The sequence below is a fragment of the Amblyraja radiata genome, chromosome 18, assembly GCF_010909765.2.
Source record: "Amblyraja radiata isolate CabotCenter1 chromosome 18, sAmbRad1.1.pri, whole genome shotgun sequence".
Lineage (NCBI taxonomy): Eukaryota > Metazoa > Chordata > Chondrichthyes > Rajiformes > Rajidae > Amblyraja > Amblyraja radiata.
In genome coordinates, this window is record NC_045973.1 from 19,135,006 (window position 1) to 20,288,438 (window position 1,153,433).

At 42.4% G+C, this 1,153,433-nt stretch overlaps 9 protein-coding genes and 1 long non-coding RNA gene across 22 annotated transcripts; 5 read left to right on the forward strand and 5 right to left on the reverse strand.

Annotated features, from left to right (window-relative positions):
* Window positions 1–66,716: 66,716 nt before the first annotated feature.
* bhlhe40 (basic helix-loop-helix family member e40) lies at window positions 66,717–71,050 on the reverse strand. The gene is made up of 5 exons (XM_033036755.1): window positions 70,705–71,050; window positions 70,536–70,602; window positions 70,173–70,280; window positions 69,156–69,279; window positions 66,717–68,646 (listed from the first exon to the last, which is right to left on the reverse strand). The coding sequence occupies exons 1-5, from the start codon at window positions 70,779–70,781 to the stop codon at window positions 67,814–67,816; spliced, it is 1,209 nt and encodes a 402-aa protein (XP_032892646.1). The 5' UTR covers window positions 70,782–71,050; the 3' UTR covers window positions 66,717–67,813.
* An 11,017-nt stretch (window positions 71,051–82,067) lies between these two features.
* itpr1 (inositol 1,4,5-trisphosphate receptor type 1) lies at window positions 82,068–457,890 on the reverse strand. Of its 5 annotated transcripts, none has more exons than XM_033036757.1 (60): window positions 457,761–457,890; window positions 453,290–453,401; window positions 450,152–450,222; window positions 380,355–380,470; window positions 364,141–364,227; window positions 362,715–362,873; window positions 361,590–361,688; window positions 359,855–359,938; window positions 358,831–358,977; window positions 358,012–358,116; window positions 357,879–357,923; window positions 349,697–349,851; window positions 347,376–347,475; window positions 347,134–347,294; window positions 345,629–345,770; window positions 343,642–343,800; window positions 342,783–342,955; window positions 341,469–341,588; window positions 338,337–338,528; window positions 336,846–337,097; window positions 335,697–335,838; window positions 334,136–334,289; window positions 333,851–334,038; window positions 332,016–332,166; window positions 330,402–330,456; window positions 328,563–328,728; window positions 324,965–325,147; window positions 323,574–323,663; window positions 323,349–323,486; window positions 322,498–322,623; window positions 318,258–318,458; window positions 314,545–314,796; window positions 314,029–314,154; window positions 310,557–310,685; window positions 302,747–302,867; window positions 300,929–301,113; window positions 299,589–299,737; window positions 293,906–294,017; window positions 288,622–288,657; window positions 270,001–270,048; window positions 264,909–265,041; window positions 254,182–254,372; window positions 223,508–223,691; window positions 219,268–219,521; window positions 207,644–207,844; window positions 206,489–206,599; window positions 201,525–201,620; window positions 201,322–201,444; window positions 198,137–198,244; window positions 194,804–194,996; window positions 181,747–181,869; window positions 171,218–171,393; window positions 161,725–161,889; window positions 160,170–160,365; window positions 155,242–155,340; window positions 154,969–155,102; window positions 152,567–152,732; window positions 151,306–151,466; window positions 96,757–96,918; window positions 82,068–83,066 (listed from the first exon to the last, which is right to left on the reverse strand). In XM_033036757.1, exons 2-60 carry the CDS (start codon window positions 453,379–453,381, stop codon window positions 82,980–82,982), a joined length of 8,274 nt encoding a protein of 2,757 aa, XP_032892648.1. In that variant the 5' UTR covers window positions 453,382–453,401; window positions 457,761–457,890; the 3' UTR covers window positions 82,068–82,979. The 5 variants fall into 5 exon arrangements, with proteins under 5 accessions (XP_032892648.1, XP_032892649.1, XP_032892647.1 ...); XM_033036758.1 differs by having other exon boundaries at window positions 82,696–83,066; window positions 358,021–358,116; XM_033036756.1 differs by lacking the exon at window positions 457,761–457,890 and adding an exon at window positions 454,105–454,258 and having other exon boundaries at window positions 82,696–83,066.
* Window positions 457,891–458,046: 156 nt separating this feature from the next.
* Window positions 458,047–566,028, forward strand: sumf1 (sulfatase modifying factor 1). 2 transcript variants are annotated; one of them, XM_033036761.1, is made up of 9 exons: window positions 458,047–458,457; window positions 462,275–462,448; window positions 475,158–475,232; window positions 496,689–496,771; window positions 500,652–500,774; window positions 524,436–524,550; window positions 527,662–527,775; window positions 553,223–553,282; window positions 564,524–566,028. In XM_033036761.1, exons 1-9 carry the CDS (start codon window positions 458,146–458,148, stop codon window positions 564,635–564,637), a joined length of 1,170 nt encoding a protein of 389 aa, XP_032892652.1. In that variant the 5' UTR covers window positions 458,047–458,145; the 3' UTR covers window positions 564,638–566,028. The 2 variants fall into 2 exon arrangements, with proteins under 2 accessions (XP_032892652.1, XP_032892653.1); XM_033036762.1 differs by lacking the exon at window positions 475,158–475,232.
* On the reverse strand, window positions 553,723–572,451 carry LOC116983148. The gene is made up of 3 exons (XR_004414624.1): window positions 572,442–572,451; window positions 559,110–559,114; window positions 553,723–553,767 (listed from the first exon to the last, which is right to left on the reverse strand). It is a non-coding gene; the product is annotated as an uncharacterized LOC116983148 (long non-coding RNA).
* Window positions 572,452–572,835: 384 nt separating this feature from the next.
* Window positions 572,836–589,514, reverse strand: LOC116983147 (histone-lysine N-methyltransferase SETMAR). 2 transcript variants are annotated; one of them, XM_033036764.1, is made up of 2 exons: window positions 589,256–589,514; window positions 572,836–573,978 (listed from the first exon to the last, which is right to left on the reverse strand). In XM_033036764.1, exons 1-2 carry the CDS (start codon window positions 589,382–589,384, stop codon window positions 573,181–573,183), a joined length of 927 nt encoding a protein of 308 aa, XP_032892655.1. In that variant the 5' UTR covers window positions 589,385–589,514; the 3' UTR covers window positions 572,836–573,180. The 2 variants fall into 2 exon arrangements, with proteins under 2 accessions (XP_032892655.1, XP_032892654.1); XM_033036763.1 differs by having other exon boundaries at window positions 572,836–573,981.
* Window positions 589,515–685,691: 96,177 nt separating this feature from the next.
* LOC116983149 (semaphorin-3A-like) lies at window positions 685,692–816,796 on the reverse strand. Its single transcript, XM_033036765.1, has 17 exons — window positions 815,699–816,796; window positions 767,378–767,532; window positions 759,225–759,287; window positions 757,277–757,396; window positions 737,033–737,126; window positions 715,391–715,510; window positions 714,556–714,701; window positions 712,857–712,971; window positions 710,466–710,535; window positions 704,680–704,824; window positions 703,868–704,087; window positions 703,178–703,266; window positions 698,351–698,392; window positions 696,062–696,219; window positions 692,657–692,718; window positions 691,709–691,851; window positions 685,692–689,526 (listed from the first exon to the last, which is right to left on the reverse strand). Exons 1-17 carry the CDS (start codon window positions 815,874–815,876, stop codon window positions 689,065–689,067), a joined length of 2,382 nt encoding a protein of 793 aa, XP_032892656.1. The 5' UTR covers window positions 815,877–816,796; the 3' UTR covers window positions 685,692–689,064.
* An 11,627-nt stretch (window positions 816,797–828,423) lies between these two features.
* zmynd10 (zinc finger MYND-type containing 10) lies at window positions 828,424–860,348 on the forward strand. Its single transcript, XM_033036766.1, has 12 exons — window positions 828,424–828,568; window positions 830,222–830,330; window positions 831,119–831,235; window positions 837,105–837,158; window positions 837,530–837,664; window positions 839,447–839,535; window positions 841,262–841,365; window positions 843,286–843,458; window positions 851,407–851,532; window positions 853,287–853,408; window positions 856,686–856,811; window positions 858,581–860,348. Exons 1-12 carry the CDS (start codon window positions 828,459–828,461, stop codon window positions 858,651–858,653), a joined length of 1,338 nt encoding a protein of 445 aa, XP_032892657.1. The 5' UTR covers window positions 828,424–828,458; the 3' UTR covers window positions 858,654–860,348.
* A 9,674-nt stretch (window positions 860,349–870,022) lies between these two features.
* rassf1 (Ras association domain family member 1) lies at window positions 870,023–934,867 on the forward strand. 3 transcript variants are annotated; one of them, XM_033036767.1, is made up of 7 exons: window positions 870,024–870,558; window positions 910,420–910,544; window positions 917,106–917,219; window positions 925,857–925,961; window positions 927,429–927,732; window positions 930,445–930,560; window positions 932,277–934,867. In XM_033036767.1, exons 1-7 carry the CDS (start codon window positions 870,216–870,218, stop codon window positions 932,421–932,423), a joined length of 1,254 nt encoding a protein of 417 aa, XP_032892658.1. In that variant the 5' UTR covers window positions 870,024–870,215; the 3' UTR covers window positions 932,424–934,867. The 3 variants fall into 3 exon arrangements, with proteins under 3 accessions (XP_032892659.1, XP_032892658.1, XP_032892660.1); XM_033036768.1 differs by lacking the exon at window positions 917,106–917,219 and having other exon boundaries at window positions 870,023–870,558; XM_033036769.1 differs by lacking the exons at window positions 870,024–870,558; window positions 910,420–910,544 and adding an exon at window positions 916,673–916,991.
* Window positions 934,868–952,985: 18,118 nt separating this feature from the next.
* On the forward strand, window positions 952,986–968,441 carry tusc2 (tumor suppressor 2, mitochondrial calcium regulator). Its single transcript, XM_033036770.1, has 3 exons — window positions 952,986–953,347; window positions 966,721–966,841; window positions 967,867–968,441. The coding sequence occupies exons 1-3, from the start codon at window positions 953,199–953,201 to the stop codon at window positions 967,930–967,932; spliced, it is 336 nt and encodes a 111-aa protein (XP_032892661.1). The 5' UTR covers window positions 952,986–953,198; the 3' UTR covers window positions 967,933–968,441.
* A 33,846-nt stretch (window positions 968,442–1,002,287) lies between these two features.
* Window positions 1,002,288–1,104,860, forward strand: rad18 (RAD18 E3 ubiquitin protein ligase). Of its 5 annotated transcripts, none has more exons than XM_033036771.1 (14): window positions 1,002,288–1,002,325; window positions 1,002,551–1,002,570; window positions 1,009,013–1,009,094; window positions 1,021,286–1,021,347; window positions 1,023,403–1,023,473; window positions 1,028,883–1,029,205; window positions 1,031,827–1,031,926; window positions 1,052,965–1,053,149; window positions 1,055,587–1,055,660; window positions 1,055,740–1,055,800; window positions 1,069,943–1,070,068; window positions 1,072,206–1,072,362; window positions 1,089,860–1,089,925; window positions 1,101,561–1,104,860. In XM_033036771.1, the coding sequence occupies exons 1-14, from the start codon at window positions 1,002,310–1,002,312 to the stop codon at window positions 1,101,646–1,101,648; spliced, it is 1,431 nt and encodes a 476-aa protein (XP_032892662.1). In that variant the 5' UTR covers window positions 1,002,288–1,002,309; the 3' UTR covers window positions 1,101,649–1,104,860. The 5 variants fall into 5 exon arrangements, with proteins under 5 accessions (XP_032892662.1, XP_032892663.1, XP_032892665.1 ...); XM_033036772.1 differs by having other exon boundaries at window positions 1,028,883–1,029,204; window positions 1,031,823–1,031,926; window positions 1,089,863–1,089,925; XM_033036774.1 differs by lacking the exon at window positions 1,089,860–1,089,925 and having other exon boundaries at window positions 1,028,883–1,029,204; window positions 1,031,823–1,031,926.
* Window positions 1,104,861–1,153,433: the final 48,573 nt, after the last annotated feature.

The following is a 1,153,433-nucleotide window of genomic DNA, read 5'->3' on the forward strand; positions in this document are numbered from 1 at the left end:
TGAACTATTGTCTTCATTCCCCACCAGAGATTTCACTCCACACCTACTGACTCAGCATCTCTTCGAGAACCAGACAACATAGGTTTAAGGTGAAGGGGAAAAGATTTAATAGGAATCTGAAGGTTACATTTTTCACACAAAGTGTGGTGGGTGTATGGAACGAGCTGACAGAGGAGGTAGTTGAGGCAGAGACTATTGCAATTGGAGATGTATACTGATAGGACAGGTTTAGAGGGATATGGGCCAAACACAGGCAGTTGGGACTAGTGTAGATAGGATATGTTAGTCGGTGTGGGCAAGTTGGACCGAAGAGCCTGTTTCCACGCTGCATGACTATGACTCTACTGGTCACTCTCTGAAGCTGAACTAATCACAAACTTGAGGTCATGTTTGACCATTGGCTGAACTCTTGATCACAACTGCATTCCAGCTGCCTGTTATGTTATTGTTTACTAACTTAATTTCCTTTTAAGAAATGTGTGTGTGCCATACAGTACGTTTAAGGATAGTTTGTGTGGTGCTGAACATTCTTGGTAACTCAGTTGTGGTAATAAACAAAAGCAAGCATATTACTATTGTGTTCGGTCATGAATCTGTGTAATTAATCAAAACTACAAGGGCTAAAACAGTTGGAGCTGAACCGTCCTTACTTAAATGCACTGGCTGTGCAGCAATACAACTGTTAAACATTGCCAGCATTTGGTGTCTACAATGGAATATATCCATACTGCACACACTAAAATCCTGCAGAATTCAGGCTGCAGATTCCCTACTACATCTCCTTCTATGGCTCAGTGTACAATTGTGGTGGTGATGCTTCTAAACTCTGGAATGTTTTGCTATGTTAAAAGTACCAAAAGTTCTTGTAACTGGATATGCCTCAGAACCAATGCCAGGTTAAGGGGCAAATAAACGCTGTTAGCATTTTCACAATAAGTTACTCACTAATGCGCTATAAAACAGGAGAGCGATCAATGCCATGGCAACCAGTTAGTTTCACCAAATTATTTTCAGGATGAAACTGTGTCTTTTCATCCGTGTCCTGGTTGTTCACCTGCAAAGCACCATGGCTTAACGGCTACATCAGGCAAAGTTGATTATGACTATTTCCAAACACTACCAGCCTAACCATATCGACAAGATTCAATGGTGGAAGACCCCAAAAATGGCACAGAAGAAGCTGAAAATACCCAGTAGGTCAGGCAGTATCTGTAGAGAAAAAAACTGAGTTAACATTTCAGGTTGATCACCTGTCTTAGACCACAATCTATCCAATTTATGAGTTCAGTTAAATTCGGTTCTGAGTTTCTTGCTGACTACCATGAGTTTCTCCAGCACTTTCAGATTTTCAACACTTGGGACAGGTTGATGTATGGACAGATACTGTATATGAATGGGAAGGATTGCGAGGGATATGAGACAAATGCAGGTAAATAGAATGAGCTCAGAATGCCAAGCATGGACAAATTGGGCTGAAGGGCCCCGTTATATGCTGTATGGCTCTTTGACTGTATGACATCTAATTTTAATACTATTCAATAATAAATTCATTTTTTTAGTTAATTGTAATGTATTCATCTTTTTAAATAGCAAACTTTTTGGAAATGTCATCTTTGGCAATAAGTGACACACATTGTTAGTTCTCAAAACTGACCTTGAAGCTAACCCTACGCTCTGTATGTTGTAACGGTCACAGTCTAATCAGTCCCATGATCACACCAAGTCCTCAAGTGTCAGTGGGTTTAGCTTGTAGTACTTATCCGTGTAAATTGGGAAGTTGTGGTTTCAAGTGTCAGCCCTGGGGTCACAAATTTAAATTAGACTGACATCCTGCTGCATTTTCCACCTTTGAACCATGAACCGAATTAAGACTCTACCTCGTATTCAGGATGTTAATTATTAGCTGTTGCTCAATTGTAGTAGTATTGCTTGTAAATCAGTTAGTTTCCACGATAAAGTCTTCTTCATGAAATGTGAGGCATAGACCAGGTTGGCCCTTCAATACAGCAAACATAGGGGACATTATTAAGAGCTCCCACAATGGCCTCATCAAACAACTCGGGTCACAGAACCAGAGGGACAGCAAGTTATTTTCAATCCTGGGGACTTCATATGATGAAGAAGATCTGTCCCCAAATTATAATATTGCAACCCAACAAATACATCTTTCACAGTAAAAGATAATAAAATTGCAAATGTTTTGGCTCTTTTTAATTGGAAGAGGAATAAAAGAATAATGGACTAATTGTCATAGATGTCTATTTGCGCTGGGCCTCACTCTGACAACGGAGGAAGCCCTGGACCGAATGGTCAGTGTGGGAATGGGAGAGGGAATTATGTTTAAAATGTTTAGCAACCGGGAGATCTCCGGCCCAACGCAAATTGGAGGAACAACATCTTATATTTCACTGGGGCAGCTTACACCCCAGCGGTATGAAAATTGTCCTCTCTAACTTCAAGTAACCCTTGCTTTCCCTCTCTCTCCACCCCCTCCCCCTTCCCAGATCACCAACCAGTTTGACTGGCCTCGTTTACATTTTATCTGTTTGCTTTGTTGTTACCTTCTCCTCGCTAACAATGACCTATTCTAACATTCTCCTTGATCACTATCCCCTTTGTCTCATTTTCACACCTTTCACTTCCATATCTCTGTATCTCCCTCTCCCCTAACTATCTGTCTGAAGAAGGATCTCGACCCGAAATGTCACCCATTCCTTCTGTCCAGAGATGCTGAGTTACTCCAGCATTTTGTGTCTATTTTTGCTTTAATCCAGCATCTGCAGTTCCTACACAATTAGAATGTAGAACATACCACCTCATGAAATCTTTGTGGTGCAAAGATGTGTTTAAAGGAAAGGAAATGCAGAAAGGGAGAAACATGATTATATTAGCAAGGTTAGGTGGAGAGGTTTGAGAGGAAATAATGCGCAGAGAACAAATATTGGCATGAATAATAATAATAATAATAATGATGGATGGGATTTATATAGCGCCTTTCTAATACTCAAGGCGCTTGAATAAATACTAGTTGAGAAGATTGGTTGTAAGTACCTCCAATAATGTAAATTACTGATTATAACTAAATTAATGCTGTTCTCATTATAACCCTATTTATGTCTGTAATGAAACAATTCAAGCACAAATGCCTTATCAAACTCTCAAATATCGCAGACGAATTTGCAGTATATGCGCGCATCATGAAATTATAATGCCAAAGAATAATTGTTTTCCCAATGATTGTAGAGGCACAGGGCTAATTAACCTTGGTGACAAAACATTACAGCACTGATTGTAATAGGTGAATAGGATCTAGTGGAGGAAGAGGAAACACATTTTGTTTAGGGAGCCTGCAAGGAGGGAGGTCTCAAGTGAGTGGAAACATTAAGAGCGTTATGATGAGCGACCAGAACCAGCGAGGTCTGATGATTGTCATCACAACCTTATATTTAAGATGATTTAAAATAATTAGACTGTTCAATATTTCATGCTGAACACAACACTGAAGTCTTCAAAAGGGAACTGCAGATGCTGGAATATCGAAGGTACACAAAATTGCTGGGGAAACTCAGCGGGTGCAGCAGCATCTATGGAGCGAAGGAAATAGGCGACGTTTCGGGCCGAAACCCTTCTTCGTTCCAGGTGCGACAAAGGTTCACCTGTATCTCCTCCAACCTCATCTACTGCATCCGCTGCTCTAGATGTCAGCTGATTTACATCAGGGAGACCAAGCGTAGGTTGGGCGATCGTTTCGCCGAACACCTCCGCTCAGTCCGCAATAACCTACCTGAACTCCCGGTGGCTCAGCACTTCAACTCCCCCTCCCATTCCCAATCCGACCTCTCTGTCCTGGGTCTCCTCCATTGCCAGAGTGAGCAACAGCGGAAATTGGAGGAACAGCACCTCATATTCCGTCTGGGGACCTTGCGTCCGTATGGCATTAACATTGAATTCTCCCAATTTTGCTAGCCCTTGCTGTCTCCTCCCCTTCCTTAACCCTCTAGCTGTCTCCTCCCACCCTCCCATCCGCCCGCCCTCGGGCTCCACCTCCTCCTACCCTTTTCCTTCTTTCTCCCCCCCCCCACCCCCCATCAGTCTGAAGAAGGGTTTTGGCCCGAAACGTCGCCTATTTCCTTCACTCCATAGATGCTGCTGCACCCGCTGAGTTTCCCCAGCAATTTTGTGTACCTACAACACTGAAGTCATTAGCTTTGCACGCATTAGATAAACAATCACTATACTGTTTTTCTCTGAGTAAGGTCAGGCATGGAAAGTCTCAGGACGCAGTGACGAACCTTGACACTCATTCTGTAAAATCTTAAAACAAGGCTTTCAATTAGGCCAGAAATAGAACTCCAGCAGACAAGACGCTTGTTACACTGGGGATTATAAATGGCTGGAAGTGAGTACAAGGTAATAATTCGATTGATCAGTTCTGATATTAAGCAAGCAGAAACCAGAGACCGAATTACCACTCTCAGCTTACTGACTGATGTTTACTATTATTATCACTGATTTTTAAAGCTACATTACTATAAGAAGGCGCCTGCTACTTGATATCATTGGGGGACCTGAGATTGTGTGGTCATTCGGAAACCCACAGCAAAAATGGTGCATCTAAAAACATCACTATTTAACTCACTTTCCTTTCTCTGCCCTACACAGCCCGAGATCCAGCAAATCCCCACAAGGATTAAATGGTCTTTTATTTTCCTGATGTTTCCCAAACCACGCACATTCTCCACAATTGAAGCAGGTTTTTGTTTGCCCTTCTTGTGATGTACAGTATGTGTAATTGGTAAGATGTGCATTTGCTGTCCATTTCCTGTTGCCCCAAGCTAGTGGTGGCGAGACTTTGTGACTTCTGAAGTTCATGTGGTGAAATGCTTTCACGTGCTGTGTGTGTTGCATGACTTTATTCATCTGACAATGAAGGCAAAATGATGCATTTCCAAGTCAGGCTGGAATGTGACTTTGGGGAGAATTAGAGATGGAGCTGTTATTGTTCCTCCTCGAGCTAATTCTGTGTTACTGGGTTCACCAAGTAGCTTTGAAGACTTGTCATATGGTCTCCTGTAGAGACCAAAACAGGGTCCGACTTTCCCTTCCAACAAAACTCCAGTATGCAGCCTTATCACCCCCTCAGCTAACAATGATCTATTCTACATTTCCTTATCAACATAAACTTTGATCTGTCCTTTTCACACCTTACCCTCCTATATTTCTAGACTCCCTCTCCCCTGACTCTCAATCTGAAGATGTGTCCCGACCCGAAACATCACCCATTCCTCTTCTCCAGAGATGCTGCCTGTCCCGCTGAGTTACTCCAGCATTTTGGGTCTATCTCCTGTAGAAACATCCTCTCCACATCCACGCTATCCAAGCCTTTCACTATTCCTGAGTTCGAGAGCAAGTTATTGTCGATTAACCACTGCAGAATGGCACTGCTGGTGACTCCTGTCTCTCCATCATAGCTAGTCCTTGGCCACACTGTACACCCTCCTGATCTGTGAGAGTGGTCCTACAGGGAGCCAACAGGCCCAGTGGATTTGTCCTGTTTATCTCATTTACTGTAGGATCACATACTCAGCACATCTGGCAGCAGAGGTTTGCGGATTCCTGTCTTTCCAATTGACATTGAATTCTGTTGTATTTAAGAACAGGAATATTTTTGAAGCTTCCTTTCCCCAAAGCAGTAAACTCTGGTAATCCAACACACTTTACATTCATGCTGCTGGACCAGCAAACATTTCCGGACTATTGGAGGTTACTCCTTTTAAGGCTCTAACACATTTTAAATTCCACTGGGTGGCGCTTCAATGGCAGCCTTGCCTATAGTCTGTCTGTCCTTTTCGTCTTTTTAAAATTATTTTTAGTGTGTTTAAAAGTATGTGTTAATGTTTTCTGGTTTGTTTTATGTGGGGGGTGGGAGGGGGAAACTTTTTTTCAATCGCTTACCTTGCTGGAGATGCGATTGTTTTCCGGATCGTATCTCCGGTCGCTCTTCAGCCTATCATCGTGGAGCCGGGGGCCTTGCTCGGGACTGACTTTGAGCCCCACCGTGGGGCGTGGACTTACTACCGAAGCCGGTTCTTTGCCTGGGATCAACGCTCCAATCGCGGCCTGCGGAATTTAACATCAAGGAGCTCGCGGTCTCGGGTTGAGATCGACGTTGGGAAGCTCCAAAAGCCGCACGACGTTCGACTAGCCCCGACCAGGGTAGATCGCCCAGCGTGGAGGAGCTGAGATTCCCCCCCGATGCTGGAGCTTGATCGCCCCGACGATGAGGCCCTCCGCTGGCTACGGGAGTAAGATTGTCCCGTGAATGGGTTAGAGGTCCACGACCGCTGGAGGACAAAGAAGGGAGAGATTGAACTATTTTTCACCTTCCATCACAGTGAGGAATGTGGAGGAGTCGCTGTGGTGGATGTTCATGTTATAATGTATTTGGTGTGTTCTGTTGCATTTTAGTGGTATGGTAATAAAATTTTATGGCAAATCAAATTCCTCGTATGTTGCAAAACATACTTGGTTAATAAAGTATGATTACGATTATGATTATGAAATTCAAAAAATGTATCATGGTATTACAACAAAATTCACAATGAACCTGGTAAGTTTAAAGAGACTGTTGAATCTGGGCCCCAGTAAGAGGGAAGAGAGTACGAGAACGGAGTCCCATTGATACAGAAGGAAGTGCCAGAACTAGGACCCCTGTGTCAGAAGCAAGTGCCAGAACTAGGGCCCCAGTGAGTTCAAGAACCAGGTCCCATCGAGTGGGAAGAGAGGACTCGAAAAAGGGCTGCAGTGAATTGTAAGGGAGTACAGGAACCATGGGTACGGTGGTGAGTTGGCAGGGATGGTGGGCACAAGGGTCCCAGATGAAAGCACATAAAGAGCCCTGGTAAGCCGAACCATTAGGATCTGATGAATTCAACCAGAAACGTCACCCATTCCTTTTCTCCCGAGATGCTAGCTGCCTGTCCCGCTGATTTACTCCAGCATTTTGTAATCATCTTTGGTTTAAACCAGCATCTGCAGTTCCTTCCTACACATTAGGATTTCAAAATGGCCACGAAGCGGCTTTTACTGCAATTGCTTTTCTACATATATTCGTGACTAGGTGTGACAGGGCTGCAAGCTTGGACCTGACCTCCAGAGTGGTGAATCTCTAGAACTCTCTTCCTTGGAAGGTTGAGGATGCTAGACTAATGGAGGTATTTAACGAGGAGATAGATAACTTTTTGAATTGAGGGCAATGGAGAACTGGCAGAGAGGAAGCGTTGAGGCCTGGGGCAGATCAACCACAATTGGTTCGAATGGTGGGGCAGGCTTGAGGGGCAGAATGGCCTACTCCTCTTTCTTTCTGTTCTTGTGATCCTGGCATACTGATTGTGAGACTGCTTACTTCTCTCTTTAGCTGCAGTTCCCTTCTTCTCCAGCCTTGGGGTCATGACCCGATTTAGAGTCACAAAAATAAAAACACACGCAGTTGACAGCGTGATATTTATTTGACGTTTTTGTTTGTCAGGATAATTGATCTCCTGTCAGCACAACAACCTTCTCTATTCTACAAAAAGTTTTAAATGAATCCGTTTATGTACAGTACCAAGGCCATAACTGGTATTTGCCATGCTTATTTAAGGCAAGTTGACTTCTTTATTGTGGGCGCACAGAGGTTTTCCTTGTTTAGGTGGGGCGTGCCAAAGAAATTGTTGGGAAGCACTGCTCTATAGTGTGCTAGGTTTACACTTGGTTTTATTGTTGTTAAATTTATTTGGAGGTAATAATTGAGGCATATAAATATCAGTTTGACTTTGCCTTCACTGTAATGAAAGAACAGCTGCTGAAAGCATACAATGCTCAGATCTGTTTGGACCATGCGTGTTTCAGACAATGGTAACTCATTGCAACATCGCACCACTTTCTGCTCCTGTCAACTTTATCGCTAAAGCTTTTGGGAGAAAGCTGAGTGATTTAGCAAATTAGCAAATAATTGAGTGATTTAGCAAATTAGAATATAAAGAGTAGTTTGTGATCCACTTTCTGTGCGAAATGGCAAGGCTGTTATGAGCACAGAATGAAAGAACTTTCAGTCCACATGCTCTGCACATCACATACTGATGCCCAACATTAGACTTATCAGCTGTGGCTCAGTTGATGTCCCTCGTCCATGAATCAGAAGGTTATGAGTTCAACTCCCACTCCAGAGAGCTGAGTAAAAAAAAATATGTGCATATAAGAACTGCAGATGCTGGTTTACACCGAAGATAGATGCAAAGTGCTGGAGTAACTCAGCGGGTCATAGGTGACGTTTTCTGGTCGAGATCCTTAGATAAATTTAATGGGAACTCTAGTGTGCTGCTGAGGGAGGTTTGCCTTCTCTGTGACATCTTAAAGTTAGTCTGTCTACTGTGCCAGAGGATGTCAGAAAATCATTGGATACTATTTCAAAATACATTTGAAGGAGCTTATAATTTCCTGGCTATTATTTATCTCTCAGCGAACATTAACAGAAACAGATAATCTGAGTCATTGCACCTTGTATGAATTTAATCAGTACAAATTGGCTGCTATGCTTCTGGGAATTACAATAGTGATTATACTTCAGAAGTATTGATTAGAAAATGGTGAAAGCAATAAGGTCTTCTACAAGTCCAAACCTTGTTTTCAATTGTATGAGTGATGGGCCTGTCCCACTTAGGCGATTTTTCAGGCGACTGCCGGCGACTGTCAAGTCATAGCAGGTCGCTGAAAAAACGGCGACTGGAACGGCGAATGTCAGAGTGGAACACACACACACATCGCTTCCTTCACCAGCCAGTTGTGCAGGCGGGCGACAGGGCAAGCGGGGGGAGCGCTGACTGAGTGAAATTCACACGGTGCAAAGCCAACGTGATACAGACACACACCGCGGTGAACAGGAAAGTTGGCGCTGTAATTAAGGGTGAAAGCACAGTGTACGGGAAGGGTCACGTAAGTCCTTTAAAAGAGGGGGGAGAGGAGGGGGGAGAAGGAGTGGAGACAACTTTTAAGAAGCCAGAGATACACGGCTGTGAAGCTCAGCGGACATTAACATTACGGGTCGACCCTTGGTTCTGAAAACTACTGTTTAGGTTTTTTTCCCCAATGAGCCAATGAAATTCACCGGTCAGCACTGGCAACAACCTACGACAATCTATGACAACCTTCGACCTTCTGACAACCCACTACCACTGCACCTACGGCACAAAAATTCTCGCTATGGCGGCTTCATTCTGGTCCTGAGAATGCGGGAACTACTCACGACCATGAAGGCGACTCCCCGGCAACCACCCGCGAACATGTGGCGACCATGTGGGAACTAATCAAGACCATGAAGGTTCTTTAGTATTACTAGACATTTTACAAGGCTCCAGAATACCTCTTGCTTCATTTCTCCCCTCATTCAGTCTGTCAGTTATTTTCACAGCTATTTATTTGACCTTAGAAGATGCAGTAACCTGGTTATCTCTTCCTAATTTCCATTGTAATCTTATTTGTATAATCATCCAACTCTCAGTTGATGACATGTTAACTGTGGTGATGAACAATCTAACATCTAATGGGAGGAAGAGACTCTGAGAATATCCTCAGCTTCAATGATGATCAATGCTAGACTCAAGTCTGAAGCATTCACAATCAAGGTCAGCCAGAAGTGCCTCATAAATGATCCGTCTCAGTTTCTCCTGAGATTCCCACATCACAAAAGCCAGTTTTGTCTGATTGGAGCCATTCCACGTGATATCAGGAAACAGCTGTAAGCACCAGTTACACAAAAGGCTATGGAACCAGACAACTAACTCTATGGCATTATGTGACTATCTTTGGGAAACTACCATGACTCATTGTGGATAGGATCATGGATAGGAATGCTTTAGAGGGATGAAAGTCAAATGCAGACAAATGGGACTAGCTTAGGAAATCACCTTGGTTGGCATGGACAAGTTGGGCTGAAGAGCCTATTTTCATGCTGTACAACTCTGTGGCAACATTGGAGCCATAGCACTGAAGACCTGTGCTCTGGAATTACATACTTCTATAGTCAATCTGTTCCAGTACAGTTACAATATGGGCATTAACTTCACAAGATAGACATAAAATGCTGGAGTAACTCAGCGGGACAGGCAGCATCTCTGGAGAAGAAGGATTTATCATGTTTCTCCAGAGATGCTACCTGACCCGCTGAGTTACTCCAGCATTTTGTGTCTATCTTCGATTTAAACCAGCATCTGTAGTTCTTTCGTACAACTTAACTTCACAATGTTGAAAGAGTGCCCAGGTATGTCTTGTTCGCAAAAAAAAAAAATCAAATCCAATCCAAGCAGCCAGAGGTGATAGTTGAGGCAGGTACTCTGACAACATTTAAAAAATCATTTGAACATGTACATGGATCTTTATGGATGTCTTTGTTTAACAGGTACATGGTTGGTTTAGAGGAATATGCAGCTCCATGCTGCTTACCGCATAGCACGAATGTTGTCCAGTGTTGCTGCTTCTTTGGGTTGGCACCTCATTATCAAGTATGCCCGAGGCTGCACTCGCCATTAGCGTGGCAGGTAGCGCGGCTACCTCATAATTCCAACAGGTCCAAATCAGCCTGAAGAAGGGTCTCGACCCGAAACATCACCTATTCCTTCGTTCCATAGATGCTGCCTCACCCGCTTAGTTTCTCCAACATTTTTGTCTACCTTCCAACGTCATTGGAAACTCCATCCTGTTGCATTTGCCGGCATAACATTTGCAGACAGTATTTCAGGCAGATGCACGCAGCCCTTCTCTCGGTGAACCTAATCTTTCTCTGAAACTTGGAGGATAATTCCCCCTTTCCACCAACATATCAGCACAGAGTTTCCCCACCACCCCACCAAGATTATATCAGGGACTCAAGCCAACCCACGAGACAATAACTCCCTCAGCTCACTGTGGTCGTATATCAAGGAGTCCCCCACCCTCTGAGCTCATATCAGTCCCTATTTTGATAGTGCATGGGGTGAAGCAAGATTTATATCATCTTGATTTCTCCCACACTTCGGTCTCAAGGAGATTCTTATCGCAATTTCTATTCACTATCAACTGAAAGTGGAACCTCAGCATGAGTCTTCAGATGAGGACTTGTTAAAGAACACGAGCACATCTAATAGAGAACACACCAGCATTTATCAAATTGAAAATGAACAATTGCTAAACTTTTATCTCAACCTATGAAGCCTGCTTGTCATCAGCAAACATGGACTGAATGATTTTGTTGAACAATTATGAAGGTAATTTTGTCTCCTGCCAATTCTGCTTCAGAAACTATGATCAGAGATAGTGCACCGCTGGCTTCAAATCAGCAGAACATTAATGCAATCGAGTCCAAGGTCATTAGGATTAGCTTTTGACATGAAAAAGCTGTTGTGCAAAGAGGTGGTTGATTCTTCACTCAAGGGAATAGTGTGGTGCAGGGCATTCGACTGGCAATTCAGTAGTCAGGGCTAATAATCCATAGAATGTGAACATAAGGATGTGAGTTAAGATCCCGCAGTGACAAGTGAGATTGTGATTTCGGCTTTTGAAAAGCTGGTAATACTAGAAATGCTCGTGAAGCTGTTGTGCAGGAAAAACACAAAAGGTTCTTCTGTGTGGGACGGAACCGCAGATACTGGTTTACAACCGAAGGTAGACACAAAATGCTGAAGTAACTCAGCAGGTCAGGCGGCATCTCAGGAGAAAACGAATAGGCGATTTATCATGGTGTTACAACAAAATGTGCATTCAGCATGTCTCCAAAGAGTCTTACTGATTTCAGAAAGATGCACGCTAGAAAAGATCCTATCGGGATGCATTACTATTTGGTTTGGCAACAACTCTACCCAAGACGGCAAGAAATTGCAAGGTGGTGTGGATGCAGCCTGTCTCCCATCGACACCATTTACATTTCACTGCCTCAGGAAATCAGCCAACAATCAGCGATCACAGAATCAACAAGCTCATCACACAATACAATACACAATACAATTTATTTGTCACTTGAACCTCATAGAGGCTCAAATGAAATGTTGTTTCTGCAGTCATACACACAAGAAAAAAAGACCCAAGACACAACACAATTTACACAGACATCCATCACAGCGCATCTCCTCCTCGCTGTGATGGAAGGCAAAAAAACTTATCTCTCCCCTGCACTCCCCATTCCCCTCCCGATGTCAGAGTCAAAGCCCCCGGCGGGCGATGGCAATTGACCCGCGGCCAATAACGCCGCGCCGGGTGATGCAAGGCCCTGCTCCGGGTCTTGTTGTTGGAGCCCCCGGCGGGCGCTAGCAAAGTCCCGCAGCCGTTGAAGCCGCGCCGGGCGGTGATGTAAGGCCCCACTCCAGGCACTCCTCGACCCCGCGACTCGGGCGGGTGAAGTCGCCGTTGCGGAAGCCCCGAAAAGCGGTCTCCCAGCAGGGACCCGCGGGCTCCCGGTGTCACTTCCACTGGACCTGCGGTAAGCCTCCGAATCCCCGGGGTCGGGTCGCAGCAGCGCGCCACCACAGCTCCACCCGCTCCGAACTCGGCCAGCTCTACGATGGTGAGTAGGTCTGCAGCTCCGCAACTGGAGCCCCAGGTCGTTCTTGCTGGAGGCCGCTCCACGTTGCAGCCCCAATGACAACGGAAACCCGACAAGGAAAAGGTCGGGTTCTCCGTGCAGGGGAAAGATTTTAAAAGTTTCCCCCCACCCCCCCCCACCCCCGCCCACACACACACACACACACATACCCCATCAAAAAAAAAAAAAAAAAAAAAAAAAAAAAACTACATTAAAATGGGACAAAAAATAACTAAAAGACAGACGGACTGCAGAGGCCGCTGCGACGTGAGTCGCGCCGCCCACCGGAAAGGCTGGCTCTGTCCTGGAAATGGAGTTGGATTCATTGGAGGTGGTCCTGGAGGGGAGAATGCTCCTCAAACTGTGGAGCATCCTAGACAATACAGCTCACCCCCTCCATGACACACTGATCAGCCTGAGGAGCACATTCAGCAACAGACTGGTTCCACCAAGATGCAGCACAGAAGATCCTTTTTACCTGTGGCGTTGGCGTTGGCAGTGGACTGGGTCCACAAGAAGGTTTTCGAGAATGATCCCAGAATTGATTGGACTAACGTACGATTAACGTTTGACGGCTCTGGGCCTGTACTCGCTGGAGTTTAGAACGATGGGGTGGGGGGGGGACTTCATTAAAACTTACCGAATAATGAAAGAGTGGATGTAGAGAGATTGTTTCCATAGTGGGAGAGTGGGAGAGTCTAGGACCAGAGTGCATGGTCTCAGAATAAAAGGACATACCTTTACAAAGGAGATGAGGAGAAATTTTTAAGAAGGAACTGCAGATGCTGGAAAATTGAAGGTAGACAAATGTGCTGGAGAAACTCAGCGGGTGTGGCAACATCTATGGAGCGAAGGAAATAGGCAACGTTTTGGGCCGAAACCCTTCTTCAGAAATTTCTTCAATCAGAGGGTGGTGAATCTATGGAATTCATTGCCGCAAACGGCTGTGGAGGCTGTCATTGGATGTTTTTAAGGTGGCGATTGATAGATTCTTGATTAATAAGGGTGTCAAGGGTTATGGGGAGAAGGCAGGAGAATGGGGTTGAGAGGGAAAGACAGGTCAGCTATGATTGAATGGCAGAGTAGGCTTAATGGGCCGCATGGCCTCCTCTGCTCCTATGAATTTATGAACATGAACTTTATCTCTTTGCACCATCAATTGTACTCGTGTACATTTTGATGTACTAACGTATGATATGAATTGCCGGGATAGCACACGAAGCAACGTTTTTCACTGTATCTCAGTACCTGTGACAATGACAAACCAATACTAATAATTCCATGAAGCATCGCGTATCCATTACCTCCACAGATGCTGCCGGACCCATTGAGTTACTCCAGCAATTTGCGCTTTGCTCCAGATTCCAGCATCTGCAGTTCCTTATGTCTCCGTTGTCAGTGGTGAAGTTTGATAGCTATTTCACTGATGTTTTTATCATCTTTATTTGCCATTTTTGGCAGGACAGAAATTCTTCAGTCTTAGAACACTATGTTTTCCTTATCCACACAATTTCCACTTGCCTGTTTTCTTCAGGAAATTTAGATTTCTTAGTGGGTTGTACCATTGGTATCAAAAATCAGCATTTTTTGTAGACTTCAGTAGCACTTTTAAGGCAGGGATAGATAGATTCTTGATTAATATGGGTGTCAGGGGTTATGGGGAAAAGGCAGGAGAATGGGATTAGGAGGGAGAGATAGATCATCCATGATTGAATGGCTTGATGGGCCGAATAGCCTAATTCTGCTCCTATCACTTTTGACCTTATGACCTTATGATTATGGTTCTTTGGACATTGTAACCTCGTCACCTCTGCGAGTGAAAGTGAAAACAATTTTTCTTTTTCTTTCCAATCTCCAGATGCCAGCCCTGGAACTGAATGCTCTGTCATGTGATGTTGGCACGAATTTCTGATCTTGGGTGGTTGCGTGAAATTCTCATTTATAGCATGTGATAACGTTTATAATCCCCGGTGTATCAAGAGACAAGAGTCACATGCACTGGAAATGAACTGGAACAATGAAATTATTATGCCGCAGCTTTACCAGGCACATTGGATGCAATAACAACAGCAATAGATATACAATAAATTATCACTTACTTCTACCGAACTCTCATCTCTCCATCCCCAAGTCCCATATTATATTTTATCCCATATTCCTCCTTGCCCCCCTGTCCTAACCACCCATATCTTCCCTCCAACTTTACATTTCACTCCTCCTCCTCTTCACTCCTACTGTAGCTCTAACATTGAAATAGATTCACTCAACAAATCTAACGGCTAGCTTTGAAAATCTCCCACTGCTGTACCTTCTTATCAGTGTGAGAAGTAAAATGAAAGCATGGCTAGGATAGTGGGTGTTTGTGGCATTGGCTCCCTTTATGAGACAGTGTCTGCTAAAGATCCCATCAATGATAGGGAGATCAGTGCCCATGATGGCCACTGCACAGGGTCCATGATGGGCAGCTTAATTTAATATTGTGCAACATCCCCCAATCCACTGGGGTTAGAAATCAAGGGATATGGGGAAAAAACAGGAATGGAGGTACTGATTTTGGATGATCAGCCATGATCATATTGAATGGGGTGCTGGCTCGAAGGGCTGAATGGCCTACTCCTGCACCAATTTTCTATGTTTCCATGTTTCTATGAAATCTGATGCCAGTCACAATCATGACAAGCTTTGCGAACTTCATTTCATAGGTAAAAATAGTAGAATGCAAAAGAAAATGTATTCCTAGAACCACAGAACATTCATTGCTTTTCTGGAACCCTGAACATATATTCAGGGTTATTTTCAATACCCCACTCCAGTTATCATGTGATAATTACTCACTGTTATTCCTTGGGTAATTGTTATGGTTCAGCTCAGCCACTCCCTGCGATTCGCCAAACATGAAATAGAAACATAGAAACATAGAAACATAGAAAATAGGTGCAGGAGTAGGCCATTCGGCCCTTCGAGCCTGCACCGCCATTCAATATGATCATGGCTGATCATCCAACTCAGTATCCTGTACCTGCCTTCTCTCCATACCCCCTGATCCCTTTAGCCACAAGGGCCACATCTAACTCCCTCTTAAATATAGCCAATGAACTGGCCTCAACTACCTTCTGCGGCAGAGAATTCCAGAGATTCACCACTCTCTGTGTGAAAAAAGTTTTCCTCATCTCGGTCCTAAAAGATTTCCCCCTTATCCTTAAACTGTGACCCCTTGTTCTGGACTTCCCCAACATCGGGAACAATCTTCCTGCATCTAGCCTGTCCAACCCCTTAAGAATTTTGTAAGTTTCTATAAGATCCCCCTCAATCTTCTAAATTCTAGCGAGTACAAACCGAGTCTATCCAGTCTTTCTTCATATGAAAGTCCTGACATCCCAGGAATCAGTCTGGTGAACCTTCTCTGTACTCCCTCTATGGCAAGAATGTCTTTCCTCAGATTAGGAGACCAAAACTGTACGCAATACTCCAGGTGTGGTCTCACCAAGACCCTGTACAACTGCAGTAGAACCTCCCTGCTCCTGTACTCAAATCCTTTTGCTATGAATGCTAACATACCATTCGCCTTCTTCACTGCCTGCTGCACCTGCATGCCTACTTTTAATGACTGGTGTACCATGACACCCAGGTCTTGTTGCATCTCCCCCTTTCCTAATCGGCCACCATTCAGATAATGAGTCAGGTATCCACCCGTTCAGGTCCGTCAGCTTCCAGAAGTCAGGAAAGTTTGATGTATTCCAAGAAAGGGGCATTTTGTAAAGAATGTCACGATAAGGTCATGTGCGGAGATAACGGCACGGAGCGAGTGGTCGAGGCGAGGTGGTCAGGTTGGAGTCCCGATGTCAGGTCAGGCTGAGGATGAGTCGAGGCCCTGAGCTCGTTGGAGCCCTGGTGGACGAGGTCGGGTCGGGCTGAGGACAAGGTTGGCTCGGAGCTTCGAGGTCGGGGCAAGGACGGAGTCCCGAGCTCAGGCCGAGGTGGACGGGCCGAGTTGCTGTGAACAAAGGGGGACCCAGCGTGGGGAAGGGGGGGTCGTCGAGCACAATGGGGTACATGGCGTAGGGGGACATGATGGTGGGGACAAAGAAAGGATAAGTACTTTTTGTAACGTTGTCAGTGTCTCTGTAGCAACTATTTTGTGTACTTTGTATGCAAAAATAAAGAATTTCACTGCACCTTGCTAGGTATAAGTGACAATGAAGCATCATCATCATCAACTGCATGTGGAGCTGAGGGAAGATAAATGTCTGCTGACATGCGTCCCTGTAAATTGCACCAATTGTAACCCTGAAAAATCATAAATCATCTTTACTGGAACCTTGAGACAGAAAAAAAATAATGAAACTGTATAACAAACCTTCTAGCTTCATGAGCAGAGTACTCAGGGGATGACGTTAAGCAGATCTACCACAGGAAAAAAAGTACATTCCCTTTTGATACTGTGCACGCTAGTGGTTTTAACTCCTATGTTTGTGGCTAATTAATGAGATTTACTGCTCAGTGTAATGGTAGCAAGGTGGTGTACTTTATTGCCATACCTGAGATACTGGACCTGCTCAGAACTGCACGCATTACAGTTAATGGAGATACATACACAACGATCTTCGGAGATAGTTCAAATTTCAAATTTATTTCAAGTTCAAATTTATTTGGTCACATACACCTTTAGGTGTAGTGTAGTGAAATTCTTTTTGCCAGTATAATGTATATTGGTGTGTTACAATAACACAACAGCACAAGAGATATTTATTTCTCAGTGTTTTCCTATACTGCCCCTGTGTTTCAGCCATTTGTCACTTACCGGCCATATGGTGAGAAGCAAGACCTGTGGGCTCCTCCTTGGCTCCAGCCTGGGAAAATTGGAATTCTGTTACGCAGAACAGAAAAACTGTGTTTTTGTATACGATAAGCATTTAGGTAACGTTGACATAACATGCATAGCAACTGACCAGGCTAGGATCTTTACTCCAAGAGGTTTTGCGTATAAGTGCAAAGATGTCTTACTTGCAGTTGTGGTCTGAAGTCTGAAGAAGGGTCTCGAGCAAAAATGTCACCCATTCCTTCTCCCCATAGTAGCTGCCTGTCCCGCTGAGTTACTTCAGCTTTTTGTGTTTATCTTCGGTTTAAACCAGCATCTGCAGTTCCTTCCTACACATTTACTGCAGTTGTGTTCAGGTCTAACCTCCTTATCTAAGGAAGAATCTCTTGCGATTGAGAGAGTGCCACAAAGGTTCGCCAAATTGATGCCTGCAGTGGGGGTTTTGATCTGTGAAGATTCGGTCAATATTCTCTTGAGTTTAGAAAATAAAATGTAACCTTGTTGAAACATAAAATTCTTATAGTATCTGACAGGGTAGAAGCAGAGGTCATATCTCACCTGGCCAGAGTATCTAGAGTCAATGGTTACAGTCTGAAAATAAGGTTTGGCTATTCTAGAATGAGATACCAAAAACCGTCTTCACCTGGTGAAGATGAATCTCTCAATTTCTCAACCCAAGAGTGCCATGGAAGCTCAGTCCACTCAGTATATTCAGGTAGATTGTTGGATGTGAAGGAATTGGGGTTATTACAGGAAAGGGCTGCAGAGATAAACGATCACAGATGATCTTTTCGAATAACAGACTAGGCAGGAGGGACTGAGTGGCTTATTCGTAGTTCTATTTCTATCGTTACATGCCATTGTCAACAGGATGTGGCAAAATTGCAAAGCATTGATCTGATCTGGCCGGCTGTGGGATCATAACCAATATTTGTGGGGCTGAACCATGTGATAGTTTTTCTTCCTTTTACTATATAAACACGCAAAATTATCAACAAATAGCCAATGTTGCTATCCATCATGATTTAACCTTTATCTGGGAAAAAATGCAAAGTAACTCCCCTTTATTAATATGTTTTATGCAATCATTAGCACCAATTCCTATTGTGCCTTCAATACCACCTTTGGGTTTGAATATTAATTTCTCTAACTACAAGTAACCCCGGCATTCCCTCTCTCTCTATCCCTTCCCCACCCAAAACGCACTAGCTTTTCGTTTTCACCCAACAAATAGCTAACAATGGCTTGTTTCCTTTATCATTGTTTCTTTTTTGCAAATCTTTCATTTATTGTTCTTTATCTCTCTGCATCATCATCTATATCTCTGGTTTCCGTTATCCCTAACCAGTCTGAAGAAGGGTCTTGACCCAAAACGTCACCCATTCCTTCTCTCCAGAGATGCTGCATGTCCCGCTGAGTTACTCCAGCATTTTATGTCTACCTACTGATTTTAGATGATCAGCCATGATCATATTGAATGGCGGTGCTGACTCGAAGGGCCGAATGAACTACTCCTGCACCTATTTTTCTATGTTTTTTGTATGTTTCTATGAATTGTGCAGAAATTCTTATACCATACTCGGGGGCTTTACATGCATTCATTTGCGTCGTATTGTAGTATTCATAGCAATATCCTTACACCTGGCACCTTTGCCACTCATATGGCCCACTGGGGTGATATCCCTTCCCTTGTTTAAGGGGTGTCTCCACCACATCTGCCTCCCAATGTCCAGCAGTGGAAGAACTTTTGTCAGTGGTCCTCCTCCAGAGGGCCTTGGCATTGGCTGCAAGAAGCTTCAGTTTGTCCCTCAGCACGTACTCCTGGGACTGTTTTGTAAAAGGATAGAAAGGAGCAGAGAGGTTTAGGAAAGGAATGTAAGCTGGTGAATGGATGGTCACCATTGTGGGGATAAAGGAAGTCAGGGGTGCAAAGTAGCCAGCTTCGGAGCAATTGTGAGATTTTGGAAGTTGTCAGACCAGAGAAGGCTGCAGAGACAGAAAAGGGCACGCCAATAGTGAAAATAATAATTTAACTAAAAATGAAGTCGACCATGATTCTCAGTCACAATTATTGAACTAGCATTGTGCAATATTGGTCTGTTTAATTAACACAAAATGGAATGTACTTTACACTCAGAATGAATGTATAGCACCACAAAATGCTACTTCGGGGGCTTTCCTGCACCTAGGTAAATCATACTGAAAATGCAGTGGTTGAGTGTGACTTGATATTATCCTTTAACCATATTTTCCAACGCTTTCACAGCCTTTCAGATTTGAAAGCACCTTAAGATGACCCGGCAACTGATCCAAGAATGGCAAACGAGTTCAGCCTCGTACACGGATAATTAATAACCCAAATCCTCACGAAGAAGGATTGACTCTGACCCTTCTGTGCAACCACATGGTAAGATCAGTAACAATCTGATACACATCTACCAAATAGTGGTATGTAGCAGTATTTCTCATACAGCTTCAGTTCCACGCTGATGTTTCATTATTGTATTCTGTAGAATGGCGATAGACAGAAGGCCATTATCAGCTCTAGATCATGTGCTCCAACATGTTTGTTACTGATGAAGCCACTGATTAAAGTGTTATGTTTAATTAGTTGGAGCATGAAACACCAATAGATGGCAACAGTGTTATCTGATGACAAGTCTTTGCTGGTTTGCAAACCTTTGGAATTTATGTACAGTACAAGACGTTTCATTGATCCAGTAATTAAGAAATCCTGAGAATTCTGAGAATCATGGAAGCTTAGTCCAAGGCTGAGCTAGTGATGTGTAAGGAGTGCAACAAATGCAAATATTGTGGATGAAGGAAAGCAATGCTTGTAATTGAAATACTTTTCAGGCCAGCCGATATCAGCGGAGAGGAAACAGAATTAACCTTTCAAGCTGAGGAACAAATCTCTGTTGACCAAGTCATTGTTGAATTAAGGTGGCGCAGCGGTAGAGTTGCTGCCTTACAGTGTCAGAGACCCGGGTTCGATCGTGACTACGGGTGCTTGTCTGTGCAGAGTTTGTACATTCTCCCTGTGATCTGCCTGGGTTTTCTCTGGGTGCTCCGGTTTCAAAGACGTACAGGTTTGTAGGTTAACTAGTTTGGTAACATTGTAAATTGTTCGAGGTGCGTGTATGATAGTGCTAATGTATGGGGATCGCTGGTCGGCGCGGACTCGGTGGGCCGAAGAGCCTGTTTCCGCGCTGTATCTCTAAACTAAAAAAAAGTTACCAAAGGCTTGTTTGGTGAGGTAGGCTTAATGGAGGGTATTAATGGAATAAAGAGAGGAAGAGAACTTCAGGGAATGCTAGAGCTTGAGTCTGAGCTACTGTTGCATGGATGGTCTTCCAGTTTGAAAATTCTGACTGAAAAATGAAACTTCACCCTTCTTTCAAATCTGTGAAGGAATGTCCCTGTCCCTCATATTCCTGTTCCCCAACCATTCTCAATTCTACTTAACCGCTCATTCCACATTGTTGACGATCATTCCGAGTCAGATGATGATGCCACCTTTTGGCAAGATCTGCCATCTTTTGGCAAGAAAGGGCAATTGTAATCTCCATCCAATCAGAAAAATTTGACATTAGCCCATTGGCAGTGTCTTTCTGAAAAGATACCATCGGAATTTTGCCAGTGTGAGACTGGCAGGCTTGGCATAAAAACCAGTGACACCTGGGCTTGGCCATTTCCTGTTTGATGTATCAGTGAGATATACCAAGCAAATACCTGTTTCTCTTGATGAATAAAGACTTTTATATCAACCAGTTTCAACCTTCATGTGGCTAAGTTGACAGGTGACAACAATGCCCCTTACTACTTCAAGCCAATGAATCTGAAGAAGGGTCTTGACCTGAAACGTCACCTATTCCTTTTCTCCAGAGATGCTGCCTGATCCGCTGAGTTACTCCAGCTTTTTGTGTCTATCTTTAAGCCAAAGAACAATGGATGTTGTTGGTACAATGGTAGTTAAAATTCATAAAAATTTGAGTTCTACAAACATCAATGTAGTAATAATCCAATAATTTTACCTTTTTCAGTAAGATCTTATGCAGGATAAATGTTGCCTACAACACTCCGAACAAATCACCTCCCATTCAAAACAATGACGTGCATTTTGCTTTACATCCAAGCAGGAGAACAGATAGTGCATCGTTTCAATGCATTATTCAGAAAGAGACACAGTACCATCAATTTTGCAGCACTGCCCCAGTACTGCACACTGTCAGCTGAGGTTTTGTGCTCAGTTTCTCAAGTCAAGTCAAACCAAGTCAAAGATAGACACAACATGCTGGAGTAACTCAGCGGGACATGCAGCATCTCTGGAAATAATCCTACCCAGAGATGCTGCCTGTCCCGCTGATTTACTCCAGCATTTTGTGTCTATCTTCAGTTTAAACCAGCATCTGCAGTTCCAAGTTTATTGTCAAAGGCACAAATGGAATGGCATTTACTCCTACATCCTTTTTTTGACTCAAAGGCACAAGTGTGACCAAGTGTGAGCAATAGTTCACACATTTGAGGACAAGGTATGCAGTGAAATATAATGGTCTTTGACAAAGGATGCTCATCTTCAACAAAACATAGTACATTGCTTGAAGAAATAACAGGAAGTCTAACCCTAGACAACACAATGGCTGTGATATATATGGATTGTCAGTCGGCCCACCTAAATGGCAAGTTAAGATATAGATAACAATGCGTAGGCCATGTGGAGTCAGGGACCAGGTAGGAGAATGATTTAAAATATTATTACAAAGCAAAGCACAGTGATTGTTATGAAAACTTTATCAGAAAAAGAGGAAGGGAGAAAATGGTTCAGAACTCGAAAGAATGGCATCAGTTTGCAACTGATTAACATACTGCAAATGTAAGACAAGTAACGTGGAGGCCTACACAATAATTTGGGATAGTTTGAATGGCCACAAAAAATGGCAGATAAATAGCAACTAAAATCCTACCTTGTGAAAGATGTGGTCTGTTGTGTAGGTCCGCCTTAAACAGGGCACATTGGAAAGGCCATGTCATAGAAGAGAGTATTCTGAGAATCGAGATATACATACATTGCTGAAAGTTTCAATACAGAAGTCAAACAGGAATGTGGAAAGGTGCCAGACAGGATGAAAGGAAAAATATAAACTTATTGACACAACTCTAAAGGGAATGCGAGTGCGTATGTGCACAGAGATTTTGAAAGTAATGGGGCATATCACAAAAGTCTGTGAATAACTTAGAATTACTAAATGGAGGCATTAAGCAGTAAAGCAGATATGTTAGACAGACACAAAACGCTGGCGTTACTCAGCGGGTCAGGCAGCATCTGTGAAGAAAAGGAATAGGTGACGTTTCGGGTCGAGACCCTTCTTCATACAGATTAAGTGGAGAGGGAGCCGATATGTTATGTTGAACCGATGTAAATAAACTGGTTAAACCACAACTGAGGCATGACACCACTTCTGAATATCACACTCGTGGATCCATGTGAACATGCTAAAGAAGGTGTGAGAAAAGAACTTGCAAGAATAGTCACAAGGATTTTAATTACACTGCAGATTCTGGGTAGACAAAAACTCTGGAGGAACTCAGCCGGCGAGGCAGCATCTGTGGAGAGAAGGAATAGGCAACGTTTCACGTCAAGACCCTTCTTCAGACTTCTTCCGATTTTTCCAGTTTTTCCAGCGATTTTCATCAATTTTTCCAGCATCTGCAGTTCATTCTTAAACACTGCAGATTCTGGGGGTGGTTCTCCTTGAAGCAAAGTGACTGATGGAGATTTGATTGGGGTGTAAAAGACCTGGGTGCAACGGGCAAAAGCAGAGGTGTGCGGAAAACCTTTTTACACTGAAAATGATTATGATCAGGCACCTCCTACTTGCGAGGTTGATGGAAAAAAAATTGCAATTCAAAAGGCATTCAAAAGGGAATTAGAAAGACATTTGAGGGAAAATTGTTGGCGGATCAATCAAGAATAAAGAGGAATTGGTTAGATTGCTCGACAAAACAGAGAACTGATGGGCCAAATAGCCATTTCCTACACCCATAATGAAACCATGATTACATCACAAGTGTACAAATGCAAGGGAACTCGTAGACCAGTCTTCATAGTCAATAGCTAAGTAACACCAGGGGTCATTAGCCTCAAATAAACCAATAAAGTAAGTTGCAACAATTCTTGTGATCTGGATTTCACCACCACTCTTCTCCCCTCTCCCATCGGGCAAAGGTTATAGGAGTGAAAACACACACCTCCAGATTCAGGGACTATTTCTTCACAGCTATTATCAGGCAACTGACCTATCCTACCAACAACTGGAGAGCAGTCCTGAGCTACTATCTACCTCATTGGAGACCCTCGGACTATCTTTGATCAGATTTTACTAGACTTTATCATGCATTCACATTATTCACCTTATTCCCTTTATCATGTATCTATACACTGGAAGGCTCGATTGTAATCATGTATTGTCTTTCCGCTGACTGATTAGCACGCAACAAAAGCATTTCACTGTACCTCGGTACAAGTGACAATAAACTAATCTAACTAACTCAATTCATTCTCAATGTTGGCTCCTTTCACACAAGAACTATAGCCTACCAACAAACTGTGGCCACTCATAATACTGAGTAACAAGAAGCAAACCTGGCTTAAAAAAAATTGCAATTTTTAAATAAGCTCTTAATTATTTAACCAAGTGTAAAATAATAGATATAAACACTGAAACATCATAACAAAGGTTAAAAAAGAATTATAATTTAATAGCATTAAAATATCCATAAATGTAACACAGTATTTTGGGACTGAAATGATTGCTGGACAGTAGTTAATGCAGCTTAGTACAGCAGTGGCCAATGTTTGAGACAATACTGATGCCTGCCCCTTCAGGACTTCCTTGTCCACCTAACCTAACAAATGAATCCTGAATTTACTCTCAGTGATTCAGCCCTCTTCCACATGCTCTGCAGTTCACACAATTCGCACCTTTCCACAGGTGATACCCCCTCGTTCACATCAGGGGAAATAATTTACAAATAAGTTCCCACCCTAACATATCTTAAAATACCAGTGATTCATGAATATGAGGTCGAAATAGGTTGGTGTTAAGACACTCCTTTCCTATTTATCCGTTTTGGGCATTTGGGCATTGTTGATAAAGCCACTATTTATTGTCCATCTTAAGAAGGGTCCCTACCTATGAAGGACTATCTTAAGAAGGGCCCATCGCCACTGAGAATGGCATGATTGTAATCAGGTATTGTCTTTCCGCTGACTGGTTGGCGCGCAACAAAAGGTTGTCACTGTACCTTGGTGTACGTGACAATAAACAAATCTCGACCCAAAACTCATGTTCTCCAGGGATGCTACCTGGTACTGCGTTACTCCAGCATTTTGTGCCTTTCTATTTATTGTCAATCACTGATTGCCACTAAGACGGGGGGTGATTAGTGCCTTTCTTGAGCTATATGGTATATGGGACTAGGGGAGATTATGTGTTCGGCACGGACTAGAGGGGTCGAGATGGCCTGTTTCCGTGCTGTAATTGTTATATGGTTATATGGTTACTGTAGTCCATCTGGTGAAGGTGTTCCTGTGGTGTTGCTGGATAGGGAGTTCCATGATGTGAACATGAAGAGACAGCAATGAGGACAAGATGTGAGTTGGAGGGGAAACTGCAGATTGTGGAGTTCCCGACACCTTCTCGATGGTAGAGCACGGGTTTTGGAAAGAGCTTACATAAGTAATTGCAGAGCATTTTGTGGCTGGTACACACTGCACTCACTGTAACAGTGGTGGAAGGAAGGAATGTGATGAGGTGTAAATCCAATGAGCTACTAATCCTGGCTGGTGCTGAGCTTCCTGAGAGTTGTTGGGGCTGGACTTGCCCAGGCAAGTGCAAATTATTTTATTACTTTCCTGAACAGTGCCTTGTTGATGGAGAAAAAGTGTCGGCATGTTAGGGGGATATACCACGGGATTCCCAGGCTTTGACCACCACAGAATATATACTGAATATTGACACAAAGAGCTGGAGAAAATTGGCGGGGCAGGCAGCATCTCTGGAGAGGAGGAATGGGTGACGTTTCAGGCCGAGACCCTTCTTCAAACTGAGTTACTCCAGCTTTTTGTGTCAATCCTCGGTTTAAACCAGCATCTGCAGTTCCTTCCAACACAGAATTTATACTATTCCACTTTTAATGCCTAGCTAACAAACTGACCCTAAAAATAATTTCATAAATGCATATTGAAATTCCCCCATAAATGCGTTCCAAAATACAGTATCTATGTTTTAAAGTTTAAAATAATGGAAATATTTACTTCTAACATTTTGTCTTTCACCTTCAGTTGAGATAGAAACATAGAAACATAGTAATTAGGTGCAGGAGTAGGCCATTCGGCCCTTCGAGCCTGCACCGCCATTCAATATGATCATGGCTGATCATCCAACTCAGTATCCCGTACCTTCCTTCTCTCCATACCCTCTGATCCCCTTAGCCACAAGGGCCACATCTAACTCCCTCTTAAATATAGCCAATGAACTGGCCTCGACTACCCTCTGTGGCAGAGAGTTCCAGAGATTCACCACTCTCTGTGTGAAAAAAGTTCTTCTCATCTCGGTTTTAAATGATTTCCCCCTTATCCTTAAGCTGTGACCCCTTGTCCTGGACTTCCCCAACATCGGGAGCAATCTTCCTGCATCTAGCCTGTCCAACCCCTTAAGAATTTTGTAAGTTTCTATAAGATCCCCTCTCAATCTCCTAAATTCTAGAGAGTATAAACCAAGTCTATCCAGTCTTTCTTCATATGACAATCCTGACATCCCAGGAATCAGTCTAGTGAACCTTCTCTGCACTCCCTCTATGGCAATAATGTCCTTCCTCAGATTTGGAGATCAAAACTGTACGCAATACTCCAGGTGTGGTCTCACCAAGACCCTGTACAACTGCAGTAGAACCTCCCTGCTCCTATACTCAAATCCTTTTGCTATGAAAGCTAACATACCATTCGCTTTCTTCACTGCCTGCTGCACCTGCATGCCTACTTTCAATGACTGGTGTACCATGACACCCAGGTCTCGCTGCATCTCCCCTTTTCCTAGTCGGCCACCATTTAGATAATAGTCTGCTTTCCTGTTTTTGCCACCAAAATGGATAACCTCACATTTATCCACATTATACTGCATCTGCCAAACATTTGCCCACTCACCCAGCCTATCCAAGTCACCTTGCAGTCTCCTAGCATCCTCCTCACAGCTAACACTTGTACAAGGAAGTTACCAGAATTGAGGGGATGAAACCGTCTGGCAACGTACTGTAGGCCCAGCTTCTTTGGAATAGACAATATTTAAAATCATGAAGAAATTGTGAAGAAAATGGATTCTTCAGTAAAATATCAAGGGATGTCATCAAGTCATAGAGTTACACAGCACAAAGACAGGTCCTTTGGCCCACCATGACCTTGCTAATCATCAAAAATCCATCTATACCAATACCAGACCAGCATTTGCTCCATAGTCCTCTGTGCTTTGGCAATACCTACATGTTGTGGGAGTATGTGCCACCACTACTTTCTCAGGCAGTGTGTTCTAGATTGTAAGCAGCATCTGGGTAAATAAAACATTCCTCAGACGCTCTCAAGCATTCTTACTCCTGACCTTAAACCCATGTCCTCTGGTTTTAGATGTCCGATTACTGGAGAATAGTGTCTCACTATTCACTGCATCTAAGCTTCCCATAGCCTTCTCATTCCCTATCAGGATTCCTCCACCATTTCTGCTCCAAGGAAAAGGAAATCCATATATCCAGTCTCTCCTCAGAAATTAAGTGCGGCACGGTGGCGCAGCAGTAGAGTTGCTGCCTTTCATCGCTTGCAGCACCGAATACCCGGGTTCGATCCCGACTACTGGTGGTGTCTGTACGGAGTTTGTACGTTCTCCCCGTGACCACGTGAGTTTTCTCTGAGATCTTCGGTTTCTTCCCACACACCAAAGACATACAGGTTTGCAGGGAAATTGGCTTGGTATAAGTGTAAATTGTCCATAGTGTGTTAATGTGCGGGGACCGCTGGTCGGTGTGACCCGGTGAGCAGAAGGGCCTGTTTCCACGCTGTATCTCTAAACTAAAGTAAACTGAACTTTCCATCCAGGCTGGTGATTCTCTGTGCACCCGCTCCATGGTCTCATATCCTTGATGTGAAGTCATGTTGCCAGTCCCAACCCAACTAGCAATCAGGCAGAATAGCCTCATGGATTGAATACCCTATTCTTGTTCCCACATAGATTAACCGTCTACCAAGATAGACACAAAATGCTGGAGTAACTCAGCGGGACAGGCAGCATCTCTGGAGAGAAGGAAAGGATGACGTTTCGGGTCGAGACGTCATCCTCTTCAGACAAGTCAGGGGAAAGGGAAACGAGAGATCCTGACAGTGATGTAGATAGATATAGAATAAATGAAGGAAACATATGCAAAAAAGTAACGATGACACAGGCCAGTGTTAGCTGTTTGCTAGGTGAGAACGGGAACCTGGTGCGACTTGGGTGGGGAAGGGATGGAGAGAGAGGGAGTGCAGGGGTTACTTGAAGTTAGAGAAATATGAGATACTGTTCCTCCAATTTGCAATTAGTCTCATTCTAACAATGGAGGAGGCTTAGGACAGAAAGGTCAGTGTGGGTAGACACAAGGTCAGTGTGGGAAACCGGGAAATCAGGTAGGTCCAGCTGGCTGAGCGGACGAACCATCTACAAAGCTTGATACAAACTGCTGGGGGTAACTTAGCAAGTCAAGCAGCATCTCTGGAGAAAAGGAATAATAGGTGACGCTTCAAGTTGAAATACTAGGGGGAGAAACAAATGAGATGATGGAGAACGGAGAAGGAGGGGGAGTGGGAGAAAACTTAAAGACACAAGACTTCTGGCTGGTGGTCAATATTGTATTGTAATTTCCAAATATAATTCTACATACTTCTGGAAATTCAAGGCGTTGACTTTAATCTTTCTGTGGTGTTCTAATAAACTCACCACAAAGTCTTGCTTTTCTAAAATGCCTTTTCAGTTTGCAGTATGATATAAACTGCTTTAGAGGCAATGAAGTACATATTTTGTTAATACAGTCACTATATTTCATTGATATCCTGGTCATTCTGTAATGCTCTGGGCTGAATGTTAACTTTACAAACTTAACCTATCCTCCCCTATCTTCTTTCTCACACTATTGTTTGCCTCGTTCTATTTTGGTCCCTTTCTGTTTTTCAAATGCCTTTGTAAATTCAACACCTTCTGAAGGCGATCTCTTTGAACTAATTCTTAGCACATTTTACCAATTGCACCCAACTCTCCCCTGCACTCTACTGACCCTTTTCAATTATGATCAGCTATTCATTTATCATGTCAATAAATAGACTCGCTGCTCTGCTGTTTTTATTTCTGATAAATTCGTGTCGCGAAAAACTGAGAACCTTTTGCAACACTGGAAGTTACTTCAGGTGTGGCTTTACGGTTAGAGATTCAAACCACTTACTGTTGTTCAGCTTCAAAGCCTGGTGGAAGGTGGTGTTTCCTGTAAGGTAGTGAGTTGCCAATTTAAACCCCTTTTTGCTGTAGAGGAGTTCAGGTCCAAAGGGTGATAGTGGGAGACAATATAGTATTCCTATGAAGATGTCTTTCAGCTGCAATCTCAGAGCCTTTGAAGCTTGCAAAGTGTCACCTCTGGCACCTATTTTGCCTCTGCATGACATTAATCATAGAGTTCCACACTGGCAGTCAAACATTTGCAAAGCCAAAGAAGCTCATTTTTGAAACGTGCTTTGTTGGTCTCACGTTGCAGGTGATTTGGGTTCCCAGAATTAACCTTGAAACAAAGTAATGCAGATGCTGGTTTATACCAACTATAGATACAAAGATCTTACGCAGCTCAGCGGGTCAGGCAGCATCTCAGATTTCCATGGTATGATGGAGTTGTACGGTCCACGACTACGTCAATGAACCCTGCAGGCTGAGATGCCTCCAGGATATATGGCGCTGCCATCAGAGGGGGGAGAGCTGACACCACAGAGTTCCTGTCCCATGCTCTGTCAACCCTCCATCTAAGAAGCTTCACCCTATCCCGGGGCAACATGCAGGCCCCATTCTGGAGGCAGGTATTACAGATCATAGACCATACAACTCCCTGTCATGTTATAGAAATCTGAGATGCTACCTGGCCCGCTGAGTTACGCCAGCACTGTGCGTATATCCCAGACCTAATCTGATGTCTTTAAAAGAGGCTATTCCTTTCATAGAGGATATTATTTGTCTCCATCAAAATGCAACCAGGAAAGAAGCAATAATCCAAAATGTCAGATCTCCGGGAGGTTGCAAGCAGGTTGACATCTATCAACGGTAATGGGGGTTTTGTAGCGACACCTGCTGGTGCTCACAGCTAGTCGAACCCTGCGTTCGGGTGCCTCGGGCATGTGACTCTGGGAAGGGGTTGTGTTTCGCGCGCTTTCTGGGCGATGCCCCTTCAGACGTTCTACACCACGGCTGTGGCTGGATCTGTTTATTGGTTGTGTTGAGATACTTCGTCAGTTTACATGTTTCGTTAATAAACTCGTTTGACATCGACTCTCGTCTCATCCGCCAAAGTTTAATGGTTTGCCTCTGAATGCAAGCACAAGGCAATAACACACGCCCATTGATGGAATGCTTGCTAGCATTAGCCCATCTGCTTATCACAATAGTTTCTTCATGTACCTGCCACTTCTGCACTTCCTCTATTCCCTACATGGATCAACTAAGAGCTAAAAAGGGAGGTGCAATTGGCTAGAACATCACTGGGAAATTGCTCTGGGAATTAATCTGCCTTGATTATGGATCTGCCTCCACTAGGCGCGCCGCATTGATGGCAGCCTCTGCCTACAGTCTGGTCATTTTTTTGTCTTTTTTTAATTTTTAGTCAGTTTTAAAAGTGTGTGGGAGATTTATTTCGCTTTTCTATGTGGGGGAAGGGGGTAGTGTAAGGGGGAAACCGTTTCCCAGTCACTTCCTGGCGAGGACGCGACTATTCTCTGAGTCGTGTCCTCGCCCCCCTCCTCGCGGCCTACTAACTGGATTGGAGCAGCCTTTCCTGCCAGGGACCCGGACCAGAGCTTCAGCAGTGGTGGCGCAGTGCTGGATACATCGCGGGGCGGGCGATGCCTTACCTGGATCATTGTTGAAGCTCCGGAGTGTTGGGCCTGCTGCTTCAACATCGGAGCTGTGGTTCGTAGAGCTTCCAGCACGGGCGGCGCTTACTTCGACATCGCGGAGTCCTGGGGCATCTTTGCCGAGGGCCGCCAGGGTTGAATCTCCACCCAGCGCGGCCTGTGTACTTCGGGAGCCGCGGACTCCTGTAGGAGGTGGGCCATTCAGATATCCAAGCCGCTGAGGATGTACTCCAGTCCCGATGTCGGACTTCCATCACCCCGGCGAGCAGGCCTGAACATCGGGCCGCCCGTAGTGGCGACAGCGGGGGGTTTGGGAGCCCCCTGACCACAGGAGGACAACAGAGGAGGATGTCTGAATTTTGGAGCCTTCCCTCACAATGGGAAACTTTGATCCCGCTGTGTGGGGATGTCTGTGTTGGAGACTATCGTGTTCTGTGCTCTTTATTATTGTATGGCTGTGTGGCGACCACACATTTCACTGGTACATGTGACAAATAAATAAATGTATCTTCTTGTGTATGTTAGAACATTTAGGATATCACAACAACACCACAAATTAGGACCCATCATGGCATTGGGCAAGTTTGGTCCGCTGAAGAGAGCTCTTCTTTTTCCTCATCATCTGGCACATGTTTTTCTCTCCTGAGCTGACACATGTGAAGACACATTGCACAATACCAAATAAACCACGACTGACTGCAGGAATGGCCTCTCTTGAAGCCATCAGAATGATTCTAGGAATCAATACAATTGCAACACCCCACAAGCGTCAGAGGTTCCGAGCTTGCCTCATTCTCCCTCATATGTCCGGTGTCAATGGAAAGTTCCACAAGGCCATTCTTATCTGCCAGCAGTTCATCTGTATACAAGCCTTTAAGTCACTGAAACTGCGGATCAGCCGCTGATGGTTGACCAACTCTGGATGATGCAAGCTCAAGTTTGGAAACGTCCTCAAAACACACAATCACAGCCACAGTCTGAAGAAATAATGCAGCAACCAACCTGTAAATAATTGATGATCCCTTAAAATAGAACTGGTGCGCGGAGATAATCAGTCAAGCTGTGGAAAGTGTATCCATCGGCGGGAGGTTACACGTCATACAGTCAGAGAGGGATACAGCACAGAGATAGGCCCCTTTGCCCATCGAATCTGTGCCGACTATCAGCCACCTATTTACACTAATCCGACAGTCTGAAGAAGGGTTTCGGCCCGAAACGTTGCCTATTTCCTTCGCTCCATAGATGCTGCTGCACCCGCTGAGTTTCTCCAGCATTTTTGTGTACCGACATTTCAATTAACTATTCACAGATTCTACAAATTACTTACACACCAAGCGCAGTTTACAAAGGTCAATTAACCTACCTAACCTAAGGACGGGTGTCAGGGGTTATTGGGCATAATAGACACAAAATACTGGAGTAAATCAGCGGGTCAGGCAGCATCTCTGGAGAGAAGGAATAGGTGACGTTACGGGATGAGACTCTTCATCAGATTGAGAGTCACGGAAGGGCACACTGGAGGTACAGAACAAAGCAGAGCCTGCATCGATGACTCGGGAAAGATGGAGCCTGCAATGGTCCAGTTTACATACGTCCAGTCTGCAAAGTGAAATTATTGCAAGTTGCAGAAATGAAATAATCCTTCCATTGCACATCGAAACGTTATAAACAGAAAAACATATCTCCTAATTATTACAACATACAACTTTAGAAATGAATAAAATGAAATATGGCAATGCAATTAAGCAGCTGTGGCTCGTTAGGTAATGTTTTTCCCTTGAAGCGTTTACCGAAGCACAGTGGGCAAACAAGGTCAAAACTTACCCATGCTAGAAAAGTAATCTTCATTGTAGAAGCTCCAAGGTGTGACTCTGTAGGTGACCAGACTTTCTTCATTGAAACGACTCATTCCAAGTGGGTTGTGCTAGCAAGTAGACATCAGATAAACTCAACTCCATCTGCCAGGTTGGTGTATCAATCATATCCCTGTTTAGTTTAGTCTTAGATTAGAGATACAGCGTGGAAACAGGCCCATCAGGTCTGCCCCGATCAGCGTACCCCGCACATTAACATTATCCTACACACACTAGGGACAATTTTACAGGAAACCGAAGATCTCGGAGAGAACCCACGGGGAGAACGGTCAAACTCTGCATAGACAGCGCCCGTAGTCAAGTTCAAGTTCAAGTTCAAGTTAGTTTATTGTCATGTGTCCCTGTATAGGACAATGAAATTCTTGCTTTGCTTAAGCACACAGAAAATAGTAGGCATTTACTACAAAACAGATAAATGTGTCCATATACCATGATATAAATATATACACACATGAATAAATAAACTGATAGTGCAAATAACAGAAAGTGGTTGGTAATAATCAGAGTTTTGTCCGAGCCAGGTTTAATAGCCTGATGGCTGAGGGGAAGTAACTATTCCTGAACCTGGTTGTTGCAGTCTTCAGGCTCCTGTACCTTCTACCTGAAGGTAGCAGGGAGATGAGTGTGTGGCCAGGATGGTGTGGGTCTTTCATGATACTGCCAGCCTTTTTGAGGCAGCGACTGCGATAGATCCCCTCGATGGAAGGAAGGTCAGAGCCGATGATGGACTGGGCAGTGTTTACTACTTTTTGTAGTCTTTTCCTTGCCAGGGCGCTCAAATTGCCGAACCAAGCCACGATGCAACCGGTCAGCATGCTCTCGACTGTGCACCTGTAGAAGTTAGAGAGAGTCTTCCTTGACAATCCGACTCTCCGTAATCTTCTCAGGAAGTAGAGGCGCTGATGTGCTTTTTTGATGATTGCATTAGTGTTCTCGGACCAGGAAAGATCTTCAGAGATGTGCACGCCCAGGAATTTGAAGCTCTTGACCCTTTCAACCATCGACCCGTTGATATAAATGGGGCTGTGGGTCCCCCTCCTACTCCTTCCAAAGTCCACAATCAGTTCCTTGGTTTTGCTGGTGTTGAGGGCCAGGTTATTGCGCTGGCACCATATGGACAGTTGCTCGATCTCTCTTCTGTACTCTGACTCATCCCCATCAGTGATACGCCCCACAATAGTGGTGTCGTCAGCGAACTTGATGATGGAGTTCGCACTGTGGTTCGCTACGCAGTCATGGGTATAGAGTGAGTACAGCAGGGGGCTGAGCACGCAGCCTTGAGGTGCTCCCGTGCTGATTGTTATTGAGGCTGACACATTTCCACCAATACGAACAGACTGTGGTCTGTGGACGAGGAAGTCGAGGATCCAGTTGCAGAGGGATGCGCAGAGACCCAGTTCTGCGAGTTTGGTAACCAGTTTGGAGGGGATGATTGTGTTAAATGCCGAGCTGTAATCAATGAATAACATCCTGACATATGAGTTTTTGTTGTCCAAGTGGTCCAGTGCGGAGTGGAGGGCCAGCGAGATCGCATCCACCGTTGATCTGTTGTGGCGGTACGCGAACTGCAGTGGGTCCAGGTTTTTGTCGATGTAGGAGTTGATTTGCTCCATGATCAACCTCTCAAAGCACTTCATCACCACCGGCGTTAGTGCCACTGGTCGATAGTCATTGAGGCATGTCACCTTACTCTTCTTGGGCACCGGTATAATTGATGCCCTTTTAAAGCAGGTGGGGACCTCAGACCTCAGAAGTGAGAGATTGAAAATGTCCGTAAAAACTCCCGCCAGTTGGTCCGCACAGGTTTTTAGAACACGGCCGGGTATACCATCAGGACCAGGTGCTTTTCGGGGGTTCACCCCTCTGAAGGATTTCCTGACATCCGACAGTCAGGATCAAACCCGGGTCTCCGGCACTGTAAGGCAGCAACTCTACCACTGCACCACTTGAGAAACACCACATCACATCTCAGAAACCAATGCTTCCTCTGTGCCTGTTAGACATCAGGAAGTCATTAGTTTTGCCTATTCCTGAAGCTGCCGAGATTGAAGGGGGGGGGGGGGGCTTGGCGGGGGGCCGCTTGCTGCCACTTGCGGAGGCAGGCCTAGTCTGTCACTGCCAGCAGAAGGTAGGACAGTTCAATTATCTTTTTGTGACATTGCCGGCGCTAGAAACGTGGCAACTCTTGTGGACAGCCTAGGTGAGGTCTGCCGTGTGATTTTACCGAGCTGTGTTCACAACAAAGAATTTCACTGTAACTAGGTACATGCGACAATAAAGTATCATTGAATTTTCTCCTTTACACTGAGGGTGCCAATGACAAGCAGCGTGTCGGGGTCCTCAAAGAGGCGGCTCAAACTGTTCAGTGCTCCGAAAAGCTAACTTTCGTGAAAGCAGGTAAAGAACTCTCAAAGATAAACACAAAACTGATTGGAGTAACTCAGAGGGTCAGGTCAGGCAGCATCGTTGAAGAAAACGAATGGGTGACGTTTCTGGTCGAGACCCTTTTCCGGACTGCATTATATAATTCTCCTTTACCAATTTCCCCATCCTCAACCAAACTGAGCAGGAACGTCTTTGTGCCTGATGTGAGCAAGTCTCCTAAGAGCCTCCCTGCTACATTTTCTCAAAGAACATAGTTTTGCAATGCAACTGTAGTCATCGATGATTCATCTTTCTCAGCAGCTTCTTCTGTCTCTTGAGAGGCAGTTATTGTTTCTTTCCACAGCTAGTCCCAGTTTGGTGCAAGGGTTGTTTAAGGTGTTTTTCAGTGGTATCGAGCACATTTCTTGCACTGAAACAATGCATAAATTCCCTCAAAAAATCATAAAAATGCTGTCTAGTGCTGGTCCAAGTGATAGGACCCATCTACTGTTATGGTCTGGCAAGGTTGAAACTCCAATCGGCCCAAGTCTTCAACACAGACAGTGCATCTCTAAATTTAGGTAGCACCTACAAAACAAATCATCCCCTTCCCTTTCCTCCCTCCAATAAATGTCAGTAAACCAGGGAATACCCTGAATGGCGCTTAGTGCAAGATAAAGCCAGTAAAGTCCAATCAAAGATGCAGATAGTCCATTAGATCCACCAATGAGGTAGATAGTAGTTCAGGACTACTTTCTAGTTGTTGGTAGGATAGTTCAGTTGACTGATCTCAGCTGGGAAGAAACTGTCCCTGAATCTGGAGGTGTGTGTTTTCACACTCCCATACCTTTTGCCTGATTGAGAGGGGAGAAGAAAGAGTGGCCAGGGTGCGACACGTCCTTGATTATGCTGGTGATGAGAAGGAGTACAGGAAAGAGATTGAGAACTTTCAGGAATCTTGATAGACTTCTACTGCTAGTCCCAGCCACAGTGAAAGCTATCTTTAATCATCCCACAGACCTGCAGATTGGTAGGGAGGGGTTAATTATAGTAGCCAACCCTTACATGGGGGTGCTAGGATAATGCACTAATGCAGTGGCACTGGGCAGACAATGGTTGGGATAATAAACAGGCTGCATGAATTTTAGTTTGCAGCCAGGTCAACCAGTCAAGGGTTAATTACACATTTCAATCCCAGCACATCATACCCAATACTATCCAAACCTGCCCCAGAGACATGTCCTTTTGGGCTGATTGAGTTTCAGTGCTATTTTAAGATTGAAATAGAACACAGATGAGAGCCTGGCTTCCAAATGAGATCACCTCTGAAAGACAAATGATCTAGTTTTGGTTCATTTTTGTCATTGTTTGACCCAAAGTCTAAAGGTGCAACAACCCAGGTCACCAAGAAGTCTTCACGTGGTCTTTTTGCCGCTACGGGCTGTGTCTACTAGCTATTAACCTCAATCCTGTCCAGAAACAGGTCGAGAGAGTGCCATTTTAGGAACTGTTAGGTGTGCAAGGATGTGCTGATGAAATGAATCTACTTTTTATGCTGTTATATATTCATGTTTTAGCCAAGGTGTTCCAGTACAAATATAATAATGGCATCTTGCCCACAACGTTCCCAGGAATGCCCTTTCTACTTAAAGAAAAACAAATCCTACCTGGTCAGTTAATATTTTATTAATCTACTTCCAATCATTGGATAGGGTACTTTATACAAAGAGTATGGAGGCAGCACAGTGACATAACAGTGACATAGACCCATTGCCTCACAAAGCCAGATACCCTGATTCAGTCATGGCCTGCGACACTATCTGTATGGACTCTGCATGTTCCCCCAGTGACCGCATGGGTTTCCTGTCGATGTTCCAGTTATTCCCACATCCCAAAGACGTGCAGATTGGTAGGGGTTAATTGTTTGTTGTAAATTATTACTGATGTGTAAGTGAGTGGTGGAATCTGGGGGAGATGATGAGAAGGCGGGGGGGAAAAAAAGATGAGATTAATGTAGGATTGGTACGAATATGCAGTTGATGCTTGGCTTGGACACGATGGGCTGAAGAGCCTGTTTCTGCAATATATTTATCTATGTGGCTGCACCTTGGTACAGTGGTAGTGTTGCTGCCTTACAGTGCCAGAGATCCAGGTTCAATCCTGACTATGTGTGCTGTCTCTACGGAGTTTGTACGTTCTCCCTGTTCTGTGTGCGTTTTCTCCGGTTGCTCCAGTTTCCTCCCATATTCCCAAGACTTGCAGGATTGTAGGATAATTGTTTTTTGTAAATTGTCCTTAGTGTGTAGGATAGTGCTAGTGTACAGAGATCACTGGTTGGCGTGGACTCAATGGGCCGAAGGGCCTGCTTCCACGCTGTATCTCTAAACTAAACTAAACTTAATTTGTCATTTGACTGCCATCAAGCCAAACTCTGGAACCCGCCTTGACTAACCTTCATCTGTGACAAGAACTGTATCCCAGAGAGTGGCAGCCTTTCATGACAGCATTCAATCCAATGGTAAAACTGCTCAGTATGAGTCATGGTGTGTGACTGGTGGTATCAAGGGGAAACTCTCACTGGCTGAAGTCACACCTCTCAGAAAAGACATTTGTTGCAGCCACTTCTCTCAGTCCCACCTTATGATTACAGTAGTTCCCCAGAACAGCATCTTAAACACACTATCTTCACCTGCTTCATCAATGATCTTCCTTCCATCTTAAGGCTGTAGGTACAACAGACTCACGCTGGACCAGGCAATGCATAGTTTTACTTGTAGTCATCTAGATAGCAGTTCCATTCAGTCCGCACATGAACACCATTCGGCCATATACGGATGTGAGACAAATGACCATTAACTGTACAAACGGCCGAATTCTGATCCTATAACTTATGAACTTATGAACATAAATCCTCCCTTTCAACTTTGAGTGGCGCGGGTCAATGAGAGGGGATGTTTTAAAGGAAGCTCTGAACATATCCTTGAATCTTTTCCTCTGTCGATCTGTCAAGAGCGTGGAACAGATCAACGGTTTTGGGAGTCTGGTGCGACACACACGAAAATGATATGATCTGTCCAACAGTGCTGACTGGCAATCTCTGGAGAAAAGGAACATGTGACGCTTCAAGTCAAAACGCTTCTTCGACCCGAAACGCCACTCATTCCTTCTCTTCAGAGATGCTACGAGACGCGGTAAGTTACTCCAGCATTTTGTGTCTGACATTGGTATAAACAAGCATCTGCAGTTCCTTCCTGTACATAGACTGTAGTCAGCTAGTCAGAACCACCCTTGTCCATTTACTAATTATCTTCCGCATGCTGACAGCCATATCTCTGCACAGGGAGAGTGGTGAATCTCTGGAATTCTCTGTCACAGAATGTAGTTGAGGCCAATTCATCGGCTATATTTAAGAGGGAGTTAGATGTGGCCCTTGTGGTTAAAGGGATCAGGGGGTATGGAGAGAAGGCAGGTACAGTATACTGAGTTGGATGATCAGCCATGATCATATTGAATGGCGGTGCAGGCTCGAAGGGCCGAATGGCCTACTCCTGCACCTATTTTCTATGTTTCTATGTTTCTATGATAGAAGTTGACTCATTCTTTTGCATTTGCGGTATTGCTTCCCATAATCGGGACAATTCTCTTGCCGTTCATGCAGTTTGCCAGAGTATTTGCATACTTTAAACTGCCACTGACCTTCTGATGAATTTGCATGGACAGAATTGGAACGTTTACTGTCCAACTCTTCAGCTTTGGCTTTGAGGCCCTACAGCATGTGAGGCACTTTACCAGGTCTGAATCTACTGCTCCCAGCAGATGGTCCCTCAATACTGCATCTCAAATTCTGCATACAATCCTGTCACAGAGCAATGAGTCTCTCAGATCTCTGATGTTACCATTTGCAGCCAACAACTTGAGTTCAGTCAAGTGTGTGTGAAATATCAGCCCATTCCCCTGACGGCTACTTACAGTTTTGGATCTGTCCAACGCCTCATTTAGGGGGAGTATACAGTACTGCTCAAATGGTTTGAGAACCTTCTCTGTGTCTGATTAGTTGGCCTTATTATTTAGTCAAGGTCAAGTTACAAAAATAAAACATTATCTTCTCCGTTGTTTTCTCCTCCTTATTAGTTGTTGGCAACTTACTTGATTCGGAGGTTACTTGACTTAACGTCCAGATTCTAAGGTGGCTTCATCTGCTCCATCCCCCAACAGATGGTGAACTATGTAATGGACGTAAACCAAGTCTGGTGTTTCCAGTCACTTGGCCATATGTCTACCATGTGCTGTCTCACTGTGGCTTTTTCTCTCTGGAGTGTAGTCACACAGCTGACGGCACTCCATTCCAGCAGATGAATCAAGGCCCAATCTCTTTCAAAACTCACCATACACTGTCTCTCTCCTGCAGTTACCCACATGTTATTTCCCAACACCAAGTCTGTTCCAGGCAAACCACACCTCAAGTCAATATAACATGCGTAGCCACTTCCTTACACCATGTTGCATTATGCTGTTCCCAGTAGCTGTACTTTCTGTAAATAGTGTACAAACTGTTACATTCTGTGGGTTATAGGTGAGTCATTTAATAAGATTGTTTCTGAACTATTCGCAAGCCTGCAAAGCGTTCATCCTAGTCCAATTAGGCCAATTATTCAGAGGTTCTCAAACCATTTGAGAAGTACTGTAAACTTTCTAACCCAGAATTGTACAAGATGGCGGCATCTCTTACAAATGCTTAACAGCATGGAAACCTGAGGACAATTTTCCAGTAAGTATCCTACACACACCAAGGCATAGTGAGAATAAATTCACAGAACCATTTGGGTTTTGACGAAAGATACACTCAAAATGCTGGAGTAACTCAGCGAGTCAGACAGCATCTCTGGAGAAATGGAATAGGTGACGTTTCGGGTCGAGACCCTTCTTCAGACTGAGAAACAGGACAACGGCTTTGACGTTTTGGTTTGACTTTTAGACTTTGACTACATCACTCAATATTTCTATCATAGTTTCCTTTCAAAGCCTTCTCACACAGTATTCTCACAAATAAATTATTACTTTCTCTGAATAACTAAATAATGACAATTAAAAGAGATGGGACTGATGATGCAATATCATGACATCCCATGACTGAGAGTTTGCTGCAAACAATCAGGCACCAATTCATCCAGTGGAGGAAGGCATGCAAATACAGAACATTAATTCATTACAACCAGTGCAGGATGAGAGAGCTGATAACACACAAAACTACACCAGTTTCCAAATGCCTTGGAACTTGTGAAAGTATATACTTGAACGTGAATGCCCAGCTTGAATGTCCAGGAGCGAAGAAGATTGCAAAGAGTTGTGAACGCTGCCCAGTCCATCACCGGCTCTGACCTCCCCACCATTGAAGGGATTTACCGGAATCGCTGTCACAAAAAGGCAGCCTGCATCACCAGAGACCCACACCACACTGGCCACATACTCATTTCACCCCTGGCATCGGGAAGAAGGAACAGGAGCCTGAAAACTGTAACATCCATGTTCAGAAAAAGCTTCTTCCCTACAGCCATTTGGCCATTAAACACTACAACCTCAAAAAAGCTCTGAACTACATAGATTATATTATTGTTATTATTGCATTATTATTGGGGGGGGTGGTTTTGGGGAGCGTGTGTGTGTGTATATATGTGTATTTGTGAGTAAGTATATACACACACACTGAACTTGTTTTTTCTCTCAGGTATATTATATTGTTTACAGTGTACTATGCCACAAGTAAGAATTTCATTGTACTATCTGGGACATATGACAATAAACACTCTTGATTCTAGACTCTCGTACTTGTTGCATGTGTTGCTAGTAATGTGATAACTGCACCAAATATCAAGAATGGAGATGTAACCAGTGAGGTGAAAAATAAACCTGACACCAATGACTGCTCAGTGACCAGCCGTGTTTTACATGCTTGATCATTATTGTCATGTAATGTCAAGAGTAGGATTATATAGCTGTTATCTGGTGTTTCACCAATCCTGAAGAGCCCTAGTGTGTGTGTGTGTGTGTGTGTGTGTGTGTGTGTGTGTGTGTGTGTGTGTGTGTGTGTGTGTGTGTGTGTGTGTGTGTGTGTGTGTGTGTGTGTGTGTGTGTGTGTCTCTCTCTCTCTCTCTCTCTCTCTCTCTCTCTCTCTGTCTCTCGCTCTCTCGCTCTCTCGCTCTCTCTCTCGCTATCTCTTTCTCTTTATTCTCTCTTTTAATTTATCTCTCCCTCACAAATTGGGACTTGGATCTGTTGGGCAGCTATGTAGAGAGCACTCTCAGGTTATCACAAGACACTGAGCATACAGCTCTGAGCCAGCTGACATGTTCAGGCACAGAGTCATGTAATTCCACATCAGCCAGGCAGAGATAGTTTCACCAAGCAACAACAAAGCTGCCTTTGTCTGGAAGTTAAATAACAATGTTAGCGTTAAGGTTGCTGTGGGTGCCAATGGGCTTAGAAAAGATATTGGTTAACCTCTACGGGGATAGGGGTAGACTAATCAAGGAAGGAAAAAATAAATTGTGGGAACATGAAGGTGAACAAAGAGGAGAAATTGACATTAAGGTGGTGATCTTTTCCAGTCCAGTTTCGGAAAGGAAGCGACTGACTGTCAACATGTGCAGGAAGGAACTACAGCTGCTGGTTTATACCAAAGATAGACACAAACTGCTGGAATAGGCAACACCTCTGGAGAAAGGAAATATGTGTCAATTTGGGGTCGGACCCTTCTTCAGACTCAAGTCTTAAGAAAGGTTCCAACCCGAAATGTCATCTATTCCTTTTCTTCGGAGATGCTGCCTGACCTGTTGAGTTACTCCAGCATTTTGTGACCATCAACAATGCCTTGGGTAAAGAGGACAGGGGCACAATCTAAGTAGGAAGTGGAACAAAAAATCACATTCCAGGTACTCTGTGAAAGCACTTGCATGACTAGATATCAAGAGATCTCATAACCACAGGACAAAACATCACCTGGGGGAGAGGTTATGGAGACTGAAGTGAAAGGAGGGTTCATAAAAGATGTAGAAGAACAATGGATCTCAGTTAGGCCAAAATGAACAGCAGCTAATGATGAATAGTTCAGATTAGAGATACAACATGGAAGCAGGCCCATCGGCCCACCAAGTCCACGCCGACCATCAAACATTTGATCACTCTGGTTCTACGTTATCCCATTTACTCATCCATTCTTTACACGCAATGGGCAATGCCAATTAACAAAGCTGCATGTCTTTGAGATTTGGGAGGAACCCGGAGCACCCAAACAAAACCCACACAGTCATAGGGAGAACGTGTAAACTCCAAACTGATGGCTCCCAAGAGCAGGATCGAACCTGCTATGAAGCAGCAGCTCCACCAGCTGCGCCACGGTTCCACCTGAAAAGATGTGAGAGCTGTTCATCCACTGAAACATCCTGTGGGCTTTCTCATGGTATCTTGTTAGACTAGAAATGTGTTGAATGTTATGCTGAGAGCACAGCAAAGTTGAGAAGGATTTTAAATTGCATGGTCATTTGGGTTTTTTTGTAACAGTGAGAAAATGGACATTATTTTATCGAATGTTGGGATCAAAACACTCTTAAATAATTTTAAAAGGATGTAGGAAATGGTCTGTAACTTTGTGCTTTCTCATAGTAAAGCATTAAATGTGAACTTCAAGTATTTCCAGATTAAAGGGTCATGCCAAAATGGAGGACAGAGTAGATCTGAAATAATCTTATAACATGACCCACCAAGAACCCACAAATATGTAGAAGGCAGATATTACTTAAAGAAGAGCAGCTACTGAGAACAGCATCATTGGGCACCATTCAAGGTGTATTGCCTTTATCAACCTGATTTAGACACCTTGAGAACAGGTGGTTTTGACTCTGCTTGTTCCACTTCCTTTCCAATAGTTCAAACTACGGAGACTGGCAAATCTGACTTGTTTGACATGGAAAATAGATGGGACATAAGCAGCTTTCACTTAGCTATTCCCCTCATTGTGGATCAGTAGAAAACAGAACCGGATTTACCTATAGGGTTCGTAGACTGGATGACCCCTGTAGGCTACAGTCCTCCGGGTCTTGCGTTCGGTCGCGAAGAATGAGCACGGGCTGGCTCAGCGGTTCTCTTCCTGTAGGCCGCAGAGAGCTGGAAGCTTCTGCCACGCAGCATGCTCCATAATGTGTCTTATGGTGGTGAGAAAGCTGTGGCAAAGCACCAGGTCATTGTAGAATCGCAGTCTTTTACTTTTACTTATAAACATGATATTCATGTTATCAGTCCAGTTTTTCTGACCAATTGCCACTCCAGATGAAACTGCCTGAAGAAAGGTCCTGACCTGAAACATCGTTAATCCATTTCCCTCCACAGATGCTGCCTGTCCTCCAGCACTTTTTCTTTTAGTTTAGCTTAGTTTGGTTTAGAGATACAACATGGGAAGAGGTCCTTCGCCTCACCAAGTCCGTGCCGACCAGCGATCCCTGCAGACTAACACAATCCTACACACATTCGTGACAATTTACAAATATACCAAGCCAATTAGCCTACAAACCTGTACATCTTTGGAGTGTGGAAATCGGAGCACCCGAAGAAAACCCAGGCAGGTCATGGGGAGAACGTAGAAACTCCGTACAAACAGTACCGGTAGTCAGGATCGATCTCGGGTCTCTGGCGCTGTAAGGCACAACTCTGCCGCTGCGCCACCGGGCCAACATTCTCCAGAATGTTCATGGTGGAGGATGTGACAATAGTAATCCCATAGTGTAACCCAGACAAGTAGTTTGGTGAGGAACGGCCACCTCTGTGATACAGTGGTAACTTGTCACTTGTTAACCCGAGCTTGAATGTTCTCAAAGTCTTGCTGCATGCAATCCCCAACTTCTTCGTTATTGGAAGGGTTGCAAATGGAACTGAACTCAGTGCAATCACCAGCGAACATCTTCGTAGACCTTATGAGAGAGGAACAGTCATTGATGAAGTAGTGAAGATGATTGAGCCTAGGATTCTGCACTGAGGAACTCTTCAAGCATTGCATTGGCACTGTAAAAATTGGGCTTCAATAACTATAATCATCTTCCAGAGTGCAACTTGCAGTCCCAGCCAGATGAGATTTCAATTGACGTCAATTTTACTGGAGCTCCTTAAGGTCACACTAGATCAGATGCTCTCTTGATGCCACAAGGTGTAATCTCTCCCTCGCACTGGAATTGAAGCTCTACCAGTGTACTAAATGGCACTCACAAATCAATTTACTCTCACCATCCTTTTTCTGGTGATTAAGAATGGATGGGTCAGGAAAGGACTGGATTGGACTCATCCTGCTTTTTATGTGCAATTTGCTTTATTGTTGGGCAGCTAAAATATGTAACTGCACTGGAACCGTTTCACTATGGCATACCTCATTCTGGAAGACATAAAAAGTTGTGTGGACTCTAGTCTTTTACTGCATTCGATGTGATTGTGATTTAGAAGGATTAACAATTTAATAATTCCCACTAAAGACATCAGCAAATGTTTCAATTTTATCTCTTACACTCAGGAGAATGGGGTTTGGAGGGAGAGATAGATCAGCCATGATTGAATGGCAGAGTAGACTTGATGGGCCGAATGGCCTAATTCTACTCCTATTCCTTATGACCCTATGCGATTAGCTTTGCAGTCACTACGCCTCCTCTTCCTGTTTGTTGTTTAATTGGTCCCAATGATTATGGGTGGGTCATCAGGAACAAAGAGTGAGCCAGTGGGGCCGCGCCCGCCGAGAACAATGAAAGACCCGCTGGGGGACCGCCGAGTATGAAGAGGGGCCGGCGGCTAACTGAGGCCATGTGCAGCGACAGGCCTGGTTCACAGCTGCAAGAAGATAAAACTGTACTACAAACTTATAAAACTTTGTCTGCATCAGAAATGTGGCAACTCTTTGTGCACTGCCTGGGTGAAGCCCGCTGTACAATTTTACCGGATTGTATGCAAAAACCAAAGAATTACACTATTCCGATACTTACAATAAGGTATCATTGAATTATTGGATGACAAGACCATAGAGCTTTAATATGATCTTTCAGTATTCTTGGAATTCACTGATTTCTTGTCAAGACAAAATCAATCTTGAGGTAAAGTTGAGAGTCATCCTTGTCTCAAAATTTCTAGATCACAAAGTCTATTTGTTTAATATTCAATGCTAGATGATGAGAAATGTATTTAACGAAGCATTAGGCAGAATGAAGAAAACCTCCGTGGTTCCCATCATTACCTCTGTTCTCTAGCTGTTCATTCCGCCCCTCTGCAGGGCTACCGTTTGCAACTGAAGCCCACCATTTGTGACTTTGTTGTTGTGGTTGACCTCAAGAGGATGGTTAAACTGCCTGGCATGTTTGCTATCCAACAATGCCAACCGTTGTTGGACGAATAACTGGTAATGACGAGTCAGAGGATATTGTTAAAAATCGTTTACTTCACTTTAAAAGTCTGGGCACATCAGGGTTTTGTAAGAACTGTTAAAATCACTAGATTTGCCACGTCCCGAAGTCTGTGATGGCGTTCCAGCTGTGGGGCTTCTGCACCACATTGCCTGGGGCCCTGTTGCCATCTGGATTAAGCCTCCCTCCAATTCCACCCCTAGGTCATACAGGTGTGTGGGGTGCACAGGTGCCAGGCAGGTCCCAACACAATCAAGCCCAATGTCTCAGGCTGGTTGTCTTTCATTGGAAGGCCTTGTAAGGGTTGTTCAAAAATTTGTTCGAAGAGGGATTTGAGAGGAAAATAAATTAGCGTTACGAAGAGGAACCTGTAGAAATTTAGGGCCCTGGAGGGTCTCATATCAATGGCTGGGTAAAAGCACAAAATATGTTAGAGATCAGAAGTTAGAAGAGAAAATTGGTGGAGGGGAGAAAACATTAATGTGCTATGGAGAAATTATTTCAGTATATTTTAATTTAGAGATACAGTGTGAAAACAGGCCCTTCGGCCTACTGAGTCGGGGCCGACCAGCGATCACTCATACACTAGTTCTATCCGACACACTAGTGACAATTTACAGAACCCAATTAACCTATATACCTGCATAGTTTTGGATTGTGGGAGGAAACCGGTGCTCCCAGAGAAAACCCACATGGTCACAGGGAGAACGCACAAACTCTGTACAGACAGCACTCGCAGTCAGGATTGAACCCGGGTCTCGGATGCTGTAAGGCAGTAACTCTACCGCTGCGCCACTGTGCCGCCCTTAAAAATGAGGATAAGGAGTTTTGCTTTTGTGATGTTAATTCACGGTCAGCATTGGTCAGTGAGATCTGGTGGGACAGTCTAATATAGATTGAGATCAGATTCAGATTAGATTTCTGATGCAATGAAAGTTCTCGTTTGTAATTAGTTGGAAATGTCACCACTCCAAGTCACACACTATCCTGACTTGGAAATATATCGACAATCTTTAATCTTTGCTAGGTATTCATCTTGGAACTCACTACGCTAATCATTAGGAATGTAGAGTTCAACTTTAGACAAGTTGGAATTTGATGAAAGTGAAGAAGAATATATAGTAATCAGATCCAGATGGTCAATGGCAGACATATGATATTTGAAGTAATATTGGATATTGAGTAGTGAAGATATGAAGTTTGAACTCAGTTTCATAATCATTTGTTTCAATATGTAAGTGGGATGGGATAAGTTTGTCTGTCGAAGGTTTATCAGTTAAGAGACACTCATGAAAATGCATAAGGGCTAAGATACCACATTCACTGTGACCATATTGGGGAAGCAGAAGAACTGGAGGGAAGCCATCACATGATTTGTGCTGACGTTTTCAGTCGAGGGAAAGCATCAGTATGGATGAGTATGTTGCATGCAATCCATTGAATAGAATGAGAGAGGAAGGTAAAATGACATGGAGGAGCTACAAAGGATAACAAGACAGGACAGGAATGGTGCAGATTCCCTTTATGGTTCTTTATTGTCCAGCATTTACTGCACAGCTCTGGTTGCCTTTGAGAAGATGGTGATGAGCTGACTTCTTGAACCACCCCAGCCTTTCCAGTGAACGTTCTCCCACTGTGCTGTCAGGTAGAAGTTCCAAGATTTACACCCAGGAAAGATGAAGGACCAGTGATACATTTCCAGGCCACAATGGTGCACGAGAGGAACCTGCAAGTGGTGACAACATTCCCAATCACTTGCACCTCGTGTCCTTCAAAGTGGGAGATGTTCCAAATCTGGTATTGTGTGCAGTTTTGGTCCCCTAATTTGAGGAAGGACATTCTTGCTATTGAGGGAGTGCAGCGTAGGTTTACAAGGTTAATTCCCAGGATGGCGAGACTGTCATATGCTGAGAGAATGGAGCAGCTGGGCTTGTACACTCTGGAGTTTAGAAGGATGAGAGGGTCTCTCATTGAAACATGTAAGATTGTTAAGGGCTTGGACATGCTAGAGGCAGGAAACATGTTCCCGATGTTGGGGGAGTCCAGAACCAGGGGCCACAGTTTACGAATAAGGAGTAAGCCATTTAGAACGGAGACAAGGAAACACTTTTTTCTCACAGAGAGTGGTGAGTCTGTGGAATTCTCTGCCTCAGAGGGCGGTGGAGGCAGGTTTTCTGGATGCTTTCAAGAAAGAGCTAGATAGGGCTCTTAAAAATAGCATGTCAGGTCTCGCGTTTGATCTAGTTTCTGTTTCTTATTGGTTTTTAGTATTAGAGTTTGCATTCTTGTTTTATTTTGGTGTCTCACATCTCCTCTTGTTTCAGGTCCCATTTCCTGTCAGGTCGTTTACCCTCATGTGATTGTTGGCCACGCCCTGATGTGTTTCACCTGTGTCTCGTTATCCCCTGCTAGTCTGTTGGCCACGCCCTGATGTGTTTCACCTGTGTCTCGTTATCCCCTGCTAGTCTGTATTTAAGCCCTTTTGTGTTTTAGTTCCCATTGCCAGTTCGTGGTGTATGCTACTTGGTATCACCGCGTTCCAGCTCTCGAAATCTTGTGACCTTGTGATCTCGACCTTTGCCTGTATTTTCGACCACTGTTTCTTGCCTGCTCCTATATGGTACTGTTGCCTCTGTTTTGCCTACCTGTGTACTGACTTGGACCGATTAAACGCCGAAGACTGATCTGCCCTGTGTCTGAGCCTGCATTTGTGTCCTCCTCCTCGTTCAGTTCTGACATTACGAACTGGCCAACAATGGACTCGGCGGGCTCTGATCCTTTTCGTGCAGCGCTCCAGAAGCAAGAGGAGCGCATCTCGCATTACGAGGGTGAACTCTCCTCGATCGTCGCCGGGTTCTGGGATCTCGGCGAGCGTCAGCAGGGGTTCCAGGCAGACATCGGTTCACAGGTGAACACTTTAAGTTCTCGGTTTGAAGACCTGGTTACTCGGCTGAATTCTTTGTTTCCTGCTGCTGCTCCCGTGCCTGCCGAGTCTGTTTCCTTGTCTGTGTCTCCAGGAGCTCCGATGGCCGCGGCTGCTGCAGCGTCTCCATTCGTCCACCTGGCAAGACCGGAACACTTTTCGGGGGAATCGGAGAAATGTAGACCTTTTTTGATTCAGTGTGGACTGCATTTCGAACTTCAAGCGGCTTCCTTTTCATCAGAACGCTCAAGGGTAGCCTTTATCATCACGCACCTATCGGGTAGGGCGGAGGCTTGGGCCACGGCGGAGTGGTCTCGGAATTCTCCTGTTTGCCAGACATCGGTCCTGTTCATGGAAGCTCTGTCCCGCACGTTTGATCACTCCAATCCTGGCCGAGAGGCTTCACAGAACCTGGTCTCCATGAAACAAGGTAATCGCTCTGTTATGGATTTTGCTATTGACTTTCGAACTGTTGCTGCTAAGGGTGGATGGAATGAGGCTGCTTTGTTGGATGCTTTTCGCAATGGATTGTCTGAAGCTATCAAAGATCAATTGGCTCCTCTAACCCTGCCTTCCGACGTCGAGTCTATGATTTCCCTGGCTATCCAAATTGACGCTAGGCTCAGAGAAAGAGATCGAGAGAGGAGATCGGCTGCAGTTCGGTCCTCCCAGCAGTGGCGGCAGCGTCGCCCTTCACCTTCCAGTCGGGACTTCTTCCCTCTCGGCCGGTCCAGTCAGCCTACAGCGCCACCTGCATCTTTGGAGGAGCCCATGCAGGTGGGACGAGCCAAACTCAGTCCGGAGGAACGGCAGCACCGCCTAAGGGAAATTAGGTGTTTTTACTGTGGTGAACTGGGACATTTGTTGAACAGCTGTTCAGTAAAAGACAAAGCTCACCAATGAAAGAGAGGACATTGGTGAGTTGTACCGCTCCTATGAGCCGTTCCTCTCGTCCATTGTCGACGGTACAATTGTTGGTGCATTCCCAGTGGCACTCCCTGCAGGCTTTGGTTGATTCTGGGGCAGATGAGAACTTCATGGACATTCGCTTGGCTGATGAATTGAAGCTGGAACGTGAACAGCTTCAAGATCCTATGGAGGCTAGTGCACTGGATGGGCGCCTACTGTACAGGGTAATTCACCGAACTCAACCTGTTCAACTCATCGTGGCAGGTAATCACCTTGAGACCATCAGTTTTCATCTCCTCGACTGTCCTCTTCATCCTCTGATTTTGGGGCTCCCTTGGCTGTCTTACCATAATCCTCACATGAACTGGGGTACTGGGGAAGTAATTTCTTGGGGGAATAACTGTAAACTCATCTATCTGCATGATTCTTCTCCTGAGTCTATGAAGGATCCGTCAAGGAGCAGTTTGCTGGGATCTTCCAGGACCACCCTCCGGCAGCCTCCCCGTTCAAGGGAGGAGGATTTTCCAGATCTCACCAAGGTTCCCTCATATTATCTAGACCTAAAGGAGGTGTTCAACAAGGCCAAGGCCACATCTCTTCCGCCGCATAGACCGTACGACTGCTGCATCGACCTTCTGCCAGGTACAGCGCCTCCTAAGGGCCATCTCTACTCCTTGTCTTCACCTGAGCGGCTCGCCATGGAAAAGTACATTGACGATGCCCTTGCTGCTGGGATCATCAGACCTTCTTCTTCACCTGCAGGAGCTGGATTCTTCTTTGTGGATAAGAAGGATGGAACACTTCGGCCCTGCATTGACTACAGAGGACTCAATGACATTACTGTTAAGAACAGATACCCTCTTCCTCTTATCTCCTCTGCATTTGAACTGTTAAAAGACGCTGCAGTATTTACTAAGTTAGATCTTAGAAATGCGTATCATCTGGTGAGGATAAGGGATGGGGATGAATGGAAAACTGCGTTTAACACACCCAGTGGTCATTATGAATATCTGGTCATGCCGTTTGGTCTTACTAATGCTCCAGCAGTTTTTCAAGGCATGGTTAATGAGGTATTACGGGACATGCTGAACCGATTTGTGTTTGTGTACCTTGATGACATTTTGATTTTTTCTCCAGACGAGACTTCCCATGTGCAGCATGTACACCAGGTGCTAGAACGTTTGCTCCTGAATGATCTGTTTGTGAAAGCTGAGAAATGTGAATTTCATGTTAACACTGTTCAATTCCTTGGTTATGTTGTATCACCTGCTGGTATACAGATGGACTCGAGCAAGGTCAGTGCTGTGGCCACCTGGCCTACACCCTCCAGTCGTAAGCGACTTCAGGGGTTCCTTGGGTTTGCTAATTTTTATAGGAAGTTTATCCGGAACTTTAGTGTCACTGCTGCACCACTCCATGCTCTTACCTCACCCCACGTGCCTTTCTCTTGGTCCTCTCAAGCAGAAACTGCATTTCTGAGACTCAAGAGGAGCTTCTCCTCAGCCCCCATCCTGGTTCACCCTGACCCGTCACTCCAGTTCGTGGTTGAGGTGGACGCCTCGGGTGTGGGCATCGGGGCCGTACTCTCACAGAAATCCCCCACAGATGGTCGATTACATCCCTGCGCTTTCCTCTCTAAGAAGCTTTCTCCTGCTGAGAGAAATTACGATGTGGGTAACCGTGAACTGTTAGCGGTTAAAACAGCCTTGGAGGAATGGAGACATTGGTTGGAGGGTACCAAGCAGCCGTTTCTAGTTTGGACAGACCACAAAAACCTAGAATACATCAAGTCAGCCAAACGCCTCAACTCGCGCCAAGCAAGGTGGGCTCTCTTCTTTAATCGATTTGATTTTGTACTGTCTTACCGCCCTGGTGCCAAGAATGGCAAACCTGATGCTCTCTCCAGACAGTTTGATCCTGACCCATCCCCTAAGGTTTCAACTCCCATTCTGCCTGCTTCCTGTTTTGTTGGGGCGGTTACTTGGGAGATTGAGAAGAGAGTTTCCGAGGCAACTGCTGGTGTTCAGTCTCCGCTAGGGTGCCCTTCTAATCGTCTGTTTGTTCCCGAGTCTCTTCGTTCACAGGTGATTCACTGGGCTCATACGTCTCGGATCTCCTGTCATCCCGGTGTCCGCCGAACCCTGTTTGTGGCCAAACAGCGGTTTTGGTGGCCTTCCATGGAGAGGGGGATTAAGGAGTACGTCGCCGCCTGCAGTATTTGTGCTCAGAACAAGACCTCCCGTCGGGCCGCCTTTGGCCTCCTGAATCCGCTGCCTGTCCCCTCACGCCCCTGGTCAGACATCTCCATGGACTTTGTCACGGGCTTGCCCTCTTCTGAAGGTAACACCTCAGTCATGACTGTAGTGGACAGATTTTCTAAGATGGTCCATTTCATTGCGTTGCACAAGCTTCCCTCCACCAAGAAGACGGCAGAGGTCATGCTGTCTCATGTTTTTCGCATTCATGGATTTCCCAGAGACATTGTGTCTGACCGGGGGCCTCAGTTCGTGTCCAGGTTTTGGAAGGAGTTTTGTTCTCTGTTGGACGCCACGGTCAGCCTTACATCTGGTTATCACCCGGAATCCAATGGACAGACTGAACGCCTTAACCAGGAATTGGAGACAGGACTGCGGTGCTTGGTGGCACAGAACCCTTCAACTTGGAGCAAACACCTTATTTGGGTGGAGTATGCACACAACACACTTCCTTGCTCATCCTCTGGTCTCTCTCCATTCCAGTGTGCCTATGGTTATCAACCGCCATTGTTCCCTGCTGTGGAGAAGGAGTCCAGTGTGCCCTCCGCTCAGGCTCTCGTCCGTCGCTGTCGCAAGGTTTGGAATGGGGCTCGTCAGATGCTGTTGCGCAGTTCTGCGCGTTACAAGAGGATGGCTGACCGTGGAAGAACGCCGGCTCCAGTATACTCGCTTGGTCAAAGGGTGTGGCTCTCCACTCGAGACTTACCGCTGAGGGTGGAATCCCGGAAGCTGGCTCCTCGTTTTGTTGGTCCTTTCCCCATATCGAAGGTCATCAATCCTGTGGCGGTTCGTCTCAAACTCCCCCGTGCCATGAGGGTCCACCCTACTTTCCAGGTCTCCCGTCTGAAGCCATTTAAGGAGAGTCCTCTGGTCCCTGCCTCCACACCTCCTCCGCCCCCCCGGTTCCTTGATGGGGGTCCAGTGTTTACGGTCAGCCGGTTGCTGGGGATGCGCCGGCGTGGTCGTGGTTGTCAGTATCTTGTGGATTGGGAGGGTTATGGACCTGAGGAGCGGTCTTGGGTGCCAGCTCGCAACATATGCGACCCGGAACTTATCAGGGACTATCGGCGCCAACATCCTGAAGATCCTGGGCCGTCAGGAGCCGGCCGTGGAGGGGGGGGTACTGTCAGGTCTAGCGTTTGATCTAGTTTCTGTTTCTTATTGGTTTTTAGTATTAGAGTTTGCATTCTTGTTTTATTTTGGTGTCTCACATCTCCTCTTGTTTCAGGTCCCATTTCCTGTCAGGTCGTTTACCCTCATGTGATTGTTGGCCACGCCCTGATGTGTTTCACCTGTGTCTCGTTATCCCCTGCTAGTCTGTATTTAAGCCTTTTGTGTTTTAGTTCCCATTGCCAGTTCGTGGTGTATGCTACTTGGTATCACCTCGTTCCAGCTCTCGAAATCTTGTGACCTTGTGATCTCGACCTTTGCCTGTATTTTCGACCACTGTTTCTTGCCTGCTCCTATATGGTACTGTTGCCTCTGTTTTGCCTACCTGTGTACTGACTTGGACCGATTAAACGCCGAAGACTGATCTGCCCTGTGTCTGAGCCTGCATTTGTGTCCTCCTCCTCGTTCAGTTCTGACATAGCAGAGTCAGGGGATATGGGGAGAAGGCAGGAACGGGGTACTGATTGGGGATGATCAGCCATAATCACAATGAATGGCGATACTGGCTCGAAGGGCCGAATGGCCTACTCCTGCACCTATTCTCTATTGAAATGATGCAATAGTGGGAAAGTTATGCACAGATTTAGCTTGCCATCTGTTTAAGGCTTGCCATAAACAGTCTTTTTATCACACTCTCCTTGATGGATTGATACCCATTGAGTTACAAATCCACATTTGTTCATTACCATCTGGTACTGTAACTAAAAGGAGTTCCATGATGATGATTGTTAGTACCATTTAACCATAGGACACAACACAGGAAAGCCCAATTGTACCCTCACCTAGGAAACATACTCCTTACCTGATGTAGAAGCATTATGGTCAGTTGGAGTCAACAATCTAAAAACTGAACCTCAGGATTGAAATCAGAGATGTGTTCAAGAAGGAACTGCAGATGCTGGAAGATCGAAGGTACACAAAAATGCTGGAGAAACTCAGCGGGTGCAGCAGCATCTATGGAGCGAAGGAAATAGGCGACGTTTCGGGCCAAAACCCTTCTTCAGACTGATGGGGGGTGGGGGGGAGAAGGAAGGAAAAAGGGAGGAGGAGGAGCCCGAGGGCGGGGGGGATGGGAGGAGACAGCTCGAGGGTTAAGGAAGGGGAGGAGACAGCAAGGGTTAGCAAAACTGGGAAAATTCAACGTTCATGCCATCCGGACGCAAGCAACCCAGGCGGAATATGAGGTGCTGTTCCTCCAATTTCCGGTGTTGCTCACTCTGGCAATGGAGGAGACCCAGGACAGAGAGGCCGGATTGGGAATGGGAGGGGGAGTTGAAGTGCTGAGCCACCGGGAGTTCAGGTAGGTTATTGCGGACTGAGCGGAGGTGTTCGGTGAAACGATCGCCCAACCTCCGCTTAGTCTCCCTGATGTAAATCAGCTGACATCTAGAGCAGCAGAGTTATATCCTGCATCTTTGAAATCAGAGATTGTGGCCACTTGCACCAGATTGCTTTTAAGTGAGATATTAATTTGACTGTGCAGTTGGAAGGAAACATTGAGTAAGAGGTGAGGAAACATTGTTGGATGGATCACCTCAGATCATATACAGGAAGTTATGTGCCCGTCTGTGTACATGTCCAAGACCAAGAAAACCTTGTCGGGATAGGCAGCATCTCTGGAGAGAACAAATGGGTGATGTTTCGGGTCAAGATACTTCAATCTGAAGAAGGGTCTCGACCTGAAACGTCACCCATTCCATTTCTCCAGAGATGCTGCCTGTCCCGCTGAGTTACTCCAGCATTTTATGTCTATTTTCAGTGTAAACCAGCATCTGCAGTTCCTTCCTGCACAGAACATCTTGTCTGCAGTAATTCTGCCATTTCCATTGCACATAATTTATTGGAACCATGGAATTATATCCTGCATCTTTGAAAAATGATTGAGACACTTTTCACTAATGAATGAAGACGTGTGTTATGCAGAAATTAACAATTGACCTTGGTGTTGAAAGGTTATTACGAAGATATAGCCTAATAATTTATAACTTGCGTCAGTGCCAGGAAAAAAAAGGTATATTGTTTGACCTTGCCACGGGTACGAGTGCTGTAGAGTATAACTTTACATCTACAAAACAGAAAACAAATGCTTGCTATTGTACTTTTAAAAACAGATGATAACCCCTCGACAGCTGGTGAAATGCATTCAAAATGTATCCACAGTGGAGATTTGGGAATAAATGGAACAGTCACCAACAGGTACTTCTGTGACAATTGTAGTGCCTCGGTTAATAGAGTCAAGAGAGTCAAGAGACAAGAGTCAAGAGTGTTTTATTGTCATATGTCCCGTAATGGAACAATTAAATCCTTACTTGCAGCAGCACAACAGATATGTATACACGGTGCGCAGGAGATACTGTAATAAACAACAAGAAGAAGTACAATATGTAAAAGCAAATACACATTATAGTGCAAAGACAAAAACAATGCCTCGAATCCCAAGTGCAATCATGGCAGTTTGTAGCTCTGTTTAGTTGGAGTCCATGGTGTTCAATAGCTTGATGGTTGTTGGGTAGAAGATACTTCTGAACATAGATGTTACAGTTTGCAGGTACGTTCTGGCAAGTGTGAAATTAGAGTGCTGCATAGGTAGTATAAGTCCCTGATGACACTGGCTGCCTTTTTGAAGCAGTGACTTCTGTAGATCCCTTTGATGGTGGGGAGGTCAGTACCTGTGATGGACTGGGCAGAGTTCACCACTTTTGGCAATGTTGTTCATCCCTGGGCATTCGAGTTGGTGAACCAGGCCATGATGCAACCAGTCGATATGCTCTCTACCTGTAGAAGTTCAAGAGAGTATTCGTCGACATACCAAATCTTCCCAATCTTCTATGGAGTAGAGGCATTGATGGGCTTAAAATTACCATGCTGTAAATGTTGTGTGTAGCACATATAATTAATGTTATATGAGTCAACGTAAAACATTTATAGCACCACAAAATTACATCTAAAATACAAGTCGACCAAACCTCTTAATATATTTGATAAATAACACACAAGTTAATTGGGTTTGGTTGGGAAAATAATCCTATTCAGCAAAACAAAGCCAGGAATTATGATTTCACCTTGAGTGCAGTGCAGCTTTTGTATTCTCCGGGTCATCCGAGGCCTCCGTGTGGTGAAAAATAAAAGAGAAAATGCTCCCCTTTTATTAGCATCTAAATTGGTCGATTTGCTTGAGAAGAAATGCTGCAAGGCTCAATCACCAATTCTGTGTTTCCCAATGCAAGATCGTGTCACAGGCTCTCTGCAATTTGTTATTTATCAAAGTGTATTTAGAAGGTGATTATTATTTGTAGAAAAGGTAAGATTATTAAATGAGACTTCAAAAAATGGAATCAGTTTGTGAGCCAGGGACAAATAGCTTAGCATTTTAACTAGCATGTCATATCTTATGCATTCTAAGTTGTGTATGAAATGCTTCTAATATATAAAATAGGGAATAAAAATATCCTTCACACAAAACCTTGGTGTAGCTCCCAATTACTGGAAATGGCCATAGTTTGTAATGCAGTTTTTTAAATACCGTACCCCCAAAGAAAAACAAAAGTAGTATTTTGTTTACAGGGAGAGAGAGGTGGGGATAATGTTACTAGTTGCTGGTCATACCTTTTGTCTAATTGTAGTCCTGTGGGTCTGTGTCCAAGATGGCTGCCGTGAAGAGAGAGTGGACGCTGGCGCGCTTTGGCTGCCGCTGCTCCCTCTTCACACTGTGTTTTTGATTTTCTGTTTTTGGATTGAATTCTGTTTTTAATTTGTGTCTCTGTGATGTCTTTATTACTTGTTATATTCCGATTATATGTTATTCCGATTACTATGTAAGGTGTCCTTGAGATGTCTGAAAGGCGCCCATTAAATAAAATGTATTATTATTATTATGCCTGAGATAAACTGGAAAGGTTAGTTGTTTTAAGTTCTTGAATTCTGAGGGCGTATTGTATCGAGTCAGAAGATCAGATGCTGCTCCACATGTTTGTATGGAGTAGTGCGTGCCTGTGACTTGTACACAGTGCAAGTGGAGCTCTATAACAGGTGGTGCAACTTTGTTGAGTGTTCTGCAGCTTCCCCCATGTGACATAGAGAGCAGGGGAGAGGCAGGCCGGAGGGAGTGAGGGAGTGCAAGCATGCTTTAGTAATACGCTGCACTCATCCATTGGAGTGAGGGTCATTGAACAGATGCCGATAAAAGCATTTAAGTGCACACACAGACAAGCATGCTTGATACCACTAATATACTCAATACTGTGTCAATACATTCAATTGTGCACACACATACACAGTTTAATGTATTAACCTAATGTTGGCACAGCTCCAGTGACCAGAGTGCTGCCTGTGTAGAGTTTGCATGTTCTCCCTGTGGCCGCATGGTATTTGTTTTCCTATCACATTGCGGTTGGTAGGATAGCTGACCACTGAGAATCACCTCTCATGGATTATACATCTGGGGGGGGGGGAAATTGATGGTAATGCGGGGAGAATGTTTTAAAATGGGATTTGTGTAGGATGTACAAATGGCTGTTTGATGGTCAGTGTGGGTTTGAAGGGACCAAGGGAGTGTTTCTGTGCTGTGTGACTTCATGACTCCATGAAGTCACACTTCCTCGACAAGTCCTACAGTACGATTGTTACACCTAAGGTACTGGAAGAGGGAAGGTGGGAGACAGTGAGAATGGGAGGGAAGCATGGAATGCCAACGTCCCCGGGTGTTGTACCTCTTGTGAACAGGTTCACCCACTTAGAAGCTGTCGGGACAGAAGAGGTGTTTACACTGGGCGGGGGACTGGCTTGTGATGCGAATAGGGCTGTTGAGCCAAAACCAAAAAGGCCTAAGGCAATGGAGACTCCATTGTGAGAGGTACGGACAGGGGTTTCTGCGGCAACAGACGGGATGCGAGGATGGTGTGCTGCCTTCCTGGTGCCAGGATCCAGGATGTCATGGACAGAGTGCAGAAAATCCTCAAGGGCGAAGGTGAACATCCGGAAGTGGTAGTGCATGTCGGCACAAACGATGTCGGAAAGAAGGGGATGAATATTCTGCAGCGTGACTTTAGAGAGCTCGGAAAAATGCTGAAAAGCAGGACCTCCAGGGTTGTTATCTCCGGTTTGCTTCCAGTTCCTCGTGCTGGCGAGAGCAGGAACAGGGAGATACGGGACCTGAACGTGTGGCTGAGGAACTGGTGCATGGGGCAGGGATTTAGATTCTTAGATCACTGGGATCTGTTTTGGGGTAAGGGGGAACTGTACAAAAGGGACGGATTGCATCTTAACAGGTGTGGGACCAGCATTCTGGCAGGCAGGTTTGCCACTGCTACACGGGTGGTTTTAAACTGAATAAGGGGGGTGGGGTGTCGAATGGGATAGTGGAGGATGGAGATAAAGGGAAAGGGTTTCTTAAATGTGTGAGTGTAGAGACAGAGGGGTGTAAAATGAGGGTAGAAGCAATAGGTAGCAAGGTGAAAAGTAAAAGTGGCAGGCAGACAAAACCAGGGCAAAAATCAAAAAGGGCCACTTTTCAACATAACTGTATAAGGGGTTAGAGTGTTGTAAAAACAAGCCTGAAGGCTTTGTGTCTCAATGCAAGGAGCATTCGTAATAAGGTGGATGAGTTGAATGTGCAGATAGCTATTAATGACTATGATATAGTTGGGATCACGGAGACATGGCTCCAGGGTGACCAAGGCTGGGAGCTGAACATCCAGGGATATTCAATATTCAGGAGGGATAGAGAGAAAGGAAAAGGAGGTGGGGTAGCATTGCTGATTAGAGAGGAGATTAACGCAATGGAAAGGAAAGACATTAGTTTGGAGGATGTGGAATCGGTATGGATAGAGCTGCGAAACACTAAGGGGCAGAAAACGTGTGCTGTGTATCTGGACTTCCAGAAGGCTTTCGACAAGGTCCCACATAAGAGATTAGTATACAAACTTAAAGCACACGGCATTGGGGGTTCAGTATTGATGTGGACAGAGAACTGGCTGGCAAACAGGAAGCAAAGAGTAGGAGTAAACGGGTCCTTTTCACAATGGCGGGCAGTGACTAGTGGGGTACCGCAAGGCTCAGTGCTGGGACCCCAGCTATTTACAATATATATTAATGATCTGGATGAGGGAATTGAAGGCAATATCTCCAAGTTTGCGGATGACACTAAGCTGGGGGGCAGTGTTAGCTGTGAGGAGGATGCTAGGAGACTGCAAGGTGACTTGGATAGGCTGGGTGAGTGGGCAAATGTTTGGCAGATGCAGTATAATGTGGATAAATGTGAGGTTATCCATTTTGGTGGCAAAAACAGGAAAGCAGACTATTATCTAAATGGTGGCCGACTAGGAAAAGGGGAGATGCAGCAAGACCTGGGTGTCATGGTACACCAGTCATTGAAAGTAGGCATGCAGGTGCAGCAGGCAATGAAGAAAGCGAATGGTATGTTAGCTTTCATAGCAAAAGGATTTGAGTATAGGAGCAGGGACGTTCTACTGCAGTTGTACAGGGTCTTGGTGAGACCACACCTGGAGTATTGCGTACAGGTTTGGTCTCCAAATCTGAGGAAGGACATTATTGCCATAGCGGGAGTGCAGAGAAGGTTCACCAGACTGATTCCTGGGATGTCAGGACTGTCTTATGAAGAAAGACTGGATAGACTTGGTTTATACTCTCTAGAATTTAGGAGATTGAGAGGGGATCTTATAGAAACTTATAAAATTCTTAAGGGGTTGGACAGGCTAGATGCAGGAAGATTGCTCCCGATGTTGGGGAAGTCCAGGACAAGGGGTCACAGCTTAAGGATAAGGGGGAAATCCTTTAAAACCGAGATGAGAAGAACTTTTTTCACACAGTGAGTGGTGAATCTCTGGAACTTTCTGCCACAGAGGGTAGTCGAGGCCAGTTCATTGGCTATATTTAAGAGGGAGTTAGATGTGGCCCTTGTGGCTAAAGGGATCAGGGGGTATGGAGAGAAGGCAGGTACGGGATACTGAGTTGGATGATCAGCCATGATCATATTGAATGGCGGTGCAGGCTCGAAGGGCCGAATGGCCTACTCCTGCACCTAATTTCTATGTTTCTATGCTTCCATAACTATTATGTGCATGTATACAAGAACAATTGCCACCATAACATGTGTAGGAAGGAACTACAGATGCCGGTTTACATTGAAGTTAGACACGAAATGCAGGAGTAACTCAACGGGCCAGGTAGCATCTCTAGAGAAAAGGAATAGGTGAAGTTTCAGGGCAGAACCCTTCTTCAGACTGAAAGATAGAGACGGTCAGGACCAAACAGGGTGGGCAACAGATGACCTCAGGAAAGTTGGTGTCCATCATGGCCCCCCATTGGCTGGGGAAGATGTGCTAATGACAGGGATAGAGGGATGTGAGCAGTGTAACTGGTAGGACATCTAGGGTGTGGGAGAGAGGGGGGGGGGCGGGAGAATGAAAAAGTTACTTGAAATTAGATAAATCAACATTCATACTCTTGGGCTGCAAGCTGCCCAAGCATAATATGAGGTGCTATTCTATCGTCTATATAGAATATATTGCTGGGGGTGGTGGAATACCTGGTTATGCACTTGATAAGTAGTTCAGAGATTGAGAGGCATAAGTCAAATTATATTCAAATCCTGAACAGGATGTTTCAGGTGGGGACCCTTCTTCAGACTATCTTCGATATAAACGAGCATCTGCAGTTCCTTTCTACGCGCTTTGTTTTTGTTTGTGTTTAGCCTGAACATCACAGAAGCACAAGTTAGAAAATAGCAGATAATATTTAATGCCTCATAAATGCCATGCTTTACCTGTTTTCAGCTGAACGATAGTCAAACCATTTCCCGTTGACATTTCCATGACCAAATTCCTCATGGTTAACATCCTCTGATGGGTTACCATTCACACCAAACTTCACTGCATTGGCCACATAAATACTGTGACTTTGAACACGTCAGAGGCTGCCAACGCTGTGGTGAGTGACTCACCTCCAGATTCCCCTAAACCTTTCCCAAAATATTCTAGATACAAGACTGTAGTCTGAGGGCTTCATCTCGACCTTCATGAATTAGTGAACTGCAATGATACTTTTAGTTTAGTTTAGAAATATAGTGTGGGAACATGGCCTTCGGCCCACCAAGCCCACGCCGACCAGCAATGCCCATACACTAGCACTATCCTAGACATTAGAGAAAATTTACAATTTTTACTGAAGCCAATTAACCTACAAACCTGTTTGTCTTTGGAGTGTGGGAGGAAACAGGAGCACCCAGAGGAATCCCATGTGGTCACAGGGAGAACTTACAAACTCCGTACAGACAGCACCCGTAGTCAGGATCGAACCTGTAAGGCAGCAACTCTACTGCTGCGCCACTATGATATAATGTGGCTAAGATACTGTATAACATCAAGACAGAGTTCCAACTATTTTGATGTGGCTCACTCACTAATGAAAGAAAAACACTGTAGTTCAAATCATGTATAGATTAGAGTATCATTGAATCATTAAATTATTGGGGTCAAGGAAAGAGCATTCACGTCGCGGCCCTGTTTCCACCAATCTTTCCACCACCACGCACAAGAAGCGCAAGACAAACACCATTGTATGCCGATGCCGAGAAGTGTGTTCAGATCTAACTGAACAACTTCTAATCTTATCTGTGGACTCGATAAGAAGAAGATTCAATTATTGAATAATTATTTGAAGACCCATAGACCCATTAAGAAGCATCTGGGATAATTTTTGCATATGTATGTGTGCATATCTGTCTGTCTATGTTTCCATGTGATGGTGTGTACATGCATGTGCATCTTTGCATGTATTTACCTCTGTGTATCCATGTATCTGTGTGAGTGATGCATTGGAATGTGTGTGTTTTTATGTCTGTGTCATTGTGTATTAATCTCTGCCTCCTTCATTAGTGTCTGTCTTACCCTCTCAGTGTGGGTGCATGAGGAATAGAGCGTGGATGTCAATGTATGAGTGTATGTCTGTCTCTATGAGTGTGCATCTGTGTGTGTCTCTCTCTTCCCCTCTCTGTTCATGCGTCTGTGTGTGTATCTCTGTGTGGCTGTACATCTGATTATGTGCATGTTTGTGAATATGTTCGCATGTCTGTGGATCTGTGAGCATTTACACGATAATTTATGTTTATTGATAATCCTGCTGTTTGTGCATGCATTGTTATGCTTGGGTGTTTATTCTCTATGTTGGCATGTTTGTATATGCCTGTAAAGTGTCTGTGAGCCTGTATCTGTGTGCACGTGTGCATGTACTGGTGGGGTTCTGCCTTTGTGTATAAGTGCATGTTTCTCTATGTGCATGGCTATCTAAGTGTTTTAATGTGTCTCTATATACTTGTACGCCCGATTATGTCTTTATCCGTGTCTGTATGCCTATGTATGTGAGAATGTGTACCCATGGTGTATCTTTCAATCTTTATGTGGGTGTTTCTGTGTCTACTTGGCTGTGTCTGTCTGTGCGTGGGTGTGTTCTTAATGCCTGGCTGCATGTATCTATGTGAATATCTATTTCTAAAAAGTCTGTCGATCCTTGTAGAGTGTATGAATCACAGTCTGGATCTGTCAGTATCTGTATGCGGTACATATCTCTGCTTCTAATTGTGTCTGGGTCCATGTGTACGTGCACGTTTGCTATCTATGTGGGTGTGGAGGGGGTAAGAGAGGGAGACTATGCCCCTTCGCTGACTGTGTGCCCATGTGTTTGGGCGTGCACGTATAAATATATGTGGGGTTATATCTGTGTATGTAGCTGCTTTACTTTGTGTGTGTGTGTCACCGCCGTGTGTGTGAGTGCCTGGGTCTGTCTTGTTTCTGTGTGCAGCTGTCCAGACACGGGTTGCTGGGGCAGCTTGCTATGTGGCATTAAGGCGATGTTGAAGCGATGCCAAAGCACGCCTTTTCCAAGAAGCCGAGCCGTCGCTCCATTTAGTCAGGCTGCACGTGAAGAGACCGAGCCGGAAACGTGACATTGTCGGGGCAGCGAGAGCAGGTCATCGTTGGGTGAGGCTGCAAGTGTGCGGATAGGCAGCGAGCGAGGGGCGGGACAGCGGGACCACCCCCTCCCCTCCCCCCAGCCCGGCCGCAGGTCCCGGGACACTCCCACCCGGCCCGGATCAAACCCACACTCACTCCCGCTCACACCTTCCCTCCCTCCCTGCACCGTACCGTGTCTCTGCGCCCCTTGTTATCGACTCAAGACTGCATAAAGCAACCCGACGCGTGTTCTGTTTAATTATAGGGAGCTTATGTTGAAACGTATAAGGTTCAAGCAAATCTTTGGGTTCAAGGTTGGACTTTTTTTTCGGTCTTGAGTGAGGAACATTGAATATACATTAGGGGAGGGAGACAGGTCGGGACGACACACAGTGAGGGAGGGAGGGATGGATGCTGGGGGGGGGGGGGGGGGTTAAAGAGGTGTGACCACATAGGTGTGTGCACCCAGTCTGTGCGGTAGCCCAAATGTTAGGCGCCTCCTTGCCTTTGGACCCAGACCTCGCTCTGTTCAGTCTGTGTGGCAACCGATGCATAATGGTCACCATTCACCTCTTCCATTCCATAATGAACCATTATTTTATGTTTTATTCTTAATGGTTTACTGTATGTCGTGTTGTTACTTGCCAGCAGATCACCAATACAATTCCTTGCATGTGTACATACTTAGCCAATTCACTTATTCATTCATGCATGTGTATGTAAATATATATGTATATATATATATATCTATATACACACATACGTACACACAAAAAACAAACAATAGTAGTGCAATAATAACAACAGTAGTCTATTGTAGTTCGGAGCTTCATCATCATCAGTTCTGTGAGCAGAATTAGGCCATTCGGCCCATCAAGTCTACGCCATTCAATCATGGCTGATCTATCTCACCCTCCTAACCCAATTCTCCTGCCTTCTCCCCATAATCTCTGACACCTGTACTAATCAAGAATCTATCTATCTCTGCCTTAAAAATACCCATTGTCGGCCTCCACAGCCATCTATGGCAAAGATTTCCACAGATTCACCACCATCTGGCTAAATAACTTCCTCCTCATCTCATTTCTAAAGGTTTATCCTTTTAATCTGAGGCTGTCCTCTGGTCCTGGACTCTCCCACTAGTGGAGGCATCTAAACCACATCCACTATATCCAGGCTTATAGTTTAGAGATACAGTGCAGAAACACAGTGCAGCTTATTTGAGGTTGTAGTGTTTAATAGCCTGATGGCAGTAGGATAGTACATGGATATGCTGTGAATTGAGGGTGCATGTGCATGATCATGTGCAGTCAGGTAAAATCGAATTATCTTGGCATCATGTTTAGTTTAGTTAGAGATACGGCATCGAAACTGACTCTTCAGCCCACCAAGTCTGCACCGACCAGCAATCACCCATACACTAGTTCTACCCTACACACATTGGGACAATTTTACAGAAGCCAATTAACCTACAAACCTGCTCATCTTTGGAATGTGGGAGGAAACCTGAGCACCCAAAGAAAACCCACTCGGTCACAGAGAATACGTACAAACTCCGTACAGACAGCGCAGTCCATAGAGTCAGGATCAAACTCGGGTCTCTTACGCTGTAAGGCAGCAACTCTACCTCTGCGCTACTGTTCTGCCCTGGTGTTCAGCGCAGACATGGTGACCTGAAGGTCCTGTTCCTGTGCTGTGCTTTTTCTATGTTCTATCACAAGAGAGTTGCAGGGCTGGACATTATTGCTGGGGTAGGAGGGGCAAGGCTATGGTGGAATTTGAAAACAAGGAACACAATTTATATTCGAGCTGTTACCCAAGTGGGAGCTAATAGGTCAACAAACATTCCTTGCCTCTTAAGGTCTACACAGTTAAAAAGAAAACTAATTTTCATAACAAAGCAAATGCAGATATTATTTCCCCTTTCAAATCAGTCTAGACATCACCAGTAAATTATAAAACCACCCCTATGCATTGTTTACAATCCCAGCTCAACTGACAAAGAGCAGGAAGTATTCACGGACCAAAATGCACCTGTCGGTGTCTGACACTAGTACAAGGATGCTCTTGAGGATGTAACCAACTAACCTTTCTGTAAATATGCCCAAGGATTTGGAATATTCACTCTTCTGTCTTTGCTGTCTTATTCTGTTGGGAGGGAGGAATAATGTCCAGCATGACCATAACAACTATTAAAGGGAGCTTCATTGCCCATCAGTGCCTATAATGCATCAAACTTATGTTTTTTTTCTCCTTCACCTGTTAAAGAACTTTTAGCTATCATGAGGTACCTGATTTTCCGGCTGCCAGTGGACCTTTGGCAAGAAAAAGGTAGCAAAATCTGCTCAAGCAGCGCCTTGGAGCACTGCAGCTAATGAGGAGCCTTTAACAATGTGAAATTGCTGAAGAATTCCTTGGCTTGGGATGCAATGTCCGTAGGTGGAATACGGGTCATATATATTGTTGGACGCAGAGTGCTGGAGTAACTCAGCAGGTCAGGCAGCATCTCTGGAGAACATGGAAAGGTGATGTTTCGTTTCGGTTCGAGTGCCTTCTTCAGACTTCCACTTTAGACTTTAGTGATACAGCATGGAAACAGGCTCTTCGGCCCACTGACGCCATGCCGACCAGCGATCATCCCATACACTAGCACTAAGCAGACACACTAGGGACAATTTACAATTTATCGAAGCCAATTAACCTACAAATTTGAACGTCTTTGGAGTGTGGGAGGAAACGTGAGCACTTGGAGAAAACCCACGTGGTCACAGGGGGAATGTACAAACCGCACGGACAGCACTCATAGTCAGGATCAAACCCGGGTCTCTGGAGCCTTCAGAGAGCAATTCTATTGCTGCGCCCACTGTGTCACTTCCTCATATTTCCACGAGCAACTGGATTATTCTTCAAAGTAATTAAAATGTCTTAAGTCTTGAAATCCTACCTCAGGTTTCACCTTTTATGAAATGTTGTTTGAAAGTAAACTGGGATTTTCCAGTAATATCCTCTTTCAATTGCATTGTCAGTTCTAAGTTTAATGTGAAATTAAATGTCACATTATTTATTGTGACAGAAAAGTAGAAACAGGCTGCCATAATCGCTTAAGAAGGAACTGCAGATGCTGGAAAATCGAAGGTAGACAAAAGTGTTGGAGAAACTCAGCGGGTGCAGCATCTGAAGAAGGGTTTCGGCCCAAAATGTTGCCTATTTCCTTCGCTCCATAGATGCTGCTGCACCCGCTGAGTTTCTCCAGCACTTTTGTCTACCTGCCATAATAGCTTGCTGGTGAACCCGTTGTTAGCAGACAACTCAAACCTAAAACTTCAATGAGGGCGGGGGGGGGGGGGGGGGGGGGGGGGGGAATTGGTGGGATACTTAAATACTTCTGATGGAATTCGGGCCTTGATGCCGCAGTTCTACCAGCTGCTTTATTTATTCTCCGTGATACCCGTGTGTTCCCATCATCCGATTTGATCCCACTCGATGCAGCAGGCATTTTTCGTTACATTAAAACATCCTCTGTGAAGTTCACACTGTTTTGTTGAGTGCCAGTACGCATAGTTATTTGAAAAGAAAAATCTGTGTTTCCACAATGCGAGTTTCATATAACACCATCAATGAACTCGGGACCTAGTAGCTGTGAGCCCAAACCCATATACCTTGCACATATACCACCCATATACCATGCACCCTTTTATCCACCCATCTTTACACTCCACTTGTCTCTGCTGGCACAGTAATGAGAACAATGAAATGCCACATTGCCTAAACAGCTGATTACTGAGATCTTTCTCAGGAGGCCAGGGATGACAGTGCAGTGATAAATTTAGCTGGCCTTCTTTCTGTAGCTTCAAATCCACTTTTTGTTCTCTTTCGTCTATACCACCCTTTGGCTTTTCTAAATCTATATTAGATTTTAAAATAGGAAACGGTCTATGCATATCAAATTAAATGATGTCAGCTGCCCTTTTAATGGCACCTAATTATGCAACGAGCTGCAAAGTGTCCATGACGAGGAGGGAAATATTAGCCCTGGGCACAAAATTTTTGCATTGCCTCAGTTACTGGTCTGTGTATGAATTTTTTTTAATGATTTGCCAACTCAATTATATAAATCAATATTTAACTGCTTAGACACAGATGCTGATGTATGTAATTTTTACTAATAATTTGCTTAATTGACGAGCGTGGATGCAATGGGAATGAGCTGCCACATTTTAATTGTACGTACAAAATTCCACAGGAAAAATATTTTATTAATCATATTTTTAAATGAATAGTAACATTTATGTATAAACAAAATATGTACAATACAATATTCCATCTGCTGTAAGTTTCCAAAAATAGTCTGTTTACCTCTCCCTATACAAAACTAATCTTCGTCTTTTTTTTCAAAACATTACATTCAACCTTCCCATATTATCTGCAATCCATTATTTACACAAATACAAGCATTTAACAGCAGATCTATATCGGATATCGGAACCTGAAAGGCAACATCTTTTACGAATGGCAAAGAAAATAAAAAGATTCATTATTTTTAAATACATCTTGTCAAAGTACTGTGCGTTAAACAGGCTATCCAATAATTACTTTGGCATTCTCAAAACCTTGACCAGCTCACCATTCACACTTAACACCTCAAAGTTTTCAGCAATTTCTCGCATGTCTCTCAAACAGCATGCTGGTGCGTTTAAAATACCACTTCATTCATCACTTGCTCACATTATGGTCATCGTTTCCACTCAACATCCTTTTTAAGAGCCTGCAAGGATAGCTACTACTGACTTTTATCAATCTTGCAAAAATACAGGTATATACAAGCAGTTACATCTAATATTTGGTGCTTTTAAACTGGGTGGGATCATTTAGCAGCATATCAGTGCTATAGGAAGGGCACAGGTCAGTTCCTTGGCTATTATTACAGCAGAAAGCTTAAGCAGCATCTATAATTTCACCATTTACATTCATTTCACAGACAGTGCGTATACACCTCTGAAACTCTATGAAAACTTTGGAGGTTTTGTTTAGCTGAAGAATAAGAACGGTGAAGGAAAGTTTATTTGTATTTTAATCCATTGCACTTCAAAGCCATTTTATGCAACGACTTCACATCTGAAGCAATCTGCTGACCTTTCCTATAACTGTGAATGAATTATGGTCTCCACAGCCATTTCGAATTGTTTACATTAACTGTCAGAAAATGGCATCAAATCTAAATGTAAACACTAACCAACCTGGGATTACATCATTTTCAAACTAGATTTAAATTGAGAGATTTTTTTTTCTGTAAACACACAAGATCAGTCAAAGTTTCGGTTACGAAAATAAATCAGTCTTTGGTTTCCAGGCTCAGGGACGGGACTTGTTTAGCGGCTTGAAGCAGAGCTGATGTGTCCATTGATGGGGAGATGGAGACTGGGGAAGCCCCCCTCTGAGAAATTAAGAGAGGGGAGAGTTTATCGGGGTGCATCAGCCCAGTCAGCGCGGCTGAAGCAGGGATCCCAGGGTACAAGACTGGCATGGACGTCGGGTACCAGCATTTCTCTAGCATTGGCATGTAGGCGGCAGCCGACGGTGGCAACAGGTAAAAAGGCACGCACAGTGGTGGTGGGTGATGGCCAAGGAAGCTGCTGCTCCCAGAGAGGTCGACGCTCATCATGCGCATGTCCTCCTCACGCGACAGCTCCATGCGAGCTTTCTTGATGGGGGGCTCCTCGTACTCTTGTTTAATGGAGACGATCCTCTCTGCCAGTGGGTGCTTCAACGCGTTTTCTCTCTCCGTGCCCCCCAGGTCATGCTTGGAGTCGCTTTTATCAGGCTCGCCGCCATACCCGCTGTCGGTGTCCGTGTCACTGCCACTCTGCTCGCTGCTGGTGGGACAAGTCCGCTGGATCACAGGCACACAGTTTTTGGCGGGTCCTTCAGCCCTGGATCTGAAATCTCCATCGAGGAATCGCACTGAGCTCTGCCCTAACCCATTAACGTATCCCCCTGTGTGAATGTCTGCTCCCATCTTCTGCAGGTGATTTACCAAGTGTGCAGGCTTCACCTCTCTCAGATTTTCATACTTTGCCAGGTATTGGAGCACCTCTTTGGCACACAATTGGAATCCAGACTGAAACATCTCATGATTAGACTCTGATGCCTTAGCTGTGTGTTCACCTAGAGAAGTGAAAGACAAATTTGCATTAAACACCTGACTACTTTTCTCACAAATAGACTAATCTTCAGTTGCAGCTGAGAATTGAGGTTTTTTTTTAAAGACTTTGGACTTCTTTCAGAAAAGATACTTCATTTGTTGCAGTAGATTATCTGTGGAATTAAGTAACTAGCAACTAGTTCACATTCCAGTGGACGTTAAAGTTGGCCCTCATCTTTTATTAAAAATGTTTTCCGGGGGATCTTGAAAGCATCAAAACATCTTAAGGGGAACATGCCAAATTAAATTATCACCATTTTGGACTGTGTCAATCATGTCACTATGACAACATGTTGCCACACTTGCACATCAAGATTGTAAAATCAGAATCAAAAGAAATCACAATTCTGCTAACATGTATGGAAAATTAAATTATTTGTAACCAAATCCAGTATTGCATTAATAAAGAGATAGCATGTTGTATTTATGAAAACAAAAATAGAATGGAAACACAGTTCCGATCTCTGCTTACCAATTTGTAAACCATTCTGCAAGGCGAGTATTTTCTGTTGCTGCTGTTCAATCAGGCCAGTTAATGCCTTCACATGTTTCAAGGTAAGTTCAAGAACCACAGCCTTTTCCAAATGCCCCAGAGTCTGAAATGGAAACAAGTGCATTATTAAAATTTACATTCAATTTTGTATTCTGCAGAAGAAAAAAAAATTGATAACACCCCGGGTAAGCTCCATTAACCCAGCAATGACTTTCCTAATATACATGTGTGAGAGATTCCTAATGATTATGACGAAACAAACGGAATCTAACTAGGTGACCTGTAATTAAATGAATAGTATCCCATCTTTCCAAACTTATATCATTCAGTGAATACAAAGTCCTGCGACTGAATAGGTATTAACCATTAAAAGCCCATATAGCTGTATAAACACGAACCACTAAAATCCCCTGTAACAAACAGCATCTTACCATTAACACCCCTATAATTAAGTGAATAACAACTAATAGTTATGCTAGTTTATTTTAAACGTTGAACCTACCACACCAGTGCCAGTTTTCTGAACAGAATATAACAGCGAGGTGCTGCATCCAGCAGATTTAAAAACTTTCCCCTGGCACCATTTTAACTGAATAATTGAACCCGTACTGCCAACGAACGACACTGCAGAAACTAACGAGGAACTCCCAGAAGTCTAACATAAGACTGTTGTCTCTCCCTCTCAACCCACCATCCAGAAACACAAGCAAACCCTCCCCCGACCTCCTCCCTGACCTCCCCCGACCCGAGCAAATGATTCTTTACTCAAACGCGGAATTTTGTATCTCTCCCATCCAAATTCTGAGCGCATTCTCTCTCTACATAAATAAACCTTCGGTTAACTTAAAGACAATACATTACTGGATAAATTCAGCGTTAAATAAACATCCCCCTCCCTCCCTCCTATATAAAAGATTGACGCGCAGCCAGGCGGCGCCTTTAACATTGAACCTTTAACGGTTATGCCAAAGCACGTTTAATTCCAATGTCTCTTACCGTCAGTTTCAGATGTTCGGGCAGCATGTCCTTTAACTGTGCAATGCATTCATTAATCCTGTCACGCCTTTTCTTTTCTATCAGTCGGTGTGGCAATTTATATGTTTCCTGTAATTAAAATAAAATTGGTTACCTTTCAGTTCAGATATATTAACAAGATCTGTCTAGTCTGGATGAGAAACCTTATGTAGATTCAACGCATAAAGAACCACTGTCCGCCAGCGACACAGCAACAGGGGGAAAATAGACACGATAACGGGGGGAATAAGGAGAAATGGTAACAGGGATAAAGCGACACAATAACAGAGAGATAACAATAACAAGGAGGAACAGCGGCAATGAATAAAGCAATATAATGAATACCTTGTTATCATCGCCTTTCTTTAGTCCCCTCTTAGTCTTATAAAGAAACATATGGGAGAATTCCATTCTGTGGAGTGAAAAGCAAAATTAGGATTTTTTTTCTTCATTTAAAAAGTCCCTTTTTTATATAAGATCAAATAACATTAGCAATTAAAATTGCGAAGCCTACCCTTGCATCTCGCTGTTTTCAAAAGTTGAGATTTTTGCCATCTGAGGGGGAGGCTGTGCGCTCGTGATTCTTTCCATTTCAGTAATTTTGACTCTTTCTGCCGCTGCTGTTTGTTGCCGGGGGTTTCCTTCCCTATCTCTGCCTCTCTGTCTGCCTTGCTGACTGATCAGTCGAGAGCTTGCTGCACCACACTTGCCTTTAATGAACGTGTGGGTGTTAGAGAGCTACGTGTTAAACCCTGTGACTCCAGGCACGTCTTTGCTCTTACAGTAAAAAAAAAAGAGCTCCAGTCACATGAGACTCACGTGTACAGGAGTCTGCTCACATCTCTTGCTCTCTCTCGCACTCTCTCTCCCTCTAATCCGTCTCTCCAAAACAAGTAGCGTTGGGGGTTGGGAACGGATCAAATGGTTTTTTTAAACTCAGGATGAGGATTCATCAAATTGTTGACCGGAATGCAGCATATACAATACATAATGATTAAAACAAACACAGCGACATTATATACCACGTCAGTGGGTATGACACCTTGATCGGCAGCCAATAGTTTTTATGAATTGATCATAATACCAGATGTCTGTGCTGGTTTGGGATATTGAACCAACCGCGCAGGCTTTTTTTTTGGGGGGGGGGGGGGTCACGTTTCCCTCTTAATAAAAATAATATGAAGAGGGTACTGTAATTGTGCCAGAGCCGGCCACTAACGGCGAATAAAAAAATCTTCGCGTTACTCTCCGAGCCCAAGGGAATCGGGCGCACAAAGTTGCCAAAGTGCAATTAAAACAAGCAATGTTAGTGGGTGTTGGACACGGGCTTATCTCACATACAACTCGCCCGCTTGCTATTAAGCAGTGTTTTTTTAAATTTCACCCCAGTTGCACTAATTACGAGCCAAGTCTTTTTATTTAACAGACGTGTCAGTTCAGGGTCGAGCGTGAACGGGGTTATTACAAGGTGCCCGACTGCGTCTGATAAAGCCCACCGACAGAGTCGGCGCACAGCGATGGAAGCTCAGTCTGCAGTCTGACCGCGGGGTCATGGAGCTGGCAAGCTCAGCGCCGCGGGGAACGTGAGAAATTATCATGAAATGTAATCAGACTCAGACAGTAAACAGGCCACTGCAGCCTCCCAGAAAGAGCCGTCTCGGGGAAACACCAAGGGACAGGTTCCCTCCTCCACGTCGCACCTTGCCGACTGCTCGGGGAGAACCTACTCGGTGTTATTTCAAGGGATTAGCGGGATTGAAGTGTGTTTATTCTACTTTGGAAACTGTTAGCTCAGAATTGCAAACTGAAACTCGCTTTAAACGCGAGGGGAGCGCCTATGGTGAAATGAGCCGGGTGTTGCATTAGGGTGGGTTTATGTGGAGGGAGTGATTGCATGGAGCGAATGGTTGAAGTGTTAGGTTTAAGGATGTTTGCTGCGTGCACGCCGGCTGTGCAGTCTGTTCCAGTTCCGCCCCGCCCAGCCCGCGGCGTGCGGGGTAACGCGAGGTCCCGCAGGCAGGCAGCAGGCAGCAGTTGCTGAGCTTGACCAGAAGGACGCAAACGTGACGGCAAAGACTGGAGGCGGCGCAGCAGCGCAGGACAACCTCCGCACCACATCAATAACACAGACGGGGATTTCAGAACATCTGCTCTCCCGAGCAAACACGTACAAAAGAAAAATCCCACAGGGGACTGAAAAGGGAGATGACTCTTAACCATTTAAAGACCGCACTGCGTCCGGTACTAATGGCAACAACGCCTTTCCCTTGTCCTTCCCGCTGACATTCATATTATGTTTATAAAGTTGGACTCTGAGCGGGTTAGCCCCGTTTTATGCCCCCCCCCCCCACCCCCCACCCCACACACACACACACACACACACACCCAAGACAGGTTATTTTGAAGGGACACAATAATCCGTAGTTTGAAATTCTCCAAAGTTGTTCATGTTGTGCTGGGATTTTTTTTCCCGAGCGACGGATATTTTGTATTGCAGATACACAGGCATTGTTTTAGGAAAGAGCTGCAGATTCTGGCTTACACCGAAGATAGACACAACATGCTGGAGTAACTCGGCGGGTCAGACAACATCTCTGGAGAGAAGGAATGGGTGACGTTTCGGGTCGAGATCCTTCGGACTGACACGTGTATTTACTGCTGTAGTCGGGGAGGACATACAGAAGTGGCAAAGGCAGCAGAGACAGTGTTTCACAACATTTACATTTAACGTTCACTCGCTCGCCCTGTTTGGCAATGGGGTGGGGAAATGGGCAGTTAACCACACGGACCACTGTGCCCCCGATTATTTCACAGCCTCTTGGGAAATCGGGGTAAATTGGCCATTTGGGCAGAGATGCGAATTTCCTCAACGCCCACACACAGACACCTATATAAGGACTAGTTGCGGCAGGGCTTCCGGTCCCTGCGATTTCACGCTGCAGTTACCACGAATTTTAGTCACGATCCCTGTTCTGGATGGGAACCAACAATTGCAGTGCGTCCGAGGTAGCCGGCTCCCATTGGCTGTGTGCACGGAGGTTTCGTCGCCTGACTTGCTGTTTCCAATTGCTTCATCCACTCAAACAGCCTTTACCACCCCGTTTATCATTAATAAAGTGGCGTTGTTAATGCCGATGATTATAAACGTTCCCGTCATTAGTATTTATTGTTGTTTGGAACGGTGTTTATGAGATTGTTTTTTAATCCCAGGAGAATCCTGGAGAGGTGTCAACCATCCATCCGTGCGTGTGTGTCATTCGCAGCAGGGCTCGGCCGCTGGTTGGGGCAAGTTCAGGGATCACACATTTATTCCACGCGGGGGAGAGAGACTTGGCTCATTCCAGGGCAATGCAGTGAACTCATTTCTCCCCGACCTTTTCCAAAGCCCCGCACATAATAATAATAATAATAATAATAATAATAATAATATATCTTTTATTGTCATTGCACGTCAGTGCAACGAGATTTAGTATGCAGCTCCACTGATGTACAAGAAAGGTAAATAAATACAATACATAAATAAACAAGCTGAATTGATTGACGTGACCATCTGAGGGAGACTGTCCAAAGGGGGTGGGTGGGGGGGGGGGCACTCATTAGGGCCGGTTCAGAGCCGCTATAGCTCTTGGGATAAAACTGTTCCTGAGTCTAGAGGTTCGGGCATAGAAGGCCTTGTAACGTCTGCCGGAGGGAAGTAGTTGAAACAGACCGTGGCAGGGGTGTGATGAGTCCTTATGGATGCTGAGGGCCTTCCTGAGGCACCGCGTGTGGTAGATGCCCTCCAAGGCTGGTAGCTCTGTCCCGATGATCCGCTGCGCTCTGTTGACGACACGCTGAAGAGCTCTCCTCTCCGCCTCCGTGCAGCTGAGATACCACACAGAGATGCCATACGTTAGTATGCTCTCTGTGGTGCAGCGGTAGAACGTTGTCAGCAGCTGTTGGTGCAGACCAGTCTTTTTTAATGTCCTCAGGAAGAACAGTCGTTGCTGTGCCTTCTTGACCAGCGCGGCGGTGTTTGTGGACCATGTGAGGTCTTCTGAAATGTGAGTGCCCAGAAACTTAAAGCTGGACACTCTCTCCACACTTTCTCCGTAAATGGAGATTGGGGCGTATTCTCCAGAATGGGACCTCCTGAAGTCAATAATCAGCTCCTTGGTCTTGGAGGTGTTTAGTGCCAAGTTGTTATTGGCGCACCAGTCCGCCAGGTTCTGCACCTCCGCTCTGTAGTTTGTTTCATCACCGTTGGTGATCAGCCCAATCACTGTTGTGTCGTCTGCAAACTTCACGATGGTGTTGGTGTCGAATGCAGGGACACAGTCGTGAGTGAAGAGGGAGTAGAGCATGGGGCTTAGTACACAACCCTGTGGTGTGCCGGTGCTCAGGGTGATGGTGGAGGACAGGTGCGGGCCCAGTCTCACTGCCTGCGGCAACTTCTCTCGTTAACAGATTTTCTCAATGTTGTCAGCTCCCGGCTCACATCACTCCGTGAAAAGTTTCCCAAATGGCACCCCCTTTTGAAAAATGTCACCCCAAAAGGCGTCCTGTCTGCATGCCAACGACCCCGGGTTCAATCCCGACCCCTAGTCATGTGTGTGTGACTGTTGTTTCGGTTCTCTCCTCCCTCCCCCTTTCCTACAGATTAATATGGGTAAACATGTTCCAGGGGTTAAAAAATAAAGAGAATGAGATTGTGAGTCGGTATGGAGTCGATGGGCCGAACCGGCTGCCATCAATATGGTGGAAGAAAGGTTGATTCCTTATCTCCCCACCACTGTACACGTTTACATTGTTCAAAACTATGTATGATCACGTTCTCACAAGCTTTAACTCGCTGTCAGTTCCGGGTAGTTGTGTTTCTCCCCAAACTCAATGGACAGAACTTTATGGGGGGTTTCCAACTGCAGTCGCCGGGGCCGCATGAAGCTGAAAATAGATCCGCTGGCCTGCGCAGTTGTGAACGTGCCTACAATCCCGTCTCCCATATTTCCCACTCGAGCAACTCCCCCTCCCCCTCTCCCCTCTCCCCTCCCCTCCTTTGGCACGGAACAGTGTTTTGCCTAACTCATGTTACTTTTATTATTTATTACACCTCACATCCAGCTTTCTGCTCGCAGCCCGGGTGCAACTGTTCACCGAAGTCCTGCGAAATGACATTTGCAAAAGGGATCACGGTTTTCTCTCTCTCTATCTCGCAATTTTAAAGTGTTGCAGACACAACAACGGGTTCCCTGCACAATTTTGCCGGTGCGTTTATTTAGGTGTAATGAAAGTGTTCGTTAATGAATGTCCCGATGTGCAGCACGGCGCCGTGTGTTTGGGATTCTAGACGCCCACTGCAAGATGCGCCTGCACTCGCACATTGTCGCCACGTGAAAGTCACATTTTGCAGCCACTCGTCAACATATCAATCATTGGAGTTACTGATTAACCGACAGATATTTCTTATCATTCAAGGAACTGCGCACTTTAATAAACATCGCTTTGCTGTCACCCTATTCATCTCCCCTTTTACAGTGGGTGCTTCAGGGTCTCGAAACGAAACATCACCCCTTTCTTCTCTCCAGAGATGCTGCCTTGTCCCGCTGAGTTACTCCAGCTTTTTGTGTCTGTCTTCGGTTCAAACCAGCATCTACAATCCCCTCTTACACATTAAGTGGGGAGGGTATTGGATTGTTACAGAGTCGAAGGGTCATGCTGCAGAGAAAGTGAATCGCCTACACACGGACGGACCTTCACCTTCAACTCACCCATTGACACTGGCCCCTTTTTTTTATTCTCCCCACATTCCCACCAACTCTCACCGGCACCTGCACTCCAGGGGGAAAGTAACTGGCCAACCGACCAGCACGCCTTCGGGGTGTGGGAGGATATCAGTCACAGCAGGACACAGAATGCTGGAGTAACTCAGCCGGTTCGGCAGCATCTCTGGTGAACATGGGCAGGTGGCGTTTGGGGTCGGAAGACCACGGGACAACAGGCGTTTGAGGAAGGGTCCCCACCCAAAACTCCACCTATCCCATGTTCTCCTGAGATGCAGCCTGACCCGCTGAGTTACTCCAACACTTGTGTCCTTGTGTGTAAATGAGCATCTGCAGTTCCTTGTGTCCACAGGAAATCAGAGCACCCGGAGGAAACCTAAGCGGCGCATCGACACGGACTGAGGTTCATAAATTCGAGGAGCAGAATTAGGCCATTCGGCCCAATCAAGTCTAATCTGCCATTCAATCATGGCCGATCTATCTTTCCCTCTCAACGCCATTCTCCTCTCTTCTCCCCATGGCCCCTGACACCCTTACCCTCACCCTCAAGGTCAGGAACCGCGGTCTCTGGAGCAGTGAGGCGGTGGCGCTACTGACTGGACCACCGTTGTCTTAGAATTATGTCCCCGCTGTTGCAAGGGGTCTAGTAATCATAACTCTAGGGGTGAAGTGTCTCCCCCCCACTTGCATAGTTAGCTCACGCCTCTATGTTACAACTGGAAAGGCTTATTTGACCACTGTCTGACAACTATTCAACAGCCGATTGTCGTTTTGAAGTACACAGTGAATATTGTGCCTGCAGGAATGATATATTCTGTCCTCAGTGAACAGAGGATGGATACTCTGTCCTCAGTGAATCTTCACCCCAAACAATCTCCAATAATAATGAGAGACACTATGTGATGAGATACTGTTTGCTTGGTTGAGTCTGTCAACTCCACCCAGCACATAACTATTCATATGAGGGTCAAGAGTGTCTTATTGCCATATGTCCCAGATAGATCAATGACATTCTTACTTGCAGCAGCACAACAGAATATGTAAACATAGCACACTGTAAACAACATAATAAACCAGAGAGAAAACAAGTTCAGTGTGTGTATCCTCCTGCACTCCAAGGAATAGAGTCATACCCTGCTCAATCTCTCCCTGTAGCTCAGACCCCGGGGTCCTGGCAACATCTCGTATATCTTCTCTGCACCACTCTGGCAATTTTTCACAATGAATGATTAATTAAAAAAATGGTTCTTCTAACACTGCAGCTGTCCAGGACGTTTTGGCCTAGATCTGTGTTCCTGGTTTGGAGTCCTTGAACTCAGGGGCGAGATCTACTAATGAGCTGCGGTTAATACTGGTGAAGAGCAATCATTTGGAAATGTAACACAAATCATAACAGTAAAATGTTTTCATTCTTTTGTCCATGAATTTACTTGCTACCTGTTCTGGTCTTCAGTTACTGATTCCTTCCAAGGAACATCAGAACGAGGGTTATTCCAGCATAAATGGAATATGATTGGACTATTTTCAACCTAGATCTGATAGAAAATATACAAGTGCGGAGTCAACTAATCTTTGTCTTCTTAACCAATGCTGTCCAACCTTCAGGGTGCTTCTTGTGGCTTCTGTATTTGCTTCAGACTGTCAGCATCAGAGGTACGGCTCTATTAGAGCAGCCTCATCTTTGAATTAGCAAGGTTGTGAGTTTTAGCATGTTCTGGGGACCCGAGTATAATGTGCATGTTGATGCATAGGAAGGAATATTGATGTTCCTGCACAGTACAAGAAATACCATAGTAGGATGTCATTCTTCTGATGAAAAAACAAGACCTCCCCAACTTTCTCAGGTGGACTTAAGTAGCAGAATTTGATGATAAAATGGTCTCGACCTGAAACGTCACCTATTCCTTTACTCTAGAGATGCTGCCTGACCCGCTGAGTTACTCCAGCATTTTGTGTATGTCTTCGGTGTAAACCAGTATCCGCTGTGCCTCACTACACATAGAAGTTAACATGTTATGTGGTCATTTGTCTGATCCCTCTACCGGAAAACTGGGTTGAGTGCATGTTGGGACATACTAAGGTGGTGAAGGGTCCTAAATTAATTCAGACGTTTTCTTCCATCGACAGTATTTTTATTTTCATGCAGAGCTGAAGAAATATCAGCCCTTGTTCCTTTCTCAGCTCTTGGCATTTCTGTCAAATCCCTCAATTAAATCAACACAGAAAATGTCCCAGAAACGAGGTGTGGGTGACTATTCATGGAGATGCAGGGAAGGCAGAGAAGAACATGAAACCTCAAATAAGTTAACCTTATATTTGTTTTGGTTGCTCCATGTTGACTTTATATTCTTGCCTGCCAACAGTTAACCAGTTAAACTGCTTATTTGCCTCGGCCACTTTTTTAATTTACATGTGTGGACATCAATTATTCAAATGATAGTTCCACAATATAATATCCCTGTGGTTAACTGCAGATTAATCTTGAAAAAGTTACTGATTATATTTTCAGTAGGGCCTTTATATTTCAAAGGGGAAAAACATCCACCAACTTTAAGAAATTAAAAACTTCTATATAATCTTTCATCACTATAGAACAAGGAACTGCGGATGCTGGTTTACAGAAAAGGACACAAAGTTCTGGAGTCACCAAGTAGATCAGGTAGCATCCCTGGAGAATGCAGATAGGTGATGTTTCGGATCGAGGCCCTTCTTAAGACAGCCCGAACCCAAAAGATCACCTATCCGCATTCTCCAAAGATGCTGACTGACATGCTGTGTTACTCTGGCACTTTGTGCCTTGTTGCAGTATGATTACTACTTGCTTTCTCCTACTATCATTCTACTGGGGTAATTTCTATGTAGATAGGTAAGCCGTTTTTATAAAGTAAGTAACAGATGCCCAACCAATCCCTTGAATAGAGCTCAGAAGGTAATAATAGGCGAGGAAGACTAACATTCTAAAGACTAAAGATAGACTAACATTCATATTTTGGTCTTGAATTGTTTTCCTAAGTTTGTTTCAGGATTTGTGCATTCCCTAGTTTGAATTGAATTGAATACATTTTATTAGTCAAGTATGTGTACATACAAGGAATTTGCCTTTGTGCTTTGCTCGCAAGTAACAACACAATATACAGTAGACAATAATATATATATATATATATATATATATAATTTAAACATGTGAAGGATGAAATAAAATACCAGAGTAAAAGGAGGCTACAGACTTTTGGCTGTTGAGTAGAGCTACTGCTCGTGGAAAAAAAGCTGTTTTATGTCTGGCTGTGGCGGCTTTGATGGTCCGGAGTCGCCTTCCAGAGGGAAGTGATTCAAAGAATTTGTGGCCAGGGTGAGAGGAGTCAGAGATGATCTTACCCGCTCGCTTCCTGGCCCTTGCAGTGCACAGTTTGTCGATGGGGGAAGGTTCCAGCCAATAACCTTCTCGGCTGATCGAATGATTCGCTGCAGCCTCTGGATGTCATAGTTGGTGGCTGAGCCAAACCAGACCATGATGGAGAAGGTGAGGACAGACTCTATGATGGCAGTATAAAACTGGACCATCATTGCCTGTGTCAGATTGTGTTTTCTCAGCTGGAAGTACATCCGCAGGAAGTACATTCTCTGTTGGACCTTTTTAACTGTGGAGTCGATGGTGGCCCCCCATTTTAGGTCCCTGGAGATGATGGTTCCAAATAACTTAAATTACTCCACAGATGTGGTGTTGTTGATCAGGGTGAGGGGGAGCCCTCCTAAAGTCTACAATCAATTCCACTGTCTTAAGAGCATTGAACTCCAGGTTGTTGTGATGGTACCAGGATGTCAGCTGTGTCACTTCCTATCTGTAGGCAGATTCCTCCCCATCCTGGATCAGTCCAATCAGGGTTGTGTCGGCCACAAACTTGAGAAGTTTGAGAGAAGAGTCTGTGGAGGTGCAGTCGTTGGTGTAGAGAGAGTAAAGGAGAGGGGAGAGTGCGGTACTCCTATGCTCAGGGTCAGCGGGTCCGAGATGTGCTTTCCCAGCCTCACATGCTGCTTCCTGTCTGTCAGGAAGTTGGTGATCCATTGACAGAGGGATTCAGGCACAGTCAACTGGGAGAGTTTGGAGCGTAGTAGCTCTGGCACAATGATGTTGAATGCAGTCACGGGGAGAACGTACAAACAGCACCTGGAGCCAGGATCAAACCTGGGTCTCTAGCGCTGTAAGGCAGCAACTATACCACTGAGCCATCTTGCCGCCCTTACTATTCAATTAATAATTCAATTTATTAGTCTCATTTCTCAACACCCCCATCCCTCCAAAAACCAAACTGCACTTCCAAAAGTCTTACTTCGAAAAGTTTCACAAACTTTTACTACCTATTTACATGAAGACATTTCCTAATTTCACAGGAATGAATCCTTGATTTCTTGCATCATTCTGATACACTGTCACTGTGCCTTCTCCACGTCTTTGACATTCTTCCTAAAATTTTCACCAAAGTTGTGCAGGTTGGTTGGTTAGTTGGCCATTGTAAATTGCAAAAAGTGTTTAAATCAGTGGTTGAATTCGGGGGGAGTTGATGAGAATGTGGGGAGAATAAAATGAAATCAGTGCCGACTAGTAGTTGAAGCTAGAGCGACTTGATAGGAATGTGCAAGAATAAAATGGAATCAGTGTCATGGGTTCTTGAGGATTTATGTGGACTCAGTGGGTCAAAGTACTTTTGCTATGTGGTACGACTCCAGAATATGAAGCCAGAATAAATAAAATCTCTTATGAGATTTCACACGTACTCTTGATTTTTGTACTCAAAGCCCCATTTTAAAGCTTAAAGATCTAATATTCTTCCTTGCTCATTTCACCAGCATTTAATTTCCTGGTCCATGTGTTACAAAATACTTTAGAATGGTTTCCATGTTTAGCAACTTTCCCTCCACACATGAAGTTACAATACCAAGGGGCTTTGTTCATAATCTGGCTGGGGAACTGTGCCTTAGACCATAGACAATAGGTGCAGGAGTAGGCCATTCGGCCCTTCGAGCCAGCAACGCCATTCAATGTGATCATGGCTGATCATCTTCAATCAGTACCCCGTTCCTGCCTTCTCCCCATATCCCCTGACTCCGCTATTTTTAAGAGCCCTATCTAGCTCTCTCTTGAAAGCATCCAGAGAACCCGCCTCCACCGCCCTCTGAGGCAGAAAATTCCACAGACTCACCACTCTGTGAGAAAAAGTTTCCTCGTCTCGTTCTAAATGGCTTACTCCTTATTCTTAAACTGTGGCTCCTGGTTCTGGATTCCCCCAACATCGGGAACATGTTTCCTGCCTCTAGCATGTCCAAACCCTTAACAATCTTATATGTTTCAATGAGATCCCCTCTCATCCTTCTAAACTCCAGAGTGTACAAGCCCAGCTGCTCCATTCTCTCAGCATATGACAGTCCCACCATCCCGGGAATTAACTTTGTAAACCTACGCTGCTCTCCCTCAATAGCAAGAGTGTCCTTCCTCAAATTAGGGAAGAAGCCGGGGAGAAGGAGTGTTCGTCATGTAAAGAGATGGTCAAAGTTCGGGAACTCTCTTCCACAAATGGCAATTGATGTGAGGCCAATTGTATCTAAAAAATAATTGAGATTGAAAGATGTTTAACCACATAAACAATAGAATCAGGAATAAGCCATCTGATCCTCTGAGCATACGCCACCATTCAATACTATCTTGGCCAATGTTGTGTCATGGGTCAATTTTGCTACTTGATCCCCATAGCCTATCAACTGCAAGTATCCCAAAATCTGATTGTTATTTTCCTTGATTATGATTGATGAATGAACATCTACTGGGTAGCAGGCAACATAAGCTTTTCACTGTACCTCGGTACACATGACATAATAACTAAACTGAACTGAGCAGTCATCAAAAATACCCACATCTAAAGATATTCTTTCTCTTCTCAGTTCTAAATATATATATATATAGTCAAAGTATTTGATTGTTGATAATTAAAGGAAATGGACGAGGAGGAGTATGTGGAGTAAAATTATAGATTTGCTGTGATCTCAATGAATGGTGGAACAAGCTGGGGGCAAAATGACCGACTGTGACATTAAAATTAACTAGCAGTAAAGTCACACACCAAAGCAGCATTATATATTTATTAAATAGCTTTTCTTATGCATTGTACAACTGTCATATCACACTTAATTTGTATAATATTAGTGCTTTGTGTATACTTTGTCATTAACACTACTTTCTTGGTCACTGACTCGTCTGCCATCTGTAAACTGAGGTACTTATACAAAACAACTAAGGCAGCAAATATACAAAAAGTTTTCCATTCATCCTTTTTCAGCTTCAATGAAAATAAACAAGTGTATATTCATTTAGCAAAAGACAATGTGGCTCTTCACAGGTAGTACACTTCAGTGTTCATCTACAACGCAAAGTTATACTGAGTATTTTGCATATTCATTAGTCATATTGCACATCAACTTACAAAAATAGGACATTAAATACTGGTTACACAATTATTTTTTTTCTGTACATACAAAAACTTCTGCCGTACTCATTATCCTGACAGTCAGTTCTTCAAATGTGCTTTATTTTACTTTGCAGCCACAATGGAGTTAGCAGGGGTGGGAAATCAAAACCCGTTCTCTTCAACCCTACAGCCCTAAATTTAAAGTGGGTGCACCATTTGCAACTCCCCTTAGTTGTAACGATGGGCCCTTGGAATAAAACTGGACCCCCACCTACGCCCAGATCAAACCCCCCTCTCCCCTCACCTCCCCAAAATGAGAAGCCTGCTTTCAAATGGAGACTTTAAATAACATCCATGATTCCATCTTTGGCAGCAATGGAAGCAGAACATCCCGATGAGTGTGACAGGAAACAGTTCCTTAGGAATCTAGGTAACAGTAGCAAGAGACTAAAATCTGTCTTTTATTTCCTATGGTGCATACAAGTAAACATTTTGAAAAATTTATACTGGTTCAGTAGCCGGGTGATAGGTTCTGAGCCAAGCTATTCCAATCCAAAATGGCAGCGTCTCCCTCAGGCCGGCTGCTGTGGGTTAATGTTCATGTGCGGAGGGTGCCCGAGGAGACCAATACGTTGCTTTTGTTTCCTTTGCTCAGTCATCTACAAAAGAAGATACACGCACGTAACACAACTGAAGTTCCATCAGAGCTCTTGAGAAATTTTAATTCTCAGAAACACAACATATTAAAGCTACTCAGAGGATTTGAGTCAGATGATTTCATAACAGTTTATGTTGGCGGATCAACCTCCTGACAATATTAGTAGGCGGTCCGCTTCAACAGATCACTGAAAACAGGGAGAGGCTTTGATGAAGTCTTGCGTGATCCACGTTATACCAGTATGAATAAACAGGCAGATGTTCTTGCAAATGCACACTCTAGCAAGGCTTCTATAGGTTTATTCATATCCTGAACTTCAGCGGGAGAGGAGCTGCAGTTGTGCATACTATCCCTGAGTGACTGTCTGTTAATGGGAAAATTTCCTCATTACTTAAATAACTCATGCAACGTATCAAAATTAGCAGGGAGTCAAAGAGGGGAATCAATGTCTCCGTTTAGAAGCTGATGTCTATTTGGATGCCTCGTTGTCACCTTCCCCTCAACCAACAATTAACCATTCTACACATCCTTGACCATAGTCTGCTTTGAGCTGTCGTTTTCACCCCTTATCCTTCCATATCTCTGGTTTCCTTCTTCCCTGACTCTCAGTCTGAAGAAGGGTCTCGACCTGAAACGTCACCATTTCTTCTCGCCAGACATGATGCCTGTCCCGCTGAGTTACTCCAGCATTTTGGTGTCTATCTTTGGGCCATAATATTAAATAGTCTTCCCTATTATCATTATTTACTCCATCTTCAAGTGCTTCGATGACTTTTAAAAGGAATGGGTTTGGGTGTTGCTAATCAGTGTGTAAAAAGACCAAAATAATGAAACATAAGTAGCCAGGAAGCTGGGAATTGGAGTGCAGTTATGCCCCTGTCCCACTTAGGAAACCTGAACGGAAACCTCTGGAGACTTTGCGCCCCACCCAAGGTTTCCGTGTGGTTCCCGGAGGTTGCAGGTAGTTGAAGCAGGTAGAAAGACTATCAAAAACCTCCAGGAACCGCACAGAAACCTTGGGTGGGGCGCAAAGTCTCCAGAGGTTTCCGTTCGGGTTTCCTAAGTGGGACAGGGGCATTAGATAGAGTAACCAAAAACATGGGACCTACTTTAGTGGAGATTGGAAGTGGACATGACATCTTTAGTTGTGATAACTAAACTCAAATTCTCTCTTATTTGTTCAACCTTCACATTAACAGTACTGGAAGGTTGAAGGAGCTTTCTTGAAAACTTACTGCCTCAAAGCTCGATGCTCATGAAAGCCCAGGATGTCAATGAACTACCTGGCAGTCTGTCAGAGGGAATGTACTGCATGTGGTGCATTGTCCTCATTAATTGTACAAACAAGTTTTAGTTTCCAGGTACTTCACGACAAGCTAGGACGTTCCTTCAATAAATAAACTCTGAGCCAGACTCTTTGTGATTTTAAAGAGTGAAAGTTAAAATATTGCTCCCCGACCTGGCTTTTACAATGTACATTGCCCAACACGGGGGCTTTGAAGGTATGGATGGAGTTGACTGGATGGATACAAATGACCATTACATCTGGTGAAGTAATCAAGATCACAGGGTCTAAAATGGAACAGTTATGAGAAGAAAAAAAAGGAAGGATTTACATTTAATAAAAGATTTCATATCCCTTTCATGATGCCCCACAGCAATTTCCAGTCAAAGAACGACATTGGTGACTATACTTCAAAAGCAATGCAGGAAATGATTCAGTTAACTGATACGAGGCAGGCTGTAAAAATAGCCATGTGATAATAAGCAAATAATCTGCATTGTAAATGTTTAATAACAGTAAAATATTGACAAGGGCACAGGCTCAAGTCCTACATACTTTGAAATGCTGGTGTGGGATCTTGTATCTATGTGAGAGGAGAGACAATTTTTTAATGGCACGTGACATCTGTGGCAGTGGAGCATTCCCTCAACACCTCAGCTTAGATATAGATATTCAAATCTCTGGAATGTGACCTGAACACAGCATGGACACAGACACGCAAGCATATTATGTTCCATAACTGGAACAGCTTTGTTGGACAAGGTTTTCTTGAGGAACCAAAGTCGGAAAATGGAGTTGAGGAGATGAGGGGGATCTAATTGGATGATGGAATAAGCTGGAGGGACCATATGGTCTACTTCTCTTCCTAGAAGGAAGCGTTTACCTTATATGTAAACAATGTGGATATGGTGTAATAATCCCTCCTATGCCATCTGACAAGGATGCCCCAGAGCTGATGCATGCCCTGAACAAACTTAGTTCATAAGTTATAGGAGCAGAATTAGGTCATTTAGTCCATCAAGTCTACTACGCCATACAATCATGGTGAATCTATCTTTCCCTCTAAACCCCATTTTCCTGCCTTCTCCCCAGAACCCGTGACTCCTGTGCTAATCAAGAATTTGTCAATCACCACCTTAAAACTAACAGCCCCTTCAGATTCGGAGATCTGCAAGCTGATAAACAGCAACTTGGGATATACTTTAGACAGATTCATCTTTTGGTGTAAAAGACTCAACTGCAGGGGTGGAGGGAGGCCACCTGGTGGACAATAGTCACAGACCCAAAACATGTCCCTCAGCAAACATGATTGGGAACAGATGTTTCTGGTGCTTAACATGCTGCAGTTTAATGGGATCATGCTGTGTATAATCGGCTGCTGCGTTTTTGATATACCAGTGAAGCATTTTTGAAAACAATCTAAAGATGCTATGAGATCATGAAATATGCTGTATTGATGAAGAGTAATTTCTAACAATGTTTTTGCTGCCAAAGGCATCTCAAGGCCCATGACAGATTGCAGCTCTCATCCTCTTGTTTGTAGTGCATTCTCAGGCATTAGATTTGGTCTCAGATTCTCAGGCCTTTATCAAAGAAGAGCTGCACCCACATCTATAGACTCCTTTCGGCCAAGTTGAACATGGGTTGTGAAAATGCAAACTTGTGTTAAGATTGGAGGTGGTTGATGCAAGAGAAAACAGAAACCAAGCTTTTACATTATCATCATGCAACATAGAAACAGGACCTTTGGCCCACAATATCCATGCTGACCATTTTGCTCATCTGACATTAGTCCACATGAGTTCTGTAACTCTCCATACCTTCCTGATTATAATTGTTATCTAAACATATCATAAATGTAGTGATTGTATCCAAATTCATTGCATCTTCTGACAGTGTATTCCAGAAAGCAATCACTGTTAAAAAAAACCGTACCCCTCAAATCACATAAAACACTTCTCCCAAGATGTCCAGCCAAACCAGTTCATTTCTCTGCATAAAATCTACCTTTCTATGTCGAACTTCAAGCATTTGAAATGTTTTACTTCACATTTCAAGGCGAAACCAAATGTTCAAGGCCTGCAGCAAATGTTTCAACACAGTGTTATTTTGAAACCGTGGCATAGCTGATTCACCCTGTCAAAAGGAACTCTGTTTCCTTCGATAAGATCTACCACACAGAGCTAGCTAACGTGACATGTCTTTGAAACTAGCCTTGACTTTAAACAGACTTTTGCTAGGGTTTCCCAAAATCTCAGGGCTGTCTCCATAAATCTCAAGAAAGTGCAGAAAATTTGGTCTGAAAGTGGAACCTGGAAATTCTGCAATGCTAACAATTGCCAAATTGGGAACCTTAGGTTGTTATCCATTCCATCACCTCAAATGTACTGGCAGCCAAATTGTTGGAAGCCAGCTTGTGGCAATGGTCTCTGCTATATCCAGGGTATGAGAAGTTAGAAGTTTTCTTTTCAAAAAGGTATTCAGAAATAAAAACAAATTGACATCGATTCATACATCACCTTTTTTTCATGATCTCAGAACATTCTAATGCACATTATTTTTATTTTAAAAATATTTTCTACATGATAGCTACAAGCACTTGGTCAAATCCTGCAAACAATCCAATTTTGAAAGACCAATTCTTTGCCTTGCAGAATATACGACACTTGTTAAGCCTGCATTCACTTGGGTTCTGAAACATAACAGGGCAGACCAATCCTGGAAGGGACCAGAGAATAGTCTGCTCATCATAATAATTACTGGCATCTTTTTGCTTGTTGTCACATTTGGCATGTCTATGGATAGACAATGAAGAAGTCCCTGAATGAAGCCAATCTTGGTTGGCTATACCAGAATGGATCCCAGCAACAATTTGCCCAGGTTCACAATAATAACAATGAGAAAAGTGGTTTGTCAATGGTTCTTTAAGAGGTGTCTTTTTTAAAGCTAATTAGCACTGAGGTGTTGGCCTTGACAACTATGCTGTCAGAACCCATCAAAGATCTTAGATCTTCTTCGCCTGTCCCTTGAGATTGAGGATAAGTTGCTTCCACTCTCTGAGTTCTGGTTTCCAATACCACCTGATGACGCCAATACCATAGACACTTCCGTGGATGAGGAAGCTGGTGCCTGATAGAGGAACAGGTGTGCTAGATTCTTCAGGAAGGCCTTGAGCAGATTTTTGATTATTTTCTTCTGTCCACCTGCTTGTGTCTTTCGGCACAGAGCATGGAATAGAATGGCCATTATGGGAATCTGGTGTCAGGCATACAAATGATGTGTAGGAAAGAACTTCAGATACTGGTTTAAAATCAAAGATAGACACAAAATGCTGAAGAAACTGGATGCGAGAAAAAAAAGGACTAATTGAGGCTGACAACAGATGACCTCAAGCAAGGAGGTTCCCTGATAAGCCGACTGTTGGCGAGAGATGGTGTGATCCCCAGAGGATCACAGTTGTACACAGTTGTGAACTGTGTAACTGGTTAACTGACTTCTAGGGGAGGAAGGTAGGGAAGAGGGGGTGGAGGACAGAGGTTTATTTAGAAGGTACCTACAATTAGAGAGTTCAAAGTTCATACCGCTGGGTTGTAAGCTACCCAAGCAAACTATGAGGTATTTAATAATCATTGAATAAGGCTTTTGTTCAAGATGAAGGGCTTCTGATGATAACTCCCTGGTCTATCAGTCATTCCAACAGATGACTGAAATGCTACTATCACTTGGTATCATTTTGCTGTGGAACAAGTCATGCCATCATCTATCCAACCTGCATATAGTGAAACTGGTTTTTCTTTCCCAACAGGGAATCCTATTATACAGCTCTTCAGTATTGATGGAATGGGCTACATAATTGAAGGAGCTGAGAATGATTGGAGCTATAGAGAAATTCATCCAATTAGCCTAACTCCTGAACATGCACAAGTGGAAACAGCTGGATGAGCATCTGCTTCGAGATCCTTAAGCAACAACAATCATTTTTTGCACTTCAGGTAGTGTGAGGCATAGTCATAGACTCACACAACATGGAAACAATCCATGTCCTGCATCGTGTCCATCTGTCCTAATCCCGTTTACTATGTCTGCAACCTTCTATACTTCAGCAATTCAAGTCGTCATCCAGGAACTTCTTAAATATTGTGAGAGTCACCACCTTCTCTGGAAGTGTGTTCCAGAGTGCACACACCTTCTGGGTAAGAAACAATTTCCTCACATCCCCTCTAACCCTCTTCCACCTCAACTGAAACCTATGCTGCTGGTGTTAGAACGTCTCTGACACAGCGAGAGGCTTCTCAAAATCCACCCATTTATGCCTTTCATAATTTGGAAAACCTCTGTCAGTTCCCCACTCCAAGTAAAACAAACTCAGCCCTATTGTGCCTCTCCTCATAGCTGAAATGTTCTATCTCAAGCAATATCCTGGTGAATCTGATCTGAACCCTCTCTTGCCCATGTGCATCTTTGACCACATCTAGACTATCAGCATTTTAAGCCTTTCCAATTTCCTTACTGGTATGCTGGGGAGCAGAGGATTTTAAAAGGGAGAAAACTTTTAAAACGTGCTGAAAAAAATCATAAATTAAAACTCAAATCCATGACATTTGAGCTGGGGATCAAACCAGACACACCAAGTCTAATACAAATTCATTCAAACAAGTGGAGAGTATCATCCACCTTTATCTGCTGAAAGAAATTCTAGTCAGATGCTGAAAATCAGGATATTGCAGATGTTAAATATCTGAAGTGAAAACCAAGTGCTGGAAATACTCAGCAGAGCAGACAGCATTAAGATAGAAACAGAGTTAACATTTCAGGCTAATGATATAAATCAACCTGAAACATTAAACTGTTTCCCTCTGCACAGGTGAAACGTGGTCCGCTGAGTATTTCTAGCAGTTGATTTTCACTTCAGGTGAGTTGTTCCTTTTACTTCAAGGCATGTTTCATGGAAGCAACACTGCAGTCCTATTAAATAATTGGCTTTTCATTTAAGATTAAATTATGTGATAGCCTACTACTTCAAAGTATTTTTTTTTCATCTTCAAATTATTTTCCCACCCTCATTCTTTCTCTACTTTTTCAAGAAAATGAACAGGTGAAAGTTATGTTGTACAGATACCACAATGAGGGATGAGGATGGAAACCTTTCTCTGTTTCATTCTGACTATCTCCACTTTTCACCCCTTTCACGCAAAATTTGGCAGGACAGGCATAATCCAAATCATGGTTTGAATATGGCCACTTAGGACAACAGTTTCACACCATAGTAAGTCACCAAGAGTCAAACATAATATATTCTGGCAAACAAATTTGGTTGATAATATAGGACTCAGTGGCACCGTGGAATGTGAGGAGAATACAGAGAAGCTTTGTGGTGATAATGTGGAAAAAGTTATAATGTCTTCAAATGGTCAGAGATTGAAAACTTTTGGTCTTCATACTTGTGTGTCCTATCAGAGTGTACACTAACCTTTACTGCAAGAGGGTTTGTATATTAAAGTAGAGATAGCTTGCTCTAATTATATTGGTCCCTGATGTGTCTGTGTCTGGAAGATTGTGCACAGGTCAGAACCTCCATGCTTAAGGATATACTTGTGACATGGAGTGCCACAGATGTTTACCTGATTGATTATTGGGATGTTGGATATGTAATGTCAGGAGAGATTAAGCAAAATGAGTTTAGAAAAATTCGATGTGATCTCACTGAATGAAACATGTAAAATTCTTGGAGTTTGGCAGGGTAGATGCGGAGAGGATGTTTTCCTGGCAAGATAATCTAGAACTGGGGGAGCACTCTCAGAAACTCTCAGCCAGACATTCAGGATGGATGCGTGGACAAATGATGTCATCCAAGGGATAGTGAATACTGTTATTCTCTGTCAAAGTGGACTATGGAGGTACAATCACTGTCAATGTTCAAAACAGAAAGACAGGTATTGCCTATTGTAGAAATAAAGGAATATGGAGTTACTACTGGAGAGTGGGATTAACTGTGATTTTATTGAATTGTATTTCAATTAGAGGGCCAAAATGGCTTAATTCTCCTTCCTGTTGAGATGGACTTTGTTGCTATTTTGTGATTTCCCACCCTCAAAGCTATTCTTTCTAAGCTGATGGCAGCTCAAACTGTAAAATCTGTGGCAAAATGTACATTCATAAATAAAATGTATCTTGTATGTAACGGTGATTCAGAAACAAACTTAACGGTGGATGACTCATTCCTTAACCTACAAAAACTGAAAATAAATGGCATTTACAGTAAATTCGAGCCTTGAACGTGTAACATGAAACCGAGGATCTCCTGCCCAATCTTACTCCTGCATCAAATCACAGTTGATCTGTTGTCTCAATGAGCATAGCAACTACAAATTCCTTCAACGTCTAACAGACCAGATTGCAGTCTGCTGAAAACCTAACCAAACAAAATGGGCTCTCCATTTTGCAAGTCATTCTACTGATTACAAAAGCTATTTAAACACTTCTATTCCTCCTCATTTTTTGACTTTTGATTTTGCTATCAGTTGTCTTTGATCTTATTTATTAAGATGAATAGAGTTTTCCTACCCACCGCAAGAATTTGATAGCATTTTTTTTGCAAAAGGGGTCCTCTTCCAACTTCTGAAATACATCCTTCACATCGTTTGTGGGTTTTATATATCTTATTCTGCTATAAAGTAAATTGCATACCGATATTGATCAATAGCAATCAGTATCCATCAAACAATGAGGTTTGCTTCAGCCATGGAAAGTTTAAAGTCACTTGCTGAATATGAGTTTGTGTGTCAGATTAGATATACGGTTCCAGGTTAAGCTCTCTCACTTCCCTTGCTGTTGCGTCATACAGGTGTACATTACCATCTTTGGAGGAAGCGGGTTAAAAAAAGACAAGGTTTCCAAGATTGCTACGGTCAGATCATCGGAAACGGTGACTAAATGCAAAACAAATGAAATGAATAGAACTTGTTAGTTTTCTCAAACATTTTAAGGCACGGAGAAAAGATTTCTCTCTTTCTTCACTGTCACTGGAAAGTGAATGCAGTCTGGTCCACAGTTCCAGTAAACCCGCATCGTGCGAAATGTAGCAGGAACTCTTATTCCATCGTAGGAGGAAACCAAAGTCCTGTGCACCTGCTCCATGACATTGTGGCACCTTTAGTCCATGTCAATAGTGGTTTTATTTTTTTGAAGAGGAAAAGAGGAAAGGAAAAAAAAAATCATGCTGGCGGTTCTGCAACATCTGAGGTCTCGGTTAAAATCTGAGGTTGCTAATGGCATTTCACCTTTTGATCTCAAAGTATATTTTTATTCCAATTTAGTCACCTGAAATCACTTGGCAATTCTGGATAGAGCACTTGGTGAATTTAATTAGTTAAAAAAAAAATTAGGGTCTATTGACCTCATCTCTGACATTAAAAAATGGTTTGTCAATGAACCTGCATTTCATATGGAATGGACATTTCAGATATCATCTACCCTTTGAAAACTATCAGTCACAGCCCAGTCTGTACTTTGTTTCATCTGATGAAAGCCGAATTAAGATGATTGCCAGAAGAATTAATCTATTTGTCTTTGATCTTCAAGAAAACTCGAGGTTTACAGGTCACTAGCCATGTTAACGAACTAGAATTTGAACTATTCACTCACTTCATAGTTGACCCACCAATGAAAACTGGCACATGGTCTCCCTTTCCCTATCTTTATGAAGTCAACGATTAGGCCCTTGATCTTTTAACGTACATAAGTCTTGGATCAGAATTAGGCCATTCGGCCCATTCAATCATGCCTGATCTAGCTTTCCCTTCAACCCTATTCTAGATAATAGACAATAGACAATAGGTGCAGGAGTAGGCTATTCGGCGGGGTGGAAGATTGCAACCTTCACGTGATCTGCCTTGTTTCGACTAATGCAATCAACTCGACGTGCACAAACGGAAGATCAAACAGAACAAGTTGTCCTACAACTTTAGGCTGTGCACGCCACACGAAAGAAGAAGAAGGCTATTCGGCCCTTCGAGCTAACACCACCATTCAATGTGATCATGGCTGATCATCCATAATCAGTACCCCGTTCCTGCCTTCTTCACATATCCCCTGACTCTGCTAACTCTAAGAGCCCTATCAAGCTCTCTCCTGAAAGTATCCAGAGAACCAGCCTCCACCACCCTCTGAGGCAGAGAATTCCACAGACTCACAACTCTCTGTGCCTTCTCCCCACACCCCCTGACATCTTTACTAATCAAGAATGTAAATCTCTGCCTTAAAATATTCATTGCAGCCTGTAGATTACTGCGATGTCCTTGGAAAAAAATCTTTAAAAAAAAAGGCTTAAGTATACTTCATCTACTTTTCTTTCAGCATATAGGAACAGCCAGTTTCGACAGTGCATTTGGCTGTTTAGCCATCTTCTTGAAGCCAATACATTCATCACACTTTTCAGTACAGGCCTCCCTAGTAATTTCGGCCTATGTGTCTGGCTATAGCCCAGGCTACCACCCCTATGCACAATATCAACCTTCTACAGCTATTCTTCTCCTGTACATCCTTCCCACCCCCTCCCATCATTGCAGAGCACATTCATTCTTCAGCGAATACGATACTTATATTGTGCAGGAAGGAGCTGCAGATGCTGGATTAAACTGAAGATAGACACAAAAAGCTGGAGTAACTCGGCGGGACAGGCAGCATCTCTAGAGAGAAGGAAAGGGTGATGTTTCAGGTCAAGACCCTTCCTCAGACTGGTTAGGGATAAGGGAAACGAGTTATAGGCAATGATGTAGAGAGGTAAAGAACAATGAATGAAAGATATGCAAAAAAGAAACGATGGTAAAGGAAACAGGCCATTGTTAGCTGTTTGTTGGGTGAAAACAAGAAGCTAGTGCGACTTGGGTGGGGGAGGGATAGAGAAATTAATATTCATACCACTGGGCTGTGATTCTATTTAAACAGTTCTATTCATCCTGTTTCACCTCTTTAACCTTCACTTTACTGATAAATTCATGAAAAGCTCCCCCTTATTCTTGCTTCAAAGTCCTTCCTGATAATCTAATGTAGGAAAGGCTGTCCCTTTGGTTTGGGCCTCCCCCAGATCCAGAAGGATGTTCTATGAATGTGGACTCTTGTCTACAAGTTCTGAATTCTGAATTCACAGGTAGGTCTTTCCCTCCTCATCTTACATGACCTTCGACACAGCTCTCCAACCATAGGTTATCAAGGTTTTTAATATCCAGTTTGGTTCGCAATTGTCAAATTCCCTTGCAGAGCCTCAGACGTCCATCAATCCACTAATCCGCTTGGGTAGCTTACAACCCACTATTATGAACAATTTTAGCTAACAAACCACCTTTCCAATGGACCCCCCCCCCATTCTTTTTCCCTACTTTTCCCTGTGCTCCACCAGAATACGCAGCCATTTTCCCTACTATCCTGCCCCCTTCCCCTACCCCTTTCCACCTGTATCTCTTCCTCTGGTGTCACGTTTCTCTCCTAATCTCAGAGCCCTAATCTCAGTTTCATCTGCGAATCAAACCCACCTCACCTGTATCCACCTATCACTTGCCAGGTTTTGTCCTGCCCCCATCTCTCTTCCTGCTTTCTTCCCCCTTCTACAATCAGGCTGAAGAAGGGTCCCGACCTGAAACGTCACCTATCTATGTCCTGCAGAGATGATGTCTGACCAGCTGAGTTACTCCAGCACTTTGTGTCTTTTTTTGCAAACCAGCATCAGTAATTTCTTGTGTCAACATCCATCTATATCACTTTCTTCAATATTGCCTCTGACCCATTGGATAGTAACAAATTGAATAAAACGATTAAATATTTTTTTTAAATAACAGAGCAATTGATACCACAAATTGAACAGGAAAGGACAATAACTTTCCCAATGTACTCAGCAACGATAAAGTGCCTAACCTACAAAATCCACAACAATTATTTTTTATCAATATTGAGTCTGGGGAGGGACGGCATTGCGTGGATCGCTGGAGATATCTTTTGTAATAGTAAATCATTTAGGGAGTTTCTCTATCATAACAAACTCTCAACAAACATTTTCTTTTCCAAGTAAGTGCTTAGAATTTTCTAAATCATTTCCTCTTCTTTGTAAGAAAGCGATGTTGCATTTTTAGTGCTTGGTTTAAAAGGCAGAAGGAGGAATCCAAAGAGTTAACAGTAGACAGTGCATTGAGAGTAAAATTACTTTTAGGGAAGTATGTCTGGGTGGTAGATATAGGGAACCGATCTGTAGGTCCTGTCGCAGTTAACGTATCACATGAGGTACAACATCTTGATCCTGTCTAGATTATGTGGCAGGTGAGAACATGCACAAAACCATTGCCAGCACCGTGAAGACTGCCAATTTGAAGATACTTCCCTTTTCCTCTCAAATGGATTTGCGTATTTAGAAAAACTCTGGAAACTGAACAGAAAGTTACTGCAATAGAAATCACTTAAATGAAAGTGAACTCACCAAATTAGAAACACTGGTGCAGTTAGAGTGAATAATTAGCACTGATAACAAAGCGAACCTCAGTGTTTAAAAAAAAATCAAGAAAAAGTTGATGCTGGAAAACTGAAATAGAAACAGATAATGCTAGGAACACTCTGCAGGTTAGGTGGCATGTGTGGAAAGAGAAAGAGTTAATGTTTCAAGTCTGGGATATCTTCATCAGAACTTTTGCCTGACCTGCTGAGTGATTCCAGCATTGTCTGTTTTTATTTTGGATTGCCAGCCTTAGGGTTGTATATTTTTAATTGATTGTATTTTCTGTCAGCAAAGTTTCTGTTGTCTTTGGCGTGTATTTGATGGGGAAACACATTAAGCCCTCTTTAGCTGGATATCAGTTTTGCTCACAGTTAACATACTCACCTGTTTCCGAAAGTCATTAATTCAACATACCACAAGGCTAAGACGTTAGGACAGTGCTGTATTATTAGAGGCATTACTTTTCAGATTGGAAATACCCAGACCTCAACCACCTGCATGAGAGGATGTGAAAGATCCAGTGTTGAACAAAATTGCTGGAGGAGCTCTCCTCAATGTCTTTGTTGATTTTTATATCTATATATATCAAAGATGCTCATCCCATTAACACAAAGTGACTAGCAACATTAACATAAATGAGGTACATTTGACTATCCCAAGCAGGTAACCAGAGCAAGTGCACATTTCTCATCTTATTGTCACGTTTTCCACATGTTCAAAACTGGATTCCTGTGCTATCTCTATAATCAAGTCAAAAGTGTTATCGGCCTACTATGTTCTGTTGTGCTGAAGCAAAGCAAGAATTTCATTGTCCTATCAGGGACACATGACAATAAACTCTCTTGTCTTAACTTGGATGCACTTTTAGATAAAAGGCAATTTGTCAATCGTAGTTACAAAAGAAAAGGTAAAGGAGCTTCTGTAGTAGGTGACATTGATTCCTTGCATTACACTTATCAGTTTAATCTTTCAATATGTCCATGCCTCACCAAATGAGAAAGTTAATCAACACTTATTAGCCTTTGTGGGTCAAATGATGCACATAATAGTCTGCACTCAAGCGTCAAAGCTGAACTTTATCCTAGAGGAATTTCACATGCACTAAATACTTCTGCAACAGTGCAAGTCATGATCAGGTGATTGCAAATTGTACTCTTCAGGTGAAATGCCTTAGATGAATTTGACCAGAGCACAAAAGCCCCTTCAAACACTTTGCTGCAGGACCATTGAGAATCTTGTTTAGAAACTAATATTCAGTCTTAATTGGCACATGAAGGGTCTCGACCCGAAACGTCACCCATTCTTTCTCTCCAGGGATGCTGCCTGTCCTGCTGAGTTACTCCAGCTTTTTGTGTCTATCCTGTGGCCCTTGATTACTGTTCCATTCTAAGAAATCTCTTCAGGTCCTTGATACATCTCCCAAAGGGTCCTCCTTTCGAACAGCTATAGTTATAATTCTATATTGAAAAATCAATTTGGATGTGTTTATGATAATCCATGAATTACAAGCGTATGAAACTACTGCTGGAAGGTGAGATTGGGTTCATACACATGAACACATTGGGTCAGATGTTTGCTCCCGTGATTCACTCAAGAATTCCATCTCAGATTAGTGTGTGAGGCAGCAGCTCTACCAGCTGTGCCACCATTGTGTGTTATGCAGGCACCTGGGAACTTAGAGCAGAGAAAGTTAAGAGGAGATTTAATTGAGATTTTTAAAATGATAAGACTAACTGATCAAAAGCCAGAAGGTCAGTAACCCCAGATTATAGACCCAAAACAGTACCGGTACAGGATCAAACCCGGGTCTCTGGAGCTGTAAGGCAGCAACTCTACCGCTGCGCCACTGTGCCGCCCTCTTAGTTATTTGTATCAACAATTCTTGTCGATAGTTGACACAGAGAAACATGAGACACCACTGTTTACCTGCTCCTTGAGCTCTGACAGTTGGCCAGATAAGTTAGTAACCAGCTTCATCGTAGACTCCAGCTTCTCCTGTAGGCTCCTCAGCTCGTTTTGCTCCCCCTCTGCGTCACTGCTAACAAGTGACATGGCCCGCATACGTGGAAACCAGTCCAGGTTCCGTTCCTGAAACAGAAGGAGATATCGGAGGTTGTAATGAATTTTGGTATGGAGACTTAATGAATGGACCATTGAGAGGACCATCTGCCCACTCAATGGTCCCATTGAGCATGTCCCATTGAATATGGTTTCATTACTTGAACAGCATGTTCTGTCATGCCATATGGTTCAAGTAATGAAAAATTATTCAATTCTGATGAAGGCTCTTTGGCATGAAACGTTAACTGTTTCTCTTTCTACAGCTGTTGTGCGACCCATTGAGTGTTTCCAGCATTTGTCTTTATTTCATAATCTCAAACCCAAAAGGGAATCCCATTACGTGCAAGTTTCTCTCCAACCCATAGACCGACTAAATTGAAAGCCTATTTCTTATCCATCATTAATAGCACAAAGTCCTGGAACCCCCTGCTTAACAGTAACATGGGATCCTATTCATTCATGGGTTGTAGCTATAGAAGGCAGATTACAATCAGCTTCTGGGGTATGTACACATGGGCAACAGATGCTAGGTTTGCTGGCAGCATAGTTGAAGAGGATTGGACTTACAATCAAATTAGATTTCTGATTCCAAGTATTCCTGCTCGTCTTTTTGTAAAATGTCATGGAAGGAAGAGTAAAATTAGAAATGTAACTGCTAAAGAGGAAGTGCAACGACACTCCCTCGATGACTGGTGATGTGCAAGTGCCTCACATTTTCCAAAACACTACCTGGAAAAGTTAGCAAGTTAGATCGTGACTGGTGACATCAGCCAAACCTCCTCCAGTATCACTTTCTTTGCCAAAACAAAACAAGGTATGTGTGGCGTTTTTTGTTCTTCTGCTCATGGATTAACCGTTTAAACTACGGAAGCAGAGTTGAAGGGAACTTGAGGGAATGGGGTTAGTGGAAATAAGATATTGCTGAGATAAGAGATCTGCCATGGATTTATTTCTTGAAACTGTGCAAGGATATGGTAAATGCAGGATGGGTAGATAATGGTGTAATGCAATTCAAGATGAAATTATCACAAGATACACCAGAGGAGATGGGAGTGAGGAAGCTTGGATGATGAGAGAAATTGAGACTCTGGTCAGGAAAAAGGAGGCATGGGACAAGTATAGGCAGCTGGAATAAAGTTTATCCCTGGACAATTTTCGGGAACTGCGGAGCATGCCTAAGAAGGAAATCAGAAGGGCAATAAGGGGGCAGGAGATAGCTCTGGCAGATAATATTAAGAAAAATTCAAAGAGATTTTATAGGCACATTAAGGGAAAAAAGGGTAACTAGAGATAGAATAGGGCCCTTAGAAACCAAAGTAGGCGTCTCTATGTGGAGCCGCAAGGAGATAGACAACGTCCCCAATTAGTATTTCTCCTGTTTTTACTGTGAATAAAGTTCATGTGATAGGAGCAGAATTAGGCCATTCAGCCCATCAAGTCTACTCCGCCATTCAATCATGGCTGATCTATCTCTCCCTCCTAACCCCATTCTCCTGCCTTCTCCCCATAATCCCTGATGCCCGTACTAATCACTCCATCACACAATAAACCTGCCATTTCAGAAGTCAATGTGACGAACTTTGTTGTGCTCCCATCCAAGTATATCCTTCCCTGGATATCAAGATCAGACTGCACAACATCCCACATGTGAGCTCTCCAGGCCTCCTAGTCTGGGGTCTGGCAGGTCCTCTTTGGTGATAATCAACTTTAATTGTACGCATTAGAACATTTAATTTCATGATGTACTTTTCGAGCGAGAGATCAAAATTAAACTTAGTTTACTTAGAGTGGCGAAAAATGGGCTCTTACTTGGGAAGACTGACTCACACTGCTGCGTACCTACTGAGTTCACCAAGTAACTTGAGTATTGCAACATCTTTACACCTTTGACAGAATACAATAAGATGGAAATTACTCAGCTATTGCATGAGCTAAACACGTAACAAGGTAGCACATGTGCGTTATTACCCATTTCCAAAATCTGGTTCCATTGAATTAAATTGGCTGATTGCCTTCAGTGCATGCTGTAACAAAATCCTACCCCAATGTTTTTTCTGTCCTGTTCGTAAGGCGACCAAGGGAATAATCAGCAAGGCTAGACTAGATATAAATTCTAAAGCTGTTTACTTTTAAAGAAAGCAAGCAAACACAACGAACAATGACTGGATTTGTCTAATTCACCTGGTTAAACACCTATTAACAAATAATATAAAATACTGAACATGACGAACTTGCTCATTGTTAGTGGCTTGCCTCGCCTTGCTTATCTTAAAGCAAAATGAACATTGCAAATTGTCACTTCCTCACCCAACCTGTGCTGGGCCTAAGTTTCTTGCAGCTTCCTGTTTTTAAACCAGGGTGACCTTGTGTGCCTTAGGGGGGGCTTGTGCCAGGAAATCCTTGCCATGCAGAAACAAGGAACTGTAGATGCTGGTTTACCGTGGAAAGACAAAAAATGCTGGTCAAGCAAGTCAAGCAGCATACCTGGAGTACATGGATAGGTGACGTTTCGGGTCAGGACCCTTCTTCAGTCCGAGTAATGGTCTCAACCCAAAATGTCACCCATTCCTTCTATTCCTTCTGTCCCACTGAATTACTCCAGTATTTTGTGTCGATCTTCAGTCAGAAGGGCAGGTTTACCCTTTTACAGTTTCAGTGCAGTGGTTAGGGTTTCACGACCAATTCTGAGGGCAGTAAAGACTCAAGAAGTTCTATAGCGAGACTTGAATCATGCAAACTTCTGACTTGTGAACTAGCTGTGTTTCTGGGACAAGCAGGCAATTTCTCCTATGACTAGTCATTTTTTAAATTCCAATTTATTAGCTGAATTTACATTCAAAAGCTGCCATAGTAGGATTTGAACTTGCCCGCCTGGATTGTTAGTACGAGCCTTTGGGCTACAAATATGGTTATGTAACCACTGCACTATGACCCTAGCCAAATATGGTTATGTAACCACTGCACTATGACCCTAGCCAAATATGGTTATGTAACCACTGCACTATGACCCTAGCCAAAGTGTGACACTCAATGAGAGCAGCGTTTTTCAACAAGAGAAATACCCTGCTTGGGGTACGTTGGAACAGAGAACAAAATGACCTCCCATCATGTTTTATAACTGGAGTAACCAGATTGCTGGCAGTCTTTGCAGAGCGCTGGAAACTGGTTTCAGCAATGTCAACACCCTCCATGGCACAGAGGAAGCAAATATGAAAGTATTTTGTGCTTTTGCTGTGTACATAACTTTAGGTGACATTGAAACACCCTGTGGATCAAATTTTGTGTAACCGCCAATGGAAAGTAACTCCACCTATGCTCTATAAGAGTGTTGCAGAGTAGCTCCGACGCTGACTACTTCACTCAGTGTGCAAGCACAATTCCAGTGAACATCTTGGAGGTGTAGCACATGTCAGGTGACAGCCACATGTTGTGTGTGAAAACTAGGTGGATCCAACTTTTGGCCACACTGGGATATTCCCCATTCATCACCACCACCCAAGTTTCACCCTGCTGCATCTTTGAGTCAAGAATCTTGTGACAAAGTTGCAAACCGTAACCAAAGTTGATAAGCTCTTAAGTGATTGGAGAAGAATTAGGCCATTCGGCCCATCAAGTCTACTCCGCCATTCAATCATGGCTGATCTATCCTTCCGTCTCAACGCCATTTTCCTGCCATCTCCCCATAACGCCTGACACTCATACTAATCAAGAATCTATCAATCTCTGCCTTAAAAATATCCATTGAATTGGCCTCCACAGCCTTCTGTGGCAATGAATTCCACAGATTCTCCACCCTCTGACTAAAGAAATTCCTCCTCATTTTTTTCCTAAAGGTATGTCCTTTTATTCTGAGATTATGGCCTCCGGTTCTAAACTCTCCCACTAGTGGAAACATCCTCTCCACATCCACTCTCTCCAGGCCTTTCATTATTTGGTGTAGTCTTGTTAAATCTTTATGAAATAGTAAGAGCATGCCTGATAGAAGATAAATCATACACCCTTTTGTATCAATCCTCCCTCCACAATCTATTTGGATAAAATACACAGACTACATGTACAAGATGACAAGTTGCAACAACATTCAAGTTCTTGGGGTCCTTTGTATTTAGACAATGCAAATAATTATTGTCTCATGTAAGATACTCATTTTATAAATGCAGAATAATGCAATGGCGGCCCATTTAAAAACCGTGTGTACAGGAACACACACCTCTAACTGCTCCTGTCATTTTCATTCAAAGCAAAAGGATTAACAAACTTTCTAAGGGCAGAGTAATCTGTAACCTCTTGAAGACACACAACGCCCTGTCATGCAGAAACATTTCAATGGCACTTGAAAAATAATAGAAGCAATGTAACTGATTTTTGGCACAATACATCTCATTGTTCAGTGCCTTTGTTCAACAATCCTGAGGACTGAAGAGCTGTGAAATACATTTATTCCACAGAATTTAACTTAAAGACACAAGGTTTTCAACTATTAACTTTGGGGAAGAATAACTATTATTGGATTGACTTAATTCAATCAATACTACTTGACCACATTAGAAACTAAAATATATGCTCTATGGTCCCCATGTTGTAATTGTGGAAAAGTGGTGTCTAACTTCAATCTACAATCATCCTTTGGCCAACTGCAACCAATCAGTATTGATGAATCATGCATCTTAAATGAGAAATATTCCAAGGAACTACTGGACTCCCACTTAAAATAAATTATTTGCTGCAGTGTGCATTGGTTGTCACTGAGTCCATAGCTTCTTGAAAATGGTGACGCGCGCAGATCAGATGGTGAATGGGGCATTTAGTATGCTCGCCTTCATAGGCTGAGGCATTGAGTATAAGCGTTAGGATGTTATGTTGGATTTTGTACACATTGGTTTGACTGCAATTAGAGAATTGGGTATAGTTCTGGACACAACACTACAGGAAGGAGGTGGTAATAGGCAGAGTGCTTTACAGCGCTAATACCCGCGTTTCGATCCTGAATACGGGCGCTGTCTGTATGGAGTTTGTACATTCTCTCTGTCACCGTGTGGATTTTCTCTGGGTGCTCCAGTTTCCTCCCACATTCCAAAGACGTACAGGTTTGTTGGTTATTTGGCCTCAGTAAAAATTGTAAATTGCCCCTAGTGTGTAGGATAAGACTAGTGTACGGGGTGATTGCTGGTTGGTGCAGACTCTGTGGACAGAAGAGCCTGTTTCTGCACTGTATTACTGAAGTCTAAAGTAAAGATTTACCATGTGTTGCCTGAAATGGAAGTCTTTAGTTATATGGAGATATTGGAAAGGCTGTTTTTACCTCATAGGTATGTAGGCGGCTTATAAACTTGAGGGGTATAGATGCTACAATCAGAGTCTCTTCACCAAGGTAGTAAGTCTAGAGCTACATGGCACAGATACAGTTGAGAGAGCAAAATAACATCCGATGTTATCAAAAATAACAAAATAATAAAAAGGACTTCTGAGAGACAAGATTTTTCCCACAGTAGATGACAGTTGTCTGGAACAAGCTGCAGAGACTAATAGAATTACAAATGATTAATAGGCATTTGGACAGGTGCTTATATAGGAAAAGCACAAAAGGATATGGGCCTAATGCAGGCAAATGAGATTAGTGTAGATAGGCATCATGAGGTGGGTGGAAGGTTCAATGTTGTGCTCCACGGTTCTATGATAGATGCATACAAGCCTGTAGTGCAATATTCACACAGTTGCTGACTCAGGCAACAACATCAAGCCCACAGACATATTGGCAATGCCATTTTCTCAATTTTGTTTAATGAAATTCACCCTGATTAAGGTTTGCAGCAAAGCCTCACAAATTGGACGATTCTAGCTTTTAATCTTCAATTTCAAATGGGTTTTAGAAGAAGGGTACAATGTGGAGCTCCTACTAACCATGGGATTCATTTCTTGACACAATTTCTGGCATTTAAAATCAATCTAACTCATCAGAGATTCCCCTTTGGCTTTTTCCTTCCCTCCCATCATAGCTCAAAATGAAATGGCATCTGAAATCTTCTGGTTGCGATAAAAGGTCATGAACCTGAAACTTTCACCGCTTCTCGGCAGAAGCTGTCTGACTATTTCTAGCATTTTCTGCTTTAATTTCAGATTTATGCAAATGATGGACTTTCTTCATTGCAGCGCAGGGGTTCTTATTGTGGTGTATACAATCATGAGAGGATTAGATAGGGTAAATGCACAAAATATTTTACCCAGAGTAGAGGAATCAAGAACCAGAGAACATAGTTTTAGGGTGGGGGGGAAGAGATTTAAAAGGAACCTGAGGGGCAACTTTTTTACACAAAGGGTGTTATTATAAGCTGCAAGAGGAGGTAGTTGAGGCAGGTACTATCACAATGTTTAAAAAGCATTTGGACAGATACATGGATAGGTTGGGTTTGGAGGGATATGGGCCAAACGCAGGCAGATGTGACTAGTGAAGATGAGGTATGTTGGTCAGCATGGGCAAGTTGGGCCTAAGGGGCCGTTTCTATGCTGTAAGACTCTATGACTATTGTATTTTGCTGTGGATTTTTTTTCTCACAATTTGAAAATATTAATGTCATTTAAGTCTGGGGACAACACATTTTATATTTTGCCTTTGAGAATCTAACTAGTACATAGAGCTCATAAGATGGAAGTTCTGTTAAAGAACTCGTGTTTCACTATTTACTATTAGTTCCACATTCACGTGGTCGAGTGCCATTTACTCATGATTTAGTTGTTTAGATATTAGATTAGTTTTAGTGTCGTGAATGGAGATGAATGTAAATAGAGATCAAAAGGACAAGATCAAATTGAAAATGATTATAAATGGTTGGGGCAGAGAAGGGATCAGCAGGGAGCTACAATACAACATAATCCATTACACAGCCCCTACCTTTGATAGCGTTGGCCTTATCTCCAATATGAAGGATGGGGAAAGGGAGTAAAAACATGGATAATAGAGTGCGTGGGTTCTACCATAAACGAACACTGGATTTGCAGGGTGCCAAGCAACAAACCCAGGTCACGGTGGCACGTCAGCAACTGGTGGGTAAATGCCTTCCGAGGCCAATAATAGTTTAGCACATTTCAATACTTCAAAGTTTGTCACAATAGTCATCTGACCAGAATGTCTGAGAAGCAGCGATGCAGGCAAGTTCATTTTTGAATAGTAAATGTGTAGGACACGCACACCAGGATGCAGACACCCCTTTGAACTCCCACATACCAATGTTATTGTGTGATGTCTGATTAAGCCCTCCTACTCTCTCTGCATGCATGCCCGAGCACAGTGATTAAAAGCCGGTAGACAACCCTCCTCTTTCCCGGCAGCAGATGACTTTGCTAAAAGACCAGAGAAGCCACAAGAGGAAGTTGGCTCACCACAATTCCAGGCTTGGGTGAGTTGCTGCGTGATAGAAAGAAAAAGCTGGAAAAATCCCCAGAACACAACATATGTTTACAGATGTGGGGGCGGGTTAACCAGGCTGTTTTTCTCTCCACAGCGTGGGATTACTTGGCAGCTACCACAGTTGCTCAGCTCGTCTGACGCATGTTTATAGATGAGCCTTCTTCAATACATTGGCTTAAATTTTTTTCCAGCAATTTGACAATTACTTGAAAATATACAAAAAGCTTAGCTGTCTTACAATGTAACACCCACTTTCCACCATCCACTATGTCCCACACTGGATTGTGATTCCACCGATATCCCTGCCTCCACCCACACACAAAATTCGGGATGGATGGAATTATTTAATTTCAATCATAAATGTTGTCACCAGTGACCTTTTAAGGTTTGGATCATGAAGTAGGACAAATGAAAAGTACTATGGCAGTTTGGAGAAGAACATTTGTCAGTCTTAAATTGTCACCTTTTTTAGGAAAGAAGCCAGACTGAGCAGCAAAAAAAACCAAACATTTTGTTCAAATTTCTTGCAGAAATTGGGGAAATCCTATGCATTTGACCCAGTGATCAATACTACTATAATATACATTCTGGTTAAAAAAAAGAGATAATTATAGCTTTACTTCGCAGAGGGGAAGAAGATAAAGGTACAAATCAGTGTGGTACTGGGTCACTGAAAGAAGACAAGTTATGTATCTCACCTCCTGGATGTGCCCAGTTGGCTGAAATATTGAGAAGGGAGATGGAAGAGATCAGCCAAGGTTTCTTCTTCCAATCTAACAATCCATGTCAGGAAATATGTGTATGTGGCAACAGGAATGAACTTGACAATGCCAGCTACTGACATACGCTATTCAGCGTAACATTCACAGCGAATGTTACCCTCCAGATGTTCAGGAGATATTAAGCAGGCAAAAAATCAAAAGGAGAGGAACAGCTGAAGAGCAAAGATGGAGTTAGGTTTGTGGGGGGGGGGGGGCAGAGAATAAACAATAGGTTAATTTTTTCATATTGGAAAGGGTACAGAGAAGATTTACGAGGATGTTGCCAGGACTCGAGGGTCTGAGCTGTAGAGAGAGATTGAGCAGCCTGGGACTCCTTGGAGTGCAGGAGGATGAGAGGTATAGAGGTATATAAAATCATGAGAGGAAAAGATCGGGTAGATACACAGTCTCTTGCCTAGTGTAGGGGAATCAAGAACTGGAGCACATAGATTTAAAGTGAAGGTGGAGAGGTTTAATAGGAATTCACACAGAGGATGGTGAGTGTATGGAACGAGCTGCCAGAGGAGGTAGCTGAGACAGTTTAAGAAATTTCAATGTTTAAGAAACAGTGAGACAGATACATGGATAGGACAGGTTTGGAGGGATATGGGCCAAACGCAGGCAGGTGGAACTAGTGTGGATGGGACATGTTGGTCGGTGTGGCAAGTTGGGCTGAAGGGCCTGTTTCCACGATGTATAACTATGACTCTATGAGTGGCTGCTCATTGTGTGCTCTGCTCATCGTCAATAACTGGAATCTCTATCAACCATCACTGCAGGAGATCTGTTGAGAATAGGAGGTTCAACAGCTCCATTATAGAGGCAATTATGTTGGACACGAAGTAGTGAAGTCTCCATGGCATTTAAAAAAAAACCTCTTACAATGTGACTTTAGAATATTACAGCAAAGGGACAGAATTGCAAAAGGTAGGCTGGGTGTGACTTCCTCGACTGACACCTTTTAAACAGGGCCGATACTCTGGCATGGGAAACTGAAAACACATGTGTTTCATTTAGTTCCCCTCCTACTCCCACACGTCCTCCCCCAGTCTCAAACTGAAAACTGGTCACAAATGGCAAGAATAAAAACTGAGCTGAAAGGTTAGAAGAGCAACTGCAGAAAGCAGCTCAGTGAGAGGCAAGATCAACGCATTCAGTTAGGGGAAGAAGCTTCACCGATTCATAATGCTAAACGGCTTTTTTTGGGAAAGTGAACCAAAAATGTCACACACGGGATCAGATGGCATCACATATAAAGTAATACATTTAAACATTCTAGTAAGAGATGAATCTTATTCATTGCTGTATGACCACCAGGGGCGCTGGGGCGATGGCTGCCCTGCCGACAGTCTGTTCGTTTTTTCCATTCTTTTTGTTATTTTTTAGTGTGTTAAAAGTTTATTTTAATGTTCTTTGGTTTGTTTTATGTGGGGGGATGGGGAGGGGATCAGGGGAAACTTTTTTTTCAAGTTCTTACCTTGCCGGAGATGTGATTAATTTTCGGGTCACATTCTCCGGGCGCTCTGCCGCCTTCCATCGATGGAGCTGGAAGCCTCCTCGGACTGACTTTGAGCCTTATGCGGACTTAACATCGGAGCTGATCCCTTGCCTGGGATCGTTCCCACCGCGACCGCCGCGGACTTTACCATCAAGAAATCGCAGTTGGGAGAGGATAGTCGTGAAGCTCCAATGTCGCGGAAGGTTTGACCAGTCCCGACGCGAGGTACGATCTCCCGGCGCGGGGGAGCTGACATCCCCCCGATGCTGGAGCTGATCGCCTCGACAAGGAGGGCCCGAACGCCGCCGGCTACAGGAGTCAAGATCATCCCGTCAACGGGGGCTCGAGGCCCACGACCGAGGAAGAACTAAGGGAAGGACTTGAACTTTATTTCACCTTCCATCACAGTGAGGAATGTGTAGGAATCACTGTGGTGGATGTTCATGTTAAAATGTGTTTTTGAGTGATTTGCTGCTTTTGACTGACCAGGCCAATGAAATTCTTCGTATGTTCCAAAACATACTTGGTGAATAAAGTGTGATTCCGATACTGATTCTGATTTTCCTACCTACAGAACTATAATGCGTGTCTGCTAAAGATATGAACATTCTAGCTTTTTAAAATTCACAGAGTTTGTAAAGAGCATGCTGGCCAAAGGATAGTCATGTGCTTCTCAGCATCTTTTTTATAGACACCACTGAAAGATTATTTTAAAGTGCAAATTCAACGTAAAACAGTTGACAATGTGTTTCAGAAATAATTTTTGTTTCAGTGCGATAGGAATAAATTGTGACATTCAATGTAAGGGTCGGCGAACATTTGACTGGTATTCAAATACCAAAGAACACAGGACCCAGTTTATACATACTAGTCTGCTTTAAGCAGTGGTTGACAGGGATACTGCCCTTCTGCAGTAGCTGGGTGTGCCCAGCTATCACGGGGGAATCTCAGACACTGGCAGCCTTGCACTTCATGACCCAACGATCTATGTCTCGGGAACATGACTGATCCTTCACCGGGATTATTGCAGGGGGCAACTCTGAATCATGTGACAAGCTACCCAGCTGGCTAAAGATAGCATTGTTATTTAAAGAGACAGTTTACAAGTTCCCAGCCCTTTACTCATCTCGAAGCAATTGTTCAGTTAAACTGAGATAAGTCAGTGGTTCTTTTTAAACTTTTTGACCACCCGCTCACCAGCACAACAATTTACAGATGCTTAGGTTTAAATAAGTTCACTTTTCAGAAACGTTTTGTTAAGAGATGTGCATGGAAGATGCGGGACTCAAATTCGATCCGTTGTAGAAATTCAAATAATATCCACGGAACAAACATAACTAAAATAATGCAAATATAAATGAGAGAGAAATTTCACAAAGCCAACAGAACCAAACTACGCAAGGGGGAAATTGCTGTAGGAGGATCATAGGAAGGAGGATTGTCCACATGATTACCTCCATTTAGTGACCAATGATAATTTTACTCGGAGGGTAAAGACCCCTTCATTTTCACCTTGTTGTGAGAACAAACCTTGTGACTCACAGAAATGAATCAAATCTACTTTTAAGACCTGCCACGTCGGAAGGAACTACAGATGCTGGTTAACACTGAAGATAAACACAAAATGCTGGGGTAACTCAGTGGGTCAGGCAGCATCTCTGGAGAAAAGGAATAGGTGACGTTTCAGGTAGAGACCCTTCTTCAGGTGAGAGGGAAACCAGAGGTATGAAAAGATACAGAACTAATCATGGCTCGCACCGATGACCAAGGAAAGGTGGAGCCCACAATGGTCCACTGTTGCCAGAGGTGATAATGAAGGGATACAAATAGTGAAACTAGCAGGATGACTAGGGCGGGGGAGGGACGGAGAGCGAGGGAATGCAAAGGTTAGTTGAAATTAGAGAAATCAATTTTCATACTGCTGGGCTGAAAGTTGTCCAAGCGACTCCTCCAATTTGTGGATGGCCTCACTCTGACAGTGGAGGAGGCTCAGAACAGAAAGGTTAGAATGGGAATGGGAAGAGGAATTTAAATGGCAATAGGAGTTAAAATTGCATCCTTAACTAATTTGGAAAAGAGGTGGCACGTGTTAATAAACATAAGCAACGGGATCCGTGACACAAGATGTGCGTGGTTGAAGGGGCTGATTGCCTTCTCTTCTTCCTCTGTTCCAATAACTGAAAATACAAAAGGCTTTCATCAGACTTTCCTTTCAGTGTTCCATTCTGAGGAGCCTCAATTAAAGTTGATGATGCCAGTGATGTAAATGCAAAAAAAACACATGAACAAAACAAGAATACATGGTTCACTATGATTGAAATCAGCAAAAAGCTAATGAGTTTGAAAGGCCCAACTCCACAATGCTTATCCTCTGTGCCCCAGCATTTATACCATGCTGCTAAATAGGTTTTGAGGAGAATGAGCCATGAAGGCCTGGACAGAGTGGATGTGGAGAGGATGTTTCCACTAGTGAGAGGGTCTAGGACCAGAGGCCATAGCCTCAGAATAAAAGGATGTACCTTTAGAAAGGAGATGAGGAGGAATTTCTTTAGTCAGTGAGTGGAGACTCTAAAATTCATTGCCAGAGATGACTGTGGAGGCTGTCAATGGATATTTTTAAGGTGGAGATTGATAGATTCTTGATTAGTGCAGGTGTCAGGGGTTATGGGGAGAAGGCAGGAGAATGGGAAAGATAGGTTAACCATGATTGAATGGCAGTAGACTTGATGGGCCGAATCGCCTAATTTTGCTCCAATAACTTATGAACTTATAAGAGGTATGATTGTGAGCAAGTGGTTCATGTGCTTTAATATACAGTTGCTATTCTGTGACCAAGTCACCTAACATTTCAATTTAGTGTGACAACTGGAAGGAATGTAAAATTCAAAGCAACAAATGGACTTTCTGGCTACTGCCTTTCCAACAGTAGCTTTCACGAATTAGATGCTGTTGATTAAATTGCAGATACGGGAACAAAGTAAAAAAAATAATTCAAAAGCGGCTGTAAATAGTTACTGGCAAACATCAGCACAAGACCTTGGAAGTCAAAGTACAACTTGCAGGTGATATTCCGTTCATGTGGTGTTTTGCTGCTGCACAGCAAGAGAGAGGAGAAAAAAACGACAGCATGTCTGGCAAATGTTACCCAGAGAGGTTGAATTAGGTCAAATGCCTGAGGAGATTTGAACTCGTGAGTTGCTGTATATGAAATCCATCAACATCACAAGTGCGATCAGGCACCCTCTGTAAGAGAACCCATAACATTGCCAATTTATTTAACCACTGCAGTTAGAAGTATCCTTTCCACACATCAGTTTTAATCGTTGCATGATATGGCACAGAAGGAAGCCATTCAGGTGGCAAGCCTCTGCCAGTTCCCTGAAAGAGCTAACCAATTAGTACCACTTCTCCATGTTTCCCTTATAGTCCTACATTTTGTTTCCACTTCAAGCTTCATCTATTTCCCTTTTGAAGTTGCTACCAAATGTGCTTCCACCATCCTTTCAGACAGCGTCCTCAAGTTCATCACCACCGCACGCAAACACAAAACACAGGAACATGAGCGAGTCATTCAGCCCCTTGTTCCCGCGTAATGATTCAACAAGATCTTGGCTGTTTTTTTACCACTTTTCACTCATCAGTATCACTTTCCTGCATTATTCTCACATCCCTTGATACTTTATTTTTAATAACCGTGCCCCCCCACCCTCAATTTCCTGTTCCCACCCTGTGTGCACCCATTTCTCCCAGTATCCGCCACCCATATCCTGGCTTTACATTTCACTCTCTCTCTCTCTCTCTCTCTCTCTCTCTCTCTCTCTCTCTCTCTCTCTCTCTCTCTCTCTCTCTATCTGACACCCTTCTGTCTCCTTTTCATCTCTAGCCTTGTCACTTGCTCCACCCAAAAGCCAATGAAACCCCCTTACCTGCATCCACCGATCTTTGGTGCAGGAAGAAACTGGTGATGCTGGCTTATACCGAAAATAGACACAAAATGCTGGAGTAACTCAGTGAGTCAGGCAGCATCCCTGTAGAAAAGGAATAGGTGATGTTTCGGGTTGGTCAGACTCTGATGTCTGAAGAAGGGCTTTGACCCAAAATGTCACCTATTCGTTTTTTTCCCAGAGATGCTGTCTGGCCTGCTGAAATACTCCAGCATTTTGTGTCCATCTCCACCTTTCACTTGCCAGGCTTTGTCTTGTGACTCTCTTTTACAATTTTTTCCTTCCTATTATAATCAGTCTGAAGAAGACTCCGAACAGAAACGTCACCGATCCATTCCCTCCAGACGCGCCTGACCCTCCAGCATTTTGTTTTTTGCTCAAGATTTCCAGCATCTGCAGTCCCTTATGTCACCAAAAACGCATTGATCTTTATCCTGATTGCATCCAGTGGCCGATCCTCCACAGCTGACTTTGGGAAAGAATATGAAAGCTCCCCAACCATCTGGGTAAAGAAATGTCTTCAATTCCCTCTTCTGAATAACAAGAGCACTATTCTGAAACTAAGAAATTAAGAACTTTAGTTCCAGGAAACGCAGCCAGGGAAAAACAATGCCACATTGATCCTGTAAATTCCTGGAAGAATGTTGTGTTTCACTGACATGATTTGTTCTTCCACGCTATGATGGATAAAGACACAGTCTGTCCAAACCTTTCCTCACACAAAAGATCTGCCATTTCAAGAATCATTACTAGGTCAAAGAAAAATGGCTCTTTTACCAATTATCTACAATTAGAGTGCTCTGGTTACTGATCTCCATGTTGGGAGCAACGGATCCTCCTTATTTACTCGACACAGTGGTGCAGCGGTAGAGTTCTGCCTCACAGCGCCAGAGATCCAAGATTGATCCTGACTATGGGTGCTGTCTGTACAAATTTTGTACGTTTTCCCTGCGACCACGTGGGATTCTCTAGGTGCTCCGGTTTTCTCCCACATTCCAAAGACGTGTAGGTTTGTAGTTTAATTGGCTTCTGTAAATTGTCCTTAGTGTGTAGGATGGAACTAGTGTACTGGTTATTGGTGGTTGGCGCAGACTCAGTGGGCCGAAGAGCCTTTTTCCACTGTGTTTCTGAACCAAACTAAACTCCATCAAAGTTGTGTACTCCACAAAGTGTGTGTAATTTGCGTTCTTGCACAGTACATACACTTTCAGAACGTGACAACTTGCTGCGCTTTAGAAAGATATTCATGTCAAACAACAGCAACAGATAGGAAGCAGGGGCATAAAGAGGAAGCAGCATCCATTCATGTACATATATAAAAGTATTAACAGTGAGCAACATGTACTGAGGAATTGTTAGGTGCTATGGAACTCTATAGTAAAACAATCAGAACTTTAGACCATCACTAAAGAAAGTACAATGCAGAGTGTAGGCATGTAGGGGGATAAGAGAGATTGTTAATCAGAAACCTACAAAATAAACCCATCAGGTGAGATAGCTCTATAATTTTAAAAGGCCAAACTAATAATAGATATGTTAAAAACAACAAGGTCTGAAGACAATTTTCTTTAAGGGGCAAGATAGGCACAACAACACAATTGTCCAATTAAATAAAAGTTAAGATAGTCAAGTGGTTTTCAATGTGCACTGCATGATTGCATCACGATCATAGACCAAAAGCCTCACATAAATAAATATTAATGGCAAGAGACTCGAGATTACCAAAAGAAAATGGAAGATGGTTAACCTTATCAGGATAGCAATCAATTATCAAGTTCAACTTGATCTGTGATTTAGAAACATCAAGGGCTCAGGAGCTATGGACGATAACAAAGATGTCGGCTGGTTGGGTGTTTTCAGCAATATTTAAGAAACAATTCACTTACACTTTACAAAAATATAACTGCTGAGGGTGAGGAACAATAATTTAATGGGATTTGAAAAAGTAGACTGAATAAGGAAAATCTCACGTCAAACAGTCGAGAAATAGCCACTGAATCCGTGCGGTCCATCGAATAGCCAGTTTACAGAAATACAGAGACAATGTATTCTCTCCACATTCCCATTGACCACACACAGATTCTACAATGTACACAAGTGGGGCCATTTACAAAGGCTAATTAACCTAGCAGCTCACTTGTCTTTGGGACATGGAAGATAACTGAAGCAACTAGGGGAAGCCCTTGCAGTCATAGGGAGATTGTGCACACTCCACGCAGAAAGCACCAACGATCAGGATTGAACGCACAGCGTGAGAGCTACGAGGTAAGTAACCTTACTAGTTGCGCTACCATGGTGCCCGCACCGTTAATTAAACGGGATTAGCATGACAACCAGAGGGGAAATAAGGGACAAGAGTAATCTCTATCAACTTGCACAAAGTTGAAAAGTGCATGGATGTTATCACGTGAACACACAGAGTGGCCCGAGGGATAATGAAAGAACAGGGAACAAAGCTAGACACATGGTATGTCAGTGAGGAAGTGAATTAGCATTGTAATAATAATGCATTTATCGGTGAGGATGCATTCCCAGGAACAAGAGCGTTAATAGAATTAGCGCTTAAAGGGGTTATCATATTATTCTATAGAGAGAGAGAAAGACATGTTGTTATCCGGGTAGCAGCGCTGGGGAATGGGGTTAGGAGGGAGAGATAGATCAGCCATGATTGAATGGTGTAGATTTGATGGGCTGAATGGCCTAAATCAGCTCCTTATGACCAGCACTTGTTCACCCCGTTGCTGCTGAGCAAGGAATCTGTCGCAAACCCCTGCCCTCTGCTGGTGCTTTCACAGGGATGAAGCCCCATAGCTCAGCGACTACCCATGAAGGCTGGCATTGGATGGGCTGGGCTAAGTGGCACCAAGGAAAGTTGCTTAGGGCTGTACACTGGCTGCTATGGCGAGTATGTACCACTGTTGTGGGTTGATAGACCTGCCCAACCAGTTCATGTTCAAGTTACATTTATTGTCACATGCACCAATTGGTACAGTGAGATTTGAGTTACCATACAGCCATACGAATAAAAAGAACACAACACACGATAGGATTCAACATAAACATCCTCACACAGCGGATTCAACATTTCCCACTGTGAGGGAAGGCAATAAAGTTCAGTCATCTTCCTCTTGATCACCCATGGAGCAGTTGATAGAAGGCCCGAGTCCTACAGTTCAACCCATTGCCTCCTGCTGGACGCGATGGAAGCTGATGCTACCCTCCCCTCATCCCACCTCTATCAGACTGCACTGCTCATTGTGACTCAAAGATTTCCCAGCGGCGACAAGCTCAATAATCACCATCCATCACTGTTTAACCAGCACCCATCACCAGTGCAATGCAGAGGGTTTTGCACTACGCTCCAAGCATACGAAAGCATAGATTAGTTTAGTTTAGAGATACAGTGCAGAAACTGTGGACTACAGTGTACGAGTCCATGCCAACCAGTGATTCCATACACCAGCACTATCCTACACATCCTAGGAACAATTTAGAATTTTTTTTTAACAGATGCCAAACTAACCTACCATCCTGTACGTTTTTGGTGTGTGGGAGGAAACTGGAGATCTTGGAGAAAACCCATGCCAGTCATGGGGAGAAGGTACAAATTTCGTACAGACAGCACCCGTAGTCAGGATCGAACCCGGGTCTCTGGTGCTGTTGGGCAGCAATTCTACTGCTGCGTCGCCATGCTGCCCTTATAATGCAAGCAGAATGTCTTTCTTAAATATAGTCTCAGACTGAAGGCACAAGAGTGCTGTAATGAATTAGTACTCTGCAAGGTCGCGTTAGCTCTAGAGACGGCCATTGGAGAGGACAAACCTACAAAATTTTGCTGGAATTAAAATTAAATACTACTGAATCATTAGTTAATCTCTAACTCCTCCCTCATCTGTTCATTTGCAATAAGTGATAGTGTAGTGGCCTGGTCAAGGTCAGGAAAAGACCGGACACCAGGCGGATTCAAAAGAAGCTTTTTAATTCCTGCAGTCCGAGTACACACCACGACACCCTTATCTCTACCCCTCGGGAGTCGTCAGGAAACCCCGTGGCAGACCAACGCCCCTGTCCTTCAATCGGCGAGGGGGTTGATCCAAGGAGTGGCCTACCCCCCAGGGACCGCCACAATAGGTAGTAATCCACAAACAGTTAACAACTGACTTTAAGCTGAAAGTCAATAAACAAGTAATGGACAGTTTTATCCTCAAATGCTAAATTAAAGCTGATGTGATTTGTCAGCACCATACACCACTATAAAGGACCCGGGTGGAGACGGATCTCCTCCAGTAGAAATAAATACCTGATTTATTTTGTATGAATGTTAATCAGATATGCAAAAAAAAAAATCAATTGGTTTCATGTTACACATCTGATTGCATCCCAATATACCACAGAAGATTGAGAAATGAAGCCCTTCTGTTAACTGAGTTTCCTCAAAGAAGTGGCCTTTCTGATGGCTTTGTAGGAGAGAAGTAAAATGGCTGAGTCTAGGCACTGCCATTTATAATTGGTCAGAGATAGCATGAAAAAACACAAAGGTGGGAGAAGGTTACAGATAATTAAGAAAGCTAGTTTAGTTTAATTATATAACATGGAAGCAGGCCTTTCAGCCCACCGAAGATAGACACAAATTGCTGGAGTAACTCAGCGGGACAGGCAGCATCTCTGGAGAGAAGAAATGAGTGATGTTTCAGGTCGAGACCCTTCTTCAGATATCTTTCAGGCAACATCTCGACTCGAAACTTCACTCATTCCTTCTTTCCAGGGACTTGGATGGAAACCCACATAGTCACAGGGAGACGTGCAAACTCCACAAAGTCAGCACCCGAGGTCAGGATCGAACCCGGGTCTCTGATATTGTGAGAGAGCAGCTGTGCCACTGAAAGGATTTATAATTGAAGAATTAAAAAATGAAAACAGTGAAAAGGCAGTGATGGGAGACACGATGGCCCAATGTACGTTGGCAAGAGTTGGATGTATAGATTGCATGCAGAAATTTGGGCATGCTGCATTTTGTGGTAGGTGGAATTTGGAAGGGTGTTGAGGGCACAGCTGTGAAAAACATGAATGTGAGCATTTGATTAGCAGGAGAGGGAAAAGACAGAGATGAGTGATGAAGGAAGTGGTTTTGCTGATGCATTAGATACCCAAGCCCAGGCAGATTTGAGGGACATCCACCTACATGCTCAATCAAACCAATGAGCAGACAGGAAAGGATGAGAACGGGGCAATGGGGGAAAAAAACTTTTCATCTAAAAATGTCATTATTAGATAAGAAAGATTAATATCAGGCAGTTTTGCAGCATGTTATTTTGAGGGAGGTATCACCAGCTGATTTTAGGTACAAACTTTATTGTCTATATTTTATGTTATACATATTAGCATAGATCAAAAAAGCACAGGTCAGGTCAGGTCGGGGGGAGTTCCCCCCGCCATGGGTACCATGTAATCCCGTGCTACCTGTTCCATGGTCGGATAGTCGACGACTAAACCGTCTCCCTCACCTGGTTTGCTGAGTGAGGGGGCTGTGGATCCCAAGCAGGACCAAAAGGACCTGTCAAACGGCGGATGAGCTTCTAGTGAGCCAACGGCCAACCACACTTCAGTAGAAGTTGTGATCACTGTCGTACATAGCATTTTAAGGAGTGAAGAAAAACATGAAATGTAATTCTTCCCTCTCCTTGCTTCTCAAAAGAGAAGTTGTTAATTAAAAAAGCACATCTGTAATCACGAGTGTATTCAAGAAAAGTGGGCCTCGATAATTGAACTATCGTGGTACAGAGAGAAACGGCAAGGGCATGAGCTCTTTGGCCCACTGAGTCCATACCCACCATCAACCATCCATTTACCCTCATCTTATATCAATTCATTTTTTCTCCTCAAATTCTCTTCAACTTCTCCAAAAATATTACAAATCGCCGATACATTTGGGACAATTTACAAAGGCCAATTAACCCACCAAATCCATCTGCCATCTTTGTGATGTGGGAGGCAAATGGAGCACTAGAGGAAACCCACAGTCATAGGAAGAATGAGCGAACTCCACACAGACAGCACCAGATGTCATAATCAAAGCTACAAAGCTACCAGCTACACCATTGTGTCGCCATGAAAGTTCCAATATATTAATCAACTTAAGTCATGGAGTTGTACAGCGACAATATGTTCCTTCATATTCTGCAAGTTAATCCAGTGCAAGAATGTATTTTAACTTCAAGTCTGTGCAAATGATAACGAATTATCTTCTAAATTTAAGCCAAGATATGGCAGAAGATTAAACAAACTGGGAGCACTCGCAAAACAGAAGCTTCAGTTGACAGGTGTCGTCCAGAGATTTCAACTGTTAAAACAGTTTTCATAACCCCTTGCAGTTCTTCCGGGCTTATTTTGAAGCGAGGCCTCATGGATTGAATGTAATGTGACAGCTGTTTCCATCATTTATGTTTCGGACACATTTCAAAGCCCAAAAGGTGTTAATGCAGTCTTCAGCTCAGCCCACCATATCTAACTATATTAAGCCAGGTGACAGCTGCTTTGCATAGGGTGGCAGATCGATGCATCTGTTTTACCAACACTGTGGGGAATCAACTGGAAACAGACGGATCTTGAAGCCATTACTGGCATTCCCCAAATCCTTGGGAGCAACAGATCCCGACAGGAGGTTGAAATCTGTATAAATCCCAAGTGCAGTCATATTCCAGGCTCAGAGGCTTGTGTTCTGAACATGGAGGAAACAATTGGATTGTATCTCACATGTGCTGGCTGCTGAAGTTCTGGTTACCATCAGCTCATTGCATTACAGTTGTCACTTTGCAAATAATTTCTGCTGTAGAACAGCTCTTCAAGGAGTTTGTCTATTTTACTGAGCGTAGAGAAGTATGATTTCTACAAAGTGTAACTTTAGTCCTAGCCAAGGTCTCTTCTTCTTCTTCACATTGTGAGTCTCCACTGACAAAATGGAGATCCTTAACAATCACATGTCCTCCGAAGATCCTACTGCTCCTTGCACCTTATCTGTCCACCCTTACTAATGACAACAAACTTTATACCCGGCTCCTGTCAACCATAGCCAAGCAAGACACTTCCAGCAATTATATTTGTTTGATCCTTTTCTGCCAAATATGTTCTTGCTCACCTAACTTTATTTTCAAATCTCTTTCAGCCACCATCCACATATCCCTTAAGGGACTTAATCATTTATCACCAGTTCTGTTACAATCCCTGTGCACTACTGTCTCTCAAAAGAGGGTCACCTTATAGATCGAAACACAAAACGCATGGCATAACTCAGCGGGTCAGGCTGCATCAATGGAAGGAACAGATAGGTGGCTTTCAAGTCAAGTCAAGTCAAGTGAGTTTATTGTCATGTGTCCCTGTATAGGACAATGACATTCTTACTTTGCTTAAGCACACAGAAAATAGTAGGCATTTACTACAAAACAGATAAATGTGTCCATATACCATGATATAAATATATACACACATGAATAAATAAACTGATAAAGTGCAAATAGCAGAAAGTGGTTATTAATAATCAGAGTTTTGTCCGAGCCAGGTTTAATAGCCTGATGGCTGTGGGGAAATAGCTATTCCTGAACCTGGTTGTTGCAGTCTTCAGGCTCCTGTACCTTCTACCTGAAGGTAGCAGGGAGATGAGTGTGTGGCCAGGATGGTGTGGGTCTTTGATGATACTGCCAGCCTTTTTGAGGCAGCAACTGCGATAAATCCCCTCGATGGAAGGAAGGTCAGAGCCGATGATGGACTGGGCAGTGTTTACTACTTTTTGTAGTCTTTTCCTCGCCAGGGCGCTCAAATTGCCGAACCAAGCCACGATGCAATCCAGGTTGAGACCCGTCTTCAGACGTATTCCTTGCAATTCCAGTTCCTTTTGTCTCACCTTATTCCTTTCTTTCTGATCAATGGGCTCATGAGTCCTCATTTACAGTCACCTGCCTTTAACAAGTTGAGCTTAGTTTAGAGATACAGCATGGAAACAGGCTCTTCGTCCCACCGGGACCACAACAATCACCAATCACCCGTAAACTAGTTCTATCCTACACACTAGGGATAATTTGCAGAAGCCAATTAACCTACAAACCAGCTTGTCTTTGGAAGTTTCAGTTTATTCCAACTTCAAAAGAAATGTTGACAGGATTATATTTGAATTCCAATTATACGTGTTTTTTTTATCCAGAATAAATAAAGATATATTTATATACTGACTTTCATGACATCCTGAAGTGCTTTATATACAATAAAGTCATTTTGCATTGTGATAATGCTGGAAATAGAGCAGATACATAATCCTATTGACAACAATGTGAAGATACACGCAATAAAAATAAATGTTTTATTAAAGTTGTGAAACAGTGGCCTGGGCACCATTGTTCTTCTCTTCTGTGTTACATCCTTTTTTACATCCACTCTATGAGAGTGCTGGTTTAATAACTCCTCTCAAAGATTGCCGCTTTCCCTTAGCATTCCAAGGAAAAATCAAGCCTTGCTCAAGCCACTGGAATGAGACACAAACCCAGAACTCTTTGATTCAGAGGCAATAGTTCGATCAAGAGAGCCACAGATGACAGACTTATGGAATACTTTGATCTGTCTCTTTCCTTTAACATTGTTGAATGTACTTGGCTTTGCTTCTTGGTCTTAAACTAATGTTTACAGTTTCAAGCTTCCCATTCACACCAACTCCCATGCTTTCAATTCCCACTGCCTCAGATTTTAATATGATTCATACAACATTCTTCTTGTCTCCGTTTCTCCAACTCTAACAACGGGTTGCCCATGGACACATTAGAAAATGAGACGACCATACTTACTTCTGTGTAGGAAGGAACTGCAGAAGCTGGTTTAAACTGAAGATCAGTCTGAAGAAGGGGCACAACCCGAAACGTCTCTCCAGCGTGCTGCCTGTCCTGCTGTGTTACTCCAGCATGCTTGATTCTTCATACTTTACTTTTTTTTAGTTATTCTGTCCTCTTAACTAGCAGTGATGGTGTCATTTTCCATGAAACTCCAAATTTCTTTAATCTATACCCAGGTTTATCTTATTTCCTTATGGCATGGCTGGAGCTCAGTCATTCTATCAAGTGAATGCCAGCTTTGAGAGCAATTCCATCACCATTACTTATTTCCCTGCAACCTATTCACATTCACGTGCCCATCAACTCCCCAAATTCTCCTGCCACCATTTTAACTAGGAGTAATTTTCAGTAGCCAATTAATCTGCTGCCCAGCTTGTCTTTGGAATATTGGAACAGGAAGAACTTGCAAACTCCATGCAGCCAGCACTGGGGGTCAGAGTCCAACTTAGGTCACTAGAGCTGCGAGGCAACAGCTTTGCACTTGATGCCACAGTTTTGACTCGAGATTATGTGCACCATATTTAGCACAGCAGAGGTCATCTAGTCCTAATCCTCCACACACTCAACAATTGTAATGTAAATCGCTCAGGACTTGATCGTTCCATGTAAAACACCTTCACTACACCCTGAACAAATCATCTACTTTCCCCTTCCCCATTGAAGACTCCAGTTTCCAACCGATTCTTCACGAGATATTCTCAAATCTTTTTCACCACCTTACGTTTCTGTGCCTGAAGTCTTTCATTGTCAAATTGCTCATACATCTCATTCACCTGCTTGTAACGGCCGCACAATTAACCACATTGCTTTCTATTCCTCACCTCCCCACTTCACACATTGCCACCTCTCACCCCACCCCTTTCACAGCACCCCCCCCCCCTCCCCACCCATCCTGTATTAAAAACATTGACATTCCTATAATATTCACTTATATTCACTTCGCCGTTTCAAGATAATCAATGTGTTTTTTTGTTTTTTTAGGAAATCAAGGCTGCAACTCGATAGCTGGTTAGTTTGATATTGTCAGATGCGTAGAACTTTGAAGAAGTTTGATTATAGAAGTTGGGAGGTCATGTTGCAGTTGTATAAGAAATTGGTGAGACCGCATTTAGAGTATTGTGTTCAGTTCTGGGCACCATGTTATAGGAAAGATATTGTCAAGCTTGAAAGGGTTCAGCGAAGATTTACGAGGATGTTGCCAGGACCAGAGGGTATGAGCTAAGGGAGAGGTTGAGTAGGCTGGGTCTCTATTCCTTGGAGCGCAGGAAGATGAGGGCTGATCTTGTAGAGGTGTATAAGATCATGAGAGGAATAGATCGGGTAAATGCATAGAGACTCTTGCCCAGAGATGGGGAATCGAGGACCAGAGGACATAGGTTCAAGGTGATGGGGAAAAGATTTAATGGGAATCTGAGGGGTAACTTTTTCCACACAAAGGGTGGTGGGTGTATGGAACAATCTGCCAGAGGAGGTAGTGAGGCTGGGACTATCCCTAAATTTAAGAAACAGTTAGACAGGTACATGGATAGGACAAGTTTGGAGGGATATGGACCAAGCGCAGGCAGGTGAGATTAGTGTAGCTGGGACATGTTGGTCAGTATGGGCAAGTTGGGCCGAAAAGCCTGTTTCCACACTGTATCACTCTATGACTCTAAGCAGAAAACGTCCATGACGTCCTGAGGCTGATTTTCTTTCTCCCTTTGTCCCCTTTAGTGAATGGCAAAGTGGCTGAAAAACTATTTGGGTTGATCGTCAAATTGGTGTAGTCTGTGGTAGATGATAGATGTGAATTCAGGGATTGGTTTTCACAATTGCAAAAATAATGGCCCAATTACTTCCATTCGATATTGAGGAAGAAGCTTCAAGGGTTAAATGGTCTACTCTGCACAAGTGTCAATAGAAGTGATTGCTTCACTGGCCGGCTGGGATGAAAGCAGCAGTAGTGTTCTTAAGAGTGTCTGAATACCGAGGGGAGGTTACATGGAAACATTTGTTTTCCCAGACAGGTTCTTTTTTTTTTCTACTTGCCAGTTTCCAAAGGTAATTGTTAAGTGGTTCTCTAGTTACCGACTGATATCACATTCTGACCAATAATGCCCCTGTAATGCAAATAGTATTCCCAAATTAATTGATCGCGTTATATACAATTTGCATTGTGGAATCAAACATGATAACAGAACTACCTGTGTTTATCACACAATGACGGAAAGTCATCGATGAAGTACCTGAAGGTAATTGGGCTGGACGAGTGCAGCTCGGACAACCTTTCAGAAGCTTGACAGCATTGAGGAAGAAACACCCCACTTGAGAGGCACCCCTTACGCCATCTTAAACCCATATAGCCCATCACTGGTGCGCTTGACCAAGTCTGACATCAATGAGTCCGAGTAAAATTAAAATGAAATGGCATCAATGCAAATATTCCAATAGTTAAGCGTTACGACACATGCAAAAGATTGAATTTTTGAGGTTGTTTTGAGGTCGTGTAGTTCTCTGAGGTCAATCATCCCAGCCACAGGATATCATTGAAGTTCCATAGAGTCATACGGTGTTGGAAACCGGCCCTTCGGCCCAACTTGTCCACACCGACCAACATGGTCCGTAGTGCAGTGTCCAGGGATCAGTTATCTTCATGTCAATGCGAGAAGTGAGAATGTTGTCTAAGGATTGCATGATGTTCAACTCAGAAAATAAATCAGGCCATATCTGCACGCAGCAGGACTTAATCAACATTCAGGCATGGATTAGCAAGTGACAAGTAATTTTCATATCACAGAAATGCTTGGTAATGACCTTCTAAAACACTGGAGAATATAACCTGCTACCCTTGTATTCAGCGACATTCTCATTGCTGAGCTCCCACCATCCACCTACTGACAGATCAGTATTAACCAAAAATTCAACTGGACTAGCCTCACAAGTACTACACCACAAAAGCAGGCCAGGAACAAAGTATCCTGCATCATGTAACTTGCCTCCTGACATCCTAAAACCTTTCTAACAACTAAAAAGCACAACTCGGGAATGTGACTGAATATTCTTCAACTTGCCTGGCTGGGTGTAGTCTCATAGACTTTTAGGAAGGTCGACACCATCCAGGACAAAGCACCCCACTTGATTGGCACCTTAATGCCATCTTAAACATTCATTCCCTCCACCACTGGCACACAATGTGTGTCATCTGCTAAATGTTCTGCTGTTACTTACCTAAGCTTCTCCATCAGTTATCCTGAACTCACAATATCTACCACCTAGAAGGATAATGGCAGCAGGCATTGCATATCACCCCAACTTGTAAAAATATCACCAGTGTTTCAATGGCGTGTCCAACTCCTAGTATTCCAGGACGGGCTAGGTGCAAAGAAAGTGTTTCTCCTAAAAATAATGTGGGACCAGGAAAAGCAGTTTGAGAATAAGGGGTTGGCAGTTTAGGACTGAGATGAGATGTTTCTTCAACCAGGAAACAGTAAACCTTAGGAATTCTCTTCCCCAGGATTAGTAAAGGATTAGTTGTTGAGTTTGTTCAAAACAGATGGATAGATTTCTGGATATTGAAGGAATCAATGATTGAAGGAATCAATGACTGCTGAGGTAGATGATCAGCCATGATCCTCGTGAACTCTAAGGGCTAGGTGGCATATGCCAGCTCCTGTTTCTTATGTTCCTACCCAACAGCTCTCAGAGTGCCTTCACCTTTTGGACTGCAGTGGTTTAAGATGACATCCAAACAGCTATTCTCTAAGGCCATAAATGCTAGCCACAAAGACCTAGATATCAAAGAGTGAATAAAAAACGCGAAACATCTACACAACCATCTCACTGATGGCAGCACAAAAGCTCCAAAGCCAAAAGTTGAACATTTATTGTCAAATAAAGAATATAAGCTATTGGAAATTTCCAGTCGATAAGTGTCTGGGTACTTCCAGACAGGAATCTATGGAGAGTGGTCTAAGACCTATTTCGAGGGCACTGTAGGAGGTGTTGATAACAAAGAACATGCAGAGCAGACTGCTGACTTGGTTTTACCCACTTCACACAACTGTGCAAAGTTAAACTCTCCCCCAACTTCACATTTTATTTTTACTTCGGCAGCACATTCAAAATCTGCTCAGAAAATGTATAATAGGCAGTATATTTAGCCATAATTAACCACTTGGGAATCGTACATGAATTCTTTATGCCCTCTGAACAAAAAAATCATAAGGACAATGGGAACAGATTCAATTTTGAGACTGATTATGGACAAGGCTAAATTGAATTTGCGATTTTACAGCTTGCAAGACTGCGTGGCCAAATGCTTAAGTTTCATGTTGGTCGCTGCTTTCTGTAGGATGTGTGCTTAGCTGCCAACCATTCCCCACCTCCTCTTGTTTGTTCATAAACAAATGATCTGCTGATTAAAACAGAGCGTGGTTAAATACCACAAGGGGAGCAGTGCTGGCTTGTACTGTATACGGCGTCGGCACTGTTGTTCTGCCATGAGTTCCAAAAGAAATAAGGAAATTACCAAATTTAAGATTCTGTGACAGGTTGGTTGCAGATTTGGCTTTCAGTGGTATTTGAAGAGTCTCCCTCTATTCGAACCTTGGCTTCCTTTGAATCCAGTCACAAGTGTCTAAACAAGGAGATCTCCTCTGACTGAATCCAATGGCGCAAGTATTTTTACCATTGCTTCTGCCAAGGTGGCTCGGTAATCTCCGTATATCTGCATCTACTTTACTTCTAAGCATGCCCTGCTTGGGAATGACAGACTAAAATCACCTTCTCTCATTGAGCAAACACATCTTGGGCAAATAAACTTTGAAATAGGATCCATTTTGGGGCAATTATCTAAGCTGGCTTTTCCTTTCACTCCCTGCCCTTGGTCACCTGGCCTGCTACATTCTCCTTTGCACAGGTGGACAGATAGCTCAGTTGAAAATGTTTTATCATTAACCACGGCTTGCATTTCGATTCCAAGCTTTGTGACCCTGAATTCTGTATCCACTACTTGCACCAGACGTGGAAGGAACATAGTAAGTTTTTGCCAAAACATGATCAGCCCCTTGAGGCACTGGGATCTTGCGGCAGAGCATGACACATGATAATCTGTGAAAGTAGGCCAATGTATCATACCTATTTTTTTCCCAATTTGCTTCCTGTAGATAAAGAAGATGTTTCTCTTCTTTAAAAAGGTCAGAATCTTTCACAATGACACAGCATCTGTCTAAATGTCAAATTTGTTATCTGTTTGTTCAGATGAAGGGAAGGTCTCACACCATGCATTAAGATGGCAAAGAACACCTTGCATTTATTACCGCCAGCAGGACAAGGCAAACTGTGTGTTTAACATGCTGACACAAGGAACTGCAGGGGTCAGTTTACAAAAAAAGACATAAAGTGCTGGAGTAACTCAGCAGGTCAGGCAGCACCTCTGGAGGACAGGAATGGGCAACGTTTTGAGCCCATTAAATCAGCATAACTAGGTGCTGATAACTAGAGCAATCCTGGGCGTGCATAGTTCTGAAGATCTTTCCTGGTCCCAGCACACTGATGCAATTATAAAGAAAGCACATCAGCGCCTCTACTTCCTGAGAAGATTACGGAGAGTCGGAATGTCAAAGAGGACTCTCTCGAACTTTAACAGATGCACAGTAGAGACCATGCTGACTGGTTGCATCGTGGCTTGGTTCTGCAACGTGAGCGTCCAGGAGCGGAACAGAATGCAGAAAGTTGTGACCACTGCCCAGTCCATCATCGGCTCTGACCTCCCCACCATCGAAGGGATCTATCGCAGTTGCTGCCTCAAAAAGTCTGCCAGCATCATAAAGAGTCCACACCAACCTGGCCACACACTCATCTCTCCGCTGCCATCAGGTAGAAGGTACAGGAGCCTGAAAACTGGAACATCCAGGTTCATGAACAGCTTCTTCCTCACAGCCATCAGACTATTAAACTCCCCATCAAACAAACTCTGAACAATAACAGCCTATTGCATTTTATCTGTTTATTTATTAGTATATACATGGTCTATGCTATATAGACACACTGAACTGTTCTGTATTTATGCTTACTATATTCTGTTGTGCTGCAGCGAGCAAGAATGTCACTGTCCTATCTGGGACACATGACAATAAATCCTCTTGACTTGACTTGACTTGCTGCTGCTTTCCACCTTATCCTCATACTGTTAATTCTCGAAAAATGAGGGCACACTTATCCCACTGATCGGGTTTTCAATGTATAAAAGACACATATTTAAGACAGCAATGAAGTCGGTAGTGAGAAAGGCAGATGGTTCTTCAAAAAGCACAATTCAAACATCTATGATGTACAACGTGACAGAGGGATAGATCATAGAAGCAAGAGGCACGGGACATTAAAATGTAAAAAAGGCAGGGACTAGGGAAAGAGCTGGAAAGTGGTACTAATGGATCTCCCTTTTAGATAGCAAGCATGGGCAAGGTGAGTGTGCGGTCTCTTTCTATGCTGCAAGAGATGAGGAGGGAGCCTTTCATAGGCAGACTCTGAGAGGAATAGATCAGGTAAATGCAGAGTCTCTTGCCCAGAGTAGGTGAATCGAGGACCAGAGGACATATGTTTAAGGTGAAGGGGAAAAGATTTGATAGGAATCTGAGGGGTACCTTTTCCCACACAAAGGTTGGTGGGTGTATGGAACAAGCTGCCAGAGGAGGTAGTTGTGGCAGGAACCTTCCAGTGAGCAAAAACAGGTTTGAAAACCTTCTGCAGGCACTTTCACACCAAATAAATAGAACAGAAAGGTTCAAGAAAATAATAGTAATTGATAGTAATTGATATAGTCCAAGTGAAATTAGCACTGCAAATAATATAAATTCTTGCAACCTAGCTTGTAAACATCACGATAGTCCACAAGCAACACAAGTCTGTCGAGATGTGCTTTTTGATCAATTTAATCTCTGGTTTTAAACTGACAGCTATCTGTTAAAGCCAAACAAAATCCGGACTGAAATCCAAGCAGCAAATCGTTTCTTATCATCAATTCTAATTTATTCTTATGAAAGATTTATTTTATCCATTTTGTTCTGGATCTTATCAGAACTCAACAATTGTGTGTTTTTGAAAACTTGAAAACTATGAAAAACTTGAAAACTTGAAAAACTGGGACTATCCCAATATTTAAGAAACAGATAAACAAGTACATGGATAGGACCCGTTTGGAGGGATATGGACCAAACGCGGGGAAAGATGGGCGGTGGCGGCAAGTTGGGCCGAAGAGCCCGTTTCCACGCTGTATCAATCTATGGTTCTATGACCCTTGTGAAAACAACTTTCCAATTACTTAGATCTGGGGGTGGGGTGTAGAAAAAGGGGCTTTTATTACAGAAAATACAAAACACCATCACAAAGTAAAATGACATCTGAATGGTCTAGAAATTTCCCCCATTAATTACCATCTCAGAAGATGTACCTGTGCTTCAGACTTCAATTCAGAGACAAAGTAATTCAAGGGAAAATGTTCTTACATCTGTTTCAAGCTAAATGATACACGTGGGCGGATTAACACGCATGTAAACCAGAAAAATGAGTCATGCCAACAAAGAGTTCAAATTGCACCTCCAGGTAATAATTGGAAACATTCAAAAATCACAAGAGCAAAAATTCAACACAGATTCAGACTAGGATCATGTTCAGCAAGCAATATTAGTACCAACAGCAGCTATCAGTCTGGCAGAACTGTGTGGGAAGGAACTGCAGATGCTGCACCCCTCCAGAGGTCATCTGTTGTCAGCCCTGTTTTGTTCTGGCCTTCTCCATCTTTCAGTCTGTCATCAACTCGGTGAAAGACACTCTTTGGTCTGCCCGAGCGTTGTTGACCACCCAGCAGAGCGAGATGTCCGTCAGGGAATGTTGCCGACTGGCCCGCTGCAGACTGCAGGAGTACGTGGTGAGGGACCCACTGAAGCTCGGTGCAGCCAATGCCAAGTCTCGGTGGGGGAGGGCCACAGTCTAGGGTCCTTCGGCTGCTGGACATGGGGGGCACGGTATGGTGGAGATGCCCCTCAAAACAAGGGAAGGTATCCCACGCCAGGGGGCCACATGAGTGGCACGGGTGGGGGACAGTTTGGTGGAATTGGAAAAATGCATAAACTGTATTGAACAATTTGTATAGCCTCCGAAAATGTCGGATGAATTTTTCGCACGGTTCACGCATTGTATATATTTATTACTTGAATAAAGTCTATTTTGAAATTTAAAAAAAAATCTTTCAGTCTGAAGAAGGCTTTCGACCCGAAATGCCACCTATTCTTTTTCTCCAAAGATGTTGCCTGATCTGCCGAGTTAGATTAGATTAGATTAGATTTACTTTATTAATCCCCTTATACAGGGGAAATTCAGATATCCTTGCAGCACACTAATAAAAATACAACATAGCATTCAAGAAGTTCAACACCAAAACACAAAAACATCCCCCCACAGTGGTTCCCACTGTGGGGGAAGGCACAAAGTCCAGTCCCCATTCTCCTGTCCACCCAGAGTCGGGCCTATTGAGGCCTCCACAGTCGCCGCCACGGCGCCCGATGTTCTCGCCGGGTGATGATGCTCCGGCGTCGGGAGAACCCCAAGCGGCTTGGGGTGCCAGGAACGGCCGCCTTCCCACCGGAGATCGCGGCTTCCAAGCCAACAAACCGCGCCGGACGGAGCTCCACACACTGGCGATCTCGGTGAGAGATCCCAGGCTCCGGGATGTAAAGTTCAACGCCGCAGCTGGCCGCTCCACAGAACCGCGGCTCCACAATGTTCTTATCGGCGATCCCAGCATACTGGAGTTCCAGTGCGGCGACCCAGGAAAGGCATCGCCCGAGTTACTCCAGCATTTTAACTCTAGCTAAACTGTGCTCTTATTTTCACAAGTTTACCCACAGTGTAAAATGGATAACAAACGAGCTATCGAGATAGTAAAGCAATCATTGGACTGCAATTAAATATTATGGTGGAACAATGGAAATGGCATCAAAAAGGAAACACCTCAAAATAGCCATTTTGAAACTTTAGGAAGAAATAATTTCAACAACTATTTTGCACTGGGAATTATGAGCACCTATCATAAAACTAATCATATTTACGTGAGGTATAAATGACATAGGAAGAGAAACATCCAAGGCTCCAAGGCCATAGAATCCCTGTTTTTTCAGGCTTCATAGACTTCCACAAAACCAATGTGGGTACTATGCAATGAAATCTCTGTAGAAGCCATTCTACGATGAGCAGCCTCTAGTTTGTGTGTACACTCTAGAATCTAAACCAGATGATAACATTTATCCATTAACAGGCAAGTGACTTCCATGTCACGAGCATTAAGTAAATTAGTCTTTTAATGTTGTTTTCAACATTAAGTTCAAAGATGCTCAGAAACTTTATGGTCGAACCCAGATTTGTATGAAAGATGCCAAACCAACAAACCATGGAAGCTACAAGAAGTCATGAAGGCTATTTTTTTCAAACTTTAAAATTCAAAGCAAATACAATATGAGACAAAGGAAAACACAATATCCATTAGGATGATTATTTCTTTTTAGCTCCATATTTGGGATGGATAGCATTAAACCAACAGTAATGCAGCACTCTAGATGGCGATTACAAAACTAAGCAGATTGTATGTCCATTGTATTGAAAGTTATTAGTTCTGGTGACCATGTTTCCCGCAGAGCTTTGCCACATTCACGTTGTTTGCATGATGATAAGCACTCAAACATTCACACAGCTCCAACCAGCTATACCTTCCATGTGCTTCAGATCACTCTTGCTGCACAAACTGGTTGAAATAGACTGGATACTGCCCATTATTAGCAGGCAAATCCAAGAAACAAAGTTAGTTGTGGCCACAAGGAATTGCAGATGTTGGTCTACAAAAAAACCCAAAGTGCTGGGCTAACTCAACGGTTCAGGCAGCATCTCTGGAGAACATGGATTGGTGATGTTTTGGGTCGGGACCCTTCGTCAGACCCAATCTGAAACATCGGCTATCCATGTTCTCCAGAGATGCTGCCTGACCAGCTGAGTAATCCAGCTCTTTGTGTATTATCCAAAGTTAATTGCACACTTTGCCACATTTCAATACAATTCTGATTACAGCACTGAAACTACAGTTTATCAACTGGATTACTGCTTTGTTATTTATTTCTCTGCATCGTTTATTCTATAATTGGAAATATTATGGATCTCACTCTCGCCATTCATATTTTCTCACTTGCCTTTGCTTTACATTCCTTATGCCTTTTTTTTTCATTTCTCAGTTTCACCTGATAACTTTCCACTCTCATCCGTTTAGATTTCTCTTTCATTTACCTTTGCTACAGCACTTCTAAAAGAGACGGCTGGGGAGAGAGTTAGCAACTTCAAAATGCTTGGCATTAATATCTCGGATGACCTGTCCTGGACCCAGCACATAGATGTAATCATGAAAAAGGCACACAAGTACCTCTACAAGTTCCTACAAGTTAAAAGTGATTTGGCATATCACCAAATACTCCAATATACTTCCACAGACGCACAGCAGAAAGTACCCTGACTGGTTGGATCATGGCCTGGTATGGTGATTCCAATGTGTTTAAGAAGGAACTGCAGATGCTGGAAAATCGAAGGTAGACAAAAGTTCAGACTTCTGAAGAAGGGTTTCGGCCCGAAACATTGCCCATTTCCTTTGCTCCATAGATGCTGCTGCACCCACTGAGTTTCTCCAGCACTTTTGTCTACCATGGTGATTCCAATGTGCAGGAATGTAAGAGGCTACAGCGAGTGGTGGACTCAGCCCATTCCATATAGGACACAGCCCTCCCCAACATCCAAAACTTGTAGATGAGGTGGTGCCTCATCTATCATCAAGGATTACAACCATCTGGGTCATGCTGTTACTCGATGCTACCATCGAGCAGGAGGTACAGAAGCCTGAAGTCCCACACCAGCAGGTTCAACAGCAGCTACTTCGGGACATCGGGACGACAGATGGCACAATGGGCTAAGTGTTCGGCTGGCAACCGGAAGGTAGCCGGTTCGAATCCCGCTTGGAGTGCATACTGTCGTTGTGTCCTTGGGCAAGACACTTCACCCACCTTTGCCTGTGTGTGAATGTGTGTGAGTGATTGGTGGTGGTCGGAGGGGCCGTAGGCGCAGATTGGCAGCCACGCATCCGTCAGTCTGCCCCAGGGCAGCTGTGGCTACAGAAGTAGCTTACCACCACCGAGTGTGACTGAGGAGTGAATGAATAATGCGATGTAAAGCGCCTTGAGTATTAGAAAGGCGCTATATAAATCCCATCCATCATTATTATTATTATTACTTTCCCACAATCATCAGGTTCTTAAACTGACCTGCACAACTCTCATCCTACCTTAGCAACAAAACACTTTGAACAACCTTTTGCACTGCCATGGACTTGAGGTCTTATTGTGTTTTGCATTAACGTCTTGCTTTTTTTGCACACTCTTTTCACTGTCTTGTAGAATTTATATATAATTTGTGTATAATTTATATTTTGTGTACTGCCTGAATCTATGTGCCTATGATGCTGCTGCATGTAAGATTTTCATTGTACTTGAACCTCACTGCACTTGTGTACATGACTATAAAATCAACTTGACTTGACTGAGCAAAACACAGAATGCTGGAGGAACTCAGTACGTCAGCCAGCAACTGTGGAAGGAATGGGCAGATGACGTTTCGGGTCGGGACCATTCTTCAGACTCTGACTCGACTTGACTTAGACTTGTGGTTGGTGACCTTTTGCAGTTTAATGATTAAACGAGGCTGATCCTTGTATACAGTGCTGAACAATGCCACACTGTTGGAGATACTACTTTCAGAGATGTTAAACAAACATTCTACTGGCCCTCTCAGAAGATCCCACGTCACCCTTTGAAGATTACGATGAGGAAAATACACCAGGTGTCTTGAGCAATATTTACCTGATCATTCAGATCACAGTTCAGACACTGCTGTTCATAGATATTACCATAATTCCCACCTGCATCAGCGACCCCAGATGTACTTCTCTGGCTTTGGAAAATAATCTGCCTGAGTTTAGTGTGAATGCATTTAAATGCACATCCAATTTTTTGTTTCCTTTTCCAAGCTTCATAAGCTACGCAAAAATATCAATCGACCAAATGTAAAAAAAACTATCAAACGTTTTTAGAATGAAAAATACTTTTACAGATACAAGACATGGCCAAATGGAAAATCATATGGAAGAATTGCACCAAGCCACAGAGCAAATAAAGTTGCCTGGAATTATGGTTCAAAACTATTTACTACCTTGATTACAAACTCCAACTACTTCAGCCTGTGTATCCATATCTGTTTCGCTCTTAATCAGCTCTTTGCACATTACATCTGAACTTTCTATAGATGTAACCCTATAGTTCAACTGTATTTATATAAAGTAACCTTCCAGGTTACTGCACATTTCATCAGCCTACCCAGCACCAACCTGAGCCTGACACAGAGCAGCCATCGTCCTGACTTGGACGATGAAGCTTTCAAGTTCAATCTTATTTTATATTTTCTTCTGCTGTGTTTGACATCGGAAACCAAACAAAATGGACACACCTGGTGTAAAAATAAAGTGCATTCACTCCAAATGGACTGAGCCTGTTTTTACAAAATGTTAAATGGTCAGCTCCACATAGATTACAAGACCTACACTAAACCCAAACCAATTAGGAGCAGACGAGGGCATTCGATCCAATTTGTGATCCCAGCTACAAAGACAGATGTGTACAGCAATTCGTTCTTCCCCCGCACAATTAAAGCATGGAATAATCTCCACCCAACTATAGTTACCCAACCAGATGCAACTAAATTTAAAGTAGCTATTTCTTCCCAATAACCCTTTCTGGCTTATGTCCTCCCTCCACCACCTCCAGTTTAAATTCCATTTGGAATATTTTGGAGGACCAAGAAACCAAGAACCAAGCCAGAATTAAGTAAATATTGATATTAAAAGGATATTCCAACAATTACAATTAAAATTTAAATTGAAAAACAACCAATATTTTAAATATCTTCAGATTTGCGATTTCGTGAAAAAATATATACAAGGATATCAAAAAGTAACTCCTGACTTATTGGAAGAGGCAATGAATATTGAAGCTGACTCACAAAAATTAATATCATATTTATATAATAGTATTCTAAATATAGACCTACCATCGACAGAGGTACTTAGAGAAGAGTGGGAACGGGAACTAATGATAAAAATTACGAAGGTTAAATGGGAAAAATACCTGATATATATTCACAAATGTTCAATTAATGTAAGACATAATTTAATTCAATTTAAAATTGTACATAGATTATATTACTCAAAAACAAGATTGAACAAATTTTATCCAAATATATCCGCCACTTGTGATAAATGTCTAGCCCAAAAGGCAACTATAACACACTCCTTAGTCTCCTGCATAAAACTTTATAGATTCTGGAATGATATTTTTGAAATATTTACAAAATTATTCAAGACAAGAATGGAACCTAATACTGAAATGATTATATTTGGCGTAATGGAAGATGGGAATAAATTGAACACATCTCAAAATCTATTCCTTAACTATGGTTTAATAATAGCAAAAAAATTAATTCTTAAATTTTGGAAAGGTACATCAATACCAACGCTTAAAATGTGGATTGCAAGTATGTTGGACACCGCTCATCTTGAGGAAATGCGATTCCTCCTAATGGATAAATCAGACCAATTCATAACGAGTTGGTCTCCATTCGTCGTTTTTTTGGAATCATATGGTGCAACACAATTGTAAAAAATAACTGTTTCAGGACTGGACGAGGGTTGGTCAAGACTATAAATAATGATCTCCTCTTTTTTTTCTTTTCTTCTCTCTATTCTCTCTCTCAACTTTTTTCATTTACTCGTTTTCTTTTTTCACACACTATATATTTCACATCTTTCTATCCTTTACTATCTAACTTCTTTTTCTTATTCTAATCTTTTTTCAGTGTAACAAAAAAAAAAAAAGAAGTTGTACATAAAATGTATTATGAAAATATATATTAGGCACTTTGGTGCCATATGACTGTACTTACTTCTAATAAAATAAAATATAAAAAAAAAAAAAAAAAAAAAAGGAGGCTTTGCAGATGAACATTTACAAAATGCGTATTTACACCATTGTAACATATAGGGAGTGGGGGCAGAACGAGAATGATGACCAGTCTGTCAGATGTCACATTACTCAATACTTACACCCTTTACAAAATTACTCTTTAGGAACTCGTGACTTAAACAACAACAAAGCCTCGCAACAATAACAGGGTTTTTTTTTCAAAATATAGTGATAAATTCAGATCCAGTTGGAGGCGTTGCCTTCCAATGTGACCAACAGCTGAGTAACCCAATAATTTCCACTCTGACCGAGTGTTTTGGTGTCACTACATCAAACACCTAACTGTAGATTAGATTGAAGGTGGACACAAAATGCTGGAGAAACTCAGACCCTTCTTTAGTCTCGACTCGAAACGTCACCCATTCCTTCTCTCCAGACATGCTGCCTGTCCCGCTGAGTTACTCCAGCATTTTGTGTCGACCTTTGATTTAAACCAGCATCTGCAGTTCTTTCCTACACCTGTAGATTAGATTGAACGCCTTCATAAATAAAAACAAAAATAGAAACGAGTGCACAGCAGGCCATCTTCTCCTCTTTCAAATGTGTGCAATCCTCTTGGCCAGGATTGTACTTGTGTAACTGGGGCAACCTATTTAAGTCATTGTTGCAATGCTGAAGCCACATAGAGCTACGTGTTCCACTTTAGTTCAAGGGTTATAGATGAAAATGTTGACTAAAGAGGCAGAGGTGCTCTCTACTCAAATTTACAGATTTCATACGTGGAAAATAGTCTCTTTAAGTAGACTTTGCCTGTTCTTCTTTATTCAGCAGCATTTTCATTTGTAGGAAGATTGTGATTTTCATTTGATTGTCAAACCACAGGTAAAAACAAATGGCTATTTGAGACCACAATGCTACAACTTTCCAACCAGGGGGCTATGCAGAGGTAAACTAATTGCAGTTGAACCACTATGCTTCCTTTCGGCTAAGCTCGGCAGCCCTCTGTGAGCGAAGTTATCTATAAGGTTTGCGATGTCAGATAATCTAGTCAAAAGAAAGAAATGTAGATTTTCTTTAAAATGATGCCACTAAATACACATTTGAAGCTTGTCACTCTGAACTACAGACAGTGGAGGGAACGTCAAGCCACCAACAGCCGTTAAAACATAAAAACTGTACTTACAACAAAATGAGTGGAGGGGAGCAGAAGCAGCATTGTGATTCAATGTAAGTTTAAGACTACGTTATTGGGGTCGAGGTGCATGTTGTGTCAAGTTTCAACGCTTCCCGTTAGCAAGGCTTTCTACCACAGGGGAAAACAAAATTGACACCAAGCGTGGTTCCCTTCTACCCACAGAGCAGCACCAACAGCACTTGCAAAGCAACCCAGATCCTGTTCTGCTCAAGAGTATAACCATATAACAATTACAGCACGGAAACAGGCCATCTCGACCCTTCTAGTCCGTGCCGAACACGTATTCTCCCCTAGTCCCATATACCTGCGCTCAGACCATAACTCTCCATTCCTTTCCCGTCCATATAACTATCCAATTTATTTTTAAATGATAAAAACGAACCTGCCTCCACCACCTTCACTGGAAGCTCATTCCACACAGCCACCACTCTCTGAGTAAAGAAGTTCCCCCTCATGTTACCCCTAAACTTCTGTCCCTTACTGATGCAAAACATATCTGTGCAAAGTGAGGAATATTTGAATACAACCTCATTCTTTAAAAGAAATGCTCCAAATGCAAAGGCGCTAAAAATAAATAAATGATAAAACATGGGTACCAAACGGATCACCAAATGATCGTGGTTTCATTGTGGTTAAGTTTCACAGCCCGAGTCCTTAATTTGCAATCATGTCTGAAGGAGATGGCAGAATTCAAATGAACACAACAAGAAACAAGAGCAGTGAGAACTTTGTAAGTGTAAATTAAGTCACATTCAAACTTCTTAATCCCTGATAACAGTATTTATTCTGACCATTGGGCCACACATATATAACACATCTGAGAAAGGTTGAGGTAGGGACAGTATTTGAGCCTGTATAATGCACAATTACCAAAAACATAAAATGCTGGCACACTCAGTAGGTCGGGCATCATCTGTGGAATGAGAAACAGAGTACGCATTTCAAGTTAAACACCCTTTTGTTATAACCTGCTGATTCCAGCATTTTCTTTTTTTGTTTCAGATTTGCAGTTAAATAAAATTGAGCTAATTAACAAAATAAACAGAGGAAATATACATTTACATTTAAAACATTGAATTCTTAGATCTAGCGATGAAAGAGAACTTTCAAATTGGCATTGGGTCAAAATTAAATAAGGGGAAAAAATGCAAGGTTTTGGGAAAAGAGTTGAGTATAAGAACAATTGGTTAGCTTTTTCAAGAGGGCCAAAATGCTGAAAGACAACGAAACAGTCAAAAACAACAGTAATAAATGTCATCCACAAATTTCATGAGGATATCACTGAGTTCAGTGAGACCCTGTACATAATGACCGTCACATAAAATGTCATCCCTGGTAATTGATTAAATGAAGGGTGAAAGTTGAGACAAAGTGCAGAGGCCAACATAAACTAAAGAAAGTAAGGACAGAAGCTAACAGTAAGATCTGAACCAAAAGGCTGGATTGAGTGGCAGCCAAATATCCCTCAAGGCACTGAATGATGAAACCCTTTCCTTTACAAGGAGTGCTCATTCTATAATACAGAACTAAAAATAAATCAACAACATTTATAATCTAGATGACAATTGGAGTGTTTGTAGCTTACTTTCAAAAAAACAAAAAAACATTAAAGCCTCGAGGAGAATTTGCTACATGCGTTCAAACAACATCTGTGATCAAAGCACCCCACTTAAGCCCAGGTCCATGCTGTTGTCAAAATGGAGAGCTCGCAACTCACGCTATGGATAATGTTCTTTACCTCCCACTCTAAAGGAGAATATATTTGTATTGATGATGCAACATTTGTGACCCCAGGTTCCTTAAACAGCAATACGACAATAGTCAGATCACTTGCTTCAAATATTGGTCTGGATGAACGCAGGCATTTGGTAGACAGCAAGGGACAGCCACTCTCCTTCTATTCACAATATAGTAGTGCCTGTGGTTGTACATGGGCCTTGCGTTCATTCATATTGCATGCAGAGTAATTTCCCAGTAATACCCTAGATTCTGTGTTTTATGCCTAACCTCTAAGCCTCAGCAATTGCTTGTCATTTTGCCCCATTCTACTTACAATTCCAATGCAGGTTTTATAGAATATATTACAAATGTAATTATTTCCAGAATCTGAATTACATCAGTCCCAGGTAAACTGAACAGAACTGAATGAGTTTTGTAATTTAGTGCACTGAGTTATTCTGCTCTTGAACTCACTTACAGAAGCAGTTTGAATCATAACTTCCAAAAGAGAATTTGATAAATATCTGAAGGGGAAGAACTGTAGTATCACAGAGCTTATGCAGGGTAAATGCTTCCCCCCCCCCCCCCCCCCCCCCCGCCCCGCCCACTTCCTCCCCTCTAAATAAAACTAGGCATGATGAGCCAAATAGCATCCTGCAGCGTGAGATCATGTAAATCGTGGCATATAATTAAAAAAATTCTGAAGGCGCCTGGAATGCATCCACACTCGTAATTAGAAATCAGGTTACACACTTCCTGTAGGAAGTGCATCATTGACAAAAATTACAGAAAAATCCCCTTCAGAATTCTGAGGTCATTTGCATTACGGAGGAGGAGGAACAATTCTCTGACCATGCACTTCACTGCTCCCCACAAATACCCAGTGCTATGCATTTCCCTGCAAAAGCAACCACTTGGCATAAACCTTGAACAAGAAGCATCTGTTCAACTTTCTGAGGCAACATCTCCAGATGCTCTCCATTCTTGGAAACGTTTTAAATCACAGTACCAGCATCCATCTCTTTAAGAGTCAGGCTGACTGGACAAAAAAGTAGAAGCAGAGCATAAATAGACAGGAGCTGTAACCCTTCAGTGCTCTTCTTGTGCATTGGCAAATAGACTTTCAGATAACTGTTTCATGAATACATTTTTGGCAAATTTAAGCCAGGAACACCTGTATTTCAATAAGCAGGAAACGTGCATCTTTCAGTTTCTTAAAAAACTGCATCATGATTATAAAGAATTCCCCCCCCCCCCCCCCCCCTCTCCCCCCTTACAATGAGAAACCAAAGATCAAAATCTAAATCTTCAACATCAAAATGTTTCACAGTGACACAATTGTGGAATTATACTTCATGGGTCGTTTGACTTCAGTTTCAAGTGCTGTTTTTTCACTTTGAGATCTTAGTTTTCATTAGTGGGACGTGGGTGTTGCTGGTGAGGCAAATGGCATTGCCAGGGCAACAAGAGACGGAAAGTGCTCTGGGGTAAGGTCCACAAGAGGTGCAGAGTTCCCCTACCCACATGTATCCTGCGCAAATCTCTGCACAGCAACTCTTCCAAACCATCAGAGCAACTTCTTGTATAATTATTAAATTAAATCTCATGACTTGACATGATGAGATTTGAACACTTTTTAGATACGTTTTCCATAGCGTTACTGCAGTTATTCTTCTTGAAAAGAAGAGAGTGTGGAGTCAAGAGTGTTTCATTGTCATATGTCCCGAAACAGAACAATGAAATTCTCACCTGCGGCAGCACAACAGATATGTAAATAGTACTCTGTAAAACCCAAGATAAACAACAACAAAAATCAGTATATATATATATATATACATACGTATAAAAAAACCAGACAAATAAATAGATAATAATAATGCAAAAATAATAATAACTTTATTTATAAAGCACTTTAAACAACCGCAATTGCCACAAAGTGCTGTACATGAGAACTCATGGACAAAAAGTTATTACAAACCATTAAAAACCGTAAAACGAAGGACTAAAAAACAGTAAAAATTAAAAGACATTAAAAGCACTAAGAACAGGAGCAATGTCTCAGCCAGTGTCGAAAGCCAGAGAATAAAAATGAGTTTTTAGGGAGGATTTGAAGATGGACAGTGAGGGGGCCTGTCTGATGTGCAACGGCAAGGTGTTCCAGAGTGCCGGAGCAGCAACAGAAAAGGCTCTATCCCCTAATAATGTCTCCGTCTATACAGTTCAGAGCCTATTTGGAGGTTGTAGTGTTTAAAAGCCTGATGGTTATAGAGAAGAAGCTGCTCCTGGACGTTACAGTTTTCAGACTCCTATACCTTCTTCCCGATGGCAGGAGTGAAATGAGAGCATGGCCTGGGTTGTGTGGGTCTCTGATGCAGCCGGTTGCCTTTATAAAGCAGCAATTCTTGCAGATCCTTCGATGGTGAGGATATCAGCACCCATGATCGACTGGGCAGTGTTCACCACTTTTTGCAATCTTCTTCATTCCAAGGCATTCGAGTCGCCGAAGCAGCCCATGATGCAATCAGTCAATATACTCTTTACTGTACACCTGTAGAAGTTCAAGAGAGCATTTGGTGACATTCCCAATCTCCTCAAACTTCTGAGGAAGTAGACGCTTTGCTGGACATCACTGTGCTAGGTCCTCAGATCTTCAGAGATGTGCGCGCCCAGGAATTAGAAGCTTTTGACTCTCTCCAACACTTTCCGTCGATGAAGACAGGCTCGTGGATCCTCGTTCTTCCTCTTCCAAAGATTCAAATCAAGCTTCAAAATCATTTTCCAGCTGGTGACTTACAATGCACTCCATATAAATGTGTTTGATAGGCTAGTTTGGGAGACAAGAGGGTTGTCTCATAATGTGGTTTTAGAAATAAGATCTATATTACTCGGAGCTTAAAAGAATGAAGGGCGATTTTATTGAAACATATAAGATCCTGAGGTAACACGATAGGATGGATGGCAAAATGTTTCCACTCAAAGGAAAATCTTGAACACGGGGACATAGTTGCAAGATGATGAGGTGGTTAAGCTAAAGTGTGTAGGAACAACTTCTTACAGAAGGTGGTGAATCTCTGAAGTTTATATTGGAGAGTTGTTTGGTTGGGGGTATTTAAGGAAGAGAGAAAAGCATTTTTGATAGATCAGGGAATTGAGGGCAATAAGAATGAAACAGAAGAGATGAGGCCTGGGGGCCGATCAGCCATGATTGCATTGAATGGTGGGGCAGTTTTAGAGGAATTAGTGCCCTAATCGTGCTCCTGTTTTCTTATGTTCTTGAATCCGCATATTACAAATTATTGATCAATTATAATCTATTGTGGCTAGTCAAACTCAGTACCCACAATAAATCTGGCTCTCAGTATTGCCAGTCCTAGTTTCTCTACTACAGGTCGACCAACAATTTGCCAGCAATTGATGGACCGCCACTCCTTTAATCCAGACAATATTACGAGAGTGCACTTGAATTCCCCTCCACCCCCCCCACCGAAAATTTGACACCTTGGCAGGGTGAGGTGGCTTCGGCCCAACCTGACCCTGCCGACAACTTGACAACCTGGGTCAATCTCATTTGCCTGCATATGACCCCTATTCTCTAAGCCTTTCCCTTTCCATTGAAAAGCCTTATCCTACAACCATAAAAGGTGAGAACTGGCATGAACCTAACAGGGTTTTTTTTTTTGGCTGGAGTGGTCCAGGTAGCAAAAATGGGCTTCTTCTGTGCTATGATTTAATAATTTTCCAAAGGTTGCGAGAGATTTGGTTTTAATCTAGCGAGATGACATTAGAGTCTGAGATGACATAATGTTAGTGATGCTGCCTCACATCTCCCATGCCCCAGGTTCAGTCCCAACCTGTGGTGCTGTCGGTGTGGAGTTTGCAGATTATCCTCGCAACCACACGGAAACCGCTTTTCGCGCAGGAAAAAGTTCCTATTTCTTTCCTAAGGGTTAATTGGTAACTGTAACATTATTCCCAGTGTGAGTGGGGTGCCGATGGAGAGAGAGTGGACGCTGGCGCGCTTTGGCTGCCGCTGCTCTCTCTTCACACTGTGTTTTTGATTTTCTGTTTTTGGATTGAATTCTGTTTTTAATTTGTGTCTCTGTGATGTCTTTATTACTTGTCATATTCCGATTATATGTTTTTATTCCGATTACTATGTAAGGTGTCCTTGAGATGTCTGAAAGGCGCCCATTAAATAAAATGTATTATTATTATTACATGTTACGGAGAAATAAATGTGGGAATTACATTGAATGGATTATTCTGCAGCATGCATTCAATAAGCTGAATGATTTCCTACGTCGTAAAGAACACGTACAATGAAAAACACAAAACAAAAGTCCATCATTCCTGTGTACCATGTTAAATCTCATTTTTATTGGCTCGTAAAGTGCACAAAGAGGCATGAATCATCGGAAATGATGTCCGGTTGAATTCAAGTTTCGGACTTGGTAGGCAACATGTGGTACTTCTTCCATTCAGTAACCAATTACCCCCACCCCCCAACTGCCCTGCCCACCCATCCCAATCACACCTCCAACAACCCCCATCCCTTCACCCAAGTCTCCTGCAGTCTGAACTGCAGCATTACAATTCCATCCATCATCTCTACATGCAAAACCATGATAGCAAAACCACAATCTTGCAGAAGCTGAGTACTTGCTGAGTACCATGCTAATCTGCTCGGCACTGCGAACAGTACAGCAACAGCAATGAATTAGAGGTCATCTGTATTTGCTGAAATAGCTGCTACTCATTGCAAATGAAATATTGTGACAATTATACTTAAATACTGTCAAAAAGGATGTATAAAATTAAAACCTTATGTCCCAAAAATCGTGCCCATGATGGATTAGTCAGCCTGACAAACAATTCTCACCCTGTGCGATGTGAAACCGGACCACGAAACTAGCAGCCAATTTCAAGGTGCGAACGTCAGATACAAACCAATTTCAAATTCAGAAAGTGCAAACGCAGCAAAGCTTATAGAAAAATAGAAATCACCTACTCTCTGAATTAATCAAATGTCTGGGAAGTCATTCTGAGGGCACAGCCCACACACTGGTACCCGGGCAGCCATTTGCAAGTTACTGAAAATTCATATGCAAGTTGTTGGGCAGAAAGAACGGCTTCCTTAGTATACTCATACCAATTCCATGGAAATCTTATCAACGCATTGTAGATAGGTGATGTTTTGGGTCTATCAGAGTCTGAAGAAGGGTCTCGACCTGAAACGTTACCCATTTCTTTTCTCCAGAGATGCTGCCTGACCCTCAGAGTTACTCCAATGTTTTGGGTCTATCTTTGGTGTAAACCAGCATCTGCAATTCCTTTCTACACAAAGCATCGTAGCCCAGGACTAGCACCGAATATTGTCAAATGCATTCAAAAACCAGGTTCCCCTCCAACTTGCATTTTATCCTGACTTAGAAATATATTTCTGATCCCTCATTGCTGCTGTGTCTAAATCTAAAGATTTGGGGTGGGCACCAAACACTGACCTTGCCTTGAACTTGTGGGCTGCACAGTGGCACAGCTGGTAGAGCTGCTGCCTCACAGCATCAGATACCTGAGGTCGATGCTAACCTCGGGTGCTGTCTTTGCAGAGTTTGCAGTTTTTCCTTGTGACGGTGTGGGTTTTCTCCATATTCCTCCCACATCCCGAAGGTGTACGGATTTGTAGGTTAATTGGTCTCAGTAAATTATCCCTTGATAGTAAGAAGTGGATGTGAAAGTGGGATAACATAGAACTAGTGTGCACGGTTGTAGACACAAAATGCTGGAGTAACTCAGCGGGTGAGGTAGCATCTCTGGAGAGATGGAATGGGTCGAGACTCTTCTTCAGACTGATTTCAGGGGAGGGGGTGGGACAAAGAAGGGTCCCAAATCAGTCTGAAATAGGGTCTTGACTTGAAACGTCGCCCATTCCTTCTCTCCAGAGATGCTGGAGCATCTGCAGTTCTTTCTTACACATAGTGTGAACAGTTGATCAATGGTCTATGTGGACTCAGTGGGCCGAAGCACCTGTTTCCCTATTGTATCTCTAAAATTAACATTCACTTCCTGTAAAATTAGTTTTATAACAGTTCGTGCACACCTCATATTCGATCACTGCCAGGTAGGATCTCCGGTGTTGGGGCATTTGTATTCATTTGAAGCACAATCAGCTGATGGCTATTCAGCTATGACTTTACGATTCAAAAATTTGGTATCAGTAAAAAAGCAATCGCATTTGAAGACATCAAATCCTGTATCTTGTGTGGACCACACTGCAAAGTATGTTTGCAGAGCAGAATTCCTGTTTCCACTACAATCTTAGGGCAATGTAAGTACCAGTTCCAGCTCTGTGACCAGCCACAGATCTGACTTTGGACAAATGGAACGCACAGGCATCATAGTGCAACTGATCCACAGCAGCCAAGATCAATCACACTCATTCGCCCCACAGCCCCTTGTTTTTAGCAAACCATATCAACCTTTTATGTCAAAGTTTATAGGTCTCTGCCTCTACCATGGAAGCGAATTCAACAATCTGACCCATGTCGTCAATTTTCCTTTCCTTGCATTTAATCTCATATTCATGGCCACGTGATCTTTACCCACCATCGACTGGAAACAATCTGGTTGTTTTCATCCAGTCACAATTTAAACACCCCTATCAGTTCTCAACGTAATCTGCAATGCTTGTGTTGGCAAGTCCTCCCGTCAGTCACTATCCTGGTGAATTGATGTTGTGTTCTACCACAGCTCCAATATCCTTCTATAATATGGAACTTGACATGACACACACCAACCTTGGGTTGGAGATTAATCTTTACTTTCCATATATAGTGATAAAAACATCAGCATTTTCTTTTGAGGCAGCCTTTTCGAAACATAGCTGCTGCCATTAATGACCAATGAATCTCTACTCAACAGAGTCAAGAGTGTTTTATTGTCATACGTCCCAGATAGAACAATGAAATTCTTACGTGCTGCAGCACAACAGAATATGTAAACATAGTACACGGTAAACAATGTGATCAACGAGAGAAAAAAAAAGTTCAGTGTGTGTATATATACACACACACTCACAAGTACACACACGCACACACATATACACACACACAAACGTATATATATATATATACACACACACGCATACTCAAAAAACAATAGAATAATAATAATAATAGTCTATTGTAGTTCAGAGCTTATTTGAGGTTGTAGTGTTTAATAGCCTGATAGCTGTAGGAAATAAGCTGCTCCTGAACCTGAATGTTGCAGTTTTCAGGCTCCTGTACCTTCTTCCTGATGGCAGGGGTGAAATGAGTGTGTGGCCAGGATGGTGTAGGTCTCTGATGATGCCAGTTCCCTTCTTGAGGCAGCGACTCCGATAAATCCCTTCGATGGTGGGGAGGTCAGAGCCAGGCTGGACTGGGCAGTGGGACTTTGTGGGACTAAATTATTTTTATTCCCATCCAATTATAATTCCAAAATTATCACCTTTGATCGTTGAGAATATACAATTTTGGAATGATCTGTCTATTTCAACATTCATCTCTAATGGCATGGTGGAGTGGCAGTAGACTTGCTACCCGACAGCACCCGAGACGTGGGTTCCATCCTGACTCTGATTGCTGTCTGTACAGAGTTGTACGTTATCCCTGTAACCTGCGTGAGTTTTCTCCGGATGCTCCGGCCTCGTCTCACACTCCAAAGATGTACAGGTTTGTAGGCTTGGCAAAATTGTAAATTGTCCCTAGTGTGTGGGATAGTGTTAGTGTGCAGGGATTGCTGGTTGGAGTGGACTCGTTGGGCCAAAGGGCCTATTTCCACATTGTATCTCTAAACTAAACTATCCTAGTCCCTCAGATATGGAGTTCCAGAACAGAATTGTGTAGGATAACTTGTATGTATACAAAGGAACTGCAGATGCTGAAGGTAGACACAAAAAGCTGGAGTAACTCAGCGGGTAACTCTGACCCACTGAGTTACTCCAGCTTTTTGTGTCTATTTTGTGTAGATTAACTTACCTGATCTCCCCTGCTTTATGTCATCAAAATCATAGAAACTAAAGCATGAAAGGAAGCCACTCTGCCCATCATGTCCCTGCCACCCTGCAACTGAAGCTTACAAAACATCAAGTGGTCATTCAGATACATGAATGAGCACTTGATGTGCCAGTTGCCTCTGCTCTCACCACCATTTCAAGCAGTCAACTGAAGGATTAAGAAAGATTTTCTTTTAGCTCCTCCTAATCCTTTTCATTAGTTATTTTACATTTATGAGCCCCTAGTTAATAGTCTCTTTGCTAAACCAGTCCTAAGCACTGTCCAGCTTTCAACCCCTTTCCATATCATATATCTTTCACTTCAAATGTAACTTTTGTTCCACTTTCTACATGATGCATTTTTATGAGGATATTGGAGAGAAAGGATACAATCCTCCCTATGTTTATAACTGATTGTCAGCATTTGGATTTGTCAGTATTGTCAAGCGGAAATTTGTTTGGTCCAGCACCCTCATGGAGTTTTAATATAAAAGTCCTAAAATGTTCAAAATATGGCAATATTATGGTAAGAACAAAATAAAAAGCTACCTTAAAAATATTCAAAATAAAACTATGATATAGATCATTCTGTTTGGCCTCCACCATTGCCAGAGTGAGGCCACACACAAACTGGAAGAACAGCACATCATATTCCGCCAGGGTAGCTTAAAACCCAATGAAATTAACTTTGAATTCTCCAATTTCAAGTAATAATCCTCTCTCTTTCCTAAATCACCCCCTTCCAACCATATCTCTTCCACCAGCTTTACATTTCATTCATCCGATGTTTTCCTTGTCTGACACCCTTTTGTCTCCTTTTCACCTCTAGCCTTTATCACTTTCTCCACACATCGACCTAACAGCACCCATCTCTCCTGTTTCCACCTCTCACTTTGTCCCGCCCCACCTCTCTTTTACCAGCTTTCTCCCCTCTATTTCATCAGACTGAAGAAGGGTCCCGACCTGAAACATCTTCTGTTCCATGTCCTCCAGTATGCTCCCTGACCCGTTGGGGTCCTCCAGCATGTGTGTTTTGCTGATATTGATTTAGAGTAGAGGTTTCATTTAGCAAATCCACCTTTAAAAGGACATTGCATAAGCACCAAGAAAATATTCTCTTGAAGAGGTTATAATACCAGAAAAAAAAAATCCCCAAATTTTACCCAATACCAAGTGAAGCTCCTGTTTATTCACTGGGAATTTAGTGTTGGTTGATTAAAAGTGATTAAAAACCAAACAGAAAATAAAGGGCTTTCGTAATTAAAAACAAGCCTGGGAACTTTAACCAGAAGGTACATATCTGAAATGGAATGTGACCAGATGTCATGCACGGGAGCGTTTTCTCAATGTTGATGAATCCACATTAAAGCCAGAATTAAAAAAAAAAAATCTTACCATACTGTTTACATTTATCCAGCCTTTGTAGGTTCAGGTTATGGTCCTGATGCAACTAGTTTGCACGCCCACACAATGGGCACAATTGTCTACAGCAATTAGTAATCAGTTACTTTCAAAGTGTCACTACTGTATGAGGTCATTTCTGAAATCTATTCGTGGAAATCCCCTGGGTGATGTCAGGTCACTCCTGATTTAACTAACACTTTAAATGAAACATACTGACTTCTCTACACAGACTACTAAAGACAAATCCTTAGAATTCAGATTATCCTTTACGTCATCAACCTGAAACTTTAAATCTGCTTCTTTCTCCAGAATTATTCATGACCTACTGAGAATTTCCAGCACTTGTTATTATTCCAGATTATCTTTTGTTATTTATGGAACCGTAGAGTGCGGGAAGTTCTTCAGCTAAGTCTCCAATTGCTCTTTGAAGAAACTATCCATTTTGGCCAATTTCCCTGTTTTGTCCTTATTGTCCTGCAAAATTTTCCTTGAAGTTTATAGCCAATTCTCCGTTTCAAAGTTGTTACGGACTCCCCTTTCATCAGCATTTCAAACAGTCTAATCCAGGGCGACAAGAGGAAAAATTAAAAAGTCAGGGGTTGTTTTGCTAATTATTTTAAATCTGTACACTCGTTATGGAAATTGGTTTTATCAGTTCTCTGTGCTCTCTCTCTCTCTCTCTCTCTCTCTCTCTCTCTCTCTCGCATCACAGCTGCAATGCAGAATTCAGTTGAACTGTGCTAACTTTTGGAGGTAATAAATAGAGAAAATTAGATATCTACATCTTGCAGTGAACAGAACTGGCAGGAAACTTCCCGTCATTAATCAAAATATGTTGTTAAAAGAAATGTCATGGGTATACTAGGTATTTGGAAATATTGACTTTTCTTTTCTATTCAACAGCCATATGAAGTAATTTCCCTCTTTACCACCACAACACATCTTCCACAACTCCCAACTGCCTTCTCATGACTGTTACTGAATAGCCACCTCCCTACATCACGAGCCTTAGGTTGCTATGGCTGGAGAAGTTTAATGTACCAGAAGACACAAGTGAAGTCATCATTTAATGTTGGTAGGCCTGAGCTACAGGGAGTGGTTGTGTAGGCTGGAACTCTATTAATTGGCGCACAGGAGGAAGAGGGACGACCTTATAAGGGTGCATAAAATCATGAGAGGAATAGATTGGGTAGACGCAAATAGTCTCATGTCCAGAATAAAGGAATCGAGAACCAGAGGACATAGGTCAAAGGTGGAGGGGGAAAGATTTAATAGGAATGTGAGAGGTAGCTTTTTCACACGAAGGATGGTGGGTGTAAGGAAAGAGCTTACAGAGGAGGTGGTTGAGGCAGGGACTATTGCAACATTTAAGGACCAATTAGACAGGTGCATGGATAGAACACGTTTGGAGGGATATGGGCCAAACAAAGGCAGGTGGGACTGGTGTAGATGGGTCATGTTGGTTGGTGTGGGCAAGTTGGGCCAAAGGGCGTGTTTCTACGCAGTATGTCTCTATGACTCCATTTGATGTCAACAATAAAGTAAAACCTTTTTTGTCCATATTCCAAGGCATTCCTCAAAGTGAAGTCGTTTGATCTACGATTGCCCTAAAAGATTAACTAAGTGTCTTCAGTGGTCGCTCAGGGTTGAGGATGACTTGTTCCATTCCAGTTCTGCAGGTTCTCAGCAGGCAGATGAAGCCAACTTCTCAGGTTCTCAGCAGGCAGATGAAGCAAACTCTGCCACAGGCGGGGCAGACGGTACTTGACAGGGCAGCTGGGTGGCTAGTTTGAGAGGTGGCATATTAATTCCAACATGTGTTTCTGTGGGCTCCAGAAGTTTCTCAACCACATAGTGTATGCTCTTTCAACACTGCTACCTTGAGATTAGCATCACTGGCCTGACTGAGAGACAGTAAGCAGAAAATGGACAACAGAACAAGGAGTGGACACTACATTTTCCTCTGAAGTAAAGAAGACAGCCGTACACTCAAGACAAAGATGCTCCTCTAATGTGGCCCACTGCATGGTACTGCTTTCTGCCTTCGTGTCTCTCAGAGTCAGGCCAGTGATGCTCATCACAATGCAGCAGGGTTTAGGCCTGCTGAGAGTCAGCATCCTGACCCTCCAGGTCCCAAACATCACATTGACTATTCAAATATCTAGTTATGTGACTGCTTTTAACATGGGATGGCAATTTCACTTCATCATTGAAACACCAAGGTCTTATTCCAAGGATATTACAAAATAAATATTGTAGTTATATCACTAATCATGAATCTTAAAAGCCTGAATTTTTAAGGTTGAAAGATTGCATGACATGGCAGCTTGAATTTGATTCAATATCCAAAAAGGTGGGTCCAAGTTAGCCTTTAACATTATTATTCTGCTCGATTCCAACATACCCTATAACCCTTTAACCCAAGAATAAGAAGGCAGATCATTGTCTGAATGCAAGAACAAGAAGGCAGATTATCTGTTTGGTGGCAGATTAGGAAAAGTGGAGGTGCAACGAGACCTGGGTGGCATCAGTCACTGAAAGTAAGCATGCAGGTACAGCAGGCAGTGAAGAAAGCAAATGGCATGTTGGTCTTCATAGCGAGAGGGTTTGAGTATAGGAGTTTTGGTCTCCTAATTTGAGGAAGGACATTCTTGCTATTAAGGGAGTGCAGCGTAGGTTCACCAGGTTAATTCCCGGGCTGGCAGGACTGACATATGATGACATAATGGATCGACTGGGCTTATATTCACTGGAATTTAGAACGATGAGGGGATCCTATAGAAACATATAAAATTCTTAAGGGATTGGACAGGCTAGATGCAGGAAAAATGTTCCCGATGTTCGGGGAGTCCAGAACTCAGTTTAAGAATAAGGGGTAGGCCATTTGGGACTGAGATGAGGAAAAACTTTTTCACTCAGAGAGTTCTGAATCTGTGGAATTCTCTGCCACAGAAGGCAGTGGAGGCCAATTCACTGGATGTTTTCAAGAGAGAATTAGATATAGCTCTTAGGGCTAACAAAATCAAGGCGTATGGGGAAAAAGCATGAATGGGGTACAGATTTTGGATGATCAGCTATGATCATATTGAAGGGCCGGATGTCCTACTCCTGCACCTATTTTTTCTACGGTTCTACGGTTCTATAAAGTTTCCACATTGGAAGAATTAGTTTTCTGCCAATTTGAAATCAAAGTTTAAATATTGGTTCCTTATAACTGTAGAATTCTTGTCTATGAAAGTCATTAAATGGCACTAAAATAGCCCCCTTACATTCAAACCAATGCATCAATTTAACAGGCCATATGCACATGGAAATATACATCAGCATTAATTTTCAGTGCACTTCATGAACGCAGAAGCAGTCTGAGATTCCGAAGTGTGGAACATACGGAGAAGTCATTTCCACTGGAGTATGCATTTAACACAGAATATCAATGGGAAGTCTGGATGTATAAAGCAAACTATGATACATTTTTACCACCCCGCCTTCCACCCTCGCATAATAACACCGAACAATGTACTTGTTGCACATATAATAAATGATTGATACAGCTATCACCTGCAGGAAGCAGCATAGTGATAGGAGTATTTATAACCTCAGCTAAATGATAAGTGGAGGCAATAATGTGCAGACATGCTTTGAAAAACAATAATTCTGGAAGAAATAGCGATGTTGCAAGTTTCAAGGAGATTGGTGATACCAGAGGAACTTGCATTTATATTCTGAACACCAAGCAAACTCCAAAGAGATGTCTGACATTTGGAGCTGGTGGTGAAACGACACAAATAACTGGCAGGCAACTTCACCAAATGTCACTGCCACTATCACTTGGTTCTTTAAAACTTTCTAATGAAGCCTATGTAGTAAAGGGTTTCAATTTTGGGCATTGGAATGTAAAAAGCAAGACGAAAGCTAAGCAATACCTAAGCTTACTGCAAGAATTGCAAGATCATGGCTTCTCCCTTTCTCATATCCATGTTTTCATCCAATCTCTATATCTCTCAATTTCCTCAATGTCCAATAATTTACAATCTCATTCTTGAATATACTCCACAATGAGCCTCCACAGGCCTCGAGGCTGAGAATTGTAACTACGCACAGTTCACTGAGTGACCAAAACAGTCAAAAAGGGTTAAACGCGAGGCTCTAACCCAGGTTTCAGCTTCTCCTGAAAGGGAAAATAGTATCTCTGCATCTACTCAGTTGCATTTGTTTGGAATCTTATCCGATCTCTCCAAGTCCATTCTTACTTAGTAATGGAGACCAAAACAGCACAAAGAACGTGCTGTTTCTGAAGACGACTTTTCGATTAGATCAGCCACCTGCCACCACGATAGTTCTCTACCCAAGAGACCCATCGTTCAAAAGAGACCCATTTTTTTCAAGACAAAATGGATGTTAGGATATGGGGTTAGTGAAGGCAAGTGGCAACAAGCTAAAAGATGAGCCTCAATCTCGCTGAATGGCAGGGATGGAACGAGGAGATGAGTAGCCTCTTGCTGCATCTATTGCGCATGTTCTTGTGTTACCATATCACAATCTGACTGCATCTCATCCTTCACAATACTGCCCAGAATCCGTTCTGGAACATCCTGGAACGCACTGAAGGTCTCAGCCTTTTCAGACTGCAAGTACACTCCCCCTTTCCTTCTTTAGTAGATCTACAAGAAGATTTAAGATGTCAACAAAACGGAGGCTTTTAGACCAGCTTCCATTGCCTCTTCTATGCATCTCCGTGATGTCAGTCCATGTGAAATCCTAGCTCACAGTTTGTCCGGTCAGACTCATCAGACACAATTCCTGATAAAAATGGATGACCAAAATGGTGAAAAGAAAACATTCACAAGGATAAGGGGAAATAAAACCATCACGGACTAAGCTGGCATTTCAACTGGTAAAAAAATGTACATTCTATTGCATGCCCAATGGCATTCTAGAGTTTGAAGTAGCTTCATCATCTGTTGGCCTCTTGAACTCAACATCTTGGTACACTTGCCTTTGAATTAATTTTTATTCCATGCATTTTACTTTTCAGACAAATATCTGGAATGAATATAATAAAAACATCTTATCACAGTTCTTGCTCGGTGAAATAAGGAGGGAAAAAGACTCTTCTTAAAACAACATTGAAAACAGCAAATCATCACTTGGAGCCTCAAAAATTCAGTTTGCTCGTTAATTTCAAGACTATTGACTGATACCTTGAACAAGCTTCCCTTGGTGCAGGTAGCTTCATGGTTTGTGCTGATTGGCTTGGATCTGAAGAAACTAAGGGCATCAGCTACTGGAAATGGTGAACCACTCCTACGGTGACACACTCTCTGACACAGGCAATCTTTCATAGTGGACCAGTATCTCTATGCAAACTACAATATCTACCTGATATACAGTATTTTGATGGATTTTCTCTCCTCCAAGGCTCTTAACATGGTGGCAGCTGCATAACGTATTGTGCTATACCAGTCAGAATGAAAATCATCTCTGCATTGCAGAGCTTTTACTGACCTTGATCATCTCTGCTACGTAGCTCTCTGGCCCAGTGTACTCTGTGGAGTCCTTGACTTTCACCAAGACAATAAAGCACAGATAATGCCACATGTTGTGCTCATCCTTGATATGTTCTTCAAATGTCACTGTCTTGTTGTCAAATTTATCCCTTTCCAAGCCTAGAAAAGTAAATGAGCTAATCAACAAATCTAAGATTAAATGCATGTGCAGCCTGTGTAAATAGTAGCAGCTCGTCATCATTCATGTAGCACGTTCCCAACTGATAGATGAATCTCTTACCTTAAGTCTATTCATTTTCAAGTGTTAGAGATTTTACAAGCATGGTTATGCATAATTTCTTGAAATATATGTATCATTTGGAAAGTAAGATCATGTAATCCAAAAGTAGACTCCTCATTTAACACCACCCTCAGCAGCTCTATGTTTTTGCTTGTAACGTTTGATATTGCAACATCCGCTTTTACTGCACAGTATTATCGGATCTAGCAATGCCTAAATGCATTGCACACAATGTTTTCTTGGTATGAGTAGATTATTCTGAGCTTCCAGCAAATGAGCAATTGTGGATTCACGTTTTATTTCCAATTTCCAGCATTTGAGTTTTTTTTCTGCTTGACTCAGATAAATGAAGATAGGAGTAGCCCACTCAGCCTACCCCGCCATTCAAAACAATCCTGGCCGATCATTTACTTCTCTCCTTATACTTATGTGACTGAACATTTACCTGTCTTCATCTACATAGTCTAATCAGTCGTTTGGCCCCTACAGCCTCCATCGTAGTGAATTCCATACTCTCACCAATGCTGAGTGAGAAATGTTTCCTCATCTCATTTTGGAATGACTAGCCTTGCAACCTGAGGTTGTGAGCCCTTGTTTTCGATCCAAAGGCAGGAGAAACATTCTACTTGCAATGAATCTGCTTAGCCCAGCCCAAATGAAGCATGTTTCAATTCATTCCTCCTCCTCATTATTGCAAAGTGTAGTGAAGAAAAGAACTCATCAACTTAATCTCTTAATTGAGTGTCATGTATGGGCTATACGGTAGAATGTTAGTTAACATATTTTAACTTGCATGTTTTTATGAATTAGTTGGGGTCGGCTACTTTACTGGGAGAATTCTTGATAGACGACTGAAATTTCACAAGACATTTTCTTAAGTTTCTGTCAAAAACTATTTGACATACTTTACAGGAATCTTAACATTTCTGAAGATACATTATTTTCTGGCAAGACTGTCCCGTGACCTTTATGAGCTTACCACATATGAAGCAGGTTGTTTTCAAGACTTCTTCCTTCTTCTGCTTCTCGCTCCTCAAGTCAGCAAAAGTGTCAATGATGACACCAAAGATCAAGTTCAGGACAATGATGATGACCATGAAGAAGAAGAGGAGATCGTAGACCACACGTGCAGCAAAGAGCGGTTCCTGCAGAAAGTGACAGTCACCCAATGAAGGTAGACTTTACATCAGACAAATGCTGCAGAACATAAGAATCAATGAAAGTGAAATGGAAGTAAACCATTCAGCCCCTCATGTCTGCTCTGCTATTCGATTAGATCAACGCTGATTGATTGCCGCAGCACCACTTTCCAATGCAGGGCAGTTTCTTATCCCTTCAATCCCTCAACAATCTCAGTCTGTTTCAGTACTCCATAGCCCTTGCAGCAAAGGCTCTGTGTCTTCACTGCTGCTTGGACAAAGATTTGGACAAAGTGTCATAGGCCTCAGAGAAAATGTTTTGCCTCTTCTTCGAAACTTCAACGAGTGTAGTGGAGATACCCCACATCTGTACCCATAGGCTGTTCTCCTTTCACATTCCTTTTGATCCCACCCACGTTCCATCTCTTTCCGTTTTCCAAACCTAGACCTTTCATTGTACATCAACCCTCCATCTCAGGATTCAACCTGGTGAATGTCTCTACATTTCTACGGCAGCACAATGGCACAGTGGTACAGTTGCTGCCATACAGTACCAGGGGCCCAGGTTCGATCCTCATTACAGGTCCTTGCCTATACGGAGATTGTACCTTCTCCCCGTGACCTGCGTGGGTTTTCTCCGGGATCTCCGGTTTCCTTGCACACTCCAAAGGCATACAGGTTTGTAGGTTAATTAGCTTGGTATCATTGTAAATGATCCCCAGCGTGTGTAAGATAGTGTTAGAGTGCGGGGATCGCTGCTCAGCGTGGACCCAGTGGGCCGAAGGAGCTGTTTCCGTGCTGCATCTCTAAACCAAATTAAACTAAACAATGTCTTCATAGCAAGGACATCCTTCCTTAAATATGGGAATCAAAACTGCAGGAATGTCTCATCAGCACACTGCAAAGTTGCATCCAAACGTCCTCACTTTTATACTCCATAACCGGTACAATTAAGGTCAGTTCAATTAGCATTCATAATTGCTTCTATACTTGTATGCTAGCATCTTATGCTTCATGTACAAGCAACCCAGGTCTCTTTGAACCATAGCATTCTGTTTTGTCACTCCATTTTAATAGTAATTTAATTTTTCATTCTTCCTTCCTTCCACATTCTCTGCTAACTTCTTACATACCCAATTATGTGATTTATATCCCTTTTTACATTCTTTGTCTCTTCCTCACAACTTGCTAATCCACCCACTGCTGTATCATTCGCAAGTTTGGCTGCAGAACAGGCAGTTTGTCAACCTAAAGAGGACATCTAGTTATAGTGAATTTCACACATCCGTAGATTTGACACACTGGCTCAATTTTCTCCAAGCCAATTAAAGCACTCAGATGATGTGTGAATTGTACATCCTTGAACTATGTAATAAAGCTTGTGCTGCAGCATTTGTGAAAGAAGTTGGTATTTTTAACAGATACAAACAGATGACTTAACAAGGAGTACACAGTATTAATTATTGAACCTCAAAAAGCCCTACAACATTTAAATAGAGAGATCTGGCTATGTAAAAAGGTTAATGATTAAAATTCAATTGAATGCACTATAACAATGTTATGCTGTAAATTATTGACAGGTTGCTTCTTTAGAGAGGGGAACATGCTCTATAAACTGCACCGCATATCAAATGGAAGCAATATCAGATCCTTGGATTGCAAAAGTAACTAGTTACTTTAGGTATCAGTACAATACAGATCCACCACCAATTTCCTAGCAACCGATAGTCCGGCGCCTCCTTTAATCTGGAATCACGAAAGCGCACTTGAAATCCCTTCTGAAAGTTCCTCCGAAAATGTGGCGCTTAGGGTTGGTAAGGCAGCCGATCTCAACTTCATCGGGACGTCCGCATAAATCGGCAGGTCGAATTTGCCACCTGCGACTGGAGCTCTGGACCGGCCAGAGCCGACAGGTCTGTTCACATAGCCAACTCCCATCAAATTCGTCTCTTCCGGCCGGGGCTCTGGAACGTTAACGGCCTGACCAGTGTCGGCAGATCCGTTCTCATAGCTGACTTCTGAGGCCAGCATTGCGGGCCCTTATCTCGGTCCTTTGGTGGCCTAGGCGGGCCGTTCCAGTACCGTTGGACTCCTCTTGGAGGCCTTGACCTCTGTTGGTCTGGCAAAATAGAAAGGCTCTGGAACCAAGGGTGCCGGAAAATCGGTGGTGGACCAGCATATGATATGGTGCTGTGGTGTTTGAGTCTAATGATTATTAGTTTACTAAGCAGTTGGTCCATACCTCTTTGGAAGGTTTCCTGAGCACATCTCCCACACCTCCTCCACTTCGCAGTCCATGACTGAGTACAGTAATGATACACATAAACAGGGTTTCACAGGTGTGCTCCGAGTCCTCTTCATTCTCAGCAAGCAACTCTGATGGAGAACAATTTTTACATCAGATTTGAGCCCACTTAAGACCGACAACCACCAGGAAATAGCCTTACTCCTAACTCACTGCCACAATAAGTAGGTTCATGTTGCCAATCCAACAGAGTAGCTAAAGTCACCTTACCGTTACTCTCCATGGAGTAAAGTGTTGAACAGTTCTCTCCATTGCCCAGGCGACAGACATCGGCGGAAAGCAATTCTTCAGACAGTGATGCAGCATCTTCTGAAGAAATGTAACAAGCGGGAAACAAACATTAGATCAACACTATTTAGTTTAGGGGACAATAAAAATATGGTTTTCTCATGCTTGAAGAAATAGCACACGTTATAAAGTATTTGTGCCGTCTTTAAATAGTGGATGATGACAAGAGTTTCACAGGATCAGAACATTAAATTCACATCTCACTTCATGTCAGTTTCATTACACAATACAGTGTGAGGCCCACTATCTTGAATACAAGCTTAAAAGAAAATCACAGAAGATATGCCAGTTAGGGCACTGGCATCTTCATATTTGGTAATTATGGAACAACTGGTTAACGTTTATTTAACTCAACATTTATGAGAAAGAGGGTGAAGGAATAAGTTTAAAAGTTGGTTAAAACATACTCTGCCATTTACTTGACTGATATTCAATTTAGTTTACGGCTGATAATTTGAGTTTCCATCAATAATTCCCATTAAATGGTTTGCTCTTTCATTCGATGTATATTCCTGAAAATAGGTAGGCAAACTCAAGCTAATATTGAACTTAGCCTACTCAGGTCTTGGAGAAACAGGGTGATTTAACCATTTATGGTGATATGGAACATTTATACATATTGATCAGCAGAATAGGCATGGCTGAAGAACAGAAGTGCCAATCAGTTTTACCCAACTGGAATTCCCCTATAGATGTTGGAGGGAACTGCCAGTGAGATTACTCACTGAGATTGCACTGATCACTTTATCTTGCATGCATTTTCCAAGCATTTATTAAAGACTGTCGAGTTGCAAACAAAAATATACAGGAGCCAGGAGTCTCTGTTGAAAGTTGAAAGGCAATTAGGCATCTTTTTGTAGAAATACGTCAAGGGTATTTTCTGTAGATTAGTTATTTCCTACTAACCAATTGTAGTGCTTGTTAGTAGTTGCTCCGCCTGTCTGTCTGAGTAGCTGCTAGTTACCGTAATGTCCTGCAGACCGATGCTGCAAGTGGACTTTAATAAATATGTGTTGTATCTTGACGTGTGTACGACTCGACTCATTACATTTTCTAAATCACTTCTTCCAGTTTTATTTTGTTCCCAAGTCCAACCATGTGGTCAGAGCTGCGGCTCCATTGACGTCATGTCTCGTTACATCAAGCTAACAATAGGGAACACCAAACATCCTTTGCTAAAGAATATAAATTGTTGTGGGCAGAAGACTGCTCTTTGTACTTCTGCTTCATGCATTGCAACCTTCACCATGCCATTGTATTGTTAAACTGCTCACTTATCCTCAGAACCAGCTTCTGCACCTTTAACCTTGGTGTAGGGGCAGAGAAATAAAACTAAATAAAACGCTGGTAATCTCACTCTCGGTGGACTTTGGTGGCGCCGGACCAGCGGGTTTTCTGGATTAATGGATGTTATTCAGATTTATACTCCAACACGCTTACTCGATCCTGACTACGGCTGCTGTCTGTACAGAATTTGTACGTTCTCCCCGTGACCTGCATGGGTTTTCTCCAAGATCTCCGGTTTCCTCCCACACTCCAAAGACGTTCAGGTTTGTAGGTTAATTGGCTTCGTATAATTGTAAATTGTTCCTAGTGTGTGTAGGATAGCGTTCGTGTGCGGGGATTGATGGTCGGTGCGGACTCGGTGGGCTGAAGAGCCTGTGTCTGCGCTGTATCTCTAAAACTAAAAACTAAATCGTTCGACAAACAAATTGGGAGAAAGAGTAGCCTCTCAGCTCCCATCTGACATTCAAAAGGATCGTGGTTATGATAGCTAATGTCAATTCTGCATTTCCCACACCCATCCCTACTCCCCGGAAACCTTATAGGCCCTTGTTCACTAAGATTCTAACTATCTCAGCCTTAAAAAAAATGTGAAAGCTAGTTCCACTGCTATTTGGCACAAATAGTTGCCAAAGACCTAAAATCCTCCAAGTGAAAAAGAAAGTCTAATTTCTGCCTTAAAATGACCCTTCACTCTAGATTCTTCAATCAGAGGACACATCCTGTGCACATCCATCCTGTCATGGCCCCTTCAGAATCTATAACATTTCCATCAATTTGTCTTTTCGCTTCATGGTGATGGACCGTAAAACAATCACAACTGCCTTTGTTTGGTACACAAAGTGCTGGAGTAACTCAGTAGGTTAGGCAGCATCTCTCGAGATCATGGATAGGAGACCTTTCAAGTTGAGACTGTTCTTCAGACATCACCTATCCATGCTCTGCTTTTATTTTGTGTCAGATAAAAATATTGAAAACATTTTAGGTCAACATCTACTGACCTACATTACATGAAAGTTCTTGGGATTCACACTTCAATTCAGCCTGGAGGCTAAATGCCAGTCTTGTTGGTCTCAATTCAAAATATATGATATTGAAATATATCCATAATGCACAAATTTACTTTGTGGTCTCTGGCTTAGCATGGTGATGGTAAGGCTCCAACACTCTCTGTGAAGGAGACACCCAAGACATTTGTACGGCAGAATGTGCATCCTCCTGAATCATCTTTACACAGATTGGAGATCATGGAAGAAATTAGTTACAGATATGATCTGCTGGGGGCGTGGATGATCAGATGATGGGTTGGAGGGGGCAGGGACCAAAGCAATTGCCTTCCAAATCCAAAGGTTTAATCAGCCCTGAGATAAAGGAGGAAGTAATTCCAAATGAGGCTCATCACTATTAGAAACGTTTTCTCCGACTTAAGTAGTTGTAGGAAAATAACTCCATGCTGATATTTTCTCGCTACACCCCAGCAGCATTGCTGAAAACACTTGGGTTCTTGAATTGCAAACAGCAGAACCTAGGTGTTCTCTCGACTTGGGTGAATGGAGAGTGTACTTAAGACATACATTGCAGAGTCCATGTGGGATGCTTATATCCTAAATTTCTTAGGTGGATACCTCGGGGATTCAAACATAATACTGATTTAAAATAAAATTGGCAAAGCATTAACACAACAGGTTAATTATAGATTGAAGGAAAATTTGCCCCTGCTGATTTTCTGGCTTATATGAACCGTTCTTAGGGAGCCCAGGATTTCCCAGCATAAGCAAGTGTGGTATCTCATTTCATATGAGCTTGTGTTGACTCCAACAGCTTGCATTCAATTCCCCAAAATTCTAACCTTGCCTAAGTTGAAGGAACAACACGGACCTTAGAAAGTATTGGATGGTACACTGGGACACCTAATCCTCTAAGCTTTGAGCACCTATAATATTACTTAAGTTCCATTATACTGTGGCTCAGCCTTCATCTCTTTTTAACCTTGAGAGTAGATTTAATCTTGATCAAGTGAACTTGGCTCTTTGCTAAAGGACACAAATAACATATGCTGCTCTTTGCCTGTTCGAAACATGTACCTCAGTATGCATTTGTTAGATTTTGTTCTTTAATCTACTGCAACTTCGGCATTTATGCTTAAGAAGTTTTCTACTTTTAGTATTAAACTTCACAATTATTTCACCCAATGATGTCCTTCAAAATGCACTAATGCTGCAGTACTTCCATTTTTATTTTCAGCAATTCCAACAGCATAGTTGCCAGCTAGAATCCAAGGCCTTTAAATGGCAATAATGTTCATGGGGTAATAAGGGTAATTAGATTTATTGTGTGCATTGCAAGGGAACATCAAGATTAGGGATTAAGTTTTATTAGTATTATCTAACACAATGGCTTCTTATGTGCTTTAATTTGTGAACAAATTATTCAGTCACCTACAGTCTGTGTAAAAGATTAGATTTGTGTTTGATTATAAACACTGCCATATCTAGATGACTCAAAATATAGAGCTTGCAACTCCAAATCACCATTATTGCACAGGGTAATTCTTATCACTGTAACATTTCTCGATTACATCAGAACAGAAGCAGGCTATTCAGTCTACTAATATTCAGCTAAAGCTTTATTGACTTCAATTACATTTACTTAATTTTGATCTGTATCCCTTGCACAACAGAAATGTTCTAGATCTCCACTGACCAATGTCCAAATTCCTTATGCATGATAAAGTAGTTCAGATAGAACTTCGGAATGGAACTCTAATTTCAAAATTGATCCCCATCCTTCTATGTATAATTGGGCAAAAGGAAACATTTGCAAATGCCCACTGTAAGAAATATAATTTTTAAGGTCCTGATTTGATCAGTGCTTTACCTTCTAAACTCCTAAGGGCTAATGTTAATGTTTATGCGATGATTTTCATAAGATAACAGTGGCAGGCCTGGAATAGATTATTCTGATGCATCTACACTGGACCCACACCAAGGCTAATAGTTCCCTTGGGGTGTGTCATCCACAACTAGACACAACACATGAGATTAGTTTAGTTTAGTTCAGAGATATAGCGCGGAAACAGGCCCTTCGGCCCACCGAGTCCGCGCCGGCCAGCGATCCCCACACATTAGCAATATCCTACACATACTAGGAACAATTTACACTTATACCAAGTATACAAACCAAGGCCAATTAACCTACAAACCTGTACGTCTTTGGAATGTGGAAGGAAACTGAAGAACTGAGGAAACCCACTCGGTCATGGGGAGAACGTACAAAATACATACAGACAGCACCCCGTAGTCGGGATGAAAACCCGCGTCTCTGGCTCTGCAAGCACTCTACCGCTGCGCCACCTTGCAGCCCAATGATTATATTTCTTTCCTTTTTAAACTAATTTTTATAAAGCTCAACTTTTCCAGTGGACTAACGGCACCTGTGCTTTAGGTTTTTGTTACATTTATAGCTGAAAATACATTTAGAATTATGTGAGCATAAGCCCTAACCCTGCAAGAACTTACTCCACCTGAAAGCACAGTTCTCCCATTTGCTCAATATGGTGATTTTACCTGCCCAAAGGGTCTTGTTTGGCACCTTGTCCACTGCCAGGATGAAGTCGTCTTTGAAAAACAAAAAGCCAACAATAGAAAACAGGTAGACTAAGATGAGCGCTAGTACAGCTGTCAGAATGATGGAGCGGCCATTACGAGTGACACTCTTGATGACATTCAGTAATGTCTCCTCTCTGTAAACCAGGTCAAAAAGCTGAAAAATAAACACAGACTTTATTATTCCTACCCTCCAGCTGCCTCAAGAAGAAATCTATTTAACAGTTAATGTTAAACAAAAACTGTTAAGAAAGGCCAATCAACTCTCGTAATTGCAGTTCAGAATTTATCAGCCAAGACAATTCTTCCTGTAGTCTTAACACACTTCTTCGATTGTCACATGAAAAAATATAGTTAAAATTTAATTAAACCTATATTATTCCTTCCCTTTGTAAAAGTTGTTTGAGGATTTGCTTATACTTGCTTATACTATGTAAAAGTGTTATATTAGTATTTGCTTATATATTGTTTGTCCTTTTATCTTGATCCATTTAGGTCTGATATATTGTTGCACAAGGCAAGAAAAAATAAAATAACTTGAAAAGCTAAAGGGGAAGGATAGGGATAGAAACATGGAAACTATAGAGATCAGTAGATTATGGTGGACTTCCTCCACCATTCAATAAGATAATAGGCAAACCTCTGTCTCAATACCTTCTTCCCACCCATATTCCTTGATGCCTTTTGTGCCTGGACATCTATCTACTTGTTAAGTATATTTGGTGACTTGGCCTCCAATGTTTTCTGTTATAGAGAATTCTACTGATTCACCACACTGAATGAAGGAATCTCTCCTCATCTCAGTCCAACACATCTTGCTCTGAGTGCTGAGAGCACCATTCCCAGCCAGGGGAAATACCTTCTCGGCATCTAATCTGCTGATCCGCATCGGAGTTTTGTACACTGCAGAGGTCTCCTTTTATTCTTCTAAACTTAAGGTGATTAGTTGAAGGTAGACGAAAATGCTTGAGGAACTCAGCGGGTGAGGCAGCATCTATGGGGAGAAGAGTCTGAAGAAGAGTTTCGATCCGAAACGTCGTGTATTCCTTCTCTCCATAGATGCTGCCTCACACGCTGAGTTCCTCCAGCATTTTGGTCGACCTTCGATTTTTCCAGCATCTGCAGTTCTTTCTTAAACAGAGATGTGGTTGATCTCTCTTCAGCAGCCTTTTGTTAAGAATATAATTTTGTTTTAGTTATGGAGATCAAAACTGCATACCACGTGAGGCTTAATTTGACACCTCTTTCAGGAAAACAAGCAGGCAGAATAGTGCCCTTTATGCTATGATCCAGCCTAAGTTACAGTACCACATGAAACCAATTACATTGGAGACAAGCCAATGATCTGATCTTTATCATCTGTGAATATAAAATTAACTAATTGTACTGTACATCCTTCCCACTGAATAGTTCGGCCAAGTTTGAAGCTTGTTACGGCCACGAGATATAATCATGTCAAAAAATACATTTGAGTTTTTATATCGGAAGTAAAATTGAATGAACCTTCAACACATACCAGCAAACTGTAGAAGAATTCATGGGCAAAAAGCCCCATGACAGATATTATTGTGTATACTAGATGATAAAGAAACTCCACATCCAGGATCATGGCCATGTAACCTTTAGTGAAAGTACCTCGATTTCCCACAAAACTCGTCAAGAATATTACTTTATTACCAACCTGTTAGGAAACATAAAAATCATCGATTAGCCATTCTAATCATTGACCAGCCATTCTATATCAAAAGATATCAAATTCCAAGTACCTTGCATTTTATGCATGTTGTATTTATGCGTATTTGAAATAATGCACTTGTTCCTTTAATACCAAAGCTTGATTTACCCACTCATATTTTTGGAATAACATGCTCAAAAGTTCTGCTGTTTACAGCATAGTCACGTATTTGTTTAATTTACGAGTTTTTGAATTGCACACTGCTTTTCAAGCACGTAACCCCTGTGTAAAATGTGAGGTGCCTGGAGTAAGAACTTTCCCCAAGTGTTGCAATACATTAGCTTTACAGCAACTGACCTAAGCTAACCAAAACGGACTCAAACTAACCAAAACTGGGACAAGTGCAATAAAGAGAATTTTGAGACTAGAAACATAGAAAAATAGGTGCAGGAATAGGCCATTCAATATGACCATGGCTGATCATCTAAAATGAGTATCCCTTTCCTGCTTTTTCCTCATATCCCTTGATTCATTTAGCCCTAAGAGCTAAATCCAACTCTCTCTTGAAAACTATAAATATCTGGAAAAGTTTGTCTTGACACGAAAAGCATTTCCCGTTAAGGAAGCAAAGTAGCTTAGGGCCAGTTTTGGAAATCAACAGTACTGCAGATGCTGAAAATCTGAAATAGAAAATGTTAGAAACACTCAGAGAGTCAGGTAGTCATTGTGGAACGAGAAACAGAATTCATGTTTCAGGCTGAAGATATTTTGTTATAGGGCAATGCTCCACAATCTACAGCAGCATGCATGACTTTGGTTAAGCCATGTACACTGGCTCCAATCCATTTAAAATATATGTTATTTTACAACCCAAGTTCAGGAGCTCAACCTCACACAGCAAAATTTGGTTGTATTTCTGTTATTTGAAGCATTCAGGCTTTTTCTATGATTACCCATCCTCAATAAGACAGCCACTGAAAAGATTATCAGCTGCAAATCACTCAGGAAGCAAGCTGGATCCAGAGCCTCCAGAATATTTAAGTTGTGTTAAATTTAAACTGCACTGAAAAATGACCATAATACAAATTAGATGAATCCTCCATACACCAAGCCCACAGAAACATTTAGCTCACTGGCCAATGTTAATGCTCTATCATCTAATTACTGCTCAACTCATTACTTCCACATCCTTCTAATCTCTCCATACATGCATTGCTTTTCCTTGCAAAGTAAAGCTTGATCGCCAGAAAACTGTACCTCCGAAATTATTAAACAGATTCTATTAATGGTTAGCTGATATTTTTGAACAATTGATCTGTAACTCAAGCACAATTGAAAGTTGGAAATTGGATGAAACACTCAGTAAAGTGAACTGATGATCAACGGGGTAATATTTTATCATTAACCTGATTTATCATTTGTCATTAACCTGAAACATTCACTCCGCTTCTCCCTCCCTCCATGGTTGGCCTTCTGGGTCCTTTTCTGCATATTGCTCCTTCCCACCCACCCCAGACTTTTAATAATATGCCTGAATATTAATAGGCCTGAATAATGAGTTAACCATCCCAAAGTAGATTATTTCAAACTCCAGCCTGCCTCATAGTTTATTAAAAAAATCCCAATACTGGCACGTTACATTAAATTAAATCCAAATGGCAGAGAGAATGTTTCTTTTTTTATAACGTGTGTGAATGTTACTTCCTTTCATGTGCAAAAAACAGGCACAATTAAATGTTGGAAATGCAACTAAAGATCAGTGCATACCACGTGCTTAACAGCACCCCCGCATCAATCCACCAAGCCCCTCACTAAGCTACCAGGAACTTCTGGAAACAAATTCTACCCCGAGAATACTTTGAAGATAGGGTTTACTTTCAATAATAAGATTGAAGGACTGTTGCGTGCATTGGCAGCTTAAAGTAAAGGGGAGTGTCCTGCCACATCTACTGTGCAATTGCCTGGCTTACATCGAGGACACTTAGTGAGAAGTCAAATATTTTATTTAGGTGGGGGGTAGTCATGTCAGTTCTTATAAAGCTGTTGGTTTCCTTTGCTGCTGTGGTTCCTATGCTGACCAGGCACTTAATTTAATAAAGTGAAAACACAATGTTGGAAGACTCAGCTGCTCTAGATCTGCCAATTGTGAATGGACTTATTCCGGTGGACTTGATCGCAAGCTTGTCTCCAACTGCTGTACACTCCGCCTCCATTTCCCCCCAAAAGTCCTTGCAACTCACCATTAGACAAATATCCGCCATTTTCCCATGGAAACCCAATTAGCTTTTCTTAATTAGTGCACGAAGGAACTCCAGATGCTGGTTTACACTGAAGACAGACAGAAAATGTTGGAGTAACTCTGGGTCAGACAGCATCTCTGGAGAAAAGGAATAGGTGATGTTTCGGGTCAAGACCCTTTTTGACCCACTGAGTTACTCCAGCATTTTGTGTCTTGTTTTTTTTAATTGATATTCAAACTCACTTTCCCCCTCTCCTCCAATATCTTTGCAGCTAAACTACAACAAAATGTAAAAGTTTAAAATAAAACTTGGGTTAATGCTTAAATGTTTTTTTATCTAGTGACGTGTACCACAGAGCCGTTTGGTCTGCGGGTCAGAGGATTCTTGGACAGGCCGTTGGAAACCCTAAATAGGATGACATTTAACACGGTTTGAGAACAAGTGCTAATGTTACCCAAAGTACTTCGGATGCTTGTTCAATAATTCAGTTTGATGATCTCTCTTTCAAAGTGGATGTGTTAGACTTTTTAAAAATTCAAATTACAGGACCAGGGAAGGAAGCAAAGATTATGATCAGTGATAGGGCAACAGGAGTGAATAAATGATCAAAGCAACAATGATACAAGGTGCCGTGCATGAATTTGGTGGGGATGTTGATGTTAGTTTAGTTTAGTTTAGAGATACAGCGCAGAGACAGGCCATTTGGCCATCTGGTCCACATTGACCAGCGATCACCCCGTACACTAGCACTATCCTACACACTAGGGACAATTTACAATCTTTACCAAAGCCAAGCAACCTACAAGCCTGTACATTTTTGGAGTGTGGGAAGAAACCAAAGCACCCGGAGAAAACCCACGTGCTCACAGGGAGAACGTACAAACTCCGTACAGGCAGCACCCGTAATCAGGATCAAAACCAGGTCTCTGACAATGTAAGGCAGCAACTCTACTGCTGTGCCAGTGTGCTGCCCAATGCTGGATGACCAAGAGAAAATCATATCAGTGGTTTTAAAGCTTGGCTTTTCTAAAATTTAGAAAAAGACAGCAAGGATCCAAGTTATACAACACTATTCGAACATATTCATGGGCACATGGGGATTTAGAAGACTTCTCTATGGCTGAGTTCTGAACAAAAACAAACTATTTTAAAAGAAAAGGATGCAGATCTCTAGTGTTTAATCTGGCATTATCTTATACTCTTATGCAGTGGAAACCTTGGTGAACTAATGAGGAGCTATTTTATCCCACTGCTCCAGGGAATGCATTCACAGTCTGTTCCTAATCATGTCATTTCAACTTTTTCCTCCCAGCTGTTGCCAAAACCTTTTTGGCTGCAGGTTTTTCAAATAGTTATGCTGTAGGATTCTTAAGGTGTTTGTAACCTTCGTGGCCCTAAAGGATGTGCCTTGAGTTTAGCAGCTTGCAGCTATTACTTCCAGAGCATACCACAGCTTATAAATTATTTCACATAATTGCTACTAATAAAGTCCCGATAATACAGAACACAAGTGTTCAGCGGAAAAAAAATTCCTAGAACCTAGGCCCGGTACAGAGATGTTGTGCTGAATCGTTTCCTCTCTTCTGCAATCTCCATGATTCTCAGGAAAACTTAGAAATAGAAATGCTTTTGATATCTGGGGTGGGGCAAAGGAAATCAGTTAAAGATTTATTGGATTCATTTTTAACAGCTGTTTCTATATTCTCTTTTTTCTGTCCATCCCATTCAGACCACATCCATGACCCCAAAAACATGTTGGACTGCTATGCTGTATTAGATGGATGGGGAGTTAATGCAGGTGATTGTTCCGAGCAGCAGGGCAGCCAGCTATAAGGTTTATAGTGTAGGAAGGAACTGCAAGATGCTGGTTGATACCGAAGATAGACACCAAATGCTGGAGTAACTCAGCGGGACAGGCAGCATATCTGGAGAGAAGGAATATGTGACTTTTCGGGTTGAGACCCTTCTTCAGACTGAGCTGAACAACTCCAGAGATGCTGCCTGTCCTGCTGAGTTACCCTAGCATTTTGTGTCTATCTTAGCTATAAACTTAGCTGCAAACTTCAGAGAAACCAGCACCTGATGCCTGCACTGGAACTGCAGGGAAAATCCAAGCCCAAGTGCTATTGAGCACAAACTAACCATTTAGTCTGAAGAAGGGTCTCGACCCGAAACTTCACCTATTCCTTCGCTCCATAGATGCTGCATCACCTGTTGAGTTTCTCCAGCATTTTTGTCTACCTTCGATTTTTCCAGCATCTGCAGTTCTTTCTTAAAGATTTTATCAATTCTAATCATTTCTCACTCCACAGATGTGCCCCACCTGGAAGGATAACAATTTCTTTCTTTTGATTGATGTTAATTGCCCTATTGACCATTTCCACATTTTTCTGTTTTATTTCACACTTCTATAACTTGCATGTTTTGCTTTTTTTTCCATTCAAAGAGTTTATTTTAGACTTTAGAGATACAGCATGGAAACAGGACCTTCGACCCACTGAGTCCGCATTGACCAGCGATCACCCCATTCACTACCGCTACCCTACACATTAGCAATAATTTACAATTTTACCAAAGCCAATTAACCTACAAACCAGTTATTCTTTGACAAGTGGGAGGAAACCGGAGCACCCGAGGAAAACCCACGTGGTCACAGGGAGAATGTACGAACTCCATACAGACAGCACCCAAAGTCAGGATCGAACCCTGGTCTCTGGCGCTGTGAGACAGCAACTCTACTGCTGTGCTACTGTGCTGCCCTAGATGAGGCAGAGAAGTTAAGGGAATGGATTTCAGAGCTCAAGGCACAGGTAGTTCCATCCACTCCTTGCAAGTATTGGAAGAGCTCAGAGATGACAGAGGATTTTAAGTTAGGGGTTGATTAGAGATAGATGTTCGAAGGCTTTGAAAATCAGGATGAGGAGAACTTTAATTATCCAACATAATAAGCCCTCCACCCACACAGTGTTTGATCTAATTCTCCCGATATATTTCTTTATCCTATCCTTCCGTGCGCACTAGCCTGTTATACTTTTCTGTTAAATTAAAATTTCAACGGCAATTTAATGCGTGAAGGCTGCACCGTGGCTCAGCTGCTAGAGATGCTACCTCACAGCACCAGAGACTGAGGTTCAATCCCGATCTCGGCTCCTGTCTGTGCAGAGTTTGCAAGTTCACCCTGTGACCATGTGCGTTTCCTTCAGGAGCTCCATCCGGTTTCCTCCCACATCCCAAAGCCGTTCGGATTTATAGGTTGATTGTCCTCTGTAAATTACCCCGTGTGCAGGGAGTGGAAGAGAGAGTGGGACAACATAGAATGAGTATGAACAGGTGATCGATGGTCGGTGTGGACTTGGTGGGACAAGTTTCCATGCTGTATCTCTAAACTAAGCCTAAACGTAAGCCATTAAACACTCTGGTTGATAAACCTTGAAAGCAGTACAAAAACACACAATATTTACAAAAAACTAATTGGAACTCAAACCATGATGTAGCAATGCTATAAATACAACTTTGCTCTATCATATCTTGGAGGAAAAACAATTTGCAAGAGTTTGCACGTGAACGCAGGATTCATTGCAATGCCACAAGCAGCTGAGTTTATGAAATTAAGATGCCTGGGACTAAAATTATTTAAATTGCCAATTCTTCCAGGTTCATTATCCTACAAATTTCAGCCACAGTTTGCAGATGTGAACTGAGGGTTAGCGAGAGAGAGTTAGATTTAGCTTTTGGGGCTAAAGGAATCAATGGATATGGGGGAAAAGCGGAATGGGGTACTGATTTAGGATGATCAGCCATGATCATATTGAATGGCGGTGCATGCTCGAAGGGCCGAATGGCCTACTCCTGCACCTATTTTCTATGTTAATACTGGCTGGAATGACGTTGAAGTGGAGGCATGTTACTTCCTCATTTTAAGAACAGTACCCAGCACATGGATAGTTTTATATCAGTGATTTATGCATCAAGCTCTGGCAGCTTATGGTATATGCACCTGGCACTGTGTTTGGCCCTTAAGGTGTGGACTGCTTCTACTTCAAAGTCCACACATTCACTCTCTCATGCATTCATCGGCATGAAAGAGAGAGGAATTAAATTAACTTCATTTTTGAAAAGTGGTGAAGAGTAAACTTGATGGGTCAAATGATCTAATTCTGCTCCCAGAACATAAACTTATGAACTTATCCTCTGATGGTCTGCAAGCAGTTGATCACCGAGGGAGGAGAAACTCTTTCCTGTAGACGAGGAAGTCTGGCTTACTGATAGAAGCCCTTATGGGCAATCAAGGACAGTCACAGGCAGCCCACACTACTGGGAAGGCAGCCAGTTCCAGTACCTGAGATGCCACTCAGGTACTGGAACTGGTTCCTTGATGAAATGGAAGGGGATGTAGGTAATGTTTCATCAATTCTGCAACAGAGCGATCTTTGATGCTGGAGTGGACAGTAAATGGTGAAACGTGGCAGAGGTCTGACATAGCTGGATGGAAAGATCTCTGATGATTGAACACGTAGGAGGCTGCACACTCCTGCTAAAACTTATGTCAATAATCGTGGTAACGATTACTGTCCAAACATTGAGGGGCGGGGGTGTTTGAAGTGACACTCTGATAATATTGGGTACACTGTGAAGAAAAATGCTTACATGTCCAATTGTGCAACTGGTGGGATTTCAAACATGAATCATCTCAGCATAGCCCAAGGAATGGGGCTGAAGTAAAGCGTTATGATGGCGCAGTGGTAGAGTTGCTGCCTCACAGCACCAGAGACCTGGGTTCGATCATGACTATGGGTACTGTCTGTATGGACTTTCTACGTTCTCCTCGTGACCACGTGGGTTTTCCCCAGGTGTTCCGGTTTCCTCCCACACTCCAAAGACATACAGGTCTGTAGTTTAAATGGCTTCGGTAAAGTTTGTAAATTGTCCCTAGTGTGTAGGATAGTGCAGAATTGCGGGTGAGAGTGGACTCTGTTTCAGTAGTTCACTTGAACAACTGTCCCCAATGTTCCAGCTCCTATAAAGAATACACCATAAGGATAGTGGATAAACTTTCCTCTTTCATGACAAACTAATTTGAACAGCAAATATTAATCAAAAAGTTAAAAACATTGCAGGTGAAAAAACGATTAAAAGCTCTTAATAACTGAATTAAATTATCAAAGTAAGATTGAAGAACCTGAATAATATTATTACTTCTTCTGAAAATCTAGATAGTTTCTGGGATGTGGTTTCAGACTTTTATTTGTGAGTGAATGCAGTCTTGTTATGCAGGGTGTAGATTTGGGCTGAGAGGCAAGGTATAATAAGAAGGAACTGCTAGAAGGGTCCCAACCCGAAACGTCACCTATCCATTTTCTCCAGAGATCCTGGAACTCCAATACTTTGTGTCCATCTCTGGAGGCAAGATGTTCAATGAATCCATCAAAACAAAGTCTTTGCTCACTTGCAGGAAGTCACCAATTAAAGAACTACAGCTTTGGGGGTGGGATACCGACATGGATAGAAAATTGGTTGGCAGACAGGAAGCAAAGAATAGGGATTAACGGGTCCCTGTCAGAATGGCAGGCAGTAACTAGTGGTGTACCGCAAGGCTCAGTGCTGGGACCGCAGCTATTTACCATATACATTAATGATTTAGATGGAGGGATTAAAAGTAACATTAGCAGATTTGCAGATGACACAAAGCTGGGTGGCAGTGTGAACTGTGAGGAGGGTGCGATGAGGATGCAGGGTGACTTAGACAGGTTGGGTGAGTGGGCAGATGTATGGCAGATGCAGTTTAATGTGGATATATGTGAGGTTACCCACTTCGGGCACCCACAGGAAGCCAGATTATTATCTGAATAGTGTCAAGTTAGGAAAAGGGGAAGTACAATGAGATCTGGGTGTCCTTGTTCATCAGTCACTGAAAGTAAGCAGGTAGTGAATAAAGCTACAGTTGGCCTTCATAACAAGAGGAGTTGAGTATAGGAGCAAAGAGGTCCTTCTGCAGTTGTACACGGCCCTAGTGAGACCACACCTGGAGTATTGTGTGCAGTTTTGGTCTAAATTTGAGGAAGGACATTTATGCTATTGAGGGAGTGCAGCGTAGGTTCATGAGGTTAATTCCCGGGATAGGGGGGACTGTCATATGTTGAAAGAATGGAGCGACTGGGCTTGTGTACACTGGAATTTAGAATGATGAGAGGGGATCTTATTGAAACATATAAGATTATTAAGGGATTGGACACGCTAGAGGCAGGAAACATGTTCCCGATGTTGGGGGAGTCCAGAACCAGGGGCCACTGTTTAAGAATAAGGTATAGGCCATTTAGAATGGAGATGAGGAAAAACATTTTTACCCAGAGAGTTGTGAATCTGTGGAATTCTCTGCCTCCGAGGGCAGTGGAGGCCATTTCTCTGGATGCTTTCAAGAGAGAGTTAGATAAAGCTTTTAAAGAAAGCGGAGTCAAGGAAGGTCACAGTGAATGGCGGTGCTGGCTCGAGGAGCTGAATGGCTGACTCCTGCACCTATTGTCTACAGCTGCCATTGCAACACACAACATGGCTCAAGCAATGAACCAGAATTAAAGCACCCCAACAGATATTCGGTCACAAATGACCCCTGATAAGGTCTTAAAACCTGCCACTTTATGGATTTTCATATTAGCAATAAATTTAATAAAAGCAGAAAATGCTAGATATACTCAGCTGCTTTGGGAACATCTAAGTGAAGAGGAATAAAGATAATATTTCAGTTTGAAGATGACAAGATAGAAACATTAACTTTGACTTCAAACATAAACTGTTTCTCTATCCACAGGTGTAGCCTGATCAACTAAGTGTTTCCAACAAATTATTTAGGATTCTCAGTATCTGCAGGTTTGTTTGTTTGACTTCCACTTTTATTTATATAGCACTTCCAACGTAGCAAAGTATATCAGTTTTCTTCATGGAAGTGTTACCAAATTTAAAAAAAACTGATTCAAGGCACAAAGATTAGGACAGGTAAGCAAATACTTAGCTAGAGGAATATTGTGGGAAGAAAGTTAAAAGAGAAGGATGCATTGACCCATAAATATAATTTTAGTCTATGTAAATGGAATACTCACATTAAATGCCCCCAACAAATACAATGTTGGCTCCAAGCCAACTGAGAATATAAGGCGCAAAATTGTAGAGGCGATCAAAGCTCTAATACCATGGGGTTTAGGAAGGGCGATCACAATGGCAAGAGATATACACACTGCTGTCCACAGCAGACCTGATAAATGTGCCTCCAACGTACCTAAACACAAAAGGAATCAGTCAGTACTAGATACAAAACTGCCACTGGCACATGTTTCGGAAGAGGTTAATTGCAAGTCACCAAACTCAAATGTGTAACCATGGATTGAGTACATCAGTAACAACAGCGCATTTCAAGCATTCACAGAGAAAACTCCCATCCACATTTGAAGTTCAACGTACATCCTTACAACTTTAACTTTAACATATTACTCTTAATGGAGAACTACTAAAGCAATATTTTAACATATTTAATAGTCAATAGATTTTGAAATTATCATTTAAGTGTAACTCCATTTAGACTCAAGAACAATCCTTAGCAGCAAACAAGGAATCAGAACTGTAGCAAAGACCTGTGTCATTTTTAACTCATTCATAAGAAACAATGTCTAACCAGTGGACTTGCCAACCACTTAGGTTATTTAATCATGTGGAAAGTACACAAAATGCTGGAGAAACTCAGCGGGTGCAGCAGCATCTATGGAGCGAAGAAAAATGGGGAGTAGGATTTCAAAACAAATCCCCCTTTCCCTCTAGTTACAAACTGGTGGAAAAATCTAAATACATCAATTGGGCAGTGCAATGCTAAAATTCATTCAATGTGGGGAATGGATCATAGGCCTCAGCATAGAACGCCGATCTTCAACTCCTAAATCTACTAGAATTAAAAGACATATGGGGAGTTCATCCATCACGTTGTCCCTGGCAAGTAAGATAATGCTTTTCTTTGGTAACCACTGATATGCTAAACTCTGCAATGGTCAATGTATTATTCTGTTGCATATCTTTAACACGACAGGTTCTAATTGTTATTAAATCGAACACGAGGTGCATTTAAGTATTATTCAGACAATGGTGCAAGAGGCAAGTAAACTACTGATTAAGAGGCTGCTGATTCTGACAGACTTTTTTCTCTAATATAATGGTGAAAACTACAGTTGGGTAAGGTTTCTCTCAGCATAACACCCTTATGAAAATTGAGGGTTAATATCATAAGTTCACCAGTCTGGAAGGTATCCTACAACATTCTATTCTGCATTTCCGAGCTCAGCACTGGCTAAACAGGTTCGACATATGCAGCAGATGACAGAACCTGTAGAATCATATGTTTCTATAATTCACAGTTGACTGATATTAACAGAATTCCAGCAACTAGGATATCCGGATTCTCACTAATCTCCCCAAAGGAGTGCTTGTATCATTATTTTAATGTTGTTTCCCATTTCCAACTATCACAAATGCCAGAGGTCCATGCTATGAAGGTGTAGATTGCAGGCTGCATTACAAATTGCTAATGATAGGAATCATGTTACATAATAACACAACATCGCTGCTAGCTGACTTAAATAGACTCTTCTGACATAGGGAAAAAAGATCTGCCCTTAAATTAAAGAAAATTAACAGATGCTGCTCTATTACATCTCTATCTAGAGAGCACTGGTGAAAGATGGTGAAAAATAAAAAAGAGTACATACAGTAAATACAGCACCGTGGCAAGATACAACGTATGGGTGAATACTTCACAACTGAGATGTAGCCAGACCGGATGCAAAGTACATTATTGACAACAGGGACAAGAGGTGAACATGAGTCTTGTCAGAGCATTACCAATGCTGTTGGTAATGATCTGTCAGATTAATACCAATTCTCTCTGGTTAGCGAAAACAAACCCAATGGACAATCTTAAATCGGAGCAATGTAAATACCTGGACACAAGCCGGGGGGGGGGGGGGGGGGGGGGGGGGGGGGGGTGATAGGCAGATGGTTTGAACATTGGGCAGAATGTTGTTAAAAGTTACCTTAAATTGGAGAATTCAATATTCACTCCACATCTTATTCGTGTCTTTACCCCCTGACCGCCCTGTAGTCAATTACATCTTTCCTTCCTCCAACACAATATATTGAGTATCACGGTCTTCAGCCTTCACAATAAATTCCCTTCCCAAGTAACAAATTCATCTACCGCACTCCTGGCCACTGTTAAAAGTTTAGTCTGTTGGCTTTCTTCATCCTACTTGACCCTAACTGAGCTTCTGACCCCATTTCCTCTCCAAAGCACTGCCTGTTTACTTTGAACCCTTTAATAATGTCCACTTCTACCTCTTACTGAAACCCTTTACTGCTCTCAAAAACTCTGCCCTACTCATTTAAAGCTTTGCTGCTCATATTTAATTTCACAGCAACTCCCGTTATCGTCTAAGCCCAGTGTTGATCGACATACATTGGTCCTGGTCTGGCTACATCTCCGATTTAAAGCATCCATATGTCAAATGCCATCTTGCCCTTCCCTATACTAACTCCACAATGCTACAGGAGCACTATTTATTTCAGTCTGGCCTTCTAAGCATCCCGAATTTCCATCTCTCCACCATTTGTGGCCGTGCCTTGCCCCATCATATCATGTTTCTCCCTAAACTACAGATCTCCCCCTTCCTTAAGATATTCCGAAATCTTCCAGAATCGCCCACATCCAGTTTTATTTTGGAGAGGGTAGTGAATAAAAGAAAAAAATATTCCCCAACTATGACGACAGCAGTCAACAAGAGGAACAGATTCATGAAACGCAATTGTTTCAGTTCCTCTCCACTAGAGAGAAATGTGCTGCAATCATTTGAATAAAACCAATCATTTCTGTGAAGGACGGACGGACGGACCAAGGAGAGTTTAGTGAATAAACATTTCCATTAACCAAAGTACATTTAATCAAAATTCTCACTTGAAATGACTACCATTCCCACATGTTAATTTGGAAAAGTTACATTTCAAAGAAGCTTCATAAAATGAAAATTGGAAAAACTTGGAAAATGAAAGCTTGGAAAAACATCCAAAGTTTTTCTTAAAATTCAACCATTGAACTTTTTCTGGGACTGGCTAATTTTGGATTATGTAAATCTATTTTAAATTAACGGGAAGATAATTGGCTTATACGTTCATTGGGCTATACAGGATGGAAATAGATCCTTTATCCCAACTCATCTATGCCAACCAAGATCCAATTTGTCCGTGTTTGGCCCATATTCCCGAGTTGATTCCTATCCATGTACCTATTCAAAAGTATTTAAATGTGGTAATTGTGCCTGCCTCCTGACTACTCTTCTGACTGCTCGTTCAATATTCCATCCACCCTCAGTGTGAAAAACCTGTCCCTTAGATCCCCTTTAAATCTTTGCTTTCTCACTTTAAACCTTTGCCCTCCAGTTTCAGACACCCTTACTCTGGAAAAAAGACTTGAATATTTAACATACAAATGCCCCTCATGATTTTATAAACTTCTGAAATCACCCTCAGCTTCTAAGGGAAACTATTGCATTGTTTTCCAATCTCTCTTTATAACTTATTAGATTCAAGGAGATTGGGCAAACTTGGAATGATTTCTATGAATTTTTCGAGGTTAAGGAAAGATTCGATAAAAGTATATAAAATTATAAGAGACATACATAGGATAGATAGACATAACCTATTTCCCAGCATGGAAATGTCAAATGATCACTATTCTTCACAGTTATTTTCAATGGTGGTGCACCAGAACCAAAACAAAGCTGTAAAAAAGGCACTATTAATTTTATGTCTTATTTATTTGGAATTATTTCTGGAATTTGGATTTGCCATTAAGTCTAATGCTAATTGCCTCAGGAACGTATTTGTGAGCTACCATCTTTAATCGCTGCTCCGATCATCTTTCAGATGATACAATGTTCGGGTTGGGAGTCGTAGGATTTAGACTTGGGGTGAAAGTCGAGTGACATATATTTCCCAGTCAGGGTGGTGTGTAACTTGGGGAACACACTGGTATTCATGTGTGGTGCTGCTTTCCTTCCAGGTGGCAGTTCATGGCTTTGGGAGGTGCTGTGAGTAGAATGGGCATGCATTTTATAGATGTTTTGCACTACAACTACATTGCTGAGTGCATACTGATAACATTGTATAAAGTATCCTTTATTGTCATTCAAACTTGTTAGTTTGAACGAAATTAAATATCTTGCAGTCATAACAGAGAATAAAATAACAGAACACACAATGAACACAGTTTAAAATCCACCACAGTGAGTCTACCAGGCAACTCCGCACTGTGATGAAAGGCAAAAGTTTTAAAGTCCTTGTCTCTTGATTCCTTGTTCTCCCTCTGCGTTGAGGCGATCCAGGCTTTCGATGTTGGGCCTCCCGCCGGGTGATGGTAAGTCCCGCGGCCGAATCTGAGCTCAGCGAACGGGCCAGTTCAAACTCCGCGGCCCGGGGTGGACGAAGCTGCCACCCTCCAGTCCAGCGGACCAAGCTGCTGTTGCGGGAGCTCCGGAGAATCGGTCACCAACCTGGGACTACGAGCTCCCGATGTTGTTATCCACTGGGCCCGCGGCCCAAGCCTTCGAGGCTCCGAAGTCGGGCTGCCGCCACAGTGCCACCACAGCCCCGAAGTCGGCCAGCCTCACGATGGTAAGTCCTGCCTCTGCCTCTGGAGCCTCGAGGTCGGCCCAAGTTGGAGGCCGCCAGCTCCGCGATTAGGCCTCAGCGCAGACGGAGACGGAGACGGGTATACGACAAAGAAAAGGTCGCAACCCCCTGAAGGAATAGACTAAAACAAGTTTCCCCCGCCCCCCACACATACACAACTATAAATAAACTAAAACATATCTCCTACAAGAAAAAAAACAAAAAAAAGAAAAAGACAGACGGACTGCAGGCGAGCCGCAGCTGCTTGGGCAGCACCGCCACATTTTTAATTGGCTGCTTTCTAATTGAATATTAAGCATTGAGTGTTGTTGGAGCTGCACCGTCAAGCCAAGCAGAGAGCTTGCTCACTAGCCTCACTTAGTGTAGGCCATTTAGTTCACGTCTTTAGACTCAGGTTGATCAGCCAGTTCTTGCGTTTATGTTTTTATGCAAACTGGAGAAACAACACCTCATAAGTTGCCAAGGTAGTCCACAACCCAAAGGCATAAACAGTGAATTCCCTAATTTCACGTAACCTGCTCTCTCTCTTATCCACCCAAATTTTCCCACAATGTTCTTTCTCATAAACACCCTGCCCCTCTCACCCACATTCTTCTCAACCACTCTATTTGCCACCCCCAACACATTCATCCCAATGGGTCCCTTTTCCGGGGTGGACGATTGCAACCTTCACGTGGTTCGCCCTGTTTCGACTAATGCAATCAACTCGACGTACACAAATGGAAGATCAAATAGAACAAGTTGTCTGACAACTTTAGGCTGTGCACGCCAAACGAAAGAAGAAGAAGGTCCCTTCTCCACATTGTTTCCACCTCACCTCCATTATTTGGTCTCATATACCACCTTCTTTTCCCATTAGATTCCATCATCTGCCGCCCCATTGCCTCCACTAATCATGTTTCAATCTCTCTTCCCCCACCAGACTCCACCCACTAACCCAGCCCTCCTCACCTCTTTATACTGCCCATCTCCCCTACACTCTGTTAGTCCAGATGAAGGATCTCAACACAATATGTCATATATCCATTTCCTTCCACAAATTCTGCCTGACCTGCTGAATTCCTCCAGCTGGACATAAAATGCTGGAGTAACTCAGCGGGGCAGGCAGCATCTCTGGAGAGAAGGAATGGGTGACGTTTCGGGTCGAGACCCTTCTTCAGACTGATGTCAGGGGAGTGGGCGGGACAGATATAGAATGTAGTCGGAGACAGTAAGACTGGTGGGAGAAGGGGGAGGGGATGGCGAGAGTGGGAAAGCAAGGGCTATTTGAATTTAGAGAAGTCTACTGCTGGGGTGTAAACTACCCAAGCGAAATATGCAGTGCTGTTCCTCCAATTTGCGCTGGGCCTCACTCTGACAATGGAGGCGGCCCAGGACAGAAAGGTCAGATTGGGAATGGGAGGGGGAGTTAAAGTGCTGAGCAACCGGGAGATCAGATAGGTTAAGGCGGACTGAGCGGAGGTGTTCAGGTAAATGATCGTCGAGCCTGCGCTTGGTCTCGCCGATGTTCAGACGTTGACACCTGGAACAGCAGATACGGTAGATGAGGTTGGAGGAGGTGCAAGTGAACCTCTGCCTCACCTGAAAAGACTGTTGGGGTTCTTGTTTGTAGTCAAGGGGGGAGATAAAGGGACAGATGATGCATCTCCTGCGGTTGCAGGGGAAAGTATCTGGGGAGGGGGTGGTTTGGGTGGGGAGGGACAAATTGCTCAGGGAATTGTGGAGGTAACGGTCTCTGCAGAAAGCCGAAAAGGATGGGGATGGGAAGATGTGGCCAGTAGTGGGATCCCGTTGGAGGTGGCAAAAGTGTTGGAGGATTATATGCTGTGAATTATATCCTATGAATTCCTCCAGCTGTTTGTTATTTGCTTCTGTTTGTAGCAAGCTCAGTGGAGTTACTGGTCAGTGTTGATGTTGAGGATGGAGTCTCTACATTGGTACAGGTTGAACCATTCTAGTCCAGTGCCTTTGACCGGCGCTAGACTACAAAATACTGGACAACAGCCATTACCCTTCTTCTTCTTCTTGCGTATGGCATGCACAGCCTAAAGTTGAAGGACAACTTGTTCTATTTGATCTTATTTGATTGTGCACGCCGAGTTGATTGCATTTGTCGAAACAGGGCGGACCACGTGAAGGCTGCAATCTCCCACCCCAGCCATTACCCTGCTGGTCATTTTCTCTCTGATCAGCAACATTTTCTTGTTAAGTATGGTTGGATAATTGTGCAAAACGGAAGCTGGAGGGTTCAGAGAATAGTCCGTAACCCGAGTTGAAATTTCGGCAAAAATTTGGAGATGGCAAAAGGTGGACTGTAAGGTTGATTAGATACAGATTCGTACAAATCTTTGTTAACTTTAGATCGTAGCTAGAAGTAGTTAACTACTACATGACATATTGAAACCATGCCAGACCACGGGAATTGCTGGACCACAGAGTTGCAACCCTTAATAACATTTAATATTAAGGGAAGGTGATTAGACTACTATTGGAAATTATTACCGCCTAGCACTTGTGCAACTCAAGCCCAACTTGCCACTTAACACATCATGCTTGAATGAATTGATAGTTGTGCTGGCACAGACTGATTCATGATCAGAGGAGTTTCGAGTATTGACAGAAGAATGCTCAAATACAACTATCCTCAGTTTGACCCTTTGATAGAAGGAAGGTTATTGATCAAACATCTGGCCTGAGATCTTACCCCGTGAAACCTCTGCAGCGTAATCATGAGGTAGGGATGGTTGACCTCCAGCACCCACAATCATCATTTTTTTGTGCAAGGTATGACTCCGATGTTTTCCCCTTGAAGCCCAATGACTTCAATTTTGCCAGCCCTCCTTGATGTCATTGAAGGAGTTAACCAAGTTAGCTCAGCAATAACTCTTATTAATGACTCTGTTAAGACTCCTTAGTCTGGCACTGCAGCAACACGGAGTTAGGCTAATTGATTCATCAACTGACATGAGACGAAAACAATGCAGGATGTTTGTGAGAACAAGAGCTAAGAAACTAATAAGTTTCCTCCCACATCCGGAGGATGTGCTGGTTAGAAGGTTAATTGGCCATTGTCAATTACTCCTAGTGTGTAGGTGAGGGGAAATCTGGGGAGACATGACGAAAACATAAGGAGAATAAAAGAAGTGGGATTAATGTAGGACTACAGTAAATAAGTGGATATGGACTTAGTCTATCACTCTACTCAATAAGATCTTGCAAAATCTCACCTCATCTTTGGAATTTAGCTCGGATGCATGCTCAGATCAGGGCTATGATGAGGTGTGGAGCGGTGATCTGGTAAGACCCAAGCTAGGCATCAATGTCTAATGGTTAGTTGTTGGATGGCACTGTCAATGAAATGTCCCATCTCTTTTCTAATGACTTTGTGAGGACCCAGTTGGAAGTAATTCGAGTTATTATATTGGGCCTGTTTTTTTTTAGTACATTATTACATATTTTGGCATAAATGTCCTATGAAATAGAAGCAGAAGGTGGCTAAATGGCCCATTGTGCCTGTCCACTATTCAACAAGCTTTGATTTCCGAAACCTTCTCCTTCTCCAACTTCATATCCCTGGATTCCCTTGACTAAAAGAATGTCCACCTCTAACTTGAATATCCTCAGGGATAGCTCCCACGGCCCCCCTGCATGAAATTTTTATAACTGAATTTTTTTAATGTCAGGATGCAGAACAGGGAGAGCTTGTACACATCATGTTACTTTCTTTGATTTCACTTTTGGGCGAGTGAGCAAATAAACTGAGGAAAAAAATCCTCAAAAGTATATAGGAAACTATAGAACTCCCAAGGCATGTGTGTAGTTGCTTGGAACAAAGCAGTACGCCCAAGGGCAAGTATGGTGCATGAAGAGACTGGCAAACAGCATGAGAAGCAGTTCTTTGGTCTGTACTTGGGGAACCAGGATGACTGCTATCACGTTTGGTTCGGCTTTCTCCTTCCTTATCCAGGTAACAATTAAAACAGAGAATCTGAAATGCCACCATTATATTGTCGGTAGGCTACGTATTGATCAATTTGTGATCATCCTCATAAACAGTAGCAAAATAGTGGTTAGCTTGTTTGTTTATTTATTTAATGACATTGGATGAGGGGTGTGAATGTCAGCCCAAATACTTTTGATTACATCCTTGCTTTTTGAAACAATGCCATGGAATATTATGCTTCCTTTCAAGGCAGCAGACAGGATCATAGTTTAATGTCTCATGCAGGAGACAAAAGCTGACAGTGTCGCATTCACTCAGTGTTTATTTAACTTGAATGTTTGCTCAAGATTTTGGAGGGAGACTTCAGCCTTCAGATTCAAAGACACAGAACTATGATTGAGTCTAAAATCAGAAAATATTCAACAAGGTCATAGTTTAGTTTAGCTTAGTTTAGGTACAGCGCGGAAACAGGCCCTTCGAGTCCGCACCGACCAGCGATCCCTGCACATTAACACTATCTACACACACTCGGGACAATTATTCATTTTTATCAAATAGTCAATTAACCCACAAACCTGTATTTACGGCATGGTAACAGGCCCTATAGCTAGACTCGTCCATGCTGAACAAGATGTTTGTGTACCTGTCTAAGTGACTTTTATATGTTGTTATTGTACCTACCTGAAATACCTCTTCGGGCAGCTTGTTCCATATACCCATCTCTCCCTGAGTGAAAAAGTTGTCCCGCAGGTTCCTATTAAACCTTTTCTCCTCTCAACTGAAACCTATGTCCTCTGGTTCTTGATTCCACTACTCTGGGTAAAAGACTTTGTGCATTCACCCTATTAATTCCACTCATGATTATATACACCTCAATAAGATCACCCTTTTAGCCTTTTTATGCTCCAAGAAATAAAGACCTAGTTTGCCCAATCATTCCCAGTAACACAGTCCTCAGTTCCTGGCAACGTCCTTTTAAATCTCCTCTGCTCTATTTCCAGCTTAATGATATCCTATCTATAGCAACCAAAATTAAACACAATGCCACAAATCCGGCTTCACCAGCATCTTGTACAACAGTAACATACAGTTTCAGCATCTATACTCAATATCCAGATTGATGAAGGCCAATATACCAAAAGCCTTCTTTACCCTATCTACCTGTGACACCACTATCGAGAAACAATGTACCTGTACGCTTAGGTCCCTCTGCTCTACAATATTCCCCAAGCCCTACCATTCACTGTGAAAGTCCTGTCCTGGTTGGATTTCCCAAAGTGCAACACTTCACACTTGTCTGTATTCAACTCCATTTGCCATTCTTCAGCCCACATGCCCACAGCTATTCCAAGATCCTGCTGTAAGTTTTCATAGCCATCTTCACTCTCTACAATACCATCTATTTTAGTGTCATCTGTAAACGTACTAATCATGCCTTGTGCATTCTCATTTAAATCGTTAATATAAACCACAGACAACAATGGGCCCAGCACTGATCCCCAAGGTACAACATCAACCTTCCACCACCACTCTCTGCATCCTTCCATGAAGTCAATTCTATGTCCGGTCAGCTAGTTCTCCCTGGATGCCATGCAATCTAAACTTCCAGAGCAGCCTACCTACTTTATCATATGTAAATTTGTTTCTCATAATGTCATGCAATCTCAAAAAATTACCTGCATGACTTTTGGTTCAAACTCATTGCACGCCATTCTGAAAGAAGACAACTTTACTAACTGTAGGAGAATTAAAACATCAATTATTTAGACTGCAAGCCATTCAACCCACCATGTGTCTCAGTTTAAACCATGCAGTGAGGGAATGTCTCATGTTCTATAAACTGCTTCCAATCCACATCCTCAAAGAAGTCTAAAACAGAGGTAAATAATTTGGTTTTCCAGTCCTCTTAAAGGAGCGGCACAAAATATTACACTCAAAGCACACACATTCAGGTGACAGTACCTCCTCTGACGCCTTCAAAGGGATAGAACAGTGCAACCAACAGGTTCATGAGAACGGCTAGATTGAAGGAGATGCTGCTCCAAAACGTCATGTTACGTGAGCACCAATACAAAACTGGCTGTCCTGTTAAAAAAAAAGAAAATACGTTTATTGTTGGTTCGGGGCTACAATTAAACATGGCATTTTAATTGTAAAATTTGTAAACAATAGCTCAGACAGCACAATGACCAGATACAAGACAGAGAAGTAGGATTTGGGGTAAGAATACCATAAAAGGAAAAAATGTTGTGTTTCCGTTGGACCTCTCCAGACATAGGTTATCCAATGAGACAATTGAGACCAGAGACAATTAAGTAATACGAGAAGTGGAGACAATCCTGTAGTCTTATGGAGAAAGACTGGATAGACTTGGTTTATACTCTCTAGAATTTAGGAGATTGAGAGGGGATCTTATAGAAACTTACAAAATTCTTAAGGGGTTGGACAGGCTAGATGCAGGAAGATTGCTCCCGATGTTGGGGAAGTCCAGGACAAGGGGTCACAGCTTAAGGATAAGGGGGAAATCCTTTAAAACCGAGATGAGAAGAACTTTTTTCACACAGAGAGTGGTGAATCTCTGGAACTCTCTGCCACAGAGGGTAGTTGAGGCCAGTTCATTGGCTACATTTAAGAGGGAGTTAGATGTGGCCCTTGTGGCTAAGGGGATCAGAGGGTATGGAGAGAAGGCAGATACAGGATACTGAGTTGGATGATCAGCCATGATCATATTGAATGGCGGTGCAGGCTCGAAGGGCCGAATGGCCTACTCCCGCACCTATTTTCTATGTTTCTATGTAATGTAGCTGCAGCACGCTCCCAAAATTATCAATATGATGATCACCAATCTGTTTTAATGATGCCTATTATCACAATGATTAAGAGGTAAACTCCAATCATTATATAAGTGGCATCTCATATAGGAATGAAGAGAGGATATTTAGCCCCTTGGGACTGTTCGACGACACCTTGACTAATCCACAAAATGATCTAGCTTCCATTTTGAATGCACCCTGGTTTCACTTCCAAATAGTCAAGTACTATTGTATCCCGAAGATAGACACAAAGTGCTGGACTAACTCAGCGAGTCAGGCATCATCCCTGGATAAAAAGGATGGGTAATGTTTTGGGTCGGAATCCTTCTTCACCTTCAGTCTGGAGAGGAGTTCTGACCCAAAACATCACCCATCCTTTCTCTCCAGAGATGCTGCCTGACCCGCCTGAGTTACTCCAGCATTTTGTGTCGATCTTCGGTACAAATCAGCATCTGCAGTTCCTTCCTACATATTCTATGGTATCCCCTTTGCTCTGGGTTCCCTAACAAAAAGAATATAGCTTCTCTGCAACCTCCCTTGCAAATCCATTTTAACACTGTGACTCATTTATAGCTCCCCTCAACTTCTTCAGTTCAAGGACATATAAACAAACATCTTTCAAAAAACAGTATATTCCACAAATGTTCAAAACAACAGGAGCATCTACAGAGAGAGCAACAGAGTTAATGTTGTGAGCAGCAGGCAGCATAAGAAATGAAGGGAAGCTGTTTGTAATTTAACCCTTGAACCTGCTTGTAACATTCATTCTCAAGCTCTGCAAAAAAAATCCCATTAATTGCTGAGTGGACCACAGCAATTCAAGGCAGCACCAGTTTAACAGTGGCTGTGGGTGTTGAATACTGGCCTTGTCAACAGCAACTACAACCTATAAATGAACGAAAAGCAAATTTGCACGAGGATGGTGGGAACATTCACAATGCTTCATTACTAACGACCAAACGTATTAGACAGAAATCCTAACCTCAGTCTCTGGTTTGTGCTGATACAGCTCAGAATTGACCAAGTCTGAGGGTAGGGTGACCACAATTAGCCACACCACCTACCATTCCCAAGCCAAAAATATCCTTTGAGGTTCAGTACCCAAAAGAAAATAATTTTCCAGTTTGATCGAAAACCTGCACAATAGAGGAACAAATCTCCTCATTACATGTCCACTGCCTTAAGATTTAAGCCTACATTTCACAAAACCTACCGCCATTCTATGCTCATGCAACTCACTACAGGAAGTGTGAAGGCAGGATTATTAGCCACATCATCTTTGGGTCTGTGGAGGAATCATGAATTGTCTGCTATGTTTCCTGCTCCTGACCACTACACAGATTGGCTGTTTCATCTGTGCACGTGGATTGCAAGCAATGCTCGGCTTTCTCGTCAATGAAGGCCAATAGGATGGAATGGCCTCCAGAAATTCATATTAACAAGGCAGAAATAGCAGGAAAAAAAGCTGCAGATGCTATAAACTGGAAATTAATATAAGATGCAGAAAATACTTTGCAGGTCAAATGTTTGATCTCTAACTTCTCCCAGTTCTGATGAAAGGTCATCAACCTGAAATTTTAACCCTGCTCCTCTCTTCATACATGCTGCCCAACCTTCAGAGTGATTCCAGCATACGCCGACCTTACCGCATATCATCAAACCATTAAAAATGGCTATTGTGTGAGGTTCTAAAGCCTTATGAAAACCAAGAGTTATATCTGAGGAAAGAATTCAAGAGAAAAAACATTTATGTTTTCTGAAAACTCATTTCCTAATTGGAAATAGAATTGTGTGAACTGTGGTTTGCCAAGATGTGATTTTTTTGCAGATACCAACCCTGTATTTTTGGTGCTGGAACTATTTTTGAAGATAGTTTTGAAGATTTGAAGATTTGCCCACCACTCTGCAATATATATTGTCGAATAAAAATCAGCTCTGGGCCAATGCTTACAACTATACATTCAATAGGCAGTGTTATTAACCAAATAATCCATTCTCCACATTGCAGAGGCAAATGGCAAACTAAAAAAAAAGGACCAATTGATAAAAGATTGTTTCATGAAATAAGTATTTCACAGTTGCATGTTCTGATGAACATAATTTGGGCTAAATATCAATGACTGCACAGAAGGTCTCCATTCAAATGGCTAAATACTCCTGTCAATTGACTGGAGGTTTTGTAGGGTGCTGCTATTAAACTAACATTGCGTACAATGTGCTTGAGTCCGCAATCCTATGTTGTTTTCAAATTCCTATTGACACAACAGAAAATAACAATTTCCCATCAAAATTATGCAGACACAGAGATTGAACGCAGGGTTTTTGAATGGCATATGTTTTAGCCAATGTCCATTTTTACTGATGATGTTGATCCATAAATATCTAACAGTCAGCAAATACCCAAATGAACTTTACCGATGACTTTTTTCAATCCAGCAGACTGAGCTGGGCCGAATCTGTGTGGTTTCCCAGAATGACTAAGATAGGATCAACTGTTATCTTCACTAAACGGTCTCACATTTCATAAATTCTAGGAGCAGAATTAGGTCATTCAGCCCATCAAGTCTATTCCATCATTCAATCATGACTGATCTATCTTTCCCTCTCAACCCCATTCTACTGCCATCTCCCCATAATCCCTGAAACCCTGAACAATAAAGAATCTGCCAATCTCCGCCTTAAAAATATCCATTGTCTTGGCCTCCACCGCCATCCATGGCAATAAATTTCACAGATTCACCACCCTCTAACTAAAGATATTCCTCCTCATCTGCTTTCTAAAGGTACGTCCTTTTATCCTGAGGCAATGGTCTCTGATCCTAGACTCTCCCACTAGTGGAAACATCCTCTCCACATTCACTCTATCCAGGCCTTTCACTGTTCGGTATATTCCAAATGAGGACCCCTCTTTCAAGCCAAGTGAGCTGTAAAGATGTTCTTACTTCTTTCATGCAGCAGAAATTATTTTTGACAGTACACTATTCTCAAAAAAAGCAGCACAGTTAAAATATCTTACATCACTGTGGACATCTATAAATAAAACATTTCCTTCGCTCCGTGGATGCTGCCTCACCTGCTGAGTTTCTCCAGCATTTTTGTCTACCTTCGATTTTCCAACATCTGCAGTTCCCTCTTAAACATATAAATAAAACATAGTCCCTTAACATTTACTCAAATTCCAATATTTCGTAACGCCAAGCAGAAAGCTGCTGATATTAAAAACAGAAATTGCTGGAAACACTCAGCAGGTCAAACAGCAAGAGAAACACAGGGTCTGAAACCTGACATAGGGTCTTGGATCCAAAATGTTAACTGTTTTCTTTCCGCAGATGCTTCCTGACCTGCTGGGTTATATTTCAATTTTCAGCTGCTACAAAAAGCTAAGGACAAACTCAATTTCTATTTAAAACTAAATTGAAATAATAAAAAGTAGAAGGTGAGAGCTTATAGCGCAGAAGAAAGATAGTTGGCCCATCGTGTCCTTTTTGACTTTCAGATATAAAATAAATCCATTTAGTTATATTTTCCTTAAGCTCTATTTTCGTAACTTGTGCCAGTTTTTCTTCTACTATTTCTTCAATCGCGTTTTGCTCAGTATTATTGAATCTTCTACCATCCTTTCAGATAGTGCATTCCAGATCATAACTGTACAAAAGGAAATCTTCATGTCCTGATGGCCTTCATTCTAACCATTTTTAACATGCATGCATTAAACAAAAATTGGGTCACTTTAAACCAAGTAAGAGCTTTACACTTCAGGAGTCAAAACAAATTGCCTCTCAGCAAGAGTGGTTGAAAAATGCCTTTGATAGTTTTTCTGGAAAAGCCAGCATGAAATGAAAGTGAATTCATGCAGCCTGCCTCGGGTTCGTCCCACAATTCTCTTCCCACTATATTGATGACTGCATCGGTGTTGCTTCCTGCACTCATGGATCTCAACAATGTCATGACCCCCCTGCCAGTTTCTATCCTGCTCTCGCATTCACATAATCCATCTCTGACTCTTCTCCTCCGTTTCTTGGCTTTGCTATCTCTATCTCAGATGATTCATTATAAGACTCAGAGGGATAGCTGGACTACACACCAACCACCACCTCCTCCCCCCTCCTTCATGCTTCCAGTACGGACCCCATCCTGTTCTTCTAGTTTCTCCACCCCCATCATGTCTGAACGATGAAGGAATTTTCAGTACCAGTGCTTCCAAGATGTCTTTAATTTTTTTTAACCGCACCCTTCCGATCACCATTAACAAGATTTTCAAATATTGTATCTATTTCCCATTCTCACCCTCCCTCCCCCAGCAGAACAAGTTGGGGCTCCCCTCCTCCTCGCCTTCCATCCATCAGGGTCCACATTCAAGTACCAGTATCACACCAGATACATCTTCTCCTTTCAGTATCCAAGGATTCTGTTCCCTCCAATACTCAGTTTTGCTCTTCCATCTCCAGCAACGGCTTCCCCTTCTCATTCCACTTTTCCCCATGCAGCCACAGGTGGTGCAACACATGTCCGTTCACATCCATGCTTTCCACTATCCTGCGAGCCAAACAGTCCTGCCAGGTGAAGCAGCAATTCACTTAAACTTGGTTCAAAGTGCATATTTCCCTTGGTTCTCACGATGTGATCTCACAATGCGATCCTGTGCTTCCAGTTGCCCATCACTTTAATTCTCCGCGGGTCTGAAGAAGGGTTTCGGCCTATTTCCTTCGCTCCGTAGATGCTGTTGCACCCGCTGAGTTTCTCCAGCATTTTTGTGTACCTTCGATTTTCCAGCATCTGCAGTTCCTTTTTAAACACTTTAATTCTCCATCCCATTCTTACCTCCAACAATGTTTAACACAAGCTCCTCATCTTCTATCTAAGTATGCTGATGCCCTTGAGACCCAATACTAAATTTAACAATTTCAGATAGCCATCTTTCTCTTTTGGTGTGAGAACTGACAATCTCTGATGCAGTCCTCCACCTGTAATATAACTTTTTTTGCTCCCCCTTGCTTGATCCTTTGGGCATTTCTAGTTTTCTCATTTAGAGTCATAGAGGCATATAGAACAGAAGCAGGCCCTTAAGCTCAGCATGCCAACCAAGATGCCCCATCTAAGCTAGTCCCATTTGCCTGTGTTTGGCTTATTCTCTCTAAACCTTTCCTATCCACGTACCTGTCCAAGTATCTTTTAAATGTGGTTATAGTACCTGGCTCAACTATTTCCCCTGGCAGTTCGTTTCATAAACTGGGCGTGGAGCCTCGCGGGCCGGAGGTGGAGCCTCGCGGGCCGGAGGTGGAGCCAAAGCGGGTCGACGAAGCCTGCGGTCATCGCTGCCTGGATCTGTGGGGCCTGGGCCGGCGTCACAGAGGCGTCCAGAGAGGACTGGCAGTGTTAGTGTTAGTGGAGAGGTTGGTGCGGTGGTCGATAATGGTGCCGACTGACAAACACGTGGAAGTGAGGGCGCCGCTGCCGAGGAAAGAAACAAAGGAGGACCCGGCGTGGGGGGAAGCGCCGTGAGGGGGGGGGGGGGAAGAACAAAGGGGGAATCTGGCGCATGGGGGGGGGGGGGGGGGGAATTTGTAATTTTGTAAGCACCCTGCATGGGCGACTATTTGCCGACCTTGGGTATGCCAGCAAGGAATTTCACTGTGACTTGTCACATGTGACAATAAAGTATTCAATTCAATTCAATCCCACAGATCGCTTCTGCTACAGTCTTCTCTGCTTGTTTTACAGTGGGATCACTGTCATGGGAATGGAGGTGAGCTCGGTTGCCCTTCTCCACAAATTGACGTAATTTAAACAGAGCAGTTTCATAATTTGCAGGGTAAGAGTAATTTCACACGATAAAAAACAAAGGAAATGGAAAACATAAAACATGAAGTTGCTGGATAGATAACCACAGACAAGTTACAGCAAGTCTCATAGTAATACTTGATTAGGGTGCAAGACTTGTGGTTTATTTGTTAATGGAGATGACGTTGTCCAAGGAAGTTAGATAATTGTGGTTATACAAAATTGAAATTGCCACTATTTATTCTTCCTCTTGGTTTCAGAATTCCATCATGGCATTGGCTCTGCATCAAATTAATTGCACTGTTAGGAAATTTGGGGAGAAAATCAAAGGGGGCATTTTGTACGGGGGACAATTTACATGTAAATACTTCCTGTGTTTACACATGAATTGTCAAATAAATCCCTGTTCCTTAGGTGTGGAAAATGCAGCAACTAAAGTATGGTGGTTAATAGGGAGGAACTGTCAGGGGATGCATTAAGCCTAATTCAGGACCATTTATACCCTGGTCATTCCCTCTCCCATCTGGAAGAAGATACAAATGCTTGGAAACATGCACCACCATTTCAGAAACAGCTTCATCCTGGCTCTTACCAGACAACTGAACAGTCTTCTCATTAACTATGGTATTATTGAACAATTTCTTTTCTTCGGTATTCACCAAGGAGAAGGATATTGAATTATGTGAGGTAAGGGAAACGAGTAGAGTAGTTATGGATACTATGAGTTTCAAAGTAAAAGAAGTACTGACACTTTTGAAAAATATAAAAGTGGATAAGTCTCCAGGTCCTGACAGGATATTCCCTAGGACATTGAGGGAAGTTAGTGTAGAAATAGCCGGGGCTATGACAGAAATATTTCAAATGTCATTAGAAACGGGAATAGTCCTCGAGGATTGGCGTACTGTGCATGTTGTTCCATTGTTTAAAAAGGGTTCTAAGAGTAAACCTAGCAATTATAGACCTGTTAGTTTGACTTCAGTGGTGGGCAAATTAATGGAAAAGATACTTAGAGATAATATATATAAGCATCTGGATAAACAGGGTCTGATTAGGAACAGTCAACATGGATTTATGCCTGGAAGGTCATGTTTGACTAATCTTCTTGAATTTTTTGAAGAGGTTACTAGGGACATTGACGAGGGTAAAGCAGTGGATGTTGTCTATATGAACTTTAGTAAGGCCTTTGACAAGGTTCCTCATGGAAGGTTGGTTAAGAAGGTTAAACTGTTGGGTATAAATGCAGGAATAGCAAGATGGATTCAGCAGTGGCTGAATGGGAGAAGCCAGAGGGTAATGGTGGATGGCTGTTTGTCGGGTTGGAGGCAGGTGACTAGTGGGGTGCCTCAGGGATCTGTGTTGGGTCCTTTGTTGTTTGTCATGTACATCAATGATCTGGATGAAGGGGTGGTAAATTGGATTAGTAAGTATGCAGATGATATCAAGATAGGGGGTGTTGTGGATAATGAAGAGGATTTCCAAAGTCTACAGAGTGATTTAGGCCATTTGGAAAAATGGGCTGAAAGATGGCAGATGGAGTTTAATGCTGATAAATGTGAGGTGTTACACCTTGGCAGGACAAATCAAAATAGGACGTACATGATAAATGGTAGGGAATTGAAGAATACAGTTGAACAGAGGGATCTGGGAATAACCGTGCATAGTTCCTTGAAGGTGGAATCTCATATAGATAGGGTGGTAAAGAAAGCTTTTGGTATGCTAGCCTTTATAAATCAGAGCATTGAGTATAGAAGCTGGGATGTAATGTTAAAATTGTACAAGGCATTGGTGAGACCAAATCTGGAGTATGGTGTACAATTTTGGTCGCCCAATTATAGGAAGGATGTCAACAAAATAGAGAGAGTACAGAGGAGATTTACTAGAATGTTGCCGGGGTTTCAACAACTAAGTTACAGAGATAGGTTGAATAAGTTAGGTCTTTATTCTCTGGAGCGCAGAAGGTTAAGGGGGGACTTGATAGAGGTCTTTAAAATGATGAGAGGGATAGACAGAGTTGATGTGATCAAGCTTTTCCCTTTGAGAATAGGGAAGATTCAAACAAGAGGACATGACTTCAGAATTAAGGGACAGAAGTTTAGGGGTAACATGAGGGGGAACTTCTTTACTCAGAGAGTGGTAGCAGTGTGGAATGAGCTTCCAGTGGAAGTGGTGGCGGCAGGTTCGTTGGTATCATTTAAAAATAAATTGAATAGGCATATGGATGAGAAGGGAATGGAGGGTTATGGTATGAGTGCAGGCAGGTGGGACTAAGGGAAAAATGTTGTTCGGCACGGACTTGTAGGGCCGAGATGGCCTGTTTCCGTGCTGTAATTGTTATATGGTTATATGGTTGTATAATCATGATCTCCCAAACTATCTAATTACAGCCCCTATATGTTTTTTTTATCTGCACTTTCCTGTGATTGTAAAGCTATAATGCTGTAACATTATATTCTGAACTCTGTTATTTTTCAGTTAACACTACGTGTTGCATTTGGGTATGGCTTGATTGTACTCATGTACAGCATGATTCGACTGAATAGTACAAATGTTTTTCACTGTAGGTATACACAACAATGTGGTGAGGTACAATGAAAAGCTTGTGTTGTGTGCTAACCAGTCAGCAGAAAGACATTACATGACTACAATTGATCCATTTACAGTGCAGATACATGATAAGGGAATAACGTTTAGTGCAAGGTAAAGCCAGAAAAGTCCAATCATGGATAGTCCGAGGGTTACCAAAGAGGTAGGTAGTGGTAGGATGATTCAATTGCCTGATAATAGCTGGGAAGAAACTGTCCCTGAATCTGCTGGTGTACGTTTTCACACACCTATACCTTTTGAATGTTGGGAGAGGTGAGAAGAGGGAGTGACTAGGGTGCGACTCGTCCTTGATTATGCTGCTGGCCTTGCCGAGGCAGTGTGAGGTAGATCAGTCTCAAGTAACCTCTTTCATTATTGTATTAATAATCAGCTTTAATTGAGAGTGAGCAATAATTCCTGTTTGGTTTGCAGTTAAATACATGCTTCAATCTTCCTAAGCTCTGGGGGATCAGCTCTATGAGTAATCATGGGAATTCTTGGGAAGCGGATACTGCAGAGTTCAATGTTTGCACTTGCCTGCCTGTTACCAGGTGTCACTTCAGACGTCACCTTCACTGCATACTTATGGTGAAAAACCACAGAGAGCAAGATTAGCTGCAGTGACCATCTGGTACTAGGTTGGGTTTGAAGGTGGGTCGAAGGGGCTGAAGGAAATAGCAGAAGGCCGAATCTTGAACAATGCAAACATCAACATCAAGATGTGGAAGGTAGGGTTTTTCTCTCAGTGCGGTGAGGCCGTAAAATGATTTAAACATTCATTTTAAATTCAAAGCATTGTTAGAGTGGGAGCTTAATCAGATTATAAATGGGCGAGTTGGAACATAGATCAGTTGCAAACAGAATGATATTAATACACTTTTAAGAAGAAAGTAAACCTGAAAATAAAACATGTCAAATTTAGAAATTGGTATTTATATTATATTTTTCATCAATAATATAATGCACTTATGGTTGTCATGTGCAAAATTGTTTGTTTTTTTGGTTAAAGAAAAGCAAAGAAATGTTTAAAGTGACTGTAAGAGAGGCTGAAATCAAAATGGAGACTGGTGCAATGAAAGTTATATGAGCTTAACTTTGAAATGGTTGCATCATCAGTGGCGGGGATGACAAAAGCAAGTGAGGCGAGGTCAGACATCAGATTTAGATTTCCAGGAACAGAAGAGGAGGAACTAGACAGTGAGCAAATCTGGTGTTGAATAGATTAGATATTTTTTGCAACGGACAAAGTACAATTCATAGCCACAAGTTGCCAAGGAAATATGTTGAAATACATAGGGAGACACATGTTATAAGTTCATTGAGATGCCTCAGAACTGACAGATCAAAATATATCTACTCCTTACAAAGTGAGAGAAATTGCACATCCAGAAGATGCTGGTCAACAGTGCTGCAGAAAAGTTTTTCCTTCACTTTTCAACGTTGGGCATTCCTAATAAGGTCAGCATTTATAGACCATCCCCAATTGCCTCTGAGAAGGTTGTGCTGACATGCCATCTTAAACCTGCTGTCCTAGTCAACGTTGTTCCACACAGCCGTGGAACAAGGAGTTGCAGTATTTTGAACCAGTGACAATGAAGGAAGGGCAATTTATTTCCATGTCAGGATGGTGTGCAACTTGAAGTGAAATCTGCAAATGGTGGTGTTCTCAATCGCCTGTTGTACCTTATCCTTCGTGGCAGTAGTATAGGGTTTGGGAGATGTGGTAAGAGTATCCTATACTTATTCCTGCACTTTGATCTTGGCATGAATTGCAGTCACGTGTATTGGTGGAGAAAAGACTGAATGCGTAGGCACATTGAAGTGGTGCCAAATAAGTTGACTGCTTTGTCCTGAGCTTCATGACGGTTGCTGGTGCCGCACTCAGCTAGGCAAGTGCAGAGTATTCAGTCTGAAGAAGGTTCTCGACCCAAAACGTCACCCATTCGTTCTCTCCAGAGATGTTGCCTGTCCTGCTGGGTTACTCCAGCATCTTGTGTCTTTATTCCATCACACTCCTTACTCATGCTTTGTAGATGATGGAAAAGACTTGAATGGCATCAGGTGGTGAGTGTAGCACAATTGTTACTGTCACGTTCTCAGCCCATGTCAGAATGTTCTGGCCTTATAATGGAAGGAAGATCATAGATGAAGCAGCTAAAGATGACCAAACCTAGGACACTGCCCCGAGGAACTCCTGTATTCGGGCATCCCTTTGTGCCAGCACAAAGACTTCAGCACAAAGTCCAGGCCAGCATTTCAGGGAAGCTTTGAAGGCGTGCTGCACTGTAGAAGGACCCTATTTAGGCCGAGATATATAACAGAGTTGCTCAAACGATCTTTCGTTATTTTGAAAAATGTTCATGTATTTCTCCTTCAACTGACATTACTGGGTTGTATGTGGAGCTTGAAGTTCACAAAGTGACTGCCGCATTTTCTTATATTACAGCAACTGGTCTGAAGCTGTAAAGCTTGCCGGACACAACATGGATGTGAAAGTACATGTGTTGCACCACCTGTGACTGCATGGGGAAAAGTGGCATGAGAAGGGGAAGCAGTTGCTGGAGATGGAAGAGCAAAACTGAGTCTTGGAGGAAACAGAATCCTTGGAAACTGAAAGGAGAAGATGTATCTGGTGTGATACTGGTACTTGAATGTGGACCCTGATGGATGGAAGGCGAGGAGAAGGGGAGCCCCAACTTCCTTCATTGCAAGCCTTCTTTATCCTTCCCATCTCTGTGAAATATGTCAATTTTAAAATAGGCATAAATAGCTGGTCACAGAGATAACAACACAATATTTCTTATTTGTTGATTAAATTTAAGACATTCAACTTATTCACCAGCCAGTTATATGAATCAGGTGCTGCATGTATAACTTCTCAATCTGTGAAGCAACTTACATCATAAGAGTACATTCAAATAAAGCAAGTGCAGAGGAAGCCAGAGAGGTTTCAAGACTTTAAAATGAATAACAAAATTGCAAATACATAAAAAATCCTCAAAACATAAGCTGAAAAAAAAATTACAAGGCAAATAGCTACAGGCATGAGTATTATCACATGATTTAATTGGAAACTATTTTTCATCCCATGATCATTGCATGTGTAAACTAGTTCTCAAAGATGAGCCCATCAACACCAATCATTGCCCTTGGGCTGTGCTTATTTTGCCTTTGAATATTTATTAACAATGTTACTTCTACAAATTGTGACAGACTATTTGACTTCCATGGTTAAATACCATAGCCTAGTTTAGTTTAGAGATACAGTGTGGAAACAGGCTCTTCGGCCCACCGGGTCCGTGCCGTCCAGCGATCTCCACACAAGCCTACACACACTTGGGGCAATTTACACTTATACCAAGTATACAAACCCAAGCCAATTAACCTACAAACCTGTACATCTTTGGAGTATGGGAGGAAACCGAAGATCTCGGAGAAAACCCACATGGTCACGGGGAGAACATACAAACTCCGTACAGACAGCACCCATAGTTGGGATTGGATCCGTGTCTCTGGTGCTGCAAGTGCTGTAAGGCAGCAACTCTACTGCTGCGCCACCATGCAGCAAGGTAAGATATAATTCAAGGTAAAACATTCATGAAGATAAAATGTGCTTGCATTCTCATTTTAATATTTCAGAGAAAAGTGACAATGGCAGACAACTGTCCTTGCTGGACTGTTTCTGTTGTTAACTTGTGCTATTCTGCTAAGTTTCAAGGTTATGTCTTGGATTAATTAATTGGTAATAATATCAGAAGGATGTTGTGGTGTGGAGGGTGTAGAAACGGGACAAGTTTTTTAATGCATTACTGCTTATGTTAGTTTAACAGTAATTAACCAACCTCGAAGCTTCTTTTGCCAGTTCATTTCATTGAAGAGGTCCTCAGAACTCAGGAAGAAGTCATTTATCTTGCTGCCTTGCTCGTCTCGCTCAGTGGTATAGTACACACGCAATTTGGATTCCTTGGTGAGAAACTCGCATATATTTGGAACAGGAAAGACAATCTGTTCCATTGTGCGATCCTGCCTTACAATCTACAGAAAAGGAGGACATTAAACGTTTACCTGTGATAACCATTAAACCATTAAATTTACTATATACATTATTCAATATGTTCAACCTCAGCACTATGGAAAACCTTTGTACTGCAGGCATTTCCTCTTGTGTGTTATTTCAGGTAACACCTTTCCAATTACAGCTTAAGAATGAGGCTGTATGCTCGCACTTACAATGAAGAACATTTCCCTGCCAACCATATGCCTCAAGATAATTTTAAAACATATTTTTGTTCATCTTTCTTTCCACAATTCCCTTCAGTTTCAGCATTTTTTAAATTCAAGATATTTAAAATAATTATTGGGAAACTAAAAAAGCCCATTGTCATAGTTATCAGATAGTATTTCCACTTACACCAGTCACAGTCCTTCCTGTGGCTATAAACCTATATCGCAACATAATACTTCAAGTGTAGATGGGTACACATACTGGATACTGGGTACACTTACTGGATACAGAGTGAAGCTTATATGGGAATTAGGAAGGCAAGAGGATCATCACAAAATATCCCTGCAGAAAGGTAAAGGTCAATAAAAAGCAATTGTAAGCATACTAAGGACAAAAGAACAAACAGGGAAAGTGTTGGTGCCATTTGGGGCAAGTCAACATGTGGAGCCAGAAGGTAGAAGAGAGCTCCCAAATGGCTACATTTTATCAGTGTTCAGAAAAGGAAACAGACTTTGTAGTTAAGGGCCTGTCCCACTGTACAAGGTAATTCAAGAGTTCTCCCGAGTTTTCCCCTGATTCGAACTCGGAGAATGTCCGTAGCGGGTCCGTAGGAGTTTGTGGATGTCTCGTAGCGGCTCGTACGAGTAACGGTAGATACTCACGAAATCCGGTAAACTCGTGACGTTTTTTCAACACTGTGAAAAATGTCCACGAGTAAAAAAATACTCGTGATGAAAATAATTGTTACTTTTAACTCGTACGAGCCGCTACGAGACATCCACGAACTCCTACGGACCCGCTAAGGACATTCTCCGAGTTCGAATCAGGGGAAAACTCGGGAGAACTCTTGAATTACCTCGAACAGTGGGACAGGCCCTTTAGAGAACGCAGCAAAGAGGAAGATGAAATCCCCAAAGCCAGATGAGATTTATCCCAGTTTCCTGGCCAGAAAAGCCAAGTGGAGGAGCAAGATTTCCTTACTCACTCACCAAATGGCGCTTCCTGTCCAAATTATTGAGCATTTGACTGGGCAGTTAAATGAAGTCTGGTGGTTACAAACTCCTGAACAGACGCAAGCATTCAGGCAAAGTATGCAATCCTTCCTCCTAATATTTTCCATGTGTCAAAACAACACTCTGATTAAGGCCATTCCAACAATTTACATTTTGTGTTTGATCATTTTGCCATAAAAATATTTTGAAGAAGTTAACGACACAAATATTTTTTGTTCTGGGGAGAATTTAAAACAACTACTGGACAAAATAACAAAAGAAATGGGCAAACTGAAAACATGGTTTGACAGGAACCAAATATCATTAAACTTGAGCAAAACCAAAATAATGTTATTTGGTAATTGCAGAACAAATACACAAGCAAATATAAAGATAAATGGGGTTGAAATTGAACGAGTTCATGAAAATAAATTTCTTGGGGTTATAATGGATGATAGAATCAGCTGGAAATCACACATCAAACATGTACAATCCAAACTGTCAAAAAAGCATTTCTGTATTACACAAAGTTAAGCAGGTTCTGGATCACAAATCACTCCGCATTCTCTACTGTTCACTAATCTTACCCTATTTAAATTACTATGCAGAAGTCTGGGGCAATAACTATAAAAGTTCGCTACATTCATTAACTATTCTGCAAAAAAGAGCAATACGTATTATTCACAATGTCAGGTATCTGGATCACACTAATCCATTATTCTTAGTCAAAATTATTAAAATTAGAAGATTTGGTTGCATTTAAAACAGCACAGATAATGTTTAGGGCCAAAAATAAAAACTTACCTGAAAATATACAAAAATTATTCAATGAGCGAGTGGGGGGTTATAATTTAAGAAGAATATTTAATTTTAAGGTACAAAGAGTCCGCACGACTAGAAAAACTTTTTATATTTCGGTCTGTGGAGTAGGATTGTGGAACAGTTTGAATGTGGAATTAAAGCAATGTCCAAACATGAACCAGTTCAAAATGACATACAAAAAACTTTTTTTCACAAGGTACAGGGATGAAGGGGATGGTTGACAAACAGGGGTTAGTGTTTGTTTATTATTTTATTTATTATTTATTTATGTTTTTTGGTTACTTCATACATATTACTTGTATGTGTATATCAGTTGTATGTATATATATGTCTGTATGCATCTCTAAATATTGTCTGGGGTATTATTATTATTAATTAATTAATTATTAAATATGGAAGAAGGGTTTAGGGAGAAGGGGTGAGATTAAATAAGTTATTCTTCTTCTCACTCCTTTTCGAGCTTGTAAAGAAAAAGTGTTGGACATTTAAATTTTGCTTTATGCTTTTCATTGCTTTGCAAATATTGCCTGGAATGTCCAATTGTTTGACTATTTCGATTTTGTTGTTGTTATTTATTCCTATTTATGTCTTTACTTGTTCGGAACAAATAAACAAATCAAATCAAATCAAATCATTTTGCCATAAAAATATTTTGAAGAAGTTAACTTTGTCTGTTGTCTCCTGCATTTCAAGCAGTGTACTCTTCAGGATTACATAAAAACAGAAGTCCTTCTTTATCTGTTCATTTCATTACTCTTCAGTCTTTTGCTTTGGCATTTATTTGCCAACCTAATCAATTATTACTTCTCTTTCATTGCTGGGAACATCATATGTGAGAACTGAATGTTACTATGTGACTCGGGCCTATCTTGTGTTATCTTGCTCCACTTCCCAAGATTAGTTCCCTCCCTCCCTCCCCTCCCTTCCCAAAATCTTCTGAGTCACAACCCAAATAAGAAGGCTGTCTGATTAGCTTTTTGTTTTGGTTCCCAGACCTTCACCAAACCCTTCATTGGAATGTTTCCTAACTGATGCTAAACATCAGTGCATTCCTCTGTACAAACCAAGGTGGCAACTAAGGATTTTGCAAATATGCCAATACCCCATGTATGCATATATTTTTTTTGTTCACTGACCTCAATCTGAGCTGTGTGTTTGGCATAATACTCCAAGGCTTCATCTCCTTCACCCATCTGACTGCCAGGTTTCAGCATTTGTTGAAGCTCTTTGTTATGACGTGCCAACTGCAAGAGTGAAGGAGATATTTTTGGGTTAGGAACACAGGACCAAACCTGTCACATTCCTTAAAGCACGTTAAAAAGTTACCTAAAACACCTTATTTAAAAATATGTCCTATCCATTACCTCTCGACCACTGATCCTGCAGACATGGGATCAGCTGATAATTATATTGTTGAACTCTTTGATTTGTTGAACCCAGTTAATTTTCTTGACATAACGTCAATTTGCAGTGAATGTTAATCATATCACTGTCACGCTATCACTTCAGTAAATCTTACAGATGCTGGTGACACTCAAGAGGCCAGGCTGCTTTGGTGGAAAGATAAATAGAGTTAATGTATCAATTCATTGGTCTTTCATCAAAACTAGGAAGGAGAGAACCTAGAAGTCCCTTGGCCTGCCTCTTGAATTCTCCATCCGTCTCCGAATTATCAGTCTGTGGCGCTGGTTCATAGAGGTCCCAGGCACGCTTAAGGAACAGTGCCTCATCTTCCGCCTGGGCATCTTTCTGGGCTCAGTACCGAATTCTTCAATTTCATATAACTTTGTTTCTGCCGGTTCGGTCGCCCATCTGCGACATTGATGCAGCTTGATAGTTTAATTTTTCATTTTATTTTCTCTTGCTCTGGGAGTGCAGGGCACGACTAGCCTGACCTTGCAAACTTGTCTTCCCGCTCTGCATTTCACAACTCTTACATTCTTTTGCCTACATTCTTACTTGTTGACTGCTCCCATTTCACTAAGTGATCAGCTAACATTAATTTCAGCTTATCCCCACATTTTACCCCATCAGTGCCCTCCCTACCAAACCTTCACTGCAGCATAATGAGCCTCTTTTCTCTTTTTCCAGTTCTGATGAAGTTTCTTCAAACCTGAAACCGTTAATCTGTTTCTCTGCCCACAGATGCAGCCTGACCTGCTGAGTATTTCTACAAGTTTCTGTTTTTAATCTTACCAATGCGAGTCTTTAATCTTTTTCCCCCCACAGATGTTATGGTCAAGCCCCATTTTATTAATTGTTACTGCAACACAGATTAATATACCTGCACATTAGCAAGGCAGACATACCACTGGCAATTAAAAGTAAGTTAATAGATAAGTATCCAAATATTGACGAGCAAAATATTTCACTCTATCTTGGTACATATGACAATATTAAAGCAATAAAATGAAACAGGGGTTTTTGCCGAATCAGTGGCAGCAGTTTTCTTCTGGTGCCATACGATATGCTGGTGCATAAATTAAGAGCTCTTAGTATTGAAGGTAATGTGTCAGCATGGGTTGAAAACTGGCCGTCAAAAAGAAAAGAAAGAGTTGGAACAAATAGGGCCTTCTCAGGCTGGATGGATGGTACTAGTAAAGTGTCCCTAGAATTGGTTCCTGGCTTTCAATTATTTATACCAATGACCTGCAATGAAATGCAAGGCTTCCAAGTTTGTTGATGATGTGTAAATAGGTGGAAGGCCACATTGTGGTACATTATGATTCTGCAACAGGGTATGGAGTGAGTGATATAAATGGGTTCATTTTTACAAACATCCATAAGTTGATTTTATCCGTAAGACGGAAGATTTGTCCATACACGGACAATATCAGTCAGACGTACAGGTTTGGAGGTTAATTGGCTTGGTATAAATGGAAAAATTGTTCATAGTGTAGGATGGTGTTAACGTGTGGGGATCGCTGGTCAGTGCGGACTCAGTGGGCCGAAGGACGTGTTTCCGCGCTGCATCTCTAAACTAATAACCAAACTAAGATATGGGAAGCATATCTCTCCAATGGCAAGGTAAATGTAACTGGGTTTTAAAGATGCTGCCGAGGTGAACTTGATGATGTCCTTTCAAATTTAAAAAAGAACATCGAACAATGGTTGAATTTTTGCTTCTTTCTGTCCTACACCTTATTTGCAACACTGAATATTCATGATTGGCATCCCTCAAAGCATTGGTGCATTTTCCCAAGGTCTTGTGTTTTATCAGCATGAGATTCAGGTCAGTCAGGGAATGAAAGATCTCTATATAAAAACAATGTCTTGGGGTGCTGTTTATCCTGGTGTATTGGGTTGTGATCTTGCCTACTGTAGTTTACTCGAGGCTCTGAAGGCAAAACCATCACATGGTGATAGTTTCACACCTTTTAAAACTAGGATGACCAATTGGTGACCAACTTCAGAAAAGGTTGTAGTTGCGGGAAAATGGCTTGCATTTCAAATTGTTTTGCTTTGAAAAAATGAAGCTCATCCCAAGTGTTATATCACAGAGATAAGAGAGGATGTTGGAGGAATGGAAGAGGTTCTACTTGTGGTATTGGAGAGATGGAGGTGGTAGTCAATGTGTACATTTGCAAGCAGAGAGCAACAATTTAGATGAAGAGAGTAGTAATTTAAGGGTGATTTGGTGAAAACTCCCGTGGGTTTCAGTGCAGTTGTGGACGTTGTTACTGATACACATATGGTGCTATTTTTTTTAAATTAGCTCTAGCTGGATGCAAGATTGTAGAAAAGCGAACAAAAGTCAAATCAAGCCTTCCCTCGTGTGGGACAAATTGCACATCAAACCTGATATCATGAAGGGAACACAAATGGGGTAGTCTGAAGTGTGGAAAGATATTATGAGCATTTTACACAGATGAAAATTCAAAATAAATATTTATCTGTATGACAGCAAATATTTAATATAGTGCACAATAAATAGCTTTCTCAACTAAAAAATAGAAATCAATTTCAGCTTTTCAATGAAAACAAAAATTGTAGAAACAGTCAACTGGTCATTCTCAAACGAGAATTGGAATTAACATTGGAGGTTGAAGGTCCTTCACTCAATTTCTCTTTCTTAATTCTGCTATGCTTCCAGTATTTTCTCCTTTTATTTCAGATTTCCAGCATCTGCATTTTCCCCTCATTTTCACCCAAGTCATGCCTTGGGACATAAGAAAAAAAGTGGAAGAAATATATATTTTTAATCTTGAGCAGCGAGAGAGAAAACTAACCAACATCCTGTTGTTCCTGCCACTCCCACCAACACATCCTTTTCCCACCGCACGAACCTTTGGTGACCCCATGTTTAACGTCATTATTTTACCTGATGAGCCAGGATGTAAATGTTATGGCCAACATTCCTGGGTGAGGCAGCATGATCCTCACCATCCTCGGTTTCCTCAAACTCCACCTCTCCCTGCAGATAGGCCTTCTTTATCACCTCCACCTTGAGAATAATTAACTTCATCAGCAATCGTACTGGGGGAGGCGGGAAATAATATCCAAGAAAAATAAAGACCTCCCTACCAGTTCCTTGGGCCTCATGTTATAGAGTATTCTTTCTGCATTTTCACTGTCATGTCTACTTTCCATAATTGCCAGCAGCAGCTTGGATGCATTATTCTGTTGGAAAGAAAACACACCATGTCAGTGTCCTGAAGACTGTTTTTTCTAGTGTCTGGTGCACTCTTAATCTTTGACAAGAATTATGACATTTTAAGATTAACATCAGACTGCAAGGAACAAGTCAGGTGATCCCATAATGCATTATCCAGAATTACACCCAAACTAGAGGGTTAATAATTAACAAGTCAAATTGAGAGACTTAATTAATAGATGATAAAAGGTGCCATTCATGAAAAAAATAGAATGCAGAACAGTACATACACACAGGGACAGGCCTTTAGCTCACCACATGCCAATCATGATGCCAACCTAAATTAATCCCATCCGCCTGTACATGGGCCATATCCTATTTCCCGCCTGTCTCAATGTCCCTTAAACAGGTTAATCTACCTGTTATAGTCACCTTACCCAGCAGCATTCCAGACATTTCACAAAATAGCCATAAATCTCTCAGTTACAGTTCTATGAAAATTAATTTCAATCAAGTATTTCACGTAAAAAGAGATTTAATTTCCATCCGGCAGCACAGCACAAGGACGGGGCTGTATAAATTCATTCCATTGTTGTCAGTTCTTCTTCTGCTCAGGCAGTCCCTTGGGTTTGAGGACTTGCTTCCACTCTGTACCAAAGTGATTTCATATCGTAGCACTTACATTGCAGTTAAACACATTTTGCAGTTATTACGTTGCTTGCTGCGGTAAGTCGAGGTGGATGATAAGACCAATGTGAGAACTACCAGGGCAGCTGTGTACTCCCCATGCATGAAACATAGAAAATATGTGCAGGAGTAGACCATTCGGCCTTTCGAGCCAGCACCACCATTCAATATGATCATGGCTGATCATCCTAAATCAGTACCCCGTTCCTGCTTTCTCCCCATCTCCCTTGATTTCATTAGCCCTAACAGCATGGTCTTGTGGTTCCTCATCAGCATCTCAAATTACCCTTCTCAACTTTGAGCAGTTTTATTAACATTTTGAAAAACATCCCAAAGACTTTCAGGAGTCAGTATAATTTCTTCAGTTATCTCTGTCCCTTTCTGTGATGTTATTCCTGACAATCCCAACCTAAAGAGAATCCTTGGTATTCCATGCATCCATCAATATTGGAAAAATGCATTATTGGCCCGTCAGTTGTCCTTGGATGCAGTTGAAATAGCAAGCATTGCCTGAGAATTTCATCACCAATGTATATATTCACTGCTTCCTGTAACAAAGCTGCATAGATGACATTCATTTTGAAAATCCAGATAAATTATGTCAAGTAACCCAGCAATTTTGATTGCCTGTTTAGTATCTCTGCCTTGCTTATGGTTGTAGACTGATGATGATGGCAGGCATTTATAAATGCAACGTGCTCAGGGCTTGAGGTCAGAGTGTAGTTGGGGGGGGAGAATGGACAGCACCCCAAGGTTGGGATCAAACCTGGTTACCTGAAGCTGTGAGACATCTTCACTGACTGCTGCCACAGTTTCCACCAATGTTATCAATGAAAGTAATAAAGAACAGCAGGAAGAATAATGCTAACTTTGATGGGATGTTTTTCAAAATGTTAATAAAACAGGGGAGCCATTAATAGTATGAAAAAAAGAAAAGAAATAAAGCCCAAGATTCAGCGTTAAGAACGTAGCATTTCTCAAAAGAGAGATCTGGATAAAAATAAGACACAACATTAAAGAAGAATTTAACACCAAACATAAAAACATCCCCCCACAATGGTTCCCACTGTGAGGGAAGGCACAAAGACCAGTCCTCTTTCCCTTGTTCTGGAATGGCCGCTTCCTACCCGAGACCGCGGCTCCCCAAGTCCACAGGCCGCGCTGGTCGGAGCTCCGACACTGGGGATCTCGACGAGAGATCCCAGGCTCCACAGTGTTTGAAAGTCAGCGCCGCCCCGCAGCTGGATGCTCCGCAACCACAGCTCCGAGATGTTGAAGTCAGCGGTCTCAGCAGCTACCGAACTTACCACACGGCGACCTAGGTAAGTCATCACCCGCTCCATGCTGGTACTACAGTGCCGAAGCTGAGGCGCTGGCTGGTCCCGGTAGGAAATGCCGCTCCAGTCCCGGTGGTAGGCTGTGAGAAAGAGGCGAAGGTGCGGCTCGGAGGAAAACCGCATCTCCGACCAGGTAGGAAAAAAAAAAAATTCCCCCGCCATCCCCCCCTTCTTTCATTTGTTGGGGTTAAAAAAATACCATCAATATCGTTCTAATACATGAAGTCAAAATAAATGTGCTGAGATTGCGTGAATATCAAGGTCATGAGGGGACACTTGCTAAAACAATATATTAATATATTCAGTTTACCAGAATATTGCCTGGATTAGAGGGTATTAGCTATAAGGAGAGGTTGGACAAACACGGGATTGTTTTGTTCTCAAATGGAGAATGAGGGGAGACCTGACAGAAAAATATAAAATTATTAGAAGCATGGATAGGATGGACAGTTAGGACTTTTCTTCGGGTGGAAATGTGAAAGGCTTTAAAGTGAGAGGGGAAAGTCTAAATGAGATATGTGTTAATGAGATAGTTTAGTTTAGTTTTAGTTTAGAGATACAGCGTGGAAACAGGCCCACTGGGTCCGCGCTGACCAGCGATTCCCGCACATTAACGCTATCTTATACCCATTAGGGACAATTTTTACATTTACCAAGTTTTTTTTGTTGCACACAGATTGGTGGGTGCCTGTAACACACTGCTAGGGGTTGTGGTGAAGGCAGATAAAATAGTAGGTAGACAAACAAGCTGGAAAAACTCAGCGGGTGAGGTGGCATCCATGGAGCGAAGGAATAGACGATGTTTCGGGTCGAGTCCCTACTTCAGTCGAGACCCTTCTTCAGATAAAATAGTGGTATTTAAGAGGATTTTAGATGGGCACACGGACATGCAGGGAATGGAGGCATATGGATCATGTGCAGGCAGGGGAGATTTGTTTAACTAGGCATCATGTTCGGAATGGTCATTGTGGGCCAGCAGACCTGTTCCTGTGCTGTACTGTTCTATGTTCTAATAGCAGTTGTCAGCTGCGATGAGAGACAATAAGAGAAACGTGTTTTTTTAAAGACAAAACAGTAGATTTAAAAACAAATTCATTTTTTTGGTGACAGCGCAAGCCAGGGCACAGCATTTCCACTGGTCATAAGTCAGTAATTAGAGTATCTAATTACAATACTGGAAACATTTGGAGCATATTCATTTACCGAGTTGTCATGACATAGATTAGAAGAACTGGGGAGGAAGCATAATTCATAACAGCAGAGAGAATAAAAGAAAAACATTTCAGAGAAAGGAAATATGGTTACCAGGCAAAGATTGAAAATTTTAATTAAAAGGACAGCACTGTGGAGACCAATGTAAGAGCCATGGCCGAATAAACTTCTACTGTGCTGTCAGATTTTAATTTAGTGTTTTCACAGGCAAACGCAGGAACCTAGTGACTAATAAAGCTCCACTTACAATAATTAACATATTGACATTTCAAACAATTATATATTTGGTTTCATATCACACAACTTTCAAAAAGAAAATCTTCTAAGTTCTGGAGAAGTAACATAGCTTAGTCTGATTATAGAGGATTCTGAAAAAGATTTAAAGATAGACTAGTAAATAGTGCCGTCAGTTCTGCTGCCAGCTACATCCAATGTTCACAGTGGCTCAGCAATAGAGTTGCTATCTTAAGGGCCAGAGAACCAGGTTCGATCCCGACTACCGGTGCTGTCTGTACAGAGTTTGTACGTTCTGCCCATGGGTTTTCCCCGGGTGCTCCGGTTTCCTCCCACACACCAAAGATGTGCAGGTTTGCAGATTAATTGGCGTAGGGAAAAAAAAAAAAAAATTGTCCCTAGTGTGTAGAATAGTGCTTGTATATTCGGATCGCTGGTTAGCGTGGACCGAAGAGCCTGTTTCTGCACTGTATCTCCAAACTAAAGTAATCAGTCTTTACATTTGCTGGGCGTAATCAATGGTACCAACAGTGAGATTTAACTATCTGGTGATTTAATGATCATAGGGTTTTGCACATATCAGATCTGTGGTTCACTGCCTTTTATCCTCAATATTTTCCCTTCTCCACTGAAAGCAACAGCCGATTTGGATGTACCACAGACTCTCCTCACCCCTACTTTCTCACCCCTTATCTCCAGTACACACTAACCATCTGAGAGCTTCAGTGGCAGGCCATGGTTAATGGCTGCCTTTGACTGTGTGGAAATACCAAGTGATCATTTACTTTTCCTAGTCTGAGGACCAGCAAAGTCAGGAACTGATTTAACGTTGAATACAACAGGTGTATTCAGACACTACACTTTACTTTTAAACGTAAGAGATACAGTGTGGAAACGGGCCCTTTGGCCCACAAAGTCCACGCAGATCAGTAATCACCACGCACGCTAGCATTATCCTACACACTGGGGACAATTTACAATTTCCAGAAGCCAATTAACCTACAATTCTGAACATCTTTTTGGAGTGCAGGAGGAAACTGGAGCACCTGGAGAAAACTCATGCGTTAACAGAGAGAAGGCACAAACTCTGTACAGACAGCACCCGTAGTCAGGATCAAACCCGGGTCTCTGGCGCTGTGAGGCAGCAACTCTACCACTGCCCCTCAATTTTATTGTCCCAGCATAGTATTCAGTTTCACTGAAATCGATGGAAACAAATACCGGACAGGACAAATACAAGGCTACCAATACGATGGTGCTCCACATTAATATCCATAACAGACCAATAACTGCACTACCCAAGATTAAACAATTTAACAGAGGATTGGAATTCTAGGTTTGTAGGTCTCCCAATAACATATCTACACCATTAGGAAAGAAATTTAAGAATCAACGAATCCATTTTTTCAGCCCACACTACTTACCTTCAGTTCCAGCACAAGGTCCATTCTCTTCTTTCCCAGTGGGTTGATATCATTAAGAATTAGTGCAATGATGATGTCTATTCCATTTGATTCATGGGTGGCAATGCAGTTCTGTGTAAAAAGATTACATCGAGCAATTTTAATATGCTCCCTCTTCCAAATTGGAGAACAGCAGCTCAGGAAAACCAAGACATTTCTTTAACAATGCTCCCATTTATGGAAACAATACTGAAACAACCTATACTTGAAACCTGAGATTTGTTAACCAGCTGCCTGCGAAGAAAGTAACAGGATTTCATACACCCCAGCAAAGGGGATTGAGACATTTAAATCATGCATGGCTGTAGTCAGTCTTAGTTTAGTTTAATTTAGAGATACAACGCAGAAACAGGCCCTTCGGCCCACTGAGTCCATGTTGACCAGCAATCCCTGTCCACTAACACTATCCTACACACACTAGGGACAATTTACAATTATACCAAGTCAATTAACCTAAAAAACCTGTACGTCTTTGAAGTGTGGGAAGAAATCAGAGATCCCGGAGAAAACCCACGCAGGTCACGGGGAGGACGTACAAACTCTGTACAGACAGCACCCGTAGTCAGGTTCGAACCCGGGTCTCTGGCGCTGTAAGGCAGCAACTCTACCGCTGCACCACAGTGCCGTCCTTCTCGTTACTAATTATAATGGCGGCAATGGGACTCTTGACTGACCAAGGAGTCTGTGGATAGACACAAAAACCTGCAGTAACTCAGCGGGACAGACAGTATCTCTGGAGAGAAGGAATGGGTGGTGTTTCGGGTCCAGACCCTTCTTCAGACTGAAAGGAGGCTAATTTCCCACTTTGGAGGTCCAGGAACAGAATCCAAGCTGTGACACTTCGATTGTAACATTGAAAACATTGTCATATGAATCAGTTCATGTGATCTAATCAAATCTTTTTCCCTTCAAACGATTATGGATGGAGAGAATGACGTTAATAGGGCTCCCTGTGCAGCAAACTGTTGGGATTTGCACACATGTGTAAGCATGCTCACGGACTTGGCTGAACCTACTGCAAGTAATTCTGGATCACCAACAAAGAAAGTCTTCTCAAGAAAACAAAGCAGCATTAACGGTGTTCCAGCAGTATCTGGGTGTGAGTGCAATGGATACCTGGTTCTCATGGCAGGGCCCTTGACAATATTCAGTCAAGCTTTCCAGTGTCTGGTTGATGAGGGCCACGTTCTTTTCATTGATGTAGAGTCCCAAAAGGCCCAGCCCACCAGTGGTGCTGCCACAGATGCAGTCCAGGAACTGCAGTGTCTCACAGACCAGGTTATAATTAGTCTTGTTGTTCTGGCAACGCAGGAAGTTCTGAGGGGAGATAAGAAAAATAAAAAAATCAGGAGTGATTAATATGTTCTATAATTTCTTATTTGATTGCATGTTACAGCTAGTGCTCCTGTTGAATTCTTGGTTGCAATTCCTCCGTCCATTTTCAGATGGATTGTCACAGGGTTAAAAACAATCAGTGGTAGCAGATCGATGAAATGAGAAACTGGTACACACCTTGAAAAATAAATCTCTGGCAGGGGAAAGTGATAATATAACTGAATATTATAGCATTCATTTCTGGCTAATGTTTATCTTTCGTTAACTAACATAGATCATTACTTGTTACTTCATATGCTCATTACTTCATTGTGGTGGGAACTTTCTGTGATAAACTGGTGGCTTTTCTCCATTTTCTCCACAGGGGCACGCTTAACGGCCTCGGTAGAGTTGTGATGCATCTTAAGATTGGGAGTGGAACCACAGTAAAGCAAAGACTCTTTCCACTCAAGTGTACTGGTATAGTAATCAAAAGTATAAACTAAATTGTGCTCAAACAGTCACACCGTTAGGGATCCTATTTTTATTTATTCGAGGGATGTGGGCTTTGCTGGCTGATCCAGCAATGAATTGCCCATCTTTAACTACGTTCATGGCATATCATGGAAGAGCATCAACTGGTCATGCACAGCATTCACCAAAATTCCTGGTTGGGCAACAAATATTTACAGATCAAAACACATTCCATTGAATTTATTGTTAAAAATGCCCAGCCAATAGTTAATAACCATTGTATTTCTGAATTACTTTTCATTTCTAAATATTTAGTTTGTATGCCTAAATGATTCCATAAGCTGATATACATCCAACAACAATTTAGTAAAAAACACAAAATGCTGGAATAACACAACAGGTCAGGCAGCATCTCTGCAGACCATGGAGAAGCGGCTTCTCGGGTCAGGACCCTTCTACTAACTGAAGGCGGCCCCATCCTGAAACGTTTCCTACGCATGGTCTCGAGAGGAGCTGCCTCACCCACGGAGATGCACTAGCAATCAAGATTCCAGCATCTACAGTTCCTTGTGTCAATATGTCAAAGAAAATTGCCTATTAACGTCACATCAATCTTGACTTAGCATTTCCTGGTGTAACAGGCTTGTCATGCCAGTGCTGGATTAAAAAAACTCCCTCATATACATTGCTGTCCCAGGGCTACAGGTTGCTTAGTCATCCTCAGTTCACTTTCTTTCTCCAGGTCATGTCTGGGAGAGCAGTCAGATAATTATCAGTGATGAGGAAGTTACAATGGAAAAAAAACCCCCCACTAGTCTACTGATACACAGAATGCCTTCACACTGTGAACTGTCAGACAGGCCAACTACAAGCCAGTTGTCCTTGTAGTACAGGTGACCCTGCGATACAACGGTTTGAAAACCAAAAATCCGCCCTTGGGGAAATTCACAAAAGTCCCGATCCAAAACCTCACCTTCCACTTCTTCCAGAGACGCTGCCTAACCGGTTGAGTTACTCCAGACCCACTGAGTTACTTCAGCTCTGTGCATTTTAAAAATATCCAATATATTGAATTAAAATTTGCTCTCGAGAATTTTATGTGAAAAAGGTAGATAATCGCAACTTTTTTTTCAACCCTTAATTCTTGGTGCATGCTCAGATGACGTGCATTCAATGTTACAGAAAAGTCCGATATCAGTTTATTGTCATAAACAGCATGTTGCAATGAAATTCCTTGCTCACTTGAAGCTCAGAGTACAGAGTATACAAACAGTAATGATAAATACAACAATAGATAATACCTGTGCAAAGCAACAGAATGATAAAAAATAATATAAAAAATACAAAATAATAATAATGGAATGAGGTGGAGTTAAGAGAAGAGTGTGAAAGGAGTGATTGGTTCGGGAGTCTGAAAGCAGTTGAGAAAAAAGCTTAGGTACACAAAATTGCTGGGGAAACTCAGCGGGTGCAGCAGCATCTATGGAGCGAAGGAAATAGGCGACGTTTCGGGCCGAAACCCTTCTTCAGACAAAATGGGTGGTATTGTATGCAGCGAAGATGATCATCAAGAATTATAGTGGAATTTTAAATGGCTGGGCAAGCAGGCCAAGGAATAGCAAATGGAATTTAATTCAGGTAAGTGCAAATTAATGCATTATTGGGAAGACAAACTAGGGCGGGAACTTCCCAGTGAATGGCAGGGCGCTAGGGAGTGTGGAAGCTCAAAGGGAACTAGAAACAGAAGTACATAATTCCCTAAAAGTGGCATCACAGGTAGATCAGATGGTGAAGAAGGCTTTTGGCACCCTGGGCTTCATCAGTCAGGGAATTGAGTATAGAAGCTAGAACATTATGTTACAGTTGTAGAAGACCCTGGTGAGGCCACACTTGGAATATTGTGTTCAGTTTTGGTCAGCCTACATGAGGAAAAATGTCATTAAGCTGAAAAGAGTGCAAAGATTTATGACTATGCTGCCTGGATTTGAGGGCCTGAGCTACAGGGAGAGGTTGGACAGACTAGGACATTATTCCATGAAACACAGGAGACTGAGGGAAGATCTTACAAAATCATGAGGGGCAGAGATAGGGTAAATGCACATAGACTTTTCCCAGGGTTGGGGAATCATGAATTTGACAGCATTGGTTTACCGTGAGAGGGGAAAGATTTAATAGGAACCTGAAGGGCAACTTTTTCACACAAAGTATGGTGGATATATAGTACGCGCTGCCAGGGGAAGTAGCTGGCAGGTACTATAACAACATTTAAAAGCCATTTGGACAAGTATAAGGGGCAAATGCAACTGGCTTGAATGGGGCATCTTTGTCAGCATGGATGAGTTGGGTCGAAAGGCCTATTTCCGTGCTGCATGACTCTCAGTCCGAACATTAGAGATTTCTAGATTCCGTATCTCCTCCCAGAAAATAGGAGGGAGAAAATGGTATGGCCAGCATGGCAGGGATCCCTGACAATATTTCTAACCTTCCTGATGCAATGCACCATGAAGATGGACTGGATGGAGGGAAGTGACAAGCCTGTGAAGGACTGGGCTGTATTCACCACTTTCTACAGGTTAAGATGGTCAATAGCAAAGCAGTTGCCATAGGTACTCGGGGCTACTCGTGGACATTTTTCAACATGCTGAAAAAACGTCCCGACTTACCTGATGCCCCGAGTACCTATGGCTGGCATTGCGAGCTGCTCCGAAATATCTACGGACGCCTACGGCCTCCTACGGACTCGCTACGGACATTCTCCGAGTTTGAAGCAAGGGGAAAACTCGGGAGAATTCGTGAGTAACTTGCGAAAGTGGGACAGGGGCTTCAGGTTGAGATGATATGGATGTCAAGGCACGATGCTGTTGACCATTTCTACAGCAGCTCTCTTTATGTTAGCAGTTTTGTGTTCGCTCCCATGCTTCCTGAGGACAACAGCCAACTCTGTTGTCTTGTGATGTTAAGGACTAGGTTAGACACAAAAAGATGGAGTATCTCTGGAGAGAAGGAATATGTGGTGTTTCGGGTCGAGACCCTTCTTCAGACCAAGATTAGGTTTGGCCGAAAGACTAGGTTGTTGTCCTGACACCATGACCCAAGGTTCTTGAGTTAGTTCCTGAAATTTGTCTCATTTCTGTCATAGATCGGCCGACAACAATGGCATCTTAACTCCAAGAAGACCAAGGAGCTCATTGTAGACTTCAGGAAGTCTAGGGGTGGCACGCACACCCCCATCCACATCAACGGGACGGAGGTGGAACGTGTTTCCAGCTTCAGGTTCCTGGGGGTCAACATCTCCGATGACCTCTCTTGGACCCACAATACCTCAACTCTGATCAAGAAGGCTCACCAGCGTCTCTTCTTCCTGAGGAGACTGAAGAAGGTCCATCTGTCTCCTCAGATCCTGGTGAACTTCTACCGCTGCACCATCGAGAGCATCCTTACCAACTGTATCACAGTATGGTATGGCAACTGCTCTGTCTCCGACCGGAAAGCACTGCAGAGGGTGGTGAAAATTGCCCAACGCATCACCGGTTCCTTGCTCCCCTCCATTGAGTCTGTCCAAAGCAAGCGTTGTCTGCGGAGGGCGCTCAGCATCGCCAAGGACTGCTCTCACCCCAACCATGGACTGTTTACCCTCCTACCATCCGGGAGGCGCTACAGGTCTCTCCGTTGCCGGACCAGCAGGTCCAGGAACAGCTTCTTCCCTGCGGCTGTCACTCTACTCAACAATGTACCTCGGTGACTGCCAATCACCCCCCCCCCCGGACACTCCTCCCACAGGAAAAACACTATAAAAAGATTTGTAAAAAGATTTATTTATTGAAATCATAATCTATGTCGCTCTTCCAGGGAGATGCTAACTGCATCTCGTTGTCTCTGTACTGTACACTGACAATGACAATTAAAGTTGAATCTGAATCTGAATCATCAGTGAAATTAAAGACTGATCTGGCATTTTACTTGGCCAAAAAATGAACCAAAGTACTGGAGTATCTCAGCAGGTCAGGCAGCATCTGTGGAGAGCATAGCTGGGTTACATTTTGGGTTGGGATTCTTCTGACCATATTAGGAGCAGAGCAAGGGACTGCACACCACTCTGAGGGTCACCAGTGTGGAGGATCAAGGTGGAGGAACTGTTATGACCAACTCTAACCGACTGAGGGCAAGAAGCCCAGAAGCCAGTTGCAGATGAAGATCCTAAGGCCAATGCCGAGAAGTTTAGGGAAGAGCTTATTTGCAGACTATTTATTCAGACTGAAGAAGGGTCTCGACCCGATACGTCACCAATTCCTTCAATCCAGAGATGCTGCCTGTCCCGCTGAGTTACTCCAGCATTTTGTGTCAATCTTAAGTTAAAGTATGCTTTAGGAGATGTGCTGCAGAAATGGTTGTTCCTGATGAAACCAAATGGGACATAGGCAATATTAATGTGCCCGTGAATGTGGTGTTTCAGTATTTCATTAATGCTACTGAGCTCAATATGCAAAGATACAGGGATGATGTATCAGCTCAGCTCAGGATGCCCAGCCCAGGGGTCACACTCACAGATAAAGTCTGCTCGTTATGCTTGAGAATATTAGGCATTTCTTCATCTAGAAGCTGGTGCAATTTGGGAATTGCCCACCCAAGTGCCATGTGGAGACAGTTATTCTGGACAGAGATCTCTAGATATTACGGGAATCGAAGGATGAGAGCCTTGCGTGGGCGAATAGCCCGGAGGTGAGAGACAGTAATTATCTTGTTGAATGACAGAGCAGTCATGAAGCGCTTAATAGCCTTCACCTAATCTTATGTTCATGGTTTGCTCCCCTCCCCCCCCTTGCCCAATCCCTCAAATATTATACGCATTTCTAACATGTTTGAATTTAAATCAAGGACAATTTTTTATACATTGAGAGGATTTTTAATATTTGAACATGATCTTGACAGGCTGCTGGAACAATCTTCTCATTACAAACGTCATATTTCATTATTCTAATTCTGTAACCCCGTGCACTCATCTTTCTGTGGAGAATCAGTGATTTTTGGAAAATGACTGATCGTTACTCCGTGAAAATTTGGTTCTTTACTAGTGCACACGATGTTGACAGAGCAAATCAAATCTGAGCAACTTCACAAGAGTAAAGGCTTCACTGTCTACCCCTTTATCCATTCTGTATATTATCTGTAACATGAAGATAATTCTTCAGTTTCAGGTATTCCAACCTCATTGACCGCCCAAATTCCTCCCACCCCCCACTGAAAACCTTTCTTTCCACATCCCCTACTCCATCACCCAGTTCCTTCCTTCTTGTCCACCTTCACCTCCATCCACTCATCACTCTTGCTTGTTTCTCTGTATTCCCCATCCCCCCCCCCCCCCCCCTACACCTCCGCCCCAACCTCTGTCCCAGTTCCCATCTTCCCACCAACCCAATCTTTGGTTCTATGCTTCATTTTCCACCTTTCTTTCTGATTAGATTCCACCATTAGCACCCTTTTGTCTTCTCTACTCATCACTTCCAGCCCTGTTTATCTTCTCTATCCTTCTCTCCCCCACCTGCTTCATCTGGCAATTAACCTCTCCTTACCTGGACCCAACACTCATTTGCCAGCTCTTGCCAACCCTTACTCCCTAATTTGTACCAGCATTCACCCATCTACTCCATCTGTCTGAAGAAGGGTCCAGACCTGAAACAACGCATGTCCATTTCCCTCCGCAGATGCTGCCTGATCTGATGAATCCCTCCAGCAGCATGTTATTTTTAGCTCAAGACTCGAGCATCTGTCATCTTGTGTCTGCATGAAATTACTTTGTTTGCTCCTTCCCGGTTCCAACAATTGGTCTTTACGCTGAAACATTGACTCTCATTGTTTCTCTTTCAGTTGCTTTGGCAGCATCTGTGGAATGATTCCAGCATCTGATTGTCATTGACCATTTCTACCTCTTACGCAAATTAACAGTTTGTGCCCTTTCTCACTTCCCCCATTTTACACGCTTATAATTCATGCAGGTGCCATTTCCTCTTGTCCTGTTCCTGCATTTATTCTGCAACCTGTTGGGGATTTTCCCATTTTTCACCACTAATATCGATTTGTGCATTGAACTGGTCTTTTACGTAGCAGAGCTTGTGTTGGCTTCTTTCCTGACATTTACATTTCTCATTCTTTAAAGCGAGCAGTCTAGAGGGATTTAAAGAGGAGATAGACAATTATTTGAAATATTAGGGAATTAAGGACAATGGGGAAATGTGACAGAAGAGTCTAGATCTGTGGCAGATCAGAGTCATGTTGAATGGCAGTGTAGGTTTCAATGCACTTTTGGTCTCTCAGATGGACTCAAAAGTCTAATTGATTAAAAAAATACATCTATTGATGCTCCTGAACACATCATCAGTGATGTATCCTGGGGTCATTGGGTATTTTGGGTCTTTCAACATCAGACACCCTCACCCAGGCGACCCAGCCGTGGTTGATCAGACCACGATGTGTTCAGTCCTCTCCATGGACCTCCTATCCTGATCCAGAGCCATCTCGAGGCCTTCTCCGCTGCCTCTGTGGTGTTCTTGATGCCTCTTCTCCTCTCCATTCCGTTGATGCCGAGCGCACTCAAGGCTTTGTAGAGCGATTGCCCTGCAAAGCCTCTGCAGCCAACCTCGATGGGCATACATCTTGCCTTCCAGCTCTGCTTACGGCAGTCTATGACCAGCTCTTCATACTTGGTTATCTTCGACGTCCTCGTCGAACTGAAGCCAGACCGCTGTCTTGCAGGCCTGTGGCCATTTGACTCAAACCTTCTCCGGAGGTCTGTTCTGAGGGACTTGGAGGCTTCGGGCTCTATGGGGTGTTTCCGGGCCCAGCTCCTCCTGCGTCTCACCAAGTCAAGTCAAGTTTATTTGTCACATACACATACGAGATGTGCAGTGAAATGAAAATGGCAATGCTCGCGGACTTTTGTGCAAAAGACAAACAACCAAACAAACTATAAACACAATCATAACACACATATTCTTTTACATAATAAATAATGGAAAACGTTCAGTAGAGTTAGTCCCTGGTGAGATAGGCGTTTACAGTCCGAATGGCCTCTGGGAAGAAACTCCTTCTCAACCTCTCCGTTCTCACCGCATGGCAACGGAGGCGTTTGCCTGACCGTAGCAGCTGGAACAGTCCGTTGCAGGGGTGGAAGGGGTCTCTCATGATATTGTTGGCTCTGGAGTTGCACCTCCTGATGTATAGTTCCTGCAGGGGGGCAAGTGAAGTTCCCATAGTGCGTTCGGCCGAACGCACTACTCTCTGCAGAGCCTTCTTGTCCTTGGCAGAGCAATTCCCAAACCAGATGGTAATGTTCCCGGACAAGATGCTTTCCACCGCCGCTGCGTAGAAGCACTGGAGGATCCTCGGAGACACTCTGAATTTCCTCAATTGCCTGAGGTGGTAAAGGCGCTGCCTTGCCTTACTCACGAGTGCTGAGGCGTGTGATGCCCATGTCATATCCTCGGGGGTGTGGACTCCCAGATATTTAAAACAGTTCACCCTATCCACAGGATCCCCATTTATCCTCAATGGAGTGTACGTCCTCAGATGATGTGCCCTCCTAAAGTCCATGATCAGCTCCTTTGTTTCTTTGATGTTCAAGAGGAGGCTGTTATCCTGGCACCAGAGTGCTAGACCAGCCACCTCCTCCCGGTAGGCCTTCTCGTCGTCGACCAGGTAAAATACCTGTGCGATGTGACACTCCCTCTCCCTCCAAACACTTCATCTGGGTCTGGTGAATCTTCAGGCCTCGGCCATTCTTGCAGACCTTTCCACATCTGCATTTGATACTCATAGTCGGTTGTCCAGTGCCATTAGTCGTTAGCCTTTGATCCATCAAATTGGGGTGCTCATCCTCCCCCCACCCCCCCTCGGCTTTCAGGGTATTTTTCCATGTGTTTATCGGAAGCATGATTTGGGTCTCCTCACCTCAGAGGATGCGGTTTTGGCTGCCAACCCGCCCTGCCCCAGTTGCCGTCTTTCCGAGCTGTCCACTGTCTCTCCAGTCGTCACCACCCTATTCTTGGTTGCGATAATAGTAGAACGAGGAACAGAGGTGTTATGCTCAGTGTGTTACCAACATTTACCCTTTGTTCCTCATTTAAAGATTTGATCACCTGGGTATTATATTTTTTCCTCAGGCATATCCCCGGTCAAAGATAACTTGTTTGTGCTCAGTTAGGTGGGTCCACGAGGAGACTGATGCCAATATGGAAACATATGGTGCTGGCTCGAAGGGTCGAATGGCCTACTGCTGCACGTATTGTCTATGTATCTACTCTTCCAGATATGGGACAGGAGAGTGGGAAGTTCGCACAACTGTGTTTTCCTTCCATTGTTTACACTGGGCTTCTGTGTTCTCTCAAGGAATGGACGTGAGGTTCTCAGTGCCACACTGAATCCTCCACCACTTTGTGGAGTCATTTTCACACTGTTTGTGGACACCTATTGTATGTAAATTGGTTATCACTTTTCACACATTTCAAAAGGTGCTTCTCTAGTTGTAAAGTGCTTTGGCATATCTTAAAATGGATGTAAAAGGCACTGAATGAATGGAACCCTGAAATAATTCCCAAACAGATTTGATCCACAATTGACAGCTAAAGGAAAAGTACATCAGTTGGTATGCAAGTCACTTTTGCCTTGGTTTAGCAACAAACATGACCCACTGTATTTTGCTATAGTTCATGGAGATGGCCACTGCAAAACTATTACCTCATTCATATTTAGGCAATTCTTTTGGCATACATATGAAGGGCAAGACAATATCCCCTGGAGTGTTTTCTATTGGTCTTAAAGATAAGGACATTTCAGTGATGGCATGAGTTAGAACCAATTGTTGAAATAATCAAATTATGTTTCTTTATTACCTAGGTATAAGACTGCTATGTATCAAAATAATTAAAATCTTGACTACGTGTTTACTGCAAGATTTGTGATCTTCAAATTATTTATTCCACAATTGATCAAAGGCTGCATTGAGAGCAGAGGTGAATTTCATCATCAATATGTGCCTTTACCGCACTTTCTGGAGACAAAATTAACTGAAGTAGTTACTTGAACCAGAAGCATCCAAGAAAACTAAAGTTGGAATTATGCATCACTAGCTTCTAATATATTTATTCAGCATAAAAAAGGTTCATTTGTTTTCCCAAAAACAGAGATGAACTTCATCTGAAATCTCAAAAAGGGAAGATCTTGCAACATTATATAAAAACAAGCTCCTTTTTTCGTTTGTGTGTTTTATATTTACTATTTTGTTACCAGGCTAAAATACAATGATTAACACCTTTTGGTGTCCATTGATTAGTATTTCAATCATAACCACAGACTTATTTGATCAAAAAATTGACTTGCACTGACTTCACTAAAGCATCCTACTTTACACCACCAACCACAAAGTGTTTTAGAGAGTCAAGAGAAACTGCAGATGCTGGAATACTGAGCAAAGAACAAAGTGGTGGAGCAACTCGGCGGGTCAGGCAGCATCCGTGGAGGGAATGGACAGACGATGTTTTGGGTCTGGCCCTTCTTCAGACTTCTCTAGGTAGTTCTCTGGGAACAGTTTTTAACCAACTAATAACTGGATAAATGCATTGTAACTCAGGAACAAAAGGATTTTGTAAACTTGCAATGTAATGTTTATATTAAAGGCATTATTTAACCTGGGTGCTTTCATGTGTAGGAATGTATGCCATCAAATTGCAGCCTGCACAATAACCACAGGGAGATTAGAAATGCAAAAGGCGTAGAGGGCTGTGGACCAAAAATGCTGGTAAATGAGATTAGTACAAACGGGTACTTAACGGTCTGCATGAACATTGTGGGCCAAAGGGCCTGTTTCTTTGCTGCATAACCCTTTAATAAAATGTGTTTGTGGTGAAGAAAAGGTACTGCTGAACCAATTAATCTGAAATAATCACTAAACTATTCTTCTCAATCTGTTAAAACATCAGATACTTCTTCTTGCCAAATCCAAATATTAAATTGATTTGCCCACCCAGTTTTCTTAAACAGAATACAATTATTTTTGGATAGCTATTTCAAGAACATTTACAAACATGTTAAAACAAAGATAATTGAAAACTACACACATCAAACCTCCATTAGTTGGTTGGACTAGCAATTATATAGGATCCTTGCAGTAAATTGAATGGTTTGAATCATTAATTGATTTTACGTACTTTAAATATAAAACCTGCTACAATGAGCTCTTAGCTAAACACAATAGCAGCAATTAAACTGTGCAGAGTTATGCTTCCTTTATTATGAATAAAGCTAACTTTCCTCAAGATGCAAGCAGCAGTCAAATCATGAGATATTTATGCATAACTGCAAAAAGAGTCCCAGAGCTTTGCAGAGCAGTCAGAATATGCTGTGTTTTATATGGGCACAATTGTCAACATTTTAAACATATTATAAAATGTTTAAAATAATAGTTAAAAATACATACTCCAAATCCTACATATCATTGAAGTCTATTTTAGCTGATAGTGTTTCCCCTCTATGTGCGAATTATAAAATTAATCAGCTTTGAAATATTTTCCTATGATGTTAGACTTCATGCCAACCCACAACAATATCAACGCTGAGAATCGCACACAATGAATTTGGGTAAATTGGCTGCATCACAATTTATGTTAAATGTAGAAAAGTTTTTAACAACAAACTTTGGAAGAGCCTCCAACAGAGCTCCATACTGAAACATTTGTAATTTATGCCCCATTGGTTACTGAAAGGCCAAGCTAAGGAGAGCTGCCCATTCTATACTTAACTGAGCGTTTTCAACAGAGACCTTATTGCCACACACATTTCTAGCTGGGATGTGGCAGATATCAGGAATGCAAACTCATCTTAAGTACTGATTTCAATTTTGATCACAACAAGCAAAGTGGACACAACACAAAATCTAGCTTTCACGACCGGTTATGTTTTACCTGGAGGTCTCGGTTATGGTTTTCGCAGAGCAGCTGCATGAAGCGAAGAATTGGTTGCATGATGGCTATCATGGCACTCATCTCCCCATCGTCCTTGTTCTTCTCTCCTGCGGCTGGGTTGCCATCTGCACCAGGGAAGTGGTCCTCTGGATCAGCATCCCTCCGGAAGGTGTTGTAGGCTTTGCGCGTGGCAGCAGAGGCCTCCAGCAGCTGTTCTCGTACCTCGTCGCTAAGCTGCGCCGGAGGTTCTTTGGCTACATTTCAACACCAGAAAGAAATGATTAGCCATGGACTGGTCATCACTCTATGAGTGGGGCGTGCCTAAACTATAGAGGGAGCAAAGAAGATTCACCAGAATGTTGCCAAGAACTGGAGGGCTCGAGTTGTAAAGAGAGAATGGATAAGCTGGATCTGTTTTCCGTGGAGCAAAGAAAGCTGAGGGGTGACCTCATAAAGGTTTATAAAATCAACAGGAGTATAGAGGGGGTAGAAAGTGTCTAAAACTAGAGGGTACTGGTTTACGTTGAGAGGGGAAAGATTTGAAGGGGACCTGGGGGCAGGTTTTCCTACACAAAAGATGGTGGGTACAGGGATTGAGGCAGGTACAATTACAATAATGAAAAGACATTTGGACAGCTCCACGGATAGGAAAGGTTTAGAGAGATATGGTCCAAATGCATACAACTGGGGCTACCTGAGTAGGCACCTTGGTCAGGATGGGTGAGTTAGGCTGTAGGTTCGGTTTCTGTGCTGTATGACTATGACTCAATGAGTTGGCTGGAAATAGTTCTCTTCGGCCACATTGAAAGAGCAAGAACAAAATAATTGCAGAAACAAACACATTGAGTATAATAGCCAAAAGGTACACAAAAATGCTGGAGAAACTCAGCGGGTGCAGCAGCATCTATGGAGCGAAGGAAATAGGCGACGTTTCGGGCCGAAACCCTTCTTCAAAAGAAGGGTTTTGAAGAAGGGTTTCCTTTTGAAGAGGGTTTCGGCCCGAAACGTCGCCTATTTCCTTCGCTCCATAGATGCTGCTGCACCCGCTGAGTTTCTCCAGCATTTTTGTGTACCTTCGATCTTCCAGCATCTGCAGTTCCTTCTTGAACATGAGTATAATAGCCAGGAAGACACGTTGCAGTTGTATAAATCGTTTTGGTTAGGTCGCATTTGGAGAACAGTAAACCCTTGTTTTAATGAACCCCTTTTAATGGATTTTGGTTACAGAGGACTGACCTGCCGATGCCATCCTCAGCTCGCCCCGCCTTCTCTCCGCTTACAGCCCAGCTTACAACGGCACCCATAGATCGCAAGCTGCACCAGCGAGCGCTTCTTCACCCTTCGCATGGTCCGGTTGATGCCACTGTTGTTGCAGTTCATGTTGTAGCCCCTGGTCGTCAGCACATTCTTCAGGCTGCCGCCACCGACAGGTCGCCGCGGGGTTCCCCCTCCTCTCACCAGCTGCCACTTCTTCCTTCGCTTTGTTCCCTCTGCCGCTCCCTTGCCACATTCAACTCCTCCTCCCATCGCTCCGTTCGCTCGGCCTCTCCACCACTCCCCCCCTCCACCTCCTCACCCTACTCCACCAGTCACCAACATACTCCACCTTGCAAGATGTCAGCGACTGTGATGGAGAAGGTGGAGGAGGCAACAGTGGAGTGGGCAGCGGACAGAAGAAGCGGCAGCTAGTGAGAGGGGTGGGAGCACTAGAGTGACCGAGCGCATCTTGTCATTGGCAGCAGCCAGAGGAGAGTTGTCTCCGGCCAGGTTCTACTACATGAGCCGCTACCACGGCCACGTCAACATGTTAAGAAGGGCTCGGTGGTGCAGACCAGCGGCATCGGCACCTAGTTTAAATGGGTAACGACACAAAGTGCTGGAGTAACTCAGCAGACTGAATCAGTCTGAAGAAGGGTCCCGATGTTACCAGAGATGCTGACTGACGGCAGTTATTCCAGCACTTTGTTCTTTTTGCATTATCCATCATCTGCAGTTCTTTATTCCAACTACATACAATGATAATACATTACTTGGTTAAAGCTGACACTCAGCAATAAAGGAAACCATCCTCTCCCCCCCACCCATGTTCCATTATAAGGAGGATTTTCTGCAGAAATTATTGCAGGAATTTAAGGAGCACACAGCAGTGCAGCTGGTAGAGCTGTTGTCTCACAGCACCAGACACCCAGTTCCATCCTGACCTTAGGTACTGTCTGTATGGAGTTTTCATGTTCTCTTTGTGGCTGTGGGTTTCCTTTAGTTTACTTTACTTAGGAGGGACAACTTGGAAACAGGCCCTTTGGCCCACCGGATCCACACCAACCAGCGATCACCTACACACTCATTCTATCCTACATACTAAGGGCAATTTACAGAAGCCAATTAACCTACAAACCTGCACGTCTGTGGAGTGTGAATGGAAACCGGAGGAACCAGACAAAACCATGCAGTCACAGGGAGAACGTGCAAACTCCATACAGACAGCACCCAGAGTCTTTCTTGTTCAGTCTTGTGCATTGACTTGCCAAAACCTATGTAGACTACTTCAAGTTTGTGATTTCCATCTTCAGATCTGCAAACTGAAACTTCAATGACACATTGCCAATTTGGCAATTACTGAATCCAGCCAACTGAATTAATAATACATTCTAACACCTAGTTTCAGAATAGTCTTGTAGCACTGGTAATGAATGTCAACTGAATTAATCACTGTGGTTCCAAGGTTCATCTGCCGGTCAGCAACTGTGAGCATATGGCAGGTACATCCAAAATCAACACTGTGACATTGTTGTAGGGACTCCAACATATATTTGATGCATTGATGATCAGTTTTGATCATCAATGCATCAGATGCATCAGATGCATCAGATGCATTGTGATGATCAGATACATTATTATTATTTTCTTGATTAGGAATGCATTTTTAAAATTCTGGCAATGCTGATCTGCCACAAATATTATATGTTCATCTTGAGGTGGCAGTCTCCATGGCACAAGGGTTTTTAGTGCAGTACTGGAGTGAATAGTGATGTTAATTTTAATGTATTAAGAAAATAAAATCTTCTTGGTCAAAACATGGTGTTAGAGCAGGAGTAATCAAAGGGGAAGGCTGTGTCAAAAATCTATTCTGCAATGTTCTTGCCAATAGAATGAACAATGCAACTATATTCTCCAATATTTCAAGTTCTGAAAACATGTTCGTGTGCCACACAAATACGTAGAAGAAGATATAAAGAATAATTAAAAATAAACAGTGACAGTTAGGGATGACACATAAAACATTAATAATAAAACATTATTGATTAAATGTGTGAATTAAATAAAATACCAGAGCAAAAGGAGGCTACATATTTTTGTACACAAAGTCTCTATCTACATCAAAACTGCAACCAGAAATGTTATATCTTTCACATGTTCCTGCCTCAATGAGTATTAATGCAGACTGTAGCAATGATTCACCCCTTCACAAAATGCTGGAGTAACTCAGTGGGTCAGGCAGCATTTCTGCAGAAAAGGAATAGGTGATGATTCGGGTCGAGACCCTTCTTCAGACTGAATGTCAGGGTAGAGGGAAACTGGAAGTATGAAAAGGTTCAGAACTAGTCAGAGCTGGCACTGATAACCAAGGAAAGGTGGAGCCTATAATGGTCCAATGTTGGCTGTGGAAGAGGTGATAACAAAAGGATATATGGATGCAAACAGTGGAACTAGCAGGATGAATAGGATGGGGGAGGGACAGAGAGTCATCCTGCTATTTCCACTATCTCTAGTTTCCCTCTCCCCTGACTGTCTGAAGAAGGGTCTCGATCAAAACATTACCCATTCCTTCTCTCCGGAGATGCTGCCTGCGTCACACTGAGTTACTCCTACATCTTGTGTCTACATCTGTTTTCATGCCTTCCTATTGACTGTGGTCTTGCTCAGTTCTCTGAACATTTTGCTCTTCTTCATTTCCCTGAACTAATTTGCATTTTATATGTTTATTTACAACCAGAACAGCTTTTAAATCTGCTACAGGGCATTTAAGGTTGATTCATCTGCAGTAAAGTCAAGGAACCACTATAAACAAACTGCACGGGCACCCCAAAACAGACATTTAAGTGCTACTTTCTAAAATCCTTCACCAAATTAGCAGCTTCACATACAATTAAAATGAATAATTAGTTCCTGTTTTAGGTTTATAATGAATACTTAGTCAAAAAGCACTGGAGTGTACACCAGTTCCATGATTGGGTCTCACCTCTTCTTCGCACAGGCACATCTCTCTCTGTAGATTCACCGTCTTTCTTTTTATTACCGAGGTCACTGGTATTTACAGTCACTGTAGCTTTGATCTCTTGTTGTGCGAGCTTCATACGGTCATAAAACACCTTGAAGAATTTCTCTGACTTCTTGTCCTCCATCAAACGGCAGTAAAACGAATGCTGTCGAGTGAGACAAGGGGTTCAGATTTCAGTGTACAGGATGGTACGCATTACTAATTCAACAACAACATGCACTTATGGAGCACTCGCAACACAATGTCCAAAGAGATTCACAGACGAGCTATCAATAACATTTGACATCAAGCCTCAGAGATATTCGGATGGTTAATCTAAACACTATTCGACAAGGTAGATTTTTAGGGTTTCAATTTAGAGTTGGAGAGATTTATGGAAGGAATTGAACAGCCCAACCTAATCGACTGATGGTTCAATCGCCAATTACAATTGCCACTCATGGGGTGCTGAAGACCAGTTCAAGTGTCCATTGTTGGAGTTGTGCTGAGGGTAATAATATTAAATATAAACTGCTCCACATGTAGACATCGCTTCAATGTGGAGCTGATATCAAAATCCACTCAGACAATGGGAGATTCACAACCAGGTTCCTAGTTTAAGGTACATTTAGCCATGAATCACCAGCAGGTGTGGAAGGAACTACACTTGCATATTTAGGTATACTTCTGAAGAAGATGTTGGTGAGGTAGTATGTTGCGCAGTGCACATGGAGATAGACTAAAAGAAGCTAAACTTGGTATTAGCTTGGTATTATGACTGCAGAAGTCGGCACCTGGTGCTGGCATGAAGGAAGCTGTGCAAATATTTCATTCACCAGCACCAATCTTCCTCAAAGTTGAGCATGATATTTCCCCCCTTTCATAGACTCCATCATGTTCAGAACGTTAATAATTATGCTCATTTTCACAAAATCTACGACAGCTGTTATCCATTGCATATTTTGAGATTTCCATAAAATCATAAGCACCACTTCTGCTCGGAAACAAGACTGATGCAAGTCCAGCATAATCTGAAGGAGTTCTTTAAATCAGAAACAATCTCACAGAACATGCAATTCAACGTTAGGTTTCAAATTTATAAGAATTATTTTCAGGCTTGAAAACTCAGCTGTTATCTAATTTCAAACAGTTGAAGGCTATTGGTATTTAAAAAGACACAAGGATATGCGAGCAATTGTGAGATGAGGGGGTTGGAGTAGAGAGTGTGGGAAGAGTGAGATAGAAGGGAAAGCTCTTGCTATTTTTATTTAAGATTGAAGCAAGAAGGTGTGAAGAACTTCAGCACAGATTATACACATGTAAATAAGGATTCAAGCAAATGTTGCCTGATTTTCTGAATGATTCCAACATTTTGTGTTTCTATTAAACAAATGTAATGTTGTGCTTCCTGCTACCACCCTCATCACTTAACACGGGATAAAAATAAATGTTTTACGGAACTGCACATCCCTTGGAGATTTTCCACATGTAGCTACGTTTTACTGAAATGATGCACAGTATGATCAGGTTTGGCATTTGCTTTACAAATAGTTGAGGTTGTGCAGGTCATGCTGTTCACCTTGTCACTACCTTTAAAAAGTCCTGACAAATAAGAGATTAATTAATTTTTCCAGCCATTATTATCCAATTCCTTTGGCTTGAAGTTTCACATCACTGCTGCTGCAGCTTTCAGATCAATAGGGCAGATCACACAAATTATGGACTGGCCTGAGAAAGCCACTCGAACTCAATGGAAAGAAATGAAAATAACCTGCCAAATTCGACGTTGAAATGAATTACTGCTGGGTTTGGTCTCTCAAAAATCCAATGAAATTTAAAGTCTTGGTTCAAATTTGAAATCCAATGTAAAATTTGTACCCGTGTGCAGAAATATAGTAACAAAAACAAAAGCACTTTTTCATGTAATATCTACCATGCTGCATTGTACTGCAGAAACCAGTTCTTCATTTAATTAGATTTCATATTTCTTTTAAGAAGAGGTTAATAGTTTCTTGAACCATAAAGCAAATGATGAATCGTACAATGATTAACCAGGCAGATATTGAAGCAAGTGTGTTTCAGCCTTATGGCACATCATTGGAATCACGTTTCATTGTTTCATACATGAGAAACTGGGATCCCAGTTTAGGATGTGCTGGACAGTAAATCAAGGAGTTTGTACTGGGGATGTTTAGTTTAGTTTCATTTTGTTTGGAGATGCAGCGCGGAAACAGGCCTTTCGGCCCACCAAGTCCGCTCCGACCAGCGATTCCCGTACACTAACACTATCCTACACAGAGTAGGGCAATTTACAATTTTACCGAAGCCAATTAACCTACAAACCTGTACGTCTTTGGAGTGCGGGAGGAAACCGGAGCACCCGGAGAAAACTCACGCAGATCACGGGGAGAATATGCAAATTATGTGCAGACAGCACCCGTGTTCAGGATCTTATCCGAGTGCCCAGCGCTGTAAGGCAGCACCTCTAGCGATGCGCCACTGTGCCGTCCACAAATGTGGAGTGTTACAGATGGGAACAGACTGCAGAGAAGGTTATCCTTGACCACTGATGAACCATGATTACTAGGAGCACAGAAATCAGTCAAACGTTGGAGGCAGTGAACTAAATTAATTACCAGCCTCCGCTTCTTGATCCCCACAAGAAAGTTTTAAAATCTTGTTTTAACTCTAGTCTTGAATACATATTGAGCTGGCTGGACAGAATTCATTAAAGAACCAAGCGTATTAAATAAAAATGTGAAAGCATTTTCTTAACTCCATAATATTTAATTCACACAACTATAATCATCTCATGTTCAGAATTAGCTGGTTCACAACAGTGTCTGAACCCTTAAATGAGTCATCGCAATGCTTTGTGTGCCTTGAAAGCCTCACATAGGCCAGGAATTCAGTCTTTTTAAAGCAAACCAGCTTCTAAGCTATTCTCTTGTTTCCTCTGAAAGAATTGTATTTACATTCTGGCCGCTGATGAGTGTTAGCATAGGGCTCTTGCCTACTCTGCCCAGTTTTCACTTCCTCAGTTCATTATAAAAACCTTGCACAGCGAGCTGCTACTTAAAGAGGAGCTGCTACTTAAAGCTCCAGAGACCTGGGTTCAAATCCTATTTCTGGCCCTGTCTGTGTGGATTTTCCCCCATTGTCACTGGGACACTGGAAGAAATCTTGGCTTCAGGGAAAACAAGCCCAGTCTATCTAATCCCTCCCCATAAATAAAGTCTCCCAAACCAGGTAAAGTCCCAGTCGATCATCTCTGCACTCTCCCCAGCACATTCACATCCTTCCTACAGCGCGCTGACTAGACATGCTTCTTGCTCAATGACTCTATGACCAAGTCTTTTGTTGCTGGTGATGCCTTTTGGCTGTTACCCTTCACTTTGCAGGATTTTGGTGCAACTATCATCAGTGTTTTCTCAACACAAAATAAGCAACTTTCTCCACTAGCGGGATAAGAAAAATATTATTTTATTCAAATTTGTCTTCGGCAGCAGCATGAAAGGAAGGGCTGCTTTTCAATTCCACTTGCTATGCACTAAAGGTGAACATTACAGTCATTGCCAAATTTTCTTTTAAGAGTCAAAGAAATTCAGCAGCTTGGTTTCTTTGACTCTTAAACATCTATAGATGTGCTTCTTGGTCAATGATTCTATGACCAAGTCTTTTGTTGCTGGTAATGTCGTTCGGCTGTTACCCTTCATATTGCAGGATTTTGCTGCAAGTGTTCTCTCAATACAAAATACAATACTTTCTCCTGCAGTGGGACAAGAAAACCATCAATGCCCATCTTATTAACCGTTTAACCGGTTGTTCTGCTCTGAAACATCTATATGTCTCTTCATGGTAACAAGAAAATTTGCTTTTTTCTTAACACCAAAGATAATTTCCACCTCTCAATATACTTCATCTGTAAAGCCAGAGACCACCCAGACTCAAAATTCAACAGAAGAAAATCTCGACACACTCATGATCAAACTCATTTGATGGGCAAATTTGGCCTTCAACATTCCTTTTTGGTTTAAATGTCTCACTTGTTATCCTTAGCTGCAAATGCATCAGAACAACTGCAGTGAAAATTTGATAATCCACAATCTGACAATTTTAAAATCCCAATGATTTGACATGCTCCCTTCACATTCACTGGATCTCTAGTTCCCAAGTTTCCCTTCCCACTCACCCGACCTCTAGCTCCTGTGCTCCCTTAAACTTACCTGGTTCACTGGAGAAAGTGGGTGCCTCCCTATTCCCCTTTTGCAGGCTAGGAAGACTGAGCCACCAGGACAAACCTGAGCCCACCAACGCCTCTTCTATGAGATCAAGGCTGAGTTGCTGGGACAAGCCCTGGATAGCCAGCACCTGATTTCAGGCCATGACTGAGCAGCTGAGACAAGCCTGAGATTGGCAGTGCCTCCTCATCTGCCCACAGAAAATGTGAGTCTACGCCCGCACACAGAGTCAAAGACTGGATAAGCCTGAGACGGCCAACACCTCTTTTTCAGGACAAGGACCAAGTGATCAGAACAAGGCTGAGACAGCTGACTTTTGAGGCAAAAGTGAAAGGTAAGTATCACTGTGCCTCCTCGAGATCTGGGCTGCAAGGTGGCGCAGCAGTAGAGATGTTGCCATTCAGTGCCAGGGACCCAGGTTCTATCGTGACTATGTGTGCTGTCTGTACGGAGTTTGTACGTTCCCCCTGTGAACGCGTCGGTTTTTGCTTCACTCATCCCTTCTCATTCAAGGTGAAGTCTCCCTAATCTAAGTATTCCTGCTCATGGCCCATTCTGGTGTACCACACTACCATATCTTTTACACTACCATCAGGAGGGGGGGCTTGCCCTGTCAAGAGAAACCAAAAAGGTTGGACGAATATTATTTAGAGTTTAGAAGAACAAGTGGTGATTTTCTTGGGACATGCAAAATTGTAAAGGGGTCATGACAGCGTAGATGTTGAGATGTTTCCATGAGTAGGAGAACTGCAAAGGAGGGACAGTTTCAAGAAGCTGATCATGTAAAACTGAGGAACAAATCTTTTTTTCATGTCTGGAATTCTCTACCTCAGAAAGTTATGGAGATTAGATCTTTGCAGGTATTTAAAGTGGAGGCAGATGCATTTTTGGAAATATTTGGCAATTGAGGGCTATGGAGATCTGACATAGAGAAGGAGCAGGGAGGCTGATGCAGATCTGCAATGATCAGACTGAGCAGCAGGTAAGCTTGAAGGGTCAGATGGTCTACTCTTGCTCCAGTTTTCTTGTGTTCTTGCAAATTCTATTCCACGTCTTGCCCAGTGAGAAACAAAAGAAAATCCACATGAAGTAGGGGTTTGCTCAGCAAGTATTCAACAACGAAGAACTCAATGAAAACCTTAGGAACTTTAAATTTGATTAACTAAATTGGCTGCAAAATGTTTTCTTGACCATGCATTTCGACTGTCTGGTGGTCATAGATTTGAAATCAACAACTAACTCTGAAGGAACCATTGAACAGAGATAGGTCTGCTACAGGCTCCTAGAACAATCGAGAATAGTTGTCAAGCAGCAGCAAGACTCATGACATGAGTTAAGGATGACATCACAAAAGGAAGGTTGTATCCTTGTGTGTTGTTATTATTACATGTATGGCTGCAGGCAACAACATTTCGTTCAGACCGAAAGGTCTGAATGACAAATAAAGGATTCAATTCAATTCAATTCAATTTAACAGTTAAGAAACCATTGTTCGAATCCAGAACACCCTAATAAATAAAAAGATTGCAGCAACAACTCATGCATCCTCAAAAAGACTGCTTTAACTCCCATTGAGTCCAAACTGCTAATCATTCCTTCCCTTGCAACTGCAAGAATTGCTACACGTGTCGCTTTACCTCTCCCCTTGACTCCATTCAAGGACCCAAGCAGTCTTTCCAGGTGCGGCAGAGGTTCACCTGCACCTCCTCCAACCTCATCTATTGCATCCGCTGCTCTAGATGTCAGCTGCTCTACATCGGTGAGACCAAGCGTGGGCTTGCCAATCACTTCGCCGAACACCTCCGCTCGGTTCGCAATAACCAACCTGATCTCCCGGTGGCTCAGCACTTCAACTCCCCCTCACATTCCGAATCCAACCTTTCTGTCCTGGGCCTCCTCCATGGCCAGAGTGAGTAGCACTGTAAATTGGAGGAGCAGCACCTCATATTTCGCTTGGGCAGTTTGCACCCCAGCGGTATGAACATTGACTTCTCTAATTTCAGGTAGTCCTTACTTTCTCCTCCCCTTCTCAGTTCTCCCTCAGCCCACTGGCTCCACCTCTTCCTTTCTTCTTCCTGACCCCCCCCCCCCCCCTCACATCAGTCTGAAGAAGGGTTTCGGCCCGAAACGTTGCCTATTTCCTTCGCTCCATAGATGCTGCCTCACCCGCTGAGTTTCTCCAGCATTTTTGTCCACCTGCTAATCATTGCAAGTGGTTTCAGGTGACTATGTGTGGACCATTTGCTTCCTCAAGATGATTGAGCATTCATTTAAACCGTGGCCAATCTCACACCTCTCTGCATTGTGATGTGATACGTGCCAAAGTTTTGCCCACATTAAAATTGTCAAAACCACTTAATACATTTCTAATTTTATCTGCACCATAGTGCCGACTCATAAAATTAATACAAGTAAGCCCAGAACTTCAGTTCTAATATACTGTGCAAAGGTCATTGTATTTCCCCCATTATAAAAATATAATGACCATTTCTGTGCACAAGTCACGATTATGTGCCATACCATTTCGAGTCAAGTCACATGCAGGATGGTTAAATTATTTATGGAGTGTTATAGAGAAAGTTAAGTCTGCATTTTCCTAGGAAAGACGATATTGGTCGCTCCCTGGACATCCATCTTTGAGTAATATTGAGCTGAATAGAGACCATTCTAAATTGTCTCTGACTCATTCCATCCTCTACCATCTCCAGTATGCACATACCTTATCACCACCTCCTGAACCACTCAACAAGCTTATAAACCAACCTTGCAAGAATTGGGATCTATTTAAAAACTCAGAGCTACATATGCTCTTCGCCTCTGTCAATTAATCAATCATCTGAGTCCTCCAAACCTCTTAGGCCCTGATCTCCTCATTGGGATCCCTCAAAGTGATTGGTAGAGGCTGCAATCTCCACAATAAAGTCCCTTATTCACATCCAATTGTTGATCCAAGGTCCTGTCCTTATCAAAGCACCACTTAAGATTGGCAGTGAGAATGTGGGAAGAGAAATGTGGTGAAGATTCACAAACTCAGATCTCTGATGATATTCCACCCACCTCGCCGTGCATGCTAAGAATCACCACCCCCTCCACCATTCCCCTTCCTTGAGGCAGACAACCTCCTCAGCCCAAACCCTTGGTGAAGGTTCACACTCCTGGTGCTGACCTAATGCAAGAAGTCACCCCGATCTACTCAATATCCTCAACAGCCCACAGATCTCCAAGGGTCCACCCCGGTAACCCTCTCATTACAGCTCCACTCTCTCCGCAAGCTATCATGAAGTGACCACTGTCCTAGAGGGCTCGTTTTCCAGACATTTTCACAATGTTTGACGCAGGGTACCAATGATTGAAGTGGCTTTTAATGCCCTGATTGCTGTCTTTATCCAGGGTGCAACATCCGATGCACTAGATTTTGAAGGTTACGATGTCCTGATTCACTTTCACATTTTCTTCTTTTGCTATACAGGCCTCCATCAGGATTTCCACCGATAATTCACAAGGCTACTCTCTTTCATCAAAATCGTGAACTGCAAACAGGGGGGGGGAAAGTTCCATACTTGTTTTGCGAAATAGCCTGCGGTAGGTGCCATATAGGCATATATTTTATATATTCACAGTGCCCTGTTTCCCTTCACTCACGATCATCCCACCACATTCACTTCAATAAAGAACTGGGTTGTTTTTCTTTATATCACTTCAGCATTTTTTGGTCCTGGTGATAGGCTCAATATGTACAGGTTCTACACAATTCATCCCAATCTGTCTCGATTGTAAGTCACAGTGCAAGGCAAAATTACTTACCACTGCCAGGTACTGAAAATCAAACAAACTGCAGATGGTGGAAATCTTAAATAGAAACAGAAAATGCTGGAAACTCTCAGGTCAGGCAGCAGAAGGGACCCCCAACTCCTTCCACAGACGCTGTCTGGTCTGAATGCTTCCAGCATTTTCTTATTACATTCCACATTTGGAAAATAGTCTTTGAACGCTCAGTTTGAAAATACACACAATTTTCACAGGACACACAATCATTTACCAAAGTACAACTGCTGAACAGAATAATTGCTGCATTAAGGCTGTAATATATTTAAGATTGCTTGATGTGACTAATTGCTCTCCGGGCTACAGCAATGTTTGTACAAGGATTGAGACAGGAAGTCTGCAAGGACCCCCCCGATAAAGGGGAAGCATGTTCTTTTGAGCTCTGCTCCTTTTATCTCGTGTGCATTTATTTCTGCAAGTTACAAATGAATTGTTGGATGTTGGCAATCCAGGAGACCAAACATCGCTATACCTACCATGAGGATAGTATGGCTAAAGGTGGCACAGTGGCACAGGCATAGAGTTGCTGCCTTACAGTGCCAGAAACCCGGGTTAGATCCTGACTGCAGTGCTTGTCTGCACGGATTTGTATGTTCTCGATGTGACAGCGTGAGTTTTCTCCGGGTACTCTGATTTCTTCCAACACTTAAAAGACGTACAGGTTTGTGGGTTAATTGGCTTCTGCAAATTGTAAATTGTCACTAGTGCGAAGGATAGAGTTAGTGTACGGGGATTGTTGGTCGGCGTGGACTCTGTGGGCTGAAGGGCCTGTTTCTGCGCTGTATCTATAAACAAAACTAAATCATAACCATCAAATGAAACATATGCTTGTTGTATTGGTAGGACAAATCCAGGAAACCCCTGAGGTGCTGAAGGCTGTCAACGTGAAAGAATAACTCTTGCTTTTTCTTTCTGCCGATGCTGCCTGACCTGACATACATTTCCAACACTTTCTATTTTTATTCCAGAAAACCTGTGGGCATCACTTGGAGTTGAGGTGTGGGCCTGAGCACAAGAGGAAAACGTAAAGCATGCTAAATTAATTGGAAATAAAGACCAATCTAACACCTGATGGAATGGCAGTCAAAACAAAGTTACAGGCCAGTCCCAACCTGGCTATCATGAAAAGCACAGAGACTGCTAAAATGTGCAGTAATCCTTCAATTTATACATCCAGGCAAACCTAATTGAAATCGAGCCTCTGGAAGATGCTTGTATAGAAACAAAATCATACTGCCTGCAAACAGGACATTTGGCACAACTCATCAACGCCAATCAGTGGACCTTCTGTGTTAATCCCATTACCCAACACTTGGTCTACAAGCCCTCTGCCAGAGGATTTATTTGTTCATCCAGACATTTCTTAAATGCTGTCTGCAACCCAGCTTCAACCACTCTCTCAGGCATTCTAGGTACTTAACATTCTCTAGATGATGAAGATCCCTTCATATCCCCTCTTCATCTCTTCCCCCTTATCCTAACCCTGTCTTAGTTTTATCTACCTCTGGAACGGGGAAAAGGTTCCTGCAATCTACCCTATCTATAACCCTCAACTTTATATACCTCAATCGAGAGTCTGAAGAAGGGTCTCGACCCGAAACACCACCAATTCCTTCTCTCCAGAGATGCTGCCTGTCCAGCTGAGTTACTCCAGCATTTTGTGTCTATCCTCTTAACCTCCTCAGCTGCAGGGAGAAAAGACTGAGCTTCTCCAGTCTCTCCTATTTACAGAATTGCTTCATCTCAGGCAACAAGCTGGTGAATCTCCTCTACATCCCCACCAATCCTATCATATTCTAATTATGCCTTGGTGAACAGCTGAATTCTAACTATTACAATTTACATTTTATCAGGATAGAACAGAACCTCTCCACTTCGGTATTCAATACCTCGACGAATGAAAGCCAATAACCCATACATCTTCTTCCCAACCCTCTTATCTACCTGTGTGGTCTCCTTCAAAGATCTATAGTAGAGGGGGGTACAAAGGCAGCATTTAAAAGACAATTTGGAAAGGAACATGGATAAGAATGGGTCAAATGCAGACAAATGAGATTAGCTCAGGAAGATACTTTAGCCTGTGTGGATCAGTTGGGTGAAAAGGTCTGTTTTTGTGTTGTATAACTCTAACTCCATGGACATATACTCCTAGATACCTCTATTTCCCAAAATTCCTTACCATTCATCGTACAATGTGTTTTTCTAACCTCATTAGTGTTTCAAAAAAATGCATTTTGCATGCCTTCATCTGCCATTTTTCAGCACATCACCATCTCTCTGCAGCCAAAGATTCTCTTCCCCCCTATCAACAATGCATTCATGAATTTACTGATCACGCCTCCCACATCCAGGTGCAATTCACATGCATAACAAACATTAAAGGTCCCTCAGCAATCTTTCGGCAACACCACAGGCATCCAAATGCAAAAAAACCCAAACCTTTACCATTATACTCTGTTCCAAACCCATTATGGAATAAATTTGTAGGAAAGAACTGCAGATGCTGGTTTAAATCAAAGGTAGACACAAAATGCTGGAGTTTACCTTGCACTAAACGTTACAGCCTTTATCTTGTATCTGACTGTAGAGAACGCAACAGAAGAATCTTTTCACTGTACCTCAGTACACATGACAATAATAAACTGAACTAAAATAGGAGATTAAAAACAACAACAATCACTGCACTGGAACATTCAGGAAGACCTCCAAGCAATTAGAAGGAAGCACTGTAAGAAGGAACTGCAGATGCTGGTTTAAAGATAGACACCATAAGCTGGAGTAACTCAGCGGGGCAGGCAGCATCTCTGAAGAGAAGGAATGGGTGACGTTTCGGGTTGAAGAAGGGTCTCGACCCGAAACGTAACCCATTCCTTCTCTCTATAGATGTTGCCTGTCCCACTGAGTTACTCCAGCATTTTGTGTCTATCTTAGGTGTGAGTAGTTGTGAACTCGCCTTGTTGGCCCTTGGAAAACACCGTAAAGTGACATGGACCCTGGATCCTTCATCCCTAGATAGGCACAAGTTACTGGAGTAACTTATCAGGTCAGGCAGGATCTCTGGAGAAAAGGAACAGGTGGTGTTTCAGGTTGAGACCATTCTCAGCCCTAACCTTCTGAACCATGTGGGATCTTTATTGGGTTACACTTTATTACATCAATTGAGTCAAATTGGTCAGGCAGCATTTGCCCTTGACAAACCCACGTTGGCCGACTTTGATTAGCCCTGCATTTCCGAGTGGTCATTAATGCTCTCACTCAGAATTGTTTCCATAATCTTCCATACCACAATTATTTGTTTTTCCTACCAGCAGACCAAGCAGCAAGAAGCCACAGCAGCAGCAGTCAACTTGTGATGAGATTATGTGTAAACAAGAAAGCTGCCTTGACGGTAAAACAAGGGCTCCGACATCAAAAAACCAACTCACATAATTGGCTTTTCATGAAACAGAGAAGCTGTAAAATCACAGCAATCAAACCGGAGGTTTGAAAGAACCCATGGAGAGAGTCCAAGATAATCAGGTAAAGACTAAAATAGAACACAAAGTGCTGGAGAAACTCAGTGGGCCAGGCAGCGCCTCTGGAGGACATGGATAGGCGATGTTTCGGGTCGGGACCCTTCTTCGGACTGTAGGGACCCAAAACGTCACCTATCCAGGTTCTCCAGGGATGCTGCCTGAGCTGCTGAGTTACTCCAGCACTTTGTATTTTTTTTTTGTAAAGCAGCATCTCCAGTTTCTTGCTTCTTCATTTGGAAATGACCTTCTGATGGCACCTGCATTCCGATAGGTGCTCAGACCTCACAGAAGGGAAGGGGGGGGGGGGGGGGGGCAGTGATTCTCGTGACATATTAGGAGCTGCATGGCTGCATGAATTGAGTGTGTTACACAACTAGCGTTAGTGGAGACCATGAGGCATGGCCGTTGATCAAAGTTTTCCATCCAAGTATGTGTGGAGAATCACAGTAAAGCACACAAACTACCCAGCCACATTTAGCTGTTGGGTTATTGAGAGTCTGGCTCTGAGCACCATACATGAGGAAGGCAGTCAGGGTCTTGGAGGAGGAAGGTGCAAAGAAAGAGCAAATATTTACATGGGGTGACTAAATAAACTGAGATTGCTTTCATCAGAACAGAAGATATGACAAGATCGATTTGTAGTGGCGCCTGCTGCGTACGCAGAAATCGAACCCGGCGTTCGGAAGCCGCGGTCACGTGACTCGGGAGGGGCTGCTTGTTTCGTGCGTTTTTTGCTTTCGTGCGTTAGTTCAGCGCTGACCACCGTTGTGGCCAGACATGTATAGAGAACCTGTATACTGGAAACTGAACTTTTGAATAAAGATCTGTTGGAAACCCCGGTTGTCGTTCTTCAGACCGCCAAAGATTAAGACATTCAAATACAGGAAGAATAAGTGGTTTCCGATGGCAGCTTTTTGATGAACAGAGGAAACATCGCCTATCCATGTCCTCCAGAGATGCCGCCTGAGTTACTCCAGCACCTGAAGCTCCTTATGTCTCCAAACACTAAAGTAGGCCAATTTTAGAAGTAACTAGACCAAGTGCAGACCCGTTGGATCTGCTCCCCCAACGTACCCGTCCCCTACCCGTAGCCCCCACGGGAGGCGTGGTCCTCCAACTCAACCCGTTGCTGAACGTAAGATTCGAACTCCTCAGCAAAGATCATAGCTCGTGAGCCTCCTCAGCACTGCAGTTGAAAAAAAATTCCCAATAGCATCTTCCCAATTGCAATACCAATTGACCCTCCCCCTCCTGCCTGCCAGGAGATATAATGGCACCATTTTTGCAATTGTGCACTTGCTGTGAGATGCCATTGAGCTGAAAAGATCAGAGAGTTCCCGTCTTGCAACTTTGTATCAAAGCGCGTTGGAAGCTCTGAGAAAGGATTTTAACTGGAAAAACCATTTAAAATCCAAAGTTTTGTCAGATCTTTGAACATTTTCATTAATAACTCAAGAAATAAAGCATGAATTTTTCAGATAAGTAGTTTTGGACTACACGGGAAAAACCTCTAACGGAATATGTAAAAACGTTACCATTACCGCGTAGATTTTTCACGAAGATGCGATAAAACACACACACACACAAGATCAGAGTTTTAATAATATGATATGATGATAAAGGTATCTTGGACATTGTTGCTGTCCTTTGAAAGACACTGGGTGAACAACCTATAACTTGGAACTAAACATAGTTTTAGCCATTCCAATATAACCTCAGGATCTCTAGCTCTTTGAGTTTGCTCTCCCCACCCTCTTTGTCAGGGTACTGAATACTTGCCAGTGTCTCTTAAATCTTGGGAAAATATTTGTTTTCAGTTGGTCCTTTTGTAGATCACATGCGTCAAAGTGCCCCACCCTGTGACCACTATGTAAGCAAAAGATTATCCGAGTCTTGAAAAAACTCGACACTTCCTAGTGTTGCTATATCTTCTATATCTTTTACTCAGAACTGCTGTAGATTTGGGAGCAACAGCAGCAGAAGTTTAGCAAGAGATACGACTGATTGGCTCTAGCCCAAGTGGGAGGAGAGAAGTGAAAACAGTTAAAGTAGAGGCCAAGGACAGGCAGACTTTACTCAGAACTGCTGTAGTTTGGGAGCAACAGCAGCAGGAGTTTAGCAAGAGATACGACTGATTGGCTCTAGCCCAAGTGGGAGGAGAGAAGTGAGTCAGTGCCGGGAAAACAGTTGAAAACTGAGGAATTTGGTTTGTAAATTGGTAAATCAGGCAATTTATCAGTCAATTTAAGCAAGACGGCTCTTAGCGAGCGGCCTTGTGAGTGAGCGGCCTTGTGAGGGAAGTGTGAGTCTTTGGCGAGGAGGCTGGGGAGAGGAGACGAAAGAAGGGGATGTCAGGCAAGCTGATTCAGTGCGATGCTTGCAGTATGTGGGAGGTCAAGGACACCGCTGGTGCCTCTGGCTGCTACAAATGCGAGAAGTGCATCCAGGTAGAGCTCCTGAAGGGCCGTGTTGGGGAACTTGAGAAGTGGATGACCTCCGGTTCGTCCGAGAAACGGAGTCGTTCCTCGACAAGCCCTACAGTACGATTGTTACACCTAAGGTACTGGAAGAGAGAAGGTGGGAGACAGTGAGAATGGGAGGGAAGCATGGAATGCCAACGTCCCCGGGTGTTGTACCTCTTGTGAACAGGTTCACCCACTTAGAAGCTGTCGGGACAGAAGAGGTGTTTACACTGGGCGGCGGACTGGCTTGTGATGCGAATAGGGCTGTTGAGCCAAAACCAAAAAGGCCTAAGGCAGGCAACGCCATTGTAGTGGGAGACTCCATTGTGAGAGGTATGGACAGGGGTTTCTGCGGCAACAGACGGGATGCGAGGATGGTGTGCTGCCTTCCTGGTGCCAGGATCCAGGATGTCACGGACAGAGTGCAGAAAATCCTCAAGGGCGAAGGTGAACATCCGGAAGTGGTAGTGCATGTCGGCACAAACGATGTCGGAAAGAAGGGGATGAATATTCTGCAGCGTGACTTTAGAGAGCTCGGAAAAATGCTGAAAAGCAGGACCTCCAGGGTTGTTATCTCCGGTTTGCTTCCAGTTCCTCGTGCTGGCGAGAGCAGGAACAGGGAGATACGGGACCTGAACATGTGGCTGAGGAACTGGTGCACGGGGCAGGGATTTAGATTCTTAGATCACTGGGATCTGTTTTGGGGTAAGGGGGAACTGTACAAAAGGGACGGATTGCATCTTAACAGGTGTGGGATCAGCATTCTGGCAGGCAGGTTTGCCACTGCTACACGGGTGGTTTTAAACTGAATAAGGGGGGTGGGGTGTCGAATGGGATAGTGGAGGATGGAGTTAAAGGGAAAGGGTTTCTTAAATGTGTGAGCGTAGAGACAGAGGGGTGTAAAATGAGGGTAGAAGCAATAGGTAGCAAGGTGAAAAGTAAAAGTGGCAGGCAGACAAAACCAGGGCAAAAATCAAAAAGGGCCACTTTTCAACATAATTGTATAAGGGGTAAGAGTGTTGTAAAAACAAGCCTGAAGGCTTTGTGTCTCAATGCAAGGAGCATTCGTAATAAGGCGGATGAGTTGAATGTGCAGATAGCTATTAATGAGTATGATATAGTTGGGATCACTGAGACATGACTTCAGGGTGACCAAGGCTGGGAGCTGAACATCCAGGGATATTCAATATTCAGGAGGGTTAGAGAGAAAGGAAAAGGAGGTGGGGTAGCGTTGCTGGTTAGAGAGGAGATTAACGCAATGGAAAGGAAGGACATTAGTTTGGAGGATGTGGAATCGGTATGGGTAGAGCTGCGAAACACTAAGGGGCAGAAAACGCTGGTGGGTGTTGTGTACAGGCCACCTAACAGTAGTAGTGAAGTTGGAGATGGTATCAAACAGGAAATTAGAAATGCGTGCGACAAAGGCAAAACCGTTATAATGGGTGACTTCAATCTACATATAGATTGGGTGAATCAAATTGGCAGGGGTGCTGAGGAAGAGGATTTCTTGGAATGTATGCGGGATAGTTATCTAAATCAACATGTAGAGGAACCAACGAGAGAGCAGGCTATTTTAGACTGGGTATTGAGTAATGAGGAAGGGTTAGTTAGCAGTCTTGTTGTACGTGCCCCCTTGGGCAAGAGTGACCATAATATGGTTGAGTTCTTCATTAGGATGGAGAGTGACATTGTTAATTCAGAAACAATGGTTCTGAACTTAAAGAAAGGTAACTTTGAGGGTATGAGACGTGAATTGGCCAAGATTGACTGGCAATTAATTCTAAAAGGGTTGACGATGGATATGCAATGGAAGACATTTAAAGACTGCATGGATGAACTACAAAAATTGTTCATCCCAGTTTGGCAAAAGAATAAATCAGGGAAGGTAGTGGGGAAACTGCTAGAGTCAGTTATTAAAGATGGGATAGCAGCACATTTGGAAAGTGGTGAAATCATTGGACAAAGTCAGCATGGATTTACAAAAGGTAAATCATGTCTGACGAATCTTATAGAATTTTTCGAGGATGTAACTAGTAGCGTGGATAGGGGAGAACCAGTGGATGTGGTGTATCTGGACTTCCAGAAGGCTTTCGACAAGGTCCCACATAAGAGATTAGCATACAAACTTAAAGCACACGGCATTGGGGGTTCAGTATTGATGTGGATAGAGAACTGGCTGGCAAACAGGAAGCAAAGAGTAGGAGTAAACGGGTCCTTTTCACAATGGCAGGCAGTGACTAGTGGGGTACCGCAAGGCTCAGTGCTGGGACCCCAGCTATTTACAATATATATTAATGATCTGGATGAGGGAATTGAAGGCAATATCTCCAAGTTTGCGGATGACACTAAGCTGGGGGGCAGTGTTAGCTGTGAGGAGGATGCTAGGAGACTGCAAGGTGACTTGGATAGGCTGGGTGAGTGGGCAAATGTTTGGCAGATGCAGTATAATGTGGATAAATGTGAGGTTATCCATTTTGGTGGCAAAAACAGGAAAGCAGACTATTATCTAAATGGTGGCCGACTAGGAAAAGGGGAGATGCAGCGAGACCTGGGTGTCATGGTACACCAGTCATTGAAAGTAGGCATGCAGGTGCAGCAGGCAGTGAAGAAAGCGAATGGTATGTTAGCTTTCATAGCAAAAGGATTTGAGTATAGGAGCAGGGAGGTTCTACTGCAGTTGTACAGGGTCTTGGTGAGACCACACCTGGATTATTGCGTACAGTTTTGGTCTCCAAATCTGAGGAAGGACATTATTGCCATAGAGGGAGTGCAGAGAAGGTTCACCAGACTGATTCCTGGGATGTCAGGACTGTCTTATGAAGAAAGACTGGATAGACTTGGTTTATACTCTCTAGAATTTAGGAGATTGAGAGGGGATCTTATAGAAACTTACAAAATTCTTAAGCGGCTGGACAGGCTAGATGCAGGAAGATTGCTCCCGATGTTGGGGAAGTCCAGGACAAGGGGTCACAGCTTAAGGATAAGGGGGAAATCCTTTAAAACCGAGATGAGAAGAAATTTTTTCACACAGAGAGTGGTGAATCTCTGGAACTCTCTGCCACAGAGGGTAGTCGAGGCCAGTTCATTGGCTATATTTAAGAGGGAGTTAGATGTGGCCCTTGTGGCTAAGGGGATCAGAGGGTATGGAGAGAAGGCAGGTACGGGATACTGAGTTGGATGATCAGCCATGATCATATTGAATGGCGGTGCAGGCTCGAAGGGCCGAATGGCCTACTCCTGCACCTAATTTCTATGTTTCTATGTTTCACTCGTAGAAATACAAGTCCTGGAGTCGCTGCCCAGAAACACCTTCAAACTTTTCTCCACCTTACAATACTCATCAAAACATTTCTCTCATCCTAATATCTGCTCTGAATCCGTGCCAGTACTCGCTATCGTGAAATGCATTTGAGTCTCTTTAACAGGGTCCATGTTAGGCTAACATATTCTGAGTGCATGTAAGTTATTGCACAAAGTTTTTAGTTTATTTTAGTTTCGAGATACAGCGTGGAAACAGGCTCTTCGGCCCACCAAGCCCACACTGACCAGCGATCCCTGGACGCTAACATTATCCTACACACACTAGGGACAATTTACAATTTTATCAAGTGAAAAACCAGTACATTGATGATGTGTGGGAGGAAAGCGGAGTTCCCCGACTAAACACACGCAGGTCACGGGGAGAATGTACAAACTCCATAAAGACAGCACCCGTAGTCAGGATCAAACCCGGGTCTTTGGAGTTGTGAGGCAGCAACTCTACCTATTGTTGGTCTCTAATGGTCAATTTATATAAATCCATTTAAATGAACATCTGCTAGGTGCATTATGACATTCATCTGCATTCTGGTACACAACACTTCCTGTACATTTCACTGTCATCTTGACATGTCAGTGCATGGTCATCACCGCAGCTTTATCACCATTTTTTGTGAATTCCAACAGGTCATATCTGTCACTTAACCAGCTGTTGGTTACAAAACTTCACAACTGATGCAGATAATTATGGGATTAGACTTCAGCACCTCGTTAACAGACGTGCTGGATTGTTTCATGCTGTTTTTATGATGTATCTTAGGCAAAACAATCGTTTCTTACATTCATCCCAGAGCAGACATCTTGCCTGAAGCGTTTCTGCCAAACTTGGAGAGCCCTGCATTCAATGCGTGGGTGATTGGTAGAAGTTGCCACCCAGTTTGATTTCAACCTGGAAGAACCTGTTTCCATGGCAACACAGTCTACACACAGATGTAGAAAAACAAGACAATTTTATCAGAATTATTATGCCCTCTTTCACTTGTTCACACAAATATCAACCTCCACCAATCTTCCAATTTATATCGTTTTATTTAGGGGGGGGGGGGGGGTGTTAGAGGAGGGAAAAATGCTTGCTCAGCCCTTGCTTCAACAGATCATTTACTAAATTACAAATGTATTCTGCAGATTTTCCCAAAATGGAAAGATTCATCGGGGAGATAATTGTGACCAAGCCTGAGGGCTGGAGGGTGATGGATCTGTAGGACATGTTGGATAGCTCATTGAAAGCAGTGTGCGATGGGTTGAATGGTCTCCTTTGTGTGCAGGCAGAAGGGTACAAAGGGTGCTTTGTGAGCAGCTCCACGGTCCCTAAGGAATGAAGCTCGTGGGTATTTGGAACAGCCTTTCAAACTAACTTGCCACAACTCGACAATATTCAGGAGTTTGGTGGGGGGGGGGGAGAGAATGAGGAGGGGAGGCATGCGGATGTACAGGGGAGAAGGGGATAGGGAGGGAGAGGGGAGTAGGGAGGGAGGGGTGAGGGAGGGAGGGTGAAGGAAGGAAGGCAGACAGAGAGAGAGGGAGACAGACAGAGAGAGGGGGGGCAGATGGAAAGAGGAGAGGCAGAGACAGAGGGAGGGATCTGAGAGGGAAGAAGAAAGAGGTGGAAAGCGAGGGGGAGATGGAGAGGGAAGGGGAGGTGGAGAAGTATAGAGGGAGAGGTGGAGAGGGAGAGGTGGAGAGGGAGAGGTGGAGAGGGAGAGGTGGAGAGGGAGAGGTGGAGAGGGAGAGGTGGAGGTGGGCAGAGGCAGAGGGTGAGAGGTAGAGAGATCTATGTTCACAAGCAGCCTGGTTTTGACAAGAACTGAAGGCCGCACTGAGTGGAAAGTTTTAATGAGGCTAATTTATATCCTACTGCGCTCCGCCAGTCTCCTGCAAAACTGCAGTGTCTGTGTCAGTATAAAACCAGCAGAGGCTGCCAATGGAAAATCCTACAGTGCCCTCCATAATGTTCGGGACAAAGACCCATCCTTTAATTATTTGCCTCTGTACTCCATAATTTGAGATTTGTAATAGAAAAAAAATCACATGTTAAAGTGCACATTGTCAGATTTTAATAAAGACCATTTTTAAACATTTTGTTTTCACCATGTAGAAATTACAGCTGTGTTTATACGCTAGAATTTAGAAGATTGAGGGGGGATCTTATAGAAACGTACAAAATTCTTAAGGGGTTGGACAGGCTAGATGCAGGAAGATTGTTCCCGATGTTGGGGAAGTCCAGAACGAGGGGTCACAGTTTAAGGATAAGGGGGAAATCTTTTAGGACCGAGATGAGGAAAACATTTTTCACACAGAGAGTGGTGAATCTCTGGAATTCTCTGCCACAGAAGGTAGTTGAGGCCAGTTCATTGGCTATATTTAAGAGGGAGTTAGATGTGGCCCTTGTGGCTAAAGGGATCAGCGGGTATGGAGAGAAGGCAGGTACGGGATACTGAGTTGGATGATCAGCCATGATCATATTGAATGGCGGTGCAGGCTCGAAGGGCCGAATGGCCTACTCCTGCACTTATTTTCTATGTTTCTATGTATCTATGTATACATTGCCCCCCCCACCCCCCCAAGTTTCCAAACGTGAGGGAAAGACTGGAGGAAGGACTAGGTGCTGAGAGCTCTCTTATACCTGCATTAAGGAGGCAATTAAACACACCTGAGCGATTACAAACGTCTGTGAAGCCATGTGTCCCAAACGTTATAGTGCCCTACAGCTGTAATTTATACATGGTGAAACCAAAATGTATAAAAATGGCCTTTAATAAAATCTGACAATGCGCACTTTAATCACATGTGATTTTTTCTGTTACAAATCTCAAATTGTGGAGTTCAGAGGCAAATAAATAAATGATGGGTCTTTGTCCCAAACATTATGGAGGGCACTGTAGAATGCTGCTGCTGCTGCTGCTACTGCTGCAGAGTTCAAGGCAGTCCACTCCTGCCGCTCCCCTATCACTCGCTGATAAGTTTATGCTCACATGCCCTGCAGTTCAGCACCTCCATTATTCAAGTGCTCGATACATCTCGCAAGTTAACCATTAGTGAGTGATGATTGAAACGTCTGGGCTGCGGTCCAGCCAACACAGCTGCTCAAGCACTGTTTGCCGAAAATATTTTCTTTTTTGGGTGTTGGCGGGGTGACTGATTCGGAATGTCGCACCACACAGGGAAGATTAAGTCGCTGGCTGAAACAGCCGCTCCCCTGACAGGAAATCACAGTGCTGAAAAAGTGACTGTTGTATGGTGCATTTTGTTCCAATCTGGGTCGGCTCCAAGGATAAATTTAAGAAAATTACTTCTCCTGTTTCTTCCGGATTTCATTTTTCTCCAAATGGTGGCAGTTTGCATCCGAGGGGAATTGATACTGGCAGTCAGTGCAAAGAAGCAGACTTGCTGTGTCTTGATGACATGACTCCATTGCTGAAGAGCCCTGGTTTAATCTTAGACACGATGGTGTTGGCTGTTGATAACTCAGTGACCTTGCACTGTTTGTTTCGGCAATTGCATAGATACAGTTGGGAGTTACACTCCAAAACAATCTTCATCAAGTTGATATTATACAGATCAACACATATCAAGGATGAGAAGGAATGGGTGATGTTTCAGGTCGAGACCTTTCTTCAGACTACCTGGAGAAAGGTCTCGACCCAAAATGTCACCCATCCCTTCTCTCCAGAGATGCTGCCTGTCCTGCTGAGTTACTCCAGCATTCAGTGTCTATCTTCGGTGTAAACCAGCATCTGCCGTTCCTTCCTACACATATCAAGGATGCTTCTATCTACTGATGCTGGCTTCAAAATTCCCTATCCAAATTCTACTTCCAACAATTACGGAGCTCTGGAGCGGGTCTTCCTGGGAGGAATGGAAGTCCGAGTAGTTAGTCATTTTCTGCAATTCTATGTCCCGTAAGCTCTGAGGACGATGTATTTAATGGAAGGGGCAAGGGGACCATGGATTAATAACTTATTCATTTAGCATCTCTTCAACTCTTTCATTATGCCATTATGGTCCATGTTTTGTCATCAGTCCATTGAAAAGCAAAATCAATTAAGTTTGGTATAGGATCTCCTCACTACATTGGAGGGTACATTGCAAATCCCTCCAATGTACCACATGCATAGATTTTTTCTGCTCTCAGATTCAACAGTTCATCGTTGCATGGGCTCCCAAAATAGTCCATTTTATCACAGAGTAGACTGAGAACAGTGCATGTGCGATTGCACGAAATGTGTCTTATCACCTGCAGACTTATCTTTAAGTGTCATAGGGAATATTTCAGAGGCCATGTCCTCTTTGACAGGACTTTCAACTATCTGCAATTGCCTTTGGTGGTGGAGGTAGAGGTGATCTCCTGATACCAATGATTGTTCATCCAAACCCAACAGCAACATATAATTTTTTTATGGAAGGCCTGGAGATAAGGTTGACTTCTTGTTTTCCCAAATGATGTGGGAATATAGATGTTCACCCTGGGCACACATTAGTTAGAGTTGTTGAGTACCACTAATTGTTGAGCAAACTCAATTATTTTTTTTAACTTAGCTTATCATGTGATTTATTTTATCAAAGGTAAAGCAAAATAATATTTAGTTCAGTTTAGTTTAGTTTAGAGACACAGCACAGCAATAGGCCCTTCGGCCCACCGAGTCCACACCGACCAGCGATCGCCATTAAACTAGCACTATCCTACACACTAGGAACAGTTTTCAATTGTTACCGAAGCCAATTAATCAACACTCCTGTATGTGTTTGGAGTGTGGGAGGAAGCTGGAACACCCGGGGAAAACCCACGTGGTCACGGGGAGAACGTACAAACTCCTTACAAACAGCACCTGGAGTTAGGATTGAACCTGGGTCTCTGGTGCCGTAAGGCAGCAACTCTACTGCAGCGCCGCCGTACCACCATATTGTTTATTACAATATTAGTCAGGGTTCTTCTGTGCTAAAGGTGTCTCCATTTAATGGAGCACTAAGTGGAGATTTATAGAAAAGACAAAATTTACCATTCCTAGTCCCAATGACTGGACCAGATTGAGACGCGAGCTCTACTCAATAACCAAAGGTCTGTAGCCTCCTTTCACTCTGGTATTTTATTTCATGTTTAAACTATATGTTATTCTTAATGTTTTAATGTTTTATGTTTTATTCTTAATTGTTACTGTATGTCGTGTTGTTACTTGCGAGTCGAGCATAAAGGCAAATTCCTTGTATGTGTACATACTTCTCGAATAAACGTATTCATTCATTTATTCATAATTGTGCAATGGTGCATATGGAAAGCACACTCGGTATCTCACCAGACCCCTTAGTCTAAATCTCCTGCAGCATGAAATTATGAGGGCTCTCTTCTACTTATTATAGCACTGTCAGAGGCCATTCAGCCCATCATGTCCATAATGTCTTCCAGCAGAGCAATTTGTAAGCCAGTCAATTCCACTTTGGTTCTGGAGCCGCTTACCCACACCGGAGGCAGTTTACAATAGCTAATTAAACCATATGCATGTCTCTAGGATGAGAGAAGAAACTAGAGAACCTATATGGTCATGGGTTTGTACAAAGTGCTCTAGATACGAGGGGAGAGAGTGAGGAGAACCTGCAAATGAAATGCTGTAATGAACACTTATTGTTAGCTGTCTCCTTTTGGCAGCCACAGTAAGAGAAACCTCTCACATAATTCTAATTAGTAGAATGCCCAGCAGGTAATGATCAGTCATCCTTCACCTCGAATGCCTTAACACTTCAAATCGTATGGATGCTGAAGCTCATCGGGCAATAATCATCACCAGTCGCAAATTAATTTATCATTATTTTTTTTCCCCTCATTCCCACCGACAAGACAACTCCCATCACTTTCAAAAAGTGAAGACGATGCAAGAGCTCATTAAAAAACCTCCTACTTAAAAAGCTCGTGTGCTGCCGAGCGAGCAAGTGAGAACACAGGATATAAATAGAAGTTATATAACATCTCTTTGTTGATTTCAGTGCTGGAGAGAAATGCGAATGACCTTGTTTTGAGATTCGGCAGCCTGTCTAACTGTTCATAGGTTTGATTCCCATATTTGGAGATCATCTGACCAAAGCCCTCCTGTTAAGCATGTGAAAGTCTGAAAGGCTGTTACGCAAGGGCTTCAGGTTTCCACGGTTTTTAGGATTTAATGTGACCAACGTACGAGAAGGCTGTGCAGCAGAGAAGGTTCATGGGGATAAATTTAATCTGGCCACGCTCTCAGCCAAGTCTGTGTAGCCAATCCCAAGAGGTCTTTCCTTCATTTGAGACTGTTCCCAGGGCTAACAGTTCGCTTTCGTCCAAACACTGCCTTGGCACTGTGCAGGTCTCATTCTCTTCACTGCATTGCTCACAGGGCTTTTGTGAAAATCGAACCCATACAAATCAGAAAGTTGCTCACCAGTCATTCGCAACTTGGCTCATGTCACTACTTGTCACTTTATACCATAAGCTCGAAACAATAACCACCCCCTGTCCCCAAGTAAAAATAGAAAAAAATGTTAGGCAAGTCCTTGCTTGTTAAAACTACTCTTCCAGTCAGATCTCCCTTTTTAAAGAAACGGCTTTACGGAATAAATAACCCATAGTTATTTATTCCGTAAGAGTGGCAATTATCAAGCCAAGTTTCATAAAAAGCAGCTGATTGGTGACCACTGAATCTTTAATCAGCCAGCAACATGGCACAGGACAGTCAGAGAATCACACCTTGCAAATAATACATGTGGAAACCAACATAACCTACGTGTCAACATTTCACTCCATGCATTTCATTTTGCCAAGGTTGAGACGATTAATTTAATACTTCACTCGGCACTGCCAGTGCCTCAATTTAAGTGATACTTTTTCCCCTCTCAGGGTTCAAGGGCGTCAAAACCTAATTGTAAGAGTGTACAAAGATCGTGAAGTTAAAAAAAACGTTGCTAACTGAGCCATGCATTTTCATGGCCAAGATTCTGAGAACTGAACCATATCGTTGATGCTATCTGGATACGTGCATTGTAAAAGCTAATCCAAACACACTTGGGCCAAATAACAATTTAAAGTAAGTGGTCAGTCTCATGATCTGGACGGTGCGCTTACAAACCCACATGGGCAAAGTGCATATTGTTACCAAGATGCAATAGTTGAGTATTACCTATGACATGATTAACAGCTTGTGGTGGCAACATGCCGACAGCAAGGCATGCTCTTAGAACTGAGTGTTTGCTTCAAATCACACGAAGAATGTGTCTCACTCCATTTGTAGCTGGGGCCAGAGAGAGAAATGTGATAGCTGTACAGCACGGAAACACTATTCAGCCTCCAGCTAGTTCCACTTTTCACTTAATTCATTTAAATGGATGCTAGTTCCACTGTTTGCATCCAAATATCCCTTCATTATCACCTCTTCCACTACCAAAAATGGACCATTGTGGGCTCCACCTTTCCTTGGTCATCAGTGCTGGCTCTGATTTGTTCTGAACCTTCTCATAACCTTTAGTTTCCCTCTCCCCGACACTCAGTCTAAAGAAGTATCTCGACCAGAAACGCCATCTAATCCTTTTATCCAGAGATTTTGCCTGACCCGCTGAGGTACTCCAGCATTTTGTGTCCATCTTCAGCCTAACTTGTCCAAGTCATCCTTCTGCATTATTGGCTCCGTTTTTCTCTCGCTTTTCACAGAGCCTGAACTGCTGGGTCACAGCCTTACACTTTTGGCTGCATTTTACACTCTAGTTACATTGTCAATCTCCAACTGCCCCCATTAAAGCCATACACTACAATCTATCCCCATAGAACTCTGGTCTGCTCCAATCCTAGACATGACCTTTGTGTTATTTATTCCCCCCACAACTCTGCAACTTCCCTTTCAAAGTTCTGCCCAACGATTATTGACCTGAAACATTAATTCTATTCTCCTTCCAGAGATGCTACCCAACCGTCTCATAGTTTCCAACATCTTCTGGGTTTTTTAAAAATTCAGATTTCTAGTATCGCAAATTTTTAACATTTTAATCCTCCCCACAATACCTAGTACAGAAATTTATAATCTCCTCTTTTAAGATAGGGAAAAAGTAATCAGGGAACACAATACTATTCTTTTGGCTGATGTTTCTTTAGCATTAACAACACTATTGGATGAATGCACACCCAAAGTTAAAAAGTTAACGTGCTAAGGAGGTATCAAAATATGAACAAAACAAATTCTGTAACCTCATATGAAGTAAACTTTCTTTACTCTTGCAATTCCCAGTATTAGAAAGATTTGAGAAGTACTAGGTAGCAGATAGTTTCCTTCAGGCAACAAGCAGGGTGAGCTTAATGGGTTATTCTTCACTCAGTAAAGTACCATAAAATATCTAGTGTACTAGTTGCACAAAAAATTGTTTATGAACATATTCTACATCTTGTTGATATATATATATATATATATATATTTGAATGCCTTTCTCCTGCAGGCATTTGCCTCACTAAAAGGTGGCACCATTGTGCAGTCATGTTTTCTAAGAGGTAAGAACAGTGTCAAACATAAGATTAGGGAATTACGATTTTATACCACCAACTTAATGATGCAGTATTTATTTTGCTCACAGAGGGGACATCTTGAACCAGGAAGAACACATAGAAACCATTGTTATGTACACCCTTGTCCTCTGAGTGGCCCATAATTTACAGTGGCATAATTTAACGAGGAACATTTCTGGGTGTGAGCACTTAAGCAAAGGCTGGCATGTGTTCTCCACTCCAAGCTATCCTCAAGAGGTGGTATTGACCTGTCCTCTTGAAATTCTGCTTGGATTTATTATGCGGTCAGTTAGAGAGACCCAGAACTTTGACTGAGCAAGAATGACGAAGCATACCCAAACATGTGACCTTGGGCAATGCAAGATCAACTTTGAGGTAACAATGTTTCCATGCATCTGCCGAGTCTTTACACTGCCATTCCCACATTGGCCACATCAATTACCTCAGAACCAGCAAAACTGCAAGTAATGGGCCTGTTCCACTTGGCGATTTTTTAGGCAACTGCCGGAGACTGTCATAGTCGTAGCAAGGCGTCGCAAAACTGGCGACAACCTACGTCATCCTGGCAACAATCTACGACAGCACCTACGTCAGGAGAAGTCAAGCTATGCTCATTGGCGTCAAACCCACTGTTGCCGAAAAATTTTCAGCGTTGGAAATTTAGTGGTGACCAGAAAGAGGCTACGACATTTTGCGCGACTGAGGAGACTACTCCCGGCAACTACCGGCGAACATGTGGCGACAAACTAGTCGCCTGTAGTTGCCTAAAAAATGGCCGAAGTTGGACAGGCCCTTAATCACAAGGACTGTCCCAGATGACTACCTCTACTTTGGTGGAGATCTTCAGTTTGATCAATTATGTGGAAATCTCCCACAGCTAGCACGAATACTCCTCCTCCCACCCTGCCTCTAGCAAGGACACAATCCCTCACTCTCAATCTGTCTATCTCTGCAGCATCTGATCCCAAGATGAGGCTTTCCATTCTAGGACATCCAAGATGTCCTCTTTCTTCAGTCAACATGGTTTTCCCCTGTGGTTGTATAAAGAGTCCTCATCCATGTCTCCTCGGTGTGCTCTTGCCTTCCCTTAGCTGCAGATGGAACAAGAATAGAATTCTCCTGGTCCTGATCTTTCACCCCGCAGCCCCTGCATCCAACACATCACTCCCTGACATTTCCACCACCTTCCATGACATCCCGCCACCAATCACATCCTTCCATCCCCACCACCTTACACTTTCCATACAGAACACTCCTTCAAGCAACTCCTTAGTTCACTCATCCCTTCTCATCCAAGCTGCCCCCCTCCCCAGGTACCGTCCCCTGCAACCACAGGAGATGCAACACCTGTTCTTAAACCTCCTCTCTCATTTCCATCCAGGAACTCCAGTAGCAAGTGAAGCAGAGGTTTATGGGCACCCCCTCACACCTTGTTTTCTGCAATCGATATTCTCTATGTGGTTTCATTTACAGCAGTGAGACATGCATAGACCATGCAACCTCTTGCCGACCATTTGCGCTCAGTCTGCCAAGGCCTGCCGGATGATCCGGATGCTAATCATTTTAACTCCCATTCCCATTCCCATAATGACCTTTCAGTTCTTGGCCTCCTCGGTTGCCAGTGAGGCCTCAAACATGAGGAACAGCTTCTTATATTTTGCTTGGGTAGCTTTGAAACCAACATGAACACTGAAATTCCTGCTTTCAAGTAAAACCCCCATCTACCCCCCACTGTCATATCCTACCCTAGTGTACACACACATCCCCACATTCTCCCACCCACCTCAGCCACAATGCACCATCCCCCTCCCCTATAGGCTCATCTCAGTCCCTATGTTCCCTTTATCCCACTTCTTTCCCTTTCCTCTCCACTCATTTCCCACTTTTTGGCTTTACATTTTACTCCTCATCTCTCCTGTCTGACACCTTTTTGGCTTCTTTTCACCTCAAACCTCTGTCACTTCCTCCACCCATCTGCCACCCCCCCCCCCCCCCCCCCCCCCAATCTGTACCTACATATCACTTCCCCCGACATCAGTCTGAAGAAGGGTCTCGACCCGAAATGTCACCCATTCTACTCCAGAGATGTTGCCTGGCCCACTGTGTTACTCCAGCATTTTGTGTCTATCTTCCACATTTCACTTGCCAGGTTTTGAATAAGAAGAAAAAGAAGAGAGCTTCTCCAGCTTTCTCCCCACTACTCTATTATTCTGAAGAAGCATCCTGACCCAAAACGTCGCCTGTCCAATTCCCTCCACAGATGCCGCCTGACCCACTGACATCCTCCACTACTTTGGTTTGAATAGACAGCTAGTAAAGTTAATTCTGCATCTCTACATTACACTGAACTGGGAATCAGAGCATGCTTACAGTTATCCCATAAGCCGTGGCAAAGTTCAGGAATCCACTGTGGATTTCAATGTTATGAAAGCAGGGAAAAGCTTGGGAATGGTTTATTGATCGGATAAAAATGAAGATGAAGACATCTTTCAATAACTCTGTATATTCCGGAGCAGTGCAAGGTGAACTTATACCACTGATTTCCCACAATTAACACAATACAAACCAAGCTATTCAAGCATGGTGTTTGCACACAAGGTAGGTTGACAGATTGGCCTCCAGAACTTCCTGGTCCATTCCAGGTTAGAGGTCCATTTTGTCTTATACTTCTGTCATACAGTTAGTTGGGCAAACAAGGCAATAAATGCTGGCTGGTGTGCTGTCTGCAGGAAGTAAGCACGTCAAACAAGGACTTTGAATGCGGGAGTAATGAGGAAGAGAGAAAGTCTCCTTTGTGCTGAACCAGGCATGTGGAAATACAATTTAATTTTGTTCAATTGCTGGTGCAAAGTTGTGTTCAAGGAGCAATGAGGAAACTAATTGGTCTTCAAACATTAGTCCCTGAAACAAGATGTCAGTCACCAATTTTGTACAATTCTTTAAAAACTTAGAATGAAAATTGCATCAACTTAAATTAAATCAAATGTTCTTATTTTTCCCCCATTACTTCTTTGGCTGCAAAGTTCCCAAGAGTTTACAGGAATTGCAGGAGTCACCAACCTTTGCAGGGAGGGACAACATTTGCAGCTTCAATTATAATATCACCAGCCAGGCATTTCTAGAGTTTGCATGCTTGGTTGCATCCCATTCACACCACGCAGTTCTTAAAAGGCAAACCCTAGTAACTCGTTGGATCAGCACAACTTGTTTTAAGTGCTATTCTAAATGGCTTGAAACACCTGTGACCCGAGTGGGAAAGTATCGCAATATTGTTCTGTGGTTCACTCTTCTGTCCTGTGCAATAGCTACTAAATGTGGCAGAGCCATTAACCTGACACCTGCCCATCTTTCTCAGACACTGTGGTCTAGCGAAGCAGGAGCAGAGAAATTAAGAAATAAATACCAGGAAACCCATGGGAGGGGAAGGGGAAAGAGTTTGGATGAAACACATAATATTGAAAAAAAAAAACATTGCATTGAAACCAAACCAGTAATCGTGAATTGCCACTGAAATTGTGAAATGGTTATTGGAATTTCACTAAGACTGGCTTTGCACCATTTCCAACCCACACAGAAAACCAATGTCATCACTGGAGGTTTGTGGACTAGTCACAGAGATCATTTGTAAGCTTGACTTAGTTTTGCAATACACTAGGGTTTCTCCAGCAACTCATTTTAAAAATAGCAGTGGATGTAATTTAGTCAGTGCTTCCTTTACAGCTGCCGAACTTCGTTCCAACACTGCATTCTAGTGTGAGCCATTCTCTCCAACCCTCCTACTCCCAATCTTTCTCTGCCATCCAACAATACCCAACTCTTTGCTATTCAAATTGCACATTACAAAATAGAATTTCAAACTGGAATTAATGTTATCCCAAAGCAAAAGAGTAAATTGCCAACACAAAATTAGAAATTATGCAAGCACCAATAAATATTAACAACCTGTACACGTGCTGTTTTAACATGATAAAAGATTGCAAGACATTTCATAAGAGCAAGATCAAACAAAATCCAACAATTAATCACTCATTTGTCTAGTGTTTTATGGATAATGAATGGGGTAGAGATTGAGGGAGGTAATTCTAATTCTTTGGATTTAGGTAGTCATGAGAATGATGAAAATCTGGAGATGGTCAAGAGCCATGTATAGAGATCTCAGAACATACAGAATAAATGGCAAGGAGGAGCAATGGATTTAAAGTGCCTCGGAAAGCTATATTTATGGCACCTGAAATTTGTGCTCAGGAAGTCTGATCATCTTACCTAAAGGAGGCAGTTGTGAAAGATTCACCAGGTTGATTCCTGGAATGGAGAGGCTTGTGAGAATATCCTTAGAGGAGAGATTAAGCTGAGAGTTTTCAGAAGTAATAAGGAGCCATCTCATTGAAACATATACAATTCTTATGGGACTAGACAGGCTGAGCTGCTTAGAAACAGGGATTAGTCTCCATGTAGGGGGTCAACCATTGAAGATTGAGATGAGAAGAAGCTTGATCTCAGATTGGTAGTCTTTGGAATTCTCTACCCACGAGTGCTGTGGAGGTTTAGACCCCAAGTATATTCCAGAAAAGGAATATGGGGTTAATATAGGAAAGTAGTGCTGAGGAAGGCAATGAGCTATGAACTTGTTGAATTACATAGTGGATGGAAGCACCTCCTGCTTCCTCATCTTACATTCCAATTTGAAGACACAAATAACAAAAAGTAAGATCAAGTCTTTGCCTAACATTCAAATGGTACAGTTTGCTGTGCTTTTAATTACAAGGACAGCATTTGCCAGTGCACTTACCTGAATTGTAGTGTTGCCTCCTTCTAGCAGAGCAATTGCAAGTAATATGCTTTCATGGAAGACTCGGTCACTGGTTGCATTCATTATGAGGTCTATGACCAGGTCGGATGCTCCTTCCTTATCCAGGTGACATTGTACTTCTGCAAGACTCATCTCACCTTGACTCAATGTACCTGCTGTACCTCCGCCTCCTGAAAGCACAAACAGCAAGTTCAAAAACCCAATATACAAAACAACAAATTGATTTTCCACGCAAAGCAAAACTAATGAAAGAGAAACCTGTAGGTTTTCAATATTGTCCTGCCCACCTGTGACCTTCCACATGAATCCACATGTTCCCAATGTATAAGAATTGGCCAAGGTTATGACGTATTTCATTGGAAGAAGTACAAGACTAGTTGGAATCACACTTTGAAGAACCAAGTGACTGCAGTCAGTTCAGGCCAGGACAATGAGCTTCCTCAAACCATGAATGGATTGACGATTCCCAAGATAACTGACTCCCTACTTTCAATGGGGTAATAACACAGACCGATTGGTCCATTACATTAGGTAGTCTGCACAGATGTGCAGCAGATTAAACTTTAATGTGGAACTTCACTGCTGAGCTGTTCTTTATCCCATGGGGGAAAAATAATTACATTGGCAGCCAAGGATGCAAAATGTCTGGAATGTAATTGGGGAAAAAACCCAATGAGTAAAGACTAGAAGAACATTATGTGAGAGGCCATTTGTTGAAAACAGCAAGAGATTAATTTAGCCAATACATAGATAAATTGTTCAAACAATATAAAAATTAAGAGAACTTATCCAAAGAGAGAAGAAAGTAATGGAATAACTCAGCGGGTCAGGTAGCATCTCTGGACAACATGGATAAGTGACTTTTCAAGTTGGGATTCCCCCTTCAAACCGATTGTGGGGGAGGGTGGGGATAGAAAGCTGGAAGAGAGGAGAGGCAGGACAAAGCCTGGCAGGTAATAGGTTGATACAGATGAGGAGGGGTTTATTGATGGGCAGATGATTGGACAAATGCCAGGGATAAAAGACTGAAGGTATAAGACAAAAGGATTGAAGAGTTGCACATTGTGAAGCTAGAGGGTGAAATGTAGGTGGAAGGGAGGAGTGGGGAGGGGGGTGTTTGAGGAAAAAGGGAGAGGAGAATTCAATATCCTACTGCCTAAAATTGGAGCACTCGATGGTCATGCTACCTAAAATATGCCTATCAAAAAAACCATCCTCATCTGTAACAACTTGCCAGGCTTTGTCCTACCCCTCCTCTCTTCCAGCTTTCTGCCATCCCCTCACACCCCCACTATGACTGAAGAAGGGACCTGACACAAAACGTCATGTATTCACATTCTCTAGAGATGCTGCCTGACCCGATGAATTGCTCCTGTATTGTGTGTCTTCTTTTGTAAACTAGCATCTACACTTTTGTCTTTCTACATTATCCAAAGAGAGCGTCAGGAAAAATACATTCAAAATAGGAAGTGATGCAGTAATTAAAGGCTCCATTTTGAATTAATGTGCTATTTAAAGATTTTAAAATATTATAGGCATAATATTCCTGTAATTCCTGGGCGCGCAAGAACAAAATCTTCAAACAAAACCTGCAGTACGCAGATTGTTTGAAACACGTCAGTTCATCAGGCGTGAATGGCAATTTAAACATTTACTGTGTTTCATATTGTTCATTCATTACTAGAGGCAAAGTTGGAAAACCTTGGGGGAAAAAAAGTGTCTTGAACTGTAGCTGTCCCTGTGGTGCATGTATGTCAAATGTCGTCAGCTGGGAAGTTCCAGGTTCTTGAACCAAGGAAGGTCACGGTGGCGCAGCAGTAGAGTTGCTGCCTTACAGCGAATGCAGTGCCGGAGACGCGGGTTCGATCCCGACTACGGGCGTTGTCTGTACGTAGTTTGTACGTTCTCCCTGTGACCTGCGTGGGTTTTCTCCGAGATCTTTGGTTTCCTCCCACCCTCCAAAGACGTACAGGTTTGTAAATTAATTGGCTTGGTAAATATAAATGTAAAAATTGTCCCTAGTGGGTGTAGGACAGTATTAATGTGCGGGGATCGCTGGTCGGCACGGACCCGGTGGGCCGAAGGGCCTGTTTCCGCACTGTACCTCTAAACTAAACGGTGAAGGAATTTGATATATTTCTGAGTCAGCATGGCTTGCAACTTGGTGAGAAAATGGAGATAGTGGTTTTCCCATGCATCTGCTCCCCATGTGGTAGATGATTAATTGTTGCAAAAGTTGTTGTAAATGGTGCATTTCACATCCATGTTGTAGAAATAGATCAAAAGATCATGTGATAGGAGCAGAATTAGGCTATCAGCCCATCAAGTCTGCTCCACCATTCAATCATGGCTGATGTATTTCTCCCCCTAACCCCATAACCTCTGACACCCGTACTAATCAGATATGAGAGGAAATTATTTTGCTGGTTCTTGGAGAGTTGTTTGTCTTAGATAGGTTTGTATCTTTCTGAAATATACGAGGTAACTTCAACCAAGCAAATGGCTCCTATGTGTAGATTCTAATAGGGATGTGGTGAATCGCAAGATGTGGCACGTAGACATCTAACCTTTGTGAACTGCCCTTACAGACAGAGAATTTGTGCAACTAGTCCAGATAGATTTCTGGTCAGTATTGACTCCCAAGCTGCTGGAGGAGGGGATGTGGTAATGGACTGCTGTTGCCCAACACAGGGAAATGGTTAGGCCATTAGTGTTGTTTGGTTGGCATGAACATTATTTGCCATTTAAAGATCCAAGTCTGAATATCGTCAAGGCCATGTTGCATGCAGACACAAACATCATTATCTCAGGAGCAGTGAGGAGCAACGCAACCAACGGACATCCCCATCTCTCACCTTCAAGAACAAGGATTGGTCATATAGTGGTCCTGGTTTTAATCTGCCATTACATTTGCTCATGGTAGATCTCTACTTCAATTAGTTGCCTTTGTTTTATATTCCTAGATAACCTAACTTTAAGATATGTTGATCTCAAGAATTGCAATTATTCCAGCAACTGCATTCGTGTGATCCCAATGTACCCAATTTAAACAAAGCTATTCAGAACAAAATGGGTAAACAGAATCTTAATTGTTTAGTAACTCCCGCTACCATCAGCTGCCTTATCAATGACCCAGTCCCCAGCAGAGTTGAGGATGCTCAATGATTGCACAACTTTGTTCCATTTGCAACTCCTCCATTTGTGGCTGCATGCTGTATAACCTTAAAACTGGCAAGCACCAGTCAATGTCCAAAGAGTTGTGGCCAATGGATAAGAGGTTGGCATGAGGACGTGTGCTAGAAAATGTCACTAAAGTATCGGAGATTGCTTCCCCTATTTGTTCAATCGTGGTCCGCTCGAATTTTAAGTCTTTATACTCCCGTAGAGGAAATACATTCTTTGCATTACGCCAATAAATATTTCTTGCTTAATAAATGCCTTCATTGGGTTCCCTCTTGATCCAAAAGTAAGGGAACAGAAGATTTTCATTTCTCAGGATATGGGCATCATTGGCAAGGCCAGCATTATTGTTCAATATTAACTGCCATCAAAAAGATGGTGAACAATGTTATTCAACCTCTGCAGGCCCTACCTATAAAGATATTACCACAGCACTGCTGGGGAGGGAGTTCAGGTTTTTAGACCCATTGCTTCTGAAGAACTTGAGATAGATTTCCACTTGTGGGAAGGAACTGCAAATGCTGGTTTCCATGTCATAGATTTTCACGTCGGGATGACGTAAAACTGAGGGGATCCTGCAAGCGGTGGTGTTGCCACGCACCTGCCGCTCTTGTCCATCTTTGTAATGGAAGTGACAAGTTTGAGAGGTTCTCTCCGAGTACTCCAGATGAGGACTGCAGTGAGTTTTAGAGCTGGCAACAGTGGAGCCACTGTGCAATGGTGTCATAACGAGTGAATAACTAGGGCTGTGGGTAGCTTGCCAATCAGGCAGACTGCGCTGCCTCAGTTCAGTTTATTGTCATATGTACCGAGGTAAGAGTGAAAAGTTTTTGTGGTGTGCGAACCAGGCAACCTGGGATGGTGTTAGAGCTGGACTCATCCAATCTAGTGATGAATATTCCATCATATTCCTGGCTTGTGCCTTGCAAATACCGGAAGGGATTTGAAGAATCAGGAGGACAGTCACTCCCAACAGGTTGACCTGCTGCCTCTGACTGGCTGTTGCCCTATTATCTTTGATGCTTTTATTTAATAACCCAATATGTCCCTACCTGCCAGAAGGGGGAGAGGAGGGGGGGGAGAGACACCACAAATCTGCTCTAGAGCATGGAGTTTCCTGGTAAGTGCTGGCAGTTCAGCTTTCTGCAGATTTTCCCTTGAGATCACTGTGCAAACATCAAACATCCTGTTGGCTTCTTACTGCCGAATCCTCACTTGCACTCTGAAGCTGGTCCAGTTGAGTCCTGGCTAATTCTGGTGAAATTAAACTGTAATGGATTCCCCAGCTGTAAAAAGCAAATACTGTACGCAGAAATATTTCGTCAGCTGAGCTCTACCCCAGCTAAAATCAGCTTTCAAACGTGCTGGAATGTTTGAAATATTTGCAAAACTAAAAAAAAAGTGATTAAAATTAAAAAAATTAAGAAAATAAACAATTCAGTATTTTGTTGAACTCAAATAATTCAGAAATATGAATGGCTTGAAATGTTCTCTACCTCTTCCTCTCTCTAATGCAGTAATTCCCCTCAATCAATGGAGGGGAGGGGGCATTGAACCCAGGTTAGGTCAGCCTGGTGCACGTTTAGTGGATACATCTCCCACATAAATCTGGCAAACTGGAGAGGGTGGGTGGTCTACCTCTGGACACACAAAGAACCCAGCTTCAGAGTGCAATTGAGGATTCGCAGCAAGAGGCCAACAGGATGTTCAATGTTTGCACGGTGATCTCAAGGGAAAATCTACAGAGCGCTGAACTGCCAGCACTTCCCAGGAAACTCCATGCTCCAGAGCAGATTTGTGGTGCCTCCCCCCCCTTCTGTCAGGTAGGGACATTATTAGGTTATTAAATAAAAGCAACAAAAATAATAGGTCACTTGAGCAATAATAGTGGGGTCAAGTGTTGTTCCAATAGTGGTGCACAATTCTCTTGGGCTTTCTATGCTGCCCATTTGAAGAATAGTTGACTAATATTGATTAGTACGGGTGTCAGGGATTATGGGGAAAGGGCAGGAGACGGGTTGAGAGGGAAAGATAAATCATCAATGATTGAATGGTGAAGTATACTTGTGAGTCCGAATGGCCTACTTTTGCACCTCTAACTTATGAAGAGTACTGAAAATCAAGGAACCAATCAATACTGGTAAAGTTAGGGCATCCAATTACTGACTGGGACTTTTTCCTACTGAAATTATTCAAGGGATGTGACCAAGATCCCTTACAATTTCAGGTTGCAGCAACTTGCTATTCTAGACATATCACAATTAGTACTCTTGCACAAAATGGGTGTATAAATGAAGGCTGGTTACATTAAATAACAGCGGAACACAGAGACAGATGTCTGGTATGATTATAATTACCAAGAACGTGGCACAAATTCCCAGCTCTAATTTTTACGCAGCCCACCCACTGGATTTCACCTACAAATAAACCCTTCAACTCGTGCCCACACATTACCATGACTTCAAAGACCACAGAATAAGTGAACAATCTCATATCTTCACATGAAAGTGCTCTTGAACATCTGCCAATTATCCTCATGGAGCTACTTGACTGATATTTCATCACTGTGCCCATGCAAAAACATCCTTGTAATGCAACCAGGAGTCCAGCATGGGCTGTGCCAGGAATAGAAATCTCTATTGGGGAGTTCCTTTAGTTCAAAATTCTGAGCAAATTGCTGTTTAAACTTTACCCCATTCTCTTAATTGCTCCCCAAGGTTGGTAAATGTACTAAAATCAGGGAATATACCAGTCAACAGGCATCCCATTCTTCCCCTCCCCAGCAATCCTGCATCTTAATTTCATGTCTAAATGTGCAATTGAACAAGTCGGTTCTCCTCTGCATTCCTCGGAGGAACTGGCTGAGAATGCAGAACCTGTGATGAGTCTGGCAAATGTTAGCTGTTGTATTCAAACATTGGCCCCGTGTGTAATGAAACGGAAGAAAAGACTCATTCCACACCTTCACACCTTTTATAAGCATCACTTAGCAATGTATTTCATAGTATCATAAGATTAGGGCAAGAGAGGGGAGGAGGCCCTTCAGTCCATCGCCCTCTCCTGTTGGGTGCACTCCTTTGTGGTTTCATTATAGCATGGCATATTTTCTCCCTCAAATATTTACCTAATTCCCTTTTGAGGCTGTTATTGACCTTACATCCACCAGTCAGACAGGGGATTCCAAGTTCTTACCACTTATTGCACAAGACATTTTTTCCCCCTTCCATATGTTGCCTTTGGTTCTTTTGCCAATCACCTTAAATCTGTGGCTTCACCCTTCAGCCACTGGATCGGTTTTCCTTTATTTACTCTAAATACTTGAAAACACTTTAAGTAAATCTGCTCCTGACTTTCCCCAGAGAGGTTCACAGTCTATGTCGTGGCAATCCCTCAACCTTGTTGCTGTACTGGTAAAACTCTCCTGTACCTTCTCCAAAGACTACTTGTAGCTCTAACTACGAGAATCCTGAATTGAGGACAGAACTCCTATTGATGCCACACTTGTGTGTGAGAGACATTGAATTCCATGCTTCTGTTTTCTAACATTCATGATTTCACGTGCTTTGTTAACTGGTTACTGCCATTTTTCAGAGTTTGTGCACATTTTGCACATGCTTTCTCTACTCTTCTGTCAAAATATGTCACCTCACACTTCTCTGAACTGAGTCTTATCGCTTATATTTATTCCAAGTGACTGCAAAGTCTTTTACCATCCTCACCACAGTTTAAAAATACAAACATGTTGAATTATTTTACAATTGTGCCCTCCATCCTTGGGTCCAAGTCATCAAGATCCAGTTGCGAAGATGTACCAGTTGTTCCATAAGCAAATTGTCTTTTACTACGGTCTCAGCTGATGATTTAAAGAGTGCAAGTGTACAACTGGTTCATAGGAAAGAGCCAAATATGCAACTAGCAATGTAATACATATTTATTCAGAGTCTTCATGTTGCGTATGGCGTGCACAGCCTAAAATTGTAGGTCAACATCAGAATATATCATAAAGAGCAAAGGAATCAAACTTATTTAAGAAATTACAGTAGTTGTAAATGAAAGGCCTGCAGGAAAATCCAGAGAGTGGTGAATAGCTGTGTACAAACGAGCCTTTGACGGCACAGGGCCTGTACTCGCTGGAGTTTAAAAGGATGAGGGGACCCCGAATAGTGAAAGGTCTGGATAGAGTGGTTGTGGAAAAGATGTTTCCACTAGTGGGAGAGTCTAAGACCAGAGGCCATAGCCTCAGAATAAAAGGAAGTTCCTTTAGGAAGGAGATGAGGGGGAATTGCTTTAGTCAGAGGGTGGTGAATCTGTGGAATTCATCGCCACGGTAGGCTGTGGAGGCCAAGACAATGGATATTTTTAAGGTGAAGATTGATAGATTCTTGATTAGTACGGGTGTCAGGTGTTATGGGGAGAAGATCTGGAGAGTGGGGTTTAGAGGGAAGGGTAGATCAGCCATGATTGAATGACGGAGTAGACTTAATAGGATAAATGGCCTAATTCTGCTCCTATAACCTATGAGTTCACGAATTTACTGCCCTTCAATTGGTACAGTGCAGTTATCAGACTTGACTGACAGGATATTGACTGATTATCCAACATGCCGGCTCTCACCTTGGAATGCCATTTTCACCAATATGCAAAAGCCTTTAATAAATGTTGCATTACATTTTATGCTAACTTTATTTTGATTTCTTGTAACAAGTTTTCTTCCAATTAATCTGCCAAGTTTCCCCAAGTCGTTATTACAAACTTATTGAACATGCTTCAATTAAACTTGCCCTAGTCCTACAGCAAGCAGTGGAATGTAATGAGCAGTATGAAGGATATTACTTTCCGTTTTGATTCAATGATTATTTTTCTTAGTGTCCATGCTCTATAGCAAGCTGAACCTGTTAGAAGTATATGACGGTTATTTTGCTGGCCTAACATTTCACAATATCCCAGTAAATATTCTCCACAAACATAGATTATTAATCTTCCATCTTTACAGATAGTCTACTGATTGTCATGCAAAATGAGATATGTAAAATTAGGTCTAAACCCAAGAAGTGCAAATGTCTGTAATCTTAGTGCGATACGTTCAACACTTTGTCTTTTAGTGCAGCACATACATTCCAGGTTCAGGGACAGCTTCTTCTCAGCTGTTATCAGGCAACTGAACCATCCCTCACCAACTTGAGAGTGGCCATGACATCCCATCTACTCCATTGGTGAGCTTTAATCGGAGTTTACCTTGCACTAAACATTACAGCCTTTATCCTGTATCTGACTGGAGAGAACGCAACAGAAGATTATTTTCACTGTACCTCAGTACACGTGACAATAATAAACTAAACTACACTAGGAGATTACAAACAACAACAATCACTGCACTGGAACATCCAGGAAGACCTCCAAGCAATTAGAAGGAAGCACTGTGTAAGAAGGAACTGCAGATGCTGGTTTAAACCGAAGATAGACACCATAAGCTGGAGTAACTCAGCAGGCCAGGCAGCATCTATGGAGAGAAAGAATGGGTGACGTTTCGGGTCTGAAGAAGGGTCTCGACCAGAAACGTTACCCATTCCTTCTCTCCTGGTAATAGGTGACCAGGACCTGAACTGCATCTTGAACTGTTACATCTTGGAGTAAACAACAGTTTGAAACCTCCTCTCAAGCTTTGCCGTAGAATGGAGATAAGTTCCATCAGGGAGACGATGTTTGAGGAACAGTATAGGAAGCACCAATTCTTATTAATATCAGTTTTTACTGAGATAAGTACAAATATTGATGATTAATTAGTTAATTTTGAACACTGATGACAAAATTAATTAATGTAGATCACATTTCCAATTATGGCACTGCACTTAAATTTTTATCTTGATAAATCACAAAATCACAATTCCCCAGCCAAAATTTAAGCAAATCTGAAATATGAAAACAGACATGATTTCCTACATAGTTTGGAAGGTGTCTTTTTTAATGCTTCCTTGGGGAGTGGTTGAAAAAAAAACCAGCAGAGATTTATTTAAGGATCAGCCAGCTTAGTTGACGAGGAAGAGTTAGAAGGGTTACAAATTTTAGAGTGAGTAGTGCTTGTAAAGAGCATAAACAGAGGCACTACATGGGCTGTTTCTCTGCTGCAACATTCCCAGTTTAAGTTACTGCAGTTATTTTTGTATCCTATTAGTAAGGCTCTTCAAACCTCTCTGGTAACCTGAACTAAGACAGCTGCTCGGTTGCTCATTACTGGCAGAACAGATCTGTTGAATGCTTTCCTGGTCTTTCTTAATTACTTGGAGATCCACGCCAGAGCTTTAGGACAGAGCAGAAACTTTATAATGGAGGCAGCTATTCCCTGTGGTGATTTAAAAAATGTGCACATAGTTTTCTGAGGTAAACTGAGCTGCAGAAACCAATTCAAGCTTGGCAAAGCAGAGTGCCTCTGCAAAGCTGACAGTAAGACATCTGATGTTATTTCAGCTACCATAAAGCTATCAGTCTGTTTTCAATTAAGTGACAGGGTGTTGGCAATAATTGGGACTGAGAAATAAGCCTGGTAATGTGCTAGATCTGCACATTTTGATGGCCGATCCTTGTTGGATTATCTTGACCACCTGCTTGAAGAGATCCCTGCAATGTCCTGCCAGTGATCAATAATGATACATCGGTAAGAGAGACGTTCGCTCTGAAGGAAGGCAAATCAATTCCAGGACATGATTCCACTGTGCCCAGAGTTCGTCAGAAACTTTGATTTGAGTTTCAGTACCAACCCTATCATGTTTGTCAACGACCTTGCATCTTGGGAGCAGCGGAGTGAGTGGATTATTGAGAGCAACGTAAGGTCCTCAGAAGTCAGCTCCGAAAGAAACCCCAAAGCTCTCAATAATCAGAGAGCTTGCTCAGAATACCTTCACTGTTGCAGAGCCATTTACTTTACACTTGTAATTCCATATTCTTACATTTCTGAACAACTAGGCAGGAGTGTAAGAAACTTTACAAATTGGACCAAGTCAGTTTAAGTACAGTTAGAGATGCCAATAATTACCTCCATACTTTCCCTTTGTCCTCAAGAAGATAAAGTTGGGTCGGCATTTTGCAAAGGGTATTCACTAAACTGATGTTGATTATAATCATCCTGCCACCTACAGAATCAGGAATCTAATCAAACAGACTATTTCAATATGATATATATATATATATATATATTTTACAACTGCATGGCCACTGGTTGTAATCTACTACAAAATTGCAAACACCAATAATTTATTTTGCAGATTAATCACTGGATCTTTCCTTCCATTGGTGGATTTTTCCTTTTTATTATTTGTCTTTGCATTTGCCTATTTATCTCCAATATCTTCTAACACTAACACAAGGTCAGGAACGTAAAGCATTAGTTTGATTTATTTCTCCATGGATGCTGTCTGACCTGTGGTGTTATTATCTTTATTGCAAACTGCACAGCATGAGAGTGGGTTGCAACGGGCTTTCAGGACCAGTATCATACGAGAGCTGGACAGTAGTAAAAGGAAATATCTTACCGCGTTCGAGAGATTTGTTGATGCCTCCTGCTGATAGTGGACCATTGTGAAAATTTGTCAGGCTTTCTCTTCTACCTACTGATCTGACATTGCCATGATAGCGGTTGACCAAGATCTGCCTTAGAGCTTCACCCTTGATGAGGCAAAACAGATTGTTAGGAAAGATAGATGCAGCAACCATTTAAAAACAAAAAGAAAAGTGACACTTATTATTTGAAATGATTCTGTAACATGGAATATTTGATTCATGACAAAAACAGAATGTAAAAACAAGTTCTTGAAATTACACTGTTATTAATGGGATTTGATTATTCCCGACTAGTGCGACCATAAAAAAAATATAATAACCAAGATTAAATAATGTGTTCCTTTTTTGCAATTTACAAACAAAATGTGTCAAGTATTTCTGCTTCAGTCATTGACTGCATGAAGCAGCTTAAATATTTATGAAGCCAACTTTCACTGGACATTTATCTTCCACCAAGAATATTTTAAAGAAGAATATGAATCATGGTTATATATCCTCCAGTGACCAATAGCCCATCATACTTCTATTACATTGCTCAGCTCTGCTTCATCCATTGATGGACTCGTCTGATATATGCTTTAAGTCCCTCCAATTTGGCTATTCCAATGTTGACATGGCTGACTTCAATTCAATTATCCAAAGGTTGGTCAGACTTGGGATAAGGGCAGCTGAGGACTGTTCAACCTGTACCTGCTGACCCAACAGTGGCTCTCAGTTCAGCGACCATCAAATTTAAAATTTTCATACTTAAGTCCCTCAATAGATTTGATCTTTCCCATTTTTGCTACTTCTTCCCCAAAGAAAATTCCAGTCTTGTCTGAACACCATTTTTCCTGTACCTCAATGGCCATAAACAAATTATTTCCATCTTTATTTATCTTTGCTTTACAGTGTCATTTTTAAAACCTACCCCACTCTCTAGGGTTTTGGTAACTTAATGGAATACCTTTGAGCTGGCAGCAAGTTTTTCCCAACAATGCTCCTGTGTTGGACTCTAGATGCTTTTGTTAAATGCTGGTTGGTATTAAGGGAGTTGACAACAACAATCTTCTTTCTAAGATCACATTTTATCCACTGCGGGGTGAAAGGCCACAGCCCCAATGGTGGGATGATGGCCAATTTGGAACAGTCATCCAAGCATTATAACTTCTCCAAGTGTATTGAATAAAAGGATTTTACTAGACCACCATTTTTTTGTATTAAAAAAAATAAACAGCAGCGACCAAGTTAACAAAATAGTCAACATCCAAAAATGACTGAAGCCTAAGCCATTGCATCAAAGAACCTTGAGCCACTGCAAGTGGCAATTGAGAGAATGGTCCAAATCTGAGTAACTACCTGAGCTTACCTATCACTATCTTGACTCATAGCTTTCCTTATAGTGGGCCTTTAGTCATACTATCCCCCTGGGAAGCTGGCTCCCTGGGATAGGCAAATCCCTGTAGCAGACAGGATTTGTGTTTGTAGCTGATATGCACTTCCCTCAATGATCATTGTTGCCTCCTCCAAATCTACCAGCTGCCGTGGCTGTCATTTTGAATGAAGTTTTGTTAATGCCTTCGTCATTCGGAAATATTCAAAAGTAGTCAAAAATACAGACTTAAAATATTTTAAATAAAGCAATAAAACACGATTAACTTCAAATAAATGAGGAAATCAAGCTACTGCTGTTATATTTCTGCATTTTCACTGCAGGTGTTTCTTCCCATTGCAAGTTTGTGTGCAGCTCCTTTGGTCTACTTGCGGAGTTCAAAGGCTCAATACTGCTCTCCAGGGTAATTGAGCAGCTGGATGGAAGACCTGTCAGGGAGTTCTGGGATTCCACCACGTAAACGGAGGCTTCCATGCACAAATGCCAACTTCATAAACAGATCCGAGAGGTCAGTGGCGAGATCCTGTCACAAGAATGAAGCCGTACCAACTGGAGCTGTTAAAATGCTTCCTCATTTACCTTATTCTATTTACTTTCCATTTCCAAGAGAGGACAGGCATTTTTAGTCCATCCAACTATGATTAACCTGCCTTTAGTTGGCAAATTAAAGCTGTGTCGAGCAATGTACTTACTTCAAATGGCATTAGGAAAACTCTACATTAATGAATTGTCCACAAGAACAAACTTCAGATGCTGCCTCACCCACTGAGTTTCACCAGCTTTTCTGTCTACCTTCAATTTTTCCAGCATCTGCAGTTCTTTCTTAAACAATCAATCATTTAGTTGCTCAACATCATTACATTAATTAAAGTAAAACACGCACATCAACCTCCATTCTGTAACTTGATGAACCTGACATGGGTTTATAATAATTCCAGTGGCAAATTAACATCAACTGTTTATCTGTTGACTACTGCAAGTACATGCACCATGGGATCGGATGCCAAGCTATGTCAACTTGGAATTTCCCAGGAATAGCTACAGACTCAATTCATTTTAACCCTGAGGCGCTAAGGTTTGGATTTGTGAGCTTGAACTTGTGGACAGAGTTGGGACAACAAGCAGCATGATTTAACAACATGCCCTATAACTCCATACTCTTACCTGTTCCTTGGTTGGAAGTGTTCAGGTGAGAGGTCAACAGCAAAAGAGCAAGGTAGAAACAAGGAACTGCAGATGCTAGTTTATACAAAATAAATAGCTCAACAAGCAGAGTAACATTTCAGGGCTCTGGTGACAATGGAAAATACTGTCCTAAGATTTCTTGTCATTCAGATGTCCACTGTTTTATTTTAAAAGGAAAACATAAGTGCGAACTGTGGCTCCCATCAAGTAACTCTAGTTAACACAATGGCCTAACAAATTAATATATTAATGGCCCTAATAACTGTTCTAATTTCCAATACATTTAGTGAGACATATGTACAACTAAAATTGATTCAACAGCCAAACAGAATATGGATAATCAGCTCTAAGCCGACTTCTGTTTCAGATGTTCAGAGATACTGTGTAAAAGCCCTCCTTGGAACTTTTAATTAAACCTGCTAATCCCCATTGCTCCTTCCTATTGCTGCTCTTTATAATAAATATACTTGATGTGAAATATTCTCAAGGCATGTGTAAATTCATGATTAGACATATGCATCTTTTTATAAAACTCACCTACAGGAAAATGAAAACAAAAATAAACAAAAACCATAATGAAAACAAAAAGTTACCCAATTCCATGCGCACAACTTGGTTGAAAGTTGACCCAACATTTTCATGTTTGAGAAATAAATCCTTTCAACAATACAAACGAGGCAACCTCTTCCGTTCTACAGTATTGTCTGCTTTACGTTGCTATTAACACTTCCCACTAACAAAAATACAACTGTTTTCTATAGTCTGTAACAATTACTGTAAAGTTGTTACTTTGTGATTCTGCTTTATAAGAAAACACCTAAAACATTAAAGATAAATGGTTAATCATTGTTGCTCGATAAAAGTAAAATTCAGATCATGTTCAATGTTGATAACGGATGCATTTGGTTTTGAAAACAGTAGTCACTTTATGAAACAAATTCTATTGGATTAAAGGAGATTAAAAATCGAGTCAACACTGCAAATGCTCTAGTCACTAAATTACCTGTGACGAGTATACTGCAAATTAGATGATCGTTTTTTCAGCTGCACAGTATTTTAGGATGCTGTTAATCCTAACCTATTAACACCAAATGTCTGTTTTCCTGCCAATTTGTATCATTGCTTGGAAACCTGGAGTCTAACAATAACCCCAACTGCACAGTGAGTGGAGTCTTGAACATCTACGTACATCACATGACAAATGGAAAGCTTTAAAACCTTATTTACACCAATTATTATCTCAATAAACATAATAGAACCAAGTGAGCAAGTCTTTACAGTATTTCAAACATTCAGTTATCTTGGGTGCAAATATCTTGAAGCCTTTAACCATTCATTGCATTGAAAAGAAGTGGTCAACAGCAAGAATTCCATTTTGAATAGGATTCAAACATAGCAAAAACTCTTCAATTTCAATCTAACTTCACCATACTATCACATCTCGGGGATTAATGAATTACATTGAATTTACTGTGTGACATTTTCCACTCAATAACAGGAGAAATAAGTGGATCTCCGTCCCTAAGCAAGCAATAATTTCTTTTCACTATGTCAAAATAGTAAAGAAAAGACACAAACACAGGTTTGTGAATTAAAAAGAAAAAATATTCCAACATTAACAGAATATCACGGTTTTAAAAATGTGACCAATACATGGCCATGTGCAAAATAAGTTTTCCTCATCATTTCATTTCTGCAGCTTTGAGAACAACTGCTGTTTGAAAGTCCTGGTATAAAATTAAAAAAAAATTCAACAATCGATAGCCTTTCCAAAGTGCAACAACACACTGTCAACATTCACAATCAACTGTGTTTTTAAGATAACCAAACAGCTTCTGTTGGCTTCACACTGTGAATTATATTAAGTGTCAATCATCAGTTTGATGTAGGAGTCCACAATTTGCAGAAAGCTCAGGACAAAAACTTCCTCCTACACAGGATATACCGCACAATCATAATCCAAGCCTCCTCTTCTCATTCTCTCTTCTTTCTCTAGCCACCCCCTCCACCTCCTTCCCACTGAAATGCAAAACTGATTCATTCTATAAACACAACTCTGAGCCAGGATTCTGACAGAGAATCAAGCTCGTATAGCAAAGGTCACTTTTTTTGTTCTATGGTCCACAGAAAGCCATTAATTTACACATTCACATCAAACTAAACATCAAAGAGACATCGTCACTTCAATTGCTCGAGGAAGGAAAAATTATTGTGAGCATAACATTCAGAAAGAGAGCCATATTCCCAAAATAGTTCCTTTCCAGGTGCAATTGTTATGATTGCACTTGGAAAATAATTATTTAGGTAATGTTTTTCACACAAGACTTTGCCTGTTTCAAGTTTTTTTTGTTTTCTTTCATGTACAATTATAATTATATTAAGCCATGTCTATTATCACTAGTAGCACAGTCCATTTTGGTAATCCACAACAAAGACTTAATTTCCAAAACCATGCGGGGATTCCATCTATTCCTCGTTGTGAAGTGTGCATGTGCAGGTCTACATACCCGTTTCTGATCTTCCAGCTGCTTCTGTGGCAGGTTTTGATCAGGTTCCTGCAGGAAGTACGGACATGCAGAAAACAAGATTTTCTTTTCAAGATCGTGTTGATTAACAGCATTGTTCTAATTCTTCACACCACTACCAAACAAGGGTTAGACATTAAATGCTACATGCAGTTCAGAACAGTATCCCTTCTGCAGACTTTTGTAAGCAGCACGATGTGTTTCAACTACAGATTAATAAAATAGTTAATAAGCGTGAGCATTTTACAAAATCTGTTCAAAGATTTTAAAGGAGCAAAAGGGATACTCTCAAGAGATGGGAAGGGGGGGGGGTAAATCAAACACATGCGGGGTAGCAGAAGCAGCATGCAGTATATAGGCAAAGCTCTTTACTATATCCACTCAACCTTAGCCCTCCTTCCACCATATAAAGCATATTGGTCAAGCCGGTGTGTGGTTAAGGTGAACCAAATTCTCAGATTGCACAACCAACCTTTGCTAGGTGTTAGCTCTGGCTGGGCTGGAATGGTTGGCTTGGAGAGTGATGTCAGGTGGTTGTCCCTGCTTGTTTTGCTCTGCTACTACACAATTTGCCTTAAATATGGCAAAACGCAGAAATAAGGATCACAACTGTTCCATCCAAGATGCTAATAAACCTTCCTTCCATGCCCTTTCCGAACCCATCCAAATGTCTGGATCAGCAGTTAATGGAGCAAAAAGGAAAATATATAAGACAGACTTGTATCATCCACTGCATTTCTGCAGTGGTGTGATAAACAAGAATAGATCAAACCATTCACTTTTTAAAAAAAAGGCCAAAATGTAGCATGAATCAGGATGCCTCCTTACCAATCAAAGACTCAGCATGCACTGAAGTGGAAAAGCCATCAGAACGCATTCAAATTTATTTTGGAAACTTCACACACATTTATAAAATTACCAGCATTTGAGTGAACAATGAGTTTTCTCCAACCAAACATTGCATTCAGCTTTTCCAGAACCTGCCAGCTCTCGGTTTGTCCCAGGCAAATTTCACAAGTTGCACCATAATTATTAGAGATGTATGTAAACTTTTGAACATTTGAGTAGTATTCATCCAAGCCTAGAACTGTTTTGAAAAGAGATAGAGCCACGCAAGTTACTTGTTTATGCAGGAACATTGAATTTTTCAATTTCAGGTGAACACCACAACTCTCTCCCTCTCCCCTTCACCTACCCCCTCCCTCAAGCACACCTTTCTTACATCTCCCAGGCCCTGTAGAGGGTTTTCTCTGGGATCTCCGTTTTCCTATTTGAGATTTGTGGGGACTATGTATAAACACTGCTGTAATTTCTACATGGTGAAACCAAAATGTATAAAAATGACTTTTATAAAATTCTGACCATGTGCACTTTAACCACATGTGATTTTTTTCTATTACAAATTTCAAATTGTGGAGTACAGAGGCAAATAAATAAATGATGGGTCTTTGGCCCAATCATTATGGAGGGCACTGTAACTGCTTGGATTGGATAAATGATCTGTGTTTTGTCTTCTACACTGTTGAGATATTAGCATTGTCGAGCCAAACGTCTATTAAATCACTGAACGAGGTCATACTAATCTTGTGGCTGACAGTTTTGGAGAAAAGTACTGGCACAAATCAGCAACCTAAATCTGTGCTCCACAACACTGTCATTGGAGATGGGTTGGAGGTCAGACACAGGCAAAGGATTTGATCCAGCGATGCAACACAAAATACTGCGCTGTGGGTAGGTCGCACTTACACCTATCCTTTCGGCTTCATGCCATGGAAGGATGACATTAACAAAGCAGTTTCATTCGCCAGAATGGGATCACTGACCATCGTTAAACGGGCAAATATGAGGAACTAGTTTATTCCATTTAATTGTGCTATTACATTAATTTGTGGCAATTTAAGCTACTTAAGTAAATGTATCTTGTTTTAATAATTTACGCACAGCCAAACTAGGAGTTGTCCACTAGAGCCCTCCAGTCTTCTCTGCTACATAAGTTCATGATTGGACTAATAGTAACTTCAACTCCTCATTCCAATCCACAGTACCCTTTCACCTTCTTGTTTTGCCTTGAAAATAGTTAAAGACTTTGTGTCCGCTGCCCGTGGGAAAGTGGGGCCTAAAGACTCAGGACCTTCTGCAAAAAGAAATTGCCTCAACTCTATCTTAAAATGGCAAACCAATGTATTTAAAGCAGTGATTCTAGTTCTACAAACAAACTGCTGTAAGAACTCAGTGGACTGGACTGCATCTCTGGGGGGAGTAAGAGAATTGTAGATGTTTCAGGTCCCCTCTCCCTCTGCCAGACAATCTTCGATCCGCTGAATTCTTCCAGTGGTTAATTTTTTGTTCCAGGTTCCAGCATTTGCAGTGTGTCTTGACCTTAGTTCTACTCTTTGTTCAAGGGGAAATATCTGCTCCACATTATCCTGACAAGATCCCACAACTTCCACTCTCCTAACATAATTGAAATCTATTGACACTGTTTAAGTGTTTCTGACCATTGGGCATTTGGAGATAGTTGTCATGAGGCCAGTACAGCTTTCTATGACTGTGTGCATTATGAATTCCTGACTCTTATACTCAATGCCCTGACCTGTGAAAGCAAGCATACCATATGCCTTCTTTAACACTCCATCTACTTATATTGCCACTTTCAGGGAGTTATGGACTTAGACCCCAAGATTCCTATGTACATCAATGACATTATGTCTCATTCCATTAATTGTGTAATTTCACTCTTACATTTGACCTTCTAGGGTGCAACACCTCACATTTACTCAGATTAAACTTCATCTGCCATTTATCTGCCCATTTCGGTAGCTGATCTTTATCAGATCAGGTAAACACGACCCAGTTAGCAAGACACGACCTGCCATGTACAAAGCCATGCTGACTGTCCCTAATTAGCCCATTCGCTTCAGAACAGGAGCAAATCCTATCCTGAAGAATCCTCTCCAATAGCTTTCCTATCACTGGCTCATGATTCCATGGGTTCGCTCCACTTCCCTTAAATAATGGAACAGCATTAGCTACTCTCTAGCCCTCTGGAACCTCCCCTCTGGGTAGAGAAGATGCAAAGATCTTTGTCAATGCTCCCGCAATCTCCTCTCTTGCCTCTGCCAATAAATTGGGATAAATCCCATCAGGTCCTGGGGATTAATCCACCTTAATGCTCTTCAAGAGCCCCACCATCTACACCTCCTTCATTTCAAACTGTCCTTGCCTATTAGTATTCTCCACACTGATCTCACTGTCCTTCAACTTGGTGTAAATTGATGCAAAGTATTTGTTTAGTACCTTGCCTACCTCTCCAGACTCCAAGCACCAATTCCCTTTATGATCCTTTAGCGGTCCTACATTCTCCCTCTTATTTTTACCAAAGGAATGTTGTGTCCCCTTTTGGCCCTTCTAAATGGCCAATAACCCGCTTGAGTTATTTTCCCTTTTTTATATTCCTCAAACGCCCAGTTTGATTTGAACCTCTTAAAGCTTGCATGTGTTTCCACCTCAGGAATTCCAACTCCATGAAAAGCATGGCCTGTAAGAGGCGCTGTATTGGTTGGTGAAGGGGTGGGTGTTGGGGAAAAGAAAATGGCTCATATTTTTCTGAAAGCGAACAAGTGGGGCTTTCACTCGAAAGGTCAGGGTGCTGCCAGCTTAGTTCCAAGTAAGAGAGAAGAGTTTGTATTTAAATAAATCCAATCATCATTCACAGTAGCAAGTTGTTAAGACCTGGAACATCAGTTTACGAAGCATGAAACAAGTTATGTGCCTTGGTAAATGAAAACAAATTACATTACGGTCATACAATGCAAGGCCACATGCTTAATATTCACACCATGGACATGTTCCAACTCTGCAATGAATTGATCAAAGAGAGGGGATATAGACAACTTGTAAGAAAAACAGGCCTGCAAAACAGAATATAGGCCATATTACAAGGCTATGATAATCAGTGTCTGAAATACAGCAACTAAGGGAACTGGGATGGTAGTCTTCCATCGATATTTAACCTCATGCCCCACAGCTTTGAAATGAAGTTAGGTTTATTGTCATGTGCACAAGTACGGTGACATACAGGTACAATGAAGTATTTGCTTTAAACAGAACTTTAATTTAGTGAAAGATACATCCATTTTCAAATCGTCTTCAAAAGAATCATACACAAGGCAAAGTTTCCCCCTTGACCATTTAATAAAGCAAAATAAACAATGTGTTCACATAAATATGTTCCACTTTATCAGTGTAAGGTTGTGATATTAACAGTGACAGCCTTGGTTTGATCCAACATCTGAGCCTGGGGTTACAGGCATAAAACATAGGCTCATTTAGCATTGGGGAAAACTTTTGGATGAGAGAGAAACAAGATGTTTAACCATCAGCTTTCCCAGGCTTTTGCTTGGGTGGCACAGTGGTAGAGATGCTGCTTTATAGCGCCAGAGAACCAAGTTCAATCCTGACTATGGGTGCTGTCTGTATGGGGTTGGTACGTTCCCTCTGTGACCGTGTGGGTTTCCTCCGGGTGGTCCGGTTTCCTCCCACATCCCAAAGACATGCAGGTTTGAGGGTTAATTGGCCCTCTGTAAATTGTCCCTAGTGCGTCGGATAGAACTAGTGTACTGATGATCGCTTGTCGGTGTGGACTCAGTGGGCTGAAGGGCTTGTTTCCACGCTGTATCGCTAAACTAAGTTCTCAAGACAATGCACTTCACAGAGGTCATAGCCAATACGTATAATTCAATCAAAATCACATAAAGAAAGACATCACGTCTTGCGATACAGCTATTTCTGGAACCTTATTACATGCAAATTTGGTGCCATGTATTCACTTTATGTGCGCAATTTTAATAAAATTATTTAATTAGCATATTAGCTTTTGGGGACATTCTGAAATTACGAAAGATAACAATCATGCAAGTCCACCTGCTTCAACACAATTTTTCCATTTGATGTTCACTGTTATCACATAAAATTTAACATGGGCAAAAATGGTATTAGGACAAGTGATTGGAAAAGCCAAGCTTTTGCAGTACAGAGACATAGAGACGTGGGAAGCTGGACAGCTTAAGAATAATGCAGGTGAAGATATGTCACAAATGTTGAATAATGAAATCATAATGAAATGTTGACAAGATTTAGGAGTGCAGAGATCTGAACAGATCGTCAGTCTAATGAAGTTGCACCATAAAATATGCTGACAAGGCACAGAGGTACAGCAAGACTGTACCGTAAGTATTTCAGCTCACATTTAAATCTCTTGCTGTACCACTTGGTCTCAATGTTAACCTAATATACGTCCATATGGAAGTAAGGGCTCATGGAACCTTTCTAATTGTACTCTATGAGCAGCTATCTCAACAGCAATGCAGAGACATGGTTAACTGTTTGCTTCAAAGAACAGATAATATTTAAGTAACAACAATATACTCAATAGGTAACAAAGAAAGTGCCTTCAAAACCACAGAGGGCAGCAAAGTCTACTCAAGATACACAAATAATTTATTTTCTGAAATAAATATTTCCGCCCTCTTCCCTGTCCAACTCCACCTATATTCCTTCCACTGCCTTCACATTTTACACTTTCTATCCTTATGTCACACTTTAAAAAATCTTTTCTCATCTTTGACCTTTGTCCATCCATCTGCCAAAATGCCCCATTTACTTGTATGCTTCTCTCAAGTCCCCTTAAATCACTCCCCTCTCACCTGAAGCCCATGCCCTCTAGTTTTAAAATCCTCTACCTGGGTAAAAAGACTGAGAGTTCATTTTATCCACGTAAACCCCAATAAGTGGTGCTCTTCCTTTATGAACGAATCATTATGTTTTGCTTTCAGCCATCGACATTATTTAGAAGTAGTTCAGAAACATGACGCTTTGGAGAAATACCTGGTAGATGTTGGGGCATCTGATCTGAGGGACTTATGAGAACAGAGAGAGAGAGAGAAAGAGAGAGAGAGAAAACTCCTAAATCTCATATTCCATATTCACTTCCATCAAATGGTGAAGGCCTATTGCTCCTCACCCCATAAAGAAACCTGCAGGAGAGAAAGACACAACATTGTGTTAACCACATGAATGGTTAACATCTCAATGTTAAGGCAGTAATTGGGAATATGAAGGTAAATAAAGGCCTTTGAAGTTGCTCCAGAAAACTGAGACAAACCTGCATTTTGAGATTAATGAATGATGATTAAGAACACCTAATTGGTCTTATTTATGTATGGTTCCAGCAAACCATTTTTCTTTGAGCCACGGCAGTCTATGATTTTAACCACAAGATAATTGGAGTCAAATCCATGGCCCTGCGATCTTGAAACAAAACTCAATTGACCAATGAAAAACCAGAGTGAGTCGTTACCATGGCTACCCTGTGGCAGGTCATGAGTACTTTAGTTTAGTTTAGAGATAAAGTGCTGAAACAGGCCCTTCGGTCCTCCGAGTCCATGCCGACCAGCGATTCCTGTACACTAACACTATCCCACACACTAGGGATAATTTACAATTTACAAAGCCAAATTAACCTATAAACCTGTACGTCTTTACAGTGTGGGAGGAAACCGTAGCACCTGGAGAAAACCCATGCGGTCACAGGGAGAACATACAAACTCTGTACAGATAGCACCCATAGTCAGGATCGAACTTAGGTCTCTAGTGCTGTAAGGCAGCAACTCACCCGCTGCGCCACTGTGCAGCCCAGGCAATGAACATCTTTGGTGATGCAATCCAAGGTCATGACCGCAGATCGTCATAAATGCCTTCTGGCATATTTCCAGTGGTTCAAGTTTAGTTTAGTTTTGGAGATACAGCTCAGAAACAGGCTCTACGGCCCACTGAGTCCGCACCGACCAATGATCCCCGCACATCAACACACACGAGGGACAATTTACACTTATACCAAGCCAATTAACCCACAAACCTGCCACCGTGCCGCCCGGGTTGGCTAACAAGTTAAACCATGCATGTTTGAGACACACGACTGAGCACCCTGCAACGGGGCCATGGCATAACGTAGCTGCATAACTCACAGCCATCGTAATTAAGTTCAGCTAGGACTCAAATTCAGAGAGATAACCAAGCCGGATGAATCATTTTAATATCGCTTCACAGTAATTAAAGCAATTGGAAATTGGTTCCAGAAGTAATTATGCAGCAAATAGGAGCTTTATTTTCACGTCATGTTCCAGCTGCTTTTCTGTTTCTCAGGTGTTTGTTAACTATTATCAATTCAAACAGCAAAGCAGCATAACCCAAAGTTACAAGGCCGTTAATGAGCATCAAGAACCTGCAAATAGTGGAAACCCAAATGTTAAATAAAAACAGAGTGCTGTAAACCATCAGTAGCACAGGCAGCTTCTGTGTTAAGAGAAACCGTTAACATTTTAAGTCTGGGACCCTTTATCAGAACTGAGAAATAGAGAATGCAATCTTGTCCATACAGCAGAGGAGGACAACGCGTGTAACAAAGGGAATTTCTGAGATCGGGCAAACTAATGTAGCCATTAACTGGACAGTTAACCTCATTTTCCTACATGATGTTGTATAGTGTGACTTCCTGGGACATGCCTCGCAGGTCAGGAGTATACCAAAAAATGAAACAAAAATGACCAATCGTGACACAAACAGAAATAAGGAGTGAGTTATCTGAAATTGAAGGATTTATAGTGCAGTCCTGCAGAATCCAACCTGATCAGATAGAAGATGTGATTTAGTCTAGTTTAGTTTAGAGATACAGCATAAAGGCAGGCCCTTCAGCTTTGACCAGCGATCACAGAGTGCTAGCACACACTAGCGCTATACTATACACTATTACAGAAGCCAATTAACCTACAAACCTGCATGTCTTTGAAATGTGGGAGAAAACCGGAGAAACTGGAGAAAACCCACGCAATCGCAGGGAGAACATACAAACTCCACACTGTCAGCATTTGTAGTCAGGATTGAACCCATGTCTTTGGCAGAAACTCTACTGCTGCACCACTGTCCTTCCCTAAAATACAGCAGGGAAACAAGCCCTTCAGCCAAACAGGTCCACACTGATTATTGATCACTAGTTTAACGTTATCCCACTTTCACATCCACTCACTGCACAGCAAGGGAAATTTACCAATTCACCTACTCATACGCTTCTCTTTGGTATGTGGGAGGAAATAGGAATACGCAGAGGAAGTTCACATGATCAGATGGAGAACATGCAAACTCCACACAGGGAGCATCCAAGGTCAGGATCGAACCCGGGTCTCTGGCGCTGTGAGGCAGCAGCTCTATCAGTGAGGTAGGAGCTCTACCAGCTGTGCCACTCGGCTGCCCCTTGATGATGTTCCTCAAGCTTGTACTGGGCCTCTTTACAACAGTGTAGGAGTGGGTTGAAAATTAAACTGGAAGGTAGGAATATGTTGAACACCCCATACCATGATAAATATTTATAACCAGAGAGAGTCAAGTTCAGTTCAGAACCACAGAAGATTCAAAAATATCCATAAGCTAAATGATGTTGGCAAAATAACAAATACTTAGCAATACAACTGGAGAACCAGCCTCTCGTTCTCAGAAGATCCATTTGAACCAACTGAAAGGGAATTCAGTGATAATTTATAACCAGCGTTAACATCCGGTGGTATCGGAGCATCACGATGAAATGCTTTACAGGGTTTGGAGCAGATATTGAATCCTGGACACACTCAGAAGCAGATGGAAGAGTGCAACCAAGGAAGCAAGGCTGTCCTTTGGCAGAGGACAAAACTATCACAACAGATGGAAACAAATTCTAATTAGAACTGGTCAAAGAACTGGGTGGTCATGGTGGCGCAGAGGTAGAGGTTCTGCCTTACAGCGAATACTGTGCCGGAGACCTGGGTTCGAACCCGACTACAGGTGCTGTCTGTAGGGAGTTTGTACGTTTTCCCCGTGACCTGTGTGGGTTTGTAGGTTAATTGGCTTGGTAAATTTAAATTAAAAAATTGTCCGTAGTGGGTGTAGGATAGTGTTAAAGTGCGGGGATCGCTGGTCAGTGGGTGTAGGATAGTGTTAAAGTGCGGGGATCGCTGGTCAGTGGGTGTAGGATAGTGTTAAAGTGCGGGGATCGCTGGTCGGCGCGGACCCGGTGGGCTGAAGGGCCCATTTCCACGTTGTATCTCTAAACTAAACTAAACTAAAAGAGGAAAAATAATCAAAAAGAAAGGTGACTGAAGTGGAGGACAAAGTGGTGGGGGCCTGGACCGCTTTTTCAGGGGTGGTGGTGGGAGGCAGATACAATAGTAGCATTTAAGAGGCTTTTAGATAGGCACGGAAGTGCAGGGTATGCAGGGATGTAGATCTTGTACAGGGAGATGAAATCACTCGAATTTGGCATCATGTTCAGCACAAACATTCATGTGCTGTCCAATCATGTATTGTCTTTCTGCTGACTGGTTAGCACGCAAAAAAAACTTTTCACTGTTCCTCAGTGCACGTGACAATAAACTAAACTCATCTCAAACTCAAACGTTGTGGGTCGATGGGCCCGTTCCTGTGTTGCACTGTTGTATGTCCTAAAGAGACTGTAGAAAGGAAGGGGAAAGGATTGAACGACGACATGTTCCTGTTGCAATGGCTGCTGCCAGCATACTCCACAGCTGCCAAACAAATGTCATATCTAGGCATGTGAGGGTGCTGATCACAGCAAATCCTTCTCATTTGTGCTGAGGCTTTCTACCACTACCACGTGCCACATTAAATAGTTAATGCCCCTCCATGAAATCGGATCTGAGAAAGCAAGCCAGTTTTGTTGGTTTAATCCCTCCAGCATTGCAACTGGAATGAGTAACCCCTGCAAAAAAAACAAAATCAAGATATTAACTGTTCTCACAATTTGGTCTGTGTGGAATGAAAAAATGCTGACTTTGAAGCCAGCTCAGACTAAAACGTAGCACCTCATGCCCAGAACAGACAAGTCACCGCATCTGTTCTCTTGCAAACACAGTGTGCATCAGGTGAAGGTTAAAAGTTTAGTACACATACTCAGAAACACAGTACTTCTAACAATAGACCAGGGCAGTGAAATATGAGGAAGCCATTTCTGTTGAAATACAGTTTAAATGTTTGTTCCCTTTCCTACTGCTCCCTAATTTCATAGAAAAACAGATTAGATTTTCCCACCGATTAGCTCACCATGTCACTTTTACACATGGCTTAATGAATCACCAAAGCTGTCCACGTAGTTGAACTGAAAAATTATTTTTAAGGGGCTTCTATATCAGAGGAGTAAATGAGGCAGCATCCACTTTCAATTTCTAGGTCACAAAACACGTACATCAGTTCCAGTTCAGAGGAACCCACCCCCTCCCTCCCTCGAGACCCCAATCCTGAGTTTTGAGCACATAATCCAGGCTGTCACCAGGTCAGCTGTTGCACTGGGGGATAGTGTTGCTAATACAGGACATCCCGTATATGGGATGAGATTGGTTTGTCCCATACGGGACCGCCCTTGTCCCATATTTGACTGCTACTACTCGGGTCAAGGGGACTGTTGGGTCGGAGCACTGCATCCGGCCCCGCCTCGCCCGTACCAACGTAGTGCAGCCCATGGAGTGCAGCAGCAGCGCCTTGCCCATGACCCCATCGCTCGGCAGCCCGGCCAGCTGTCTGACCTTCGCTTACCGTCGACACCACCCTCCCTCCTTCTCATGGCCGATCATCGGTTCATGAGTTGGATGGGGTGCGTAAAGTCCGGAACCCGGGCCAAAATTCCTCAGCTGGCCCACCGGCTGGGCTTTGTGTGCAGTCCAGCACCCGGGCCAACTCATCATTCACCCAGCCACAGTCGAGCCAGTCATCGAATTGCCGTCGAGAATTTGCCCCTTATTTTGACCTTTTGTCCCTTATTTGGGAGTGAGAAAGTTAGCAACCCTACTGAGGGAGATGATGGCACCAGACCAAAGCTATGTTGGCCCTCTCAAGTAGCAGTTAAAACTCCCAGGGAGTTAATTTAGAGAGGTAAAGGAGTCCCCCTTGTGTGCTCGACCTTATTAGTCATTCAACCAAAATACTTTAGACTAGCAATACAGCGCGGTAACAGGCCCTTCAGCCCACCGAGTACGTGCAGACCAGCGATCACATCGCACACTACCAGTATCCTACACACTAGGGATAATTTACAAATTTTACTGAAGCCAATTAACCTGCAAACCTGCACGTCTTTGGAGTGTGGGGGGAAATCGGTGAAACCCATGCAATCACAGGGAGAACATACAAACTCCGTATAGACAGCAGCCGTAGTCAGGATGGAACACGGGTCTCTGGGACAGTAAGGCAGCAACTCTGCCATATGCCGCCACATAATCTAACACTAATTTTCACATTGCCATTTGTGGGACTTTCTTATGCCTTTGTTTGCTGCCATTGTTTCCTTCATTACAATGGCAAAAATATTTCAAGTAGTATTCATTAGCTGCATTGTGTTTGGACAAATTGCAAACACAAAAGAAACCATTAAAAAAAAATGTGAGTACGGGTACTTTTCTTCCTTTCATATTCCAGAAACTCAAAAGCAATGAAGGAGGCTCTTCAGTCAGTGTGATGATGCTGGCTTTCTAACAGAGCACATTCCTTCCACATGGTAGAGAAAGAATTAAAGTCACTCAGGAAACTGGAGTGACAAACACTCACTGGTACTTGAAACAGATGATCCCTGGTAAAGAGCAACACGTATTTGTGGCTTAAGCTGTTTGGTCACTTATCTATGCAGGCGGTTTTGATGAAAGTAAAAGCAAAGGCTTCTTCGAATGAAAATGATGGCATTAAACCAAACAAAAATGGTCTTCTGACCCCACATGTCTAGGCACCCCTGTGCTATTACACCATCTGTAATGAAGCTCAAACTCATGAAACTCTACAGTTCGCAGAAACTGGTTACCTGGAACACCTTTAGGTGACAGGGCATTAGCTACAATCCCCTTTAGGATGAAGTCCTCAAATGAAGTCAACATTTTAGTTTAGTTTAGAGGTACAGTGCAGAAACAGACTCTTCGGCCCACCAGGTCCATGCCGACCAGTGATCCCTGCACACTCACACTATCCTACACACTGGGGACAATTTACAATGTTACTGAAGCCAGTTAACCTACAAACCTGTACATCTTTGGAGTGTGGGAGGAAACCAGAGCACTCAAAGAAAACTCACGCAGCTCACGGGGAGAACGTACTAACTCCGTATAGACAACACGCGTAGTCAAGATCGAACCCGGGTCTCTGGTGCTGCAAGGCAGCAATTCTATCTCTGCGTCACTGTGCCGCCCATTGTTACACTAAATATTAATCTTGTGCATAACAGGGTCCCATACGAAGCAATGGAAGTCATTGATATTTGTAGTCTTGTAGGTCTGTGTCCAAGATGGCTGCCGTGAAGAGAGAGTGGACGCTGGCGCGCTTTGGCTGCCGCTGCTCTCTCTTCACACTGTGTTTTTGATTTTCTGTTTTTGGATTGAATCCTGTTTTTAATTTGTGTCTCTGTGATGTCTTTATTGTTATATTCCGATTATATGTTATTCCGATATACTATGTAAGGTGTCCTTGAGATGTTTGAAAGGCGCCCATTAAATAAAATTTATTATTATTATTGATATTACTCAAGAATAGGTATCGGCTTCGACAGCAAACAGAATCATCCTGTTATTTTTTTTTAAAAAGTTATTTTATTTCTACTTGAAGTTGCAGATGGAATATCGCTTTAAAAGTCCCATTTGATGGCAACTTGAACAGCGAGGCACTTCCTTGATATTGCACTGGAATGTCAATTTATATCACAGACTCATCTCAGATTGTGCATCGTTAATGCGGTCTTGACTCAAAGGCATTAGTGTTACCTGTAAGAGAACTGACAGAAATGCCAAGTTAGAAACTGACTACATGGGATATTTGAAGATAGACATGAAATGCTGGAGTAACTCAGGCAGTATCTCTGGACAGAAGGAATAGATGACGTTTCAGGTCGAGACCCTTCTTCTGACTGTCATCTGCAGTTCCTTCCTACTACATGGGATTTTTGTTTGGGAGAACAAAGCCAGTCATGCTGAAAGTCACTTTGAAAGTCACGAGGATCAAATTGCACTACAAACTCTGGAGTCTCAGCTGGTACTCCAGGGTGGTAGTGAGAGAAAGCTGAGGCCAGATGTTCTTGCTTTAAGATGAGCCCGACTCTATTATTTATTTCAGCACAAGTGACCACACCAACTCCAACCCCACCAGTCTGAATCCCACTTCCGCAGAAAATTATGCTTGTTGCCCCTTTGGTTATTTTTACACTTAAGTGCACCAAGGAAGAATTCAGAAAAGCCAATTGATCTACCAGCATGTCTTTGGGACATGGTGAATAACAGCCATGGGGAGAATGTACAAAGTCCATACATTGCTCCCAAAGTCAGGAGTGAACCACAGTCCTTGGAACTATGAGGCAGCAGCGCTAACTGATACCCTATTAAACCAGAGAAGAGTAGAGAAGATTCCACAGCACAATGAGAAGAAAAACCAGGATGCTTTGGCTCATAATAAGCAACCTGAGCAGAGTGGTCAAGCATTCAACTGCTTGCTGATCGAATGTTGGTTCATGGGCAAGCAATACTTCAAATGTTAATCCTCATTTTTAAATCCCACTGAGGCTATGCCACTCTCCATCTCTACAACTGCCAACCTTATAATCCTGTGCCTTAAATGTTGGACATTTTGAACATTCCCGACTTTAATTACTTCACTAGTAGCTGTTATGAGCCATAATTGCTGGAATTCCCCCTCTGCCTGTTTCCTCCTTTAAAAACATGGTCCTAGAAACCAATTCCTTTCACTAAGTGGAGTGGAGAGGTGGGGGGAATCCATTGGAGGAACTGAAGAACAAGGGTCTAGTACTCTGTAGGAAAGAACTGCGGGTACTGGTTTACACCGAGGATAGACACAAAATGCTGGAGTAACTCAGCGGGTCAGGTTGAAGCATCTCTGGAGAAAAGGAATAGGTGAGGTTTCGGGTCAAGACCTTTCTTCAGTACTAGTACTGATTGGTGGTGCTAGTCGTACTATGTAGTGACAGCAGTGTATGCCAATTCCCATCGTTCAGTGGACTGGTTTAACATGCTTGTGAACTATGTCGCTGATTAAGCAACATGCCCACCTCGCCAGCAGCATTGGAGTCACAATCAACTTTTAGAGATAGTTAGTTTTATTTCACTCGCAATTTTGAAGGAATTCTGATTTCCAAATCAGGTGTAAATACTGAACTCTATTACATAACTGCACTGGATAAGAGGAAGGGGTTTTCTGGCTCATGGAGGAGGAAGAAAAAAGAGCAAAAAAAAATAGGCATTTGTCTTGCTCTGAAACTTGCTATTTGTTGTCATAGAAACGAACGGGTAGCAGTCCAATTCCTCGATCAGCCAGTGGCTCAAATAGTTAGCATCACGGTTTCAAAGGAACTCAAGAGAAACACCCAATTCCAAGAAAACAGTCGCTGAATTGCTCACAGCCACAAAAAAAACTTAGCTTTGTTGCGGTACTACATTAATTAAGGAGCATCTCAGCTTATGTATGTAAGCATTTGACAGGCTGAACTTCCCACCTCGCTCTGTTTCTTGCATCAGTCTGCGCTGCATTGCTAATACATTACAGTAACATTCTCACTCACCGCCACCCTCCCGCCCCCCCTGTAAATCCACTGGCAATTACTGCTGAAGGTCACACATCAGCTGAGGGGCCAGATTCCAGGAAACAAGCAGAGCTTATGTAACTGGATGACAGGCGCTGGCAGCCGCCCAAGAATCGTGCAGAAAGCAGAGGCGGATAGGAGGACAACCTTCTGCAGTTACATCAGACTCCACTCGTTTTTCCCCAGTAGGAGGGAAAGAAAAAGCTTCAAACAACCCAGCGACAGAGTGTATAATCTGCATCAACTGTTAATGCTTTTAAATTCAGGCAGTGGTTGGTCTGTGATTTGGAAAGAGCCTATGCTGTGTTTCTGTGCATGTGACTGGCGCTCTTATCTGCAACTGCAGGTTCAGGTTTCTACCTTTGATTTGCGTCCAAAATCCTTCTCAGCTGCTAACAAGTTAAAAAAAAAAGAGACGCACAGGGATCCATTTCTTCTCTGCAATGTTAGGAGGTCCTGCGTCAGAGCACAGTTCATTATGAAAGCCGTCCTGGACACCATTTGTCATTACTGAATTAGAACATGCAGCCCAATTACCTGTCTCTCACCTTAGTTACATCACCTTGTTGCCAATGATAAACTCTGCAAAAGCACATTGTTTTCACGTGCACCAACAGGCAGCCATGGCAGTCAGAAACCACCCTCATTCAGATCTGTCTAGCCTTCATTAAACCCTGTCCCGAACTATAATCCACACAACCACTACTTTATTTTATTTTATTCTAGTTTAGTTTAGTTCAGTTTAGAGATACAGCACAGAAACTGAGACCGCGCTGACAAGCGAACCCCACGCACTAACACTATCCTACACGCACTAGGGACAATTTACAATTTTACCAAGTCAACTAACCTACAAACCTGTACTTCTTTGGAGTTTGGGAGAAAACTGAAGCTCCCGGAGAAAACCTATGCAGGTCACAGGGAGAATGTACAAACTCCGTGCGGACAGTAACCGTAGTCAGGAACTAACCCAGGTCTTGGGCGCTGTGAGGCAGCAACTCTATCGCTGCGCCGCTCTGCCATACATACTTTATTTTACTCATTGTCATTTCTTGCAATCTCCTACAAGAAATGATAAGGAGATCATGTCATTTGCCAAGGCTAATATTACAATCGCATTTAATTAAGGTTCATCTTAGAAATTGGTTGCATTATTCCAGCAATAGACAATAGACAATAGGTGCAGGAGTAGGCCATTCGTCTCTTCGAGCCAGCACCACCTTTCAATGTGATCATGGCTGATCATCCCCAATCAGTACCCCGTTCCTACCTTCTCCCCATATCCCCTGACTCCGCTATCTTTAAGAGCTCTATCTAACTCTCTCTTGAAAGTATCCAGAGAACCGGCCTCCACCGCCCTCCGAGGCAGAGAATTCCACAGACTCACAACTCTCTGTGAGAAAAAGTGTTTCCTCGTCTCCGTTCTAAATGGCTTACCCCTTATTCTTAAACAATTTGCTAATGTTACTTGAATCCTTTCATCTAAATCATTGATGTTTATTGTAAATAACTGTGGACCCAGCACCGAGCCTTGCGGTACCCCACTAGTCACTGCCTGCCATTCTGAAAGGGACCGGTTAACCCCTTCTCTTTGTTTCCTGTCTGCCAACCAATTTTCTATCTATGTCAGCACTCTACCCCCCAATACCATGTGCCCTAATTGTGCCCACTAATCTCCTTTGAAGGTCTGAGTGGTGGCGCCATAGAGTGTGTCCTTTCATCCTTTTTGTTATTTTTAGTCTGCCTAAAAGTTTGTTTTTGGAGGTATTTTAGTCTTTTTTATGTGGGAGGTGGGGGTGGGGTGGGGGTGGGGGGGGGGAGGGGGGGGAGGGGGAAACCGTCTTCTCAGTCACTACCTGGTCGAGGATGCGTTTTTTCTCCAAGCTGCATCATCGACCCCCCTCGCGGCCTACCACCTGGATTGGCGCGGCCTTTCCTCCCGGAGACCTGCCAGAGCTTTACCAGCGGCGAAGCACTAAATTACCATTGCGGAGCAGGCGATGCCTTACCGGGGATCGCCATGTTGGAGCTCCGGAGTGTTGGGCCTGCTGACTTTGAGCCAGCACCGAAGTCAAGTGATCATGGCTGATCATCCCCAATCAGTATCCCGTTCCTGCCTTCTCCCCATATCCCCATGAGCCACTTCCCTCAGTACCCTGGGATGCAGACCATCAGACCCTGGGGATTTATCAGCCTTCACGACAGCAGACAACTAACTTTTCATTGGGCCTTGTGGCATTGGTTATAAAGTTTTTAAAGCATGTACTTCCTCAATTCTGTATGACATTCCATCCTCCCCACACCTTTCCCCACTCAAACAAAGCACCACTGTGCAAATACATTTTGGGCAAAAGTGGAAAATGGGCAATGGTGAAGAGGCAGGATTTGCAAACAAAGGCCTGAAGCGTTAGGAAACTCGAGACACCTGCAACATTCAAAGCAAGAGATCATCTTGGATAATTGCCTAAAATGCATACTGCAAACAAATCATTTGCCAATAAATGTTACATGAACAAAACTTGTTTTCATAAAAATAAATTGATTCCTTGGGGATAACATCCCATACATTGATAAATCAAAGGAAACAAAAGCACAACAAAGATAGAGCTATAGAGTCTTACAGCGTGGAAACAGGTCCTTCAGGCCACTTGCCCATGTTAGTGCTCCCAAAATGCAACACCTCACATTTTCCTGTAGATAATATATTTCCAAACTGTTATTTTAAGAAAGCGATTATGGGATTTCGACCTGGCCAGCAAAGCCTGCAAAGAATGTCCATTGTTATTTGCCCTTGAGAAGGCAAGCCACCTTCTTGAACTGCCACAGTTCTCATGATGAAAGAAGTCTTACAGTATTGTTAAGTCAGAAAATGATACAAAATAGATCCGGTAAATAGGCTAAGCCCTGCAATTGCTGAAAAAAAAAGTACATTCTTTGATGTAGCAACTCATTGTATCATCACTTCAGAGCACTGTGCAATGGGTTAATGTTGTACTATTGTGATTTTCATATTGGTAAACTCTTTTTAGCTGCAGTCACAGCAATATTACGTTGGAATGTTTTGGCTTTTTCTCGAGATGCAATGCAGAGTTTTTTTAAATTATATAAACACTTTATGGAGAAAGAAAGAGGAATAGATAGCCTGAGTAACTCAAGCATGGGGCTCATCTGATGTCTCCAAACTTTGGCCAGGTTTGTGAATGCCAATGGAGGCCAATGTCAAGATGAGGTTACAGCTCTCACTCCAGTCAAGCTCAAAATACTCAAAACCTTTTCAAAATTGCATAACATGGATTGCCATAATGGGATGAGTGTGATCAGGCAATAAAACCAATACTCACAGACCAAAAATAAAATGTGGCATCATGTGACAGGTGCCATATTACCAGCAATATGCAGATTCCTATTCAATAAACTCTTCAGTAAATTACAATATGGTCTCAACCACCCACCGTTAGTACAACCCAATATATCAGGGTTTATATACTTAAATTAGTCGTCCAGCTTAGATTTTTACCAGTTCAACAGGAGTGGAACATCCACATAATCTCCCTTATTCTCAGCCTGATTTGTGGATGACTCCTGCCTTTAAATCTGCAGACATATAATGGCTGACGACATTTACATGCAGGAGCAGGCACAGCATATCCAGTTTCTCTTCGATCATGAACACTCTTTTCTTACACTCCATTTGGTCACCATGGTCACGTTTCTCTCCCTCACGCCTCTCACCCGCCCCCACACGTATATTGCAATCGATGGACAATGCAAGAAGCCGAAGCTTTGTCATTCAGCAACTGAGGCTTATTTGCCCACGACAAGCAAGGGGCCAACAAGAGCTATTTCAAACTGACAATCACATGGAACGCAGAAGCACTAAGCAGCAATACTAAAGCAAACAACAATGACGTAAAAAAAGGTGAATAAAAATCATCAACCTCTGCTATATCCAATTCATCGTCAAATGCAATAAGCTGTTAAAAGAAAAAAAAAAACAGGAAACACGAAAGTTGACAATAATAATCGTGAGCATACATGCTGGTGCAAATCTTTTACTTAGTGAAGGCTAGATCAAATGGCGTTGAAGCTTCGCTAATATAATTTCAAGATTGGGTGTGCAAGGAATGCAATGCAAAACCATTTGCTGTTTTTCCAAGAGATGTGGAAGTAGAGAACAGTGTGTAACAAATGAATTGGGAAACTTAAGTGAAGATGCAAATGTTTAAAACAGTTATAAACGCAGAAGAGCAATACAGCCCCTCACCACTTTGATTTAAGATGGATTTAATTTTTACCTAGGACACAGCCCACACTGGTTTAACTGGAATCAAGAGAGTCAAGAGTCAAGGAGATTCTTACTTGCAGCAGCAGCACAACAGAATATGTAAACATAGTACCCTCTAAACAATATAATAAATGATAGAGAAAAAAAAAATCAGTGTGTGTTCACAGGAATTACACAACATCAGACCCACACATGGCTGGAGCAGAAATGCATTACAAAAATTCTGTCTGTAATTCTCTGTGAGGAAATGAGACAATTAATCATCTTTGTCTTTAAGTACCCCCCCCCCCCACCGCATCCCACTTCCCTCCAAATTTCCACTGCTTCCCCACCATTTCTCTGAACCGTCCCATCAATTACAGTTCTGAACACAGTTTTTGTGGAGAGACGGAATTTGATCATGATACTTAGAATCTTTAAGTTAAGATCATTCTATCCTAAAATATCTTCAATTGGAAAGACTTCAACGTCAACTATAAATTGATTGGATCTCAACTGAGCACTCGTGGACATTGGTTAGAAGGAAAAGCTAGGCTGGACTTTTATGATTTTGCAATCACTTCAGCACAGAGGTTAAACACACATTATCAATTTTTCATTTGTTTTCTTGGAAGCCGTACAATGTTACCTCACAGATGTTAAAACCACAAGCTTTTATATTAATAACCTATCACACATTTGATGTACTGTGGCATTAGACACCTAAATTCAAATGCTACATGTTAGTGAATACACAAGAGTGCATGTTTGTGCAGTACTTTGTCAGGTGACCTCCATTACAATTTGCCCATAATCTGCCCCCTTGTGGAAGTTAACTTCTTTACTTCAAGTAACAATTAATGAGCACTACTTTCTTTGTCTTGCCTATCCTTTTATCTCCAGATTGAAATTATGACAGGCACTTGAATTTAAACCTTTTCACAAGAATATTAATGGGAATTTGTAAAGTTGGCATGGATAGAAAATTGGTTGGCAGACCGGAAGCAAAGAGTAGGAGTGAACGGGTCCTTTTCAGAATGGCAAGCAGTGGCGAGTGGAGTGCCGCAAGGCTTGGTGTTGGGGCAACTGTTTACCATATATATTAATGATATGGAAGAGGTAATTAGGAGCAACACTAGCAAGTTTGTGGACGACAAAATGCTGGGTGGAAGTGTGAACAGTGAAGAGGATGTTAGGAAGTTGCAGGGTGACCTGGACAGGTTGAGTGAGTGGGCAGATGCGTGGCAGATGCAGTATAATATAGATAAATGTGAGGTTATCCACTTTGGCGGGAAAAACAAGGGGGCAGATTATTATCTCAATGGGGTTAGGTTAGGTAATGGGGAGGTGCAGCAAGACCTGGGCGTCCTTGTACACCAGTCACTGAAAGTTGGCGTGCAGGTATAGCAGGCAGTGAAGAAAGCTAATGGAATGTTGGCCTTCATTGCGAGAGGATTTGAGTTTAGGAGCAAGGAGGTCCTACTGCAGTTGTACAGGGCCCTGGTGAGACCACACCTGGAGTATTGTGTGCAATTTTGATCTCCTAATTTGAGGAAGGACATTATTGCTATTGAGGGAGTGCAGCGTAGGATCACCAGGTTAATTCCCAGGATGGCGGGACTAACATATGATGAAAGAATGGGGCAACTGGGCTTGTATTCACTGGAATTTAGAAGGATGAGAGAGGATCTTATAGAAACATACAACATTCTTAAAGGATTGGACAGGCTAGATGCAGGAAAAATGTCCCAATGTTGGGGGAGTCCAGAACCAGGGGTCACAGTTTAAGAATAAGGGGTAGGCCATTTAGGACTGAGATGAGGAGACACTTTTTCACCCAGAGAGTTGTGAATCTATGGAATTCTCTGTCACAGAAGGCAGTGAAGGCCAATTAGATTTAAATTTAGCTCTTAGGACTACAGGAATCAAGGGATATGGGTAAAAAGCAGGACCGGGGTACTGATTTTAGATGATCAGCCATGATCAAATTGAATGGCGGTGATGGCTCAAAGGGCCGAATGGCCTACTCCTGCACCTATTTTCCCATGTTTCTACCATTGTTTTTCTCTCCTTATCTTTGAGGAAAAACTAATTACATTTTTTTGCCAAGAGTTTAATTGGTAAAAATAAAATCAAAATAAGAAAAATATCCAGTTGTTCAGTTCCGGCGGAGAATTGTGCCTAGTATCTCTAGATATTTAAAAATAATTTCTTCAATCAACTTGCCAATACAAAAGCCTTTGTGTAAATATCACTTCTTTCACAATTAAACAGTGAAAGTACCATCGCCGTGTCGAGATAATAGTAAGCAGGAGCAATGATGGACATGAAAGGAAAAATAATTTACATAGCAGAGTGGGACAAAAAATAACTTTCTTCTCTCTCCAGAGATGCTGCCTGTCCCGCTGTTACTCCAGCATTTTGTGTCTACTGTCGATGGAAAGAATAATATCCACTAAAGGTCAAAAAGAAATTATGCGCTATTTCATATCTTCAAAATTAAACAAGCTTGCTACCTGCAATGATTTTGATATTTTCAATGAAGTTTTCCCACGTATCATAGAAACATAGAAACATAGAAATTAGGCGCAGGAGTAGGCCATTCGGCCCTTCATTTTAATCTGAAGTCAGTCTAGTTAATTTGGTACAAAACATGCAGCTTGAGAAGTGGTCGGAGGGTATGAGGGTAATTTAGTTGTCTTAAGATATTGTGTTCAAGTCTAGACATTGTTGTACCAATTCCAGCTCCTTTTGAATTAACAAAAAATGATTCACTGTTATTGAAGGGTAACACATCCTTTATGCATTGCCCCCATGCATAATCACCTCTTTCTCTCTGTAGCCTTATCATTAGATTGTCTTACTAATTATTATATTGTCACTGAATTAATTTATTTTTTAATATATATACAAGGGCCATTGGCCTTATTTTGAGCAACAACACAATTGTAGTCATGAGAGGGAGTATCAAGCTCCACCAGGGTAGTAAGAGAATACATTGAAATTCAAAGAAATTCAGTTTAAAAAAAAGTTGTTTTGTATTTATTAGATGTTTCAGGTTACTTAGATGTTTTGGGTTGTTCCTTGCAGAAACTTTCCTAGAATAGTTATGAAAAGCAGTTTCATGTTCTGGACAACGTTCTTTTCAAAGGCTTTCTAAGAAGTCCCTCTTCTTTCAAGTGTAGGAAGGAACTGTAGATACTGGTTTACACCGAAGATAGACACAAAATGCTGGTGTAACTCAGTGGGTCAGACAGCATCGCTGGAGAAAAGGAATAGGTGATGTTTCGGGTCGAGACCATTCTTCAAGACTGAGAGTCAGGGGAGAGGGAAACTAGAGGTATGAAAAGGTACAGAACATATCAGAGCCGGAACCGATGACCAAGGAAATAATAGACCATTGTGGGCTCCACCTTTCCTTGGATTCATGTGTCAGGCTCTTGTGCCAATAACAAAAAGGATGTCCAAAAATCACTGAGTGTGTTTTCAAATCCCACGATGAGGTGCCTAGATATACCATGGAGTCCAATGCTATCTCCACATTATAATACAGATGTGAATAGAATGCCAATGTATTGGTGTAGGAAAGAACAGTCAGAGTGGATTGACCAATTGGTTAGTAGGTCGAATTGGAAAGTTCCATCTGCAATCGGTGTCATTTAACGGGCACCAGATACAGTAATTCAATTTAAATAATCTGTTTTTAAAAGATCACCCACCTTCAAATGGTCAAATATTTTAATATGAAATGTATGCAACAGTGCTGAGTAAGGAGAATGGCTATTCACCAATGAAGATCTGTGCATACAAAAAAAGTTATAAAATAGCAACAAGTGATCGAATATATAGATGGACAGATAAGGAGGGTGGCCAGAGAGAGTGGAGGGGGGAGGGGCACAGAGAGAGAGAGAGAAAGAGAGGGTGGGACAGACAGAGCGAAAAGGTGGGACACACAAAGAGAGAGGGTGGGACACACAGAGAGAGAGGGTGGAACACACAGAGAGAGAGGGTGGGACACACAGAGAGAAGGGTGGGCCACACAGAGAGAAGGGTGGGCCACACAGAGAGAAGGGTGGGCCACAGACAGGGAGAGCGGGTGGGACGTGGGCAGTAAATGAGGGTAGGACACAGTCAGAGGGAGGGTTGGGACAGACAGAGAGAGGGTGGGACACAGACGGGGAGAGAGCAAGACACAGACAGAGAGAGAGGGTGGGACACACAGGGAGGAGGGTGGGTCACAAACAGAGAGAGGGTAGGACATAGACAGAAAGAGGTGGGGGGAGACAGATATAGAGTGGGGGGCAGACAAACAGGGAGAGGAGACACAGTGCGGAGGGGAGACAAACAGGGAGAAGAGAAGACAGACAAAAAGTGGGGGGGTGACAGAGAGAGGGAGAGACAGATAGAGAGAGGGAGAGATGGACAGAGTGAGTGGGGGAGACAGAGATAGAGGTGGGCACCAGCAATTTTAATAAGGAGCTCACTTATATTTTATTAAATGGATGAATGGTTTAGATAAAGCAAGGTCCATGAGAGAGTATTCTATTACTTGAGGTGGTAAAGGAACATGATTATTGGAGATAGACAATATTGGATGGATAGCAATAAAATAAACAAAAATATATATCGACTTCATATCATGGTACATAGATATTAAAAGTGAGAAAATATTTTCAATATCTGCTCAATTGTCTGTCTGGACATTCCATAATTAGTTATAGCCTTTGGGCGTTTTGCATTAATCTTTACAGTGATCAAGCATTTTAAATTATGGGAAATTGATATTTCATCTTGTACTACACAGTACATTTATTTCTGATCAATTAGTGGCACCATTTCACATTGATGAAATCTTCCAAAAGCTTCAATTTCAGATGTTTGAAAAATAAAGAGAAAAATGGTTAAAGTTATTAGTTAGAGAAATACTTTTGAAGGAGTAAAGCAGAAAGAAAAGGTACCTTCTCTCCATATCCTCGATCCTTGGTCATCATCTCCCGAAGTGTCTGCAGAACTTTGATGCATAACTTTTCTTCATTCTCTTCCAGAAGCTGCTTTGTGTGTTTAATTAGCCTATGAAAAATAACACCAAGTTCTCATTCGCAAAATTTTAATAGAGCAATTATCAAGAGAAATTATTTAAAAAAAATTAAGAGCCATTTTAACCAAATGCTGAAGTGGTGCGTCAACATCACCCTAGAGATGGGCAATAAACTGGTGTGGGCTGCTGCAACCGACGTCACATGACACAACAAATTTCAGATGGAAGGTCATTGATATGCTGCTTCGTTCTTCATACCTCCTGCCCAATCTAGTTTCCCAGTATTTTCTGCTTTTATTTCAGATTTCCAGTACCTGCCATATTTATTTATCAACAAATATCAAAATAGGACAATGAAAGAACAATATATTAGTGATTTAAGGACACCACAGCTTTGAATTGACAGCAGCTGCGAAATGCTTGGAGTTGAAAACATAAAGCAGCGCTGCCACTTTTTCTCAAACATGCGCACACTCACACCCACACTGTTAGATTCAGTTCTGCTAAAGTGTGATGAGGGAGCAAGAGAGATTGAGGTAAGAGGTGACAAAGACACAAGCAAATGTTATAAATTGATATAGAGGAGTAGATAATTTGTCCCTCGTTGCCCGCACCCCTGCCCCCGTCAATAAATTGATTTTTACCTCAGTGCCATTTTCCTGTACTGACCCCATATTCCCTCATATACAAAATATTTTGATCTCCATCATAAATGTATTCAGTGAATGAGCCTTTATAGCCCTCCTGGGGAGTGAATCCCAATGACTCATTATCTCTGGCAGAAGTAATTTTCTCTCATTGCAATCCAAAATGATTGTCGAGAGTCAAGAGTGTTTAAATGTCAGATGTACCAGCAACGCAACAATGACATTCTTACTTCTTGCTGCTTGCAGGCCTATTAATGCAATAACACACAAATAAATATATAAAAATCAATAATAAAATAAATTTATATCAGTAATTCTAGGTAACCAGACCGTAATAGTGCCAAACCAAAATCCATTGTGCAACAAAAACATAGTAGTCCATAGTAGATCATAGTTGCTGAGGTAAGAATGTGTTTGCTGTTGTGCAGTTTTCAAGAGCCTAATGGTTGCTGGTAAGAAGCTGTTCTTGAACCTGAAGGTCACAATTTTCAGGCTCCTGTACCTTCCTCCTGATGGTAGTTGTAGGTTGACAGCATGGTCAGGTTGGTGTCAGTCTTTGAAGATATTAGCTGCATTTTTGAGGCAGTGCCTCTTGTAGGTCCTTTCTATGATTGGGAAGCCAGTACCCATGATGGACCAGGCAATGTCTATCACTTTCTGCAGCCTCCTTTTATTACTGATAGTTCAAGTTACTGAACCAGTCTGTGGAGGCATTGATGATATTTCTTTGTGATTGCATAATCTGTAATACTGGATACAATCTTCAGGACAGATCTTCAGATGTGCATGTCCAGCAACCTTATTACACTGTCGTCCAGTCGATGAAGATAGGTTTGTGTATCTACGGCTTTCCCTTCCCAAAGTCAACCATTCGGCCCTTCAAGCCAGCACCGCCATTCAATGTGATCATGGCTAACATTTAGAGTAAGATTGTTGTTCTGGCATCAGTCAAATGAGATTATCAATCTCCCTCCTATATTCTAACAACAGTACCCTTTATTTGTGCCAACAACGATGGTGTCATTGGTGAATTTAAAGATAGAATTGGAGCTCTGTCACGCTACAGAGTCATGGATATCAAGAAAGTAGAGCAGAGGACTAAGCACATAGCCTTGAAGTGTTCTTGTGTTGATGGTTATTGAGGTGGAAGTGTTGTTGCCAAGTCATACTGATTGCGATTTGTCAATGAGGAGGTTGAGGATCCAACTGCATAGGGAAGATCAGAGACCCAATTCTCTTTGATAAGTGTAGAGGGGTTGACGGCATTGAACAATGAGCTGTAGCCGATGAACATGTGCATGTTCTTATTGCCCATGTGGTCCAGAGCGCAATGGAGAGACAGCAAAATTACTTGTCCTGTCGATCTGTTGTGCCAGTAGGTAAATTGTAGGGGGTCTAGACCCTTATTAAAGTAGGAGTTGATATACAGTGCCCTCCAGAGGCAGCGGCAGCAGCGATCCGACCTCGGAGGATCGGCCGCGGGCTCGGTGGACGACATCGTCGGGAGCTCGCAGGTCCCAGGTTGGTGACCTGCTCTCCGGAGCTCCCGCGACAACAGCTGCGTCCTCTGGACTGGAGGGACGCAGCTTCGGCGGCTTCGACCACCCCGGGCCGCGAGGTTGAACCGGCCCGGGGTGATTCAGCAGCGGGACTGACATTACTTACCATCACCCGGCGGGGTCAAAACATCCGAAGCCTGGATCGCCTCGGCACAGAGGGAGAATAAGAAGGGAAGAGACAAAGACTAAAGACTTTTGCCTTCCATCACAGTGAGGAGTATTCAACTCACTGTGGTGGATGTTAATTTGTGTTTTTTGTGTGTTTTTGTCATTTAAAAAAAACTATATGTAGGACTGCAAGGCAACGAAATTTCGTTCAGACCGCAAGGTCTGAATGACAATAAAGGCTACTTTGACTTTTGACTTTGACTTTGATAATGTTTGGGACAAAGATCCATCATTTATTTATTTGCCTCTGTACTCCACAATTTGAGATTTGTAATAGAAAAAAATCACATGTGGTTAAAGTGCGCATTCTCAGATTTTAATAAAGGCCATTGTTATACATTTTAGTTTCACCATGTAGAAATTACAGCTGTGTTTATACATAGTCCCCTATTTCAGGGCACCATAATGTTTGGGACACAAGGCTTCACAGGTGTTTGTAATTGCTCAGCTATGTTTAAATGCCTCCTTAATACAGGTATAAGAGGGCTCTCAGTACATAGTCTTTCCTCCAGTCTTTCCATCACCTTTGGAAACATTTATTGCTGTTTATCAACATGAGGACCAAAGTTGTGCCAATGAAAGTCAAATAAGCCATTATGAGACTGAGAAACAAGAATAAAACTTTTAGAGGCATCAGCCAAACCTAAGGCTTACCAAAATTAACTGTTTGGAACATTATTAAGAAGAAAGAGAGCACTGGTGAGCTTACTAATCGCAAAGGGACTGGCAGGCCAAGGAAGACCTCCACAGCTGATGACAGAAGAATTCTCTCAATAATAAAGAAAAATCCCCAAACATCTGTCCGACAGATCAGAAACACTCTTCAGGAGTCAGGTGTGGATTTGTCAATCATCACTGTCTGCATAAGACTTAATGAACAGAAATACAGAGGCTACACTGTTTAGCTGCAAATAGGATGGCCAGATTACAGTCTGCCAAGAAGTGCTTAAAAGAGCAACCACAGTTCTGGAAAAAGGTCTTGTGGACAGACGAGACGAAGATTAACTTATATCAGAGTAATGGCAAGAGCAAAGTATGGAGGAGAGAAGGAACTGCCCAAGATGCAAAGCATACCACCTCATGTGTGAAACATGTTGGTGGGGGTGTTATGGCCTGGGCATGTATGGCTGCTGAAGGTACTGGCTCACTTAACTTCATTGATGATACAACTGCTAATGGTAGTGGCATAATGAATTCTGAAGTGTATAGACACATCCTATCTGCTCAAGTTCAAACAAATGCCTCAAAACTCATTGGCCGGCGGTTCATTCTACAGCAAGACAATGATCCCAAACATACTGCTAAAACAACAAAGGAGTTTTTCAAAGCTAAAGAATGGTCAATTCTTGAGTGGCCAAGTCAATCACCCGATCTGAACCCAATTGAGCATGATTTTTATATGCTGAAGAGAAATCTGAAGGGGACTAGCCCCCAAAACAAGCATAAGCTAAAGATGGCTGCAATACGGCCTGGCAGAGCATCACCAGAGAAGACGCCCAGCAACTGGTGATGTCCATGAATCGCAGACTTCAAGCAGTTATTGCATGCAAAGGATATGCAACAAAAGACTAAACATGACTACTTTCATTTACATGACATTGGAGTGTCCCAAACATTATGGTGCCCTGAAATAGGGGAACTATGTATAAACACTGCTGTAATTTCTACATGGTGAAACAAAAATGTATAAAAATGGCCTTTTTTAAAATCTGACAATGTGCACTTTAACCACATGTGAATTTTTCTATTACAAATCTCAAATTGTGGAGTACACAGGCAAATAAATAAATGATGGGTCTGAAAGTCATCAGTCACTGAAAGTAACTATGCAGGTACAGCAGGCAGTGAAGAAAGCTTGAGAAGGTACATCGATGTTCTCCCTTTTCAAGTGAGCATAGAAAGCATTGAGCTTGTTTGGGAGTGATGCTCTGCTCTCACTTGAATTACTACTTGGTTTTGCCTTTTAGTTGCTAGCTTAGACCTCACGTGTCTCTTCACTTTCCCAGTGACCTTTTTGAGGTTGTTCCTGGACTTCTTATATGACCCTGAAAACCAAACTTGAATGCCCAAGATCTTGTCCTCAATAGATTGTAGACTTCCTGGGTCACCCAAGCTTTCTGGTTGGCAACATCCAGATTGTCTTGGTGGGAACACACTCCCCCTACTCACATTTCCTGATGAAGTCGGTAACGACCATGGTGGATTTGTTGGGGTCTGTTGCCGAGTTCGTGAACATCACCCAATCTAATGACACCAAGCAAGCACAAAGTTGTTCCTCTGCCTAATCAGTTCTCTGTAAGCATCACCACTGGACCTGAGCTCTTAGAGTCGCAGGAGGAAGGGGCACAGCCAGGTCGCCTGATTTTCCAAAGTGAGGGCTAGGGATGGAGCAGTTCAAGTTCAAGTTCAAGTGAGTTTATTGTCATGTGTCCCTGTATAGGACAATGAAATTCTTGCTTTGCTTCAGCACACAGAACATAGTAGGCATTTACTACAAAACAGATAAGTGTGTCCATATACCATGATATAAATATATACACACATGAATAAATAAACTGATAAAGTGCAAATAACAGAAAATGGGTTATTAATAATCAGAGTTTTGTCCGAGCCAGGTTTAATAGCCTGATGGCTATGGGGAAGTAGCTTTGATGGTATCTTTGATGGTGGGGTAGCAGTGGTCAAACCCTCATGTGAAACCATGTTCCCATTTCTTGATGTCCCAAGGATGGAAAACATCTTGAATTCAGCCACTGTAAAAAATCTACATGTTTCAAGGAAAATAACAGAGATTCTCCCCAGCTACTTAATTCTCCTCCTGGTAGGAATTGAGTGTTTATATTGTGTGTGGCGAAGAGAGCTGAACAATATATGTGACTCCTACTTGATCCATCCTCCCTCCTTTCGAAAGATGTTCATCTCCTTGTTGACTCATTGATGCCCAATATTGACTAATACAGAGCACTGACGAGATGGAAATGAGGTGACAACTGAAGGCAGTCCATTCTTCACCACTGCTCCAACTATCAGTGCCATGTCTTCATTTAATTAAGTCCTTGGATATATTGGGAGGACAATCAATAGATCTGCCTCCAAATCCACTTCCAACCCTAGTTTCTCCAAGGGGAAACATTTTTGATACTGCAACGTTTTCTATTAATTGCAGTGTATTCAATGCTACAATTAGAGAATAAATTATTGCATTTGTAGAAACTGATTGAGGACTTACTTGCAGATAAACCCTCCACTTTCACACTTCCGCCTTGCTTCAGTGTTCTCTGGGAAAAGCAGCTCTGGCCGATGGAGTACATCAACCAGTACAGAGAGTTCAGCCTGGACAAGGGGTCGGAGTCTATCTTCAAGTGCAGACACTATATCCTGCATTTCAACAAATGATGCCAATTAATCTACAATTCCACAATTTAAATAGATGCAAGTTAGACTTTCACAACACCATGCCAGAAATAGTCAACAAGTCAATTTTCAATAGAATTCATCCACTTTCAATGGGAACCCATTTAACCTATAGATATACTGTAATTGCAAGATCATACATGAAGGATTATGATTGCACCACAGAAAGTAGTGCCATCATTTGGATGGATATATGGATGAGAGTTTAGAGAGATATGGCCACATGCGGGCAGGTGAGATTAATGTAGATGGGGCTTCTTGGTCGGCATGGGCAAGTTTGGCCAAAGGGCCCGCTTCCATGCTGTTGTGTCTATGTATTCTAAAATCTTTGCTAAAATCTAACACTATAATTTAAGCAGCAGTAATTGTATTGGATGCCATTTGTGTGAAAGAAAGATTTGAAATTAGAATTGTTCCCTCTCTCTCAACTCACTGTGTAGAAAATGACCCTTACGATGAGGATAATACTGGATACAGGACTAGACTAGGAAGAGTTAGAATCCTAGCTCTGATGAGATGGCAGGTGGGATGCTACAATTTACTTCATCAATCCAACATTATGGATTTAGAACACAGAAATAGCCTGCGTTTCCAGCTCTTTTCATACATTTATCTTCAGTGCTTTAGCTACATTAATGAATATTGCTGTTATGATCACAATAGATTAGAATTATTGCATTTAAAAATTGTAACTACAGTATATAGTTGGTTATATTTTTGTTTTGCCAAACAGTAATTAGCCAGGTTTCTCCCAAAAAAGAGATTTTTTTTCTCTCAGTGGCTTTTAGTGAGCAATGCCAACCAAGCAAGAACTCGGCTTTTACCCCACTTCCACCTCATGCTCAACACAATTCATCTCATCATCAGAGTGCCCGTGAGAGAAGAGGAACAAACTGGATGGATTATAGACACAAAGAAGGGAAAAGTACCAGGAATTAAAGAACCATTGAACAAGCATAATAAAGGAAAGATATGCAAACAGACATGGTACCAACAGGGATAGAAGATCTTCAAAGAAAAAGCACAGAGCTGCAGAAAGGAAAAGAATGAGTCTTAGGATGACAAAAATATGGAAACAGCAGCAAAATAAATGAATCAAAATCGATGATGTAGGAGGACACTGCTGCGTTTTAAGACCTACACTTTTCTGCTCACCTGCAACCGCTCAATAATATTCCGATAATCTCGAGAGGCGGCAAGAACAGAATCTCTCCGAGCGGCGTTCCGTGCCGACATTCGCCAACTCATTGCGGTCTTCTGTACAATGTTGTGAGACTTGAGGAAGAGATTGTTAACCTGACTGTCCAGGTCTACGGGGATGGCTATGGCTCTGCTCTTGGCTGTAACGGAGACCAAGCAAATTAAAGCATTCAACTTGCATTTGAGAACAACATAAATGTAAAAGTTTTAGTGAAAGCTCTTATAGAGCGCGAAGGCAGTTATGCTGAAACATTCTAAACTCGGTGAACAAAGGGCATCAAGATGGCCTTTCTCTCAAGATGGTGGCTTGCTTGGCCTTGACTACTTTGATTGGACACCAGGATAATTATGCATTCTAACCAAGGAACTGAAAATTGAATAGTTTAGTCATTAGTTAATTGTCTAAAGCCAATTACAAAGCCATTTAAATAAAATCAAGTTATTTTGTGACAGATAGGGAGGACTCTGGAGAGCTCTGTCTCTTTTCCTCTCTTCTCTGCGGTTTTGCTGCCTTTGAGACTCTGCCCATTCTCACTCTCTTCTAAGTTTTCTCTGAATTTCACGCTTCTACACATTGCAGCAGCCATTTCTCACCAAGGATAGCATTGCAGGTACGTGCAGCCTTGGTGTATTGCTAGAAACTGCTTCCACTAGCTTTGCCTCAAGTAAAAAAACAGAAAGAATAATTGACTAACAGTGTGGCAATCACTTTATCATCTCTCGGTAGGTAGAGTTAGTGCCTGATTTAATAATGCATACAGGTCAAAATCCTGTCCCACATCGCACTCCAAGATCTTACACCATGCCTGTCTTATAACATTTCCAAATATTAGCAAACCATCATTTGCTGCTTATGTCCAATAACTAATTGTTTAATCTCCTTTCAGAACTTGATCTTCCTTGACAGCAAGACATTTTGCATTGCTGAATTCATGTCATGATACATTCTCACCACCCCAGCTTCCATGTAACCTGACAATTTAATGTAAGACGATTCAGCAGCACAGTTGCATGCCGTTCTTCTGTGGCACCCGTTTCATACAGAGCCCTGGTTAATGAGACCTAGAGACTGCAAAGCCATGAAAGAGGTTCACATGAAGCAGATTCTGCCAATGCTCCAAATCAGAAGCTAATGATCAAAGTGGCCATAGGTTGATGCAGAAATGGGGTAACTTCAATACCTGCCAGACCAGTTAAAAAAAAATTAGGATGAAGCCGAAGAAGTTAATTGCCCCTTCAGATCAACATCCATTCATCAGAACAGATGACAGATCTGACCTGAAATGTTAACTCTTCACAGATGCTGCCTGATAGAGTCCTAGTGTTGTCGTCATACAGCGTGCAAACAGGCCCTTCAGCCCCACTTGCCTACACCGACCAACATGTCCCATCTATATGTCCCACCTGCCTGCAATTGGCCCGTATCCCTCTAAACGCATCCTATCCATGTACCTGTCCAAATGGGTTCTTATAACGTTGCGATAGTACCTGCTAAGTATCTGATCTGTTAAGTGTCTTTACACTGTTTTTATCCCGCTTTTTATCTGTATTACTTGATAAAGAATGTTTGTGAACAATGGTCACAAATGAACAAAAGAGAAAGTAACAGAGAATAATCGGCGGTGGTATATTAAAATCGGATTTTTTTCCCCACTGCTGAGGTACCCTGTGGCTTTAGGTACGGTGATACTCCTCACAGAGTTGTAGCAGAATATAGCATCCTATAACAGCCTTGCTATCAGCCCACACACCAGCTGCCAGTAAAATACTTACCTACTTCTGAAAGCACCTTAATGCAACTCTCAACCGAAGCCTTCTGGGTGGCAGACAGCCAAGGGCAGTGGTAGACTCTGAACACTCCTTGCAATAGTTGCACGAAGATCGGCTGGCGAGTCTGAATAATAAAAAAAAAAATAACAGTTTGCTTTGCGCCAAATATTTATTGAAACAAAAATAACCAAAGGCTACCACTGGTACACTGCCACAACAGAAAACACAAATAGTTCCTTTCCCGACGGAGTTTACAAGCACAATATGTAGCACAGCTGAAATGCAGAATTAAAACTTGAATTGTTAAGGGTGAGCAAAGCCCAATTTCTGATACTAGGTTATTAAAACTGAGAAAGATTTCAAAGGTTAAATATCAAAAGTAACACTTCACGCAAACTCCACACAAGTGCAGTCGAATCAGGAATAACCACCACAGACCATGCAAATGGACAGAATCTGCTCCCTCATACAGGGCAACTGTGATTTAGGTGATATCCACTGCAAATCTCCATTGTTACCTGTAAGAGTTTCTATCTTAACCTTGCCTTCTCGGTTGAGGAAGCGCCAGACAAAAGACTTGGGGGAAAAAAAGAAATGATTGTAATGTCATGGTGAAAGAACAGGTATGATGGGTCAAAGGGCACTTTTTAGCTCAGTCTTATTTTGCACTCTGCTGTCACTTGTCTGTTTGGCATGATCATCATGCCACCATCTTAGCAAAGACCTGTATTAAACATACATAGTAATATGGAAGTGTCTTGAGAGCAGTCAGTGTTACAGTCGAAGAAGTACTGAAGGTACCGTTGTGTATGAAGGTAGACAACTCTCCAGGGCCTGATTAGATATATCTGAGGACATTGCAGGAAACTAGAGAGGAAATTGCGGGAACCCTGGTTGAAATTAACGAGTCGTCCTTAAATACAGGAGAGGTGCTGGAAGACTGGAGGGTGACAAATGTTGTGCCTCTTTTCAAGAAGGGCTGCAGGGAAAATGCTGGGAACTATACGTCAGTGAGCTTAACATCTGTAGTTGGAAAATTACTAGAGATTATTCTGAGGGATAGGTTATACAGGCATTTGGATGGGCAAGGGCTGATTAGGGATCATCAGCACGGTTTTGTACGTGGGAGGTCGTGTCTCACCAATATGATTGATTTTTTTGAAGACGTGATTAAAAAGGTTGAAGAGGGCAGAGCTGTAAATGTTGTGTACATGGATTTCAGTAAGGCATTCGACAAGGTTCATCGTAGGCTGCTCTGGAAGGTTAGATCACATGGGATCCAAGGAGAGATAGCTGAATGGATAACAAATAGGCTCCATGGAAGGAAGGAGAGGGTGATGTTGGAAGGTTGCTTCTCGGACTGGAGGCCTGTGACTAGTGATGTGCCTCAGGGTTCGATGCTGGGCCCGTTACTGTATGTCATCCACATCAATGATTTGGATGAGAACATAAAGGGCAAAATTAGCAAGTTTGCTGATGATACAAAAGTGAGTGGTTTTGCAGATAGTGAAGATGGTTGTGAAAGATTGCAGCAGGATCTGGATTGATTTGCCAGGTGGGCGGAGGAATGGTTGATGGAATTTAGGAGTACAGGTGTATGGTTCCTTGAAGGTCAAGTCACAGGTAGATAAGGTGGTCAAAAAGGCTTTTGGCACTTTGGCCTTCATCAGTCAGAGTATTGAGTATAGAAGTTGGGAGGTCGTGTTGCAGTTGTATAAGACGTTGGTAAGACCGTATTTAGAATATTGTGTTCAGTTTTGGGCACCATGTTATAGGAAAGATATTGTCAAAGGGTTCAGAAAAGATTTACAAGAATGTTTCCAGGACTAGAGGGTGTGAGCTATAGGGAGAAGTTGAGTAGGCTGGGTCTCTATTCTATGGAGCGCAATAGGATGAGGGGGGGGGGGGGGTGTCATATAGAGGTGTACAAAATCATGAGAGAGTCTCTTGCCCAGAGTAGGAGAATCAAGGACCACAGGACAGAGGTTCAAGGTGAAGGGGAATAGATTTTATAGGAATCTGAGGAGTGGTGGGTGTATGGAACAAGCTGCCAGAGGAGGTAGTTGAGACTGGGATTATACCATCTTTTAAGAAACAGTTAGACAGGTACATTGATTGGACAGGTTTGGAAGGATATGGACCGAGTGCAGGCAAGTGGGGCTAATGTACCTGGGACATTGTTGGCCGGTGTGGGCCAGTTGGGCCGAAGGGCCTGTTTCCACACTGTATCACTCTATGACTAACCTGCAGTATTCACCAAAGATTGGGAATTATCATACTGCAAATCTGAATTATATGTTCTACTCAACCAGCTGATGATTAAATGGAACTGGAAATTAGTTTCTGGACAGCATCTGGAACAATGAACTTAATAGAAAAGTAAATTTGCAATTTAACACAAAATCTAATTTGGCAATTATTTGTAAAGGAACTTGATAATCATATTAACCAAGAACCTTAGAAGATGTAAAGGAATGAACGAATACATATACTGTAATTATGAGAAACATCTGTTTTTTCGAAAACTATCCATTGGGCGCAATGGTGGCGCAGCGGTAGAGTTGCTGCCTTATAGTGCAAGAGACATTGGTTCGATCTTAACTGCAGGTGCTGTCTGTATGCAGTTTGTACATTCTCCCCATGACCGCATGCATTTTCACTGGGTGCTCCAGTTTCCTCCCACACTCCAAAGACTTACAGTTTTGCAGGTTAATTGGCTTGGTATAAAAGTAAATTGTCCCCAGTGTGTGCAGGGTCGTGTGAATCGTTGGTCGGTGTGAACTCGGTTGGCCGAAGGGCCTGTTTCCGCATTGTATCTCTAAACAAAACTAAACTTACCACAAGACCATGAGAGATGGATCACATGACCACCATAATTTGGTCAGATTGTTCCTTGCAGTAGCTCTGCAGTCCAAATTTGGATTAATTCATTCACTTTTCCGCTCAATCTATTAAAGCTGATTTTTTAATAAATTTGTCTCAACTACATTTTACTTAGCAGTTATATTTAATGCTGTTTGCCACTCAGTGTGGCACAGTTGGTCACACTTGAATCAGAAGGTTATAGTTTCAGACCCCAATACAGGATTTGTGCTGATAATCAGCACAGCACTCACTACTATGTACATCTGCTGCCTTGGGCAAGGGTCAACTTTCAGTTGAGTTGCAGAAATGGGGCTGGGATCCTCCCAATTTACTCGGGTGGATTAAAAAAAAGGTCCCATGCAACTATGCTAGTTAGAGGAGGTTTTACATGGTGTCCTGGCCAACAAATTAACCAAGTATTATCGGATTAATTATCTCCCTACTTAGAAGGAGGACTTTGGTTTAGGTTTATTATTATTGTCATGTGTACTGAGGAATAGTAAATATCTTTGTTTTGTATGTAATCCAATCAGATCAGATAACACCATTAATAAATAAAATCAAGTCAAACTCAAGTAGAATAGGTGGAGCAAAGGGGAAGATATAGAGTGCAGAATATAGATCTCAGCATGATAGTGCATCAGTTCCATAGACTAATGCCAATGTCCACAATAGGATAGAGGTGAATTGGACAGCACCTAAGCTTACAGAAGGACCATTCAGAAGCATGATAAAAGGGGAAGAAGCTGTTCCTGAGTCTGGTGGTGCACATTTTCAACCTTCTGAATCCTTGTCGTTCATTGATCAATCAATATGCTTCGTGATTCTACCACAATTATCTGGAGTAGAGAATTTCAAAGATTTGTGACCTTCATAGAAAACTCTCTTCCTCTCCTGCATCTGAATTGAAATGGAGGTCCCCTTATCCACTAGTTACGCCCCATCCCACCAAGGAAAAATTCCTCTCAGCATCCATCCTGTTAATCTCCCTCAGATTTACATTTCCCCAAAATCATCTCTGCTCCAATGAGTTCAGGCTCAACCTTTCTTCATACATCAATTCTTTATCCCTAAATTAACCTGGTAAACTTTCACAATATTGTCTCCATTGCAAACAAACCCATCCTTAAAGACGGAGATGGAAATATCTGCAGGAGTCCAAGTGTGGCCTCACCAGCCCCCTGTATACTGCAGGAAAATTTGCCTCCTGATCTACCTCTTACCCCTTACAACAAAGACTATTGCTTTCTCAATTACTTGGTGGACCCACCTATACCCAGATCCTTTTGTACTCCAACATTTTGTGGGCTCACACTTTTTAATAATAATGATTTACTTATTCATTCTTCCTTCCCAACTGAAGAAGCTCGTGTCCTTACACAATATATTTCATCTGCAAACTAGTCAACTGTTCACTAACTATAGCCCTTTGCAGGTCTTTGTTTCTGTCACAACTCTTCTTATTTGGCCATTGTACGCATTGTCCTTTCATCCAGGCAATAGAGTGTAAAACGGTGAAGTTCCAGCACTGTTACCTGTGGCACCCCACCAGTTATGGACTGCCAATCCAAATATGACTCATTTATCCAAACTCTAATGTTATTAATTATTTATTAGAAGGGTTTCAGCCCGAAACGTTGCCTATTTCCTTCGCTCCATAGATGCTGCTGCACCCACTGAGTTTTTCCAGCTTTTTTGTGTGCCTCTGATTTTATTAGTTTGCCACAATCATACCATACCTGCCCAACCCTCTTCATGGCACCATGCCATACACATTCAGGAAATCCAAATAAATACATCTACCTTTTCACTTTATCTCTTTTTTAATGTCCTGCTACTACTTCCTTGAAGCCTTATAGGATTTGATCCATGTTCTGAGCATTATGTATTTATGCTAAACAGAATCTGTCAAAGCCAATAAAAGGGATAAATGTTTAGGATGCAGCTCATTCAGACACTTGCTGAGCCCTTCCCTTCTTTCTGCAGGTGCGGTGCATAGATAGCATTTTCTGCATTCCACTGCTTGTGTTCCTTGCCTAATCTCTGGTGTTGTCACACAATCATTTTCTTGGCTGCGAAATTCAATTCAGGTTAAAAGTAAGATATTAAATCCCCTTTAATAATCTGAACGCAGTCATACAAAGGGTCAGAGGCTGTTTATTTAAATAAGGATGATAAAATCAGAATTTTAATTCATTCATATTGGTCATCTCCAGTGTCTTTGTGAAATTGTTTATCACAATTGCCAAAGGCAATTCTGTTTATGATCTGCAATGAAATGCAATAGAGCTGCAGTGTGCCAAGAATGCCTTTAATTCCACTCCAAACATTAGGTTCATAATGAACAATCCTGCAAAGCCAACAGAGAGAATCACTTTAGCAGGATTAGACTGAAGGTCAAGTCTGTCAGCCAGTGCTCTGGTTCAAACCCACACATTCGTATTACACTAACAGACCAGCATGAACATTGGATGGACCAGAAGAGGAATTTTGTTTTAGAAAGTGAGTTACAATGTTCTGGAATGAAAGGGCAGCTGAAGATAATTCAGCCACAGAAAGGATTTGGTTTAAATTATTGACAATGAAATAATATGAAGGACTAAAGAATAGAGAGAACTGAAATAGATTTAATTGGAGAGTGTTGTCAAAGAACAATGGGCCAAATAGCCTCCACCAATAATCTGAGCGATAACATCCATCCTGCAACAACTGACTGGCACAGCCAGACACAAAAACTTCTGCTAATTGATTATTTGATCACCACCAACCACAAAGCGGCCTGTTGGATCTTGCTGTAAGTGACTTGATTGATGAATTTTCTACATTACAACAGTGCCTAATCTTCAAAATTATTCCACTCAATGGTTTAAAAGACATTTGGACAGATTATGTAGATAGGGAGGGTTTAGAGGTCTATGGGCCAAATACAGATGGGACTAGCCCAATATGCCCACTTAGTCAGCATGGCAATACGGGCTGAAGGGCCTGTTTCCATGCTGTGCAAGCTCTATTACTCCATGTTCCAACATGCCTTCTAGCCAGAGGTCATGAAAGACACAATATCAACTGACTTCAGAGTCCATTTTTTAAACTTTCACACAGAAGCTTTTGTCAGGTCAGGAGACAAAATATCATGGATGATACTGCATTTTTCCTGGTTAAAAAAAGATTGGTGGAGGAACTCAGCGAGTCAGACAGCATCTATGAAGGGAAATGGACAAAAGATGTTTTGGGTCAGGACCCTTCTTCTGACTTATGGAGTTGAGGGGTCCCAACCCAAAACCCTGGAGAAAAAAAATAACCACTTTCTGTATGAAGGAATACTTGGTGAAATTTTCAGCCTTTATCCATCTGTGAAACCTTTATCCATTTCCAAGAGAATGTCACTGTGCTGTGCATATGTGACAATAAAGAACCATTCAACCATCTGTTGAAAAATGCATTTCAAGGTTAAGATCTTAAACCCAGCATAATGTTTATGGTCAAAAGTATGGTCATCAGTCACTCCAGTGTCCAGAAACTCAGAGAGGCGGCACGTCACCTGTGAACTTAAGGGATTCTCTAAGACGAGAGAAAGTCATGTATTAAATGGAGCATCTAACTAGGATAAGACTGAAACATTTCTGAACATTATTTTCTAAATTAAGTGCATTTGTTCTCCAACCTGTGAATGCAATGAAAGATTGTCCTGTAATCTGTGAAAAAAGTCATGGATAGAGACTGGAAGATGAAAAGTTGATGATAAAAGAGCTAAGACTTACTCATTCAAGTGTGGAATTATAGATCAGGAGATCGATCAGAACCTCACTTGAATTTCTGATTCTGTTGATCATCCCTGTATTCACCTTCCCTTGAACAATGAACCCCATGAGAATCATTTTAACTTACCACACAAGGGGCAAGCAAATGTAATCAATATGCTTTATTACCCAATTTTAAAATCATAGCTGGTGAAGATCTGGAGAATATTGTAATGAAGAGGCCTAAATTCAACTACAAAAAAAATCTATAGTTTAAAATAAGTGGCTTGTGCAATGCAACATTTCTTTCCAGTTTGCTGGCAAGTCTGGAATTTTCTTCATAAAAAAACATAATTTTAGAGATGAGATTATAAACACACACTTTACTAATGTTGCATTTAGAGGCTTTGATTTGCATGTACAAACCTCTATAGTTTAATATAAAAACTCAAGAGCACATTTCCTCTATTAATACTTTACAAAACATGGATGCCAGAACCAGAATTTATCGATTAAAAACAAATAAAAACAAAGTAACCAGGCTCCTTCTCCCAACTCATGGGTCTGAAGAAGGGTCTTGACCCGAAACGTCACCTATTCCTCTTCTCCAAAGATGCTGCCTGACCCGCTGTGTTACTCCAGCATTTTGTGTCCATTTTCATATGCATGACTTGATGTTTCAGTCTCCTCTAAAATGGGCGAGGGATGCAATTCAGTCAATGACTTGCTTCCTTCATTAGGCTTATATAAGCCTGTGGTGAATGACATTATGTATGAGGCTGCAACTCCGTCTTTAGCTTGAGCCTCAAACAAAAATGCAATGGGTCAGTCTTTCCTCCACTTCCACAGCTAAACAGTTGTTCGATGTAGCCAGAGAAAAAGTCAAGGCTGCAAAGCTGTTCTCAGTCTACAATGTAGCTTGATACCCTGCCTCAGGACTGTAATGAATAATGTAACACAACAGCACATAACAAAGAAGGAAATCATTAATCCTCAACTTTGCCAAAAGTCAGTTTCTGGGTTGCAAAAAAATGTGTAGGTTTTTTCTTTCTATTTCATCTTAGCAATCATATAATTTTCTTTTGCTATATCTATACAAGAACATCCATTTATGCATTAGTTCCCCTGCATCAAAAGGGTAAGGGAGGAAAATAGGTACGGGAAGTTCAGTAACACACATAACAATTTGAGGTGATGGTATGCTGTACCTGTAAACTTGTGCTTTGATCAGAAAAGGGAGAGCTAAAGAAAGTTGTGACAATGCTCATGACTATTTCAGTGACGTATACCTCCAAGACATTGTCAGTATGTTTTCGGTCAGTGGTATTGTTGCACACCTGAAAGATGAGAACATTGTAATTTATTGCATCAGAACACCAACCCCTTCATAAGACTGCTGCACTTTGCACAAGATTCAGTTAAAACAAAGAATTTGATATAAAATAAGTGGTATCACAGACAGTGTAGATGGTTACCAAGAGCTGCAGCAGGATCTTGACCAGGTAGGCAAATGGGATGAAGAATGGTTAATGAAGCTGAATTCACTTAAGTGTGAGGTATTGCATTTTGCCAAGTCAAACCAGGGCAGGACCTTCACGGTGAACAACAGAGCCCTTGGGAATGTTGTGGAGCAGAGGGATCCAGGAGCACAGGTACACAGCCCCCTGAAATTTCCATCACAGGTAGATAAGGTGGTAAAGAAGGCAGGGAATTAAATAGAGAAGATTGGACATCGCGTTACAACTGTACAAGATGTTGCTGAGGCCACTCTTGGGAGTATTGTCACTGAGCTATAGGAAATATGCCTTTAATCTGGAAAGAGTGAAGATTTGTGAGGATGTTGCAAGGACTCAAGGTTTGAGCTATGAGAGGTTGCACAGGCTAGGACTTTATTCCTTAGAACGCAGGAGACTGAGAAGAGATCTTATAGAGGTGTATTAAATCATGAGGTTCAGATACAAGGTGAATGCACAGAATCTTCTTGTCAGGGTAGGGAATCAAGAACTAGAGGTCATAGGTTTAAGGTGAGAAGAAAACATTTAATGCGAACCAGAGGGGCAACTTTTTCCACAGGTGGTGGTGGGTATATGGTACTAGCTGCCAGATGAAGCAGTTGCGATATGTATAATAGCATTTAAAAGACATTTGGACAGATATGTGGAGAGGAATGGTTTAGAGTGATATGAGCAAATGCTGGCAAATGGGACTAGTTTAGAAGATGTATCTTGGTCGACATTGAGAAATTGGGCCGACGGGCCTGTTTCCATGTTTTTGACTCTCTAACTGCAGTTTGGAAAGATGCCAGAATTTATCTGGGAAAGGCGATGGATTACAGGAAAGAAGGGTTTGATGGTATAGATTTGTACAGCCTGGAAACATGCTGAATGAATCCGTGACTATGATGTACAATTCAGCCTGATCTGGTAATCAAGCATTCATTTATACTCATCATCACTAATCATATTTTATTCTCCTCATATTCCTATCAACTCCACCCAAATTCTATCATCCTGCACATTAGGGGCAATTAACAGTGACTAATTAACCTACCAATTTGCACATGATTGGGATGTGGAAGGAGACCATAAAACTTGGGGAAAATCAATGCTGTCAGAGGGAGGAAATTAAAATTCTGTGGATACAGTACTCGTGGTCAGGAGTGAACAAGGCGGCACAGTGGCGCAGTGGTAGAGTTGCTACATTATGGCACCAGGTTCGATCCTGACTACAGGTGCTGTTGGCACGGAGTTTGTACGTTCTCCCTGTGACCACGAGGGTTTTTTCCGGGTACTCGAGTTTACTACCACACTCCAAAGACGTACAGGTTTGTAGATTAATTGGCTTTGGTAAAATTGTCCCAAGTGTTGGTGTACAGAGTGATCGTTGGTCGGCATGTACTCTGTGGGCGGAAGTGCCCGTTTCCGCGCTGTATCTCTGAAGTCTAAAGTAAAGAACTGAATTTGGGTCGTTGGACCTGTGAGGCATATCAGTAAGTTATTAATGGCCACTGGGAGCACGTGCAAACTCCACACCAGAGTTCGGGTCTGAACCCAGGTCACTGGAGCTGTGAAGCAGTGACTCTACCTGCTGCATCACTGTGGTGCCTTTTTAATCCATTGCAGAATTTGAACTGTGTCTTGCTTCTTTGCAACACTAGAGCTTTTTTACTGCCAACCAGGCCAATTCTAGATATTACCAAGGACTAAGGTTAGAACTGTGTGGCTTGCTCTTATTCATGCCAACTGAGCAGCACACCTACATTCAAGTGGTTTGATCTCAAATGCATTGTTTTTCCTGCTAAAAAGGCGATGTTTCTAGGCAGAATTGTGCACCCATTGCAGTCATCGAGCAGAAGGGGAAGAGTCATTAGAGATGTACAATTTAGCAGGGAAATGGGTTCCTGGTGCAGGGATTACCAATAAACCGATTGGGGAAAGGATGTTAGAAAAGAGCTGTGAGCAATGTGCAGTGCTGTCTGGCACTTTTCCGGAGAGTGAGGAGCTAACAATACAGATTAAGAGGATTAATAAAAGCTACACAGAATCTAAAAGGATCTGGAAATCAGAGCCCAGGGTTAACCCGAGAGACAGGTGATAAAGTTCCTTAGCAACAGTGATAAATCAGCAAGGGATTCATTGGAAGACAGTCTCAAAGCAACTTAGCAACAAGGAAGAGATTTCTGACAATGGACACAAATTCCCTTGCCTGCCTCCTCACTGTTCATGATCTCCAAGGAGAGCTAACTACAATTGGCTTGTCGTGATTGTTAGGAGCAAGGGGCTTGGAACACCACCAGGCTGTTTAATTCATGCTGGAATACCAAGCTCCATGCATAACTCAGCATCACAACCTCTAATATAAATAAATAAAGACAATTGGAGCAGGAATGGGCCACTTGGCTCCTCAAGTCTGCCGCAGGTGCTCTGACTTGGGCATCATCTCTCCAGTGCCAGTTGCCCCTGTCCCTCAAGTTAATGTAAGCAAAAATGTATCCTCTTCCTCATTAAATACCCCTAATGAACCAGCCTCCAAACCTGTCGGGGGTAGAGAATGCCAGAGATTCAACACCCTCTGGAAGAAATAGTCATCTTTCCTCACTCCAGGACAACTTTAATAATACTTCTGTTGAAGGGTTTCATGACTAGGTGTGACAGAAAATGGTGGTTTTCCCTCAAGCACACCTGGACATCACTTACCACAGTCCACATAAAATGTTCTCGCAATGTTGAGCAGGCACATTGAGCAATTAGTTAGAAGTAAACAATCTTAATGAATAAAGCCTCCCAAAGGGTGGCCATTGATTTCCTGATCTCAGGCATGTATGCCCAAAGCATATAATTGTGCAAACAGCCACCTGATCTTCATTTTTATCATGCATCAGCATCACCCAACAAGGCAACATGGCACCTCCGTGTTAAGGCATGTGCGACATCTGTAAAGGGATAGATATAATTCCTAATTTGGCTGCAAATGTGATGGCCTGAAGATACCCATTTTTTGTTAACACTCTTTTCAATGTTCAGGCCAGAAATCTTATTAAAATTGAGCTATTGGCTGGTTGTCATCCATCCCAGATGAAGGATCATTTCACTCACAAAATATATTCATTGATGCACAGCACCCTCGCAAGCAACAAGTTACCACAAACACAAGGCAGTCTCCAAAGACAAGAATACTTACCCTGCAGATGTCTACGAGGAAGTTCTCAAAAAGCTTCCACATGTGGTTGCTGGTATAAATCTCTTTCATCTCCACCTCTGTATCCACATAGCAGTGATTAAGAAAGTTAATGTAAGCAATTTTCACCTAGAAAAAGAAACAACTTATTGTCACACACAATCTGACAGTGAGCATAGAGTTCTGGGGGAACGTGGCTTGGGATATTGATATTGGGAGATTGATTGACCCAGTAAGACACAATATGGCAAATGTATGAATAGTATGTCCCTGACCTACAGAGACAAATTTCAAGCTGGTGACAGAGCATGATTAGATCTTGCAGCCACCGTCTTTGGCAGAAAGCAATGGGACTTGGAAGCTGAAGCACTTTCCACTGCAATAAAAGGATGGCAGCAATATCATTCCACAATAAAGCACAACTCTTCCCATCAGTTCTGCCACGGTTCCCGTATCAAAATGGACATTTGTTATGAATAATCCACACCAGAAAAGCAAGAACCCAGACAATCCACTTACTTCAGGTATGCAGTCTTCATGGGTCGATACTCTGACAATGTCATCCAGGGGTAAAAGGGAGTTGCATTTTATCTCTGTGTAGACATTTTTTCCCTCAGTGCAGACAGCCAGTAGCTCCACCAAGTGGATGTGGTACATGAGGGGACTATTCTCATCCATCCGGTCCCGCTCAGACCGCATCATCTGTACCAAAATCTGGAAGGAAGCTCGATCGTTGTAGAAGATCAGAACATCTTCTCCAGCATTCACCAGCTGCCAACACATAAAAGGTTCAGAATAGTTCAGGCTAGAGGATTCAAAAGCAGGATGGGGCACAGGATGTGCAAAATTTGACTCTTCGATTAACCTGGTGAATCTGATCAATCTTTGATGCTTTCTACTTTCAGTTGGCACAGCAGCAACTGGTTATGTTTTATACTGCACCTGGTGATTGAAGAATCAAGCCTAGGAATGGTCCATACTGACACCCAGTGGAGAGCTTGCACCATCACCAACAGAGTTATTTATTTCAAGATCTTCAGCGAACAGCCAGCCAAAACATCTTTTATTTCAATTTAGGAAGAATGGCAAGTTTTGATTTGCCTCCTAGCTTTCCCACTCCCTTAAGCCACACACATCATTAGCTGCTGAAAAAAGATAGATATTCCAGCTGCTCTAATGTCAGCCTGTTCAAGGATATGAAGCCAGTTCCATCGAAAAGCCGACTGGGGATTATACCTCAGTGGAGAAAGGGACATTGTGTTTAGTTTTTAGCTTAGTTTACTTTCACGTGTACCGAGGTACAGTGAAAAGCTTATGTTATGTGTTAACCTGTCAGTAGAAAGACAATACATGATTACCAGAGCCAGGATGTTTAGGCACAAAAAAACTCTGAAATCGGCAGGCAGAAGGGCAGAATAAAATTACGAAAAAGGCACGAAAAAGGCATTTATTGACAAAAAAAGCATAAAAAGCCATTTATTTCCACCACCAAAATATGGTTAAAAATAATAATATAAAGGTGTTCTACATTAAATGACCAAAGTTGCCTGGTTGCACATAATTACTCGCATTTTTTCAATTGATCTGGTGTTAAACTGTCGTCTGTCAGACAGAATATGCTTCAGTTGTGAAAAACTTCTATCTAACCCAGCTGAGGTCACTGGTGCATACCCGAAACAAGCTAAAGACTCTATATTCATGTTGATATCTTGCGCATTACTACTACCTTTGAGAACTTAAGCTATAGAAACATAGAAATTAGGTGCAGGAGTAGGCCATTCGGCCCTTCGAGCCTGCACCGCCATTCAATATGATCATGGCTGATCATCCAACTCAGTATCCCGTACCTGCCTTCTCTCCATACCCTCTGATCCCCTTAGCCACAAGGGCCTCATCTAACTCCCTCTTAAATATAGCCAATGAACTGGCCTCGACTACCCTCTGTGGCAGAGAGTTCCAGAGATCCACCACTCTCTGTGTGAAAAAAGTTCTTCTCATCTCGGTTTTAAAGGATTTCCCCCTTATTCTTAAGCTGTGACCCCTTGTCCTGGACTCCCCCAACATCGGGAGCAATCTTCCTGCATCTAGCCTGTCCAACCCCTTAAGAATTTTATAAGTTTCTATAAGATCCCCTCTCAATCTCCTAAATTCTAGAGAGTATAAACCAAGTCTATCCAGTCTTTCTTCATAAGACAGTCCTGACATCCCAGGAATCAGTCTGGTGAACCTTCTCTGCACTCCCTCTATGGCAATAATGTCCTTCCTATGTCCTTCTTTTTTTCAGCAGCTAATGTCCTTCCTATGTTTTGTATTTCTTCAAGATCTTTGTAGCTAAAATCACTCTCACATTTTCCTTGTATGTCTTTACCTACATTGCCAAGAACTTTACGAATATCGTCAGTTACTTTGCTGAAAACCTGCAAGTTATTCACTAATGTTTCACCACGTTTCTCAAGGGAAGTGATAGCTTGTGGGAAGTTTGCAAAATCGGAAGCAATAAACATAAGATCACAGTGGAGGGACTTTTTCTGCATGATTTCACTGACGATCCTGACTGCAGCAGATTCTTCTTCTTCAAAACAGTTGACTATTTCTTTTACCTTTTCAAAATTTGCAGCGTAGTAGAGTACAGCAGACAGCCATGTACCCACTCAGTCAAAACAGGCTGAGGAGGTAGCAGAATCTCGGGTGCCATTTCCTTGAACAACTGCACATGTGACGGTACATTGAGGAAGATTTTCTTGACATTAGAAACTAGGCGATCGACATTTGGAAACAAGCTACGTTTGTGCTTGGTAATTCTATGAAGTCCTTGAGCTAAGCATGTCAAATGCAACATTTTGAGGAATAAAACTTTAAGTCACAAACAGAAGTACATTCTCATGTTTTATACCTTCAGGCCAAAGTACAGCAAGTGACGATGTAAACAACTGAGCAATAGTGGAGCTGTTTGACTTCCCCAATACTTCCGATGTCAACAAATGCTCCTTTGATGGTTGACCTGCCTCCAGTGTACCGATGACCACATTGGCAACATATCTCCCCACAGCATCGGTTGTCTCACCTATTGGTATCCATAATTTGTTGCATGCAACTTCATCTCTAATTTTCTGCACAACAATGTTGAAGTGGCTGTCGACATAATTTTTCCATAATGATGACTCGCTTGGTATATGTTCCTCTGTGTATTTTTCTAAAAAAACCTCTGAGAGATTTGTTGTCCATTTCCACAGTGGAATTGCAGCATCAATGAATGCCTTGCACAAATCACTCAAAAACTCAGATTTGCGACTGGAGCCAGCAGTAAATGTAGTGAGGCGACAAGCTTGGGTATTTTGCTTGGGTAGTCTACACCCCAGTGGTATCAACATTGACGTCTCTAATTTTAAATAGTCCTTGTCTTCTCCCTCCTCCCCCTTCCCAGCTCTCGATCGTAAAAAAGACATTATCCTGGTGAAATCATCAAAAAAGTCAGGAAAAGGCACATGGCATTTATGGCAAAAATCCTGGCTCTAATGATTACAATCAAGCCATCACAGTGTACAGATAGATGATAAAGGGAATAACATGAATAACATTTAGTGGAAGATAAACTCCAGTAAAGTTCGATCAAAGATTGTCCGAGGGTCCCCAATGAGGTAGTTAGTAGCTCAGGAATGCTCTCTAGTTGCTGGTAAGAAGGTTCAGTTGCCTGATAACTGCTGGGAAGAAACTGTCCCTGAATCTGGATGTGTGCATTTTCACCATTTTTCCTCATTTCAAACATCACTGTACTTGCTCTAAATAAAAATGAATGGATCTAAACTTGACAGCTTGTCATCTTAACCTGCCGATGCTTGATAGCATAGATGTCCATTGCATATAAGTGCCTTGATTAACCCACAGGTTCTGTAGCCCTTATCAATGGCTGCAAAGCTCAGATTTAGTTTAGTTTAGAGATACAGCGTGGAAACCGGCCCTTTGGCCCATCAAGTCCCTGCCGGCCAGCGATCACCTGTATACTAGTTCTATCCTACATACCAGGGACAATTTACAGGACCTAATTAATTGAAATGTGGGAGGAAACTGGAGCACCCAGGGAAAACCCACACGGGGAGAACATATAAACTTCGTACAGAGAGCACCTGTAGTCAGGATCGAACCCGGATCTCTGACGCTGTAATGCCACTGTGTATTTGCGAATATTTCACTGCATTCTGCTCACCTTACGACACTTGGCCAACAACACTCACCTCAGCCATTACCATGTCCTGGCACTTCTTGATAAACTTCCCCTCCGCCTTCACGATCGTCTGCAGGAACTTGAGATACTGTACGTTGCGGCCGTGCGTCTCGATGCAGTGGACAAAGTGCTGCACCACCCGCTCGTTGATCTCACTGCACAGCTGGAAGTTGTTCATGAAGATGTGTTGCATGGTCACAGCTTCCAGAATCTGAAACATTGAACCTCAAATCAGTACGTCTTCTCACTGAATAATCATGGGCGTGAATGCTTGAAAAGATGCTGGCAGTGATCTGGACAATCGGCAGTGGAAAGGCATCATGAATAAAAGTAAATCTAAATCAATCCCAAGTCACAGTGAAATTGTTTGCATGCATACCCAAGGTATGCAAATAGTCACTACGTAAAGGGCGCTTACAAAGTTACAATGTCATGGATAGGTAACGTTTCAATTCACGATCCTCCTTCAGACTCTACTCAACAAACTCTCAGATTACTCTTCTCTATGCCATTATACTCAGGCCTCACTGAACTGAAAATCCTTTCCCTGCATTGATAAAGCTTTATTAAACCACCCAGTGACCAGAAACGCACACACTGTTCATGATTTTGTTCAACGAAACCATCTATTTCAATTCCTATCTCAGATCTATATTGACCATGCATTCTTAACAGCAATTTTGATGATTGTCATAGAGTTATAGTAATACAGTGCGGAAACAGGCCTTTCCGCCCAACTTTCCCACATCGGCCAACATGTCCCAGCTACAGTAGTCCCACCTGCCTGTGTTTGGTCCACACCCCTCCAAACCTGTCCTATCCATGTACCTGTCTAACTGTTTCTTAAATGTTGGGATAGTTTCTGCCTCAACTACCTCCTCTGGCAGCTTGTTCTATACACCCACCACCCTGTGTGAAAAGGTTACCCCTCAGATTCCTATCAAACCTTTGCCCCTCCACCTTAAACATGTGTCCTTTGGTTCTCGATTCAGCTAATCTGGGCAAGAGACTCTATGCATCTACCCGATCTATTCCTCTCATGATTTTATACACCCACGTGGCTCACCCATTCATGCATGCATACAGATCTTTTAGGTAGACCTCCTCCCATTCTTTTCCTTGTCTTTGATTATTTGTTTCCCTCTAGAAGGCACGATTCAGTGAGGTGGGTGATAGAGTTGGAGAGATTCAGTGGCTATATCCCCCAGCTGCCACTTACTGTATATTAATATATATATATCCACAATAATCACCAGGGGTCCCAAAGTTCAAATAAAACTCAAAAATCTGTCACTTGGACTGAAATTATGCAAAACAACAGCTTTACTACAAAAGTTTCACTTTTAGTTAATAGGAAAAAGGAATCGATAGAATCAAAAAGAATTCATAGAATCAAAGGGGAAATTAGAAATTCTAAGACGACTTTCAAACACATGCAAAAGTGAAACTGCGTTAGCTGATCGGTTAGAAATTCCACTTGTGGTTCGAACAATGGTTTCAAGCATGGACAATAAAATGGATTTGATTCATCAACTCAGCTGGCTTGTACTGGCTCCCCTACTGGTACTTCAGGCAAGGTACTCGGTGACATGCAATGTTATGGCTTTATTATTATAACGTATCGTCTTACAGAAACCCAGGAGAGCAGAACGTTCGATCATTGTCATGAAAACTGAGATGGGCACATTCTTGTGGGCTAATGGAGCCTAGGAATATGGGGATAGTGGGAATGGGGGAGTTGAAGGCTGGTTGTGAAAGGCAGTGGCAATGGAGGTTTTAGCAGCTGCACAGCCAACTTTGGCAGATGTTTCTTCTATTCATCACGTCCTGCCAGAGGGCAGATTGGAGTCATTTATGATCTCAGAATCAGCTGCTCGCTGAAATTCAAAACAAGGCAACAAGTTATTGATGCTACCCTTGCAAAGGAAACAGTTCATGTCAGGTACCTTAGACAGGTTTTCACCAAAAAGTGTGGTTAATACAGTCGCTTGTTATCCTGAAATATCTACTGGCTACATGTTATTTTAACAAATTGATGCTGTGATAACTAACTACTTTAAATTCTATATCTTCAGGAATATTAGTTCACAGAATAACAGAAAGAATGGCATTTATTTTCAAGATATGTGTATCACAGGCAAGGCCAGAACATATTGCCCATTCCTGATGACATTTGAGAAGATGGTGGTGTCACCTCCCAGAACAGCCGCAGTTCTTCTGGTGAAGGTATTCACAAAATATTGGGTCGGGAGCTCCAGGATGTGTGTCCAGCATTGATGAAAGACCAGCAAATTACCGTCAGGGTTGCATGATACTTGGAAGGAATGCACAGGCTGTGGTGCACCTCCACCCTTGTAATTTATGGAGATAGTGGGTTCAGATGTCTTGAATGTCTTGGTGCTTTTTGTAGATGGTGATGGAGGTGTTTCGGCTACTTCATATTAGACGGTGTTAATCTTTTTGTATTGGAGTTATTTAGGTAAATATTCAGCATTCCGTTACACATCCACCTTCTGGATAATAGAAAGGATTTGATGTGTCAGGTAGTGGGTGTCGATCCAAAGGGATATCCAGCCTCTGATTCTATTTTGAGACTGAATCATTGTTCCACGCAATAAATATTCATGAATATTCGTGAATATAAGAGAAAGATGGGTCACGGCCCAAAATGCTAAGATGCTGCCTGTCCCGCTGAGCTATTCCAGCATATTGTGTCTATCTCCAGCCTCTGACTGCTCTTGTAAATAGACTATCTATGAGGCCAGTCGAGGTGGGATTCTGGTCGGTAGGGACCCCCACCCACCCGGGGGTAATGATGGTTGGAGACAAGCTAGTGATTATGCCATAGAACGTTATAATGCCATTTGTGATAATGTCATTGAAAGGTGAAAGTGGAGATGGTCACTGCCCAAAACTTTTATAGTGTAAATGTTACCTTTCATTTTAAGTAATAAATGTCATTGTGGTGTGCAGGTAAGGGCCATTTCATTTGCCGAGGAATTGCAAATGGAATAGAACATTAATTCCATTAGCTGTTGGCTAATTAAGTCCCGAGCCAACAGCCAATATTCCCATTTTTGTCCTAATGATGGAAGGGAGATCATTGATGACACAACTGCCAATGGCTTGGCCTAAACTCCTGCACCAACAGTCTGGGATGATTGAACTCCAACAACCATAACCGTGTTCCTTTGTATATGGACGTACTCCAAACACGCAAGTATTTTCCCGTTGATACCCATTGACTTCAGTGTCACAAGGGTATCTTGACACCATGTGCAATCAAATACTGCCGTGATATCAAGGACAGTCACTCTCCTCTCGCCTTCAATGATTGTCGGCTTGTGCTTCATTCCATCAGGGGCCGTCTACAATCAGTAACGTACAAGAACTATATTTTCCAAAAAGCAGGAGGCCAAAAGAGAAAGAGGGAGAACTGGGAGAGAGAGGAAGGGGAGAAAATATTCCAGAGAACCTTCTCCTATTTGGTCAGTCTCACAAGTGGACAATGGAATATGCACTGTCACCAGCAGGCTCACTCCTGCCTAACTAGGCTCTTTGTACATGCTTCCGAATGGTGACTGGCCCACTGGTGTACATACGTGGATCTGGTGCAAGGCAGATAGAAGGGCCATCCGCCCCTTCCAATAATTATCAATCCCATTAAGTGCAGCCTCTGACTGCCCTTTAACCAGAATATCTGTGTGGCTGGTTGAGGGGGGATTCTGGTCAGGGGAGACCCCCCCCCCCCCACCCCACACAGGGATAATGATGGTAGGAGACTAGATATTGATAATGCCCTGGAAGGTTAAGGGTAGGTGGCAAGTGGAGATAGTCGCTGCCCAAAACTTTCATAGTGCAAATGTTACCTCCCATTTTCAGCATGTCATCTAGGTTTTGTTGTCTGCAGGTATGGGCTACTTCATTTGCCAAGGAATTGCAAATGGAATAGAACATGCATTTGTGTACATGCATTTGCATGTTACATACATGTTTCTCATGCCTTTCCAAAAGCATTCACATTGAAATGGCTACCTATTCAGTCACGAGAAGCAAAGGACGCCAAGGTAGAACTTCACTGCTGCCACTTTTTGCAAACCACTGTCACCTGATCTGCCAGTGATCTTTCTACAAGACAAGCAAAATAATACAGAATCCACATAGCCATCAACTTAGATTCTCAGGACCACATCAAGTTAAAATGGCCAGTTCCAACAGTGACCCGGCTAGGTTTCAAGGACTGTACTTACCCCTGGATTGAGGAAAAGGTTGATGTGCTTGTGCAGAAGAGCTTGGTTCTGTGGGTTGCCAGCACAGAAATTCTGCAGAAACTTGTGTGCCAGCTTCATAATCTCTTGCATTCGGAGGTCCTCAGCCTGTGGAGAACAAGAAACCAACAAGATCAGGGTTTAGGGTCAACAGCACAACTGCGCTTTGTTGGGAACTGCAGCACCAAGGGCTGTGGATTGTTAGTTGGGGAGATTGTGCTGGGTTGGCAATGCTATTCAACAGGATTCTCACATCCCTCCCTGTTTTCCAGTTCAGTAAACAATACACACCAGAAGCCAAGCAGCCCACTATGCTTTTCTCAGAACATGCCATGTCTTAGCCTGACATTTCTGTTGTCTCCACAGCCCAATGTTTACTGTTCACTTGGTCCATTTATCTAATTCTTCATTGCAAAGGAAGATAGAATTTGCTTCCATCGTCTTTTTCTGGCTGCAAATTCTACTCCACAAGAACTTGCCACATCAAACATTTGCTCACATCAAATCTGAATCTTTTGTTAATTTTCGCTGTAGTCAGAGAGATTAAAATATACTGCCCACTCACTTCAATCTGAACCAAATCAAAAGTTGCATTTATTTTGATGTGAATATTTATTCATGCATGGAACAATTATTCTTAACTTCACACCCAAGGGCTCAGACTCCAAGAGACCAGTTATTCCCATGGAGTACACATTTCTTGCCACTTCAGAGGGTCAGCAATGAGGCAAATGCATAATTCATGAGGAAATTTGTTCATCACGTTGGATCCTAAAAAGGAAACTGAAGAAAACGTGTAACTGCCCAAGTTTGGGCTATGAATGATATCAGACCTTCTCATAGGGAATCTGCAGAAGGTCCAGGACAACGGTGTGGGCACCCATGTTCCTCAGTAACCTCTGCTGCTGCTTGCGGCTTTTCCTCACGGATGAACCCTCTTGAACACACAGCTTGCTGAGTCGGATCAGAACCTGGAACAGGCAAAGCATAGCTTGGACTCTTTGGAGAAGCAACCAAGTAACCAAGATAACAAACACACCACAGTTCAAAAGTCTCACCTCCTTTATAACTCGATAATTCTTGCTGCTGGTGCTTTCAATGGTAACCACTGCATCAGAACTGGCAGCCTGACCCTTGGCAAAGTCACCCTGTATGGGAGGGGGGAAAAACACACACACAAATAGCTTACTCTTCTTATAAAGAATAGCACTGCATTTTACCAAAAAAATATCTGCACGCTTGTGTGAAATGTTTCTCAAAGCTTCAAGTGGGATTTATGAACAGGCAGCAATTTACTTGTTGATTCTTATAAAAACAAACAAATCACTTTTGTCTCTCCCACTAAAAGACCTAAATGTCAACACGAACATAAGGCTCATGTGAATATGACCCACCTCACAAACCATAAAACAAAATAAACATGTGGTATTTGCAGCTCTGCCTCTCAGACCTGCGGCTAAAACTCGGATTAGTCAATTTAATAGAATCATGCTCCATAAACTTCAGTTTATCCTCTCCTCCAAATACTTGTATTATGCTCCACTGGGTCCCTATGTTATCAACAATACATCAAGCAGGTTAATAACAAACCTTGCCCTCCCTCCCAGGGTCACTGCACGTTATTCTCTTAGCCTCTGCTTCCATATGAAACTGTCCCACACACTTACGATTAAACTCACATTTTCCAATGTTTTCAAATTGCTGTCAAAGTATAAAAAGATTAGACATCAGAAATAAAAATAAAAAAAATGCTGGAGGAACTCAGTGAATCTATGGAGGTAAATGGGCAGTATACAATCGGGAATGGCATTGATAGAGTGAATGCATAAAGTCTTTTACACAGAGTAGGGAAATCAAGTAACTGAGGACATGGGTTTAAATTGAGAGGGGAAGGATTTAATAGGAACCAAAGAAGCAACCTTTTCATTCAAAGAGTGGCGAGTGTGGAACGAGCAGCTGGAAGAGGTGGTTGAGGCAGGTGAGGACTGAAAGAGTGATCTGCTGAGTTCCTCCAGCAGTTTATTTTTTCCTCCAGATTCAGCATCTGCAGTATTTTGTGTCTTGTAGACTTTCCAGATAATGCTGGAGATTCAAACAACAAGATCTCAGATGGTTCAAAAACAAAATGCTAGAAATACTCAGCAGGCCAGTAAGCATATGTGGAGTGTAAAATGGTGTTAACATTTCAGGTTAATGATCTTTCATCAGAATTGATGAAAGTTCATTAACCTGACATTAAGCTATGACATTAACTCTCTCTCTCTCTGTCTCTCTCTCGTCAGATGCTGCCCAACCTGCCAAATACTTCCCCAACCTTTTCTAATTTTTGTTTCTGATTTCCATCATCTGCAGTGTTTGGACTTTCAATGATTCTCCCAGTTCGGTGCCTTTTGCTGTCAATGCGGGTGAAAATCAGCTTGCTTCTCCTGTCAAATGGAACACATCTTACATCTTTTTTCTTTTTCAATTCACTTCCGCTTGTTGAATTGTCTCCACCATCCATTGACTCATCATGGGCGTTGCCCTTGTAAACCCAGAGCTCTGACTTTTCCACCAGCAGCCTCAGCTGGTCCAGGTCAGCTTTGATTTGTTTGTAGTTTTCTACATCCTGGCTGGTGACAAGCAGCTGGACCTGAGGGGAGCACAGAGAGAGATCAAACAGTAAAAACCTAGAAAGAAAGCCCTGAAAGAAGAAAGTCATCAGTGCTTCAACGTCTTGCAGTCCAATCTATTCACCACACGAAATCAATGTCCATACATGTGAACTCTAAAGGATTTATGGGGTGGCCCAGAGGATGGAGGAGGAAGTGAATCATGCCGTTCTTACTCCAAGAATTCTTTCCAGTGAAAGAATGTGTCTCGTCTTCTGACATAACTAATAAGCAGTGGTGGAGATAAAACACATGGACAACTTCTCGTGGTTAATGTATTTAACCTCTGCCCTCAGAAAGGGAGCATTACCCCAATTCAATTTGTCCCCGACAAAAAACTGTTCTTTTAATAGCTCACATCTTCAACAAATTGTAGTGCAAAATATTTATGGGCTGCAAAGTACAGATAGAAGTCAGTGAGTTCTGTATAAAACAGTGCTCAACAAATGTGTTAGTTCAGACTTCCTGCATGTCAAGGTACAGAGAAAAGGGCCAAGGATAAATGCTGAGGCACAAAATAACCTTGGTAAGATCCAGTCTCATGGGGATCCGAGTCCTCTACAGTCATGGAACTAGGATGCAACAACCAAATTGTTGGTCAAGTCACATTGAATTTATCGTCATTTACACGCATAGTAAGATACATGTACAATGAAAAGCTTGCTTGCTTGCAGCAGCATCACAGGCACATATATTCAGGCAACACACAAGGCACATAAATTATACAAAGACAGTGAAAAGAAACAGACATTGCAAAACAAGACATTAATGCAAAAACACAACGCGAACAGGTCCGAAGTGGAGGTCCAAGGTTTTCCATTGCCGAGAAAGGATTAGAGTTGTAAAGGTTGGTTCAAGAATCTGATAGTTGTTGGAAAGTCACTATTCCTGAAGCTGGTGCAGTGGGACTTCAGGCTTCTGTACCTCCTGTCCAATAGAAGCACTGAGAAATGGGCATGACCTGCGATCCTTAATGATGGCACCATTTTGAAGCAGCTCCTCATGCCGATGCTCTTGATGGTGGATAAGGCCGAGCTCATCGCCCTCTGCAGCCTCTTGCATTCCTATGCCTTGGAATTACAATACCAGGCCATAATGCAACCAGTCAGGATATTTTCGACAGTGCATCTGTGAAAGGACTGTGCAGTGTTCACAATTATTTGCAGCCTTCTTCGCTCCTGGGCGTTCAAGTTGCCGAACCAGACCGTGATGCAACTAGTCAATATGTCTCTACTGTATACCTGTAGAAGTTCACGAGAATCCTCTCTGACATACCAAATCTCCGTAATCTTCTCAGGAAGTAGAGGCGCTGATGTACTTTCTTTATAATTGCATCAATGTGCTGAGTCCAAAAAAGATCTTCGGAAATATGCTCGGAATTTGAAGTTTTTGACTGTCTCCATCATCGTCCCATTGATATAAACAGGATTATGGGTCATCATCCTTCCTCTTCCAAAGTCCACAATCAGTTCATTGGTCTTACTGATATTGAGAGCAAGGTTGTTATGCTGGCACCATGTGGTCAATCGACCGATCTCACGTCTTTACTCTGACTCATCACCATCTGTAAATTCGTTTAACAACAATGGTGTCGTCGGCGAACTTGATGATGGAGTTCGCACTGTCCGGCTACACAGTCATGAGTATAGAGTGAGTACAGCAGGGGGCTGAGCACGCAGCCTTGAGGTGCTCCCGTACTGATTCATATTGAGAAAAAAGTATTTCTGCCAATTCGAACAGACTGTGGTCTGTTGATGAAGAAGTAAGGATCCAATTGTAGAGGGATGCGCAGAGACCCAGTTCTGTGAGCTTGATAACCAGCTTGGAGGGGATAATGTTATTGAACGGCGAGCTGTAGTCTATAAATAACAGCCTGACTAATGCGTTTTTATTGTCCAAGTGGTCCAGTGCAGAGTGGAGAGCCAGTGAGACCACATCCTCCGTTGACCTGTTATGGCTGTATGTAAACTGTAGTGGGTTGAGGTTCTTGTTGAGGTAAGAGTTGATAAGCACCATAACCAACCTCTCAAAGCACTTCATCACCACGGACATTAGGCCACCGGTCGAGGGTCATTGGGACACCTTGGGCAAAGGGTATTATTGATGCCATCTTAAAGCAGGTTTGATCCTCGGACGTCAGTAATGAGAGGTTGAAAATGTCTCCAAAAACTCCCGCCAGTTGGTCTGCACAGATTTTGGGAACTCGACTGCGTATACCATCAGGTCCAGACGCTTTGCGAGGGTTCATTCCCCTGAAGGTTCTTCTGACGTTGGCCTCTGTGACTGTAATACCATCACGGCCCTTGGGGAATCGGGATGGCACATCAATGTTCTCCCTATCAAAGCGTGCGTAGATCACATTGAGCTTGCCAGGGAGCGATGCTTTGCTGTCGCATGATCTGCCTCCTGATTTTGTCTTTTAGGAAATGATGGCATTCAAGTCCTGCCACAGTTGCTGAACATCCGCCTCATCCTCCAGCTTAGAGCGCAAGTCCCTTTTGGCCTTTTTGATAGCTTGTCAAGGTCATATCTGGACTTCTTATACACCTCTGCGTTCGCCAGACCTGAATGCCCGGGATCCGGTCCTCAGAAGAATGCGGATTTCCTGGTTCATCCAAGGCTTCTGGTTAGGAAACACTTGGATGGTTTATGTAGGAATACAGTCCTCCACACATTTCCTTATGAAGACTGTATCGGCTGTGGCGTATTCATTTACATCCGTTGCCAATTCCTTCAACATTGCCCAGTCTACTGACTCCCAGCAGTCCCGTAGTTGCTCCTCTGTCTCTCCTGACCAGCTCTGTGCTCTCTCTCTCTCTCTATGACAGTAACACCTTGTATTGAACAAATGCAAACCACTGATAGGCCTTTTCTGAACGATGCAAGCAGAGAGACACAGTCTATGAGCAAATGGAACTGGAGGTGTTGCTCCATAAAGTGTTGACTAAATGAAGTTATGCTCCTTACAATGGTATTTAATTGAGTTGACCATGTTCATTGCTTCCATCTGGTGGTCCCATCACCGTTCCAAATCCGTGAACATCGAAACACAGGAGACTCTGCACAGTTCCCACTGCGAACTATCCCTCCAAGGAGGGAGAAAGTTAAAATTTATATTCCTTATGGCTAAGTCCTCTGTATTTGTATGAGTTCAATCAGAATAGGTTTTCTAAAAAATGCAAAAATTGTGGACTTTGTACATATCTCACGTTGGAAAACACATCGCATATCAATTGGAAAAGTCATGGTAACAATCACACACCCACAATCCCTGAATGACTATAGGAGACTCAAGGTCTAAACGAACATCACTTTACTCCTGTGTATAGATGTGGCTGGCAAAATTAGGGGCTTTTACATCAGCAACCTACAGTAGAAATGGAAGTCTTCAAATACCTGCTTAAATGCCTGAAGGACCTCTTGCCTCTGGCTAAAATGTCTAAATAAGAGGTGGAGTGCTCCCGATACTAAAGGTGGGTAGTCGTGCATTGTGAGATGAAGCAGGACCCGTAGAAATGTTCTGCCTCCATGATCATCCAGATCTAATGGGGTATTTTCATCACTACATCGAAAGAGAAAGTAGAAATAGCACATAATATTCATTTCCAAATAGAAAAATAGCATTTCTCTTGCATCCGACAAGGATATCCAAGAACATGTTATAGCCAATAAATACATATGTACAGTAATTACTGCTAGATTGAAAACAAAATGAAAGGAAATATGTAGAGGATATCAATGCAATAAATTTGTTTTTTTCCAATGTGAATCAAACAAGAAGTATTTGCCAGGTCATTGTGGAGTAATCTTCTCTCGTCTTCGATATTATACCTTGCATTAATCAGAGGCTATATACATAGAAACATAGAAAATAGGTGTAGGAATAGGCCATTCAGCCCTTCGAGACAGCACCGCCAATCAATACCTGCACTGGCAGCAGCGGCTCATCGGCAGTCCCGCTTTGTTTGTGTTTTTTGTATTGTTTATTTTAGTTTGGTTAGTCTAGTTTTTGGTTCTTAGTTTGTGTTTTGGGGGGGGAGGGGTTGAAACGGGTTTTGCAGTCTCTCCCTGCGGGGGAATACGACTTTTTTGTCATATTCCCCTTCTCTGCCTCCGCCTGCGCTGAGGCCTAAATGGAGCTGGCGACCTCGAGGCTCCGGAGGCAGAGCCCGTCAGGACTCGCCCTGAGCTCGCTCCCGTGAGGGCGGTCCGGCTCAGGGCTGGAACAGTGCTCCCGTGAGAGGTTGTCGGGGCGGCCCGGCTCGAGGGAGAAGCGACGCCCAAGTCGGGGCAGCCCGGCCAGAGGGAGAAGCGACGCCCAAGTCGGGACGGCCCGGCCAGAGGGAGGTTTCGGCTCCCATGTCGGGGCGGCCCAGCCCGAGGCTGAAGACGGTACGGTACTCATGTGAGGGTGGCTGGGATGGTGTTCTGGCGGTGGTGGCCTGAGTCCGGGGTTCGGCCGCGGGCCAGTGGCTGCGTCTGCAGGACTGGTGGGCGGCAGCTTCAACCACCCCGGGCCGCGGTGTTTGAGCCGCGGGACTGATTTGTAACATCGCCCGGGGGGTATCGCCTCAGCGCAGAGGGAGAAGAGGAGGGAAGAGACTGCAGATCTAAGACTTTTGCCTCCATCACAGTGAGGAGATGTGGGGTGGACTCACTGTGGTGGATGTTAATATGTGTTTATTGTTGTTTTTATTGTATTATATGTATGACTGCTGAAATTTCGTTCAGACTTCGGTCTGAATGACAATAAAGGCTATCTATCTATCTAATATGATCATGGCTGATCATCCAAAATCAGTACCCCGTTCCTGCTTTCTCCCCATTTCCCTTGATTCCGTTAACCATAAATATCTAACTCTAGTGCCTCAGTATATCTAAATATAGTGCCTCAATTTAATATCAAACCTACAAGATGATTCCCTCCATGCTGATGGCTTCCTCTATATTGAACAAATCCTTGGAACACGAGTGAAGACTGGACGCCAAACAACCATATTAGAGAGCACGTACACACACACACACAATCACAACTCACTATGTGTTATAAATGGATTACAACCCACTGAAAACCCACCTACATCCTTCATTTATTGTGTCTTAATGTGTTTTAAACCCTATTTTACTGTGCTGCCCGATTACATAGACCTCTTTTGGGAAGGGATACAGTTTACAACACTAAGAAAATATAGTTACCCAATGGCTTTTACCAAAACATCAAACATTAATACTTACCTTCCACCAAAGATCGCTTCAGCCTGCTCCTCAATGTGCTCAAAATCTAACGTCCCTGTAAAATAAATGGAAGAATCCAATGAGTTACTCAACCTATCCACCAGTAAATATTTTACAGACAATTCCAAGCTGGCTTACTCTAATCAAATCACACTTGTCCAAGCGATAAATACTGTAATTCACACAACAATGATCTTTTCTAAAGATGTCCCTACCATAGGGATTAAACTATCAGGTTGTAGATGATTGGCTTTTCCTTGCACTCTTTTCTGAGCAAAGTTAGAGCATTTGCAAGTCTCCAGAACTTAAGCACTATTCCCAAATCTATAGATTTTTTTAGTATGTATTGCATCTAGCAACCTAGGATATATTCCATCTAGACTGAGTGATTTATCCTCTAAATGCAGCTAGCCTTTCCAGAGCCTTCATCAGTTTTTCTCTCATTCACCATCTCGGTCACTTCTTCCTTTGCTGAGAGTTGTGCAATACCACAAGGGTAAATATGAGGTCAAATACTTTGGCCTTGTACTCTGCCTCAATGAGATAGCATTCTAGGTCCTCATCAGCCTCAACCTTTCTGCAACGACCCACTTTGTTATACATGTCGATACAAAATTATTTGAATCCTTTTTGTTCACTGCAAGTCTTAACACATACTCTTCCTTTAACCTTCTTGCACACTGTTTCATTTCCCCATCTGAACTTTGTATAATTGGTCTAGTTCTCAATTATGTTATCCAGTTGGAGGTTGATTAGTTTAAAAATTGAAGCACTAACCAAGCGACTCCAAGCAAAGGAAACAGGAGAATTGCAGAGTGCAAATTTGCACATGGGCAGTAGAGTTAAACAATGTAAATTCAGGGGGAAGGTGGGGATTGAATAGTGTAAAAATAATAGTGTAAGAGGAGACATCCAGCAGCATATTGAAATAAATATAAAAGGTACAGCTTGATTGGTATTCAACAGCAGCTGAAATGAGGTTAGGACGATTTCGGGTTTAGATTAGATTAAAGATATAGAGTGGAAACAGGCCCTTCGGCCCACCGATTAGAGAAAGCCACCAAGTCCACGCCGACCAGCGATCACTCATAAACTAGTTCTATCATACACACTAGGGACAATTTACAGAAGCCAATTCACCTACAAACCTGCATGTCTTTGGAATGTGGGAGGAAACCAGAGCACCCAGAGAAAGGAGGGATAATGTTGAAGGTGATGGTCAGTGTTGGTGTGGAGAGATGATTCAAAACCCACATATGACACCAAAGCTTGTGGACAATTTGGTTTGGGTTCAGACAGTGGCCTGACAGGGAGAGGAAATTGGTGGTCGGGGAAAGTTTGATGATGGTGACAATGATGGGTTGAGCATGTGGTTTGGGGTTGTGGAAAGTTTGTACTTGTGCAGCGTGAGGTGCCAGCCTTGCAGTCTCTCAATGTAGAGACCACAGATGGTCAAGAGCAGTGGTGGGTTGTTGGAGCTGGGTTCTGGCATTGTAACTTGAGAAATGACGGTGCTTTCAGATGCTGCTGCTGTGGGTTGGCAACAATCTCAAACTTCAGAACCTCTGGCACAATGAAACAGGACATTAAGTGAACCAGCCAGTTGATACAAACCTGGAACATTACTTGTCCCATCCTGAGAAGCCGACCCTATACTCGGTGGGGAGTCGGTCGACTGATGATGTGCATTACTTTCATCAAACTCTCGTTTAAATATGGAGAGAAGGCAAGAGATTCGATAATCCAAACGAACATTCAAAATGAACTGAAACAGCAATGGTAAAGATGATGGTTTTAAGAGGTGCTCTTACTTCAAAATTAAATCACATGCAACACCTTAACAACTTCAGGATAGCCCAAGGCATTTAATAGTCGACCAAGTATTTTTGAAATGTCGAATCTAGCAACACAGTGTGACTTCACAAACAAGAGAGACAAATACCAATTAGTTTGTTTTCATAGTGTTGGTTGTGTTAAATACCATCCAGGTTATCCAGTTCCTCTCTTCAAAAGCATTGAGGTTTTTATTGAACAAGGTCATCGGAGGGGGCAGTCTTGGCCTTATCAAAAATGCATCTCCAACAGTCCAGCTCTCCATTCATGTCTATCACATTTGTCTGATCCTGTGAATGTGATTTGAACTCAACCTCCTGATGCAGAGCATAAATGTAACCCTAAATTGATATGGAGATTGAAAAATGTCTACAATATAGGGACTGTGACAGGTGGGAAAACTAGGCTTGTTATTTTGACGTGTATGAAAATTTAACAAAGAATGGTGGCATGGCACCATTGAGGAATGCTGAACAGGGTCTTTGGCCCTCTCTCAGATTTAGAACTTTTCACTTAAATGCTTTAACACAATGGACAGCAGTGTGAAGGTTTGTTTTAAATAGACTACATTTTTGTGGATGCTTTGTTAAGATTGGATAGTAAACATGAATTGGGCAGAATAATTTTGTATAACGGCAGCCCATTGTTGCAACTTCTGCTGACTTGGGGGAAAAGGCCTGGACAAAGGTGTGATTGGAGTTATGAAAGAGTGAAATACAGACATATGTGGGCTCTGAAATCAGGTTCAACATTCTTAAACCTAACTGGTGCAAAAGATTGAAAAATGCAGGCGGAAGTTTGAAAAACAAATTTTGCACAAATAACTGGCTGAAGACTGCAGCAATGGAGAAATGTTCCAACCCATTTAACAATAACTGCACTGGAGTAAAACAATTTATTATTTTCATAGCATCAAATGTGAACTCTTCTCTACCATTAATCAATAATACATTAATCTTCTTAACTATCAATTCACATACACTCATAGAAAAGGTTGCGTGGGTGCCTGTGAATCTGATGCTTCTGCGACAGAACTCTAGGATGTGATGTGATGCTGACAGCTGCTAGGTGATTTGTGTATCCTGTTTGTATGTGTACTTCGTTTTGTTAATAAATGTTGAGTGCAAAACAGATTCTGAAGCCGCCAGAAACAGCAAGATTTAAAACAAAAGGTTGGAATGCTTCATGTTTCAGCTATCAACATTATCGTGGATCATTAAAATCACAGGAAAGTGAATTTGTTGCTTTTTAAATTTTTTTAACCATTTGTAGTTTACAATTCTGCAGCAAAAAGACAACATTCAGTAACGGTATCACCTTGCTACTCCTAAAAACGCAGGGGAATTCGCAGGGGAAAACACATCACGTTATTCTCGGGTTCCGTGGAACCATGGAGCTTTAACAGAAGTTGCTCAAGATCATAGGCCACGATTCTGTCATATTATGGGCTAGGTTTTTGTGGTGAAAAAAGAAAGCAGAACCGAAAACAGCAAATGACCAGCTAAGTAAATGTGGAACAATGTAAGCAACTCCCTAAAACAAAATTCCAAAGAATAATCTTCAAGTTGTGACCTGTAATGTCAATGACATTAAAGCCTAATTATTGAAAATATTACCTGCAGTATTTCAATTGTTTTTAGTTTTGTGTCCATAACTAGAATATCTTCCTTCTCTGGCTCACCCTGTTGCTTAGTCGTTCCATCCTGTGGTGTAATGGGAGATAGAGGTAGGAAGCCACCTCCTCTCAGCACCACTTGAGTCATCAGCTCGCCGACTCCATGAATTGATCTCATGACATTACTGCCTGCAATACACACACATTCATCAGTCAGTACAACTGCAGAGTAGTTGGCACAAACAATGGAAATCAATGTTTCAGGACTTCAACAATAATGTCTTACCTCTGTTATCATCCCCTTTAACCAGCTTGCTGATTGGAAAGACAGTGGCCAAGTGGACACAGTCTAATATGGCCAGCAAGATTTTGGTTAATCTCAGGAGGTCACTAAAACAGTAGAAGCCGAAGTAGATAAGATTTCGAGCCAAATTCACAACCTGTGGAGAGGAAACAAACAGCTCATTTGTGTTCTAGTGTAAGCACCAACATAAAGAAATTGTATTAAACATTTTCATTTTTCCATTTTGCTCCTTTACACAAGAGTGGACAATGAAAACTGGAATGGAATCTTAAATGCATTGTGTGGGAGGAAACTGGAGCACCCGGGGAAAATCCCACGTGGTTATGGGGAGAACGTACAAACTCTGTACAGACAGCACCCGTAGTCAGGATCGAACCCAGGTCTCTGGTGCTGTAAGGCTGTAACCCTACCACTGCGCCACCGTGTCGCCCCCTCATACAATTCCTTAGATAAGAGCAGTACTTTGTAACATGAAGGAATCAGAAAAGTTGGAGTCTATTGCTTATCAGTAAAATAATTTCCAGGAAGTATGGGTATTCCTGATGGTTCATTGCTCCAGTGACCAGAGTTCACTCTTGAGCTCAGATGTTGTCTGGCTGGAACTCCTATTTCCTCCCACATCCCGAAGATGTGCTGGCAGTTGAGCAATCTACCGCAAATTACCCTCAGTGTAGGTGACAGAAAAAAAATCCAAAAAGATTTGGTGGGCATGCGAGAGAGACAAGTTTGCAGGAATACAGGGAAAGCGTGAATGTGAATAACGGAATTCTCTTGCTATGAACTGGCATAGACCAGGTCGGCTGAATGGCCTCCTAATCATCAGGCAAGTCAAGAAGGAAGAAATGTAGCAGTTGAAAGAACAAACTTAATGGAGCAAGAGGATGAGAAACAAGGAACAGATAAATCTAAAGAGAAGACAGAGTTGTAGGGGTCACTGGGAAAAGGGATAAACTAGAAATAGGCAACGCTTAGCACAGGTCTTTATGAGTAACCAGGCTTCCGATCATGAGATAAGAGCTGGGTTGGTCGACAGATTTCAAGGAGGCACTGAGTGGAACCATTAAACATGGCTTCAGTTTCTTCTGCAGTGAACTGGGAAAAATTGTGGTCAGCCAGACAGTAAACAGGAAAAAACGTCTGAAGAAACTCAAAACGTGACCCATCCACATCCTTCAGAGATGCTGCCTGACCCACTGAATAATTCCAGCACTTTGTGTTCTAAAAAGGATTCCAGCATCTGCAGTTCCTTGTGTCTACATATTAAATAAAACAAAATGTGTACTTCTGTTATAAATGGTTTAAATTGTTTAGTTTAGTTTAGAGATATAGCACAGAAACAGGCCCTTCGGCCACCTGAGTCCGCACCGACCAGTGACCCCTGGTCTCTGGTGCTGTAAGACAGTAGCTCTACTGCTAGCACGAGCCGTGCCGCCAACACGAGCCGTATATCACAACGTGTTATTTCAGAGGTGCTTCCTCATCATGTTACAGCCCATCTTTATAGTTGCTGCACATATAAATCAGAAGCATTGAGTGTGTTTACCTCAAATGTCAGCTTGTTCTTCTCCTTGTCTGAGAAAGGAAACCTTTGGCAGACGACATCTCTCAAATACTCCTCCACAAATTCCATGGTATGAGCAAAACGCTCTTTTATTTCATCTTTGGAAGTTCCACTGGAGTCATAACTAATTAAATAAAACAAACTGGACATGAATTCCAGAAAGTGTACACATGAAACAAATCTGCAAATTTTGTAGACTACTCAGTCTGTCATCCAACTAACCCCTCCACCTCCACCCCCCACATCAAATAGTTGGTTAAGCACTGAAAGTGACAATTTGCTATTCCATAACAGAAGACTGAACAGAACACAAGAGTCAGCCCTTCGGCCCACAATGTCTGGGTTAATCATGATGCTAAATTAATCAGCACATCTGCCAGCCTATGGTCTGTATCCCTCCATTCCCTGCCTATTCATATGTTTGTGTAAATGCCTCTCAAACGTTGCTATCATTCTTTACTTCACCAGGCAGCATGTTCCAGGAACTCAGTGCGTAAAAAAAAAAACTTGCCTCAAATCTCCTTTAAACCCCCCCCCTCTCACATTAACTTTACCCCTCTCTCTCTCTCTCTATGCCCTCTAGTGTTGGACCTTTGCACCCGATACACTCTAACTATGTCCCAGAATGTGACCATCTATTATCAATGTCTCTTCGACATAAACTGTTATTTTAAATGTGGCTACATTTAAATGTACCTCACATTAAAGTTAGTACATAAACATTATTCACTATGGAACAGCTGGGATCATGTTGATGTGCAAATTGCACACAGTGTAAACATCTACTTGTGACCAGCCTTCATCTGCAATCCCATCCGAAGAACACTGCTAGGTTGCCTCAGCCACGACCATCACACACATGTCTTAAGTGTTCGTCTGTACATGTTGAAGCCCTGCAGCTATAACTAGTGGAGAGATCAAGAGAGGCCAATATTTCCCACACTAAACCTGGGGCGCACCATTACACACCAGCCTAAACTACAGTGAAGAACCTGTCCTGTAGCCTTCTAAATGGATTAGCTGCTCACAAACAGAATAATACCAAGCCATTAACTCATCTTCCGAAATGTCAATACCCAAAGCTTTGGTCCTACAATGAAAAGGCAATAATCAATAAGCTAGAATACTCACTCATCGATAGCTATCTGGGAAGGTATTTCGGACCACAGGCGAGCATACTTCACAGGAGTCACCTGCTCTTGGGGGTCTCTGTCCACGTGCATGTGCAACATCAGGCGACAGAAAGAGGCACGCAAATCATATGGCAAGTTCTCATCTGACATGCAGCGGAGAATTAAATCCACATCCAGCTGCCCAGACACGGCATTGATGGCCAAATATTGACGGTCCAAGCACATCCGAGCGAAAAGGTTCAGCTGGTACCTAGAAAAAGAAATGTTAAGGTAAGAGCAAGAGATCGCAAGCGAACATCAGGCTTTCAGATAAGCAGAGAGATGGATTAAACATATTCAAGCAATGTCAAAAGTCACTAACATTGAACATTACATTCCACTTTCCGATAAATTTTATATTGGAAAACAATAAACCTTGACCCTTTAATAAGCATTTTAAGGAACCCTCTTGTAGTCAGTGTTGTGAAAATGGAAACATAATAGGCAATCCATAAACAGAATCCAACACACACCAATAGCCACACATGTGCTCTTTCTAAAGATTGTATTTATCTACCTAGGGTAAGGGCAAAGGAACAGCCATTAAAAACCAAGGAGAAATTTCATTATACAGAGGACTGTAAATTTTTGCAATTCTCTATCTCATAGGATTTGAGATTCAACACTTTTAAGACCTGGATTTGTGGATAATGAGGGAATCTAGGATGCTTGGATCAGGCAGGGAATTGGATGAAGCACAGGTACAACAATATTGAATGACAGAACTGGATCAAACGACTAGGGTCCTACTCCAGCTAATTCTTTTGTGATCCATATACTTTGAATATTAATGGACAAATAGTTGCCAAGACTCAAGTGAACTGCCTCTTATTTAAATTGTGCAATGGCTTCTTGTGTGTCAGACTGCAAAGATTGATTCAGGTTCCTCAGCTTAATATTACCTCCATAGCTCAGACCTTCCAGCATTTGGAAACACTCAGTGGGACCAGTGGCCTACCGTCTGTGTTCAAGGCAGTGGATTAGAAATGAACCCACCAACCTCTGAAATGTGTGAGTCTTGGAATCGAGCTGTGCAAGGCTCCAAACCCCCCCCCCCCCCCCCCCCCCCCCCCTGTCGCAATTTAACTTAATTCCAACACAGAAGGCCATCAGATCAGTGGTGGGCACCAGCAGAGAAATTCTAACCCCCCGCTTCTCTTTTCCTATATCCCTATAACTTATTGTTCTCACATGCCCACCAACTTGCCTTCCATTCTTTTTTAACTTAGGGATTATTTACAACAGCCAGTTCCACCTATTAGTCCACCTTTTGAGTGCATAAGTAGACCAGATCACCTGGCAGAAGCCAATGCTGCAACAGGGAGAATGTACAGACAGCAAGCAAGGTCAGAATTGAAGTCAGGTCCCTGGATGCCGAGAGGCAGCACTAACTACTTCCCCACTTTGCCATCCAGTGTTATCTTATTGTGCGCTATGCAGGACGATGTACCTGTAATAACTAAGAACTTCCTGGTCCTCCTTTTGGCCCTCTTTGGCATCTTGAGCTAATTCACGAATGCTTTTGCTCCGTAGCTCTTTGCCGCTGTCATTCCAAAAGAGCCACACTTCTTCATCCTCGCCAACTTCTAGCCGGCTCTCGCCACCATTCTCCACCTCAAACTCCACTCTGGAGAGAACCAGCCTGCAGCAGAGAAACAGTGGAAGCTCAACTCATTGAATAAAGGTTAATAGCACTAAACATCCTACAGATTATTCCTGCAAAAAGAAATAAAGACACGGTTTCAGTAAAGTGTCTGAACTTTGAAGCAGCATTCACAATCAAATAAGGTTTTTAGTTCCCACACCAAACTCAATACTTATTTTATTATTTTTTGTTTGCAGGGAATATTAGGCTACCATCCATCTCTTCTGAAAATATACATTGTCACATGAAAAGCTTGTGACCTAAAGGTTTTGAGTTGGTGCTGCAAATTATACACTCAGATTGTCTGTACAAAAACTGACAGCATGGTCAATAGAATTTGGAAAGTGATCTGGCCTTGTGTTTTAAGTGTGTGATTTAAGAGGAACTTCAGATTATATTTGTGCAATTCCTTAACGAGTAGACAAGATAATCAATGCAATTTTCATAAACATTGCTAAATAAGGGTGGCACAGCAGCGCTGCTAGTCGAGCTGTGGATTCACATCTCCAGCAATCCTGACCTCTGGTGCTACCTGTACGTTCTCCATGCGAGACCACCAGGTGGCTCTGATGATGGCTGCCTCGCTAACGGTCAGTCTCGTCTATTTCCTTCTTTGTTGTTGTTAGTTTGTTGTAAAATGGATGTTTTATTGTACTTTTTGTTTTGTATTATGCGGGGGGTGGTGGGGGGGGACTTTAAAAAAATCTCTTTCCTCAACGGAGATGCGACTTTTTTCCTTGTCGTATCCCCGTCCGAACTGAGGATGAACATCGTGCAGCTGGCGGTCTCTTGCTGGGGACCGACTTTGGGATCTCCAACAGCGGGAGCCTGCGAACTTCAACATCATGGAGCTCGCGGTCCCTTGGTTAGGGACCACCTTCGGGAGATCCAAGCTGCAGGAGCTTCACCGCCCCAATCGCGGGAGCTTCGATCGCCCCGACACGCGAGCTTCGATCGCAGACTGCGGAAGCTTCGATCATCCCGATTGCAGATGGTTCATCTCCCCTGACCGCGGGAGAAAAAGGAGGAAAGAAGATGACTTTATTGCCTTCCATCACAGTGAGGATGTGGAGGAGCCGCTTTGGTGGATATTTATGTCAAATTTTATGTACTTGCGTGTCCTGTTGCTTTTTTGGTATGACTGTATGGTAAATTAAATTCCTTGTATGTTGCAAAACATACTTGGCTAATAAATTACGATTATGATTGCATGGGTTTCCTCCTACATCCCAGAGATGTGCAGGTTTGGTAGATTGATTGCATCCAGTGTGCAGCAGAGTTGCATAATTTGGGGAATTAATGGGGAAATTAGAAAATTAAATGTGATTAGTGTAAAATGTAAATGTCGGCACTGACAGTGGGCTGAAGGACCCACTTCCATGCAATTCCACAATAAATCTATGAACATATACTCAAAGGGGAAATGTGACAATGGTGCCTACTGCCTAATTGTCAACCATGGTCTGAAAATGATGTAACATGGGAATGTTCCCATGTGCAAGTATACTGAAGTATTTAGCGCTGAACACTGCAGGGTAACTTGGAAGGTTGACAAATGTGGCTGTATACTCCGCCACACAAGAAAGTACATGAGTGCACATGTCTGGTTAAACGCCACCATTTCATCACTGAACTGTAGGGGGGGCTAGCTCAAGTCATCCTATCCCTATAAACTATCTGGGGTTAAGTCTACGAGATCCAAACTGAACCCAGTTTGTAAAAGACGAGTTGATGGACCAAGTTAACTTGGTTCACAACTCATTTTAGCTTTACAAGCAACTTCATGGAAATAAAACAGCCATTGATCACACTTGGGGCCTTCTGCCAATGATCACACCGTACTCAGCGTCATCCAAAGGTCTTCAATCTTGAGCTAAGAAAAATCACGATTAACATGTTGGCAACATAAGTGTCTGAGTGACCTCAGGAAGAGTGTGACTGAACCACCTCCGGTGTTCAAAGGCATCATCATGAGAAATCCCTCGGGTTACAGTCATTAATAACTAGAAACGGAACTGGGCCAGTCACCTAAACACAGTGGGCAATCTGTGCCAAGTTGTTATACTGTTCACAAACTAAAGCCTTCCCACTATCTTGTGTAAAATCAAGACAGGAATAAAACAGGTAGACGCACAGAGTCTCGTGCCCAGAGTAGAGAAATCAGGAACCAGAGGACATAGGTTTAAGGTGAGGAGGGAAACATTTAATAGGAACCTGAAGGGTGACTTTTTCCACACAGAGGGTGGAGGGTGTATGGAACGAGCTACTGGACGAGATAGTTGAGGCAGGGAATATCGCAATATTTAAGAAACATTTGGACAGGTACATAAATAGGACAGGTTTAGAGTGATATGGGCCAAATGCAGGCAGGTGGGACTAGTGTAGATGGGTCATGTTGGTCAGTGTAGGCAAGTTGGGCCAAAGAACCTGTTTCTACACTGTATGACACCATGACCTACAAAGTACTATTTAGTATGACAAATCACTATGTGGATTGAGGTAGCCACAGCTGTACTAACCAGGATACAATCAGGCAGGTTTATCAGCACTTTATTCACTAGCCTAAACATTCAGCCACTCATCAACATCACTATAGCTGCAACATGTGCAATCTACTGGACTCACTGCCCCAAGACTTCTATTGCCCCAAGCCATCACTTCATAAATACCGAGTCAGCCTACTGAACGAGATTGTGAAAGCACTTCAGCACCCGAATAGCAGGGGTTCAGGAAAACACTTCACCACCACTTCCACAAGGTCAAGCAGGGATGAGCAGCAATAAATGCTTGTCTTCTTAAGAATTTTTTACAGGATACAATCATATTCAATCACCTTCCAAACCAGTAAAGTGCACATGCAATAAAACGTTATCCGTTCAATAATAATAACCAAATTTCATGAGCAGCATATTTCTATTTTCCCTGCATGTTACATACTTTGTCTCAATGAGAATGTCACCATTAGCTGGGTTCAACACAGCTTTGCAGATGAGTTCTTGGGTAACTGGAATGGCTGTGTTGTTGGAGACACACAAGTCAGAGAGGTAATCAAGAAACCTAGAAAAGAGGAGCAGCTCAAATCAGATTTCAATGAAAATCATTATTAGAAAATACATGTTAATTGTTAAAATAAATTGACATTTGTGCAATACTTAACCCATATTAATAACCATGAGCTAAATATTTGCAGTACTTGCTTGGGACAAGAAAAGGGAGTTGACTCACAGGAAGATACAAGCTACATGAGAAGGAAGGTAAAGGCATCTGGAGAAGTGAAGTTAGTGTTTGATAGAAGTCAGGGAAAGAGGCAAATTGACGGGGAAGAAAATTGTTGGGGTGGAATAAGGTGGTTGTAGAGAAAAATAAGATTACTTTCTTAGTTCAGAAAAAAATTGAGGTTAAACAGAGAAAAAATGCATGTGACAAAAATAAAGTTAGGAAAATAATTTGTTCAATTGAGACGAGGAGGTTTGATCCCAGGAATGAGTAGGTTAACATATGATGAGCGTTTGTTGACATTGAGTCTGCACTCGCTGGAGTTTAGAAGAATGAGGGGGGACCTTATTGAAACGTACAGAATAGTGAAAGGCTTGGATAGAGTGGATGTGGAGAAGATGTTTCCACTAGTGGGAGAGTCTCGGACTAGAGGTCATAGCCTCAGAATTAAAGGACATTCCTTTAGGAAGGAGTTGAAGAGAAATAGCTTTAATCAGAGTGTGGTGAATCTGTGGAATTCTTTGCCACAGAAAGCTGCAGAGGCTGTCAGTGGATATTTTTATGGCATATATAGAATTTTGATTAGTACAGGGTAGAGGTTAGAGGGAGAAGGTAGGAGAATGGGGTTAGGAGGGACAGATAGATCAACCATGATTGAATGGCAGAGTAGACTGGATGGGCCAAATGCTCTAATTCTACTCCTATGCCTTGCGACATTCTGAGACACAGTTGAATCAGTTTTGAGAGATCAATGTTGCAGATGTATGACCTGCACTCGTATCTAACCATATTATACACAGAGAGACATCCCTCATCATGGGATGCAGACCTGGGCACCATGGGGACATAACTCAAGCTTCCCCATGTGTGAGCTCTAGGGTTAAACGGATTATAATCTACACATCTTCCTCATAGTTTTCAGAATTTCCAACACCTAGTATTTATTTTCTTTCAACTACTTTTCTAGTACTTCAGCTTTTAACACAATGACCAAGTTTTATTCGTTTTATTTCCCCCACCCCATAATGAACTCACCTCGGCTCACGGTTCTTCCTGACCAGGCTGACAAAGGTTTCGATTTCAGCTGCCGTGATGTGTTTCTCTAAGAGTTTGCGGTTGTTGTGCAGTAGGGCTGTTATAGTGTCTTCAGCCAGGACATCGTATCCAATCTGCTTCTGCATGAAGCCAAACTGTTTTGCTATGTATTCCTGGACAAGAGAGCACACGAGTAGGAATGTGGAACACTTGAACAAGGTATCTGAAAAGCTGCCTCTACATTTACTTGACCAATGGGGAGGAGCAATCAAGTTCTATGCACCCACTTAAACCCTTGACCTGTTGTATGGACATTAGAGGAGGAGACATCTTCAAAAACGAGGCTGGTTGTACTTATACTTTTTTCAGTTCATGAGATTCAATCAGAAAAACAAATTTCTCCTCGCCTTACCCTTGACGTTTCCAACATTACAAGAGTCTTCAGCATCCAAAGAGAGACACAAAAAACTGGAATAACTCAGCGAGACTGTTCGACCCGAAATATCATCTATTCCTTTTCTCCAGAGATGCTGCCTGACCCGCTGAGTTACTTCAGCTTTTTGTGTCTATCTTCGGTGTAAACCAGCATCTGCGTGTTCCTTCCTGCACACAGTGTTGAGCGTCTTCTACTTCAAAGCACCCAAGTGTAAAGATGTCCTACAAATATTGTCAAGTCAGTGAGATACTCGTTAAACCCTGCTCTCATAATCCATAATGAAGGGATACAAAATATATCACAAAGGTAGAATGCAACTGATCAGCCACTGGGGTGCTTACTAATGCAAATGTGTGAAGCTTTAAACAAGTACATCTGCAAAGAGCTGACAGGACAGCACGAGTCAGTATTTTGGGCTTGTACCTGGTTTTTACGGTAGTCTTGCTGGGAGTGTCTCAATACTCGGTAACACAGTCTGCAGATGTGGCGAAATGGAGCATGCCTCTGGTCTCCCAGCTCCTCCAACCTCAGCATGGGGCCATCGCCACTGTCTGTGAACGGGGCCTGAAGCAGCTTAAAGATCTGTGGAGTCAGGTCAGCAAGATACCAACAGTTTAAGAAAGAGCTGCAGGCGGCTGGAAAAATCGAAGGTAGTCAAAAATTCCGGAGAAACTCAGCGGGTGAGGCAACATCTATGGAGTGAAGGAATAGGTGACGTTTTGGATCGAGACTGGGTCTGAAGAAGGGTCTCGACCCAAAACTTCACCTATTTCTTCGCTCCATAGATACTGCCTCACCCGCTGAGTTTCTCCAGCATTTTTGTCTACCTAAGATACCAACAGTGATCACCAGCCGGCAAATTGTCCACCGTAACCACACATTACCTATGCTTACTGAAAAATCAATGAGATACTGCTTTAGAATCAAAACAGGTTCCAGATACTAATATAAAATAACTGCAAATGGTCAAAATCTGCATCAACAAAAATGCTGGAAACATTTTGAAGGTCAAGGTAGCATCTGTGAGAAGAGAAACGATCCCTATTTCAGCACAAGGCCTCTTTAGTTCAGAAGGATTTCAGACCAGAATCATTGACTGTTTCTCTTTCCACAAATGCTGTCTGATCTGCATTTTCCCAACATTTTCTGTTTTCATTCCAGGTAATTGTGGGATCCATGAGCATTCTAATTTAGAAGCAGATTGCTAGCCAATTCCAGGCCCCTTTTTGCTGTCACATGGAGTATGTTTCAAATAAGCAGCAAGGACACATTTAAGACACCCAACAGCGGCATGAATGGAAGAATACATTGGCATACTGGAATAACGAGAGGAAGATCACGTGGTACATGAACAGCATGGATTAGTAGGGCTGAAAGGCCTGTAATTCATGGTTCGGCCAACTGGTGCTGTATCAAGCGGAGAGGCTGCGGATCTGCTGTGGCAAATCAGCCTTCAGTCCCATCAGTCTATTTCTGCCTATTGTGAATTTCCTTCAGTTCCGTCACCCTAGGTCATTTGGCCAGTAGTACATCTAGAAGATTGTTTGTGTCTTCCTTAGGGAAGACAGATCGAAAGTACCTGTTCAACTCGTCTGCCATTTCCTTGTTCCCCATAATAAATTCACCTTTTTCTGTCTTCAAGAGACCCACATTTGTCTTTTTTTTTTTCCTCTTCACATACCTACAGAAGCTTTTACTAACCTCCTTTATATTCTTGGCTAGCATACATTCGTACCTCATCTTTTCCCCCCGTATTGCCTTTTTAGTTACCTTCTGTCGCTCTTTAAAAGTTTCCCAATCCTCTGGCTTCCCGCTCATCTTTGCCACGTTATACTTCTTCTCTTTTATTTTTATACTGTCCTTGACTTCCCTTGTCAGCCACGGTCGCCTCTTACTCAAAGTAGACGATGCTGCCCCCACGGTAGCGCAGCAGTTGTTACTGCCTTACAGCGCCAGAGATCCGTGTTCGATCCTGACTACGAGTGCTGTCTGTACTGAGTTTGTACGTTCTCCCTGTGACCGCGTGGGTTTTCGTTCGGGTGCTCCAGTATCCTCCACACTCCAAAGCCGTATAGGTTTGTAGGTTAATTGGCTTCAGTAAAGATTGTAAATTGTCCTTAGTGTGTAGGATAGTGCTAGTGTGCGGGGATGGCTGGTCGACGCAGACTCAAAGGGTCGAAGGGCCTGTTTCCATGCTGTATACTCTAAACTAAACTATATTGAATGAGCTGCCAGAGGAAGCTGTGGAGGCAAGTATAGTGACAATGAATAAAATACATTTAGACAAGATGCATGGATAGGAAGGGTTTGGAAGAATAAGGGCCGTTTGCAGACGTTAATTTATAAAACCTGATCAGAACCAAGGAATTAAGCCAAAGGACTATTTCTCTACTTTATGCCTCTCTCGCACCTGTTTTAGAATATTTTGCTCCCTCATGAGTTTCTGTCGCTCTCGGTTTGGTTTATTGATCACCACCTCGAGCACGTCTTGGCCAGAATTTGGAACATCCGCAACAAAGAACATCAAATCTTCCAGAAGCTTTGTAACAAAACTGTTGAAAATAAACAGAACAAAATAAACGGCTAGGCAGCATAATCCCAGGATTAGAAAAAAATAAATTACTTCTAATACATCAATGATTCTATTCAATGATTCCATGATACTTTATTGTATCATTGAACTACTCCCCATACTGTGGTTAATGTAAACACAATGTTTTCATGTTAACACACAATGTTTTCAAAAAATAGATGGTTCTTATATCTGACATTATTTTGGAACTCATTTTCTACACATTAGTTTTTAATTTTAAATGGAACAAAAAAAAAAATCTAGGTGCCAAAAACCTGAAATTAGAACAGAAACCCTGAAAACACTTTGCAGATCAGGCAGTGTCCACAGGGACAAAAACAAGCCAGGTCCCTTTCAACGGAGGGAGAAGATCACCTCTCCTGTTATGGGGAAGTGTCCTCCATCTGACCAGTTGACTTTGGTGCGCTCCTTTGTAATGCTGCCCAACCTGCACAGTCACTTCCAGCATTTCCTGCTCTTGCCTTCAAGTTTGATGATGTGGCAACTTTGCATAAAAACAAATCCTTGAAACTCACAAGATCTGGATGAACCATCCCGAGATCCAACTTTAAAATCCCACCACATCTGTGGAATTTATATTAAGTTGATAATGTACAATTATTCGCAATGGCTACAAAACTACCAGATTGTCCCAAAGACCAATTATCGACTTAATTTAAATTCCACAGATGTGGTGGTCGGATTTTGAAGTTGGATCTCTGGAGTGCTCATCCAGATCTTTTGAGTTTCAAGGATTTGTTTTTATGCAAAGTTAGCTATTATCAGGCAACTGAATCATCCTACCACAATCCAAGAGCAGTGCTGAACTATTATCTACCTCTTTAGTGACACCTCCAACTATCCTTGATAGGGCATTGCTGGCGTTACCTTGCACTAAACGTAATTCCCTTATCATGTATCTACACACATAAATGGCTGGATTGTAATCATGTATTGTCTTTCTGCTGACTGGATAGCACGCAACAAAAGCTTTTCACTGTACCTTGGTACACGTGACAATAAACTAAACTGAACTCCCATAAAGTCACCTTCAACTGTAACATTATGATAGAGTTTATATCTGCCAGAGTGTTTAACATATATTCAGTCTGCTCAGCCATGAAATACCATGCAATATTCTTTTGCAGATAACGCAAGTTAGGAATAATTAAAGAGTTTCAAATAAAGTTGCAGAGATTCATCTTTACAAAAATGCAACCATGAAATTGGGGGAAAAAATTATAGACATGATTTAAAATGAAAGATGGGAGAGAATTTACACATTTTTCAAGGAAAACCTGGGTGGTCAATAGCTGGTAGTGTGCTACAGGGCTGTCACCTACCGTCTTTCATTCTGTGTGATCGTACCCTTCTCGAGTTTGCCAGCAATTGAGGCTAACACTTTACTGGCATCATTGGCAAAGTCCAAGTCTCTCACTTCAGCTGGAGGAACAGGCACTATAGCAAACGCCTCTTTGTCTTCTTTTGTTGGAGATGTGCCGATCTGAAGTGGAAGCAGAAGAGGCAACTCTGTCAGTTAGCTCACAATCTAAAGACTTTACATTTAAGTTTGATTAAAACGTACCTTCAGCATAACTGGTCTCTCTTCATCTTTGTCGATGGGAATATTGGTGCTGTGAACCCACGTGTTTGTGCAGAGATGCCGGAGTCTAACGTATGAATTCCTGAAAAATAATGTTCAAATCATACGTCATTTGTCATTGATTTTGACCACTTGTTGCTACTTCAAGCATTTATATTAATGTTGTAAAATGTTCCGAGGCTCAAGATTATGGTGTAATTAAGCAGAATTTGACACCTCGGCATTCAAGTCCAAATAAAAAGGTTTCAAAAAAATATCTTGAAAAGAAGTGTAGGAGGGTGTAAGAAAGTTAAATGATGAAATTTCAGAGCTGAAATCTAACCGCCAAGTGGAATAGACAATAGGTGCAGGAGTAGGCCATTCGGCCCTTCGAGGCAGCACCACCATTCAATGTGATCATGGCTGATCATCCCCAGTCAGTACCCCGTTCCTGCCTTCCCACCATATCCCCCGACTCCATTATCTTTAAGAGCCCTATCTAGCTCTCTCTTGAAAGTATCCAGAGAACCGCCCTCCACCGCCCTCCGAGGCAGAGAATTCCACAGACTCACAACTCTCTGTGTGAAAAAGTGTTTCCTCATCTCCGTTCTAAATGGCTTACTCCTTATTCTTAAACTGTGGCCCCTGGTTCTGGACTCCCCCAACATCGGGAACATGTTTTCTGCCTCTAGCGTGTCCAAACCCTTAATAATCTTATATGTTTCAATAAGATCCCCTCTCATGCTTCTAAACTCCAGAGTGTACAAGCCCAGCCGCTCCATTCTCTCAGCATATGACAGTCCGCCATCTTGTAAACCTACGTTGCACTCCCTCAATAACAAGAATGTCCTTCCTCAAATTAGGGGACCAAAACTGCACACAATACTCCAGGTGTAGACTCACTAGAGCCCTATGCAACTGCAGAAGGACCTCCTTGCTTCTATACTCAACTCCTCTTGTTAAAGAAACTGGAGATACACAAGAGGCCAAAATTCAAGGCAAATTATATTGAATCACAGTGTTAGAATAAAACTTCTCAGGAGACCAATAGATTAGCTGACAATGATTTATTTTCCATTGTCACACTGCATATGTGTGCGTGAAGTTGACTACATGAATTTTTGTTCCTAATTGAGTGTGAACTCCTGGCATGAGAATGCAATATCTTCAAAGAACAAACTTCACTGTTATTGTGAATTTAAATCCATGTTCACAGTTTGTCCCTACTTCCCACCACATTATCATAAGATGGCGTGCAACACATTTCAGCACCGCAGGCAAAATATTATCAGCTGCTATCTTTAACCCTATGTTTTCCCTATATTAAATGCAGCTATGTTTAAATTAGCAAAACATCAAATAACCTACTCTTATATGGGCAGATATCAATTTCAACGTTTACACATGATTTATAGTCTCCTTTCAAATTCTGTGAGAGATTTTACATGTATTGGATCAGTAACCACATGTTAAGGTCTTTTATCAGACATGCCTTGTGGTGCATGACAATCTTCACTGAGATGGGAAAGGAGTTCTCCCTCTTCCACTGATTCAGTTATGCATTCATGTGTATTGTTACATAATGTACAGGTTCAGTACAGATGCTTAATACTATCTGGATTTTCCCTCGATCTGTATCCTGGCATAGACACAAAGTGCTGGAGTAACTCAGCAGAACTTAGTTCACAGCATCTCTGGAGAAAAAGGATGGGTGACGTTTTTGAAGAAGAGTCCCGACCCGAAATGTCACCCATCCTTTTTCTCCAGAGATGCTGCCTGACCTGCTGAGTTACTCTAGAACTTTGTGTCTATCGTCGCTAAAAAACAGCATCTACATATTCTGGAGCAGCAGTTTACACTCTATATATACGCAGAACACAAGTATAAGTGCTTCTGTACTGTAGCTGACCACTCTTCCACACGAGACATTAGCTCTAAAATACTAATTTAGCCACCCAGAGGTTAAAAAGGGCAGCAGGTAAATGCATGTCTCCCTTTCATTAGATCAGTGCACAAATTGTCCACCAAATTAGCAGCAAAAGGTTGTATAATCATCTTCTGTTTTTAACAGTTTTTTCAAGAATTGGGTGTCTTTTTCTATTTATGAACCTCATCAAATTGTATTTATAACTCCAACACCGCAGACAATGAGAACAATATGTCAGCAACATATTTCACCAGATGTATGTAACCTTATTGCTCTATTCACCAAGAGATAAATTTAAACCATTATAATATGCCAAAAATTAAACAGCCATTCCTTGATTACCATCTGTAAAACTGAAAATAAACTTGCCCACCACCAAGTCACCAATCAGCCATACCTTGGAACAAGCGAGTCTCCTCTTTGGAGGGTGGTTGTGTCGAGTTCAAAGATGGAGGAGATGTGGTTCCCCTCGGGTACTGACACCAGCATGTACATCACCTTCTCCTGGAAACTGCATATTCTGTTCCTCAATGCTTCCAGCTCAGAGTCATTCTGGTGAAGACATTGCACACAAAGGTTTTGAGATAATATGGTAAAGAACTGCAATGAGTATCTTAGCAATTTAAATCACGAACATTATTTACAATGCCAGCTCACCTGTTATCTTCAGCAGGCCTCTCAAAATCTATTAGCTCACAGTTAATATTGGTTCACATTGAGACCTTGCAACATTTAGCTATTAAACTTTGAGCTGTTATGTCATAGAGCACAGAAACAGCCCCTTCAGCCCAACTTGTCCATGCCGACCAAGATACTTCATCTAAGATAGTTTCATTGTCCACGGATGGCTCGTATCCCTCTGAACCTTTCCTACCCATATATCTGTCCAAATGTCCTTTAAACATTCTTATTGTACCCACCCGAACAACTTCATCTGGCAGCCAGTTTCATTTAATGTCAAATAATAAAATCATAAAAGGGGAGAATGAGGTCAAAGGAAAGAAAACATTTCGGATAGTGGTCATGGGGGTTGGTTGTGAAGAAAAACCCAAGCACGTGAATGAGTCTGTTGGAGGTGCATGATTCATGGCTGCTCTTGGGGCATTCTGATAGCAGAGGAATGTTGGAGTGCCTTTATGAAATCTGTTATGGGTTAATTAGTGGAAACAAACAGAGAAAAAAAATTGCATAAAAGATCACATGAATCTTTGTTTGGGGAACAGTCCAGACTAACTGTTCCCAAAGGCTGTTTTATTTGTACGCTCTTTAATAAAGTATAGTCTTGATTGCCTTACCGATCCTTGTGGTGTGTTTTAAAGTTTTCTTTAACAATACCCACTTCCCCCTGTATGAAAATGTTGCCCCTTAGGCTTGCCCCCTCTCCTTACATCTATGCCCTCTAGTTCAAGATTCAAGATTCAAGAGGTTTATTGTCACGCCAGTTCCATACACAGTACAATCCTGTGTGAAAATCTTGTGCTAGAGGATTCCGTACAGTAAATTATAAAGTGAACATTAAATTATAGACCAGGGGTTCCCAACCTTTTTCATCCCATTTACACCTGGCAACTTTAATAGCACATAACAATATTATTTCACTTATTTATGAACAACTAATGATAAACAGATACCGGTATACCAGAACCAAACACAGTCAATGAGAAAAAATATGTACAATTCCAGAATCAACAAATTTACCCCCTGGGTAGGCGAATTTACCCCCTGACCTTACGAAATAAGGAGAGATTTTGGCACCACACTTGCGGAGGAACCAGAAGTTCATAAAATATTTTAAAAGGGAAAAAAAGCAATGAATCGTATATTTAGGATTGCTATCAGATTTGCAAGGCTGAGAATGATAAAAATAAAATCTGTTCTAAGACTAGGCAATGTTTTACGCATTACCAGGATTGATTAGTGAAGCCAAGTCAACTACATATTTGAACTAAATGTCATCATATAAACTAGAGAGCAGGCAATAAAATGGAAGTTGAATACCCAAATGGGAATAAGAACTGACAAAATGCTTCTTACAATCCGAGTCGTGTTTATGAATCTATCAATCTGATTCTTACGCGAGGGGATACTGTTATTTATAAATCAATCTGCAATTTGTCAATTTGTATAGTTTGGTTGGGGGGGTGGGGTTGGAGAATGGCGCTGTGGAGCAAATTGGAAAAAAGCGATAAAAAGTTCTCAAGAGTCAAGAGGCAGCAGGGAAAAGGCTACATTACCTACTGGAGAACGGTAGTTCAAGATTTGAAACAAATGGGTTTTCCGGCTAATTTTTCGCTGAAAGTGTACAGTGACTGCCCTGTGCCTAGTCATGTATTATTGCTATGAGGAATCTCCCATAGGATTTGTTTTGTAGCGTTACGAATTAATGGAGGAATTTCCAACTTATTTTTCAGGAGAATGGCCTTCTCTGCAACTACATGTACACCATCGTTCAAGGATGGAGTTCTGCAGGATGTGATCTCTGCTGATTTTTACCCCCCTTCTCCCAATCAGGATCAGATATCTTTCCCTTGCTCACTCTTTCTCTCCAATTTAAAAAAAAATTGTTCTCCTCATTTCACCCCAAGCACTTCTAACAAATCTTACGCGAGGGGAATATTGTTTCCGGCAAACTTATCAGTAAGTGCTCAGACTGCCAGTAGCAATGGTGGTCTGAAGTCAATATTTCTGAAGGCAGTTTCCCATTTGCCCAGAGTAAGCATTAAATGTTCAGCCATCTGGAAGATCTGTTGCACAGTTAAGTCAGGAGTTTCAAGATCAATGCAGTCTGTGTATTACAGTTGTCAAGTATTAACTTGGAGGGTAGCTAATGTTATCCCACTTCTTAAGAAAGGCGGGAGAGAGAAAACAGTGAATTATAGACGAGTTAGCCTGACATCGGTGGTGGGGAAGATGCTGGAGTCAATTATTAAAGATGAAATAGCCGCACATTTGGATAGCAGTAACAGGGTCGGTCCCAGTCAGCAGGGATTTACGAAGGAGAAATCATGCTTGACTAATCTGTAACTAGGAAAATGGACAAGGGAGGGCCAGTGGATGTAGTGTACCTGGACTTTCAGAAAGCATTTGATAAGGTCCCACCTAGGAGATTAGTGGTCAAAATTAGGGCACATGGTGTTGGGGGTAGAGTGCTGACATGGATAGAAAATTGGTTGGCAGACAGGAAACAAAGAGTAGGGATTAACGGGTCCCTTTCAGAATGACAGGCAGTGACTAGTGGGGTACCGCAAGGCTCCGTGCTGGGACTGCAGCTATTTATAATATACATCAATGATTTGGATTAAGGGATTCAAAGTAACATTAGCAAATTTGCAGATGACACAAAGCTGGGTGGCAATGTGAACTGTGAGGAGGATGCTATGAGAATGCAGGGTGACTTGGACAGGTTGGGGGAGTGGGCAGATGCATGGCAGATTAAGTTTAATGTGGATAAATGTGAGGTTATCCTCTTTGGTATCAAAAACAGGAAGGCAGATTACTATCTAAATGGTGTCAAGTTGGGAAAAGGGGAAGTACAACAGGATCTGGGGGTCCTTGTTCATCAGTCTATGAATAAGCATGCAGGTACAGCAGGCAGTGAAGAAAGCCAATGGCATGTTGGCCTTTATAACAAGAGGAATTGAGTATAGGAGCAAAAAGGTCCTTCTGCAGTTGTACAGGGCCCTCTTGAGACCACACCTGGAGTATTGTGTGCAGTTTTGGCCCCCTAATTTGAGGAAGGACATGCTATTGAGGGAGTGCAGCTAATTCCCGGGATGGCGGGACTGTCATATGCTGAGAGAATGGAGCGGCTGGGCTTGTATACTCTGGATGTTTAGAAGGATGAGAGGGAATCTTATTGAGACATATAAGATTGTTAAGGGTTTGGGCACGCTAGAGGCAGGAAACATGTTCCTGATGTTGGGGGAGTCCAGAACCAGGAGACACAGTTTAAGAATAAGGGGTTAGCCATTTAGAACGGAGACGATCTGTGGAATTCTCTGCCTCAGAGGGCGATGGAGGCCGGTTCTCTGGATACTTTCAAGAGAGAGCTAGATATGGCTCTTAAAGATTGCAGTCAGGGGATATGGGGAGAAGCCAGGGACGGGGTACTGATTGGGGATGATCAGCCATGATCACATTGAATGGCGGTGCAGGCTTGAAGGGCCGACTCATGCATCTGTTGTTTATGGTCTAACTTATTTCACTTAAACAAGTTTTCCAATTTAGTACAGAGCAATTACTTCAACTTTCATGCAGACAGTCATATGATAGGCATTTATTTCACTGAGATCTAGCATGAGATCCATTTGATATGCATCACGACAACAAGCAATTTCCACGAGATGAATGCAATACCTCATCAAGCCAAGAGGAATGGCCTTCTTAAGCCAAGTGGAGGGCAACAGAATGCCAACCAGGCTAATCAATGCCCAGCTTGTTCTTTGATGCAGGATCATTTTTTTTTATAATACCAAGAACATTTGTATTTAGTCAAATGACTTGTTTCATCAAGTGAAACTTGCCAGAACAAGTCTAATGATTGTTTCCACCTTGGGACACTAGGTCATGGCCCACAAATTATCCTGATAAACCACACGTGATCTGACTGAGGCACATGAACAAGAATGGAATAAAGCCAAAGAGATGATTAAATGCCTGGGCAAAGGTTGTTTAGAAGGAAAAGCATTTGAAAAGAATGGGGAGAATTTTGGGGGAAATTGAAAAGTCATTGGACATTTTGAGACATAGATTATAGACAGACGTAGATGACAAGGCATGAAAACAAAGTGTTTGGGAGCGGTTGGGATCGGGCTGGAGATGGAAGGGGTGAGATGTTTGAGGCATCAGGAAGCCACCAGCTAAGACAAACATGAGTGCAGAGTAGGGGACAAGGAGCAGGAACACTTTAATCCTTCATTTTAAATATACTTGAAATTCTTCCTTGGTTAAATATTTGTGCAAACAAGCAAAAACAAACAACTCTCAATGCTCAATAAAAATAAAGTTTGCTATCCTCAGCAAAGTGTCTCCCCCCAACCACAGTTCTACCATTTTAAGGAGTGAATGATGGTGAACAATTTAGCAACCCACAGGCAAGGAGGATTCAGAATATTAGCAACCTCTCCGACAGCACAGTACAAGTGCAGGAGATGAAACTGAGTGCAAACGTGTGCATTTGCAACCATCTTCCAAAGGAACAAGTGGATGATCTTGATCAGCTTCCTTCCAAAACCCCACCTCCACGGAAGCCAATCTTCAGTTAATGTGCTTCATTTGATCAAAGGTTGTCCGGTACTATTTGATAGTCTGCAATGCTGAAGACATTTCGAGAACTTGATATGATTCTATCCAAGCTATTCCATTCCAATAGTTACAACACTGACATCAAGCCAACAACCTGGTAAGGAGCTGGTCATCTTCCACGGTCCTGGCCCTGGGTGAGGGTTCTGGTATACCTTTTCCAAAAAAAATAAATCAAACTGTCTAGATTCCACCCTGTCAGCAAGGTGTCATGCACTGCACCGAGTTATCAAAATGTATTAGGTCCAGATATCTTCACAGTCTTTTCCAAACATGGATGAACTAGCCTAACTCCTCAGGCAAGGTGCAAATGTCAACCCATGAAATCCAGGCACATTTGACATGAAAATCTGAAGTCAGGAAGAAAAGAGATGGGTATTGTTGTTGGAGGATAGCACTCTCAGTCCAGGACCAGGACCAGGGAGTTAGTGTCCAAACACTGGAACTATCTACCCACAGACATAGCAGAGTTCTTTCACCATAAGGACCATATTGGTCTCACCATCATGACCTGGGCTAATCAAGTATCGGCAGTAAATGTTGGCCTTCCCATCTATGTGCACATCTGGCATCATGCAAATAAAAGATAATTCACGTAGCAAATACAATAAGACAGCATTGCAGCCTTTCCCTTCAGGAGGTTCAGCTTATGTTTGTTCATAGCAACGGTGAATCTGCAATCGGTAAAACTGACATTAACCCTGCCGCCAAGATCCAATTCCAGTTGGCAGTCAACTTAAAATCCAATAACTATTCAGAACTGATCACATTCAGTCATTTTATGTATAAATAGAGATGAGTACAGACATCTCCACGTTAAAATTTGTGTCTGATTGTAAGGGGCAGATTGCTTCGGCACCCATTCACGTTCATTGAGGTTTAAAAAGAACAATTTCGAAGTGAGCACAGGAGCAAGTGAGAAAGAGTAACTACTCCCCCTGCTGCTCAAACTGTATCTTTCACCAGAAGTGGAATCCAAGTTCAGCGGTCTCAGGCAAGGTAAAACTAATTACATCTTTAGTTTTGGAGACACAGCATGAAACAGGCCTTCACCCCAGCGAGTCCACGCTGACCATTGATCACCCATTCATACTATTGTTATGTTATCCCATTTTCTCATTCACTCCCTACAAACTAGGGGGCATTTTACAGAGGTCAATTAAAGTACAAACACACACGTCTTTGCGATGTGGGAGGAAATCCTAGAACCAAGATGAAACCCACATAGTCACAGGGAGAACATTCAAACTCCACACAGACAGCACCCAAGGTCAGGTTCGAACCTGGGCCTCTGGCGCTGTGAGGCAGCAGCTTTACGTGCTGTGCCACCTCGTCCTAGTCATAGGAGCTAAGGGGTTGGGAAAACTATGAAAATTACCAAACGATTACCATCAAAGAAACCCAACTGGCAAATGTGGGAAATAAATTATATTTATTGTACAAGAAGATTGTACAATTTATAGTAACAAAAAGATTGTAAGGTCTCCCATTGATCGATACTTTGATATGATCATTCATGTGATAAATGAACCTTTCAATAATGATCAGTTACCAAAGTGGAAATCCATATCAATATTTCAATCATCTTTGAGCCACATGGCCTTTCACCTATTTTCTCAGCAGTCCAGATATTACCAAACTATGTCATGCTATTGGAGAATTACTCGCAATCTTTTTTAGCACAGAAAACAAAATGGGGGTAATATTGGTAACAGATTACAGGGTGGGAAGTTGGGAGGGCAGGTGATAAGATATGAACTTGGAAGTGTCCTACATTATCTTGCTGTCATTTGTACATGACCAGACATCTCTTAATACCATACAATCCTGACACAAATGCAATGGCCTTTGGCTCATCGGCCTTGCACTATTTCTCTGAAAGGGCTACCTATTCCTGTAATTCATTTTTTTCCACAGCCCTACAACATTTCTTCCATTCAGCCATTCAATCCTTTATGACAGCCATTATTGAATCAGCTTTCTCTACCATCCCACTGAAGAATCAGTCTGAAGAAGGCTCGACCCAAAATGTCACCCATTCCTTCTCTCCAGAGATGCAGCTTGTCCCACTGAGTTGTTCTCCATTTAAATTATTAACTGCTTTCAGAAGGTTATATTTTTGTTATATTATACAAGAATAATTGGAAACTCAATGTGGAACGTTCAACATTCTTTACTGTAATAAGCCACTCTGGGCCTTCAGTTCCTACATCTTTTCAGCAACCTGGATGTTCTTTACACTAATCACTTCTTTACACTAATCACCAGAGTAAGACAATAAATCATCCGAGTTTATCATGTGTCAGGGTGATTGAACGAACACAAATTAATGAATCTCATCCCTTTGCATTTAGCAATTGCTTTGTTCCTATTTTTAAACTTGAATACAAAGGTTAAGAATTTGATCAATACCACCTACCTCTGAAGATGGAGGGATATTCAATTCCATCACTGCGTGGCAATGAAACTCATTGAAAACTTTATAATTAGCTTGAAATTCGATACTTCCACATCTGGAAACATTGTTGAAAGCCGGGGGAATAACAATGATTTTCAGGAAATACTTTGCAGAGTGGTTCAGCTAGTGGACCTGGTGCCTTCACAGCTCCAGGTTCAATCCTGACATCCAGTGCTATCTAATGAAACCTTATATGTGCTCCCTATAACAGCGTGGGTTTCCTCCAGGTGCTCCAGTTTCTCCTACATCCCTAAGACATGTGGGTTGGTCAATTAATAGGCCACTGTATATTCTACCACCTCCCCCCCCCCCTCCTCCCCACCCAACCCACTCACCCAACCCCAAGTAGATGGTAGAATTGGGGGGATGTTGATGGGAATGTGGGGAAGTTAAAATTGGATTCATGAATGGTTAATGTCAATGGTTGCTTGGTAGTTGGCGTGGACTCAGTAAGATGAAGGTAGACACAGAATTTTGGAGTAACTCAGCAGGTCAGGCAGCATCTCTGGAGAAAAGGAATAGGTGACGTTTTGGGTCAACGCCCTTCTTCAGACGCTCGATCCGAAACGTCGGTTCAGTCTCACCCCCAAACGTCACCTATTCCTTTTCTCCAGAGATGCTGCCTGACCCAATGAGTTACACCAGCCTTTTGTGTCTATCTTCAGTGTAAACAAGCATCTGCCATTCCTTTCTGCACAGTAAACTGAAGTACCTGTTTCATTGCCATTTGGCTCAATGACGATCATAGACATTACTCAAGAATATGCAGTGTCAAGCTGTCTCATATCATTGCCACATGAATGACATGAACTTCACTCACCGATGATCGGGATTCTTGACACTCCTCCTGGTAATCTGGATTACCCTGAAAAAAAAAACAATTCAACGTTAGGCCCTGCAGAGATCGCAACTTAGTTAAATTTGAAAAACTCTGAAGTATAGGAAACACTCACATCACCAACCTCAGCAGCCAAGTAATTGCCCGTGGCCAAATGCTTGAAGCGGAAAAGACTGTTCCAGTGCCCAGCTCCCCCACGGCAAGGGTCATGTTGAACAACCTAGTAAACAGTGAAGACAAGCTATTTTAGCCATGTTTGCCTGCATTCTTTCCTTTTTGCCCAAAGAATAGGTGTAAGTTTTAATTAGTACAGGTGTCAGAGGTTATGGGGAGAAGGCGGGAAAATGGGGTTAGGAGGGATAGATAGATCAGCCGTGATTGAATGGTGGAGTAGACTTGATGGGCCAAATGGCCTAATTCTACTCCTATCACTTATGACCTTATGAATCCAAGCGTTGGTAGAATGCTGATCACAATGCAATATTCACCCAGCTGGGAAGCAGCATTGTATTTGGCCAGATTCCTGAAGAAATGAAAATACAATGGCAACATCATTTCAAAAGGACATTAATTGTCACTTTGCAGGGTGTGGAGAAAATGCTGGCACAAAATGCTGGGCGATGGGACAGCTGCAACATTGTACATCTGCTCATGCATTCTTGCATCTATTTATCAGTTTTCACCAGTCTTGACTAGATCGATGGAGACAACCAACGTCAAGCTGAGGAATTGGACCCTCGATCCAAGCAGTTTATTGGGATCTGGGATTCTATTGGTACATGGGAGATGGAAGTTATGGGGAGAAAGGATTTTGCTGATTAGCGAATGTCAGACCTCGACTAGAACCGGTTACAAGTTTCATCCTGTGTGGACATTTTTGTGGTGTAAATGTCACCTGACTACAACGAGTGATGTTTTAAACACAATGCCATACCTCAACCTCCCACAGTGCCTTGGAACTGGTTGCTGACGTAGCAGACTGCCGCCCTGTGGTCCTGAGGAACACATACTGCTTTTTCCGATACTCGTCGCAGGTGAGAAACTTTTCCTGCTCTGCGTGAAACAGTCTCACAACATCACCCTAGGAGAGCAAGATTAAAATAATGGCATTAATAGTTTGGTGTTGGGAACCGAGATACCATCGATTAAGGTTTGTTTTAAGGCAATAGTTCCCAACTGGGTGACACAGAGGCGCAGTGGTAGAGTTGCTGCCTTACAGCGCCAGAGACCTGGGTTCGATCCTGACTACAGGTTCTGTTTGTGAGGAGTTTGTACGTTCTCCCCGTGACCTGCGTGGGTTTACTTCAGGAGCTCCGGTTTCCTTCCACACTCCAAAGACGTACAGGTGTGTCAGCTAACTGGCTTGGTAAGATTCTAAATTATCCCTAGCGCGTGTAGGATAGTGTCAGTTTCCAGGGATCGTTGTTCGACACAGACTTGGTGGGCCGAAGGGCCTGTTTGCGCGCTGTATCTCTAAACTAAACTACTGTAGACAAAAGCCCTGTATGCTCAAAGTAAATAAAAAGCATCTTATGTTCCCTTTGGGGTTAAGGATAAATTACTTTCAGGATCTGAAATGACTTTTGAGTCCAAAGTGGGATCGACAGACTGTATCACACACATGGTTCCGATAAAACAGGCAGGTGGGGAGATTGGCTGGTTGCTTCCTTCATCTGCATACTCCCAAAGGGACTCAGCACCATCACAAACACTGCTTCATTATTTAGAGCAGTCCCTAGACAGGGATTACATTCTGTTGATAGATACAAATGCTGGAGTAACTCAGTGGGTCAGCAGCATTCCTGGAGAACATGGAAGGTGACATTTTAGGTTGGAACCCTGCATCAGAAGAATCTGTTACTTGGACAATGTTTTCAACAACTTCCTCCAGGAGCCATCTGAACATCAATGTTTATAATTCAATTCAGATACATTGTAGGCAGTGCCAATTAGCTCACCCCTTTCAAGATGTCTTCCTTATTATCACTCCATTTCATGAACAGCACGATTTTCCAACTAGTGTTGCAATTCACAGAGTTAACCTGGAACAGACAGCATGCAAGCATATCTTGATTAAAACAACTGCGTGGGGTTGATTTTTAACAGAACTTCAATTAAATTGATCGCACTTGATAGATTGTTGCAAAACACAATTTCCAAAGAACGCAAGTTTGTTATTCAAGTTCCTATTGTCCTAATCTCAGCCTCCAAAAAGGTCGTTTTGTTTATTCGTTGCTTTCAATTGTGCTTAAAAATATCAAATTTTTCTCTAAAATGAGTCGTAGCGGCAAAATCCCCAGCATTATTCAACTTGTCTTCTTCAGTTGACTCTAATCATTCACACAAAATCTGTGTTCCCAATCAGTACAAGCAAGGCATTTCCAGAATATGGGCAGCTTCATAAATCAGCTCACTTGCAATTGCGAGGTCAACTGGTGATTTGTGCTTATCGAATGTAAAATATTCTAATGTGGTTGTCCCTTTTTGTCATCTAAATTAATTGTTTGTATGAGAATGTAGTTGACATGGTTAATATTGTTTGTTGATGACACTAAAATCAGTAGAGTGGTGGACAGTGTATAACATTTTCTGAGATTACACTGCCATTTGGATCAACTAGGCTAAAGGGCCAAAGAATGACAGATGGACTTTAAATCTGACACGTGTAAAGTGATGCATGTTCAAGTTAAACTAGGGAAGAACTTACACAGTAAATTGCATGGCCCTGGAGAATATTGTGGAATAGTGAGAGGTACAAATACATTGTACACTGAAACTGGCAACATAGATAGACAGAATGGTGAAGAAGGCATCTGGCACACCCATCTCCATCAAGTACAAAGGCTTGGACATCATATTCAAATGTACTGAGGTTTAGGTTTATTATCGCCACGTACTGAGGTACAGTGAAAAGCCTTGTTTTGCATGGTCCTAAAAAGATCAAATACACCAAATACAGATACAATCAGTTCATACTCCAGTCCAATAGGTAGAGCAAAAAGGAGGATACGGAGTGCAGAATATAGGTCTCAACATTGTAACACATCAGTTCCTTGGACAAAGTCCAATGTCCTGAATGGGTTAGAGGTGAATCGAACAGTGCCCTAGCTTATAGAAGGACCATTCAGAAGCCTGATAACAGGAGGGTGTATGGGGGGGTGGGAGAAGGAGCAGCATAATTACGATGGTTAAAATATATTTGGACAGGTGTATGGATTGAAAGGGCTTAGTGGTATATGGGAGAAATGCAGGTGAATGGGACGAGCTCATGTAGGCAACTTGGTTGGCCTGGACCAGTTGGATTGCGGGGCCCGTTGTCATAGTGTGAAGCTCTATGACTCTGTGGTTCATGCCATTAGCAAGCCCGTCTTATTTGTAAGCCCTCAGAAATCAGGAGATTGAGGGTTACAGTACCGACTAAATGCTACATCATAGTGCCTTTTTCTAATTAAATAATAATCAGCTTGGCTCAAGTACAGATTAATCACCTGGTGGCCTGAAGCACATAAAATTCGCTTGACAGGTAAAAATTCTCCTTCAAAACGAGTCCTATTAAAACAACTGAAATCTCATCTGTCTGCTGGATGTTTGTTTACTTCCCACTAACACAAAATGTCCACTGCATATACTGTTTAATGAATAACGGTCCACATGAGGTATAGTGCCACGAAACAAATAGTGTTTATTCCTTGCCTCTTTGCATCCTGGATTGTCGACCAATTCACAATTGCTGGCATGAAGTGGCTGGCCAGCATTAACTGGGTTCAGCACCACTTTATCTCCAATCACAACCTATGGGGTGAAAAAAGAGACCATTTAAGAATGGATATACATTTCATTGCTCCGGTATCTGCATTCAATTACAAGATGTTCAAATTGAGCTCTTTGGACTGAAGGTTCTCTAGAATATGCCAGAGGAATCTGGTTTAAAAGGGCCGGCCTTTAACAGTACCAGGTTTCTTCCTTGTTTGGCCCATGGATGCCAAATCCATATTTGAATACATTTCTGAATGTTCAATGGCTTCTCGGAATTCAATGCGACTTTGAAGTGACAGCAGGAATGCACAATCCTCCTCTGCACCAAAGCACAGTAGTCCAACAGGGTCTACTAACGTCAATTAGTAGTGAGATATCCTTTCTTCTGAAAGTCAATGCATTTATTACTGCCTCCAGAGAGAGACACCGGGAACCCAAGGGATCAAAACTAGAACTTTACTGATCTGCCAAATCTTAATGAGACAGAATAGGAAAAAGCAATAAATGAAAGTCTGATTTAAATATAGTTTGTAACTTCCATATCATATTTTCACGGGATGCTCCAGTGTTTCCAACAATAGCATAGCAGCACGGTGGGCCAGTTCATAAAGCAGCTCTCTCAGTGCCAGAGATCCAGTTTCAATCTGACCTTCAGGCTTGTCTATGTGAAGCCTGCTTGTTCTCCCTGCATTTGTGAACGTTTCATCTAGGTGATCCAGTTTCCTCCCAGATCTCAATGACATGCAGGCTGCTGTGGACAACCTTTGTGCAGAGGGAAATGGTGGAATCTGGACATTTAATGGGAATGTGGGGAGATTAAAGTGATGAGGGGAGGATTAGCGTAAACATGGGTGACTGATTGGCCAGAGGACCTGCTTCTGTGCTGCATCTCTCTGTAGAACTCGAACAGACAATATTCAAGAGAACAAATTAAACCAAATTGAAGCCATGTCAAGAGCAAAAGTTAAAATCTCACATTTTGTTAAAAGCATCCTAACCCATTGTGGCACAAGCTCGTGTTATTCTGCATTTCACACTATGTAGCCAAAGTCCTCTACTTACACTATCACCTATGGACCGCAACTTGTAGAATGGCTGGATATAAAACCAGGAGCCTTCATTGCCAGCAGCATCTAGTGTCACCCTCATGGCATTCTTCTCCAACAGAGCTGGCAGCCTCTTGTTCACCGTCAGGTACTTGTTGCTCTTCAGGTGCAACAGCTATAGAGTCACAAGGTCACAAAAGTGAAGGGAGGCAATTTGCAACAGCAACAATAGTATGAGTTTGGAAACACCACTTGCGTTCCCATTGAAGATCATGCAAGGTGCTGGACAGGACAAAGAATGACAACATAGAGAACTGGTTACAGAACACACAAATTTTAAAAAGTATTTGGCCCAAGCCCATGTATCAATATCTATGAGTGTTTTCTGATCATGCTCAGCCAAGGGGGTATGATCTATTAAGAAAGGTAAATCTTTTAAAAGCAAAACAAACCTGTTGTGTAAATTGATTAAATGAGCATAGTTGAAGTTTATTTTCTAATTGAATTTCAATCATTTTTAAACTTCTCCAGTCAGCGACACAGGAAAGGCCATCAGCAGCACATGATATCGGAGATGATCACATGGCACAGCAGGCAATGAAGAAAGCTAATGGCATGTTGGCCTTCATAACGAAAGGATTTGAGTATAGGAGCAAAGAGGTCCTTCTGCAGTTGTACAGGGCTTTGGTGAGACCACACCTGGAGTATTGTGTGCAGTTTTGGTCTCTTAATTTGAGGAAGTACATTGAGGGAGTGCAGTGTAGGCTCACAAGGTTAATTCCCGGGATGGCGGGACTGTCATATGATGAAAGAATGGGCTTCTATTCACTGGAATTTAGAAGGATGAGAGGGTATCTTATAGAAACATAAAATTATTAAGGGTTTGGACAAGCTAGATGCAGGAAACATGTTCCCGATGTTGGGGTAGTCCAGAACCAGGGGGCACAGTTTAAGAATAAGGGGTAGGTCATTTAATACTGAGATGAGGTTAACCTTTTTTCACCCCGAGAGTTGTCAATTTGTGGAATTCTCTGCCTCAGAAGGCAGTGGAGGTCGATTCACTGGATGCATTCAAAAGAGAGTTAGATAGAGCTCTTAGGGCTAGTGTATTCAAGGGCTATGGGGAGAAGGCAGGAATGGGAAATTGATTGAGAATGATCAGCCATGATCACATTAAATGGCGGTGCTGGCTCGAAGGGCCGAATGGCCTACTCCTGCACCTATTTTCTATGTTTCTATGAGAGTTTGGAAATGGAGCTTCAGATTCCACCATCTGTGACCTAGTTGCTGTTTGCGAAGCACCCCACTTTGTGGGATCACAGTGACTGTGACAACTCCAGGATACGTGGAGCCACATGGCTGTGGGACCAGAGGGGCAGCATATTGGAAGCACGGTATTGCAGGGTGTTAGTCGGGACACCATCAACATGTCCTGCACTTGCCTGGATAACATTGCCATATTGAATGATTGTTCCAAGCAACTTCCGGTTCTCCGAATCATTCTGCTTCTTTTCCAGATCTGAAGCATGCTGTGGAGAGAGGCACAAACATCAGATCAGTGGCTGCCTCAAACCTTTAGATTAGCCCAAGCACACCATGGCTTGAACATTCTCCAACATACTCAAAGGTAAGAGAGTACTCTTGGACATATAAGCTACTGTTTCCCTAGAACCATGTATTCCATTGGTTTTGAGAACCTCTCTAAAATCTACATGAAGCTTGTTCAGCCTCACGACAGAGGAACTGATAAATTGCTGAAGGTGGCAATTAGCAAACAAGACACGAGTTGTGCTTGCCCTCCAAAGGGCAATCAGAACTACATAGACATGGGGGTATTGGTTTTGTCTTTATGCACTATTAGTATCTGTGCGTGTGTGTGTATGCACGTGTGTGTGTGTGTGTGTGTGTGTGTGCGTGTGTGTGTGTACACAACTTGAACCTTTTTTTCTTGTTGACTATTTACAACGCACTATATTTACATATTCTGTTGTGCTGCTGCAAGTAGGAATTTCATTGCTTTATCTGGGACATATGACAATAAAACACTCTTGATTCTCTTGACAAAAATGTGTAGAAAGATATCCACCACATTGCTGTCCAGGGTAATAATTATTCTTCAAGCAATATCACTGAAATTGTATCGATCATCAAGCTGCTGTTTACAGAAACATTCTGCATATAATTTATGTGCTGCACTACCCACAGCACACTGTGGCTATCTTTACAAAAGTAACCTTGGACATCTCCCCGAGATTGCGATGAATGCTTTACTTCATCATTTACATTATCGTTGACAACTTTTAAAGATTAACTCTGCATTTTGCAGAAATGGTCAGATTCAGATTTACTTGGGCAAATAGGAGAAAGTTGTTTTATTGCGAATCAGGCAGACGATCAGAAAGAGTTATGAAACACGGTGCTCAATATTACTGGAGTCAGGACACCTAGGCGCCTGTATGGAATTTCAATGGACATTTCCACACGCTTTAAAAAATTGCTTTATCACATCTGGAACGTGAACAAATCAGCTGGTGAATGAGGAACACACAACCCAATTATCAAAAGCATCAAGGCACCAATGCCAAAAGAGTTTTGGCCAAACTGCAACAATCAAGATTAAAAGCCAAAAAGAACATTGCAGAGAAGACATCAAATGAAAGCTTCAGCTTTTACAATATGTCCAAGATAACAACTTAAAAATACACTTCACTAAATAGATGGATTCTTCTTCTATATATAGAGGACCACAAATCTACTGGTTTAGTTTACAATGCCATCTAGTTCAGTCACAGCCTTTAGTGTAGAATATTTGGCTCAGCCTTCCCTAAGCAGCACTGTTCACTTTTAAATGTCCCCTGAAACCCAGTTGTATCAGTAAAGGGGCTGTCCCACTTGGGCGACCTAATTGGCGAGTTTAGAAGAGTTTAAGAGAGTTTGAAAAAATGACATGTTGAAGACCTCCTTCGACTATGTAGAAGACCTCCTTTGACTACGTTGAAGACCAGCTTCGACTAGCTACGACTAACTTTGGGAAAATTGGACACCGAATAGTGGAGAGTGAAGACGACATCCTTCGATCTCCTTCCACCTCCCTTCGACTATGATGAAGACTATCTACGACTACCTTCAACTACCTTCGATTACCTTCGACTACCCTCGATTACCTACGAATAACATGACGACCTACTACGACTAAGCCTACGAGTAAAAAAAGTATCGATTTTTTCCATGGCGACCTTTTTTTACTCGCGAGCATTTTTTAACATAATGAAAAAAACGCCGCGACCCAGCTGAGGCCTCGAGTACGTGGAGACCACTCTCGAGCATGAAGGAGAGTTACGAAGACCTCCTACGACCTCATGTCGACCATGCTGCGAGTATGAGTCGAGGACAAACTCGGCAGAACAGGCCCTTAACAGCTAAAGTGCTGCTGTAGTTCAAGGCAGCAACTCACCGCCACATCAGGATGATTAAGCATTTGCAATGAATGCTGGCCTTGCCAGCAATGTAAATATCCAAAATAAAATGTGTTTAAAAGGAAAGTGTTTTTAAACTGACTTGATCTGGGAAACAATGAGCCATTAAGTTCTTCCTTTACATATACACCGAACATTCAAACAATTTGCAACTTAGACTGTCCGAACCTATTAACCAACCAGTATAGGATAAAGATGTATTTATAAGGTGATTTTCACACCTTTAGACATTGCAAAATGTATATTGAATGTGTAGCTGCTGCTAGATTTAGGGAAACATAGCTAATACTTTTTTCTTGGAAAGATAGTACAATAAGATAGTGACCAAGCAATTAGCTTCAGGGATGTCAGTTTTTGGATGAATAACAGCCAAGACATCAACAGAACATCCACATTCTTCTTTGACAGTTTAGTTTAGTTTAATTTCCTTATTGTCACGTGCACCTAGATACAGTGAAATGATTGTCCTGCATGCTACCCAGTCGAATCATACTGTACACAAGTTCAAGGGGACCTCTTCTGGAACAGCACGCAGAGAATTGGCATCTTCTGGCACCATCTAGCAACTTGCAAGCATTTAAAAAGTCCGGCCTTAACCCAAGAAGTTATGCATTTCTTATATTCTCCATTAAGGCCTAGTCTTTTGTCAGCTGGGGATCGATGAAATAGGGATTAGCCTGACCTAGTGTAAGGCCATCGGATCCTTCCACCACCACTCCATGCAGCTGCTGCAGGCTGTGCCCGATACTCTCGCTCACCTGACTGTTCAAGGGTCTCTCATGGGCATCTCTGCCATCATCATCATCACAACATCATAAGAGATAGGAGTAGAAATAGGCCAGTCGGCCCATCAATGAAAACAGATAAATAGATGCAAAGATGCAAGGATACAAGGATACAATGTTGCAGGTCTCTCATTGTCCAGCATTTTCTCCACACCCTGCAAAGTGACAATTAATGTCCTTTTGAAATGTTGTTGCCATTGTATTTTCATTTCTTCAAGAATCTGGCCAAATACAATGCTGCTTCCCAGCTTGGTGGATATTGGATTGTGATCAGCATTCTATCTGCGCTTGGATTCATAAGGTCTTAAGTCATAGGAGTAGAATTAGGCCATTCGGCCCATCGGCCTATTCCGCCATTCACCATTCGATCATGGCTGATCCATCGATGGTAGACACAAAATGCTGGAGCAACTCATCGGGTGAGGCAGCATCTCTGGAGAGAAGGAAAGGGCGACGTTTCGGGTCGAGACCCTTCTTCAGACTGGGTCTCGACCCAAAACATCGCCCATTCCTTCTCTCCAGAGATGCTGTGTCACCCGCTGAGTTACTCCAGCATTTTGTGTCTACCTTCGATTTAAACCAGCATCTGCAGTTTTCTTGCACATGGCTGTTCTATCTCTCCCTCCTAACTCCATTCTCCTGCCATCTCCCCATAACCTCTGACACCTGTACAGCTGCTGCAGCCATGATCTGTAACTACCGCAAACTTGTCTCCTGATCCCTCCAGCAGCCGCCTGTCCACATCCATGTACCATGTCCCAAATCGATTACGGCACTTTAAGGTGTTTTTCAAGGGCACACAAGTTGAGTCCACAACTACTCACACCTAAGATAGACACATAAAGCTGGAGTAACTCAGTGGGAGAGGCAGCATCTCTGGAGAGAAGGAATGATTGATGTTTCGGGTCTAGACCCTTCCTCAGACCCGAAACGTCACCCATTCCTTCTATCCAGAGATGCCGCCTGTCCTGCTGAGTTCCTCCAGCTTTTTGTATCTATCTTTGATTTAAACCGGCATCTGCAGTTCCTTCTTACATTACTCACACTTGTTGGGTTTCCCCTTCACCTCCCACCACCAACACCATTTTGCATCTACCCAGGGCCTTATGATACTGAATTTCTCTCATGTTGCACAGAGGCCGTCACAGATCTTCTATGATGCTTATCTTCATAGATAAGTTCTTGATTAGTACGGGTATCAGTGGTTATGGGGAGAAGGCAGAACAGGGTTAGGAGGGAGAGATAGATCAGCCATGATTGAATGGCGTAATGGACTTGATGGGCCGAATGGCTAATTCTGCACCTATCACTTATGACCTTATGATAGAATATGAAACATCTCACCAATAAAAAACTACTCTTGCGATTGTGCTGTGAAATGCTGAGTTAAAATGGACAAATATACTCAGCATATAAATTGTTTAAATTCTACTAGATTTAAATTTCCAAGTCATTACTTTACAGCACAAATCATCTCCAGTAGAGGTCACTGCCTGTCAAGATAGAAATGTATACATCCAGTCTCAAAGTTAACCAATGAGTAATTTAAGGTAGCAAGTTTGTAATAGAAATTAACAGATTCAATTGTAACAGACTGCAAATAAATCCTGTACCTCAGAATCCCTTTTCACCAGTGTGATACAAGACTCACCGGATTGTGGTTCCCTGGCTTGTCTTTGCAGCCCTTCCTAAGTAAAGGCATCACAATGCTCATCCTACAAGACTTCACATACCTCAACCATCAGAAACAAACATAAAAATATCTGCCAGGAGAGCAAAAATGTCCTCCCATGGTTAGCGCAACATTCCACATTCCACCTGGTCAGACTGTGGGGATTTATGGACCTTTGCTCCCTTTCAAAACCACCAACACATCTTCGTCATAACATTGATATGCTCCAGGACTTCACTGCTCGCTTCCCTGAACTCACTAGCTTCCATTCCCTTCTCCACAGTAAATAAGTTAAGTACTCATTTAACACTTTGCCCATTTTCTGTGGCTTCAGAGATAGATGACACACCAAACATGAAGATTCTTTACTCTCTTTGGAGTTACTCTTTGGCATTTAACACACAGAAAACCATTCCTTCAACTTCTCTGCCGGGGATAATCTCGTGTTCCCATTTAGCTCTCCTACCTTCCTTCTTAAATGCACTGCCATGTAATGCAAGGGACTCACTTGAACCCCGCTGCCTATACCCAGCATCTGCAATCTTCTTTCTCCTGAGCAGTTTCAATATCCCTCATCAAGCAGTCCGTATAATCCTGCCCATTATTCTAACGGCAACGTGCTGGCTCTGAGCTCAGCCCATCTCACCTTTAAATGCCTTCACTTGCAAGATTTCCTTTACCTGCCAACAGTCTATCCTAATCAACTTTTTGCATTCCAGCTTAATGCCACCAAAATTAGTTTATTCCCAAATTAGGAGTTTGACTTGTGGACCAGTCTTATCATTTTCCATATCTTGAAACTATTTATGACCACTAGTCCCAAAGTGCTCCCCCACTGACATGTCAGCCACTTTCCCAGACTTATTTACTGGGAGATCGCGTATAGTCCATTCTCCAGTATGACCATCTACGTGTTGCTTCAGAAATTGTTTCTGTATTTAGCAAATTCTGCCCCATCGAATCCTTTAAAACTATGGCAATATTACAGTGTATTAGTATAGTACAAACATACTGTGTTTTATTCTGCAAATAGTTACTTCTGTTCAAGTTTCCAAAAGGTTACACATGTAAAACCCTGGGGTAACGGTTCCCAATTTATTAATTATTACAAATACATTTTCTTTTTTTTTTCACTTAAATTTTTATTGACTTTTCACAGAGATATACAAAACGGTGCAGCGCCATCACCATAAATAAAACAAAATAAGAAAAACAATCAAAATAAAAAAATTAATAGATACGGGGAAAAAGTAAATAAATAAATAAATAGATGGAATAAGACCGTGTGATTCACTTACCAAATTTAAAAAAAACATTACATTGATTCGTTATCTGGAGATATTTCAATATTCACACAAACATACCATCTAGTTCTATATAACACAATCTTCCCATAACTAGCTCGGCATTTATCTAGTTGGTGTCATGGCTCAAATAAACGGTCCATTTTTCCCAGATCTTCTCAAATGAATTCTCCTTGACTCTTAAGGAATATGTCAGTTTCTCCAAATTAAAGATGTCTCGCACAATTTCTAACCACTGTTCCTGTTTTGGACTTTTTTCATTAAGCCACTGCCTGGTAATGGCCTTCTTACTTGCTGCAAGCAAAACTTTAGTCAAATATGTATCTTCTATCTTTACAATATATTTAATGTGCCCCAGATACATCACAAGGCAGGTATTTGGGATTTTATAACCCAAGATATTTTTAACAACTGCGTTAACATTTTCCCAGTATGGCCTTATCTTTACAGTTCCAGAAAATATGCGAGTGGTCTGCCTCCGTACTCCCGCACAGCCTCCAACAGTGTTGTTGGACAGCAAGTTGTCTGCTTTTTATTTTGGGTATTATAAAAAAGCGAGTTCGATTCTTCCAACAACATTTTCTCCATACTAGTGAGCTTGTGAATGTACATTGTGTCTCACACCTTTGATACCATTCTTCTTCAATTATTTGAATCTTTAATTCTGCTTCCCATTTTGTTTTTATGTAGAGTGTTTATTCTCCCCCGCTTCCCACCAGAGCTTGGTAGAAAGCAGAGATGATTCGAGACCCCTTCTGTTTGTATGCATCCACAATCACCTTGATTACATTATTTGAAGTTTCATCTAGTTCTGGCCTTATCTCTTTAGTAAAGTAGTCTCTTCATTGCAAGTATCTAAAAGAATCTTTGTTTTCGAGACCATACTTTGACTTTAAATCTTAGAAGCTCATATACCCGCCATTTTCTGAAGCTGTATACATTACCATTATGCCTTTTTGTGCCCATTCTTTGAATCTTGAATCATACACCCCTGGCTTAAACTTTGAGATATGCGAACCATTTCAATGCGTGAATCCCTCTTTTTAATTTGTATTTTTCCACTATAGCATTCCATATTTCAAACGTAAATGCTACTATTGGATCCATAGCATGTCTCAAAGCCCCTCTCAGATATTTGTCTCCCACCAAAATCTGGGTCTGGTAACCCTGTATCTCTCTTTCCATTTCTTTCCATCGAGATTCATAATCAGGTCTACACCAACAAGCCTGAGGTCTAAGTTGAGCTGCATAAAAGTATTTCCTCAGATTTGGTAAAGCCATTCCACCCTTGCTTTTCGGCAGTTGAAGTGTTGTCAGTTTTATTCTTGGTTTCTTGCTATTCCAAATGAATCTAGAGGTCATCTTATCCCAGGCTATGATTTTGTCTCGGGGAACATTAATTGGGAGAGATTGGAATAAATATAGTAGTTTAGGTTGGATATTCATTTTTATCGTTTGTATTCTGGCACTGAAGTCTAGAGGAAGGGTAGACCACCTATCAACATCCTTTTTGATGTTTTCTTTAATTTTGTTATAATTAGTTTCAAACATGTTGAAAAGTGTTTTGGTTATAGTTACACCAAGATACTGCATCGATTTTGAATTCCATTTCAGATTATGTGCGTCGCTGATTTGTTGGGATGGAGAATAATTGAATGAAAGAATTTGTGTTTTTGTTATATTCAGTTTATATCCTGAGTGGTATCCATATGTTTCAAATAGATTCATTAGATTTGGGAGACATATCTGGTCGTGCAAGAAAAATAATGACATCATCAGCGAAAGGTTTCCCCCCTATTTTGACCCCCTGCAGGTCTTCTCTCTGCCTTATTGCTTGTGCTAAGGGTTCAATATACAAAATGAAGAGAGTAGGAGAAAGGCAGCATCCTTGTCTTGTGTCCCTTTCTAACTGGATCCTTTTTGATAAGTTTCCATTTGCCTTAATCCTAGCTGTAGGCTCCTGATATATTGTTTTAATACACCGAATTGCATCTTAATTGAGACCAAATCTCCTCAGTACTTCATATAAAAATACCCAACCAACACTATCAAAGGCTTTTTCTGCATCTAAACTGACCAGGACCATATTTGTATCCTTCTTTTGAGCATTATCCACAATGTGGAGCGTTCTTCTAATATTGTCCTGTGTTTGACGCCCCCTAATAAATCCAGTTTGGTCTTCATTAATCAGATCTGGTACAAAAGTCTCGAGTCTTTTGCAAATGATTGAGGCAAATAGTTTGTAGTCTACATTTAAAATTGAGATTGGCCTGAAATTTTTACATTGCTTTGTCTTTGCCTTCCTTAGGTAAAATTGTAATAATTGCTTCCTTCCATGATGGGGGAGCCCTGCCATCTTTAAGGGTCCAGTTAAAGCAAGACAGGAGCAGAGGTGTTAGCTCTTTCTTACAGGCCTTGTACCATTCTGGTGGAAACCCATCGCTGCCTGGTGATTTACTAGCCTTAAGTCTACTGATTGCAACTTCCAGCTCCTTAACCGTAAATTGTGACGTAATGGTATTATTTTGTGTCTCACCAATTGATGGCATGTCGAGTGAGTTAAGAAAACTTCTCATTGTCCTTTCGTCAACTGATGGTGGTTTAGAATAAAGTTTCTTATAGTACTCTTTAAACATTCTTTCTATCTCATCTGGCTCATGTGATAATTGATTGGTTTTAGGATCTCTTATTTTATGAATTGTATTAGAGGCCTGCTGTTTACACAGGTGTCTGGCCAGGAGTCTAGTTGCTTTTGGACCTGCTTCATAATTTTACAAATTATTTTTACAAATCTTGCCTTTTTTTCCCCCCATATCTCCCCTGAGGATCTCATCTATCTCCCCCCTCATTTCCTTAATCTGTTTTAGTACCAAATGATCCAGTATGTTTTTATGTTTTTTCTCCAATTCTTTCAATTTTTCTACTTTATGTTCATACGTAGCTAGCCGGGCCTTTTTTTGTGATGATGTCAGGGCGATCAGCTTTCCACGTATAACTGCCTTCATAGCATCCCACAATATATCACAGGATCCACATCCCCATTATCATTCTCTTCTATGTACCTTTTTATTTCTTCCCTTATTTTTGTTCCACATTTGCATTATTATTCAAAATACGCACATTGAGCCTCCAAACAGTATTTCTTTTTCTACTATTCAGGTGTACTGTCAAGCTGATCGCACTGTGATCAGATACATCTGCCACCCCGATTTTACACTCTGTGATCCTGTGGCTTTCACCCGTATTCATTAAAAAGTAGTCAATCCTGGAGTAGACTGAGTGAGGTACTGAATAGTGTGTGTGGTCCCTTTCTAAAGGGTGAAATTCTCTCCTAACATCAATTAGGCCCATTTCCTGCACTGATGTGTTAATAAACTTGGTCAGATGCATCTTTTTTTTTAGGCTTGTTGTATCCAAATTATGATTCATAACCACATTGAAGTCCCCTCCACATATCAAAATACCTTCAGTCTCTAAAGCAATAATGTCAAACAGAGTTATCAGTGTCACTACTTTGTTTTCCAGCTTTCCTTTAACTAATACATACCTTCCCTCTTTGTCCCTGACTTCTTTATGGCATTCAAATTGGACTGCATTGGTGATGAGGATAGCCACTCCCCTCTTTTGACTAGTTTTATAGGAACTATAAAATGCATTTCTAAAGCCAAAGCGTTTTAGTTTCTCATGTTCTTGTTGAGGCAGGTGGGTTTCTTGTAAAAATAGTACCCGAGCCTTTTCTTTTTTCAGTTTAGCCAGGACCTTGCTCCTTTTAACTGGATTATTCATCCCATTTACATTGAGTGACACCAATTTAATAGTATTACGTGACATTTAATTTACCTGATCCTGTATTGCATTCATAAATCTCCAGATAACTTGAAAATGTGCAGGTCTGAACATCTGGACAACATGTGTCAAATAAAGATTTTTTTTTTTTAAACCTCCTCCCAGGGGGCCCCTCACTAGAGGTGAAACACTCCATTTCACGCATCCTAGTATCGTCCAACGTCATCCGATAGCACTTATTTTCTAGACCTAAATAAGTCGTGACACAATAAAAGCTAGTTGGATGGGGTCTGCTCAGACTCCTGTAGTTTCTCTTGCTGTCTCACTCCCGTCCTTCGCTCCTCTTTCCAACTCTCTGCCATGTCAAAGCCTGGAGAAGACACTCCATTTCTGGGTCCGCCGGCTCCTCAGCGCTGTAATCTGGTGTCTCCACAGAGTAGCCTCTCCTCCTCAGCTCCTGCGCTGCGTCTTGTGCACTATGGTATGTGCATGTTCCTGAGTCCCAGTGAATGCGCATCTTGTCCAGCTGGGTCTAGAAGATCACCTCTCTCCATCAGGGCCCTCTTTATTCCCTTATATGCCTTGCGCTTCTGGCACCCTCCGTTGCATAGTCGTGGTCAAATGATAGACGTCGCCCATCAATCATTATCTTCTTTCCCCAGGCCTTTTTCAATACCAATTATTTGGTATTAAACTCCAGGAAATTTACCACTATGGACCTAGGTGGTGCGTTACGTTCTGGTTTGTGAGCCATAGCTCTGTGCGAGCGCTGGATCCGTATGTTGATGTCCATTGTTATTGTGAGTTCAGTTTTCAAACGTTGCTCCGCAAATTCAGACATGGATTTGCCGTCTTTCTCTTCAGGCACACCGTAGATGCGAACGTTATTTAGTCTAGACCGTCCTTCCAAATCAGTCAGTTTTTCTTGCATGACTTTGTTTTTCCATTGATTTAAACAGCACATTTTTCATAGCCATGCTAATTGTCTCAGCCTCTTCGATTCGTGCCTCTGCTTTGTTTAGTCTAGTTTCGTGGGCGTGGATTTGTTTGGAGTTAGCAGAAAGTTTATGATAAATTTCTTGCTTTAGATCTTTGAGTTCGGCTTTCATATCGTCTTTGAGTCCTTCTTTAAATTTATGCAAGTCCACTTTATATTCAGCCCTGAAGTCAAGTATTTCCTTACTGATATTGTGGAGCATTGAGCGCACGGTTTCTGCCGATTCATCGTTTGAGCTTTGAGCTTTCACCGGTGAATTCTTTCTTTCACGTCCGTCACGTTTCCTTTGACTTCTAGTTGTCGCTCCCTCACTCATTCCAATACAGAAAACTGTGAATTATGTGGCAATTAGTGAATTAAGGGAGGCTAGTTTTAAACTTGCTATCGGGAGCTCGAAATTAAGCAGCTACCTGCTCGCCTCGCCACCAGAAATCCCAATACAAATACATTTTCACTCATTACCTTCTTAATCCATTTCTTTCTATATACAGGCCTAAATTGAAGTTCTTGACACTGTTCACATCTTTGAAAGATAAGGAAGCCTCTGCTTCCTTAGAAGGCTTAGAATGTAGAAACGTAGAAAAATAGGTGCAGGAGTAGGCCACTTGGCCCTTCAAGCCAGCACCGCCATTCAATAGGATCATAGCTGATCATCTAAAATAGTATGTTTAAGAAAGAACTGCAGATGCTGGAAAAATCAAAGGTAGACAAAAATGCTGGAGAAACGCAGCGGGTGAGGCAGCATCTAAGGAGCGAGGGAATAAGTGACGTTTCAGGCCGAGACCCTTCTTCAGACTGATGTGGGGGGGGGGGTGGGAAGAAGAAAGGAAGAGGTGGAGACAGTGGTCTGTGGGAGAGCTGGGAAGGGGAAGGGAAGGAGGGTGAAAGCAAGGACTACCTGAACTTGCAGAAGTCAATGTTCATACCTCTGGGGTGTAAACTACCCAAGCGGAATATGAGGTGCTGCTCCTCCAATTTGTGGTGGGACTCACTCTGGCCATGGAGGAGGCCCAGGACAGAAAGGTCGGATTCTGAATGAGAGGGGGAGTTGAAGTGCTGAGTCACCGGGAGATCAGGTTGGTTAATGCGAACTGAGCGGAGGTGCTGGGCGAAGCGATCGGCAAGCCTGCGCTTGGTCTCACCGATGTACACCTAGAACTGTGGATGCAATAGATGAGGTTGGATGAGGTGCAGGTAAACCTCTGCCTCACCTGGAAAGACTGCTTGGGCCATTGGATGTAGTCGAGGGGGGAAGCAAAGCGACAAGTGTAGTATTTTGGGCGGATGCAAGGGAAAGTACCAGGGGAGGGGGTGGTTTGGGTGAGAAGGGACGAATTACGGAGAACAGGGAGTTACGGAGGGAGTGGTGTCTGTGGAAAGATGAAAGGGGAGAAGATGGGAAGATGTAGCCAGTGGTGGGATCCCGTTGGAGGTGGCGATAATGTCAGAGAATTATCTGTTGTATGTGACGGCTGGTAGGGTGGAAGGTGTGGACAAGGGGGACTTTGTCCTCGTTACGAGTGGGGAAGATGGGGAGTGAGAGAGGAGCTACAGGATATAGCAGAGACCCTGGTGAGAGCCTCATCTATAGTCGAAGAGGGGAACCCCTGTTCCCTAAAGGATGAGGACATTTCCGATGCCCTGGTTTGGAACACCTCATCCTGTGTGCAGATGCGGCGTAGAAGGAGGAATTGGGAGTAGGGGATAGAGTCCTTACAGGAAGCAGGGTGGGCAGAAGTGTAGTCCAGATATCCATGGCAGTCAGTGGGTTTGTAGTAGATGTTGGTCAGTAGTCTGTTACCTGCGATGGAGATAGTGAGGTCTGGAAACGGTAGGGAGATGTCGGAAATGGTCCAGGTGAATTTGAGTGCCGGATGGAAGTTAGTGATGAAAATCAGTACCCGTTCCTGATCTTTCCCCATAGCCCTTAATTCTTTTAGCCTTAAGAGCTTAATATAACTATGTTGGCATGTCCCCTACAACTCTCACCAACCTTTACAAATGCACCACAGAAAGCATTTTATCAGGATGCATCACAGCTTGGTTTGGGAACAGCTCCATCCAAGACTGCGAGAAATTGCAGCGAATTGTGGACGCAGCCCAGACTATCATACAAACCAACCTCCCTTCTATTGACTTTATTTATACCTCACGCTGCCTCGGCAAGGCCAGCAACATAATCAAGGACGTCGCACCCTGGCCACTCCCTCTTCTCCCCTCTCCCATCAGGCAAAAAGTATAGAAGTGTCTTCCCAGCTGTTATCAAGCAACTGAATCATCCTATCACAACCAGAGAGTAGTCCTGAGCTACTATCTACCTCTTTGATGACCCTCGGACTACGATCGGACTTGTTGGCTTTACCTTGCACTAAACGTTATTCCATTATCATGTATCTAAACTAAACTGAACTGATAGCATGAAAGAATACCAATTGGTTGCACCAGGCAGTGCCAACGTGATTAACAGGATGTGAAATATTTTGTGACAGATTCACTAATGTGGAAAAACACAACCACCAATTTGTACACAGCAAGCTCCCACAAACAACAGCAAAGTATTTTTCAGCTAAATTAGACTATCGCTTCATGTTGCACTCTCGTGAAGATCAAAGTCTTCAGACGGATGTTTGTAATAAGCTTTGCTCATGAAATTAGCAAGATTGGATAAAAGCCAGAATTCAGCTTCCAATAGATTTTGAAGTGAGACAGCATTTTTTGAATTAATTTTGAAAATCTAAAAAAAAAAAACACTTGCTTGAAAGAACCTGCCAGGAGCAAATGTAGCTACTTTCCAGTGCGTACTGTACTCAGCATTCAAACCTTGATAGACCCAGTGGAATACATATGTAGATCTTGCCCTAAATTCTGACAATTCACTCCTTTCAGTAATGAGCAAGTCATGCAGCAGTTTAGCCATTTCTGGCGACGATGGGATATCCTCTAAGATTACAACACTGCTGTTCTGCCCAGCACTCGAGAGTTCAGAGACATTATTTAAATGGATCTGAAAACACACTGAAATGTAATGTAACCACCCAATTAAAACACATCAAAACAGTTCTATAGTCACAAAATTTATCAACTACCAGAAATGATCTTCAGCAGTATGAACATTGACTTATCTAACTTCAGGTAATCCTTGCTTTTCCTCTCTCTCCATCCCAACCCCTTCCAACTTCTCCAACCAGTCTGACTGTCTCTGTCGACATCTTATGTTTGCTTTGTAGTTGCCTTCTCCCAGCGAACAATGATCTATTCTACATTTTCCTTAAAACTCATCCCCTTTGTCCTGTTTTCACACCTTACACTTCCTTATCTATGTATTTCCCTCTCCCCTGACTTCAGTCTGAAGAAGGGTCTCGACCCGAAACATCACCCATTCCTTCTATTCAGAAATGCTGCCTGTTGCCGCTGAGTTACTCCAACATTTTGGGTCTCTACAACTGTGAGGCAATGGGATCTGGGGGTCCTAGTTCTTCAGTCAATGAAAGTAAGCATGCAGGTACAGCAGGCATTGAAGAAAACTAATGGCATGTTGGCCTTCATAACAAGAGGAGTTGAGTATGGGAGCAAAGAGGTCCATCTGCAGTTGTACAGGGACCTACATAGACTACACCTGGAGTATTATGTACAGTTTTGGTCTCCAAATTTGAGGAAGGACATTCTTGGAGTGCAGCGTAGGTTCACAAGGTTAATTCCCGGGATGGCGGGACTGTCATATGCTGAGAGAATGGAGCGGGCTGGGCTTGTACACTCTGGAATTTAGAAGGATGAGAGGATATCTTATTGAAACATATAAGATTATTAAGGGTTTGGACACGCTAGAGGCAGGAAACATGTTCCTGATGTTGGGGGAGTCCAGAACCAGGGGCCACAGTTTAAGAATAAGGGGTAAGCCATTTAGAACACTTTTTCACACAGAGAATTGCGAGTCTGTGGAATTCTCTGCCTCAGAGGGAGGTGGAGGCCAGTTCTCTAGATACTTTCAAGAGAGAGCTAGATAGGGCTCTTAAAGATAGTGGAGTTAGGGCATTTGGAGAGAAGGCAGGAACGGGGTACTGATTGGGGATGATCAGCCATGATCATATTGAATGGCAGTGCTGCCTAGAAGGGCCGAATGGCCTACTCCTGCACCTATTGTCTATTCGCATAGGTTGAAAATGAGAGGGGAGAGATGTAATAGGAATCTGAGGGGCAACTTTTTCACCTAGAAAAGGTGAATGGAACAAACTGCCAAAAAAAAGTAGCTTAGGCACACATAGTAACAACAATTAAATGACATTTGGACCGGTACATGGATAAGAAAGGCTTAGAGGGATTTTGGCCAATCGCTGGCAAATGGGACTATCTTTGATGGGACAAAGTGGACAGCATCGACAAGTTGGAATGAAGGGCCTGCTTCTGTGCTGTATGACTCCATGACTGACATATCCATTGCAAAGGAAATTTCCCTTTCAAAACAACACAATATTCTGCAATTATTTTGGGTAGAGACTCAATTGGGAGCAATGAAAGTATTATACTAATAACGATAATAACAACAACTACAATCATTAAATTGACAATTTTTCCAATGGGATTTCATTTTGAGTTTAGGAGTAACACATATTCCAAGTAAATCCCAGATGGAGTTTTCAGGAAGATAATGTCAAGGAGTTAAGATCTTATAATTCATTATTGAAAGTGCTTTATTTAATAAGTAGTACTTCAGACGTATAGTCCCATTCATAGCAGGAAATATAACATCCAGTCTGTCCACAGGAGGCTTCCACAAGTCATATTGTGTTAAAGAACAGTTCGCCCTCTTGCAGTAAGGGTGAAGGATAAACATTGGGCGGGACAGTAGGAAACATTTGCATATGGCATATTATGTCCTTCAAATAAACCATACCTCTCAACTCAAGGCTTTGGACAGGTGCGTATTACTTTGGACAGGTGGATGATCTACTGAACTACAATCTACCTCTTTGGTGACCCTCGGCTATCCTTGATCGGACTTTGCTGCCTTTACCGTGCCATAAACACAATTCCCTCATCATGTATCTACACACTGTAAATGTCTCAGGTATTGTAATCAGGTAATGTCTTTCTGCTGACTAGATAGCAGGCAACAAAAGCTTTTCACTTTACCTCGGTGCACGTGACAATAAACTGAACTGAACTGAACATTAGTCATAGCTTCAGAGTCATACAGCAGCGAAACAGGTCCTTCGACCCACCCAACCAGCAAACATCAGTTTACCCTATCTATATTTTGTTTTCTCCACATTCCCATCAACTCCCCTAGGTTGTACCACTCACCTACACAGTGGGGATACTTTATAGTGGTTAATTAATCTACCAATCTGCACATTTCTGCGATATGTAGCTCTGGAGGAGACACAAAAGGTCATGGGGAAAACATGCATACACCGCATAGACAGCACCAGAAATCAGGATTGAACCTGGGCAGGGGAGTGATGAGACAACAGTTCTACAAGCTGCTGCCCAATTAACTTACATTCTTCTACTCTTTGGGGAGAAATCTCTTCAAGCCTTACCTGATAAAGCAAAAATATGCCTCCAGCCACTAACTCCAGGCTTACTCACTGGAGAGAGAACATCAGTCAGCTGCACAGTTTCTGGATTCTACTTACGTGCAGTTTATTCAGCAGCACTGCGTCCGTTGTGGTGTTGCCTCCGGGCTTAGCTGCTTTCCAGAACTGTTTCTGAGCAGAGTATCGGTTCATAGGACATAACTTAAAGAGGCAGTCTGTGGAAACAATGAGGGGATGGGGGAGAGAAAGATAATGGGATTATTAAAAGCAGATGATTTAGTAAGAGAATGAATCATTAAAACACAGGCAACTAATTTGGAAAAATCTATTGTTTTGTTCCAAAGTATTATGCTATGCACTAGATTCATCAGCACACACATCTTGTGTGTACCCAATAAGAAACCAAGTATTGTAAAGGGCCTGTCCCACTTTCATGACCGTTTTTACTCGTGGACATTTTTTCATCAGGCTAGAAAAACGCCCCGACCTACTTGATGCCACGAGTACCTACGACTAGCATCACGACTTACCTACGACCACCTACGACCTCGTGACGACCATGCTGCTAGTACGAGTCAAGGCCAAACTCAGCAGAGGTCGTGAAAGTGGGACAGGCCCTTTACTGTCAAACTTTATCCAACAAGCCTCTCAACATTTCTCCTTCAGCTGGATATTTTCATATTATGGCAGAAGAGATACCAATGCCTCAAGAGAATGGAATACATTGGATTTTATCCAAGCAAATCGAGATTGGGCAGAAAATACAATTTAGCTGCAGAAATTGTTTAAACACACAGCAAACTGGTTCAAATCTGAAGCCTATTCCATCTGCAGCCTCCCTTACACAGCAACCTAGGAAGCTCACAAAGGGGAACAAAATAACTGCAAAATTGCAGTGACTCCCAAAGTGATCCATGTCCAAACCAACCACTTTACAATCAATGGAGTTCTGATTTTAGTACGTCATATTCCATCGGCAAAAATCAAATTCAGATATATGGTAAGTAGAGGGAATGAGACAGCAGTGGAATGAGTACCCTTCTCAATGCTCTGGATCACATTGCTTCCTATGGGTGGATGTCGAGGGCACAAGCCTTGTTCCACAGACTGAAGCACACAGATGACACTAACTCTTCAGCACAATACTGTAATGCTGCACTGTCAGAAACACCATCTTGAAAGAACCCTGCCATTCCCCTCATTCCACAGGCACTGAAGATTCTGTGGGATTCACAAAATACTACAGATGCTGTAAGCCTAATGGCTGGGGAAACAAATAAGGTCAAGCAGTACCAGTGGAGACAAAGGGATAGTCAACATTTCAGGTTAAGACAGTACATCAGAACTGTTTTTCTATTTCTCCTTCCAAAATGGTTCTCCTATCTTTTCGCAATGTATTCCATCTGTCATGTACTGGCACATTTACTTAACTTGCCTATATCCTCCAAAACAGCTCGGTATCTTCCTCACCACCTACACTGTCACCAAGCTTAGAATTTGCAATACATTGAATATACTGCATGATCCAACCATTCAAAACCAATGATATTTATTGTCAGTGTTGGGGCTTCAGCTACTGACTGGTTAAGAGTCCGCCAAACCAAACAGAACCCCATTATTCCTACTTTGTTTTCTGCTCATAAATGCACCTTCAATCCATGCCATAACATTACTTCCAATATCATACCCCCAATTTAATTTAGTATCGCACAGCAGCTTAAAGTCAAAATACATCACACCACAACTTGACCCATTCTGCTAATTAAAAGCTCATAATTCAAATAGCATTGTTGAATATGATGTTCCTTTCATAAATCTATATGTTGACCAGCTCATTTAATTTTATTTTTATTTTGAGTGTTATGTTGCACTTAATGAATTCCACCATTCTCCTGAGCATTTCTGTCAGCAGCTAGTCAGTAGTGCTCTGCTCTTTGCATATATAGTGGGGCTATAATTTCTACCTTCCAATCTGTCAGAACAATTTGAATATTTATGGAATCTTAAGACATTAACAGCCTGCATACACCATCTCCACATACGTCCTGCAAAACCACCAGATAAACTGGGTTGGAGAATAAAGACCATGGAAGAGGAACTAAATAGGGGTGAAGATCAGCAAGCCATTGGGCCTTTTCACCATGTCCCTATTAATTTACCTAATATTAATAGCAATGTTACTTTCTTTGAGTTTCTCACCTGAATTCCACTGCCCAACCACTATTTCTAGATATTTGGTGCCAACTTTCAAGACAAAATATTTGATTTCTCTTCCATGCTCTTCATTTTCCAATCCAGTTTATCTTGGCAGTGTGCAAGGGACCCACCGACCATTGCTTATCATTTCCTTTCCACGCATGTCAAAGCTTCTCATGCTACTTTACCTTCATCAATAACCACAGCTAAAAATAACCAGCAGTGTCTCTTCTCCCCCCCCTCCACCCACCCCACCCACTTTAAACAAAGGAAATACTACTTTAAACTGCACACTAATTCTCTATACATTAACTTGTTTACTGAAAGATCAGGGACAGCCATAAGGTTCTAGACCTTAAAACTCAATACTCATAATCGGGCAATAACTTAAAACGTAATTTCTATGATCTCCTTCACTTAGTTGAATACAGTGCAACCTAGACAGTGGGAGAATCACTCGGGCTGCTTCACTGAAAAGCTTACTGCAGCTTTAACTGCAGAAGCCTTACCAAATAAGGTTAAGTGAAGGCAAAATGCAAGGACAGAAATTATCCTAGTTTAGATGTGAGCCACAATGCCAATCAGAAAAAGTATCTGACCTTGGATCAGATGATTAAATGCTGCGATGTGCACTGGGTTCTCAAAACTGTGACAAGCACAAACAATAGCCTAAAAGTTCAAAACCTCAAACTTAAAATAAAAAGTAACTTCAATTTCTTCCACAGCAATACAAAACAAGAGCACATTTGAACTACTTCTGAACATTAGGCTTATTACTTTAAAAACTACCACCACAAAAATTATTTATTTTACATACTGCTTGAACCAGGACTGGTTCAAACAGTATTTGCCTGATCAACTCTCTATTAAAAATACCAGAATACAAAAGGTTTTGCTGCAGCATTCAGAAGAGATTATTTTGAAAGTGCATGATGCAATTATTGCAATTCAATTGATGAAACCTCTCTGGCCCTGAAAAAATACAACACAGATTTCCATCAAAAGGTATTTAAAAATTCATAAAAACTCTCAGAATTACTTGTCGATCCGTAGTTTCTATTAATTCCTTTTCTTTAAAAAAAAAAATATTTTCTTACTGCACATCTCATTTCTAATTCTTCTTCAGACAGTGTCCCTACAACCAAGGGCAGCTATCAGACAGATGCATAGCAAAGTTGTCAAAAATCTACTCCAATACATCGGAGGTTCCTTCGGTCAGCCACTTCCTGGCAATTAAGCACAGAAGGATGAACTTGCCAAGAAGGAAATGCATGAAAGATTCCTTCATCAGTCAGGGAATTGAGTATAGAAGTAAGGACGGTAGACAAAAGTGCTGGGGAAACTCAGCGGGTGCGGCAGCATCTATGGAGCTGCCGCATCTATGAAGGAAATAGGCAACGTTTCAGGCGGAAACCCTTCTTCGGCCGAAGCCCGAAACGTTGATTATTTCCTTCGCTCCATAGATGCTGCCGCACCTGCTGAGTTTCTCCAGCACTTTTCGATTTTCCAGCATCTGCAGTTCCTTCTTGAACATGGAAGTAAGCACATTGTGTTACAGTTGTACAAGATATCGATGAGGCCACACTTGGAGTAATGTGTTCAGTTTTGGACACCCTGCTATAAGGAGGATGCCATTAAGATGGAAATAGTGCAGGAAAGATTTTGATGGATGTTGCAGAACTTAAAGGTGGGCAGGATAGGACTTCATTCCATGGAGTTTAAGAGACTGTGGGTGATCTAATTATAGGAAATGTACAAAATCATGAGGATAAGGATAAGGTGAATGTGCAGTCTTTTTCCCAGGGTAGGACAAATCAAGAACTCAAGGGCATAGGTTTAAGGTAAAAAAGGAAACATTTAAATAAGGCCTGTTTCAGTGCTATGTGACTCCTTCGACTAGTGATACAAGGCGGAAACTGGCCCCTTGGTAAGTTGTAAAATTGTCCCTAGTATGTAGGGTAGTGTTAGTGTATGGAGTGATTGCTGGTCGGTGCAAACTCAGTGGGCCAAAGGGCTTGTTTGCGCCATGTATCTCTAAAGTCGAAGGAGTCATACAGAACCGAAACAGGCCCAATTAAATGTTTCCTCTTTGACCTTATACCTATGCATATTTCATGTTTATGTCAAAACATATGGAAAGATTTCTGGATATTAAGGGAATCTAGCAATGATGAGAATGCGGGAAAATAGCAAGCAGTGCTTAAAAAATCATTTAATGAGTTCAAAGGGTCAAATGAGCCATCCATTCACCTATTTCTTATGAAGCTTAAGTTTTCTCAAACTCACTGCCTTTTCATTTCTGATGGAATTTGCAGCCTTTAATGAAACAATGTCCAATGAAACAGACAACAACATTGCACATGGTGTCAGCAGTCCACAAATATCTCAAAATACCCTCTTAACTTTGACTTAAATGCCACTTTTCTGGTTGCCTACCCAACATTTGTTTGGTTCAATTGGTTGTAATCAGCACACTCCAAGTGAAATCCACCTGGAGCACAAATTATCACTGAAACCGAAGTGCAAGTTGCATCAAGCAGGAATTGAGATTGGTTTACAAAGCTCTGCAGCTCCACCCACAACCCGCCACACATGCTGATTAATTAATGAGCACGGCCAGTTTCACAACCCATGCTCGAAAAACCTTCAAACGTTTTAAGTGTTATAAAAATTTTAAGAAAATACTGAAAAACTTGAAAAACATACAACATTGAAGTGGTTCAGCTTTATTTCTTTATTTAATTATCTTAATTATTTATTATCTTACAATCAGACTACACAGACGGGGTAAGCAGCTATTCAAAGTGCTTATTTCATGTTAAATTCAATTTTCCAGTCGATTATAGCAACTACACCAAGGTCATCACTCAAACACATCAAGATTATTTTTAAGAATGCAAACAAAGATAAAGAATTGAGTGCTTGGTACAAGGTTAACCCAGCAGTTCACAACACACGCCACAGATTACTGGTGGCCCTTCTCAGAATCACAATTACCAGCTACCATTTTGCTGGATCAATATGCCATTGCCTTGACATTGCTGATTAAATGCCCCTGGTCCTTACCCAATGTTCCAGCGTGGCTCGCAGCTCTGTAGCCCAGTTCAGCATGCAGCCACTAGACTGAGAAATCACTGCTGGACAATTACAGACCCGTGTGCCAGGGACAATATTGGAATCTGTGATGTTTAGTAGTAATAGTAGCACTTAGAACATAATGAAAAGATCGAGCAGAAAGAGCATGGATTTATGCAAATTAAATCAACCATGAGAGTGTATGCTCCAAATCTTGAAGAACAAGCAGCTCTCCCACTACATCAAATTGGTCAAAGATTTTGCTTCTGCCTATCCCATGAAATCACAACTTGTTGTTCAGAGGAACAACTCTTCAGCAGTTGTCAGTGCATTTACAGAATGGGGGGGGGGGGGGGGGGGGGGGGGGGGGGAAGATACAATGCACTCCACAAGCATCCCTGAAAAAGGGCAGGGCGCACCTCCCACACCCAGAAAAGCCTGTTCTTGAGCACCAGAAGCTTTGAAATTGTAACAAATTCACAAACTGGCCCAGTATTTCAGATGTAAAAGCATGCTATTTAAAACCAATGTAAACATTTTAATTATCTGAAATCTTGCTGATTGGAATTTGCAGCCAGTTTCAATGAGCATCATCCAGATAAAGATGCAAAGAAGTGCTACTCTGCACTGATGTAGCAAGGCTCTGCTTGCATTCTGCAGCTTGCACGGCACATATTACAGCAAAGAACTCGGGTCTTCACTGGCTTGCATCCAAAAATACTGGCTATTGGATTCACATAACAAGCCACAGCTAGAGCCTGCAGAAACAATCATAACATTGCAGTGTCCAACTCATTTCACAATTAAGAGCAATCATAGAGACGAAAGCAACATAATAGTAGCTCAAATCGACACATCGTTTTCTGATCGTTTTTTGATGGGTTCATCAATATCAAAGAGGAAATCTTTTAATTAACAAAGTTTATTGGTGGAGAGTTTGGCATATCAATTTGTTCAGGACTCGACATAAAAAATGTTTTTTTCTTTTTATGTTTGCTACATAAAGTTACTTCATTCAAAGCAGCAACTGAATTCCATCTAACCATACTCGTATTTACATGAAGTATCATCAACCTCAAGTTAACTGCTCTGTTTGCATTGCTATTTTATATGGTTCACTACATCATCACAACATGTTTCACCACCCTTATATACAATCCAGACAATTTTCATCTGGTATTGAAGATTTGCAGTAAGCATTAAAATACAGGTCAATCTGCAATCTGCATTGCATCTCTGGTAGTGGTTACCACGTGAGGAGAAGAAATGTTATCAGTTACACTAATTAGTGGAGCTTCACTCACATCCGTCAAAGGAAGTGGTTGAAATTAAAATCAGAAGTGTTTTTTTCTAAAATGTTAACAATGTATTTTCCTTCTCCAGGAATCATTGCTGATAAAGTGTAGCATTGGAGTAAGATATACGCAAATAGTAATCTCATGAACAAGAGTAGGCGAAACTTTAAAACAACATCTTGTTTATACATTGCTCAGCATCTCATTTTATATTGCAGGCCAATGCTTGCAAATACCTTCATGTTAATTGGTGCTCAGTACAACATCTCTTGTCTGCAGCATTGCGTGCAATTATGGTTTCCTTACCTAAATGTGCAGGTGTGCAAAGGTTCACTGGACTGGTTTCCAGTTCTTATGGCAGGACTGCCAAAGATGAGGTTGAGGAGGCTCTATTCGTCAGAGTTTAGAAGAACAGAAGATAGTGTTGAAATGCACCAAATGTTTTAGGAAGACAATGGGATACTTATGGGGAGGATATTTCCACTGACTGAGGAGTCAAAAATCAAGACTAAAAATGAGCAGGCCATCCAGGACTGAAACAAGAAAATTCATTAATTTTATAAACCTCATAGGTCAAGCAAGCAGGAAGCTAATCACTCAGCAGGTGCTCTACAAATGTCTGCTGAACAATGGGAATGTACAGCAACCGGCTTACTAAATATGCATTTCAACATGGTAATCTTTTGGTCACGCCGTATGTGCTCAGACACTGGATCAAGGATCAGCTTTTACTCGAACACTGTACCAGAAAGATTGCAAATCTGTAACTGACACTCGGACTGTATCAATTTACGGCGCCAATAAAGCTGCTTGTCAAATGATCAAAAATTTAAATCATAACTTTGTACCATCATAAAACAAGGCCATATTAGATATACTGTAACCTTTACACAATCAACTTTGGATGGAGATTACTTTATTGTAATGATTATAAACATACTTGTGTGTGTTACATTGCACACTGTGTGCATGGCTTCTTGTACTGGTACACTATTACTATTGACAAGCAATGCAAGACATCAATTATTTTCAGGAGGGAATTTGAATGTAGAGTACACATGGGATGTGTTTCAAAAATATTAATTTAGTTCTTCTTGGGACAATTCCCCACTGATCTCCCCACCGGGAGATCAGCTTTCCCCAGAGTTAAAATCCCCCTCTTGATAACCACTTAATTCTCTCAGTCTTAGTCAAGATTAATCCATCGTTTTATAAATGCAGCTTTTTCACCCAATTTCCACATGTGCCACTTTTTAGTTTTTAGTTTTAGAGGTAGTGTGGAAACAGATCCTTCAGCCCACCAGGTCCATACCGACCCGCAGTCACCACACATTAACACTGTCCTACACACACTAGGGACAATTTACATTTATACTAAGCCAATTAACTTGCAAACCTGTACGTCTTTGGAGTGTGGGAGGAAACTGAAGATCTCTGAGAAAACCCACTCGGCCATGGGGGGAACGTACCAACTCCATACAGACTGCACCCATAGTCAGGATCGAACCTGGGTCACTGGCGCTGTAAGGCACCAACACTACCACTACGCCACCGTGCTGCCCTTTTTTTCTGAACAAAAGTATAACTATGAATAACAACCAACTTAAAATTGGAAATTTGGTACTTTTGAGCAAGAATGGAAAAACGAATACGAGTTGGCTTACAGCTTCATCAGCACAGCTATTTCAGATAGAAGATTAATGTTAGAGCAGTGATACACTCAAACTAACACAAATACTTGGGCGAGTTCCACACACAAAAGTCAGCATTGCCAAATAGAGTGCAACACCATTTGGTGTATTGAAATAAATGTTCTACAATGGAGTTTAAACATTGCTCTTAAGACCACTGGTACCCATGAACACAGCTTGTCAGGCTGAAGTTTAAGCATTTACAAATTTAAATGCATACGACAATGATCACCACTTTCAAAAAGGTCCATGTTACTTATCACAGCATTAAAAAAACGTTTAAAAGTCCAAAGCACTCACACCACACTAAATATTCCTATGAATAAATTAACTGCTTTACTGTATATACAACTGAGCTGCCCCGTCAGATTTAATTACAAAAAAGTGATCTTTGTATCATGGTCATTCGTAATGTTCCAAATTTGAGGACAGATGTTTCATCGACCCCAACATGGTAATGTTTTTCCTACAAAGATGAGACGCAACAAATTACATTTGCACGGTGATGATAATGTAAGTTTAAGTGGTAGATCAAACGAAACCAAGAGAATCAGCGTGGCTCGAAAGCTGTTACATGTTTTCATAGCACCATCTGTTCTTTCAATAACAGATCCAAGTACAATTCTTACCTTGTAAAACGCCACAGAAATGCTGGCCGCAAAAGGGGCCAATTACCATCCTTCACTACTTCAAATCCGCTGTACAATTACTGGACACGGTGTGAATTTGAGATTCATCTTTCAGAAAGACTGAATACACTTAGCATCCGAGTGCTCCAGCATGGAAACAGGTCCGCTGTTTGGCCCAACTTGCCCTTGCCTGCCAACATGCCCCATCTACATGTCCCACCTTCCCGCACTTGGCCCATCCCTCCAAACCTTTCCTACTTATGTACTCGTCCAAATGTCTTTTAAATGGTGTCACCTGGCAGCTCTTTCCATATACCTACCACCCCTCTCACCTTAAACTTGTCCTCTGATTTTTGATTCTGCTACTCTAGGTAAGAGACTGTATTCACCATATTTATCCCCATGGTTTTATACACTTTTTATTTTACAATTGTATACAATTACAAAGCCTGGCCCTAACACACTTAAGTACCTTGACTTTCAGTACATCTGAGGGGTCACGTTCCAAAGAACATAAACAAAAACGTGGGACCTGGCATCCTGCTCAACTCATTCATTCCCTAATCTATAATACTCATGCACAGAAGTCATTTATTCCAAATGGCAGCAACTAAAGTACCCAGTAAAGTCCGCTGTAAACAAAGTCCCCTGTAAAGACCAACGTTGCGACAAGAAATGCAACAGCAGGCACCCAGATTGTCCCTGGATAGGGCAAACATGCAGGACAACTGGACTTTGAATGACTTAACATCTCGCCAAACCCGCAGTACAACTGCAGAGGAATAAAGGGGCAAATCACTAATTTAAAACAATCTCTTGACAAAACAGAATTAAACATTAACATCCACTTTAATCAAAAACTATGCTGCCAAAACAAATATATTTTCTTTTAACCAGGTTCTAAACACAAGCACAATTTAAACTGACATTGCACAGTTATTAATCTCAGATGCAGTACTGCCATAGGTCACCCTCACTGCCCAGCTGTGAATGGCTTCCAAAGACATGGGAACAGAATTATATGAGAGTTTAATCAAAACCACAACCTCCTAAACGTGCCCTCGACTCATACACGCAGCATGGTCGACACGAGGTCGTAGGAGGTCTTTCTAACTCTCCTTCATGCTCGAGAGTAGTCCCTGCGTACTCGAGGCCTCAGCTAGGTCGCGGCGTATTTTTCAACATGTTGAAAAATGCCCGCGAGTAAAAAAAGGTTGCCATGGAAAAAAAATCTATACTTTTTTTACTCGTAGGTTTAGTCCTAGTAGGTCGGCATGTTAGTCGTAGGTAATCGAGGGTAGTCGAAGGTAGTCGAAGGCAGTGGTAGATAGTCTTCATCATAGTCGAAGGGAGGTCGAAGGGAGGTCATCTTCACTCTCCACCTTTCGGTGTCCAATTTTCCCGAAGTTGGACGTAGCTAGTCGAAGCTAGTCTTCAACGTAGTCGAAGGAGGTCTTCAACATGACATTTTTTCAAATTCTCCTAAACTCGCCAATTAGGTTGCCCAAGTGGGACAGCCCCTTTATCTTTGCACTCAACTGAACTTTATACCAAAATCACATTACGTGTTGGGCACACACGACATGTTTAATGCCACTACGATACAAGCCAATGCCTGTCATAACACCATGCATATTCTGCCAATAATGTGGAAGAATTCACATGAAGCGGAGGGGAATAATGGTTTGATGTATCCCCCTAAATTGCCTTTTCATTAAAATTATGGGGGGTTTTTAAATTTAAACTAATCTGTCAAACCTTAGAATTTTTTGGTGAGATGTCACACTTATTTCCATTGTAGTAAAATATCAATATTTATCTTTATTAAAATTTTCCTGGCAGTCAGGGTTAAGTCAGATGTGGTGAGAAGGAAAAGTGAAATTTATTTAAGGGCTGCTGGAGTTTTGTCACAGGAAGTGGTTGAAGCAGAAACTGATGCGCGTTTTGAAAAATAAAACAGGATAAAATATTGCAGTAGGGAAGGATGCAAAGCTGTGAGATAACAGTAGATAGACAAAATGCTGAAGGAACTCAGCGGGATAGGCAGCATCTCTGGAGAGAAGGAATGGGTGGCGTTTCGGGTCGGGTCTGAAGCCAGCATCTGCAGTTCCTTCATACACAGGAGATAACAGTAGTTGGCAAATTTAAATATGGATAACTGGCAGTGACACGATGGAGTGAGCGAGATCCTTCTGTGTTCCAGTTGTCTATGACATTTCTGATGAGTTAAAATGGATCAGCCAACAAACAAATATATTAACACTTAGCACAATCAAAACAGCTTCTTTTAGATCAAGGTTCTTAGTCAGAAGATTTAAAAAAATTATCACCAGAACCTCTTCAACAGCTCTCAACCTTTGCGTGCAAATAATCAAAAACAACTGAGGGTGCTGTCCCCCAGAAGAACATTGCACCAGATGTGCACACCATTACTGACTGCAGGATCACTCCAAGTGTCAGAGTTGCTGTCCTTGAATCTTCCTAGCAGTACGCGGGCAGTGAATGCAGCAGCACATTATAGAAATGGGTAACATTTGCTTAGGGACAGTTCATAGTGTAAAGGATGAATGCTTGCCTTCTCTAGACATATGCTCCGTCTGAGTAAGAACAAGAAGCTATGTCACATATTAATGTACCATTTAAAGCAGTGAGGTTGGGGGCTGGGCAGGTGGTTTTCAGCTTCCTGGTTGAATACTCTCCAACAAGACGCACTTAACAGTTATGAGACAGAGAAGAGCACAAGGTACTCAGAAGTCTAAACCAAGGGTGGATAAACACACACAACACTTAATTTGCTGAAAACAAACATAACAAGTGAATGGTCACAATGAGAACACAACTGCAACTTGAAGGTCTCACTTTAGAAACACACTGCAGAAACCATCAGACTACATGATCAATAAACGAATCCACAAGAGACAGATAAGTCCCAGCCATGACCAATGCAAGTTTCAGCAAGTTTGGTAAAGAGTTGGCAAGATATTGAATGGTGTTCATTTGCACAGGTGAAGTTATTGGTTTATGGTAGACCAAAAGACATGGTTCAGCACTGGAAAATTGAGAGGCCTTTCCTTTTCTTGCAGATCAGAGTAGAGCTTGTGAAGAATAACCGGGCAGGATTGCGGCCAGATTGATCAGGAGCAATCAACAAGTTGACAATTCAGAGCAGTGGTCAGCTAAAGATTGATTGCTTGGGGGCTGGTGTCACTGGTCAGGGAAGCAAATTGCTGAGGGAGTAGTGCATTGCATACTTTTGGACATCACAGCAGGAGCCTCATGTTCCCTCTGTATCAATCACACAGGAGCTCACGATAAAAGCAGATGATAGGCATCCCTGAAGAAAAGTCCCAACTTGAAACATCAGCTATTCATGTTCTCCAGAGATGCTGCCTGACCCGCTGAGTTACTCTAGCACTGTCTTTTTTTAGATGATAGAAACCTCGTGAAGTCTAACTTCATTGAAGCTCAACTTTTTCCTGCTGAAATTCTAACAGTGCACAAAAGGTCATCAGTCCACTTTCCAGGTTTGTAAGTCCTTTGGGACTGATGCTTAAATCAGAGTCCTCACTTTTTACCTTATTAGCTTCCACATCCACCACATTGTCATTTGCCATTTCCACCAGCTGTAATGGGATCCCACCACTAGGCACATAGCCCCTCCCCATCTCTTTCCACCCGCTGCAGGGACCACTCTCTCGGTAACTTACCTGTGCACTCATCACATCCCACCCACCCCTACCTGACCCTTTCCCATTAAAACAACGGATATTTCATCTTATTTCTAACAACTCTACCCAGGGATCAGAACAGATATTCCAGGTGCGGTATAATTCACATGAACCTTCTCCAAAGCTTTTGGTGCTTCCAATGTGACTTCCACTACATTGGTGAGACCAAGCACAGACTAGGCGATTGACTTGCAGAGCACCTGTGATCTGTCTGCAATGGCCACCCTGAGCTGCCTGTTGCACATCATTCCCATACCAATCAGTCCATCCACAGCCTTCTCCACTGCCAAGGTGAGGCCCAGTGTAAACTAGAGGAACAATATTTCATGTTCTGCGTGAGTAGTCTGCAAACCCAATAATGTATGAACATTGAATTCTTCAATTTCAGGTAACCCTTACCTGTGTTCCTCTCTCTCTCTCTCTCTGTCAATCTATCTGCTCCTCTCATTTCAGTTCCTCTTCCCATTGCTCTGGATTCCTACATCTGCCATCTCTTGTTTAATGGATTTACCTTTCCAATGAGGGTTTGTCAAACTAAGGAATTAGGGATGAATGCCTTCATTTGCCAGTGCATTGTAATTAGAACAGCAACTTGTACAAATCAATGAGACCCGAGCAACATTCAAATCTGGACAATAAGTTTTGCACAGCATTCTTACCACACCAATGCTAGCAGATAATGATGACTGATAGACAAAGTCTAATCCGGGGTATTGAAGGGATAAGAGGATAGTGCAGGAAGGTGGCACTAAGGTAAAATGTTCCGCCTTGGATCGTCAAATTGAAAAGGAGATAAAGGCAAAATAATCTGCTCCTGCCTCCGTTCCATGACCACCCTATTCTCCATGGTTAGCAGCAAAGAAATTAGGTAATGAGCTTCCAATTGGAAAGCACCTTGAGAGTCAGTTCCATGGAGAAAGTCTGGCTCATAACATAAATGTTGAATGAACGTCTATCAGCGGAAGCCTTCTATCAGATTTTTCTTTGATTATAAACAGGCCCATTGGGGCAACTTTGGCACAGATGGGCTTTCAAAAATCATGTTTGTTGCTCAAACAGCGCAGTTGAAGTGGGTCTAAACTGCAATAGTTCAACAACGCAGCTTGCCTCCAGAGTCCCGATGGTAATCAGGTTGGCAGACAGTGCTGGCTTTGTCATCACTGCCCACGTATCACAAATGAATAAAAACAAAGCAATCATAACGTGTATGATACTAAATCCGCATCTTAACTTCTTGCCCTGTATAATCTCCCTCCACCACACCAAGTAAACAGGATTGTCTCAGGATAATCACAACATTTTCAACTCAACAGATGACTCAACCAGATAAATATTTATTAAATGTGTATTAAGAATGCCAGATAATATGTGGCATTATCATCTGGGGCAAATCTTAATTAACAACACGTTACTGGAGTTAATCAATTGCTCACAACTTTTTATTGCATAGGTGCTCAAGATTCAGATGATACTCCCATCTGCCCTCGGGAGGCAGAATCCTTTGTATTGCAAGTGTTTTACCCACATATGGTTAAATGACTTTTTCCAAATGGCATTAAGTGACATAGCAAAGGATTGGCGTCACACGTCAATCACAGACATCTGTGAAAGGCACTAATGAACCAGCCAAATTCTAACAGCCACAATCCTATTGCTGCAATCTTCTTTCCTGGGTTCAACCTACAAATTACCCTTTTATCAACTTCAGATTCACCAAGTTTCCATGGTGGGATTTGAACTCTTAACCTCTTGTTTTGAGTCCAAAACCATAATTACTCTACCGTCGCTTTCTTCTTAGCATTTCAAGTGAACAAACGTGGCATTTTTTTATGCATTCAGCCCCGAGCCTTTCAGTCTAAACAACCTTTACAAATTCTACAGTAACTGATGAATACATAGATTTGCTTGCTCAAACCCAGTAATTTTTGAAAATATCTCTTTAATCAAACAGTAGTATTTTAATGTTCAAAAGTATAAAGCTGGTTGCCACGACATTTCTTGAAGATAACTTCATGCAGTGGTAATGAGAATGTTAGCTCACCAGGAATATTAATTGACCAGCCTCCGACTGAACCTGCCAACAACAGAATTGCGACACTCTCGGACAAAACTTGTACTCAGTCTACCTAGGTATCATATAAAGACTGCGGTGTCTACTCCACTGAAACTTGCTGCCCAACCATTTCAGCATTAAATGTCAATACCTTGCTCTTGCCCTTGCCTCATTGTTGAATTACAGAGGGTGGCCTAATGGAAATTCCAAGCTATACCAGTAGATGGCACTACCAATGCTTAATGAAAAGATTTTGTCATTTCTTCCCTCTGTAACTTCAACAGCAAAAGTAAAAAAGGTCAAAATAAATTAATATTTCCACTAAGAATGAATCAACCCATGCTTTTAAAGGGATCTTGTATTTCCATGGCACCTTTTCAAACCCTCAAATACTTGACAGTCGGCGAGACACGTCTTATTCCCTGTGGTAACAAGGAACTGCAGATGCTAGTTTGCACAAGAAGACACAAAGCGCTGGAGTAACAGCAGGTCAGGCACCATCTCCAGAGAACATGGATAACTGACATTTCAGGTCAGGACCCTTCTTCAGACTGAAAGCTGGAAAAGGCCAGATGCTAGTTTTCTTTCTACTACCACCTACACCACCCAACAATCAGTCTGAAGAGTCCCACCGCAAAAACATTGCCTATCCTTGTTCTCCAGAGATGCTGCTTGAGCTGCTAAATTACTCCAGCACTTTGTGTTATTCCCTGCCTGATTAAGTCCTTCCCACCTCCAAACTGTTAGCCTAGTTACTTGTACTAAAGTGGGAAGAATGCCATATCCCACCCTTGAGACTAACCATCTGCTTCTGAGGAACTTAAGACAAAGCTGGGCAGCAGGGGGAGGCACTGAAGCCCTGCATGCTCAGAGCTGGATCCAACTGCTCCATATCCTCCCAAGTCTCAGGCATTAACGCAAACAACCTTGCATCGCCATATTCACACAGAGGAACACATCCTTGACATGCATGCCAAGATTATGGTCAATTAAATTGTTTTAGTTCTTGAAGTTGGCACTGGTGCAATGGTTACCAAAAAGGGCAAACACAATGCCAACAGCCCTCAGGGAAATGCTGCTGGAATGTAAAACATAAACTTCTCATTTAATGCCATGTGTTTTGATTTGCATTCCTTCATCCTTACATTAGAACACACAATTTAAAATATGCATTGATGTCAAAGCAAAAGCTACTCAAAATGCAGGGATATGCTATAACTCAGTTACATTCTGTCACAAAATTGGTTCCTTTTAATATAATTTAATCCAAACAAAGGAAACAAATTAAAAAGGTTAACACACATTCCATCAATAGGTTATTTGATAATGCTTGTGGAGATCCTGCCTCATAGCTCCATGAACCCCGATTTGATTCTGATGTCCAGTGTGGAGTTTAAGTCAAGAATGTTTTATTGTCATATGTCCCAAAATGGAACAATGAAATTCGTACTTGCAGCAGCACAACAGATCTGTAAACATAGCACTTATCCATAATAAATATAAAAAGTTCAATATATAAAACCAAAAAAGTATAGTGCAAAGAAGCGGCACGGTGGCGCAGCGGTAGAGTTGCTGCCTTACAGCCCTTGCAGCGCCGGAGCCCCGGGTTCAATCCCGACTACGGGTGCTGCCTGTATGGAGTATGTACATTCTCCCCATGACCTGCATGGGTTTTCTCCGAGATCTTCGGTTTCCTCCCACACTCCAAAAGACATACAGGTATGTAGGCAAATTGGCTTGGTAAATGTAAAATTGTCCCTAGTGTGTGTGGGATAGTGTTAATATGCAGGGATCGAAGGGCCTGTTTACGCACTGTATCTCTAAACTAAACCAAAGACAAAAACTATCCCTAGTGCGATCAAGACAGTTAGTAGTTCAGAGTTTAGTTGGAATTAATGGTGTTCAATTGCCTAATGGTTACTGTGAAGAAGCTGCTCCTGAACCTGTGTATTACATTTTTCAGGCTCTTATACCTTCTTTCCAATGGCAGGAGTGAAATGAGTGTGTGGCCATGATGGTGTGGGTCCCTGATGATGCTGGCTGCTTTTGAGGCAGCGTCTCCTGTACATGATGAACCAGGCAATGTTTTTGCAAACTTCGTTCGTGGGTGAACGTTTGCATGTTCTCCCCGTAAACAAAGGGATTTTCACCCGTCCCAAAGATGTGCAGGGTGTTGGAGGTTAATTGGCCGTGTAAATTGCCCTTTGTGCATGTAAATTGTACAATTTGCAGTGAGTCACTGGGGATGGGGAGCACCCACATGGTACAGGGCCATTTCTATACTATGACTCGAAATGTTCTGCAGGAAACCAGAGTGAAATCAAAAGTGGAAGGCCAAGATGATTGATTTTATATGCGTGAAAGAACTGCAGATACTGGTTCAAATCGAAGGCAGACACAAAATGCTGGAGTAACTCAGCGGGACAGGCAGCATCTCTGGAGAGAAGGAATGGGTGATGTTTCGGGTCGGGACCCTTCTTCAAACTGATGTCAGGGGAGCGATTGGTTTTATATACCAGTACTTCTTGGTCCAGTGATGGTGAGACTAGTCAAACAGCCTAAACTACCAGTCTGGGCAAGTCATTTAACCTAGCCAAAACTAGGGGGTCACACGTGGAGCCTACACGTTGTACATGTCTTACTAAAGAAAGCGTGGGGCTTTCAGCTTAGACGAGAGCTTGTACAACCCAACTTTGTCTTGTCAAATTTAGCACCGAAACGGTACTTTCAGGACATGGACTGTAGCAGTACAACAAATGGGTCACCATCGTCTTCAAGAACAAGGATAGCATACATTTTCTATTAATAAATAAAAAGCAAATTTTCCTTTGCCATCCAAAAATGTATTCGTTGTTTTCATTCTCATTTTTGTTCCAGATATTATTTTTACTTTAATTAAAGCATTCTGGATGCCATTTATTTCATGTTTTGGATTTTTAACATTTCCACCATAATTTGTTAGAGGACAGCGCCAAAGAAAAACTGGTACACTCACCAGAGGGTTATTTGTTACACCTAAGCTGACGAAGGATACCTGGATTCAGGAGCACAGCATGTACACACTACAAATTTAGCTAAAGAATTCGGCCAGGGAGGGGAGGGGGGTAAGGAAATCTAATCAAACCTAACTGTTGACTACTCTCTCCAAAGAAACAAAATCAGGAACACCTTCCCCAGCAATATCGGCAGGAATTAGAGAAAACAGAATAGGCCATTCGGCCCCTTGTTTCTATCATTCAGTCACATCATGGCTGATGTTTCCTCACGGTGCTATTTGCATGCTTTCGCCACACATTGCTCAATTCTGTTCATGTCTAATAATCTATTGATCTGAACATACTCAGCACTTCCACAGACCTTTGAACAGAGAATTTCAAAGAATTGCCACTCTCCAAGCTATTTCTTCTCATCTCACCTCCAATGGTCAATCCGTTACTACAAAGCCACGACCACTGGTTACAGGCACCAAAGCAGGAGAAATATTATCATCATTTCAAAAATAAACTTACTTCAGAATATATATATATATATATATATATATACACACACACACACACACAAAACAAAAATTCTTCATACATTCCCAGTGTCCATACATTCAATAGTGTCATACCCTGCAGAGTTCACACCTTTCTTTACACAAAACACCCTTGCCATTCATGTGGTCCCTCGGGTGATACCTCTTCCCTTGTTTGAGGGGTGTCCCCACCAGATCTTCAATGTCCAACAGCGGAAGGTCCCTAGACTGTGGTCCTCCCCTACAGCCTTGGCATTGGCTGTACCAAGCTGCAATGAGTCCTTCAGCACGTACTCCTGCAGTCTGGAATGGGCCACTCGGCAACATTCCCTGATGGACATCTCGCTCTGCTAGGAGAATGATTCACCTTTCATTCTTCTCAGTTCTAGGAAGAATCTGCTTAACAAATCCATGGATGATGTGTACCCCTTCACAGATAGGGAGACCAGATCTGTACACATATTCCAGTTACAGTCTCGCCAGGGTCCTAAATAATTCCAGGAAGAGGTTTATACTCATGTTCAAATCTGCTCACAAAAGATCAGCATGTTGGTCTTCTTTCTAATGGCCTCCTGGTGTTAATTTCCAGTGATTCATGTACATCGGGCTCCCCTATACACTCTCGTCATTGATTAAGTACTCCATTTGATGCATTGCTACCAAAGCAAATTACCTCTCATTTCCACACATCTGCCATGTCTTCTAAGTTTGTCCATGTTCTCTTAGTTTGCCAAGATGCCCCACACTCTCTCTGCATCCATCTCACAACTCACTCCTCCCACCATGCATTCTAACAGTATGGATCTATTACACCCCACCTACCCAGATTCAAACCATTGATGTAGGTCATAAACAGCCAGACCCCCAGCTATTGCACCCCACTTGTCACAAGCCTTCAAATCTGAATATATTTAGTTTAATTTGACTGCTTTCTGTCCAGTAACCAATCCACAACCCTCTCCAATGTATTAACCCTATTGCAATATGCTCTAATTTTGTATAAAGACTTAAGGCATCTTATCAAAAGGTCTTCCAAATATCCATTCACCCTTGCCTATTTGGTTCGTCGCCATCTCAAAGAACAAACAGATTTCTCACACTCTATTTCCCTTTCATTAATCCATGCTGACTCTGTTTAATCCTCTTATTATTTTCAATATGCCTTATTACCATCCCTTTAATAATAGAATAACTCACATTTACCCTGCTACTGACGGCAGGCTAACTGTGTGTTCAATCCGTCCCGACGTCGGAGTTTCGATCATCCCGGCGAGAGGGCTTGTACACCGGGCCGCCCATGGCGGCAACTACGGAGGGTTCAGCCCCGACCACAGTGAACAAAGGAGGAAGATTGACTGAACTGTATTGCCTTCCATCTCAGTGAGGAGTGCTGTGGTGGATGTTTATGTTAATTCTATTGTGTATTGTGTGTTCTTTTTAATTGTATGGCTGCATGGTAATTCATTTCACTGTACCTTATTTGGTGCATGTGACAAATATATTTGAACCTTGACCTTGAACCCTGACCTGTAGATCACTGATGTTTAATCTTTCTTCCTTCAATTGATCCAAATAGCATTTTTGGACAAGCAGCATGATTATTTGACACGGCTCTTACATTAGTCCCTGTAACACTGCACACATTTTGATTAAAACCCGAGCACATATCCTTGGATTCATTAGTATTAAAAGATTATTTTTAAAAAGTTTAATTGCACCATTAATTATTCATGTTCCTACGGAATTTCTCCAACAGTAATGTTTGATAGAATCTGTGTATACTCGCACGCACACAATTGGTCTTTAACCTTCCTCAGACCTATATCTAACGATTAGAAAACTATCCGTCTTGCAATAATAATGAACACCTTCTGAGAAGTCAGAACAGGTAAAGGAAATGATTCAATCTTCAGCTTTGAAGGAATTGTTTAAAGTTTTTTTCCCTTCTGTACTACTCATGACCTAAAAAATACTGTCACTCTGTTCTTGCAAGTTAATGAAAACCCAAATGTTCTCATTGAAAAGAAAACTGTTCACAATATGATGGCACAAGTCAACCTCGTTCAAGTATTCAAACACTGCTTGCAGCCTGCAACGTAACCGACTCCAGCTAATCAAGTCTCATGACTGCCATGCATTTGAAAACCCATGTCCTACCCAACTCAATACCTAACCAACCTCCTTGAGGTTGTTAGACAAGTTTCACAAGAGTTCGTGGCATTTGCAACAGCAGCATGTCAGCTCCCAAAATGGGATGCGCCATTCAGCTCTCCAAATTAAAATTGGTAATTGATACCAGGAGAATATTTTAAATTAAAAGTCACGCACTACCATGGGAGGGGCGAGAAGGATTCAACATAGATCAAAAGAACCACCTGCAACACAACTCTGAATATCTGATCTCAGACAACCTGGAAATCATAACTGGAAAGCCTAAATCCATCTGGCTCACCAGGTAATATTTGTCACACTCTCATTTTTTAATCAAACGGTATCCATTTCCACTCTCCAGGTTCACTGGAAAATTTATTACATAACTGCTAGCTTATAAAGCTGAATTAAGATGTGTGGTATTAATAGAAACAAGATCCGGTGGTCTGGAAAATCTGCCTGTCCAGAACCCAAGTCACAAGTATGCTGGATGATCAGAATTTCTTTTCTTTTTTTTAAAGTGAACAACCATTTCAAATCCATCAGAACACTTGATTTTCTCCTGCTTGTTCCCATTTCAATCACTGTGACAGCAGAGTTCAGAAACACACGTGTGAGAGACACCATTCCCTCCGTGAATGGCACATGCGGACATCAAGGCATTGCAAATCTCATGCTGTGAATTGGAATTGCCAGGCTTAGGGGAAAAAGATAGCACAGAGATGGCGATCTCATTCTCTCCCGTATTATTCTACGGCCATGTCACAGAATTTGACTTAACAGGGAATTTATTTGTATGATCAATCTTTGTCAATTGCTTCTGTTGCCATATACACATTTGTTCAGTATTCTACTGACAGCCACATGTTATGATGATTGACATCATCCCTTAAGGCGCATAGCAGAGATCCAACCTACACATCATAGTTGTGGTTTGCTTTTGCGTGTGGAAGAACAGTTGAGAAACACATGATGAGCGCTTGACGACATTGGGCCTGTACTGGCTGGAATGGGAGGGGGGGGGGGGGGGGGGGTGGTGGAAGGGGGCCTCATTGAAACTTACCGAATTGTGAAAGGTCTGGATATAGATGTGGAGTGGATGATTCCACTAGCCGGAGAGTATAGGACTAGGGGGCACAGCCTCAGAATAAAAGGACACACATTTGGAAAGGAAATGAGGAAGAATTTCTTTAGGCAGATGGTGGTGAATCTGTGAAATTCATTGACACAGGCGGCTTTGGAGGCAATGTCTTGGATGTTCTTATGGCAGAGATTGACAGATTCTTGAGTAGTAAGAGTGTCAAGGATCATGGGGTGAAGGCAGGTGAATGGAGTTGAGGGGGAAAGATGGATCAGCCTTGATTGATGGGCCGAATGACCTACTTCTGCTCCTATGAACATGAAATAAGCTACATCCCACAAACCTGTGTACCTGGACATCCTCTTCCATCAACCTCAATGATTACAACAAGCATGCATTCTGATAAATGCCACAATATTACTCTACCACCAACACATGTGCTTCCAAGTTGATAATGTCTCAACATACTTGCATGATCTGTACATCTTAATGAAATATTAAGCTAATAAAATCTACAGCCCACATTTTGTTGCCATAATGCTATTGAAACTTGGATCACTATCCTTAAATGGGAGCAATTTCAAAATTTCTGGGCACGCAAAATCTCAAAAGCTGCAGCCGGTAATTGGGTCAGCTTTCACTGCCTGCTCTGGTTCATAGATAAAGCTGCACATTTATCCTTCCCCAAAATCTCTTCAAATATAAAGACTGCATAAAACTTTAAATTTAAATTCCACTTGCCAGTACCAAATTTAATCAAGTGTTTCATTGTTTGAAGTGCAATTTGATCAGCACTGGAGAGTAATTTGCCAGACGGAGAAAGATATTAGGCTGAAACCTCTGGACCATCACCACTGCCCAGTATCAGGGTTTCCTGCTTTCTGGTGCTGGGGCATGGGTACATCTGTCAAGTGGAACGCCTCACCTAGCCCTAGAAAGCAAAGCAAGCTCATCTGTCAGACCAATAACCTGCCAGATTTAACCCAGCGCACGTGCACACAGGCAGGCATTCACACAGCTTTGATTGTGGGCGAGTCTAGGAACCGCGCCTCGCAGACGATCAAAACCATTCCACGAGTGCAACTGGCTGCTTCCCCAAGACAGTCCCCAGGGCCCCCAGCAAATAAGTTCAGCGGAGCTGGAATAAGCAGTGTGGTCCAGGCAGTGGGTGATCTTCCCCATTGGATGTATACATTGGGAGCGAGCCAGGTAGGTGACCCAAACCCCCACCTCATTCCGGAAAATAAGAAAGGAAAGCCACGCTGGTAGCATTTAGTTCAGGGCCAGGTTCTCAAGGATTGGAGCAATATCGGGCTCCTTCTAGATGTTGGTGGGAACATCACAAACAGGGACAAGCAGGGAAGAGCAGTGACAACAATCATGGAGGAAACGTTGGGCTGCCCAAAGAGTGGAGTCAGTGGCAGACAACAAAACGAGAGAATCCTTACAGTGAAAACAAATGCAATTTATTTTCTTTATATTTTAATGCTCAAGATTTATATTTCTTATGCTGAAATAATTAAGGCAGCAAATAGCATACTTTTCTTTGTTGCTCAGGGTTTAAGAGTTTACAAGAAGAAAACCATTGTTATAAAAGGACGGGGTGTTAGCAAGTTTACATGTGGAGTACTGTGTACAATTCTGGTCGCTTCATAAGTGTATTGACACTCTCTACAGCATCTCAAGGGATTAGCCCTCAATAGTCACTTTAATTGATGACCATAGATCAGAAGGTAATCTATACGCACCCACGAGCCCTCCACGAAACATTCAATGGCGTCGAAAGATTAATATTCCAGAAACAGTGTCTTGATTAATAGTTTCTTTATTGAAGTACAAAACAGTAAGATGATTCATCAAAGCTTCTTCTTGTATAAGTACGTTTCAATCATACACGTGGTCATGCTCATGCATGGTCGAAAACTATGTCTCTCTCCCGATCTTCATCAAAGTAAACTAAACTCCTTGGGAGTCTGCGCCAGAATCCTAGCCACAAACCATGCACCCAGACCACGTATAAATCCCACCCACATAATTGCAGGCAGATAAAAATTTAACGGTAACTGGATAATTATAATATACTGAGTTAAGCTAAATGGCTACTACAATAAGCTCATAAGCTGTAGCAGCAGAATGGCAGAGTCTACTCTGCCATTCAATCATGGCTGATCTATGTTTCCATCTCTACCGCCTTCTCCCCCTAACCTCTGACCCCCCCTTACGAATCAGGAATCCGTCAATATCCTCCTTAAAAGTTTCCATTTACATGGCCTCCAGAACATCCATGGCAATGAATTCCACAGATTCACCACCCTCTGATTAGAGAAATTTCTCCTCATCTCCTTTGTAAAGGTACGTCCTTTGATTCCAAGGCTATGGCCTCTGGCCCTAGAATTCCATTAGTGGAAACATCCTCTCCACATTCACTCTAACCAGCAGAGATGTTCTTGGCTAATTCCTGGGACATGAGGTTTAGCCTTTCACTGACTAAAGAAATTATACGTGCATTCTTTTTAGTTTAGGTGACTGAAGGATAGTCGTTTTGAAACATACAAGATCCAAAGAGGAGTGTAAACATTGTAGATATTGAGAAGGTGGTGTATCTGTGGAAATCTTTTTCCTAGATTATTCTAGAGACTAAATCACCCAAGATTTGCAAGAGGATGTAGATACATTTTTCAAAGATTAGGGACTTGAGGGCTACTCAAGGGGACCAGCACAGAAGATGATCCAAGGCCTGGGACAGACCTGCCATAATCGCATGGAATGATGGTATAGACTCAAGGGGCCTACCTTCTCCCATTTCTTTGTGCAATAACCAAATCTCGTAAATAAAAACTGAAGATTGAACTTTGCTGAGGCCAACAGCAATGATGAGCCTCTTGACCATTAGAAAGCAGTGATATTAATATCTAATCTATAAAAATATTTGTATACAATGTAATAACAAAATGGCTTCCAGAAGAATGCTTTCTACTTTAAATACATGTTGAAACAAAACCTAATTACTCCAGGAAGATTCTGTACAGAAAATACAGACTGCAGACGATGTAATAATAGTTATTTATGCCCTTTCCTCAAAAGTATAATAATTTCTGGATGAATCTTATAAAATGTTTAAATCCACACCACAATCTATGATATGCAGCTAAGCGCCCATTAGGCATTGCAAAAAGTCATATTACATTAATACTTATATTTGCGCACTAATAAGGAACAGATTGAACAGTCAACCACAAAGGAATTCTATTATAGTAGTAGAAAGACCAAAAATAAATTTGAAGAGTTTTGGCATAACCATAGATTCAGATGCAAGGTTGCAAGAATTTTATTTACAAGATGTAAATGATCTTTTATTCCAGTCAGGTTGGTATTGACTGAAACAATTCATGACATGGCCATTTCTATTTAAGGAGATTAGACTCCAATAAAATTGGAAATTCACACTGGCTAATTGAAATTTACTCATTCACTTGAGAGATCATATATAGATAGTGTCTGAAACAAGGGTGCCAAATGCTTCTAAAGTTGATTCCAATAGAAAATCTACGCTTCGGAAACAAAGAATTGTAGACCACAATTTTTTTTAAAGTACAAAATGGTGCCAAATAGAAATTGGACACATTTATAAAATGCACATGTTCAAATATTCTGCTTTATCGGAAAAAATTGTTAAACATTTTAGATTAGCTTTTATGATAGATACTACAAACATCCAATTAATATTGAATAATGAAGGGGAGAAATTAAATACCATCATTACTACAGAATTTGTAGTTAGTTGAGATTTTGAAGACAAATGACTGAGCAGGTATCTAAAGGCCAATAAGTCCCCAGTACAGATGGATTGCATCTTAGGATCCCCAAAGAAATTGCTACCGAGATGCTGACTGTGTCAGTTATAATCTTCGAGAAATACTTTGTTTGGTTTGGTTTAGAGATAGTGTGGAAACAGGCCCTTCAGCCCACCAAGTCCACGCCAACCAACGATCACCCGTAAACTAGTTCAATCCTACACGCTCGGAACAATTTGCAGAACCCAATTAACCTACGAACCCGCACATCTTTGGTATGTGGATGAAAACTGGATCACCCGGAGAAAACACACAGTCACAGGGAGAACATACAAACTCCGTACAGACAGCTCCCACGATCAGGATCAAATCAGAGTCTCTGGCACTGTAAAGTTGCACCTCTACTACTGCACTACCATGTTCCCCCCCGAATTTCTGGAGAAGTGCTGGAAGGTGCAAAACTGACAATGTGACAACCCCATTCAAACAAAAAGGAGAGACCAACATTAATTACCCAAATATCTTTTTGGATAAGTATTTCAATCAATTATTATTTGAAGCGTTTGAAACAATTATCAGAAAAAAAGTACATTTGGAAAATCACATTCTCATCATCACTTCACAAAGTGGAAAGAACAGTGCAGAAATTTGAAGTCATAAAGTCAAATAACACAAGAACTGGCCTTTCGGCCCACATTCCTACTGTAGTTTTTCCAACATTTACACTAATCCCTTTTGCCTACATTAAGACCATATTTTTCTATGCTTTGCTTATTTAAGCTTCTGCTGAATTTGCAGTTTTATGTATAACTCCCCCTATCACCAAGTGTTGTCCCCTTCATCTTTTTTCTGTGTAGTGTGGCCGGCTTGATTGTAATCATGTATAGTCTTCTTTGACCGGATGGCACGCAAACAAAAGCTTTTCATTGTACGTTGATACTCACGACAACAACAAATTAAACTAAATAGAGGGGGAACCAGATGTATTGCATTTGAACTTCCAAGAAACATTTAAAAAATGCTAAGTCACAAAATGTTAAGTCACAAGAGTTGTGGTGTTGAGGAAACAGATAAAGGGCACATTTTCCATCCGAAAACCTGCAACTAGTGGCATAAGACAGGGATCAGTACAGGCAGAACACTGTTTAAATATTCAGTTGTGACATGGAGGAAGCAAGCAACGATATGGTTGTCAAATTTGTAAATTACACAAAAGCAGATGGAAAGTTAAGCTGTAGTCAATGTGGACTCAGCAGGCCAAAGAACCCTTTTCTGTGCTGTGTCACTATTGCAAGGCTTTTAATAAGATATCATTCTATTTCCTATTTTCACTCCTCGTGGACCAATACTTTCCCTACACTGCCAAGGCTTCAGTTCAGAGGATCATTTTTTAGAAGTTGAAGCGCATCATTTCTCAGTTCCCTTCTCCCAATATTGTCCAACTGCCTTTGCAAAAGGTTCTGCAATCACGTCTTCTGCCTGTCCTCGTTTTGAAGTTTCCCAAATCTAATACTTTACAAGCTACAAAAGAAAATCTATTTGCCACGAAAATCTGGTGCAACCTCTTTCTCCCTCAACCCTACCCCCAAGTTTCAAAGTAGCTGAGAGCATCCAGTGTCAGGGTTTTAACTTGGGTACATATGGAGGGTTGGGTCAGATGGAGAAAGATCATTGGCACAGTGGCCCAGCAGTACAGTTGCCACCTTGCAGCACCGGAGACTCTGGTTTGATCCGGACTACTAGTGCTGCCTGAAAGGAGTTTGCACGTTCTCCCTGTGACCGCACAGGTTTTCTCCGGGTGCTTCGGTTTCCTCCCACACTCCAAAGGTGCACAGGTTTGTAGGTTAATTGACTTTGGGCCTGTTTCCACGTTGTATCTCAAAGGACTAAAGTAAAGTAAAGATGGTGCCTATCATCTTCAAAGAACAATCAAGTGTCCCATTCTGGGCGATTAACATAAAACCTCACATACAAATTGCCCACTAAGCAAAACCAATAGCAGCACTACAAATTGGACACCTTATTTATATTAGATACTGAAGTAAGAATCAATCCTGTTTAACTGCAGAGCTCAATTCAACACACAGCCAAAAGTTAATACTGTCATATATGATTGGCTTTATTTGGTATTAAAAATAAATAGGTAGATTATCTACTGTTTTAATTAGACTGACAGAAGTGCGGAAGTTAAGTCTGCAGTGACATCAGGGAAACCCATGAAATTCAAACCACAATACAAGATGTAAATTACAAATCTTTTCGTCTCACAAATTGGCAATTACTATTAATGACTGCTTGGGTTGTGATACTGCACAATAAATGATGTTGCTTGTAATTTCAACAGCGTGAGCAAGTGCATATGTTTGCCAATGCAGCACACCAAAGGATCGGTGTTACTCTGGCCTTCCACTATCCCCTTTAACAAGCTGCCAGTCCTTCAAGGGAGGTACAAAATGGACTGGTTATGGAGTCAAAGCACAGAAACAGGTACATTGGCCCACAGCCTCCATGCCAACTAGCAATTATCCATCCCCACTAATCCCATTTACCATAACTTGGTCTGTAGCCTTCTATGCCTAAGCCATTCACCTAGATACTTCTCAAAATGTGACAAGTACCCGCCTTCACCACCCACTGGGGCACTATTCTTGAGTGAAAATTGCTTTCTCAGATCCACTCCACACTGCTTTCCCATTACACAAAAACCCATGTCCTCCAGTTTTATACATTCCTGTGATGGAGGAGGATTTCCAATTTGTGTCCATTTTGTGCACCTCTTACCCAATTATAAAAACATGGAATGTGATTGAATGGATCAAGACAGAGGGCAAGACAACTAGAGATGGGTTAAGTCATGCCCAACATCTTCAAAAAGGAGGGTAGAGACCAAAGAAGCCGATTCACAATAGAAGCAGATTACACAATAGAGTCTGCCGAAAGGAGTGAATGAGCCGTTACAAATATAACATTTCAAGCTGAGAAATGGCAATCAGCTTCAAAAGAACAAAACAATGTGCAGTTTCACTGCGTTAATAGGAGGCAAGTATGACATTTTCATTTTGATTTTTAATTTACTTTATATTGTTTTTCAACAAGGGGAACATTTTAAGTTGATTTGATACAGCAACAGCAGATTAGTTGGGGGTAATAAATTGGTTAGTAATTGGACGCAAAACAGCCATTTGCTTACCGGCAGTTTTCTCTTGCACCTACTGGACTATTAAGTAAACCAGGATGATACAAATTTGAGCTGAGTATTAAGAACACAATTCCAACCTAGAAAAAAACCCAGGAATGCTTGCACAACTGGAGTTCAACATTAACAGGGATACAACCCAAGGGACTTTGGACAGCTTTGGTTTCATTCAGAGAGAAATTAATCCCAGTGTGAATGTGAGTTTGTAGAATTGCCTGACAATCAGGTAATGCTCATGTTTAAGAGACTAGAGGATAAATAAATACAAGATCAAGTATAAACCATTTAAGATGTTTAGCATGTAGAACATAGAAAGTGAAGGCTAAAAAAAAAAAGTCCCTTATCTTCTGTTAAACAGGAAACCATCCAGGCTCATAGAAACATAGAAAATAGGTGCAGGGGTAGGCCATTCGGCCCTTTGAGCCTGCACTGCCATTTGATATGATCATGGCTGATCATCCAACTCAGTATCCCATCCCTGCCTTCTCTCCATACCCCCTGATCCCTTCAGCCACAAGGGCCACATCTAACTCCCTCTTAAATATAGCCAATGAACTGGCCTCAACTACCTTCTGTGGCAGAGAATTCCACAGATTCATCACTCTCTGTGTAAAAAATGATTTTCTCATCTCGGTCCTAAAAGACTTCCCTCTTTTCCTTAAACTGTGACCCCTAGTTCTGGACTTCCCCAACATCGGGAATAATCTTCCCGCATCTAGCCTGTCCAACCCCTTAAGAATTTTGTAACTTTCTATAAGATCCCCCCCCTCAATCTTCTAAATTCTAGCGTGTACAAGCCGAGTCTATCCAGTCTTTCTTCATATGAAAGTCCTGCCATCTCAGGAATCAGTCTGGTGAACCTGCTCTGTACTCCCTCTATGGCAAGAATGTCTTTCCTCAGATTAGGAGACCAAAACTGTATGCAATACTCCAGGTGTGGTCTAACCAAGACCCTGTACAACTGCCGTAGAACCTCCCTGCTCTTATACTCAAATCCTTTTGCTATGAATGCTAACATACCATTTGCTTTCTTCACTGCCTGCTGCACCTGCATTCCTACTTTCAATGACTGGTGTACCATGACACCCAGGTCTCGTTGCATCTCCCCTTTTCCTAATCGGCCACCATTCAGATAATAGTCTACTTTCCTGTTTTTGCCACCAAAGTGGATAACCTCACATTTATCCACATTATACTGCATCTGCCATGCATTTGCCCACTCACCCAACCTATCCAAGTCACCTTGCAGCCTCCTAGCATCCTCCTCACAGCTAACACTGCCCCCCAGCTTAGTGTCATCCGCAAACTTGGAGTTGTTGCATTCAATTCCCTCATCCAGATCATTAATATATATTGTAAATAGCTGGGGTCCCAGCACTGAGCCTTGCGGCACCCCACTAGTCACTGCCTGCCATTGTGAAAAGGATCCAATCACTTCCCCCCCAAACCCAGCCTCAACATGACTAGGCCACTGCCCACATTCTTCCAAAAGTAGCCAACATCTTTGAGCAATGTCAGAGAAACACTTTGCAATCTGGTTAACCCCCTCTACGGCTTGCCTCTTGTCAAGCAGATTGCATGCCTATAGATGTTACCAAACTATGATGCTTCAACAACATTTAGACTACCATTGAACATCTCAAAATAGCACGAAAAGTTTTATTAAATAGTTACTTTTTTAAAAACTGGGGTCAAGGAAAGAGCGTTCTCGTCGCGGCCCTGTTTCCATTAATCTTTCCAACACCATGCACAGGAAGCGCAAGATAGACACCATTGCATGCAGATGCCGAGATGTGTGTTCAGCTCTGGCTGAACAACTTCTAATCTTGTGTGAGGACTCGACAAGAAGAAGAAGATTTTTTAAGCTATGAAATGATAAATAAAGCAATTAACTTGTGCTTGCCCTCTCTGCAACTATTCCTACTCTATCCAGGGGCCTCCATCGACTAGAAACTTAACTGAACCAGCCACATAAATAAAATTACTACACGAGCAGTTTGCAGGCTGGAACCATCAACCCGGAACAATTGAGAAGTACGATGGACATTCTCCACTTGCTTGCACGAGTGTGGCATCAATTACAGTACATTAAAGACGCCGTCCAGGACAAAGCAGCCTGCTTTGGGTTTAAGAGAGAGTTAGATAGAGTTCTAAAGGCTAGTGGAATCAAGTGATATGAGGAGAAGGCAGGCACAGATTATTAATAGGGGATGATCAGCCATGTTCACAATGAATGGCCTCCTCCTGCACCTATTTTCTATGTTTCTATGCTTGATTGGACCATATCAACAACCATGAGCATTCATTCCTGCCACTACCCACAATGTGCACAGTGCACCCTGTATAAAAGCACATCGCCGTTAATTGCCTTTGACAGCACCTTCCAAACCCTTGCTCGCTATTACAAGGACAAGGGGAGGTAGTGCTTGGATCAGCACCTATAAGCTCCACTCCATTCTGCCAATGTATCTGACTTGGCAATATATCATGGAAACATAGAAAAATAGATGGAGTAAGCCTTCGAGCCAGCACTGCCATCATGGCTGATCATCCAAAATCAGTACCCCGTTCCTGCTTTTTCCCCATATCCCTTGATTCCCTTTGCCCTAAGAGCTAAATCTAACTCTCTCTTGAAAACATCGAGAGAATTGGCTTCCACTGCCTTCTGTGGCAGAGAATTCCACAAATTCACAACTCTCTGGGTGAAAATGTTTCTCTCATCTCAGTCCTAAATGGCCTACCCCTTATTCTTAAACTATGACCCCTGATTCTGGACTCCCCCAACATCAGGTTAATCACTGACTCTTCCATATCACGGAGCCCAATTCCTACAACTCCCTCCTCAACAAGACCGTGAAGGTGGCTTCACCGGAAAGACTACAACATTTCATGCCGGCGGCTACTCATCATTCCCTTCAGGCAATTAATTAAGGCCTCATCACTGATGTTCAGATCCCATGTAATGAAAATGGAAAAAACACTGTTCAGGGCTGGAAAGAAGAATAAACCGGATCACAATAAAAATATTATTCCTGTGGCAACATTGAATAGACCAGAAAATTCAACAATTATTTTTTCAATTTATTGTCAGGTCAGCTCATTGCAAATACATGAATATTAAACACAAATGCGTCAATATTTCAAATATAAAGTACAAACTGAGACAAAAAGAGAGCAAAAAAGAGCTATATTAGGCAATCTTTATTCTTTGTGAAATTTGTTTTGGCTTTGTACAATATAGAGCAACAAATCATAAGAACATTGAAAGCACTGTTAGATCTTGGCATTGCATCCATCCTCTACACAAAAACACTTACTATCCAATCATCATAACCCAACACATCATGTACAGTTCAATAATCCAAAGACAGAGTGATTGCATTGGATGTTGACAACTGTTAGAACACAGATTAACTGCAAATATTAGTTTTACAAACCTACATGTCAGCTCTGAACCAGAGTACAATATTACTTCAGCAAGAAGCTCACCTATTGCTTACAATACCATTTGTGCTATTGCTTTGTCAGCTGATAGTTACCAATTGACTCCAGATCACCTTCGGCAAGTATCACAGATGTTCTGTCTTTCTGGAAACCACAGCACTCAGAGGACCCTTCTTTTACTTCTGGAATTTAGCAATGGAATTTGCTTTCGTCACATAGGTCTTATGATCATATTACTTGTGACCACATCATGGGCAACAGCATGGCATATCCCTGAGGCAGTTTCTGAAGTTAAGATTTACATTGTCTTTATTCATGGTAAATAGCATCTGATGCTTAAATCATTTGTTAGATGCTATAGCAAGCTTACAAAATTACTTGAGGCTTTATAAAAAGTGCAAGATTCCAAATTATAGATTGTACCTCGAGCTTGCTAAAACAGGTTATTTTAATGGTGACATTTTTTTAATTATAGAAATAGAATAGATGCAATTTATAAAAATGTGATGCACATGAACTATGTCATGCAATTCCCATGTCCCTTTTTCCAACTTTGCTTCAGGTACCATAGACCCAAGCAGTCCACCCTTGTGAGATCTGTGTATTTATGTTACTCTTATGGTGGGCAAATAATTAAGCCACGCGTGTTGAATCAAAGATATCTTTATTGTTGAAGCAAATAGAACACACACACACACACACGAATGGGGGAAGGTTGACCCGGGGCCCAATACTTATACTAGGACACACCCCTAAACCTCGTGACAACTCCTATCCCGGATACGAGCAGGATGGGCAGCACTGACGGGCTGCGGGACCCCAGCGCTGATGGTAGTAACACCACTTCCCCTTACCGGGATCATTCAGGACAGGCGGCGCAGCTGAACTCCCGGTGGACGCAGGGCCTAGTTTCTGGGCCCTTTCCAAGAAGGCATGTTCAAAGAGCAGGCAGGGTCGATGACCATCCATGAGGGTGAGCATCTCGCTCATGAGCACCGATGGCTTGCGATCGCCGAGGCCGCCCATGTGCATGAGCCACAAGAGCAGCGCTTTAAGGCCCTCGTACTTGTCCTGGTAAAGGGCCAGGCAGCTGGCCGTCTCCTGATCCAACATGCCGACCACATAGTGGCACTGGGTGTCTTCAGCCGTGATGCGTCAAACTTGAAACTGGGCCTCGGCTTGTGAGAACCACCCCGGGATTGCGTTGTCCAGAACACGGGAAGCTTCAGGGAGACAGCGTTCTGCTGGGCTGGATTATCAGCAACCTCGGGCTGTTGAGGTTGATCGTTGGCTGCAAACATCGTTTAAATCCAAAATGACTGTTTTGGATCGTCGGGGTCACCAATATGGCAGGCGAATAATCAAGCCACGCGTGGTGAAACAAAGATATCTTTATTGTTGAAGCAAAGAGAACACACTCGTGAATACCGCCATTACTCAGGCACGTGACCCTACCCCCGACTGCCGAGGGTTCGTATAGTAAGTGGCCTAACCACCGGGTGGTGCCACACCCTAACTGCGATTTGACCCTAACTGTAATTTGACCCTAACTGTAATTTGACCCTAACTGTAATTTGACCCTAATTGTAATTTGACCCTAACTGCAGTTTTCTTGACACCTTTACCATTTTCAGTTGGAGTACAAAGAGCAAAAGACAATAATCAATGGAAAGGGAAATATTACAAGTGTTGAACATTAAAAGAGAGGAGAACTACAAAGGCTCAGAGGTAGAGCTGCTACCTTAGAGCACCAGAGATCCAGGTTCAATCATGACTACGGGTGCAGTCTGTATGGAGTTTGCACGCATTGCCCGTGATCGCATGTGTTTTCTCCTGGTGCTCCGGTTTACTCCCACACTCCAGAGATGTACAGGTTAGTAGGTTAATTGGCTTCTATAAATTGTTCCTAATGTGTAGGATAGAACTAGCATTCAGGTGATTACTGGTCGGCGTAGACTCGGTGGGCTGAAGGGAGTTTCCACACTAAAGCTTATATCGAAACTAAATTGGTTTGAGGTGTTCTAAATGAATTGGAAGAATCCTGCTTGAAAGGCCTTTAAACTGTTAATACAGAAGCATAAAAGGCCAGTTTAAAAAAAGTAATTTGCTGACTTAAAATGTTGAGCACTAAATAAAATTGAATAATGAGGAGACTTAGTCTTTAAAAAAAAATCAGCCCATACGTCTTGTACAGCACTCTTCTACAGAGGGTCATTATAACAGGGGATGTTGAAACCAAGCTCCACTTCACCAAGACTGAGGTTATTTGGGGGTAACTGAACTGGAGAAGTAATCAAATACCTCATCGGGATATGAATCAGGGCCTCACCTTACCGAAAGTCAGAATAAATAATTTTTTATCCAATTTTAATGTGGCAGTCCCAAATTCAAATAGCCAGAATTTCTACACAGTTGTTATAAATCAGTTGAAATTTGATAAAGCTGACAAGAATTCATCTTTGGAAATTTGAATGTCTCAATACCTGGAGAGATATTGATATCACCCCCAATTAATCCATTATAACAAGACGAAGACCCCTTCCCCTCACTAGCCTCTGCATCCAACACACCATTCTCTGACCTTTCCACCACATTCCACCCGATCAGACCACATCTTTCCATCCCCACTCCTCCAGTTTCAGATTCCACAATCTGCAGTTTTATTTGTTTTTCATAATCAGCCTGCAGAGAGTGTGTGTGTGTGTGCGCGCACATACCCCCTTCCCAATACAGAATCCATCACTAATCTTCAGAGGGATGCACCCATTTGGGCCGTGTAGGTCAACACCCCCGCACCAAAAAAAAAATCGGTACGGAAATTGAGCTGAAAGAAAATAAGCAGGCGAGGTTGACAAATTCAACTGGTAGCTTCAATGACCTGCAGGAACTGCATGCTCAACACCAAAATAGTAGAAATGCCTTGAGCAAAATCTTGTACAATATTCTCCTTCCAATTACTACCACTGTAGAGCTTGCCTGTAGGAGGAAGTATTATTTTTTTTAAACTAGGGCAGAGATCATATCACGTGGAAGACAAATGGATAAACAGATAGCTAACAAACTCATGCAATCATCTGGATTGATTCCAATTCCTTAAAGTAATTGAGAGGGGATTTTTATCCCATTAACCCTCTCCATTCTGTTGCCTCTCCAAGCAATTACTTGGGTGCAGAAGGGGCAGGGGTGTGGGAAGAGTCGGGGGAAATAATAACTCAAAACATTCACTGACGAATGTTCTGGTCATTATTGGAAAAATTCCAGCGGCCCAGCTGTTTGTTTTCCTGCCTATCATTTCGTTTATGTGACGTGGCTCCCCTAATTTGCAACATTGAAGATGTCCATATTCAAAAGGACAACGCTAACCTGAGCAGCTGCTGTTGTGGTCTTTTAATTTAAATAAAAGTAACAATTTTAGGAGAATTAATGAAGTCTGAAATCTGTTCTCCTGGCACAAATCCAATACTTCCAAGGGCCGCATCAGTACTCAAATTCCAGTACTGAAAGATTCACATAAACCCTGCTATTTTAGTAGAAAACAGAATATTTAGGTCAAGTCACTGGGGAATTCTACAATCATAAAATACATGGATAATTCCAGCTGTAACTTCCTTCTCTACATTTTTCCCGTTGAGCTTACTTGCCACCATGTCCAATTGTCATGTCAGCTTTTTTTTTAAATAATGTTCAAAATTTTTTTTCAAATTATTTAAATTATTTGTTACAGTGCATTAACAAAAACAATTGTGTGAGTCTGTCCTGAGAAATGTCTTCTCAGGACAGACTCCAATCACCATTTCTGAAGAAAGAACACAAAGTGCTGGAGTAACTCAATGGGTCAGGCAGCAACCCCGGAGAACATGGATAGGTGATATTTCAGGTCGTGCCCCTTCATCAGTCTGAAGAAGGGCCCCGGCACAAAATGTTACCTATCTATGTTTTCCAACAATGCTGTCTGATCTGCTGAGTTGCTCCAGCGTGTTGTGTCTTTCCACAATTCATTATTATTTTCACATTGAAGTAGAGCAAAGTTATATTCATGCTGGATGGTTAGTCAATAGGCCACCTTATTCAATCTACCATTTAACTATTTTTTGGGTGATAACCCCAATATTTTTTAGCACTGGCAAATCCAGTGCAGTGTGTACATCAATGATTCATGCAAGTGTGACATGATTAGTATTGACATACTGACAATTTTGTGCAGGCATCATGCAAACAGAGACGCACAAAGATCCAGAATTAGAGAATATAGATTCCAAATCACCAACATAAAGCATGTTGGCCGTTTCCAACAGGGAAAAGAAAACTAATGGGCCTGTCTCACTTGGGCAAGTTTTTTGGCGACTACAGGCGACTGCCACAAAATTTTCAACATGTTGAAAATTTTTCGGCAACAGTGGCAACAATTTTTGTTGTTGTAGATGTTGTCATAGGTTGTCGCTAGGTATCGTAGGTGAAGTCCATTAAAACTAGTCCCTGGCAGTTGCCTAAAGAGTCGCCCAAGTGGGACAGGCCCATAAAGCATTCTAACATGCTCTGTGAAATCTCTATTGTAGTAGAATTAATTTGTTCATAACTATAGCACCAATCCCATTTTGATTTTGTTTGTAACTGTTCATTCTGAATCACTGCCCCTCAGTTTTGCAAATAGCCCATCATTCTCCAATTGGATACTTTTATTTGCTAGACTGTTGAGTTCATTAGTGGGCACAGTAATCTTTGAATTGGGGTTTCCAATGATACCAAGGATTGTTAATCCTGACCAAATTGGAGAGGCTAGGGCCCTAAAATTGAGTAAAGGCTTCTGGGCTGCTAAGCCATTAGGTCAATTTAAAGGTGCTTTCTGTAGAAATGGGACAAGCTGCAGAATGGTGCCAGTTTGTCTGGAGCCTAGATCAGAGCTGCAGGAAGAGAATGGGAACATCTGCAGACCCTGACAATTAGGTGCAAAATGCGTAGAATGGATTGGATGAATTCAAACCAGACATACACATTATAAATAATGTTGCAAAGCTTTACTTTGCTGGATGTTGTTGGATTTGCTGGATTGTTGGATTGTTGATGGTCAGCTCGACATAGACTACAAGACCTATACCAAACCCAAACCAATTAGGAGCAGACGAGGGCATGCGATCCAATTTGTGATCCTAGTTACAAAGACAGATGTATACAGCAATTCGTTCTTCCCCCGTACAATTAAAGCATGGAATAATCTCCACCCAACTATAGTTACCCAACCAGATGCAACTAAATTTAAAGTAGCTCTTTCTTCCCAATAACCCTTTCTGGCTTAAGCCCTCCCTTTGGAGGACCAAGAAACAAGAAACCAAGATTAAGTATTGAGCCTTGTCTGGTTTTTTGCATATCAAGGCACATGTTGCAATGTTAGTTTCCTCTGAGAAACACTGTTTGAATACAATGTATAGGGACTGTATAGGGAAATGTCTGTCATGTATGGGGTTAATCGATATCTGTAATTGGATTGTAAAGAGACCACCCCCATGTGGTTTAGCCCCTCGAGGTCCGGGGACCTATAAAAGTCTGCTACCACGAGGTCCTGTGTCGATCTTCTGGGTGTCTCTGTTTGAACGAGGCCAAGAGGGCTTGATCAGGCAGAAAGGAGGATCGAACCTGGGGTGGTTAGGTATAGTAGTGGAACTGTAATTGTGTTTTGTCAAAATAAAGTTTAGATGCGCAAGTGCTTGACAGTGATTTTTGACTGAAACTAGACGGGGGGGGGGGGAAAGCTTAGAACGAGCTATTTATAGGATCACATCAAAAAGATAAAGTATAACAAGATCATCATGCAAGTGACAACGCAAATACATAAAGTAGACAAGCCACTAACATGATGCATTCAGAAATGAAGCATTACAGTTGCAGCTCAAAGACTGGTAAAGGAAGCCATTATTAGAACCAGATATGAAAACAAGTTTTCAAATTTGGACAGTTGAAGTGGGTAAATACAATGTGTAATCAAAAATTAATAATCCTATCTTAAAAACGCCACAGGAGACACAACACTCCCCCCAAACACCAAGCCAAAGAACATGTTCCTTTCAAAGGCCCCACTGTGACAAAGGCCCCTGCCTTTCATCAGTCCTGCGTTGCCTGGATTGTTGGTGGCACTGACCCACAGGCAGCTGGGAATGGCACATGGAGCAGGAGCCTGGGGCGTAAACATGGTGGGCAGCTTAACAATCAGGCCCAAGACAAAACACCATTAATTGCTGGCAGCTCCACACATATCTACCCATGGGAACATTCTCCAAGTCTGTGCTAGAATATTTGCTCCAGGGGACATGAACAAATGCCACGCTATGACTGCTAGAGTTGAAGCAACAACTCCATTTTGATTTATTCTCTCGAGCAGGCAGAAATCAAACTCGAATTACAAACGGAGTTTACTTTTCAGCAAGAAAAGTAGTCCTCACTCCAGCTTCAAGATTATGAATTTAAGAACTCACAAACCAACAAGCACTCCTCAAACCTGTCAAACACTCCTCCTTCTAAATAGAATGAAATAAATATTTTCTACTTTGCTGGTTTCTACCTATAGCCATAAGAAATTCTTATTCCAAACCCTAGATGAATGGATGTACAGTGCAGACTCTTGACTAAAGGTTATTACAACCGGCAGTTCTGGTCACCTCTTTACAGGAAGGACGTGGAGGCTTTGGAGAGGTTACAGAAGTTTAACAGTATGCTGTCTGGATTAGATGGTATTATCTACAAGGGGAGGATGGACTAACTTGGACTGTTTTCTCTGAAGCATCGGAGGTTAAGGGATAGACATGATTGTTTAGATTAGTTTAGAGATGCGACATGAAAAGAAACCCTTTGGCTCACCGTCCATGATGACCATTGATCGCCAATTCACATTAGTTCCATGTTATCCCACATTCGCATCCACTCCATACACACTGGGGACAATTTACAAAGGCCAATTTAGCTACAAATGCACACATCTTGTGGGAAGAAAACGGAGTACCGAAGGAAACCCATGCATTCACAGGGAGAATGTGCAAACTCCTAGCAGATAGCACCCAAGGTCAGGATTGAACCCAGATCTCTGTCATTTCTTGCTGAAGGAGCAGCTCTACCAGCTACACAATTGTGCCACCCATAGACGTGCACAAAATTATGCGAAGCATAGTGGAAGACAGTCAGAATCTTTTTCCTCAGGGTGGAAATGTCAAAGACTAGAGGCCAAAGCTTTAAGATCTAGCAGGGAATGTTTGAAGGAGATATGTGGAACAAGTTTTTTTTTTTTTTTTTTAAGCGGTGCTGCCTGGAATATTCTGGTGGGGATAGTGGCAGAAGCAGATATGAAAGTGGCATTTAGGCGGCATTTAGATAAGCACATGGATATGCAAGGAATAAAGGGATATGGAATATGTGCAAGCAGCGGAGGTTTATTTGGGATCATGTTCGGCACAGACACTGTGGCCCAAGGCCTGTTCCTTTGCTGTAGTGTTCTATGTTCTAATTATCAGATTACCTTGTTCCATTTGTTTGGTTTTCAGGCAGTGCAGCCCTCCCTCGGATCACATGCTCAAATTATTGGCAGGGCTTTTCATCTCCAATGAAAGACTCTGAAGCGAACATGTCATCATGGAGCAGAAATTGCCCAGAACCAACAGTTACGCTGCTGCTACCACAACGTTGTGGCCAAACTATTTGTACAGTATTAGTAACCACATTGATGCCTGATGTTCCTCAGAAACTAGTTGAAATTCTGTAAAGGTTGCTCATTAAAAAAAATTAAAAAATTTAAATAGTGAATTAATTCAAAACACATTTCCCTTTTGCACCTCACTTCAAAGGGAAGTATACTTTGAACACATTCACTACTTTTTGATAACGCTTCAAAACGGCACAAATACGAGGTTGCCCAAATAAAACTGGCAGCAGCGCACACAATTCCATTAAATACAGCACATGTAGCTTTACAACAATAAGGAGATCGACTGGCCAAAGAGCCTGCCTGCTCTCTTGGCATTTGCAATGGTGCTTTCAGAATATAAACTTCTTAATCAAAGCTTCCCAGAAGATCAGTACAACAAAAAGCATGCAACTGTGGACACTTCTGGATGCAAGAAAACAAAGCAATGCAAAATTAAGGAAGCTTGATTAAATGCATGTAATTAAAAATAGCAAAGCAAGACAGAGCACAGAAGGCTTCAGTTGACTACCAATATCTCCAGAAGTTCTCTTTAAAAGAAAAAAGTTGCTTGAGATTACCAAGATTAAGATGGTGACATATCAAACAGCTTGAGATGCAGGTTGTGAATTAGTCTTTTGTTTTTGTTCCCCTATCCCTGCAAGTTACAAAATTAATGAACAAGGGCAACCTACTGCATATTTTTCTTTGTCTTGCAGAAAAACTCTCATGAGATCTAATGAAAATAAACGCCATACAATGATCTCCCATGTGTTGCAGTAATTTTCTCAATTAATTGAGAAAGGACAAATAACAAGAAACAGAATAATTTAGCAATTGTGTTGGATCTGCATGGAGAACAGAAATCTGAGTTGGGATATTTTGCCTTGTCCAAAACGTTACCTATCAATGTTCTTCAGAGATGCTGCCTGACCCACTGATTTAATCCAGCATTTTTTTTAAACCAACATTTTCAGTTCCTTGTTTATCCATTGGGATATTTTCTTCTTGTATTCCAATTCATTGCCTCTTCATCACTGGTTACCAGGATTACCAGTAATCCCAACTGCATGGAAAGATTAGGATCATGAAACTACTGCAAGCGAATTTAAGTGCCAGGATTTGTGCACAACTGTGCCTGAATGGCTAGAAAATCTTCAATTGTACTTTGGACATTGACATGACTGGCATGTTATTGTAGAATATTCATGCCCTATGAAACAAGTCAGTCCCTGTTTGTGCAATTGAAGCATTGAAAAAACAAACCAGATTTTTGCTTTAGTATTTACCTACTGAGAGATAAAGATTAATAGTGGATCTGGCTCTTTATGACATTAGAGATAATGTCAAAATGAATACATAAACATTCACTGGAAGGATATGAGACAATCTTGCAGGAAGTGATAATTGAATGTCTGGGCATTGGTCATGAGAATGCTGTGAAAATATTCCTGAAATTCGATTATTCAGATCACCTGTAACCATATTTCAGGTAAAAACAATAATCAGTATGGTTTCCGATTTCAGTCATTCTGAAGGTCTGTGGGTTGTTTCCTTGCACATTCCCCAAAAAAACTACAGGTACACCAACTCTTATCGTGACTGATGATTGTAGGTCAGGAGAGTGACTGAACTGCCTAAATCCTACCCGACCAGCTTAATGTTGCCAGCATTATACATTGCCAAATGGTCTTTGACTAGAAAAATTAAAGTATTTCATTTTCTGCAGACTGTACCCAACTTCCTGATTATTCCCCACATTTTCGTGGCTTTTATTTCAAAGTGTAGGGGGTCCGTATACATATTTTTCCAACATACAGACACTAATGCCAAAGTATTATTTTCCCTAGGAGATATGTTTGAGACCAGAGATGAAGGTGAAAGAATTGGGTGCAAATTCATGGCCTCAGAGTGAATCAATATCTGAAGCAAAACAGTATTTATAGAGTTCTAAAGTACATTCTATCACTTGTATCCAAGGCTATTCAGATCCATTGATGCAAAATCTTGACCCCCCCCCCCCCCCCCCCCCCCCCCACCCTTGCTTCAAAATGTGTGGTTGGGTATTTAGACAGTGGCCGGAGCAGGTGGGTGGCACTGGTACATTGACAACATTGCCTGTACCCGCAGCCTCTGGGGGTTTTGAGACCATTGGAAGAGAGAAGAGATCTGCCTCTGGGACAACATCGGGGGTTTGAGTCTAACTCCTGGGGCTTCTGTGTCACATTTAGTTCAGAGATACAGTGCCCTTCGGCCCACCGAGTCCGCACTGATCAGCGATCCCCCGCACACTATCCCACACACACTAGGGACAATTTATACTTATACCAAACCTATCAACCTAGAGTAAAAGCCCTGTCCCACGAGTTCATTCCAAGAGCTCTCCCGAGATTTAAAAAAATCAAACTCGTGGTAAGCACAGAGAATGAACGTAGCGGGTACGTCGGAGCTCGGGGACGTCTCTTAGCGGCTCGTAACGCTAACGGCAGGTAAGCACGGGAAGACTCATGAAGATTTTTCAACATTGAAAAATGTCCACGAGAGTACCGACGAGTGGCCATTACCGTAAATCTCCGAGTTCAAATCAGGGCAAACGCTGGAGAGCTCATGGAATGAACTCGTACCGTGGGACAAGGCTTTTAGGGTTAGGGTTACGGTTAGGGCTAGGGTAAGTGCTAGAGTTAGGGTTAAGGCTAGAGTTTCCTCCCGCACTCCAAAGGCACACAGGTTTGTATAAATTGTCCCTAGCGTGTGGGATAGTGCGCGGGGGATCGCTGGTCGCAGCCTGGGTCCACAAATTGGGGGTCATTGGGGAAAGTGGGGGGGGGAGATTGGGTGAAGGGAGGGAGAGGGGGAGAAGGGGATGTGAGGAGAGGGGGTACGGTGATTGGATTTGGAAGGGGACCAATACATCCATAAATAACTGAACGACTCAGACATCTTTTCATTTGCACAATTGATTTTATTGTATTAATTTTAATATATTAACGTTTAAAATCCATGCAGTGAAGGAAGAATATTTTACAGCCTCAACCCTAACTGGGCATCACCCGCATGATAGCATACGTCAGCTGTGTATGTCATGCAACTTGACGGTTTTACGGGCGTCAGTCACTGACGCTCTGCCGTCGCCCAAGTGGGACAGGCCCTTAATTCACCAGCCCCTTTTAGTAGAGGATGGCTCCCATTCATACTTAGCCTGGCTTTTGTGCGACCACAGAGAAACAACTACCTAGATGCTTTCAGCTACCTTCCAAAGTGGCTGGGCAAAGCACTCATCTCAAGGACAATTCGGGATGAACAAAAACAAATTCAAGCTTAAGAGGTGAGTAGCACATCCATTGATTACATAATTAATATGGTCTTCCAGATACCAGAAGGGCAGCACGGTAGCTTACAGCGAATGCAGCGCCGGAGACCCGGGTTCGATCCTGACTAAGGGTGCTGGCTCTACGGAGTCTGTACCTTCTCCCCGTGACCTGCGTGGGTTTTCTCAGAGATCTTCAGCTTCCTCCCACACTCCAAAGACGTACCGATTTGTAGGTAAATTGGCTTGGCATAAATGTAAAATTGTCCCTAGTGTGTGTAGGGTAGTGTTAATGTGAGGGGTTCGCCTGTCAGCACGGACCCGGTGGGCCGAAGGGCCCGCTTCCGCACTGTATCCCTAAACTAAAATGCCCTTAAACACTTACTGATGGCTTGCAGTCATAGAATAAGGAAATAGACCTTTTGACACATCGGGTTCATATCGACCATCAAGCACTCATTTTATATTTTTACTGCAATCCTATCCCAAGCCATTCTAGTCTGTCCTCAATTCTTCCACTCATCTAATGGAAGTAAATTTATCGTGAGCAATTAACCCATCAACCCGCACATTTTGGGGATGTGGGAGGAAACTAGAGCACCCGGAGAAAACCCAAGCGGTCACAGGGAGAGACACCACACAGACAACACCAGATGTCGGCATTGGACCCTTGTCACTGGAGCTGCAGGAAGTAGCTCTACTCGTTGCACTACTGTGCTATCGTTAGAAAGTATAATCGAATTGGTGATTGCAAATCTGGTGGTTAAAGGTCAACCCTCCAACATATGACTAACCTGCAGGTAAGGTGCCAATGATTACCAAGCTACCCAATACAATTTTTCAATAGAATTTAATTGTGTTTACCGTCGCAACTGATAGAGCAATCTTCCACTCCTGGTTATTACAAGTAAAATAAATTACATTGCATGTGTCTGACCCAGTCAGGATAAGAAGGTTGAAAGCATCTGGACTTGTAGCTTCAAATACATTCCTCATTCTGAGATTATGAGTTTAAAATTCCGAATGTTTTTGTACAATATTTTATTGCCATCCATCATCTCATTAAATATCGTACTTGAAACTCTGATTTGTAATTCCCTATATCATTCTTTTCCCAAATAAAAGATGCAACCTACAATCAAATGTTAACAAAGGATCTGCATGAAAATAGTTGAAAAGCACAAAATTACAAGGAATATACCGATAGCAGAAAGCTGAAAACCAAAACAGAAAATTGTGGAAATGTTCTGCAGGTCAGGCAATACGTAGTAAAAAGCAGTTAGGGTTGGGTCCAATTGCATCTATTCGTCAAAACTAAAAAGTTACAACTGCAGAAAATCCAAAATCTTAGAAAGCTGTGAAATATCGGCTGAAGAGGTAACGGAGGGGGAATAAGGGATCATCCCATAGAAACATAGAAAATAAGTGTAGGAGTAGGCCATTCAGACTTCGAGCATGCACCGCTATTCAATATTATCATGGCTGATCATCCAAAAGCAGTATCTCATTCCTGTTTTTTCTCCATATCCCTCGATTCCATTAGCCCCAAGAGCTCTCTTGAAAACATCCCGCGAATTGGCCTCCACTGCTTTCTGTGGCAGAGAATTCCACAGGTTGCAATGGAGGCCAATTTACTGGATGTTTTCATCCCCAATGGGTAGAAGGCAGTAATGTTTAATAGCAAATAGGAAGATAATTCAAGACAAGAAACAGGAGATATTGAATCGGTCATAAGATGGTATTAGTAATATGTTGGGTAGATCCACAGCAGAACACATGGAATCAATGATAGAAGAGCTCATGCTTCTGGATACAATGATCTCAAATAACCCACGTGAATTTATACTAACAAAGCCATTTGCTTAAAACAAAATTGAGATCTTAATTGGACTTACTAACAGTACAATCACCAAGTGACAACACAAAACACCATATTTCATATGACATGTCCCAACACTAATATTTATCATTCATTGGCAATCATTATTAGAAAGGAATCATGTGATGATGTGACAGTGGTGGTTACATAAATGGACAACTTGGGGGGCCTTTCATCTGAGCAAACTACAGAGTTCATATATTAGAGACACAAAGATGAGAAAACAGATGATAGGTAAAAACACTGGGTATAAACAGACAGAAAACCAATGAGCAGTTACGAAAGACAAGCACCAGATCATATCACGAGAGTCTCTTCACTAGAATCACAATGATCATAAAACCTTCTTTGCAGAATTAGTTTCAGCAATAAAAATGATCCGCTTACAGATATAATTACAGGTTGTGTTTTTTAAAAAAAACACCATTTCATCATTTTTAATATTTACCCATATTTGAACAAAAACAGAAGCAAATGAAAAAGGCAATGATATAAAAATAGGAAAATAGTCTCCATAAAATGTTGACAAGGAACTGCAGATGGTGGATAACAAAAAGGACTCAATGCTGGAGTAACAGCAGATCAGGCAGCATTTCTGGAGAACATGGATAGACGACATTTCGGGTCAGGACCCTTCTTCAGATTCCAGAATCCGAAGAATTCCAATCTGAAATATCGCCTATCCAGGGGCGGAAATCGCTATCAAAAGATGGGGGGGGGGGGGGGCGCAATTTCTTGCCATCCGCGCGCGCATGCGCACACACACTCACACACGAGGCTTCAGCCGTGGGCCCTGTGGACGGTAACGTCGGGAGCTGACCTGGTCGGTGACCGACTCCGAACTCCAGCTTCGTCCGCCCCAAATCGTGGGGCTAGATTCAGCCCGTTCGTGGGGCCTTTCGCCGCCCGGCATGGCTTAAAATCGGGATTGAACATCGGGAGCCTCGATCGCCTCGATGCAGCAGTTTAATTTTAAGCTGCGCCGGGCGATGAAAGGTCCCGCGAACGGGCCGATTCAGCCCTTAGAAAGCGTCTGATACCCGTTTGAATCTTTCAAAAGCTACAATGTGATAAATAACACTTAAACAAATAAAACTGAAGCAAATCAAGGCAAACAGAAGAACCAACGTTGGAAGGGCAAGAGAGAGATGGGAAAAACATACAAAATAACGCGAGTGAGGGGACTTACCTGCAAGCCAGCCAGGAAACCAGTTCGGCCGGATTTCTTAATGACCTGACCCGTTTGAATCCGATACCCATTTAAATCTTTCCCATCCACCAATACATCCAATTAGTTCAAATGGTAATTATACCCACATCAGACAGCTTTGGAAAGTCAAAACACAATTTGTGACACATCGTGTTAATATGGTGTTAATGCAGTCATTTGACAAGCGTTTAACAGTGAGACCCCCACTGTCTCGCGGAAAGCGGAGATTTTAAATCGTTTTTGTTCCGCAGAATTTAAAAATCCGGATTACAAAACATGGAGGGGGGGGGGGGGGGGGGAATTGTCCCCTACCTCTCAAAACATGAGGGGGACATGCCCCCCCCCCCCCCCCCTGGATTTCTGCCCATGCGCCTATGCATCCAGTGATACTGTCTGACCCACTGAGTTACTCCAGCACTGCGTGTCTCTCTCCATAACATGCTGTTAGAACACAAGTAAATTGGTGCTGGAAAACAGGCACATGGATTAAAACAAAAAAAGTTTAGGTCCTGAAGATTGCCTTCATATCTTTTTGATCCCTTACTACAAAAAAAAGATGCTAATGCAATGTACCAGAAAAAACTTTCAAAACTGTAATTTAATGAAAAGGGGGAGGCAGGTTTCCATATACACAGTACCCACTATGCATTCCATCAGGGAAAAAGTAAAGAGGGAAACCAATCGGGTTTAACAATTAAAAATGATTAACCACTTTGGATTTCCATCCCTCACCACTACTTTCATTCTACTTTCTGTTCGATGAACATCCTCTCATAAGAATGTGGCCTAGGTAATTACACTACCCATAGTTTTGGAAGTGACCATTGGCATTTGATTTGCGACACCAAGTTCAAGTTCAAGTGAGTTTATTGTCATGTGTCCCTGATAGGACAATTAAATTCTTGTTTTGCTTCAGCACACAGAACATAGTAGGCATTTACTACAAAACAGATCCGTGTGTCCATATACCAAGCAACCCCTTTGCTGATCCTCATCCACCAACATGCATATCTAGAAGTGGTAATTATTTCCCCCCTCCTCATTGGAGAAAGTAACAACTCACTATCTATTTGGCAAAGCTAATTGCTGGATGTAGATGTTGATTGACCATGGGATCTCTAGCAAACATTGCATTTTCCCCCTATTAAAATTATGTCCAACTGTTGCATATGGTAAAACAGGCAGGGAAGTCAATGGGTATCAAATAGAAACACTGGCAGTCAGTCAATGACCACTTCCATGGGAGACGGTTGCAATCGTTGGAGATCATGTATACCACTCCCAGCACATCACTGCAGGATTCAAATCACTCAAATGTTTATTTATCACATGCTTGCTTGTGCCTCCTTGAGTCAGTGCTTCATGTGGACCCCTTCCATGGTGGAGAGGTCAGTAATCGTGATGGACAGGGCAATGTCTACCATTATCTGAAGCCCCCTTCATTTTTGGACGTTCCAATTTCCAGGCTGCGATGCAACCAGTCAATATCCTCGCCAGCATACACCGATACAAGTATGATAGAGAATTTAGCATCACTCAGGAATGTGAAGCAGTTCACTCTCTCCACTATCGAAGACAGGTACATAGTCCCTCAGTTTTCCCTTTTTGCGGTCAACAATTAACTTCCTGGTCTTGTTGACATTGAGAGCGAGATTGTTATTCTGGCATCAATCAATTAGATTATCACTCGCCCTCTCGCACTCTGGCTTCTTGTTACCGGATAGAGCCTCAAGGCAGTGTGCAAACCCCAATCATCAGCTACATATGATCAGAGACAAGACCCATTGATCTCACTTTCATCTCCTCATCAATTGAAGTAACTGTACAGCAAGATCTAAGCAAAATATTTATATTAATGCTAACTAAACCGCATTTCCAACAAGAGGGAAAGTAATCACACTCCTTCAGCATTCAATGGCAATACTAAATCCCCTACCATCAACATGCTTGGGTCACAGTAGACTATTGCATTGCAAAGAGTTTGATTTCACCCCCACAGCTGACATCTTTCCCCTGAACTTCAAGAATGTAACAGAATACTCACAATTTGCCTGGATGGGTCCAGATCTAACACCATTCAAAAAGGTGTAGAACATCCAGGACAAGCTGGATAGGTGCCCCAAGAACAACGCCAAACATTCTTTCTTTCACCAGCAGCAGCTCTTCGCGGTAGTATGCACCATGTACAATATGCACAGCAGTTGACACACTGAATGCATTTAAACAAATCCAATAGCACTTCCCAGACATATGATTTCAACCACCAATGGACAAGGGCAGCAGATCTGCAGTTGCTCTTTCAAGCTGCATACCACCTTCACTGCAGATCATTATTCATCATCACTGCTGGGTTTAAATCCAGGAACATCTGGCCAAAGAGCATTGTTGGATCACCACAGGAGCTACAGTAGCTCAAGGTGGCACAGCGGGTTTCGTACGGATAATTAGGGATGGATAATAAATGCTGACCTTGCCATTGAAACGCACGTCCTAAAAATGAATTAAAACTCTTCTTCGAACAGACTGTTGAAATTAATATAAAGGCTTTGTTTCAATAGGTCACTTGGTTTGTAATGAAGAACAGTGCTGATTAGAATAAAATTAGTTAATTTTGAAGGACAGAGGAGGGATGGAATAGTTCCCGCAAGCAATTCAATCAAAATAAAATTATGAAACAGAATGATGAAGTAATAAATTTAGTTCAGAAAATGAATATTTTGCTTAAGAGAAGGTGCCCAACCAGCAGTTAAGTGTGTGCACTTGACTATAATGAAAAGAAGCTGATCCCATCACCTGCACCAATTCCTGCATTGAGAGGGCAGTATATGGAGAGATCCAGGAGAATTCAGAGCCAAAAAAGGCAAACATGATCACCAAAAAACTCACTTGGTAAAATGCTGGGAGACCCATAAAGAAACCACTCATCTACCCCCTCAGTTATGATAAATTTTTTAGAGGAACAGAATTTAAAGACTTTTTCCTCCAGAAGTGGAAAGTTCAATAGTCAAAAATTAAGACAAACATTTTAACATGAAATGTTAATGTACATAACTTTTTAAATTAGGGATTAACAAGTACAGCTAAAATGGCAGCAGTGGATGTTTGCTTAGACCTCTGCTACTTTCTCACTGCCCCTGACCCCCTTCAAAAATATCCCCTTCCCACTTCCACTCTACTGTTCTGCAGTGCCCTGATGAGACTGCTTCTGGAAAACTGTGTGCGCAAGTCTGGTCTCCCTACTTAAGGGAGGATACGCTTGCAAAAGGAGTGCAGCAAATCCTCACTAGATTTAGTCCTGGGACTGTGTGTTCTCCTTCAAAGCTAAATAGACTACACCCATACACAGCAAACTTTAGAAGAACAAGAAAGAATTAAAACATCCAAAATTCTTAAAGGGCTTTGATGAAAGGAGATGAAGATAGACACAAAAAGCTGTAGTGATTCAGTGGGTCAAGCAACATCTCTGGAGAAGGAATAGGTGACATTTCGGGTTGAGAACCTTCTTCAGTCCGAGAGTCAGGGGAAAGGGAAACGAGAGATATGGAAGGTAAAGCTGACCAGGGAAATATCACATGTAGAAAGGAACTGCAGATGCTGATTTACAACAAACATAGACACAAAAAATAAATCAAATGATTGAAAGGTATGCAAAAAGCAACAATAGTGGGCTCCACCTTTCCTTGATCATCGTTGCTTTTTGCATATCTTTCATTCATTTGGTCTATATCTTTTTTGTGTCTATCTTTGGTGTAAATCAGCATCTGCAGTTCCTTCCTACAAGAGACGTTTCTCTGGTCAGCTTCTCCAGAAGTAGCAATGTCCCAAAATGAGGATTCAGATGAGAAAAAAATGTCTACATGCAGAGGGTAATAAATCTGTACAATATTCTACCCGGTTGGCTGTGGAGGCTCAGACACCAAATATATTTAAGGAATCAATAATTCTTTAGAGATTGTTAGGCCTGAGATAAAAGACCAGCCCTGATAAATGGAACAAGAATAAGGCTGAAGTTAAAAACTAGGTGCCCACAAGCAGGATGCACCATGAAACTGCAGATGTTTCTGATAAACTGAAAGGACATACTTTTCCTGTTTAAAATAAAATTACCAAAGTCATGGCTAAACTATTCATAGACTTGAAGTTAGCGGCCCCCTTAATCTATGACTAGAGAGCGGCATTCAGAACTGAGCAAGAAATAAAGTTCTCTGCTGATGTAGAGAAACATTTTTTACATTGTTTTATCCAAATCAGAGCATTTGAACCAGCAAGTGCACCCCAAAATCAAAAATACACTAATCATTTACATCAGTGAACAGATTTTCAAGTACAACGTGATGTTTATACAAGCTACATTTCCTGCCAAAATTCCATCTCATCTTAAACAGCAACAGCTTAGTTTTTTTCTACACACACACATTGGCAGTTTATGACTTAATGGTCTTGCAAAGAACAAGATTTACTTTTCTTCACAATCCTCCCCAGTTTCTCATTTAATTTGTGACTGAAGATTGATGAACAAACATTTGCAGTTATGATCCATTTCACTAAAACCACAAAAGAAAAAGATCCACATCAAGACATTCCAAGAAACTAAATTACCTCTTCTTCAGACAGGACAGATTCGATTCACCATGTTAAAAACCTTGAGTGAGAGCCATAAAGAGATACAGCTAGAAAGTAGGCCCTTCAGCCCACCAAGTCTGCATCAACATCATCCATCCATTTTCAAAGAGTTGAGGAACTGACAACAGACAATAGACAATAGGTGCAGGAGTAGGCCATTTGGCCCTTCAATGTGATCATGGCTGATCATCCCCAATCAGTACCCCGTTCCTGCCTTCTCCCCATATCCCCTGACTCGACTATTTTTAAGAGCCCTATCTAGCACTCTCTTGAAAGCATCCAGAGAACCTGCCTCCACCGCCCTCTGAGGCAGAGAATTCCACAGACTCACCACTCTCTGTGAGAAAAAGTGTTTCCTCGTCTCCGTTCTAAATAGCTTACTCCTTATTCTTAAACTGTGGCCCTTGTTTCTGGACTCCCCCAACATTGGGAACACGTTTCCTGCCTCTAGCGTGTCCAAGCCCTTAACAATCTTATACGTTTCAATGAGATCCCTCTCATCCTTCTAAACTCCAGAGTGTACAATCCCAGCTGCTCCATTCTCTCAGCATATGACAGTCCCGCCATCCCGGGAATTAACCTTGTAAACCTACGCTGCACTCCCTCAATAGCAAGAATGTCCTTTCTCAAATTAGGAATGTCCTTCCTCAAACTGCTATTGGTGAAAAGAAAAACAGATTCTGTATTTAATTTTAAAATACATAAAACAGATAACCCAGAAAATATGTGCAGATAGGAACTGTAGATGTTGGTTTATACCGAATATACAGTAGATATAAAGTGCTGGAGTAACTCAGTAACTCCAGAGTGAAGATGGGTCCCGACCCTAAATGTCACCCATTTATTATCTCCAGAGATGCTGCCTCAGCCACCGAGTTACTCAACACTTTGCATCTAACCCAGATAATCAGATAGTCTTGTACCATCAAAGTTCTCTTGGGACTTTAGTGGTATTAGACTAGCAGACTTCGCAGAATGTTTAATGTTACACTTATTCATAGTTGATTTTTTAATTTAAAAGCAGCAAAATAAAAGCATGCATAATACATTTCCTGCAAATCCAGCAAGTTTATTGGGGGAGCTGGGCTTCCGCTGCAAACAAAGCGACATTCCAACCCAGATATTCAAGACTAATTCCAGCATGAGCCACACACCCCTCTTGCACTCTGTACCCCCAGCACTCACCTCAGACTAATGAGTGAGCCAGATAATCAGAGGTTTACTTGATAGAAATATCCTTTAGATACTGTGGTGCAAGGTTTTGTATGAAACCATTTCCTTTATACATACACTGAAGTCAAAGATTAGAGGGTGTCTACACATCTCTAAACCTGATTTTTTCTCCTCAACCCAAGGATGTAACACATTTTAGCGAATAGCCCTCTGGTCCAATGGCCCACAAAGGAGCTGCATCTCCATACATGTGATCAGAGATTGTTTTAAGCCTTGGGGAAATCAGAGTAAAGTTCAATAACATGATGATTGGTTAACCACAGTAGCATAACTACTGTTCAGTGCAGTTGTCCATACGAGCTAAGACAGAAAATGTACTTCTAAATTAGGGAGGTGCATGATGAATGAGAACAGCCCATGGCCATGCCAGGGATCGCAAAGCCTGGTCTTCCAAGCTCTGTGTAGGAAGGAACTGCAGATGCTAGTTTAAACCAAAGATAGACACAAAAAGCTGGAGTAACTAAACAGGATAGGCAACATCTCTTGATAGAAGGAATAGGTGACATTTCAGGTCTCGACCAAGCTCGGAACTATGTACTATGTGATCTGCTTGCCCTCATGGTAACAGCGCACACAACAGACAAAAAGTTTTAAACCAAGCTTAGCTGTTGGGAAAGGTGGATGGAGCTTTATCACATCTACAGCCACCAGAGATCTTCCTCTCCAGATCTTGGCAGATCCCAGCTCATATTGTTCGCTATCCAAGCATCTTCCTGTTTAGAAATCCGAATTTCAAACACATGTATATCGAAACGAAAATTATCAAAGCTTAGTAAATTGGCAAGCAAAAATTGTTTTCTCAATGATACTTGCTCCGTTCAAAAAATTAAAGGAAACAGATCAGGAAGAAACAGGAACAAGATCCTCCGGTTGTCTTGGACTTGTAACAGTTCACCATTGGATCCAGGCCTTTCAGAGCAAACAGAAAGACAATAGACAGAATGAACTTCAAATGCCGGAATCTTGAGCAAAACAAAGTGCTGGAGGAACTCAGCAGACCAGGCAGCATCCGTGGAGGGAAATGGACAGACAATGTTTCAGTTTGGGATCCTTCTTCAGACTCACTGAAACAAAAACACTAAATATGTCCAAAGGCAAAGATTGGAGCTATCTTTCAAAACCTCACGATGTCCTGAAGTACTATACAGGCAATGAAGTAATTTGTAAATTTTGGCAACTGAATAGCAGCAATGAGATGACAATGCATGCACAAGAATGTTCGACAAATAGCAACAATAATAATAATGTCCAAATAATCATTAGTCAAAGGAAGAACAAAATCTTGGCCAAGACAAGTACATGTTTTAGTCTTTAAAAAGGTGTTATTGGATCCTTTACATCCACCAGAGAGGACAGGAAAAACCTGTGTCCAGACAGAAGACAACACCTTGGACAGCCTAAACTTGACTTGCATGCAGAGGTCTCTGATGTCAACAAGCTCCTGACTCGGAGGCAAGGGAGCTGCTTTATATACGAGTCACAATTAATTCCTTTCATTACAGCACGGACTACACATTAAAAGTCCTTCATTGGAGGCAAAGCAGCTTGTGACATAGTAAGGAGATTGCAAAATATTCTACAGAAAACCAAGTTTTTTTTCTTGCATTCCAATCTGCTTTTCGGGACAATTGTCTTTGAAGGTTATGGAAAGCACAAGCTATGAGTAAACCTCTCAAGTTTGATAATTAATCTGAATGGAAAACACCTGTAAACAATATCTTATCAGCACAAAGATATACTTGGATCTTGTGAGTGAGCTTGGGCTGCATAAAAGTCCAACGCTGGCATGTAACCTGAAAGTACGCGTGGGAGGGATACAGTAAAACATTGCACCCAGTTTTGAGAGCTTTTTTGAGAGCCCCTAACCAAGAAATTGATAATGCAAATATGAGTTTCAGGAAGCAATTAGGCTAACTTTTTTTCACAAAGTACCGTTAGTAGCAAACATCCAGAGATGTTGCAGAGACTCAGTTACTTGATCTAAAGATCCATTTATAAGTCCTCTTTTTAATCAATGCACAAATGTTTTCATGGTAAAATGCAATACATTCCATCAGTGACACCACATCATGTGATATCATCATGGATCAATGTGCAGATCACAAGGTAGCATCTATTTTGTTTTTTAAAGTTCAATGCCTCATTAAAATGCTGATGAAAGGAATATCTTATCAGCACAAATATCACAGGTATAAAGGCATAGGTTATTTTCTAAATGGGGTGAGAATCCAGAAATTGGAGGTGCAAGGGGACTTAGGAATGCGGGTGCAGGATTCCCAAAGAGTTAATCGGCAAGTCAAATTGGTAGTAAAGAAAGCAAACTCAATGCTAGCATTTATTTCAAGGGAGCTTGTATAGACAAACAGGGATGTAACGTTGAGGCTCTATCAGGCGCTGGTAAGGCCGCATTTGGAATATTGTGAGCAATTATAGGCATCATATCGGAGGAAGGATGTGCTAGCTCTGGAGAGAGTCCAGAGGAGGTTTACAAGAATGATCCCAGGAATGAGTATGTTAACCTATGATGAGTGTTTGTCAGCACTGGGCCTGTACTCACTGGAGTTTAGAAGAATGAGGGGGACCTCATTAAAACTTGCAGAATAATGAAAGGCATGGATAGCGTGGATGTGGAGAGGATGTTTCCACAAGTGGGAGAGTCTAGGACCAGAGGTCATAGCCACAGAAGTAAAGGATGTCCTTTTAGGAAGGAGATGAGGAGACATTTCTTTACTCAGAGGGTGGTGAATCTGTGGAATTCTTTGCCACAGAAAGCTCTGGAGGCCAAGTTAGTGGATATTTCTAAGGCAGAGGTAGATAGATTCGCGATTAGTACAGGTGTCAGAGGTTTGGGGGAGAAGGCAGGCGAATGGGGTTAGGAGGGAGAGATAGATCAGCCATGATTGAATGACAGAGTAGACTTGATGGGCTGAATGGCCTAATCCTACTCCTATTCCTTATGAAAGACACAATTGGCTGCATTCACCAGTGAGAGCTCTGTACCATTATAACAGTTTCCATCATAAACAATGGCCCCTTAATCTCCTGTTCAGCTAAATTAGCATTGTTATTATGCTAACAATAGGAATCTGAGATTAAAGGAAGAAAGCGAGGTGCTGACAGACAATGTGGGTCTTTGTGCTGCATTGTTGACTGCAGAAACGTGTACAAGCCACGTTAGATTCTTCTGCCAATTCTCAAGGTCTGTCATCAAATGGAACAGTTACACAAAGACTTCAGTATTTATACAAATTAAGATTAATACACGACTCCTCAATAGCACTTAACTCAAGTCTGTGGCAAGAGGGTCAATGAACAGAAAAGAAAATGGAAGTATTTCAGGGTTGTGTCAGGAAGCAAGAAAGTAACTAGTAAGCAAAGTAAAAAGTAATTGTTGCCCATTATGTCATTTTGAGGGGCAAACTAAATTGCTCAGAGGCTGTTCTCCCCACCCCACTCCCCGAAAAGTGCAGTTACTGCTGCAATGCAAGAAATGCTGCTACTTATTTATGCTGTTTGATAACAACGCAGATAATCAATGATAAAAGACAATGTTTCATGACTTTGATTTTGCATCCATAATCTTTAAGAACACAAATTAAATGAAGTTTCAAAGAGCACCATGTTCCTCCAAGTCAAGATAGTTTACTAATTCACGACACTTACAAAAGCATGAAATGGCACACATTAGTGGCAAAGAAGGAGAAAACATTGACCTTATAAAATGGAGAACTGCTTAAGAGGTTAATTATCTGAGTTTCACTGGTTATCCATCTAACTGGCAATGAACAGCGAGTGTTTATCCTCAAGCCTTTGTCAATTACTCCACCCATCCGGCAATCGGTCCCCATCACGTGCATATCTCTATGACTTGCCAGGCTTTGCCCACTCCCACATCTAATTTCCTCCTTTCTCCCCTCTGCTCCAGTCAATACCCAAAACATCACATGTCCATTCCCTCCCCAGATGCTGTCTGACCCACCGACTTCCGCAAGCTCTTAGTGTTTAGCTCAAGATTCCATCATCTGCAGTCTCATGTCTTTGAGAGCTTACCCTCTATTCTTTCAAAATTAGAATCCCAATCAAGTCACTTTGATAAAAACAAATGCACTGAATGCATTCTAAATTCATTACCCTGGCAACCAACTGGTAGAGCACCAAATGAGAGCAAGATGACTTGACACCCTACTGTGATGATAGCGTAAAGATTTGGAACAATTAATTACAGCAAGGAGTTGGATCAGCTAAAAATCAAATATTCCTTTTCAAGGAGCAAGACCTGTAGAGTTTCAAAATTTCAAAAAGGACCAAACACAGTGTTAATTGATTGCAGAATAATGATCCTGTGGAGTTGCAAAAGCTGTAATTATAGAAAATCTCTAAAGCCAATTGTTCAAGATGTTAATGAACACCAATAACACCCACCGACTGAATTGCAGCCTTTACCTTTCTCCACAGCATGCCACTTAATGCACGATATATTAAAACAATAGCAATAGGCATCATGCTCCTGAGGTAGACCACCAGGATTGCACAATAGCGTTTAGAATTGGAAACCATGAAACATCCATGCCAGTGACACAAAGTTGGATACATTAAAGCAGCCACTCAAGTGGTCAATGAACCATTGAATTTTGTTACAATACATATTAACTGAAGTTGTGTTTTTTTTCCAATAAAAAAAGTTAACTTGGATAATGTCATTGGAATCTTGAGAAGTCACTTGTCATTTAAAACAAACACCAAATTAATCAATTTGCTGAAAGTAATCATAGTGAGCCATAATTCAGACAAGGATCCTAGTACTCAGTGTTACTTTATTTTTAAAGCAATTATTTATAACCTTGTGTACAATTTTATATACAAGAAAAGGATGCTGTTCCTTAACAATGTTAGGGCTGTATTGTGTGCCAACTTCACTGAATTTCTGATGAGCAAAGCATAGACAGTTAATATTTTTCAAGGAAGGAGGGAGACATCATGTTGAATTCCACTCTGGGTGGTATCTGACTTCCACATTCACAGGATCCCAAATTAAATTGGCTCATAAGTGCAACTCTGGGATCATCACTGCTTATTTATAGACAGATGCAAATAAAAGGATCTCAAATATTACTGTGTTGGAAGGAACTGCAGATGCTGGTTTAAACCAAAGATAGACACAAAATGCTGGAGTAACTCAGTGGAACACGCAGCATCTCTGGAGAGAAAGAATGGGTGACATTTCGGGTCGAGATTGAAGAAGAGGAAAGGCTTCTTCAGTCTGAAGAAGGGGCTCGACCCAAAACGTCACCCGTTCCTTCTCTCAAGAGATGCTGCTTGTCTCGCTGAGTTTCTCCAGCATTTTTGTGTCTATCTCAAACCGTACTTATTTCCATAATTACTACATCAGCACAAGGGCAATTTTAATGTAAACTTGCTCCACGAGACATTGTGAAACAAAACTGAAATTTAATGCCTGTCAAAGAGTGGGAGGAGTTTGCAACTGATGGTTGGTTAATTGTTAAAAGATAACAGGAATATAATTTGACAAGTTGTGACATTAAGGGATAGTGATTGAAAGTAGTAGATAGGCTGAAGTTACATGATAGCCATGATCTCACTTAAACATTACAACCTCAAATAAGCTCTGAACTACACAGACTATTATTATAATTGCACTATTATTGTACACACACACACACATATATACACACACACACACACACATATATATATACACACACACACATACATATATACATACACATAGCACATGGCAACTCGAATTTTACTACACCAATTGGTGTATGTGACAATAAATGAAACTTTGAACATACATATATAGATCTGTATATATGAGCATGTGTATATACACACTCCTCTGTGGATTGTCACCTTGTCGTGGTGGAGAAGCTTGTGTGGACCTGAGAGCCCGAGAGCGATGCCGTCTGGAGCTATGCTCCTGGTAGGGCCACCCATGGTGGTAAGGTCAAGGGGGAGGTCTCTGACAAAGAGCAATCCAACCAAGACCTCAACGGTGGAACAGGCGGAGGATGATGGCTGACCTTAGTGGAGCGTCATAACAGCTGGGAAAGCAGATGAAGGCTGCAGCAGAAAAGGGTCTCTGGTCGTCTTGGACTCCATGCCACTGGATCCTGACCCAGATCTGTCAAGGACCGTGGGGTGGCTGTCTATGCACCAGTCTCCCCACGTTAAACAAAGTCACGCACAGGCGTCCTCCATATAGGAATTAGCACCCTGGAGACACCCATGGTCAGTCATGACCTAAGGGGTGCCTAAGAAGATATATACACACACTGAACTTTTTTTCTTATTTATTATATTGATACACTGTATATGTTTACGTATTCTGTTGTGCTACTGCAAGTAAGAATTTCATTGTTCAATCTGGGGCATATGACAATAAAACACTCTGGACTTAAACCTTACCAGCACCAGAAAACTTCTACATTATTAAGGTTTGAGCAGTGCAAAAGGCATCCTTCCGCCTATGTGAATGTTTACCTCAAACTGATAAAGGGATGCAAAGAACAAGGCAGGTATCATTCTGTGTTACATGCTGGTGTAGGCAGCAAAGCAGAGAGCATCACGCGGTAGATCATGCAGAGGAAGTACAGGAGAGAGAGACAGAGAGAGACAGAAAATAAATGGAGAACATGCTGGGATCTAACAACGTAAAACTGAACAAATTCCAGTAGATAGAACACACTGCTTTAAAGGGAGACCACAGAATGATAACTAGACCAGTGTTTGCTGGGGTTTTTTTTAATGCAGGGGCAATAACTGAGGGAGGAAGAGCATTTAACAGCTACTAAAATTCAAAGGTTTTCGGTTCTAAACCACACCAGTGTGGTTATCGCACTGTTTTTAATGACAGATTCTATTTATAACATACTCATTTTCAATGTAAATATATGTTCACCTTCTGACAGTCCATTAAAAAGATTAGTAGCAGTTTTCTCTTTCCTCATTCCTGATATAGGTGCACCAACAGAAGCAACACATTATTTTCACACATTAACCTCCTGAACTAACCATGCCACTTGCCATCCCACCAAGCCCATCTTCAAGAGATCTTGGCCTCTAACCCATGTCTTTGCAAGTTGCAAATTGCAACACAAAAAAACAAGCCGTTCAGCTCAAATAATATACTGAGTCAAGTTGAGACAGTGGCAGATATTTAACGGAATCTGAAACTGGTGTCATATCGTTGGTCCGAAAGCACAGCTACTACCAAGATAATTACTTTGATCACATTTGACATGAAGCTTTTTGTTTTTTTACTCAGATTAAAAATAATACATCAACTACAAAGAAGGTTAGACCATAGTCTATCACCTTATCTTCATTACATTTCCAGGACGAATTAGACTGGTGTGTTTTAGTTAATAATGTTGAGGTGATGCAGCAATGATCAATGGGGACCAGTCAGACAGGATAACCTGGGGAAAAGAAAACCTTAACATGCAGTCTCCATCAGTGCCAAGGCACAAGTGAACCAAATGCTTTGACAACATCAGTCCAACCACAGTCTTCAATTGTCGGAATTGTGATTCTTTCCTCAATTTCCAGTTTCAACAATCCCAATATCATGTGCGCATGGACAGCTCTGGTTTGGTGCCATGGCTTGTCCTGCAGTTGCACATACTTCAAACTGAAGCCCTAGACAATATGCACCTCAGCAGTTCTCACACACAGACAATAGAATAATTTATTCTGTTTTTATCGATGAGGACCAACGTTTTGCCATGTGTGAATGGACCCTTGGACATGAGATCACATGCAGAAGTCCAAGCGAGCTGGAAATTCAGGTGCCAGTGCACCAGAGCTCCTGCTCTGCCAATGGACTCACCTAGGCTAGGCAGCAGAGCACAATCTGCCAAGAAGAGAGACCAGATACAGTGCATTCAAAAAGTATTAGACCTCTCCACTTTTTCAACATTTTGTTATGTTACAGCCTTATTTTGAAATGGATTAAATTATTTTTTATTAAATCTTCAATATACACACAATACCCCGGAATGAAGAAGCAAAAACAGGTGTTTAGAAATTTTTGCAAAGTATTAAAAAAGAAATAACTGAAATATCACATTTACATAAGTATTCAGACCCTTTGCTATGACAATCAAAATTAAGCTTAGGTTCATCCTGTTTCCATTGATTATCCTCAAGATGTTTCTACAACTTGATTGGAGTCCACCAGTGGTGAATTAAATTGATTGGACACGATTTGGAAAGACACACACCTGTCTATATCAAGCCCCACAGTTGACAGTGCATGTCACAACAAAAACCAAGCCATGAAGGCAAAGGAATTGTCCGTATACCTCCGAGACAGGATTGTGTTGAAACACAGATCTGGGGAAGGGTATAAAACAATTTTTGCAGCATTGCTGGTCCCAAAAAAGCACAGTGGCCTCCGTCATTCTTAAATGGAAGAACTTTGAAACCGCCAGGACTCTTCATAGAGCTGGCCGCCCAACCAAATCGGGGGAAGTAGGGCCTTGGTCAGGGAGGTGACCAAGAGCCTAATGGTCACTCTGACAGAGCTCCAGAGTTCCTCTGTGGAGATGGGAGATACTTCCAGAAGGACAACTATATCTGCAGCACTCCACCAATTAGGCCTTTATGGTAGAGTGGCCAGATAGAAACCACTCCTCAGTAAAAGGCACATGACAGCCCGCTTGCAGTTTGCCAAAAGGCACCTAAACAAAATTCTCTGATGAAACCAAGATTGAACTCTTTGGTCTGAATGCCAACCATCACATCTGGAGGAAACCAGTCACCGCTCATCACCTGGCCAATACCATACCTACGGTGAAGCATGGTGGTGGCAGCATCATGCTGTGGGGATGTTTTTTAGCGGCAGGAATTTTAGCTAGTCAGGATCGAGGGAAAGATGAACGGAGCAAAGTACAGAGAGATCCTTGATGAAAACCTGCTCCAGGGCGTTCTGGACCTCAGACTGGGTGGAGGTTCACCTTCCAACAGGACAACGACCCTAAGCACACAGGAGTGGCTTTGTGACAAGACTATGAATGTCCTTCAGTGGCCCAGCCAGAGTCCGGACTTGAACCCGATCGAACATCTCTGGAGGGACCTGAAAATATCTGTGCATCAACACTCCCCATCCAACCTGACAGAGCTTGAGAGGATCTGCAGAGAAGAATGGGAGAAATTACCCAAATACAGGTGTGCCAAGCTTGTGGCGTCATACCCAAGAAGACTTGAGACTGTAATCACTGCCAAAGGTGCCTCAACAAAGTACTGAGTAAAGGGTCTGAATACTTAAAGGTGATATTTCAGTTATTTTTAATTACTTTGCAAACATTACTAAACACCTGTTTTTGCTTTTTTTATTATTGGGTATTGTGTGTAGATTGATGATAAAAAAAAACTGAATGTAATCAATTTTAGAATAAGGCTGTAACGTAACAAAATGTGGAAAAAGTGAAGGGGTCTGAATACTTTCTGAATGCACTGTATACTATCTACCAGTTCCCTCTGATTTAAACCAGGCTGATAGCATTACAACCTTCCCCACTCATCTGCATCTGGTCTCTCACCCGCTAAGATAGTGATGATCGAGTTGGGTTTATTCGGAGGGGGCAAGGTTAGATACCTCTAGTTTCCCTCTCTCTGACTCTCAGTCTGACCCAGAACATCGCCTACTCCTTTTCCCCAGAGATGCTGCCTAACCGCTGAGTTACTCCAGCATATTGCATCTAAGATAGTGATGCGAACAGGTTTACTTAATATTTAGTATAATTTTAATACATATTTAAATTGCATTTTTCATTTATAAAATTTAAGTTGACCAACTGGAAACTGCTTTTAACTGGAAACATTTAAAAACAGTCCCAAAGGAACTGTTAACTCAGCTGTCAAAGGTTATCAGGTACATCAGGATTTGACAGCAGAGGCTGGCACGAAGCCTACCATCATCTTGTGCTGCTCTCAGGTGCAAAAGAGATCTGCAAGCCCTCGTTCTTAAGCAGTTTAGAGGAGGCAGACAGGAACTGTGGATGTGGATAGGCAGCAACAGGGCAGATTCAAACCGTCAATGTTAGTTTTCCATTTAGTATCTTGCACACCCAATTTGGTCCATTAAAAAACTGTGCCCCAAGCAACCTGTTCGACCATTGCCTTGCTGATTATTGGATTATGACAGGAGCATTTATTGGCCCCAGCAGTCAGTGTAGAGAGGATGAGAGACAAAAGACACCGGTGAAGGAAGTGGCAAGCATCTGGCAAAAGCCAGCCAAAGCAATATAGAATTGTGGCGTATTAATAAAACTGCAGCAGAGGCAAAGAATACCAGGAGTGCAAAGCAGGATTATTTTAAAAAAAAACCTGAATTATGCTTTGTACCTGGAATGCCTGCATCATCCAGGAATGTAGCATTTTCAATTGGTCTGATCAAAACAAGGGAAGAAATGGGAAATCAAAGAGCACAGGGTTTATTTTACCCTATAAAAGCTTAAATATAAATGGGCTAGTTTCAAATTTGTAAATGTTTTCAGTTACTGAATTTCTAAAAATAATGATGCATCTCCCAATTCCCCATCCTCCAGCACAATGAAGCGAAAGGACAGTATACACATGGGAACACTATTAATCAAGTCACGTACTATCCTGACATTGAAATATAGTCATTATGTCCTCATTGCTGTCGGGTGAAAATCTTGAAAGCTTCCAACATAACACAGCCTACAGCAGCTCAGGAAGAAGATCAGCACACTTCTCCCCAGGGGAAGCTGGGAAAAGAGGTCTGAGCTCATAGTAAAGGGGCTGTCCCACTGTACAAGCTAATTCAAGAGCTCTCCCGAGTTTAAAAAAAAAAAATCGAACTCGCAGTAAGCACGTAGAATGTACGTTGCGGGTACGTCGGAGCTCAGGACGTCTCTTAGCGGCTCGTAACGCTAACGGCAGGTACTCGGGAAACGCAGTAAGCTCGGGAAGACTCGTGAAGATTTTTCAACATGTTGAAAAATGTCCACGAGAGCCCCGAGTATCTACAAGCGGCTATTACCATAATTCTCTGAGTTAGAATCGGGGGAAACTCGGGAGAACACTTGAATTAGCTCGTACAGTGGGACAGCCCCATAGTGGCTCCTTATCCAGATTTTTCAACTATATTAAGAATGAAATGGTTTCAAATTTGGACCAATGGTTGCTCTTTGGATCTAATTCAGTGAATCAGTGTGCAGAAATGAGCTGTTTAACCAATGTGAAAGGTGTAACATTTGTTAAATCAAGTGCAAGACAAAATTTATAACTATAGTCATTTAGTTTTTAGAGCTTAGCTTAGTTTAGTGATACAGCACAGAAACAGGCCAGTTGTCCCACCAGCAATCCCCATATCCCAACATTATCCTGCACACTTGAAACAATTAACAGTTTTTGACCAAAGCCAATTAACCTACAAACCGGTAAGTCTTTGAATGTGAGAGGAAGAAACCCCACATGGCCACGGGGAGAATGTACAAACATCATACAAGCAGAACCTGTGGTCAGGATCAAAAGTGTGTCCCTGGCACTGTAAGGCAGCAATTCTACCACTGCGCCACAGTGCTGCCTTTTAATACAATAAATCTTCACACCCATGGAAGAATAACAGATCACAAATTACCTTTGCACATCTTTAGATTCCATACAACTGTACTACTGCTTCTTTCCAGAGGTACAACTGTGCACAAAGAGATGGTCAAAGGAGTGGCCAAAGAGTTGTGCAGTTTTGTGTTCCAAATCTTGAGGAATAAGTTGTTGGCTCTCTGCCATTACATAACAATTAGTCTGACATTTTGCTTTCTGTCTTTCCCAAGACAGCACAGCTCTTGTAAAGGTAGGCACCCTGACGTTTGTAGTAAAACCTGACAGGGCAGGGAATATACGTTCTTGCCCATTATAGCATGTGCATTTGGAAGTTCACAAGAATGATTCCAGTATTGTTAATTCAATTTCATTGTGGAAACATTTGACATCTACAATTACACTAAACCATAATACTGTAAATATCGGAAATACACAATTGGAGATTTTGATTCTTTCCATCTTAGATTGTACTTATTAAATGGAGCAAATTATTGGTTGTTAGAACTAGACCACAAGAACACAGCATGTTCCGCATCTCACATCAACTCTGCCTTTCAATTAAATCATTGCTGATCTTTTTTATTCAGTGGCATCTATCTGCACTAACTCAATTTTCCTTTATTAATCTCTGCCTTAATTTTACTCATCATCATAATGCTCATAGTCCCTGGAGTACAAAAGTCCAAAGTTTCACTGTGCTCTGCTTGAAGAAATTTCTTGCCTCACATTTCTGAATGGCTGACGATTTATTTTGTGGAGATGACCCCTGGCCCTATTCACCCCAGACTGGGAGAATATAAATGTCTCACAAATACCCAGTCAAGCCCCTTAAAAATCAGTGTTTCATACAGAATCAGAAAACAGGCCCTTCAACCAAACTCATCCATGCCACCAAGTTGCCCATCTAAGGTAGCGCCATTTGCCCACTAACCTAGATCTTTTTAAATCTTTCCTATGTACGCACGTGTTCAAATGTTATTTAAATGTTGCGATACTTGCCTCAACGACTTCCTCTGGCAGCTCATTCCATAAACCCACCATCATGTGCGAAAATGTTGGTTCTTATTAAATCTTCCCACTCTCACCTTAAACCCATGTCCTCTAATTCTCTATCGCCATACCCTGAGAAAAAAGACGGTGTGCATTCCCCCCCATTTCTATTCACCTCACAATTTTATACACCTCTATAATATCACCCCTCAGACTGCTCTGCTCCAAGGGACAAAGTCCTAGCATGCCCAAATTCCCTCCAGATACTGTCTACTGAGCCCAGGCAACATCCTCAAATCTTTTCTGCACTCTTTCTAGCTTAGTGGTATATTTTTTATAGACGGATGATCAAAACTGAACACAATATTCCAGGTATAGCCTCACCAATCTTGCACAACTACAGCACAACACCCCAACTTCTATGCTCAGTGCCCCACTGATGAAGGCCAGTGTGCCACAAATTTACCACCAACTGCTTGCGATGCCACTCTCATGGAATGATCCACGACCCATCATCCGCTGCATATCCACATGCCTCTTTAAAAGCCTCTTAAAGGCCACTATAATGTTTGCTTCCACCACCATGCACAAAGCCATCCTGACTATGCCTAATTAATATCAGATTTTTCAAATGCATGTTTAGAATTCCTCAGAATTACCTACAGTAACTAACGACATTGCATACATCTCATCTAAAGCTCCTGCCATTTCTTCTCACTTCCCAATGTTCTTGGAAATACCTAACGAGTCTCTGGAGATTTATCTACCTTCATCCATTTTAAGATGTCCAGCACCTCTTCTCGTGTGATGTAAACTATCCCTAAGACATCCCCATTAACTTTCACCAAGTTCTCTGTAGGGAATAGTTTTAAGATGAGAGGAGCAAAGTTTATGAGATATGTGGGTCAACTTAAGCAAGAGGGTGGCGAGTGCATGGAACACAGTCAGGTTTGATGGTTGAAGCAGATACAATAGTGGCATTTCAGAGACTTTGATAGGCATATGGCTCTGCAAAGAATGGAAGGATGAGAATTAAGCACATGTAGATAAGAGATGGTTTTGGCATCATGTTCAGCTCAGACATTGTGGGGCAAAGGGCCTGTTGTTGTGTTGTAATGTTCATTGTTTCCTTGCCTCACTTCTTTATCAATGGTAAAAACAGAGGCAACATAGCCATTGAGGTTCGTGGCTATCTCCTGCAGCTCAAAACAGAGATGTTCACTTTGAACATTGAGGGAACTATTCTCTCCCAATTATTCCTTTTCCCTTTCCCGACACTCCCATGAAGCCTCTCTGCATCATTCTCACAACACACACTGCACATAGCTTGCTATCAGCAGCAAATCTGAATATATTACACTTTATTTGCTTGTCCAAATCGTTGATCTAGAATTGTGAAATCTGAGCCACAGCAGCAATCACAGCTTTTCAACCAGAAAATGATAAGTATATTGTCCTATTTTCTGAGAACTAACTAATCATCAATTTGCATCAGTTCATTGCCACCAATACCCTGAACTGTAGGTTAGTTGTATGATCCTATGTATCACCTTAAAGTTATCTGAAAGTCCAAATGCACGTAATCCAGTTTGTCTCATTGGGCTTGAGACAACTTCAAAAAATATGAAATTTCAAAAACATCTCACCTTCATAAATATATTGGCTCTGGCCAATCCTATAATTTTCAACTGTTCCTTTACCACTTAAAAATAAAACCAAACATTTTCCCTACTATTGACATCTGACTAAAAGGTCTATACTTTCATAATTTCTCTCTCCCCATCCCTTTTAAATAGGGCATTTGCACTCCTAATTTTCAGGAATTGTTTGAGAGAGGTGGATGAATTTTGTAAGACGTCAACAGCATCCTCCTTTAAGATCTTAGAATGCAACTCATCACATTGTGGGGATTTGTTGCCTCTCAGTCCTATTAATGTTGCCAATGCAAGTCTTCTCAATAATTCCTTTGAATTCTTCCTTCACTCAGTTCCTGTATCTATTACTATTTCTAGAAGGCTTTTTCTGTGTCATCTTCCACAAAGTCATACAACATATTTGTTCAGTTTATCATTCCTCAATATCTCCCGTCTTAGAATGCAAGGAATCCACATTAAAATTTGATAATCGTTTCCTTATTTTGTATCTACAGAAATGCTTACAATCTCGTTTTTAAATGTTTGTTAGCCTGCTCCCATACTCTAACTAACTAATCAATGTTTGGGTGTTTTTGTTGAATTATGAAATTTTTCTCAATCCTTGAATTAACTGTTTGGGGAATGATGATGAAACACAGAAAATAGATGCAGGAGTAGGTCATTCGGCCCCACGAGCCATTCAATACTATTCAATATGATCATGACTGATCATCCAAAATCAGTACCCCGTTCCTGCTTTTTCCCTATATCTTTAATTCCGCTAGCCCCAAGCGCTATATCTAACTCTCTCTTGTTAACATCCAGTGAATTGGCCTCCACGGTCTTCTGTGGCAGAGAATTCCACAGATTCACAACTCTGTAGGCGAAATCGTTTTTCCTCATCTCAATCTAAATGCCCTACCCCTTATTCTTAAACTGTAACCCTTGCTTCTGGACTCCTCCAACATCAGGAACAATTTTCCATCAAGGAAAGGTGGAGCTCACAATGGTCCATTGTTGGCTGTGGAGAAGGTGATAACGAGTGACACAAACAGTGAAATGCAGCAGGACAACAGTGAAACGTGTACGCCGACTAGGGTGGCGAAGGGACGGAGAGAGGGGGATGGACAGGTTACTTGAAGTTAGAGAGATGCAAGGGTTACTTGAAGTTAGAGATACACACATTCTACTTTCACTATAGCGTGTTATTTCCATAGTATTTTATTGTTTTTAAATAAGTTTAGATTGCTTGACGTCACGAAAGGTGCTCTGCAAATGGAAAACTTAAAGTAAAATACAATCAACATTACTAGAGTGGTTTTTCTGTCACTAACAGATGCAGAAATACTAGCGTATTAAAAATAGAACACACAGATCAACAGGATTCCAATTACCATTCCACTGAACAATCAGCTTTTAAATAGGTCTCCAAAATGAGATTAATGACCCAAATCACATAGCAGTAGCACCAGTTTTAAACCAATTTCAAAAAGGTTTTGAAATATTCTCGAAGGATGTGGGAAAATAGTACAGAGTGCCAAGCTAGGTTACTCCTGAGAGATTAATCTGCATTAAACAAAACGTCAAAATCTGCATATAGAAATTGATCCAATTATTTTTTAAACTGCAAGTGGATAGGTCTCTAAAGCGTATCCTTGCACATATTGTTCTCCACTTGCAAAGATTCTGGCAGAGCAAATGCCCACAGTAAAAGCTGTCGCATATTAAGATCGGCCCTTGTTACTTTTGTCTATTATACTCGGATACGGGCTTGCTTTCCCTTGCGTGCATTTGGAGGGAACTCTAAATGTCTGTGCTTGGCTACATTTTGGACAAGGCCTTCTATATGGTGGTGGGTTGAATTAATATTCAAATTAATAGAAAATAGATACTTTAATTGTTTTAAATATTAAGAATAGAGGGCTGATAAACATCATCCACTAGGTTGGAAATGAGTGGATATTGTGCAGTAGAAGTGACTTCCTCACCCTACTGCAGATCTAGTGACCTATTTACAATACATTAGTATTGACTTTGCAATAACGGGAAGAGCAGCAGGTTGACCCAGCACACCGTCGTCATTCACAATAATTCAAAGGCTTGCATTGCTGCACTTTATCAACACATTCTGAAGTCTTGATTAGACAACCCTCTTGCCCACATGATGTTTAATCAAGGAAATGCTTTTCCACAAATACAATAAAAACTAAATCAAAATCAAAAATCCACGCATACATAGGTTGAAAGTTGTGGAGTGGGGCAAATGAATGAGGAGAAATTTTCAGTAATGTTCTGGTCAATTCAGTAATGAAGTAACATGAAATTTCCTACATTTTTATTGCAGTAATAAATGCTGCCAGCACTTAAGTTTTCTTGGGGTCAACCTCTGCTAATCTAGCCACTATACACTAGGGAACTGACATTTTGCCAATTAAAATACAAAACCACCAAGGCTCAAATCCCCAGATTAGTTGACACAGTTAACCAACATGGATTTAGAAAGAAACACACCAACCACAATTAAACTTGCACTTCAACAAAATGTTCCCGCATTACAAATCTGTGCAAGTCAATACTAATTGAGGGCTTTACACTTATGACATCCAGCTTGACTACAGAAAAACAAAGATCAGCAACAGCTTCTTCCCCTCTGTTATCAGGCTTCTGAATGGTCCTTCCACAAGCTACGGCACTGTCCAATTCATCTCTAACAATTTGTGGGCATTGGACTTTGTTTATGGAATTGATGAGCTACAATGCTGAGAAATGTATTCTGCACTGTGCATCTGCCCCTTTGCTCTATTTATTGAACTTTAGTTTAATAATAATAATAAATTTTATTTTTATAGCGCTTTTCTAAGACTCAAAGTCGCTTTACAATAGTAACAGACAATAGCAAACGGAGAAGCGGCGAACAAACAGCGCCAGCGTCCTCTCCGTGCAGCACATAAAGAAAGAATACAGACATAACAATAATAGACATTTAATCGGAATAACATATAATCGGAATATAACAAATAATAAAGACATCACAGAGACACAAATTAAAAACAGAATTCAATCCAAAAACAAAAAATCAAAAACACAGTGTGAAGAGAGAGCAGCGGCAACCAATTCGTGCCAGCGTCCACTCTCCCTTCACGGCAGCCATCTTGGACACAGACCTACAAGTTTGACATTGTTTGACATAGTTTGACATTTTAAAAACTATTTGACATTTGACATTTGACAAACTAAAAAAGTTTGACATAGTTTGACATTATTGCATTTGTGTATAGTACAAATTATCTATTTTGGATAGCATGCAAAAAACTTTTAACTGTACCTCAGTACATGTGACAATAAAAAACCTAAACCTATAATACAAATGTGCTTGGGTCACTAAAAAGTTTAAGTTTGTTAATTTGATGTTAGTCATCGTCATAGAGTCATTGAGCATGGAAACTGGCCCTTCAGACCAACTTGCCCACACCAACGAACGCGTCTCATCTACACTAGTCCCACCTGCCTGTGTTTGACCCATATCCTTCAACCTGTCCTATCCAACCTGTTCCATACACATATTGTGCGAAAAAGCTACCCATCAGTTTCCGATTAAATCTTTCCTCGCGACCTTAAACCAATATCCTCTGGTTCGCGACTCCCCTACTCTAGTAGTTCTCAAAAGCAATCCATAGTCAATGACACTCCTCTCCCCATAACAACTTGGTATCATCTTTCCAAACAAATTGTACAGTACATCAAGTCTATATAATTTCACAATTCTGAATGCTGCACTTAAATTCAAGATTAGTGGGATCAATTTTGACAAATTCCACCCAATAGAATGCAATCATACAATATTGAATATTTTAACAAGCCCAGTAGATTAGAATTTCCAAAAGATGGGAACTTTGAAGATTCATTACTCACCTCTAAACTTCTTAGGTGGGTTATTCAAGTCTCCAGCATCCGGTTGCACCACACATCGGTCATCCACAAGGCTTTCAAACAAAACAAAAACAAAAAAAATGTTAGACAAAATCTCAAAACATTCATTTTATGGCTGTATCACCGGGCCACTGAGAACGAAGGAAGGGACTTGGCAGGGGGCTGTTGAGAATGAAAGGGAACCTGGTAGGGAGCAACCTGCAGTGGCAGGCAGATAGGACTATTTGGTGAACGTTTTGTAACTTTGACAGAAACTTGGTGACTCGTGTGTACTGCCTAGGTGAGGTCTGATGTATGATTTTTCCGGGTTGTATGCAAAAACAAAGCATTTCACTGTACCTCTGTGCATGAGACAATAAAGTATAATTGAATCAAATTCTTAGACTATTCTCTTAATTTCAGAGTGATTAACTCTGGAATTATTCTAAAGCCCCAACTGACAGCACACTGTACACAGAGTACAAGAATGGGCCAGACCATTTTTTTCCGACTGATGTTCTTTCTGCCAACATCATTGCAAATGCATTGAGTGTATATTCTCAGAATAGTGATCAATTTTCAAGTTTGTTTGCCTAACAAGTTGTTGCCTTATCACAGCACAGTTGATTTTGTAATTTACATGGCTAAAAGATTGGTCAGATGTTTTAAAAGCTGCTGGGGTTAGATGAAACATTTCGACATCATGCCAGGAAGCTGAAGGTTTGGTCACCTTTGGTGGACAGACGGAGTGAGGAATGTACATGATGCCAGAGTTGGCAGAACTCGATTCTTGAAAGATTACTTGGCTATTGGTAGTTATGGTCATGGTATTTATCTAATGACCCTTAACAGAAACAGCAAGAGCTGGGGAATTGTCCTTTTCTCAGCATAATGTCAAAAGAACAATTATGATGCCCCAATGTTGGCCACATTAAATTTTGGTATCTAAGGAGCGAGTAATCTTCTAACCTGGTGTATTTTTTTTCTAAATCCATGGAGGAAGACAAAAAGTAGATTGGCCTTTGCGCACGAGTTGAAATGCTTTGCTGTAAATGTACAGAGTTCCCGACTTCTAGAATTTTGTGTACAGATTTGATCTTGCTACACCATATCACAAAGGAATGCAATAAATGTTTTCTAAATTGAACCCTGGGATAGTATGTTTGTCATAAGCAGAAAGATTAATCCCATCTGAGCATGGACCTTTAAGTTAAGGGTCTGACAGGGCAGATGCAAGGATGATATTTATCCTGGCTTCAATGTCTACAACTTGGACTCACAAAAAGGGGGTTGTACATCTTTGGAATTTTGTATTTAGGAGGGTAGTGAGGAATAAAATCGCAGAAGATATTTAAGAAAAAAGAGATGGTTTTTAGATCAGTGGTCGCTAGTGCTAGAAAGTGAGAGGTGAAAGCTCTCTGACTGAAGAATCCTCAGAAAACACACCCCTATTTCAGGAGTTCCAGTAGAAGAAGGGATATGGGTGTCAGAGGTTATGGGGAGGAGGCAGGAAAATGGGGTTAGGAGGGAGAGATAGATAAGCCATGATTGAATGGCTGAGTAGACTTGATAGGAGCAGAATTTGGCCATTTGGCCAATCACTTATGATAATGATATGGACATGATGCAGAGCAGGCAGTTTTTTACATGGCTGTTAATGGATTATGCTTTACCACATTTGCAGCTGAGGTCTGACAAGAATATATTTCCAGATTCAACTCCACTTGCAACACATCGACTTTGTTGGGATAATTCAGTTGGAGAGATAGGAGAGCTAGGTTTATAATGGAAAACCAATCGAAACCAGGCAAAATCTGCCAGGAGACCTTCAGCAAGATAAATGTTTAATTCATCTGTAGTGTGAAGGTCATAATTAGCTCTCAGTATATTTAATTACATTTCAGAGCCCTACTGAGCAAACGTTTACCACATTCCAATGTGTTCCTGGGTACAGGCCGCCTTTGTGGAACTCTTGAAGGGCCTTGGTAGACACAAAATGCTGGAGTAACTCAGCGGGACAAGCAGCATCTCTGGAGAGAAGGAAAGGGTCTCGACATTTCCGGTCGAGACCCTTCTTCAGACTGATGTCAGGGGAGTGGGTGGGACAAAGATAAAATGTAGTCGGAGACAGTAAGACAAGTGGGAAAACTTGGAAAGGGGAGGGGATGGAGAGCGAGGGAAAGCAAGGGCTATTTGAAGTTAGAGAGGTCAATGTTCATACCACTGGGGTGCAAGCTACCGAAGCAAAATATGAGGCGCTGTTCCTCCAATTTGCGCTGAGCCTCACTCTGACAATGGAAGAGGCCCAGGACAGAAAGGTCAGATTGAGAATGGGAGGAGGAGTTAAAGTTCTGAGCAACCGGGAGATCAGGGTTAAGGCAGACTGAGCGGAGGTGCTCAGCTAAACGACCGCAGAGCCTGCGCTTGGTCTCACAGATGTTGGCCTCACAGAAGTTGACATCTGGAACAGCAGATACAGTAGATGAGGTTGGAGGAGGTGCAAGTGAACCTCAGCCTCAACTGAAAAGACTGTCAGGGTCCTTGGATGGAGTCGAGGGACAAAGGGACATGAGTTGCATCTCCTGTGGTTGCAGGGGAAAGTACCTGGGGAGGGTGCGGTTTGGGTGGGAAGGGACTTGTTGACCAGGGCATTGTGGAGGGAACGGTCTCTGCGGAAAGCAGAACCAGGTGGAGATGGGAAGATGGCCAGTAGTGGGATCCCGTTGGAGGAGGTGAAAATGTTGGAGGATTATATGCTGTTGATGGACCTTTGTACCCAAAGAAAGCTCAGTTTACTTGTCAAAATCCACTTGAGCAATATTACCCACATTTAGTATTATGACAGCTGACTTCTACAAGGAATTTACATTTGCCAATGCATCAACATCACAACCTTAATTCATTGTTTCCTTTTCAAAGATTATGAATGGGCTGTATAGTTGTTGCCTTTTACTGCTATGCACGATCCCCGTTAAAATAGTAACTCTTTGAGGGCAAGAGCATTACGCTTCTCTTTAAGATGCCCGTTAAGAACGTCACGGCGAAAGGCTCGGAATATTTCGCCCCGCTTATTCACTCTGGCGGAGAGAATCACTGGTTCAGCGAAATAGGACAAGAGGAAGGCTGCCGTAACATACTCACCCTAACGTGCTGATGAATCCATTGACGGATCCTTCGGCGTACAAGGAGACTATATCCCCAATATGAAGAAAACTCGACATCTTGTCAGACATCTCTCATCCCTTTTTCAGAGCTGTCAAACCAAACACAATAGTCCCGCTAAGAAACTGTATTTCTACCACTAACACAAGGCGTTCGCCCGTCAAAAGCAAACAACGGTTTAATTAATAATACTTTTCACATATTAAAATGACAAGCGTCAATTACAAGTATTTTGCAAATAGCAAAAGCAGAATTAAATCAATGCTGTTCAAACCTCAAATCGCACCACCACGAAAATAAATTGGTTTCATCTTCTAACACAAGATAATTGGAAACCACATATTATTACAATGAGAGCTCTGACCAGCTAGATTTAAAGCGACAGATCCTAAAGAGGTTGGGTGGGGAGTTTGTTGAGGAAGGGGGTGGGAGCTGCAGCAGCTGCATTCCATACAGTGACCGCTACATTTGTTTTCCTCCAATGTAGGCATTAGCTTTATTAGGCAGAGAAACAAGTTGCAGAAAAAGAGCCCTCTGCCGAACACAAAGTTACAACAGTGTTTCAACCACAAGCTCGCTGATCTCCGTTCCTTGCGTAGACTTTGTTCCATTTTAGTTGCAAGTCTATAAAAGTTGATTAATCTCTTTTAACCCTGAATGAAAACAATAGCACATATGCCACAGCCAGTAGTTTCTGCTGTTGGGTGCTGAGCTGAGCTGCGCTTTTTTTCTCTGCGCCCCTTAAGTTTATTTAAAGTTAAAGCAAGAATACGCTATAAACCAACATCACTGACCTTAAAAAGAGGAGCTGGATGCAGTGGAAGCTGTAGGTGATAGTGGTGCAGAAGTAGTAGTTAGGCAGTATAGAAGAAATCCATGGTTGCTCGCCTTTCTTTGACCCCCTTTTTTTTGCAGCGAGACAGTTCCCGTTAGATAACGCCGCTCTCTGCCAGCCCTCCAGCAGCAGATGCGGTGTCGCCGCCTATCAGCGATCTGCCCCGGCCCGCCGTGCACCCTGGGAATTGTAGTCCTCCTACCCGCGACCTGCAATGAAAGCGAAGCGGCTGCGGACTACAATTCCCAGCGGACGCAGCGAGCGCGGCTTGGTCCCGCCCTCCCTCCCCGAGGCATTGTGACGTCGGACGACGCACGTTCTTTCCCAGGGCCCCGCCGTTTGATTGGTCCGCCGGCGCGTCAATCACGATCTCCTGCCGCCTCCCCCGAAGACTTCAAAAAGTTTCTGTGCAGGGAGGAAACTTTTGCCTGCGATATTTCAAGTAGTCACTGAGTGATATCAAAATGCGAGCTGTAGGCTTCAAGAGATTATGTACCTGTCTATTTCTTGTTTAGTACCACTTTTTCTTCAGTCGTTTAAAAAAAAAAGGCAAATGGAAAATATAAGTGCAGGAGGGAGCTGCAGATGCTGGTTTGCAACGAAGATAAGACACAAAATGCTGGAGTAACTCAACGGGACAGGCAACATCTCTGGGGAGAAGAAACAGACGAGACCCTTCTTCAGTCTGAGAGGCAAGGTAGAGACTAGAGATGTGGAAGGATAAGGTGTGAAAACGACTGAGCAAAAATATGTGGACATGTTCAATGTGCGGCAAAAAATGCTTGCAATAAAGGGTTCGTACTTCGTACTTTGGAGGTGACGGGTAGCTGGCAGCAGTGCCAACATTTGCTAAAGCACGCCATTACAATTCTGCACATGTAGAATTTCAAGACGTGTTAAAAAAAATCGAAGGTCTTCCACCTGCATCGTTAACTCTTTCTCTTCCTGGTCTGTTGAGCGTGTCCAACATTTCTTACTTTTATTTAAAATACATTCAATTCTTAGTAGCAGATCGAGACTCGGCGGTCCTGTTCATGACCGAATGTCCAGATATCAATTGTATCCTGCAACATTCAGACATCAACAGCATCTTGCAATTCTGCCGACTTTGCTCTGTTTACGATTGCTACATTGGATTTGACACAGATTCTCCGACTCTAGCGGAGTCACTTTGACATCCCCGGGGATTAACTTTGACTCAGTATAACTTTACAGTCAGTTATGGTAATTGACGCGGGATTGAGCCTCGCCTCTATAAGAAAATCCCAAAAGATTGTCCACTTTGAAGCGCTCCTATGCTCTTTATGGCAGCACAGGCACACGCTTAAATGAATATCAGATCTTTCAGTGGGAAAAACAAAATGTAAGAGATGACTACCGTTGGCTTTGCAGAACATAGTTTACGCTCGACGAATTGTGGAGCACATTTTCCTCAATCATGCCCTCTCGGTATCATCATTCAGAATCATCCAAACCAAAGAAATGGCATGTGGCTTCCATGTTAGGATCCACTGACTGAAACCAGATACCTTAATGCCTCGCAACCAATTCAGCCTATTTATTAAATCCAGGTCCTCATATTTGTAAAATGATCTATCATGAATATATTATACCCATGACTGTGAAGCCAGACAAATCCAAAGTCATCTTTAAATTCAGCAGTGATACCAGCATCATTGGGCAAATAATCACTATTAAGTCAGGGTATGGAGGGAATGTTTAAGAAAGAACTGCAGATGCTGGAACAATCGAAGGTAGACAAAAAGCTGGAGAAACTCAGCGGGTGAGGCAGCATCTATGGAGCAAAGGAATGGGTGACGTTTCGAGTCGAGACCCTTCTTCAGACTGATGTGGGGGGGGGGGGGGGGGCGGGAAGAGGAAAGGAAAGGAAGAGGTGGAGACAGTAGGCTGTGGAAGAGCTGTAGTCAGTGGTACCGATGAGACAGCTCTCCCACAGCCTACAGTGTGTATAGAGGGAGATTGGTAATCTGGTTGAGTGGGTGCCAGAACAACAATCTTGCTATCAACGTTAGCAGGAGCGAGGAGCTTATTGTTGACAACAGGAAGGGAAAGCTGAGGGCCACACACCTGGCTTCATGGGTAGGACGGAGGTGGAGAGAGTTAACAGCTTCAAGTTCCTTCGCGTACATCTCTGATGATCTGTCCAGGGTTCAGAACATTGATGCAATCACAATGAAAGCTCACTAATGCCTCCATTTCCTCAGAGGTTTGAGGGAATTCAACATGTCACTATATACTCTATCAAGCCTCTACATATGTACATTACTAACTGCAATTGACCTCCCACCCTCAAAGGGATCTCAAGAAGGCAGCCAATATCATCAAAGGCCCTGACTATGCTCTCTTCCTGTTGCTACCACTTGGAAACAGGTAGAGGCAACTGAGAACCATTGCCTTCGGGTTCAAGAATAGCTACAGACCATCAACTGTCAGGTTATTGAATCACATTGTGCAACCCGAACTCCAACCCTAGCTCAGTATCATACCACCACGGACTTTATGCGACTATAGATGCTCTAGATCTATGCATTTTGCACTATCTGGTCCAGTTTACTTAGAATATTTCACAATTTACTTCATATTTTTATTATTTATCCAATGCCTGTTAAGCACCAGCAAGTAAGAATTTCATTGTTCTGGTTATATCTAGAGCAGATGACAAATACATATTTTGACTCCACTACTTCAAGGTTCGCAGGTTTGCATAAAACCATTTGCCAAGTTCGTATAAAATCATTTAAGATCTGTATCATCATATTCCATGATTTTATTGTTGATCAAAATAACATTTGCATTTAAAATCTGACAATTCCACAAAATCACCTAAACATTGTAATAATTTTCATCTAATTTAATAGATTATTTTAGAAGTCATCTAGTATTTTAAGACTTAAATACAGGGCTCCTTCCAGTTAGACCAAGTAAAACCAGAGCATGGCTCAATACTATGTAGATGTCCAGCAAGGACCCCATCATTATAAGAGGTGGGGACTCGTGTTGCAAACACCAAACAATTTGAAGAAAAGCATGAGTAAGGCAATAGTAATCATGTCATTTATACTCCTCTAATAAACAATGCAATAATCTCAATTTAGCACCTTACCTATAACATAATACAATGGATGGACTATATTAATCTTGATGCAAAACTATTTACATTGCAATAGTAAAGATTACATGCGTTCCTACAAATCACAATGTCTTCTTACACATTATTTTAATTGTTCATTCTCCATATCAATTTTCCATCTCGTGAAATGAATACATTATAATAGTGTATAATGCCACAATCAGATAATTTAGAGTTTGTTAAATCTGGTACACACTTTTAGGATACGATTGTGCTTAAATATACATTTCGGGAAGTTTAAGAACATTTTTTATTACACAGTCACAAAATAATTGCCAACTCATTTAAAGGAATTTCAGTCAAATACCGATTCTATAAAACATGTAAGATAGCCTATTGCATTTAAGTAATAACCCTCAACACAAATTCCCTTTTCACTGGAAAAAATAATATGCAATAAGAAATTCATAAACGCAGAATTTAATGTGAGCTGAGACAACATTGGATCATCAATAAAAACTAACCTTTAAAACAGAGCAAACATAACACAGCAGTAGCCACAAGGTGTTCAAGCAGCGGGTTAGCCGCAACCAACGCTGAGGTCCTCCCAGGTGGTGGGAGTGTGGCTGGAGTGGCAGAGCTCTGCCGCCCGAGGGAGACTCTTGCCCGCAGCCGCGGCTCGTTGTGGGAAGGATGCAACCAGAACGGTCTGATTGGCTGGTCTACAGCCAGATTCCTGCCATTTTTGGGTTCTTTTTGAATAACCCTTGAGTTGTTCTTGTGAACCCCGTTGAAACGTGAATGAACGGATGGAGTGTGAACCCCGGAGTAGGTCGATAGCGGAGGGGGAGGGGCTGCTGCCACGTCGCCGCATTGACGTCAACCGACCGACCACGTGACCAGACTGTCATGGCGGCGCCCACGGCCCGGTCTCCGGACGCGGGGGGTTTGATTCTTTATTTGTACCCCGCGCTGATCGCCCTTTCCTTAGGACTGAATCATGCCCACGAAATTACCGACGTTCCACGGCCCCGCTCCGGCTGCGGCTGCGGATCCGGCTCCACGAGTCGACCCGAGGCCGCCGGTTCTCTCCCCGAGGCTGCGAGCGACAGCATCTCCTTGGCCAAACAGGCAGCTGTCAAATACTCCAGGGAGGCCAATGTTGAAGCTCAAAAGATTGCACAGGACCACAGGTCACACTCAAAACCACGCACTAATCAGGTAGAGCAACGCACAACTTTTGCTGCCCAGTAACGACTACTTACGTTAAATATCCCATCAACTGTTATTGCATAAGCCCAACAATGCTTCAAACTTGTAACAATCATGTTTACAGTGTTACATTATTATTAGTAGAAGTGTCAAGTAGGGCGCCAAGCAACGTGACAGACATTAGTGCTCAAGATAGACACAAAATGCTGGAGTAACTCGGCGGGTCAGGCAGCATCTCCGGAGAATATGGATAGGCGACATTAATACATTTAAGACATTAGTACTTTCAAATTTGATCATTTTGGAACGTGGGAAAGCCGAAGAAGAATTAGATCAACAAATCCAAGTCCAGTTTATCTTGCTCATAGGCAAGAATCAAAAACCAAGGCTACAAAATAAAAACAGAAGAGGTTGGAAATAATCAGGTTGGGCAACAGCTATGCAAAGGGCACATTCAGTGGTTCCAGTCAGTGACCTATCATCTTGATCTGCACACCACACAGTGCTAGCATGAAGATGGTCATTTCAATTATTCTGCTGTAGCTCCACACTCTAGCCTAACCCCTCCTAAACTTGCAGCACTCTACTTTTGAAGGACAAATTGCACACAATTTTTAATTGTTTTATGAAATGCCTCTCCGTGTTTTCTGCTCCAAGGAAAAAAAACCCTATAAAGAGGATTACTTGGGTAATAAAAATGAGAAAACTCCAGCCGTATAATGCTTGGAGGTAGAAATACATCAAGATCCTGCAAAGATCTGCACAAAAGGGAATTCAATCTGTTAACTCTAGTTGACATAAAGAGAGGGTCTTATCTGGGATGGTTTGACATTTTATAAATTCTGAAAGAAAGCGCAGTGTTAACCTGACTAAGATTTTGGTGGGCAAGAAAAAGGAAGCTAGATCACAAAATGTAAAAGTTACAGAAATGACAAGCCAGTGATAGCTTTAAAAAAATGGTGCACTGTGGGTCAGAACAATAGATATGGAAGAATGTAAGTAAAATCTGGAACAAGAGAAATCATTTGGTCACTAAGCCCAATCATTTTACTCCAAAAATTGTTGGTTCTATGCAATAAATCACAAGAATTATATTCCCAAATGTTCAGAGAAACCTGGATGAAATTGAAGTATCCCCATCAATTTAAATTGCTATTATTGAGGCTGTTTTTAACTTCCCCCAAATATTACTGTGTCCAACGAGGATAAACCTATTTTTTCATGAAATATTAAACTTTGTAAATCAAATATCTCAATTCCAATAAATTGGCTAACCTTAATTCAAATGAAAATAATTATCTCACTTCTATTCCTTTTGCTAATGTAACCACCTTATTTAGCTATCATTGTCTTTATATCTGTGGTTCACTCAGCTAAATCCAAATGTTGTTCTTGTTAGCTAAAACCATCATTTGACCCACTTCATCCTTGCAATCCTACCCATTTTCAACCAACCTATCTGCAAAGTCCTTGAATGTGTTGTCACCAACCACATTTGTGCCCATTGTACTTGCAATATTAAAGTTGATTTTTAACTAGCCACTCGTATCCACGGCTTGTTTCCCCATACCCTACTGTTACCACTGATGTCTTCAAAGGTGTACAACAATACTCCCCAGACATCTATGCCTTACTTCCCATTTACACGTTACCCCTCAGACATGCGCTGCTCTATCTCAATGTATCTGCCTTGGTTGCTTTACTATCTTGTAATTTGTAAGACAACAAATTCATAATTCAGTGCAGGATCTGCTGAGATTTTATACAGCTAAATAATAGGTAAATGGAAGCGATTGGCTGCAGTTTGTAACACAAACTCTTTTTCATAGCCAATTACACCTCTCCTGCATCTTGACATCTGTCTAAAAGTGTGCTACAGTGTTCACAAACTGGCTGTAAAAATGAACCTGAGACCAATTTCAATAACACCACCATGCTATAACTATTATTGTATTTTTTCAGTTCATTTCTTTAACATTGCCTGGGCCCACTGCCTCTGCTGTAACATTTTCAATGCCTTTGTTAGCTAAAATCGACAATTCCAATGCATTTCTGTCCTTTGATCTACTGAGCACAGACATGAAATCATTTAAAAATCCATTGCACATGTCATAATGTGATACCACATTTGCCCATTAGCCCAGTGTTTACTAACATACGAGGAACAAAACATGCCAGAGTCTCTCAGCAGGCCAGGCAGCATCTCTGAAGGACATGGATAGGCGATGTCTCATGCTAGGTCCTTCTTCAGACTCACTAACATAAATTATCTCCCATGTAAACTATGCTTGAATTTATAAACTTATTCTTTTCGAATCTTTCCATGATCTTGTCCAATCTCTGGTAGTCCTGGACCTCTCTAACATATGCCTCTGAGTGCAATGAAAATTTACTTTTTTTAAAGTAATTGTTTATTGGGGATTGGACAGTAGATAGATTGAAAGTCATCTAGAAATATGAGAATTGTCCAATATTTTCCATTTTGTTTCTTATTGCAACCATTAGAGCCAGGAAGTGCTTGCCTAAAGCAAAATTTGCAGATTCATTTTCCTTCCCTGGATATAAATCAGTAGTCATTTTGAACATTAAACATTTGCAGCATGATGACTGAGAACTCCATAAGAGGGGAAGTACTCCTTTAACAGCCAATAGAATTAGGCTGGTGAATAATTAAATTGATTTGCTATCATGTATGATATATTTGTGCAGAATGACTGTTTTTACCAGAAGAATATATGTATAGAAATTGCACACATACACATCAATTGCTGGTAAAAACAATTGCTGTGGTTAACAAATAAACAGAAATGCTTGTAATCTTTGGGATCTGAAAAGTAATTGGATCAAAATCTGTTTGTTCTAGAAAACAAAATTACATAATTGTATGAAAAAGAAGGCAGAAGAAATAATGCTAATTTGCAGTATTTCCAACTTGGCACAATCAATAAAGTTCACCGTGTACTGAAGAAGAAATGCTGAGTCCCTTTCCATTTTTTAAACTCACTATAATGTACTTCACTGAAGAGTAATTTACAGTTATTTGTAAAATAATCAAATTTGGATCTTCCAATTTTTTTGAGCCAGAGAGGTTAGACATTTTTAGGTATTTCACATCCTTGAATTCTATTTTCTTGATGCCCATTGATCAAAGGAAATAGCAGCATGCAATCAATATGTGGCTAATTGGTTTCAACTAAATTATGGTTTTGCTAAGTTATCGTAAAAAATGTCTTCTCTTAGTTGGCCAACATGGCAAATTTGTCATTTTACATATTTATCCATCCTAAGCTTATTATAAAGTCCTTAATTATACATTGGTACATTTGGTCAGTACCATATGCAATAATACATGCAGCATTCAGCATAAAAGACAGGTTAGTTTACTACTGTTCTCAACGCCATAATTATTTAGATAATTATTATTTTATTCTAAATAGCATGATCAGGGAGAACAGTGCTACACCAAGTACTTACAGGAAATAAAACAGAATTAGTATTTTTTATATTACATTTGTTATTCTCATTTGTTGGCTGTTGGCTTATAACGTTCAGACAATTGGTCATAGATCATTGGTATATGCTTTATGAAATGATTAGTAACCTGTTAAATCGTGTGTCTGGTATTTCTTCAGTTAAGTTGAAGAAACGCTAAATGCAAATTCAACGAGCAAAGCTCCTGACATTTCATCTTCAACCACTTTATTTCCTTTTCGAGTGCTTAATATTTGGTTTTGGTAATCAATTGACGAAAATCTACATCACATCATCGATTTAATGAGATCCAATAATTGGCCTTCATCGCTGATATAATGTTTTTTTATTTAAGATGGTGCTGATACCAGGTGGAGTGTTCACCATGGGAACTAATGACCCTAAGATACCTCAGGATGGAGAGGGCCCAGCCAGAAAAGCACACATTAAGCAGTTCTATATGGATGTATACGAAGTCACCAATGCTGAATTTGAGAGATTTATCAAATCTACTGACTACATCACAGAGGTAGGAAATTCTGTCAATAGCTTCACACATTGCTTATATCATAATTTTTGAATTAAAGTTACCTTAAAATGTTACATGCAAGTTTAATAATTACTGTTTAGCTTGAGTTGAAATGCAGCCTCTTTTTTTTTACTATTATAGCAATGGCTTTCACTTAAATGTAGTGCTTCACAAAGGTGTGTGAAAGAAGCAATGATTAGAAGGGCTTTTCTGGAGGTAGATTTCAAAGACAGTCTTAAGAAGAGCAGTTTTGCATGGTAGAGGGATTTGAAGAGAAAGAGAACCAGACAGCAAAACGTAAGATGGTCAGAGGTTTGATGAAAGAAGTGGAGTGGATCACATTTGGAGTCAGAAAAGTAATTTGTTGTGGACTGTGAGTTATAGATCTGGAGAAAGATATACCAAAAGGGAGTGGCGTGGCCCTGAATGGCATAAAGATCTCGATGTTGCTGATACGCAATTAACTGAGGTAACGAGATAAATGAAGGCAAAGGCTTCAATTCTTTGGTTTCCCATCAGGAGTGAAGAGGGAATCATGTTTTCCCCAACTCGTGTCAGCTCTCTGTTTGGCAGTGTCCTCTCTCCACTAAGCATACATTGCCAATAGAAAATGCTGAAAAATTTCCACGTCAAGCTGCATCCATGTAGAGAAAAACAGATATAAGATATAAGGTCGCTGATCTTTCATCAGGACAGTCCACTGTATCGTTTACATTTTTATCATTATCAATCTGCAGCTTTTTGCTTTTTAGGTTTAGGTTTATTATTGTCATCTCTACCAAGGTACAGTGAAAAACTCTATTTTTCATGCTATCCAATCAAATCAGATAATACTATACATAAATATAATCAAGTACAATAGGTACAAATACAAGGGGAAGATACAGAGTGCAGAATATACTTCTTACCATTGTAGTGTACCAGGTCCCTGGAAAAAGTCCAATGTCCACAATGGGGTAGATATAGAATACTGCAGCCTATCAAAGACACTTTCTGAGAAAACTCATCTCTTATTCCTCAGCTCTCAAAATCTATTGCCTGCAATAACAAGTGCCACGTGTTTACCCATAAACTAGAACACCTCCAAATCCTGAAACTGTGGTGTTTAATTGATAGCAAATACATTGTCAACAGTTACAGAGGGGAGTAAGGCAGCAGGAACCCCTGCCCGCTGATGAGTTCCAGATTTTCTGAAAAAACTGATCGCAACCTGAAACATTAAAACCTAATAATTATTCCGTTATAATACACAAGCCTCGAGGAGCTGGAGTGGAGCAATGACCCCCTTGAGCTTGCCCTGTCATTCTATCTGATCACGGCTGAACTGCCCGAGGCTTAACTCATCCTCTGCTTCAATTCTCCACAGCCCTTAATGCCCTGATCTTTCTAAGATATATCTATCTCCAAAAAAGTTGTGAGGAGAAGAGTGATAGAGACTGAGGAGCTCTATTAACAGAAATAAATGTCCACAATCTTTACTACTGGGATTCAGTCTGCGGTGCATACTGACTGCAGGACTCGATGGAGCAAGGTGGTTACTCGGCAGCAGTTAAATTACTGGACAATTATCCAGAGGACTGTTATTACTTTCCTGGGGTCATGAATTTGAACCCCATCATGACAACTGTGGAATTTAAATTTGGATAAGTAAGCAATCTAGAATTAAAAAGCTGTTAGCAACGATGCTCATTAAAAAATAATCAGATTATTGCTTCTTTTCTCAAATAAAAAACCATTCAGATTCTCTAAAGTAGATGAAAAATGCTGGAGAAACCCAGCGGGTGAGGCAGTTTCTATGGAGAAAAGGAGTTGGCGACGTTTCGGGTCGAGACCCTTCTTCAGACCATCTAATATTCTCTAATATTCCTTGGGGCAAAACAATTGGAAATAAGCAGCAAATACTGACATTGGACATTTGGTGCAGGAGTAGGCCATTCGGCCCTTCAAGCCAGCACCGCCATTCAATGTGATCATGGCTGATCATCCATAATCAGTACCCCGTTCCTGCCTTCTCCCCATATCCCCTGACTCCGCTATCTTTAATAGCCCTATCTAGCTCTCTCTTGAAAGTATCCAGAGAACCGGCCTGCACCGCCCTCTGAGGCAGAGAATTCCACAGACTCACAACTCTCTGTGAGAAAAAGTGTTTCCTCGTCTCCATTCTAAGTGGCTTCCCCTTATTCTTAAACTGTGGCCCCTGGTTCTGGACTCCCCCAACATCGGGAACATGTTTCCTGCCTCTAGCGTGTCCAAACCCTTAATAATCTTATATGTTTCAATAAGATATCCTCTCATCCTTCTAAACTCCAGAGTATACAAGCCCAGCCGCTCCATTCTCTCAGCATATGACAGTCCCGCCATCCCGGAAATTAACCTTGTGAACCTACGCTGCACTCCCTCAATAGCAAGAATGGCCTTCCTCAAACTCGGAGACCAAAACTACACACAACATTCCAGGTGTGGTATCACTAGGGCCCTGTACAACTGCAGATGGACCTCTTTGCTCCTATATTCAACTCCTCTTGTTATGAAGGCCAACATGCCATTCCCTTTCTTCACTGCCTGCTGTACCTGCATGCTTGCTGTCATTGACTGATGAACAAAGACCCCCCAGATACCGTTGTACTTCCCCTTTTAATTGACACAATTTGGATAATAATCTGCCTTCCTGTTTTTGCTACCAAAGTGGATAACCTCACATTTATCCACATTAAACTGCATCTCAAGTGTTCAAGTGTTCAAGTGAGTTTATTGTCATGTGTCCCTGTATAGGACAATGAAATTCTTGCTTTGCTTAAGCACACAGAAAATAGTAGGCATTTACTACAAAACAGATAAATGTGTCCATATACCATGATATAAATATATACACACATGAATAAATAAACTGGTAGTGCAAATAACAGAAAGTGGTTGCTAATAATCAGAGTTTTGTCTGAGCCAGGTTTAATAGCCTGATGGATGAGGGGAAGTAGCTATTCCTGAACCTGGTTGTTGCAGTCTTCAGGCTCCTGTACCTTCTACCTGAAGGTAGCAGGGAGATGAGTGTGTGGCCAGGATGGTGTGGGTCTTTGATGATACTGCCAGCCTTTTTGAGGCAGCGACTGCGATAAATCCCCTCGATGGAAGGAAGGCCAGAGCCGATGATGGACTGGGCAGTGTTTACTACTTTTTGTAGTCTTTTCCTCTCCAGGGCGCTCAAATTGCCGAACCAAGCCACGATGCAACCGGTCAGCATGCTCTCGACTGTACACCTGTAGAAGTTAGAGAGAGTCTTCCTTGACAAACCGACTCTCCGTAATCTTCTCAGGAAGTAGAGGCGCTGATGAGCTTTTTTGATAATTGCGTTAGTGTTCTCGGACCAGGAAAGATCTTCAGAGATGTGCACGCCCAGGAATTTGAAGTTCTTGACCCTTTCAACCATCGACCCGTTGATATAAATGGGGCTGTGGGTCCCCCTCCTACTCCTTCCAAAGTCCACAATCAGTTCCTTGGTTTTGCTGGTGTTGAGGGCCAGGTTATTGCGCTGGCACCATATGGACAGTTGCTCGATCTCTCTTCTGTACTCTCTCATCCCCATCAGTGATACGCCCCACAATAGTGGTGTCGTCAGCGAACTTGATGATGGAGTTCGCACTGTGGTTCGCTACACAGTCATGGGTATAGAGTGAGTACAGCAGGGGGCTGAGCACGCAGCCTTGAGGTGCTCCCGTGCTGATTGTTATCGAGGCTGACACATTTCCACCAATACGAACAGACTGTGGTCTGTGGATGAGGAAGTCGAGGATCCAGTTGCAGAGGGATGCGCAGAGACCCAGTTCTGCGAGTTTGGTAACCAGTTTGGAGGGGATGATTGTGTTAAATGCCGAGCTGTAATCAATGAATAACAGCCTGACATATGAGTTTTTGTTGTCCAAGTGGTCCAGTGCGGAGTGGAGGGCCAGCGAGATCGCATCCACCGTTGATCTGTTGTGGCGGTATGCGAACTGCAGTGGGTCCAGGTTTTTGTCGATGTAGGAGTTGATTTGCTCCATGATCAACCTCTCAAAGCACTTCATCACCACCGGCGTTAGTGCCACTGGTCGATAGTCATTGAGGCATGTCACCTTACTCTTCTTGGGCACCGGTATAATTGATGCCCTTTTAAAGCAGGTGGGGACCTCAGACCTCAGAAGTGAGAGGTTGAAAATGTCCGTAAAAACTCCCGCCAGTTGGTCCACACAGGTTTTTAGAACACGACCGGGTATACGATCAGGACCAGGTGCTTTTCGGGGGTTCACCCCTCTGAAGGATTTCCTGACATCGGCCTCTGTGACTGAGACTGAAATGCCATCGCAGCGAATGGGGGATCGGGAAGGCACATCAGTATTCTCCCTGTCAAAGCGTGCGTAAAACGCATTGAGCTCGTCAGGGAGTGATGTTACACCGGCATTCGAGCTGCCTCCTGGTTTTGCCTTGTAGGAGGTGATTGCATTCAGACCCTGCCACAGCTGCCGAACATCTGTCTCGTCCTCCAGTTTGGAGCAGAAGTCCCTTTTGGCCTTTCTGATGGCCTTACCAAGGTCGTATCTGGTCTTCATGTAGGCCACTGTATCATTGGAGGTGAATGCCCTGTGTCTGGACTTCAGGAGAGTGCGGATCTCAAAGTTCATCCAAGGTTTCTGATTGGGAAACACTCGGAAGGTTTTTGTAGGGATGCAGTCCTCCACACATTTCTTTATGAAGTCTGTAACGACTGGCATATTCGTTCAAGTCCGTTGCCGAGTCCTTGAACATTGCCCAGTCTACAGACTCCAAACAGTCCTGGAGTTGTTCTTCTGCCACCCCCCCCCCCCCCGACCAGCTCTGTGCTGTCCTCACTTCTGGGGGTGCGCTCTTCAATTGCTGCCTGTAGGCAGGAAGAAGCAGCACCGCGGCATGGTCGGACTTACCGAAGTGAGGGCGAGGGATAGAACGATAGGCATTCTTGATGGTGGTGTAGCAGTGGTCGAGGGTGTTAGGTCCTCTGGTGCAGCAGGAGACGTGTTGGTGGAAGTTGGGGAGTGATTTCTTGAGGTTCGCCTTATTGAAGTCCCCAGCAATGGTGGTAAATGCCTCGGGGTAAGACGTCTGGTGTTTGTTGACCACGGCCTGCAGCTCCTCCAGTGCCAGACGGACGTCTGCCTGGGGTGGGATGTAGACCGCGGTCAGGATAACGGAGGTGAATTCTCTCGGGAGGTAGAAGGGACGGCACTTCACCGCCAGATGTTCGAGGTGTGGAGAGCAGGAGTTGGACAGGACTGCCACGTCGGAACACCACGCAGAGTTGACCATGAGGCAGACGCCCCCTCCTCTCCCTTTCCCAGATGCCAGGGTATGGTCCATGCGGTGGATGGAGAACCCTTCAGGCTGGACCGCTGAGTCTGGGGAGCTGGGGGTGAGCCATGTCTCTGTGAAACAGAACACAGAGCATTCCCTCAGCTCCCTTTGATAAAGCAGTCTTGCCCTTAAGTCCTCCACTTTGTTTTCAAGGGACTGTACATTAGCTAGTAGGATAGTTGGGAGAGGGGGCCGAAGTCCCCTGCGCTTCATTCTGACCTGAAGTCCTGCCCGACGGCCACGTTTCCGGACACAATGCAGGCTTCCCCTTTGTTTCCAGGTACTGTACTTGCTGTACCTGCTGTTTCTGCGGACCTGCGCTGGAACGGGGATTCCCTCACAGACGGCAGCTCCAGCTCCGTAACGAACAGGGGTTCCCTCAAAGTCGGCAGCTGCAGCTCCGTTGTTCCTGGAAGATCTAGCCCGTCGGCTCTGGGGGTCATCCCGGGCCATGCATCTGCCCACTCACCCAACCTGTCGAAGTCACCCTGCATTCTCATAGCATCCTCCTCACAGTTCACACTGCCACCCAGCTTTGTGTCATCTGCAAATTTGTTAAAGTTACTCGTAATCCCTTCATCTAACTCATTAATATATATTGTAAATAGCTGCGGTCCCAGCACCAAGCTTTGCGGTACCCCACTAGTCACTGCCTGCCATTTTGAAAGGGACTCGTTAATCCCTACTCTTTGTTTCCTGTCTGCCAACCAATTTTCTATCCATGTCAGCACTCTACCCCCAATACCCTGTGCCCTAATTTTGCCCACTAATCTTCTATGTGGGACCTTATCAAATGCTTTCTAAAAGTCCAGGTTTGTATGATTTTTTTTCTTTGCAAGGCTGTAATAATTGTTGCTACTAATCCATTCAAGGTAACTAGCTTTGCTAAGCATTGTAGCAGTTTGCATGTGCTAAGCAGCAAAAATAAAGTGTGCCATGTCCAGCTGTGTACCATTTTATTCTTCTCATTCTGTTCTCTAAAAGACATCAGTGTGGGAAGCATTTGCAGTTCCTTGCTACACATCAGTGTTGAATTTGTGGATTATCTGCATTTTCACTTTGTCAGCTTGTCCATCTTCTGTTTCAAATGTATTTATTTATATATTTTATTTTATTTATGTATTTATTTAGCAGTTAATTACAAATTCAGTTTTATCAAACTTGCTTATCTGTCATTAATATTTCTCATTTTGTACATTTCTGCAGGGAAGTTGGACAAGTTAGTACATTGCAGTTTTGCTACTTTAAATTACATTCATGGATGCTCTGCATTATATGTGGCAATTTGGGAAACAGTTTTCTTTTCTCATTTTCTTGTTCCTTCTACCATTAGGGCCAAATGTTTCTGTAGTTTTAGATTCACCTGGACTGGCATTTTGCATTGGAACTGAACTAACTAACAAACTGATTGGGAAATATTTTCGACACGTCATTTCCTACAATATCATTTTACTGGTAACTTTTAAAGCGTTTGCTTATGCCTCCTAACATCCCAGATTTCTAAGGTTATCATTCTGCCTTATTTTAACTTTTTGGAACCCATAGATGTTCAGTCCTGGAAACTGCAGCCTTGTCTGTTTTATAGTTGCCTTGACATACCTTACATCATTTCCTAAACCCTTGCCCTATTTTGTGGTTTACTTCTGCGGTTCATCTTTAGTTCTGAAGCATCGTCTTAGTCCATCTTCTCACCTTTCTCCGTTACATGCTGCTCCTGCCGATACACAATTTGAAGAGAAGCGGTAGGATGAGTTATTTTCGTGCCCTGTTCAAATTTTATTCCTGAACAGGTAAAACCAGATATCATCGCCATTTTATTATTTTGTACTATGCAACATTTCACACAGACACCATTGCACCAGTAACTCGACCTGGTAGTTGGGATTAGTACAGGTGGGCACTTTTGATGGTTAGTGCAGACATGCTGACAGAAGGGCTTGTTTTTGAGCTGTATGAATCTGGTTCAAGGATATACTGAGAATAAGAAAGATATACTTGCTGAAAACGCTCTCCTTGGAGGAGCAAAAGTTTAAACGATACATCATGGAACAGGCCCATCAGCCCATCAAGTTAATGCCGACCCTCATTACCCATTCACACTAGTTCGATGTTATCCCTTTTTCACGTGCACTCACTGCACATTAGGGTCAATTATAGAGAGGCCAATTAACCTACAACCCCAAGCAATCTTTAGGATGTGGATGGAAACCAGAGCACCCAGAGGAGACCCATACAGTCACAAGGAGAACGTACAGACTTCATACAGACAGCACACATAGTCAGTATTGATCCCGGGTATCTGGTGCTGTGAGACAGCAGCACTACCAGTTGCTCCACTATGTCACAGTCTCACAGACACATCAACCCAATACATTTTATCTGGTGGCCTGTGTAAATTGAAACAAATTTCTCAATAATCTTTTTATTTTTTTTAATGATCTTTCTGTGAAATACTAATATGAGGCAAGATAATTGTTTCAGTGGTCGCTAATAATGATCTGCACAACTCCCACTGAAAAGAACTGGAACAGCCCTAAATTAATCCCCGAATGGAAAATTAAGAAGGTTTTGGTGAAATAGGGAAGTGATCTGAGAAAAAGTAGACTATTGAGTAATATTGAGCTGAGTGGGAAGGACAGTGGTTAGGATGGAAGATATAATTAGTGGTTTTGCAGTAAAGTTTACCTCAGTGGTTCGTATTCATAAAACCGCAGAGATGAAATTATATTGTGTGGGGAGGGGTGCGGAATGAAAGGCATAGGTTACACAAAGATCTATGATACAATAATTTTGAGATTTGCACAAATGGTTCTCTGGGTCAGCACTCCTTTAATTGAGTGAGTGAGTTATAGACCAATTTTCGAGGCTGACTCATTCCTATGTATGTTTCTGTCTTTCCTTATCAAATATTTAGTTACATAGTGTACATAACATTATAAATCTGTATGTGTTGTGGGTGGAACGGGAGCGCTCCTCTCTTTTTGCAGTGTGTGTGTGTGCACACGCAACCTTCGGGCAGTGTTCATGGTCTGTCTAATTACCAAACCAAATGTGATACGATAGAACTTTATTTATCCCCGGAGGGAAATTAGTCTGCCAACCGTCATAAAACACAAGATACATGAAACATGAAATTGAAGTGACGAGCGGAAAGTCCAGGATTGGGGATGTGCAAAGATTGGGGGGGGGGGGGGGGGGGGGGGGGGGGGGAGGGAGTCAGTCTACCCCACGATAGCCACAGAGAAAAATAATCTCCTGTGGCGTTCTATGCTGCATCTTGATGGAACCAGTCTGTTGCTGAAGGTGCTCCTCAAAATACGTTTCAATCACATGAATTCTTTCAAACATAATGAATTGTAATCGATTATAGCTACTTTATTACTTTCTAATTTATTTATTTGCGGGGCATGAATGCCACTGACAAGGCCAGCATATGTTGTCCATCCTTAATTTCCCCGCTGAATAGAAGGAAATTTCAGAGGTCAGTTAAAAGTCAATCAAATTGATAGATCTCAAATGCACTTAAAGACAAACTGTGCAGATGGCTGGTTTCCTTCCTGCTATTACAAGAATAGGTTGCAATCATTTGAAACTGAGGTGCATAGAACGATCTTCTCACAGATGCTGGCAAATCTCTGGTATTCCCCCATTTCATGTTTATCTCTGCTATTTAATTTGTCTCGAATAGCATGAGATTTTGATCAATAGGCAATAGACAATAGATGCAGGGGTAGGCCATTCGGCCCTTCGAGCCAGCACCGCCATTCAATGTGATCATGGCTGATCATCCCCAATCAGTACCCCGTTCCTGCCTTCTCCCCATATCCCCTGACTCCGCTATTTTTAAGAGCCCTATCTAGCTCTCTCTTGAAAGCATCCACAGAACCCGCCTCCACTGCCCTCTGAGGCAGAAAATTCCACAGACTCACCACTCTCTGTGAGAAAAAGTGTTTCCTCATCACCGTTCTAAATGGCTTACTCCTTATTCTTAAACTGTGGCCCCTTGTTCTGGACTCCCCCAACATCGGGAACATGTTTCCTGCCTCTAGCATGTCAGAAATCTAATTTACCTTATTAACGGCCTTTAATAAATGAACAACACATGAATATAAGATAAACATGTTTAGAATTTATTTTCATAAAGATACAATTTTGTTTTGCAATTTATGTTTTTATATATTATTGTAAGTACAGATCGTGAGTTGAATGTAGTGCCTCTGAGAAGGACTCAACTGATAGGAATTTGGTCATGTTATACTCTATATTTGGAAGTGCAGATATACAGAGTTTGGAAGAAGGCTACTATAGACTGCTTGGATATAGAGTCCGTAGCGTGATTCTTGTAATGGTGGTCTGCATTGCTGTATGATATAATCCAGTGTGCTATCTATGTAACCCACAGACTAAACAATATTAAGGCTCTATATACACAACACTCACAGGATTACTTTGTGGAAAGATTTCCATTCAACTGCACTTTTGTGGGTAGTTAAAGTTGACTCCTGGCAATGATTATAAACAAGAAAAGACACAAAGTACTGAAGTAACTCAACGGGTCAGGCAGCATCTCTGGATAACATGAATAGGTGGCCTTTCAAGTCGGGGCCTTTTTTCAGACTGATTGTGGTGGGAGAAGGGGAAAAGCTGGAAGAGAGGAGGGTCAGTGATCATTAACATTTCTAATAAACCTTATTAGAGCACAATAGTACTGAAGTTAAAAATATCATTAAATACAGAAAATGTGTTATGTAATGAATGGTGGGATGAGAATTTGGTACAAATTACGAATAGATGCCAGAAAATTTGGTACAATTCAAGAAGAGTCCTAAAAACCTCTTCTAGTTTTCTCAGCAATAAACAGTGCCACTCATGTAAGTTGAGTGTGTGTCCATGCACACACTGTAGCGGCAACATCTTCAGGGCATGTGCCTGGTAGTTTTATTTAGAGAATGGAAAACACCTCTGGGAAGGTCCTCTTCGTAGGCAATTGAAGGTAGACAAAATTGCTGGAGGAACTCAGCAGGTGAGGCAGCATCTATGGAGAGAAGAAATAAGCGACATTTCAAGTCGAGACCCTTCTCCAGACTGATGTCGGGGGGGGGGGGGGGGGGGGGGGGGGGGGAGAAGAAAGGAAGAGGCAGAGACAATAGGCTTATAGGAGATGTTTAAGAAGGAACTGCAGATGCTGGAAAATCGAAGGTAGACAAAAATGCTGGAAAAACTCAGCGGGTGAGGCAGCATCTATGGAGCAAAGGAAATATGCAGCGTTTCGGGTCGAAACCCTTCTTCAGTGATGTGAGCGTGGGGGAGGCGGGAAGAAGAAAGAAAGAGGTGGAGCCAGTGGGCTGAGGGAGAGCTGAGAAGGGGAGGAGAAAGTAGGGACTACCTGAAATTAGGGAAGTCGATGTTCATACCGCTGGGGTGCAAACTGCCCAAGCGAAATATGAGGTGCTGCTCCTCCAATTTGTACTGGTCCTCACTCTGGCCATGGAGGAGGCTCAGGACAGAAAGGTCGGATTCGGTATGGGAGGGGGAGTTGAAGTGCTGAGCCACCGGGAGATCAGATTGGGTACTGCGAACCGATATGAGGTGTTCGGCGAAGCGATCGCCAAGCCTATGCTTGGTCTCATGTAGAGCAGCTGACATCTAGAGCAGTGGATGCAAAAGATGAGGTTGGAGGAGGTGCTAGTGAACCTCTGCCGCACCTGGAAAGACTGCTGGGGTCCTTGAATGGAGTCAAGGGGGGAGGTAAAGCGACAAGTGTAGCATTTCCTGTGGTTGCAAGGGAAAGTGCCCGGAGAGTGGGTGGTGCGGGTGGGAAGGGACGAATTGACCAGGAAATTACGGAGGGAGCGGTCTCTGCAGAAAGCAGACAGGGGAGGAGATGGGAAGATGTGGCAAGTGGTGGGATCACGTTGGAGGTGGCTGAAATGTCGGAGGATTATTTGTTGTATGTGGCAGCTGGTAGGGTGGAAGGTGAGGAAGGTGAGGGAGACTCTACCCTTGTTTCGAGTGGGGGGATGGGGAGTGAGAGCAGAGTCACGGGGTATAGAAGAGACCCTGGTGAGATCCTCATCTATAGTAGAAGAAGGGAACCCCCGTTCCCTGAAGAATGAGGACATCACCGATGCCCTGGTGTGGATCACCTCATCCCGGGTGCAGATGCGGCGTAGACGGAGGAATTGGGAGTAGGGGATGGAGTCCTTACAGGAAGCAGGGTGGGAAGAAGTGTCGTCCAGATAGCCATGGGAGTCAGTGGGTTTAAAGTGGATATCGGTCAGTAGTGTATCACCTGCGATGGAGATAGTGAGGTCAAGAAATGGTAGGGAAATGCCAGAAATGGTCCAGGTGTATTTGAGTGTCGGATGGAAGTTAGTGGTGAAATGGATGAAGTCAGTGAGTTGTGTGTGGGTGCAGGAGGTAGCACCAATGCAGTCGTCGATGTAGCAGAGGTAGAGTTCGGGGATAGGGCCACGGTACGCCTCGAACAAGGATTGTTCGACAGCTTGTAGGAGAGCTGGGAAGGAGGGAGAAAGCAAGGACCATCTGAAATTAGAGAAGTCAATGTTCATACTGCTGGGGTGTAAACTACCCAAGCGAAATATGAGATGCTGTTCCTCCAATTTGCGCTGGGCCTCATTCAAGTGAAGTTTATTTTTGCAAATGTACTTTCCGACAGCAAGTGGGAGAAGGCATCGAAGCAGCATAAAACAACTCTAAAACGAAGTGCATAGATGAACGGGAAAGAGCAATGCGTGAATGACTAGGAGAAGCTGGCACGGTGGCGCAGTGGTAGAGTTGCTGCGTTACAGTGCCAGAAACCCGGGTTCGATCCTGACTACAGGTGCTGTCTGTACGGAGTTTGTCCGTTCTCCCTGTGACCGCATAAGCTTTTCCCCGGGTGCTCCAGTTTCCTCCCACTCTCCAAAGACCTACAGGTTAGTAGGTTAATTGGCTTCGGTAACAATTGTAAATTGGCCCTAATGTGTAATGTCTGCTAGTGTAGCAGGGATCGCTGATTGGCGTGGACTCGGTGGGCCGAAGGGCCGAGGAACATCGGTTCGCGGGAACTGCCCCAGTACTTTGAGCACGCGGGCCAAATTTGAATGATGGCGCCAAAACATGCCAGCGCCTGCATGTGTAATATACGCATAAAGAATTTCACTGTGCAGTTGCATACGGGACAAATAAAGCACCATTGTTTCCGTGCTGTATCTGAACTAAATTGAAGTTGTGTTTGTAAGAATATAGATGCAAGATGTGACTGAAGCTATCTAAAATATGATGCATCGAAACTGGCGGGATGCTAACTTCTTGCAGGTCATAATCAATTGTTTATTTGCTCCTTTAGGCAGAAACATTTGGAGACTCCTTTGTGTTTGAGGGACTACTGAGCGACAAGGTGAAGAGCAGCATTTCCCAGGCTGTAAGTGATGTGCACCTCATACACACTCATTACCCAGAATTGTGATGTTCTGCCAGTGCTGAAATGAGATATCAACAGCATAGGATTATGATTTGTCCTCCGATATTGACACCACTGCTTTCTAAAATATGTAATGCGTCACATCGCAAGAGGCATATCAAAATTTGGAAATTCTTGTTTAAAATGAGCACAATTCTAGATGTCTTATTTATCTTTTGATAAAAAAAATACTGTGCCATTTTCTCTAATTACAATTTTTAGAAGCACTTTCATGCCAAGTTTAAAGTGACCTTGTAATGTTTAGAATGAAAATGTTATATGTAAACAATTTGCTATTAAGGAGCTGTTATGTTATTAGCCAGGAGATGGTGCTGCGGAGCAGATTTCCAAACTCCCTCCCCATCACAGATGGACCATGGGGGCGGGGGGAGGGGGTGGGGGACACCAGAGGTTGAGCGATAATTTAGTATTTTTGTCTGTTGTTGAACTTTAACGTTGACTTCTGAAGATGTTCTATTGCAGTTTTGAGAGAGAAACATACATTCATTAGTGGAAGCTGTGTACCTGAAAAGAACAATGGTGTACAGCTGCAACTGTCTGACTATCAATATGTTTTGAACACTTTCACACTAAGTAAAGTAAGATTAAAATCTGTAACAGGTTTAATGATTGCTTGTTGCTCAGTATCTGTTCCCAGATTTTATTCTTACTTTACGTAGTGTGAACGTGTTCAAAACATGTTGATAGTCAGAAAGTTGCAGCTGGACACCATTGCCCTTTTCAGGTGCACAGCTTCCCCTAAATACCTTGCAATGAGCTGCACAGTAACTCATTCCAGTTGAGATGCAGTTAGAAGAATGATCAAATTATTTGCTATTGATAAAGTGAGAAGAATTGGTCAAAACATAAGAAGCATTATCAGCCTCAAACACCAGGGTTGCGGATAAAATCCTGGCAAATGTCAGATGGAGTTAAACCCTTCAAAGAAAAAGGACTCAGAATGATACATGTGCTCCAGTACATTTTGTGGCTTTTGCTACATTTTGCCATTATTGATCAAAAATTCTATTTGTGGAGTGTCATTTCTGAAAATTATGCATCACAACATAAATCATTTAAACGTTAATTTCAAGTTACATTTCAAGTTCAAGTTACCAGGGCTGCCAACTCTCACGCTTTGAGTGTGAGACTCATTAATTTCGACAAATTCTCACGCTCTCACGCTGATCACAAATATCTCACCCTCTGCCGTGAGAAATTCTGTGATCAACGAGAATTTCAAAATTCATATTGGGCCGCGGGCGATTGAGAGCCGGGGTTGAGGGAGGGATGAAAGCAGGCGCAGCAGAGGGGGGAGTGTTTGCCGGGCTGGCGAGTCGCTCGCAGCAGCTCCGGTCATGGAATAGCCTCAGTGCAAGAGTCCTGGGCCGTCGGAGGCGTGGGAAGCGTTGCGCCGCTGCCGATAATCTTTATGCAGAATTCGTCCTGGTGACCGGCATGGTCAGGCAGCGTCTCTGGAGAGAAGGAATGGGTGACTTTTCTGGTCATGACCCTTCTAAGGATCTCTACCCAAAATTGACCAGAAATGTCACCCATTCCTTCTCTCCAGCATTTTGTGTTTCTCTTCGGTTTAAGCCAGCATTTGCAGTTCTTTCTCACACAATGAGACCCAACAAGACGACTTTGCAGCTAGTACCAGGTAGTTGTCGGGTGGGGGAGGGACAGAAAGAGAAGGAGTGTTAAATAAATCTATATTCATACTCAATCGGGGAAATTAATTGATATCTGTCTTTAAATTTATATTTTATTCATCTTTAAATGTAAGTCTTGCATTCATGTATCGCGGGAGTGATACAGTGTGAAAACAGGCCCTTCGGCACAACCTGCCCACACCCGCCAACATGTCCCAGCTACAGTCTGAAGAAGGGTTTCGGCCCGAAACGTCGCCTATTTCCTTCGCTCCATAGATGCTGCTGCACCCGCTGAGTTTCCCCAGCAATTTTGTGTACCTGTCCCAGCTACACTACCTGCTTTTGGTCCATATCCCTCCAAACCTGTCCTATCCATGTATCAGTCTAACTGTTTCTTAAATGTTGGGATAGTCCCTGCCTCAACTATCTCCTCTGGCAGCTTGTTCCATACACCCACCACCCTTTGTGTGGAAAAAGTTACCCCTTAAAAAGTTACCTCTTAAAAATACTTCAAACAAAAACATTGAAATCATACTTCTACAATGCACTAAAACATGATTTTAATACATCAAATTTCAAAAAGTCCCCACCGCGGGAGGGGAGGCAACCCCTCCCACACCCTCCCCCTACTCAGTTGCTCCACTCCCTCACCGGGTATCCCCAAAGCGAGTGATCATTGATCGCTCAGCCCTCCCACTTTTAATAACGCTCCGTGGCCCCTGGTTCAGACAGAGAACCCTGCCAGATGTGAGCGGGGAACTGAGGCCAGTTGTCCGTGATCCCAATGGATCCCAATTTGACTGGTTTCCCAGTAGTTGGAAAACTAGGTTGATGATTTGGCACGAGATGAAGTCCTTTCTCGTAGATTCTAATGGAAGTAAAAAACTCTTAGAGACTTAGGTAATGGCCTGTTAATTTAAAACGGCTTTCCCATGGCTCAATACTGTAGAACTTATTAACATCTCTCTAATAGCCTGTTAATTTAAATTCTTTGAAAGTATTTTCAATTCTTATTTTAATATTCCCATATGTTTCTGGATGTGATTGAAGGTTTAGTTTGAACACTTCCAACTAAGTTTGAGGTCATAATCTTGTCCTGACATCAGGTGTTTTAGACCTTTTTATTGTGGTGAGTGGGCAGGTGTATTGGCGCTAATATTGATGGTTCCATGATTCATCACTTTTAAATCTGGAGTGCATATGTCAAAATTGTGCTGCTGGAAAAGAACTCCTAATATTTGCTAAATTTCATGCTGAGAGTGGAAAAGTTAATGAGGATTTTTTATTGGAGTCAGTGACAAGTGCCATGTGGTCGATGCTGTCTTTTAACTTGTAAAAACAGTGGGATTTTAACATGGAATGGTGGGCAACTATGTTACACACATCTACACTGTTCTTAACGTTTTTTTAATAGCAAGAATAACAAGCAATATGTCGAAGTTTGTAACAAATCATCGAGCCTGCAACAGTTCATGCTGTGGATGGGCTGGGTATACTGACAGTAATTCGTCCATTTGACTCCAGATAATATGTGGGTGGGAGAGATTGCGGTTTGCCCTGTGTGGAGATGACAGCCACCAAAAAACTATTTCAACATTTTCACAGCTGCAGACTCCCAGTCACTCCCAAACACGTATGGTTCATCATTCCCTCCGTTCCACAATAATAGTTCCCTCACAAATGGTTCTCTCCATGAGTGCCCAATTTGCTGATGTTTCCAGTACTTTTTTAATTTTCTACCTCTGTTATCACACTTATTTGATCCAGTGGAAGGAATTTCCACCTTGCTGTCCACTCCATCTCAGCATTACTGAAGATTTGTCCATTATGCTGCTGCTACAAGTAAACCCCTTATATGGTTCTCCAAGGAAAGAGTTCCTGTCTCACAGTTCGAGTGACCCTGGTTCTGCTGTCTGCGATGGTGTTGGTTTCATCTCACATTCAAATCGGGTTGGTGAGTTAATTGGCCACTGTAACTCTTCCTCAGTGTGTTAGTGAGTGGTAGAATCTGAGGGGAGCTGATGAGAATGTGGGGAGAATAAAATGGGCTTAGTGTTAAAGAGTGTTTGATGACCGGCACAGTCTCATGACTTACTCACATTTGTTGTATGATTTCATGACTCTAATTGATCTTAAAAATAATCCACAGTCTTGCTCTGAGAAATCGGACTTTCACATCCGTATATACGTTTGGAGATGGACATTAGGGAAGAGAGGAGGGAGCAGCAATCTGCAGACCTACTCCTTGTTATAGGAGCCATCTAATATAACAGAATTATTTCTAGTAAATGAAAATCGAAACATTACAATTGCTGAAAATCTACAGCCATCAAATCTACATCCTTCTACAGTTATTAGCTGTTTCTTGGAGGAGTGTCAGGGGTTATATTAATAATAATAATAATAATATATCTTTTATTGTCATTGCACGTCAGTGCAACGAGATTTAGTGTGCAGCTCCACTGATGTACAAGAAAGGTAAATAAATACAATACATAAATAAACAAGCTGAATTGATTGACGTGACCATCTGAGGGAGACTGTCCAAAGGGGGTGGGTGGGGGGGCACTCATTAGGGCCGGTTCAGAGCCGCTATAGCTCTTGGGATAAAACTGTTCCTGAGTCTGGAGGTTCGGGCGTAGAAGGCCTTGTAACGTCTGCCGGAGGGAAGTAGTTGAAACAGACCGTGGCAGGGGTGTGATGAGTCCTTATGGATGCTGAGGGCCTTCCTGAGGCATGGGGAGAAGGCAGAAGAATGGGGTTGAGAGGGAAAGATAGATCAGCCATGATCACATTGAATGGCAGTGCTGGCTCGAAGGGCCGAATTTGGCCTACTCCACCTATTATCTATTGTCTATTGAATGACGCAATAGCTCCTATCACATGAATTTATGAATTGGCAATTTCCCAGACAAAGCTACAAAGGACCATTCACAGGGAATCTTGCATTTCATGCGCTTCTCGTGTTGAAATCTTAACTTTGGTAGGTTGGATCTCACAAGTACATCAAGGCCCAGAAATTCATTAGCACCAAGATATGTGTTCCAAAGTGTCATTGCATCACATACCAATCTCCATTTTGGGCTCGAGCTCACTGCAGTAATGTTCTGCTGCCCCTAATGTGTCAGGCACTGCAGGATGCCCAAACACCCATAATGCACTGTAGAGAATAGAAGGAACAGGGTGATCCAGGACTGAAGCTGAATATGGAAGATAGACTGGAGAAAGCTGGAGTAACTCAGAGTAACTTCTAGGCCAAATTGTTTTATCTCAATCTTGGTCGGCATGGGCAAGTTGGCCCAAAGGGCCTGTTTCCGTGACAAGTGATACTATGATTCTAAATGGAAAAGGTTTTTTTTATGATGTGATGCTATTTCCAGACAGATAAGTGTTGAGGTATGGCCTCACTTTTCCAAATATTGGAAACATCATTCCAAGGCACATGTAAATTGTTTGCAAATTTTGTTTTCCAATTATATGAAGGTAACAACATTTTAACTTTTGATTTTTGTGGGTGCATTATTAAAATAATTAATTTCTAATTCATAGTAAAAGTCTTTTAATACAGATGGTCACTATGTATGCACACTAAATTAAATAATCGCTGTTGAAAACTGAAGGTGTTTAGAAAGTGGTGGAAGTACACAGTGTGTGAAAGAAGAAGAATGACGTGAAATGTCCCTCTCAGAGCTGGTATGGTTGGTTTGCAAAGGCTTCTTTTAGAAAATAAATCTTCACACAAAGGGTGGTGGGCATATGGAACAAGCAGCCAGAGGAGGTAGTTGAGAAAGGGACTATCCCAACATTTAAGAAACAGTTAGACAGGTACATGGATAGGACAGGTTTGGAGGGATATGGACCAAATGTGGGCAGGTGGGACTAGTGTAGCTGGGACATGCTGGCCAGTATGAGAAAGTTGGGCTAAAGGGCCTGTTTCCATACCGTATCACTCTATGACTCTATACAATGAACAATTTAAGTAGGGTGAGGTTGGAAATACAAACTGTTCATCACTTCAAGTGGCAGCTGATGCTATGAAAGGTTCTATATAGTTTAATGTTTAATCAGTCCTGTATAGGAGTCAATTTGATTTGAATTTAGTTTATTGTCACGTGTACCGAGGTACAGTGAAAAGCATTTGTTGCATGCTAACCAGTCAGCGGAAAGGCAATACATGATTTCATCCACAGTTAATACAAATTCACATCTAAAATATGTTTACTTTCTGTTACAGACACAGTGAGTTACTTAGTTCCCTGTTTTCCTTTAATAATGAAACGGATCAGGATAGTTGTGTAAAATTAAATGACCAAATACTTCAACCATCATTTGTGCCCAGCCCTATTAAAAAGAATGTTATTTTTAACTGCATGTTTAAGTAACATCGGCACTTAATCTATGAATATTCCACAATGAATTGCAACAATGGCAAAGCGTGTTTACATTCTCTGGGAGATTAAACATCTTATGTCTGTTCTATTCCATATAGTCTGTAAAAATTAGTTTCAATATCACCCTCATGAAGACTATGGTTTACAGTCTCAATCTGTCACTCCCCCCCCCCTCTTTCTCTCTGCCCTAGTTTTACATTCACTTTACTTCAGGTTGTCAGTATCTATTAATAATTTCTGTGCCTTTTGGTATAACCTAATTTAAAATCACTACAATCATTAATAGGCTATTATCTTTCTCCATGTATCCCAGTTCTTAAATCACTATTCTCTTAATTAGATTCTTTCTCCCCATCTCGTATATCAGCCACAGCAAGTGAATTGAAAGAGGAGAATCCAGTTTGATGGGTGGGTCGGGTGGGTAATTCTCTAAAGACTGTGTAGATTTGTTTTCTTTGTTTGATGGAGTGGTGGTATCAGACGATTGGTTAAAGTGCCATACTAACAATCCAAAGACCTGGACTTTGTATTGAGTATCAATCAAGATACTCAAGTTCAAATCAAACTGCATCAGATGTACAATTTAAATTCAGATCAAAAATCTGGAAATTGGAAAAACGGACAGTTACTCTTAATGTCAATTAACACAAAAATGACTAGATTATAATTTAATAAAAACACGTAGGACATAAATACTTTTTTATGGGCAACAAATCTGCTGTCTTTGACTGGTGCAGCCAATATATGACCCCAAACAATGTTGACACAAGCAACTGCAGATGCTGGTTTACTAAAAAGGACACAAAGTGCTGGAGTAACTCAGCAGGTCAGGCAGCATTTCTAGAGAACTTGGATAGGCAATGTTTTGGGACAGGATCCTTCTTCAGACCCAGGGGTGGAAATAGCTATCCTGATCCAAAGATTGTGATATCCTGTACTCAGAAAAAGGGACCTGATTGATGGAGGGGTGAAGCAGTAAAGATATTCTCCAGTTCGTGTGCCTACTGGGTCCATCTACAAGGGAGACAGCAAACCTGTAATAAGTCAGCTAATAAGTTACGGAACCCATGTTTAGAAAGCAAACTGTAAAATGATTTCCAGGGTTTGTGTTTGGTCAATGAGTGAACTTTACCTTACTCGGCACAGATTTATGTTCATATGAAATGTTGGTAAATGTTGGCATCTCAGACTGGTATGGTAACTGCTCTGCTCTTGAACACCTGTAACCTGCAGAGAGTGGTGAACAGTGCCTTGTCTATCATGTGCTCGTCATTTCCTTCCATCCAATTTATCATCAAAGTGCATTACATCGGGAAGTCTGGAAGTATCGTCAAGAATGTCTGTCACCCAGGCTATTCCTGTTCTACCTTCTGGGTGAAAGTACAGGAGCTTGTAAACCTAGGACGTTCAGACTTCATAAAAGGTTCTTCCCCTCTGCTGTCTGGCTCCTGAACCATTCATCTCTCTCACACCCTGTTCCCAGAGATGCTGCCACGGACCCTTCCTCCTAATTCAACCTCAACCAGTTATTCTGTTATTGGACTTTAATATTCTTTTTGCACTGCTCAGATTCTGCACACCAATCTTGCACCATTCTGATGGTTTGGCCACCTTTATTTATTGTTGTATTCATAGCTACTTTATGTATACTGTGTATGCTGTGAGCTTCATGTGAACAAGGAATTGAATTGCACCCTGATGTATGTAACAATAAACTAATCTAATCTAATCTAATATCTTTCCACTGAATGCCAATTACACAAGGTGCTTTCTGCAGGTAGTACAAGCTTCAGAAGCATATGGAAGGGTAGGGATCACTTGTCCAAATGATGTCTAATGCTTCAGCATCCATTATTTCAGTGAAAGAAAGATTGCACAGGTGCACTGAAAGTTAGGTGAATTATATTTTCGATCATCGCCTTGTCGAGATGTGGTTACCAAGATGTGAGGGGTGGTCCATGTTTTCTAGGATTTTGTAGAAACAAAGAACTGTGAAACGAAAAAGAACACAAAGTGGTAAAGGACACTCAGCGGGTCAGGCAGCATCTCTGGAGAACATGTTCACTAGAGATGCTGCCTGGCTTGCTGAGTTACTCCAACACTTTGTGTCCTTTCTTAGGATCTCGCTGTGAGCCTTTATTGCCAGAGCTAGAGTTGTGCTTAGGGACCAGGTTGGTAGAGAAGCTTTGGCTTGGGAATGTTGAGTATGACAACCACCCTCTCAGTGAATGGGTTAATAATAACTTGGAGCTTGGCTTCTGAATTTGCACAAGCACCATCTGAGCACTGCAGCTTGATTATTGAGGTCAAGATGACCTTGGCTCTGGAGTGCCGTTGGCCTAATCTCCAGTAGTCTTGTAGATTAGCTCCATCGAAATGCTAGCTCGAATTGAGGTACAACATTGCAACAAGAAGTAACAAAATGAAGTGCAAGTGCATTTCACAGCCTTACTTGATATTGCTCTACTTTTCTGGATTGGAGGATCCCATTGTCCTGGCACATACAGCATTTTGCAGCATACATGGTATTTGATGTGGGAACAAGATCTTTACTTTCTTTTTTAATGTCAGGGTATCTATTTTTTTTCTCTGAAATTATCTAGTGAATGTGATAATTCAATGATACTTTATTGTCACATGTACCTAGGTACAGTGAAATTCTTTTTTTTTGTGCTTACAATACACAAAGTACACAAAGAGTTGCCACGTTTCTGGTGCCGATAAAGTTACAAAAGTACTCCTAAGTGTCATGGTGATGCTCCTTCCTTCTCGGCGTCCCCCCCCCCCCACACCCTCCACCTTCCACCGGCTGACTCTTTGTTCTTGGCGCCCCTCTCCGTCGGGTGTCCCCCTGATCGCCTGTCCGCAGCCCATCGCCGACCGGACGGTGCAGAATGAAGACAGAGGATGCTTGAAATACTTAGCAGGTTAAGACTATCTGTTGAGACAGCTCATATCGATGACCCCTTGCGGTCTGCAAATTGTTAGATGTCGCAGGTTTTAAGCACATGCGGAGGCAGGGAAGTCAGAGAGGGGAGGACGGAACTTTAATGAAGTTCTTTGATGGGGTGGAAACCTGGAGAGATTAAATGGCAAAAGATGACGGTGCAAGGCAAAAGGGTATCATTATGAAACAAAGGTTGGTTTGAGAAGAGTTTTGAATGTCAACAGCAGATTGTGTACAAGAGTAGCTGCACAATAAATGAATCATGCTTATGGTCTGAAATTAACAAGTCTTCAGTCTGGGTGCCTGTTGAAGTATCTTCTCAAACGTTATTTGCTGTCCTTTGAGTCAGTTAATACAATTGACAAAGTTTAGGATACAAAATGGATGTATAGTGGGAGATTAAAGCTCTTGATTAAAGCTACCAAAAGTCAAAAACTGGTATTCGCAAAGTTATCACCCACTCTACCAATGTAGAGGAGAACATGTCATGCGCAGGGAATATGATACATACTAAATTAAGTTGTTCTATAGTTTGTCTTTTATCGTCTAAATAAGCTGTGATCACCAGAGGATGGACTACCTTGTACATGCAGTGTAATATTCTGCTGTTCTTTAAGTTTAGTGTCTTTTTTGAGGCAGAACAAATACTTCAGCGATATCAGGCTGTGACAGTTAGTCCCTGAGTATGATGTCTCTACAATCAACGTAATTTGCATCGTGAAATCTACCACAACTGATGTTAATTGTTAGTGCTGGGTTATGCTATCTTTCCCTGGACAGGATTAGTAAATACAGTGTAATCTAAAAAACTATACGCAAAGGAAATTAGCGTGTTATTAGTTTAAACCAATGCCAATATCCGCTTCATCTGCTAAATCAAAATGAGATCCCATTTCTCAACTTTTAATGGACATTTCTATCTCTTGTGGTTTGATTTTGTTCTTAACGTGTCTTTTGAATCTGGCTCATATTGCGGTGCCAATTTTATTGCAGAATGACTACTGTGATCTTTTAAAAAAAAAATAGATTCAAATCAAAAATATAAATTGACTTCTTAAAAAACTATGACGTGCTCGAAGTAAAATGGAGATGTATTTCCCAAATCTTTTGGTCGCTTCTCCTTCTGTCGTAATGGTTGGCACATCTTGTACTATAGAGTACATTGTACAAGTGCGAGCCAAACTCTAAGCCAGTCCACTGTTTATCTACATGAAGTCAGGTAAATAAAAGTGGGCATTTGTGGAACATCCATCACAACCTTGGTGCTCCCAAAGTGCATTGCGATTAATTTGAGTACTTTTTGAGTTGTTGGAGAAAACTGTTAAATAAATGGCCGCTGTATTTGGTCTTTCTAATTATTTTACAATGGGGACAGTACCGGTGAGGCCAGTATTTACTGCCCTTTCCCAGGAATGAGTAGGTTAACTTAAGCCCCTGTCCCACGATGCGAGTTTACCCAAGAGCTCTCCCGAGTTAAACAAAATCAAACTCGTGCTACTTCATCACGAGTATTTTTTTACTCTTGGAAATTTTTCACACTGTTGAAAAAACTTCACAAGTTTCCGCGTTTCCCGAGTACCTGCCGTTAGCATTAAGAGCCGCTACGAGACATCCATGAGCTCCGACGTACATTCTACGTACTTACCACGAGTTTGATTTCTTTTTAAACTCGGGAGAGCTATTGGGTAAACTCGCATCGTGGGACAGGGCCTTTAGGATGAGCGTTTGCCGGCACTAGGCCTGTACTCGATGGAGTTTAGAAGAATGAGGGGGGACTTCATTGAAACATACAGAATAGTGAAAGGCTTCAATAGAGTGAATGTGGAGAGGATGTTTCCACAAGTGGGAGAGTCTAGAAGTAGAGGTCATAGCCTCAGAATTAAAGGATGTTCTTTTAGGAAGGAGATGAGGAGAAATTTCTTTAGTCAGAGGATGGTGAATCTGTGGAATTCTTTGCCACAGAAGTCTGTGGAAGCCGTCAGTGGATATTTTTAAGGCAGAGATAGATAGATTCTTGATTAGTACATGTGTCAGAGGTTATTGGGAGAAGGCAGGAGAATGGGGTTAGGAGGGAGAGATAGATCAGCCATGATTGAATGTTGGAGTAGACTTGATGGGCCGAATGGCCTAATTCTCATCCTATCACTTATGATCTTATGATCTTATGACATGCCATTTGAAACAATTGGTGGTGAGCTCCTTGAACCTGCAGTGCTTCAGGTGAAGGTAACAACACATTGTACTCGTGCCCGAATCTCCAGGTTAGCAGAGTAGAACAGAAGGAGGCCATTCAGTCTTCAACCATTAAACTTGATCATAGTTGATCATCCCCTAGGTCCCAGTTCCTGCCTTCTTCCCATCTCCCCAAATACCTTCAGCAGTATAGCTATCCATCACCCTCCTGTGTGTATTTAATAACTTGACCTACTTTCTTTGGTAAGAGAATTTCACTGGTTCATTACCCTCTGGGTGCAGAAATTTCTCTTGAACATTATTTAAATGGCATACTGTGTATTCTCAAGTAGTGATCCCAGGCTGTGGACTCTCCTGTCATAAGCAATGTCCTCCCTCTGTCTAGTCTTAGACGGGATAACATTTTATGGATTTCTACAAGATCCCCTCTTGGTTATCTATACTCCAGTAAATTGGGGCCTAACTGACCCAATCTCACATCACACACCAGTCCTGCCATCCCAAGAATCAGTCCAGTAAACCCCTTTGCATTCCCTTCATGGCACGAACATACCTCTTCATTCCACCTTGTGTGGACTGGTTTGTGCTTCAATCACATATTCTGTCATTTGCACAATTTGCTTTTTTTTCCATCAGTGGTTACGCAGTCCTGAGCAGTGTGAAAGTATATGTGCAAATTATTTGCTCCCCTCTTCGCCATCTTTAGAGATTGCTATCAAGTTCACTGAGTAAGTTGTGAATGCCCTTTCTGTTTGAAGATCCACTAATGTATATATTTTGGTGCCTCGCACTGATGTAATTAAACCCCTCAAGTGCATGATGAATCATTAAATCCAATCTTAGTATTGATATTTGTAATGTGTGACTGGTTTCTCCCTAATTGTATGCAAGCTTTTTTAACAAATGACCCGACAACAATTAATTGACCAGAATGGGAACTACACAGTGATGGAAATGGGGGTGGGGGGGTATGCAGGGGGACGGCTCTCTCGCTCTCTCACTCCCTCTCTCTCACCCTCTCGCCTCAACAGGTCACGGGCAGAACCTACAAACTCCGTACAGACAAACAACCGTAGCCAGGATCTAACCCGGGTCTCTGGTGCTGTAAGGCAGCAAATCTACTGCTGCGCCACTGTGCCGCCCTAATTCCAAGACAGTGTGTGTTTCCTTAGAAATGTTACTATTGTTCTCTTGTATTATCCTCTTAACCGGCACGATAGTCGCCTATTAAAATGGGAGTTTTGATTTTAAATTACGTTGATTGGTATAAGGTTACCAATTCTAGTTGGCACATTCTTGGAGATTTTCTCTCATTGCACGAGGTTCAGTATAAATGTAAATTAATAGGAAAGACTCACTTCCTCCAACAGTCTGATCAGCCAAATTATCCTTTACCCCTTCTGCAATAATAGTTTATTTTCTAAATACTAAATGTAAATGTAACTGAGGAAAGAAAACTTAGTTTAATGCACTGATATATTTATATTGCTGGTAGGTTACAGATTAGTGTAGTGTACAGATTAATCTTTCAATGGTTGGAAGAGCTATGACAAACATGATCAGGTGGCAATTGCAAGAGTTCAACTGCAATTGAATAGTGTGATAGCCATATCTGTCTCCAATTTTTTTCTAATCTGGTAGATTTGCAGTCATAATTGTGGCATGGCAACCCGTTATCAAAGACTGGTCTGCTTGTTGTGTTCTGTGGAGCATACACATAGTTCTGTGGTATTTAGGTTTTGGAGTCATGGCGATAGAGAATAGTTGACACTTTGAGTATGAGAACATTACTTGTGAAATGCGAAATATTTTAACCACTCTGAATGGGAGACAGAACATGTAAACAAATGGAGAGGAGGAATCCAAAGTGAGAGTTCTCAGATTCCATTCGGCAGCACAAATCTTTGAGCCATACAGTGATGAGTTTATTCCTGCAGCACTAACATTGTACTTCAAACATTGGAATAATTCTGCAGCTTGGAATTCTTTTGCAACCTGCAACTGGCTCATGGGTCTTATAATACTGCTGTGTTCATTGTTCAGCTAGCACTGAATGGCTGACAATGTCGGCACAATGTGTGAGAAAGACTGGAAGTTCAGTATGAATTCATTGCTTTTACACTTCTACCGATACACAGCACTCTTAAGAAAAACACAAAATACTGGAGGAATTTAACGGGTCAAGCAAAATCAGGAGGGATGTTTTGGATTGAGACCCTTCTTCAGACTAATTGAAGAGTCCTGCCCCTAAACTCTGCCTGTTCTTTACTTGTGTTATTCATTAGCTGAAATTCAGCTGGAATACCAGCAATGGTGTGGTTCTGATTGGCAGATAGCTCTGCACTCTTTCTTTCATGACAAACTTGTATATTATCTTTAGTCATTTTATAAAAGCTTGTTATAATCCCAGGAACTATGTTTTGCTCAAGATTCCAGCATCTGCCATCTCGTGTTTCCATTTTAACATTCTTAAGAAGTGTGGTCAGAGAGGCAGCGACTACACTATAATCCCGGGTTGTCAGAAACTGCTGCCTTGTCTGTGGGATAATAGATTGAGATATTCAAGTGCATTTTTTTATGTCTTACCTTGGAAACTGCAGAATATATCTTTATAAAGGTTGAACAAATTTCTTGCATACTCGGTTCCAGAGCCTTTCTAAATTATCCGTTTTTCTGGACGAATAGATGTTGCGTGATAGTGAAATGACAATACACCCCTCCCGTGTCTCTAAAGCACCATGGAGTGCCAGAAACTTCAATAAAACCAATATCAAATGTGAATTGAATATGAATGGAATGACCTGCCAACCCATTCCTTGCTCCCACTGTCTCCCAGCTCTGGCTTCCGACCCCACACCCGACTCGTAAGGTGCAGCCCGTCTTCACCACACTGCAGGGTCCGGTGACGCGGTTGTCGTTGTGGCTCACGTTGCAGCCCCCGGGGACAGCCCGTTCTTCGGGCAGCTGTCATCGACGGAACGCGCTCGGTCACCGCAGGGCTCTCTCCCCTCTCACCTGCTGCTGTTTTGCTGTCGGTGGTGGCTTTGTCCACTCGACCGCTGCCACGTGCTTCCCCCATTGGTCTCTGTCCTACCCCCACCCACTCCTCCCCGAACTGCCCCCTTCATCCCCCACCGCCGCTGCCTCCTCCTTCTCCCCAGAGTCACCGGCATACTCCACCTGGGAAACGACAGGTGAGAGGGGAGGGAGCCCCACGGTGACCAAGCGCGTCCTGCCATTGGCAGCGGCCTGAAGAAAGCACTGTCCTGTTGGGGGCTACAACGTGAGCCGCAACAACCGCAAAGTGAACATTGTGCGTCGGCAGTGGGGTCGGAAGCCGGGGCTCTAAACGACCAGGGATGGGTTGGCAGGTCCGTCTGCTATATCCAAAATCCATTATAAGAGGGTTGTTAAAACAAGGGTTTACTCTATTGTCTTTGGGAGAGAAGATTGTGAGCCTGGTTGAAAAAGGGATTTTGGGAAGCAGCCTTTTAAAGGTGCCCAGTAAATTAGAGAAGGCTTGACAGAATGTTCAGAGTTCCAGAGGGTGAGGGAAATTAAATGGAGGCAGGAGGTGGTAGGGTGGTGCATGGCGGCTACGCAGAGTTGAAACACAAAAAACGTAAACATTGAGCCAGCAGAGATAGAAGTAGACAAGGCCAAGAAGGGATTTCAATGTTTAGATGTAAACAAATAACTTTTTCATGATGCAGGGACATGACCGTAACGAACGCTCGCCACTCACAATGCCATCTTCAATTTGAACTGAGCTCTCGTAATTTGGTCCAGATTATCGGGGTGGGCGGACCATCGATGTTCAACCTGTACTACTATACATGTTGCATGAACGAACAAGATCTCTGCTGCATATAGCAACATGGCAATCTATATCAAGATAAAACATGTCATTTTACTTCGGAGTCACGTGAGTGACTACGTGAAGAAGGGCCGTCCGTCTGCATGCGCGTCATTACGTCTGAACGCAACACGCACGACGGACTGGCAGGCATTGAGCCTCCCAGGCTGTCGGGATGAGCAGGTAAGGAAAGTTGAACTCACTTACCTGCGTTCTTTCGGGCTTGAAGTTTTTTTCAGAGCCCAGATGTCGAGGAGACGGCCCGCGGGGATGTCGGCTGCCGAAGACCGCACTCTACCAAATAGCGGGCGACGGTCTTGTTCCCGACATTAGCGCCGACAGCAGAATCGGCAGGAGACTTTGCGCGGGAGCAGGAGCTCCATGGTTGTCCTGCGGGACATAATGCCACCCGCAAGTCTAAACTAACCCATTGACTCAGATGAGTCCGGGGAAGAGGGATACCCTCCCTCAACGGAGAGCGTCTGAGGACGACTTTCTCCCACATGGAGCAACTTATGGAGAAGTTGCTCCAACAATAATCTGCTCCAAAGGAGGGAGCAGCATCAGTGGGGCCTCGCTTCTCGACATTAGCGCCGACAGCAAAATCGGCAGGAGACTTTGCACGGGAGCAGGAGCTCCGTGGTTGACCTGCGGGACGTAATACCACCCGCAAGTCTAAACAAACCCGTTGACTCAGATGACCCGGGGAAGAGGGATACCCTCCCTCAACGGAGAGCGTCTGAGGACGACTTCTCCCACATGGAGCAACATATGGAGAAGTTGCTCCAACAATGATCTGCTCCAAAGGAAGGAGCAGTATCAGCACGGCCTACAGCAGTGCCGGTGCCGGGAGCCTCGCACATGGGGCAGCCCAATGTCTTCCCCATTGAAGGGGGGACTACATGTAGAAGAAACCACTCTGAATCAGAGTACAAAGAGAGGGGGGGGAACCTTCCCAGGGACAATCAGAAGAAAGGAAGTAAGTAAGTAAGTTTTACTTATATTGCACTGTTTAAGTCAACACCAAAATGCTTTACATAAAAGGAATAATAAGCTTCCATACAAACAAACCGAAAATAAGTGCTTCTGCAATCATCCAGGTTCCACTGGGTGCTTCCCTGGATGGAATCTAGCTCTTGACAGCCCGGGTATTATGGAGAACCCGCAGGCAGCAGCACCTGTTTTCAGGGCTGCACAAATGTCTCCTGCTCTAAGGAGAGGAGCATTCATGGTCCTTTTCAGTCTGACCAAAGCTAGAATCTGATTTAGGTCCACTGGAAGGGCCATGTAAGCATAGGTATCCTCAGGGGCCTGCGGCAGCACCTGTTTTCAGGGCTGCCTACGAACCTCACTCTCAGTGGAACGGTTCACTGAATCCGGTGGTAGCTTGAAAGCTGGGCACGGAAATATGATCAGAGTCGTCTTTCAAGGCAGACTCAAAATAATGGCCAGAATTGTCCTACAAGGCAGGCTCAGTATGATGAGGTTTCAGACCAGACCCAAGCAGAGGTCGGGAGAAACATGGAATCCACACTCCTTACCAGTCCTACTCCCAATCAAGGAGAGGAAAGGAATCCGCATCAGGGGCCTTTGGGCTTACCACAAGACCACCGGTAGCCATGGAGGTAGGTGGGTCTGGGTTTACTGAAAGAAGGGATTGTGGAGCAGTTACATGTTGGTAATTTACTCTTGTGTTCTTGTTCAAAATGACAATAACAAGAAATTTCAGAACGGGGTTTTTAAAAACAGGTAATAACGTGATAATTTTACTGCACAACATACACAGTTTCCAAGCAGACTTGGAACTCGGACTGGAATTGTCTTCGAGGCAGGCCCAGTATTTTTGGGCACGATTGCCATTCAGGACATGTGACAGATGGAGGATGTCACTTCATCCAGGTGTAACTCATTTGTGCAGTATAGACTTTTAGAAACAGTAATTGTGTTACGGTTTAACTACTGTTTTATAGGAGCTTCCTATAGAATGGTCACATGGCATGCATCGACCTCAAAGATGCATACTATTCGGTGTCTATTCACTAAGAACAGGAGATATTTGAAGTTTAACTGGATGGTATGGATCTGCCAAATGGGTTGACATCAGCTCCTAGACTATTGACAAAACTACGGAAACCAATTCTGGGCCTACAAAGGTCTCAAAACCGCATAGTAATGGCATATTTGGAGGACTTTTTCATTTTGGAGTCACCAAGAATTGGCAGAAGCATGAGTCAAGCAAACCAAAACCCTGTTTGAAAGAATTGGTTACCTCATCCATCCAGTTAAATCAAAATTGACATCTACAAGGGTAATTGATTACCTAGAATTTACTATCAAAAACAGTAAATATGTTGGTGACTTTGCCTAGGGGCAAACGACAATATTAATTAAGCCTGCAATGACCTGATAGTCAAATTCTAGCCATGTATCAGGCAAACAGCGAGTGTAATTGGCAAATAGTAGCTGCATTCCCAGCAGTACGGGCCTTTGCATTACCAGAACTTACAGCAAGCAAAGGAATGAACACTCAAATTATATGCAGGCCGAATTGGCAAACTATGGATTGCCAGCAGAGGCCATTGTTGAATAACTATGGTGGATAACGAATGGGAGACAGCTCAGGGAAATTTTGCTCGAAAGCCATCGAGGGTTCTTCAGACCTATGCAAGCGGCTAAGGATGGGGAGACACCAACACAGTCTAAAGCTGTGGGGGCAGATGGAATGAGTAGGAGTCTGTAATTCCCCAACACATGGAATCAATTACCCAGAATTGTTGGGGGCACAATATGGACTCAAGGTTCTCTGTAGCGATATGCAACTGGTGCTTGTTCAAATTCAGATTGTTAATACCACTGCGGTGGCATATATCCATTAACAAGGGTGGTGTAAAATCTGTATCTTACGACAGATTGTCGAACCTCATTTGGCACTGGTGTATCGAGAGGAATATTTGGGAAATCTACGAGGTAGATATAACACGGTGACAGATGCTGGATCATGAATGTTTAATAACAACACAGAATGGATGTTGAATCAGACAGTATTTAACAAAATAACTACACGATTTGGCATACCAGATGTTGATCCGTTTGCATCTAGACTAACCATTAGTTACCCAGATATGTGTCCTGCGAGCTGGATCCAGGAGCAAGGCAGTGGATGCTTTCTCCCTCAATTGGGGAGGAATGTTTATGTATGCTTTCCGCCTATTTGTCTCACAAACCGATGCTTGACAAAAATCAAGCAAGACTAAGCCACAGGCATATTGGTAGTGCCAGATTGGCCTACTCAAGCCTGGTCCACAAAAATTTGGGGAATTATAGTCCAGCCAGTAATGGCTGTACCCAGGAGCAGGGACCTCCTAGTGAACCCAGTTACAGGGAGCAATCATCCACTACATGAACGTATAACTTGTTGGTCTGCAGATTCTGAGGAGGCCATTTCAAGGCATAGGACTGTCCGAACAAATACAACACAGTTCGGATAACGGATGTCTTGGAGTTCCTATCAACTGTACTATAACTATAAACTAAGTTATAGTGCATCTATAGTGCCAGAGGCGCACTCTCCTCCAATCTGATGCCGGAAGCAGGGCACAGTTCGATAGGAACGCACCCCTTTACAACAAAATTCATGAAGGGAATTTACAATTTAAGACCTCCAAGGCCAAGGTACACTGATACATGGGATGTGAGCGTGGTACAAGCCCTACTTTGACAGTGCGGACCGCCTATAACTAACCCTGAAGGTGGTATGCTGACAAAGAGTCCAGACACTGCAAAAGCTACGGTTGGACTACATGACCACCAATATGAACAACATAACATTCCTAATCAGGAACCTGATAAACAGAGCAGGCCAGGCGTGCCAGGGATGGAGATCCAGTTCTTGGCATATCCAGAGGACCAACAGTTGTGTGGGTGGTAACATACTAACACCACTATCTGAGAGTTACGGAGAATCTCAGAGGCACAGAACAATCGGTCCTCATCAGCCATAATAAAAAAAAAAAACCACACCAAAAGGTGTCAACTCAAACCATCTCCAGATGGTCAAAAGAGGTAATGGCGGTAGCAGGAGTAAACATTTATATGGTTAAATCTCACTCCACCAGGGCTGCATCTACGTCGGCAGCAAGAGCTATGGACGTGCCCCTTGACGACATCCTAGTGGCTGCAGGATGGACGAATGAAATAACGGTCCACCGGTTTTATAACAAACCTATAACCGGACTGGGGGTGTTTGCACATACCATTTTAAGTTCTGTCCCTTAGTTTCCCCCCCAAGGTTGGGAGGGGTAACTTTTTTTTAAACTTTTCGTTCATTTAAAGCATCAGTTCCTTTACTTAACTACGTAATGTCTGAATGCTTTAATGATTACACGCATCCATGGTCAATCCATTCAGTGTGTGACGCCTGGATTCGTAACCGGCGTAAAATCACAGAGCTTTGAAATCTTCACGTAGTCACTCACGTGACTCCGAAGTAAAATAGTAAGATTAAACGAGAACTTACCAGTTTGAAGTTTGATCTTGATTTTATGAGGAGTTACGATGAGCAATTACGTGCCCACCGCTCCCACCCTCATATTATCAAGGTCATGTGGAAGTTCAAGTTTTTCACAATCTTACTATTCTCAGGTCTTCTTTTTTATCTGTGATTTAACACCGCTGCTTTGAAGATTGACGCGCATGCAGACGGACGGCCCTTCTTCACGTAATCGCTCATCGTAACTCCTCATAAAATCAAGATCAAACTTCAAACTGGTAAGTTCTCGTTTAATCTTACTATTTCACTGATGTCAATGTTATTTCATTATGTTAACAATCACACTCTGAACAACAAGGATAATTTCTGCTGTCTCGTTTCAACACTTAACTGTTTGCTTGTACTAAATAGACAGCTAGCAGCAACCTGAAGCACAAAATCGGCAAAATTTCTATCACCTTAGATAAACATATCCTGGATATCTGGAACAATAAGTTGCCCACTCTAAAATTAGTCTTGACTAATGCCTCATTGTTGCACCCAGTGCTTAACTAGTGGTGCAGTGTTGATTGATGAAGAGTTTTTTTAAATCTGCTGCTTATTTTTGCAATCCAATTATGTATTATTCAGGGTGTCCAGTCTGTTTTCCACCCTCTGCTTAAATCTAAACCAAACTTCAACCTGGTCATATTCCTTCTAGTCATAGTTTCGATTGTCAGTTTTTATCCAGTCACATGGCGTTAAGATAGTCTTCCCTGCATAGAGTCTTGAGTGTTGTCTTTAAGCTGCTGAATGCAGGACTTGTACATTAATTTTATTTCCAATCTAGTGTCACTGGCAATACCAGCATTTGATACCTGTTTCTATTTGCCTCCTGAGAGATTGGCAATTAACAACTGGCAGCTTTGATTTGCTCCTCTCCTGGTGAAGATATTTCCACTGCATTGTTAGGTTGGAAGCAAGCGTTCAAATGTTTCATCCCATACTATTAAATGTGCATGATTCATATTGACTATAAAGTGCTTAGGATAGTGAAAAGCAGGGTCTAAATTGCAAGGATCTGAAGAAGGGTCTCAACCCAAAACATCACCTATTCCTTTTCTCCAGAGATGCAGCCCGACCCGCTGAGTCACTCCAGCATTTTGTGTATATCCCCGGTGAAAATCAGCATCTGCAGTTCCTTCCTACATATAATTGCAAGCCTAGTTTTTACATTTTTATTCTTGTTTATTTTATTGTAATCATGCATTGTATTTCTGCTGACTGGTTAGCATGCAACAAAAGCTTTTCACTGTACTTTGGTAAATGTGACAATAAACTAAACTAAACTGAAGAAAGGTCTCGACCTGAAATATCGCCATTCCTTCTCTCCTGCTGAGATGCTGCCTGTCCCGCTGAGAAGGCAGATTCGCCACTGCCATCCCTGGGGAAATCCAGGTGGACAATAAATGTTGATCTTCACAGAAATGGTCACATCGTGATGAATAAATTTCATGAAAAACTTCTTGACATTTGTCTACACTGAGCTCAAACAAAAATTGGTGCATGTGATGATATTCAGGGGATGAAATACATAGTCAAACTGTGTGTACAAAAAGGAGGAAGAGGTCCAGTTTGTTCAGTGGATGGCACAATAGCTCACTCAGTAGACCTGTTGCCTTGCAGTGTCAGATACCAGATTTCAAACCTGATGTCCAGCACTGCCAGTGTTGTGTTTGCACATTCTCCCAGTGAACATATCATTTCCCAGGAGACATTGTACCCATGAAAATGGCAAAATCGAAATTACTGTAGATAAAGGCCAAATTCTGGAGGCTTCAGAGATGAGCCAATAGTTTCTTGGTTCTGCTGCACAATTCTAACCCCAAGATGGTATCTTCCCATTCCAGGTTGCAGCAGCACCGTGGTGGCTTCCTGTTAAAGAAGCCAGCTGGAAACATCCTGAAGGTCCCGACTCCAACATTACGAAGAGGTAACTCTGACTCATTAGCATTCCTTGTGCCCTGGAGATCTTTCTTCCCTCTCATCTTCCTCTCTGTGTTTGATGCAATTTAAAAAGTGACAAAATCGTTAAATGTCATTCCTCCATTTTCTCTCTGCTCCTCATTTTATTCCTGCCCAGGCAATAGTTCGCTCTGTTACTTTGGAAGTTACAGTTGATCTGGGGAAGTGAGAAACAACATTTAACATTAGTTTCCATACAATCTTCCATTCGTTGTTGATCAAAATTGGGAGTGACACAAGCGTTTTAGCTAGTAGGCTTACTGCTTCTCATCTCCAGTACTCGGGTTCAGTCCTGTCCTTGCAAACTGTCGGTGTGAGTTTTTTTCCTTTGACCACATGTGGTTCTTCCAGGTTCTCCGATTTCCTCTTAATTCCTAAAGATGTGCAGAGTATAGGTTGACTGGCCATTGTAAATTGCTTCTGGTGCGTAGGTGAGTGGAAGAATCTAGGGAGGAGTTGATGAAAGTACAGGACATCAATAAAATGGGATTATTGCAGGATTAGTATAAACGGAGTTTGATAGCATGGATTTAGGGGGCTTGAATGCCTTATTTAGTGTGGTCTGACTATAACATTTTACTTGTTTTGCAGGGAATCTGGTAAATGTGGGACAACTGCAAAGAAATAGTGCCCCTAAAAGCTGGGATGGTATCAGATGACATAACCTTGGTGCCTGCTTGGTAATCTTTCTGTGTAGTTTGCACCATGCACAATTAGTGAGGGAGAGAAGGAAGTAAGGTTGAAAATGATTTTGCAAGTCTGGGTTGCTGCACTTTGCTGAGCTGGGAATTCTGTGTGCTCCATTTCTTTGAATTAAAAAAGAACTCATTAGAATATCAGCAGGAGGCCGGGAATATGGATGAATGCATGTTAGAGAATTATATATTGTACGGCTTGAATCCTCAGTAGGGGAATTAGCCAAAAGGTGTTGAAAATATATTTAAATCTCATAAAAGGCATAAAAGGTTTGCCAAAATATTGTTCTGTAAACTACACACTTGTAAAAACTACACACTTGTAAACTACACACTGTAAAAACTTGCAGCAAATTTGTGTAGGCTGCATCACCTGATCATTGGTTCAGTAATTCATTCCAAACATTACATGCAATGTACTTGTTACATCAACCTGATCCAACGGCTGATGTGATTTAGAGTCCCCGAGTCGTCCAACACAAAAACAGGCCCTGAGCCCAACTCATTCATGTCAACCAAGAAGCTCCACCAATTTGCTTGCACCCATATCACTCCAAACCTTTCCCAACCATGTGCCTATCCGAATGTCTTTGAAATGTTGTTATTGTACCTGCCTCAGCTATTTCCTCTGGCAGCTCGTTCCATATCCCCACCACCCTCCGTGTTCAAAAAGTTGCCCATTGGATTCCTATTAAATCTTTCTCCTCTCACCTTAAACCTGTGCCCTCTAGTTCTTGATTCCCGTACCATGGAAAAAAGACTATGCATTCACCCTACATATTCCCTTCATGATTTTATGCTGAGATAAGATTAATAAGATGATTCCTCAGCATCCTAAAATCCAAGGAATAAAGTCCTAGCCTGCCCAACCCTCCCTGTAGCTCAGGCCCTCGTGTCCTGGCAACATCCTTGTAAATCTTCTCTGCACTCTTTCCAGCTTAATAATAACGTTCCTATAGCAGGGTGACCAAAACGGAACATATTATTTCAGGTGTAGGAAAGAACTGCAGATGCTGGTTGAAATCGAAGGTAGACACAAAATGCTGGAGTAACTCAGCAGGACAGGCAGCATCTTTGGAGAGGAGAAACGGGTGGCGTTTCGGATCGAGACCCTTCTTCAGATTGAAGAAACGTCACCCATTCCTTCTCTCCACATTACTTCAGGTTACAGCAAAAAATCTGTACGCTGCAACATGACGTCCTAACATAATGTTCCAACCTTTCTCAAATTCCCAACTAATTTGTTGCTTATCTAAGAAGCTTGGCAATGTATCAGTTGTATTTGCTGTTTAGTATTTCTCAGCATTCTCGGCTTTTCAAATGCTAGATTTGGCTCATTGTTTTATACAGGAGGAAATAGAAAAAAAACAACTCATTGTCAGCCAATCATTCTGTTCATTTCTGTTGATTGCGCCACACATAGAATTGAATAGGATGCTTCTCGGTAGTTACAGTTTATTTTGTTAAATGAAGAACACAAACAGTACGAGGAGACATTGCAATCTACAAAAGGAGGTCTTCAGCAACAGTGAACATTTTAATAAAACGTACTGCAGTTTTTGCTCCTAGTTATGAGGATAGCAATGTATGTAAATCTGCAAATCCCTTTCATAGAGAGGTTGTTGAACCTTTCACCTGCACATTATGTCTCTCTGAGTTAAAATACAAGTAAAGTAGAAATTCACCGTAAACATCAAAGTGCTGGAGGAACTCAGCACATCAGGCAGCATCCATGGAGGGAAATGGATAGATGTGTCAAGACGGGATCCTCCTGAACTTGATTTTTTGCTGAAGATTCCAGATGATACTCTGTATCCAGAAATTCAACTATTCCCATTGCTGATTAGAATGGAATATTTCGCCTGTTGCCATAATCGCATGTTTCTATATTTGCCTCAATTCTTGTTCTGCTCCCTACGGATTTTCTGCTGGAAGTTCAGAACTGACTGGTCATCCATTTAGTGAGGACTCCAGGACAATATTCTGTGGGTTATTTATATCAGTGGAAAACCTACAACATCATATTTGTGCTTAACTACAGATGGATCAAGTTTTCCCCTATTTCCCTCCACCTACACAAATGTAGATAATAACAATTTGTTGAAAAAGTAATTGGCAGCTCTTTGCCTTTAAAACCCGATCCAGTACTGACTTCATTAATTCACCAAGAATGACGTCTTCAAGTGATTTATTTCATTTCCACAGAGAAACTCCACTGTAATGTTAAAATTGTACAAGGCATTGGTGAGGCCAATTCTGGAGGATGGTGTACAATTTTGGTCGCCTAATTATAGGAAGGATGTCAACAAAATAGAGAGAGTACAGAGGAGATTTAGTAGCATGTTGCCTGGGTTTCAGCAACTAAGTTACAGAAAGGTTGAACAAGTTAGGTCTTTATTCTTTGGAGCGCAGAAGGTTAAGGGGGGACTTGATAGAGGTCTTTAAAATGATGAGAGGGATAGACAGAGTTGACGTGGATAAGCTTTTCCCACTGAGAGCAGGGAAGATTCAAACAAGAGGACATGACTTGAGAATTAAGGGACAGACGTTTATGGGTAACATGAGGGGGAACTTCTTTACTCAGAGAGTGGTAGCTGTGTGGAATGAGCTTCCAGTGAAGGTGGTGGAGGCAGGTTCGATTTTATCATTTAAAAATAAATTGGATAGTTATATGGATGGGAAAGGAATGGAGGGTTATGGTCTGAGTGCAGGTAGATGGGACTAGGGGAGAATACGTGTTCGGCATGGACTAGAAGGGCCGAGATGGCCTGTTTCCGTGCTGTAATTGTTATATGGTTATATTTATGCATATTTTAATGCAGATAATGAATATCTTCTTGTTTCTTCATGAGACTTTGGCTCTGTGCATTACTCATTAAAATCCAGTGAGTTTTTGTTGAAAATGATTAAGAATTATGTTGTTATTAGAGTCACAGAATCAGACAGCAGGGAAACCAGATGAAATTTGGGTCTGCATTCCACGGGATGCAAATTCCGGCCTCTGGATTACTGCTCCTCTCCATATTTGAGACGGATTTAGGTCTATCGACTGATAATACGGCCAAAATGCATGGCAGTTATGGTTGTTACAACATCCTTTTGTTGGAATACTGTATGTGATTATCTGTATTAATGGGCTTTGCTCTGTCTCAGGATGGATCACCCTGTTGTGCACATCTCCTGGCACAATGCAGTGGCTTATTGCGCTTGGGCAGATAAACGGCTGCCCACTGAAACAGAATGGGAATATGCCTGCAGAGGTGGACTTGAGAACAGGTAATTCTAAGATTTATTTCTATAAATTGTACCAGTGTAATGGACCTTATATGTCTTGTGAGGGACTTTAGGCATAGAAGGCAAAGATTCCTATTGACAGATGAGAGACACTGCCTGACCTGCTGAGTTACTCCAGCACTTTGTGTCCTTCTATGTTTCGACATACAATTTACACCATCTTAAGAAATATACTATTCTTTGAAGATGCGAACATACTGTAGAATTATCCAATTTTGGAAAAATATAAATATTCATAAGGTCATGTGATAGGAGCAGAATTAGGCCATTCCACCCATCAAGTCTACCCAGGCATTCAATCATGGCAGATCTATCTCTCCCTCCTAACTCCATTCTCTCTTGAATCTTGATCTTGAAAATTACAGAAGACCCAGATTTTAAGGTTAGGTTCTCCCCATAACCCCTGACAGTGTTCCTTCAGAACGTCTTGAAACCTGTGATGAGTTGCGATTCAGATTAGTTTCAGTTCTAACAAGACCGGTTATACAATGTTGTACAATGTTTCAAGAAGTTATACAATGTTTCAGGAGGCACTTGTTTGTTTGCAAATCCCCATTGCCTAATTTGACCACCAATATTTTTCATGGGATTGGAAACATTTGTCATATTAAATCACAATGTTTCCAAGTAACTTCCAAACACAGAGCCAGTGTCTTCTTGACTTATGATCTGTAGGCATCTACTGTTGAAACTTCATGATCCGTGATTTATCTATTTTCCACGATAAAGGCATGCATTCAAATACACAATCTGCAATCAGTGATCTTGTTTTCACTTGAAGTATTTACAAGTTAAAGATCAGAAATATCTGAAAAATATATATATTTTACATTTGCTTAATTTTAATTACAAGATGTATTTTTGGTAAGGTTTGTAAGGAAGTAATTAAACAAAATTATCAACCGAGCTTTTGTGGTAATAATGAGAGGGGAGGAAGACCAATTACGTCGATTATTTTTTGAAACTGACACTAACTTTGGGAATTAGGAACTGAGTCTGAAGAAGGATTCCGACCCGAAACGTCACCCATCCTTTTTCTCCGGAGATGCTGCCTGACCCGCTAAATTATTCCCGCACTTTGTGACTAACTTTGGGAGGTGTAGAACTGAACCCAGTTCTCTAGTGCAATGAGACAGTGTCCCTAAAAGCTGAGCGACCATGTAGCTATGATTTTCAACAGTGTATGGCGGCAGTGATTATTGTGAACCGTTCAATGTCTGTAGAACCGGTGGGAATACAATGATTGGCTGTGTCACCCTGAGCTCTGCTGGAGTACTTGGGCTTTTGCAGATTCCAGGACAGAGGCAACTAATCCCCTTCTGGCTCCTCGATTAATTATTGAATCCAGAATCCATATTGAATTCAGCAAAGAGTTCCAAGGCAGATCACAGGAGCTTTATGAAAGAAAATAGGACATCGAGGAGACATTCTGGAAAATGCCCTAAAGCTTAGAAGAAGATGTAGGTTTTAAGTGGTATCCTAAGTGAGGTAGCTGGATGGCATGAGCTATGTAGAAGCCTCCAGAGTTTAGAACTTGAACTATTACAAGGATGGATCTCAGAATGGATCAGGAAGAGGTTAGAATTGGACACATGAAGTATCATGGAAGATTATGGTGCTGCAATAGACAGTGGAAAGAGAGGAATAAAGGTACAGAGTAATTTGAAAAATATTGTTGCCTTGCAGCCAGTATCGATCAGGAAGCATAGTATTGATGAGAGAATTGGACTCCATGTGCAGGCATGGGTAGGGACATTTTGTATGGTCTCAAGTTCACAGACAGTTGTAGTGAGGGGAGCAGCCAGAAGCCAAATCTATGGGTTAATAAAGGGAAAAATTAAGTCTGCGGCAGTAAATATTACAGCAATGATTTGAAGCCATAGAGACATACAGCATGGAAACCAGACCTTCAGCCCGTTGAGTCAACACCATCCATCTGGGACCCATTTCCACATCCCATTTGAATCTCACAACATTCCTATCAACTCCCCCCAGAGTCTAACACTACCGGTGATTTACAGCGGCCAGTTAACCTACCAACCTTCATGTCTTTGGTAGACACAAACTGCTAGAGTAACTCAGCGGGACAGGCAGCATCTCTGGAGAGAAGGAATGGGTGAAGTTTCGGGTCAAGACCCTTCTTCAGGCTGAAGCCAGATGACACCAAACCTCAGGATTGAAACTCTGGTTGTTGAAGTGGTGAGACAGCAACTACATCTGCTGCACTACACTGCGTGCAGTTTCAGACAGATGCGGGGAGGGGATTGGACTCAGCGGTTGGTGTAGAGTTTATGACTATGACTTGCAGACTGTGTTACCAGCTACATAACGTTCTGTGTGGATAACGTTGTCTCTGAGGAGACCTGTACAGGAATGCTGAGGGTCTGTACAAGGAGGGACAGAGCCGGCTGTACTTTTTGAGAAGGCTCCACTCTTTCAACGTCTGCAGTGAGATGCTGCAGATGTTCTACCAATCGGTGGTAGCCAGTGCCATCTTCTTCGCTGTCATTAGCTGAGGCAGCGGGACGAAGGCTGCGGACGCTACTAGGATCAACAAACTCATCAGGAAGGCTGGCTCTGTCCTGGGGACAGGGTTATATTTATGGGAGGTGGTCTTAGAGGGGAGGATGTTCCTCAAACTGTGGAGCATCCTGGACAATACAGCTCACCCCCTCCATGACCCACAAGTCAACTTGAGGAGCACCTTCAGCAAAAGACTGGTTCCACCAAGATGCAGGACAGAACGCCACAGGAGATCCTTCTTCCCTGTGGCTATCAAACTTTACAACTCCTCCCTCTTCTGTCGTGGGGTAGACTGAGACTGACTCCCCCCCCCCCCCCCCCCCCCCCCCCTCCTCCACACACCTCCTCAATCTTTGCACATTCTCCCCTAGCCTTTCCACTCGTCACTTTAATTTCATGCTTCATGTATTTTGTGTGTTTTATGACTGTTGGCAGATCAATTTCTCTCCCGGGATAAATAAAGTTCTATTGTACCCTATGAAGGGAGCTGAATAAAGTAACTTCTCATCCATTACAGTATGTGAGACAAAGAGTCTAACAATATATAGTTGGTGGTAAAGTGGAGCTGAGTAAAATCATTGTTTCCAACAACTGATATCTGGAAATCCATTACAAGTGTCCATCAACTTTTGGGCAAGGAAAAAATGCTACTAACATTTTCAGTTGTTGTCATTTTTGTCTCTCATCATCATTTTATTCAGAATATTGCAGTGTTCACACAGTGATAGATGGGCTGCATGCAATTACAGTTTGAGCCCATTCCACAGTTAGGTATTGAGACATGAACTAACCCAATATGAGCAATTACATATATTCATCGGTTCTAGGAGAAGAATTAGGCATTTGGCCCATTAAGTCTACTCTGCCATTCAATCATGGCTGATCTATTTTTCCCTCTCAACCCCATTCTCCTGCCTTCTCCCCATAACCTCTGACACCTTTACTAGTCAAGAATCTGTCAATCTCTGCCTTCAAAATATCCATTGACTAGGTCTCCACAGCCGTTCGTGGCAATGAATTCCACTGATTCACCACCATCTAACTAAAGAAATTGCTCCTTATCTCCTTTCTAAAGGTACATTCTTTTATTTTGAGGCTATATGCTCTGGTCCTAGACTCTCCCACCAGTGGAAACATCCTCTCCACATTCATTGTCCAGGCCTTACACTATTCAAATGGATTCATATGGCATGGAAGGAGGATGTCAGGGAGATGATTTGGTTCCCATTACTAAATATTATACTTGCAATCTATATGATTTAATTTATTAAGCAGGAGTAGTATGATCAGCCAAGGGAAGACCTATATTAAAGGTAGTTGAGGCCATTTCATTGGCTATATTTAAGAGGGAGTTAGATGTGGCCCTTGTGGCTAAAGGGATCAGGGGGTATGGAGAGAAGGCAGGTACAGGATACTGAGTTGGATGATCAGCCATGATCATATTGAATGGCAGTGCAGGCTCGAAGGGTCGAATGGCCTACTCCTGCACCTATTTTCTATGTTTCTATATTTTTGTCCAAGCTTTTGGTCACCTGCCCTAATGTCTCCTTTATAGCCTCAATTTATTTTTCTCTGTTTGATAATGCTTCTAGACAGCCCCTTGGGATATCTGACTCCATTAAAAGGGGTCCATATAAATGCAAGTTCTTATTGATCAAGTAACAAAGTAGTGGAAGACAAAAGTAATAAACTGAAAGCATTGCTTGGTACTTGGTAGTCCATGAAAATTGTTTTTTTTGTGGCATCAAAAAGCATTGTATGAAATAAACCAAGATTTTTTTTTCCAAATACCAATTGCTGATATTTACTGCTAGCTGATGAATATACAGTGTGTGCGTAAATTAGCTAAATCCAAGGATGATTTGAATTTGCACTTTGCTCCAGAATGCATTCTCTTTCATGTGGTTAATGTGGATCTGTAATGAATAATGTTACAAACTTGAAAAGCAATACATCCCCCATTCCATTTATTTCCTTTATTATTAAGAATGATAGTTCTTTCTGCCTTTTGAGTGTCTCCTCTCAATGGGTGCTCTATAGGCTGGCTAAGAACAAGTAGAGAGCCTTCAAATGACATTCTGAGGCTGGTGGCAAGATTATGAGTGAGAGTTTTGCTTGCCTTTCCTGGGTAGAACTTCACTTTATGCTCCCTCAAATTAGCAGCTGAAATTACCTTTCCAGCACACCATGCCTCCCTCCATTTTTTAAATGCACAACCCCATTGATGTCACAACAAAGCTGTCTTTTGATTTAGACTGTGCGTAGTGCTAGATGAAACAGCTTCATAATTATCTCAAATTAGAGATTAGCTGCTTGTTTACCTTCAAAGTGTGTGAAACAAATACAGTTGATTCAATAGAGAGATGAATAACAGATTAATAAAGCCAAAGGTTACAGCTCAGCAGCGTAATAATCAACTATTCTGTGGGACACCATTTTTCCTCAACCACTAGGTCTAAGAAATGGGATGTAAAAATAGATTTAACATTTGTCTTGTGTGACCCAAGTCTATCATTTGAAGCTGCTGAAATGCCCTTGGCCTGCAGACAAATTAATAAAGGTATAATTGTGGAGAATGAAATACAAAAATAGTACTGACGCAAGCAGTCTGAAGATTTGCTTTGGTCGCATTCGTTATACGATAGATAATGACAAAAGCATGGGGAGGATTTCCCTGCTGCTCTTCACAAAGGTACAGTGAGATCCTCTAAGGCTGCCTAAGGAGACTATAGGGGGCTTTGTTTAATGTATTGCCTGAATAACCATAGCTCACCAACACCCCCCCCCCCTCACCCTAAAACTATACCCACATTTATCTGAGTCTGTGGGAAAATTTACCACTAGCCCACGTCTGACAAATGAAAATAACAAATAAATGACAACAGTTATATCCCCAACAGTTTTATGCAGTAACCAGTATTATCTGTTCAATCAGCTATAGATGTGTCATTGCCAAATATGGCTTGACTAAATTAACCATTTAGTCTTCATGTCTAGGAAAGATCTGCAGATGCTGGTTTCCCAACAGATAGACACAAAATACAGGTGTAGCTCAACGGGTCAGGCAGCATTTCTGGAGAAAATGAATAGGTGACCCTTCTTCAGGTCTCAACCCAAACCGTTACCTATTCCTTTTCTGCCTGACCCACTGAATCACTCCAGAATTCTGTGTCCATTCAGTCTTCACCCTGTTCTCTATCAACATGGTCATAAAGCCGTGCAGCACTGAATGGTGTTACAACAGATGTAATCCAGGAAAATCATGGAGATTAATTACAAACTGGGAGACAGGAAATAGTTGCAGCATTAAAAAGTGGATTCCTAAAAGCTAAGTCATACTTTCTCTGGATAACTTTCAGTAAAGCCATTTTGAAGTTTCATTTCGACATACTGAAAACTTTATTTTGTACTGCTGAATACAAAACAGTTGCATTCACAATCTTTGCATCTTCTCTAGCCACAGGCGAGGTCCCAGAAGATTAGAGAGTGATCAATGTTGTTCCTTTGTTTAAGAAGGGAAGAGAACCATAGATAATCCAGGAAACTATAGGCTTGTGAGCCTCACATCAGTGGAAATGATTCTCCATGATAGGATTTATTTGCATTTGAAAGAGAATGGCCTAACTAGGGACAGTCAGCATGGTTTTATCTGTGACGTATCATGTCCTACGAACTTGATCAAGTATTTTGAGTGATTGATGAATGTAGGGGGTGGGAGATTGCAACCTTCACGTGGTCCGCCCTGTTTCGATGAATGCAATCAACCTGGCGTGCACAATCAAGTAAGATCAAATAGAACAAGTTGTCCGACAACTTTAGGCTGTGCACACCATACGCAAGAAGAAGAAGATGAAGGTAGGATAGTGGATGTTGCCCACATTCAGGAAGTAATTTGATAAGGTCTGTCTTGGTAGTCTCATCCAGAAGATTAAAATGCATGAAATCCACGGTGACTTGATCATTTGAATTTAGAATTGGCGTACTCATAGAAGATAGAGGGTTGTGGTGGGTGTTATTCCGACTGGAGGCCTGTGACCAGAGGAGGTCCCCAGGGATCTGTGGGATCTCTGTTGTTTGTGATATATATATATAAATGAATTGAACGTAAATATAGATGGGTTGGTTAGTAAGTTTGTAGGCAACACCAAAATTGTTATTGCGGACAATGAGGATTCAAACTATACCATGGGATATAGATAAGATACAGAAAGAGGCGGAGAAATGGCAGATGGAGTTTAATCTGAGCAAGTGTGAGAGGTTGTACTTTGAAAAGGGATAGTTAATGACAAGCATCTTAACACTATTGATGTACAGAAGGATATTGGGGCCAAAGTCCACAGCTCCCTGAAAGAGGCAAACAAGTAGATATGGTGGTAAAGAGAATGTATAGTATGTTTGCCTTCACAAGTGGGGGCATTGAGTCAGGAAATTGTGTGGAAAGTGAGTCAGGAAATCTCATCCAGAAGATTTATAGGAGTTTGGTTAGGCTGCATTTTTAGTATTGTGTTCAATTCTGGTTGCAGCACTACAGGCAGGATGTAGAGGCGTTCGAGAGTGTGCAGAAGAGATTTACCAGAATACCTGGATAAGAGGGCAAGAATCAGGGTAAGAGTAAAAAAATAGCAGATAATTCAACCTTAACTGCAATCCGTCTGTCCGTAGCAGAGTAAAACTCCGACAAAGCAGCATCCGATTGTTCGGACATCTGGAAGGTCCGACATTTGGCTCACTCATTAGTCTGGAATGTGTGCTGAGAGTCTAGGTTGCAGGAGATCCTCTTATGTGCCAGTTCCCTACAACAGTCAATGTCTCTGTCTCCATCTACTGATCTGGCTTCCAGCACCATCAGGGCAGAGAACTCCAGAGATTCCCTACTGTCTGAGAGAATACATTTCTGGAAGCCTCAGTTAAAAATGGTCAGACATTTATTTTGCAGCTATGTTCCCTTGGCTGTCAATTTCCAACTGCCCTCGAACTACAGCACCTGTGAACAGTTTCTACCCACTGCTCTTCCTCACAAGATCTGTGAAGCACCAGGTGAAAATCCACCTTTTCTTACTAGATAATGCTGAAAGTACACGACTAGTCCAGCAGTATCTGCAGAAGAGTTGGTCTCAGGAAGAAGTCCGCAAAATGGCTTTCACGTTGAAGCCAAAATGGGGATTGCCGGAAATATTATGGAATTGGAACGTGGCTGCTTTAGCAGAGCTGCCAAGTAGTACGGATTTTCCATATTTTGTACGGAAATGCGATTAGAATACGGATGTACGATTTTGTGTTGTTAAATACGGATTTTAAATACGGAGTTCAGTTCACTCTGAAGAAGGGTCTCGACCAGAAACGTCACCCATTCCTTCTCTCCAGAGTCACTGCCTGTCCCGCTCCAGGTTTAAACGGAGCGCTGTAAGTTTAACGCATGGGAATTTAAACGGAGAGCTGTCGGCTACAGCGCTATGGGTTCTAAAAATAGTGCTACCAGCTGGAGCGCTATGGCCACAGCGCTATGGGTCACAGACTGTTCAGGAAAATTCTCGCATAACAATGAGTCTTGGGAATTCTCTTTCTCAGTGGTAGTTGAGCCTTTGATTATTTTTCAGGCAGTGGTAGAATTCTGGTTAAGCCTAGTGGTGAAAGGTTACCAGTGGGATTGCAGTTACATTGGGATTTTACAGAATGGTGGATGGGCTCAAGGAGGAGAGAGGGAGGGGTGGAGAGAAGGAGAGGATGGAGAGGGGAGGGAGAAGGAGAGAGGGAAGTAGGGATTAAGAGAGGGAGGGAGAAAAAAGGGAGGAGAGGGGGAGGAAGAGAGAGGGAGGGTGGGAGGGAAAGAAAGGGGGAGGGAGAGGGAGGGATGGAGGGAGGGAGGGAGAGTGAGGAAGGATAGAGAGAGAGGGTGCGAGGGAAGGAGAAGGCTTTCTAAAATGGCTACATCATCATCTGGTGCTGAAAGCAGGAAGCAAACAGCAGTATACAAAGAGATGGCAATGAATGCACTGTCAAGTAAGGTGCGTAGAAGACATGTCAATTGGTAGCAAAGTTATGCATTCTTGTCCTCTTACATGGGTTTGACTGCACATTAAAAAAAACATTTATTTCAGCAAAATGGCACTGAGTAAAAATACTTCCTCGGCAAAATACTGATTTTTCAGGTACTAGAATACTGAAATGCTCTGACAAAACTTGGCAGCTCTGCTTTAGGGAATTGCCATTATAGTTTTCTCCCTTCAAAAATGGGTAGAGTACAGTTTAAGTGTTCACACGTGGCAGCTGCTTCCCGAGTCTCACAGATCTGCTCACTCGCAAGCTGCCTGCACAGATAAAGGGAAACAGAGAGGGGTAAGGAGGGGGTGGGGGGCAGAGGAGAGGGAAATACCATGAGAGAAAGAGGAAATGAGCAGGGTGGATGAAACTGTACAGTGGTTTATGAGGGGGTCCCCCAAACTGCAGAATAGCCTAAAAAAAGACACAAAATGTTGGAGTTAGTGGCTTAGACAGCATCTCTGGGCATGTCTGAAGCAGGGTCCCGACCTGAAACATCACCATTGCATCTCTACAGAGATGCTGCCTGTCCTGTTAAGTTATTCCAACATTTTGTATCTATCTTCGGTTTAAACCAGCATCTGCAGTTCCTTCATACACATCTCTGGGCATCATGGATAGGTGATGTTTCGGATTGGGACCCTTCTTCAGACTGATCCATGTTGTCTGAAGAAGGGTCTCAACCCGAAACGTCACCTACTCCTTCGCTCCATGGATGCTGCCTCACCCGCTGAGTTTCACCAGCATTTTTAACTACCTTCGATTTTTCCAGCATCTGCAGTTCCTTCTTAAACATGTTTTCGAGAGATGCTGATAGTTCCTTGTTTCTAGAGAATGGCCGAAGCAGACCACTACCACAGCAGTTATTCAGGCCACAGTTCACAGATTCTCTCTGTGTTGTCCGCCTACTAAAGCACTGTGGTGATTCAATGAAGGCAAAGATAATATCCCATTGGATGTCTTTACAACAGTTCCCATGTTTCTGCATAGATTGGTTACATTTCATAGTTTGCAGTTTTTTATTCCAATCTGTCAGTGGGTCAGAAGTACAAACTTTGTTGTCATCATGCGTGTGAAATCCAATGCAGAAATCATATTGATTTAGGCTATATCACAACACGTCATTAAATTGACTTCCATCAGTCACTTTGAGAGCATGAAGAGCGTGGCTGAGATTCATGGAGGCATGGATAGCCGAAACATCAACTATCCATGTTCTCCAGGGCCTCTGCCTGACCTGCTGTGTTACTCCAGCATTTTGTGTCTTTTTTGGTAAACAGGTATGTGCAATTCCTTGTGTTTACCGTATTTGCACCCCAGCTCTGTTTCCCTTTTGGAAGGAGGTCCTCCAGAAGTGGAAGTAAATATTAAAAACATGCTGATAATGATCCATCTCTGCAATTTCTATGTGAAAATCTAATGCTGTTTTTATTTGTAATCCAGATTCTAGATATCTAAATTCACAATTGATGCCCTTTGATTTCTAATTTCCACGTCCTTCTTAATGCTAGTTATCAGTATTGAATGTAATAGTCCAATGGGTCACCAAGTAACTTAATCTTTTGGCAGCCTGTGTGCATTTACAATCCCTATCTTGTTTTGGGTTATAGAGATATAGCACAGAGACAGGCTCTTTGGCCCATCGAGTCCACGCAAACAATCAAATACCATTCACACTAATCCTGCATTCATCTGTTTTTTATTCACCCCACGTTCTTTTATAGACTTTTAGAGATACCTTTGACCCACTGAGTCCACGCCGACCAGCGATCACCCCGTACACTAACACTGTCCTACACACTAGGGACAATGTTACAATTTCTAATGAAACCAATTAACCTACAAACCTGTACATCTTTAGGGTGCGGGAGGAAATCAGAGCACTTAGAGAAAACCCATGTGTTCATACAGAGAATGTACAAACTCCGTACACATGGCACCCGCAGTCAGGATCGACACCCCCCCCCCCCCAACTTCTGAAATCTCCTTCACCACCCCAACCCCATGAAATTTCTTGCCAGCTTGCTTCCTTTATAGAATATGGAAAGCAGGATGGCAGGAATTATAACAGTTATTATCTTCTATGCCATGTTTGGGCGTACCTGCTATTTACTTCATGGTAATACTGTTAAATGGCTGGGCTTATGCCAGATACCAGTAACTGAGCCTTGAAGTCTGATTAAACGTTGCATAAAAAGTTATTTTGTTTCAAGATGATTTAAAATGGTTAGTATATCAAGTACATCTTCCAATTAATGATCTTGACTGAATAGTAAATTCTGCTCGAAGGTAGACATAAAAAGCTGGAGTAACTCAGCGGGACAGGCAGCATCTCTGGAGAAAAGGAATGGGTGACGTTTTGGGTCAAGTCAAGTCAATTCAAGTCAAGAGAGTTTATTGTCATGTGTCCCAGATAGGACAATTACATTCTTGCTTGCTGCAGCACAACAGAATATTTTAGGCATAAATACAGATCAGATCAGTGTGTCCATATACCATAGAATATATATATATATATACACACATAAATAAACCGATAAAGTGCAATAGGATGTTATAGTTCAGAGTTTGTTTGAAGTTGTGCTTAATAGTCTGATGGATGAGGGGAAGAAGCTGTTCCTGAACCTGGATGTTGCAGATTTCAGGCTCCTGTACCTTCTACCTGATGGTAGCGGTGAGATGAGTGTGTGGCCAGGATGGTGTGGGTCCTTGATGATGCTGCCAGCCTTTTTGAGGCAGCGACTGCGATAGATCCCATCGATGGTTGGGAGGTCAGAGCCGATGATGGACTGGGCAGTGTTTACAAATTTTTGCAGCCTTTTCTGCTCCTGGACACTCAGGTTGTCGTACTAAGCCACGATGCAACCGGTCAGCATGCTCTCAACTGTACACCTGTAGAAGTTCGAGAGAGTCCTCCTTGACATATCGACCCTCCGTAATCTTCTCAGGAAGTAGAGGCGCTGATGTGCTTTCTTTATGATTGCATCAGTGTTCTGGGACCAGGAGAGATCTTCGGAAATATGTACACCCGGGAATTTTAAGTTCTTGACCCTTTCCACCATCGACCCGTTGATATAAACGGGACTGTGGGTCCCCATCCTACCCCTTCCGAAGTCCACAATCAGTTCCTTGGTTTTGCTGGTGTTGAGAGCCAGGTTATTGTGCTGGCACCATTTGGTCAATCGGTCGATCTCACTTCTATACTCTGACTCGTCCCCATCAGTGATAAGTCCCACAACAATGGTGTCATCGGCGAACTTGATGATGGAGTTTGCACTATGACCGGTTTATTTATGTGTGTATATATATCGTCATGAATATAGAGTGAGTACAACAATAGAGTAAGCACGCAGCCTTGAGGTGCTCCCGTGCTGATTGTTATCGAGGCTGACACATTTCCCCCAGTACGGACAGACTGTGGTCTGTGAATGAGGAAGTCGAGGATCCAATTGCAGAGAGATGTGCAGAGACCCAGATCTGAGAGCTTGGTAAACAGCTTGGAGGGGATGATGGTATTAAATGCCGAGCTGTAGTCAATGAATAACAGCCTGACATATGAGTTTTGTTTTCCAAGTGGTCCAGAGCGGAGTGGAGAGCCAGTGAGATCGCATCCACCGTTGATCCATCAAGACCCTTCTTCAGACTGATGACAGGGGAGTGGGTGGGACAGAGATAGAAAATTCTGAATAGAGAATAGTAAATTCTGCTCAAGATGATGCTAATCCATCATCCAGAAAGTGTAAATTGGAAATGTGGCTACTGTAATTGATGAAGAAGGAATCCAAAGCATTCTTCATTTCAGACACATCCAGTAATGGATCTCTTACTGATTTCACTGCTTCAGTTTCACGTTTAATTTGAAAGAGCTTTCCACAGGCTGGATAATCATGACAGATTTCAAATCTGATTCTAGTTGACTGCTTTGTTTTAAAATGTTGCACCTCTGAGCATTTACAGTGTTATGTTGACAAGACAGGAAATGTATTGAATCTTACTTAAAGCTTACTCTGTTATACCAACCAGGAACTGAAAACGGCTGAATTTTAGCTCTTGCAAAATATTTAGCAGCTATTTTGCATCATGGATCATTGTAGATGGACTAATAGGTCAGAATGGACATGGTGGGCCAAAGGGCCAACTTCTGTGCTTCATGACTATGACTAAGTCAAGGCAAGACACAGTAAGCAGCCTGTACTTCCGCCCAATCAGTATTCGCAACAGTGTGATTATGATGGGAAATTGGATGTTTTTTTTTGCTTTCAAACATTTTGAAGTTCCACAGCGTCAATTAACAATAGACAATAGGTGCAGGATTAGGCCATTCGGCCCTTCGAGCCAATATAATCATGGCTGATCATCCACAATAGAAACATAGAAATTAGGTGCAGGAGTAGGCCATTCGGCCCTTAGAGCCTGCACCGCCATTCAATATGATCATGGCTGATCATCCAACTCAGTATCCCGTACCTGCCTTCTCTCCATACCCTCTGAACCGCTTAGCCACAAGGGCCACATCTAACTCCCTCTTAAATATAGCCAATGAACTGGCCTCGACTACCCTCTGTGGCAGAGAGTTCCAGAGATTCACCACTCTCTGTGTGAAAAAAGTTTTTCTCATCTCGGTTTTAAAGGATTTCCCCCTTATCCTTAAGCTGTGACCCCTTGTCCTGGACTTCCCCAACATCGGGAGCAATCTTCCTGCATCTAGCCTGTCCAACCCCTTAAGAATTTTGTAAGTTTCTATAAGATCCCCTCTCAATCTCCTAAATTCTAGGGAGTATAAACCAAGTCTATCCAGTCTTTCTTCATAAGACAGTCCTGACATCCCAGGAATCAGTCTGGTGAACCTTCTCTGCACTCCCTCTATGGCAATAATGTCCTTCCTCAGATTTGGAGACCATAACTGTGCGCAATACTCCAGATGTGGTCTCACCAAGACCCTGTACAACTGCAGTAGAACCTCCCTGCTCCTATACTCAAATCCTTTTGCTGTGAAAGCTAACATACCATTCGCTTTCTTCACTGCCTGCTGCACCTGCATGCCTACTTTCAATGACTGGTGTACCATGACACCCAGGTCTCGCTGCATCTCCCCTTTTCCTAGTCGGCCACCATTTAGATAATAGTCTGCTTTCCTGTTTTTGCCACCAAAATGGATAACCTCACATTTGTCCACATTATACTGCATCTGCCAAACATTTGCCCACTCACCCAGCCTATCCAAGTCACCTTGCAGTCTCCTAGCATCCTCCTCACAGCTAACACTGCCCCCCAGCTTAGTGTCATCCGCAAACTTGGAGATATTGCCTTCAATTCCCTCATCCAGATCATTAATATATATTGTAAATAGCTGGGGTCCCAGCACTGAGCCTTGCGGTACCCCACTAGTCACTGCCTGCCATTGTGAAAAGGACCCGCTTACTCCTACTCTTTGCTTCCTGTTTGCCAGCCAGTTCTCTATCCACATCAATACTGAACCCCCAATGCCGTGTGCTTTAAGTTTGTATACTAATCTCTTATGTGGGACCTTGTCGAAAGCCTTCTGGAAGTCCAGATACACCACATCCACTGGTTCTCCCCTATCCACGCTACTAGTTACATCCTCGAAAAATTCTATAAGATTCGTCAGACATGATTTACCTTTTGTAAATCCATGCTGACTTTGTCCAATGATTTCACCACTTTCCAAATGTGCTGCTATCCCATCTTTAATAACCGACTCTAGCAGTTTCCCCACTACCGATGTTAGACTAACTGGTCTGTAATTCCCCGTTTTCTCTCTCCCTCCCTTCTTAAAAAGTGGGGTTACGTTTGCTACCCGCCAATCCTCAGGAACTACTCCAGAATCTAAAGAGTTTTGGAAGATTATTACTAATGCATCCACTATTTCTGGAGCTACTTCCTTAAGTACTCTGGGATGCAGCCTATCTGGCCCTGGGGATTTATCGGCCTTTAATCCATTCAATTTACCCAACACCACTTCCCGGCTAACCTGGATTTCACTCAATTCCTCCAACTCCTTTGACCCGCGGTCCCATGCTATTTCCGGCAGATTATTTATGTCTTCCTTAGTGAAGACGGAACCAAAGTAGTTATTCAATTGGTCCGCCATATCCTTGTTCCCCATGATCAACTCACCTGTTTCTGACTGCAAGGGACCTACATTTGTTTTAACTAATCTCTTTCTTTTCACATATCTATAAAAACTTTTGCAGTCAGTTTTTATGTTCCCTGCCAGTTTTCTTTCATAATCTATTTTTCCTTTCCTAATTAAGACCTTTGTCCTCCTCTGCTGGTCTCTGAATTTCTCCCAGTCCTCCGGTATGATGCTTTTTCTGGCTAATTTGTACGCATCATCCTTCGCTTTGATACTATCCCTGATTTCCCTTGTTATCCACGGATGTACTACCTTCTCTGATTTATTCTTTTGCCAAACTGGGATGAACAATTTTTGTAGTTCATCCATGCAGTCTTTAAATCTTTAAATCAGTACCCCGTTCCTGCCTTCTCGCCATATCCCCTGACCTAACCCTATATATCTAACTCTCTCTTGAAAGCATCCAGAGAATTGGCCTCCACTGCCTTCTGAGGCAGAGAATTCCACAGATTCACAACTCTCTGGGTGAAAATGTCTTTCCTCGTCTCCGTTCTAATTTGCCTACCCCTTATTTTAAGGTTCATGTTGGGAATTTTCTTGGAGTGAATTCCAAATGCACAAATCAATGCCAAATTTAGATTTTGTAATTCAATTGACCACTCCACATAGTCTTCCAGCCCCCAGGGGAAGGGTTAAAAGCTGGGATCTATGAAATTGGAGCAAAGGGGGGAAAAAACCAACAGGAAACTGATTAGATTAGATTAGATTATTTAATGACCACACAGTTAAACTGGTGGAATTCAGGTTCAGTACAGGATGTTACAAGGTAGGCTGATTCCCGTCAAACATAACATAAAACACAACATCATACAATATACAGTACATGCATGGGGAGGATATGTGCTGTTGTCATAGTGTGTTCAGAATTCGGATTGCGTGTGGGTAAGAACTGTTTTTAAATCGAGATGTCTTGGCGGGCAGTGAGCTGTAGCGCCTTCCTGATGGCAGCAGGTGGAAGATGTGGTGAGCTGGGTGGGAGGGATCAGAGATGATTTTCTTCACCCTTGACACGGACCGTTTGTGATGGAGTGATTCTATTGATGGAAGGGGAGTGCTGATGATTTTGGATGCTTTGTTAACTATGCGCTGTAATTTATTACGGGAGTGAGTGTCTAAACTGCTGAACCAGACTGTAATTGATGAAGTGAGCATGCTTTGGATGATGGCTGTGTAGAATCGGATTAGGAGGTGTTTCCTTACTCTAAACTTCTTGAGCTGGCGGAGGAAGAAGAGTCTTTGGTTGGCTTTTTTGTAGATGTGATTTGAATTGATTTTCCATTTGAGGTTATTGCTTATGTGAGTGCCAAGAAATTTGAATGAGTCAGTGGTGGATATTGGTTCACCTGAGATGAGTAGGGCGGTCTTGGGTTGTGCCTTACGTCTGAGATCAATGATGAGTTTGTGTGTTTTTGATGTGTTGAGTAAGAGGTTATTATCTGTGCACCAAGTGACTGCTTTGTGTGTTTGAGTGCGGTATTCTGTTTCATTATTGTTCGAGATGAGACCTATGATGGTTGTGTCTTCTGCGTATTTATATATTTTAACTGAACTATGCTGGGATGTGAATTGGATGTGATCAGTTTTGTTGCACTCTGAGAAGGAGAAACAAGATAGTTTGTGAGTTCATTAAAAAAATGAATAGGGACTTGCAATCAGACTCAACAGGATAGATTATCGAGAAGTAGAACGAAGGAACTGCAAATGCTGGTTTACAAAAAAGTACACAAAGTGTTGGAGTAATTCAGTGGGTCAGGCATCATCTCTGGATTGTTTACAGTGCCTCTTCATTGTGCCTCAGCAACAGTCATCTGATGCTTTTCTATTTCTCCCCTGATCAATGTTTATTTGTCAATTTGGACTTTTTTATTTGTCTGTCACAATTTCCAGTGCCATAATTCTCCTTAACAGTATTTGAGTTCCCATATTTCAACCTATTCCCATATTCCCCTGAGCCCTGAATCTGTTGTCAAAAACCATTCATTTGTTTTATTAATCCTTGCTCTCCTTCCTCTTCTTTCGTTGTATATCCTGCTCAATATCAGCCTTTCTCTTTCCTTTTATGGTAGAAGATTTTATAGCAAATGAAAATCCTTGTATTTATATTCCATCTTTAACACAATACAAATCTCCCAAGATGGTTAACGAGGACTTTGCCAACAATATTTGACACTAAACCACACAAGGAGATATCGGGGCAAATAACCAAGGATTTGGTCAAATATATAGTTTTTCAAGGACATCTTAAAGGGGTAAAGAGATAGAGAGGGGTCAATTCCAGTTCTTTCAGACATAATATTAAGAGCTACAGTCAGTATTGGGATAGTTAAAATCAGAGATGCACAAGGGATTAGAACTGGTAGCATGAAGCATGGAGGATATAAGAGACTGATTTCAAAATAAGGTTGAGAGGAAATCTATTTAGTTTGCTAAGCTTGTTTCTTCTTTTGGCAATTTCTTTCAAATCCTTCTCTATTTTATCCATGCTAGACATGGAGTGCATGTTAGATTTCTAATAAAACTTTATCTTAGTATTTCAAACTGTAAAGGTAAGCTTGCAGTTTCAGTAATGTAAATGTCTGAGGTAGATAGGAAAATGTTAAGTGAGATTTGAAAGCATAATAACCAGTTCCAAAAATTCCTGCTGGGTTTGTTATAATTGCGGACTTATTCACAGTGAAATCATTAACTTCATTTATCTACTCTGAGACCGCTTTTGCTATTTTTGTTGAATTTTTGTTGTTGAATAGTCCCTGCTGTGGCATCCCCTTGATGAAGGATAGTGTCACTGACTGGCTGTAATCCAGGGTATAGTTTCTTCCACTCTTTGCGTACCGCATCCAAATGACACACGGAATGTGTCGGCTTGGAATAACAAATAGCATGAGGTTGTGTGGCCATGGCACCACATCAGGGCACCTTCTCCATTTTTCTACCATACTTTGGCAACATAATTAGTGCCTCTTTATTATTGTATGTTCGACTTTTTTGTTCTTGCAATTCCCTCAGCACTTTAATGTAGGGGCAAGTTTATCTTGGTTGTAGATAATCCCTCAGTAATGCCCCTGTCCCACTTAGGAAACCTGAATGGAAACCTCTGGAGACTTTGCGCCCCACCCAAGGTTTCCGTGCGGTTCCCGGAGGTTGCAGGTGGTTGCTGGAGGTTGCAGGTAGTGGAAGCAGGTAGGGAGATTGACAAAAACCTCCGGGAACCTCTGGGAACTGCACGGAAACCTTGGGTGGGGCGCAAAGTCTCCAGAGGTTTCCGTTCAGGTTTCCTAAGTGGGACAGGGGCATAATGTTGCAGCAATGTTGCTTCGGTGCACTTTCCTCAGTGAACTGTATTCCTTCCACACTGAAGGGAGTAACTAACAATTGGCAAATTGGAGCCTGGAATTCTTCATTCCCAGTCAACCCTGAACACGCAGCAGAGTGGTAAAGAAAGCATATGGTATCCTTGCCAGTCAGTGTTCACTGCATTGAGTATAAGATTCAGGAAGTCATGTTGTACCTTTTATAAAACATTGCTTGAGCTACATTTGGAGTAGAGTGTGCAGTTCCAGTCACCCCATTGCAGGACGGATGGTACACAGCTGGTCACAGGTTTCCAATTAAAAATAAACCTGTCCCATCACCCTCTGCTTTCTATATGCCGAGCAAACTCTGTATCCCCTGGCTTGGACCAGTTTCTCACGCAAGATCCTGTCAAAGGCCTCACTGAAATCCATGTAGTCTACATCAAATGTACAGCTCTCATCAGTATATTTTATTGCATCTTGAAAAACTTCATTCAAACTGAGCAGAGAGGATTTCTGCCTTTCCAAGTGTTAATAAATCCTAGTGCACAGAATGTTTTGCAATAACTTCCATACCACTGAAGTTAGGCCCAGTAATTATCTGGCTCATCGCTGCAACCCTCCTTGAATAAGGGCACCACATTTGCTATCCTATGGACATTTGGTGCATTAACTGTGGCCGGCCACGGCTTAAAGGTCTCTGTCAGGGCCCAGTAATCCCACAGCAGCCAGCCTGCGATACATCCCATTGAGTCCCAAATGTATCCACCTTTAACTCACTAGAACACTATTCAACCTTCTTCTTACTGATAAAGATAATTTATGACTTTGGGGTAGTCAGACTACAGTAATGTACAAATTATCACTGTTTACACAAATGTGGACATCACAGAGTTATCACTTTGTGCCCATCTGAAATGCTAGAGCTTTCAATTCTCTCTTTTCTCCTTGTTAAGCCAAATCATTATTTCCTCCCATCTACCGTAATAATTTACATGATGTGCAAGTGTATGCTTTTCCAGTCATAGCTGTTACACATAATCGCTTATGATAGGCGGTTAATGTTGCCCATGTATGAAAATAAATCATCTTTCCTTTTTTAATTTAAAAAAAATTATTGTTACCTCTTCTGAATTGTTTACCTTGAAAATTGTCAACCCTTTGGGGAGGGGGGAGTCTTATCACCCAATGTCTTGTTCACCCAGACGATGCAAGAAACTGCAGATGCTGGAACCTTGAACAAAAAACAAAGTGCCAAAGGAACTTCGCGGGTCAGGCAGCATCTGTGGAGTCAAATGGACATTTCCAGTCGGGACCTTTCTTCCGACTAATTCTCCTTGATTTGCTCATGTCATTTGAGGGATAAATATTAACCATTTTGGTCTCACTGTAGTGTGATTTTATTTTAAAATTTCTCAAGGCACAGGGTGTCAGTTTAACATCTTACTGCATCTTCAAAAGTATTACATTCCTTCAGTACTGGAGTTAAAGTATCACAGGGGTTCCCAGAGAGGTGCAGGAACCCTCCGTCTCCTACCTGAGAGGTTAGAGTGCTCCCCGCCAGGCTACTGATCATAGTCCTTTCAGCTTGTTGCATGTACTAACGTTCACACTATTTCAAATATTGTGCATGTAAGTCCATTTGTGAATTCTGATGTACTTCCATAACATTGGTCTGTTCTTCACTCTTGGAATTGTATGAGTAGTTAAATCATCCTGTATTTCATGAATTACTTTGAGATTCGAAACAAAGAGACAACAGACCTTGGAGGGCAGCACGGTGGTGCAGCGGTAGAATTGCTGCCTTACAGCGCCAGAGACCCAGGTTCGATCCTGATTACGGGTGCTGTCTGTACGGAGTTTGTACATTTTCCCCGTAACCTGCGTGGGTTTTCTCCCGGTACTACGGTTTCCTCCCACACTCCAAAGATGTACAGGTTTGTAGGCTAATTGGCTTGATATAAATGTAAATTGCCCCTAGTGTGTGTAGGATAGTGTTAGTGTGCGGGGGTCGCTGGTCGGTGCAGACACTTTGGGCCAAAGGGCCTGTTTCTGCACAGGCTCGGCAATCGTTTCGCTGAACACCTCCGCTCAGTCCGCCTTAACCTACCTGATCTCCCGGTTACTCAGCACTTTAACTCCCCCTCACATTCCCAATCTCACCTTTCTGTCCTGGGCCTCCTCCATTGTCAGAGTGAGGCCCAGCGCAAATTGGAGGAACAGCACCTCATATTTTGTTTGGGTAGCTTACACCCCAGCGGTATGAACATTGACCTCTGACTTCAAATAGCTCTTGCTTTCCCTCTCTCTCCATCCTCTCCCACTTCCAAGTTTGCCCACTAGTCTTATTGCCTCCGTCTACATTCTATCTCTGTACCGCCCACTCACCTGACATCAGTCTGAAGAAGGGTCTCGACCCGAAACGTCACCCTTTCCTTTTCTCCAGAGATGCTGCCTGTCCCGCTGAGTTACTTACTTACTGTACTTACTGCTTATTATGCCTCCTGGCATGTAGGGCAGCAACGAAGGTCCTCCACTCAGTAGTGTTGATTCCTTCAGTTGCTGTTTCCGTAACATATTTGTTTTACGAGACAGGGTTGTTAGCCCTGTGCTCAACCTGCAACCTGGAGGACCAGTGGATCGCTCTTCGTCTCACCTCTACCCTTCGACCTGTCCAGCATGAGAGACCCTAACAGGAGACGAATCTCCCGCTGGCATAGCTCTAGGGGTCACTGAGACACACACGCTCCACAACCACCACAAGTTGCAATCCAACGGGGAGGTCCTGCTGAGTTACTCCAGCATTTTGTGGCTACATTTGATTTGAACCAGCATCTGCAGTTCATTCTTACACTTTCTATTCTGTTATCCTGGATGTTTGTACAACACGCACATCATTAATCACGAGGGACAATAATGATGCATGCATATGTGCGTAATATACACCTGTTTAAAGAGCATCTCCTAAAGCAGTTGTATTTATTTATATTGTTGTACAAGCCGTTGACACACTGCTATCCATCCCTGCTAATTACAGTATCTATTCCTAGGAGACATTTATTTTGCCCTTCAGTGTTCTATTGACTTACTGAGTAAAAGCTGCTTTTACTGGTTTTTATGTGGTAGGTTCTAAATGCAATTACTTACACTGAGTTAAACATGTAAGCGACACAGCAAAGAATGGCACAGGCATGATGAATCAAATAACACTGTATATTTTGTACTTTAAGATAAGGAATTTAAGAATATGTTTGGCAGCATCGTTCGACAATGAAATGAACATAGTTAAAATGGAATGATCGATAAATAGGTTAAAGAGGGAATCTTATAAAAGCACTCTGTCCATGTTCCAGGTTTCAAACTGAAAAAGCTGAAGGTGAAAAATACCATGGCACATTTTGTGCACACCCCCATCCCCGCAGTCTCCAGCTGCAGTTATTATTAAAATACATTGTTAGACGGGTAAATATAGACCTGCCGTTTTATTTCCTGCTACAACAGGACTGTTGGAGGTTTCTTGTTCAAGGCGGACATTGTAATAACATTGGTTATAATACTGCACTGTCAGCATTTCAGTCAGGCACGTCTGCCTTGAATTAAAAGCCTCCAACAGTTCTTTCACGGCTCAATATTACACGTTGAGCTCAATAAATGTTAACTTTCTTCAGTTTTTAAGCTAAAAATAACTGATACCAAGAGGGAACTGTTGTCAACGTGCCTGCTTATACAAAGACAGATTATGCAAAATGAAGTTACCTTGGGATTCTGAAACACGACACAGAAGAGCCATTTCTACTTGGAATATTTTGCCTAGATAACTCGGTGACTGCACAGGATTAGCTTTTGACATGAGTTTACTTTCGCATCCATTTCTGAGCTGCAGCAACACATTTGAGAGAATCTGCCATTGTCATGGAGCAGCCAGAAAGAAGAATGGCAAAAGATTGCAACAAGGCAGGGTAGGGTGGGAGCAGGTCTTAAATCTGAGGTCAGTTCAGATTTGGATGGCCAGGGAAGACTGGAAGTCTTTTGTGGGGATGATATAGGATTGATTGCGTCACACTGATCAGGTTTAGGTAATTGTGTCGGAAGGAACTGCAAATGCTGGTTTACACAGAAGATAGACACAAGTTGCTGAGTAACTCAGCGGGACAGACTCTGGAGAGAAGGAATGAGTGACGTTTCAGGTCGAGACCCTTCTTCAGACCGAGTGTCAGGAGAGAGGGAGTCTAGAGATATGGAAGGGTATGGTGTGAAAGCAGATGATGATAAAGAAATGTAGAATAGTTCATTGGATGAAAAAAAAGCAGAACCTTATATTTTCATTTTGTATGGTTTTAAAAGAAAATTCAAGTACAGGTGCCCCAATAGAAATAATACCAACGATGCGCTATTGTGGTTTGGGAAAGAAGCATGTTTTTAATGCCTGATTATTACAGAAAGATTGAAGAATAGGGAAAAGTAAAGGATTTCAGGATTCCAGGGTAAAAATGGTGGGAATTAAAATGTGCCTCGCATTTACAATAATGCAAAAGGATGATTGAGAGTCAGGAATTGTCGGGCAGATGTTTGCATCTGGATCTGTTAGTATTCACTGTTGACTAAAAATCAAGGGATCTGTCGGAATAATTTACACGAGACGTGAGTGACAGTTAACTTCTTCCTTATACGCAATAACTTGTCAAACAAGGAGAACAGTCAAGCAAGAGATTGTTCGACAGACTCAAAGCATGCAGCCTTTTTATATCGTACTTGATAGGGACGTATATGTACAGTGGGTCACGTACATTTGTTCACACGTCTGGGTATTGTGATCCAGGATTCTGCCCTTACCCCTAACAGCACAGCCTTCAGTTAAAAACAAGACATGCATGTGTCTAACTATGTGTAAGAAAGAACTGCAGATGCTGGTTAAATCGAAGGTAGATACAAAATGCTGGAGCAACTCAGCGGGACAGGCAGCATCTCCCACCTGTCTTACTGTCTCCGCCTACATTCTACCTTTGTCCCGCCCCCTCCCCCGACATCAGTCTGAAGAAGGGTCTCGACCCGAAACTTCGCCCTTTACTTCTCTCCAGAGATGTTGCCTCACCCGCTGAGTTACTCCAGCATTTTGTGTCTATCATACGTCTAACTTGTTGACTTTATGGGTAGGTATAACCAAACATACTTAGCCTCGCCCAGAAGTGAAACTTTACTGGTTTAAAGTTCAATTCCCAAAGTACGAAGTGCTGCCCATGAACATATCAAGATGGAAGAACAGTTCAGTTCCCATAATTCCCACAGATCCTTTCATCCTGAAGACAAAGTCAACAAAGTGAAAATATGTTGTGCTGGTGCCACTTGCTGCTCAGCTAATAGAAATCCCTAACTAAATGATCTTTGTATTAGCTTTTCTCAGGGAATATAACATGTGTTTAATTTTAAGTTTCCATGGATTTCAGTTAATGGTTTCACTGCACTAACATGAACCAAAGAAGCTGAACATGTGAGAGAGTGTGTGTGTGTGTGTGTGTGAGAGAGAGAGAAAGGGAGAGAGAGGGAATAATGCAGTTGAAGAAATGTGCTTTTATCTGTTTGCCAAGTGAAACAGACAGACTGATAGTTGGATTAACCTTAACATTCCTATAGACTCTTCCCGTGGGGCAACAATTTGCATCCTAAAGACCAGCACTACATGAACATCTGGCAGGGAGACTTCCCTCACCACAACACTGAAGATGATGGATATGCCAACACTGCCCCTGTAAGTGTCGCTCTGTCTGAATTATAGTTGATTATCACATAATCTAAAATGGTAATGCCCCTGGAGAGTGTAAGCGTGGGGTTGGAGTAGAACAAGGAATGCATCCAGTATCAGAACTGATTACAGATTACCAGCAGTAGATATTAAGTTGGAAAATATGACAATTTCTTCATACTTTCTTCCAAATTCTTTGTAATGCCAAGTTCATAAGTTCTAGGAGCAGAATTAGGCCATTCGGCCCATCAAGTCTACTACGCCAATCAATCATGGCTGATCTATCTTTCCCTCACAGACCCATTCTCCTGCCCTTGCCCATTAACTGCTACCCTTCCTAATCAAGAACATGTCAATCTCCGCCTTAAAATAGCCATTGACTTGGCCCCTACAGCCGTCTGTGGCAATGAATTCCACAAAGTCACCACCCTCTGACTAAAGAAAGTCGTCCTCATATCCTTTCTAAAAGTACATCCTTTTGTCTTCAGGCAATTGCCTCTGGTTCTAGACTCTCGCACTAAATCTCACTCTCTCGCTTTTTCTCCTTATTCATCACTATCTTATTTGCCTCTTGTCAGCCTTTTACATTGTATCCAGTTGGGGGATTGTGGCTGGCATGGCATAGTATGGATTAGAGTCGTCATCAGTTGCTGGCTGATTTTTGCCCTTGGTGAAAGTAAGGCCCTCCGCATCTGCCTTTGTATTTATCTCACCCGGGGTCCTCTGTTCATTTGTTTTCTCACTGGCATTTACTCCCACAACCTCTTCTCTTCTGAGCTACCAATGCAACCCCTGTACCTTGACCTCCTTCTTACCCCTCCCACCTTCTTCAGTTTAACTCATACACTGCACCCCCCATTTCACTTTTAAAGCACGAAGCATGTCTGAGATAAACAATAAATCCAATCTGACAAAACTGTGGTGTCACGATCTGTGAAAGGAGAACTAAATGCCCTGGAATTTGAATTTCATTTGTGGACCAGATACACCGTCTAAGCCCAGGCTTTATGGGAAGACAAAGCTTTCAAATAAAATATAAAACATTAAAAATATAAAACATTAAACAGCATAAATGAAAATTAAATGGATAAATGTAATAATTTAACTTATGAAATGTGTAATTGTTTGTTTATTTTGTTTTTGTTTAATTTCTTTTTTTTGCATTTTGGTTACCTAAGTGAAAGTGGTATGGTGAAGATATATCAATATAGTATTGTGTTCTGATTGTAGAATTAAAACAGCGGTGCCTCTTAAGATCAAAGATTCTCCCCGTGCTGACAAAAAGCTTAAATTCTCGGGAAGGTGCTAATTACTGGGGTAGGAGTATACATTTCTCCCTTGTAACTAGTTGTAAGCATACAGACAGAGAGTTATACAACATACTGTACATCAGGCCCTTCAAACCAACTTGTCCATGCTGACCAAGGTGCCTTCGTGAGCTTGTCCCATTTGCTTGCATTTGGCTCTTATACCTGTAACCCTCCATGAATCTGTCCAAATGTTGTTTAAATGTTGTATCTGTACTCGCCTCTGCCTGTTCCTCTAGCAGCTTGTTCCACATACCGATAAACCGTTGTGTGAAAAACCTGCCTCTCAGGCCCACTAAATCTTTTCCCTCTCACCTTAAAACTATGCCCTCTGGTTTTTGACTCCCGTACACTGTGAAAAAAACTGTGACCATCCGCCTTATCTATGCCCTTTGTGATTTTATATACCTTTTAAAACATACCCATTCAGCAACCCAAAGATTCAACGTTTTTTTATTGTCACATGTACCATAAGGTGCAGTGATATGTGAGTTACTACACTGCCAAAAAAGCAACAAAACACACAACTACATAAAAGTTAACATAAACATCCACCACAGCGGATTCCCCACATTCCTCACTGTGATGGAAGGCAAACAAGTCCAATCTCCTTCCTCTTTATTCTCCCGTGGTCGGGGCATTTGAAGCATCCGTTGGGGCGATCGAAGCTCCCGCAGTTGGCGGTCGAATCTCCGGCGTTGGGGCGGTCGAAGCTCCCGCATTCGGGCAATCAAAGCTCCGGCGTTGGGGCGATCTGAGCTCCCGCGTTGGGGGTGGTCGAAGCACCCGTGTTGGGGCGATCTGAGCTCCTGCGTTGGGGTGATCGAAGCTCCCGCGTTGGGACGATCGAAGCTCCCGCGTTGGGACGATCGAAGCTCCAGCGTTGGGACGATCGAAGCTCCAGCGTTGGGGTGATCGAAGCTCCCGCGTTGGGGGTGGTCGAAGCACCCGTGTTGGGGCGATCTGAGCTCCTGCGTTGGGGTGATCGAAGCTCCCGCGTTGGGGCGATCGAAGCTCCAGCGTTGGGACGATCGAAGCTCCAGCGTTGGGGCGATCGAAACTCCCACCCAGACATTTAAAAGAAAATCCACTGAACAAGCTGGCACATCTCAACAGGAGACCATTGCATATCATTTTGTTTCACGAAAACTTTCACATAGATATGCAATCATTCTTCTCCAGTTTATATTTATGCTCTCTAAGTGCAAAAGAAGAAAATCTCTCCTACAAAAACCATACTACGGTGCAACCATGCAAAAAGGGTAAGACTTGGAATAGGGAGAAAGGCAATTTTAACAATTTGCACAATTCCATCGGCTGCAGAGCAAATTAATACAGACATCTGCTTTCCATGAAACAGATTTTCAATCTTTTCAGGGCGTTTAAATTTGGGTGAGTTATCTCAGTTTGGAAGCAGCTTTGTAAATATAGCACCACGCTAATCACCACTCCCAAAGAACAATGTGCGTGTGAACGCACAGGAACTGGATAAAAATGATTGGAAGTGTCATGCAAGATTTTGATTAATTTTCTTGTTAATATGTTTACTGTTGCCATAGCCAAATAGAAAATAATATTTGGCATTCAGGCCTTTTGACAATAATAGGAATAAAGTGAGGAAAATAATTTGGGCTGCTTTGCCGTGATCAGCATACTTTGAGTTCGAAAATGTTAATGTATTTGGTTAAATATCTGTTTAAGGTATTGACATTTCTGTTGTGATGAGTTAGTATTGCCATGAAGGGAATGTGATGTATTGTAAAATGCCCCTCTCTTTACCTGGTGTTTTTCCTCACTGTTTATCTCACAGGTCACCAGCTTTCCTCCCAATGGATATGGTCTCTTCAATATGGCAGGAAATGTCTGGGAGTGGACATTGGACTGGTGGACTATACACCACACCGCTGATGAAGTAGAGAATCCTGTAAGTATTTCAATCACTCTGCTCTCACAACTGGACCCTGTGTACTTTTAGTGCAATAACCAGACTGTTTCTTGGAGTTGGTGTGTTGCTTATGACGCAGGGGGCTCTTGCCAAATGTCACCCGTGATCTTCTGTCCGTCGACACTGGACGGAAACTTTTGGTTCATGGAGTCCCATCTTTCCCCTCAGTGTGATGAATGGTTGGTATTGGATAAATTCAAAACTCAACACTAGTGTTGTTCCACCAACAGCAAGGCATTTCTTGCTTTCAGAGCTCAACCTAACTGATGCATCAAGAGAATGATCCAGAATATTTCTTGCTTGCTCTGCCTGACTCGTGGCGATATACACTGTTACAGAACTTTGCGTATGCGATCAATGTGACCCAAACACAGCACCATCGACGTACATACAGCATCCGTGCCCAACATCTAGCTGTTGCGTCCTATTTGTTCAGAAATTGCTATGGTAAGGTTTGAGACAATACATTTTATTGCCAACCATGGCCACATCGTCCTTATACCACAATGTCTCATTTTCACACCTTACCCTTCCTTATTTCTGTGTCTCCCTCTCCCCTGACTCTCAGAGTTTTATCAGTGTTTAGTGCAAGACTTTTCATTCTATTTGAAACATCCTATTTACCCACTTATATCACAAAATTCACCTTTTCCTAGCCGTCGCAGTGCAGATTATCAGTGCTTTATATGGTGCAGTTGCATCATGAACTTACCTCAATGGCCATTCTTTTTATCGGTACGATGCAGTCCACTGAGGGGCAAACAATAACCATCGATAAATTTTGGAGCAGGGATCATTAACAAGTATTGAATGGGAGCCTTGGCTGTGTTTTGTAGTTCAGCTTTGGAGTTTTGTAGTTGCGCTCCGTCGTCTACCACCTGGTGATTTATTCATTCAACCTGGAACCTTCTGATGTATCATCAGTTATTTTCTTGAAATCAAGAGTGGAGGAGCAGTCATAATCATAATCATAATGATCATAATAATACTTTAGCAGCCAAGTATGTTTTGCAACGTACGGGAAACTTCATTTGCCATACATTCATACCAGTAAAAAGCAACAGGACACACAAAAGACATTTTAACATAAACATCCACCACAGTGACTCCTCCACATTCCTCGCTGTGATGGAAGGCGAAAAAAAGTTCAACATCTTCCCTTCTTTGCTCCCCCGCTGTCTGAGGCCTCGAGCCTTCCATTGACGGGGTGATCTTAACCCCCGTGGCTGGCCTCCTTGTCGGGGCGATCTAGCTCCTGCAACGGGGGGAATCTCAGCTCCCCCGTGCCGGGCGATCTACCCCGGGTCGTGGATGGTCAAAACCTTCTGCGACGTTTGGAGCTCCCGACTTCGGTCTCTACCCGAGACTGCGGGCTCCTTGATGTTAAAGTCCACAGGCCACGGTTGGAGCGTCGATCTCAGGCAAGGAATCAGCTCTGATGGTAAGTTCATGCCCCGTGGTGAGGCTCAAAGTCAGTCCCGAGCAAGGCCCCCGGCTCCACGATGTTAGGCCGCAGAGCGACCAGAGATACGATCCGGAAAACAATCGCATCTCCGGCAAGGTAAGAGATTGAAAAAAAGTTTCTCCCGACCCTCCCGCCCACCCCCACATAAAACAAACCAGAGAACATTTGGTTTTTAAAGATATAAATAGGCACCAGTTTTTCCTGAAATAATAAAGTATTTGACCTAGTTTCAGGATAGCCTATTTGAAGCAAGAGAAGATAAATCCAGATCTCAATCCCCCCCCTCAGTGATTGATCAACCATTTGCACAATTTGATAGTGTCCAGGATTAGGCTGCTCTATATTTGGCTTCTGGCCTAAAATTTTAAGTGCATTCTTGTCATAATGAAAGGTTCTTAAAAGCCTTGTACATGCCGACTAAATAGAATTTAAAATCATAGAATAGTGATCTGCTCTGATGGAGACATTCAAAGCTGATGGAACACTTACAGAAAATACTTTATAGAATGAACTATTTTAATCAGAACGTAGACAAAAATGCTGGAAAATCTCAGCAGGTGAAACAGCATCTATGGAGAGAAGGAATAGGCGACGTTTCGGGTCGAGAGGGTCTCGACCCGAAACGTCGCCTATTCCTTCTTCCATAGATGCTGCCTCACCCGCTGAGTTTCTCCAGCATTTTTGTCTACCTTCGATTTTTCCAGCATCTGCAGTTCGTTCTTAAATATTTTAATCAGAATGTTGGTTTTGGGCAGTTTACAACCCAGTGGTATTAATATTGATTTATCTAACTTTAAGTAGCCCTTGCTTTCCCTCTCTCTCTGTCCCTTTGTCTGTAACGTGGCTTCACCTAGTCCACAGCTAACAATGGCCTGTTTCCTTTATCATCATTACTTTTTTGTAGATCTTAAATTAATTTGTTCTATATCTCTCCATACCACCGTCTGTATCTCTCGTTTCCCTTTCCCCTGAATCTCAGTCTGAAAAAGGGTCTCGACCCTAAACGTCACCTATTCCTTTTCCCCAGAGATGCTGTCTGACCCGCTGAGTTACTCCAGCTTTTTGTGTGTATCTTCTGGCCAGAGATGCCTCTCTATACACTGTGCATTAGAAGGGAAGTAAATGTGATGAAACATGAAATAGGATATACAACGTCTTAAATTGGAGTATTGGTGAAACTTCCATTCCCTGCAGAGACGAGTGACTGGTCTCTTTTGTTGTTAGGTAAATTTTAAATCCAAATTCTTTCTCTGCAACTCCAGTGCTCAGAGGACTAATAATATCAATAGAAAGTTTCCTATTCCCCATAATTAATGTTGCCATGAGACAGTTTCCAATGATGACACCAATTACAATACTACCTTTTTACAAGCTACGAGGAGAGCTGCCTTATTGCAACTTGGGTTCTTCGAATCATTGTGATTTTGCATCTTCAGGTCTTTTAAATTATCTCAGATTCAGATTAGTTTATTGTCATATACACAAGGGTGCAATGAAATTCATGGTTTGTATGAAGCTCACAGACTAAACAATAAATACAGTAAGTACACAATAACTACAGCAATGAATGCAAGATCAGCAGAATGATGCAAAGATTGTGTTGCAAATTAAAGTGGCACAAAAACTCTTGTGCAATGAGAGAGTAACCGAAGGAGGTAGAGATAAGAATAAGAATACATAGCAGGAAGGGAGTGTGATTTGTTCATGAGTCTATAAAAGTGTGGAAGAAGTGTTCTTCCTGAGAAAAAAAATCACATTGAAAAGCACTAGTGTTGAGGACTGGGGTGAAGGGAATGTTATGACCAATTCTAACTGACTGAGGTCAGCCAGTTAGGAAGTCCAGAAATCTCTTTACAGATGGAGGACCCAAAACTGAGGTCTAGAAGTTTAGAGGTAAGATCATTCCTTATCATGGTGTTGAAAGCTGAGCTGTAGCCAATGAATAGCATCCAGGTATAGGTGCTCTTAATGTCAAAATGATCCAGATCTAAAGGTAGAACAAAAGAGGTGGCATCCTCTGTAGACCAATTTTTCATGTATGCAAATTGCAAGGGGTCTAGATTGTCTGGAAGAGTGGTAAGAGATGTAGTACATTACCAATTTTTCAAAGATGGTTGGTAGTCATTTAGACGTCACTTTATTGTTCTTGGGGACTGAAATGCTGGAGGTTTCCTTGAAGGACAAGCAGTTGAACATGTCAATGCTGTGGTCAGATGATTGACACACAATTTCAGAATTCCGTCCATCAAGGCTAGCTGCTTTCCAGGAGTTTAGTGCTGAATAAGGCAGGTCAATATTTACTACCCATGATGCTAGTCCTCAACACAATGGGATTAATATCATTTTCTGTCCTGCAATAATGTAGATAAGCACGTGCACAATTTTAAAAGTATTTCATATAACAGTGATGCATTGCATTGCTGTAACATGCATTGCTGCAACAAGTATTGCATTGCTGTAACATGCTTTAACAGATCTTGATATCATAAAAAAGCTTACTCTGAATAAAACCAAGTTCTCTAAAGTTGTAAGATTGGACACCATTGATATTTGTAGAGAACGAAGCTTCCTGTAATGCAACGGTGAAGATAAATTGCCACCTACTTCCCACATGTCACACCCTTTCATCCTTACTCTGCCAAAACAACATGAGATTTTTTTTTTAAGGACATTAACTATTGCAAAAAGATTATTTTTTAATCTATTTTTAATCTGGTAGAGTTGCCGTGTCGCTGCACCAGAGACACAGGCTCAATGCTGACCTCGGGTGCTGCCTGTGTGGAGTTTGCGTGCGCTCCATGTAATCGCTTGGGTTTTCCCCAGGTGTTCTAGTTTCCTCCCACATCTTGTGGCCGTGCGGGTTTGCAGGTTAATCGGTCTCTAAATTGCTTTTCATGTATCATGTAGACGAGAAAGTGGGAAAACAGAACTAATGTGAAAAGGTGATCAATGGTCGGCGCGGACCAAATGGCCTTCGGTTTCCATGCTGAAATTAAAGTAAAATGTATTAATTGAATTAGGTCATCAGGCCCATAAATAGATTAATCATCAGATAGGATGATGATCCTGCATAGTCACCAACAGCAAGGAACGATATGCGTACCAGCATTTTTTACCTACACAAAATCAGTGACTGTGTTAGCTCATTTAAAATCATTGAAAACAGATATAATATTTCTCCAGGAGACACATCTTAAAAAGGAAGCACAACACAGATTGAAAGCAAAATGGATTGCTAAAGCGTACCACTCTTCATTCTCACATAAATCTAGAGGTGTTGCAATATTAATTCGTAAAGGTATACCCTTTAAACATATATCAACGATAGAAGACATTGAAGGCAGATATATTGTAATAATAGGGGAGTTATACTTAAAAAAAGTGACTCTCCTCAATGTGTATGGACCAAATTTTGATAGCCCTCTGTTTTTAAAGAGAATTCTTAACAATATCCCGGAATGTACACAACAAAACTTAATAATCGGTGGAGATTTAAATTGTACATTGGATGCTTGTTTGGATAGATCATCAACTCAAAGAAAACTAAAATCTCGATCAAATGAATTTTTAAATTCATACATTAATACTACTAATATTAAGGACGTTTGGAGAATTGAAAATCCATCGGGCCGAGAATATTCATTTTACTCACCAGTACATAAAACTTACTCAAGGATAGACTATTTTTTAGTAGATTCAAAACTTATCCCATATATCTATAACTCACAATCTAATAACATCATAATCTCAGACAACGCTCCATTAACATTTATGATCAAAGTAAACGGAATGGCAGAGACAATGGAGATTTAATCCCCAAATCTTAAAAGATAAGTTATGTAATGAATACCTAGTAAAACAGATTAAAATGTTTTTTTGAGGCTAACGATAGCCCTGAAATCTCTGCTTCCCTTCTTTGGGAAACATTTAAAGCATTTGTACGAGGAGCATTAATTTCTTCCCAATCATTTTTTAATAAAGAGAATAGGGCCAAACAACAGAAACTGGAAATGGAAATAAAGCAATTAGACACAGAAAATGCAGCAGCACCATCCACGATAAAACACAATAAAATTGCAGTATTGAAATATAAATTAAACAAGATATATTCAGACCAAGTTATAAAACTTTATCAACATACAAAACAATTAAATTTTGAATTTCGTGATAAACCACAAAAACTATTAGCGCGTCAACTTCGCAAATTGGATGGGGAAAAAACAATATACAAAATTAGAACAGACAAGGGAGAAACATTAACACTGCCTAAAGATATTAATGATAGATTTCTACAATACTACCAAAAATTGTATTCATCTAAAATAACAGAACAATCAACGGGAATGGAAACATTTTTACAGAATTGTAAGTGCGGGTCTAGATCAGAAAGAGAGAGAATTGCTAGGGGCTGAAATTACGATAAAAGACATCGAAGAATCAATTAAATCTTTAAAAAACGGAAAGTCTGCAGGACCCGATGGTCTAAATTCTGAATTTTATTAAAAAAATTATGATTTGCTTTCCCCACGCCTACAGACAATGTACAAATACGCTTATACTCAACAGAAACTCCCAGAAACTCTAAATGAATCTACAATCATACTCATACCAAAAACGGACAAGGATCTTGAAGACCCAGGTTCATACAGAGCTATAGCTCTCTTAAATACTGATCAGAAAATATTAGCTAAAATTCTATCTAATAGATTGAGCTTAGTGATCAGCAAATTAATACATCCCGACCAAACAGGGTTTATCCCCAAACGGTATTCATTTTATAATCTGAGAAGATTATTTAATATTATATACTCCAATAGAATCCCTAACGCAGAGCTAGCAATTATCTCGTTAGATGCTGAAAAAGCATTTGACCAGGTAGAATGGCCATATTTATTTTCGGTGATGGAAAAATTTCAACTAGGAGAGAAGTACTGTACATGGGTTAAATTGTTATACTCTAATCCAACAGCTAGAATATTAACAAACAAAATGTTATCAACTAAATGTAATCTCTATAGAGGCTGTAGACAAGGATGCTCACTATCCCCACTATTATTTGCTCTTGCAATCGAACCCCTAGCAGAAAGCGTTAGAAACCATCCAGGAATATTTGGATACAATACTAGAGACACAAGGAATAAAATCTCCTTATATGCAGATGATGTACTAATATATATTACAAAATTAGAAACTAGTATTCCAAACCTATTAAATCTAATAACTCAATTTGGTCAGTTTTCGGGATATAGAATTAATTGGAATAAAAGCGAAATCATGCCAATAACAAAATTCAATTTACATACAATACAACAATCCCCTTTTAAAATAGTTAAAGATAAATTTAAATACTTAGGAATCTATGTAACTAAGACATATACCTCTTTATTTAAACTAAATTTCCCACCCTTACTGAATAAACTACATAAGAATATTCAATACTGGAAAACACTCCCCATTTCTATGCTTGGGAGAATTAATGCTATAAAAATGATTTTTTTACCGCAACTGCTGTACCTACTTCAATTAATTCCGATATATATCCCAAAAACCTTTTTCAAAAAAGTCGACTCCATCGTTACAAGTTTTGTCTGGGATTATAAGAATCATAGAATAAGTAAAAAACATTTATGTAAGTCAAAGATAAATGGAGGTTTGGCTTTGCCAAATTTCTTATTTTATTTTTGGGCAGTCCATATTAAAAACATGAATTTCTGGCTGGAAGAAATGGATCAACAACCAGATTGGTTAATGATGGAAAAGGAAGACTGTCTACCTTTTGAAATTGGACCGATCATATTTGCCCCCACAAAACTGCACAAAAAAACCTATAAAGAAAACCCCATAATACATAGTGGAATACGAATTTGGAAACAAATAAAAAAAGATTTAAAATTGAATAATATACCACTCTGCCTTCCCATTGTAAATAATCCTTTGTTCAAATCATCCTTTATGGACAAAGGTTTCACACAATGGAAAAATTATGGAATCAAAAATATAGGACATCTTTATGGGAAAGGTACTTTTCTTTCATTTCAAGAGTTACAACAGAATTATGGACTGCACTCAAATAATTTCTTCAGATATCTACAAATTAGAGATTATGTTAAATCTAATACACAAGTCTACAGGAATAGGGAATCAGAAATTCTTGATGAATGTTTGAACAAGCATCCTAATACTGAAAAACTAATAGCTTATATTTATAACACCCTACTAAACAACGAGGTACCACTGACCGAACCATATAGATTCAAATGGGAAAATGAAATAGGTCACCCTATCACGAAAGATATGTGGGACGAAAGTTTACAACAAATACATCAATGTTCATTAAATGCCAGACATACTTTAATACAATTCAAGGTCTTACATAGACTACACTACTCTAAAATAAAACTAAATAGAATCTTCCCACAAATCTCTCCTATTTGTGATAAATGTCTACATCTAGAGGCTAATTTAACACATACGTTTGCAAACTGTATAAAACTTAAACATTTCTGGTCTGATATTTTTGAAATAACTTCAGAAGTTATTAATACAAAACTGGACCCAGACACAAAATTAATAATACTTGGAATATCAGAACAAAGCTTAACACTCACAACAAACCAAAGAAACTTCCTCAATTACAGTATAATAACCGGGAAAAAATTAATATTAAAATTTTGGAAAGGCCCTACAACCCCCACAATTAAAATGTGGATTACGGAAATGTCGGAGACCCTATACTTAGAAAGAATTAGACTTGTCTTAATGGACAAACAAGATCTTTTCCACAAAATCAGTGACTGAAAATATTGACAATCTCCATGTATTTGGGACAGCAGTCTGATGTTTCTTCTCCCCTGAGGCTCTTTTACTACAAGTCTATTAATAAACCTTGTCTCACTGCACAGTGCCAGATCTAACGTCGCCGGTTCCCAAGTCGGTTCTTGACATACTGATCTAGAAAACTATCCTGTGTGCATTTCATTACATCCCCTGTGAGACCATGACAGCAAATTTGATTTTCTTAGCCTACATTATGATTACTGTTCCCCCATGATCACTGTATAACCCTTTTTACTTGTAATCTAATTTAATTTATATTCTGTTCAATGCAGCAACTAGTGTAAAAGTCCCACAAACTACTCCTGTTAGAATTGGCTTTTTGATTAGACCAGCTCTTATTGCCCAATTTTAATAATTTCTGAACTGAGTGACAGAAGACAGTGAAAAGTAAACAACATGGGGTTTTGTTTGAAATCCGATATTTGCCACATCGGGTAAAGGTAAGCTAGTAGATTTCCTTCTCTCAAGGACATTAGTGATTCTTATTAAATGTTATATAAATGCTAGATATACATGAGATTGCAACTTGGGGTACTATAACCATATTTTATGATTTTTTTAAAAATGTTGGTGCTAAAATATTGCTTCTTCATTCTTACCGGCTCAATATCCCACCTTGCTCTTTGCAGAATTAACAAGGGAATTGCTTTGGTTCATGGAAGAGACACACCAATACTTTTCTTGACTGGCAGGTCTGGCCAACATTGCACACATCTTGAAATCATTTCTTTAGAATTGCAAAACACATTTTTCCATGTGATCTCAAGATTCTAATTACTAACACTCATGAAAAGGGAATTTTTGTGGTGGTGAAAAAGCTTGAATAGAGACTATATAGTACATTTATATAACTCTCAATTCACTTTCAATTGAAAATGATGAATGCATTGACTCATATATCCTTCTGTCGTTGATAAAGTTGCCCCTGTCCCCTAATCCAGCAAGAAATTATTTTCTTTCAGGGCACAAGGACTGGAAATTACAGCACAATAGTCTCATTCCCACTGTCATTTCTATTTTTAAACACAATTATACCTTCATGTGACTGAAACATGTGTACTAAATAATATTTGTTTGAAAAGTGGATATTAAATAGTTTTGTTTTCTATTTTTATTGCTCCTTTTTGGGACAAAGCAGTCTCTGAAATGCTGTAAAAATGAAAAATAAATAAACTAAAAGCAGTTGCAAACAATCATCCAGCTTTGGAGGTGCAGGAGACTGCAGATGCTGGAATCTTTAGCCAAACACGATGTGCTGGAGGAACTCAGCAGGACAGGCAGCAGCCGGAGAATTAATGGACAATGGTATCTGAAGAAGTGTCCTAAACCGAAACATCGCCTGCCCATCCCCTCCACAGTTGTTAGCTGATCCGCTGAGTTCCTCCAGCACTTAGTGTTTTATCCACGTTTGAAGGGAAATTTGTGGTTCAATTCTGATCATTCAGCATTGAAACTAGTAGCACAATTAAGAAAAAGTCACCTTAGAATAGCTTCAGTAGACCATGAATGAGCATGCTCCCTCAGGCAGGAGGATTGACAATTATTGTCAAAAGAACCTTATACATAATAACATAAAAGTAGGCCATTTAGCCCCTCAGATCCATGCTAGCTCCCATTGGAGTAATCCCATCAGACCTGTTCTGGCTTTCTTTAATTTATTGTCCCTTTGTAATGTATTCTCGTGCCCATTTGACTGTTGGCCTAGAATAGGTGGTAATCTACAGTTAGCCTCTTGGCCTACCAGCACCTCATTGGGATGTGGGAGGAAACCAGTGCACCCAAATGAAACCCATGCAGAGAATGTGCTGCAGACTGTGCCCGAGGTCAGAATAGAACCTAGGTCCCAGGAGCTGTTGAAACAGTAGCACTAACTACTATCCATGTGCCACCCGAAGGGAAAATTATACCTCAAAACCTCAGCGTGATGAAGGGTCTTGACCCAAAACATCACCTATTCCTTTTCTGTAGAGATGCTGCCTGACCCACTGAGATACTCCGGCGTCTATCTATGTGGAAATTATAACTTTGTTTTGAACACGGAGAGGGTTGTAATGCACTGCCTAATAGAGCAGTAGAAGAAGATTCAATCCTAACTCTTTAATGAGAAAAAGATATCGCAGAGAAAAAAAATCTACAATCTGATAGGGAAAGAGGAAGTGACAATCATCATATAATACTGGCAGGAAGTCTCCAGTGATCTGCTCCATTTTTTCTGTGATAACGGAACAGATCTTGCGCTAACCATGATATTGAGGCTCTCCTGCCCTTGAACATTGAACCAATGCTTTTTCTTCCAGTGTGAACTCAAGCACCATTGTTCTTAATGTATATGAAGGAACTGCAGATGCCTGCACAAATGCTGGAGTAACTAATCGGGACAGGCAGCATATCTGGAGAGAAGGAATGGGTGCCGTTTGGGGTAGAGACCATTCTTCACCATCTTTCTAAAGCAGACTGGCTCCCCCATTCAGCAACATGGCCCAGTGCACAGTGATGGAGCTCAAGCCTCTCCCAGTCCTGGTGGCTCAATGTGCGCATACAATGGCCTTGACAGTTCACGAAGACCTCCCTTGTGCTCGCTGGCTGACAAAGCTCTCGCCTGCTGAAAATTAAAAATAAATATAAAAAATGAAAATTAAAGAGAATGTTTAAAAACAACATAGGTTAATTTCGTTTAGTTTAGCGATACAGCACGGAAATAGGCCCTTCAGCCCACCGAGTCCGCACCGACCAGCGATCTCCACACACTAACACTATCCTACACACACTAGGGACAATTTACAATTATACCAAGCCCATTAACCTACAAACCTGTACCTCTTTGGAGTGTGGGAGGAAAAAGGATATCCCGGAGAAAACTCACTCAGGTCATGGGGAGAAAGAACAAACTCCGTACAGACAAGCACCAGTAGTCAGGATCGACCCGGGGTGTCTGGCGCTATAATGTAGCAACTCTACCGCTGCGTCATCATGCCACCTTGCATCTGTAACTTGTAAATTGTCCCTATTGTGTGGGATAGTGCTAGTGTATAGGGTGGTTGCTTGTCGGTGCGGACCTGCTGGGTTGTTTCAATGCTGTATCTCAGGTCCAAAGTCTAATTAAAACATTTAAACAATCAAAATTAAATCCCCCAAATAAAGACTACTTGCTGTTCTCCTGGCAACTATTTCTTGCCATTTGTTTATACTGAGCCTCTGTACTTGTGCCAGGTTAAATCTGGCACAGATTCAGTGGGCAGGTTTCCCAGCCTCAGGGCTGGGAAGTCTTGTCGAGGTGCACGTTGCCCTTTTTCAGTGCACAGGGGGCAGCCAGTTACACATGCAGTGAAACAGAAGATATTTTTCCGCACCTGCACTGGACATTGGGAGTGCTGTCGGCCAGGTGGACAACATGCCCCAAGATTTTAAAATGTAATTTTCTCTGTGCAGATGGCCTCTTAACAGTTTGCAACATACCATGAGATGACAGGGTTTAGTGGATGGAGTTCAAACATGCTTCTGTGCAGTTATGATTACCAGATACTAAACAGCAGTACTCGGAAATCCAGTCATTTTCTTAAAAAACAGGATAATTTAAAACTTAAGGTCCTGTCAGTATTTTGACTTTGGTGTCATGCATAAAGGAGTTCTGAAAGGATCCTTTTGGCTTCTGTTTATATGTTATCGCTGGCCACCAACCATTTTCTTGATTTATGAAGGGGAGAGGGATGTGAAGATAGGTACTTCTGCACTTCAATAGACTTTTGAATTTTTCCAGAGGGCTTCCATGAATATATCCTCTGATTTTACACGGTGTCTATGAGGATTGTTTCTGTTGTTGGGTCCCACTACTCAGTACAAATTTCCACAGAGCGGATGCATAATACTTTATTGAAAATAAAAGCTTTACTTCAAAGATATTTTCGCAGACACCTCGTAAAGGCCAACGGTGCTGTCAGCAGGCCATTAATACTTTGGAGTGCAGCCAGCGGAGGGAGAACTATGTATCTACTACAGTGTGAATAAGCAGAGACAAAGTCTGTCGCTTTTTGAATAGGTAGCCTGTTCTTTGTCCATTTCACGGAATAACCACTGAATTAAATTTCCTAACAAGATTACGCTGAGATTCCAGATAAAAATTCATTTACAGTCTAAATAGATTTACAGACATTCTCCTCTAACTGCATAATTTGGTTCTCCTTTTACCCACCAAACTAGAGAATCCCAACATATCGTCTTCTCCCTATCCCATCTCCATCAAAAATCTGAAAATACTCTCTCTTGCCGTGCTGCTGATCACCCCTCCTTCTTTATCAACTATTATCCTATTGAACATTTCTGAAATCCCTTCGGATACCTTTCCATATTATAGTCGCTTAGCGTTGAGGCAGGATTTGCGTTTTCAAAGACATTTACAAGACCAGGGAAAGGATTACGTAAGATCTTTTTATTTCACAGACTTAACAAAACATAGACTCTGGCATTTACTTATCATGGAGAGGAGCTGCCAGTTTCATTTAGCAGCTTTTCTTTGACTGCTTTTATCTCTGTCTTTCCTTAAGATGCCAGAAGCACTAAACCTTCCCTCTCTTCCTGTACTTCTGTGTCCATTCCAAGCCTCCTCCAGGACGCCTTGTCAAAGACAAGGCCGACTACTCTCCGCATTGACAGTTGCAATTTGCAGATGTTTTTACATTATTTTAATCATTACAAATATTATTTTTATTCTCTACAAAGCTACTTTCTTCGTCTGATCATCAACTTTGCCTCTGTCACTGGATTGAAGATTTAACAAGCAAAAAAGCTAACATTAAAACTGTTGCTATGGGAACCAGTGCGGTTCCCAACTATGTTTACCACTTCGTGAAGCGTTCTTTGTTCCGTTCCTACTCAGATCTCCCCCCTCGCCCCTTTTTCCACTATAATGATGACCGTATCAATGCAAACTCCTGCGAACGGTCTAATAGATCAAAATTGTTAATGCTCAATTCTCTACGGATGCTGCCTGACATGAATATTCTCAACATTTTCTGCTTCGCTTCAATTGGTACAAAGAGCAACTGGAAACTGTCGAGTAGTGTGACTACTGCTCGTTAAATGTTCGGATGAATTGGGGTTGAGGGAAAAAGGTTGGGGGATATAATGAACAGGAGGGATAATGATCTACAGCAGTTATATTGTGCCCAATGAAAGGTTAAATCTCTGCAATATATTCTGTGCCAGATCTCAATTTGTACTGTGATGTTATGTAGCAGCTTGATTTATTTTGTGACATTTGCCAGCAGGCTGGGAGTAACAGTATCTCCCCGAACTCTGCCATGATGAGGACATGGAAATAATGCAATTTCAGATCTGACTATTAAAACGGCCCCTCCTTGAGGACAAAAGGTTTTACTTGTTAATGACCAAGTTATTCATATGTATAATCTCTCAGTTCACCCGTTTAGCTTTTGCCATTATCTATCCTATCAATTGCCCATCAAGATCTTTTAAACAGCAAAGCTGGTGACTTTATTTTATTTTCACTACCTTTATCTCTTACAAGTGTAATTCCCAAAGGGAGATTCATCTCTAAGCATTTAGATGTCCTCGCTACCTTGTTAATTTGTCTTTTTTTTTCTGAACCTTGCCTCATTGGATGATAAATTTGATATAGGTGTAAAATCAAACATTGGATCTATTATCAGTTTCTCAGTAAGAAGATTAGATTGAAATGGGCTCCTTGCTGTTAGATGGCCTTTTCGTTGGTCTGCCTTTTTTTTCCCTGAAAACTAAGTTAAGCTTTTTGTTAACTGAGTTTTGAGAGGGTCTAGTCCCTTACTCAAGTAACTTATGTTTCATCCCTGTGCCAATATTAATGGGACCAGATCTATTCTTCACTAGGAGGTTCACATGCAGGTATTTGCAGCATGGGTTGTTGGATAGTGATTGTGAATGGCCACTCTAAATAGTGCTCCCCTGCCCCTCATGGACCCTTTTGGATGGTTTAGGGTGAATGAAGAAGAGGTACAATGGTGCAGCGGGTAGAGTTGCTGCCTCAGTGCCATAGATCTGGCTTTTCACCCTGATCTCGGGGGTGATGTCTGTGTGTGTATGGAGTTTGCACGTTTTTTTATGACCACTTGGGTTTTTCCAGGTGCACCGGTTTCCTCCCACTTCCAAAAGTATGTGCGGGTTTGTAGGTTAATTGAACCTCTGTAAAAAAATTGCCCTTAGTGTGTAGGAAATGGATGTGAAAGTGGGATAACAGCGCCAGAGACCCAGGTTTCCACGCTGGATCTCCAAACAAAACAAAAAATGATGAGAGGGATAGACAGAGTTGATGTGATCAAGCTTTTCCCTTTGAGAATAGGGAAGATTCAAACAAGAGGACATGACTTCAGAATTAAGGGACAGAAGTTTAGGGGTAACATGAGGGGGAACTTCTTTACTCAGAGAGTGGTAGCGGTGTGGAATGAGCTTCCAGTGGAAGTGGTGGCGGCAGGTTCGTTGGTATCATTTAAAAATAAATTGGATAGGCATATGGATGAGAAGGGAATGGAGGGTTATGGTATGAGTGCAGGCAGGTGGGACTAAGGGAAAAAAGTTGTTCGGCACGGACTTGTAGGGCCGAGATGGCCTGTTTCTGTGCTGTAATGGTTATATGGTTAAAACTAAACTAAAGACCAGCTGAGGCCTTATCTCAGCTACTCACTTGTTAATCAGATTGGGGATTGATTGCATTTCTAGAAATGCACAAGAGTACATTTCTCCTATAATGTGCAAACATGTAAAAATAAAACATAGAAACATAGATAGAAACATAGAAACAATAAAAACCTTTAGAAAATCACTGCAAACAGAATCCACATACACGGATGTATTACATAGATCAGGTTAATGTGTCACAACTTTTATTGTGAGGAAGTAGGATATACAGAAGTAAAAATAAATCACAAGATGAAAATAATACTAATTTCTCATTGACCATTGACATTTTTTAATGTAAAAATATTTGTAACCATGAAAAACATGGAGTTCAGGTAGTTTTGCTGCTTCAATGCATTTACATGCATATAGTGGATCTGTGCAACCCCAACTAAAGGTTTAATAAAAAAGCTTGTTACATTTCTCTGCAATTCCAAGCAGATTCTGCCTACAAATTGTCATTTGTGGTAGATTTCAGTGGTATCAAGTTGAGCATCTTCCAAAATGTATTTACACCACCAAGGCACTGTAAAACTGACATTGCCTTCGTCACTTCCAAAGAGGCAGCAAATGTCAACTTAGTTTGGTGATCTGTCTCCATTTAATCTTCTATGGACATGAAAAAAGAGCAAATGCAATTAATCCTAATTATAAGCAGCTAACAGTTTGGTGGGTCACATTAATTAGTTCCATCACCTGATTAGAATTTGACCTCATTAAATTTGTTCACAAATATAAATAACCCAATGCGAAATGCCTAACTGAATTTAATGGGAATCAATAAAGTAACTTCAATACCAGAAATCAGCAATTAGTGGACCAATTCCTGATGCAATTTAAAACAGTGAAATTCTGACACCAGAGTGTTCATGGATATAAATAAAACTCATGCATTTTACACAGGCGAGTTGTAATTTGTGTAGGGAGGAACTGCAGATGCTGGTTTAAACTAAAAGCTGGAGTAACTCAGCGGCTCAGGCAGCATCTCTGGAGAACAGGTTACATTTTGGGTCGAGGCCCTTCCCTTTATCCTGACTCTCAGTCCCTAGTTGTAATTTGGCAATTTATTCTTTTTCAATAAGATTTTTTATTTACATCTGAAAGGAAGTATTTTTTCACACACATGGTCACACATTCCTCAGCATCAACCCGCCAGCTGTTTCTCATGTGTCTCCAAGTCCCCGAGTGAAAAGTCTTGCCAATTCTCCTTTTGTTGTGTAAACAAATGTTTCCTGAAGGCTGGTGTTGGTTGGCACCAGTTTAGTGTCTGTGTAAATAAAAAAATAAACACAGTTGCTTGAGTGTTGTGCCAACTGTGTAAAGAAATAGTGAGATTCTGGCCATGTACAGTCCCATATTAGACAGTGGATTTATCACATAAAATATAATTAGGATTCCTGTGGTTTGCAACTTGATGAGTAAACCTGTAAATTGCCTGGTGCTGGCACTAGCTCAGTGCTGCATTTCCACTTTCACGTGTGGATTGCAGCCTCACCAATTTAAGTACAACATTTAGACTAGTTATTCAAATGCAGGTGTCTGCAATTTTGAAAGTGCTATATTAAAAGTCCACAAAGGAGTGGACGAAATGGATGTCTTTCCTGTGTAGCCAGCAGAGCCCACCGGTATCCAATGGCCTATTCCAATAACAGTAATTTCACATGGTATAGTTAGCAACACTAGAACCTTATACCTGAAAATACTGGCATTGTGCAAATGATCAACCTGATTATCAGTAACAAATAGGGAGAACATAATTCTAAATATTTGAAGAGTAGTTTATTTTAGTTTAGAAATACAGCACAGAAACAGGCCCGTCGGTCCACCGAGTCCTCAACCACCAGCAATCACCCCGTTCGCTTGCACTATCCTACACATTTTTGGGACAATTTTACAGAAGCCTATTAACCTACATGGAATGGAGGAGGAAACCAAAGCACCCGGAAAAAACCCACGCAGGTCAAAAGTACCTGTAGTCAGGATCGAACTCGGGTCTCTGGCGCTTTAAGGCAGCAACTCTACCGCTGCGCCACCATGCCACTACAATGTTTAATTGTAGTAAACACCAGAGATCTTTAAATGAACTTAAATCCTAAGCTTAGAAACTTAAGTCCCGAAGGGCAATAACACTAAAAACTGACAATCATTTTATATTAAGCTGTTTCTGTGAAGTGTTTAAACGACGCCTTCAAATAAACTGACTATAAATGAGAGGGTTTATTGGGGTTAGCCTGCACTCAATGTTACATTTAATTTTTAATAATTTTGAAATATGACTGAGAAGTTACTAAAAAGAAATGTTACTGTGGGCGAATAAGCAAGCCATGCGTGGTGAATCAAAGAGATCTTTATTGTCAAAACAAAGAGAACAACACACATGCGAATGGGGGAAGGTTGACCCGGGGTTCATTATATATACTAGGGCACACCCCATGACCACGCCTTCCCACCATTACCTAGTCATGTGACCCTACCTCCGACTGCCGAGGGTTCGCATAGTAAGTGGCCTAACCACCGGGTGGCTCCACAATGTATTCTCCCAACAGTGCCTCGTCCTCTATTTCCAATTGCCATTGCAAATGTAACGATACGAGATTTGTTTTGTTTGTTATCTTTGCTTGTGAAGACATTTTTAATAAGTACATCTTCCTATTTTTACATGAGAAGACTCCAAATCTGTTCAGAGCAATGTAAACTGATGAAGTAATTAAGATCACAGACCCTTCTTGTCAGGCATTCTGTGCTGGCAAATACAAGTATCAATGGCTTGTAAGAAAATAAATATTGCGATAACACTGCACAGCACCTTTCGTAATCTCGAGATCTCTTAAAATGCTTTGCATCAAACGCATTACTTCTAATCAAATGTTTTAATGTAAGGGAGCACAACAAAAAAGCAATGACTAAATTCTAAGAATATCGGTGAACACAAAAAAGTTGTTTTCCTTCCATCCACCTGGAAGGGCACACGGACCTCAGTTCACTGAAAAAATGCTACTTCCAATTATGCATGAATGCCTAAATACTGTTCTGGAGCATCTATATGTATGTATATGGTCAAGTCCCTAGAGTTATTTTTTTTCTGATTAATTATCATATCCTATAGTAACATAAGAGAAGATTCAGGTCACCATTGAGTCAGTGAGTAATACAGCACGGAAACAGGCCCTTCAGCCGAACTTATCCCTGCCAACCAAGATGTTCCATCTCCATTAGTTCCACCTGCCCCCATTTGGCCCACATCTCTCTAAACCTTCAGCATCCATGTACCTGTCCAAATGTCTTTTAAATATTGTTATAGTACCTGCCACAAGTACCTCCCTTGGCAGCCTGTTCTATATAGCCGTCACACTCAGTATGAAAAAAAGTTGCCCCTCAGGTTCCTATTAAATTTTTCCCCTCTCCCCTTAAACCTATTTTTCGATTTCCCTACTCTGGGTAGATGACACTGTGCACTCACCCTATCTATTCCCCTCAAGATTTCATACACCTCTGTAAGACCACCCTGCAACCACCTGTGCTCCAAGGAATAAAATCCTAGCCTGCCCATCTCCCTATATCCCAGCCACTCAAGTCCTGGCAATACCCTGGCAAATCTCTGCACTCTTTCCTGCTTAACAACTTCAGGTACAAGCCAGTTCCAAGCGAGCAATCACATTTCCCCCTCCATATTTCCCTATGGCCGATCAATTCCCTTTTTGATTATTTTTGCAATTAATCTACTCAAACCAGTAATTCCAATAGCAAGTGGACGGAGCGTAGGAGGCTGAGAGGTTTCATTGGAGTGCAGGAGGATGAGAGGTGATCTTATAGAGGTGTATAAGATCATGAGGGGAATAGATAGGGTGAATGCACTGATCTTTTACCCAGAAGATATAGGTTTAAGATGAGAGGGGAAAGATTTAATAGGAACCTGAGGGGCAGTTTTTTCACACAGAAGATGGTGGGTATGTGGAACAGGCTGCCAGGGGAGGTAGTTGAGGCAGATACTAAAACAACATAAAAGACATTTGGACAGGTAATGGATAGGAACGGTTTAGAGGGATATGGGCCAAATGTGGGCAGGTGGAACTAGTGTAGATGAGACATCTTGGATCGGCATGGGAAAGTTGGGTCGAAGCGATAATCAGCAGGACCACCCGACATTTATTCGATGAGCTATAATCTGCCTGCTGTTTTCCCTCACTTTAAGTAAGGGTTTAGGAATACCAGTAAATGTGGAACAGAGCCAGTGTTGCAGGATGCATAATGAGCTGTCAGCAATTATCTAAGGCTCTGTCTTGAGTTTTAAACATTAAGCAAGTTAATAGAGAATCTTTCAAAATAACCTAGTCTGTAAGAAATGTGTAAGATATTGGGAAAATAACCTGTTGTTCACTGGAAGATGGTTATAATTCAACCTTTTGCTCATTCCCATGCCACCTGCCCCCAAGATCAGTAGGAACCTTTTAGCCCCTTAACAACCAGTGGGTAGTTGGGGGTCGACGATTGGATCAAGCCGGGCCAGGAGAAGCCGTTCATGGAGCTTGTACGGGACAGAGAGGAGTGAGATGGGCCGATAGTTCCTTGGGTCGTCCGCAGGCTTGTTTGGCAATGACGGTGGCTTTCCGCCAGATCTTCGGAATGGACTGACCAATGAGGCAAGAGGAGTAGAACTCACGGAGCCAGACCAGGCATTTGGGACCGCAGTGTTTCAGGAATTCTGGGGGGATGTTATCAGGACCCTGGGCTTTTCTGCATTTCAATTGTGAGATGGCAGAAGACAGGAACGGGGTATTGATTAGGGATGATCAGCCATGATCACATTGAATGGCGGTGCTGGCTCGAAGGGCCAAAATGGCCTACTCCTGCATCTATTGTCTATAGTTCTGCAGAGGAAAATGGCGCTGACAGGAGCCCATCAGCACCAGGAGCTTTCCAAAGATTATTGGGCTCCTGTTTGACAGAACGAGTATGAATCTTGTCCGCGTCTTTGAAGTGGTGGTTGGCCAGGAGCTGGTGGGCGATGGAGTTGGCCGTGACAGGGCAATGCTTTGGGCGGGTACTTCGACCGGTGATGCGAACTAAGGTCTTCCAAGCCACCCTACTGGAGTGTGTGAAGTCGATTGTCTCCTGTCTGTCTCTTCCCACCGCACTCTGCGCTTCTTGTCGAGGCAGTTTGTCAGCTCCATGGCCTTGGAGGCAGCCTTTTCGCCAGGTTCAGCGTACAGGAATGCGTCGTAGCATGCGTCACACTCTTTGTCCCATGTGGGGATGTACTAGTGATGATAGCCGCGAGGAATGGAACTCTTCGCTGCCCTGATAAGGTTTGCAGAAGGCTGAGTAGGCTTTGTTCAGATTGGTGGAGGTGGGGGTGGGAAGGCTGTCAATCTAGAAGTCCACCATACTAGTGAACTGGTCCCACCTGGCCTTGCGGAAATTCCATCTCTTCACAGGTTTTGTTGGGACTGGCTCGATGGGGTTGTCCGGGATAATCAGAGATGGATGATGTCGTGATTTCGGGAAGTGATCCAGGATGATACAGTGTGGGGATGGTCCATTCAGGTTTGCAAAAGCCAAGTCAGGGTTGGTAGTGGTGTTCCACCTGCCAGAGCAGAAGCTGTCCGGTTGTTTTGGGTCATACAGGAGTTGAGCGGCAGGAGCTGAGGCCCAGTCATCTAGTGCAGCACTATCTGGATTAGTTGAACGGTAGCCCCAGGTGGTGCTGTGGTAGTTAAAGTCTCCGGCGTACATGCAGGGCGAACCAAAGGCAGGGATGGAGTCTTTGTGAACCTTGGTAGAAGGTGGCTTGTATACATTGATGACCGTGACACCTTCGACTTGCGTTGCCGCCCATTCCACATCGGTGTCAGGAGGGGATGCTACAATTGCTTTCCATTTTGCTGTGTTCCTTACAAAAATGGCAATGCCATGGGGGTCTTACTTGGATGACCTGAAATTAAAGCATATAATTAGTTAGTTACCTAATTGTAGCTAATTACAAAATTCAATTACTAGATCTACGGTGTAGGCAGGCCAGGGTATAACCAGGGATCTTCAGATGGGAGCTATCACTTTTGTGAGTCTCTTGGAGCAGGATTGCAATCACTGTAGCAGATGTTCAATGATGGTGGGATGAAGGGCCTGTTTCCGCGCTGTATCTCTAGGGTAGGGGAATCGAGAACCAGAAGTCATAGGTGAGATATCTAATAGGAACCTGAAAAGTAGCTTTTTTACTGAGAGGGAGGGTATATCTGTATCTTCAGTCTAAAGTCTAAAGATGTTCTGTTGAAAATACTGCTGCTTGAAAACAGAGGTGTCAAGCTGACAGGGTTCAAAAGCCGTGCTGGCTTGATAATGTGGTGGCTGAGGCTTGTCAGATCAGTGACTTTTGATAGTTTGCTCTGAAAGACGCAGGTGCCATTCACAGCAACTTCAAACAGTGCTTCCCGTTGATAAGCATCTACACTCACTTATGTGAAATGCATCCAGTTCAGAGAAAATGCCAGGAGTGACATGCACACAGGAGGTGCGGAAATGGAAATTTAAACTAGCAAAAAATGACATATTTATAGAAACTCTTCTTTATACTTGTTTCTTTATACTTCTTTACACAAATCACAATACCTAACTTGAATTGTTTTGTATGGTGAGCTATACATTAGCTCTGTATTCATTCATCTTCTTCTTCTTGCGTATGGCGTGCACAGCCTAAAGTTGTAGATCAAGGGTAGTCATCCAGGCTTTTCCCAGGATGGCTTTGATGCCACCAGGGAAAAGCCACAGTGGGCAGTCATTCACGATGTGTGGGATGGTCTGGTCTGGATGTCCGCAGTCGCAAGCTGGGCTGTCTGTCATCCCCCACTTATGCAGGCGATGGGCTGTTCTTGCATGCAGGGTGCGGATTCTGTTCAGGGTTAGCCATTGCTTGCGATGGAGGTCAAAACCCATTGGTTTCACTGTGGGGTCTGTGATGTTGGTGTTGGCATCTTTCCAGGCTCTGTGCCACTCAGACTTCAGTCAAAGTCTTCCAGGGATTTAACAGAAGACCAGAAGGGTTTGCGGGACTTCAGGCACATGTTGGGCAGATTGTTCAAGTCAGCATGGATGGGAAGGTCAGGGTTAGCCTCGATGGTGCACCAATCTTTCAACATCCTCTCCCTTCTGCGTATGCTGGGAGGGCCGATATGGGAGAGGACAGGGAGCCACTGCAAAGGTGTTGACTTAAGCGTCCCTGTGTTGACCCGTATTGCAGAGTTAAGGACAGTGTCAACTCATTTGGTGTGGCAGCTATTGGCAAGCTGTTGAGCAAAACTTGGCTGTTGAGTAGACTAGGGCTAAGCTTGCAGTACGGAGTGTGTGTGCAGTGGATCCCCAGCTGTTACCTGATGTTGACCCTTGCTTTCAGTTTATCAGCCACCCTCTTCAGGTGTTCACGATAGGTGAGGGTGCGATCCAGAGTGACTCCGAGGTACTTGGGGAATTCTTCATTCTTCACCGGCTTACCACAAAAGGACAGTCAGAGCTTTACATTGGGAGCCGATTGCTGAGGTGAAAGGCAGTGACAGTTTATGATTGAATTATATCCAGTTCATAATTCAATTATACTTCATTGTTGCATGCTTTATTTTGCATACAACCCAGTAAAATCATACAGCAAACCTCATAAGAGTCGCCACGTTTCTGGTGCTGACAAAGTTACAAGAGTTCACCGAATAGCTTCTTGCTTCTTGCAGTTAAATATTTTTTTGAAGTAGAGCATCTTACAATTTGCACTACATATAATAATTAGATTCTGAATCAAAATGGCTTTCATGACTGGTCAGACACATACATTTGCATAAATCAGGATATAATTTACATAATTAAAGTACGTAGGTGTTAAATCTGACGTGGATCATTGGAATTATCACTTTCTATCTTCTCCGATACAGCTCTGAATTTGAGATTCTCACATGATGGAAGTGAAACAATGGGGTTAGTGGATTACCCTCCCTCTGTATTGCTCCCTTATCGTCAGCTGTGGGGCATCGTGACAATAGGAGGGATGGGGAGGTGAGAGAGGGGCAGTGATTTGCATTCAAAAGTTATCACTAACTTTCAGTGAAGAATGTACTGCAATTATGGTACAGAGAATTTTACATTTGGTCAACCTTGCCTTCTCACAGAACTCCATGCACAGCATAGTTGACTTGGAGATTGACCAAACATGCCTTACAGTCATAGAGTCATACAACAGGGAAACAGGCCCTTCAGCCAAATTCTTCCTTGCCGACCAAGATGCCCCTTCTAAACTAGGTCCAATTTGCCCTCATTAGGCGCATATCCCTGTAAACTTCTCCTATGCTTGTACCTGTCCTGGTGTATTTTAAATGCTACATTGTACCTGCCTCAACGACCTCCTCTGGCAGCTCATTCTATATACCCACCCTCTGATTAAAAACGTTACTTCGCAGGTTCCTATTAGATATTTACCCTCTCATCTATGTCTTCTGGTTCTTGATCCCCCTACCCTGGGTTAAATACTCTGTGCATTCACCCTGTCTATGACCCTCATGATTTTATACACCTCTATAAGATCACCCCTTATCCTCCTGAACTCCATGTAATAAAGTCCTAGCTTGGCCAATCTCTCGCTAAGCTCAGGTGCTCAAGTCCTGGCAACATCCCTGTAAATGTTCTCTGCACTCTTTCCAACTTAATGACATTCTTCCTACAGCAAGGTGACCAGAAGTGAAACAATACTCATCAACATCATGTACAAAATGCAGCCTTACCCACATCTTGTACAACTGTAACATAACATCGCAACTTCTACACTCAATAGCCTGGCCGATGAAGGCCAGTGTACCATAAGCCTCCTTTGCCATCTTACCTTCTATCCTATATCTGTGCACTGTGGATGACTTGATTGTATTCATGTATAGCCTTTTCTTTGACTGGATAGCACGCAAACAAAAGCTTTTCACTGTACCACAGTCCATTGACAGTAATAAAGTAAACTAAACTATCTGCCCATGATGCCATTTTCATTCTCAGCCAAATCCTATTTTATAATTTGACAAATCATTCCATTGGTGCAGAGATGTCTAGATACAAAGGCGACTGATACTATTTCAAAACTTTGTAACGGTGAGAGCGGAGACAGTACCAGAACATTGCCAAATAGTTCCAGAACATTTTGACATGCTGTGGACATTAACAATTTATGCAGCACATTTGGCACCTGAAGCAAGTCAGATTAGAGACACAAGAGACTGCAGTTGTTGGAGGGTAAAAGAAACTGCTGAAGAAACGCAAGTCAGGCATCAGTGGAGATCCTGCATCACCACCGCACTGATTCCAAATGTTGTTTCACAGTCTGATGGCTATAGGGAAGAAGCTGTTCCTGAACCTGTACGTTATGGTTTTCAGGCTCTTATATCTTCTTCAGGAGTGAAATGTGTGTGTGGCCACGGCCAGGGAGGTGTGGGTCGCTGATGATGTAGGCTGCCTTATTGAGGCAAAGGTGGCAGTAATGATATTCTATCACTCTCCACAAAATCCCTGCCTTCCCCTTGAGAATAATCCTACCAACTATGTTCATTTTCTGATCGGCATGATCCAGCTTTCCTCATTGTACTCACACATTATCACCCAGTATTTTGCTAGCAGCAGTTCCCTTTGTAAGTACACCGACTGCATGAATAAGTACATCAGGGAGCAGACTGTCTGATTCTGTTTAGGTTGTTTCAGATACCTTCACAAGATTATTTAATATTTGTAACAATAGATAAAGCTGCATTCAGCAAAACTGACAGTTTATATTGCCAAAAATAAATAACATAACCCTCATGGGCAGGGTTTAAATAGGATTAATTCGAGGGACATTATGCACTGTGGGTGTCAGAAGCAACTACTCTAATAGCTAAGCTCTCTAGCAAACCTGTTCAGTCACTGCCCGTGGCATTAGTTTGCATTGCATTCTGCCATTTGCCTTCAAACCTATAGGAAATAATCTTTTCCAAAAAAACTGAATAACGATACAACAGCAGGGAGCTCTGTTCTATTTTCCTCATCTCTATCCCGATATCCCCACTGGTGTTCCTTGTAGCACAGAACCTTTGTTAGCTGGCATATGCCTATCTTGACAGGTGGCAGTTATTCTAATAAAAATTACATTGGGGAATAAGAATATAGATTATATAATAAGGACAGAAGAGGATATGGATAGAAAAGAACTGCAGATACTGATTTATACCGAAGATAGACACAAAGAGCTAGAGTAACTCAGCGGCTCAGGCAGTATCTCTGGAGAAAAAGGATGGGTGACGTTCTGGGTCGGGACCCTTCGTTGAGATGCAGCCCAGTTATTGCAGAATGGTGAACTGTACTAAAAGGTTTCTGGTGCAGCGGATGTTATGATCCACTGCCTATTTAAATCCGACTGGCATTCCAGAATGAGTTCACTCACTGTGCATTCAATTTGCTTCTCTGCAGACGGGACCGGCCTCAGGGAAAGACAAGGTGAAGAAGGGCGGATCCTACATGTGTCACGAGGTAACGTTTGAGTATCGTATAACGCAATTACAGAATTAAAAGCTCGGACAAATTTGACTCTAAATAATAGAAACTCAGGTTAATGCACAGTATCTCAGACTGCGTCTAGATGCAGAACAGAAAGATAGGATAATGTTCCACGGAAGGAGCCTTGACTGCAATTGACCTGCTCTCTAGTGGAACCTGTTGAGAGAACTGACTTAATCGGCGAGAGAATGGGCAGCAGTCAAAAGGAAAACAGCTAAAGAAGGCAGAAACTAACTAGATTTAATGATTTGCAAATAGATGCAAAATACTGGAAAAATATATAAGTTACTGACCCGTTCTCACAAAGGACAGTGAAATGTCAATTTGGAAAACAGCGGAATGTGGCTGAGAGCTTCCTATTTCTCTTCAGTAAGTTCATAGCCAGTTCTGGTCACCCTTCTTTCAGAAAGATGTCATTAAACTAGAAAGTGTGCAGAAACGATTTACAAGATGTTGCCCTGGTTCAAGAGACTGAGTTATAGTTTTATTTCTTTATCTGTCTATCTTTATTTATTTATTCATTTATTTATCCATTTATTTCTTTATCTGCTTATTTATTTATTGTTGCGTGTCACGCTGGTGGGTGGGCTTCCCCTCGTGGAAGCCATGATCGGCCGGCCCTCCACTGCTTTTGACAGTCCTCAGATCGCTCTGGGCCTCGCTCGGGCCCGGCGCCTGATGAGGATGCTGCCGCCCCCCCCGCGAGTTGCCGCCCCGCTCCTCTCCTCTCCTCTCTCTCTCTCTCTCCCCCTCCTCTATCCCTCTCTCCCCCCCTCCTCTCTCTCAAAATAATATTGATTTTATATTAATCTTAGGAATTCTTTATCCCTGTGCAGGCGAAGTCATTGAATTTATTCAAAGGAGAGATTGACATTTAAATTGTAGGAGTCGAGGGCTATGGGTGTGTATGGGAGATTGTAGATGAGATCAATGATTTTAGTGAATGGTAAAACAAGCTCAAAGAGGCTGATTGGTCTTTTGCTCATATTTTTATTATGTGTGGGAAGGAACTGCAGTTTCTGTAACTCAGCAGGACAGGCAGCCTCTCTGGAGAAATAGAAAAGGTGACGTTTCGGGTCGAGACTCTTCTGCACTCATGTTTTTATTATGTTCATATGAAGTACAAAAAGAGTTAAGAGCTGCTTTTTTTGGGACGATTAAGCCAGTAAATTATCACCTTTCATTTGTGAATGAGTGGATCTGAATGACTTCACCAGAATGCCTACTATTCAGAGGCAGCCCGACTGTGCTGCTCTCTCACAATGAACTGTATTTTCCTGAATGCTATTTTTAGAAGTGCTGTTTTTCACACTTTGCTGTTCACCCACGGATTTAGCTCAGTTGCAGTTTCAATCTAATAAATATTTTGCTTTTCTTGCCTCCTCAAAGATAACCTTCTTCCCCTGGTACACAGTTGCCCACAACGGGTCATTAGTACGGGGCAACTAATTTGACGCCTCCTGATTGCGCTCCAGAGGGGTGACAGTGGAGATTTCCTTCTTAGTCCAGTTTAGTTTGGACATACAGTGCGTACACAGGCCCTTTGACACATTGAGTCTGCGCCGACCAGTGATCCCCATTACACTAACACTATCCTGCACACATTAGGAACATTTTACAATTTTCCCAAGTCAATTAGCTTACAAACCGTAGATAGACACAAAACTGTCAGAGTGGTCAGTTACCTGAAATGTCAACATGCTCTTGGTGCTGTATTTGAAATTCTACCCCCAATCCAATTATAATTTGGATTGTAATTGAAATTTGAAAATGCACCAACCTCATTTATGTTTGTCAAAAAATGATAAAGGTAAAGATATTGCTTTGGGAGAAAGATCAGAAGCAGGGAATAAATTATCTCGTACAGTTTATACTACTGTGGTCTAAACAGGCATCATGCAATCAGATGTAAACTGCTGGCTTTGCAAAATGGATTCTTTAATATGAGCAGCAAATTAAATTTGTTAGAAATTTAAACCAATTTGGAGCCTCAGGTGGGGATAGGCACTTAAAATCTTGTTGGCTTAAATGTGGGAATGTGGAAATGTGAGAATCTGAAAATCACATGATTCCGCCCATGCAGCATGCAATATTAGTTAATGTTAGTAAGTAAAGAGGTCAAATAATAATCCACAGGAAGAAGGTAGGTATGAAAGAAAGTCAGTTGCAACCTGGTCATAAGTAAGAGGAGCTGAATTAGACCATTCGGCCCATCATGTCTGCTCCGCCATTCAATCATGGCTGATCCATCTATCCCTCCTAATCCCATTATTTTGCCTTCTCTCCTTAACCCCTGACAGCTCTACTATTCAAGAATCTATCTGCCTTAAAAATATCCATTGCTTTGGCCAGCCACAGCCTTCGGTGGCAAAGAATTCCACAGATTCACCACCCTCTGACTAAAGAAATTCCTTTCATCTCCTTCCTAAAGGATCTTCCTTTAATTCTGAGGCTATGACCTCCCACTCATGGAAACATCCTCCCACATCCACTCTATCCAAGCCTTTCACTTTGTCTTACACTTTTACATGAGCCACATCCCCGGTTAGAGAGCAGTCACCTGTCCACCCTTGGGTACTGTTGATATTCAGCCTTTTGAACAGACCAAGAAATTGTAAAGCACTAATTCCCCAGCTATCCTTTGCTAAGATTGATATTCATGGCAAAGGCTGCAATCAGTTAGATGTCCCAAAATGGAGTTACCTTTGTGCCAATCGGATTGAAATGCCTTTCCTAATTTGAGGAAGAACATCCTTATGATTGAGGCAGTGCAGCGTAGGTTCATGAGATTGATCCCTGTGATGGCGGGACTGTCATATGAGGAAAGATTGAGAAGACTAGGCTTATATTCACTGGAGTTTAGAAGGATGAGAGGGGATCTTATAAAAACATATAAAATTATAAAAGGACTGGACAAACTCAATGCAGGAAAAATGTTCCCAATGTTGGGCTAGTCCAGAACCAGGGGCCACTAGAATAAAGGGGAGGCCATTTAAGACTGAGGTGAGAAAAAACATTTTCACCCAGAGAGTTGTGAATTTGTGGAATTCCCTGCCACAGAGGGCATTCAGTGGAGGTCAAATCACTGGATGGATTTAAGAGAGAGTTAGATAGAGCTCAAGGGGCTAGTGAAATCAAGGGATATGGGGAGAAGGTAGGCACGGGTTATTGATTGGGGACGATCAGCCATGATCACAATGAATGGTGGTGCTGGCTCGAAGGGCCGAATGGCCTCCTCCTGCACCTATTTTCAATTTTTATATGTTTCATATTTCAACTCACCTTCCATATATGTGATTATCTGGCAATATTATCCTATTTATTTTACCAAATTTACACAAACTGGTCTCTATTATGCTCCAAACTTTAATGTTCAATCAAATTTAGGGGGTGGCACAATGGCGCAATGATAGAGCTCCTTTCTCACAGTGCCAGGGACCGGGTTCGGTCATGACTGCAAGTCGCTGACTGTGCGGAGATTGTATGTTCTCCCTGTGACCGTGTGGGTTTTCTCTGGGCGCTCCGGTTTCCTCCTACATTCTGAAGACGTGAAGGTTTCTAGGTTAATTGTCCCTTGTGTGTAGGATAGGACTAGTGTATGGGTGATTGCTGGTCGGCGTGGACTTGGTGGGCAGAAGGGCCTGTTTTTATTCTGTATCTCTAAAATTAAAATCTTAAAATAATTCACATTTTAATAGTGATGCATGCACTGATGAATATATTTTTGGGATCTTATCATAAAGCCTACTTTGCTGAGTACAATATTTGCATGAGATGAACACTAAGAATCAGCTAATGTTAATTATTTGCCTTTTGCCTCTTCATTTTAAAATTGTTTACCCTCCGCTCCAAACCATGAAGTTTAGCAGGCAAGGTGCTTTGGTAGTGATTTTCCAATGCCTGTGGATCCCAAGTCTTTACATACAATGGAACAGACCTTGCATTATGAAACTCTCCCCATTGCCCAAAATTGTGGATAGTGGAGACTGCAGAGGAATAGTTCGACAGTAGACTGGTGGCACGGAAGTCGTTTGTGGGGCATGGATCACAGGGAAAGGAGGAAGAGCATTGGTGGTGGGGGAACAGAGGAGAAGAACAGAAGATCAGTGGGGTAGAAAAGGATAAGCAATTAGGAGGGAGAAGAGCAGAGGCCAATGGGAATCTCCAGATCACAGCAACCTCTCAGAAATGTTAGGTAGAACTGCTAGTAACACCGCAGCATAAATAGTTACACACAATTGACTTAATAATATGATTTGCAAACCATTCTCAGCGATCTCTATGTGCATGAACATCATGCTCACACAGAAGCCACACCTTTTCACACAGAAGCCAATTTCCATGCGCTGAGCTCGTGCACCAGGTTTTTAAATAATTCCATTGTGTGGCACACAAACCATTGCACCATGTGATGGGATTTCTGGACCACATCACAATAGTTCCTGTAAGCCTGGAAAAATCACAGCATGTAACGCGGCAGCTGAGGAAGGAGCCCGGGGCTCAGATCACTGGCCTGACGAGGCAAACAAAATGTGGAACAGTTGCAAATTGGCCAGCTGAGCAAGTACTGGACATCAGAAAGCAATGAAAAGTGGAGACCAGTTTTAAACGCAGAGGCAAAAGGAAAATAATGAGCAATAGCCAGTTTTCAATTAGGTCAGTGCATTGTCGTAACTAAGTACAGGAAGTCGCCAGGTAAAGATAGGGTTCTGTCCTGAAAATTGCACATAATTGAACTGTTCGACAGTCAGAAGTTAACAAAAGATTTGTGGGAGAGAATCATAGAAACAGCATCGCTGACACAGTGAGCAAGCGAACAAGTCTGCTCAGTGCTCCCAGTTTTACTCAACTGAAAACAACCCCAAATTGTATGTGAGGGGAGAAGGAACACGTAAAAAATCCCATTCCCACCCAGCAGAAGATGCCAGCTGCTCTGAGCAGCCAGCAAATCCGTCCTCATCCATCCCGCCTGTCTCCCAAACGCTCACTCGTACATACAGGGTGTACATAATTTGGCTATTCCTAAGCCAGGGAGGACCTGTAGCTTACGTGTAATCAAATACATACAGTATGTAACATATTGTTCTTCCTTTGTGTCTAGCTCATGCAAATATTGTACTGAACAAAACAAGTATTCCTATGAGTGCAATTCTATTAAAATTTAAATTATTTTAATCTTTTGTTTGAACATTACAATTTCAATTTGTAATAGAGAGCTCTGAACTGAAATAGACTATATTATTATTGCACTATATTTGTTATTTATTGAACTTTTTCTTTTTTTTTCTCTTTCCCCGTTATGTACTATGTTTACATAATCACATATTCTGTTGTGCTGGAGCAAGTAAGAATTTCATTGTCCCATCCGAGACATATGACAATAAAACACTCTTGACTCTTGATAACAATCTTATTGGCATAATTCATGGAAAATAAAATCAATAGCGTTGCCAGGTCATCACAGATATATTAGGATTTATGACTGTCCTATCCAGATAGGCACAAAGGTCCCTCTATTTTGCAGCATCTCTCCGATTTCACTCTGTGACAGGGATCATTCTTTATGATATTTCAAAGAAAGCTGGAGAATAAATTGCCATTCCCTTGATCAACGCTCACCCCGCAGTCGACTGCACAGAAATGCAAGATTTGGTCAGTTTTAACATGGTTGTTTGTAAGTCGTTGCTGAGGGCAAGGGGTTTTGCATGGGCTGCTAAGGTCTATTGCAGCTTCTGACTCAAGCTGAACAAAAGTGGGTCGTGTTGTAGGTGGTGAAGAAAATTATGCCAAAAATTGCTACAGGACCTTGATCGGTTGGGCAGGTGGGCTGAGGAGTGGTTGATGGAATTTAATATGGAGAAATGTGAGGCGTTTCATTTTTGGATCACAAACATGGGCACAGGAAGATAGGCTGGTCCAAAAGACTTTCATCACATTGGCATTCATCAGTCAGAGTACTGAGCACAGACGTTGGAAGGTCTGTCAAGCTGGAAAGAATGCAGAGAAGATTTACAAGGATGTTGCCAAGACTCGTGGGCCTGAGCTATAGGGAGAGGTTGAGTAGGCTGGGACTCTATGCCTTGGAGCGCAGGAGGATGAAGGGTGATCATATAGAGGTGTACAAAATCATGAAAGGAATAGATTAGGTAAACACACAGTCTCTTGCCTAGAATCGAGGAATCAAGAACCAGAGGACATAGGTTCAAGGTGAAGGGGGAGAGATTTAATAGGAACCTTTGGTTACACAAAGGGTGGTGTGTGTATAGAACAAGCTGCTGGAGGAGGTAGTTGAAGCAGGTACTATCGCAATGTTTAAGAACCATTTAGGTGCATCCATAGATAGGATAGGTTTAAGGGGATATGGGCCAAAAGCAGGCCGGTAGGACTAGTGTGGATGGGACATATGGTCGGCATGGACAAGTTGGGCTGCAGAGCCACATTGTATGACTCTATGACACTAAAAAATATGAAGTCCGGGGTGAGATGAGAGCTACTGCTCTTGACTTTAATATATCACCTGATTGAGTGAGGTATAGAATAGAATAGAATAGAATCTTTAATTGCCACGCAACCAGGGTTGGTGGTATTTGGGTTCGGTACATGATGGTACACTGCTTTTGTTACATACTACTAATAACACAGATCACCGTAATAAAGGGCATCCATACCACATCACAAATCACAAATCTCACCAACAATACATAGTGCAAAAGAACAAACAAAGACCATAGACAAGACACTATATACATCAAAAGTCATATTATTGTCTGATTATTGGACGGAATTGAGAGTTCTTATTGCTGAGGGGAAGAAACTGTTTTTAAAGCGGGTGGTTTTAGTAGCAAGTGACCTGAGGCGCCTCCCCGAAGGGAGAGACTGAAAAAAAGGACACATGATAAATCGGTGAAATCGGACAAGGTAAAAACCAATAAATGGAGATCAAGCGGGATCCTCTCCACTACCTGGCAATTGCATTGCACAGTGGAAGATGGTTGGTTGTGCAGATGGATTCCTCCTTTCTCAGCTTGGGACATTGCTGCAGGAGTCCCTCTTGTATTGTGCTGTGCTCAATCTAATTTAGTTGCCTCATCAATGGTCAATCATTCCAGGCTATGGTCAGAATTGGGGACGGTCACTGATACTTATGGAGGACACCACAGTGCAAGACTAGGGGTATTACGCAGAAGTAAACGGAGGAAGAGCCATTAAGCCATAGACCCACTGCCTGCTATGATAGATGTTAATGATCCCATGCAACTGTTTCGAACCAGAGTAGCAAAGTTATCCCCAGGAAACTGGCCAAGAATTATCCATCGGCACCAAAATAGACCAATGAATGCATTATTACATTCCTACATACAAAGCTTTCCTTGCACAAGTTGGCTGCTGTGTTATCACATTGACTTATCACAAAGGTTCTTTATTGACTTAAAGCATCTGGGATTCATTCAGAACACGCAATCTGTAATATAATTAGAAGTTCTTTGTTCTTTCACCCAGTATGCTGAAGCTGAAACCATAGCTCAACATCACTCTGTTTCGAGTATATCTGAAGGATAAAACTATTTAGTTAGGTTGTCTAGCTTATCGTCATGTGTACCGAGGTACAGTGAAAAGGTTTTTTCTTGCGTGGCTGCAATGAAAAGACTACACATGATTGCAATCAAGCCGTCCACAGTGCACAGATGCAGGATAAAGGGAATAACGTTTAATGCAAGATAAAGTCCGATTAAAGATAGTCCGAGAGTCTTCAATGAGGTAGATGGTGGGTCAGGACCATTCTAGTTGGTGATAGGATGGTTCAGTTGCCTGATAACAGCTGGGAAGAAACTGTTCCTGAATCTGAATGTATTCGTTTTCACACTTCTGTACCTATTGCCTGAAGGGAGACGGGAGGAAAGGGATTGTCAGGGGTGAAATTATGCTGGTGGCCTTGCCGAGGCAGCATGAACTGTAAATGGAGTCAATGGAAGGGAGTTTGGTTTACGTGATGGTCTGGGCTGCGGCCACAATTCTCGGCAATTTCTTGCTGTCTTGGATGTTTGTAAACCTTGCTGTGATGCATCCTGTAAAATGCTTTTTACACTTGTAAAAAGCATTTGTAGAAGTTGGTGAGAGTTGTTGGGGACATGCCGAACTTCCTAAGCCTTCTAAGGAAGTGGAGGCATTGGTGTGCTTTCTTGGCTTTGATATGACTGGTCCAGGCCAGGTTGCTGGTGATATTTACCCCGAGGAACTTGAACCTATTTTGTTGTTCGCCGTAAACCGGTCAAACTTAAACAATTGAGTGTTTCAGTCACAAGCGTTTTCTTTCCTTCGCAATCTACTATTGCACCAAATACTTGGAAAAACTAAGCAGTGCCAAACTTCTTGAAATTTAAATGTCACATTAGCACAATGTGGAATTGTTATAGTGGTACATAGTTTAATTAACAATCTAATTTTCCAGCAATTAACTTTGCTCTTTTAAGTGCAGTTAAATATGTTGCCTTTGGCTGCAAGCCTTAACTGAAAGAAAATCCCACAAAAGTTTGCTTTTATTTTAAAATTATCACATCAGCCCAGCTTTAGATAGAAGTCTATTTGTAGCCTTAGCACGATAAGGGTCTGTGTTGGAAAAACTGACAGGAAACCAAGTGTTTAGCAGTGAAACAGAGACCTCGTTGCAGGGTGATATATTTCTGCACAGAGCTATTCAAATTAAATTTAAAATAATTGATCATTTGGATTATTTCCATTACGTTTATGACCTCTGACACTTATCTGGCAAGTTTATGCCTGATTTTGACCGATAGGTTCTGGTAGCTAAAATGTCTAACTGATGGAAGTAGGAAAATTATACTCTTTATGTCTTTAAGCTGATTCAGTGCTGCAGAAGTGAAACCTTTTTAACGTGTTAACTTCAAATACAATGAGCATTTTAAATAGGAAAATGCAAAAGATTTTTTTGTTAAAGCTGTGAATTTGTCACTTTATATCTGAAGGCACAGATAGTGTTTAACCAACTGAAAGTCACAACATTAGAAAACCAGAAGCCTCTAGGTCACACATTCAAAGAAAGATTTATCACCCACATGTTTGTAACGTGTTAAGATTTCTAGACGTTAATATTTAGTTCTTATTGAATTTCTATTTAAATTTGGAATTGCCATTTAATTAGTAGAATTAAATTAGCATTCCCTTTTTCATTTTCCTTTATCCCTTTTTCAGTTAGCTGGTTATGGGGGTCATCTATTGATTAGGCTGTGAAGATGGCTATCAAGAATTATAGTAGAATTTCGATCAGCTGGAAAAGTGGTCTGGGGAGCGTTTCATTTGAATAATTGGGAGGTGTTGCAATTTGGGAAGTCAACCCCGGGCTGGGCTTTGAGAGAGAACAGTGCAATGTTGTAGAGCAGAGAGATCAAGGAGTACAAATCCACAGTTCCCTAAAATGGCATCGCATTTAACTACGGCGGCTTTTGGCGCGCTGGCCTTCAAACAGTGTGGAAACAGGCCCAACTTGCCCACACTGACCAACATGCCCCAACTGCACTAGTCCCTGCCTGCGTTTGGCCCATATCCCTCTAAACCTATCATATCCATGAACTTTTAAAAATCCAAATGTTTTTTTTTTAATTGTGATATTACCTGCCTCAACTACCTACTCTGGCAGCTCATTCCATATGCCTACCACCCTTTGTGTGAAAAAGACTATTTGGATTCAGACAAAGAATTAAGGGATGATAAAAATCAAGCTATCTGATTGATGCTGGTAGATGCAGAGATACAAGTTCTTCTGACGAGGGGAATTAAGAGTAAGGAAAAATTGTTAACTTTAGAGCCCGGTCATTTAGAAACAAAATTGCAAGCTATTATTCACACAAATTATAATCAAATTCAAACCTCCTTCTGCAAAAGGCTGAGGACACATACAAGACGTTAATGAGGCCACATTTGGAGTACTGTGTTCAAATCTAGTCGCTCTGCCATTGAAAAGAGTGCAGAGAAGATTTACAAGGAAGTTGCCAGGACCCGAGACCCTGAACTATAGGGAGAGGTTGGCAGGCTTGGACTTTATCCTTCGGATCATATGACGATGAGGGGTGATCTTTTAGAGGTGTATAAAAACATGAGGGGAGTAGATAGAGTAAATGCGCAGTCTTTTACCCAGAGTAGGGGAATCAAGAACCAGAGGACATAGGTTTGAGAGTGGAAAGATTTAATAGGAACCTGAGGGGCAATTTTTTCACACAGAGGATGGTGGGTTTATGGAACGTGGTGCCAGTGGAGGTACTATACTAATCTTTAATAGACATTTATACAGGTATTACATGCATATGGATAGGAAAGGTTTATAGGGTTATGGACCGAGTGCAGGCAGGTTAAGAGGCCTGTCCCACTGAGGCGACTCTTTAGGCGACTGCCAGGGACTAGTTTTAATGGAAATCGCCTAAATGGGACAGGCCCATAAGAGTTCTGTAGATGGCCCATCACAGTCGGCATGGGCAAGTTGGGCACAAGGACCCATTTCCGTGCTGTATCACCCTATGACTATACAACCCTATGACTTCATTTGTACCTTACAGGTCTGTGATCAGTAGGTGTTATTCGTATGTAACTGAAGTAGGTAATGGATTAGCAATCTAGTTCAACTGTAAATGGCAGAGTAACTAACATTGTCTACTCGTATTCCTATATTCATAAATAGCCCCAAATTACATCTTCTCCAGTCAGTGGCTGCTACTAAAGCTATACCTTCAGTTAACTATTTCAACCCAATAATCTCAATTTTCAGGCTTCTGTACAAATACATTTTAACAAGGGTACAAAGAGCTACAGGTTCACATATGCAAACCTTCAAAGACAGCTGGATAGGTTGATAAAAACCTATTTTTAAAATAAAACTGGAGGCAGAGCATGCAAAAACAAACCTTTACAAATCCGTGCACTGGTCGCAGTTAGGATTCTGTGCCCAGTTCTGTGCATAGATTTAAACTAGTGGGCAAAGAAACCGGAGAGAAAATCAGCTTTCTTCTTAAACAAAAGGTACAGTAATAATCTGGAATGCACGGACTGAAAAAGTAGATTAATTGGTGATGTTCTCAAGGATCTGGAAAAACAGTGGTTTCTTGCCCAGAAAGGGTGATAGGATGGAGCAGGTGCTCCAGACTGGTATTCATAGTGTATACAAGCCATCCTCTACCCATCGCTAACATTCTGATTTATATTTAGTCCTATTGCTACAGATATCGTTGTGCTGCTCGAAGTCAGAACACTCCAGACAGCTCTGCATCCAACTTGGGTTTCCGCTGTGCTGCCGACCAATTGCCCGACTACCTGAAGTGATTTCTTTCCGGAGAACTGTCAGGAATCCAAAGATCAAACATAAATAATAACTGAAAATGTACAAAATACATGTTGAATGGATCTGCCTTTAAAGAAGCCAGCAGCCAAAACTTACTGAATGATCCATAAACTGATCCCAGCCACTGATCTTTCTGATTAGATATTTTACATTTAAAATGTACAGTGCCAATAACATTAGTCACCAGCCTCACTCACTCTGGAACTCTCTCAAGTACGATTCTGCCTTTATTAATGATGCAAGAAAATAAATCAACTGGCTCAGAAACATGATCACACATCCCAATATGGAATAGCACAGTAAATTAATTTCGAACCATTTTTGGCCCAAACGTTTATAATGTTGATAGAAGGAAAGATGTCTGCTCTTCATTTCACCCTGAGATCAAATATTCCGGTGGAGATCTCTTGGCAATCTGATGAAGGGTCTCAACCCGAAAAGTCACCTATTCCTTTTCTCCAGAGAAGCTGCCTGGTCCGCTGAGTTACTCCAGCATCTTGTGTCTATTTTTGATCGTCTTGATTATTTTACAACTGGTAAATCGAAACAACACAAGATTAGATCTCAGGTACTGCCTTAGCGTGTTTCAAAGCTTCTCCCAGCCCAAGAATAATTTTAAGTGCAGTCACTTATAATGCAGGAAAAATGCCGCAGAAAAATCACACAAATGGCAGTTTATTGAAGAATAGATGTAAGCTGAAATTTGCAGCTACTCTTAAGATGAGATCTTTCACTTCCACCCAGGTTGGTTCAGTGTCTCATCTCAAAGCCTGCACGGCTGAATTATATACACGCCAGATTATGCGTGGATGGTGAAGCACATTTTCTTTGATGAAGAGGTGAGAGTCCTAGCACCGAGCCTGTGGTGATCATTGTCAAGGTGCTCTGGAGCTGTAGGTTCCTACCCCCAGTGTTGCTCACCAGCCTCAGGCGACTAGGGTGAATGTACAGCAAGAACCATGTCCTCAGGGATCATAGGGCAGAGCTTTAACATTAGACGAGTAGTAACCAATAAAGATATTTGCTTGCCTTATAAAACAAAAGGTGATGAGTACCTCTCTTATAGTTTCACAAGTGATACAATAATTTCAAGATAAGCAGGAATACTTCCTAGTTACTATCTTCAATATTTTTTATGGAAGGCTTTATTATCAAATAAGTAATAATGTACTATCAGAAATTGAGTTTCAGTGACCAAAGTTATAAGTATTTTTAATACTACAGGGAAGAATCCCTAATTTGGCCATATACTGGCTATTGTTGACATTTAATTTATATTTAAACTATTGTCAAGTGTGTGTTGAAACTATGTGCTTTTATCCATGAGAAACTAGGTTTCGTCATAGCATTAAAGACTGAATCATTCATTTTACAAGAGTATTGTGCCTGTGCCTTTATTCAGGAGTCATGCTTAAATGTATTGATCCTCAAGATCTTATACAGGGTAATCACTTATTATTTCCAGAATGCTTTAAGGTAAGTTAATATTAGAATGTTCTGAGAAGATGCACTGATCAAACTATTCCAACATTTTTTAAGTTTGCACATGTGTAATATATGTGTATAATAAACTGAATCTTTAACTGGATAGTTAGAATCATACAATTACTGTTACACAGAACGCCACTCTGTTCATTCTACCCTTACCTGTTTTGGGACGACAGATGGCACAATGGGCTAAGTGTTCGTCTGGCAACCGGAAGGTAGCCGGTTCGAATCCCGCTTGGAGTGCATACTGTCGTTGTGTCCTTGGGCAAGACACTTCACCCACCTTTGCCTGTGTGTGAATGTGTGTGAGTGATTGGTGGTGGTCGGAGGGGCCGTAGGCGCAGGTTGGCAGCCACGCTTCCGTCAGTCTGCCCCAGGGCAGCTGTGGCTACAGAAGTAGCTTACCACCACCGAGTGTGACTGAGGAGTGAATGAATAATGCGATGTAAAGCGCCTTGAGTATTAGAAAGGCGCTATATAAATCCCATCCATTATTATTATTATTACCTGGATCACAATAGGAGATAAACAATGCATTTTTATTATTCTCACTATGCGAACAACACTTTGCTACAATGGTAACAATTTTTAAATCTACCAACATATTTTCCACCTTTTGAACTTAAGCAATTATTTAATATGATTTTATTTATGATCGTTTGGCAAGAAATAAAATATGAATGACTTTCATACGGTCATAAGTGATAGGAGTAGAATTAGGCCATTTGACCCATCAAGTCTACTACGCCATTCAATCATGGCTGATCTATCTCTCCTTCCTAACCCCATTCTCCTGCTTTCTCCCCACAACCTCTAACACCTGTACTAATCAAGAATCTATATCTCTACCTTAAAAATATCCACTGAATCAATTTCCTATTGATCGTTACCATTATCAATTTCCTTTTATTCTGATGCTATGACCTCTGGTCCTAGACTATCCCACTAGTGGAAAGATCATAAGTGGGCCAGGCAGCATCTGTGGAGGACATGGATAGGTGACATTTTGGTTCAGATCTCTTCTTCACGAGAGAGAATAGGGTACAGGAAAATACGTGGGAGAGGAGAACTGATGGGATTGCTCAGAGAGCAAGTATAGACTTAATAGGCTCATTCTGAGTCATTCAAATTTGTCCATTTGATAGTGCTTTTAGGAATGACTGCTGCATCGATGTTTCAGTGAGTTCGCTGACTAATTTACTGGTATGTGCATACTCATTGGACACTCCTGAGTCTGATCACTGGCTGGTGTTGTGTTGGTCATCAAGGTGGGATAACAGCATAACCAATGCTGGATTTGATTTAGTTACACTGAGCTAAACTGTCCAGAACTGGAATGGGGCATGTTATTCTGTTTACTATGCATCAAGCTCTGCTGGAGAACATGACAACAGAGATTTGGCTGGTATAACTTGGCCGACATTCAAGAGAAAACATTCCAAGTCTATCCTACCTCTCACTGTTGCTGAGACCCTCTAATCCAGGCAGCATTCTGGTAAACCACCTCTGCACCCTCTCCAAACTCTCCACATCTTTGCTGTTGTCAGACAACCTGAACTGCGTGCAATACTCCAAATGCAGCCTAACCAAAAGTCCTTTTGTGCTGCATCGTAACTTCCTGACTCTTATATTCAGTGGCCTTAGCAATGAAGGAAAACATACCATATGTCTTTTGTACCACCCTATCTACTTGTGCGACCACCTTTAGTGAGCAGTGAACTTGGCTGCCTGATCACTGAGTTACTCCAGCATTTTGGTGTCTTTTGTTGTAAACCAGCAGGTACGAAAACAACATTTAAAAGATATTTGGTCAGGTGCATGGACGGGAAAGGTTTAAGAGGGATATGGCCAGGTGGAACTAATGTTTTTCACACAGAGAGCGGTGAATCTCTGGAATTCTCTGCCACAGAAGGTAGTTGAGGCCAGTTCATTGGCTATATTTAAGAGGGAGTTGTGGCTAAAGGGATCAGGGGGTATGGAGAGAAGGCAGGTACAGGATACTGAGTTGGATGATCAGCCATGATCATATTGAATGGCGGTGCAGGCTCGAAGGGCCAAATGGCCTACTCCTGCACCTATTTTCTATGTTTCTATGTTAAAGGGGGCATCTTGGTTGGCATGGGCAATTTGGGCCGAAGGGCCCGTTTCTGTGCTGTATGATACTATGACTGTTTATATCTACTTCACTGAATGACTTGCTACCTGATACTTGAACATAACCAAGGCATGCTCAAGGATTGGCCTTTTGGGTGAAGTGATGGATGGCTGTTAAAAACCTGCTTCAGGGAAAGGGAAGAAGAATTCAAGACTGTAATCACTGCATTGCGCCGCAGGAGAAAACAGAATCTGGGCAATATATTTTCTCTGCTATCTGAGGGATTTATCATCTTAATAAACTATGCGAATAAAGGAAGAATGGAGAAGCAGGCAGTTCTATAAATACAAGGATTGCCTTGAGATCCACAAATGATCTCATCAGAAATGATGTGTTACTGGACTGCTTTTATCAGCCAGAAAACACATACCGGTAAGTAACCCTTTGAATGAAACACTGCTCCACTTATTTTAAGAGTTTCTAAACACTTTTTTAAACACATTCTTCCTTTCCACTGCTGTTCAATTCGACCACTACTAAGACCCTGTGAGTGCTCCTCAATAAGTATTGATTAGAAAGTATGGTTAGAAAATAGCTAATTTCTCTGTGAAGTATAACCCTCCCAGCCACCGTATAATCTTGACATGAGGTCACTGCAGCTGTTTTGGTCAGCTGGATGGCACAGTGGCGCAGCGGTAGAGTTGCTGCCAGACCAGCACGAGAGACCCAGGTTTGTTCCTGACTAGGGTTTTCCTGTACAAAGTTTGTATGTTCTCCCTATGACCACGTGGGTTTTCTCTGGGTGCTCCAGTTTCTTCCCACATTACAAAGACGTACAGGTTTGTAGGATAATTGGTTTCAGTCAAATTGTAAAATTGTCCCCAGCGTGTAGGATAGAGCTAGTGTATAAGGATCGCTGTTCGGCACGAACTCAGTGGGCTGAAGGGCCTGTTTCCACACTGTATCTCTGAAGTCTAAAATCTAAAGCTGGATTCCTCATTTGGGCGAAACTATTCTAAAATTATCTCCTGTTTTTTCCTGATATGTGCTAATAAATCTTACCAGAGAAGTGTTAGACTGTGGGTAACTGTTTTATTGGCTCGTTCATTTCCTTTAGACAAACAGACCCATTGCCTTCCCTTAAAATCACCAGGTCTAAGTTTTTTTTATTGTTTTTGTAGCTTAGAAGCAGTAAAATATGCTGAACGTCAGGCAATTAATCCTTCAGCGTTCTGAAACCTGACTTCATTTGTAAAGCATAAAATAAACAAAAATATCTTGGCACTCAGTGCTCACTTTACCAAGACAGATAAAATGCTCCATGTATGGAACATAAAGTCATTCACTACAACTGGTCATTCAGCTCCACGTATCCATGCCAGTTCCTTCTAAGCAAACAATTCAGTCCTATTCCTCTGATTTTTCTCCGCCGCCATACAATGTTCCCTCAAATGCCTATTCAATTCTCTTTTGAAAACCTTGAATGAATCTGTTCCTACTTTCCTTGCAAGTGAAGTGCACAACATAACCTGCTTCTGTATAAACAGGTTTTATCTCCCACTGCCTCTCTCCCGTCACGCCCAGCCCAAGGGTTTTTGTTCATTACTTTGAATTGTTATCTCTTCATTGTGTGGGCGGCGCGACCGACGTTGCAGCGGCCTCTGCAGTCCGTCTATCTTTTTATTTTTGTCCTGTTCAATGTATATTATATTGTTTTTAGCTGTGTAAATGTGGGGGGGGCGGGGGAAACTTTTAAATCTCTTCCCTATACGGGGGACCCAAACTTTTCCCTGTCGGGTCTTCGTTGTCGTTGGGCCCTAGCACTGTGAGGCGGCCTCCAACCGGAACGACCTGGGGGCTCCAGTCGCAGGGCTTGCGGACTTAACATCGTGGGTCTGGCCGGCTTTGGAGCGTGGAGAGCTGTGGTGACGCGCGGCTGCGACCCGACTCCAGAGCTCGGAGGCTCCAGTCGCAGGTCCGGTGGATGGTGACATCGGGAGCTCGCTGGTCCCTGGTGGGATTCCGCTTTTCGCAGCTCCCGCAACGGCAGCTTCTCCAGCCCGAGTTGCGGGGTTGAAAATGACTCGGAGCGGGGCCCTACATCGCCCGGTGCGGCTTTAATGGCTGCGGGACTTGCCATCACCCGCCGGGGGCTCCAACATTAAGATCCGGAGTGGGGCCTTACATCGCCCGGCGCTGCCTTAACGGCCACGGACTTGCCATCGCCCGCCGGGGGCTTTAACATCGGGAGAAGAGAAGAAGGGGAGAGACATGACTTTGCCTTCCATCACAATGAGGAGGTTCACTGTGATGGATTTTTGTGTAAATTGTGTTGGTTTGTGTCTTGGTGCTTTTCTTGTTGTATGACTAGAAACCAAATTTTGTTTGAACTTCATTTTAGGTTCAAATGACAATAAATAAATTATATAATTGTCAAACAATCCACTGAAGGGAACAGTTGTATATTTACTCTGCAGTGCCCTCCATAATGTTTGGGACATAGATCCATCAATTATTTATTTGCCTCGGTACGTGAACGCTCTTTCTTTGACTGGAAACTGTTAGGTCCATTGCTGTTGGCAGTTTATATCAATGATTTGGATGAGAATATGCAAGGCATGATTACTAAGTTTGCAGATAACACTAAAAGGGTGTTTTCGTACATAGCAAAAATGGTTATAAAAATTACAGCAGGATCTCGATCAGCTGGGCAAGTGGACTGAGGAAGACAGAACTGAGGAAGTGACTGGTGGACAAGTGGACTGAGAAATAGTTAATGTAGTTGAGGCAGATACTATAACAACTTTTAAGACATTTCTACAGGTATCTTGATATGAAAGGTTCAGAGGGATATGGACCGAACGTGGGATGGTGGGACTAGTGTAGATGGGATATCTTGGTCGGTGTGGGTAAGTTGGGCCAAAAGACCTACTTCTGTGCTGCATGCCTCTCTGAATTTGTTGAAAAAGTAGGTCGAAAACTGATTAGGAGCTGGATTAATTAGCAAAATATTTTTGTTCAGGTTTCGGACTTGCTTTCAGATTTTTGCTGATGAGATACTGCTGGCCAGTTTTCTGTGTTTTGCAAACCTGTAGCTTCCTCTCATTGTGTGCTCCATGAAGAGGCAGTAATTTCCATGATGACGATATGGCCACTCAATAGGAGGTTAACACTGCAAATTTCCAATGCAAACCTGGCATTGTACTAAAACTGAATGAACTACTTTACAAATATTTGATAGACATACCTGTGTTGACCTGACTATTTCAGTCTTCTCTCATGGGGCTGCTGAAACTGGTGCTTGGTGTTATTTGGGGAATGTGGGACAGTATCTAACGGAATTAAACAGCCCAGTGCCCCACATCTCTTCAGCACGGTTATCAATCATTTCCAGCACACAGTTATGAAGAGGGTTATTTTCTTTCATTGGCACATCACCTTTTCCAGAAATAATGAGCTTTGATTGAAAAGCACTGATTTCACATCCTTAAACATTTACAATTTATAAGATTAAAAGTTAGAAGAAATAATGTACCTATAATTAAAAACATCCCTATACCTGTTATCTCATGATGAGTTACAAAGCAAACTAAATCTTAAGTGTTGTAGGTGCGTGAGATACTGATACCATATTCATAGTAGTGTACATGTCTTGGTCTTAAAGGAAGGGAAGGTTGAGTCATAGCAATATTTATGTGACTGAATGGCCTAGATAAGGAGCAGGCTCCCCAGAGATATGGTGAAAGCAGTAAGCATCATTCCAGTTGACTGCATATTAGTTAGACTTCATTCACAAAAACCTCTCAACTACAACAGGCAGTAGTTTGTGACAGCTGTGATAAGTGTGTCTTATTTTGTGTGAGACAAATGAGAGTGGACCCATGATCTCCAATGTTCTGCAACACTAGGTCCTCAGGTCCCTGGTGATCGTAGACTGATTGCTTAAGTTGTGCTTAAGTTAACCTCTTCATTATGGTTTGTCATACGAATAGCAAGATGGATGGGTCGCTTTTTCATATCTAACAATTCCAATGTTCTCAGGTGGGTTTGCAGCGAGATCTATTTATAATTTATCGGAGAAAGAATCGCAGAGACATCCTGGACAAGCATGCTTCAATGGAGATTGAGTAGCCACAGATACAGCCTTGACAACACTACTTTAACCACACGCATTAAATCAAGTAGCGAGTGCCTTACTACACTCAAGTGGTATATTCCAGTGTGTACTTAACAACATGTAGCATTCACTAACCAAGTAGTTGACAAGTCAAAGCAATTTAAAAAAAACACATACATGTGATTTAACATTTTATCAACAAAAGGTTAACTTTTATGTGTATACACCATGCAAGATGGGTACTGGAATCCCATGATGAACAGGGGATGTTTCCCATTACTTTTTATTAATTAACTGCATGGTGGAAGGTGTCTTTGACAACGATGAATAAGTCAGCTAAGTGTTGGATGTCTATGAGGTCCAGCCACTGCCTTAATCCCTTCTGTGACAGCATACATGACAACAGTGTGTCCCAAAATGCCCAGTGTGATGATTCGCCATGAAACCATTTATGAAAATAATATAGGTGAGAGAAAATCCAGTTGTGCCACACAATTTAATCAGATGCTTGAGATCAGCTAAATTAAGCAAATATTCTCTCAGGTCTGGACAGATTTTTCCAATTCTCCAATCAAATGGATCTATACATTTAAGGAAAATAGGAAAAATGACCACTGAAAATGCAATTTGAGACAACATTGTGATGTTCTTGTTAAAAAATAAGTGCAAGTGACTGATGAATCATAAATAACCTAACACTGTGTTTTCACATGTGTATATTGCAAATGTAAATGGCTAACACATACCATACTACTGCATCAACAAGTATTAACTGCAAACTCAAATGAGCTGAATCAAAAGCTAAAAGTGTACAATGGCCAAAGCTAAGTCACGGTTAACTTGTCCTTGAGATTATAGAGTGAGCTATCAAAGGGCAGGGAGCCAATACATGTCCGTGCACCACAATAACATGGCTTAAGGGAAAGAGTCTGTCCACCAGCCACTTCCTCCGTTCTGTCTTCCTTCACAAGACTATTGAACCTTCCAGAATAGTCATACGACAGCTCCTCCTCTGCTGCAATATCACGAGCTGCAAAAAGGGCCAATCTTGGAATCATGGAGTTAACACGAACAGGAACCATGTAGAGATTGGGATCGCAAGAATGGTTGAGGAAACGGCCAACGTTGCCAGTGTGGGTAGGGTCAACAAAAATCTGCAGTATTTCTCCAGTACTCAGGTGTTCTCTCAATGCGATGATATAGTTCATGTCGTCAGAGTTTTGGCACTGGATCCGCCTGCTGGCTTCCAGAAAACCAATGATTTCACCCCCATACTCGCAAACAAATCTTCCTTTCGTAATTGGTTCCTGTGTCCGAAGGCCCCATCCTTTCATTAACGTTCTGAACACCTGCAGTTTAAAGACAAGACCGTTTTGGACAAGTCTGTTCTTACAGGCCTCACTGCATTTACACATGATGTTACACTCAAAAACTGGCCTGGAGTAGCTTGTCTTATCTTTCAGGTCCACAAGGCACATGCTTTCATCATAAGCTCCTTTGAACCGTTGCAGGCAAGTGCATGTATCCGCCTTACAGGAAGCGGTTAAGCAGTCACATCCTGGAAGATTTATTTCCGTGGGATCAAGATCTTCTCCTGGCCCAGCCACATTTTCAGGCGTATACTGCTGGGACAAACACAAAACATCCTTAATGTGATTCTTCCCACAGCCTTCTGTTATCTGGCTTCTTCAAAGGGTCACTTTAAATGCTTTTTAGTGACCCTTTGAAGTCAAGGGGTCTTTCTATACTATTAAATGCTCAAATCAGTTGGTCACTATACCTATTAATATGCTCTCCAACTCTTCAAATTGTGTACCATGGTGCCATAGTAAAACTGAATGTTTAAGTATACCTAGTCCTACCTAAAATGCCTGTACTAAAAGCAAAAATCAAATATCTAACATAAAAGACGGACAGCATGTACATTCAGCAGAGCACGGATCGCTTTGCTGCTCCTCCTGGTATGAATCTATTTGCAGGCAATGTTTACCACATTAAAAGTTTTTTAAAAACATTATAGAAAAATAAAACAACAGGGATCCTCAATAATTCTAATCTTTATCAAGCACAGAAAGCTGAGCTGCATGAGTGCACATATTATCCCATCACCCCATGACCTGTAAAATAATGTTCACCTCTTCACTTGAATGTAAAATTACAACAGTGTGATCAGATAAACTTTGATTCCAATTTAGCAAGAGTTCATTACCCATTTCTAAACTGGGACTTGTGTGTCTCTTGACACAATCTTAACAAGCATGTGGCTAATTGACTTACGTAAATATGGGTTTCAGATAAATGCCCTTGGTCTATTACCGCTGGTCCCTGTGCTCCGTATGATGTGCTAATTGTGCTAAATGAAGTATAAAAGCAGGCCAGGCATATTAAATCCAGAAATAATGCTCTTTTCTTGAAATAGAAATAAGGGGTAAAAGTACAAGTCAAGAGTGTTTTATTGTCATATGTCCCGGATAGGGCAATGAAATTCTTACTTGCTGCAGCACAACAGAATATGTGAATATGTAAACATAGTACATAACGGAGGAAGAAAAAAAAAAGAAAAAGTTCGATAAATAACAAATATAGTGCAATCCGATCTTTCTGTCCTGGGCCTCCTCCATGGCCAGAGTGAGCCCCACCGCAAATTGGAGGAGCAGCACCTCATATTTCGCTTGGGTAGTTTACACCCCAGCAGTATGAACATTGACTTCTCCAATTTCAGGTAGTCCTTGCTTTCTCCCTCCGTCCCCTCCTCTTCCCAGCTCTCCCACAGACCACTGTCTCCGCCTCTTCCTTTCTTCTTCTTCCACCCCCCCACACAGCGGCTGTGGCTGAGGCAGCGACTACGATAGATCCCATAGACAGATCAAAGCAGGTGATGGACTGGGCAGTAGTCACAACTTTTTGTAGTCTTTTTCGCTTGTGGACATTCCAGTTGCCGAACCAGTCCACGATGCAACCAGTCAGGATGCTCTCTATCGTGCACCTGTAGAGGTTTAGGAGAATCCTCTTCGACATGCCGAAACTTCGTAATCTTCTCAGGAAGTAGAGTTGCTGATGTGCCTTCTTTATAATTGCATCGGTGTGCTGGGTCCAGGAAAGATCTTCGGATATATGCATGCCCAGGAATTTGACCCTCTCCACCATCATCCCATTGATGTGAACAGGACTGTGGGTCCTCATCCTTCCCCTACCACAGTCCACAATCAGTTCCTTGGTCTTACTGATGTTGAGAGCCAGGTGTTGTGTTGGCACCATTTGGTCAGTCAGTCGATATCACTTCTATACCCTGACTCGTTCCCATCTGTGATTCGTCCAACAACAGTGGTGTCGTTGGCGAACTTGATGATGGAGTTCACATTATGTCCGGCTACGCAGTCATGGGTATAGAGTGAGTAAAGCAGGGGCCTGAGCACGCAGCCTTGAGGTACTCCCATACTAATTGTTATTGAGGATGAAGTGTTTCCGCCAATTCGAACAGACTGTGGTCTGTGGATGAGGAAGTCGAGGCGTGCCTAACCAATTGCATATTTTCGTTAAATAATGTACAAAGGGTATTTACATGGTTTAATATATTTTCCTCCAGGACAAAATATATTTACTGAGTTTTGTAAATTATCACTATTAATGTCAGAAATTATTTTCTGTAGTTTTACCTGGTTTTGTCTGCAATTCAATCACAATTTATGCCGTTTATCTTGCAATTTAGATGGGGTGTTCAAAGTGAGATATATATGCACGCCTTTCTTTCCTGTGTGTCTGAATCTATAAATTGCTGCGGTTTTCTATGATACTTGAAGAATTCAAAAAGGAAACCAGAGGCAATCAGCTTGGCATTGGTGCTAAACGTGGAGAGTATACATTTCTTTTCTGCTGTTGCATGCAGCTGGGAGAAGCTAACACTTCTTTGCATCACTCTCTATTCAATCACTGTTATTTTCCTATCCCATATTTCTTTTGATACTTTTATGGACATCTGTTTTGGAGTGTTGCTGCATCAATTTACTTTTTGGGACTGAAGTTTGTTCTCAAGAAGGGTCTTGACCCGAAACGTCACCCATTCCTTCTCTCCAGAGATGCTGCCTGGCCCGCTGAGTTACTCCAGCATTTTGTATCTATCTCATGTAATTAGTTCCCCTGCCCTGTGGTCTTATGGCCTGCATCAGTAATAATGCTACCTCGCTCCAGCAGGATGTAGAAAATGGTCAATCGGACAGTTTAGATGCAGTACTCAAAACCATATAAAGTTGCTTCTCATGTATCTGTGGTTTATGACGTCAGAACTGATCGTTATCCCATGAATCAACAAGCAACCACCTGATGTTCAGACCACTTGGTGAAATGATCTTCAGACTGGAACCTGACTAACTAATCTGATCCTGAGGAGACTCAACCTCCTGAGCAGAGTGACACACGTGCTTGTCTGTACATTCTCCCCATGACCCGTGTGAGTTTCCTCCGGGATCTCCAGTTTCCAACCGCAGTCCAAAGACATACAGGTTTGTAGGTTAATTGGCTTGGTATAATTTTAAATTGTCCCTAGTGTGTGTAGGATAGTGTTAGTGTGCGGGGATCGCTGGTCAGCATGGACTCGGTGGGCCTGTTTCCACGCTGCATCTCCAAACTAAAAAAAACTAAACACGTCAGCTTCATCTAGGATCTGGGTATGCAAATCCATCTCAGTACTTTATTGAGGCCAGTCCTCCACGACCAGGCGTGCCTTATCAAAAAGCCATCTACTAAAAGCCATTCCACAGCTCTTCCCACTTAAGGGCCTGTCCCACTTTACGAGGTAATACACAAATTCTCCCGAGTTATTCATGAATTCCCCCACGTTTTCCCCTTGATTCAAGTCTGCAGAATGTTTGTAACGGGCCCGTAGGAGTCCGTAGTTATATCGTAGCGGCTCGTTATGCCAGTCGTAGGTACTCGGGGCATCAGGTAAGTCGGGACGTTTTTTCCAGCCTGATAAAAAATGTCCACGAGTAAAGAAAATAGTCGGGAGGATGCCCCGAGTACCTACGGCTGGTTTACGATATATCTACGGACTATTACGGATCCGTTACGAACATTCTGCAAGTTTGAATCAAGGGGAAAACTCGGGAGAATTTGTGAATAACTCGGGAGAATTCGTGATCATCTGCTTATCAAAACCACTAACCTGTATCAACCTATTATCTGTTGAGGGAGTCCAGAACCCGGGGCCAGATCTAAGAATAAAGAGGAGGCCATTTAAAAATGAGATGAGAAAAAACTTTTTCACCCAGAGTTATGAATTTGTGGAATTCTCTGCCACAGAAGGCAGTGGAGGCCAATTCAGATTTAGATAGAGCTCTTGGGGCTAGTGGAATCAAGGAGTATGGGGAGAAGGCAGGCACGGATTACTGATTGTGGATGATCAGCCATGATCACAATGAATGGCAGTGCTGGCACAAAGGGCCGAATGGCCTCCTCATCACCTATTTTCTACGTTTCTATTTTCTCTGTTTCTATAGGAACAACGTTATAACATTAGAAAAGGCGAAAAAACTGTTTACAAAGATCTTACTGAAGGATTCAAGTTATTAGGGCAGGCTAAATAAGCTGGATTGTCTTTTCCTTAGAGTGTAGGAGGCTGAGGGGTCAGTGCCGGATTTACGTATAAGCTAAACAAGCTATAGCTTAGGGCCCCCACTTTCTAGGGGGCCCCCCGAAAAAATTGATGGGCCTCGAGGTCTAGGGGGGCCTCCGGCCAAGGCAGAACACCTACCGTTCAACTCTGGGCGGCCCCCCTCTCTATCTCTCTCTCTCTCCATCTCCCCCCGCTATCCGTGTCCGGGCCGCCGAGCTCCTCATCCACCGGCACGGCAGGCCGCCTTGCACATGCGCACAACCACGGCCAGCACATCATCGGCCGCCCTGCGCATGCGCACTGCAACGGCAACTGGTCGGCGCTGGGCACTTTCTCCCTCGCTTTGAATTGTGGGAGATTTGGCCGCCATGGCTGTCCGGTCGTTGGGGGCCTCACAAGTGGAACAGCTTAGGGCCTCTCTTCATCTAAATCCGGCACTGTGAGGGGTGACCTCATCAAGGCATATGAAATCATGAAGAGCATGCATGAGGTTAACCTCCCTGGGGATAGAGCCTAAAACAAGAGGGCATGGGTTTAAGGTGAGAGGGCAATAATTTAAAAGGGACCTGAGGTCAACGTTTTCACACAGAGGGTGGGGCGTACATGGAATAAGCTGCCAGAGGAAATGGTAGAGGTGGGCACAATTAAAATATTTAAAAGAGACTTTGGCAATTATGGAAAGGTTTGGAAGAATATGGGCCAGGTTCAAGCTAATGGGACTAGCTCAGTTGGGCAACTTTGCCGGCATTGACAAGTTGGGGTGAAAGGGCTGTTTCCAAGGTGTCTATGATCCTGCCATTCAGAGTAAAGACAGTTCCCAACTCAAGCTCCCAATGTCCATTGTTCTTTTCCAGAAATTATTCAATGACCCAAGAAGAGAAAGAGGCAGAATGATCTGAATAAATTATAATTATAAAGGTGCAGATATAGTGAAGATACATCTGTTTGTGGGAGTGCAAAAACACAGTACACAAACACATAAATCTGGTTAGAACAAAGTTTCTTTACTTATTGGATAGTTAGAATATGGAACTCAGTGCCGCTGAATAAATGGAAAATAACTTGGGGGAAAGGTACAAAAGGCTATGTTGATAGGCTGAAATGATAAAAGTCCAAGAGGGTGCTCGGACACCACATCAATATAAGCTGTGAATAGGAACAGAGAAAAGGTAGTGTGGTAAGCCAGTTGATCCTTCAATCCATTCAGCAGTTCAACAAGATCATAGCTGATCTTCTATCTAAAAAAAATACAAATGACTGTTTCCCCGATGTTAAATCTTCTGAAATCCATTTTTTTGGTAAAAGATGCTTCTAACTAAAAAGCTAAATTACAATTCTTAAAGAAAAATTCCCTGGCTTGTCCACATTTTATATTGTAAATCTACATATAGGCCTGTGGAACCAGGTTTAATGTGGAGGGGGTAACCAATGAAAGTTGGGCAATCTGCTAAAATACAAATGTTTGCTCGGTTTAATTACAGTCATGTTTGTTTAAGGACAAACATGTGCTGCTAAGAGAGATTCCCAATGCAGCTCTGGAGATTTGACCATAACATTTAATTAGGTTACAATTCATTTGACATCCGACATGCAATGTTTCTCCACGATTTACTGTAATGTGAAACGTCAAATAAAAAACACACTTCCAACAAAAACATGATGAATAAAAATAACCTGACAAAAACATTAACACAATATTGTAACTTAGCACAAGCTAATGATAATAATAATAAATAATACAACAAAAGTAGATCAAATTCTATTCATTTAATTCTGTTCCAGAAAGCCAGCTTCAGGGAGACGGGCTGTTTTTAGAAGGAAACATTAAACTTGCCCGACACAAACCCAAAACACGTTGGCCTCAAAATTCAACTGTGTATTACTGTATTTTCAGAGTTATATGTGGAAATGTTTGTTCTGCTGGAGTTAAACACCGTATTTACAATTCCAGATCATTTTGCAGCAATGCTAAAATGGCACAAAACACTTTCTGGAAGGAGTCACTCTTGCTCCCCAAAATAAAGGGCAGCACGGTGGTGCAGCGGTAAAGTTGCGGCCTTACAGCGAATGCAGCGCCGGAAACCCAGGTTCGATCCCGAGTATGGGTGCGGTCTGTACGGAGTTAGTATGTTCTCCCCGTGACCTGCAAGTGTTTTCTCCGAGATCTTCAGTTTCCTCGCACACTCCAAAGACGTACAGGTATGTAGGTTAATTGGCTTGGTAAATGTACAAATTGTCCCTAGTGGGCGCTGGATAGTGTTAATAAACGGGGATCGCTGGTCGGCGTAGACCCGGTGGGCCAAAGGGCCTGTTTCCGCACTGTATCTCTAAACTAAACTAAACTAAAACTTTGTGGCACACAGATGGCATAATTTCTGGTGCAATGTTCCTTTGCAGGAAATGTGAATAATATAACCCTTACAGTTAGCATAACTAAATGATGCTGGGATAACATGGTCAGTACAGTATGGAATGAGAGTCCTTGAAGTCCCCTAGTTACTCACCTTTCTGGCCTCCCTCCCACGTACTGCACCCTACATCAATCATCCCCCTTCCTGCCTCCCACCATTTCCAAAGTCGTTTATCCAATCTCAAATTCCCAATCACACGCAAGATCCAATCTGCCATTTCACAACCCTCCCAACTCAACCCAACTCCCTGAAACCCCTTGAATCCTGATTCCCCCACAACCGCTGGTCCAATCTTCCTCTCCATCAATCCCACTGATTTAATCACAATTCAAGTACAGTTTGAGTGAGTTCAAGTACAGAATATAAACGGATTCTTAACCACTAACAGAGTGCTGATCTAGAGATCTGATCATATGGCATTCAATTATAAAACAATTAGTCACATTGCAATTATGTGACACAGCTCATGCAATATTTTTCCTCTGACTTCAGTCACAAGCAGCACATTTTCTAAGCCCCTGCTCATTTACACAATGTTTAGGTATCAGGTATAAATAACATTTGTAAGACCCCAGTCAGCAATATGGTCTACGTCCCACTGCAACACCAGCTGAGAATAACCATTTTCTGCACTAAAATTTCTCAGATGTTATATGTTATTTGCTGACCTAAACTCTACTTTCTTGCAGCATTTGTTTTCCTCCCTCTCCAGTAGTTTGTTCCCTCTCCCACCTCCAGTTTATATTGCTTCTCTTGCCCTGATTTGTTATTTTTAAACTCTCTACTTCCTTCCAATGGGTTCTATTGTTCTCTTAACAATATGAGGTATCGATGCAACTCATCTTGAGGACTATAGGGTGATTTCACGAAAGGTCACTGGATCATAGATCCTCACCCACGTGACCGCAAACTTTAACTGGGGTACAAACGTCACTTCCAGTACATGTTATTGATGCTAGAAACGCGAACTTTCAAACCTGTTAAAAACTGCGAAAACGGCCCGTTTTTGAGCTGTAAATAACTGTGCCAGTCCAGGGGGACCGTGAGACACAGCTATCTTACTTTAGAGTCCAGAAGATAAAGAAAAACGAAGGTAAAGACAAGAGAGAGCTGAAGGGAAAATAACAGCGGAAGTTGTTGGCCGTGCAGATATAAAGATCGAAAATATCGGGAATTATCGCGTTTGCTCACTGCATTTCATCAAAACATCAATAATGCCTTAGTTTTGATGAAATGCAGTGAGCAAACACGATAATTCCCGATATTTTCGATCTCTGCATAGGGCTTCCACTCAAAGCCATTGGCTCAAGAGACAAGAATGCAACCAGCTGAGCAAAAGCCGATTCTTGAATGCACAGTGACTGCAATTAAACTTAATGGTAGATAGACACAGGAGATTACAAATGCTGGAATCTGGAGCATTAAAAAAACAAACTGAGGAAGAAAGTCAGGCAGCATCGGTAGAGGGAAAGGAATGGTCAACTCCTTGGGTCAAGCCAATACACCAGAGTAACATATCCCTTTCCTAAATTCTGGGAGATGAGATACAAATGCAAGTTCTTCCTCTTCTTGAAGGCAGATTTTCTTTTAGTATACATTACCACTTGCAGTTTTCATACTAACACTACAGCAATCTGTCACTACAATGCTCTCCATATAGTCAAGTCTAAATTTTTACACAACTTTATCTCAGACAGTGCAGATGCAGTCCATGTATTAATTCTTCTAAACTTCTAATCAGTGCAATGTTTTGTTTTCCCTTTCATCTCCAGACTCCTCGTAAGCATCACTACTACCTCATGGCTAGAGCTATCAAAGTCCTCCATCTTCTATTAGTAGCTCAGAGTCACCAACAACACCCAAACACTTTGTTATTGCCTTTCAAGATAAGTAACGGTGATCAATAAGATGTCCCACAGGCCAACTCAACAACAGTTGGTCATAGATGATGATCCACATTATATGGAAAATTGTCAGTGCATGGGTAGATGCCGAATATTATTACATTCATTAACTCATCACCCTTATTCTTTTCTGGCCGGGAAGGGTGTTTCATGTAGAAATACTTTATTATACTTTTAATTTCTCCTTTATTCATAGCAAAAGGATTTGAGTATAGGAGCAGGGAGGTTCTACTGCAGTTGTACAGGGTCTTGGTGAGACCACACCTGGAGTATTGCGCACAGTTTTGGTCTCCTAATCTGAGGAAAGACATTCTTACATAGAAACATAGAAACATAGAAAGTAGGTGCGAGAGTAGACCACCAGGTCCGTCGAGCCCGCACCGCCATTCGCTCATGGCTGAACACTAAACAGACACACTTACCCACAAACAGTAGACACAAGACACAGAACACAAGACACTACCCTCCCCTTTATACCGCTATCACCCCTCTCCACCCCAAGAACCTCGTGATCTCCTGGGGGAGGCAAAAAAACGGATAAAAACCCAGGTCCAATTCGGGAATAAAATCCGGGAAATTCCTCTCCGACCCCAATCCAGGCGATCGACACTTGTCCAGGAGATCACTCAGGTCTTACTATACTAACCATACCTAGGTCCATATCCCTGCCCTCTCCCCGTAGCCCCTTATCCCCTTGGCAGCTAAAAAACCATCTATTTTAGTCTTAAATATATTTAAAGTTTCTGCTTCCACTGCTCCCTGGGGCAGTGAATTCCATAAATTAACCACCCTCTGGGTGAAGAAGTTCTTCCTCATCTCAGTTTTAAAAGAGCCCCCCCTTATTCTGCAACTATGTCCCCTAGTTCTAGTTTCCCCGATCATTGGGAACATCCTCGGTGCATCCACCCGATCAAGGCCCCTCACGATCTTATATGTTTCAATGAGATCGCCTCTCATTCTTCTAAACTCCAAAGAGTAGAGTTCCAGCCTACTTAACCTTTCCTCATATGTCAATCCCCTCATTGCAGGAATTAATCTTGTAAACCTTCTTGCCATAGAGGGAGTACAGAGAAGGTTCACCAGACTGATTCCGGGGATGTCAGGACTTTCATATGAAGAAAGACTGGATAGACTCGGCTTGTACTCGCTAGAATTTAGAAGATTGAGGGGGGGATCTTATAGAAACTTACAAAATTCTTAAGGGGTTGGACAGGCTAGATGCAGGAAGATTGTTCCCGATGTTGGGGAAGTCCAGAACAAGGGGTCACAGTTTAAGGATAAAGGAGAAATCTTTTAGGACCGAGATGAGGAAAACTTTTTTTCACACAGAGAGTGGTGAATCTGTGGAATTCTCTCCCGCAGAAGGTAGTTGAGGCCAGTTCATTGGCTATATTTAAGAGGGAGTTAGATGTGGCCCTTGTGGCTAAAGGGGTCAGGGGGTATGGAGAGAAGGCAGGTACAGGATACTGAGTTGGATGATCAGCCATGATCATATTGAATGGCGGTGCAGGCTCGAAGGGCCGAATGGCCTACTCCTGCACCTATTTTCTATGTTTCTATGTTTCTATGACATGTCAAGTCATAAGAGATAAGAACAATTCTAGAAATGTTTTTTTTTAAATATTTTTAGTCTGGAATTGAAACTATTGCAAGTGGCATTTAGCACCATCTGGTGTCTGAAACCTACACTGAAGTATTACATAGCCATTCCTCGTCACTCCAGCAGGACCAAAAGCATCAATGGAAGTATCCACCACTGTCACCGACTTAACTGCCATTTGGCAGAAGCATATGGGGGGAAACAAAGCTGATATCTGCAGCTCATTACACCAGAGGAATCCAGTGAAGCACTGGGCTGCACCATTCTCATGAAACTCCAATCTAGCACAGTTCGATTTGTTTTTTCTGCACTATCTGAAGTAACCTCACTCTCCAGCTTGGTTTTGCACCAAGGAGATAGAGTCATACAGTCATAGAATCATACAGCGTGGAAACAGCCCCTTCGGTCCAATTTGCCCACACCAGCCAACATGTCCCATCTACACTAGTCCCACCTGCTTGCGTATGTCCCAAATCCTTCTAAACCTGTCCTATCCATGTACCTGTCTGAATGTTTCTTAAATGTTGCGATAGTACCTGCCTCAACTACCTCCTCCGACAGCTTGTTCCATACACCGACAACCATTTGTGTGAAAAGGTTACCCCTCAGGTTCCTATTAATCTTTCCCTCTCTCCTTACCTTAATCTTTCCCCCTTCACCTTCGATATCTTTTTTTATCTCTGCTCCTAACTCACACTACTGTTGTTGAAATGTCTATTTATGAATTTTCACTTCAATTATATTGTTGGAGTTTAAATGGCCACCACCACCTTGTTGACCACTCAGACTGCAAACCAATAAAATACCACAGTCTGGACTCTGGCCCACACAGAGTCTTGCTCACCTACCGAAATGATCGTCATCAAATTTCACACACTATATGCCCTTATGTATAATTCACCATCCTTATCCCCATACACCATTCCCTCCACAGCCTTCCACTTTCCACAGTGCTCAGACCCAGGTGATGCCCAATCGAACTGGTCTACTGTGTTTCAAATAAACATATGAATTTGTAGCAGGACTAATCAGTTTCCTCTCGTGTCTATGTGGTAATTTAATAAGAGAATGTCTCTGCCCAAGCCCAGCAACCTTTCGTCTATTTGCTGATTCAGAGTCTATTTCCTCTGCCACAAAAATAATAAAAACTCTGCTTCCACCATCCTTTGCGGAAGTGAGTTCTATAGACTCATGACCTATTTCTCTGTTCAACAATTGGTAGCTGTGTCTTCAATAACCTTGTTTCCACACTTATGTTCCCATTTTGCTTTGTCTGAGCCCCTGGTTACCTCAACGTCCCAGCCTGTTATTATCGCCACCTCTTTGTCCCCCACTCGACTCCATTCAGCAATCCATCCCTCTTTACCTGAATCCATCTACCACCTGCCAGCTCTCATTTTACTCCCCTCACCTCCACACACAAAGGGACGCACTGTTGGGGATGGTGGTGGAGACGGATACAATAGTAGCATTTAAGAGACTTTTGGATAGGAATATGGATATGCAGGAAATGGAGGGGTATAGATTATGTGCAGGCAAACAAGAGTTGGTTTTGGCATCAGACATTGTGTGCCAAAGAGCGGGTTCCTCATGTTCCTCACTTGGCTGCCTGTAAGGGCAGTAGAGTGGTGCAGCAGTAGAGTTGCTGCTTTACAGCGCCAGAGACCCAAGATCAATCCTAACTATGAGTGCTGTCTGCACGGAGTTTGTACGTTTTCCCTGTGACCACATGGGGTTTCTCCGGGTGCTCCGGTTTCCTCCCGCATTCCAAAGACGTGCAGGTTTGTAGATTAATTGGCTTCTACAAATTGTCCCTAGAATGCAGGATAGAATAATATACGGGTGATCACTCTCTGTGTGAAAAACTTGCCCCTCGGTCTCCTTTTAAATCTTTTCTCCTCACCTTAAAACTCTGCCCTTTGTTTCAGACTCTGCTACTCTGATGAAGAGATTGTGGCTATTCACCTTAGCTCCTCATAATTTAAAAAACCTCTGCAAGGTCCCATCCAGCTTCCTATACTCCAGGTTAAAAAAGACCCAGCTTATCCTTATAACTCAAACCCTCTGATAACATCCTTGTAAATCTTCTTTTGCATCATTTCTAGTTTAATTTGGACCTTGTCAGTTTAAAGTGGAACTAATTTAATAGATTTTCAGGTGATGTACTGAATGGTCAGGTTTGCTGCTCCAATCTAAGTAATATCACTTCATTAACATTAATCCATTAATATTATTTGGCTCAAGTGCTTTCCCAGATTAGAAGAGCAATACTTATCCTCAATTAGTTGCCCTCTAGCATCTAATTCTCAAAATGGTCAACTGACCATTTTTTTGGTTTTCATTCTTTAGCTCCATGCACACATATTTAATGATTGTAAACTTTTAATCCCCTGCATCTACCTTCCTTGAAACATATTGCAGCACAAGTGAACTGCCTTTAAAAAGCAAACTCTGCACACTGCCATCACAGTCCAGATCATGTGCCACAGCAACAGAACTTGACTTCAAATCACCAGCATTCCATAGCTTTACTAAATGCACCCATTATTAATTGAACTTTTTCTTGAAAATTGTCTGGAATGGAGTTTGAAATCTACCAATGCTTCAGCAAATCTACTATATTTTAAGCTTGAATACATTTCACACATTCAGGTGTCAATCCAAGGCTGTGGGGAACTTTTGCCTTCAAATCAGAGAATTGTGGATTCATCATTTGGGCATAATGGCAAGCAAAGGGATAGTTTAGTTTAAAGATACAGCCCCTTTATCCCATTGTGTCCATGCTGCCCATTGATCACCCATTCACACTAGTTCTATGTTATCCCACTTACTCATGCACTACCCACACACTAGGGGCAAATTTAAAGGGGTCAATTAATCCTCAAACCCACTGTCACAGAGAGATGGTGCAAACTCCACAGACAGCATCCGAGGTAGAGATCGGACCCAGTGCTTTGGCGGTGTGAGGCAGCAGCTGTCTCAGCTGTGCCACTGCCTTTCAGAGCAGACATCAGATTAGCCTCACTAACATGAGTCAAATGCAATCATAGGGCTGGCAGACCCATTGGAAACAGATTGTGGATTATCTAAAAAAAAGCAGAATAAATAAATAACCTGATGGTTAATTAAAGAAGGTAAATATTTGTGCAATTGGAATCTCTTAACCAACCCAAGATAATTTGTTCACAGGCTCATTGTTGACGAGAAAATTTTCCATTAATCCATTTCGAGGAATCCCAAGATTCTTATGTCCAAAATTATTTTTTTAATGACAGGAGAATATTTATTCCCAGTGGTCTACCTAAAAGTTTACTTCAGGCAGTGATCATTGCTAAATTTGCTTTTTATTAATTTGATCCTCTGATCCTTGTCTTACCCACATATTTATTTCAAAGAATATCGCAGATCTGCTATTTTCATGCACTATCCACTTGTCCATGTGTGTATGATCATTTCTCAGAAGCCACCTTGAATAGCCCCAAGTGGGTGAAATTCACCTTTGACAGAAGTGGATCTGTCTATCAATATTGCCCGCCCTTGTTCTTGTTTTACTGTTCTCGCAGAAGATGGCACAACAATTTGCAGAAAAGACGAAAAGTGATGGCAAAAAATAACTGTCACGATTTACCATTCAACATGTCTCTAGAGTTTCCTTCCTGTCCCCCATGCTAAAGGTTTTTATGTATTGCTTTCATTGTTGAGCAGAACTGATGTGATGATCAAGGTGTGGTCTGACACTAACCAGAGCCCAGCTCAGGATTACTAATATAAAAATGATGCTGGAAACACTCAGCAGGTAGCAACCGTAGAAATATAAACTACTAGACCAAGTGGGACACGTTGGGTCCCTGTCACATGGAAGGCCTGGTCCCCTAACGCAACCAGTTCCTCCAACCCACAGCCCCCTCGGGAGGCCTAATCCACCACTCACCCGCTCCCCTAACGCAACCCGTTCCCCTAAAACAAAATTCCACCACTCGCCCAAAGGCCCCAACTTTGCAGCGGCGGCTCATTTCCCCTTATTCACCCTCCCTCATTTTAAACTTTAAAAAAAATACTGCCGGAAAAAAAATGGATTTCACTTGCCGCCAGGACTCAGTGTCCTGTGATTGCAACATTGTTGCGGGCAGGGCCTGCAGGGATTTGGATTTTTGACACTAAGAAGTTAAGTGAAAAGTCAAATGTTTAAAGTTTTAAATGTGAATAATGCAAAATATACCATTAATCTGAAGGAAACTTGATACACCACACCACAGGACAATGGTGGGTAAGGTGGTCCAAAAATTGTAGCACTATCGAGTACGGTTTTGGTGTAATTCAGGGCATGAATCGCACGCACGCACACGAGCAAGATGAGTTTTAGGAATATGCATATATAGATGTTATCGTTCCAGGTTCGAGACTTTTTCGCTGACAAGTGACACCAGCAGTTTTATTTTTGAATTTCATGTCTGCATTTCTTTCCACTTTCAGGTTGATAATCAAAATCAACATTTAAGGACGGTTTTGTAGATCAAGGTTCAAGTACACTTCAATCAAAAAATTGAAAGCTTTGCAGCAGAAAATTGTATTTTTGAAATTAGATGCCTGTGACATGTGCGGCAGCAGGAGATAGGACTGTTCAGTGTACTTATGTAATTTTATCGCCACCAATACGTGGTGACAATTGTGTACTGCCTAAGCGAGGTCTGCTACATAATTTTACTGGGTTGTATGCAAAACAAAGCATTTCACTATCTAGTAACTCACTACCTATAATAAAGTATCATTAAATTGAATCATTATTGTTTCGAATTAACTATTACGTGTGACAATGTAACGCAATGGATGAAGGCTGCAGATAGTGGTGAACATGGCCCAGTCCATCACGGGTATAGATTCCTCCACATGATCAAGGAATCTATAGGAAACACTGGCTCAAGAAGCCAACTAATATCAATCAAAGACCAACACCACCTGACCATGCTCTCATCAATTCCGTTTTTGCTTGCTGTTACTATTGATATGACCTCCAGGTTCAAGAACAGCTTCTTCCCATTCACCATCAGGCACTTGCACCACTCTGCCCAATACTATCTCAGCAATAAACTACGATGGACTTTGGACTGCGAAAATCGCACTATCGTGACATCGTTTACCTGAATACTGATAATTTATTGTACCTTCCATTTGTGCTGTTGCGTTTAATGTGTATGTAAAGCTGGAGCACGTATGAATTCAATGGTTCTGCCTGGATGCACATGACTCTTGACTCCCTTGACACACAAGTGTAAGAGACCTCGGGAGTGTTCTTTCTCTCCAAAGATGCTGCCTGTCCCACTGAGTTACTTCAGCATGTTGTGTCTATCTTGAGTGTAATAAATGCTGCTCTACCTGCACGGGAGGCAACCCCTCATCATCCACTCCGTTAATGACCGGCACTGGCAGGTTCTCCAGGCCGCAGCAGATGTCAGAGGCCAAGACCCGGCCTGAGCCGATTGCCCGGGGACTGGAAGCAATCATTGCACTCAACAGTGGCAGCCGTGCAGGGGAAACGGTGCGGACTCCAACTCCTCGCTCGGACCCTGGGCCCTGGGCTCTCCCCACTCCTCACTCCTCTCTCCTCACTCTAACCTCCACCCCTTACTCCTCTCTCCTCCATCTTCTCCCTCCTCCACCAGCGCTGCCAATCCGGTAAGTGGGCGGGGGTTTCTGCGAAGGGGCGGCGCCAAGCGCTCCCTCTCCCGGCCGGAGGTCGCCATTGACAGTCCAGTTCCCCAGACATGGCTGGTGACTGAGGGCAAGGACAAAGGCCAGGTTATGTGTTGTTTTACTGACAGCAAAACTAATATAAAATATTAGTTTTATATTAATATAAATTAATATAACAGCCCCCCCTTAACTAGTGGTCTAAAGACCACTAGCAGGCAAAGGTTTAATATGGGCGAATTACAGGAGGTTTGAAGAATGTTTTGAACACACTGCTTGAGCAACTGGTGGAGGTATGTACTCTCACAGTTTCCATGAAGTATTTAGATGACCACTTGAAAGTCCTGCAGCACACTGGATGTAGGCCAAGGGCTGGGAAAATGGGATTTTCCACACTGATAAAAAAAATGTTTCTTGTCATTTCAATATTTAGTGGCAGGAAAATTGTGCTCCTATGAAATATACCCTTTGCGTATTGATTGTGTTGATTGTCATCATGTATAAACTTCGCTGACTGGATAGCACGCAACAAAGAGTTTTTCACTGTACCTCAGTAAATGCGACAATGATAATAAACTAAACTAAACTGTTATTCAAGTAATTTGAAATGTTAAGAGTTACAGCATGGAAACAGGCCCTTCAGTCCACCCACCAACCATCGATCGACCATTCACACAAGTTCTATGTTATCCTACTTTCCCATTCACTTTCAACACAGTAGGGGCAATTTACAGAGGCCAATTAATCTGCAAGTCTTTGGGACGTGGGAGGAATCCGCACAGAGGAATCCCATACGGTCACAGAGAATATGTGAAAACTCCACGCAGACAGCATTTTCCTACAGCAAGGTGACCAAAACTGAACACAAATGTGGCCTCACCAACATCTTGTACAACTGCAACATAACATCCCAATTTATATACTCATTACCCTGACTGATGAATGCCAATGTGCCGAAAGCATTCTTGACTATCCTATCTACCTGTGATCCACTTTTAAGGAACAGTGTACCTGCACTCTTAGATCTCTCTGCTCTACAACTCTCCCCAGAGCCCCATCACTGATTAAGATCCTGTTGTAACCTATGATAACCATCTTTGCTATCTACAATATGTCAGAATGTTAGAGTGCCACTTAGTAATCATTTGTCCAAATCGTTGATATAAACCACAAACAGCAATGGTCACAACACTGAAACATAGAAACTAGGTGCAGGAGTAGGCCATTCGGCCCTTCGAGCCTGCACCGCCATTCAATATGATCATGGCTGATCATCCAACTCAGTATCCCGTACCTGCCTTCTCTCCATACCCTCTGATCCCCTTAGCCACAAGGGCCACATCTAACTCCCTCTTAAATATAGCCAATGAACTGGCCTGAGGCCTGAAGTCTGAGGCACACCACTAGTTAGGCCTCCAGCCTGAAAAAAAACCTTCCACCATCACCCTCTGTTTCCTTAGATGAAGCTACTTGTCTATCCATTTGGCTAGCGCTCCTAGGATACCATGTGATCTAACCATCCAGAGTAATCTACCATGCCAGCGCCTTGTCAAATGCCTGGGTGATGTTTCGGGTCGAGACCCTTCTTCAGAGATGCGGCCTGTCCCGCTGAGTTACTCCAGCTTTTTGTGTCTATCTTTGATTTAAATCAGCATCTGCAGTTCCTTCTTAACACTTATCAAATGCCTTGTTGAAATCTATCTTGACAGCATCTATGGCTCTGCCCACATCAACCTTTTTGATTATTTCTTTAAAAAATGTAATCAGGTTCGTGAGACACGATCTCCCACTCACAGAACCATGCTGACTATCCCTAATCAACTCCTGTCTCTTCAAATGCATATTTTAGTCTTTAGTATACTCTCCAATAATTTGCCTACCACAGATGTTAGGCTCACTGGTCTATAGTTCATAGGCTTTTCCTCATACCTCTTCTTTGTAAATACAGGCACTGCACTAGCCAAACTCCGGTCTTCTGGCACCTCACCTGTATTTAATGGTGATTTATATATCTCAGTCAGGGCACCTGCACTTATTTCTCTAGCTTCCTACAGTGTCGAAAATATTTCTGATCGGGTCCAGGAGATTTGTCTGCCTACATAAACCATGGGACGAATTATGGATTTTTGGATTTCCAAGCAAGTGTTTTACACATAGTGTAGTGAGTGCCTGGAATGTACTACTTGGGGTGGTGGTGGAGGCAGATGCATAATGGCATTTAAGAGGCTTTTGAATAGGCACATTGAAATGGAAGGAATGGAGAGTTATGGATTAGGTGGAGGCAGATAAAGTTGGTCTTGCCATCATGTTTTACACAGACATTATGGTCCGAAGGGCCTGTTTCTATGTTTTTGCTGCTCTAAGTTCCAAGAACTAAAACAACCTGGGTTGTTTTCTCTGGAATGGACCGAAAACAAAATGAAAATTAAGATTATGGGGATAAATGAAAGAAGCAGATGTATAAAGTAAAAATAAATCTTGACATAAAGTGCTGGAGTGACTCAGCGGGTCAGGTAATATCTCTGGGGAACATGGATAGGTGGGTCGGACCCTTCTTCAGACTCTAAAACAGTCTGGGAGATGATGGCTTGTTGTTCGCCTGTGGGGTCACGGTCAAGGGGTGGGTTGTGTAGGATAGTTATTAATGTGCGGGGTGATGCCTGGTCGGTGCAGACTCAGTGGATGAAGGACCTGTTTCCACGCTGTACTTCTAAAGTTATTTGGGTCCCTTGAGTAGAGTACTTACTGCAATGCCACCTAAACTTTTATGGCCAGAAAACTTGTTAAGTAATAATATTCACACATCACTTCGTTAAGGGTGTAGGTGTGAAGAGGTAGGTTAATGTTCAGCACGCGTTTCATTTGGTTTTTATTATCACTGATGACTGGAACCAATTCCTTTTTTATGATGCAGCTGTATAGTTCAGTCATCAAGATAGATTTATGAATAATATTGCTGCTCAGATTGCTACCCTTAATACTGATCTTTTTATTGCAAGTATTCCCTTCTCCCCACCACACACTGCTGAAATCACATGTTAAGTAGCATTATTAATACTGAATTTTACTGATCTCGTGACTGTAATAAGCATCTCAACCTAGATCCAGTTGTTGAAACTACATTGAAGGAATGCAGTGAGAATTCGTCGTTCCTCTCCCTTTGGAGCAGGGACTTTATTACAAAGATTGCACCCATTTTCCCCACTTCCCTGCTCCAGTGTGTTTCTCTAATTTCAATCTTCACACATATTGTCAATACCTTCAACTGCCAATATCCCAGACGAGAATTCCATTCAACCCCTCGCCTCCTACCTATTCCTGACATATTTAAGACATGTTGTAAAATCTATTCCCTTTTTTCAATTCTGAGTTCACAAGAGCTAATACTGTATCTTGTTACAATCATTGGTATGAAGTGTTATCACATAATACTTAATGAAACACCTTGAGGTGTATTGGTGAAGGCAGTTAATAAATGCGAGTTAAACAATGTAAAGCACTTTGGTCAACGAGAGTTGTTTTTTAAATGTGCTATAGAAATAAAAGTGACTTGACTTGACTTGAAAGGAATACTTGGGACTGTATGTAAAGGGATTGTGGCAGAGGATTGGTGGCTCCTGTTTCATTGTGACTTCTGTCTTCAGATCAAGAGATCAGAATATCCATGGACTGAAGAAGGGTCTCGACCCGAAACGTCACCTATTCCTTTTCCCCAAAGATGCTGCCTGATCCTCTGAGTTACTCCAGCATGTTGTGACTGTCTTCGGTGTAAACCAGCATCTGCAGTTCCTTCCTACACATATCCAAGGACAGGTTAGCTTACACCATTGGTAGGGACCTAGTAGAATTGTTGCCAAATATTAAAATAACAAGGCATTTTATTCCACATGAGGCTAAGAGGCAAATAAGAGACACTTGCTGACCTTAGCTTGCAGTTTACTGGGATATAGGAGGTCTGTGAAACCCCAGCACATTTCTCCTCCACCCAATGAGCTTATGGGTGAGGATAGCCAGGACCAATGCTGCCTTCATCTCATTGTCTTCACACATCCACTTTCCAACAGGGACTCTGGTAATTTTTTACCCTAAAAGGACACAAAGTGCTGGAGTAACACAACTGCTCAGGCAGCATCTCTGCAGAACATTGATAGTGATCTTTCCCTTCTTCAGCTTTGCTTAGTGTGGTGAATGCTGAGGCTGATTCTTCCATTGGCACCACACAAACAAGAAATCAAACCTGGAATGTCCTAGCACTCACATTATTCATTTATGAGCACAGGATATAATAGTACAGCTTGTCTTCCCATCACTTTAAAGGTTCAGTGGGGGTTTAAAACAAAGGAAAGATTTAAGAAGACTGATGCAGGAGAACTATTTTATCTGTTGGGTTACTCAGTACTCAGCAAAACAATATTACAATAAGTGTCCGTCCATTCTGGAATTAAGTTGGGAAGCATTTCTTAACACAAATTTATAGTGAAAATCTGGAACGTTCTCCCCGATAACACTGAGCATATATGGAAGTGAATTTATAAAATCGAACACGAGTAGATTTTTGTTGTGTAGTGTATGAAATGACCGAGAGCACATAGACCAGATGCCAGTTCTCGGATACCTCCTCATACCTGCCTCATGACCCCACAGACGAACACTAGGCCATCATCTCCCACACTGTTGCTGATCTCATCGCGTCTGGCGATCTGCCCTCCACAGCCTCCAAACGTATCGATCCCCAGCCCCGCACTGCCCACTTCTATCTCCTCCCCAAAATCCACAATCAGGACTGCCCTGGCAGGCCTATTGTTTCTGCCTGCTCCTACCCACTGAACTCATCTCCACATATTTTGATTCCATCCTATCCCCCCCTTGTCCAGTCCCTTCCAACCTACTTCTGTGACACCTCACACACCCTTCAATTCTTCAATAACTTTCAATTTCAAGCCCCCCATTGCTGCATTTTTATCCTGGACCTACAGACCCGTTACACCTTCATTCCCTGCTAGGAAGGTTTCAAGGCCCTTCGGTTCTTCCTTGAACAGAGACCCAATCAATTGTCCTCTACTAACACTCTCCTTCGCCTGGTGGAACATGTCCTTACCCTCAACAACTTCTCTTTAAACTCCTCTCACTTTCTTCAAGTTTAAGGCATAGCCCTGGGCACTCGCACCTAGCTATGACTGCCTTTTTGTTGGTTACATCAAACAGTCTTTGTTCGAGACGAGTACTGACACCATCTCCCAACTCTTTCTTCACTACATTGATAACTGGATCGGGGCTGCCTCCTGCTCCTATGGAGAACATATTGATTTCATTCACTCACTACTAACTTCCACCTTTCCTCAAATTCACCTGGACAATCTCAAACACCTGCCTCCCCTTTCTTGATCTTTCTGTCTCTATCGCAGGGGACAGACTATCAACTGACATCTACTACAAACCTACCTACTCCCACAATCACCTGGTCTACACTTCCTCCCACCCTGCCCCTTGCAAAGACGCAATTCTCAATTCCTCATGTGTAGGAAAGAACTAAAGATGCTGGTTTAAATCGAAGGTAAACCCTCCGCGTAGCAGAGCTGGTCCTAACTCTCACCAACTTCTACTTCGACTACTCCCACTTCCTCCAAATCCAAGGCGTAGCTATGGGCACTTCAATGGGCTCTAGGTATGCCTGCCTCTTTGTAGGGTACATCGAACAATCACTGTTCCAGGCGTACACTGGCCCTATCCCCAAACTCTACTTCCGCTACAATGACGACTGCATCGGTGCTACCTCCTGCACCCATGCAGAACTCATTGACCACATCAACTTCATGACTCATTTCCATCCTGCACTCAAACTCACTTGGACCATCTCCGACATCTCCCTACCGTTTTGTTACGACTCCAGAATGCAGGTGCTTCAGAATGTAACATAATTCAAAAACCAGGTTCAAGTTCAAAAATCTTTTAATTATTCAATGGAACACAAAAACCAAACCTGATTTAAACAACCCAGTCAGGGATATGGATGGACTAACAAACAATTAAACAGTGCTCCAGCCAGCCACGTAATGGACCGTCGAACCAGAGACTCTAAAACCTGCCTAAAGAGATATAACCATGAAACAAAATACACGAAAACACTAAGGTCAGCCCTTATCTGTCCCAATTCAATATTTGTTAACAAGGAATGGTGAAAGTACACAAAGTTCTATGCCATGTGGCCAGGCCTTCTGCAGCTTACACCAGCAGACTGCTCACAGGTCAGGGTCGACGAAGAAGAGAAATAATCCTGGGAGATTCTGGTATTTAAGCTTCAGATGAGTCACCCGTCACCTGACGCAGCTTGGCCAATCGGGTACAGGAGCCTTTAAACCCGTGATTCCTGACTCACAGCCACGCCTGCACTCAGGAGAAAACAGAAACAGGTGAGTACCCTATAACACCAGCAGAGGGAGCGCATAACACCCCCACCCTAAGATACTGAATAAGTTTCTGAAAATGAACTAAAAAACACCACCAAATTTCAGCAACTATTCAGTAGCACAGACATCACTGGAGCGACAATGCATCAGCCAAGACATTATCTTTGCCACGGATATGCCTGACCTCCAGGTTGTAGTCTTGCAGCTGCAAACTCCAGCTCATTAACCGCCGGTTCTTATTCTTCATTCTCTGCAAAAATACCAAAGGATTATGATCCGTGAGTACGATGACAGGGACATTCGAGGAGCCAACATAAACCTCGAAATGACCACGAGACATTAAAACAGCAAGGGCTTCTTTCTCAATGGTGGAGTACCACTTCTGATGACGATTAAACTTCTTAGAGAAGTACGAAACTGGATGCTCCACCCCATCTGAATCATCCTGTAGAAGAACTCCACCAACCCCACGATCACTAGCATCCACTGCCAGCTTAAATGGACGCTCAAAATCAGGTGCCGCAAGCACAGGTGCGCGCACCAGAAGACTTTTAGTATGATCAAAGGCTTGTTGACACTCTGCGGACCACACAAAAGCTACCTTCGGACTCAGCAAATCCGTCAAAGGGGCAGCCACCGCAGAGAAGTTAGGACAGAATCCTCTATCGTACCCAACCATAGCCAGATACCTACGGAGTTCAGTCCTAGAGGTTGGAGCAGGAAATGCGACAATATGCCCCACCTTTTCCTCGAGAGTGCGAACCTGACCCCAGCCCACCACCTTACACAGATACGTTACCGTGGCCTGGCCAAACTCACACTTCCCCAGATTGATCGTTAGGTTTGCCTCCGCTAGACGATGAAATACCTCCTTCAGATGACCGATGTGTTCGATCCACAACCTGGAGCACACAACCAAATCATCAAGGTATGCCTCACAGAAGGACAAACCAGACAATACAATGTTCACCAACCGTTGGAAGGTTGCCGGCGCATTGCGCATCCCAAATGCCATTACCGTGTACTGAAGAAAGTCATCAGGCGTAACGAACGCAGAGATCTCCCTCGCCCGCCTAGTCAAAGGGACTTGCCAATAGCCTTTTAACAAGTCCAACTTAGACACAAAAGATGCACTTCCCACACGATCTACGCAATCCTCCATCCGTGGGAGAGGATAGCAATCCGGCTTAGTTACACCATTCACTTTCCGAAAGTCCGTGCAAAACCTGTCCTCCCCATTAGCCTTCGTAGCCAGTAGACACGGAGAACTCCACGGACTACAACTAGGTTCAGCAATGCCATGCCGCCGCATATAGTCAACCTGACTCCTTAGACGATGACGCTTGTCAGGGTTGACCCGATACAGATGCTGTTTAATTGGCGCAGCACCAGCCACGTCAATGTCATGCTGCAGCACAGACGTCTGAGAAGGCACATCCGAGAACAGTGACCCATTTGACTCCACCAAAGCAAGCAGGTCATCCCGCTGACTTCCAGTGAAATTAGACAACCGCAAGGGAAGCGCCTCCAAAGCCTCAGAGTTACACAGCTTTCCCTGCGTCACTGCCACAGACAACCGTGCCTCACCCACATCACCACCCGTGTCAGGGGGCAGCACCACTGCAGCCAAAACAGGCTTAGACGAAACCGACGGACACAGCTCCTCCCCATCAACCTCGACAGGCTCCTGCTCATGGTACTGCTTCAGCATGTTGACATGACAGAGCTGAGTCTTACGCCTCCGATCAGGGGTACCAATAACGTAATCCCTCTCACCAACCTTCTTAACCACCTGATAGGGACCGCTATACCGAGCCTGCAGACTGGAACCAGGAATAGGCAACAACACCAGGACCTTGTCACCTGGAGATAAATTCCTACTAGAAGCCTTCCTGTCGAACCAGTCCTTCATCCTAGACTGAGCAGAAGCAAGATTACACATTGCCAGTTTGCATGCCCTCCTCAGTCTAGACCGAAAAGTACAGACGTGGTCTAAAATACTACGGTTTGTATCCTCCTGCAACCATTTCTCCTTCAGGACCCTCAACGGACCACGTACAGTATGCGCGAACACCAGGTCAGCAGGACTGAACCCTAATGACTCCTGCACGACCTCACGCACCGCAAACATAACTAGATGAACCCCCTCATCCCAGTCTTTTTCAAACTCCAGGCAGTAAGTCCTCAACATAGATTTCAAAGTCTGGTGAAACCTCTCGAGAGCTCCCTGGCTCTCAGGATGATACGCACTGGAGTAACAATGCTTAATATCTAACAACTTCATCACCTGACCAAAAACCTTCGACATGAAGTTGGAACCTTGGTCACTCTGCACAACCTTGGGCAAACCGAACAACGAAAAAAACTTAGTGAGAGACTTCACAATGGTAGGGGCAGTAATTCTACGCAAAGGGACCACCTCCGGAAAGCGGGTAGATGCACACATAATTGTCAATAAAAACTTGTTGCCCACCCTTGTCCGAGGTAGAGGACCCACACAATCAACTAGTATCCGCTCAAACGGCTCACCGACCACAGGGATTGGATATAAAGGCGCAGGAACAATCGATTGGTTCGGCTTTCCTGCCACCTGGCAAATGTGACAACACCTGCAGTGCCGTTTCACGTCCTTTTTCAACCCTGGCCAAAAATAATTCCGTAAGATAAGGTCATACGTCTTATTGACCCCCAAATGTCCACCCAGAGGACCATCATGAGCCAAACAGAGTATCTTGTCCCTATACCGACGAGGTATCACAATCTGATCAACCACGCTCCAATCATCATGCCCAGATATATCCAAGGGAGACCACTTTCGCATCAGTAAGCCATCCCTTAGAAAATACCCCTTTGCTGTGGAATCCATATCCCCCTCAGGCACCGCGCAGTCGAACAGATCAGATAAACCTGGATCACTCTTTTGCTCCTCAACCAGCCGGTCATGTGACAGCGACACCGGCACATTTGCAGACACTACCCCATCTTGAGATGTAGAAACACCCTTCACAACACAGGATCTATCATCCTGATCCCCAAAAATGCTCTCACTCAGGTCCACTACATCCTCAAACTTCGCCTGGCTCTTAGCCATAGCCCTCGTGACAGCACAAGCTGCGAAGACCCTCGGATAGCCAATCTATCAGGACTCTGCACCATCGGAACAGCCGTCACCTCAGGAGTAACTAAAACTCTACTCCCTGCCAAGTCATTCCCCAAAATCACAGAAACTCCCTCAACGGGAAAACACGGCCGTAACCTAACAGTTACCCGGCCTGAAACCAACTCGGACTCGAGACTCACGGTATGCAAAGGCACTACCATGTCATCCATCCCGAATCCTACCACTGGGACACTTGACCCAACCGATGATTCCCCAGAAAACGGCAGTACACTATCCAATATAAAGGACTGAGTAGCCCCCAGTATCACGCAAGATGGATACTGGAACTCTATCACCCCCATCCTCTAGAGAAACAAAACCATTCATGATGAACGCAGAATAATTCCTACACTCATCAGACTCAGGCACCTCAGGAACCACAGGTGTCTTCTGTGTACCCACCAAAGCCACAGGCTTTGCATCCTTCTTTTTCAGAACGGGACGCGACTTTAACATGTGCCTTTTCCCTCTACAATAGTAGACCTCCCCCTGTATCAACGTGCTGCCACTTGCAGGCACAGAAACAGCTTTGACACTGCACCCGGCGACACCACCACGATCAACCGGCCGTGCACCAAAACTATAGGATCGCCCAACAAAATCAGATTTATGAGTCAATACATACTCATCTGCCAACACTGCGGCCTTAGACACCTCATTCACCTTCTGCTCATTAAGGTAAATAGCAACCCTCTCAGGGAGGCAGTTCTTAAAGTCTTCCATAATCATCAAGGCCCGCAGTAGCTCAAAATCCTTCACTCCTTGAGAAGCGCACCACCTGTCAAAAAGTGCCTCCTTCTCCCTAGCAAACTCCACATAAGTCTGACTATCAAAATTCCTAAAGCGCTGGAACTTCTGCCGGTACGCCTCTGGAACTAATTCATAAGCCCTTAATACTGTAGACTTCACACACTCATAGTCCAGACTGCTTTCAACAGACAAAGACGAGTAAACCTCCCGTGCTTTACCCACAAGGACACACTGCAATAGCAAGGTCCACATGTCCCTAGGCCACTTCAAGGACAAAGCCACCCGTTCAAACACTGTGAAATACTTGTCCACATCCTTCTCACTAAACGGGGGAACCAGGCGGATGTTCTTGCTCATATCAAACTCCCGTTCCCTAGAAAAAACCCGGGAGGCATCCAATTCCTTCTCCCGCAGCCTAATCTCTGCCCTCTTGGTTTCCTCCTCAGCCCTCTTGGTTTCCTCCTCAAGTCGTTTCATTTCAAGAACATGCATTAGCTCATCCTTTTTCAAGGCCATTTTCTGTGACTCAAGCCCCTTCTCCTTCAACCTAATGACTGCCTCCATGTCCTGACCAGGCTGTATAGAAGATGGAGGACTGACTGTACAACCAGGCAATACCTCACTTTTCACCAAAGCAGACCATAACACCGTCTTTATAGACTGTTTCTTCGAATGCTTATCAATAGACACGCCATAGTTATCCGCCAGCAAAATCAAACTCTCCTTAGTATAGCAATGTTACAAAATTTTGAGATTTTAAAAATCAAGTCTGTAATTTATCCCATCAGATAAAGCATAAAAATAAGTTTAATTTGACACCTAATTCACTTTCATATCTCAAGTATTTAAAAAGTTATGGCCATTTTCATACTCGGAAATTAGCATCTTGTTCCCTATTGATTTTCTATGGACATAACAAAAAAGCTGTGATCGTGAACAGTCAAAAGCCCATAACTTTCTTAAAAATTAAGAGAACTGAATGAAATTTTCAGTTATCATAGATTGAAGCATTCTGAAACAAATATAAAATAATCTTACTTGGATGACCTGAAATTAAAGCATATAATTAGTTAGTTACCTAATTGTAGCTAATTTCAGACTTCAATTACTAGATCTAAACATCTATCCATTTCTTAATAAATGATTAACATTTTTAAATAGCCTAAATGTCCAAATAATATTCACAAATAATTCACAATAAAACATGATTTTTAAATCTCATTTACATTAATTTATAGACCTAATGGAAGGAATTCAGTGTTCAATTGCTGTAAATAAATGCCCATTTAAATCAGCTTTCCAGTGGGTCCCTGTGGAACGCGCTGGTTTAGAACGTTCACATTGCGGTAGATTTGTGCCCCAAATGCCCAGAAAAATACTGCGGGATATAATGGGCCCAAAATGAGCTACTTGCAATATTAAACTTTGTATAAAGGGATCTTTAGAAGCCCTTTTTAATGTAAAAATATACAGCCTACCTTCTATGGTTTGCTTTATGAGACCCTGCGGTTGCTGGCGGTCGCGGGTTTAGAGATTGATTTTTAAACTACTATAACTATTATTCAAGGCCTTTAAACCTAATAATAGCTTTTGCGACGGGGTCTTCCAGCGATTTTTCGTTAATAATTAACTAGGCTGAACATCTTCGAATTGAACAGCCTAGAGAAAATCGCGTTTTAAACCCGCCCCCCTCTAAACGGCGCCAAAATCGCGCACACCCGCAGCGGCAGATTTTCAACGACGCTTCAGGTAGGCTTTGCAACATACCTACTTAGTACACCTATCAAACAACTCCTGACAAGGAGCCTCAACAAAGTCTTGCACCTTAAATTCCATATCAAATGTAGCACCAAACCACCAGCTAAACTCTGGGCACAAATGCTACCACTAACAGGGAAGAAAAAATTCCCTCACAACACACAGACTTCCTCAGTCACCAGAAGCCTACCAAAAAAACCCCCCAAAAACGTCTAGGGTCCTCACAGCTTAGGACGAGCCCCCATTTTGTTACGACTCCCGAATGCAGGTACTTCAGAGCCGCGTAACATAATTCAAAAACCAGGTTCAAGTTCAAAAATCTTTTAATTATTCAATGGAACACAAAAACCAAACCTGATTTAAACAACCCAGTCAGGGATATGGATGGACTAACAAACAATTAAACAGTGCTCCAGCCAGCCACGTAATGGACCGTCGAACCGGAGACTCTAAAACCTGCCTAAAGAGATATAACCCTGAAACAAAATACACGAAAACACTAAGGTCAGCCCTTATCCGTCCCAATTCAATATTTGTAATTTAAGCTTCAGATGAGTCACCCGTCACCTGACGCAGCTTGGCCAATCGGGTACAGGAGCTTTTAACCCCTTGATTCCTGACACAGCCACGCCTGCACTCAGGAGAAAACAGAAACAGGTGAGTACCCTATAACACCAGCAGAGGGAGCGCATAACACGTTTCTAGATCTCACCGTCTCCATCACAGGAGACAGACTGTTGACCGACATCTACTACAAATCCACTGACTCCCATAGCTATCTAGACTACACTTCTTCCCAGGTACACAAAATTGCTGGGGAAACTCAGCGGGTGCAGCAGCATCTATGGAGCGAAGGAAATAGGCGACGTTTCGGGCCGAAACCCTTCTTCAGACTTCACTTCTTCCCACCCTGCTTCCTGTAAAGACTCTATCCCCTACTCATAAATTCCTCCGTCTACGCCGCATCTGCGCCAAGGATGAGGTTTTTCATACCAGGTCATCGGGGATGTCCTCATTCTTCAGGAAATGTGGGTTCCCCTTTTCCATTACAGATGAGGCTCTCACTAGGGTCTCCTTGATTTCCTGCAGCTCCGCTCTTGCTCCCCCTTCATAACAAGGACTAGTCCCTCTTGTCCTCACCTTCGACCCCGTCAGCCATTGCATACAACATATAATCCTCCAACATTTTTGCCACCTCCAATGGGATCCCACTACTGGCCACATCTTCCCATCTCAACCCCTTTCTGCTTTCCGCAGAGACCGTTCCATCCACAACTCCCTGGTCAACTTGTCCCTTCCCACCCAAACCACCCCCTCCCCAGGTACTTTCCCCAGCAACCGCAGGAGATGCAACACCTGTCCCTTTACCAAATTGGAGGAACAGCACCTTATATTTTGCTTGGGTAGCTTACACCCCAGCGGTATGAACATTGACCTCTAACTTCAAGTAGCCCTTGCTTTCCCTCTCTCTCCATCCCCTCCCCCTTCCCAGTTCTCCCACCAGTCTTACTGTCTCCGACTACATTCTATCTCTGTTCTGCCCACTCCCCTTGCATCAGTCTGAAGAAGGGTCTCGACCCGAAACGTCACCCATTTCTTCTCTCCAGAGATGCTGCCTGTCCCGCTGTGTTACTCCAGCATTTTGTGGCTACCATTCTCAATTCCTCCGTCTCTGCTGCATCTGCTCCCAAGATGAGACTTTCTATTCGAGGACCTCAAAATGCCCTCTTTCTTTAGTAAATGTGGTTTCTCCACTGCTGTCACAGATGGATCTGTCACCCATGTCTCCTCTGTGTCCTGTAGCTCTGCTCTCGCTCGCCCTCCTCCTAGACGGAACAAAGATAGTTTCCCTGGTCATTACCTTTCACCCCACCTGCCTCCACATCCAACATATTATACTCCTACATTTCCAGCACCTCCATCGTGATCCCACCACCCATCATATCTTCCCATCTCCGCTCAGTACAGTGTTTACATACCAGCTGTGCTGCTGCAAGTTAGAATCTCATCGTTCCATTTTAGGACATAACGATAAAACACTGCTAACTCTTTGATGAATTAAGTTTCACTGTAATTTTATTCAATGCGGGAGGAGTGTTCTACTGTCTTTCAGGTAAGATATTAATTGAGATCCTCCCTTCATTATCAGGTAACGTAATATATGCCATAGTACTGCTTCAAAGAAGAACAGGGAAGTTCCCCTCGTGTCATGGTCAATGTTTAGCCGTGACTTAACAATTTTAAAATAGATTATTTCGTTATTATCACCCTGTTTGGGGAAACTTAATGTATGAAAATTACTCACCCTGATTCCTTCATGATAACATTTGAAAAGTATTTGCTTGACTGCAAACCATTTTGGTATCATGAATGGGTTTTTTTTAAACTGAAGACCATTTTCAGTATGTATCTGAATAACATGTATTTATTTGGGCATTGGATTCAAGGGTTGGCACCAGTCCGCAGGCACCACTTTAGCCAGCAGATGGCAGTAAAACTCCTGGAATTATTGGAAATCCACCAAAGGTCGATCCTCGGAATGATTTGTAAAAGGCTGGAATAAACTTATGAATTGACATGAGTGAGCCTTGACACATTTCAGTTGCTAAACCTCAGAATGGCAAGCCATTCACAATTTTGGATTAGTAGGAGCAGTGTGAGTGACAGGATGAGAAGGGGAGAGAATTGGGGATTAGGGACAAATATTGATCTATTTTCATTATTACAAAAAAAAAAATCACTTTTCAAAGCAGCATTACACCAGCTCCAATGCCTTGCAAATTACAAATTTAAATGTACAGTGGTTTTTGTCCCATATGGATTCCACAGTCATTTGTCTGATTTTAAATATCCACACCACCACGTCAAGTTCACTGATTATGGAGTTATGTATAAAACTTAAAATATATATATTTGGGGGATCTTGGCAAGGTTAGTTTTTATTACCCATTCTGCCATTGGAAAGGTGGTGGTGATAAGCCACTTTCTTGACGGTACTCCCAGAGTGTTTTGTGGATGATGTTCCAAGATTTAGACCCAGCAATAATGAAGGAGAGAGTCATGTTCCAAGTCAACATGGAGTGCAACTTGGAAGGGAACCTGCAGGTGGCAGTGTTCCCGAACACCTGCAGATCTTGTCCTTTTACTGCTTTGGTTTGGCAACAGCTCTGCCCAAGACCACATGAAATTGCAGAGTTGTGAATGTAGCCCAGTTCATCGCAGAGACCAGACTCCCCACCATTGACTCCATTTACACTTCATGCTGCCTCGTGAAAACAGCCAACATAATCAAAGTCCTTTCCTACCCCAGTCATTCCTCCTTCTCCCCAATCACGACAGGCAGAAGATACAGGAGCTGAATATGAGCACCAACAGATTCAGGAACAGCTTCTTCCCCTCTGTTATCAGGCTTCTGAATGTTTTGGAAGTAAGCCAGGGTACTGTCCAGATTTTCCAACCTACCTCTTTGTGGGTGTTGGACCGTTTCTCTGGAACTATTATGATATCTTACTGAGAACTATGAATAATGAGAATTATATTCTCAAGTCAAGTCACTTTTATTTCTATAACACATTTAAAAAACAACTCTCATTGACCAAAGTGCTTTACATTGGTGGAGGTACTAACCATATACAATTGTTAAACAACCATATACAATTGTTAAACAATCTGCACATTGTTTCTTTCCCTTTGCTCTATCTATTGTACGAGAGCTTTACTTGATTTCATTCATATATGGCATCTATTTATTTATTTATTTTTTAAATAATTTGGCCCCTTCGAGCCTGCACCACCATTCATTGTGATCATGGCTGATCATCCACAATCAGTAACCCGTGCCTCCCTTCTCCCCATATCCCTTGATTCCGCTAGCCCCTAGAGCTCTATCTACCTCTCTCCTAAATTCAAGTGGATTGGCCTCTACTGCCTTCTGTGGCAGAGAATTCCACAAATTCACACCTCTCTGGGTGAAAAAGTTTTTTCTCATCTCAGTTTTAAATGGCCTCCTTCCCTTTATGCTTCGACTGTGGCCCCTGATTCTGGACTCCCCCATCATTGGGAACATTTTTCCTGCATCTAGCTGGTCCAGTCCTTTTATAATTTTATATGTTTCTATAAGATCCCCTCACATCCTTGGATGAGAGGATGGCATGCAAAAACAAAGCTTATTATAGCACCTCAGTATACATGACAATAATAAACCTAAACCTAGAGGTCAAAGTTTTGGGAGATACTGCTAGGGTGGCCTGGATGAATAACTGCAGTGTATTTTGGAGATGATCGACTGACTGGCCATTATGTGCCTGAAGTGGAGGGAATAAATGTTTAGAACGGTTAATGGGGTACCAGTTTAAATTGGCATCAGGGTCGAGGAAGACATGGTGGGCTAAAGGGTCTGTCTCTGCATTTACTGTTATAGTCTGAAGAAGGGTCTCGACCCGAAATGTCACCCATTCCTTCTCTCCAAAGATGCTGCCTGTCCCGCTGAGTTACTCCAGCATTTTGTGTCGACCTTCGATTTAAACCAGCATGTACATCGGGCCGCCCATGGCGGCGACTGCGGAGGGCTCAAAGGCCCCGACCACGGGTGAACAAAAAGGAAGATGACTGAACTTTATTGCCTTCCCTCACAGTGGGAAACGTGTATTCCGCTGTGGGGGATGTTCATGGTAAATTCTATCGTGTATTGTGCTATTTTTATTGTATGGCTGTATGGTAACTCAAGTCTCACTGTACCAATTGGTGCACGTGACAATAAATGTAACTTGACTTGAACTTGAACTTGCATCTGCAGTTCTTTCCTACACACTGTACATGTTATATGTTCTGTATGTTTTAAACTTGGAGTTTAACAAGATAAATAAATTCTTCCATGCTTCCTGCAAGTTATTTCTCTAGGTTCACAACTCCACACAATAGCTGGTTCCAATCCTGCTTATTGTTAGCAGATGCACAGCTAGAGGTGATTCTTTATTCAATACTTACTATTCTGCCGTGTGTGCTGTATCTCAGATCAGTAACTCACATGCAGGACACCCCAGCTCTGAACCCTGGAGCTCCTTGGAGTCTGAGAGCAATACGCTCTTGCACACCACACAAAAATGTTCCACTTCTGTCAATTCACTTGCATGGGAATTCCATTGGGCTGTTTGAATGAATGAATGAATACTTTATTGTCACATGTGACAAGTCACAATGAAATTCTTTGCTGGCATACCCAAGGTAAGCAAATAGTCGCCCATACAGGGCACTTACAAAGTTACAAAGTACCTCCTCACCAGGTCCCCCTTTGTTCTCCCTCCTTCACAGTGGTCGCCCCACGCAGGTCCTCCATTGTCCATTGTTCTTTCCCCTCCCTCACGGCGCTCCCCCACGTCAGGTCCTCCTTTGTTCCTCTCCGGCTTGGTAGAATATTACAAATGGATGATCAAAAGTCCCGATCAAAAGATTAGGAAATTAAAGTAAATATTTGACACTCAGCATTGATTTAACTCTGGGGTATTGGACACCAGTTCACTGGCATGTTGATATCTTGGCTCCACACCCATTTTCAATCAGCAGTCCAAGCAGTGGTACCTGCAGACACAGCAGGCAGAGTCAGAGGTGTCGAGCATAGCAACAGCCCTTTGGCCTAGCACATCTATGCTAATCATCATGCCTATCTATGCTGATCCCACTTGCCATCATGAATTCCATATCCCACTAGGCCTTGCTCATTCAGGTAGCTGTCCAGTTGTCAGTGCAGGGATCCCTGCTGTTTGAGATATACATTCATGACTTGGATATGCATGTTGGAAGTATGATTAGTGAGTTTGCAAGTAAAACAAAAAACAAAAAACTAGTGGTGTTGTAAATAGTGGGGGAGGGGGGGTAACATAAATTTAAGCTACAACATACTGCAGATCACCGGTTGGCAAGTTGGGTAGAGCTTTGGCAGATGGCATTTAATTCTGACAAGTGAGAGGTAATGCATTATTTTTCAAATAAAGATATGACATTCTCAGTAAATGTTAGGGGTCCCTAAAGTGTTGATAAAGAGTGGGAACTTATCCACTGAACCCTGAAAATGCCAGATGGGATGGTTGCCTTCATCAACACTGCGTCAAATATAAAAGCAGCAACGTCATGTTACATGACATAACCTACGGTAGGTTCGGCCGTACCTGAAGTCCTATTTGGAGTTCCAGTCACCACACTAGGAAGGGTGTGATTGTGCAGAGAGGATCTGAATATTTCAATTAGAATGAGATATTGGACAGGTTGTCTTTTCCCGGGAGCAAGTGAGGCTGAAGGTTGACCTCACACAAAATTGTTAAAGAAGGAACTGCAGATGCAGGAAAATCAAAGGCAGACAAAAGTGCTGGAGAAACTCAGCGGGTGCAGCAGCATCTATGGAGCGAAGGAAATAGGCAACGTTTTGGGCCGAAACCCTTCTTCAGACGGGGAGATAATTAGGGTAGATAGAGAGACTCATTTTCCTTCACGGAGAGGACATAAGACACAAAGTGAGAGGTAAGAGGTTTTGAGGGAATCTGATGGGGTTTTTTTGCACAGAGTCTTTGGAATCTGGAACAAGCCTTCTGAGGCAGTTGTAGGAGATAGTGATAGTGGACTGTGTGGTAATATTTAAGAAGCATCTGGACAAGCACTCGAATAACCAAACCCAGGTAAATAAGACTAGTCTAGATAACTATAATGATCAGTGAGGATGTGGTGGGACAGAGGTCCTGTTTCTTTGCTATTTAACTCTATGACGTGACTGTGAACATTGCAGAGGCAGAAACCTTCAGTGTTACTCTTAGAACATTGGAAGAAGCCTCAGCTATTCAGTCTGTGGAGCCTGTTCTATATTGCTACAGGTTTCCTTCATTTGACTGCGAAGGATGGTAGGTTTTGTGTCGCTTCAACTTTCTAATTGAAGACATTATCCAATTTGAGTTGCTTCACACAGGCTTCTCTGAGGGGGTGACACATGCGAAGTGTTTTGCTTTCTGTTGCTGAGTGATTGGATTTGTGTAATTTCTGTTTGCTTTAGTTAACTGTCAATTGGCTGCCTCAGTTCATAAAGCTAAACAATACCATACATTCCTGAATTTATTAACCAAATACTCCTTAGCATCCAGCGACAATATTATCTGGCAATTGAGTTTAACATAAATTTGATGTAACATGGTACCGTTGGCGATGCCTCGCGGGTCGACCCACGGTCGATGAGAGCATGAAGGACCCCCTTGAGGGGGGGAGGGGAAGAACAATGGAGGACCAGGCTGGGGGGAACTGTTGGGGGAGGAGGGGACACAAAAGGGAGAGCCGGAGTGCTTTGTAACTTTGTCAGTGCCCTAGGTGGCTGCTATTTGTATACATTGTGTATGCAAGCAATGAATCTCACTGTGCCTAGTCACATGTGACAATGAAGTATTCATATTCCTATTCCTACCCTATACTCATTAATCCCCGTAAAGTGTGGTTAGTTGCTTATCAGCTAATTATATGGTCAAAATGAGTTTATATTTAAAGTCTGGAGCAAGCAGACTTTAGTAGATGGTGCAGCCAAAATGTTATGTTCATATCAGGCCAAAATGCTGGATATACTCAGACAGCCTCTGAGGAAAGAGAAACAGAGTTCATCTGTTTAAGAAGGAACTGCAGATGCATCTTAGGTAGACAAAAATGCTGGAGAGGGTCAAAGAAGGGTTTCGACCCGAAACGGTGCCTATTTCCTTCTCTCCATAGATGCTGCCTCACCCGCTGCGTTTCTCCAGCATTTTTGTCTACCAACAGAGTTCATCTTTCAGGCTTAACTCTTTGGTACAACTCTATACCCCTTTGGTACAACTGGGAAAGAGAGAAACACTTTTGCCTCACTATAGGAAGGACATGATCATGCCAGAGAGAGTGCAGAAAAGATTCATAAGGATGTTGCCTCGTTTTTGGACAGCTTAGAAACATAGAAACATAGGAAATAGGTGCAGGAGTAGGCCATTCGGCCCTTCGAGCCTGCACTGCCATTCAATATGATCATGGTTGATCATCCAACTCAGTATCCTGTACCTGCCTTCTCTCCATACCCCCTGATCCCTTTAGCCACAAGGGCCACATCTAACTCCCTCTTAAATATAGCCTATGAACTGGCCTCAACTACTTTCTGTGGCAGAGAATTCCAGAGATTCACCACTCTCTGGGTGAAAAATGTTTTTCTCATCTCGGTCCTAAAAGATTTCCCCCTTATCCTTAAACTGTGACCCCTTGTTCTGGACTTCCCCAACATCGGGAACAATCTTCCTGCATCTAGTCTGTCCAACCCCTTAAGAATTTTGTAAGTTTCTATAAGATCCCCCCTCAATCTTCTAAATTCTAGCGAGTACAAGCCGAGTCTATCCAGTCTTTCTTCATATGAAAGTCCTGACATCCCCGGAATCAGTCTGGTGAACCTTCTCTGTACTCCCTCTATGGCAAGAATGATCAGGAGTGAATACAAAGGGTGGGTCTGGTTCCCCTGTTGTGCAAAGATATACAACGATATATAAAATGATGAGAGACATAAACAGGATAGATAGCCAGTGTCCATTTCCTAAAACAAAAGGCATAGATTTAATCTAAGTTTTTAAAGAATCAAAGGTTTCTTTGGTTAAAAAAGAAAATCTCAGGAGGGGAGAGTGTATTATATAACCCTTTACCTAATCCACGTCTCCACCTAACGATCCAGCAGAGTGGCCCTGGGTTGGATACATCATAGCCCAGGAAACAATGAGGTTATTCATTCACAAAGGTTGAATTAAACCAGGACAAAGGTCATGTTAGAGTGCACTGTGCAATTGAGCATGCAGCAAGACCATGGAAGGGAGATTTTTATGAAAGCCATATGCAACAACTTTCTTTCTTTGACGTCCCCCTGCCTGGATGTCAATTGATAATTCCAAAGTTGAGATTGACAGATTTGTGTTAGGTTAAGGTTTACAGAACCCAAGACTCGAGTGAAAGGGCAGAGCAGTCAAGGTCACCTAGAATGTCACAAAGGGCCGAAGGGCCCACTCCTATTTCGATGTTCCTCATCATCCTTCCATCCAAGCTCTGTAAAGAATAGCACAGGAAAATAAACCCCACTATACTTAAGGATTCCTATCCCCTGCCAATGCACTCACTTTCTCCAGTATGTTATTAGTATAACACATCCATTTCCAATGTAGTGATCTACATGTCTGATCGTCAGATTTGCTTATTCATCTCAGAATCTCGTTGAAAGGAATGGATGCAGTTATAAGTTAATGATGTGGAACATTTTGAGGAGGTCAGCACTTTGCACCGAAATAAGTCAATTTCCTGACAAAGAGATGGATTTGTAGATGTCCCAGGAGTGTGTGCGAGCAACAAGCCGTGCCGAATGCCTGCTCATCCTGCAGCTAAGAGAGACTCACAGTAGCATTGTCATTGGCAACTGCAGCTACTGTGATTTAGATTTCCAAAATATATTGGCCGGAGGGGAATGTTCCTGTTCTTCTATGATCTAGTATCTCTTGTACAACAACTCCCCGGGTCAGTACCTCCGGCAGTAGCACATTTGCTCAGCATGACACAGGAACCTTTTACTAGCTTTTGGGCACAAGTCTCTGGAGTGGGGTTTAAGCCCATGACCTTCTGTGTCAGCTATCAAAGTGCTAGCTAAGCTAATACTCAGAGCATATCAATCATGTAGAGAAATATTCAATTAGCAGTATGGCCACACAGCCCAACAGGCCCATTTTCTGAATATACTCCTAATGCCTCTTCCTAAACTGCGTAGTATACCTGAAATAGGAATTAAAGTAGTCCACTCAGCCCCTCAAGCTTGCTCCTATATTTAATAATATCAGGGCTGATCAGACTGAGACCTCCTGGCCTCAACCCTGCATTCCCTTCTACCCACGGCAAGTCTTCACCCCCTTTGCTTATCATCTATCTACACCTGTCTTATAAATAGTCAACGGTTCTCTTGCCACCAAACTTTGAGAAAGAAAGTTCAAAAAATTCACAGCCCTTTGAGGAAAACAAAATTTAACCTCGTCTGAAGAAGGGTCCAGACCGAATATGTTGCCTATCCACGTTTTCCAGAGATGCTGCCTGACCCATTGGGTTACTTTTGCACTTTATGTATTATATTGTATCTGCAATTCCCCGTGTCCACAATAACCTCATCTTTGTTAGTTTGAGTCGTACTTCATAAAGTGGAAGATGGCGTTTCATGGTATGAAGCAATGGAATTTGTTTTTATTCATTCATTTTTTGGAATGTGGATTTATTACCCTTCCCCATTCGCCCCATTTGCAAGGTTTTCAACTGCTCACACTTGTTATTGAGTTCACCATATAACAAAATGAGTCACTGCCAATGACGATTGAAACACAGTAGACTTAAAATCTGCTTAAAATCTGGTGATGTCTGAAATAACTCTATTGGTGCTAATCCACCCAGATCTCAATGCACAGTAAGGCAGTTATCTCAAAGCTCCCACAACCCTGGTTGATCCTAACCTCCAGTCTTGTCTGTGTAGAGTTTAGTTGCTCTCTCCGTGATTACATGGGTTTTCCCCAGATCAGTTTCCTCCCACATCGCAAAGACGTGATTGTCCTTGGGATAATTGTGATGGTCCTAGTGGAAATTGCCTAAGTGCAGGTAGGTGGCAGGAGAACTGGTGTGGTGTCAATGGGCATGTGCGGGAGGATAGATGGGAGAATGAGATTGAAGAGAATGATCTGGGACCTGGCATAGACTCAATGGGCTGAATGGTCTCTTGTCAGGAAACATCATAAGCAAAGTAGGGTGGTGTAGTTGTGCACCTAATAGAGCTGTTGCCTCCTAACTCTGGGAACCCACGTTAATTCCTGAACGTACATGTTCTCCCTGTGACTGCATGGCTTTCCTACAGATAATCCAGTTTCCTCCCATATCCCAAAGATGTGCAGGTTGGTCAGTAAATTGACTTCTGTGAATTGCCCGGAGTATATAACTAAGTGGTATAATCTGCGGGGGGGGGGGGGGGGGGGGGGGGGGGTTGAAGGGAATGATGGGGAGAATAGGCTAGAGGAAAATTATGGGCGGCACGGTGGCGCAGCGGTAGAGCTACTGCCTTACAGCGCCAGAGACCCGGGTTTGATCCTGACTGTGGGTGCTGTCTGTATAGAGTTTGTACGTTCTCCCCGTGACCACGTGGGTTCTCTCCGAGATTTTCAGTGTAAGTTAATTGGCTTTCTTTGTGTCCCCAGTGTGTGTAGGATAGTGTTAATATGCGGGGATCGCTGGTCAGTGTGGACATATTGGGCCGAAGGGCCTGTTTCTAAACTTAAACTAAACTAAACTCCTGGGAGAAATCGGGATTGCACGAAGAGTTCAAGTTGTCCTCGATATTGGGAAATTGTTTCCTATGTTGAAAGGGAATATCAAAATAATATGGAAAATATGGCACAGTGTGAAATAGAATCTCTGCAGTCAGTAGCTACCCACATGAACTTTTATGGCATTGTTGGTTTGCTGTTTCAGCCCTTTCATTACCTAATAGTTTCCACGTGTTCAGATAAAAAGGGACTTCCATCTGTTTTCTGCTTCTCAATAATTAAATCTAAAAAGAGAGCGCAGAAAATGTTTTTCTTTTACTTTTAATTGTTATCATTGTGGTGGATGAGTTACTGAATGCAGCTCTATTTGGCTGGGCTATTTGTTTCGTGACTAATATACAGAGGTCAATCAAATTGTACACATTCCGCAAAGAAAACAAATACATCGTGTTATAAGCTGTGATCTGATATGCTGTGCCTATTAGAGTTGGTTACAGTGCTTCAGCCTTCAGTACAAGAGCTGTACTGACAGATTGTGATATCAGCCTTGTACTTTTAATGTTTGATCTCAGGCTATGAAGGAAGTCCCTTGGCCATTGGGATGGACAGCTGGGCCACACATTTCTGACTGGGCAATGCCTCGTCGCTCAGACAATCTGTACGCAATTCAATCCTCACGCATCTTACCCGCACTGAGGTCGTAAGGCTACAAAGCTGGCCTGTGGCAAGATTAAAACAATGATTTTAATGAAGAATGAGATGACGCCTCAGAAAGCAGGAATAAAGGCAAAATGAAAAATATGAAATCCTGGAAGTCAGTTGCCTCTGAAGCTTCAGGAAGAGGTGCTGGCAAAGGTCTTTTGGAAGTGTGCACTAGACAAGAATTGTCATCAATTGGAACTTTGTACAAGGGACAATGAAGTTACTCATTGCTTAGGCGGTAGAGTTGCTGCTTTTCAGCGCCAGAGACCCGGTTTCGATCCTGACTACGGGTGCTGCCTGTACGGAATTTGTATGTTCTTCCTGTGACCGTGTGGGTTTTCTCCGGGTGCTCTGATTTCCTCCCACACTCCAAACACACACAGGTTTGTAGGTAAATTAGTTGCGGTAAAATTGTGAATTATCCCTAGCATGTACGATGGTGCCAGTGTATGGGGATTGCTGGTCTTTAGTCTGAATATTGCCTATCTAAAAATCTCTTAAATGCCACTATTGTACCTACCTCACCACCACCCTGACCAGGCACCCCACCATTCTGTGTAAAAAAAATGCCCCCCTTCTCATCTCCTTTGAACTCTGCTCCTCCTATATTATGCCCTCTGGTCCTTCACATTTCCACCCTGGAGAAAAAGGTTCCAACTGCCTATCCTATCTATGCTTCTTATAATTTTATGCAGTTGTATGAGGTCTCCCTTCAACCTCTGACATTCCAGAGAAAACAATCCAAGTTTGTCCAACCCCTCTTTATAGTTAATGCCCTCTAATCTTGGCAATGATCTGGTAAACCTCTTTTACACTTTCTCCAAAGCCATCACATCCTTCCTGTAACAGGGCGACCATTATGAGATGATGTTTAATCCCTGTAGGATATTGTGCATTCTTCTTATATTCTGCAGAACTGCTTTACATAAGCATCAAGTAAACACAAACTTTATTAATAACAGTTGGTCTACAATTGAATTGAAAACATGTTACAAGTCGTTACGGATTACGAATGCCAGACTTATGGACCCAAGTACATAGCAAAAAATTTCCTATCATCTTATTAAATTAAAAAGTCTGATGTATGTTCAATATATACTGTCTTATGGAGGGCAGAACTAATTTCCAATCTCTCTCTTTCTAATTGTTCTTTCTTTCCAGTCTTATTTGGTTTTGATACCATTCATTACAATACCATCAAGGTATTGTTACCATATTGAGTATTTCCAATAAAAATGGTCACGTACACCTGTATAAGCATTGTTATAAAGATACAACTGCAGAACACTGACTAATAAGGTAGAAACAACCAACTGACCTTAAGTAGCTAACAGACCCGTCTTGTGGGCCTTGCAATGTCTAACAAGCTCAAACATTACTTGACATCTAAGCAAGTGAACAGAATTGTCTGAAGAGCGGTTTCTGTGATGTTGGAGCCTCAGAAGGTTCATCCACGTGGGATGTCTCGCTAGTGGTTGCAAACTTGCCTTTTGAACCAATGCCAACACTAATGATAGGATGTTAATAAAGGTCTTCCCTTGCACTTGTTTAATTGCCCACTGCAGTTCAAGACTGTATGTGGCAGGTCTGCAGAGCTATGATCTGGTCTGTTAGTTGTGGCATCACATGTCTCAGTCTGCTTTGGCAGTCCACAAATCTTTAGACCAGATTTCGCATCTGCTTTAACTCCAAGGGCCACCCATGTTAACGTTGTTTTATTTTGACCATACGTAATGATATGGCAAAATGGCACAAATGTCAGAGTTTGGTCGCAGATTTGTGTGTGTTGTCGCAGATTTTGATCAGTGTCTGTTCAGATTTGCCGACCACCCAACTATACCGATGAGACAGCACTATCTCATATGCTCCCAGTCTTGAACAAGCTGGTGCTGTCTATCCCCGCACAAACTTCATAGCATAGCCTCGAATTCCATTCTCTCCTGCGATCACCATCTCAATCACCCTTAGAATATCATTTAACCCTGAAATGAACTTCATAAACAAAATCTCATTTCAAAGATTACCCATTTCAGCCTCTGTAATGTAGAAACTATAGTAGACATTCACTTCCTCAGCTGCTCCACTTTATAGTTATATCATCATATATATATTACCTACATTCCAAATTCATTTATCTGGCTAGGTGCAGCAAGCTTTAGCCGTTTTCTGTTCCAAGACTTCCACTTCACTTGACCTCAGGGAAACTATTTCTAATCTCACCTTGTCCCAGTTGCTGCAGCCTCAGTTGTTCCAATCGATAGGCAACAGACTGCAATTGCTGGAGCTCTGTACAAAAACAGGCTCTGTTCTGATGAAAAGTCATCTCTCTCACACTCTTACCTATTCCTGCCTCACCCTCTCTGTAGAGACTGCCTGATCTGCTAAGAGTTTTTAATTTTTTCTGTCTTCACTTCAGTTATTCCGTGTTCACGACTAATCTGTCACTCTCTATCTTCCACAACTCAGTAACTGCCTTTACCATGGTCCCAAAATCAACCTGGTTTTAGTTTAGAAATACAGCGCGGAAACAGGCTCGTACATTAACACTATCCTGCACAACAGGAACAATTTACCATTTTACCCAAGCCAATTAACCTACAAACCTGTATGTGTTTGGAGTGTGGGAAGAAACCTGAGCACCCGGATAAAACCCGGTCACACAGGTCACGTGGAGAACATACAAACTTTGTTCAGAAAGCACCCGTAGTCAGGATCGAACCCGGGTCTCTGGCGCTGTAAAGCAGCAACTCTACCGCTGCCGCCCTAACTGTATAGAAGTACGAGTTAACCATGCAGCAACAAATATGGCCAATGGAGCGAAGTGTCTCCTAAGACAGGGCAGCCAGTGATTCAGGAACTGGCACAGCAATGCAGGTTGCAATTCCCGTGCCGCCATGTCAAGCCGTGAAAGATCATCGTTGCACTTCAAATTAAAATCGCTGCTCGGAGCTCCAACACAAGGTTGTGTTCCAGAGAACGGCATCAAATTTAACAGCAGATTGAAAATGGATGACCTACGTCAAACTCCTTGTTGGTAAAAAAAATAATGAAGCCATTCAGTGTCCAATTCCGTCAACATTTCCTGCAGAAAATCACATGCGGCATATTAAAAAAAAAAGAATGACAAATGAAAAAACAATATTTCATTCCAGCAGTGGGTTCCAAGCGAGAGCTTCTGAGAAGAAGTAATAAATTGTGTAATAAATGTAAACCCCATTTTACATCTGCGTAAACCATTTCACTGCTCAACTGGTCACATTCACTCTCCCGAGGAAGCTGGACAGAGGCTGCATGTCGGATGTGGTTCATGTCATGCCTCGTGGATCCATTATATTAGGATTGTTCTGTGCTCAAATGTAGTTCCTCGACACCAGATAAACTAAATGCAGTTTGGGCGACCACTTTGTGGGGCATGTGTATTCAGTCCTCAGGAGTGAGTCTGTGCTTCTAAATGCCGATGACATTTCCATCCCACTCCCACACAGTGCCTCCTGCATTGTTATAATGAAACCTGCCAGAGGTTTGAGAAACATCTTCTGTCTGGGCATGTTAGAGCTCAACATGTTGGGCACGTTACAACCCAACAACAAATTCAACATGTGTTGGAAGGAACTGCAGATGCTGGTTTACACTGAAGATAGACACAAAATGCTGGAATCATTCAGCGGGTCAGGCAGCATCTCTGGAGAAAAGGAATAGGCGAAGCTTTGGGTCAAGACCCTTCTTCAGACTGAGAGTCAAGGGAGAGGAAAACTAGAGCAGCAAACTTGGTTTCTCCTGTATCCACACTGTCTGGTCCTGCTGTAAGTCATCCAGCGGTTCTCTCTTCTGAGCACAGCTTGACGTGCTGGGCCTCTCCTTCAGATCCACATTTCACAGCTTTTCCCTGTCCCTTTGTCCTGCTTTTCCTTTCACTAGCTACCTCATTAACCCGTTAAGACGATTGCTTCACCAACCTGGCATAAAATGTTAACTCTCCACAAATGCTGCCTGATCTGCTGAATCTCTCCAGCATTTTTATTTCCTATGTCCAGCACCTGCAGTTGTTTAACTTTCATCCTCTAGGCTGGATTGTGTTGGGAATTGCAAGGGCTTTTGACCCTAATGTCAACTCGGCAGTCACCAAACCATGATCCAAGAGGGAAAGGTGCTTGAGAAAGAGGGGATGACCACACGAAAGAAGCTAAAAGCAAAATAGCCTTCAATACCCAAATCCGGTAGAATTGTAGAGTATCAACATGTCAGGTTGCTAATCTTTAAAGGTTCATTGACCTAAATCATGAACTCTGCATCTCTCTCCTCACACTTATTTGTCTTGCTGAGTATTCCCAGTATTTTGTCTTTTATTTTAGGGAGTGACTCCCTTCATTCAGTCAGTTGGGGCCTTAAACTGGGACTGTATTATAACTGCGACAAGCAAAACTGACAAGGAAATGTTGAACAGGCAGGATAGGGCATCTACTGAGATTTGCTTGGATCTTGTGGACAACTAGGTTATTCCTGCTTCCATTCAGCAAAGCATTGTTCCCAGGACACGTGCACTATCACTGTGGATCCCTCGTGGAATGCAGGAAAGTGGCAACATCTTCCTCAGATTTCCCAGTTCTCATGCTAGGAACTGAATCCACTGCAGTCCAGTAATCGTGATAAAATGAAGGCAAATTCAACTGTCAAATGTGTGATATTCTGAGCTTTTTATTTGATTTTATTGCATTTATTTAAATGTTTTTAGACTTTAGGAATACAGTGTGGAAATAGGCCCTTCGGCCCACCGAGTCACGCTGACCAGTTATCACCCCGCACACTAGCACTATTCCACAAACTGGGGACAATTAAACATTTACACAAGCCAAATAACCTATCAACCTGCACGTCTTTGGAGTCTGGGAGGAAACCAGGGCACCTGGAGAAAACCCACGCGATCACAGGAAGAACGTGCAAACTCCATACAGACAAGCACCGGTAGTCAGGATTGAACCAGGGGATCTGGCACAGCATGGCAGCAACTCTATCGCTGCACCAATGTGCCGTCTTGGTTTGCCTTGTCTATACAGTATATTGGTTTATAATTTTTAATCATTTCAATTTTACTAGCAATATTCGAATTCTAATATTCTGTTGTAATTAAGTTGTGTGATATAAATATCAGTAATTCACAAGCATTCAATAGCAGTGTCAGCCTTGATGGCCGGAGGGCCCAGGATGGGCAGGACCACTGGCTGTCAAAGCATTATACCAGCACGCCCACTAGTCGGGGCTACTTCAATGTGCTGCGAAACATCCCCTTGAACCATAATGGGGGTCCAGGGGCAAGCAGTTGGCAACCACCACATCAGCAAGAGTATTAGTTCACAAAGTTGTAGCCAACATTTGTGAGGATAACACAAGAAATGAATAGAAAGATTTAATAAGAATCTGAGGGTAGCTTTTTCACACAAAAGGGTGGTGGGTGTATGGAATGAGGTGCCAGAGGAGGTAGTTGAGGCAGGGACTATTGCAACAATTAGATGGGTAGATGGATAGGACAGGTTTAGAGGGATACGGGCCAAACGCAGGCAGGTGGGATTAGTGCAAATGGGATGTTGGTCGGTGGGCAAGTTGGTCAAATGGGCTGTTTCCAAGCTGTTTGACTCTGACTTTTCACCCAGAGAGTTGTGAATCTGTGGAATTCTCTGCCACAGGAGGCAGTGGAGGCAAATTCACCTGATGTATTCAAGAGGGAAGTTGTATGTGGCTCTTAGGGCTAACGGAATCAAGGGATATGGGGAGAAAGCAGGAACGGGGTACTGATTCTGGATGATCAGCCATGACCATATTGAATGGCGGTGCTGGCTCGAAGGGCTGAATGGCCGACTCCTGCACCTATTTTCTATGTTTCTAAAAACAAAAGAAAATGATAACTCCTGACAATTATTTGAAATTAAATCAATACTCTTGGAATTTATTTCATCTTATTATCTTGGAATAGCTTATATCATTCAGAAACATTCTTGTGTTACATGGTATCCATTAGCCTTTCAAGCCCCAAAAGTACTGAAACCAGAGCCAAGCAAAAAACCCTTTTATGATCATGTTTGTGCAAGGTCACTCATTTCTGATAAACACACCAGGAAGCCTGGAACCATCCTGCTTCATGCTGCTTAGTTGCCAAAGGGATTGATTTACTTTTGCGATTATTCTCTCCTCCTTTTGGCAGAAAGAAGATGATCCTATCAATGTTAGACTAAACAGTACAAAGGCAAGCAAAACATATGGTTTAAGATGCGAACGGGATGCGAGAATGCTTACGATAACAAAAGACATATTGAATTTATAGCGCTATTTAAAAAGAACTTGATTGTCTTCAAATCTGGTCTATTCCAGCCCATAGTCAGCCCTTGTGTTTACGTTAGGAAGCTCGCAGCTGGCATAATTGATAACTACAGAACGAGTCTGGAAAAGGCATTATGTCCTAAATGGGAGCCCAAGGTATTGCGGAAATGAGAAAACAGAACACGGAGAACCCCTTCCGACATGACCCGTTGAGCCCATTAACAACAACTTTGTGACGAAGTATTGAACAAGCCTTGCATCACACGGGTGAGAGTGCCTGGAGTCCTTTTCACCACCAAGTTGTCACTTGCAGGCAATACATTTCAAAACAGATTTATTTCACTGTGTCATGAGATAAACAGATGTGTAAATAGTTGGGAAAAGGTTTGCCTCACACTTCACCCATGATAGAATGTCAATAATTAATCACCACTAAAATAATTATCTTCAGTGTAAACTTCATGTTGCCAAACTTAAATAAACAGAACATGTAAGTAGTTTGATAAATTTTCATTTATATCTTTTAGATTCATTATGTTAACAACTTACAGAAAATCACAACTTACTGATATAACTGATATACAACCAAAATACGAGTTTCAGGATATGATAAAAATTAAGGAGAGTGTTCTTTACAATTGTATGTTTTAGTCTTAGCAATCCTGACCATGCACATTCCTTCATTGTTATTTTATGTTGTAAAAATATTTGGTGCTGCTATTTGCCATTTAAAATAGATTATAGAGATTTGTTGAGGCTTTCAATGAAGATATTCTTTGATGTGGGCCCACAATTGAGGTTAGGGTTAAAGGAAGATAGACACAATAAACTGGACTAACTCAGCGAGTTCAGCAGCATCCAGGAGAAAAGAAGGAGAGTGAAGAAGGGTCACAACCCGAAACATCACCTATTCCTTTTCTCCAGAGATGCGAGTTACTCCAGCTTTTTGCGTCTATCTTCGGTGTAAACCAGCATCTGCTGTTCCTTCCTACACACTTAGGGTTAAAGGAACATTGTTAATGCAGGGTTGAAGTAGGCTTATACTGAGGCATCATTAATCTGAACAAGCATAGAGGGAGCAATAAGTAGTAAAGTATATATAAGATGAGAGAGTAGTTGGATGTATGTCCATATCTTATATTTTCTCACATTTGCTGCAGGTTTCGCCATCACCTGCATCTGCTATGTGCTTCTGGGCAGATTTTATATTTCTGTGTATATCTCTTGTGTACATGTCTGCTTCTTGAGATTGCGGATGACCTGCTTCCACTACAATTTTAATGGGTTTCTGTGGTGGTGGATGAGGCTACTGTTAGGCTTGCAGACTCTTACGCAAGTGGATAAGGAGTTGCCTGAGAGTGCGGATGTATGGTCGCTTGTGAGTTGCTGTGCGTGCTGGGTTTCTGAGCATCCCTGAAGCATCTACTTAAAGTTCTCAATACCACACTGAATGTTCAATCTCCACTTTTTCAATCCTGGCCTAGAGATTCCTGGGAGATAGTGAGCATATTGTCTATTCTCAATGCTTTTACCGCATCCTTGAGCCTTTTTTGTCCACTTACCAATCTCTTCTCATTACGGATTCTAGAACAGAGTCTGATGTCAGGCATGTCTAAAGGCATCTTTATTGGCTCTCTCAATGCCATCACGGTACCTATCTTCCACCCTCTGCCATGAAATTGTAATATTTTGGGGGGAGTCCGGGTATAAGATCTTACATGAGTCAACTCAGTGGCACAGTTGGTAGAACTGCTGCCTTATTGTGCCAGAGACCGGTTTCAATCCTATCCTCAGATGCTGTCTGTGTGGAATTTGCACCTTCTCCCTATGACTACTTAGGTTTCCTCCGGGTACTTCAGTTTCCTCCCACATCCCAAGGATATGCATGTTTGTATGTTGATTGATATCTGTAAAATATTAATATGCCTTAATGTGTAGGAAGTGCTTGAAGAAGTGGGATAAAATAGAAATTATGTGAATGGATGAATGATAGTCAGCATGAATTCATTGGGCTGAATGGCCTATTCCCGTGCTGTATCTAAACTAAACAAAAGCAAAAACAAATAGATGATCATAACTCATCTGGGCCATCACTATGACTTGACTTAATGTTTCAAAATACGCGCCCCGAAACAATTTGACCTGGGCTCAGCCAGAAGCCAGTCTAGTTCACACTTGAAATAATTCAGTGCATGAGTGTACACCAATCTATCTGGCAGGCCATCCAACAGTCTCTGGAACAAAAAAAAACTTCCAACAGGCATCCTAACTGTTCTTAAATGGTTTGTGAGTGACTTTCTCATCTCATCTATTTAGCATTCATAGCAAAAGGATTTGAGTATAGGAGCAGGGAGGTTCTACTGCAGTTGTACAGGGTCTTGGTGAGACCACACCTGGAGTATTGCGTACAGTTTTGGTCTCCTAATCTGAGGAAAGACATTCTTGCCATAGAGGGAGTACAGAGAAGGTTCACCAGACTGATTCCTGGGATGTCAAGACTTTCATATGAAGAAAGACTGGATAGACTCGGCTTGTACTCGCTAGAATTTAGAAGATTGAGGGGGGATCTTATAGAAACTTACAAAATTCTTAAGGGGTTGGACAGGCTAGATGCAGGAAGATTGTTCCTGATGTTGGGGAAGTCCAGAACAAGGGGTCACAGTTTAAGGATAAGGGGGAAATCTTTTAGGACCGAGATGAGGAAAACAATTTTCACACAGAGAGTGGTGAATCTCTGGAATTCTCTGCCACAGAAGGTAGTTGAGGCCAGTTCATTGGCTATATTTAAGAGGGAGTTAGATGTGGCCCTAGTGGCTAAAGGGATCAGGGGGTATGGAGAGAAGGCAGGTACAGGATACTGAGTTGGATGATCAGCCATGATCATATTGAATGGCGGTGCAGGCTCGAAGGGCCGAATGGCCTACTCCTTCACCTATTTTCTATGTTTCTATCCAAATCTTTTAATCAATTGGCACAACCTATGTTCCTTCAATACCTTGATCGTATCACCGCAAGGTTTATTGAAGGTAGATAGACCCAGATCTTTGAATCAATCTGGATACCTAAGATCATTGTTGAATGCTAGAAATTCCTTTGTGAGTGCTGCCTTAAAGTCTCCCTAGGGAAGTGAGTAATTAGTCACAGAAATATGTTCTTCAGCCCACCATGTTCATGCTGACCATCAAATTCCTATTTATACTAATCCCATTTATCAACATCTAGTTTGTAACCTTTTAGGGGAATTTTGAACCAAATATTCATTGATTGAACAAGAAGAGTTAGTATCATTGAGGATTGACGTCACTAGCCAAGTGTAAAGGTTGATGAAGTGGAGAGTTGATAAATAAAATATATTAATTTGCAGACACTTTAAAATGGCAATTGTATTAATTTGGTCAGGGGTTCAATTGTTATAATTCTAGTCAGTTTGAGTTAAAAATGCCTTTATATTCTCTGCCTGTTTAGGAATCTGCTCGGATCACATGCAAAGCTGAACCACAGTTTTTCAGAGGATAACGGTAAGCAAGGATGAGATGGGCTAATGTTGCTAAAGCTTAACTTTACCCTTGGCTTGAGAGCACAGCATACACTTGATTTCTATATGAAAAACTATTCTTTGTGAACACAGGCAGCTCCACTGGTGAGGATTGTACAGAGCTGGTCAGGAGAGGCAGAGGAGTGACTTCACATCTGCTTGGGTGTCGGTAGACTGGATGATGTTCATGGGCTTGGCAACAAACCTGAATGAATACGCCACGGTTGTTACCGACTTCATTAGGAAATGTGTGGAGCAGTGTGTTCCCACCAAAGTCATCCAAGTGTTCACTAACCAGAAGCCTTGGATGAACCACTGAGTGTTGGTAATGTACTGAGGGCAAAATGTTCTTGGGCATTCAGGTCTGGTGATAGAGGGTCATATAAGTAGCCCTGGGACAACCTTGTGGTCTCTCTATTTGGGCTCTGATCTTTATCAGAAATTATGTTTAAAATTGGAACTGAACGGCTCCAATTTCTTCATGCGTCTGTTACTCCAATTGTATCACTAAAAAATATTTCCCTTTTAACACAGTCAGAAAATAGATTGGTCTATTTGATACATAATGCCGAGCAATAGATGATCCTTCATTTTATTTTATGGAACAAGCTCACCAAAGATATGCAACTTAGTTTAATTGGTGCCCGCTAGTCTCCGGCACTAATTCCTATCAAACTGATTTAGAATAAATGACAACTACAAATAGATTTTGAATAGGTTGAACAGCCCTTTTGTGTGGGATCCAAATATCGCAGGAAATATGGCATGAAAATCGATGGAAGGCATGGGATGAATTTCTCATCAAAAACAGCTTGAACATAACAATTTCCTTCAGAAGTTTGTGTATACTCTTCTCAATTGCTACCTACTGTATTTCTCCATCCAAAAACATCTGTTAATGAAATCTACTAAACAGGATAAGACCACTATAAAAACATGGTGTGGAATTCAGCAAAGCAGTGGAATGACATCCATTGAAAGGAAACCGTGAGCGGTTGGATGAAAGCTGGTGAACAGTAACAACTTCAGGTACCGTACACAATGATTGGGCACTGCCACATTAAATTGCAGGCGCAGCCAGTGTGTGGTTTGAACGGAGATGCCAGTTCTGGCACTTTACTCCTCTGCTGCAATTTTCAGGCTGCAGTAAACACAGACCCTATGTTAGAATTTAAATGAGGCAAGGAGTGAGGGGTGGGGAGTAAGGTTATGGGTAACTACCAGAATTCTGCCTTGTCCCTCAATGATGGAGACTGCTTCATTTGAGGGAATCCAATGAAACGATCACCTTGAAAAAACGTAACAATCAGTTAGTTCTGATGAAAGGTTATTGACCTGCAACATTCACTCTGTTTCTCTCTCCACATTTGCTGCCTGACCTGCAATCTCTGCTTTTATTGCCAGTGACCAGCATCTGCAGCACTCTGTTTTTGGAATCAGCTGCTTCTTGTTGTTATCATTGTTGCTGCTGTTCCTTCCCTGGGCTTTCCCCTGGGGTATCAAGGATCTCACCTGACTTGGGTTTGGCCCACTTAATATATGTGAACATGACTTGGCCCTCTAAGCGATTGTGTCTCTGCCCACACCATTGTGTATAGGGCTGGCAGCTGGTGCCCACTAGGTGAAGATGGCATAAGTGGGAGAGGTGAATGGACAGGTGAGAGGATGTGGGTGGAGTAATGTCCACCTCTACTGTTGGTTAGGATTTGATTGAAGGCATGGTTCACCCACAGAACATAGTGAATTTTGAGCACAGGAATCACAGAAGGTTGTGAAATCATATTGGCCCTCTTACCCTAATTACCTCTGGCTCCGAGCCTGGTATCACACATGCAGGTTTCTCTATGATCAACAAAATTGGAGGGTCTGCATAAGTATCCGTAGACATGAATTCAAATCCATGTAGAATTAATAATCTGGAATTCACTGTAGACGATGGAGGCTCAGATACTGTGTAGACTCAGGTCAAAAAAGATGTATGGGTGGCACAGTGGTGCTGCTAGTAGAGCTGTTGCCTCATAGTGCCAGAAACTCAGCTTCATTACTGACCTTGGCTGCCATCTGTGTGGAGTTTGCATGCTCTCCCTGTGAGCACGTGGGTTTTCTCTAGGTGTTCTGGCCACGTGTGCTATCTGTACGCAGTTTGTACATTCGCCCTGTGACTGCGCGGGTTTTCCCCGGGTGCTCCGTTTTTTCCCACATTCCAAAGACGTACAGGTTTGGAGGTTAATTGGCTTCGGTAAAAAAAGAAAATTGTCCCTTGTATGTAGGATAATGCTAGTGTACAGGGATTGCTGGACGGCGTGGACTCGGTTGGCCAAAGGACCTGTTTCCGCACAGTATCTCTAAAACTAAAAACTAAAAAATTACAATCACAGAGGCAGAGGCAGAGGAATCAACAATGATCTTTTTTACCAGTGTTTTAGTGAAGCTTTATTATACCCTTGCTATCTTGTGTAATTTCAAGTTGATCAGAGGTGACAAATTGTGCACACATACACCTATGGACTGTTTCAGTGAAGTACCTGACTTCATTTACTTCTGACTTTTCTGCACTGCTGTTCCAATCCTATCATTGGACTGTGATGTCCTGTATTTGTGAATTGTACAGCAGTATTTGGCAAAAAAAGTGGGTTGAAGACAAATTATTCATGCTGTTGGAAAATGTGTGCATACACACTCCAGTAATTCCTTCAGTTTGAAAAACATACAACCTCCCTGAGTGTATAAATGGAGTTGTGGCACAGAATCCTCCTGAAGTTCTGGATTCATGCAAAAATACTCATTCGTTTAATTTTAGATCAATAAACAAAGACACCACTCTTACAGGACTGAATTTGAAAGAATGAATATTACTAGAATTTTTGTTTTTGATTAGGAGGTTTAGATGGACTATTGGAGAAGGCAGATTGAAGGAGCATCTTGCAAATCATTTACACTGGATTTCAATACCATACAAAAGAATAAAAAATAAGAGACTCTACAGACTCGTTGATCCTTCCAATTTCATGCACTTTTCCCATCCAACATTCAGAGACTGCTGAATAAACACAGGAATACGATTTTGCTTTGTTTCAAATTGCATAATATACTGTTAGTTCCATAACCCACTGCTGGTGGGTGGTGGAAAGGGGAAGATAGCTTTTATGACAAGTGTAGAACAAATCCACAACTGGTGGTAATTTGATATGTGCTGGTTCAGAGATTAAATCACATCTATGTCAGTTTTCACTGGCTTACTTAGAAAGGATCTCCTCATCGTTGTTTTCATATCATTACACAATTTCCTTGTCTGACACAAAGAGGGAGTTGCAATCTGATTAACAGTCTGCATTGGGAGTTCTCTGCCCTTGATTGTGATTACTGTTGTAAATTGGAGCGTTATGCAGAAACCCTCAAAGGTGAGTAACGTCAATCAAAAGTTATGAGTTGCTTCCTATCTTCTCTGGAAATGGATTCAAATAAGTACCTGCATGCACCTTTATCATGTATCGGTACACTGTGGATGGCTCGATTGTAATCATGTATTGTCTTTCCGCTGACTGGTTAGCACGCAACAAAGGCTTTTCACTGTATCTGGTACACGTAAATAAACTAAACTTCAACTTCTGAAATTTAGCTTTAAGCTCTCCCTTTTGCAGTGTTGTCAGATGTCCAGTTGGATTGGATTTCAGTGTGTTCTCTTCATTAAATTGAAGTTCTTGGCTACAACTAGCATTGCACAAATGCTGAAGCAATTCAGTGGAAGAATATTCCATCAGATCAAGGACCGAGGTGGATGTTTGGATATCAGACGATTTGCACCTTTTCCCCCTAGATGTAAAACACATGTTAAAAGTCCTATTAACTCAAAATTGTAATTGTGATTAATTTATTAGCCAAGTGTGTAAACATACAAACATATTTGACAACCACATTAAAAACCCATTCTCAACACATTTTCCCTTCTCCCCACGGCTGCCTTTTGTACAGTTGCTGTGCTTGCAATGTAGAGTATACTGTAACAGTGAGACCTTCTTCCTATGATCCCTAGTAGCAATGATGCTGCAATTGCCATTTCATCGGGCAATTGCATTAGGAATTACTCGGGTTATATTTTAGTGCACAAACATGGGCAAACCACCCTGGTTATTTTCTTTAAGGTAGATTTCACCACACTTCGCAATTTTATTGGTTAGGTTCCCCAACTGGGTATCCATACTAAACTGACGAGTGATTTATCACACCAGCAATGGTCAAATCAAAATTTCTGCATGACAAATCCCTATTTTGAAAACTTAGAGAGGGTATTTTGTTTGGTTTGGTTTAGAGATATAGTGAGGAAACAGGCCCTTCGGCACCCAAGTCCACGCTGATCCAGCGATCTCTGTACACTAGCACTAGCCTACACACTAGGGACAATTTGCAATTTTACTGAAGCCAATTAACCTACAAACCTGTACGTCTTAGGAGTGTGGGAGGTAACCGGAACACCCGGAGATAAAGCCACGCGGCCACAGGGAGAACGTATAACTCCGTACAGACAGCACCCGTAGTCAGGATTAACCCGGGTCTCTGACGCTGTAAGGCTGCAGCTCCACCTCTGTGCCACTCTTCTTCCTGCTATTTGTTTAACCTGGTGCTGCAGAGTTTTAAATAATAAGCAAAATCTCGATGGAATGGAGGAGATAGGGTAAGGGACAGACACTCATAAAATTAGTGTGGAAGAAAACTAAATGTATTGGTATCAATGAGGTGTTGCAGACATGCTTCACTAAGTTTGCATGTACTGATGTGACTGAGGGCATTCTATTAACTTTAATAAAGACAGTTTTAGTGCCTCCTGGGTTTTAAAAAGGAGACCCATAAATATGGATGACTAACAAAGCTCGTTAAACAGACTACCATATTGAAGAGATTAAGGTGAAGCATTTTACCATCAGCCTACCTATATTGTTGATGGGGTTGTTCATTTTGTGATCTGTCATGTGATCAAAGTTATTTGGGCTCTCTCAGGTTACCATTTGTATTCTTTGTTCTCTGCAGAATATCAACCTCACTCTCTTCCAATCTGTCCATTCTTGATTGAATCTGTTGTCCTGAGCAACCATTTCTCAGCACCTGCAAAAAAACCCTTCTTGGCATTATATATCAAAATGCTTCCTCATGCCTGTCCTCAATCACCTCATCAAGGCAATGGTTCTATTCTGCTGTTCTGGTGTTACTCCAAGCTTTATCTTAGATCCCTTCTATCTCTTTCAAATGTCCTATCTTAAACTTAATTTCTAAAAATCTAATAAAAGGTGTCAAATCTGAAATATTCACTCTGTTTCTCTTGCCATAGATGCTGCCTGACCTGCGAGTGTTTATAGAATTTTCTGTTTTCATTTCACATTTTCTTCATCGCCGAGAGATATTCACTCATCGAGCCTTAGCTCTTCTCTCTGATACTTGGTATCTTCTCTGCTGCCTCCTCATTCTAGGTATCCCATACACTAATAACAAATAATATTTGTGGCTAATTAAAAATTGGTTAATAAAAAGCAAAATGGGGTGGCACAGTGACGCAGTTGGTAGAGCTGCTGCCTCACAGTGCCAGAGTCCTGGGTTTGATCTTGCCCTCAGGACCCTATTTCCTTTCAGAGCTCCAGTTTTTTCCCACATCCCAAAGACGTGTGGGTTTGTCGGTTAATTGGCCTCTGTAAATTGCCCTTAGTGGATGAGAAAGTGGGATAACATAGAACTAGTGTGAGTATGTGAATGATGGTTGGCGTGGTTTAAAAGGGCCTTTTCCATGCTGTATCCCTAAACTAAACTAAACTAAAATTGTAAGCCATGTCTTAACATTAGTTGGATTGCACATCACTTGCTCATCTTGGGAATTTTACTAAACTGCTCCACCAAAGGCAGGCAGGATAAGACACTGTAGCTCCTTAACTAATCTCACAGTCATTGTCTGTTACATTGCATGGTGTGACAATTATCTGCTCCCAATTGAAAGGTGTCATCAGTAAAGAAATTAAACAAGCAAAGAGCAATAACATAAGGAGAGATGCCCGCATGTGCTGAACCATGCTAATCTCAGGTTCTATTACATTATTTAGCATGGTTGCATCTACTTTCAGTAAGAATCTCATGCTCTGGTCACTTCTAGTTCAATCAGCATCTTAAATAAACGGACCGAACAAGCAGTAGGTGGTCCACCACTGTGGTACAGATAAGAGACCATCCATCTTTTCTAAGGACAGCAGTGTATTGGCATGGCACTGTGGCAAGAGTCACTCAGTGATCAATTGCAGCAGCTAAAAGCCACATATTCTGCAGAATAAGTGCATGTCTTGTCAACAGATACTTGACTGATAAAAGCTGGTTGAAGAAGGCATAAACTTTATCAACGCATGAATTATACACTTGAGCTCATGATTACATCTACATGCAGGGGCTAGAACAGATCATCCAAGATGTTAATGCCCAGGAATTTGCCAACTTGCTCCACTGCTAACCTACCTATGAAAACTTGCATGTGATCTCCCAATTTCCCCTTTGTGAAGTCAATAATTAGTTCCCTAATTTTATTTTAACATAAGAGAGATAGATAGATAGAGAGATAGATAGATAGATAGATAGATAGATAGATAGATAGATAGATAGATAGATAGATAGATAGATAGATAGATAGATAGATAGATAGATAGATAGATAGATAGATAGATAGATAGATAGATAGATAGATAGATAGATAATACTAAGGGATATGGGGAGAAAGCAGGAACGGGGTACCGAATTTGGATGATCAACCATGATCATTTTGAATGACGGTGCTGGTTCGAAGGGCCGAATGGCCTACTCATGCACCTATTTTCTATGTTTCTATGTTTCTATTGACATTGAGCAAAAAGCTGTTGTGGCCTCAACCAAATGTTCCATCTCTCTCCAGCACCGTGACTCATCACCACCAAGATGCGACCAAAAACCGAGGTGCCACCGGGCGAATTAGTAATGGGATTGGAGCTGTGCTTAGTCTGCTCAACTCACCTTAGTCACGGGCCTAAGGTGAGTTGAGCAGGGGGCTAAGCACGCAGCCCTGTGATACACCTGTTTCGATAGTCACTGAAGAGGAGATGTTGTTACTGATCGGCACTGACTGAGGTCTGCCCGTTGTGGAAGGCAAAGATCCAATTACCAAGGGAAGTTTGGAAGCCCATGTCTGGGAGTTTGGTGATGAGTCTAAAAGGCATGTTTTTGTTCAACTCCAAGCTCTGGTTCAACAACAGCCCAACATATGCATTCCTGTCACACAGGTGGTCCACCAGTGAGATAGCATCTGCTGTTGACCTGTTGTGATGATAGACAAATTGAAGTGGATCCAAGTGATTTCCGAGGCAGGAGTTTATTTGCACCATGACCATCCTCTCAAAACATTTCATTATGTGGATGTAAGTGCCAGCAGACAGTGGTCATTGAGGCAGGTCACCATACTCTTCATGTACGATAGATGTCCTTTTGCAGTAGTTGGGAACCCGAGACTGCAGAAGCGAGATGTTGAAGATGCCTCTAAATACTCCAGGCAATTGGTCCGCACATATCTTTAGCCAAGTTACCTTCTGGACCAGAAGATCACAACAAAAGTGATTACCCCAGTTGATGAATGCTCTGACATCAGCCCCAAAAGTCTGAGATCCCAGGGTAATGTGAGGGCGTGTGTATGTGTCATTCTTTCCCTTTTCAAAGCTTGCTAAAAGTCATTGAGCTCATCTGGAAGTGATGAGTCGTTTCCACTGATGTTACCCAGTTTTTCTGTAAGAGATGTTAAGATGTGAGCCCTGCCACAGATGTTGAGCATTCATTTGGGGATCCAATTTAGTCCTGAGTTGTCTCTTCATGCTCCTGGTGGGCTTCAGGAGGTCCCATCTGGATGTTATCTATGACTCTGGATTGCCAGTCCTAAATACCAGAGATCTAGCTCTCTCTGATTACAAATATCCTGCTTCATCCGTGGCTTCTGGTCGCAGTAGACTCATTAGGTCTTCACTGTTACAAACTTGTTAACACATTTTTTAATGCATTTGTTATAAAGGCCAAGGCCATTGCCACTGGCCAAGGTTGTAATGATGACCTGAGGCCGTTAGCCTTAGCTGTGCATGGTATCGTTAGTAACAAGCTATCAAGGGGATAGCAGCTGCTTTCTCTCACTGTAACGCAACAGCATTTGGATGCTGGGTTCACTTCCACTTTATTTTTCCAGCAGTCATGTACTTTACAGACAGAACAAGTAATGAGCTTTTGGCTTCAATCATACTCCATCTTCAAGAGCTGTTGCAGAAAGACAGATTGCAGGTACAGAAGCATAAACAGCTAGTGAGTAAACCACATTTATTTTGTCAGACCCTTTCTTGTGGACCTCACAAGACGCTTTCCTTGTAAAAGGCTACCATCTCTTGTGCAGGCAGTTGACTGCTTGATTTGATTCTGTCCCCAGAGATGTGGTCAGCCTTCACCCAGAGCTTATGAAGGAAGAATTCACACAAGGCCTCCAGCGAGGTGTGATCTAACCTTGACCAAGTGCCATTGAAAGTTGCTGCAACTCTCTGGGGTTTGGTAATCCTCCTGTGTTTAGACTGCCCTCTGAACACACAAATGTAATTGGTCTCCTTGGATCTACAGGTTTAAAAAAGCATAGAGGCATGGAAAATAGAGCAGGATTACACTATTCGGCCCCACTTCCCCATGTCCCCCTTCAACATCACTATTGCTGTCATTTATTGTAATGCAACCAGTAGATCTGCTGCCTCACAGCACCGGTGACCCCAGTTCAATCCTGACCTTGGGTACTATCAGTGTAGAATTTGCACGTTCGACCTGTGACCGCATGGGCTTCCTTTGGGTGCTCCGGTTTGAGAGTCAAGAGAGTTTCATTGTTCTATCCCAGATAGAACAATGACATTCCGGTTTCCTACCTTATCCAAAAGACAAGTGGGTTTGTAGGTCAATTGGCCTCTAAAAATTGCCACCCCAAGTGTGTAGGGAGAGGATGCGAACATGGGATAACATAGAAGGTGTGAATGATGATTGATGGTCGCTGTGTACTCGATGGGCTGGAAGGGTCTGTGTCCATCTGTATCTTTCAATCAGTCAATCTTCTCCCCACTTAGAAATACGTCCATCTCCTTGAAAGAGAGAGAGACATTTATGTAGCCTCTTCCATCTTCTCAGGACATCATAAAATGTTTTAATCCCCACCCCCCCACCCCCCCCATCCCAAGTGAAATAACGTTGAATGTAATGATTCTATCAATTTGGAGAAACATACCAGCAAAACAAGGCCCCATAAATATCAATGAAAGAAATTACCGTCTATTTTAGTGATATTGGTTGATCAATAACCGCAGGCAGGAACGAAAGCTTTTCTTCAAATTAAACAATGGAATATTTTCCATCTGGATTAATGGGAGCAGGGCTTCATATCTAAGCAATATTAAGAGCTGAGTAGAGACCTCCCAATATTGTGCAGAACTGTAACATCATAGACCCCATACTAAAGTAATTACATGGGCTTTGGCCCCAAACTCTCTGATCCAAAGGGAGTTATAGCTGAACTGATTAGATAAAAGACATCTTTAAAAGCAATGTATTGTAAGTTGTAAGTATCTTGCAGTTCTATTAAAAACAATTTAACTGCAAAGCTGCTGCCAACCATTCAATCGTCCATTGGAGTGGAAGTTTGCAACCTGCACGTGGTCCGCCCTATTACAACGAATGCAATCAACCCACCATGCACAATCAAATAAGATCAAATAGAACAAGTTGTCCTACAACTTTAGGCTGTGCACGCCAATACAAAAGAAGAAGAATCGTCCATTCATTAACAGACAGTGAACAGCAGGCAACCAGTTGAATCAGAAGACTTTTAAATGTTTATTAGATGGACATGTTTCACACACAGATTTGCATCACAAACCACAAAATTTAAATGTTTTCCTGGAGTCACGGCTATCTTTTATCTAACATCAACAAACAAATATAAACAGAAAGTGCAGGAAACACTCATTAGATCAAACAGCACCTGTGGAAACAGAAACAAAGATAATGATTCAGGTTGTTCAAAAGGGAACTGCAGATGCTGGAATATCGAAGGTACACAAAATTGCTGGAGGAACTCAGCGGGTGCAGCAGCATCTATGGAGCGAAGGAAATAGGCGACGTTTCGGGCCGAAACCCTTCTTCAGACCCCTTCAGAGTCCTTCAGACTCAAACCAGTCTGAAGAAGGGTTTCGGCCCGAAACGTCGCCTATTTCCTTCGCTCCATAGATGCTGCTGCACCCGCTGAGTTCCTCCAGCAATTTTGTGTATAATGATTCAGGTTGATGGCCTTTCTGCTGCCTGATTTGCTGAGTCTTTACAGCAATTTTGTTTTTATTTCATATTTCCAGCAACTTCAGCCGTTTCATCACCAGAGCTACAGCACATAGCAAGCAACCTTTAGTGAGTTCTTGCGATTTTTGAGTGCTTCGCAACAGTGACCACTCAAGGAAGAGATATAGTAAACAGGAAGCCTTTGCACTGCATAATGAGATCAGATAAACAAAGCTTATTCATCTTCCTCAGAGTTATGACATGCCACACAAATAGAACATCAAATGGTTCAAATTATCATGGAGTAAACATAAATCTATTTCCTTTGGAAAGGAATAAAAGGCACAATTTCCTCTCACTGTTCAAGACAAACCTCACCATATAAATCAACCACTTTTTAACTGGAATGAATGGCCACACTTGCAGTGATGCCTACCAGGTTTAAATGCAGCCACCCATTCAAACTGGATTATTGCCAAATAAGTATGTCCCATCATCAGGTGAATGAAGCACAAAGACAGCACAAATGAAGTCGACAACGATTTGCATATTTTTGAAGAACTCAAATGCATTTAACACTTTGTTAAAGTTTAATTTCTTTATTGTTTTGAATATCTCATTGGTTTCCATTCCATAAATACCATATCAAGGCTGCACGGTGGTGCAGCTAATGGATCTGCTGTCTAACAGCTCCAGCCATGTCTAAAGAAGAGTCCCGACTCAAATTATTGTCTGTCCAACCCCTACAAATGCTGCCTAACCTGTTGAGTTCCTCCAGCACTTTATTTGCTTAAGTTTTCAGCATCTGCATTTTTGTGTGTCTCCATCTTAGCTCCAGTGACCAGGATTCAGACCAAATGTCCAGTGCGGTTTGTGAGGAGATTACACATTATTTTTTATTTAATTTAGAGATACAGCACGGAAACAGGGCCCTCGGCCCACCGAGACCACACTGACCAGCGATCCCCGCAAATTAACATTATCCTACACACACTAGGGACATTTTTTTACATTTATACCAAGCCAAGTAACCTACAAACCTGTACGTCTTTGGAATGTGGGAGGAAACCGAAGATCCCGGAGAAAACCCACGCAGGTTTCCTTAAAGACGTGCAGGGTTGTAAGTTAACTGGCTTCGGTTAAAAAATGGAAGATTGTCTCTAATGTGTAGGATAGCGCTCGTGGACTGGGTGATCGCTGGTCGGTGTGGTCTCGGTGAGCCGAAGGGCCTGTTTCCACGCTGTATCTCTAAAGTCGAAAAGGTTCACATCCACTGTGATTCCACATGGCTTTCAGATCATTGAAGAACAAAATAGTTCCTTGTTAGTCTGAAGTCAAACCACTAAAGACACCAACGTCACTATTACCCAGTGTTGGAAAAGACCATGGAAATGTTCAACCTTCGCCATAAAGTCATGATAAGGAGATCCCAATAGCCTCCAGCGTAACTCTGTATCGGCAGTGGTGTACTCATTATCCTCATTAAATCTGGGTCATGTTCAGTACTGAATCATGTTGGATATTCCAAACCATATCTTTTTATTCTCAAGCATGCCAGGGTTGCTCAGCTGTGGCCATGTTATCCTGTTCTCTTACAACCACTTTTGTGCGGCCTTACATCTGGTTGTTCTCAATAATATTGTGTCGCTCCAGGCCTGTTTCATTATCCTCAGTTGTTCAGTTACACACAATCATGTCTACATATCCAAAGTATTCTTATAATTATTTTTAAACCTTCATACTTTGGTGTGTTCTTAATCCATTTGGAATATCTTGAATCGCAATGAGGTATCCTGAATTGTGTTGTGATAATTGCAATGACATATTCTCCAGAATGGAATTATGAAGAGAGACTGTTTAGACTGGGTTTGTTTTCCTTACAGGAAGGTTGAAGAGGGGATCTGATAGAGGTGTGGAAAATTGTGAGGGGAATTAATTAATAAGGTAGACAGTAGTAATGTTTTCCTCATGACACAGTTGTCTTTAACCAGAGGGCATAGACTTATGGTAAGAGGTTTAGAGGAGACATAAAGAATATTTATTTTGATATAGTGGTGATCTCAACATTTAGGAAGTATCTAGAAAAGCATTTGAATAGCCAAAATATGGAAGGCCATGGACATAGAAACATAGAAAATAGGTGCAGGAGTAGGCCATTCGGCCCTTCGAGCCTGCACCGCCATTTGATATGATCATGGCTGATCATCCAACTCAGTATCCCATCCCTGCCTTCTCTCCATACCCCCTGATCCCTTTAGCCACAAGGGCCACATCTAACTCCCTCTTAAATATAGCCAATGAACTGGCCTCAACTACCTTCTGTGGCAGAGAATTCCACAGATTCACCACTCTCTGTGTAAAAAAATGATTTCCTCATCTCGGTCCTAAAAGTCTTCCCTCTTATCCTTAAACTGTGACCCCGAGTTCTGGACTTCCCCAACATCGGGAATAATCTTCCTGCATCTAGCCTGTCCAACCTGATCAATGCTGATAAATAGGGTTAGTGCAGATAGGTACAGGATGGCTGGCATTGATGGGCATAAGAAGCTGTTTCTGTGCTGAGTGACTTCAATGAGTCTCTCCATGGCGGATGACGTTTCTAACAATCATTTAATCTTCAAATTGAATGGAACCCAATGTCTCTCAAGATAGTAGTTGAATACATATGATATACATGCAACTTGCCAGGCAACACTTACCCAAGATCAGGAAATTCAGACCATACAAAAAGAATAATGACTAGACTAACTGCAAATTTAAAATTAAGAATGAACACTGTTTTGACAGACCCTTCAGAAAAAGGAACGTTATTGGAGAAGGTGGAAGAATATGTTGGATATTCTGAGAGACAAAGAGAGAAAAGGAAATAAGGCCTAAACCCAAACGTAATGATGCAATAACTTCTAGTAGCGAGCAGGCAAGATGACCATCCTAATAGAGATGAAAATAATAAAGTATGCAAGTACATTTGAATCAAAGGATTGATGCCTACACTCTTTGGTTCACTGCATTGTGAATGCAATTAGATTTTGTAAGATCATCAGCCAACATAGAGCATAACAGTACAGCACACGAACAGGCCCTTCGTCCCACGATGTCTGTGTTGAACATGATACCAAAACAATCATTTACCTACTGCACATAACCCATATTCCTTCATTCCCTGCAAATCGATATACCTATCCAAAAGTCTTTTAAATGCCCTGTGTATCTGCCTCCACCACCATCCCTGGCAGCACATTCCAGACACTCACCCCCTGTATAAAACACTTGTTCCGCACATCTCCTTTAAACTTTGTCCCTCTCACCTTAAAGCTATGCCCTCTAGTATTTGATTTTTCTATCCTGAGAAGAAGATTCTGACTATCTACCCTATCTATGCATCTCATAATTTTATATACTTGTATTGGGTCTCCCCACAAGCTCCAGTGTTCTGGAGAAAACGACCCGTGTCTGTCCAAACCCTGTAGCTAATACCCCCTGATCCAGGTATCATTCTGGTAAACCTCTGCAACTTTTCCAAAGCCTCCACCTACTTCCTGTAATGGGGTGACCAGAACAACACGCAATACTCCAAATAAACATCTCCACTTTGAATGTAGTATGGGAAAAAAGATCATAGGTCACTGTCCTGAGGAACTCCTTCAGTGATAAGAATGTGACATAAGAAATTGTAGCAAGAGTAGACCATCCAACCCCAGCACCTGTCTCATGACAGTCCTGTTTACCAGCTGCTATAAGGTTATATAATGCGCATAAATAACTGCACTTTTTTTCATTATTTGTATTTTAACTTGTATTTTAACTTGTTAAGTATGGAAGCTATTTGTGTGGTGTTATGTCTGTCTTGAAGCTGTCGTGGCACTGTAATTTCCTGTAAAGGATTATTAAAGGTATAATCAATCAATCAATCAATTACCTTAAGGCCTCTGGACTAACTCAATATCCCTTGACTCACTTAATATTCAAATAGCTATTGATCTCTACTTTGAATATACGATGTCATTGAATCTCCAAAGCCCCATTGAATACTAAATTCCAAATTATCATATCCTCTGGGTGAAGACATTTCCTCTCATCTCTGTCTTGAATGACCAATCCCTTAATTTAGATTGTGACCCATTGATGTAGTCACTCAGGCCAGTGTCAAACCCCATAAGAATTTTCTGCTTCAATTATTTCACCTCTTATTCTTCTAAACTCCAGAGTGTAGGGGTCCCGGCGGCTTATAAGTCAACCATCAAATCTCAAAGCTGCTCACCCCATATACTCTATCACAACTTTATCCCACGAGAATAAGAAGGACTAGGTTTGTACTCTAGGTATGTGTATGTATGTAAGTTTAGGGGATGGGGAGAGACTGTGTTAGGATGAGGTAGTGGGGTGGTTTGCATTCTTTGTAGACTGTTGAATTAAGATGGATTAAAAGGCCTTTTTCATTTTAATATCTGAAATCACCGGTCTGCTTGGTTTCTATCAAAGCTGCACAGCTGCAGTTATATTACTGATTATCGTTGGCGTTTTTGGATAGTTGGCTATTATTATGTCTGGATAGGAAAACTATCCAACAACCTGGCACACTTGGGACTATGGTGGTGTTGAACTGGCAGTCTTTCTGGAATGTTGAATGTCAATCCTGTTAATATACCAACACCTTTCTACTTCAGTTTTTTAAAAGTTGGACAGCCATTTTCCAATGACCTAGGTGAATTTAACTAGGAGCGAAGGAAGCAAAACCTAATGATTTTAAAGGGAGCACAAGGAGCAGGGCTCTGGTGAGTTTAAAACATTCACGGAAAATCAAACCACCAGGATTTTCAAACAACAGGAAAATGGATATTTGGAGATTTACTGTATCTGCAATTATGAAACTTGCTCTGTCTTTTATCTGGATAGCCCCAGTATTAATTATGTCCAATTTATGGTCTCAGAACAATTTTTGCTTCTGAGTTAGTATATTATAGGTTTATAACCCAAGTCCACATTGGCTCTTCTGTGCAGCACTAAAGAAGAAGTGGTGCATCAATTGATAATGACAGCACGGGCCTGCTGTTGATGATGGAGCTATACCCTAGCAGGAGTTGATGCCCTATATACTTCCAGCCTCCCTAGACGCCAGGAAAGTGGCCAGAGAAATAACATAAATAATGTTAATTTGGGACGAAAAACATATAAATTCTTAACCACAATCTTTTGGAGGGAGGAAGCTATTTGTTTTTAAAGAACCAAATACATCACTGATCCCGCAATGCACCTCGTTGAGTGAGTGGATCTGGCTTTGGGTTCAGACTCTGTAAAGTTGCTGCTCTTCTTGAGCTAATTCTTTGGCTGCAGTATGTAAAAGGAACAGTTTCCTGGCTCAGCCTAATAGCTTGCTCAGGGCCTGTCGAATGTCTCTGTAGTGAGAAACGGTCTGAATGTACAGACGTTCAACACTTTCTCTTTCTTGTCCAATTCATGCGTAAGCACAGGAAATCTTTCTGAGGAATGAATACACTAATCCAAAGGTTGACTTTGAGAAAACATATAAGATTGCTTGCAGCTGAAATCTATTTTTCAGAGTGAGGAGTACACCATTTTACATTGAGCACTAGGGTCGTAATCGATTTGTGTCTCACACATCTTGTAGAATGGAAGGTGCTGAAAGGGGCATTGTGATGACTTGCAAATGAGAAAGCACTAAATATATACTAAAGTAGGAAATGCTTCTTTCCTACTTCCCTTTCACCCCTTCCCATCATTCAGGTCTATAAGACACTTTCCAGGTGAGAGAGTGGCTTACCTGCAATGCTATCAATTTACTTTTCATCTATCAACAGCTCAAGATGTAGTCTCCTCCACTTTGGGGAGAGGAAAATAATATTGGGTGCCCACTTTGTAGAACACATGTCCTGTTCTTCTCCATGTGTATGGTGTGCACAGCCTAAAGTTGTAGGACAACTTGTTCTATTTGATATTATTTGATTGTGCACGCCGAGTTGATTGCATTCGTCGAAACAGGGCGGACCACGTGAAGGTTGCAATCTTCCACCCCATGAGTAGTCCTGTTCAAATGCATGAACTCAAGCTTTGCTTCACCTGTCATTCTGTTTATCCACTCTCATATTACTTCAAATCTGAATTCTCTATCCTTTTCCCACTCTACCATCTAGTGAAAGTCAACAGTCTAGTGAAGGTAGTTGAGGCCAGTTAATTGGCTATATTTAAGAGGGAGTTAGATGTGGCCCTTGTGGCTAAAGGGATCAGGGGGTATGGAGACAAGGCAGGGATGGGATACTGAGTTGGATGATCAGCCATGATCATATCGAATGGCGGTGCAGGCTCGAAGGGCCGAATGGCCTACTCCTGCACCTATTTTCTATGTTTCTATGTTTCTATTAACTTAAAGATAAATCCCTCAGCTTTTGTCCTGGCATATCAGATAAACCATTTTGGCTAATAATCTTGTTGATTTTATTGATAACCACCAGACTTACCTTTCGCCTTTCCCGATTGAATTACCATCTGCTTATTCCATCAGCCTTTTCATAATTTAACCTCTCCATATTATCACTTGAGACACAAGAGATTGCAGATGCTGGAATCTGGAGCAAAAAATAAACGGTGGGAAGAAGTAAATGGGATGAGCAGCATCCGAGAAGACAAAGAGATGATCAATGTTTTCTAATGCAGGGTCTTGACCCAAAACATCAACCATATCTTTGTCTTTGATGCTTTGATGCTGCTTCACCTGCTGAGTTTTTCAGGCCTGGCATCTTATTTTTTGCACTACCCTATACTTGTTGACTTAATTGTGTAGTGCCTGGTTGACATACACTGGTTCATTAAAGTGAAACTTAAAATTGCAATACAATTGGAATTTCCTATTGGGTAAAAAGGAAGTTTTGCAGTACAAAACATGTGCAGACATCATTTTGCTAGTTCATCTAAATATTCCAATGAGGGACAGGCTAAACTGAATCATTGGTGCAGAATTCACTACAGAAAATAGGCTTGACCTCTCAGTAAATTACAGTGAGGTCTTGGAGAAAGGGATATGATCAAACCAAACACTCCAATCCTCTTTTTGTGTCTCCATCTCTTGTGCCACAATATCCAGTGGAAAGATGGGGTACCTGCTCTATGCCCATTGCAGCATTAGCCCATCCTATTCTTGCACAGATTAATCCTTAGATCTAATAAACAGGACCTGCTGATGATTGGTGCTTCTCTACTTTATTTGGTTGTTATGTTCATCAACCTGAAACTACAATTATGTATGTATTTCTCCCCCCTCTCCCCCCCCCTCTCCCCCCCCTCTCCCCCCCCCTCTCCCCCCCCCCTCTCCCCCCCCTCTCCTCCCCCCCCCTCTCCTCCCCCCCCCTCTCCCCCCCCTCTCCCCCCCTCTCCCCCCCCTCTCCCCCCCCTCCCCCCCCCCCCTCCCTCCCCCCCTCTCCCCCCCCCCCCCCCCCCCCCCCCCCTCCCCCTCCCCCCCCCCTCTCCCTCTCTCCCTCCCCCCCTCCCTCCCCCTCTCTCTTTCTTTCTCTCTTTCTTTCTCTCTTTCTTTCTCTCTTTCTTTCTCTCTCTCTCCTCTCTCTCTCTCTTTCTCTCTTTCTCTCTCCTCTCTCCTCTCTCTCCTTTCTCTCTTTCTTTCTCTTTCCCCTCTCTCTCTATTTCTATCTCACTCTTTACCTCCCCTTTTTGTGAAAACATGTGCAGACATCATTTTGTTTCTTAGTTTGCTGGTTTAATTTTCATTACACAGAATAGATGTTGCTTTCATGACAACCCATGGTTCTGGTCGCCTATGATAACCCCAGAGTTCCCAGCCAGCTTGGCTGGACCTTATGTCTGGACTTCTTGGCTGTGTCACGATTTCCACAGGTCAGATGGTTTACAGTCTGCATCCAAGTTTAATCAGCTCTTTAGTGTGTTCCTGTCTTTTCTTCAGAAACATGTTACACATTTGCTGTTGTCCTGACTCTTTTAAACTGATTATTTTCCTGGTTAACAACAGTTGGCCATTAGCCTGTTTGCAGGCTACTGCTAGTGATTCATTTCCTGAGTTTGGATCAGTCCTGGATGACAATACCTGCTGCTTTCCCCTGTCAGAAGATGGTAACCCACTTATTAATTTCTTCCCACACCTTATCTCTCTTTCATTAGACACAATTCATCATCTGTTTCTCTCGCTTCAGTTGGCAGTGCACAGGAGATAATTTGGCACTTCAAGTCTTCTACTAGCTCTTTGTAGAGTGATCCAATTTAATCAATCCACCTGCTCCTTACACATCAGCCTGAAATGGTTTAACCTTCAGATAGTTATCCACTTCTCTCTGTAAGCTGCAGCAAATTCTCCATCCACTCTTTCAGTCAACGCTATCCTGATCACAGACATCCACTGAATGGGAACGTTTTCATCAGGAGAACCCTAAATCATTTGCCAATTGCCAATGAATTTGTATTCATTAATTGTTAGCCTTCCACAAATATGAATTGCCTGCCACCATTGTCTCTGAGCTCTCCACTCACTATTTTACAAACATGTGTATCCGACCCTGTAGAGATTGTTATTTTTTTATTCATGATGAATCTAACTTATTTTTGCTTTGGTTTACTATTTTAACTTCTCTATAAACCTTTATTCTAGTTAGGAGGAAAATATTGTTGGGGAAAAAAAGTCATTTTGTATTTTTCCTCATTGATTTTGGGTTGGCCCCAGTTAAATGGCACTATGCACATATGAACTTAATCTGCTGCTCACTACATCCCTCAGTCATAGTGGTAGTTCTAGTAACATTGGCTGATTCTTTTTCTTCACACTTTTTCTCCCACAAACTAAAATAATTTTAATTTTGGTATTATCTATTTTTACACTTGGTCGAGAATCTGATGAACGGCTCAGTATAATTTGAGAGTCCGATGTACAAATCCCTCCAGGGGGATGTGTCGAACTCCAAATATTGAAGTCTAAATTTGGGTTTGGTACTGTTCCATAGTGATACGTGACTCATATCCCAAGAACTTTCAGCTCACTAATATTGAGTAGCTTTGTTTCCACCCAAGAACCAGAGGCATAAAAACTGGCATGAGGTAAGGCCCATATAAACCACCGTGGATTGTGTTTGTTTACAATTAGAATTTTACTACAATGAAAATAAGGAAGATATTCTGTAAAAAGAGCAGTAACGATGAGCAGAGTTTGAGAAATATGAGTGGACTCAGCCATTCGCTGTATGTGTGCAATGAGCAGTGGTCTTCTTGAGGGGAAATGATATTGTCAGAGACCTGGCAGGAACACAGAACAGAGAAACATGACAAAAAGTGAGAAAAGGTGGAGACAAATAGTGCGTCCAGTAGACCATGAACCACTGGTGAGTACTCTTATGAGGGCATAATGAAAATCCTGAAGGTACATTTTATATAAAATCATTGAAATGTTCGGACTCAGATGTTGGCCATTGAATCTACTGTGTCCAGGCTGATTGTAAAAGGATTACCTAACCTAATCCTATTAGGGGTGGCATGGTGGCACGGCGATAGAGTTGTTGCCTTACAGCGCCAGACTCGGATTTAATCCTGACTATGAGTGCTGTCTGTACGGAGTTTGTACGTTCCCTCATGACCATGTGGGTTTTCTCTGGGTACTCCGGTTTCCTCTCACACTCCAAAGACATGCATGTTTGTAGGTTAATGGCATCGCTAAGTTGTACAATTGTCCCTAGTGTGTGTAGGTTAGTTATGGGGTTATCGCTGATCGGCGTGGACTCAATGAGCCAAAAGACCAGTTTCCGCACTGTACCTCTAAAATATAAAGTCTATCTTCTGCAATAGGCCTGTGGTCCTGTAGGTGTTTACTGATCTGGGCTCTCCAGTCAAATGTGTCGCTGACACAACCCTTAGCTAAGGATAATTCTCCAAGTTGCTTGGGTTCAGACATCGTAATAGAGGTCAGTGCCTGGCAAAGCCCTCCAATAATTTATTCAATGCTTCACTACCCCTGGTTCAATCGGATGGAATTGCATGCACAGCTAATATTGAAGAATATAGATGTTAAGATGCAGGAACAGGAAGGATTAAGCACATTCTACTTTTGCTCTGAACATTACCAGATTTGTTGTGAGATTGGGAGTCAGGTCACTTTGGTCAAAAACAACCACCATCACAAAATAAAACACTCTGGGATGTGAAATTGCTATTTGATACAATACTGTGTCTATGAACTCCCCCACACCTCTAGACAACCTCAACTTTAATACTGTCAGCATGGAATTACACACAGCACGATTATAGATCAGCAACAAACACTAGATGGTTCAAAGGAGGGTCCCAGCATGGGGGAGCCGCCGAGAGAACAAAGAGGGAGCTGGGGTGCCGAGAACAAAGAGGGGCCCGGCGTGGTGGGGGGGGGGGGGCAAGAGGATGAAGAGTGACCCAGTGTGGGAGGGCCACTGAGGGCGAAGAGGGACCATTGGGATTATAATGAATACTATTGTAATTTTGTCGAAACCCTCTTTGCATACTTTGTGTGCTCTATGCAAGATAAATAATTTCACAACACCGAGGTACATGTGACAACAAAGTATCATCATCATCAGACTGAGACTGATCCCCCCCCCCCCCCAATCTTTTCACATGCCCAATCCTTTCCGCTCGTCACTTTAATTTCATGTTTCATGGATTTTGTGTTTTTATGACTGTTGGCAGATCAATTTACCTCCTGGGATAAATAAAGTTCTATCGTATCGTAAAATAGTTAGGCATCTTCAAAGGGAACACTGATCAGCACAGATATGCACAATACTGGTCTCCTGTTACAACATATTTTGTGAATCTGTGTCCTGATCCCTGATGCATATCCCTTCTGCAAATGGCTTTAGAATATTTGAAAGGAAGTTTTATTTATTGAACCATCCTTCAGATTTCTTACTGATGTGATTAAAGATTCTAAGGATATTTATGGATTTTCATGGAAAATAGAGTCATGGTTACTTAGTACATCTGGATGCAGTGCAGGAATGAGGTTCAAGGCAAAAGATCATCATGATCTTATTAGACAGTGGAATAGGCTAGAGGTCCAGAATAGGCTTAATCCGGAGTTTTCCAGGGTTTCAAGTACCATTGCCAAAGGAAAAGGATGGCCCATACAATGTCAGGTTGAAGGTACTGGCAAAGAGGCACAATCTCCATACCTTCTTAGATGGAGCTTTGCAGGATGAATTATATGCACACTGACAAATCAGAAAATTCAGACAGAAATGTTTGATATGCTGAACTGATTGGAAACATGCAGAACAGTGTTGCGGTGTGGAGATGGTGCTTGTGAGGCGGTTTTACTCAGGATACTCAGATTTTAACTGGGTCACAGATGCTGTGAGGCAGCAGCTCTACTAGCTGTGCCACTGTGCTGCCCTGCGAGAGGAGTCACAGCAGTTGGGTTTACTAATGTCAGCTCAATACAGTGCAGCTCAGGGGAGTAGGATTGATTTAAAAAGTGATGATGGGGATGAAAACCCTAGAGGCGATCCAGAGAGGAAAGTCAGAGGGAACAACACTGCGGCTTCAATAGTGACAGGAGGAAGGAAATATCTGACGTTTACAGAATGTCATAGTAGATTTAAGATGGAGTGAGAGCGGGTGTACAAAGAGGGAGCAAGAAGAAGCCGCCAAACTAAAGATTGTGTCTATCTTCCATATAATCCTACACATAATCATTTCTGTGACTGATTTCATGGTATCCAGTAACGTACCAAATACAAAGTGTCATTTTAACCACAGTATAGGTTTAACACTTTTTTTTAAAAATTGGTCCCAAAACTTTCTTATCTGTATTTAGAAATACCTCCTCAAATTGTGGATACAAGGAAATGCAGATGCTGGTTCACCAATAAAAACCCACACAGTGCTAGCGTAATCCAGTGGGTCAGGCAGCATGGATAGGTGATGTTTTGGGTCGGGATCCTCCTTCAGTCTGAAGAAGGGTCTGGACCCGAAACATCACCTATCCATATACACCAGAGAGGTTACCTGATCCATTGAGTTACTCCAGCAATTTATGGTCGTTCCTAAAACTTGCCCCCTGGATCATAGCCACTCTACAGGATCATCATCTCTGGTGCAACAGTTTCCTTTCCTCCTTGTATATGCACCCTCAGACTTCCTGATCCACAAATGCAAAATGTATCAGTCTCAGCAAGGTCAGCAGACTGCATGATATGGGAAATTAAAACGTCACGTGTGTTTTGGTGCTGAATTTCAAAGTCAATGTCTTCACATCTTACGTCCTTGAAATGCCTGGTTCTTATATTTTCTAAAGCTGGCGTCTGTTGACTTTGTGGGATATTTTAATAAGATTTCATGTCCATTAGAACGCTCTTTCAATTAAGATTCCCTTTGAAGTCATAGTAAGTGAAAATTAGAACCAGAGTGTAACAGACTGTATTTAATTGCAGCCATATTACATTACTGCCATCGCGAACATTAAGTGTGTTGGAATAAATGTAATAAAAAGGATCTGCAGATGTTGGTTTATATGAAAGATAGAGAGAATATGGAGTAATTCAGCAGGCCAGGCAGCACCTCTGGAGAAAATGGATATGGGACGTTTCAGGTTAGTAGAAAGAGACTGAAGAAGCGTCCCGATCTGAAACGCCACATTCATTTTTTCCAGAAATGCTGCCTGACCCATTGAGTCACTCCAGCATTTTCTGTCCAGCTTGAAAAAGTGTTGGACTTCTATTTCCACATGCAACAGTTTTAATGGCACTGGAAAAAACGTAATGGTAACCTCAGTGCCCAATATCATACATCTGATTCCCCGCCTGCTGTATTCTGAATGTGACCCGTGTTGATGATAAGGAAAGAGGAGATATTAAGCACAGGCATTGCTTTAAATTACTGATGGTTCAGTTCTATCATATAGTTGGCTAATGGTAGTTTTCCCCGGCAGTCTGAAATGTGATTTCCACGCCTTCATTCTTTCTGAAAGTTCACGACTCACCAACTAGATTTCTAAAAAGTAGTTCACCTTTCATACCATCGGAATTATGTTTATTCGTTGATTGATGTTCCTACATTCCAGGGTGGTACAATACATAATAAGGCAAAATATGAATCTCGATCAGCCAGCACTTGTTTGAAATGTCGCTTATCAAAGCTTGAAATGGTTGGAGCCAGTGATGTAAAGGTTTCTTTTCATCACACTGGTAAATCAATGTTGGAATGTATCTGGACTAGAACAATGAACTGTCTCGTGGTCAGAATGTTGTCACCCAAGGATAGGATGACCTGACATGATGTAATCCAAACCTTTGACCCAGCTTTTGGAAACGGTGCATTTTACTTGGAAGGGCTGTGTGTTACACTTCCAAATTGAAATGAATAGGTTTTAAATCCATGGCATTACTAATATATGGGTGGCACAGTGACACAGTGACACAGTTGCTGCCTTATAGCACCAGAGACCTAGGTTCGATCCTGACTATGGATACTGTCTGTACAGAATGTATACATTCTTCTGTGACCACGTGGGTTTTCCCCGGGTGCTCTGGTTTTCTCCCACATTCCAAAGCCATACAGGTATGTAGGTACGTAAGCAAAGCAAGAATGTCATTGTCCTCTCTGGGACACATGACAATAAACTCTCTTGAATCTTGAGGTTGAAGATAGATACAAAATGCTGGAATAACTCAGCGGGACAGGAGGCATCTCTGGAGGGAAGGAATGGATGAGACCTTTCTTCAGACTGATGTCAGGGGAGTGGGCAGTACATATATTGCTTGCATAGCTTACACCCCAGCGATACGAACATTGACATCTCTAACTTCAAGTAGCCCTTGCTTTCCCTCTCTCTCCATACCCTCCCCCTTCCCACTTCTCGTACCAGTCTCACTGTTTCCGACTACATTTTATCTCTGTGCCGCCAATTCCTTCCCTCCAGAGATCCCGCTAAGTTACTCCAGCACTTTGTGTCTATCTTCGATTTAAACCAGCATCTGCAGTTCTTTCCTACAGGCTTGTAGGTTAATTGGCTTTGGTAAAGATTATAAATTGTGTAATATATTGCTGGTTTATGGGGATCGCTGGTCGTGCAACTCGGTGGGTCAAAGAGCCTGTTTCCACTATGTATCCCTAAACTATATTATTTAATTGTCAGATTTGAGGGGACAACAGATAATAATTTGTGAACCTCTCCCAGTGGTCCATATGGTAAAATCTTCCATTTGTACCGAACAGCATATCAGGAAAATCCAGGAAGTGGTCGTGGTCCAGCACGAGTTTCGCACGATTTAACGGGGGGTAGATAAAGAGTTCCCACGGTACTCGGCATTTCTGTTATTTGTGCGAGTGACTTGTCCGTCTCCCGAGCTTTCCCGTTAATCTTGAATGAACATCGTGAACTGTAGTGTTGTTAATCACGTGGCACAAATGATGTTACTTTGTTTTCACACACTATATTGGTTTTTTTCACACACTATATTCCTCCCTTGGTTGAATTGGCTCATTTGGAGACATGCCTATACTAACTATGTGCATCGAGAACGCTTGCGTGAAGGCAGAAGGGTGAGATTAATTAAAAAGAGAATTAAGAGGAAGTCTCACTGGGTGAAGCCCATCTTTCAACGGAGACCTCAATTTGGACAATATGATCAGCTGCTTAATGTGCTGTGCGAAGAGGATAAAAGTGCATTCACAAACTTTGTCAGAATTTCACCCGAGCTCTTTAATGAGCTGAAGAATAATCTGGGTTTTTTTAGACAAATGTTGTTTGGTGTGATGCACCTTCTCTCAATATGTGCAAGAAGTCGTCTTTTTATTTTGTCAAATAGGAATAAAGACTTTGTCTCACATTGACCGTGATGGTTGTCTTATTTTATTATCTACTGAGAGGTGAAACTTTCAAACGTTTAACCAGTCAGTAGACAGACAATAAATAGTAACAATCGAGCCATAAATGGTGTATACATGGTGAAGGGAACAACGCTGTGTGCAAGATAATGTTTAAAATCATGCTAGGAATCGATCGGGTAGATGCACAGTCTCTTGCCCAGAGTAGGCGAATCGAGGACCAGATTACATAGGTTTAAGGTGAAGGGGAAATGATTTAATATGGATCTGATTAAATACTGTCAGTAGTAAACCCGATCAAAAACAACATCATGACGTCTATTAAACACCAGAGATCCCAGTAAACACCCAGCCGAGACTTATTACAGGTCTAGTGGAAAGACACAAAGCGCTGGAGCAACTCAGCGGGTCAGCCAGCATCGCTAGACAACATGGATAGATGATGTTTCGGGTCGGGACTCTTCTTCAGCGCTGAGTTACTCCCGCATATTGTGTCTTTCCAATGCAGATTAGCGTCTGCGATTCTTTGCTCCTGCATTACGGGGTCTATCTCGATTCCCGATAAAGTCTAAAACCCATCCTCCAGAGTTCTCAGCCCAGGGCGCCCATAAACAAGCCCTTAACTCCACACTGGGGACAGAGGCTGAGAGGTGTACAAAACCATGAGACGAACAGGCAGGGAAATAGACAGAGTCCAGGGTAATATATGTCCTTTGCCCACAGAGGGGATTCGAGAACCAGAGGGCATAGGTTCAAGGTGAGGGGGGAAGATCTAATAGGAATCTGAGTGAGGGGTAACATTTTCGCACAAAGGGTGGTGGGTGTATGGAACAAGCTGCCAGAGGAGGTAGTTGAGGCTGGGTCCATCCATACATTTAAGAAACATTTAGACAGGTACATGGATAAGACAGGTTGGGAGGGATATGGACCAGACGCAGGCAGATGGGACTAGTTTCGATGGGACATTTTGGCCGGTATGGGCAAGTTGAGCCGAAGGGCCGGTTTCCACGCTGTAACTCGATAACGCCAGTGAGTATGCGATCTAAGATAGTCCGAGGGTCTCGAATGAGATAGGTAGTAGTTCAGGAATGGTCTGTGGTTGGTGTTAGGATGGTTCAGTTACATAAGTGCTCAAATGTAGGCACCGTTTTCGCAGTGGAAGCTCCGAGACTGCAGCGGGCGATTGTCGTGTTGGCTGGGACTCCTGTTATCCATGCAGGGTATTGACCTCAGTCTGAAGAAGGCTCTCGACCCGAAACGCCACCAGTTCCTTCTCTCCAGAGTTGCTGCCTGTCCGGCTGAGTTGCTCCAAGCAACTGGTGTCTATCTTCAAAGGACTGACCACCGGGCTGGATGTCGGGGTTGGCGTGTTGTGTTTCACAGACCGAACTGTCCAATTAATGGTAACAGATGGGCACTGAGGGAAGTCCCCCCCCCCCCCCTCTCTGTTTATCTGCCCTTTCTTTAACTTTTGTGCCTCTATGCAAGTATCTCGCGAGCCATCCCAGACTGCCCATTTCTGCTCCCCCTCGTCTTTAATAACTACATTTCCCTAACAATTACTATCTTTGTTAGTTATAGGAGCAAAATTAGGCCATTCGGTCCATTAAGTCCACTCCGCCATTCAATCGCGGCTGATCTATCTCTCCCTCTCAACCACATTCTCTTGCCTTCTCCCCATAACCTCCTGACAGCCGCACTAATCAGGAATGAATCTATCTCTGCCCCTATTCTTCACCCTTTTGACAGTAGTTTTGTTTTATTGGAGACGCGGGAGACAGCGGATGCTGGAATACTGAACAAAACACGAAATGCTGGAGGAACTCGGTGCATTTGTGTTTAAGAAGGAACTGCAGATGCTGGAAAATCGAAGGTACACAATAATGCTGGAGAAACTCAGCGGGTGCAGCAGCATCTATGGAGCGAAGGAAGAAGGCAACGTTGCCTATTTCCTTCGTTCCATAGATGCTGCTGCACCCGCTGAGTTTCTCCCGCTGAGGTTGGGCAGGCGAGGATTATGTTACTTGGAGTGCAGGAGGCTGAAGGGTGATCTAATGGAGGTGTATAACCGAGGGGAAATGCACAGACTTTTACTCAGGGTCGGGGCATCAAAAAGTAGAGAACACGGGTTTAAGGTGAGAGGGCAAAATTTAATAGAAAGCTGAGGAGCAACTTCTTTACACAGAGGGTAGTAGGCAACGTTGCCTATTTCCTTCGTTCCATAGATGCTGCTGCACCCGCTGAGTTTCTCCAGCATTTGTGTGTGTGCACTGACAATCAAACTGCTCAGTTACTCACCGTTCGCAGGAGTTCCCACGGTACCCGCAAGAGTTATTACGGATATCGCACGGATATCGCACTGGCCACTATGTTCATACAATGTTGCAATGCTCAACCACAAGTGTACAAGTCACTCTTGGAGAAATTCAAACTTTCTTGAATTTTCTCCCGAGTGACCAAGTTACACGATTACCTGCCGTTAGCGCCACGGTGGTCCACGGTGGTCCACGAATGCCGTACTGTTATCGCACGAGGTTCCCACGATGTTAAACTCTGGTTCACTCTTGCGTCAAGTCGCCCCGTGAAAAAGCCACTTTACTTGCTGCAGCACAACAGAATATGTAAGCATAATACAAAACGGAAGATAATAGTTCAGTGTGTCTATAGACCATAGACCATATATACACAATAAATAAACAGATATAGTGCAATAATAATAATAGACTGTTATTGTTCAGAGCTTATTTGATGTCGTGTTTAATAGCCTGATGGCTGTGGGGAAGTAGCTGTTCCTGAACTTGGATGTTACAGATTTCAGGCTCCTGTGCCTTCTTCCCGATGGCAATGGTGAAATGAGGATGGTGTGGGTCTTTGATGATGTTGAGTATTTATAGTATTTATCTCTGTTTTGACCAATACAAATCAATCAATCAATAAATTAAGGACAGCACAGTAATGCATTGGTAGCGTTGCTACCTTACAAAGTGAGAAACCTTGGATCTACCCTGACTACGGGTGCTGTCTGTGCGTAGTTTATATGTTCTCCCCGTGACTTCATGCGTTTTCCCGGGGTGCACTGATTTCCTCCCATGTTCCAAAGCCGTACAGGTTTTGTAGGTTAATTGGCTTTGGTAAAGATTGTAAATTGTGCAGGGTAATGCTAGTGTACAGAGATCGCTGGTCGGCACGGACTCGGTGGGCCGAACTGCCTGTTTCCGTGCTATATCTCTAAACTAAACTAAACTGAACTGGGAAAGTTTTCCCTTATCATTAAGGGGGAGGGGCTGATGTTGATTAAATATTTTCAAGAGATTCAGCCACTTCGCCATCCTCCCTGAGAAACTCTAGTTTACATCAGTGTGGAATGTCCAAAGAATGGAAGTGGCTAGATGTGGTCACTGGGCTTTTCCATCCTGTTCTTCATGCCTTTAACGCTGCTATGGTCTTGTTGATCTATTGTTTACCCCTCATTTGTTGGACCATACCATTAACAAAGAATATTAATATCCAGTAATGATGGCATAATAGAAGAGTTTTGTTGTGATTGGAAATTGTATGCATACACTACTTTTTATCTCATTTGGCAAAAGCCATCTGCAGAAGCCATCATGATTAGAAGTAAGCAGATACCCCTGTTGGGATTACCGTCTCATTCATTTCCTTCAACAGCTACATGGTTAAAAAGACATACAGGTCAAGTGGCAACGAACGTAATACTATTTGAGGCACACATCTCACCAGGTGCTTTAGATTTCATAGTCACAAGAAAGGGAATACTGGCTGGTGTCAAAAATGATATGGATAGCTCGTAAAGTACTTCTTTGGACTGCTTCAGGTTGTGACCTTCGGGAAGAGTTAGCTTGAGGCTGGGTCAGTGCAGCCACACTAACTATGAGCATCAGTCAGCACACATGGAAGAGTTTCTGTGTAATTGGTAGAGGCACCCACTGCTAAGTGCACAAAGCCACCTATGAATGCCGTGACAGAGCACAATCTCGCATCACAGACCAGCAAGTGGTTATAAATCAAGCAGCTTTGCGCGATGGATCCGTCACATTTCAAAGACTTCTTCATTTAGCTCATTAGATTTACTGAAAGAAAAAAAAAACAGATGCCCGGACGTTCTTTCTTTTTCCCAGTGTGACGCTGCCCATTGGAGCCAGCCGTGTGCAGGAGTATTCTCCTGGTGCTGCGTTACATGGTCATGATTGATGATTGGGGGTTGTGAAGGACTGCAGAGCCGCTGGGGCCGATGGAAGGGAGGCTGAGTTCACAAACACTGGACCCAGCCCCGCTAAGCCGGCGATCCCAGGTGGGACTTGGCACAGCGTGAAAGTCCTTTCCTCCGGCAATACTGATCCTAAAGCTCAAACCTTTCCGGGAAATACTGGGCTGTAGAAGGTCGGAAAATGAATTACATTTACAGCCACTGTTCTAGGGCGGGGCTTCTAAAAGTAACCTTTCTGTCTGCAGGACATTGGACTGATGCACAGTGTAGGCCTGCAGTGGGATAGATGGGCTGCCCAACAAATAAACCATATCCAAAAGGTGGCGATGGCTTTTGCTCTGAAATATATATTCTCCCTCCTGGAAATGACCACATTCACAACAGTGCTATGGTCTGTTGCAAAAGCATGCAGTATAATATTTATGTCAGTACCTGGTGCGAGTCCACTATAAGGTTCTCTAACGTATTAGTAAATGAACACATCTCAACAGTGCAAGGGAGCTGACATTCTGTCATTCCTTGTGTGATTGACGCAGATAATCTGGCAAGGGCTTACAAAATGATTCATAACTATAGTTCCATTTCTTAAAATGAAGCATTGCCCAGCAAAACTAATTGTTTATTTTAAGTCTAAGGTGGTTTAAGCCTCAGATTTTGATTCCCATTGTTAACATAGACATTTCTCACCAACTTAGAGCCATAGAATCCAACAGTACAGAAACAGGCCCTTCAGCCCAACTCATCCATGCCGATCAGGTTTTATAGCTGAGGTAGTTCCATTTGACTCGGTGGGCCGAAGGAGCCTGTTTCCGCGCTGTATCTCTAAAGTCAAAAGTAAACAATGTAACCATTACTTGAAATCTGCAGTAAAAACAAAGAATAAAATGATAAAATGATGGACGTACAAAAGGTCATCCTGACCTGTCAAAAAAGTGAAGTTGTGGCCAAAATCAGATTGACCTTAATCCTATTAAATGGCAGAGTAAGCTTGAGGAGTATTGTGGCCCATTCATGGTCCTATTTGTGTGGCATATTTCAGTAATTAGTGCTGCTGCCTCTCAGCTCAAGGGACACAGGTTCAGTGGTTTATTGCACAGTGATACAATATAGTGCTTGTTCTAACCTTGGGAGGGGCAGAGCTAAAGCATAGTATGTCACACTGGATATGTGAAGAACTGATCAATTATCCCCATATAACAGCTCAGCCCAAAATCCTTGCAGGCTTTTTAACCTCCAGTCCAGTGTTTATGAGGCATGGTCAATAGTAGAATGATAAAATTTAGGAATGCACAAAATATCAAAATTGGAGATCTCATTATATTGGAGGGGTGGAAAAAGTTACAAGTTCAGAGAACGCTCAGGTTGTAGTGGGATTCAAAAACATGAGTTAGAAATTGATGACACTGGCAGACATGAGGCGGAGGTGAAAGTAGGTGACATTGGCAATGAGGCAGATACATGGCAATAAGCTCAACCTGGGGTACTGTATGAAACCAAGGTTGCAAGCAGACTATTACAGCAGAATAGGTGATGTTTTGAGTCGAGACCCTTCTTCAGACTTCAGTCTTTGAAATTTAAACGCAAAACTACTATCAAACTGTAATTAGCCTGAGCAGATAGACACAAGGTATTGGAGTAACTCAATGGGTCAGGCAGCATCGCTGGAGATAAGGATTAGGTGACATTCTCGTTCAAGACCGATCAGTCTGATGAGTGTCTCAACCCGAAACTTCACCTATTCCTTTTTCTCCAGAAATGCTGCCTGACCGGCTGAGTCACTCCAGCTTTTTTGTGTCTATCTTCGGTTTAAACCAGCATCTGCAGTTTCTTTCTACACATTGGTGTTGATGAAATCTTGCTGTGCTCAAATTGGCTCCAATATTTCTTACTTTATGAGTACACCACAAAGATGTGTTTTAGAAAATCCTGGGGCCCTGAGAAATAGCATATGAATGTTATCAATCTTCAATGTGGTGTATATAGATACAGTCAAATAATTAGAACCATCCCTGATGATCCAAATGGCACTAAATTCCTATCTTAAGGTGTTGGCTGCCCCACACTGAATAGGAAGTAAGATGAAATGTCACCATATTAAGCGTCAATGTTCTCCAAAGCTAAATAACTAAAGAGCCCATGTTAGCTCAATGATTTAATTATACTTTAATGTCACATAAACCGAGGTACTGTGAAATGCTTTGTTTTGCATACAACCCAGTAAAATCATACAGCAGACCTCACCTAGGCAGTCCACAAGAGTTTCTGGCGCCACAATGATGACGTTGTCTCCATGAATAGTGGGATCTGTATAAAGAGTGAGACTTCATGATCATGCAATGAACCAAACCTGACAGAGCCCAGAGGAGAGAAGAGCAACTCAACACATCTAAATGAAGATGTCAACAAAGCCTTGACAAGCGTGACCCGAGACACACGACATGCAGGGTTCAATGGCGGTGAAGGAATGCTGCTGCAGTACATTTTCCTGCAAGCACAATAATTCACTCCACTGTGGCTCTTTTGGGATTTTCGTACCTTTCAGCACAAACCTTTCCGTCTGCTGTAAGCTTCAAGTAAAATGCTAACCGTTCAAGTCTACATCTGTCCTGGTTTTCCCTCTCCTACTTACATCTCATTCTAATTCTTGGGTGTTAAATTAACTTCAATAGAAATAATAGGGTGTGAGTAATTGGTGAAGATCTAATAAAACTCTGACAATCCAGCATGCTCGGGATTTTGGTGCTGTTGGATTTTTTGGACTATCGGACTTTAATTCTGTTAATACTTCTGTACACTTCGCTTTGGCTGGCCAGCTCAATGGGGACATTTCTACCAGTAGAATCAAGATCTGAAACTTTGCTCCATCCTTTAGATTACTTAGAGCTTTCAGACTAGACATATTTCGGAAGAAAATGTTCGTTGAGCAATACACTTTTAACTCCATACTTTTAAGTATAAATGTTCAATATTCAGGAGCAAATTGTCGTACGCATTGGTTCTGCCTCATAATTGTGCTGGAATATTTCTATAGAGCTTATTACAGACTTGCAGCAATGGCGAGCGATCAGCAGGTTGTTTGCCCTGCTGGTGACCCAGCTATAGTGTGCATGAGTAAAGCATCAGAACAACACATTGGTTCTCTCCAGGGACCCTCCTTCACATTATCCACTTATTATGATGAAGAAATTACAGGATATTCCCAGGTTTTTTAGGCGAGCATCTGCAGGATTTTTCTCAGCCGCACATCAAAATGATTACTTCATTTGGCATTGCTTCACTTGTAATGAAGACTGTGGTGGGAGCACTCAGTCTCGTTCGATGGACTGCAGCGCTACTTTTTCCAACTGACTCTCACTGTAGTGTGCTCACTTTCGGCAGGCCTCAGTTATAATATAGCTTCAGCCCTTTCACAACCCTGACTCTCACTCTGGGATCATTTTCATCCTTCTCACTCATGTTCCAATTTCTCAGTTCCACTTGCCAGCTCCCACCAACAGGAACATTGCTTATTGTCGGGAATTAAAGGATCAAAAATATTTGCTGACAGCTTGCTCACAGGCCCAATAAACAATAAATAACAGAGGGAGCAAATGAACCACAAGGGAACAAACAACCAACTCCCATTAATGTTAAAAGCCAACACCAATATCCTGCCAGATTAGCTGTCTCTTGCTGTTACTTGTGAGTAAGATAAGTCTCTGCTTGGTTTATCAGCGCTGCACTGTGCCAGCTTTCAGCTTTTTTTTTGCAGTGAGTCAATTTTGCGATGATAATACTCACGATGTAGATCAAACCCTCTCCCTTGAAACGTCGCCATAAAAGGGAAGAATGTAAAGCCTTTGGAAGAATTAATCTGTTGAGACGATGTGTTACTGATGCTTTTCAGCTTACAAATCAGAGTCTTTGTTATTTTAACCAGCTCCTATTGACAGCTAACAATGTAATGCCGAGTAAAATATAGCATTTAAAAAATGCACAGGAACCAAATTCAATTGATTCTCAATCTGTGCAAAGCTCAGCTAACCTCAAATAATCATCACTCCATTTTGGGGTTAGTGGCCTTATACTAAAATTGGTGAGTGGGGGAAGGAAGCAAAGGCTTCATCCCTGATCACTTTGCAGTGACTTCTGCTGACATGTGGATCATGTGTTTCTACTGTAAAAGATTCAGGTGTGCAGCCGGGCTTCACTTCATTTGCTTCACTAGGGTGGCACAGTGGCACAGTGGTAGAGTTGATGCCTTAGGGCGTCAGAGACCCTGAGCCAGTTAGACAGTGACTGTGGGTGCTGTCTCTATGGAGTTTTTACGTTCTCCCTGTGACCGCGTGCGTTTTCTCCAGGTGCCCCAGTTTCCTCCCACACTGTAAAAGACATGCAGGTTTGTCGGTTAATTGGCTTTGGTAAAAAATTGTAAATTGCCCCTAGTGTGTAGGATAGTGCTATGGCACAGACTCGGTGAGCTGAATGACCAGTTTCAACGTTGTATTTTGAAATAACATCCGTTACATTCATCAACTTAGGCATGGAAAATGCTTGTGGGGCTCAAGGATGTGGTATTCATGGTAACTCTATTGGGCAAAGATTGGTGCATTCAACGGTAGACAAAAATGCTGGAGAAACTCAGGGGGTGAGGCAGCATCTATGGAGCGAAGGAATAGGTCTGAAGAAGTGTCTTGACCCGTAATGTCACCTATTCCTTCGCTCCATAGATGCTGCCTCACCCGCTGAGTTTCTCCAGCATTTTTGTCTACCTTCGATTTTTCCAGCATCTGCAGTTCGTTTTAAACATTTGGTGCATTCAACACTGCACGGAAGAAAATATAGGGCGAAGGGAATACGTGTCCATCTAGTAGTCTACAATGATGCTAGGACTGAATGTAACTTTAGGTTATTATGGCTCATTGTCTTTGTCAGAGCCATTGGTTACATAACTATTCAAGTTGCCTTCTTTCCTCCTATTCTACCAGGCTGTTGCACATGCATTTTTTTCATCTGGTTTGCTGAAACAGCCAGTGTAGGATTAGTTTATAGGGCATGGGGTTCAGTGATCCTCCAGCGTGTATAAGAACATCATTAGTCAGGAAATATCTTGGAGATCACTGCATACAATGCTCACTCAAAAGGGCTAAAGGCAGACCAAGATTATACCAGGGCTGAAATGGGAAAATTATGGGAGTTGGAAGCAACAGAAGAGGTAGCAGAGAATTAAGGTACCAGATGGAGGAGAGACAAAGAGGTGGGCAATAAAGGGAACCAGGGAGAGAGGAGCAGGAAAGGGTTTGTAGAGTTTTCGGAGGGGGTAATCCGTCTGACATGGACATTTCCTCGTGCTTGATTATGAAGCAAGGAGGGATGATGATTAATGGAAGCGCCATAACTTGAGCTGCTACCCAGGTTGCGTGATTCTTGGACACTGGACCCGTAAACCAAATTAACATATTGGAGCATTTGCATTCAGAAGTGTGAAAATGTCAATGGAAAAAAAATCTGCAACTGATCATTCTGATTACTTTGCACTTACTCTTGAAATTCACTCAGCAGGATGTGTGTTGATTGGCTAAGTCTTCAACTGTGTTAGCAGATGTCTGGGACTGTGAGTAGGGAGTCCCTCAATCCCCATCTCCAAAGGTCAGGAACATCAAAATGCCATTGCTTCTTAAAGCTTTCTGCTCTGCAGCTTGGGGATGTATGAATGATCACCTCCATGTCCCACTCATCACTAGATATTCTGTGGTCTCCAAACACCAGTCATTACCAGGGGGCCGTCGAGAACAAAGGGGGAACTGACGGATGATCGCCTGCTGCCACATGCGGCGGCAAGCAGAAGATAGATCTGTTTGATGAACTTTTATAACTTTGTCGGTGCCAGAAACGTGGTGATTATTGCGTATTGGACAGGCTAGATGCAGAGAAAATGTTCTCCATGCTGGGGGAGTCCAGAACCAGGGGTGTAAGAAAGAACTGAAGATGCTGGTTCAAATCTAAGGTAGACACAAAATGCTGGCGTCTGAAGAAGGGTCTCGGCCCGAAACGTCACCCATTCCTTCTCTCCAGAGATGCTGCCTGACCCGCTGAGTTACTCCATCATTTTGTGTCTACCTTCCAGAACCAGGGGATCACAGTTTAAGAATAAGGGGTAGACCATTTAGGACTGAGATGAAGAAAAACCTTTTCACCCAGAGAGTTGTGAATCTATGGCAGTGGAGGCCAATTCATTGGATGTTTTCAAGGGAGAGTTGAATATTGCTCTTAGGGCTAACGGAATCAAGAAATATGGGGAAAAAGCAGGAATGTGGTACTGATTTGAGATGATCAGCCATGATCATATTGAATGGCGGTGCTGGCTCAAAGGGCCGAATGGCCTACTCCTGCGCCTATTTTCTGTGTTTCTGGGTACTGCCTGAGTGAGGTCTGCTGTATGAATTTACTGGGTTGTATGCAAAACAAAGCACTTCACTGTACCTAGGTACATGTGACAATAAAGTATCATTGAATCATGCAATGCATAATATAGAAACAAATTATTTCCTGGTATCATTGTTGAGAATTGCCAATAACTAAGTTTTAACATGGCCTTAATGTCCTACATTTTATGTGGTGCTTAGAAATGTATCCCCTCTTCCAACTCTGCTGTAACCCTTGTCGTATATGAATTTTGTCTTAATAAAATCTAGAAGTTTACGGTTACCTATATCTGCAACACTTCAAAATATTCACATTAAGATAAGTGCAATGGGACCGTAACAAAGACTGTCCGCCTGTGTTTTCACACAAAATCATTAATAACACCATAATTGGGTTTTGATATTCCCTATTCTCTATGTAATTAAGTACTTTGTTATCAATCACTTTAGATATCTGCCGATTAACATATAAAAATTGGACACAACAAATCCTGTCATCGTCTCTGTTTATCCTGGAGTATTAGGGTGGCCAATTGGTTGCCATGACAACACAACAGCTGTGAGTAATTTGTTGCATGGTGAGAGAGCAAAATTGGCAAGTGACAGGTTCCCACTTTGAAAAGTGCAAGCATCCATAGTGGCGAATTCTGCAGGTATTTGTCACATCATTTGTTACATTGATGCAGACCATATCCTTCGGGTACATCTGTGGATACTTCCACTGCTATGTTAAAGTTTGTCAGTAACACAAGTGTTTGTGACATTCATTTTAAGGTTGGGAAGGTAATTTGACCAAATCAGATGAGTTGACTTTAGCAAGAAAATATATTTTTTGAAGGGAATACTCTATTAATAGTGTGGGAAGGTTTAAATCGAAGATAGACACAAAATGCTGGAGTAACTCAGCGGGACAGGCAGCATCTCTGGAGAGAAGGTATGGGTGACCTTTCGGCTTGAGACCCTTCTTCAGACTCAATTGTAGTAGTGACCAGCAATGCAATGTATCGAAGGTCATAAACTTGGTTCACATAGTTCTTACAGCGACACTCACGTTCAAGTAAACTCCACTGCTTCTACTTAAAGATCATAAGGAGCCCACACAAACCACCTACTGTACACATACAATAAATCATACCAATATTTAATTATTTACAAATGTGATATTGTAAAATTAGTGTGCACATATGCATAAATGTTCTTTGACTTAACTAAACATAAACGTAGTCGGTTCTTTAGTCCTCTCAATACCACATGCAGCCATTGTTCAACAATATCTCCAAAGCATCTATTCCAAGCACGGACAGGTAATTACCATAAATCACTTCTCCAAATGAGAGCTATGCAAAAGTAATCTCACATTCTGTACTACAATTATTATGTTTGCTGCATGTAATCATAATATACAGCATTACATCCTTTTTTAAACCTCAATTGCAATCCCAAACTTACCCAAGATGAATAAATGGCAGCACAGTGGTGCAGCGGTAGAGTTGTTGCTTTACAGTGCAAGACACCAGGGTTCAATTCTGATCAGGGTGCTGTCTTTACGGAGTTTGCACGTTCTCCCTGAGTCCACACGGGTTTTTTCCAGGTCCTACGGTTTCCTACCACATCCCAAACACGTGCAGGTTTTATAGGTTGATTGGCTGCTTCAAATTGTCCCTAGTGTGTCTGATACAACTAGTGTATGGTCGGGAGGACTTGGTGGGCCTCAGGGCTTGTTTCCATGTTGCATTGCTAAAGGAATACACACATTAACCACTACAATGCGTACAGGTTTGCAGGCTAATTGGCTTGGTAAAATTGAAAATTGTAGATTGTAAATTGTCCCTAGTCTGGGTAATATAGTATTAGTGTGTGGGGATCACTGGTCGGCGCAGATTCAGTGGGCCAAATAACCATTTTCCACGCTGTATATCGAAAACTAAAAAAAACTAATGGTCGCCAGTATACATTGTTTGCACTATATTTCCAAATGCCATAAACTCAAATAAAAAGATTTCCTAATCTAAATCATTCTAAAGACTCCTCATCTTCATTCTTTTGCGCTCACTCCATCTCACATCCTCACTTCGACTTTGATATCCCATAAAAACTGGACCTTTTCTCTTCCCAAGTGAGTGAGCTTTTTGAGGTTGGAAAGTTCATAAGTTATAGGAGCAGAATGTTGCCATTCGGCCATCAAGCCTACTCTGCCAATCAATTATGGCTGATCTATCTTTTCCTCTCAACCCCATTCTCCTGCCTTCTCCCCATAATCCCTGACACCTATACTAATCATGAATCTGTCAATCTCCACCTTCAAAATATCCATTGACATGGCCTCCGCAACCTTCTGTGTTGTCATATCCGAACTTTCCACTCTGGATTGCTACCAGTGCACTTTGCTCTGCCTACAGTGTACTGAATTGACATGGGCAAGTCCAGCCATGGGTAACATTATTCATCATGACCTCTGTACTCACAACACTATACTCCCCGAAGACAGTCAAGCAATCTGATCCTAGTTCAGCCCTTTGTGAACAACACAAATGAGAATACACCACTAAAAAAGACACAAAGTGCTGGAGCGATACAGAACATGGATAGGTGACGTTTCGGGTTGGGACCCTTCTTCCGATTTATTCTGGGGGGGGGGGAGGTTGTGAAAGCTAGAAAAGATGAGGCCCAGGACATACTATGGCAGGTAATAGGTGAACACAAGCAAAGGGTGAGGTAGGGGGGGGGGGGGGGGGGGGGGGGGGGGGGGGGGGGTGATAGACAGATGATTGGAAAAGGTGAGAGATAACAAAGGTGTGAGACAAAAGGACTGAAGCGTTGCAAATTGTGAAGCAGGAAGGAATGTAAGTGGATGGGGAGGGGAAAGAGAATGGGAGAATTAGGTGGGAGTTTAGATTAACAGTAAATTCATACCTGATAAACCTGACATTTGTAAGGAAGAAGCTGTTCTTAAAATGGTGGTCATGGTTTTCAATGTGCAATTGATGTTCTTTCAAAGTAGGTGGGAAACTCCGACCTTTGTATTGAGAGTTTGAAGATGTTTGCAAAACTCCAGCCGGTTGGTCCACAGTTTTTCAGAATGTGGACCAACTGGGGCCAGATGCTTTCTGAGGGCTCATCTTTATGAAGGATCTTCTGACATCAGCCTAATGACTGAATGTTGTCCAGGGTTACAGGCGCTTGGGAAGGTTTATTGATGATCTCCCAGATGATACATTGAATTTGGACTGCTTAAAATGCATCTCCCTCTGGTTTGAACATCTCACTAATGCTCTGTCACTTGGTCTTTTCACCTCCTGGTGACCTCCACTGATAGCTCATTAATGGACACTTCCTGCCCCTGTGTCTCACTGCCCTTTTACGAGAGGACTTGCTTTCCTTGCTTTCCCACTGCGGAGAAATTTCGTTCAGACTTCGGTCTGAATGACAATAAAGGAAACCCTGTAACCCTGTAAACAAACTTGCTGGCAGACTTCCAAACTGTCAACATTGATAATCCCTACTTTCGGAAAAATGCTCAATACTCCCTTAATATCCCGAAATGATGATATTCATCATTGATGTTACCAAGACACATGACAAGCCCGCTTTTGGGGGTATCACCTTTCTGAACACTGCCATGTGATTTCCCTATAGCCCTAGGTTCAGTATCACTCCATTGTTTAACAATCTTGTCTTCTCTACCATTGCCTGCATTTGCCCAACTCCTGGCCTGCACTCTTCTGGGAAGGACTTGCATTTTGCTACTTACTGTAGCTCACCTTTTAGCTGGTGTTCCCATTCCTCTTTAAAAGTGCCAATCTTTTTTTTTTACCTGATACATTACCTCAGTTTCTCTATTGCGACGACAGATGGCACAATGGGCTAAGTGTTCGGCTGGCAACCGGAAGGTAGTCGGTTCGAATCCCGCTTGGAGTGCATACTGTCGTTGTGTCCTTGGGCAAGACACTTCACCCACCTTTGCCTGTGTGTGAATGTGTGTGAGTGATTGGTGGTGGTCGGAGGGGCCGTAGGCGCAGATTGGCAGCCACGCTTCCGTCAGTCTGCCCCAGGGCAGCTGTGGCTACAGAAGTAGCTCACCACCACCGAGTGTGACTGAGGAGTGAATGAATAATGCGATGTAAAGCGCCTTGAATATTAGAAAGGCGCTGTATAAATCCCATCCATTATTATTATTATTACCCATAGATGCCGTTGTGTGTTTATGACATTTTCTACTTTTGGATCTAAAATCATACAGAATGGTACACACCATTCATAAAGGTACACTCACATTCATTTTTATCCCAGTTTGATGCAATAGAATAAATCAACAATCATTGTGAATCTGTAGAATTCTCTGCCACAGAATGCAGTGGAGGCCAATGCACTGGAGGTTCTCAAGAGTGAGTTAGATTTAGCTCTTCGGGCTAACGGAATCAAGGGATATGGAGAAAAAGCAGGAATGGGGTATTGATTTTGGATGATCAGCCATGTGCTGGCTCGAAGGGCCGAATGGCCTACTCCTGCACCTATTTTCTATGTTTTCTATTCTATGAAGGATTATATTCTGTATGTGTCAATGTCCAGGTCAATACCCAGACATGGGATAATGCAGCTCCACACTTCTCCAACAGCTTCTCTCTAGCAAGTTTGTTTGAAAACTTGATGCTTGTGTGCAAAGCAACAAACATTTCCATGGCATTTCCAAACATGTCACATCTTAACAGTTTTATAGCCGCACAGATTATAGTGGAGGGCACATCAATCATTTTTTTGAAGCCTCTGTACAGTTACAAAGACGCCTGTTCATGTATTTCTCACAGTGCAAATATGACCCAAAAGTGGCCCTCAAGCCAGAAATGGATGTTCATATGCCAGAAAGAAAAGTGTTTACTCTTCCCAGTGCGATGGTTGCAGATCCAGATTTTTCAAAGTACTTTGGCATTGCAGTTGTACTGAATGCTAGTCAAGGCTCACATAGAATATTGTGTAAAGGTTCCATCACCCCAAAATATGAAGGATATAGTGATCTTTGAGAGAGTCTAAAGGTAATTGACCAGAATTGGAACCAGCATGAAGGCACTGTTATTGAGCTACCCTAAGTTATATTCCTTGGAGATAAGGAAAATTGATAACCAGGTAGAAACAATTCTCTCTTCTGATTCGACAATCCAAATTGAAGGAACATAATCTTCTATTCAACTTATGCCTGTTTAAGTTAAATTGTTTTCACGACATTTAGGAAGTTTGTGATATGGATTACTATAAATTATATATAATTGACAAGTATTAGAAGTTAGAGTGAAAGGCTATCAATATAGAAAATGACTAAAGACAGCACACCAACATGCTTACAAAGTACTTATTTCTGCATTTTCAGGTGAAAGAATCATAGAATTGTATGGCACAGAAACAGTGCCGTGACCCATTGAGTCTGCAGGGACCATCAAACACCCATTTACACAAATCCCATTTTATTTTCCCCGCATTATGGTCAACTCCCTCTAGATTCTGCCATTCATTCACCTGCACAGCTCCAACATTTTGTGAGTTCTACCATGTCTTTTGGTATCTCCAAGATACTGGTTTTGCTGAAGACTGCAAGAGGACTGAAATGGGGAATAACAAACTGAAAGATACATATTACGTGCAATGGAATATTTTCACTCACATCACTACGAGTGAAATCTTGAGCAAAAACCCAAGCAATTTCTTCGAATCTTAAAAGACTATAGATTTGGAACAAGGCGCAGACTTAAACAAATTTTCAAGATGGATTTATTGAAGAAATTTGTTTATATGAAATATCCGAAGCAAAGTCTTGTGATTTCAGGTAGTGTTCTCAATTTCAACAAAATTAAACATACTTTGTTTTAAAGATGACAGATTTTATCATGTCTTGGTAAATCTCCCTCAGAAAGGAGGAAGTGGAAAGAACTTAGAATAGTCTAAACATTTCTGGCATGTTGTTAGCCCGCCAGTGTTCAATGCATACTTGTGCCATTCAATGTTTTAACTCAAGTTTAAACTATTAAAAAATAAAGTTTAAGAAGATCTTAAAGTTATGGACAAGTGCAGGCTATGAACGGATTAAGTGTTAATCCTTTATTTATTTAATGATTTAAATAACCAGAATTACCAGACCAATAAAACATACATCTCTCATACATCTTCCATACAGACCGACCCACTTATAGATACGGACACATGTCCACATAGATACCCTACTTGCAAGCACATACAACAAGCACACACATGATGCACCCTATCATGCACATATGTGCATGCACACACATTTACAATACAGAAAAATACACATATTTGCGCAAATATGCAAGCGGATAAAGATTCAAAAATCTGTATGGGTAATATTTGAATGAAAACCTGAGTAAAAGAACCAAGCTGCCAGCCTATTGCTGACCCAGAAAAATCAATAATTTTAAACATAGCGCTGTGCTTGCAGAGTGATACGTACTGTCAATAAAAGGAGTAAATTACTTACCAGACAACGTGCTCGTGAGGCGATGGACCATGTTGATTTATGGTTCTGTATTTCCACCTTATGACCAAACCATCAATCTGAATGAAGCAGTGCATTTATTATAAAATGAATTGGCACTTCATCACGAACAGCTGTGCTCATAGGTGACTCACTGGTGAATCACTGTGTTCCATGGCACTCACTCCACATCAAGAGAACAGTCAATGTGTCAGGCGCACAGTGTTTCCCTGATACATTGACTGGATGGTGTATACTGTCACCACCATAACAGGCTCAGCCCCTGCTGGATTGCTAGAATTTGAGTCAGTAGGTTCTGACTTCAAAACTCATCCCAGAGACATAGAAGGAGGCCATTCATCCCATTGAGTTTAAGCTGGCACACAATCCCGTTCCCCATATGTCCCTGTAAAATATTCTCACCACATTACTATCAACTCCCTCGAGATTCTACCATTCACCAACATACACTAGGGAAAACCTATAGTGGGCCATTAACACAAAATGCTGGAATAACTCAAGGCCTTTCTTCAACCCGAAACGCCAATAGACAATAGACAATAGACAATAGGTGCAGGAGAAGGCCATTCGGCCCTTCGAGCCAGCACCGCCATTCAATCTGATCATGGCTGATCATCCCCAATCAGTACCCCGTTCCTGCCTTCTCCCCATATCCACTGACTGCTGTCTTTAAGAGTCCTATCTAGTTCTCTCTTGAAAGCATCCAGAGAACCTGCCTTTACCACCCTCTGAGGCAGAGAATTCCAGAGACTCACAACTCTCTGTGAGAAAAAGTGTTTCCTCATCTCCGTTCTAAACGGCTTACCCCTTATTCTTAAACTGTGGCCCCTGGTTCTTGACTCCCATAACATCGGGAACATGTTTCCTGCCCTTAGCGTGTCCAAACCCTTAACAATCTTATATGTTTCAATAATCTCATCCTTCTAAACTTCAGAGTGTACAAGCCCAGCCGCTCCATTCTCTCAGCATATGACAGTCACGCCATCCTGGGAATTAACCTTGTAAACCTACGCTGCACTCCCTCAATAGCAAGAATGTCCTTCCTCAAATTAGGGGACAAAAATTGCACACAATACTCCAGGTGTGGTCTCGCTAGGGCTCTGTACAACTGAAGAACCTCTTTGCTCTTATACTCGACTCCTCTTGTTATAAAGGCCAACATGCCATTCTCTTTCTTCACTGCCTGCTGTACCTGCATGCTTACTTTCATAGACTGATGAACAAGGACCCACAGATCCCGTTGTACTTCCCCTTTTCCCAACTTGACGCCTTCCTGTTTTTGATACCAAAGTAGCTAACCTCACATTTATCCACATTAAACTTCATCTGCCCACTCCCCAACCTGTCCAAGTCACCCTGCATTCTCATAGCATCCTCCTCACTCATGCCTTCACTCCAGAGGCACTGCCTATCCTGCTGAGTTACTCCAGCATCATGTGTTTATCCTCGTGTAGACCAGCATCTGCAGTTCCTTCCAACACAGAGAAAAAGGAGGGTCTGAAAAAGACTCGAATGACGAAATGCAAAATAAAGTTATGTCATTAGTTGCGTCCTTGGTACATTTTATGGATTATGAACCTTTTCACCATGCTACATTGAGTGGATGCCTTCCAGGTCCCTGAAACATTGGTACTCAGGGGTATTCCCTAAAAACATTGTGTGAAGCTGGTAACCCATCACCTGATATTGAATGGAACAAATGCCATGAACATGGATACATTGAATGAAGGACACCCAATCCTCCCCCTGGGAATTATAGATCAGTAAGCCTCACATCCGTGGAAGGAAAGTTACTAGAGAGGATACTGAGGATTGAGGAATACATGTATTTGGAAAGATAGGGGTTGAATAGGGACAGTCAGCATGGCTTTGTGTATGGGAAATCATGTATTTTACAAATTTGATCGTTTTTGTAGAAGTAACCAAGAGTATTGTTGAGGACCGGGCTGTAGGCATAGTCTATATTGATTTCAGCAAGGCCTTTAATGAGGTTCAGTATGGAAGGCTGCTTTGGAAGTTATATTGCATGGGATCCAGATAGGTAGTATCCTATCAATATCAATAGGTGGCATCGTAGACAGTGAAGATGGTTGTCAAGAATTACAGCAGGATCTTGATTAGCTGGGCAAATGGGTTGATGAATGATGAATGGAGTTTCATTCAGATAAGCGTGTTACATTTTGGGAAGTCAACCAAGGTAGGACTTTCACAATGAATGACAGTGCTCTGGAGAGTGTCGTAGAGCAGAGGGATTGAGGGGATTAAGGAGCACAACTACGGAGTTCCCTGATCTCAGGTGCTGTCTGTGTAGAGTTTGCACGTTCTACCTGTGATCACGCATGTTTCCCAAAGAGGGTTCATAAGTTAATTGGCCTCTGTGAATTACCCCTAGTATGTAATGAGTGGATGAGAAAGTGGGATAGCATAGAAATAGTGTGAACAGGTGATCAATGTTCAATGTGGACCCATTGGGCTGTGTGGATCTGTTTCCATGCTGTATCTCTAAAGTAAACTAAACTTATACCTTGAAAGAAGTAGATATCTCTCCTCCAATACAAAGATGTACTTGTCAATATGAAACATTGGTCAGATCAGGGACCCAGTCACCCTGATACATTGAATGGACTGGCACTCAGTCACCCAGAAAAGTTGATTGGATTGATCACCCAGTCACCCTGATACATTGAATGCAGCTGACAACTTTCACTTTATACATTGAAAGCCGTAGTATTAAGAAGCCTGCATCTATAATACAAGGATATGAATTTAAATTCTTGCAAAGCATCTTGGCAATTTGAAGACAGTCAATTAAATAAATCCTGGAATAGAAAAGTAATAGTATTGGTGATTCTCAGGCAGAAAACTACTGGCTTGCTGTGAACACCCGCCTGGTTCCCCCAATGTCCTGCAGGGAGGTAAACCTGCATGCTCGCTTGGTCTGGTCAATGTTGCCCTCACACCTAATTAACTCCTCTCTTAAGATAAATGGCTGAAGAGGACTCTCAGTTAATGGGCAGTAAATAGTGGGCATTATACAGTATGCTTACCCTGCCAGCAAATCCAGTATTCTTTGAATAAATAAAACATGTCATCAACTCTGTTCTGTTAAATCTCCTTTGCAACCCTTCTACTGTTTTGATGTCCCTGTGATTTGGCCATAATGCCCCTCCACAAATAAACTGGATTTAACCCTTCTGCACAGTACTGTAAACCATGGAAAAGAACAAATCTGTAATAAGCGAGCTCACAGCACAGTTGGAAATGTTTCATTGGAATGGTGCCGTGTAAAAAAAACTTGAAGACTTGGTTAGGCTAAGTTTGTGTTGCCTACTAATTATGGTTGTTCTAAAATCAGCTCCTAATAAGTTATACAGTGTCTGAAAATCTCTTGCATATGTATGGCTGACAGCTGCAAATTAGATAAATGTGTACTTCTGTGGTACAGAAAGAATGCACTCTACTCTGGCATTTGTTGCTCTTCCATTTACAGTCCCAACAAATGAATAATGTAGCAATTACATTAGTGATGAACATTAGTGTTAATTTAGCTGTCACTGTGCAATTTCAGGGAAGGACTAGAATTAACAATGGCCTATTTCCTCTACCATCGTTACTTTTTTGCATATCTTTCATTCATTGTTCTTTAACTCTCCAAATATCTCTCTTTTCCCTTATCCCTAACCAGTCTGAAGAAGGGTCTCGACCCGAAACGTCACCTATTCCTTCTCTCCAGAGATGCTGCCTGTCCCGCTGAGTTACTCCAGCTTTTTGTGTTTCTCTTCGTTTTAACCCTGTATCCGCAGTTCCTTCTTACACATTTCAGTGCACTGTCTGTTTTGTATCTCCTTTAAATCAGGTCACACTACTACATGAAATTCCTCTGTGGATTTTTTTTTAACATATTATGCATATTATATGTATATAATATATTCATATTATACCATGTCTCAACCTCCCACTTAATTGCTCACCTTTATGTCAGAAGGTTATTGGTTAAAAAAAAACAATGAAAATTCTGCAGATGCTGGAAATAAAAGCAGAAAATGCTGGAAACACTCAGGCAGCATCTATGGAGAGAGAAACAGTTAACATTTCAAGTGGATTTGTTAACCCTGTCCCCTTAATCCAGGGGTCGGCAACCTATGGCCCCCGGGCTGAAGGCGGCCCGTAACCTGAAATCATCCGGCTCGCAGGCGGATTTTTTTTCCGGAATCATCCGGCCCGCCGAGCGCCAAGCGCAGCCGAGCGGCAAGCGCCAAGCTCTGGCTGTACTGCATCCTGCGCAAAGCCACCAGCACGGCCGCGCACCTTCTGTGAACACGTTTAAGAAAGAACTGCAGATGCTGGAAAAATCGAAGGTAGACAAAAATGCTGGAGAAACTCAGCGGGTGAGACATGCAAGGATTGCATGAGGCTGCCTCACCCATAAGAGTGAGGCGCAAGCACCAAAACCAAAGGCCCATGAATAGTCTCAGATTCATATTGTTTGGGTATCAAATGAAATCCTTCCCAATGACGTAATGTCAAAAGCATTTGTTGGAACAAAGCTGCCTTTTTAATTTTGAGAATTCCGCCAGATTTAAAACAAATCCTTCTTCACTGTAATAACCCTGTACTCTCCCTTTATACATTTGGAATAATAATTGCTTTTGTGGATAATGATGAAGTGTTGAAACAAAAAATCGTACAGGCATTTCAGCTGCTGAGTACCATTGACAGTTTGACAAATGAAACGGGAAAGGGAATGGCACAAATAAAACATTTTCTAGTTCAAAATGGAAAGAGGCTTTGAAACTAAAATGCTCATTGTTATCCTCAATCCTTTCTGCATCAGACCGTGCCTGAAGTGTAGCTGGGCAGTGCTATTACTCATATATAACTACACCACCATCGTTGATCTTTCAAGTTAGATTTACAGCTGGGAAATGGAATCTAATATTTTATATATGTAAGGACCCATTGTAGTAGTACAAGAAGGTGACCCATCTCCATCTATCAAGACACAGTGGCCATCCCTTGAGCCTGTTCTGCTGTTCAGTTTGATCATGTTTCAATTGCACATCTTCTCCAGTTCCACGGCTTTCTCCATTGCAGAGGATTGTCTCGAACAGAAGATTTTGCACCCATTTTTCAAAATATCAATTGTTCCAGCATCCACAACCTTTGTGCGAGGGAGTGGCATATTTACCCAATGCCTTAAGTGGAAAAGTGTTTGCAGTTTCTGCTCTGCTTCTAAGATTCTTCCCTCTGGTACAAATAAAATACCATATCATTGTTGAGTCTATCAAATACAACCCCCACCAACCCATCTAAATCCAACATGCCTTCATGAATTTTGGACTGAGGGTTTGATACTCTAAACACTGGTGCCATTCTGAAGATGGATGCTAAATGCAGCCTGGTTATATTACAAAGTTTTAAAAGGAGCTAGACACCAAAAGCATGAGTAACTCATAGCAGTAGCTCTGGAGAAAAGTAATAGGTCGAGACCCTTCTTCAGACTAAGAGTCAGGGGAGAGAATGAATGAAAGGTGTGCAAAAACACAAATCAAAGCTAGCAACAAGAATCAAGGAAAGGTAGAGCCCACAATGGTCCATTGTTGCCTGTGGAGCAGGTGATAACGAATGTTACAAACAATGAAATTAAGCAGGACGACAGTGAAAATAGTAGGATGACTAGGGTGTGGGAGGGACGGAAAGCAGGGGAATGTAAGGATTACTTGGAGTTAGAGAAATCAATATTCATATGATTGTAAAAAGGAGCTGTTGATTAACCCAAATAGTATTATTTGTTCTCGGCCTGCGAACAGTTATGTTTACTAGGGTTTACTTTTGATTACCATATGTTTACAATCAAATTTTCTCTCTGTCCCCTGAAGCAGTGACACATAGAATTAATAAATGCAGAAACAGGCCCTTTGGCCCATTGAATGGGTACCAACTATTAAAGCACCAATTTACACAAATCCTGCATTTATCTCATTCTATTCCCCCCACATTCCACCTTAACTCAGATTCTACTCTCTGACTTCCTTAGCAGGCATTAAAAAAAAAGGAGAAAACCCATGCAGTTATAGGGAGAATGTACAAACTGTACAGACAGCAACCATTGTCAGGATGGAACCCGGGTCTCTAGAGCGGCTTGGCAGCAACTCTACTGCTGCTCCACTGTGCTGCTAAGGTTAAGCTGTTGGACCTAGATGTACTGTTTAAGAAGGAACTGCAGATGCTGGAAAATCAAAGGTAGACAAAAGTGCTGGAGAAACTCAGCGGGTGCAGCAGCATCTATGGAGCGAAGGAAATAGGCAAAGTTTCGGACCGAAACCCTTCTTCAGACTGATGTGCGACCTAGATGTACTGTCTGTTCTGGAGTTTATGTTATACATAACTCTGTGGTTTCTTGAGATTCCCTAAAACTACTGGATGGATAGATGATATACACAAGCCAACAACATTTTAACTGAAACCAGTTATCAAAGCTGTTGTTTAATGGAATGGTCGGTTCCGGAAGATTCTTTAGCAAATATGTGCAGTACTGACTGCTATTAGTAAAGCTATCCTTAGATTTACAAATTATAGAAACTTAGATACCACCCAATAAGGTTATACCTGATCCAAACCAGGGATTCCAATGCAATAATTGTTTGCAGTTGTTTGCTCAGCATAACATTTTGAATGTGTGATCCTGTTCCAAGAATATATTCCACATGATTCAGCTTTCAAAGTTTTCGATAGCCTTTAATGCTAGCAGTTGATGCAAACTATTAGAAGTTAATCATTCCCATATTAGTGGGAGTCTGTTGCTCCACTCTTAGCAGCCACCTTGTTGACAGTGCAGTTTAATCCATCAATGAAAGGTGTATAAATTCTGGCTTCTGCTGTTCGCACTGAAGATAAGTGACACAAGGTGTTCTGCGGCAAGGTGATAGCAGGGTATATAATGTGTACAGAGGCAAGTCTGCTATTATAAGTTTCTGGCTGGGGTTGAACTTCACATGTGTTGCCATGATCTATCCTGGTCAGAAGCAAGTACTGTATTCCACCACACTTTTGAGTTGGGTATAACAGCATTAGAACCAGAATTGTCCAGAATTCTTTCCATATTAGCAGCAACAATATATAGGTAATTTAGGAATGTAAAACATCCCGGGTTCTTTGTCGAACATTACGGAACAAAATTGAAACAGGCACAAAAAAACATATTGGAATCATAGTTGTAATACAGTATGGAGGAGACCATTCTGCCCATCCAGTCCATGCTGGCTATCTGGAGGGTAAGCATTTAATCCTATTCCCTCATTCTGTTGGTGATTAAAGGTCGGCGTGGACTAGTTGGACCAAAAGAACGGTTTCTGTGCTGTATTATTCTTTGATTCCACCCCCTAATCCTTGAGGTAGACACACAGTGCTGGAGTAACTCAGTGGGTCAGGCAGCATCTCTGGAGCAAAAGGATAGGTGACTTTTCGGGTATCTCTAACCTAAACTAAATTAAACTAAAAGTGTTTGGGAATTCACGCCTGTGGCAAGACCAGTATTTACACGTCAATCACGACAGAAAATATAGTTTATATAACCTTTGACTGATGAGGGGGCTTTCTGCAGGCATATTGGCAACCTGGTTTCCCCACATTGCAATAGTCACTACACTCCAAAATGACTATTATCATTAAAGGAATCTGGGACAACCTGAGGCTGGGAAGCTTCCACATGGATGTAACTTCATTCTTTTCTTTGTAGCTGCTGTTGGGAAGATGGCAGTTTGACTGAATGGCCGACCACATCTAAAATCCAGCTGTACTCCGACTCCCAGCGTGCACAGAGTTTATTGCCACCCCACTCTGAAACCAACCACTCTCATCATTATTCCTCCATATGTTTAAAAGGCAACACAATTCTGTGTGTGTGTCTAACTGCACAGTCACTTCTTTTCTTTCTTTGCTATTACCGTGCCAATTTGATGAACATTGAAGGCCTAGGTCTGCTTTGATAGTGAGATTAGCTGCAGCAGCTGAAATGACTCAGCTGGTAACAATGGTTCCTCTCTTATGTGTTGCAACTAATCCTGTTTTTAATTTCGTGCCACCCATTTTCAGATTCTTTCTTGTAAATTGATCATTTACTCACCAGCTTTATGCTTTGTTCATCCTTCTGCTGCTCAAAGACATCCATTGTTAATCACCCATTTTCTGAATTCCTGCCTCTTGCTTTTGCTCCAAGTTTTGTTGGCACTTACGACAGGATGGAAGCAACTCTCTGCTCGATGCCAATCCCAACCAGCATTCCAAAGTGCTTGTTAGCTGAATCAATGATTCTGGATCACTCTAACATTGCAGGTCATACACCTACAGTGATGTTATAAGATCCACAGAACAAATGCAGGAAAAAAAAAGGTTATTATTGTACAGAAAATAGTGGTACAGCACAGTAACTTAAGTTTCTAGATCAGCCTAACATGGAGAACTTTATCAAATGCCTAATGAAAAATCCACAAAGACAACATTGCCGCCTTACTTTCATCGATCCCCTTCACCACATTCTCAAAAAACTCGTTCACGTTGGTGAGACGCAACCTGCTGCATACAAAGCCATACTGACTATTCCCAATTAACCCATTTGCTTCAAAATAGGAGTAAATCTAACTCAAATAATTCTCTCCAATAGCTTCCCTAACACCGACATGAGACTCGCCAGCCTATAATTCCCTGGATTCTCTCCCCTTCTTAAACAAAGGAATAACATTAGTTATTCTGCACGCCTCCGATACCTCATCTGTGGCCAGAGAAGATCTTCATCAAGGCTCTCGCAATCACCTCCCTTGCCTCTCTCAATAACCTGATATAGATCCTATCAGGCCTGGAGATTTATCCATCTTAATGCTCTTCAACAGCCTCAACACCACCTCTGTATAATCACAAACTGCCCTTGTTAGTATTCTTCACACTGATCTCACTATCCTCCATGTCCTTCCTGGTGAAAATAATTGCAAAGCACGTGTAGTCTAGTACCTTGCCTAGATACTACTTATTAAAGTTGGCTTATGTATAATGAGTGAAGGAAGACAATGCAGTCTATAAGACAGATGGATCCTGCCCCATATGACATTAGTGGGTTGCATTTAGCTATTTCACATACTGTTTATTTCAGAGTATTTTAACATGGAAACAAGCCCTTCAGCTCAATTCATGCATGCCGACCAAGATGCCCCGTCTAAGCTAATCCCATATGCCTGCGACTGACATATCTCTCTAAAACATTCCTATCCATGTATCATCTGTTCAAATATCATATGATTACATTTTTATTTAATTTTACTGCATAGGTTTTGATTACTTCTTGTGTACCCAATGCACAGAAATTCACTGACTTATGTTTTTCTCTCTCGGGGAGCGAGGATTAATCAATTTTATGCCCAATTCCCCAAAAGATATTTTACAATTATGGACCCTGTCGACACATTGGGTCTCATCATCAGGGATTAAGCCTGCTCTGGACCACATGTTTTAGCAGATGAAATCATGGGAAATCATGTCTCACAACTCTGAAGTAATTTTTTGAAGAGGTCAATAAGATGATTGATGAGGGCAGGGTCGTGGACATTATCAATGTGGGCTTTAGCAAGGCTTTTGACAAGGGCCCACATGGTAAACTTGCCTGGAGGGTTAGATCACATTGAATTCAAGGCAGGCTATCTAACTGGATTCAAAATCGGCTTGAATGAAAGAGTCAAAGGGTTGTTTTTCTGATTGGTGGCCTGTGCCCTGTGATGTGCTGCAGGGGTCGGTGCTGGGTCTAGCATCAAGAGAGAGTGAGAGTCAAAGGGTGCTTTATTGTCATGTATACCAAAATAGAACAATGAAATTCTTACCTGCAGCAACACTACATGTCTGTAAACACAGTACTCAAAGATAACATAATAAACAAACAAAAAAAGTTCCAATAAATAAAAAAAAACAATACTGTGCAAACCAAAACAAAGCCCAAAGTCCCTCGTGCAACCAAGCCAGTTTGAAGTTTGAAGTCTAGTTGGTGTTTGTGGTGTATAGGAACCTGGTTGGGAAGAAGCTGTTCCTGAACCTGGACATCACAGCTTTCAGACTTCTATGCCTTCTTCCCGATGGCAGGAGTGAAATAAGAGCGTGGGCAGGATGGTATTGGTCTATGATGATACTGGTTGCCTTTTTGAAACAGCACCTCCTATTAGGTGGTGAGGAGGTCAGTGTCCACCACATTTTGTAATCTCCCTTGTTTTGGGAGCTTTCTAACTGGCATTGTTTCCAAATGAACATTTAAACTGAAACACTGTTTTTTTTGTTCACGTTGTGATGTTGTTTTCATTATTGTTCTATCATGATTCCACACTGTAGATTACTGAGATGATATCATTGCTGCAGTGATCAGAAGAAAACTAAGTTACATGTAATGGGTTTGTAAGCATTTTATAAAAAAGGTCAGTGAAGAATTTACTTTATTTATTAAATTCACCAAATAAGCTAGGCTTCATGTTTAATGTTTCTGGATAAACTGCAAATTAAATGTGTGCCCATCGTATGCCCTTCCACTGCTCAACGCCCTCCTTCTCATCCTGGCACCATTCACGTCAAAAACATGAACAACAAATTATTTCTGCAGTCAATGTTGTATTTCGGTAAACCTATGCACAGCAAGCTGCCAGCCACAAATACCATTGCAATAGCATTGAGATGATGTTCATTAAGGAATTATCCAGAGCACCGGGCAGGTCATTCAGACAGGGGAGGTCCTCTCGGGTGCAGCCCCACACCTGGCTTGTGAGGCACCTCTTCCCCACAGACACTGGCTTCAGAATCTTTTACATCTATCTGATGGAGCAAAGAGAGCATCACTTTAACAATTCAGTTGATGAACTTAAAGGTGGGTAGATGCAGGAAAAATGTTCCTGATGTTGAGGGAGCAAAATCTTCAATGAACTATAACCAACTCAGCTTGACAGCAGGAAAAATGTGGAAGTGGAAAACAATTAGAAGCGAAGGATAAAATGAGCAATAGCTCACATGGATTACCAAATGGAACATTTTTCATGACTAATCTCCCTGAATTCTTTGAAGCAATAATAGAGAAAGTAGACAAGAATGATAAAACAGCATTAATCCATCTCGCTAAAAGATGGATATTTTTTGTGACTTTCACAGCCTCATTATACCCCCTAAAGCACTATATTGACAACACACTTTCAATATAGTACGATTGTAAAGTAGAAAATCCGGCAGCTAACTACCACACAAAGAAGCAATGAATCTCTTGTTTCAGTGACATTGATAGGGGGATAATACTCCTGCTCACTTTCAGTTTGTGCCATGGGACTTTCTATCACATTCACTTGATGAAGCAGAAATACCAAACAGTACAGGAGCCCTTTGATACCAACTGTGCTGGAGTGTCAAGTTACGTTTTTGTCCGATAAACCTCTGATCTAGAGTTAAGACCTCAACCTACTGAGCCAGATTTCCAAAAGGCTTTTGGTAAAACATCACACAATCAACTATTAAGTGGATTCAGAAACATGTGAAGCCAAATCACGATAATAGCTGACTGGTAGCAAGGCACAAGACGGAGAAATTAGGCAAAAAGTGAAGGGTTCTGCAATCTGCAGTCGATGGTGTTCACAATTCATACCAGCGATTTATTTTTTCTAGAATCAGAACAGCAATTTCTCATTATACAGGTGGCCCAAAATCACAAGGATTGCTTCAAATTACCAAGAGAGCATTGTTAATTATGCAGCAAGGGCACACAAAGAACAACTGAACCTTAACAAAGATCAAAGCAAGGCATTAGATCCCGGTGAGAAAAAATGGGGGCATATATTTCAGACAAATGTAGAATCTAAGTGGGTAGAAGAGCAAATGTATCTGGAAATAAAAATATACAAATCACTGAAAATTGTGACCCAGGTCAATAGGACCATAACAAAAGCAAACCCAGTACTAGGGTTTATTTCTAGAGGGGTGGAATTGAAAAGCAGAGAAGTTATGCTAAACTTATATGGAACGCTGGTCAGACCAGCTCTGTGCAACACTGGTCACCCCTTCATTAAAAAGGATAGAGAGATATTGCAAATGGGGCAAAATTATTTACAGGCTAAGCAACGGGAATCTGGAATTACACCTATAAGGGGATGGAAAACATGCTGGGTCATTGATCTCTTGCAGGGAAGTATCCAAAAGAGATATTTTAAGATTATTATTTTGACAGGTAATGTACAAAATGAGGCACAAAACTTGACCATAAATATGACAACAAGGAATCAGATTTGAAATTGAACAGTAGTTCCTTTATCTACAGACTAAGGTGAATGTAGAACTTAAAACACAAACAGCAGTTGCATAGTCTGGAATCATAAGGCAAAGCTGGATAGGTTTCTAAGGGTTAAGACAATAGGAGTGCAAGCCGATAGAGGTCATGTGTTACATACACATTACCAGACACTGGCTGAGTTGAATACCTGCATTGTCTGTTATGTTACTTTGATGGTAAATGTAAGGCACATAGTAGAGCAGAGAAATGGAGAAAGTAGAGAGAAAACCTAAAGAAAAGATTAAAAAAAGACATAATGTGCTGGAATAACGCAGCGGGTCTGGCAGCATCTCTTGAGAACATGGATAGGTGACGTTTTGGGATGGAAACCGTCTTCAGATTGATTGTGGTAAGAGGGGGAGAAAGCTGGAAGAGGGGTGGGGTTGGACAGTGCCTGGCAAGTGTTAGGTGGATACAGGTGAGGGGGGGAGGGGGGGTTGATAGGCAGATGATTGGACATAGGCCATAGATGAAAAGACAAAAGGTATGAGGTAAGGTCAGAAGAGATGTGAATTGTGAAGCTAAAGGAAGGAAGTAAGGTGGAAGAGGAGGGTGAAGGGGAGAAATGGGTGAATCCAGGTGGGCCACAGAGAAGAGGGGTTGGGAAAGAAGGGGGGATGGTTGTGTGGAGGTTTCATTAGATTATACTGTAATCTACCCAAGCAGAAAATGAGCTGCTGTTGCTCCAATCCCTCAATAACACCTCAAACACCCTCAAACCACAACACCTGTCCCTATACCTCCTTCCTTGTCTTCGTCCAAGGACCCCGACAGTCCTTTCAGGTGAGGCAGAGGTTCACTTGCACCTCCTCCAACCTCATCTACTGTATCCGCTGTTCCAGGTGTGGACTCCTGTATGTCGGCGAGAGCAAGCGTAGGCTCGGCGATCGTTTCGCTGAACACCTCCGCTTGTTCCGCCTAAACCTACCTGATCTCCCAGTTGCTCAACACTTTAACTCCCCTCCCATTCCCAATCGACCTTTCTGTCCTGGGCCTCCTCCATTGTCAGAGTGAGGCCCAGCAGTATGAATCTCATATTTCGCTTGGGTAGTTTGCACCCCAGCGGTATGAACATTGACTTCTCTAACTTCAAGTAGCCCTTGCTTTTCCTCTCTCTCCATCCCCTCTCCTACCAGTCCTCCTGTCTCCAACTACATTTTATCTCGGTACCACCCACTCCCCTGACATCAGTCTGAAGAAGGGTCTCGACCCGAAACGTCACCCATTCCTTCTCTCCAGCGATGCTGCATGTCCCACTGAGTTACTCCAGCATTTTGTGTCCACCTTGGATTTAAACCAGCAATCTGCAGTTCTTTCCGACACACTTTGTTTGTCCAGTGTCTTTGGTGTAGATACTTGATTGAAGTATCACAGCTGATATGCACATGGACATTGAAACATTGTTAGATTGTGTACAGTGAAACAGATTTCCAAGAATCACCAAAACTTGCAGGATTTTACAGGCAGTGGCAGAGTGGTACAAAATTAACACAGGGAGAGTAATGGTGAACAGATGCATTGCAGATGGATAAAATGTACAGTTGTTTTTCATAACAATCAGGATCATGGTCCTTTTTATTTATTTTTAACCTGGTGGTGGGAATGCAGTATCATTTACAAATCTGTAGGGAATGTTGCGAGAAAAAATCAACAGTGACTACAGTGACAAACTTCACATCACAGACATACTAGTGAAATGGGAGAACATGGGAGATAAATGTAATGAACTATGAAGCAATATGTTTTGATAAGAAGAAATGAGGAGGGACAGTATTCACTTGGTAGAATTTTAAAGATGGTGCAGGATTAGGGAGTTCTTGATGAAGTAAATAGCAGGACAGAGAAAGGAGAGTTAGTGGATGATGGATTTTCAGATGGCCCTTGATAAGGTGCCGCATGTGAGGCCGCTAAACAAGATGAGAGCCCATGGTGTTAGAGGGAAGATACTAGTATGGATAGCAGGTAGACAAAAATGCTGGAGAAACTCAGCAGGTGAGGCAGCATCTATGGAGCGAAGGAAATAGGGCAAGGGTTTCGACCCGAAATTGCCTATTTCCTTCGCTCCATAGATGCTGCCTCACCCGCTGAGTTTCTCCAGCATTTTTGCTTACCTTCGATTTTCCAGCATCTGCAGTTCCTTCTTAAACTGTATGGATAGCAGGTTGGCCTGATGGCAGAAGGCAAAGAGTGGTAATAAAGGGGACTTTTTCTGGTTGGCTGCCAGTGCCTAGCAGTGTTCTGCAGGGGTCGGTGCTGGGACCTTTACTCTTCTCGAAGTATATGAACGATTTAGATGAGGGGATTGAAGGTTTTGAGGCCAGGTTTGCAGATTATACGAAGATAGATGGAGGGGCAGGTAGTGCAGAGAATGCAGGGACTCGGCAGAAGGACTTGGACAGGTTGGGAGAGTAAGCAAAGAAGTGGCAGATGGAATACAGTGGAGCAAAGTGTGGAATCATACATTTTGGTAGTAGGAATAAAGGCGTAGACTATTTTCTAAATGGGGATAGAAATCAGAAATCGGTGGTGCAAAGGGACTTGGGAGTGTTGGTGCAGGATTCGCAAAAATTAATTTGCAAGTCGAATCAGTAGTAAAGAAAGCAAATGAAATGCCAGCATTTATTTTGGAGGACTATAATATAAAAGACAGGGATGTAATGCTGAGGCTTTATAAAGCACTGGTCAGATCACATTTGGAATATTGTGAGCAGTTTTGGGCCTTATATCTGACAAAGCCTGTGCTGTCTCTGGAGAGGGTCCAGAGGAAGTTTACGAGATTAATCCTAGGAATGATTGGATTAATATATGATAAGCGTTTGATGGCACTGGGCCTCTACCCGCTGGTCTTTAGAAGAATGAGGGGGGGGACCTCATTGAAACTTACCGAATAGTGAAAGGCCTGGATAGAGTGGATGTGGAGAGCATGTTTCCACTAGTGGGAGAGTCTAGGACCAGAGGCCATAGTCTCAGAATAAAAGGACGTATCTTTAGAAAGCAGATGAGGAGGAATTACTTTAGTTAGAGGATGGTGAATCTGTGGAATTCATTGCCACAAAAGGCTGTGGAGGCCAAGTCATTTTAAGGCGCATTAGTAAGGGTGTCAGGGGTTATGGGTAAAAGGCAAGAGAATGGGGTTGAGAGGGAAAGATAGATCAGTCAAGATTGAATGGCGAAGTCGACTTGACTGGCTCGAAGTTGACTGGCCTAGTTCTGCTCCTATAACTTATCATCTTATGAACTTCTAGGTGAGTACATACATTCTAGTATTATGCTATTAAAATGTGGCCTCATTATTAGCAAGGTCACTTGGCTAACCTATTTAACAGCGGTTCGGCCTCAACACTGTCCCATCTTGAAAAAGTCTCACTCCATCAGCCCCATCTCACATGACACTTGAATTAAACGATTGCATCTTTAAGTCTTTTGAGATGCCTAACCACGGACAATAGGAGGGATATGTTTAACTATCAGCTGAAAGCAATTAGGACATACCCAAAGCAAGCCACAAGAAAACAGGAATGAATAACAGAATCGGATGGATGCTCGGATGGCTAATTAGTTCAAGAACCTAACCCAAACCAGATTCTCAGCCTTCAGGGAAGCAGGTTCGGGATAGATAGCGAGCCTGCCTCTGATTAAACTGGCACAAGCCATTGTAATGCCACACTGGATGCGTAATAACGAGTTAGGCTTCTGGGCTCATGTTGCTGTTGTTCATAGAAACATTCAGCACAGAAACTGTCCCTTTTGGCCCACCTCATCTAATGCCAATCACGATGCCTATCTAAGATAATTCCATTTGTCGGGATTAGGTTAGTATCTCTCCCTTCCTTTCCTTTCCAACTATCTGTCCAAATGCCTTTTAAACATTGTAATTAGATCTATCTCCAGTACCTTCTCTGGCAGCTTTTCACCACATTCTGTCTGAAAATCTTCTCTCGGAGCGGTTTAATTTTTTTCCTGTCGGCATAAATCTCTGCCGTGTAGTTCAAGGCTCTACTGACCAAGGGGAAGAATCTCTAACTATCAATTCTATCCATGCATCCCATCATTTTATAAACCTCACTCAGCCTCCTAAGGTTCCAGTGGGAATAAATCCAATCCATCCAATCTTTTCACCAGGATGTAGACAGACAGGTAAATGGGCAAGGACATGGAAACGTGGAAATGGATTACGATATATTTTGACAGAAAAAATAGTAATGTGAAGTAATTTTTAAATGGAATGAGAGTGTAAAGCATTGCAACCTGCCTGATAGGCACCACAACCATTTCCTCAAGATTGGCCCAAGGTACGGCGGCCATACCCGACAGTAGGCCTGGCTTGCGGTCGTGGATCCAGGAGCCTGCCTAGAGAGGGAAGCAGCCGAGCCCGGCCCCTCCCTGGTCGCCCTGTGGACTGGACAGGAGGGAGTCGGAACAGAGGGCCGTGCACCTCGAGATGGAGAGGGCCGCTGAAGGCCCGGCAACAACCTGGGGTTCGGTTGCATCGGGCACCAAACCAAAAGGACGAGGGTGTGTTCCAGACGTGGCCTGCAGCTGCATAGAGCGGTGGAGCACTTCACACCAACTGGGACTTGAAATTGGTACCAAATCTGGTGACTCTGTATACAGTCTCAGTGCACTACTGCTACACACTGTACTGTATCTGGGATGCTTATCTAAGGTGCAATAGGTGCAGGAATAGGCCATTCAGCCCTTCGAGCCAGCACCGCCATTCACTGTGATCATGGCTGATCATCCACATTAAGGAACCAGTTCCTGCCTTCTCACCATATCCCCTAACTCCGCTATCTTTAAGAGCTCTATCTAACTCTCTCTTGAAAGCATCCAGAGAATTGGCATTCACTGGCTTCTGAGGCAGAGAATTCCATAGATTCACAACTCACCTCCGTTTTGCCTCACCTCCATTCTAAATGGCATCCCCTTATTCTTAAGCTGTGGCCCCTTGTTCTGGACTTCCCCAACAGCGAGAAAACGTTTCCTGCCTCTAGCATGTCCAATCCCTTAATAATCTTATATATCAATAAGATCCCCTCTCATCGTTCTAAACTCCAGAGTATACAAGCCCAACCGCTCCATTTTATCGACATGTGACAGTCCCACCAGCCCAGGAATAACCTCGTGAACCTACGCTGCACTCCCTCAATAGCAAGAATGTCCCTCCTCAAATTTGGAGACCAAAACTGCACACAATACTCCAGGTGTGGTCGCACCAGGGCCCTGTACAACTGCAGAAGGACCTCTTTGCTCCTATACTCAATTCCTCATGTTATGAAGGCCAACATGGCATTAGCTTTCTTCACTGCCTGCATGTTTACTTTCAGTGACTGATGAACAAGGACCCCCAGATCTCTTTGTACTTCCCATTTTCCCCACTTGACACCATTCAGATAATAATCAGCCTTCCCGTTTTTTCCGCCAAAGTGGATAACCTCACATTTATCCACATTAAGCTGCATCTGCCATGCATCTTCCCACTCACCCAACTTGTCTAAGTCACCCTGCATCCTCATCACAGTTCACACTGTCACCCAGCTTTGTGTCATCTGCAAATTTGCTAATGTTACTTTGAATCCCTTCATCTAAATTATTGATGTATATTGTAAAGAGCTACGGTCCTAGCACCGAGCCTTGCGGTACCCCACTAGTCACTGCCTGCCATTCTGAAAGGGACCCGTTAATCCCTACTCTTTGTTTCCTGTCTGCCAACCAATCTTCTATCCATGTTATCTAAGTGCTTATGTACAGTGATACCTGTACTGTACTGAATTTAAAAAATGAATGTCATTGTACTGTTGATTCATAGAATTAATCTATGAAACAGTGTATACCATCAACAGGATACATTGCAGCAACTCACCAAAGCTCCTTAGACAGCAACTTACAAACCCATGACCTCTACCTGGTAGAAGGATACAGCCTGCAAAACCATGGGAACACCATCACTTGGAAGTTGCCTTCAAAGCTACAAACAACACTGACTTGGAAACATCGTGTGGTTTCTTCAGTGGGTCATAATCCTGATACTCCTTCGCCTCACATGCTTCCAGCATTTTCTATTTTTATTTGATTACCAGCCGATGCAGATTTCTCTTTTTTTCATTCATTGTTGAACCCTTTGTTCGCAGACAACGTAGTAATTGTCCCATGTGGCCTAACCTGCTGCTAGCGCTATATAAATCAATATTTTCACACACTCAAAAAAGTGAAATACATTTTCTAGGAACGATAGCCTGGAAGCCTTTGACAGAAAGACTGCAGGGGGAGTCTTAGGATGAATGAGAACAAAAGAAGGGTGGAAGCCTTTTCCTCCCTTACAAGCGGACACTATTGACTGTCTCATAACTCAGCTTAGCAGGAGAGCTTATATCCTGCCACTTATATAGTGTATTACATAGACACTAGTGGCATTGCTGGTCTAATGTTAATATGTTAATGTTAATATGTGTTTATTGTTATTTTTTATTGTATTGTATTGTATGTTTGACAATAAAGGCTATCTAATCTAATCTAATCTAATAGCATAATTAGTAAGTTACTGTTCTACATTATTTTCTTGACAAATATGCAAATGTGCCATCTCTCCTCCAGTCATCTAAATCCACCCTTGCATCATCCCCATTACTATTGAAAGTGAAGTCAGGGTCAGCCTGAGTTGTTATCATACAGCTGAGCTCCAAACACTAGTGCGGAGATCCCAAAATTCCCATATTCCAACTCATCTACCCCCAGGCATGGCCTCGTGGGGTTGGTGAATGGGTGTGGCACTAGGAATGGGAGTATAGTTCATAGGTTTTAGGAGCAGAATTAGTCCATTCGACCTATCAAGTCTACTCCGCCATTCAATCATGGCTGATCTATCTTTCCCTCTCAACCCCCATTCTCCTGCCTTCTCCCCGTAAACCCTAACACCCATACTAATCAAGAATTTATCAATCTCCAATGTAAAAATATCCATTGATTTGCCCTCCACAGCCGTCTGTGACGATGAATTCCACAGATTCTCCACCCTCTGACTAAAGAAATTCCTTCTCATCTCCTCTCTAAAGGTGCGTCCTTTTATTCTGAGGCTAATAGTTAGGGAGTGGAACAGAAATACGAAAGGCACAAGTTCCCAGGAGGCGGTGTCTCTTGTGCAGCTGAACCAAGCGTATCGCGGCCTGCAGGAGGAAGCCGCCAAATCGGTCCCCTGCTCCTTGGACCTGGCAGACCACCGGCCTGGAAGGGGGAAGCCCTAATGGCCGAATGCAGGAGGCACCCCTGTAGAACAAAGGTGGACAGGCTCGGATGTGGCGTCAAGGAAAGCAATGGCTGGAGGTTTACAACAGCCTGGGCCTTGCCGGGAACAGGCACCGCTCATAAGAACTAGAGCGTGGACTTTTAAAATGGCGCCAAAACATGGCGCCTCTCGTACGCAGGCTCAGTAGACTATTTCTGTACACTTGCTAATCGAGGGTCGGTGTAATGGCAATACTCTACTGGTCTATTTGGAAGGAAAATAATTTCACTGTGTTAGCACTTTGCACACGTGACAATAAATGCACGATTGACAATAAGAAGAGCAAGCAAGTCAATTCTATTTTATTTCAAAGCTGAGATGCAGGACACATTGGCATTATTAATAACACATGTCATACACAAAACTAAATATGTACATATCTCAAAGCAAAAGAAAAACAAATGTACAGAAAAAAAATACAAATTAAATTAAATAATAATAACATAAGCATTTTATACCTTCAGAACCAGGCAGCTGACACCTTTTGAACCCTTGTCCGTAACAATTTTCATGAAAATGCCACCCAGGTAATATATGACTTAAATAGCTTTACATTTACACTTTGTAAATGAGGTCATATAGTAAACTGAAGCTGTTCACTACATAAGTTAAATAGCCTCTGACCTAAGACTCATTAACATCTGAAGACTATAACGATGTTTCTGTAACCTTGTAACCATTAACAGGCTAGCTTAAACCACAAATTCAAAAAGTAAAAAACTCAAGATCTGCATAAAGTACTTTAATCCTCACTATCAGGAATCTCTCACTGTCTATAACTATTTTAAAATTGTTGCACAGAAGCTGAGAAACAGATATTATTGGAATGTTCAGACAGTTCCCACGCCTTATATCAATGGAAGAGACAAGAGTAATGCAGTGGTTAGTGCTATTTCCACCCAGATCCAGGGACCCTGGTGTGATCCTGATCTCGGGTGCTGTCATTGTGGAGTTTCCAAGTTCTCCTGGTGACTTTTGAGTTTTCCCCGGGTACTGCAGATTCCTCCCGCATCTTGCCAATGTGCAGGGAGATTCATTGACCACTGTACTTTACCCTTTAGTGTAGGTTTGTTGCAAAATAATGAATCTGCAAAAGGGAGTGAATGGGCATCTGAGAGAGAGAACAAGTTGGAGGAGTACTGGGAAATGTGGAAAGCAAACAGCAATCCCTCCAAACCTCACTCCATCCTGATCTGGCATAATATTGCCTTTGCTTCCAAATTCCAGAATAACATATCTTCAAAAATAGAATAAATATAAAACAATGTTAACAATGCTTCACCTGCCCCCTCCCCACATGTATCAGAAACAAACTCCAAAACATTCCTCACCCCATTTGCACAGCTGATTATGATTCTGCTTTAGTTCTTGTTAACTGTCAACGATGTTATTGATTTTAATGCCATCTAGTCGTGTCTTGTACTAGACACGGGCCTCCAATCTGAAAAACAACCTTCCACCACTACCCTCTACTTCCTACTGTCAAGCCAATTCTGTATCCATTTAGCTATATCTCCCTAGATCCCATGTGATCAAACCTTCTGTGCAGAAACTTATCAAAGGCTTCGTAGAAGTCCATGTAGACTACATCTACAGACCTGCCCACATCAGCCTTCTTGACTATTTCTTTAGAACCATAACATTTGAGAGTCATGATTTCCCATGCACAAAATCATGCTAACTATTCTAATCAATACTATCTTTCCACATGCATGTACATTTTATTCCTCAGAATCCTCTCCAGTAACTTACCTACCACAGATGTTAGGCTATTGTTTCATGGTTTTTCTTTGCAGCCCTTCTTAATATGATTTGGAGTTGAGCCTAGATCCAAACTGAACTAATTTAGCCCCTTCATTCAAAGACACAACCACAGAGGTGCTGTGTCTCCCTCTGCCCAAACCTGTTCAATGCATCTGTCCCTCAATAGCCCACAGCCTCAGCACTCTCTCCACCCCGACCACCTGTTATCTCCATTTCTGTTACCTGGCCTTGTCTATGCTAAAAGTCACTGAATTTCCTTAATGGGAAATTATTTCTAAATCCATAAATGTGGGTAAGAAATGGTAGTCAAATGAAAGGTTATCATCCCAGTGAAAGATAATCTAGTGCAAATATTGACTATATCTCTCTCTCTGGAGATGCAGCCACTTTAGATTTCCAGTACACACCCAACTTTGTTTTTCTATTATTTTACAAAATACTATTTTGCATTGTGTTGCAAAAAATCAGGGTGGCAATTATCAAAAGGGAGGGATCAATGGAAAGTATGTGATTTTAATATTGAATGACCTAGTTCTGCAATTAGAGAAGATTTAGAACAGTTCTTTTCAATTAAGGTTCCAGCAGATTCAATTACAGCATCTCAAAATTCAGTGATCGAAACACAAAAGTACTGGAACGTACATGGAAGATACATAACTAGTGATTCTACAAATGATGCAACAGATACTCTTCCCTTGCCTGGAGTCCATGGCTTACAATAGTGGAAAACTATTTTTTCCCAATATCCCCAATATTTCCCAATATCAACAACCAAAAGGCAGCCTCCCGCTGTTCCGAAACATTCCCTATAAACAATTCAGTGGTGGATTCTATTGAGTTAGTCTAAATAATATTTTAAGAATGTCAATAAACAGTAATTAGTAATATTTTGCATGCAAATGTAACGTTCTTTATCCCCAAATTTGCTGAACTGATTCTGGCATGTTTGTTTATTTTCACAATAATGTTTAGATTTTGATTATTACAAAGAAATTCTTACTGATTTTCTGTCCACTTCTTGTTTGGAGATGGGCTTACAGATCGTTGAACCAGCAATTAATTGGTCGTGTCTTCATTGTGAGCTTACACGCTTAACATTGATAGGGACACTATTGTTGAGCCTGACTCTGACTTTCACATCCATTCTATGCCACCTTTAACTGGGGGTCATTGGGTAGTGATTAGGAATCAGGCCATAGTTACCTGGCTTCAGCCCTGCATTTTTGCAGTCAGTAATAATGCCTCCATATGTTTAGGTCTGTTCACTCTGAAATCCAAGAATTGAACGTAAATGGGTTTGCCGACAATGGGTCACGGGGAAAACTTAACACCAGATTTAGTTTAGCAATCTTTGGTTCTTCCACTGCAATAGCCTGGAGTTAGGAAAAGCCCCCTGCATTTTTTTGGATTTTGACATAATCAAGACATTTTCTCTGTTTGTATTTGAATAGTTGCGACCCAAGTCTTACAACAGCTAAATATTTACAGTAGAGTTGTGGTTTAAAGCTATTCGAATTACTTCTCTTTAATGCAGTAGAAATTGTTTGTGGCATTTCTCATTGCCAGTAAACTCTTTAAATCTTTAGGCGCCCAAGCAGATGCCCAGTTTGTATTATATTTAAAGACTACACATCAAGGATTTATAGTGTGGAAGTAAGTTGGCTGGGAACACTCACGTCAATGCATTTCAAAGATGGATTGATTATCGCTCCCATTTGTAGGAAAAAGAACAGATAGACAACCATACATTTATCCTCAGCCAAAAGCAGGTCAAAGATGGTGTTGCAAGCAAAGCCTTTAGCTTATCAGAGTCCAAAGAGTTTTTGAAAGATTTAAGTTTGTTGAGCCTTCTTTTATTTGACTTTGGATGAAGGTTATGGGACCAACTGCTAGATACTGCGAGGTGATCGCTGTAACTTGGTGTGTTTGTTCTTGTTCCTTCTGCCTCCTGTGGGCGGTTTGTTTTTCCTGGCAGGCTCCACGCTGCGGTGCTTTTTGCCCGCCCGCAATTTGTTGCGTTTCTTCTTCAAGTCTCTCTGCCAGACCTGCTCACAGTAGAAATCCATTTTGGATGGGTAATTGATGAGGGTCATGATGTTCTTGTACCAGGGCTGAACACTGTGACTGGTGCCCAGAAGAGATCGGTCTTTCATGGGGCCAGCTGGCTGTCCCTCACCTTCATACAGATTTGCCAGCAGGTCAGCGGTCACCACATTGAGCCGCACCTTCATCAGTGTCCAGCGCAAACCATGGTCCTCAATCTGGCAATGATAGACGCCTGCATCCTGATGATCTATTTGGCGAATTAGCAAGCCTTGCTCAATTGGGATGATCCGGTCCCCAAAGCTAACCTACAAACAAATATTATATTAAACCCTTCCAGTGTTAAACATCTTGTTCTTAAATATGCACAAACATTGGACAGATGGAGCAGATATGGAGAGATACGAGACTGCAGATGCTGGAACCTGGAGCAACAGACAAGTAAAGCAGTATCTGTGGAGGGAAATGGGTGACACAGCGACGTAGCTGATAGAGCCAGAGTCCCGGGAGTGAATGTATGGAGTTTGCACATTCTCCTTGTGAACGTGTGGGTTTCCTCTGGGTGATCTGGCTACCTCCCGCATCCAAATCACGAGTTTGTTGATTAATTGGCCTCTGTAAATTGCATCTAGTGTTAGGCAGTGGATGCAAAAGTGGGATCACATAGAAATAGTGAGAATGGGCAAATGGTTGGCATGGTCTCAGTGGGCTGTAGAGCCTGTATCCACGCTGTATCTTTCAATCAATCATTAAGGAAAAAAATGGACAGTCAGTGTTTCAAGGTCAGGACCCTTCATCCTGACTGGGTTTTGTAAGGGAGGTGGGTGGGCTGATGATTATTAGGTTCTGGGTATTCCACAAGCGCTCGTGTATCAGGTTTCCCAGTTCATGTGTCACTCCCTGGAAGGCAGCGTGTTTCAAAACACTTAGCTGTCAACGACAACAACAGAGAAATGGAGTGTCGACCAACTACATACGACTCTGATCTAAGACAGGGAGTGCTGAAAACAGCAAGCAGGTCTGACAGCATCCGTGAGGACAGAGACAGAATTGGTGATCCAGTTGATAACATTTCGTCGGCACTAAAGGTGCAAATTTTTTTTTAACATTTTACGGAGTTCTGATGAAATGACCTTGGCCTGAAAATTGAACTGTTTCTTTCCCGCTACATGTTGCCCTATTTGCTGAGAATTCACAAAATATTTTATTTGATTTTGGATTTCCAGCATCTGCAGTAATTGTGTGTGTGTGTGGTTGTGGTGTGCATTGTTGTGGTGTGCATGGTTGTGTGTGTGTGTCAGTGTGTGTGTGAGCGTGTGCCTCTTCTATCTGATAGTTTTGTCTGGAATTTCTTGAGCTGAGCTTGAATCAACTGGTTTTGATAAGGAGCGAGCCTGTGGTTGGTGCTGGAATGTGAGATGTTGTTGTGGTATGTTATTCAGATGTCAAGGATATTCAGAACTGTTAAGGAGTTGGCAAAAGCCATTTTTAGTTGTACTTTCTACAAGGACAGATTGAGTAGAAATAATTTATATTCACCGCGGTTTCGAAAAATAAGAGGTGATCTCATTGTCACATTTAAAAACCTGAGATACAGAGAGACATTGGCAGGAGCTGCTGTCTTTGATTGAATGGTTTGGACTGGTGGACATAGGATGTAGCGTTGCTACTTTAGGCTGAAATGACGAGGAATTTCTTTACTTGGAAACTCTCCACCTCAGCGTACGGCTCAGTCATCAAAGGTGAGACCAATAGGATTTTGGACAATAAGAAATAAAAGGTTACTGATGTTAGCCAGGAAAGCATTGCGATAGAACAGCTGCCTCTCAGGACGAAAGGGTCAGATAACCACCTGCTACAGCTGTCCCCTATGTTTGTAAAAGGATCTGGGACCACACCACACACAAACATATTTTTTGAAACTATCCACAGGCAGCCAAGAGTTGACAAAATGCATAACCAAGCCCCACATGGAAAGGTAGACATTTCCTGAGTTGGTTAACCATTCCATCTAAGCTTTCTGGAAACCTGATCCCCACCTCCCACCAACCTATATTAGTGTTGTCCACCTCACCTGTATGCATGCATCAGATGGAGATAAGAAAGCCTCTCCCATTAAAGGATGGCAGCTGAAAGGGAACTAATACTCTGGGTATTATACAACTCTCACAGACTCACTCACCTCCCTCTATGCTTCCATTCTGTCAAAAAGCACAGCAGATTTTCATTCCCCAGTACTTCTGTTCAATGAAAAAGGACAGAAAGTGCTGGTGTAAGGGAGAGGGTCAGGCAGCATCCCTGGCTGGAGAACATGGATAGGTCACATTTTGGATTGGGCCCTTCTTCAGACCTTCTTCAAACCCTCTGAGTTACTCCAGCACTTGTGTCCTTTTGTGTAAACCTGCATCTGCAGTTCTTTGTTTCTACTTCCTTCTAATGGTTTGCTAGATGCATGAAAGTCTACAATAAAAGGACAGAACCCATCTTTACCTCCTGCAGTATCCCGTTCTTTTCACTCGGCTCCAGGAACCATGTGATTGTTGCAAGCCGGGATTTGGGAATGCATTCCAAGTACGTGTTGTTTCCCTCAACAACAAACAACGACTTTTCTTCAGTCCAAGTGTACATGGCTCCTGCGGGAAACACCACGAAAATCACTGAGGGCAATTTCAGTCAAATGTCCAGGTATCACTAAAACTGCAACTTAATGTGAAATGACAAATAGTTGTGACACCATTTAATTCTACACACACTGTGAATTATTTTAAACAAAATTTCTGCACTTGATAATTGTAAATTGTGAAGAATGCTGGGGGAGACTGAATTTGGATGAATATGTTGAATGGCAAAGGGCCAAACTCCTAATCTTTGTCCAATATTTCTGAGTTTAGAATCTTCAAAGGGTACAAATGCCTTCACCTTTGCAAAATAAATTGTCTTCCCATCAACTCTTATCTCAGAATTGAACATCAGGCTCCAAGAAATTGCATATTTTATTTCTACTGTTTCCATCGCCATATTGCCACAGAGGGACTGAACCTTTTTAAACACCAGAATCCCTCCACAATTACCTAGCTTTAATAAAATGCTGTGCTATAGCAATCCTCTCTGAATGCTTTCCATTTCCTAACTTTTAACTTTTATTTTTCCGAACTTCTTAAGTTTCCGTGTATGTCCCAACCCCACCCTGTTCAAATCTGCACAGCCAGCCAACTTGACATTTGGAGGCAAAAGAGCTGTACTGAGCTCCTTTGTCTTCTGCATTTGGAGAAAGCAAACCTGGAAAATTACTTGATTATTTGTCAGAAAAAAAAAAAACCTCGAAATAATTCTAAATAAACCTCAAGCAGTTTGACAGGCTACTTCTCATGTGCAAGAGTTTCAATGATTGCACTCATGAATAGGCTGACCTCCTGGCTTTCGCTTTGTGACACTTACCTCCCTGGTTGAAGCATTGGGTCAAAGGGTCTCCATTCAGAGTGACCTGGCGAGTGAGTCTTCTGCAAGCAAACATAGCAGCAAGGGGTCAGGTTCAACAGCAGGCTATTGAAGCCTCAATCCAAAGCATTCCCTTTTATCCTGTGTTTTACTTGAACGGTATCCAGCAGCAAATAATTCAGTTGGCTTGTGTCAATGGCCATATCTGTTGCCTCAGAGAGGTTTTTGAAAGCTACCCAAACCATAGGATTTACTTTTATAGATAGTCTCATTATACAGTGAAATTAGAGAGCAATAATTACATCCAATACAGGGCTGGGTTGGTTTCTGTACAGATGTTATCTCTGTGTGGATTGTAGTCTGAAATTGAATAAAAACCTTCACGTGTTTTATAATTTCTATGAAAAGTATATATACTAGTCCATTGTTCATTTTGTGTCTATATACACACAGACATGAGTGTGTTTGGTGTCTACACAAATATATCAATGGACTGGTATTTAATGGAAGGATTAATATAGAGTAAATCTAGAAAATAAGAGTATTGAGTGGTAGCCATAGCCAGAAAGATTTGTTTTTAAGTTATTGATTTTGCTGTGCTTCTTCAGAATGACCAGTATTTATTGCTCATCATCACTAAATGACAATCATTTGACATGTTTTGACTTTAGACATTACTTTTGATATACAGTGCGGAATCAGGTCCTTCAGGCCACTGAGTCCGGACTGACCAGCAATCACTCCGTACACTAACCTACACACACGGGACGATTTTACAACTTACCAATTAACCAACAAACCTGCACCTGTTTTAAAGAGTCAAAATCCTTAGCGGGGCGGGGGGGGGGGGGGGGGGGGGGGGGGGAGGAGGTGGGAACTTTAAGCTTGGCTTGTGTCCAGCATTGGTTGGTAGTGGCGATCAGTTCAGGCATCACAGGTTGCCACATCTCATCTCTGTTAAAGAAGGGTGTCATTTTGTTTTGGACCAGCATTGTAGCATATTGTTTGGAGCACATTACAGGGCACTGATAAGTTAGGGGATTGAAGGACATAACGTGTAGTTTCCACATTAAAGGTTTAATATTTACACAGCATTATGATAATTTGCAGTGAGTAATTGGTTTCATATATTTGGGATACTAACAGAACTTTGGAGACTCTGGCTCAGAAATTTAGTCACATGGTACAGTGGCATGCTAGACAAGAGTCATGTAATACAATGAATGTCTTTTATTTATAATGACTCCCAACAGTTCTGATGTGTCTTCATTATGTGTTAACATGTTCTGGATTTAGTTTAGAGATACAGCGTGGAAACTGGCCATTCGGCCCACCGAGTCCGCTCTGATCAGCAATCATTCATACACTATTTCTATCGTACACACTAGGGATAATTTGTAAAAGTCAATTAACCTACAAGCCTGCACGTCCCTGGAGTGTGGGAGAAAATCGGAACAACTGGAGAAAATCCACACAGCCACAGGGAGAACATAAAAACTCCGTAATACAGCACCCTTAGTCAGGATGCAACCTATGTCCCTGGCACTGTAAGGCAGCAACTCTACCGTTGTGCCACTTGGGCCGGCCAAACTTAAGGGAAAGTTATTCAACTGTTCTAATGTCCTTTCGCGGTAAGGTGCTGTCTTGATGTTCTAGTGCCTGGTTAAGCACCTGATACAATATGATGGCATGTATGAAGTAGACCAGCACATTTCTGAACTACATCTTAGACATCATGCTGAAAAAAACAAAATCTTTCACCTCTGGGATCAAAACTAGCCAAGACTGAAGGCGTAATAAATCTAACAGAGAATTCAAGAGAACCATATTTACTCGGACACTGTGTGGAAGGAGGAAATTACCATGTGGAGCAGTTGAAGTAAATATTGTAGAATATTTGAGGCTAATGAGGGAGGGAGAATAGGAGGTAAAAGGGAATAGAAGCTTATGCCAATGCAGTGAAATTGTGGTTGTGTGGAGGTCTCAGCAGTGCATATACACTGGTATGGACCTTTTTTGGCAACAGCTTTATTTCTGCTGTGTGCTTCCTATGAACTTTTATATAAACATTATCCTTTCTGTCTCTTCCCAGTCCTTCATGAGAACGTGCCAAGTTACACTTGGCATATCTGGACCAAACGGAATTCACACTTGGACTAATCAGAAGACCTAGTTTACAAAATATAAAAGTTGAATCTTGGAGAGTGGAAAGGAAGTTTCTGAGACTTAAGATTAAAGCAAATTAGTGGGTAGTGAAAACATTCTTTGTATGATCTGGACATTCATGCTACTAACCAAACTCCATTCAAGTCACAATGTAGCACAATACTTATGGTAGATTTGTATCTGATTTCATAAGATGCTTGTATGAAATCCACTTTTCCGGTAGGAATCGTGATCGTAGAGAACAGCTGAGATGGGGAGCATGCAAGATGGGATTGGATTTAACCTAATGGTCCTTTAAGACCACTGCTCAAGTACCCCTGGAAAGTGGGGGAGGAAAGGTGCTGCAGAAAGGGCCATTCTCATCCATTGTTATGGGTGGGCAATTCCTGTATTTGCCTACAGTTGTGAGTTTTGTTTTTCGAAATTTAGCATGGAAACAGGCCTTCAGCCGACTGAGCCCACACTGACCATTGATCACCCTTTCACACTCGTTCAATGTTATCCCACTTTCTCATCCACTCCCTACACAGTAGAGGTAATTTACGGAGGCCAATTAACCTACAAACACGCACATCTTTGGGATGTGGGAGGAAATGGAGCACCCGGAGGAAACTCACATGAAGACTGTGCATACCCCACACAGACAGCACCCGAGATCAGTATCGAACCTGGGTCTCTGGCATTGTGAGGCATCGGCTCCATCAAGTGTGCCATTGAGCTGGTCCAATAGAATACAGATATGGGGTCACTTTCCGAAAGGTGGTGGGAGTGAAGTAATACATTTGTTTCAATTTAATACAAATATTTAGCCTCCTTCTCATGAAATTGGTCATGAGACAGAGGTGTTAGAGGAGTACACAGGCAGGGAGTTGTTCGAGAACCAGAGGGCATAGGTTTCAGGGGAAACGATTTAATAGGAATCGGGGGAGTAACTTTTACACGCAAAGGGTGGTGGGCATATGGAACAAGCTGCCGGGGGAAGGTGTTGATGCAGGGACTATCGCAACAATTAAGAAGCAATTAGACAGGTACATGGATAGGACAGGTTTAGGGGGATATAGGCCAAATCAGCCAGGTGGGACAAGTGTAGATGGGACATGTTGGTCTGTGATGGAAAGTTGGGTCGAAGGGCCTGTTTCCACACTGTATAACTCTATAATTAATCCATATTCAGGTGTAATGAGATAACAAACACTGCAAAATGTTCAAGTAAACGTGTTATTGAAGGGCTGCACTGACCTGCGTGCGCCGGGTACGTACGTACTGCACGAGCTTCCATTCCAGGTGCAGTAAGGATCTCTCGCCAGGCAGCATTCCGCACAACCTTTGCCATACAAATCACACTGGTACAGGGACACCTGGACCAGGCCGCTCTTTGAACCTAGATACAGCCACTGCTGTGGTGAAGACAAAAACCTGTTTGTGACTAATTTAAAGATGACATTCTCTCAGCTTTGTTCAGAGAACCATGGACCAGGAAGATTCATTTGTCTCATTGTGCTAGTATCAGCTCATGGAGAATTGCCACTTCCTCTGTCCACCTTGCCCAGAATGATGTGAAGTGCTGGAGTAACTCAGCGGGTCAGGCAGCATCCCTGGAGAACATAGATGGGTGACATTTCAGGTCGAGACCCATCCTCAGACTGACCTTGCCCAGATTTATGTTGCTTTTCCCAGTATGATTCCAATCCCTTCACTGCTGAATCCACATCCGCTACCCTTGGGCAGTGCATTCAGATCACAAATAATTGCGTTGAATAAACCTTGCACTATTGCTTCGAACCACCGGCTGGACTCATTGCTCTGTTGAATTAGTGCTGCTTCATATCTACCACAGCAAGTAAACGGAGCCTTGTCTTAACACGTGATCGAGTACAATATATTTTCTTTCCATGGTAGGGGTAGCAAAAGCAAGGGGGCAAAAGTTTAAGGAGACGGGAAGGAGTATTACAGGGGATCTGAGGGGTAGGTTTTATTTTACAAAGTATGGTTCATATCTGGAACATGCTGCCGAGTAGCTGGTGGAATCAGAAATGATTATTACTTTTAATAAGCATTTGGACAGACTCTTAAATAGGCAGGGCAAAGAAGGGTACGCAAAGAAGGGCAAATGGGATTAGTTTAGATGGGCACAAAGGTTGGCATGGGTATGGTGGGCAGAAGGGTCCATTTCTGTGCTATATGACTCTGACTATAAGCCTTAGTTGTCCAATACGCCCTCAGGGAGGGTGAAACCACAGTTGTGTTCAATTTTGGTTACCATGTTGTAGGAAAGATGTTGTCAAGCTGGAAAGGGTGCAGAGATGATTTACGAGGATGTTGCCAGGACTCGAGGACGTAACCTACAGGGAGAGGTTGAGAAGACTGGGAATCTATTCCTTGGAGCGCAGGAGGATGAGGGGTGATCTTATAGAGGTGTACAAAATAATGAGAGGTATATATTGGGTGGACGCATAGAGTCTCTTGCCCAGAGTAGGGGAATCAAGAACCACAGGACATAGGTTTAGGGTGAGGGGCGAAAGATTTAATAGGAAACTGTGGGATAACAAAGGGTGGTGGGTGTATGGAACAACCTGCCGGAGGATGCAGTTGAGGCAGGTATTATCGCAACATTTAAGAAACATTTAGACAGGTACATGAATAGGACAGGTTTATAGGGATATGGGCCAAATGCAGGTAGGTGGGACTAGTGCAGATGGGACATGCTGGTCAGTGTGGTCATTGGGCCGAAGGGCCTGTTTCCATGCTGTATGACTATGACTCTATGAGTAAATATATTGTACTGGAGTCCTAGAACCCGCAACACATTGATCCAGAGGTTGTCCACCCAGCAAGGACAGGCAGAGCAGGATCAGGAGATGAAGAGCATTGGCCAGGGCTCCTACAGCTATTCAGCAAATCATGCGATCATGCAAGGTTGGGTTCTTGGGAGGAATTGGCCCATTGAAAATTAACAAGGGAGGGGTTTCAATTACTGCTCTGACAACCATACAGTGAGTGATTTATGAACTGAGCCCCATTTAAATGCTTTTGCCTGGAAAACCCTCTCCAGTTTCACTTTGTGTTACATAACACAGTTATTTGGCCTTTGCTTCAGGTACTGCTCAGGAAATTGGTCTGCTCTCCCCTTTGCCTCAGAGAGATGGTGTTTACAAATTTAATCACCCAGATGGTTACTGCCCTGAAGATCCAGTTCAACCACAAGAATGAGCAGAGACACCAGTGACCCAGGAACATCTTAAGATCCAAGAACTGTGGCTGCTGGTTTCTCTGAAGTTCGATAAGGTGTCAGTATTCCTCAGTATTTGGTAAAATTATATAAGGTTTCAGAGATGCTGTTTTGTAGAGGGCACAAATAGATTGATTGCACCAGCAGTGGGGAGAGATTCTCTTTGGATGCTCTCTGACCTTGTTCCAAGGAAAATAATTTTCAAATCTATCATTCTAAACATTCAGATTTATTTCAATCCAGAAAATGTTGTCTGAATGAGCAAATGAGCATCGGATTTCCCGGATGTGTCAGCTTACCCGTTTCCTGGACAGTTGCATTGAAGTGATAGGTGATTTGTCCTGAAAAGAGATGAAACATTGGTTAGGAGGCATCCATAATATTAACAGGAAAAATATTATTCAGAATAATTCTGTAATTCTTTTTACTTTACACTGAGATGAAACAAAACAGAAAATATACTTTAGAAAACACAGATTTAAATATCTTCTAGCAACTTGATCATTTGGTCCCGGCTTTCATGTAGAATAAATTATACTCACGATAGGCACAAAGTGCTGGAGTAACGCAGTGGGTCAGCCAGCATCTTATATTCTTTAGAGGTACAGTGTAGAAACAGGCCCCTCGGCACCGAGTCCACACTGACCAGCGATCATACCTGTACACTAACACTATCCTACACACTAGGGACCAATTTACAATTTTTACCAAAGCCAATTATCCTACAAACCTGTATGTCTTTGGAGTGTGGGAGGAAACCGGAGCACCCAGAGAAAACACACGCGGTCACAGGGAGAACATCCAAATTCTATACAGACAGCACCCATAGTCAGGATCGCACCCGAGTCTCTTGCGCTGTAAGGTAGCAACTCTACCGCTGTATCACTGTGCCACCCCCAAAAGGAAAGGTGATCTGAAGAAGGATCCCAGCCCAAGACATCACCATCCTTTTTCTCCAGAGATGCTGCCTGACCCATTGAGTTACTCCAGCACTTTGTGTCTACCTTTGGTATAAACCAGCATCCGCAGGTCTTTGTTTCTACACTCACAATATTAATTCCAAAGCTATTTTGAATTTACTAGTCTTACAAGTGCAACATTTAGGGTGTTTCTCCATGGCACTTTCACAGAGAGGTACATTGTTCAGGACATTGGCAATTCCCTATGCCATGGGAGATTTAGCAGTAACCTGAACCATTCGGATGAGAGATAAAGATTTGTATTTTAATGTTTAATCTGAAGAATGCAACTTCAAGCAACACAACTCACTAACTACTGCAATGCAATCTCAAGCTGGATTATGTGTTCAATTCTACATGGTCCTTTCAAATACAGCAGCATAGTATATCAAATCTGCAAAGTATGGACATGATTATACAATCTTCCGGAAACGCTCCAAAAATGAAACAGTATCTGAAATAGTGTATTTCTGATGTCAACTTCAAACTGGCCCACCCACAACCATTTACGTGGGACAAATGACAAAAACAGAGAGTTGGATCGACTGTTTCTTGTCAAAACATAGATGACTCTGCAAAAGAATAAAAACAGAATATTTTGGAAATACTGAGCAGGTCGGGCAGCATCTGTGGAGAGAAACGTTGACATTTCAGGCCGATGAGCTTATGTCAGAGTTCTATTTCTCATTTCAAACTCATGGGCGGCACTTTGCCTCAGCTAGTAGAGCTGCTGCATCACACCACCAGAGTCCTGGGTTCAGTCCTGACCTCAGGTCTTGCCTGTGTGGAATTTACACGTCCTCCCTGTGACTACATGGGGATTCCTCCAGCGCTCCACTTTCTTCCCGTTTCCCAAGATATGTGGGTTGTAGGTAAACTGCCCATTATGTGTAGGCAAGTGGTAGAATCTTGGGGTAATTGTTGGGAATGTGGAGAGAATAAAAGGTAGACAAAATTGCTGGAGAAACTCAGCGGGTGCGGCAGCATCTATGGAGCGAAGGAAATAGGCAACGTTTCGGCCCGAAACGTTGCCTATTTCCTTCGCTCCATAGATGCTGCCGCACCCGCTGAGTTTCTCCAGCAATTTTGTCTACCTTCGATTTTCCCGCATCTGCAGTTCCTTCTTGGAGAGATTAACAATTGGGATCAGTGTAGCACTAACATAAATGAGTGTTTGATGATGGGAGTGGATTTGCTGGGATGAAGGACCTGCTTCTGCATTGCATCTGCCTGTGACATAAATTATTTTAGTGGGTATGTCACTGGAATAGTAATCCAAAGAATTTAGTTTAGTTTTCATTCATTCATCATCGTTGAGAACATTAGCAACACAATGGTGCTGGTTTCCAACGGTGACGGACACAGGACACATCTCTGTCCCCCAGTTCCTGCGGACTTCAGCTGCTGGAAGTATAGGATTTTGGTGTGTGTGCTTTATCATCACTCCTTACAGTGGTATGTACCACAGTGATCGCAACTTCTACTGAAGTGTGGATGGCCGTTGGCTCGCTAGATGCTCATCCGCCCTTTGATAGGTCTTGTTTTTGGTCCTGCAGAGGTCAACAGCCCCCTCCTCAACTGGCAAACGAGGTGGGGGAGACGGTTTAGTCGCCGACTATCCGACCATGGAGTAGGTAGCAGGGGATTACATGGTACCCGTGGCGAGGTTTAGTTTAGAGATACACTGTGGAAGCTGGCCCTTTGGCTCACCAAGTCCACCCCCTGTACACTAGTTCTATCCTACACATTTGGGACAATTTACAGAAGCCTATTAACCTACAAACCTGCACATCTTTGGAATGTGTGAGGAAACAAAAGTAGCCAGAAAAACCCACGCAGTCACAGGGGGAATGTGCAAACTCCATACAGATAGCACCCATAGTCAGGATTGAACCCGGGTCTCAGGCACTGTGAGGCAGCAACTCTACCATTGCGCCACTTCGACATGTACTTTTTAAGAAGAATGAAATAAAATTGTTGGTGTCTGTTGGGTTATAAACTACTAGCCCATGAATGTTCTGTAAGAAAGAGAACATGGCCTCCTCAATCTATCTGATTTGGACAACACACAATGTCCCCTTGAAGTGTCCAGGTGTAGCACTCTCATTGTCCAGGTGTAGCACTCTCATTGTCCAGGTGTAACACTCTCATCGGAACAATTGGAGCAGAACAAAAGATACAGGTGTTACCTGAATCAATAAACAAAAAATAACATAATTTTCCCTTGCTGAGCAAAACATGATATTATTTTTTTTTACCTCAGCCCATACTCTGGACACCAAAGAACCGAGACAGGGCTCCTCATTCCTGATGCTACGTAACAAGGGACCTCGCATTAACTCTTACATAAAAGGGAGGCCTTCCTGATTAGCAACTTCAAAGCCCAGAAAAAAAAGGAAAATTAAGAGACCTTGAAAAGTTTACATGGAAGTATAGTAATCGGAGTAGAAGAGATAATTAAGATGAATATTCCACTTCTTTATCCCTGATCAAAAGAGCAAACCAAACCTTGCATCATTAATCTAAGGCTGTTGTCTGTATTTCTTATAAATTAGCTGTGGAGCTTTCCACGACTTCTAATTAATGAAGCATTGCCACGAATCATGAGATGAACAACTTGGTCAGTGACTCAAACCTTTTTTTCTTATGAATTCAGAAGTCCACACAACATTAGCAAATAGATTTAAAAATGTTACATCAAGAAAGATTTTTGACTGAAGAAAACGATTTTTAAATAAAACGTGTGCCTTTTCTAATCTCCAGGCAAGAATACTTCTGCGGGCAATATTCATGTAGGTTTTAGCACAGCAGGGTTTGGTTTGATATTTTTGATAAATCTCTTGCCAGAGTAGTCCCTTGAGTGTTAAAATTCTAGGCAAACACGCTCACATCTTGGGCTGCCTGACTGAAACCTCATGAATATATAAATGATTTGCCAAGAAATGTTCGTATCAGGGCCCTACACAAATCAGAATTCCCTTTTCACAGCTGTTTTGAATTGAATCTCCATTTGGTTAAATTCTTTGTTACTTAGAACAACAAATCTGAATTTCTTCCAAGGGTCTACCCAGTCTGATCACCTCCTCAACGTCACTCCACCCTGTCTGGCTCACTCTCAAATTCCTCACAAGTCTCAGTCTCCCTTTACACTTCCCCACCATATTTAGTCTTCCCTCACCCTTCCTCACCATTTGGTGTTCACTGACTCTTCTTCACCCTCCTCGATCCCCCCTTACACTCCCTTACCCTTCCTCCCCATTTGGGGTCCAAGTCCATAGCAAAGCATCAAGGCAAATTCCTTTTATGTATACATACTTGGCTAATAAAATGTATTCAATTCAATTCAATTCAAATAGCAACACGAGTAAATAGAGTGGTAAATTGAAAGTATTTGGTATGCTTGCCATCATTGGTCAGGAAGTCATGCAGCTTTGAAAAACTTTGGTTAGGCTGCACTTGAAGAACTGTGAGATTTCTGGTTGCCCTATTGCAGAAAGCATATGGAGGCATTGGGAAGGGTAGAGATGAAGTTTACAAAGACGCTGTCTGGATTGTAGAGTATTAGCTACAAGGAAAGGATGAGCAAATTTAAATTGTTTGCTCAGGAGCACCTGAGGCTGAGGGGAGACCTGAGAGAAGTTTATAAAATGATGAGAAGCAAAGATAGGGTCGACAATCAGAACCTTATCCTGGGGTGCAAACGTTAATTACTGAAAGGGCAGAGGTGCAAAGTGAAAGGGGAAAACTCTGAAGGAGATGCACAGGGCAAGTGTTTCATGTAGAGTCTGGCAGTATCTGGAACGTGCAGCCAGAGTTGATGGTGGAAGATGATAAATAAGTGGGGTTTAAGTGCATCTTAGATAGGCACATGAATATGCAGAGAGTGGAGGGATAAAAAATGGATTAGAAGTGATTAGTTTAATTTGGCATTATGTTTGGTATAGACATTGTGCATCAAAGAGCCTGTTCTTATCTTGTACTGCCTTATGGTCTATTACCGGGGCCGTTATCTGTCTGCTGTCTCCTTTCAAACCCATTCGTCCTCTCAGAATATTGTAAGTGGATCATTGTTCTGCAAAGGTGAACATGATACGGTTTGGTCTAAATATGATGCAAATCCGCATGAAATTTTTTCCATAAGTTCATCGCTACTATTTTCCAACTTACCTGGAAAACCTCCAACTCTTCTAGAATAATCTCTTCCACCTCTTGGTTTGCTTTAGGGGTGTAGATAGATTTCAGGACCACCCCAGTATCTGTAACAAAATAATAGGAAGGCTATTGGTGCTAGTTTTACTAATACCGCTTCCAACTACCAGTATTCAATGTAGAAACAAAGAACTGCAGATGCTGGTTTGTACTAAAGATAGACACAACATGCTGGACTAACTCAGTGGGTCAGACAGCAACTCTGGAGAGATAGGATAGGTGATGTTTCGGGTTGGGACCATTCTTCAGACTCAGTCCGAATGTCATCCATCCTTTTTCTCTAGAGATGTTGCCTGACCTACTGAGTTACTCCAGCACTTTGTGTCTTTCACCAGTATAGAATATATGCTTTGTGAAGGAGGAACAGACTTTGCAGCTGTTAACATATACCAGGTCCCTCAGCTTAGTTGAGTTTAGTTTAGTTTAGTGTAATTCAGAGATACAGCACGGAAACAGGCCCTTCGGCCCACCGAGTCCACGCTGACCAGCGATCCCGGCACATTAACACTATCTTACACACAATAGGGTGAAATCTGGGGGGAGTTAAAGGAAATGTTGGGAAAATAAAATGGGATCAGTGTGAATGGGTGTTGATGGTCAGTGGGCTGATCTGTTCTACAACAGGTTACTGAGGTTAAATCTACCTACCAGTTCCAATGAACAGGACGTCGTATTGTCCATCCACCGCCTCAACATGGTCCACTGCTATCTGAGTAAACTTGTAGTCCACACCAACGCGTACCAGCACTGGCCGATGATTCACAGGATAGACCACGTCGTGCATGAGCGGGTGGGTGCGGATAAAGAAGATTGCCTCGTCTGGATATTCATGGGTTGACCTGTAGCTCCCATAGGTACTGCTGGGGCACTGCACATAAACAACAGGTGTAAATACAAGACCATGATAGAGAATTGTTTGAAGGTTTACTGAAAATCTCACAAAGGATTCACTGTTCCTCAATATTGGCATACTGTGGAACAAATTACTAAGCTCTCAGGGTTTCTTGTTCTGAAAATTTGACAGATATTTGACCATTTTCCTTAGCGTATTAGCTTAAATGAATCTTAACTGAAAGAAATTCATAACCTGCCTTAGTCCATATTTTACTTCCAGGACAAAGATTAATCTTAATTAATACACAAGTTTGTCAATGGATTCATGTATAAAATAGGAATTGTTTCCAGGTTGATTGATTGAAAGATACAGCATCGAAACAGGCCCTTCGGCCCACTGAGTGCATGCCAACCATCGATCACCCATTTACATTTGATCTACGTTATCCCTTGTCTTTTCTTAATCTCCCTCCTCTTATTTCAAATGCCTCACTTGCTTTATTGATGTGATTCACCAGCCTTTCCAAAAATTCAAGAGTTTCAAGAGTTTCAGTTTTAATAAAGAGCAGGTTGTCCATTGGCACAACACTTGGTTAACTCATTGCTGGGAGATTAACGTCACTCACCGTCCCAGGGCGAGGATAGGGCATGCGTCCTGGATAGGTGACCCACTTGTAATCAGGACCCTCTTTGTGTGCAAATTCTCCTTTGAAAGCCATCACAATGTCGGCCATCTTGTAAACACAGACAGCTGACCCATTGAGAATGTTACTGCAAAAGAAAACATAAACGGGATTCAATTTCCTCTTGCAATGTTTCAAATAAATTTATATCAGCGGTGATTAAATGAACTGCAAATTGAATCATGAATCATGCCCCAAAATAATGCTGAGACACTCTCCCCAATTATCCTCCAGCCATGCCCCTCAGGTAGCTGAAGCAGTTATGCAAAACTAACATGAACATTAAATGTTAATGTTACACAGTGTAGGAGTACATTTACTTTTCTCTCCAGTGTTATCACCAACTCAGCCAAAGTATTGCGCCTACTAGTGGAAGGATCCACCTTGATGGGTGGACGCAAGAAGAAAATGCCAGTCTTTGACGGTAGCAAAGGCCCAATGTCAGTTGGGTGTATGCTGTGCAAATACGATTCAAAACATCCAGATATACATCATTAAATAATGGCTTCCTCACACTTACATGGAAAAGCCAACGCAAACAGCAAAAATGGATTGCAGGCCTACATCCACCAGTTATTCACAACTGTGTTGAAAGAATCGATTCACAGACAAACTGTATCATTTTGTTATGTGAAGACCTGGTGGAAGCAGTTGATGAGGAACAAGCCTTATTTATCCCATAAAGAACAATGAATGCCTAGAATTTCCATGCAACTGCCCAGCATCATCACAGTAACAATGTCAGGTGTACGAGGAAAGTCACATTACTGCAAACAAATGGGTTTTCCTTCAGACCTGTGTTAGGTTACACCAAAGGAGATTAAACAACAGTGACACAGCTATCAATGCAGCTGCCAAAATGCTCTAATGACAAGGGTTTAATCCTAACTTCTGGTGCTGTCTATGTGGATTTTGCACATTCCCCCGAGTACTCAGGTTTCCTCACACATCCTAAATACACACTAGCAGGATAAATGGGCACTGCTAATTGCTCCTTACAGGTAGTAAGAGACAAGAGTATCAAAGTAGGGGATTACATGTGTATGTGAACGAGAGCAAGTTGCAGGACTCGGGGGATTGCAATTAATCTCCGTACTGGGAACTAACGTGGGTAGGAATGGCAAAATGGCCTCTTTTTCTACTATACTAGGGATATGTAACTCCCGGGAAATTTATCTCCGAACTGGTTTTGTTCATCACAGGGTCCTGTCACCATTTGGAGGAGAGAAATCTACTAAAGCCGAACACAGATTTAGGTCAACCACCCATTGAACATAAAGACTGGCACTGTGAAGAGTTGCACTTTTATTCACGGGTGTCGGTGCCACTTTAAACAGTTTTGCACTGTTTTTTTCCCACTGTGTGTAGAAGTTGTAATTTATGCATTTTTCTCGTGTTTATCTGAGTGTGTTTAGGTTTTACTTTATGATTATCACGTGTAGCAAGATTTAGTAAATCGCTTTGTTTTGCATGCTATCCAATCAAATCAGAGAATACAATACATAAATACAATCAATCCAAGTTCAAGTTCGAAAGGTAAAGTGAAGGGAAAGATACTGTGTGCAGAATATAGTTTGCAGCATTATAGTTTTGAGTCATAGTCATAGTGCGTGGAAACAGGCTCTTCGGCCCAACTTGCCAACGTCAGCCAACATGCCCCATCTACACTAGAACCACGTGCTCACGTTTGGCCCATAACCCTCTAGAGACAAAGCCCAATGTGCTTGTGTTGCCATTGCAAGCAAGATTTTCATTGTATCTATTCCTCGCTTCACATGCATATGATGTACATTTGACGGCTTGACTTGAATTATCAGTGGTGCCCTTATCCCAGAAGGGCTGGCGTTTGAATAAGTTTGCAGCACTGGAGTTGCAGGAAGCATCTGAGAATACCATGAGTAATATACTTGATGCCGACTCTGACTGGCCCGCAAATGCCACACACCTCGTGGCAGCCTGATCATAACGCCCGGATTTCCTGCTTATACTGCCAGCAATGTGCCGTCCCTGGAATGATAATTGCGGTCTGTTTAGAAACGTTATCTGCTCTATCAGACAGAGATGCTGATAGCTGAAGTCAAACCCTCCTGCCAAGCACTGCAATAACGTATCAAAAAATCGGCAGACAAAATATCAGCAGATGTGCTGCTGGAAAGACAGCTGACTGACCCACATTGACAGCCAGTGGATGACATCTTGCCTCACACGCAGCCAACAGTAAATTCCAGTGGTTGCACATCTTTGTTTTGTGCTCCACCTGGATCTCTTACAGATTAAAATCGGCACCAACGTGGGAGAAACCACCTCAATTTCTGGCTCGCTGATCATCCCTGTACTCACTCACCCACTATGATCCTGTTTCCTCTGATATCTCCAACATAAAATTACTGTCCAAACATTCAAACAACAGCCTTTTAAAGCCCCCACAACTTCCCGTTCACTTTTCCACCATTGAAGGCAGCGTCTTCAGCCTTGTCGGCCTGAACTACTGAATGTCCACTTTACATCCATGGTCCACCTTAGAATCTACCCCAGGACCGAGATATTAGAAACTAAACCTCCGTTTCAGTTTAGTTCATTGTCGCGTGTATCGGGGTATAGTTAAAAAGCCTCTTTCTTTAGTTTGGGGTCCAATTGCATCTTCAGTAATTTGAGGTGATCCTGTGTTAAATGCTTTATGTAAGTGCAAGTTACTTATGTCTCTGGAGCTGCAAGAGACTGCAGATGCTGGAATCTGGAGCAAAAACCGAACTGCTCGAGGAATTCAGCAGGTCGGGCAGCATCTGTGGGGGAAAGGAATTTGGCTGTTTCAGATTGAGACCCAGCATTGACCCAAAACATCGCCACTCACACCTCCTCACCTTCCACCCACATAGGCTGATCAATGTTCTCAGTTTGTTTTTTGCTCATGTCTTCATGTGCTCATTACCACCAAGATTCGTAATATCCATTTAATAATAAGGGACAAATGACCACCATATATAATAGCACTATTGTGTCTGAATTTCAGTGAAAAACCTAAGCAGGAAACAACAGGCTCAGTAAGATGCGAGCAAAGAAAGGAAAAGGTAATATCTCAAATCTGATTAAAAGCTGGAAGTCCATTCGGAATGGCTGGCTGCCTATTACCCATGTAACTGTGGGAAGGCTAGGGATCTTTGGGTTGAAGTAGAAGTCTTAAAGATCTACACAGCCCCTCTAGGGACAACTGTGTTCCAATGTTGGATTCCTCATTGGTGTCCTGTGGGAGAGATGTGAAATGTCCACAGATTTTCCCAGCCACTTATATTGGTGAAATTTGGCCTTTTATTTATATTTCTTTATAATCGGAATTTTTTTTTTGTCTTAATTGGTTGAAAGACACAGCAAGGAAACAGACCCTACAGCCCACCAAGTCCACGCCTCCCATTGATCACCCATTCATACTAGTTATATGTGATTCCACTATCTTATTATCTCCCTATGCACTTGGGGCAATTTACAGAGGGAGGGGGGGGATAAAGAAAAGACCAGGAGGAAAGTTAAGTGGTAGCTTTCGAGGATAAAAACATAAAAACTGAGGGAAGCATGGAGTCGGAGCCATTTGAGGACCTGGGAAAGATTGAGTTAAAAAGGAGATTGTACAGTGAGATGGTTTGAATAATTGGGTGAAAACATATGGAGCAACAGCCAGAATTGTGCAGCTTTAAAAAAAATTAGAAATTGCACTATACAAACATAAGTAAATAATAGTAGCATAACATCAATACAATGCTTCACTAATATTGATGCATATTATATCAGAACAAACAGATTAATTCCCCTACTGCAGACTGTTAAGTACCTGAGATTGATTTCATGTCAAAGATTGGTTGTAGCTATCCTTTTGTCTCTGCATTTTTGCTGACAGAGCACATTGATTTAAAGAACACCGAATTTTGTGATCTTTAATCTGTAGTTTGGCTAGACTCTGTAGTCTGCTTGCTGCTTATTGACGGTACATGGGTAGGATAGGTTTGGAGGGATATGGGCCAAACACAGACAGGTGGGACTAGTGTAGATGGATCATGTTGGTTGGTGTGGGCAAGTTGGACCAAAGGGCCTGTTTCTACGCTGTATCAGTCTACGACTGTTTAAATAGACTTTGTCTGTTGCAAGATCGACTGCTTGCTGCAGGTTACTCCCCTCTTTGTAAACATTGGTCGGCACAGCAGTGGCAATACTGATTGTGCCGTTTCATATTCTCAGGCAATTCTCGGGTTTAAGGATAAGTTGCTTCCGCTCCAGTTTTGTTGGATTCTGAGATGGTTAATGAGGCAGTGAGGCTGTGCACTAAAGTACGCTCACGGCCACCCAACCCTCTTCATACCCAGGAAAAGTATAAACATGCAATTTATTTCCAGGTCCTAGCTGAGTTGACCGTGAGTTCACTCGCTGCTCACTCCCTTCCTATAATTTAGATGCCGTCCTGTCCATAACAGAGATGTGTGGCACATCGTTGTGATTAGTCAAAGGGGCTGTGTGCTAGCAATCTTGCCAGTGCTGTCCGGAGTTACTCATATGAGAGACAGCATCTCCTCAATAAAAACAACTTATCTGTGCATCCTGTTTTAGAAACAGCTGTCTTAGAAACAAATCTCTCTTAAAAAATAACAAAGGGCGTCATTTTAAAAAGAAAACAACAATAAAGTGACACAAATAGCCTTATTTTAATGCGGTGCAACATTTAATAAAAATCAAGGTCTGATGGCAGATGCAAAAGACAGACGTGTGAGTACAGATTATTTTAAAGCTCACTGAGTTGTCCAAGTAAAAGATGGGGACCACGGACTCTAAGTGCCTGTTATGTGGCTAGACAGTACAATACGAGGAGTGGATGTAACCACACCCACAAAATGAGCCAAAATCAAGGACTTTGCTCCCTCTCCCTTTACAGACTCATAGATAAATAGGCTGCTTATCACCAAATAATGACCTTCTGAAGAGATACTTTGTAGTTCTAACAGCCCGCTGCCTGTCAGGAGTCAGCTTTGAACTCTCTGATAAGAGATTGCAGGTTCTTTGTGCAGCTTGTTTACTTTAGCCAAAGTTAAATTGTGGATAGCGTTATTGGTCGCTTTGCTATCTGTAACCTTTGAGTTTCTAGTCTGAAGATGCCGCATCATGCTGTAAAATGATCATGGGTGCCAACGGTCCAATGGGTACGAGCTGGCATTTGGTCCTTATGGCAGACAAGCTCCATCTTACGCCTATCTGGGATCCTTAGAGAACAATTTCCTTCTATACTGTGATTTTAATCGAGCAAATGGTTGAAGATGCTTCACAAGAGTGTACGTGGACAAAAATAGATGCTAAGTCAAATGAAGACGTTAGAAAAAGCATTTGACAAAGGGTTGGGTTTTAAGAAATGTCATTAGGAGAAGAGACGGATTGGGGGGATTTATGGTGGGTATGCAGGCCATATTGACGTGGGCATAGGATAGCTGCAGTGAAAGAAATGGGCAGCCAGACCAAATGGACAAGGAACACAGCGAAATGACTGATTTATAAGTAGGTTGTATCATGGGCCGATAAGCCGGAGGGATTGTTCCAAGTAATATTTTAAAACACTTTGGGTAATATAAATTGATTACAACATATTAAGTTGAGCCTAGCTTTCACTGAATAATACTGACATGGTTTTGTTGCTTTTTCAACAGCTCTTTGGTGAAACCATTCAGTCCAACATTCTCTTTGCAAAAGGCCCTCACCTGGATGTTGTGAAAACTCCATAGATCAGTGGGTTCTTTTTGTCTTTCCCGTTGAGAATGAAGACATCCTCTGCGGAGAAAACAGGGAAAGTTGGTACCAGTGAAAAATACTCAAATCTTGACTGTGAGGCTTGTAATTTAAAATACCAATCCAGTATCTTACTTAGGGTTATCCCAAGCATGCTGCAAGTAATAGATCACACTGTTAAAGTTAGCAATTTTGACAGTTATATTTTCCATCACAGGAACATGATCAGAGAGATGACTGGACTCTGTGTGTGTGTGTGTGTGTGTGTGTGTGTGTGTGTGTGTGTGTGTGTGTGTGTGTGTGTGTGTGTGTGTGTGTGTGTGTGTGTGTGTGTGTGTGTGTGTGTGTGTGTGTGTGCGCGTGCTTGCGTGTGTGTGCGTGTGTGTGCGCGTGCGTGCGTGTGTGTGCACGCACTTGGAGGCGGGGAGGGGCAGTGGTCTCACACACACACATACGTGCGGAGGGGCAAGTAGTGAAAGTTCACTGAGAAACTCGAAGACATCGGCTTTTCGTAAAAACATTGCAATGGCATCCTTGATGCATATTTACATTGAAAAGCCAAGGATGAGTTAACAGTCTCGGATAAGTGATGGCCACTTCTGAGAGTGTGTCATCCTTTACCCTGTATTAAACTGTCAACTATATTCATGTGGACTCGAAGCCACAGATCTCAATGATTCACTCAGAGACACGAGTTCAAATCCCATAATAGGATTTAAGGAATTTAAATTAAATAATTAATTGATTGTGTGATTTTTATTGCAAAAGTAATTCTGCCAAATGGTTCTAAAACCCCATTTGGTTAATTAATGTCTCTCAGATAATTAAATCTGCCATCATTACCGAGTCTGGTCCGCACATAACTCCATACCTTCAGTATGGTTTATTACTTGCTCTGTTACACAACCATGAGGGAATGGGCAATTAATGTTGGCATTGTCAGTGAGGAGAAGAAATAGGTTTTGAAAATTATATCTTAAATTCCCAAAGTGTTAACTCAGCGACGAGAGTCTATGCAAACGCTCCTCAAAGGAATTCTATAAGACCACACGGCATAGGAGTAGAATTAGGCCATATGGCTCATTTGGCCGTTCAATCATGGCTGATCATTTTTCCTTCTCAACCCCATTCTCCTGCCTTCTCCCCGTATACTTTGATGCTCTTACTTATCAAGAGGCATTAATTCTACTCAGTCTCTCACCTTCCTCCAGGGCTATGGTCCAGGTTGTGTAGTATTTTAATGGGCTAATGTAAATTGCTCCCTTTGAGTATTGGGGAGGTAGGAGAATCAAGGGGAGTTGATCGGCAGGTGAGTGAGAATCGGTTGCAGGGAAATAAGTGGGCAAATGGGAGTGACGGGTATGTACGGGAGCAATCACATCCATGCCAGCAAGTCACTGCGCTGAAAACCTTTGCCAGCACTGCTGGAGCTAAGAAGGAATGTGCCCCAACAAATAAGAATGTAATTATTTAAAAACAAGAGGTGAAGTACAACGAGGTCCCAAGAGTTCTCTTTTCCTTTCACACATGCCCGCATGCTTCTATCAGAGTGGAGGTATCAGCTATCGGAAACAATCTTTTCTTTTCGCATATTATCAGCCACAAACAGAAATCTCTGTGGATTTACACTAACAAAGACAATTAATTGTCAAACAGGGCAGCTTGGCTAAGGGCTTTAAGGAACAGAACTGACTAGTATTAAGAAAGGTGAAATAGCTCTCATTGTGTTAGAAACCAGTGGATAATAATGTTTACCAGAGACTGTGAAAAGGCAATGTTCACTACCAATATTACCTTTTATCTAAGATGCCACTACATATTTCTATAACTCCTTATTTCTGAAACCTCCACGAGTCTGTCATCTTTCAGGATTGTATTTCTGGAATTTTGAGCTGCAGTGTATCTACAGATTAATTTCCCCTCCACTGACAGCCATTTGTCACGGATCTTAGTCGTAATGTGTGGAAGTTGATCCCAAAACCCAGTCTCATCTTTAAGACATTCCTAACAGATCTTGTTGAATGTTCAAAGGTCTCAGTGGCTTACAACTACTGCTACTTTACGCATGTTTAACATACATCACTTTGGAAAAAATTTTGGTAACATGTTCTGATGTTCAAATGAAGGCAAATTAAACTCTTTGCCTATAGACAATTTTATCAGGAGTCAATACACAGAAAAACAATGCCCCAATGCCTTAATTTGATGACAATCACAGGATGGTTCTACCTTAGATAATGTGTGAGGCGTTAAAATGTGTACAAAATACAGCCAAGAATTACTCTTATATTATTGTACCCAATAATTTCCAAGCACATTGGCCATTTTGTTTATAATAAAATTATAATACGCGCAATACTCACGTAATACATCGAAATGTGTTTGAATTCCCTCCGAACTCGGAATGGAACATACAAGCCTTGCCTTGAGGAAGGTGCTCCATTTATTGACCAGACTCCGTTGACCACCGATATCATTCTGGGGAAAAGACAACATGTCCATCAGCTGGGCACCCATCTCCACGTTTTACATCCTGTCTATTTCACTTGACCTCAGTCTGATTGTCCATCATGAAAGCACATGCTCAAATCTGTTATTAGATGGGCATCTTAAAAATAGTTAAATGATCAGCATTGTCGCACATTTAAAATGTGAAAATACTCAGTTTAAGGAAGTTAATTTTGCTAATTTGATAATTAATCAGCTAATTTTGGGATATTGTGCTGATGGGTTAATCCCAAGGTCAAACCTAAACAGTAAAATAGGATTTAAGAGGAAAAGATTCAGTTATAAATTAGAATTATAAAGATTTTCATGAGAGAGGGGATCCAAATAAAGAGTGTCTTTATTTTCATGTTACAGATATTAGAAGCAAGGTTATCAGAATAAATTCAAAATACAAAGACAACTGAGTCAAATATAAAATATACAGAGAAAATATGCAAAGATACTAAAGAAGCCAATGACCTGAAATGAAAATAAATCAGTGGGTATCATAAAAGGAGAAGACACTGTAAAATGATATGGATGATTAAAAATTAAACGGGTAATTTTATTATAAAGGCACAAGGGGTCAAATGAGTACTATACTTTGCATTTGTTCAAGAGACTGCTGTCCAGGTCTCAAGCAAGGCGGCAATGGTAATATTAGACAGGATTAAAATAAAGAGGAAGTACTTGAAAGATTGGTTGACCTCAAGTGGAAATGTTGCCCAGTCCAGGTGAGAGGTATCCTAGGATTCTGAGGAAAGGGTAAATGGACATCTCTGAAGAGTCTGGGTATCATCTGCCAATCATTCTCAAACAATGGGGTGTTTCAAGAGAACTGGAGGCATGTAAATAATACATCCACGCTCGGAAAGGAGAAGATGAAAATCTAATAATCACTAATAACACTGACCTAACAGTCCGCTTAATAGACCAGGCAGACTAATGTCAGCTATTGACAACTCGGCAGGGGGCGGCACAGTGGCGCAGCGGTAGTGTTGTGCTTCACAGCGCCAGAGACCGGTTTCGATCCTGACTACAGGTGCTGCTTGTACAGAGTTTGTACATTCTCCCCGTGACCTGCGTGGGTTTTCTCCGGGAGCTCCAGTTTCTTCCCACACTCCAAAGACGTACAGGTTTGAAGGTTAATTGGCTTGTTAAAATTGTAAATTGTCCCTAGTGTGTGGTATACAGTTAGTGTGTAGGGATTCCTTGTCGGCACAGACTCGGTGGGCCGAAGGGCCTGTATCCGTGATTTATCTCTAAACTAAACTAAACTCTGCATTTTCAATGATAACTTGAGACTTGTAAACATATGGGTTCTTATCTAAACTAGTTCCATTTGCTGTCATTTGTTCTGTAGCACTCAATACTTTGGCAATTCACGTGCATGTCTAGATGCTTAAAGAATAGTTCAACATCCTGTCAAAACTGTTTAATTCGAATCTCAGAGACAGCAGAACGCATTGAAAAGTGTGGGGTGTCATTACAATGCCTGGAGCAGAAGTGTGAATCAATCCATGTTTCCCTGTGGAAATACTCTGGCTTACGACCATTCCCAGTTATTCTCTGTACCTTGCAAACCCGAGCCACTCTCGAATAGACCACCTTCCCGTTGCCACTGTCCACCTCTTGAGCGCGCTCGGTGAAAAACAAATACACTTTGTCGTCCTCTTCATTGTTGCTCTCAGCGATGGCATGGACCTTTACAAACTTGGGGTCTGGGGAGAAACAATGCGGATTTAACCAAATCAGTTAGAGGGAGAGTGAGGGACCAAGCTGAAGTTTGGTCTGTATGTGAACACAACTACACAACTGATGCTAGTACCATTTTGTAAGTAGTAGCAGGACACTGGCTGAATCCACATCCACTCTATCAGCTGCAGAGTTCAGCATAACCATGAATTATGGATGTAAAAATTAAATTGAAGAACATTTCAGAAGCAGAGTAAAACAAATAATTGCTACTCTATAGCACTGCTAACCAAAAGCAAATTTCTAGACATACCCAGAACTTAATCTGAGATGGTCAGGGCCAATTTATTAGAAAATTATCTCCAAAATGGTAATGTTTCCACATGTCACTCATATTAAAGCAGTCACAGAATGAAGATACGGAGGAAGTTCTTCATCTTAAAGTGCAAGAGCCAGCAACAACGGCCCAATAACATGGTCTATTTTCAGAGTACATTTCATGTATTTACCCATTCCCTTTGTTTCTATGTTCTCTACTCTATACATGAATAAAAGACCCTGACTTTTCCCCATTCCCAGTTTCCACAGTTCAAACTTCAGGTTGATACTCGTTTGGCTTGAGGTCAGTGTGCACTGAATGAGATAAGTTGCTCATCAAATTCTTATAGGAGAAAGCTTTTACTGGCAAATGTAGGTTGCTCTAATGGTCCCTCACCTTGGAGCCATGTTGCATCGTACTGTTCAGTGCGGATCACACGCCGGCGTCCCAGGCTGCGGAAGAACGCCACATCCCGACTCATAAAATCAGAGGAAATCCCGGCATACAGCTCTCCCTCTGCAACACAACCAGGATGCAACAATTAGCTCACTAAAAAAAAATTCAGAAACACCCACCTGGAGCATTAAGTGTAGGAAGGAACTGCAGATGCTGGTTTAAACTGAAGATAGACACGAATTGCTGGAGTAACTCAGCAGGCCAGGCTGCATCTCTGGAGAGAAGGAATGGATGAAGTTTCGGGTCGTGACCCTTCTTCGGACTTCTTCAGTCTGAAGAAGGGACTCGACCCTAAATGTCATTCATTCCTTCTCTCCAGAGATGCAGCCTGGCCTGCTGAGTTACTCCAGCAATTTGTGTCTACCTGGACCATTAAGGTGGGACAGGGAGTTAAGAGCATTCACTTGCACCAACACGATAAATAGTCAAGTAGCATCCTGGACTTTTGAACTGAACAATTTATTGAATGCTTTCATGGAAACAATCTGAAAATGCAACAGAACAATACTGTGTAGGCAATAAAAAATGTAAATCAAAAACTTAAAATCTAAAAGAGAAAATGCTGAAGACACTCAGAAAAGATAAAGAGTCTTCAATTTGAAAGGAGATTCAAGAAACTGCAGATGCTGGTTCACAAATAAAGACACAAAGTGCGGGAGTAATTTAGTGGGTCAGGCACCATCTCAGGAGAACATGGATAGGTGACGTTTCAGATCTGAACGAAGGTCCTGACCTGAAACATCACCTATCTATGTTCTCCAGCAATGCCGCCTGTCTTGCTGAGATACTCCAGCACTTCTGTGTTTTTTCCTTTCATTTGAAATGCTGACTCCACTTTTGCAGAAGTTGCCTGACCTGCTGACCATTTCCAGCAGTTTCTGCATGTAATAAGTAGACCAGGGCACAGTTCATCAGAACAGCGGTCGGTGCACTATGTGCTTCTTATCCTTGCTAGAGACATCTCCAACTCTAGTCAGGTTGCAGAAGACTGTAGAGCTGTACATAGATACATAGAAAATAGGTGCAGGAGTAGGCCATTCGGCCCGTCGAGCCTGCACCGCCATTCAATATGATCATGGCTGATCATCCAACTCAGTATCCCGTGGGTACACAAAAATGCTGGAGAAACTCAGCGGGTGCAGCAGCATCTATGGAGCGAAGGAAATAGGCGACGTTTCGGGCCGAAACCCTTCTTCAGTATCCCGTACCTGCCTTCTCTCCATACCCCCTGATCCCTTTAGCCACAAGGGCCACATCTAACTCCCTCTTAAATATAGCCAATGAACTGGCCTCAACTACTTTCTGTGGCAGAGAGTTCCAGAGATTCACCACTCTCTGTGTGAAAAATGTTTTTCTCATCTCAGTCTTAAAGGATTTCCCCTCTATCCTTAAGCTGTGACCCCTTGTCCTGGACTTCCCCAACATCGGGAACAATCTTCCTGTATCTAGCCTGTCCAACTCCTTAAGAATTTTGTAAATTTCTATAAGATCCCCCCTCAATCTCCTAAATTCTAGCGAGTACAAGCCGAGTCTATCTGTAGGGGATAACGTAGATAAAGGAGGGATAAGACCATGACATTTTTTTTTAAACAAGCACAACAATTTTTAAATTGAGGCACTGATTCACTGATGTCATGCACGATATATACGGAAGAACAGATGGCAATACCCATGCTCATTAGAGGACTGGATAAGTAATGGGTTTGAATTCAGTGAGGCTCACAGAATCTCTGCTAATCTCTCTCTGTATAAAAGGTTTACGGGCTGACGCTAATTAGTTGATCGTAAAGTTAGACCATCTAATCTATAAATTGTCATCAAGCGGTCCAAAAGATGAAAGGTTTTAAATTTGAGAGCAAAATGAAGCCAACGCCAGTCAGTACTGTTAGGCATGGGTCCCACAGAACAATACTATTTTTAACAAAGTGCAGGGACAGACAACTGCATTGATTCAGATTGTCAGGAATCTAAGTTTTAAGGAAAGGTTTATTAAAAAAGTTGTTTCTTAATATAAAAGAGTTTGTGGTATGCAAACTGTGGTTTTCAAATTTATGAAATTAAGTTAACTAGGCGTAAACCTTCTCGCTAATTGTTGGGTTCAAAATACCAAGAACTTATTAAAGTTTATAACTTACTAAATACTTGAATAAGTTCACCCATTGTGTGGCCAAACCACACAGAGCAGCAATAATCCTCACTCGAGGCAATTGTCTTCAGATGGGGCCACCAAGGGATATTATGGGCCGAGGAATAGGAAGGACAGAAATGTTCAGAATGAAAATGTCAACCAAGGTAGAATATTCCCGAGGTGTTAGCATCAGGACTAAGGAAGGAATACAGGAATGTGAAGTGTTTCGCATAATAAATGTATATATATTGGATGGTTCTAAGTATCAGTGCAAGCTTAGTTTAATTTAGAGATACAATGCCGAAACAGGTCCTTCGATCCACCTAGTCCACGCTGACCAACGATCCCCACACACTGACACTGTCCATACACACTTGGGACAATTTACCATTTTATCAAGCCAATTGGCCTACTAAATGTATGTCTTTGGGAGAAAACCAGAGCACCCTGAGAAACCCACACAGGTCAGAGAGAAAACCTACAAAATCTGTACAGACAGCACGTGCAGTCAAGGTCGAACCCAGGTCACTGGCACTGTAAGGCAGCAACTCTACCGCTGCGCCACCATGCCGCCCACAGTTCCGAGTATCAGTGCAACTTATAGTCGATTGGATTTATTATACATATAAATAAACCGTAACCTGCTCCTGACTGACTGTGCAGGCTATGATTTATTAAGGTTTCAAATACAAGCTAGGTAACCAGGTCATCCTGGCTGCCTAAACAGGACAGTGTGCTATTCATCAACGTGAATGTGCAAGCTCTCTTTTAGATCTTGTCTCAGACCTGTCAACAGTAGATTACTCAAATGTTTTACACTTCAAACATACTGTGCAGCCTTTAGAGTATGCATGTGTGTCACAGACTCTTTATATCCTTGAAGCAAATGGAAACAGATGCAATTGCTGGAGCCGGGCATTAACCTCAGAAGGGAACATTTTCACTGAAAGGCAAATTTAATTGTAGCTTAATAAGGCTGGGACCCAGGTATGCGTGGGTGATGCGGTGGGACACAGAAAACACACACATACAAACACGCACACGTATTCAAACATATGGAGGAACAAACACATTTATTACACGCAAGCAGTCGTGAGATCTGAGCTAAAATTGCAAAGTATTAGTGCTATGACATGCCCAGCCACAAGCTATCAGAATATCAATGTTGGACAACATTAGCTAGCTCACCCCGAAGCTGATGGACTCTCATATTTTACATCCACATGTCAGATTCCAGTAATGTCCAACTGAAATTTGAATGTAATTTAATCAAGAAAGACATTGCAACTATTTATTTATTTTATTATTTATTTCGAACAGAATAAAAGAATAAAAAGCAAGTGTGAAACAGCATACAAAAATCAAAACAAAAATATTTATAAAGTGTCATAAACAATATCTATAAATAAATGAAATCATATGTGTCCGAAAAGGAGCAGGAAGAAGCCAAAGCTTATTAATTCCCACCCAAATCAACTATGGCGCATCAGTAGAAGATTAGTCCCAAGAGAGGCTGAACAAGTAAATGATTTATTTCCCTTTGAAGGAACGAGAGCAGAAAGAGAGCTTCCGTGAAGCAGCTCGGACATCTCTGCCCCGGATATGTAAAAACTGCAAACATTCACGTAAGGAAGTGGGAAAGAAAGACTGGTTAGCTTTAACATTGGGAAATTCTGAAATTTATTACTGAGGAAGTAAAAGTTTCACTCGAAACACATAACATGATTCAGCAGGGTTAGAATGACAAATGGAACAGTGGCCTTTGTTATAAGGGGATGGGGTACCAATCAAGTATTCCCAGACGTATGACCAAAGACTTATTTTCAATTTGTGCATTTTGTTTTTTGCTCCCTTGAGCTGAGGGTGTGAGCAGTAAATGCAATTAGTATCTAATGCCCTGATGCTGTAACAGGGGAGTTGACCTCACTCACAACACAGCTGGAGGGATTACCCAATAGCTTTAATAATTTCCATAAGTCATAATGATCCAGCAAAGATTCATAACTAAACTTTTTCTCTACAGAGTTTAGACATAAATCACTTATCCTCACTCCACAGATAAGTATTTCCTTTATGTAACAACATCCATTTCCTCAGCAAATGATGCAGCCCTTGTACAACATGTGCTAAACATCGGCAATGGCCACCTTCAACAAAGGAGAGTCCAACCACCTACCCATGGACATTCAATGGCATAACTGTCACTGAATCCCCCACCATCAATATTCTGGAGGTCACTATTGACCGATGAGGAATGTTAGATGCCAGATATCCAACAGGGAGTGGCTCACCTCCTGATTTCCAAAAAACCTTTCCAGCATCTGCAAGGCACAAATCAAGATTACAATGGTGACACAAGAAAATGCAGATGAATTTTGCAGCAAAATGAAAAGTGTTGAAGCAACTCAGCCAGTCAGGCAACATCTGTGAGGGGAACGTTTTGGGTCACGTCCCCTCTCCAGTTTACGATGGATTACATTTCACCTGCCTGGTTGTACACGGCTCCAAAAAATCTCAAGATGCTTAATGGCATCCAGGCCAAAGCAGATTATTTGACTGGCATTCCACTCACCACCCTGAACATCCATCCCCTGCGCCATCAGTGCACACTGGAGGTAGAGCACTCAATACACAAACTGTATTGCAGTTGTTCAGCCAGGCTTTACTGGCATTAGCTCCCAAACCCACAGCCTCCAGCACCATAAAGGACAAGGACCTCAGACACTTGGGAACACCAATTGCAGAATGCTCCCATCTATGTTATGCACATCTTCGCGTGAATTCTCCACCCAGCACGGCCTGTGGATTTCGGGAGCCGTGGACTACGGTAGGAAGTGGCCGATTCGGATGTCCAAGCCGCTGAGGTTGTTCTCCCGTTCCGACGTCGGAGTTCCATCATCCTGGCGAGAGGGCCTGAACAGCAGCGACAGCGAGGGGTTCGGGACCCCCCCCGACCACAGGTGAACAACAGAGGACAACAGAGGAGGATGACTGAACCTTGAAGCCTTCCCTCACAGTGGGAAACTTTGATTCCACTGTGTGGGGATGTCTATGTTAAAGTCTATCGTGTTCTGTGCTCTTTTTTAAATGTAATGGCTGTATGGTGACCACACATTTCACTGTGCCAATTGGTACATGTGACAAATAAATGTATCTTGTACCTTGTATCTTGTATCTCTTTATCTCAGGAACATTTCCACTCATTGCAAGCACTGGACAAAAGGCTGATTGCATCTGTACTTTTCAAGCTTACAATGTATGTGCCACATGTATGGAATTGTCATCTGAGATGACATCAACTCAATCGGCTGAACAGCCTTCTTCTGCGTGTTAGGCGCTCCCCCCCCCCCCGGTGAATGCTATGTACTTATCTTTCTCTCCCGAGTACAGGCCTCGTGGCTGTGAGTCTGGAATCAAGGGGTTAAAGGCTCCTGTACCCGATTGGCCAAGCTGCGTCAGGTGACGGGTGACTCATCTGAAGCTTAAATACCAGAGTTTCCCAGGATTCTCTCTCTTCTTCGTAGACCCTGACTTGTGAGCAGCCTGCTGGTGTGAGCTGCGGAAGGCCTGGCCACATGGCATATTGAATTGGGACGGATAAGGGCTGACCTTAGTGTTTTCGGGTATTTTGTTTCAGGGTTATATCTCTTTAGGCAGGTTTTAGAGTCTCCGGTTCGACGGCCCATTACGTGGCTGGCTGGAGCACTGTTTAATTGTTTGTTAGTCCATCCATATCCCTGACTGGGTGATTGAATCAGGTTTTGGTTTTGTGTTCCATTGAAAAATTAAAACTATTTTTGAACTTGAACCTGGGTTTTGAATTATGTTATGCGGCTCTGAAGTACCTGCATTCGGGAGTCGTAACAAAATGGGGGCTCGTCCTAGGTTTTGAGGACCCTAGACGTTTTGGGGGTTTTTTTTGGTAGGCTTCTGGTGACTGAGGAAGTCTGTGTGTGTGAGGGGATTTTTTCTTCCCTGCTTTGAGGCAGTCCGTGTTGTGACGGAATGTTTTCTACCCTGTTTGTGGTAGCATTGGTGCCCAGGGTTTAGCTGGTGGTTTGGTGCTACATAAGAGATGGAATTTAAGGTGAAAGAGTTTGTTGAGGCTCCTAGTCGGGAGTTGTTTGATAGATCGTCTAAGGAGTCAGGTTGACTATATGCGGCGGAATGGCATTGCTGAACCTAGTTGTAGTCCGTGGAGTTCTCCGTGTCTACTGGCTACGAAGGCTAATGGGGAGGACAGGTTTTGCACGGACTTTCGGAAAGTGAATGGTGTAACTAAGCCGGATTGCTATCCTCTTCCACGGATGGAGGATTGCGTGGATCGTGTGGGAAGTGCATCTTTTGTGTCTAAGTTGGACTTGTTAAAAGGCTATTGGCAAGTCCCTTTGACTAGGCGGGCGAGGGAGATCTCTGTGTTCGTTACGCCTGATGACTTTCTTCAGTACACGGTAATGGCATTTGGGATGCGCAATGCGCCGGCAACCTTCCAACGGTTGGTGAACATTGTATTGTCTGGTTTGTCCTTCTGTGAGGCATACCTTGATGATTTGGTTGTGTGCTCCAGGTCGTGGATCGAACACATCGATCATCTGAAGGAGGTATTTCATCGTCTAGCGGAGGCAAACCTAACGATCAATCTGGGGAAGTGTGAGTTTGGCCAGGCCACGGTAACGTATCTGGGTAAGGTGGTGGGCCGGGGTCAGGTTTGCACTCTCGAGGAAAAGGTGGGGCATATTGTCGCATTTCCTGCTCCAACCTCTAGGACTGAACTCCGTAGGTATCTGGCTATGGTTGGGTACGATAGAGGATTCTGTCCAAACTTCTCTGCGGTGGCTGCCCCTTTGACGGATTTGCTGAGTCCGAAGGTAGCTTTTGTGTGGTCCGCAGAGTGTGAACAAGCCTTTGATCATACTAAAAGTCTTCTGGTGCGCGCACCTGTGCTTGCGGCACCTGATTTTGAGCGTCCATTTAAGCTGGCAGTGGATCGTGGGGTTGGTGGAGTTCTTCTACAGGATGATTCAGATGGGGTGGAGCATCCAGTTTCGTACTTCTCTAAGAAGTTTAATCGTCATCAGAAGTGGTACTCCACCATTGAGAAAGAAGCCCTTGCTATTTTAATGTCTCTGAATCATTTTGAGGTTTATGTTGGCTCCTCGAATGTCCCTGTCATCGTACTCACGGATCATAATCCTTTGGTATTTTTGCAGAGTATGAAGAATAAGAACCGGCGGTTAATGAGCTGGAGTTTGCAGCTGCAAGACTACAACCTGGAGGTCAGGCATATCCGTGGCAAGGATAATGTCTTGGCTGACGCCTTGTCGCGCCAGTAGTGTTTTAGCTCCTGAATAGTTTCTGGGATTTGGTGGTGTTTTTTCTCTCTTCTTCCGAAACTTATTCAGTATCTTTGGGTGGGGGTGTTAGGCGCTTCCCCCCTCCCCTGGTGAATGATATGTACTTACCTTTCTCTGTTTCTCTCCCGAGTACAGGCCTCGTGGCTGTGAGTCTGGAATCAAGGCGTTAAAGGCTCCTATACCCGATTGGCCAAGCTGCGTCAGGAGACGGGTGACTCATCTGAAGCTTAAATACCAGAGTTTCCCAGGATTCTCTCTCTTCTTCGTAGACCCTGACTTGTGAGCAGCCTGCTGGTGTGAGCTGAGGAAGGCCTGGCCACATGGCATAGATCTTTGTGTACTTTCACCATTACTTGTTAACAAATATTGAATTGGGAAGGATAAGGGCTGACCTTAGTGTTTTCGGGTATTTTGTTTCAGGGTTATATCTCTTTAGGCAGGTTTTAGAGTCTCTGGTTCTACGGCGCATTACGTGGCTGGCTGGAGCACTGTTTAATTGTTTGTTAGTCCATCCATATCCCTGACTGGGATGTTTAAATCAGGTTTGGGTTTTGTGTTCCATTGAAAAATTAAAACTATTTTTGAACTTGAACCTGGTTTTTGAATTATGTTACGCGGCTCTGAAGTACCTGCATTCGGGAGTCGTAACATGCGTCATATGGAAACATACAAATAAATAGAGTAATAGTTATATAGCAGAGAAATAGGCCCTTCGGCCAAACTCATCCATGCACACCATGTTGTCCATCGGAACCAGTCACGTTTGCCTATGTTTGCTCCATATTCCTCTCAACATTTTCTATCCATGTACATAGAAACATAGAAAATAGGTGCAGGAGTAGGCCATTCGGCCCTTCGAGCCTGCACCGCCATTCAATATGATCATGGCTGATCTTCCAACTCAGTATCCTGTACCTGCCTTCTCTCCATACCCCCTGATCCCTTTAGCCACAAGGGCCACATCTAACTCCCTCTTAAATATAGCCAATGAACTGGCCTCAACTACCTTCTGCGGCAGAGAATTCCAGAGATTCACCACTCTCTGTGTGAAAAAAGCTTTCCTCATCTCGGTCCTACAATCTTCCTGCATCTAGCCTGTCCAACCCCTTAAGAATTTTGTAAGTTTCTATAAGATCCCCCCTCAATCTTCTAAATTCTAGCGAGTACAAACCGAGTCTTCCAGTCTTTCTTCATATGAAAGTCCTGACATCCCAGGAATCAGTCTGGTGAACCTTCTCTGTACTTCCTCTATGGCAAGAATGTCTTTCCTCAGATTAGGAGACCAAAACTGTACGCAATACTCCAGGTGTGGTCTCACCAAGACCCTGTACAACTGCAGTAGAACCTCCCTGCTCCTATACTCAAATCCTTTTGCTACGAATGCTAACATACCATTCGCCTTCTTCACTGCCTGCTGCACCTGCATGCCTTCTTTTAATGACTGGTGTACCATGACACCCAGGTCTCGTTGCATCTCCCCCTTTCCTAATCGGCCACCATTCAGATAATAATCTACTTTCCTGTTTTTGCCACCAAAGTGGATAACCTCACATTTATCCACATTATACTGCATCTGCCATGCATTTGCCCACTCACCCAGCCTATCCAAGTCACCTTGCAGCCTCCTAGCATCCTCCTCACAGCTAACACTGCCCCCCAGCTTCGTGTCATCCGCAAACTTGGAGATGTTGCATTCAATTCCCTCGTCCAAATCATTAATATATATCGTAAATAGCTGGGGTCCCAGAACTGAGCCTTGCGGTACCCCACTAGTCACTGCCTGCCATTGTGAAAAGGACCCGTTTACTCCTACTCTTTGCTTCCTGTCTGCCAGCCAGTTCTCTATCCACATCAATACTGAACCCCCAATACCGTGTGCTTTAAGTTTGTATACTAATCTCTTATGTGGGACCTTGTCGAAAGCCTTCTGAAAGTCCAGATATAACACATCCACTGGTTCTCCCTTATCCACTCTACTAGTTACATCCTCGAAAAATTCTATAAGATTCGTCAGACATGATTTACCCTTCATAAATCCATGCTGACTTTGTCCAATGATTTCACCACTTTCCAAATGTGCTGCTGTCCCATCTTTAATAACTGATTCTAGCAGTTTCCCCACTACCGACGTTAGACTAACTGGTCTGTAATTCCCCGTTTTCTCTCTCCCTCCCTTTTTAAAAAGTGGTGTTACATTAGCTACCCTCCAATCCTCAGGAACTACTCCAGAATCTAAAGAGTTTTGAAAAATTATCACTAATGCATCCACTATTTCTGGGGCTACTTCCTTAAGTACTCTGGGATGCAGCCTATCTGGCCCTGGGGATTTATCAGCCTTTAATCCATTCAATTTACCTAACACCACTTCCCGGCTAACCTGGATTTCACTCAGTTCCTACATCTCATTTGACCCCCGGTCCCCTGCTATTTCCGGCAGATTATTTATGTCTTCCTTAGTAAAGACAGAACCAAAGTAGTTATTCAATTGGTCTGCCATGTCCTTGTTCCCCATGATCAATTCACCCGTTTCTGACTGCAAGGGACCTACATTTGTTTTAACTATTCTTTTTCTCTTCACATATCTATAAAAGCTTTTGCAGTCAGTTTTTATGTTCCCTGCCAGTTTTCTTTCATAATCTATTTTCCCTTTCCTAATTAAGCCCTTTGTCCTCCTCTGCTGGTCTCTGAATTTCTCCCAGTCCTCTGGTAGGCTGCTTTTTCTGGCTAATTTGTACGCTTCATCTTTTGTTTTGATACTATCCCTGATTTCCCTTGTTATCCACGGATGCACTACCTTCCCTGATTTATTTTTTTGCCAAACTGGGATGAACAATTGTTGTTCATCCATGCAGTCTTTAAATGCCTTCCATTGCATATCCACCGTCAACCCATTAAGAATCAATCGCCAGTCTATCTTGGCCAATTCACGTCTCATACCCTCAAAGTTACCTTTCTTTAAGTTCAGGACCCTTGTTTCTGAATTAACAATGTCACTCTCCATCCTAATGAAGAACTCAACCATATTATGGTCACTCTTGCCCAAGGGGCCACGCACAACAAGACTGCTAACTAACCCTTCCTCATTACTCAATACCCAGTCTAGAATAGCCTGCTCTCTCGTTGGTTCCTCTACATTTTGGTTTAGAAAACTATCCCGCATACATTCCAAGAAATCCTCTTCCTCAGCACCCTTGCCAATTTGATTCACCCAATCTATATGGAGATTGAAGTCACCCATTACAACTGTTTTACCTTTGTTGCACGCATTTCTAATTTCCTGTTTGATGCCATCCCCAACTCCACTACTACTGTTAGGTGGCCTGTACACAACTCCCACTAGCGTTTTCTGCCCCTTAGTGTTTCACATACCTATCTAAATGTCCTTCAACTATTGTAATTGCACCTACCTATATCACTGTTTCTGGCAGCTCGTCCCGTATACCCACAACCTTCCGTGTGAAAAATTTGTCCCTCAGACCCTTTTAAATCTTTCCCCTCTCACCTTAAATCCATGTCCTCTAGTTTTTGATTCTCCTACCCTGGGAGAAAGACTGCGACCAGTCACCTTTTCACTGATAATCCTGATTTTTTATAATTTTGATCACCCTCATAATTTTACATAATTCTATAAGGTCCCCCCTCAGCCTCCAATGATCCAGGGAACAATGCCAGTCCCATTCAAGTGCATAAACATTCATCATCGGTCTAGTAATGGCTTTTCTCTATATTGATGTTCAGTTAGACGTAGCAAGCTTCGAACCATTCTTTACTAAATGTGAAAAATAATAAACTAACAATAGAGGCTGATACCAAAGCTCAAATTGTACGGTACACATAATTCTTAAGGACACAAGTTTTACCAAGGATTAGGTAAGAAAATGGTTTTGAGTCTGAACTCAAATCTGTAATGATAGAAACATAGAAACATAGAAAATAGGTGCAGGAGTAGGCCATTCGGCCCTTCGAGCCACAACCGCCATTCAATATGATCATGGCTGATCATCCAACTCAGTATCCTGTACCTGCTTTCTCTCCATATCCCCTGATCCCTTTAGCCACAAGGGCCACATCTAACTCCCTCTTAAATATAGCCAATGAACTGGCCTCAACTACATTCTGTGGCAGAGAATTCCAGGGATTCACCGCTCTCTGTGTAAAAAATGTTTTTTTCATCTCAGTCCTAAAATATTTTCCCTTTATCCTTAAACTGTGACCCCTTGTTCTGTACTTCCCCAACACCGGGAACAATCTTCCTGCATCTAGCCTGTCCAACCCCTTAAGAATGTTGTAAGGTTCTATAATATCTCCCCTCAATCTTCTTATTGTGAATGGCAGAACTGACTGAACTGGCAACATTGTTTATTTTTGCTTATAATTCCTTTGTTTTTATTATTCCTTTTAAATCTAGGGTGTATTTCTGACACTGCTAACCACTATCTTCGAGTCAAAACCATGCCCACACAATGTGGCTAGTATTGTCCTATCTGGTTTACTTGGTTCCTTTTGAAAATGGTGACAATCCTTCTCAATGTGGTTTCAACCAGACAATTTCAAAAGCCGAGGCATGACAAAATATAAAGTTCCCAGTCTTTGATTACAGACTTTGAGGGAGTGAGGCAGCTGTGAACCTATCATTCTTTTCCGAAACACAACACATTTCAAAGAATGTTTCAATTAAAGCAACTGGGAGATGTGTGCTCTACTAATGTTTCTCTTGGAAGTGAACCACTTGCTTGCTAATTTGTGTGGCTCCATTGACAAGATGGCTTTCCATATTCTATTGAACTTTAGGGTGACACAATGGCATAGCAGTAATGTTTCAAATTCACAGTTACAGCAAACCAGGTTCGATCCTAGCCTCAGGTGCTGTTTGTGTGGAATTTGCACGTTCTCCTCTGTTACCGTATAGACTTCCTGTCGGTGCTCTGATTTCCTCTCACGTTCCAAAGATGTCCACTGTAAATTGCCCCTAATATGTAGATAAGTGGTAGCATCTACTTGGGAGGGGAGGTGTTAGTTAATGGAAATGTGGGGAGAATAAAATGGGTTAGGATACCATTACTGTAAAAATGGGTGCTTGATGATCAGTGCACACTCAGTGTGCTGAAGAACCTGTTTTCATGCTGTATGGCTTTCTAATTTCTCTTGCAAAGCCACACAAAACCAATCATTCTTCAACAGAGCCAGAAAGCAACATATTCAAATGAAATGAAAGCTTGAATTGGAGGAAGAATGGCATCTGGTGGAGATTTGTGCTGTTGAATAACTTCAATCAGGAGTGAGACCGGGTGGTGAGATGATAGGGGGGAGCGTGAAGGATTGCAGCAGATTGAAGGAGTTACTTAGATAAGTGAGTACTAAAAGAAAGGAGATTTGGGTTGGGGATGTGAGGGAGGGAGTCCTAGGAACAGGCATTGAACAGGTGGAGAATAGTTGGGTGACCACCAGGAAAGGGCGTAGTCAGGGAGTTCAGGAATATCCTGTGGCCATTCCTCTGCAACACTGGTACACCCTTTGGATACCGTTGAGGAAGTTGACCCTTCAGGGGACAGCAGCAGCAGCTAGGTCTGTGGCACTGGGCCTGGCTCTGAGCCACAGCGGGGTAGGATGAAGTCAGGCAGAGTCTTTGGAGACTCATCATCTGGATTATTCTCTGGAGTATTACCAGTGCCATGTACTAGTTAGGGTAGCAATAGGAGGGTAGGAAAAATGAAAGCATGGCTGAGGAGTTGGTGCAGGGGATAAGGATTCAGATTTTTAGATAATTGGGATCTCTTCTGGAGCACAGGTGACCTTTGTTTATTTATTTCGTTTTGTTTAGAGATCCAGCGCTGAAACGGGCCCTGTTTAGAGATACAGCGCTGAAACGGGCCCTGTTTAGAGATCCAGCGCTGAAACAAGTGCGTGCCGACCAGCGATCCCTCCGTACAATTACACTGTCCTACACGTTAGCAACAATTTACAATCTTTACCAAAGCTAATTAACCAACAAACCTGCACGTCCTTGGAGTGTTGGAGGAAACTGGAGCACCCGCAGAAAAAACCCAAGCAGTTGAAGAAGAGGAGAGCCTACAAACTCCGTACAGGCAGCACCCGTAGTCAGGATCAAACCTGGGCCTGGATCAGGTTGCATCTGAACTGGAGGGTCACAAGCATCCTTGGCGGGAGGTGTGCTAGTGCTACTCGAATGGCAGGAGGGTGGGAATAACAGTGGCAGGCCAGCAAATGGAAGGGTTGATCAGAAAGTGGAGGTTATGATAAGTAAGTCTCAAAGGAAGGACAGGCAGGAAATGGTTCATGAATACGGGGGTAATGAAGGGCTGAAGTGTGTTTACTTCAGTGCAAAGAGTATTGCGGTAAAGCTGCTGAGCTTAGGGTCTGGTTCGGTGCTTGGAATCATGATGTTGTGGCCATTACAGAAACTTGGTTGCAAGAGGGACATGACTGGCAGCCCAACGTGCCTGGGGAATGTCACGGTAGTACTCAGAGATGACATACTGGAGGGTACGTCTACTGAGACATGATGGGTTGAGCTCAAAAAATGGAAAAAGTAAGCATTTAATGGGATTATGTTATAGGCCACCCAATAGCCAGTGGGAGATAGAGGATCAGATATGTAGACTTCAACTTTCCTAAGATGACACAAAATGCTGGAGTAGCTCAGCGGGTTAGGCAGCATCTCTGGAGAAAAGGAATAGGTGATGTTTCAGGTCGGAACACTTCTTCAAACCTTCCTAATAGTGACTTTCCTAACATTGACTGGGAGTGTAAGAGGATTAAACAGGGCAGAATTTGTTAGGTGTATCCAAGAAGGTTTCCTTAAACAGTATGTCAGGTTTAAGAAGGTGGCATCAGACAGGGCTTATATAAAACAGAGTAGAAATAAACTCATGTGGGTAATAGGAAGGGCAAAAAGAGCCCATGAAATGTCATTGGCGAGTTACGTTTTTTCATACGTATGTTAAAACAAGAGGGTGACCAGGAAGAAGGTGGGACTGCTTGAGGATAAAGGAGAGAATCTATGCTTGGAGTCTGAAGATGGTGAGGTGCTAATCTAGTACTACTTTGCATCTGTATTCACCGAGCAGAAGGACTTGGAGGACAACGAGATCAGTGTGGGACATATAAATATGTTAGGGCAATTTGAAATTGAGAAGGAGATGGTGATGAGGCCCTTGTACACGACACGTTGTGTCTTACTAACGATTACGTTTTTTGAGGTGACGAAGGAGATTGATGTAGGTTGGGTGGTGGATGATGTAGATATAGATTTTAGTGAGGCTTTTGCAAAGGCTAGTCTCTTTTTTTTTTAAACTGCAAAATAATATCTAAATGCAGTAAAACTTTACAGAGGACTTCAATGGAGCAACATCAAATAAAATTTGATACCTAGCTTATAAGGATATTTTTATCAATGGGTCTGGTTTTATGGAATGGCTTAAAGCAGAAAAGAGGAGAGGATTAGGTAGCGCATTCCTCCATTTGGCAGCTAAGGACAGAGTCACCAAGAGCAGAGGAAGGGCGAGAAGCCAGAGTTTAGGGAGTACGCTGATCACAGTGAGCTGGAGAAGGTTACACACATAGAAAAGTGAAGAAAGCATCACAATTGTTTTTATCAGCCAAATAAGCCGGCCAGGATAGGTTTTGTCAATATTACAGGGTTCAGGACTGGAAACACTCAGGCATATGGCCAAGAGTTTGCACCAATCTGCCTGCCATCTGTCTCCATTCGCTGTTGCATCCTGCCCTCAGGATCTCGTGTGGGTTCCCCATCATCTCTGTTTCCTTTTGCTGGCCCCTCATCTGTTCCAAAGGTGTCCGATTTATTTCTCTGATTCAATCATACTTCATCAAATTTAACATTGCTATGTGAGGATAATTGAGCAGAGTCACAAAATCGACTGAATCTCCACTCTGGGCCAGTGTAAAATGGGTGATTGTGGAAAATACTCCGTTGTGTTGACTTCAATACACATCTTTGGGAGAGATGTGAAATGATGTCTTGCACAAGATCAATGTTTGCTGCTGAATGTCCCTATTTACCAGTTGGAATTGGTCATAACCTCACCACTGGCACGCATCAGGATTGTGTGCTCAATCCCTTGTTGTAGTCCCTGTATGGCCGTGACTGTGTGGTCCTGTACAACATCAACTCCATCTTTAAGTTTGTCGATAAATGCTATATTTATCATTACCCTGTGTACGTTTTGCTTTGTGAGCTTCAAAGAATTCCATCGCCTTGACAATATGACAATAAACAAATCCAATCTAAACTAATCTACTGATCCTACATTAACCCCATTGTTTTATTCTCAATTATATTTTATTGTCACATGTACCTAGGTAGTATGAAATGCTTTGTACAATCAGGTAACATCATAAAGCAGATCTCACATTGGCAGTACACAAGAGTCAACAAAAGCACAACGTGCACCAAGTAGTTTTATCTTCGCCACACAGCGGCGATCCAGGCCTGCTGCCACATATGGTCACTCACTGGGCCCCCCTAAGTTCTCGCACCCCCCCCCCCACCACCCCCGGCCAGGTCCCTCTTCTCATAATCATAATAAACATACTTTATTAGCCAAGTACTCTTGCAACATATGAGGAATTTGATTTGCCATACAGCCATACCAATAAAAAGCAACAAGACACACAAAATACATTTTAACATAAACATCAAACACAGTGACTCCTCCACATTCTCCCCACATTCCATCAACTACCCCCAGATTCTCCCACCTACCTACACATCACAGTGTCCAATTAATCGACCAGCCCACGTAGTGTAGGGACATAGGATGAAACTGGAGCATCTAGAGCAGTGGTTCTTAACGTTTTTGGCATACGTAAGCGCATATGCGAACAGAATACTGTATGTAGTATTGTACCTTTGTTGGGTTCCAAAAAATGGGCTCAACAGATAGAAATGTTATTTATGACCCCTTCATGTCCCCCGGTAAAGCCCCAAACGACCCTCCCATGGGGGTCCCGAACCCCAGGTTAAGAACCAGTGATCTAGAGGAAACCCACACGGTCAGCACCTGAGGTCGGGATTGAAAATGGGTTCCTGACATTATGTGGCAGGTAACTCCACTAGCTTTAAATGCTTTGAACATTCAGGTCCAACTGTTGCTAGAGTCATTTTGAGACTATAGATGGTGAGGAGGTCATCAACACAGCTGAGATGAAGTCACAGATGACTAAGTTCATAAAGTTCTTGCTGGTGAAGTTTCCCAAGGATCTGTGATGCCAACTCTGAAACCAGATGAGTGAAGCTGTGAGCATGCAAGAGGGTTGGGAGAGGGGTATGGTGGTGAGGTGGGGGGGGGGGGGGGGGGGAGGAGTAGTCTGGGGGTGATGTCAGCTGCCTTCATTCGGCTTCTCCTTTCTGCTTGCCTCAGTTAAAACTAATGGGCCCGTCCCACTTAGACGATTTTTTAGGTGACTGCCAGCGACCAGGACAATGGAATTCACCGAAGTCAACACCGGCGACAACCTACGACAGCCGAAATTGTGGCCACTGTCGCCGGAAAATTCTCAACATGTTGAACATTTTTCGGCAGTCGCCTGTAGTCACCTAAAAAATCGCCAAAGTGAGACAGGCCCATAAGAGTCAGCAGACTATGGGTGACATACAAAAGTGAGCTGCAGGAGAAACACAGTTGGCCCGTGAAGCCTCCCTCCTCTGTTCTCCAACCACAGCAGGAGTGCCATGATTCAGCAACTACACTCACCCATTCACAGAGCCACCTAACCCATCCGTGAGGTCATTTCTGGCATTAGGATTCAGGCCCTCACTGTAACCTCAATGCTTTTTACCAACAAGGACATAGCTGGATCATGGTCCATTATAACAACCACCCCAAAAGAATGGCAAGATTGTTCCATGTTGGGTAACAATGTCTAATCAACAGCTTTTCTGCATAAACTGTATCCACTCACATAGATTCCTCAAAAGAAATCCTGGTGGTCAGTTACACAGCAATTCCATTTATTAACTTCCACTCTGAATTTCATTAAATGGAGCTTTCTGACGTTTCACTACTCCACTCATCGCTGCCCAGGACCTCACTGTCAACTCTCACTAACCCTTTCATTTCTGCAGCACTCATAAGGTCACAAGGAATAGGAGTCAACTTAGGCCATTCGGCCCATCAAGTCTACTCCGCCTTTCAATCTTGGCTGACCTATCTCTCCCTCCTAACCCCATTCTCCCGCCTTCTCCTCTTAACCCTCTGACACCTGTACTAATTAAGAAGTACCTGTACTAATCCCTCTTTCCCTCTTTAACACAAATCTTAAATCATGCCATCTTTAAACATGTTTTGTCTCATTTGCCTAATGTGGCATGGTTTCAGTTTTTGTCTGCTAATTGCGAAATGCTGGGAATTGTCTGTAATTCCAGTAGATAAACACAATCATTGTGGTTGTGATTTCGAGTGAGTTCCCATTTTCAGCTCGGACGAGTTGTGCTGAAGAGTACGATTCCGTGCTGTATGACTGGATGACTATTTTCAGCGATGCCTCAGCCCATCCACCCAGATTGACTGGACATTAATCGTTAATCCAACGCTGACTTAATGTGCAAACACACATTTTATGTGGGATTTCTGCAATGATCCAGTCTGCTCATGGTGAGCTTCTCAATCCTCCGGTCCTGTGATGTGTAAGCAAGTCATTTCAAGAATTTGATGTCTCCAGTACACTAATGGTAGCCTAATGTGACTCTCATTATCTACAGCACATTGTGGAGCATTAGGTTGCAACCCAGCGACTCCATGGATGACAGCTGGCAGGACAGCTGCTGCTCTCCTTAAGCCAGCAACAGTTAGCCCTCCCTCACCAGACCTGACAATAAATAACATGATCGTACAACAGGACACCAGAATTGGAGATCCCTGGGAAACAGCTGAGTCTGTGGAGTGTAACAAAGAAGAGGCAAGCGGAAATTAATTATTTTCTCCTTTCGTGTTACCCACTGACCATCCCAAAACGCAAAATGTCACCCACAAGCTGCCTAGCCGCCAAACTAGAAGTTTTTCTGAAAAGCAAAAAACTGTCAATCTAAAATTAAAACAGAAAATCTGAAAACACGCAAGTGATCAGGGAGAATGCGTGGCAAGAGAAAAGCTGAGTCAACATTACAGATTGAGGGCCTTTTAGGAGAACTAGCCTGTTTGGACGCAAAGTGGAAAGGCTGGTTATCCAAAATTATTGAATGAATTCAGTGTTGAACTTGATGAGATGTAATGTGGCAGATGGAAAATAAGATGCCATTCCTTGAATTCACATTAGGTATCGTTAGGATAGGACAATTGGCCGAAGACGGAGATGTTGAAGTAAGAATGGAATGGAAAATTAAAGTTACATACAATTGGATGTTTAGGGGCACATTAGGGACTAATCAGATATGGTCACCCAGTCTATGTTTGGTTTCTCTGAAAGATCACATCTCGAGCGAATTAAAATACATTAAAATATAAGATTGCCTGAAATTAGTGTTTGGGTTTAAGAAGGAACTGCAGATGGTGGAAAATCGAAGGTACACAAAAATGCTGGAGAAACTCAGCGGGTGCAGCAGCATCTATGGAGCGAAGGAGATAGGCAAAGTTTCTGGCCGAAACCCTCATTCAGACTCTGAATGAGTGTTTGTGTCCCCAGATATTGTGAAAGGAAGATTGATTGCAACATGTCACAGTGACATTCTTTATTTTGCATATCATACACAAAGAATGCAAAGTGTCATCACATATAAGATGCCAGCAATGTTATAAAATGTTCAACGAGGTCCCCAATGGTCCCTCTTTGCTCTTGGCACCTTCCCCCCACCGCCCTTCCCCCAAACCCCATGCTGGGTTCCTCTTCATTCTTGGCGTGCCGCCCACACCAGGTCCCTCTTTGTTCTCTCAGCGCCCGCTCTCCCCCCCCCCCCACGCCGGGTCCCTCGTCGTAAAAGGGGAGATGTTTCATTGCCTGCAACCACATGCTAAGGTGCAGTAGAAGTAATTGATGGAGATATGGAATGGTTATGTGGGGAGGATGAAGATTAAACATGGAGTTGTGGAGGGGATGGATTCTTTGGAACACTGAAATGAGAGAAGAGTGGTAGATTGTCTGGTGGTGGTATCTTGCTGAAGGTAACAGAGAATGGTCCATTGAATGTGGAACCTGGTTCGATCTAAGATGGTCTCAGGGAGCGCTACCCTTGAAATGGCCGAGGATATAGAAGTTGAAGGTGGAAGTGTGGGACATGGAGCAGATGTAGTTGAGTGCACTGTCACCTGCAGTAGAGGGAATGTCAAGGGCAAGGGTAAAGGAAGTCATCTCAAAAGGCACTGGCATTGGGAGCCTCGTGAGCTGAACCCATATATTGGAGCCTGTATAACTGGGAGAATGGAATTTATAGGAAGCAGGGTGGGAAGTTTCTTTGCCCATCACACACAGAGTAAACATAGAATCAATTGGCAAGGTTTGGCCATGCTTTGTGCATGTCCCAATGTTACTGGATAACTGGAAAAGTGTCTACAAGATCTTCATCCAACTCAAGATCCTTGAAGCAGTCCTGTGCTGTAGCCTGCATTCATCTTAAACATAATAGAGGGCAGAAGAAAGATGTGTCTGTTACCTTGAAGATTGGACATGAACTAGGTTATTTTTTAATTTGATTCAAAAAGTGACAGGGACAAAATGCAGGCAGGGAAAGAGTGCGGGATATCATAGTTCAATGATACGGACCATATCACCAGAGAGCCGAGCACGGATTATGTCATCAATTTCGGAAACATCGAAATGTGTGAACAACTGGAGCACATTAAGTGATGCAAGATGTAAAGATCCACAGTCGATAAGTCAAATAATATTGAGGTTAGCTCCAAAACATACTGTACACTGCTGCCAGCGTGTGTTTGGTAGTTTTCTAGCTTCTGTGTCAGAAGGTTGGACATTAAACCCAACCCAACACAAACGTTTCCACTGAACCTCCCACATAGTCCTATTGCAGAGTCACGGATGATATCCTTCAGACAAGATGTTCAACTGAAGTCCTATCTGGCAGCTTAGTTGGATGTAACAGATCCCCTGGCACAATTTCTGAGGAAAGTTTGCGCAATGGTCTGGCCAGTATTTATTCCTCAATCACCATGGTGCACAAGAACAATACCACAAAACCATGGGACTTTCCCATTTGCAAACTGGTGGCAATTTCCCGACTTCCTCAACAACCATGTTTCAAATGTCCTTCATTACCTGGGGCATCCAATATTGCAAAAGAAACCGAGTCTTTCTTTCTCTTCATGCATTGAACAACCTGGACTTTAGTTACAAAGCTGGCATTTCTGTTAATGGAGTGAACTGTTTGCCTTTCAGTCCTGAGGACTGGTTCAAGACAACCAGGCACACATTTGGATGTGTGGTGCACAGAGCTGCATGCCATCATTTCCCTTTTGGGCTCTGTATTCAAATTCTAAGCTAAAATTTCCATCTGTCAAACAATCTCAAGTCTGTTTTCTGCAAGAACGAAGGCCAAGTAATCTGGTGATGAATGGGCAATGTCACTCAGAGCCTGCAATGATATGTAACATGGGAAAATGGAAAATATCACTGAAGGTCAAAGGGTTGACATCAAACCATATTTTTGCGATGATGATGATGGAGCGTTACATTGCACGTGATCTGTCAGTGAATGAAGTGGGAGATCTCAGCTTCTGGCTGGGGTGGTCCGTCACTGTAACCGTGTTCCATTACACGTATGATTGCACCTTTGTAGAATTATTTTTCGGAACAATCAGTCAGTGTAAGCTGAAATATCAAGGCACTTGATGCTGGCACCGAACAGGCCATGCAATCTCTGATGCTGGCAGCAAATGCACAAAGAAATAGCGCTTTTATACCCAACATGAAGCCCATACAACCCATTAATTGCACAAAAATAAAAACAAGATGAGCACTTGTTGGAAGAGCAAAGTGCCGGTATTAACTGACTTTTACTATCTGTGGCCACAAAGCTCACCAGCAAAAAACATTCCCAAAATGGCATAGCATCCCCCTCACTTTCCATTCCGCTATCCACGTCACTGCTCCCCGTCTATAATTACTCACCAATCATTGCCGAGGCTATTCGCTGCTGAGGGTCGTATGGACACTTTCCTTTGCCGCACTCCGTCTGATCGTGGTACAGCATGAGCTGTTCATCCTGCAGCGGTGGATAAATAGGAGAAGGGACAGAAGAAATGCACAGTCAGACACAAATACCAGCTACTTACGAACCATCGGCTTGCACCCCCTTCCTCCCCTCAGTCCCCAGTCACTCCCAAAGAGACGCAAAAAGCATCTCTACGTAGTTTGTAGAGAGGATGCAGCTACTAGCTTCATGTAGAGTGCAATGGTTAGAATTATTTGCAAAAAACAGAGGAAGGACATTCATATCTTGTGAGAATGGAGGAAATTAAATAGTTCCAAGATGCCCATCAATGCTGGACCAAAATTGATGTCAAAACAAGGAAGGGGTTAAATGGTCAAATGCCCAGTAAATGAAGTGGTGGCACAGTGGCGCAATGGTAGAGTTGCTGTCTTACAGTGCTAGACACCTGGGTTTGATCCAGACTATGGGTGCTGCCTGTACGGAGTATGCATGTTCTCCCTGTGACCATGTGGGTTTCCTCCCGCAATCTACAGTTGAAACTTTTTTAGTTTAGTTTAGAGGAACAGTCCCTTCGCCCCACCGAGTCTGCGCCAACCAGCGATCCCAGCACATTAACACTACCCTACACGCACTAGGGACAATTTTACATTTATACAAAGCCAATCAACCTACAAACCTGCATGTCTTTGGAGTGTGGGAGGAAACCGAAGATCTTGGAGAAAACCCATGCGTTCACGGGGAGAACATACAAACTCCGTACAGACAGCACCTGTAGTCGGGATCGAACCCAGGTCTCTGGTGCTGCAAGTGTTGTAAGGCAGCAACTCTACTGCTGCCCGAGTTAGCTTTGCTGCTCTCTCCACAGCTGCTGCCTGACCTACTTCGTATTTCAGTTTTTTTTATTCTATTGCAGTGAACCACTCTTCTATACACAAGGAGCAGATTTCACCCTGCAGTTAGCGCATTGTTACTTAAGCACCACTCTAATTCTACTCTTTGCTCATCCCTAATACCCTACTTTCCTCTAATTGTGGCTGTCCATTCAGTTTGCTGGGCCCTTCTTCATAAGCAAAAAAACAAACTGCCGGAGGAATTCAGCGGGTCAGGCAGTATTTGTGAAAGGAAATAGACAGACATCATTTAGGTTGGGACCCTTTTTTAGCCTGATGGAGATGAGGGAAGATAGCTGGTAGAAAGATCACCCAAAATGTCATCTGCCCATTTACTTCCACTGATCCAGCAGGCCTAGACGGACAGAGCGCAAGTACCCGGTGAAACAGTTGTCAAGTTATGCTTGGTTTTGCTGATGTAAAGGAGGCCACATCGGGACTGAATGCAGTGGACAAGTTTAGAGGAGGTGCATGTGAACCTCTGTGTCACCTACTGGAAGAACTGTTGGGCTCCCTGGATGGATGTGAGGGAGGAGGTATGGTTGTGACTAATAACTGAAAATATATGATTCTGCTAAGCAATGATAGGAACCAAATTGAACTAAAGATAAGATAAAATATATTCATGTTCCATTTTAGTATTTTTAGTTCTTTGAATATACTTTGGTGCTAATATTTCCTTCTAGGTACTCTTAACGTTGTGATATCACTCCTATGTAATCTTGGTATACTTTAAGACTTTAAAGATTCTATGTACAGTAAACATATGTAATCGTGGTTGTATTTGAGTGACCTAAAAGACACTTGGAATAGTCATACGATGAGTAAGAGACAGCTCTCACTGGAGAGCAGCGATTTTTGCAGCTTTATGTGCCAGATGGAAAATAAGTCACAGTGACATAAGATGGAACCGAACAGCATGAGTGTTATTGGCCTTAAAGGTCTTGCCTCAAGGGATTATAAATGTGTGTGTTGTGTGTTATGTCATTGCAGGAGGGCAGCCAACTGTGTTGTGTCAGTGATGCTCTGATCCAGAGTCGTTCATCCGTTGCCAAAATGGCAGCTGGCTTGAACTTTGACCCGAGTAGAGTCTAGCAGCTTGTGCGACATTACATAGTGAACATCAACAGCTTCCTTTGCTGGTTGACAGATTTTCACCGTAGACGCTAAATACCCATTTTACAGGGTGCTTGACAGGTTGGATGTAAAGTGCGCATTTCCTTTTGGGGAAGAATCTAGAACGAAGGGGCTTAGTTTAGTTTTTAGTTTAGAGATACAGTGCAGAAGCAGACCCTTTAGTCCACTGAGTGCATGACGACCAGCGATCCCCACACACTTACACTATCCTACACACACTTGGGACAATTTACAATTATACTAAACCAATTAAGCGACAAACCTGTATGTCTTTGGGATGTGGGAGGAAACTGGAGCACCCAGAGAAAACCCACACATGTCATGGGGAGAACTTATAAACTCCATACAGACAAGCACCCATTGTCAGGATCGAACCCGGGTCTCGGACAGCATGATTGTATAAAAACAGGGGTCACTCACTTCAGCAAAAGATTAGATGACATTTATTTTCCTGCCGTATCTTTGGAACCTTTTTCCTCAAAGGCTGGCAGAAGCAGAGTCTTCCAATATTCTTAAGTTAGAGATGGGTAGATTCTTGGTAAGCACAGGTTAAAGGATACCGAGGGAATATGGAGCTGAGGTTATAACGAGATCACCCGTGATTTTATTAAATGAGGAAGCAGGGTCAAAGGGCCGAGTGACTGGCCCTAATTTGTTGCTTCAAGAGATCCATCATTGTACCAGTGCCTAAGAATGCCTCTCAAGCCTGCTTGAATGACTGCCGACCGGTGGCCCTCACCTCAGTAATCATGAAATGCTTCGAGAGGCTGATCAAGAACTACATCTGCGCCTTCCTCCCTCGCACCATGGACCAGCTGCAGTTCGAATACCAAACAGGTCCACGGATGATGCAGTCTCCCAGATTTTGCACATCACTCTCTCTCACCTTGACAGCCAGAAGGGAGGCTAAGTAAGGATGCTGTTCATTGATTTCAGTTCAGCTTTCAACACCATAGTCCCCACCAGACTTGCTGAGAAGCTGCTGGAACTGGGACTGAGTGCCAGTTCCAGCAGCTCTGGAATTGGCACTCCCCTGTGTGCCTGGGTCCTGGACTTTCTCACCGCCAGGCCCCAGGTGGTCAAGATGGCGAGACATACCTCCAACCCCCTCACCCTGAACACAGGATCCCCCCAGGGGTGCGTCCTCAGCCCCCTACAGTACTCCCTGTACACACATGAGTGTCTGGCCAGGTTCAGCTCCAACTCCATCATCAAATTTGCCGATGACACTGTGGTGGTGGGCCTGATCTCCGATAACAATGAGAAGGCCTACCTTTTCATATCTCTTGTTTCCCTCTCCCCGACTCTTTGTCCGAAGAAGGGTCTTGGCCCGAAACGTCACCTATTCCTTTTCTCCAGAGATGCTGCTTGACCCGCTGAGTTACTCCTCCCAGCATTTTGTGTCTATCTTCAGTATAAACCAGCATCCGCAGTTCCTTCCTGCAGTTTAACTTTCATAATGCTTAACTATATTTGATTTGAACAAATTCATGTTTGCAATTTATTTTCTTGATAGCCTGAGATTTATGTTCAAGTGCCTGGAGGAATGGTTTACTTTGTTGCAGAGGTGAGAGCATAAAGTGTTGTTTCTCTTACTTCAATTTATTTAAGCAGGAAAGCAGATTATGTATTTACTAATTTGCATGAGTCATGATGGTATTTTGTAAATGTAACCAGATGAATCCAGTTCTGCCTCTTAGTCTGAATTGCACAAGTGTCTGAGGTTTGGATTTGCAGAAAAATACAGTACCAGCTATTTCCAGGACAAATTGCCAAAGTTTGCTGCCATTAATCAGCCTTTATTACCATGCAGGAGGTCGGTGGTAAACAGGTCGATTTTGCTGGTTGTTTGATATGCAGTTTAGTCTGAGTGTGGTGCTTGATTGTATGCTTTACAAAACTGTTTTCAAGAACGTTGGTAAAACCCACAATCTTGTGTGGAAAGAAATCCACCAAAAAAAATCCTACTCAAATAAACTTGCTGTGGCATGTCCTCGTTTATTCTTTCAGGCTGCATAATATATACGGAGTCATATTGAAGATGTAAAATATCGATAATGCATGTTATTTTACAGGGTAATGTTTTGAGGATCTATTCCATCAACACTGAGTAACACTGAAGGGCATGAAGTAGAAGGAATGTATCTAGATTCGACACATTCTAGAAGTCTCCCTTGTGAACAGCATATTTGATACAGCGAGTGTGACAACACATATCTGGAACATAGAACAGTACAACATAGGAAAAGGCCCTTCAGCTCACAATGGCCATGCTGAACAGGATGCCAAGTTATACTTGTGCGGCACAGTGGCGCAGGAGTAGAGTTGCAACCATACAGTGCCAGAGACCTGGGTTTGATCTTTCAGAGCTGTGCACTTGAACGGCAAGATCCCCCCTACACATTAATGTTGTTAAAGGTCTTCCCATTAACTGTGTACTTTCCCTTCACATTTAACCTCCCAAAGTGGATCACTGTGGCTTCTCTGCCCATTTCTGTCGCTGATCTATCTGCTGTACACTTTTGATAGCCATTAGTACTGTACATAACATCACCAATTTTGGTGTAGTCTGCAAATTTATCCATCTACATTCACACCAAGTGTTGTATGTACAGCACAAACAATAGGTCATAGCACAGATCGCTGCACAACTCCAATGGCCAGAGACCTCCAGCCAGGATAACAAACTTCCACCACAACTGTTTTTTTATTTAAAGAGTTAGCCAGTACTGCATCCAAATAGCCAAATCTCTGTGAATCCCATGCATCTTAACCTGCTGGATCAGCCTGCAATAATGGACTTTATCAAATGCCTTAAGGGCCTGTCCCACTTGGCCGTCATTTTGGTGTAATTTACGCGACATTGTTTACGCGTCACGACGCACGGCGCGCGCGTCCTGACACACACGTGATGCGCGCATGGTGCGCGATGACATAGGCAGTGACGCGCGGCATCGCAGGATTTTGTGATGTACAAAATCTTCGCGCCCCATTTGCGTGACGCGCAGTGGGACAGGCCCTTAAATTGTAAACAACATCCACTGCCCTACCCTCAGCAACCATCCTCAAAGACTCAATCATGTTTGTAAGACAGGACCTGCCATTGACAAAGTCATGCTAATTGTCCTTAATTCGTTAATTTTTCTTCCAAATGCAAACAGATTCTATCCCAAAGATTCTTCTCCAACAGTTCCAAGATTTCTTTAACCCATAGTTCCTTTAGACGTTCCTTTAGATGTACAGCATGGAAACAGGCCCATCAGCCCACCGTGTCCACGCAGACCAGTGATCACCCTGTACACCAGCACTATCCTACACATTAAGGACCATTTACAATTTTTACCAAAGACAATTAACCTACAAGCATGTACGTGTTTGGAGTGTAGGAGGAAACCAGAGCACCCGGAGAAACCCCACGTGGTCACAGGGAAAACGTACAAACTCCATACAGACAACACCCGAAGTCAGGATCAAACCCGGGTTTCTGGCGTTGTAAGGCAGCAACTTTACAGCTGCCCCACTGTGCCGCCCCCAACTCCTGACCGCAGTCCAATATGTTCTGGTCCTCTTGTACCCCCTGAACCTACAATATGTGGGTATTTCAGCTGTGGTCTTGGAGAGAATGGCTTGGTAGATTATTTTACAAATAGTGGTTTGCCTCAATAGATTTCCTCATTAGATGCTCCTTAGGAGACCCAGTGGCCCAATAAGTAGAGCTGCCGTCTCATAGCACTGGAGACCCGGGTTCAATCCTGGCTTCATGCGCTGTCTGTGTGAAGTTTGTGCCTTATCCCTGTGACTGTGTGGATTTCCTCCTTGAGCACAAAGATGTGTAGGTTGGTAGGTTGATTTGGCACTGTAAATTGTGCCGAGTGTGTAGGTAAGGGTAACAATGGGTGGGGATGGTGTTGATGAGAATATGGGGAGACTAAAACATTGCTTTAATGTAGGATCAGTGTGAAAAGTTCATTGATGGTCGGTGTGAATATGATGAGTTGAGGGGCCTGTTTCGCTACTGTCGACTTTAATCCACTGAATTGCAGCCAGGGTCAAGGCCCAAGGAGTAGCTCTACTGCTGGGGCTCCTACTGATTGATCTCAACAGATTCGATGGATAAGCTACTCCAGCAGTGCATTTGCACCATCCTTGAATTTATGGGAGCAGGGCATCTCCCAGTGTGTCCTCACTGGCTTGCACAGCTCGATGTGTTTTTATGCCGACAGTTTCTTCAAAGTGAGTGCAGTGGGACAACGGATTCAAGGCTACGGTGAAACCTATGATCTCTCACCGGAACCATTCATCATCAAGAAAGAAACCGGCAGGAAATGCAAGGAGAATTAGGTACAGAAAGATAACTAAAAAGAGGAAAAGGAATACAGAGAGGAAAAAAAAGAATAAAAAACAGGAAGAAATTGAATTCTGAATGTTAGAAACCTTTAGGAACAACAATTTACCATCTGTTGGAATGAGATTTGTGAATCTCAATTGTTCCCTAAATGTATTTTCGTGGTAGTGCAGGAACCCAAATCTCAGAATGAAATTGGACATTAGCTTTAATTGTTGATCCTCTCCTTCTGCAGGGAGTTGAGTTTGTTTGAATTGTCGAGATTTCTTGGAACTCCCAGAGGTTGATGGTGAGCTAATATTGAAAAACTGCAAATCATCCAGCAAACCGTGCTGACGTACAACCTCATGATATATCTCCCTTTCATCACAAAGTGCTGAACAAATTATACAACCACAACAGAATACACAGTAAATCATTTTTCTTTCAAGGAAAGGGCTTTTTAAAAAGGAAATTCGATTTGTTTCACTTTTTTTTCCCATATGGTGTCCTTTCCAATAAGCTTTTATCTACAGAAAAGTAAATAAGGGACCCCAAAATACACCTCACACAATCTTCACCCTGACTGACTAGTTCATAAGTAATAGGAGCAGAATTAGGCCAATCGGCCCATCGAGTCTACTGCCTTCTCCCCATAAGCATTGACACCCTTATTAATCAAGAATGTATCAATCTCCATTTTAACCATGAGATATTGAAATCTCAGTGGGAATTCCAGTGGACTTTCACCGTTCTTTCTCTACCCCTTGCCACTAGCTCCTCACCAACCTTTGAGAGCTTCTGCGAAGACCCTTTCTAGTTGATGTCAACATCAGGAGAGATTGCGTCACTCAGGGAACTTTCAAGCATAAACCTTTGCAAATGTTAATAGAAAACAGATGTAAAGATGAAAAGTGAAGAAAACTCAATCTGCAGTATTAAATGTTTCCATAGAACGTACATGCTTTTGTTATATTGTTTTCAGAATTTAACGAGATAATGTTGGATTTTGAAGCAGGTGCCTTGCATTAAGAATCATATTGAAGTAATATTAAAAACAAATAAATGTTCTACCCAATTGAATATACCAGATGTGGTGAATAATAGGTAAAATATATTATTTCTTAAACTGTTATTCCAAACCTACATATAAACTTAAAATCTCCTCAGAGTTCCTGAGCCAGCCTTTCTCAATCTGTTTACCCAACCAGGAAGATGAACCAATGCCAAATATCCTCCCTGCAGCTTTCTATGCACATGAGTTATTGGTGAGAATTTAATTAAAGTACTGGAGTTTTTGAATTGTCTTGGCTCATTTGAAATACCTGCATTCTTCATTTATATTGAAAAGGAGAGGATGGATCCCATTAACACCTCATCCACCCTGAGGAAGGATTGTGTTTTGGAATTATTTAATATCCCTATCATCTGCCACATAATCGTTTCTTCAGCCTGAAGTGTTGTTCCAGTCAATAGATATACTGGAGCTCTGGCAATCCAGCTGTAATATATCCAAACAAATGGGAGCAGACATGCTGTATCACGCATTAGGATCACTAATCACTCACTTTGGCTGAAAGATGTATTTTCAGAATGTGGCCCTCAACACAAAAGCAACCGTATATGTTTGAATTCATTTTCATAGAAACCTAGAAACATAGAAAATAGGTGCAGGAGGTCATTTGGCCCTTCGAGCCTGCACCGCCATTCATTGTGATTATGGCTGATCATCCACAATCAGTAGCCCGTGCCTGCCTTCTCCCCATATCCCTTGATTCCGCTAGCACCTAGAGCTTTATCTAAGGTGATTGTAAATGTAATTTCTAAAGCTTTGCCAATCCATTCTAATGGAAAGGAAATTTGTTGAATATTGGTGTTTTGAATTCCCTTGAATAAAACGAATCCTAACCTTTTCCTTGGTGATGTTTAGTCTCTGCTCCGTTTCAGTAAACTGATCAGAATATCAGGGATTCCAACTTTAATTCAAAATATAGCTTAGGAGAAGGGTTGATCATTATAAAGAAATCTTAACACATTTGACCATGAAAGAAAAGCAGCAGCATAGAAATTCCATGAACAATCAGCACAGGGTGGATGATGCTGGTGGCTGAGCAGCTCATTAATTAGTTAGTGAGGGGCACAGCATGTGGCTGGTTCATATTGATCATCAGGTTTCTCATCATCTAAATTGTGCTGGGTACAGGGCGGTTCTTTGACCAAGCTGAGTTGGTGGCATGGTGACGCAGCAGTGGAGTAGTATTCTTACAGTGCTAGTGACCCGGGTTCGATCCTGACTATGTGTTCTGTCTGTACAGAGTTTGCGCATTCCCCCTGTGATTTTCTCCGGGTGCTCCGGTTTCCTCCCACACTAAAGACATACAGGTTTGTAGGTTAATCGACTTCTGGAAACTGTAAATTGTCCCTGGTGTGTAGGATAGTGCTAGGGTACAGAGTGTTTGCTGGCTGGCGTGGACTCCTTGGGCGGAAGGCCATGTTTCCACACTGTATCTAAACGCTAACATATGGCACATTAGATAGAACAAGTTTCCTGAAACCTTGGCTACAGTCTGTTTCTCATCTCACATTATAATATCTCTTCTTCAATTGAGATAATATGAAGCCGCATCGCCTTCGGACTTGACTCCATCTGAGAAAGGAGAATGAGCCAAAAAGAACAAAAAAACTCAATGGGAACCAACGTGGCCAATTCCAGGCGTAAACAACTAGAAAGGATTGACTCATTGTTGCAATCTAAAGGAAGGTTACTTATTTGTTTATTCATTCTTTGTTCATGAATCTGAGCTCTGGGGCAAGGCTGGCATTTATAACCCAGTACTAACTATCCTTGAATTGCACTGGTGAATTTTAGGGGCATTTAAGTGTCAGCCATGAAACAGTTTTATCCCTGTACTGATGAAATGAACACACAACATTAGGTAACCTATCAGGCTACACAAAGGACCTTGATCAAGTCTAACCCGATTATCCTTTTCACATCTGAAAGCATTTAACAAATTGCAAATTAACATTTGCATTTGTTTTGGTCCTTTGACGTAGTAAATTACACTAGAGCACATCATAGAATCATTATGGGACATTAAACTATGTAACGAGATACTAGAAATTAAAACAATATGCCAGCCTGGAGTGAAAAACAGAATTAACGTTTCAGATCGAGTTTTGAAGTTCTGATGAAAGGGCATCTTGTAGAAAATTGACCATTTTGATATCCACAGATGCTGCCTGACCTGTTGGATGCCCCCAGTGACTGCTGTTTTAAGTCGACAGATTCCTGTTAGATGATATTGTACAATGCTTCATTGATGCAATATAATGAAAAATAGCATTTGTAATGAAATCCGTGCGGTTCCCGGAGGTTGCAGGTGGTTGCCGGAGGTTGCAGGTAGTGGAAGCAGGTAGGGAGACTGACAAAAACCTCCGGGAACTGCATGGAAACCTTGGGTGGGGCGCAAAGTCTCCAGAGGTTTCCGTTCAGGTTTCCTAAGTGGGACAGGGGCTTAAGACAGAAAGGAAATTCACAAAATCCAGGTTGCCTTGTGCATTCGACCTCAATCCAAGCAGTTGGCAGAGAGAAGGCAGTTCTCTCAGTTTTATCATTATTACTTTGATTGTGCAATTTTACTCTGTGTAAAGGGTGCCAAAGTGGTGTCGATGGTAGAGCAGCTGCCTTCATAAGCCAGTGACCCAGGTTCGATCCTGACCTCGGGTGCTGTCCCTCCACCTGTGCCTCCGCCAGCCCCCCGGTCGGCTGACTTCCGCACGCGGTCCGGCCGGGTTGTGCGCCCGCCGGTGCGTTCCGTGCCTCGGGTTCTGGGGGGAGGGGGTCCTGTGGCGGCTCCCAAGGGTCGGGCCATCCTAACTATCAAACCCCTCGGCACGGGAATGGTTCATTGCAGAGGCGGCCCTTAACCAGAGGGTTTAAAGGCAAGGGTTTGGGTGCCATCTTTCTCTCGTGGACTTCCCTACAACCTGGAAGGACATAAATAAAGGTGCCTCCCGAAATACCTGGCTCCTCGCTTTCATTTCGGGACCTACGCACCACATGTGTAAAATATTTCTTACATAAAGGTTACCAGAAAGGTGTTACTTGGTTCATGGCAATTCTTGGGTGTAGTAAATGCTAAATCTATTCAGCTCTCTCTTACATCTTTGGGACACATGGTTATTGCTGTCCTTCCCTTTTCTCACTAGCCCTGATACAGAGTGAAGCAGCTGAGGCATTCACTATCTGCCCACAATCCCAGGCTGGGACAGTAAGGTTGTGGAAGGTTTCAGGCTTCCAAGATGGCAATGGTGGCTGTAGTGAATCGATAAACCCAGAACCGTCCAAGTGTTTGGGACCTCAGCAGAATGCCCAGACCCCTCCTCATTTTCCCCATTGTGACTCATGAGGAATTGCTTTCAATGCAATTGGGCAGCACGGTGATGCAAGCGGTAGAGTTGCTGCTAGTATGAAGTTTGTACATTCTCCCCACGACCAGCGTGGGATTTCTCCGGGTGTTCTGGTTCCCCCCCACACTCCAAAGATGTCCATGTTTGCAGGCTCATTGGTTTGGTAAAATTGTAAATTGTCCCGTGTGTGTGTAGGATAGTGCTTGTGTACGGGGATCGGTGGTCGGCGCGGATCGGTGGGCCGAAGGATCTGTTTCCATGCTGTATCTCTAAACTAAACTGATAAACTAAACGGATGGTCTCCAAAAGTGAGCAGCAGCTGAAATGCCTCCCTAATGTAGCCTCTCACTCACGATAGAGCCGACATGTTGACAAGTTAAGCCTTCGCTTCAGGGTGTAATGAATTCCAGAACTTACCAGCAGTTGACACGTTGTCAGCTGGGATGGACGCTACTGGTGGTTTTGAGTTTCGTCTATCCATACATGACAGGGTCAGCAAGAGCTAATTCACAAGTCGTATAACCTGGCCCCCCAATCACTTGCAGTTGGAGTGGGGGAGGAGTAATGCTTACAGGATTGCTGCACCCTGTGCTTGTCAGCTCAAAAAGACGTAATTAATTGATCAGAAACTTTCCCACAGTCTTTGTCCATGTTAAGACAAAGAATCAGTACAATCTGAGCCATGAACTACAACGGAGTGGCTTAATCTTTATTGGCATCTGGTGTCCTTATAAGTCCAATCATGCTGCACACTGTCAAGCACAGGCACCCTTTGTGTCTGTATTATCGGTGGATACATTAGTCTGAAAGCCTGCACCAATATTAATTTCCATCATTGCTGATTGATTAACTCACCATGCTTGTATACCCCAATTCCCTTGTCAAACAAAGATTTGGTTGTCCAGTTTGCCTCACCCACAGCAACCTTGTGGGGAAGCCTTCTTCTCTCAGGGAGTCCTGCAGGATCAAGGATAATTTACTTCCACTGGTTTCATGCGTTCTGAGGTGGCTAATAATGACAATGGAGCATAGAATACGGTAGAGAAACAGGCCCTTCGCACATGATGATTGTGCTGGCCAGGATGCCAAATTAAACTAATCCCTTCTGCCTGCATGTGATCCATATGCCTGAATGTCAGAGATGGTGAGCTCCTTTTGGCATGTATGTGAAGGGCTTCCATTCACTCCTGAAGCATAGTCACAAAGTTCTTAATATCAGGGATGTTCCTCCTCGACCTTGAGAGGCTAATGGATTGGAGATCCCCAGGAGTTGGTGAAGATGATGCATTATTTCGAGGAAGCTTTCAGTTATAGGGTCATAAAACATACTCATACAGCGTGGAAGCAGGCCCTTCGGCACAACTTGTCCACACTGACCAACATGTCCCATCTACACAAATCCAACCAGTCTGCGTTTGGCCCATGTCCTTCTAAACCTATTCTATCTTTGAATCTTTTCCTGGAAATCAGTCTGTTTGGCGAATGTATTGCCAGGGGGCAGGAAAATGACACAACCTGCCCAATGTTGTCAACTAAGTGGGTCAGACATGGGATGTTGGCCAGAGCGAGGACACCAATGTTGGTTCATTTGCAGTAACAGTGAATTTGGAGGCTTCTGTAAAGAGAGCATTGGCGGTGCTCTTCTGCTGTGGGAACGTGGAAGTGGTAATGAGGTGGATGAAAGAATCCCACATGTACTTCCAACAAAACTGCACATATGCAACATATTATCAGCTTCACATTTAGCTCGACATCTGCTCACCTTGACTCACAGCCAGCAGTTACCAGAAATGCTATATGACCATCTGAAAACCAGGTGGTTGAATTAAGTGAGTGTCAGCTATCCTATCCAGAGCCATTCAATATACACAGTATCAGATTAGAGAGCTGCACCTTCCCTCTCGGAATAAGCCTCCTGGAGCTTATCTTTTTTTTGAAATCTTTTGTTGGTAATTTTCTCTCCTCCACCTCAAAACCAAATGTACGTCTTTGGAGTGTGGGAACAAACCGGAACACCCAGAGAAAACCCACGCAGTTCACGGGGAGAAGGTACAAACTCCATACAAACAGCACCCGTAGTCAGGATCGAACCCTGGTCTCTGGCACATTAAGGCAGCAACTCTACCGCTGCGCCACCATGCTGCCCCATATGCACGACTCTGGATAAAATGTAGGGGTGGGAGATAAGGTTCTTCCGTCGCAGTTGCACCACACAGATTGTAGATTGAATGTACTGTCTGAGTCAATGATCCTAGAAACTGTTTATTACTCAGTACCTCTTGGGCTCATCGCCTTCCTGGGATGTGGTGTTAGCAGCTTCGAGACTAATCCATCATTCGACAAGCACTGATAACAGATTACATCAATGGCACCTCTGGAAGGAAGGCTGCTCCTTATTTGAATGTCACTTGACAAATATCAATGATCACAACACTGATTACAGAAATCGACCCCTTGCAGGCTTCAGCGGCAATTTTAGGAGCGAGGTAGGATGCCAGGCTGACGAATAGCAGAGACAGATAACAAATGATGGTTAAGTAGTGGTCAGTGCATAGGTTAATGGACAGGGTGATAGTTGAGCATGGGTTGAGATAATGCAAACAGCGGATTGGTGACTTAAATGGACAGTAAGTAAAATAACTAAAGCAGATCACTTCAGTGATTTCAATCCACTATTTAACTGCGAACACGCAATCTGGTTTTTGCTGCCCCTTCCTTGCATTTTATTCAAATTCTGAATTCTTACTCGGTGTAGAAAACAGACTGGAGTCAGATGTGTCTCTTAAATAATGCACCGAGATTCTAAATAATGTCATCTGTGCTATTGCATTCTCTGAGAATGTTATTGTATTTTTGACCTATAGTGTCACTGCACTCTGATAAACTTAAGTTTTACTCTGACAATTTTATTAACATAATTGATGTAACCTGACAAAATTTAAAATTTACTCTGACATAGAGTATGACTGTAATCTGATACAATAATCATGTCCTGAGAATTTATGGTGCCCTAATATACAGTGCTACTGATCCCTCGTATACAGTATAACATGCTGCATTATATTCAGTTGCAATAACCTGACATACAGTGGTATTGTTACCTGACTTATATGCTGCCCTGACATACAGTATTATTACACCCTTCATTCCACTACATGCTAAGTTACTATTATATGGAGGTTTAAGAAAGAACTGCAGATGCTGGAAAAATCGAAGGTGGACAAAAATGCTGGAGAAACTCAGCGGGTGAGGCAGCATCTATGGAGCGAAGGAATAGGCGACGTTTCGGGTCAAGACCCTTCTATGGAGGTTGTCATTTTGTGCTCTTTTTCCTCAATTTTTTCGGCAACTATTTTTAAAGTATTGCTTGATGACGTTAATTCTGAACATTCTTTTACTAGAAGCAGATTATCTGAATTAGTAGAAGTGGTTTCAATGTGGTTTTTGCCAAAGATAGTTCTGTGCCTTTCCTTATTCCACCTCACTACCCCCTTACACATACACAGTCCCTCACCTTTTCTGACTCATTTACCATGGAAACACCCATACAACAGGTGAACCACACTGGCAAAGATCTGGAATTTTTTTAATGAAAGTATCATGGAAAACAACTCTGAATATTACTTCAATACAATTCAAACCAATTAGTTGTGCTTTCCCATGTGTGAATTAATCAGGAAGATTTAATATCGGGAGGGCTAAACCCTACTTTTCGCTCCTTGCTAATGCCAGAACTAATGTTGCTTGTAAAATTCACCCATCTGTAAGGTAGAATCATCAATGTCAGAGTTTCCTCCCATATATCTCTCTATCCTGGCTGGAAACAACAATCTTCCCAATGCCATTAGAGCACTAATTGAACAGAAAGGGGCTTTTGGAATTGTGCGAGGGAAACATAAAGCAAGCAAGAGAAACAGAAAGAGGGAGAAAGAGGGAGAATGTTTGTGTGAGAGTGATGGTGATGGTGAGAGTGAGAGTGTGAGAGGGTGAGAGTGATGGTGAGTGTGAGAGAGGAACTGAGCAAGAGAATGCTGAGGGAAAGTGAGAGAGAGACAAAAAGGAGTGAGGCTGCATGAGAGAAAAAATGAAAGAGCGAGGGACAGAGAGAGAGAGGAAGAGAAAGTGAGCAGAGAAATCCAAAATAAATCTTTGCAGACCTCCCAGATTGTCACTGGACAGTAAAAACTCCAGTGACCGACTCCCACGATAAACAGCATAAATCTCTGGGATGCTCACCATCAGGAAGGTCTTAGAGCAGCTCGTAGATTAGGACTGATCCATGATCTAACAGAACCATGGTGATGATGTAATGGTTTTCTAAAGGACTGGGAAGATAGATGTTGTTATAGCATGAGCTTCAGCAGCTGCAGCTTTTATCTTTCCACCCCCACCTCCCCTCCAAACAGAGACACTAGTAAATCCAAATGCTTGCAGATACTTAAAGGACAATCTTCCAAATGTTTGCAACTTCTAATTGAGAATCTCTGCAACAAACAAAACTTAACACTGACTCACAAAGGATATTTGCAGGTGGTCAAAATCTTTAAGGTGCTAGAGAGCGGCAGAGAGATATAAAGAGCAAATTCTAAAACTCAGGACTTCCGCAGCTAATAGTGCTGTTTTAAGTATCAAAGATATTCAAGAAGTCAAAAATAAGATGACCGTAAAAAAACTAATAGACTGAAAATCAATCAACTCCTGAGTCTGAGTAATAAAAGAGGTATCCTTAGAAATAGTGAATGCATTTGTTTTCATTTTCCAAAATGTCATAGATTATGGGGTAGTTGTTGCTGATGGCAGGATAGAAAATGTAATCCTATTGTTTAATAAAGGAAAAACAAAAGTGGGAACCACAGACTGGTGAGCCTAACATCAGTGGTTGGGAAAATGTTTGTCTCTTATCAAGGATATGATAACATAGCACTTTGAAAATATTAAAGGGATTTGCCAAAGTCAACATGGATTTATATACGGGAAGTCATGTTTGATAAACCTTTGTTTGAGGATGTGATTGGCAGATAAAGGAGAACTCATGGCATAGAGTGATACAGCATGGAAACAGGGTCTTCGGCCCAATTTGCCCACACCGACCATCATGCCCCAGCTGCACTAATCCCACCTGCCTGTTTTTGGCCCATATCCCTCCAAACCTATTCTATCCATGTATCTGCCTAAATATTTCTTAATATATATATCTACCTACTGTATATAGTAGATATATTTGTATTTTCAGAATGCCTTTGATAAAGTCCCTCATGGGAGGTTAGCATGCAAAATCAAAGTTCATTGAATTGAGGTTCTATACTGTTGTGGACCGAAATTTAGCTGACAGGCAAGAAATTGAGATTAGGAGTAAATGGTTCAAATTCAGGATGCGGACAGTGACCAGTGGGTTCTCCAGGAATCTTCTCACAACATGTATTGATGATTGGGATGAGGGAACTGCATAATATTTCCAAATTTGCTGACAACCCAAAACCGGGTGAGATTTTGAGCTGTGATGAAGATGTAAAGAGGCTTAGTTTAGTTTATTGTAAAGTACAGTGAAAAGCTTTTGTTGCGTGCTATCCAGTCAGCAGAAAGACAATACATGATTACAATCGAGCCATTTACAGTGTATGGATACATGACAAGGGAATAACGTTTAGTTCGACAAATTGAATCATTCAGTACGTGCAGAATAACTGTAGTCATTCATATTGCTACAAAAAGCAGAAAAGCAGGATATTACTTAATTGGTGCTTGATTGTGAAATGGTCTTGGACGATGGGATTTGAGTGACCTTTTACACTGATCATTGAAAGCAAATAAGCAGTGCAGCAAGCAGTTAAGGTGGCAAATAAACTGATGGCTTTAATTGCAAGAGGTCTTGAGTACAGGAACAAGCATGTTTGCGGCAATTACGCAAGGCCTTGGTGAGAACAAACTTAAAGTACAGTGTACCTTTTTTGGTCTCATCTAAAAAATTGGATACATTTCCAGAGGGAGTGCAACAAAGGATCACCAGACTGATTCCTAAAATGGCTAAACTGTTTTATGTTGGCAGATTAATTCACTTGGGCGTGCATTCACTCGAGTTTAGAAGAATGAGAGGTTATCATTGGAATATACCAAGTTTTGATGATGGTAGGTAGGCTAGATGGAGGGAGGGTACTTTCCCTGGCTGAGGGTCTGGAGCCCTGGGTTACAGTCACAGGAACAGGGTAAGACGGGCAGAATCGTGTATGTGAAATGTCTTCATGCAGAGGGTGGGGAACTTGTAGAATTCTCTACCAGGAAGACCATGGTGGCCATTGCTGTATATAGTTAAGTTGATGGGTAAATTTCAACTTCTAATTCAACGGGCAGGGAGGAGAAATTTAGCAATAAGATAGAAGATCAGCTGTGATTGTATTAAAAGGCAAGAAGACCCGAAGGGCTCCCCTGCTCCTATTTTCTGTTTCTACATTACTTTCTAATGTTTATACAGATGTAGGGAGAGGAAAAAGGATGGGGAGAATGGTGTCAGGTAATGTCAGGCATGCCCCAACCCTCAAATGACTGGTTAAGCAGGAGACTGTTCAGCTTTCCACATTGTTCAGCTTTCCACATTGTTCAGCTTGCCATCTTTTGTTGCAACAATTGTGCAATTAATTTATCTATCTAACACAATTGTGTCTTTCCTTTCCTGCACAGGAACAGCAGTAGACCATTCGGCCCCATCATGGCTCCTCTCCCATTAGAACTGATATGTTACCAACTCCATTTGTCTGTCTTTGGCTCCATACCCATGACAATAAAAATCTTCCCACTTCAATATTTCAACTGACTACCACCCCCAAGTATCTCTTTATGTTGAGAACCAGTATTCCCAACTTCATGTACAAAAGCAAGATTTATGGTTTTATTCCAGAGTAGCCCAGGATGAATTATAAAATTCAGATCTACATCATGGGTAATTTTTTCTTAGCTTCACACTGAAGGTTCCTCCAAACCATACAATACATCTCTTTCTCTCTCGTGCTTTGAAGGTTTTCAGAACGTCATTAAGAACTTATTCCATCTGGAATGCCCTGAAGGGTGGAGAGCCAATGACAGGAGGGCCTGACCTACAGGGTGGTACATGTTTCCGTTTAGTCATTGACTGGTCTACAGGATGTGGCTGCTTGCCACGCAGATTCTCTTTCTGCTAATGAGTAATTTTCAGAGTGTATGCTCATTACAAATAACCATTGCCAGCCACAACGTTCGGTTCATGGTAAGACGGAGCAAAATCCCCCATTCTATCCAATCAATCACAACTTGATGAAAATAAATCAAAATTTGAACTAATGCGTTATGTGGCCGTGTGATGATGCAGCCTGCAGCAGCACAGAGCCACCGAGCATCAGTGCTGCAGTTTAGTTTCTTGTCAGAAGGGATAGGAGCAGAATTATGCAATTCAGTTCATCAAGTCTACTCCACCACTCAATCATGGCTGATCTATCTCTCCCTCCTAACCCCATTCTCTCCTGCCTTTTCCCCAAAACCCCTGACACCCGTAATAATCAAGAATCTATCTATTTCTGCCTTAAAAATATTCATAGACTTGGCCTCCACAGCCTTCTGGCAAAGAATTCCATCGATTCACCACCCCCAGACTGAAGAAATTCCTCTTCATCTCCTTCCTAAAAGGAACGTTCTTTAATTCTGAGGCCATGACCTCTGGTCCTAGACTCTCCCACTAGTGTAAACATCCTCTCCACATCCACTCTATCCAAGCCTTTCATTATTTGGTACATTTCAATGACGTTCCCCCTCATTCTTCTAAACTCCAGTGAGTACAGTGCCATCAAACGCTCACTCATTCCTGGGATCATTTTTGTAAACCTCATCCTTTATAATGGTCTCTGAAATCTTACAACCATTGGTATATTATTGTCACGTGTACCGAGGTACAGTGAAAATCTTTGGTCGTGTGCTATTCAGTCAGCGGAAAGACAATACGTGATTACAATCGAGCCATGTAGTATATAGATACATGTAAAGCGAATAACTTTTAGTGCAAGGTAAAGCCAGCAAAGTCCGATCAAGGATAGTCCGAGGATCACCAATGAGGTAGATAGTAGTTCAGGACTGCTTTTTGGTTGTGGTAAGATGATTCAGTTGCCTGAGGACACCAATTACTTTGCTTGGCCGGGCCGACCCTGCAATGCCACCAGGGGCCTTCATGACAAAGTTGAGAACTCTACCTTTATCATGTATCTGTACACTGTGGATGGCTCCATTCTAATCTTTCCACTGACTGGTTAGCACGCAACAAAAGCTTTTCATTGTACCGTGGTACATGTGACAATAAACTAATGACTAATAACTAATAACAACTTTCAGTCTTGAATCATGAAAAATGGCACCAAAATATGGCAACTTGTAAACTGTCTAATTTTCTATACTGTACTATCCCTCTCAACATAACTATTATTGTGCTTATCTATGCAAAAAAGGAACTTCACTGTTCCTCGGTACATGTGACAATAAAGTACCATTGAACCCATGAGAAAGGAGCAGGATCGGGAGCTCAGACCTTCAACCCCCTCCATCATTTGATTAAGATCACCGCTGCTCTAATTCAACTTCACTTTCCCAGCCACTCCAATAACCAGTCACTTTGATGCTAATCAAGAATCTATGTGTCTTAGAAATAAGCAAAGATTCTTCTTCCTCTGTCCCTGGTGGAAGAGAGTAAAAAAAAATGGGGGAAAAAAAATCCTGATCTCTGTCTTAAATGGGCATCTCCTTTTAAAACAGTGACTCCTAGTTCCAGGTTCTCCCACAAGAGGAGACATCCTCTCTACATCCACCCTGTCAAGACCTCTGAGAATCTTACATATTTCAATTAATTCCTCTCTCACTCTTCGGATGTCCAGTTGCTACAAGCAAGTTGGAGAATAGAGAAGCGAATAGAGATACAAAGGACTGCAGATGCAGTAATCTGTATTTAAAAAAACAAGGCATTGGAAGAAATCAGCGGGTGAGGCAACATCACTGCCTCCACAGATGCTGCCTGACCCATATCAGATGGTAGTTTAACAAACCTTATCGTATTTGATTTGGTTTTATCTTAATTTTACTCAATCTTGTGTGTTATGGATCATCTCATTAGTTTGTGACCATGTCAAAAGTAAACAAGTATAGTGGTAGGAGAGCAAGTGGATGAGGAGGGGAGAGGTGAGGGAATAGTATTTACCCCTTAGATTAAATCCATTCCCATGTTCTTGAATTAGACATTGGTAACTTTTTAGTAGAACATTCAATTCCCATTGGTACCAAGTGGACCTTCTTTTGAAAGGGATACATTCGACCTATTCCAGGTCAGAAATCGTCTGAACCCAGGTCTATTAGGTGGAATTGGGCAGTGTGACTTTCCACCAGTGACTGAGCCACATGGTCAATGAATGAGATGCACCTCTTGTACTCACTCTGTTGAATATGGACGTGTCGACATAAGCACAGCGTGGGTGGAAAGCTCCCGTACCACAAACATACAGATGGGTTTGGTTGTAGAAGTGGAGAATCCTCAGGAAGTTAGCACAGTCCATCTGCAAAGAAATAATTATCGTTCAGTTATTTTATTTTTGTTGGAATACAGAATGGAAACATGTCCTTCAGCTTATTGAGTCCACACTGACTGTTGATCACCCGTTTACACTAGCTCTATGTATCCCACTTTCGCATCTACTCCCCAATTTACCTAAAAATCCACATGTCTTTGTGACGTGATGGGGGGGGGGGGGGTGGAGAGGGTAACTGGAGCACCAGGAGGAGGTCTCAGGGAGAACGTGCAAACTCCACACAGATAGCAACTGAGATCATGATCCAACCCGGAACTGTGGGGGAGAAACTCCACCGGCTGTGCCACTGTGCCATCCCTTTCTCCCATCTTCCATTACTGTTTGTCATTGGCTGTAAACGAAAGGTGCTGCACAGATCCAAGTCATTCCTTTACCATAACAAAGTAGGTTTTGCTCAATTTTGCTGTAACCGCAGAAGATTACTGTTACACCCTTATGGCCTCTCCGTCTCCTACATCAGCCTTCATTAAAAAGACTCAGTGACTCAGTGGTGCTGAAATTCCTGCTACTTCTAACTACTACTTTAAAGACAAGATGTTTCCCCAGGAGGTTCATCAATGTTCTGGTTTTATAAACTCATGGAGACAGTTTAGTTTAGTTTACAGATACAGGGACAATTTACAATTTTTTATTGTAGACAATTAACCTACAAGCCTGTACATCTTCGGAGTGTGGGAGGTAACCGGAGCACCCGGGGAAAACCCACGTGGTCACAGGAACAAACTCTCTACAGACAACACTCGTAGTGAAGATCAAACCGGGTCTCTTGCCCTGTAAGGCAGCAACTCCACTGCTCCGCCACCGTGCCACCCCTAGTTGCAGAATGGAGGCAGGGGAGATAGTCATTGCTTAATCAGTCAAACATTATTCAATGGTGAGAATGAGAATTCACAATTAATTCAGGAGAGAATTGTTTCTCTTCTCAAAATGAAAGTGGTAGTACGTTAGCAGAGCTGTGTTACTCCTTCCCACTCATTTAAGATGAAATCATTATTGGGAATATTCTTTTACATTAGTTTGGAGATATAGGCCCTTCAGTCTGTCGAGTCCATGCTGACCATCAATCGCCCATTCACACTAATTCTACGTTATCCCATTTTCACATCCATTCCCTAACACACAAGAGGCAATTCACAGAGGCCAATTAAATTACAAACCCGTACGTCTTTGGGATGTGGGAGGAAACCGGAGCATCCAGAGGGAACCCACGTGGTAACAAGGAGAACATGCAAACTCCACACAGACAACACCTGAGGATTGAACCCGGGTCTCTGGCACCGTAAGGCAGCAGCTCTACCAGCTGCACAACTGCGCCACCCAAGCACACTTTGAGCACAATCTGTATGAAGGCTGGAACAATTGCAACTTGAAGTATGAAATTCTTGCAGTATAACAATTCCCAAGGCCACAGCCAGTCGGCTGACCAGGAAACTGGAGTCACTGGTGGAGATGGAGCATTCACCTGAAATGGCAGCTGACTGGAAGAGTCCGAATCTACACTGAGAGTTCACCAAATAAAACCCAGGCCTATCATCTGGTGCCATATGAGCCTGGAAAAGAATGATGTGCCATTCCTCAGTCTCTCAACCTCATATTCAACCAAAAAATTCTCCTTCAAGACCTAACTGGAGTACCGACAATTTCTGCTGTCAATAAAGATTGAATATGGGCATTTTTACCGTATATTTATTTTGCTAGGTTTTATCTCATCTATTGTCATTAAATTTACATTTATCTAAGCATACATTAAATTTACATTTACATTTGTGTATCACTCCGATTTTTAAATACTTACATCAGGGTCCTTCCCAGCCATTTTGCACTCGTTTATTCGCTCGGGCGCAGCTGGCCAGTGTAACTTGGGAGGGAAATACAAGATACATTAATAGAAGAAAGGCGGGTTTGGTATTTCATTCATTACGTCAGCATCATACAGCACAGAAACAGGCCCTTTGACCCAATATGCCCAAATGTGTTCATCTAGAAACTTTGTTAATGCTGAAATAATACTCCTCCCACGCTACCAACCCAAGTAGTGCATTCATACTCTAATTGTCTCTTCCTAACCTTCAGTTCATGCCCATGGCATCTGGTTTTAGACATCTGTGGCACGGGGATAAAGTTTTTTTTCTCACTCTTTAGCAATCTAGGTCCTGATAATAATCAGATCCCCCTCTAGCTGGCTCCAATGAGATTTGGACTCCAGAGTCCAGAGAACAAAATCTACATGTTTTTAAACTGTTTTTAAAAAGTGATATTATGCAGCTGTTAGATAGCCAGGAAAATCAGTGCCTTTTGCAGGGGTAAATGGCCCATCATAAACGTTGTACGAGCCATCCACCAGTGTGAGTGGCTCTCAACTATGCTCTAAATGGGCTATCAAGCCACACGTTATCAATTTGCTCTGGAGAATATGTTCATCTGTTGTGTGTTTTCAATCAACGAACTAAAATCAGAACGGTTAACAGCAGTTGAACTGATTTCACCAACTACCCCTTAAACCTCCAACTTCACCTTCCTGACTCTTCCTCCTTGATCTTCTTGATTTTTAATTGCATTCCTTGTGCGTTGATGTTTTTCACTTCCTCTTGTGGTACCTGACCTTGGGCAAACCAATGACACTGGCAACCACTCCCATGAACTACTAACCCCAACTTTAAGACCAACCCCACCACTTGTTCTCTATTTATCATTACTATATGTATACGGTTTACCCTGTGAGATTCATGTGAACAAGGAATTTTATTGCACCCTGTGATGTATGGCAATAAACTAATCTGAATCTGAATCATGGCTATCTATCACCTGTCTGCCTTATTGCATCTACCTACATGTAAACAGCACGTTTAGTCTACCTGCAGGTGTTACTGCTTGCTGCATTTATTTTATGTTATTGCATTAACTGGAAAGACCCCCAGGCATTTAATCAGATCAAACCAACAGAGACAGTGATGGTGCTGGAACATGGAATGCATGGAATGAGTGGGCATGTGATTACGATATCTGTGGTTCAGATTTAGCAGTACAAACATATTCCAGCATTGTACTGATAATGTCAACAACCCCTATCCAGCACCTCTATCTCATTCTTTGCATCTCTGCCTTGTCATGTCAGCCAAACCGTTTGCATTATACATCAGATATTACACTCTGGCCATTCAGGGAGATGTTGGATTGTGAATCAGCTGATTGGATTTTAATTGGAAATGTGAAAGGAGGAGAAACTCAGCAACTCAGGCAGACTCTGTGGAGACACAAAGATAAGTGAAGACAAAGACAATGATTCAAGTCAAGACCCTTCACCAGAACCACAGAGGTGAGAAAACAAATCTGTTTTAAGTTAAAGGGAAGTGGAAATAAATAAAGTGAAAGATGGGGTGAAAACCCCGCAAGTTTTTGGATCCACCTAGTAAATAAGATGAATGGAGCATGAGAGAACTGGAGAAAAAGAAAAGATGCCGGAACCATGAGATGCAGAACCAAACAGATGCTGTAAATCGGAAATAAAAGGAAAAGTTGGAAATAACATCTTACAACAGAACTAGCTGGTTCTGCCATAAACGGGAAAAACTGGTTATCTGAAATTGTTGAATTAATTGTATCCCAAGCCTTGAAGCAGGCCTGAATGGAAGCTGAGGTGCTGTTCCTTGAACTTCTGTCAGGCTTCACGGGAATAGTGTAGGAGGCCATTGACAGAGAAATCAAGAGTGGAAGTGGAATAGAAAATTAAAGTGACAGGCTTCCAGAACTTTGGGTCACCCTGGTGAAATGAACGGAGATGTTCTTCAAAGTGATCACTCAACCTCCATTTGTTTCTCCAATGTAGAGGGGACAACATCATTTATTTCAGCTTTCCAGCATCTATTGTGCTGCATCTCACACTTCCAACATGTTTGTCTGTGTTTTTCTCTCTAAATGACCCTCATTTAACTATTAACCAGGGAGTGCCACATGTGTTGTTTTATCTGGATGACCTTGATCTCCAATCTGTCTTTAATTTTGTTCTTCACATTCTACAACCCCCCCCCCCCCCCTCTCCCCCACCCCCACCTCCCCACAAATTAAAAACATTTGTTTTCTCACTTTTCCAGTTCCACCTTTCTTCGGACTGATATTTATGTTCACTGCCAATGACCAACTTTTTTCGCATTGCTAACTGTGACTTTGATGGAATGGGGAATGGTTGAGGAATAGCTCGATAGCCCATTTCAGACCATAGCTGAGAGCCACTCACATTTGTGGACAGCTCTAGCAATATTTATGATAGGCCATTTTCCCCTGCAATGTGTATTGTACAGTAAGGCAATGAGGTTACATTTGTGGATCACTGGGATTTCTTTTCATATTCATTCCTGGGATATAGGTATGGCATGCTAGCCAGCATTTATTGACCATCTTTAATCTTCCTTAAGAAGGTGGTGGTATTCAATCTTTTTGAACTACCATTGCCTCTGTGGTAAAGATCTTCCAAAGTGTAATTGGAAAAGAAGTCTGTGATTTTGACCACAAAACAAGGATTATGGAAATAGCTCCTACTTAATGCAGTTTATGATTTGGTGGGGAAGACTGCAGTGTTCTCTTGCAACTGCCACCCTAGTTCTTCCAGGTGGTGGAGTGTGCATGTTCAAGAAGTACCAAAGAAGAAACCTCAACAATGCCATGCAATGCAGGTGGTGCACGCTGAAACCACGGCCCGTAAGTGAACTGGCAGCTGATGTGTCAAACAAACAGATATCTTGTTCAAGGTAATGTGGAACTATGAGTGTTGCTGGTGATTTTATCACCAGGTCAGTGAAGAGTATTCCATATATCTGAAATGTGCCTTGCAAATGGCGGAAACGTTTTGTGAAGTAACTTGTCACAGGATACCTAGCCTTGAGCTTGTACATCTAGCCATGGTATTTATGGGTTTGGATCATTCCAATTTCTGAGGAAAGCTGTCCTGCAGAATGGCTATAGTGAAGGATTTGGTGAGAGTTGCTAAAGGTTGTTAGAGAATGTTAACCATTTGTGTGGCTTTTCCAAGCCTGATTGTTGTGCCACGTGTGGTTACAGATTGGATCCTAGTTTGAAGCTTCAAATGGATTTGAGCACCGTGCAATCAGCAGCAAACATCCCAACTTCTAATCTCATGTAGATGGAAGATCATTGATAAGATAGCCGTTTTCAACATCTTGGGTGTGGAATAAATATTACCGAGGAGACCAGGAGAATGCCATTACATATCAATGCACAATGGGATATTTTCTTAATCAGGACAAAAAACATCTTAGTTAAACTTCTCTTCCCCAATGTGTGCTTAAAATTTATGAATTTAGAGCCCTGTTGAGCAGGACCTCAATTTATATTGACCTGATTCAAAGCATGCATGCCGACAAGTGAACCAAGGAAAACAACTAATGGCTGTACAGAATTAAGATATTGGGCAGAACAGTTCACCTTCCCATAACATTTCAAGGATCTCTCCAAGATCAGATTGGAGAATTAAATGTAAGTATTTCCTTGATATGTGGACACAGTGCTTTCCTGAGGCAGATTTTCTGACAACAACTTGTTGGTCGGGTGGGCGGAGATATGGTTGATGGAATTTATTACAGAGAAGTGGGAGGTGTTGCATTTTGGGACGTCAAACAAGGGCATGACCTACACAATAAATGGTAGGCCTCTGGTTAGTGTTGTTGAGCAGAGTGATCTAGGAGTACAGGTGCATGGTTCCTTGAAGGTCGAGTCGCAGGTAGATAAGGTGGTTAAAAAGGCTTTTAGCACTTTGGTCTTCATCAGTCAGAGTATTGAGTATAGAAGTTGGGAGGTCATGTTGCAGTTGTATAAGACGTTGGTGAGACTGTATTTAGAATATTGTGTTCAGTTCTGGGCACCATGTTATAAGAAAGATTTTGTCAAGCTCGAAAGGGTTCAGAAATGATTTACGAGGATGTTGCCAGAACTAGAGGGTGTGAGCTATAGGGAGTAGGCTGGGTCTCTATTCCATGGAGCGCAGGAGGATGAGGGGAGATCTTACCGAGGTGTGCAAAATCATGAGAGGAATAGATCGGGTAGATGCACAGAGTATTTTGCCCAGAGTAGGGGAATCGAGGGCCAGAGGACATAGGTTCAAGGTGAAGGGGAAAATAATTAATAGGAATCCGAGGGTCACTTTTTCACACAAAGGGTGGTGGGTGTATGGAACTAGCTGCCAGAGGAGGTAGGTGAGGCTGGGGCTATCCAATTGTTTAAGAAACAGTTAGACAGGTACATGGATGGGACAGGTTTGGAGGGATATGGACCAAACACAGGCAAGTGGGACGAGTGTAGCTGGGACATTGTAGGCCGGTGTGGGTGAGTTGGGCTGAAGGGTCTGTTTCCACACTGTGTCACTCTATGACTCTAACTTACTAAAATAAATCGCTGACCTCTTCCTCTGATACAAAGCTGTAATATTGGAATCAACTGAATTGAAAATGAGCTGTCCCAGGGGAAGTCAATGGGTCTATAATTGACTGAAATTACATCTAATGGGCTCCAGAATTCAAGTACTGACAGCCTAGGATGTACATTCAGACACAGTCCCAGGAGTCACACTTCAAACAACACTATCTGTCCGTGCATACGTGCCGGCCCAAATGTCGTCTGTTATCTGTATGTTGTACCAGTTCACTATGTTCTTTGGTTATGAGATGAGTTGGGAAGACAAAAGAGCCTCGGAGGAATTGGCTGGGCAATTTCATTCCTTCTCACCATGGAAACAGAACTCTGTTTGACCCAATGATGTTGTTTCCTGCAGCTTCACGTTCTGCTGAACATGTATGTTGTCTGTGTCAGAATCACACATTACTCTAAAGGCTCCAAAACTGTCGAAAAGAGAGCTTACATGGTCAGGTTAATTTCTTCTTTGACGAAAAGATAAACAGTTATCTTAGTGCTAGATTCAAGCAATGCTTTTTTTTTTTTTTTCTTCTTCTTCGAGTCCGTTGCGATCTCAGATGTCGTTCTGCTAGTATCTGGCGCAGGTCACAGCTGGTCGGGTCGGTTCAGCCAGGTCCTGGGGGCTGCACTGGGGGGCGTCGTCACACTCCAGTAGGTGGGACATTGTCTGTACTGCTCCACAGCTGCATGTGTCTTCTGCCTGGCAGTTCCATTCTTTCATAAGTGCTTATTCAGCTGTGGAGAAGCACAGGGCTAGGGCAGTTGCACGGATGGTTGGTGGATCAGCGCCCCACTTTGAGTTTACCAGTTTGCGCAGGATGTTGTTGCGTGTGTTGACCTTGGCTTTGGTGTTCTGAAGGTGGGTTTTGAAAGAGAGTGTCCTGTCGAGTGTGACTCCGAGGTACACGGGGTGGAAGTGGTTGGAGAGTTTGTGGCCATCCCATGAGACGCTCAGTTGTTTTCCTGCATCTCGATTTTTAAGATGGAAGCTGCATAGTTGGGTTTTTGATGGGTTGGGTTTCAGGTGGTTGTACCATTCAGGGAAACACTGAATGGTATAATCTGATATTATTACCACCAGTAGGCCAATATCTGTATACTTACCCAAGCAATGCTACCAACTACTAACTACACGTGCTAATTATTTTTGAGGTAATGCAGCACCAAATGATGATGTTCAGATATGACAAGTGGAGCAATAGAGGAGCAGGTTGGCTTTATAGTTGCACTTCAAATGCCATTGCGTATTGACAGCATATTGGAAAGAAATAACCACATGACATAAACTGCCAATTCATTGATACAGGACAACTACTGAAGGTTGATTGACTATACATAAACATTCAAGTGACAGGCAAAATATAATCATGCACAACCAAGCAATCACATATATACCAGCAGCTGGAAAGTAAATGCTCACTTTTTGGTGAAAATTACATTCAGAAATGCCACCAAGTTCTGAAGACAGAAACTACACATTGCAAATATTTGCCTTCCATTAATTAATTGTACAGAAAAATCAGTTGAGATTCATTATAGGGACATTATTCCAAACCACCATCTTTCACAATCTCAACCACCCTCCATTAGACCACAGCTTGATTTCCCACAAATTATTCCCCAGGTATGACAAACGTGATCCAACCAAAAGGGTTTATAAGCATGGATTGTTCATTCTGGCATACATTTGTCTCATAAAACCCACATAAAATGCATCTGCAATGGAATTAATTTGATAAGACTCTTGAAACCAATGTCCCGAATGTTAATGCTCACTTCAAGTAACCTTTGCTTTCCCTCTCTCTCCATTCCTCCCCCTTCCCAGTTCTCCAACCAGTCTTACTGTCTCCGACTACATTTTATCTCTGTTTGTTGTTAACTTCTCCCAGCTAACAATGATCTATTCTACATTATCCTTGATCTTCATTCCCAGTGTCCTGTTTTCACATCTTACACTTCCTTTTCTACCTATCTCCCTCTCCCATGACATCAGTCTGAAGAAGGGTCTCGACCCGAAACATCACCCATTCCTTCTCTCCAGAGATGCTGCATATCTTGCTGAGTTCCTCCAGCATTTTGTGTCTATTCCCGAATGTTAATGCACCCTCTGACCACAGAGTGTTAATAGAGAAAGATCAGCTTGTGGGAACAATTTTAATATTCCACGGTTGTTAATATGTAATGCCACATTCCCATCCAACATACCCATTTTTACCCTCCCCTCTTTTCTCCAACGTCTGTGCTAAAAGTTGATTATTTAATTCCGTACTCTTTTTCTCTTGATCCTTCTGTTGCCTATGATCCCTTATCCAAGAACCAAATGCATCTGACCCATTCCTCATCCTCCCTCGGCGTTGTTTTGGGAAGCATGCGTGCTATGAGCCTTAAGCTGTGATAAGCAACTGATGACTGTTCCTTTGCTACTGAACATAACAAATGCTATTCAGTAAATCAAACTCAATTATGAGCACTTGGCAGACTGCTATGACAGTCCTCTATGGGCCTTTTCTGGTTAGATATTAAGCTGATTGAAATAAACAGATTAATAGCAAGCAAAGCTGAAAATAGCACACAGAGGAATGTAATGTTTGTCACAGAAACAGGAATATGCAATATCTGAAATTCTCCAAGACTTCCATCTGTCTTAAGGAATCCTTTGTCCAGTCTTACACATCAATTTTATTTGAAAAAGATAACTTCAAAGAACATAACAGAATTTTCTGTAGTGTCCACAGGCTCCATTAATTCACCATCAAAACCAAACAGCAGCACTAGCCATCCAAATTATGTGTTCTTAACCCATGTGTCAAAGGCTGTGATTAGCTCTGTTTCCTACTCAGTGATTAGCTAGATCTACACGCAATACATCTGTATATGTTCGGCTCACCCCACTCTTGTAAGTTTATCAGTTCTGCCATACGAGGTGACAGTTTTCATTAAACATCCCCCTTTATTGAAGAAATCACAATCATTTCCACTACAAAGCAATTCTGGGAAAGGTGCACTTTACTAGTTAAATGTTAATTGGTTCAACAAAGAAATCCTCCCGGCCTCTCCTAATAATAAGCTAGAATGTGAAACTGTACATTCAGTGCTTCTGTTTTACCAATCTCCGAGCTACCTCAATGGAAGACCTGAATCTTCAAACACATTCCAGTCACACAAGTCTCCCAGTGGTAACACTTCAGCAATGAACTTATCCTTCAATTAAGGAATGCTAGAATCCTCGAGTACTTTGCCCATTTGCTTTATTTGCTCTTGATATTACTTTAATGATTCTGCTTATAATGGTTTATCTATCTCTTTGTTCCTTTGCCCCATTAGTTTTTTCCTCTTTATTCTCCCTTACCAAGGATGTCACTTCGAATATTACCAGATTGAATTCTGTTAGCTACTTGTCTACCTACTCTTTGAGCCTATTTTTTGTTTTCCTGTGTTTTGATGCAGCCCATATTTCATCATCTATGTCCCAATCTGGTGTTTTAAGACCAGGCCAAGCCACATTATAGTAGGATTAAAGTTTACCTTTTTCACCCTGTTTGAGATGTTGTCCAGATTGCAGGTCAGGAGGTAGTCTTTTGCAGCTGCGTACAATTTGCGGTTGTCCTCATCCAGGATAATGGAATGCAAGTTTGAGGCACTGAAGCTGAGGGGGATGATCCTCTTATTTACCATCAGCTCTAAGAAACAAGATCAGTAATAGAAAATATGATATAAAATGCACCCAGAGAACACATTTTCAAAAACATTAGTTAAGCACATCCTATCTGCTCAAGGTTGATGAGTGTTCCATGCATAATGGCCATAAGTAAAATCAGTTGACTACATCGGGCAGATGATATTCACCTGCCTGAGATGAGATTTTGAAAACAGACGTACTGTGCCAAGCTTTTAATGTAGTTTAGTTTAAAAATACAGCGTGGAAACAGGCTCTTTGGCCCATCGAGTCCGCGCCGACCATGATCACACTTACATTAGTTCTTATCCTAGACACTAGGGTCAAGGAAAGTGTGTTCACGTCGCGGCCCTGTTTCCACCAATCTTTCCACCACTACGCACAAGAAGCATAAGAAGGGCAAGGCGCCATTGTACGCAGATGCCGAGATGTGAGCTCATCTCTGGCTGAACAATCTCTAATCTTGTGATGTGGACTTGATAAGAAGATCCTAGACACTAGGAACAATTTACAGAAGCCGACTAACCTACAAACCTGCATATCTTTGGAATGTGGGAGGAAACTGCAGAACCTAGAGAAAACCCACATGGTCACAGGGAGAACGTACAAACTCCGTACAAACAGCACTCATTGTCAGGATCGAACCCGGGCCTTTGTCTCTGTAAGGCAGCAACTCAACTGCTTTGCCACTCTGTCACCCTAACTGGCTGGCTATCGTGGCAAGAGATTATCAAGTGGACAGAGGAAAAGGATCAAGGAAATCCTTGACGAAATGCAACATCCCCTCAACTCCTGGGAACCTCTTGTCTTTGACTGCGTGATGTGGAGAAGGAATATTTGGGATGGTATTGAGAAGCTTAAGTCCATGCATTGGGAGCATAGAGGCCCTATATAAGCAGCAAATAGAGTGGACCATATCCTCAACTACCCTACCATGCAACTCCCTGGTGCCTTCTGATCCACCTATGGAAGAGACTGTGGTTCCCACATTGTCCTCTTCAGCCACCTCAGAACCCACATAAACAGAATGGAAGCAAGTCGTCCTCGACAAGGAAGGACTGCCTCTGAAGAATATATAATAGCGTATAATATTTATATAAGACTTCTTTACACCTGTAATCAAATCCTTTTATCACACAATTTTACATGCAATTCACACTCCTAATTGCTTCTTATATCTGATATAACATCTACCAATGAAGATGGTGGAACAAGAGGACATTGGGGCAGGCTGAGGGAGCACCATTATCTTACTCCATGATCCTGGGTTGGATAGAGAACGTTATCCTGACCTGGGCAATATGGAAAATGCTATCCTAAACTAAGTTTTATGCAGGGTAAAAACATGCATTTCATAGATAGAGCATTTCTTGGCCTTGTGTACTCAGTACTTCAAGAGAATTGGATCGCAAAACAAGAATTCAGGGCACTTCTCCTCCTCCAGTCCATCATGCTCATTTTTAATTCATTTATTTGACCAAATATTACAAAGAAGTAATCTAGAAGATGTGGGTATCCTGTACTGTGAACTAAGTTTTGAATAATGGATACTTTGAAACCATCTTTTCATCCTATATCCTTTATTGACATTTCAGCGGAGATAGGGATAATGCTTGGCAAATTCTTCTTTCCACTTGATTTAATGATTTATTTGAAGCAACAAAATTGATGTGTTTCATTGGGGAACGTTAGTTTCACCTGATTTATTTGGGCCAATCCTCTTGTTGTAAATCATGAACGTGAATTTTTAGTATACACAATTTTGCTTTAAGACTTAAAAACAAAGAGTGTTGCACAATTTCCTAAGAATTAAGCAAATCAGGTTTTGCCATCGAAAACGTATTTTCAATGAAAATCTTTCATCTATCATTGCTTGTTTGAACATCTATAATAATGGCTTTGTGATTAATGTAATCTGTGACCTGCTCCTTTTGAACAAATAATGATAGCACTGCTGATTTGGAGATTCTTTAAGCATTTATAGTACTCGATAACAAAAGAAAGGTATTGTTTTATCTTCAAGCAATATCATACAACAGCCCTGCATCGTGCAACTTCCCTATTGACACCAGTTCACAATGAAACATGGAAATTCGCCCCTTAGCCATTCTATAATATACCAGCTGCAGCTAATCATATAATGTGGGTGAAACATCCCCTAGGTGTAAATTGGGATAGAGATTGCTTCAAGATATTTTACAATAATGGCACCTTATCCGTTGACCCTTCTTGATTGTACTGTAATCTTCCAAATGTCTTGCTATTACTTCCTCAATAATAGTTTCCAACAATTATGCAATGACAGACGTTAGGTCTGGAGCTTCCCGCTGTCTATCTTTTCTATTTTTCTTGAAACAGGAAGGTTCTAATTGTGATATTTTACCGGGATAGTTCCTGGATGGTTGGCTGGAACTTTGCCAGGATCCAGGAAGTATTGAAGATCACAAAAACGTGGCATGCATCAACCCTGTAACAAATTATTTCAAGGTGCAGGTCCAGAGAATTGATCAACTTTTACCCCCATGATGTGGTCCTGTACATTTTCTATGGTGAAGATGCTTGTTTCCCCATTCAATCATGGCTGATCTATCTCTCCCTCCTAACCCCATTCTCCTGTCTTCTTCCAGTAATCCCTGTAAAGGATCAATGTTTACCTTAGCTGCTCTCTTCCTTTTGGAATAAGAGTAGGTTCCCAAAATGGCTCCAAACAAGATTGATCAGTAGACAGACAAATGAAGAAGGGTTTCGGCCCGAAACGTTGCCTATTTCCTTTGCTCCATAGATGCTGCTGCACCCGCTGAGTTTCTCCAGCTTTTTTGTGTACCAATGGTATTTACAATATTGTTCATCGAGTTATTTCTGAGAGGTTGGAAACAATGGTCCATATCTTCACGCCATTTCCTTCATCATTTTTATTTTGAAGGAGGTTATTCAAAATCAGAACACAAGCACCTAGTGCGGCATGATGGCATAGCGGTAGAGCTACTGGCCTTACAGCACCAGAGACCCGGGTTTGATCCTGAATACGGGTGTTGTCTGTACAGAGTTTATACGTTCTCCCCGTGACCTGCATGGGTTTTCTCCAGGTGCTCCAATTTCCTCCCACACTACAAAGACATACAGGCTTGTAGGTTAATTGGTTTTGGTACAATGGTAAATTGTCCCCACTGTGCAGGATAGTGTTAGTGGATGGGGTTCACTGTTCGATGGGCCGAAGGGCCTGTTTCCACGCTGTATCTCTAAACTAAACTAAACTAGATACAAGTAGATCCATCAGGCAGTTGTGAATTGCAAGGAGAGTGATCACAATTCATGCTAATACTTCAGAGTTCCCCAGATTAAGCTAGCACAGGTGGAACACTACAGAAGCATAACTGATGGTTGAAAATCTAATTCACCTCACTGTAAAGGAGAGTAGGGAGATCCCCCAGTCTCCTGGCCAATGTTGACTTTTCATCAATAATACTTAGAAATGGATTACTTGGCCACTGTTACATTGTAGATGTTGAAACTAGTGTGCATAGAAGCTGCTGATTATCCTCAATAATGGCCGTGCTTCTGAAGTATTTGATTAACTGTAAAGCACCTTTGGATATCCTGGAGGCCAACACAATGAAAAGTTTAATTTTCTCCTTGATGCTCTGAATGTTTTGCCTACCCTGGGATAACGCAGTTTACCAGTCAAACACAATGTTCTCTCACTCAGTGTTACCTCAGTCCAGCTTTGAACTGGTTGAAGGGGAACTCTTGTAATATGGCTTAAATTCGAATTAACAAGAGAGATTTGTTCTTTTGTGAAAATCAATAATACTGCAGATTCAGGAAACAAACAGAAAAAGATTCTGGAATCTGAACTAAACAGAAAAAAAACAGGAAACACTCAGCAGACCAGGCAGCATCTGTGGAAAGAAAAACAAAGTCAACATTTCATCTGACTGAGGGCAGACCTGAAATGTTAACTCTCTTTCCCTTTCCACTGATGCTGTGTGGTCTGCTGAGCACTTCCAGCGTTTTTTCTTTGTATTTCATTCTTTAACACTGGTTCATGCTATTGCACCAAATCGAAACAGGTCACAAGGAATAAACCAATATTGAAAAGCAGGTAGCATGAGCAATTGTGTGAGCAAACCACACAACTGAATTCAAGCAGAGGTGACGAGTTCTTGACTGAACTGCAATGTTTAATTGCTGAAGATTGAAGGAAAGCCGGTTTTACTATGAAACTGGGTCTGAAGAAAGACCCGACTGGAAACATTGCCTATCCATGTCCTCCACAGATGCTGCCTGACCTGCTGAGTTACTCCAGCACTGTATTTTGCTCAAGATTCAGCATCTGCAGTTCCTTGAGCCTTGGGTTTTACTTTGGACAGATAGTCTGTGGTTTCATAAGAAGCACTTTCAATTTGATGGCAAGGGATGTTTGGAGCGTTTTAGCCAGATTGGATTTTTTTCAGATTGTGATATCACGTGTAGCTCACAGGATACAAAGGGAAAACTAAACACAAATGGGTGGAGGAGGAATTGAAAGGGCAACGGATATGTACCATAATTATTTCAGAATGTGGCCTCTTTGGGATTTGAGCCAAGCATATTATTTAACTGATCAGAGAATCTTTTTCTTTGCACCTTAGTTCAATTCCAAACATGTTTTTTCACTCTCACTTAGCTCTCCACCCCTTGGCTTCCTTTATTTCCTTCATCTGACAATGTTAGTGGCTCACTCATCGTTATGTTCAAAACAAAAGGCAGTCAATAGCTGAAGAAATTTGGTGCCCCCCCCCCTCCCCAACTACATTTCATGAGCAAAACTGTGGCCGGAGGGAATGTGTGATCAGTACAATGAGCACATTACAATGGATGACTGTAATTACATGTATGTACCATAATTTCCATACAATTAAAAAACATAAGATTCAATTTTTAAAGAAATGTCTTGGCGAAGATACAGCTGGCCAACAATAGAGGGGAAAAAAACGAAAGAAAATAATAAAAACAATATAGAACAATAAAAAAACACCCATTGGTTTTATCTACAAACAACCTTGTTCCCTTACCCAGCCCCCCCCCCTCCCCCTCTTCCCTGTTTTCTAACTGGTTGCACACCCATTTCTTCTCTCCCCTCTCCCGCCGTCCCCTTCCACCTATATTCCTTCCTCTAGCTTCACAATTCATGAGCCCTACAATAGTGACCACATTTTGAGTATCTAATAGGCTGTATAACCACTTTATATACAGATATTGTAATACAAATATTTCTTTCTCTAATAAATATTAGACTGTCCATCAGTCTTGCAGTAAAGTATGGTATTTTCAACATATCAAAGCCAGGCCAGAAGTCGCAATGTTGGTTACATTAGGGCCGGCCTTAGGAGGTGCGGGGCCCAATTGGGAACAATTTTGGTGAGCCCCAGGTTCCCAGCCAAGGTCTGTAGAATCATAGAAATACAAATAAAGTCTATTATAGACTTTATATCTCTATGGTAGAATGGAAAGTAATCAAAATGTGAGCTTAAAAAGTGCCTGCAAGTTAATGGACCAAACAGAGCTAAGCTACATTTTAATATTAAATTGGAAAAAATAAGCCTACAAGTAAGAAACAAAATGTGTAGATCACCTCTGAAAAGTACATAGTTACAATACCACTTGTTTTAGTGACTGAGAAAAAAAAAGTTATTTAGTTAACTAGATCCTGGCAAACCAATAACTATTGGCGAAAAACCAGTCCAGGCATAAAATTTGGGCTTCAGCCCCACCCTTTGGGCTTCTACCCCATGGGGGGTGGGGGGGGGGGGGGGGGGGGGGGGTGTGGGGTGTGTGTGTGTGTGTGTGTGTGTGTGTGTGTGTGTGTGTGTGTGTGTGTGTGTGTGTGTGTGTGTGTGTGTGTGTGTGTGTGTGTGTGTGTGTGTGTGTGTGTGTGTGTGTGTGTGTGTGTAAAGAGAGATGGGAGGGAGAGAAGGGATGAAGGACAGAAGGGAGTGAGGGAAGTAGAGAAAGAAGGAAGGGAGGTAAGGAGAGAAAGAAGGGAGGGAGGGGAGAGAAGGGAAAAGAAGGAAGGGAGGGAAGGAGAGAAAGAAGGGAGGGAGGAGAGAGAAGGGAAAAGAGAGAGGAGAGAAAGAAGGGAGGGAGGGAAGGAGAGAAGGGAAAAGAAGGAGAGGAGGGAGGGAAGGAGAGAAGGGAGGGAGGGAAGTAGAGAAGGGAGGGAGGGAAGGAGAGAAGGGAGGGAGGGAAGGAGAGAAGGGAGGGAGGGAAGAAGGGAAGGGAGGGAGGGAAGAGAAGGAGAGAAGGGAGGGAGAGGGCCGGTGGCGGGAGCAGTTGCCGGGGTACGGGCGAACGCGTGTGAACTGAGGCCGAGGTTTGTAAACGCTGCTCCAATCCCCGGCCCGGCCCTCCCTGTATTGTTCACCGCGTCTCCCCGGGAAGAGAGAGGGGTGGAGCCAGGGCTGTGCGCGTGAAGCATGGCGACTGGAGGGGCGGGAGCGATGCCCTGGGACAGTGAGGGACCTCTCCCTCTCCCCCTTCTCCATTCCCTCTCACACCTCCCTCCCCGTCTGCCTCTTTCTTCCCCCTCCACCCCTCTACTCTCTCTCCACCCCTCTCCCCCCCTCCACCGGGGTAGATCTAGCCGAGCCGAGCCGAGAGTAGATTATTCCAAAGATCCTAGAGCAGAGTTTTGGATTACTCTAGCGCGGGGCCCCAATTGGGAGCTATCAGTCCAATCAGCTTAAGGCCGGCCCGGGGTCACATCCATCTTCCTACTCCTATTTCCACTCTATTCGGTGTCCAGCCCTGGACAAACGTCCTCTCCCAATTCAATTACATCTTCAGTTCGAAAATTAGCTGCCTAACTGTATGTAGTTCTTCATAAATGGAAGTTTTTCAGCTATTGAAGATCTGTTTCCTGCACCCATTCCTCCACTTTCCTGTACATTGATATCATTCATTCCTCTCACCATTGATTGTTACTACATTTTAATGTTTTTTTAGAAAATGTTGTGTTTTAATTAATTCCTTATGTTTTAGAATATGTTTAGTTATTGACTTCAATGTTACAGTTCTTAATATGCCTCCAAATGTAAGAAAAATACCTGGGCCCAACGGTGTGGTCACTAGCTGGACAATGCTGCCCCAGCCGGGAGTGGGAAGGGTTAATTAGATTGACCATGCACATCTGTTCTGGATAAGTGTGGAGACTGCAGGTGCTGACTCCAGGAGACAGGCCAGGCCCACTGGTACCGAGGCATATTCACCATGAACAATACATTTGCTGTCATCCTGCCTCAACAATGAAAACGTGCAGCATGCCAGATAAAATAGGGGAAAATCCAAATAAGGTCAACTTTTCTCAATGGAGAAATAATTCAGCATGTGTAGATTGGAAAAAACCCTCCATAAAGCCAAAATGGCCTCAGAGCAGTGGGAGTTATTGCAAGATTCAATGGGTTCAGGGTAAATATTTTCACACAAAGAGTAAGGGTGGGCCCACCGGATTCAGAGATCTTTAAGAAAGAACTGCAGGTGATGGAAAAACCGAAGGTGGACAAAAATGCTGGAGAAACTCAGCGGGTGAGGCAGCATCTGTGGAGCGAAGGAATAGGTGACGTCGAGACCCTTTTTCAGACTGATTTAGAGATTGATCAGTGACGAAATGCCTACAGGGTGTTATAAGGTGAAAAAAAAGAAAACTTGCGTAAGATACTGAAAGATTAATACAGTAAAATTTCTGTAATTTACCATCCAACCTTTCAGAAATGGTTTGGATCTATGCAACCAAGTGAAGTTTGAGACACACCAGTGAAAACCACTGGAGCCCCAAGACCTGTGCTCCCCTAAAAAAACAACTAAACAAATGATACCTGATAGAGGCAAGGTGGTGCTTAGTGCCCTGCTCTACTCATTAACATAGAAACATAGAAACATAGAAAATAGGTGCAGGAAGAGGCCATTCGGCCCTTCGAGCCAGCACCGCCATTCATTGTGATCATGGCTGATCGTCCCCTATCAATAACCCGTGCCTGCCTTCTCCCCATATCCCTTGACTCCACTAGCCCCTAAAGCTCTATCTAACTCCCTCTTAAATCCATCCAGTGACTTGGCCTTCACTGCCCTCAGTGGCAGGGAATTCCATAAATTCACAACTCTCTGGGTGAAAACGTTTTTTCTCACCTCAATCTTAAATGACCTCCCCTTTATTCTAAGACTGTGGCCCCTGGTTCTGGACTCACCCAACATTGGGAACATTTTTTCCTGCATCTAACTTGTCCGATTCTTTAATAATTTTATATGTTTCTATAAGATATCCCCTCATCCTTCTAAACTCCAGTGAATACAAGCCTAGTCCTTTCAATCTTTCCTCATATGACAGTCCCGCCATCCCAGGGATCAATCTCGTGAACCTACGCTGCACTGCCCCAATCACAAGGATGCCCTTGCTCAAATTAGGAGACCAAAACTGTACACAATACTCTAGATGTGGTCTCACCAGAGCCCTATACAACTGCAGAAGAACCTCTTTACTCCTATACTGAAATCTTCTGGTTATGAAGGCCAACATTCCATTAGCTTTCTTCACTGCCTGCTGTACCTGTAAGCCAACTTTCAGTGACCGGTGTACAAGGACGCCCAGGACTCGCTGCACCTTCCCCTTACCTAACCGAACCCCATTGAGATAATAATCTGCCCCCTTGTTTTTGCCGCCAAAGTGGATAACCTCACATTTATCTATATTATACTGCATCTGCCACGCATCTGCCCACTCACTCAACCTGTCCAGGTCACCCTGCAACCTCCTAACATCCTCTTCACAGTTCACACTGCACCCAGCTTTGTGTCATCCGCAAACTTGCTAGTGTTGCTCCTAATTCCCTCTTCCAAATCATTAATCATTCTCTTCTCATGACTAAATGGTCAGATATAGTTCCAACCCCATCTTTAAACATGCTGATGTCCCCAATGGCGTTGGACGAATGACAGGTAATGATGAGGGAGATCAATCATCTGATTGAATGGTGCCAGAACCATAACCTTGCTCTCAATATCAGTAAGACTGAGGAGCTGGTTGTTGACTTTAGAAGAGGAAAGCAGAGGATCCACAAAGCTGTCTTCATCGATCGGTCTGGGTTGGAGAGAGGCAACAACTTCAAGTTCCTGGGCATGCATATCTCTGAAGATCTATCCTGGGCCTAGCATACTGATGTACCTGTAAAGAAAGCCCATCAACACCTCTATTTCCTGAGAAGATTGAGGAGATTCAGTATGTCAACGAATACTCTCTTGAACTACTGAAGGTATATGGAAGCGAGCATGTTGACTGGTTGCATCACATCCTGGTTCAGCAACTTAAACACACAGGAACAAAGCAGATTACAAATGGTAGACACGTCCCGGTCCATCACAGGTAGTAACCTCCCCACCATAGAAGGGATCTCTATATGAGGTGGTACATGAAAAAAGCTGTCTGCATCATCAAGGACCCACACCACACTGGCAATGTCCTCATTTCACTCCTGCCATTGGGAAGGTATGGGAAGAAGTCTGAAAACTGATCAGATTCAAGAACATCTTCCCACCAACAATCAGGGTTTTGAACACTACAAACACCAACTAAACTACAAACTACAATTGGTACAGTGAAATTTGAGTTACCATACAGCCATACAAATAAAAATAACACAGTGCACAGTAGAATTTAACATAAACATCCACCACAGTGGAATCAACATTTCCCATTGTGATGGAAGGCAACACAGTTCAGTCACTCTTCCTCCTTTTGTTCATCCGTGGCCGAGGCCTAGAACTCTCGCAGTCGCCGCTACGGACGGCCCGATGCACAGGTCCTCTCGCGGGGATGATCGGAACTCCGATGTCAGGATAGAACGGAACACACTCTGCGGCTTGGAGTTCCCGAATCGGCCGCTTCTTACCGGAGTCCACAGGCCGAGCTGGACGGAGCTCCAACACTGGCGATCCTCGGCAAAAGATCCCAGGCTCTGCGATGTTAAAGTCAGTGCCACGCCTGTGGCTAGAAGCTCCGCAGCCCACAACTCCACGATGTTAAAGTCAGCAGGCCCCGCGATCAGAGCTCCAACACCAGCGATCCTCGACAAGGATCCCAGGCTCCGCGATGGTAATTCTGCATTGCGCCTGCTGCTGAAGCTGTGGGCCGGTCTCCGGTCGGAAAGGCCACGCCAATCCAGTTGGTAGGCCGCGAGGGAGGCGAAGATGCGACGCGGAGAAAAGATGCATCTCCGTCCAGGTAAGTGACTGAAAAAATGGTTTCCCCTATTCCCTCCCACACTCCCCACAGAAGACATACCGAGGAACATTAAAACATACATTTAGACTAACCAAAAAGGTGAAAAGACTGACAAGCTGCTGTCAAAAGAGTGAAGAGTGTACCAAAAACAGAACCAATGTGATTCTTACTTGCAGCAGCATAACAGGGCTGTAAACGTTACTATTTGCACTACTATTGTTTTTTTTTAATTTATTAAACTTTTTTTGTTTATCATGTTATATATATGTACTCCGTTTACAGCCCTGTTATGCTGCTGCAAGTAAGAATCACATTGGTTCTGTTTTTGGTACACTCTTCACTCTTTTGACTCTTGAAATATTGAGTCAGATAAACACCATGAAAGAGGAAATATTACGAGGAGAACAAATAAAGGGTTACTCTGCAGTTCAAACTGGGTTAGACGGGATGCCCTTTGTCCACATAGTCACCCCTTTAATTAAGCATCTCTTAAATCTTGTCTTAAATGCAACAGTAATCTTAGCCTAGGCATGAAGCTAAAGCAGTAAGATGACCTTGTAATATTGGGTGCAGGCAACACAGCCATTTGGAGTGAGTATGAAATGGATAAATAGCCATTTCAGCATAAATTATAGCAAAAGAGGTGACAAGTTTATGTATTTCAAATAGATAGCAAATTCAATCAGCTTCTGAGCATCATATGAGATTAAATGGGTGATAAATGCTTACATTTATTCATGTGAAGCAATGGTTATTGATCCAGTACAAAAGCAAATCACATTAAACTGCACCGGAGGGCTAAGGGCTTCAAACAAAGATTTTACAGACCTTTGATCACACATAGACTTCATTTCCTCAAGTCACTGATTTGTAGATGAATGATCATGAAATATAATTAAAGCAAACAGGATGCATTTGTATAGTTTTCTATAGGGAGATGGGCTTGAGGGATTTGAAGACAAAGTAGGTAGAAAGGATTGATTTGGAACCTTACAGCATGTATGGTGGGGCAGGTATTTAGTGTGGTGGCAGGGTTTGGTTGCTGCGTTTATCCTGCATGCTTGAACAAATGATTTAATTAGTCCCTCTCATTTTCTTTCCTCATATCTCTGGAAATTAATACTTTCCTTCTATAGTTTTCCAATTTCTTCCCACAGATTCCACCACCGATTTCCCGGCACCCTTGGTTCCAGAGCCTTTCTGGATTATCGGTTTTACCGGACCAGCAGAGGTCACAGCCTCCAAAAGGAGTTCAATGGAACTAGAACAGTTCCCCTAAGCTGCCAAGGGGCTGAGATACTGGCCTGTAAAGTTGGCCTCAGAAGTCAGCTACAGGAACGGATCTACCAGCTCCGGCAAGGCCGAAGTTCCAGAGCACAGGCTGCAGGGGGTAAATTTGATCTGCTGATCGGCGTGGAAGTCCCGGAGACGTAGCGATCGGCCGCCTCACCCGACCTAGGCGCCACATTTTCGGGGGGACTTCAGGAGGGGATTTCAAGTTCACATTTGTAATTTTGTCCCGATTAAATAGGCAACGTTTCGGGCAGAAACCCTTCTTCATCTTCAGTCTGAACAAGGGTTTTGGCCCGAAACGTTGACTATTTCCTTCGCTCCATAGATGCTGCCGCACCCGCTGAGTTTCTCCAGCATTTCTGTCTACCTTTGCAGAGAAAACTGCTTGGTACTTTGGTGGAATTAAGGGATGTTAAAGGATATTTCTTATTATTTTTATCCCTGTTGCTCTCATGTGGATAGAACAAAATTAATGGCTTTATTTTGAAGAAAAGCATGCAGGGCATTCCCCTGGCATATACCTCTTTCTCAATCACAACGTTATTGAAAACAGGTCATTCCGTTTCATTACATGTGCTGTGCTCAAATTAACTGTGTGTTCTAATAAATTATAACAGCAGCCACGTTTAAATATAATTCTTGAGCAAACATGGGCATCATAATGTCCTGAGATCATGCAAGACATAACAGAATATAAAGACAGATTTGTACATTTGCTTTTAAATTGTGGATTAGATAGCAGTCTTTTCAAACTCCAGGCTTTGAGGTCTAATCCATGATTTAGAAGGTAAGAGCTCTCCAGCTGCACCGAGTTGAGTCTAAACCAACAACATCAGATATCCCATCGGATCTAACTGGCCTTTTCATGATCCTTAAAAGTCTAATGTTCTCTGGGATAGTTAGCATGATTTAACTTTGTTCTGTCAAGTTAGGATTGTCTTAATTATGAGGTGGGTCAGTTCCAAGTGTCTCAACCAGATGTTCTGAAGCAAGGCCTTGTATGGTTATGTTTTGCAATTCCCTATAAGTTCACCCCTTTGAAAGAGACCAAGTAATATGGGGCAGTGTGGGGTCATTTGTAGTTATCAATCAACTGTGTTTCCCAATGGGGGCCTGATAGATTAATCATATTGGACCACTTCTGTGATGCACTAATCAATCTAGTATGATGTAGGCTCAAATGGAAGCAGATAAAACGGAGGAAGAATATAGAGTTGCTAAAGGATTCATGAGAACAAATAGATTTGTGTACAGGAACAACATTAGCTTTTTATCAGAAAGCATACTTATACGTTATATAAAGTACACCAGATGAATTGAATGGCCTCCTTTTGTGCTGGAATGATTTTAGTGTCTCTGGTGAAATCTCTCTTGCTTCCTTCCACAAATTGATTGCATGCAATCCAGAAAGCTGTCATCTAATTCTCATTTAGTTTTGCCAGTTTATCTATAATTTTATCTTTTTCTGTCCCAACTCCAATAATACTCTTGTTCATCCACTGCTGAAGTATTTGTTTAGTTACCTTCTTTAGTAATAACTGAGGAGAAACTGTTGTTTAATATTTCTACCTATACCTTAGGTTTAATGTGCCCATCGTTTAGCACAACTGTATCTTTAATTTTCATGTTATTACGTGTCTAAAGAATGCATTGTCTTTTCACACTCACTGATAATTTTATTTCATATTTCCCTTTCTGAAACATTTAATTGTTTCTAAAGTTATTCATGTTCCCCTTTATCATTTTAATACAAATATTATGGTATGGTTTTTGCTATTTCAATCTTTTCCTCTGTTTATTAATTTGCCGCATAATTATTCTTGTTATAATTCTGCATTTAAAAGACAACACTTCTCTCAAATTCTATCAATTATCCTTTAAAAGATTTGATAACTCTTTACAATCACATTTACAATGTTTTTCTCCCCGTTGCCTTTCTTTAGTTTCACCTTCCCAATTCCTTTTAATCTTCAATTTTATCCTATTTGTATCACCTAAATCCTAATTCTGAAGTTTACCAAATTATAGTTTCTATTATTAAAATGTTCTCCCACACTTATTTATTCTAGTTTAAATACAAGTTTAATATTCTTAAACCTATTACGAGGTTTAATATAGGTTTAATATTCCTAAACCTATTACAAGTTTTAAGAATATTTCTTGTTTTGTTAGAATTCTTATGTATTAAGTGCAAAGTAAATTCCTAAATGAACTGTAAAAACTCATTTCCTGCATTAATACTTCCTGACAATATATTTGGATGCAGCTGATTGCTACCATCTTTATTATTTTATGCCTACAATTCACATCAGATTGTGTATTATTTCTTCTAATTCCCTTCCACATTGATGACTTACGATACATATCTGAGGATGGGTGGTTCATTTTTTAAACCAGTTAACATAATCCACATGGATTTTATATCCACTTTATTGTTACAAAGTATTCTTTTTCTTTCCTGTATGCGTCATGTCCAGCCATATATTATTCTTAATATGTTCAGATCCTCTCCACAAATGATTGTCGCCAATTCCTCTATTTTAAATGAAGAAAGCGAATGGCATGTTGGCCTTTATAACAAGAGTCGTCGAGTATAGGAGCAAAGAGGTCCTTCTGCAGTTGTACAGGGCCCTAGTGAGGCCACACCTGGAGTATTGTGTACAGTTTTGGTCCCCTAATTTGAGAAGGACATTATTGCTATTGAGGGAGTGCAGTGTAGGTTTACAAGGTTACAAGGTTAATTCCCGGGATGGCGGGACTGTCATATGCTGAGAGAATGGAGCGGCTGGGCTTGTACACTCTGGAGTTTAGAAGGATGAGATGGATTCTTATTGAAACATATAAGATTGTTAAGGCTTTGGACAAGCTAGAGGCAGGAAACATGTTCCCGATGTTGGGCGAGTCCAGGACCAGGGGCCACAGTTTAAGAATAAGGGGTAAGCCATTTAGAACGGAGACGAGGAAACACTTTTTCTCACAGAGAGTTGTGAGTCTGTGGTATTCTCTGCCTCAGAGGGCGGTGGAGGCCGGTTCTCTGGATACTTTCAAGAGAGATCTAGATAGGGTTCTTAAAGATAGTGGAGTCAGGGGATATGGGGAGAAGGCAGGAACGGGGTACTGATTGGGGATGATCAGCCATGATCACATTGAATGGCGATGCTGGCTCGAATGGCCGAATGACCTACTCCTGCACCTATTGTCTATTGTCTATTAATTAAAGTACTCTTGAGGAGGTTCTATTTAACATCAACACCTAATGTTTTGGTGCCCTAAAAATGAGTGAAAATCAATTTCTAGTGATATGCTCATTATTGTATTCACTGATTCAAGAGACAAGAGTGTTTAATTATCATATATACTGACACAGAACAATGAAATTCCTACTTGCAGTAGTACAACAGGTTGGCAAAATCACTACTTAATAGATAACATAATAAATAATGCCAATAAAAAGTGTTGAACTGTTTTTTTCATTTTTTAAAATAGTTTTTTTCAGTTAAGATCACAGGCAGTTGTACAGATCCTTCATATCCCAGCACCGATGCCAGTGTTCCTGATTATTATACTAATCCTTTAGTTAGGGGGTTAACCATCCTAATCCATTGGGTCCTTTTCCAGATATATGCGACTCAGATAGTGATCACAAGATGATTAACTGCGAGGTCCTGCTTTGCAATTTCACTCCTAATTCTTGATATCTCCTTAGCTTGATCTCTTCTTTAATCTTTTATAGATTGGTTATTTGGCGTCATGGTGAGACAAACAAGGTCAACAATTTTCATTTTTATAGTATGTTTTATGATCTGGGAAACTTCAGTCCAGTTTGCAGCCCACACTTGTAAAGTGTAGTCATTGTAGTAATGTCAACTCAAGTTGAATTCACGCACACATGCACACATAAAGCTACAATAAAAACTTTGTTTGGAACAGTTTCACAGGCACATACACTAAGACTACACACTAAAACATAAATTATGCACTAATTAATTACAAATTACACATTCGGCAAAACAGTAAAAAAGATAACTGTGTAAAAAAAACGTTTGTATGAAACACAATTAGAAAGAAAAGCCCATGGTAATGCATAGAGGTGGTCCATAATACTCTAGTTCCAGAGGTGGGATTAGGGGTGGTGTGTGGTTCAGTTCAAGAATCTGAAAGTTGCATAGAAAGTATCCATTCATGAACTTGGGCCCACAATGTTTGTGCCGAACATGATGCCTAGATAAGTTGATCTCATTTGCCTTTACATGATCCATATCCCTCTACTCCCTGTACTTCCATGTGGCCATCTAAAAGCCTCTTAAACACCATAATATCACAATCTTCAACAAGTAGTAATTATTAAAAGTTAAACAGCTAATTTTGCAGTGATGCTGGTGACGCTCGGTTATTGTCCAGAACATCAGAGAGACTCCACTGTCTTGGTTTACAGCCAAGGGCTTGGTTTAACATGTGTAAGAAGGAAGTACAGAAGCTGGTTTACATCGAAGATAGACACAAAACGCTGGAGTAACTCAGCAGGTCAGGCAACATCTCTGGAGAAAAGGAATAGGTGATGCTTCCGGTCAAGACCTTTCATCAGAGTCCGTTTCGGTTCAAGACCCTTCATTAACAAGTCAACTGAAGGGTCACATATATGAAAGTGTAGTACACCATCTGTACTGGAGCCTCAACCCAAGGCGAATTTTCAGTCTTATATATGAAAACACCAAGATGTTTGATGAAACGAGGTGGTAGTCCCTATGGACTTTGTAAGGTCCTGCATTGTAGGCTGGTCCGGAGGATTAGGGTACACATGATGCACGGCGACCTGGCTAATTGGATACAAAATTTGCTTCATTATAGGAGACAGAGGGTGGCGTAGATTGTTGCATATCTGATTGTAATCTTTGACCCGTTGTCAGTGCTGGGACCTTTGTTGCTTATGATATACTTTAAACATTTGGACGTGAATGTAGGAAGTCTGATCAGTAAATTTGTTAATGACACAAAAACATTGTGTTGCGGACAGTAAGGAAAGCTGTCTGAAGCTGCAGATGAATATAGCTCAGAAGGAAAGTCGAGCAGAAGGTTGCCAGATGGAAATTAAACCTGACAAGCGAGGTTATGCATTCGGGAAGTTAAATAGGAGTAGAACATCGACAATAAATGGTAGGGTGCTTGGGAATGTTAATGAGCAGAAGGATCTGGGGGTCCATGAATGTTGAATGTTTCAAGCATTCTTCTCTTTTTGTTTTCTTGCATTAGACACTCTGATTTATCTTACTACTTTGGTGAGTCAGCTGTATCCTTTAGAAGTTTATCTAAAAAATTGCGATCAACAAAATCCTATCAAAGGAAAGGAAACTGTAGGCACAGTGTCATCAACAAGGGACCGATGCCAAGCTGTAACTAATGCAATATTAAGCTGGCTGAGAATTCAATCAGATTTCTGAAGTGCTCTGAAATATCTGAAACATCTGAAACAAGAACAAACAAGCACATCCTGCAGCTCATCATATCAGTGAAGAGATTTTATAGCATGGTTGAAAAACAGCAGCATAATCCCTTCCCGATACCTTGAAGAAACCACCTCATCAATAACATTGGTGCAGAGACATAAATGCGAGAGGTTGAGAGTGTTGAGCACATGGAACTCGCATGAGTGCATCAGACAAATAATGTTGATGTATTTTAAAAGGAAGTTAGTTAAGTACACCAGGGACAAAGGATCAATAGGTTATGTTGAAAGGATGAAATTAAGTTACGAGGGAGGTGGCAAATGTGGAGGACAAACATTGGCATTGATCCTGTTGGTCCAGATGGCCTGTTTCTGTGCTGTGCATCCCACGAGAAAATTAAATTATTCAAATTTTCGCTTGGAAAATCATTAGTCCAGTTGGATGAATAAATAAACACAGGAGAAAATGAGAGCTCCATCTAGTTTTACCTTCCTGGTGGTTGACACATCAGTAGTGGAGTCGTGGTTTGCTAAATATAATCAATCCACTGCCATTTTGAGTAGAACCAGCGCTGTGCAAAATGAATAAAGCAGAACAGTTCACCGGCAGAGGGACTGGGTAGCAGGGGACACGTATTTGAGCTGATTTGCAAAAGTGGCACAAATGCAACAATGATCTGGGATTTGCTGCCTGAAAGGTACTTGAAATACGATGAATTGTTGCTTCCAAAATAGAATGGGACACATGCTTGAGAGCAAATATAAAATTACAGTGCTCCAGGGTGGTTAGGGTCTAGGAATAGTGAAAAAGTTGCTGGAGAATGGGATTGTCGGGTCTCCCTTGCAAAGACCTTATCCAGGCTCGATGGCTGAACTGAAGGACTTTGTAATGTGTTATAATTATTACAAGGCCAAATGTAGCACTTGCCAGTTCACCCAGCACAGGAAACAGGGATTAAAAGCGCGCTCCTGATCTATACTTTATATAATATCACACGAATAGAATTATTTTTGTGGGAATTTACCCTGAAGATAATTCAGAGTGAACAGCAAGCAATGCTGGATTTATCGTGCTTTCTTCAATTCATTTGCAGAGATTGTTTTTTCATTGTTGAGAAATTAAACTATTCAGAGGGTAGCATGTGAAAAGTCACGACTTGAAACCCAGAGCCATTTTAACAATGAACAGAAGAGAGATTTTAATACAATTGCTTACAGATTACAGAAGCCTTGGAGGGCATTGCAGTCTACAAAAGTGAACTATTCTCACTGTTATTAAGACAGGGGGTAACTTTGATTAAGGTGCTTTGCTGGCATATGCCACGTTAAAATTTACAAAAGGTCAGTGTTTTGTGTGGCTTAGTGATGTCTATGTGAAAGAGAGTTTAGTTCATAATTCAATTGTTCCTTTCGCCTCCAGGACCCGGGTTCAACTAATCTGAAGAACTGTGCGTCTGTTAGGGTTGTCAATGCAATGAATTCCCAGCTTGAGTGAACAGCACAAAACGGTTAATTTGTGTGCAAGCAGACCCTGACCCATAATCGCACTCTTGCAGGAAGTGGAAGTTATTAAACTGATGTAATAGTCAGTGTTATTCAAAGGTTGATGCTGAGTAGAGGGAGCTTTCCTTCTATTTGACCTAAGAGTTCCTCTTGCAGACACTTGAGTGGAAAATGTTTCATGTTTCGTTCGCCAGCACTGACATCCCTCCCCTTAATGAGCAAACACATGTTAGATTGGTCTGAATGGGGGTTGTTCGAAACTAATCTACAGAAACACAATTGCAGTTACTGAGCAGTCAGTGTGTGAGACACGTACCTACTGGAAATAACAGAGTCGATACATTTCTATTAAAAAAATACTATTTTGGGAAATAGCACAGGAATAATTTGAGATGTACAATGTGGCAAGTTGTGCAGTTTACAAGGAGCAGGTGATTTTGCAAACTTCTCACACTGGGCATTTCCTCACCTTATGTCTGAGTCTACTGCAGCCAATTGACAGTGATTAATTATACTCCTTAGTCAACAGCTCTTTTATAATTGTAACAAATGAATACAATGGATAATGAAACAAGATGAATGTAAATATTCTTTATCGCATAATTTCGTTATTTACTCATTTAACTAATATTTTAAACTAAATAATGTTTGAATGTTATTACTTTTTCATAGCATAAGCAGCAGTGATATGCTGTCTGACTAACTAGAGAAATCTCAGTGTTCAAATGCCAGATTGTTCAGCTCATTCCTCTTCAGCTTGTCCCAATACGTGGCTTTCTCTCTGACATCTATCTATCTATCTATCTATCTATCTATCTATCTATCTATCTATCTATCTATCTATCTATCTATCTATCTATCTATCTATCTATCTATCTATCTATCTATCTTGCATTCAGAATTTTTTTGCAAAGTTATTAAAAATAAATAACTGAAATATCACATTTACATAAATATTCAAACCCTTTGCCATGACACTCAAAATTGACCTTAGGTGCATCCTGTTGCCATTGATTATCCTTAAGATGTTTCTACAACTTGATTCAAGATAACCAGTGGTAAATTAAATTGATTGTACATGATTTGGAAAGGCACACACCTGTCTATATAAGGTCCCACAGTTGACAGTGCATGTCAGAGCAAAAACCAAGCCATGAAGACGAAGGAATTTCTGCCCGTAACTTTGAACGCGGCAGTCGCGCCTACGCAGTGCGGACCCCTTCAGCTGCGCATGCACAGCTTGGTGTAATGGGACCCAACAAACAAGATGAGAGAGATAGATATATATAGATATAGATATAGATATATATATCTCATCTTGTTTGTTTGTATATGTATTTGTTTGTTCCCAAACTCCGCAAAAACAGTACACGATAGCGTGACAATGTTATGCACATCTTACTCACTATTGTCCTGCGATGTGCATTAGCTATGTTTTGTTCAGATTAATGTTATATTTTACAAGTTATTGACATTAAAAACTTAAATTAACTTTATACAGCACCCCCACTTACCGGCTGCGCCTGCGCAGTTGGTGAGGCCCATCAGCCGCGTCACAATTGAAAATAGCACTGGTGACGCAAAATGACGCCGTGCAGTTGGGGCATTTGCCGATTTGCGTGCACTTACCTGGCCTCACAACGGGGATCCAAGTTTTGTTTTGTTTGATTCTATTTTACAAACGGCACCACGGGTCCTCTATTCACTTTATTGACTTTAACTTCTGCCGTCAATGGCACAACTTTGAATGCGGCAGTCACACCTGTGCAGTGCGGACCGTCAGCCGCGCATGCGTGTTTGGTGGAATATTGCATTGGGGGATCGGGACCCAACGGGTCCGTGCTTAATCTAGTACTCATCTAAAATCCATTTATATCCATCTACATTATTAGCCTCAAGCATAACATACAGCAGTGAATGCCACATTGTCGACACTTCCGGTCTGGGGCCTCAATACAAAGGGAATTGGTAAATGGAGCAAAAATCTCTTTATTCTGCAAGGGGTTCTTTTTACCAGATGCTTCTATTTAGTTTACAAAATCTCTTTGTCCCCATAATCAACTACTGGAAAAGCTCACTTACATGTCAACCCCCAAGTTTCTTTTCTACTGAGATCAATTCTTCCCAGTCTACCAGATGTAGCACCATAATTGGTGTCATCCTCACTTGGAGTACTTTGGCTTAGTTTAGTTTATTGTCATGTGTACCGAGGTACAGAAAAAAGCTTTTATTTAATTTAGTTTAGTTTAGAAATACAGCACAGAAATAGGCCCTTCGGCCACCGAGTCTGCGCCGATCCCAAACCCAAACCAGTTAGGAGCAGACGAGGGCATTCAATCCAATTTGTGATCCCAGCTACAAAGACAGATGTATACAGCAATTCGTTCATCCCATGCACAATTAAAGCATGGAATAATCTCCACCCAACTATAGTTACCCAACCAGATGTAACTAAATTTAAAGTAGCTCTTTCTTCCCAATAACCCTTTCTGGCTTAAGCCCTCCCTTCACCACCTCCAGTTTAAATTCCATTTGGAATATTTTGGAGGACCAAGAAACCAAGAACCAAGACCCGTGATCCCCGTACCCTTACACAATCTTGCACACACTTGGAACAATTTACAATTTTACTGAAGCCAATTTACCTACAAATCTGTAGGTCTTTGGAGGGTGGGAGGAAACCGGAGCTCCCAGAGAAAATCCAAGCAGGTCATGGGGAGAATGTACAAACTCCATGCAGACAGCATCCATAGTCAGGATCGAACCCAGGTCACTTGCACTGTAAGGCAGCAACTCTACCACTGCGCCACCATGCCGCCCAGTCAGCGAAAAGACAATAAAATGATTACAATCGAACCATCCACAGTGTACAGATACATGATAAAGGGAATGTGAGTAACATTTAGTGCAACATTTAGTGCAGTAACTAACAACGCCTTTCGCTTTCTCAAGGCCTTGTTTTATATTTGGCTCAGAATGGAAAGATAATCAAGCACTAACCAGAACTGGAAAATGTCTGCCATGTAAACAGGAGGAAGATCTGCCATGATATTCGTCGCACTCAGAAACCCTATTGCTGCTCATGCTACCAAATAAATAAAGGCAATTTAGATATGTGGAGAAATTAGACTGGTGTGGGTCAGTTTGAATGCTAACATTCTTTATAAGGTGTCGTATGGCTAAGGCCAAGAAAGCCACTGAGCCTTACTTGAATTTAGTTTTGAAAAAGACAGAAGGAAAGTTATTGCTCAATACATTGGCAACAGATGTCTTAATAAATGAGAAGGGTCTTGACCCGAAATGTCACCTATTCCTTCGCTCCATAGATGCTGCCTCACCCGCTGAGTTTCTCCAGCATTTTTATCCACCTTCTTAATAAATGGGTATCACCAGCGATTGTACCAAATGTAGCTACTTCTCTCGCCTCAATAATTCAAGCAACATTACCGTTGCGTCATAGTACAAGGAGCATGGAGCCATCACTGACGTTGGACTAGTACCCAGAGGTTTGATAATTCATCCAAAAACACAAGTTTGGAATTTCACTTCTGCAGCCAGGCAATTTGAACAAATGTAATTAAATAGATACGAGTGAAAGGCTGGCATCGTGAGTGGTGACAAGAAATGACCAGATCAGTTTCAATACCAAATGAAAATAACATTAAAAGTAGCAGGTGCTGGAAATCTGAAATAAAAAAAACAGAAAACATTGGAATCAACCTGTGAGTCAGGCAACATCTGTGGCAAGAGTTATTATTTCAGGATAGGGCTCAATGGTGGAACTGGGAAAGAAAAACAAAGTTAATTTGCAGTGAAGGGTTGGCTGGAACAAATGAAATATCTGTGATAAGTTGTTGTGAGGACGCGTTGTTAATGGGGCAGTGGGAGGTTACAAAGAATTAGATGAGAATTGTTGTGAATGTGGGAGAATAAAATGGGACTAGGGCAGGATTAGTGCAAATGTGTGCAGATTATGCAAGTCAAATGACCTGTGTGGATGCTATATGGCTCAATGACATGATTAGAGTGCAGTTGATGCTGTGTATAGCATTGTCACACATAAGAAGTCTGACCTTGCTAGCATCCTTTAGCAACATGTTGGGGAGGGTTTTGGTTGGGCAAGGGAATAAAGAAATACAATTTCCCGTAACCAAGAGAAAACTCATATGGAAGCCATTTGAAAAACTCTGGGAGAAAACCTTCCTTCATCGCTTCCCATATATCAGACGATTTTTGCAAAGGGTCTCCCTTTTAGCAAATCCTTTCCCCTCGAATACAAATAATAAACTCCTCAATTAATTTCCATCAGGTAAATTGAGTGTTACAGCTGTGGAGGAAAAGGCACTTTTTATGGTTTAATAGCAAATTGTGTGGGAAATCAAATATGATAAACTTGTGACTGACAACAGAACAACTTGTCACTGCCAAAAGGGAAAGTTGGCTGATAAGGCGGCAACCAAGGGGTTTGTGGAATAAAAAGGAATTTCTACATTACCTCATCCCTCCCCATCTCACCATCATCCGCCACTCCCTCATACCTCTGTGGACTCTCCTCTCGTCTAGCCCCTTGAGCATAATACCATTTCCTTCATCTAATCTTTGCTGGTTTACATTCCTGTCTGGCTCTAGAATTCACATTTTAAACCTCTGCAGTTTTCTCCAAACCAAAACCAGCCTTATGGAAAAAGTTCTGGTCATCCATTATAACATCTCCTTAGATGGCTCAAAGTCAAATTTTGGACAATTATATTTCCACCAGGGGCATTTTACTGTGTTGAAAGTTGCTTTACACACAAAACATTGTTCGTTGCTGCTACAGTAATTAGCAACAATGACCTTCTACCAGAAATCAAGTCAAGCTCATACAATTCAATAATCTTTATAACTTTCAATTTGAACTTACTTTCTGTTGCAAAGTCATAGAGTGACACAGTGTAGAAACAGGCCCTTCAGCCCAACTTGCCCACACTGGCCAACATGTCCCAATTACACTAGTCCCACCTGCCAGCATTTGTTCCATATCCCTCCAATCCTGTCCTATCCATGTACCTGTCTAACTGCTTCTTAAATGTTGGTATAATCCCTGTCTCAATACCTATGTCCTCTGGCAGCTTGTTCCATACAACCTGTGTGAAAAAGTTACCCCTCAAATTCCTATTAAATATTTTCCCCTTTGCCTTAAACCTATGTCCTCTGCTCCTTGATTCACCTACTCTGGGCAAGAGGCTCTGTGCATCAGAATTAAGTCAAAATGCCAATATCATCCGAGAACCATTGAAGCTACTAATCTTAAACTATGCTCAAGCTCACAGATCTTGTGAAGCTAAGCAACAGAGAACAGTTCAGAACGCAGATTTTAAGAGCTAACAAAACTTCCATGATAGATTACAAACTAATTGTAGGACTTCAGGTCACTGATCTCAATGCAAGTTCTGGCATCCAGCATGTTAAAATAATTAGTCCTGTGTATTTTCAAAACTTGTTATGTTTTGCTATGACATACATTTCCTCAGAGTCAAATGTTTACAAGTCAAATTATAGTTTAAAATCAGTTAATGCGCAAAAAGGAAAATGACAGCAAACATATGGATTAATTTAATGAATGAACTGGATTGGATGACAATCAATTCAAAAATAATCCTGTAACATTAGCAGCTTTGTGAAACTGGAAGGTAGCCGTCACTCAGAATTACCTTTTATGAATCAAGGAATTCCTATTTTTGTTCCGGCTGAGATTCTCACAAATGCCTCCTTTCGGCATGCACACATATACATACACTCTCAATCAGTTGAGACTTATTGAGACTGGTGTATACTTAGTTATTTGTTTGTTCAGCTTGTCCATACAGTCAAAATCAGCCTAGTGTAACTTCTTTAGATAGCCAGCATCAAATACCGAATACATTCGAATCCCTCTTTCTCCAACTTAGGTCAGTGATTGGGTGTGACCAACAAAATGTCATAAAGAAAACAGATGTAATTATTTGCAGAATGTGGAATATTGTTTGAGTGCCAGAGCATGTGGAACAGAGTGAATGACTAATCCACGCCATTCGTGAGCCACTCTGCCAGACAGACGGTCTCTCTCTCTCTCTCTCTCCCCCTCCCTGTCCCCGTGGTCTACATTCTTTTCATTTGTTTATGACTCTATTTGAAGTTTTCAACATTGTTTAGTTTAGTTTATTTTAGAGATACAGCACGGAATCAGGTCCTTTGGCTCACCGAGTTATCGCCAACCAGCGATCCCCGTGCACTAGCACTCTGCTACAGACTAGAGACAATTTACTTTTACCGAAGCCAAATTAACCTACAAACCTGTAGGTCTTTGGAGTGTGAGAGGAAACCGGAGCACCCGGGGAAAACCCATGAGGTCACGGAGAGGATGTGCAAACTCCGTACAGACAGCACCCGTAGTCAGGATCGAACCCGGGTCTCTGGCGCTGTAAAACAGCAACTCTACCGCTGTGCCACCCTTCCTGTCCACCAGCTTCATCTTCATCTTTAACTTTTACTCTGTTGACTGACCATGTCTGTGATGTAGTCTCAATCTCTGCTCAACATCCGTCTCTCCCTCAAACTATCTATCTATTCTCATCCCGATGGACATTGAAACCAATACTGAAACGTTTAATTGAAAAAATTCCTGAGTTATAAACCAAGAGTGTAAATTCTTCAGTCTTGGGTTTATTAAGTTTAGAGACACAGTGCGGAAACAGGCCCGTTCGGCCCACTGGGTCCGCGCCGACCAGCGATCCCCGCACATTAACATTATCTTATTACCCACTAGGGACAATTTTTTTACATTTACCAAGCTAATTAACCTACATACCTGTACGTCTTTGGAGTGTGGGAGGAAACTGAAGATCTCGGAAAAAATCCCACGCAGGTCACGGGGAGAACGTACAAACTCCGTACAGACAGCACCCGCAGTCAGGATCGAACCCGTGTCTCAGGCGCTGCATTCGCTGTAAGGCAGCATCTCTATCGTTGCGCTATCTCAGTAGTATAGGATTACCATTACATTCGCCCTCAGTTTAACTAATGCATTTTGCATTAACTTAAACACTAACTCAAATTACAACTACACCATCAAAGCAGAGGTTTCTAACCTGGCATTGATAACACTCTGATATCATCCCTCAAAAACAATAACGTGGCTTTTCCCTTTAGAATCATTGGCTCATGCTTATTGGTATTGAACAATCCTTAGTCTGAGCTAGTCAGCCAGTGCTCAATGGCCCCCAGTTTTCAGATAAGAAGATGGATCAGGCGCATTGTTCATGATCACCATCTACTGAATGAATTAAGGTGCATCTAATAAAGCATTGGATAGAGACAGGGTTGTGTATGCCAATAATAATTCCATTTCACACCTAAGCATAATGTTCACTGCCATCTGTGACCACTGCAGCAGGTAATAAGATGGTAAACTTGAACTCAAACAAACTCCACAAAGAGAAAGAGATGATAAAATTCTAATAAAAGCAGATTTTTCAATTAATTGGAAGCAATGGAAACAAACAAGAAAACAGGGGAAGGGAATTCATAGGGAGAAACAAAGGTGGTTTTAAAAGCAGAAACAAAGAACTGCAGATGCTGGTTTATACCAAAGACAGACACAAAGTGCTGGAGTAACTCAGTGGGACAGGCAGCATCTCTGGAGAAAGGGTCTCAACCTGAAACATCATCCATCCTTTTTCTCCAGAGATGCTGCCTGACCCACTGAAGTTACTCCAGCACATTGCATCTCTCTTTGGTTTTAAAAATAATGTGAATAGTAAGCCGCAGGTCCCATTTCTGTGCTGTAAATAAATACAATGAGAGGGAACTCAGATAAATACCAGCACAGTCGAGATGGTTCAAATGGACAATTTCTGTGCAAAAAAGCAAATTACAAAACAAAAAGAACTCCACAGGTCAGACAGCTTCTATGGGGGGAAACGGATAGATGACATTTCGGGTCAGGACCCTTCTTCCAGACCAGTTTCTGTGCCTTGTAGTCCATGTAATTTGCTACATGGTTGCACTACCTTCAACTCAGCGAATCATTCCACGACATTTCATTAAATGTATGAAAAATAAGAGAATAACTTTAATGGTTCGGTCATAGGCATAAATGTAAAGGTTGGGAGAGGATTAGTTGGGCTGGAGGAATAGGGATAAGGAAGAAAGACAAAACTGACATCTGAAAGTAGTCAACAATGGTGGGAAGAGGCATTTTCCAGACTCCTTGGAGATTACAGGCTGAGATGGAGGAGGTTCAAGTGGATTGAGGCCATGAAGAAAATTCTAAGACAAGGACAAATACTCTGAATTCAGTGGATTGCAGGGAGAAAAAGAGGTTGACAAGAACTGGGCTGGTGAGATGAAGCATGGAAAAGGATAAGAGGTAGGTTTTAGAGTTTGGTCTGAATTGAAGGTGGATATATCAATCCTCAAGATAATGAAGCAATGTGCAAGAGCATCAGTAACAAAACCAGGGAAGGTCAAGGATCATTTGCTGAGCTGTGCGCCGCGCAACATCCTCTGTAATTTTCGCGAGAGGAATTAATGTAGCAAGGACATAAGAGTGAGGCACAAGTTTTATCCTAACAAGAATTATTAGGATGATTTGGGTTTTTTCTACATTTACCTGGAGCAAGTTTTGTTTCATCCAGAACTGGGCATGAATAAGTGAAAGACACAAAATGCTGGAGCATTTGGAGTCCGAAGAAGGGTCTCAACCCATAACATCACCTATTCCTTTTGCCCAGAGATGCTGCCTGGCCCGCTGAGTTACTCCAGCATTTTACGTGTATCTTTGGTGTATACCAGCATCTGCAGTTCCTCCCTACACATAAATAAATTTTAACTGAAGGGTTTCCCTCCCTCCTGCCTCTACAGTGGAATTAACTCGTAGCGATACTACTTATGTTCCCAAAGCAGGAAAACAAACTGACCGATTGAACTCTAAAAACAAAGCCACCCACCGACAAAGTCAAAGTCATGGCTTCAAGATGAGAATTTTCCTTTTCATATCTTTCTATTTTCCACTCAAATGGCTATGCACAAAATTTGCCAATGCGTCACACAGTTATCAATGAGATACGCGAGATAATCTTGCCAAGTTACCACACACAGGCAGCATTAAGGGATTATGCAAGATTACATCAACAAAACCAACGTTTTCAATGAATTTGATGCAACAGAAACCCAAACAAGCAGCAAAAGCTGCTAGAAGTCCCCCAGATATTAACACGTTCATGATTGTGTACTTACTTCTGATACAATATCTGGAACCATGCGAAGTAAGCAAAGCAAGTGTTTAGTAGATGTAGCAACATGTGCAAGCATTTCTTAACACTCTCCCTAAGACAGACACAAAAGGCTGGGGTAACTTGGCGGGTCAAGTCAGATTTATTCGTCACATGCACAATAAACTGCAGTGAAATGAACTTGCCATCAGCGGCAGTAAAATTAAAAAAAAAACACAATACACAATAAAAATTTAGATACAGAGGGAGGCTTCATGGAAAAAGTCGCCTCTCCGTGGAGGAGGCGACCAAAGTGGTTTCCCCCTTACCCGCCCACAGCACCCCTACACAAGACACACCGAGAAACATTAAAAACACACATTGAGACTTACTAAAAAAACAAAAAAAGTAGAAAAAACTAACACTCTGCTGGCAGGGCAGCCGACTCGCAGCGCCCCCACCAACCGAGAGGGTCAGGCAACATCTCTGGAGAAAAGGAAAAGGTGACATTTCGGGTCGAGACCCATCTTCAGACTGTCTCAAGTTACCCTAGCCCTAATGACGAACTCAACCAGTGACATAAAAAACAGATTTAATGGTTATTATCTCATTTGCCATTAGTGAGAGCTGAAAGGAATGTGCTGCACAATGAGTATCCACACTTCATAAATACTTCAGGAGGCCATAGAAGCTGCTACAGAAATGAAATTCTTTCTGCTTATATCACCCCGTACACTTTAGCACTATCCTACACATTGGGAACAATTTATAATTTACAGAAGCCATTTAACCTACAAACCTGTACGTCTTCAGAATGTGGGAGGAAACCGGAGCACCAGGAGAAAACCCATGCGGTCACAGGGAGAATGTACAAACATCATACGGGCAGCACCCGAGGTCAGGATTGAACCCGGGTTTCTGGCGCCGAGGCAACAACTCTGCCGCTTCACTGCCCTGATTGATTCTTGAAATCTATTTTTACAGACAAAATTCATTTAAATTCTGTATAGCTTCGTTGCTGTAATATTTCTCTTGCTGTAGGGAAAGGGGGTCAGCAATGTAGAGTTAAGCCTATCCGAGCACTGAGTACGGCAGTGAAAATATTCTACTGAAAAGTAGATGGCAGAGAAGCTGTGAAGAAAAGACTTGGTATGAACAGTGTAAAACTCCAACTAGCTGACAGGTTTATGAAAGGTTGCACCTCCTGCAACTGTAGTCATATCGCTGATTATATTATCAGCTCAATCTGTTTACTTTGATGTTGCACCTTTGCTTTGAAAGTTTCCCTTGTGCTGTAACATTAAAGTAGTTATATAGTAGCAGCTGTAGGCTGCATTCCTCTTGCTAAATCCCTTTCCATTGAACTCCGTGCAGGCACGTTACAGACATGGAGTGCAATGCCCAGCTGTCCCTGGATGCAAGTTAGTCTTCCCAACTAGAATTTCTAGCCATGCTGCAGTTGTATAAGACGTTGGTGAGGCCACATTTAAAGTATTGTGTTCAGTTCTGGGCACCGTGTTATAGGAAAGATGTTGTCGAGCAGGAAAGGGTGCCGAGAAGAATTACGAGAATGTTGCCAGGACTGGAGGGCCTGAGTTATACTAAGAGGTTGAGCAAGCTAGGACTCTATTCGCAGGAGAATGAGGGTGATCTTGTAGAGGTGTACAAAAACTCAAGAGGAATAGATCAAGTAGACAAACTGAGTCTCTTACCCAGAGCAGGAAATCGAGAACCAAGGACATGAGTTTAAGATGAGGAGGGGGAAAGATTTAATAGGAAGGGGTAAATTTTTTTTACACAAAGGATGGTGGGTGCACGGAACAAGCTGTCAGAGAAGGTCGTTGAGGCAGGTACTAACGCAACATTTAAGAAACATTTGGATAGGTACAAAGATAGGACAGGTTTTGGGGGATATGGGCCAAATGCAGACAGGTAGGACTAGTGTTGATGAGATTTGTTGGTCAGCGTGGACAAGTTGGGCCAAAGGGCCTGTTTCCACGCTGTATAACTCTATGAAAATCATTAGTATGTAGGAAGGAACTGCAGATGCTGGTTTAAACTGAAGATTTAAGTAGAGACCCGAAACATCATCAATTCCTTCTCTCCAGAGATGCTGCCAGTCCGCTGAGCTACTTCAGCTTTTTGTGTCCATCTTCTATGACAATCATCATTGGGAGGATTGGCAATATTTAATCTCTATGTTTTAAATCTCATCATAACCTCCCATTTCCCAGCTCTATAATTTTCCAGCCATGTGTCTGCTTCACTGTAATTACGCACTGAACATTGGAATTCCTTCCCTCAACACAGCTCCTTTCCTTGAAACCCAACTCTTTGGTTAATTATCCCAATCATAAAATTGCAGAATAATAAATTAAAGAAGAAAGCCATGTAGAATCATAGATTGTGACTGAAGGAATTTTCTGAAGTCTTGTGCACCTGTTCGTTCAGAATAACCATATATTATTTTCTCTTTAAGTATTTATCTAATTCCTTCCTGCACCTTTTTATCTATTCCAGTTCATAACAACTGGTAGCCGAGAGAAAATATATCTCGTCTTGTGTTGTGATGAGGGTACTGTGATTCTGTAATTGGACATAGATACAGTGAGTGGGCAAAACATTGACAAATTAAGTTTAATGCGGGGAAGTGCAGGGTCAATGATAATTCAAAAAGCAGATTATCATCTCAAGTACAGAGGGATCAGTGCATGAATCACAAAACTTTAGCAGGCAGGCCCAAAAAATAGTTCAGGAGATGAATGGCATTTTGTCCTTCATTGTAAAGGGACTGGAGTTTAAAAGTAGGTACTTTTGCTGTAACTGTAGTGTGTTGGTGAGGCCTCACCTAGAATATGACACAGTTTTGGTCCCTTTACCCAATTACATTAGAGGCAGTACATGTATGGGTGAAGTTTCAGGTCGTCACGGGGGAGAATGTACAAACTCTGTATAGGCCACACCTGTAGTCAGGGTTGAACCCGGGTCTCTGGCAATGTAAGCCGACAGCAACTCTACCGCTGCGCCACTGTGCCGCCCATTAACAGATGTTTTTACATAATCTTCTCGAGTGATATTTTGGATCGGGACCCTTCTTCAGACTTGCAAAGGGTCTGAAGAAGAGTACCAAGCCTGAAGGAAGGTGCCGACCTGAAACATCACCCATACATGTTCTCCAGAAGTACTGTCAGACCTGCATTTTTTGTCATTTCTGGATGGCAAAGGAAGCTAGCTTTTCCAATGACATCTAAATTCTGCCAATTAATGCAACAAAAAAAAATCCAATGGAAGAACAGCAATTAAAATTTCTGCACATTTGAAAGACACGAGTCTTTAGCAGGATGATGAATGATAGGAAAAATTATGGACAGGGAGAAAAGCGGGGAAAAGGGAAAAAGGAGCAAGAAGAGACAGGGTAGGTGAAATTTCAAAGGAATGAGTAAAAGCAGCAGGGATTTTATCCCCTCGAAATTGCACACATATTACAGTCCATATGTGAACCCTGAGAAAGTGTTCCCTGATTGCACCTGTTGCGACAAATATCCATTCCAATCCAACTGGGGCCGAATACTACTGCGGTGCAATGCCAAGGCTGGAGAATGCAGCACATTGAGTGGAACAAACCACTTCCATTGAGCCCGTAAGCGAGCAGAAACACAGGCAGCAGCTGTGGCATTTATAGCACTGTGACCCACACAAACCAATAAACCCTCTTATGTTGACACCCATAGTCGCGTGCTTGAGGCGCAAGGTGGGGGTCTATGCGATTAATTTAACATTTCTGGCACCGAGTTTTATTGGTGATCTTGAATTGACATATAATTATTTACAGAGAAGAAACTTGGACAGCATCCTGATTTGTAAATCCAGAAAATTCAAATTCAACCCAACTAAGCATTTAAACTAGGACCGCCTGTTATTTTTCAACATTATAGTTAAAATGGATGGCCAACATCAATTTATATATTAACTGGGGTCCAGAATAATTTGTCCGTGCTATGACTGTGATATGGACCATCCGCTAACTGTGCTGTCGTTATAGTTAGTTACTTATTCCTTTGCCCCATTGATTCCTTGACAGCTCCCAGCTGTGAAGTTCCATTCAACTATTCCCTCTTCCCGAACCTGAGTTTCTGTCACATGCTAATCGACAAACCTGACCTTTTCTATCATTTAGACATAGAAACATAGAAAATAGGTGCAGGAGTAGGCCATTCGGCCCCTCGAGCCTGCACCGCCATTCAATATGATCATGGCTGATCATCCAACTCAGTATCCTGTACCTGCCTTCTCTCCATACCCCCTGATCCCTTTAGCCACAAGGGCCACATCTAACTCCCTCTTAAATATAGCCAATGAACTGGCCTCAACTACCTTCTGTGGCAGAGAGTTCCAGAGACTCACCACTCTCTGTGTGAAAAATGTTTTTCTCATCTCGGTCCTAAAGGATTTCCCCCTTATCCTTAAACTGTGACCCCTTGTCCTGGACTTCCCCAACATCGGGAACAATCTTCCTGCATCTAGCCTGTCCAACCCCCTAAGAATTTTGTAAGTTTCTATAAGATCCCCCCTCAATCTTCTAAATTCTAGTGGGTAACTAGGGGTAAGTTACAGGGTTATTTGATAAGCTAGGGTGTTGCTTGATTCACCTCTACCCCATTGAGGACATTGGACTTCGCCTGAGGAATTGATGCACTACAATGCAGACCTATATCCTGCACTCTGTAACTTCCCCTTTGCTCTGCCTGTTGTACATGTGTTTGAACTAATTGTATCCACGTATGGTATATATGATCTGTTTGGATAGCATGCATTAACCAAGCTTTTCACTGTACCTCAGTACATGTGACAATAATAAGTCGAAACCAATTAACCAGAATATCTTTGGGCAGTGCAATGAAATCAGAGCACCCAGAGGAAAGGTACAGAGTCACAGGGGAAACATGCAAACTCCACGCAGATATCACCAGAGGTCAGGATTGAACCTGGGTAACTCCAGTTGGTTGACAACACTAACAGCTGCACCACAGTGCCATCTGTAAAGTATCAACACAGATTTAGATTGCAAAACCAGAGTGGATATCTGTGTGGAGTTTGCATGTTCTCCCTGTGAGGGTGGGTTTCTCTGGATGTTCCGATTTCCCTGCATATGAGCAAGCTGACGATATACTCCTTCATTCTTCAAGTCAAACTTTTATATCCCGTGACCTGTCTTCTGAAGCTTTGTTTCAAATTACAGTTACTCTCAAGTATAAGCAAGCTCCTTAAAGTGAAGAAGGTATGGTAAAAAAAATTATTGACCATTTTTGAGATCAAGCACTCATAAATGGAATATTGTATACCAGTTAGAAGTACAGCACATTGACGCTTAGTCCAACTTCTTCCTCACAATTGTACACAACTCCCATAGCTGCAGTCTGAAATTAACATTCGCACATAGATCATCTCTGGGATTCCTCTCATGATGCTCAATGGATGTCAAATTGTATTTTCATTAGCAGTTTTGTTTGTGGAGTCATGCCATCTAGAAACCATATTGAATATCCCAAGCAGATTTTATTTCGAGACCTTGTAGACAATAAAGAGAATAAACATGTATTTAATCAGTACTATCTGGAATCATGCCAGGTCCGGGTGATGGAAGGGGGCTGTTTGCAATCACCAAGCCACCCTTGGGACCTGGGCTTCTTTAAATATGAAGTAACAAAAGTGACATTCGGAAAGCCTTCAGTCTGTGATCGTTCATTCGATGGCACAATTAAAAGCAAAATAAACAAACACAGCCATAAAACATTAATTTTACATACAAATGATAAACCGCTGTCTCCTCTAGTTGAGTATGGTGAGGAGATTAATTGGTTGTAATTTATCCTGAGAATGGAGAATCATTATGTTTGGATCAACATCTTGTTTCTCACTGTTCAACAATAATCGCCACGGTTAGAGAAAATTGGTAAGTATTTACTTAATTAATTTACCGTTCTAATAAAATGGGAATCAAGTAGTTTCATCCAATCCCATTCTGTACAAGAAAGAGATTAGCAATTTTGGATCATCTTCCAAAGGAAAATTTAAAAGGTATTTGTTAGCAGACAACATAATGCAGTAAGATTGGATCAATGGAATTTTGCAAGTACGCAGTGAATTCATTTGTGACTAGCCCATTGGAATTCTCAATCCCATTGAATCAGAAAAGATATTCAAAGTTTAAAATATGACAATAAAATATGACGATATTGTCATCCTTGCCTCCATATTTTTCCTTTACTTTTGCAGGCCCCGTCTCTCCAGACTTCTATTTCACAAGTCTTTAAGGGGTGGTAGAGTGGTAGACCTCCAGCTTCACTGCTCTAAACAACTTGCATTTAATCCTGACCTCATGTGCAAAGTTTACACCTTCTTCCTGTGATGGTGTATGCCTTTCCTCTGGGAGCTCCGATTTCCTTGCACATCCCAAAGTCATTCTGGTTAATTGGTTTAGGCTTATTATTGTCACATGTACTGAGGTACAGTGAAACGCTTTGTTTTGCATGCTCTCCAAACAGATCATAAAAACCATACATGGATACAATTAGTTCAAATTAGTACAATTGAGCAAAGGGGAAGATACAGAGTGAAGCATATAGGTCTCGGCATTGCAGTGCATTAATTCCTCAGGCAAAGTCCAATGTCCTCAAAGGGGTAGAGATGAATCAAACATTTAAAATAGGTGCAGGAGTAGGCCATTCGGCCCATCGAGTCAGCACCGCCATTCAATATGATCATGGCTGATCATCCAAAATTAGTATCCAGGACATTCTGGTGTTGGTGGGTTTAATGGTAATTATAAATTGCCCCTGATATTTAGGTGAATTAGGGGAGAGTTATTAAGATTGTTGGGAAAATAGGTTACAGAGAAAACTAGTGGGGGGGGGGGGAGAATGCTGTGCGAGCTGGCATAAACTTTTAAAACAAAATGATGTATTCTACAAAATATCTCAGCATTTGTTCTGCGTTATTATGACTCATTACTTTAATCCCACCATTACATAACAATGCCTTCAGATTACCTTGGCTCCAGGCCCTAATTTTTTCTGCGAATCTCTCTACCTCCCTAACACATTCTCCTCCATAAAAACACTAGTTTAAACCTCACATCTGTCAAGTAGCTCTGTCAAAATTTGTTCTGCTGGGTCCTGAAGACATTTGTAAGTGCAGGCTATTGGTATTGTTGAAAGAAAGGTAGCTTGGCTCAATTCCCCTTAATTGAGGATTTGTTGGCCCATTTGTACTATATAATAGGAGTCAGGGGGAAGCTTCCAGTATTGAATTAGATTTGGCTTGAATGATAGCGATCCATGATAAAGTGCATTCAGACTCTTTGCTGTAAGAGTGCTAAGAAGTGAGCTATTCTTCACAAGCTTTAGAAACCTTAGTTGAACTCTTGGAACAAAAAATAAAATGGCCAACAGATTCCCCAGAAGGACTGCGTGGAAAATGTATTGATGTGCCAACAATGAATGGCCTTAAGTGAAGAATTTGGCGGTGTGTATTTTTCAACTAGATTAAAGCATTTTTTTTATCTAGTTGAAAAATGCTTTCAAATACCACCGGGACCTTTCTTCATTACCTTTAAAAGAAAACTGTGTTCTACTCCACTTGCTAGATCATTGTAATTGTTTTTTTATTCATATAAAGCAATTTTTCACAGTTCATTGGAACAAGATGTCTATCTAAAGTCTAAGCATTTCAAAAATGTGCTTTCCATCCCTGGAATTCCAATCTGGACAAATCTGTATAATTTTACTTGGTATTTATAGTCATATGGTTTCAATATGTTGTGCATTCAGCCAAGTTATAATGGCTTATAATTTAAATGAGAAAGATAAATGAGTACAAAGGTACTGATTAAGTGAGCATGAATTGGAGCCTCTAGGTATTTTCTATATTACGTGAAACCTGTTGGTATTTTCTATATATATATTACGTACTAGACTAAGTGGGACCCGTTGGGTCCCATGCTCACATGGGAGGGCTGGTCCCCCAACGCAATATTCCACCTCTCCACCAATTTCAATATTGGTGGCCATTGGGGTGGGGGGGGGGGGGGCTTTCTGGAGCGCTAGTATGGGTGTTGTGGGCTGAAGGGACTGGTTTCCAGAGGGCTAGTATGGACATTGTGGGCCAAATGGATTCTTGGGGTGGCAGCTCAGTCACTCAAGGCTGATGTGCTGGCAGCTCACTCACGGCTGGTGGGCTGGCAGTTGACTAACGGCTATTCCTTGAAATTCCATTTCAATCAGGGTGCAAGGCCACCAAATTCAAATGCAGTTTCCTACCACTTCAAGCAGGGTGCAAGGCCACCAAATTCAAGTGCAGTTTCCTACCACTTTAAGCAGGGTGCAAGGCCACCAAATTCAAGTGCAGTTTGATACCATTTCAAGCAGGGTGAAACCACCATAAAACCACACAAAACACCACATAAACACCCCATTCACAGTTCAGTAGACATTCAGTGTGATCAGTTGATTCACAGCTCAGACAGTTGTGACCTCTCCCTCCCTCATCTTGCAGAGACTGAGCCACACTCATACTTCCGGGTTTTATAATCCCTCCCCCCTCCCACGGGAAGGGGCGTGGCCTTTATGGCATGATTGACAGGAGAGAGATTCTCAACATTTTTAAAACACTAATAACACTTTTATTTTTCATTGATGGGAATAATCCACTGCACATGATGAGCAGAGGGGGACTGAGTAAGATGGCCAAAAATCACAGCCGTAAGTGGTAGCGTTTTATCTAAAATTAATATACAGTGCAAACAGGAAGTTGTCAAGTTTAGACTTTTAATCATTTGCCATTTCAAACCAACCACCACCAACCATTTGCTGTGCTTTATTTCAAACCAACCACCACTAACCATTTGAGCTGAGTTGGATGATCAGCCATGATCATATTGAATGGCGGTGCAGGCTCGAAGGGCCGAATGGCCTACTCCTGCACCTATTTTCTATGTTTCTATATTTCTATTTGCTGTGCTTTATTTCAAACCAACCACATTTTCATTTTCAAACCACATTAAGGGCACTCAAGTTCAGTAAAACCACACTCACATTTTAGTAGACATGTGTTCAGTGTTATTCACAGCTCAGACTGGGTGACGTGACCCTCTCGCTCCCCCATCTTGAAGAGACTGACTGAGGCACTCAACACTTCTGGGTTTTATAGTCCCTCTGGAAGGGGCGTGGCCTTCATGAGAGAGAATCTCAACATTTTCTAAAAACTAATAACTCTTTTATTTTTCATTGGTGGGAAAAATCATCTTGTCCTGCACAGTGGAGGGGGACTCTGAGTAAGATGGCCAAAAATCACAGCTGTAAGTGGCAGCGTTTTTTCTAAAATCAATACACAGAACAACTGGAAGCGGTCAAGATCGGACTTTTAGTAATATAGACTACATAAAGAATCAATGGGTTCCCAAAACAGTGGACTAGGTAACTTTCCATTTTCTTTTCCATATCCTCAGGAACAATCAGCAGCTTTGTTCTGGGCTCAAACTGATGAAGCTTGGACAATATTTATGGAATCGATCAGCATTAATACAAAGAGTTGGGATGCTAATGCCTTACTTCCTGCAACCTCCACTCCTCACGTCACTTGATTTTCTTCCCTCATTACTTTCAGGCTTTTATCCCAAAACTGGCATGATAAAACTTCCCACACTAGCTGCGGCTATTCAAGTAGGTGCAGGGCAATTAGAGATGAGCAAAAATGGAGGGGCTGGACAGAAACTCTCATAGCAAGTGTGGTGTGGGGGATGACGCAGGGTTCGACCGTGACCACATTGACACTCGCAGTTGGGTGATTTCACGTGATATATTTTATATACAGTGGTAAGAAAGTGCAGGACCACATGTGGGGCTTTCCTTCGGCATCAGGGTGCATGTGTCGTGGCACTGGTGATCTCAGGCTTGTCCTGGTCTTCGAAGGTGGTGTAGTTATCCCAGGCTTCTTCCTGCAGTTCGTCCTTGCCCCAAGAGGAAGCACTAGCAGTCTCAGGTTTATCTTGGCAGTCACAGGTTTATCCTGGCAGTCCCAGGTTTATCCTGGCAGCTCAGGTTTGGGCTTGAAGACGCAGCATTGGTGGTCTCAGGGTTATCCTTGTGGTTCAGTCTTTGCCTCTGTGTGTGGGCGCAGTCTCTCGTTGTCCATGGGCCAGAAGAGGCAGTGGAGTCTCAGCTTGCCCCAGTCAATCAGTCTTATCCTCAGTATTATCAATTCATTGGGAATAGGCGAGACCCAAACACCAATTCCTACAGCACCTCACTAGTGACGACATGCCACAAGGAAATAGATCCATTTAATTCTACTCGGTTTCTTTATTATTTGACCAATCCTAAATCCACGCTGATATATTGCCACCAATCCTATGTATTTTAATTTTAGTTTAGTTTAGTTATTGTCACGTGTACCGAGGTACAGTGAAAAGCTTTTGTTGCATGTTTTGCACAAACTTCTTATATGAGACCCTATCAAAGGCTCACTGGTCCAAATAGAATACTTCTACTGGTTTGTCCTTGTATATTCTACCAATAAAATCTCAAAAAGAAAACTCCAGCAGACCTGCATAATTTCCCTTTCATAACCCTCTGACTTTGTTCAATCCCATGAATACTTTCCAAATGGACTATAATTACATATTTTATTATAAATTCCACTATCATATAACACATGCAACTATGATGCAAAATAATTAATTTGTTCTGAAGCACTTTGCAGCATCCTGAAGGAATGAAAAGTACTATTTTGCAATATCTTGCATGGTGGTGGGCGGGGGGGAGGATATGGAGATGGGGAGAGGAAGGACAAAGCATGGCAGGTAATAGGGTACCATAGGCAGGGAGAGTGAGGGGAGGGGGGGGGGGGGGGGGGGGTGATAGACAGATGTTTGGAACATAGGCCACAGACAAGTAAATAAGTTATGAGACCATTGAAGAGTTGTGGATTGTGAAGCCAGAGAAAGGAAACTATCGGAGGGGAAGAAATCGGTGGCAGCCCAGGTGAGGCACAGCCTACTTAGAAGAAGTGTGATCTTTTCTTAATTGTTACATTAATTTACCTGGTCTTACCCTAGTCATTGGTTTTGCTCAAGCCATTTGCCTCCCTAAACTTCTATGTTGTCTGAAACTAGATTACTTTCTTTCCCATTTGAAGGACTGCTTAGCTGAAAACCTTAACAGGTTCGTCACAGGTGCTACCTGACCTACTGTGTGTTTCCAGCATTTTTTGTTGGCTGGCACAGAAATTATTTTTCTTTGCAGACTTTGAGCCATATGAAAAACCATCTTTGGCCTCCCAGCAGTAGATAATGAAAGCACTGCTCAATTATTTACAATAACTCACCGCATCAGCCAAGTGCCTGCTGATATATTCAGCCTAATGGTCTGTGACCCAAACAAAGAAATAAAAACTCATAGAAGGAATGAAAACAAACACAGAAGACATATCCACTCTTAATGACAGGATTTGAAAGCTTTTTTTTATTCTGAAAAAGCAAAAAGGCTGTTGAGTGGTTTGGGCTGTTTATAGAGTTATCTGGCCTGATGAGACAACCCCTTTAAACGACTTCAGTAACACCCGTTCAACATTCCATTCCCACTGTTTTAACTTCACTGTCACATTTCTCCTTAATTGCCTTGCTGACAAATGCTATAGTCTAATTCTTTGGAATTCTCTACCCAGGAGGACTGTGGAGACTCAGTCATAGTGTGTTCATTGATTGTTAGATTTTTCGGACATTAAGCAAATAAAGAGACACGAAGATAGTGCAGGAAAATGGCCCTGGGTGAGAATAGCCATAATCTTGATGAGTGTCAGTTTGGGAGGAAAGGAGCAGATGGCATTCTATTGTTTTTGTCTCCATGTTCTTACATAGGATTAGATGTTTGCCAAGAGTGACTCGGGGTCCAAAGAACAAGAACCTACTTTGGCAGCAGCACAGGGCAGCTGGTAAAGCTGCAACCTAAGTCAGAGCTCCTGTGACGACTTTAAACTTGACCTTTGGGGCTGTCTGTGTGGAGTTTGCACATTCTCCTCGTGACTGCGTCGGCTTCTCTTGAGGTGCTCCAGTTTAGTTTAGTTTAGTGATACAACGCAGAAACAGCCCTTCGGCCCAACAAGTCCACGCCGACCAGTGATCCCCACACACTAACACTATCCAACTCACTAGGCATTTTACAATTTTACCGAAGTCAATTAACCTACAAACCTGTCTGTCTTTGGAATGTGGGAGGAAACCGGAGCACGCGGTCACGGAGAGAACATACAAACAGCGAGCACTCGCAATCAGGATCGAACTCAGGATTTTACCGCTGTAAGGCACCGTTGCGCTACCATGTCATTGGTAGTTTCCTTCCACATCCAAAATAAATAATCCTATATGAAGGTTAATTGCCCATTCTAAATTACCCCGAATATAGGTAGCAGAATCTGGTAAGAGTTGCTTGGAATAAACAGGGGACTAACCAAGGAATTTAGTATTTCCGGTATGCTTATGAGAGAAAGATTTGAATGAAGGTGGGTAATTTTGTATCAATATGTACACACATAGTATTTAAAAATGCAAGATAGGGCTCAGGCTGGTCTCCTGGAAACGTCCCCAGATATGTATACGAGGGCCAATTGTGGGAACTCGTAGAAAGGAGGAGAAATTCAAGCAAATAGTTATTTACTTCACGATCCATTGCCCATTGACTCACATCTTGGTAAAGGATCATGATATTCATAGTATATCACGAATAACGATGATCTTTTTCCCATTGACTTGCATCTGTTCCTGGCCTGCCAACGAATAAAATGTTACACTCTTACATTTGTGTTCAGTTTCCCAAAGGACATCAACAACTTCTTCGAATGTATCCAGACCTACAGTCCTCTGAGAATTGTGTATTCCAACTTTGGACTCTTGCATCTTACCTGTTTATATTTCACATCATTACTACAACAATAAACTCAGTCCTAAACTCTGGAGTTTCTTCCCCAAACTCTCTTTTCTCTCTATCCTCTTTTAAGTCTGCCTCTTTGGTCACTAATGTTCTGTGACCAAAATCATAGAGTCATACCGCATGAAAACAAACCCTCAGCCCACCTTTTCCATGCTGGTTTTGTTCTACTTGCCTGCATTTGGCCCATAGACCTCTAAATCCTTCCTACTATCTGGATCTTGTGCACTGGAGGGCAGCCAATGTAACTACACTTTTTAAGAAAGGAGGGAGTGAGAAAACGAGGAATTATAGACCAGTTAGCCTTACATCGGTCCTGGGGAAGATATTGGAGTTGATTATTAAAGATGTTATAGCAGCGCATTTCGAAAGCAGTGACAGGATCGGTCCATGTCAGTATGGATTTATGAAGGGGAAATCATGCTTGACTAATCTTCTGGAATTTGTTGAGGATGTAATAAGTAGAATGGATAATGGAGACTCTGTGGATGTGGTGTATCTGGACTTTCAAAAAGCCTTTGACAAGCCATATATTCCACATGACTGTAATCGGTCATTGAAAATCTCTGTACTTGTGATACATTGTCCAGAAAAAAACAGCCTCATAGAAGACCTGTGTTCATGTGGGTGTGGTGGGGGAATGAAATGTTGAACAAAGCATTCCTCGAGGTAGGAAAGATTAGCACTCCCCTTTCTATTTTAGTCACAATATTTACATAATCTAAGATTTATCATAAACTTGAGTGACAGTAAATTTACGAATGGGCTTTAAGATTTTTTGTGTTTACAGGGTGTATTCAATAGCATTACAACCTCCGAATAGGTCCTAGATTCACATCCCCACCCCTCACTCCCCCAGGAACTGTATACAGTCTAAGATGCTTTTCTAACAGTGTCATACTGTTGTGTAGTCCAAACTTTCACAACGTGTATTAAAGCAAGCCCCCGATCATATTCTCAAAACGTGTCATGGTCATACAGTGTGGTCATACATCAAGTACCAAATTATACTGTTCCTACACGAAACCCATTTTATTTTCCCAGCATTTCTATCAACTCCTCCCGTATTCTACCACTCACCTTGCTCTACGCACAAATAACTTAACAATATACATGACTTTGGGATATGGGAAAAATCCAAAGTTATGAGGAAATCCATGCAGCAACAGGGAAAAACATGCAAACTCCAAATGGACAGCAGCAGAGGTCAGGATTTAACTCGCATCACTGGAGCTCTGAGGCAGCAACTCTAGCCTGATCATCAAATCTGCCTCAAGCAACAGCACAAACAGCACCTTTCAACACACAACAATACCTTTCAATTCAGTCATTGTTCAAGGGATGCACTTGTGTAAGTTAGTTCTCAATTTTCCATTAGCAACAATAACTACTCTCCAGTGAGTTTATTGTACACTTACTTTCTTTTCTGAATGATTGTTCTGATGTTAGAATGGATTTCTTGAATACAAAGAAGATACATTTTATATTAGTCACTGAGAATTGCTTCAGCCCAGACCATGGTACATTCAACTTTGCCTTCATGCTTGAGAGGAATTTCCAACAGTTTCTTCTGCTAAGGTTAATATGTCTCATGCAGCCACCAAACAAAGTGCTATATTTCAAGCTCAGTGTAAAATAACCAACATGTCCACAAGCCTTCGGAGTAACATTAGTCTCCTTGACAAATTATCTTTCACTGCCCAAAGCCGAGGCCAACAAAGATATCATGCATGCAGTGAGGCCGATTTCAGATTCCCTGTAGGCTTCTACTTTCTGAGGAAATGCAGAAGTAAATTTATTACGGGTAATCTTTAAACACCTGTGTTCATTCAGGTCAATGCAAATATTGCTGTGTAACAAGAAAGTACTTAAAAGATTGAAAACCGAATGCTCTGTATGACAGGATGTGACAAGTGGTGTCCCTTGGGTACTACTACTGGGGCCTCAGCCTTATGCATCAGTGATGCTTGAAGGAGTAGTATGTTTTAAATTCAAGTTTACATATGACTTTTAGTTCAAAGCCACCTTACGTTATGTAGATGAAGAAAGGTTCAGGGACATGAAATGAATGGGAGGGAAGTGGAGATTTGGAGAGGCTATGTTCATTTACTTTTAGTCAAAAGATAAATTGAAATAGATGGAAATAAGTCTTAATGGTGAGAATTTAAGGAAGGGATCCAAGGATTGACAAACATACATTACCATATGCTATTACATGGTTGTAAATTGTATCAGAAAGGTCAACACAATCTGAAAGAAGTTGAAATAGAAAGTTGGGAAAGTGACGCTTTAATTATTTATAGTACAGTATTGATTTGATTCTATCTGGAGGACTAGATTAGCCATGGAATCAAAGAAAAGATGGTCCTTAAAAGGACTCCAGCTCAGATTCAGCACAATGTTACTAGTAATTACCAGGTTAAGTTACATGGAGTGGTTGCATAAACAAAGATCGTATTCCCTTGATATCAGAATGTTAATGGAGAAACTAATCAAACTAATGGATATCTGAAACTCTCTCCCCTTTTAGGAGTCGATTCTGTCCAGTGTCATACATTCATGCCAAAATTCAGAAAATAGAGATTGAGTCTGTCTGAAGAAGGGTTTTAACCCGAAACGTTGCCTATTTCTTTCGCTCCATTGATGCTGCCACACCCGCTGAGTTTTCCAGCATTTTTTGTCTACCTCAGAAAATCTCTTAATGCTTTCTTTCTTTAGATGATTTCAAGTTTTTTTGCCTCTGCTGCCACCTAGAAGCTTATTGTGCATTTCACCACGAATTTCTGAGACATTACTCCTTTTTCTATTCTAATAATCCTTTATATTTCATTTGACAATCCCTCATTTTCTTTCTATGGCTATTAAATTTCTGCAGTTATATTCATTGCTGTAAAGTCCACGTTTCCCTAATTCTCACATTGCTGACATTGGATCTGGGTTTATGGCTATTTTCAGAAATGTCTCTAGTATTTGAATGACTCTCTTGCTTCTGTTTTTACAGAACTAGACACCTCTGCTAACTTATATTTTATTGCTTTGGCACGGTTCCTCAGTCCCTTTTGATTTTGATGACAATATTGGTTAGATCTGTTGAACGCAGAGTTTTCAAAAGGTTCTATGGCTGGTTTGGTTTCACCTTTATCTATTATTCCAGGAATGACTCTGTGTAGGTGACATGTATTTTTCCTTTTTATATAAAAAAAATACATGTCTGCTTTAAATTTAATTTGTAGTTCAGCTGTAATATCATGTGTCAAGTACATGTTTTATATGTTCCAAGTTCCTTTTATCGATTTCACTGCTTGGGAAAATGTTATGCATGTTAGTCCCAATTTCAGCATCAACTGCACTTGAATTGTATTTGCATCTCCAGTAAATAGTCTGAAGAAGGGTCTCGACCCAAAACGTCACCTATTCCTATTCTCCAGAGATGCTGCCTGACCAGCATTTTGTATCTCTCTTTGGTATAAACCAGCATCTGCAGGTTACATCCTGTAAATACCAGTTGATTTTGACCACTCTATACTGAATTGACATATTAGGTGTAGTTCATGACCTGTGTTTATGTCACTGGATGCCAGGTTTGAACTCTAATTCAAATTAGAATGCTTAAAATCCAAATTAGAAAAAAAGCTTTTACTCCTTTATTACAAGCTAAAGATTGGCCACAATCCCAGAGGTGAAATGGATGTATATTAACGCACTGTGCCACATGATACAAAGGATCTTCCAGCCACATGGGAGGTAAATATCCGAGAGGCTGGAACAGTACATCCAGAATTATCGGCTCAAAGTCCACAGTGTTGGCAGACAAAAGCCCACAGCAGAATCAACATGATTTAACATGTGTTGTGAACAAATTAATAGTTAGTTCCAAAGGGCTGACTTGAAGGTTTATTTTGATCACTTCATATGCATAATAAAATTGCAAGGCAACTATAAGATATTTATATAGTGCACAGCTACATTAAATGTTATCCTGTCGTTCATTGTTCCCACCATCCTCTCTCATATTGTCTCTATCTTATTCACCTTCGAACGACAAAGATGGAACAACACTCATGTTCCGCCTGGGTAGTCTACCACCTAATGGTAAGAACATGGAATTTTCCAGATTCAGGTAACCCCACCTCCTTTGTGCTTCCACGCCTCCTTCTAACAATCCACTGCGGTCCTCCCATAATAATGTGTCCCTTTCTCAATACCAACCGTTCAACCCCACTCACCCATTTTCATCCCATCGCGGTGCAGGCTCGAAGGGCCGAATGGCCTTCTCCTGCACCTATTTTCTATGTTTCTATGTTTTCTATCCCTTCTTGGTTCCAACCACCTTGTTTCACCCTCTGGTTTCACCCTCTTTGTCCATCTGTTTCTGGCTCTGCCATTCATCTCTCCTCATGGTTTCCTTTACACTTCCTCGCCCAGATTCACCCTTCCCTCTCACTTTATACCATCTTCCTACCAATGCCACTTTCACCTGATGCAGGATTTCAACCAAAGGCATTGACAATTCCCCCCCCCCCCCCCCCCCCTCACACAGATACTGCTTGACCTGTGGAGTTCCTCTAACAGCTTGTTTGTGGCAGCACCTGCATTCTCGTGTTACATAGTAATGGTAGAGTGAGGGAAGGGCTAGGACATGTGTTTGCAACTGGTGATGGTATAAAATTCTGTTGAAACTAATGACTGCCGCTGCCATGTGGGTGACCAGGTTTGAGTTGCTAGATCTCTCCTGAATCTATCGAAATTAGTACGGTGATAGTGATAGAATGCAGGAGTCCTCAGTGTAACAATGAGTATTCAGCTCCCCAGGAACCATGGGATGGTCACGTATGAATGTTGCCATGAACAAATGCACCTGTAATAAATAAGCCGCTGAGGATTAAATCCAGTATGTTTGGTTCATTCACCCTGTACTCCATATCCTGTCATGTATCTAGGTCCTCAGGGTTATGTCATAGTAATTCTGAGTCACTAACAAATGAATTATTGCAACAGCAATTGATTTGGAAGTAACAGGGCTGGGTGAATGACGCCATGTCCAAATCCAGTATCTAGGTCAATGTCTGGTGATCCATCAACTTTTAACATATTTCCTATTGTGGTTGAATGCAATGAAATGGTTTGCTAAGCAATGTTCAGAAACAATTACAAATCAACTACTTTGTTATAGTTCAAGAGTCACAGACAGAACAAGCTCAGCAAGGGCAAGAAATGGAGATTCTGTTCTTTCAACAAACTCGTAAAACTACAGGGAAGATGTTGTATTTCCAGAATAATCTGCAATTCTATACTACTACACGTTTGTTTTTGCATTTATATTCTTTGAACTCAAGGCAGACCAACCAGACAAGGATAATATTTTTTCTTCTTTAGAGGACCCAAGAATAAAAATGAGAGGTGTCCCATTTTGGGGCTCAAGCACTTATAGGGTCAGAAGTTTCCTGCCACAGATTACCATCTGGTTGCCATTCTCATATAATTCAGAAATTTCGTCCTAAGATATTTATACGGCCTTCAATGTGTGTAAAATTAAACCCCTTAAAGACCTGAAACATTTTGTAGAAATCTAAACAAGACTAAAAAAGAACTTCAGTTTGAATGACTGTAACATTCACTGGATCACCAAAATTACCACTCCCACTCCACTCAAACGATTTTTTCTGGGGGCTACCCAAAGAGTGTCATAGAAAGATGTGAATTAACAAAAGATTCTCTTGTCTTTTGCCCTCCGGGGCATTCTGCTCCTGCTCAAAATGGTTCTGCTCAAGAGGGGTTTTCCAATTAGAGGAGAATTCCATTTGAAAGGAGCCTCAGTGCCCGTATGGGACCTCCACTGAACAACTGTTACTAAAATTGCCCCTTTTCAGGGTCAGTAGTTCAGTGAATGCCTGACATCAACAAATTTATCTTTAAGCAGCATCACTGGAATTTTATCCAAAATAAATTCCATCACTGAAATATTTTGCCGTATTCACTAGCTATGTTTGTTTTAAATTGACCAACAGCACAATTGTAGCTTTCAAAATGAGTTTATATATTGTGTAGACCATTAAACATGAGTATAATAATAGAAGTTGTAGGCTGTCTGTCAGGGGAAAAGCAATTTGCAATGACATACAAGACACCTATGGATGAAGATTAGAGATCTTGAGTTCAGTGTATTTGTATGCAGATGATGATTTCTTCTTTAGCCTCAGCCAACATTTATCTTTCAAATGATATCTACAACAAATGTCTTAACAATATCTTATTTAGAGTCATAGTCATACAGCATGGAAACAGGTACAACATGCCACAACTACACTAGTCCCACCTGCCCGCATTTGGCCTATAACTCTCTAAACCTGTTCTATCCATGTACCTGTCTAGATGTCACTTAAGCGTTATAATTGTATCTGCTGTGGGATTGTTCTGCGCGAAGCAGTACAAAGCATTCTGGAGGCAAATGAAAGGTCTCAAAGTCTCTTTCTTATAACATCGTTGTCACAGAATTATGCAGTAGGCAATAGTTAATAAGACTTGGAATTTCTATTATATGGTCAGCTAACACTTAAATACACCAAGTGCACCCAAACATTAATAAACTGCCAGAAAAGTGTCACCAAGTTATAAAGTAACTGTCCAACAAAGTTAATGATTTCATTAATGGGATTCAGAGAGAGAAATGGAGCTGATTTCAAATACTATATTTCAATTATAATAAGTTTCCATAAAACACATGTTAAGCATTGGTTTTATAAAAACCTGTGGAGACCATAAGATTTTAACAACTAATGAATAATGGACAGGGTGTGGTCTTAAAAAATGTCTGGACCAAGAGACGGTGCACATCTGCAAGATTAAGTGTGGAAACAATACCCTGGCATCCTATGGAAGGGGGAGACGGGGGAACTAACGTCAAAATACATCAATAGATTTTACAAAAAGAAAAAAAACGATTAAGGGAAGCTGGAAAGCTGGAATACAGACAGGAGATGAGGGAAAGACAGAGGGAGGCACGAAGATAGAACTGAGAAACACACAGATGCTGCTTCACACGCTGAGTTCCTCCAGATTGTTTGTTGTTGAGAACTATTACAAAGTTGTGAACAAAGCGGAGACGAACAGAAACAGAATCAGAGGGAATAGGAGAAATGAAGTGAGTCAGTCAGAAGTAACATAATTGTTCACGGGGTGGAGAGGTGGACAGTGGTTGAAAAGAACAAAACACACACATAGATAAGGAGTGTGCAGGAAGGAACTGCAGATGAGGGTTATACTCTGAAGATGGACAAAAATATCTGAAGAAGGGTCTCGACCACAAACGTCATAAATAAGGAGATAAACACAAAATGTTGGAGTAACTCAGCGGGTCAGGCAGCATAGGGAGATGATAAGGAGACACTGGCAATGTGAGCCTTGGGATGTCCACGAGAAAGGGAAAGTCACAGACACTGAGAAAGGATCAAAAAATGGAATGGTACCTGAGAAGGTGAACCGAAGCCGGGCCGGAGATGGTCTCCATGCGAACGCCAGCCTGTCTCCGAGAAGAGACAGCAACAGTACCTGGAGGACGAAGGTATTGAGCCTGCGGATACCGAAGGTGACCCAACATCCACTGGGATCCGGAGATAAACGATGGGCACAGTTGATCCGCAACATTGTCTTTCAGTCTTTCCAAAGTCTATTTCAAAAAGTCACAAAAGAAATCCTTAAAACCTTGATGTGGTCCCAGTGCACAGTGAAGGGGTTGACAGGAGAGATGATAAGCGAAGAAAAGTCACCTGCAAAAAAACACCACTCGGGTTTCAGTTTGACTGACCTTTGTCAACCCAAAAGGTCAACCACAGAAGTTTCAACTCTAGTTCCTCTCAATTAACCTCTTTGGATACAAGGGTCACAAGCTCGCGGTTTGAGGTTGTCGCCAAGTTTGCGGCAACTCGCTGCCTTGAGCCGGGCGGGCACACACACTAAACACACACCAGCCTCCTCGTCGCGCCTGCTATGTGTCTCTCGCCTCCGCTGTGTAACGTGAAGTTTGAGACAGGAGTTGCTGCCGCCCTGCTTTGATTCTTAGCTGCTTCTTTTACCAGGTGGTCCCGCTGTTCCCTGTCCCTGCAATGCACGTGTTATCCGTCTGTGCCGAGCCGAGAGAGAGAGAGACGGGAAAACGCCCTCTCTCCTCCTTCAAGTCGTCAACGGGACCCAACAAGACTGTCACTGACCGCCGCTGAGATTTGAATCCAGCTCGCAATTCCCTTTTCAGCCGCAGAATCCTCCCATGTTATCACGCAGACAACTTGTCGCCCACACCCTCCCCGCTCCACATGTGCGATCTCCACATAGACCAGTTCAGATAGACGTTCCGCTGACAGCAATGAAAGGCTAAATTTCCTTTGCTCGCTCTCTTTTTATTTGAATATTAAAGCCAGATAATCCCAGTTGCCCGACAGTATCCTGTGTGCGTGTGTGCAGGAGAGAGAGGGCGTGTATACAGAATGTGGTCGGCGCAAAGAGATGTCCTGATGTGTCTCCGAGTCTCTCGCTGAGAGCGGACTGCCTACACTTGACTCGACTCGCTGTTTGAAATGCCGCACTGAGGCCGCGTGGGTCCTCGAAGGAGGTTCCGGAGGCACGGATAATAGATTAATTAATTGTTTCCTTCCACGGAAGCACTTAACAGCGTTCATTGATTTTAAGGGCAATAACACATGAACAATAACACCGCCTGGTCGACTTGGACGCGGGTTCCACAGAATGATATCGTAGTTTAAACAGCTATATATGTATATGAGCAGATTGGATCCAATAGACAATAGGTGCAGGAGTAGACCATTCGGCCCTTCGAGCCAGCACCGCCATTCAATGTGATCATGGCTGATCATCCCCAATCCCCATTCCTGCCTTCTCCCCATGTCACCGACTCCGCTATTTTTAAGAGCCCTATCTAGCTCTCTCTTGAAAGCATTCAGAGAACCTGCCTCCACCGCCCTCTGAGGCAGAGAATTCCACAGACTCGCCACTCTCTGTGAGAAAAAGTGTTTCCTCGTCTCCGTTCTAAATGGCTTACCCCTTATTCTTAAACTGTGGCCCCTGGTTCTGGACTCCCCCAACATCGGAAACACGTTTCCTGCCTCTAGTGTGTCCAACCCGTTAACAATCTTATATGTTTCAATGAGATACCCTCTCATATTTCTAAACTCCAGAGTGTACAAGCCCAGCTGCTCCATTCTCTCAGCATAAGACAGTTCCGCCATCCCGGGAATTAACCTTGTAAACCTACGCTGCACTCCCTCAATAGCAAGAATGTCCTTCCTCAAATTAGGGGACCAAAACTGCACACAATACTCCAGGTGTGGTCTCACTAGGGCTCTGTACACCCGAAGAAGGACCTCTTTGCTCCTATATTCGATTCCTCTTGTTATCAAGGCCAACATGCCATTCGCTTTCTTCACTGCCTGCTATACCTGCATGCTTACTTTCATAGACTGATGTACAAGGATCCCCAGATCCCATTGTACTTCCCCTTTTCCCAACTTGACGCCATTTAGATAGTAATCTGCCTTCCTGTTTTTGCTACTAAAGTGGATAACCTCACATTTATCCGCATTAAACTTCATCTGCCATGCATCTGCCCACTCCCCCAACCTGTCCAAGTCACCCTGCATCCTCATAACATCCTCCTCACAGTTCACACTGCCACCCAGCTTTGTGTTATCTGCAAATTTGCTAATGTTACTTTGAATCCCTTCATCCAAATCATTGACGTATATTGTAAATAGCTGCGGTCCTAGCACCGAGCCTTGCGGTACCCCACTAGTCACTGCCTGCCATTCTGAAAGGGACCCGTTAATTCCTACTCTTTGTTTCCCGTCTGCCAACCACTTCTCTATCCATGCCAGCACTCTACCCCCAATACCATGTGCCCTAATTTTGCCCACTAATCTCCTATGTGGGACCATATCAAATGCTTTCTGAAAGTCCAGGTACACTACATCCACTGACTCTCCCTTGTCCATTTTCTAAGTTACATCTTCAAAAAATTCCAGAAGATTAGTCAAGCATGATTTCCCCTTCATAAATCCATGCTGACTCGGACCGATCCTGTTACTGCTATCCAAATGTTCGGCTATCTCATCTTTTATAATTGACTCCAGCATCTTCCCCACCACCGATGTCAGGCTAACTGGTCTATAATTCCCTGTTTTTTCTCTCCCGCCTTTCTTAAAAAGTGAGATAACATTAGCAGCAGAGTGGGATACATTAGAGTAGATTGGATACATTTGCTTGATTCAAGGGTTGCTTAAAATATAAAGAGGTTACGCGGAACCCAATGAATCTGTTTCCCCGGGTAGGTTACTTCAGAAGCTGAGGCATATATTTACAACTAGGACGAGCTCGTGTATGTTAAATCATGAAATAGAACAGAGAACAATACAGCACAGGAATGGGTCCTTCGGCCAACATTGTTGGTGCTGAACATGATGCCAAGTTAAGCTGATCTCATCTGCCTCCACATGATGCATATCCCTCTATTCCTTGCACTTCCATGTGCCTATCCAAAAGCTTCTTAAACACCGCTATCATAACAGCCTCCGGCAGGTCCCTGGCAGTGCGTTCCAGACCCCCACCATGCTGTGTAAAAAAACTCTGCCCGTATTTCTCCATTAAATGCCCCCCTCTCACATTGCTATGCCCTCTACAGTTGGGCATTTACATCCCGGGAAAAAGTTTCTGACTGTCCATCCTATCTATGCCTCTCATAACTTTATATACTTTTATCAAGTCTCCCATCAACCTCCGATGTTAATGATAAAACAATCTGTCTGACCTCACCCTGTATCTGAAACCCTCTAATCCAGGCAGCATTCATGGTAACCTACTCTGCATCCTCTCCAAACTCTCCACACCTTTCCTCAAATGGGGTGACCAGAACTGCACCCAAAACTCCAAATGCGGCTTAACCAAGTTGCATCATGCCTTCCTGACTCTTATATTCAATGCCACTAGCAATGAAGGCAAGCATACCATACGCCTTCTTCACCACCCTATCTACTAGTGCTGCCATCCCCAATGAGCTATGAACTTGGACTACAAGATCCCTCTGCACATCAATGCTGTCATTATGATTGAAAAAGGTTCTGTGTCCCTTGACAACTAATGCTTTCAAGAACGAAGGTTTTAGAACTTTGATTGGGTGTGGATATCAAGTGGTGTGGGATAAAGGCAGCTTAATGTGGTTGATAGGCAAAGGCTCTCTTCCATCATCAGAGTTATTGACAAGGTTGGCATCCGGGATTTTTGATCTAGCAAAATTAAGGAAGATGATATACTTTGATGTCAAGATCTTGATGAGGAGTCCTGGTAGTGTGATGGTGGGCAGTTTAGTTTAGTTTAGTTTAGTTTAGAGATACAGCATAGAAACAGGAACTTTGAGGAGCATGTCAACCATTGATCACCTGTTCACGCTAGTTCTATGTTATCCCACATTCCCACTCCCTACACACTAAGGGCAATTTACAGAGGCCAATTATTCTACAAACATGTGCGTCTTTGATATTTGGAAAGAATCCTGAGCACCTGGAGTAAACCCATGTGGTTACCGAGAAAAAATGCAAACCACAGACAGCTCCCAAGGTCATGTGCTGCCCTCAAGTGGATGATTAAACTAAATAATGGAACATCCTCAATCACCAGAATGCTCAATATCTTTTACAGGGAGCGAGGGCAATCATTATGTCACTTTTCTCAAATTCAAATCAAAATTCAGTAATATTGTCCAGTGAAGTAAAACACTACAGAAAATCCCTCACTGATGTTGTGGTGGGTGTCATGAAGAGAACATCTGTGAGGCTGGGATGTGAACGGAAGCGCTACTCCACCTAGTACCTCAAGTTGCGCATCCTGCGATAGATTCTGATTTAGAACAATCCTTGAATGAGTTGCGTACCACTTTTCCAACTCCCATTTTTTTAATCAATAAAGATGGTATAGTGATGTAGTGGCAATCTGTTAAAAGTATCACTCAAAGTCAAGCAAATCAGTAAATCAAGCTTTTTGACAGTTTGCCCTTTTCAACAGGTGGAAATGTTCTAGATTCATAATACAATGTAGGAAAAAGGCTTCAATCCTACTGTTAAACCTGGAACGGTTCTGATTGTAATTTTGACTCTTCTGTGATTCTTGCAAAAGATTGTGAGTTTGAATCACACATTTGTAAACTAGTTTCATGCTCCAATGTAATATTAGAGGTGAGATGTGGTATCCTTTGCCTCAGTTCTGATGACTGAGTGGATGTAAAAATTCTAAAGCACCATTCAAATAAGGCTAAGAAAATATATTCCATTGTGCTAGTTAGTATTTAGCCTTCAATTGGCACCATTTAAACCGACAATCTGGTAATTATTTCATTGTTGTTTATCAGTTTTTGTTTTGTGCAGAAGTCAGTGAGTTCAAATCCTACCCTGGCACGTTAACGTCTAGACTGACACTCCGGTGAAATTCGGAGAAAATACCGCACTGTTGAATGAAATGTCACACTGAAACCCGATCTGCTTTGTCTGGTAGACTTAAAAATTCTCACACCACTATATCGAAATAAAAGCTGGGGATTGTACATTTATTAACACTTGCTGTATTGTGAACAAATTAGCTGCTATATTTTTTCCATAAACAGTGGCTGTATTTAAAAAATACTTAATTGGCTATAAAAATGCTTAGGCCTTAAAATATGCTATTTAAAGCAAGTGCTCCTTCTCCTGTGTGATGGTGATATTCCCAGTGAGTCCCACATTTGTAAGCTAAACCTAATTGCTTTGGGAAGGTAATGGCAAAGAAGTCTCTCATTCAACTTTTTATTGCTTTGATATCACATAGGTTAGTTAAGAATCAACCAGTTGCAGTGTGCTTAGAGCACAAAGGCCAGACCCAAGGATAGACAATTTCCTTCTATAAAGAACATTAATGAACTAGATGGACTTTCAGGAACAATCAATTAATGACACTATTCCTCATTACCAAGATTTTTATGGAAGATATGGATAGGTGATATCCAGACTAAATAAGGGTCCCTACCCGAAACTTCACGTTTAGTTTAGTTTAGTTTAGAGGTACAGACTCTTCAGCCCATCGAGTCTGCCCCGACCAACAATCCCTGCACGCTTACACTATCCTACACACTCTAGGTACTATTTATAATTATACCAAGCCAATTAACCTACAAACCAGTACGTCTTTGGTGTGTGGGAGGAAACCGGAGTTCCCAGGGAAATTCCACGCATGTCACGGGGAGAACATACAAACTCCATACAGCCAAACACCCGTAGTCAGGATCGAACTTAGGTCTCTAGCGCTGTAAGGCAGCAAATCTACCACTGCGCCACCGTGCTGCCCATATCCATGTCTTCCAGAGATGCTGCTTGATCCGCTGATTTACTCAAGCACTTTGTGATTTTTTTGTAAACCAGCATCTACAGTTCCATGTATCTACCAATCTATATCTAGATTATATAATTAACGTTTTATATAATAGAACTAGTGTGAACGGGTAATCAGCATGGATTTGATGGGCCAAAGGGCCTGTATCTATGCTTTATCTCTAAACTAAATACTATATTTAAATTCTTCAGCTTCCCTGGTGGGAATGGAATTATTTTCTCTGGATCATTAGTCCATGCTTCTAAATCGATAGTTTGGTAACATAGCCAGGATGTTAATGTTTACATTACTGCACTTTATGTGACAACACTTTAAAAGTACTTAATTGATTATAAAGTGCTTGGAGACATCCTTAGATCGTAAAGAGACATAAATGTAAGTTCTTTCTCACTGCTTTTATCGATAAAATTGCAGTTCTGCCACACACGTCCTTAATGTGCATCAAACGGAAGTAAGTTAAACTATACATTACGAATACTTAATTGCAAGTGTTTCTTCAGAACATTTTCTCCACATTCAGGATATCTCATCAGTTGCTGTTAATGACTATTCAAACTTTGTCACTCTGACAACCACGGATCTATACAGGAACTATTCTTAGATTGCAACAGCAACCTTGCAAAACTAAAGTAAGTCTCTCATTTCAGATAAGTCTGAAGAAGGGTCCCAACCCGAAATGTCACCTAACCATGTTCTTCATGGTTGCTGCCTGACCCGCTTAGTTACTCCAGTATTTTGTGTTTCTTTTTTTGTAAACCAGCATCTGCAGTTCCTTGTTTCTATAAAATAAATATACCATCTGGTAATGTGCATTAAATTTCACAATGGCAAACTCATTGAGTGAGGTTCAAGGGCCTGAGATACTTACAAAACGTGGGAGAGAAACTGAAAGGATTGGAGGTTAGTTTATCACTAGTTGTGGAAAAGCTAATAAATCCTAGTGAAGCAAGGTAGGAAGCAATGCCACCTGTGTTTTGGATCATTATTTTTTTACAAGGATGATCTTGTTCAAAGAATCCGGTTTGAAGGAAACCAACTCTCAGCCCCTTGTCCTCTTCCTGTCTTCAAACACAAGAGGCAAATCTGTACTGTTTCATTGAGCAGTAGGGTGAGAATCTACAGGCGACACCAAGTTCAGTCTCAGGAGGAGAAGTTATCTAGTTATCTATTTCCATAGGAAATTTTCTCTCAACATATAGCCCTACAAAGAACAATGCCTCACTGCCATCTACAGGTCAGAATGATTATCTTCAGGAATGATTTTGAGTGAAGGGCAAATATTTAAAGGCACTTTCTTTGGGCACCGTGCGCCAGACAATGAAAATAATATGATTTAATTTATTCAGGTTTATTTATCTTACAATTTTTTATTTTCATTGGTCTCAATGTTTTTTAAATTTCTTTCACCATTATCTCCTTGTGGGTTTATCAACAAAAACGTATGAAAAAGAGAATTATGTGAATAATATATAAACAAAACTATTTCTTTTGTTTATGCTTAAGAAAGAACTGCAGATGCTGAAAAATTGAAGGTAGCCAACAATGCTGGAGAAACTCAGCGGGCGAGGCAGCATCTATGGAACGAAGGAAATAGGCGACGTTCTGGACCCGAAACGTCGCCTATTTCCTTCGCTCCATAGATGCTGCCTCACCCGCTGAGTTTCTCCAGCATTTTTGTCTACATTTTGTTTATGCTGATCTCTGCCGTGTAACTTTTCTATAACTTTTCCTCTCTTAAAAGAAAACACTGTTGTTAGTTTGTGGTGTTTCTTTATTCACGTTGTGTTTTGATGAAAGTTTATTAAGATTAAATATTAACTGTTTCTATTTCCAAATATGCTGCCTGCCCATCTGACTAATTCCAGAATTATCAGTTTTATTTTAGATTTTCAACATCTACAGAATTTTGCTTTGGGATGGAAATGCACACACTGGCAGAATGAATCCTGTTTCATTTGCTTCCATTTGCATTTACAAGACTGATGTATCTGAGGGACTGCAGTGCACCCTGTTTCGCAGGGATATGACTTATCACCACTCTCTTCACACAGTGCTTCAGCCCAAAGGTTTTCCCATCCACTGCAAGGACTAGATGGCAACATCAGGAGAAAGATGTAGCTACATAGAATGCATAACATCACAGGAACATGCCCTTCAGCCCACAATGTCTGTGCCAAACATGATGCAAAGACCAATTCTTATCTCCCTGCATATAGTTCAGATCCCTTCATTCATTGCATATCCATGTACTTACATCATGATAAACGTTGTGATGTTCTGACCTGGCCATCTTGTCCCAGTCCTGCTCCCTAACTTGTAACATCAGGTGGTTAAGGGCAGATCATTTTACCTACCGAAGGAGTTCTTTGCCGACTTCCTGACTGCAATCCAAATTCCACCACAGCTTGAGGTCAAGCTAGTATTTGAGGAAATGAGTATTGTAATCAACAAACATGAAACAGCATGCTCCAGAGTCTTCCTCATCATCACAGGGTCTTCAACCGGACTAGCTGGAAGAAACAGATGGTGAACTGCCATCAACACATAAACTTCGACAACAGAGGATCCAACAAACTCAACCATTGCTATACCACCATCAGAAATGCCTACTACTCTATCCCTTGTACCCTGTAGTGCTTCTTCTCCTTGCATACAGACAGAGTCTGACCATGCCACTGGCAAAGAGGACTATCAAAAGCTGCTCATGTGAGGCTAAGGAGTAGTTACCAAACTGCTTTAAATTGGTGGACTGGGCCAAGTCCAATGGTTTATCAGTAAACCTGAATGAATATGCCACAGTTATTACTGACTACATAAAGAAATGTGTAGCTGAATGTCTACCTACGAAAACATTCCGAATCTTCCCCCAAAAAAAGCCCTGAATGAATCAGGAGATTTGTAATATACTGATGGCTAGAACTGTGGCACTTATACACGTACAACGGGATCTGGGGGTCCTTGTACATCAGTCTATGAAAGTAAGCATGCAGGTACAGCAGGCAGTGAAGAAAGCGAATGGCATGTTGGCCTTTATAACAAGAGGAATTGAATATAGGAGCAAAGAGGTCCTTCTGCAGTTATACAGAGCCCTAGTGAGACCACACCTGGAGTATTGTGTGCAGATTTGGTCCCCTAATTTGAGGAAGGACATTCTTGCTATTGAGGGAGTGCAGCGTAGGTTTACAAGGTTAATTCCTGGGATGGCGGGACTGTCATATGCTGAGAGAATGGAGCAGCTGGACTTCTACACTCTGGAGTTTAGAAGGATGAGAGAGGATCTCATTGAAACATAGAAGATTGTTCAGGGTTTGGACACGCTAGAGGCAGGAAACATGTTCCCGATGTTGGGGGAGTCCAGAACCAGGAGCCACAGTTTAAGAATAAGGAGTAAGCCATTTAGAACGGAGACGAGGAAACACTTTTTCTCCCAGAGAGTGGTAAGTGTGGAATTCTCTGCCTCAGAGGGTGGTGGGGGCAGGTTCTCTGGATGCTTTCAAGAGAGAGCTAGATAGGGCTCTTAAAAATAGCGGTCGGGGAATGATTAGCCATGATCACATTGAATGGCGGTGCTGGCCCGAAGGGCTGAATGGCCTACTCCTGCACCTATTGAATATTTTCTATTGTCTAATGTCTATTGACTAATGTTCCAACACCCCTCTCAGGTGAACATAAAAATATTTTGGTACTATGGTGAGCAGTTGTTTTTATTCTCCAGAACACTAGGCAAATTTATCTTACAAACTAGACTGTGGGACCCGTTGGGTCCCATGTTCATACGGGAAGGTTGGTCTCCCAACGCAATATTCGAGCTCTCCACCAATTCCAATATTGGTGGCCAGTGGGGGGGGGGGGGGGGCTTTCTGGAGCGCTAGTATGGGTTTTGTGGGGCGAAGGGACTGGTTTCAAGATGGCTAGTCTGGACATTGTGGGCCGAATGGAAATTGGGCTGGAGAATTCAATGTTTATGCTGCTCGGGTGCAGACTGCCCAAGCGGAATATGAAGTGCTGCTCCTCCAATTTCCAGTTGTGCTCACTCTAGCCATGAAGGAGGCCCAGGACCGAGAGGTTGGATTCGGAATGTGAGGGAAAGTTGAAGTGCTGAGTCACCGGGAGATCAGGTTGGTTAAATCGGACCGAGCGGAGGTGTTCGGCGAAACAATCGGCAAGCCTACGTTTGGTCTCACCGATGTAGATCAGTTGGCATCTCGAGCAGCGGATGCAATAGATGAGGTTGGAGGGGATGCAGGTGAACCTCTGTCACACCTGGAACGACTGGAAGTGGTCAAGATAAGACTTTTAGTTATATAGATATTTCAAGGAGAATATATGTGGTTATTATAAACGTGTTCTTTGTACAATGTGAGTATTTTACATTACTAAAGTAGATATAGTCTAAAAGCAATTGCCTGTAAAATGCTTAGTGAATCATATCATACGTTATTGCTTTTTTGCTTTTATGATAAGTCACTGGAATAGTAATCCCCAAATACATATCAAATTATGTCATTAAATGAAATAAAAAATGTCCAAACAGATATACCTGAAATTTTTAAAAAAAAGTTAAAAGCCTATGATCATTTTAAATGCTCTTAACTTCCGCTCCCAATTCATTTCCAGATTTGGAATTAAATAGCTCCAAGGACATACTCCCATTGGTAACATTAGTAACTGAGACAATTCTTGTGTTACTGCAGCAGGACAGTCGTACAGCGCCGTACTCAGTGCTGCGTAGAAATGCAAGGCTAATTGTGTGCCTAAGTGTACGGCATAGGATTGGGGCATAAAACAGTGAGTTCTGAAAAGCAAATTAGCTACCACAAAGCTTTGTCATGCTGATCAACAAGAGCTTCTTGTGCCATACCACATGATTGTTTGCTACGCAAGAACCAGAATCTGTATGATGAAGAATAGAAAACCAGTAAATTTGTGGAGTTTTGTAAGGAAATCTCCAGAAACAGACCCAGCCCTGATGGAACTTCATTAACCTGTAAAATAATTTCTGGTTCTCTTTCCACCGACGTAATTGAATATCTCCAGTAGTTTTTCTTTACGTTCTTATTGTTATGATGAGAGTTTAATTTTTATCAGGTGCTGAATTTGAAAATGTTAGATTTCAAAGTAATGCTTTTACTTTTTACCTCTTTGCATTGTTTTTCCTCTTCACCATCAGTCAACTTTTGTTCCCCTCCTTTTATTTCCCTTGCGATACTCACTGTATAGACTGGACAAGCCATCTGGCAAATGCCGAAGGGGCTGGAGCACTTGAAAGCTGGTGGGCCTGTCTTCATGAACAAATTATATAAAACAGCAACGTAATCAGTCAAAATAGCAAACACTTTATCCGTTGCTTGTTTATATTTATTTTTATTTACTTTGATTTGTATGTGTTACTTGCAAAGTTGCCTACCCTCATCTTTCAGCAACTTCAGTATGGACTGGTTTGCTTTAAATGCCAGGCTGATTTTAGTCTTGGTCTGTCTTTGTTTCGGTGACTCTAATTCATCTACGTTTTCAGTCACTTGTTAAATGTCTCTATTAACACCGTATTAACACGATGTGTCACCAATTGTGTTTTGACCTTCAAGTATTACTGAAGGTATTCACAGAGAATTTCTTAAAGCTGTCTGATGCGGGTACAATTACCATTTAAACTAATTGGATGTATTGGTGGATGGGAAAGATTTAAATAGGTCGAACGGGTTTCCTGGCTGGCTTGCAGGTAAGTCCCTCATTCACGGTCACTCACGTTATTTAGTATTTTTTTCCCCATCTCTCTTTCCCCCCTCCAAGGTTGGTTCTTCTGTTTGCTTCAGTTTTATTTGTTTTAGTGTTATTTATCACATTGTAGCATTTGAAAGATTCAAGCGGGTATCAGACGTTTTCTAAGGGCTGATTCGGCCCGTTGGCGGAGTCTTTCATCGCCCGGTACGGCTTAAAATCAAATTGCTGTGTCGAGGCTCCTGATGTTGAAGCCCCCTCTGTCCGATTTTATGCGGTGACTGACGATGAAAGGCCCCACAATTCGGGGCGGACGAAGCTGCTGTTGCTGGTGTTCTGAGTCATCACCAACCAGGTCAGCTCCCGATGTTACCGTCCACAAGGCCCACGACTGAAGCCTCCGAAGCCTCACGTGTGTGTGTGTACGGCCACCAAGAAAGCGTGCCCCCAAATCGTGTCCCCCTCCCCATGTTTAGGTAGCGATTTCCGGCCCCTGAATGGATAGGATAGGTTTAGAGGGATATGGCAAGCCAGGTGGGACTAGTATCGTAGGGGCATGTTGGTTGGTGAGGGCAAGTTGGAATCGAAGGGTCTGTTTCCATGCTGTATGAGTCTGTGGCTCTCCTGCTGTAACAGCATCTTGACAAGGAGGTTTGAAAGGGAAAGATAGAGCAGCAGATTGAATGGAGGAGTAGACTTGATGGGTCGAATGCCCCAATCCTTCTCCTATACCGTAGGAACACAGGGCAGCGCTGCCCTCTGCCCGCCACCAGGTGTGGGCATGGTGGCAGATGGCGTAGGCAGGACTCCAGGGGAATCTGTCCATGTATGTGTGCCTGCATGTGGACACACGTGTGCGTGGGCGGGGCTCTCTGTGAGCCCGCCCGTTGTGGGCGCGGCACATGATGGACACGTCCAGATGTGGGCGTGGTTGTGTCTGGGCACGCCCTAGTGTGGGTGGGTGCGAGATAGGCCCCGCCCCAACCGCCTCTTCCCATTCGTTATTACTAGCGTCGTTCGGCCCGGGGATTGCGCGTGCGCAATCGCTGGTGCTTGAGTTGCCATGGGAACGGCGTCGGTTGTGGAGTCATGGCGGCCGAGTTGAACAGCCCGGCCACGGCCGTGCTCCTGCCGATGGAGGCCGCCGGGTACGCTGGCAGCCTGCAGGAGTTCCCGCTGAGAGACATCGGCGGCCCGCGGTGAGTAAGCTGGGGGGTGAGGGAGGGGTTAACGGGGATCCGCCGGAGTGACGGGGAGACTCCGAGGTAATGTAGGGAGGAGAGGGTGAGTGGTGGTGTGGGGGGTGAATACGAGGGAGAGTCCAAGAGGTGGGGAGAGAGGTCAGGGAGTGGGGAGAGAGATCAGGGGATGGGAAGAGAGTTCAGGGGGAGGGGAGGGAGTTCAGGGGGAGGGGAGGGTCTGGGGGAGGGTGAGAGGCCTAGGGAGGATGGGGCGAGAGTGTGAGGAGGAGTGTGGGGTAGAGGCTGGGAGGTGGACAAGAGAGCTTGGGTCAAGGGGGCGAGACAGAGAGGGAGAGAGAGAGTCCAAATGGTGAGGTGACTCTGTTGAGGGTGGGGAGTCCAGGAGGGGAGTAGGTGAGGAGCAAGACAACGGGAGAAGAAGAGTCTGGGGCAGAGTCTGTGGGTGGGAGTGGAGAGTCTGGGGAGGTGGAGAAGAGAGTCCTGGAGGAAATAGAGATAGAGAGGATGTTTCCACTAGTGGGAGAGTCAAGGACCAGAGGCCATAGCCTCAGAATAAAGCCCCTGTCCCATTTTCACGACCTAATTGGCGACCTCTGCCGAGTTTGCCCTTGACTCATACTCGCAACATGGTCGCCACGAGGTCGTAGGAGGTCTTCGTAACTCTTCCTCATGCTCGTGAGTGGTCTCCGCATACTCATGGCCTCAAGTAGGTTGCGGCGTTTTTTCCAGCCTGATAAAAAATGTCCACGAGTATAAAAAGGTCGGCATGGAAAAAATTGATACTTTTTACTCGTAGGTAGGTCATAGGTAGGTCCTAGTAGGTCGTGATGGTAGTCGTAGGTAGTCGTAGATAGTCCTAGTTGGTCGTAGGTAGTCGTATGTCGGTACTCCGAGAAAAAAAATGCAAACATGACATAATTTTATCATGTGATCATTTTCCACTCGTAGCTAGTCGTAGTTGGTCTTAGGTGTGGAAGACTGAGGTCAAGGGGGGTCGGAGGAGGTCGTGGACATAGTCGTAGGAGATCGTAGACATATTTGTAGGAGGTTTTTTACTTCCGTGAGTCAACACAACCTTGACATTTTTTTCAACTCGTCTTGGGTCTTCTAAACTCATGGATTAGGTCGTCCAAGTGGGACAGGCCCTTAAAAGGACGTACCTTTTGAAAGGAGATGAGTTGGAAGTTCTTTAGTCAGAGGTTGGTGAATCTATGGAATTCATTGCCGCAGACGGCAGTGAAGGCCATAACAATGGAATCCTAATGTAGGATATTACAGCACAGAAGGGCATGGAGGCCATGTCAATAGATATTTTTAAGGTGGAGATTGATATATTCTTGATTGGTCAGGGTGTCAGTGGTTATGGGGAGAAGGCAGGAGAATGGGGTTGAGAGGGAAGGATAGATCACCATGGTGGAATAGACTTGATGGGCCGAATCGCCACGTTATGAAGTGCTCAACATTTTTAATAGATTAACAAGGTCAGATGTTGCTTTTACTCCGTATAAATCTGTAATATGCTTAAATGTTCTTGTGCATAGGTGACCGATGTCAATTTCATTGTTTGTACTATGTCCCCTGAAGATTGGCTCACTTTCTCATCTTTTCATTTTCTCTTTTCATTGTTCTTCCCTCCTCTTCTGTTCATAGGTGGTTCAGACAGCATGAATATATTGAGAAGTTGAATATGCAGGCCATCATCAGTGCCACTGCTGAAGGAGATGAATTTGTCAAAGAACACATTTACTCGCTTGGGAAGGTATCTGAGTTTATTAAAGAGATAAAATAAGCCAAAGTTTATGACGTGGACCATTTGTCATATTCTGATAACAGAAGTGTGTACTTGAAATATTAACCTGTCCAATCTAGTTCCAGATGTTAGTGGATGTTCACTCTTTTCAACATTTTAGATATCCAGGATATAAATATAAAGTAGACAAAAGTGCTGGAGAAACTCAGCGGGTGCAGCAGCATCTATGGAGCGAAGGAAATAGGCAACGTTTCGGGCCGAAACCCTTCTTCAGAGGGTCTGAAGAAGAGTTTTGGCCCGAAACGTTGCCTATTTCCTTCGCTCCATAGATGCTGCTGCACCCGCTGAGTTTCTCCAGCACTTTTGTCTACCTTTGATTTTCCAGCATCTGCAGTTCCTTCTTATAAATATAAAGTACTGTAAATACAATAATGGATTCATATGTTTTTTTCTGTGTGGGTTAAAAATGCTTCAGAATTCTACCAATCTTGCCTCTCTCCAAAAAAAGCGATACTTTTCTGCTGAATGCATTATCTGCATGAATCCTTCCTGCCAACTGGAATGTCATGCTGTTAAAAATAGCTAGAATATCATCAGCGGTAAATTGATTTTCAAATTCAGGGCAAATTCAGTGTTAGTTAAGAGAGAGGCCTTGTATTTTTTCCTGGTCACAGATTAAGATACCAGATTCCTATCCTGTTATAATTTGAATTATGATTTGATCCTTTTACTATGTGCTGTTTTGAGGGCTCCTGTGGGATTTTATAGCTGCCATTTAGAACTTGATTTCATTGCAGGCCCCCACACTGATCCATGAGCTCATTGCTGTGGAAGTTTGGAAGCAGAAGGTGTTTCCTATATTATGTCAGCTCCAGGACTTCAATCCAAAGAGCACATTTCCAATATATATTGTGGTGAGTGAGATTGTTAGCTTTTTTTTGGATAGAATAAGTGGAAATAATCTTACCTGCATGAGTTTAGATCGGATAGTTTTAGCAGCCAATGTTTATAACTTTAGCAACTGGTCAAACTTCTAGAAGCCTACTCTACTTCCACCTGGAATCGAAATATTAATTACTTTAATTGTGGAGCAGAAAATAATTTTATCCTTGATAGAAATAATACTTCTCCACTGCATATATTGAATTTGTCATTGAAAAGGTGTTGACCAACTGCCTTGGCTAGCCCAGATATTTTGAGGGAAAGGGTGGCAGTGAGTCAGGAATGTCTATGCCATGCAAGTAAAAGTGCTTCCATGGATTACTGCATTTGAGATGCTGTTAATATTAATTGTGAATGATTTGGTAATTGTAATGCCTTTGTTTGAAAAGGGGAGGTGGTTAGATTATCTTGGTGGAATTGGACATTCCCAAGGGCTTGTAGCCATTAGTGTTACTTGGCATTTGTTAGCCAAGCCAAGGTGATGTCCCAGTCTTATGTACGTCGGCATGAACTGTTTCTTCTCTGAAGAACTTGATCGGAATCAACCAAGGACCTTCAACCAATCAACCATTGGACCTTTTACCTTGGTGCCACATTCCTGTACTAATTACTTATCTCTTGATTCCCTTAGTGACTAAAAATACATCCATCTTTGTCTTACCTATATATTCAGTGACTGAGTCTTCACAACTCTTTGGATGAAAGAATTTAATCTATTTTCTACACTGAATGGTCATTTTGATACTGTTCTCTGGTCTTATTTTTAAACACACGGAACTGCAGTTAATTAACTGCAAGAATAATTAAATGATCGACAAATGCAAGACAAACATGTGCCTTGCCTACATTTTTAAGTGAAGGTCAACTGAACATCATGAGTGCCAGTTTTGGCAGGGATGAAGATACTAATATATACCCATTTGTTAAGCATCTTGCAGAATAGCCTAGACTCTGATCCATGAGTGTGCCCACCATAGCTGGCTAGTATTTCCCCATGGATCCACCAGTTTGCCGTCAACATTACACCTGCCATAACAATGCCGAGGACAAGATTTCCACATTGTACACAGTGCTGCATAAAATACTCTTTTGGTATGACCGATATCACGTTTAATGCGGCTTTTTCACGGGGCGACGACGCAAGATGTAACCAGAGTGAAGTGGTCGAGGTCTAGCACGATATCACACGATATAACGGGGGGGTAGATAAAGAGTTCCCACGGTACTCGGCATTTCTGTTATTTGTGCGAGTGACTTGTCCGTCTCCCGAGCTTTCCCGTTAAATCTTGAATGAACATTGTGAAGTGTTGTTAAATCATCACGTGGCACAAATGATGATTTAACAACACTTCACAATGTTCATTCACACACTATAAATATCCTCCCTTGGTTGAATTGGCTCATTTGGAGACATGTTTTACTGTGTATGTAGGAGACACAGATGGACTGAGCACAGTACCTCGGTCTTACTGTGTGTGGGAGAGGGGGAGAAAGAAACGTACACTCACAGAGGCAGAGTCTCTCAGCCTGTGTAAGAGGGAGGGAGGGAGAGAGAGAGAGAGAGGCACACACAAGGTGGAAATGAAATCTCACCTGCCTGTTTCAGTGACAGTCACCCGCCGCCAGTAAATGAAGACACCCCCATCTGTCTCCCCCTCCTCTCCCTCGACTCCCCCACCTTTCCCTCCCAACTCCAGTCCCGTCCCGACCACCTGGGAAACTGAATAGAGCAACAATCAACTGCTGCCTGTGCGCTGATATGACAATAAAGGCTACTTTACTTTACTTTACTGAGTTAAAGAGTTCCCACGGTAGACTGTAAAACTGGGACCCTGGTTCTGGACTCCCCCAACATCCGGAACATTCTTCCTGCATCTAGCCTGTCCAATCCCGTAGATACTGATTAGACCGGTATCTATTTATTTACTTTATTAATGATTTCAATTAAATATTGGGAACATCAGGCCGCAAACGTTATTTCTTGAGTGTTAGTGCTGGACTTTGACTCGACCTTCCTAGTTAGCCGGCGCCTGAGACTGAGCCAAGCAATGTCCAGACCTGACTTCAACACAAAGTGATGGAGGAACTCAAAGGGTCAGGCTCGTCCAACGCTCTGTGTTTTGCTCGTGATTCCTGCATCTGCAGTTCCTCGTGTCTACAGACCAGAGTTGCCACTTGACTCCGAGATGACCATCACAGAGCATACGGAAGATAGACACAAAATGCTGGAGTAACACAGCGGGACGGGCAGCATCTCTGGAGAGAAGGAATGTGTGACGTTTCGTTTCGAGACCCTTCTTCAGAGTCTCGTCCCGAAACGTCACCCATTCCTTTTATCCAGATGCTGCCCGTCCAGTATTTTATGTCTGTCTCCAGTATTACTGTGCCTATCATCGGCGCAAACCAACATCTACAGTTCTTTCCGACACATTAGAGGATACCGTCTCGCCATCATTCGGATTACCCGCTTCATTTCCATAACGTTGCCACCTCTCTTTACTTTGCTTACTGAAGCCTGATCCTTGTCACACCCAGTGCTCTATCGTCCAGCCTCTCATCTTTCAATCGGGTTCGGCCAGGAAGGAACTGCAGATGCTGGATTAAAACGAAGATAGACACAACATGTAGCTCAGCGGGACAGGCAGCATATCAGAAGGGTCTCGACCCGAAATGTCACCCATTCCTTCTCCCCAGAGATGCTGCCTGTTGCGCTGAGTTCCTCCATTTTGTGGCTACCTTGGGTTTATCCAGGATCTTCCCGTTGATGTCCTAACTCGCTTTGGTCTGTTATTATTGTCTCATATCGAGAACCAGCAGATAAAGGTTTAGGTTCGGGGGGAATGATTTAATGAGAGCCTAAGGGGTAACTATTTTACGCAAAGGGTGGTGGGTGTATGGAATGAGCTATCCGTTAAGGTAGTTGAGGCAGGTACTGTCGCAATGTTTAAGACGCATTAGACTGAAGCATGGATAGGATAGGTTTAGATGGTTATGGGCCAAACGCGGGCAAGTGGGACTAGTGTAGATGGGACATATTGGTCGGTGTGGGCAAGTTGGGTCGAAGGGCCTGTTTCTACGCTGTATGATTCTATGCAGGGAATAAACTTTTGTTTGCGTGCTATACAATCATATCAGATAATGCTATACATGAATATAACCAAGCCACGTACAGTCTGAAGAAGGGCCTCGACCCGAAACGTCACCCGTTCCTTCTCTTTAGAGATGCTGCATGTCCCGTTGAGTTACTTCAGCATTTTGAACCGTCGAGTTACTCCAGCATTCTCTTTAAACCGGCATCTGCTGTTCCCTCCGACACATGCACAAGAACACCAGGTAGAGCGAAGAGGAAAATACCAGAGTTCCGAATATATGTTTTCAGGACAGTTCCAGGGGGGAAAAGTCCAATGTCCGCATTGAGGTAGGTTGGTAGGTCGGGCCAGTGCCCAAACGAATGGAAGGAAGAACCGTTCTGAAGCCGGATAAGAATAGGTGGTCGGCGCGGACTCGGTGGGCCGAAGGGCCTGTTTCCGCGCTATATCTCTAAAATCTGAAGTTAGGTAATGTCTAAAGGAACTGCAGATGCTGGTTAATACGCACAAAAGGACACACAATGTTGGTGTAACTCAGCAGGTAAGTCAGATCTGGGAAGAAAAACATAAAAAGCTGGAGTAAGTCAGCAGGTCAGGCAGCATCTCTGGAGAAAAAGAATAGGTGGCGATTCGAATCGGAACCCTTCTTCAGACATCCTAATCGGAATTGAGTCTGAAGATGTGTCTCGTCCCGAAACATCAGCTATTTTTCTCCAGAGATGCTGCTTGACTCGCTGAGTTACTCCAGCTTTTTGTGTCTGTCTTCGGTTTAAACCAGCATGTGCAGTTCACTCCTTACACGGGTCTCTGGAGAACATTGATTGGTAGCGTTCCGGACCCTGCTTCGGAAAGGCATCGATCGCTAGTCGGCGAGGACTCCGAGCTGTATCTCTCAAAGAAGTACATATGAAAAATTCCTCACGGACCATAAAAATGCGGGACCTTTCAGTAAAGTCCCTTTTAAAGTCCCTTTTAAAGATTATAGTTATTTTCTGGAATCTCATTAACATAACTCATGAATAAGTTGATGTCCATATGCGGATGCAAATCTTTATTTTTTAAATTCAATCCCACAGAAGACAATTTTTACTCACCTTCTGTCCCCTCTGTCCAGCTTGCGGGTTCACCGTTCGCAGGAGTTCCCACGGTAACCGCAAGAGTTATTACGGATATCGCACGGATATCGCACTGGCCACTACGTCCATATAATGTTGCAATGCTCAACCACAAGTGTACAAGTCACTCTTGGAGAAATTCAAACTTGCTTGAATTTTCTCCCGAGTCACCAAGTTACACGATTACCTGCCGTTAGCGCTACGGTGGTCCACGGTGGTCCACGAATGCCGTACTGTTATCGCACGAGGTTCCCACGATGTTAAACTCTGGTTAACTCTTGCGTCAAGTCGCCCCGTGAAAAAGCCGCTTTACACATTATCCTTTATTTTTTAAAGGACTGAAGACAAATTGTAGTTTCTGCTTTGTGGTGTAATTGTCACAGAGTCTGTTGGGTTTATCCTTCCATTTAATTATTTTGTTTTTACACACCTTCTGTTGTACATTCTCCTGATCCATCTTGTGATCTGCACAAAGTTTTTTTTGAAGAGGGAATCATTTTTTTTCTTCAGCAATGTCAATTTCAATCAAATTGCTGCATGCAGAAAGAAGATCAAGAGAGCAATAGAGTGATCTGTTTACTCAAAAAGTTATGATTTTTACATTAATTTGATTCAAAGCATTTTTACGAAAAATATCACAAACTTGAGAATGACTTCAACCATGATCCATACATAAGTTGTATTTTCGATCACCCAGCGGTCATGGTGGAGCAGCGGTAGAGTTGCTGCCTTACAGCGAATGCAGCGCCGGAGCTCCGGGTTCGATCCCGACTACGAGTGCTGTCTGTACGGAGTTTGTACTTTCTCCCCGTGACCTGCGTGGACTTTTTTTTCATTTCACTGCACATCTCGTATGTGTATGTTGCGAATAAACTTGACTTGAAGTATTAGTAAAATAGACAAATTGCCAGTGTACTGACATTTATGGATAAAGACTCCTTACCTGCTCACAGTATGGGAGAATTTAAACGTTTTGTTCTATTTTTGAAGTTTATCTAACAATTTGTACTGAAATTGTATAATTTATGGTAGATGCATAAACTCAGTGGGTGAGGCAGCATTGACGAATTTTCGGGTCAAGACCTTTCTTCAGACTTTATGGATACAGCATTTTACTGAAATAAGTTTTGATGCTGACACAAACAGTCAGTCAGTCCAGTGATATCCCCTCAACACTTGGAATTCAAACATAAAATGCCATACACCTCAACCAGTTTGTTTAAAATGTTTATGGACAGTTTGGAGGCTGAATTTTAATTTACATCTCTGAATAACTTTTCATGATATCATCAAAAATGCAAATTGATGAGAAATTAAGAACATGCATAAAATAAGCTGTTCATTCTAACCATGAACGTTTATATGCTGTTTGATGAATCTTTTGAATCCATTTCCATTACCTCTTGAACTTAAACTTCATTTTTACAGCGAGTAAAAGACAATGTTACAGCTGTGTTGGACTGATATCAGTGCTGGATAGACTACTCATTACTCAAATATTCAGTTTTCTATAACATAATTTTTTTTTAATGTAATCTTCATAAAGACTGTAAAATATGTAATATTCTTTACCTTCAGAATGTTCACACTAACATAATATTGGGCTGTCTTAATTTAGTTTTTCTTGCCTTGCATAGATCTATCATGAAGCAACAATTATTAACCTCTTGGAAACTATCTTCTATCACAAGGTAGGTATGGCACGTTTAACCATTAAGTATATTGAATAACTAATCCCGAAGCAAACAAATAAAAATGATCTTGGAAGTTCAACTATTGGCTTATCGTTCACCATGATGCTGTTATTCTTTGCCCTGCATTGAAAATTCATTGCAAAGCAAACTAAAATCTATACTTGGATTTTCTAAAAGCTTAACACATTCTTTTTAAAACACACTAAAAATAACAAAAAAGACGAAAAGACAGACAGACTGTAGGCGAGGATGCCATCGCTGACGGCGCCACTCGATGTTAAGGATATAGATGGATTTAATAAAGTTGTGAACTGTACAACCCTTTTCAACCATCTGTGAAAGAATCTCTATTATTGTTTTATATGCAGGATGTGTGTGAGTCTGCAGAGGAGGCAGTACTGGATCTTGCTGATTACTGCCATCGAAAGCTGACCCTACTAGCTGCACAGAGTGAAAGCTGCGAAAATCAGGAGCGTGATCCACCTACAGCTACATCCCTGACAGTATGATATATGGTTATGATTCTATAAATGTTAATTCCGGAATAATGTAGATTCAGCTATGCTCCTGGAGAACATAAATTAATCTGACACCTCGACTTTTATGGGGCATTGGAGATGCTATTAAAGATCGCATTGCTTGAATAATGGTATGCCATATCTCCCAACCTACATCCCCAGATAATAGATTTCTTTACGCATTGCTAGACACAAATGGTTTGCCAGGCTTTTCTGCATCGTAACGTAGAGAACACTCCCAAATGTTGTTCGTTGGGTGTAAAGTGCTTTGGGATCATTGGAAGTTATAAAAACAGGAATGTTGCTGGTCGATGGAAGTACTGAGGACACGGCTGGTGACTCCATCCGGGCCCGTTGTTTATGCAGGTTCCCTCCCAGAATGACCTTCGGTGACTGTGGGTACAACTACACCTGAGGCTATTGGGACGTATTACGTTATTCCACGGACTCCCTGTTAATAAATTCCATTTATTGAGCTTGTCGTGGAGAGATACGTTTTGCTCGTGATTCGGCCTGATTTCACTTTGCATCAAAGCTTTCAAGTTATAACAAGCTACAATCGACAAGTGTTTGGGACTCCAAGTTGGTCTGTAATTGCCTCTATGCATTCCTGATGGCTTTGAAAAGATCATACCTAAGTTTCCTGTGCAAGTTGGGATCATCTGACGCGAACATATCAAAATTGGTGTTCACTAGAGAGCACATCTCATGGTTTAGGAATCTTGAATTTAATTTTTGGGCGCACAGTCCTCTGCAGACCTACTGATGAGCTGGAGTAACTCAGCAGGTTAGGCAGCATCTCTGAGGACATGGATAGGTGACGTTTTGGGTCAGGACCCGAGCTACTCCAGCACTTTGCGTTTTACCCAAGCATCTCGGATACATTGCAACAATTTGCAACTCTTCAATCCTGTTCACACCTCTGCTTTTATCTCTGGTCTTTGTTCCAACCTTCTGTCCATCAAACCCCCCGCCCCCCTTACCTGCGTCCACCTATTACTTGCCATACTTTGTCCTGCCTCTCCCCTCTTCCAGCTTTTACTCCTCCACCCCTGCAATCAATCTGAAGTAGGGTTTCAACCTGAAACATCATTTATCCATGTTGTCCAGATGCTGCCTGACCTGCTGAATTACTCCAGCAATTTGTCCTTTTGTGTATTAACTAGCAGCTGCAATTCCTTGTTTCTACAAGAAACTGCAGATGCTTGTTTACAAAAAAAGACACAGTGGTGTAACTCAGTGGGTAAGGCAGCATCTCTGAAGAACATGGATAGATGACGTCTCTTGGAAACATAGAAAAATAGGTGCAGGAGTAGGCCATTCAGCCCTTCGAGCCAGTACCGCCATTCAATATGATCATGGCTGATCATCCAAAATCAGTACCCCGTTCCTGCTATTTCCCCATATCACTTGATTCCTTTAGCCCCAAGAGCTACTGTAAATCCAACTCTCTTTTGAAACCATCCAGTGAATTAGCCTCCATTGCCTTCTGTGGCAGAAAATTCCACAGATTCACAACTCTCTGGATGAAAAAGTTTTGTACGGAAAAATGGTGGTACGGATATATAATTATTATTAATATGTTCTAATTATCAAATGAAAATTGTCCAGCAAGATCAGAGCTGTTAGAGATGTCTTTCAAAATGCATCTTGTTCTTCATAAATTTTGGAAATCCTGTCAACTTGTAAATTAAGTTATTATGGATTCCTTGTAGTTTTTTGCTTTAATGGTAAATGTCTGGTTGAAATGTTTTTTTTTAAATCAAGGAATTGAAAAAGCAGAGTCAAGATTTGGAATTTGATATCTCGGTAAAGGCTGTTTCCATTCTTCGCTATATAACTGATCACATTGACAGGTGAGTAACAGGATCACTGTTGTGTGTAATATTGATTGTCGATGAAGGATCACATTTAGAAAGCTGATTGAATTTTTTTTAAATTTTCTAAAATAAAAAGAGTATCAAGTTTGTGCTCGTTGAGATGCTGGTACTGGAATGGAAAGCAATATATCCCAGAATATTATCCCATGAAAGACTCTCAATGTCAAAAATCATGCTCTTTTAACTATATCAGAATGCTCTCGAATGACATTTCTACAGCAATATGATTGTATTATAGCTTAATTTAATTATTTGTTCATTTAGCACCTAGCTTGGTATTCCAAAAGGGGCGCCGCACGATTGGCAGCCCCACCAACAGCCCACGGACTTTGAGCCCCACCACGGGGCGTGGACTTAACATCGGAGCCGATCCCTTGCCTGGAATCGCTCCAACCGCGGACTTTACCATCGGGAGCTCTCAGTCTCGGGAGAGGCCGAGTCGGGAAGATCTAACGACCTAGAGGTTCAACCAGCCCCGGTGCGGGGTCCGAACACCGGCGCGGGAGAGCTGACATCCCCCCGATGCAGGAGCCGATCATCCCGACGCGGAAGGCCCAAACGTCGCTGGCTATGGGAGTCAAGATTGTCCCGTCAACGGAGGGCACGAGGCCCCCGACCGCGGGAGAGCAAAGAAGGGAAGCGATTTGAATTTTTTTTCGCCTTCCATCACAGTGAGGAATGTGGAGGAGTCACTGTGGTGGATGTTTATGTTAAAATGTATTTTGTGTGTTCCGTTGCTTTTTATTTTTTATGACTGACTTGGCACATGAAATTCCATGTATGTTGCAAAACATACTTGGCTAATAAAGTATTATTGTGATTGTTTGTGATTGCGATTGTGATTGTTAAAAGGTGAACTATATTTACTATTTTGTTTTTTTAACACAGTTAATTGGTGTTGTCATTTTTGTGCTTTGTGCTCCACAAGGCTCTTATATTCTGTACTTGTTTACACTTGTGCAACCACATAGCTGTGAGCAGCATTTCATGAGGACTTTTATGACTCTATTTGGTTGGGATATATACAGCCCTATTAAACACTGAGTTCTTGGGATCCTCAAATTAGATTTGTTGCACCTTCCTGCCTTTCATAGTTGCCCAACGATGATTGTGTTCTCAATCCCTTGGCCTAAATCTTTATATTTCCTCGGTGGAAATAAATTCTACTCCATAAGACATCCTAACTCCTCAAATTTTTATTTAAAAATTCTCCTTTGAAGCACCTTGCGAGATCTTAGGACTCGCATTAAAGGCAGTATGTAAAGTTCTAGGCATTTTTGGTTCTTTGCAGTTGCATCAGTTTTCTTTTAGATAGCTAACATATCATTTTGAATCAAAGATGTAGAGGCATGCACTTGAAGACAACTCCTCAAACTGAATTGTGCATAATAGATCTTCCCAGTATCCGGTTGTTACGAGATTGCTGTTTATAGGAACCTGCTGTGCTCAAATGAACTGGTTAATTTCCCACAGTGACTATATTTCAAGGCTTTGTATGGCACTTCAAAATGTTCCCAGGTAATAAAATGTTATATATATTTGCAAGTCTTTATATATATCTTAATTCCATATTTAAATAACCCAGCCAAATCCTTGTAATAACTTTGCAATAAGATGGGCGCCTGTATATGTGAACATCTGGTTTTCATTAGTGATGCTATTTTATTAAATTTTATTGTACATTGTGTCTCTTTACGTCAAGCTTGCCAATCAGTGTTCAGACACGGCTGCTGAACACCCACAATGTGCCATGCCTGCTGGTTCAGCTGGTGGATCATTGCCCCTGGAGGCGATACAATTCCAAAGGTAAATGTCCTGGTGTTAGCTGCCACAATCGTAGGTTACTTTGACAATCCAAACATGTTAAGGATTCCAATAAAAAGGTACTGCAGATGCTGGTTTATACCAAAGATAGACATAAAATGTTGTAGTAACTCAGCGGATCAAGAAGCATCTCTGGAGAAAATAGAAAGGTGATGTTTTAGGATGTCTTTCTTCAGACTATCTTCAGAATGCTAAGGATTCTGTTTCCCTTAATGAGTAATCACTGAAAATCACTGTGTTTGAGGTAATTACGCAGAGGATACGGTACTAATGTGGAAACATTGAATTATTGTAGATGGGCAAAAAGGTGGACGTGATAGGTGAAGGAGCACACTTCTGTGCTGCACAACTATGTGACTCTGAAACCTCAAATGCAATGTTCTGTAGTAGGGGTGTGTGCCACCGTCCTTTTATCTCACATTTACTCACTTACGAACTTGTGTTCCCGTGCTTCTCCATGCATCCTTCCTACGGATGTCTGAAGCCTTACTTTCATGTTCGAGGAACTGTAGGAAAATATGACATTTTGATCATGCCAAAGGAATCAAACACAAAAAATCAAACTCTGTATTGTTTTGTAAAATTAAAACAAAAATCCATCCCTACTTTGAGTCTCAATCATTTTCGGAGCTACAGGAAGAGGGTATCCGAGTGAGACTAGCTGGATTGCTCTTGATTGAGCAAAGACAAATTCAGTGGTCCAAATGGACTCCTTCAATTAAATGACCGATCTATAATTCTCAAATGTAATTAAAATTAGATATTATCTGTTGACCTTGGCCACAATGCCTGCATCCTATAATTGAATAGAAAACATTTGTGCAATAAATAGTAAACAGATGTAGTATAAATGAGAAATTAATTAATTCAGAAGATTATAAACAGCCAAAGAAAAGAGATTTTCTGAAGTGATTTTTTAAAATACATTTTTTGAAATCCAGTCTCTTCAGATTCTTGCTGAGGTAGTTCCTTGAGGGAAAGAGTAATGACAATTCAGCAGATTCATTTTGTTGCTTCAGGTTCAAAACATATACATGATTTGCTGCAGACATCATTGGTGAGCAATAGGGGACAGAAAATTGAGTGCAGCATTATTTAAATTATGCTCCTTTTGTATCCTGTGTGGTAAAATCTTCCACGTGCAATTTTAAACCTAATCATCTCAAAGTTATGAAAGGGAGGGAAGAGGCCTATAGGACACATTTTGAGTATTTTATGATGCTCCATTTGCCACACTATATGAAAGATGTGGAAGCTTTGTTGAGGGTGTGGAAGAAGTTGAAGAAGGGTCTCGACCCGAAACGCAACCTATTCCTTCTCTCCAGAGATGCTTCCTGTCCCGCTGAGTTACTCTGCTTTTTGTGTCTATCTTCAATTGGATGTTGCTTGGAGTAGAGTGCATTCATTATAAGGAGAAGCTGGACAAATGTGGATTGTGTTCTCTGGAGCATCAGAGGCTGAAGGGTGACATGATAGAAATACGTAAAATTGTGAGAGGCAGAGCAGAAGGATATGGACCTTTTGCAGGCTGATGGGTCTAACTAGATTCGTATCATGGTCGGTGCAGACAATGTGGGCTAAAGGTCCTGTTACTGCGCTATTCTATGTTCAGCATTCTTCATTCCACTGACCAGCTAATTAAGCGATGAATCCAAAGCTGTTATAAATTGTCCTGGTCCACTGGTGATTATGCAAGGTAATTTGAACAACATCCTTTTCTTCATCCAACACGCAAATCTCTTAGTTCATTCCCTGGACAAAATAATTAATTAATGTTATATCCAATATATTACTCTGGTCATTCACAATATTGTTATTTACATAATATAAATTTTATATTATAATACTGCAACTTTTACTAAAATAGCTCCCCCTTCTTTGGGTGTATTTGTATCCTAATAGGTGAATTACAGAAATATGCTGATGGCAAGTGGTATACAGTGCCCCTTGAAGATCATCTAAAAATAACAAAAGTGGATGGACAGGTCTGGATTGCATTGTACAACCTATTGCTGAGGCCTGATTGCCAGAAGAGTTATGATTTCAACAACTTCAACAAAACACAGTTGCTTAAGGTATAGTTTATCAGAAGGTATTGCTTGCCAATTTTGGTTAATCGGTCAAAAAATAATAGTTTCACATATAAGCTTTTGTTGTTATACTAGGATGAATTGTGTGGTTTATTTCCCGCTCTGCATATTCTTTGGGTACTTTACTGGTGTTTTATTTATCCCATGTAGTAAGGCAACAGGGAATGATTAATCTAATACTCTATCAATATTTATCCAGCCAATAATTGAGATACATTGGCAAAAGTGGTTTCCAATTCATTCTTTGATATTTGCTGAATTCATTGACCTCAAGCTGTATAAGGATATAAATCATCAGTTCAGTTACTCTGAGCTGGAAGGAGAAAAAATGAAAGATGGACACAAAATGTTGGAGTAACTCAGCGGGTCAGGCAACGGCTATGGACAAAAAGGATCAGTGATGTTTCAGGTCAGGACCCTTCTTCAGACTGAAAGGGGATGGGGGAGAGGAAAAGCTGGAGGTTCTTGCTTTAAATACTTATGAAACAACAGCAGGAGTAGCCGGTCAACTCCAGAGCCTACTCTGCCATTTAAGTGATAGAGATTTGTTTAAGTTCCTCCCTCCATATAGCCCCTTGCTTACCTGTTATTGTTGATAGAAAAGGCATAGAATGCTGGAATTACTCAGCAGGTCAGGCATCCCTGGGGAACATGGATAGGTGACATTTCGGGTCGTATGAAGAAGGATCCCCAAAATGTCACCTATGCATGTTCTCCAGGGACGCTGCCTGGTCCTCTGAGTTATTCCAACATTTTATGTCTTTCCTTGGCAAACCAGCATCTGCAATTCCTTGTTTCAACTTTATATGCTTTTTCAGTTGGATATTATCCTTAAATTCCTATGTTAGCCATTTTCATCTTTCTCATAGCAACTTTCTTCCTTTAATGGAATTTACCGAATTTGTGAACCATCAGCCAAAGTTGGGAGGCTAATGCGGCTTTTTCACGGGGCGACTTGACGCAAGATGTAACCAGAGTGAAGTGGTCGTGGTCTAGCACGATATCACACGATATAACGGGGGGGTAGATAAAGAGTTCCCACGGTACTCGGCATTTCTGTTATTTGCGAGTGACTTGTCCGTCTCCCGAGCTTTCCCGTTAAATCTTGAATGAACATTGTGAAGTGTTGTTAAATCATCACGTGGCACAAATGATGTCACTTTTTTTTCACACACTATAAATATCCTCCCTTGGTTGAATTGGCTCATTTGGAGACATGTTTTACTGTGTATGTGGGAGACACAGATGGACTGAGCACAGTACCTCAGTCTCAGCCTGTGTAAGAGGGAGGGAGGGAGAGAGAGAGAGAGGCACACACAAGGTTGATGTGAAATCTCACCTGCCTGTTTCAGTGACAGACACCCGCCGCCAGTAAATGAAGACACCCCCATCTGCCTCCCCCTCCTCTCCCTCGACTCCCCCACCTTTCCCTCCCAACTCCAGTCCTGTCCCGACCCCCTGGGAAACTGAATAGAGCAACAATCAACTGCTGCCTGTGCGCTGATATGACAATAAAGGCTACTTTACTTTACTTTACTTTACTTTACTGAGTTAAAGAGTTCCCACGGTAGACTGTAAAACTGGGACCCTGGTTCTGGACTCCCCCAACATCGGGAACATTCTTCCTGCATCTAGCCTGTCCAATCCCGTAGATACTGATTAGACCGGTATCTATTTATTTACTTTATTAATGATTTCAATTAAATATTGGGAACATCAGGCCGCAAACGTTATTTCTTGAGTGTTAGTGCTGGACTTTGACTCGACCTTCCTAGTTAGCCGGCGCCTGAGACTGAGCCAAGCAATGTCCAGACCTGACTTCAACACAAAGTGATGGAGGAACTCAAAGGGTCAGGCTCGTCCAACGCTCTGTGTTTTGCTCGTGATTCCTGCGTCTGCAGTTCCTCGTGTCTACAGACCAGAGTTGCCACTTGACTCCGAGATGACCATCACAGAGCATACGGAAGATAGACACGAAATGCTGGAGTAACACAGCGGGACGGGCAGCATCTCTGGAGAGAAGGAATGTGTGACGTTTCGGTTCGAGACCCTTCTTCAGAGTCTCGTCCCGAAACGTCACCCATTCCGAGGGTCTCGAATGAGGTAGGTAGTAGTTCAGGAATGCTCTGTGGTTGGTGTTAGGATGGTTCAGTTACATAAGTGCTCAAATGTAGGCACCGTTTTCGCAGTGGAAGCTCCGAGACTGTGCAGCGGGCGATTGTCGTGTTGGCTGGGACTCCTGTTATCCATGCAGGGGATTGACCTCAGTCTGAAGAAGGCTCTCGACCCGAAACGCCACCCGTTCCTTCTCTCCAGAGTTGCTGCCTGTCCGGCTGAGTTGCTCCAAGCAACTGGTGTCTATCTTCAAAGGACTGACCACCGGGCTGGATGTCGGGGCTGGCGTGTTGCGTTTCACAGACCAAACTGTCCAATTAATGGTAACAGATGGGCACTGAGGGAAGTCCCCCCCCCCCCCCCTCTCTGTTTATCTGCCCTTTCTTTAACTTTTGTGCCTCTATGCAAGTATCTCGCGAGCCATCCCAGACTGCCCATTTCTGCTCCCCCTCGTCTTTAATAACTACATTTCCCTAACAATTACTATCTTTGTTAGTTATAGGAGCAAAATTAGGCCATTCGGTCCATTAAGTCCACTCCACCATTCAATTGCGGCTGATCTATCTCTCCCTCTCAACCACATTCTCTTGCCTTCTCCCCATAACCTCCTGACAGCCGCACTAATCAGGAATGTATCTATCTCTGCCCCTATTCTTCACCCTTTTGACAGTAGTTTTGTTTTATTGGAGACGCGGGAGACAGCGGATGCTGGAATACTGAGCAAAACACGAAGTGCTGGAGGAACTCGGTGCATTTGTGTTTAAGAAGGAACTGCAGATGCTGGAAAATCGAAGGTACACAATAATGCTGGAGAAACTCAGCGGGTGCAGCAGCATCTATGGAGCGAAGGAAGTAGGCAACGTTTCGGGCCGAAACGTTGCCTATTTCCTTCGTTCCATAGATGCTGCTGCACCCGCTGAGTTTCTCCAGCATTTGTGTGTGTGGGTGGAAGTAGGGGGGAGGGGGAGGGGGGGGGGGAGAGAGATAAGGCAGCCTGAAGAAAGTGCCGCCTGTCCATTTCCCTCCGTAGTTGCTGCCTGGCCCGCGGAGTTCCTACAGTCTTAGAAACTGCTTTAGACAAAAAGAGACACAAACTGCTGGAGTAAAAAAGCTCAGCAAGTGAGGTACCTGAACACTCAAAAATGAAAAAGAATGAAAATGTGATTATTTCACCTCCCTTCAACTATTTTGTGTTTCAGCATGAGAGGGATTATAACATTAGAGACATTCATCTTGTAGTGTTGTGTTAATGAAGAATTGCAGACATCAATCTGATAGTAAAAAATATATTTATTTAACAATGAGGTAAAACAAGCACTGACAATCAAACTGCTCAGTTACTCACCGTTCGCAGGAGTTCCCACGGTACCCGCAAGAGTTATTACGGATATCGCACGGATATCGCACTGGCCACTATGTTCATACAATGTTGCAATGCTCAACCACAAGTGTACAAGTCACTCTTGGAGAAATTCAAACTTTCTTGAATTTTCTCCCGAGTGACCAAGCTACACGATTACCTGCCGTTAGCGCTACGGTGGTCCACGGTGGTCCACGAATGCCGTACTGTTATCGCACGAGGTTCCCACGATGTTAAACTCTGGTTAACTCTTGCGTCAAGTCGCCCCGTGAAAAAGCCGCTTAAATATGAATCTAATCTAAATCCCCATCCCAAAGATTTCTCTCTAAAATTGGTGATTGTAATGGCCATTAATTGGCAGCAGAGGGAGGTATTCTTGCATATTTTCAGCTACATCTTGTATTTTAATAGAATTGCTTTCAAGGGAGTATGCATGAATTAAAAATTGACTGCTTTTAGACAAGTGTGCACAAATTCATTAAAAACATATTTTTTAAGTGATAAATGGCCAATGGGGGACTTGTGGCTGGCAAATCCAACTTGACTTATTTCCCGAAGGTGTATAAAAATACTGGAGAAACTAAGCGGGTGAGGCAGCATCTATAGAGCGAAGAAATTGCTGACGTTTCAGGTCGAGTCCCTTCTTCAGACTGATGTCGGGGTGGTGGGGGCGGGAAGAAGAAAGGAAGAGGCAGAGACAGTGGGCTGTGGGAGAGCTGGGAAGGGGGGTTGAAAGAGAGAGAAAGTAAGGACTACCTGAAATTGGAGAAGTCAATGTTCATACCACTGGGGTGTAAACTACCCAAGCAAAATATGAGGTGCTGCTCCTCGAATTTACGGTGGCACTCACTCTGGCCATGGAGGAAGCCCAGGACAGAAAGGTGGGATTCGAAATGGGAGGGGGAGTTGAAGGGCTGAGCCATCAGGAGAATAGGGTTGGTTATTGCGAACTGAGCGAGGGTGTTGGGCGAAGCGATCACCAAGCTTAGTCTCACCAATGCAGAGCAGTTGACACCTAGAGCAGCAGATGCAATAGATGAGGTTGGAGGAGGTGCAGGTGAACCTCTGCCGCACCTGGAAAGGCTACTTAGGTCCTTGGATGGAGTTCAGGGGGGAGGTAAAGCGACAAGTATAGCATTTCCTGTGGTTGCAAGGGAAAGTACCAGGGGAGGGGGTGGTTTGGGTGGGAAGGGACGAATTGACCAGGGAGTTACGGAGGGAGCGGTCTCTGCGCAACGCCAAAAGGGGTGGAGATGGGAAGATGTGGCCTGTGGTTGGATCCCGTTGGAGGTGGCGAAAATGTTGGAGGATTATCTGTTGTATGTTACGGCTGGGTAGGGCGGAAGGTGAGGACAAGGGGGACTCTGCCCTTTTTACGAGTGGGGTGATGGGGAGTGCGAGCAGTGTTACGGGGTATAGAAGAGACCATGGTGAGAGCCTCATCTATAGTCGAAGACTGGAACCCCCGTTCCCTAAAGAATGAGGACATCTCCAATGCCCGGGTTTGGAACACCTCATCCTGGGTGCAGATGCGGCGTAGACGGAGGAACTGGGAGTAGGGGATAAACTCCTTACAGGAAGCAGGGTGGGAATAAGTGTAGTCCAGATAGCCATGGGAGTCAGTGGGTTTATATTAGATGTCGGTCAGCAGTTGTTAACTGCGATGGAGATAGTCTTTCCAGAATGTGTTTTCTGATTTGTTTCATCTTCAGTGGCTAATTTTTGCCATAAAATGGTTTTGATGGCATTCTTCTACAGTCATACCCAATTGTTTTAAAATATATAATTTTAGAAAGTAATTATTGCAAATTATCAGTTTTCTGATGAATGGACCAAATACTCTTCCTTGCCATGCACCATGCAACGAATAGTCCAACATTGATTGCACACAACTCCTTTGGATGAATGGTGAGATTTAGATAGCAACCACCTCTGTGGCCACTCGTTGACAGGTGAATATATTGATGTACTTTGTTCTCTTGCTACCTCGCTCAAGATTTTATGTGGTGAGCACCAATTCACCTGGAGGTTTGCATTTGCTGGCATATCAGAAGGAAACTTTGCCTAATTTACTGTCAAAAAACAGTTTCCTTTGTGTCTCAGCACAAGTTCTGTAAGACATGTGGTAGATATATGAACTCTCCATTACTTCCCAAATGTTTAATTTATTCTGAAATTAATTACAGGCTTTATCTTTTCTAGTTTGGAGAAGGGGCTGCCAGGCTGTAAATCTATAATAAGAACATACCAAATAGTCAAATGTAGGCCATACTGACCTTGTGTCTGCTCGCCATTCAATAAGATCCTGGCTGATCTTTGATGTCAGTGCCAACAATCTAACAATCAAAGAACCTTTATTAATGTGTCAGTGAAGCACCATTGTGGGTTTTTCAAGGATAGTGGATATCTTGTTATAAAAAATGTGTGTTGCACAATATAACTGTTTACTGGCACGAGTGCATTGTTTCCTCGCTAATTGTCTACACTATCAAGCTTATAGCAGTGGTTTGGTTCAAGCTACACCACAGGCCCTGAACATGCAGTGACATGAAGCACAGTTATTCTGTATTCTTATTCTGCAGAAGTTCAGGTTTGGGTTTATTAGGAAGACTCTCTCTAACTTCTACAGGTGCACAGTCGAGAGCATGCTGACCGGTTGCATCGTGGCTTGGTTCGGCAATTTGAGCGCCCTGGAGAGGAAAAGACTACAAAAAGTAGTAAACACTGCCCAGTCCATCATCGGCTCTGACCTTCCTTCCATCGAGGGGATTTATCGCAGTCGCTGCCTCAAAAAGGCTGGCAGTATCATCAAAGACCCACACCACCCTGGCCACACACTCATCTCCCTGCTACCTTCAGGTAGAAGGTACAGGAGCCGGAAGACTGCAACAACCAGGTTCAGGAATAGCTACTTCCCCTCAGCCATCAGGCTATTAAACCTGGCTCGGACAAAACTCTGATTATTAACAACCACTTTCTGTTATTTGCACTTTATTTGCAGTTTATTTATTCATGTGTGTATATATTTATATCATGGTATATGGACACATTTATCTGTACTGTAGTAAATGCCTTACTATTTTTCTGTGTGCTTAAGCAAAGCAAGAATTTCATTGTCCTATACAGGGACACATGACAATAAACTCACTTGAACTTGAACTTGAACTTATTGTTAAATATACCGAGTTGCAGTGAGAAGCTTTATTTTGCATACTCTATAAACAAATCAGATAATATTGTACAAAATACAATCAGCCAAACTTAAGTCTGAAGAAGGGTCGCGACCCGAAACATCACCCATTCCTTCTTTCCAGAGATGCTGCCTGTCCCGCTGAGTTACTCCAGCATTTTGTGTCTACCTTTGATTTAAACCAGCATCTGCAATTCTTTCCTACACATCAAGTACAACAGGTACAGCAAATGTAGAGCGAAGCAGGGATTATTAGCCACCATTACCTACTATTGATCCTGTTTGTGTCCAAAACTACATACAGAACTTTCAGCTGCACTTATGTTGTCCACTATGAGCTCCAGTTACCTCCTACATCCCTAAAACATGCTGGTTGGTTGATTAATTGGACAATGTAAAACAGCCCCAATATGTGCAAACAAGCAAATGCAGATCTACTACAAAAAAAAAGTGCTGGAGTAATTCAGCAGTTCAGGCAATATCTTGGACAATATGGATAGGTGATGTTTTGAGTCGGGGCCTTTCTTGAGACTGATTGTAGGGTGGGGGAGGAAGAGATCTAGAAGAGAGGAGGGGCGTGAAAAAATGTGTACAGTATAATTCTATGACAGTATAATTAACAGCATAATTCTCTATGACAGTATAATTCTCTCACACTTAATTTCTATGACTGCTTACTGTATGGCTGTACTGTGAATATTTAATCATTTGGCAGTGGAACATTTCGGCACATCTTAAAAATATGAATGTCATTCTAAGTTTCCTTTCAGTCCTCCCCCTTTTACTTCTGCAGGAGACATGGCGTGGGGCCACCGAGGACAAAGGCAGACCCGGTGGAGGGCCACCAAAGACGAAGGGGGAACTGGCAGGGGTTGGGAAGGGTGGGTGGCTGCTGTCATGTGCAGTGGCAGGGAGCAGATTCTGTACTTTTGTTCATTCTCGACACTTGTGTACTGCCTAGGTTGTATGCAAAACAAAGCATTTCACTGTACCTAGGTATTCTAGGTACGTGACAATAAAATATAATTCATTCATTCATACACTTTCCTTTCTGGTGAGAAGTTGCATATTGTGTACCCTCACAGCCAATAATTTACATAAATTTGTGATTTATGAGGTTTGTTATGTACAGTGAGAAATTAAAATGTGTCATTTTGAGAATGTCCTCTTATAATAAATAGATACCAATTCTAGTAGTCCTTAATGATCTATTGTCACATTCAACTATTTGAATTAAATGTTCTACAACAGTATCCTCTATTCTTCAGCTTCAAGGATTCCTAACTGAAGTTCTCATTGATCAGCTACCCAACCTGGTGGAATTACAACGCTTTCTAAGCCATCTTGCCATGGTAGACCCACCTCCGACAAAGAAGAATCTCATCTTAGAACAGGTAAGATGTTAGATGTTATGCTACAATTCACCACCATAAAAAGTGTTAGAAAGGCAACAACTTTTAAATAAACGGAATCTCCTATAAATGACAATTATAGCATTAATTTTGCAAATGTTATATCCAAATCTTTTTTTCCAAAGTCTTAATCATATACCTATCCTGGACTAGTTAAAAAAGATCTTCTACTAAATTTGAAAAACCTTTTCGCCCATACATCAAGAATTGGGTACGGAGAAATGCTTCCATTACATAAGATTTACATGGTCTGCTCACACAAAGCTGAATTCACATATGTGTTACAAGGGACCCTTTGTGTGTACTGTTCAGTAAAGTAGACGTGGACACACAACATCTAATGTTAGTAGAAAATTCCCACATACGTGATTAGTCCAGTGTTGGTTGTAATCCTATGTGCTGCATATATTTTGTAAAGTTAGTTTCAAAATGGGCATCAAGATTGACTGATGCAATGTGGTCAGTGGTATTATTAGCAGATAGCTTAGTAAGTCTCTGAGTTCATAGAGGAAAATACTTCTGATTCTTCTATTGAAAGAATAGATTTATATTTTAAACATTTTCTGCCAAGTATTTAACCTTTCTAGTCCAGATAGAATTATAAGGCTCTAAACACGCTTAATATTTGAAGCCCTTGTCACCAAGATTGCATGACAATGTCAAGTCTTATTCCTGCCACAGTGGGTTGTCATTTAGCTGAACTGTGCCCTTTTTGTGTTTAAAAAGATTGGTTTATGTTTCTTTGGGTTGTTTAGGATACAATATTTATCATCTTGATTTGCAGTCTGCCTTTGATGTTAAAAATAGAAGCTGAATTATAAATTATAAACTTTTTTAATTCAGCAACACAAACTGCGATTTAACAATCACTATTTTGGCCTAAAGAATTTTTTCAGAGTTCCAAGCTTCTCAAATGCCTGAGATGTGAATCTCACTTGGAAGGATTTTCATCCACCCTACTTTACCAAACATGATTTTCATTGTGAACTTATAATCAACAATGGACCAGGATTAGTTTCGTTAACTTGCCCAGAAATTTTTCAAAAAACACACTAGGGAATCTCCAGCTCAATCTAATGTATTTGCTATGTTATTAGACTGGGCCAGCAATATTCCTGTTGCATGCTGACTTCATAAGGAAGTAAATGTTTGGGAAGGAAAGTTGAACTGCAGTGGAAATACATCCTTGTTGATCAGTGGCACTGATCCTTGTTGCTCAGTACCAAAGAGCAGCCATAATCTGAAACCATACCAAACTCTGTCTGTTATAATTCACTTTAGCAGGCTGGGAAATTGGCAGAGAGAGAAGAAAAAAACCCACTGGTGAACTTGCAAATATTTTTATTCCTTTTAATATTTTGACTGTAAACAGTTCAATATTAAACAATTGCAGTAAAGAAGGCAATCTTTTTTGGTCACCATCTTTCTTCAATTAATGACAGTGATATTTTCGATTCAAACATGGACTTTATTAATAAGGAGAGATAGCTCTAATGATGAGATGAGAGGCCCTTCTCAATTAAAATTGTGTTAAGAACATTGAAGCACCTTTCTGTGAAGAATCCATGCAAACAGCGTAGCAATTAATTGGTTAGATTTTGAGATGAGTAAAAATATTCTACAGATTATCAAGGTGAGTATAATGTGCCAAAAGATATATGGATAAATCTTTGTGCTATTTAATTTGATATGATGTTTACGTTTTACGTCTGTCTCTTTCCCCTTTCTGCTGCAAGGTTCCTGAAATCCGAGATAGGATTTTTCGCGAGAACTCAAACAAATGGAAAGCTATTGCCAAGCACCTAGTGAAAACTGCATTTAACCCTTCTGAGCAGGAGTTGCTTCAACAGGCACACAGGTATGATTGAACGTTTGTTGTTTCACTTCTGGATTTAAAATTAAGGATATGGTTCTATACACATACAGATTGGATTTACCCAGTGCTAGAATTATGTAGAGGATTGTATTGAGAGGAAATAAACATTAAACAATGTTTTTACTATGGAATACAGAGAAATGTATTTTCAAATCAGTATAATATTATTAACAACAAAAGTTGGATGATAATATGATAAACATTAGAATTGCTGGGAAAACTCAGGCAATCAAGCAGTAATAATGGTAAGAGAAGCCATTTGACGTTTCAGGTCAAAGAACCTTCATTAACCAGTTTCTTTTTTGTTTCAGATTCCTACATCTGTAGTTTTATTTATTTTCCATTTTAGTTCAGAATATGTAGCCATATAACAAGTTTTAATAATGCTGTTTAACTCAACCCATTCACACTCAACTTTGGTTGAAAATACCATATACAGTGCATTCAGAAAGTATTCAGACCCCTTCAATTTTTGCACATTTTATTACGTTACAGCCTTATTCTAAAATTGATTAAATTATTTTTTTAATCATGAATCTACACAATACCCCATAATAAAAAAGCGAAAACAGGTGTTTAGAATTTTTTGCAAACTAATTAAAAATAAATAACTGAAATATCACATTTACATAAATATTCAGACCCTTTGCTATGACTCTCAAAATTGAGCTTAGGTGCATCCTGTTTCCATTGATTATCCTTGAGATGTTTCTACAACTTGATTGGAGTCCATCAGTGGCAAATTATATTGATTGTACATGATTTGGAAAGGCACACACCTGTCTATATAAGGTCTCACAGTTGACAGTGCATGTCAGAGCAAAAACCAAGCCATGAAGACGAAGGATTTGTCCGTAGGCCTTCGAGCAGGATTGTGTCAAGACACAGATCTGGGGAAGGGTATAAAACAATTTCTGCAGCATTGCAGGTCCTGAAGAGCACAGTGGCCTCCATCATTCGTAATTGGAATAACTTTGGAACCACCAGGACTCTTCATAGAGGTGGTCGCCCGGCCAAACTGAGCAATCGGGGGAGAAGGGCCTTGGTCAGGGAGGTGACCAAGAACACGATGGCATAACTCCAGAGTTCCTCTGTGAAGATGGGAGAAACTTCCAGAAGGACAACTGTATCTGCAGCTATCCACCAATCAGGCCTTTATGGTAGAGTGGCCGGACGGAAGCCACTCATCAGTAAAAGGCACATGACAGCCTGTTTGGAGTTTGCCAAAAGGCACCTAAACAAGATTCTCTGGTCGGATGAAACCAAGATTGAACTCTTTGGCCTGAATACCATGCGTCACATCTGGAGGAAACCAGGCACCGCTCATCACCTGGCCAATACCATACCTATGGCGAATTTCAGTATATTGGTGGCAGCCTCATGCTGTGGAGATGTTTTTCAGTGGCAAGAACTGGGAGACTAGTCAGGATCGAGGGAAAGATGAACGGAGCAAAGTACAGAGAGATCCTTGATGAAAACCTGCTCCAGAGCACTCAGGACCTCAGTCTGGGTCGGACGTTTGCCTTCCAACAGGACAATGACCCCAAGCACACAGCCAAGACAACGCAGGTGTGGCTTCGTGACAAGTCTGTGAATGTCCTTGAGAGTCCCAGCCAGAGCCTGGACTTGAACCCGATCGAATATCTCTGGAGGGACCTGAAAATAGCTGTGCATCGACGCTCCCCATCCAGCCTGACAGAGCTTGAGAGGATCTGCAGAGAAGAGTTGGAGAAATTACACAAATACAGGTGTGCCAAGCTTGTAGCGTCATATCCAAGAAGACTTGAGGCTGTAATCGCTGCCAAAGGTGCCTCAACAAAGTACTGAGTAAAGGGTCTAAATACTTATGTAAATGTGATATTTCAGTTATTTATTTTTAATTACTTTGCAAAAATTTCTAAACACCTGTTTTTGCTTTTTTTATTATGGGGTATTGTGTGTAGATTGATGATAAAAAAAAGAATTTAATCCATTTTAGAATAAGGCTGTAAATTAACAAAATGTGGAAAAAGTGAAGGGGTCTGAATACTTTCTGAATGCACTGTACAAGGAGATAGTTTGTACTTTTAATTTTAAGTCTCAAACATGATCTTCAAACATGTTTCCTTTCAAATACATTCGTATGCACTGAGGTGAAAATACTTGGGCTAGAAAACGTATTCTTCCATGTTAGACACTGAAAACCTACATGAAACAAGCCTCCTTGCTTAGATGAAGCAATATGAGGTGGACACAAAATGCTGGAGTAACTCAGCGGGTCAGGCAGCATCTTTGGAGAGAAGGAACGGGTGACTTTTCAGGTTGAGACCCTTCTTCATACTCAGCATTTTGTGTCTACCTTTGATTTAAACCAGCAACTGCAGTTCTTTCCTACACCTGAAGCAATATGAGACCCACTTCCAAGTTGGGCAATTTATGTTTGATCGGCAGAAAATTGACTTTTAGATTAGGCAATAGCTTGAGTAATTCAAACTTGCTTAAAGGACTGTATGTCTGTCGCAACTCCAATTTCCACTTACGATGGCTCCGATTCCAGCACAATATTGGATGGAGACAGACACAAGCTCTTTTTATCCTGACCTATCATGGTACATTTAATGCAATTTTAAAAAGTACATTTGAGATTTCACTTCCATGCTAACTACTCTGGTGTTACGTGCAAATAGTAAAATTTCAAAGACAGGATAGAGATAAGGTTCAATACCCACTATTGCTGGTTGGAGTTGAATAACCTCGTTAGCTAGGACCTTAATAACTACGAGACTGGAGAAAATCCCTTTAGTTTAAGTTGAACTAATCAATTGACCCATAAATGAAAGTAAAATGCAATAATTCTTTACACTCTGACTTTCATGCTTTATAATCACTAATCATTGTGGGAAAATATATTTCTGTAGATTGCAATTCCTCCTGCATTGATATTGTGAATAGTCAATGGTTCACAGGTGGCCATTAATGAATAAATGACATTCAATTTCTACCACGTCTGAAGAAAGGTCTCAACCCGAAACGTCACCTATTCCTTTTCTCCAGAGATGCTGTCTGACCCCCCGAATGTTACTCCAGCTTTTTGGATCTATCTTCCATATTTGCTGATCAGTACAAAATCACACAAAATACGAACCAGAGAGAATTGGAGAGGTGTACCTATGAAACAAATTGCCATGTTTGTTAATGTCATTATCAAGCTGTTTAACTGAGGCACTGAAAAGTAATTCATGCTGCAGAATCACACAATGTAATCCCTTCTGATGCACAGATTGGCAGAAACTTACAATCTGAATGTGATGGAGAATCTAATTCCAGAGCGCCCAAAATGTGGATATTGTGGAGAAGAGGCAGCAAAGCGCTGTTCCCGATGCCAGATTGAATGGTACTGTGCGAGGTAAGAGAGTCAAATTTAAATAGCTCAGTGAGAAAAGGATTCTTGGTTTGCAGGATCAATTCCACAAGAAAATCAAAGTAAAATTATATGTTACTTCTTGCTCAAAACTAATGTGGAGTTGTAGATAGTGAGGAAGGTTGTCAAATTATACGGCAGGATGTAGATCGGCTATAGAAACAGTTGGAGAGCGGCAGATGGAGTTTAATCTCAGCAAGTGTGAGATGGTGCATTTTGGGAGGTGGAAAGTAAGGGGAAAGTGTACAGTTAATGGCAAGAACCTTAACAGCATGAATGTAAAGAGGGATTCTGGGGTCATAGCTCCCTGAAAGTGACAACCCAAGTAGAACGAATGATGAAGAAGACACATTTGGTATGCTTGCCTTCATCAATCAGGATATTGAGTACACGAGTCTCATGAAATCATGTTGCAGCTTTACAGCACTTTGTTTAGGCCACATTTGGAGTATTGTGTGTAGATCTGGTCGCTCCATTATAAGAAGGGTGTGAAGACCTTGTAGAAGAGGTTTACCTGAATGCTCCCTGAATTAGAGGGTATCAGCTGTAAACTGGCAAAGATAGGCTTCAGCAGCTCAAAGCATTATAAAATACATCAAACGTATCTCTTGGGATTTCTAGCAGGCAAACAATATGCTAAGCATCTTCTTTGGACTCCTCATATAGACTACGTTAATTCTCATTTGATCTTCCTAGCAAAACCCGTGTAGCTATACCTTCCTAAAGCTGACATATTGCTGTCCCTGGCCATCTATCCTAGCTGCAGACATATATGTCTCTGTGCAAAACAAACAGTTCGGAAAGATGGCGCTGATGTCAAAGATGATTTTGAATGGCTGAGCAGGCATGAGGAGTTGATTGGTCTTTTCCTGCTACTGCTTCTTGCACCTCTACATTAGCTTCAGTTACTAGTGCAGGTACTTGGAGCTGACAGATACAATAATGAATGAATGAATGAATGAATGAATAAGTTTATTGGCCAAAGTATTCACATACAAGGAATTTTCCTTGGTGCTCCACCCGCAAATACAATACAATACAATACAACACCATTTATTGTCATTTGAGCCTCAGTGACAACATGACATACAGTGACAGTTAGGAATGACACATAAAAGATTAAGCATTAATAATAAAACATTATTGATTAATGCAGGGAACATCTCTTCATCACCTCTGTTGTCATCTTCAGTGGGTTGGGTTTGGCTCTGGTGCAAGGTGGTATATTCTCTCAGTTCTGCAATAATAAAGGTCAAAGAACCTGTGAAGGAGAGGAGATTGGTAAATGGAGTGTTCATGAATGTATAAATGATACTTTATTGTCACATACCTAGGTGCACTGAAATTCTTTATTCTACAATACACAAAATATGCATGTATTTTGGGGAAGTTGTGTAAGAATGATGTATGTGTTTGTAATTGGTTGAGCAATGAAAAGTGATCTCTAATGAATGCTGGGCAATGATTTTAAAAATGATGATTGTCACATTGTACATTTGCCCTTTAGTCCATTCATGTGAGGCACAGGAGAGAATCCTAAATCTGTGCTAATCAATCCCAAGATCTGATTAATTGGTGTCTTGTCAAGGGTTTCATCCCAAAATCTTGCCTATTTCCTTCGCTCCATAGATGCTGCCTCACCTGCTGAGTTTCTCCAGCACTTTTGTCTACCTTAGATTTTCCAGCATCTGCAGTTCCTTCTTAAACTAATTAATTGGGATACTGTTTAATAATGAATGTTTATTCTTTTTCAGAGAGTGTCAGGTGAAGCACTGGGCGAAGCACAAGAAAGCCTGTGATCTGATGGCTGGTGCCGTAAAAGCATGACTGCGGTATTGGAAATCATTCAGCAGAAACCAAACTAATGATGGCCTGGTTGCAATTTCTGAGAACTAGGAACTGAATAGAACTATGCAGTTCCAATTGCGGAGTTGTACATCTGTTGGGTATTCCCACTATTGAGCATGGCACATACTGTATGCTGATAGTATAGCCATCTGGATTTCCCATTTGTTCAGAAATGGTTAGCAGGTAGCAATGGATTTTGAACAAACTACTTATGAAGCAGGCCACTAACATTGAGCTGCAGAATGGCAGTCTCCTTCATATCATTGTGGATTTAGGAGAGCAAGCTTAATATATAAAACAATTTTATTTCTGGTGCAAGTTTCTTCTGCAAAGTTCAAAAGAAAAAGTGATTTTCTAGAAAATATTTTTAAGGAAGTTGAGTTTCACGCTTTTTTAGTGGTTTTTGTCAAATTGCTATTATTTTGGGGTCTGTGAAAGCAATTTGAATAGTGACATGGGGACTGGGGATCTGTGAGATTGGAAAGATGGTGCTCAGAGCATTGCGATGAAATACACATTTAAATCAATTTAAATGTTTCCAACTGCTAGCATTTCAAATACCACAGAAATTGAAGGACTATTTGGTTCCCTCAGCAGTTTTCAACATGCACACGTCAGTTGGTGCTGCTCGTGGGAAAATGTCTGAAACCAGCCAATGCATACAGAAAGACAAGTCTGTATATTTTCTTAAATATGTTAACATTTCAGGTATCAAGATTATATTACTTGTGGAGTAACCTTTGGTACTGCAACGTTTTGAATACACAGAGAAGTGGGACATACATTTCCACCATTGTTGTCAGCAGAAGTGTTTGAAAGGGGGTTATTGGTAGCATCACAAACATTATTAGGTCAATTCTTGTCTGCAATTTAACCAAAACAAAATTAAGCAGATTGAGCTGAAATTAAAATAAAAAATATTGTGTTGTGGTCATTTGCTGCTTAATTTCTACCACTAACAGAAGTTTACAGATTAACGTGAAGCCATAAATTGACATGCTGGCAATACATTTATAATATTCATCTTATAAGCAATTAACTTCAGTGCCTAGTTAGGGAGCAGATGGATATAAAATGGAAGACAGGTATGCAGCTAATAATGTAGCAGGAACAGCAACATTAGATCGTGAAGGTGTCTATGAATGGCCATTTTGAAAAATTGAAATTATTGAGAAATATCTATGAGATTACTACTGACCCTTAATCAGTTGTGATGCACCTATCACATTCGTTTTTGAGATCCAATGAGATGCTGGGCCTCATACATCAGTCCAGCAAGAAAAGCTACCTTAAAACCTATAGACCAATTGGCAAAAGAAGAATATTGCCAGAAAAATATCTGATAAAAATGATCATTACTTGATATGCTGTATTTCCCAGTTGATCCTGGGAGTTCCATAGAGTCATACAGCATAGAAACAGGCCCTTCAGCCCAATTCGTTCATGCCGACCAATATGCCTATATTCGCAAGTATCATTTATCTGTATCATTGATCAATATCTTTCCAAATGTTCCCAGTCCATGTACTTGTTCAAATGTTTTTTAAAAGATTGTTATTGTACTTGCCTCCACCACTTCCTCTGGCAGCTCATTCCATATACGTATAACCTGTTGTGTGGGAAAAAGTTGCTGTCAAATTCCTATTAAATCGTGACCTTCTCTCCTTAAGCCTGTGTCCTCTACTTCTTGATCTCGTAACCTTGTTGGGTAAAAGACTGTAAATTCATGATTTTATTCTCCTCTATAACATCTCCTTTCAGTCTCCTGCAATCCAATGAATATTTGGCATCTAGCCTGCCCAGCCTCTCCCTATAACTCAGTCCCTTGAGTCCTGGGAATGTCCTTGTGAATCTTTTATGCACTCTTTCCAGCTAAATGGCATCTTTCCTAAACCTGGATGACCAAAACTGAATGCAATATTCCAAGGATATGTCTTGTACAACTGTGATCATTGCAGAGCAGTGCTTAATGTTGTAGAAAAGACCTTGATACAGAAATTGCCTTTCTCAATTTATAACAGAGAGTGCCTGTTGTTAGGAGGCCCTGTGAAGGGAAGAAAATAAAGATTTCCTGTCTCTGGAAGCTGGGCAGCAGAGAAACTGAAGATCTACATTTTGGCAGACTACACAAATTCACTGACACCACTTGAAATATAGAACAATTGTAAACAGATTATAAGATCAATTAACTGAATCACTTAAGATTCAGTCCAGCCATCTCATAGTTGATACATTACATAATTGCAATCCTTACTTATTTTGGATCTTGCCTGAAATTATGAGCTCAGTTTAAATGCTTAAATAATGAGTGGTTTAATATGTAAGTGTAGGTTTTTGAAGGGAGAGTAAAACTATCTTGGCAGCAACTAAACTGCTGAGGTAATGATGGAAGTGAGTCAGCTGCAGAACTGGAGTGCTTGGGAGTAAAAGGAGTAAGGATGTTAGTGGTGGGTGGCAGAGAGCAGGGATGAGGAGAAATGAAGGACAATTAAAACCTTCAGAAAATACTAGGAGACAGGGATGGAAAAAGGGAAATACCAAAATGATGGTACTTACAATCCTGAAGAGAAAAACCTGGAATATCATGGTTAATCACTTATTAAAATAGCCCTAATCTAGAAAAGCCCTTCATTGTTGCTGTGTCAAACTGTGTGGTTTGCCTTTCCTTCCGGTTTCTGTTGGCAGTTCCCTCTTTAGTCAATGTCTTTTAATGCTGGGAAAAAAATAAACATTTTATACCAAAAGTTTATTATCAGATAACCAGCAAGAGTATTTTTAACAACAAATTCAAGTAGAATTGGAACCAGCTCCTTAAATGGAATGTTTGTGGAGAGAACTGAGAGAACAGAGGTAAAGGTCATGAGTAATTTCTGCAGCGGTGAAGGAATTCAGTTATGTCATGTACATAATATGAGGCAATGAAACTATTATTAGATTATGTCGCTAAATTTGATTTGTAAGAAAAGAATGACTTTCCTTCCCTCTTTTCCTGGCATTTTGTTTGCCCGGTTTTCCCTGAGTGCAGGGCCAGATGCCCACTCATCATGTCAGCTTAGATGGGCTGTTCAATTGTGGGGAATATCACTCAAGGTAGTTCCTGTCCTTGCCCAATGTATGCTACCCACACAAAATTACTGAAATTATTCCACTAATGGTAGAATCTCAGATGAGGGAACATACTTTTAAATGATCACATTGTAACTATGGTATGTAGGAACTACTTCTTGCAGAAGGGGGTGAATCTCTTAGCATCCTCTAACCTGGAGGGTTGGGAAGGCTTGATCACTGGGAGTGTTTGGAAAAGAAGCAGATACATATTTGAATGTCAAAGAACTGTGGATTTGGCATAGCTGAGGCCTGGGCCAAGTCAAAATGATTATATTGACTGACAAGGGATACAAGTGGCCTACTTTTTGTGTTTAACTTGCAAACACCAGCTTCCTAATTATAATTACAACACCACAGAAGGAGGCCTTGTGGCCCATTGAGAAAGCTGCGAAGCTGTACCTAAATTTGGTGGTTGAAACCTTGGGTTGACAGTCCCGCGACTGGTCTTCATCTCCAAACTGATAAACATAGGTCCAAACAGAAACTGTGAGAAGTCATGCAACAATAAGAACGGATCCAGCGCAAGATCTCTAGCTTGACAAGACAAGCAAACTGCTTCTCTGTTTTCAGGTGTAAAATGGTGTTCCCATAAAGGGAGATTCTTGCAAGCGATTTATTGGTTCCCAGACTGAGGCAGAAAGGCAACAATTCAGTTACTGGATTCACAAAATGATGGCACCATCCAGCTGGTGGTTATAAGAGCAACCTCTTCAAGGGCCCTTAGAGCCTGACCAGTTCAATAAAGATTAAGCAGTTAAACACTCAAGCTGTAATCACCTATGGCATCTTTTCCAGCAGTCTGGGACAATTAATATGCATTTGGCAAACTGCAGGGAATATTCTGTCCTTGACAGGATTAAAGGAGATTTTTCAGTAATTGGAATTCACAGAGGAAAGTTACTTTGTATAATTGCCAAAGTCTGGAACTGCTGCAATATATTATATTATGTGAAAAACATTGCTAATCCAATTTGAAATGTCCTACAATGGAAGAATAAAATTATAATCTAATCTTAGTACATTTTTAGAAAAATATTGTTCGATCAGGAAAGCCTTCTTATTACATCAAAATTTAATGTCCGGTTAATCCAATTCAAAAAAGTATTTCCATTAAACTTCATGAACCCCAAGGCTGGTTACAGTCAGAGAAATTACTATGCCTTGACAGCATACAGCTGTGACATTAACTTCCATTAATGAATGATGTTTCATATGCTTTATGCAGTAGTTCAGGATCTTTGACACTTGATCCCATTGCTTAATGTTCTGAGCTAGAATTTGCAAAAAGAGAAAACAAACAGCAGATCCTCAAAATGTTAGAGGAAAAATAAAATTAATGTGTTGATTGAAGACAGCATATGTATTAGACTCGCTAAAGAGAATTGTTGGGTTAATATTTTGGCTGGAGGCAAGCTATTTTTTTCGCATTTCCCATTTTCATTTCATCTTGCAGTTGTGGTGTGAAATTTTAATATTGGACATAACCAAATGCTGGTACAGGAAACAATGAAGAGGCTCAAGCTGAGGCTGAAGGTCTGGTGCCAAGAGGAGGGTTTTCATTTTGTGGCAATGGCACAGCTCCACAGGAAATGGAAACTGTTATATAAAGATGCATTGCATCTGAAAAGTGAAGGATTTAATTTGTTGGGAGGGCAAATTACTGGCCTGCTGTGACATCCTGGAACTCCCTTTGCATACTTGAATCCACAGCCATGATGGGAGCAGCCCAAATGTGCAGAGTCAGTAAGCTGATCAGTCTTAACAATCAGTGAACCACACAGAAATGCTGGCCTGCTGTCTGTGCTACATTAGAAAGTGAGGACATGTTTAAAGAAAAAGAGAGTTAGGAACAACAAATGTATTAGAGTAAGACAATCATACGGCAGGGAAACAGGCCCTTCAGCACTACTTGTTCATGCCAACCAAGATACCCCATCTATGCTAGTTCTGCCTGTCCACATTTGGCCCAAACCTTTCCTATCCATGTACCTGTCCAAATGTCTTTTAAATGTTGTTATAGTATCTGCCTCAACTACCTCCTTGACAGCTCATTCTATATACCCACCACCCTCGATGAAAATGTTGCCCATCAGGTTCCAATAAAATCTTTGCCCTCTCACCTTAAACCAATGTCCCCTGGTTCTTGATCCTCTACTCTGGGTATAAGACTCTGGGCATTCACCACTTCTCTTCAAGTTCACATTTATTGCCACATACACCAATTAAGGTACAGTGGAATTTGATTTACCATGCAGCCACACAATCAAAAAGAGCACAATGCACAATAGAATATAACATGAACATCCGCCACAGTGGAATCAACATTCTTCACTGTGGTGGAAGGCACACCACTATAAGATCACCCCTCGGCCTGCTGCACTCCAAGGAATAAAGTCCTAACCTGTCCAAACTCTCCCTTGAGTCCTAGCAACAATTGGTAAAGAATGGGCAATGGACTGACAGCAAACTCAAGTTCAGATGTTGATAGTATGAAGATGATAAGATTTTTGCTATTAATGCGATCAAGTGCCAGAGGTTCTAACTCTGGAAGATACAATGAGGGTAAACAATATGTAGCGGGGGGAGAGATGAATGGAAATAATGATTACTCAGGAATATTTTAATTTTGTTGTTTCAGGTAAATGGAGAAAGATCTTAAACCATGTGCACAATGCCTACAAATGGTATATTTGCAAATAAAGAAGTCATGTTCTTTCAAGTATTAGATAATAAAATGTTAGGTAGATTAGTTAATTGTAGTTGAATACTTCAAGGGCAATATGATGACATTTTATCTCTTTTTCTGATAAATTGCCTGTTTTGCAGTATAAACCACTCATCTCCATATTTCTGTTGATATCCTGCTTAGCCACAACATACAGATGCAGATACAGAGCAGAAACAGGCCCTTCAGCCCACCAAGTCCTCACCGACCAGCGATCACCCCGTACACTAGCACAATGCTACACACTAGGGACAATTTACAATTTTACCAAAGCAATTAACCTACAATCCTGTTTGTCTTTGGAGTGTGGGAAGAAACTGGAGCACCTCAAGAAAACCCATACGGTCACAGGGAGAATGACAAACTCTTTACAGACAGCACAGATAATCAGGATCGAACCCAGATCTCTGGTGTCGTAAGGCAGCAACTCTACCACTGTGCACCATGCCGCCCTAGTAGTATCTGCGGGGCATTCTGTAAATAGTGTGCAATGCAAGAGTTAAAGCTTTAAATAATGATTGAAATAATTAGTTTAGTTTGATGTAATACAGTTCAGTCTTGAAAAATATTTGTGATGGTTTGAGGTGTTGCCTTTCTGTCTACCTCACCACTCCAATCTCTAGCTCCACAACACACAAAGGACTCTCAAAATTGCTGGGGAAACTCAGCGGGTGCAGCAGCATCTATGGAGCGAAGGAAATAGGCGACGTTTCGGGCCGAAACCCTTCTTCTCTGAAGAAGGGTTTCGGCCCGAAACGTCGCCTATTTCCTTCGCTCCATAGATGCTGCTGCATCCGCTGAGTTTCCCCAGCAATTTTGTGTACCTTCAATATTCCAGCTTCTGCAGTTCCCTTTTGAACACACAAAGGACTCTGCCTCTTGTTCATCCCCACTTACTTCATTTCTGGATTCTAGCTGTAACTTTAACCGGAAGGTCCCAAGCCCTTTGTTCCGCACTGCAGCTCACTGAATTTTTTCTCACTTTTTGACCTTACTAAAATTATCTTGGACCAAGATTCCTGGTCATGAGTCTAATTGACTCTTTTGCTCAGTGTGAAACTCCACATCACATTAATCTCTATTAAAGTCATGGTGCAAGTTCTCCTGGCTATAACATTGGAGCAACCCAACAGTTCTCCTAATGGGTTAAAGGAGGCAATAACACCTTGACTTTGGCACTGCTGATCATACAGGAAATGCTTGCGTCAGCATCACACAACCACGGTTCAACGGCTTTTGCTCCACTTTGAGCAACGCAGAGCCTCAGACTAAGGGCAGCAAATGCAATTTCTAGTCCAAGAGGCTTATTTTTAAATGCCTCCTCTGCAATATTTTATCATAACTATTATGACCCCCTCCACCCCAAGCTGCACTGTTCAGGCCTGGAAACTCCCCAAGGCAGCTATCCATTCACAGACTTCAAATGACATGCGCAGCCACTGAAGTCAGGACCACAAGAACTGGAACCTGTGGCTGCGTAAACACCCAGACTGAGACAGCACACACAGGGCAGGTGCACACACTACTTGGATGTAACAGGTAACCCTCATAAGCTGGCCAACGGGTGGGCATGGTTAATGGGAACACAAGCTGACCTTCCCACCATCGAAGAGATCTATAGGAAGTTCTAACCACTTATCCACTATAGGAAGGCAGCCAGCATCATCAGTGACCTACAGAATCCTGCCCACACTCACATTTCAGTCCTGCCATTGGGAAGAAGGTATAAGAGCCTGAAAACTGTAACATCCAGGTTCAAGAGCAGCTTTAAGGGGCGGCACAGTGGTGCAGCGGTAGAGTTGCTGCCTTACAGTGCCAGAGACCCGGGTTCTATACTGATTACTAGTGCTGTATTTATGGAGTTTGCACTTTGTCCATGGGTTTTCTCTGGGTGCTCCGGTTTCAAGAGTCCAAGAGAGTTTATTGTCATGTGTCCCTGATAGAACAATGAAATTCTTGCTTTGCTTCAGCACACCAGAACATAGTAGGCAGGAATACTGAACAGATCAGTGTGTCCATATACCATTGTATAAATATATACACACATGAATAATTAAACTGATAAAGTGCAAATAAACAGATTATTGGCTATTAATATTCAGAGTTTTGTCCAAGCCGAGTTTAATAGCCTGATGGCTGTGGGGAAGTAGCTATTCCTGAACCTGGTCGTTGCAGTCTTCAGGCTCCTGTACCTTCTACCTGAAGGTAGTGGGGAGATGAGTGTATGGCCCGGATGGTGTGGGTCCTTGATGATGCTGACAGCCTTTTTGACGCAGCGGCTGTGATAGATCCCCTCGATGGACGGGAGGTCAGAGCCGATGATGGACTGGGCAGTGTTTACCACGTTTTATAGTCTTTTCCGCTCCAGGGTGCTCAAGTTTCCGAACTAAGTCACGATGCAACCAGTCAGCATGCTCTCCACTGTGCACCTGTAGAAGTTACATAGAGTCCTCCTTGACATACCGACTCTCCATAATTTTCTCAGGAAGTAGAGGCGTTGATGTGCTTTCTTTATGATTGCATCAGTGTTCTCCGACCAGGAAAGATCTTCAGAGATATGCACGCACAGGAATTTGAAGCTCTTGACCCTTTCCACCATCGACCCGTTGATATAAACGGGACTGTGGGTCCCCATCCTCCCTCTTCCAAAGTCCACAATCAGTTCCTTGGTTTTGCTGGTGTTGAGGGCCAGGTTATTGTGCTTGCACCATTTGCTCAGTCGGTCGATCTCACTTCTGTACTCTGACTCGTCCCCATCAGTGATACGTCCCACAACAGTGGTATTGTCAGCGAACTTGATGATGGAGTTCGCACTATGACCGGCTACGCAGTCATGAATATAGAGTGAGTACAGCAGTGGGCTAAGCACGCAGCCTTGAGGTGCTCCCGTGCTCATTGTTATTGAGGCTGACACATTTCCACCAATACGAACTGACTGTGGTCTGTGAATGAGGAAGTCGAGGATTGAATTGCAGAGGGATGTGCAGAGACCCAGTTCTGCGAGCTTGGTAACCAACTTGGAGGGGATGATTGTATTAATTGCTGAACTGTAATCAATGAATAACAGCCTGACATATGAGTTTTTGTTGTCCAAGTGGTCCAGAGCGGAGTGGAGAGCCAGCGAGATCGCATCTACCGTTGATCTATTGTGGCGGTAAGCGAACTGCAGAGGGCCCAGTTTTTTGTCGAGGTAGGAGTTGATTTTCGCCATGATCAACCTCTCAAAGCACCATCACCACAGACATTAGTGCCACTGGTCAATAGTCATTGAGACACCAGCATAATTGATGCCCTTTTAAAGCAGACCTCAGAAGTGAGAGGTTGAAAATGTCCATAAAAACTCCAGCCAGTTGGTCTGCACAGGTTTTTAGAACACGACCGGGTATACCATCAGGTCCAGGTGCTTTTCGGGGGTTCATCCCTCTGAAGGATTTCCTGACGTTGGCCTCTGTGACTGAGACTGAAATGCCATCACAGCGAATGGAGGCTTGAGAAGGCACATCAGTATTCTCCCTATCAAAGCTTGCGTAAAACGCATTGAGCTCGTCAGGGAGTGATGTTTCACCGACATTCGAGCTGCCTCCTGATCTTGCCTTGTAGGAGGTGATTGCATTCAAGCCCCGCCACAGCTGCCGAACATCTGTCTCATCCTCCAGTTTGGAGCAGAAGTTCCTTTTGGCCTTTTTGATGGCCTTACCAAGGTCGTATCTGGACTTCTTGTAGACCACTGTATCATCAGACATGAATGCCCGTGGTCTGGTCTTCAGAAGAGTGCGGATCTCATAGTTCATCCAAGGCTTCTGATTGGGAAACACTTGGAGGTTTTTGTTGGGATGCAGTCCTCCACACATTTCTTTATGAAGTCTGTAACGACTGTGGCGTATTCGTTCAGGTTCATTGCCGACTCCCTGAACATTGCCCAGTCTACAGACTCCAAACAGTCCTGTAGTTGTTCCTCTGCCCCCCCACCCAGGTGATCGCTGGTCAGCATAGACATGGTGGGCTGAAGGGCCTGTTTCCATGCTGTATCTCCAAAGTCTAAAGCTTCTTTCCAATAACCATGACATGAACACAACGAACTCCAACTAAAACTCCAGACTACACACCACCTTGATTGCACTAGGGACGGAGGCATTTTTATTGTCTTTGCACTATACTGTTTGTTTGTTATTATATGTGAACATATTTTTGTTGTTTATCAAGGTGTCTACTGAGTACAGTACTGCATTTACATATCTGTTGTGCTGCTGCAAGTAAGAATTTCATTATTCCACCAGGACATATGACAATAAAACTTGACTCTTGACATGATTCCAAATGCTGATAATCTTTTTCACAGGGCAGAGGAATCAAGAACTAGAGGGTAGAGATTTAAGGTGAGAGGGAAAAGATTTAATAGGAACTGAGGGGCCATATTTTCATACAGAGGATAGTAGGTATATGGAACAAGCTCCCAGAGGAAGTAGTTGAGGCAGGTACAATAACAACATTTAAAAGACATTTGGATAGGTATATGGAAAGGAAAGGGGTTTTGATAGAATAGGGCCAAACATGGGTGTATGGGATTAGATGGGGCATATTGCTCAGCATGGATGAGCTGGACTAAAAGCCTGTTTTGTGTTAGACGACTCCATGACTCTATGATTGGATCCGCGCACAGTCTCTACCTCAGATACACACACTGGGTAAACAGGTCAGGTGTACACTGGGTCCGTCACACATCCAGTCAGGTGGCCAATATGTATACAGTGTGATCCTGATACACACAGTGGGTGCACACGTGGGCACACAGTTAGGTAGGCAAACATTGTGATCCTAAGTTTAATGCCCACAGTGGGTGCACACACAGACACATAGTCAACTGGGTATGCAATGTATGTATACACTGTGATCCCAAGGCAGGTGCCCACTATGAGTGCACACACAGACAAATAGTCAACTGGGTATGCAATGTATGTATACACTGTGATCCCAAGGCAGATGCCCACTGTGAGTGCACACAGACACAAAGACGGGATAACTCGCAAAAGCCTGAGGTTGATGGCTCATGTCGATGTACACGAGCAACAGGGGGTTTCATAAATGTCCAAGACTTTGGCTCAAACCCGGAATTCCGGCGATGTCACTGGATTAATTACTACCTTCTACCCGCCATGCCGTGAGGTTACTACAACAGCAGGTGGGGCGGCTGGGATGATGGTGAGTGAGCAGAGACCTTGCCCGGCTCAGCGCAGCCCCCGGGGGCAGGTAGGCAGGAGAGTGAGAGCGGCCCTAGAACCGTTGTGAACATTTCCACGGCGCGGACCCCGACCGCTCCACCGACGCGCTTCTTCCCCCAGCTACCCTTTGCTAGCAGGGTTAAGTCTCTTTGACAATACACTACGGCGCTCGCTGCCGTTGGTTGCCTCTGGCACTCGTGGCGGGTTTCTGCACCGCAACTCGAGTCCCGGCAGCTGTGAAGTGTCACTCGTTGAGTTTGGTGGGAGCGGCGCTGGGGGCGGATCTCTCGGCAGCGTTTGGAGCAGCGGGCCAGAGAGCGGCCACTTGGTCCGGGACAGCGCCAGATGCAACTTCAACCACAAACTGGGCTGAGTTACGCTGCAATTCAAACCCTGGGATACGTTTCAAACCCAGGCTGAAACTTCCCTGCTGGAGTTTCCTCTTGTCTTTCTCGCGGCGTCAGACCCTCTCCCCGTCTCCTGCCTCTCATGGCTGAGTTGATAGAGCTGCGAAATCTAAGGGACAGCAAGCGGGCGGACGAGGCTCCTAGCCCCGGCGGCACCAAGTCACTCTGTCGCTCACCGGGCTTGGAGAGGACCAACGCCATGAGGATCAACCCGAGGGTGCGGGCGGCGAGCGGCAAGGACCGGGGCAAGAGCACCAGTGAGTCGGGGAAGAAGCGCCTGTTGCTGGTGGAGCAGGACCCCAGGTTGACGGCGAGAGCGGGGGAAGGACACGACTTCAGCCCCTGCACCCAGACCCAGCCCAGCTGGTGCGACCTTTGCGGCGACTTCATCTGGGGACTCTACAAGCAAAGTCTACAGTGCGCGAGTAAGTCAGGGAGGGGGAGAGTGCTGATGGACACAACATGCGGGGCAGGCAGCATCTCTGGAGAAAAGGAATAGGTGACGTTTCGGGTTGAGACCCATCTTTAGACTGAGAGTCAGGGGAAAGAAGGCAGTGGAGGCCACTTCACTGAAGGTTTTCAAGAGAGAGTTAGATATAGGTCTGAGGGCTAACGGAATCAAGGGCTATGGGGAGAATGGAGGAACGGGGTATTGTTTTTGGTTGATCAGCCATGATCATATTAAATGGCGGTGCTGGTTCGAAGGGCCGAATGGCTTACTACTGCACGTATTTTCTATGTTTCTATGGAAGGGAAACGAGAGATATGGACATATATAGAGAGATGTAGAATAAATAATGGAAAATATGCAAAACAAAAAGTAGACAGACTATCAACCGGCTTCAGTCCAAATCGAGTTAATCGGGAATATTTATCAGATTACAGTTTGTTGTGGAGAGAGAGAGAGAGAGGTTCCGCAGGGAGCGGAAGTAAGAAACACACCCAGTGCATCTAATAACACTATAAGGTCCCCAAAGTTAGTGTCTGTGCAAATTCAGCGATGCGGGCTGAATTTGATGTAATCTATGGGAATACACTATAAAGTTAGTAAAATGACATTACCAAATTTAATACCAAATATAATTTCCCATTACAATAAAACTAGAAAATGCTCGAAAAATACTCAATGTGTCAGGCAGCGTCCATGGGAAGAGAAGCAGTTGACTTTTCAGATTGGAGCCCCTTCGTCAGAATCGTTCTGTAGTTAACTCTCCAGCATTTTCTAGTTTTGTTTCAGATTTTCAGCATCTGCAATTATTTTCTGATTGTCATGATATACAGTATATGGTGTAAGTCGAATGTGTTTAACGTTTATTTTAGAAAGGGTTTAGATCATCGCTTTCTGTGCGTGATCTTGTTGAGAGGCCACTCACTCCACGATAACACCTTCCAGATTAGTTTGGGGCTGGGGGCGGGGGGAGTGAAGCTGCTGCGGTTTAAATACTTTTGGCTGACAAATTTAGCGCGATGATGCAGAAAAAAAAGGGGGGCTTAGAAATACTTGTGCTGCAAACATCTCAGGGTGGCACTGGTGACAGGGTGTGCCAGTATTGTGACAGAACGGCATCTTCTCGCTGTTCTTCTCGTTGGCTGTGAAGGCGGCTTGATATCAGGGCAAGGAATACCTGTGTGTAGGAAGGAACTGCAGATGCCGGTTTAAATCGAAGATAGACACACAAATGCTGGAGTAACTCCGCGACCCTTGTCCAGACTGATATCAGAGGAAGGGGGTCTCGACCCGAAACGTCACCCATTCCTTCTCTCCAGAGACGCTGCCTGTCCCGCTGAGTTACTCCAGCATTTTATTTATTTTTGCCTATCAAAAAATTGCCTATTTTTGCTTCGGTTGCCGCTGCTCGTTCAGGATCGCGCAAATCACAAACATAACGGCCTCTGGAAATCTGAAATGGGGACAGAAAACCAAAGGCACACTTGAGGTTTTGGGCGAGACTCGGATATTGAAACAGTTGGCCGCGGCTGTGCTTGGTTGGAAATCGCTGAGCACTATATTCTCCTATATTCTGTTTAGAGTTAGCAGTTGGAAGCTTGAAAGGCAACATTCTGGTGGGTCCACTCCCAAGAGGAGGATGTCCACCCACGGCGAAAAGAAACGCTTGCGCTTATATGGAATCTGAGGGGGGACCTCATTGAAACGTACAGAATCGTGAAAGACTTGGATAGAGTGGATGTGGAGAGGATATTTCCACTGGTGGCAGCGTCTATGAATAGAAGTCATAGCCTCAGAATTAAAGGACGTTCTTTTAGGAAGGAGATGAGGAGAAATGTATTTAGTCAGGGGGTGTTAAATCTGTGGAGGATTCTATGATGAGCGTTTGACGGCATTGGGCCTGTACTCGCTGGAGTTTAGAAGAATGAGGAGGGACCTCATTGAAACGTTCCGAATAGTGAAAGGCCTGGATAGAGTGGATGTGGATAGGATGTTTCCACTAGTGGGATAGTCTTGGAGTAGAGATCATAGCCTTTGAATTAAAAGAGATGAGGAGGAATTTGTTTGGTCAAAGGGTGATGAATCTGTGGAATTCTTTGCCACAGAAGGCTGTGGAGGTCAAGTGAGTGGATATTTTTAAGGCAGGGATAGATTCTTGATTAGTACGGGTGTCAGAGGTTATGGGGAGAAGGCAGGAGAATGAGATTCGGAGGGAGAGATAGATCAGCCATAATTGAATGGCGAAGTAGACATGATGGGCCGAATGGCCTAATTCTACTCCTATCCCTTATGACCTTCCTACATAGTAGATAAATGCTGATTGGGTTAGATGTAAAGGAGTGAGGGAAGGTCCGTCTGGGTCATAGGTCAATGCTGGGTGACTCAATGCTATAAATGACTTCTGTGGCACTCTAGACATTAACATTTTTTAATAAAACATTGAACAGTGCAGCACAGGATGTTGTCAAGATGGAAAGGGTACAGACAAGATTTACAAGGATGTTGCCAGGGCTGGAGGGTCTGAGCTATATGGAGAGGTTGGGATTCTATTCCTTGGAATGCGGGAGGATAAACAATGGACAATTGGTGCAGGAATAGGCCATTCGGCCCTTCGAGCCATTCACTGTGATCATGGCTGATCATCCACAATCAGTACCCTGTTCCTGCCTTCTCCCTATATCCCTTGACTCCGCTATCTTTAAGAGCTCTATCTAACACTTTCTTGAAAGCATCCAGAGAATCGGCCTCCACTGCCTTCTGAGGCAGAGAATTCTACAGATTCACAACTCACTCTGGGTGAAAAGGTTTTTCCTCATCTCTGTTCTAAATGGCCTACCCCTTATTCTTAAACTGTGGCCCCTGGTTCTGGACTCCACCAACATCGGGAACACATATCCTGCCTCTAGCGTCCAATCCCATAATAATCTTATATGTCTCAATAAGATACCCTCTCATCCTTCTAAATTCCAGAGTATACAAGCCCAGCCACTCCATTCTATCAACATATGACGGTCCCGCAATATGATAATATGAGGGGTGATCTTATTGAGGTGTGTAAAATCATGAGAGGAATAGATCAGGTAGATGTACAGAGTCTCTTGCCCAGAGTAGGTGAATCAAGGACCAGAGGACATACAGTAGGTTTAAGGTGAAGGGGAGAAGATCTAATAGAAATGTGAGGGGTAATGTTTTCACACAAAGGGTGGTTGGTGTATGGAACAAGCTGCCAGAGGAGGTAGTTGAGGCAGGGACTTTCCCAACATTTAAGAAACAGTTAGACAGGAATATGGATAAGATAGGTTTGGAGGGATATGGACCAAACGCGAGCAGGTGGGACTAGTGTAGCTGGGACATGTTGGCCAGTGTGGGCAAGTTGGGCCAAAGGGCCTGTTTCCACACTGTATCACTCTAGGACTCTATGACTCTAATTGGCCCATCGACCCATGATGTCTGTGCTGACTGTGATGTCAAATTGAACTAATCCCTTCAGCCTGCATTCCTTCCTGTGATGCAGTGTCAAGAACTGCACACATTACACGAAATACAGCCTCATCAAATGTTTAAGCAATTGCAACTTGACTTGCTCTTGCTCTAATTTTCTTCTGCTCTAATCCCTTGTCACTCCAAAAAAAAATCCCTGGAGCAGTGAGGTGAAAAATGCCAGCAGTTCCCTTTTTCTCCTTAGTGGCCAGCCACATAGACTTCTTCCTGGTGCGTGCATCTGAAGAGATCGCAGCAATGTACCGTGTATGCAAATTGTGTCAGAAACCTCGGTATTTAAACTTTCACTCAGTGATTATAGTTACCATTCGCAGAAAAACCCCACACTGCTGACATCAGTGCTACTACAGTTTTTGCGACTGCTATTACAATAAATTTGACCAATGATTCAATAGTATCTTTATTATCACGTGTACCAAGGTACAGTGAAATTCTTTTTTTGGCTTATTGATTAGCAAGACTATCACATACATAAGCACAATCCCCGGGTTAGTACAATATGTACAGAGCAGCCCACTGATTCTATTTGCTTGTGTCGCCATTTTTCAGTTCCAGCTGCAGCTGGCCACTAAGGCCCGTTGCAGTCGTCGCCTCCATTCCGGCGATCTGTCGTCCCTCTTCTTGCACAGCTCACTCCAGCCCTTCTTCAGCCCTTGACCAGAGATTAAAACTGTTAGGGCTGTTTGTTTCTGCAAAGCCAGTGCCTTGTGGTTAAATGTGGAAGCCACTGCTGCTGCAGTATATTTTCCCCAAGGCCTCTAAAGTCACTGCCCCCCCCCCCCCCCCACTGCAGATTAATAATGATGTCCATTCACTTTGCATCCTGCCCCATTGCAAATACTCCTGTCCCTTCGGTGGCAGCGTCGATGGTCTGGGTGGTCGATGGTCTGGGTCAAGACCTTGCACCAGGACCTGCTCGACCCACTGAGTTTGTTCTTTGATCCAGATTCCTCTATCTGCAATCTTTCAGGTCTCCATAACTTTCTTTTGCATTGGTCAGCTATTTTTTTTATTGTTTTCCCTCTGGATATTGGTTTAATTTGGATATCTCTACTGTGGCCAATTTCTGAGAATGCAACAAATGTCTTTTCCTGGAAAGAAGCAAAGGAAATTTTCCCTCGGGAACAGCTGACCTAGTACAAGCCCCTCCCACCGATACCGAGACTTGGGGCATGTTGACTGGAGGTCATTGCTGTCTTGTGTGTGGGAATATTTTCAATGCCATGGGGGGTGCGGGTAGCATGATAAGGGGATGGTAATTTGAAGAACAGTACCTCATATTCTGCTTGGTTAGCCTACAACCCAACAGCATGAACATTGAATTATCTAATCTTAATTAAAACCCACTAATCCCCCCAATCTCATTTCCCCCACTCCACCTCCGGTTTTCCGCCTTTCTCCCTGTCACTGTTCCTTGCCCCGCCTCCTTCTGCCCATCTCTCCCACCCCTGCTCCTTAATCTACCTTTTATCCCCCACTCTTTCTTCTCCCCATAGTCCCCTTCCACCCATATCCCTCCCTCCGGCTTTACATTTCACTCCTCCTCTTCTTTCATTATCTGATATCCTTCCGTCTCCTTTTCACCACCAGCCTTTTCCACTATCTCCGCATATCATCAGAGGCTCTATGCAGTCCGTTCAGAGACCTAGCAACTACTTGTCTTTTCATAGCAGGAGATCACCATCTGAATGTTTGTAAACCAGCTTAACCTCCTGTGCCTCTACCCTGTAATATTTATTGCTTTGGGCACACAGTGCTGGCTCCGAGCGGTGTTGGGCTAAGTATTGCACTGGTTAGCCAGGTGCTGAATGGGCATTTTCAGACCCAGTCACAATACTACAAACTCTGATAACAACCAGAGCCTGGCCATCTAACTCCAGTCCAATGGAACCCTACTCCCCAAATAGGCTTGGTGTTGGATAGGAAAAATAATATGTTATCTGGTTCAGGTGGGCTTAGGTCAAACTGCATCCTTTATTAGTAATCGGATGAAGGCAGGGTGCTTTGGGATGTCATAGGGCTGTCTGCTACAAATAACCAGAGAGTGCAGATAGCAGAGGAAGTGGCTTCTGCTTCAAGGTGGATCTGGACTGCATGACACTAGCAGCACAGGACCCAACTATAAGTGGAGAAACTACAGAGGAAATAACAAGTCCTCAGGCTTAGGCCAGGTTCATGAATCGAGTTTGGGCTGAGGTTAAATGAAATACCCTAGTAGACCTTAATAGCAATATGTAGGGAGGTTTAGCATCAGCAGTAGGTATAGTCCAGCCAGCTCTGTAATAAGACTCACTCGATTAGCCAACAAAGTGTGAGGTTTCTGCTCTATTGGAACAATTGTTGTGGATTGATGAGCCTCAACACAACCTGATTTTAAGTCCTAATAAAAAGCGTGACCCAGACCCTTTTATTCCACAAAATCAGGTCAAGTGGGAGGGATGTAAAATAAGATTTAAAAATGGGAAAGGGGAGTGTGACGGCCAGGGCTTAGCTTTGGACTTTTGGAGACGATCAATAACATAGAATCTAGGGTTTATTAATTACATGAATAATGTGGATTCAGAAACCCCCTTTTGTGTAACTTAGGAAAACTGTCAGATATATAATAATACAATAGCAAGACCAGTAGGGAGAGGAAGGGACAGAGCTGCCATTCAATTAGTCCAATCAAAGATGAAAGAAGAAGTAGAAAGAAAGAACTGGAGATGCTGGTTTCTAGCAAAGATAGGCACAAAGTGCTGGAGTAACTCAACGGATCTCTGGAGAAAAATGATGCTTCGGGTTGGGTCCCTTCCTCAGGCTAACGCCAGAAAGAAGATTCATGTGAAGAAATCTTTGTCGCCATTAACTTTCTATCACCATTAGTCTACTCAACTGGAACAGAATTAAAAGAGGAAGATTTAGAATTGGTTCTAGGAAGGATAGCAGAGTCCTTTGCAATGGTTAAGCACATTAAAAGAATCAATGTAATTACTGGGAGAGGGAGAGAATAATGCGTGTTGCGTGTCCATTGGGGTTATGTTGGGACCCCCCCCCAATTGTATGCAGTAATGAAGTCATGGCAGATTTGAAGAGACATCCAACTTCAGCCCTGCTGGCATTAAATTACAGACTTATTGAATCTTTTTATGAGGTTTTGTTGTAGGTAGGGCCCACCACTCAGAGAGAACGGGTGCAAAGTGAAGAAGGCACGATTAGCACATGCCCATTGATTGTAGCACTCCCTTGCCCTGAAAAGTCATTGCAAGATGTATGGAAATGAATGCTGCTTGCTGCAAACAGTGTTTTCAAAGCAGTAGAATGTGAGGAAAATGTTTAAGCTCTGTTTTTCTCTCACTTCAAAGCAATTTAGGATATAAAGCAGTAATAAAATATAATCAATAATTTCAATCAAAGGCCGGGCAGGATGTTGGGCCGGGTGATGTGTACCTGATCGGGTCTCCTGGGTTAGGGTTGACTGGGTGAGTTGGAAAAGAGATGAGTAGCTTCAAGCAGCCAGAATATTCCTTGCCACCGATATCGCTTCCCACAGCAGCGATCCTTATGCCCCTGTCCCACTTAGGAAACCTGAACGGCAAACTCTGGAGACTTTGCGCCCCACCCAAGGTTTCCGTGCGCTTCCCAGAGGTTTTTGTCAGTCTCCCTACCTGCTTCCACTACCTGCAACCTCCGGCAACCACCTGCAACCTCCGGGAACCGCACGGAAACCTTGGGTGGGGCGCAAAGTCTCCAGAGGTTTCCGTTCAGGTTCCCTAAGTGGGACGGGCATTACAGAACGCCAAGCAACTGTATTTACAGCTATGCAGTGAACTAGGGATTGGCATGAGAGGGTTTCGGCCCGAAACGTAACCTATTTCCTTCGCTCCATAGATGCTGCTGCACCCGCTGAGTTTCTCCAGCATTTTTGTGTACCTAGGGATTGGCATGGTCAGGTTTGTTGCTTGGGGCCCTCATACTTCCAGTGATGACTTTTTCAAATTCTTTACTTCAGCTCAATTTGAACCCGTCACCAAAGTCAAATGGCAACATCTGTTTGGTGACCTAGTGCCATCATGTATCTGTGGTCCAGAAGTGTTACACGAGTTGTAAAACTGGCCCATCCTGCTCCCTAGCTCTGCATCCATTGTATTGTGAGTGTGGAATATAAACCCAGCTGTATAGCTATACTTGAAGCATTTATGAAGATCCAAGGCCCATTACAGAGGCGCACAGTACTCAGCTGTAAACAATGCAACTTGCAGCGCTATCTGTCAGCCGTTCCATTGAGTTGGCAAATAATTTATTTTAGGAAGCTGCAGCTGTTTGATTCATTTTCTCTACAGAATGTGTTCATTGTGGAGAAGGAATTGATGTCTCTTAGAATATATGGATCTTAAAGAGCCAGTCAGCCAAGGTTTGCAGCTATACGTTGAAAAAATAAGCTTTAGAAGTAACTCCCTCCTATATTTTAAAATGACTTTCCAGAACGGTAGCACAGTGCTGCCTCACAGCACCAGAGACCTGTGTTTGATCCTGACTACTGGTGCTGTCTGTACAGAGTTTGTACATTCTCCCTCTGAGTACCTCTCACACTCAAAAGACATACAGGTTTGTAGGTTAATTGGCTTCGGTAAAAATAGTAAATTGTCCCCAGTGTGTAGGATAGTGCTAGTGTACAGGGATCATTGGTCAGTGCGGGCTCAGTGGGCCGAAGGGCCTGTTCCTGCACTGTTTCTCTACACTAAACATAATCTGTCCGTTTTATTCTGTTTTTGCTTCTCTGATATGGTAAGCTAGAAGAGGTTTTAAAGAGTGACTACCCTTCCTCCCCTTTTTCCTTTTGCCTCCCTTCCCTTCCTGAAAGTCGGGAGTCATGTGTGGGCGAGAACATTAAAAAATATATTTAATTAGCTGTGAAATGTTTGGGGACACCCTGAGGTTGTGTTCTGCCCTCAGATCCTCCCAGACAAGTGGTAGCGCAGTCAAACTTTGGAATATCTACCTGTGTGACCATTGCCCTTATTGTCAAGTCAAGTTTATTCGTCACATACACATACGAGATGTGTAATGAAATGAAAAGTGGCAATGCTTGCGGATTGTGCAAAAAAAACTACAAAACAGAATGGAACAGAATCACATATTCACATATTACATATTTGTGGGAGGGGAAAAAAGAAAAAACATCAATTTTAAAAAGACACCACCCAACAGTAAATCGGTACAGTAAAGTTAGTCCCTAGTGAGATAGGAGTTTACAGTTGGTGTTGCTAATCCACCTTCCAGAGGGAAACTTTTAATCATTTCCAAATGGAATCCTTTCCATATTTCCACTACTTGCAGCCACCTCTCTGGCTTCAGGTGTGTTCATTTTGCAATTCCATCCTCTGGACTTGCAATAATCTCTAGCATCCTAGGTAAAAACAGAAAAGGGTGGAAATTGTCAGCAGGTTAGGCACAGTAGCATCGGAGGGAAAAGGAATAGTTAATGTTTCAGGCTGGTGACCTTCTGCCAGAATTGTTCAAGTCATTGATCTGAAATGTTAACTCAACCAAAACTAAACTGAAGGATGACTCACTGCCTTGCAGAATGTTGGGAGGTACATGGAACATGAAATCTGTAGCTGTTTCTTAGGCCCTGATGAAATCTTTACCATCCGGTACTGATAATGGAGGCAGTGTTAATATTACAGAGGGAAGTAGATTACCACCTGCCATAGTCCATGTCCATAAGACATAGGAGCAGAATTTGGCCAAGTATCCCATCAAGTCAGCTCCACCGTTCGATCATGGCTATGCTATTTTTCACTCTCAACCTCATTCTCCTGCCTTCTCCCCGTAACCTTTGACGCTCTGTCAATTCTGAAAGTTTGGTACTCACTGTCAGACGAGAAAAATGACGTTTGATCAGTTGTCGATTTTAAATGGTTCTGTTGGATTTTATTTGACCAGCCAAGTACGTGGCACATGGCGGGGAGTTTGATTTCAAATCAGCTGTAGTTTCACTGCAAGGCAGAGCAGACTCGAAAGGTTAGCTGGCCTAAGGATGTTCCGCAGGAAGGAGATTTAACCACAAGTATGTGTTTCCGTTCATTCATGGAAGGACTTCTTATTTGACGAATAATCATGCAACGTGAAGGTGGTGTCTGTAGAAAAAGAGACACTGCAATTATATAGGCCCAAACGCAGGAGAGCTTTATTGCCAATGATGCACATTCAAAGTGCATTTATATGTAATGTGCTGGGTTTTAGGAACTAGGGGTAATCTAAGGTCAATGAGGCTGAGGTTGGGAAGGAAGGGTGGGGGGTGATTTTTTTAAATGATGCGGTCATACCCATGTAAGAGTACAAGAATGCATAACTTGTTTATTGTATATTTATAATATAGTTTATTGTGTATTATATGTCATAGCTGCTTTCTGCCATCTCTCTCTCTCTCTCTCTCTCTCTCTCTCTCTCTGTTTACATTACAAAATGTTCCATAATGGTATATAATCTCCATTTTTTTCTGTCACCTCTTTCTTTCTGCATGCCGTTTCTTCAGCATGCCTTCTGCCACTAAGAAGCCATGTCCTCACGTATTCTTCGGGGTTGAATTTTGACAGAGGAGGTCCCACCAACTTAATAAATAGAAGAGTTGAGAGATGATCAGTTTGAAGTCTTGCACGTTGTGGTACATGCAGAAATTCATGCCACTGAAACTTCCTTCACATTCTGCTGTTGGAATTGTATTTACAGCCGTTAGCAGCTGCTGAAAATCTGCAGAAACTATCTTCCCTTTAGATTCCTTGAATTCTCTGAAGGCTCTGATACAAAGCCGACCATTTAAGCCAGATTATTCTGCTATTTCTTCTACATCATTACCCCCAAAGGTAAAAAGTGAATCTTCTGGAATATTATTAATATCTAAATATTTCGACTTGTTAATTAACTTTTTACATTTATCATTGGAAGCTGTTGTAGATTCAAGCAACCTGGATTTCATATTATTGACCAAACTCCGCAAAAACTGTTGTCTAGTTGATAATTTACCAGCTCTCAAATGTATTCCATTAAATATCATCTGGCTTGTTGCTTTCTCCACTTGAGTATAACATTTTCCTGGCTTCTCTATTTGACATTCAAGAACCTTGATAGTTCGTTTAATTTCCTCATGTGTTTTACTAAGTGTACAATTTCCGTTTTGCAATTCAAGTGACAGTTCAGACAACTCTAGCAAACTGTCCATCAACAAGCCCAAATTATTTATGAAAGCTGATGATTCTAATATTTTTCTCAGCCACTCGTACTTTGCTCTCTCTGCACTAGATCTTGAAGCATCACCGCTTGCTTTTACAAAATGCTCCCAAATAGCTTTATAAGACTGCCACTGCCTTTACAGTTCGGTAAGACGAAGCAACCCATCTCACACTGAAAACACGACCAATTTTCAACAGTTGACAGTGAAGAGCCTCAGTGCATGCAGTTAACTCATCCTGATTCTTAGGAGACCTATGAAAAAAGGAATATAATTTATCACAAAATATCAGAAAATGATTCAAACCTGCAACTTCACATAGCATCATCTACACTGAGTTCAAGCCTGTGACTGGCACAGTGCCAAACAGTTGCATTAGGGAAATCATCAAGAAATAGTTTTGCAACCCCTGTATTTCGTCCTAACATTACTGATGCACCATCAGTTACAAGTGATATCACATTTTCTTTTAGGCACTGTATTGAAAAACCACCTCTTTGTAAGCAACTTAGAAGCCCATCATATGTAGATTTTGCATTTGCACCAAGTTTCATATGTTCTAAGTCAAAATAGAATGATATAGGTTGGGAAGATTCACTAACTGCTGATTGGAGGGGAGGAGACCAATTTGTTGATTGGACGGGAATTTTAAGGGAAGCTCGTCAGTGATTGGATGCAACCCCTTTGGAGACAGCGGTTGATTGGCCGCCAAATAATCGGGCACAAAAAAGTGACAAATAGGAAAACACAAATCGAAATTCCAATTTAAATCCGATATAAGGTACATAGGGTGGGTATCGATTAATTCTAGATTAAAAAAAAAAATCTAACCCCTTTTAAATCACTCGGGTTGTATTATGATATGTTCTACAGTATGAAGTGTACAGCAAAACTTGAACTTCCAGAGTGGTCTATCGTGTTGTTTCTTCAGCGGAGCACGGATTTATTTTAAGAGCAAAACATAAAGTGCTGGAGAACTCGGCAGGTCAGGCCGGATCTATGGAGGGTCCGAAGAAGGGTCTCGACCCAAAACATCACCTATTCCTTCTCTCCAGAGATGCTGCCTGACCCGTTGAGTTACTCCAGCATTTTGTGTCTATCTATGGAGGGAATGACTAGGTGACGTTTAGGGTCAGGTCCCTTCTTCAGGCATTTTTTAAGGGGTTGGGAAAGATCGAAAATTTCACGTACTTAAATATGTTGTTACGAATATAACTAGTAGTGTGGGAAAAAATTGCATGAGCCATAATTGCCACATACATACCCAAAAGTAGAAATGTAGGAAGTTACAGTGCGTAAAAAACATAGGTATTATGAGCGTTGTAGTCTCCTTGTACCAATCAAATGCCAAATTCAAATATCTATATTTTGAAAATGGGCAAAGCAAAAAGTAGCATGTTCTCTAGAAAGGCTTACCCTAAAATAATTGATCGGAAGGGTGTGATTTTCAGTCAATACGTCTGGATCATTCAGTCAGTGAGCACTTCTCTATTACCCCTCTACATAAAAACAGAGAGAGCAGCAGAGAGAGGGGCAGAGCGGCACAGTGGCAGAGAGGGAGAGAGCGGCAGAGATGGGGAGAGAAGCACAGAGGGAGAGAGGCACAGTGACACGGAGGCAGAGAGGCACAGCGGCAAATATAATAACGTGGAATAATAAAATAACGTGACTTTACCTGAGCCCGTGCTCGCGGTCCTGTAGCCCTGATAGTGAGTTTAAGAAATTCTCCCATGAATTCTATTCAAAGGAATGCGGTGTCATTAATACATGGTCAAAACACAATTACATTTACTGAGGAATGTGGATCGATGTATTGATGACACATTGTATAACTACTACCTGTTAACTACTGGCTGTTAAAAAGTGCTAACAGTGGCAGTTAACAAATCGTTTTCGTCTGAGTTGAATACAGTGATAAACGACTCGAATCTTTCTGTAGTACTCGTTAAACCCGAGCTGGAAATTGAAAACTAGGGGAGCGCCGTCTCCCTGCGTATCTCCCTCCCCCCCCCTGCGTATCTCCCCCCCCCCCCCCCCCCCCCCCCCATTTCCATCACAGGTAATGTTTAGTTTAGTTAGTTTAGAGATAAAATGCAGAAACTGGCCCTTTGGCCCTCCGAGTCCATGCCAACCAGTGATCTCCATACACTAGCACTATCCTAAACAATAGGGACAATTTTACAATTTTTACTGTAGCCAATGAACCTATAGAATGTGGGAGAAAACCGGAGCACTCATAGTCAGGATCGAACCTGGGTCCCTGGCCCTGCAAGGCAGCAACTCTACCGCTGTGCCACCGCACTGCACTAGCTTGGTCGTTGCTTTTCGCACAGTCAGGTTCCTGAAAGAGCACTAGCATACTAACAAAGAACTGCAGATGCTGGTTTATACCAAAGATAGACAGAAAGTGCTGGAGTAACTCAGCGGATCAGGTAGCATCTCTGGAGAAAAAGGATGGGTGATGTTTTGGGTCAGAACCTTTCCTCAGAATGATGTCTGAAAGAAGATTCATGTGAAGAAAATGTCATCTGCACAAAAATTTCTATCCCCACTGGTCTAGTGTCAGCTGAAACTGCATGCTCAAATCCTTTGTAAAGAAATGCAGGAAACGGAACCATGATTGGACGGGTGGGAGGTCAGTCGAGGACATTCCGCCGAGAGAACAAAGAGCGACCCGTGTGGGTGGGGGCCGCCGAGAACAAAGAGGGATCATTGGGACCATATTGAACACTTTGTAACTTTGTCAGTGTCCTATACGTGACGACCCTTTGCCCACTTTATGTATGGTATGCAAAACAAAGAATTTCACTGCGACATGTCACGTGTAATAATAAAGTATCATTCATTCATTGCAACTTGAACCAAGTTGGGTTGTTTCTGAGAACTTCCCTAAGACCAGGCCATCAGCTCGGGCTGGTGAAGGATAAGCCTGGTGATATAGTTGGTGTGCCTCCTGCCCCCACTCCTGTGGCTGTCCTGTCAAGCACACCCTACACTGGCAACCAGATGTGGCCAATAGCCAAATTGTTGAGAACAACCAGAGGCTCCTTGCTCAAAATAACCCGTTATTCTTCCACTTGAACTGTTTGAACTATGCACCACACCCTGAGTTTCCTGTTCACTTAGCCTGACCCGGCACCTCCCAATGATAACAGCTACTGTGAGAATGTATATTCAGCAAGGCTCGACAAATGAGAATGTACAGTGACAGGGGTCACACACTCAGTGGGACACTTCCCTCATGGGGTCTCACTACATCCAGCACAGATTCTTCTTAAGATAGACACAGAGTGCTGGAGTAACTCAGCTGGTCAGGCAGCATCTCTGGAGAAAAAGGATGGGTGACATTTTGGGTCGGGATCCTTCTTCAGGTAGATTCTTCTTATCTTACTTTTAAGCTGCTTTGACAAAGAACTTTGAACAGTTCCATCTGGATTCCAAATCCCCCACTTGTGGAAACAGTTTTGCTTCATTCACTCTTTGAAAAGTCCTTATTATCTTGCATGCTTCATAAATCTTTCTTTCACCTTCTCTCCTCTGGGAGAGATCCCAGCTTTTGTAGACTTTCTGTGTAACTAAACTACCTGGTATCATTCTGGTAAACCTCTATATTTTATGCTGAGCCTTGACAATCTGCCCAGACCCAGGCACAATATTCTTGAAGCCTCACTAGTGATTTATAAAGTGTTAACTTTTATTTAGCAGAACACAAGAAAACAGGAATTGGTGATGTTTTGGGCTGAAACCCTTCTTCAGACCTGAAAAGCAGTTATTCTTTTTCTCTAGTGATGCCGGCCCACTGAGTTACTCCAGCACTTTGTGTCTATCTTCGATGTAAACCAGCATGTGCAGTTCCTTCCTACACAAGAAAATAGGAGCAGGTGCAGGCCACTCAGCCCATCAAGACCACTGTATTCATTTTAATCATGGCTGGTCTCTGCTCGGCTCATCTCCTCCTTTGTGCCACTTCCTCGCAATCCTCAATCACTTGATCTTTCAAATATGTATCTATCTGACTAAATTTATGGAATGATCTGACCTATATCACACTCGGGTGCAGAGAATTCCAGATATTCGCCACCCTCTGAAAGAAGAAATTTCTACACACTTCAATTTTTTAAGCCTCAATTGCTCAATCATGGAGTTGTTTTTAATGTGAGGTAACTTCAGAGAAACAACGAGAGCCAAAGAAGGCATGGGTTTAAGGTGAGAGAAAGGAGCTTTAAAACGGATTGGAGGGGTAGGTTTTTCACACCAAGTGTAGTTGATTTCTAGAATATGCTGCCAGAGGAGGCGATGGAATCAGATGTAATTACTACCTTTTTATCGGCATTTAGACAGACACAAATGGGTAAGGCATATAGGACACAACCTCTGCAGGCAAATGGGATTTGTGTGGATCGGCAAAAAGGTGGGCATGGATACCGTGGGCCAAAGGGCATTTTCCACACTGTACACTATGACTTTAAGGCTATATTTGGCTGTTTGACCAAATATGTGCGTCTACAGATGTGTTAAGCAAATTTTAGAACTGAAGAGGTGTGTGGAGAAATTCTAGGGTGTTAACTTCAACCATCGAAGGCAAGTTACAAGGACATAAGGGCTTGTGGATGGGTCACTGTTTGCAGGGGAAAGGGTGGATTATGCTACAGAGAGGGCAAGACCACAACTGAGTTGAGGTTCTGGGACCCCAGGGATAATCTGGGGGCACGGTATGAGTAGGAACAGTGATGCATTGTATGAATTAGTCTGTCTAGAAAACTGAAACCACAGATGCTGTAAACACTATGTTAAATTTAAGTTTATTCAATTAAAAGCATGGCCTGCCACGGAGTTGTAATTGACTGTAGATATTCACAATGCAGGATTTGCTTTCTTGTGGATCCTCTGGCCAAGTTAGAGTGTTAATACTTCTCAGGATGTTGGAAGCACTCTACGTCTAAGTTTAGAGACCAGGCAAATCTTCAAAGTTGCTTGCTGTGGGCAATCTGGTATTGATTGGGAAGTTGGAAGGAATGTGCGGGTTTGTACTGAGAATGTGCCAATCCTGGTTCAGCTAAATCGTCAAACTGTTTTTAATTGAGTCTTTTCCCCCCAAGAGCCTTGAATATCTGAAAATAGCAGGAATTAATCTGCATGGAGGTCCATTGGAGAACTGTTGTTACAAAGGAGCCACAGGGATAATGGGAAGGAAAAGAGAGAGATCTATGTGGAGTGGAGGTACAGTTACGACATTTAATAAGATACTTGAATGGGTTCATGGACAGGAAATGTTTGGGGGGTTGTGCACCTGGTGCAGATAAGTGGGACTAGTTCAGTTTCAACAACTTGGTCAGCATGGACAAGTTGATCCAAAGGGCCTGCTTCCATGTTGCATGGCTCTATGACTATGGAGGGGATTTGAATGCTGAATTCTTATGGCAGGTCTGGTAGCATGGATGCTGGGTCCACTGTACTGATTGTGTTCTTTTATGCCATTGTTGCAAGTCAAGTCAACTTTATTTGTCACATACACATACAAGATGTGCAGTGAAATGAAAGTGGCAATGCCTGCCGATTGTGCTACAGAACGGAATAGAACAGAATCAGTATTTACATAATAGAGGAAAAAAACCCAGCACTTTTAAAAAGACACAACATAACAGTAAATTAGTACAGTAAATTAGTCCCTGGTGAGATAAGAGTTTACACCCCTGATGGCCTGTGGGAAGAAACTCCGTCTCATCCTCTGTTTTCACAGCATTACAGCGGAGGCGTTTGCCTGACCGTAGCAGCTGGAACAGTCCATTGCTGGGGTGGTAGGGGTCCTTCATTATGTTGCTGGCTCTGGATCTGCACCTCCTGATGTATAGTTCCTGCAGGGGGGGGCGAGTATAGTTCCCATAGTGCGTTCGGCCGAACGCACTACTCTCTGCAGAGCCTTCTTGTCCCGGGCAGAGCAATTCCCAAACCAGATTGTGATGTTGCTGGACAAAATGCTTTCTATAGCCCCTGAGTAGAAGCACTGAAGGATCCTCAGAACGACTCTGATTTTCCTCAGCTGCCTGAGGTGGTAAAGGCGCTGCCTTGCCTTACTCACCAGTGCAGCAGTATGTGATGTCCATATCAGATCCTCTGATGTGGACTCCCACGTATTTAAAGCAGCTCACCCTATCCACATTAGCCCCATTTATCTCCAGTGGCATATATGTCCTCGGATGTTGTGCCGTTCTAAAGTCCACAATCAGCTCCTTAGTTGTTATGACATTCAAGAGGAGGCTGTTGTCCTGACACCAGAGTGCCAGATCAGCCACCTCCTCCCGGTAGGCCTTCTCATCGTTATCGGAGATCAGTCCCACCACCACGGTGTCATCAGCAAACTTGATTATGGAGTTGGAGCTGAACCTGGCCACACAGTCGTGTGTGTACAGCGAGTACAGTAGGGGGCTGAGGACTTAACCCTGGGGTGATCCTGTGTTCAGGGTGAGGGTGCTTGATGTATGTCTTCCCATCTGAACTACCTGGGGCCTGGCGGTGAGAAAGTCCAGAACCCAGGCACACAGGGGAGTATTAAGCCCCAGTTGCAGCAGCTTCTCAGCAAGTCTGGTGGGGACTATCGTGTTGAAGGCTGAACTGAAGTCAACGAACAGCATCCTCACGTAGCCCCCCTTCTGGCTGTCAAGATGAGAGAGCGCGGTGTGCAGAACCTGGGAGACCGCATCGTCCGTGGATCTGTTCGGACGGTATGCGAACTGTAGTGGGTCCATGTTGCGTGGGAAGAAGGCGCAGATGTGATTCTTGATCAGCCTCTCGAAGCATTTCATGACTACCGAGGTGAGGGCCATCGGTCGGTAGTCATTCAAACAAGCTGGAGAGGCATTCTTTGGTACAGGTACAATGATGGATCTTTTGAAGCAGGCAGGGTCCACGGACTTGGCCAGGAAGAGGTTGAATATTGTGGTGAGGACTGGAGTTAGCTGAGTTGCATTTGGCAATACAAGCATGAATAACGGATCCGAGCTTTGAAACGAAAGACACAGATTTCATGTCACTGGGTCTTGATATTGGAAGATGCATTCCCTCAAAATTGAGCATTGCTCATTGTCAGGGGATGTCACAGCTCAGAAATTTAAAGCTCATCGTATGTGAAGCACAGGTGATCTCAGAAATGGGTGATATTCCTGTTTAAATGGAATTCATCCTTTGCATTATCAGATTAGACGCACAGCAAAAATAATATAAACAGGATCTTTTATCTTGTAATTATGTATAATTGTTTATAAATCACGGTTGAAGGGTTGGTTTAGACATAAAGGCATCAAATACATTTTTTCACCAAGGAAGAAATAGATGACAAATAAATTATTTAGATCTCTCTGCAATTGGATCCTCGACTTCCTCATCCACAGACACAGTCTGTTTGAATTGGCAGAAACACTTCATCCTCAGTGATAATCAGTGCGGGAGCACCTCAAGGCTGCGTGCTCAGTCCCTGCTCTACTCTATACTCATGACTGTGTAGCCGGACACAGTGCGAACTCCATTTTCAAGTTCGCTAATTTGTCCCACTGTTGTGGTACAAATTACAGATGGTGATGAGTTTAGAAGTGAGATCGACCTACTGACCATATGGTGCCAGCACAACAACCTGGCTCTCAATATCAGCAAAACCAAAGAACTGATTGTGGACTTTGGAAGCGAAAGGTTGAGGACCCACAATCCTGTTTACTTCAATGGAGAGAGTCAAAAACTTCAAATTCCTGGGCGTGCATATTTCTGACGATCTTACCTGGACCCAGCACACTGATGCAATCATGAAGAAAGCACATCAGTGCCTCTACTTCCTGAGAAGATTACGGAGATTCAGTATGTCAAAGAGGATTCTCTTGAACTTCTACAGGTGCACAGTAGAGAGCATACTGACTGGTAGCATCGTGGCCTGGTTCGGCAACTTGAACGTCCAGAGGCGGAAAAGACTGCAAGAAGTTGTAAACACTGCCCAGGCCATCGCTGCCTCAGGCCTCCCCACCATCGCAGGTATCTATCATAGTCACTGCCTCAAAAAGGCAGCCAACATCATCAAAGACCCACACCATCCCGGCCACACATTCATCTCACCACTGCCATCGGTAAGAAGGTACAGGAGCCTGAGAACTGCAACATCCAGGTTCAAGAACAGCTTCTTCCCTACAGCCACCAGGCTATTAAACATTACAACCTCATAAGCTATGAACTACAATAGACTATTATTATTATTATTATTATTATTGCACTGTTATTGTTTGTTCTTTTTTTCTGAGTTTTTGTTATATTATTTATTATGATGACATATTCTGTTGTGCTGCAGCAAGTAAGAATGTCATTGTTTTATCTGGGACATGACAATAAAACATTCTTGACTCTTGACTCTTCCCACCCAGGATTTATACCTTCTCTAAAGTGTAAAAAATTACCTGTTCCTTGTTGTGTGGCTGGCCCCAAGGTAGTTGGGAGTCAGAATGTTACCTGCAGATTATAGGCTGGGGGAATGATATATCTACTGCTTCATTACTTTTGGGGACCAGCACAAGGCAGCACGTTTCAATGGAATGGATTGAGTAAGTTAAATACAGGCTAACGATAGTGAAATGAAATGGACTGATGGTAATGGTTTGCTAAGTGATGTTATTGGTGACAGGGAACATGTATCCAGGGTTACAGGATCTTAAGAAACATGCCCTTCAGCCCACATGCCAATGTTGACCATCAAGCACCCATCTGTACTAAGATAGACAGAAAAAGCTGGACAGGCAACATCTCTGGAGAGAAGGAATGGGGGACATTTCAGATTGAGACCCTTCCTCAGATCTTAGGAGATCTTAGAATCTTCCTCAGGTCTGAGGAAGAGTCTCGACCCAAAACGTCACCCATTCCTTCTCTCCAGAGACGCTACCTGTCCCGCTGAGTTACTCCAGCTTTTTGTGTCTATCTTCAGTTTAAACCAGCATCTGCAGTTCCTTCTTACACACCCATCTGTATTTACCACAGAGAGAGGAATAAGATGGTTATTTGGGCTCTGCAGGTTCCTTGTGCCATATTAAGATCAGATAAGTCTACATTTTGTTGGGCAGGATGTGCTCATCTGTGTTTCATGGTTCTATAAAACTGCTGTGGTTTATGGCTCATGTGACCTCTGCGAGATTATCTGATCTGGTCAAGACTTTTGGATGTAAGTCGAAGGCAGCACGATTCGTGAGGGCCTCACACGGCAAGCTTCGGCTGGTGATGCGGACTGAAGGATGCATGTGTTAAATATATATTTACCTTGTTTCCCCTCTACTGCAGTTGTACAGGGTCTTGGTGAGACCACACCTGGAGTATTGCGTGCAGTTTTGGTCTCCTAATCTGAGGAAAGACATTCTTGCCATAGAGGGAGTACAGAGAAGGTTCACCAGACTGATTCCTGGGATGTCAGGACTTTCATATGAAGAAAGACTGGATAGACGCGGCTTGTACACGCTAGAATTTAGAAGATTGAGGGGGGATCTTATAGAAACTTACAAAATTCTTAAGGGGTTGGACAGGCTAGATGCAGAAAGATTATTCCCGATGTTGGGGAAGTCCAGAACTAGGGGTCACAGTTTAAGGATAAGAGGGAAGTCTTTTAGGACCGAGATGAGAAAATCATTTTTTACACAGTGGTGAATCTGTGGAATTCTCTGCCACAGAAGGTAGTTGAGGCCAGTTCATTGGCTATATTTAAGAGGGAGTTAGATGTGGCCCTTGTGGCTAAAGGGATCAGGGGGTATGGAGAGAAGGCAGGGATGGGATACTGAGTTGGATGATCAGCCATGATCATATCGAATGGCGGTGCAGGCTCGAAGGGCCGAATGGCCTACTCCTGCACCTATTTTCAATGTTTCTATGTTTCAACTCTGGGATACCATTTCAACTCTTCACCATGAAATACTGAGGGGGGGGATTAGTTAACATTTAGATTGAGAGAGAAATACATTTTTCAAGTGATAACTGGTTTTAAATGAAGGAATCTGCTTCACAGAAGGTGATTGTGCACATGTTTGGCATGGCATCCAAGGAGCAAGCAGTCGTTGACATTTACTCGGGGCTTGCCTGGATCGGGCGCCGCTCATAAGAATAAGAGCGCAGACTGGACTTTGAAAATGGCGCCAAAATATGGCACCTCTTGCATGCGAGATCATTAGACTATTTCTTTACAACCTGCTAATCGGGGATGTGCTTAGGTACGGCAATACGTTTGTACGAAAATAATCTCACTGTGCATTTGCACTTCGTACCTGTGACAATAAAAGCACCATTGAACCATTGAACTGTAGGTGGTGTGCTCTGCTGTAGTAGTATTCTACACTTAAATTGGTTATGTAGTGGAGAGTGGGGTAAAATGTTACAGGGGCATGAAATCCCACACCATCTTGCCTTCATGGATACCACTGTTCCTTTACTGTTAAATACACCACCAATATCTCAGAATCCTATCACCAGCAATGTAAGGAGGAAGCCAGTCGTTACCACCCAAGGTCCTTGAGCTGCAGGCATGAAATATTACATTGCTCAAAGATCAAGAACAAATGTTAAATGCTTTCTTTTTTTGGTAACTTACGAATCATTGATCCTGGGTAAATGTCTGATTTGTTTTTCATTGACTTGAAACATTTACTTTGTTTCAGTCTCCACAGAATATCCCTAAATCACATCTTGGTCAGCCTGGATGAGTTGGGCCGAACGGCCTGTTTACCTGCTGTATTACTCTATGACTCGATAACAGTAGCTGGGTCTCATCCCACAGACAGACCCTCATTCCTTCCTCCCCTTGTTCCAATTCAGGCTCCTTTAAGCATATCTATTGCCGAAAGAATGGCTTTGCATTGTCCTAACAGCTTTCATCCTGATGTGCTTCACAGCAAACTGCAGAATGCAGAGGAAGAGGCCAGGCATATCCATTTCAGCCTCGTTCAGACCGAACCGACAGCTGTTGAAATCAGTAGCTTGGGTGCAGTCAGCACGATTTCATGGTATTAACATTATTGCGGACCTGATGTGGCTTTACAGCACTGCTGTGAACCAGCTCACGGGCAAGTGAGCCACAATCTGCCTCAGCGAAATATTCAGAGAGGTTTTTCCCTAGAGAGCCATCCAGCCTGGTGCAGCACTGTCTGTGTCAGATGGCTAGACTTCCACGTGTTTTGGCCCTGGATCAGACGCCGCTTAACAACCTTTTTTGAATTCACGTCCGTAAATCTAATCCCACTCTCCCAGAGCAGCAGCAGAAGTGATTAACACATATTTCTGAATCTCTCGCTGTGGTTCCATTTGTTTCCCAACTGAGCAGAATACCATTTGTTAGACAAGTTTGATTCAGAGTCCAAAGCATGATAATTTGTTGCAGATTCTGGGTCTCTGATGACAAAGACTTTCTGCAGAGCCCTTTTCCAACAGCTCAGCATTAAAACGGGCATATAAACCGCAAACCCCAAAGCTTCAGCCAGCTCTGCTTTGAAAGTCAAAGCAATCCTTTGCATATAGTCAGTCCACAAGGAAATGATTCATTTCAAACATATCCGATCCGCTTGGTTAACAGTGAACGTGTTTATGGTACCTAACTTAGATATAAGAGATGTGGATTTGACATTTTAAAAAATCAGTATTCAGCACTTAAAATAACAATGCTTAATTGTTCTACTACTTAGCAAGTTGTATTAAGATCTCCATGATACAAGTTTCTGATCCACTTAAAGGATACTGGTGGCCTTGTCAACCTGTGACGTAGTTAGGTTAGATCCACCCCTGCATGGAAGCATAGATGTTCTGGACCTGGGTGTCATTGGAAAACAGCATATATTGGCCATCTCTACTTGCCCTTGAGTTGAGTACCTTGCAAGGCCATTCAGACGGCAATCATCAAAACAGGGTCTGCAGCTACAAAAAGGCCAAGCACAAAGATCACAAAGTGCTGGAGTATCTCAACTGGTCAAGCAGCATCTCTGGAGAACATTGAGAGGTGATGATTCGGGTCGAGATCCTTCGTCAGACCAACCCAAAACATCACATATCCTTGTTCTCCAGAGGTGCTGCCTGACCCACTGAGTTACTCCAGCATTTTGTGTCCTTTTGTGCAAACCAGCATCTGCAATTCCTTGTTTCTACAGTTAAATAGATGACAGATTTTCTACCCTAAACCATATTAAGAAATGATACACGTAACCAGTAGTTTTCATTTCCATTGCCTACGAATAGTATTATTTCCAAAAGCCAGATGATAATGAGTTTAAATTTCACAGATGCTGTGGTTGGATTTGATTTCTGTTCTCTGCATAACTAGTCTGATCATTTAACTATTGCAACATTACTGCCATATTTAAGCAGCTCATTTCTTACCAAACTCCCTAACATCAGCATAATATTTTAATGTGAGCCAGTTTTAAACACTCAATGTTAATTTTCCTTAATCCCGACTGTAACAAGGAGCAGAAACAGTACAAATGTCTGTTTAATCCACTTCTCTGATAGAAGGGTGTGGGGTAAAAGAGTGAGCCGGGCCAATGTTCTCTATTTCATTCACAATGAGATTGGGCAAACACGAGGAATAACTACCCTATGCTTTGTTTTTTTTAATAGGGAGTTTAAGTAGTTAATTAAAATCTACAACCCTTGGTAAATGAAGTTTAATGGGATGGTGAGTGCAGTTGTGCCGGTAACTGTAAAGCTGGTTGAAGGTTTTAGTTAGGATTTGTGTATTTTCCATTGCATCAGGAATAACAATGCTCTAGAAATCTGTTTGTGGGGAACCTTCTTAACCACCTGCTCTGCTTGTCCTGCTGCCTTCAGGAATCTGTGGGTATGGACTTGTTGCAATTCTGCTCCTGCCTATGTGTCCTTAGTTTAGTTAGAATTTAGAAAGGCCTTTCGGCCCACCGAGTCCACACCGACCAGCAATCCCCCTACACTAACACTATCTTACACACACTAGGGACAATTTACAATTACACCAAGCCAATTAACCTACATTTACGTCTTTGGAGTGTGGGAGGAAACCAAAGATCTTGGAGAAAACTACAGGTGCGTAGAATGTACAAACTCCATACAGACAGCACCCATAGTCAGGATGGATCCCGGGTTTCTGGCACTGTAAGGCAGCAACTCTACCGCTGCGCCACTGTGCTGCCCCTTGTTTGATCCACACCCATCATTACCTCTCTGGAGGTGTGTGCATGGAGAGGGGTGCTGGGATTAAGCAGGGAACTCAGGCCCCAGGGATCTTCAGGTTATGAATGTGCACACAAGAGTTCATCGAACAACATGAAGTATGTGAGCTTGTGCATCTCCGCAAGCCCTTACACAGTCTAGCACTCCCTCTGAACCTCCCAGTTCTCTTGACTGAATCCCTTTTGCCACTCTGCTGCCTTGTCTATGGATGCTTTCCTGTTGTCCACAGTGTGGAACACACTGTCAACCAACCGCGCAACAAATGTTTCTCTTGAAAACTCTGTGGGGTTCGATGGATTCCCATTGAAAAGAGCCTCCAGTCACAAAAACACCTCCCTCCCTCCCTCCTGTCTGCTTTGGATCCCGCTTTCAATTCTTGCTTAACTAACCCTTTACAACCTGCTTAACTAACTCGATGCAGAACAGTTTGCTAAAATCTAAGTAGACTGTTAAATGTTCTATTTGTGTAGCTTTCCTTGTTTCCACTTCTGATATAATTGTGTTGAATTAGACATACATGAGATTGCCATAATACATCCATGCAGTTTGCCCTTGCTTTATCTGTGCCTTTGATGCTTGTAAATAAGCAGTGGTGGAATTGGTGCAGAGGAAACAACTGAACAATTGCACTTGGGAACTTTACTCGCTGAGTACTGTGTAGTCTAACTTCCTGTAAACTATTTCTACCCTCAAAATTATCACAGCAGTAAGTGTCAGCTCTGTTCCTGGAGGTTCTATCACACGGCCTCACCTTCAAGCACCCCAATCTCACGTCCCATCCCACAACCCTTGTGTCACATCCACCTTCTCAGCTGATCTGTCTGTGAACATACTTTTGAAACCAGATTGGTTTTTAAATAAAATATCTTTTTCATAAATAACAAAGGTATTCACAGAATAAAATTTAAAACATCTTTCACGATGCATTTTCAAAGGGTGACACGATGGCGCAGCAGTAGAATTGCTGCCTGACAGCGCTTGCAGTACCAGGGACCCGGGATCGATCCTGACTGTGGGTGCTGTCTGTACGTTCTCCCCGCAACCGCGTGGGTTTTCTCCGAGATCTTTGGTTTCCTCGCACCCTCCAAAGACGTGCATGTGTGTAGGTTAATTGGTTTAGTTTTAATGTAAATTGTCCCTAGTGTGCGTAGGGTAGTGTTAATGTGCGAGGTCGCTGGCCGGTGTGGACTTGATGGGCCGAAGGGCTTGTTTCCGCGATGAATCTCTATACTAAGTAGCATGGCCGATCAATTCCTGAAACTTGTCAGCACAAATGCGATGAGTCACATAACTAACTACCTTTGGTGCCACAAAGGCTCCAATATTGTATGATGAAGATAGTCCTTGCACTGGTATGGCAGAGTGGATGTTGTGGTATGTTCGCTGATGGTAGAATCTTAAACCAGGGTTACAAGTGTAAGGGACAGTCATATAAAACGGTGGTACGCGTGGAGTTTTCACAGAGAGTGGTGAATCTCTGGAATTTTCTACTCTGAAGGGTTGTGGAGGTTTGATCATTGTGAGTATATAAAGAGAAAGTAGATGAACATTTAAACGATCAGGGAATTAAAGTCCATGTGGAACTGGGACAATGATTCCATGATACTTTATTGTCACTTACCAAGGCACAATGAAATGCCTTGTGTAGGAAGGAACTGCGTATGCTGGTTTAAACCGGAGATAGACACAAAATGCTGGAGTAACTCAGCGGGACAGGCTGCATCTCCGGAGAGAAGGCAATGGGTGACCTTTTGGGTCGAGACCCTTCTTCAGACTGATGATAGTGAAATGTTTTGTTTTGCATACAACCCAATGCAATCATGCAGCAGACCTCACCTAGACAGTATACACGTGTCGCCATGTTTTGTCGCTGACAAAGTTACAAAGGTTCACCGAACAGTCCTACCTACTGCCTCCGCCACACGTGGCAGCAAGCCCCGTCCCTACCCCAACCCCGCCAGGCACCCCCTTCGTTAAACGTTGAACACTGGGGAAGATTGACCATGATCATATTGAATGGTGGGAAAGGTTTGAGGGGCTGAGCAGCCTACTCCTGCTCCTGCTGCCTTTTGTTTTTACATGTGCATCGCATGGTCTCTTGATCTGCTGTTCCACATGGGCTGCAGATGCATCTGTCATGCACTGCCACTTCTAAGTGCTTACTTGGTGGAAATCAGGCCAGGGTCACACTAACAGAGGCAGGATGCAGACTCAAGCTGGCAGAGGAAATTTTAAGACTCACCGATCTAATTGGTATGAGGGAAGTGTTCCGTATTGTACAGGAAGTAAGTCTACTCTACACGCTACTCCGTGGGTGTAGGTCTGAAGCACAATTGCTTCTGCGACGCGAGATATTAACCACAGCACATTTATTGTTTACTTCACAGTGAAGGAATCTCGAAGAAATATCTTTGTGCTGGTGGCAAGCTTGGATGAGCTTCTCCTCTTGCAGTTTAAGCCATATGGGGCTCTCAAGGAATTTGTGTTCAACATATCATCATTCCCACTGCAGTCTCCTGCTCAAATTCCAGGCACATCTTAGGCAGAAGGGATTTGCATTTATGTGGATCTGTATAGCTGATCCAAATTGTTTTACAGCTTGTAAATACCGCTTTGAGGTGTTGTCATTTCTGGTCTGCAGTGATAGCTAAAACTGAGCAAAGATTTACAGGGTAAATATTGACCAGGGCCCCTAAAGCACTCGATAGTGGATTGAGTTTTGCTTTGGTCACTTTTTAATGTTCATCAAGGAGGGCTGTACTGAAATTCCTTGCCCCTCCTCACCATCTAACCAAATCCACTTCACCCTTTCACCCCCAAAACCCATCTTTGTATCCAGCATTAAAGCATAGATAGACGCAAAATGCTGGAGTAACTCAGCGGGACAGGCAACATCTCTGGAAAGAAGAAATAGGTGACGGATCAGGTCGAGACCCTTCTTCTTCAGTCCGAAGAAGGGTCTCGACCCAAAACATCACCCATTCCTTCTCTCCAGAGATGCTGCTTGTCTCACTGAGTCACTCCAGCATTTTGTGTCTATCTTCGATGTGAACCAGCAGCTGCAGTTCCTTCCTGCACATTAAAGCACAGATCTTCGACTAAATGTTTGGGTTCTTTTGCTTGAATGCAATTGACTTTTTATTTAATGGCCCCTGTGGACAGTGCATTAAAACACCATGTAAATGCACTTTACTGTTGTACGTTGTATGTAAAAGAAAATAACCAGTACCATTGACTATCTGAGTGAAGATCATTTCCGGCAGCCAGGGGAAGAATGCATCATGCGGTTCGGTGGTGAGTCATGCAATGTGGACGTCCCAGTTGCAGATGCTGGCAGTTGATGCTACACTCGTGCAAACGTGCTTTTTTAATTAAAGACCCGTAAGTACATGAGGAGGAAAGCCAGCCAAGGCCCTGCAGCTGTTGCTGTTAAGTGGTCTTTGCTTGAAAGCAGGGGAGGACAGGATGAGTACAGCTGTAAGCTCCATTACTTGCTTTACAAAGGCTGCAAGAACACAATGAAAGGCCCCAATACACTCGTGATTCATGGCATCATATGGCGTATGCTGCCGAGCAATTAGAATGGATGATTAAATGCCTGGTGAAAAAGTTCGAATTTAGTGGATATCCAAGGAGTATAGAGGAATTTTAGAGAGTGACGTCCACAGCCTGGTGATGCTGAGAGCTCACGGGTCATGTATAACTAAAGGGTATCACAGTGAAAACAGTATCTGCATGGGGAGGGAAGCCAAAAGATGACCGAACAAAATAGGGACTACGGAATGTCACCCATTCCTTCTATCCAAAGATGCTGCCTGTTCCGCTGATTTACTCCAGCATTTTGTGTTTATCATTAAAGTATAAATTGTTGTTTGGGTAATTGTAGTTAACTCGCACTTCCACTTGAGGGCAGTGTCTCCATTTGTTTTTGAAACATTGCTTCCCATGTTGGCAAATAGTTCATTTATATCTTAGCTCACTTACTCTGGGAATGGGTGGAAACTCCCTTTGGTAATCATTATTTCAGCAGAACCTCTCACCAGCTCCCTGTACAACTTTCCACCTTCAGTCAAATAAAGAGTGATTTTCCTCTGGTTCCCAACAGCTCTAGGTTACTTGCTGTACTGGCAAATTATAACTGGGAACTTCAGATGATATGTCAAGAGTCAAGAGTGTTTTCTTGTCATGTCCCAGATAGAACAATGAAATTCTTACTTGCTGCAGCACAACAGAATATGTAAACATAGCACACTGCAAGCAATATGATAAGTGAGAGAAAAAAATAAGTTCAGTGTGTATATATACACTTATCCACATACATACACACACGCACACGCGCACGCACACGCGCACGCACACACACAGACACACGCACACGCACACACACACACACAGACACACATATATATATATATGACTCACGGCTATTCCTTGAAATTCCATTTCAAGCAGGGTGCAAGGCCACCAAATTCAAATGCAGTTTCCTACCACTTCAAGCAGGGTGCAAGGCCACCGAATTCAAGTACAGTTTCCGACAACTTCAAGCAGGGTGCAAGGCCACCGAATTCAAGTGCAGTTTCCGACCACTTCAAGCAGGGTGCAAGGCCACCAAATCCAAGTGCAGTTTCATACCACTTCAAGCAGGGGGAAACCACCATAAAACCACACAAAACACCACATAAACACCACACTCACAGTTCAGTAGACATTCAGTGTGTTCAGTTGATTCATAGCTCAGTCATGACCTCTCCCTCCCCCATCTTGCAGAGACTGAGCCACACCCACACTTCCGGGTTTTATAATCCCTCATGTGAGTGTATATACATATATATATATGTGTGTGTGTGTGTGTGTGTGTGTATATATATATATATATATATATATATATATATATATATATATATATATATATATATATATATATATATATATATATATATATATATGTGAGTGTGTGTGTGTATATATATATATATATATATATATGTGAGTGTGTGTGTGTATATATATATATATGTGTGTGTGTATGTATGTTCAAGGTCCCTTGAGACTGCGGTGAACCCATCAGTCTGAAGAAGGTTCTCGACCCGAAAAGTCACCCATTCCTTCTCTCCAGAGATGCTGCCTGTCCCGCTGAGTTACTCCAGCTTTTTATGTCTATCTTCAGATATGATAGTGGCATTTAACAGCCTTTCAGAGAGGCAATGGATACGCAGGGAATAGAGGTATATGGACCACATAGGAAGAGGAGATTAGTTTAACCTGGCATCAAGTAGGGCACGGACATTGTGCTTGTGCATGGACACCCTGTTCTTGTGCCGTACTATTCTATGTTAGATTAATTCAGGTGAGTAGATCAACGATCCTTTCAGCTTGCAACGGAAAAAGGAGAGAGCGGATCTGAGCCCTGATCCCTAGTGTTTTTCGTAAATTGCTGGATACTCTTGGGGACAATGGAAGCTTGCTGCATGCAAATTAGCTGACAGGCTTTCCCGTTTAGCTATACAAAGATAAAAAAAAGCTACAAAGCACTTTTCGATCTTCAGAGTTAGAAGAGGGAGTTACGGTAATGGTCATCTGTTTTCTGATGAAGTGCGAACTTAGGGTTGGGTTTCTTCAGGATTTTCAAAAAGTTTGTCCAAAGGTTCTTGAAACGACTGCTTAGGCAACAAGTCTGTTATAGATAATGTACAAAGCGATGCAGGGCAGGAAGGAAGGATAGCACAGCACATGTTTGGTTAGTCCATGATGGGTCAGACTCTGCAAGCTTGCTCGATCAGGCTAACCCCACACTAACCACATTAAATTGATCTATGTGCACACATACGCCTCATAGAAGCTGACATGAGAACAGTTACTATCAGTCACCTGTTTAAGAAGGAACTGCAGATGCTGGAAAATCGAAGTTACACAAAAATGCTGGAGAAACTCAGTGGGTGCAGCAGCATCTATGGAGCGAAGGAGATAGGCAACGTTTCGGGCCGAAACCCTTCTTCAGGCGAAGAAGAGTCTGAAGAAGGGTTTCGGCCCGAAACGTTGCCTATCTCCTTCGCTCCATAGATGCTGCCTCACCCGCTGAGTTTCTCCAGCACCTTTGTGCACCATCAGTCACCTCCCCACTCTCCTCAGTGATGAAACAAATTCCAACTGTCCTCCTGCTTACTATTTCACTTCATACTTATATCCATATTGCACCCAGCCCTTTTCGAAAACGTAAATGTTCCTCCCTACTGTCCTCTACAGGTTTTGACTCTACATCCACAACTATTCTACACAACCTTGCAACCTCTTCTCATCCACAATCTAAACATTCTACTGAAACAGCTCCCGGGTCATGCTAGTTTGTCCATCAGCTGACAAGATGCCAAATTGCTGTAGACAAAGCCGACCACACTCCACTTCTGTGCTCTTGGCACTCATTGACACACTACATACTCAAGCTCCCGTGGTATTATTACATTCAAAATATATATGTGGCACAGTGGTGACAATAGACAATAGAGAATAGGTGCAGGAGTAGGCCATTTGGCCCTTCGAGCCAGCACCGCCATTCAATGTGATCATAGCTGATCATCCCCAATCAGTACCCCGTTCCTGCCTTCTCCCCATATCCCCTGACTCCGCTATTTTTAAGAGCCCTATCTAGCTCTATCTTGAAAGCATCCAGAGAACCTGCCTCCATCGCCCTCTGAGGCAGAGAATTCCACAGACTCACCACTCTGTGAGAAAAAGTGTTTCCTCGTCTCCGTTCTAAATGGCTTACTCCTTATTCTTAAACTGTGGCCCCTGGTTCTGGACTCCCCCAACATCGGGAACAGGTTTCCTGCCTCTAGTGTGTCCAAGCCCTTAACAATCTTATATGTTTCAATGAGATGCCCTCTCATCCTTCTAAAATCCAGAGTTAACAAGCCCAGCTGCTCCATTCTCTCAGCATATGACAGTCCCGCCATCCCGGGAATTAACCTTGTAAACCTACGCTGCACTCCCTCAATAGCAAGAATGTCCTTCCTCAAATTAGGGGACCAAAACTGCACACAATACTCCATGTGTGGTCTCACTAGGGCTCTGTTCAACTGCAGAAGGACCTCTTTGCTCCTATATTCGATTCCTCTTGTTATAAAGGCTAACATGCCATTCGCTGTCTTCACTGCCTGCTGTACCTGCATGCTTACTTTCATAGACTGATGTACAAGGATCCCCAGATCCCGTTGTACTTCCCCTTTTCCCAACTTGACGCCATTTAGATAGTAATCTGCCTTCCTGTTTTTGCTACCAAAGTGGATAACCTCACATTTATCCGCATTAAACTTCATCTACCATGCATCTGTCCACTCCATCAACCTGCCCAAGTCACCCTGCATTCTCATAGCATCCTCCTCACAGTTCACACTGTCACCCAGCTTTGTATCATCTGCAAATTTGCTAATGTTACTTTGAGTCCCTTCATCCAATTCATTGATGTATATTGTAAATAGCTGCGGTCCCAGCACCGAGCCTTGCGGTACCCCACTAGTCACTGCCTGCCATTCTGAAAGGGACCCGTTAATCCCTACTCTTTGTTTCCTGTCTGCCAACCACTTCTCTTTCCGTGTCAGCACTCTACCCCCAATACCATGTGCCCTAATTTTGCCCATTAATCTCCTCTGTGGGACCTTATCAAATGCTTTCTGAAAGTCCAGGTACACTACATCCACTGGCTCTCCCTTGTCCATTTTCCTAGTTACATCTTCAAAAACTTCCAGAAGATTAGTCACGCATGATTTCCCCTTCGTAAATCCATGCTGACTCGGACCGATCCTGTTACTGCTATCCAAATGTTCGGCTATCTCATCTTTTATAATTGACTCCAGCAACTTCCCCACCACCGATGTCAGGCTAACTGGTCTATAATTCCCCTTTTTCTCTCTCCCGCATTTCTCAAAGAGTGGGATAACATTAGCTACCCTCCAATCCACAGGAACTGATCCTGAGTCTATAGAACATTGGAAAATTATCACCAATGCATCCACGGTGCAGCTGGTAGAGCTACTGCCTCACGTTTCCAGAGATCTGGATTTGATCCTGACCTCGGGTGTTGGCAGTGTGGAGTTTGCACGTTCTCCCTGTGGCCACGTGGGTTTTCTCTGGCTGCTCTGGTTTTCTCCCACATCTCAAAGGGATGCGGGTTTGTAGATTAATTGGCCTTTGTGTCAGCCATGAATGAATGGCAGAGTAGACTCGGCTACTGCTGCTCCTGTGACTTATGGACAAATGAATGTAAATTGCCTGATGCACAGGGAGTGGATGTCAAAGTGGGATAATATAGAACCAGTGCCAACGGGTTGGCATGGACTCGTTGGGCTGAAGGGCCTGGTGCCATGCTGTATCATTCTGTCTTACGTACTACGTTCATTCATATGAGCAGCAGAACTAATTTATTCTCTCTCTCCCTCTCGCTCACTCCACTTTTAGTCATTATTCTTTCTCATCATTCTTATGTGCTTTTGATGCCATTATTTACAAAGCAGTGAAGCTGTGGTTACCAAATTAAGTAATTTTTATGTATTTTCTGACTTATGGACAAAATAAACCAAAAGACATTTGTAAAACTGAAACCCGTTTGTTACTCAGAGGCAGCCGTTATCCATGCTTTAACACGATCTACCTATGACAGGATTAGAATATCTAAACTGCAGATGGTTTAGATGTGTGGCAAGGGAATCCTGCAAGTCTGCAATTTAATTAAGAGATTTATCGCCAGATAGAACGACAGCTGCTTCCAAATCTAGTAGTCTGTAAAAACTGATTAAACTCGTCTAATCCCTTATCCTCCTTGCATGGTTTATGTAACCTGACTAGCATTCACGTTGAAGGTAGAGTCACACAGGACTACGTCCCCACTCCAGATGGCACATTTATGGATTGGAGATAAAATGCACGAATCAGGCCTGTATGTCTTTGGGGCGTAAGCAGACACAGGAGCTCCCGGAGGAAAGCCACACAGAAACACAAAGAACATATGAACAGTGTGGAGGTGTACGGCAGCAGTATAAATGATGCATCACGGCACTGCTACACCTCAACTTCCCAGAAACAAATGCGTCTCTAAATAAAAAGATCAGCAGTGGCTTTGCTCTTTGTACAGATCCATTCATCACTCCTAAGAAAACAAAGCTGTCTGTAGCGGTACCTAGCAACATTCAGACACAGACTGGAGTGGGCAAGAATCATTCATAGATCACAACTGCATGGGAATAACCAACTGTCTAATCTTTGACATTCAATAACTTCAGCTGTGTCAAGTTCCCAAACATCAAGCCCTAGGGATCACCATTAACCGGACATCTTAGTGCATCAGTGGTTGAGTATTTTGCAGTAGTTGGTTTGGATCCAACATTGCTCTGGTCCTGTTTGTACGTTCTGAGTCTGCTCAGCCTGAGTCTGAAGGAGGATTCCGACCCGAAACGTCACCCATCCTTTTTCGCCAGAAATGCTGCCCGACCCACTGAATTACTCCAGCGCTTTGTCTAAATTCATGGTTAATCCAGATTCTTCAATAATTGTCAAATGTTACTAGAGCTCTGGAGACTATGAAATGGATCGGTATAAATGTTGGAATGGACTCAATGGGCTGAAGGGCCTGTTTCCATACTGCACAATTCTATGAAGCAATCACCAAGCACTGCAGCTGAGAAGATTGTTAACCAAATCCCAGATGTGCCTTGCTGCAGCCCTCCTGCCCTGAACATTGACCTGAGAGGGAGTCCATGCCAAACCCTTGGCTCAACGTCACATCTGAAATCCAGCTCCTCACTCAATGTAGAGCTCCCTCAGCTCTGCCTTCGAGCTCTCAGCCTTAAAGAAGCTTTGGAGCAGGTGGAATTGTGCCCTTGTTGATGTGCTTGCCGAGGCAGTGGTTGAGAAACGATTATTTTTGGTTAGTTTGTGGAGGTAAGCCCAATCAGTCGGCACTGTGTGGCTGGCTCTGTACACCAGTGATGTCACTCTGTGGGATGGCTCTGCATTCCATGTGAGCCTGGCTTCAATCCCAGTCCATCCGTGTGCCACAGCTCGCAATGAATCTTTGTCTGTGCAAGGGAAATATTTGGATGTATTTGCATGCAGGGTAATGTTGCACTCTGGGCAAGCCTATCCATAAACTCAGTGTACAGCAGGCTTTTCCCGCTCTGTATGGTTGATCTCCTTAAAAGTTGTCAGCCAAGTGCGATGTGATCTCATTGCAAGGTGCAAAACTGTTACAAGGGTAGATGGAGAGCTGATGTTTGCTTTGGCCTGGTTGCTTCCTGTCTAGAACGAGGTCCAGTCTGGAAATAAGGAGTCAGCCCTCAGCATAAAGATGAGGAAAAATCTCCACCAGAGTGCCGTGAATCTTTACAACTCACTGTGCAGATGTGCTGTGAAGGCTGAAGATGGGTCTCGACCCGAAACGTCACCCATTCCTTCTCCCCAGAGATGCTGCCTGTCCCGCTCAATTACTCCAGCTTTTTTGTGTCTATCTTGGGTTGTGAAGGCACTGTCTACTCATGGCCAAGAGTTAAAGATTTTTAGATATTAAGGCAATTAGGAGTTATGGAACTAGTGTAGGAAAGTGTTGCAGAAGTGCAAAGGAAGTCATAATCTTATTGAATGACCAGGTCTGAGGGGGGGAAATGGCCCACTTTTTAAATTCTTGTGTTACCTTACCCAGATGTTTGGCACCCCAACCTTGCTGCTCTGCAGGTCACCACAGGGGGCAGCAGAGGGCAGAGGAACAAGAGTCAAGTGTCAAGCCAAGAGTGTTTTATTGTTCAAAAGGGAACTGCAGATGCTGGAATATCGAAGGTACACAAAATTGCTGGAGGAACTCAGCGGGTGCAGCAGCATCTATGGAGCGAAGGAAATAGGCGACGTTTCGGGCCGAAAGAGTGTTTTATTGTTGTGTGTCCCGAAACGGAACAATGAAATTCTTACTTGCAGCAGCACAACAGATATGCAAACATAATACTATATAGTACCAATTGTACTCTGCATAGTGCTTTTATTTGTGTATAAAACCAAACTGACAAATAAATAAGTAATAATAGTGCAAAATCAAAAATAATGCCACGAAGTCTGTATAGTTTGGAGCCTACTTGATGGTTGTAGTGTTTAATAGCCTGAGTATTATTGGGAAGCTGCTCCTGAAACTGGACGATAGAGTTTTCAGCTCCTATACCTTCTTCCCGGTGGCAGGAGATAAATAAGTGCGTGGCCAGGGTGGTGTGTGTCTCTGATGAGGCTGGCTGCCTTCTTGAGACAGCGGCTCTTGTAGATCCCTTCAATGGTGGGGAGATCAGTACTGTGATGGACTGGGCACCATTTTTTGTAATGTCCTTCGTTCTAGGATGTTTAAATTGCTGAACGAGGCTGTGACACAACCAGTCAATCTGTTCTCTACAGTTAATCGATCACCCTCTTATACTCCAACTGATCATCATGTGTAATTCGTCCAGCATCATCCAACATTAAGCCTCTGAAAACTAACTTCAATTCACTCTCAAAAAACAAAGGGGCAGCACAGCGGTAGAGCTGCTGCCTTACAGTGCCAGAGACCTGGGTTCGATCCCGACTATGGATGCTGTCTGTACGGATTTTGTACGTTCTCCCCATGACCGCGTGGGTATTCTCCGGGTGCTCCAGTTTTCTCCCACACTCCAAAGACGTACAGGTTTGTAGGTTAATTGACTTGATATAAGTATAAATTGTCCCTAGTATGTGTGTAGGATCGTGTTAGTGTGCGGGGATCACTGGTTGGTGCGTACTCGGTGGGCCGAAGGGTCTGTTTCCTCGCTGTATCTCTAAACTAAACTAAAGTGCTGGATGAACCCAGCAGACCAGGCAGCATCTGTTGAGGGAAAATGCTAGATGACATTTTATATCCCGACCTTTGTCCTCTACAGATGCTGTCTCCAGCACTTTGGTTTCAGCAAGATTGAAAGATTCAAGATTCCAGCATCTGCATTCACTTGTGTCTCTTAATTTCCCTCCTTTCTCAGTTCTGATGATAGGTCTGAGACCTAAACCACCAATCGGCTCTCATTCCAAAGATGCTGAATGATTGTAAATCCTAATCCCGAAGAATCCTTTCGAATAGTTTCCCTACCACTGACGTGAGGCTCACTGACCTATAGTTCCATGGATTATCTCTGCTTCACTTCTTAAACAAAGGAACTACATTGGTTACTCTCCAGCCCTCGAGGTCTTGTTTGTAGCTGGAGAAATTGCAGAATCCGCTGCAAAATCTCCTCTCTTGCTTTTATTAATAACTTGGGATAGATCCCATCAGGCCCTGGGAATTGATCCACAGTGCCACCTCCTTATTGATTTTGAATTCCCCTTGTGTCTTGGTCTTCTCCACACCCATCTCACTATCCTCCACCTCCTTCTCCTTTGCGAATAGAGATGCAAAATGCTTGAGATGGTGGGAGTTTATTTTACACTCAGATCCGGCATGTCTTGCCAAACTTAATGACTGGGCTGATCAACATATTTCTGGTCTGTTTCCAGACTGCAGGCAGCAGATTGAGCAACTCTCATGCAGGTGGGTGGTTAGATCCCTGGCTCCAGCTCACAGCCAGAGGCCCGAACAGAGAAGAGAAAGGGAATGGGGGCGGAGGGGGTGGAGGGGGTGGAAGATTGGAAGGCAGGGAGGAAATCTGAGGCAGGAGTTTGGGGGTAAGGGGGAGGATTTGGGTGGATGGAAATTCATAGATAGTAGCATGGGAGGATATCTTGGCTTTAGTTAAAGGGGAAGTTGGGGCAACTGATTCAGGGAGTAGTGTACAAATATGCTTGAGGAGCCAAGGAGTAATCCGCCTTCTCCTAGCCCACAAGAAATGTGGAATACCGTTAGCTGCTGGAAGGAGTGCTTTGTGAGCCTTAACTCCCTTTTACATGGGGTTTCTGAGCATACAGTCTAAACCCAAATGGACAATGTGAACCCTGGCTGGTCCATTCAAATAGTTAAATGAGCCAGTGGCCTTGTTGGAGTGGGACAGACAAAAGTGCTGGAGAAACTCAGCGGGTGCAGCAGCATCTATGGAGCGAAGGAAATAGGCAATGTTTCGGGCCGAAACTTCATTGGAGTGGGCTGGTTTGGCCTGATGCTGAGGCACATCTGTTAAGATCAAGGTGGCCAAATTGTGTTCAGGGTTGAGATTTTCAACACATTAATATCCCACCAATTTTCAGGGAATATTTAGCATTGGGGGGAATGCACAACTCAAAATCAAGTAAATTTGGAACGATGGTTCCCAAATATTTTGAACACTGGAATTTTCTTTGCCTCATGACTGGGTTTGTTGTGGAATAATGAATACTGATAAATACAATCATCTAATGGCACTATTAATATGATATTGTTTATTATAGTTGGAAGAGAAATAGCCTGTACTTAGTCTTTCCATTTTATAATTCCTTAGTCCCTGCTTTCAGTTAAGTCACATTTAATTAAGTTATGTGGCCAAAGAATGAACTATATCCCAGCCAGATTTCAGACAGAGCACAGCATGTAGTAGAAATCTTGGCTTGCTTTGTTACATTCCGGAAAAGGCTGGTGATGAGTAAACATGGGCCAAAGTTCCCATCCTTCCTTCCGACCCTCCCAACCACTCCCACTTTTGTAGCAGAGAGCAGTCAGCTCAGCTCATCGCCACCTTGGGTTTATAGAGTCACCTTAACATAGTCAAGAATCTTAATAGTGCTTCACAGAAAGGGAATTGGACATAATTGACACTGATCTAAAGGAGTTTAGTTTAGTTTGGTTTAGAGGTACAGCGCGGAAATAGGCTCTTCAGCCCACCGAGCCTGCATCAACCAACGATCCCCGCACACTAACGCTATCCTACACCCACTGTAGGGACAATTTTCAATTTTACCAAGCCAATTAACCTAAAACCTGCAAGTCTTTGGAGTGTGGGAAGAAATTGGAGACCCCAGAGAAAATCCACGCATGTCACGGGGAGAACGTACAAACTCCGTACAGACAGCACCTGTAGTTAGGACCGATCCAGGGTCTCTGGCGTCTTAAGGCCACCGCTGCGCCACCGTGCCGCCCATGAGTTGTTAAGACTGGACCAAAAGTTTTAAGAAACATCTACAAAGAAAGAGGTTCCTCTATTGGTGACCCTGCTTACAGTGGTACGTACCATTGTACGGATGTTCAGCGTGAATTGAATCAGTCAGAAATTAAATTGTATGAAAAGGGGGAGATGGGGGGTGGGGCTCAAAAGTTAAGCCATAAGGTCCAATTTTGTGTGAAACAGTTTAATAACTTGATGGGTCCAATACAGTTGTCTCCTATGTGACTCTTATGTGGGTGAGTATATGGCACTCAATTCAGGAACCATTTCATGTGGACAGTAAATGCTGGCTCTAACAGAGACACCCAGATTCTGAACTGGGAATGAACTAAGGAATAAAATAGATCTTTTGGAAATAGAATCCTCTTAAACCTGTCGACACAGATAGATAGACACAAAATGCTGAAGTAACTCTGCGGCTCAGGCAACACTTGTGGAGAAAAGGAGCAGGTGTGGCAGCACCTGGTGGTAGACCACGGGCAGAGCAAACCCTCGGCTCTGGAGGGAGGAGTTAGGTGTCTCGGTGTGGGAGGCATAGGTCACGGGGTTGATCCTTGGGGGTATTTAAGGTCGGGCAATGCCCGTGCCCATTTGAGGAGTAGGGAGGAGCACATGTTAGTAATAAATACGTTTTGTTCACGCAACTTCGTGTTCCGTCTGATTCTTGGCTGGTTTCCGGCGAGTCCCCACTACACAGTGACATTTCGAGAGGGGAAAAGAAGATTAGTTTAAATTTAACATCTGACCTGGAAATTACTCCCAACAGTGCCTTGCTCCCTCCCGGTTACAATGATGTGCTACCTTAAATTACCTTTGCAGGTCGCGAAGTGGGATTTGGATTGCAAAGGCTGCCAACTTCACTGAATTATCTCGCTGAAAGATACATTTCTTGTATAATAAAAATAAGGGGGGCATTTTCTTCACCAATATTTGCAATAAGCAGCAAAGACACAAAGCATCCAGGATGGTGGGACTGAGGCATATACTTACTGCAGTAAGAGTGCACAATCTGGAATGCAGTGGGCATCAAAGCTACCATTGTTAATTGTTTAATATATGGCAACGAATGGAGGTATTATGGGAGCTTTGGGCGGGGGAGGGGGGAGGTCCGTGGTAAAACATCCCAAGAACTATGTGATATTTTCAGTGCAATGATGATGGATGGATTAAATAGTCAGCCTCTGCTTTAGATTAGTAGCCGGGCAGAAATATGCCCTGTCTGTGATCATTCATTGTTTTTGTTTGGTCTCAAACAGATCGCTAAAAATAAATGTTGTAATGTACTCTCTGGCTAACTCCGTTAAAATACAAACCATCTGGTTTGCCTTCTGCTATCTTGGTAGGCACTGCGTGATACTAACAGGTCTTGCTAATCAATTGGAGTGGCTGGTCTCTATCAACTAGCCAACCTTAGACCCAGATATGAGAAGAAAATCTACCGGTGGTGAAGAGTTTGAGAACTAAAACCACCTTCCAGAAGGGATTTTCCAGGGCTAATTGAAACAATACATTATCTCTAACTTTGTGTGTCTTAGTTCCACTTAACATGTCAAATTTTGTTAAGCCCCATAAACTCGTACAGCCAAGAAACAAGCCCTTTGGCCCACAATGTCCATAATGACCATCAAAGCCCTGCTGATCTAATCCATTTGCTCCATGGCGTTTTTTACCTCAGTGATTCACATGCTTACTCAATTCAAGTGCTCAGCCAAAATGCTTTTGGGAGATTACATAGCACATTCCGATGGGGTAATATTGCAAGTTGTTTATTGTGTACATGTATACTGGTGACTACATTAACATTGCTTCTGTCTTCCTGTTTCAGACTGCAAGTTCCGGTGCCACTACCGCTGTCAATCCCTGATCCAGCTGGACTGTAACCGGCCAAAGGTCAAGAAGTCGAACCTCGCGGACGGCACAGAACAGGCACTCGAGCAAGACACCAATGTGGTAAGGGATGTAGATCTGTGTGGTAACCTGTGGAGCCAGAGCAAGGGGAGGGGCGACAGACGAAGGCAGGGCAGAAAAACATAGGTTTCCTTTGGACAGCTGGGACAAGGCAGGCCCTATGAGACACTATGGCAGTATGCCAAGCGCACTATGGTTATGTAGAAACTAATAGTAGTATATTTGATACTCTTACATAACATTGATCTTATTTGATTCCTCGCTCAGCAACAACCTTATCTCCAGTCAGTTTCTGTTAGAGTGACGCTGTCGGAACCAGATAATCAATGTCCTTAACCTTGCCCATTGTAAAGGACATAAAATCTGAGCAATTATCTACTCACTCATTCTAATTCAAACTAAATGTACTCTGTGAAATTAATACTGGTAACCTTTAATCTATGAATAATCTTTACTGTTACAAAAGGGACCGTGGGCGGCACGGTGGCGCAGCGGTAGAGTTGCTGCCTTACAACGCAGAAACCCAGGTTCGATCCTGACTACGGATGTTGTCTGTTTGGAGTTTGTACGTTCTCCCCGTGATCACGTGGGTTTTCTCCGGGTGCTCCGGTTTCCTTCCACACACAAGACATACAGGTTTGTAGGTTGTCCAAAAAGGAACTGCAGATGCTGGAATATCGAAGGTACACAAAATTGCTGGGGAAACTCAGCGGGTGCAGCAGCATCTATGGAGCGAAGGAAATAGGCGACGTTTCGGGCCGAAACCCTTCTTCAGACAAGGGTTTCGGCCCGAAACGTCGCCTATTTCCTTCACTCCATAGATGCTGCTGCACCCGCTGAGTTTCCCCAGCAATTTTGTGTACCTCAGGTTTGTAGGTTCATTGGCTTCAGTAAAGATTGTAAATTGTCCCTACTGTGTAGATATTGCTAATGTCAGGGGTGATTACTGGTTGGCAAGCAATGGTCAAAATTTTGGGTCAAGTTCCTAGATCAGGACTGATGGTTAATGTTTAGGGATGATTTTTTATTCAAATTTATATTAATTGAATTTCTGAATGTCCCATTCTGAGGATGCTATCCCATAGAATATGAGAGAGGCTATAATCACCTTTAAACACACACCAAAGAGTTTTTTACTTTTAGAGATACAGCACGGAAATAGACCATTCAGCTCATTGATTTTTCGCTGACCAGCATTAACCCCAGTCGGTACACTAACACTATCCTACACACCATTTACAATTTTACCGAAGCCAATTAACCTACAAACCTGCCACTAAATTCTCAAAGGCTAGAAAATGACAGGTGACTGGGTTTTGTTTTTGTTTTTGTTTTGCACTCCTTTTGGAAAGCAACATCAATGATGCAATACAGACTGACTGAAATACAGGTTGGACTGGTCTCAGTGCCAAAGGTTCAATGTGCTTGTTGGAACATGTTCAGGGAGTCGATCACCATCCAAGACTCGCAACAGAACCATCGCCACAATCTGTTGGCTAGGTAACGTTTCGGCCCAAAACGTTACCTATTTCCTTCGCTCCATAGATGCTGCTGCACCCGCTGAGTTTCTCCAGCATTTGTGAGTACCATCACCACAATCTGTTGGCTGGATATTCAGTAGAGTCTGCTGCCAGTTACTACTGGCAACTTGCTGGCCATTTATCACTGGGTTTAAATCCAGAAGTGTCAAGTACCTCTCACTGAAAGTGGTTTAAGAAGGTGGCTCATCATGAGGGCAATTAGTTTAGTTTAGTTTAGTTTAGAGATACAGTGTGGAAACAGGCCCTTCAGCCCACCGAGTCTGCGCCGACTAGCAATCCCTGCACACTAACACCATCTCACACACACTAGGGACAATTTACAATTATACCAAGCCAATTATTAACCGACAAACCTGTACACCTTTTGAATGTGGGAGGACAGCAGAGATCCCGGAGAAAAACTATACCGGTCATAGGGAGAACATACAAACTCCGTACAGACAGCACCCGTAGTCAGGATCGAACCCGGTAAGGCTGCAACTCTACCGCTGCACGGCCAAAATGATGGCCAATAATTGCTGGCCTTGCCTGCGACATCCAGATCGTAAAGAATGTATGAATAAAATCTGCTCAACTGTACACATAGCTTGAGAGTGACCTAATGTGATCCACAGCAGCACCATTACAACACAGATCTACGGAGACAGTAGAACTGGTGAGCAGAATCACTGCAGCAGTTTCTGAGGAGAGCTGAAGAGCCTCAAGAAATTGAGGAAGGGAATTCCTGAGCTTGGAAGAACCTGAGAGATAAATGGTGAAAATAAGTGATGGGACAAAAGGACAGCCATGAGAAATACAGAGATCATATAGCGGCCCATAGATTCAGGAGGCAAGGCTTCTGAGGATTGAAACACCATTTAAAAACTGTGATGCTGATGTATAAGGAGCCGATATGGGTGCACAAATATGGGTGCAAAATGATTGGAATTTGTTACGGATTTAGGTACGGGCGGAGGAACTTTATGTGGAATCATCAGATTCTTAGGAATCTTAGAACTTTAGGTTGAACTGCTGATAGATCACGGTGGCTCCGTCTGAAGGGACACGTGTTGCTTTAAATAAGCTACACAGTAGGAAGAGGCCTAGAAGGCAGGTCTAGCCGAGGGGTAGCGGGAAGTATTTGATACACTGGAATTGCATGCATTCCTGCCAGTGCAAGGAAGAATAGCAACATACCAGCTGTGTGCTGCTGTTTAAATTCTTCCCCAGTCATTCCCAGAGCACATTGAGCTTCATTCATGGTAATGAAAGCAGTGTCTGGGAGACTCTCTCGCTGCACAGTGTGCTCATGGGGACGTGGCACCTTGGGGGAAGGGCAGACTAGCTGCCTGTCAGCGCTGCCGGGAGCTCTCCACGGAAAACTCAGCCGTGACAGGGAAGGGAGAGAGGCCTTTGCTGACTTCACAGCTGCTGCATGTACGCAAAGTCTCATCCCTTCGGGACGGGATAGGGGGGTCATAATATTCAAACAGCCTCGTGTAACATACGTGCTGAGTCTTCACAATTTTTGTATTCCCTTTTGTAGATTAACTGAAAACAGATGGAACTATCAGAGCTCACATTTGTCTCTTTCATTCTCTCGCACTTTCTCCTTGGGCTGTGGGCTTGAACTGCTTGTGTTCTGGTTCCTCATGTGAATTTCTTTATGTCCTTCAAAAATACCTGTGTAACAGCCTAGATAGACACAAAACACTGGAGTGACTCAGTGGGTCAGGCAGCTTCTTTAGAGACAAAGAAAAGGTGAGTCTGAAGTCTGAAGAAGAGTTCCGACACGAAACGTCACCTATTCTTTTTCTCCAGAGATGTTCCAACATTCTGTGTCTATCTTCGGTGTAAATCAGCATCTGCAATTCCTTCCTACATACTTTGTTACAGTCTAATCCCATACCCCCGATGTGCAGATATAATGTGAAAATCCCCTATCGTCTGACCACAGGATCAGCCTGTTTTAGATTTGGCAATAGGCGGAGTAGTCTTTTCTAACTGTCTCTAACAAGATGTCCTACAATTTCCACCCACAGCTCTGGGCTCCTAATCATCTCAATTTTCTTTGCTTTACTCCTGGGGACTGGCAGAGTGGCTGTCACTATCAGCAGTGACTGGCACACATTCTATCACTGTGAGCAGTGGTGGACATAGTTGCTGACACTGTCACCATAGAGGCTACAGCTCTGACCATGAATCGACCACCGTCCATGTATCTGCTTCTGAGGCAGATCTTCAGCAATGAAGATGACTTGCTAAGGATTCTGAGGTGACTGAGGCCAATGTGGGAACCGCAGACCCTCCCGCAGAGGGGGCAGTCTGGCTTGTTACGTGGTTCACTCCTTCCGCTCTCTGCATGGTTTGTCTGTACATGGACTTGTGCTTCTCAGTACCATCCAGAATGTGTTTTAAGCAAATATTAGCCAGATATTCAAAAGAGTTGGTGGGAATGTTGTATTTCTTCAAGTAGGCTTGTATCTGGCGTTTGACGGCACTGGACCTATACTAGCTGGAGTTTAGAAGAATGAGGGGGGACCTCATTGAAACAAACAGAATAGTGAAAGGCTTGGATAGAGTGGATGTGGAGAGGATGTTTCCACTGGTGGGAGAGTCTAGGACGAGAGATCATAGCCTCAGAATTAAAGGACATTCTTTTAGGCAGGGGATGAGGAGGAATAGTCAGATGGTGGTGAATCTGTGGAGTTCTTTGTCACAGAAAGCTGTGGAGACCAAGTCTGTGATATATTTAAGGCAGAGATAGATAGATTCTTGATCATTACTTGTGCCAGAGGTTGTGGGGAGAAGGCAGGAGAATGGGGTTGAGAGAGAGAGATAGATCAGCCGTGATTGAATGGCGGTGTAGACGATGGACCAAATGGCCTGATTCTGCTCCTAAAAGGTATAAACTTATGAAGAGGAGGTAGCACTGTACACAAGGGGCCAGAGCCAGGGTAATGCTTAAATGCACAGTCTGATGGCTCTAAATGAGGAAATGAGCTCCTTGATGATTTTACAGCTGAGTAGAATTCCATGCCCCCACACACAGATTATGGGATAATTCTGCATGAACAGACAAGTTACAAAGGAAAAAACTCCCTCTTCGCAACCTGGCCCATACCTCTGCAAGGTATTGTAGATCACAGTCTATACTTGAAAGCTTTATTTAATTTTAGTTTGATGTTGTAAATATACTTTTTGAAATATGCAATCAGATCAACAAGCATCATCTGATTGAAGGTGGATGGGTGGTGTGTTACCATCATTGTGATCAATGTCCCATGAACATATTCCAGACACTGTTTCACAACTGGTGTATACCAGCCCTTCAGCCAGACCGATGGGATTGGATTTGCTCCACAGGATGATGCCGCATGTCTGCTACCTTTTACCCACCAGGAGAGCCTATGCCTAAACATTGTCCCTGGACTCGACTTGTGTGGGAATCAGTACGTGGAAGGGGAAATCAGACATGGACTACCCTGGCCTTCCGAAATACAAAGTAATTTAAAAATACTTAGTAGGTCAGGCCACATCTGTGAAGAAAAATGAAAGATAGACGCAAAGTGCTGGAGTAACTCAACAGGTCAGGCAGCATCTCTGGAGAAAAAGGATAGATGACGTTTAAGGTTGGGACCCTTCTTCAGACTGACAATTGTGAGAGGGGGGGTAGAGCTGTAGATGAGAAAAGATGAGACAAATCAGAGCCGGCAACAAATGACCTCAGGCAGAGAAATCAAGTTGCCTGAAGTTGACAGGGTGAAAATATCAAAGACTAGAGGGCTTTAAGGTGAGAAAGGAAAGGTTTAACGAAGGAATGCCTGGCACATTTTAACATAGAGTTTTGGGTACCTGCAACTTGCTGCCATGGATGGGTGAGTGGAAACTGATGATAGTGGTATTTAAGAAGCTTTTAGATTAATGCATGTATATGCGGGGAATGGAGATATAGAACACGTGAAGGCAGAGATTATAAGAAAACACAAAGTGCTAGAGTAATTCAATGGATCACGCGGCATCTGTGGAGAACATGGATAACTTACTATAGACACAAAAAGCAGGAATAACTCAGGAGAGAAGGAATGGTTGACGTTTCGGGTCGAGACCCTTGTTCAGACCCGAAACGTCACCCATTCATTCTCTCCAGAGATGCTGCCTGGACCGCTGAGTAACTCCAGCTTTTTGTGTCCATCTTCGGTTTAAACCAGCATCTGCAGTTCCTTCCGACACAAGGATAACTTACGGTTGGGACCCTTCTTGGGCCAAATTGTGGGGGAGGGGGGAAGCTGGGAGGGACTGGACAAAGCCTGGCAAGTAATGGGTGGATACGGAGAGATTCATCTAACGGCATCATGTTGGACACAGACAGTGTGGACTGAAGGGCTTGTTCCTGTGCAGTACTGCATCCACGTCGAGCGAGACACGTCCAATATGATATTGGCCGGATAATCACAACAATATCATCGAAGGCACGTAGGATTTCACGAGACAATGGCCAGGCGGGGAAGCGATGTTGACTGATGGTCCTGATTTCATTCTGTATTGCTTCTATTTTCTAACCGAGAGGCTTGATAAAACGAAGACAGGCACAAAATGCTGGAGTAACTCAGCGGGTCAGGCAGCATCTTCAGACTGAGAGCCACGGGAGAGGGTGACAAGAGTCATGAAAGGAGTTTGGAAGGGCAAGGGTTAAAACTGCTATATTTAGCCGTTGAATAGTTCGGAGATGAAATCAGTGGCGTTGCACATTAAAGGCAGGAAGAAGGCGGGGTCTGGTTGCATCGCACATCCCCCGGACTTCCCCCTTCCAGCAAATCAGCTCCAGAGATTTGCAGTGTGTGTACTTTCCAATTTCAACGGCCGTGAGCGAGAGAGAGACAGAGAGCGAGTTCTCGCTGAGTTGAGACAATACAGGGGCAGTCCTGAGAGCCGGCGAGAGAGTCCACTGTTGTGTAGAGACGGGCGGTTGAGATCGCGGTTCCTCCACTCTCTCAGCGCACTTTTATCCCCCCTCCCGAAAAAAAACATAAATTATTTTAATTGTCAATAGTGAAATCCCCCTCCCCCCTCGTTGTTCCAGATGACGTGGACCAGCACTAGCAGCAGTGGTTACTGCAGTCAGGAGGAAGACGCGGAGTTCGAACAATTCTTCACTGCTAGGACCTCCTTCATTAAGAAACCCAGAAAGTACAAGGTGAGTTGCGGGACGTTGGGAGCCAGTGTGGTGATGGGGTGATGGGAGAGGGGCTTGGAGGAGTGGGAAAGGGGACGGAGCCGGGGGAATATGGAGCGGAGCGGAGCGCCCCAAAGTGCTTTCACAGTCAAACAGTAGCAATGTTACAACATTTTGAGATTTTAAAAATCAAGTCTGCAATTTATCCCATCAGATAAAGCATAAAAAGAAGTTTAATTTGACACCTAATTCACTTTCATATCTCAAGTATTTAAAATGTTATGGCCATTTTCATACTCGGAAATTAGCATCTTGTTCCCTATTGATTTTCTATGGACATAACAAAAAAGCTGTGATCGTGGACAGTCAAAAGCCCATAACCTTCTTAAAAATTAAGAGAACTGAATGAAATTTTCACTTATCATAGATTGAACCATTCTGAAACAAATATAAAATAATCTTACTTGGATGACCTGAAATTAAAGCATATAATTAGTTAGTTACCCAATTGTAGCTAATTTCAAACTTCAATTACTAGATCTACACATCTATCCATTTCTTAATAAATGATTAACATTTTTAAATAGCCTAAGTGTCCAAATAATATTCACAAATAATTCACAATAAAACATGATTTTTAAATCTCATTTACATTCATTTATAGGCCAAATGGAAGGAATTTAGTGTTCAATTGCTGTAAATTAAAGTCCATTTAAATCAGCTTTCTAGTGGGATCCTGTGAACGCGCTGGTTTAGAACGTTCACATTGCGGTAGATTTGTGCCCTCAAATGCCCAGAAAAATACTGCGGGATATAATGGGCCCAAAATTAGCTACTCGCAACATTAAACTTTGTATAAAGGGATCTTAAGAAGCCCTTTTTAATGTAAAAATAAACAGCCTACCTTCTGTTGTCCCCTGTATGAGATCCGGCCGGTTGCCGGCCGTCGGGGGTTTAGAGGTTAATTTTTAAACTACCTGTACTATAACAATTAGATAAATCCCTTAAAACTAATAATAGCTCAAGCGACGGAATCTGCCAGCGAATTTTCGTTAATAGGCTGAACATCCTCGATTTGAACAGCCTAGGGAAAATCGCGTTTTAAACTCGCCCCCCTCTAAACGGCGCAAAAATCGCGCACACGGGCTGGGACAGATTTTCAGCGATGCTTCAGGTACGCTTTGCAACATACCTACAAACAGGGCACAAAAAGTGTTGGAGTAACTCAGCGGGTCAGACAATATCTGTGGAGAACATGGATGGGCGACTTTCGGATCGGGGTCTGAACAAGGGTCTCGACCTGAAACGTCACCCATTCCTTCTCTCCTGAGATGCTGCCTGCCCCGCTGAGTTACTCCAGCATTTTGTGTCAATTTGAAGTTCGTTGTCTAGGAAGGATCGACAGATGCCGGTTCATAAAGGCGATAGATACAAAATGCTGTAGTAACTCAGTGGTCTATCTGCAGCGGTATATCGGCCTTAAAATTCACAGGGCATGGAAAGAGGTCATCTGGCCCACGCGGACGAGTGCTCACAATAGACAATAGGTGCAGGAGTAGGCCATTCGGCCCTTCGAGCCAGCACCGCCATTCAATGTGATCATTGCTGATCATCCCCAATCAGTACCCCCGTCCATGCCTTCTTCCCATATCCCCTGAGTCCGCTATTTTTAAGAGATCTATCTAGCTCTCTCTTGAAAGCATCCACCACTCCCTGAGGCAGAGAATTCCACTGACTCACCACTCTCTGTGAGAAAAAGTGTTTCCTCGTCTCTGTTCTAAATGGCTTACTCCTTATTCTTAAACTGTGCACCTGGTTCCGGACTCCCCCAACATCGGGAACATGTTTCCTGCCTCTAGTGTGTCCAAACCCTTAACAATCTTATATGTTTCAATAAGATTCCCTCTCATCCTTCTAAACTCCAGAGTGTACATGCACAGCTGCTCCATTCTCTCAGCATATGACAGTCCCGCCATCCCAGGAATTAACCTTGTAAACCTACGCTGCACTCCCTCAATAGCAAGAATGTCCTTCCTCAAATCACCCATCTATGTTACTACCATCTTCTAGACATTGACTCATAGCCTTCTATGTCTAATGGATTCAAGTAATCGACTAGACTGCTCTTAAATGCCTCTAATTCCAGCACTTCTTCGGCAGCTCGCGCTACGTTTAAAAATAAAGTTCAAGCTACATCAAATTCCAGCAGTTTGCTCGGTTTCACCACCTTGAGCAACTACCATGGGAAGAAACATTGGCTGGGGAGGGAGGGAGCGAGTTCAGACGTATAATAGTTTCACCACAAGGCAGAAACTGGTCATATACGCACTGACCTACCTTGTCCCCATCCCTATCTCCAGCCCCACCACTTTAGGGAACAATGTTGCTTGAGATGATCTCAACTGGAGGGTGGTGATTGACTTGCCCATTCTTGCTGCCCCCACACCTAATTCTAGAGCAGCTTGGTTCTGCTTATTTTGATTTTTTTCTAAATTTAAACGCAAAACTTCTTTGATTTAAACCAACATCTGCAGTTCATCCTACACAATCCAACTGAAATTGGCCAGAGCAGATAGACTCAAAGTGTTGGGAGTAACTCAGCGGGTCAGGCAGCATCTCTGGAGAAAAGAAATAGGTGATGTTTCAGGTCGAGACCCTTTTACAGTCTGAACGGTCTCGACCCAAAATATTCCTTTTCACCAGAGATGCTGTCTGACCCGCTGAGTTACTCCAGCATTTTGTGTCTATGTTCGCTGTAAACCAACATCTGTGGTTCCTTCCGACATGCATTGCGCAGAGCAGAGTTAACTTGGAATTTACAAGGTTGCTAGGTAACCAGTCCAACTAAAGCCTTAATGTCTGTACAGAGGGTCCTGATTAAGGCCCTGGTTTCCAGAAGAGCTCTGAGACCGGCTTGCACTGAGGATTCCACGTGTGCACAGCTTGGATTTTCATAGTCCAGCTCACTCTTGCTTTATTTTTCTTGGCCAACCCTCTACTCCAAAGCACCATTCTTCCTGTGCGTCATTCGAATAACGCATTCTGCACGTGTGTGGTTATTTTGAGAGCATCAAAGGTAATGATGGTACTTCTGTCAATTTCACAAAAAATACTCAGCATTGTTTCGTTTTTCTTAAAATATTGAATCCTACGCATCCCTATAAGTGATAGAGTTCAGGGGAGAGATGCAGGAGAATCGACATCGTAGATCTCCATAGATAAACACAAAGTGCTGGAATAACTCAGCGGGTCAGGCAGCATCTCTGGAGAACATGGATAGTGATGTTTCAGGTCAGGCCCTTTTCTCAGACTGATCTCCATGCCCACTTTGCACTGTTCATCCTGTTCGAACTCTTGAACCTCTACTGCTTGCACTGTTGCTTTCCTTGATGCCTCAATCCTTCTCAAACTCTTCTAATGTTCAGTTTCACATTCATGTCACACTTAACAGGCAATTAAAACAGTACGGACAATGATGCAGAATTAGTTGGCCTTGTGTTCAGTTTTGGGGAAGGTCAGATTACCAGACCACATCCACCATGAATCTGGAGATTCAAGAGACTGCAGACTCCAGTGTCTGTGGAGGGAAAGGAATGGTTGACACTTTAGGACAATACTGAATGTTACGAAAAAAAGGCACAAAGTGCTGGAGTAACTCAGCAGGTCAGGCAGCATTTCTGGAAAACATGGATAGGTGATGTAGATAGACACAAAATGCTGGAGTAACTCAATGGGTCAGGCATATTTAGTCAACATGTTCTCCAGAGATGTTGCCTGACCCGCTGAGTTACTTGTGCCAATCTTTGGTATAAACCAGCATCTGCAGTTCCTTCTTATTACATGATTAGGTGATGTTCCGGGACAAATCTGAAGAAGCATCATCTATCCATGTTCTCCAAAGATGCTGCCTGACCTGCCAAGTAACTTCGGCACTTTGTGCCTTGTTTTGTAAGCCAGCCTCTGCAGTTCCTTGCATCTACAAAGATGAATCTATTTGTTCACAGCGAGAGGTCATTTTCATTTGGAGTCCTTTTGTGAAGTCCTGCAGTGTTAAGGAGTTGCTCTTTTATTTACAGCCCCGAGTCAAAGATTCCACATTGTTCCTGAAATAATTGATAAGGGGGATATCAATGTGATAGGGCAGTGCCTAGAATGACTGCAATCACTCGAGGGCCTCGGGCGTAATGAGCTCATTCAATTTCAAAAGATTCTTCTGCTGTGGTCAGAGATTAGTTCAGCTGCATTTTTACATGAAGCAGTAGGCCTGGCGAGGGTGGAGTAGTCAGCAAGCAGGATGTGTGATACCAGACAGCCTGAGGGTGTTCCACGTGGACTGCCCATCCTCCCGCTGGAATGTGATGATCTAATAGTTAGTTGATTACAGCGCAGCCGGAAGTATGGTCCTGGGCTGTGTGAAGGGCTGTGTGAATGCAGGCAGTCAGCAGATAGTCAGTGTGGGAAGTTTCCACACTAAAGAGTATAAGATCATGCGAGGAATAGATCGGGTAAATGCACATAGTCTTTTACCCAGTGTATGGGGAATCAAGAACCATAGGACATAGGTTTATTGTGGCGGGGAAAAGATTTAATAGGGAACTGAGGGGGACCTTTTTTTTTTACACAAGGGGTGATAGGTATGGAACAAGCTGCCAGAAGATATAGTTGAGGCAGATACAATCACCACATTTAAAAAACATTTGGATAGGTACATGGATAAAATAGGTTTAGAGGAACAAGAACCAAACACAGTGTAGATGGGGCATGTTGGTCAGTGTGGGCAAGTTGGGCTGAAGGGCCTGTATCCAGGCTCTATAACAAAGGCAAATGGTTGGTAAAGAAGCTGTTGGAGAAACTCAGTAGGTCAGACAGTATCTGTGGAGGGAAAGGAATCATCGACATTTCAGGACAATGTTGACTCTTTTAAAAAAAGACACAGTGCTGTAGTAACGGGGTGGGTCAGGCTGACTACACTCTCTCAGTATGCATTCCTTATCTACATGCTCTTGGCTTCCTTCCTTTCCCCTCCCAGAATCCTGGGAACATTTAGATTTCCCTTGCCATTTTCCTCAACTATTTACTTTTTAAAAACAAATAGGAGCCTTAATCTAAGCATGCCACTCATTCAATTCAAATTGAGTTTATTGCCATATGAGCAAGTAAAGTGAACTACAGGTTCATTGAAAAATCTTGCCTACGGTGACATCACAGGCTTATACAAACACATAAGCACCAAACAACACACAAAAACATAAATTCTACAAGACCGTGACAAGGAAGAGATGGCGAAAACACAGATTTTGACAAGTGCAAAGCACAATTAGAAAACAAGTGCATGGTAGTGCAAGAGTTGGTCCAGTGTTCTGCAGGATTCTCCCATCTCTTTATGCAGCGTCCTGCACTGAAGGGTGATTCAGTTCTTTATAATAGTACATTTTATGGTCCCTCATACTGGAGATGGATTGAGTACCCTCGGGGTAAAGGGCTCGGTTTTGTGCTGTACAACTGACCTGTTTCAGTTTTGTGTTGTTTCTTTGATAATGGTATTTACAGTCTTAGGTATTTAATCATTGTGAATAAATAAGGGAAGTTAATAATTTGCCCATCCCATATGGATTAAATCTATCTCTCAAAAGAAGGTAACGGCAGGTTAGTGGTTTGGATATTATGTATGTATGCAACACGTACAGATCTCTGTGTTTGCAATGCTTGATATCTCATGCAGTATTAATGAGTACTAGATCTTTTTCATATATTATTTATGAATTTAGATATCACATATGTAAAGGTCTTTCCTCCAGAACTTATATCTCCAAATAAATAGTTCCATAACAACCATTGTTTTCACACCCTGAATTCTTGGAGATTCTCGAGGCAACAATTAAATGTATTAGCAAGCGATTGTTATTATTCAGATGATTCATTTGATCGGATGCATCATGGTGTTTATCTAGCAGCGGGGAGCTCTGATATCCTGGCTAACAGTTATCTATCGAGCAACATCAGTTAAGAAAAAACTAGCTGATCATTCATCTCTTTGCTGCTTGTGGTGAAACAGGCTTGTAAATTAGCCACGTGTAAAGAATAATAATTTACAATTCATTGGCTCTCATGTACTTTGATGTCCTAACTATGAAAGACAGTGTATCACACAGTTATTTTCAGAGATTGAGATTGTTAAGAATATAGCAACAAAAATAGTGGGCTGTTTAGTTCCAGGAATTCCATTCCAACAAGCTTAAATAGTTGGGGGAGGGGGGGTGGGGGGGCTTTGGGGGGGAGGGGGAAAGTTGGAGGGGTGGTGATGAGGTGGTCAGATTCACTAGTCTAGATTACCTAGGCTAAAAGGGTTAAATTGAGGACTAATTACAGGGATTAGATTTGTATTCTCTTGAGTACAGAAGGATAATCAGATTGAGTTGTTTAAAATGATCAAAGGAGTTGGTAGTCGGCTGGAAAGTGTTTAGTTTGGGGGAGGTCAGAATAAGGATGTTAGATCTGGTCTTTTTCGGGGTGATTGACAGAAAGCATTGCTTCCTTCAAAGGGTTGGAGAAACATAAAACTCTTCCCATGAGAAACCATTGAGGCGAGGGCACAAAATGAAAATTTGAAGACTGATTTTTTTGAAAGATTTCAATTAGACACGACTATAATGGAATATTAAACTAACACTGGTAGCTGGAGGCAAGGTACAACACGATCAGGATCTAGGTAAACGGCACACCACTTGACCAACCATTGGTCATCTGTCCTATTTTCATGTTAAGTGACTGGTGTTGAGTTTACTGTAGATTGATAATTTTCTGTGAAGCCATCTTTGGCCATTTTAGTGCATCATTAAAGAAGAACTTGTTGGGTGTTGTGGAAAATGGGTTCATTGTGTGTTCTATGCACTGGGTGTAGCTTCAGACTTCCAGTGCCATTTGCCAAAATGCACTACGGTTTGCTTCGTAAGTGTGCAGGGAGTCAAGCAACGAAATCTCCTGAGATGTGATGTGCACAGGATGTGGCTTTCCTTTCGATAATGGACCCTCCGGGAATTGTTTGACGCATCCTGAAGACATTGACAGAAACTGCCAAGCAGTTTTCCTTCCTGAATCCTTCAGCTGTGATTAATTTTAGTGTGAGCACATTTTAGTTTACTCACAGCTAAAAATAAACTCTGAAGCTTTTGTACCTTTCTTTTGATCAAATATGTTTTTGTTACTAGTCTGTGGTCCTGTGGCACATCAAATGGCACATTCTCTGCTGTTCATTCTTATCACCACTGCTATGAATCCTTTTTCCTTGAGTACAAGTCAGACTGGTCAAGTGAAGGCCATAGTGAATCTGGCACATCTACTAGAGCCACTGTGTCGTACAGCATCATGGACCTTAGCTTGGTTCTGACCTTGGCTGCTGTACGTTCTTCCTGTGATACACAGTTTCCCCAGCTATTCTGGTTTTCTACATTACCTCGGAGACGTGCGAGTTGGTCGGTTAATTGGCCATCACAAATCACCTCTAGCGTTCAGGTGAGTGATGGAAACTGGGGGAAGCTGAAAATATGGGAAGGAAAAAAAATGAGATTAGTGGTTGACAATTGGTGTAGACTCGGTGGGCACAAGTGCCTGTATGTGTGCTGTGACGTGAACTCTTAAATAATCCCATGATTCTATCACAGTGAAACATTGGTGACCATCAATTAGTCTATGCAATTTGTGTGATGGCTGATGGCAAAAGTAATTGTGGAATATTCTCCCCAATCTTCCTCTTGCTTCCTCTCTCCTTTAAGATGCACTGTACTGTTCTTATTAAACTTTTTGATCCCTGTCATATTCTTTGTCTTTGATTTTTTTTTTTTAATTGAGTGCATAGTAAAGGGTGAATGATTGGACTAGCAACAGAGTTCTGGACCACTGGTCCAGAAAATGAGTTTAGATCTCACCACGGCAGCTGGGGAATTTGAGGTCAAGCTCATAAACAAAACTGGAGAAAAAGAATCTAGGCTCAGTAATTCTAACCATGAGCAAGCAGTTTGCTGTAAAGAACCCACACTGTTCGCCTGTTCTGCTGGGAAGAAGTCTGCCACTTTAGCCAATATCTCACCATTGTGGTTAATACATGTTGCAATAGAACTAGATAGTGAAGGCCACACAACAAAAGTTGCCTTTACCCGTGATGTCCACTTCCTTTGGACAGAGATGAAAAATAGTTGTTCTGAGGCAGTTTGGGACACATTATGCTAAAGGTGCTGTAAAACTGTAGCCAATGAATGGGTAAAATGGTGCAACAAATAGTATACTAAATATCAAATGTTAATAGATGGCCTTTGGACCACCAAAGGCTCTTCTAAGCATTTGTATGCTAAAGATGGAAAGGATGTACTGTTAAGAAATGAGTACATGAGAAACAAAAGCAGAAGTGGGCCATTTGTATCTTGTTGGCTGCTCCAAGGGGTTGGATGGGAACTAGTCATTTGACATTTGGGTAAACCACCACATTTAGTCTGGAACCAGTGGGCCATGAAACCTGGAATAATAAAATTAATTCAAGCAACGCCTTCCACTCTGTTCCCCGCATCACCCTCCCATTCCTTTCTGTACATAGCTTGTGACAGGTTAATGGAGGCTGTGTGGGCTAATCCACGGCATTATTAAAGTGTCCCTGTTACTCTGCAGGATGAATACATTAACTGGGAGAAGCAGGTCCTTACACGTGATGAAATCGGAACCAAGATTCGAGAATACAACTCGCAGATCAACAGCGATCTCGTGATGACCCTGGTAAGTAACCCGGTCGTCCTGCTGGTTTCACTGTCCGTATCCCTTCCTTATCACCTCCTCCATAGCCAACAATGGAACAATGTGGGCTCCTTGGCAATCAGTGCCGGCTCTAATTTGTTCTGTACCTTTCCATACCTCTAGTTTCCCTCTCCCCGACTCTTATTTTGAAGAAGTTTCCCTCTCCCCTGACTCTTATTCTCGACCCGAAACATCACCTGTTCCTTTTCTCCAGAGATGCTGCCTGGCCCGCTGAGTTATTCCAGTATTTTATGCCTATATTCAGTGTAAACCAGCATCTGCTGTTCCTTCCTACACACTCTTACAAGTAACATGTGATGTTTGGTTCTCCTGGTATTACAAGCTGCATTTTAGAAAAAGGTCAAGTTACTTAACTATTGTTCGAGCACCTTCATCGGATGGATTGCAACAGTTCAAGCAGAGATTCGTCAACTCCTTTTAATGTTGAATAATGCCTTTATTCCAAAAAAATATATATTTTTTTTGTTAAAAAAAAAAACTGCTTGCCTCCTATTATCATATCTGAACAGCCTTCCTTCATTTTCAGCATCTGATCAGTCAACATTCTTCTGCCGTGTTTTTTTTGATAACAAAGTCTGCAAGATATGATGATTACATGGGGAGAGTGTGAGAATTTATAATGCTGGGTAAATGGTCTCCTTGTCTGTGATTTGTCTTTGGCGTTCTAATGCGCTTTCTGACTACACTTCTTCCTAAGTGGGTGGTGTTTTGTTCTCTTCTCTCCATTCAGAATTGCTCATCCCAAAATGCAGGGTAGGAGCAATGGGGAGGGAGTGCATTTGGTTCCAACTTTCATTGAATGATGCCAGAATATCCTCCCACTTCCTCCACAGAAATGGCTGGGCTTGGCTGATGTAACCTTGGGCTGAGATTACTGATTCTAGCCTACAATCTTTGTCTCTGTTGGATACATTGGTACAGGGACATCCAATTCAAACAGCACCTCTGATTAGCCGCTTCCTGAAGATGAAGCAGACAATGGAATGTCCATCCAATGTGACAATTACACTTGTTGGGCCCTCTAGTTTTGGTTAGTTTAGAGATACAGCGCGGAAACAGGCCCTTCGGCCCACCGAGTCTGTGCCGACCAGCGGTCCCCGTACACTAGTTGTATTTGGACCAAGTTACCTGTGGGTGGTTTGATTTTTTATCCTTCGAGTAAAACTGCAGCCATCAAATGGATTTCATGGGCATTCTTTTCCTTCCAGAATTTTAAGTGCCTGCTCCTCATGCACATGTTGCATTCCAGCCAGACTGTATATCTTAGCAGAAGCCAGTTGGTTCATTGGTTCACTAGATGATTTGCAGAAGCAGGAATGAGACTGACTTTCTATTCAACATGCATTAGAACAGGGCACACAATGTAAATGTAGTTAGTAACGGCACCTCTCATTTTTTCCTCTTTTCATCAATTCTGCATCTCCACAGAATAATGATGGAACATACACAGGATTCATAAAGGTGCAGATGAAATTGGTGAGGCCAATCTCTGTCTCTGCAAACATGAAGCCTCAATCCATTTACGATGCTAAGAAGTCGACAGCGTCGGCGCGGCCGCAGTCAATAAAGCGGCGCACGTCCTTCTACCTCCCAAAAGACACTGTGAAGCATTTGCACATCAGCAGCCACACAAAGGCCAGTGAGGTGATCAAAGCTCTGCTCAACAAGTTCATGGTGGTGGACAATCCTCGCAAGTTTGCCCTGTTCGAGCGGATTGAGAAAGAGGATCAAGGTATGTTCAGTGGGAGGAGTTGAGAGTGTTAAGAGTGTTCAATTGTCATATGTAGCGACCACATAATGATCAGATTCTTACTTGCTGCAGCATACAGACCTGTAAGCACGGTATCACAGAAAACATAAACACAAAAAAACATAAAAAGTCCCTAGTGCAACCAACACAGTTCATACCGAAGATAGACACAAAAGCTGGAGTAACTCAACGGGTCAGGCAGCATTTTTTTGTAAAAAAGGAAAAGTTGACGTTTCGGGTTGACCCGAAACATGATCTATTCCTTTTCTCCACAGATGCTGCCTGCCCTGCTGAGGTAGTCCTGCTTTTTGTATCTATCTTCGGTTTTAACCAGCATCTGCAGTTAGTTCCTACACAAGACGGTTCATAGTTTAGTTTGTGTTTGAGCCTGACAGTTGTTGGGAAGAAGCTGATCTTGAACATGGAGGCCACCGGCTTTCAGACACCTATACCTCCTCCCTGATGGTAGGGGTGATATTGGCGTGTAGTAGGGTGGTGAGGATCCATGAGCACCTCCTAAAGATTGGACTCGAGCCCGAAGAGATCCTTAAACCTGCATTTATATAACACCTCTCATGTTCTCAGGACAATGTGCTTTCCAACCAATAAGATAATTATAAAATGTTTCATTATTGTAATATGGGTGGTGGAACTGCTAATTATCTTATAGAAAGATCACACATCATTGAGGTGTGTTATGAAGTTAGGTGTTAGTCAGGAAATGGGGAGAACCCCCCCCCCCCCCCTCCAACTTTTAATTGGATACGTTATGTGGGCTCATTTTCACACACATGAGAAGGGCTCTGATTTTTTTTTTTCATTACAGAATCAGCAGTGGTGGGGGGGAGGGGGGGGGGGTTTGCTATACCAGCACCCGGCCAAGAGAGGATCTGGATTCTAATGCGAGAAGCAATATGGTAGATGGGTCTTTGTTTTAATCACACTACAGAGTAAGGGCAGCTGAACCAATTGTATATATTCAGCAATCCAGAGGCATGTGTGAGAGCCAAATGGTCACTTCCTGTTCCTAAAAATGCTGTGTTATAAAAGGCAGAGAATGGCAGATCGCATCCAAGTAGTACTAATCTGATGAGACCCGCACGTTCACTTCCACTGAGGAAATCCTGACATAAATAGAAATTGTGCATTTACTGATTCCCTGCCAATTCCAACCCGAGGATGTGAATTTATGGCTCACCAGCCGCACCCCTGGGAGTTGGCTTCAACGTGCTTCCTGTCTCCTCCCTGAAATGTTTTTTGTTCCAAGCAAGGAAGCTGGACTCGAGAAGTGCAAGCCTGGTACTTTCCCAGCTAAGTTTTTGTTTAATGCTGTTAAATCATGTTTTTGAAAAATCTTTATGGAGCCTTTACTCAAACGTTGCATGTAAGAATCACTTCTGGCATTTTATTTTGGAGGTCATTATTCTTAAGACATCACTGTCTTTGAAACTTTAAGTCAAGCAAACTTTTAATCAACTGGATGACATGATGATGCAGCAGTAGAGTTGCTGCCTTACAGCGCCAGAGACCCGGGTTCCATCCTGACCACGGGTGCTGTCTGTACGACGTTTGTACATTCTCCCCAGGGCCTGCGTGGGTTTTCTCTGGGCGCTCCGGTTTCCTCCCAAACTACAAAGACATACAGGTTTGTAGGTTAATTGGCTTCGGTAAAACTGTTACTTGTCCCCAGTGTGTGTAGGATAGTGTTAGTGTGCGTGAATTGCTGCTCGGTACGGACTCTGTGGGCCTATTTCCGCGCTTTATCTAAACAAAACTGGCATTCACGTGACCCTGTCACTGTCTAAATGGCCTGTCCCACTTGGGTGTCATTTGCGCGTCATTTACGCGACATCATTTACGCGTCACGCGCAGGGCATGCATGGCGCGTGGTGGCGTAGGCAATGATGCGCGGTAGCGCGTGGCGCCCCAGAATTTTGCGATTCTCAAAATCCTCGCTCGCCACCTGCGTGACGCGCAAATGACGCCCAAGTGGGACAGGCCCTTAAGGCTTCAATTACAATGTAAGCCACACACCCTCTCAAGTTACACTGTTATTGCTAAGAGACATGTTCTTCATTCTGTGTCGTAACTGCTATTTCCCAACTCCAGGATATTAAGCTGTTGGTATCAAAGCCGTATCTCCTAACTTGCACATTTACTGGGATCAAACCTGCATGTCCAAACTCTGGATGAGGAGCATTCAGTGATTCATTGTTGATGAGCAAAGAAATGCATAGGCTTTGAGCCTTGTGGCAAGGAGAGATGTTCCTCTTCTTCTTGCATATGGCGTGCACAGCCTAAAGTTGTAGGTCAACTTGTTCTATTCGATCTATTTGTGCACGTCGGGTTGATTGCATTAGTCGAAACAGGGTGGACCACGTGAAGGTTGCAATCTCCCACCCCAGGAGAGATGTTGTAATGAGGGGATGGAGATGGAAAGTCAAAATATGATCATTCTTAATTTGATTGAATGTATATGGTTCATTTTCTGAATGTTTCATGGAGGCTGTTCAAGTCAATGTGTTGAGTTAAAACTTGGTAAGCGGAAATATTGGCTCTGCAAACAGGCCCTAATTTGGAATCCTACAGAAGTGGGAGGGGGAATTCATCATACATCCCAGGAGTTGAGGTTGTGATTCTACAATTACGCCATTAAATAAAATATCTGAAGTTTTTCCTTTTTTTTCTCTCCAGTTTATACTCGGAAAATTTCTGATGATGAACACCCCTTGTACCTTAGATTGTTGGCTGGGCCGGATGAGAAGATGTTAAGTCTTGTCCTGAAAGAGAATGAGACAGGAGAAGTGAACGTAAGTGAAAATGTTTTCGATCATGCTGGTGGAATGGGTGTAAATGCCAGCTAAAGAGTCAACTCTCCTGCATTTAGCTCAATTACAAATCCAGGAGAATTCAAATTGGGAGAACTCAGTTAAATAATATGAGATGGGGTATTAAATCTGCACCTGGAAATGTTTTTTCCACCCACTGGGTTGTCTTTCCAAGAATGCACGTCACATTGCTTGATTAGTTATTCAGAGGCACAAACTAATAATGTGATAATATAGATTAGGGAATTTTGAATTTCGTTCTTAAAAATTCAGGAATTAACAAATTGACAGTTAAGCTGTCAAATTTTTAACAACTGTCAAGGCTTTGTTCATATCTGGCTAGTCCTTTCATATCCTTTAAAGAGGGAAACATGCAGTCTGACATTTATGTGACTCAAGCCACACACCATCATGAATGACCCCTAATAGTCCTTGAGTTGCCCAGTGAGCCAAGCTGCTTCATCAAAACAGGTTGAGTGTGTGCAATAAATGCCAGCCTTGATGGTTATATCCACACCAAGGAACAAGGCACACTGAATGTATGTAGAGCACCCCGTCACTCTCCTAAATTGTTATTTCGTTTGGAAGTGATCCCCAATGTGTAACATTTTTCTGGCTAAAAGGAGCTTGGAATAAAGAAGAGACTGGCAAATGATTAATTAGCAAGGGTGTCAAAGGAGAAGGTAGGAGAATGGGATTGAGAGGGAAAGATGGATCAGCCATGATTGAATGGTGGAGGGGACTTGATGGTCTAAATCTATTCCTATGACATGACTTTATGGAAATGCTACAAGTCTGACAAGCTCCATTTTTAGTCACAGGAAATGAATCACAGAGCTTTTAAAATGGTTTCAATTATGTCATAGGGCTGGGGCAACAAAATATGTTAATTTGGTAAAACTCTTAGCTCTGAGACATAGCCATGATTTCAAATCCCACTACACATAATTTGAGCACCTAAGCAAATATTCCAATTCAGTGTGAGAGAATGCTACACAAGGTGTTCTCTTACAGTTGAGATGTTAAACCAAGAGTCGGCTGTCTTTCACAGGGACAAATTTGGGGGAAAGCAGCACCCTGCCGCAACATTCATCCCACAACCAGAATTATAAAAACAGAATCATATGGCCATTATTCCAGTGCTGTTGTGGGAGCTTGTTATTTACAAACTGCCACCGATGTTTCTTGCATCACAAGGGGCAGCACGGTGGTGCAGCGGTAGAGTCACTGCCTTACAGCGCCAAAGACCCAGGTTTGATCCTGACTACAGTGCTTGTCTGTACGGAGTTGGTACGTTTTCCCTGTGACCTGCGTGGGTTTTCACCGGGTGCTCCGGTTTCCTCCCACACTCCAAAGATATACAGGTTTGTAGGCTAATTGGCTTGGTATAATTGTAAATTGTCGCTAGTGTGTGTAGGATGATGTTAGTGTGCAGGGATTACTGGTCAGCGTGGACTCGTTGGGCCAAAGGACCTGTTTCTGTGCTGTATCTCTAAACTAAATTAAATAATAGTGACAACACTGAAGTTGTAAGATACTTTCAGTTGTCCTGAAAGCAAAGGAAGCAAAACATAAAGTCCTACTTGCTCTGTTTCACCCCAGGGCAGTTACAGATGTGTCATTGTGATTAAAGAGGATTGAAGATCAAATGCACTTGTGGGGTCAAGTCCATGAGTTTTTATTTTGTTTTCTGTTCAGTGGGACGCCTTCTCTGTACCAGAGTTGCAGAACTTCCTGCGAATTCTTCAGCGCGAGGAGGAGGAACACATCAGGCAGATGTTTGGGAAGTATGCCCGGTGCCGGCAGAAGATGCAAGAGGAACTTGCGAACCGCTCACCAGGCTGACTGGAGGCTCTCGTCACCACGTGATGAGAGAGAGAGAGAGAACGAGAACGAGAGAATGAGGGGGGGAAATAAAAAATATTGTGCATGCGCTCACATGTATGAATGTGAGAAGGTCTTGAATTAATGTTACCTGGCTTGGCTAGGAACAAAGTACGAACTGTGGAGAACACAAGTTGTGAGTGGGGTTACTATGAGCTGAGTGGGATATTGTGTGGTATACAAGCTCTGCCTGACATTAACAAGTGCGAATGAGACCTTTACTGATGCTGAACTGAACAGTTGAGGGCAATTTGTGGAATGTTTCTGTGCAAGGAAAAAAGTCCCTTTGTCCTGTTAATCTGAGCAGTGCCAGTGTAGATGAATGTACAGAGCTCCATAATTTGAAGTTTCCATAAATTATCTGAATACTTCATTCAATAGTGTGGCATTATGTAAGATGGGGGCAAGGGTCCTGGCACAATTTCTTTGTTTCTTATATTGCATTCTCATCAACCACCAAGACCTCTTAATGCACTGATGTATACTGATATGTATGTATTATAGATAATGATTCTAAGGACATTTCATTATGGAATTGATGGGATTCCGTGTAGGTGAAAATTATTCACCAAAGCCGGATAACAGGACAGGGGGTAAAGTTGGTGAACAAAGACTTGGGTGCTTAAGCAAAAGGCAGTGGCATTGAGATATTTCCTTTCAATCTCCTACCTTCATTAATACATCCACCCTCTCACACCAATGCCAGCTGAAAGCAAAATAGTAGGATCGGGGACAAGGTGACATTGTTTCTGTCGGTCAGAATGTAGCACATGATGCATTTGAAAGAGGGAGAGAATCTGATTTAAGGAGTGGAATTGTATTTGGGCTTTTGGAGTGGAGCATAGGCTTGGCCCAGTGTGAGTCCAGCCTATAGGGGATACAGATTAGAATGGTGGCATTGAGAGGGGGGAGCTGGCCTGGTATGGATGATATGAGTGAGATGACCACCTTGCAGTGGATAGAATTGATTTGCGGACCAACAATGCAGTGTAGCGAGTATGAGAATTAGATCAGTGTGTTTGATGAATTGTTTGGGGCGGGTGTGGGACTGGATTGTTGAAAGGGCAGTGAGTCTGAGGTTTGAGAAGGGAGGGTGGGAAAGAAAGGTTTTGGCTTAGAATGGGGCTAATGAGTGGAAACCAGCAGGCTAGGTTGCACTTGAGTGAGAAGTTCGTAGCGATTCTTGTTTATTTTATGGCAAAGGTTAGAATTAATACAATTTAGTTTTGGTTGGAGTAATCACTGTCAGAGGACATTTGAATTCAAGGCTGCAATTAAATAGCAGAATACAGATCTGGACACACCTCAATGCTAAATTGACTAGGCAGGTATACATTTGTTGGATGTATCTAGTTAGCAATAAGTTTGTTCTAAGTCAGAGTAATTCAAAGAAATGCCTCTTAGAATAGATACCCATTTCCCAATGGCTATGGGTGAATGTTGGGACTTGTGTATCATGGAGTTGAGCTTAAAATCCCCGGTCTGAGTTGATTTAGCCTGGGCAAAGAAAATAAAAATAATTTAAGAAATACTGCAGATGCTGGAATCTGAAATGAAAGACCGAAAATGTTATAAGCACTCAGCCGGTCAGACAGCATTGGTAGAAATGAAAAAGTTAATTTTTCAGAGTTACAGGAGACTACGGATTCTGGAAATTTAAGCCAAAACAAAGTGCTGGAGGAACTCTGGTCTGAATAAGTGTCCTGACCTGACACATCGTCTGTCTATTCCCTCCACAGATGTTGCCAGACCCCCTGAGTTCCTGCAGCAATTGTTTTATTGCATTTTATTTTCAGGTCACTAATCTGCAACAGAATGGGTGGAAAAGAAAACATGTTGTTTTTTTGTCCACAGTTCTGAGGGTAGGTCTCCTACCTGAAACACTGTATTTTTCTCAATCTGACGTTGCCTGATCTGTTGAATGTTCTGGTATTTTCTAAACAGATTTAGATTAGCTGTGTTACAAGTTGTAAGCTTGATGCAGTTGGTTTAGTTATAAATTACTCATGATTGCAGGGTGGTAATTCATGGAAAGTTTCACCATGTGAATTGAAGGCTCAGATTTGGCTGTAACACTACAGTTGATGGGATTCCGTGCAGGTGAGAATTATTGACTGGTAGCTGAGCTTATGGAAAAAGTGGGTGAGGTGTGGAGGAGGCACAACACAGGCAGATGTGATGATGTGGAACTGCCTGCATTGCTTTTCACGCAGTTCTGTGTTAATCTAATCGAAAAGCATGACCTGACATCCCGAATGATATGGACAATTACCAGCAGTCCAAGAGAAATGGCTCGTTGTTTGAGCTTGTGCCATGATCTGAGCTGAAATAGTTCACCCTAACCAAATGAGTTTATAAATTATATTTGTATTTTAACTTTTATTCAATAAAATGTGAAAAGAGTACTAGCTTTGTGACTTTTTTTTAATACAAAATTAACATGACTTCCATTAATATCTCCATTCTGAAAGATGAGGCAAAGTTCTAGTTCAAAGTTTCTAAATTTACATATTTTAAGGACTAGGTTTAAAAAAAAAAGCATTCAAATTGCTTCCATTTCCTCTTTCCGATTCCTTTTGTCATTATTTTATAGTTCTGCTTTTCTACCACTATCAACACTTATTCTATCAACTGTGAAATGTTCATTTTAAAAGTTTTATTGTTGGAATTGATGCTTAATAGTCTGATGTAGTCAAGTCAAGTTTATTCGTCACATAGACATATGAGATGTGCAGTGAAATGAAAAGTGGCAATGCTCGCGGACTTTGTGCAAAAAGACAAACAAACAACCAAACAAACTACAAACAGAATGTAACAGTATTTGTTACATGTAATGTGAACTTCTAATAATTTAGAGACTGATTAGCATCAGTACTATGCACAATAAGCATCAATATTTTTCAAAAGCATTATCACAGGAGGTTATGATTCGCTGTACCATTCTGCTAATTTTAAAGTTGTTCATATTTTGGGCACATTTTTGTATCTCATTTTACTGGCTTCAGTGCAAATGAAGTCAGCTGGCAAGAGAAATGTGGTGGAGATCTAAACTAAATATTTGAACCCAATAAAGTCACTCGAGATTATAAACAGGACTGATAAAACTGCAGAAATGAGAATTTTTAACAACTTTTGCAATTTGTTAAAAAAAAAATCAGCTACAACACTCATGGAAGTGAAAAGACAACAGTTTATATTTCATTGTCTATCAACACGGGTTACAAATTATTTTTGGCGCCTGTTTCCAGGGAATCTTCAAGCATGATTACCTGCATGTCACTATGATCCTAGTGTGTCATTGCAGGTCGACATTTAATTGGTATTAAAGCATGCAGTGAAAAAAAATCACTTGGTTGTTCCTTGTCCATGTATTTACCGTGGGCAGCCCAAAGAAATCACAGATCTTAAAATTTCCGTTCATCTTGGATAACTACTTAAACAGTCTGAAGAAGTGATACGACCCAAAATGTCACATATCCATGTTTTCCTGTGATGCTACTTGATCTACTTTGTGTCCTATTCTTAAACTTGAGTTTTCTAAAGACACAGCGGATCGGGCACATCCTATTCCATAAGGCAATTGATTATGCTTTTCATTGTTATCCAGTCCACATAACTAATTCATCATCTTCTTACACAGTCCTCAGAATCTGACCTATACTTCCACCATTTCTGAGGTGATTAAGACCAATGTGGTAATTGCAAATTGGTACAGGAGTAGTTGATGGAATGGATGGGTGGTTTGGCTAGTTGTGTGTTCTTTTCCCCATTTACTCCAGGCTCTTGCATGGTGTCAATCTGTAGATTAGAGGTTTTCCTGAATGATCCAACATTCTGAGCAGTGATGCACTCGAAGTTAGTGAGAATGTTGCACTTTTCCAGGGAGGCATTAAAACATCCAAGCATAGTTTCCTCTGTCCACTTGGTAATTTAGTGCTATTTTTAGAAATCGTAGTCTGTTTTTGTACTCTGCTAATGGCCATTTGAATGAAAAGGACACAAAGTGACACAAAGAACACATGCACCAATTGGTACAGTGAGATTTGAGATACCATACAGCCATATGAATAAAAAGAACACAATACACGATAGGATTTAACGTAAACATCCCCACACAGCGGAATCAACATTTCCCACTGTGAGAGAAGGCAGTAAAGTTCAGTCTTCCTCTTGTTCAGCCGTGTTCGGGGCCTTTGAGCCCTCCACAATCACCGCTACGGCGGCCCGATGTTCAGGCCCTCTTGCCGGCATGATCGGAGCTCCGGCGCGGAACGGAAGAACACACTTAGCGGCTTGGAGTTTCCGAATCGGCCACTTCTTACCAGAGATCGCGGCTTCCGATGTCCACAGGCCGAGCTGGGTGGAGCTCCAACACTGGTGATCCTCGGCAAAAGATCCCAGGACTCTGCGATGTTAAAGTCAGCGCCGCCCGTGGCTAGACGCTCCGTAAACCACAGCTCCACGGTGTTAATCAGCAGGCCCAACACAGGCGATCTCCAGCAAGGCATCGTCCCGCTCCGTGATGGAATTCAGTGCTGCGCCACTGCTGAAGCTCTGGCCTGTCTCCGGTAGGAAAGGCCGCGCCAATCCAGTTGGTAGGCCGCGAAGATGCGACTCAGAGAAAAGACGCATCTCGACCAGGTAAGTGGCTGGGAAACGGTTTTCCCCTTTCCCCTCACCTCCCCCACATAAAAAAGACTAAGAAACCTTTAAAACATACCTTGTGACTTACTAAAATTAACAAAAAAGGGTGTAAGGACGGACAACTGCTGGCGAGGTTGCCACACCCGGTGGCGCCACCCGATTCTTGTTCTTGTTACAGATTCCGGCATCTGTTGGCTCTTGTGCCTATATCTCTTTATCCCTTTCCTATTCTGAGATTTCCTTGAAATCCTTCCATACACTTTATGGTAGTACAAACCATGTTTGATTTTGATTTCTTGGAGTTCAGCATTGAGTCTGCAACAGCTGCTAATAATTCTGGCTGTTGCTGTTATCTGCTCTCAGAACTTGCAAGTAGATTGTACCGTTTAATATTAAAAAATTACCCAAATATTTCACTGAAATGTCATGAAACAAAATGTGATACATCGCCTCATGGGGATATTAAATCACATGGCCAAATGCTCAGTATATACCAGATCCATGTCCAGACCTACTCAGTCATGCTAATTAGGTAATGGTTCATCTCTAAAAGAAAATGAAATGAATTTGAGCCATCTGAGAAACCAAGTTCATGTTTAAATCTTTCATACTTTCTTCTGTACTCTTTCAACTTATGCTTCCACAAGGACTTAGCCTATTCATGTGAATGTTGTCTATTTGTATTACCATTTAAAATATCTTAATCGTCCCCCTGAAATATCCTCTATGGGGTGGGTGAGGTTCAGCGTTCCCGATCTTGGACAATTTAAAGTTGTTTTTCTCCTGATGTGCTCCACTGCAACATTCTCAGGAGATTGTCTGGGAATGAAGCTCCTACCAAACGATGTCAATGATATAATCTAAAAGAGAAGATTGCCAAATACATCAAAACTTCCAAGTTTGGTGGATAATTAGATACACGTGTGAGTTGTTTGGCTGCATTGTGTGTCTGCTTCTCGTGACTAAATATGATGCATGTACTTAAAATTATATAATTGTAGCTACATTTATGAAGCTTGTCCGCTTCATGGAGTTTGACAGTGAAGCCTATGTTAACAGACTCCGCAAGGCTTGGCTCTTGTGAAATGAGGAATAATTATGATGCCTAATGACGTTCAAAACAAGCATTCTAATCAACAGTAGAAGAATAGGATCAAGCTGCCTGGAATCTCTGTGAAGAGGATTGTTGTTCAATGGTAGAATATCCATGTTAATTGGCGAGGCAGCATTAGTGATTAAATTGAGCCGATCTTGCTTTCCCTTTCGGGTTTCCGGTGACCTTGTGAGAACCAGCACAACCCTGACCCCCACACCAATCTCCCATCCCCAAAGAAATTTGGCTCATGCCCAAACAGGTAAAAGTAGTAAGATAAGCAGAGTTGGGGAAAAGTCTATGTGCCTGTGATGCTGCTGCCAGCTACATTTTTACTGTACTAATACATATGACAATAAACACGGCTTGACTTGAAGTTACATTTCCGAGGCGGGGTGCTAACAACAAGAAATAGATGCAGAATAAGGTCATTTGTACCCTTGCAAGACCTCCCCCAATAAATAATGTAATGGCTGATCTTTAACATCAGCACTCTGTTCCTGCACTAATTATGTATTCCTTTACCCCTTCAATGCAAACACTTTTTGTCTTGCATGTACTTGATGACTGAACCACCTCAAGTAGAGAATTCCATAGATTTAGTATGTTCAGGGTGTAGAAATGCCTTCTCATTTCAGTCTAAATGTTAAAATTGTGACACCTGTTTGAAGATACCAAGCCAGGAGTAATGTGATTCCCTTGATCGAGTAGAGCCACATGAGAATAATACAGGAGACAATCTCACAGAGGTGTGGAGAAAACTGACGTGCACTGGATCCAAAACAATAGGTCCAATTATTAGATTCACAGAATATACATTTTAAACAGATATTAAAAGGGACTTGCTTTCCCTTCTGAGTAAACATGAGTGAATTATCTGAAAGACTCTTCATCCGGTTGCTTCTTCTTCTTGCGTATGGCATGCACAGCCTAAAGTTGAAGGTCAACTTGTTCTATTTGATCGTGTTGTGGGTGAGACATTGCTCATTATTTGCCCTCCGGACATTAACGTTAATCACCCATATTAATAGTCTTTGCTCTTGGCTGCCTTTTGACACAGCTGTGGTGCAAATACATGGTTACCTTGTTCTCGCATTCCCATGTGATGAGAATAATACACACATATGCATAGGAATGTATGATTTAGTGCACTGTCCTGTGGAGAAATTCATTGTCTCTACAAAAGTAACCAAATCCATTGTTAGGTAAGGTACACAAAGAGCACAGTACTAACATTGAATTCAGTGAAACTACAGCACGAACAATTGAGTTCAAATATTATACCACACTAGCATGCAGTTCAAAATATGCACAGCCTTAATGTTGTCGAGCTCAGAACCAGATTCAATGGAAATGTTCAAAAGAGAATTGCTCAAATACTTGAAGGGAAACACATTCGAACTAGTGCCCTCCATAATGATTGGTACTAAGACCCATCATTTATTTATTTGCCTCTGTATTCCACAATTTGAGATTTGTAATAGAAAAAAATCACGTGGTTCAAGTGTACATTGTCAGATTTTAATAAAGGCCATTTTTATACATTTTGGTTTCACCATGTAGAAATTACAGCTGTGTTTATACATAGTCCCCCCCATTTCAGGGCACCATAATGTTTGGGACACATGGTTTCACGGGTTTGTAATTGCTCAGGTGTGTTTAATTGCCTCCTTAATGCAGGTATAAGAAAGCTGCCTCACCCACTGAGTTAGAAACATAGAAACATAAAAATTAGGTGCAGGAGGAGGCCATTCGGCCCTTAAAGCCAGCACCGCCATTCATTGCGATCATGGCTGATCGTTCCCCATCAATAACCCGTACCTGCCTTCTCCCCATATCCCTTGATTCCAATAGCCCCTAGAGCTCTATCTAACTCTCTGCGGTGAACACATGTCGGGGCAGATGAGATGGTGTGAGGCTTGCAGAATATGGGAGCCCAGGGGCACAGATGGAGCCTCTGGCTGCTACAACTGTGGCAAGTGCGTCCAGCTTCAGCTCCTAAAGGACCGTATTGGAGCACTGGAGAAGCAGCTGGATGACCTCAGGGCCATCCGGGAAAACGAGAGTTTCCTGGACAGGACCTACATTGAGGTGGTCACACCGAGGTTACTGGAAGAACCAAGGTGTGTGACAGAGAGGAAGGGTAGAAATCGTGAAGTGCAGAAGACTCCGGTGGCTGTGCCTAATGAAAACAGGTAGGCCCTCTTGGGAACTGTCTGGTGATACGATGCTTCCAGTCCGAGCGGCGGACACGTCGGTGGCTCCAATCCTGGAGATGGGACTCGACCGGCGAGACCGACGTCGGGCAGAGCCCTAGTGGTGGGTGACTACATTGGCCGAGGAGTGGACAGGAGATTCTGTGGCGGCAGACGAGATGCGAGGATGGTCTGTCGCCTCCCTGGTGCCAGGGTTCAGGATGTCACGAGTCAAATTCTGAACATCCTCGAGAGAGAGAAGGTGAACAGCTGGCAGTAGTTGTGCACGTAGGCACAAACGACATCGGGAAGTAGAGGAAGGAGGTTCTCCAACATGACTTCAGAAGGTTGGGAAGAAGACTGAAATGCCGGACCTCTAGGGTGGTTATCTCTGGATTGCTTCCAGTACCACGTGCTAGTGAGGACAGGAACAGGGTGATAGGGGATCTGAATGTGTGGCTGAGGAGCTGGTGCAGGGAGCAAGGATTTAGATTTATAGATCACTGGGATCTCTTCTGGATAGGGGTGACCTGTACAAAAGGGACGGGTTACACCTTAACTGGAGGGGGACCGACATTCTGGCAAGCAGCTTTGCTAGGGCTACACGTGTGGGTTTAAACTAAATAGTGGGGGGGAGGGATTGACAAATTGGGAGTATAAGGATGGAGTTGAAGGGGAAGTGGCTACAGGAAAAATTACAAAAGATTCTCAAATTAATGGGAAGGAAAGTTTGAGAATCAAGTCAAGTCAAGTTTATTCGTCACATACACATATGAGATGTGCAGTGAAATGAAAAGTGGCAATGCTCGCGGACTTTGTGCAAAAAAACAAACAAACAAACAAACAAACAAACTACAAACAGAATGGAACAGAATCACATATTCTTTTACATATTACATATTGTGGGAGGTAGGGCTCTTAAAAATAGTGGAGTCAGAGGATATGGGGAGAAGGCAGGAACGGGGTACTGCTTGGGGATGATCAGCCATGATCACATTGAATGGCGGTGCTGGCTCAAAGAGCCAAATGGCCTACTCCTGCATCTATTGTCTATTGTCTCTCTTAAATCCATCCAGTGATTTGGCCTCCACTGCCCTCTGTGGCAGGGAATTCCACAAATTCACAACCCTCTGGATGAAAAAGTTTTTTCTCACCTCAGTCTTAAATGTCCTCCCCTTCATTCTAAGACTGTGGCCCCTGGTTCTGGACTCGCCCAACATTGGGAAATTTTTTCCTGCATCAGCTTGTCCTGTCCTTTTATAATTTTATTATGCTTCTATAAGATTCCCCCTCGTCCTTCTAAACTCCAGTGAATACAAGTCTAGTCTTTTCAATCTTTCCTCGTATGACAGTCCTGCCATCCCAGGGATCAATCTCGTGAACCTACGTTGCACTGCCTCAATCGCAAGGATGTCCTTCCTTAAATTAGGAGACCAAATCTGTATGCAATACTCCAGATGTGGTCTTACCAGAGCCCTACACAACTGCAGAAGAACCTCTTTATTCCTATACTGAAATCCTCTTGTTATGAGGGCCAACATTCCATTGGCTTTCTTCACTGACTGCTGTACCTGCACGCCAACTTTCAGTGACTGGTGTACAAGGACACCCAGGTCTCGCTGCACCTCCTACATTTGGTGCTGTGACCTTAAATTTTAGGTATGGATCTTTCTGATTAAGTTTCTGTCTTACTTTTGAACCAAATCACCAATGACATCTTTAATATTGTGATAAGGTGATCTACCCCACCTCAGTGTTCACAGGCTGCCTATAGCTTATGAAATGAGATCTTCCTTCAATGTCTCTCCTGTTGTCCACTTTGGTGGGACCAAACTCTCTTCATTCCATTCCTTCTCCGACAGTCATAGCCACAACTTGTTTTCTTCTTCTGTCCACAACTCTTCTTTGCAGATGTGGCAAGCCATATGAATCAATTGAATTTGAAGTTTCAAGGCGAAAACATTTTGAACTGTGAATGTTTTTGCTCATGTCAAGGCATTCAGGGCAAAATTGATGCTAGGCCAGGTGAAAGTTCATAATTTGGCTCAATTCCCATGTTGTGAAGTATTTCATAAAGAAAGAGAAGAAGAATTTCCTTCCAAATTTGCAAATGAAGTAATTTTATGATTGAAAAAACAATTTCAGAAGCGATTTTCTGACCTTAATGCCAAAGCAAATGAAATCAGGCTCTTTCAAAATCCATTCAATTGCAATGTTGAAAATCATCCGATCAGTTTCAAAAGGAAATTATTGATCTTCAGGCAGATGATGGACTGAAAGACGTATAAAGAAGGAAATCTGATGGAGTTTTATAAATTTTTGAAGCCTGAGCAGTTTCCAAATTTGAAGCAATTTGCTTGTAGATTTTTGTCCATTTTTGGTACAACATACCTCTGTGAACAAACATTTTCAATAATGAAGTATGTCAAGTCGAAATATCGAGCAAATTTATCTGATGAGTATTTGGTGTCCATCCTCATATTTGGCTCCTCAAATTCGGATCCACAATTCATTGAAATTTTGAATTCAAAAAAGCAGTTCCATCCTCCCATTAATGTGATTGCATAAAACTTCATGATTTTGTTGGTAACCTTGATGGTTCCAGGTTTTGTTTTGAATTTCTTCCATTTGTTTTACTCAAGTTCTTTTTTGAGTTCATTAAATTTATAAAACTGACATTTCTTTATTTTTTCATCCGGCCCGCAGAAATGTGCCAAATATGTAATGTGGCCCTCGTGCTGAAATGTTTGGAGGCCCCTGAACTATGAAAATCAATCCAAGCTCCACATCACTTTAATTGCACTTTATGATTTATAAGATAATGTGCTATTGTCCTCAATGTAGTGTTCCTGTACTTGAATTAAGTACTTGCACTTTGTTTTACGTGTGGCCCTATGCTTTATTTTAAGCATCAAAGAGAGAAATATTTGGATCACCGTTCCAAACAATCTTGGCAGAAACTCATCCCGCTGATGCCATCTGCTGGTATTAATCCACAATGCAGGTTAGAATCCACATTAGCACAATTTCTATAACCATGAAATGAGAAACTCTTCTAATCTTAAATAAATACACAGAAGTGTCACTGACAATGGGGTGTGTGTCCTGGTTTCTATTACATTCCTCAAGCAAGTGTGTGTGTGTGTGTGTGCGTGTCTTCGATCTTCATTCTTGTGCAAAATATACACAACTGTGAACATGCGGTGCTGGGACCGCAGCCATTTACAATATACATCAATGAATTGTATGAAGGGATTCAAAGTAACATTAGCAAATTTGCAGATGACACAAAGCTGGGTGGCAGTGTGAACTGTGAGGAGGATGCTTTGAGAATGCAGGGTGACTTGGACAGGTTGAAGGAGTGGGCAGATGCATGGCAGATGAAGTTTAATGCGGATAAATGTGAGGTTATCCACTTTGGTAGCAAAAACAGGAAGGCAGATTACTGTCTATATGCTGTCATATGCTGAGAGAATGGAGCAGTTGGGCTAGTACACTCTGGAGTTTAGAAGGATGAGAGGATATCTCATTGAAACATATAAGATTGTTAATGGCTTGGACACACTAGAGGCAGGAAACATGTTCCCGATGTTGGAGGAGTCCAGAACCAGGGGCCACAGTTTAAGAATAAGGAGTAAGCCATTTAGAACGGAGACGAGGAAACACTTTTTTTCACAGAGAGTGGTGAGTTTGTGGAATTCTCTGCCTCAGAGTGCGGTGGAGGCAGATTCTCTGGATGCTTTCAAGAGAAAGCTAGATAGGGCTCTTAAAAATAGCGGAGTCAGGGGATATAGAATAGAATAGAATAGAATGCAATTTATTGTCATTCAAACCTAGGTTTGAACGAAATATCAATTCTACAGTTTTTTACATTACAAACACAATCCAAGACCCACACTTAACACAGTTTACATAAATATCCATCACAGTAAGTCTCCAACATCTCCTCACTGTGATGGAAGGCAAAGTCTTTATCTCTTCCCTTTATTCCTTCTCCCGTGGTCCAACAGTCCAACTGCAGTGTCGAGGCGAACTGGGGCTCCGATGTTAAAGCCCCCGGCGGGCGATGGTAAGTCCTGAGGCCGTTTTAAGCCACACCGGGCGATGTTAGGCCCCGGCTCCATGTCCTTAAACCCGCGATTCCAACGGGAGAAGTCGCCGTTGCGGAGCTCGGAAAAGCGGTCTCCCACCAGGGACTTGGAGCTCCCGATGTTCCTGTCCACCGGGTCTGCGGCCGGTGCCTCCGAACTCCAAAAGTCGGGTCGCAGCCGCACGCCACCACAGCTCTTCCCGCTCCGAAGTTGGCCAGCTCCGCGATGTCAGTTCCGCAGGCTCTGCAACTGGAGCCCCCAGGTTAGTCCCGGCCGGAGGTTGCCACCGGCTCCATGATGTTAGGCCCAACGACATCCGAGACCCGACAGGGAATAGTCGGGTCCCCGCACAGGGAAGAGATTTAAACGGTTTCCCCCACAGCACCCCCCACCACCCCCCACATATACACAGCTAAAAAAAATAATAAAAACTAACTCAAGACATACATTTAACATATGGGGAGAAGGCAGGAACAGGGTACTGATTGGGGATGATCAGCCATGATCACATTGAATGGCGGTGCTGGCCTCACCTTCACATCAGTCTGAAGAAGGGTCTCGACCTGAAACGTCGCCTATTTCCTTCGCTCCATATATGCTGCCTCACCCGCTGAGTTTTTCAAGCATTTTTGTCTACCTTTGATTTTCCAGCATCTGCTGTTCCTTCTTAAACAAGGCGATTAGATCATTATAGTTTGTTTATGGTTAATTCTATATATATACGCACACACACACATATCTCTCTATCAGAGCCAGATTTACCATTAGGCTTCATAGGCTGAAGCCTAGGGTCTCGAGATCTAGGGGGCCTCCGGCCAAGGCAGGACCCGAAATTAATGGCTGCCCGGGTGCCAATGGCCACCTAACGTCCCGCCAGGCAACCTAAAAGTTGTGTCATTTTGCCCGGCCTGGCAAGCACCCGGCACACCTGCCGTTCAACTGAGTGGCCCCCCCTCTCTATCTCTCTCTCTTTCTCACTCTCCGTCTCCGCCCACCATCCGTATCTGTGTCCGGGCCACCAGGTCTCCGCTCTCCGCTCACTCCTCATCCGCCGGCATGGCCGGCTGCCTCGCACATGCGCACTGCTACAGCCAGCACATCCTCCCCATGCACATGCGCACAAGCACGGCCAGCTCACCATCGGCCGCCCTGCACATGCGCACTGCCACGGCAACTGCTCGGCGCTGGGCACTTTCTCCCTAGCTAGATATGAAAAAATGCACAAATGCTAGAGTTAAGTATGCACTTCGTTTTATTAAGAAAAATGAAAACACAATGAGAGCAGACTCGCTTGCCAGAAAGCTACAGAACAACAACCTTACTAACTTCTGGAAAGAGGTCAAAGTAATGAATAACAATAAAACACCCCTACCGTCTGACATTGAAGGTGTTAGTAGCCCAGAAAAAATAGCTGAGATTTGGCGTGAGCACTACCGTAACCTTTTTAATTGTGTTAAAAGTAACCCAGTTAGAATCAATCATGAACATATTGATCTCTCAGCAGATATGATAGTTAGGGCAGCAGATGTCTATGATGCCATTAACATGTTGGATAACAACAAAGCCTGCGGTATGGACTGCATTACTGCAGAACATCTAAAATATGCCAGCTATAAGCTCTGCCCTTTGCTTTCCATGTGCTTTAATGGTTGTCTGGTTCATGGTGTCCTGCCAAATGCTATTATGTCTGTAATGTTAGTGCCTGTGCTTAAAGACAAGGCTGGTAAGCTCAACAGTATTGACAATTATCGACCTATTGCATTAGCCAGTATCTTGTCTAAAGTACTGGAGAATACTGTTAACAAAGCTAGAAATGTATGTCCTTACTACTGACAATCAGTTTGGGTTCAAAAGAAAACATGGAACTGACCAGTGTATCTATGCTCTTAAAGAGATTGTGTTCAGGTACACAAGCCTGAATTCATCTGTATTCCTATGTTTTATTGATGCGTCCATGGCATTTGATCGAATTAATCATGAACAATTGTTTGTAAAATTGCTAGATAGAGGTGCCCCTAAATTTTTTGTGAGAATTTTAGTGTTTTGGTATGCCCATCAAACGTTTTAAAGTTAAATGGGACAATGTTGTATCTGCTCCCATTCTGTGTTAGTAACTGAGTGCGGCAAGGAGGAGTTTTGTCTCCTATTTTATTTAATGTTTATATGGATGAATTATCAAATCAGTTAAATAGGTGAAAAACCGGCTGTCTTGTGGGCAACACTATTGTTAATCATCTTATGTATGCAGACGACCTGGTCCTGCTCTGTCCATATAGTGCTGGGCTGCAGCAGATGTTGAAGGTGTGCTCTCAGTATGGCCTTGATTATGACATAAAGTATAACGCTAAGAAAAGCCGCATAATGATAGTTAGAAGCGCTGAGGACAGGAAATCAACCTTTCCGACCTTTTATTTGTCAGACAGTCCTCTTGCTGTGTGTGAGGAAATTAAATACCTAGGTCATGTCATATCCGATGACTGGACGGATGACAAAGACCTCTACCGACAGTGCTGTAAAATTTATTTTCAAGCTAACATGCTTATAAGGAAGTTTTCTATGTGCTCTGACTCTGTGAAGTGTTCCTTGTTCAGAACCTATATCACACCGTTATATACTGCTCAATTGTGGTCTAACTGTAAGAAAAAGAGTATGCAGAGGCTCAAGGTAGCATACAATGATGCAATGAGGTTGCTACTTCGTGTCCCTAGGTGGCATAGTGCCAGTCAATTGTTTGTGTCCACCAGAGTGCCAACCTGTGAGGCACTCTTAAGACAGCTAATGTTTAGTTTTATGTGTCGCCTGGACAAGTCAGAGAACCACATAATTGAAGCCCTAGTCAGCCCTCTGAAAAGCTGCTATAGATTCACTTCTAGGCTAAGATGGCATTGGTGCAATAGCTTGTATATCTTATAGGCTAATATGCAATTTTTAATGTATTTTTTGTATCTCCTTATACTGTATGATGTGTTATATGGACCTGTGTCTGAAATAAAGTTTTATTATTATTTGAATTGTGGGAGATCTGGCCGCCATTGCTGTCCAGTCACCGCCTCGCCGCGACCGCTGAAAACCAACGCAGAATCACTCCCTGGAGCTGGAGTAACTCCCTGGAGTAACTCTTGAAACTGGTTTCCTGGTCCTCCAAAAATATTCTAAATGGAATTTAAACTGGAGGTGGTGGAGGGTCCATCACCAAACTCCAAACTCTGAACAGCCTATTGCATTTTATCTGTTTATATATTGTGTATATATATGGTCTATGGTATATAAACACACTGAACTTTTATCTCCTGTTCTGTATTATGTTTAAATATTCTGTTGTTCTGCAACAAGCAAGAATTTCATTGTCCTATCTGGGACACATGACAATAAAACTCTCTTGACTCTTGACTTGGACTTAAGCAAAAATGGGTTCTTGGAGAAAAAAGAGCGACCTTAAATTTACTTGTGTCTGGTTGGGTAACTATGGTAGGGTGAAGGCTATTCCATGCTTTAATTGTGTGGGGGAACATGGAGCAGCCAGCAACTCTGGACAGAAGAAATTGGGTGACGTTAAAGGTAGAGCGAATACGCCACAGTCGTTACAGACTTCGTAAAGAAATGTGTGGAGGACTGCATCCCTACAAAACCTTCCGAGTGTTTCCCAATCAGAAACCTTGGATGAACTTTGAGATCCGCACTCTTCTGAAGTCCAGACACAGGGCATTCACTTCCAACGATACAGTGGCCTACATGAAGTCCAGATACGACCTTGGTAAGGCCATCAAAAAGGCCAAAAGGAACTTCTGCTCCAAACTGGAGGATGAGACAGATGTTCGGCAGCTGTGGCGGGGCCTGAATGCAATCACCTCCTACAAGGCGAAACCAGGAGGCAGCTCGAATGTCAGCGATACATCACTCCCTGACGAGCTCAATGCGTTTTACGCACGCTTTGATAGGGAGAACACTGATGTGCCTTCCTTCCCGATCCCCCATTCGCTGTGATGGCATTTCAGTCTCAGTCTCAGAGGCTGACGTCAGGAAATCCTTCAGAGGGGTGAACCCCCGAAAAGCACCTGGACCTGATGGTATACCCGGTCGTGTTCTAAAAACCTGTGTGGACCAACTGGCTGGAGTTTTTACGGACATTTTCAATCTGAGGTCCCCACCTGCTTTAAAATGGCATCAATTATACCAGTGCCCAAGAAGAGTAAGGTGACGTGCCTCAATGACTATCGACCAGTGGCACTAACGCCGGTGGTGATGAAGTGCTTTGAGAGGTTGATCATGGAGTAAATCAACTCATACCTTGACAAAAACCTGGACCCACTGCAGTTCACTTACCGCCACAACAGATCAACGGTGGATGCGATCTCGCTGGCCCTCCACTCCGCACTGGACCACTTGGACAACAAAAACTCATATGTCAGGCTGTTATTCATCGATTACAGCTCGGCATTTAACACAATCATCCCCTCCAAGCTGGTTACCAAACTCGTAGAACTGGGTCTCTGCGCATCCCTCTGCAATTGGATCCTCGACTTCCTCATTCACAGACCACAGTCTGTTTGTATTGGTAGAAATGTGTCAGCCTCGATAACAATCAGCACGGGAGCACCTCAAGGCTGCGTGCTCAGCCCCCTGCTGTACTCACTCTATACTCATGACTGCGTAGCCAGTCACAGTGCGAACTCCATCATCAAGTTCGCTGACGACACCACTGTTGTGGGCGTATCACTGATGGGGATGAGTCAGAGTATAGAAGAGAGATCGAGCAACTGTCCATATGGTGCCAGCGCAATAACCTGGCCCTCAACACCAGCAAAACCAAGGAACTGATTGTGGACTTTGGAAGGAGTAGGAGGGGGACCCACAGCCCCATTTATATCAATGGGTCGATGGTTGAAAGGGTCAAGAGCTTCAAATTCCTGGGCGTACACATCTCTGAAGATCTTTCCTGGTACGAGAACACTAATGCAATTATCAAGATAGCTCATCAGCGCCTCTACTTCCTGAGAAGATTACGGAGAGTCGGTTTGTCAAGGAAGACTCTCTCTAACTTTTACAGGTGCACAGTAGAGAGCATGCTGACCGGTTGCATCGTGGCTTGGTTCGGCAATTTGAGCGCCCTGGAGAGGAAAAGACTACAAAAAGTAGTAAACACTGCCCAGTCCATCATCGGCTCTGACCTTCCTTCCATCGAGGGGATTTATCGCAGTCGCTGCCTCAAAAAGGCTGGCAGTATTATCAAAGACCCACACCATCCTGGCCACACACTCATCTCCCTGCTACCTTCAGGTAGAAGGTACAGGAGCCTGAAGACTGCAACAACCAGGTTCAGGAATAGCTACTTCCCCACAGCCATCAGGCTATTAAACCTGGCTCGGACAAAACTCTGATTTTTAATAACCCATTTCTGTTATTTGCACTTTATCAGTTTATTTATTCATGTGTGTATATATTTATATCATGGTATATGGACACACTGATCTGTTTTGTAGTAAATGCCTACTATGTTCTGTGTGCTGAAGCAAAGCAAGAATTTCATTGTCCTATACAGGAACACATGACAATAAACTCACTTGACACTTGACTTGACACTCTGGTTTTAGTGTTTTTAGTTTAATTTATAGATACAGTATGGAAACAGGCCCTTCGGCCCACAGAGTCCACACCGACCACCGATCGCCCGTACACTAGATCTATCCCACACATCAGCGACGTAAGTCAAGAGTCAAGAGTGTTTTATTCTCACCTCCCAGTTAGAACAATGAAATCCTTACTTTCAGCAGCACAACAGAATATGTAAAAATAGTATTCTGTAAACAATGTTATAACGAGAAAACAAAACGGTGCATATTTATATATGGATATATAACTATATAAATATATATATGTGTGTGTGTGTGTGTGTGTGTGTATAATATATATACCCACACACACACACAATTTCCTTCCTGGGATTAATAATGTTCTATTGTATAGTATCGTGTGTGTAGGAAGGAACTGTAGATGCTGGTTTAAACCGAAGATATACACAAAAAGCTGGAGTAACTCAACAGGTCAGACAGAATCTCTGGACAAAAGGAAATATTACATTTTGGGTTGGGTCTGATATAGGTTCCTGCGCACCTTGGAATGTGGAAGGAAACAGAGCACCTGGAGAAAACCCATGTGATCAAGTGGAAAAGGAGCAAACTCCATACAGACAGCACCTATATTCAGGATCAATTCTGGGTCTCTGGCACTTTTAGGCAGCAACTTTATGGCCAATGTACTGCCTCATGGTCTTGAACTGAATTAAAACATACAGAAGCTGTAAAGGGGGACATAGCGTGACTTAGAAATTTAAGACTGAAAATGAATAGTTTCTTTTTTATTAGTAACCAAAGTTATAACGTATAATTTTTTGTGTGTTGGAAACTAAAATATAGTGGCACAGCTGGTGGACCTGCTGCATCACATGCCAGACATGTGTTTGATCCTGTCCTCGGGCACTGTCTGGGTTGAATTTGCACATTCTCCCTGCAAGTGAGTGGGTTTCCTCCCACATCCCAAAGGCACATTGGCTTTGTAGGTTAACTTGTCTCTAATGCACAGGGACTGGATGAGGAAAGTGGGATAACAGAACTTGTGTGAATGGGTACTTCTTCGGACTGATGTGAAGGTGAGGGGGACGGGAAGAAGGAAGAGGCAGAGACAGTGCGCTGAGGGAGAGCTGGGAAGGGGAGGATAAAGCAGGGACTACCTGAAATTGGAGAAGTCAATGTTCATGCCGCTTGGGTGTATACTGCCCAAGCGAAATATCAGGTGCTGCTCCTCCAATTTACGGTGGGCCTCTCTCTGGCCATGGAAGAGGCCCAGGATAGAAAGGTCGGATTCGGAATGGGAGGGAAGTTGAAGTGCTGAGCCACCGGGAGATCAGGTTAGTTATTGCGAACCGAGCGGAGGTGTTGAGCGAAGTGATCGCCAAGCCTGTGCTTGGTCTCACCGAGGTTGATCATACGCTGAATAATCCAACCACATTTTTGTTTGGAAGTGGAAAGAAATAATAGAAATTGCATTCATTACAACGTGTAAAAAGAGTTGAGATACTGTTTAATTATAATTTTGCTGCATGTCATTGTGGTATATATCATGTCTTGATTGGTGAATATGTTTAGCTTGTGACTTTATTTGAAGCAGAAATAATCTGTGAATGCTTCATTGAGCATAATTCCGACTGGTAACTACGCACTTCGTCCGAGCACACTATCGCACGCGTCATGCAAGCCGTCTTAAATTACCACCTAAACTGTCATTTGGCAACCTAAAACGCTGCCAAGGTTGCCCGGTTGACAACAGAGAAAAAAAGTTAAGTGAGAGCCCTGCAAGATGTATAATATTTTTGACACTGTCATAGGCCTTTCTTACATATGCTATCACAATGCACTGTCGTCTCTAAACAATCCTTCAGTAATTTTCCTTGCCCTCTATTTCCGAATAATAGTGTTTTAAGCCAATAACTCGACAATAGCACTGGCAATAAATAAATAAATAAATAAATAACGCAGCGTTCCAGCCCCTTATCTCATTGGCCACACTTGGCTGCAAATCGGTGTCAATCTGGTGGACTCTTCCATCTTCCTCTAGTCGTGGGGGTGGGGGATTGGCAGGGGCCTCACAAGTAGAACAGCCCTAGGGCTTCTTTTAATCTAAATCCGGCCCTGGTCTCTGCTTGTGATTTCCTCTAATTATTTGTTCAGCAACCTTTTTCTTTCAATCTCTCTCTCTATTTGAAATGGGATCATGCCTGGGTGAAAGAGCCACTCAAACATTGTTCCATGAAGGGGTCAAACTCGAACAGACTAATCAGGGTGAAGAATGGTCTCAACTCGAAACGTCACCCATTCATTCTCTCCAGAGAAAACTTTCTAATGTACCAACGAACCTAGTTTCCCCATGACCGTTGGTGGTAGATCACAAAATCATATTTTCACGACAGAATAATATCGACTGAAAGTAATAATATATTTCCACCTTTTTTTGTTATTGGGGAACCTGAAGAAAAATAGTGTTTAAGAAGGAACTGCAGATGCGGGAAAATCGAAGGTACACAAAAAAGCTGGAGAAACTCAGCGTGTGCAGCAGAATCTATGGAGCGAAGGAAATAGGCAACGTTTCGGGCCAAAACCCTTCTTCCCGAAACGTTGCCTATTTCCTTCGCTCCATAGATGCTGCTGCACCCGCTGAGTTTCTCCAGCTTTTTTGTGTACCTGAAGGAAAATAGGTCAGGCAGATTACTTTGGCGATTTGAGCAATTTACAGCAGAACAGTGAGCTAAGCTTGTAGGTGTACATGTAGACGCCATGACGGTTCTCGCTTATCAAGATGGCGCTACAATTTACCCATGGCCTACTACGGCGAGTGGTCGATCGTGCTCTGATACAGTATATTTCCTTGTGCCTCCGGCGCTTTATCATCTTTGCTCTGAGCAGGTGCTCAGGCCGCGTTGCAGCGTCACATCCGCTCGTCCCGACCACGGAGCGGAAGTTGTTTTACCCGTCAGGCGCCTGCGGCCGGTGGTAACTGCCGGAGTGACTCGAGCGGTAACCGGTGACCCTGCTCCAGCCCCGCCGCCCGCCCGCCCACTTGCTCCAGCGGTCACGGCCACCCGCTGTTCCCCCCCCTCTGCGGCAATCGCCCGCCTGTCCCCGAGCCCGGCCCGGCCGCTCGGGGATGGTCTCCCGCTGACATGGGCGGCAGCAGTTCCAAAGGCCGCGGCTTCTGGCCCTTCGGATCGGGCGCGCCCGCGGACGCCACCAATGGGGAGCGGCAGCAGAGCTTGGCCCGCTACCGTGCCGCACGCCTGGGCGCCACCCCCTTCGTCTTCAGCCGCAGGAGGTAACAGGCCCTCAGGCCCGCTGGGCCAGTGAGAGACGTTCCGGGGAAGGTGGGGGCTGGGAGGACAGGTGGAAGGAGAGAGGGCCCGGGCAGGGAGGGGAGAGGGCCGGGCCTGCGGACAGGAGGTGAGCCGAGAGGTGGCAGAAATGTTATGTGGGAGGGAGAGGTCCGGGCGTTGAAAGAGAGGAGAGGGTTGTTTAATATCGGAGGAGGGAGGGGGTGGGATGCAGGTGCCTTGGAGAAGTTATTTGGTAAAGGGAGTGGAGGTGCTCTGGGGAATTGTATTGTTGGGGTAGGCGGATTTGCATGGGCAACGGGACGCGGAATGAGTAGGAGGGGTGGGGGTGGAGGGTCGCTGGGGTTTTGGCAGGGAGCTGTGGGGCGGCTGTTTGAATGCGCGGGGAGCGCTGGTATTGGGCGGGGGGTGTTGCGTGGGCAGGAGACCCTGGAGAAGGGTGAGGTGTATTCAAATGGGCAGGTGCTGGGGTGGTAGTGTTTGAATGGGTAGGGGTTGGGTGTGAGTGTGTTTGTACGAGTGAGAATTATTGAGGTGGGGGTGTTTGTATGGGCCGGTAGAGATGGGGTGTTGTACGAGTGGGGTGGGGAGAGGTTGGATGGAAGTGTGATTGTATGAGCTTCTGCGGGATGGGGAGGGGTGAATAGAAAGGGACTGTGGGATTGTTTGAATGGGTGGGATTCCTGGGATGGGGGTGTTTGTATGGGCAGGGTGCCCTGGTTGAGAGGGGGGTGGTATTTCTATGGGTGTGCGGCTTGGGTAAGGGGGTGGATATATGAATGGGTAGCCCTGGGTGAAGGGGAGGTGTGTGGTGGGGGCCCTGGTTAAGGTGGTGAATGAGTTGGGGATCCTGGGTAAGGGGAGGTGTATGGGTGCTGAGCCCGGGGGGAAGGGTGGTGGACCTGGGTAAGGGGGGTATGGGTGCGGGGCCTTTGATAAGGGCGAAAGGGGTATATGTGCACGGGCCTTAGGAAGGGCGGAAGGGGTGTATTTGTATGGGGCCTTGGGGAAATGGGTGGTGTACGGGTGTGGGACTTGAGAAAGGGGAGGGTGTAGGGGTGGGTACACTGGATAAGGGCGAGTATATGGGTGGGAGGCTTGGGGAGAGAGATGGTGTAAGCGTGTCATGCTCTTGGTAAGTGCGAAGAGCCTGTAAGTGTGCAGGGTTAGGGGTGTATGGGCACGGGGGCCCTGGGTAAGGTGCCTTGCTCTGAAGGAGGGGGGGGGGGGGAGGGTTGTTATATGTAATGGGAGTCGTGGGAAGGATAGGGGGTGAAATGGGTTTATGGGGGGGGGGGGGTTCTGGGTGACAGGGAATGTTTGTATGGGTGTGGGGGCCCTGGGTGACGGGGGCTGTTTGTGGGGGCAGGTTAGATGAGGCAGGGAAGGAGCAGGAATAGAGAATGTTTTGGTAGGATTAGGTAACATCCAGTTGTCTGCTGCCCAGAATGATATTAGATCTCAATTCTATTAGATGCTGATAGTGCTCTCATTTTGATGGTACTCAATTAGCTTTCACATTCTTGTAGGAGTTCCCTATTGGAGCAGCACTCGGTGAGATGCTTGCTCTTGACCTTACTCTCCTGTTTATTTTAATAGTTGCCGCTCTGATTAATTCCCATTGGGGACCCAAAATTCTGCAGTTAATTGGGAGGGAAAATAAGTCTCGGTGCTTAGCTGTTTTGAGATCAACAGTCATCAGCTTTAGATTGTTGTCACTGTTATTCAGTGTAAATACACTTTCTCATGAAGGTTCCTGTTTGCCGCAGCACAAATCTCTGCACTTCCAAATATGAAGATTTGTCAAAGGTGTGCTAGGTCTGGGCTTGAAAGGGCACTTATCTAACTGAAAGTTTGTACAGTATTTTGTATCTGAGCTGTAAAAATTCTACCTTCCTCTAAGAGACCCAAATAACCTGTAGATAATTGGGAGGGAAATTGAGTCTACATGTTTAGCTGTTCTAGGCAATAACATTTTGGGAAAAGTTGTCAAAATCACAAATATGACCTGAGTAGCTCAATGAGGCTTGTCACTGATGTACTTATCAAGCCTCAAAGTTCACAAATCTATTAAAAAAAAAATGTTTTTGCCTCTTAGCACAACTGATTCATAGAATAGTTTTGATGATTTAGAAATCTTTGCTGGGATGGCATTTATATTACAACCTTTATATTTGAGTGGGGGTTTGGAATCTATCTATGTACATGAATAGATGTAATAATTAAATTTCCTGCCTTGATGGTATTTGACAATGCATTACTGCCTAAGTTCTTTACGGAGTTGTCAGCTGAAAGTTCATCAGTGCATTGGAGCTTGATTCCACAGCCTTGTAACTGAATGATGACAGTACCATTGCTGAGTGAACACTGCTATGTGCAGAGGCATCTCAACCCATGAAGTCATGATTTGAAAGTTTAGAATTGTGTCAATTTTTACAGAAAAGTGTTTTTTGTAGTAGTGGTCATAATTCAGGTTTACCAGAATTATAAGAAGGAATGAAAATTTAATTGGAAGTGATTTAACAAAAATGATTGGGATATGGCCACTTGAAATATATTCCAAATGTATACAGGCACCATCCCTAACTCTTCCTTCACTATATTGATGACTGCATCAGGGCAGCCTCATGCACGCATGGAGAACTAGTGATTTAATCAACATTATTACTAACTTCCACACTGGCGTCAAATTAGCTTGGACTATCTCTGATACATCCATGCCCTTCCTCGATAGACTATCAACTAACGTCCACTATAAATCCACTGTCTCGCAGTTATCTGGACGGACCACACGTCCTCCCACCCTGTCTCTTGCAAGGAGGTCATCCCGTACTTTTAATTTCTCTGCCTCTGCTGCATTTGCTCCCAAAACTAGGCTTTCCATTCTAGGACATCTGAGATGTTATTTAGTAAATGTGATTTTCCCCCATTAATGTTGAAGATCGCTCAGCTGTGCCTCCTATGTGTTCCGTAGTTCTGCTCTTGCTCCCCTTCCCCGAAGATGGAAGAAGGATATAGTTCCCCTGGTCTTTCACCCCACCAGCTTCTGCATCCAACACATTGTTCCCTGACATTTCTGCAACCTTCAATGATTCCACCATCAGTCACAACATCTCCACCTCTACCCCTTTATGCTTTCCATAGACCATTTCTTCCGCAACTTTTGGGTTCACTCATCCCATCTCACCCAAATTTCCTCCCCAGGTACTTTCCCCTGCAACAGAAGAACATGTAACACCTATTCCTATACATCCTCTCGCGTCCACCCAGAGACCCCAGAAGCCCTTCCAAGTGAGACAGAGGCCCACGTGCACCTCCTCTAATCTACTGCATTTGATGTTCCCTATTTGGCCTCCTTTACATTGGTGAGATCAAGCGTGGCTGAGGGGTCTATTTTGCCGAATGGTCACCTAGGCCACCTATCACCTGGTTGCTAACCATTGTAACTCCCTACGGATTACCAAATTGACCTCAGATAATAAAAAGTAACTGCAAATGCTGGTTTATACCAAAGATAGGCAAGTCTGTGGAAGTGTTCCGACCTGAAACATCACTAATCCATTTTCTCCAGAGATGCTGCCTAACCTGTTGAGTTAATCCAGCATTTTGTGTCTATCTTTTCCATACTGACCTTTCTGTCCTGGGCCGCCTCCATTGCCAGAGCGAGGCCACACGTAAAGTGGAGGAACAGCGCTTCATATTCCACTTACAACACTATGAACATTGAATTCTCCAATTTTAGGTAAAACACCCACTCACTCTCTTCTCTCCCCCTCCATTTATCCCACCATCCCATCTTATACACCAAACTCCCTTCTCACTTTCGCCTACATCCGTCTATTTTACCACCACTTCTCTCCTTATTTGTCATTCTTTTGTTTTCTTTTCATCTCCACCCTTTGTCCATCCATCTGCCAATCAAACCATCCTCACTTGTATCCACCTATCACTTGCCAAGCTTTATCCTTTTCCCACTTCAGCTTTCTCCCTCTACAACAAATGTAGAAGAAGGGTCCCGACTGGAAACATCACCTATCTATGTCCTTCAGCAATGCTGCCTGACATAAAGGTTCTCCAGCATTTTCTTTTGGTGAACTAGCACCTGCAGTTCCTTGTGCCTTCTCTATTCTAAATCCTGACTGATGAAGGCCAATATCCCAAAAGCCTTTACCACCGTATCTACTTGTGACAGTGCTTTCTCGAAACACTGTACCTGTACTCCTAGATCCCTCTGCTCTACAACACTCCCCAGGGGTCCACCATTCAGTACGATGGTCCTGCCCCAGTTTGTCGTCGCAAAATGCAATGCCTCTCACTTATCTGCATTAAACTCCATTAGCCATTCCTCAGCCCACTTGCCCAGCTGATCAAAATCCTGCTGTAGTTTTTGCTAACCATCTTCAATGTGATACAATCTACTTTAAAGGTGGTGATTCAGAGTAAATCTCTTCGCAATGAAAATTGGTGGGGTATTCAAACTAGAGCGTTCTTCATGTCATAGCGTAGGGGTAAAATTACATAAAGGATAGTTAGTGAAATAAATACTAAAAATGTAAATCAAAAGTCTGAAAGGTGTTCGGTGTAAAAGTGAAATTAAGCCAGGAAAGAATATTAGTAGATCAAAAATGGAAAGATATTATTAAACTACGTAAACAACAAGAGGGTAACTGAAAGAAGAATAGCCTATTGGTGACCAAATTATTGCTGTGTTTATCTGTGTGGAAGTGGGAAATATTAATAAGGCTCTTAATGAATACTTTACAGTTGTCTTCACGAGGAGATGAAGTCAATAAAGTAGGCTATACAAAAAACTAAGTCCATGGATCCAAGGTGAGGATGATAATTTTATATTTGGCTCAGTAGTAGGATGCAGGATGTGTTTGTAATGACTGGAAGCCCTTTTTCAGTATGTTTCTAAAGGGTTCTTGTGCTTTTTAAAATATTTAAATGTAGAAGGCATGATAAAGAATTTGCAGATAATAAATAAAAGCATGTTGACATAATGCAGGGGAGCTGAAGATGGCAGTATTAAAATGTGTGCTCACAGGCTGGAGTCGTTGACCTCCAGGCCCGAGGTCGTTAGTTCCTACAGCTTCTCCAGCAGCCCAAGTGCCAGGACTGTTGATTCTGTTGGATGCTACTGCTCCATGGCCACATCTGGGCTAGGGCGATTAGCATTGACACCAAGGGGTCCCACTGCCCTTCTAATGTTAACTATGCCACTGACCTTATTTCCCCCATCCCCACCCACCGCTTCCCTCCATGGTACCTCACCTGAGACCCCCTCCCCCTTCCACAGTACCTCCTCTGAGCTCCCCTCTCCTCCTTCTATGGACATCCATTCCCATTACTCCTCCATTCCCCATCAGGATGACCTTATGGCCCTCTGGTTCTTTCTTGAACAAAAACACAAACAAATCCTATCAATTAACACTCTACTTCTACTTGGAACTTGTTCTCATCCTTAACAACTTCTCCTTTGACTCCTCTAACTATCTTCAAGTTAAAGCTGTAGCCATGGACACTCGCACAGACCCCATTTATGCCTGACTTTTTGTTGGTTAAGCTGAACGTACAAAACTGTTCCAAACGTACACTGGCACCATCCCCACAACCCTACAATGATTACTGCATCAGAGCTGCCTCTTGCAACAGTGCAAAAGTTCATCAACGTAACCACTAACTTCCAATGTCAGTTTCTGATGGAGCCTTGACCATCAAACCACTTTATGATTTTCTAAATACATGATGCGAGTTTTCTGTACTGGTTTTGTATGGTACATCTATCCTGGTTAAGAGGTATATGGTTCTCTGGATAGAATCTGAAAATGCTTCCTTTAAATGCAGGACAAACTGCATGCAGGGCAAGCTTTTTGAGGGAAGACTCTATAAATCTAGAAAGATGAGAATAACTCTAATGGCTGGGGAAAATGTCATTCAATGCAAGGTTCCCAAATATGTTATTATCTTTTCGCACTGATCCGAATTATATTTTAGTTTCATACTATGCTGAGAACCTTGGCCATAACCTCAGTGTTGTGAATTTGGTTCAAATCCAGCAATGTACTACCCTGGCTAGGTGTTTTTTTAGTTTAGTTTATTGTCGCGTGTACCAAGGTAGAGTGAAAATAATTTTTTTCACTGGTGTGGAGAGACTGATTACAAGGGCTGGTATTGGATGGACCTGAATGAGCTGTGTTGGGAGTGTGGTCGAATGCTAACTATTGTTGAGCAGGTGACCATAGGAAAGTGTCTGTGCTGCGGAGAACTGTGCAGCCAAACAGAGGGGGAGAAAGCAACTTAAATCCTTTCCAACAGGTGAGGAGACACAGTAGGATCCGGGTGATCTGTTAGCAAAGGTCTGCACTCATTCTCAGTGCCAAGTGGCCACACTACTCTCCTGGTCCAAACATAACTAAATCTCTTACACAGGTTCTCCACACTAGGTTATTGGTAGTGCTAGCAAGAGGCAGGAATTTGCATCAGGTTACTGGTGCAGCTGAGAGCAAATGCAAAGTTCCAAGCCAGGTTATCAGCACAGCAGTGTGCAGTTGAGCCAAATCCTGTTTTTAAAGGAATACAGGGTTAAGTGCTTGCAGTGGAGGACGAAAAACTCCATTATGATTCAGCTTTGTGGAGTAGGGTTCCGGTGAGCTAATGCTTTGATATTAAGCTCTCTGGTTTACAACAGAAGTTCATTTTGTAATCAATTTGCTGTTGCAGTGTCCATGGAAATCTGGAACTTAATGGAAATCTGCACATTGTTATAGAAGGGCAGAATAGCTGTGCCTTTAATCAGCCTGCTGCTGATGTTCACAAGCAAATCATTTGGAGCAATTATTTATAGCAATTATTTTTGAGTAAAGTTTAGTTCCACGTGGACATCCAAACATCGAAAATTGTTTCTAATGGTATAAAACAAGGTGCTGGAGGAACTAAATCGGTCAGGTAGCATCTGTGGAAGGATGGACGGACATTGTTTCATGTTAGTTTGAAGTGTCCCAAAGTCTTAAACGTGCAACCGTTTTGCGGGCGGTTTTTGCCAAAGTATGATTTCCAGCCTGCTTTTCTTTGATCAATTGCATGTAATATCCATTTTTAACTGGCGTTTGCTCATTTTTCCCTAATTCTGCCTATTTGTAAGGACAAACATAGGTGTGTGTAACAATGCATATCACTGAGTGAAGAAGGGTCTCGACCCAAAACGTCGCCTATTCCTTCGCTCCATAGATGCTGCCTCACCCGCTGAGTTTCTCCAGCATTTTTGTCTACTGAGGGAAATGTACTGATTTCTGGAAATTGAAATATTTTCATTTTTTAGTTATTACCAAGGTTTCAATTATTTTTGATGACTTGAAAGATGTCTCCAGCATTTTCCTTAGTTGTTGCACATGTAACGAACATTTGTCAATTGCATTGAGATGAATGGGTTTACTATACAAGTTGATTGCTTAACTAAATGGTTTGCTTACAAAATTCTGATTCCAAGTGCAAAGGCCACACTGTAGCAGATTCTCTTTTCTGAGTGACACTGAATCATGTGGTAGTTTGTTCTACTTTTTAACTATTCATGTGCAAAAAGATCTAGTTGATGCAACGTTGGTGGTGGGTTACATGTAGTTTTCTCTAATACAGGAATGTTTTGAGCACTATCTATGAGGGGAAAATGTCAATGTAAAAGAGAACTCCTGGTTTAGGAGAAGTGTTAACAAATTAAACATATAAGGCAGGCAGTGCTTTTAATATGAACTAGACTAAGTGGGACCCGTTGGGTCCCTGTCACTCTGGAGACCTGGTCTCCCAACGCAACCCGTTCCCCAACGGAATATTCTACCACTCACCCGTTCCCCCTCACCCATAGCTCTCAACTGCGTAGGCACGGCTCATTTCCCCATATCCCCCAGCACTCCTCCCCCTCCTTTTCATCCTCCCTTTTCTTTCCCCTCTCCTCCTTCCCTCCCCAATCCCTCCCTCACTCCCACCTACTCCTTTCCCCGACCCTCAGTCACTCCCTCTGTATCTCCATAACTCCTCTCAACTCCCTACCCCCCTCCTATCTCTGTATCCCCCACTCCTCACCTCCCCCACTGCCCTCCTCTCCCTCTATTCCCCACTCACTACCTTCCCCACTCCTCTCTATTTCCCCCTCCTCCCCACTCTCCCTCCTCACCTCCCCTTCTCCCCCCTTTCCCTCCCTACCCCCTCCTCTCCCTCAATTCCCCCACTCTCCCTCCTCACCTCACCAGATATTCCCCATTCCCTACCTGCCCTCCTCTCCCTCTATTCCCCCACTCTCTCCTCACCTCTCCCACTTTCCTCTCCCTTAATCCCCCCCACTCTCCCTCCTCACCTCCCCAGGATCTCGAGGTTGCCGCTCCTTTCCCCCGGAGCAGTGGCGGCACTGGTTGTGGCCCGCGGCGACCCTGGATGTGGCCGCCCCCTCCACCCTCTTCCGGCCGACTGGCTGTGTGGCTGTGACCGGGCAATGCTGGGCGAGGCGGGCACTGCCGGTGAATGACAGGAGAAGAGACCAATAAGAAGTAAGCCATTTAGAACGGAGACGGGGAAACACTTTTTCTCACAGAGTTGTGAGTCTGGAATTCTCTGCCTCAGAGGGCGGTGGAGGCAGGTTCTCTGGATGCTTTCAAGAGAGAGCTAGATAGGGCTCTTAAAAATAGCAGAGTCATGGGGATATGGGGGGGAAGGCAGGAATGGGGTACTGATTGGCCATGATCTCATTGAATGGCGGTGCTGGCCGAAGGACAGAATGGCCTACTCCTGCACCTATTGTCTATTGTGCATGCGCGGTTTTTAAGATTTTCAAACCTTAACAACTTTGAAACTATACCATCGATTGGAACAAAACTTGGTGCACTTGAGCACAGGAGAATGGTGAGTGCTATCCTGCGCCATTTTTGTGCATAGAGAAAAAAACGTAAACCGGAAGAGCACAAGATCAGAGTTTTAGTTACTCTGGGTAACAATCTATCTCTGGGTATAGATTGCCACCCAGAGACAATCTATAGACGTAAACTGACGTAGATTGTCTCTAGGTGGCTGTCTCCATACACAAACTGTCACTGGCCAAGATAAGACTAAATTGGACAGTTTGCAAGCTCAGGATTGTCTGTCCCCGAGGTAAACTTGTTCATTTTTCAGAATCTGAGTTACAGGTGCACAACCTTTTATCCGAAAGCCTTGGGACCAGACACTTTTCGTAATTCAGAATTTGTCGGCCTTCGGAATGGAAATTTTTTATCGTAGATTTTAATGGCTGGCTCAGTGGTAGAGTGCTCGGCTCATATCCGCAAGGTCGCGAGTTTGCGCCTTGATCCCGGCAGTTAATCGGTCGCGTGTTTGAGTCTTCAATGTCGTTTATTCTTGCAGAATAAATGTTTGTATGAAATGCAGTGTAGGAGAGGTGTACTGACTGTGTAGGCAGAACTTTGGAAGTGATTGCCCACCAGTCTAAAAAGCCGCTGTGTCTCCCTGTCCCTGGGATAGCAGGGGGCGATCAAACAGCACAATACCCCCCTCCCCCTCCAACTCCAGAGGAATCCGCTCCCCCATGGGCCGCTACGGCGACAAGTGGCAGTTTGCCTACAACCCGAGCTGCGCCCCCTCATCCGCCACCCCAAGAACAAGACGTACCTTGCACACCATCAGCTTCTGCCCCTACGTGTTCCTCTGGAGTTGGAGCGGGGCTGGGCTGGAGTTGCTGCTGGCTGTGGGTCTCTGGGATCTCCGTGCTTGCAGTGGGCCTGGGGGTCGGTGTCCCGTTGGTCCTGACGTCTCCGGCCACCCCCCTGGAGCTGAGACTGGGAACTGTACCGCCCTTGCCCCCTCCCTCTGCAACTGCAAACAACCCCACTCTCCTGCAAGGGCGGTACAGTTCCCGGAGGATGGCAGGTGGCCGGAGATGTCAGGACCAACAGGAACCCGCTCCCCGATGGGCCCCTACGACGCCCCGAGCTGCGCCCCGTCATCCGCAACCCAGGTTCCTCTGTAGTTGGAGCGGGGCTGGGCTGCTGTTGGCTGTGGGTCTCTGGGATCTCCGTGCTTGCAGTGGGCCTGGGGGTCGGTGTCCCGATAAAGGGGCGCAGCTCGGGGAACGGCTTCTGGTGGTCCTGACGTCCCCGGCCAGTTTGCAGTTTTCCTCTGGATTTGGAACGGGGCTGGGCTGCTGCTGGCTGTGGGTCTCTGGGATCTCCGTGCTTGCAGTGGGCCTGGGGGTCGGTGTCCCGTTGGTCGTGACGTCTCCGGTGACTGGCACTGACCTGCTGGTATCGCCGACGTGAAGACAGTGCAAAGCCCCCGCGCCGGTGCAATGAGCGGGGAGCTGGGGAGGGAAGGGGTCACACACATGGCCGGGAAGCAGAGGGATGTAGGTGGGGTGAAACTGAAGGGAGCGACAATCTGCTGCTGCCTGCCCACTGAGTTAAAAAGTTCCCACGCAAGACTCACGATACACTATGTATCGTGAGTCTACCGTGGGAACTTTTTAACTCAGCGGGCAGGCAGCAGCATATTGTCAATTATTAACCCTCCCGCGCAATATACCCTCACCTTCTCTTTTATGAATGGGGATTTAGTTCCCCTTTCTTCGAGGACCGACCGGAGGTTCCGCTGTCACCTCTGCGGGCCGCCCTCGGTGAACGTTTTCAAGGACCGAAAAAATGTCCGCTATTCGGAGGTTTTCGTTATTTGGATCTTCGGATAAAAGGTTGTGCACCTGTACTGGCAAGGCCAGTCAGCATTTATTTTCCAACACTAATTTCTTTTGAGAAGGTATTGGTTGCTGCTGCCTTGAACCACAGCAGTAGTACCTTCTTGTCTCCAGGATTTAGATTAGTGACATTTTGCAAGACAGAACGGTATGTAACTTTGAGAGGAAATTGCAGAGAGTGTTGTCTGTGCATCCCTGCTAACCTCTAGTTTGTTAATGATAGTGACCATGCATTTGGGAGATAATGTTGTAGTAAACCAACTAGTGTTTTTTATAGACGGTACACATTGCAATTCTCTGCTACTGGTGTGGGACATAAATGTTTAGAGCAGTGGACCAGGTACCAATCAAGCAACATGCTGTATTTTGAATAGTGTTGAAATTCTTGAGAGAACTTTGCTCATTCCAGACAAATGGCAAAATGTTCTACATGCTCCCCTGTGTCTTGGGGCGTCAACCGTGTCAGAATATCAGCGTCAGGCCTGCTCGCTATTTATTGCCCTGTCCGGTTGAGGTTCAGGTCAATCCTGCCACAACTATTCCCCCTGACCACCTTTTTTGCTCTTCTCAACCACTGGAACACATTTTCAAAAATGGTAAAGCTCAAAAGTATAGGTGGCCTTTTGAACTTATTTATGCTGTGTATTAGATAAATAAGTTTACACCATGTGAGGTTTTAATTTGTTCTGGAAAAGTGACATATGGATGTTTGTTCTTGGTGTATTTTGGAGGAACACATTGTGTGTAAATGAACAAGTTGATCTCTTGTATACATGATATGTTATTCATGTTATTTGAGTTAAATGGTGTTCTTCCCCTTAATTGGTGTAGTTGCAAATAATCTGGGACAGTTCTCATTTTTTAAGTGCATACACTGGACCATTTACAAAGGCGGAAAGTGTAGCATTTGAGGTCTGACTTGGTTCATTTTATCCCATGCTTTACTCCTTGGTCCAACTATGCTGGACCATTACAAACATATGGAGATTTAATATGGCATAGTAGATTTGTTCGCATCTGTCTTGCCATTCTGATGTTTTCAACATTTTACCTTAGCTGACCTGTATTTGTTATTTAAAACATCACCCTTTAGTGACAGGTTCAGAGAGATGCTAAGACTTTCCAGTTACTACAAAACACATCATCCAACATTTTAAATTCCTCTTTCATTTGCCAAGTCTTGAATCAAACTCATATGTTAATTTGTTTTGGTCAAATTTCAGAATAAGTCCTTTCATTTGAAATTCTTATCATTTTTTACTTCACTCTTAAGTAGGGATGGAATATAGACATCAAATATTGTTTCAAGTGCAGGAACCAGCTCTCAACGTGACCCATAGTCGATTAAATTATTGGGAACCTATTGGGTTTTTTTTTTGCATCTGTTTGTTACAATATATTTTGAATATTTTTATTTAAGATGTTTTTTTGCATAATTTTTTCTCCAGTTTTCTTCCCTCCTGAAGGCGCTGACTCTTGATGGGCACGGTTCTATGAGTGCTGGCAGCCATCATCAAAGTGGCCATTCTTCATGTGTGAGCCTAGACAGTGAGTGTTCCAGGCTGTTTAACTGCGGAGGGTATAACAGGCAAGCCTGATCCTGTTCCCATCTGGTATCCAATATAGCCACTCAGTATAGGGAAGTGGATAGCAGTTGGGAGCTGAGATCTGGCTGATTTATCTTATTCCTCTTTCTACTCCCTCCTTATTCAAACTGTAGATATTTTGAGGCCATTTATATTGCTACAATAATCAATGATTCGATAAAACTTTATTATCACATATTCCTCGGTACGGTGAAATGCTGTTTTGCATACATAACCGGTAAAATCGTACAGCAGACCTAGGCAGTACATAAGAGTCACCAGATAACAAAGTTAAAGACAAATCTTGAGATTAAACTCGGGCATGCTGATTGGTATACATTGAGTTACGTTCAGCGATTTCTTTGCCAGACAGTCTGCTGTAGGCTGTTTTTGTAATGTTAATGAACAAGCTCCATAGTTCAAATTTTAAAATTTGGAATCATTTAGCAAAGTATGGAAAAAGTAGAACTGGAAATATTTAAAAATGCACATTTTCTAACATTAATGAAACTTTCCTTGGGACAAAAATTCAGTCAATAATCCAACACGTGTTAATGAGCAGATGATATATAATTCAGAATTTGGCAAACGTTACCATTTTCTTTTATAATTGAGCTAGCATTACTGAAAGGTTACTGGGAGAGTTGGTAATATTCCCAGGGAATTAGGACTTTTGCTTGGGAATTCACCCCAAGAACTGTATCTTTAGGAGTGCCATCAAATCTTGAAGCATGATCAATATCTCTTAACATATATCAATCTGGATGGGTGCTTTTTTAGCAGTACATATCAGGATGCTTCACATTACTGAAAAAGAACTTATTTTATGTTTGGATGCAAAATCCTTTTTTTGTAGCCAATCCCAACAATTCAATCAATGTATTTTTTCACCAGAAAGATCATTTGGTATAGAAATGGAGAGGTTTAGAATTTTCAGCTGTAGCAGTCACTTATCATTCATGTAATTACACAAAGCTGCGGTTTTGTTCACGAGTGGGAGTATAAATATTCTCAATTTAACAAAAAAAATATTTTATCCTTGTAGCTCAATGTACTATGATGAAGATGGCGATTTGGCACATGAATTCTATGAAGAAACCTTTGTCACAAAAAATGGAAGGAAAAAAGCAAAACTGAAAAGAATTCATAAAAATTTAATACCTCAGGTGAGAGCGAGCCAGGTTCTATATTTTGGAGTAATTTTATTTTCTTAGGCCAATGGACTGACTTAACGTCATTCATAATAAGGAATGGATGCCTAAAGACTACTTCAAGCTCCATAATTTGACAATGTGCTGACTGCTGTTATCTAGTTAAGCAGAGTATGCGTTGCATACGTGGCATTCTGCACTTACTGGACTGTGGCATTGGAGTGTCTATCTGAATTGTGCTTGTACCTGGAAATATTTTCAAATACGAGGCCCAGTTATGTAGGTGTTTACATTTTCCTTTTAAGCTAATTAAGAATCCAGTGTGTTGCAGATAGCTGAGTAATACAGCATTTTGCATTTATGTGGGACAGCAAATTTTCTGTGAAGTATGAATGCTATGATAGCCATTTTCAGCCTCCTGTGGTAGTTGGGATTTTGCAATTGGCCAAGAACAAACTCGCAGAGAGAACAACTTTACCACTAGGGTGGGCATGTGGAAGTTTTTAAAGCCATTCAGTAAGATTGAAGCAGGTTTGAGAGATTGAGGGAAAAAATATATATGCCAGATCTTTTTCAACGGGAGTAGTGCTAATAAAAAATGTACACCTTGTGTAAAGCCAATTTTCACTATTGGTTGAATTCAAATTTGAAATTGCAGAAATTTTCCAGTTTCAGTGCCACTGAGGTTTCATTGTACTTGTATCTGTCTGTACCTTCCTCCTCTTGCTACCAAATGATGGCTAGAAATTAGGCTTTGGACCATGTGAAGTGCTGAGACCATCAAGCAATGAAATGTGTGGCAACTCAATCATCTAAAAAGCTCTTCATGTGAACAAACTATTTGGTTGCTCAATACTAAATATGCATACGGTTACAGTGAAAAGGATGATTATTCATTTAACAAACAACATCACAATTAGTGCATTGAAACGCATGTCAAACTGGTAGTGTGTATAACCATGTGTTGAATAATCAATGAACACTGGATATTTTGATCTTCACTCCCCACAATGGCTGATCTTATTTCTTTGTTTTGACAGGGGATGGTTAAACTGGACCATCCGCGAATCCATGTGGATTTCCCAGTGGTTTTATGTGAGGTGTGACCGGAATGGAAGTTTCTGTCAGAGTAAAACTGGACTATAGGATTTTGCCAGATGCTGAACCCTTGATGGTCCTTTATTTTGGCGATGGAGACTGGCCTGATGAGTGTGTGGCACCTGTTTAATTTCTGTAGTTTTTAATGCTAGGAGCCAAACACTCAAAATGTTCTCTCTGTATGATTGTCTGTAGAGTGATCTGTTAAATTGAATCCATTTATAAGAACACACAGTACAGATGTACACGAGAATACCTGCTATTTCAAGTAATTGTGTTAGATTACTGTGACATATGTTAAAAACCAATGTAAATAGTAGCTTTAATTTAATGCAGTCATCAGGGGTGTTTAAACATTTGAGTTCTGTATATAGTGCTGGACAATGTTCAGCAGTAAATATAATGGCATATCTATGAAAATTGATATAGTTGTTAAGTTTTGTTATTTATGAATGACTATTTTGTTTGTTAATTTTCTCATACTATATAATAAAAAAATCCAGTGAATCTCTGAACTTGTTCTTAATTGCCATGTGAAAAGAAAAATAGTTGAAAACTTGAAATACATATTCTAAATGTACATGTATTTTCATGTACATGCATGTAATGTATCTAAGTGTGCGCAAGCTGAGACTGGAAATTTAGAGGAAGCCGAAAATGACTGAGAAAATAACTTGGCTGCCGAGCTCACTTCATCAATTTTGAATTATTTATTTCCTGCGGTGGCCCAACAAATAGTGCTCCTGCCTCACAGCTCCAGCAGTCATGATCTCTCTCTCGCTGTTCATTGCGTTTGCACATGCTTGAATGGGTTTGCTGATGCTCAATTTTCTCCTACATCCCCAGAGACAAGCTGGCAAGTTAATTGGCTACTGTAGTGTAGGTGGGTAGCAGGTGAAACCGTGATGGGGAAGTGGGCATTTGAAGGCACATGAGACGGCAGGTTACAGGGAATAAGGGTGTGAATGTGATTCTCCTGAGAGCCAGCATGGACTTGATCGGCTAAATGGAGTATGCCATAAGAGCATACGAGATATACAAGATACGAGTAATCACAAAAAGATACATGTTTATTTCCTTCCTCTGCATTTGCTTTACTCTTTCTGAGCTAAAATCAGCTAATTTAATATAGATTAGCATACTGAAAATTACTAGTGCCAATTGTAAACCATTATGATTTCTCTATGACCATCAGATTGGAAGCTTGACCATGGAAATAAATTTTGATCTGATACCCACAAAATCTGGCACTGAATTGAACTGGAACTCTTGGCATTGGAAAATACTTAAATCCTATATATTTTTCAGACATTAAAACAAAATGTCATTTTAATTGCCGGTATTATCACAGCAAAAAAATAGTATTTTAATCATTTAACATGAATAAGTAGTTATAAATTTAAACTCAATTTACTTTGACAGGTGAGCTGCCACTATCTGTTACATACCAGATGTTGAAGTTGAACCACATCATGCTAGTAAGTACAATTTGAGCATTTTGATTTAATGCTGGAGAGAATTTCATAGAAACATAGAAATTAGGTGCAGGAGTAGGCCATTCGGCCCTTCGAGCCTGCACCGCCATTCAATATGATCATGGCTGATCATCCAACTCAGTATCCCGTACCTGCCTTCTCTCCATACCCTCTGATCCCCTTAGCCACCAGGGCCACATCTAACTCCCTCTTAAATATAGCCAATGAACTGGCCTCGACTACCCTCTGTGGCAGGGAGTTCCAGAGATTCACCACTCTCTGTGTGAAAAAAGTTCTCATCTCGGTTTTAAAGGATTTCCCCATTATCCTTAAGCTGTGACCCCTTGTCCTGGACTTCCCCAACATCGGGAGCAATCTTCCTGCATCTAGCCTGTCCAACCCCTTAAGAATTTTGTAAGTTTCTATAAGATCCCCTCTCAATCTCCTAAATTCTAGAGAGTATAAACCAAGTCTATCCAGTCTTTCTTCATAAGACAGTCCTGACATCCCAGGAATCAGTCTGGTGAACCTTCTCTGCACTCCCTCTATGGCAATAATGTCCTTCCTCAGATTTGGAGACCAAAACTGTACGCAATACTCCAGGTGTGGTCTCACCAAGACCCTGTACAACTGCAGTAGAACCTCCCTGCTCCTATACTCAAATCCTATTGCTATGAAATTTCATCAGGATTGTGTGCGCTATGATGGGGAATCTCGCAGTTGATAGCAATCCCATACTACTGCTGTCCTTGTCCTAGGTTGAGAGAGAGAGTATGGGATGTTTTTCAAACCCTTGATGAATTGCTGCAATGCATTTTTGCAAAACTATTATTAGCAAGAATTCTGCTTTCATTCATCGATAGGAATTGGAACAACCCTCCTGGTTCTGTACAAACAACCATAACCCTGACCTGGAATTAGTAATCCAAAGTTAAAAATTGCAGTTTGAGTATGGAACAATACCCTTTGCCCAGGGCTGGATTTAGATGAAGAGAGGCCCTAAGCTGTTCCACTTGTGAGGTCCCTCCCAATCCCCCACCCCCACGACTAGAGGAAGATGGTCCACCAGATTGACACCGATTTGCAGCTGAGCATGGCCAATGAGATAAGGGGCTGGAAAGCTGCGCTTATTTAGTTATTTATTTATTGTTACTGCTAGTGTCGAGTTATTGGCTTAAAACACTATTATTCTGAAATGGAGGGCAAGGAAAATTACTGAAGGGTTGTTTAGAGACTACAGTGCGTTGTGACAGCATATGTAAGAAAGGCCCATGACAATGTCAAAAATATACAGCTTGCAGCGCTCTCACTTAATTTTTTTTTCTCTGTTGCCAGCCGGGCAACCTTGGCAGCTTTTTAAGTTGCCAAATGACAGTTTAGGTGGTCATTTAAGACGGCTTGCATGACGCGTGCGATAATGTGCTCGGACGAAGTGCGTAGTTACCAGTCGGAATTATGCTCAATGAAGCATTCAAATATTATTTTTGCTTCAAATAAAGTCACAAACTAAACATTCACCAATCAAGACATGATATATACCACAATGACATGCAGCAAAATTATAACACAGTATCTCAACTCTTTTTACCCATTGCAATGGATGCAATTTCTATTATTTCTTTCCACTTCCAAACAAAAATGGTTGGATTATTCAGCGTATGATCAACCTCGGTGAGACCAAGCGCAGGCATGGCAATTGCTTCGCACACCACCTCCACTCAGTTAACAATAACCAACCTGATCTCCCGGTGGCTCAACACTTCAACTCCCCTTCCCATTCCGAATCCGCCCTTTCTGTCCTGGGCCGCCTCCATGGCCAGAGTGAGGCCCACCGCATATTGGAGGAGCAACACCTCATATTTGCTTGGGTAGTTTACACCCAAGCGGTATGAACATTGGCTTCCCTAATTTCAGGTAGTCCTTGCTTTCTCCCTCCTCCCATTCCCAGCTCTCCCACAGCCTACTGTCTCTGCCTCTTCCTTTCTTTTTTGTGTCTCTTCCCCCCCCCACCCCCCCGACATCAATCTGAAGAAGAGTCTCGACCCGAAACGGCGCTATTCCTTCGCTCCATAGATGTTGCTTTACCCGTTGATTTTCTCCAGCTTTTTTGTCTACAATTGGGATCCCACCACTGGCCACATCTTCCCATCTCCTCCCCTGTTGGCTTTCCGCAGAGACCGCTCCCTCTGTAACTCCCTGGTCAATTCGTCCCTTCCCAACCAAACCACCCCCTCTCCTGGCACTTTCTCTTGCAACCGCAGGAAATGCTACACTTGTCGCTTTACCTCCCCCCTTGACTCCATTCAAGGACCCAAGCAGTCTTTCCAGGTGTGGCAGATGTTCACCTGCACCTCCTCCAACCTCATCTATTGCATCCACTGATCTAGGTGTCAGCTGATCTACATCGGTGAGACCAAGCGTAGGCTTGGCGATCGCTTCGCCCAACACCTCCGCTCGGTTCGCAATAACCAACCTGAACTCCCGGTGGCTCAGCACTTCAACTCCCCCTCCCATTCCGAATCCGACCTTTCTGCCCTGGGCCTCTTCCATGGCCAGAGTGAGGCCCACGTTAAATTGGAGCAGCAGCACCTCATATTTCGCTTGGACAGTTTACACCGCAGCAGTATGAACATTGACTTCTTCAATTTCAGGTAATTCCTGCTTTCTCCTCTCCTTCCCAGCTCTCACTGAGCCCACTGTCTCCGCCCCTTCTCTTCTCAATAAGGTGGTGGGGGGGTGTCTCAGGAAATGTTCATTGTACTCATAAACATCAACTAAAAATTCAGCAGTTAAAACATATTGCTCTGTGTTATTCATCCACTAGAGGGCATTGAAACAATACAATTACAATATAGAAACAAGGATCTGCAGATGCTGGTTTGTAAAAAAAAGTGCTGGAGTAGCTCAACGGTTCAGGCTGCATCTCTGGAGAACATAGATAGGTAATGTTTTGGATTGGCACCTTTCATTCTTAAGAGGGGCCCTGACCCGAAATGCCAACCATCCATGTTCTCCATTAGAATTACAATACCTGATACATAGTGCTCAAGCCTCCAAAACTTAGCGATCTGTTCATGCTGAATTTCAATTAAGCTAAAAAAAAAGTTTAAAAATATCCAATGTGGTAGCAAAACCATAAAACAAGCATTTCCTTATTGGCAGTGACTGGTGGGGTGCCGCAAGGCTCGGTGCTGCGACTGCAGCTATTTGCAACATACATCAATGATTTAGATGAAGGGATTCAAAGTAACATTAGCAAATTTGCAGATGACACAACGCTGGGTGGCAGTGTGAAAGGTGAAGAGGATGCTATGAAGATGCAGGGTGACTTGGACAGGTTGGGTGAGTGGGCAGATGCATGGCAGATGCAGTATAATATGGATAAATGTGAGGTTATCCACTTTGGTGGCTAGAACGGGAAGGCAGATTATTATCTGAATGGTATCAGGTTTGGAAAAGAGGAAGTACAATGAGTCCTGGGGGTCCCTGTACATCAGTCACTGAACGTAAGCATGCAGGTACAACCGGCAGTGACAAAAGCTAATGTCATGTTGACCTTCACAATGAGAGCAGTTGAGTATAGGAGCAAAGCGGTCCTTCTGCAGTTGTACAGGGCCCTGGTGAGACCACACCTGGAGTACTGTGCAGTTTTGGTCTCCTAATTTGAGGAAGGACATTCTTGCTATTGAGGGAGTGCAGTGTAGGTTCACAAGGTTAATTTCTGGGATGGCGGGACTGTCATATGATGAAAGAATGGAGTGACTGGGTTTGTATTCACTGGAATTTAGAAGGATGAGAGGGGATCCTATAGAGATAAAATTATTAAGGGAATCCTATAGAGATAAAATTATTAAGGGATTGGACACGCTAGATGCTGGAAACATGTTCCTGATGTTCGGGGAGTCCAGAACCAGGAGGCACAGTTTAAGAATAAGGGGCAGGCCATTTAGAACTGAGATGAGGAAAATCTTTTTCACACAGAGAGTTGTGAATTTGTGGAGTTCTCTGCCTCAGAAGTCAGTGGGGGCCGAATCCCTGGATGCATTAAAAAGATAGTTAGATAGAGCTCTTTGGGCTAGCGGAATCAAGGGGTATGGGGAGAAGGTAGGAACAGGGTACTGATTGTGGATGATCAGCCATGATCACATTGAATGACGGTGCTGGCTCTAAGGGCGAATAGCCTACTCCTGCACTTATTGTCTATGTGTGTATCTATGTATTGCCATGCTCATCCATTTGAGATAATGATCATGAACACACTGCTCTATCTTGTTCCTCTACTCAGGATGTTTGATTCATCAAATCCCAATGGATTCTGAGATGTTGCTTGTTAGTAGCTCTGCAGATACTTGCCCTCTAGATGTACATTGTGTGTTCCAGTAGTAAAATAAGAGATACAGTATGCACCCTGTATTCATTTCACCTCTTGTCATTTTTTGAAACAATACTTCCAGTATTGGTGTGTCTTTCACACGTGGTCCAATCCCAGCAAATGACGATTACTCAATCTCACTTTTATTGAAGGGATTCCCTTAAGAGAAATGTTATTCTGTCTCGTGTGAACAATTGTTAGTAATTCAGTTGTTCAGGTCACCACCATGGATACGATGCAATTCTTGGATTGACGACAAATTGAAATGTGCTGAGTATTTTCTTCGAGTAAACCCGGGTGAGCAGTGTGGAATTCTGTGCTGGGTAAATGCAATCGAAAGGAACACAACAGGTAACAACGTGAGAAAGAGGAAAGCCATATTGCCTCCATTGATGGCAAGAGTATGCTTTAACACACAGTCTGGAAAAACAGATCTCATGTATGCGTGTGGAGCAGACAATTCTATTGTAAGGGCACTAGTGTGGAAGCTTCATCAATGGCAGAAGAAAGAGAAGTGCTATTTTGTACAAGAGAGAGTTAGATTTAGTTCTTAGTGTTAAAGGAGTCAAGGGATTTGGGGAAAAAGCAGGAACAGGGTACTGATTTTTGATGATCAGCCATGATCATATTGAATGGCGGTGCTAGGTCATGTATCTATTTTTCTATGTTTCTATGTACATGTACCATCTTCTGCTGAATGACAGTGAAGGAACTTTCAGCTTGTGATCCAAGATGCATGATACTCTTATATTTTAACAGAGCGTATGTAAGGTTTGGAGTTCAGAGCAAAGAGCCATTGATGTTAGTGAATGAGAAATTTCCTCCTCCAAAAGAAAATATCCCTCACAGAAACATTATTAGGCAGACACTGTTGTCAGAAAGTGCTGCATTTATTTTAGGGTGGCACGGTGGTGCAGCGGTGGAGTTGCTGCCGTACAGCGTCAGAGACCCAGGTTTGATCCTGACTGTACGTGCTGTCTGTATGGAGTTTGTATATTTTCCCCGTGAACGTGTGGGTTTTCTCTAGTTGCTCCACACTCCAAAGAGATGCAGTTTCCTCCCACATTCCAAAGACATGCAGGTTTGGAGGTTAATTGGCTTTGGTAAAAATTGTAAATTGTCCCTAGTGTGTAGGATAGTGCTAGTGTATGGGGTGATCACTGATCGACGCAGACTTAATGGGCCGAAGGACCTGTTTCTGTGCCGTATCACTAAACTAAACTTCAGAGGCACAACCCCAAGATTCCTTGTTCTGTGACCTGTCAAGATCAGGTGGAAAAAACCCTTTCTGAGAACCTGAATGCTCCCATTTTCGCCTTCTACTGGTCTTCTCACAAAGACTTTTAGATTAGATTAGATATAATTTATTGCCACACAGCCAGGCTGGTGGAAATTTGGGTTGTCTGCAGCGATACAATAATAATTTTGCTAAGAACTAAAGACCCAAGAACTCATCGCCCCTTCATGTAAACTAGCCCCTGAAAGAGGTTTAACATAAATAGCATGTGGATCTAGAAATGTTTCGGAAGCACACGTCTTCAGTTGATTTGTTCTTAATTCAAGAAACATTCAGAGGGCTGGAGCTACAGAAGCCCTTTAGAAGCAACATTGGATGAAATGCTAGTCAGAAAACAAGTATCGTCGAGGGTGAGGTTTAATTTGTTCAATTAAATGTAAATGGTTCCTATACAGCAGGCACAGTGGTGAATGCGAATGGGTGGTTAATGAATTTTCAATTATTGGAAAACAATGGCAGTTGTCAAGAAGATGCATCTCCCAAAGCCACTCTTCACAAAAATGAGTCATTCACTTCATTAGCTGTACTGAAAGTACAAAATATTTATTTCTTGGAATTTACAAATGAGTTCTGGTAATGATGAACATGAAAACACTGAATTGTTGTAATAACCTGCCTGGTTCACTGATGTTCCTCAGGGAGGAGGTCTACTGTCATTATTCTATCTGGCCCATACATGATTATCCCTCTGGGATATACATATAGGGCCTCTAGTCTATACAGGACTCGAGGGACTGAGCTATAGGGAGAGGTAAATCAGGCTGACACTTTATTATTTGGAGTGCAGTAGGCTGAGGCATGATTTAATAGAGATGTAAAAATCATTAGAATAAATCGGGTAATGCACAGTCTTTTGCCCAGAGTTGGGGAATCAAGAACTAGACGACATGGGTTTAAGTTGAGAGGGGAAAGATTTAATGGGAATTTGAGGGGTGACATTTTTACACCAAGGGTATGGATGGAACAAGCTTCCCGGGGAGGTAGTTGAAGCAAGTATTAATGCAACCTTTAAGAAACATTTAGACAGGTACATGGATAGGATAGGTTTAGAGGGATATGTGCCAAAAACAAGCAAGTGGGACTAGTGTGAATGGGACATGTTGGTCGGTGTGGGCAAGTCAGGCCCTAGAACCTGTTTCCACACTCTATGACTATTTCACATTTGGAACAAGGGAATTGATTCACAACAGTCTTCTGAAGTGGCTTAGCAATCCACTCATTTGCATCGTAGTTTGCACAATGAAACAACAAAAGCATAAAGATGAACGGGGCACCTGATACTAATCTCGGCTCCAATATCAGACGTGCAAAAGTATTCCCTGCTCACTAACGTCTGGGACTAGTGTCTACATTGGGAAGACAAACTCACTGACTGGTCAAGCACACCCTGATATGGTTATACTTAAACTCTGAGAAACATTAAGTAGACTGGGTCTGCAGCAGCCTTTTAGAAGCAACTATGTAAATGTGAAAAGTGACTCGTAAAAAATAAGGTCAAGGTAACATTTAATTTGTTAAATTAAACATTAATGATTCCTAAAAAGCAAGCACAGTGAAGATGAATGAGAGATTAATGGATTTTCAATTACTGGAAAACATTGCCAGTTGATGAAATGCGCTGGTGCTCTGTTACAATTCCTGAGTACATCATGTCCCCTCCTGCTGGAATGATCCACCAGAGGACGGGTGCAGTGGGACACAGGAAGGAGGCAGTGCTCTGGGAGTCACCAGCAATTGGTGCTAATGAATTCTTGTGGCTGCAGGTCAAACAAGAAACATCTTCCTGAATATTATGTACCATCCTTCCTTAGATGATGAATCAGTGCTCCCCCAGATTGATCAGCACTTAAAAGAGATCTAAAAGTAACAAGAGCACAGGATGAGCTTTAATGTCTATTGCCAAGAGTGGCTTGCTAGCACTGCCACCAAGCTGATCCCAGAACACTATCTCCTTCCTGTGTCCCAATGGATGAAAATGTAGATGGGTTGATGAGTAAGTTTGCAGAAGGCACAAAAATTGGTGGAGTTGAGGACAGTGAAGAAGAATTTGAAGGATACAGCAGGTAATAGTCAGTTGAAATTTGAGTGAAGTAATGTCAGATGGAGTATAATCTGAGCAAGTGTGAGATATTGCTCATTCAGAGGTCAAATGTAAAAGAAAAGTGTACAGTTAAGGACCCTGATCTGCATTGATGTACAGAGGGATTTTACAGACTGTCCGCCTAAACCATTCCTATCCCTGTATCTGTCCAAGTGTCTTTTAAATGTTGTTACAGTACTGCCTCAACTACTTCCTCTGGCAGCATGTGTAGAAAAGAATTGCAGATGCTGGTTAAAATCAAAGGTAGACACAAAATGCTGGAGTAACCTAACGGGACAAGCAGCATCTCAGGTCGGGTTGAGACCCTCCTTCTGAAGAAGGGTCTCGACCCGAAACGTCACCCATTCCTTCTCTCCAGAGATGCTGCCTGAGTTATTCCAGCATTTTGTGTTCCATATACCCACCACCCTTGTGTGAAAAGGTTGCCCCCCATGCTATTAAATTTCCCCCTCTTATCTTAAACCTATGCCTTCTAGTTCTTTATAACCCTATCCTGAGAAAAAGATTCTGTGCATCCATCCTATTTATTTCTCTCATACAACTCTATTTGATCACTCATCTCTCCTGCTCTCCAAGGAATGAACTCCTAGCCTGCCAAACCTCTCCCTACAGCTCAGACCCTTGAATCCTGGCAATATCCCTGTAAATCATCTCTGCGCTCTTTCCAGTTTAATGGTATATTTCCTATGGCAAGGTGATCATAACTGAACACAATACTCTCAGTGCAGACTTACTGACAGCTTGTACAAATGTAACATAATGATCCAACTTCTATACTCAGTTCCCTGATTGATAAATGTGCCAAAAGTATTATTCACCACCGTCACCACTTTCAAAGGGCTTGTTGTATGCAAGTTGGTCACATTTCCACATTACATTACTGAATACACTTCAGAAGTATTCCATGGGCTATCAACTGTGCCTTGAGGCCGTGCAAACAGGGCACAACTTCAAATATTTTATACACCACTTCAAATCAATCCCTTACATCAGACATCCTCAGCCAATTCTGGATTAAGTATCATAACTCTTTCCCAGCAGATGGTGCTATAACTGCATTCTGCTCAGCCTGTGCATGTGCTTGAAAACATTGACCCAGGATGGAGAAAGGGTCCAAATCTTATATAAAGCAATATGAATATGATTCCCACAGTAGCTCATTCCCATTAGTGAGGCAAAGGAATGGATGGTGCTTTCCTCATCCACAACCAATTGATCAATAAGGGTTTTTATGGATAAATATGCTAGGAACATCACTGAAAGTATGAAGAATATGGGTCCCATTGACTCCATTATTATGGGATACTTCAGTGGCATGTGCTAGGTTTAAAATATGGTCTAGATCAAAAGATAGCCTTTGGGAATCAGGGAGTATCCATGCGGAGTCTTTTAGGAAGCTACAGGGTAAATTGCTATGGAAAGCCTGGTCTTGAAGAAGTGAGACACTTGTCTCTCAGGTTACATTCAGGAATAAGTTGGGGGAAATCACACAGGCTCTTCTGAATGTTGAACTGTTAATTCGCTGTGTCAAATTGTCTTCAATGTTATGGTTTGGAATGAATATGCTCATTCCAACATTTACGTATCCTTATCCTTATATACTTATCCTTTACCCTTTATCTATATACTATTAAGTGTGTGTGTGTGTGTGTGTGTCAGATTCGGCCTTTGATTTCCATTTCGCTAGCTAATTCACTGTTACATTCACTCATGCACTCCTCAAAACATTTGGACATTTTTATGTACACGTTTTTTAATAAAACCCCCCACTCATTCATTTTGTCGCCTCCTGATGGCCAGCGACCATAACAGCTGCTGACGCCCGGCTCTGCTCGAAAAACGCCAACATTTTTCCCAACCGCTGGTGCCCAGCCCGGCTCTGTCATGCTGCCTCAAGCCAAACATCGGCCTTCGGCCGAAAAGCAGTGGGGGAACAGCCAGCATGACAGAGCCGGCGTGTCACAAGCGCCGAGGATGCCAGGCCTCACAGTCTCTGATCATTCCACAGTGAGTTCAGTTCGGTAACAACCCCCTCCCCCCCCCCTCCCCACCCCCCTGGGATGGGTGCATTGGGGGAGCAGACCCAACGGGTCTGCACTTGGTCTAGTATAATTTAAAAACAAAAACATGTTTGCAGTTTAATTTCAGTTTAAATTGGTTTTGAGATACAGCATGGAAACAGCCTCGACACTCCACTGAGTCCACGCTGACCATCAATCCACCTGTTCCACTGGTTCTATGTTATCCCACTTGTGCACCCTCTCCTTATACATGAAGGGCATTTAACAGATGCCAATTAACCTTTGGAATGTGGGAAGAAATTGGAGGAAACCCACGCGGTCACTAAGCAAACTCCATGGTGTCAGTAATTTTTCTGTGTTTGTTTCTCTGCTATGGGAAGTAAATCAATTTTGTCTTTGCAACTTTCTATAAATCATAATAGATTGAGAACTGGATTTGTAGTCAATATTGGCCTCAATTGCTGATTTTTCAATCACAGCTTGTACCAGAAAAATCCACATTTGCACTCCCTCAGGAACTTGTCAAATGTTGAGTTGAGTTTAGTTTATTGTCATGAAATTTTTTTTGATGTGTGCTAACCAGTCAGCTGAAAGACAATGCATGATTGCAATTGGGCCATCCGCAGTTAATGTTTTAAAGCCAATTATGTGCTTTGAACAGTTAGCACTGTTGAATTATCGCAGCCAATTAGTCACGGCAAGTTCACACATTTTTTTCCGAGCAAGATAAATATTGGCAAGGAGAAATAGGGCCATGGGATCTTCAATGCCCAATGCTACCCTTGCTCAACATCTCATCAAAATGATGGTGACACTGATAGTGGAACTTTCCCTCATTACTAAAGTATCTTTCAGATTTTCTTACCCTCAAGCCTCTATAAAGGGATTTTCTCCTGTTCCATTCATGAGGCTGGAGAACAAAAATCTAGCTTGACATTGCAGTGCAGTGGTGAGGTAGTTCCAAAGATCATAGTGAGGAGCGCTCCGCTCTATGATCTTTGGGGAGTACTGCATTGCCAGGGGCACTGTCTCTTTGATAAGCGGTTGTGACAAAAGTACATTTGCTCCTTCACTTGAAAGAAGAATTCAGCTTATATGACATTTGCATACATGATAGACATCTAAACCTACCCTGACACAGATTGATAGGGCTTCTGTCTTAAGTTCTCAGCTAAAATATATTTTGTGCTGTGTAGTCAAAGCTTCCTCACCCCAGACCACAATATATTGAACAGGAAGACTGTCAGATCTACTTACCCGAAGTCTTAATATAAAAAAACTATTTTCTCCTTCCTCTGATCACCGCTTGGTCCACTGAACTGTGAAAAGCCAACCAATAGAATCAAATATGTGCAGATTGGGAGAGTATGGTGTAGGTTTTGTGATATCACTTTTAGAGGTATAGATTGTCAAAATCTTTTTTTCACAGTAGAGTTACCAAAAATAAGAGGACAAAGGTTTAAGGTGAGTGGAAGGGGTTTAAAAAGATATTCTGATTAAAGAGAAATGTTTGATTTCGGGAACTAACTACTACCAGAGGAGGTAGCACTCATTTTAGCACCATATCTTCAGTGGTATCAACCAAATTTATACATACTGTATTTTAAAAGTTTGGGGCCCCATCCTGCCAACTAGAAATAAAAAATCAATTTATGATCTTTCTGTTTACCAGCCAGTCATCTCACCACACTGATATATCATCTCCTACAATGAGCATCTATTCTCTGCAATAGTTTATAATGTGGCATTTTACCAATTGCCTTTTTGGAAGTCCCCATGCCCCACTCATAACAAGGGCAGAGTCCCCCTTGTCCTCACCTTCCACCCTACCAGCCGTCACATACAACAAATAATCCTCCGACATTTTCGCCACTTCCAATGGAATCCCACCACTGGCCACATCTTCCCATCTCCTCACCTGTCTGCTTTCCACAGAGACTGCTCCTTCCGTAACTCCCTGGTCAATTCGTCCCTTCCCACCCAAACCACCCCCTCCCCTGGCACTTTCCCTTGCAACCGCAGGAAATGCTACACTTGTCGCTTTACCTCCCCCCCATTGACTCCATTCAAGGACCCAAGCAGCCTTTCCAGGTGCGACAGAGGTTCACCTGCAACTCCTCCAACCTCATCTATTGCATCCGCTGCTCAAGGTGCCAGCTGCTCTACATCGGTGAGACCATGCGCTGGCTTGGCGATCGCTTCGCCCAACACCTCCGTAAGGTTCGCAATAACCAACCTGATTTCCCGGTGGCTCAGTACTTCACCTCCCACTCCCATTCCGAATTCGATCTTTCTGTCCTGGGCCTCCTCCATGGCCAGAGTGAGGACCACCGCAAATTGGAGGAGCAGCACCTCATATTTCGCTTGGACAGTTAACACCCTAGCGGTATGAATATTGACTTCTCCAATTTCAGGTAGTTCCTGCTTTCCCCTTCCCAGCTCTCCCTCAGCCCACTGTCACTGTTTCTTCTTCCCCCCCCCCCCCCCCACACCCTCGCATCAGTCTGAAGAAGGGTCTCGACCCAAAACATCGCCTATTTCCTTCACTCCATAGATGCTGCCTCACCCGCTGAGTTTCTCCAGCATTTTTGTCTACTTTCGATTTTCCAGCATCTGCAGTTCCTTCTTAAACACAATTGTTGGTGTCATTTATGTGGCTCTGCTGGGAAAGTTGCACATCTGTGCAAACTGAATAGAAGTAGGAGAAACATGAATGTATTTCATTGAGATTGTGTCTGTCCCATTCCTATCTTCTACGAGTTTGGTCAATATTTGTTCAACCAATGTCACACAAAATAAAATTACAAGTCTGATAATCCGGCATCCGATTGTCCAGTAATCCTGATGGTTCAGCATCTGAATCCGGGTTTGCTGGGGTTATAAAAGTCGTCTCATCAATGCAAGTCTCTGTCTCTTTCTTTTTCCTAGCAATTTAAATCTTTCGTTCATAGCATTTTCTACTCTATGAAACATGACTGTGATGACGGTGATCGTGCTGCTTCTGAACACCATGTAAAAACCACCCTGCTGAACACTGCCCAGTCCATCATGGCTACTGACCTCACTATCATCGAAGGGATCTGCAGGAGTTGCTGCCTCAAAAGGCAGCCAGCATCATCAGAGACCCACACCACTCTGGCCGCACCTTAATTTCCTGTAATCGGGAAGAAGGTATGGAATCCTGAAAACTAACATCCAGGTTCAGGTGCAGCTTCTTCACCATCAGGCTATTGAATACTACCACCTCCAAGTAAGCTCCTAGACTTGGGCTCACTGTTTTTGTCTTGACACAAAGTAATAATAATAATAATAAATTTTATTTGCGGGCGCCTTTCAAAGTCTCAAGGACACCTTACAGAGATTAACAAGAGAGAAAAAACATATAGTCGGAGTAAAATAAATAATAAGGACATCACCAATACACAAATTAAAGACAGAAATCGCTCCAAAGACAAAAAATCAAAAACACAATGTGAAGAGAGAGCAGCGGCAGCCAAAGCGCGCCAGCGTCCACTCTCCCTTCCGACAGCCATCTTGGACACAGACTAACATATTAACTTACACACAAAAAAAAAATCATCCCCCCACAATGATTGCCACTGTGGGGGAAGGCACAATGTCCAGTCCCCATCTCCAGTTCTCCCAAAGTCAGGCCTATTGAGGCCACCGCTATTGCTCTCTACGGAGGCCCGATGTTCCTGGCCGTTCTGGCCGGGTGGTGTTGCCCCGGCGTCGGGAGAGTCCTTTCAGCGGCTGGGCCACCTGGAACGGCCGCTTCGTAACTGGGGACCGCGGCTCCCGAAGCCGACAAGGCCGCGCCGGTTTGGGGCTCCCAGGCTCCCGATGTTAGAGTCGGCGCCGCCCGCTCCACAGACCCGCCCGCTCCGCTCCGCAGACCCGCAGCCCGGAGGTGTTGAACACGGCGGTCACAGCTCACCGGAGCTCCAGCGCGTCAATCCAGCGCGGCGACCCAGGCAAGGCATCGCCCGCTCCGCTCCGCAATAGCGCTCCAGCGCTGTGCCGCCACCGAAGCCGAGGTGCTGGGCGGTCCCCGACAGGAAACGGCGCTCCACGCCCGCTGGTAGGCCACGAGGACGGGTCGACGGGGCAGCCCGGAGAAAAAGCTGCCTCACCAACCAGGTAGGGACCTAGAAATAATATTACCTCCTACCCCCCACATTAAAAAGTAATTTCTCCCACAGACAAGGCACAGAACACACTAAAACTTCCAAAAAAAAGTGAATTAAACGGACGGCTGCTGGTTAGCAGCCGTTCCCCAAGATGGCTCCTCCTCTACGAGTACTGGAGTAACTCAGTGGTCAGACAGCATCTCTGGAGAACATGGACAGGTGATGTTTGGAATTGGGACCCATCTTCAGATAGTTGAGCTTTAGTACTAGAGTCAAAAGCAGGTTTTGATGTTTCTTTAATCCAATCATTGCCATGTTTACTGAGAGCATTGGTACACTTGCAGGTTTATTTTATTTAAGTGTATAGTGAGGAATAGTGTATCCGAAAGTTATCCTCTGCCATCTGATAACTTAAGAACACTCAGCTTTTAATGTCTATCAATGCAATTCTCACAAGGGGTTCTTAACTGATTCTTCCGTGCAAAGATACCTTCATGTTGTGCAGGATTTATCTGAGTTATTGGAGACCACAGAACCAAGATCAACTCTAGGGGAAGAGTCTTGACAAATACCTAGAAAAGGTTGGCAGAAGGGTTTTAGCATTAAGCTTCTGAGCCCGGCCAGGACTCACCCCACAGAGCCCAGTCGCTCCACGCACTCGAGTCTCCCAACCCCTGCAGAGTAGTTATTAAGATGGCTGATCCATGGGCGGTTGCTGCTGGGACGCAAGTCGGGGCCTGATCAACCCCGGCTGGGTCGCTTGGGCGAGGGTGTCTGATGTTGTGAGAAACACCCGATGACCCCAGGTCACATCACTGAGGATGCATCCCAGCGCATCTAGAAGATGTATATTTTGCACACTGATAACCAAAGGCTTCATTGCCTTTGATGTGAGAACTCAGAAACTACTAAGTGGAAAACCTGTGCCATGTTGTAGTGGTGCCTCTGATTTGAGGATTTCTGACCATTTAATATTCTCAAAAGGTATCATGAATAGTCATGATTTGAAATATTGCACGTTATGTCCTGGAAGTAGATATGACAGGGCAACGTTAGTCATGGCATCATGAGAATAGACAGTGGCACTTTAAAAATATCACTGAATATAATAATAAACCTCTTTAAAGAAAGTCGGAATAGTTATCATCCTTAGAGGGAAGTTAAAAACTAATAAGAACAGTTAGATACTGAAATACATCCAAGCCTTGCATTCCTATAACTTACTGTGATTTAAACTTGAGTTAAAAAAAAAACAATTTGTTATGAAAACTATTTGGAAAGAACACTATTTGGAGCAGATTCAAGAAATGAAGCAAAATATTAATAAGCCTTGGGCATTAGTGCTTGAAGAAGAGATGACATTTCCTTAAATTGGATTTTTTCCATTCAAACAAATAGTCTTCTTCCAGCCAGTCAGAATGTACTTACGATATTTTTATCTTGTTCATTAAAAGTGGGCATGGAGGTCATGTTCATAAATTCATATGTTCTAGGAGCAGAAACCCATCAAGTCTACTCTGCCATTCAATCGTGGCTGATCTATCTTTCCCCCTCAACCTCATTCTCCTGCCTTCTCCCCATAATCTCTAGCACCCTTACTAATCAAGAATATGTCAATCTTGGCCATAAAAATTACCATTGACTTGGTCTTCACAGTTGTCTGTGGCAATGAATTCCACAGATTTACCACCCTCTGACTTAAGAAATTCCTCCTCATCTACCTTTTATTCTGAGGCTATGGCCTCTGATCCTAGACTCTCCCACTGGTGGAAAAATCCTCTCCGCATTCACTATCCAGACCTTTCACTATTCATCGTTCCCTTCATCCTTCTAAACTCCAGCGAGTACAGGCCTAGTGCCTTCAAACAGTCATCATATGTTAACCCAATCATTCCTGGGATCATTCTCATAAACCTCTTCTGGACTATCTCCAACACCAGCACATCCTTCCTCAGATATGGGACCCAAAACGGATATGGGGCCAATTGAGTCATGGAATCATGGACTAATACAGTGCTGAAAGAAGCCCTTCAGCCCACCAAGTCCAAGCCAAACTTCAACCAATCACATATTAAATTTATGGTAATCCCATTGTCTATTCTCATCAACTCCAGATAAATTGTTTATATTTTTTTGCTTCTCTTCATTATATCAAATGATTTATTTCACACTTATGTGCATTAAATTGTCTCTATATGTGGCTAGCTGGCCATTTCCCCAAACTATGCTCTTCTGATCTATGTAACTAGCTTTGTTCCTCAAGCAGTTTGTTTTATGTCTTAGAGATCCATTGATTATTTTCTGCATCATAACTGCTATCTCTGCTATCTGAAAGGCAGTTCACTAAGAAAGAAAAACTTACAGGTTATTTGGTGAATAGAAGAAGAGCAAGATAAATTGAAAATGTATTTTACTGCCATATTCTGCATTCGTCAATATCATTTGTGGAGGGAAATGGACATTTCAGGTTGGGACAAGATGGACAGATGATGTTTAGGGTCTGAAGAAATGTCCATCCATTTTCTTCCAGAGATGTTGCATAACCTGTTGAGTTCCTTCAGCAGTTTGGTTATGTCTTGGGATTCCATTGATTATGTTTGCATCATAACTTTCTCTACAGTTCAGTAAGAAACAAGAATTTGTAGATTGTGTCTGCTTGATTGCTAAATAGAGGAAGGGCAAGAGAACAAAAAAATAAACTTAAAAATAACCCAAGGTTACATTTGTGAATTCAGAATCATGACTAAATATCACCACCTGCACTTTAGTTACTTATTTGAATTAATTGCTATGAGTCAGTTATAACATTAAAATATGAGTTAAAATAGTTAGAAATGAACTAAATCATAATCAGTCTCCAGGTGCCATGAATAGTTTAAGAATGCAGGTTAGATTAGGAAGTGGTCACCACAGAAATGTACAAAATTCCTACAGGCTTTAGAAAAAAATTATATATTTTGTTGTTGTTGGGGTGTCTAGAACCAGAGATGACAGCCTAAAAATAAAGGGTTAGCCCTTCAGGGTGGAGAAGAGAAGACATTTCTTCACCCAGTGGGTGGTGAATCTTTGGAGTTCTCTACCCAAGTGAGCTGTGGTAAAAGCAACAGATTCATTTCTCAATTTTAAACGAATAAAGAGAAATGTGTTTGGTAAAGGAATGTGGTTGTGATTTTGTTGAATGGTGGAGCAGGAATAAAGGGATTCATGGTCTGCTCCTGGTTCTGTTTCCTGTGTTCTTTGTTCATTTAAACACACAAAAAGATGATTTAAATAAAATCCATGGTTTCAAATGATACCAAGTAAAAGTAAAAGGTCACCTCTTCCCAGGTAAATAATTGCACAAATGAATCATGGCGCCATTATGCAGAAATCAGTTTGCAGGATTGTCTTATATTAAGGTGAACCTTCAGTGCTCACTGGTTAATTAACGTTGCTCACCAATTTTTCCTTTACGGATAGCACTTCAGTCAGACCATTAGTCCTCATTTAATGAGTTAAACAGTGTGATACTTATTAATAGCATGCCAGTTAATAGAATGTAACTGAGAGAGAGAATAATTTAAACTAGCATGGTTCACTAGTGTAGTCCATTATTACAAATTTGACAAATACCAGAATTTAGATATTTTATTTTTTTTGCATGTTTTTTTACTCTCTCTTTCACTTACACGTAACCCTTCCCTCCTTCCCTCCTTCCTCCATTCCTTCCTCCTTCCCTCCCTGCCTCCTAAATCCATTTGGATCACTCTCTTCAATCAATATTCTACTTCATTCTAAATTCTCTCCTAAACTGCTCCCAATAAACAGTGCCATACTGTTTCATTATCTATGATTATTCCACTTTAATGAGACAATGCTGTCACACTATTTGCCTGAGACAGAGGAGAAACCATTTGAATGTGCAATTATTTTCAACCCTCGCCTTTGGAGTTGATTCCACTCCCACATTTCCGTTTAATCACTCATGTTGCAAGTTATGGAGGGGTGCGAATTTGCCCTTCCCCAATGTGACTGAGCTTGCTGACCTTGAGTAATGGAGGAACTCCAATGAAGGTTGGTTACAAGGCATTCTTGCTCCTGTTGGTATTCTGTTGCCTGGGCTGAAATATATGAATATTTTGGAGTGAGCGCAGGTTACACTGGTTTAACTAGACCCTGATGTGCAGCCGATCCCAATTCAGACAAGGTGTTGGGGTTGCAAGTTGGTGGGTGACTTCATAGACAATAGGGAGAATGCTGTTGGGGAAAAGATATCAGCAAAAAGACAGACTTAATTGCTTTGAGTTGGTCAAACTTTTTAACTGAGGCTAATGAACGGTAATGATCATTTTATGAGGATTCCTTACCAATGCAATTCCAGATAAAACAGAAAGTGATACAAATGGACTTTTCCCCAAACGGAGGAAATACTTTGAGTTACAAGGGGAAAGAGTTAATAATAATTTATTTCACAACAGCTGAATCAACAATTAAAGTCATTCCATTTGCAATGTGGCTTATCTGTTTGCCAAGGCAATAAAGCATATGAGTGCTTCAGTCACTGCATGACCTTAAAATTGTTGGAGGAAAGCTATTGTTGGAGGAAAGCCAATAAGAAAGCTATTGTCTGCAATTTTCCCTGTAGGCTGATTGCTAATGTGTCATGGTTAGAATGTCAGCAAACAAAAGACTTGCCAACCAGCAGCATATACATAATTTTCAACTATACGGAGGTACTGGCAGCACATGATAAGGAAGAAATTTCCAATGTTCAATAGATTCAGGATCAGTTCCTGTGGATTCGAGGATAGCTAATGTTATCCCACTTTTCAAGAAAGGAGCGAGAGAGAAAACGGGGAATTACAGGCCAGTTAGCCTAACTTCGGTGGTGGGAAAGATGCTGGAGTCAATTATTAAAGAGGTAATAATGGGGCATTTGGATAGCAGTAAAAGGATTAGTCCAAGTCAACATGGATTTATGAAAGGGAAATCATGCTTGACTAATCTTCTGACACTTTTTGAGGATGTGACAAGTAAAATGGATGAAGGGGTGCCAGTGGATGTAGTGTATCTAGACTTTCAGAAAGTCTTTGATAAGGTCCCGCACGGGAGACTGGTGACTAAAATTAGAGCACATGGTATTGGAGGTAGGATGTTGACATGGATAGAAAATTGGTTGGCAGACCGGAAGCAAAGAGTAGGAGTGAACGGGTCCTTTTCAGAATGGCAGGCAGTGGCGAGTGGAGTGCCGCAAGGCTCGGTGTTGGGGCCATAACTGTTTACCAGATCTATTAATGATTTGGAAGAGGGAATTAGGAGCAACACTAGCAAGTTTGCGGATGACACAAAGCTGTGTAGCAGTGTGAACTGTGAAGAGGGTGTTAGGAGGTTGCAGGGTGACCTGGACAGGTTGAGTGAGTAGGCAGATGCGTGGCAGATGCAGTATAATATAGATAAATGTGAGGTTATCCACTTTGGCGGCAAAAACAAGGGGGCACATTATTATCTCAATGGGGTTAGGTTAGGTAAGGGGGAGGTGCAGCGAGACCTGTCCTTCTACACCGGTCACTGAAAGTTGGCTTACAGGTACAGCAGGCAGTGAAGAAAGTTAATGGAATGTTGACCTTCATAACAAGAGGATTTCAGTATAGGAGTAAAGAGGTTCTTCTGCAGTTGTACAGGGCTCTGGTGAGACCACATCTGGAGTATTGTGTACAGTTTTGGTCTCCTAATTAGAGAAAGGACATCCTTGTGATTGAGGCAGTGCAGCGTAGGTTCACGAGATTGATCCCTGGGATGGCGGGACTGTCATATGAGGAAAGATTGAAAATACTAGGCTTGTATTCACTGGAGTTTAGGATGAGGGGATTTATTATAGAAACATATAAAATTATAAAAGGACTGGACAAGCTAGATGCAGGTAAAATGTTCCCAATGTGGGGTGAGTCCAGAACCAGGGGCCACAGTCTTAGAATAAAGGGGAGGTCATTTAAGACTGTGAGAAAAAAGTTTTCACCCAGATTTGTGAATTTATGGAATTCCCTGCCACAGAGGGCAGTGGAGGCCAAGGCACTGGATGGATTTAAGAGAGAGTTAGATAGAGCTCTAGGGGCTAGTGGAGTCAAGGGATATGGGGAGAAGGCAGACACGGGTTATTGATGGGAGACGATCAGCCATGATCACAATGAATGGCGGTGCTGGCTCGAAGGGCCGAATGGCCTCCTCCTGCATCTATTTTCTGTTTCTATGAAACTGCTGGAGGAACACAGTAAATCAGGCAACATCTGTGGAGGAAATCGGCAGGCAAAGTTTTGGAACGTCAGTCTTCAGAAGGGTTCCATCGCAAAATCTGTCCATTCCCTTCACAGAATCTGCCTGACCCACTGACTTCTTCCAGCAAATTATTTTTCCCCAAGGATCCAGCATCTGTGTGAAATGAGATGAAAAGGCCAGGGAGTTCTCTGTACTGTGCCTGAATGCCAAAATAAATTGAATTGCTGAATAATAGTCAGGAACATGATACTGCAAAATATTTTCCCTCGTCAATAAGATCTTGTCATGACCAGTTGTAGCCCAAAGATAACGCAGATACTGGAGATAGGATGTAAAAAGAGAAACTCTCCAGTCTGAAGAAGGTTTTCGATCTGAAACATCGCCTATTCATGTTCTCCAGAGATGCTGCCTGACCCGCTGAGTTACCCCAGCATCTTGTGTTTCTCTTCGGTGTGAACTAGCATCTGCAGTTCCTTCCTACACTGTTTTTCTCTCCACCGGGTGCTGCCTGACCTGCTGATTTCCAGCATTTTCTGCTTTTATTCCATTTTTCGTTAAATTGTATTTTGTAGTTAATTGTACCGTAGACCAAGGGCTGAACCTAATCTATTAAGATCTTAATTTGCTGATCTGTTTGGGAAAGCTACCATTGATTTGTGTCTGTGTACTCGAACTCTGGGATAGATCATCACAATGCTCCATATCTTGGCAGAATTATATTATTGGCATTAATCTGTCCAGATAAAATACTGCAAACAGGATTGTTTCCAATATGTAATCCAAAGCACAAAGAAGAGTTTAATTTCTTAGAACCTAAGTGCTAGTGATGTTCTTCTGTCTGGACGGAGTACATTCCACAGATTTTGGACCTGCTTGGCTGTCTGTGGTGGTCTGTGCGCACCTTTAAGGTATTGTGCCAGAAGCATTATAAGATGTGAACAAAATAAAAAATTCACTGCCAAAGGCATCAATCCATTAGAAAATATAATGCCACTTTCAGTCTGTGGAATGTAGGGTCGTTGTGATCTTAAAACCCGTCTGTTTTTTCAGGTAGACTTAAAAAACATCATGGGTTTTGACGATGAAGAGCCAGTGAGTGATATGCAGTGTGCTGATCGATAATCACCATTCACTGGTGCTGGGAGCTGCCAACATTGACCAAACCATATCAAATCATGGGCACGGAAACATGCTTCTGATTACCAGCTGAAGTCCTCCTCCCATTGATGAATCAATATTCTTTGGTCAGAAACGCTGGAAGTGACAACTCGTTGTTACTCAATGTCCATGACCAGGGATACTGGTACCACTACTGACTGAGCAAGCTCAGTCCTGAAGATCTAATTGCCAGACTATGAAATGGGAATACTATTTATAAACACAGCTGTAATTTCTACATGGTGAAACCAAAATGTATAAAAATAGCCTTTAATAAAATCTGGCAATGTGCACTTTAACCATGTGATTTTTTCTATTACAAATCTCAAATTGTGGAGTGTAGAGGCAAATAAATAAATGATGGGTCTTTGTCCCAAACATTATGGAGGGCACTGTATGCAGCAGGTAGAGAGGAATCGTGAGGAATTAAACTATTTTACCTGGTCTTCACTGTTCTACCCTTGAGGAAGCACCCATCCATTTGTCCGAGTATTCTCACTCACATGCAAACTCCACACGGACAGCCCCAAAGGTCAGGATTGAAACCAGATCACTGGTGCCATTGTTCACACAAAAGGGTTGATAGAAGTAACCACATGTCTTGCGATCTGTGTACTGTATGTGAAGGACATTTGTTGAGGGCACTATTACTGCTGGCTAGTTCAAGAGTTTCACGCTGATCCCACCTGTTGACCACTAAGGGTGGCATAGACTGTCTTTTCTTTTGTGTTCAATTATGTTTACATATTTTCACCTGTGTATCATTATCATTTGTGTTAGTTATTGAATTCCCTATTTAAGCTCTGATGTTTGTCCCTGTCATTGATTTTCTCGTGTTGAGCCTTGTACTCCTGTTTACCTCACTTCTGGTTTGGACTTTTTGCCTGATCGCTGGACCTCGATTCCTCTGCCTGTGTATTTTTTTAATTTTTACATTGCAGCCTGTTTCCTTGACCACGATTCCAGTAAATGCCCTCTAGAAATGCTTCTAGTAAGTGTTTGAACTTACTGCTGTGTCCTCTCTGTGCTCGGGGTCTACTCAGCTCTTGATATTGTTACAAAGAGACAGCACAATATTGGAAGCAAATGGAATTGATTCTTATCTATACCAGGTGTCAGTACAAATAACATGAGTTTGGGCAGGAACTGAATGGAAAGAATTAAATGGCAGCACAAATTATAGTTGGAAATTGTGTTTGATCCATATCAGTGTAGAAGAACATCAGTGGAATTCCCTGACCTAACCACTCTCATTTATAACTTTTAATTTAGGAAGATATCTGACTCCCCAATGTGAACCAGTAATTTAGAGATAGATTATCAATGAATACTATTTCACTCGCTTTACCTCAGAATTCATCACCCTTATGCCTCACCTGGGAATGAAAGACTCATTGTTTGGTGATTTGTGGAGCAAACAGTTCTCCACGCATATATTTGTAAAAGAAAAAGCATTACTGAGAATTAATGAGCACTTTGCATTTTGCAAAATTATGAGAAATGGCACTAGACTGAAGAGTGATGCACTTAGGAAGTACTGAATTTATTAGATAATAATGAGGCTTGCTCTGCTCACCAATCATGTATAAAAAGCTTTGTTGAAGTAGTAGGGGATTTTCCGTGCATTTGCAATGATTTCACTCAGTCACTACTGGGGGAACAGGTTGCTAACAATTGGTGTCAGAGGTTATGGAGGAAACGGCTGGGGAATGGGGTTAGGAAAAATAGATCAGCCAGGATCAAATGGCAGAGTAGACTTGATGGGCTGAATGGCCTAATTCTACTATCACTTATGATCTTATGAATGCCAATCTGTTATTCTGGATAAGTGGCAAGATTTATGAGTTTAAGCTCTAAACTGCAAGCTAACTGAAAAATTGCAAAGTGTAACTTTGTTGGAAAAGAGGTGTTTTGCTGGGAAACCTTTTACAATTTGTGTGGATCAGATTGCTGAGAAGCTGATAATACTTGTTTATGAATTAGAACTACCACCAAGTTGAAGGAGGAGTAAATGCTTGGAGAAGACATTTTGAAAACAGGATATGTATAAGGTGCATGAGTTTATAAAATTAGATGCACAGATACAGATAAATGTATCATACAATGCATTTTATTTGCATGTGCATATAATGGAGTAATTGAAAACCAATATGACCATTCATTGTTCTAAAGCATCAGTTCAGTAGTCTTCAAAAATGTGCTATTTCCAGCATCTGCACTATTTAGATGTTTGCACTTTTTATGGGCCAATTTGGTTGATTTCTTTCTAAACCGGGTGCTGATTTCTCATTGCTGATTTTTTTCCCCTGATGCTTTGATTTCAGCTTTACGAGGCACATTGATTCCATACTCATTCAAAGGTTGTCTTATCCTGTGATTCAGCTCACTGGTCCATATTTTGACCAAGGTTGTAAAGTGGTTTGGAGCCTTGGAAATCTGCCAATACATGAGCAAAGAAACAACGAACAGGTTAGTGGCAGGTAAGACCAATTAGCATTATCGATGATAGCTTCAATTTTTCTGATGATGATTTACAATAGGCTAAGAGTATTTAGCATACTGGATTTCTTTTTTTATGAACGGGAAATACCTGGCAATCAGCTTTAGATGTTGTGAGTCTAACTGAGATATACAATATTAAATTGAGGCCAGCGAGCACTGTATTTGTACTAAACCCATTGAACCATTGTTGTTCTTGACTAAACTGACAATCACATGGACCCATAAAATCACAGTATGCCGGTGCATAAAAGAAAGACATTCAAGAAATGAGGAAATAGTTTACGTTAGTAAATAAGTATTGAATCTAATTCCAACAAAAACAGGGCTGACCAGAAGCATCAGCAGGAATACCCAAAATGAGGTTGTAAGATAGGGCTACATGCAACCAACAAAAACAGCATGAAATAGACAGAGCTAGGTAATGCCACAAACAATTCTGTCAATTGTATTCTGTCAAAGCTCTGCAATCCTGCTGCATTTAACCATTATTGTGGTGGACAGTTATCAGCTAACGGGAGAAAATGGCTCTGAGGACGTTCTCATTCTCAATGATGGGAGGATGCAGCATTTATTAAAGTCAAGGGTGGAACACTTGCAATCATATTCAGCCAGAAGTTAAGTTTAGTTTGGAGATACAGTGTGGAAACAGACCCATCGAATCCGCGACGACCAACAATCACCCCGTCCACTAGTTCTATCCTGCACTCTCGGGACAATTTACAGAAACCATTTAACCTACAAACCTGCAAGTCTTTTGGAATGTGGGAGGAAATCAGTGGAATCCAGAGCAACGTGCATCACATGCGGTACCGGGGAGAACGTGCAAACTCAGTGCAGACAGCACCTGTTGTCAGGATCAAACCTGGGTCTCTGACGCTGCAAAGTTGCAACTCTATCACTGTGCCACTGAGCCCACCTTAAGTGCTGAGCATGTGATTTTTCGCAAATTCCAAGATTGCCGTCTTCACAGAAGCCAATATTCGACCCATTTGATTACAAATGATATCAAGGGGATGACTGAGAGCACGGGGCCAGACTACACCAACTTTACAAATGAAGATCTGTGCTCCAGAACCTGCTTTCGGGAAAAGACGTTTCTAATGAATATTTTATTTGCATTTCTTGGTGACTATTTTGTTGTGCTCTTCCCCACAGGTTAAAAAACTCCCTTTGTCTCCACTCTACAAAAATCCTTTATAATTTCAAAGGATTAGGCTTCAAGGAAAGAGAGACCCAGCCTATTAATCCTTCTGGGAGGGAGTTGCAAAGCTTCTCTCCCTAGAAACCTTCGTTGCTATGAAACTTTGCAACTCTCCAGAAAAATGTCAGAACTGTATTAACTAAAAGCAAGTATAGTAGAAAAACCTTTTTCAATTTTTCAAGTTGTAAGGGAAAAACAATGCAGACTGCAATTGCTTGTATTATGTCTAATGTACGTTCATGACTCATGGCTCAGTCCATTACTGCACAGCTAGGCATTTTGCGAATGACTTCCAAGAATCCTCAATTAAGCCTCTGCAAATGTGTTCTGACGAGTTGAACATAGAGCAGTATGCTGGAAATCAGCAGAAAGAAATGTCGAACACGCAAGGACAAAATCTCAGCTTATAAATCACAAGCTTGGTCATGAGAGAAAATGCATATGTATGAGACATGGAGAGGAAATATAGACATGCAGAAGATGGATATTCCTGTGCTTGCCTGACAGATAATAAAAACAAGCATTTCCACTGGACAGAAGGGCGAGAGAAAGATTTGTGTGAGAGATGCAGAGGCATAAGAGAGACACGATCTGAGATAGGCGCACACAAAAAATTGCATGTGAGAGGGATCGGCATGAGTATGATAGTGCATAAGAGATTAAAAAAATACTGCTGTGCAAATGGGAGAAACGTGCACATTAATATTTACCGTTCTAAATTTCTATACAATATAACCCATTAGGTTTTACTGTTCCAGCTGTCATTTTATTATTGTAGATACCAAGATGTCCACATAGATACATGTGCCACTTAATGTTCCACATATTTTGTGTATTCCAGGCAACTATGTAGAATATTTGAAGTATTAGAACTAAGCACCATGTGTAATAGCTTATATTGATGGATAGCAAAATGCTGTTTGGAGGTACACAATCAAAACCTTAGATTGGATTGTGAAACAAATGGGTTTTTTTCAGCCTATAGATGAAAATTTGCAGTGTAGCATTAGTTTTGAATACCAACATTGTAACGATGATACCTTACTGTTCTCGGATTAAGTACTCTAGTTAAAGCACTCATAATACACGATTCCAAAAAGTTGTAATCAAACTTTAATTGTCAGTAGAATTTCAATAAAATATATTTGCATGTAATAATCTATATATTTTTGTTCATCAGCAATATGATTTTAATGTGTATGTGGGGTACTCAAAGAAAAAACAATTTAAGCTCTCAAAATCAATTTAAGTTTATTGTCATATGCGCAGGTACAGTAAGGTACAGGTATATTGAAAATTTTGCTTGCAGCAGCATCACAGGCACATACAAAAACATGGACAACACCAAAAACATAAATTATGCACAAATCACACAAAACATCTGCAAGACAGTGGGGCGGCACGGCACGGCGACGCAACAGTAGAGTTGCAGCCTAATAGGCCTTTCTCACGGGGCAACTTGACGCAAGATGTAACCAGAGTGAAGTGGTCGTGGTCTAGCACGATATCACACGATATAACGGGGGGTAGATAAAGAGTTCCCACGGGTACTCGGCATTTCTGTTATTTGTGCGAGTGACTTGTCCGTCTCCCGAGCTTTCCCGTTAAATCTTGAATGAACATTGTGAACTGTGAAGTGTTGATAAATCATCACGTGGCACAAATGATGTCACTTTTTTTTTCACACACTATAAATATCCTCCCTTGGTTGAATTGGCTCATTTGGAGACATGCCTGTACTAAGTAGTTTCGAGTACAGGATGGTGGTGTTTTTCATTGACGCGCTGTATGCAGCAGCCCTCTATGTGAATCGAGGACGCTTGTGTGAAGGCAGAAGGGTGAGATTAATTGAAAAGAGAATTAAGAGGAAGTCTCACTGGGTGAAGCCCATCTTTCAACGGAGACCTCTATTTGGACAATATGATAAACTGCTTAATGTGCTGTGCGAAGAGGATAAAAGTGCATTCACAAACTTTGTCAGAATTCCACCCGAGCTCTTTAATGAGCTGAAGAATAATTTGGGACCTCTGCTGAAGAAGACTGACACTGTAATGAGAAAGGCACTGGAACCAGGGTTGCGCATAGCAATCACCCTCCGCTACTTGGACTCAGGCGATTCTTATAAAAGTCTATCTTACAACTTTCTTGTCGCCACCAACACCATCTGTGGTATTGTCCGAGAAACCTGTGAGGCGATCATCAAATTTTATGCAGCTGAAGTGATGGAATGCCCCAGTACACCAGATGCGTGGAAGAGAGTGGCGCTGGGGTTTGAAAACAGGTGGAACTTTGCTCACACATGTGGGGCTTTGGATGGCAAGCATGTGGCAATTCGTTGTCCACCCAGAGGTGGCTCAAATTATTTCAATTACAAGAAATTCCACTCAATTGTACTCTTGGCGGTGGTTGATCATAACTACAACTTCCTGTATGTGGATGTGGGCACACCTGGAAGTGTTGGTGATGGCCGGATTTGGAAAGAAACCTGGCTTGGAAAGAAAATGTAAGGTGGAACAGCAGGCATGCCTGATCCAGAACCTCTGCCAGGAGAAGACAGCCCAGACATCCCATATGCGATGGTTGCTGACGGAGCCTTTGCACTACGGCCCTGGATTATGAAGCCATATCCACAGAGGAATCTAACTAGGGAACAGAGGATCTTCAATTACAGGCTGTCAAGGGCTAGGAGGGTTGTAGAAAATTCTTTTGGCATCTTGGCAAACAGATTTAGATGCTTGCTCAAGACAATGGAGCAGAAGCCCAAGAATGTTGAGACTATAGTATATGCAGCATGTGTTCTGCACAACCTGATCCGAATGAGAGGTGCAGCTGTAGGATCAGCAACAGCCATCCAGGACGGTGACCTAGTGGACAGTGACACAGGGGGAATAACACTAGGTACATGGAGAAGTGGTGCAACCAAGGCGGAAATGGTCCCACTGCAGCGTTTCAAAGGTAACTCGGGCACATACAGTGGGAAAGAGCAAAGAGGCCATTTCTGCGCTTACTACAATTCACAATTGGGGAGTGTGCCGTGGCAGGACAGCTCTATTGATGGGTAGCCGACCACAGGAACACTACTGCATGTTAGCAGACATGCATAGAAAATAAGCTGATAATAATGTCCCGTTGTAATCCTGCTTACTTCTCTTTGTTTCACTTTCTAGTGTTGTCCTCTGAAAAGTGCTTCCTATAAGACGGTCGTCCGCAAAACCTGCCATTTAGCACATTGCATTGTCCCTTTTATTGCCTGAATTTAGGCTTGGTGCGGAGGTTAATGAATAGAATCTGTTTAAAAAAATCTAGCGTGCCTCATTTGTTGATTTTCATGTTTGCGAAGCCCTTTTTTAGACAAATGTTGTTTGGTGTGATGCACCTTCTCTCAATATGTGCAAGAAGTTGTCTTTTTATATTATCAAATAGGAATAAAGACTTTGTCTCACATTGACCGTGATGATTGTCTTATTTAATTATCTACTGAGAGGTGAAACTTTCAAACGTTTAAATAGCTCAGCAATTGAGGGACATGAACACTCAAAAATGAAAAAGAATGAAAATGTGATTATATCACCTCCCTTCAACTATTTTGTGTTTCAGCATGAGAGGGATTATAACATTAGAGACATTCATCTTGCAGTGATGTGTTAATGAAGAATTGCAGACATCAATCTGATAGTAAAAAATATATTTATTTAACAATGAGGTAAACAAGCACTGACAATCAAACTGCTGAGTTAAAAGCTTTATCACACTTCAGGCTATAATAAAATGTGGAGCCTCCAACAGAAACAAAGTAATGCCCAAGAGGAAAAAACACACATTAACATAAGGACTCTCGATGTCACACCAAATGGTGAGTGGCCAACAACTAAAATAAACTAAAACTCACCTTCTGTCCCCTCTGTCCAGCTTCCGGGTTCACCGTTCGCAGGAGTTCCCACGGTAAACGCAAGAGTTATTACGGATATCGCACTGGCCACTACGTCCATATAATGTTTCAATGTTCAACCACAAGTGTACAAGTCACTCTTGGAGAAATTCAAGCTTGCTTGAATTTTCTCCCGAGTCGACAAGTTACACGAGTAACTGCCGTTAACGCCACGGTGGTCCACGAATGCCGTACGGTTATCGTACGAGGTTCCCACGATGTTCAACTCTGGTTACCTCTTGCGTCAAGTCGCCTCGTGAGAAAGGCCTATTACAGCGCCGGAGACCCGTGTTCGATCCCGACTACGGGTGCTATCTGTACGGAGTTTGTACGTTCTCCCCATGACCATGGGTTTTCTCCGAGATCTTCGGTTTCCTCCCACACTCCAAAGACGTACAGGTATGTAGGTTAATTGGATTGGTATCTTTATAAATTGTCATTTGGCCTATCGAGTCTACTCCACCATTCAGTCATGGCTGATCTCTGCCTCCTAATCCCATTTTCCTGCCTTTTCCCCATAACTCTTGACACCCGTTCTAATCAAGAATGTGTCTATCTCTGCCTTAAAAATATCTACTGACTTTACCTCCACAGCCCTCTGTGGCAATGTTTCACAGATTAACTACCCTCTGACTAATGACATTCTTCCTCACTTTTCTAAAAGAGCGCCCTTTAATTCCAAGTCCAACCTCAATCAGTGTTCACTTCACCTCGCACAGCAACAAGGTTCCTATGTGAATGACTGCAATTTATAGTAATTCAGTCGGTCAAACTGAATTTGAGTCATTTAGCAGAATATCTTGTACCTTCTGGATACTAATCAGTTAAATTTAATACAAGGACTAAATAAAGTAGTCGAGAAGGGTTTCGTCCCGAATTGTCACCCATTCCTTCTCTCCAGAAATACTGCCTTTCCCGCTGAGTTACTCCAGCATTCTGTGCTATCTTCGGTGTAAACCAGCATCTGCAGTTCCTTCCTAAACACAGCTGATGATGAATCTTAAAACTAAAATGTCAGATAGGTTAACGTCGCACATGAACCTGTGCGTTGGTAAGAAAAATATATTTACATGACAAGTTTTAGGGAGGGTAGTCCTAATATCTTGAACAGCCAATTAAGTAATTTTTGAGGTCCATGTGATGTAGGAAACATAATTAATACAATAATCAATGTAATAAAAGACCAGATTAACTGTTCTTTGGGTGCTGAGAGATAAATATTGTACAGGTCTTGTAGATATTTTTCAGTTCTCCTCAACTTTATTCTAATTCAATTTTTGGAATATTTCTGGTCATAATTAACTTCTTTAAAGTACATCTGAAACTCATTCATTAACTTGTCAATACACAAGCACATCCAGTACTATTTTATGAATATGTAAAAATAGAACATGGAAAAAAAGATTCTTGACTTTAGACTAGATAAGATCTACTCCATCATTGATTCAATAACCAAAGAAAACATCTGTAAATGGTGCAGCTTTCTAGGTGTGTGGAGGATGCAAACAGCAATGGTTTAAAATGTTCATAGACTATGAAGTAATTTGTATTCCACCTGTAAATAGTGAATGCTGTACAAGATCAGATAAACAAGTTAGTTCTTTAGTAACTTGTCAGTTTCTTTGTTGAACTAAATTAAGGCGCATGTTGCAATCAAAAGCGCTTGAACAATTGGTTGGGAAGAAAGCCAAACTGTAAGAAAGACGACTGCGCCTCCTTTTCAAGAACAGCCAGCTCTTACACATTATCCCTTACACATTATCTGGTGTGAGGGATACAGACAGTGAATGTTATACAGGACCTGGTGTGGATACAGGTGATGAACATTATCTGATGCTTGAATTAGGCATTGTCACGGCGTGGGTGAGAACAATGGTGAACATTCCATTGTGCCTGATGTTGGGGTTGCAGTCAGTGAATGTTATTGTCATAAAGCACAGAAACAGGCTCTTCGGCCCAAGACATACATGCTGTATAAATTGCTGAACCAAACTAACCCCACTTGCCAGTGCCTGACCCACTTCTCTCCAAACTATGTTGCATTGTGCAGAAACTGCAAACATTGAATGCAACACAGTTCCTTCTGCAGGAGATGCAGCTTGTGAATGTTACATTAAGTCTGGTGCTATGAATGCCGATGAATTTTGCACAGTTCTGGTGAAAGGAATGCAGCTAGTGTTTGTAATGTAGGACCACAACTGGAAGACCATGGATATTGAATGTCACGTTGTGACTGTTGCAGGGTAGCCAGATTGTGAATGCTGTACAGCCACAAGAACAAGACCTGGCGCAGGGGTTGCAGCCGGTGAACACAGCAAAAAAAAATCATAGTCATACAGCATAGAAAAAGGCCCTTAGGCCCAAAGTCCATGTTGACCAAGATGTCCATTTATGATAGATCCATATATCCTTATTTGATCCACATTCCTCTAAACCTTTTCTTGCCATGTACTTGCCTAAATGTATTTTAAATGTTAATATTAACATTGGTTTATTATTGTTTTGGTACTGTGGAAAGTTTTTGTTGATTTAATTGCTATCCAATTAATTCAGTTAAGACTATATGAATACAACCATGCCTAAGTACACAAGTACAGCAGGTGGAGCAAAGAGAAAAATACCAGTGCAGAATATAGTTTTCAGATTTGTGGTAGTAGTGCCTAGGGAAAAAAATCTAATGGGCACAATGAGATAGGGTGGAAAATTAAGACCTAGTTTATGGGAGAACTGTTCAAAAGTTTGATAACAGAGGGGAAGAAGTTGTACCTGAGTCTGGTAGTATGTATTTTCAATCTTCTGCATGACGGGAGAGGAGAGAAGGTATGATTGGGGTGGAAGAGGTCGTAGATTTTGTTGGCTGCCTTCCAGAGGATATGGATGGTGAATATTTATCGCAGGAGGTGCTGGTGAAGACTTGAAAGATGCAGCAATGCAGAAGCTAGGTGATACATTAATTTTGTTATAGGGGGCTAAGCTGGTGAATGTTGTACTACGGCAGCTGCAGAGGGTGCAAATAATGAATGTTGCACTTTATCGAGGGGAAAAGGATGCAGCTGGCAAACACTGCAACGTGTCTGGTCAAGGAATTGTTTCTGCTCACAGTGGGCCAGATGCAAGGGCATACTTGCTGAATGTGCATGATGGCTGATGTAGGGTTGGCAAGTAGATAATGTTACACATAACTGGATATAAGGAAAAAAACGAAGCGAGATAAACAGGACAAATCAGGGGCAGCAACAGATTACCTCAGGCAAGGAAGTTCCTCGATAGGCCCATTGCCAGCTGAACAGGCGTGAGCCCAAAAGGATACATAGTGGTGGACTGTGGAGCTGGTTAACACACTTTTAGTAAAGGAAGGGGGGGAGTGGGAAGGAGGTGTTTGTAGTTACCTAAAGTTGAAGAATTCAATGTTCATAACGTTGGATTGTACCCTGCCCAAGGGAAATATAAGGTGCTGTTCTTCCAGTTTGCGCATGGCCTCAATGTGGCAATGGAAGAGAACCAGAACAAAAAGGTCAGTGTGGGAATGGGAATGGTAAGGGGAGTTAATAGGAAACAGGAGATCCAATGGGCCTTGGCAGACCAGTAAACGAGCCTAATGCATTATATGCAGCAAATGCTTCTACCACATTCCCTGGTATCGAGGTGGAAGCCGGTGAATATTGCACACTGCTTAATACGGAGAATATATATTATCGCTGAATATTACTGTATTCTAAGTAGGATGGAGTCGGCAAATGTTGTTTTGAGTCAACCCCCGATGCAGCTGGTGAATATTGCAGTCCCTTGTGCTGAGCATACAATGTTATCACACGCTGTTTGGCACGGTGCCCGAATGCGGAAGTCGCAGCCGATATACGTTGCATAGTATCTCAGGCCGGCGAATATTGGCCCAGCTGGTAGTGACGTGTATCCGGCGGGTGAAGCGCGCGCGGTTTGGATGGGAGAATGTGGCGGCGCGAACGCCGGGAGAAGCTGCTGGGGGTGAGTGAGTGAGGGGCCTGGGTCCCGGCGGGGAGTGAGTGAGAGAGGGGCTGGGGCCCGGCGGGGAGTGAGTGGTGAATGAGAGGCCTGGGGCCCGGCGGGGAGTGAGTGGTGAATGAGAGGCCTGGGGCCCGGCGGGGAGTGAGTGAGTGGTGAATGAGTGAGTGAGGGGCCCGGCAGTGAGTGAGAGAGGGGCTGGGGCCCGGCCGGGAGAGGCTGCTGGCGGTGAGTGAGGAAGAGGCTGCTGGCGGCGAGTGAGGGGCCTGGGTCCCGGCGGGGAGTGAGTGGTGAGTGAGTGAGGGGCTGGGGCCCGGCGTGGAGTGAGTGAGGGGCCTGGGTCCCGGCGGGGAGTGAGTGGTTAGTGAGTGAGGGGGCTGGGGCCCGGCGTGGAGTGAGTGAGGGGCCTGGGTCCCGGCGGGGAGTGAGTGAGGGGCTCGGAGGGGAGAGGCTCCTGGCGTTAAGTGAAGGAGGGAGGAAAGATGGAGAGAGGGAGGGCCAGGCCCGGGCTCCCCCGCGCCGGCAGTTGTTGTCAGACCCTGACTGTGCAATGACAGCTCGCCAGGTGCGAGAGCGGCCGCTCCAGCCCGGGCTGACCCCACCGACTTGTGGCTGTTAACATGTGGGAAGCAACTGTAGATGCTGGTTTACACTGAAAATAGACACAACATGCTGGAGTAACTCAGCGGGACAGGCAGCTTCGGGTAGAGATCCTTCTTCAGACGGAGGCTCTCGACGTAAAACGTCACCTATTCTTTCTCTCCAGAGATGCTGCCTGACCTGCTGAGTTCCCCAACATTTTGTGTCTATCTTGTGGCTGTTAATGTCGGGGCTGCTGACGACCCACTATCCCAACTATCTGTTACTTCCTCTCCCTCCTGCCCTTCACTGGCACCCAGGCCTGCCCTCTTCACCACAGTGGTCTCCTGCCAACCCCCTGATCTCACGTGTCTGTCGCTGCTCCCCCCTTGATTGTCTCCGTCCACTTAGCACTGCTGATGTCTGGTTGTCATGGTTTGGACTGAATCGGTCTCAGTCGTGCAACTCGAGTCACCCTGTTACAAATGATGTGGAGGCTTTGGAGAGGGTGCAGAAGAGGTTTCCCAGTATGCTGCCTGGGCTGGATGGTGTGAACGATAAGGAGAGGTTGGACACACAATGGATAGTTTCCTCTGGCTCCCCAGAGGCAGAGGGGAGACCTGATAGAAGTATATAAAAAGTATATATGACAGGTGAAGAAAAGGTCAATAATCTTTTTTTCCCTAGGGTGGAAATGAAAAATACTGGAGGGCATCAGTTTAAGATGTGAGAGGGATAGTTTAAAGAACACATGCAAGGCCATTTTTGTTTACAGATCGAGGGCTAGATGATTGGACCACGCTGCCTGGAGAAGTGGTGGAACCAGATACAATAGTGACGTTTAAGAGGCTTTTAGCCAGGCATGTGATCATAGATTGAATGGTGGGATATTGCATTAAGTTTGTATTGTGGTCGCCACGGACATCATGGGTTGAAAGGCCTGTTCCTGTGCTGTTTTATTGTATGGTAGACACAAAATGCTGGAGTAACTCAGCGGGACAGGCAGCATCTCTGGAGAGAAGGAATGGGTGATGTTTTGGGTCGAGACCCTATGCTCCATGATTCCTAGGCTTTAAGAGAATTGAGAGATATTGGTTTGGTGTAGAATGGTGAAGGTGAAGTAAAAGATTAATTATAATCTTATTGAAAGGCAGAGAAGGTAGAATGCCTACATTTGTTTCCATTGATTATTTCTCATGCACACCATTCGTCAGTTTCCAATATCCTGCTATTTTGTAAACTATCGCACAGCAATTTATTTTGTTTAACCATTAGCTTTAGTTGTTGAGGTATGAAGCTCTGATATTCTCTCTCCTTACTTCTTGAAGATCTTTCTCCTTGACCCATGTTTTCTGTTTACTACTACTTAACAGTGCACAATCTTGTTGGATAAAGCTCCTCTGAAGCACATTGCGAGATTTTACTCTTGTAAAAGGATAAATACAAGGTGTTTCTACAAGGGACAGTCCATAAACCTGGCACTGAAAGTGTGTCTCAAAATCATCAGTGGAAACATTTAGATTAATTTTCCATCAAATTATACAGAATTATACAGAGTACACAAAGGCTAAAAAGTTACAGTCAGTGCAAGTTCTAAAAGAAAATCAGTCAAGGGTAATAAAATGCAGAAATGCAAACATTTCTCTGAAATAGGCAACTCTGTGGGTCACTTTTTATAAATAGCATTTTGCTATCTTTGCAATGAAGTATGTTCTGTAATTTGATGTACAGTAGATATGAGCCAAATTCATCACAGATAGGGGTTTCCCTATTCAGTCTTAAATGTGCTTTTAATGACAGTATGTGCTACTTATTACCAGTTCACTTCTCCACTATAGATAGGAGCAGTTACAACTATTTCATTCTATCAGCTTTTAAATTCGGCTAAAGGAACTGTTATATTTTTTGTTTATTTAATAAAAGTGCTTCAGATCTTTCTTTCCATTTAAATGTGCCAGATTTGATCATTCATTTACCATTCCAGTTTACAATTTCTTGTTTCACAAGCTGGAAAGTTTCATAATCTGAATGGTTGAGGTGAAATGTGTGAGTTGCTTTGTTCTTTTGTGCCACAAGTGTTCCACAGAAGGCACCACATTCTTGCATCCTACACTTTCTGAAACGTGCAGCATAAAATATCGCTGACATCACATAGGCAATGGCAAGTCTAACCTGCAACAGGTGCTGTGGATTGGCCTGTCACTGTTTGCGCTGTTGTTTTGAGACCGGTGGTACAGTCATTATGTTTCATTGCCTTTGTATAAATCTGAAACTAATTTGCCTTGATGTGCCTGTGTTAGAGAAACAATTCAGTGTCATTTCTGAAATATTTCACGTGCATGTAAGTATGAATACACTTAGGCTAGTAAACATTTTAACACAATTTTTGTACATAAATCTCTAAATTATTTGTGAGTTTAAAATTTTCTGCACACAAACTTGAATTTAATGTAGCAATTAGATTACAAGCTGGTTATTGGGCCAAATCAGTCTTTCGTGTTAAACCTCCAGAGGATGATCGCCCAGTTCTTATATTGTTATAATATTCTCCCCCCCCCCCACTCCCAAATACATGGTTAACCAGGTCAACCATAAATAATCAATTTTCCCATTGGTACTAAATCATTGTGGAATTTTTAGTGAATTTTGTTGTTTCCAGGGAGTCTGCAAAATGGAAAGCATTCAGACTCTCATGAAAGTACTGCCACACTTGGGTCACGTTGATGACTGAAAATTATCCAAAGGAAAATGCAACAACCCCATCAGAATGATTTTATGGACAAAGTCAATTTATCATTAAAAATAGAACCCATTCATAACCTGGTTAGTGCATAAGCTGGAAAGGGTGCAGACAAGATTGATCTTCCAGAGCAGTCTACCATGTGCAATGTTATCAAAGGCCAGGCTAAATTCCACATAGACAAAATCTATGGCCATGGCCTCAACAACCTTCTTTGGTCACTTCTTAAAAAAACTCAAATAAGTACAAAACCGTACTGACTAACCCTGACTGGCATCTGGGAAAGGGAGAGGAGGGGGCATCTGCCTCATGGTCAACTCTGCGTGGTGCTCGGACGTGGCAGTCCTGTCCAACTCCTGCTCTCCACACCTCGAACATCTGGCGGTGAAGTGCAGTCCCTTCTACCTTCCAAGGGAATTCACCTCCATCATCCTGACCGCGGTCTACATCCCACCCCAGGCAGACGTCCGTCTGGCACTGGAGGAGCTGCACACCGTGGTCAACAAACACCAGACGTCTTACTCCGAGGCATTTACCACCATTGCGGAGGACTTCAATAAGGCAAACCTAAAGAAATCACTCCCTAACTTCCACCAACATGTCTCCTGCTGCACCAGAGGACCCAACACCCTCGACCACTGCTACACCACCATCAAGAATGCCTATCGTTCTATCCCTCGCCCTCACTTCGGTAAATCCGACCATATCGCGGTGCTGCTTCCTGCCTACAGGCAGCAATTGAAGAGCGCACCCTCAGAAGTGAGGACAGTACAGAGCTGGTCGGGGGGGGGGGCGGGGGGGCGGGGGCAGAGGAACAACTCCAGGACTGTTTGGAGTATGTAGACTGGGCAATGTTCAAGGACTCGGCAACGGACTTGAACGAATACGCCACAGTCATTACAGACTTCGTAAAGAAATGTGTGGAGGACTGCATCCCTACAAAAACCTTCCGAGTGTTTCCCAATCAGAAACCTTGGATGAACTTTGAGATCCGCACTCTTCTGAAGTCCAGACACAGGGCATTCACTTCCAACGATACAGTGGCCTACATGAAGTCCAGATACGACCTTGGTAAGGCCATCAAAAAGGCCAAAAGGACTTCTGCTCCAAACTGGAGGATGAGACAGATGTTCGGCAGATGTAGGGCCTGAATGCAATCACCTCCTACAAGGCGAAACCAGGAGGCAGCTCGAATGTCAGCGAAACATCACTCCCTGACGAGCTCAATGCGTTTTACGCACGCTTTGATAGGGAGAACACTGATGTGCCTTCCTGATCCCCCATTTGCTGTGATGGCATTTCAGTCTCAGTCACAGAGGCCGACGTCAGGAAATCCTTCAGAGGGGTGAACCCCCGAAAAGCACCTGGACCTGATGGTATACCCGGACGTGTTCTAAAAACCTGTGCGGACCAACTGGCTGGAGTTTTTACGGACATTTTCAACCTCTCACTTCTGAGGTCTGAGGTCCCCACCTGCTTTAAAAGGGCATCAATTATACCAGTGCCCAAGAAGAGTAAGGTGACGTGCCTCAATGACTATCCACCAGTGGCACTAACGCCGGTGGTGATGAAGTGCTTTGAGAGGTTGATCATGGAGCAAATCAACTCCTACCTCGACAAAAACCTGGACCCACTGCAGTTCGCGTACCGCCACAACAGATCAATGGTAGATGTGATCTCGCTGGCCCTCCACTCCGCTCTGGACCACTTGGACAACAAAAACTCATATGTCAGGCTGTTATTCATCGATTACAGCTCGGCATTTAACACAATCATCCCCTCCAAGCTGGTTACCAAACTCGCAGAACTGGGTCTCTGCGCATCCCTCTGCAATTGGATCCTCGACTTCCTCATTCACAGACCACAGTCTGTTCGTATTGGTGGAAATGTGTCAGCCTCGATAACAATCAGCACGGGAGCACCTCAAGGCTGCGTGCTCAGCCCCCTGCTGTACTCGCTCTCTACTCATGACTGCGTAGCCAGTCACAGTGCGAACTCCATCATCAAGTTCGCTGACGACACTACTGTTGTGGGGCGTATCACTGATGGGGATGAGTCAGAGTATGGAAGAGAGGTCGAGCAACTGTCCATATGGTGCCAGCGCAATAACCTGTCCCTCAACACCAGCAAAACCAAGGAACTGATTGTGGACTTTGGAAGGAGTAGGAGGGGGATCCACAGCCCCAGTTATATCAACGGGTCGATGGTTGAAAGGGTCAAGAGCTTCAAATTCCTGGGCGTGCACATCTCTGAAGATCTTTCCTGGTCCGAGAACACTAATGCAATTATCAAGAAAGCTCATCAGCGCCTCTACTTCCTGAGAAGATTACGGAGAGTCGGTTTGTCAAGGAAGACTCTCTCTAACTTCTACAGGTGCACAGTAGAGAGCATGCTGACTGATTGCATCGTGGTTTGGTACGGCAATTTGAGCGCCCTGGAGAGGAAAAGACTACAAAAAGTAGTAAACACTGCCCAGTCCATCATCGGCTCTCACCTTCCTTCCATCGAGGGGATTTATCGCAGTCGCTGCCTCAAAAAGGCTGGCAGTATCATCAAAGACCCACACCATCCTGGCCACACACTCATCTCCCTGCTACCTTCAGGTAGAAGGTACAGGAGCCTGAAGACTGCAACAACCAGGTTCAGGAATAGCTATTTCCGCACAGCCATCAGGCTATTAAACCTGGCTCGGACAAAGTCTTCCAGCACCTCATTCCAAACACGACAATGATTTGTATCTCAGCTAGGACTCCTGCAATTTCTTCTCTAGCTTCCCGCAATGTTCTTGGATATATAGGAGATTTGTCTACTTTCATATGTCTTACAATGTCGAGTTCCTCTGCAGCTGTAATGTAGATTGTCCTCAAGATATCACCATTAACTGTCCCAAGATCCCTAGTCTGAATGTCAGTCTCCGCGGTAAAAACATGCGTGAAATATTCATTATGAACCTTCCCCATCTCCTGCAGTTCCAGTCGTAGATGACTGCTTTTTTTGGTGAGTTTTCTGTCGACCCTTTCCCCATAATGTTCATGACATTTTTGGATTCTCTTTAATCTTATCTGCTAGAACCAACTCATGCCCTTTTGGCCTCGTGATTTCCTTCTCGGCTTCTATACTCCTCCAGGGAAACACTTGGTCCCAGCTGTCTATACCACACCCATTCTTCCTCGTTTTTTCCCCCGATTAGAGCATCAGTTTTTCTCATTGCTGTTATGTAGTAGTACTGACGATGCTGCTGGACACAGCAAGTTCTGTGGCTAGCTTACAAATATTGAAATGTTGATAGTTGCACTTGCTTAGTATGAAAGAATTTCAAATTGGATTTGTAAACATGTTTTGCTTTTTCAGCCCATGGATGACTTGTTGCGGTGCGGCATTTGTTTTGAATATTTCAACATTGCAATGATGATACCTCACTGTTCCCATAATTGTAAGTACTCTTGTTGCAGCATTCATAATCCATGCATTAGAAATGTTGTAATCAAAATCCAGTAGGACAGAATGAAAGTAGAGATATTTCTGTTCATTGCCATTATAAAAAATATTGGTTTTGACCAACACGTAGGATATCCCTAAACAGGATATTTAAACCTCAAAGGTAGACTAAGGATTGATGGTTATAGGTCTGCCACTAATTTGATGATGGTGTTTAAAACATGACTTCACACATTAAATAGGATTGGGTTAAATATATTTTATATAATATTTTATAAATATAAAAATATAAATATATATAACATTATTATTGTTATTAGCAGACTGCAGACTGTTTTAATTGATGGTTAGTTGAAAAGATATTGTATTCTATTAAACGTCCCAATAACATTGTAATTATTTTACACTTTAGATGCAGAATAATTTCTGTAGTTAGTTCATAATTCCAGAATATTTCCATATTGTTGGGTCTCAGTTTGGCATAGATAATTGTGCAGCATTCCTCTAGAGTGCTGAAAATTGCAAATCAAGAGTGTTATATTTGTAATGCTAATGGTGGTGTAATGAAATAAGCTATTGTGAATACTCTGTTTTGAGTTCTGGTGTGCGAGGATATTGCCAAGTGGACAGAGAAAAAAAAAAATCAAGGGTATGCTGAATGTTTCTTAAGTAAGTGTAACATCCAAGCTAACGTCTGGATACCTCTGTCCCTTGTTTGGACCACAATAATTTCTAATGAGAATAAATTCTGAAACTATTATCGTGGAGGTTGGAATTATCCAACATGATTGGCATTGGTTGGCTAGTTTATTTTTCTTGTGACTTTCTGCCCATGATGTGGTTTCCAAAGATGTGAGGAGTTGCGACCTTTTTAAAAAAAATTCAATTCACAAATAATTTACCGTCCATCTGCCCAACAAGTAATAGGTACAATTTGTAAGAAGTACAATAAATATGAAGTTTAGGTTTGATTCTGCTTGAATCGGAAAAAAACGCTGTGGTGAAATCTTTGGAAAGGGCAATTTGAGATCTTGTTTCTTAGAGGTAGCTTTGGAGAAATATGGGGTGGCTGCTTTGATCTGTGTGGGAAGATAGTGAGGTTGCTTAAGCTCATAAAATCAACATTTTATACTTTAGGGAAGCAGAGCATGAGTCACTTAGCCTCTGAAGATACTGCTACTCTAAAACTGGATTGTTCCCTGTGGCACATCCCTCTGCTCTTTTTGTCGCATTATGCTGATGAATTTAGATAAAGGGATTTCTATGCCCTTAGAAAAATTTCTTTTTGTCTGATTTGTTGCCAATATTGTGTCTTTGAAGCTTTGATCTCCTCATTGTTGGCAAACTCTTAATTCATACTTTGCTGGCATGGCCAACAGTCTGGTTGGAGATGCCAGAGCTGTTGCCAATGATGCAACGGTTCAGAGACACCTAATGGGAGTTTGCCCAGATTGAAGCATATTGAAATATGTTTGCTCTTGGTTGCCGGTGTTGATTGCAAGAGTCAATGTATTGCAAATTTCAAAATAAAAAGGGACTTTCTGTGGAGACTCAAGAGACTAAAGCCGTTGGAATCTTGAGCAAAAAAGAAATTGTTGAAGGAATTCTGCGGATCAGGTAGTATTTGTGAAGGGAAATAGACAGGTTACGTTTCGGGTTGGAAATTTCTCCAACGCTGCCACAAGACATCTGGCTCTATACTTTATACTTAATACCACTTAATTGGGTCTTGTGTTTTTTAATGCGGTATACAATTTTCAAACTTTAGATTTTAGAAGTACAGCACGGAAAGAGGCCCTTCGGCCCACTGAGGCCGTGCCAACCATCAATCACCCTGTGAACTTGCACTATCCTACACATTAGAGATGATTTACAATCTTACCGAGCCAATTAACCGACTAACCGGTATGTCTTTGGAGTGTGTGAGGAAACCGGAGCACCCAGAGAAAACCCATGCGGTCACAGTGAGGACGTATAAACTCCGTACAGATAGCAGAAATAGTCTGGATCTCTCGCACTGTAAGGCAGCAGCTTTACTGCTAAGCCACTGTGCCCCATACATGGAAGATATTTCTGAACTGTTGCGGTGGGAGTTGTATTTGTTGCTTGATTGATGCACTGTACAGTTGATTGACTGCTGCCCTAAAATGACATAAAAAGGCATTATCTATTTTTCTTCCTTCTCATCTTGCATTCTTCATTTCCTTCGCACATCGCCTACCAATTTTTCATTGTTAGTTTGCTATTTTTCTTTCCTCCAAGAGAAGGCCAGAACAAAACAGGACTGGCAATAGATGACCTCAGGAAGGGTGAGATGACCTACCAAGTTACTCCAGCACTTCAAGTTCAAGTTACATTTATTGTCACATGTACCAATTGGTGCAGTGAAATTTGAGTTGCCATACATCCATACGAATAAAAAGAACACGATACACGATAGAATTTAACATGAACATCCCCACACAGCGAAATCAAGGTTTCCCACTGAGGGAAGTCAATAAATTTCAGTCATCTTCCTCATTGTTCATCTGTGGTCGGGGCCTTTGAGCCCTCCGCAGTCGCCGCTACGGCGGCCTGATGTTCAGGCCCTCTCGCCGGGATGGAAGAACACACTCAGCGGCTTGGAGTTTCTGAATCGGCCGCTTCTTACCGGAGACTGCGGCTCCCGAAGTCCACAGGCCGAGCTGGGTGGAGCTCCAACACTGGCGACCCTCGGTAAAGGATCCCAGGACTCCGCGATGTTAAAGTCAGCACTGCCCGTGGCTAGAAGCTCTGCAAACCACAACTCCATGGTGTTCAACAGCAGGCCCGACACTCCGGAGCTTCAACACGGCGATCCGCGATGGTAATTCAGGGTGCTGCGCCACTGCTGAATCCAGATGGTAGGCCGCGAGGGGGGGGAGCGAAGGTGCGACTCGGAGAATAGACGCACCCTCGACCAGGAAGTAACTGAGAAACGGTTTCCCCATTCCCCCCCCCCCCCCCCCCCCACATAAAAAGACTAAGAAACCTCCAAAAACATACTTTTAAACAGACTAAAAATAACAAAAAGGGTGAAATGACAAACAGACTACTGGTGAGGCTGCCGCGCGCGGCGCCACCCGATGAATTTGTGTTTCTGCAATATAGAAAGTTGTCAAAATGATTTCATTAAACCATCCATCAGTACATTAATTGATTTTTCCCTTCTAAATGAGCATTGTGCATGCAAAGATTATTTTCACGTGCAAAGCACTGTGTGGAGTGCTTCTTTAATGGAAAGTAATGAATTAACAACAATTCAATAAAGAACAAATGATGCTTTAATGGAAAATAAGGACCAAACAAATGTGACACCAAACAGATTAAGAAAAGCGGTAAAAATGTATATTGTTGGCAGAAAGAAAGAGGGGGGTTGTTGGGATGAATATGAGTAATTAAAATACATGCTAAAAGCGTAATTAGAATTGAAAATGGGACCCTGCAATTTCTGATTGAAAACACAAGGATAATAGACCCTTGGTTAGGAAAACACAAGGATAAAAGGCAGCAACTCTACCACTGTACTACTGTGGATTAGATGCATCCTAGAAAATCTGATCACGAAGTTAGCAGATATGATGTTTAAAAGTATATCAATGAAAAGTTAACATGGAGGATATGAAACAATCCATTTATGCACTGGGAGCAATTTTGGAAATGTAGAAATATTTATGAGCAGAAGAAAGGTTTCTTTGACCAAAGCGTCATTTTGTTCCATTTTGTCCCATCCTAGTCCACTCTTCAGTTTCTTATTTTATAGGTTACAGCATTTCAAATGCGCATCCAGTTACTTATTAATGACCGTGAGAATGTTAGCAATTCTATATTCGACAAACATGACTTTTAACTAAACAGGATTTGAAATTTATGGTCAGTGCTTCCACAATTTATTTATTTGTTTCTCCCAATCACCTGGGATATTTTTTTAATTTCTGTCTGGCTATTTATATTCTTTCAGTATACTAAACCCCTTCATATTTCCTTTCCCAATGGCTTGGGTCGTTAGCTGATCTGAGCTTGCTTGTAACTGGTCATTGACACCCACTTTTATCTGTGGCAAGTTTCAGGGCGGACGCTGCACCAGCTGGAACTCCCGCAGACCGCGGCTTCAGGCTGCTGCGGCCCAGCGAACGGAGTGCTCCCATCCGGCGACCCGCGACGAGAGTCCACGCTGCGCCCGCTGCTGAAGCCCTGGGCACGTCTCTGGGAAAGGCTGCACCTCTGTGGAGGAGGCGACCAAAACACAAGAGACATAGAGAGACACCAAAAACATGCACTAGGCCACACTAAAAAAAATTAAAAAGTTGATAAAACTAACACGCTGCTGGCAGGGCTGCCGGCTTGCAACGCCCCCATCGACCATCACCCGGCAAGCCCTGAAATGGAACCCCCAAGAAAAAAGGAAAAGGGGTCGCCCCAGGAACAGCTGGAGAAGAGGTGTTCAGAGAGAAATGTCAGAGTGGGCTCAACTGGGGAGATCTCGAAAGATCTGCCAACAACCGAGTGAGGTGGAAGACATTTGTCAATGGCCTATGCTCCCTCGAGGAGCAAAGGGCTTAAGAAGAAGTAGTTTCAGGGCACAGACTTATTAAAACTGCCAACCAGCGGTTGGATAATGCCGAGCACAATAGAGCCTTGCTTATTGAAATTGGCAGAATTCCTTTGTTATCTGGATAAAGCTTGGCCGTAGGCTTAAAGTCTCTCAAACCATCAGAGAACAAATGTTTGGGAATGTACCTGAGAGCATCTAATTGGCCTTACTTTAAAAAAAATTATCCCTTCACTTTATCTATACATAAATCATGCTGACATTTCCTTGATCTCCCTTGGCAATATTTTTTCCATGTCTATGTTTTCCTAATTCCAATTTCAATATCACAATACTACCCATGGTATTCCACAGTATTGGGCTCCTAGCACCTGCTGTACGCTTTGCTTTATTCCACCCTGTACGTTTCATGAATGTAAGCATGTAGAATTGGGATATGTGCCTTTTTCCTTTGGCCTATCTCTATTTTGAATGCATTGGTCTACTATCGATTCAACAAATAAGTTTCTACATTTTATTATATCAAATTGAATGGTGAGATTTGGTGAATAGAGTTCTCCAGACCTTGTTTTGGGATTTGTAATTTTTAAATCTTTTTGAAGAATATGGAAGAGAGTACTTAGAACCGAAATCACCAAATTAATAACTGATACCCAAATATCTAATGAAGAATGGGTGAATGCTATAAGGGAAACCAGGTTAGATTACATACTTTATATTGCATATAAAGTTTGTAAGTGGCTGCTGAGATTACTTGGTCCATGTGGGTGTTTATGCTCTCCTCCTGCCCCCTCCTTTTCCCTTAAAGACACATTCTTCCATTCCTTTGGATTTATCTTCCAAAATCATTTGTGACTATATTAAATTGCCAGTCTTTATGTTGGCGGCATGATTTGTGAAATTTGGGGCAATAGAACATTACATAATGAGGAACCTGCAGTGACATTCCAGGATTAATAAAAAATATTGTCCAAATGTTTAACAAAAGCATTCTTGGGGGGGGATTTTCCATTTAACCTTGTTTTTCTGGATGTGGACATCGCTGGCAAGTCAGCATAATTCATTGCTAATTATCCTTCGGATGAAAGTACTTCCACAGTGCTCTTGTGTAGGGAATTCCAAGATTTAGACACAGCAGCCCTGAGGAATGGTGACCTGCTTGAAATGGAACTGCATGTGCATACAATTCTTCTTTATCTTTTTGGTAGAAGTTGTAGATTTGGGAGGTTCTGTCTGAATAACCTTGCAGTGCATTTTGCAGATGGTGCACCATGCTGCCATTGTACTCTGTGCAGGGCATAAACATTTATAGTTGTAAATGGAGTGTGATTGTCAAGCACGCTGTCTTGGCCATTGGTATCAATCTTCTGGAGTGTTATTGAACCTGTATTTATCACAATCCTGGCATGGGGGGCGAATATCTTTGGAATGCCATCAGGTGAACTACTTGTTGCAAGTTGTCAGCCTTTAACCTGCTGATCTTGTTGGATTTGTGGACCAGCTGATCCCTCAATTGAGGTTGGTGGGGAACACGGCAATGGTAATACTTTTGAATCTCAAGGGTTCTTCTGTTGTTTGAAATGGTCATTGCATGGCACTTCTGGTTTCAAATATTATTTTTATTCATTAGCCTATGGCTGAACGTTATCTCCTTTTTTGATGCATACCTGTGTGCTAGATCATTCACTGCGGAGTTGTGATTGGAATTCAAGATATTCCAAAAAGAAGAAATGAGAAAATCATTATAAGCAGTTCTATTATTATGCAGAACAGGGTTCACCTGGATTTACTGTGCCCAGCTTTAAAATCTACTCCACAGAAACATATAGTGAATTTGAGAATAATCAGAAAATACTGTTAAAATAACCTGTTGAAAAATAAGATATGTAGCTGGATTTAAGGATTCAAGATTCTTAGCACAGTATTGTTGGAAAAAAAATTGATGAAGACATTCCAAGCAAGGCATGATCTTTTGTACGTTTAATATCGGCAAATACATTGGTCCTTGGCGCATTGTTTCATGTTGGAAGATAATTACAGATGAAGTCTGCTCAACTTGTTTCAGTTCATCAAAACATACAGCCTACTTCTGCCCTGCTAATTGAAGATTACTCTTCTAGAGACCATTTTCAGTGTTGAACGTTAGTTTTGACAGTGCCCTGTGCAGAAATGGGTCCCATGCATACAGTTGGAATGCCACCGTGGCAGCTGTGGAGTTTGAATTCCAATGAATTTCAAATTTAAGAAACTAAACCAATATGAATAATGGTAACTGAATTATTGGGAAAATTCAAGCATGGAATCTGCCATTTTAACCAGGCCATCTATATATGACTCCCAACTCATTAATGGGGCTCATCCATAACTCCTTCCTCAGTTCAGATGATTAGAGATGGGTAATAAATGCCAGCATGCCTAGTGATGTACACATTCTGTGAACTAATAAAAAATCTCCTGAGCTATTGAGTTACTGCTTTTCACATTTCCTGAACTAAGGTATTAAATGCCAAGTGCAATATCCCAAGATATCCTCGGTCATGAGCCAGAAGAAGGGTCCTGACCTAAAACGCTATCTGTCCATTTCCTCCACAGATGCTGCCTACCCCACTGAGTTCCTCCAGTACTTTTTGCTCAACATTCCAGCATCTGCAGTATATTGTGTCTTCTGATACCAGTAGATAGATTCAGGTGCAGAAACTTTGATTCCAGCAGCCTAATTTAGTATTAAACAGCGGGTTTAATAAGAATATAAGGCATTGGAGGAGATTTGTTAGAATAATCCTGGGGATTAGGGACTTCTCATGAGGTAAAATAGAGAAGCTTGGGTGATTCTCCTTCGGAGAGAGAAATTTATAATTAAATTTATATTTAATTGGAGAAAAAAAATCATGCTAGACTAGCCAGGTGACTGAAAAAAAAAACGTTTGTATTTCTATAAGGTTTGATAGTTGTGGGGGACAGATTCAAGGTAATTGACAAAAGAACTAGAAGACATTTATTTTACCCGACTGTTGATGTCATTTGATATGTGTTGCATAGACGGTTGGAGACAGCAGATGTCACAGCATTCAACAGCAACAGCCTAATTTAGTATTAAACAGCGGGTTTAATAAGAATATAAGGCATTGGAGGAGATTTGTTAGAATAATCCTGGGGATTAGGGACTTCTCATGAGGTAAGATAGAGAAGCTTGGGTGATTCTCCTTCGGAGAGAGAAATTTATAATTAAATTTATATTTAATTGGAGAAAAAAATTCATGCTAGACTAGCCAGGTGACTGAAAAAAAAAGTTTGTATTTCTATAAGGTTTGATAGTTGTGGGGGACAGATTCAAGGTAATTGACAAAAGAACTAGAAGACATTTATTTTACCCGACTGTTTTTGTCATTTGATATGTGTTGCATAGACGGTTGGAGACAGCAGATGTCACAGCATTCAAAAGACAATTGATGAATGGATAGATTTTGCAGGTAATTGGGGAAGAGCAATATAGTAGAGAGAAATGGGTATTTTTTGCTATAGATTATGGATAAAAGCCCCATTGATTCTTTAATTCTACATAAACTCTATGGCAGGGAGAGTCAGTTAACTGGATTGAAGCAAGGTCAGTTATCTCTGCTCTAGAGTCAAAGAGGACACTAAGCCTAGCTTGTTGTCCTCTTTTATTTTGAAATATTGAATCTTGTCATTTTACTTGAGTGCACAATTGGTTGACAGCTCCAATGCAGTACCCGAGGAAAATCATTTTAGACTGAGGCACTGAACAAGAGAAGAGGGAAAGACTTGAAAAACACAATGTGCATTTTAGCTTTGACATTAAACTGAAATTTCCATGTATTTGTTCCAGTGGCTTTTAAAATAATTTGTTAAAATTCAAGCAACAATTTTTTTTTTCTAGAAGCAACAGCATCAAAATAAAATATTGAACTGATTCTTTCTCTCTTTGCAGTTTCTAGGACTTTGCCAAGCTCAAGCATCAATAGTAATCAATAGTAAACGGAATCAAGGGATATGGGGAGAAAGCAGGAACGGGGTACCGATTTTGGATGATCAGCCATGTTCGATGGGCCGAATGGCCTACTCCTGCGCCTATTTTCTATGTTTCTATATAATTGGATTTAAAATATTTCTGGACAAACAAAATATTTTGGAGTCATTATGAACATGAATACCATCCAAGTACATCTTTTGTGAATTAAATCATGTTCATGTTTCATGTTAGGCATGGAAACTTAATTTAGTCAGTATTTCAACATTCAAAAAATAAAGACAGATCAAAGCATCATGTGGCCTGTCACATGCGAATTTCATACAAAATATTACACGTCGGGGTATTTAAGGCACAGGTCCTTAACTGCATCCCAGGGTTCTGAAAGACATGGCTTTAGAGGTTGTGGAGGCACTAGTAGTGATTTTTCATGAATCAATAGAATCAGGAGTGTTTCCAGAGGATTGGAAAACTGCAAATATTATCGCTGTTCAAGAAGAGAGTGAAGCAGAAGAGTGGAAACTATAGGCCGGTTAACCAGGCTTCAGTGGTTGGTAAGATTTTCGAGTCCATTATGAAGGATGAGATTTCTGACTACTGAGAAGCACATGATAAATGGACCGAAGTCAGCATGGCTTTGTGAAAGGAGAGATCTTGCCTAACAAATCTTTTGGAATTCTTTGAGTAAGTAAATAGCAAGATAAACATAGGAGAGTCAGTGGATGTTACTTGCCTAGATTTTCGGAAGGCCTTTGATAAGGTGCCGCACATGAGGCTGCAAAAGACGATGAGAGCTCATTGCAAGATGGCTGGATGGCAGAAGACAGAGAGTGGCAATAAAGGGGGCTTTTTCTGGTTGGCTGTCAGTGACTAGCATAGTTTCACAGGGGTCAGTGCTGGGGCTGTTATTCTTCACATTGTATATCAATCATTTGGGTGAGGGAATTGAAGGCTTTGTGGCCAAGTTTGCAGATGATACAAAGATCGGCAGAGGAGAAGATAGTGTCGTTTTAGAAAGCAGGGTCTCTGCAGAAGGAGGGGAGGTTGGAGCGGTCCAGAGGAGGTTTACAAGAATGATCCCACGGATGATTGGGTTAACATATATTTCTAACGATGATCCTCTGCGTCGTCAACAGAGCGCAGAGGATCATCGGGACAGAGCTACCAGCCTTGGAGGGCATCTACCACACGCGGTGCCTCAGGAAGGCCCTCAGCATCCATAAGGACTCATCACACCCCTGCCACGGTCTGTTTCAACTACTTCCCTCCGGCAGACGTTACAAGGCCTTCTACGCCTGAACCTCCAGACTCAGGAACAGTTTCATCCCAAGAGCTATAGCGGCTCTGAACCGGCCCTAATGAGTGCCCCCCCACCCACCCCCTTTGGACAGTCTCCCTCAGATGGTCACGTCAATCAATTCAGCTTGTTTATTTATGTATTGTATTTATTTACCTTTCTTGTACATCAGTGGAGCTGCACACTAAATCTCGTTGCACTGACGTTCAATGACAATAAAAGATATATTATTATTATTATTATATGATAAGCATTTGATGGCACTGGGCCTGTATTCGTTGGAGTTTAGAAGGATGAGGGAGGACCTCATTGAAAGTTACCGAATAGTGAAAGATCTGAATAGAGTGGTTGTGGAGAGGATGTTTCCACTAGTGGGAGAGTCCAGGACCAGGCCTCAGAACAAAAGGGCGTACTTTAGGAAAGGAGATGAGGAGGAATTTCTTTAGTCAGAGGATGTTGAATCTGGAATTTATTGCCACAGATGCTAGTGGAGGCCACGTCAATGGATATTTTGAAGGTGGAGAGTGACAGATTCTTGATTAGTATGGGTGTGAGGGGTATGGGGAGAGGGAAAGGAGAATGAGGTTGAGAGGGGAAGAAAGATATGCCATGATTGAATGGCAGAGTAGACTTGAAGGGCTGAATGGCCCATTTCTGCTCGTATAACTTGTGAACTATGAATCTAAAAGGTTAGTCAAAGAGGGAATCACTAATGTCAATGGCATTATTTAAAAAACTGCTGAAAATTAATCCCACATTAAAACTTAACAATGATAAATGTTCATTAAAATTAATTAACTAAAGTACAACTACAGAAAATACTTAAAATGAAATGCATTTAAATACATTTATGTTTAAAATTAAAGGTAAACTCAGAAAACTTACCCGCTTCCAAAACCTGCCTCCGAACACGTTTAAGTCTTTTTGGAATTGACTGTGCTTCTACAATCTAGCTCTTGGTGCAATCTTCAGACAAATTAAACCAAGGCACCATTGCTGCACCTTGAAGATTAGCAGAGCTCGGATTATTATAAAGTGCCCTCCATCAAAGACTCATCATTTATTTATTCGCCTCTGCACTCCACAATTTGAGATTTGTAATAGAAAAAAATCACATGTGAAGTGCACGTGGTCAGATTTTTGGGGGATTTTTCTTTATTATAGAGAAAATACTTCTGTCATCAGCTGTGGATGTCTTCCTTGGCCTGCCAGTCCCTGCGATTAGTAAGCTCAACAGTGCTCTCTTTCTTCATAATCATGTTCCAAACAATTGATTTTGGTAAGCCTAAGGTTTGGCTGATGTCTCTTAACAGTTTTATTCTTGTTTCTCAGTCTCATAATGGCTTCTTTGACTTTCATTGGCACAACGTTGGTCATGCTGATAAACAGCAATAAAAGTTTCCAAAGGTGATGGAAAGAATGGAGGAAAGACTAGGTGCTGAGAGCTCTCTTATACCTGCATTAAGGAAGCAATTAAACACACCTGAGCAATTACAAACACCTATGAAGCCATGAGCCCCAAACATTATGGTACCCTGAAATGGGGGGGACTATGTATAAACACAGCTGTAATTTCTACATGGTGAAACAAAAATGTATAAAAATGGCCTTTATTAAAATCTGACAATGTACACTTGAACCACGTGATTTTTTTCTATTACAAATCTCAAATTGTGGAATACAGAGGCAAATAAAAAAATGACGGGTCTTTGTCCCAAACATTATGGAGGGCACTGTCGAATAGTACATCACAATGTCTGTGCCAAACATTATGCCAAGTATACTGATTTCCTTTGCCTGCATGTGATTCATTCCCAGCATGTTTGTGTGCCTATTGAATACCCCTTTCAATGCTATTATTGTATATGTTTCCACCAATCTATAAAAAAAAAAAAAAAATGTTTTAAATGTCCCTCTCTCACCTTGACATTTCTACCCTGGGAAGAAGGTTATGTGTCTATCCAAGCTATACTTCCTGTAATTTCATAGATTTCTATCAGGTCTCGAGGGACTGTAACGCATCTCAAGGAGATGCTAATAATATTTCTGCCTTTAGAACTGGAGCCAACTTCTAATCCAACGTTTTGATTTTTTCTAATGTTGGGAAAATAAAGTTGGCAGATTTGAATGTAGAGTGTTGATAAACAAATGTTTAATAACAAAAGAATTACTACATTTATGATTTGCACAAAATATATAATTGCAGAATATTAAACCTAAAACATGGTATGAAAATACTTAATCTTATTATCCAAGTTATCCAAAATTTTACTGTATTTTCTGAGAGGATTTGTGTGAAATTCTAACAATTTTATTCTTTTCACTTTCCAGATTGTTCACTCTGTCTACGAAAATTTTTATCATACAAGACCCAGTGTCCTATATGTTGTGTGGTGAGTAAGTTCCTTGCTGGCTTGAAAAGGTTATTGAGACGGCCACACTTGAATCCACATAAAGAAGCATAATATTGAACAATATTATTCCATTTTAAAGTCTGTGCCTATTGTAGTTTTAGGAGTTTGAAAAGCTTGTAATTTTGGACGATATACAATTGTTACTGTAAAATATTTGGGACAAATATGATGGCTGCAACAAGAGTCTAATATAATTTCCTTATTAACAATTGCACCAATAATAGGAATTACTTATGGATGTGTCCAATCCTTTAATTCTTTAAAATTAAGGAAATGTCCGAATGGAATGTAAACAAATGTAAGCTAGCAAAAAGCACGAAAATGCTGGGATCAGAGAAAAGTGCATCTAACTATAAAGAGAAGCTTTTTGAATTAGCATTGTGTATGGACATCTTTCCAAGAAGATGAGGCTAACTGGGAAATAGAAAAAAGACATTGGTCAATGTCTTGTAGATTGGTTAATGCATGTGAACCAATCATAGTAGAATAGCATCACTAACCCCACCTTACTGTATGTTTTATACTAACACCCACTTCCTACACTACTCAGTCTTGGAAGCGGTCACGATGAACTAACAACTAACGACCTGCTATACCGTTATATATGGGTACTGATTAAAGATGATCTTGAACTTCAGATTGTGAAAATTACTTATTTACAGTAAATTAAATATATATCAAGAATGAGCGAGATGTTGAGAGTAGCAATTGGTGAACAAATAATTCAGATGTAATGAACATATAAACATTGAAGATCACGTTTAAGAGTGAGAGATATGTGAGGATAAAAAAATCTCAAATTTATGGGCACAAGAAAAGCAAAATAAATGTCATGTATGGGCTTGGGGCTCCAAGAGATTTAATTTTCACAGTGGTTGCAATCCGTAAATGCAATAATTTGGGAATTTTGCAACCTGTATATTTAATTTGTACTGTCATTTGCATGATGTTAGCACTTTATGCCATGATATTTTGGCTAACACTATTAGAAGATTGAGTTGATGTTTTGTAGCATTTGTTCTGACTTAAAAAAAAGATTATTAGATCAGTGAACACAGAACACAGGAATGGAAGGTCGATTCCCCTTGAACATCAGTGACAGAATTTTGATGTACAGCCATCTTAGAAACATAGAAACATAGAAATTAGGTGCAGGAGTAGGCCATTCGGCCCTTCGAGCCTGCACCGCCATTCAATATGATCATGGCTGATCATCCAACTCAGTATCCCGTACCTGCCTTCTCTCCATACCCTCTGATCCCCTTAGCCACAAGGGCCACATCTAACTCCCTCTTAAATATAGCCAATAAACTGGCCTCGACTACCCTCTGTGGCAGAGAGTTCCAGAGATTCACCACTCTCTGTGTGAAAAAAGTTCTTCTCATCTCGGTTTTAAAGGATTTCCCCCTTATCCTTAAGCTGTGACCCCTTGTCCTGGACTTCCCCAACATCGGGAGCAATCTTCCTGCATCTAGCCTGTCCAACCCCTTAAGAATTTTATAAGTTTCTATAAGATCCCCTCTCAATCTCCTAAATTCTAGAGAGTATAAACCAAGTCTATCCAGTCTTTCTTCATGACAGTCCTGACATCCCAGGAATCAGTCTGGTGAACCTTCTCTGCACTCCCTTTAGGGCAATAATGTCCTTCCTCAGATTTGGAGACCAAAACTGTACGCAATACTCCAGGTGTAGTCTCACCAAGACCCTGTACAACTGCAGTAGAACCTCCCTGCTCCTATACTCAAATCCTTTTGCTATGAAAGCTAACATACCATTCGCTTTCTTCACTGCCTGCTGCACCTGCATGCCTACTTTCAATGACTCCCAGGTCTCGCTGCATCTCCCCTTTTCCTAGTCGGCCATCTTAAACTTGATTGGTACAGATGACAAAGAATTAGACTTTTGTGATCTCTAAACAAGCTCTGTATTACATAAAAGTTGTCTTGTTTGAATAATTAATTCCACATTGTAAGAGATGACATCACCTTCCAGGGGCTAATCTGTAAATATTTTGTTTCTCCTCCTCATACATAGACAGTGACTGAACCAGAGCTGCTAAACAACAGAGTATTGGATGAATTAGTGAAATGCTTTCGTACTGCAAGGTACAAAAACCTTTGTTATTAAATAATTTATGTGCAATATGATCTGTTCAATTTATGTTGACCGCAGCTGCCACTCCGAGTGCCTGGATAACTTTAGAACTATATCTTGTTTCCCTACAATGGATAGAATTTACAAATAAAGAATGGCACAGCAAGTGTAATTCAAAGAGTGCCGCAATCTCGGCCTTTTTCCCCTCAGTGAGAAGAAATAGAGCACTGGTGAGCTTACTAATCACGAAGGGACTGGCAGGCTAAAGAAGACCTCCACAGCTGATGACAGAAGAATTGTCTCTATAATAAAGAAAAATCCCCAAACATTGTTGTGTCCCAAACATTATGGTGCCCTGAAATGCGGGGACTATGCGTAAACACTGCTGTAATTTCTACATGGTGAAACCAAAATGTATAATAATGGCCTTTATTAAAATGTGACAATGTGCACTTTAACCACATGTGATTTTCTCTTGTCAAGCTTGGAGACCAAATTTCAAGGCACATTTGGCATTTTTGCTGAAGTCTATGTGAAGATGGGCCTTGTATGCCTTCAAGGTAGAGGTCGTCTACTATCCTGTTCCAACCGTGCCATGCTTCCCTGTGATAATAACAACCGTTGTGAGACCCTGCATAATGTGGACCATTATCCATATTTTAGGAGTGCCCTCTTGATAAACTCAGATACCAATGGAATTCAACATTTCTTTGGGTCGGTTGAGGAAAGGGACTTTGAAGATTGAGACATCAGACCTGGCACTAGTTTCATAGTTTACTGTAGTATGGTAATCCCTGCCCTCCTATGTTATTATTTGATTGAAAGATATAGCATGAAAACAGGCCCTTCGGCACCATGCTGTCAATTGATTAATCATTCACACTAGTTCTATGCTATCCCACATTTGCGTTCATTCCCTGCACAGGAGCAATTGACAGTGGCCTTTAACCTACAAACCTGCCGTCTTTGAGATGTGGGGAAAAACCAGAACACCGAGAGGAAACCCACGTAGTCATGGGAAGAACATGCAAATGGCTCCACACAAATGGCTCCCGTTGTCAGGATCGAGTCAAGATCTCTGGTGCTGTGAGGCAGCAGCTCTATTAGCTGTACACTGTGCCACCCCCGACCTGGACTCCCAACTGCAGAGTCCAAAGCCAATGACCACCTATACTTTCTTTGCAAGTTCACTGCATGGATCAGTGAACCAATGTCGGTTTCCTGTTAAGGCCAACATTCCTACCTTTGGGAGCCTAATTACATTGAGCGGACCATGTTCAGACCAAATACCCAAGATAGATTTGCTATTCAGAGCTCTTTCATGAGAAGATATTACCAGGCATGCAAAGGAAAAGATTTAAGGATGTTCTCAGTCTTAAATAAATGCAACATGCCCTTGACATCTGGGAATCTCTGGTCCCTGAGCCTTTGTTTCATGCATCAGGAACTCACAGAAGCCCTGTGTGAAATAAGGTAGAATCATACCAGCTGACAAATTAACAAGCCACTATCTTGTTAGGCACTTTCCGCTTCATCTTTGGCAGTGTCTCAAGTTCCCACATTGATCTCATCAGCTGCCTTGGGGAATGTACAAAATTAAGTTGGAAGGAGGTCATCTATGAACCCGATGGACTGCCTGAGAAGTAGTAGTAGTTTTCACAAAGACCTATCAATGTTTTCTCCAGTTCCTAATAATAAATAAGAAATCACAGCTTGATTGGATAAAGAGTAACACAAGCAGCAGAAATATGATTCAGTTGACAGTAGCTCAGATTGAATGCACTCTTTTAATTTTTCACTAGTTGGAAAGAGAGTTGGTAACTGCATCATGGTTGCAGTGGGAATGCAGGTTAGAACAAGTTAATTTGCCCTTCTTAACTTTGAGCTCTGAGGCCAATTATAGTGCCTGGTTGTGATCAGTTAATTCATCACAGACTGGCACTCAGCCCTGGGACTTTGATATGATTCACCCCTACATTGTGTTGTGCCAAATAGAAAGCTTATTTTGAAGATAGACACAAAAAGCTGGGGTAACTCAGTGGGACAAGCAGCATCTCTGGAGAGAAGGAATGGGTGAGGTTTCGGGTCGAGATCATTCTTCAGTCTCGATCCAAAACGTCACCCATTCCTTTTCTCCAGAGGTGCTGCCTGTTCCGCTGAGTTACTCCGGCTTTTTAGGTCTATCTTCGGTTTAAATCAGCAACTGCAGTTCCTGCACAGAAAGTGTATTTTGTTCTCCACTAAAACTGACTGCAGACCATGCAGTCCTGCCATTCCTTCTGTCCTTTCATAACAGAACAGCTGTTGTCCCTATAATACATGTGTAGAAATTCCATCCATCTGCTTTGGTGACTTTGCGTGTGAAGTTTTCACTGCTGGCTAAGCTACAATTTTATTGTGCTGTGTTTTTTCCACGATGGAAACTATTCCTTGTAATTTGAAATTAACCACTTCTGGAAATGATTGGCTATAACTTACTCATAAAATTGTATACTTCTGGACTAATAGCATTTGCAGTGTTGATTAAAACAGTATGGTGTTTTGTTTGCTATTATACAGTGGCCTCCATAATGTTTGGGACAGAGACCCGTCATTTATTTATTTGCCTCTGTACTCCACAATTTGAGATTTGTAATAGAAAAATATCACATGTGGTTAAAGTACACATTGTCAGATTTTAATCGACAATAGCTGCAGGAGTAGGCCAATCAACCCTTCGAGCCAGCACCGCCATTCAATGTGACATGGCTGATTATCCACAATCAGTACCCCGTTCCTGCCTTCTTTCCATATCCCCTGACTCTGCTATCTTCAAGAGCCCTATCTAGCTCTCTCTTGAAAGTATCCAGAGAACCGGCAGAGAATTCCACAGTCACGGTCACTCCTTACTCCCCATGGAATCTTTTTCCTCTTTGGAATGAACTGATCCTGCATCTTTGTATTATTCCCAGAAATACCTGCCATTGATGTTCCACTGGCATCCCTGCTAGGGTATCTTTCCAGTCAACTTTGGCCAGCTCATGACTCCATTGTCCTCTTTGTTCAACTAAAGACCATTTTTATACATTTTAGTTTCACCGTGTAGAAATTACAGCAATGTTTATATATAGTCCCTCCATTTCAGGGCACCATAATGTTTTGGACACATTGTTTCAGGGCACCATAATGTTTTGGACACATTGTTGCATATCCTTTGCATGCAATGACTGCTTGAAGCCTGCGATTCATGGACATTACCAGTTGCAGGGTGTCTTCTCTGGTGATGGTCTGCCAGGCATGTATTGCAGCCATCTTTAGCTTATACTTGTTTTGTGGTCTAGTCCCCTTCAGTTTTCTCTTCAGCAAATGAAAGGCATGCTCAATTGGGTTCAGATCGGGTGATTGGTCACTCAATTTACCATCTTTTGGCTTTGAAAAACTCCTTTGTTGCTTTAGCAGTATGTTTGGGATCATTGTCTTGCTGCAGAATGAACCACCGGCCAATGAGTTTTGAGGCATTTGTTTGAACTTGAGCAGATAGGATGTGTCTATACACTTCAGCATTCATTATGCTACTACCATCAGCAGTTGTATCATCAATGAAGATAAGCAGCCCAGGCCATACCACCACCACCACTGTGTTTCACAGATGAGGTGGGATGCTTTGGATCTTGGGCAGTTCCTTCTCTCCTCCATACTTTGCTCTTGCCATCACTCTGATATAAGTTAATCTTCGTCTCATCTGTCCACAAGATCTTTTTCCAGAACTGTGGTTGCTCTTTTAAGTACTTCTTTGCAGACTGTAACCTGGCCATCCTATTTTTGCAGCTAACCAGCGGTTTGCGCCTTGCAGTGTAGCCTCTGTATTTCTGTTCATGAAGTCTTCTGCGGACAGTGGGCATTGACAAATCCACACCTGACTCCTGAAGAATGTTTCTGATCTGTCGGACAGGTGTTTGAGGATTTTTTTTATTATGGAGAGAATTCTTCTGTCATCAGCTGTGGAGGTCTTAAAGTCTGTGTCTGTGTTATTGACAATCTTGTTCTGATTCCTTTGCTCTATTTCATCTAACGAGTTTGTTGCAGCCTGGTGCAGTGGTTAATTTGAAAATGCTCAACATGGCAGGCAGCACCACTGAGAAACAGTCAACCTTTTAAGTTAATTATCCTTTATGATTGAGCTGAAATGTTATTTTTTTTTCTAATTTTTCCACAAATGTTGCTTGATCAGATGTATATTTTTATTTTTTATTTTGTATTTCCAGTATCTGTAGTGTTTCTTTTTACAGTCATAAATTAGTTATTTGGATTGTTTATAGGTTATGAACAAGGAACTGTCTCAAGTAAATGTTTCTCGTTGACCAAATTAATGCAGTAGAAAAACAAAATTTCAAAATACCACGCAATGAAAATCACAAATAGAAGATAATCCCATATAATAGCCCTGTGGCAAGAATGATAACAATAATCTTTATCGTTATAGTAATCTTCAAATCAGATTGCAAGCAATCATATGCAGATGATCTAATTCAGTCAGCCTCATTTAAGTACGTAATCGTAGACTGTGGAGAGCTCCAACTGCGGGCCTGTGAACTTTTACATCGTGGAGCCCACAGTCCCTGGTTAGAGACCAATTCGGGAGCTTTATGTGTTCAACCACCCCGACGCGGGAGTATCGATCACCCTGACATGAGGACTTCGGATCGCTGGCTGCGGGAGCTTTGATCGCCCCGACTGCGGATGGTTCGACAGCCCCGACCGAAGGGAGAATATAGAGGGAGAAAATTGGACTTATTATTACCTTCCATCACTGTGAGGAATGTGGGGAGCCGCTGTGGTGGATGTTTATGTTAACTTTTATTTTATGTGACTGTGTGTCTTGTTGATTTTCACTTAGTATGGCTGTATGGGAACTCAAATTTCACTGTACCTTAATTGGTACATGTGACAATAAACTAACTTTGAAACCTTAAACTTTAAATCCTTCTGCTCTCACCTTACTTCATTCAAAGTGTAATTTTTTAAACTAAACACCTGATATTCAGTGTCATTCAATTGCATCTAGTATAGATTTTTTTCCATTTTAAGTTACCTTAGATGAACCCTCAGAAATATTGCCTCCAAATATGGTGACTGCTCTCTTTTTAGCATTTGCATGATAAATGTTAAAAGTAAAATGCTTGGAAAAAAACTATTTAATAAAATAAGAAGAAACAAAACCTTGTGTTTATTTAGAGTACAATAAGGCAACATGATAATACTATTAAAGTGATAAATAAATATCAAAGCAGATCCATGCCCTTATTGCTAATAATTACATGGTGTTAGCTAGGATTAAAATTTTGAGGTCTTAGCTATGGAAGGCTAATTTTTAAATTACTTTAGTTTGTAATGTTTCTTAGACATATCATTTAAAAAAAAAAAAAAAAATGTCTTCACAGAGAGTTGCTGTCCGACTGTGATTTTCAATCCCCTCCAGTCTCGCCTCAGGCAGTGCAAGCAGTGGATATATCCAACAAGAATCAATTGTCTGATTACAAAGCTCATGCCAGAATGAAGAGGGAGATGAATTGCATGGACAGATTTCTCTTTCTGAACCGTTCGTCCATCAAGCCATCGGGGGCAGAATCTACTGAGAAACAGTGTGAAGAGGACCAGAGTAACACTTGCACACAAGCAATTACTGCTAATTGCTTGGCAGACCTAGCTCAAAAGGATAATGATCCTGAACCATCAACTTCTGGATTGAAGGATATTGTGAAAGGTAAATTTAGAGTAATACTAGACCAAGTGCAGACCCGTTGAGTTTGCTCTCCCAACGCAAGATTCCACCACTCACCCGTTCCCCCAACGCAATATTGCACCACTCATGCATAGCCCCCAACTGCGCAGGCGCGGTTCATTTCTCTTCATCCCCCAGTACTCCCTCCTCCTCCTCACCCTCCCTCTTCAATCCCTAGAAGGGGGGTGGGGGGTGGAGAGAGGGGGGTAGAGAGAGGGGGGGGGGGTAGAGGTGGGGTAGAGAGGGAGAGGGAGGTGGGTAGAGAGGGAGGGGGAGGGGGGTGGGGAGACGGGGGGTAGAGAGGATGGGAGTGAGGGTAGATAGGGAGGGGGCATCTACCTCCACCCCTCCCCATCTCCCTCCACCCCTCCCAATCTCCCAATCTCCCTCCTTTCTGCCATTCCTACTTCTCCATAACCCTTTATTACTATACCAAATGGAAATCTATCATAAATATTACACAGTTAAATATTCATAAGGATTTGGCCTTCACAGTGCTACGTGGAAAAAACAAAATCTCCAAATTTACTCTTGAGGGGGTACGCCCTTATTCTGAGACTGTACCTTCTGCTCTGAGCACTGCCATGTTTTGCTCGCATTTACCATGTATACATTTAAAATCTTATTTGTTTCAATATAAATGCTTCTGTTTTTAAACTTGAATGAGTAGAGTCCTTTCCTATTTAACCTTTCCTCATAGAGCAATCTGGAATCGTCTGTGTTTAATGTTCTGCGAACCACCTCTAATATAATATTTTTCCTTAAAATTGGGGAACCAAAGTTGTTCACAGTAGATGCTTCTCCCAATGTCTTGTACTGATACAATACAACTTTCACAATCCATTTGTTCATTAATCCCTTTGTTCATTAATCCCTTTGGACTAAGGGCCAACATAGAACGCAGCACTGCAGGAACCCATGATGTCAGTGCCGAATAATAAACTACTCCCGAATGATGCCAAATTAAACTACTACCGTCTGCCTACATATTCCTATCCCTCCATTCCTTGCATCTTCATATGCCAATTTAAACGCCTCAGATCATGTCTATCGTCACCTATTAGGTTCCCTATTAATGTCACTATTAGTTCCTTATTACCTGCTGTGCGTGTGTGCTAGCTTTCTGTATTTCATGTCTAATCTCTTTCTACAGATTTTTTTTTTTTTTTCTTGATTTAAATTTATTCTGTTGCTTTGATTTTTTTTTTCCTCCAAAATGAACATGTTTACATTTCCTGTAATATATTCCATTTGCTAACATGTGGCACATTCAGTAACCTATCAGTTTCCCTCTGAATGTTGCGTTCCCAGTGCTGATCCCTGTGGCACTCCACTAGTGACAGGTTGTCAACCTGAAAATTTCCCCATCTCACTGCTTCCTACCTGTTTGCTAATCCTCTATCGATGCCAACATATTACCTTTAATACCATGGGCTCTCTCCCTATGACTTAACCGCTGTGAGGTATCTTGTCAAACATCTTCTGGTAATCCAATATCAACTAGGTCTCCATTATCCACTTTTATTGAGGTTTGTTCTGGAATATATTTGTCAGTCATTTTTTCTTCATGGAACTATGCTGAATCTCTGTAATTAAACGGTGATTTTCTAAATGTGCTTCTAATACTTCCTTGATAATTGATTCTAACATATTTTCAAAATAGATCTAATGCTGATTGCCCTGCTTTTTGCTTCCTCTTTTTGACAGGGATCACACTGGTAATTTTCCAATCCTCTAGTACGTCTCCAGAATCCAAGGATTTTTGATAAATTATAAATAATGCATCCATTATGTAATTCGCTGCCTATTTAGATTTACATCCTGCCAATGAAAACATATTACATCTTGATTGAAATAATATGACAATGTATCCATTAAAAGGAACGTTGGTAACTAGAGGTGACAGATTGATATGATAATTCCTTTTTTAAATGTATGAGTTATGATCATGAAACCAGAACAAGGGGTCACAGTTTAAGGATAAGAGGGAAATCTTTTAGGACCGAGATGAGGAAAACATTTTTCACACAGAGAGTGCTGAATCTCTGGAATTCTCTGCCACAGAAGGTAGTTGAGGCCAGTTCATTGGCTATATTTAAGAGGGAGTTAGATGTGGCCCTTGTGGCTAAAGGGATCAGGGGGTATGGAGAGAAGGCAGGTACAGGATACTGAGTTGGATGATCAGCCATGATCATATTGAATGGCGGTGCAGGCTCGAAGGGCCGAATGGCCTACTCCTGCACCTATTTTCTATGTTTCTATGAAACCAGTGCCCGAGAAATTGGTGAGGAAGCAGGTTCAGAATTGCTGCTGATAGGGAATTGGTTATATTCTTACAGGAAAAAGATAAGAGACTTTTGTAGAATGACCAGTGGACTGGGATTAATTGGAAAGCACTTTCAAAGGTTGCAGAAGGTTACATGGCCATCATGATTCAATGCAGTACTTTTACTTTAGTGCTAGCTGCATTGGGCAGATGCCATGGAAGTAATTGATAGTCACCTCCATCTGTGAATGGAGAAGCCTGAAACAGCATTCAGAGGATGGTAGCACATGTTCTACTACACTGTATAATCTCCACTTTCTCCTCTTTTCTCTCGCAGTGGATTGCCCTGTCTGTGCAGTTGCTATCCCTGAAAAGAATATTAACAGGCATCTCGACAACTGCCTAACACGGGAAGATAAAAAAGAAAGTCTACGAAGGTATAATATTCAACGTGCCTCAAATATTACTGTTGTACTTCAAGTTATCTTCTTATTTGGGCGCTGGTCCTATTACCATTCCTTCATTCCTTGCAACGAAAGAGATTCTTCATGTTAGTCACAGAAAGTTAATTTGAACATCTGTGTTTTATAAAGCATGAATGTTGCTCTGAGTTGTTATATGCAGGATGCTGGATAATTTAAGTGTAAATTGCTGAAAGCAACACATTAGTATTCAAGATTGCATTTAAACTGGTTCTGTACAAAAGAACTAAATGAAACAGTGAATCAGAGCTCTAATGGGTTAATATGGCTGGGTTAGAGCATTCCAAAGTTAATTGCGCCCTTTAATATAATTTCTCTGCTTTTTTTGTTTTAGCTGTTTATCATCTTGTTTTTACAATCAGAAATAATTCCATTCTGTTGTGCTGTGAATCCTATTTTACCATTGGCCCATCTGATTAAAAAAAAAAAAATCAATTTCTTTCATATTTTTACATTCTTGAAGGCACTCATTGGACTGAAGTGTGGTACCATTGGGGAAATGGTCACATGGACCAGAATGTAATGATGGATAGAGATTTCATAACTAATCCTGAAGATGGCAACAGCTAACCATCAATGTGGAGACAATTTCAAGTCAAGTGTGCTTTAATTGTCATATGCACCAAAAACGGAATAATGAAATTCTTACTTGCAGCAGCACACAGGTCTGTAAACACAGTGTACATTGATACATAATAACCACCAAAAAGAAGTTCAAACAATTAAGAATGTAAATATTAGTACAATTAAGCCTGAAGACCCTAGTACAAACAAAATAGTTCCTAGTTTAGTTGCTGTTTATAGTTTTCAAGAACCTTGAACCTGGAGGTCACGGTTTTGAGACTGCTACACCATCTTCCCAATAGCAGGAGTTAAATGAGAGCATGGACAGACTGGTGTGATTCTTGATGATACTGGCTGCCTTTCAAGGCAATGCCTCCTTTAGTTCCCTTCGATGATGGAATGGTCTGTACCTGTGATAGCTCGGGTGGCGTTCACCACTCTGTTCGAGTTACCGAACCAGGCTGTGATTGAAGCAGTCAATATGCTCTCTACAGTATCCTTATAGATGTTCAAGAGTTTTTATTGACCTACCGTAAATCCTCAAACTTTAAAGGAAGTAGAGGCATTGGTTGGCTTTCTTCATGATTATGACGGTGTGCTGAAGTTGTTGACTCTCCACAGCCGACTCATCGATAAAGACAGGTTCGTATATACTTGGCCTCATTCTTCTAAAGTCAACAATCAGCACCTTGGTCTTATTGACATTGAGAGCAAGATTGTTGTTCTGACACCATTTAATGAGACGATTCATCTCCCTCCTTTGCTCTGACTTATTTACACGTAGGTCATACAACAACAGTGTAGTGTTCAAGAAGGAACTGCAGATGCTAGAAAATGGAAGGTACACAAAAAAGCTGGAGAAACTCAGCGGGTGCAGCAGCATCTATGGAGCGAAGGAAATAGGCAACGTTTCGGGCCGAAACCCTTCTTTGGACAACAGTGTAGTGTTGTTGGCAAAGTTAAAGATGGAGTTGGAATTATGTCTGTCTACACAGTCATGTGTATGGAGTGAGTAGCCCAGTGGACTGAGCACACATTCTTGAGCTGCCCCTGTGCTGATGGTTATCGAGGAGGATATGTTAGTGCCAATTCGTACTGATTGTAGCTTGTTGATGAGGAAGTCGAGGATCCAATTGCATAAGGAGTTTAGTTTACTGTCACGTGTACCGAGGTACAGTGGGAAAAAATTTGTGTGCTAACCATTTAGCGGAAAGACAATACATGATTACAATCGAGCCATTCACAGTGTGCAAATACATGATAAAGGGAATAACGTGAATAGCGTTTAGTGCAAGATAAAGCCAGTAAAGTTGATTAAAGATAGTCCAAGTGTCTCCAATGCTGTAGATAATAATTCTGGACTGCCCTCTAGTTGTGGTAGGATGGTTCAGTTGCCTGATAAACAGCTGGGAAGAATCTGTCCTTTAATCTGGAGGTGTGCGTTTTCACACTGCTATACCTTTTGCCTGATGGGAGACGGGAGAAGAGGGGCTGGCCAGGGTGCGACTGAATGAAGGATTGTGTAAGAAGATTCACGATTAACTTTAAAAAATGAATGGGATAATTAGTTAAAACGGATAAATTGGGGAGATTGATTACTTCAATGATCTCGCACAAAAAAAAATTGGGCCAAACGTCCAGCAAATGTACTATTGGAGAGAGACAAATTGTTTTTCCGTGACTTGCTAGCAGTATTTCATATTGATAATGTGTTACGTTTTTTTAAATATTTGCTCCAGAGTGGAAGTCCACCCCATGAGATTTGACATTTTTCACATGACGATAATGGAAATTAAAATAAAAACTGAACAGAACAAAAACACATTGCTTCAAATAATCAGCAAATTGGGAAACATTTGTGGAGAAAGGAAAAGTTAACAACTTGCAGTGAATTACATTGCTGTTGGAGAGCAGAGGGATCGAGGAGTGCAAGTACATGGTTTCTAGAAAGTGGCTTCTCGGGTAGATAGGGTGGTCAAGAAAGCTTTTGGCACATTGCTCTTCATCAGTCAGAGAATTAAGTGTCGAAGTTGGGATGTTATGTTACTGTTGTACAAGACATTGGCAAGGCCACATTTGGAGTATTGTATTCCGTTTTGGTCTCCCCATTTTAGGAAAGATGTTTTAAAGCTGGAAAGAAGATTTATGAGGATGTTGCCAGAACTTGAGAGTTCAGGAGGATGAGGGGTGATCTCAGAGAGGAGTACAAGATCATGATGCAGATTACTTTATAAATGGGGAGAGGATTCTGAAATTGGAGGTGCAAAGGGACTTGGGAGTACTGGTGCAGGATTCCCAAAAGGTTAATTTGCAGGTTGAATTAGCGGTAAGGAAGGCAAATACAATGCTAACATTCATTTTGAGGGGACGAGAATATAAAAGCAAGGTAAAACTGAGGCTTTATCAGGTGCCAGGGAGATCACATTTGGAATATTGTGAGCAGTTTTGGCCCCATATCTGAGGAAGGATGTGCTAGCTTTGGAGAGGGTCCAAGGTGGTTTACGAGAATAATCCAGGAGATGATTGGATCAGGAACGTTTGATTTTTATGGGACTCTACTTACTGGGGATCTCATTTAAACCTTCTGGATAATGAAAGGGTTAGTGGACGTGGAAAGGATGTTTCCAATAATGGGAGAGTCTTGAACCAGAGGATATAGCCTCAGAATTAAAGGACGTACCTTTAGAATGGAGATGAGGAGGAATTTCTTTAGCACTAGGATAGTAGCGGACTTCTTAAAGCAGATGGAGACTTCTGAATGGAGGAGGGAGTGGTTAAAGATATCCACAAAAACTCCTGCTAGCTGGTTTGCTCAGCCTCTGGTCACTGCCAGAGCTCCATCCTGACCAGTTGCTTTCCTTTTGTTCGCTCTTAGGAAGGCCGATCTAACATTGATAACTGAGGGTAAGGTGCTTTAGAGACTGTTGGAGCAGGTGAAGACCTTCTATTGATGTTCAAAATGAACTTATTGTCAGCAATACAGTCCAACTTCACTTTGTAGCACGTTATAACATATTATTCTTGTCTCAGTTGGCGGGTGTCCATGTGTTTAGTCTGGGATTCTAGCTTGGTACGGAATTTTCTTTTGACATCCTGGATGGCTTTGTGATGACCCCTATTGGATTTCTTGTATAGATTGGAATTGTTTGACTTGAATGTCACAGACATGGACTTCAAGGTATGGATTTCATAGAAACATAGAAAATAGGTGCAGGAGGAGGCCATTCGACCCTTAGAGCCAGCATCGCCATTCATTGTGATCATGGCTGATCGTCCCCAATCAATAACCCGTGTCTGCCTTCTCCCCATAACCCTTGATTCCACCAGCCCCCAGAGCTCTATCTAACTCTCTCTTAAATCCATCCAGTGATTTGGCCGCCACTGCCCTCTGTGGCAGGGAATTCCACAAATTCACAACTCGCTGGGTGAAAAAGTTTTTTCTCACCTCAGTCTTAAATGGCCTCCCCTTTATTCTAAGACTGTGGCCCCTGGTTCTGAACTTGTCCAACATTGGAAACATTTTTCCTGCATCTAGCTTGTCCTGTCCTTTTACAATTTTATATGTTTCCATAAGATCCCCCTTTATCCTTCTAAACTCCAGTGAATACAAGCCTAGTGTCAAGTCTTCTAATGTTTTTGCAGTTTCCCCGCTTGAAAGGGATTTGATTTATCTACCCCGAAATGATGAACTGGATTCACTCAGACCAAACACTTCTTTTCCACCTTTTATTTTCTCCTTCTTTTATTTCGGCAGATTAGTTTTTATCAGTTTTGGTCTTTATCAGTTTTGGTCTTTAACAGTTTTGGTCTTTAACAGTGGGGAAAACCGGCTGCCAATCGGGTCTGTAGAAAAATCAGTCCTGCTTGCCTTTTCTGGCTCTCGCGGCAGTCTTTTCGGACAGTCTTTTTGATTTACTGCTGGATTCACTGCTCGCAAGTTTCTTGTCTCTCCTTCACTGGCTTCTGGTGCTCTGTGCCCTTTTGACCCCCAGGCAGAACTCGGCAGGCTGGGGTTCCGCCCACTTTAATCACTGTCTCGTGATTTCAATTGTAGCATTTCTCTGCTCGCACGTTTCTTGCATTTCAGTTTGACTTGACACCTCCCACTCGATCTTCCAATGGAACCACTTGGGAGATCGACGCTTTAAAGTCAAACTTTGAATGGGGGTTTGAACTTAGTCACCTGATGCATTTTTGTCTTGTTCTTCTACTGGAAGTAAGACAACTCCCCAGACTTTGAGTTTTACCCTCTTCTTGACGTCATCGTGTACGTGGTAGGGTCCAAAGAGGTCTACTGTTGTAAACTCAAAAGGAGCAGCAGGTTCAGTTCTTTCAGGCGGCAGATCACTCATTACTTGTTGACATTTCTTTGCTTTTGCTTTCTTGCAGATTATGCAGTGATCAACAACTTTTTGAGCAATTCTCCTTCCTTTTATGACCCAAGCCTTTTTTCTCATTTTAAGCAAGGTCCCAGCCACTCCGTCATGACTCTCCCTGTGAGCCTCCCGAGCTAGCAGCATGGACACCCAGGCATCAACGGGTAGGATGGGAACAGCAACTTTATCCTCTTCAAAGCTCTGCACTCTGCCACCACAAACCATCAGCCCAGAATCTTGGTCTTTATAGGCTACCAGTCGATCTGTTGTGGTGCTTGGGAAAGTTGTGCCCAATTGCGCAGCACAAAAATGTCTTTTAGAGCATTTTCTCGTTCTCTTACTGTAATGACTCCTGTCAAAGAGATGGCCTCCCACTTTGGATTGTTTAGGGCTTCCCACAAGATGATACCACTTCTCCACTTGAATTTGACTGTGTAGCTCAAATACTTCTTTAAACGTGAGGCGAACACTGCTCCACACATCTCTGCTTTAACAGCGTCTCCTCTGTGGTCCAAGGGAGTTAACTTGGCCTTGGATTCCACAAGTCTGACAATTGGGCTATGGTCTGAATCCCATCTCACGTACATCACTGCCCCGTAGGTGTGCTCACTTCTGTCAGAAAAGGTGATTCCCAAGGGTTCAGTTGCGGAGCAAGAGGGAGTCAGTGCCCTGACGAACTTGACTTTTCCAAGTTGTTCGTACTCTTCAAAGAGCTTAATTGCATCCTCCCTGAGTCCATCTGAGAGTGCCATGTCCCATGTGTCTCTGACCGAACAGCTTCCCTCTTTTGCTTCTTGGAAAGCTCTGCGTACTAGAATCGCTCCCTTTTGCTTAACAGGAGCCACTATGCCGATGGGGTCATATAGCCCTGCTACCTGGCTGAGAAGCTCTCTTCTTGTTAGGGGATTTGGCGTCTGAGTTTTGATTTGCTCTTGTAGAAGGCTTTGACCAAGCCGCATCTTTTTCTTTCTCTTGGAGAAATTGATTCCCACCATAACGTGGAGCATGTCCTCTTCTACAATGTAGCCCAGACCAAGTGCCTTGTTATCATCACCATGCATTTGGTTTGGTAGGATCATGCTTTTTGTTTTGCTTTTCTTTAAAGCATCACTGTCCTCCTTCCTCCCACTTTGGCCAGACAGAACCCAAGGCTTGAGCTCAAACCCACCAGCTTTCAGGATTCGTTCCACATTTACTGTGATGATTCTCAACTGGTCGAGGCTGTTGTGAGATGTGAGGATGTCGTCAACATAGCTGTCTTTCTGGAGTACTTGCTGCTCATCCTTGAGGTGGGTAAAAGAAGGAAGATTAGCAGTCTCACGCATTGCCAACTGTGCAATGCACCCCGCAGGTTTGTCTCCGATGTTCACTCTTGTGATAGCATACTCTCCCAGCTCCTCGTCCTCGGAATCTCGCCAGAGGAATCTGTGTAAGTGTACTTCACGGTCCTCCAACCAGACTGAGTTATACATCTTCTTTATGTCTCCCAGAGCAGCATAGATACCGCCTCTGAATCTGAGGAGGACGGCGCGAATTTGGTTGAGGACGTCTGGACCTTTCATCAGCAAATCATTTAAGCTGACACCATTGCACTTTTGGCTGCTGTTCCACACTAGTCTCACTGGGGTTGTGACAGAGTGGGGGTTTGGAGCAATAAGGTGACTCACATACCACACTGGTCCCTTCCAGTTTGCAATCATGTCTTCGGACAATTTGATTGCAGCCTTTCGGTCCACCATGTCGTGCACCTGAGCTGTGTAGACACTTTTCCATTCAGGTTCTCTGGATAGCTGCCTCTCCGTCCTGAGAAATGTGGCTTCCACTGTCCTTTTATTATTTGGTAGAGAAGCTGGGTCTTCCAACCAAGGATAGCTAGCATGCCAATGTGGGTCTTTACTGTGACGGTCTCCTGTTATGTAGGTGAGGCCTTCCCTTACCACTTCGAGCTCTCTCTCTTCAGCAAGAGTCATTTCTTTTCCGCCTGGCTGGCAGTTTCCACAGCGGCAACCCCCGCACTTTGGCTCGCATGCTGCTCCAATGCTATCCCACTTCCACCAATCCAAGAAGTCCCGATTGGCGGTTGATGTACGTGACTTCTGAACTTTGACGACGACCTGTCCGTTTGGTGAAAGTTCCTCAGGGACTGGGGCAGTGAGCTCCTCATACTTTAAAGCAGCTGCTCTCATTGATCTTGCGAAGTGTGTTTTGGACATGTGGGCTGACATGGTAAGCTTCTCAAACAGCTCAGGATGGCAACCTCCAACAGTCTTTCCCAGTGGTCCATCCCACAGAATGAGATCTCCAACAGTTCTAATCCTCTGAGGCGCTAGCTGACCTTCTCTATGGCTTATGAGCAAATGTATCTCTTTTGGTCTCACAAGTTCCTCAAGTGGGACGTCTGGAAAGAACTTTTGCAGCTGCTGTGGTGTCACATGTTTGTGAACATCTGCGATGCTGTCCAACCCATAACAAACTAACTGGTGCGACTTGAGTGTGCCCTTGGGAGTCTTCACTCGGATCTTTAGAAGGTAGCGCATTGTCTCTACGTGGACCTTCATCCCCCCAACTCCATGGACGATAAGCGTGATGTCTTCACTCCTAAGGTTCAGTCTACTCGCAGCCTTGTGAGTTATGTAGTTGGTATCTGAAGCCAAGTCAATTAATGTCCCAACCTTTTGTCCAGCATTTGCTATGACCTCCAAAAGCATCATAATCACTGGATGCTCTTGCAGTCCACCTTCCTTTAGAAGGCTTGGCTGATGCTTTGAAGTGTTGAAGGCTCTTGATGCAGTGTTGGAGAACACATCTCGGCATTGTTTTGCCAACTCTGGTGGAAGTTTGCTGAAAAACTCCTCTTGGTCCACTGTATATTTCTTCTTGCTTTTATCTTCCTCTGGACCAAATTTACTCCTCTGATCCACACTGCTTTTCCTCATCTCATAATTGGGGCACAGATAAAAATGATGCTCAGGAGTCTGTTCATCCTTGCAGATTTGATTTTTACACAGATATGCAGGTTTGCAGTATGAACCATCATCATGAACTTCAAGACACTTTTTGCATGCTCCCAACTTCTTTACTGCAGCTCTTTTCTCTGTCAGCTTTAGCCCTCGAAACTGCTTGCAGAAGTACAGCTTCCTTTTATGCTTTATGTCACCACAGACTACACAACTTGTGTGGTCATTTTCTGACTTGGTAGACTTGGTTCTGGCATGTCTTGGTTCAGTCCGAGTTTCCTTTCTACTCGGCTCCTCGTCCCTCAGTTGCTCGAGCTGTTCGTATATGCTCTCCTGCTCTTTGAGAAATGACAAGAGACTGTCAAACTGTTTCTCTGGTGCCACACCATTCCTTTTGTCAGCTACATAAACCAGCCATTCCTTCTTAAGGGTTTCTGGAAGCTTTGTTTCAATTGATTTTGTCATCAGTGGATTTTTAATGGCGCCTATGTCTCCGAGATCGCTCAAGTCATTAAGCGCCTTTTCCACAGCTTGAATTAATTCCACTATTTTACGTGGCTGATGTCCTCTGACAGGTGGAATTCTCTGAAGCTCCTCCACTATCTCAATAGCAATAGCTGTTTGATTTCCAAACCGGTTCTCTAGGACACGAAAGATATCATCTGCAGTGTTATAACTTGTGAGGCGGAGGTCTCTTATAATTTTGTCCTCCAGACTGTCCAGCAATTGAACCTTCTTCACCTCATTTGATCCAGTGGGTTCACCTTGCTTTTGCAGTGCTTCCCAATCCTTCCTCCATCTATAAAAGTCACGCTTGTTTCCAGTAAACTTAGGAAGGGCCGTGGGTCTCAGTCTGATGGCTGGTGAAGGATAATTGAAAGCATTCGCCGCTTGTGCTAATCCTTCAGCGTACTTCTTTATTCTTGCCTGTATGAAGTCAGCCTTCCTGGAAACCAGCTTGGGGACGAGAAGCTCGAGTGTTCTTAGGTGTTTCTGGAAGCTCTCTTGCTCATCCAGAGGGACCCAACGTTTCCACCGACTATACGTCTCCTTTGCAGTCTTTACCAGTTTCTGCAGGTGGTTAAGCATGAATTCATATGCTTCTTGGTTGCTATTTGATGGTGCGGTGGCAGCAGCAAGTTCACATGCACCATCTGCTGTCTGTAGTGAGGTGGATAATTCAACATTTCCAAAGTTTGCCCATAGAGTGTCCTGGATGAGCCCTTTGACCTCTTTTAGTTTCGACTCACACTCCTTTGCAGTCTTTGCCAGGTCGGCTTTTTGCTGTTCAGTTAACACAGTTTCTTCATCTGCGTCCAGCTCAGCCTCCAGCTCTGCAATGAGTCCAGCCTCCACATCGTCATTGGCTTCCATGACTTTTTCGGCCTCCTGCATGAGTTTGTTGAACTTGTTCCTGAGCTCCTCTTCAGACATTTCTTCATGGTTCCTAATGATGCTGTTAACAAGACGAGAGAATGCCCGTTTTGCTGTTGTCCTCTTCAGCTTGAGCTGCTCAGCTGACTTTCCAGCAACTTCATCAGCCATGTTTTATTTTGACTTAACTGTCTTTTTTCCAGGTTTCCAGATCTCCTGGCCCCGCCCGGTTTTCCACTGTTAAGTCTTCTACTGTTTCCAGATCTCCTGGTCACAGCGGTTTTTCACTGTCAAGTCTTCTAATGTTTTTGCAGTTTCCCCGCTTGAAAGGGATTTGATTTAGCTACCCCGAAATGATGAACTGGATTCACTCAGACCAAACACTTCTTTTCCACCTTTTATTTTCTCCTTCTTTTATTTTGGCAGATTAGTTTTTATCAGTTTTGGTCTTTATCAGTTTTGGTCTTTAACAGTTTTGGTCTTTAACAGTGGGGAAAACCGGCTGCCAATCGGGTCTGTAGAAAAATCAGTCCTGCTTGCCTTTTCTGGCTCTCGCGGCAGTCTTTTCGGACAGTCTTTTTGATTTACTGCTGGATTCACTGCTCGCAAGTTTCTTGTCTCTCCTTCACTGGCTTCTGGTGCTCTGTGCCCTTTTGACCCCCAGGCAGAACTCGGCAGGCTGGGGTTCCGCCCACTTTAATCACTGTCTCGTGATTTCAATTGTAGCATTTCTCTGCTCGCAAGTTTCTTGCATTTCAGTTTGACTTGACACCTAGTCTTTTCAATCTTTCCTCATATCACAGTCCCGCCATCCCAGGGATCAATCCTGTGAACCTACGCTGCACTGCCTCAATCACAAGGATGTCCTTCCTCAAATTTGGAGACCAAAACTGTACACAATACTCCAGATGTGGTCTTACCAGAGCCCAATACAACTGCAGAAGAACCTCTTTACTCCTATACTGAAATCCTCTTGTTATGAAGGCCAACATTCCATTAGCTTTCTTCACTGCCTGCTGTACTTGCACGCCAACTTTCAGTGACTGGTGTACAAGGACAGCCAGGTCTCGCTGTACTTCCAGATAGGCACATGGAAGTGCAGTGAATAGAGGGATATGGACCATGTGCAGGTAGATGAGATCAGTTCAGCTAGGCATCATGTTCGGCACAATCATTGTGGGCCAAAGGGACTGTTCCTGTGTCGTACTATTCTATATTCTACATTAATCGTACCCTTTCGAAAGATGTAGTCCTGCACTGAATGACTTCACTGGGGCAGCGTTTGATCCCAGAGTCTCTAGCTCAGGGATGAAACTAAGTACAACAGATTTACTAAAGCTATAATAAGGTGGATAATTATAGATATCAGACCATGCAATGTTAACACTAAAGGACTAAGTTGATGTCCAAAATATATCATTTAGTCAATTCTACTGAGTATGCATTGCAGCATAGAAGCAGAAGATTATAGAATGAAGCTTCTGAAAAATGCGCCAGATGTTGTTTGCCAGATAATTACGTGATATCTTTGTGGTAATTTGATTAACAGCACATGGACATTGCAGTAATTTGTTTAAATGTACTGCACACTAAAGAGCAAGATTTTGCTAAAACACGTAGACCATTGCTTCGATGTTGTGGAAGAATGGAATATTAAAGTAACTACAATCCGTTTTGATAGAGCACATTATACTTTTGATAGAGCACATTATACTTTATACTGCATTCATTATTCAAATTCATAGTACAGAGATAGAAATACAATGAGCTTCAAATGAATAAAAACAACATTCCCATGTGCAAGATATTCCAACCAGATGGAACAAAGTACATTTGGTGCACCACCTGCTTAAAATAAAGCTGTTCTTGTCATCAAAAATATAGTCAGAGCTAACATATTAATGATTTTGCACTCGCTAGAAACAAAACTTCAGCATTTCGCTTCTTCCATGAACAGAGATCCAATCAGTTTCCCTCTACTAACACTCTGCTCTGCCTTGTAGAATTTGTCCTCGCCCTTAACAACATCTCTTTAGACATCTCTCGCTCCCTTTCAGTTATAGGTGTAGTCGTGGGCACTCGCATGGGCCCCAGAGATACCTGCCTTTTTGTTGGTTATGTCAAGCAGTCCTTGTCCAAATGTACACAGTCACAATCCCCCAATTATTTCTCCAATATATCGACGACCGCATCGGGGATGCCTCCTGCCCCCATGCAGAACCCGTTGATTTCATTAACTTTACTGCTGACATCCACCCTGCTCTCAAATTCACTTGGACTATCTCTGACACCATTCTCCCCTTTCTTGATCTCTCTGTCTCCATCACAAGGGAACAGACTATCAAATGACATCTACTAAAAATCCATTGATTTTAACAGTTATCTAGACTACTCTTCCTCCCACTCCGCCTCTTACAGATACGCTGTCCCCTACTTTCAATTTCCCCGTCTCTGCCACATCTGCGCTAAAATGAGGCTTTCCATTCCAGGACATACGAGATATCCTCTTTCTTTAGTAAACATGGTTTCCCCTCTACTGTCATAGATGGATCCCTCGCCTGCATCTCCTCTGTTTCTGTAGTTCTGCTCTTGCACAACCTCCCCCCAAATGGAACAAAGATAGAGCTCCTCTGGTCTCACATTTCGCACCACCAGTCTCGGCAAGCGACACATTATTCTCCCACATTTCCGTCGACTTCAATGTGATCTTACCACCAGTCACATCTTCCCATCTCCACACCTTTCTGCCTTCCGGAGAGACCGCTCCCTCTGCAATTCATTGGTTATCTAATGCCTTCCCACCCAATCACCACCTCACCAGGTGTTTTCTTCAGCAACTGCAGGTAGTATAACACCTGTACCTATACTTCCTCCCTCGCATCCATCCAGGGACCCCAGCAGTTCTTCCAGGTGAGGCAGAGGTTAATGTGCACTTCCTCTAACCTCATCTACTGCATCCAATGTTCCTGATGTGGCCTCCTTTACAGCAGCAGGTCAAATGTAGACTCACCGACTGTTTCGGCAAACATTTGCCCTTGATCTGCCAAGGCTTACGATTACTAACCAAGTTTCCGATTCCCACACTGACCCTTCTGTAGTGGGGCTCCTACATTGCCAGAGTCAGGCCAGAAGCAAACTGGAGGAACAGCACTTCATATTCCGCCTGGGTAGCATAGAAGCAAATAGTATGAACATTGAATTCTCCAATTTCAGGTAACTAACCAACCCCCCACTCCCCTCCTCCCCCCCCCCCCCCCCCCCCCCCCCCCCCCACACCAAAAGCAAGGAAGTGATTTATTTCCTGTCGCTCTGTCAATGGTGCATAGGTACCCAGCATGATCCGCTTCTTGTCTGAGCTAGTGAACTATCATGCTTACCTTGGTAGACAGTGGTTATGGCAATCAGAAATACCTAGTGAGGTAAATTAAAGCATAAAGTAACAATCACATATCAGATTTTCCCTATGGAGCCGGGGCAACAGATGGCTCATCATTTATCTTTTATTCCCAACCCGCATAAGTACAGAGACTGTGGACCAGGATCTAAAACACAACTCATTATGACAGGGCCTTTGCCTCGCAATTTGCTGGCATCCTCTTCCACCTCTACCATCTGATATTCCCTTTTCACTATCTGCTCCGCTGAAAGGTTCAATATAAAGGCTGGCTCTCCTTATGGTATGATTCTGGAGGACACACCAAATAATTAAGTACTCGACCCTCTGTCGATAATAGGGCTGTACCATATTCATGCACATTATGTTTTCCATGAGGCACCTGAGACATGTGGTCCATGTCAATCATAACTATGATCAACCACACTAGGCATTCAGAGAGACAGCCCTTGCAATCCATTTAGAGCTCTGGATTCTATGCAGTAGCTTCACCTGATGCTTTCCGCTCAAGGGAAAGGATAACTTATGGAGAAAGGGGTGAGAACTGCAGCTATTCTGCAGGAGCTCACAAAACTATATAATTATTTACACAGAAACCTAGTGCATCTATTCCTTTACAGAGAAAAGGAGATAGGAATGTGGCTGCCTGAGCATCCTTAGAGGGTTCTACAGATGGCCTCTTCCATTTCTCTCTATGCTCCAGGAGACATTTATCTCGCTACTGATTCCTGACCTTCAGGCCAGCTCATGCATTACATGCAGCCTGTCTATTTGCAAGCAAGAGGTACTGTCAAGTAATTCACCAAAGTCATTATGTTAACTTGCGGCAATCTCCCCAGAATACAGCCAGCATCTTGACTTGTCTGCAACAGATTGCAAAAATAATATTTTGGCCATGTTGATCTTTAAATCACTCATCCGCAGTCAAAGGAGCATTTTTAATTTTTTTCCAAAGGTGCAAAATGCAAGTCACTTTCAGCTTCTGAAACAAATATTACGCTCTATACGTATTCTAGCCTAAAAATATAGGGATAAGTTTTGGAAACTACACAATTCTTACAGAATTATCATATTGTCATGATTTATTTTCAAAAATAATTTAAGCACTTGTTAAAACACATCTACATAATTCATTTTCTAAGTTGTCATTTTCTTGCTGTCTATCAAGATAGAAAATACATTATTTAGTTCTACCCTTTATGATTTTAATCAATCCCCCAAGGTCACAGTATAAGCTGTGCTTTAGCATTTGATTGATGCACTCTTTATTCAAAGGTCAAATCTAGTTGTTATGAGTCTTATTGCATTCCCAATTTTCATTAGGTACTTTCTTCTTCAGGAGTGATTAGAAAATCATGCCTCATACACGTTTGAAATTGCATTAATTTGGGTGAAGTCATACATAAAGTGCAGAAACTGGCCCATTGGCCCAACTTGCCCACGCCAACCAACATGCCATATCTATACTCGTTCCACCTGCCTGCATTTGGCCTATATCCCTTTAAACCTATCCTATCCATATATGTAAATGATTCTTAGACGTTGCGATTGTACCTGCCTCGACCACCTCTTCCAGAAGCACATTCCATACACTGTTCACATTTTGTATTAAAAAAAAAGTTACCCCTGGGGTTCCTATTCCCCCCCCCCCCCCCCCCCCCCCCCGTACCCTAAACCATTGTTCTCTGGTTCTTGATTCCGCTACTCTGAGCAAAGGACTATGTGCGAAATCCCCGATCTTTTCCTCTCATGATTGTATACACCTCTATAAGATCACCCCGCATTCTCCTGCACTTCAATGAATTAAGACCTAGTCTGTTCAACCTCTCCCTATAGCTACGTCCTCCTGGCAACATCCACGTAAATCCTTTCTGCACACTTTCCAGCTTGACAATATCTTTCCTATAACATGGTGCCCAAAACTGAACAATACTCTAAATGTGGCACCAACATCTTATATAACTGCAAAATGGCCTCTCAACCTCTATACTCAATACTCTGACCGATGTGCTGAAAGCATTTTCGACCACCCTATCTATCTGTGACGCCACTTTCAAAGAACCCTATACTTGCACTTCTAGATTCCTCTGCTTTACAACATTCTCCAGAGCCCTACCATTCACTGTGCAGGTCCTGTACATGTTAGACTTTAAAAATGTAACACCTCACATTTCTCTATTTAATTCCATCAACAATTCCTCAGCTCACCCAACCGACTATCCTGCTGCAATTTTTGACAACCATCTTCACCATCTACAACAATGTTCTTTAACCTTTTAATACTAAAGGGCCTGTCCCTCTTTCACGACCTAATTCACAACCTTTTTTACTCTAGGACATTTTTCATCAGGCTAGAAAAACGCCCCGACCTACTTGATGCCACGAGTACCTACGACTAGCATCACGACCTACCTACGACCTCCTACGACCTCGTGACGACCATGCTGCGAATATGAGTCAAGGGCAAACTCGGCAGAGGTCGTGAATTAGGTCGTGAAAGTGGGACAGGCCCTTTAGCGCCCACTTTTGTAACTTTCGTGAGGGTAAAATTTCCGTACCGCGCACTAATATTTAATTTGAAAAGCAAAAGATACATACCCAGCATAAAACAATAAATTGAAATTACCTTTAAAACAATAAATTGAAATTACCTTTAATTTAATAAGTTCCTTGAGCCTGAAATACTAAATGTTGGTTTGGATATCTGGTTCGATTTTCGTAAGGAACAAGCGAAGGTCTCCGCTTTCAGTGATTTTCAGACAGTTTCTCTGTTTGGTGACAATACAAGGGGAGGGCAACCTCTACAAACCCAATCACCGATACCGGAGAGAAGATACATGGAGTGACAACTCCTTCACCCAAACATATAACAGTACCTGCAAACATCTTCATACATAGCGACAAAGTAGAAACAACTTAGTACATAGAGAAACATACCATTGAAGGCAACCAATCACGGGTGACGGTCGGGAGACACAGAAACAAAGTAGAAACATCTTTAGGGCAATAAGAAACTTCCAGGTGCAGGCCAACCTTCAGGACCAATCACAAGCATGCATTCTGGATGTCAGTGTTCTGGAGCTCCTGCAAAAGCCCTGACTGTGGCAACCAGTGGGTCACAGGTGCAGAAGCTTCCTGAAACTTCTGCAAAGTTCCAGACATAGTGGAGCTAGGTTCAGCAGCTTGCAAAGTGATTTCATTAGCCCATTCTCACAGACACCCACTTGCTATTTCCCAAGTTCCCAAATCCCTGCATATCTACATTTGCACCGGTGAATCAATATCTCAGTGCGTTGAATGAAAACGTTTTGGCACAATCTTGTTTTATGTATGTTCAATACGTATATAAGAGAGTTCGGTATTCCGACAGCGCATGCCCAGGTCATAGGTCACTGGAGAAAAACATTGGATCGAACCGGGTGTCCAGCGCTGTAACTGCTGTTGAATTGCTACTGGAGTTAGCGACACTAGTTCTTCCTTCTCCACTGGTTCATGCAGAAGGGCGGCCGGACATGCACGTCCCTGTCCAGTGGCGGGCCCGGACTTGCAGCCGGTGCAGGGGGGAAAAGCCCCTCCCATTCCCCAGTCCCTGCCTCCTCTGTCCTGTCATCTATCCCATTGACTGCCGCTCCTTTGCAGTAACTGCTGCTCAGCGATTCCCGTCGCTGCACCGACTGAGGCTGGAGCTCCAGGTCTGTGGAGAATCTCACCTGCCCTCCCTCACAGTGAGTGGGACCTGAATCCCTCGGCATCTTCACATGTCACAGAGTGACCTCGGCGGGCCAGTTACCGTATTTAGCGCCTCTCGCTTTTTCCAGTGGCTGTCGTTTGGCGCTGGTGCAGCAGTGGGGGAGGGCAGGTGCGATTCTCCACAGACTCGGAGCTCCGGCCTCAGTCGCTGCAGCGACGGGAATCGCTGAGCAGCGGTTCCCACAAGCGAGCGGTGGTCAACGGGCCAGATGGAAGGAGAGAGGAGGCTGGGGAATGGGAGAGGGGCTTTTATTGGGCGGGTGTTTGCAGGAGAGTTCCGCTGTCCTGTCGCTCCGGTGGCTGTTGGTTGGCCCACAGCCAGCGCGGAGAAGCAGTGCCGCCCACCGGGCCAACCGACAGCCCCTGCTCGGGTCTCCGGTGCCGCGGGCGCCACTGTTCTGCCGCTGGGCTGTCCCCGTCCGGAGGCGGCCAGAGTTGTCGGGTCGGGCTGGCAGTCGACGCGGAGGGGGCTTGGCGCTGGCTCCAGCCCGGCTCCGCTCCAGCTCCCGGGGGGTTTGATGGCGGTTAAACATTACAATATTTTACATAGTTAAAAATTATTGCAGCATAAATGTTTAAAATACATAATTCAAATACTTTTCTCTAAAGTTATAGTAACTTTTTATTTTCACATACATTTTCTCACAGATTTGAGTTTGTATATTTTGGATGTTTTTAATGCAGCATTTAATTATTCTGCCGCCCACCTGAATGCTTAAATCGACTACTAGTGGGCGGTACCGCCCAGGTTGAAGATCACTGATCTACAACAAACCATACACTTTTGTGTATCTGCAAACTTGCTCATAATGTCATGTACATTCTCATCCAAATCGGATGTAGATGACAAACAGCAATGGGCCTCAGCACCAAACTGAGGCATACCACTAGTCATAGGCCTCCAGTCTGAAACACAACCTTCCACTATCACCCTATGCTTCCTTCCATTAATGCAATTTTCTATTCATTCAACTATCTCTCCTTGGATCCCATGCGATCTAACCTTCCAGAGCAACCTACCCTGCGGAATATTGGACTGATTTCAAACTTTTGCCAAGAAGCAATTGCAATCCATGTGAATTGCATCCATCCATACAACTAAACATAAATGTAAAGTACCATGTGAAACAGTAATAATCTTTCCAACAGAAAGACTAATTGTTTTTTCCCCCATTTTTGTTTTATGAAAAAATGCTCCTTCATGTATACAAGAGGGTTAGAATAATTTAAGGGTTAGAGTGAGGTGAAAAAGTCCTCATCAACAAAAATAAGTAGGGCTACCAATACATTTAAAAAGAAAATCACAATTAAAGCTAATTAGTTATAAAGCACTTCATTATATAACTGCTCCTAAATTTAGAACCTAATGTACACTCAGTCCCATTCCATTTTAACCAATCACCAAGACAAACACTGCACACCTAGAGGACGTAATGCTGTTTACCTCTTACTTACAATGCCAGCTGAACACAAAAACAGTTGTCAAAACATGCATGGGAATACAAGTGCTCAATATATCCATTATATCAATACTTTGCCCCATCAGCTATGACAGTGCCTTGTCCTCGTATTAGGTGGCATATTAAGTAAGCAGCATTATCTTGTGCACAGACATGTTTGTCTTGGTGATTGGTTGAAATAAAATGGGACAGGTGTTTACATGGCACTGTTGTAGCTGATATACTACGCACTGGATATGCTCAACATGTTCATATATACATAGTTTGACAACTGTTCCAAAGGACATGCTTCCAAGCTGATGATGTTTGCTCGATAACCATTGAAACCACTGAGAACTAATGCAACTTCATCGTATCCACCGGGTGGTGCCGTACAACGGATGCCTCGCCAACAATCTGCTTCGTCCCTTTCTCTGTTGTTTTTTAGTCTGTAGGTAAATGTTGTTTTAGTGTATCTTTAGTTTTGTATTATGTGGAGGGTGGAGAGAACCTTTTTTACCTCTTTCCTTGACGGAGATGCGACTTTTTCCTTATCGTATCTCCGTCTGCACTGCGGCCTAACATCATGGAGCTGGTGGCCTCTTGCTGGGGATCGACCTCGGAAGCTCCAACACCGGGAGCCTGCGGACTTTAACATCGTGGAGCTTCGAGGAGGGACCAGCTTCGGGAGCTCCAAGCCGCAGGAGCTTCGATCACCCTGATCACGGGAGCTTTGATCGACCCGACGTGAGAGCTTCGATCGCCGGCTGCAGGAGCTTCAATCGCCCCAACTGCACATGGTCCGACTGCCCCGACCGCAGGAGAAAAAGGAGGAAAGAAGATAAGACTTTATTGCCTTCCATCACTGAGGAATGTGGAGCCGCTGTGATAGATGTTTATGTTAAATATTTATGTGGTTGTGTGTTTTCTTGCTTTTTTGGTACGACTGTGACAAATCAAATTCCTTGTATGATTTACATACTTGTTTTGTTTTCGTACTTGGCTAATAAAAATAAATTACAATCTGTTTCAGTTGTTATCAACAGGAAGTTGTTTTTTTTCATCTTGGTGGTTCATGTTCTATGGTTCCCAATTTCTGACAGCATGTTCAAAATCCTGAGATTTTGGAAAACTTTAAACTTTGCTGCAACTCGATTCAGTAGACTCACACTGATATCCCATTTTATCAGACCCTGATGGCTGTGTTGCAGTTGCCCAACGTAAGAAGAGTTTTCATTAAAGATAGTTTTATCAAAAAGACAGACGATTTATCCCCACAAAGCCCAGTCACAGGGCTGAAGAATGTAGAAACCAGGAACTGCAGATGCTGATTTTTCCAAAAGAGACAAAGTGCTGGAGATCTCAGCCGGTCAGGCAGCATTACTAGAGAACATCCCTGGAGGAGGAGAGGGGAGAGTTTTGATAGGCAGAAGGTTGGACCAAGGCCAGAGATGAAAAAAGAAAACAGGTGTGAGATCATTCCATAGTTGTTTTAAGCTTCGTGAGTTGTTAAGAAAGGGCAACATCAGTAAGAGTGCAGTTGTTAAAATGGTTGACATAGGTGTCCTGCTGTATTTGAGGTATTGCCATACGTCCGCACAGATCTTGAAATTTCTGGTGATGTGTGGAATTTTCTGTTGAGTTCCCAGATACAGAATGAACCTGTCCAAGCTGTAATCTTTATAGCACTTTCTGCCAGCTTCTCTTCATGTGTGACCTGGGATCCTCCTGTCATTCTTAATGCTTCCTTCATTCAGGGATGCACAAATTATATCTGTAAATCAAGAGGCTATTTTCCTGAAAGCTCTGCCCTGCTTTCCTTGCTGTGATTTCATTCCAATGCAGCAGCATGTTTGTTTCCAGTATTACTGTGGGTTAGGGAAGAGTGCCCTTTAAATGCTGTAACCTCCCATCAATATATCGAGGAGTAAGTGCACGGTACTGAAGTATTAGACAAATATGAAAATAAAGAAGTGCTGTGCATTTGAAATGCGCACAATCTTTTTAACGTGATCTCAATCCTATGCTGCATTAATCTGCACCACTATTAATAGGCATTGTTTATTTAGAATCAATAGTTTTCAGTCAGCGGTGTAGCATAGTAGTTAGTTGTACCATGTTGAAAATTAACATTAGGTACTCTAATTGATGTTTGATCATATGCCCCGAGTTAAAAGGGTAACAGCATTGAACTGTAAATAAATAATTTGCTGTCATTTGCCATTTGAAAAAATATTTTTGTGACATTACTTTGTTCATTAGGGCATGTCTTGGACAAGATAGAACGTCAAGACTGACAATTGAACGCAGGACATCCTGGTTCAGTACCATTGTAGCTAGGGAAGATGATGATACATATTCACATTGGCCATTAACATTCATTACAATACTATGGAGCAATGAGTGATTTTGTGCATTTTCCATTTTATGGCCTGTATTTGTTATGTGATTTGAAGTTAAAATGTACTCGGATGTCGAAGTATATTTTGTTCAATGAAAAAATAACTGAATGAATTCTGACTTTCATCATTTTATGGTCAAAGTCAGAAGATGAGGGTCTTCTCATCCCTCAAGATGATTATTGATCAGTTTATAAGTACTATTCACATCCCTTCTTAGTGTTTGGAACATTTCAGACCCATCCTGCATCTACAAACCTTAATTTCTAGTTTGTTAGTCATAAGTCGTCATAAGCCATCTTCATGAATTGCCATATGGCCCTTCCATGAAGCTAGTGAGTAGGAGTTCCTGCAATTTAAGGAATAGCCTTTATTTATCCAGTTGCTATCCCAGCCTCTTTTGGGATAATGCATAGAAACGTGAATTGTTGTTAAACAAAGTTACTGCTTGCCTTTTTTGTGATTTAAACCAGTGCCCTCTGTTTGCTGACCATTCTGTCAGTGGAAACAGTTTATCTCTATATTAAAACCTCTAATTGTTTTTAATCATCTGTTCTGTGAAGTTTCTCTAATCCCTCCACATACCTGAAACCACACATCCTTTACAGTACACTTTACAATTTGATTTTTGGTATACTCCATTAAAGAGGTAAATTTGCCATAATACTGTGATCAAAATTGCTTTGTTCTGGGAAGAGATATTAACAAGATATCTATCTCGATCTTTTTTTCCAATCAAGCTCTGTGAACAAAAGGAAACTGTTGCCTAAACTGGTATATAATTTACTTTCTGACCGAGATCTGAAAAAGAAGTTGAAGGAGTGTGGTCTGTTAACTCAGGGCAGCAAAGCACAACTGGTTAAACGACATCAAGAATTCATACAAATGTACAACTCACAGTGCGACTCCTTAAACCCCAGATCAGGTGAGCAAAACTCTTAAATTGTCAGAAGAAATAAAAGCCATGTCATGTTCAAATCGCTTCTTTCTTTATGTTTACTTGGAACGTTATGTGCAATTATGACGAATAAACTGAAAGCCAATGAAAAATGTTGATCTAAGGCAAAACAGCATTTCGTTCAGACCGAAAGGTCTGAATGACAAATAAAGGATTCAATTCAAAATTCAAAAACAAATTAGAGTTAAAGGTTAAAAGTTTAGAGTATAAAATTTGGAACCATATGTGAATTGCACCAGGTCTCCAAGCTGTGGAGATAATTGTAGAAAAATTGGGCTTTTCCAGTAACTTTGGCCGACCAAGTAGCATTTTCACTGATGCCATCCATCCCAATTGTCTCCAGTATTCAACCCATCAGTACATGCTTATTTGCCAGGAATCCAAATTAAAAGCCTTTATAAGTGGGTAAAGTTGTTCTGCTTAACTGACCTCAGCTTCCAACAAATGTGAGTTTTGATTATCTGAGGTCCATATGGTTCACTCATAATCCATTTGAATGTAGCAGCTCCAGAGTTTTTCAGTTTGACCAATTAGATGACCAGGTTAAAAAAAAAAAGACACAAAGTGCTGCAGTAACTCAGCAGGTCAGGCAGTATCCATGGAGAAGATGGACATGTGGCGTTTCAGGTCGGGTTAGAAGAAGGATCCCGACCCATATTCTCCAGTGATGCTAACTGACCCGCTGAGTTACTCTCGCATTTTGTAACTTTTTTTTTGTGTAAACCAGCACCTGCAGTTCCTTATTCAAAAAGGAACTGCAGATGCTGGAATATCGAAGGTACACAAAATTGCTGGGGAAACTCAGCGGGTGCAGCAGCATCTATGGAGCGAAGGAAATAGGCGACGTTTCGGGCCGAAACCCTTCTTCAGACTGTGGCGACGTTTCGGGCCGAAACCTTTCGGCCCGAAACGTCGCCTATTTCCTTCGCTCCATAGATGCTGCTGCACCTGCTGAGTTTCCCCAGCAATTTTGTGTACCTGCAGTTCCTTGTTTGTACATTTAGATCATCAAGTAAATGGGTGCAATAACCAGGATTTTCATAAGAGGAGTTGGGTGTTACAGGTGGGCCTACTTGACACTCTACCTTTTCTACTTTATTACTTTGTCCTCAAGATTTGGCAAGTAAGGCTTCATAAATCCAAATGAATATGAATTTGGCATTTGATTTGTGAATCAATATGGGAATCCTAACTTTCAAAGAAACAAAGATTCGTGAATATCAAAAATCTTATTACCACTGAATTTTAGTACAGACATCACTTTGTTCTATTCTTGCTCTTATTCTGCAGCAGATCAGATGGAGAGCACTGCCAGAGGTGAGCGGGGAACTGAGGCCAGTTGTCCATGATGTCCAGATCCCAATGCGCTTGTGTTTCGGAGTTGGATAATGTTATTGATTTGTAATTAGCCTGATTTGTAGTTAGTTGACAAAGCCTTAATTTATTAATTTGGAATATCCAGGGGGATGGGATAAATGTAATATTAAAATGACATGCAAGGTGTCAGGCTGTCTGTCACAACATACAGCCCCGATAACCCATTATTTCCTTGCGAGCCCCTGAACTATCTACAGTTCCCAGGTCGCCTGCCCCGGGACTAGCTGCAGTTCCCAGGTCGCCTGCCCCAGGACTGGCTGTAGCGCCCAGGTCGCCTGCGAGCCCCGGGTCTAGCTTCAGTTCCGCTGTCCGGTCCCGGCGGCCGCTCGCAGCCACCCGAGCTGCTGAGTGAGTTGCTGGCATGATTACCGACCCCCTCCTTCTCAACGCTCCTGCCCTCCCCGCAACTTTATCCCTGGCGGCACAGCCGTGCTGACCTGGGCCAGACTTCCCACACGCTTTGGAAGGAACTCTTCCCCCCCCCCCCCCCCAGCAATGCTGTCCTTTTACAGTCGCTGTACTGAGGGATAGCCAAGTCTATCTTTCTTGGCAAACAATCTAACCTTCGTCCTCCAAGACGCAGGTAAATTTTCAGGCCTTATTTTAGGGTAAAAAATAGCGTCTTCATTGCCAAGAAATACGGTAGTTCGGAGCCTCTTTGGAGGTTGTAATATTTAATAGTTGTAGGGAAGAAGCTGCTCCTGAACTTGGACGTTACAGTTTTTATGCTCCTATACCTTCTTCCCAATGCAGGAGTGAAAGGGTAGAGTGGCCAGGATGATGTGGGTCTCTGATGATACTGGCTGCCTTTTTGAGGCAGTAATTCTTGTAGATCCCTTCAACCTGCAGTGTAATATATGGTATGGCTGTTGTAAGAGTATGTTTTCTTCCTGCTCTGTACAGATCAGAGTTCAGTATATTTATTTTGGTGACAAAACTGAGCAAGCATCATTTAGATTTGGGAAAACAAAGTTTTGTCTGGCACTTTTCATGCTTGCAATTATTTTCAATCACTTTTTTCATTCAGCCAAAGACATCATTAAAGAAATTGAAAAGAATGAAAAGACCCGAGTTCAGCTGGAAGCCAAATTCAGTGAAAATGTAAGTGTCCTTAAATGTTTTCACTGTAATTTAATCTTACTGAATGAGAACAAAATTACAGTACAATTGTTTTCATTAGGCAATGAAATTCACAAAAGATCAGACTGAAGAACAAATTGATGCAGTCCACAAGGAATATTGTGAGTACATGATTATTTTAACCAGCACCTTTTAAAATGAAGAATACATTTGAGTGCTCAGAACCATTCTGTGACCAAACTAACATTAACTTTGAGAAACAAAAAAATGTTAGGCATGGGAGAAGGAACAGTGTAGAGTTAGTGGAATGTTATCGGGGTGAAAGGCTTGGGTAATGTGAAGAGACTGGCTAGGACCTTTAGCAGAATAGAAAAGAATAAAGGAAGGATGTAATAAAGATGTAAAAAATTCTGAAAGATTTTGATATAGGATAAATGCTTCTACTTTAGGGTTAATGGTAAACAGGATATAGATTTAAAACAATTGACTAAAAAATAATCGGTGAGATAAATATTATTCCAGAGTGATTTGTTTTAATCAGGAAGGCACAACATTAAATTTTGATGGAAGCAAATTGAATATAAGCTTTCAGAGAGGTATTAAATATATACTTGAAAAGGAAACATTCGCAGGGCTGTGCAAAACAAACCAGGTGAGTGGAATAAATAATTAAAGAAGACTAGACCAAGTGCAGACCAGTTGGGCCTTTTCCCCCAATGTGCGGTTGAGGGGGGGGGGGGGGTGTCATGCGGCGTCACACACATTAACCACCCCCACACACACACTAACTACTCCCCCCCCCGCACACACGCTAACTACCCCCCTTGTTAATATATTAATATTATTAATTTGCTCCTTTTACCCCATAATCGCCCTATCTACTGACGCATAGCCCCCAACACGCATTTACCCCATAATCGCCCTATCTACTGACGCATAGCCCCCAACACGCTATTGTGACGTCAGCAGCTGCTGAGCGCCGTTTATATTTTTGAAATTGAGTTTTGTGATCATTTTATTCAAAATCTGGGGAAATAATTGACCAAGGAGTGGATTTCTGAACTCATAAGTTAAATCCCTACCGAAATGGTTAAAATCTCCGCGTTTTTGCGTCTGGTTTTCGAGGAGATACGTTTCACATGCAAAACCACACACACGCACGCACACACACACTTTACACTTGTTAATAGCCAAATTTTTAATCCCACTCTGACTAACTCCACTGATACCTCAAGTTTGGGGTCTAATTTGCTATTACAATTTAGTTAGAACTTAACAGATTTTCTAGCTAGGTTCTGCAAGCCCCCATGTTTTTGAACAAAAAGCTTTTATTCTTTGCTCTGAATTTCTCTGTTAATCTAATTTTATATTTTCCTGTCGATTACTAATTTTTATTTCATTTGTGCAAAGTGTGCATGTTTTAATGGTTTTCAATTTCATCATTGAACTAATCTTTGATATTTGTCATCCTGGAGACAATAAATTTGCAATTATGTTGCTTGACCAAAGAACATTATCGATGAAATTTTGTATTCAATTTCAAAATAAATCTAGTATGTAAGCATTAACATAAAAACATAAAAATCCAATTGTATATATTTCCACACTAATATGGTTAACTCTTAAATGTCTTCTACTGTGCACTGGTAAATTAGTCCAGCAGTGTCTTTTCTGGAGTAATAATAATAATGGATGGGATTTATATATAGCGCCTTTCTAATACTCAAGGCGCTTTACATCGCATTATTCATTCACTCCTCAGTCACACTCGGTGGTGGTAAGCTACTTCTGTAGCCACAGCTGCCCTGGGGCAGACTGACGGAAGCGTGGCTGCCAATCTGCGCCTACGGCCCCTCCGACCACCACCAATCACTCACACACATTCACACACATTCACACACAAGCAAAGGTGGGTGAAGTGTCTTGCCCAAGGACACAACGACAGTATGCACTCCAAGCAGGATTCGAACCGGCTACCTTCCGGTTGCCAGCCGAACACTTAGCCCATTGCTCCATCTGTCGTTCCGAGTACTGGGAATAAACAATATGATGACCTTGTCTGAATGCCCATCCGAAGGCAACAGAAAATAGTTAATATTTAAGAAGAAATGTGAATTATTTTCTGTGTTCCTTTAAGATTTCGGATCTTTTAACTCATCAAATTATTCACTGCAATTAGAGTTTCATTTCTCTTGCCATTAATCATTGTTCAATTCTACTGACACAGGTCCATTTTTCAGTAGAAACAAAGAATCACATATACTGGTTAATACGACACAAAGTGCTAATGTAACAAAGCAGGTCAGGCAACATTTCTGGAGAACATGGATAAGTGTCGAGATCCTTGAGGTGGAACGGGGTTGAAAATGAGAGGTTATCTAAATTTGAAGATTCAATGTTCACACGCAAACTGCAGAAACACTTGGTGGACCCATCGCAATTGTTCAACGAAATGGTCGCCAAGTCTGCATCCACTATAAACCTAACGACTCCCAAAATGGACTACACTTTCACCCACAATGCCTCTTGCAAGGACGCTATTCCCTACTCTCAATTCCTCCGCCACATATGTTCCCAAGATGAGACTTTCCAATCGTACACCCGAGATATCCACTTTCTTTAGTAAACGTGGCTCAGCCCTACTGTCATAGATGGACCCCTGACCTGTGTCTCCTCATGTCCTGTAGGTCTGTTCTTGCCCCTCACCCCAGGCAGGGGGAAGGATAGAGTTCCCCTGGCCATCATTTTTCACCCCACCAGCCTCTGCATCCAACACATCACACTCCGACATTTCCATCAACTCCAATATGATAGTGCTACCAATACATCTTCCCGTCTCCACCCCTCCCACCAAGGAAGAACAAAAGGAAGAGACTTGAACTTTATTTTGCCTTCCATCACAGTGAGAAATGTGTAGGAGTTACTGTGGTGGATGTTCATATTAAAATGTGTTTTTGAGTCTGTTGCTTTTAATTGTATGACTGATCTGGTCAGTGAAATTCCTCGTATGTTGCAAAACATACTTGGTGAAGAAAATCTGATTCTGATTCTGATAAACATGGTTACTGGCCACATGCTAGAAGATGAAATTAAAATGATTGGGTGTCCATTGTGTGGATGTGGTAGCCTGAATGCTTCTGCAGCTTATAATGGAGTATTGTAGACATCTTTCCTTGGTCATTTATGCCGGCTCTAAAGTGTTTTGAACCTTTTCATACCTGTAGTTTCCCTCTCCCCTGACTCTCAATCTTAAGAATGATCTCAACTCGAAACTGACTCGCTGAGTTACTCTGGCATTTTGTGTCTGTCTTTGGCCTGTTTAATGCTGTATGACTCAATGAATCTATATTTCCTTGATAAATCTCCAGAAACAGCCTCTCATCAATATTATCTTGTGTGATTGAAGGTATGAAGGGAAAGGTGGCTGAGGTAAATTGGGAAATTAGTGTGAAAGGGATGACACTACCTGATGCTTAACAAAATAAATATTTTTTCTTGACCAGAATAAGCACCATTGTGAAATGGTGGCCATATGTGAAAGGTGATCTCAAAGTAAATTTTATTCATCACATACACCCGAAGGTGCAGTGAAATGAATTTGCCAGCAGCGATACAATTAAAAAGAACACACAATACACAATAAGATTTAACACAATCATACACCACAGCATTCTTCATTGTGGTGGTAGGCACAAAGTTCAGCCAGTCCTCCTCCTTTGTTCATCCGTGGTCGGGGCCTTGAACCCTCCATAGTCGCCGCAGCAGCGCCTTTATTTCCTGAGGAGGCTCAAGAAAGCTCACCTGTCCCCCCAGATCGTGACCAACTTTTACCGCTGTACCATCGAAAGCATCCTGACCACCTGCTTCACGGTATGGTACAGCAGTTGCACCGCAGTGGATAGGAAGGCACATCATCGGTGCCCCGCTCCCTGCCATGGATGCCCTCCACCGAAAACGGTGTCTGAGACGGGCCAGGAAGATCATCAAGGACCCCTCTCACCCTAACCATGGAGTGTTTGCCCTCCTCCCATCAGGGAGGCGGTACAGGAGCCTCAGGTCGAACTAGCAGGATGAGGAACATATTTTTCAACAACACACTTACATTGCTGAACTCGGAGTCCTGTCGCTAGATATCTTTGGTCTCTCCATCCACATTGTTAACCAGTACTCTTCTTACTCTAATGTATGCTTGTTCTGTATTTTTTTTTAAATTCCTATCTTGCACTATGACTATGACCAGACACTAAACTGCATTTCGTTGTACCTATACTTGTATCTGTGTAATGACAATAAAGTTGAATTGAATTGAATGTACACGTCCTCTCGTCGGGATGATTTGAAACTCCGACATCGGGACGGCCAAACACACTCCGCAACTTGGAGGTCCTGAATCGGGGCTTTCTTACCGGAGACCGCGGCTTCAGGATGTTAAAGGCCACAGGCCAGCGGTCGGAGCTCTTCTCTGGCGATCCCCAGCAAGGGATCCCAGGCTCCAGATGGTAAATCCACGCCACGCCCGCAGCTAGAAGCTCCGCAGACCGCAGCCCCATGATGCCAAAGTCACTAGGCTGGCGATCGGCGCACTCCTCTCTGGCGACTCCCAGCAAGGTTTTGACCCGCTCGCGATGGAAAGTCACACTGCGCCCGCTGCTGAAGCTCCGCAGACAGTGGCTTCAGGATGTAACCGTCTGCGGGCCAGCGATCGGAGCACTCCTCTGTGGCGACCCCCAGCAAGGATTCGGCTGCTCCGTGATGTAAAGTCCACGCTGCACCCGCTGCTGTAGCTCTGGGCCCGACTCCGGGAAAGGCTGCTCCAATCCATGGTGTTAGGCCGCGAGTGAGGCGACATGGAAAAAGTTGCCTCTCCGTGGAGGAGGCGACCGAAAGCGGTTACCCCCTTTCCCCTGCCCACCACCACCCACACAAGACATACCAAGAATGTTTTAGTGTCAAACATACCAAGAGACACAGACATTTAGACACACTAAAAACAACAAAAATCTATCCGTGACTAACCACATAAGTTAAGAATTGAATTAGTGTGAAATAAAAGGTTTATAATGTTGAGAAGAATAATGATGGGACGGAGATTAAGGAGAAGTTTAGAAGCCAGCAAAGAATTATTGAAAAAGTGATAGAATAAGAAAATAGAATATGAGATTAAAATTTAAGGAATCCAAAAACAAATTATTAGACTTTGAAAAGTTCATTAGACAAGATAAAGGATCATGAAGTTAAGAGCAATATATAAACATATCAAGGATTTTAGTTATCGAACCAGGCCATGATGCTCCCAGTTCTCTACCTGTAGACGTTTGAGACCTTTTGAGACCCATTCAGACGTTTGAAATCATTGGAGACCTATGAACTATTTTTAATCAGACTTCATTGGAGACCTTTGAACTATCTTTAATCGGACTTTATCTTGCACTAAATGTTATACCTCTTTATCCTTTATCTGAACACTAAGGATAGCATGATGGTAATCATCTAGTCTTTTCTTTGACTGGATAGCACACAACAAAAAATTTTCACGTTTCCTTGGTACACATGACAATAATACACTAAACTAAACTGGTAGAGTATTTGGTGACATGCAGAATTTCGTCAACGATCTGAGGAAGTAGAGGCGTCAATGTGCTTTCTTTGTGATTGCATCAATGTGCTGAGCCCAGGACAGAAGAAATGAAATAAATGAATAGCTTATTGTCACATGTGACAAGTAACAGTGAAATTCTTTGCTTGCATATCCAAGGTATTCAATAGTCACCACATAATGGGCGCTGAAGTCCTTTCCTGAAGTCAAAAATCAGATCTTTGGTGTAGCTAATATTTAGAGCGTGATTGTTGTTCTGGCTCCATTCAGTCAGTTGATCCATCTCCCTCCTCTACTCTGACTCATTGTTATCTGTTACTCATCCAACTGTGGCGCCATCATGAGAACGGAACGGAGAGCTCACAGACATCCTGTGTAAATGGTGGAAAGGATACACCATCTCGCAAGCTATCCTCATGGCCAACCCCCTTGTCAGTCAGCTTTAGTCCCATCTATAGAAGAGATATGTCCCTATGTTTGCTTTAAACTGCAAAACTGTAGTGAAATTGAATTATCCTTGATACCAAGGAAGTACTTAAGAGGGAGAGGAATGGGCTTTAACCTTGTAATGAAGATTATCAAGTATCTAAATCACCTTGGAAAAGTTTAAATAGGTTTGTTTTGAATTGTGCTGGTGTTGTGCAAGTCTTACTGCACCATCGTTCCCCAACCAGGAAAAAAATTCTAGTATAAATATCTCTAAAATGATCCCTTTAACGATACATAAATTAATTTAAACATTTATTTAGAATTTATCCTGATAAAACAAAGGTCCTTTGAAATCAGCAGCTGAAAGTTTCCAAAAATGTATTGATCTGCAATTAAATGATGTAGCCTTTAAAATCAGTATCTGCAAGTAGTTTCCTAAATTTATTGATCTCTGGATAAATGGTTTAGCAGTAGTAAAATTGATGCTCCAGACACAGGTAATGGAAACTCAAAGATTTTAGTAGTTTAGCATGTGCAGCAGTAGTGCATGTTTAATAACTGGTAGTTCAAACCCAATATTGGAACAATAAATCATACTGTTATCAAGCCTACTGAAAGAATTTCATTGTGCTTTTGCAATGAAAAAAGTTGCAAAATAGTGATACCATGGGTTTGAATGGAGGCAGAACAATAATAATTACTTTCTATTAATAAGAATTAGTGTCAGGGAGATAGGGAAATGTGGAGTGGCACGGTGATGGTGTAAATAACCCACTTTTTTTCCTGCTGTATTGTTGCTTGATTTGATAATGTGGACGCACAATTGTAGGGGTGCAATTACCTAGGAAAATCAGAACCTGTTGTTTTTGCAGGATTAATTCTGCATAAACTAAGGTATGTATTGTTAAGGGAATAATTTTACAAATATTTAAACCTAATTTTTGTTTCCTGATTGCCAATACTAAAGAAAGGATATTTCATTAATCATTCAGAAATAAATGGCATTGACATAAATGGAACTACAATCACCAAGTCCTCCAGTATCAAAACAATTTTGCATCACCATTGAAAAGAAAAGAAGGATTTTTATTTAAACAGGTCATTTCACAACTTTGATATCTGGTGAATGTACTCCCACAGTGTTTTTGGGGAGAGTGATGAATGGTTGGTGATATATTTCCAAGTCAGAATGATGTGTGGCTTTGAGGGGAATCTGTAAGTGCAGGTGGACCCATGCCCCTGGCCCTGTCCTTACATGTGATAGAATGCATTTCTCTAATGTTGTTGAACATGGAAGGGCACTAATTCATCATCTGAGAGAGGACACTGTCCTCTCTCAGATACTGTCTGTTCTAATCCTGGACACTGGTTTAATTTCTGCAGTTTCTGTTAGTCTTTTGAGTAGTGAAGTTAATCCTTCACCATGATTTTTTCCACCAAATTAGCAATATTTTACAGAGTTATTGTTTAGGAATTAGTCTGATCGGTGTTGGCAATTGTCCTACTAGATTTGTTAAATCCCAGATATGTATGAAATTAGCAATTGTATGAGATAGACCTTGTCTAATTAATGCCTTGTTGCTTTCTGGCACTACGAAGCAGTAACTTTCTGTCTTCAGTGTGTCAGATGGCTGTTTATTCCAGGTTCCACTCCAGAGACGTAAGCACATCATGTAGATTTACACACCAGTCTTGTACTGTCTCTGAAGTCTTACCTTTGATTGAAATTTAAGCCCTCCATCTGACTCTGATGAAAATAAAAGCTCCCACTATTTTGAAGAGTAAAGTATTCTCAATATCCTGCACAACGTTAATTCTATAGCCAATAGCAAAATTCAGGCCAAACTCTGTAAATAAAACTTTGAAAAATTGCCTATTAATTAAACCAAAAGGGAAGTGCAAACTACCTAATTGTTTGATTTGTTCGTTACTACATTGGGGGAAATATTTTTTGTGCATTTTGGCTGCTGTTTTTTGCACAAATACACTACTAAATTCACATCCAAACTACAGGTTGAAAACCGATTATCTGGCAAAAATTTATGTGAGCTCATTTGAAATTCCCTGAGCGGCCGCAGATGGCTTTATAAACTGAATGTGAATGGAATGACTTGCCGACCCTTCCCCGGCACCATCTCCCTGGCCGTTTAGACCCTCGGCTTCCGACCCCCCCCCCCCCTACGACTCACAAGGTGCACCACCTCCTCCTCGCCCTGAGTTGTCAACATATTCTTCCTTGGAAGTGACAGCATGTGATAGGTTTAAGAAAGAACTGCAGATGCTGGAAAAATCGAAGGTAGACAAAACTGCTGGGGAAACTCAGCGAAGGAATAGGTGACATATCGGATCGAGAAACTACCCAAGCGAAATAAGAGGTGCCTTTCCTCCAATTTGTGGTGGGACTCACTCTGGCCATGGAGGAGACCCGGGACAGAAAGGCCGGATTCCAAATGGGAGGGGGAGTTGAAGAGATCAGGTTGGTTAATGCGAACTGTGCGGAGGTGTTGAGCGAAGCGATCACCAAACCTGCGCTTGGTCTCACCGATGTAGAGCAGTTGACACCTAAAGCAGCGGTTGCAATAAATGAGGTTGGAGGAGGTGCAGGTGAACCTCTGCCTCACTTGGAAAGACTGCTTGGGTCCATGGATAGAGGTGGGAGCTCCACGATAACCGTGCCTAATTTTGAAATGAAACGATACAAAGATATGGAGTAACTCAACTGACTAAATCAGTGTGAGGAAGAGTCCCGATGTCACCTATCCATGTTCTCCAGAGATCCTGACCAGCTGAATTACTCCAGCACTTTGTGATGTTTTATCTACTAACCATCATCTGCAGTCATCAGCAATAGTGAACACCACTCCCTCCGCTACGGTCCATTTACAGTAATCCCCCCGTTATAACAGACATCATCTGCTAACTGTTTTAACTAAAGTGTTTTGCAATGTCACTAAAATTTACTAAACTTCTATATACTAAAAGTCTCATCTTGTATGTGTGTGTGTGTGTCTCTCTGTATGTTTTTATCTTCCTCAAAACGCTACGCACTAGCGCTTAAATTTTTACATATTTTAACACATTTTTCCCGTCCACGCCGTACTCAGGGTTCACTTAAGATTTCATCCTATATTTCACGTTATTCATGTTTAAAGTTTAAAAAAAGAGCCAAAAACTGCTTCTCACAGAGAGCCTTTTGCCAGCAGCTTCTAGTGATGATGTTACAATGCCACTCACAATGCACCAACCACAATAGGCTCTCAAGCTGCCGTGTGCCAAATTCAAGTTCAAGTTCAAGTGAGTTTATTGTCATGTGTCCCTGTATAGGACAATTAAATTCTTGCTTTGCTTAAGCACACAGAAAATAGTAGGCATTTACTACAAAACAGATAAATGTGTCCATATACCATGATATAAATATATACACACATGAATAAATAAACTGGTAAAGTGCAAATAACAGAAAGTGGTTATTAATAATCAGAGTTTTGTCCGAGCCAGGTTTAATAGCCTGATGGCTGTGGGGAAGTAGCTATTCCTGAACCTGGTTGTTGCAGTCTTCAGGCTCCTGTACCTTCTACCTGAAGGTAGCAGGGAGATGAGTGTGTGGCCAGGATGGTGTGGGTCTTTGATGATACTGCCAGCCTTTTTGAAGCAGCGACTGCGATAAATCCCCTCGATGGAAGGAAGGTCAGAGCCGATGATGGATTCCAGTCCATTCTGGAAGTATACATTGAATGGTAAATAATAATCTCCAGGGCGCTCAAATTGCTGAACCAAGCCACGATGCAACCGGTCAGTATGCTCTCGACTGTGCACCTGTAGAAGTTAGAGAGAGTCTTCCTTGACAATCCGACTCTCCGTAATCTTCTCAGGAAGTAGAGGCGCTGATGAGTTTTTTTGATAAATGCGTTAGTGTTCTCGGACCAGGAAAGATCTTCAGAGATGTGCGCGCCCAGGAATTTGAAGTTCTTGACCCTTTCAACCATCTTGATATAAATGGGGCGGTGGGTCCCCCTCCTACTCCTTCCAAAGTCCACAATCAGTTCCTTGGTTTTGCTGGTGTTGAGGGCCAGGTTATTGCCCTGGCACCATATGGACAGTTGCTCGATCTCTCTTCTGTATTCTGACCCATCCCCATCAGTGATACGCCCCACAATAGTGGTGTCGTCAGCGAACTTGATGATGGAGTTCGCACTGTGGTTCGCTACGCAATCATGGGTATAGAGTGAGTACAGCAGGGGGCTGAGCACGCAGCCTTGAGGTGCTCCCGTGCTGATTGTTATCGAGGCTGACACATTTCCACCAATACGAACAGACTGTGGTCTGTGGATGAGGAAGTCGAGGATCCAGTTGCAGAGGGATGCGTAAAGACCCAGTTCTGCGAGCTTGGTAACCAGTTTGGAGGGGATGATTGTGTTAAATGCCGAGCTGTAATCAATGAATAACAGCCTGACATATGAGCCACAATTACATCACAATGGGGCATTGCTAACAGTAACCGCAGCTTCCCACAGAGAGCCTTTTTCCAGCAGCTTCCAGTGATGATGTCACAATGCCACTCACAGAGCGCCAATCACAATAGGCTCTCAAGCTGCCGAGTGCCATGATGACATCACAGTGGGACGTTGCCAACGGTAACTGTAGCTTCTCAGAGAGCCTTTTTCCAGGAGCTTTCAGTGATGATGCTATATTTCACGTTATTGATGATTAAAGCTTTTAAAAATGCCAACTTTAACAAGATTTTTACTGTTAAAATCCTTCCTGCCAGCTTCCAACCCCTATACAAAGCAAAACAGGAACACTCTGAACTTTTCACCTCAATGGGATATCACAGCAAGTGTTTCATCACGAGGGGGAGGGCGAATCGGTATTGCAATTGGAACTGCTGCGACAGGCAGTGGAAGTGCAATTGTATTTATTTTTTTTATTCCACTACTGAGGGAAGCAGGGGAGTGCTGGAATCTTACGTTCGAGAACGGATTCAGTTGGGGGACCACGCCCCCCCCCCCCATGGGGGCTATGGGTTAGTGGTGCAATATTGCATTGGGGAACAGGTTGCGTTGGGGGACCAAGCCCACAGCCATTTTCAAAATGTTGAAAATCCAGCGGCGACCAGAAAAAGGTAAGTCTCCAAAGAAATCGCATAAGTGGGATGGCCCTTTAGATATAATTGCTTTAAGACGTCTTCCAAAGATTAATCCTATTGCTAACAAGACTTTTTATTCCACTTGTTTTTGACTGTCTTGAGGAAAATAACAATTGTGTTTTTCTAGAGTAATGAGATCATGCTATTTAATAAGTGAGTTCGGTATTCCAAAAAATGCAAGGTATCATGGGATTTGTCAAAGATCAAACGCTTTCAATAACGCTTTCAATAAAAATCGAACAAACCCGCCAGCCCAGTGGGTGTAGTTTGGGTCCGATTTTTTTGGTCTTTTTTCAAGTTTGTATTTGTCGGGGGGCAGATACGTGGGAGACTGGGGGTGGGGAGGGGAGACTGGACTGACTCGGCAGCCGCACGCACACAGAACCACGCCTTATCCGCAGCCAGGATCAAACCCGTGTCCCCGGCGCCGCAAGTGCTGCCGAACCACCACTGGCCCGTCCCCGCCCCACTTGAGTCGCCCATCCCCACCCGGGGGGTGGCCAGAGACGTCCGGACCGACAGGAGACCAGCACCCAGGCCCACAGCCAACGCGGAGAAGCGCCAACCCCAGCTCACCTCCGCCTCTCTCGCAGGGCCAACCGACAGCCCGGACCAACGACAACAGCAGCCCGAGGCCCTTAGCTAGCGTGGAGAAGTGCCAACTCCAGCCCAATCCCGCTCCAACTCCAGAGGAGCCTGCCTGCTCCCCGATGGGCTGCTATGGCGACAAGTGCCAGTTCGCCCACAGCCTGGCCAAGCTGCGCTCCCTCAGCTACAACCCCAAGTACAAGCCATACCTTGCACACCACTGGCTTATGCCCCTACGCTACCCGCTGCCACTTCATCCACAACCCCGAGGGGGAGCGAGGACACCGGCCTCGCCTGCGCCAGAGCGCCAGCCTGGACTCGGCCTCCTCCGGCCCGGCGCTTGACAGGGCCGCGCTGCGGGCGCCCTTCACCTTGCGGCTGGGCAAGGGAGGGGGAGGAGGTTGCTCCTGCCGCCAGCACCACCAACAGCACCAGCTATATAATATTAAAAATATGATTCACCTGCTGGACAATTCTGCCCAGCAGGCGGACTGGATTGTAATGGAAAAAGGGGACTGCTCCCCGAGTAATATAGGAGCGATTATCCTCTCACCAATAAATCTGAATAATAAAAATTATAATAAAAACCCAATTATACATAGCACAATTAGAACATGGAAACAAATAAAACAGAATCTAAAATTAAGAAACCTATCTCTCTCAATACCAATAGCCAATAACCCATCGTTTAAACCATCAATCATAGACAAATCATTTATACAATGGGAAAGAATGGGAATCAAAACGCTCGAAGATCTGTATGAAGTGGGAAAATTACTATCATTTCAACAACTACAACTGAAATATAATTTGAAAAATAACCAATATTTTAAATATCTTCAAATTTGTGATTATTTGAAAAAATACACAAAAGACTATCATAATATGCCTTCCGACTTACTGGATGAAGCAATGAAGACAAAGGCGGAATCAGCTAATTTAATATCGTACTTATATAATATCATTTTAAACATAGAAATACCCACAACAGATGGAATTAGAAGAGACTGGGAACAAGAATTAGCTATAAAAATTTCAAAAGAGAGCTGGGATAATCATTTACTACAGGTGCATAAATGCTCGATCAATGTACGACATACGCTTATCCAATTCAAAACATTACATAGACTATATTATTCAAAAACTAAATTAAATAAAATCTTTCCTAATGTTTCACCAATCTGTGATAAATGTCTGTGTCAAGAAGCTACCATAGCGCATTCTTTTGTTTTTTGTACAAAAATCCAAAAATTCTGGCATGGAATATTTGATATTTTTTCAAAATTAACTAAAATAAAACTGGTACCAAAACCAGAATGGATCATTTTTGGGATATCGGAAGGTATCCCTGAATTAAACGTGTATCAGAAGAATTTACTCAATTACGGGCTAATAATGGGAAAAAAGCTCATACTTAAATTCTGGAAAAATGCGCCCACACCAACAATAAAAATGTGGACATCAAATATGTTTGAAACATTACATCTGGAAGAGATGAGATTCCTCTTAGCAGGAAAAGCAAACCAATTCCAAAAGACGTGGTCTACGTTTATGGACCTATTACAAGCATGAGGTGCAATAGTAATTTTAAAAATAAATAAATAAATAAATGGTATCAGGACCTGGCAATGGGAGGTAAAACAACAAAAACAGACTTGGTTGGTAGTCTTTCTGCGGAGTTTAATGTTATAATAGAGCGATTGTCCTTACTTTCTTTTTCTTTCTTTTCTAGGGTCTACTTTCTTACTTTACTTCCTTCTCTAACTTCTTTTCTAAGGGGCTTTCTTTTCCCAACACTCTCTTGCACTTCACGACTCTTGCGCACCTTCTTTACTTTCCTTACTTCTATCTTTTTCTTAAAGCTTAAAAAAAAAATGAAGCGGTACAAAAAATGTATTAAGATATATGTGTTGTGTGTTATTGTAATTTACCGTACTTCTAATTTAAAAAAAAATAAATAAAAAAATACAAAACAGCACCAGCAGCTCCAGCAGGCGCCTGGCCTGCTCATGGCCAGCAGGAGCCCGTCCACAGACTCTCTCTGACCAGTACGACTCCAGCAGCAACGGCTCGGAGTCGCCCGTCTTCGAGCAGGGCCGGCGGCTGCGCATCTTCAGCAGGATCTTGGTGTCGGACTGAGTGGAGGGGGTTGGAGGTGGACGGCTGCCGGCCAATCCTGCGGGACAGGCAGAGCCGAGTTGGAGCCAGCGGCTGCAAGTCTGGGGTCGCCCCGCCAGCCCAATGCCACCCCGGACAGGGACAGGACACCAGGGAAAGGTCGGGGACGGCCCAGCAGCAACTCAACAGCGACGGAGAGCCGACCCCGACCACGGACGAAACGCAAGCCTGCACACAAGGCACACCACCATTGCCGAGACTGTTTTTCGCTTGTGACCTATGATCTGGGCATGCGCAGTCGGAATACCAAACTCGCTTATTCCCATTGTCAACAAGTTTATTGTAACATTGTCCGGTGGAATATCAGGACTGCTCTCATAGCTACCATGCAAATATGCTAACAATATTTGATTTATTACATTGCAGGTGCAAAACACAAGCAGGAGTTTCAACAGCTGATTACTGAGGTGACGAGCAGATGGAAACCTGAGGAGAAGAAATTAAAGAGTGAACACAATAAAGAAACTGAACAACAGTGTTTAACTATCAGAGGTAAAAATAATATGGATTTTATTAATCAAAGTAGTATTTAATGTTATAAAGTTTCATCTGGTATTGGAATCTTGTGGGGGGGGGTTTGGGGGGAGGGGCATGTGGGTGTTGTGGGGGAGAGGGGTGTGTGCGGGGGGAGAGGGGAGAGAGCTTGGAGAAAAGACGGCGGAAGTGCCATGGGGGAGAGGGGGTATCATGGGGGAGGGGGGCAGGAGCCAGCGAGGGGGACCAGAGGGGAAGGGACTGGAGCTGGCGGTGAGATGGGGATTCACAGCGGACGCTGGTCATTCTCCTCCGCCGGGATCAGAGTCTCCTCTTTCCGTTTGGCGACATCTGCAACTCCGCATCGGGCTGGGCTGCTTCCGGACCCTCCGAAATTGTGTCCGGCTGAAGACCTCCGCCGGCCGTCCAGAGCGTCCCTCAGCTCCAGAGCGTCCCTCAGCGATGGCGCAGGAAGGGGCGAACCGTTCCGTGGAATGACAGGAGAAGAGAATAATCCACGTGGCACTGACTGGCAGGAGAGGAGATCAATCTGTGTACGCGCTGTTTTTAAGATTTTTAAACTTCGCTAACTTTTACAATTGACCACCGATCGGAATGAAACTTTGTGCACTCACAGCACAGGAGAAAGATGAATGAGCTGGCGAAAAATCGAAGTGCTATCGCGGACCGTTTTTACGCAAATAGAAAAAACGCGCAAAAACCGGAAGATAACAAGATCTGAGTTTTAGAGAGAGGGGGGCGGGGTGGCAGCTCGTGGGGGCCCGATCTGAGGACGGTGAAAAGCAGCGGGGGGACCAGCCGATCGTGGCTTCCGCTAAGGGAAGCGCACCCACCAGCGTGACAGAGCCGGCCGGGGGGGGGGAGGAGGGGTGGAGAGACAGACGATTGGGCCTTCCCGGAGAGGAGGTCGTCCCCTGTGACGACTGGTAGAGAGGAGAGGGAAGGAGGAGAGGGGAGGAAATGAGAAGAGGAGAGGGGGGGGGTGAAGTGGAGCCGGGCGAGTTAGTGGGCTGCGAAATTCGGAGGGACAGAAGCGGCCTCTGACTCTCTGGAAACCCACAGCTGGAACGGGCGGGCGGGGGAGGGGCGGGGCTTCACGAGCTGCACGGGCAGCGCGGAGAAGTTTCAGCGCGTGAGGTGCCGCTGACCCCGTGCTCATTAAGAAGCTTGGTTAGTTGCTCCAAATTCACCTGTAATTACTAGAAACTCCAGCCACTGGTACGCTCATTGTCAGTGGTTGAGTTGTCCTGGGTGGTTTTAAATCTCCCGATTCTTAAAACGGCTGTTCCCATTCCAGACTAATGGAAATTATTCAATTTCCTTCTTTCCATTTCCCTGGTTCCTTGCAAATGCTTCAGAGATTATGTGAGATTATATGCAAGGTAGTCACTATTGACTATGTGATCTCTGATAATTGATCTTGCGTAACTCTCCAATGGGATACTATTTTTATAATTGTACAACAGTGAAATCGTGTAGAAATAAAAACAGCGTTAGGGTATTATCTCCCAACCCAACATTAATGAAAATAATTGTATTAGGAATATTGGGTTTCTATCCACATGGTACTCACGGTACTCACGTGAGGGCGATCCGGCTCGGGGCTGGAACGATGGTCCAGTGGCTGGGACGGTGTTCTGGCGGCGGTGACCTGAGTCCGGGGTTCTGCCGCGGGCCAGCGGCTGTGTCAGCAGGACTGGTGGACGGCAGCTTCGACCACCCCGGGGCCGCGGTGTGTGAGCCGCGGGACTGTTTGCTACATCGCCCGGTGGGGTATCGCCTCAGCGCAGAGGGAGAAGAGGAGGGAAGAGACTGCAGCCCTAAGACTTTTGCCTCCATCACAGTGAGAAGGTGCTATGTGGACTCACTGTGGTGGATGTTAATATGTGTTTATTGTTGTTTTTTATTGTATTGTATGTATGTATGACTGCAGGCACGAAATTTCGTTCAGACTTCGGTCTGAATGACAATAAAGGAAACCCTGTAACCCTGTAACATGGCCTGAGGTTCACATATACTTGTGCATGACATGGAAATTATGGAGTCTCTCCAAACTTCCACCAGACTAAATTTTATGATGAGTGAAATTATTGCATAGATTATAATGAGACTAATTAGCAAATCTGACTTGCAGGAATTGATGCTGATGAGATAGACAGTAACACAGAAAAGGCTTGCCAGGATGAGCCTCAGTTACCAGAGATAGCAGCTGCGCTTGGGGCATTGGATGCTTTGAAACATGAGCCGTGTTCCTTCGATGTGGTTCTACCTTCATCCTTGTCAACATCCAGGTAACTCTTGTTTTGCTTCATCACTATTCCCCCCACCTTACCCCACCATCAGCAATGGCTCATGTGGTAATATTCTTGCCTGGGTCAGCCAGTTGTGGTTTCAAGCCCAGTTCCAGAGATTTAAGCTCAAATATCTAAGCTAACTGTTCAGTACAGTATTGAGTGGGAGTTGCACTGCCAGAATTGCTGTCATTTGCATGATATTTTAGACATAAATACCTTCTGACCGCCTATGGCTACAAAGGATTCCACAACACTGGACTGAAGGAAAGCAAGTGAGCTTTTTTTATAACCTGGACAATATTTATCCTTCAAATAAACCACAAAAAATGAGACTATTCAGGCTTTGTCACTTTGAAGTTGTGTAAGGTTCCTTCCTTCATAACTACAGTGATTCAATGGCATTCCAAAACCTACAAAACTCTTTGGAATGTTGTGTGCCATTGAAAATAGCACGTGTTTTTTGTTGTCCTGGTTGCCTTGACTTCTTCGGGTACAATTGAGCTATTCCACTTGCCTTCCAGTAGTCATCCAGGTGGTTTGAGGCTGCCGCCCCATCTGATTGTATCCATCCACTATTAACTGGAGGAGGAATCACAAGAGCACCTGATTCTGTTTTCACTCAAGAGCAGTTGCCAGCAAGGTTCCCACTGATGTCAAAGGGACCACTGGGAAAACGCAGCTGGCCTGGCAGAATCTATGGAGGGGGAATCATTGAGATTTAACAGAGCTGGCCATGGATTCCAATGCAATAAACTGCTAATACAAGAAATAAGAAATAAGAAGTAAAAAATAAGAAAATGTGAGAAACATTCATTAGGCCAGAAGCATTTTTTGAGAGAGAAACAACTGATGTTCGTGACTGACGACTAACCCTAAACATGAAACATCATTGACCGAAAATGCCAACCTTGCATTCAACTACCACCTGATCCACCAAGATGTTGGTCTAAAAGCTTGAATTGGGCTTGGTTGGAACAATATAAGAGACCAAAGGAAGATAGGTCAGAGTGTGTGTAGGAATGCACAATTGAAGAAATGGAAGCTCAGAGTAACCTTTGTAGGTTGAATGAAGGTATTCTGCAAAGTGGTCACCCAATCTGCATAAAGCTCCTCCTGTGTTGAGGAAACCACACCATAAAAACCGAATGCAATACATTGAGTTCAAAGAAGTGTAAGCTGATCCCTGTATCACTAGAAGGAAGGTGGGAAGGGACGAGTTGCGTAGGAGGGTGCTATGAGAAGTGAGCGGTGGTTGATGACGATAGAACCAAGGAATTGCTCGCAGAGGGAGCAGTCCTTTGGAATGTTGAAACTGGATGGGAGGGAAATGTGCTTTGTGGTGATGAAGTGGGACACGTGTGTCAAGCAAAGCCACTGAAGCGGGACATACAAGATACAAGACAAGGTTGGGGCCTCCGGAGCTCTCCGCAGTCGCGGCTACGGGCAGCCCGCCGTTCAGGCCCGCTCGCCGGGATGTTGGAACTCCGACGTCAGAACGGGAGGCCAACCTCAGTGGCTTGGACCTCAAAATCGGCCACTTCCTACCAGAGTCCACGGCTCCCGACGTCCCCAGGCCGCGCTGGGCGGAGATTCACGCTGGCGGCCCACGGCAAAGGGCCCCAAGACTCGCCGATGTCGGTCAGCGCTGCCCGCGTTGGGAGCTCCGCATACCACAGCCCCGCAATGTCGACGCTGCAGGCCCAACGCTCCGGAGCTTCAAACGGCGATCCAAGTAGGTACCGAACTCTCCGCGGTGAATCCGGCGCCGCGCCGCCGCCGTTGACGTCTTGTCCGGTCCGCGGTCTCCGGTAGGAAAGGCCGCTCTGATCCAGTGGTAGGCCGCGAGGATGGGGGCGAGGACGCGACTCGGAGAAATAGTTACATCCCCGCCAGGAAGCGACTGGGAAGTGGTTTCCCCCTTAACCTCCCCCCCTCCCCCACATAGAAAAACTAAAGTATCCCCAAAACAAACTGGTTAGACAAACTAAAATTTTATAAAAGATAGAAAAAAAACATACAGACTGTAGGCAGAGGCGCCTTCAATGCGGCGCCCACATGAGTGTCAAGCAAAGTTTTCTTTATTCATAATGAACTAACAGTTTCCAAAGCCACACCGAGTTCCACTCCAACTACAAACCAAGTCACGAGACCCAACCCCTAGAGCTGAGGGTTCGCACTATACGTGGCTAACCATCAGGGACCGCCACAGGACCCCCCTCCCAGAACCAGAGGCACGGAACCGAACGGGAAGACGAATGAGGCGCCCAGACCTCGTGCACATGTCCCCACGCACAGGGGACAGGCCTGGTACGATTGAATTTGGGAGCAACCGGGCGGCAGACACCCCCGACGGCAAGGCTGGGCCACCTGCACAGGCTCGCTACGGTCTAAATGGGCCGGCTTCAAGTGAGCCACAGACACAGTCTCCCGCCAAAATTTGTGCGTAAATGTTGTCCACTTCAGACACCGGGTTGCGGATTGGCGAGATTGCTTCCAATGTGGATGCGTGGACAAGGCGTTTCCCCCTCAGGTCTACTAAAAGTGATTGTGCCCACAGGAAATTGCCGCCCAGCAACGGCTGGGACACGTCTGCAACGGTGAAAGGCTAGGTGAAGTGGCAAGAGCCAAAGATAAGTGGAATGCTGCGGACGCCGTAAGTTCGTATGGTGCTGCCATTCACGGGAGTTAACGAGAGCCTCCGCTTCCCAGAATGAGTGTCCACCCTCCGATGGGGGCAAAACGCAGATTTCCACCACTACTGTGTACACCAGGAATCGTCGTCCTGAGCACCGGTCCCATGCATATAAGCGGTGTATCTTGCCAACCCCCGAGGTGATTACTGGCGGCTGGCCCTAGCATTTCCCGGAAACGAACTGGGCAAGCGGCATTGGCGGGCCGCGGAACCCCAGCGTTGGTGGTAGAAGCACCACTTCTTACCAGCTTCTCCCGGAGCAAGAGATTCAGCTGAAAACATTCGTTTTTTTTGAGAGGGGGGGGCTGAGGTCTAGGCCTACCCCATTACAAATACCATAATTTATTTTCCTAGATCTTCTTAATTCTGCAATTTTTAGGGGGGGGGGGGGGGGGGGGGGGGGATTTTTTAAAGAGAATTTTTGTCTCTTTTTTTTGCCATTTTTAAAGACTTTCTTGTCATATTCTTTTTTTTTAGCGACAGCTGATTATACAAATTGATATCCTCTCCTTGATAAATTTATGCTACCTGAGGAATAAATGATAGCAACCCATAAACTCTAATTCCAAGGTTCCAAGGTTTTTTAATTTTTTTTATTATTATGCAGAATGTATCTTCGTAAGCATAGAACGGCAAGCACCAAACCCCCAGATATGCCAGCTGTTCCGGGACCTTCTGAGCAGAACAAAAAAAACACAAGATGACAGCACCTGAAAGGCAGAGAGCATATAGACAAAGAGTGAAAGAAAATCCAGTAAAATACAAGCACAGAAAGAAGGAGACCGGTTGTGTTGTAAGTTATGGAGAATGAACAGAAGTGAAGAACAAGAACTGAGAGACAGAGACTTATGTAAGCAACGATCAGTTGCATTCAGAGCAAGACAGAAAGCCTTTGGTATCAAGCTTGCTCCAAAATGAACAAGGAAGGCAACACTTGCAAGGCTGAGAAGTGAAGAGAATACAAGAGGAACGAAAGAGCAGCAATGCCAGCACACAAAAAACGACGAGTAACCGAAAGACGTAGAGCACTGTATGCCCAGAAGAAGGAAGCAGAGAACAAGGCGAAGGAGGAGAAAGCGTCTCGAAACTTTAAAAAAACACCCTTGCCTTTCACAAGTGAAAATGCAAGATGGAAATCTATCTCTAGGTCATTGCGAATTCTACCATGATCACCTGATAAATTTGCTGCAGTACTGTCTTCTGTTCTTGGAAAGAGCACACCAAGGAGAAAGTCAACACTGAAAAAGAAATGCATCCTTAGCCCAAGCTCGAAGAAGAAACTTGCGTTCTACCACAAACACTCAGTGAAAAATATGCTAAAGTAAATTAGGGACAAGAGATCCGAGAAGTACCTACAACTCCGAAGACTTTTACATCAAGCCAGTCGTAAAGAAAATACTTCGAAGATACAACTTGGTCTGAGCTGGAAACTCCTATCCAGTACATCTAACCACACACTGGATTCGAGGAAACAAAGATCCGATGCCCTGGATGAAAGCACCAAGGATCAAGTGTGGTCTTTCTATCTAAGACTTGATGTTTCAAAGGAATTACCTTGCAGGGCAGCAGTGTATACTTCCAAGAGTTATGGAGTGTTCGCTGAAAATAGCATACTCTTTGTTCTGTGAAGAAAATCCATCATTGATGACCAGCTTCAGTGCTTTCTACAAGTTTAAACCAAAAAACATCAGACCCATGTCAGCTACAAAGCTGTTACAGTGTCTTTGTGAATATTGTTTTTCTTATGTAACGCTCGTTGCGGTGTCCACTCAAATGGATGCAGTATTCTACAACATGATCAGGTGAATGAAGTGGAAACGGTGTTTGCAATTTTATTGTTCCATATGGTATTCATAAACATAGTAAGGAATAAGAAATACGTGCACTTACTGTGCCAACCAGGTCATTGGTGACACCACCCGACAACCGTTACGCAAAATATATTTGTGTATTCTGATGCCATTTTCGGAACTTGCCATCAATATGCTATCTTTTCTTATATTTTTTTGTTGATACTATGTTAGTCATGAACCCAATAAAGTGCTTGTCAACTTTGTTTGAAGGAATTTTAAATTTGACCCCCTATGTCACATTATTGTCTGCCAGGATTGTAAAAATACGCATATTTAAATAGTGTATTTATTCAGAAAGGCTAAATAGAAATAAAAGTAGAAAATGCTGGAGATGCCTTGCTGATTAGGGAGCAGCTGTAAAGAAAAAGGACAGGTCATATTACTTTAGAATTAGTGATCATGCCCTACTTGTTCTTTAAACTTGGATTGATGTTGACAGATCCAGCATGTGTCAAGTTAACTTGAGAGCTTTATGACCAAAACCGAATGAAATCACTTCCTCGGCTTTTTCATGAATAGTAACTTATCTGAGGAAATGTGATGCAGCAGAAATCTGTGAGCTGCACTCAAGTGGGAGCCACTGCCCTCAGACGTGGCAATGAATCCAAAGAATGTAGAATGTTTGAATATATTTACTTTGGGGCCTCTTGTCATACTGATCCCTCTTGGACATAGCAAGGTTATTTGATACACATCTTTTATTTTATTTTATTCTTCTTTATTCATTATTCATAATATACACAATAAAAATAATTATGTTCTTGAGAGGTGTGCTGGCAAGGACAGCATTTATTGCCCGTGTTATCCTTGAACGTATCACCTTGAACCATTTCAGTCTGTATGCACAGTTATTTCCACAAAGCTGTCGGGTATAGAGCTTTTGACAAGGACAGAGAATTAGTGCCCAAATCAGAATCATGTATTACGTGGAGAAGGGCTGGAAGTTGTAGAACTTACACCGGTCTTTCTTGGTGATAGAGTTTGTGGGTATGAGAAATGCTTTTGTACAAATTGCAGATAGAATTTTTTAAATAAAACTGCTTTTGATGGCCGTGAATTAATTACACGATCTACTGTACCATAAACTTACAACATTCAGAGGATAGCTGCTTGAATGAGGACTGCTGGATTGGAGCCCCTACTTAACAGTTGTAGAGTCGTACAGTATGGAAATATACAAATTACATCTTTCATCAAAATAAAAGCAGAAAAATCTGTACCTACAGGATGAAGCAAAGATTTTTTAGGATGCTGGGTTACAGCTTTAAGAAATCTTATTAGGTTCAACAAATCTTTCAATAATATAGTGAGAGCCTATGTATATGGTGTTAATGTTCACCCCTGAAATAACAGTGTCTTCCCATGTGAAAAGTCATGATCTTAATTAAAGATAGACTGAGGCATCACAATGAATTCCAATCCTTCCCTTATCTAGTTTTGCAGACATGAGCAGTTTTGAGTAATGTTGAGGATTGCTAAATAATAAACAGCTGCAGCAATATCCTTTTCTCATTTACCTCTGCTTTGAGAAAGTGCTGAGACCAAATACCACATTAACTGAGGTCATTGGCACATGCCAAAGCACAATTTATTTTTGATTGTTACTTTTTTACAGAAAAGAAGCATGTTACAGGAAAACTGTTGATCCAGCATACACTTAGCGCTGGATCAGCAAATTTATTTTGTTAATACTCCAACGTATTTGTAATTCACTATTTTAAAATATGTCACGAGTCCTAGGTTACAAGGGAGCATGGGAAGTAGAACCAAGTAAATTTCAAGGGAGAGTGGCTATCAGAGCCAAGTGATTGCATGGGCTTAGCAAGTGGTCGGGGAATATAGGGGCCTGGGACCTGGTGAATGATCCAAATGGCACTGGAACCGAGACTCCAGCAAGCAGAAAGGAATGTGGGAAGTAATCGAAAGAAAGGATGGGAACTGAGGTGCCAGCGAGTGGAAGGGAGCATTAGGAATCAGGATTCGGGTAAGTGGAAAGTGCAAGTATTACCTAGTGGGTGAGATGCTGACCATCAGGATTTCTGAATAAGTGAAGAAAAACTTATCCAAGCAAGATTGAGGTGTTGCACTTTATACAGTTGTATAATGCTAACCCTCTCTGTTACAAGAATAACATCATTGTATAATTTATATCCAAATAGATCATCTACGTATTTATCGGTCTAACTCTCCTAAATGTGGTGAGAATCTGGCATACAGTGAGTAGTTTATGATGTTTACAATTTACTCTTAGTTTTGAGCTAATCGGATTTAAATGCCTCAGACGGACTACAAGTTTCATGATGGAAGTTACGCATGGAAACTTGATCAGCCATTGTCTGAGAAGATGTACCAAGAACAAAAGGAGTTGCTCAGCATTAATTGTATGCTTTCTACCTTAATCAGCTGAATCACAAGGGCAATCATTCTCATTCCATTAAAAAGTCACTGTTGTTTAATCAAAGCTGCGTGAATATTCATATGGGAATCTATTAGAAATTTGAATGAAGTTCACAGGCATCACATCATGCACTAAAACTAGCAAATCCGTCTTAAGGGAAAGTAATTTTGATCTGTAAGATGTTGATGATTTTAAGATCTGATTTTCTTTGGGGAATTGAGAGATTTACATTCCATATTTCATTCTTTAAAGTTCTGAAATGCAATTTAAAAATATTCTCCAATGTAAGAGCATATGTGCAAGAATTCAATAATAATCTGATATAAATTGCAAGCAGGTTAATATGTTCTATACGATGGCAGCTTCATTGAATGGCTGTCACACAAAAAAGGCCATTTGACTATTGTGTGCATACTTCCTTTATATAAGAAGTAAAGAGAATCCAGGGACTTATAGGCAGTGAGCTTAATGTCAGCAGTGCTATTGGGGAAGATTCTTTGGGATAGGATTTTCTCCCATTTGGAAGAGAATGGGTTAATTAGGAACAGTCAGCATGGATTTGTACATGGCAATTCATGCTGGATTGTGTTTTTTGAGGAGGTGACTAAGGTAATGAGGGTAGGGTGATGGATGTGGTAAACATGGATTTTAGTAAGGCATCTGATGAAGTTCCCCATAGTAGACTGATCCAGAAGATTAAGATGCACGGGATTAACAGGGACTTGGTCGTATGGATTCAGAACTGACTTACTGGTAGAAGACAAAGGGTTGTGGTGGAAGGACAATGATCAGTCTGGAGGTCTGCTGGGACCCTTGCTGTTTGTGATATATATAAATGATTTGGACGTAAACATAGTTTGTTAATACATTTGCAGATGACACCAAGATTGCAGGGGTCATGGACAGTGAGGAAGGCTGTCAAAGTATCAGTGGGATATAGATCAGCTGCAGAAATGAGCAGAGAAATGGCAGATGGAGTTTAATCTGAGCAAGTGAGAGGTATTGCACCGTGGAGGGTGAGTATAAGGGGAAAATATACAATTAATGACATGACCCTTAACAGTATTGATGTGCAGGGGGTCCTTGGCTCCAAATCCATAATTCTCTGAAAATGGCGACTGAAGTAGATCGAGTGGTAAAGAAGGGATATGGTATACTGGCTTTCCTTGCTTGGGGCATTGAATACGAGTCAGAAAGTCTTGATGTAGCTTCATAGGACTTTGGGTAGGCCTGTATTTGCATGTATTTCGTGCCGTTCTGGTTGCCGTATTACAGAAAGCATGTGGCTTTGGAAAGGGTGCAGAGGAGGTTTACCGGAATAATACCCCGTTTAGGGGATATTAACTACAGGGAGAAGTTGGACGAACTTGGATTGTTTTCTCTGGAACACTGGAGATGTGGGGAAACCTGATAGAAGTATATACAATTAGGAGAGGCATATATTGGGTAGAACCTTTACCCCAGGATGAAAAACAAATACTAGAGGGCATAGCTTTAAGATAAGAGGGGCAAAGTTTAAAGGAGCAAGGTTCTAAACTGAAGGTGGTGAATGCCAGGAGTGGTTGGTGGAATCAGATACAATCATGGCATGTAAGATACTTTTGGATAGATGTATAGATATGCAGGAAGTGGAGAGTTGGTCTTGGCATGATGTTTGGCACAGATATTGTGTGCCGAAGGGCCTGTGCTTGTGCTGTACTGATTCTGTTCTGCCTGTATGTAAGCAATGCAGCTAGTCCCTTTCCCCATGGGTCTGCAGATCCTTTCCGATTCTGTCTCACGGTAGGCCTAGCAGCGCATTCCAAATCCCAAAAGGTTGACTCTAAAATCATCATTCTGGTAAATCTTTTCTGCATCCTCTCCAAAGCCTCCATGTCTTTTCAAAAGTTTCACGCCTGTATTGATAATTCTGTAAAAAATATCCTTCCACACATCAATTTTGTTTATTTTGCCGGTTACTTGAACTCCCCTAGTTCATCACTCCTCCACCAATGGGAGCAGTTTCTCTGCATCTACTTTGTTCACATTTTTCATGTTTTAAATATTTCTAGCAGATTTCTGTCAAACCTCCTTTGATCCAGAGAGAACTATCCCACTAAAGAAACACAAAGTGAGGCCAATTGAATCTATCAAGAACTTTGTGAGGAATATTTGAGCATTAACAACATCTCCCCAAAGTACCAATTAAGGCTCTCATCAATTATTGGCTGCCATTATATCTATAAGATTTTCACCTGCAGTAGAAGTCTTGTCGATATACCGCTACTGAATGCATAATCCTTAAATGTTGATGTCTGCGCCTAATGTATTTGCTCATGAGTCAAGAAGCTTAATGGCGTGTGCATGCTTCAGACAAAACTAAATCAGCTAACATTTATCCTGTATTTTGTTAAGATAACATACAAAGCATGAACAGTGATGCACACCAACAATGTGCTCAGTGAAAATTGTTGTAATATATTGAAATTATGTCATTCATTCTTCTCAAACATATTTATCAACAACATTGGTTATGCAACGTGCTTCAAAGAGCCTGGAGATTTTAATCCCTATCAATTCATAGAAACAACTGTGCTGTTAGATGTGCCATCTTTGGTATCTTTCACATGAGAGATTAAGGTGAAGCAATTAAAAGATATCCTCTACTATTTTGAAGAATAGGGAAGTTCTTTCTGATGCCTTGGTTATTATTTTCCCTTCAACAAATACCAAAACAGATTAGAACAGCATAATGACTGGATGATGGACATGGTGAAAGGGCTCAGGTTGTCAGCATCTGAAGAAGGAGATACAGGGTTTGTTACACAACAGCAGCCTATGGTCAGTGCAGATGGAATTTCTGTGACCTAGAATATTAACTATTTTTTCTCCATTGATGTCACCTGACACTTTACATTTTTCATTTTTAACACAGTTTTCTGTTTTTAACACCATTTTATTATTGTCACGGTGCTTTCAGTAGGAAGCTGCTGTGTACATTTGGCTACACATTTCCTACCTTACATCTTGCCTCTATTTCACGAATACTTCATTGACTGCAGAGTCTCTGGACATTTTGAGGTTTATGGTATGTGTGCTACGTTAAATGAAAGTACTTTCTTTATTTGTCACTTTAACTCGGGTGTGATCGAGGATTAACCATCTCTCTTCATTTATTCTATTTCAGACTTTGGTCATTTCATGTTTCCAGTGAGTAAGAGTTATGCATTGCAATTTTACTTGATCTTGAAAAAAAATGAAGCATTGAATAACACCAGATTATCATTTCAATGGTTGCTAACTCATTTAGAGCTACAAGTGTATGATTCTACTTACCAGCAGAAATCTAGTGTTTTCTGTAACCAATACAAAAAGTCAGTGGTCTGCAGTGGTCTGCAGATGAGTTATATGTGTACTAGTACTTGGAGGCCATGCTCCATGTATCATTACCGTATTCATTGAGGTACACAAAAAGATAGGTCTTAAACATAACATCCCCAGACAGAGATCATGTACCAACCTTACCCTGTTGCATCACATTGTCCTCCAGCAATAAAAATAAATTGCAAGACCCCAGAATATGTGGACCACTTTCCACATTTCAGGAGCCACTTCTTGGAGTCATTGATGATAAAATTCACCACTTCCTTCGGTGCTCTAACTCGGCATTAGTTGATTGAGGAAAATGGCATTTGATCAAGATCAAGACTTTAGACCAAGCATAAAATCCAGCCGTATCATTCTGAGACACAGATTATTTTCCTGGTAAGCACCAGGAAAAATACCACCAACGCTGCTTGCACAAAATCCTACAAATTCACTAAGAGGTGAACTTATGTCAGTATTCTCTCGCTGGCCAATATCCCCAGCATTGATGCTCTAGTTACACTCAGTCACTTACATTGGGCTGGTTACCTCATTCACCTGCCGGGTACCCAAATCTTGCATCACTCTGCTTTAGAGAGAAATTGCCAGGTAAAAAGAGCAAACATTTCAAGGATATGCTGAAAGCCTCCTTGAGAAATGCAAAATCCCCATAACTTCAGAGAATCCCTAGTCCAGGTCTGCTCAAAGTGGGGAAGGAGCATTTGTAATGGTATTGTAAAGCTTGAGCCCATGACATTGAGACCTCACAAATGCACGGAAGTACCATGGCAGGAGAGGGCTATTTCATAAATTTGCCATCATCCTGCCCTTTCAGGCTCTTCCTGCCTCCCCCCTCACCCCACCCCAGAGGTGTTTATGGTTTGTAGTTACCACATTGATTTCAATAGTCATCTTAGAAAAAACAAAAAAAACCAGAGTAGAGTGAATCACTCTCAATGCCAAAGGGCCATATAAGAAGTTTCAAGCCAAGAAAGGAAAAGATTACAGTAGTTCCCTTGACAACCACTGAAGTATAATTATGAAATATGGATGACTATGTGGTGTTCTGACCATTTTATCACCAGAAAGAATTACCCAGTCGTTCATAAAAGGCGTGTGTGTCATATATTAACATCCGTGGAACCTTTGTGGATATCTTCCTTAAAGGAATAATTAAACTGTTTGCAATCATTTTATCTTTTAAGTAAAATATGCTTTCTGGCTTTCAAGTTCAATGGATTCACAAGGAACAATGACATTGTTTTCAGTCGTTTAGTAGGCAAAAAAGGCCTTGGGCATTTTTGAGGCAAAGGGCATTGGGGGCATTTGGCCTATGAATTATGCTCCTCTATTTCCTTGTCTCTCAAATGTCTCTTTTATTTCTTCCCCTTGAAACAAAATTGTGCAGCAAACAACTGTACTATATTGACATGCACTTATTTTAAGCCTTAGTAGTTGGTAGAATTAATGCAGATAATGTTTCATTCATACCCCATGAAGAATCATTATGGCAATACACCACCTTATCCAAAGTAATCTTTCATTCTTGCAACAAAAAAAATTCTATGTACAATATTATCATATTTTCCTTAAAATGTAGGCAGTTCTGGACATGTTTTTTGTTTCTGTCAAAGCTAAATTGAAGCCATATGGGGAAATTTGCCCATTTTCTTGATATTCATCCGTTCTCCTAATGTACATAAATTTATTTTAATCTGTGGAAGAGATGTAGAACACTATTTTATTAGACATATAATAATGCATTAGGAAAGACTGTATTGCCATGTAGCTGACAGATGTATTACGTTATTTCTCTTTTTAAGGGTGAAGATAGAAAATGTAAGAAGATGGCAGAAGCTGAAATGTCATAGACCATCAGCTGTGGGGAAATTAATAGAAGCCCTAATAATGAATACAGTATCAATTTCAAAAAGCAATGTTTGCTTAATCTATGTTGAACTATTTCAAGAGATGACGGGGAGTATGAGAAAAAAGGATAAGATGTCAAAACTTCCGAAAAGGTGTCTATGAAAGATTAATGAATGTAAGTTCATGCAAAGTAAGGAGACGAGTAGGAAAATGCTGCATAAAAAAATGAAGGGAGCAAGTCAAGGGTAACTGTTGAGTTCCAGAAAGTGAAAACTAAGGTTAAATAAAGATTGATGCTGGGACCAATGTTGCTCGTATTTTATTTATTTATTTAGACTTTGGAATAAAAAGCATGATTTCTAATTTTGTGAATGATGCAAAAAGTTCTATGGAGAACAACAATTTTCAAGCAGGTTGTAGTGAACACGTGGGAATTATAATTGGCAAAAGAATTACAATAAATGTGCAAGGAACTACATTTGGTTAAGAAAAATTAGGTCTCATATTATTTGGAAAAACAGAGATCTTGAAGAGGGAACTGGTGGAAATTCCATTACGTGGGACCTGAACAGCAAGAGTGCTTCAAAGGGAAAGGTCATCCATAATATCCGTAACCCAGACCAGAATGTGATAACTTAATCCTGCCTCTTCTGCGCAGGATGTTAATTGTTAGCAGTGAGACTTTATTACATTAAAATCATGTTGAATACTCATAATACTCATGCCACTCATAATACAACAGAAAAGCTTACAAAATAAATAAATGCAAAGGAAAACTGAAACACAAAAGCACGACTTAGTACATGGAATGCATCTTGTAGTCAACCAATGAACTGTCTACACTCTTTATGCACTATAACATTTTTGCACTTATCGGAAAAGAACAGTTGAAATGCAGTCAGGCAGCAGGCTGAGCCATACTCGTAGGTCTAAGAAACTTGGAATATTTCCAAATGCCAAAAGTGTTAAAATAAATTCCTGAAACTATTTTAAAAAACATTCAAAAAAAGCACTTGCAAACTGTTAAAAATGGAAAATACTAAGAAATGCTATCACTTGATACCTTTCAACCATTTGCCATTGAAATCGGAGAGAAATCCGTGCCAGGGCCTAACTTGCAGATTATTCTAGTGCGCTCATTATAAATGGTGAGGATTTCCACAACTTGTTTTCTCAAAGAAAATGGCAATGTTCTTTCAATAAGACATCAACAAACAATCATTACTAATTTCATGAAATGCAGATTATCAGATACGTGAGCAAAAATCAAAAGCTTTCTGGCATCATCGCAGGGTGCTGCTAGTGTTTAATTTTGAAACTGCCCACAACATCCTGCAAAATTCTGAGCTAATTTTTTAAACTAAATTGAGGAAGTTGATATTGCCACAGTAAGGGTCGTAGAAAAAAATTCAATATACTTTCCAAATGGGAATTGGGTATGTATAAAGGAAGATTTGAAGAATTGGTTGTAGCATCAAGGGAAGGTATTGGATAACTTTTATAAGGAGCTAATTGATATAATGACAGACTAGTATGGGTTCTATGATTTTATGTTTGTAAATTAGATCATACTGGGTTTCTCCATACCATACCATTGGACCGAGCTGACAGATGCATATATTATAAATGACTTGAAATGGTTAAACACACATTTTCATTGCAGACTAATTAGTTGACCCATACCACATGTTAGAATTTTTTTTCAGGTTAACTAAAAAGCCACCGATAATTTACTTTCTGCTGCAAACATCTATGTGGAATTAATGGACTTAATAAAATGCTGCCTTTTTTTGTAAAGTAGAACTGTTTTGAGAAATCTTGGAATAGTGCTTTAATTCATAAAGTGTTTAAGAAGGAACTGCAGATGCTGGAAAATCCCCAAAAAGCTGGAGAAACTCAGCGGGTGCAGCAGCATCTATGGAGCGAAGGAAATAGGCAACGTTTCGGGCCAAAACCCTTCTTCAGAAGAAGAATGCTGCTGCATCCGCTGAGTTTCTCCAGCTTTTTTGTGTACCTTTAATTCATAAATCTGTGTATCTGGTATTTCAATGCTCCATGACAGTGATACATTGTATTAGACAATGTTATTTTATTCATACCATTTTAAGGCAAGATCTGTAACTACTTCATTTTGTGCCAACAATTTTAATCTGGCCATGTTCTGCAATGCTACATTCAGGGAAATTGATTTAATTATCCAACTTCTCAGGGCATTCTATCTAGCCAAAGGAATGTTGATTCAGATGCAGCAGTTAGCCTTAATGTATTTATTTTCTTGGACATCTGAGAAGATTTGGTATGTCCACGAGGATTCAATCAAACTTCAGCAGTAGCATAGAAAGTATCCTGATTGGATGCATTTCAGCCTGGTACGACAACTGTCGTGCTCTTGAATACTAAATGTGCAAGGAGCGATGAACACAGTCCTGACTATCTTTATGGTGTGCTGCATCAGGAAGGCTGCATGTATCAGCAAGGATGCATATGCCACCCTGGCCATTCTCTTTTTGCTTACTCTGCCTTCTGGAAGAGGATAGTTTGAAAATTCAGGCATCCAGATCAAAGAACTGCTTTTCCCCCTGCTGCTGTGAGACTACCCAATTCAGTTATTATTTTATTGTATTTTATTCTTTTGTTGCACTACTTCATATTGCACTAAAATCTTTGAACCATTGTTTTGTCATCTTTGTTGTATGTATTGTTGGATTTATCATTGATGTTGGAAAGAAAATACTCTATGCTTCATTTGAACAATAAATTTAATTCAGCCTGGTGTATATAACAATAAACCAATCTGTTTCTGACATTAATTCACAGATTATGTATGAATAAGCAGTGTTAAAGTGAAAAGATCATTTTCTAATCTGCATTTTTATATGTAAAACTGATCAAGGAGGTAACGAGAAACTAGCCCAGGATACGGACTAGGGTTGAAGTTTGTCTGAAATTAGAGCTAACCCCTTCAGGACTGAAGTTAGGAAGCACTTTGCAGAACGCCTTGACATGCAAAAGGTAGTGGAAGTTTGTAACTTCCACAAATAACATTTTATATCAGTTGTCAAGTTTACACATGTGATTGATAAACTTTGCTAATCAAAAGGAATTAAGGGGATTAAAGACATAGGCAAGTATATGTGGAGACCCAAGAGACAGCAGAAGCTGGCATCTGGAGCAAAATACAACCTGCTGGGGAACGCAGCGGGTCAGACAGTAACGGTTGAGGCAAAAGGATAGTGGACGTTTTGGGTCGAGACTGAGAATGTAATGGGGAGATGGCCATAAAAACGATGTGAGCGGCGTAGACGAGTCAGGAGCTGGCAAGCAATAAGTCGAACCAAGTGGGAGCAGTTGATGGGCAGATACAGTGCCCTCCATAATGTTTGGGACAAAGACCCATCATTTATTTATTTGCCTCTACTTCACAATTTGAGATTTGAAATAGAAAAAATCACATGTGCAGGGCTCTCACTTAACTTTTTTTCTCTGGTGCTAGCCGGGCAACCTCGGCAGCTTTTTAGGTTGCCAAATGACAGTTTAGGTGGTCATCTAAGACGGCTTGCATGAAGCATGCGATAATATGCTCAGACGAAGTGCGTAGTTACCCGTCGGAATTATGCTCAATGAAGCATTCACATATTATCTCTGCTTCAAATAAAGTCACAAACTAAGCATATTCACCAATCAAGACATGATATATACCACAATGACATGCAGCAAAATTATAATACAGTATCTCAACTCTTTTTACATATTGCAATGAATGCAATTTCTATTATTCTTTCCACTTCCAAACAAAAATGTGGTTGGATTATTCAGCCTCGGTGAGACCAAGCGCAGGCTTGGCGATCGTTTTGCACACACCTCCACTTAGTTCGCAATAACCAACCTGATATCCCAGTGGCTCAGCACTTCAACTCCCCCTCCCATACCGAATCCGACCTTTCTGTCCTGGGCCTCCTCCATGGCCAGAGTGAGGCCCACCGCAAATTGGAGGAACAGCACCTCATATTTCGCTTGGGTAGTTTACACCACAGCTGTATGAACATTGGCTTCTCCAATTTCAGGTAGTCCTTGCTTTCTCCCTCCTACCCCTCCCATTCCCAGCTCTCCCACAGCCTACTGTCTCCGTCTCTTCCTTTCTTTTTCCCGCCCGCCCCCTCCGACATCAGTCTGAAGAATGGTCTTGACCCGAAACGTCGCCTATTCCTTCGCTCCATAGATGCGGTTCATTCTACAGCAAGACAATGATCCCAAACATTAACTAAAGCAACAAAGGAGTTTTTCAAAGCTAATAAATTGTCAATTTTTTAGTGGCCAAGTCAATCACCCGATCTGAACCAAATTGAGCATGCCTTTTATATGCTGAAGAGAAAACTGAAGGGGACTAGCCCCCAAAGCAAGCATAAGCTAAAGATGGCTGCAATACAGGCATCACCAGAGAAGACACCCAGCAACTGGTGATGTCCATGAATCGCAGACATTGCTGTGTCCCAAACATTATGGTGCCCTGAAATAGGGGGCTATGTATAAACACTACTGTAATTTCTACATGGTGAAACCAAAATGTATAAAAATGGCCTTTATTAAAATCTGACAATGTGCACTTTAACCACATGTGATTTTTTCTATTACAAATCTCAAATTGCGGAGTACAGAGGCAAATAAATAAATGATGGGTCTTTGTCCCAAACATTATGGAGGGCACTGTATATATGGTTAGGTTACAGATATTATTGACTTGCTCAACTACTGAGGAAGCTTAATGCTATTCCTATTCAAATGGTCTTGAATGGTGCTCATTGGAGTTAGTATATAAATCTACTTTGACTTGAAGTACTGTTGTTTATGTTCTATATAGATTAGTTCCAGGTTCAACTCTGTATTGTGTTGGTTAATATCAGAAAGAATATAAATATACGTACACGCATTTTGATTTTGGATAGGAAGAAATCAGTTGAAGTTCTGTTTAATGACTGGAAAATTGTTATTTGAAATATTGGATGAGGTCAAGGTCATATTAGACACCCTCCTAAACTTACCGCCCTATTTCAAAAGATTGACAGGTATTTTGAGCAGCAGCTCAGTGCCTGCAAGCTCTGATTGAAATGAATCTGTGACTGAAAAGAGTGGATGAATCCAAGTTCTTATTGCTGCTATTTCTTTGGTTTAGCTTTCTCATCCGAAGGGCTATTGCTCTTGTTAACCACCGGCAAATAAAACACAGTCAAAACCTTTTTGTTGTTTGGAAATATTTACACATCACTTTTCAGTTTGACTGTAGAAAAGTGATGTGAATTAGAATCTGTCTTTCTATTGAAACTCTTTAATCTATTTCAGCAGCTCTGACTCAGATATTTGCAGAGATACTGAATATTCCCAGGAGCACGAAGAATCAACAGATATGTGAGTACACTGTTGCAGCTTTTGGCAGACAGAATCCCTTTTACTTTTCAAGATCCATTCTTAGACTTCCCTTCGGACTAATGAGTGAATGTGATGTAAATTAAACATCTGATGCTTTAAAACTTGTTGAAGGTAAGCAAAGCAACTAACAACTTACTAACCTTTATATTTTGTTGGCAATTATTCTAGTTCTTCAGCTGAGTGGTGCTATGCTGCTAACTTCGCCTTATGAAAGTAGATTTAAAGGAAGGCTGTAGGTTGGGTGAAGAAGAGGAATCACAGTGCAATAATTAACGCTGGAGGCCCTGCTCCATTTATGGCTTTTTAAGGAAGCTGGGAAGGGTGAAATATCTTGAGGTACACCAACAAAGAAAATGTACCAGTAAAAATAGAAGAAAAATAAATTATGTCGGGTCTACAAAAGGTTGGATAGGCAATATACTAGTATGTAACATTAATTGAGAAGTCTCTGAGTCAACATCCCTGAGAAGATTGTTGATTCACTGATTCTGCGCGGTGACTAGGAATTGTGTTCAGCTCAGCAAAGGAGAAAAGGGAGAGCCAGTGGCTGAAGGGAGTGAGATGGGGAAAATTAACTCCAACCCAACAAACTAATAGCATAGTTGTCCAGATAAAAGGTGAGCTAAATTAGATTTCTGCTGAGACTGTGCCGGGAATAGGAATTGGATGGGCATGCCACAGAATGCTGAGGAAGGAGCAGAGAAAAATAGTGGGATATCCTGGAAAAATCAGGCTTACAGTGATGGGAGAAAACTGCAATCAAATGGGTTTATTAACTGATGAGGAAGAAATGGGGAGTTGGTAAAATGATTAGCAGAAACTAAAGGAGATCGAAGGCTACAGGTTTGATTCCAGGTCTGCACATTCAACCAGATGGAATTATTGCTGTAATTGTTAAATCCAATTCTCCTGTACCAAGAAGTGGTTGTGAAGAAGTAACTTTATAAACATTTCTACTCCCAGCTGCGATCATGATTAGAAAAATATGCCATGCAAACAAGGAATGATCCGATGTGTTACCTTTGCATTATTAAATAACCCACCAAAGTTAAATGCTTGGATTCACGTTTAAAAAGGAATCTGAAACTGCCAAGTGGAAGAGAGCAAAATACAGTAAGCCCTCATTTTAACGGACCCCTTTATGATGGATTTCGGATATAGTGGATGGACCTGCCGAAGCCACGGTCAGCTCAAACCCTCACCCTGGCTGCTTACAGCTCTGGCTTCCGACACCACCCCCGACACACAAGGTGCACCATTTAGCCCATTTCACCCACTGTACGGTCCAGTTGATATGGCTGTTGTTGTGGGTAACGTTTTAGTTTTTGGGGACAGCGTTTCCTTCAGGCCGCTGCCACCAACAGGACGCGCTCGGTCATCGTGGGGCTTCCCCCCCACCATCGGCTGCTGCTTCTTCTCGTCGGCTGTCGCTTTGTTCGCCCGACTGCTGCCACTTCCTCCATTTATCGTGTTGCTTCTGTCCACTCGGCCTCTCTCTCTCTTCCCCCCCCCCCCCCGGAGTGCTGGAGTAACTCAGCAGACTGATTCAGGCTGAAAAAAGTGTCCAAATTCACCTCTCCCCCCCCCCTTTCCCACTTCTCTTCCCTGTGCCCCTGTGCACTTATTTCTCCTACAGTCCCACACTCCAATTTCCCCGTGTCCTTCCACCTACATACCTCCCTCTGGTTTCACTTTGAATGCCTCTCATCTCCTTGTATCACAACTTGTCTTTTCATCACTGGTCTTTGTCCAATCATCTGCCAATTAAACCCTCCTCACCTGTTTTAATCTATCTCTTGCTTGGCTTTATCCCGCCTCCACCTCTCATCCAGATTTCTCCCCCCTACCACAATCAGTGTGAAGAAGGGTCCCAACCCCGAAACATTGCCTATACATATGCTCCAGCAATGTTGCCTGACCCCACAGTAGCTCTAGCACTTTGTGTCTTTTTTTATTTATCCCATTGCTACTTGGGGATCTTGTTATCATGTAAAGTGCTTGGTTGGTTTTTGGCATGTTTTTTGGGAAAATATAAAAGCATAAATAAACATGTAAAAGCTATTATTTTTAGCTAAACAAAGAATTTATGAGAAACTGCCTACTTGAAAAAAGTATCTCAGACATTCAGCATCGTGGAAGGTCACATTCAAGAATTTATCCCAATCATAGGAAGGTAAAAAGTACACTTTGTTAGTTCCTGCTGAGTCCATATTCCTGACATTGTAGCATCTCCCGTGATCATTTTCAACTTGGTATGTAAATTACCACCTTTGCATCAAACTTGCATCAAATCGGCAGTGAATTACTTAACAAGGAATAATCTCTGTCAATAACATAGATGTTTTCAGAACACTGTGATGGGCTTTTAAAAAAAATGTCTTGACTGTTATCAATAATAACGTATTTCATATGCTGACAGGCTCTTCTGCGCTTCATGATGATTAAACTCCCATGTCCATTAATGTGTGACAATGCTGGATTTAATATAATGTTTTAATGTGAAAAGACAAATTCATGATAATCACACAGTTAAAATGTAAAGACAGACCGTAAAACACTTGGGTGCGCGAGAGAGAACTGCTACGGTGTTTGTGTTCGTCCTAATTTTATTTTTAGTTTTTCCAGGTGGTTTTGTAGACAGGAAAATGCTTCTGTGGAGAATAGACAAATAAATAAAAAGTTAGATGTCATATTTTTAATATATACTAGACTAAGTGGGACCCGTTGGGTCCCTGTCACACGGGAGGCCTGGTCCCCCAACGCAACCCTTTCCCAACGCAATAGTCCACCACTCACCCGTTCCCCCAACTCAACCTGTTCCCCCAATGCAATATTCCAACACTCACCCATTCCCCCCAACTGCGCAGGGTCTGTTCATTTTGCCTTATTCACCCTCCCTCATTTTAAATTTAAATAAAAATGCAATTGCACTTGCTAGGGCTGGCAGGACTTAGTGTACTGGGATTGCAACATTGTAGCGGGCAGGGCTACAATCGCATTGTGACATCATAGCTGTAACTGCTGACGCAGTTTTCTCCACGACTGGGGTGGGGGACGGGCTGAGCAGTCTGGAGCCGGGCGTCGGGGGTGTTGGGCCGAGCAGCTCGGAGCCCCGGATGTCGATCTCTCTCCCCGCGGGCCCTAAGCAGCAGATCCAGCCTCAGCACCCAGGCCCAGGTCGCCGGTGCGTCCTCTCCACGCCCCTGGTCCTCGCACCGGCTCCAACCCTACCCTTGCTCTTGATCCACTCCTATCCATGCTGGAGCGGCAGGCCTGAAGCAGCCGATGCAGCCTCAGCGCCCAGGCATGGGTCGCCGGCGTGGCCTCTCCTGGACCCCACACTGGCTCCAACCCCATCCTTGCCCCCGGTTCCGCTATCTTTGCCGGAGCGGCAGGCCGCACCAGCACCAACCGCATCCTTGCCTCCGGTTCCGCTCCTATCCTTGCCGGAGTGGCAGGCGAAAGGAAAATAAGATGGCGGTCTGAAATTCTGCAAAGGCCATGGATGTGGACCCTTTGGGTGTCCTTTGTGTTGCCAGTCAAGTAAAGACGGCAATTGGGGGCACTGTTTTAATTATTTTTAGGTTAAAAATGTGAATAACTTATAAAATATAACATCAATCTGAACGAAAGTTGACACAACCAACCACAGGAAATGGTAAGGTGGTGCAAATATTGCAGCGCTATCGTGTACCATTTTGGCATAATTCAAGGCATCAGGGCATGAGTCGCAGACAGAGACACAGACAGACTCACAGGCAGACTCACAAACAAACAAGATGAGAGCTTTAGTAATATACCAGACTAAGTGGGACCTGTTGGGTCCCAGCTTCACACGGGAGCGCTGGTCCCCCAACACAATATTCCACCTCTCTACCAATTTCAAGATTGCTGGCCAGTGTGGGGGTGGGGGGCTTTCTGGAGTGCTAGCATGGGTGTTGTGGGCTGAAGGGACTGGTTTCCAGAGGGCTAGTATGGACATTGTGGGCCGAATGGATTCTTGGGCTGGAAGCTCAGTCACAGACCTGGCAGCTCAAAAACTGCCCGAGATTCTGCTGAAAACAGGTGAGAGAGAAGGGGGAGAGGGTGGACAGTCAATTTTAGACATTTTCATCTTTTTTTACAGGTGTAATAGGCACACAGTTGCAAAAGGCACACATTTCAATAGCCACACAGTTGCAAAAGGCACAGTTTAAAAACACATAAAGGGCACTCACAGGTCAGTATTCTCAGTGTTCTGTAGATTTCCAGCTCAGACTGAGAGTTGTGACCCTCCCCCTCCCCATCTTGTGGAGACTGAGCCACGCCCACACTTCCGTGTTTTATAGCTCCTCCCCATCCACCTGAATGGGCGTGGCCTTCATGGCGTGATTGACAGGAGAGAGAATCTCAACATTTTTTAAACATTAATAAGTCTTTTCTTTTGAATCGATGGTAAAAATCCTCTGGCCCTGACAGCTGGAGGGGGACTCTGAGTAAGGTAGCCAAAAATCACAGCCGTAAGTGGTCGAGTTTTTTCTAAAATCAATATACAGTGCAATCAGGAAGTGGTCAAATTTAGACTTTTAATTACATAGATATATATAGATGGATAGATAACAGAATAAGGGTCTTATCTTCTGTTTCACACAATTAATTCTTTAATCCACCTTCCACGCTAAACTTGCCTTTGTTTGATTCTATAGATATTATCCAGTGCATAGGTTATTTTCCAGAGAACAATGATGAGAAAGTGCTGTTGGCAATTAATTTTCTTTCTGAAAACCCAAGGGGAGGATGACAAATCAAATCACTGTACCCATTACGCATTTTTGATCATAGTACTGATATATGGAATTACAATGTTTTTGAAATAATTGGCAACATGCTTGTTTATTCTCGATATCTGAACCTCCATAATCATCTTGTGTGGAGCATTTCAAAGAATCAGCACCCTGTGAGTGGAGACATTTATTTGCAGCTATGTACTGAATGCCCAATTCCTCATTCTGAGTCTATAACTGTGGTCGAGAAATTTAAACCAAGGGAGACATCAAATCTGTATTAACCCTGTCAAGTCCCTCAATAACTTTGTTGTGACATGAGAGAGGTTACGCAGTTTGAAGCACACTCTCACCATGAGTGCAAATACTACAAAGGTTTTGGCGGTGGAATCGAGTTTTAAGAGTACAAAACAGAATTTGACCCCTTATGTCTGTTGAAGTATAACTAATGCTGTTTAAATATTATTCATGTGTAGGCCTCAAGTGAATTACTTGAATTTGTCATAGACTCAGCAGAGCATATTGTTTGTTTCCTTACTTTTTCAATCGCCTTTTTTTATTATTGATGCCAATTTTGGATTGCAGTACTCCTTTGCCTACTGCCTATCAAGTGTAGATGGTCATACTAAATATTTTAATTCATTCATTCTGGACTATTTCACAAATTCTAAATGAATTATTGCCCACATATATGACACTTAAATAATCTGTATTGGTATTGATTTATTAATGTTGCATATACCAACAAACAGCAACATTTTTGTTTTTGTGCTATCCACTCAAACCATATTATATCGGACACAAGGTGCTTGGAGTGACTCTCAAGGTCAGGCAGCATCTCTGGAGAACCTGGATAGTTTACATTTCAGGTTGGGACCCTTCTTCAGACCATGTTCTCCAGAGATGCTGCCTGACCCTCTGAGTCATTCCAGCATTTTGTGACATTTATTGTAAACAGCATCTGCAGTTCCTTGTGTCTTCATATTACATCTTTGTGCAATCAAACCATACACAAATACAATAGGTAGTGCAAAAAGAGCAAATACCAATAAGGTATTACAGCATGAATGCTACAGTAGCAGTGAAAGTGCAGATTAAAAAAAGTGCAGCTGCCAATTTGAGGTAGGCAGGGAGATGGAACTATGCTCTTTCCTAATGAGAGGTCTGTTGAGTAATCTGATAATGGCGGGGAAGAAGCTGTTCTTGAACCTGATGACATGTGATTTCAAGCTTTTATATCTTATGCCCATCGAAAGAGGGGAGAAAAGGGAATGACTGGAGAGAAAATTGTCTTTCATTATGTGTAGGAAAGAACTGCAGATGCTGGTTTAAATCGAAGGTAGATAAAATGCTGGAGTAACTCTGCGAGACAGGCAGCATCTCTGCAGAGAAGGAATGAGCGACGCTGAGTTACTGCAGCATTTTATCTACCTTCGATTTAAACCAGCATCTGCAGTTCTTTGTGAAGTGTAGATGGAGTCAAGGGGGGAGGGGGGTTGAGGAGTGGGTAGTTTTTGTGATGGATATATCTGCAACTCTGCAATTTCCTGTGGTCTTGAGTAGAGCTGTTGCCGTATGAAGCTATGATGCCTCACAATGAGATGCTTTTTTTGTGTATGGTTTGATTGCACACAGGTGTAATCACCTCACAATGAGATGCATCTGCAGAAGTTGATAAAGAGTCGTTGGAGACATGCCAAACTTCTTTAGTATTCTGAGTAGTTGGTGTACTTTGTAAGCTTACAACCCAGTGATATGAATATTGATTTTTCTAATTTCAAGTAACTCCTGCACTCCCTCTTCCTCCACCCCTCCCCCACCGAAGTCGCACCAGGTTCCCGTTCACACCTAGCAAACAGCTAACAATGGCCTGTTTCCTTTATCATTGTTACTTTTTTGCATATCTTTCATTCATTGTTCTACATCTCTCTACATCACTGTCTATATCTCTCATTTCCTTTTCCCGTGACTAGTCTGATGAAGGGTCTCCCATTCTAGAGATGCTGCCTGTCCCGCTGAGTTACTCCAGCATTTTGTGTCTATCTTCGGTTTAAACCAGCATCTGCTCATTAACCTCATTCAAATGGGCGGAGGACAGATTTCGCTACCTCGGCGTTTTTATCACAATACCTATATTTGATATGTTCCGCACAAACTTCCTGCCTCTGGTTGAGAAAGCTGAAAGAGACTTTGACCGCTGGTCAGTCTTACCGTTATCCCTCGCGGCCCGGATAAATCTGGTCAAGATGGTCATCCTACCCAAATTCCTGTACCTTTTTCAGCATGTTCCTATATTTATCACTAAATCTTTTTTTGATAAATTAGAAAGGAGAATATCTAAATTTTTATGGGGTAGCAAACCGGCCAGAATTCGAAAGGCGATACTGCAGTCTCCTAAGAATGACGGCGGTTTGGCACTTCCTGACTTTAGGCGATACTACTGGGCTGCTAACTTGCAAAAAATCCTGTACTGGATGAATGATGATTGCGACCACCTACCGACCTGGGTACACATGGAAAAGGCGAGTTCACATCTCCCGTTGCGGTCTGTCCTATGCTCTCAACTCCCCCTTTCTATAACATCTGCGGGTGCAGGGCCAATTGCGTCCCTCTCGCTCAAGATATGGAGTCAATTTAGGAAAAACCTTCGGTTTACAAGGCCCTTCCATCTTGACCCCACTGCTTAAAAATCACATCTTTAAACCTTCAAGTACAGACTCCGCATTCAAAACCTGGCATAGTAATGGCATCAGTAGTTCAAAAACCTATACAAGGATGGCATTTTTTCGTCTTTTGCGGAGCTTTCGTACAACTATAGCCTCCCAAACTCCCACCTTTTTCGTTTTTTCCAGATTAGGAATTTTGTGAAGAAGATATTCCCCCATTTCCCAAATCGTCCCCCTGAAACCCTGACTGATTCCATCCTAGCTCTAGATCCCAACCGGAAGAAATGCATCTCTTTTTTGTACAACTTGTTAGGGTCGGTTATATTGAAACCTTATACCTCATTAAAAGCTGCGTGGGAGGGTGAGCTGAATACGAAACTAACAGACCAGCAATGGGACTCTGCCTTGGATTTGATCCATTCTTCCTCCATATGTGCCCGTCATGGCCTAATCCAATGCTAAGTCCTTCACAAAGTCCACTACACAAACGCAAGATTATCTAGAATATACCCCGCTGTTAAAGACACCTGCAACAGATGCAATCAATCCCCTGCCAACCATAGTCGTATGTTTTGGTCTTGCCCTAAGCTAGCAACCTTTTGGAGGAGTGCTTTCGACGTGCTAAGCAGAGCCTATGGCCAGACTATTCCTCCAAACCCACTGTCAGCTATTTTTGGTATTCCCCCCAACACCAACCTCTCTGTTGCGTTGAAGTGGGTCCTGGCTTTTACAACCCTGTTAGCCTGGAGACTGATTTTGCTTAACTGGAGACTTACCTGTCCCCCGACACACGCCCGCTGGATCAAGGAGGTGCTCTACAACTTAAAGCTTGAAAAACTTAGGTTCTCTCTCAAAGGCTCTACCAAGACATTCCTAGATACATGGAACCCTTTCCTGGAACTTGTTAACTCTCTTAACTTGTTTCCGGACTCGGAAGAGGACTGAGTGCCCTCTATCACAGCTCTGTCTTATTGCAGCTGCTATCCCCTCAACCCCACCCCCCCCCCCCCCCTCCTTCCCCACAATTTTTTTTAATTGCTTTTTAATTTATTTATTTATTTATTTAAAAAAATCTTATTTGTGTGGATGTGTACGTATGTGAGTGTTGTTTGTCCCCGGGTGGCGAGGGTGGGTAAGGGTAAGGGTAAGGGTTTTGAGGGTCGTTTACATACTGTTGTACAATTATGTCCTGATTATCACTGTCTGTTATCATTGTATGTATGCAAATTGCTGTTAAATTCAAAATTCAAATAAAAAGATTTAAACTAAACCAGCATCTGCTGTTCCATCCTACACAAGTAGGAATTAGCTACTAGCAAAATGGAATTGGGAGCAGAGCATTTCAAATTCTCATCAGAATTGGGAAGTAGTCTGTAATTTGAATTGGTGTTGCTTAAATCGGAAGCCAGGAGGTTTTTGATAAAGGGGTAAGAATTAAAATTCACATCCTAACCACCCTCCCCTTCTCCTTGATCCAAATTCTCTTCTATCCCCTTCATATCCCAGCTCCCCCATCCCGATCACCCCACATTTTGGTACAACCTCCGCATTCTCCTGTTACCAGCCGATACTGGCCGGTCCCTGATTCCATTCCCAACTCGCTGTTCTATCTCCTGATCCTATCTGGCTAATCTGTACTCCTAATTCACATTTGTCATCTCCACTCCTGGATCCAACTTGCAGACCCTTGTCCCCTATACAAATTGACATTCACCAGTGCAAGATCCCCATCCTGTCTTCAATTGCTGATCTCTGTTAGCCCTTGTCTCCCTCTAGCATAAGCCTGTTGAGATGGTGCCAACATCTCACATCCTGTCTCACGAGAGGATGATGGAATATTTTCACCTGTGAAAATATGCAAGTTCTTGCCTGTTGTAATTGTGGTTCAAATCATGGGAATCCCTGGGCCTGACTGCTCATATGGTGGATATAGAACCAGGAAGGCTCCAAGCATATGGGCATTGAGAGCAGACACACGAAGGAACATGCAAAAACGATGTTTCCATATTCTATTATGCTGCTTATAAGTAAGAATGTCATTATTCTGTTTGGGGTATATGACAATAAAACATGTAACTTGATGTAACTTCTCCATTTATTAATCCCTCCTCTATCCTTTAAAATGCCTCTTAACACTTCGGTCATAGGTTGATACGAATGTATTTAGGTTTAAACTATTTGTGCTGAAGATTGAAAACCTGCAGCAACTATTCTCATTCTCATGTCTTGGGTTTATAGTAATCCTATTGCACATAGCTATGACATTGCATCCCATACAAGTAATGACTGGAAATTCCTGCTGACATATCAAATAATGAATTATGTATTTTGCAAAATCTTACCATTTTTCTCTCTGCCTTTTCTGCTTGATACATCTCTCAAGTATTAATCAATAACGATGGTAAACATTAAAAGGAAAATGGATGCTTCTTGCATTATTTTCTAACTTTGTTTAAAATATTCCCATCCAGTTTGTGTACATAATGACCCCAGTCTGGCAGCCTGTGTGGTCTGATAAAATGCACATCAGCAGTGTTAGGTTCATTAATCTATGAAAACACAAATGATAATGGTCACAAAGAGACCATCTTTCAAATTAGTAAGTGACTTTGTTGAAAGGCAATCATCACTCCACTAGATCTTCTTATCGAGTCCACATCACAAGATTCGGAATTGTTCAGCCAGTCTGAACACACTTCTCGGCATCTGCATACAATTGCGTCTTGCGCTTCTTGTGCGTATTGGTGGAAATATTGGTGGAAACAGGGCCGCAACTCTTTCCTTGACCCCAATCCACTAGATAATGAAGAATGAATTTTTTTTAAATAAATTGATATGCAATTACTCTGTGTACCAATTAGGCATTTGGCACTTTTGGAGACAAGCCACTTCAAAATTGGAGAACAGAAATTGTTGATTGCTAATCTGGTTCAGCTGTGATTGCAAAATTAGATAACTTGTCTTAATGGAAAATTCACATTTAGTGTTTAATTTTTTTTGCAGCAATGATTTTGATAAACAATTATTGTCTTGCATACAAAGGATCAGAGTGGTCATTCAGCCCAATGAGTTTGTTCTGCTTTTCTATTAGCTCATAGCAACGATATAAGAAAGAAAATACAAAATGTGGCTATATGGTAAAACTGGTCGCATGTCTAAGTCTGAGTTTGCATTTGAATCCCAAAATCCTGGGGCAAATTACGCCTAAGTGGGACAGGCCCTTATGCTTGTTTTTGAGTGGATGGACACCGTGGATTTCTGCACTCTCTTCTCTGGGTCACCCATCTACTTTCTGCTGGTACCTTACCTGGGACCCCCTCACTGTAACTCCTACTTATTGCGCTCTCATTTTCTCAGATGCTATTCCTACTGCACTAAGACGAAGGAATAGTTATTCCTGACTGAGCTAACACAACTACTCTCTAAGTGAAAAGTTGCCCGTGAGGTCCTTCTTAAACACTTCCCTCTCACCATAAGCACATGTCCTCGCAGAAAAAAGATTATGAGCATTCGCGTTATTCGTGCCATCATGGTCATCTCTCCCAGATCTCTCCGTTCTGCAATACTCCAAGGGCTCTACCATTTATTGTGTAAGTCCTACGTTTGTTTCAACTGCCAAAGTGCAACATGTTGTACTTGTCAGAGTTAAATTCCATTTGTCATTTTTTGGCCCATCTTCCAACTGTTTTAACCCTTGTCATACAGTTAGAGAAACAAGTCAATGTATCAAGTTGCAATCCTTTGTCAGATTTTGAGTTTTTTGCAGTTTTTTGATGATTTTCATTTCTCTATAAGCTATTCACGTTTTCCCCATTATGATCTCAGAGTGCGGGTGCTGTTCCGTTTCGGGACATATGACAATAAAACACTCTCTTGACTCTCTCTCTTTCATCAAAAGTATGATCTTCCTAGTCTGTGTGCCCCAGCAATTTCACATCTAAATTTACCAAGCTTTAGGAAAGCCCTCCTTTGTCACTCTATTCAGTTTTATGGGTACACAGGAGTTCAACTAGTGTGAATCTACATCCCACTTTCCAGAGTCACATTCACTTGACTCGCCCAGTGTTGAGGCACCTTGCTTTTAAACTTATGGAATTCTATAAGTTTTTGCACCATCAGCCAAATGGTTTATTGCAACTGAGCCAAATAAAACATGTTATTAATTTAATTTTCTTTAAATTTCAGACAATTGTCAAATGTGAACACAGGGAAAAGGAAAATGAGAGAGCCATTCAAGAAAAAGAGTACTATAAATAAGCGGGCAAGGATGTGAGCATTCCAACAAGAAACATGACAAGCTTGCAATGAATATTGTGTTAATAAAGAAAATGTAGTTTTAATCTGTGTACAATCGACATTTAACAATTACGCATTGATGTGTGAAAGGTGTTGGTATAAATACGCTATCTTTAATTATTGATAAAGAAGTAGGAATAATCTTGGAATATTATCCGCTGGTCTTTTACTCTCTAGACGTTTAGTAACTTACAGGTTTAAGGAAAATATCCGAAAAGTGTCAAAAAAGCCAGGATGAAGGCAGATAACTCATGTAACAGGGTTAAGGGATTAGTTTAAATCCTTCTTAGTACATGTGGTTTATATCAATAAGGTTACAACTAAGAATAGTGTATCAATAATTTCATTGCTATATTTGACTACTGTTGTCCTCTATTTGCAACATATTGATATAGGTTAATAATTTCTTATGCTACAGTGCACAGTCCCCTTTTTCTATATATTTTGACTTTCACCTTGCTCTTCAGTGATCTCTTTAATTGATTTAATTGAAGGAAGAATTTAGGCAAAGATCATCTTTGGTCACCAGTACTACATGTCAGATGTATTTTGTTGTCAGTAGGAATCACCTTCACAAGTTTTATTTCACAATGAAACTAAATGTTTGGGAGGTATATAAAATGAAAGTAAATAATTGTGTACGTATTCAGGACTATTGGCAAAAGGTCATTAATGTTAAATTGTCATTTTTTAACTCTAGGCAGTACATACCATTACTTAAAGGCTACTTTTTGATCACATACCGAATAGTCAGTGGACACATCAATATCATTTGAAGTGTCTGCAGTGAATTTGGCTCTTCGTTGGTGATGAGAATAATCACAGTAGCAGTCAATTAGCATGCTCAGCCTGCGATTCAGATAAGAGACATCATTGTGTTTTAATCACGCAGCTATAATCATGGTTGGATGATTACAGTGCCTTGAAAAGAAAGTTGGAGGAACACAAAAAGTAATAATGGCTTGGTAGGGAATTTAGATAGGTAAATGGAAGAGCAAGTTCAGTAACAGCTGCAGGTTACTGAGTGAAATTGCATGCTTTCAAAGTGACACATAAGCCATGGATCTCATGTTAGCCACTTGGTTATTTGCCCATATGCTTGTTTATTACTGGGATATGTTTTGGCCTGTGACCAGATAGTTTTAGCCAGTAGATTTTATTCAACTGCATACAGCTTGGATGTGGTAAATGAGACGATACAAAAATGAGCAACCAAGTATTTGATTGATTTTCTTACAACTGATTTTTATTTAAAGTTGTTTATGTCAAAACATATAGCATATTTTATTTATATATTTGGAGGGGGTTAACTTTGGTCACTTAACATTGTAGTTAAGTGTAAAATCTAGATGACACTTCCTTTGTGAAGTTTGCTATTTTATTTCTACTGAAGACCTTTGCTTTTACTTCCTAGCTCTTTCTCTTTTCAAAAGGTTATATGAATCATTGACATAACTGTGCTGCACAGTATTGAGATGCAGATGCAAGTTGAGCAAGTGTGAACACAGGTAACCAAGTTTGCAAGCACATAGCCAAGATGTGCACGCCTGAAGCAAAGTTCAGCTCTGGCAATTATCTCATTGCACCAGACGTTGAAAGTTGAGAGGCAATTCTTCGTACAAGATACTTTAAAAAAAAAGCACTGACTCTAAAGTAACTTTATTTTTACCACATGGTATTGATGAGATGTGGTTTCATCTCTTTGATTATGTGAATTCTTCAGTATATGTGGGATCTCAGTATCTGTTTGAGCATTTTACTTATGAGAATGATAAATTGACATGAATTACAAGGTATGAATATGAATTAACATAGCTCATCTGGAATAAAGATAAGGAATAGTTGGATCCTTAGTTGTGCATTTTACTGATAGTTGTATGAATCTTGCATCATCTTCTAGCCTTTCTGGTGTTTAAACTTAAGGTGCGTTTTCATTATACAAACACATAACGTTTTATAATATTAGCCAACCATCATCAAACGCACATGTGTTCCACCTAGCAATAATTTAGGATGTTACCAAACACAAGATTAATGTATCATTTAGTATATTGTATCCAATGTTATCAATTAAATTACATAATGATAAAAATACCATTGAACCCCAAGTAATTTGCTCTGCACACTGTTGATATATCACCTCTATTAATTCTATGACCCATGCCAGGCCTGCAAACTCCATTACTTCATTTTAGCTTTGAAAGCATTGCTTTTCTACATTCATACTTCAACTGGGGATGAAATAAGAATTTCACACAGTGAACAGATAGATCTCTTCTCGATTCCTTGCCGTACATAAAGTTGATAGCTGTCGCTGGAACTGAGATCAAAACAAGTTAGTCTAAAGCTAAGAACAATTGTGAATTTTGTCAGTATACTTTTTAAGAGCTATCTTAGCATTTTCATAATCATTTGTTTGGCATGTGTGTGATTTTTTTTTTACTGCTCAGGTTAAATGGATTCTTTTTCACAGAAAATTGAACAAAATTTAACAGTAGAGGATAAAGGAAAGATAGTATATTCTATAAAATATGCGTGTTGGCTATAGTATGCAGACTCTAATTAAATTGTTTGCTGAGTAAATAAATTTGTAAGTTGTTTGCTCTTTGTAATCTCCTCGTGTAATAAAAAACAGTGTGTATAATTATCCAAATGCTGTTCTGACATTACCCTCACAGAACTATATTATAGCTTGTTAAAATGACATAGTGTTTGGGTTTGTTATTTTTGGGTTCTTATTCTCTTTGCTCCTTTTTTAAGTTGAAGTGGGTGAGAGGATGGTGGTTGTCAGACAGGTTTTGCGTGAATATGTTTGCTTTCATCTTAAGGTCAGATCTCTCCTCCTTCATCTAAAAGAATTTAACAGACCTTAATGAGTATAGAATCACCGTCATTGTTAAATGATTGGAGTTACTTCAACCATTACGCTGCTTACAGTTGTCCTGGTGTATTAACACTGCTGTATCATCCTTCTCTAGAGATGGAGCAGTTTTACTATTAGAACTTGAGAAAAATGTTATAGCAAAATCTCTTTTTGCATACAGTTCAGTAAAAGTCATACTACACAAAGGCACAATCATACTTAAGTACAAGTGTAAGAAAGTAGATTGCACTGAGGTTGTATATCTAGTTAACAGAATCTCTCCAAACTGCAGAAAAAAATACCCATAAAGTAAGTTTCCTCTTTAATACCTGGCATGTTTGATAGGAACTTATTGTCTTGAATTAAAATGGGATTGATGGTATCATCAAATGTAGCCTAATTACAATATGGACATGAAACTTTTCATCTGAAGTCATCATCAATATGGGTAACATCTAATATCAATATCAATAACAGAAAATATGCTGATTCAATTACATCATTGTACAGGGACAGTATTTATATAAACTTCAGTTTCAGTGTAAATTAGATTTAATTTACCTGAATCAGTTGCAGGTTGTGATAAATCCTGATGAATAGAACAATGGCCAGATGTTGTGTCTTCCTTAATGCTACTTGTTCAATTAATCCCCATTCTGTTCATAATTATTATTGACCATGGACAATAAACTTGGGGGAACTGCCAAAACATTCATGAATCAAAATCAAAAGCATGCTGGAAGTAAATACAAACTAATGAGCAGTCTTGTTGTTCAACCTTTGCTTAACCATTTAGACATGAAAGTAAATTAAACATTGTTCTGGATTTGTGTGGTTTGAAAAATGAATACTTCAGTATTCTATTCCAATATCAGGGCATTGTATAACTGTTCTCCAATGGCTTGAACAACTGGAAAGTTATTTTTAGACTATACCTTGTGCTTTTCAAATAAAACAATGATTTTGATGCATGCTTGTCCAATATTTAATAAATAAATAAAGAAAATACTGTAACCCTCAGCAGATCAGGACACAGCATTAAGAATTACTATCTCATCGTTTACCTGAAAACCCAGGAAAAGGAGGAAAGGGCAGTGTGTGTGAAGTGAGGGGAGGTGAGGAAAACAACAATGTTGTTTTTAGGTTAGGTTCGAAAATTTAAGAAACTTCAGTGTAGCTGAATTTTAGATATATTGTAACATTAATGGAATTTAGAATTACTTGGCAGTTCTCCATTGCAAATATTTTCATGAATGAGAGATTTATAGTTGCCTGGCTAACAGTGTCTTGGCAATATATATATTTCTGTCTGTATATTTACCTTTCCAATAGGGCAGTTGGCCAATAATTCCTACTGACGGCTTCTCATAGGTGTTACTGAATTATTTAGCACATCACTTTTTTTGAACTTTCCCATAGATGCCCACTCATGCCCAACTGTAAGCATACAGCCAAAGGTGCGACTTTAGAACAATACTGAGGAGGTTCTACACTATTAGAGTAAATATATCCATAAAAACACATGAAACAGATTGGGGGGAATACAACATGCAGTGCCATTCTTATGAACAGCTGTATGGTTGCTGAGAGTCTTGGGCATTCTTCAACCAATGGTTCAATGGTACTTTATTGCCACATATGCGTAGGTACAGTGATAATCTATTTTTGCATGCAGTTCAGTAACAGTCTTACTATACAAAGGGACAATCATACTTAAGTACAAGTGTAAGAATGTAGATTAGGCTGATGTAGTATACAAGAGTCACCATGTTTCTGGCTCCATCTTGTCCCCTTCAAGTTCAGCGTTTATACTGGGGTATTAAATACCATTGTCCTGGCAGTGGTACTGATTTGGAGTTACAGGCAATGGCCTGGCGATGTTGATGTCCTCCACTGCTGCTTCACTGTTCCGTGCTAGTGCAGGTGGTGTCGCTCAGCCACTTGGATTGGCACCTTATCTAATCGAGTCCCAGGCTGCTACATGGCCTCCAGAAACCCACTCCACTTACACCTCGATTCGAATAGATTGACTCGCGAACGCACTGTCCCTAACCTTACAAGGCCACCGCTCGGCCTCCATGCCCCAGGGTACCTCCCGCAGCTAATCTTGAAACACCCAGAGCACCACAGAATCAGTCTTCACATCACTTTTTCAACAGACTTGTGTAATATGAATTACTGCCACATTTGTTCCAAAACAACATTAATTGCACTAACAAGAAATTAATTGGTGGTGAGCATTGAGAGAAAGGGTAGGCTAGGACTTTATTCCTTGGAGTGCTCAAAGCTGAGGGGTGATCTTATAGAGACGCATAAAATCATGAGGAGAAAATATAGGCTGAATGCACAAGGCTTTTACCCAAAGTAGGGGAATCAAGAACCAGAGGAACATAGGAGGGAAAGATGTAACCTGAGGGGCAACTTTTTCACATAGGGTGGTGGGTATGTGGAATGAGCTGCCAGAGGAAGTAGTTGAGGTCAGTACTATAACACCATTTAAAAGGTATTTGGACAGGTACATGGATAAGAAAGGTTTACAGGGATATAGGCCAAATGCAGGCAGGTGAGACTAGCGTAGATGGGGATTTTGGTTGGCATAGGCAAGTTGGGCCAAAGAGTCTGTTTCTTTGCTACATCCCCAATATTTATGATTTTTGGTAATAACTTATGTTGTGAAAAGTTCTATCCATGCGCGTTCTTTTTTTCTTTGAATTCATTTCTGGGTCTCCCTCGCTTTAAAATTAATATGAAGTGGAAATGTTTCCATTACGTCAATACCAAGAAGATAGAACAACCCAAGACTGTGTACTACCAGAGACTTGTCCTCTATTGCTTATTACCCCTCCCCGAGTAAATCAAATTAGTTCTCTAGGAAATACTGGCACATCATAACACAGTTCTCACATCCCCAGGGTCATCTTTGATCAGAAACTCTGTTCAATCAATCACATAAACACTGTGGCAATATGAACAGATACCGCAGTAAATAACTCACCTACTGACACTCCGTGATCTACAATGCAAGATTCAGGAAGGTGATGGAATGCTCGCCACTGTCAGAATGACAGTAGATTCAATAAGTACAGCTGTCAGGGGTTATGGGGAGAAAGCGGGAGAATGGGGTTGGGAGGGAAAGATAGATCAGCCATGATTAAATGGTGTAGTCGACTTGATGGGCTGAATGGCCTAATTCTGCTCCCATAACGTAGGAAGCATGATGCCATCCAGGAAAAATTAGCCCACTTCATTTGTACCCCATTTACCACCCTCAATGTTCATTTTCACCAACACTTGCTGCATTGTCTACCATCAACAAACCTCTATACAGTAAAATATGCAAATTACTCTGATAGAAGCTCCCAAACACCTGAGCACTGCTGCCATCAAGGACTTCAGATGCTTGGGGACAATACTACCAGCATGTTTCCTTCAAATTACATACCATCCCGAGTCGGAAGTAAATTTCCAGTCCTTCATCATTACTGAGTTTAAATCCTAGAAAGCCCTCCTTAACTACACTATGAAAATACATCATCAGAAAAGCTGCAGTTATTCCGGAAGGCTTCTCAAGGACAATTAAGAATGGACACTAAAAGATGGCCTTGCAAGTGATGCCCAGATCCTGAAAATGTGAACTAATAAACAAAGATGCTGTAGATGCCTAGATGCTTGTAAGTGAGTACCATGACCTAAGGATAGGAGCAGGCACAACATTAACACCTGAAGAATGCATGCAGCGTAGAGAGATCCTGATTACAGCATTAGGTCTATTTCACATTAGCATGGAAAAATCAGAGCTCAGGACTTAAGTTAATCCCCTTTTATTCTTTCACAGCCAAACATATCATCTTTTTCAGCACAAACAGGGAATTAAATTTAGGAGTGTTTGCAAAGTTTGGTGCAGTAGCAAATGATAATTTTGCCACAGCTTTCGAATGCACAAGAAAAGCTCAATATATTGACAGGAACGTAATAGACTTTCAAAGGGTCTGATAGACAGCCTTAGGTGAAATGTTGATACCTTTCTCTTTAGTTATTGACTGACCCGTTGTGCATTTCCAATGTTTATTTGAGTTCCTGTTTGTTTTGTAAAGATTTAATTATCTTCCAGTTTAGTGCAGATATTGAAAGGAAACGCTAAACGATTAGCGATAGCACAGAAGGTACTGGTGTCGTATTTATCATCAGTGCAGTTAAAATGCAGATGGTGTGGAGAACAACATATAATCAATCCATGCTCCATTCGATATTGGCAATTCAACGGGATCTTTGGAGATCAGAGAACAGGTAAATTTCATAATCTAACCTAACCTTGAGTATAGAAGTTGGGAGGCCATTTTGCAGTTTTATAAGACGCTGGTAAGACCGCATCTAGAATATTGTGTTCAGTTCTGAGCACCATGTTATAGGAAAGATATTGTCAAGCTTGAAAGGGTTCAGAAAAGATTTACGAGGATGTCGCCAGGGCTAGAGGGTGTGAGCTACCGGGCGAGGTTGAGTAGGCTGGATCTCTATTCCATGCAGCACAGGAGGATGAGGGTGATCTTATAGAGGTGTAGAAAATCATGAGAGGAATAGATCGGGTAGTCGCACAGAGTCTCTTGCCAGAGTAGGGGAATCAAGGACCAAAGGACATAGGTTCAAGGTGAAAGGGAAATGATTTCAAAGGAATCCGAGGAGTAACTTTTTCACACAAAGGGTGGTGGGTGTATGGAACAAGCTGCCAGAGGAGGTATTTGTGGCTGGGGCTATCCCATCATTTAAGAACAGTTAGACTGGTACATGGATAGGACAGGTTTGGAGGGATATGGACCAAGAGCAGGCAAATGGGACTAGTGCAGCTGGGACATTGTTGGCCAGTGTGGGCAACTTGGGCCGAAGGGCCTGTTTCCACACTGTATCACTCTGACATTGTGACTCTAACCATGAAATTGACCAATTAAAACTGCTTGTGTCAAGACATTGATCCGGATACAAATTAAATCTGCAGAAAGAATAGCGTAGCTAACAGAATAAATAAAACGTTAAGATTTCCTGCATGATCAGCAAAGTTTCAGCGTGGCAGCCCAGTGACACAGCTGGTGGACCTGTTGTCACAGATTCAATGCTGAGCTCAGATGCCACCTGCGTGGAGTTTGTAGCTTCTCCCTGCAACCACCTGAGTGCTTTGGTTTCCTCCCACTTTATGAAGGCAAATGGGTTGACAGCTTTATAGTTTACAGTTTAGTTTATTGTCATGTGTTCCGAGGTACAGTGAAAAGCTTTTGTTGGTTAATTGGCTGCTGTAAATTGCACTGACAGCTGAGTGGTGGAGTACAGCAGAAGGACAGGAATACGTGGAGAATGAGTCACGGGTAAAATTAGTGAATGATGAGTGGGCTAAAGCAAAGTAACGGAAATAATGAAATGACCAGATCACTTTTATTGATTATGTTGGTGAAGTGCTAACAAGAAATGCAGTTGCAGTTGCAAAAATTGAACTGGAGTTGAAACTATCAACAGCACTGAGCAAAGTGATTCATCTGCACTCTGGGCTCAGTCTCTTCTGCAAATGATTTGAGAATCTTTCACTCAAGAAGCACCAACAATCCATTGTTGTACCAGATCACAACAAGGGCTGCCAATGTGAATGCTGGAGATAGTCAGCATTCACCACTAGCCCACCAGTTGATGGATCATTTTAGTCACCTTGGCTTATATTTCCAGCAAGCTTGCAAATTCCCTAGATACCAGCCATCGCTCTACAATTTTACTAGCACTGTGTTGAAACTGACAATGCAAACTGTCCAAGAACCCACAGCGATCATTGTGTAATCGAACAGGTGCATTAAAGCAGCTCACATAAGTAGAAAGTTCTCAAGGGGCCAGAAATGCATTTGTTTCCTGTGAAGAGGAAGCACTTCTTCCCGATGGTGACATTACTCAGTGGATGTGATTCCCCAACCAGGGGACAGAACAAGAGAAACCATGTCGAGTCAAACAGCATGGAAACAGTCCATCCAGCCCACCGAGTCCGTGTAGATGATTGACCACTATTTTACGTATCCCACAGTAACATTTATTCTTTTATTCTTTTCACATTTTCTTGTTCCCAGATTCCTCCACTTACCAGCACATTAGGGGCAATTTACTCTGGCTAATTAACATGCCAAGCCACACATTTTTGGGATGTGGGAGGAAACCAGAACACATGGGAGAACATGGAAACTCCATGCAGTCAGAGCCCAAGTTCTGGATTGAATACAGAAATGGGGCACTGTGAGGCAGTAGCTGTATCAGCTACATCACGGGGTGGAAGATTGCAACCTTCACGTGGTCCGCCCTGTTTCGACTAATGCAATTAACTCGACGTGCACAAACGGAAGATCAAATAGAACAAGTTGTCCAACAACTTTAGGCTGTGCACGCCACACGAAAGAAGAAGAAGCTACATCACAATGCTGACCCTAATCACCATAATCAGGCATGTAATTGGGGATGGAGATAAATTAAAGAGAAATAACAGCAGATGTTTGTGTCACAAGTGTTTGTATTTTTCAGTTTTTATATTTGGTTCAGTCATGGCAGTTACTTTCAGGTTTTAATTAGCATTTGGCAAAAATTGACTTTGTATTAGATTCAACAGCATTGAAGAGGTGCATCAACTTTCAATCCCTATAAAGCAGAGTTTAAATGAAGCCAGTGGGGACGGAATTTGCAGAGCTGCTCAGGCTTTATTAGAAGCATTTATTTTTGAAATGTATCTCCTGTGTGATTGAAGTTTGCTTTTTATTTTGCTTTCACCTGCACATTTACTCTCTGGGCTTTGTCATGCAGGTCACCCAGCTAACCAGCCCAACTCACAGATAAACATATCATCTGCGAGCACATTTTAAATGCTATGTGTGGTATTCTTAAAGCGAAGGAGATGAAAATATAATTTTAGCATAGGTTGCCAGAGCAGAATTTTATCAATGTGCGGAAACAAATGAATAAAACATTCTAGCAGAGCCTAAGGGAGAGTAATGTTCTTATTATATATATATTGGTTGCAATTCAAAGGTTCAATCCCAATGGCAACTGTACTAACCAGGTAATTACTTGCTTTCAACTCTTAATTTATGATAATCTAGAACAGAAAATGACTCCCTTACCGAGGTCAGACTACAGAGATTCACCCAGTAAAGTATGAGAAGAAGGCTTAATTTTACTGGTGTGTGTGGCTTTACCAATAAAGACCAATGCTCTTATCATAGCAGAAGTGTTTGCAGCTAAATATAGCGTCACACAGCTTAAGAAGAATCTAATGTTTTAAAAGCATTGAATCTTCATGCCAGTCTTTCAGCATTCCTGATCCTTTCTAATACGTGATGTACTTAATTGCTGAAAATCAATACATTTAATGATAAGGAAGGCCAATGAATCCTACAACAGTTCCCACTTTTTGAAGGATGAACACGCATATTTAGCTCCTAATTGATGCCTTTACATTTGACAGTCCAGGAACCTTTTTGATTGATTGATTGATCTTATTTGTATCTTTAATTTGGATGGTTTCTGTTCCTAATTTATTGTATTACCTTTTTACATGGACTGAGATAAACACACAAAAACTAATTATATATACATTATACATAATTGCTGCACTGGCACAGTCACACATTTTCCATTAGAAAATGGTGTTGATTTTGAGTTTCTTCCAGACATCTGTGAACACTCTTGGTTACACCCATCATATGCTTCTTGTCTGCCTTATCACTGTTCCCGGTGAGAATTTGCACCATTATCTCAACTTCTTGAATCCTTTCTGAATATTTTACCATCAAGCTTTCCCCCTGTGATCACCTCAGATAATTAAATGTGTTTCTTTAAAATGTTTCCTAAAATGTTGCCTATTTCCTTCGCTCCGTGGATGCTGTCTCACCCGCTGAGTTTCTCCAGCATTTTTGTCTACATTTGTTGGCAACATCTTGGCCAAAGAGACAAAGAACCCTACACCAGCTCCTAGGTTAGTGCTCCCAAATCAAGCTTTAACTTAGCACCAGTTATAGTCAATCTATTAATTGCTGACAATTGCAGTAAAAAGTACTGCAACCTGAAAAAAAAATCATCAATAAACCGCTCCAATTCATCTCTATTATTATCTTTCACCCTTTAATTTTCAATTGATTGAAAGAACCAGAGGCAAAGTCCAGAGCAGTAATCATTGATTTTAATTTGCTATAAATGTTTAAAACTGCAAAAATGTAATCATCATGGTGATTTAATACTTTCTATTAAAAACCTCAAAAGCAGAGTTTTAAAATTGCTTTATGGATGATTGCTCTCAGCAGTATTATCTTGATAACATTCCAAGGATTCTTCTGCAGTTAATTGGTGAACGGTAATTAGTAATATCCTGAGTTAATTTTAAAAATAGTGCAGATGAAAGAGGTTGTGATTCAAAATGGCTTTGTGTTGAACATTTCTAACACTTACATCTGTATAAAATCATGAGAGGAATAGATCGGGTATTGCAGTCTTTTGCCCAGAGTAGGTGAATCGAGGACCAGAGGACATAGGTTTAACGCGAAGGGGAAAAGTTTTAATAGGAATCTGAGGAGTAACTTTTTCCACAGAGGGTGGTGGGTGTATGGAACAAGCTGCCAGAGGAGGTAGTTGAGGCTGGGACTGTCCCAACGTTTAAGAAACAGTTAGACAAGTACATGGATAAGACAGGTTTGGAGGGATGTGGACCAAATGCGGGCAGGTGGGACTAATGTAGCTGGGACATATTGGCCGGTGTGGGCAAGTTGGGCCGAAGGGCCTGTTCTCACGCTGTATCATGACTCAATCTATTGAATCAAATGGATTATGCTCTTAATAGATTCTGTGTGAACATCGTGATACAACTCTACTAGTCATTAGTGAGACCACACTTGGATTATTAAGTGCAGTTCAACCCCATCTGTAGGAAGGATGTCATTAAGATAGAAATTGTGCAGTAGAAATTCTCCAGGACAGTACCTGGGCTCGCGGGCTTGAGTTCTAGGGAGATGTTAAATAGGCTGAGACTTTTTCCTTTACAGGGTAATAATAATAATAATAATGGATGGGATTTATATAGCGCCTTTCTAATACTCAAGGCGCTTTACATCGCATTATTCATTCACTCCTCAGTCACACTCGGTAGTGGTAAGCTACTTCTGTAGCCACAGCTGCCCTGGGGCAGACTGACGGAAGCGTGGCTGCCAATCTGCGCCTACGGCCCCTCCGACCACCACCAATCACTCACACACATTCACACACAGGCAAAGGTGGGTGAAGTGTCTTGCCCAAGGACACAACAACAGTATGCACTCCAAGCGGGATTCGAACTGGCTACCTTCCGGTTGCCAGCCGAACACTTAGCCCATTGTGCCATCTGTCATCCCGCGCCATCTGTCGTCCCAAGGGTAGGAGGCTGAGAGGTGACCTTATAGCAGTGTGCAAGATCATGAGGGGTATGGATAAAGTAACTGATCGCAGTCTTTTGCCCAAGGTAGAGAATCCTAAAACTAGAGAGCATTGGCTTGGTAATAGGGGAGAGATTTAAGAGAAGTCTCAGGACAACTTTTTCACTAGAGTGTAGTCCATATCTGGAATAAGATGCCAGTAGAAGAGTCAAGAGTGTTTTATTGCCATCTGTCCCAGATAGAACAATGAATTTGTACTTGCTGCAGCACAGACTTTCATTCAGAAAGTTCAGACTTTCTGAATGCAATATATATATGTATATATAGCATTCAGAAAGTATTCTGACCCCTTCACCTTTTGCACATTTTGTTACATTACAGCCTTGTTTTAAAATGGATTAAATTCTTTTTTTCCAATCATCAATCTACACACAATACCCCAGAATGAAAACAGGTGTTTAGGAATTTTTGCAAATTAAAAAGAAATAACTGAAATATCACATTTACATAAGTATTCAGACCCTTTACTATGACGCTCAAAATTGAACTTAGGTTCATCCTGTTTCCATTGATTATCCTTGAGATGTTTCTACAACTTGATTGGAGTCCACCAGTGGAAATTGGACATGATTTGGAAAGACACACACACCCATCTATATAAGGTCTCACAGTTGACAGTGCATCTCAGAGCAAAAACCAAGCTTTGAAGACGAAGGAATTATCCGTAGACCTCCGAGACAAGATTGTGTCGAGACACAGATCTGGGGAAGGGTATAAAACAATTTCTGCAGCATTGCAGTTCCTGAAGAGCACAGTCATACTTAAATGGAAGAACTTTGGAACCACCAGGACTCTTCAGAGAGCTGGCCTCCCGGCCAAACTGAGCAATCGGGGGAAAAGGGCCTTGGTCAGGGGGGTGACCAAGAACCCGATGGTCACTGACAGAGTTCCTCTGTGGAGATGGGATAACCTTCCAGAAGGATAACTATATCTGCAGCACTCCACCAATCAAGCCTTTATGGTAGAGTTCCCAAACGGAACCAACTCCTCAGTTAAAAGCACATAGCAGCCCGCATGGAGTTTGCCAAAAGGCATGGGAAACAAGATTCTTTGGTCTGATGAAACCAAGATTGAACTCTTTGGCCTGAATGCCAAGCGTCACGTCTGGAGGAAACGAGGCACCGCTCATCACCTGGTCAATACCATACCTATGGTGAAGCATGGTGTCAGGATCATGCTGTGAGGATGTTTGTGGAGAGGGACATCGGGTCAGGGGAAGATGTGACGGCTGCGACGGCTTTGTGTCCGGCTGGAGCTGGAGCTGGAGATCGGGGGTAAGTAACCCTAGCCCCAACCCTAACCCTAATCCTAGCCTTAACCCTAGCCCGAGCCCCAGCTCTAGCGCTAGCTCCAGCCCCAGCCCTAGTCCCAGCCCCAGCCTTACCCTCAACCCTACCCTCAGCCCTAGCCCCAGCCCGAACTCTATCCCTAAAGATCGTTTAATCATCTCCATCACATGACTCTCCCAAACTTGATTATCTCCACCATGCTGTGTCATATCCGTCACATTAGTGTTTTATGCTCATAATGTGTAAAATAATACAACAATTACCATAATTATCAATTGTAATTAATAAATGAGCAGTATGCTTCGTCTATTCATCTGAAGTTAATATTGTTTTAGAGGAAGTTGGTGAAAAGTTATGTGAAGGTTACCATTCTTGCTGATAATCTCTACTTTTTTTCGGCAGTAAACTGTTACGAAGGTTTAAAATCAATGCGTTAGACTGAAAAAAAAATTTGTGTTTTATTTGAGGAAGATACTCTATAATTTGAAAGACTACGACAAAAATTTGATTTTATATTCTTAAATCAGTTATATTTTGCAGTGTTCATCATAAAAAATATGACGGCTATGACTGAATGCAATGGGCAATCTGGAAAAAGAAGAGGAAAAAATAAATTAAATTCCCTAAAAGATTGCACCAAACATATTGTTCCCATTGTAGAGATGTTCATCCATGTGAAACAACAGTCAAAGTTGCAAAAATTTAAGTTTTACTAGACTAAGTGGGACCCATTGGGTCCCATGTTCACATGTCCAGTGCAGGTCCCCCAATGCAATATTCCACCTCCACCAATTCCAGATATGGACATTGTTGGCTGAATGGATTCATGGGCTGGCAGCTCAGTCACTCAGGCCTGGTGGGCTGGCAGCTCCGTCACTCAGGCCTGGTAGGCTGGCAGCTCAGTCACTCAGGCCTGGTATACTGGCAGCTCTGTCACTCAGGCCTGGTATACTGGCAGCTCAGTCACTCAGGGCTGGTGGGCTGGCAGCTCAGTCACTCAGGGCTGGTGGGCTGGCAGCTCAGTCACTCTGGGCTGGTGGGCTGGGACTTCACTCACGGCTATTCCTTGAAATTCCATTTCAAGCAGAGTGCTGGCCACCACATTCAATTTCACAGCATTTCAGGCAGAGTGCAGGCCATCACATTCAATTTCACAGCATTTCAGGCAGAGTGCAAGCCACCACTATCAATTTCACAGCATTTCAGGCAGAGTGACAAATAATCTCCGTAATCTTCTCAGGGGCGCTGATGTGCTTTCTTTATAATTGCATCAGTGTGCTAGGTCCAGGAAAGATCGTCGGAAATATGCATGCCCAGGAATTTGAAGTTTTTGACTCTCCACCATCACCATGATATAAACAGGATTGTGGCTCCTCAACCTTCCTCTTCAAAGCTGTAGAAGCAAATACAATGACAACTTTTAAAATACATTTGGTCAGGTATATGGTTGGGAATGGTTTAGAGGCTATGGGCTGTGCAGGCAAATGGGACTCGCCCAGTATTTTCAATTTAGTTGGCGAGAATAAAGTAGGCTGGAGGGCCTGTTTCTGTGCTGCATAATTCCACGACTTTACGACTTTTTGAGTTTGTAAAATAAACCAGCAAATCGCACTGGTTTTAGTTCTTTGACAAACTTTGTGTCTCATATTTTACTACACATTAAATTCCATTAAATTAAATTACATTTTACTGCAAATTAACTTCAATGTGGCAAGCTCTATTATGTGATAATTTATCAAATAGCTTTTGAAATGTCAAATACAAAACACCATTATTCTCATCAACCATTATTATCATCCATTATGTCATCAAAAAACTCCATCAAGTTAGTCAAACATAATTTTCCTTCAACAAGCATTTTTTTGCCATTTATTAATCATGCATTTGCGTGGCAATTGTCTTGTATTGTGTCTGAGAGATCCCCCCACCCCCACACAACATTACTAACCCATTGCTTCTTTGCATACACAGATTGATTTTTGTAAAGTTATATATTTTATTTCTGATTGCAACACACAACCATTTGTGTTGCGAGAGTACAAAATTAAAATCACTTTTATTCAATAGAAAAAAGCCATCAAATCAGAAATGGTTCATTCGATAGAAAATGGAGTTGGAAAAATGTTTGTGGACAAGGTGTCTCGTGAGTTACTAAGTAAGCATAGAATCATCCACTCGTAAGTCTGGCTAGCTCTTAGCATCATTTGAAAGGATCCAAAGTTAAGACAACACTGAAATGGAACGAAGGAAAAAACACAGCTCTGTTTGTCAAATATTTAATGTCAGATGTACAGAGAAAATGTTGCCCGCGGTAATATCTTTGCCCATAGATTTTTGAAAGCTTTGCTAATGGACCAGGTTGAAAGGACAAATAAAGACACAGAGGTCTGGAGTTACGCAATGGGCCAGGCAGCATCTCTGGAGAATATAGATGGTGATGTGGGTCCAGACCACCCTTCCTCGGACCAATAGTGTGGTGGTGGGGGGGGGGGGGGGGGGGGGGGGGGGGGGGGGGGGGGGGGGGGGGGGGGGGGAAGAGAGGAGGGGCAGGATAAAGACTGACAAGTCATAGGTTGATATAGGTGAGGGGGATATTTGATAGGCAGGTAGTCGGACAAAGACCAGAGATGAAAATATAGACAAAATTAGACAAAAAGATTGAAGAGTTGTAAATTGTGAAACGAGGAATTAATGTAGGTGGAGGGGGAGGGGAAGCAAGCAAATGTGTGTAAGTCCTGGTGGGGCATAGGGGAGGGATGAAAAGAAAGGGGAGGTGGGAGCAGAAGGGGAGGGGTGAGTTTAAAATTACCTAATATTACAGAACTCAACTTTCACATTGCTGTGCTGCAAACCACCCAAGTGGAACACGGGGCACCATTCCTCCTGCTTGCGTATGGCCCCACTCTGGCAACGGAGGAGGTCCAGGACAGAAAGGTCAGTATGGGAATGGGAACAGGATGCAAAATGTCTAGCAACCGGAAGATCCAGCAGGACCCAATGGACCAAGTTCAGCGAAACAAATGCCGAGTCTCCCCGATGTACAGGATGCCACATCGGGAACACCGGAGTAGATGAAGTTGGAAGTGAACCAACATCACCGTATTTTATCTAATGTTCTAATTTCTGTTCCTGCAAAATCATTGTGTGAACATTGGCTCCCACATTTCCTCAGTTACAATAGCAACCACAACTGAACAGCACTTCACTGAATCATTTCATGTGCCAAAATGTTTTATCCTGCAAAAGTATTTATTTAGCATTATTATATGCAGTATCAAAGTGTCCAAGAATCATATTACTACATTCCTTTACCGTTTACCAATCAGTTTTCAGACTATTGCAATATAAAAGTGGAACTGTCAACTGTATGGAATGGTGTTCCATATGCTGAGACACTACTCTGTGCAATGAAAAGTACTCAAGGCACAATCGGATTTTTGTCTATGCATGGACCGTGTCCTAAGTAAACACAGGCACTACGCTATTTAAGGAATAGTGTTTCTCTGCAATACATCAGACTTCCAGTCAGAAAAACACCCATCAATCACTGCCCTCTGACACCTATCACCAAAGCAATTTTGGGTCTGGTTTGCCAACACTGCTCGGATTCCTTGTGCCTTAACCTTCTGTACCATCCTACCATGCAGAACTTTGCTTTAGGCCTTACTGAAGTCCATGTTAACCACGTCTACCACTCTGCCTTAATCAATGACCTTCTCAACAACACTCAGTCAGATAGATGTGTGAGGCATGATCTCCCCTACACATAGCAAGAGCACAACTTAACAGGACTCCACAGAAGGATTCTTGTGCCCTGACTGGACGTTTGTTATACAACGGCACCTCTTCACGAAGGAAGACACAAACAATCTCCCTGATGTACTAGTGGCCAGAGGATCCAGGGTGACGGAGGAACTGTAAATTCACATTAGGCAGGAAATGGTGTTGGGTAGACTGATGGGACTGAAGGCTGATAAATCCCCAGGGCTTGATGGTCTGCATCCCAGAGTAATTAAGGAAGTGACTCTAGAAATCATGGACCCATTGGTGATCATTTCCCAATGTTCTATAGATTCAGGATCAGTTCCTGTGGATTGGAGGGTAGCTAATGTTATCCCACTTTTTAAGAAAGGCAGGAGAGAGAAAACGGAATTATAGATCAGTTAGCCTGGCATCGGTGGTGGGGAAGATGCTGGAGTCAATCATAAAAGATGAAATAGCGGCACATTTGGATAGCCATAGCAGGATCGGTCCGAATCAGCATGGATTTACGAAGCGTAATTTGCGAGCCAAGGACGCGTAAGTGGGACAGGCCCTTTAGATAGAGTGAAGGGATATGGGGAAAGGCAGGAACGGGGTACTGATTGTGGATGATCAGCCATGATCACAGTGAATGGCGGTGCTGGCTCGAAAGAATGGCTTACCCCTGCACCTAATGATTATTGTCTATTGTCTAATCCTATTTCATTCTCCCCGCATTCTTGCCTACTCCACCAGATTCTACTCCTCACTTATGCAATTGAGGCAATTTATGGTGGCCAATTAACCTACTTAGGATGGGGGATGAAACCAGAGCACGAGGAGGAAACCCACATAATCACAAGAAAACAAGCATATTCCACGCTGGTCTAAGGTCAGGACTGAACCCAGGTCTCTGGAACATGAGTCACTCTATTAGCTGCACTGGCATGCAGTCTATAATTAGTGGGTTTATTTTGCATTTAAGACACTAGTTTCTCACTAAACATTGTCCCTCTCAAACCGCATTCAAAGTTCTGTCATGTTTTATTCAGTAGTTAGTGCTGTACATCATGACAGAAACTGCACTATCCTAAACAATAAGCAAGGAAGTTGCAAATGGGTTCACGTCATACTCTAGGCGTGCAAGCACCATTGGTATATTTACTGACCACTTTAACATTGCCTCTAATGTTAGAATAGGCTGGAGGATGTGGGAGCTGATTAATCTGGAAGGCATTGTTGGGAATGTGGGTAGAATAAAATGTTATTAGTGTGGAAGTAAGGTAAATGGGTGCTTGATGGTAATTTAGACTATGCCAGATGACTCTGTGACTTTGCGCATCAGATACCATAGATCAGACACCATATCCCTGTCTATCCAGCCAAGGAAGCCTGGAAGCACAATCGATAGCTCTTCCCAGCTGAGCTCACAGAAAGCTGTAGGTCACGATCAACAAAAAAAACATTCAAAGCTTTGACATCGCTTCCCCAGGCTCCCTCCTGCTGCATAAATGATTACCTCTATGGTGCAAAAGTGCCGATGATCACAAACTGTTGGAGGGCAGACTGGAAATGTTCTCTCTCTCTTATCTAACAGCAGAACTAAAGTTAGCAGAAAAGCAAAAAAGCTTATGCTTTTTATACTTTTAATGCATTAAAAAGTAAACACTACTAAGAGCAAATTATGTCAGGGCTGTCAACAGCAGGTGATGTTTGGATGGATAATGGAGACTGAAAACCCAATGGCAAAATAGAGGGTGCACATTTATTCTGTAGAGACTTGCCAAAGCAGGACATATTTTTAAACCAAAGTGAATAATTGACTCATTTGCAGTGGCAGTCAGCATACTGAAGGGAAAAAAAGATGTGTTTTCAAGCTTGGTGCGAATTACAGACAAGCAAGAATCAGTCATAAATCTGTTTAATATTTTCGAAGCCATTACTCACTTAGCATTTATGTTCTGACTGCATTTCAAACGGTCAATTGTGAAAGTCAGCCCCTGCTGAACTAATATTAGACAAAATAGTTTTTCCCTTTCAAAATAACCACACCCATCAACAACAATCTTGCTAACAGTCCAAAATGGAAGTTTACTACACTTTGCACAAGTATCAGAAAATTAAAAACACCTGTATAAGTGTTTCCTGCAGTAACAGTCCTTAAAGCTTTTCTGAGTTTAATGTTAATGTGTAGCTCCCTACTATTCAACTCTGTGGGATAGAAACATAGAAACATAGAAAATTGGTGCCATTCGGCCGTTCAAACCAGCACTGCCATTCAATATCATCATGGTTGATCATCCAAAATCAGTACCCCGTTCCTGCTTTCTCCCAAAATCCCTTTATTCCGTACAGATATTTTCTGTACTTACGTACAGAGTTTTTACAGATGTCCTGAAATTTAAAAGAGAGCATTACCTGATATTTTTTTTTAAATGATAAAATTGTTGATTTGAAGCAGGAACCCCAAAGACCGGAGAGCCGAGGAGGGGGGCACTAGCGATGACGGACTCTTCCATTGAGCCTTCCGTTGACAGGACGATCTTGGGGTGATTCTTCAGTAAGTGTCTACTTTGAAATTTCTTGAAACCCGATTATAAAACTTACATTTTGCAACTTTGAATGTTGTTTCACATAGATGAACATCTCTACTATGGGAAACATATGTTTGGCGCAATCTTTTAGAGAATTTAATTCATTTTTTCCTCTACTTTTTCCAGGTTGCCCATTGCATTCAGTCATTTCCGTCGCATTTTTATGATGAACAACACTAAAATATAACTGATTTAAGAATATAAAATCAAATTTTAGTTGCAGTCATCAAATTATAGAGTATCTTCCTCAAATAAACCACCAAAATTTCAGTCTAATGTATTGAGTTTAATCCTTCGTAACAGTTTACTGCCGAAAAAAGTGGAGATTTTCAGCAAGAATGGTAACCGTCACATAACTTTTCACTAACTTCCTCTAAAACAATTTTAACTTCAGATGAATAGGCAGAAGCATACTGCTCATTTATCAATTACAATTCATATTTATGGTCATTGTTGTATTATTTTACACATTATGAGCATAAAATACACATGTGACGGGCATGACACAGTGTGATGGAAATGATTAAGTCCGGGTGTGTCACGTGACGGAGATGACTATAGGGTGATTCTTCAGTAGCTGTCGACTTTGGACTATACTGCCCACAATGAATCACTGCCTACACTTCAAAGGTACCTGTGTGGCTGGAAAGTACATTGAACTCTCCCAAGCTACAGAAGTACAATTCTGTCTTTTAAAAAATAACTGTCATTATTTAAGGGACATGATCCAAAGCAAGATAGTTTAGTTTCATTTTGTTTATTGTCACGTGTACCGAGGTACAGTGAAAAGCTTTTTGTTGTATGCTAACTAGTCCGCCAAAAGACAACACATGATTACAATGATTACAGTCGAACCATACACAGTGTACAGATACATGATAAAGGGTATAACATTTAGTGCAAGATAAAGTCCAATAAATGATGGTTCGAGGTAGATAGTAGCTCAGGACTGCTCTCTAATAGTTGATAGAATGGCTCATAACAGATTTCTGCCAATGCCTTATAACAGCTGTGAAAAATCTGTCCCTGAATCAGGAGGTGTGCGTTTCACACTTCTATACCTCTTGCCTGAGGGGAGAAGAGGGAGTGATCAGGGTGAGACTCATCCTTAATTACTATTGAGAAAAGGACTTCACTGGCCTTTCTCTTCATATGCACTACCCTGCAGAATTCTCTTTGCTTTTCCTGTAACTGTGGAGAGCATCTTGTGACATTTGAAGGTTATTCTGAGATCAACACAAATGCCAATAAAATGCAATACTCTTTCCTGTTGATCCATAAAATCCATCATGGAATGCGGCAGAGTTACAACATCAATGATGTAGCATTGGCACACTTGGCTGGTAATTCAATTATTTTAATCTGCTTTCTTTCCAATGTTATTCAACTGTAAAATTGACATATTTGTTGGCAATAAACAGGATAATATTTATATTTGAACAACCCCATTTAACTCTGAAGATTTGACCAGGGAATTTCAGTCTTTTGATAACATTCTGACCCCAAAGTTATATCTGTGCCGGCGCCTCATGGGATAATGCCATTCCTTGCATAGTATTCCTGTTCTCGTGTTTTGGGAAACCCGGCCTCTAAATTGCTATTCGGCGCTCCCAGAATAAAATGATCTGACATCCTTCAGTGCCAAACTGGGATACCTGTGAGATAAGTAAATATTTAAGTGCATTGCTAACGTCAGTGCACCGAATACATCATCTCCCCATAAAAGACCTCTCTCCAGCCCATCCGAATCTACCATCCGATTTCTGCCAATGTTTGATGCCAACTCCCCCTCCTCGATTACTGATACAAAATATTGCCCTGACTTCCTCATAACTAATTGCTAAAGCAAACAACACAGGAACTGCTTCCCAAGGCAAGTTCCAATGAATGGGAATGCAAGAGAGAGGTGGGTTCAAACCCCCACCTCCCACGACCCCCACCATTGGAATCATCAACAAAAGGCGCTTCCTCAAGAAAGCACAGCTATCATCAAGGACCTGCACCTTCCAGATAAACCTCTCATCTCACTGCAAGTGTTGGGCAGGGGGTACAGAGGCCTGATGTTGTACACTATCTTGTTCAGTCACAATTACTTTCCTACAACTATCAGGTTCTTGAAAGACTCATAAAACCCTAGCCCTACCTTGGCAATGGAAACTGTGGGCTGCCTCTTGCACTTCCATTGAGTTGTTTTTTCTCCAATTGTAGTTTGCACTAATGTCTCTTTTTTTTCTGGTTTTGTTTTTTCTTTTTACTCTCTTGCTGAATTCATGAGTAAACAATATATAAATTACATATAATTTATGTTTGTGTGTACTATGAGTCTGTGTGAATGTGGTGTTGCTGCTCCAAGCAAGATTTTCATTGTACTGTACCTGCATCTCACTGTAAACTCAACTTGAAATGTGGATTTCTCCCCACCCTCCCTGATTTGCAATGCAGAATTTTGTACTTTCCTTTCCCCCCCCCCAATTTCCAACACTCTGAATGCCATCATTTCATCAAATTCAGTTCTTCCCACTGATTCACAAGTAGAATGCTGGGCCTTCTCCCTCCCCACTGATTGCCGAAGTTGAATTTCAGTCTTATTCTCTACCGCCACCTCCCCCCCCCTCTATTTCCCATTGCAGAATTATTCCCCATTGCAGAATTCTGAACCATGCCCACTGATTCAAAACAGATTTCCAGTCCTTCTCACTGAATCCTAATGCAGAAATCCAGCCCTTCCGTCCTAGCCCAGTTCCCAGTGAAGAATACCAGTACTTTCCCACCGAACTGTTGTGATGAACTGCCACGGCCTTTTGACTGAGGTTTCATGAGAATGAACCTAATTACCCCTGGTCAGTGATCATAAATGTGTCCAGACATAGCGGGGGGGAACAAAATGATTCTATGCCAGGAAGACTCTCACTCTCTCCTAGCAAGCTAGCTGATGGTTCATCTAAATCAAGCCATCGTAAAGTCATTGATTTATGGTGAACCCATTTTACGATGCTGGCGAAGACCAGTTGAGCCCCGAGAGAGTGCTGTACAATCTGAACTATTGCATATTTGAACAAACCTGGCTTCTGCTGCCTCGTATTTAACACACTGCATCTTGGCTCTCTATTCTTGGTGAGGTCTAGTTCTGCATTAATTTATTGACTCTCCAACCACTTTTCCTCATCATGTGGACGTCATAATGGAGTCACCAACTGCAAGAATCAAGTTGTGGCGAGAACGCTAAACATTTGCCTGACTGTGGAGCAACAGTGTCAAACCTATCGAATCTATCAGACCTGTCCACTCAGTCAACATCTACGTTTGGGCTTGATGACTTTCAATACTTCTCTTCAGATTTATAGAGCCATTTGATAAAGTCTAGTTATGTTGTTCCTCGTGGTCAGAAAAGCGGCAAATCCTCTGACATTTATCACTGGGCCCAAATGGAAAGGACAGGTCCTGTCTTCCCACCAGAGGCAAGTGTAAGTGGCTGATCTCATCGGATGCCATTGAGTGAAGGTGAAGAAAGAGAAAATGCAAAGTTAACTTTACTAAAGTAAACTAAACACAACACAAAGGCAGAGAGGCAGGTGGATGACGATGACAATACAGCGAAGAAATGGGTGGAGTGGAAGATTCCAACCTTTTCTTCTCGTCAGTTGCAGTTGCAGCTTCCTTGATTTAGCAGATCCCAAAATGTGAACAGCCCTTGGAATGGGTTAACCATACCGTGAGCGACATTTTGCATCAGGAAACAATAAAAGCCCTAAACTCAATCTCGACGGGCAATCTTGGTCTCAGCAGGAGAATTCTGCTGGCTCTTAAATGGCCCCGACTCTCCGAGCGCAAGCCATTACCGAGAGATTAGTTATTTGGGGTGGAGGGAGTTGCGGCAAGTTCATTTATCACCACAGTAAATTCAGTTGTAACTTTAATCCTGCTGTGGGGATCAACATTTCCAAATGTTATTTTCTCCAAGCGGAAAGCAGTCGTTCCACAAAACGCAGTTGAGAAATTAACATCACATGAGTCTCAGAGGTGGCATTCCAATATCTGTAGAGACTTTGGAGAAGGAATTTCCTGACTTAGAGTTATAAAAGAAGTCATCAAAAGAAGCTAAGCTCCTTTGACCTCTACATTCCTATGCTTTGATGCTTTGATCCTCCTGGAGGCATGTCTGGAATAACAAAGCGGGTAGACCTGATCCAAGATGCTGCGCCGACCTCTTCCCTACTACTGAGGTAGAACTTACCAGGTTGGCTGTGGGATATCGCGCTGCACGGAAGTGCTCAGGTTTCTTATGAGTCGGAGCTGTGTTCTTCCTATTCCGTGGCAGTGTTTCAAACCGCAATCCCACCCCCGCTGCCTCTATGTCTAGATGGCTGCCTTGTGTTCCCACATTCTAGGGTGGAGTTGCCACTAATATGATGGACATTGAATCATTCATTTGGCTCAATAATGCAGACATTTACCAATTTGCATGTTTTCACATGAATGTGTGCAGGCATATGCACGAGTCTGTAGCTGGATCCATCTTCGCTGTGTAAAGGACCATAAAACTCGCAATCTCCAAAGATTCCTCTTGGAAAGTAAAACACAATGTTTTAAATAAACGATTTCAGCCCTAATTCTTTAACTGATGCGGTCTGAACTGTGGAATTTTCCCAGCATTTTTTGTTTTAATTTCCGATTTCTAATCTAGATTAGTTTAGAGATACAGCACAGAAACAGGCCGTACGGCCCACCAAGCCCGCACCGACCAGCAATCCCTGCACACTAGCACTATCCTACACACATTCGGAACAATTTACATTTATACCAAGCCAATTAACCTACAAACCAGTACGTCTTTGGAGGGTGGGAGGAAACCGAAGATCTCAGAGAAAACCCACGCAGGTCACGGGGAGAACGTACAAACTCCGTACAGACAAGCACCCATAGAGGGGATCGAACCCGAGTCACCGGCATTGTATGCGCTGTAAGGCAGCAGCTCTACCATTGGGCCACCGTGCTGGCGGTTTTATTTTTGTTTTGAAAGCTTCCTCTTGCAGCACTGAAGAAGGGTCTCGATCCAAAGCGTCACCTATTCCTTCGCTCCAAAGATGCTACCTAACCCGCTGACTTTCTCCAGCATTTTTGTCTCCCTTCATCACAGGACCTCAATTGCTCGGCCTTGTAACCTGCCCATTTCCCCCACCTCCAAAGTTCTCTGTGTTTTATTTCCATTCTGTCAAGTTGCTTGGGAGGTCCAGGAGGTTATCCTCTTAGGTTGGCCCTCTGTCATAGATTGAATGAAACCCATTTTCTACTTTGATTATGTAGGATTGTATCAAATGACACCCAACATCTGATTTGTGTGCATTAATTGAATTGAATTAATTAATTGCAAAATACAGCATGGAAACAGCCCTTCAGCACAGAGTCCATGCCGACCATCTATCACCCGCTCACACTAGTTCTTCGTTATATAATTATTGCTTCCAATCCCTATACATGAGGAACAATATACAGAGCCCAATTAACTTGTAAACCCACATGTCTTTGGAGTGTGAGAGGAAACCAGAGCATCCTTTAGAAGGATGAGAGGGCATCTTTTTGAAACATATAAGATTTTTAAGGGTTTGGACAAGCTAGAGGCAGGAAACATGTTTCCAATGTTGGGGGAGTCCAGAACCAGGGTCCGTAGATTAAGAATAAGTGGTAAGCCATTTAGAACGGAGATGAGGAAAAACGTTTACACACAGAGAGTTGTGAGTGTGTGGAATCTCAGCCTCAGAGGGCGGTGGAGGCTGGTTCTCCGGATGCTTTCAAGAGAGAGTTAGATAGAGCTCTTAGGGTTAACAGAGTTAAGGGATATGGAGAGAAAGCAGGAACGGGGTACTGATTGTGGATGATCAACCATGATCACATTGAATGGTGGTGCTGGCTCGAAGGGCTGAATGGCCTACTCCTGCACCTATTGTTTATTGTCTATTGTCACCCGGAGGAAACCCACACGTCACAGGTAGAACATGCAAACTACGCACAGACAGCAGCTGAGGTCAGGATCAAATCTCGTCTCTGGTGCTGTGAGGCAGCAGCTCTACCAGTCACCACACTCGGCCTCTGAAATAGCAAAGGCAGCACACGGGAAGTTTGGCTATAAAATGGAAATGGAGTAGATGATGTTACACTGACAGCAAGTCTGAGAGATATTGACCACAGATGTGAAAAATGTCTTACATCCATAGAGCACCGGGGTGAGAGTATCCCCAAAATGCCTTATGGAATTGAAGGAAAATATTGAAGGAAGGTTAAAGTGTTCTCATTGTCATAATTGAATACACAGCAATCAACCTGTGTGAAGTATGATGGGTCCAGTTACCTTCAGACTACATTTGAGCAGCTGAAGAACGCTCATCAATTTGTCAGGACATGGTTGAAGCAATGAGAAACAGGGGGAAGGGATGGTAATCACCACACATTTAAATTGGTGGTGGGCACCTACAAAGACATGTGTGTCGGACCGCAGCTATGAACGGCTTACGATCAAAGAGAAAGCCACAAACCCGGATCTCCCAATTGTGCAAATACATGCAGCATAACAAGCAGTGTTGCCAAAACATTAAGTTACAAAGAAGCATTCGTAGATTCAATGAGTGAAAAGAAAAGCTGTGATGAACGGATTTCACTGCAGGCAGTTATGAAGTCAACCACTTTGGATCTAAAAGAAATAGGACAGTCCAGTTACTTTATAGTGAAACATTAAAAACAATGGATCTCCAAAGTGAGTAAATAAAAGTGCTGGAGGAATTTAGCTGTCCAATCAGCAACTGTGGAGGGAAAGGGGTCGTGACTGAACTTCAAAGAGATTTGGGGGTGCATGTCAGGAGTAAAAAACAGAAAGCAAATAAACTACCTAGCAGATTGGAATTCAATCAAATAAAAGAGATTAGAGTTCAGATGCAGGAATCTGGATCAAAAAGAAAGCAGTGTTGGAGGACTTTGACCAAGGCAGCATCTGTGGAGGGAAATGGACAGTCAACATTTTGAGTAGAGATCTTTCATCTGGAACTCATCTGGTAAAGTTATGGTGTAGTTATACAAAGCCTTTAAACTCAATGTGAAGTACCGAATTCCAAGAAATATAGGATATATTGGAGGAAACATTGCATCAATTCTGCAGGACGTAGGTCATGAGTGGAGATTATGGCATTTCAAAAATCAAAGTAAACATTTTTCTGACATTTTCAAAGTTTGAAAGGGAATTGTTGGAGTAGATTGAAGCTGTACAGGATGTGGAGTCCAAGATTGGGTCCAGTCTAAACCTTAGAGTCATACCTTTCAGAAATGAAGTTGCAAGACTAATATATCACAGATGTTGAACAGTAATTGATGCTAGGTAAATAGTGAGGTCGGAGCCTCTGATGATAGGTATTTACTCACCAAAAATATTTGGTAAAATAGGACAAATGTTGAATATCCAGTTAGGTTATAAATCATTAAACAGTGGACCAGGTTGAAAGGCCTAAATGATCTGTCTATAGTCCTAATTTGCTATGACCATATAATCTCCATTAATGATGATTGCCAAGGAATAAATGTTGGCCAGAGCTTCACAGCTCTTCTTGGAAATGGTTTTATAGAGCCACATCTGCTGAGAGGATGTGTTTACTAGTCTTGTTCATTTACTACTTGTTTCCTTTAGTTCTGCACGCAAAATCCAGGCTGAGTAATGTTTCCTTATATCAACTGTTCATTCCTCATTTAAAAGGGCTGGTGCACATCTTCTCTCCATTCAATAAAAATAACGTCAATCCCATTAATATCTCCCACAATCTAGAACTTAACCCAACCCACATCTCTGTTGCCATTTCTTGGACGTTCTCTAATGCACTAGATATTGACCAGCAGATGCCCAAAAACAGCAAGTATTATTAGAACCATCATCTCACCAATCATACATAAAACTCAAGACGTTTATGGTCACCAGTGGTTTTTTTAAGTAATAAGAGCTTCACAATTGTAGGTTATTCCTCATTTGCTAATTCCATAAGTTCATAAGTGATAGAAGTAGAATTAGGACATTCGGCCATCAAATTCTCTCCGCCATTCAATCATGGCTGATCTATCTCTCACTCCTAACCCCATTCTCCTGCCTTCCACCCATAGCCTTTGACACCCGTACTAATCAAGAATCTATCTATTTATTCCTTAAATATAAACACTGACTTTGCCTCCACAGCCTTCTGTAGCAAAGAATTCCACAGATTCAACATCCTCTGACTAAAGAAATTCCTCCTCATCTCCTTCCTAAAAGAACGTCCTTTAATTCTGAGGCTACGATTTCTAGTCCTAGACTCTCCCACTAGTGGAAACATCCTCTCCAAGTCCACTCTATCCAAGCCTTTCATTATTCTGTATGTTTCAATGAGGTCCCCCCATATTCTTCTAAACTCCAGCGAGCACAGGCCCAGTGCCGTCAAACACTCATTATAGGTTAACCTACTCATTCCTGGGATAATTCTTGTAAACCTCCTCTGGACTCTCTCCAGAGCCAGCAATCCTTCCTCAGGTATAATGCCCAAAATTGCTCACAATATTCCAAATGCGGTCTGACCAGCACCTTATGGAGCCTCAGCATTACATCCCTGTTTTTGTATACAAACGCTCTCGAAATAAATGTTAGCATTGCGATTGCTTTCTTTACTACCAATTTGACTTGCAGATTAACTTTTTGGGAATCCTACACCAGCACTCCCAAGTCCCTTTGCACCTCTGATTTCTGGATTCTCTCCCCATTTAGAAAATAATCTATGCCTTTATTCCTACTACCAAAATATATAACTCCACACTTTGCTACACTATATTCCATCTGCCACATTTCTGCCCACTCTCCCAACCTATCTAATTCCTTCTGCAGAGTCCCTGCTTTCTCTACACTGCCTGCCCCTCCACCTATTTTCGTATCATCCACAAACTTAGCCACAAAGCCTACAATCCCCTCATCCAAATTATTAATTTACAATTTATAGTAAACTAGGAGAATTTCTGTGCTACAGATTAATGGCCATTCAGGAAATATCTGACAGTTCCACACATTCTTCTAATTGTACAGCATCAGATGCACTATATATACAGATCATTTTTTCCTCAATTATATAAAAGGTGATATGGTGATCAATGTAAATTCACAGTTGATTCAATGGTTTCAGCTTTTGGAATTCTAAAAAGGTCGTGAAATAACATTTAGTGTAACCTTGTTTTCATTTTTTGTTGTCAAGAACTAATGAGAGAACTCAACAGAAAAGGGCGAGGGATTTTTTTTCTGTATCTTCTTCAGCTTTTAGATTGCAGTTGCCATACCATACTGTGATGCAGTTGGTAAGGATGCTCTCGATGGTGCAGCAGTAGAAGTTCACCAGGATCTGAGGAGACAGATGGACCTTCTTCAGTCTCCTCAGGAAGAAGAGACGCTGGTGAGCCTTCTTGATCAGAGTTGAGGTATTGTGGGTCCAAGAGAGGTCATCGGAGATGTTGACTCCCAGGAACCTGAAGCTAGAAACACGTTCCACCTCTGTCCCGTTAATGTGGATGGGGGTGTGCGTGCCGCCCCTGGACTTCCTGAAGTCTACAATGAGCTCCTTGGTCTTCTTGGAGTTAAGGGCCAGGTTGTTGTCAGCGCACCATGCTGCTAAGTGCTGGACCTCCTCCCTGTAGGCCGACTCATCGTTGTTGCTGATGAGGCCAATCACTGTTGTATCATCTGCATACTTGATGATGGTGTTAGTACCATGTACAGGTGTGCAGTCATAGGTGAAGAGGGAGTAGAGGAGGGGGCTCAGCACACAGCCCTGTGGAACGCCGGTGTTCAGGGTGAGGGTTGAAGAGGTGTGCTTGTCTAACCTAACAGACTGGGGTCTGTTGGTTAGAAAGTCCAGTATCCAGTTGCAGAGGGAGGGGTCGATGCCCAGGTTACCGAGTTTGGTGATCAGTTTTGATGGTATAATGGTGTTGAATGCTGAGCTGTAATCGATGAACAGCATTCTTACGTAAGTGTCTCTGTTGTCGAGGTGGGAGAGGGCGGAGTGAAGTGCCGTTGAGATGGCATCCTCTGTACTCCTGTTCTTGCGGTAGGCAAACTGATAGGGATCCAGTGTGGGGGGTAGGCAGCTTTTGAGGTGTGCCAGGACCAGCCTCTCGAAGCACTTGGTGATGATGGGGGTAAGTGCAACTGGGCGGAAGTCGTTGAGGCTTGCCGCAGTGGAGTGTTTTGGCACTGGCACGATGGAGGTGGTTTTAAGGCACGTGGGGACAACTGCTTGGGCAAGTGACAGGTTGAAGATGTCAGTTTAAGAGTTGAAATCTCCAAATTAAGTGTTAAATAAACCAGTAGAAACTTCCATTTTCTTAATCTGCCAATGTGTTCTTTGGAAGAAGGAATGATCTGATGTAAGAAAATCTGAAAGATTTGAAGGAAGCTGAGCATCCTTTCAGGACTTCCACAGAAAAGTGTCTCTGGTTTCTCCATTACTTACTTACTGAGAATGCCTGAAGCTTCCTTGGCTGAGATGAGTAACTTTCTGACCTTGTGCTACACCAAGTAATGTGGAACAATGGAATTAAGGAATGAGAATGTCTTTTCATGCCCGGACCCTGTTCCACCACTCAACAGGTTGTAGTGAATCTGAATCATTTTCTCACCATGGTCCTAAATCCCTTAACATGGTTCCCAAACAATGCCATATCATTTTTACATTTTCAGCTAAATCTTGGTTTTTGGGGGATGAGATTTTGGATTTCCACTTTGCTGTGTGAAGAGCAGCTCCTTGACATTGCCCTCATACGTCTTATCTCTAATTTTAAGGTTATGTCCACAAGGTCACGACACATGTTAGTGACGGAGAAACCAGAGAGCAAACCATGACAGATCCCAGTGACAAGAGGTCAGGCAGTCGACCTGTAGTCTTGTTCACTCACTTCACAAACACCATGAGAATCTTAACTTTAAACATGATCCATGTGGGTGAATGGGAAGGAAAGTCTTAGCTCCAATACACTCAAGCTTTTAACAGATTGTATGTAATGTATTGCCTTTGAGGCCGTCTAAATTAAAAGCATCTTTTAATCTGAGGAAGTTTGCATGTCCCCAGCAACTCTCACCAACTTCTACAGATGCGCTGTGGAAAGCATGTTATCGGGATGCATCACAGCACGGTTTTGGGAACAGCTCCATCCATCCAAGACTGCAAGAAATTGCAGGGAATTGTGGACGCAGCCTGAGTCACACCCTGACCTCTCCCTCTTCACCCCTCTCATATTGGGCAAAAGCTATAGAAGTGTGAAAATGCACACCTCTAGATTCAGGGACAGTTTCTTTCCAGCAGTAATCAGGCAACTGAACAATACCACCAACAACTAGAGAGCAGTCCTGGACTACTCATTGGAGACCCTCAGACTATCTTTAATTGGACTTTATTGGCTTTATCTTGCACTAAACTTTATTCACGTTATACCTTTTATCATGTATCTGTACACATAGAAACATAGAAAATAGGTGCAGGAGGAGGCCATTCGGCCCTTCGAGCCAGCACCGCCATTCATTGTGATCATGGCTGATCATCCCCAATCAATAACCCGTGCCTGCCTTCTCCCAATATCCCTTGATTCCACAAGCCCCTAGAGCTCTATCTACCTCTCTCTTAAATCCATCCAGTGATTTGGCCTCCACTGCCCTCTGTGGCAGGGAATTCCACTAATTCACAACTCTCGGTGAAAAGGTTTTTTTCTCTTAGAATAAAGGGGAGGCCATTTAGAATAGATCTTAGAATAGACCTCCCCTTTATTCAAAATATTGGACTCACTTAGATAGTCTTCTTTGCAATGCTGGAGGTTGAGGGGAGACTTGATAGAAGTATATAGGTTCTCTGGTGCTGTGAGGCAGCAGCTCGGCTGTGGTAGTACAAATTCGGTGGCAAAGTTAGGTTTGTATAGGGAGGTTCAAGAACTTGGGCGGTCACGGTGGCGCAGCAGTGGAGTTGCTGCCTTACAGCGAATGCAGCGCTGGAGACCCGGGTTCGATCCCGACTACAGGTGCTGTCTGTACAGAGTTTGTACGTTCTTCTGATGATCTGCATGGGGTTTCTCCGAGAACTTTGGTTTCCACCCAAACTCCAAAGACGTACAGGTGTGTAGGTTAATCGGCTTGGTAAATGTAAAAAACTCTGCACCAACTCTTATCTGTTTGCATAGTATCCATATCACTCCATTCCCTGCATATCCATGTGCCTATCCAAAAATCTTTTAAATGCCACTATCGTATCTGTCTGTACGGAGTTTCGTACACGTTCTCCCCGTGACCTGCGTGGGTTTTCTTCGGGATTTCTTACTTCCTCCCACACTCCGATGACGTGCAGGTTTGTAATGACGTGCTGGTTGGTTTGATTGTAATCGTGTATTGTCTTTCCACTGCCTGGTTAAGCACGTAACAAAAGCTTTTCACTGTACCTCGGTACACGTGAAAATAAACTCATCTCCAACTCAAACTCAAACTCAGAACTCGCAAAGACATTGCAAGTTTAGTTAGATACTCAGAGTTATCTTGAGTACTGTAAAAAGTTACCAATACCTGTGAGCGATTTGTGATAATTGAAAATTTGTTCCACCTGTCAACTGGGTCTCCAGTTGAGAGGAATGTGGCTATGAGAGAGTACCTGTGACCCCTCCTGGTGTCTCTGTCCCTGAAGGAAGCAGTAGGGAGCTTCTTTCTTCAAGAGAACAATTCTTCATATTAGTTAAACAGCTACGTTTGTCTCTATATCATGCTTTCGGCACACAAAGATGTCACAAGATACTTTACAGAAGACAAATCAGGCAATACTATTTATGTACAGCCAGTTTATTCTGGTATATTAGAAAAGTCCAATGCTGAGCCAAATGACAATGAGAAAGATGAAGCAAGATGATCTGCTGTGCTGCATGGAGAATATGAAAGTGCATGCACGTGAATATGTACACAAACATATATAACACTATAGCGAGACCAGGCAGGTTGAGTGAAGTAATTTTTATTATCAATAAAAACTAAAACAAAACTCGTGCAATACGCGTGCCTTGTTTGCTAACAAAAAACAGCTCCTGTCGCTGAGAGGCGCGCTGACGAACTAACTGAAAAGCCCACGAACGAACCTCCGCAGTCACGTGATCGAGCCGACCAATGACGAGGGTTCTTTTTCTTTTTAAATCTTTTTCTTAATTTTTTTCAAAAGCAAAAACAAAACAACAAAAAAGTAATGATAAACATAACAGTGATATTGATACATAGGGATCAGGGTTACATTAATGGCAGGTATAACCTAAATATGAGTCCAGTGTCAAAATACACATTGAATATAGACCTCCCAGTCTCTATGTAAATATAGTTAAGTGTTTAAAAGAGAACATATGTATAAAATCAAAAAGATAAAAAGAAGAAAAAAAAGAGAAAAAACAAAACCCTCCTAAACTAAAGGAAAAAAAAGCAAAACAGAATCTGGGCTGCAAAGAGTTTCAACAATTTAAGTCCCTGTTTGTCGTCAAGTCCGTTCCACCGTATAACGGGAATTTTTTTTATTATAACTGTTGGAGAGGGGACAGTTTATGTCGTATGAAAATGTTGAATAAAGCTTCCCCAAGTCCTATCAAATTTAACCAAGGGTTCAACAATGTCACTCCTAATTTTTTCTAAATGTAAACATGCTATCGTTTCAGAGTACCAATGGAGTGTGGTCGGAGGATTAGAATCTTTCCATTAAAATAAAATAGATCTTCTGGCAATTAATGTGGTGAAAGCAATCAGCCGATGGGCGGAACGGGACAGATGAGTAGAGTCTAACATTGGTAGCCCAAAAATTGCAGTAATAGGATGAGGTTGTAAATCAATACCTAAAACTACAGAAATAGTATCAAAAGTTTATTTCCAATATTTTTCCAAAAGTGGGCAGGACCAAAACATATGAGTCAATGAGGCCACTTCAGAATTACATTTGTCACAGGTAGGATTTATATGACCATAAAAACAAGCTAACTTATCTTTTGACATATGAGCTCTGAGAACCACCTTGAATTGTATCAAAGCGTGTCTTGCACACATTGAGGAAGTCTTAACTAATTGAAGAATCCTCTCCCATTTCTCTATAGATAAAGAAATTTGAAGTTCTCTTTCCCATTCTTAATTTTAACAAATGTATCTTTTTTTAAATATCAAAATCAACTCATAAATAGTCGTTATTAAGCTCTTCTGATAAGGGTTCAAATGTCATTTTTTTTCCAAGATATCGGTTTGATGTGGTAACAGAAAAAAGTGTAGAGTAGCCCTCAAAAAATGTCTAATTTGTAAATATCTAATAAAATGTGAGTTAGGTAAATTATATTTATTGGAGAGTTGTTCAAAAGACATAAAACAACCATCCAAAAACAAATCACGAAAAGCTACTAATCCCTTCCTCTTCCATAACAGAAAGGCTTGATCAGTGCTAGAAGGTTGGAAGAAAAAATTAGATATGATAGGACTCGATAAAATATAATTGGTGCACTTGAAGGAATATCAGAGTCCAGCCCGAGGGCATGGCAGCTACTTGAAGCAGAATTAATTCATGGAAAGTGCATGCAGGCATGCAAAGCTATAGAGCTTACATAAGGCAGGTTAGAAATATTGGATGGTCAGCAGTAGGAAGCACCCTTGGTGAAATGTGGGACAAAAGGCAGAAAAAGGAAGCTAGTGTGGAACGTCAAGGAAGTATTTGAGTAGCTAAAAAATAAATATCCTGTGGATGGGATAAGGTATATACAGTGTGGATTGAAAATTCCTTTCTGCAAATAGCCTACAGGTCCACCACCAACTGTCCAGCATCCTTGGTTCCAGAGCTTCTCTTGATTTTCTATTTTGCCAGACCAACACAGGTCACAGCCTTGGGGTTCCGAGATACTGGCCCACAAAGTTGGCCACGGCAGTCGGCTATGGGAATGGATCTGCAGGAGTTCCAGAGCCCCGGCCGTAGGGGGGCAACTGGGACCCACCAATCGGCCATGGAAGTCTCGATGAGGTCGAGATCAGCTGCCTCACCCGGCCTAGGCATGACATTTTTGGGGGAACTCCCGGGGGTGGTTGGTCCGGATTACATGGAGGCCGGATCACCAGTTGCCGGAAAATCGGTGGTGGAACTGTATAATGTTAAGGATATTAAAAATAATGGTGTGAAGATGGGATGTATAATGACAGAGATGGGTCAGAATTCAGAGTATGGATTGGACAAAATGTTCCTGAGGTGAAACAAGTAAATTGTAGAATATTTGCTGCATGTATCTACTCCAAGACATTGGTGCAAAATCAATAGCATTTCACCTTGACATTTCATCTTGGGGTGGTGCGGTTATAATGGATGAGCCACATGCTATACATGGATAGCAAGAAACCACTGTAACCTGCTGGGAGGGATGCTCCAAAGGTGGGAGAACTAAAAACTCATGCGAATATGATGTGAATGTCATTGCCATAGAGCAGAAAGATGTCACACCCATACTTCGAAGTTATGCAGTACAGCAGATGGGATTAATAAGGGCACACCATGACAGTATAATTGTTCAATGCAAGGAATCATTCCGGGCAAGCAACACACAGATGGTAATGCAGATGTTTCTTATTGAACATGGAAATGAGAAGGCAGATCTATCGTCCCACATGGTCACGAACCCCAATAGACATGCAATTGTGCAGGCACATGGACATGAAGAGAATGTTATACACAAGTGCATTTATACATGCACACATGCCGACAGATATATATTAGCAAAAAAGACACAAAGTGCTGGAGTAACACAGTGGGTCAGGCAGCATCACTGGATAGGTGACATTTAGGGTTGGGACCCTTCTTCAGACAGATTGAGACGGGGAAGAAAGCTGTACAAGATGTGGGGGCAGAACATAATCATAATTGTAATTTATTTGCCAAGTCTGTTTTGCAACATACGAGGAATTTGGTTTGCCCTACAGTCACACCAACAAAGCAAAAAGACACACAACTACATATAAATTTGACATAAACATCAACCACAGCAGCTCCTCCACATTCTCCACTGTGATGGAAGGCAATAGTCTTATCTTCTTTCTTCCTTTGTTCCCGCAGTGAGGGGAGTCGAACCATCCACAGCCGGCGATCGAGTTCCCATGTCTGGGTGGACTAAGCTCCCGCATCGGGGCGGTCGAACCCCTGCGGCTTGGAGTTCCCGAAGTCGGTCGCTAACCAGTGACCGTGAGCTCCGTGATGTTAAAGTCCGCAGCTCCTGCAGGTTGGAGCACCAAAGGCCGACCCCTGGCTAAAGGACCGCCCGCTCCGAGATGTTAAAGTCCACAGGCTCCACGGTTTTGGAGCTCTGGAAGTCCCAGCAAGAGGCCGCCAACTCCACGATGTTAGTCCGCAGTGGGGACGGAGAGGCGGCACGGAAAAATTTGCATCTCCGTCGAGGAAAGAGTTAAAAGTTCCCCTCACCACCCCCCAAGTAATACAAAACTAACGACAAACTAAAACATTCTGCAGGGGCTGCTGAGCGACCTCAGGATCATCCAGGCGACTAAGGATATCAGAGAGGAGTTGTAGTGAGGTGGTCCTGTCTAGGATACAGGCAGAAAGTGGATGGGTGACCACCAGGATAGAGAAAGATAAGGCAGAAGAAGTCTGAAGAAGGGTCACCCTCTCAGTCCTGATGCAGGGTCTCCACTCAAAACATTGACCATCCCATTCATCTGCACATATGCTGGTTGGCCCACTGAGTTCCCCTGGCATATATGTACTGCAAGTGCTCCTCCAGCAGTTTTCTATTGTAACAGCTGTGCTTATGAGTAAAGATACTAGAGCAAGAGGAAGCTTTCTGTGATCTTTGCTAATGAGAGTCTGCCTAAGAAAGATAACAATGTCTAATTACCATAACTGAACACAGCCTGGGGAGATTCAGACTTCAATTGCTGCACACAGGAGAGAATATGCATATAATGTGGTTGAAAATTCTCTACTCGATGAGAAAGAAACCTGATGAATAATGGCCTGTCTGCACCATCATTATATACTGTTGTCTTGGAGCAACAATAGAAACTAATAAAAAATTCTAACTGGTAGATAATAGTGATTTCTCTAAATTGATGTCAACCATTGCAGCCAAGTATTCCAACACAGAATAGCAGAAAACCTTTATTTTTCTGTACTTCAGTGAAGGTAAATGCACTCATATTTGTTCTTTTACTCTTACATACTCCAGTCTGTGTCAAAGTTTAATAGGTTGCCTAGATGTATAAACCATGCTTTCACTTAAGTGACTCAGTGATCAGCAGACCTCACTTGGTTAGAATAGGTCATAACATTTCATCCCTGACTCAACGCTGGTGCTTCTCAGGGTTATGTGCTCAGTCCCTTGCTCTGGTCCCTACACGTCCATGGCTATGTGGCTAAGTCCAAAGCCAGACAGATGCTGCCTGACCTATTGTTTACTTCCAGCGTATTTTTTCTATTCTTTTCTATTTCCACAGGTTTTTGTATTTAGTAGAATGGAACTGGATCCTACCATTACATTGTTTTCTTTGTATTTGATCAATTATTGATGTTTTAAATTGTCAAAAGTTAACCACAAAGGCCTAATATATTATCTCCAACTGTTTGCATACCATTGGAAAATAATTTGACAAAAATGTTCCTCATTCATTTCTGTCTCTGCTTCCTGCTGTTCCTTTCATTTACAACGATGAAGCAAAGGAATTTATTGTGCCAAAGTCTGCCCTATTTGCGCACCAATGTCATCTGTCATTAGTTAGAGTTGTTCATGCGTGTTAATTTAAAAACAACTTTTTTAATGTTCCAAATGTGCCAACTTGTGAACCCTACTATCTGGAAGACTTAATGTCAGAGTGAGGCCCAGCGCAAATTGGAGGAACAGCACCTCATATTTCGCTTGGGTAGTTTACACCCCAGCAGTATGAACATTGACTTCTCTAACTTCAGATAGCCCTTGCTTTCTCTCTCCATCCCCTTCCCCGTTCTCCCACTAGTCTTACTGTCTCCGACTACATTCTAATTTTGTCCCCCCCCGACATCAGTCTGAAGAAGGGTCTCGAAACATCGCCCATTCCGTCTCTCCAGAGATGCTGTCTCACCCGCTGAGTTACTCCAGTATTTTGTGTCTATCTGGAATAATTTGTGCGTATAGAGACTGGATTTTAGTTTTGATTTTTTTTCCCCCTTAGTGTTTTCATTATTAAAGCAGGAAAGGAAATAACATGTCACATATAATTCTGGTTAACAGCAATCATTGCGGTACCACTTTAAGGACTGATTGTTGTTAGATAGACATACAGGTAGATAGACAATTCTCTCAAGTTAATGATCATACAATGCAAATAGCAGTCAGTCATGACATGATCCTTAAAATACTGTCCTAATGGAGTAGACTCTCTTCACTTAATAATGTATATTTTGTAGTTTATCCCCTATACTGTATATGGATATTAATGGACTCGAGATATGAGGATAGTGCAGGAAAATAGCACTGAGGTAGAAGATTAGCCACAATCTTAATGAATGACAGAACATGCATAAAGGGTCGGCTTCTGACTCTGCTTTCTTAAATTAGCATGGATTATTGATTAATTTTTTCATACTTCAGATAGGGATACTGAGAAGTGGTGGCAGAAGTGCTGATTCTGAAGCTTTGCATTTAAGTGCTGTGCCTGCTTCAGTAGGACAGACCCCAGGTTTGATGCCTCCCAAATGAGGCTGAATGCGGACGTACTTCAAGAGATAGTGAACTGCTTGCTTCTATTGAGGAATACCACAATAGGACAAAAAATGAGGTCCAAGTCTCTGGATGTCCAGGGAAGTAACCAAGTGGACATAGGCGTTTAAACTATATACTGAGATGGCCAAAGCAGAACAAAAGGGGAAGTTAAATATATCATTGGATTTCATTGTCCAAAATAGAATCATTTATCCCATACCATGAAATCATCGGACTCTCAGTGTGTCTTATGTGGGGGGATAAAGGTGGAAACCATTTTTCGGTCACTTCCTCATGGGGAGACGACTTTTTCCATGTCGATTTTCTGCCTCCCTCGCGGCCTTTCCCAGAGTCAGGCCCAGAGCTTCAGCAGCGGGCGCAGCGTGGACTTTTCCTTCACGGAGCGGGGGCGAACCCTTGCCGGGGGTCGCCAGAAAGAAGTGCTCCGATCGCTGGCCTGGTGACTTTGGCATAATTAGGCTGTGGTCTGGGGAGCTTCTAGGCGTGGCGTGGCGTGGACTTACCATCTGGAGTCTGGGATCTCTTGCCGGGGATCGCCGGAGAAGAGCTCCGACCGCCGGCTTGCGACCTATATCATCCTGAAGCCGCGGTCTCCGGTAAGAAAGTGGCCCTCCAAGCCGCGGAGTGTGTTCGACCATCCCGATGTCGGACTTTCAATCATCCCGACGAGAGGGTCTGTACATCTGGCCGTTCATCACGGCGACTACAGAGGGTTTATGGCCCCGACCACGGATGAACATGAGAGGGCTGACTGAACATTGTTGCCTTCCACCACAGTGAAGAATGCTGCGATGGATGTTTGTGTTGGATTTTTTTATTGTGTATTAAGTGTTCTTTTTTTCAACTGTATCGCTGCATTAATTTCACTGTACCTTGGTTGGTCATGTGACGAATAAATTTGATTTAGTCTTTGATATTTGGGAGTGTCACCACAAGCACATAGCAAGCTGCCTGGAAATGAAGCAGCTGTCATCTATCATTTACTTACATGTCGCTGGGAGCAGATATTTGCAGTGTTGCGGACTTAATTAGATGATTTGCTGAATCCAGGAGTCCAGCCTGCGGGAGGAGATATGACATGAGATGGGTGTAAATTTGAGTAACCAGGCTGGGAATGATGGATGTGTGGGACAAAAGGCACAACAACAAGTGAGTCAACAAAGAACTTGGCAGGAGCACTGCACCTGGTGGATTGTCCTTTCCTTTCTGGGTAGGTCTATCTGCTCCAAGGTATTGGTTTAAGAGCACACTAAGAATTTCAGCTTGATGTGGGGGGAGTAGGCCATTAATCTTGAGGTCCCTTGACCATGTCTTCTCACTCACTTCTTCCTTCCCTAACAAGGATAGAGCTCCCCTTTCTCCGGCCCACCAGATATCACATTCAATGGGTCATCTTCCCCAGTTTCTAAAACTCTAGGATAATGCTACCACCAAACATACCTTTTCCTCTCCTTCCCTTTAAGTAGTCTGAAGGAATAGTTGCTTCCCTAATATACATGCTCGGTTTTCAACCCCCACCAACAACCCTCCCTTTTTCTTGGCAGAATCACAGGCACAATGACTCAGACAACACTCTCGGAGTCTATGTCTTCTATGTAGTAGTATCTTATAGATTTGGCGGAGGATTTATATGGATTGAGTGGGAGCTTTGGCGAAGTCTATTTTGCAGTTTGCAAACATGGCCTCAAGCTTCCATTTGCTTGCCACTTCTTTCTTCCTACACCCACAACTTTCCTATTCTCAATCCCCTACACAGTGAAGCTCATTGTAAGGTCAAGGAACAGCTCTAGCACATTTTTTTAAAATTTATTTATTAGAAGTAGACATATTATAAAATGTAGTTACATATTATAGTAAAAAAAAAAACTTTTCATATACATCAGTCATACATTATTAAAATTTTCCATTATCAATTACTTCTGCTTCTAGTATTTTTATTTTTTATAGAAAGCGAGAAAAAGAGAGGGTAGAAAGTTACAAATAAAAAAGAAAGCAAAAAGAAAAAAAACACAACAGAAAAACAAGGGAGGTGGAATGGGTTACCTGTAATACATCAATGGAGATAGGTTCGTAGGTTATAAAGTATAGCTTTTCATCTGTTCCTGAGGTCAAGTTTCAGCTGGGTCCTCGTGCTGTGCCAATCTATCCCTTCAGATAGTTAATGAATGGAGCCCAAATTTTATGGAAAAGATCTTGTTTGTCCATTAAGACAAGTCTAATTCTTTCTAAGTATAGGGTCTCCGACATTTCCGTAAAGCTCTAGCACATTTTAGGTTTCAGAATTCACTGTTGAGGTTCAATCAACTGAGAAATTCCATGTTTGCGGCATTTTTATTTCAGGTTTCCCACATTCACATTAATTATCTTTGCAATTTTCAGATATTGATCTTTCTGTTATTTGTATCGTCTCCAGAATGAAGCTTTATTTCTCTGCTAATCTCCCTGACAAATCATTCACCTGTACTATCATCTCCTTTGATACTTTATTTCTTCCATATTCCATCTCCACTCTTGCTGTTTCCCTCATATTGTTGGCTTCATAAAACCTATCGTGACTTCATAAAACCTATCGTTATCTTTCGTGACTGCTCTCAACTAATGTGTTCTAACAGCTTCTGGCAGCTTCTATTCCATTACTGTCCTCAACTGATTACATTGCATGACAGCCCTCAGGGTTTTACATTGGATTAAACAAATTCAGATCAAAAGCCTTTTTGAGGTTCGTATCAGACCTTGCCAGTTCTGACGCAAGGTTGTTGACTGGTAACAGCAACTCTGTTTTTCTCTCCACAGATTCTGACTGACTTCCTGAATATTGACTTCATTTTCTGTTTTTAATTTCACATTTCCAGCATCTGTAGTGTTGCATTCCAAGTTCCATCATTTTTTTTTCTCTTTCTCGCTCCTCTTTATTCATTTATTTATTTCTATTTACATCTCCTCCAGACAGATCAGCTGAGGTTATAAATCTCCATCACCCTCTCAGCAGGCACCAATCCCTCAGTGTCTTTCAATCACTACCTTATCACAGGCATTCTCTTCTCTTGACTCCGTCACCCACCCCCCTCACCATCACCTTCACTACATCTTAAAACATGTTTGTTTTCTCACTTTCTTAGTTCTTAGCGAGATGTTATTAACTTGACACGTTAACTTTGTTTCTTTCTCCACAATTTTCACTGACTTCTGGGTATATCTATAACTCTTTTTACTTCTGAATTTTAGCATCTGCAGTTTATGTTTTTTAGAATTGCTAATTTCTTCTGACAACAGCAATTTAGCCTACACATTGGAAGTGGGGCTGGGGAAATAACTCAAAGCAAACCAACAAATTTACATCAAGCGGAGTCAATGTACTCACAAAACAAAGTCTTTTTAAAGTGTAGAAGAAATATAAACTGCAATCAGTTCTTCCCAAAAAAGCAGATTAATTTGTTTACACAGATGAACAATCACATATAAATTAGAAGTATAAAATCAATTTCAGCTAATCATAGAAATGACGGACTGGAGAGGGAATTTATCCATTCAGTGTCTGTTAAGGCAGCATTGACTAAAGGACTTTATTCTTTGTTCCTTTCTCCAGAAATGCAACCAGATCTCCCAATTCCAGCGATTTATGATTTTATTTCTGATATTCTGTATCTGTAATATTCTACTTTGCAATTCTACAGGCTAAGCTACATGATTACATTGATTACATTGATTTGCAGTTACAGAACACTCACAGAAATAATGGCAGCTTGCATTTACAGTATATCACACCTGTAATATAGTAAAACATCCCCAGGCACTTCATTAAGGTGCAGACAGAAATCAGATTAAAATAGGCTTGATTTAGAGAAATCTAGTTAATTGAGTGGCTGAAGGGCCTAGTCATGTGCTCTACTCTTCTGTGTTCCCATGCTTCATGAATTAGATTACTCTTGTAACATTTCTTTAAATACGTTTCAGAATGCATTTCCATTATTCATTTTCTGCAGAATATATTTGATCACCTTCCATATTTGCATTAAGAAGAGTCTCTCTCACCTCTCTATTCATTCCACTCTCCAACGCACATTGCTCTTAGATTTAATGATCAAAATACCCTTGAGGCACACGTATGATGCCAGCACTCACCCAGAAAAACTAATTGACACCACAAAAACCTTCTGCTCTACACCAATTGTTAACACTCACGGTAGATAGAGTGAGCTGCATCTCATGGATTCTCAGCAAGTCAAAAAAGAATATTGCCCCTGAGATGCATTCTGTAATATTGAGTGGTGGGATCTGAACGACACACATCAATTATAGATTGTGAACCAAAATTAATCTGTTCCTGAGAGATGTTTAGTTCAAAGACAAATTCTCTCTAGGAGCAATTTGTCCTTCCGTCCCCCCAGCATAGTCTATAACCCCTCTTTGGCCAAGCCTTTGATCAATTATCCTAATGTCTCATTGGCCTCAATGTCACACTGATGATGTGATAGACTTTACTTTAGATTTTAAAGATATAGCGTGAAAACAAGCCCGTCGGCCCACAGAGTCTGTGCCGACCAGCGATCACTCCGTACATTAGCACTATCCTCACACACAAGGGACAGTTTACAATTTACAGAAGCCAATTAACATACAAACCTGAACGTCTTTGGAGTGTGGGAGGAAACCGGAGCACCCGAAGAAAACCCACATGGTCACAGAGGGAACATACAAACTCCTTACAGTTGGCACCCATAGTCAGGTCCGAGTCTCTGGAGCTGTAAGGTAGTCATTATACTGCTGTGTCACTGCACCCGAAGTAATGATGCATGCTGAAATATTTTTTTGCTTTTTTGGTGCCATGAATACATATTGTAGTTATATGGACTACTGATCCTTCATGTTCAATAAACAAAGAAAGTTGAGGACATAATGCTTTAATTAATTTGTCTGATGCAGAAATGCTGTATTTTTCATGTATTTACTGTTATAAAATGACCATGTTACTGCATGACGGTGATTGATGCAATGGGACTTGGTTTGATGGATTAGCTCTCAGATACCCTGTGGACCTGATGGGCAGATTTGCCTGTCGTAAATATAAGAAGTATAAACATATCTAGAAAATAAATGTATAGTGGTTCAAATTCAATGAAAGCTTTAGTTATCTCTTGAAGATCTGCTTCAATGTAGTTTGTTGAAATAGGCGTAGGTTTTGACACGATGATTTACATCCAGATCTGATGGATTCTCCACTTCGGAGATGTTTGGATTGTGATTTCTAAGAATGGCAGGTGTGAGATTATATCGAAAGGGTGAAGTGTGAAGCTTCAATGAATGTTTCAAAAACGTAAGTGCCGTAGGACTGGGATGATATTCCAACTGGGACAAAACCAGACCTTTTTGACTGGGAGCTCACCCATCACTTTAAACCCCTATTCCACCACAACTCTTATACTGTATTGTATTGTATTGTATTCAAATTTATTGTCATTGTCTCAATTAGAGACAACGAAATGAATTTTCCTTACAGGCAGTATCATAAAAATAAATAAATAATAAATAATAAAACATATTAAAAATAAAATTGAATTTAAAAAAGAAAAGCACAAACACAGAAAGTCCACGACACAACATAACACAGTGGCACCAAGGTGAGGAAGGCACCATAGTCCAGCCAGCCTCCCCTCCGATCTTCCCAGATGTTCATCCGTGGTCTGGGCCTTCCGAGCACCCGCAGTCGCCGCACCGGAACTTTCCCAGGCTTCTTCAACAGCTCTTCCCAATCCATTTATCCCACACCCTGAAAGCAAAGCCAGTAAGTTGAGAAACACCACCGATTCCAATTATCTTTCATATTGTCACTTGGAACTTGTAAATTTGATTCTTGTTGCACATTATTTCAAGTTATTGTTTTGGGGCCTGTAGATAACTCCCATTAGGGTCTTTTTACCCTTCCAATTCCTCAGTTCTATCCATACTGACTCTACATCTCCTGATTCTACGTCACCCCTCGCAAGGGACTGAATTTCATTCCTCACCAACAGAGCTCCCCACCCCCTCTTCCCACCTATCTGTCTTTTTGATAAGACGTATACCCCTGAATATTCAGTTCCCAGCTGTGGTCCCCTTACAGCCATGTCTCTAATTCTCAGGAGATCTTCAGTTTCCTGGTTTCCTCCCACACTCCAAAGATGTACAGGAATGTAGGTTAATTGGCTTGGTGTATGTGTAATTTGTCCCTAGTGTGTGTAGGATAGTGTTAATGTGCGGGGATCACTGGTCGGAGTGGACCCCGTGGGCGGAAAAGCCTGTTTCCGCGCTGTATCTCTAAACTAAACTAAACTAAATACAGTTCTTCAAGAAGGACTCAGCCAGTCACCATTACTTTGCTGTGTGCTCATTACACTTACTGTGCAAACCTTTGTCATGATATATCGCATACCTCACAAATGGCTCATTGTCCACTGCGTTTCACGTACCAGAACCATCACCAACAGGAATTAGTTGTTCACTTTCAATCAAATATCTTCCTGATGGAATTACTATTTTCACCTGTTCCACATTATACCCCATCTTCTTGTCTGATTGTTTAATGAGTCTGTATCCCTTTGTTGGCTCTCAGTGACTTCAGAGGACAATTCTCCACGTGTTCATATCATCAATGAACCTGGATATGTTAGAGTGGGTCCTTCTTCCAATTTTTGATATAGATTGTAAATAAGTGGGTCCTAGCACAGGTTCTGGATCCCAGCAGTCTGCCTCAAGTTACAAAGCACCATCCCATAGACACTCTGTTTATACTTACTCTCTGTTTTGGGGTTCCTAACCAATATGCAATCTGCAATCGATGCAAAGACGCTACCTCCAATTCAAAGAGGGATAATCTTGGATGACAGTCTATTGAGTAACATCCTATCACTTGCCTAGGAAAACTAAACAAATACTACTACCGGCCTTGATGTGTTCTTTACATACCTTTCATTCGTTTGTTCTTTGTATCTCTTTATGCCTGCAGGTTCCCCCTCCCCTGACTCTCAGGCCAAAGAAAGATCATGAGCCGAAGCCTCACCTATTCCTTTTCTTCAGAGATGCTGCCTCACCAGCTGAGTTACTCCAGCATTATGTGTCTATCTTCAGTGGAAACCAGCATCTGCAGTTCCTTCCTATACATTTTTACTGCAATTATTTTCTTCCTTAGAAAATTTGCTGTGGGTCAGCTTGGGAGCCTCAAGAAGTTTGAGATCCTAAATGTTATTGGGTAGTGTAGATTGATGATGCATGTGAACCAATCACACATAAGCCAGCATCACTAACTCCACCCAACTATAACACTTATACTAACACTCGTTCCCAGCACTGCAGTTGGATGCACTGATAACCTGTGGTCCTCAATGCTGCTAAGTTTCAAGTGCTCATTAAAGATGTGTTTAAATCACACACTGTCTCTGTCTCTTGTTTACATGGTGTCAGAAGTGGGATCTGCCATAAAGAGTTCTTTGCATCGAGGACAGAAAAGAGGGTGGCCATTCCGAACTTTGCCGCAACATCCTCAACGGTCCTCATGGGATGGTGTGGGCACTTAATGGCAGTATTCAGGTCTTTCGGGTTGATGCACAGATGGATTTCGACTGTGCCTGACCTCATGGCAAATCAAGATGCTGCCATGTAGCAACCCCTCCCTTTGGACAATCGCTCTGACACCAATACTGTGGTCACAGGGACCTGTGTCTACTTGGGAATATAAACCCACGGACTGAAGAGCTCACCAAAGAGAGTCTCGTACTTCATCATTCTCCGTTGCACACTTCATGATGTTGGACCTGAGCCTCGGCCCCTGCCTGCAGGGCAGCAGAAGGACGAGAGGGGTGATGTTGTCGAAATATGCATGTCCTGAGATATCCGTTGCCTAGAAGGAGTTCTTCCTTACCCTTTTGCTATAAGCTCGAGCCATCCAATGGCTCTGGAATTGCCAGGAGACATGTCAATGTTTCTCAGTCACCACCAACATTAATAGGAAATCTCATCGTCTTCTTGGACTCAATGACAACAACCACATGCCTTTGCTGCCAGACAGGATCAGCAATTAAATTATATTGATACCTGAAAACTGTAGCAATGGGCTAAAGACCAACGACAGTAGCAGGTCTCTTCTCAATCGCCAATGTATCCCCACCTCAGAAGCTGAAATCCAGAATGAATGCTGAGGAACTCTCCCTACCCTCTCTCCAAGTTGGAGGCTCACCAGAAGGTCACAGCCTACCTACTACCTGCAGCTCCACCAGCACTGAACAATGCCCGACCTCACTGTAGACCATGACACTGCCAACTCAGTCAATCCCTCCCCTTGGACCATGACTCTGCCACCAATACTGTAGTTACATTCAGTGGAGTGGTAGGCACATGTGGCGGAGTGACTCACGTTGCAGCGGCCCCTTTTTTTTTTTGTCTAGTTAAATCTAGTTGTTCGTGTTTTTTAATACTGTTTTTAACTGTGTATATGTGGGGGGCGGGGGGGGAGGGGGAAACTTTTAAAAATCTCTTCCCTGCAAGGGAGACCTGACCTTTTCCCTGTCGGGTCTCCGTTATCGTTGGGGCCTAACACCGTGGAGCGGCCTCCAACTAGAACGACCTGGGGGCTCCAGTCGCGGAGCCTGCGGACTACTCACCATCGTGTGGCTGGCCGGCTTCAGAGCGTGGGGAGCGGTGGTGGCTCGCTACTGCGGCCCGACTCCGGAGCTCGGAAGCTCCAGCTGCAGACCTGTGGACTGGGACATCGGGAGCTCGCGGGTCCGGGTGGGAGAGCGCTTTTCGGAGCTCCCACAACGCAACTTCTCCAGCCCGTGTCGCGGGGTTGGAACGACCCGGAGCGGGGCCGTACATCGCCTGGCGCGGCCTTAAATAGCCGTGGGACTTACCATCGCCCGCCTGGGGCTTCAACATCGGGAGAGAAATGGTGCAGGGGAGAGAAAAGACTTTGCCTTCCATCACAGTGAGGAGGAGATTCACTGTGATGGATGTTTGTGTAAATTGAATTGTTTGTATGTCTTGTAGGAATTGTTTTTGTTTGTATGGCTGTGGAAACGGAGTTTCATTTGAGCCTCACTGAGGTTCAAATGACATAGAATAAAATATTGTAATTGTAATTGTAATATTGTAAGCTCATGAAAGTTCTCCAATGTGGATCTCAAATCACACAGCATCCTCATCTGGATACTGTGCTTGCTTCCAGATTGTTAGTTTTACTCCCTGCCAGCATGGTTTACTCCCACCGCATGTGGTTGCAGTGGGCTTGGAAGGAGACTTCACCACAATCATGGGAAGCCAAGATTCCACGTCAAATGATAAGTTCTCTGTGTTGCCCAGCACTGATTTCCGCTAGTGAACAATGACAAATAGAAATCCCCACCCTGAATCTGCTTTCCACTATGTTTTTCTCTTGTGTTATTTAACTCCATCCACACTGATTCTCCTCCCTGCCTTTGCCCCTCCTTTGTCATTGGGTTGTTCCATCTCCCACATAACCATCTATCTCAGCAGAAGACTTGACTGCAGGAGCAATTTTTTAACTACCAGTAAATTGTTTATACTTTAAATCAAAGGCATGATTAGGCTAACATTACATCAAATATTACACCATGCAAAAATTACCGAATCACACTTGTGCTATCCCTTTGTGATTGCCACCTTTAGACATTCACTTTAACTGATGATGTAGTACACTTTACTTTAGATTTTAGAGATACAGCATGGAAGCAGGCCCTATGGCCCACTGAGCCCACTCCGACCAGCGATCACCCCGTAAACTTGCACTATCCTATACACCAGGGACAATTTACAATTTACAGAAGCTGATTAACCTATAAACCTGTACGTCTTTTGAGGGGGGGAGTGAACCAAGCACCCTGAGAAAAACCCCACGCGGTCACAGGGAGAACGTGCAAACTCAATGCAGACAGGGCCCGTAGTCAGGATCGAACCTGGATCTCTGGTGCTGTAAGGCAGCAGCTCTACCACTGTGCCACTGTGCTGCTCCAAACGCCTTTACATCTTTACCTAGCTTATGCGGTGCTCAGGAGTTAGTGAATAACTGCTTCCGATAGCAGAGGGAGTGACAGATGGCCATGAGGGATGATTGAGAATCACTCAGGCTGGCTTGGGACTGCATGGCCTTGACATAAATGGCTGGGGGACAACTGTGAGGTCACTGCTGCATTGCCACACATATCTTTCAACCTACCTTGAGCCAACTTTGATCTGAACAAAGGCTTCCAGGCTTTTGTCCTGGAAATAGTTGGAGGATTGCTTCCAGCTCGCAAGAAATTTGGTTGTGATTAAGAAAGCATTTTTTTTTAATGTAACTGAAAAATCTAATTAATAAAAAATATGTTTGGAAAAGTATGACATTGACTAAGTTATTAACGGAAATATGTAATAAAGATTTTTATCATTTGTGATGCCTTTCAACATGTTTAATTTTCATTACCATTTACAACTGAATTAGATAATTGCTTTATTGAATAGCTATACTTTTGAATGGCCCAGTGGAAAATGTTTTCTCTCAATAAAACTCAACAAATAGATTTTTAGATCTTAACTGTTTACGGCCTTCTGAGTATTTCTCTGTCTATATAATTTACTCAGTCTTACATCCCACATATCTCTGCAAAACAACTCCATATCCACAATGTCTTTTCACACCCAACAAAGAACACCATGTGTCCCATAATGAAATAAACCCGCAGGAAATGCTGCAGATATTCCTTAGACCAGGCAGCATCTGTTGGAGTGGAATAGAATGTTTCTGGCCAATACCTTTCTGCAGAGGATGGGCAGATTGGATAAGCTTGTCCTGATGGTTTTGCCATCATGGTAGGGGTAAGGAAAGCATTGCCTGAGGGTAAGGACTAACCTGTACTCTGTACTGTCCTGCTAGAAATTTGCAAGAGGAGTGAGATGCGCAAGAGCATTGGATCATTGGAAGGTGTAGCATATTCTGATGTTGCTGGGAGGGATTGCCATAATTTCCTTGACCACACTGGAGAGCATGCTCAACCTCTCCCGGCAGAGGGACGTGCATGGTGAACATTGTTATTCCCATTGTTCTTGTTTACTACCTTCAACATTGTGGCTTGCATTCCCTGTGTCTGAAACACCATAGGTGCCCTACAAATGGAAAGTGATACTGTAACTGAAGTGAAGCTTGTGACCTCAAGGGTCTCAGGGATGGCAAAGTGCCAAAGCTCTCAGATGCCTCACGTATGTTAGCTTTCAGGTCAAGGGGAATTGTTGCCTTTCATTCTCTACAATTACCCAAGTTGTGTTCTTTTCTAATATTAATGTTCTTGATATTAGACGCTTGGTTCCTCATAAATTGCCAGTGTTTGTTCTACGATGACAGACACAAAGCATTTGTTTAATGTTGCTACCATTCTGAGATCTAAAGTTCATTTTTCCCTGTTGAATATTATTCCCAGAATCCAGTTCATGAACTCATCCCCAACCTTCTTTTTCCAATTTGATTTACTCAGTGTGTGGACATTTTTTTCCAAGGTTTATTGCATTATCTTTTTTACATGTCCCACTCACTTCCTGGCTTGTATTTTCCATCCAATGTTGCCAGAACTGCTTGGTGGCCTTTAAATGTATACACCAATGTGTTTGTGCTCATTTGTAGCTTTGTCCAAGCTGATTCTTCACACTGCCTTTATCTCTTCTTTGTTCTCAGGGCTGTTCCATCTCCCATCCCATTCTGCTTTTCAAAATACTAAACATGCCTCCATGCAGCCCACACACCACAGTCTTTACCGCTATTTGTGTTGTTAATCTTTCCATTGTTAGTGGTTATGGGAAGAAGGCAGGAGAATTGGGTTAGGAGGGAGAGATAGATCAGCCATGATTGAATGGCAGAGTAGACTTGATGGGCTGAATGGCCTAATTCTACTCTTATTACTTATGATTTTATGATTGTGCTACCATAACTTTGTGCATTTATATCTAATGTGTGGCACAGTGGTGTTACAATGCCAGAGACACGGGTTCGATCCTGACTAAGGGTGCTATCTGTATGGAATTTATATGTTCTCCCTGTGACCGTGTGGGTTTTCTCTCAGTGCTCTGGTTTCCTCCCACACTCCAACGATATACAGGTTTTTAATTTAATTGGCTTTGGTAGAATTGTAAAATTGTCCCCAGTGTGTAGGATAGTTTTAGTGTACAGGGGTGTTCACTAGTCGGTACGGACTCGTTGGGATGTAGGGCCTCTAGTAAATGAGGTTGAGTTCACAAAATCCCCTATTAAATTCTCCCTCCTCACCATTCTGCCTTTGATGATTTGCACGTTTTCTCTGCAAATGTATGTTTCCTCTGGGTGCTAAAGATTCCTCCTGCGTTTCCTCATTTAGTTAATAATCCCGCATTACGTAACTCTCTGTCCTTTTCTTCGCACTATCTGCTTGAGTCACTCAAAACTCTATCCAAGTCTATAAACAATCTCTTTTATTGTACCTTTTCTTGTTTTTTCTTACTGAGCTTGTGCATGCTGAAGCAGACAATTCATGGTGAGTTTGGAATGTGTTCAGTGTGTGAATAGTTTCCTTATAGTGTATTAAAAGGTCACACTGCAAACAACAGAGCTATTAATCCCAGGAAGAGACTGCAAATGCTAGAATCTTGAGCAGAACACAAACTACCTGAGAAACTCAGCTGGTCAGGCAGCATCTGCGGAGGGAACAGGAGATGATGTTCTGGATCTGGAGCCTTCTTCAGTCGGACAAGTTGTTTGAATCTTTGTTTGAAATTTGCTGGCAGAAAGTTTATTTTCTGGGAGATGCATTTCTAATTTTCATCACCTGTGACCTTTCTCTGATGACTTATGCCCCTGTCCCACTTAGGAAGCCTGAACGGAAACCTCTGGAGACTTTGCGCCCCACCCAAGATTTCTGTGCAGTTCCCGGAGGTTTTTGTCAGTCTTCCTACCTGCTTCCACTACCTGCAACCTCCGGCAACCACCTGCAACCTCCGGGAACCGCACGGAAAACTTGGGTGGGGCGCAAAGT

Bases quoted from the DNA above. Each gene is read 5' to 3' on its own strand.
- bhlhe40 (XM_033036755.1), bottom strand. From the start codon at position 70,781: ATGGAAAGAATCACGAGCGCACAGCCTCCCCCTCAGATGGCAAAAATC. The intron at 69,280-70,172 runs GTAAGAGACATT...TTTCCATTTCAG, and splicing joins CCGAACATCTGAAACTGACG to ACTCTGGGGCATTTGGAAAA. The intron at 68,647-69,155 runs GTAAGCAGAGAT...TCACTTCTCTAG, and splicing joins GCAGAATGGTTTACAAATTG to GTGAACACACAGCTAAGGCA.
- itpr1 (XM_033036757.1), bottom strand. From the start codon at position 453,381: ATGTCTGACAAGATGTCGAGTTTTCTTCATATTGGGGATATAGTCTCC. The intron at 361,689-362,714 runs GTAAGTAGAGGA...TTCACCCCATAG, and splicing joins TGCGGTCCATAGGTGATAGT to GTTGTGATTGGAGATAAAGT. The intron at 83,067-96,756 runs GTAAACAGTGGT...CTTCTTTTGTAG, and splicing joins TGTCAGAGCTCAAGGAGCAG to ATGACTGAGCAAAGGAAACA.
- sumf1 (XM_033036761.1), top strand. From the start codon at position 458,146: ATGGCGGCGCCCACGGCCCGGTCTCCGGACGCGGGGGGTTTGATTCTT. The intron at 458,458-462,274 runs GTAGAGCAACGC...TTTTTATTTAAG, and splicing joins CAAAACCACGCACTAATCAG to ATGGTGCTGATACCAGGTGG. The intron at 527,776-553,222 runs GTAAGTATTTCA...GCTTCTCTGCAG, and splicing joins CTGATGAAGTAGAGAATCCT to ACGGGACCGGCCTCAGGGAA.
- LOC116983147 (XM_033036763.1), bottom strand. From the start codon at position 589,384: ATGATTGCTTCCAGTCCCCGGGCAATCGGCTCAGGCCGGGTCTTGGCC. The intron at 573,982-589,255 runs GTAGAGCAGCAT...TGTTTGTCCCAG, and splicing joins AGGGGTTGCCTCCCGTGCAG to CAGTATACGCCTGAAAATGT.
- LOC116983149 (XM_033036765.1), bottom strand. From the start codon at position 815,876: ATGTTGCGGATCAACTGTGCCCATCGTTTATCTCCGGATCCCAGTGGA. The intron at 703,267-703,867 runs GTAGGTAGATTT...ATTTTGTTACAG, and splicing joins CGTCCTGTTCATTGGAACTG to ATACTGGGGTGGTCCTGAAA. The intron at 689,527-691,708 runs GTAAAGATGGGT...ATTTGTTTGTAG, and splicing joins AGAACGGGATACTGCAGGAG to GTTAGCTTTGGGGACCGGAT.
- zmynd10 (XM_033036766.1), top strand. From the start codon at position 828,459: ATGGCGGCCGAGTTGAACAGCCCGGCCACGGCCGTGCTCCTGCCGATG. The intron at 837,159-837,529 runs GTAGGTATGGCA...TTTTATATGCAG, and splicing joins AAACTATCTTCTATCACAAG to GATGTGTGTGAGTCTGCAGA. The intron at 843,459-851,406 runs GTATAGTTTATC...TCTATTCTTCAG, and splicing joins ACAAAACACAGTTGCTTAAG to CTTCAAGGATTCCTAACTGA.
- rassf1 (XM_033036767.1), top strand. From the start codon at position 870,216: ATGGCTGAGTTGATAGAGCTGCGAAATCTAAGGGACAGCAAGCGGGCG. The intron at 925,962-927,428 runs GTAAGTAACCCG...GCATCTCCACAG, and splicing joins GCGATCTCGTGATGACCCTG to AATAATGATGGAACATACAC. The intron at 930,561-932,276 runs GTAAGTGAAAAT...TTTTCTGTTCAG, and splicing joins ATGAGACAGGAGAAGTGAAC to TGGGACGCCTTCTCTGTACC.
- tusc2 (XM_033036770.1), top strand. From the start codon at position 953,199: ATGGGCGGCAGCAGTTCCAAAGGCCGCGGCTTCTGGCCCTTCGGATCG. The intron at 953,348-966,720 runs GTAACAGGCCCT...TTATCCTTGTAG, and splicing joins TTCGTCTTCAGCCGCAGGAG to CTCAATGTACTATGATGAAG. The intron at 966,842-967,866 runs GTGAGAGCGAGC...TTGTTTTGACAG, and splicing joins ATAAAAATTTAATACCTCAG to GGGATGGTTAAACTGGACCA.
- rad18 (XM_033036771.1), top strand. The intron at 1,053,150-1,055,586 runs GTGAGCAAAACT...TTTTTCATTCAG, and splicing joins CTCCTTAAACCCCAGATCAG to CCAAAGACATCATTAAAGAA. The intron at 1,055,661-1,055,739 runs GTAAGTGTCCTT...TGTTTTCATTAG, and splicing joins AAGCCAAATTCAGTGAAAAT to GCAATGAAATTCACAAAAGA.